The following is a 1,153,433-nucleotide window of genomic DNA, read 5'->3' on the forward strand; positions in this document are numbered from 1 at the left end:
AAAAGATATTTATTTGGAAAAAATTAGTTGAATAAAATTTGTAGCTCTAGTTTAATGTCTTGACCTAATTAGAAGGAAGATGAAAATTTATTTATATTAAATTAACGACGTTACTGTACGAAATAGGAAACTTAATGCTGGTAAGTAATTGTTTATTATTAATTTATAAATGAATTTGTCTCTTTGGTGTACGTTAGGCCCCTAAGTTTCGACACTACTAAGTCTAAAATTTCTAAAGTGAAGTTATTAAGTTACGTAGAATGTTAATTTATTAATTAACTTAATAGAACGTTTTGAAATTGGGTCTGCCTTTGATTACGCATTTCTCTTTGATCTACTGCGATCGTTTTAGTCGTTTAATAAATTACAGAGGACATTTAAAATGTATCCCTGATGAAACCGCTGTAAGGTCCATATTTGAAAAACTTTGAATTATAGGCCCCTATTTAAAATATTCAGAATAACAAAACTCTTTGAACACGGTTAATTAATTTCTATATATTTAATCGTAAAGAAACATTTGAATGAATACACGAACATCGGAAATATATAAAGTGTATAAATAAATAAGCAAATACAATTAAAACAACTTATCGTTTTATATTTATGTTATAGGTGCAAAAGCTTAAGAATGTATATCTCTTTTGCCGGTAATACAGATGGTAAAGAATCATGTTGTTCTATTCTTTGGTAGTTATAGTACAGGATTACAGTCTCATAAATAACACATTGCTATGATCATTGCTAGAGAATGAATAAAATGATGCAAAGTTAAGTTTTGGTATATTATGGAAAACGCTTTTGAAAAGTTCCGAGGCTGGGGATTAATAAAGTTTAAGTCTACATCAGATAATTAAGATAAAAATGTAAATATAACTGCGAATATGAAGAAACATATTTATAAACTTTGTAACTGATTGGTTAAAAATTTTAGAGTTTACGAATTCTGGGATTAAGAACCACCTCTAAAATTTCTGAACGGAAAGTAATTAGAAAACTATGCCTCCGATTAAGCGATCTCAGATCAATGATATGTAAATTTTGTCAAAATAAATAGGTCAATATATAGTAGTCAATATATAGGTCAACATAGTAAAAATAAGTTTTTTCAAGATGGATAAAATAAAATCGATTTATGCAAAAATACGTTGTAAAGGTTTTTGTTATTCAAAGCCATAAATAGATTAGTCTTAGTCTTATTAGGTAGTCATTGTAAGAAATAAGAGCAATCATGAATTTGAAGTCACCACCACCTTTGGGGAAACGAAGTAAGAAGGAAATTTCAGCCGATAGACGTCCACAGGAAAGAATTTGCCTGCCCCCTCCACAAAAGGTCGCCACTATGACCAGTCTTGCGCTGTCCAAGTTCAGCGACTTTCCGCGACCTTAGCTATGTGGTCGTTTCGAAATCGTTTGCAATCCTTCATTCCAAAGTTTCATACTAAAACGCCTATCAATGGAATGATGTCACATGTCTTGCCAGGATTTACTGATAGATCCGGTTTGCGAGGTTGGTATGTGAATTATGTGACCAATATCATGGGAATACCCTGCAGTTAACATAGATATATCGTTTGCCTTCTCAATCGTTTCTTTATTACTGAAGGCCGTGTCCGTTTTGAAACGCCTTGACCGAATCGATGACGAGTGGTTTCCAAGTCATCTTATCTTCTGCTTTTTTCGGAGCAATAATAATATATTGTATAAAGACCAGTTATTGTAGTTGCAAGTCAACCTTTTAATAGACCAGCCGGTAAGCGATTTTTTTAGTACGCCAGTTTAGCAGTAATAGTTTAAGACTCGTTTACATAAATAGATAATTTAGTTTACGTGATAATGTTACTCTTGACTCAGTATTGTCCTTTTTCCGATTTTATGAGGTTAACAGTCTACCATGAAAATACTCATAAAAGCATCTCGACACAATATGGTTCTAGAAGAGTATGTTCTTCTTCAAACGATATCACTCTAGGTGTTTTTATAATCCTTCATTATCATCATATAAGGCGTTAGACGCCATCAGGGCATTGACCTCCCCCAACGATCGTCACGATAATCTGTCTTGCGCTGCCCGCTTCCAGCGACTTCCCGCGACAGTTAAGAGTGAATTTCCATTATAGAATCTCAGGTTTATATTAGGTTAATTAAGATATTTTTAGCAAAATTCTAAATTGAGGTCTTAGTTCTGAAGATATGTAGTTAAAACAAGTTAGTTACTTAGTTAGTTAGTTAGTTTAAAAAAATTGGGGACAGTGTAAGCTTTCCTAATGGTAAGTAATCCTGTGAACATCGCGTTCGCATAAGACATAAGAACACGAAAAAAAATGATAACACATATTAATCTTGACGGACGTATACGAGAGATTGAATTTTGATTTATCAAAGCGTAGTAAAATAATGTATATTTACTTTGTAAAACATTTTATAAATAAATTTCATGCATATTTAGTTCGCGTAAAAGAATTTATTCGTGTGTCAAAACCTCGCAACTGAAAGGATCCCGAGGTATTCGTCTTGTCAAAGCACATTTTGAATTCCGGTAAAATGCTTTAAAGCAGACGAGAGCACCAATATTGCACCTTAACGTGTTGTACTAAAGAGGTTTACCAGTCGTACAGTTTCGTAAACATCACAGAATAAAGAATTAGCGTCTTGATATCTGTAAAAGACCAAACGGGCATATTTTTTTTACCAATGGCCTTAGACTTCGTTGACGTATTTACAGTGACGTAAATATTTTATGTTACAGAAAAAAACTCTTTATTGAACATTTTTATTTCAATCCATTTACTTGCTTATGAAGCTAAAAGCATTCTTTGCTTAAACAACAGACGTGATTTCGCATAGGATCGACCTAGTTATGTTACGAATATTTTGTATTACTTAAATATATTACACAAGTGTTGCGTTGTTTGTACGTGCACGATTTTTTAAACTCACCAATACGATAAAATAAAAATAATAATATTTTATTATTTTTTTAATGGAAAAACTACGGAAATAAAAATAATTATTATTACTATTATTAATAAAGCCTCGAATAATGTCGGATATTTTTTACTTCAAAGTTTTTTTACGACATGTTAGCAGTAAAATGCAGAAAAGAATGATGTTATACGCTTCTTATAGCATTCTAGACTTACCACACTCTAACTGTCGGTAATCTGAAAATATAGCTAGTGTAATATTTGGTTTCATAGTGAAAAGTCGAATTCGCGTTCTTTTTTACACATACATACTGGATACAAAATAGTCGATGTATCTAGGCCGTTCTAGTTACAGAAATGATTACATAGTATAGTACATTCTTGGGGAGAAAACGAAGAGCCAGAGAAGATCAAAAGAAGAAGACTAGTGTGTATACGGGTGTTGACTAATATCTCTGAGACGAGGATGTTAATGATGGGCCTTACTGGGCTCTGGATGACCGAATCGTTGAGCTCGAGAGTGAGATCTATTCAGAAATGAGATCCGTAGAAACTAACGTCACCTACGTAATTTGAAGAACTGTTCGTTTTAAGTGGCAGATTACGGGATACATCGCTCGTGTAACTGATGACCGCAGAGGTCGAATGTTTCTCGAGTGGCAACCAGAAGTGGGTAGACCTGACGTAAATTTGCTGGATAGGGCAGTGCAAGACCGTTAATCCCGGTGATCCTATAGGCCTATGTCATGCAGAAGGCATCTATCGGCTAACATGATGATAGTACAATTTTATAAAATTACTTTTTTTGTTCTTATGTTTATCAACTAAAATTAATGAACAAGATTGACAACAAATTTATAGCTGTCAAAAGGGCTTTTCCTGCGATTAGTCTAGTCCACTGAGTGAGCTAAACCTTTGTAAAGTAGTAATAAGCATATATATAGTGTCCTACAATAATAATAAAATACCATAATAGGATTTAAATAGTCCTATAATAATAAAGACATTTATACTTCGAATTGTTATTTGATTTTTAATAACAGGATAATAAATCTTATTTCAAAATTATTAAAGCTTTTACAGATTTCCATGTGTTGTTTGTGAAAGCTCTGTAATATAATGAATTTAGGTAAAGATACATATGAAATTATGCGCAAATCGAACGTAATTATTGTATATATAAGCATATAAATAATTTTATTGCCTTACAATTTTTCCAAATTAATTTGGTTCTTTAAAATAAATTGCAAAAACATTAAGTAAACTAAAAATGGCTTGCTTTAAGCTTATGTCATTAAAATTGCATTAAAGCGTCTACCGAACTGAAGTTATTGCATTAATTAGGTTTTCTAAAGAAAATGGAGAAACGTTAACGTTTGTGTTATTAATTTCTTTTGTAGTTTACTTGCACAACCTTGTTGAAGCCTATTTTAACTTATCACAAAAATGTTTTAACGAAAACGTTTTATTAATTAAAGTATTTGATAAATTTTCAAGATCATGATTGAAGAATGAAACATGAAGGAAATGTGAAGGTTGTTATTTTACGTGAGAGTAAATTGAAAATATATTTTTATTTATACACACGTACAGCCTGTACTGATATTCAATCTGGCAATTAAGAAATAAGTAGCGGCCAGAGCCGAGGCTCCCAAGAGAATCCTACTCATTCTCTGTTCATGTGGTTGCTGTTAGACCGAGGGCTTTTACAGCTTCATCGGAGCTAAGTTCAAGTTTAAGTTAAAATGGAGAGAATCCTGAAAACTTAGGCTTTGTTGCCTAAAACAAGAATTAAGCTAGGCGCTACTTGCTCGCTTTCCTTCATGATGAAATTAGTATATTATGGGCAATTATATTAATAAATTTATAAATAAATGAATCTTTAAATGCAAGAAGGATAACGGTGACCATCCATAAAAATAAGTATTATCTATACGTACTCGTATAAGTTTACGAACAATGTCAGCACATACATTTAGAATGGTAGGACAATGAAGTCTTTCAATTAAGTAAAACTAGAACTTAAAATAATTATGACAAGTTAGCTACTTCCGACTTAGCAACCGACTGCCTTTGACTTTGACGTTCATTTCACAAACAATACGATCTCGGGAGAAAACTTCTTGGAAACCGGATTGTGTCCCTTCACGGTCACTTCACAAGTGATATTTAATATATACCGATATCCAGAAATTGTGCTGTAATATATAAATAATAGAAAGTTACATGATAAATACCATTTATAAAAATAAACTCCTAATCTCTAAATTTCAAGAAAGTGTACGGACATATATTAAAGTTCCACAATATCCATTTGATCCTTTTTTTTTTGCAATTTTTGATCTTAATTTAAATATATTATTAAATAAATATTATTACATCATTTGGGAGTTTTTAGTTGATCAAAATATGTGGAACTTGGTTTGTTATCTCATTACATATTTATATGATATTATAAGGTATACATCAAACACTGTTTAATTTTATTTAAATAGAGGGACTGTTGAGTTTTTGGCTGGCTCTTCTTAGTAGCATTCCGAGCCGTTGGTAGCTTACGACTTAACATTATTGACTGTTTAAAAGTATGTATATATATGCCTATTTGGATAAAAGTAATTTGAATTTAATTTAGTCGAGAGAAATATGCCAAGATAATAATAAAATTAATTTGAACATAAGAAATGCTATTATTTTGGCTTACTTTCTTTTTTACTTTAAAAACATGTTTCCGTTAGACTCGAATTTGTTTTTTTTGTGACGGCGGCAAACATAACCTTTCAATTTCAGATTCGGCGGGAACCGGTCCGGTCACTTTCCATGGCACAGTCGGAGGTATCATCGCCGAATGAGTCAGTTGAGTTTTTTGGTGCTTTCTCCCACACCTGCCCGCAGACGGATATGAATACTTTCCACTGGGGGAAATGAGAACACCGTTTTGCATGGCCTTGATTCGAGAGACAGCCGAGTGGAGCCCGCCAACCGCCGACCAGTCTTCGTCAGGCGACCGTAACAGATACACGTACCAGCAGGAAAGCGTTTCGGCGCGAAACTCGACGCGAGTGTAAAGTGTTGTGTGAAAAGTGCGGTGGGGATAAACTTTAAACTGGAGCGATTATTTATCTTGACGAGGTGTGTTTTTATCCTTTATTATACTACGAGATTCTTATCCGAGCCTTTTTTTTTAATAAAAAACTTAATATTAAAATAATGCATTTTCCTGGAAATCACTATTTAAAGATTTGCAGCGAACGCTATAAATGTGAAAGTGCATTTGATTACAGCGAGAAGAGGTGGTAACTGTTTCGAATATAAATTGTTTTGCTTTACGAATTATAATTACGATACTAATTATACCACGGTTGATGCAATAACGAAGTTACAAACGTTCCAAAATGTAGCTTTTTAAACTCAAGCATTATACTGTGTATAAAGAATTTTTCGTAACATTTATTTGCAACATTATGTTACTATTGTCTTTCAATTACCATTTTTATTTCTCAATATGCAATATATTAATAAAAAACTGATCAGACCGTTTTTGTATTTAAATTTTAAACCTGACTTGATTATTAAGTTAAAAATAATCGTCGGAAAAGTGAAGTTTTGATTTAGTTTTTTTTTTATAGTAATATTTTTAAATGCATTTAACATTATTATAATTTTACTCAAACGGTTGTCAATTTAATTTGTAGTTTAAATTTGCAGTATAAAGAATAGATAAATAAAAAACGTAAACAATGAATAATGATACGTTTATTATTATACAAAATTTCAAATTTATTATCTGAGCTATTATATTAAAAAAAATTAAGTGATATACTTAATATTAAATACAATAACATGGATTTCAAGAAGTAAGGAATAAATTACATATTAAAAGTCAAGTTGTTCAGAAATTAGAGTTAGCTGACTGCAGTTAATGTGCTTTGGGTTCATGTCTTAATGACTTCCCTAAATCTCTCGGGATATATCTCTATCTTAAACGCGTAAGTTGAATTAGAACTTAGTAATGACAAGTAGTGTTTTATATTTATTTATTTATCTTTCTACATATTGTGTAATGATGGATTTGATACATCATAGGCATTCTCTACCAGTCACCGTAGGGCAGTAACTATCACCGCATTTAGATTGAAAGTCTCTGAAGCTATTAAAACACTAGGTTAAATAGTATTATCTCATGTTTAAAGTCAACGAAAGTAGATGCGATGAGACCAATTGAATGTATTTAATTAATAATAAGTTTAGATAATCATCGAATTGGAGATTATAAATGCCGGCGCATTCCTCATCGTACATAGCTTAATCTTTTACCATACAGGCTGTAGAATGTATTACCGGTAACTATAAAATGGAAACAAATTTTTTAATTAAATGGTTAAGTATTTATTTGGCAGTTGATTATTTATTTTATTTATAATTTGATTTATATTGATTTCAGGTTATGTATAAACAAATGTACACATACATGTATATATAACTAAATACGTGTATGTATTTGTCATTTTGAGTACATTATGCATTTATATATTCTAAGCTATCTTGTACAATGTTCTCGTCAATTACCCGCTACTTGCCCTTCTTCCGTTTACATACTATAGTTGTCTGTAAGAAATTGTCTCTAGTGATAAGAATGTCCACTGAACTTTTTTGTCATTTTAACTTTTTCTTTATAATGTACAATAAAGGGTATTCCATTAAATTATTAAAGTTACCATAAAACAGCAACGTGGGCCATTATATTAAGTTTTATGTGGTTTACAATGAACACGTTTCATGACTGTCAAAGGAAACCTCTCAAAGACCCTTGCACCATCGGCTCGGTCGCCTTTCATTCCGGTGGAGTAAAAAAATGTAATGAAGCCTTACGGTTCACTCCAGAGAAGACCACGGACCAGCAAGCGTAGCGTAGAATGGCCACAAGGTGGGCAGCTGATATTTTTAAGATCGTCAGAAGACGCTGACTGCAGGTTGCTCCCAACCGCTATTGGAAATATATGACAAAGTTCTGTGTACAGCAGTAGACATGAAAAAATGTTATCCGTTAAAAGTAAACTTCAGTTCTGCCAACATTAGCCTGACAAATGTCATCAGGCATAACGCATTGACCAATGAAAAAACTCTACAACGCACTATTAAAAAATAATTCGTACGTAACTTAGCAGATTTTTAAGTTGAATGCCGTTATCAAATAATTAAATCGATTTCCATAAAACTAATTAATTACAAGCCATGAAACAATTACAAACTGAAACATTAAGTAAGGTCAAGATTTTTTTTAATTTATGTTTCCTTCACATGCGATCCTTGGTGAAAAACTCAATCCAATAAACATTTTAAGCTTCTAAGGGCCTAGTTTTGTGGAATATACTAACTGGTTATAGCAGGTTATTTGTAAAGTAACTAAATACGATAACATCGGAAAATGATCAGTTAAGTTGATAAGATTTGTTAAAGTTATTAACAAGTTAACTTTTCCATGTCTAGGGCGCAAGCCTTCTCGCAAATAAAATAGATCATAAACCCCGCTGCGTATTGGAGCGAACTGCATGTAAATAATACATTTAGGCTTTTTCTTGTTTTACGAAAACTAAATCTCTGCTTCGTCGGATTAATAATATATTATTTAATTCCGCTGCACACAACCGTATCTTATTCTTATACGAATTTATATTAATAGTTGAACAGACTACGAAATGTTATTTGATAGTGTACACACACAGACATATGTATATATACATATATATTATTCTATACAAACCACAAGTTCTATAAATTCAGCGTATAGCTTTAAAATGTATATTAATATAACATTAAATATTTGTTTATAAATATTGAACCTTAGAGAATCCAATATTTCGTTTATCAAAGCTCCGTACTACTTTCTTACAACAATTTGGATAACATAATTCAAAAAACCCCAAAAGGAGACCTTTAATTAGGCTGTCACTCAATTTGAGGAACTCAGAAAGGGTCGAACTACAGCTCGATTGGTTTCTAATATCAGATTATTTTCTATAACAGTACAGTAAAAATAACAGGTAAGTATCTGAATAAAATATTTGAATATTTCTAGTTGACTTCCGATTAAAAAAATTATATACATGCATACTAAGCGAAAATAAGAAAGTTGTCAGTTATATAAGCTGTGATGATAAATAGCAATGGACCAACCGTACGCATCAGTCTATCATGAATATGAATGCATCAAGTTTCCAATGCGTATAATGTACTCCCGTTAAAATATATACGTTAGTGCTCTTTACAAGTGGCATGCGAATAAAATAGATATCCAACAGAGAACATATTCCAAATTGAAAAAAAAGTCTGGCCGTGTTCTTTTTTCAAAATGTTTAAATTGTCAAAGATTATGTTGAGGCTTATTTTGACATGCCTTCAAATATGTTATTTGAGTTCTATTTTCGAATTTTATAATAAAAACTTTTTTATATTATTTTCGAACAGGCCAGTTTTAAAAACTTTCAGTGTCACTCGCGTATTTAGCGCAGTTATTGTAACGCGATAACGTAGGAATACGAGGAAAAGCGATTAATAGATAAATATCGGTTAATATGTTATATCTATTATATCAACTCCGATACATTGACGATGTATTAAACAAGCGATCCGGACGTACGTGATCAGAATGAAAAAGTTCTGTCTGTACACTTTAGTATTTACCACGGCAAAAATAGGTCAAGTATTTGTTTAGAATTCTATACAAGGCTGGATTTTTCTATAGGCTAACTAGACTTTAGCCTTATGATCAAGATGGATCTATGTATAAATTGTTAGAAAAAGTACTATATTGTAAAAACCGAAAAACACTAAATCATGTAACCGAAAATAAGGAAAAAATCTACGCCTCGGTCTAGCATATAAACTATAAAATGTTTTCATTATCATCATCATCATATCAGCTGATAGACGCTTACTACAAAGCATAGTCCCCTCCCCCCCAAGAACGTCACAGAAACCAGTCTTGCGCTGCCTGTATCTAGATACGGGCAGCGTCTTCCCGCGATCTTTACTATGTCGTCGATCCATCCAGTAAAAGGCCTACTCACGAGGTGTCTATCGGCTCATGGTTGCTATTCCAGAACCTTTCGACCCCAATGGCTGTTGGTCGCACGAGCGAAGTGTCTGTCCTCTGTTACGAGAAAATCTGTGAGCAACGTAAATGGCGTTGTTTCTTCTGCTCATTTCTGCTTCCATGTGACACCAAAGCTTCGAGCATAACTCTCACCATTGTTTTTTGATTGGCTTTGAGCCTTCATACAAGGACCGTCGTAAGCAACCACGTCTTGGATTCATAGGTCATCACTGGTAAAAAAATGTATGGGTTCACATTAATTTTATAGGTAAAGACATAATAATTCATATTTAAACTTTAAATTCGAATTATTATAAAATAAATTTATCTGTATTTAATTTGAGGTGTTTTATTTAACAATTTCATACATATTACGGTAATGACGTATTACTTTACCGTTCATGTAGTTTACAAACTCAAAGCGATACATACAAGGACCTTACAAGTGAAATAGCCTAGAGCATGTTATTTATATTAAGCTCTATTTCTATGATTAGGAGACGTCTTCAACCTCATACTTTGTTTGTATTTTTATTACAAAGCGTTGAAACGAACAGTATATTTAAGTAAATTATTCTAATTGAACGGAATGTTCATTAATACGATTGAAGAACACCATGTCCTGTTCTATGCATATGAAAGCGTCATATAGATATGTAAATTAGTACTTTGTTTTGTACGTTTTTAACGATTTTTAATTGAAAAATATAATTCAATCGGTAATTTTAAATTATAATAAAAAAGAAATTAGATGCGATTAAGACGCAACGCAGGTAACGTGAGATCATTCAAATTTTTATAACTACCATGAAGAAAATTTTCTTGCAAAAAAATTATTAATTTATAAACAGGCCAGCATAAATTTTTACAGATTACATTATTGTGACATATTAACGACATAGATGTCTTGTAATTTAATGATTGTAATGTTGGTCTTACCAATATTTTTTAAATAAAATATTTACTGAATACTAGAGTAGTACACCAATGGCTTACACTTTGAAGATTACTGCGCTAGTAAGAGCGAAGAAAGAAAAAGAAAGGTAGTTACTGAAGAAAAAGTTTTTATTTCTACATTCTAGGCAATGTCGAGCTATTTTAATACTGAGTAAATTCTGTGCACTTTTTGCTGTGTACTTTACTCACACTAAGAAAATAACATATAAATAAATGTCGGTCTCTTATGCAGTTGAGGCCTGTGTCCAGCGGTGGACATCCATATCTGAAGTTATGTAATGTAATATTTAATCTGCGTTATAATTTTTTATTCTTTGCATAATACCTTAGAATGTATAGTCTAAATTTTTAATATTTAAAGGTAAAAATGATGGCAGCTGTGCGATATACTATAATTATATATCCTATAATTTTAGGTAATAATACGAATTCCTTTGTAACAACGATTAGTTTAACATTTATTTATTTAATTGTACTTTCAAAAAGGTATGTTTAATTATTCGTAAAGCAATTTAGAATTAAACGAGATCCACAAACGAAATTTTAATCAAAGATTCATATTTCAAAAAAATCACAGCCAGTTATTGCAAAATGATTGAAGTGTTATGTCGGAACTGCGTTGGTGTCAATGACGTCAACATGAAATCGACGATGCTCCAGGCTTGTGAGTGCTATGTAGCACGGTTTAAATTAACTTCGAGCTGTATCAAACTAGCAATCAATTCCACGTCAAATTATATTAGGTATTTTATTAATTAATCGCGAAAAAAAAATATTGTGATTTTGTGAGAATATACAGAGCGATTGAAATGGGTGAATGTATAGCTAGTGACACAACTAAAACCTTATACACCTATTTCCAATCATCAATGTTACAATAATTAGTTTCTTCTAATGAAATGCGACAAGCCAATAATTTCTGTCAGTACAAAACCTGTAGGGACAAATATGAAAATTAATTTATGTACGTATTACGTATATTTATGTAGTAATTAGAATTCTGAAAATGCTTTTTCTTACTTCAAAACTTTTACACCTATAACCAATCAACATGTACAGTAAATTTTTAACTTTTCTTAAAGTTACTTCACGTAATCATCATAAATTAAAAAGCAATGTCTGTAATATTAAGTAGTCAAGTAAAAAAAAGGTTCGGTAGAAATCGGGTCAACGGTTAAAAAAGTTTATCAAAAATTCTCAGCGTTTTCCTTGCTGTATTTATTTAAAATTTTCTATGCGAATATTGTAGGTAAAATATTTTTCATAGTAATAGGAGAAAGCAATATCTAGCGCATATATATGAAAACAAACAATTTCCTGCGGCCAAAACATACATAATTGGAACCGGAGTCACGATAAAAAACACTCGGGTCGACATATTTTCACCTACAAAGATACTGTTGACTTTGTTTCTGCGCCTTAGTGCATTTTTTTCTCCTCCAACCACTACAACTCGCATGAAAGAGGCTTAACAATGGCGCTACGAGTGAACACCTTAGCTTTTTATAACCGAGACGGTGATCTTGAAGATGCACGAGAGTCGACAATTTATTTTTTTTAACTTCGGCTAGCTTAAGACCAAAGTTATACACGAATATGACACACTTTTATACAAAGATGTTTAACGATCTATGACATATGTGGTATATTTATTGAAAATTTTTAATACATTTTGATTACTTGTCAAAATTAGACAGCTGAATAACAAGCCTAGATATTTTTAGTTCAATTAAAACTGATCATATTTAGCACTAAGTAATATATTAGTGACAAACCTGTTTAATTTTTTGCATTTTGTATCTGTGTTCATTGATGCATTTACATCTGTCATTTGTGTGGTGCACTAAAAAATTCAACAATTTTCAAATCTAGGGGTTGAAACTTTAATATGTAAAGTGGAAAACAGCAAAATGGAGTTCGGGAAAAATATAATTCCACGGCTGAAAATTGCATTATTAATGTTAGCAAACCATAAACTTGCAGCAAAAGGTATAAAGTATTTCAGAGTTATATTGAAAATAAATTAATCGTGAAAATTACACTTTTAGAAAAGTAGCCTCGTGTAAATGAATATTTAGATTTCTTTGCAATTTTATTCGTGTCGGTAAGGTATAATTTTTACTAGTAAATTTTAATGGATAGAATGATAAATAAAAAATATAATAGAACAGAATAACAATGGAAAGTGTATTTGGATATTTCATAGCTAATATGTTTTTCATAAATAATATTATATTACTTGTTAAAAGCAATTATGAATGATAAGCTTATTTGAAGATTGTCTGGACAAGATTAGTTCTCGCGACATAATAGAAGCATTTGTGACGTAAATTCGTCGTCAGTAGTAAATACAAGTATTCTTGTCTCGTATTTCGTCATTGCTCTCGTAAGAGCCGCATTTGCAATTAAAACGGTTGAAAGTTCATCAAACCTTTTGCGATGAAAGAAAATAGCGAAAGCTGCTAGAAAGGAGCACGCGATAAAACGGAGTGTCGAAAGACATTGTCTGGGAAGACTACGTGTCTTCTGTTGTGTTTCGTGGCTTAAAATAGAATCTTTCGTCACATCTATCCGAACAAATTAAATTTCATATTATTTATATTTTTTAAGTATTTTTTTTTAATATTATTTGGATTACATATGATACTATGAATATTAATAAAATATTAATAAAATATAACATACATTCATAATATATCATCAAGTACACAAATGTATAGTATCTGATCTTGATCTACGTTTACATTATCTATATTTTATATATATATGTCGGTTAATAAAATCATTATAACAATAGACATCAATATAACGTACGTAAAGACAAAAAGAAATTAATAAAATAGTAAAAATCAATTAAATATTTTAAATAATAGTACTGGTAACAAAATTACATGATGTAAAAAATACGTTGTAGCATAAAAATGCAGGCGAATTTAGAATCAGAGATGTGACTGTTTAATTTCACTTCATTGGGTAGTTCACAGTCGCTCAACGAGCCATGAGCTCGGTATTCCTCTTCAAAATCAAATCTGGAATAAGGAAAACACTGGACAATTAAGGATTGACAAGTTGAAGTAGACAGTCCACATAGCGGACAGAACTGATGACCGCTGGGGCTCTAAGGGTTCTAAGTGACGGCCACGAACCAGCAAACTTGTTAAGTTCGTTAGACGATATTAAATACAGGTCGCTTCCAGCAGGTCCTGTTGGAAATATATGAAGGAGGTTTCTGTTCAGTTCGGTCGTCGTACGACTAAAACGATGATGTTTAATTGACTATTTATTTTTTTACTAGCTACTCATTTTCATAATAATGTAAGATTGTTCCTATAGTACCGTAATATTATAAATAATATATCTTGTTAACAATACCGGGCCATTCTCACCGGCGTGAATTTTGCGTCATTTTTTCATAGTAAACATTTAAAGTTATTTGCTTTATTACGATGTTATTTTAGTCTGTCATTATTTCCATTTTCACTTTAGCCCTCATACTTGTATTGCGATAAAACCTAACTGTAGCGTAAAAAGTTTGATCGAAAAGAGCCGCGCCTTAATAGAATACCGCAGTAATTAAACTATGTACAGGTTATTAAAGTTCATAGTTACAATAATATAACAGCGTTCGTTTTAATTTTATTATCATTAAATCTTTTTAAATAAATTGTTGATTATATTTTTCTTCCACTGTGCTAAAACATCGGTACTTCTACGGAAGATTATATATCTTCACTTGAAGATGTATGATAAAGCAATTGTTTGTACTAAATATAAAAGAATGTCTTAAGAAACTAGGCAAAGAATTCAATAGTTTATAACTATATGCGCATATTTTTACATTAATGAAAAGGATGAGATGTTGGCTAAGTTAAAAGTTGACACAAACCTATCAATATTTCTAGGAATCCTTTTAAAATTATTGTTTACGTAAACGATACTTGAAACTTTAATGTTATTAACATCTACAATATATTCTGGCTTTGATAAACATTGCTATGTCCCTCAGGACATGAGAATCAACAAACGTTATTATTTCAAAAGTATTTTAAGAGCTTGGAGGACTCTCGGAACAACCCACGCGCGCGCCTACGCACCGTTATATGAAACGCAATTGTCATGTAGATTGATTCTCTGTCTACAATGTTGTAAGCCGAAAACGTTCTTCGTCTGAACTAATCTTTTGTAAAGAACTTAAAATATAATAGAGTTTACAAAGCGATAAAATGTTTCATGGTCTAGCACTACTGTGTGAGAATATCAACAAGTCAGCAGTGTTCACTTAAGTTTTCTACAGTTGAATTACTACCAGGAGGTAATTGCCAAAGGCATGGCATGTAATACAAAAACCAAATATCAGTAAAAAAAAGATTCGGAAATACCATCGTTTGCCACGAATTTGATCTCTGCCAGGCGGTCAGTGCGAGAATTACGTGCTTATAGCATCTTCCTTGGAGCAAGAGTTCAAACTACATGCAACATCCGCACCGCAATGACCCAATGTGGAAAGTTACAGCCCGTTAAAAAGTTGAACCCTCTTACAATGAGGAGACTTGTTCCCTTAATGTGCAAACATTACAAAGTAACTAACCTTTAATCGTTGTAATAAGGAAAGTGTAGTAAGTAAAACCACACTTATTATCAAATTTCATTTATAATTAATCGAAACTTATTAACTCTCTATAAATAGCTAAACATTTATAAATTCTACAAACATCTTAATCATCTGAAGTTATAAATCAGATATCTCATCTCACGTGCGGTCACTTGTCTGTATATAGTCAATTTTAAATATTGTACCATTTGTAAAGGAACACATAACCGAAGCATTATTTATTAAGAAACATTTAATGTATTTTTTTATGTAAATGTACTGCTGGTTTAACCAAATAAATGAAATAAAAAAATATCGTTGTTGACAACTCAGAGCTCTGCGGTACGCCGGTGTTAAATGTTATTATTACGACAATCGTCAACATTCGTTTTACAAGTGGTACAATAAATATTAATAACAATGCGCAATTACTAGCTTTAACAAAAATAAGAAGGCTCCATTGAAAATCTTGTTACGCTCACAGGCTATGTGTTTAAGAACTTATTGCTCTTGATTTTTAATGTTTTCCGATAATGTTCTGATTGACATATAAGTCCAAAGACTTACTATAACTAACTACAATGAAATTATTTAATTTTAATTTAAAATCCTGTATAAAATGTATTAATCAAATTAAATTTAATACTTTTAAAAATTTAATTATGTGTCCAATAAATTGATTTCAAAATAAATATTTAACAATTAATTATATGCCTGCGCTAAAGCCACTATTATAATCAATTCGTGAAAAAGTAAAAATACAAAGAACTCGAATAGCATTTTCAAATCTATTGCGTTAACACAAAGGAATATTAAAAGGTGATTTATGTAAGGCCATGCTAGCTCTAATAAGCTTTTTTTTTAATGTGAAATAACCTTCACTGGTTCACAAAACTCGTTACAGTATATATGTACACAAGCATTTCATGTACGAATTGCTTTTCCATCCCTACGGGACTTAATAGCGAACGATGCGGTAATTTTTTATTCTAAATGTTATTTGAAAGCATAGGTCGGTACTTCTACAGGGTCTATTTCTGTCGTTAAGCATTATTGCTAAAGCGTTATTGTGTTTCGGTTTTAAAAAGTTCCAGAAACAGTAAACGTGGGTTACTTGTTGTTGTTATACTTATTATACGTCCAAGTGACTAGTAGTTTAATGGTATGGCACGTTATTAAATGTCTTTAAAATTAGACAAACGATGTCTTTTCAGATAAATTAAAGATTAATTAAACATTTCATTTAATCAATCAGAACTCAAAATTAATTGATATCAAAATCACCGGTTTTTTAGACACATAAATAAATTTTGATTGTAATAATTATTGATTTATTTATTTATTCATATTATTATCCACAGGATTATTTACAGTGATCTCTTGTTCATCGCGAGAAGAATTGCAGAGGAACTTACTTTGATCGGAACTAGAATAAGTTTGAGCTTTTCTATAATAGTATCCTCCAACTTAAATTTACGAAGGTCTCTAATGCGCCCTAATCTAAGAAGAGCCAATAATAAAAAATAAGACACCTATGCGTAATTAAGTAAATATTAAGATACGTAATTAGCTAAATAAGTATCCGATTGGTAAATAAAACTTAAACAGTAAATTATTACTTACTGTATTATACCAATCAGGATTTCTGTAGAAAAACTAAAGTCAACAACGTAGCTTAAATAATTTTTCATTTGAGGTGGTATTGAGTGGAGCATTTCACTCTTGCAATTGCCAGACGTGGTTGCCGAAAGGTTCTTGAAAGGTGACGACGAATCGGTAGACGCGACGCCCAAAAGCTGTACAAATGACATAGCCTTCTTGCAACCTTCGCGAGGAGTGATTGCATGCGGGAAGAGCAAGACTGATCATCGTGGCGATTTTTCGGGGAGGCCTACTGCTTGCATGATGATGATGGTGATGAATACATTATTTCTATCGTTTAAGTGTATTTGAAATTGACAGGTTAATCGTATAATAATGATTCCTTATTGATCACGCTTACCATAAGACGCCTACTGCGATGACGAGATACTTTTGAAGCACAGTCATCGTCATATTTCTGCGTTACGAACATTAAGCAAAATATTACTTAGCAATTTCTGTTACGGCGCTTGTCATCCATCGTGGCAAATTACGACGGTAATGGTAACGAAACACATTACCGAGGGAAAAGGCGAAGTTGATGGTATTAGAGGGTAAACGACGACGCTCGCGTGACCGCCTCCCATCGGAGCGTGTGCCGGTTTCGTTCGTGAACGATTGAAAAAGTTCTTACTTTGCGAAACGTCCCCTTTTATAACGAGTTTTGTTAACAATCGTTATTTACGTATTTGGATTATTACAGCTTTAAAATACTTTTTATCCAGTAAATATTTCCTAAACCAAGTATTTATTATTCATTATCAGCGAAAGATTATGTTTACATAAACTTATCAAAATAGATGAGTAAAGTGTTTATTATCGTAAACAGCCAAAACATTTAAATTATAGAAAATGATAAATAGGAAGATGAGTTAAATAAATGAAATAAAAAAGCAGTGACAGCCCTGCGATCGAGGACTGAAAATTGTGATCGTAGGTTGCGAGTTCAATTCTAGGGATACATTTTTATATAACTCACACTTTGTGCCTTAATTGTAAAAGACCGCCGCTGCTCACAAACAGATTTTCAGAAGATGTGAAGTAACGTCCCATAATACCACACTCCGTTCGCCAACCTCTGCCAAGCGTGGCGATTATAGTACATCTTCCCATAAATGTCTTTGAGTAAGGCTTATGTTTTACAGTGGGTTCTATAGGGTGAAACGAGTAAATAAAATTAAATGGTTTACACTAGTGCTTACACTAACTAGTTATAAATGAATTCTCATTTTTTTATTTAAACTAACTAAATATCGGCACTTGGTTGTAATTTCGTTAGCCTGTCTTCCAACGAAGGCCTCCTCTGAAGTAAACATAAGTTATTATTATATAAATAATATCGGAGTCATCAGTCCGTATTTAGTCTAGATTTGATTTTTTAATATTTCTTCACCGAGATTAATTATGTAATCATACATTTAAATCGCGCTTGCATGCAAGAACAGTTAAAGCAGTTATTTCGAAACACAATCAGGAGAGAGCGTTAGTGGACAATTTGTTAACAAGCTTTTGCACGTACGCTAGCAATTTCCTGTTAGTAACAACCAATCATAGAGGATAGCTGTTTGACGCGCAGCTCGAGAACTAGGTCTGTGCATGAGAAAACGACAAATGTATTTTTTATTATTGTCTCCACCTGTATAATTGTATCGATATTATAAAGATACATCTCTTTTACGAGGGTTATTGGATAAATCCTTAAATTTTGTATTTCTTCCGTAGTTAGTTTAAATACCAAGCTATCTATTAATACTGGATATGTATTATATTTATATGCAGTAAAGCATACTGTAAACTTTTGAGCAAGCTTCGTCATTTGGTGTAACATATACTACAGCAAACAGCCTATTAAAATAGGAAAACTAGTGAATTTCTATTCCAGTTGTCAAGGAGTTATCAAACAGTGTATATATCAAGTAAGTAAGTGTGTATATATCAAGCCCATTTTGAAGTATAAAATTAAGTGAAAGTTGACGGAAATTTCTTGTTAAGTTTAGTCTTGCCATATAAGTGAGAACTCGGAAACTGTCATTATTAAGTTCTTCACACATAAAATGTGTGTTTTTATTTACATTCCGTATCACACGTATCATAATAGTGCCATTGTTTGTTTTTATTAACAACGTTTCTACATTAGCACGCTAAATCCCCCTCCGTCTATTTCAACACGAAGATATAACTTAAAAAAATCCTGAATAAACCTAATTAATTATAAAAAAAAATCAAAAATTACAACTTGTTCGGAGTTATATGGATACATGGCTTTAAAATCAGTAGGTTTTTTATAATCTCCTTCACAATTATTAATACAGAAGAACTCATTTCCTCTGTCCTATGCAAGTAATAATGATCAGCTGAATCAATTGCCTTTAGAAAATTTAAAATATTATTTTAATGATCAATTTTTACTTTTGATTGACACAAACTCTATAATTAATTTTTACCATAGAAATAAGTTCAAAATCCTTAAGGTTGTTGTTCTTGATGATGTTAAATAGTGGTTGTCTATCGGATGTTAAATTTTTACGCGTATCGCTTTGGTAAAGACCATCATCGTGAACGCCTTACCCTTTGCATCTAATCAAAACAAAAATACAAAAAAAGTAACGAAACCTCTTAACTGCACTCTAAATACATGCTATTTTGAACCGTATTTGTAAAATGTTTAGAGCTTAATATCCCGGTAATGGTTTAAACTTAGCTTCGTTAATGACCTTTCGTAAAGTTCCCATTTTACCGAGGTAATTCCAGAGTATTTCACAGAACGAGTCGGGTTTAATTCGCCTGATGAATTCGTTTCTACGCCGCTTATGGTCCAATATTATGAAGCCGGTCGTTTACGTTCGTTCCGTACAGGGCCGAATTGAGATTTAAATATTAATTACATAGATAAATTATTCAATATAGGTTAATTAACGTTATACCACAATTTATAATTTAATAAAATAATACTTCATAATTATGCATTATTAATGTAAATATAAAGTTTTTATGAGTTTTCACAGTTCTTATGCGCTTTAGCCTATTGATTATATTTCTTAAAAGTATACGGCGGCCCTGTCCTTTTCGAAGATTCCTTATTTCGACGATGTATAATTTGAGAGCTATTCAGCGCTCCAGGGATGGTTTTTGCATTTCCGATACCGGGCAAATGATTTATTCGTTTTAAATTAACGAATTTAATGTATTTACTGTCACAGTTTGTTATTAATTAGAGTTTAAATTATAAATAAGAGATTTTCGTATCACGTAAGGATGTTTATGTAATCTAAGATAAGTAGAAAGTACATCTAATGGTGCTACAAATTTGGCGTTTTAAAATTATAAATGAAAATTTCGAATTAGAAGACTAAGTCAATTACGACTCTGCAGAGAATTCTTTAGTTAAAAATTCTAGAAGTAATAAAACTTTGTGACAAAAAAAATTATAGAAACGGGTTAATTTGCAATAGTTGTATGTTTTAAAAAGAGGCCTTTCTTTTCGGACTATTGTTTTTAATTAAAGGTTCTTTTAAGACAAAGTAATTAAAATTTGTGCGCAAAAAGCAATGTAAAACGCGAAGCTACGTATATACAAAAGGCCTTCGTTCGAACGTCTTTTTTCCACATATTAAATTTAGCGAGCGTCTCGTGTGGTCGCCATTTTAATGGAACATGTATTGTTCTTTGCGTTTTAATGGCTCACGCTTGACGCCTTTACGTGATGAAAGCTGTAAGTGCGTCGCCATTTAATTCACACGTATCTTCGTTTCTTATAAACCGGCATTTTATGTTATAACATCATTTTTAATACTAACAATTTAAGATATAGATATTTATTTTTACTAGCAAATTTACCGTGTATTGTGAAAAAATTTAAACTTTTTGTAATATTTATACCCTCATCCATCTTTTGTCGTTCTCCTAATTTACGTGGGTGGCGATCTATTTCCACTAGATTCCTCGATGTGACGTCACGCCATCGAAACAACTGTTGACTATTAGCATTTGCTTTGAAATGCTTCCACGTGCTATTTCGTCCTTTACTCCACCGGTGTCCACTGATGGCAGTTATTGCTCATCTTCACGTTAATCAGTCCAAAATTTTGAAGCACCCGTTAGAGGCAGATAAGCGAGAGCTTGGTAATGATTTTGGTCTTTTAATAACTTAAGTTTCATTCATATGATAGTAAATGTACAATCCTTATAAAGCCGCTACTGTAATCAAAGCATTTACTTGTTGAGAATACGTACTATAATATTACAGCGCCAGTGAGGATTAGTACATATTAAATATCGGATTTCGAACTTAAGACATGACGGTTTTTTCACGATATTCCTCTTTAGCGTTTCTAAACAGTTGTTAATTTATTTATCTCACACAAAAGTATGCTTAATACCGAGAGTCTCGTGTTTGACTTTTTTTTTATTAATACGAATTTGTGTCGCTAGTGGTTTTTTCATCGCTTTTATTAAACGCAGTTAGTTGGGGGTTGCCGCAATTTGATACAGATCTTTCTTCTCCCAGCTGCGAGGCACGACAGCGTATCATGTTTGTCTAGCCGTCATAAGCTGCAATCCGTAAGTGAGGAGTGAGTGAGGTTAAAGCATTTTCCTAGATGCTTCCAGCAAGAGAACACTCTTAACAAGAGGTATAATGTAGTTTGTGGGCGTATTACTAGTAATATGTGCTTCTTGTCTCTCTTCTTTCCTGGTACATTGTTGCAAGAATTAGAGATTCCACTCTATCTCAGAATTATAATTGACAGTAAATATTTGCATAACGTTGACCATGAATACTTTCAACAATAATAGTTTTGTCTACAGTGAGTACCCGTGTCTGTCTTTATAAAAATAGTTGAAAAACGGTTTTTAATGTTTTATGTTATGGTATAGATTTTTCTATTATATTTATACTTGCCATTGCTCACAAGCGAGTTTCAAGAGGATGGGCAGAAGCTTCCTCTGAGTTCTATGTATAATACCATACTGCGATGAACCAACCAACCCCAAGCGGGGTGATAATAGTATTTCCCGCCTTAGATATTTTAGGGGGCAGCCTAAGTGAGCATCTGTGTGCTGAAACGAAGAAAACGAATTTTGAATAAACTTACAAAATTTTCGTGTGTTGACTGAATTCCTATTAATAAAAGAACAAAACCGAGTGCACATGAATACTTTATTACTGTACAAATGGAAATATACTTGATAATTTAAATAAAAGTAAATAGTTTATGAGGAACTGGAAAAACAAACTAGGTCAACATCTGTATCTTAGTATTCTATTCTAATTTTAATAATTTTTGTGGAAAGCTGAGCAAATTATTATAAAAATTAGAGCACAATTGTGTTAATGACTTTCAATTTATGTGAAATAAATTATGACATGATTTCGAGCATGTTTTTTGTTACATCACAATTGAGTCCAAGAAATCGATTAAACCTTTTTCTTTTACAATCCTTTGTACTTTCAATACAAATTACATTGTAATGTTATACAATCGCCGACGATAAAAAATGAAGAATCTCTGACCAAATGCATTTTCAAAGCTGCTTGCTCACACACTACATGAACTGTTTTGCTTAATTTTTTTCGCGACGGATTACGATTTGTTACAAGAAATAATGTAGTTTTAAATTTAGTTGTAGTTATTTATTGCAACAATTTAATAAAAAAGTTTGTCCGGTTTTGAACATTTGTTAGTTTAAAGGGCTTAAGTAACCTTGTCGTAGTGCAAACTTTTCTGTGATAAGTTTTGTTGTTACTAGTAACAATATGTCTTTCCATGTACAAGGAGGAAAATGACGTCATAGAAAATATACATAACGTAATTCATTTAAGCATACAATCACACCTGACTCAACAGATCTATCTTCGATACATATATAATTTACATTCAAAATATACCAGTAGACATTGAATAATCATTATGTACGCATCCAGGCCTATGATAGATCTTTAAAGATCGACCATAGGTTAAAAAAAATTATGACAATTGTAAAAACAACAATTCGCCAAATTATTCAAAACACTGTTACACACGTTTCCTCTAGACCCATAATGCAAAGATGGGAACGAATAAAAACAAAACGCAGAGGGGAGTTTAAAATTGTATATTGCATCTTTTATACGATTGTAGCCGACATAGGCGTGATAAGTTGAAATGACAGAGGGCAGGTCACATGGCGCGCCGAACAGATGGCCGCTGGTGCCTTAAAGTTCTTGAGTGGAGACCGGCCAACGCGTCATTGGACGACCACCTACAAGGTGAACAGACAACTTGTTTAAAGTCGTCTGATAAACCTGATTGCATACCATAAATCTGGGAAAGCCCTGTGTTCAGTAGTGGACGACTTTCGGCTGAAATTATGATAATAACAATATACATTTTTTATATCAGATTATGTAAGCGACTTTCATAAACAGGTCTAACACTTATTCTGGAAAATATGGCCAACCTCATTATAACAATGTTTGTATATATTAGGTTAACCGGAAAGTAATGTCGCTTTCTTAAGTTAAATTCACACGACTACATTTTTAACAAGTTTATTTCTTATTAACGGTAAAGATCAATCGGAAAATATGTCGACAAAAACGACATTACTTTCCAGTTCCCCTAAAACAAGGTCTAAATTAGGATGTAACATCGGAGAAATCTCACAGAAACGTCTCTAATAAGATGTATTCGCGGACTGGTTTCACCCGTTTTGCGTTCCACTGACCGCAAGTGAACTGAGTCCGTATTATCTGCGGCATATGACCCAGTTTTGATTAGTCCGCTTCGAATTTATAGGAGAGAGATGAAACTCAGATCACTTCGCGTGCGTTAGAAAACTGGACTTCTTATTTTACACGTTTATTTCTATAATGTTTAAATTGGCAAAAAGATTCAAAAATATATGTTTAAACGTAAAAGAATTAAAATTTAAAAGTCGATAAATTTTGATAGTGCGAAGATTGTGGGGGTGGCTAATAACGAATCTTTGAAAATAACTATTACTATTTTATAGAAGATATCGTAAATTTACTTAAGATGTTTTTTATTAGTTTTTCTATCTTTTACTGTGTCAGTATTCACATTTCCTTTTTCATACTGCAGTGACAAGAGATCCTGATGGTAAGGGATACCACAGATAAGTTACGTATGAAATATATTTGCGGTGTATCATTTTGTTTTCCTACCAGCAAAACTGGACCAAGGTTTTCGCCTGTTTCTACTAGTTATACTGATTTCTTTTTATGGTTTTATATAAAAGATCTTTGTGATCGGAAAGGATGCATTGTGACATTAGCAATATACAGTTACACCTTAACACGTTCTTTGCCAACGCAGTCAGTGCTGACCGTCAGTGAGGCTTCTTATTAAAAATCATAAATCTGTTTAAAATTTACTAAATCTTTTTTTTGCTATTATACATTTACTCAAACGTTACTGGTTACAACAAAAATCAATTTGAGCCATTATTTACAAATGTTTATTTCAATAAATTTCTTTGTATGGTAATAGTTGTTTTTCTTTCTAAGTTTTTAATTTTTTCAAAAACCAATTTGATATGGATAAAGCTAGAGGGCCACGCGGGTCAATTAATATGAGATTTAGTTTGACAGCACTGCCCAACGACCTGAAAGAACGAAATGAAAACCCACGTAAAATGCGGTCATCACTGACTGACGCGGCCTTAACTGAACTGAAAGACTATATGTCAACCATCACTGACCGACACGGCCTGGACAGGGAACTACGTTTTTTTTTTCTCGCTGAAGAACGTGTTAATATTAAGTATTTTGTATACGTGAAGTAACGTTAAACAATGATTTGAAGACCTGATTAATCGCGATAGTGATATATGTTGCCATCGCTACCAACTATAAAAAAAACTTTATAGGAACATAAAGCTATTCCTTCAGCTTTGTGTTTTTTTAAATGTTGCAATGTTGCGTTTAATTACATTATACGAAAAAACCTAAGTTCGCGAAATTAAATTTTTCATTAGCATCTCATGAATATAGAGTGCAACGCGAAAACTTTCGACTTTTTTTTTAAAGTGCTTCGAACAAAAAGTTACTTGAACAAGTTATTAAGTAAACGTTCGAAATGTTTCCCAGTATGAGGCTGCATGAAGTGGTGCGGTACGCTGCGAAAACTTTTTAAAAGTTTTTGGAATAATTGGCCCATCTTGTAAAAAGTAGGGCAGGTTTGACTTACATTATATTACGTATTATCTGTGCAAGATTTACCTAAGCGAAATAGAGAATCTATCGCAGAATCTTTTAATGAACTAACCCGGCAAATTGTTTTAAACCTCAAGACATTTAACTGACTCAAACGCTTGGGCTTCAAGTTAAATATTAAAGAATTTAATAATAGCCATATACAATATTTTTCTAACTTATATAAATTTTATTTTTATTAGTGGCAATTCCTCTACCAAAAATAAAACTTAAAAAAAACATCGTAATCAAAACATTTTGGTCATACAAATCAAAAAATGGCGAATTAATTAAAAAAAATATCTCTTTCAGCAAATGGCAGCATTCAGATGGATGTGGCTTACGGGATTGCGTACGTCTGCAGTTGAAACATCTTTGTGATTTTATTAATTGCAAGTGCGACATAATCCGTCGCTGCCTTCGCAAAAACGAATCTGCGGAGTCATATCTTCATATCAAACGAAAAAGATCTGATCGTCGCATATACTTTCACACACGTAGTATATATAAAAAAAATTACAAATTAATACATTATTTTCATTTTCTTCATTGTACAATCGTAGATTTGCAAGTTGTGTGCAATGGGCAGGCGTTATAGCGCGTAGAAAAGATGGCTGTTGGGGCAGTAGGGTTTTGGAGACATAGATACGTTGGACCGACAAACGTAGCGCAGGACGTCCATCCACAAGATGTACAGACGACTTTATTAGAGACGTCAAAATACGATAATGATGATGAATATAATAATTTGCCACACGGAAGAGCTTTCAATTAAAGCTCTTATTTGAAGTTACGTCTTCATTAATTAAATATATTCGTTATATAAATATGTGAACAACAATAGAGGGAATATTTAAAACATTCGCATAGATTCTTCCCTACGTATTGTTTCCTCTCATCCTTTCTTTTTTATCGTCAGCCTCACAAAGGCTTTATACGTACACTCAAATGTAATGCAAACGCGTGAATATTTCAATACACAGTTGGTTGTAGCTCGTGTAATGTATTCACTGGCTTACATCCAAGGATTCCTTTGTCCACTCGCATGCAGCGGACACGTAATGGAAAATGGATTCGAATATAAGACACATAATCGACGTCACAATACTTTATGAGTACTTTGTTTTTTTATGTATATATTATTAAGATATTTTTGTAAAATTTATAAAAGTTTTTGTAGCATAAAATAATATAAGGGTGCCTTTGTCTTCTGTTATTAAATAGATTGCTATAGAAGAATAATATGGAAATTTGGATAATGGATTTCCAAAACTATGCTTGCATTCTGTTCGTCTTTCACCCACTTTAATAAAGTAGTCCGTCCGCCATACGGGTGCTTTTATAACATATACAATTCTTAAACAATTATTTAATGTATATTAACAATTCTTTATGTGTTATTTGTTTTATCTGTTTGCTTATTCCTTTAATAATTAAATATTGAAATTCTTTTCAGTAGATTTTTGATATAGTATTTTTAATATAACAGATGGCTTGTTAGGCAATGTAAAACTTTAACGCCGTGGGAAAGGAAACATGTGTGTGTGTTCAATGTGCGCATAAGTCCGGGCTCTCGAAGCTCTGCTACTGCTGCTCAAATTACAGGGCGGCGAAACTGCATTCCCCCGCGGTTGATTCAGCACGTAGAAAGTAGAAAGCACTGCCCGGGTATTGGCTAAATAAACGTTATCGCGTGGACCTCATTTTGAATCCTATCGTTTTGGCCCTTGTCCTGTCTATGCTATTGATATTGTGTACAATATTGCGCATGTATTTACTTACCTTGTTATAACCGTGATTTTATTTTGTAGAACGATATTCATAAAATAATTTATAAAGCAAAGATACGGTAAAGTTCAATTTAAACCAAAATTCAAAATTTTGATTTAAACCAAAAAATTTTTTATCCATGCAGCCATAAGCTCTTTTGATTCAAAGATAATTCTTACTTTATAAGTAGTAAGTTGCCACCTACTCGTAATGCTGATCTGCAGAGTAAAATTGAACAATGTATGTTATACATTATAATATAAACAATGTACAATGTGAGTACTTATCTAATGCCATTTCTTTTCTTTTTCAGGTAATTACAGAAAAATGTGAAACAAAAGGATAAATAGTAACATTTTAATTTAATAATGTTAAACATGTAATACTAATAATGAATAGTTATTAAGATTTGTAATGAAACATTAATGAGTATAATTCTAAACATCTATAATGGCCGAAAATTTGTCTGTAGAAGAGTTTAAAATGCGGAATGTTTTATATACATTATAATATGTTATGAGCATAATTTCTCAAGCTTCAATGCAGTTATATAAAACTGCATCATTATAACTTACACTTTTTCTGACCTCTTATCGGTATGATCTCTGTCGGTATGATTATCTATAAGAAATAGCCTTCTGTGATATGACCGCCAATTGTACAATTACTTTATTTATGACAATAATCTTTTCTTTCTGATGTTTATGTACAATGAAGACAATTAAATAAATAATGAATGTTGTAGATAAACTGTTTACGCAATAGCTTCTTCCTTGTCTTCGTGAAATTCGCTTTATTTACTACGCGGAGCACGGAAAAATATCAGTTCGTGTGTTATTACGGAATATTTGTATTAAACAAAAAATATTTCTGTGTCAATAATCGTGTAAATTATAAATTTTCAAAAATGTGCAGCAACTCCCAGAAACTATATATATACATGCACCTTGATATTGATCAAAATTTATTGTGAACATGTTATTAATGTACCAAAAAAATGATTGTTGATTTTCTTATTATGCTTAAAACAAAAAACTTTATCTATGTCATTAAATACTGAAACCTAGTTTATTCCTAGCTTTTTCAATATCTTCAAAAAGAAATTAACATTTATGAGACATACATTTTGTGTTTTGTCATTTATCAAAATTGGTAGGAAAAATCCTTTACATTCCGTAATTTTTTGTAACCTCTTCAACGGCTCTGTAAACTAATAAATTGATTCTTTACTACGTTTTGAGTAATAAATTTATAACGACCTTAAGGAAAATGTTCTAACCTCTTTAATGCGGCGTCATCTATATATAATTACAATTAAATTGTTAAAAAAATTCTATTCGATTTGAAACGTTGTGGGATGTGAAACAACAAGAAATATATGTAAACTCATCCTTATATTTTACTTTGGTCACTTAATCTCATTTATGCTTTTTTTAGTAATTGGTCTAAATTATACACATATGAACCTTATTGTGGGGCTTTAAGATTCTGGACTAGAGACCATGGACTAGAAAGCGGAGAGTGTCCATCGTCAAGGTGCATAGACAATCTTGTTTAGGTTGCCGGGAAAGGCTGGATACCGGCTTTCAACCAGTTCCATTTGACGACGATTCAAATGATGATGTCAATGATAAGTTATAATGAAATCTTATTAAACGCATAGAGATCTAATTACTGGATTATTGTTAGATTAGTATTGCTAGAGATTTAGTGTTTTATTCTATGGTGTTTGAAGGTAAACTGGATGTTATTAGAGGAAAATTACGAATTTTTAATTAAAAGCAAGGCCTACGTTATTGATTTGGCTTTAAGTAAATAATTGCGTTGTTAATGCAACGGGTACGTAATTGCAAATCGAATAAAGCGTGAATCGCGTGCCGGCGCGGGTAACCCTATTACGCAGCAGCACGAATGTACCGTGGTAACGGCACGGTCCACTGTTCCAGTCCGGCACCACCGACACAAGCCACAAGTGAATGGAACACGTGAAGCGATTTACGGAGAAATATGCCAAACTAATATCTTCTTTTTAAACCAAATTAGGGCAAAGAAAATATATGGAAGTAAATAAAATCAAAGTTATGAATATTTTAATAAATAAAAATAAGCAAGAATTGTAAACAAAACTTAAATGTATATATAATAATAATATATTATATTTAATAATACTGTATCTATATATAATATTGTATACATAATAATAATAACAGGCAGCAGTACTAAAAATGTAAAAGTAGAAGTAAGGAAGTTAAAGACGGCAGAAAATGTTTGAAAAATTGATAACTAAGAAGAAAAACGGGGTCTCCATGCCATTGGGAATAAAATATGTAAAACAAATGTGTGGGCAAAGACTAAAATTTTAAGATTTAATCAAAAAATTTCACTCATAATTTTTAGCTACAACACCTAACCGCGATCTTTTTAAACAAAAATGGTTATTACTCTAGATAAACTATAAAATTACTTGATGTTACGAAAACACTGGAGTTTTTATATTTATTTATTTGGTTGGTAAAAGTTATATATAATAATATTAATATGTTAAAAATAGTAATTTTACTAAATTAACTAATTTACCACAGAAAACTTGTATAATTATTAAAAGTAGAAATATGGATACTAGTCAGTGATTCTGGAATTTCAAAAAAGAATTCTCATAAGCTTAGCTGTTGTAAAGAGTTGCTTAAAAATCGATTTTAAAATCAAAATGATTCTTATAAACTTATATAAATCATGTGTTAAAGCATAAAAATATTAATATATCCAGACACATGGTAAGTCGCAGAGGATATATTGTATCTATCAATGCCCGGTATTCATTATCGAATTTAATCAAACCACCAATGAATGACGAAATTAATTTAATGTTTTAATGTTTCTTTTTTTGCACATAAACTATTTAGTTTATAAGTTTAATTAAAATACTTCAGAATTTCGAAGAATATGCCAGTTTCTGTTTTTAACCGTTTGCAGTTTTTAATTATTTTTCGGCAATGCTATATAATTACTTAGCGTTTACATGTCAAGACAAATAATCCATTTCCTAACATCAATTTTATTTATTGCACAAAGTTTTAAATAAAAAAGACTTAAACGCGCTTTATAAGCATGTGATCATGTAAACCTAAGAAATATGAAAGTGCTAAAAACCGATAAATAACTAGAAAAGAGTCCTCAATTATTTGGACATTACTTCGTAAACGATTTTATATTGTACAAAGAAACTTAATAAACATAAGTACGAAAGAAAATTTAATGACTGTTTATCATAAAACTAATATTTAAATTTATATATTTTTTTCTGTCTGGTGTTGTAAATTAGGGAGTTTTTTTATTGTTTCAATTGTGAAAAGAAACGAAATAAATGCAAACATTATTTTTTAATTAATAACGATATTATTATCGATATTTCACAACTATATGATAGCATCAATTAAAAGATTAAGTGCTTTGGGCTTTGTTTATTTTATATCTTTTATTCTCAGAATTTTAATTTTATATTAAAATATTATCATCAGCCACAAGACGTCCAATGGTGTACATGTGTGAAGGCTTAAATATTAAGTTACATTAACAAAAATTAATTAATTTCTCTAAAAATAGATGCTTTCATTTATTCTTTATCCAAATTTATACACGACATTATAAAAAGTATCAGGACGTGTTATTTTCTTATTTTTTTTTTTAATAATTTTACACACTAATATTTCATACTATACCTGCCAAATATTTTTTTTTATTTAATAGCATGCATTAGTGGCAAGTAGACACAGCGTCTTTAATTTGTTTTGTACTGTATTTTCAATCATCATCATCATCATGGCAGATGATAGACGACCATTGTGAGGCATAAGCCTCTCCCAAAAAACGCCACGATCATCGATCCTGCGCTTCCCGCGACTTTGATCAAGTCGTCTGTCTGCCTAGTGGCACCCAGGCTGCGTCTATGGCTGGTGGTCGCATACTAGATATCTTTCGACCCCAACAGAGCGATGTACCTCTGCCCCCTTCAGCCGTACAATTCTTGTAGCGACATCGACGAACTTAATTCTTCTGCAGATCTTTTGTAATTATTATTATTCGTATTTTCAATATTGTGTACAATTATTGAAGTCCAAAAAATAAAAAAGAAACGGTTACCATTTAAAAAAACTATGGTTTATTGAACTTTGTTAAAAACATACTTCCATACCGAGCAACCGCGGCCTCGTTACACTTGAGCCAATCGTTAACGGTACGCGGTGCACTTTGCAATAACCACTCGAAATCGTGCTAACTGCAAGAGGCTGCCCCTCGCTTGCTGATGGAGACCGCCGTTTGTGAGCTGTTTGTTGTAATGCCGCATCCTACAACGAGCTCGCGAAGTCGTATTCCATTAAGGAAACATTGAGACGAAACGACTTTACAAATATGACGCCATATAGATCTTTTATACAGATAAACGGAACTGTAAATGCGACACATCTTTTATAACGACCCTCTTGGACAAAACGAAGAAAAATAACGGAATTGTACGTTAAATAAAGAACACAGTTAAAGCGAAAATTTTATTTATTATTTATTTTAAATTACAAGATTATTAATTATAGTAAATCGTTAGCAACCGTACTGGTTTCAATCTGTAATAAAGAAATCAGCGGCCTTCTCATTAATTAGCGAAATAATTAAATGATACTTTCAAATGCACAACATAAATAGCAAAAAATTTAAACTCGATTTATAAAATTCTATTACAACGTACGCAATTAATATTTATTAATACGCCTATGTGTTTTCGTGATGTTTGATTATGTGTTTAAGTGTATAAAAAGTTGCACAGAATTCTAAGTATCGTCATAATTTTTCTTTAGTAGTCAGTTTTGAACTTTTTGCCTTCATTTATTTATCTGTGTGCCAGTGCACTTATATATTAGGTTACGAATGACGTAAAATTGTTAAAGCACATAAGCTGTTCTTTGAGAAATGATTGGATAAAAGATTTAAAGATTTTTATTTCTGTTAATCCTTTTTGGCGGTTAATACTCAGTGTTAACATTTTTCTTGATAATGTATCTGTGAAGATACATTTTTAGTATAATGTCTTAATTATAAATTAATATTCTTAGAAATATATCTTACCTTAAGATTTATTTTTTAACTATTGTCACGGGTTTTTATTATTTTTAGCAGACCTCTTTGAGACTATTGTATTGTTATAATATTATTTTGATGTAAAACAAAATTGTGCCAAGTAAAGGGTTAATAGGTTTAGAATCAGTTTTTATAAAGACAGAATTATTTGAAAGATTCTCGTTAATAGTGAACCTTTGCTAAAATCATTAACAGTGCTTCGTTGTCATACTGAATAAAATACAGGTTACCTTAAATAATGGCTATACTATGGCGGTCGTGCATTGTGATAAATTCTTAGCAATAAAACATAGACGATAAAGACGGGGCCGACCTAAATTTCAACACACTGTTGCCAAAAAGTTGATACATTGTTGGGCGTCATTAGCCATACATATAGTTGATGCCAAATCGTATGGTAACGTCACAGATAACTATTGAATTACAAAGTATTTAAATAAAACTTTGCGAATAGTTATTTTATAATTATTTAAATCTAATTGAGAAAAATATATATCGTTACTAAAAATACATTAAAAAGATGGGAAAAATATATTGTATTAGGTTTCCCTATCAATAAATCAATTGATTATATACCTTAATTAATTATCACCCAATATACACATCCCGTATATGATAACTTTATTCCCTGTTTCAATTTTTTTTCCTTTAAGACTTCTATCGTTATTTAATTTGAATTAAAATTAATAGCTGCTTCGAAATTGACATAGCATATCTAATATTGTTTATATTCTGTTGTATTGATTGTAATACTGAACTTTTGCATAATGCAACTCTTAAGTATTTATTTAGCAAGAAAACAAATGTAGCGCTATAAATGAATAGCGCGTGCTAATGTTAAACAATAGCTAATAGCCGACGATAATTCTGAATAAATCAGAAACTGGGTCGCCAATTCCGCCGCGGCTAAAGGTTTTTCACGCCTCTTAATATTTTCACGGTATTTTTTCCCCCGTGTTTTCGCAACTTAACTCGAATTATATTCTTTTCTCCATGAAAATAAATATTTGTTACGTATGTATAATAATATAACGGAGAGCTAAAAACTTTTTATATAGAATGCAGTTAACAAATATAATATTTAAACTCCTTAGTAGTTTATACCGTATATTTTGTTTTGGTTAACAACAGGTTAAAATAAACTGTGCATGTGTTTAAGTAATTTGTGCAGCCCTATTAAAAGATCGGTTAAGTTTTTTTCAGAGATTAACCAAGGCAAGAAAACAAATGAGGAAAAGTTTAAAGATATTTCTTCAGTTATCATATCGTGCTAGTCCTAAGATACTTTTAATATAATATCTGCTGTAGACTTATTAAATTTGATAGTATTTTTCGAATAAATCCTGTGAATTAATCTTTGAATATCAGGAGGGTCAAGAAATGACGCATTAAACAGAAATGTGTCTATTTGACGGTTTATCGTAGGGGTAAGTGACGGTAGCCTAGTGGACTGGAACTTGCGTGCGTAGGTTGCGGGTTCAGTTTTCCGAAAACAATCTTACATAAGTTACTTTACACTTTGTGCATTAATTATATAGGATTGTAACTCTCTGCTCACTTACAAGTTTTCAGAGGATGTGCAGCAAGGTCTTCTGCGTATTATAATTCCACACAACGATCCTCCTATAGATTATGTTCAGGGGTGGCCTACGCCTCGCAGTAGGCGTACATGGGCTGGAACGATGGCGACGACCTAAGCTGCGGTCATCACCTAATTAAGCATTTCTGAAGAAGACAGTACATGAAATAATTTTGCCTTTGAATAGACTTCCAAAGAAGAACAATCCAGAACATGTCATTTAAGCGTTTAAAAAAAGAATCAAGTCATTCGTTCTAATTTTGAAAAGATGACTGTGTAAATAACGGAAGCTATCTTTGTGTTTCTTTGGAAATCGAATAAGGAACCGATGTTTTATCGCCGCGATCCGTCCGAATTGCCAAATTTATAAATTTCACTCACGTCCAAAGAAGTGGCACACCATTACTTTTAAGCCGTTATTCAATGATTCAATTTCGCAGATAAAATAATACATTTGTCAATTAAATTAAAGTTTTAAGCTTGTTTGTAAATGCATATCATCGTTCGCCATTTACAGTAAACAAAAGTGAATCATCACATGTGATGTCAGGCGTAAACCTCAGATTTTTTTTTTTAATCTTTATTAAGGCACGAGAAAGTTTCTTGTGGAGAGAAAAAGTAAAACAACATATTTTAGCAAGCATTGTTTCTTATAATACATTAAATACATAAATGAAGTGATCATTGTAAATTACATTTTTAATTTATTTATTTTTATTTACGAAGGAAAGTCCAATAATTTCGGACCGTATCAAGCCAGTCTGAGAATTAAGTTTTTAAATAAATATAATGGTCCAAAAATGTAAATGGTTATCTTGGAGATGATCTATTTAATTATTATTTCATTAAGCAAAGTGGCTTATTTTTTCATGAATAAACTTAATGACTTTTCTTGTGACATTAAAAATACATTAGTTTACTAAGCATCTTAACATCGCATCTAAAAATTTTATGATTTATAAGTATAAAATTGCTAAATTAATAAATACTATGTTAGTGCTTATATAGGCTACATGTAAGTAAATGACATGACATTATTTTCTTGAAAAATAGATATTGTAAAAAATAATATTCCAACTGTATTTTGATTCACTATTCAATACGCACTATTATTTAAATGCCTAGTATTATATGATTATTAAACGCCTATCTAAATGTAACAATAGAGAAGCAAAATAGCATACCAATTAGCTTAATAGCATAGAGATAGCGGCTGCGAGCGCACTATCTATCGGCTTTTGTTGTAAATAGCTCGTTCGTGTTTGCACTAATTGGTTAGCAAATTGCAAAGCGCATATTCGTAGGTCAATGAACGATGGAATGCGTAGGCGAGGCCAAATGCTAATTTAAGAGAGACTCAAAAATCATGATTCCACTTTCTTTTTTTATTCCAGTAATACATTAGTTATGTTTGACTTTCTATAAATTTATGAATGTATTTTGAAAAAGATAATCCATATAACATTCATTTAATGTTTTATTAATATTTACAAGACGTATTTCATACAGCAATAGCAAGTTTTACGTGCTGGTTTATGAACTTTCATTTGTTACAATGTGATTGGTTATATGTGTAAAAATTTTAAAAGAGTGTATGTTGGCTCGATTTCTGCAATACACCTATATTCTACCCTTAAATACGTTAAAATAATTAATTTTTTATATAAAACGCGACAGACAGACATTACGTTCTTTATTAACTTCTGAAATCATTGATTTTTGTTTTTGGAGTTCCATACATTAATTATCAGTAAATGAATATTCCATTTAATCATTTAAAGTGTTTACACCTAAAACCAATCATCCTGTATACGTAGCGTAATGAACTAACTTTAGGCGATAAATTTTGTTCATTGCAGAGTAGACTTGCTTATTCGGCGAAGTATGTTGGACACGTTACCCAAACATTTAACGAATCCAATGTAATATATTGCGATAATAAATTTTGCTAGTAAATTTTACATGCGTTAAATATTGATAACAGCACATCTATTATATAATTATTATTATTTATATAATATAATTTATTTATAATAGATACAAATATTTTTAGCGCTATACCCGAAGAAAGCTATTCTAACAGTTACAGTTAAGTTAATCTTTTTACCCTGATTAGGAAAATGCAAATGAAACCGAATTTCGCTCGAAATCCTCGAGCGTATTTTGCCCTTGTTCCAACATTAAATATTTATTTAATTAAAATGCTTTAATCTGGATTTCATTACTTTGCTTCCCTTCAACACGATAACGATTTCTTAGTAATGAGTGAAGATGTCAATTAATTGTCTATAGACTGTTCATGCTTGTCTATTTTAATATTTCGTTTTGTACATTGTGTTCTCTTTAGTGTTTAATTTTGTTTGTCTTTTGTTTGGCTTGGCAATCGCTGTGTGGGATTATGCCACGCAGAGAACGCTACTGCCCATACTCTAAAACTTGTTCATGAGCTATGGCAATACAATATAATTAACGTACAGTTTTAATTATTGTATCCCAGAAATCAAACCCGCGACCTACGATACGCAATCCTAGTCCTGTATCACTAGTTCGATTATGTTAGTAATGGTCTTGAATATTATTATGACATTTCAGAAGGTTTTCACGACTTGAGGGCAAGCTTAGGTGATGATTTTGAGAGGTTCTGCGTTATCGCAAGCTCTCATAACGGTTTAACGTTCTTTACTCATAAAGAAAATAATTAAATTATTGATTGATAATTCTAAATTTAAATACTGAATCTCTTTCTCTCTCTCCCCCTCTCTCTCTCTCCCTCTCTCTCTCTCTCTCTATATATATATATATATATATATATATATATATATATATATATATATATATATATATATATATATATATAAGTAAATGTATGAAAGATAAATATTTAATATAGTACACTTATGACGAAGCAGCACGCTATTTTAGCTTTTACACAGTATCAGATATAAAAAGATCTTCGTAATTTTTATTACTTATTATTTTATATATATTAATTTAATATTACTAAAAATAATTCCAGTTTTACTACGGTGTAGATACTGGCAGTGGAGATTTCTGAGCTCTATATATAAAACTAAAAAGTTAAAACAATCAAATCCGATCACCAGATAGCTCTGTGGTTATGCATTTATGTGGCCATCTGGAACAGTATGATTTTATACAAACTATAGATCTGTGGTCATCACCTTAAAATGCAAAGGCTTATGATCTTACTTAACGTAATCATCATACCTGCATACGGGGAGTCCTCGCAAGCAGTCTAACAATCAATGAAATCCATCGGGATTTGTAAACTTCGCACATGGACTCCGTTTACGAGTATTATTATATTTGCGTCTAAAGTCAAACTGACTTTGAATGAAAAAATAATCCACAGGCGGTCCCTACGAGAAGAGACATCTACTGGACCTCGAAAGCCTAATTTTAAGCCCTTATGTTAGCCTTATTAGTCCAGCAACTATAATAACTACTACGCCCTTATATCAGGAAACAGTTTTTTTTTCACCTGGTTATTTTAAAGAACAAAACTCCAGCCCAATTCTCTCCTAAACAAATACAAGACGCATATGCACCGTATTTAGTGCATTATACAAGTATACTACGGATTTTTATAAAAAAAAATGTTAAACCGGACCGCAATTCTCTAATGGACCGTCGAAAGTGGAGCATTGCGAAATATTATAAAAAATGAAACAAAAGAGAGATTTTCTGGAAGTAATAACTGCAAGTTGCGTTAGGATATTTCGTATGTATTATATTTATTATTTACCCTTGATGTCTTATTTGTTTTATTAAATATACATTTATACTCTTTCATTTAATTTTTAAGTATAATTATTTTATAGAATATCGTTTACTCCATTTGTCGAGATGAATCAAATTATAAATTTAATTCAATATTTACTGCCGCTTCATACTTGACGAAAGACGGGTTTATTTGCCAGTGTACGTCGATATCGCGGTTGTTTATATAGGCAAATTCCATTAGTCATCTTTTTCATTTCATTCGTAAGATGTCGACTGTTAAAAATAGCCTTCCTCCTTTGATTTACAAAAACACTGGTTATAATCGACTTGCACTTAGCATCTTCCGACAATTTGTGCACATTACTTTCCATATAGGTATTTTATTAATCTGACAATGTTTTTTACATAAGAGACTTAATTATGTGTTTAAAGATAATACAAGGCTGGGAGGGGTCACACGTGTGAATGCTACGTAGCTGTAACAGTCTAGTTTTTTAGTCTTTGGAAATGCAAGTTAGGTCACGAAGTTTTCTTCCTCCTTTTATGAGCAGTGACAATGTTTTATTCACGCAGTGTCTGTCTCTGCCTGAAACTGTGTTCTAAGTCTTTAGTTTGAACAATTTTTGTTAAAATAGCGCTACGACATACGAATTTAATCTACCGATATATTTTTCGCGTGATGTTGTATATTCAGTTCAGCGATATTTCATAACTTTAACAACGGGCGTATAAAATGTGGTGGAAGTTTTACGCGCGCGTATCCCGGGGGCCAGTGGCCGGGACGTCTTTTGTTTACGAGAGCTTAGGAACCGAGTCACGTTTCGGCGAGATCGACGATATAGTGTTTATACAAACATCTCTGTGTTCGTAACCATTGAATGAACGAATGAGCACGTCCCACGGATCTCATTTGCTGGGGTGACCATGTTGTGTCTTGCACAGAACAAAACGTATTATACCATGAATAATAAAAAAAAACAATTAGAAACAATATATAATCCCTGGGTACATCGGAGACGTTTCATAAACCGGACTTATTACTCTTTTTTTAAGAATATTGAAACCTGTACTTGTACAATTTACTGTTTTCTGGAAAACAAATATACCTAAAGACCACGTAATTAAAGTTTCTTTTATGCCTGTAATTCTCTGCTTTCAATTACGGCAGACATTATCATTTCTACTTTTTAACTTTTCCTTACCGTTAATTCTTTTTTTTTTTGTCTATACGATACGTAAATATTACCTCTTTACCATTTTTGAAGATTGTTTATTTATAATATTTATTCCCAATTCTATGATTGTCTTAAATTATTTATATCTATATGTACAATATGTTCATGCCAATAATTTATCCTAAATTCTTTTTTATAATCTAATTTTTTTACTTTTGTAATTCATATTCTATAATTATTTACTTTATGTATTTAGAAATTAATTAACTTTATGTATTATCCCAGTTTCTATGCTTGCCCTCTATTATACAAATAGATGGCCTTTGGCACATTGGTTAATATTAACTATACCGTTTATAAATTTAATTTATTTGGAGAGGAGGGATCACAGTTGTCAATAAATAAATGAAGAATATTGAATTATTGGCTAGGAAATGTAGTAACATTAACTACTGTTATGTTAATTCAATAAAAGGTGTAGGAAACAATATTTCGAAGCAAACACTACATGTCTTTTTTCTGTATAAACACACATTTTTACTGGTTTCTTTACAGTATTGACTATCAAAAGATATGATTTTTATACTATTAACCGATTTACTGTTTTAATCATAAGGTTAAATCTGAATATAAATGTGTAAAACTCAGGGTGTCATTTCAAATATAAAAGTTCGTAGAATGATTTAATAAATATTCTATGAAGTATAATGGACACCCTAATATGAGAAACAATATCATTAGCATGTATTTGAATGAAGAATTCCGGAAAATACTTTAAAACTCTACATCGTCACGCTGTGCTGATGCTGTGTATATTTTTTATAAATTTTATTCTCCGAGTTTTCTCATCTCATTAACTTTATTAAATAAATTATTTCTAATTTAAGTTATTATAATCTTGAGATGTGGATATAACGATCCACCATTTTAATTAAATTTGGTAACAAGTAATAATATACAGATTGTATGATTATGGGTGTAGAAACTTTATAGGAGTGAATTCGCTGTCAAATATCGTATGTACACCCTAACCAAAATCAATGGTTATAAAAATAAAAAATGTAATGATTACTTAGAAACGGCGTTTTCGAAATTCGGATTACTAGATATTAAAATTAATAATTGTTTATTATCAGTGTACTGCCAGAAGTAATAGGCGTGTTATCGTGTCTTATAGAAAGAATATATTAAAGTAACAAATTTCAGAGTCACTTTATCCAAGTGATTGAAAATAGCTGTTAAAGCTTTTTTGCTAATTAATGCGCTAAACATTATACTGTTTATAATTAACATCGTTACCAGAATATAAATAGGATCTTAATATATTAAGGCCAAGGGTAATACCCACACTATACCAACTTGTACAATCGAATTACGTTTACGATCGTTGTAAAGGGACTGCGCCTCGTATCCATTCATAACAAAGACAATTATTGTTTTGAATTTTTAAACAATAATAGAAACTATACGTGAGAACAGAAGATACAATCGTGCGATTGTTCATTAAAATATTTTGAGAAAACAACTAAATTCTTCAATACTGTAAATAATTATGTAATATACACGTTGGTTGTTGACTGTATTGTACGTAAGCCGGCACAATACGCTTGGGCAATGAAATGAATAGAATACACATTGAACTGCAATGAGTTTTCTATAATTAACGAGTTTAATCATCATCGCCATTGTCATTTCAGCAGTAGGACGTCCAGTTTTGGACACAGGCTTACCCTATAGATATTTAATGGAATTAGGCGTTACTTGCGGAAGTCCATCCTAAGTAAGAAAAGGGCCAATATTTAGCCACTTCCGCACATGCAGTGGTAGTCGTGCAACAAAATGCACCGCCCGCCAGCCCGCTGATAAATGCGTATGCGGCAAACAATGCGAATCAAACAACCGCCACCGCCAAACTACTCAACACGTGTTTCACCCCTCTGCGGGGCATCTTCAGGAGTTATGTTACACCGATTAGTGCCAAACACAGAGATTACCAATAAGACCAATAGGAAGCGGTCTGCATCTAGTGTCTTCCCTTAACTAGGTCGTCTGTTCGCCTTGTTCACGCTCTAACAGCTGGTTCGTAGTCTCACATCCCAGACTCTTAACACCCGAGCGGCCATTCTTTCTCGTGCTATGTGGCTAGCCCACTTACATTCTAACTTGCCAATAGTTTAATAAAAAAGTGCTGAACAATTACTCTATGTTGAAGTTGGCCAAAAGGCACTCTGAAGTCGGAAACATTATATAGTTATAGTTTAGGTTTGTAACGTAAAAAATGTAAATTTCTATTTTTTAGTTTCGAAATGTAGAGTTATATTATTAAATTAACTACAATTCGCATAACACATACATGAAATTTATTAAGGATTTAACAAAAGAACTCACACAGACATAAAATTAAATATTTGAACTTGAACAAATAAAAAAATTGAAAATGCCTCAAAAAATATGTAAATGGGGTTGCTTTTCCAACTAACCAATAGTTTCGTTATTATGTATTTATTGTTTTATTAGCATGGTATATAAAATTCTTATAGTTTGACCTCAGGCTCTAGTATAAATGACCTAAACTGTTTATACTCCGTGCAATAAACAGACATTTCACAGCTTAATTTGTTAGTAGATAATTACTTTAGTTAAGTTAGCAGAATTATTTAAGTAAACTCTGTGTAATGACGATCCCACTGTTTACTGCTACCTTTCTAACTATCCTTTACGAAATTACTATTTTGAAATATGTTATGTTAGTAAGTTATGAGAAAGTCTTGGCGTGAACTCTGCGTATGAGAACAGGTGTAAGACTATCTCAAAATAGTAGCCTGAAGTGGGTAAATGTGAGCAGAGTACCAAATATGGTGAAAGGTGTGGTAAATGATCTGTCGAAGGCCTATTAATGTATGTAGACAAAGTATGAAGTAATGTTGTTGTAGTAGACTGCGGTGAAGAGGAGAGAGGTAGAACAGAGCTCCTCAGATGGAGCCGAAAACCTGGACGTTGAAGGTTATACTACGCTTTTCTCCCACCCCCTCAACAATGCCTTGACGACAAATTCGACGTAATCTGCCGAATATTTGTCCTATCCCCGCGATAACGAGCAAAGACTAATTCTGTTAGCGTTTATGTGATTGCGTTCCCGCAGTTTTAACAAAAGGCGTCAAACAAGAGTGTATGTTTTCAGCCGGTAAGAAAGTCGAATTTCCTCATGAAACAAAAAAGAGGTAGATAAATACAATCATCAAACTACGTTATTCTGAACTATGTCGGTAAAAATAAAATCTAATTAGAGATTTTTCGTACAATTGTATGAATGATAAAATCAACATTGTTAATAAAGCGCGTAAAGTAAATATAAAAATAAATTATTAATAAACGTATTATTGTTTATACTCAGAAGTAAAAGAATGTCTAATGCTTTATTAGTTCCTAACAAGAGATTGCCAATCAACTCGGGCAGTAGATGTAGTTCTATATTTATTTTAATAATACAGAATTTAGTTTCACGAAAACGTAACATTGTTGTTCCAGATGTAAACTGAAGCACCTTTGCCAATACTATCCCGGTTATGGTTCGACGCTGTTAAGGCGCAATCACCTGCTTCTCAAAATATTTAATGCAATCCAAATAAAGATCTGCACCAATTCGCTATAAATGTTTCTTAACGAGTCCTTTTCTAAGATTAATGAAAATTTCGGCCTTTGGTATCACATGCTAGGTGATTTTAAATAGGTGTTAAAAGTTTTAAGAGTGAAAGCTTTCTACATTTTACATCTATTTCCAAAGACCGTTCATGAAGTGATCACTCTGAAATATGTTACTTTAATTTATTTTTCCTTTTGGAACATGAAACGCAAATTACCGCTTACAGTACATAGTCTGCATATAATTTTTATATGTATTAATTCGTAGTAATTTTATAAACGCTTTTTCTTACATATGTTATATATTATTTTTGAAACCGTTAATATTTGTAGATGGTGTAGCATACATCAATTGACAGCAAATGATTTACACATTCATTCTTTTAAAGTTTTCACACCTTTAACCAACCATCCCGTATTCGTGTCAATAGGATATATAGTTTGTCCAGATAAGGTTTGTTTTTATTAAGGCTATATTTTTTGTAGTGATGATGAAAAACCACCTGTAAACCACATATTTCTTTCTTCTGTTTTAGCCAGGGAATTAAAATAAGTTATTATTAGTAATTAAAATAGGTTAAATTTAAATCTTGGGTGTATTAAAAAGAATATTATACTACGAGTATAATATCTGACACAACAGTTATGGCGGCGACTGTGTATCTGCGCACAAAATCGAACGGGCATTTGATTTCGAATAGGACATTTTTTAAAAAGAAAGGTGGAAGTGTTGTTGGTAAAAATGGCCAATGTGTGATTATCAGTTTATAAAATTCCAAATCTTTGCCAATCCATTCACAAGTTGTCTGTAACAAATTGCAATGCGATAAGACCACCATTTGTAATTTAGTGTTATTATTGTTCTTTCTATTTTATGTTTATAGTTAAATATAAAATATTATTTCTATTAATTTAAAAGGTAAACAAAAACGCAAACATTGCATTTATATGTTCCTGCTATTGATATTTACTAGGATTTACGTTTTTCGATGTGCATAACCTGTTAAAGAAGTGTATTAAAATATTTTAATATGTAAAGTCTATCTTTATGCCAAATATTTACTTTACCTTTTACATGGCAAGTTAATAAATAATTCGAAGGTAAGCTTCAGCTTTGCAGTCAAAGAGATGCGGTTCGCCGGCAACTAGCTGGAAATTTACACAATGTAATAGCGTATATTACATTGAATAAATTTCCTTATTCCTGTTATTTAGACGTCAATCTATTTTGATAATTGTGAACTTTATTGACTAATATTTTGAATGTTACTTTAGGGGTGGATTGGAAATAAGCCAGAAGGTAATATACATGACGACCCTCTTAGCTTTTTCAAAAATTTCACTGTTATTTGAAAGTAAATAGCGGTATTTATCTTATTTCGTGTCCAATATATACAAAGGAGAGGGATAACTCACGCCTCTGTTTCCGTTCGAAGATGATGTAAATGTGTAATGGAAAGAGCGAACTCAATATGTTATAGTAGTGGTCGAAAAACTCCCTTTGATTTTTCTCTTTACATGAAATAAAATTTAATGCCTAAAGAAGTAATATTTTAAATAAAGAAGCCATATTTTCAAATATTACCCATGAATAATTAAGTTCAAAGCGGGAATAAGTTAACAAATAGGAAAGTTAGAATTTCATAAGTTTTAAGTTCGTTTTATTTATCAACTATATTTTTATGTTATTTAAATATTATTTTTAATTGTGTTTTATAATAAAGTTATAGTAGATCAATTTGTTGTTAAAATAGTGTACATGAAATACAATTTATCTGTCTATTAATGCTTGGTACGGAATTATTACGTCGAACATCTCTATCTTTCCCATGGATATTGGTGCTGCAAACTACTTTATATGTCTGCTGATACATCGCCTCAATGAGCAGTGGTAACCTGGCGGCATAGGACTCAGACTTGATCGTAGGTTGCGGGTCCGGTTTCCAAGATGCTGTCCAATATAATTTACATTCTTGCATTCATTTTATAGGATTGCCCCTACTTACTAACAAATTTCCAGAGGACGGATATTAGCATCCTTTGCGTACCATAAAACCATGCAGCGATCACCAACCCGCCTGTCAAGCATGACAATTATAATAGATATCTTTGGAAGAGGTATAATAGGACATAATGAATACATACATTATAAAAATAATTATTGTTTACTATGTCTCTGCAGACTTGAAGTTATCAATCTATCGCATTCCTATAAAAAAAATTATAGTATCTTATTACAAAATTGTCACTAGTCAGTGTCATTTGTCAGCAAATGTGCAAAAAAAATTACTCCTTAAGCTTTTACCAGGGTGAATCAAAAAGTTCTTAGAAGTGCATATATATGAAACCTTTTTGGATCAAGTTCGATATTCAAATTAAAGAGTGTCTATCACACTATATTTATGCAGACTGTCAATTGTTTTTGTCAGTTCGTTCGCATGTAATAAATTTTTTTGTGCAACGAGTTGCTAAAAAGTCAAAATTATGGATAAAAGTGAGTTACGTGCGGTGATAAAATATCTCAGTTTGAAAAAAATGTCTACGAAGGAAATATTTTTGGACATTCAGCAGACATTAGGGGGTGATGCTGTACCTTATTCTACGGTTGCGTACTGGGTGGCTGAATTTAAAAGAGGTAGATCAAGCTGTAAAGATGATCCGCGTTCTGGGCGGCCTTCAACCTCCGTTACAGAAGAAAATGTCAAAAAGGTTGAGAATCTGGTTTTGGAAGACAGAAGAATGACTATAAAACATATAGCTGAGATCCTAAAGATATCTTTTGGTAGCGTTCAATCCATTTTAATTGATTCACTGGGGTTCAAAAAAGTGTCTGCAAGATGGGTGCCACGAATGTTAACCGACGAAAACAAAAAGCGACGTTTGGAAATTTCCAAGCGTAATCTCGAAATGTTCCAGCGTGATTCGGATAATTTTTGCCGTCGTCTTGTCACCATGGATGAAACGTGGGTCCACCATTTTGATCCTGAAACTAAAAGACAAAGCATGTCTTGGAAACGACCATCCTCTCCATCCATTAAGAAATTTCGAGTTGCTCCTACCGCTGGCAAAGTTATGGCCTCTGTGTTCTGAGATAGTGAAGGAATCCTTTTTATTGATTACATGCCAAAAGGCCAGACGATTACTGGACCCTATTATGCAAATTTAATCCCGAAAGTGCGTGAAGCGATTAAAGAAAAACGTCGTGGAAAACTGTCGTTGGGCGTGTTGTTCCTTCAAGATAACGCTCCTGCTCATCGATCGGAAGTTGTGCTCAACGCAATCCGCTGTGCTGGCTTCAATCTCCTTGACCACCCACCATATTCTCCGGACTTAGCCCCATGTGATTTTCACTTATTTCCAAAATTAAAAGAGGAAATTCGTGGAACAAAATTTCACGATAATGACTCGGTTATAGCTGCCGTAGAGGACTATTTCGTGAGTCAAGAAAATAATTTTTTTTCACAAGGAATAAGGAAGTTAGAAACGCGTTATTCTAAATGCATTGCATTGTAGGGAGATTATGTAGAAAAATAAAATATTATTATTTAAATCTTTGCGTTTTTTAATATTGATTCCAAGAATTTTTTGATTCACCCTCGTACATCTATCATCCAACACGTTTTAATGGTAGTTATTCCGATCACTGAGCTAAAATTTACCTATCATTATAAAACGTTTATGTAATAAAATCACAGCGAATGAAAAATAATACTAAAATTAATTAACAAGTTGAACCATACGCTAACTGATTAGTTAGCACCGTGTAATTGCGTACTCTCTCCCGTGTCGTGTTTTCACTCGCGCGGTATGTCGCATGCCATGAGTCAGGCGAAAGTGTCCACTCGGACAGAACGCCGCTGGACGGATTGCAGTTCATTAAATAGTTTTGTCGCGCGCTCACTGACGACGTGATATATCGAGCACGGGACTTTTCAGTCGTTCACCTTGATTTCTGTTGTCGAATCCGTACTATGTGTATACTCTGTTGAAAGTACAGTTTTAGAGTACTACCAACATGTAAATACTATCTCCAGTGCTAGTAATAGTTTAGAAGATTAGATGATTCAATAATTGATAATATCTTCAACCATTGTCATACCAAATGCAACACCTCTATAGTAATACAATAAGTTTATTTACAGTAAATAACTGGAAATTTTAACTACGTAAAAATTTTGCTATTTCGTATAGAGACAATTTGTTTTCAATGTTATCTTATAAATATTTTAGAAAAATTAATTATGATATTTATTTTATTTCATATGTATGTTACAGACTCTGAAAACGCTGGACATTGGCAAATATATACAAAATATATACATGTATATGTGTGCATATTTATATATACTAGTAGTGGATATCTTATAATTGAAATCATGGTGAACATGACACATATTTGTATTACTACGCAGATATTACTGATTGCTACAATATATATTAATAAAATTAAATTACAAAACCATATCATGCAAAATCTCTTTCAAAATTTCCCTATTTTATAAATTTTGTTACAAAAATGATAATAATCTTATCAGTCTAGGACTAATTTAACAGGATGTCTATAAATTGTCCTCGTGTAGCTTATCTGTGACAACGTTAATGGCGGCCCCGGAGAGGAAATTGCCGATAAGCGACTGAAGTGCCACAGATCGCCTGTGAACAGCGATTTCACTCTTCTCCGAGATGATTAGTGTAATACCGAATCAGATTTCCCACTTTCTCATTACTCTTTATTATCTCAACTTATACATTAAATTTTACACAACTATTTTCTAAAATTATTAACGTATAAACATATTATTCTCTACTTTAGTTACCAGATAAAGTAACTTTCTAACTGATTTTTTAACCAGTAAAGAGACCAATGAAATCAGGGGATGTCAGCAGTCGTAAAAAATATTAAGACGCTTTTACATGTGGCTACTTGTTGAAGAAAAATACTGTCCTAACCTCTAAGTCGCTTGTTTTTCCAATTTACTATCATTATTTGTAGTCGAAAGGTATACAGAATTAATCAACATCATAGCAAAAGAAACTGTTCGGACCGTGCAAATAAAAAATGCATGTAAATGCACCCTTATCTCATATTTACTTATCAATGAGGTATGTCTATTTTTAAGGGCGAACAATTAGTTTGTTAAAATAAAGTTTAAAAGTTGTTTTATATTTTTCAAATTAATAATACCTTATCAAGTCTTAAAATGACAAGCATACAGGAATTGGCTGCGCTAAACTTTGTAGTATGAAACATAATAAAATTTTCCTATCTATTACATTTCATTACATTATGACAGAAGAAAAAAAATTAAGCATGAACCTTTTTTGTTAATACCTTTCTCGAAAATGATTCCTTTGTCTAAAAAATAATTCATTGATTTAAATGTCACATGCATATAAAAATATATTAATTCATTTTTTAACAATGACGGACATTTTGTAGATTGTTTATTTAATGATTCTTACAGGACTCTCGTTTGTTAATTATATTATATACGTTCTAATGAGAAATCTAATACTAATACAACATAATCGACTCAAATAACCGTATATAATCACTCTTACCAAATATTACTTCCAATTCAAAGTTTTCAACAAATTATAATTTTGTGTATCCGTTGAAATATTTACGGATACATAGGTTTGCTGCAATTTTTGTTGGAGTTATTATATAATAATGTACTTATATTGTTTCGAAAGTCTGTATCACGATCAATGCGTTTCCGAACGGCTTCCTTTACAAGCGAGGGAAACGTAATTTGCGCATAATGCATGACGCCACTTCCCACATCTATTATCTGTGAATTTATTTGAGATCAATGGACGCAACATTATTGCTTTTAAATTTACTCAATTTCGATTGTAAATATCAACGGATTACGTCTTGACATCCGTGTGACTGAATAATCGTATCGGTTTTTCAATTAGGCACAGTAAATATTTCGTAAATTCGTAATTTTCGTTTCGGTTTTAAAAATATTAATGTAGTGCAGTAGTGGACGATATTTATATCCAATTTTTTAAAATTTTAGTAAAGATTGACTATCACATCATGTCCACCGACAGACGCCCACTGCATGATATAGGCTTATCCTAAACATTTCCATGATGTCCGATATTTCACCGTCAGCATCCATACGAAAGCTAACACACATATATACTTACAAGTTGGTTGACAATAAGCTCTACCATATTATTATCTACATAAGTGTAAAAATAATAGACGCTAAAAATTATCAAATTCTAAAGATATGCATACACAAAAAAGGGAAAAATTATACCAATTAAAACATAAAGTATAGTTTGAGTTCAATGCAGTCAACTTGTTCAGTATGAATCAAAAAAGAATTAATACTTTTTGCGCCTCACTGGCAACAAACTGTGTGTGTAGAATATATCGATGTCTAAATGACATGAAACTTCATTGAATTTATTTGCAGTAACATAAAAGCATTGCGTCAATAATCTATAGTTGGTAGTTACAAATTGTACGTAAAATATACGAGTAAAGTAAAGTACGTAAATCATTGACTCTGCATTTCTAGGATTTCTCTCTCATCAATAGGGTTTTTACGAATCAATTCGATTCGGGCTATAGACGCCCACTGTTAGGCCTCCCTCAAAGATATTTATGGGGGGGATATACCACAATAGCCACACTGGGCAGGCAGGTTGGCGATCGCAGTGTCGTATTATGGTAGAGGGCGCTGCCGCCGATCTTCTAGAAACTTTTTTGTGAGCAGTTGCTATCCTATAAATACAATTAATGCGTAAAGTGTGAGTTATATAAGATTGCATCCCAGGAACGATTCAACCATTGGGCTACCACTGCTCGAATATTGACAGAGGATTTTGATCCTACACAAAAATAAGTATTTTAATTAACAATAAATTGTTGCTTGATGATGGGTCAATTTGTATGACAAGTATTTATTATATTACAGTCCCTATAATATCTCGTAACGTGTTTGAAATAAGAATGACATATTATATCATTTCTTTTATGATTACATAATGACTTTTAAAATGTAATAATTTTAATTAAAAAATTAAGAAATTGAATAATTTTTTAAACTATGCGCTGATGTTAGTAATGCTAATAGTATAAAGTACTATATTACATTGTTCAGTCCTGCAAAAACACATTAATTCTTTTACTATAATTCACATTATGTTAAAAGCAATCCCAATTCATTTTCGAACTGTATTATGTGTTGGCACTCCATCTTACGGCGTCTACAAGAAACTGCTTTTAGCTATATTGCTGCCAACTGAGACATTTTTATTACTGCATCGACACTGGCGACTTATTTATTATATTCACACAAGCTTTCACCTAAACTTTCATCAACGAACCGCACCGAACAGCTGATTTGTCATTTTTCAAACCAGCTGGGATCCAATTCATCTCAATGATTTTTCTTAAAATATGCTATTACATTCAGATCGAAATATTTACTGTACAAGATTTTACAATTGTATAATGCATACGATATATGAATAACAATCAGTACAAAAAATATGTTTAGAAAAATTACGTATGTGAAAAAAATGTGATCAGGCAAATAATTCAAACGCCGCACTTAACAAAAAAGAAAGTTTCAGAACGTGGTAAAGCGATTATTTATAAATGATGTGAAATCATTTATTTTAATATATATTTATAGATATACGACAATATATGAAACATTTTTTGTTTTAATTACATGAACAGAAACCTTAAAGTTTTAACGTAACTTAGGTACTGTCCAAAGTTTTCATTAAATAGGTACGTATTTTTAAATTTCTCTATTTTAATTGACATTAATCCTTTACTTTGAGAATAAACACATCATTTATGTTGCGCAATTTTTTGTGTTATTTTGTATTATGGTTCTAGGCGTAATACCTTCAAAGGGATGAAAGTATCATATGTCAGCTAAAAGCATGAAAGCTTTTGCACCAATTTCCGAACATCCTGTATAAATTGGTCACTGTGACATATGTTACGTTAGTTTATTATTTCTATTAAATTGCAATAGGCAATACAAATTCTTCAGGCGCATATAGTAAACAATATTTCAACGTATAAAGTTATTTGAAAAACCTTTTTCTTACTATTTTACTTACGTTATTTATTTTTTCTGAATTTAAGGTAAGGTATACCATACAATAATTGCAGCGAACGAGATATACGGGTAATGTATATCTCAATCTATATCTTAAAACCTTTGCACCTACATATAACCAAATTAAAATTATATTATATAAACTATATAATATAATTGTAATTCAAAATTTAGTGTTTTATTTCGATAGACGGTTTCATTTACTTTTATTATCGAATGCACTTTTGCTACTCGGTTTAATCTACAGAGTATCGACCGCAAGGTAAGGGGTCAGCGGTGTCAATGAAGTAATGAAAGTAGTACTGATACCAATGACCTCTCTTATTTATTTCTTGTACTTTAAAAACACGCTTTAACATTTCTCTCTTTTACTCCTCTGTGAGCACACTGCTTTAACTATTTAGTGATAAAAAACCTATTTCTTTTTTTATCATTTAAATCATTGATATGCTATAAAATAAGAGACTGGATATATGAATAAGTACTTATATTAATAATTATCTAATTGTGGAGGCGGCTTCAATAACAGCTAATAGATAAAATAATAAGACGAACTATTTTAGGAAGCTACCTTAACACAGGCAAGTATTGTTACTCGTTTTATTAGTCCATTAGAATCCCGTAATTTTTCTAAACAAAAGTGCTTTCCATAAACCAATATTTAAAGTTTAGGTAAATAAGCAACTTACATTAAAAACTAATATTTAAATAATAATAAAATGAAAAACGAAGACTAAAAAAATTTTTACTGTGTTCTTTTAATATATATTACATATTTACGGAATTAATTAAGAATAACAATATTATGTAAAAAAAAAACAAATGTAACCTTTACCATATTTTACGGAGCGAGAATCAATGTCGGTAAGAACCAGACATCGTATCTTAAACATTAAAGATTAAATTACCCATGAGAACAAAAGGAATATAATGCATCTTACGTTGCTTTTTTATTCTTTACGTCGTTAAGACGGAACGACTCAGGCATCCACCTGACGGTAATCGATACCTTTTGCCACTAAAATGCTGTTTTATCTGTGGGATCGGTACGTAACATTCCGATCCCTATAGTCCACTAATCATGATGACTTTTAAGAATATAACAACGTTTGCAGATAATTTACTTGAAGAAACCTTATAGTGTTTGAAAAGAATGTTGTTTGTGGCTTGTATTGAAAACTTTCGCGGAGGTTCGCAAAAGAACCAAAGTCAAGGTAGCTCAAAGAATTGCTCATCTGAAGTGGCGATGGGCCGTTAGGACCGAAAGGTTTTTGTCTGGCAACCAAGAGTCGGTAGACGTAGCTTGCGTGGGCCACCTATTAGGAAAATCGACGATATATAGTTAAGGTTGTGGGGAATAGCTCGACGCAAACGGCGCAAGATCATCATGGCGACTTTTATAGGAGACCTAGGCTTAGCAGTGGGCATCTATCAGCTGAAAAGAATAAAAACAAAAGAACTTTTACAAAATATTAACGTCTGGATCATAACTATGTCCATAATATTTGTTGCGAGATTATAACACTACTGTGTTTCTCTTCACGACATAAATTAAGGCTACGGGAAGGCATTCACGTCCACCGCAGCCGCAAAACATAATTACAACCAGTTAAGTTATACAAGTATTGTAGACAACCGCATATTCATTATCTTTTGTTTTATTTTGAAAGTAAAACTCGTATGGTAATTAAAATTTACTTCCAAGTGTGTGGACTTCATTGAGTTTTTTTTTCGCAAATGGTTTGAAAGTCTATTAAAGGTTTGTTACTAATTAATAAGTTTTAAAGGACATTAAAACTCAAAATATTCTGTCTATATCTTTATGGACAATATTGAGTGCGAATGAAAGTAATTTAAAACACTGACAAAATTTAAAATATGATTCCTTAAAGGCAACAAAGTTTCTAAGAGGTTAAGGTACAGATCATTTGTAAGCAAAAAGCTTTAGAGTTATTACACCTATTTAGAATCACCATATAAAGTAATGACTCAAAAAACTCTATGTGTATGCAACAGGCTAATGACTTCTGGCAGTGCAAAGTGTGAAGGAACAGATAGAAAACTATAATGAAAATGTAAATCTAATGTCGTTTTCCCTTGCTATACTATGAACTCATCTATGTATGTGTAATTATTACTATAAATAAATATAACTAACTCATACTAACAACAGAAATATATTAAGGGAACCGGAAAATAATGTCGCTTCCTTAAGTTAAATTCACACGACCACATTTTTAACAATTTAATATTTCTAACCAACAATATGTTTATAAAAAACCTTCGCTATCAACAACCTTTTGCCAAATAATATACATAGGTTTTTCTATAAAATGTGTCGACAGAAATGACATTATGGTTTGACGATGGATGGTTATGGTTGGACTATGAGTTTATTTTAGGCACTCACAGAGTGCGCATTTTGAACCTACGAAGCATAATGTTGAAGGATGTCATTATAGGGAAACTTGGTTTGATACATCTTCTTTTCACCTGACAGACTCCCACTGCAAAGCATAGATCTCTCTTACGGAACACCGTGGCCGGTCCCGTGCTACCCGCATTCAGCCATTTGTCATCGGTCTACCAAGACGGCGGGACTTATTTATTCTAGTTTCTAAAAAATTTGAATCTCCAGTACATTCTACTCTTGACGTGCACACATGATCTACACACAGTGTAACAGTAACATACCAGAACTACTATTTAGCTGAATATGTGACCAACGAGGCAGCACCCAAATAAACAGGTCTTTTATTATTAGGTCACAAAAAATCATTTTTTACTAATTTAGTCATGACTTTTATCCTTAATATTTCAACATAGGAAAAAAATGAACAAAGTGACTCGCTAGGATTAAATCTAAAACCGAATTCGATTACATTCAAAGGACAGCTTTCCCAAGGAGCGTAACAGACTCAATCTTCGTTACAAATTAGATTTGTATCACTTCGACATTGTTACATCCTATAAAGGAATTGTGTCACTCGGCTTAGTTACAACATTAATACACGTTTGCCTATTATCTTTTCGACATTGGAAAGTGTTACGCTACTTTAAAATGTCTATTGTTGAAACTTTCAATTATATTAACAATGTAAATTAACATAACATATTATTGTGACACTTATTCAATTTGTTGTAAGTATTATGAGATTAGATTTATTTTATTGACGCCATATGAAAGTGAAAGTAAGAATGAACATCTAAATTATCATGTTCACAATTTTTATTAAAATAAAAGAGTAGCGGTAGCTTTGCGGATTATGGGCAGCAGGGTCTTCTGCGTACCATAATACGACACTGCGATAACCAACCCGCCTTTCAAGCATGGCAATAGTCATTGTAACGAAAGTATAAAATCATGTCTATAAATAATTTAACATGGGTTAATCGTGTTATTTTGCATTAAGAGAGCCGATTAATATTGTTTTTCTGTTTTATTCAATTAACGTTTAGATATAAGCTAGAATAGTTTTGAACTGGGCTGTGTACTCCTAAAATAGGCAAACATTTTTAACTTTTTACATTGTTATACGAGAGTAAATATTATAGATAATGTTTTGCTGTTGGCGTACCGATTTAAAATAAATCAATAATATCGATTCAAGAAAAATAGAGACAAACCACAATAAAAGCGTACAGTAGACTATATTACTACAGTTAAAGTTATATCACTAATTTCCTCCTATTTCTTTTTTTTACGTAAGCAAGTCAAGAACCGCATAAGAGAACTAATTACCATCCAAACAATTATCGTAGCAAAATTTGAAAAAAAAATACTGGTTTAATATAAATAACCCAATTGTAATCAAGTTTTGTAATTAATTTCCTTTAAAAAATTGCAAGCGGGATATGTTTTTTCATTGAATTAGTTCGATTGTCGATTCGATTATTTTAATTAATTATTTTTTGCTTAAATTAAAAAAAGTACAATAAAAAACACAATCTGATTGGTGTTGTTGACAAGAACATCACAACAGACAGCTAGTCACTACAAATATAAATCATATATTACGTTACTAAAGACTATTATAGCTCGTTAGCTAGTGAGTTATTCCCAAATAGCGAATGACTGACATTTATATCCGTGCCTTTCACTAGTAGCGAGTCAGCTCTTGCGTCATCTGCGGATGCTTCAAACGTCAACAGTAGAGTTCACTCACTTGAAGCTTGCGACATGTTTCTTGTATGTACATGGAAGTTGTACAGGCGCTTTATTGTCTTTAAAGAAACGAGTAAGTTTATACAACGGGAATGATTAAAGTACGAAAATATTATTTAATTTAAATTTTAGATCAACAAATGTAAAAACTAATGAAAATTGGTTATTGAAATATGTCTGTAACACAAAAAATACATTAAAAATAGACTCAATTAAAATTCAAAATTATTTTGTAGGATTGTAGGTCAGTAACAAATTCAAAGTATTTTTAGTATATATCGTTAATTCTCTGCTTTCTTAATTTCCCATACGATGCCCAAATCCTTTGCAAATTTTTCTATTTTTCGTTATTAATCATTTTATTGACAACTTTTTTTTTAAATTATTATTCAAGTTCTGTTAATAAAAAAAAACGATTAAATTAAATCGCACGAAGCAGAGTAAACAGATTTTGTTTCCAAATATAACTATCAACCTGATTGGTTATAGTTATAAAAGGCGTGAATCATTTGTCAATTAATATATGGTACATCCTATCCTAACGATAATATAGTACGATAAACCGTTTATGAAATGCGGATTACTACATATTAAAATAAATTATTGTTTACTGTCTGTTCCTACAGACTTTGTACTGCCAGAAGCTATCAACCTGTCGCATTCCAAAAGAGTTTCATAGTGATCACTTAATTCAGCGTGAATGTAAAATCTCTATATAAAGTTGTTACACTTGTATTTACCCGTAAGAGAAAACTGTATAAAAAATATTGTAAATAACGGTAAAACGCTGTCGTGCCTCGCAGCTGGGAGAAGAAAGATCCGTATCAAATAGCGGCAACCCTCTCCCAACTGTCCGTGTTTAGTAAAAGCGAAAAAAATATTATAAAAAACTAGCGATTCAAATTAGAATTAATAAAAAAAAGTCGTTACACTTAAAGCCAATCATTGTGCATGTGGGTAAGAGCCTAAAGGGAGATATTAAAACTATCTATTTTAACCACCTATTTAATCATCTACAGCAAATTTATTAAAGTACACAAAAATAATAAAAGGCAATGTATAAGAGTGTTTCCTTGCGCCCACGAAACGTAAACCGTCCGTGCACGAACCGGAGAAAGTAAATAATTATCATGCACACAATGCTGTCATTAAAGCTTACGTAATATCCGTATTCAAACCATAGACGGAGCTATTCTTGGTGTTAGTGTATTTGAGTAAATTTTGAACTTTAAGTTTTCCATTTTACAGTACGAGTTAATGAGTCAAATCTTCGTATAAAAATTTGTTGTACATTTTAGGTGGTTACCGTTACCACGCCATCTTTTAGTTTTGAATATCAACTATTTTTGATTTTAGGATTAAATCAAATAGTGTCTGTTCCATTAAAAATAGCAAAATCTAAGCCAAAAAGAATTTAAAGCAAATGGCAACTATGTATAACTTATGATTTCTTTAATTTGACTATTTCTTTGGTATTTAGTACCCTAAAGGTCCTTCGCTAAAACTTATTTACAATTTTTTGTAAATAACTTGAGAGAATCTGTAAACGAACGAAAGTTATCGACAAAGACCAGCGAATTAGTCAATTTAAGTGGCAGTGGGCAGGCCTCTTAACGTGCAGAACAGATGACCCCGGCGTCTTCAAGGTTCTGGTGTAGCGCAGTTTGCTCAAAATGTCTATAGACGATTTTTAAGGATCTTCGGAAGATGCTGAATGCAAGCTGCTTCCAACCGGTCCTATTGAAAACCTATGGGAGAGGTCTTTGTCCAGCTGTGGGCATTCTATAGCTGAAATCAGGATAATAAAATTCGAGAGCTCATTTGGAAGACCTGGACTTAGCAGTTATATCGGATATTCCACTGAAGTGGATCCTGATAATATAAATCTCTTGAACAAATTTAAATTGCATCTTTAATTTAATAATAATAATGAGTAATACAAATAGTTTTTATTACAAAGATTCATAATTTAAAAATATTGCAATAATTTTGCAATATATTTAAGAACGCAATTCGAAATGCGCGGGAAAGCCCACTGACAAGCGCTAAGTGGCGCGAGGCCGCATGCGCCCGGCTACAGCTCCGGAATATCGATGTACAATGCAAGGTGTCTTACAAACGTGACGAATCCTGACAATACGTTACGAAAGGATGCGATCAAAGGAGGACATTACCTACTTTCAACTAAAGACTGTTAAATCTATTTATACAGAATGGAGCAAAAATCAATTTATAAGGTCACACCGCAATTTACCTAAAACCTCTTTGTTTATTTTTGGGAGAAACGTCATTAAAAATTTTGAGTTCCTTACTTTTAGCGTGAAAAGAATGCCAAGGGAATCCAATTTGATAGAAACTAGAATCAGATTAAACTCCCAAGTAATGACATGCTTAGTCTTGAAGCTACATGGGTTCAAACGCTTTTTGATTTGAGAAAAACCGTCAGTAAATTCTATTTTTTTATAGTCACTTTTACAATACCTTTATACGGGAGCAGAAAAATTCATTCCCCAACTTTATTATCACTTAATAAATCCTTCACGATGTATTATGTTTATTTAATTTTTTAAGTTTGTTCGTTTTTGTTACATATAGTAGTAACAGCGAACACAGTTGTCCAAAAAGAGTTACTAATTTTATGAAGCATAGACACAGAGATATGATTTAATAACAACAATTGACTTTATTATTTATTTCACCTCACCTTCATCGAATCGCCTTTAAACAGCCCTTTATTACTTTAAAAATAAGTTAAACCGTTGCTTTTTATTTTAAAACATAATTACATGCATAATTATGTTTTTTGTTGCACTCAATGCCATGAACAAGAACTAAACCTCAAACTATTTAGATAACTATCTAATTTCAAATCATATACACTCCGTTCGTGTTTTAATACAGAATGTTCAACGAAATAAAATACAAAAATATAATTAATATTATTAAAAATTATCAATGAACGAAATTAGGTAAGTGCTTCGGGCTAAGTACGCCTACAATCACAGACGATGTTTTCGATTTAGTATTTTGATAATTAGAACTTAATTAACGGAATGTATAATTAAAGGAAAATTATTGTGGCGATGTTTGGTGGAGGCCAAACCTAGTGGTTCAACAACGGCTAATGTGAATAATTCAATCAATATCAAGTTATTCTCTTAAAATTTTTAGGACTTTCCATAAATTTTCTAAATATTTTTAGTTCAAATAAATATAGTTCTGGTAAAATGAAAACACGAAAACGGTTAACAGCTCTAGCATATTCAAATATAATACTTAAAAATGAATGTCTTTATTTTATAATCCTTATTTTAAACATTTAAATAAATGTAATAAACCTCTTAACAATTTGTTGCAGAATTTAAAATCATCAAGTAACGTAAAATTATGTCTCTCTAACTCATGAGTAAGCAATTCTAACACTAAAGAAACATCTAAAATGGTAAAATTACTTTGTGTTGTTAAAATGGCAATTTAATAATACAAAAGCAACTCAAAATACTTGTAAAATCTTCTGTGAAATTTTCAGTAAAATTCACTTAAGCCCATAAATAAGACCCGAGCGAAAATTAGTTCAAAATATTTACGCATTTACCAGAACTTGTTGAAATATGGCTGAAAAGATTTGTGTCCTTTGCCTTTCATTCGCAGAGGCGCTAAGATTAATTAGGGTCGTATTTTAATTTTGTACTGAAGAGCTCTTATTTACGCAGACATTGTTTAGCTGATACTCGTAAAGCCGTTATAATGGTCATTGTTAAATGTTATACGATAAATAAAACAAAAATAAAAGCCTTTAGCCTTAAATTTTTTGTAATAATTTCCTTGAAAAATATATAAGATTTCCATCTTTGTCATCACTAATTTAGCCGTAAGGCATCGTATAGGCCTCCTCCTGAAATTCCCAAAAGAAGCAGCTAGCCAGTGTCGTCCAACCTTAACAAGGGTGTCTGTCCACCTTGTTGGTTGACGTCTTACGCTGCGTTTGAAGGTCCGTGGTCTCCACTATAGAATTCTAAAGCCCTAGTGGCCATCTGTTCTGTGCGTCATGTGGCCTGCCAATTACAACCTTTCAATTTACCAATACACTGTTTTGTGTCGATTATGTTCGCTCGTCTATGAATCTCATAGCTGATCCGATCTCGTAGAGAGTAGAGCATAGTCTTTTCCATGGCTCGTTCATCGGTTGTGAACTTGCCAGTGAAGGGCCGAGTAAATGATCACCTTCCAATGTCGTAATTCATCTCTGATAAGACATATTGATTGTATATTTTCGTCTAAAATAATTTTTGAATTGATATTTGCTTTGAATATAGATGTTGATATAAAAGATTTAAATTAAAATGGTAAATTGAAATTAACCTCCAAATTGAATAGTAAAATAATTATTTTATTTATTACAAGGTCGTTTTTCGAATGAGTTAACGCTTCGCCATCTGTAACAAACAATGATTGTAGACCGCTAACAAATATAGTTGTTGGCACGGAGCGAATATTAAATACATTCCTTTTTTGTTATCATATACTATTGTATTTAACAATAATGCGAGACTTATTAGTACAGATCGTTTGTTATATTCTCTTTGTTCGTCTTCAAAACAATATAGTCATACGAATGTGTATCAATATATATTATATATTGACAATGTTGACGATTTTACGCAGAATATATGTCATCAAGAAAGCATCAAAGAGAATTAGAAATGAGGAGATCCGCAAAAGAACCAAAGCCACTGATATAGCACGAAAAATTTCATGTATGAAGTGGCAATAGGAGAGACATGCCGCTTCTGTAACCGACGACCACTGGGGCTGAGTGGCAACCACTAGTAACCTACTCACGCCGCATCTACCGGCTCGTAGTCAAAGTAGGGGGCGGTCTCTGGAAACGTGCAGCGCATGACAGGTCATCGTGGCAATCTTGCCTTGCAGAAGGCGTTTATCGGCTGACATGATGATATTTCACATTGTACTAAGTACTTTATATAACTATCACAAAGCATTGGACGTTGTTCACATAATATTTTATTTTGCTTGTGTAGCTTTACTCATTTACATTTTTGTTATTTATACGTTAATATAAAATAGTGTAATAGCTGTTTTCACTATTTAGTATACATCATTCTTATTTAATTCGTAGATAGCGATTTGAAATATTTATATATTTTGAAATCGTTTATTTACTTTTAAATTATGTGTGTGTAACTATTTTTTTTGATTCGCAAATATTTAAAACAATTACACAAGCGTAAGCGGATAGAGAATACATAAAAATTAAAATAAAATCATGCATATATATTTTAAAGAGTTGTATTTGAAAAAATAAGGCTGATATCTTGATAATATTTGTATTCCAAATTATTTAAACATTGAAGGTTTTTAAGAGAATATGTGATGGTGGCTGTTTTATATCATCATTATCATTTTAATCGTAGAATATACTCTGCTGTCGATAGGGTTCCCCCATAAAACCGGTTCTTGGTCTCCATTCCAAAACGTTGAGACCCATTAGTTTTGCGCGCTATGTGGCCTGCCTGCTACCATTTTGACTTGCGTCCTTTGGACTACGTCAGTAATTTCGTTCGTCTACGGATCTCCTCAATCTTAATTCGATCTTTTTACAAAGGGATTTTCGTTCATGGGTTGAGTTATCTTAAGAATTTCTTCACGAATTCATGAAAATTTTCATCAGATCCTAGGATTAAAAAAATGAGAAGAAAGTTTTTTACATTCACAGACGCTCGTTTTAAGCCTTCTTAAGATGACTGGTCGGCTACAAAAATAATTAGGACCTGCTTTGTTGTTTAAATAAATATTTCTGCTCATGTTTGAGCCTCCATTGCAGTCGGCATTGTATTAAAAAGTTACGTAAGATTCATTACGCTCGTTGAAAACGGCCTGCCCTCGTTTTTTCTTTCGTCGTACTTTCCTTTCTAATTCATTGCAAATGTCATGCTTTCGTCGTTGTGTTTATATAAAAGTTTATATAACTAATCATCGTGCGGCTTTGTCTATTGTTTACGTCTCTAAGATATCTATTCTTTATTTATTCGCGCTACAAAAGTTACTTTTGTTGCGTTTAGATGGTAGATACTTTTTTCTCGCTATTTATTAACCAATGAAGGAAAACAAACTTACGTAACATAAATAAATAGAACTAAAAAAATAACTTTCTTAGTTTCTATTGCAGTTTGTTCATTCTCATTATCATCATTTTAGCAATAAGATGTTCACTGCTGGAAATCGCCCTCTCTTGAGGCCACTTAGAACCGGTTCGAAGTGGCCTGCATACAGCTTCTTCCTACTACCTGATTAAGGTTAAAATTGGTGGACATCCTACGCTGCGCTTATCGCTGCGAGGCTATCTGTTCTGTGTCATTGTGTTGTCTACCAACTGGCATTTCAACTTGGCAATCCGCTGGATTAATTCGGTTACTTTCATTTGTCTACGGATCTTCTAATTTCTGATTAGCCCGAGCGTAGCCAATTTTCATTGCAAATTTTTTTGGTTACGAAATAATTTTTGTAAAAATGTGTGTGTTTAAAATATATATAATTTTTTGTATGTTTTGTCTTCAAATATTAATTTATGAATCGTTGTTACAGCGCACACAAAGGTGATGCAGCAATGTCGACGCGCGCGGTGAGGGCGGCGTTGCTCTGCGCATGCGCATTGCTCGTGCAATACGGTAAATCATTTTCAAATACTTACACATGGGATTGATAAAAGGTGTACAAGGGTTAACGTATAGCACGTTTGCTGTCAATTAATGTATGGTACACCCTATCTAAAAAAAAACAATGGTTTTGTAAATATGTTCATGATTTGATCATAATCTTAAAATAAGATAATATCACCAAATGACACTAAAAACGTCTTTTAAAAAGTCTAAGGTTAAAGTAAATTTTACGTAGTTGTGGCAAAATTTACGTCAGTTCAATTTATATTTTAGATTTATATTATATAGGTTTAGTTTACAAACAAGAATTTTCACCTCTATATTAAGTAAAAACAGCGGGTTGATACGCATGAACCTAACATCATAGAAGTTTACAATTTAATAATTCTTAGTCTAAAACACAACGCAAGGCGATTGGGAGATAGCTAGTTGTTTAAAACAGCTTATAAATTATTTATTCCAATCGAGTTTCGAAAAAGTAGATTTCAGTTATTTGCAGTTCGAAGTACAAAGAACAGTTTTGTACCAGTCTTCACATTTTTCGGTTCAATGAGCACTACTTAAATATATATAACAGTCAGAGCGTATTACACATGTCTACGTACACAATGGTATATAACAATAATTATGTATAATATTTTAAAAAAAAAAACCGAACAGCAAACGCGCGATTGACTTTTGTATATATAAAATTTTCTGTAAAAAAAAGTTGAATCGTCAATGCTCCCTTAAAAACTCTTACATGCATCAGTTGAGTTACACGATAGAAGAGCTGTTTATGTTATTTATATAAATGTTGTATAACTCTATGAGAAATGTTTCGAGGAGTAAAAATTATGACAATACATAATTATTATATACATGAATGTCTTGCAACTATTCTTATGCACATAAAGTAGGTATTGTTATAAATATTTAATAAAGCAATGTACATGAATTTACAACGAAAAATAAATAGTCCTCCCCGCTCTGTAAATTTTTCGTAATTTATTTATAGGCAATTGTGTTTTTACTCCGGTGTTCAAGTCGTCTCAAGTTTTAATTCAAAAATTCTAATCAAACTAACTATTAATATATGATATTACACTGTAACGGATTTTTAATATGTAATTCTACATGGAAATGAGATGCTTTTGCTACTTACTGTATTGAGAATTTGTAAAGATGATCACAATAATAAACCCGATTGAATTATTTGTGGGTTCCTCTCCTTTCGAGACAAATTTAATACCCTCGTAAAGTATGTTTTAAATTGAAGGTTCATCACAGATATCTTCATTGACGACATAGCGTTTTATTGAAAATAATTTCCGTAACTATTTCTCAATAAAACATAAATTCCTTTATAATAAAAAGATACTTGAAACTTTCGTAGTTTTAAGTTGAAGGATATCATTACAGTGAAGTTCAGTTTGATCCTAGATTTTGCAATAACGAGCTCTTCCGGCAATTTTCTTATTTCATACATATGTAATCACTTTAAATCTAAAGTGGATAAGCATATTGGTAAATGAATTAAGTTGAACTTGTTGCACACCATTGATGAGTATCTCCGTTGCAGCTAGCGCCGAGCTTAGAGGTAGATGTCCAGCGGAGGCGACTGCGTGCCCGGCGCGAGCGGCGCCTTGCAGCTCGGACGACGAGTGCGGCGATAAGATCTGCTGCAACACGGCATGCGGCCGCTCCTGTGTGGATCCTCTCTTCACAGGTCAGTCGCACACAACAATTTCCTTATACTAATAAGTAGTGAAGTTCACAGACGCTCAACGTACTATGGAGAGGTCTATCGGCATTTCTCTACAAGATATAAAAACAAATGACATCATAAGTAAAGTAAGTGATCGACACAGTTCGCAAACCACATAGTGTACAGAACAGATGATAGCTGAAGCTTAAAGTTTTTGGAATGGCGTTAAAAAGGAATCATCCTGTACTTTAATAGTAAAAAAGGCCTATTCAATAATTTACTACCGTGATCATCGCTACTAATCATTTGTAAAATACCTTATTTAAGAAGTAAAACTAAAAGATATATATCATTATAATAACACTAACTCGTACTGGATCGATGCGGTGCCATGTAATTACGTCCTCTTTAAAAGGATGGGTGTAACCTAAGATTAAAGAGACCGTTTGACAAATATCTATATGTCAACATAAAATTAGTAGCCCTTTTGTAGCTCAAAAAATATTATACAATAATTAGAACAAAAAACCCTAGTTTAGTGGAAACGGTTTTTAGACTTTTTAGTGCAGTGTAATAGAATCTTTTGGTAGAGTGATCACTAAAAATTTTAAGTGATTGCTGTGGGTTCCTCACAGATCAGGATGCGTCATGTCGCGATTTTAAGCAGTAATTATTTCTAGTATCTTCAAATTGGGGTCACTTAGTATTTTTTTCAGGCGCACTAGTGATCACATATATTGAAAATTAATTAAAAAAATGATGAAAATACTTAGCTATCATTAATTTGAGTTGATATCGGTTATTCCGATCGGAACTCTAGTTTCATATTAAACATTAATAGTTTAGGTATTACATGTAAAAGGTATAGAAAATAACGATGACATAATGAGGAACTAAAGTTTATTGACAGGCAAAAAACTTCAAGTTTTGCGTGTCATTGCGTAAAACGTGACGTTCCCACGAAAGCACAAGTTTTCCGTGGAAGCGACAACAGAACGGAGTTCGCTTAATGGCCGTAACTTAGAACCAAGTTGCCGCCTCGAGCTACGATAGCAAAAACTTTTGTAAGGGGACTTCTTTTTAAGTGCTCATTAATTATTTTGCTATTTCATGTTGGACTAACATTTTTTCGTTTCCAAATTGTGTTTATCATCCTAATAAAGATGTTAGTAATAATAAACCTTTTCTAGTGTTATTCTGTCGCGTGTTCTAAAGGCAACAAACTCATAATAATTCTCTATGGTGCGGGAAAGAACGGCAAATTAGATCGCAGCATCCAGAGAGTACCATTTAGACATGATTGAACAAAATAAATGTAATTTACTAGTAAATTTTTACGTTAAGTAACTAAAATCTCTATAAGATAACGGAGTAGAGTCTCAGTCGTAAGTAATCGTAAGTTGTTTTCATACAAGGAGGCCTTTAGATTAATTCCGAAGTGAGGTATTTAAAAGGAGCATTTTGACTCGAAGTTTACATACTTTATCTATTTATTTATATGAACATAAATAAATCGCCTAATATGTCGCCTAAACTAGAAAGTATTGTTGACAAATAAAAACGGTTCTACCTATCAACCTTTTCTCTCATACTTTCCTTAATTCACGAAGAAAGATGTTACACAGAGAAAAATGGAAAAGTAGTAAAGAAAGTTATTAAAACAACACTTTTCGTATCTCTCAAGGTATATAAAAATCTCATCTCTAATCGTTAAATACTTTAATGTTTTGATTGAATTAAATAAATGTCAATAAAAGCTAATGAGGTTAGGATGTAATAAAACAAGTAATATCTTGTATTAATATCATTATTTTTAAAGTAATCATTATATACTTACATTAAATCGATTATTAATTGATCACTCTGAAATACATTTTAATATTATTTTTCTGTTGATCGCTTTGTATTGTTTATCAGAACTTTTCTCATTTCCCAGTTATAGAAGGATCAATTTTTTTTATTTTAATTTGTTTATTATAATCATCATGTAAGGTAATAGACGCCCTTTGAACTTTTTACAAATCTTTAATAGGTTGCGAAAATGTGAGAATGTCGTCTGAACGCATCTCACGGGCTCTGATAGCGGAGAACAGTCGCGGAGGACGCGGTGCGCTGCGAGGCGTGCGGTCGCCGCGCTGCAGGACTTCGGACGGAGAGTTCGAGCCCGTGCAATGCGATAATGAAATCGTCAGCGCCTGCTGGTGCGTCGACGCCGCAGGATTTGAAGTAACGTGGAATCTTTTCATACTTCTTTACACTTTGACAAGTATCTTATTTTTATATGCACCATTGAAACACGCTGAATACACCGCTTCCAACCAGTCCCATTGAAAATCTATTGGACAGGCTGAAATAGTGACGATGATTATATTTCTCTCTTAAGACTATTTGATTTGAAATGGCTATTTACTTAAATATACCGGTTTTTTCTCCGATAAAAGTTCATAGCATAAAATAAGAAAAACTATGAAAATTACGATATGACAAACCCCAATTAAGAAATAAATTCGTGACTTAACGTTTTTGTGTATGTTTTATAATTATTTTTCAATGAGAACAAGTCAGTCAATGTTCCTCACTGCTATATAAGGCATTCCCCAATATCAAACCGGATAAATCCCCTGCATCCACTCTTTGTAGAAGTTTATTTTTAAGGAACCTTACTTACCTATTATAATTCAAAAAAAGGATCGGGCCGTGATTCGGTAATTCAGAATCTAAATGCTTAATGCGTATCCGGGGACTGCTTAAGCCTTTATACCCTCTCGAAAATCCTTGCGCCTCTAGTCACAGCTTAGAGCTTCCGTTCTAGCGACTTAAATGGTTCAAGATCTTAAAATGTTTAAAACTTCTTTGTACTTAATTGATTATTTTGTGCTACTTGATTGGCTAAACGATTTTCGTGTTTGTAGGCCAATTTATTGTCTATTGTTCGTACTGACATATTTTGATTTAAATACTCATTTTGAAATAAATAGATACCGGGCACTCGAGCGCCGGCGGCGTCTCTTGTGAACTGCAACAGTACAGCGGCATGCGCGGCACACACGTGCAGGATGCTGTGCCCGCTCGGCTTCGAGTTGGACGCGCGCGGATGCCCGCTGTGTCGCTGCCGAGACCCGTGCCAATCGATCACGTGCCCTGGCCAGCTCGCTTGTCAGCTGGAGGAGGTGGACTGCTTGAAACCGCCGTGTCCACCTGTCCCTACTTGTAAGTGGAATCCTTCTCTTCGCGTCATATACTTCACCACCTAGGGCCCTGACATTTTTTGAAGTTTGTCACGCACTATACTCCGCCGTCTATGCCGGTCTTCAGCGGTATATATTGCTTCAGCTACTACAAGTCGAATATCAAATTGTTAAATTATAGTGCTCTGAAAGATATTTATTATTCCCTGTATTGTTTTACGGCAAACTAGAGAAAACGAAAGCGCATTGATGCCTTAGAAGTTTTTATGTCTCCGTTCTCCTGGAGCTCAAGGTCAGAGAGAAAGTCTCGTTAATCGCTTATCATCAAATAAATGTTGTTCATGTTATACGAAAGATTGATGAGGCACCCTGGATAACAGAGTAGGGTGTAAGTTACAAGATTCCAAGGTAACCTAGATTTGTCCTAGTTAAGCTATTTCGTTATTATAGAACAAAATAGTCGTGTCACCTAATGTGGTAATATCAACAAGTTGCAATCATGCAAAGCTTCTTATTGCATATAATTTAATAGAAATATTTATTTATATGAAAAAAAAAAACGAAGTCTCATCTTATTATGAGCTCTTAAAACTCTTTGTTATTCTTAAAATAACGTAATAATAATTAGTCAGCCAAATTTTTTAAAGATAATTTACGAATTTTTAACATAAATTATTTTTTTTTATTCAGGTAAACGCGGAAGAAGTCTTCAGAACATATGCCCAGCAGGAGAACCCTTACTGATCTCTGAGACGAGCCGGCCCTTCCTCTGTGGCACCGACCCCGGCAAACCGAACTGTCCACCACTCTACAGATGTCTGGTGGAGTCGGGTAAGCGAAACCATAATACCACCTTCTTACAAAAGAACAAGAAGTTCAGAGGGTGATAGATTAAAGATGTAAAAGGTGTAAAAGTTTTCACCTTATCCAAAAATGAACAGTTTCAGTAATGTTAGATAACGTAATGATTACATAGTAAATGAAAGAGCTTTTCAAAATTCGGATTACAAAATATTAAAATTAATTATTGTTTCGTATTCGTCCCTGTGGTCTTTGTACTCTCAGAAAATATTTAGTCTAACGCATTATAATAGAATAAAAAACTTTATGTTACATATTTCAGAATGATCACTTTACACAGGTTATTACAAGTAGAAATGAAAGCTTCGAAGAAGTAAATGCAAAAGTCATTAGTCAACAAATGAGCTGTACATTCACACCTTTCACTACCTATTTATAATCATCCCGTAGATATATATTTGTACATAAATATACGAAAACAAATCTAAAGGAACGTTGGTACATTCTAGCGACGGAAGTACGTCGTCTTAATAATTTGCTAAGTGGTCGTCGGCCTCCAGAGTGTTTGTCAATGTTCCGATTACACGCATTAGGTAAGAGGTGGAACAACAATAGGCAATTAAGACCGATCGGTTCTACGTTGACCATTACTCGTATAGTAACGAAACTATGGAGCAGAATTTATTACATAGTATCGTGTTAAGGTCGTTCACAATTGTTCCACTCATTTAATTTTTAATCATAAAGACTTTAATTTACAATTTCATACGAACGCTGCCAAACGCACAGATATGACACTCGGATAAAAATCACAATTTATTCTACATAGATAACATATTGATATGGGTCAGGGAAGATTAAAATTAAAAGTATAAAATAATATTGGTTTATTTTCATTGGCAAAGAGTGCTTGCACACGTGGCGTAGGAGATTTATATTCTTATCATTAGAATCGCCCTCCTACGAATTGTTTTTTAATTATGATTTCAAACAGCATTTGGCTTAGGCCTCCCCCAAAAATCACCACGATGTCTGACATCCGGCACTGCCCGCATTCAGCGATTTCTCCCGGACTTGACAATATCGACCACGCCTCTTAGTGGGGAGCCTCTTAGTGGGATACACGTAACTTATACTGAGCCCTTGTACTACATTTGCTTGACATTAATCAATGAATTTAAAAACTACATGCTGTGTGGTGACTAAGTTATCAATGAAAATGTTCCTTAATGTTTGCACACTGTTCTCTGACGGTAGAATAGGCATCTTTGTATTTCGTGTAATTATAATTACACGCAATACAACCCAAGAACAATATTTCAGCATTATATATATGTTTCATTTTCGTAACACGTTATGTATTTTAGGTTACATGTGTTCTATAATTAAAACCTAAAATGTGATTACTATATGAAACGAAATCAAAATCACCACTGTAATTTATCAACGTTTTGGCTTAGTAAACAGCCAATTAAAACTGCCTTATGTTTTAAATATACTTATTTTTACGAACATGTAATTTAATTATTATTTAATATTACAACGTGAAATATGCTACATATATATTCTACATAATAATGTAAACAAAAAGAACACACATACACTTTACCAACTTATATGCGGCAACATAAAAATGTTCTAAATGTCTTCAAAGGCGCATAAGATACATATTATTTGCGACTCAAAAAATATGTTATATGAAAAATTGTGACAGAGACATGTTAAATGCAAGAAATAAACTCGTAACGCCTAAATTTCGTCATCAAAACGTTTACAAATCCTTTATGTGTCATATATAATAAGATTCCACGAAATATTTAAGACTTTTATTTTCTTTCTTTTAAATCTAAAATTAAAAGTATTTTATTTTAACGTAATGTGTGGAATTTAGTTTGTTGACTGATTTAAATGATTGATGTTATAATGTACACATAAAAAAATGTTAAATTTCGTTAACTGTATTGCCGAGCCAGTATCAACTTACTGCTTATAATATTTAAATAATCGATGATTTAAAAGCGCATATGAGTGGGCATTTACACGCACTGTCGAATCGTCAGGTATTTTAACAATATATCTAGTAAGCTACCACCAGCTCAGAATGCTGATTTACTAAGGGCCGGACAGAAATTTATCACTTGCTGTTTCTGAATAAAATATAATAATATTTGATGAATACATTACATAATATCAACCATGTAAATGAGATAACAAACTAAGTTCCACACATTTCGATCAGCTAAAAGCTCTTGAATGCTATTATGTAAATCAGTTTTTCCCAAACTTTTTTCTGCCATGCTCCAACTTTTTTATGCCTAAAATTCTTATCATCTCCTCTATGTAACATCTATAATTTTAATATTCAAGCGAAAGGTTTAATGTCGTGACGAGTTCCTTTAACAATAAAATTTCTGAAAATACAAAGGTAAAAATACATGGCCATCATTTTTAGAACCTTTAACAAATGAAAATATTTTATTATACTTAGGTAACGACTACGGAGTTTGCTGCCCGGCCTCTTTAGAGCTTCAAAAAGCTGGAACCTGCCCAGTCGTGAATCCTGCAGAAGACTTAGAGTGCGGAACTCCCTGCGCCCATGATCTGGAATGCCCTTCGATGCAGAAATGTTGCGATGGCGGAGAGTGTGGCCGACACTGCAGCTTACCCCACAACGTGACCATGTGCACTCAACAAAAGATGTTAGCGGAACTGCTGGTCGTCAGCGAGAAGGAGGGCAGAGGTTACGTGCCCCAGTGCGCAGAGGACGGCGCTTTTGTTTCCAGACAATGCTCGAGAAATGGACTCGTCTGTTGGTTAGTTCATTTAACAACATTTTAATTCATTTCGCAAAGATACTCTGATTATCTTTGACTGGCCACTAGGAGATATTGATAAACATTATTACTTCATGAGCCGAGGTGAATAAAATCCTTAAGTTTTAATATATGCGATATACAAAGCATATAAAGCTCTTTTTTAAATTTATAATGACTCTCACAAATGACATCAAGAAAGTCATAAACAGAATATGCGTGATTTGTACAAAGTTTCTTTTGTCGCACACACTTTTCCATGTTTTCTTTTCTATCATCAAAAGAAAACATGGAAAAGTGTGGCATAAGAAAAATAATTAAGTAAAAATAAATAAACCTTTAAACACTACGTACATACTTTTCAATGTATTAATTTTTATATTTTTTACGCTGTGGTTAACTACAACCACGGCTGTCATGACAATGTAGCAACCTTTTCGGAAGAGATATTTTTTTTTCTACATCAGACTTATTTAAAAAAAAAACTTATAGCGTTCACGCTCCGTATATACAGTAGTAGTCTGCTATAGTCCTAAAACAATAATATAAAGTCTGTAATGGTGAAAGTTTAATTTAAATTTGTGTAAACCCTCTAGGTGTGTCGACTCGGACGGCAACAAACTGCGGGGATCCATGGGTCCCTCCGCCTCCGTCCACTGTTCAGCTTCCCCCAGGCCCGCTCGCACCGGTGCAAGGAGCCTTACCTCCTGCGCCAGAGCCCTTTGCGCCGGAGTTTGTGAGTACGGGTACAAGACCGGGCCAGATGGATGCCCGAGCTGCGAGTGTGACGACCCTTGTTCTGGTTACCCATGCTCCGAAGACGAGGAATGCGTGAGGGTTAAGGATTCTGAATGCGTTGGAGAACTGTGCACTGGATTTCCAGTATGTAAGTTTATGACACAAGTTCCGATTATATTTAATTTGAATTTATTGCTAATCTGTTTTAACAAGTATAAAATAATATAAAATGTCCACTTATTTTATTACGAATACAAAGAAAAAAAATTGTCGATATTTTGATAGCAGTGAGTTTAAAAGTAATTTAATTTTAATTATGTATTAATTTTGATCTATCAAAAGAGATTTTTAACGGTATGTTAATATGTTATTTAAAATTTTCTTTATCATTTTCTCAATCTTTGTTTGTAAATCCATATTTCTTGATAGAAACATGTAGTTTTTTTTATATTTTATCTTAACTAACTTGCCAAATTGTAATATGCAAGTTTTCTTTAAATGTTAAATAAATAAATTTTACCATGAGGGCATCAGACATAGATTAGCGTGTATGCAGTTTTGTCGAAGTTGTAGTATTGTCTTGAAACTCCTTTTTATTACATTACTATTAGTGATTTATACAATAACAACTTTAATAATTATAGTTTTTATGCATAGCTGGCTTTCTATAAAATATGGACGCTTGACATTTATTACGTTTTTAACTAAGTTTGTAAACTATTTACAAAATCACATAAAAAGATTTTAAATAAAATGATTTTCATCAATTTTTTTTTACAGAAGTTCTTAAATCTTTCAACATTATATAGAATATCTATGAAATTATAAATGCAATAAAACTTTAAATCTACTTGTTCAGGTCGACCAAGAGTGTCGTATGAAAATCCGTGTGCTATCGGTACACCGACGACCGACGACACCGGCAACGTGGTGACCTGCGGCGCAGACGGTGACTGCACCGACGGTCACGTTTGCTTGCAGAGCAGACGCAACGGCAATTCTGTCTGCTGCCCTGATCAGTACGCCGACAACTCAACAGACACCGACATCGTGGAGGTAACTACCCTGGGGTCCTTGACTTTTATTTACACGCTTGATTCCCACTTAGAATCAAATGCATTTGTCATTTACGTCAAGAGGCAACTATCAGAATAGTCAAATTTAGTACTAGAATACATTGAGCTATATATATTTTGGGGCATGTCATTATGCCTTTAAAATGAAGATATAATAGTTTTAAACACATTCTGATCTAACAAAAGGTTACAAGTATAAGTGAATATTGTTCTTTTTTATTATACAAACATTTTCACGAATATCGCTACGACAGCTGAAGCAATTTATTCCCTAGCTTTATTATCATTTGAAAATCTTTTAGGTAGGATTTGTTTACTAATTTTTCTTTGATAAACTTTTTAACTCTATGATTGTAACCTAAGGAATCTATTGTGAAAGTAGCTAACCACAAAAACTATAATAAGACGTAACAAGTTTGTGTTTATATGTAATGCTGACGTTACGTGTATTTTTAATATTTATAAATTTACTCGAGTATGCACTGCAATAATAGATGACTGGTGTTTTCAGATTAATTTCGAGTCTTGCGGCCCGGATGTGGAAGTCGTGTGTAGTGTGAATTCCACAAAGAGCTGCCCGGACGGCGCTTGTGGGGACGAGCTGGTCTGCTGCTCCACTTCCTGCGGGCCGATGTGCGTGGACTCTACTAAGTTACGACTGCAAACTGATAGAGTCGACGAAACCCCTACGAGTGAGTAATTCTTGTGACCTCCTTGAAGGAAATGTTCTAACATCTTTTATTGTCATATCAGGTCATAGACACAACAAACAATGCAACTGTTTACGCCTTACCCAAAGACCAAGAACTGTTCGTCTAAAACAGCAGTGAGCAAAGCACACATTGCTCGTGCAACCACATTACATAATAAACCTCTGTGGTGTCATCTATGTAACAAAAATTAAATTGTTAGAAAATCTTTTCAAGGCTGGGGAAAATGCTTTGAAACAGTACATATGCATTTGCCACAATGTCACATTAATGTTACACAAGCATATGTGCTGCGTGTATTGTAAATACGATATAATGTCTCGTTCTGGTTGTTTTCTTCTTTGCTTGAGATCGTGGGTCTTTCTGACTCTGTCCTTTAATTGTTTTCATCGGTAAAGTTCCATGGTATAAAGTATTTTATACTATGGAATTTATTTTAAATGGGTGCTTCCAGCTTCTACGATATCAGGTCACCATCTCTTAAATTTTATTTCCCAGTCACTTCAAAAATATCATAATATGGTTGCAAATAACGAAACAAATTTCCAACCGGTCTTCTTGAAAATTTACGGGTGATGCCCCTATACAGCAGTAGACGAAACACAGCTGAAATAGTGATGATGATGATGAAAGAACTAAAAGCTTAAAAGCCCATTTTCTCTGTGAATCATTGGCATAATAAGGCTTGGTAGATTTGTTTTGTGGTGCAAACCATTAAATTCTTTCAAATGATTTTTCAGTGTGCGAATACCTTCGCGACTTCGACGAGAAAATGGAAGGAACAGTGGATGGCATGAAGCTAGCCCTGCCCGCACCGAATTGTCGCCCAGACGGAGCCTTCAGTCCGCAGCAGTGCGCCTCTGGGCGCTGCTGGTGTGTTGACTCCTTCGGCACCAAAATTCCTGACACCACAACCAATAACGCTTCGTCTATTGACTGCGAGAAGTAAGTCATTTATTTTTTTTTAAATCACGGTATACGATAAGATCATCAATTGTACTTCTGTGCTGTTCTTGTAATGTTGCTATGTTATTTTTACAGGATACATTTTTTACTTTAATTTACTCTCACTGGCATGGAATCCTCTGATAACTTTTCTTTTTTTATTGTCAATTCTGTGCACATTTTCAGCCTTGTCCTACTTTTTTTCTTTTGCTTTTACATGTCATATTTATTAGTATTTTCTATTCTACTACAATCCTTTTTCTTTAGGAACAGTATAATTTCTTATTTCTATTCTAATGTGTTAGTTATCTCACAACGTTTTTCTAATTTTTATTAACAATTTTATTCCCTACTTAATTATATTTACTTATCTATATTACCGTAAAAAAATCTTTAATTGATAAAATTCCTTAGAGTATTAAATAAATAAATCAACACAGATGAACGACTTGCTCATCTTGCACTTTCTGATATAAATTATTACTATAACGTAGCAATTCGCTGTTGTGTTTCTTGGGAACTAGAAAATAAATCACATTTATTTGACGTCATATTGTAATTTTTAACGCTTTCCAGGGCCAAAAAGGTTTTATTAAAAGTTGGTGATTGGACAAAATTACTTTAGGCGTTGTACGTCATACATAGGCCTTCTCTGTAGATTTCCATTAGAAGCGGTAGGGAGCGGTCAGCATCCTGTCTTCACAAGATCGTCTGTATACCTTATGGGTGAACGCCTATGCGCTTATCAGACAGTGGTCTCCATTCCAGAATTTTAAGGGTCCAGCGACCACCTGTTCTGCGCGCTATATGGTTTTCCCACTGGCATTTCAACTTGCCAATCCGCTGCGCCATTTGATTACTTTTGTTCGTCCACGAATCTCTCTGCATTGCTGAAAAATCCCGAGCATAGCTCTCTTCATGGCTCGTTCCGCGAATGTAAACTTGCCAAGGAGGCTCGAAATGAGGAACCATTTTTAATGCCGTATGTTTTAACACTTATATAAATGGTAAATTAATTATAGGATCTATATTCATAGCTTGTAGAATTTGCAAACACGCTGGGCAATTTAGTAAATACTTTTGTGATTTCTTTTATTTTCTGTTAAAAATAAAATGTATGGTTATTTTCAGAGTTCGTTCAGAGCTTTCGTGTCTGGAGATGACGTGTCGTATGGGCTGCGATTATGGTTTCGAGCTGGGTGCCGGGCGTTGTCCGACATGCCGCTGCCGGGATCCGTGCGCTGACATCACCTGCCCGGAAGGCCGCTCCTGCGCACTAGTTGACGTCGCCTGCGACGCTGATTACTGTCCACCAGTACCTGCCTGTGAGTAAATGTTTAGTACACACTCATTTTATTATCATCATCATGTCAGTCAATAAAAGCCCAAAGATCATCTCGATGATCGATCTTGCGCTGTCCGCAACCAGCGACTTTCCATGACATAAAATACTATATTGCTGGTTCACTTAGTGGGGGGTCCACACTATGCCTACTGGCTCGCGGACGCCACTCGAGAATTTGTAGCCTGCCCACCGCCTCAGTTTATAATTCAACTTGCCGATCTGCAGGGCTGTGTCGGTCATTTACATTCCCTACGGTACTTCTCAGTCAATCTTGTAGAGAAATCTCATGCGTAATTATAAAAAGGTGTAATACTAAAGAGCAAAATACATGACTGGCACCAAACAGAGGTGTGTTGTTTTAATACAGCCATGGTTGGGGAAATTACGAGCTAATGAACTAATAAATTGATTTCGATAACGGGTGCCACAACTAAATCTTAAGTAAAACTAAATCTTAAGCAAAACTTTTTCGAAATAGTCTAAAGGTTCATATAACATTAGAACTATTTATATCTCTCAACATATAATCTCAAAATCAATATTTATAGTTAACTAACCTTGGCAGGTTTACCGCGGAAGCCGGGACAGTGTCCGTACTTGGTGCCGGCGACGGGTTCATGCGAGTGGGCTTGTCGAAGCGACGCGGAATGCGGCCCCCAGCAACGTTGCTGCGCGACTGGCTGCGGCACCGCTTGCACGGACGCCGTGCATCACACCGCCTGCCAGCAGAACAGGTGCGCATAGCACGGCGAACTTTAAATGTTATTACTATTAATTTGACACTCCACATTTTTCTTTCTACGGTATCATCCGCAAACAAAGTTAATAATAATCGTGTATATAAGCCGTGCGGTATAAATGTTTTGGCTCGCTAATACTGGTTACGACTTTATGTACTAACAAGCTGTATAATATCAACAAAACAACATAACATAACAAATTTGGATTTATTACCAGGACAATTGCTGTCATATATATGTCTTATATATAGACGCGTGTATGTATATATTATATATTCCGTCATTGCCTTTTGTTCTTAGTTGCTCTTATTTAAACTAGTACAAATATGAATCCAATATGAAATGTTTTTAATATATTTCTTTCTTCTGTTATTTTTTAATGGCTCCCGTCATTAAGGCCTCACTTAGAATTTATAATTAATTACTTCACATCCTTCTTTTTATTTCGTCACTCCACTTTTAGTCTTCTTAAAATCATTCATTCGGTCTATTTTACATACTACATAAGTCTTATATACTCATCCATTTTTAGTTTCCTTGTTTTCATCACCTTTCATCCTTCACCTCACTCCTCATATATCACAGGTAAACACCTATTAACCAATCAATACTCGAAACGGAAAGGTTTCTTATCTTTGTTTATGACAAATTACTTAGTGCTTAAACCATTTTTACTAATTAAATTTGTACATAAAATCACAGTTGGTATTTTTATTCTGTTAGGGCACTAGCACTTCACACTGCTGCTGAAAGCGGTAGTCCTCCCTCTTGGAGTTGGATACCTGAATGCAGAGAAGATGGAACATACGAGAAGATCCAGTGCCGCGGATCAAAAAGGATTTGCTGGTGTGTCGACGCAGCTGGCAATGAGGTAAGCAGCCGTCATATCGATCTAAGTAACGTTTTTCTGTAATGCTCATAAATCATTTAAGAAGCCACGTAGCTCATTAAGATTTTTTTATTATATAATATAAAGTAATTTTGACACAATGAAATTATTTTTATTACCCAACATTTGACTTCACAGTGCTCTATATACATACCAAGATGTCGCAAAATCGAACCCAGTTGAATTGAATCTTACCCTTCTGTGGGATTTCTAAAATCAAATTGCCGTATGCATTCCTAAGACGCAGTAAAGCAGTTCTATACTATATTATATATATCACTATAAATAAAATATTGTGCTTGTGTATATGATTTGAATGCAATCTCACATAAAACAAGGGAAAAAACTATTAATTTTTATAATTTTCCTCTGATCAGATTGCTGGAACTCGAGCGACGAACAACACACCGTCCTGTGACGCACCAGCACAGTGCCCTGACCCTGGCTGCAACGAAGAGGAATTATGTGCCCACGGCCCACAGCTGGACGAGAAAGGCTGCCCTACATGCAGCTGCCGAGACCCGTGCGCCGAGGCCAAATGTAGAGACGACGAGACATGTGAACTAGTGCCTTTGGAATGCGAGGTTTGTATTATTGAATTGTTTATTTTATTTGTCCTGAGATAAAATAAAGATAGAGTTCCGTCGGAGTAGCTCGATCTATCCACATTAATACACAGCCTTAGCAGAGTCTTTTTTTTCATCAATCATAAATCTATGTCCAACTATGGATGTACTACGCCTAAAAGAAATGAAAGAAGTTATGACCAAGCGCCTTTAGCCAACCGGTTATATTGGAAATCTATGAGGGAAGTCCATATCCAGCAGTAGACATCTTACAGATGATGTAATGATGATGATATATTTCTTATTATCTCCATGTGTACGTAAAATATTTGTCCTACAGGGTGAGGCGTGTGCTCCTTTAGCGAGATGCGCACCGTCCCCGCAGTGCCCTGGTGGTGCACCTCCACTGCAGGCTCCTGATGGGTCGGCAATACTCACGTGCGGCCCTCAAGCTGCGAACTGTCCGTCCACGCACGCCTGCCGCTTCGCACCCCATGACCCACGCCCCGCCGTCTGCTGCCCCAAACCCAGTAAGCTGATTAATCATTTACAGCCAACGTATTTAATAGAATAGATATACTTACACTCGCGTCACAATGTATTAACAATATTATTCACTATATATACAATAAAAAGTATGATTTATTAAAAACCATCGACCACCATTCATTGAATAGAAAGTAAATAAATAAAAAGACACTTAACGACTTAATAAGATTTACATTTATTAATACCAAGAACCCATCTGTTCTCTGTCTCTTATTTATGAGTCGTTCCCAGGAACCGTTTGTTTTGAGAGCAAAGACGAGGGTGTTTGCGATGTGGGTGGTGGAATGAACGCGAGCCGCTGGTACTTCAACTCGGCGCGGAATCGCTGCGAGCGGTTCACGTACCATGGCTGCTCCGGTAACCACAACAACTTCCGCACCAAGGAAGAATGCAACGCTGTTTGTCCAGGTCGGTACCTAAACTAAATATTTATACTCAATATTTATTTATTTTTTAATAAATTTACGAACAGTATTAGTTAATTATTGTATTTTTAATTTTATTTATGTAAATTGTTACTTAAATAATCAATATAACATCTATGGGTATAGTAGGCAGTGTATATAAATGAAGTATTTTTTTGCTAAATTTGTCTGCGAAAATGTTTCGTTAATAACTTAATACGGATATGTAAGCGCAGAGTAGGACAGACGATTTCAATCGCTCATTTTGGAAATCTATAGGCGAGAATGTACAACAGTAGCCGTTCTACGGTTGAAATGATGATATTAATAACGATGAAGATGATGAATAACTTAATTAAATAATTTATAATTAGTTAAAATTATTTAGCTTATAAAATTCTTTATAATTTTTCTGTTCAATTTTTAAAGTTATCAATCACAAACTTTTACTTCTTTAATTAACTTCAATTGTTTATACAGGTTGATTGGTTACAGGCGTTAAAACTTTTTCATTTAACAGTATAATATCTGATATCCTGTCAATTAATGTATAATATACCCTGTCCAAATATCAATTGTTTTAAAAATAATAACGAAATGCGTATATTGCGTTTTCAAAATTCGAATAACCATTTTAAAAAAACTATTATTGTTTATAATCTGTCCCTGAAGACTTTGTACTACATTAAAAATAAACCAATGTAACAGATTCGAGTGATAATTTTAGAACAGGGTTATTGTAAATATATAAAAGCTATATAGCTTTTTGCTAAATGAGCTTATACATTCGTTTCTCAAAAGCTTTTACATCTATAACCAGCCAGTGAGTGTGTATTTAAAAATATATATATAATTTCGTTTTGATTTACACGTTCGCATTGCTCTGACAACAGTGGACGAGGTTACAGCGAAATTAACCAAAAAGAAGAATCGAGCAAATAATAAAGACAGCCAAGGCATGTGTATTGAATTATTATTTTTCACGTGCACATGCAAAATTAGCTCTTTAGACGTCACAAAGTACGTGTTGCAATAATAACATTGTTGTAATGAAATTAACAATCACAATAACACGCTATTGGTTTTTTTTTTTAAAACAATAACTTGTGGTAACAAAGAGTTTTTAATCACAGCCTACTGCAAATTTTTTTTATTTTCAGTGAATATTTTCTTTTATATTTGTTGGTAACAAAACTAAATATTTAATAAAATGTTTTATGTGTGCACTGGGATATATCTTAATTTACAAATGTTAAATATTTTGACTGTTTAACCTGAATCTTGCATCGTCATGTTACTTATACAACATATTTGAACATCGCCAATGCAATTGCTATAAATACATTGCATGCTGCACTTTTATTTAAAAGACATTTGTGTCATTACCCCTTAATAATAGAGAACATGACAAGAAGTGAGAATAGCATGTCGCTTAACAATCTGTACTTATGAACAATACAAAAGTAAAAAGTAGCGATGCCGTACAAAATTCTGCTGTGCTTAAATTCTGAGTGCTTAAATTCCTAAATTTTTTTTTCCATTCGCTTTCTATTTAAATAGCAAATGCAAAATGAAATAGTATTTTTAGAATAGAGTAGTTCTCTACTCTGGGCTAGAAACACTATGTAGTAAACCAAATGGCTGTCTCAGACAGAATACTTATGTTTATACGGCTTCAGTTGAAGCTAATAGTGATAGCCTTCTGGTTTTTACTGGTTTATCTGATCACAAGCTTGCGGAACTGAGTGCTTATATGACAAAGTATCATTGATGTATATACACCTGTGCGAATAAAATCATAAAGGGTTTCAAATAGGTTGGATTCCGGGGTCCGCAAGCTATACTGCAAAAATTATAACCAGATAAGTGGCCATTGAAAGAAGGCGTGTACTAAAATAGTGTAATTGTTTAGTGTGGTGACCGTGTTGTGCACTTATTGCCTTGGTATAAGAAAGTATGTGTCGGTAACACTTCTTTTCAGTTAATAGATGCCCACTGCAAAACATAGGCCTTCCCCAAAGATCGCCACGATGACCGGTCTTGCACTGCGCGCTTCCCGCGATATTAAGTATGTCGCCGCTCCACTTAAATGGGTGCCTATCCATACAGCGTCTATCAACTTGTGGTCGCCACGTGGAATCTTTTTGGCCCCAACAACCGTAGGCTATACGAGCGATGTTATCTGTTATTTTATGCGAACATTTTGAAGTATTGTTGCATAAATTCCTATTTAATCTGTTATTTTGGTTTAAATCAGAATTAAATGGTACTTGCAAACATTTAAAAAAGTAGCCGCATGTAAACCCATCTTTAAAATTTATTAATAACTTTTGAAGCTCACTGCCATTGTCTATCCCTTTCACTTATCTACAAAGGTTTGATTGAAATAAAGCTATAATAACTGTTTATTTTTCTGTTTATTAGTACTGAGCCCGTGTGAACGTCTCCGAGAAAAAAATGAAATGGCCGCTCAGAAATATGGTAAGGGAACCTTCGTGCCGGTCTGCGACGCCAGCGGCGCCTGGGAGCCCGTGCAGTGCATGACGCACATTGGTAATTATATAAACTTTTACAAAAACTCTTCATATACAGTACAGTTACAAGTACGCTGGGGTGCTGTGTAGTATTGAATTAGATTAAAAGCTTTCACTATGTGTCCGTTATATGTATATATTTACCTCACTTACTATATATTAACACCGCGATCCATTCATCTGCTGTATTGTCTGCAAAATCAAGATATAATTGCTCGGTTTACTACGTAAATATAAATAAAATAAAAGTCATGTTTATTTACTTATATTGTACATATACATATATATATCAGAGATTTCCATCTAAGTCCTGACGCATCGCAATATCTCTGTAACCACACGGCTTGAAATTTGGTGGAAATATTCCTTTCGATGTGTAGGAAACAGGGTCGTGGAGGTGTTCATTAAGTCTGCAAAGCGAACGAAGTATGGCTAAAGACAAATTAATTTTTACACATAAACCATCAACGAGATTTATTTTCAATTGTTTATTTCATACGGCAAAGTATAAATTTTCTAATACTGAATAAAGCACTTCCTGTATTTAAATGTCATTTTGCGCTCCTTTTTATCATAAATTCGGAATGTCATCTAAAATTACAATTTCATAATGGCGGGAAAAAACAATACCAGACGACAATTATAAAATGGCGGCAAAATGCTATGATGTTGCCAGGTAAAAATTGATCTTGCATAGAAATAAATAGTTTAATGATTGTAAGAGTATGGCGTGTGAACTAACATTAATAGATGATGTTTTATTTTTTATTTTTCTGTAGACGTATGCTGGTGTGTGAGTGCAAGAGGCGAGCCCCAAAAGGGTTCGTTGGTTCGCGGGGCTAAACCTACATGCAACTTCCGGCAAGCTCGGAAGTGGATGCCGCGTGATCCTAACGATGAACGCGCGAGAGCTGATGAAGGTAAGACATATGATAGCTTTATACTTCTACATTCTCAGTTTTTTTAACCTGAATTCGTTCAAGATAGTTTAGGTAGTTATACTATGACAAAAATGAAACTCGGCATTTCCGATTTAAAATTCAGCACCATCTACAACAGTTCAGTCGTAGGACATTCACTACTGGACATAGGCCTCTACGGTAGATTTCTTACAGGACCGTTTAGAAGCGGACGCAGCGTCTGGCAATGACATTAACAAGGACTATCTACTATGTGGATGAATGTTCTTCGCTGCGCTTGTCGGTCTGTGGTTTCCACTCTAGAACCTGAGGCTCCCAGCTGTCTTGCATGTCCACTACCACTCCAACTTGCCAATCTGCTGGGCTATGTGGGTTACTTTCATTCGTCTATGGTTCATCTTATTCCTGATCGGAACTCGAAGAAAAATCCCAAGCTATCTGGGTTTTTTGTTTATAGCTCTACTAACATTCACGTGTTTTTGTTACGTTGTTTTGTTTCGACCTCCATTTACCGATCCCATATGAAGAACCGAAATTTAAAATTTTCTCTAATTTTATAAATGAGAAGTTATTATATTAAAATTATCTTACTGTTTCTATTTCAGTATTAGAAGAGCTAATTCGACAAATGACAACATACCGAGAAGAAGAAATCAAAGAGGAAGATTTAGAAGACGAAGAAATAGACACGGAGCCACATAACAGAGAGTCAGCGACTGACATTTCGGACGGCGCCATGTTAGTATCTGAGGTCATCGAACCCCGGGTATCACAGACAACGCGGATCAACGAAAAGCCGATCGAAATTTCTGACAACATTGTTTTCAAAACAAAGTGTCAAACTTTATTGGAGGAAGCAGCGAAAGGTAATAATTTTTTTAAAACTAATTAAAATTTATAATTACTTACTTATTTTATTAAGTAAATTAAAAAGTGAATAAATGTTTGTTATTATAAATTTTAAATGTTTTATTAATTTTATTTGTTTAATACAAAATTAATAACGATAAAGATAAATTTTAAAAGTAGTGGAAGTCTTATAGCTAAAATGATTATGATAGAATAAGTCTACGTCCAAGTTTTATTAGCAAAGAAATTCATCATCCTGAATCACACGGTATATACTGTTAAGCACCCCTTATAGTACAAATCTGCGGTACGTGCGAACCCGTACGTCATTATATAAAAAGCTAATGCTTACCTTAGATTGAACAAAGAATAGTTTTCACGCTTCGTATTGCTAGCCTGGTACATTCGAATTCCAATTCGAACACGAACTTGAATGCGGATATCACGTACTCTAAGCTGCTATTACATTCGTGTTGAAATTATAATTAGTTTCGGTATCAATATCTACTGGTTTTTATTTTCCTCGTCATTAAGACGTCTGCGTGCTCGGATAGTAACTGGCTTCCACCTGCTAATGCATATTATAATATTGAATAATTTCTTGTACATTAAAATATATTCGAGAGCTATGTGCGTTTCTAAGACAGTGTATTCTAAAGTAACTGGCATTCCCAGGTGGCGATGGACCGCAACCGCGTTGTCAAGCTGACGGTGCTTTCTCGCCGCAACAGTGCGCTCGCGGGCGCTGCTGGTGCGTGGACGCGGCAGGACAGCGGCGGCATGTGCAGCCTGCTACGGCACCATGCGGTAAAAACTTCTCATTAGTCCCGTTACATGATTAGCGATGGTCCGAGCCGAGGTCCAAAGAGCAACTCTCAAGCAAAGAAATAATTTAGCATAAGTATCTTCCGCGCTCTACCTCCTCATCATCATCGCCATTTTAGCCGTAGATATCCGCTACTGGATACAGAACTCCTCTAGACTTCCAATAAGTCCGGTAGGAAGTGGCCTGAATCTAGCGTCCACCCACGACATTTAAAATGTCGTCTGTCCACCTTGTAGGTTGAAGTCTTGTAGTAGTCTTCATTCCAGATCTTTAAAGCTCCAGTCTATGTCGAATACTTGCATTCGTTTACGAATCTAAATCAATAGTGAGAGCCTACAATTATCCTTGGTAACACACCTTGGTCGTAGACTTTCATCTTTTCCCTCTTAACGTTTTGAATGCATTCGACTATGCCTTTTTCATTATTCTTTAAGGGTAATACAAATTCTTGCTCCTAGTCACTAAACAGGTCGTTCGCCTGAAGGAGCTTAAAGCACGGCGCCTTCCCAATCTGGTAAAAAATCAGCAATAACTGTCGAAACCGGCGTTCCTTAGGCAGCGCTCGAACCAAGTTACTTAAAATGAGGGTTAAAGGTTGTCGCCTTCAGCACCCTGCCACCAAAAGTTTACGAAATCTTAAAATTCCACTAACATATACAATGACCTTATGTCATTGAACGTTATTATCTTATTCTATAGTAAAATTTCGTGGGATAATTCTGAATTGTTCATAAACAGAGATCACGCAAATTGAGTCAGCGATACTGGAGCTAGAACTAGTTAGCGCGAGCAACGACGACGGCGAGCGGACCCGAGCCGCCTTGTCTGCGAGGTTGGCGACTCTGGGCGTGAATGTGCCCGTCACCATGCAGAAGGAACAGGACTTGATCAGACTCAGGGTTCTTCTGTCCGGCCCACGAGCGGCTGACTTGACATTCCATCTAGAGAACATGGTAAATTACCCTTCTTTTTTATTACACAAAATAAAGTAAACAATTAGGTAGTTCCATTCATAATCACAGTTAAGAATGTTAAACTAACATTATACGAGGTGTCTGACAGCAACTTTATATTTTCAAACTTAAATTAAAAATATAATATTTTACACATGGTTATAAAAAAATTGAACGATAAAACAGATAAGCGGTTTTTAATTTTAAAAGAGCATGTTTTCCAAAAGGCTTCTGTTGAGTTGCATACACTGTTTACAACGTAGTCTTGTGTTCTACGCCGTATGCTGCAGTAAACTAGGTTCATTTGCGCTGATTTCTCGACGAATATTTTCTTTTAAATTTACAAGAGTTTGGGTATTGTTATTGTAAACTCTCTCTTTGAGACAGTTTTTAAAAAACACGGCTACAAAATGGTGGCTGCAGGATATTTCCAAAGTGACTGATTCGTTTTAGAGAGAAAGCTTCCACAGCAACTTCTTTTTCATGAAACAGAATAACTCTCTATAAGGTTTTTTAAAATTTTTGAATTTTGAAAGAATGGAACGGCAGATCTATTTTTGAATAATCGCTCTTGGATGTTCCAGTAATCCTGCTCTTTTCTGTATTGAAAGTCGTAGATTTGCACATAAACTGTTTCTACTTTCAACCAGTTCAATGTTTTCCGGAATCCTTAAACATCTATTGGATCCTGCCCGTGGGGTTTTATTCATAACCGAAGTAGTTGCGCGGAATCTCTACACCTAGGGATACATAAAATTTACACTTAGTCCATCACTTATCCATCGAGTACCGAAGTGTGAACAAAATTGTCGAAGATCAGTTACGTAACAATCATTGCTATAGATGTAAGGCCGGTTTAAAACGAATTAAACCAATCGGTTTAAAACGAAAAAAACCGTTTAAAACCGAAAAAAACCATTTTTTTCGATTTTAAACATTTAGTGTTGATGACTATGTTTTTCTTAAATTTTAAATAATAACATTATCTATTCCAATCGTAGACATTACCTAGCTAAGTTGAAAAACTACTACCTAGTTAACTGTATTGGTTATTTTGAAAAGATTTATCAATCAGTTTCATTCGGTTTAAAACCAAACTCACACACTTGCACTTCTCACGCGGAGAGACGACAAGATGCAACGTTGCCAGCTCGGCTACTCCACACCACACACACACATACATAGCGTGTTGCGTGCGGACATGTCAGTGTTGCCAGTATTGTAAAAAAATGTACAAATTTGGATTCAATATAAAGGTACTCGTACCAAATATGCCAAACATTACTAAATAACTAAAATTTAATGAGCTGTTATAAAATTAGATTATTAGGTACCCGACTTTTTTTTGAAAGTAATAAAAAAAACTGGCTAATCTTACACAGTCCACTCGACAACATGATGATCATACAGTCAAGAAAGTCATGAAAATTTATGAGGCGCCACTATCTTTGTAAAACTGACTGACATTTCTGTCTAAAATTAAATATGGCAACACTTTATTTCTTTTCATGACTTTAATATAATATATTTAATATACTTACCTACATAGGTATAAACTGCATAGGTAACTAACACAAGACCAAGTATTGTCGATAATGATGTGTAAAAACACTGTTCTTATATTTTAGTAGGCGAGTTTTAAACCGTTTAAAAAGATTTATTTGGGGTTTTAAACCGCCACTTTTGGTTTTAAACGTTTTAAATCGGCTTTTTTACATCTATAATCATTGCACTTAAAAAATGCTTCGACGGCGAACGCACAATGCTCACTCGACCAGTGCGACATCGTGACTGAGAAATCCGCATGATCAGTACTTCCTCCCTCCCCCCGCATCGTTTATTCCTTTTAAAAATAATCGTATTTAAAAACAAAAATCTGTCACCAGACACCTTGTACTTGTTGCATTTAGCTCACGTGCCGTGATCGACGGCACGCTTTAATTTTCTAACATTGAAAAACCATCGACATTCATTGTTCTTCAATGCAGCTTGCATCTCGAAAGGTTATAATGCTACCGAAACCGCTATACCATGCCTCAGAAAAGCACAGCAAGATATGGGCCGAGTAAAGAGCATGAGCGCAGCGCCCTTACTCCCCACGCCTCACCGATCTCATAACTAAGGCGCGGTACAAAGGTTTCGGTAGCATTATAACTGTTATGAAAAGTATATAGCTTCTAGCCTGGTAGCTACATACTGTTGTTATAATACGCGTTGCGGAGCTAATGAAACAATAAACAAAGAAACAAATAAGGTCTGCCTCCTGCAAAATAAAGCCGTACTAAACTTTGAAAAAACCGTCTTGTTATATAGTATTAAAATAAAACACAGTAAAGTGCTTTTCATATCATCATTATTAAATAATTAAAACCGAAAATATACAAAGAAAAGAGAAATGCAGAATGTACTAATTATTGTCCCATCTTTTTTATATATCGTGAATGCAAATAGATATTTGGGAATCCTTGATTGGCCCAATTAATCGAAACGAGCACTTATTATATTAATTTAATGATTATGATTACACAGTAATTAATACCGTACATTGACCAGTCTTAAACCCACCTGACAGCCTGCCAGGTTTGCCTGTACATTAAAATAATTGCGTACAGAAAAACGCCACAGGCGTAAAAGCTTTATAAAAGGCGAATGTAGGCTAATATTTGCTGTTAATTAATATATGACATTTTATATAAATATTATAAAGAATACCCTGTCCAAAAATCAATAAATATTTAATATATACGGAATACTAATGTGAAGATAATACAGTAAAAATACGTTTTATGTACTAAAATTAATTATTGTTTGTGTAACGCTACTCCGGGAATCCAAGAACTTGGCTAGACGCCCTCTGCGTCCTGCCACATGAATACCGCGGAACTATTTAGGCAGCTGCAATTGTCCGGTTTAAACAAAATGCTTTTTTTAGTTACCACTTTATACTAGGTGATTGGAAATAGGTGTAAAAAATTTTAAAGGACTGAATGTTCAGTTCATTTGACAATAAATGTGCTATATATTCACCAATTCAAAACTAATACTTCTTGTTTGCAATCATTCTGTATATTAAACGGATATGTTTAATAGGGTTGGTAAAACATTTTAAAAAATGAACTAAAAACAAAAACAGCACACAACTGTGGTTTATCAAATTAATCATATTCTAGTGTTAGCTGTAAATAACAACTCTACTTTCATTCAGGTTAAAAAAGAGAAACTGGCAGCTGTCCGAAAATCAGAAGCCGGTGTATTAGGAGCCGACGTAATTCGGAGCGAATATCGACTGACAGCGCCGATGGTGTTGCAACAGCGAGAAATCGTTAGCGAGTCCACTGTAAATATTTTATTTTTGTGGTAAAACGTAACATTTTAAAAATAATAACATAAACCTATGGAGAAACTTGTATACGGAAGTATTTTTAAATCAACGACAGATCAATAATAAATTGAGATTTAAATTATTTTTTACTTAATAAATTCCGAAAAAAAATAAACTTCAAAAATATATTTTAATCTGCAGGTATCATCAGCAACATCGTACCACACGGCGCTTATTGTATTAGCAGCTACTTCGGCATTCATCATTAGTGTACTGTGCGTCTTAGTGATGCTTTACCGAGCTCGTCTTCAAAGAGAACCGCAAAAAGCCGAAAGGTTCCTTCCAGCAGCTCCTCCCGTATATGTTCTATCAGCCGATGAAAAGGCAGAACTAGCAAGAGCCTTACACGGCCCTAATCATCAAAACGAAGACAACTCTAAAGTTTAATCTGTAGCTATCAAATTTGACATTTACGTTACTCTATTCCTTAGGTTTTAAGATGGACTAGAAATTTGTTTCTATAAAGTAACTTTTGAACAGAATGTCAGCAAACCCAAGCCATTTCCTTTTTTAAGATTACTACTCCTATGCTTTTATGCATCCTCGATATCATTTTATTGTAAATGTATAAAGAACATGTAAAATAAACTGACGAGAAGAAAACGTTTGACATAATATTTCACCTTTGCAGTTATCGTGATTCGCTACGTCGAGAATACCATTTCTATGATTACTCGATCAAACATGTTTAAATATACACTTTAAAACTTAGTACATGTTTAGGGTCCAAATAACTGTTAGAGTTTTGAGTAACGTAGATGATTTTGTTTCTGTACATTCCTGTTAAAGCAATTTGAATATTTGTTATTGATAAAAATTCTTATTCTAAGTATTAGTAAGGGCCTATTTATAAGTATAAATAAGATAAAGTCATTTTTGTCTTCCATCTTTCTGCTCTATATTCCGCACTAATAAGGATACAATTTTTTTTAATGAGTTTAGATTATGTCAATTATTATTAGACATGTATATGTCACATACAGAAATTGATGCACAATAATTACGTACACAGTAAAATTTAAAACATATTTTTTTTGTATATAATATGATACTTTAATTCTTTAATACTGTTTATTTTCAATAGTTTAACATTTACCTACAACATTGTCAAAATTTCCATATTGGGCATTTGACAGATAGTGTAAAAACATAAAATTTAGATTCTAATATGTCTACTTATAAGATAGCGTAGAGACGTGCGTCGGATATATACGACGAACGCCTTTACACTTCTTTTAGTTCCTTACGTCCAGCACGCGTCTTTTTAACGAAACGAAATAATAATTTATAATTATGGAATATAAAAAGACGTGGCTTTACGTAAAACTAATCTAGTCTGTTCTTATTCATTACCGTTGTTTAAATTTCTGGTAAAATTATAATCTATATTTCGTTTGCTATGTAAATACTATACTTTATTCATAAATAATTTGCTTCATTATTTCGTGTTAATTCAATTCATAATATTTATTAGTACATCATTTGACCAGTAACAATGCGTTAGAAAAGTTAAAATATATTGTAATGAAAAATGAATTTACTATTGTATCTATAATAATTTACTTAAAATAAAATAAATTTTTAAAATAAGTGTTTTTTTAATTATTTTGACCTTTTTACTTTTCTTCACCTCAGCAATAAAAATAAATCAAAACATCATCGATTTTTATACATTTTATTTTTTTTCTCTTAAAAATTCCGTTACTTTATAAAGTAATGTTTTTTAATGATAACAGGAATTCCAATTATTACGCATACTCGAATTACATTAGCCTTAACTTAATATTTACAATATTTTCAAAAAAATAAAAACAACAGATTGCAAAACGTAGGAAAAATGTATCAGACGAGAACGGAAAACATTTTAAATAAGTAATGACAATTTAAGATTTAAGATTGAAATTTAAGATTAAAGTAAACTGATTGTCTAAAGCCAAATGATTATTAATATTTTTTTATATTGAGATAAAAATACTTGAACGTTCAAAAATAAATTATTAATATCTTAAAATAACTATAAATAATGAAGAATGCCAACGCGTAAATTTTAATGAATAAATAATGAGGAAAATTATTTTATGTAATAAAATCTAAAGTCAATTTAATATTATTATCTGAAATTAAACGTGATAAAATTTTTGAAATGTATATTGTTTTTTACTTAACTATCCGAACAAAGATACAAAGTGTAGTAGCTATTGCACGAAACTTAAAAAAAAACTCTCTGACATTTCTTTTTGACAGTCGTCCGGACCGGCCAGGGGTAAGAAATTATTTCAGAATGAATCAAGAAGGCGTACTTGCTTGTTGCGCCGTTTGCAATCAAAAGACACATCGTAGATGCGGTCGGTGTCTAAATATTTATTACTGTAATACAGAACATCAACGGCAAGATTGGCGAAGGCACAAAAGCGAGTGTGCTCCTAAGTTACCAAAATTGGGATCGCATATCGTTAAAGTTATTGAAACTTCATCTCCCACGAAGGAAGATCTTGCAAAATTCGATGAGAAACGAATTATAGCCAATGAAAGCAAAGAAGTGAACAAAATAATATCTACAAAAATTGAGGGTAATGAAGTTAGACGGTTAAAGAAATCAAAAAGAAAAAGCGTTAAAACAGAGGGTAGTGAAGAAAAACAAGAAAGTAAATTACTGCAAACTTCCACGAGAGACATTCAAGGAGTAGGAAGCGATTTAAAAGCGGGACCTTCGGCTTTAAGAGACAGTGTCATATCTAGTGTAGTGTATACAAATAGAGACTTGACAAAACAAAGTGCTATTATTCACGAGGGGTCTTCCGAGCAGGAGATTCTTAACGAGTCGGCTCAACAACTAAGCACGGTGGATTTTGCAACCACGGCTACCACTAATGTCTTGAAGACTTTGAACAGAACAGATGTGAAAATGCCCCCAATACCTGTGTGTGTGCCTGAACAGCACTCGAAAATGAAGGAGTACCCTGAAGCCTCTCTCAAAGGGAGTGGGGCGTTTATGACGAACAATTACTATTTGGACACAAGTGACCCTAGTTATGAAATTTGCCAAAGGGTGATTAGAGATATGTCACAGTATGGTGTGTGTGTGTTGGACAATTTTCTAGGTAAAGACCGGGGGCTCTTGGTGCTAAATGAGGTCCTTGAAATGTACAGATCAGGCATATTCACTGTAAGTATTGACAAACATATTCCTAATTATCATTAGAATGTTTTTAATCAAGTTGATACTCCAAATTTTATTGCTGTCTATATTTAATAATTTTTATTAGAGTGTTTTCTATGTACAAAAAACAATATCTTTACATTTCATAATTATATTTTTAATAGTATTCCACCAACTGTCAATTTTTTTAATTCAGTATTTTAGGCACACTAAAATCTTAACAAATAATTACCTGTTTTGATATGATTTAAAGTTTTCTAGACTAGTCTATTTTGGTGACTAGACATAGTTAGTTCTATTTATGGTATGTTTTAGCAAAGTACTTCATTAATGGGATCTATCCACTCTTGTCATAAAGAATTAAGTAACTGTATTGAACATGATATTACTCTCTGCTTAGCATCTTATTGTTTTTTGGCCATATCATTCAGCGCCAAATTAATGTCACCATGACTTTATTAGATATATAAAAGTCCAATATCAGTGATAAGAAAAATTGTTTAATTAATCTTAAACCTAACAGTCTTATCAGTGTATGCAGCGTAGCTATCTAGATACAAGATTAATGCATTTCATTTACACTATTATTTTAACAATCTAGTTTAAGGAGAATAATTTTAATGAATGTAAAGTATTTATATCCTTTTTGTGTAGTGTTATTATAATTCACATGCATATGAACATTTAAATTGATAATAATAATATTTTTATTTGCATAGCATCAGAATTACAACACATAGATTGCCTCTTAAAATGAATTAGGTTGAAATAAAACATTGGATCAAAAAATTATTTATAAATCAATTATTTGAAAAGTTTTTGTCTCCCTTTTGTCTTGTTCAACATTATAGGTAATAAAAAACTTCCTGTTTACTGTGAATAATTTAAATATTATTGCCAACAGTCAACATATTTGTAAAAGCTATGAAGGTTGTCCGTTCACTGAAGATGAGTTAATGTAACCTAGGGGGTTAAGAATTGACATGCCCAAAAGGTGACATATTTTGTGATGTAATCAATATTCATAAAGGGTATGAGACATTACATTTTGTTCAAAAAGTAAATGAGAATATATGAGATCCACCAATCTAAACTTGCGGATGTATTAGATATTCTCTTTATTCATTTAGTACTTGGATATTATTTGCTTGTTGTTACATATGTTATAGAGAGAAGCTTACACTGTTTTGCTTAGTCCTGTAGTTTGCAAAAATTATTTACAATTTAATAGGAGGTGTATTCCAAGAATTATTTTTTTTATATTTTGGACAATTAAATACTCTATAAAAAATTATTGTAACAAAACATTGCAACTGTTACTTACTTATTCAAACTCCAACAGTTCTTTACACTGTAACTGTTTATTAAAATGCATGCAATATATAAACATTTTTTTAAATACTAACTGGCTGGACTAAAGAAGTAAAAAAATATCTTGCCACAGTCCAATCTGCATAATTAATAAAAAATAAATAAACATAATTCCTTGCAACCTTGCAGCTTTTATCTTGACCAAAATTTCTTGTACAGCCTAACAAATATGTAAACAAAAATTTTAAATTAACTATTGGATAATGGATTTATATTTTTTATTATCTAGATGTAAAAAAGTAATGAAGCATGCACACAGTCTTTCATTTTTAAAAACAAAATTTAATTAAATATGATAAGAAAAAGAAATGTCATAAAACTTGCAGTGGATTAAAATTTTATTGGTAATATTTTGATGTAATCTGGAGTCACCGAGAAAAAATTCTTTTAAGATGAAATGTATTTCGACATCTTGAAAAGTAAGGAATACAATTTCAATAAAATTTCAGCTATTTCTGTCATCAGACAGTATTTTATCAAACTAATATCTGGTGTGTGCGAAGACTGAAATAGGGAAAAAAATCAACCACATGTAAAAATCAATATTTTTCTTGTTCATTCAGCATATGAATTTATTGATTTTTATTTTATCCCTCTATTTATTATCAAACAAAAAAGTGTTAATAAATAAATAAATTTATGGGGACCAAGTTCGCCTTTAATGCTCAGATTGACAGTAGTTTTTTCATTGAATATTCAAGTGATATTTGTCTAATGAAGCGTCATGAGCTTATTATATTTTATTTACCTTTTCATATTTAACTCTCTGAAGCTCCTCCATAAATACTCAGCCAAAAATCACTGGACAAGTATAAATATATTATAAAACATTGTTATTTTATCAAGTGTATATGAAAAAGTACATAATATAATATATAAACTGACTACAAAACCAGCTCTATTCTTCTGTTAGGTTATTAGGTTGCTGCTATGATGGAATAGAGCTCTTTACATAACAAATATTTCATCTATAATAAATTTGTTCACAATGTTTCCAGTTTATATTGTTGAAAAAGCTTCAAGCACCAATTTATATCCAGCCTGTTTATATATCTGTTAAATTTTGTTAGATCATGTACCAAAAAATGTTATTTAAAAATAGATTCTTTCTGTAACTACTAAGCAAATAAATTAATAACATGATAGGGGTGAATAACTGACTGTATAAACATATTTGTCATTGTCAACAGTATCTACAACCATTTGTCATTATAAACTTTATATGTATGAAATGCTATTGTTATGTTATAGTATGTGCACATACATTTAATTTAATCAATTATTAGTTCTCTATATAAATAGCTGTAAAGATTTTAAAGCAATAAAGTCTATGCGGCATTTTTAAATCATTTGTCTGTAATATTGTTAGATATTTTTCTTATAATTACTTATATTTAGTCATATTATCTGCTGCAGAATAATTTTCAGTGGCTTCTGGTGTATTCAATTTTTTTCAACTTTAAGCTATGTTAGTTACAAATATGCTTGTCTGTGAAAAAACCCATGCATTTTTTATTAATCAGTAGTAGAGTAATTAATTCATATTGTATTAACATTTTATATGTTTTAGTTAAACTTTGTTTAAATTTATAACAAGATAATTTAGAGAAGTTATAAGCGAGTGTATTATAAAAGCATACGCTGTTGTCCACAACAATTATATAAAATTGCTATACCAAATACAAACGGTGTTGTTTACTGTGAATTTAGGCACATGTATTACGGGGACCAGAAAGTAATGTCACTTTATTAAGTTAAATTCACACGACTACATTTTTAACAAGTGTTTATTTCTAATCAACAATATATTCAACTTCATTATCAACAACCTTTTGTCATCTAGTAAACAAATTTTCAATGCTGGAGTGGTAAAAGTCAATCGGTTTTTCTGTAAAATATGTCGTCAGCGACGTCATTGGTATCCGGTACACCAGTTTATGTTTGAGAAAATAAAATGATTGAACAAAATTTCATCTTCTATATAAATTCTCATTAAGACCAGTTGGATGTGGCCTGTGTCCAAAGTCTTCCGACGTCCTTATCGAGACCGACTCTACCTTGTGGGATGGTCCTATTCTGCGCTTGTCGGTCTGGGGTTTCCATTACAGAAGCTCAAAGCCCCAGCAGCCCCTCTGTATACGAAGCATAAAAATGATTGTCACAGACAATGGCTATAGTAATAAATTAAACAGAAAAATGGTAGCCTTGATTGAGACAGTTCATTTTATTTTAGATTTCTATTAATAAAGTCAATTTAGATTGTAAACAATCTTGACATGTACACATACATTGGATGTTGCTAAACAAACTTGTACACGCAATGGCCTGTTGCCAAAATCCATTGCCTCATTACCATTCAAATATTACGCAATTCCTATTCTCGACGCTTTTGCACGATTTAAAACTGTTATCTTTATCTCATAGTGATTCGATAGTTGTAATGGAATAATTAGGAGTAAGGAGATTCACCGATGAACGAAAGTGAGCAACATACATAATAGCAGTGGGTAGTACTATGTAGCTGGAATCTAAAGTTTCTGAAGTGGTGACCACTGACAATGAAACACGCTTGATGCAGGCTTCTTCTAACCTGATTGGAAATCTATAAGAGAGACCCATGTTCAACAGAGAACGTTCTACGTTCTAGAATAATGAGATGACAATAAATATATTATCATTGTATTGGTGTCAAAGCCTCAATTCAAATTCCAATGTAATATACAGTTTATTTGCTTGTGTTTACATCGTTTTAACTCATTAGTTTGTTCGTGTGACACATGGGCAGCGAGCGGCGTTGAATCAGAGCAAGTAATACTGTCACCATTTATTACGTCTCGCGAACGCTACATGCGGGATTTCCCCGGGGAATTGTAGATTTTTCTATTTATGTGTGTATGTTTACATCGCATGCGTGTAAAGTAGAAATTAGTTATATTTTACGCAATATATCAAACATCTTTAAAAGACTTTCAGAATAAACGATATAGAACAGATATATATCAGATCATAGAAGTAATAAGGATTGTGAGCAACTTCCAGAAATAATCGAATCCGAGTTTCTGATGACGTAAACGCACGACTAAGATTGACAAAATAGTAAAAGCCAGCTTGTTGTGCCTCTAAATCGTCGGACGTTTAATTTAAACTACCTGCGCATTAACCATGTACATTATTTTGTATATCTACACTACAAGTATATAGATGTTAAGTTATCTAAAATTCGTGAATTTTTATTCTTCTGGTGAATACAATGTTTAAAAACTCTTTATTGAGATTGCTAAAATACGATCACATAAATATAGTTCAGGAGTGTAAAGGCAATCGTTTTATTATCGTTAGTAGTTCGTCAATATTTAGTTATGCGTTAGTAAATCGTCAGTATTATCGTTATTATTTCAGGCATATGACGTCCATTGCTGTACATTTCTGTCCCAGAGACGTCCATTAGGATAGGTCTTGCGACGACTTAAAGAAGGTCGTCTCGTTTGATCACTTTATAGGCGTATTCTTATGAGACAAGTTTCAAATAAAAATACGGAACCACCAAATTGATTTTCGAGTGACTTTACAAGCCAAGGAGAACGAATCTAATCATTCCGTGAAGCGTCCGTCTAAGTACCCTATGATCTGGATGGTCTTCCAATCATGAAGAATCACTCAAACCGTAGTTCCCGAAGAAGCCTAGCCTTTTTCACTTTAAACAAGTCTAACTTAGTCAGTAGCCTTCTACAAACTCAAACTCGATAAAGTTATAAATAGAAAAATTAAAATGAATCATCTTCTTTAAATGCAGTCCATAAGTACACATTATTATTATTATGATATTTACTGTAACTCAGTTTGTTATCCATCTTCACTATTACTTTTACGTAATGTCATCGTTGCGATTTTAAGGCGGGTTGATCCCACGCACGGGCCAAACCACTAGAAAACTTTGTTTTTCCTACTTTGTACTCCTGAATTGTGTGCTGGCACATTTAAACACAAAAACTATTCGAAAAACAGCAAGCAATTAAGGCATTTTGCCAAGACGTCTTTCCTAAATAAATATTGAAATTAAATACGTAATTTCCTTATGGAGATGGAGGCTAGGGGCATGCTAGCATGCAATAAAAAAAATTGTACGCATTAATAAAAAAGTATGAAGTTTACTCTGTCTCGCGTTTTAATTGAGGTTTTAGACGTATGTTATTGAAGTAAATATGATATTCTTTGATTAAATGTAACAAGAAGCGTGCAATGTTTAAATTAACTATTGCAAATTGCAATTCGCGCCATGATGCTAAATAATAGTTAAAGGCATCCGTAAAGAAGATTGTTATAGGTGTTTAAACGCCAATTATCACCTGATTTTTTTAAAATTTAAACTAAACTGTATTTAAGATAATGTAAATAAACCGAGGATAAAACCCGTGATTGCCTCACCGCGGTGGCTAAACATCGCTACTGGGAAATACGGCGTCGCAAATATATATCAATAACATGACTTGATCTGTTAATTGTTCTCGCAAACTAAATAAATTTGCTCATATATACACACCAGTGACGACGGAGGATGTAAATAGCGTTAACAAAACAATGGCAAGTATTCTAACGTGACTTATCTTTTATTGCCAAGTTTACTGCTATTTAATCAGGTAACAATGCTGCTGTAAGATGCTATGTATTGATTACCACGTTGAGTGTTACGTCAGTCATGTATGACTGACACGGAGCATTCTATTTGGACCGCGTCAGTCATCAGTGACTGACCCAACCTTCCGTTCAGAACTCGACGATCACCAAAAACTGACAAGACATCTAAAATTTGTCCAACAATTAAGTCAATCTAATATTTAATAAATGCGATATATTATTACAAGGGAAACTACAAACTGTTTGGTAAAATTTCTGGAATATATACCGTCTTTTTTATATATTAATTCTAATTTGTATCGCTAGTGTTTTTTTTTTACAATATTTTTTTTTTGCTTTTACTAAACGCAGACGGTTGAAAGAGGGTTGCCGCTATTTGGTACAGATCTTTCTTCTCCCAGCTGCGAGGCACGGCAGCGTTTTATAATTTTTTACAATTTTTCTTACACAACTACTCTTACTTTGACAATTACTCTTATAGGTGAACATATACCGCTGCATCGAATAAAATCTATATTGCCACGATACTAGTTCGCGCGACCTGACCGATAAGTCGTTCTAAAAGTGCGTGGCACTCGTGTTAAATATTTATAAAAAAAATACAAGTTTAGACATGGTTCCTAAATTTTTTGGATTTCGATTCTAATTAATCGAATAAATTAATTATGAAGGGTTTTTTAAAACAAATTATCTTTACCGACAAATATGTCTATGAGCAGTGGTAATCTAGCGGTAGAGGACAGAGAATTTCGATCGTAGATCGCGGGTTCGATTCCCGGGATACAATTCTATATAATTTACACCTTGTGAATTAATTATATAGGATGCCACTGCAAACATACAAGTTTCCAGAGGATGGGCAGTATCATCCTCTGCGTACCATAATATCACACTATGTTCGCAAGCGTGACGGTTATGGTATATCCCCTATGGATGTCTTTGGGCCTATGCCTTGCAGTGGACATCTATAGGTTGAAAGGTAGATTCGTATGTAATAAGTGTACGTAATACAACCACTAAAATAATGACTACATTGCCAACGAAATTTTAGCTAATCGCCTCGATGGCGATCTTAAAATTAAATCTCTAACGTAATTAGCGAGGTAAATCTGACGTGTTGACACTATGAAAATAAAAATCGACATCTCTAAGCGTAGTAATAGACATCTGTCGGTAATAATTTATCGTGAAATAAAAGTAATATTTAACGGATTATTTCGCGTTTTATTTTTGTACTTCGAGCCTTTGATCGGGTAAAACCGAGATGTCGGACGACCATATGTCTTACATATTTAATTATTATATAAAAGTTTGAAAGTCAATGAAAGCTATCCAGCTATATTCTTTAATTTTAATAGCTCTGCAGACCATCGTTGTAGGAAATATACAGAGGAATCGATGATTTACCACAAGTGTCTCGTACGTGGTTTATTAAACTGAATAATAGTGTTAACCACAAATTTTTAATGAAACAACATCGATTGTTAAATCGTAATCTATGTATATATATAAGACATTTACATCTATGTACTCAGGATATCTCTGTAACCATGTGGCTTGTAGACTTGAAACTTGGCAGGAAAATTCCTTTTGTTGAGTAAAGCTCAGCTAAGAATTCGATTTTTGAAATTCCACTAGCGAGGGTTGAAAGAGCGGTCATTAAATTCGCGATTTGGGCGGGGGACAGTTAAATATAAAACAGCAAGACGTCAGAATATACCAACAATAATAAACATGTTTGAAAGTACCTTAGAATAACTATGACTTGGTACTTCCAAGTCAATCATACGCGTGAGCAAACCATCTAAAACATCGGGAACATACAAATAAACCGCGTTTTAATTGGTTAAGATATACGTTTTATTTCGTCAGCAATATATAAGATAGTAAAAAGTTTTGATAAAGAATATAGAACTCAGTGGTTACAAAGCGATGGCAACCGACCACGTCGACCTCCTCTGAAGTGATTTAAGAGCTTGGCGGCCTCCCAATTCAGTAATATTGAATAAGATGTACAAGTGCGAGGGAGTACAAGAGCCTAGCTATGTTAAATGCATATACTATCTCTAATTATCAACGTTAAGTTTCGTTCACTTTCATTGTCTTTTTCCAAACATAAACGCTGACGGGGCATGGGGGGTTCTCCGAGTACCTTCACCCTCGTGCTTCTGTGAACCAAGTGTGGACCAGACCGTGGTCCCCCTGGTAGCCCACTGTCCCGCATTTGGAGTCGACCCTGAGGCCTCCGAATGCGGGACAGTGGGCTACCAGGGGGACCACGGTCTGGTTCACACTTGGTTCACAGAAGAATTCGAAGGACTCCGAGTCGACTCCGAATGCCGGTTAGGCAGCAAGGTTAGTAAGGAGTCTATGGCATCGTTACTCAAAAACAAGGAAACAAGTCTAACGTTCCTATAAATGTGCAGAACGATTATGGAAAACGTGTTAAAAAGAAACAAGAGTTGAGCTAAAATTAAAAAAATTGCAAAAATAGGCAAGAAAATAAAATAATACATATAAGAATGTACACCTAGAATCAAAAATATGATATAGAATAAAAACAAATGTAATAAGAATAAAAAAAATAATGATTAAGGTATGAGGAGAAGATAGAATGGTATCGAATAAAAGGAAAAATAGATATGAAATGGAAAGAAAAAAAATAAAGGAATGAAAGATCATAGGAGGAACAATAGAAGAGCGCGAAAAAATAAAATAAATAAAAACAAAGTCCCTGTCCCACAACAGAATAGGGGAATACGAGGGGTCCCTGTAGAAGGGGCCTTAAATAAAAAAAAAACATAAACGGATGTATAAGCGGATTGTCAATACTTCACGTATTTTCGATTAATTTATTTAAATAAGTGTGATGATTGATTAAGATACCGGCAATTGGCAACAATATGAATTTAAGGGTTATAGAAGTTTAGGCTAAACGCCTGTTGCGCTATATCCTCACGCAAAATCTTTAAATGCAAGTAAAACAACGTTGTAAATTCAGACCGGAAAAAAAATAGTAAATTTTGCTTAAAAGAGACCATCTACGTAAATTCTCATATTTATGATCCTCAGATCTCTGGGACATGTTTGCGCTGTGGTTTGGTTACATACATTACACGTAAAGCACGTGATACCGACAAGACAGTAAAAACGGTATTAGTTCATCGCTTGAAATATCATCAAAACCTAATATTGATATTATAAATAGTTGTTGAGAGATCGTCGGATATGATGAAAATAACTATTCCTTACGTTTTATCGATTTAACCTGGTATCCTTAATTGTAATAACCGTTTTAAAAATAACTGTGAAGCTATTAAAATAATCTTTGAATTTTTATTGCTTAGAAAGTTTTAATCGAATTTGCAAGTTAGCCAACGCTTTTTAATAAATACTGCAATTTTTAATAAGTTATTGTTGCGTGTTTTAAAGTACCTACTGCATGAGTACTATTTCGTTCCACATAATAAGACGACTAGAGCTTTAACATGACAAATCGTGTTTATAATAATTTGCAACTTTGTATCTCAAATTATCACTGCGTTTACCTTCGTCAACTTGAAACAATGCAATATTATCTGGCATTTGATTTGGCACACCACGCAGAAGAATAAGACTTTGCAGAATAAGATCTATTGGATTTGGTTATAAATAGCGACGCTCCACAAACTTTGTCTTTTATCGGGTTAGTATAGTACGTACAAACCCTACATATCCTAAATATATGTTAGATACCCTTCTAGATGTATATATATCCCTGTCCAGCAAATCACGCACTACCACGATATTAAATACGATAAAAAACGTTGGTTTGTGTTTGTTCCCTGACTATTTGCAATTGAAACGTATGCTCTAGACGGGGAAAGCCGATCTGTAACGGAAGCATACCTACAGAGTATGCAGCTTGTGATAATCGAGTTCTTTAAAAGAACCTTAATTCACGTAGCGTTTTTAGTGTTATTCATAGGAAAAAATATTTAATGCGTATTAATACAGTTTTTGTTCGCAGGCAGGCCAATTAGTGTCCAACCCTGGCAGCACGGAGGCGCAAACTATACGGAGCGACCGTATCACGTGGATCGACGGCAAGGAACCACATTGCTTCTACATCAGACAGCTGATTGCTCAAGTTAGTTGCCCCTTTTGTTTAGTCGGATATACCTCAGCGGTTGAGAATAGATATTACTGCTGGCAATGTAATATACTAAAGGTAGATAAGTAATGTGATAGTTAAAACTAATTGTGATATCTTTTAAATGCAGGAGAGGGATGTAAGAGGAGGTCTGAACGAAATGCAAAGAACGTAAAGAGTGATAAGTATTTTGAACAACAAAAGATGATGAAGTAAAGAAACTATGAAGCAGCAAAGAAGAAAATAAAATAAAAATAGACACTGAAAAAATCATTTACCTTTTTAACAAAGTCCCTTGGGTGAATGAGAAGTTCCCAAAACGGGGGGGGGGGGGGCTTAAAATGTACAAAACATTCTCCTAACAACAATTGATACGCTTTGCCCGTTACCATTAGGGTTGCTCAGGCGTTGAAAGTACAAACCATTCGTAGCACCATATTTGCGTTCGTCTTTAGAATAAGGAATGTAACTTTTTTGATCAATGGTCGCTTTAGGTCCTGCGTCATTTTCGAATTCGGTAGGTTTAGGAATGTAGGATGCAGAAGGTAGTTTAGTATAGACCTCTAACCCAGCTCGCTCCGTAACAAATAGTTATTACCGAGTTATGGAATGATAGCAAATTATGTCTAAACACCAGTGTTTGCTAAACTGAGTTTGTGGAGATGATCCTCGTCTAAACGTTCTGCTAATTGTAACATAAAGGCATATATTAAATATATATAAAATAATAATTTATTCACATTATTATCATACTCGTAATCATCATCATTTCCGCCATACGACGTTTATTATCATCCATTTAAGATCATTTACAGTGATCAATAATGTTCATCATGAAATGAATGCCTGTAGATCCACTTCGATACAAAGTAGAATCAGATTGAGCTCCCTTCAACTCCAATCCTACATCTTTATAATGGTAACCCAATGATCTCATATATAAAAGTCCAAAAGTCTTAAAAAAATTAGTGTCCAAAATCGTCAAAATTCAATTTATTTATCCGATACCTTTGCACCATTTCTTATTAATGATAATTTTTGGTTAGTTTTGTAATAAAGGCTGCTTTGGTTTCGTTAATGCGATAACAGTGAATTATTATGTTCTTTTTAAATTATATCGACTGTGTGAGAATACTGCGCGGCAAATATTTATATAAAGGATACATATTGTCCTTATAGAGTACTTTGATATAGTAAATGCGAAATATGTATGTAAGAATGTTTTGTTTAGTACTTTCGATATCTGCCCTAAACTAGAGCGCCTAATGAAAGAAACCAAAAAAAATTAATTTACTCCAATGAGCCGTTTTTTATAAACCAGTTTTAATAAACATTAAAAGAAGTGATCGGAGATACTAGTATATTCAGTCTGTCTTTGCTGTATATATTTAATTTTGACAACAATACCCTAAGTATATCTTTATTATATAGATATAATGTAAAAACATTATTTATTTAAAAATGTAAACGCTTGTTGTGTATGTTTAAATTCTCTTCCAAAATAAAAAAAAGTTTTTATTTAAAGAATTCTGTATTTAAATTGTTAACGTTTCACTTTTAAAGTAATTTTTTAAATAATTTGATAATTGACTGACCCAAAAAAACGTTTTACATTATAATAGTAACGATTCATTTTCAAACATCTTTATCCTGAACATACTCCGAAATAGAGTAATATGCTTTCTGGCAGAGCCTGTGTTTAGTAAATGAGTGTTATAATTATGGCAGTTTAAATACATATATATCACCCATCATATAATTTCCGCCGAACCAAAAATCGCCACTCTGACCGGTCTTGCGCAGCCCGCATTGCCGCGATCATAAATAACTGTCGTCGGTCCAACTAGTGGGCTTACCCACTACCTTGCCCCATATAATACAATATTCCATTCTAATTCAAATATTCCTTTCGCAACATTGGATGGATTACATTTCTTATTGACGTCAATATGAGCTTACCACCTGTTCGGATGATAAATGCCTCCAACGATTAAGTATTATTAAAGAAAAATAAAATTATTTATATACCCTTTTCACAACGTGTGTAAAGGCGGGCTGCCTTATTGGCATTCTCTAAAAGTCAACCCAAATTTAACTCGATAAAGTCGAGTCTTAAGTATACAACATACATAATCAACACAACATATATCAAAACACTTTGTCACTGTCGAGTGTATTACGTGTTCAAATTAAGGAGAATTATGTGTTGCATTAATACTTTCGTCAATTTACGATAATACCGAATCGATAATTTTTATAAAACGCTCACGTCAAAGGCAGATGGTATCACAGGCCGTGCTAGCTTAATTAACACCTGGCAATACCGATGTGTACAATGCAATTTTTTTTCTTTCGAGATTAAATGACAATGGTCGCAGCTGTCGCTATTACGTTTGGATTTTTCGGGCATTAAATGTTAAAATGAATTGTGTTTTTGATTAGTACGTCGTTCAACTATTTCAGGGGTGACAAGCTCGCGGCTTGAGATGAACATTTTGTAAAATAAAAAATTAATCTGAATCCGAAACGAAACTTGCATATATAAATATAATATACTCAATTTATAAACTATACGGATCATTTCCTGGTAATTGAAAAGATGGTATCAAAGAAAAGATTCAGGACATAACCAATGATTTAACTTTATATGTATGTTTATTACAATATACTAATCAAAATAATGAATGTTTGTGTCCCTGAATATTGAAAATTTTTGCGGCCCATCTAAAAATAAGCATTTTTTATTTGACCCAAGATAGCTTTTGAGTTTGACACCCTTGAACAACCTCTATATTTTTCGGCGATAATTATTTTTATTTATTATTTACTCACCTTGTTTCCTTCACTTAGGCCATACGGTTAATAAAAGTATAAATCAAAAATCAGTTTTCACCGAGAACTACAAATAATTATTGTTTATATATAAAATTGTCATTATTAAATGTTTATTGTTCTTAAAAAATTGTATATAAAAGGCGATTGATTATTATAAACTATACACAATATACTCTAAAACTCTGTTGGCATAAGACAAGCCAATAACTTCTTATTCCACCTATAGCAAAAGTAAGCATGCAAATTCTTACACTAGACTATGTAATTATTACTTAAATGTATCTAATAAATATATCATTGCAATAACAACACAGTATGATTGGCGATCTTATCGCATTCCAAGATTCCTTACTTTGGATAGATCGTAAGTTATGTTTTATTAGAGAGTAGTGGATTGTTAAGATAAAATAATTTTACTTATTTATTTGAGGAACAAACATACAGTTACACAATTATAATTACGACAAATACCAAACAATGCTTAGCTCAAGTCGTTATACATGGATTATATTTATAATATATATATATATATATATAAATTATTTCTCCATCACCATAACGGGCTCGTGAAAGTTCCGCGCCTACCATAGCGCTATAAATAGCAGTACGGTTTCTATTTTTTTGTGTTGAACTAACGCTTACATATTCAAGTGTCGCGTCTGTGACAGGGTATTCCCTGTGCCGTGTTAAGTCCCGGTCAAGTATAGGTTGACATTCAAAAATAGTTTCACGCTTTAGGTTACGTCCTATGCTTGTAAATGAAACGAGCGGAACCGCATCAAATCACTTTTCAATCGTTAAAACTTATAGTTATTTGTGTAATAATTAGTGAAATATGTAAATAATTTATGGTACTACAATGAAAAACACTGATTTACGTTAAATAGAAAAAATAGCGGTCTTTGTACAAGCAATGGTAGGCCAGCGGTAGAGGACTGAGAATTACGATCGTAGGTCGCCAGTTCGATTCTGGGATACAATGTCATATAGTTCAAAATTTGTGCAATAATTATATAGGATTGCCAAAGCTCAAGGACAAGTTTCCGAATATTGGACCACAGCGTCCTATATTGTTGTTTCAGCCCTTAGACGCCTAATGCAAGGCATAGGCTTTGCACAAATATATACCATAGTCATCAAGTTTGGCTAGCGGGTTGGTGATCGCAGTGTTGTATTATAAAACGCCGAGAACACTGTTGCCCATCCTCTTCATTTTGAAGCTTGTTTTTGAGCGGTGGCAATCCTAATAGTGAATGCGCAATATTTGAATTATTTATAAGATAATCCCGGGAATCGAACCCGCGACGTACGATCGCAAGTCTCAGTCCTCTACCGCTGACCTTATACTGATCAAAGCACTTATAACAGAGATTAGTGATATTATGAAATAATGGTTTTTTTCATATTATCAGTAATCTCTGTTCTCTATTTTTTTTTAATTATTCAGGCGTAGTGTCTCATTTTTAAGCAAAGGATACTTGCCGTAGAGACAGCTATCAAATCGTTAAATAAATAATCCTTTGGTATGTTTCGATTCGCCTGCAAGCCTCCCACTTGCCGGTGACTTTCTATATCATTAATAAGCCTGAGCCGCGTACCGGTTAGGCGAATTGTTCGCGATTTTGCGCATCGGTATTTAGGGTAATAACATATCTGATACAATATCGTTTGTTGTGGACGATAGTGTGTTGGGTTGATAGCGCGGCGCCGGTGAGCCGCGTGCATCACGCACGTAGGTAAGGTGCACTTAAAAATTATTGGCACTTGTGTAGCACTCGTTTCTCCAAAGTGATTAATGTAGCGATTAGGACAACCTGATAACACCACTTCAAAGTCTAGACTATGTATTGTTGTTGTTGAGGTGGAAATGGTTTTAATTAAATTTACCTTTAAGCGGTTTTCTTTTATTATAAACGTAAAACTAGTTTTTTGTCAGTTTTTAGTAGGCTCGAAAACTTTCAACACTCGTCACTGTAGTATTATTGTGTATAATACATTTAAAAGTAGAGGTGTATACTTCTGCTTATCACGACATACGTATATGTTGTATTTTAACTGCGTAATTTATGAATTTAATCAAACAGAAAATAAATAAAACTAAAACGATCACAACAAAACTTTAACTTGATTCAGGAAAGGATGTAAATAGGTCAAGTTCGATGGTGATTTTTATCTTTCGCAAAAAGCTGTCTATGCTTAAAAAAGAAAACGTTGGTCGCCGCAATTCGCTTATATCTGGCCGCAAATGTCAAAGCTCTACAAACAGTTGGCTTGATCTCAAATCTAACATCGCTATCCACAGTCGTATGCTCTGAGGACCCCAATTACATGTGATTTAAGTTAAAAAGATCGAGCCTAGATCAAATTTACTACAACCGTTTGTCAACCTACACAAACCAAGTCGAACTATCTTCACGTTTGTGAGAGTGGATTGGCAAGCGTGTAAACGCGCAATAACCGTCACTATTCCGATTTGAAATACCACTTCTCGATACATTACTCGATAATGACAAGTTTCGAGTTTTATTCATTTGAGGATACAAGACAATAAATATAATGAAGCCGCGTTATTACAATTCATGCTGCGACTTATTCCTTAATAACGACAGACCACAAAATTATAACCCAAATAATATGGGAACCGGAAAGTACGTCGACATATTTTACAAAATAACCAATTGATTTTTTCCGCTCCGATATTGAAAATTTGCATACTACATGGCAAAAAGTTGTTGATAACGAAGGTGAATATATTGTTGATTAGAAATAAAAACTTGTTAATAATGAAGTCGTGGTGAATTTAAGAAAGCGATATTATTTTCCGGTCTCCCTAATATATCAATACGAAACAGATAAAAAAATTAAATCTATTTGAACAACAATAGAAATTAATATTTAAAACAGTTTTAATTAATATCTGAGAAACAGTAAGTTGCAAGACTTTATATACTTGAATGTGACCGTGTCCGCTGTAAAGGTGGCTCCTACTTACCATAATCATGTAACCGATAGACCCATACTGCCAGTAACAGGCTTTCCCCAATGATCGCCACCACCGATGTCCAATCTTTGTGCTGCCCGCATCTAGCGAGATCCCGCGACTTTTACGAAATAGTCCATCTAGCTAGTGTGAGGGCGTGCCTACCCACTCTTCCTATGCAGTATGAAAAAACATTTTATCAAACCAAATTACCATCAGCATTGAACAACGTACCCACGTACCTACCATTGAACAATATGTTCAATTTAGACCGTTTGAAAAAATCAAACATAAATCATGAGGTATTTAGTAGCGGCAAATATCACACCGAATATTACAACGAACCCAAAATTTCAATACAATTTTTTTGGTTTTCAGGTGGACAATATAATATTGAAGGCGAACAAAATGGTCAACAACGGTAGGATGGGCGACTACATCATTAACGGACGGACAAAGGTAAATTAATAATTTTTTATTAGACTAAGAAAGAACAAATTTTATAAAGGTAAAAGTCCCGCCCAATTAGTAAATATTTTTTTTAATTAGCGTTGAGTAACCAAAACGAACACGGTATTTCAATTATATAAAAATATGAATGTTTGTCTTTTATAATGAATTTAGAATTTAGTTTTTAAAATTTAGAATTTTTTAAACATATTTTCGCAGTTACTGGTCTTTAAATAAGTAAAAAAAAAGAATATTTCCAATGAATTATCTATATTACTTGTGTGAAAAGACGTTAGGTGACGTTTACCATCTGTTGTTTTTATAAACAGTGATTCTGTAAACAAAATAAATTAAAAACTGAAAATCTGGGTGATAAAAATACCCAAATATATACAAAACTACTGTGTACTAATTTATTTCGACGTTTTCTCTGATGCTACGTTTGGTCCTTTTGTAAGTTTTTGTTAGTTTTCTATTTATTCCTATTTCTATTCCTTTAAAATGATTTTTCTAACTTGTTATAATTTTAAAGTTTAAAATATTTCCGTTTAAAAGCAAACCTTCAATTCGTTTAAATTTTTTGAACACGTTATTTCTCTACATTTATTTATATGAATTATAATTAATTATTAATTTATTTTTGTAAAATATTAAACAGTAAGATAAACGTATATCGTATCGTATCTGATTTACATAGTATATAGATAACGTTTATTTATAGAGAAAATGTAAGCTATAATATATTTAGAATTTAAGAATTTGCGTTATAAAAATATAATGCGCATCGATCCTGAACGCAATGTCGACAACAGTCGGCGTTATCTGTGGCCTGTCAGTTCTATATAGATTCGCGCGTTTGCAGTAAAGCGCCAAAATAACGCGGGAACGCGAAGGCGCGGTCGCGATTTTGCGTACGTGACCAGCGGCATGGCGGCGCGGGGCACACTGTAAACATTAGTACGAACGTAAACCGAGTCCCACGCCGACCGTCCTTCTGTTTACATCCACGTTTATACACTTCACACCGTCGCCGCTCGTGGAACATTTACTTTTCAACATTCATTGTTAATTTTTTCACTTTATAACAACGTTTAATTGATTGGATTAATTCCCACACGCCATCTGCATTTATAACTAAACGTCACTTGAATTGACCATTACAACCGGCAGTATGTCTGTTACACGGTGAGTTTAAAAATTATTCCTGATACTCTACATTTTTAAGAGTATATCGCAACTACAAGAATTCTTACATAGATAATTTTTATGTTTTATGTTTTTACATAGAAATTGGTATTTAGGTTATCTGTCATTTAATCACCGTGTCAACTTATTTTAGGTGCCTTTATAATTTTTTAGTATGTTTCATTTAAAACGATATTTTTGCGACCGCTCTAATACACTAGATTTTACAATAAGTTTTTGTTGTTTGAAAAAGCCTTTTCATTACTTCGGACACAAACGTTGAACTGTGGCGATGAGCAGTCAGACCACAACACTCACTTATGCAATGTTTACATTCGCGTGCGACTGACGACAGCGTAGGCGAAGTGTATCCTCGTGAGCTGTACTCAATTACGCCTCGAACATTTAATTATTCATTGTTTATGTGTTTTAATTATGCCATTATCGCTACAAAGACCGTTTTGAATCGATTCACATTTTTATCGATTACATCACTATGAACTACTGAAGCCTATTCTATCTGTCTTGCCATAACCATAAGTTGGGGTCGTTTATTTTTATTACCATTATCACTCCTATTACACATTTTTTTTTATTTTAAAATAAATCATGTTCACACCGAGCATGTTACTTTGTTTTACATACGCTAAAATCGACTTGATATAATTTTAAACTTGGGAGTAAAAAGTGATTTTAAAATATTTTGTTAACGATTTTATAGGAATTAAATTTAAAAAAGTGGAATATTTATGTCTGAACATGTAGTTATAATAAATTTCTACAGTTTTTACACTTTCAACTCGTATACTAAAAATAGAATGCAAGTTTCTATAGAATAGTGTCTAATAAAGCAGAAACTAAAAAACAACTATCCTAGGAACTCTTCACCGTTTTAACTTCACGGACCCTTCCGCTCCGTGAACTCAGTTTAGATGAAGCTGTAAAAGCCTTAGGGCTAGCAGCAGCAACATCTACTGAGAAAATGCAAGTCTTCACCGTATGTTGTGAATATTTTGGAAACGTATAAAATATTTACACAATTAAATTGCACAAAACATAAAAAATTATGTAATGATTGTCAAAAAAGTCGTTGATTACCATAGAACTGTACCCGGCGTTTGATTTGGCACACGGGGAAAGTGTATGATTTTTACCTAAGATCGGAGGAGTTCGGTTATATATCGCATTTCTTTCACTTTATAGCATAGTTCTCAGACGTAGAGTAGTATAAACCTATTAAATGTGTCAAATCAAATGCCACGCACTATATTAATTTCGCAAAAGCATATCATTATATAGGCAAGTGACTTATACTCGTATAAAAATATTCTAAATATACTAGCGTGTTTTCAGCTTCCCGGCGAGAATTAAGTCGTCCTTGGTCATGTATATTTAATTTTTTTCGTACTTAATTATTTCCTCCTTTTACATGCGTGAGTAAAGAATAAAGTACATTCATCTGTGAATATATAAAGAGGATGTATATGTACAGTAATTGTGGAATAACAGAGTGTTTCCTACAGGCTTTATAGCGTTACAACTGTAAAAAAGACATTGCGTAAAAAGCCCCTTTGTACAAGTTGACCTATTCATCAACGTCAAGTAGCTAAATTCAGAAGTTTATATCACGTATTAAAGAAAATTTTGTATTGTAATGAGAAGATACTACGATTCTTCATACGCCGAGTAAACAGTGATTTTTTAACCGCATTGGATGCCGCAACATTTATTGTATACAAATGAAAAAGGACACCTTATTATAAAGAAATCTAAAAATGCTTTTACAATGCGATTACTTTTTAAAACGTACAAGTAATAATTTATGTTTTTTCAACTATTATATAATCCTTAACGATATGACAAATAATGCTGTTCCAATATCGTTCATGCTGGGTTTCCGACATTTTAACCTAAGTTATCCGGGAAAGTCGCTTCAAGTTTCAATTTACATCAATCAACAGCTATCAATCTAAAAACTGGCGATTTCTTGTTGGTTTTTGTATTCTCTTTCAGCCTTTCTCAACTGTATATTTATTATAAGCTTTCTTCATAATTCTCCTTCTGCTTTAAAATCTGTGGGTAAACAGGAACAACTAATTTAAGACAAGAGAAGAGAGCTTCGTGCAAAGGATAGATATGCGTATAAACGCATCATTACTCTTGTTATCATTAACCGATAAGTTGTGCTTCCAGTCGACTACTAATCACTATCTCAATCAATAGTCATTTAACCTTATTATACGCTACACATGCTTTATATTACTGCGTCATGCATCAATTATACCCGTAGACATATGTTGATTAATTATTACTTTTTATTTTGTCGTTCTGTTTTAGTGTAGTTGGCCGGTCTGGGGTCTCGATACCAGAACCAAAAAGTCCCAAAGGCCATCTGTTTCTATACTTTACCCTAATTGTTAATGTTGAATTGTATTTACAAACAACCAAGCGTGTCCTTTAAGATATGATTAGAAATACGTTTACGTTGTTATGTTACGTGATGATTATGAAATATCTACGTCGATGTTAGACGCGCCGTTACCCTAAATTTATGAATGGGGTACTACGTCGTGTTTGTGTATGATTCATGCGGCCCTACGCACGTCGTGTCACGTGCGCCCGGCTGCCTCGCGGCCCTGCTATCGCTTCGATCTTTCGCCCTTTGCGCCGCGGCATTGTCGGAGATGAAAGCCGATTACGTTCACTTTCTAACGATGAAACATTGTTCTTATATGAAAGTAGATACAAAAGTAGTTCTTTAGCAATTTACATAAATTTTTATTAGTTTTGCTTATAGCTCTAAGACTAGTCAGATTTAGTTATCCCTATATATATCTCATAATAGAAGCCAAACTTAGCCCTCTTGGCTAAACTGGAATACTGAACGCGATTCATATGACAGCCCAATCCGTGATCCAACGTCCACTTATAAATAGCAAAAAAGGACGTCCATTAAATCAACCAACACTAGCAATACTTATTATCAAAAGGCCTAAGCCATGGTTCCCGAAGAAGACCAGTTTTAGCGCCAAGCTTCCTTAAACTCGATGTACCAGTTAATAATAAAAACGACAGAACTATAAAAGTTTTAGCCGTTCTTGTCTCATGTACGTCCAAATTCTTTGTTCCGGTATAATGATAATTAAAAATTTAGTAGGGTGATAGTCGCCCAATTCAAGGCGGAAGCCTTCCTCAAAGATCATCCCGATGATCGGTCTTGATCTCTAACTATATCCAAATCCAAAATATTCAAATCATACGTATACCTATTTCGGAATCAAAACGGTTAATGTAATATCGTAAAATACGAAACACTTAAAAATATAGTGAATTATATGAAATGTTAATTAAAAAAAAAACTAACTACGCCGCGGCAACGGTAACAATGGTTCTAAAATAACCACGAAGCGACCTTCGAGTTAACATTCCATCACATCGAAGCCGTGAAGTAAGAAAATCGATCAAGTCTACACGCTCGCTGGAAAACACGTTGCTTTAATTTACAATGGAAGTGCTTTCATATTTAGCGCTTTCTTCATTCATTAACTGAATGTTGGAAGGAAGGGGTTGACTTGTCATTTTCTGTCTAAAAATCTAAGACAAATGTCATCTTTTAAACTGCAGATTCATTTAAAACATTATATTTATTGGCCAACATTGCTTTTGTTAATAAAATATTCCTGTTTCATTAATTTTATTACTTATATAAAGATTCCTTGTACTAAAACATAAGCATACTTTTAAAGAGAGGTTGTGTAATGGATTTTGATACCCATAATCAATAGCAGTTTTAAAGGAATTACGTCTTTGGATACACTGATTTGCTCACGTTTTTACACCTTTAAGAGTAATGCTTATTTCTTCGCACAGTGTACAGGGTCAGCGTAGTTGGTTATAAGTGAAGAAGATTTGTAGCGGCCAATGTTTAATTCAGCAAAAATTCATTAAAGCTTTTACTTAGAAATAACCATTTATAAAATTACCATTCTGAAATATGTTACATTTATTCATGTTTTCTATCAGAATACGGCAGGCCGATAACTTCTTGCAGTACATTCTGTATAGACAGTTAGTAAAATGTGGATATTCGAATTAAAATCCATTTTTTAAACCATGTTATCTTTACTTTAATATAAGTGATATCATTGATTTTTAGAAAGGATGTATAAACACTCTATATTTATATATACCGAAAGTATTAATTGTAATTATTTCCCATAAGGCATTTTTCCCCCCCTAAACATGAGCCTCGGATTAAAGACAGGGAACCCGGCATCAATTATCTACAACACGGTGTTAAAATAATGTCTTTAACATATATTTATTTGCTCACAAAATTTTCTTTCACCTTTTAGAATGCTTAATTAACACATTATTATTACATTATTTGCCATTATGTGAAGCCAGTACCACTGAGCCACCACTACATGCTTGTTTATAAAGTTGTTTTGTTACGAACACGTGTACTTTCGTTCGAGTACCCTCTCCCTTACGCGCCGCACGTGTCTGGCGTAGCGGAAATGACTTTGAAACGGCCCTGCGCGCGTTCTACTTTCAAGCGAATGTGGTCAATTACTGCTCCATTTGTTACGCTGATTGTTATCGAAATATACACTAAAAGTGTTTAAAAAGATTTTTATTTTTATAATTATTTTTGTGTATTCTAGGTAAGCGTAAGAGTTTATAAGACAATTTTTTGGTTAAACTAATTTAAATGTAACCTTTGTTCCATGTGGCATGTACTATTTATGCTCTGTACAACTAAGATTATTAATAAATATACTCAAAAAATTACGTAACAAATTTCTCGGTACTACATTATATATTCATGATACTCTTACGTCTCGAAATGAGGTTACATAGGCTCGCGTTGGTATTTTGACGATTGCTTCTCCGTACATATTTGAAAACATAATATACATCAAAATTTAAATTCTTACATAAAAATAGTGACACACATAAATAGAAGAAATAGAAACAAAATTAGTAAAGCCTAAATTTCGTTTTGAATAAGTTAACAAATTCTTCATGGGTCTGAGTGCCCACATACATAAGTTCCATAAGATATTTACCTTACCACTTCCTTTTTTGTAGTTTTTTTTTAAGTATAAAATGAAAATTATTAGAGGAACCGGAAAGTAATTTAGTTTCTGTCGATATATTTTACAGAAAAATCGTTTGATTTTTATCGCTACGGCATTGATAATTTGTATACTAGATGGTAAAAGGTGGTTGATGACGAAGGGAAATATATTGTTGAAGAGAAATAAAAACTTGTTTAAAATGTAGTCGTGTGAATTTGATTGAAATGATAAAATCTTAATACAGCATTCAATTGTATAAAGTAATAGTCTAAATTCCAAATAACTCAGGTTTGCAGGGTCGATATTAAAAGGTATTCATCAGACATTGTTAAATTTTATTAAAACAAAATGCTGATTTTCTAGACGTTTCTTCTCAGCAGATGAGCATTCCGAGCCGGTGGTAGCTTTCCACTTACAAATGACAATTTAAAAGTATATGTAAATGTCTACATGAACAGAGATATTTAGAATTGGAATTACGAAGTTTTCAACAAGAAATATGATGTTTTCTAAAGTACCGTGCCACATGTAACGAAAACGTTTATAAACCAAATTTTAGATTGCATAAGAAATATTTATCGATTAGCCGCGCCTATCAGTCTCGAAGTGTTTTCCACTTCAATAATGACTTTTTAAATAGCAAAATCGAGCACACCTGATAACTTGGAAGACCCGTATATTTAGTAACGGAAGTTTCCCATTAATTTCTGTACCAGTCTTATTGAGATTATATGAATATCTCTAAGCCTCTGAAACCTGCCTGAAAGATGGGTTGTCGGATTACTTGATCACCGCATCATGCTTGACGTCGCTACTCCTTTAGTATCACCCTGGGAGCATCAGGGTGTTAAAGGTAATCTTTGTGGTCGCGAGTAACCCTGCCCCCGTAGTTCACTTAGGATCATTTACAATGCCTGAAAAAAAATTACAGCAGAGATTGGCATGGTGGCATCAACCCTCTGTTATGAGGAAAGAACTACGAAGAAATATTATAATAATATGAGTGCCTGTACTGATCCAATTGGATAAATTGCAGTCTGTTCTAAATGTGACTTATTAAACCTACTATTGTTCCAAAATATGATTAAACATTTTAATAAAAGTATCGATGGTATGCTCCACTTTGGTGCGAGCGTCGACGGTCACAGGTGAATGCCCACAGCCGGCTCCTACCTGCCGTGACACTGAGCTCGTCTTGCTCTTTAACAAACTTGTGATGAGAGTGTTTTACATTACAAGTTGATACAGATACGCACTACGTTCGCCTAGATGTTATCATAGTTAACTGTAATTGCAGAGGTATGTTAAAATTCTTGGTTCACGACTATAGTCGCCGCTCGGCTGTACCTATAGTTGTGCGGATGAAGAGCGCCGTACCGAAATTGTTTATTTACAACTAAACCAATGTAGATAGGTCAGAATTGAGTTACAGAGGCCGGCTTTAGTTAACGCCATGTGCCATACGTTCAGGTACAATTATTAGTAATTAATAATCAGTATTCATTTCATGCGTCAACAAATAAGATGAGTCCTTAAAGCAATATCTACTTTTCCAAAGATTGAGTATCTTTTGGTTAAATCGTAATGTCTCAAACCTATAACTCCATTATTTTTATTTTTTATAAATTCCACATACCGCTCTTTCTAATACAGTAGAAAGTTGAATGAAGTCCATGTAATCTTTGTTTGTTATGGAATTTACTTATAATTCTTTTTAAAAATATCATTATCATAAAACTCCGTAGAACCATAACCATGACTAATAAACTGTAATATCAGATGACCGAACTCATGTCAAGTTTTATTTTACTCTTTATAATATTATTCGGCAACTTAATGTATGTTGTAAGTATTGGTGAGGAATAAATATAATAAATAACAATAAATAAATACAATAAATAAACGATTGTGTATTAAAAATCTATACTTTTTTACGTAAGTTCCATTGCAATGCACGTTAGTGCAAACTGCATGTAACCAGTCTTCGTCTTGCCGCGGGGGAATTCTCCACGAACATTAAAACGTTTATAGTAAAATACCTATGCGCTCAAATTGCAAATGTTTGAGGAAAATTATTCAGTTAACCGTGAGTTTGCCTTTGTGCTTTGCGAAACTTTCGCTATAATTTTAGAACGGAATTATTATACATCGTAGGTATAAACAAAATTTGTTTATAAAAAAGTTTGTATACGGTTTCATAAACCTTAAAATACGCAATGAAATTTATATGTTTTTACTTTAAACGGGTATTGGTCATTTGAAAAGCTTTTAGAACTATTTCCAATCAACCTGTTTACAGTGACCACTGAAATATGACGCATTAACTTCATTTTTAGTATTAAATGTGGCTGGGGGTGGAATTTAATAGGTTAGGTAGGCAATGTTAGATACAACACCTAACGAGCTGAAGTACGAAAATTAAAACGCTTGATGAAAGATAGACACAGTTTATTTTAAAAGTTATCCGCTTACAACTTCAAATACACCAACGCCGTAATAAATTATTTGTCATGCGAATAACATTTTTTGCGCATGCGTAGACCGATGGATTGACAGATAAGCGAAAGCATTTTGACAACAGCGGTTATTTCGCTAACTAATCCCCCCGATAATTCTTCTCGACTTGAAGGCAATGACTTCTCGTGCTAAAGATGTGATTTTATAATTATACAATTACAAGGGCCCTGTCGACTAATGAAATCGTTTATTACATGCAATACTATGGTATGAGGGTACAGGAATCTCCAGTACCCCGAAAGCGAGCTTTAACGAACAATAAAAATGAGGCCGTACACGCTACCGAAAAGAATCGCGGAAGAGATGATAATTCGTCAACAAGACATATCCCTTAGCAATGAGTTATATCAAACTTGATGCATCTGCGGCGCTCTCTGCGTCCTGCCGCCTCGGTCCCGTACAATCTGTATATAACACTTGGATAGCAGTGACAATCCAGTCAAAAAAAAAACTCGAGGAAGAGCATTCATAAACAGCTATCAATGTATTACGTCAGAAAATTTGACTGAAGTAATTAACAAAAGATATCACTGCGCATTATATCACAAAAATGCAGTAAAACTTCGAGAACCCATTTCCGTACGTTTTCCTCAATAAAACGAACACGTGAAAACAAAATGCGCCTCGTACTACAGGGCCTTGTAGGTACATCAGTTGGCGCAGTACGGCTTGCTCGAGTTGTTTATCTGCCAGTATTAATAAACAGCCATTGTGAATGCCGGGGAAGTACTCGGTCTGACTTCAATAATATTATGATTTAAGTGGCTTTAGGATACGTTTGCGGCGAGCATTTAGACGTGTTGAAGCTATTTTGACTTTTAATGTGGGCATTGTCTAGAAGTCACGAATTGTGGAATAAACTCTTCGCTATTTAGTTTAGTAGAATTCATCTACGACGCAATCAGTAAAACAAATCTTCTAGTCCACACCTCAGCGGGTTATATAATAATAATAGTAATATATATCCTATGCTTATTACCAATTTTTCATACCAAGTAATCACAAAGGAAACAGTGTTTATACTATAGGAATGGGATCAAATAATTTTACGTTCTCGTGTACTCCGGCTTTAAAATAATCCACGGGCTACCTTTGGCGCACTATAGGTTATTGCGTATACCACAGGTGACTCATTGTAGAAAAGGAAATCCCAAAACGGTCTATCCAACCTTTTGGGGTTAAATTGGGTTCCCTGGATCGATATAAACGTAAACTAATTTTGAGGGTGGACAAAATCCAAAAATCAGTTCTATTATATTAATTAACATATGGTATTTTTTGAAACTCTTATGTAATTTAAATAAACAATTATTGTGTAAATTTCATATTTATAGAATTTCACGTCTATTTATTTTGTTAAAATTATTATTAAAAATGACATGAAGTCGCCTAAAATAAGTTGCCTAAAATAGTTTTAACCCTGCCCTAGAATATTTCATTGGGTAATATACTTTCATTGGTTCTTTAGTTTAAGTTCCACGACAATAAAACTCCAAAAAAGGTAGTTTAAGTCTTCATCACTCACAACTTGAAATATAATCCAGGTTGATTGATAATCTCTAAAAGCTATAAAGCGATGAATGTAGTCTACTTGCCAGCAAAAACCTTTGAAGCTTATGTACCTATTTCTATTATCACCCTCTATAAACTTATCGCTCTGAAATATGTTATATTAATTTATTTTTCTTTTAAAATGCGAATGGCCAATAAGCTGTGGCAGTAAAAAGGCAGAATGACTAATAAGTAAAAAATAATTAATTTTAATATGTAATAATCCGAAAACCTATTTCTTACTACATTATTATTACAGTATTTATTATTTCTGAAACCATTTATTTTCGGATAGGGTGTTAATGTATGATAACATTAATTGTCAGGAAAAAAAGCTATACATTCACCCCTATTAAGTTACAACTAAAAATCTCCCTGTAAAAATATTCCATAGTTAGTGATACACTGAATTAGTACATGAGGTTGAAACTCTAAATTAACTACTCAATTGTATATAGCTTGTTCCGAAATACTAATGTTGACAGGATTGCCAAAAAATGAGCTATACATTGAACCCTTTAAAACTTACATCTATAATCAATCATATATCAATAATATAAAATATAATTTTGTGATATTGATATATTCTCGTGCTCTCTCGTATCCTTTAAAAACAATTTCGTTTGAAATTATTAAGTACATACAATGCAATTTAAACCATAATATAAATATGTAAACAAACATTATATAAATATATTAACTATAGTCTTTGACCCCTATTTATTAATGTTTTTAATTGTTTGACTATAAATCATTATATGTTCTCAGTGAGATAGTTATGAGGTAACAACTGTAACTAATTTTATATTTCTAAGCTTCTAAGTTTGTACTTTCTTACTGCCTTTTGTTACTGTCTATCTCCAATAAAGTAAATAAAGTAATCATTCTGTATAATGATTATTCGCGTTGGATAATAACACGACAATGCCACCCACAGCGTTGCGATGGTTATCAGTGACCACGCGACTAATGCCGCAGCGACGTGACCGGCGTAGAGATGCACGAGAACAAACATCGCGTACACGTTTAAACTTCCACGTCGAATTAAAGTTCCGGAAGTGGACTGCATTCTTCGCTAAGTACAAAGATAAAGCCAGTTAGAGCGATAGCTTAGCCAAGCTAATAGCCATTGGAACGACTTACTCGGTCTGTTTTGTTCGAGCATATCTCTATCGTCTTGGTGAAAAAGTGTCTCTCTTTGTATTTATTCCTAACTTGAGATGTTATACTTTGTGTTACTATTCTGGTAAATTTACTACAACGCCTTTAACTTATATCTAAGTAATAGTAATATTTATGTGGTACTTCTTGTTTGCAAAAATAAACAGAAATAGACTTGGGTAGAAGAGACAATTCGATGCCTTTCGACGACATCCAACGCTGAGGTTTCCGATGCAGTTTCCATTTCAAAAACTTAAGGCTCCAAGTTTCCTAACCATGATGCCAGGCCACTGAAATTTCAACTTGCTAATCAACTTAACTGCTACTTTTCAATTATTTGTTTCTTGTATTATAAGTCAGAACGCTGTTACTTGGGGCGTCGCCGATAGATGGTGCTAGTAGTATATTGCCTCGTGCTATTGTTTGACACGGATAGTTGCACATGAGGGCACCGCCCGGTTGTATAGGGCTCTTACAACACTCGTTTTTAATGAGCGGCCGCCCGCTCCCTAACCACGAATAACGTGGGCAAACCGTGGTTGGATCAGGATCTCTCTTCGGCTCGCTTGTGGTCTACACTGCCGTACTAACCCGCAACACACCCCGTCAAAGCTCTACCGCGAAGAGCCTTAACAACGTGCGAGCGTCCCCGTGCAACTGGTAGGCGCCCCACCAGCTTTTAATTTCCAGTTTTAAATCTAGTTCACGGACCCTATCGCTCCGTGAACTTAGTACCGATGGAGCTGTAACAGCCTTAGGGCTAACAGCATTAACATCTTCAGAAACAATAAAATATATAGCGCTCTTTTATTTTATTATCTTGCGGATTTCGGATCAGTGATGCCACGCAAAAAGCTGTAAAAAATCGAATATAGTGTCGGACACCAACCCTAAAAATACTCTTTGTGCAGCAGCAGAGAGAGTAGTCCAGATTAATTAACTAATAGGAAGCTCGAATGACTCGAAATTATGCAAATGATTGTATCATCTATTTATTGCCAACTAATACACTTTATTCTATTTTTGATCGACCCGTGTATGGATGAGTAAATCGCTTGTAGAAGTCCCACCAACAACTCGTTTTCTCTACATTTCTGCTGGCCACATATCAAAATCAAAAAAATCGATTTAATTACATTAACTCTATATGCTAGGACGATAATTAAAATCTGCAATTGCAAGTCCTCAGACCGGTTTCGTTTTGAATACGTGTTCTGGAAGCAACCAGAAACAACGTAAGTACTATTCTAGTGTAATAATATTCATATATGTCTTTATCGTGAAATGAAATCGATTAATTATAAAGTAATAATATTTGCAAGCTGATTACGGTAATTAGCATCGATTTTAGTGTCATTAAATTATCGGAATATATCAGAATCGCCAGCGGTAAAGTATTATATATATGTACGAATACTAGGTTCAAGCAATCAGTCGGGAACAAAGTACATTTATTATGTTTCTACATATAATATCTATCTCTATTTTATTACTAATTAAACTATACACAATGTAATATAGGAAGCTAAGGACAATGCGCGGTGAAGCGACTTGCTTTTTAATTATTTTTTCCGACTTATTCCGAATACAACCTTATATATATTTCACACATGTATTATTTATGGGATAGCCACTACTCACAAACAAGTTTACACAGGATAGGCAACAGCGCACTCTGCGTACCATAATACCACACGATCGCCAAACCGCTGGCCAAGTGTTGCGATTATGATGTATCCCCCATAGATATCTTTCTGAAAGGCATATGCCTCGCAGAGAGCGTGTAAGGGCTGAAAAGTCGACGACGATATATTATCTTTCTCTTTTAGCAAATATATATATATATATATATATGTAATCCATGTATAACGACTTGAGCTAAGCCTTTATACTTTTTTAATGTTTCTTATTTGTCGTAATAATTGTGTAACTGTTAGTTTGTTCCTCAAATAAATAAGTAAAATTCTTTTTCCTTAACAGTTCACTTCCCTCTATTAAAATATAATTTACGATCTATCCAAAGTAAGGAATCTTGGAATGCGATAAGACCGCTAATTATACTGTGTTGTTATTGCGATGATATATTTATAAGATACATTAAAGTAATAAATAAATAATTTACTCTATGAATTTGCATGCTTACTTATGACGTGCTTACGTTATAGAAAAATGTGATAACACTTTTTACAGGATATAATTATTTATACCCGAGAATAGAAAATCGTTCTTAATCCTTATAGATTACAACATTCCGTAGTTATCACTTTTACTTATAATACAGAGATAAGAAAAAATGTTCTCGAATATTTTAGTACATTATTTGAATTGCTGCTACTTTAATAAAATTACGTTTTAACACTCGCTGATTGCAGACTTACCCGGCCGTATCGAATGTTGTGCCAATATAACTACTATACATATGTATTATGATATCTTGACATTAAACCGGCGAACTTTGGCCAGCCAGCTAGCCATCACACGCATATCCGAACTGATATTGTACAACATTATAAATATTTACATGGTTTTCCTAACAATTAAGTTATGAATACCGATATTCATTAGAAACAAAAATTTTAACGATGTTTTAATTCTATGAAATATGAAAATCTATGGAAAGATAGTTTTTTTTTTTTAAATTACCGTAAAAAAAGAGCAAAAAAATATTTCTGTTTTAAATTTCGTCCTCTCTCAACTAACTAAAAAGTCTAATTTTAACTCGATGTATTTTTATAACAAATTTTACTTGGTATTTTTGCATTTGTTGCCTTTGTGCAGTTTCATCGAAATTGGGTTCGCGGCTTGCCACGACTTACTACTTATATTTACTTTAAAACACTGGGCACTACAACATAAAACGCCAGAAGAAAAATATATCATACTGATAAGTCAGCAAGTTTAATTTCACACTCATTTTGACATCGTCTTTCCAGGCAATGGTGGCCTGTTACCCCGGTTCAGGTAGTCACTACGTGAAGCACGTGGACAACCCCAATAAGGACGGTCGCTGTATTACCGCCATCTACTACCTCAATCTCGACTGGGACGTCAAACGATGTGGCGGACTGTTGAGGTAAGTCTTTACAATATCTACAGACAGAACTGGGTAAATACAAGAAGCAATAGCAAATTTTATATACCTAGGAAGTAATAAATTGCCACCGGGGCCTTAAGGTTCAGGAATGTAAACCACAGATCGGCAAGCGCAAAGTAAAACATCCAACAAGGATAGACGAATTTGCAAAGGTTGTCAATTGACAATTTAAGCCGTTTCTAACCTGTGCTATTAGAAATATAACGGGGAGGCTTGTGGTCGTCTTAATGCTGAAATTATGATGACGATGTAGACTCGACTTTATTAAGTTAGTAAATCTTTCAATAGGTAATATTACAATAGAATCCCAGATAATTTTCAGAAAGTTCTTTTTGCTAGATTCAAAAAAATTGTCATAACGTTCATGTGCTAAGTTCATGTGTTACACTTTAAATAACTTCGTAGAAGATCGCACCTTGGGAATATGATCGCCTACAGACTATTCAACTGTTTATTAAAAAATTCATGCGAAATATATATTGTGCCGCTGTTACTTTTCCCTGTTCACCTCATGTCTGAAGCATTTATCATTCCAACAAGCGGTAGACTCATGCTTACGTCAATAGCAGATATAATGTATAATAATTGGTTTAAAGAATTTTTGAATTTGAAATCAGAAACTTGTTTAGAAATTTGTAAAATGTCTATTATTATGTTTCCTTTGAGTACATTATGTTAGTTCTATCTTCGTCGAAAAATACACAAGCCATTGTAACTCTACGAAGTACCAGTAACAATAGAGACTCGTAAACTCTATATGAACATTTATATAGAACGAAAATAATCTTTGCTGAGGTTGTGACGCTCCACACTCTCCTCCAACCTCCTTAACAAGGCTGTAACGGCCCCGCGAGCTAATCTTGCACGCGTCTGCGTGATAACGGATGGGGAACTCCAGCTCTACTCTAACTCGTTGGGCTATCATTAAAACTACTGTAGTGTCCGATAGCGTTCTCACAGTTTCAACAAAAGGCCTCAGAGAAAACATTGAGTTTTATCCGGTAAGAGTCCGGCATATCCTTCTCGTTGCCCCAGCAACAGAAGTGTATCCCATGAATGTTTCCTTCACGAGTGAAAAACGTCTATGACGATTATGTCAATGATACAGACTCAAAATAAAAGCCTTAAAGGTTACCTGTGTGAAAGGACCAAAAAATACTAAAATACTTATTATTTATGAATATAAATTTTCAGGGTGTTCCCCGAAGGCACCAACCAGGTAGCGGACATAGCGCCCATCTTTGATCGTATGCTGTTCTTCTGGTCAGACCGGCGGAACCCACACGAGGTCCAGCCCGCATATAGCACGAGGTAATTTATATTACTTATTTGGACGAGTTTCACGCATAATTGGGAGGCAAAGGATTTCTAAATGTGTTCTATGAATACATTCGTAATATTCAATTTTATGTTGTTACAGATATGCGATCACATTGTGGTACTTCGACGCGCAGGAGCGGGAAGAAGCGCTCAGACACTTTAGTAAGTTTTAATTCTTCCCTACTCTCTTACTCTTTAGCAGTAGCTGCCGTCCAAAATTTTCACTTTATATGACATTTTTACTACATATATTTTTGGAAATTAAAAAGGAGAGAATGCACAAAATTAAATATTTTAATACCTACTGTAATAAGATGTAATAATAATTCATATTGTTGTCACTGGTTTATTTTCAGCTAATTGTTAGTTTATATTTAGGTTTAGCTCCTAATTTAAGTGACTGTTAGCAATTAATACAATCTAGGTGCAGTATTTAAGAATACTTTAATTGTTTCATAATAAATAAATAAAGTTTATACACCAGATCTCTGAATTATTATTATCATTTAGCCACAAGAGGTCCAGTGTTGGACACTGGGCTCCCCCATATATAAGAGGACCGGTTGGTAATGAATGCATCCAGCGTCTTCCGACGACCTGGATAAGCTCGTGTGTGTGTCCACATTGTGGGTGGACGCCGTACGCTAGCGTTAGCCGGACCGTGGTCTCTACTCCTGAACCTTACCACCCATCTGTGATTATCAATAACTAACAAGTGTTTCATTGCAGAGGAGCGTGGCCAACCGTCGTCGAGCAAGTGACGTCGGCCGCGGACTGCGTCACGGCACCGACCGCTGAGCTCCTACCAAGCAATAGTTTTGTAAGCGACGTGCACCGCGCTGTTACTTCCCGGCAAGATGCGTCACTTCATACAATAAATCTTTAACTAAATCTTTCCTATTCTATCTAGCTCTTTATTTTCCTCTGTAAATAAGCCACTCGTGTCTTGCCGGCAAGCGACAGCGTCAAGTTTTACCACACGACGGACCGAGTCATTTGTGGTCCGGGCATCGGCGCAATGTTGGCGGAGGTCATTTCACAGTCTCCGAGCAATAAAATGTAAAACCGTTGTTACAGTTTTATTCAAGAAATGCCATTTTTGGCGCCTTTAAATTTTTTTTAAGTCTGATAAGTTATTTAAACAATAAAATTATATTTTTCGTGTATATTCTGATACAATTATGTCATCAAATCATTATTATTGTTTAATTAATAATTGAAATATTTTAAGAAAAACGATTTGACCTCCAAAAATATTAATTCTTTGTTATGACATAATTATAATAATTATTTCAATTCAATTATAATATTTATAAAAAATAGTTATATATGGGATTATTTTGTTTCTCAAATGGGATTTTTACTTGTAATTTTATTTCTCGTAGACTGCCATCTTTGAGGTTTTTTAATATAGTAATATGAATATCTTTCTTTTATTGAAGTTAAACAAGTCATCTATTTATGGAACATAAATTTGATGATACTTTTCAAGAAAACATGTCAAAGATTTAGTCCTTGACCTTCGCTTCCATTGCTGGTGTCCTCAGTTGTGCGTAGAAAATATATTAGTTATATAATTAGTAAGTAAGTTTGTTCAATTTTATGAGTGCGTTTTCAAACGTAACCGAAAGTATTATATCTTGGTGTCCACCTTTATTATTTTAAATAATTTTTTATTGATCAATGTGATGTTTATATTGTCAAAATTTTATTGTTTGAGCAATATAAAAATTCGCAACCACATATTAATTTGACGTGAAATTATAATTTTTATATATTTATATTAATTCGGCAAAAGATGGTTTTTTTTTTAAAACTGTTGCACCTTAATTATCCGGGCCTTCTTTTAATTTATTTTTTTATGTTTATAATTACCTTTACAATTTACAAAAGGTAAAATCTGAATTGTTAAAGCGATATCCAAACTACTCACGAATTAAAATATTTTAAGATATTTCTTATGGTGGGTAGATGTAAAATATTTATATTTAAAATCTTTGTGACATTAGCAAGCAGATGATAGTTTAAGACTGAATTCAATAATAGTGCGTGGAGCATTATGGACGTGTATAGTTCTATTTATTGATATGTTTAGTCACACGCAACGATTTTTTGTATATAAAATTAACACATTAATAAATTATGGAGGTTCTTCGGAGACGCTTTTAATTCTGAACATCCCAAATTATGAATTTCTCGTTTTCGATGTTTCATACATATATAATGACATGAACAAAAATGTATCCATAATTTACATATGTGTTATCTACATTTTAATATTTAAATAATGGATAATATTAACTCTGTAAATATCACAATATATCATGTAACAAGACACTACGGAAATATTATAGAAATTAACTTGCATGCATTGCAAGTGATAGTATTGAATTTTATACAACATTAGATAGTTTGTTAATAAATTCATTTCCTATAGTAATTGGTGTGTACGTTTGTGTGTGTGAGCGTTGAAAGCGACGAGTTATTTTTGTGATGTTACTTGTTATTTAAGCACATCTATCTCTTTTGGACAAATTCAAGATTTAGCAAACGAAAATCGACATGTGAAACATCAGCTGTCCGCTGTTGTAAGTGTACACAATTATAATTTTATTTACATGGTTATAAACGTTTTTATTTAATTATATTCTATTAAGCGGAAATACTATTGATGGAGGAAGAATTGAGGAAAATTACTTGTAATAATGAGTTTGAAATAAAACACATTTTAAGAAGAAAAATTGTTATTGGTGCAAACAGCTGATAATAAATTTTTATTTTGATACATACTTTTTATTCAACCATTGAGTCGACAAAATTATTGCAACATGATCCTAGTGTCAAATACGTTTGAAATATTTCTGAATAACTATTTTAAATAGTCTTCACTCTTCTAACAAACACGTAAAGGGCCATTACAGTAATTGTTGGCTGATACAAGAAACTAAATAATAAAAAATTACCATATTAATTTATTTTAGAAGAACATATTAATTAAAAAAATATTTAAATACAATAAATTAATAAATAAATACAATTAAAAGTAAAATAAACACTGGACTAGATTTTAAATTTAAAGTTTTTTTTAAATAAAGCATTATACAAATTAAATAATATACGATCTTTATTTTATTTTCGTATACAAGTTTCTAACTTGTATGATTGACTTGATGATTTGGTGTTTCGATGAGATTTTAGAGCGAGGTCTAAACCGCAAGCCTAAATCGAAAAGAGAATTCCACTTCAATGAAGCTGTTTTATGAGAAAAGGCTAGCGGCATCGAACATCAGCTTAATGATGAATTACCATTATCACCTGAAGGATCCACGGAGATGAATGGAAGATAAATGAATATGAAGAATGCAAGATAGATGGCTACGTCGAGATTTCTCTATCAGATCTAATGAGAATATCCCTACACGAAACTGATATAGCCCAGCGGATTGACGGTTGAAGTGGCAGTGGCAGTAGGTAGGCGACAAAGCGCGCAGAACAGATGGCCGCTGAGGTCTTAAAATTCTGGACTGGAGCATTAGATTACGTAATCAATCGTGATAATCCACTGCGGGTCCACCAGGCTTCAATTAATACAAAATAAGAAAAATAGCAGACATGTGTCTTGATCTATTTCTTCGCAGGCTTCTTCTTCTTGGCGACCTTGTAAGGACCGAGAGCGAGCCGCACCAGCAGCCCGCGCCACCAGGCCTGCACGATCACGGCCGCCTTGAACATTTTCTCGCGGTACAGGCGCGCGGCCTCACGGTCCTCTTTGAACTTTATCCAGTCTTTAATAAGAGTTGCGTGCTTCTCGATCTGTAGACAAAATTATGTAAAACGCACATTTAACTATTGATTGGAGATCATTACAGTGCTTACACTCGCTTAGAGTGCATATAATATATTACCGAAGGAAATTTCTTTGAGACAAAAAGAAATGTTTATTCTTTCGCATAGGCTTTGTTATGAACCTTTCAAATGTTAAGATATTAATAAATGTACAATTAAATATATATTTATATAGTGTTTTTGGTCCTAATTTTCTTCATATGCAGTGACTGCCTGGTTCGAAATTTATACAAACCAGGCAATGGCGTGGTTCAAAATGTGATTCAATCAAAAAGAATCCGACAAGAAATCCAATCTTTACTCTTTATTGCCTATTTTACAATTTTTCATGTCATAAATCTTCTATTCGTATCGTGAAAATCAAAATGTTTAATATTATACAATCTTCAATATTATATACTTTATTAATATAATTTTCCTTAACATGAGCTTTATTAAATTTCTTGAATAAATGTAAAATTGCTTCAGGAACTTTATTACAGATGCTTCTATCTTGTCTCAGAACGAACGAATCAACTTAATGTAAACGATAATATATATGCCTATGTTGATATAAATATTTAATATCAACATAGGCAAGCAATTTGGTTCACAGCTAGGAATGCACACGTATCTTGTTCATTAAATCGACTAGATTTATATATGAGAAAAAAAATTAAAAAAAATTCAACACAAGATGAATTTTAACAGCATAAGTTAATTATCACTGTAAGCTCCTTTGGTTAAATTAAATAAATTAAATAATGGTATACGGTATTCCACGGCATGTACATTGTAATACACTTAACAATATATACAAACGAGACCTAGTAGTCTAAGTTCGCGGCATGAGGGGCCGAGTTGAACTGACGATCGGCAAAATGCAGAGTAACTTCCTTTTTGCACGACTAATATAGAAACTATCTGTTCTCCGTGCAATAACGACTACGGTACTTGGTTTCCAACATCTGGCAACATTCCTAAGATATTTAGGAATAGAGAACCTTAAGCACATCCCTATAGTAAATGAAATAAAAGACTTGTGTGCATGGTTGTTATTGATAAAGTTTTATGGCTACCTTTACACCTGTAGGAATAGTAAGCGCTCTCACGATCGTGTGACGACCTTTTTACACTAGCTGTCACTTGAAGTCAGTCGTCCGACAACAAGGCATATATTCTCTCTTTAGTATATGGTCGGGATTCACGGGCTAACAATTGCACAATAAACATACGTATGTTCAATTGTGACAGCTAAAGATTCATAGTAAAATATGACCGACACCTAAATATCTACATCCTATTCGCCTTGTAGAAACCGCCTACTTTTCTCGACAGAGATTTGTCCTCTAAAAATGAACATCAAAATGTTAAGAAATTGAATCCTACCGTCTCTTCGAGTTCTATCCTTTTCTCCAGGGTGTTCTCATAATCCGATCTTTTGATTTGAATCTTAAGGTCTATCCCCTCCATATCCTTGTCGTACTTGTTCATCCAACTTTCAACCTTCTCCAATGTTTCCTGTTAAGTTAAATTGTATGTTCATTTGGTCGTTTAAATAATCTATTAGGCCAATGATAAGCGATCAAGTCAAAGTTCGGCCTTCTCTGATTTACATTACCAATACTTTATAAAGCATTAACGCTGTGAGAAATGGCGACAGAAATTCTAGCAACACTGCTTTCTAAAATGATTGTGGTTTGGTGACTCCTGTGATAAACGAGCCGATATCGATTCCGACCACTGATAAAGGAACTATAAATGAGCCTCTTTAAAGCATTTACACCGAATACCAATCACCCTGTGCGTAAAAATTACATTTAAAGTAGTACAGTGACTATGCTATAGATGTGTTGACAGTTTCATACGTTAATGATAATGTTATTGAGCAGCTCAAACTCCGTGTGAACGCGCTGCTCGTAGTCGAGGCGTCGCTTGTAGGCCTCGATGACGGTGTTGGGCGGGCGCTCGTCGTCGGCGATGGTCTGCTGGTGTTGCTCTGAGCGAGCACGCTCCCAGTTCCCGATGTACCGGGACTGGATCTCCGCGTTCAAAGCCGCGTCCTGTAACCCATCGTAGCTTCACAGTTGTATGGCGAACGACTGGAAGCCTATGTATATACATTATCATCATATTAGCTGATAGACGCCCATTGTAAGGCATAGGTCCCCTGCAAAGATATCTACAATAACTGGTCTTACGCTACCCATATCCAGGGATTTTCTGCGACCTTGTTACTTACCAAGGGAGGCATAACCATTACCACTAATACCAGGAAGAGTTGTTTTAAACAAATAGTAATATCCTTATTGCATTACTTTTAATGAATTCCTTTAAATTACTAGTATTCTTAGAAAAATGATATGGGTCGTAGTTCACTACTTTATTGTCCAATATCATTATTATTACGCATGAAACATATACATTTAAATCTTAGCAACATGGCTTGGTGATAGTTAAAGTAAAATTAATGGAGAAAAAAAATATCGATATTTGTTACGTGTTCATCTTTGCTGTTACCTCAACTTGTGTCTTCAGTCTCACAATCACCAAGTCGGTGTCGTAAGTCACTGTTTTCGCGTGGACACGCTGCTGCCGAATTTGTCTGTTCAAGTCTCGGCGGATTCTGGAATAATTAAAATAACTTAATATTCATAAAGACCATCTTAAGACCAAGCATTCTGTATCTAAATATATCGTTAGTAAGACTATGTTTGTATTTTTCTTTGTACTGATCGCATTTTTATTACTTAATGTAGGTGAAACACTACAGTAGAACACAAACTTCGGACAGCGCTGATAGATGGCGTTAGTAGAAAGTTGTCTAGCGCTTTGGTTTGACACGAGTCGTCCCATAAAAGAGCACCGCCAGGTCTAATCAGGATTCCTTAGAATTAACCATAACTATTAACTTACATATATATTAAATATATACTCATTTTGATGTTTTACTTGAAATTATAACATATAACAACAGTAATTTTTTAAAAAGAGATTGATCCATCTGGAAATAAACTATATTAGTATAAAAATAAATTCTTTTTATCTAGGTCACTAATACTTTAAAAACTTTATATTGCAAAGTACTAGGATAGGTTTAGATTAATGGAAAAATAGGAAATTGTGCGGAAACTTTACAAGTATAACTATTGAAATTATGCATTTGACAGTTCACTTTGAAATTCGTGCGTTCGACATGCGTTCATGCGCTGAAAACTAACATTATTCTTTAACAGCTGCATCGGTTAGTGTTTATCGATCACAAAATGTATTTATTTCGCCTTTGATCAATAAATAAGAATCATAAATGAGAATTGAAATATTTAACTTTGTTTTACAGATTGTTGGGACAGCCAGTAAAAAATAAAAATAAAGTTTTGCTGGTGACTTAACCTACAATAAAATTGAAATTGGACTAACGTTCGGTTCCTAGCCTCGTCTTCTAACAGCGTGTAATAATATTCTATGAACTCGACCATCTCCGCCGACCGATCTAGAAGTGAGTGGTAATTCTTTTTCAGCGTCAAGTCAGAGTACGTCGCCGTGAGTACATCGAGTAGAAGCTTTCTAAAAAGTGGTTAATTCTTAAGTAATTTATTAAGCTACGTAAATACTAAAATTTACTCGCCGAAAACCTCGACCTTCTGAGATTTCAAGTCGCTATTCATTTTTTATTTGAATTGACCCCTTTTCTTTTAATTACGTTTTAATAAGATACAAGAACTCGAAGATAAAAATTCGAAGTAAAGATACCAAAAATGCAATAACCAAAACCTACCAAACAATTAGTTTTTGTTATCTTTTCTTTTTTAGAGAAATCTTTTATATTAATAGCATCTAATAGTGACAACATTATAAAGATAATAACTAACTGTTTTACTACATGAATAAAGAGAGAAAGATAAGTACTTTATTGGTACAAAAATTTGCCATTAAGCCTATTCTGGAATTTTTACAATTACATTTTTAATAGGCATATAGGAGCAACATTACGTCATCGTCACCGGCGCATCGAAAAGGACAATTCCACAGAAATGTAATTCTTTATTTACATACGTATGAACACGGGCGAAGCTTTAATTAATATATACACTCCTACTTCGGAATTGTGTTGTTATTACCTCAAGACATGATGGCTCTAGAATCCCTCAGATATATAATACATATTAGAGCAAACATTATAAAGGCATGCATCAATCTGCCTATAATTTATATAGTTGGTACAATGAAATTTCAAAATGCAAATAGGACCTTCGTCAAATAGTACAACTATTTACAGTGTAACAAATCTGAAGGAGGTCCAGTTGTGACAAAAATTATGTAATTTAGCATTCGCTAAGCAAATATAATATCACAATGTTATAGTGATAACGGCTGCTCACGATATAATGTACTATGTATATTACAAGTCCTCGACTATGTTGGTGTTAAAAAAATTGTAAATACCGATGAGTGATTGCTTGCGTATACAGATCAAATTGAAAATAAGATTATCTTCTTTAGTATGCTTATGTACATTTATTTTAAAAATGAATTATTATATTGTAAAGAAAATAAATAGGTAGATCTACAAAAGAACCAAAGTCACGGATATAGCTGGAAGAATTGCTTGTCAGAAGTTGCAGTAGGCGTAGCAACGTCGCTCGTGCAACGGCCATTGGGGCAAATAGATTCTCAAGGTGTCGACCACGAGGAAGTAGACGCGGCGCGGATAGTCCAGGCCCCGCAACCGATGGGTCGACGACATAGTCAAGGTCACGGGATTGCGCTGGATGCGGGCGCAAGACCATAACTCTATGGACCTCCGGGGGAAGCCTATACTTATCAGTCAGCGTCTTTCGGATGATATAATGATGATGATGTAATAAAAACACCGTTAAGCTAACCTATCCGCTTCGAGCTTATCCAGCTTATACTGTTCACGGCCCAGGTCTCGTGGGTTGATTTTTCCCAGAGGGTCCACATACTTCGCCGGGGGAACGGAAAACTTTATTGCTAACAGATCGTCCATGTCAGCCATTGCTTTCGTAACACGAAGCGCGTTGTTGCATTCCGCTAAATTATATATAGTTTCTTAGTAAATGACATAAAAAAATATGTTTGTTACATAATTTTTTACAATTCGCCTCTAATTCAATGAAAGCCAATTAGATGGATACAATCCCGGGGATTGTTTAGTGGGGGATTGAATCCCCACTAAACAATATTACTGTATTGTTTTGCAGAGTGCGCCAAAAATAGTAGTTTGGCTAATGTCGTTTTATTACACCATCATGTCTGATGATGGCAAGTGTAAATATTTAAACATGCGCAAAAATTTAACTTTCAAATCTCTCAAAAGCGTCACAATCAAATAATAAGGTGATCGAAAAATCAATCAATGTTATGTGTCAAAACTATCGTATTCAAATGTATATAAACGGAATACATTTTAATAATTAAATGAAAAAAACTACAACTTTTATTAAAAAGTTTTTTAAAATTACATCAATACATAAAATTCCATTAGCGTTTACAGGAGAAATAAAAGTTGCTAATTTTTATTTCGATAATATCCGAAATTACAATAAAACACACTGGTTTATAAAACCTTTTAACTGGATAAATCCTTTGAACTGGTGTTCAATTTTAAGACAGTGTTGAAAGTTTTGGGGCAAAAAAGAAAGGTAATTTATGCTGCTACGGAATTATTTGGAGCTTTTTAAAATTTGAGATTGTTAATGCGCACAATTTAACAGTAGTTTTGCGATGTTGTTTTTAGCGACGTAATAGTTAAGACCAAACATTTTTTAAACTTTATTAAATTGGTTACATAAATAATTTCTGTTTGAACTGCAGTTACTCGTATGACGATTTTAATATTTATTTATTAGAACACCACCAGCCAATATACATTAATTAATAGCTAATAAAACTCGTTGCCATTTACAAGTTTTCACATAAAGTTATGTATAAGTAATTTATTTTACTTATAATCAATTGCATATTGTATACAAGTGTTTTATTGTAATTAATAGTATGAGAAGATTAGTAACCATTATTGTGCTTTTGTAAAAAAAACAGGTCGACTTCGAATTCATGGGATAAAGATTTGACAGGGAGGAGAGGCTGTTAAAACATATGCGTTAATTAGAGTAACTGTCCTATTTAACTTGTTTGGATAAACTAATGCGATAAAATTCCCATTTCCTTTTGTGGTTTCAATTATCATTATAATAACAAAGAAAACGAGGGCGTTACTACGCAACCCCGGTCTTATGTATTGAACATTCAAAACAGTATTCCTTACCTAAAATCCTCATGGTAGTGATAGCATCTTCCAGGACAGTTGCAAACAAACATGCCATTAAAAATGGTAACCTAGAATAATGATTTTATTATAATTATCAAAAAGTGAATATTCGCGAAAAAAGGATTTAACCTAAAGAATGCAGAAAGCTTGAAAATTTGGTGATGCTTACCGATATGTGATATATGACTTTAAAGGACATGACGTTCAAGACTTCAAACAAACGAAATCCAAACCATGGGCAGTTACTAGGGTTTAGCGAGTCCCGGACAAAACAAAATTAAGCGCCCTTTCATACAAGAATACAAAAATTTGCTTCTTGAATTACTTTTAGGCGATTAAAACTAATGTAAAAAACAGGCAAGAAGGATGTCATAAAAAAACAATAATATTTATTTATAATATTTAAAAAAAATATGAATGGTAGAGTGCCTCCCAATATTTTATATTACTGACAGTCACCAGACTTGTCCGTCACTTTCACCGGCCCGCACAACTCAAAAGGATAAAAAGTATTTTTCACATTGTGATTAGTAGATCAAATTGAACAGCTAACAGCCTTGTAAAATGCCAAACCTTTAATGTCAATCCAATTGTGGTACATTTTTAAGCAAAAATTTAAAAGGCACAGCGCGTAATTTTAAACATTACTTTTGTCTTATTAATACCTAATCTATGCGAATAATACATTTTTAATGGCTACAGCGACCTCTAGTTTAAAAAAAGTAGTACTTATGAAATCTTTAACGTTTTATACAGATGTCGCGATGGTATCTCCATGGACGAATTCTTGCAAGATATGTTTATTACTAGCTAGACTATATTGTAGTTTTAAGTTACGTTGTAAATTATCGTAACATTTATTGATCTTACTCATCAGAATTTTTATTCAAATTTTCTTGGCTCTCACCATCCTAAAATCACAAAAACATTTAAATTAAAGGATATTAATTCAAATCTCTTTTGGAAGTGTAAACAAAAATGTTATTTATGCCTGTGTGTACAGATTTTGCCAAAAATTAAACATTCTTAGGAAATCTAAGCGATAATTAAAAATCTTTCAGATGGATTGCTATAATGTAATGAAATATATTACATACCTCTCCAATTTTATTTGTTCCAATTTGACTATGTACTTTTATAGAGATTTTTTGCTCATTGTTTAGATCCCAAGCTTCAGTATCGCTACTTGCATTTTTTCTACGATATGGATACATCGTTACAAGCTATATCAAAGATTTTTAAATTATTATAACACCATGATCTTTTTTATTATTTTATTCAATAAAACAGTTATTGATTAAAAGGTGTTCAATCCGAATTTTTAAACTATCTATAACAAGATAATTAATAAAGTTTAACATTTATTTGACAACATGTTTTTAAAATATAATGATTTAATACCAGTGTTAAATCGTAAAATTAATATACTGCGTACATTATCAAATAGGAAGACATTCTGTTTATTTATAACTGTATAAAATATTTAAAGTAATTCTCATTAATTCACATTTATTCGTAGATTTAAATATACTGTCGCCTCTTTTTATCATCTTCCATCATTGATGTTCTTTACTTTCATTTGATATTTGTGTATTCTTGTTAATCGATCACCTGTTTCTATCGATTTTAGTTTACATCACTGTTTCTAGCAATGCAAACGTCAATGGTGTCACGTGACACGTTCGCCCAATCAAAGAGCAGTTTTGATTTACGAAAACTAACTTCATGGAAGTAGCATTAAGTTGTATTTTAGGCTTTGTTTACTAGTTTTATTATGCCTGAAAAAGAAAAGGTGAGTTTAGAAACATAGTGAGCGACTTAGCATTTATTCGAAAACATAACATAGTAAATAGTGGTGGAATAGAAATAATAACATACGCGTTCGGCATCTGCGATACGCTTCACTCATAAACTTATGCTATGGCATGCCGTGTCAGTTCGGTTATGGTATGTGTTTCTGCATAATTTACGCGTGTAAAGTCGTTGTTAAATCGTGAACCGCGTTAAATATTGGTGGTGTGAAAGTTTTAGTGAGAAATACTTTTTCACAGGAGGCGATGAAGACTAAAATAGATAAAAACAAAAACGGCGATAGCGACACTGAGGTAAGTTGTTTATAATTGAAAATTATTCTTTTATTTTTTTTAGATTAACGTCTGCGGATGTTTAGCATAACATGTTATGTAAAAAACCCCATATCGTAAAATTTTTAACGGCTCTCATACTTGACAGTTGATGCGAGACAATCACCATATATTTTATAATAAATTACATTCCGTACAGTTCCAGCGAAGTTTCAAATATTGCAATAAATTAATCTTTTAATAATAATTGTTTTTATTTTCGCGATATTTATTATTACATATACTAAATTCAAATTTGCTCAACAGAGATATGTGATATCTTCTTAAATTAATTAGAATAAAACTTCGTTTAAGAATTAGCCGAAAATTTAGTATAAACTAATGCTAATGCTCTTTAAATAATCCATATAAAAGGAAAATAGTACATTTTCCTTTTATATAATTACTTATATAAAATTACAATTCAGTAATAATATTTACCTGAAAGTGTGTTATAATTAGATTTTACATAAATATATTATATTTCTCTTAACATTGGTGGCCTGTTATTATTTTTTCCATTTTATATTATGAAAATGAGCTAGCTCAGCTATTCTATTTCTATATATACTTTATTATTTAGGTTACTGCTTATTTTCCCTGTTCCCAACACTTGTCTAAATTTCTTAATAAAAAAAGTAGTATGTAAAAAATAACAAGCAGTGGTTGTCCTATTAATTTGATTAATAGAATAGTCATCTTTAATAATAAATTCAAATTATAAAAAGTACACAGGATTTTATTCGCACATCTAAACAAATTTGTGTAATTAGACCAACAGTGTACTTTATTTATAAGTGCTTTATCTAAGTTCTTAAAATTTTATCTATCTATGTACCTATTACATTTAATTTCATTAAGAATTAATGCAATTTTTCATTGTTCATATGTAAACATAATTTGTATAAGCATAAAGGCTTATTGTACTTAACTAGCAATGTAGACCATTTCTATGTAATAAACAGAAATTGGATATTAGAACATTTTAATTATGAAATTGTATGTATAAATAATTATGTTTAGGTGCTGGCTAACAGGTAACATGTATTAGTATCAAAAATTTTACCTTTAAATGGTTATTATTGTAGGCATTTAGAAACTGGAAAGATTTTGAGATAGATATATGATTTTTCAAATGTTGGTTGCCTAATAAACTTTATGATTTTTTCTGATAACCACCAGATTTTTTAAAAAAAATTCTGAGAGTTCTAAAAATTCTTGTTTTAAATAAAAAAAATTGCAAAATATGCATTCTATTACCATAGACAAATTATCATGATGGTATAACTAAACATTATTTAACATTATTAAATTGAATTTTGTATGAAGAATTATTAAAAAATATTATGCACAACATAGGTATAAAACTTTAAAATATATACCTATTTATAACACATTCATAATTAATGACCATAGTACAAGCCTAGATCTCCGTTCAGAGTCATGTTTTTGCTACAGGTGCTCTAACAATTCTCTATTATTTCTTAGTTTTGGTAAAAAGTAGGCCGCAGATGTATTTTTTATATCTATTGTGGTTTTTATATACCTATTCTTATTATGTTACTAGATAGTGTCTCAATAAATAATGGCTTATGATGCAGCTTACTTGAGTTTAATATTTCCAGATCTTCCCCAATGCAATATTATTTCATTAAAATGCTCTTTTTTCACACAATAAACTGTAATTTTTTATACATATTTTCTATAATTAAATTCATATGGTTGATTGTTTTTTTAATAAATTTGTGGTAATTATGTTTATTTTTAAACTTATTAAGAGCTTAGGATAAATAGTTTAAGAAATAAAACAAAGTGCCTTTTTATATAACAATGTTTCGAATATTTGCACATATTTAATTGGATGACTAAAATTATATATAATATTTTGTGATTAATTGTGTTAAAAATTGCATTTGACATATTTATCGATTAGCATTACAGGAAAAAATCGACTTTATTTTTCTTCAAACACAATATTTAGTAACGCGTAATTGCCGATGTATATTTAATTGCGTTTCGTATGCATTTAATCGTAAAAAAAGTCTTTAGATAATGAACCTTAAGTCTTTGTCATAGTGCGTATCATTATCGAGGTGTCAATAATATAAAGTTTAGTTAGTAAACATGCTTTTGGCACTTCTATTTGAGTCAGACAAAACGGCGGTAGCGACGCGACGCGTGCGTTTTAACGCGGCGCTCTTAGAAAACGTTTTATTATTACATTTGATAAATATTTCATTTATCCTAAATTCGTTCGTTGTGTTTTATTTTTAACACAGTGGGTGTGCGGTATGCATATGTGAAGTGTAGTTTTCTTGTGTATTAAGTTTTATTAAAACTAGAGTTTCTGGACACTACCATACAGAAGTATTATTAATACATTTGACGCTACGTTATACGGGAAATGTTTAAGGTTTTTACCCCTCACTCTTAGGTTTGTATCGCCAAATTTCTAGTGACAAATAACAAGTTCAACGTACTTCGACAACATGTTGTTTCCTGTAAAATTGTTTGTCAACAAATTTTTTTAACACAGATTAAATGTTACTTAGGATGCTGAGTATGAGCTAAGTGCGTATTACGTAGTTTTTATCAAAGACCATAAAACATAGATTAAATATAATGTTAAATGTAATTACTACGTCACGTTTTATTTTGAATCTAAACTATATTTGTACATGGAGATTAGTTATGGGTGTAAAGGCTTTAAAGGGATGAACGTGTACATCATTTATCAGCAAAAACTTTTGTTTTTGACCTATTTAAAATCACCATATATAATAAGTGATCATTCTGAAATATGTTACATTTTTTTATTGGAATGTGGTAAGCAAAATACATCTGGTTAAACAGTCTGTGTGGACAGATAGGACAGATAAACAATAATTAATTTTAATACGTAGTGATCCGAATTTAGAAAACGTGTTTATTTATATTAATTACGTCATTTATTATTTTTGTAACCATTGAATTTTGGAGTGTATTATACATTAATTTGATGCCAAATGAGCTATAAATTAAGCTTTTTACGCCTATAACCAATCATATGTATAGGTATAGAAGGCTATTCGTTGCATTTTGACGTACTTGTAAAATAGAATATAACAAAAAAAAGCAGTTCGATAGATAGAGGCAATAACGGTTGTTTAAAGTAAGTTTCAAGTTTCGCAGCATGGACAGCGAATGCAGAAATACGAGAAACAGATTATCAATGCTAATATGTTTTTTTTAATGTTGACAAAGACAGAAACGAATATTTAAGATTATCCTAACTAAACGTGGTATTTATATTCTCTTTTCTATATAATAATATTTGGGAATTGTATAGCAACAAATCTTTTTCAAGAGAATTTGAAGTGACATTTATGACCCGAAAATATTTTACGATTGTACATATTTGTACACAAAATGTTTGTCTATTTATAATTTTGGCATATCGGTAACGCCCATTAGAATAACAATAATTTATTAAGTTATTAGTGTCTCCTTAAATAACTTGTTAAATAAGCAAATGAAAACATTTTGCATAGAGTTATTTTTATATTAGAATCGCAAATGGAACTCAATTAGCAGTCCAGTGTAAATTGCGGCACTCCTCGGCTTACTCGCCTTTATAATTTAATTTCTAAGAAAACTTTTTTAGTAGAGTCGACTATATTAATGGGAATTAAAGAATTATTAAACATTCATTTGTAATTTGTTGAGTTTTTGTAAATAGGATTTTTTTCTCTAATGTTGCCATATTCCTTCCTCATTAACCTAACGTAAAATATCAACACATACAGGATGATTACTATAAGTATGCTTTTACATCTTTTTCATTGTACTAAACAAGTATATAAATTTAAAAAAAAACTCCGAAGTCTGCAAGTAGTTCTCGCTCTTAGTTTAATGCATAATGAACGACAAAACGAATGGCTTTATCCGGTCAAGTTTCGTCGAAAATTATTTTTACAGTCGATGTGTATCCCAGGAAGATGGAGCAATAGTGATCGGTTTCATTGTAATATAAACCTGTTGAGCCGTATGTTCAATGTGAAATAACTTTAATGTTCACAACAATGCAAAGTCTGAAAAAATTATGTTATGTGTTATGTATAATCGTATAATATCGTATATATCTTCTTTTATAGTCCACCTTGTTTTGTTTTTTGCTCATTAGCCACTATAAGACTCTCAAAAACTTCTAAGTGTAGGTACTTGCATAACGAGAAACCTCTCTTAACCTTTTTCTTTACTGGGTTTCGCACCAATAAATAGTTATAATAATAATAAGCTGCTAACAATGCATAGAACAGCGATCGGAATATATAATTATATTCACATTCCGTAGTAATATTCGTTATATGTGCCAAAATATATTCTACATTAGATTAATATATAAACGATGAGTTTTGCATAATTCATTTGTTCCAGCAAATGACGCCCACTGTCTTGCACTGCATGCTTCCAGTGACTTCCGATAACCTTCATTATGTCTTCGGTCTACCTAGTGGGCTGTTGCTGACAAATCATTTTATATAATTTATATAGCTAGTTGTCTAATAAGTCCTTTTTTTCCATTGTAATTGACATTTATTTTAATTTATAAATAAATTTGAGAGCGAATTTTGAAAGAGCTGATGTTGTTGATATTAAAAACGCACGAAGAGAGGAGGGATAGGCCCCTCTGGAGGGACCTTCATGAACCGTAATTATTCAATCGTGCGCATAATAAATATACTGCAAGGACCTTGAATGCGCTCATCAAAATAAATTTAAGTCGTTTATCTGCAGACGAAACTGCGTATACGAAACCAAGTTAATAAGAGGGGTTAATACGCTTTAGAATTTGCAGTACTGCGTTCTTTTTCATCACCTTGAGACATTGAATGACATTTATTCGTTGCACTTCGTGAAGAGATGTACATAAGATGTGAGAAGTGTACTGTTATTTCATAGGGGAGCTCAAAGTGTGCAATAGTATCCTTCACGCAACTACATTTCTAAATATCTGACAGTCCATAACAAATTCGGACAGGGATTTTGATGGACACTTTAAGAATATTTTAGTAGAACAATTGATTCTTCGGCTTCATTGCCATTTAAAAAAATATTCACAGTGTAATAGGATTTCTTTCCAAGTTTTTATTTATAAACTTCCTAAATTTATTGCATGGTGATAATTCAAAGGAAGACAGGAATTTATTGTAACAATACTAAGGCGCCCTTAAGAGAGTGACATAATTTATGACAACTGTCATTAATCCAATATTTAATGGCGAATAGGACCCTGTATAAATGACCTTTTACAAGAGAAAAAACACCAATCACTAATCCGTAAAGTACGAAACAAAATAAGAATACGTTGGTACCAGTAAATTGTGATTGGTCAGACAGTAACAGTTGTGTTCCAGTTCGGAATGTTGTAGTTAATGAAATTAGTGGTGTTATTGAATCGCATACGATGGTGATATGTACTATCAAATTAACATCTCGTGTTTACAATCATATACAGGATGATTGATAAAAATATAAAAGCTTTAAATTGGTGGATGTATAACTCGTATGTATACATCAATTTATGTACCGTGCACCCTATCCAAGAACCAAAGGTTAGAGAGATTGTAAATAGAGCAATGATAGTATAGACATAAAGGGCATTTTCAAAACCGATTACAACATTATAACATTAATTATTTTTTATTATCTGTCTCTGCATACTTTGCACTGTCAGAATTTATTGACCTGTTGCATTGCTAAAGAGTTTCAGGGAGATCACTATGCGATGTGATGGAATAAGCGTAAAAGATTTAGCGTAAATATCTATAACCAACATGTAAATAATAATAAAGGAAATTGGTTTAAGGATCGAACTCACAACACAGTCGTTACTGGACACTACGTTGACGATTTACGTTGCCGATACGATTTATGTTCTGGTATCGTGCGGTTTTCGTATTTGCCTTCGGTTTCTATTTGTGATTATGCAGTAACGTGTTTTGCGGAGATAGTGCGTCTGTCGCGACAGAGCTGTGTTTATTTTGTATGTCAGCGTATCAAGGCAACAACGATAGCATAGTACAGTCGCGTGCATGTAATTTATTTACAGTCGCACGCGGTAAATTATTTTTTTTACTATTATTATAATAAATCTTTATAATTTCTAAACAGCTCTACTCATCAGATCGTCGATTCAAAAGTGCGTCTAAATGCCAATTCAAATAAATGATTTTATTTCATTTGTATTTGTGTATGCGATTATACACAGTACGTGCCACCTGTAAAAACTTTTGTTAAGAAGCTAATTTGTTGTGATGTATTGTCCGTTGGGTATTTATATTAAAAAAAATTTTAAATAATTACGTACCTGGCATGTGGTCTAAAAATTTTAGCGAATTCGTTAAAATATTTTATAACGACCAGCGCTTTCTGTCACACTGGTTTCCGTGAACCTTTTCAACGTGGTCAGATTTGGGCAAAGGAATTTTATTGCAGTATACCAAAGCGTTGCAACACGGAGGATGCCGTGATATTGAACGTTGCTGTTATTTAAACTATTATAATCTAGACTATCGATGTTATATTTAACCCTTCTTTGCATGATTTTTACTATTTTTTTAAAATAAATCAGGGTGATGTAATTAATGCTCTAGATTAAAGGAAAAATATTAAAAAAAAATCCTAGTGTGAATAAAAATATGTATTATTTAAAAAACAATATGATGGAAATTTACATCATCATGCAGTTTCACATATTTAGCCCGGTACTAAATAAATAAAAAAAGTTGTTTACTTAGTCTTCTTTATTCTTAGTGATAATTAAAAAAACAATATTTTTTTTATTTAAGCACCAATTGACGACACATTTATTACACGAAATTGTAGAAAAGCCTTTACATTTGGGAAATTTGCACCGGGGTGACCCACCTACTTTTGGTCAATGTTCAGCACCATCTTTTCTTACGTCTTTTGGAGGTGGTGGAGCTGGAGAACCTTTTCTTTTTTTGATTGTAATTCTTCTTCTAGTACACTGGTACCAGGACGCCCTCTTTTAGCTGCTTTGGTGGTTCCTTTGTTGCATAGCACAAAGGACAATTCATTTCTGAATCGGCCACATTGTAAGCAGACTCTTTTTAGGTTCATCACTTTCTTGACCATTTTCTTTACAATCAATCCAAGAGTTTATAATAGCAAGATCAAATAGATGAAAAAAATACGCAAATGCCACTTTTTAGATCGCATTTTTATATGATTTCTGCCCAAAAAGCTATCCATGAGATCTACTCCTCCCATATGTTTATTGTATTCTTGGACAATAAACGGACAAGTAATATCAGTATGTATACCAGTATGATCTTGTGCTAGGAAATTTGATTACTGGCATGTATAATAATATACCAAAGAACTTATTCTGTAAATGATATAGATGAACTGGGATTACTCTGTTTTTTATATAAATTTGTCTCCTTTAGTAATGTTTTGATAAAATCTTCAGTGATAAAATGGTTAAAACATTGATATGGAGTTTCTAGGTGTGATAGACCACCTGAAGCAGCAGAACTCCCCAAGAAAGTAATTTTATCTGTGTCACACACCAGATTCCTTTTTTTCCAAATCAAGTTTCTTTTGTCAAATGGAAAACTGGATGAAGACTGCAAATTAGATGAATTTGATGTGTGAGAGGGTTCTTGATCGTCTGGTTTTACAAGAGGAGGTTCAACGTCAGCAGTTTCATCCACATCGTCATCATCATTCTCCTCCTGCAACACTTATAATTTCACCAGCATCATGGTTTTCATCATCGGAATCTTGGTCATTAAGACCATCTTCTGAGAGCCAACCGCCTTATAACTTACAAAGATAATCTGCAATATCTCTTTCATTCAAGTTTTCCCAAAAAACAACATAAAATAAACATTTACAAAAAAAAATTCCCATACATTACAAGTGAAGTTACTGCATAGTGATGTAAATTTCTATCACAACGTTTTGAGAAATTCATTTGTAGTGTTTTGATATAAATTGTACATGAAATAATAAAAAACATGAAAACAAACCTTTTTTCCACTCATTTTCATTTTTTATTGTATTTTATATCTCCGTTTATTTCCATAAAACAATTCAAAATCTCGCTCATTTCTTCCAGTCTCAACAAACAGCAGAATAACAAGTTCTAGCTCTGGTAATTCACAGTGACCTTTGCTATTTTTCGACAACCGCGTTTTGTTGTACGCAATAGTCGCTTAAAAAGTTGCGAGTAACAACAAATTTACGTTACAAGGGTTTTGAGTATCTATTTTTGTTGACTAAATGTTATGATGGAAATTTCCATCACCATGCAAAGAAGGGTTAAGTTCTGAAAGGTTTTTGTTATTTGGAGATTAGAATATAAAATAAGCGGTAATGACACGTACTTTGTGGTTATTATAAATAAATGTGACATTTTTCTTAGTTTACTCTATGCTTACCAATGTCACAATTAAAAGATCATATTATATTACTACAATAAGAAGAGAATTGTATATATTATTAGTTAGTACACCTACATTCCAATTACGATATATGATTACAATTATGATTTCTTTTTATATTTGTCTGGAAGGAATCCCTTTTAGCGATAACATCGCCTTTTTTGACTGGCAATATATATGTTAGTACTATTTTAATGTTCAGTCAATTTTTTTGCATACATCTCTTGTAAAAAGAAAGTGTATACATCTACGATTACCTGTCGACCGTCCAAGACATAAATTATAAACAATATCGATATTTTTATTTCACGGTATACATGCGGAAGGTGAGGAGGAGGATTTCGACGCTTTTGAGTCTATTGTATAAAAATTGGAGCCAACTTACTATCTTATCAGATAAATAAAGATTAACCCCATTTTAGACAAAACTCAATTGTTTGATAAAGGATTAAAACTCTTTATCCTTTGCGATAAGGAGTTCTTCTCGTTTTCATCTGTCCTTTGATCTTAAATCTTTCCCTTGTAGCCTTAATTGCTTTATTGTTTTCATATCTTCGCGCGGGTTATGCTTTTGCTTTAAGTCAAAAAATACTTTAAATTTGCCCTTAGAGAGACAAATCATGTACTGTTTTTTTGCCAGTGGATGCTGCCTCTAACGTCAACATACTATCGCTTATCTTTGTGCGACTGCCCGTTGGTATGTCTAGCTGCAATAGATTGTTGTGTACAACTCGGTGGCTCTCCCGTGAATTTCACTTCAAGCCTTTACTATAGTTACAGACGTTAAGGTAGATCAAGATTCTTTAGGCGGACGTCCCATGGAGTACTGGGGCAAGAGCTTCTGTAAGTTGAAGGTCTGGGCTGCCATTAGATACATGTTTAGCATTTAAATTTTTAAGGAGTTTTATAGGAAGTATTTTAATTTGTTTAAAGTACGTCAATGATGTTTAGTTAATTATTTTTAATTTGCAAGAATTATATTTTCTGTAGTTTTCAAGTACAAAAATTGAGCCTCTAAACTGGAACACAGGACCTATACAGAATTGAATACTTGTAGAATCGATTCGATAGGAAAAACTGGTCTCGTTAGAGAGGGACCTTAAAGAGACCGGTATTTACGTATCACGCCAGACTCTAATTATACTAAATAAAAGTGTTCGAGTTCCTTACAATATTTCGCCGCCCAGCGCTGACTCTTTTTGTGGTGATGTTATTACCCAGGCAATAGCAATGACGAAGTTGAGATTCTGCTCTTTTTGGGCGTCCTTGTGTCGGAATGCTAAATATATATTATTGACCAGTAATAGCTCGAGCCAAAGCCTCCTCAAGTCAGGCCCTTGAGGTTAGTTGCTCTACGGTGAATCCGCCGAAGCCGTTTAATAGTTAGAGATATATCGGTGAAATAGTAAAATGTAGTACTTTAAAAGAGATCTTACGCTAAGCGCCGTCGCCTGCGCCTGCGCCCTGCCACCTCGAAACCGCGGAATCTCTAAATGCAATTTGGGTAGCAGTGCGAGTCCGGCACAAAAAAACAAAAAGTAGAACCATGCGACGCGTTACTGCGTAGGCGGTATTTTACAAGATGTACGTAATGTACTATACCGTTTCATTTAAGAATAGAGGGTATTTCGTAACTTAAATTAAATGACGGAGTACTGCGTCTCAATCGTGCTGCGCTGATTTATTGGTTTTCACTTTCGTTATGTGGGCACCAATTTGTTTGTTTTCGTGTTAAGACATCTGGAGAATAATTAATACAAAGTAACGTAACGGGTGAAAGTGTATCGTGACTGATGGTTTTTTTATTTACTAATATTATATGAGACTACAAATTTTGTTTGGGGTCGCAGTTTAATTAATTCTATTAGTGTTGTAACATAAAATAACAAAAACAGATAATGCCATAATCCTTAATGGTTTTATACAGTTTTTTTTCCTAACAATTACTATGCCTTTAATTTCGTTTTTGTTATCAATTTAATTTAACAGCAGTGGTATCCCAACGGTAGAGGATTGATACTTATGATCGCAGATCTCGGGTACGATTTTCGAGATAATATCTTTGTGTATTGGTTATAAAGGATTGCCACTGCTCACTAAAAAAATTCCAGATGGGCAGCAGCGTTATCTACTATAATATCATACTGCGATCGCCTACCAGCTTGCTAAGCGAGGCGATTACGTCAGATACCGTTAGGATCAGGTCAAGTCTATGCCTTGTAGTGGGCATCTATTGCTAAAACGACGACGACGAATCAATTTAATGTATACTTGTAATTTATTCTTTACTATGATTGATAATTATTAAATAACACGAGGCTGAAACCGACCGGAATGATGACGCAAGCCCTCTACTATACCTGGAGGATATAGGAACTTAAGTTAAAGGATTTTACATTTCATAGTTAATTATAGGAGTAGGCTGTATTACAATCAAGATTTTAACGTACATTAATCTTCACAACGTCAGATCTGCGTTCATCTTATTGAGACAAGCAACCTGCAATACGGTAATGTTTATGCACTAGCCTTTGGCCCAATGAATTCTCGAGCTTAGATACTGTTGTAAAGTCTAAATTGCTTCAGCGCCATCTCAAATCCGGTAAAGCCTACGATTAAATAAATAGTATTTTTATTTATTTTTTCTCTATTATACATCAAAAGACGAGCAAAAAAGAGATTATAACAAAGGTCGTCTTTGCGTGTAAAAAATAATATATTGTTTTTCCTTTGTTTCACATGTGTATGAAGTGTACATGATAGACTTATTGTAAAAAAAAATATTTTATACTTTGGCTGTATCCTGGCTTGTGTATCCTAAAATTAATAAAAATGGCAATATCTTCCAGACAATCATTCGATGGAGTTAGTTGAAAGAGAAATATATAACTTAACTATGAATAAAAATAAATAGTTTTTGACAGCAAATAACACGGTTGGTTTATATTGTAATAAATTCATATTTATTCAAGAAAAATTCAAATGCGCGTGCAAGTACGGTTTAAGATATTTGGTTCATATCTTAATGCAATTTAAACATACATTTAATCGATAATTATATATGAATTTGACGTCAACGCCCCGCCCACCTGGCACGTACAACGCAAACAATTATGTAGTCTTAAATAAACTGGCACTAAAATACTTTGGACTATTTCAAAATAGACATCGAACAGATGTTTAGAGAAACTCTCTTGGGTTAGAAAAATAGAATATTTTTAAATATTGCAGCAAATGTGCGGACGCGCCGAAACGTGCGTTTAATTCACTTTTCATCTTTGTGCAGCAAGGCTTACGCTCCAAGTTGTAAACAGAACTGCATTTTACTAGAAATTGGATTATTTTCGATTTCCGCTTGACGTTGATTTATAGAAAAATTTTAAACAGGAGATTTGTTAGCTAATTTGTTATCAATTAATGTATGGTATGCCCGAACCAAAAATGAATGGTTTCGGAAATAATAAGTAACGTAATAATAACATAGTAAGAAAAATCGTTTCCAAAATTAGCATTACTACATAATAAAATTCTTGATTGCTTACTATTTGTCCGTGCAGACTTTATACTGGCAGAAATCATTGGCCTGTCACATTGCGATAGAAAAAAAAAAATAATGTAACGTATTTCAAAGTGACCACTTGTGTATACGATGGTTGGAAATAGGTTATTGCTTTAAATATTTTTGCTGATTAATGAGGTCTGCATTCACCTCTTTAAAACTTTTACACCTATATCCGATCACTGTTAATGTTTAAAATGAAACAACAATTTTACTAGAACTACATTATTCCCAAGATCTATTACAGCAACATTTTATTCCATTATAACAGCACAGTTACAACTTGCTTCTGCCGCGTACAACATTATCTCTTTCCACATTCCTTTTACATAGTTTTGTGATTACTGTTCCCGTATTTATCAGTGCTGATGACTACTAACTAATTTCACTGCGCTCAAAGGTACACTTATAATAATGTAAGTACTGTATTGCAAACAGAATACATGATTTTGTTGTCCCAAAATATAACCATTTCAATATTGCTGACCGATGAGAACACGTCTTGTAGTTTGCTAAAAAAAAATTATAATGTTTAATTATACATTTGGATTTATGATTTAATATATACAATAGGGGTACCATAAAGTAATGTCGTTTCTGTCGACATATTTTACAGAAAAAACGATTGAATTCTACCGCTCCGACAAAAAAAAGTTGATAGCGAAGGAGAACATATTTATGATTAGAAATAAAAACTTGTTAAAAATGTACTCTTGTGAATTTAAAAAAGCTACAATACTCCTCCGGTCGCCCTAATATTTATGTTAAGTTTTATCATCTATATAACGTGTAATGTCAGATGACTTTATTATTGGGAGACGCTGGCTGCAGGCCGCTTCCAACCTGTTAGGTGATCCACGTGTACGTCTTATGGCTGAAATGAAGATGATAATGGTACCATGTAAAGCTTATAAATGTTTTGTTTTATTTGATCATCTGACTCTTAAGATTTACATTTAATTTTTTTTTAAATGTACCTTAATTTTGTCAGCCAATAAACTTAATAATAAGCGATTACAACCGGAGACCGACCAAAGGGAAACTACGTAAACAGTACAGCACCTCATTTACGTCACGCTGAGACAAAATAGAACGAATCATTTGCTCATTAATCACACGGGCTACACTAGCACTGGAAAGAGTTATTATTACGGCCTTTCGAGCACACTTTTGAAAACAAATGATTAATGAAATTAGAGTGTTTAAACAACTGTAAAGAAATTTAACAAGCGGTTACATGTAGCTGCGGTCGTAAAAGTTAACAATGAATGTATTTGATTCATTGTCTCGTCGAATTACTTCAACGCCTGAACAAAAGGTCTTTAACCAGTGTGTGTTGTTGGTGATGACCTACGGATCCGAGACGTGTTAGTTCACGATTGGCTTTATAAGGTCAAGGTGACGCAGAGACTAATCTCTTCTTGAAGTGCCTCTCCAACTAGTGGAGGTTGGCTATCAGCTTCCTGCTCTCTTCCTTATTTTTGGTTCTGCGTAATAGCTCAGCAGCGCTGGCGATTCCGGTCCACTCTCTAATGTTACGAAGCCACGACTTCTTTCTCCTACCAACCTTCCTTTTACTAGCGACCTTTCCCATCATGATAAGTTGAAGGAGATTGTATCGTTGGTGTCGAAGAACGTGTCCCAAGTAAGCGATTTTCCTTCGTTTTACTGTGAGCATTAGTGCGCGTATATGGCCGATTCGTTTCAGAACTTCGACGTTGGTCACCTTTTGAGTCCAGCTTATGGACAGCATGCGTCTATATGTCCACATTTCGAAAGCCTCTATACGCTTACGAAGATCTTCCTTTATGGTCCAGGCCTCACATCCGTACAGCAGAGACTAATGGAGAGAGATAAATTCGGAGCTTAGATGCGAGATCAAATCAGAAATGAAGAGATCCGAAAAACTACGTCACCGATCTAAAATGAAGAATTGCTGGTCTGAAGTGGCAGTGGGCGGGGAACATGGCTTGTGCGACCGATGGTCTGCTCCAACAGACGTAAGGTTCTCGAGGGGCGACTACGAACCGGTAGACGCAACGTGGGTAGGCCCCACTCTAGATAGACCGATGACATAGTAAAGGTCGGTGGAAATCACAAGATACGGGCTGTACAAGATCGGTCCTCGAGGCGATATTTGGGGCGTATACCTTGCAGTGGGAGTCTATCGGCTGATGTGATGATGGTGTTGATTTGTTTCATCATTATCATTTTGTCCATTTACGAAAAAGTAGACATTCTCATAGTTAAATGCAATAATTCTTTATTCAACACCTGATAGATTACATTTCTTATTGACGTCAAGATGGGTCTACTACATGTTCGGAAGATAAATGCCACAAACTTGAGAAAAACAAGCGGAAGAAACTCGGAGATTTGCGATCGTTGTCCTCGAAACACGAAGTTACCGATCAAACAAGAATCAAAACAAGATTACCGCAAATCACAATTTAAACAGAAATCATAAATTCGTTTCCTCACATGTGGATGTAACTGATAAGATATGAATTTGTACACATTAAGATAAAAGAACATCCAATGCTAAATCAATGTCTACAAATTGATAACTTAATTCAACTTGATATGATAACAGTAAGGTTCCTCTCGATTTCTGCAATGGTATCAAAAATTAAGTCTACGGACAACCAAGATGAACCAGCTGAGTGGCCATCTTATGATACTTTTGAGAAACATTGTATTTTAAATTAGTGAAGTGCGAGTGCTTTTTTTAATAAAATAGCAAATTAATTCAACGATTCCTTTAATGTAGTGAAATCATTTAAGTTGGTAAATGAATTGCTTTTTGTAGTACAAGTTGATTTTTATTTATTTTTTATGCAATTTCTTCTTACTCGTCTAATTGAATATATTTTACTTTCCGGCTGTAGTATTTGAAAGCATAACACATAAACCTAATTACTATCATAATTATTTGGGTACTTTTAAAGACTTTCGCTATTAGAAAGGTTTTTCAGTGCAAATTTTTTAGTTCGCAGTATCACATAAAAAGCCAAAAAGGCTAGGCTCTTCCTTTTTTTGATCGTAGCGATCAGGAAAGGAAGAATCAATAAAGCGAAGGTTCGATATAAACTTTTTTACATGTTGCACCTACGGGGTTTCATAAATCGACGCCAATTTGAAATCAAGTGAAAGAGTTAAGTAAGAAAATTAATTAAATAATAACGAATTTAACGTATATTTCGATTTGTATTTGAGTTTTTCTCTTTCATATTACCGAGAACTACTTGGCTTTACTACGACCAAGTTTGCAAAAAAATCTATACAACGCTGGCAAGTGATAGTTCGGTTATAGTTTTTATTTTTATTATTTTATTAGGTTAGTGACCTTTCTTATCACTGATTTCGGCGTGACGTTGATTTATGAGACCCCGTATAATCTGCTTTTGCATCATAATGTTCAGTTGCGTACAATGCTCACATTATTAGTATTTAGGTCGCTGTGCGATCTGTCCCTAATGCCGCACCATAAAAGCTCAAGTACGTATTGATACTGTCAGCGGAAGGTCAACTTTGCTGCATGTTGCCATCGATCGCGGCTTTAATAGCCATCGCCGCCGACGTCGCATTATCTTCCTTACTCTTTTGCACCGCCACTCGTTTTATTTTGGTTACTATTTAGCGAATACATCGATGCAGTTTCTGTATTATTTCTTTATACGCCACACGCAGATGGGATTTTTAAATTCAATGAATAAATATTATGTTTTATGTTCGATTTTAGTCGTTTGAAACATATAAAATTTATAATTTCATCAAAAAATTGGGCACATGTACTTATTTTCATTAATAAAGACAGAGAGATCTACAGAGGTCACATTTCTTTATATTTTTATTGTTATCTCTCTTGAATGAATATTTCACAATTATCATCATTCAGTTGAAGGTTGACACGGCTTGACATGAGCCTCCTGTATAGATTGCCAATAGGACAAGTTGGAAGCGGTTTACATCCAGCGTCTATTCACTTTGTGGGTTAATGTCCTACGCTGCGCCTTGATGCTCCGCGGTACTGTAGAACCTTAAGGCCCTAAGCCCCCGTCTTTTACAATAGAAAAAAGTTGGTGAGTGTTCAAAAATTTGGTGAATGCGTCGCCAAATTATATAGCTTGGTCCCATAATAAAATATATGAAATTACAAATGAATGTTTCATTGGTGCAATCTAACGATTATTGGGTCTGTTCCAACGCCTTGCGGGGTGTACGGTTTCACGTAATTGATGTTCGTCTCCGGCATCAAGGCCGTTTGCGTTTATGAATGGTACGGTAACGTGAATGTCTTCGTTATCTCTAGTCCCCGCCACTGACATAACGTAAACGTGCAACTCTAATAATTTTTCAAATGCTTTACCGTTACTGTAATAACCTTATATGTGCGATTATTACTCGCTTCGTAACCGATGTATTTTTGCTGCGCTGTCTATAGCGACAAGTTTTTCCATTTCTTCAGCATAATAGAGCAATATGTCCACGGAGCTATTTTTATTGCTTGCTACAGTGTTTAGAAACACATTAAACAAGTTGCTTTAATTATTCTTATCTTTCATGCATTCGTAACGCGGAGAGAAAACTCTGTATAATGACAACCAAAATAGAATTCGCCTCTCCGAAAAAATATTTCAAGCGCATTTATAATTTCTTATTTATTTTTGTTAGTTAATTATTTCAGATGATAGAAAATAGATGTAAAATTTTTACAGCGGTGATTGTCTGTTTCTTTTACTGTCAATTAATAATCGTAACTAAACATCAATGGTTTCAAAACTAATAATAATATAATAAGAAAAAGCGTTTTAAAAATTCGCTTTAAAAATATTAAAATAATTGATTGCTATCTGTCCCTGCAGACTTTTTAAATTCAGAAGTTATTGACCTGTAGCATTATAAGAGAAAAAAAAACTAGGATAAAAACAATAATTTAGAGTGCTCACTTTTTAAAGGGTGATTGGAAATAAGTGTGAGCGCTTTAAAGTTTTTTTTTGATAAATGAGCTATACGTGTGAATGTATAAGATGTGAACTTTTAAAACTTTTATTCTTATAACCAATCACACTGAATATAAAGCTCTCGTTATTACCAAAACGTTTTAAACTGGAAAGAGATTCCTACAACATATAGCCGAATAAGTTTTTTTTTAAAAAAAGGTACCTTTTGCACAAAAACTGGGAAAATCTTTTCTATTTGCACTTTAAGAAAACTCTGGTTGGGTTCGGACTTGCAGAAATAAAAATATTGCAACGCTGATTGCAATCGTAAACCGACATAGTATCTGTCGGGTCGGATAAATTTACACTAGTCGGGGGGATAACGTCCATCTTGCCTGTATCGAAATCTAATAAAATTTCGTTCGTTATGGTGATGCTCGAATTATATTTTATTTAATATTAGACAATCGCTACTATCTACTATTATTATTTGGTTTTGTTCAAATCCAAGCTTTTCTAATTTACTGCTATTTGCTCTATCTATTTATAACTATAATTTCATCATCACTATGTCAACCGATCGCGCCCATTGAACGGCATAGGTCTCGCCCGGAGATATCTGCGCTACTGGCATCAAGTGACTTCCCTACCTACCTAGCCTGCTCACGTCGCGTTTGCCGGCTCGCGATCGCCGTCCCCAACGTCCTACGGTTGCGCTGGCAATGTATTTCGCTCACTGTCACTTCAAACGGGCAATTTTTTGTACTACGTCCGTGGCTATATTTCTGATTTGATCTCGCTTCATAGATCCTCGCATATCCGTATCCGTTTCTAGAGAGCATTCAGAGGCATAAGCTTTCTTATAAGGACTGTCGTGAATGACTACGTATCAGATATGTACGTTATCACCAATTATATGGCTTTAATTACAGTTAATTCAAATAATTGTGGCGCATATAACTACGATTTATTACGAATCACTTAATTAACTTTTAATAGTTTAATGATAATTATGATCCTTTTTATAAACATTAACTTTGCAACGTACTTGGACATAGAACGATGGAGCAAGAGAACGCGTCTGCGTCGTGCGGACAACTTAGCCTTAGCTCTTTATTGTTAAACAATTAGATAGGTTATACTTTTTCTAGTATAACGGTTCTCTCTGTATACAATACAATGGAAAGTACTTCTAAACGAAAAAAAAAAATAACGGCTTGCTCTAACGAGCTACCGCAATAGGTCAGAAAAAAAATTACTGAATTTTTGCTGAATGAAATCTGTCAAACGAATAAGCTGTCTTGGATTTTCCCTATTATCTGCTGTTATTATATATTAGGGTACTTTGGTAAGAAATTTAAAATATCTTAATACCGGATGTCAGAAGCCATTACGTTTTAAAGCCGGTGTAAACAATGTTATATTGTCGCGTGACATTGATTTACCTCAGTTTTTAATTTTAGCCGGTCCATGATGTCAGCACGCTCGCTGCGGGTTGGAGATAGTGGCGCTTTGCAAATAACACGGCGCCATTTGCAATTTTTACGCGATTAACTCTTTAATACCGACCCGAATACTTGATAAATTTATGTTAATTTCCTTTGTAATTATTTTTTTACTAATACCTTACAATATTTAAAATAACCTGCGATTTAACGATCTAGATATCTCTTTAATCCTTATGCGATTTTGAATTAAGACTACAATTTTTTTAAATCATCTCCAGTTTTATAAAAAAAGAATACTTTAACCAACCATGAAGCGCAATATGCACGGAAATTATCAACTTAGCCTTGAAATTAAAAATAAACATCATCCAAATTTGTCTAACTCTAACCGCAAAGGATTTATCTGACGTCAACACAAATAATACCTTCCTTATTGTTTCGAACACCGATATCATTGCTATTAAAACATATGTATATAGTATGTAATTCTAATTACAAAATCAATAACATTATTTATTTGACATAACAAATATACCAGCCGCCCCATAAATCAACGTCAAGTCAAAATGGGGTGATGGGGCAGGTTAGTAGCTAATCATGGAAAATGTATTAATAATTTGTTGACCTGGCGAACTTGAGTCCATCTAACAGTAAACCAATGAGTAGATATCGGATAGTTTCAAATTTATTTAGTTAAGTTTTTTTTTACACCTGACTGATAATTTTAATGATTTTTTTAATTGATGAATATCGTATTTTAATACTCATCCTATTTCTTATAAATTGGTCGATCCGATCCTGAGTGATGTACCCAACACGACTTTATTTTATATATATATAGATATATAATTGTTTTAAAACGATTAAGCTTGAATGTTCCTTTGCTTGAAAATGAAGCATTATAGATATTTTATTTTGACTTTGACAAGATGGTTTCTCACTTTAACATAAAAGTGGAAAAATCATCGTCAAGTCAGCCTTCAGAGGCCCCCTGTAAGGCCCCATTGTTTACCTTGAAATAGCAACAAATTTAAAAATACACGACATGGATTTTTAATTATTTTTAGGATGTAGCCGCTAGTACATATCACACGACTTTGATCTATGTGAAATTCTGTATGTAGAATTTAAAAAAATGCTAATATTTCTCACTCCATTTCGAAACCGATTAAGTTCGGTTTCGATGTTACGAGCTTATGAGCACTTAATAGGGGCTTCATTATTTTAGAAAGTTACAGATAGTGCTCGAAGAAAAAAATCAAAACGTTCAAATGGGTGTTTAAAAATTGTTGCGTTATTTATATTTACACAGAAGCAGTTCATACCGACGAGTAAGGAAGAAAGCTATTATGTGCCACTAATTATAGCCGCCGCGGAATAAGTGTATGACCTTAATGGAAAATAAATCGTCACGTCGTAATAACCTCGGCTAAGAAAATAACCAGATGCCTTCCACGCGCCACAAGGCAATAGAGAGTAATATTAAACGAGCATCTTTTTCGCTATACGGATGTACAAGGGATTCTTTGTAACTTTAATGCACTTATAAAAAAAATTGTTTATAAGTGCCTTAAACATGTAAAAAGTTATAGATTAAAAATTTCTTTCACAATTATTCAATTTGCAATCACTTGTGATGGGTATATCTAATTACAATCTAGCATCATCTGCGAACCCTTACACGGTTGTGGATAATGCCTACCATATAGTATAATTATTATTGTTATATTTTAAGCCACATAAAGATCGTAAACACAAATACTCGTATGTCCTAATGTACGTGCATAACTTTTCTTAGTTCTTTATAGAATGTATAAATAAAAAATTAAAAAATAAAACATAAGTAAATACTGGATGCGCGCTACTTCCTTACCGGTCTTGTTAAAAATTAATAGGGAAGGTCTAGTGGTGTACTTCCGATGGCTCAAATGATGATAATATAGTGAATAAATAATATAAATACCTTATTAACAAACAAACAGTATAATTTTAACTATTGTTTATACCAATCAGCAGTAGCTGAACGCTTTAACTTTTTGTTTGCAACGGTAAAAACAAGAAATGCAACTTTATTGTTTGCAAGAAACGCGATACTTATCGATGTGTTTCTTTTTTAGATTCCAATGATAATGTGATATCGTAAATAAATAATCGTCCGTTAAATATTTATAAACCGCGAGTTAAGTCGTTACGGATTTGTTTGATTCGGTATTGTGCTCGTTTTTTAATATACATAGGATTAACGCAAGAACTGAATGTTTACGATGCAAGTATTTAAACTTATTACGCATTTTATTTACGAAATAGCGTTAGTATAATTTTTTTAATTTGAATCGTTTTTAGATATTAAAGTATTTTGTTATAAACGTTACGAACATTAGTAAATATTTAAATAAATCCTAACGTGTACAATTAGTAATATTATATATATTATCAGTTACACTTGTTGGCTGGATGCTATATTTAGATAGTACACTTTAATATAGTTTTACGTTATAAGACGCTGAACGCAGGAGGCTCTCGAAGGTTCTTTTATCAATCTATAGGGGAGGTGAATGTCCAGCGTGGACGATCTATCGCTGAAATGATGATGATGATATTTATGTGTGTTCCGTGTTCTAAACTGTGCAGTCAATCAATTTTTATGAATGTCTAAAGTTTTTTGTTATAGACAGATTATTTGTAATAACTGCAAATCCTTAGTCACATTATTGTGCGAGCGTTCTGCTGATCGCGGATTTACATTTTCTTGTCAAATTCGTGAGTTTTAATTCCGTCCGGGTACAAAGGAGATTTATTAAACAAACCGACTGCACCCGATGTGACGCGACGCAAAAACACGAGAGAAAGTCTGTCGAGTATTTTGACCAAACGTAGATAAGTGACAGGCGGACTGTCGGCTCGTCGCGGACTGCACTTGGTGAAACTTAACGCTAGTAAAAGTTCTCCTCGTTAGCTGACTTAGTATGTGACGTGTTCAGAAGCTCTAGTGCGATTGTGCGACAATAATGTTCATTAAAACTATCGTTTAGTTACTTTAATATTTCTTGAATTGTGTCGACAGGGTTGGATTTCTAATCTGTTGGAAGTCTAATGAGATATCAATAAAAAAAAAATTATAAGTGTTAGTTTATCCAAAATAAAGTGAAACTTTCGAAGTCTTGTGTTGTGATATGTTCAGTGAATAGTGTTGGCGCTAAACATGTTGGCGTCAGCTATGTCGACGAGTTTGAACCGTCACTCCATTTCGACTATGCTACAGAAGCGGTGGAATCGGCCGGAACCGGTAAGGAATTTCAATTTCGAGCTTTGTCGCGAGTTGCTTTAAATTCACTATTTAGATCAACAGCTATGCTCGAATAGAAAAACTTTCACAGAATACAATCGTGAAAAAACTATTTACCAATAAATTGATCCAGAGTTACTTTAATTTTGATTAAAGTTACGAGTAACGTACTTGTCTAGACAAGTGAAAATTAAAAATATTTTAATTTAATTATCTTCATCGACTAGTCGGGGGCACTTCTACAAAATCAGTAACTATTTTTAACATTATATAAAAGTCAGTGTAGTCAGTTTATATGAGTAAGTTCATTATGATTATCTGCTGAGAGGAGCCGACCAAAGATTTATCAGTTGCCTCTTTTTAAATGAAACTAAAGAATGTTTTAAATGAACTGTAGGAAAAGAAGTATTGATAACATTATCCAGGTTTTTAAAATTTTTAATTTTACTGTCTGTCTGAGTGTAACGACATGTGAGATTTATTTAAGTAAAAATATAAAAAAAAACTTCTTTCGTCGTGTAATCAGGTCGACCGCTTAGTTTAAAGGCTGAAAGTAAGTTTCTGTTTTTAATCATTACTTTAAAATGTTATAAATATGACCCACGACAATATTCAATCATTTCATTAAATGTAATTCAAGAAAGCTACATGATAACTTCATTATAAAATTATTAATTATGAAATACTGTGTGAGAAAATATGGATCAATAACAATAGTTTAATTATATAGTGCAAACTGTACGTCTGCGAATGGAACTCTGGGATAAGAATTAACTAGCTACAACTTCACCTTTAATGGAATAAGTTTTATGTATGGATAAAATAAAGTTGAATTATTGTAGAATGCTTCCCCAATACAGATACAATCCAAATTAATTTTTTCTCCGAGGATTCGTTACATCGGTTTTGTAAGTTTACATCCACGTAATGGATAAATAATTTCTCCTCAAGGTCGAATGTGTACTTAGTACTGTGGTCCGTTCAAGGATACGTATCGCGACTGCTTAACATGTACCTGTATATTGACTCGTGGCTGCGAGATTGGAGTGAAACTGGTATTGTTAAAAGATAACTTGATTTTTACATGATATTATTCGTACGGGAGTTCAGAGTTGTTTTATATGAAACAATACTATTAATACTTATTTCTTGTTTCTGTGACACTATTTCGTTTTATATATTATCTATTGATATTAATAGTAAATAAGAGTACTCGTATTATAAAACCAATTGAATAAAATCAAATATTATTTTGATTTAAGCATGTGGAATTTTTTCTAGAGCTAAACTTCACCTACATCTTTGCGTTTTGAAAAAAATCGATTCTTTTTGGTATACGTTTGTCGTTTGTTTCATGGTGTTATTGTAAATATAAAAAAATATTTTTTTTATAATTGACAGAAATTTCCAACAAAAAAAGTTGACGCGACTTGACCTTCAACTTGCAGGCTGCTAGCTCGAAGTATTTCGTTAAAATTGTACTTGGTGCAGTTTCTCACAATCAACATCTGATTGCACGACGTTAAGATAAATACGGAAGCCTTTGATAATAAAGCGTTTATGTATTTAAATAAAGTTACACATTATAAAGAACCTTAACATTTGATTGTGATATATTGTTTCAGTCGTTTGAACACGATAATGTTTTGGTCCAAATTTTTTTGTTCCTGGATGTTTGTAATTTTTAATCTAGTTTGTAATCAATTGATTTTAACTCGCGGTATCCCTGTTTGTTTCCGGTTAGACTCTTTTAACACTTTGTGTGCCGCAACATTGCGCCTGTCAGTGTCAGGAAGGAATTTTTTAAAATTATAAATTAAATATTATTGTTTATGATCCTGTGGTCTGTAGTACATCCAGAGCAAGCAATTTTTAACTGTATTTTTAAGGTGATTCGATGTAATGTAGCCTACTTTATTTCGGGCAGATCTGACCCGTACGCGCCCGGGGAGTTTGGACAGATATGTCCACAAACATTCGACAGGTTAAGGTTCATCATCATAACAATTTGCTACGTGGTCATCATTATATTTGCATTTAATTAATCTTTACGTCTCTGTACATACAGATGTGTTATATTTATAACTTAATATGCTAATGTGGAAAATATACAAAATGATTGCCAAGTTTCTTTTTATCTTTATTTCCTTTATTTATACTATTAATATATTTCTTCGTGACATTAATGAGATCGTTCAGCAAATTTCTACTTCAATAAATTTGTTCCAAAATTACATCGATATGTACGTACACGTTACATAAATTAAAGAAAGCGATGACGACATGTGTGGTCAGTTTCCTGTTATTTTCGTTGCTTGCGATAAAGTGGCGACGTTGAATTTTAAATTCCGATTAACTTTGTTTTTGCTATAAAATAACCGTATTTTATTTACGAAAGAAAGGCGGGCCCTATAATATCAGTTGTTACTCACAATTATTATCTAAATTTATTGCTAATGATCTTTTGTGAACTGATTATTATTTTAATTTCATTACTACATGTATTTTGTAGTAGAAATACGCGTATTTGACTTGTGAAGTATAGTTAAAAAAGTTTGTGAGGTAGCTAATGAGAATTACCATGGATAGTAGAATAGTGAATATTGTAATTACAATATCAATTAATTATGACATTACAAATGGTCGTTTACGATGGGCGTTATAAGGAGGCTCAAAGTCACCCAGAGAGCCATGGAAGGGACTCTGTTTAGGAGCTTCGCTGCGAAATCATATCAGAAATGATCCGCAGAAGAACCAATGCTATCGATGTATTCTTCGTTCGAAGAATTGTTCGCCTGAAGTGGCATTAAGCTCGTGCAACCAACGCCCGTGGGGGCCAAAAGTTGTCAATTGGTGAACACCAGCCAGTATATGCGGCGTGACTAGGTCCTCTACTAAGTGGACCGACGATATAGTCAAAGTCGCAGGAAATCGCTGGATGCGAGAAACGGAAAACCGGTCATTGTGGCAATCTTTGGAGGACGCCTATGCCTTGCAATGGACGTCTACAGGATAATATGATGATGACATAAAAAATTATTGTGTTATACATAATTTATTTTTGTAGATAAGTTGCTTAAAAGCTTAACTAATTAAGATTTGAATCGTTGACAGTATATTCAGTCGGATCCGTCTAGCTAGTCTAGCTAGCCGTGGGCCGTGCGCGGTGCATCGTTTTGCTTTTACTCTCGTCCTATTCACCAATCTAGTCGCCGTCCGCGTCACACCGACACCGTTTTTAATTTCACACTTCAGTTTGTTGACCCATTTCTACCGTTATGCCCGGTGCACGTTTTTGAATTTACGTTAATGTTTGCCGTCGACCTATTTTCAATAAGATGTCACGTGTTTGCGCGTGAATATTTCGCTAATTGCCTTCTAATATTATGCCGTTATTAAATGATTATCAAAATACTTAATCTTTTCACATGTATGTACCTTTTTTTATGTGTTTTTTATATGTAGGTTACCGAATGTCCATGAACAAGAAAAATTTTTCAACGGCTCTTTAAACAAAATGCCTCGAAACCAAATTAATAAGGTTAAATTATTTTTTTTAAGGTTAATTTTTAAAGGTTCATTATGGTAAGAAAAGAAATAAAAAATTTCTTCTCGTAGTTACAATGGTAGTTCAATAAAATAGAGTAATTATCACTTCATTTTTTTTACCAAATTGATTTCTATACTTTGGAAGTTACCTTTAAAGATGCCTCTAATTATTATATCATTGTCTTGTATTTTTGTTGTCTTAACATTTGACTTACCACCGCCCACTTAAAAATCTCAAGATTTTGGTTCTAAAATAAAAACTTGTTATTAATATAGCTTTCACTCAAGACTCATTTTATTTTGTCTACAAAAACGAAAGAGTATTCGCCATATGAAAAATTAAAAAGCAATCCGACCGTAATCGCACCGCTCAAACTATCTTGCATATTAATATCCGGCTTGGTAATCTCGAATGCGTTAAACATGCAATTGCTGCGACAAATTTTAATGCGCCGTTAGATGGAAATAGGGAGCAGAGGATGGATGGCTCGTTTAAATACCAACGCGGCTTAAATGTCAATGTCGGAAGAGTCGCTTAATGAGTCCACGTGGCTCCTTCGCGCGGAAAATTGTTTGAATTTAATAAATTGCGTAATAAAAGTTAAACTTGTCATGTACTTCGTGAATAGTATATACAGAATGATTGGAAATAGATTTAAAAGCTTTGTGGTAGTGAAGATAAAGCTCATACGTCCGCAAGTGCTAGTTTAAAGTGCTAACGTTGTTACACCTATTTACAATCATCCTGTATAAAGTTATCTCTAAAATATGCTATATTAGCTATATTAGTTTATTTTTTCTGGATTACCAGTAGATTTTTTTTTAATATTACATACAAATATAAAATAGTTAAAATATTAACTAGAAGTTGCAATAAGAATAACAGGCAACCGCAACATGCGTTATGTTTAAAAAGCATTAAAAATTGAGATCAATCTATTGCTGAACATATGTTTTCCCTATATATTTTTAAAAGGACCGGTTCGAAGCCTTCTGCATTTAGGGTCTTCTGATAACCTATGCTAATGAAGTGGACGTCTTACACTAATAACTAAATAAATTGGTTATCTTTATTTATTATTATTATTATAAGAATGTCATACGACATCAACATTTCTAAAAAAAAAAGAACGATAATAAGGGATCTTGGTAAATATCTAGACTGTTTATATTCATAAACAGTTGGATATATAGCTGTCAGAGATGGATGCTAGAGTGCTTTCCGACGTTAGTACGACAACGACCGACCGGTGTTACAAAACGAGGTAGAGGAGAAAATGAAATATATGAATTTGTGTCTAAATACATCTTTAAATAAACCTGCGGTAATGGTGATTACTACTTACTCAGCTTTAAACCACAAATCACAAATCGTTAAAAACGCTAAGATTTTCTCTGTTAAGTTTTAATAATACAGACAAAAGATTTAATTTCACACGTTTCTTAAAGAAGTTTGCGATCAAATCTCAAATGTGAAGTCAAACCGATTAGCCCAAGGATCGCAGAGTTTCGAAAACGATTTATATGCAGGCACGAGCCGTAACGGATTACGATAATTAAGGATGTAACATGTATAGATTACGCGTTTTCGAATCTAATCCGAAATACCTACGTCACTCCCAATTACGTCATTTGGTGGTGTATGTGGTTATTTGGTTTATCGAAACAAAAGAGTCTGACTGCAGTGTATTTGCAGTCGTTACACAAGCAACCGTGGGCGGACGTCGACGATTGACGTACAGAATACGCTTTTTGTGCAGTGGATTTGCGGGGATGTACAAAATATGGTACATTTTGTTCAAGAGAAAATAAATACACATGCTTGAATACATTTGTGCATCGGTTTTTGCCTAATTTTTGAATTTTTTGGTAAATATCAGAAATGTATAGCAATTTCTATACGGCAGGAGGTTTTCTTTTATTATCCTATAGCAAATGATTGTACAATGGATTCTTCCGCATATTTCTTCTCGAACTTTTTAGGTAAATACGACGACATAAACAAATAAAACAACAACAAGTAACAATAATACAATTATATCATCGGCGATTTTAAATAATATTGCCTTTATAAATGATTAATTTTTAACAGCACTGTAACAAAAAAAATTAGAGTATGAATTCTTTAAAAATATTGTTTACTTTTCCATCATAAACATATAAAGGATGTTGTAAGATATTTTCACATGAATCCGGTGGAACAGTCGCCAACAGTTTATAGTGTTTTAGGCATTTGTTGCGTATATACATTTTTTTTTTAATAGCGAGACGTGCGTGGTTGGTTCAATTGATGGTGACATGCCTTTAGGTTTTACGAAAATTAATGCCAAAGTCTAAAATATGAAATCTCGAAAGACAAGATTATATTAAAATCACAGCTACAAAATTTATTTGCTAATTAGTGTTTGACAGAAACAGTTGACGTTGTTGTATATATTAACTTGATGGCCCGCTACAACTCTCACATATTATTTATGTACAAATTTATTTAACCAGTAAAAAATATTTATATAATAATTTACGTAAGGCTGTCTTGTAATGCTGTTGTAATTATAATTCGATATTTGTATCATTTATGTTGTTGAAATATGTCTTTGTTTACAATAACTTCTCATACGAGCACTGTCCGGAGATCTGATTTATATTGCACGAGAAAAGTGGCGACGCAAACAATTGCACCCCGCGCACACAGTTTGCAGGCAAACCTCCTAACAATATTAAGTGTTGGAAACTAAACTGCACTGTACGAGTTCACAATTCACAATTTTCCCATAAATACAACAATTTATTATTCAGCATCTTTGTTCAACCACTATACGCCATAGACTTTTTTATTACTTAGTATCAGTGTGTCCCGCCTTACATTTAATCTGATTTGATCATCATAATCATCATTATATCAACTGACAGACCGGCGACCAGCGAGCAGTAAGGCATAGGCCTCCCACAAAGTTCGCCACGACAACCGGTCATGCGCTGCTCACATCCAGCGATTTTCCGCGACCTTAACTATGGCGTAGGTCCGTCTCTTCAGCCATCGGCAACGTGCCCCGCCCACTGCCATTGTCGTGGAACAATTCTTCGAGCTACGTCGGTGACCTCGGTTCTTCTGTTTATCTCTTCATTCCAGATTCGCATCATTTTCTCCATTGCCCTCTGTGTGATTTTGTGCTTTTTTTAAGGCCCATCATAGGCGACCATCAATATATACCGATTTCACCAGATATTCGTCTTCAGGCAATAGTCATATTAGTCAATAACTTATTCATATCTCATAAAGTATTTAATACCACTGATGATAATTACGTGGATGGCAGTGACGTCATGCATCTCACGTGTTAATATCAAACCGGGGGCCGGGCGGTAGACTTTATTGCTCCCACGGGGTTCGTTAATTGGTTTATTGACGGAAGTAATAAAGCGCTTAAGGGGCAAACGGGTTTCGGAATTGACACGCTATGAGATACCGGTACTGTAAATTAGAATTGACAGGCCATTGATCTAAAACCAATATAGTCATTTATTATCATGTTCTTACGTCCACCACACTAAAAAATAATTAAGGAGTAGTAAGACAATTCCCATCCAATAACCCTCGGTGTCTCTCAGGATGAAGGTTTATGGCTAATATGTGTTACAAAGATGACTTGCAGCACTAACACGTGATCTCTCAGTTCGGGCATCATTGGCAAGTTCACAGTCGCTTAATGAGCCATGGAGAAAGCCAGTTCGGGATTTCTCTACAAGATCGTATCAGGCGTGAGATCAACAAACGAACAAAAGTGACCGGCATAACCCAGTAGGTTGATAAGTTGAATTGGCAGTGGGCGGGCCGCTGGGACACGGACACCTATCAAGATGGACGGATGGCATAAATGTTGTCAGACAAAACTGATTGCAGGCCGCTTGCTACCAGTCGTATTGGAAAACTACGGGAAAGGCTTATGTTGACGGTCCATATTAACAGTAATCTCAGATGACAACAAATATCACTTACATAAAGATATTTACAGATGCCCTATTATCTCTAACACGGCAATTAGGCTTTGATAGAAATTTTGGTTAAACTACGTTCAGTTTAAAGTGAAACGTGTTAACATTACACAGATCTCGTGGAACCCTTATCTGTGATATAATACTATTCAAATTACGGTAGCGCGTATATCTAAATATTTATAAGGATGCAAACAAACTTCTTCACCGGTCTCACGTACTTGTTCACGTAACAGGTAGTTTTCATATACCGATTTTAGAGCTAAGAAACTAGTTAAAGCCTATTTTAGACCTTTACGCATTATTACTGAAATTTATTCCTTTTTCCCATAGGTTTTGGAAATGTAATACGCGCCGCCTGAAAATATATCGACTTTGATTGATAACAATCATTATATCTAGATAAGTAACATGTTTATTATCGATGTTTATGTTTGATCGAAGTAACTCGGTACCCACAGGTTTATGACATAGGTTATAACGACTTGTGTTTATCATACCTTACAGTAAGAAAGTAGGTGTTTATTCCAATAGACATAAAAATTTGTACAGATATACTTTTACAAAATGTAAATGAAGCAATGCTTAAGAATTGTATTAGTTGGCCTGAAACGAATTACGCAATGTCTGTACTTGCACAGACATCGCGCTAAATTGTTATGATGCAGTTTTTACAAATAATGCGCTACAGGAGCAATAATTACGAAGGTTTTATTTAAAAATTATTGAAGCATATGAATGTAAACAAAAAGTGATAACGAAGTAATTTGTATATATGATACTCCAACTGAGTTTAAACTGCAAAGAATAGGGTCCATAAAAGGTTTAATTAAACGTAATCTGGGTTTAGTTCATATATATAGTGTTTGTAAAATGAATTTATCGATTAATTGAAGTTTGTGTAATTAAAAATTTGAAGTGATTGAGAAAGTCCAGTCGAAACGATGCTGAAATTAGTTTGTTAGCTTTATGCCGCAGTACTATATGTATTTATAATAAAGTAGAAAAACTTTTTTAATTAACCCTTGCTGAGTGGAGCTTGCGTTGTAAAAATACTTTCACAGCTCAAGAACTCTTTTCAAGTACCGAGGGGCAAGTTTACGAATACCTATTCACTATTTAAAATAGAAGCTAACACAGCACTCGGATTTAGAAGAAACGGTCTCGCGGAATTCATTTTTATATGAAAGTGGAATAAAACCGCTTCGAATATTTTATGAAAAGTAAATAGGAACGGGGAAACAGGGTCGCAACTGTGCGACACGCGTCACGTAAAACTAACCGAGCCATTTCTGTACTGTGTCACAGCGTCATGTGTGTTTTTGATATCTAAAATTTTGATATATTTTATTAACAAAACATAGTTCTTTGGAGCGTTGTTTAAATACGTTTCGGTGCATTGTTTTGTTTCAAAAATCTAAACTTAATGTTGCTAAATTAAAATTTAATTCATACATGTAAATACGGATAGGAATTCTCTTAAGAATCTCCAGACTGGTATGATGTCAGCCGATAGGCGCTCACTGCAAGGCACACACCTCACTTAATGATCGCTAAGATGACCGGTCTCGCAATTAATATTAATTTTCAACTTAAAAATTGAGTAATAAATGTTAATGATCTATCTGTATTTGCCAAAGAGAGAAGCATCGAAGGTATTAATATTTTTTAATCAATGCCTGTCACATTTGGTTTCTCAGAACATTGATAAATGTTAAATCTACAAATCAATTTAAATTCAATTCATACACCCCAAGACCGCTTATATTATAATAACGCAAGACGTAAGTAATTTACATAGCCAGTAGATTGTATAAGAGTTGTAGATAAACAAATGGATTCCGTATGAAACGTGCTGAAAGTGCAGTTTTATCTAAAATATTTCAAATCTTAATATTCATCTCGTTTTCGTTTTATCATTTCCATCTTCATTGAATTCGGTCCACTCCACCGAGTAATCTTGTGCGATAAGACCAATGCGCTCCTTAGAAAATGTTTGCACAAATAGAACTCTGTTATTCAGGTGCACCTTTTCGTGTTTTCTTGGTGCCCCCCCCCCCTCCCCCCAAAGAGTCTAAATAATTTCAAAATTCAGAACAGAATGTAGTTAATATTTTTTTTTGGTTCAAAATAATAAATATATATATAAAATAACATTAGACCTTAATAAAATTTATTTTTTTAAAAAACGAACATTCCTCGCTTTTTGGCCTGCAAAGTCATTAATCACATTTTCAAAATGAATAGTGTCGACTAATTCCTGTTCTATTGACATTATTGCAAGATTATTTAATCTATTTTATCATTAAATAATCTTGCAATAGTGTAATAATTTATTATTTTGTCATTTAGGGCCCTTTTAAAAAACACTTTGTGTTTTGCGAATGAAAGGCTTAAACACTGTGTATATTATAATTTGTAACCGTTTTTTTTAATGTTCATATTATTTAACAACTTTTTTAGCACAAAAATAGTAAAATTCTATATCCTTTTTATGTTATTTACTTTAAATAATGGTTTTCAATTTTTTAACATTTCATTATTCATTATTCAAAAAAAAATTCAAAAAAATTATTTTCAACTTTGGTGCGCCCCCTGCTTGTGGTGCCTGGTGCGGCCGCCCCGCTCGCCACCCCCTAGCTACGCCACTGAAGAAATGTATCTCATTTCGGGACATATATCCATTTATTATTTGTATTATAATCTTTACAGTATTACTAAAGTTGTTTTGATTACAAAAAATATTTATTTTGTTATTATTATATTAAAATGTTATTGATTATATACCGAAAAAAAATATATACGAACTCTTTTATTACGACTTATAAAATGATTAAGATTTTTTTTTTATTTTTAGAAATAATCATTTATCAGCTTTTGCGGATATTTATGAAATATATATCGCACGAATGCAAAGCCAGGACGAATAAACGAAATTTGTTAGAAGCATTTAAAACTTACGTACAAAGTCAATAAGACGCAGTTAAAATCGTTCTCTTATAAACTATTCCAGACATTGATATGTGTCCTGTTAACATTGACATTGTATGCACACCCGCGGTCTGACCCGTTTTCGATTACCCGAGTTAACAGTTTAATACTGATTATTCAGCCCTCGCAAGGATCGTCTGCCGCTCCCCGTCTATCACTCAGGTCTGTCGAACATTGTTAATGTAGACACGTCAGTAAATTGAAATCTAATTTGACAAAATATATTTATGAACTTTATTTTTTCAGGGTCGTCCAGAGAAACCGCTGCCGGCGCTGGCGGCCCGACCTCCTCCGCCGGCGGCCATAGTCCCCAGGACGGTGGACGGACCTCGCCCGCCCGGCTGGAACGGCCAGCCGCGCCGCCATGGCTCCAGTCGCTTTAACGTACAACATCACAACCAGGAGCTTGTTAAATTACCACCCATTAAAGGTAATCCTTTTTAATCATAAAGGAAAAACTTGTTATATAGTGTGATTGGTTATGGCTTAAAAGCTTTTTAAAGTGGAGAAAGTATGGCTCGTTCTTCATCAAAAAAATTTAGTGATCGCTCTGAAATATGTTACATACTTTTTTATTTAAATAAGACAGACCTACAACTTCTGGCAGTACAAAGTCAGCAGGGACAGATAATCAAAAAATAATCAAAAAAAAATCAATTTTAATATGTAGCTATCCAAACATTTTTTCTTGATATGTCGGGTATAGTAATTGACAGCAAATAAGCTATACATTCCCCATTTTAAAGCTTTACACCTTATAAGGGGTAAGCCACCATCGACTCTGAATGCTGGTTTGCAGAGAGGAGCCGACCAGAAAGGTTGCTAGTTTCCAATTAAATTATCAGTTTTTAATACATAAATTATAATATGAACCATGTAAATGCACTTATTTCGTTCAAGTTATAACCCTTAAATTCCATAATAAGATTTATTTAGAAATATACTTTAAATTTTAGATTTCAAATTAAAGAAAGAAAGTTCTAAGACATTTCGTGGATCTTTATTATATATGCATACAACTATCAAGATTCATCATACTATTTTTTAAATAATTGAATTTTTGGTCTAATATTATTTTATAAAAAGCAAGGTGGATTTATTGTCATAAATAAGAACTTTCAGCTTTTTTCACTGGTCGCACATACGTAAGTACGTGTGCTACGGTAAGGGTTTTTTCACGATGGTGTAATTTATAGTAACATAGAGATCTATGCGGATCTGGTGGTCCGATTTTCGTAATACATTTTGTATCAGTTAGATGTCGTTATAACAGAGAGCGGTGAGTAGTGCACGGAGGTAAGGTATGCGATATTTTCTACGAATACCGCAATAACGGCTCGCCGACACTCTCTTGCTATTTTGTGAGTATCGGTGTTTTAATGTCTGTAAGCGAACTTTATCTTCAATGTTGGTGGCAATAACACTTTCTGGTGACGCAATATTATAGGTATTGAGTCTAATTGATTAATAATTTAGACTGACAAATACGATTTTAATATATTATTTTATGATATTTGATTATATTCTTTTAGCTGAATTAATTTTCAACAATATTTAATAGCTGTCCTTAGTAGTAATACAATCAATCAATATTAATAATTTGACGATGTTAGGTTTTTATGTCATGGATTTTTAATAGTGGCAGCCCTGATGAAATACGGGCTTACGTCATAAATGTCGCACTCGCATAAAAGACGTCAAGAGTATTTGTCACTTGGATTTAAAAAAAGGCGTTGCATCAAAGTGGCGTGCCCGTGTGCTTTCCCTCGAATTACTATTCAGGGAATACTTTAGTCGGAACTTACCTACTTGGAAAAATAGTGTGAAACATATTTTCTGAAGAATTATTTCACATATTTTGACTTTTTTTTTTATGTATTTGCAAATGTTTTAAAGTCGTCGTCATGGCAAAAAATCGCTGTGTTCCGCAAACTTCTCCTATCTACCGGGCGAAGCAATTTCTCGTACTGTATTGAAAAGGGTTCACTAAATTTGGAGTATATGAGTAAAACTCATTAAGGTTCTATTTTCGTAGATATTATCGTAAATGTCTGCGGGCCACACCGATCACGTCATCCTCTTTTTTTGAACGAACGTGTCTGGTGCATTTTATTATACACTATACTTGAATACAAATAATTTCACCCGATAGTTAATGGTGCGTTCATAATATACGATATTACCTAATGTTTTCAAAGGCAAAGTTTTGCGCAGCAGCAAATTGTGGTCACCAAAAGATGATACGGGGTCAAAGCCTATTTACTAGACTTAGCGGCTTATTAGCTATGATGCTCTTAAGCCTTTTAGACTATAAATACTCGCAGCCGAAACGGTAGGTAGGGACGAGCTGTGACCGTCAACACTGGGGATGGAATATTTCGTGCTAGATTGAACTATTTGAGGCGCAAACAATAATAAATCATGATAATCTTTTTACAAGGGTTCATTGTTTTTTTTTTAATTTTTGAGTATTAATATTTTATATTGTAAACAATGAATTAAAGAACCGGCAACACACACACATCAAAAGAATTACATGCAGATATATGCCATCAGTCCACACGATGCCACACAAACGCATGCAGACATACGTTTGTGTGTCCACAACGGCAACTTTTGCCAAAAGCGTATATGCGTCCATAGATTTAAAAGGTTAAATTTTAACACAATAATGCTCATAAACTGTTATTGCACTGCAGCGCACACACTGTGCTGACTTCGATGCTCGTAAACAAGGGTGTTGCGCTAAATATTTAGCAACATGTATCAAATACCGCAATCAAGAGAGTCATTGCGAATTGCAGAATGAAACACTATAATAACCCAAAGGGTCCTCGCCGTCTCCGAGATATAAAACGGGCAGTGATATATTTTATTTATTTTTCATACAATAATTGTTTTAGTATCAGCAAGTCCTATTACTTATCTAATTTTTTCACACTTACCTGAATTATGTACACAGATAGACATCTTAAATAAAATGACTGTTCTATTTTGCTTTGCATTTGTTATTTTATTACGAGAACAAATCGTATCAATAAATTTCCAATTAAATTTAATTCTTCTTTAAACACGTACAAATTTACTTGTAAAATAATTACTGAATACCGAAATAGGTAATTTTGTGCCCGACTCTTTTTTCCCCCGACATTACGAGCTCTCCTTTTATTAAAGGCATTGAAAAGTGTTAATATTTATTATTCAAATTCCAGTCAAGGGCATTATGTACAACAAACTGTTGTAGAATAGGAATAGATAACAGTTAATTTGAGGTCGTATCACGATAATTTCACTTGTTACACGAATGCTGTATGAATTTCTTTTATTGGTTAATCAAATGCAGTAGTAATGCTAGAGTTATATTTACATAAACTTTCGATATCTGTAAAAGATTAATTATTATTAAAACGATTAATCAGTCGGTCAATGTGAAATTGTTTATTCAAATTTTATTTTCCCCTGTTCACTTCGGAGTAGCTCTGTGTGTTAATGAACGGCTTACGTGAGAGTTAATTTATATTCATAAGTTTAGTTACCACCGGTTTTATGTTTTAATTTTTTACTGACTAGTCGTAACTTCTTGCGCATAAAATCAATTATGTTGACAATTACAATAATTTAAAAAAATATGTTACTGTTCACAAAGGCTTTGTTGAAATAATGTGAACCAAATAGATGCTTCTATCTAATACCCGATACATGAGTTAGCAAATAATATTTAATTTTTATTTATTTTAATAGTTGGTAATTTTATATAACAAGGATAAAATAAGGAGTAAAGACTTGCAGAGAAAATAAGGAGTAAATGTAAACACTTGCGATCGTGGGTCCCAGGTTCAATTTCATTTCATTTTACAAACTAACATAATTCACACTTAGTACATTAATATTATGGGATTGCCACTGCTCACAAGTTTCCGAAGGATGAGCAGCAGCGTCCTCTGCGTGCCTTTATACCATCCGTGATGATATGGTATATCCTCCCATAGATATCTTTTAGGGAAGAAAGGAAGGTCTATACCTTGCACTGGGTGTCCATGAGCGTAAAGGTGACGACGGCGTAGAATAATAAGGAACTGAAATTAACTATTCACGCCCTTGTTTATTTCCGTGATAGAATAAAATCAGTCGAAATAGACTCGGATACCCATATAAATCTACAGGTATATGATTTCGGTGTTTAAATGTGAAAAATAAACACGCATTGAACATCCTTTACTTACAGTGTGTTTAACTGGTTATTATTATTTATTATTAGTCGATGCAATTAACATGCCAAAGGGTTATTTTTATTTATTAAAATGTTTGTGCAAAGGATAGCTTTATATTATGCATGGCGAGGTGTCAGTACTTCAGAGTCACTGGATGATTAGCCTAAGTCCATTTATTTTAAAAATACGAACTACAGACCTATGTCCAACACATCTATCGCTTAAAAGTAGTATACGCGATAAATTACAATATTACGACTGTTTTTTTTTTTACAATAATGCTCTATACCCTATCTTATCGTAACTTATGTGTAGCTTATGTGTAAGTGTTTATGTAAAATTACATAAGGTTTTGAAATAATGAAGAGAATCAGGCGTTTGTAAGTTTTGTCAATGTATTAGGGGGAACGGAAAGTAATGCCGCTTTCTTATATTAAATTCACATGACTACATTTTTAACAAGTTTTTATCTCTAATCAACAATATATTCACTTTCTTTATCAACAACCTTTTGCCATCTAGTATACAAATTTTTAACGCCGGAGCGTTAACAAATCAATCGGTTTTTCTGTAAAATATGTCGACAGATACGACATTACTTTCAAGTTCCCCAGAAATAGTAGTAGTAGTATATAGTGTATTACCACTATTAAAAAAGTAATAAACTAAATAGGTATAAAATCTGAATCTAAAGGTAGTTTGTTTAAATACCGATTTTTTAAATGACATGTCGACGAGAACTCTTGAAATGGTCACCTTATCTTACGACATACACTTTCTACTAACTATGTTTTCATTGATTAAATGTAATTATTACATAATTGTAAACACACACATGCACAGAGAAAGAGTCACATACACAGAACCTGTATATTTTTATGCATACGTAATTGCCTTTCCAATAATTATTAAATATATAATCTTTCGAATAGGCCTCGCGAAGCACCTTCGAAACGTACAAAGGCATAATGTATATTTATATATGTATTTATACATGGTATATCTTGCTACTTGGTTCGGAATGATGGCTCCATCGACAAGAACACGGCAAGAAACTGGCTAGTGTTACTATTTTAATGCAAATTTTACAATTCTCATGTTATAAATAGTATATTGGACTCGTGAAAATCAGCATATTACTCATCCTAAATATGTTTTTCTCCTACGTAATAATTAATAGAATAGTATGTTTTATCGATTATTCTTTCCTAAATTTTGGCTTCGAATTTTTTTGCGGGTAAATGTTAAATTAAACAGTTCAGATAATATTTCTAACACCGCTGCCATTGCGATATACAATAGAGGTCACAGCTAGAATTTCACCTTAAGTTCCCTCACTTCCCCAATCGTCTGTCACGGACACGTCCGTAGTAGCTTAATGAACGAACACCGCATCCCGTGCAAATCCATGCCGCGGGTGCTACGTGATACGAAAACGCTTATAAAACCTAGAGGAGCACGCAAAAATCTTCATTTATACGTTGTGCAATTATTTTTACGTTTATTGTCGATTATTTATCAACTATTTGTATCGTATAACATTATGGTTTGTTTTGCCATATTTCGACTTTTGACATAAGACTATGTGCATGGCAGGTTTATTGGATGCTTGATTGTGGTTTAGACCCTACCGGGATTTCAATCCGACCCAACGATTGTTAGATACAATATATAACCACTAGACTAGACTCACGCTGCTCTGTACTAAATTGAATAGTACACGCAAAATTGTCGTGGACAAATAAAATATATACATACGTTAATATTTTTGTTCAATCAGAAAACATACGCGTATTTTTAATGTGATTAATATCTAATATCATTTATCTAAGCAACTTATTTACTACAAGATTACAAGAGCTTTTTTGGTTTAAAAAATTCTGTACATTTGTTTACTTAAAAATATTTACTATTACATGTATTTTGAATTGAAATACGTATATATAATAGATATATGCTTGTATTTGGTATAGAGTGTTCAAAGTAAATAATTAAAAGTTGAAAAACTTTATTAAAGTTGCAATAGTTGATATGATTTAATGACAATTTGGAAAGCATTTGTAGTAAAAAAAAGTGTTCTCTTCTAACAAGATTAGTTTCGGATATCATGAAAGGTTTAGAACTCAACGAACTACGCTATCGGTAAAACCGATAATTGCTTTTGGTGTTTGCTGTCGGAATTGTCACTGCGGCTGAATGAGAGGGACGTTTCTCTAGTGAAGTATTCGATTCAAAATCAAATAACCTGCACCGTAGCCAATTATCAAATACTACAAAGTAGATTAGGCAACCTCTTTATTATTTTAACACCTTAATATACAAATTATCTACGCTAATATAACCTTATTCAAAAGTGTAAAATGTTTAATCCAAAAAATACTGCTCTCTGTTTAAAATGCTTATTTATAGTTTTATAGCTGATCTCGCAAACGTTGTTTTGCAAAAAAAAATTGATATTTTAATTTACAAATAAAAAATAAGGGTTGATCGTAGAGGGGTGAAAATTTATGGTTGTATGTATTCTTGTATGCTGTATCATAAAAAAATAAAAACAAAAAATTTCGTTGAAAAAATAAAAAAGTTTTTTAAGTGTGAACAACCTTTATCACTTAGGGGTATAGAAAATAGACAGTAGCCGATTCTCAGACCTACTGAATACGCATATTAAATTTGGTAAAAATCAGTCAAGCCGTTTCAGAGGAGTTCAAGTTCGAACACCGTGACACGAAAATAGATGATGTACTCCACGCTGGTCGTTTAATGCATTTTACTAGTCAATTAAGCTACAATTTTCCTAATATATTTTATCTGCAACTTATTACTTGTATTTATTTGTTTTCCTCTAAAGTAGAAGCGTTTCACACTTAGTCATCGCCTCACTGATAACACTACATCAGTAGCAATCACGTTATGTATATATTTTTATTAAGTACAATAATTTCATTTATAAATTATATTCGGTTTTATTATATACATTTTTGTGCTAATTCCAAAAAAACTTAAATAACTTACTTTGTTACTCTTTTATAACAGTAATGAGTCATGCTGTTTATTAGGATAAATGAGTCATACGATTAACAGGGGATAATAAATCCGGAACGTGTGTCTGGGCGAAAGGAATGTTTATTAAAATTATTTCACAGTTCTTCTTTAGGAAACCTACGTAAAAATATTCTTAAAGATGAAAGATATACTTTCTAGAACTATGTCAAATAAAATTTACAAAATTAATTATTTATTATTTTTGTTCATCTCTCGGAAAATTCTTCTGTATGGCACGACAATAAATCACCGATGCTAGCAGAAAAATAAGTCAAAGCAGAATACTTAATGACTAAGAAAATAATTAAGTTAATAAAACTGTAATATAAAAAATAATTGAATTGTTACCAATCTGATTTCTGGGACACAGGCCTGCGAGCCTAGTACAAAGTTCAGATCATTTACACTATAGTTACCATTAGCATCCAAACGTTCTTTAACTATTATTCAAGATGTAACAATCCCGATAATACCAGATTACTAGTTTCTTCCGCCACTTATTCTCCTAGCGCTAACGCTTTTAGAAGTGGTACACTACTACCACTTAACCAATTATCTAGGCAATAGCAGTCCACGTGTCCGAATGCTCAGCGGGTTTTATTAACCGGTGGTAGGTAGGTAGCCCTTGGTTTCCTCGTGGGGCCCTTGTACCTAGTCATGGATCGTTCACCGAAGCGATCTTAAAGCACGGCGGCCTCCCAATCTGGTAGAATAGTAGTATGTAGCGGCCCAAGCTGAAATTCCTCCGGGAGTCCTAGAGCTTCACTACTTTAAAAGACGTCTTAGGCTAGCCGCCCCTGCGTCCTGTTACCTCAATCCCGCCGAATCTGTAAATTGCATTTGGACAGCATCAACAGTGCGGTCCAATAAAAAAAAACTTAAAGCAATACGAACTTTGCGAATATTATCCTATTGTAAAAGCCTAGATATTGCACATAGAAAGATTTTATTAACTCGAAGAGGTCGAGTCTTAGGTATACAAAATTTGTTTTTGCTTCTGGTATTAACACATTTTTTACAAAAGCTCTTGCAATAATAAGCTACTTTGCACCCAAACATTCGGTCTCTGGCTAATCTACTTGAAAATTCATGAGACATGTTTTTCATCTTCATGACACACTGACATGTTCGCAAACGCCTGGAGGTAACTCGAAACTCATTTCCATGTTAAAAGCAAGACGCAATGAATGCTTTCAATTTGCACAATCCGGGTCGTGTGCACCCCTGGAATGAAATGGCGCACATGCCCCACGGCTTACCGCCCCGCTTCCACCCTTGTCGACTCCCCTTCCGCTACATCGCCGCCACGCCGCCGCCAATGGTGTCTGCTAGATGGTAGCTTTGTGCATTTTGCCAGCGTAATGTGCTCTCGCCGTGAGACTTGCTAGGATTGTTAACGCTTCGCGCCTAATGGGTGGATATTGTCCTTCGTCACACGGAGGTGTGAGCACCACACCTACATACATATCTTTCAAATACATGTGAACATGAGATTATTTCAAAGTATCGGTTTGATATTATATATATTCAGTACGATTTAAGACCGGTTTCTATCAATTAAAGAATTAGGCGGTACAAAGATTGTAGATAGGTGAAATAATTTAATAAAAAAGAGAAAAAATATATAATGAACAATGTTAAGCACTATATATGCATTCATCACCCTCATTATATTGCAGTTTTTTTACCACGTCTCCCATTAATACATAATAAATGCTTGCCCACTTTAAATCGTCCGCTGAACAGGAGATACATATGCTTGTACTTATTAAGAATATCTTTTACAAGAGAGACAGACATTTATTACGGAGGAGTTCCGTTTTTATTCTAGAACAAATTGGGCTCTGTATTTTTCTTATGACACTACTCTAGTGAATATATATATATATATATATATATATATTCACTAGATGTATGATATATGATGATATATATATATTCACTATTATGAGTTATAATTGTAATCGAATATATCGTAATACTAAATGTGTAATCACAGTTTCGTAAGAATACTCATATATTTGTATCATATCGTTAAAGGATTGTTGACATTTCAATAGCCAAATTTACAAATCTTACATGTTCAAATTGAATATAAATAGCATATATAGTCTCATCAATAATTTCCATCCTGTAATGTGGGTCATCGTACGTAATACGCTGCACCTGGAATATCCTTCAATAATATCGATTACTTTTACCGAGTGAAGTGGAAAACGAACATGTGCTATTGAAGCTTTTGAGCTATAACATACTATAAAAATTGTACACACAGCATAAGAAGTAAAAGAAAATATTTTATACAGTACTTACTTTTACTCTTTGAGAACAGCGATTCCCAACCGTTGCTAAGCGTATTCCTCGGGGTGCATGAATACTAATTATTTAAAAGTTAAAATATTAACGTTTATATAAGTAAACTTCATTACGTCTACAATACTAGGTAATTGTAATAACTGTTTCCATTGACTAAACTTAGTTTTTTTCGTTTCATTACTACTATGTACTATTTTGAAATAGTGAGCGACGTTTCGTTGGAGGTGTCATGCTGCATAAGTCCGCTTGAACACATACAGACAAATACACAAAGCACATACGGGAATTCCGATCCGAAAATTAAGGAATGTTTGTACGAATTTCTCCTGTTAAAAGTGTCTATAAATGAGTACTTTTGTGTATCTATTTCGATAAGTTAAATTGTAATTGTGTTGTGTGCAATAAATACTGTGTAACCTGTTTTTGTGCTGCATATGAAAATATCGATCATATTGGAACGAAACATAATTGACGAAGTTAACAAAAAGCTAGGATCTTGTTTATCGTGGCTACTGGGCATAAATGTGCAAGCGTCCAATAAAATTACAGTCGTCAAAAAACTGATAACCGACTATATGATAACTGAAAAAAAGTCAATTCTTAACGAAAGCGAAGAAATAGTCGGAGGAAATGGTAGGAACAATCTTCAAGTGACGAAAGCTATTTTGGTCATGTTTACCACAGGAAAGTTTGCGTAGTGTCATAGGACGTGGAATAATGGTTGTACGTTTTTGAAATTCCTAGTAATTTTTTGTTTTTAAGTTATTTTCGATGTAATATTTTTTTATACTCGGTCCCATTAATCACATAAAAAACCCTTTAAGTTTTTTTGCTATTTTTATACATTTATTTTATTAAAATCTACTACTTAACAACAATATTGAATGTACGAGGTAATATAATACAGTAAAATGTATATTATAAACATTAGATCTGTAGGTGAAAGAAACCGCATTTTTAGAAGTAGGTATAAAGTTTTCAGGGGACGTCTATTCATAAATAAAAGTTTTTATTAAGAGATACGATAAAGAAAAAAGTAAGGAAGTGCTGTTTAAGGACATTATAGGACATTTGAGCGAACGGCCTTCGAATAGCAATAAATATTGTTTGCTTTCGGGAAATGCAAATAGGCAACAGGCGAAACCCAAACGACTGCTCGACCGAGTTAGATAGACGGCTCTAAAATTGAGAGAAATGCTTACAGCTTTTAGGAACATAAAGAGAACCTCTTGGTATAATATTGGCCAGTGATTTTTACGTATTTTAATGAATGTATGTTTCCCTTATTTTATTTAAGCAATCGTGGTTTATTTTTTTTACAGTAATAAATTTAATTCCAACAAATATTAACTTTTATTTATATATTGCGTTACTTCGGGACGTAAATACAAAAAAATATTGTGCTTATATGACGAAGACATATAAGCACACACAATAGCATACACAATATTTTTTTTCACCCGTTTTAGGTAGCACGTATCAAATATTGATAACAAACTTCTCTTTTTCCTCTACTTATTGTCTATGGTGTACAAAAAAGTGTAAATGAATAAATATAATAAGATTTGGAATTCTTGTGAAATAAATTACATATTTCACTTTGCTGAATGACCTAACATTATCGAGTAATTATATTTAATTAATTTAAAAGCCCTTGCGGCCAGTCGTTTTAATTAACAGCGTGGTATGCTTGTAATTGATTTCGCCTGGGCGGAAATTTTACATCACACATTTATGTCAAATGCACCCTAAAGGGTGCGAAAAAAGCCTTTGTGTATAGGATATAAAAGATTATTTATCACCTATAAAAGATTTAAAATGACCTATTCCTTCCCCTTTTTAAAGCTTTTACATCTATAACCAATAAATCTGTTAAAATAAATCTCTATTCACGTGGCGAGTAATAATGACCTGAGAATAATTTTGTGCGAATTTAATTACATTGACTTGAATTAAATTAACTTCTTTAGAGCAATACCACCTATAATCATCCCTTTATAAGTAGGCTTCAAAGATGTAAGCAAAAAACCGAACAGGCGTAAACAGAATAGACGTTGGTGTGGCGTAGCTCCCTCGTCGCACTACGTGTCTCGTAAAGACAAATTAACAAAGGAAACCGCCAATTACGTGCCGAGGCTTCGGCTGGCAAGGTGAACGGTCTTGTCTCTATACCGGACGATTTTCTATTAAACAGTCTAGTAAAAGTACGCGCTGAACATATCGTCCTTTGCTAGTATCTAAATTAACTGTCACACGTTAGATTGATAAAAATGTTGTAGAAAAAATAAACAGTTGCAAGAAAGCAGAAGAATTAAGATCAGCGATGCAGCTTGAAGAAGTGCATGTTTGAAGTGGTACTGGGTGGGGCCACACCGCTCGTCATCATCAACGACTGTTGAGGCTCGAAGTTTTATCGAGTGGCGTAAGGCGCTGAATGCAGTCTGCGCAACACCAGTCATCGTAGCTATCTTTGAGGGAGGCCTACACATTGAGCGTTTATCGGCTGACGTTATGATTATGATAATGATTGTTCCGTACTATCTTTTGTTTAAATTGAATAGCCGCAAACGCTGTATAAATATTTGTCTTATACCACAGAATATGCATGAAAAATTTTACATATAGTGCCCGGATAATATAACAATCTTGTCGACCATTTGCGTACACTGACATTAAAATTATAGGAGACCTGTGCACAAAGAAGATGAACTCCTTTGACGCGCTGTCTTCTCTGCTTGTAACCGAGTTAATTAGTAAGCACCGTCGGGAAACTCGTTAAAATTTCCGACCGCGCTTAAACTTGCCTTGTTGTTTTAAATGTAAATTTAATTATGATAATCTGTTGTAATTACTATTTGCATAATTCACCGTTGATTTATATAACAATAGCAGATGTATTCTTTAATCAATTTTATTTGGCGGGCAAGGTAGTCTTAGCGTTTTCCTTTGCGGCGCTAATTTGTACTAAATCTTTTGACTATGTCTATGCGGTGCAGTTAAAGCTTACTACAATAAGGAAATTTTATACTACTACTATATTCGTTGAATGGAGTTAATAGAGCACTATTGTGCCGTTTTAAGAAGAACAAAAAAAATATATATTTATATAATATATTTAATTATAAGGGTAATGGTTGATGGCGCCAAAAAAAGCACACAAAGAAAAATATATATGTGTTTAATTATCTAAGGGTAGTGGGCAGAAGGCCTGGTCTAATTTTACATCGCAGCTCGGTACTCCCCTGATGGTGGTGGTAGCCAGCCGCACGATCTTCCAGGACTGGTCAGGCGGCAGCAAGTCGAGAGCAGGGAGCGCCGGTAGGTAGCAGGATGTGATGGTTCCGGTGAAAGTTGATATTAATTCAACAGTGTAAAACTTGCAGTGTAAAACTTGCAGTATAAAACTTGCAGCATAAAACTTGCAGCATAAAACTTGCAGTGTAAACCTTGCAGTCTAATACTCGCAATGTAAATCTTGCAGTCTAAAACTTGTACTATAAACTTTGCACCTGTGAATAAATGTCACAGTTATGATATACATATATAAGTATATGTACAAATTGCTCCGCTGACAGTAAACCCCGAGATGGCTTGCGACGAAGGAAGGGCAGAAACCGAAAGCAGTTGGTGTGATTGTTTACTGTCAGAACGGAGTTACAAAATGTAAAGCATGTAAAACAATAATAGGAGAGATAAACAATTAAACAAATTAAAAAGTAATAATGAATACATAATGATGGAACTATGGACACAGACAAAATGTTGAGCTCTAACTTATAGATAAATGCTACTTAATATTAATGTCTTTATAATATTTGTTCAACACTTACCCCTTTGGGGTGCGAGGCGATGTAAAGATTGTGAACTAAATGATGCCCAGAGAATGAATAGGACCAAGACGTGAATTTATAACGCAAAAATCCTAACTGGCCCCGGCGCGTGAGAAGACACGTAGCTGGTGAACGCAACCGACACAAAGAGTGTGCGTCGGTGCGTGAGACGACACCTAGCTAGTGAACGCGACCGAGGCCAGGATCCTTCTGCCTGGCAAATGTGAACTGCTGTCACTGGTGCGCGGGCGCATAGGAATTTTTGTTATAAAAACAAAGATCCGTTAAACCAATAGCACGCTCCCACGACCCCACGCCACTTGAGACGTACCGTTACCCGCTAAGGGTTGAACAATTTTTTGCTGTATTGCGATTTATGAGACGTTTCTCGTGATAATATTTTTTTGGTTAAAATTTTAACTAAGATTTATGGGACGTTAACTTGCAACGTTACACTATTTCATTGAATGGAAACGTAAGCAAGTGGGACATTGATTGTATTAGGCATCACCAACTATAGAGGGATGCGTTTACACAAGACTATGCAAGTTGCGCAGATAATGAATCCAATTTTTATTCTTGTTTTTTTTTTAGTCCCAGGGTTTTAATATAAAATTATACAGTTATAGTTTCCATGTTGTGATGCATGACATTAATTTTTGTGTCTACTAACTACACAATACAAATGTTTAATCACATGTTAAGAAATATATTCAATGTATAATAAACCCAAAACCACACCAAGCCGTTCCCATTGTGAAGACGTCTAATGCTTTCTTATATAGTTATCACTTACTAATGAGCATTTTCAAGTATTAGTTCTGTCGGACAAATACGCAAATAGTACACAACGAGTCCCATTCAGCACAAGTAGTAAGCCGCCACACCGATGTATTGTAATCAGCACGGACGTAATCCAAACATCAATAATTATTTAAAATTTAATACAAAAGCCTAAAAAACTTCATCAGCGTCATTTCAGCTGTAATATGTTTACTGCGGGATATAGATCCCTTACATAGATTTCCAAAAGAACAGGCCAGAAGCAGCCTACATTCAGCGTCTTGTGTTACCTGTGATGATTTACGACACCATCCTAATCTCTCACTTATGGCCTCGGTGGCAAGCTTTCAGTTGTTTAACGAGCCATGAAGAGGGTTATATTCTTTGTAAGGTCGAATCAGGTATGAGGAGATCCATAGACGACTGAAAGTAGCCTTCTTAGCACAGCGGATTGGTAAGTTGAAGTGGCAGTAGGGAGGCCGCTGGGGTCTTAAGGTCCTGAAGTGGAAACCACGGACTTTGTTTATGTCGTCGGAAGACCGAATGGATACAAGATGATTGCAACCAATTTTATTCAGTTTCACCGATAAACAGTGACGAAGACAAGCCCGCGTTCCTCAAATGTTGCAGAGCAATAATTGAGGACGTAATGAATAGATGTAAACATGAAAATAGATATAGGTCGGATAAGAAATAAAACTAATAGAAAAAGAAAACACTAACGTGAAATAAATAAATCTAAAATAAGCATATCAGAAACTTATGGAAATGTATAAAAATTGTTTAATTGTCGAAGTAAATAAGTATTTTAATTAAGGATGTTATATAATATAATTAGACTGTAATGCCCTGTCCCAATGATGATAATGGCGGAGCTATTTTTTTTAAAAAAAGAACAATTTTATGGGAAATCTGTGAGGGAGGCCTAAGTTTAAACACGAATGTCTTACGGCTAAAATGATGATGTATATTAATTTCTATATGACTAAATGTGATAAACATTTTCTCTTGTATACAAGAAATTAGACATTCTCACACTCTTTCGCACCCCGGAGATACCTCGATATATTTAAAATCTCGTGAAGCAATTACTACTCTGTTCTTCAGTTCAATTCTATCTAAAGACATAGACTTTGGGATAGTTATTCATAAAGTGATATATTTCCTTTGTTCTGTGATACAAGATGTTGATTTATAATCCTTAAAAATTACAACGGTTGTCTAGTAAACCGTGTTTCCCTTTGTTATACATAAAAAAGTCTATGAAGTGGCACTTTACAATACAACACTCGAGTTAATTGCCACCGTTCCATAGTATTATTGCAGTCTGATTTTGATTCTCATAATGGCGTCTCGTTAAGATAAGGCGCGTTTGCGATTGCGCACTGTAAACCTCTCCGCCTGATAGAAGCACTACAAGGCCGTGTCCACATTCAAAGCGTTTGTGTACATAGAAATTACATTCTGTACTATTGTCTGCAACAAATGCGTCATCTACACGAATTGACTGTTAAAACATGTCTATTAATTTCGACTGTAGTGAACAAGCTGAAAAGCAATAATCGCAGTGTGATTATTTTCATTGTACGTGTAGGGAATGCCATCGTAGCAACTTCCGTAATTTATCAACAATGCTGAATCCTTAATTTCATCTGGTTGTAAATTGTAGCGATGTAGCTATTTAACCCTTTCGCTACGAACAGCGCCTTCTGGCGCTCGGCTATAGAAAGAAGCTCTCTCTCGGCGAACAGCGTAAATTTGTTTCACATTATCGTGTCAATAATTGCATGATCATGGTCATTAATTTGTTGGTTTACCAACGCGATAGTTGCTTACGCTTCCTGTGCAGGTATTTTGTCACAGAACCAAATCCAATTATTTATCTATTTTGCCCTTATCATGGTTAAATGACCGAGGGAGTAATTCATTTATAGCTCACCATCAAGCTAACTCCTTACTGATGGCAATATTTAATAAAAGAGAACAAATAACTTAAGCAATATCAGATACGTTGTTTGTTTTATATTTTGCTGCGATGTTTTTCCTATTGTATAAACAGGATGATATAGCTAAGTGGTGAAGGCATAACTCATCGGTCAACAAAAAGCTTTAAAGCTTCCACGCATAAGTCCGATCAGCCTGTATAAATTGATCACCCTGAAATATTTTATATTAATTTATTTTCTCTATTTAATTATGAGAGGGATAACTTCTGGCAGTACAGTCTGCAGAGCCAAGTAGTAAAAATGTTAATACATTTTTTTATATGTAATTATCCGAATTTTTAAAACGCTTTTTCTTACTATACCATCATTGCGTTATTTATAATTTCTGAAACAAATGATTTTTGGATAAGGTAAACCTTATTATTAGTTGACAACATATGAGCTATAAATTCACCCCTTTAACGATTTTACACCTATGATTAACATGTACAAACCTAAAAATTGTGAAATAATTGGAGAATATTTTATTGATATTCTAAAATTTGATGTTTTTAATAATACCGAGACGGATTTACTGTCCCACACGTAGAATGTTAATGTACAATGACAATCAATTAAGGTTAATGTAAATTTAATATAAAATACATTTTTGGATAATGGATATACTTCTACGTGTACCTAAATAAATCGAGAATAAACATATTGTTAGTTAATATTTATGTAGAGCAACCATTTCATGTTTGTTGTTTGAATAGTGCAAGGTGTATATTGATTTCTCGAACTGCGCGTTCGATGCATTAGTAACATTGTTTCCTTATCGAATTTAACTTCCTTTGGCGCTTTTGACGGCCTGGCACGTTTTCATTTTGCTAAATTAATCTTTACTAATGCTTCCTTCACCAATATATATTTTAATGGATTCGACTATTTGTATTAGCATTTATACAGGCTAGTTGTAAGCTAAAAGCTTTAAAACTTTTATACCTATTTGAACCTGAATAACCCTATTGGAATACAACAGGCCAATAATTTCTGACAATTAACGTTTGCAAGCACTTAATTTAAAAATGTAAAGGTCCAAATTTTAAAACTGCTTTCATGTTATCATTACGCTTTTTATAATTTCTGAAACGCTAATTATTGGGGGGACCGAAAAGTAATGTCGTTTCTGTCAACATATTTTACAGAAAAACCGACTGATTTTTACCGCTCCGGCATTCCCCATCCGGCAGCTTTGACATTGGAAATTTTTATACTAGATAGCAAAAGGTTGTTGATAAAGAAGGTGAATATATTATTGATTAGAAATAAAAACTTGTAAGAAATGTAGTCGACATTACTTTTCGGTCTAACTAATAGTTGTATGTTCACATCTTTAAAGCTTTTTCACCTATAAGGAATCATCCTGTATACGCACGACGCAAGCGGTAAATTTTATTGAACAAAGTGATAATAGTGTGTAAGATATAATTATCATTTATGTTTATAGCTCAACACAACGTCCGTCTGATTAACTGCAGAAGTTTAAGATAAACACCGGCGCTACCTTTTCCTTGCGATTGTAGTTGAAGGCAATCGGCTGGAAGTGACGGACGTGTGTTGCACAATTTAAAGTCCATTAAAAAGATCGATGTAATGAAGGGGGACGTCTGGTACAAATACGGTGCCCTCCCTACGAGGGCTGCGTCACCCGTCGAACCCAAACAAACTGAGACGTCCCCCACTCTATTCTTGGAAATCTTGCGCCAGTAATGTATTGACGGAGTCATTTTTAGGATTGCTCAAGCAAGAGGGCGAATGACGAATGAATGCTATAAAAACTTTTTGATTAGTCAAATGCTCTAGAACACGATCGGATAGCAATAGATTACTTTGTAAAAGAAACTTGTCTCCGTCCGTATTTTACCAATTGTTTTACTCGCTTAACTCTTTTTTTTTCGTGTCTGAGTACTCTAAATATGTATAAAAATTCGTAAATATTTGATATTATAAACTTTAATAGCGTTTCATATCATTTAGAGATCGATTTATTCTGCATTAATGGGACGGCAGTGAGGCGCAAATTGTGTAAATAAATTTTTGATTCACACTGGACAAGTTAACAATGTAATATGTTAGTCTTTTATTGAACTCGAACTGTACTCTTATATCTACATTTAAGTTGTAATCCGTTTAATTTTTTCTAATGTCTTTTCTATCCTGTTTTAAAATTCTTAGTATATATTATTTTAGTGGGGTGCTTATATAGATAACAATAAGTTGAAATTCTTTATCACCAAACGTGTAGTCTCATTATCATCATGTAAGCTAATGAACACCTATTGCAATAGCACGCTGCTGCATAGGTCTCCCTCAAAAATTACCTTTAGAAGCGGTGTAGAGCTGCCCGCTTCTAAATTTAAATATTTATTATTAGCCTGCAAGCTGTCCTAAAATTGTAAAATAAAATAAAATGTGCTTTCGAATCCTGTAGGAGTAAATTGGTTATATTCTACATTTTGTTGCCGGGTGATATGCAAATTAGGAACAACCCTACAGGAGGTTGTATAGTGCGATTGCGTGCTGTAAGGCGACGTGGGGTGAAGGCGCGGCGGGTGTGTGCCGGGCGGCGGGCGCGGGGCGGGGAAGCGTGTTGCGCGCGCAGGGTAGCGGGCGGCGGCGTGTGCCAGTCCGGCCGCCCCCGCAGCTCGCTCCGGTCCCGGCGCCGCCGGCTGCCGCTCGGATGCCGCTGCCGGGCGCCGCTTGCGATGGTCCACGCCGGGCCGCGCGCGATGTTCGCCGCCGCTGAGGCCAAACCGCGTCGCGCCGTCTCGCCCCTCGGTATACCCAAGTCGCCGTCGTTCCACTCGGGCCTCGACCTCGTCGCGAACCAGGCCACCAAGCGATCGGAGAGCGTCTCTGACGTCGCCCGGGCGTTTCGCTTCGCACTCGGCGCCATGGAGGGCCAGGCCCCGCAGAAGGCGCCCTCGCCGCCGCCCCCCGCGGCCGTCTCCCCTGAGCGCCCGCAGCCGCCCACCAACGATAAGGAGAGCCTCATGGTTCAACTGCCGCTGCTCAAAGGTTCCTCGACGCAATACGCCCTTGTTATTTTTTACTGGCTTGCACTGCTGCCCAAGGGGCATTTGCAGATTCCGCCCGTGAATCAGTACACCCTGTTTTATTACCAATGTTCGCGTAAACACCGATCCTGTCAATGAATTATTTTAAAATATCTCAGTAGTAATGTAAGTAATGTGCCGGCACGCCATGTGCGCACTTTTATTTTCTAGCCTTGAAACGATATTGTCTATCTATACAACGCTACCGGAGCGTATGTCTAACAGGTCCTTTAAGTATCCGCTGCGCGTTTACGGCAAATGGCGAATACGCCGCACAATTATATCGACCCATCGTAATGCCATGGACGACCGGCGGCGACCAACTACATAACTATACACCATGGTAGTACTCAGCCAGCATACCGCTTAGCACTTTTATGTGCGTATATTTACGTGTTCCAATGGAAACGTTCGGAACTTGATTATATAGCGAGATTCGCTTTGTTAATAATAAATTAAGGTCACGTGCGCGATTTAGCGAGTTGTTTGGTGTGGGATCAACTCTGAGATTCTGTTATCTGTTAACGGTCAGAGTATGAAGTGTTTCGGGTTAATTTATGACGGTCGAGTGCGGTCGTTATTAGATGAGCTCTTTTGTGAAAAAACAGTATTCAGTAAACTGTAACAGTATAGCATATCGCCATTATTATAACTATAACAATGTTTATGATATTTATTAAATTTTAATTAAAATAATTCTTAATTTAATAATTGTACGCGCCAGGGAAGACTTAGTAATAAACTTTAACACTTGACTTTGAAATATTCCATAATGTTTATTACAATATATAATAATCTTATTAACATTTTTGAGGCACAATATTGCTCGGGCAAGCAGAACCGCTATCTTTAAGATAAACCCATAGCAGTCTTAAAAAGGAAATATCTCTTATAAGAAAACGTTAGCGTTAAATAAAAAAAAATATTGGCCTTATTTTCAATAACGTTTTGGTAATTCAAATAAGATTAAAACGAGCAATTTTTTATACAAAGCACCGTTCCGAGATGTATGGAAATGAATATTATATATCTTTTCTGTAGTTTTGAATATTCTTATTATATAATATTATTATTATATTTCTTTGTATAAGCAAGAGAATAACAAGACAATATTACAAGAGACGAGCAGTGATGGCTTTGCGATAGAGGGCTAAGATATAGGTTGACCGACCTGTTGGCGACCGAAGGTTGGGAGGTTCGATTTCCGGGATACAGACTTATATATGATTTACACTTTGTGCATTAATTATATTTATTACTATAGCTCACAAAAAACGTTTCCAAAGAATGAAAAGCATCTTCTTCTATGTACCATAATACCACAATGCAAATCAGCGTTCTAGGAGTGGCGATTATGTTATATTCCTACCGCATATCTTTGAGAGAGGCCTATGCCTTGCAGTGGGTGTCTATGGGCTGAAATGACGACGGGGATATTCACTTTGTCATCATATTTCGAAAATTAAAAATGGCAACTTCGTGACAAAATGTTCAAAAATTTCTTTATTGACAGAATATGACAATTTATGTGTTTTTCAGTGTTATTGTACCTCATTGTGCATTTAAAAAACAATCACGCATTTCTAAGGACAGATGTAGGCGCTGCGATGTTATTTAACCTGTGATGGTTTCCATAGAAAAAAAACTATGATCAATAAAATCTGCTTACGTTGACAGAAAATAAATCCTTACATTATTTGCACATCTTCTATGACAGCGACAAAGCAAGCAAACCCGATAGTCAAACACCTAAAGAAAAATCTTCCAGTTTCGTTGATTCTTTAAAAAATGGACTACGTTTAACCGATTCCTGTGGGTGGTCAGTAACTCTCTAAGTTGCATGTTTTTAAATACAATCTACTAATCTCAATAATATCCATCACTACGTGTCTATAAAGTTAGGACTTTTTTATCCGCGACTATTTTCTATGTTCCTGTATTATATTACACGTTTATTATTTATATAAATAGAGTATAATTGTATATGACTTATAAACTTATATAATGTTAAATGTATGTAGATAATAACATAAAAATATATAAGTATAGGATGATTATAGCTATACTATTCGAGTACAGCTTGTTTCTCAGCAAGAAGCTTTTGCATGTATTTCCAATCAGCCTGTGTATAAAGTGATCACTCTGAAATATTAATTTATTTTTTATCAGAATGCGATATGCCTATAATTTCTGGCAGTACAATGTCTGCGGGGAAAGATAGTAAAAATAATTAATTTTAATATGCGATGATACAAATTTTAAAAACTCCTTTCCTTTTACCACGTTATTATTTTTGAAACCATTGATTATTGGATAAGGTGTACCACACATTAACTGATAGCAAATGCAATAGCAAACAAATACATTCATCCCTTTAATGCTATTACACCTATAACCAATTGACTCGTATATTAAAATTGTCTAAATTTTTATAATTCATTAATAAATACAAGTGATAATAATTAGTAAGTGTAGCAATTACAAATCTAATTGCTACACTTAAAATTGGCTTTATAGCCGATATAAATTTTCCTGAACTCCGCCTTCTTTTTAAAAATATTTTTTTTAATCTTATAAACAGGTAAATGATTAAAACAGGTAATGTTATTTAAATGCAAGAATTTATATGATAAGAGGAAGAGATCAGTCAATGAATACATTCAAACAAAAGTAATTTCTTTTACCACTTTGGAGTGTATATGTATATACACTCCAAAGTGGTAATATATATATATATATATATATATAAATCAAAACTTTAGATTAAATTAATTGAAACAAACTCTATAATTGATCGGTGGAAAAACTTTAATCTCGGAATAAAAAGAAATCCTTTTTCGTTCCTTTAAGCAATTTCCTAATATTTTATCAAATGTTGCTTTTGGTTTTTCTAGATATATATTTATAAAAGAATAATATTCCGTCTTACCAAATGTAATGCAGAATACTCTACAACATATCCATCGGAGTTACTACCTGTTATGTATAACTCCGAAGGTTAGTCGTATGAAAAAAAAATTCTAACCTGATGTATATCCAATATTCGATATATATTCCAGAACATATTGTACGCGTATAAAGAGAAGTTTATTTCGAAACTATATCGTTTTTATTTACAAAGTGATTGGTTATAGGTGTAAAAACTTTAAATAGACGAATGCCGGCAAAAAGCCTTAAATCTTTTCTCACCTATAATCATCCTGTATAAGTATCAATGTAACAAGCTTCCACGAGATAAATTAAAATCAAGTGTGTTTTTCCATACGCGCAAGAACTAGTTCATTTAGTGCGGGTCGCAAATGGAGGCACTGCCGTAGCATAATGACTCGCTACTCCAGTTTTTGACGCTCAAGGGGCTTGCTTCTATTAAAGGACTCTACCTACTTGCTATGCGTTTCCGCGCGTTTTTGTAATTCTCATGTATTATTTACACATATGTAAGAAATGTGTTTACTAAACCTGGGATATGTAACGCCAAATATTTGTGTTCCTATAATATTAGTAAATAAACATGGATCAAATTGATATTTTAATGACGTTTTGTGAATAATAATTTACATTTTTTAATATTAATGAACTAAAAATTTCTATATTTCATTACATACTTTGTTAAGCTAACTACCTAATTGTTGTATAGTAGGAATGTAACGTTGCCTTATTTTTTATTTCATATGATTATCATAATGTCAACCATAGAAAGTCCACTACAGGATATAGGCCTCCGATTAGATTTCCTATAAGACCGGTTGGAAGCAGCGTGCATTTAGTAACATCCAACAATCTTTACAAAGTCGTATGACCCCTTTGTGCTTGGACATCATACTCTGCGCTGGCCGGTCTCCCTCTCTATAGTTTCCTCTCCAGAACGCTACAGCGGCCATCTGCGCGCTAAGTGGCCTTCCCTCTACTACTTCAATTTGCCAATCCGCTTGTCTATGTATGTTTTACGTTCTTTCGTTTGTCAACGGATCATCTCATTCCTGGTTTAATCTCGCAGAGAAATCCTGAGCATAGCCCTATCCATTGCATATAAGGGTGGAAATGCGTGTTTTTTATGTGTTGAAATTCAATGATTAATAATCGTGTAAAATTGTGTTTAGCATACACTGGAGACGATAGAATTAAACCTTTTTTTCTTCGTTAAATCCTAACCTACGTATTTAGTTTTTCGAACTGTTGTTCATCACCTGCGTCACTTCGGTGATGTCTCTAACAACCAAGTTACCTACTATATTATGTCCAAACATCAGCAGTCATTTAAAACATATTTATTACATCGACGTTCTCATATTTACAGTAATTTTGTGAACTTATTTTGCACTAATCAACAATAGTGAATTATGCTTCATTAGCGTAATCACTGATAATAGTGTCAACTATGTCAGAGTTAGTACCCGATTTAGCTAAAGCCAATTCTCAAACACTAACAACGGTGCAAATAAATGACCGCCGTTTTCATTCCTCAGCGCGAACTGGAAATATTGGGCTCATTATTTATCAAGACAATACAGTATCTACAAGAAAATAGTCTCAAAGGGAGTACAGGTTTTTATTTAATCACAAGGTAGCGTAAAAAATCGTCTAAGTAGATTCATCAGTTTAAGTTGCCTGTTATTCGTTTAATATGCAATAAAACTTAGAATATACGAAAACTGGTCTTAGTTATTAGTCTTAGTATTTACACTTTTATCATGAATATTCATTGCGGGTAATCCCAGCGTATACGCTCATGTCGTCACACCGTAGCAATAAAAAGTTTTGACGCGTGACTGCAAAGATTTTGTATAGCAAAAATTGGTACTATTTATATTATTGTATTAATGTTTTAAACATACGCAAACACGGTAAGACGATTATACATTGGTCTTAAGTTAAGACAATAGAGGCCGTGTAGTGATAATACCTGTGATAGATTGAAGTGATACGAACGATTATGTTCTTATTTATTAGGCACGATAGTTATCGTAAATGCCATCGTCATCATCATTTCACCCATAGGATGTCCACCGCTGGACATCTCAGGTTCCCCCCATAGTACAATAAGATCGGTTGGAAGTGGCTTGCAGTCTGCGTTTACCTACTGCTTTAACGAGGTCATCTCTCCAGCGCGTCTACCTGTCATATGCTGCGCTTGCCGATCCGTGGTCTCCACTGCAGAACGATAAGTGCCATGTGACCAACTGTTCTGCGCCATACATGGCAAGGCGACAATCTAATAGTTTTCAACGAATTGATTTGTTGACAACGAATAAATATTCGTTGTCACTTTTTTTATAGCAGTTATAATACAGCAATTATCTTCGTGTTATAACAAGCGTTCCCCCTATAACGCGGGACTTATTCACGTATATTTATGTACTGTAACTTATAGTTGTGTACAATTTACGATCTGTTTTACGCCGCGGTTTCGACAATTCAGATATTAAAGTTGAGAAAAATCCCATTCGATATACACTGACTACTGAAATGTCAAATATAATAAGGAGAATTCGACCACGGGTGGCATTTGCCGAGGCCATACATACCTTTAAATTAAGTCATATTACATGTGGTTAAATACGCCAAAGTATTTTATAACACAAATATATGCTATTATATGGAATACGCCAGCCATTGCATAATACAATGGCTGGCGTATTCCTATATATATATTATAATATTCACTATCAATTAACAGCTACGAATTGTTAATTTTAATTAATATGTTGATGCACCGAAAGTCAATTGAATGTCCGTACTGCGTACTAATTGACTGTACCGAGAGTCAATTTACTGTCCTTAACGAGTTTCGCCGACATATACACAAACAATTTAAGACAATTATATAAGTAAACCTGCACGAGAAAAAGGCCGACATTAAATACAAGAAAAGTCTTGGAATGTCAATTTTTTTCTGTTTTATAGACAACGTCATACAAGAATCATATTTTTTATATTTCCATTGTTATTATATTTATTTGTGGCGTTACAACGAAGAGGTTAGATCATTTCCTACGAGGGTATTACACAATGTTGTGTTTCAAAATAGGTGTAATGCGCTTTAGAAGGTTCACTAAATATATACCTAGCTACAGAGTTCTCAGATAAAATTAAATTTGTTGCATACTCTATATTCGAATGAAAGCGGTCAATACTAAACACCGAAATTATTTATAAACGATACCGAGCTTTAAGATAAGTGATACGCCCTATCCGTAACAATGTAGTATTTAACGACCTTTTAAAATACAAAAGTCCATGCAGATCATGTTGTAAGTCATGAAATAAATTATATAGTACAATAAAACTTTTTTTAATATTGTTTTATTATCATTTTAGTCCCAGGACATCCACTGCTGGACATACGACTGGTTGAAAACGGGTTGTAACCAGCACCTTCTGACGACGTTGACAAGCTCGTCTGTCCACCTTGTGGGCGGACGTACTACCCTGGGCTCTTCAGTTCATGGTCTTCACTCCACAGCTTATTATTATTTATGTTGTAGTTTTCATGCCTGTATCCATGTATATCACTTCGCCAAAAATATACTGGCAATTCTCCTTTGTCCTTAACACGTTCTATGCCGAGAAAAAAAACGCAGTCGCCTATCCAGGCCGTGTCGGTCAGTGACGGTTGACACATAGACTTTCAGTTCAAGCCGCGTCAGTCAGTGATGACCGCGTTTTGCGGGGGTTTTCGTTTCGTTCTTACAGGCCGTTGGACAGTGCTGTAAAACTAAATCTCATATTAATTGAAACGCGTGGCTCTCTAGCTTTTCCATATCAAGTTGGTTTTAAATTTAAAAGCTTTTAAGAACTTAGAAAGGAAAACAACAATTACTATACAAAAAAATTATTGAAAAACCTTCCTTAAATAATGGCTCAAAAAGACTTTAGTTATATATATAAGCAAGTAACATTTGAGTAAAAGTATATAAGCCTAATAAGCAATTTAGTAAATATAAAACAGATTTATGATTTTTAATAGGCCTAAAGCGAAACTACATTGACGATTAGCACTAACCATTAGCAGAGAACGTATTAATTATTTTTTTAGCCTTAAAGTATTCCCATTATTGGAACAAGTCACTATGGGCGAAAGATAGATAATATATAGACCACAATCCGCCAAGTATTGCCAATTGGATTTTACACATCATTCGGAATTTACTATAATACAATTTTTTTTTCGAATAAAGCGGTCTTGTCAAAGTATTTATCTTTATAGTTAACTAAACTTTTAAAGTATAATAAAATTGTAAACTGTAACGTACACATTTGAATGAAATATCCGTTTTGTTACTGATGCCCGGTTAATAATGTTGTACTATTACGATATAAACATATCTTAAATATTGTGATAATCCTTATTGTCATTTTAGCTGAGAGTGGTTTATGTTCAACAGTGGACACTACACTCATAAATTCATAAAAGGCCGAGCGGAATCTGCTTACATCCAGCATCCGACAATCTTTACAAGATCGTTTGTCCACTTTGTAGACATTCTTCGCTGCGCTTGCTGGTCCGTGGTCTCAACACCTGAATCTGAAGACCCCCGTGGCCATCTCGCTATGTTGCATGTCCATTGCCACTTCAAAGTCCGTAGCCTCCATCTCTGAGGATTTTCACATTCTTGATATTTATAGTGATCTCTTAAGCATAGCCCTCCCTTTGCCTTGTCGAGTCAGCTTGCAAATGAGGAGCTAAGTTGGCACAATAAACAAATTTCATTATTTTTAAAAAAAAAACATTACAAGTGTATTTAGCATAATTTGAGTAATTCTGATATATCATTGGATATTATATTTAATTTCCGCAATCGTTCGCATGCATATAATAATCTAAATACACACAAATCAGCTGCGACGCCGGATCTAACTGGTAACGAGCGTGCTACATCGATTGGCGGCATTAGAGCGGGCCCGCTAACAAAATTAACTGCAGCAACACCCATTGTAACGGTTCGCCGAGCTCCGCTCGCGCGTATCGGACACTCGCTGCTAAAATTCGATGCTTCACTGTCAATACGGCTCAACCAATGTACGCAATTCAATTCGAATTTAATATGTAATAATTAAGAATGTAAACAGGTAACAATAACGAAGCCTTTAATTTCTTGTTTTACTAGCTTGTTTCTTTAATCTACAAGAACCCCTCTGCGGGTGAAGGCTTTCTCCAAAGAAGCCGAGATTTCTGGTTCTTGTGCTGTTTGTCTCCAGCTCGGGCCTGTCGTTTTGCTAATATCGTCTGCTCATCTCGTAAGCGGTCTTCCCCTTTGTCGTTTTTTCTAAGGACCTTTCCATATTCATGCTTTTTGTCCACTTTTTGTCCACTTTTTGTCTTGTAATTTTAAGTAAACAGATAAACGTTAAAAAAATTATTCAAATGTTTTTCTCAGATTTTTCTTTTCTTATAGACCACTTTAGAAATTTACTTAGTTCCAGTGGGCATTTCTGCCGTAGACTCAAAGTTAGACAAAAATGTGAAGATGAAGTCTAACTACTAAGAAATTCCCCAAACAAATGAGTAATCTTCATTCTTAACATATGTGTTTATATTTGTGAAGAATCAAACAATTTTATGTCAGTTTGCAAGCACACAACCACAAGTCTTATTTTTCCGCAATACATGTCTCTGAATTAGCGTTATGAACGGCGGCAACACTTTGAAAGCAACTGACAAACAGCAAAGTAACTGTCATCAAGCTAAGATTTTCGTAGACTCCCGTCAGTCTTCCGTAGACCTCTGGTGTTCCACCTGAAACATATCGGCACGGATTATAAAAGTACAGGAATAGGTTCAACTACCTGTAAATCATATACTCAGCTTTTTGCAAAGCTGAGCTATCTGCTTTTTTATTTTAAGGTCCTGTACAGCGTTGCGTTCATAGCATTGTTACATAATATGGTGCAACTCGACAACAATGCTACCTTATATCATGGAGCACCTGATAAAATAAATATCAGCAATAAAACTGTTTCATTTGTACAATTACTTCCAGACCCGGAAGTATTTAATTAATGAATAAATAGTACTGTTATCATATTAACTACTTTAAATTATTCTTTATAATACAACATCGCTAATATTTGTACTAAAATAAAAAAAATATTTTCTAGATATGGTAGGATATGTACTAATGGACATAGGCCGCCCTCATAGATTCTCATAAAGAGTTTATTTGCCAATACTCGCCACGCTTGGCATGTACGGGTTTGCGAGTGTAGGTTTTTATTTTTTCAATTGCCGCTGCCGCGCACACTGTCTGTGAATACTATTTCCCGAGCCGTCTTTTGCGGCATTGCCGTGTGGAGAAGGTAGGAGAATAATCTATAAACCTATGGGGGAGGTCTATGTCCAGCGATAGATCTTCTTTGACGGATATGTTGATGATCGTTATTAACTTTGCATTTGAAAAGCCCGTAGCTCATTAATCATTATAGTGTGCAAACAATTACATAGCTATCTCAATAGACCATATAGCCTGTATCTGTAAATTTTCACGTGTGTCGTATTTGCAGACGCCCCGGCGGCAGAGCGCGAGCAGCTGTTCGTGCAGAAGTTGCGCCAGTGCTGTCTGCTGTTCGACTTCGCGGACGAGCCGCTGTCGGACCTCAAATGGAAGGAGGTGAAGCGAGCCGCGCTGCTCGAGATGGTCGAGTACGTCACCTCGCAGCGCGGCGTCATTACAGAGGCCATTTACCCGGAGGCTGTCAATATGGTGCGTAACACACTAATGATGTCTGACTGATTAACATTTTTTTAATGGCTCCCGTTATTGGAGAGACCTCTCGTACACCCCTATCTTGTTTTTAACAAGGCTATTGATATACTCGTCTATCATACGTCATAAGGTCTCTCTTCCATCATCATTTATACTACAATTCTCTAACATTCCTTTCCAAACCATGTTCCTTCCATGCATCGGCTTTCTTCCTTTGCCTTCTCAATTCACATCAGATCATCACAGGTATGTTAGGTATATATCACAGTTTATTGCTTTTGCTTTTATTAATACTATGCTCCTGCTTTCCTAATTTTATATTCGTTATCACATTTTTTCACAACAACATTTTAAATTTATTACATTATTTATATTTGAAAAAAATAACAAAACTTATTGGCCGGTCCAAGTCTTAATCTTTATCATTTCAGCTGCTGGAACAACTACTTCCAGGACCGAATGTATTATACTTATCTAGAGTACGATAACAAAGATCATTGCTATCGAATCGAATTTTTTTCGATAACTCTTTTTAATAAAATATCTCTAATTAGACCGGTAGGAAGCTGCCTACATCCTACATCTGTAAGGGACTTGGTAATAAACACTAAAATTTTACCAAAAAATATCATTGCAGTTTCCAATCAATTTATCTTCTACTCTGCCGCTGTTTTATGTAATAAATAAATTAATATAATGGTAATCAAATTTTACAGCCAGATGATGTTAAATTTGTCGCAGTCGGAAAATGAAATAATTGATTTTACGGTTTTTTTTCGCATTCTTGCTAAAACAATCAGCCGTCTCGTCGAACTGTTCCCGAGTTCTGTGTTTAGTAATACGTGTAATGTATTTTATACTATATTCAACGGACAGAGTTAATATAGTGCTCTTTGAATCAAATCGTAAGCAACTAAAAGAGACATGATTACAATAGACACCGACAATTGGAAAGAAATTATGAACTCGAAGTTGTGAAGTAAACTAGATTGGTAAACATAACATCAAAATAACACTTCTTTAACCCGTTATTAATAAGTTTTTGGTACTAACAACACATTACAGATATAGTAAGAGTCAGACACCTTTAGGTTTGGCAATGCCAAAGCGGTTTCCTAATTGACGCTAAAGATTACAAATAAAATGTCATTACAGTTTGCAATCAATTTATTCCGGACTCTGCCGCCGTCTTCAAATCCGAACGGCGCGGAATTCGACCCAGAGGAGGACGAGCCCACGCTGGAGGCCGCGTGGCCGCACCTGCAGCTCGTCTACGAGCTGTTCCTGCGGCTGCTCGAGTCTCCAGACTTTCAACCCAACGTCGCGAAGAAGTACATCGATCAGAAGTTTGTCCTACAGGTATTTTCATTTTGTCACCGCTGGTCCTAGAATTCATATCCGACATGAAAAACCGTTATATGAAACGCGCAGAACATTTTCCTGAAAAGACCCACTACTTGATCTAATCAAGTCGATTAAACAATGAATCGAATATATGATCAACCTAATCAAATGTCCTATTCCTAATCTGTTGTTGTAATATGAAAATAGGAAATGTCAATAAATAATCGATTTTTTTTCCTTTATTTTTGTTTCGAAAATTGTTGTTATTTTGAAAAGGTTCTTCTCGTTACCGTTTATTAAGGTAAATATAACACGGTACTGTAATGATTCGGTCCGATGTCAAGAAACATATCATCATCATTCCAGCCGTATGTCATCCACTGCTAGACATTCGGCGCCTCCTACATAGAGTTCCAATAGGACCGGTTGCACCGTCCTCCAGGCGGACGTCGCACATTTAAATTATACAAGCATTCTCGCTCCAAGTTCTCTACTTCAAATACTTAAGGCCCCGGATGCCATTCACTGCCTATGCCCGAAATTTCCAAGCAGCTTGTCAATGAGACCTAGAATGAAAAACTACGTCTCAGTACCGTGTTTTATCACTGGTAACATGCATTGGTCGACCTTCACCTTGGCAGTAATAAGTATTGCGCGCTATATACTCTTACTTAAGATATTACACCAAAAACCGTGTCGTTTTTAATGTCGACTACTTAAGATAGTGTTGATAAAAGCTTTCTATTTGAAATATATTAAACGTGTTATTTTCTAGACAAATCTTTCATATAAATAACGAAAGTAGCCGTAATCAGATTTTCGGATGCACATTTATTTAAAGTTGGTGTTGACTTACTATGGAAAGCAGTTTCATATCGAAAATGTTATTTCATATCGAGAATATTAATGACAAATTACAACTGCTTGTGCGCGAAGGTACTGACTCCGAAAATAATTCATTTGTTATTTAATTTATTAGTTACTCATTGAAGCCGCTTCCATAATTCCTTTACCTATGATTGTATAAACAAAATTATCCAAATACTCGATCTCGACGATATAGGCACTCGAAGCGAAAACTACAGCGCTACACAAAGCAATAAGTGGGCAGATAACATTGCTGCCGTTTCAGAAGTTTGGAATACATTGCCAAATGCCAATGCGTGCTACGTAATCAAACATGTGGATAGCTATTTCCGGATGGTTCTAACAGTTTTTCGTTATCATCCTGAAGTAGTCAATCTTGCAACATACGGGGTGATTTGTTACAGGCGTAAAAGCTTTTAAGGGAATGCATAGTATAATTGTCAGAAAAAAAAAGCTTAAAAATAGGAGATATTATAAATATAGTAATACCTGTTTCCAATCAGACTGTATTGGTCGCACTGAAATAAATAACAATTTTTTGTTCTAAAGGCCTATAACTTCTGGCAGTAAAAAGCCAGCAGGGACACGTAGTAAATAATAATTAATCTTAATACGTTATTATGCGAATTTATAAAACGTTATTACTGAAATCATTCATTTTTATAGTATGCACATTGCATCAATTGACAGCAAATACATTCACGACGATAAAACTTTTAACACGCATAACCAATCATTGTATACCGCACTGGGAAACTACACAACAGACTTGTTAATTTAGCACATTAATTATCATAATTTTACATACATCGGAGGTGTGAGCTTTGGCGACATCACCGACATTATCTTTGTGATTAGAACGAAATTGCAATACAACACAGTTTCGTAGTTTTATACTCCAATAATAGCGTAACAACCCCCTCTATTTTGTGCTTTCATTATATTTTCTTTAAGAAAGACTATACGACTGAGAATTATACGTTGAACTGTGGTCGGAAAATAAAAACGTTGCATAAAATACCAAATTCTTTTTTACGTGATTTTTAAATGACGCAGTTCAGCAATTAAACAAATGAATTATTACAATAATTTTTTTTGTTGCAAATACATTTTTTTTTATTGTAATTATGACAGTGTCGCACAAAGAAGCAATCTATATAGCAACTAAAAAAAATGTTGGAATACCTTAATAAGCCTGTATAAATAAGAACACTAGCACGAACCAACCGCCGGTGTCGGGTTATGTTAATAGATGTATACACGTGTTGTACTTTATGGCATGTTTGCTTTACGGGGAATACCCGAATTTTATTATGCCATTTTATTTTATGTTAGTTGTATTAAAACTTGAACTTTTTATCTCTATTTAGTATTCTATTAGTATTCAGATAGTAGGATATAATAAAAAATCCAATTAAGCTAATTTTCAAATTATAGTTTTTTGTTTATATTGTTGACTTTACTACTAAATAAGTATTATTTTGTTCTTATTATATAAAAGTTTAGTAAGCAATAATATTTCCCGTCGTTTTTACAGTACCTATTTTAAATTTGCTGAATATAATACAGATTTCATTTAAACTCTTTTTTCCCACGGTTTTTTGAAATCTTCAAATGACCAAATTTCGAATGTATATTTAATACGATTTTTTGCACGCTTTTTTTTTAAAAAAACTTCTCCGTGTAAAAATGTAGGATATATGAACATTACAGTTTTTTTTTTATTTTATATGACAAGATTTTTGTCGAATATCTGTATCTTAAAGTTATATTTTTTTCACGTTGCAGATACTACATTATTTAATCGTCTGTTTTAACTATACTCTCTAGAAACTTGGTTGAGACTTAAATTAGGTATATGCTGCATATGGGAGAGTTTACGTGGGAGTTATATGAATTAATTCCCGCGTCTCTATTCTTCCGCCGAACATCAAAATTCCCGACGTCCATACATGGTTGAAATCCCTTCAACTCACATGGAATGGAACAACTTACCGGCTTTGTTATTTCCAACTAGCTATAACTTGGGTGTCTTCAAGTCAAGAGTGAATAGGTATCTTATAGGCAAGCATGTACCATCATAGAACTAATCATCGCTTAACATAAGGCATTAGGCGAGACGGTCCAAAAAAGTTAATTATGATATTTAACAGAAAACGATGTTTAAGATACAATGACAAAATCTAGGCAAAAGATTTTTGAGCTAAAGAAGTTTTTTTCTCATAGACACTTTTTAAAATTTGGATGATGATTTCATGTGGACCCCGTGCAGCTATATTTCTACAATATTCTCAAAATTCCATAAAAATGATTCTTCGTAATCGAAAGTAGATAAATGTTAGTGGACCGCATACGAATTATGAACTCTCATTTATTTGTCACGCCAACGTTAGACTCTCGTCGATTCTTCCTGGGATTCTTAGAGTTGACCCCCCCCCCCCCCGGCCCACTTTGGGAACTAAAGTTTTACATAATACATTGTTATTATCTTAATGTTTTTATTTTCCAGTTATTAGACTTGTTCGACACCGAGGACCCAAGGGAGCGTGACTTCCTGAAGACCACATTGCACCGGATATACGGAAAGTTCTTAGTTCTCCGCGCCTACATTAGAAAACAGATCAATAATGTGTTTTATAGGTAAGCGTCCGATACGTGTTCTAACGTAAATATATTAAAAACATTAATGTGAATAACGACAGCAAAATATGCTGTATGACTATTAATACAAAATCAAAATGAGTCAATAAACGAGACGATGCGCGGCCTCCCACGCCGAGATCACCTGCGGCGCGGCCCCGCTCTACATATTGATCTATAAACATTGCAGGAACTGTTCTTTGCAAATATATCGCTGAATTATAACCACATTTCATTCTTATACTGAGAGACTTATGTCATATTGTGGGTGATGATGTACATATACTTTTATTACTGACTTCGAAATGAAGCAACTTCAGTTCGTTACAAAGGTATATTGGACACTAAATGTTTATTTAATAATGCGGTAGAACAGAGAGTTTCTCGGAAAAAACCATGATCATAAATGGGTAGGGCTGCATCAATACTAAGAAATGGTTCCTTAGCTCTATTACTTTATTCCAGTTTGAAAAGCGTCGTAGCTACAGTCAGTCCGTATGTGTTAAAAAGCAGTAAATTATTAATGTCCACCGGTCTAAATGGCCATGGTAACAGTTAGTAGCAACTCACTGTAAAATTTACTTGTTTGTTATGTCGGCGTATAATTATGATTCCATTCAGTCTTAAATGGGAAGGACTCTAGTAAGTTTACTTGGTCATTTAACAACACACGGCTTAATGACGTCTTCATTCCTTAAAATCGATAATAAATTATGCTTAAGACACGCTATTAGAATATTAAAATTGTCGTACCCTCTGGTACAATAATTTGCCAGCGTTTAATTCGTATATGATAGTCTCTAACGTGATTTACTAATAATTGGACCAAATGGTAAAATATATGTCATTTATACTTATATATTTAAATTTATCTTAAACACTGCCAAAGAAAAATAAAATTACTTAGCCTCACATCGAGCCTCAAACACGATTCACCGAAAGTTCATGACACTTATACTCATAACACGACGGCTGCGCCAGCCTTGCCTGCGTTCAAGGGAGGGCAGTCAGAAGAGGTCCTCGCTTCGAATAAATTACACTACATCTCATTCACTACACTATACACCTATACGGGTATAGTTCCTCTTCGTGCGTGGGATACGATCACTCCCCTTTTTCCGCGAACTCAATTTAAATGAAGCTACACAAAACCGACTAGCGGCACAACTTCAAACATGTCAAATACAAGACAAAATTACTTAAAATGCATTCACATCAAGTAAATTGCAGCAATTATGACAATGATTTAAATTAAGGTATTACTGCAAGTAAGTTTTTTTATTGTCCATCAGTTTTGAAATTTGAAAAAGACAGCGTTAGCTATCCGTCTTATTGGGCAACCTGCGAGAAGTGTTCGAACACTAACCCATGCGAAACGTTCCCAGGTTTATTTACGAGACGGAACATCACAACGGCATCGCAGAGCTTCTGGAGATCCTTGGTTCCATCATCAACGGGTTCGCGCTGCCGCTCAAGGAGGAACATAAGTTGTTCTTGCTCAGGGTACGTTCATTGATTTTATTTCATATTTTTTTGCCTTTGTACACTTGTAAATTTACATTAAAGACTAATAAGTCTACGATTGAATATACATTCTTATTTATCTCTGTAATAAATATAATGTATATTTCTCATTTTAAGCTATTTGTAAGTTAACATTTGATTATGCTTAATATGCAATACATAAATAATATGTGAATGAATGGTGTATGTTTTATAATTTTAGCTAAATCATAAGCTCCTGAGATACAATCTGATGTGAAAATACACTATAAATTGCTTGCCTTCAATTAATAAGTGAAAATATTTGTCTTTGTAAGCTGTTGGTAAATTGATAAATAAATTGTTAAGCATAGAATGGTTGTGTTTTGGGATACATACACTATTAATCAAATTATTGAAATTGTGTTGGTAAAACTTTAAAAATGCAAATAATTTTGTAAAAAAATAAATAGCTATTCAGTTTTATACTATAATTCAGTTATGACAGACCAAAACGTTATCACATCCATAATGTCTGTCTTTTTACAAAAGGTCAAAAACCAGAAACTACTCTGCCTTTGTGTAATTAATAAAAATGACTTCTAACTAATAGATAAAAGCTGTATCTATTCTTTTGTAAGAAATTGAAATATCATGTTTTGACCAGAATTAAAGGATATTATAATTTGTACCAAACTGTTTGGAAATATCAGGTTTTGAAAAAGTACTGCGTACCAAAAATGTATGAAACATATCATGTTTCATTCCGATTTTACTTATTAATATTTTTTATTATGGAAATATCATTATTTGCGTGAAACTTTCAACTAAGGAGCTATTTACTACAGGAATAAGCACGATTTACTAGCATAACAGATGACGTAATTTAATAGTATTCTATCGAATGTCTATGTTAAATAATCGATAAAGATTTTTAATTAATTATGTTATTATTGATAAATAATCGATTAATAATAATTTTTAGGTATTGTTACCCCTTCACAAAGCGAAATCTTTGTCGGTGTACCACCCGCAACTCGCGTACTGCGTCGTTCAGTTCCTTGAGAAGGATCCCTCACTCACGCAACCTGTTGTCAGGTACCTGAGAGAATTATACTAAGTCAAAAATGTTTCTAAGCAAAACTCGTTGCACTCATCTATCTCATTTCAATAATTTTTAAAATTTATAATGTTAATAATTCATGTTCATAATTGTGTAAAACTAATGAATTCAATAAATTTACTCATGTTTTTAAAAAATGTTAACTTTCTTAGTCTTTTTATAAATATAAAAATAGTAACTCTAACCCCATATTATATTAATATGTATATTAAATAACTGTTTCATGTGCAGGGCTTTGTTAAAATATTGGCCAAAAACACACTCGCCCAAGGAGGTGATGTTCCTGAATGAGATGGAGGAAATACTCGACGTGATCGAGCCGGCCGAGTTCCAGAAGATCATGGACCCGCTGTTCCGACAATTGGCTAAATGTGTGTCCAGTCCCCACTTCCAGGTGATCATTATGTTTTTATAATATAAGCCGTAACATAAGTAAAACTATCCAGCAATACCCGATATGTATCACTGAAGGTATGCGGTTTTGAATTGGATCTACTTGAAAGTTATATTTATAATGCCGCATATAGTGAGAAGCTAAAACAGTTTAATTTATACAAACTTCATTACAGTGTTTTATATCTACAATGTTAATTTTTTAAATATACCAAAATTACTCGAGCATGAAATATTTTTTGAAGTGGCATGGAGACGAAAGCACTACACTTATCTATAATTTACTAGAAATTTATTAAAAATAGATAGTAAATATTAATTGCCTTGTTAATTGCCTTGTTGTTAGATAAATATTAATTGCCTTGTTAGATGCTATGTCTAGTAATAGCCAAGCTTCCTTATGGCGATTTATTCATCGTTTTTGATCAATATTGATGTTATATAGAGAATATATAATTTGCGACTTATTATTTACAGTCGTAAGACGTCCGACTGCCGACTTATACTATAGAATATAGACTTTATTCTATATATATATTTATTCTATTATTCCTTTAGCGGTGTCCTGTGTCCTACGGTATTTATTTTTATAATATTAAACGATTTATTATAAGCGTGTGAAGACCACGCACTGCGCAGCGTAGAGCGCACAAGGCAGACGACCTACTCAAGGTGGTCGAAAGACGCTGGATCCATCCAGTTCTTTTAGAGATATGTGGGGGGAGTTACATGTCTTGCAGGTGTCAGTAATAGTAATGATTTACCGTCAGGTGGCGGAACGCGCTCTGTATTACTGGAACAATGAGTACATAATGTCACTGATATCCGACAACGCGACGCACATACTGCCCATAATGTTCCCGTCGCTGTACCGCAATACGAAGAGCCACTGGAACAAGACCATCCACGGCCTCGTCTACAACGCGCTCAAACTCTTCATGGAGATGAACCAGAAACTCTTCGACGAGTGCACGCAGCAGTATAAGCAGGAGAAGCAGAAGTGAGATCTTTATGAATTCAATTGACGCTATATCTCTCACTTTATTACTTTTATATCTCTCACTATAACATTAGAATTACATATTTGTAACAAGATTTAGGTTACTATTTATTATTATTCTCTTTATTTCATTTATTTTAATTCTTTACTGTTTGGAAGAGATTGAAAATAAGTACAAGCAAATAGAAAGTCCTCATATATAATTCAGATAAAACCTTTGTCACATTGACAAAAGATTGAAAAATCTTTCATGCCTTCTATTGGACGTTATATAATTTTTCACATATAAAGTATGTGTGCTTTGCTCTGTTATTTTCTTATAGAAGTCAAAATCATAGTAACTTCATCATATGAGATTATTACAATAATTTGTAATCGTCAGTTTAAAATTAAGTTTATATTAGTTTGCAAGTGGAATGTTAACTAGAAAGCTAACAAATAACAAGAAAGTTAGTGGGGGTTTTTAATTTTTTTTTTGATTATTGTTAAAATAATTTTTTTCTTGCTCCTTAAAATTATTTCCAAATTAATTTTGAAGATGTTTGGAAATTAATTTACAATTCCTAATTAATATACCGTAAATAGAGTAATGTGCCTTTTGGCAGAGCCTGTGCTTAATAAATATCTTGAATTTAATACAAATGTAATAAATGTTTGAACAGTGTAACAGACAATAAACCAGAGACATACTCTTCTACTTAATCCCTAATCACTTAAAGTAAATTTTATTTTAGAGTTTGAGTTACCAGCTAGTAAATTATATCTTTCTCTAGGCTTCATAAAAATGGGTACTCATTCGTGAGCAATTGTGTAAAGTATCACACACACCCATCTAATGCCTCTAAATTATCAAGTAATATATTTTCTTTTAATAATCACGATTTGAATGATAATAAAGCTTAGAAATAAATTTCTATATTACTGTTTAAAGAATATTGTTACAGTATCCAAACAAAAACCACCCAGAGTTTTTTTTGTGTTCTGGGTTAGGTTTGAGTGGTTAAAGAATGTAGCGCGTATAAGGTGGCTTAATCTGTCTCTAGTTTCTGTCAACATTTGCTCTTCTGACATTCTTATGTAGTAGATGAGTGATCCCTGTTAATGATCCTATGTGGATAAACTCTCTTCAATTCTCGATAGTCAATGCTCCAAAAGTAAAGACGTGCGTCATTGCGCATGGGATATAGGTACAGTCATTTTAATATTAAAGACATCATGAAATATTGTGATTGTCAGAGAGCGCGAGCGACTGCTGCACCGCGAGGAGCTGTGGCAGCGCGTGGAGGCGCGCGCTGCCGCCAATCCGGCCAGCGCCGCGCTTTCGCTCCCGGCCATGCCCCCGGCAGCGGCCCCAGCCGCGCCCCACGCCTCGCCCCCCGACCACGCCCCGCACCTCGCTCCCCGGATCGAACGCGAACATATTGAGGTTCCCACATATTATATATATATGTAGTACACCTAACTCTTTTTTTACACGGTAGACACGTTTCTTACAAAAGCGTGCATAAAAACACATGTGACTTACGCTAAATTTGTTTATATGTTTTACAAATTAAAATAATACATTACATATCCAAATATTTTCCCCAAAAAATCATGCAAAAGAAGGAATAATTAAATCCATATAAGTATTTATAGCATGAAATAAAGTTCCGTTCTTTTCTTTTACAAAAATGAAACTAATGTACAGTGAAACATAAGTACAATACGATAGATCAATTCATAAGTAAAAAACAATTAAAAAAGCAATTTGTAATTAAAAATTAAAATTGCGTGTGTTTATTATGGTCCGGACCAAAAATGGTATCATTGGTAGATATGCCTGATTTTCAGTTGTCTAGCTCAAGTATTGAGTTTGAAAAGAAAAATGTGCAACCGATGGCCATTAGGACTGAAAGGTTTTCGATTGGTGATAGGTGTGGGTAGAGGCCCATATTAGATGGCTCGACGACATACCCAAAGACGCGGGATGTCGCTGGATGCAGGCAGCCCGAGGCCAACCATCGTTGCGATCTTTGGGGAAGGACTAAGCCTTGCAGTGGACGTCTATCGGCTTAAAAGAAAAATAATGATATCGCTCTCAATCTTATACTGGGACAATACATAGCTTTGAGAATCCAGTGGACAATTTAATCTAAAAGTGTCTCGCTGTCCACCTGCCTAGCCACAGACCATAATCAATGAAATCATTCCTGAACATCCAGTGCATTCAAAAATGTTCTTTTTTTCTTATTAGGAAGCAGATGAAAAACGATGATTTAGTTAATTATTAACGCTAAATACCTTATTTAGGTTTAACTATGTATCAATAATACTATATGTATTATTTCTTAGAGTTAAAGGTATCACGCCCACATACTGAATTATGATAAATGAAGTTATAATTAACATTTCACAAACGAAACTTCTCAAAAATATCACATAGCTGAACTCTAATATTGAGGGAAGATGGGTGTTTAAATTAGCACCCATGAGTACACAGCACTGTGAACCAAAAATATAAATAACACAAATCCACGTAAAAATTACTATGTTTTGTCTCCACACCAATCACGGTCTTATGTAAACGTTTATTGTCATTAAGTAAGTGTGGACGTTCCAGACAAAGAAACAAGGCTACAACAATACGAGCAAGCCGCTGCTGCGCAAGAAGTCGGAGCTGCCGGCCGACACGTCCACCGTGAAGGCGCTCATCGAACACAAGCGCGCCGACCCCTACCTCAGCACGCCGCCCGACGCCGACCGCTGCTAGCAGGCGAATCTCGCCCTTAACATCACGCACTAAACGGTCCATTTCGCCTCGTATCGCCTCGCCTCCTCACCACGATCATCAAAGTCCGCATCGTATCATAGTCTCCGCCACATAGGAGATCTATGACTTGAAATTTTCAAGTAGCAACCATAAAAGCTGTGGGTCTTGCCTCTTACGTCAGCAATAGAACTGTCTCAATCAATTCTTCGTTAGACCGTGTTGTATTAACACTCGTAGATTGCGTATATCTGCACGGCTTCATATTGTATGGATTGTCTGCTTTGTGTGAAACATCTTACATGAATATTGAGATGGGAATTAAAGAGAGAGGCTTAATTAGACGGACAGCGCCTGCTGTCTCAGTCCCCCATTATTTAAATGTAAAGCCCCAGTGCGCGCGCAAGATCGACGCATGTGGTTTATATTGAATTATAGTTAGTATATAATATTAAATTAGTAGTGCCCATTCGTTGATGTTATACATTCATCCCTAATGTGTATCCTCAACTTGAAAACCGGACTTATAGATAGCGTTTATATGTTCAAATCCACAATTGTAATTTTTAATCTTAATCTTTACAAGTGCTTGTGCTGGTCTAAAGCAGTACATTAGATTACTGCGTGTGTTGAATACCGACCAACACGAGCGGTTTGTATCGAATATAACGTTATCACATGGTAGATGTTCCATCAATAAACACAAATATAAATCTTAGTGTGTACGTAGTGAAGTCCAAATTATATGTTAATTTTGTAGTCGATGTGACCTTTCCGTGTCTGTGCCCGAGTTTAATTTTTAGTAACTCTGAATCGGTGGTAATGATAATCTAATGTAGGCCATTATAATATATTCATGAGTTAATTGTATCACAAAGTTTCATGAGACTGCTTTCTGTGTAAAATAAATGTTAATTAAGCTCCCCACACGTACGTCGGAGAAATGGCTGCGCCGATGTCGGTTATAGTTTTACGGAACACGTGGGAGCCGTTAAGCGGCCGCATGGACAATCGACCGCGTCATTCCATATTCAAATCATGTTTATACTGCAGCCATATTCTGACGCTTATATATATAAAAATAATGTTAAATTAAATTGTATTATATAACTTTATGTACCTTTCACAATAACATACATTTTTGTAACGTCAATGAACCATTGTACTTACATTACACTTATATATTACTACATTACGACTTGAGTTTTATAATGAAATAAAATTAATTTTGTTTTTAATTATTTTTATTTGTATTACATTTTCTTGTGAGGTGGTTGTTTTATAAATTTGTGAGGTACATTTTAATACTTGTTTGGTGAAAAACCTTTAATATCTGATTAGGTTATTTAACATTTTTCAAAATCGACAAGAAAACACACTTAAATAAATGTTTCGATTGACTGTTTTCAAAATATTAGTTCAATTTTACCACATAATCTCATTTGATTTGTCGCTTTTTTTAAATGATATTCTTTTATTTCTTTTTTATAGTGTGCCAAAGGAGAATTGCAGCCATGTTTTAAATTCAAATTTTTATATTTTATGAAAGTATGTGTGAGAGAATGAATGTAACTGTGAGAAACTATGAGTGTTTAGGTGCAACTAGATTTATTTATTTAATTTTTTATTTATTTTCTATGGTTTCTTACCGGCCACTGTCTGTATATACTTAGATCCGTCTTTGTAATATTTTTATACTTCTATTGACTTGTCTATTCGCGCTCCTGGAATATGTACGGACGTAATGCAATATATAAAATTCATTACAAAAGGGTTCGTTCGAGAAGCGCTATCTCATCTATACCAAGATGCATATTATCTATACTTAAAATTAAGGCAAGTGACTGTACTAGACTGTATATATATGTAAATCTAAATTAATGACATACGCCGTATATATTTGGGGTTTTATTACGCGTTAGAATTTTATGATGTGTCAGGGATTACGATACCAGTAGTCCACGGGCACAGCGAAAAGACTAAAAATGGTGTTATAGAATGCATTAGGTTCTTTTTTTTATAAATTGCGCCCACAGTTTTGAATAATTTTGTGTTTATATCATAATTTTAAATCGTTTCAAATTTATTATCAAATAAAAGATTTATTTACATTATCATTTTTTTAATTTTTCTACATATTGTTATGAATTATGTATCGATTGATTATTGAACAGCACAATTAGAAATTGTTACGGTTTACAGCCGTGGAACATTGTGTATCTTTTGTAACTGAGCAAGTTGTGTCCGCGTGACTTGACGACAGTCGCTTGCTGTCCCGCGGCGACCACACCCGGCGAACGTTCGCGGAACTGTTCGACAAATCGATAAATTTTGTATAAATATTTTTAACTATACTGTAACTGTTGAAATCAAAGTATTGTAACAGATGACATATTATAAGGTGCTTATGATTATCGTTATAATACAAAGTTGTGCATATATCTATGTTTTATTGTACTAACCCAGCTAACCCGCAACTTTTTAGTGCGTGAGCTACCTATTGAACGTACGTAAAAACACTTTGTCGTTACTTTAGGAATATACGGGAGGAGCTATGTCCACAAGTATGTGCAAGTAATATTAACTATGAAAAATATTTTAGGGTAGAGTAAAACAATTAAGATGTTGTGTATTTAAACATTTATTTATATTCATATATACATACACTTTGATACAAATACATTTTCATTGCCTCGATACAAATGGTAAAGATTTTTGGAATCTGTTTTTCGGGGTTTTATATGAAAATGATTTACATTCAATTATTTGACTCACACTCCGTTTGTAGTTCCCGAAGTTAGTATGTAATACACTGATTAACAAGGTCTTTTTATTGTATAATCATAACACGTAACGGACAAACATATCTTGTTCACTATTTCACTTAAAATCTTGAATGTGTTTTAGTGTCGATAATACGAAACCGGCTCTGGAAATTCTAAATTATTAAAATAATTAAAAAAAATACATAATTTTTCAATTCAAACTACAAGGGTTATCGTTTCTTAATACAAAAAACATGTTTTTAATATTACAGGGATTGATATCACAAGATTTAAATAAAACGATACATCAAGAACAGAGTAGAGATTCTTATGAATACATCTCATTAAAGGTGTTACGAATAAAAATATATACACTTTAATCAAATTCAAATCGAAATATATTGTCAATTGTATGAAACTGTATTGGCAGAACAAAATTAATGTGCATCATAAAAAGCTCAACTATTTTTATTTGTCGGTCATAATGGGGTAAAAATTTGTTTACATTAATAGAAAAATGTCAATCCGTCCATAGTGAAAAATTACATCCATGCATGTGGTTGACAAGCTGACAGCGAATTGGGTTATAACAATTTTTGGATTTTATTAAAAAAAAAACTATTGTTGACGTTATAATTTAAATTATTCCATGTGTAGCATAGGTAGATTTTTGAGTGATAGAGTTACTGTAACCGCGGTGAGATGGAGGTGCAGCCGACACTCATCTCCTCTCCCCTCGCGCTTACTTAAGGCACGGTATAGCGGTTTCGGTATCAGTATAAAAAATTTACTTGGAGAGTATGATTAAAAAAGTAATATTAATTCTGGCTGACACATATAGTATAGGTAGTATAGGTTAATAGTTTACAAAATGCTCTTTTAATTGATTCAGTTGTTCAGTTACTTTGTAGTCATTAATGATTGTAATCTGAGACAAATTCAAACATTAAAAATAATATAGCATCATCACCAAGACCGACAATGGTCGTTTCGAAATATTTGTATTAAATTCTGAACTTTAATCCTTACGTCATAAGGATGTAGTGATATCCCAATTAGAAATTCGAGTTCATAGTGACTGCAACGGCTAATTAGGAACTATTTAGTCGGTAACGAGGCAGAGGTGACAATAATGACTACTACATTCTTAATGTCAACATACACGATACAACAAGAAAGTTTTTTATACTAATCATATCGGTTTTGTAGAAATATTTTTTCGTTGCTTCCCGCGTCCGCTTAAAAGGGCACTTACAGCGTTATTAAACTGTATTACATTTAATTACCGTGCATATTTAGTTCCAAATCAATTGATAACTATTGATTTAATAAATATTATTGCTTCATCTTACACTTTTATCTTTTATTGAAACCTATAAATGATGTTATCAATACATCACAATATCACACGCAAAAATAAAATATGAATTTCGACATACAAATGGAATAACTTATTACTAATGTGGACATTCATTTAATTCATAATACAATGTTTTATACAAAATATTTATAACATTATATAACTTACTCTCTTTAATATAATCACTACAAGTTTAAGCGATAGTAAATTATTGAAAAACATTTTAGGTGAGGTGATCACGGCTCAAATTGGTAAATATGATGACGAGGAAACATAAAATGGAGAGGTGATACTTCTTCAAAAAGTATTTGCTGAGTTTGAAAATTCTTACATATTCTTATATGTGTTTAACCATCGCATTTAAAAAGTAGGGCGAAACAAGATTAAAGAATGGTGAAAAATACATATAGAAATTTGTTTGACATGATTTACAAAAAGATATCACCTCTTAGATATATTATAGAAACATTGCAATCAAGGCGCAAAGTATTTTCAGTAAGCGGTATGTCTTAGGTAACATTTGACTTACAGACAAAAACACTTTCGTAGATTAACAATATTACTACCTACAGCACCCTTGATTGATTTTACGATTGTAACTCAAAACTCTGTTTTTGTATCATACTACAAAATACTCGCAGTCAATGGCAGCAAAGTATAAACCAACGTCTTGTTTATCCTGCAAAAATTACCAGAATAAATATTTCTAATAAAAACAAATTTTTATACTCTGAAAACAAAAGACAGCCTGAATGAAGAAATGCTTCTTACATGTAAAATATTTAATAAGACACATTAGTATTATTTTATAATATTTTTAAGGTGTAAACTAAGCAAACAAAATGCCACTTTTTAGCACTGAATTTTGTATCTTTTATTTATCTACTATTCACTTTCTTTTACATGTAAATAATAATAATGTCTATAATAATAATCTTTTACATATAATAATAACGTTGATTTTTAGACACATTGAATATTTTCAAAATATTTTTTTCTAAAGTGAAAACATGTCATAGAAAGAGTATTGTAATGATTTATAAATTAAGGTTATGCGCCAGATTTTCTTAGTTATTATAAAACTAGTAAGAATTTTAATACAAACCGCAGACAAAGTTTGTCTCAAACGAGTACTGGAGTAATTTGGACATATTGCTAGGAGCGACAACTTGATGAAACTGATGGATATCCACAAAAAGGTGAACAGAAGAGTACACAGGTGATGGTAGAATTTATTAGTTTAGTTCCACACCAGTCTTGACTCCACCACTGTATACAACGCTATAACATTCCAACAAATCGCGTGACATCATATTATACACTAGTAAGAGAGTGCCTAAGAGTTTAGTACAATGATGCAAGGAAAACAAGATACGATTTATGTCAAAATACATTTTTACCAAAATTTACTGGTTCGTTTCTATTTAACTGCCATTAATTTTCGTTTGTAAAATACAAGTGTGTCAATTCTGCGTAACTGTTAGAATATAATCTATATAAAAAATTCCATTAAAAATAATTCTTTAAATACTTTTACATTCATATTGTGATAAAGAAAAAAATACACGATATTTATAAACCAGAAGTAAAATTATGTGTGATATATAAGCCATATTAAAATTTGATCATACTTAAGAAAGTGGTGTCAATTGCAATTGCAACAAAGTTATTGACCTTATCTAAGAGGAACTAGCCGTGAGAAGATCGTGATCTGTGATAGGCCTAATGATTTTATCTAGCATGTCTCACCCATTTAGGTGGAAATTATTAACCGGTCTTTTATAATACAAAAAAGACGAAATCATGTTCCCCAAAACTTTAAACTGACTAAATGGAAATAGGGCATAGTGTGGTTGCAAATAAACCACACACCAACAAAAACGTGCTATACTGTATTCGCTTAACAGAGTTAACATCAAAAGATGCAGAACTTATCTAAATGGTAAGTAATAGCGAGGTAAGGAAGCGTTTACATGGACTTGAAGGGCAGTCTAAATCTGACATTTCCACTTTGTGGAAGCTTTCTGTTACTCGTGCGTTAGTTATTCCTTTTTACCTAAAAGCGTGTCTTTGGTATTTTTTGATAGATTTGCATTTAACCTATAATTTGTTGTGGTTTTATCTTTATTCCAGTTTATTCTGTGGCAAGTAGACCGGAAACTTCAATGACTTACTTAACTGTAAAATGATATTAATAAATAAATGTATAACAGAAATTTTCTCTTGCTCCGTAAATACAAGTTTGATACACGAATTGTTATTTTTACATTTTATAAAAAGTAGCTATGTAAACGCATCTTTACATTTCTTTATTATTTTTGATGTTCACTAATCTCCAAATATCTTCCCCTTTCACTTGGTAACAAAAGAGCGCTGTATTAACCCTGCACGGCGAATATAGTATAGGACTCCAAAATTTTTACTACTTTCTCTTGGTAGACAGCTGATGCTTGAGGTGTTCGATTTGATCGTGCTGCCTGGCGAGCTGTTCGTTCAGGCCCGCCACGTGCTCCGTCAGCACAGACATTTGCTGCTCGTAATTGTGAGAAGTTGAGTGAAGCTCTTCTTCCTGTAAAGCATTAATTATAATATATAATTATAAACCCCAAAGAGGTTGTATAGAGGTTGTCTACAGACCATAAACCAAATATTTAGTATGTAGTAGTAAGACATTTTAGATCTAGATGGAATACTCTTATAGATATGCTGTACCGACCTTAAAGAAATCTATGGAGGACACCAAAGTCCTGCAGTGAACATTCTACGGCCGAAATAATGATGAACTTCTAGGATTAATTAAACATGTGTGCATTTTCCCAGCTTCAATTTTCTATACAATTCTGCATTTATTTAATATTGTGATAGATCTACTCATGGATTCATATCCTGGAGAGCTTTGGACAGTACCCTTGTGTTGAACCAAGTCCTGAGTTCTTTTACCCACAAGTGGTCTTTGGTCCAAATTTAAGTTTTGAATTTTACCCTGCATTATCAACCCAAGGTGGTATTTCCTTAAATGCAATACATGATTAAAGCATTGCAACTTCCAGATATTTACTGGGTTTGAGGCTATTTCTATGTTATTAATGAATTATTAATTTCACTTCCCTCCCATTGACTGCAATCTCATATTCTACTGACATGTCCATTGGGGTCTCGTCTGGAGAGGAAACAACAGACCGGCAAGCGCAGTGTAAAACATTCAACCACAAGGTGGACAGGACAAGAAGACAGAAACGTCGAAAGACATTGAATGCTGGTTGCTTCCAACCAGTCCTAATGGAAATTTATATGTGAAGCCTATGTTCAACAGCAACCGTCCTATAGCCGAATTGATAATGAAGACTGTGAGGGTAAATTTATATAATCCCAGATTTTGTTATAGATTGGATTATTAATGTAATAATTTAAAAAAACTTACCAATCTACTAATTGTATTGTGTTTTTCGTCAATTGTATGCGCGTCTGTCTCTTTATCTCGCTCCATCTCTTCAAATCGCTGCCGGAGCATCTCACACTGTAACGGTAAAATATAGTAATTATTACTAAGTACAATGTGTAGATAAAAGTACGATAATTACTTAATTTTGATTGGATAGAAAATATTTGAATTTTTAATTTTCACGTATTATATGGTAAACTTACTTCGTTTACATAATGTTCAGTCTTACTCTTCAGGTCCTCATGTTCAACTTTCAATTCGCTAATCTTATTTCTAAAGTACTTTTTTACACGCTCCTCTCTTAACTGAATCTCGTGGTTAAGCAGGAATGGTACCTGAAATTTTATGACAGATTATTTTAATTTTATTTCTATATCATGGTTAGGAGTTAGGATATTCTAAACAAAGGTAGTAGGAAAATGTTGGATCATCCTACAACTAAAACGATGATGATAGTTATATATTTGTATCAATTAATATTTATTAATGTAATTGGTAAGCGCATGGTACTTAAAAGACATCTATTAATATTGTATGGGGGGTAATTGAAATTAAAAGTTAGTATTGTTTCCTACTTTGATCAGGTTGTATTATTTTATATACAGTGTTTTCATTTATTTTTAGATTCCCTGATTACTATGTAATAAATTATAGAAAAAATATAACAAGTATAGTATTGATGCAAAAATAAAAAATCCAATTGAAAGTCATCACCTCTAAGCTACCGAGCAACCCGGTCATCCTCCCCTCAGAATCCACGGAGGTTTCATTGAAACTATTGAAATCACCAGAATCATGACTTTCCCCTTTCCTCCGCTGTGCTGCTGACACGTGTTTAGCAACTTCTAATTTTAGGCTTTCATTTTCCATCTGAAGTATCTCATATTCCATTCTTAATTTTTGATTCTCCTGAAAAATTAAAATATACAATCATGTTAATTATGATCAAATTATGACTTTCACCGATTTGATCATTAATTATGACCAATGACTGTGGCGATCTTTGAGGAAGGCTTATACTAAGCAGTGGGAATCTCTCAGTGTTCTGACAATTTATTTAATTAAGATTATTAAATTACCTGTTCTAATGTAAGTGCTTTTGTGCTCAGCTGTTCATTGACGTTCAGCTCATCCACCGAACTCAGAGCATCCTCACTGCCAATCTGTGAAAAATTATTTCTAAGTCATTTTACCGTTTGAAACTTATTAAGGAATTTAGTCGCATTAAATTAATAACACTGCATTTAGTTCATCAAATATATCAATTGCAAAACTACAGGAAACAAACTTAAACCTGCACTAGGTTTTTCTAGTCATAGAATTATACAATAGAAAAATTTGTAATTAAAAAAATTGAGAATCTAAGATTTATACACTGCTTGCATTGACAAATAAATAATCCCTAACTTACTTTGTTTTTATTTAAAACTACTATGTCAAGGATATCCATCCTTAAAAAAAACTTTTTATACAACAAACAAAGGATTACATCTCTTGTTTATGTCTATATGAATCTACCATCTCTTTGTTTAAAATGTCTCAAACCTGAGAACAGACGAAAGAAATTCGGGAGGATTATTTTTGTAGCTAGCTATATCAATATTTTTTAAAATAAAGTCTTATTTTAAAAAATATTGATATAGCCTAGGGGCGAACATATCATTTTCGAGGTACTATCTTACATCAATTGCATTGTAATAATTATCTTTAACATACAAAGATTAATTCACACTTTTTTAAATCATCGCAATGTAAGCTCTTTGTTCATTTGGTAGGATCTTATTGCTGCTAAGTCTGATAGATATTATAAAAACTCAAGAGTTACCAGGCTACCAGCCTCTGACAAGAAGTCGCCATTACAGCTTGCTGCTTGACTGCTTGTCGCAATCACTCCCTTATTTGTTGCACCTCCAAGTCTTTCTTTTTGCAACTCTTCTAATGTAAATTGTATTTCTTGATTTTTATTCTTCAATTTAGCTATCTCACATTTATATTTACTTTCACTTTCATTTATATGTCTCTGGTAATCTTCCAATGAAGATCGGAGTTGGGCCACTTCAAAAGTTTTGTCTGCAAGCTAAAAAATGAATGAATTATATAACATATCTCAGTAAATATTTCAAGAGACAGAAGCTGACTAATTTCGTAGTATATAAAGCTTAACAAATGAATTTCATAAATACAATGAAGTCATGATTAAGAATTTAGTTGCCCTCTTGGTGCTGTAATATTATGTACAGTATGGGTTGTTTGACATGATTGTTTGTACAAAGCACTTTGTGACTGTTCATAGTATAACTATTTTAAAATTGATGTATTAATAAATCCATAATATATAAAAGTTTTGTCTTATTTCTGGCATCTACAATGACATGGTTAAATATACATTTATAAATGGCAACACCTTTGTGCACAAGTTGGGTGCCATAGATCATTTAAAAATCAAATATTAGTTAAAAATTATTATGTAAACAGCCTGCCACATTTATCTAAAACCAATTTATTTGGTAATAATAAACATCAATCAGATTCTATACCTGTGATACCTATCCAAGCAATCAAATTACACTATTATTAAAATATATTATTTTTTATTTATATTAAACAACAACAAAAAATTTTATCAACACTATTAAAAATTAATTTACGTACCTGTGATGCAATCTGGGCATTTTCAATAATCTTCTTCTGCAATTCCTCTTGTAGGAGTCCAGAATCAAGAACAGCAGTTGCATTGCTGGTTGATTGTTTATCATCACCTTTACTTTTTGATTTTTTACTTAACTTTATCTAAAAAAGAACAATGACATAATAGCAGCAACAATATAAAAATTACTAGTCATGATAATAATAAACTACTATACACTGCTAAAAATAGACTTTTATAATAGTTGCAGTTATCACAGATAAGCATGCTCTTCATGTGAGAAATATATTACAGAACTATACTTCATAGGTACTCAACTAAATGTAAATAATATTCAAATGTTAAACTTACTATATTAAGAAGTAATACACATTTTTCTGACAACTCTGACAATTGACAAATTTAAATAGCAGTGGGCAAGCAAGAGTCTGCAGAATAGATGGCTGCTGGGGGCTTAGTTTTGTTGTGACAAGCACAGCATAAGACTTCTTATTCATCAAAAAATGCTGGATGCAGGCCTTTTTTACCAGTCTTATTAGAAATCTATAGGGAAGACCATGTCCAGTAGTAGACATTCTATAACTTTATAATTTGCAAATGCAGTTTCCATCTCTATGTTCATATTTTGTCATAGGGCAGTAGGTGAGAAAACTTATAATTTTATATTAGTTTTCAATTTAGTCATTGAAAACAAAGCAACAAACTGTTTGCCTAGCTCATACCTAGTTCAGAACACTCATTTTCAAACAATAATTATCTGGCTTTACAAAAATTATGTTAGGAATCAAAATGATAAAAACTACAAAGAAAAACAACTTTTTAAGCAATTCAACAAAGCAAAAATGTATACCCAACAGACAATTTTTTATCAACCATAGTGTCTGGTTAATGGGTGATTTTAGAAGAACAATTACCAATCCAATTTCTTCTATTTTTTCCTTTAAAAGTTGAGAAATTTATCTGTTATATATAGTGTGACATTTGAATCTTGTTCACATTCAGTTAAGTATCTAAACCTGTGGAGTACAGCACAAAACATTATGTATTACTTACTCAATTATTGGTAAACCATTATCAATATGAATGAAGCTTTGATTTTCCATTAACCAAAGGAAACAGTAATGTTTTACTTTTATCAACAAAATTACAGGTTACTAATTCATAATAAGATAACAAATTAATAATCCTGCCTACTAACCATATTATATATATAAATTTTAGGTTTAAAAATTTATTATTCAATTATAATAAAATAATAAGTACATAAGAAAAAGGATTGCTTAAGCATTACGGTCACAGAGTCCACCGTAAAAGTATGGCTACTTTGTTTTCAGGCTTAAATATTAACAAGAGAGCTTTGTTTTGATAAATCTTTAACTTTAACATAAAAGGCACTGTAATAGATAAACAAAAAATAAGTATTTAACAATGAATATAAGTGTTTTTATAAAATATTACAACTGGCCATAAGATTAGCAAGAGTTTTATGTTTTAAATGAACTGACCTGTAAAGCGTCGAGTTCATCCTGAAGGACGGACACGCGCCGCGTCAACTGTTGGTTTCGGAAAGTTAGTGAATCAATTTCCAATTCGTCTTGTCTTATTACTTTCTCTTTAGATTTAAGTGCTTCTCTTAGTTCATTAGACTTCGCCTGCTCATCTAAAACTCCTTTTTTTAATACCTTCACGTGTACTCTTAGCTGCAAGCGGAAACAATAAATTTATACAATTACTTGCCGCAGAAAGCCGCTTAGCGTTGAACGATGTTATACCTTTGAATATTCCGCTGCCAACTTTTGATACTTTGCCTGTATATCTCCTGGAGGCAAACCTTCCATGTCTAGATTCTCAAGAGATCATAACTGTTCTTTGTAAGAAAGAATATTGTTTATTTGTTCGGTTAACTGCAGTACTGAACACCCACTTTCTTATAAATGTCATACTGATTATGACAATTACATGACGTTTATCTTGTCTGTTTACGATATTTGTTTATTGTATTTAGGTATTTCATTATTTCTTAAAAGAATTAAAACTTAATTCTATCGTAAGGTTATCGTAGTAAAAACACAGCACACAATACAACATTATTTTTATTGCAACGATTTTCAATTCAATAGATTTAAGTTAATTGTTTACTTGGAATAGTAGATATAAAAAAATGTATGATTAAGTTGATAAAACCAAAACTATCATTAAACTTACTAATAACTATTGCATAAATGGAGATAAATACTCTAATAAGATTAGTTTAATTCATTATCATGTAAGAAAAATTTGCGGTATACTTCTTTATTTATTTATAATCTTTACCTACAAAAATCCCGTTATTTTTTAGTCTATGTTAAATATGCCGCTATTTTTTATTGGTAACATCGTCTCTGTTGATGTGTCGTGATTGTCCGATATAAAATATCAATATTTTGGAATTTATGAAAGAAAAATAACAAATTTTTAATAATTTTTCATTTTTATAAACAATAAAAAATACTTTGTCTTTCAATGAAGTTTCCATGGACGATCGGTAAGCGTGTGACTAGTAGTTCACAGTTACATTGCAACAGGTAAAACTAAGGAAGAGCAGGATGATTTTTCACTAAACTATGCGTTTTATTCACAGAATTATGGAATCGAGCAGCTCTAGTTGCTACAACCATTCTTCAGTCAGCAGCCAACATCCTAAAAGCATCATACACATCGATGTAGACTGTTTTTATGCTCAAGTGGAGATGGTGCGAAAACCCGAATTACGTTCACAACCACTCGGAATTCAACAAAAAAACATCGTCGTAACTAGTAATTATGAAGCCAGGAAATACGGTATAAAGAAGTGTATGTTAATTACAGATGCCTTGAAGGTTTGTCCTAGTTTGAAATTAGTGAATGGTGAGGATTTACACAACTACAGAGCGGCATCGAACAACATATTCGCTGCGCTTCAGCATTGGAAGTGTCCAGTTGAAAAGTTAGGAATGGATGAGAATTTTATAGATGTCACAAATTTAGTGGAAGAGAAGGTTAAAACTACTAACAATGATTTAACAGCTGTGGGTCATGTGTACAGTGATACAAACACAGAATGCTTATGCGGCTGCCACACGCGTCTCAAGGCAGCGTCACAGATAGCCAGCGAGATGAGAAAAAAATTGTTTGATGAGCTTGGTTTCACCACATGTGCTGGCATTGCTCACAATAAATTATTAGCAAAATTAATATGTCCCCTTCACAAACCCAATGACCAGACAACAATTTATCCAGAGCATGGAGCCAGTTTTATGTCCACATTGCAAAGTGTGCGGTCAATCCCTAGCATTGGGTCGAAGACCACCGAAGCACTCATATCTCAAAAAATTATAACAGTGAGTGACTTGCAACAAGTGTCAGTTGATTTATTGAAGAAACATTTCAGTAGCGATATGGCTGTTAGACTTAAGAATCTTAGTTTAGGTGAAGATAATACTCCAGTGAAGCAAACAGGTAAACCTCAAAGTATAGGCCTGGAGGATAGTTTCAAAACTGTCAGTGTAAAAAGTGAAGTTGAAGAAAGGTTTGCAGCGTTATTGCAGAGGTTGTTGGTGTTAGTGAGAGAAGATGGTCGCATTCCTGTTTCACTAAGAGTAACCTTGAGAAAAAAGGATGTTAAGAGACTCTGCAGCCACAGAGAGTCTCGGCAGTGTCAAGTGTCTCCCTCCATTTTTACAATTAACAACGGCACCCCAACTGTAACCGAGGTGGGGCAGCAGAAGTTAATGACTTTAATCATGAGATTATTTAACAAACTCATTGATTTAAGTAAACCATTCCATTTAACATTAGTAGGATTGGCTTTTACCAAGTTCCAAGAAAGGATGACAGGTAGAGGTTCTATTGTGAATTACTTAATGAATGATATTTCAGTGCAATCTGTGCTTAATATTACAAATGATTGTGACACATCTGCATCTTCAATGGATTACTCAGCTGTATCTCCCAGCAGCAGTACAACTACTGATCTCTCTGATGCTGAAGTTGAACCTTCACCTAAAAAGCCTAAGAAAGTAAATTGGATAGCTAAAAGAAGGTGTTTATCAAAAGAGGGAGTTGCATCACCTAGTAAGCTAAAAGTAGGTGAACTCAGATTAAATTCAAGGGAGTTAGAGAAAGTGTCAGAGCTAAGGCTAAACTCAAGAGACCGGTCCCTTACTCCACGAGCCAGCCCCGCTAAAGACCTTTCAGACACAGACACAATGAAAGATGGATCTGAAGCTGGTAATTGTGATGATTGTCCAAGCTATGTGGATAAGGAAGTCTTTAATGCCTTGCCGGACGAGATGCAACAGGAGCTCAAAGCCATGTGGAAGAATCCATCCAGTTCGGAGCTGCCTCGGAGTAGTCCCAGAGCCATGAACAAAGCTAAACCGAACACTATCATGAAATATTTTGTTCCACACAAATAGTATTAATTATATATTATCTTGTTAATTAAGTGATAAGTGAATGGTTTCTATTTTTTCAAATCATACAGTTTTTATTCAGCTGATCAAATACACGTTTATGTTATAAAATTTTTAATATCATTTCAACTTACAACCTCACTCTGTTAAGGAAAATAACAAAGCTTAATGTGTGTAACTGGGCATATCATTTAATTTCTATATTTTTTACAGCTTCTGTAACCATTGTTGCTAGTTCATTGTATTTGTGAACTTTATGTACATTAATATTTAAGGAATCTGCCAGTCTTCTATATGAAATTACATCAACATTAAGTTGAAGCCTGATTTTGTCTCCATCTGTAGTGCCACTGCTCTCATTACTCTGTTGTGATGTTTTTTCACGGATTTGTTTCAGCCTTCGTAATGACTCTTCAGTTTTTTGTACAGAAGTTAAAACATCTTCTACATATTTGTAGTACCTAGAACAAATCATAATTTATAAAGGAAAAATAATTACCCACATAATTTAATTTATAATTGTTTGTACTAATTACTTACGCAACAGTCATAACATCAAATAATGCTTCATAGAGTCCTAATAAAAATGAATTATCTACTTTATTTGCTGTGCTATCATTAAAATCTTTGATAGCATTTGAAACAACTTCAATATAAGTGCAGGGTTTTGAAGGAATACTCCGATTAGTTTTCCTGTACAATCTGGGTATGTCACTTACTTGCTTTAATTGAATATTGAAATAGTCAAATAATTCATTCACAATACATTCTTTTATCTTGATTTCAGTTGCTTGTAAATGATCTATGGAAGAATTTAGGCTTTGCCTGAGCAAAATTTTACTTTTTTCAATTGGTATTTTGCTTTCAACATGAGTTAAAAATGTTGGTAGGTTTTGTAATAATGTTTTAGTATCAATATAAATATTTATACTGTTGTCTATGAGACTCTTGTTTATACTGGTTGATTCCGTCTTATAAATTGTACCCTTCTGAAACATTTTAACATTTGTTAGTGATTTACTTAAATTGACATGAACAGAAAAAATTTGCAAACTGTGCCACATACATTTTTAAAGTAAATTTTAATAAGAAAAAAAAACATGTAATAATGGAAAAAAGAAATTGAAAACATGTAGTCTAACTTTTGACATACCTGCATACAGATACTAGTAGTCCAAGTGGCATATCTAGAAAGTATTTGTAATGACAACTTCCAGAATTTATGGGCTAAGGCTTCAATGTAAATACCTTCTGACCAGCAGTCATGTAAACAAACCCAACATTTTAACGTCTCATTAAGGATAAACCCATCTTTGTTCCCGATTGTTGGATAGTTTTTTAAAGATGTCTCAAAACTTCCTACAAATAATAATTTCTAACAATTTACAAAAATCTTTGCATTAACATTATATTTAAAACAGTACATAATATATTACCTGCAATTTCCTGAAAACGTATCTGAAAATACACTGGCAGATTCCATCTCCTTTGGAAACTCTTGTATTCTGGAGTTTCATGGAAAATTTTTACACATCCTTCAACAATACAATACTCTTCTAACTTTTTAACAAATTGCATACTTTCACTATATCTCTTGAAAAACAACTGTGGATTGCCAGGAGCAAAAATTGATGCCAGATTCACTTCTAATCGGCTTTCTACTTCACTCCAAAAACAATTTACTAAAAATCTGTATTTCTTATAAAGAAATGATAGCTTGGAATGTTGCATCACGGTAATAAATAATTTCAGTTTTGTGTCCAGCAACAACAAAATTTTTCCATAAATGCCTGTTAACCCCTCTTTACTTCTTTGCAAGGCTGGCTCGTTAATGATATCCTGTAGCAAGGGTGCTATTGCCTGCTTTCTTATAAGTAGTTCAGTTTCTCTAACTCGGTCTAAAGTTGTCAAAATTATAAGTGTTTTGAGAAGATTATTTTCATCATTTTCATTCCAAAAGTAGAAAAGTAATTGATTTAAAATCTGGATCAACTTTTCTCCAATATCATTATAAAGCACCTTTTGATCTGAACTTAACAAGTTCTCACATTTGGAGTATGGCAATTTGATTTGGTTATACTGTACCGCTGTGCGTTCAACAATAGTTATTTGCTCCAGCTTCTTCTTATCAGATACATCTTTCAAAATATTCTCCAAGGTTTTTAGTCCATTAACTGTCTGGCTGTAGTATTTAAGGAGTTGTTTTTTTTTCAATAATCCATGTCTTTGATTTAGCCAAATGGATAATTCTTTCATAGCATCCTCCAAATATTGTTTGACACACTGAAAAAAAATTATGACATACAAAGGTATAGTTGACAAATGCATGTAATGTTTATAAATAAATAAATATGCATATTTTTAAAGTAATAAAATTGAAAAGGCGTAATAAAATTATTCATTACTTACGTGAACTTCTTCATTTAGCTGCTCTAATGGCACTTTAATTTTTACTATTGCCTTATCAAAACCGATTAACGTTGCACATAGATTAACAAAATTGGCGTAATCTTTGTTAATTAACTCTATCATAGCCAGTCTTAATACTTTAAGGTACACTCCCAGGTCATCGCGCATAGTTTCCAGAGAAGCAACGTTTTGATGATCAGTAAGAAAAGTGTCCACGGAAAAATTTGTCTGCAACAATTTAGCGTATATACGATATACTAAACATATAATTTTGCTATGTTATAACTAACAAACTGATACAATAAGCAATACCTTGACGAAGTCATTACGATCGAAACAAAGCCCTCGTGGCGCAGGCGGCAAAGTGAATTCCATGTTATTGTTGTCCATTCTAAAGTTGTATCGTTATTGCTTTATAAAGGCACCATTTTTGAGTAAATTCGCTTGAAATGTTTATCGCAAATTGTTCTTGTATTTAACTATCATTTTGACATTTTACATACTGACGTAAGCTGATCTTGACACATCACTAATGTCAGAAAAAATTATGCTCTGTTTCTTAATTCATAGTTATCAATAATGAAATAAAATTTTGGAATAAGTATGGTTAATCAAATGGAACTTAAAATATATTTCATTTTTCGATTTTTATTTGCAGGCTTTTCTTATCTTTCTCGGCCGCGTTTAATCAACTCGCCTGATAGAAAGCGACTTTGTAGTTTATGATGAAGCACGTAGACTAAGTAGGTACTTATTCACTCTAACCTAGATTATAATTCTCGGGGAATAAGGATGCTGGCAGATCGTTTTATACTCTTCCTCCACTTTGTTATAGACTTTCTTCATTTCAGGAGCGTTCGAAAAGCTAGAAAGTTTACGCATTCATACGTTCAGCATTAAACTATGGGCTAGCTTTCCGGGAAGGTGGAGCATCAGAGTACGGTAAAAATAATATTTGTGGTCAAGGATAAGAAGCAAAAAAGTGGAGCATCTCATCTAAATCTGCTAACTTTTAGTACCCTATCCACTGAGTGTCCTAAAAGCTAAACCAGGCGGAGAATATGACGGTACTTATTGATGAAACACTACTTGGGCGCTTAAAAATCTGCGATCGTGCTACGGATCCCGCTAATCTAGCCATCAAGTATGTCACCAGTTAGCAGCTGCGCATGCGAATCTCTTCTACAGTGCAACTGCTCGGACTCTTTTCCTAATGGTTTCACCGGACTTTGAATTGAAAAATAACTAGATCATTCACGGCTTGTCTTAGTAGGGAGAGTGGTAACTAGTCACGCTCGAAGCCTCTCACCAGAGTTTACTACTCAGTTGACACTATCCAAAGAACGCATGTTGGAATTCATTGCGAGTACTCCCACTGGCGCAGATAGCTTAGCCTCCATAGCTTAACTATTTAAGAAAAAAATGATAAAACAGAATAAATAAAGCTTTTAAACTCTGGTGTAAAGCACAACACATCTTTTTAAAAGCTCAAAGCTTATACTGCAGCGCAGGTAAATATTATAGATGTGTGATCTATTGTCGTAGACCACAAATATTATTAACATTTCGCTTTCTAACCTTACTGTAAACTATTAAATAACTCTTTATCTTAAGTTTCGTGTTCACATTACAAAAAAAAAATTACCAACCGTTATTTCTATTTCATAAGTGTGGATAGTTTTCTTAAAAATAATGGAATAAATATCAGTATAAATTTGAAATTTATATTTATTAATACTTAGACAAGTCACAAAATTAAAGCAAATGAACTATTTAAACAATAAACAAATCATACTTATACAAGTACACAGTTTTAACTTATAATAACTGTTTACGACATGGAATTTGGTCTGTATACTCGTTTAAAAATAAATGCATTTTCCATGTTATTTATTCGTCTGATTTAAGACAGCAAAAAATGAATACGATGAGCGTAAAATCTGTAAAAAACCGATAAAATATACTTATTCAAAACATTTTCTTGTCGACAATAGCAATTCAGAGAAATTATTTAAAAAATAATGATATTTATGAAGCAGTACTCTATCAATTGGCACATAAAAAATATAAATATCTCATAACTAAAAGCCAATAGTAAAGTAAAATGATATTTCTTTGAAAAGGTCACTTACTGATACGAATATAGGTCTTGATAGCGGAATGTAATGTCCGGCTTTGAAAACTATTGGTTTTTTCAAACACTGCATTGTTATCAAAAGCAGTTTTTTAAATGTCCTATCCTGATCGTACCAAGGACATTGATATAACAAATCTCTTAATTCTTGACTCTGGAAATGAGGACAAATTTTCAAGGTATGCACACATTTATATTTTGAAATTTATTTAATTAAAGAAAAGCAAGCTGAAATAATATTTGCAGTAATATTAAATTATTTTCTACCCTGGAGGTCAGCTCGTTGCCGCACCAGCAGTATGAAAGCAGTTGGGACAGCATGGTCACCATATAAAATAGCATCGAGTAAAATTGTACACTGCTTGGCTCCGACTGTTTTGACAAAAGAACTTTCGGATAAATGTAAATAATTTAGAGAATTAAAAATAAGTTTGTAAATAAATATGAAAGAGACAATGAAAGATTAAAAAGGTACTAAATAATATTGTAAACATTCTAAACAAAAGAAAGCGTACCATCGTTATTCTGAGTCCAATGATGCAAATAATAGCGATCGTACCACTCAGCTGGAAAAATATGTTTGCGTGGTAAGTATTTTCTACTATATTTATGAATCTGTAAGTAATAAAGTTGAATTTAAAAATAAATTAATGTATATTTTATCCACCCAATTTTACCTTTAGCAACGTTTAGTTCCCGAGACCGAAACAAGTAATCAACTTTCCGGACGATGCAACGATATTAAAACAAGACAAGACGACGTTATTTTCGCCAGCATAGACGGCCACAAATTTACACGAGATATCGCCGCGTAATGAGCAGGTTTTTCTAAGCTTAGTTCCATGATTTGTTGGATTTTCTTCCGTCTCTTCTTTTCCCAACGCTTTTGCTTTCCATAGTAACTGTAGCTTCACAACAGAAACATGTCAAGCAGAGATTCAGCATTAAAATTGAAGGGGTCAGCCCAGCAACAGCACAAGCCGAGAGCCCCTCTCAGAGCCACTTGCGCCTGGTCGAACCGTGGAGCGTCAGCCCAAGCAATCTAAGAAACCAGAGGCATTCTAATTTTCAAAAACATTTAACGGATCAAGCCGAGATTCCTGATAGTTGCACTTGAATTTATTTAAGAAAGAGGTTGTAACGTAAATGCTAAGGCAAACAGTAATTTTCCGTCACAGAGAAAAGAAAATGTTTCTTTTTCCTTTTTATGATGCTTCATTTTCTAAAATCCATAGACAATGGTTTTATTATTTTCATACCTGATAACAGTTTGATGTTGGGAAACGCACTCGACAAGCAATTTGTTATTATTCGAAGCTCTCGTTATCCGTTCAACATCCGTTAAGTTTGCAGATAACGGTAAAATTTGTATCTGAAATCACTTTTTATACTATACTAATTAATTATGATAAAATGGTCTCTAATAAATTAGTTTGCACTTTTATAACTATAGACGACCACAATTCTAAAGAAATTGAAAAATTCGTACACATATCTACTATTTTATAAAGTGAGAAGGTAACAGTTTAACAACTTCCAATGAAATCCAGATTGTCCGTCTACTTTACGGGCTGTACTGTGCTGATGTTCCATGCTTGTTTCATGTCCTGTCATCTATATTAACCCGTTTAAAAAAGGTTTTACTATTTACAAACATAATATAATTATTTTCTACTAAGTTATATGTATAGCGTTGAACATTAGTATAAAATTATGGGAAGTGTCAGACATCCCCTGACGTGTGTGTGCGGCGAGGTGGAGTAGAGCGCGATTGGCAAAACACACGCGTTTGAGAACAGAAGGTTTGAAGTTGATCTACTTCCTTTCCCGCTGCTCATATACTATAGGAGGGATTTAAAACTTGCACATGCATTATTATATTAGTAAGATACACCGATCAGCATTAAATAAATTTTAGGCACAGATAATCTTAGGAATTAAGACAGGTTCTTTACCTTAAATTAAATGACAGACTGTTGTGTGAAGTAGACAGCGTATCTGTTCCATATGGAATGTCAATACGGAATGCATAGATATTTAAACAACTGTGGAAATAATATCATGAAGGGTTCCGAAAGCTTCGGTCCATGAATTATGGTCTTGTTCCCGCTTAGCCGTTATTCGCAGATCGCAGTTATCAAGACGGTAACGTCGTTTTGCTTGAAATGTGATGTCGATCGACCCGGGGGTTAGCAATTTGGTGATATAATATGATGGTTCAAGTCTAGCAGCTGTGAAACTATTAAGGACAAAGCGAAATCTTACCTCTTGTAGTTTATCCATAATAATTTCCAGTTGTGCACACCCGAACATGATCATACTTAACGTGACGCTGTCCACTGCGAAGAACAGGACAGCACTAGTGTAGATGCTGCCCATTTGGTACAAGTAGCCCAATTCGAATTGTGGAGATTTTTCGGCGCCGAATGGCATCCTTGTTTATAACATCATTACAACTTGTGTAGTAAGCAAGAACTTAAATTTTGTTATTTTCGTATCGTATTGTATTATTTACCTATACTACAATATCAATTTTTTATTATTAAATATATATCACTGGACATAAGAGTTGATCGCGCTCACCGGTTACATTTTTCATCAATGAAATACCAGTATAGTAATAAATACTTGAAGGTCCTTGAGCTGTGACAGTCTACCGGAAGAGGACCGAGATTTGTGATAGTAGGTCGCGTGTTGGATTCTCGGGATACAATCTTGTATATATCTTATTTACACTTTATGTCTTAATAATTATATAGGATTGCCACTACCCACAATCCTGTTTCCAGAGGATTATAGTGTATTCCCCCAAAGATATCTTTGGGGAGGCCTGTGCCTTGGAGTAAGGGTCTATGAACCGAAACCAGATAGTCCTTTGCTGATTCGAAGACTGCGATTGCGGTGTGACAATTGTTGTTTCAGAACAGAATCGGGACGTAAAATCTAACTACGTTTTCTTTATTTTTGTAACAGAATTATCTGTGTTATGGGAATAAAAACTTTCCTTCGACTTACGCATGTTAAAACCATTTCTGAAAATTCTTGCATGCATTGTCGTTTCTAAATCGTGTGGGTATCGTTTGTTTACATTGTTAACGCTTAAAAGAGTTCTATTTAAAATGGTTAAGGTTACCAAAAAAAAAACTCACCAAATTCGGAACGGGAATACTCGTACACCCGTATTATCTAACAGCGGTACAAGAGCCCACAACGTGCAAGTCGTCAATGCACTTATTAGAAAAAACATACACAGATTGTTGATCTGTCGAGATAACTTCTTTAGAATCCTTAAAAAATAAACGTTGCCTTTATTTATTTGACTAGAACTATTATTATTTAGAATTACTGTTAATTTTGAGGGATATTTCCTTTTTAATTAAATAAATGGAAAAATTTGCAAGAATGGAAGAATGCCGCGGCTCGTTCGTCGAAAAACACTTACATACACACAAAACACACATACATACACCCACAACACTATTATTCGGGGGAACTAACAAGTTTACTGTTTGTTCGTTATAATCGTGATTTTTTGTCTACTTTGATTAGTTAAATAATTACAATTGCACTTTTACATTTCATATTTTTTTTATTAACTAAAAAAGAAACTTTCATTTAACACTTACTCCTCTTGTTGCTCCGTTTGCGGCTCAAAAGTTTTTATTTGCATATAATCCATTAATACAATTAAATTACTTTTATTGATAATAAATACAGCAACTTTGTAGCATACAGAGGCCTGGGTAAACAATAGGTAGGAGGCTTCGGACATCGCGTCTATGTCGCCCCACACACCAGCTATGTAGATAAATTCGAACAAGATAAATCCATATTGTGTTAGCAATATGAACCCCATGTAAAGTCGGTGCAAATATTTTTCCGACGGGAGCCATATGCCTAAACCTTTTAGTACTTTTTTTGGTCTTCTTAAGTACAAATGGATGCTGTCTATTGCCATTGTCGCAAAGAAATCGAGCTTGTGAAATAAATAAATTCTTAACTAACATATATATACTCCTGCGTTATACAGGTTGTTATAATTTGTATTAAATTTATAACTACAGGTGTCATTAAGATTACCATTTATTAAAACAATTAAGTCTGTATCGCTATACTTTTTGCTATTTCATAGAAATTAAATAAATAAACATATACTGAGTAATTGGGCGCAGGCGAAAAAGCTTTTAGTTTAAATCTTTTAAGGGGTGACTTTATAACTATTTGTCACCAAGAAGGTGTAGTTTTTACAACTATTTATACAATAGTTGTCATTTTCAAATATGTTACATTCATCTATTTATTTTTCTATTGGAATGCGACAGGCCAAAAACTTTTGCGTGTACAAAGTCTACCGGGGCATTAATTTTAATATGTAGAAATTTGAATTTTGATAACGCTTTTTCTCACTATATTGTTTCCGCTCTTTATTATTTTTAAAACCATTGATTTTTGGGTAGTGTGTACTATACATTGATTGACAATAAATAAGCAAGACATTCATCCTTTTTAAAAATTTTAAACCAATCAATCATATTTATATATAGATTGAATTTAAAAGTGTTCATGACCATGAACACTCATTTTAATAAGTTAATGTTTAATTTAACTAGATTAAATATTTATGTATTTACCACTGATTTTAAACAAACGCATTATTTGTACTATTAACAATTATTTGATCAAATTACATTTGTCGAAAATTTAGCTTTGTAAGTGACATTTATAACAAGTAACAATTAGTAAGTACACAATTTTAAGCACGCTGTATAACATAATACTCGTCGTAGTCACAATTTTAATTACTTTTGTTTTTGAAGTCTTCGCAGGTGGGAATTAGCAAACAAAACATATCAAAAGCACATTACCGTGTAAATTTTTGATACGTAGAAAATGTCCGAGAACCTAACGTATAATTTTTGTTGAACTTTAAAATTAAAAATGAAAAACTATAAAATTACATGTTTTGATATTGTATTGGCTCAAATTACCAATAAATTCATTGTAACCGCTTGCCTGATAAGAAATTTAAAAAATCTGAAAGAACTTTTTTCTAATTTTTTGATAGTTACTCGTACGATTACAATTTTCTCAAACATTTTGTATTTCTATATATTAAAATAAAATGTTTCATGTAATTATATAAAGTTATTAAAATTTCCATATTGAATAATCAATATTGAGTTAGCGGAAAATTTGTGTCGGATTTTAAAGAAATTGAAGGGAAGATCTCGACACAAATTTTAATAATATATATGCTATAAAACTATTCAGGATCTTTATTATTGCTGCAATTTTGCGTATTGTAATGTTCAGTTTATTCACAACGTCTTTTATTAACTGCGTTCATGGTAAAGGGTTTCCCAAGATGTTCTTACTTCTTATAATTATAGGTCTCATATAGATGGTTATTATACCCTAGTAATCCACGTCCGTCAGATATTTCATCCACGTGTTTATTACAAGCAGGTCATAAGTGATTTGTTAGTATAAACGGTATTTTATACCTTTTTATGATCTATTATGTAACTCAATGTGCCTCTTTTTGATCACTCCTTTTTTGTTTTCAATTATTATATTGGTTTATACCTGTCCTGGTACAATCCGTCTGGGCCGAGTCCGCTGGTTGAGGTTTTGCTTGTGGTTTTACGCTATGGGTTCCCTTTACTTCATGATGCTTTAATTGATGATGACGTAACTTAATTTCTCTCGTTACTCCCATTGGTGGCCAACTTTAACCTGGCTACTTACTTCGGAACACGCGGACCTCATAAACTGTCTGACAATTCTGTATGTATTTTATTATTTAATTGTTAATATTTTTAAATCCGTACAAGCAACGCCCGTTGGGGCCGAAAGGTTCTCGAATGGCGACCACAAGCAGGAACACGTCGCCAGGTCCTCCACTAGATGAGCCAACGACTAAGTCAAGTTCAAGAAAGACCGGTCATTGTGATGATCTTCCAAGACCTGTCGGCTTACATGATGATGATGACTCATATCTGCGTGAAAACAGAGTGATGTGTAATAAAACAAGACATTGCCAAATCAATTATTTATTAATACATAAATTGTGTATCACATTGTGTACATTCACGACATTAGGCAAAAGTGTAATTACTCTACAGACATTATGAAAATATACACGTCACCTCTCTCAACGACTTACACAAAACGGAGAAAGTTCATAAATTCGTGCGCTTAACGTAAACCGACGTCGGCATAAGGCGAACGTGTACAAATTAATTACAACCTCGATTTAGAATATTCATACGAAAATTTCAACATGGATAATACATACATAGACATCACACTAGAGCAAACGTTGAAGATCGACCGAATCACGCATCTCTGCTTCCGATTAACTTTAAACAGTTCGATGAAACGACCGTCATTCACCATATTTCGTTTACTATCTATTCTTATTCGTAATTCTTGTAAAAACATGTTCATTGCAATGTTTAATGTAATGAATACTGTCGAAAGCGTATATTTCACAACAAGGCAAAAAGGTTCGTTAGTTAATATCACAGTGATGTTGTAGCTTTGAAGTAAAACATGACATGAAATAATATCGAAAGACATTTGGTAGACAGACACGTCACCAGAGTAGAGCCATGTTCTGTTTAGTTGGTTTTTATTGTAGTATCTAATGCTACCGAAACCGCCGTACCGCGCCCAAGAAAGCGCGACGTGGTGATGAAAAAAGAGCATGGAACTCTCCGCGAGAGTTTACGTCGGACTGTCGAAACGGAGCGGCCGATACTTCCCTCAGTCTCGCCGCTCGTATACCAAAAGTGAGGTACAGCGATTTCGATAGATGTAACACATTTAATCAAAAATATTAACATACATACATTAAAGTTAATCATTGTTTATAAAAGTACGTCAAAATGTCACTTCGGCTTAATGTCTACTGATCACCTTTCTGTCGACCACATGTCTATCATTATCAGGTGAGGGTACCGAAATAAGTGTAAATATTATAGTTTATCATTTAAATCAAGTAAAACATTACCGGAAATATTTCATATTTACTGACGAAATAGTGTTGACAAAATATAAGGATAAGTATTGAAAATGACGTAACGCGGTAAAATGGCGCTAAAATAATAATTTAATAAAATGGGTTGTAATGAAATTGGGTTTCAAATTTGAATTACGGACACTTAAAACACTTATAAGCATTTATTATACTAGGTTTTAATATAATACAAGCTCTCAATATAAGGAAATTAGGGCTTCGTAACGATTTATTTGTGGCCTGTTATAGCCTGATATTAATTTAGTGTTTCGTAATCGTTTCAATCGATGAAAACGATATGTAAATGTACACCACACGTCACATGCAATGTTAAATTGCTTTCTTTATTTTTTCAGCATTCATTAAAACAGTACAACTTAACGTAATATCCTATCGCCTTACACCAATAGGTAAGAAATGACGCAAAAGCGCGATTAAATTAAGACATTTTTTCTTAAACTGCAACATTCATTTAAATATTCAATTCGAAAAGGTAAAAATTCATGTAAGACAGTCAAAAGCTTATTGAACAATTTGTGCAAAATATCATATCACTCCACGTTTATATAATTAAATGTTTATTAGTTGTAGAATCGAGAGAATTATACAAAATATTAAAATACATCAAATTAAACACAATATGATACAGATAAAATTAAATTTAACTATAAATTCATTATTCAATGACAATTACAAATATAATGTAACGAAAAAATTGGCATTTTATTAATAATAGCAAAATTATTATTAAAATATCGAATAAAAAAGTTATTGAAAAACCACAACCGAGTAATTGTGGGAAAAGCCACAATTTAAGTCACATTAACAAATAATTATTACCGCAGTAAACAAAAGTAGTCTCATCAGTTATTTAAGAAGCTAACTTTGATATTTCGTGATTCTTTCATACTGGCTATACTGTTTGCCTGACAGAGTAAAAAAGATAATGACGTTATCATTAAACTAGGAGGAGCTAGGAATGCGTTTACACTGGCGGCAAAATGTCACACTACAACTCTAATCATATTCAAGTAACAAGTAAAAATATATAACAAGTTATAGAAAGTGTAGAAATGAAAACGAATAATAAAATGTGGAACTGAAGATATACAATAAGGAAAAAATAATTGAAAATTTTATTAACGTACGAGACGAATAAGATAATTTTTGGAAAACCTTAAAAAATTGTTACTTGATTTCCTTTACCACCCACATGTAAAAACATCTTTATATTTCTTCACAACTGTTGATGCTTAGTACAAACATGTCCAAATGTCCTGCTTATATTAACTCCGTCCGGCAATTAAAGTATAGCTACGAATATTAGAACAACGATATATGTTACAAATAAAATAATAATGCATAAACTAGCTGTCTTGTATTCGGAAAAATGTCAAAATACAAATTGCTAATAGCTTGACAGATGTTTGACGCTTCTGGCGGGAAGTTGTTTGACATTAGGTCCCTAATAGTTTTTTTTTCTTTTTAACGACCAGTGACATGTCTAATTTGATTAAGCGCAAAGTTTGTGTAAGTGATCCAAAGATTTTTTATTATATTTAACTAAATATTATTGATAGTAAAGCTACGGTCTGTATATGACAAAATGTAATGGTATAAAAAGCTAGAGTATTCAGCCACTATGTTAATTATTGCAATAACTATCCTATGTCACTACGGCTGTTGTAAATTAATATGTAGTGTATGCAGTTCAATCTTCATCGTTCATTAATTTTCAAACGACTAAAGTACAGGGCTAATGAGCAAAGTTAATACTAGAATATTGACTATACTAAGGCTATGCAAAATATACTTTTTTAAAAACATTGGTTTCGATGCGCGTATGCAGTGTAAATATTAATCGCAATCGACTATCGGTCGAGGTAGATAATAATGTGATTGTTAAGTGAGAAATTACTCATACGGTTAAACCTAGAAGTTTTTTATTATCATCACATTGAATTTGGTTTACACAAATATAATCTGTGGAATTCATTATCTACGTCAACGTCCAGAAAGTACGATCATAGTCGCATCAACAAAGACATGGTTGAAAATTGTCAACTGATCTTATGAAACCGTTATTTACACCTACCATATTCGTTACATTGTAAGAAAAGGAAAGCACGTATGTATATATCCCTAAATCGATTATAATTTGCACGTTTAGTTAGAAGAAAACATTTCAAAAAAAGAATCACGCCGCATTAAACAACAAAGTGTAACATTACTTGCGACTTTTAAAACCCACGACACTACACAACAATACAAATACACTTTATTTAGAAAACAGAGATCGACAATTTCTTTTAATTAAAATACGAATACTACCCAACAGGTGAATTTTATAAACAACTTTCGCAAACACTTGGAAGCTTTTACATTTAACCCTTAAAAAAGTACCACAAATTTAACATATCTATATTTAAAGTTAACATTCTCCTTTGCTATGGTTTGAGTGCCCGTTTTGGCTAAAAACTTTTCCCATGGGCTGTTTAAGCTTGTCCTTTTAATCACACATTTAAATAACAACCTATAAAAATATTGCCTCCTTCAACATTCGGAATGCGGATAATTATTTTTTATTATGAGCAAATTGTGTAGCCGAAATTACAGCTAGTCTTTGTATGGTACCCGTCCGTTAATATTAAGCATTTATTTTATTAAAATACAATATTTTCAGTAATTTTAATATATATAGCTGGCAAGACGTTAATTAAAACGAAATTAACAGAACTAGAATTAATAATAAAAAGGTAACAATAAAAATTCACCATTAAACATCGAATTGTATAAACAAAAAAAATTATAAAACAATTTACTTATTTTTTTTAGATAAAATAATTCAATTAACACACAAACTCAATTTCACACCACACAGATCAATTTTAAAATGATTAAATTTGTTAACTTTTTCTTCAATAATATTAAAATAAATCGAACATAATATAAATGCAATATTTAATATACAGATCATAAAATATCTATGGCCTCAAATGGCAAATAAAGTGTTTATTATCTGTGGGGCCTATCTTCATAATCTGATAAGTAAAGAAATTGTCTTATATATAAGTTTTTCGGTATGAAAGTAACACTTGTGAACTTATACATACAAGCAACTCTGAACTTTAAAAGCGGTAAGGTATTGTCTTGATTACACTTTTAAAATTTTACTACTAAATAAATATTAGTCTGTGTGCAAGTTAACAATAGTGTCCCAGATCTATAGAACAGTCAATAAGACAAAATTGATCTCCTAGTATTGCTAATTTTTCATCACTATTTTCATTAATTCCTCACTACTTTGATATATGGCCATTATCACGTTTCAGCTAATTAAAAACAATAATACACACCGTGAAAGTTGATCATACTGACTAGATACTATTGTAAGACTTTTCGATATAAAAATCATCAACCGAGTGAATATTAAAATCCTATAATACCATAACAAAATGCAAATGGGAAATGTGAATTATTTTAACTTAGGTATGTGTAGTGTGTTTAAGAATTTTCTCGAAGGACTGATCCGACAGTCTGTTTAATTTTCGATTTGTTCTCTTGTCCTTGATAAAACAACTAATTGAATCCTTTAAAACACACTTTCTTCATTTATCTTTAATAAATACCTGCAACAAAAATATAATATAATACATTAATAGTAATTTCATAGAGATCAATATTTATTTCAAGAAACCACTTTACAAATCAAAATAAAAATCAAAATTAGTCAAATTAGAAAAAGGTATATAGAGATGAAATCAAACAAAAAATAATGCGTACCAAAAACCATCACAAATAAATTACTTTGTCAATAAAGACTTGTGTTCGGACTAAGTAACTTATTTCTGGTATTAATTAGTTATTTATTAGTATAATTAATCAATGATCACTCTCAAATACGTGTTGTTTTTTTTGTATTGGACTACGTACTTTAAAGAGAATATAAATATCAGACGTACCTGTATTCAAACACCTAATTCCCCATATTGCACTGACCACTTCTCGTAGGCCACGAGGCTGTTAGGTGAAACGGACGGCCGGATTCTCTTTAACGAGTCCATGAAGTCTTGGAATGTAATGCTGCGGACCAGCGACAGATCCAGGCACTTCACCTCTTCTGGATCTAATTCTGCAATTTAATTAAAAATGATTTTTTTTATTCTCCGTTAAAACCATGATATAGAAACGAGACAGGTATTCGATATACGCCGTAAAATATTTTAACACAATTATTATATATATCCCGCTTGTCAAAATATGTAAAATGACGTGTTTACACCCCGTGTAAACACGTCATAGTTTTTAACACACACACACAAACACACACGTGTGTGTGTGTGTGTGAATGTCCGTCTACGTGGATGTGTGTTGTAACGGGGAGACATTCATGGCAGGAAAAATTTCAAGAATTTAATAAAAATGTGTTACGTGTTCATACAAACATTAAAGATTTTCCCAGAAATGATGTACACAGAAATAACAATGAAATAAATAATTTTTGGAATTGCTTGCTACCACGGAATGTTGTTGTCTCTTCTCAGATCAGGGCGCGTTTAAATATGAACTTGAAAATCTTAGTTGTAACCTCTGATAGGGCCGAGGGCGGCGTCGCGGCAGAGCGCTGTGAGGTCGCTGCCGGAGTACCCGTCGGTGAGGGCAGCGAGGCGCGCAAGCTCGTCGTCTCCAAGCGTCGCGCTCGCCGCGCCGCGTGCTAACACCCGCCGCAAGAGGGCGCCACGTGTACGTGCGTCCGGTAGCGACACGTACACGCGCTTGGGGAATCGTCTGCAACGTAATTGCAACGAAGTTATTTACACAAATATGATCGAGATAATACTGAGAATTTAAGGCATAACCACTATTGTACAAAAATAAAGAATTACATACGTCAGAGATTTTCGATAGGCACACCAGGAGAAAAAATGTAAATAATAAAAAGATAAGACTATATCAGCCGATAGATGCCAACGGCAAGGCATACGCCTTCCCCATAGATTGCCACAGGGATTGGTCTTGCGCTGCCCACATCCATCGACTTCCCGCCATCTTGATTATATCATCAATCCACATGATGGAGGAAATATTTTTATTTAAAGAGCGATAACATTTTTTTTACTTCCTAGCATTGATTAAAGAGGTTTCCACCTGAGAGCCGCCTCATCCAACTCCTGGGGTCGGTTGGTGGCGGCCATTACGATGAGCCTGTCTGCACCAGCAGCCGGCAGCCCGTCGAACTCCACCAGGAACTCCGTCTTCAGCCGCCTGGACGCCTCGTGCTCCCCCGACGAGCGCTCGCACAGCAGCGAGTCCACTTCGTCCACGAATATTATGGATGGCTGGTGAATGTTTCAAATAGAATTTTTATACGATATGACCATATATACATGTTGATTGGTTATAAGAATAAAAGCTTTAAAGAATTATTAAGAGAGAGGACTACTGAAAATTTTATTTTAGAGGAAACGGCTGTATTGTACTCCTGCGCAGTTTTGGCTATTGGTAAGTGTTCACCCATTGATCAAGTTTCAGTGTGCTTATTTTTAAAATTGGTAACAAACCTGCAACTCCCTGGCGACCTGGAACAGAGCGCGCACCATCTTCTCACCATCGCCGACGTACTTGCTGGTGAGGGTCGCCGCCGATATGGAGAAGAAAGTCGCGGAGCATTCCGCTGCAACGCAGCGCGCTAGCAAGGTCTTACCTAATATACAAGAGTATTATTAATATTTTACCTTGGATTCTGGATGTCAGCCAGTTGAAAACAGTTTCACTTGGTAAGCTTCACTAAGTTCCAGAACTCTTCGTTTAGGCGGACGATATTTGATTTAACTGGGCGCTAGAAGATACGACTGAAGACTTCAATGTGGTTTATCACTTAATAAACGTTTACTATTCCGATACGAGGTTGCCCAAAAAGATAAACCGCAAAACCTTCAGAAAGTAGACAATTATAATTGACAAACTTCGGTAAATTTTAAATATGTTCTTTATGTTTCAATATTACAAACCTCATGTAAATATAAAAAAAATGGAACAAGCTAAATTACGAGTAATTTCGATACAATCTGTACCATTCAAATGACAACGCTCCACATTACTGGCCAAAACTGTTATCATTTTTTTTTGAAATCTATTATTGGTTGAATTCAAATTCGAACGCTGGTTTAAATTTGGACGCTGACAGTGGGATATTCGCTGCTATTGTGTTTGAATCTATCACGATTGTAAATAACTGGCTTTCATTTTCCCTTGCCAATGTGGAAGGAACAAGCGCACGGGTGGTTTCTTCATGCTATTCGTAAAATGCGTATTAAACTATAACCTGTGTTGTTATTGTTAGGCTAATGTCTGCAAAGTCCATAAAGTAGCATTGGGGTACTAAATTCTCGTATATTTTTTTAATGCAAATAACTGTCTATAAACGATATATATAATTACTGTCGATAACGATAACTGTCTATATACGAAAAATATCCAAAATGACGAAATCGTTAAAAGTGAACATAGCATATTTCGTAATGGCGTATAACGAAGATACGGCAATTTAAAGTGATAGACAAAGAAACTTACCATTGCCAGGAGGTCCAAAAAGCAGTAAACCCTTGGCTGGCGACCGAAGCCCAGTAAAGAGCTCTGGCCGCAGTGAGGGAAGTACTACCATTTCTTGCAACGCTTGCTTAGCCGCCTGAAAGAAACGAATAATATTTTTCTTACAAATTAAATTATTACAACTTATTTGTATGATATTCGTAGGTATCCGGGTCTAATTTGAAGAATAGTACCACTCCCACTTTTTCTAGGATGCTGAAGACTTATAGGATAATATCTTTCACCGTAACAATCGAATGCTAAGATGCAAAAGGGTGTTGGTTGGTCAGGCAATAACCAAACCCGGCCGTTAAACAGTCAACGCCGGTCATCGGGCGGCACTGAAATAACCTGACAATTTAATGGTTATTTCGTGACCAAAGGAGATTAAAAGAGAAATTTTGCGTTAAAAACCTGAGAATGGAAGACGGTGGGAGCCCACTATGGAGACGATCACAACGCCCAGCAATGAGTATTATGACGCAGGGACCTAATGTTGTAATAGGTACAGTTATTAAGATACGAAACAAAAGTAAACATTTGAAGCAGTGATCGGCAAACTGCGGCTACAGAGCCGCATGTGGCACTTTGCCTCCTTAAGTGCGACTTTGGAACAAATATTCACGAAAGACGCGACGATATTTTCATTTAAAAAAAAAAACTTGCTTACGAAAAGAAAACTGAAAATTTACAATCAACTAAAAAAAAAATTTTTGTTTGCTGTTCTTTCCCTTTACGATTCTACATATACACGCAAACAATTTTTATCAAGCATCAATATTATCAAGAGTAAACTGAGAAGTTGTCTTATTGCCGAGTACTTGGAATCGTGCCACAAATTAAAAACAAACAAATCTGACTCTCAAACCAACGAGAATCAAGCAAATTGTTTGCATTAATAAATATTTATTAGGTGTGAAATTTAGTATCATTTAGTCACAACACTACATATTTAGTGTAACAAATGTTTGCTAAATACTAAACAAGGAGATTTAGCTCACAATTTTTTTTAAAAGCGTTGTAATGTTCACGTTAGGCTCTTTGGCCAAAAATAACTTTGCCGACCAGTGATATAAAGTAAACAAAAAACTGTGATTTTAAATTTTAACAGTTAATATTGCAACTCGAAAATGTTTGATTGTGAATAAATAGTACAAGATGCTATGAACAATTAGTTATAGTAAAATGTTAAAAAATATAGTTGAAATATAAATATGTTAAATCATTCGATTTTATTCTCTTTGAAAACTGAATAAAAAATATAGCTGTATTTTTGTTCGTAATATACAAACCTGAAATCAATAATACATTGGGTACGTCAAAAAAGACAACCTAAAAATATGCACGGTCTCGCTGTTAACTGTGTCACGAATTCGGTTCACAGTAACGTTAGAGATAAGATAGATATTATTTTTATCTTTTTAAATGTCTATTTTGATATTTGAAGAAATAATTTTACTGTTTAGTTATACGTCTTGCTCATTCTAAGTTCCGTCTTAGTTGAGATAGATTACAGTTAGGTTACATATATATACAGGATGATTGAATATAAGTGTCAAAACTTTGAATGGATGAATATATAAATCATTTATTAACAAAAACACTTATTTCCATTCAACCTGTATAAAGTGATGACTTTGAAATATGTTCCATTCTTTTCCAATTGGAATGCGACAGGCCAATAACATCTAGCAGTACAAAGTCTGAAAAATTCGTACTCGGCGTAGCTTCTGCACATAAAGGCCTATTACAAGCTATAGACTTCCCTCAAAGATATATGGGGGTATACCAAATCGCCACCCTTGGAAGGCGGGTTGCCGATTACAATGGTATTAAGGTACGCAGATAACGCTTCTGTATATCCTCTGGAAACTTGTTTGTGAACATTAACAATCCTATATAATTAATGCACAAAGAATCGAACCCGCTACCTACGATCGCTGGTCTCAGTCCTTTACCGTTGGGCTACCACAGCTCAAGGAATTGCAGCATGGACATATAGTAAATAATAAATAATTATACCATGTACGTATTAAACTTTGTTATCATTGCATTATTTATTATTTATAAAATCGTTTATTATTGATTAAGGTGTAATAATTGGGTGCTTTAATTGACAGCAAATGAGCTATACATTCTCTCATTTAAAGCATAACCAATTACCTTGTATATTTGGCTTGAACCTGCCTCACCCTACATTCCGGTTTATAATTAATTGCTTCGTTATTGTTAAATGCTTGTTAAAGGCTTTATTTCATATAGCTGAAATTAACTTTTCAGAGACATGATTATTGATTTATTTGCAAAATGAAATTTCATACATTGATGTGGTTTAAGTTGGACTGTAAAGATCTTTTAAGCATGTATTGAGTGAAAGTAAAAGGTTTTATTAATCGAAGATTGAAACAGATGTATATATATATATATATATCAGTCAGGCAAGCATAGCATAATATAGGATTGTGGTATGCTTGCCTGGTTATCCCCCAATATATATATTTGGGGGAGGGCTATGCCTTGTAGTGGACGTTCAAGGGCTGAAACGATAATATAAAAATTAAATCAGTAATAATAATATCAAAGAAAATCAAAGCCGTTCAAAAGCACCGATTCTTTTTTTAAATTACATGTAATATGAGTTTACATAGAGCGTTTCGAAATTTAGCCCGTTATGTTACATTTGTACCATAACTCCAATTTACTCATCACTATTTTTGGCAATTTACAGACAATTTGTTTTTTTTTTTAATTTAATTCAGTTGATGATGGCAAATATAAAAATATAAATAAGGTGTAAAGCACACCTCATTTTTATTACATATTTATTATATTTGTGGTGTTTTTTATTCGAAAAACCAAAAAAAATTAAAACCACATGAATTTTAATTGACACTACCAGCTGTATATTATATTAAAACCTTTCTTCACTTGGAAAAAAGTAATGCACGGGAGCATCGTATTTACTATTTCATTCTGTTTGAAATAAGCGCACGGAAGGCGCCTAAGCTAAACCTCTTTACAGCAACTAAGCCTCTTTACAGTAACTTCCTTCAGGATACTCGGCGCTGTTACATTAGATTTGACCGGATTAGAAAGTCGACAAGCTTTAATGTCGCTCAAATTCACGCTCCGTGGATTGACGAGGCTAATCCCTGTAAGGGAATCTCGACCAGGGCTTTTGAAAAAGTTGCGGAAGATACTCTTAAAACAAGTATATTATTATTGACAAAAATACTGTGAATATTGGCCCTGTAAAGGATAGAATAGAAAGCTCCCTAGAATTTCAAGAATTCACTATTCGAGTGCTGAGACGATCGAGTTCTAGAGGGATCAGTTACGGTGCTCGGGATGAATCAAATTCAAAATATCTTTATTCAAGTAGACATTTACATGCGCTTTTGATTCGTCAATTATTTTAACATTATAAGCATAATAATACCACCGGCTCAATGTGCTGATCTGAGAAGAGTCGGCAAAATTCAACAGTTGCTTTTTTTTAAATGAAATTTTAATGAAATTTTACAATTATTTTTATGTACTATATAACAAACATATTAATACGTCAACAGAGGTTCTCGAAATGCAGAGGTTCTGAAGTGATAATACTGAACCGGGCATATGCGCAGCGAAGTATACACATTGTATGGCAGTAAGCTGATGTTCGAATTTTGTCATTTGTGTTACATATTTAAAGATTTTACTGGTATATTAATTAAAAATAGAAGTTAGATAATTCTTTGTAATTTATTTGGAACACCTTTCTAAAACTAGCTGATGTTTGCTTTAGACATGCCTACAGCGCATTATAAGGCTTTAAAAATATATTACCCCATTATATAATTAGTAAAAATTACACATTTTGTATCGTATAAAGAGAATTAGGATTTACATTATGTTAACAGAACATCGTGTTTAGAAAATAGATAACAAGCGACCATTATTTCAATTAAATATATTACAACAAGAAAAGATAAATTATACAAAGGACGGGAAACTGAATTTCCTGTACAGCTAATACACATTTTAAAAATATGTTAATTTATTCACGCATTTGTTTAGTCAATGGTAAACATAATTTACGTATTATAATGAGAATGGTATGTCCTTATAGATTGTTTAAGAGGATATTAACGAAGTAACGGCAAAAACGTCGAATTCTGGAACTGTAGTTTGATGAATAACCAGATCAAAGAAATATTTCATAAAAATTGGCAAAGTTCAAATCCGGTACAGCGTATGTGAAGATCAAGGACCATGTGACATTGTTTTTTCTTTAAAAAACAACACACACGCGCACACGTACGTACACGGTACACAGACAAGCTAGATAGATAATATACCTACTTTAATTCATTGTTTTTTTTTTTAATTTACGGTGTGATTTATTAGTTAATTATAATAATAATGTATAATAAGTCTAGTTTAGCTACATAATTAGTATTGATAGTTATCTTTTTTACTTTTCTATCTTTATCTTAATTTGTGCGCAGTAAATATATCATTATTAAATTAAAACCATCTAGTTACAGACAAGGAATTGAGTAAGTTTCATGTATCCTAAATATATTACATAAACTATTCTCAGATCTGCTGCGAAATCAAATCGGAAATCCGCAGAAGAATCAAGGTAACCGTCGTAGTTCGAAGAATTGCTCATCTGAATTTACAGAGAGCGGGGCTCGTGCCCATATAACCAAAGGACGTTAGGGACGAAAGGTTATGGAGTGGCGATTATTAGCCAGTAGACGCGACGTGAGTAGTACCTCCACAGAAAACATGGTCAATGATAGTCGCTGGGTGCGGCCATTGTGGCGATCTTTGAGGGAAGGCCTATGCCTGGCAATGAGCGTCTATTGGCTGATATGATGATGAAAGGCAATAGCACAATCAGAATAATTAAAAGGCTACGACAGTGTAGTTACGTTATGCATTCCATAAATAATTCGCAGCGTGAATAGGACCAATTTAAAAACTCTTTTAATCTGAAGAATGCATGAATTAGATTTAATTTGTTACACAAATAAGGCTTTGTAAGGAACTTAAGTCGTGTGTAACTAAAATGATCAATAAAGCTGAACAAATCTGAATCTAATTTTCGTGACCATGTAGTCATTAACGTTCGGTGCTTAAACTTTATGGATTATAATTAAGTCGAACTCGGGGCTCGCAGACGGATCGCTGTGTGAATTTTTATAAAGGGTGTTTGGTTATTGGTGTAAAAACTAAGTTATGGTTGAATGTATAGCTTATTTGCTGTCAACTAATGTATGGTACGGTAAACCTTATCCAAAAATTATTGATTACAAAAATAATAAATATTAAAACGTGAAGATTTTTCAGATTGTTCACTATCTCTTCTTGCAGTCTTATTACTGCCAAAAGGTATTGAACTGTCGCATACATATAGAAAATTAAATTAAAGAATATATTTAAGAGTGATTGGATTATTTCCAAAACTAAAATTTTAAGGCTTTTTGTTGACGAATGAGCTATACATTCGCCTCTTCAAAGCTTTTACATCTATAATCGATAAGTCCGATGCTACGCAGTAAGTAAATTGGTCGTGGCAGAGGATCGCTCTGAGCCATCTAAATATATCGTCTCATAAAGAATGCGCCTATAAGAAATCATAGTGTATGTCCTTAGTTTTTACGCAAATACTAGAATCGTTTGATTGTTATTACCTCTTGTCCGGCGATGTCTTCCCAATGCACCTTGGGACCGCCCTCGATGATCTCGTCGAGGATCAGCTGCACCAGCTTGGGGTCGACGCCCCGCACGCTGAGCGGCTGCGGCGTGCGACTGCGGGTAGGAGTGCCGCGCTGCGAGCCCGCACGACGCACCGGCGACCCGTTCACCGGCACCTGATATCCGCCCTGGACAAAACCACCAAACTATGACGAACATTGTGACTTATTATGACTGTTCGAACTGCCGGTATCATTTCGATATTATTATACTAATAATTTAAAAAGGTGAAGACTGCAAAGGATAATAAAGCATGTCTTACTCCACATTTAGTTATGATCATTTCAGTCATAGAAGGTCGTCAGCTGAACATGGATTTCCTCCAATAAGATCTAGCCTACATCCAGCATGTTCTAACGAATCGGTCTTAGTATCTTTTGTTTTTTACTATATGTAGTATCTATAGATGGCCACGGGACGTTATACTTTTGGAGTAGACGCTTTGGACTTTCAACCGGTCCTATTGGAAGTCTATAGCCTATATCCAGCAGTGGACGATCCACGGCTGAAACGGTGATGCTGAAGTAGTGTTAATATTTCCGTATGCAAATTTCCTAGCCGTAACTGTGCCAATTGCTCGCTAAATTTATATTTTTATCACAAATTGCTATCAGTTTCATTGTTATGCTAAATTGTTGTTTTATGTAGAATTGCTGCAGTCTTATCTATTATATAAACAAATATGTTATAAAAGATAATAAAAAGCATTTCTTTTAAATCCCTGTAATCCCTCATTTAAACGAAATAGAAGTATCTTCGTCATCAAGTTGACAAACAAAAAAATATTTAAGCTTTATTTGTACAAATGTCCGTGCACTGTCGGCAGACGTTTATTATCTTAATTCGTGATGTATTGTAATATTATTTCTGTACACGAATGAATAATTGACAAATTGTCCGTGATACAATTATTAAAAATCAGGTTACGGATTTCTATAGATGACATTAAAAAATGGTTCACAGTATAGTCTTGAATAACATAGCATTATTTATAGACAATTCGAATTATTAACCATCCGGTGAACCTATTCAATTAAAAAAAAAAAACTTGAAATACTGGCAGTGTAGAAGTACACTCTACCGCAATGCCTATTCGCTGTATACAATGTATCTATTCATACAAAGGAGATTATTGGTCACTTTAGGTTAGTTCACTTTAACCGACCTCGACGTCGGAAAAAGACATTCATTTCATTTATGTACAATCTTCTTTCATTACTTAATCACATTATTGTAGGAATATTACAGTAAATTTGGGGCTGCAACAAGGAGGATACCGTTCTACAGAACATCATTGTCTATAAATCTCAATTGCTTTTGATTATTCAATTACGATTTTAATTGGTGCTGAAATTTTACTATATATTTCTGTTTGTATAAGCACGTTATACAGTTTTAAAATTTTTCTCCTCGGTGTTATTTCCACTTGTTCGAAATTCAAAGCCACCACTTCACAAAGGGAACGTTGGCACATGAAGTTTTTTAATCTGCCTCGAAAAGAAGCAAATGACGTCCGCTGTTTTCTATTCAGAAAAGTATTCTTAATAACGTCAGATATGAAATGAAATGTAGTTTCACATTCTCATACAAAAAGTAACGGTTTATATAAAAGCGCTGCTGAAGCGAAATGGAAAATTTTAGTTGAAGATATTAAAAATTATAGCTCAGTCGTTTTAATTGAGAGCAGGTTTACTTTATGTATTTAAAGGTAAAAATTACCGTTTCTAGATCTTTCTGCGTCCTAGGACGCGTGTTTGTGCTTAATTGACACAAAATAGGCGACTTTGATTAGCGAAAATCGACGTTATATTTGGTTAACCGTGTTCCAATTGAAGAATGCCGTAGCTAACAAAAACACCGCTAATTATATTATATTTAATCAATATTTTATTTCAGTAAGCTCATCTACGTTTTTTTGCGAGATTTTTAATATTTAAATACGTAAAGTCGTACAATAATCAGCAACAAGCAAGAACGTTATAAAACTCATCCTACAACAAACGATAGACGCATGTAAACGAATCTTTAACTCATGATTATCATATAACCCGATAGTCGTCCACTGCAAGGTGCCCGCATACAGCTATTTCTCGCGACCTTGACTATGTCATTAATAATATATGAATATAAATATTTTTTGTGATATTTCCTGCAAAACAGTTCACCTATTCCAGTTCAGTATTAGGCTTGCAAGGTGCAAAGAGACTTACTTTAAACACGTGTAATACAACCAACATAAGACGCTACCGCAGTCGCTCGGGACACGGTGGTTAACCGCCGCATAATCTATGATTAATACTACAAAACCAACAAGTAGTCTTCGCCGGTGGTGTTGTATTCCCCGGTGCAGGAAACGAACAGAATTGTACAGACGAATGCAAAAATGCCCGATGATAATACAATAGTTTACATTCCAGTACGTTTTGTTTAATAAACAAATATATGTACAGAAAACTGTAAAGAGGTGAATGTATATTTTTAACCTAGACAGTTTTTTTAAAGGAATAAAGACTTTATAAGAACAAGGGATGTCCAAAACAGGATTTTATCTCAACTGAATATTCATCAGTTCGATTTCGTCTGCGACACAGGTTTACACAGGTCGATGCAGCGTTCTGCAAGTATCTGCGTTTGCTAGTTCGAGCACTTATATGTTGTGCGGGATATTTCTGTACAGTGATGCCATGTTATGGATTGCATTAGATATGTGTTTTGTGTCGATAGAGAGCACTTGCGAATTTGCATAATGATCCCGCGCATAAACTCGTAAACTGAGTAGAGCTTGTTTTACACCAACCAATGGATTTCTTTGTTTATTAGGCCGCCTAGGACTTCTCGCATGCTTTAAAACGACTTAACTGCCATGGCAATAAATGGGGTGAGAGCTTTATTCTTGTCACTATATAGTAATCATTTTTAACACGATACGTATTCAGATTTTTGGAATTGTCATAAAGATTTAATTACTACTAAGCAGTCAGGAATATCTACACTAACACTTCGAATGGCATCTGCAAGCGAAAACAGGAGTTGCAGATATCTTTTGATTAAATTTTATATCCGACTTACACTGCTGCCTAAATAACAATACCATATTTCGTAGATTCAAGTAAGATGGTGCAGATTGTTCTTGGACTAAACCACTTCTATAGAGGATTACAAGAGCATCCTTTGGAGCTTCGGCTCGGGTCACTAAATTTTATTATTTAACAGGCTTAAGCTTTACGCTTGCTATAAAAAGAACCAGACATGCCTAATTATTCTTTACTATGTCTAAACGAAATGATGAAGATTTAAATGGAAAACAATATTTTTCAGTATGTAGGAAAAGAGTAGTCAGAATTATGATAAAATCAATTTCTGATTAAACATATATTTTTTAAATATACATTCAAAAGTAATTTTGAATCGTCAATTATTTTAATGTCATAAGTAGCAAGCTACCATCGACTCGACTCTAATCTGCTGAAAAGAGCCGGCTTGAAACTCAACAGTTGCTACTACATTCTAAGTCTTTTTGAAGTGCGGATAATCTTTATGTTGAAACGTTTTATTTTATAGTAAGAAAAATATACTTACAGAAAGCTGTCGCTTAACTGCTGGCGGCGTGGAGGCGGGTTTCATCGGGTATCGTCCATAGCCACCGTTGGAGCTATTTGGCTGTGATGACGAACGTCCCATGGACCTCGGTAGGGTCTGGGACTTCATCAGCGGTCCACCACCGCTGCTGGGCACTCGTCTACCAGCCGTTGTGAGCTTTCGACCCGCAACTAACGAGAAGTGTATTTGTCAATATTTTGAAATCAATGTTGTATCGTGTGCGGTCGAAAAAATGTTAAACTATGGCTTTCCAATGAACTATGTACATGATTTATATGAAGTGTTATATACACGGAGCGTTCTAAGGTCCCAATGACTCGTCCAACATATTTAAAATATATATCTGACATGTTATGAAAAAGATGACCAATTAAAAATTATACATGCATATATTATATGCAAATTCAAGGGGTCATGTTACACTCGGGAAACCTTTGAACGCCCCTTCAAAAGTGCTCGACACTGCACCCCACTGGTTAGAAGCGAGGGTTAGACTTATCGCTAACCTTTATGCCATTTAATACTATCACTATATTACTATATTGTACGTGCAAAACGTGCGTACGTATTAGATATATACAAATGTTGGATTAATATCTAATATAAATGGAATACCAATTTATTGTTAATGTTACAAATAAGCAATAATATTGAGGATTGGAGAAGTTTATGAAAAAAATTTGAAATATGTATTATAAGTTAAAAAATTTGTACGGGAACTGTGAAATACCTACATTCGATGATTTTACAACATGGCACGTCAAAATGTTATTGGCAATAGTTGTAAAAGTTTTAAAGGAGTGAATGTGTGTCTCATTTGCGAGTAAAAAGCTTCGAAGTTTTTACATTGTGGGTCAATTTGTTATGTTATATTAATTTAATTCTCCAACTGGAATACAACAGGTCCATAACTTCGGGCAGTATATAGACTGCAGAAACAGATAGTAAACAATAAATAATTTCAATATATATTAGACGGACAGGAAAGTAATGTCATTTTTGTCGACATATTTTACAGAAAAACTGATTGATTTTTATAGCTTTGGCATTGAAGATTTTTATACCAGATGGCGAAAGGTTGTCGATAACGAAGGTGAATATAAAAATTGTTGATTAGAAATAAAAACTTGTTAAAGATGTAGTTGTGTGAATTTAACTTTAGAAAGCGATATTATTTTCCGGTCCCCCTAATTATAAACCTAATTTAGAGGCCTTTAATCAAGACGTTGTTATTTCTGAAATAATTTTTGGATAGGATAATGATACATTCATTTATTAATTGATAGTAACTGAGCTACAATTTGACCCCTTCAAAGCTTTTACACCTATATCCGATCGATCTGTTTATCGATGTTTCAATTAATTATTTTCTGAAAGAGGCTTGACCGAAAGTAACAGCAAAGTAGAAATAAGAGAAAAATGAAATTGAAATCGCACATTTGTAATTGGACGTCTGTTTAAAGTCTGAGTAACTCGAAACAACTATCACGATAATAAACCGTAACTGTAATACCGTAGATTGAAAACTTTGTAATACGATGACTTCGATACACAAACGGAAACGTATTCGCGGATACACAATGACCTACAGAAATCATTCGACAACCGCTACTGGAGTTTAAACCTTAAAAGTTCGCAGTAAAGTTGATAAAGAAATACTAGCAGCTAGTTCTAGCATCAATACGCGAACTAAATCGTAGACTGATGAACCGTGACGGTCTCATTCAGGAAATACGATTCGAATGGAAACGATTGTATGCGTGTCTTCACGTTCCGCTGCCTCCCTGCTACTCCCCTCGTATCAGTGAGATATAATTTCACCATCTCCCATGGACAGGGTCGAGTGGACATGTATTATTCATACGAACTATATAACAGTATTCCGTCTGGACAATCTTGTTTCGATCGTGTAAAAAAGGAAAACGTTCAAAGAATCCGTTATCGCTATTGACATGATAAAAACTCGCCTCGTCGTCTCGGAACAACTGAACCGAAAAACAACTGCTTCAACTTAAAATCCTGTTTGATCACATCGCTTGTACTATTTTCTTATAAACATATTTTATCCTCTTGTCTTCATTCGTTTTTTTTATTAAATGGAAGAATTACTGGAGGCTAAAACAAAGCAGCTTTCAGGACACGTAAGTCTATACTGGAATACAAAAACTTTCGATATATCATCGCGCAGGCACAAAGACGCCTCTTAGATCCCTTAGACTCACTTTAATCCAAAGTTATTAACGCAATAACAATGACTGTTGGTACACAATACAAACCGTACGGTCAGAAAAAAACGTTTTTGGCTTGACTAGTAAACCGGCGAGGTCTTCGTTCGTAAATCTAATTTAAACTAAACATTATAATAAAATGTCATTTGTTAAGGTCGCCAGAAGTAATTCGGTAGTAGTTGAAAGGTGCACAGGCACAACAGTGCACAGGCTACAAAACTCTCAAAACTGTTGGCTCCTTGAACTTTTAAGTTCTAAAGTAGGATCCACGGACTAATGCAATAAAAAAACTAGTCCTATAAAAAAGTCTCTGGTGGCTGCAATGATGATGTATTGATAAAAGGGCCCTAAAGAAACGAAAGCTATTACTGTTATTCCTAATACAATTATAGAAAAAAAACTGTATGAAAAATGTACATTGAATAAAAAGGTGAACGAACGTACGCGATAAAACATAAAACCTGATACGCTATAAACTTGTACACGCCTTATCCAACTATTTGGGAACATTAGTTTTAAATCGATAACTTCGATATTTTAGGTCACTCGCGAACCTTCAGTCTGTCGCATTCGCAAACATAACAGCTGTTAGGATAAAAAATAATATATATATGTTTCTTAATACACTGTAGAAGATTGTAATAGGAAATTACAATTTGCAATACATTGACTTGTACTTGCAATGTCGATAAATAAATAGCAAGGGCAGTCGTTGAATGTTTATATATATATATAAACATTCAACAATTCAACATTATATATATATATATATATATATATATATATATATATATATATATATCGAGTAAGTACTGTCATAATTAATTCTGAACAAAACTTTTCCCTGAAAAAGTGTTAATTCTTGTATTATAGATTGCATGAACTAACTTTTGTAATTCAAAAACATATTATACACTTTTTATTTTTTAAATCAATTTCATTATAAAAGGCACTTTTAACAAAATTTTTTCCGATCCTCGAAATAGTTGAACAGAAAATAAACTTTTCCGCTGGTGCCTTCAAGACCTTCTTCGATTCAATTTTTATCTCCGAATCGACATGAGAGAGACGTTTGTGACACAAAACATCATTCAAAATGGTTTGCGTCGAGCCAAATGATATTTCAAGTTTTGACTAAAAAAAACCTCTGGCAAATGGTATAGACAGTCCTGCCGACCCCGGAAAAAAAACTGCCTTCTAATGCCCGAGAGTTTGAAATGACAATTTCACCTTACATTTGATCACGCTATTAACATGACGACTACTGTTATTAAAACATTTATGCTTAAGATTTAGATATAAATATGGCTTAAATAATGTTAAAAAATTTCATCGTAATGCATATTGTGCTTATAACTGTGTGTTTTTTTTTTAATACCAAGTTATATAAAACCCGCAAAAACTCTTCTCACAGCGTGTGCTAGAAAGTTCACTTAAGCGAGTGATGAGAAAACTTAAAAAGAAATACACCTTCATTTAGGTCCCTTTTAATGCTTTTCGAGACACGTAAAATTAGCTTGTAATTTCATTGTACTCTAAAGTAAATAATAATAGACTCCCAGCTAATTTAAAATTACCACATGATAGGTAGATTAAAGTAATAATAGAAGTGGCAAGCTAATAATAAATGATTGTCGCTTTTGGTAAATAAATGTATATGTAATAAATTATTGTAATATATTTGTGTTACATTATTTAATATTTATTAGACTATATTTGTTGATTAAATTAATTATTTTTGTAATTGTCAAATATTAATCGATGCAGCTGGTAAAGGACAATATAAATTTGCACCACGAAGTTCAAAGCCTACTGTCAAACCCGCCATTTCAATAAACATAATCTTCAGATATTTTCAAATTTCTGCACATTTTATACGTAAGTTATTTTATACTTTTATTTTAATTTCATTTGTAAGTAATAGTTGAAAAATCGGTTAAAATAGTTATGGAGTTGTAGCGTGACCAAGAGAGATGGATTCATTTTTATCTATGCATTTATACAAATTAATAAAATTGAAATATCTATTTGTAATATTAAAATAACTGCTTTTTAATATATGCATATAAATATGTATACGGTACATATACCAATTTTATATATTTTTTTATTTTTGCCTGTCTGTCTGTTTATTCCGGTTAGTCTCTGAAATATCTGAATCGATTTTGACGGAACTTATACTGGCATAGCAATGATATAATAAGGAGTTAAATACTACTATTCTGAACGAAATAAACCATATATTTTTTGTTAAATCCACGCGGACGAATTCGCGGGCACAGCTAGTATTAGATATACACGAAGAGGTAAGCAAATTAAAAAGATATTGGCCCAGGTCGTAAATTCATTCATAACATTTTGAACTGGTGTGCATAATTTTAAAAGAAGTAGTTTGAAGACTAGATACAGATAAAAGTAATTTAGACAATCAGGACAAAACAAATTAAAAAACCTTTCATGTTATGGCGTTTGATTTTAATTCTACCATCATGAAATGTTTAAAAAACAATTCCTTCCGACACTATAATCTCTGTATACCTTACATGAGTTGATATTTCTAATAAATTGAGTGCACTGTACGTGTTTTTAATCTGAGTTCCCGTTGAAAATCCCGTTTGCTAAGAAAAATTGATGAACAATATTAAAAACACTTTTCTTGAAACTGGCGGCTGAGTTAAATACAGTTACGGGTGTTTTTTTTTTATTATTTATGAATTGTATCAACACCAGCTAGATATTTTGCTCGAGTAATATGTACATTTTGTCACTAATGTTAACGAATCCCTGTATTGTTATGTGTAACATTTGAAATATTAGTTCATTTTCTAATATTAACTCGGTTTGGCGAATATAATGTAGCCACAGCGCCCTTCAAGCTAGACCACAATAACGCCTGCGCAGTACGCATTAGCTGTGAAAATAGGCACTGCGGTAATAGCCATTAAAACAGCTTCGTGATTAATTGATCTTCCTCCTGTCGAAGAGCTTAAAACTTAGAGTGTTTCGAGTATCTTACTTATTAAGAAGTCAAGCAAGCCAGGCAAACTTTGATGCTTAAATTATATAAATATTTAAAAAAATCATATTTAACACGACGATAATCTATATAAATAAAAATTAACCGTCCAATGCGTTACTTAGCTCTGATTTCGACAACGGCTTGACCGATTCGGCTAATGGCTTTCATATTTTTTAAAGACACGAGAAAGAATTTAAATGTTAGAAAAATATAAGAATTTGAGGAAAAACAAGAAGTAAATATAACACGTCTTTTCCCGAACAAATAATAGAATAAATAAAAACAACTTATGTTAGGAAAAAAGAAAAATATCGTACACCATAAAGTATTTATTACTTGCATACTAAATAGACAACTTATTTTTGTAAAAAATCGCCCTTTGTTATACCAGACCTGAGGTGACCAAACTCTTTGAAAGTCCGAGACATTATTCTAAATTTAAAATTTTTCATTTTTTTTGAAATTACATAATAAGTGTATTAAATATTATCAATAAAACATCTTTATTTTACTTCTTTTGGTGACTTTAAAATTTAGTAAAAATCCGGCAACAGCATTTCCTAGTAATTCTTTCGGATACTGATTAGTTGATACTGATGAATAAAATGATTCACATAAGTATGTTGTTCTGAATATTGAAATAATATCCTTTAAAGAGCTACATGTGACGTGCGAGCCACAGATTGGTCACCCCTGTTGACTTTTAATTAAAAAAGTGATCACCCTGAAAAGAGTTTCACATATTTTTCTTTTGCTCAATATAATTACGGCAACTAATAATTTTGCTTCCGTGACGCGGTCGTGGACCAGACCGTGGTCCACCTGGTAGCCCACTGCCCCGTATTCGGTGGACTCCGGGTCGAATCCGAATGCCGGTTAGGCATGAATATCTGCGAGGAGTTAATGGCCTTGCTAATGATCTTTCATTGGCGAAAAGAGATCGATGTTCCTCAAACTTTGCAGGAAAATTACAGAAAACGTGATAAGTATAAATAAAAGTTAAAAATAGGAATAAGTGTAAAAAATAAAATAGCAAATAAAGCAAAATAAATATAAAATGTATATCGAACAAAATTATACATTTTAAATAAAAACGAAGTGTAAAATGAATCATATCGAATTAACCCTTAAATGCATAATGATGAAAACTGCAACATACCAATTAAAATAAAAGAGCATTATATTAAAAAAATAAATGCATAGCGTTGTATATCTGCAACATAAGGTTTTTTTTTAAATAAATAAGTATAAAAGATATTGTATAAATATATATATATTAACTATTTTTCCTTGCATTGTAGTGTACGTATCTAACATATAAGACATATATTTTATAAGTTTAAATAAAAGTCATGCTATTAAGGGTTAAAGAGAAAGGTAGAAGAGATGTGGAAAGAAAAATAAAATACGAAAGATTATAAGAAGAATGCAAGAAGAGCGCGCATATAAAAGTACTGTGAAAAAATTATTAAATGAAATAAAACGACCCTGTCCTTTCCAAAGATAGAGAAAAAAACTAATAATATTTAAGAGTACTGAAGTCTATCAGATATAGTTTGAATATAAATAAATCAGCAACTAGTTTGAATATAAATAAAAATTCTGTATAGTGATGTTACAAATTAACGCGTAACAAAGCATTACAATTAGAACACGCCGTTCCGTCAGAGTTGTTTGCGTGTTCACAGGCTCATGGCCACCCGCCTTGTGCACATGCGTTGCTATAAAAGGACAATACGGCGACCTCAAAAACCGTGGAGTACCCGACCTGCATCCGCTATCCACAATGCATGCATTTTCTATACAGATGTGTAGAATGTTTTTCTTTGTTATAAGGGTTGAAAGGTTAGAGGTTGATTATTTGTAATAATAATGTACTTTTCAACTATAAAATATTATCAAGAGTATAGTGATTTAACATTACATTTTTACATTGAATGCAGAATGGAAATGGTTACACTACACTGTAAATGACTTTATAGTTGGACACACCTTGGGAACGATGTGTTCGCCACCATGGTATTTCAACCTAGTGTTTATTAACCTTTAACTATGGACGTCATTTTTTTGTCACACTACCATGGACGCGCGGTCTCTCGGACCGCTATGTTCTGAAGTCCAAATATTACGTAAATATTTATTTTATTTGTACACTTTTGTATTTATTGTATTTTAGGTATATTGAAATTAAATAATTTCGAGTCTTTTAATCGATCTTACTTTATTTGTAAATAAAATAGAGCATACTAGCAATTAAAGGCACTTATGGGCATACATTTACTAGAGATCAATTTTAGGACGAAAAACTTGAATGAATTAAACTTTTTAGAAAAAATAATAGTCAAAAGTATAAATCTAGGGTATAACCTAATATAAAAACGAATAAAAGTGTTCTCAAATTAAAATACAAAATTTTTGACATTGGTCCAATTTGTATAAAATTATTGGCAGTCCTTGCACAAGGGTTTGGAATACTGTAAACATATGACTTGCCTTCAACTTATACAAGTGTAATTGGACTTTCTCTTTAGTTTTGGTGGACATAGACGACATGTTTTTCCCTTTAATGAATCACTCTCCTGGCTGGGGGGTTCATTTAAGAGCATATCTGCCCCTAAAACGTTTCGTATTGTCTATTATTATATTAACTCATTTTCAATTTGTTTGATTTTATTGTCCGTTTTTGCATATGCGGAAGACTAAAGATCGTGCTATTTTTTTAGGAACATTCCTCTTTCTATTTTTTCGCTCTGATGCTCATTGTGTAGTACATGAGCATTTATACCACACAAGTCAAGAATGAGATATAAAATGAGCATAGGCCATCTTCTCGTTCAATATTCATTGACATTTTGAATGAAAATAACATAAAACAATTAATTTAAACAAAATCACCGTTTAGATTATTTACGCAGGAAACGTGGACGTGCGGTCTGACAGACCGCGGTTAAAGTATAAAGTAAAATAATTCACCTAATTTGTGGCCGTCGACACAACCTCTCATCTCATCATACGTTTCGGCGCTAAAACTAAAGCTACTGAGAGCATTAAACGCAGGGAGCAAGGGGAAAGGGGTAAACACAAAAATTACAAACTGCAAGCGGTCTGTGAGACCGCGCGTCCACAGTTAAAGGTTAAACATAAATTAAAATACAATGTTTATGATCCTGTAGAGTTTCGTTTCTCGGGTCTGAAGCATATAACATCCTAACAGGAGGTAGACTCAACTTGATGTCAACACTAACTTTAGTATATAAAACTTTTGCGCTACTGTATAGAAAACTTATTTGTTATGACTAACGCGTTCTATACCGAGGAGCTAAAAAAAACGCAGTCTCCTATCCAGGCCGTGTCGGTCAGTGATGGTTGACATATAGACTTTCCGTTCAAGCCGCGTCAATGATGATCGCGTTTTGCGGGGGTTTTCGTTTCGTTATTACAGACCGTTGGGCAGTGCTGTCAAACTAAACCTCACATTAATTGACCCGCGTGGCCCTCTAGCTTTTCTATATCAAGTAGATTTTTGAAAAATTTAAGAACTTAGAAAGAAAAATAACAATTATCATACAAAGAAATTCATCGAAAAAGTATGTGGATACATATAATGGCTCCAATTCACTTTCGTTATAACGAAGTAACGTTTGGATAAAAGATAAAAGCAAATAAGCAAAAAAAAAAAATTTAGTCAATTTTAAACAGATTTATGATTTTTAATAGACTAAAGGGAAACTATACTGACGGTCAGCACTGACCGCGTTAGTAGAGAACGTGTTAAGAATTAGCAATGAATTAAATAAAATCATTTTAACGTGATAAAGCACTAAATTAAGAATATTAATTAAAGTGATGAAAACAAAACCTCGTAAAAATTGGTGGCTGTTAACGACGCCCGTTTGGTACCTTCTACTACGTATCTTAGCGTAGAGCAGCCCAACTTAGTATTGGTCTTTTTTAAATTGGCTATCCAAAGCATTCTTCTCATATTAAAAATGAATCTTATTATAAAATTAAACAATGTGAACATTCATCATCATTATTTGCGCCATAAGAGGTCCACTACTGGTCATAGGTTTCCTTTAGGATTTGCTATAAGACTGGTTGGAAGTGGCCTGCGTCCAGGGTAAAAAAAAATTAACAATAATATTCGGTACCCAATGGTAATATTGACTATTATTTTATTAACTCTATATTGTAAGCGACATTAGTAAAGAAAAAAATATTTATTTGATACTTAACTAACACACTTAACATCAATAACTTAAAATATGACTAAGGAAATTTTTTCTTCCTCTTTTTTATTGACTTACTAAGATGTTTATGTATATTACGCTTTAATTTAATTAAAAGTTGATTTTAACTTAACATTTTAGTAAGAATGAAATTTTAAAACCGGCCGTTTTTCAATTTATTGCAATTTAGTTACAAATAGCTCAACAAGGATACGCATATTTTCACACTTCGTTTAATGCAGTTTAGAAATAGAGTTAAAATTAACATTTATTCCTGTTCACAATCGCGTTTAGATAAATCTATACTAGTTATCATGTTGAGTATTTCCGGGGCAAATAAAAATTATATACAAGGTGTTTGATTACAAGTGTAAAAGCTTTAATTGTGTAGATGTATAAATTTGAATATTTTCTCGCTGTACAAAGTCTGCAAGGACGATACGAAGATAGTAAACAAAAAATATTTTTATATGTCTCATTCCGAATTTTGAAAATGCTTTTTGTATAGGATGTATCATTTATCAATTGACACGGAAAATCACTTATTCCTTTTTAGCTTTTACATCTATAAATCAATCTGTAGATTATAGTCAAGTACAAAATTTTATAGCGGTTAACAATGTTTCTTATGAAATAAATATATAAGAAACAACTAACCCACTTGAATCATCAGAGTATATTGTGTCACTTCAAAGGTCCAAAGATATCTTGGGCCCGTTTATGTAGGCATGCATCTGTTTTATTACGACATAAAGATTCATCGTGCGATATGGTCGTGGGCGTGAGATAAATCTTCGCAGAATATGAATACACGTCAAGTGATATTACGTACGTATATCACCTTGTCATACTTTTATAATTTCGGTCAACACATTATAACGTATTCAAGTACCATTGAATTACAATTTTATCTAGATAATGTTAATATTTTTTTTAACTTTAAGAATTTATATGATATAAAATTATACACAATAGGTAGCAAGAATCACTACCTATACTCACATCAATATCTCTTACTACATCATTCCATTACCAAAATATGCAACACTTACAATAAATTCAATGTAGATATATACGTGTTGGACAATTTTGAAGATTTTTTTTCTACAATATCACTGTAACCTAAGTACAATATCCGGCGATAAATATTGCACATCGACCTTTGGAAAGAGACAATCCTCTATTTTTATGTTTACTACAATGTCTCATTTTGACAATAGGTATAATGTTGTTTATTAGGTATAGTTGTAATTTTGCTAAATAATTAAATGCGTAAACATAATGTGAAGACGTTTTTTATTTTATTTTACCCCAACCTAAAGCCTCCACGTATAGAAAAATTGGTGTATTTTATACAAAGTATAAAAATAATTATCAAAAGCAACAAATGATACTTGTTGTGCAGCTCCTAATAGATACCGGATTGTTTGACTTCGTGCGAAAGAGATAACGCTCTACGAAACCGAAATTAGCCGATTGCCGATCGATGTGCAATATTTATCGCCGGGTACTGTATTATTTTATTACTATATAGAGTCTTTTTATTACTAATTATGGCCAGGCTCAGTACGTCTACAATATTTAATTTTGTGCCAAGTTATACAAAACTAACGTAAACTTATATTATGCTTTACGTTGGCGTTCCTATTTAAAACATCACCTTGATAATATAAAGTTAGTAATGTTCTAAGATTTTTAATTGGAATACAAAACAAACGTATTGTTAAGGTAGAGCCTTAAAATTGAAAATACACGACCTAATTTAAAATGTATTTGCACATACAAATGTCATTTGACAACACCTAGATATTGAGAGTAGCAGCGCTGTACATTGCATCAATTAACCCACGCACTGCCTACATGGTCTTACGAAACTTAAAATTGATCTAGGCTGACATTACCATCTGATGTAATAATAAACACTATCTATATCTATAACGAAGAATCTATTTGCTATAGATTTCTTGTGTACAAAGCAGTTTATAGTGCGCAACTGTGTACGGTACTACACTTCTATGATTACATAAATTAAGTTGTATAATAAATTTAAGAAGTTCTATAATCAAAAATTAAAATAAGTCCATTCGTACCGCAAAAAGGATTTTTAATTGATAATAAAGCGTAAGAACGAATAGCTCTACTATTGTAATAAGGATAATGAAAAAGTAACCACAAAAAAAACGCATCACAGTTCGATGCGGGATCTTCTCTAAACGAGACGCGTTTGGAAACCTCTTCGCTAAAGGTAGGAGGAGGATTGAGGAGGGGGAATGAGGAGAAAGGATGGATAGAGGAGGAATACATTCTAGGTACTATTAAATTCAACTCTTCTTGTACTCTTCTTCTGACGTATTCAAGTTATCACTGCAAAGATTAACAAAATAGTAACTTATGTTTACACAACTAAGCCACGCCTCTTGAATATAATTCAATAGAAATTAGAAAGCCGTGTTCACACTAAGTAGATAAAGTAAGACCTTTAGAAATTATAGACGCGTATTGAATCAATTTTAAAAATGAATCGCCTGTTGGTCAATGGCCTTGATAAAACAATTACCACCGCGTTAATTACAGTCTTGTACTGTATTTTAGTTATTAAAAAGAATATTTCTGCATTTAATTGAAAATATCTAAATTATTAACGGCGTGTGTCACTAAGACAATAGCTCAGAGAGGTAATTTCTCGGAAATTCATGGGATTCACCGCACAGGTGTCGGATCCATGGCTTTATAGGGAGAGAAGTTGGGTACGATGTTAGAGGTTGTGTGTACCAGCTTGATAGGTTTAAGCAGGCCACCTCGCGATACATATACCTTCTTCAAAATCACGAAAAATGTTTTTTCAGATATCGTTTATAAAATCGACAATATATATAAAAAGAGGAATAAATCACGTGGCCTTCTACGACTCATGGTTTTAACCTTAGTATTGCCATTTTATTAGTTTTTGCTTCCAATCAGATTAGAATAAAAAAAAATGTAATCACGGTCGAAGTCAGTCGGTTGGTGAAATTAAAAAAAAATGTTAGTAGCTTATCATTTTAATAAACAACTAATTGCGTTATTTATATATTTAACTATTAAAATTATTGTAATAACTAATGACGATGTAAGATGTTTATCGACTACTATTTTTTAATATCTGGTTCAATGTTTATAATTTTGTAGAATAGGTTAGAAATGCTTTTAGACTAGAATCAATGAAACTACTATAAGATTTACTCAAATTGAATCTTTTCTTCTAAGCCACTAAGAACATTACGTAATCTGAATTAGGTTCACGGACCACAGCCAATTTAACCTTGAACTGACTGACTACTCGAATAAAGCACACAGTGCGGTAGCATTCATATGTAACGAATTGTAATGAGTCCTAAAGAATGGAATTTATCGTAGCAGACTTTTATAAGAAAACTAGCTGATCCCGCAAACGTTGTTTTGCAAAAAAAAATTGATATTTTAATTTACAAATAAAAAATAAGGGTTGATCGTAGAGGGGTGAAAATTTATGGTTGTATGTATTCTGGTATGCTGTATTGTAAAAAAATAAAAACAAAAAATTTCGTAAAAAAAAAAAAAAAATTTTTTTTTAAGTGTGAACAACCTTTATCACTTAGGGGTATAGAAAATAGATAGTAGCCGATTCTCAGACCTACTGAATACGCATATTAAATTTGGTAAAAAATCAGTAAAGCCGTTTCAGAGGAGTTCAAGTTCGAATACCGTGACACGAGAATTTTATATATTAGATTTTGAACAACAATACTATTGTTCTTCTTGTCTTCAGGCTTAAAATACTATTAGTGTAAGTCTTTTGTCTAATATATAATAGAAATTGAATATAAAAGGTCAATCAAGGAAATACATGATATGTATGTAAATTGCACAATAAGTACACCACACACGTAATTTATAATACAGTCGACTAATAATGGTGGACGTTGCAAACTTTTGTTATACGCGATTACAAATTCTTAGAATATAAATGTTATATTAATCTTTACTATTAAAATTACCAGAAGATAGAATTTTATGAAATATAAAACACTCGTTAAAATCACAGGCACAACTGACTAGCAATGGTATAGTCGCGATTTTAAGCGTTACTTAAAGATAAATGACTTCAATATGTTAATGTAAATTTTTGTATAGTCCTCTTTTTGAAGTCTACAATAATGCGATAGTATAAATCTAGATATTTCTCTATAAACCAATAATAGCCATAGTTCCTTTCGAAACTTTTAGGCACACTAGAGTTGAATACTAGAAGTGTTTCGAGTAACAAGTCCCCTAACAGGGGTGCTAACACCTATCACCTAAAGAGCGTTCACTAAAATTGCCTAATTTAGACGCCCCTCGTCTATCTTTCCCAAAATCTTTCATTCATTCCTATGTTATTCTTCTTATTCTTTTCCATACTTTGTTACCTATCATACATCGTCTCTCTTTTTTCGTCTCTCCTCCAGAATACTGTAACAATTCTAATTTTTTTATATTTATTATTCTCTACTATTATACATTTCTTTATAACAATTTTGATTTCGATTCTCACAGTTTATTCGCAATTTTATCAGTCCTCTATTTTCCTATAGGGTTTGTGTGCATTTAACAATGGGTAAAGCTCCACCGAGGTATTTATTACATTGGTTATATACATATATATATATATATATATATTGCATTGGTTATACGGTATGTTACAGTATTGGAGGTCAATCACAGCATTAATTACTAACACGATCGGTTCGCGCTGTGACAGAGGCAATTTCATTTAAGAACAATTAAGTTTGAATTAAGATAATAGCGAAACTTTACTGGGTCGCACAGATTTAGGTTACCGAGTCAAGCGAGCGAAACTGTGTTGAATAGTAATCACAATTATTCGCATGTGGTCGTGGCCTCGGGAATTAATTACAATGATCGTAAAAAGATTTTTTTTCAAGACTCAATTTGTGTAATTAACTAAACATTACTGCCGTATTCCTTTTTTTTCACTGTTTTCGAACTTTAAATATATAGATTAATGCGTATGGAAAAACGGAATTTTTCAAAATTTTTCATTATTTTATTAGAGCTAAAATTCACACCTTTAAATCTTTTACATCTACCCAATCATCCTGTATAACTAATAATAACTGAGCATAACCATTTGTCTTTTTTTAAAATCGTTAACACCAATTAGATATCATCCATACATAGTGGGCACTATGAAATATATACCATTAATTTATCTTTTCAATTGGAATACGACAAGCAAATAATTCCTGGCAGTACAAAGTCTGCAGGGACAGATAATAAATAATAATTAAATATTGTTTTTGAAATCGTTGGTTTTACGATAGAATATAGCATACATTGACAGCAAATGAGCTATATATATATATGAGCCGCTCAGAAGACAATGCGGTTAAGCATAGTTTCAATTTTTTGGATATTTTGATTTTGAAATAAATAATATTCTTTGTAGTGATTAAAGGATTTACTACTTGGTTACTTTTTTTTAGGTTAGACAGCCTATTTAATAGCTTCTGAATATATTGTATATTAATTTCAGAAGCCATTGTGAAAAAGTCAACATTTTATCAATATTTTTTTACATAAATTTCTTATCTATTTCAGTTTCCAAAAGGTATAAGTCGTAAAGATTTTAAAATGTTGTCATTATTTCGATAAACATTTACGTTTTTACTCAGTTAACACCTTGAAGAAGGCTTTATACACTTTTTTTATTAAATCGGTAAACCAAGAATATTATGTGTTTTGGACTTAATAGCATTGGCTTCTGAGCTGCTCATATATATGAGTCAATCATTTAATGTTTTTACATTACTGTGCCTTGGAACGTTATATTTATTAACAGAATCGCCTTTATATGTTGTTTATTTACACATTTCTATATTAAAGTATATAGCTTATACGCTGTATAACCTTGACGTTAATTTCTTAACAAGTTAAAAAAAATATATGTTATATAATAATTAGTAATTTATGTAATCAGTTTGTGTAAAAAGTTTATATAAAAACCAGTTTTTATTTTATCTTTTACATTAACGTTGCAAGTACAACCCGGAGTTAACAAAACATTGATTAAATTGCTTTATAACAACGATTTTACGTTTTCCAAGGTGCCCAGCCAACGTCGGATGATTTATCGTGCGTGCTGGACTGAAAGAAATTGTAAAATCCAAACCATTATTTGTTTGAATTTCTCTTAAACGTCGTTTCGAACACAACGAAAAAATTATCGAGAAATGTATATACAGACAGTCTTTTCAGAAGAATGTGGGTAACAATAGAATCACAGCGAATAAAAGCGGTCTTTGAGAGTAAAACAGACAATAGAAAATTAAAAGATAGGTAAGAGATTTTTTATCTCTATATATCCATCAGTTGAAATTAAAATATTATTAAAATAAATGAAACATTTTATAAGGATTGATTGGTTTCAGGTTTAAACCTAAGTAAATAAATACCGGTATAATGATAAAAACCTGTATAATGTGATCACTCTAAAATATGGTACAATATTTAATTTTTTGTACTGAAATGCGTTAGACCAATTATTACTGCCAGTAGTCTGCGTGACAGATAACAAAAAGTAATTAATTTTATCATTACGTTTAAAATTTCTTAAACTATTGTTTTCTGGATAGTGTGTTCGTTCGTTTCAGCCCACAGACAAGGGATAGCCCTCCCCAAAGAGATCTATAGGGAGACATGCCATAATCGCTACGCTTGGCTTTTCGACGCCGCTGCTCCTCCTCTGTAAGCTTGTTGGTGAGCAGTAGCAATCTTACATAACTAATGTATAAAGTGTGAATTATATAAGATTGTATCCCGGGAATCGCAACCGCGATCTATGTCTAAGTTTTTACCGCTGGTCAACCACTGCTCGATAGTGCGTACTATTTATTAATAACCTGCAATGGAACTAACCAATATAGTATAAATTCATTAGTCATCGAAATTAAAATATTATTAAAATAAACATAGCGTTGTTTAAAAATTCTGTAGACATTTAATTCGGCACTGCAAGAAATGAAACCGAAATGAAATCTTTTATTTTTAAAACCTTAATTATAATTGTTATCGACTGCCTTTCCAAAATAATAAACCAAAAGTATAAACGACATTGCTATATCGACGTATTGTTACACAGTAGTGCGTAAATTGGGACACGTGGAATATATTTAACATACTTTTTAACAACGCGTATAGGTATTTATTTACCCGCGAAATACTTCAGACTTGTCATTGTGGTAATTATGTAATTATTTAAATAAGCCATGAATAATTAGTGAATTCAGTCACAGTTTTTAACTAAAAGTAACAAAGGTTTTTAATTTTAAGTCTACTAACAACGCGTTATATGTAAAGAATATACAAGACGATTTGTTATATATGAAAAAAGTTTAAAAGTGTGAATGTATAGCTTACTTGTCAGCAAGAACATTAAAAGTTTTCATACCTCTTTCAATTAACCATGTATAAAGTGATCGCTTTGAAATAACATTAATTTATTTTTGATATGAATACGACAGCCGCTAACTTGGCAATATAAAGTTTGCAGAAAAATACATGATAATATCATTACATTATTATATCCAAAACCATTGATTTTTGGATATATGAACTATACATTCACCCCTTTTAAACTTTTACACCTAAAACCAATCATTCTGTATACGTTAAGTTTGTGTAGAACTCTACAACTAACTAAAAATCTATGTTTTAGAGTTAGAACAAGCTTGTCATTGACAAATGCTTTAAGTATGTTGACATTTACAGCTTCACAAAAAAACAAAGTTTAAAGTACCAGAATTAAACTTTTCAATGTAACTAAATTCGTAGGTTCCCTTAGTAATCTTGGCGCAAGCCGTTTATTCATTTCACCGGATTGGCAAGTTGCCAAGTTCTTACGTCGTTCAGGTAAATGCTTCATGAAGTGAATGAGTCCATGGGCTTCGAGAGGGAATCTCAGCTCGGACTGTGATAAGCGCTTAGAATTTTGACTCCGTGGTGCCCGAGAAGATTTAACTTCGCCTCGATCGGTTGTTATTTTTGGACTACTCAAAGCAAGGTCAAACTTAAAAAGAGACAAAAGAATTAAAGGCTAGACGAAGATGGGTCTATGTCTCATTATTTATCGTTAATGTATTAGGCGGGACCGAAAAGTAATGTCGCATTTTTAAGTTAAATTCACACGACTACATTTTTAACAAGTTTTTATTTCTAATCAACAATGTATTCACCTTGGTTATCAACAACATTTTGAAATCTAGTATACAAACTTTCAATGCCGGAGCGGTAAAAATCAATTGGTTTTTCTGTAAAATACGTCGACGGAAACGACATTACTTTCCGTTCCTCCTAATACATTATTATCTGTATATGTGCTGTGTATATGTGCTTGCTGATCCGTCGTCTTTAAGGCCGTAGCGTCTACCTGTGCAACGCGCTATGCTGCCAGTAAATGCCGCATCAACTTGCCAAACCGCTGGACTACGTCGGTTACATTCGTACGTCTTCGGGTATCCTCGCTTCTGATTCGATATCGTAAATAAATCGCGAGCACAGACATCTCCATAGCTCGTTGAACGGCTACAAGCTTCCCGATGAGGCCCGAAGAGACACCATTATATGAAGTAATTAATTACTGCAATAGCTACAAGTCAGCAATATCTGACAGAACCATGTTAGCACGAGAAATAAAAAAAATAGCAATTAAATCCAATAATAAAATTAATTATTATTTTGTATGTTTTACAATAAACTCCGATGTAATGTTTCTGAATTATCACGTAATACAAGTTCACAATTAATTTTGAATTTGTTGTGGATTGTACTCGGATCGAAATCCTCGTACCTTTAAATTAAGGGATACCGTTATAAGGAGCATAATTTTATTCTAGTAACTATCAAATCTGACTCTTCATTCTCGTCATAACGTACACAGGTGATCAGTGTAAATGTTCCAAATCTACTATTGTATTAAGGATATTGTAAATGGGACCAGAAAAAAACCTGTCTAAGCTTATCGTGGGCTTTTCTCAGATCGGTACGCGATTGGTATCCTCGTAGCTTTAAATTCAAGATTGCCGTTATGAAGGAGCTCAATCTGATTCTAGTAACTATGAAATTGGGCTATTCTTTCTTTCCATGACATACACAAGTGATCACTGTAAATAATTTAAATAGATTATAATATAAATGAGTAGTAGAATTTTTAATTTTTGTATTTTCATTTACACCAATTTCGTGCTTCATAATGTTAGAATGGAGTGGGTTTATATTAATAATTACTCGTATTCCTTTATATATATAAATTATATTCTTATTCCTAATAATAGGAAAAAAATATGTTTAGTTCATAGTAATAACAGAGCCGTATTATCGATAAAAATATAAATCCATGTTTATTTATTTATATATCGATATAGTTTGATTGCCTCTATAACAGTTACATCCATGAGTTTGCCAAGCGGAACGCGGCAGTGATATGCCGTTGTATTATGATAATAGCGGAGCATTGGATCATTATGTTTTTAATTAGCGCAGATTATCACAGAGAAGAGACAATAGGAGTGCTGTGACAACAATGACGCTAGACAGACGTGCAGTCGAGGTATTAATGCGATCGATAGCGCCTGTCTGTTGGCCACGCTCCGTGCACAGCGGTTTGAAAACTACATAATGCACAAATGTCTCCGTCCCACTCATTTCATATTAAAAACTAAAAATAATTTATACACTTTACGTGTTGTGTTAAATTGACTAAACATTTACTCTAGACATTATGTATTCAAAAGAAATACGAATTGATTTTACAAAGTAGAGATCAGATAACTAAAAACATCTAATTTAAAAAGATGTATAAAATTATTTAATATCTACTTTGTGAAATCAGATTTACATATCGACCTAAAGTAAATTTTTAAAGAAATTATGAAAGTGCCTTCTTTTAACCACGTGATTTGAAACTTGAAATTCAAAATTTAGTGATCCGCAATTCTAGAAATCTTTAAACGTATAATATTTTGTTTATACCAATACACAGGTACAATAAATTTACATTCAATTCTAAAACGATTAAATAGATTCTATCTATAGAATTGTAGAACGAATGAAGAACTTGAAATAGAATTATATGAATGCCAAAATTAAGTTTTTTTTTTCGATACAATAATAGTATCTGAAATAAAATAATTCTTTAACTTTAGGTACGAGTAATTACGCATCTGAATATCCTTTTTTTTAGTAGAGTCATGTTTATATTCGTTATCAAAATTTGGACTGCCTACGGTTCTAAAATATATTTCTTTTCATACAAGGAATGTTACTGCAGTTTTAATACTTTAGAATATTCTGTAATCATAGGTTTCTATTTTAACAGTCGGGGAAAAAATATTCAATGTTCCTCTTAAAAAACCACTCGCGGCGCCGATGTACAGAGTGAACATAATCTGAAAATCGCTTAATTACATTTACTTGTTAACTATTATTCTCACGGATCAAAAGTCCGTTATCTGAAATTGATGAAAGTCATCTTAATTATTAACGCGCGCAATGAAATTCGAATGTTACCGACCCCCAAAACACCCGGATTCTTGTTAACACGAATTTCACACGATCACGAAAGGTTAAAATTTTTCGTAATTCAGGGCCTTTAAAGGTCCTAGAGACCTTTAACGCGGACGCCACGTAGGTAATGTACCGAGTCAAAGTTACCTAAGCCTTATCGGTGTGTGTAATTGCACGCAATCATGAGGTGAGAAGTTTTCGTGACACGAATTACGAATGACAGGTGACGTGTGTTGTACAAAAAGCGAAAACAAAATGTGGCAAGCACAGTGAACCCACATGCAAACATCGCGATGTTCAAATGCATGCCAATAGTATTGAGATAGTCTGTTAATCATTATCCAACATTCATGGTTAATACATAACGAGTTGTGGTGATTGTGAGTTTGTTTAGATTTAATTTTGCTGTAGGTTACGTCAAACGAAGCTAAGCATATCTCTGTGATTTTCTACCTTCGTTTGGTGGCTTCGTTTGACCACTGTTACTTTCTGTATGCGCAAGGAGCGTCGTCTTGGATTTCTCTAAGGGCCTTCGCCCCTTTAGAGGCGACTCCGTAGGCTTTTTGTCGCTTCGCTCGGACTCACTCTCTACGCCCAACTTACTGAGGGCGACAAGGTTGGCTACATTGGAGACAATGAGTTACTTCAATTAAACCTTATCATAATATAAACTTCAAAATTGTACTGTATGGTGTAAGGACTATTAAAAATAATAAAAAAAGCACAGCATGCAGGACATACAGCCAATTTCATAATTGGAACCAAAAAGGCTTAATAAATAGCTAAAATTAATATAGCAGTGAAGAATTTTGAAATGATTTGCAATTAAAAATTAATAAATACCGTTCATACCAAGGAAATGCAATCGATCCTTTGCCATGCCTAAGTTGGTTTTCATCTTATCATGTAATTTCTGTGCGCGTTGCCAAGCATCCCCTCGTCCTCCCCAGCAGTCCACAGCTATACCTCTCTCCAGCTCATATATACCTTTCTTGTATAGCTCTATTGCTAGCTCTTTTTGACCTGTATAAATTTATGAAGTATCAGCAGTGCATATTCTCACTTATGAGCTATTCTTTATTTTATACTTTTCTAGGCATTTCATTAAGTGTTGCCCTAATAAGCTGCAGGCTAAACAATTTGGCATTACAATTAACATTGATAATTGCCTATCACTAATTTGGCATATCTAAATGAACTCTACCTAATGTCTATAATGCCTATTCAACAATAACATACTTAATTCACTAGTAGCAATTAAAAGTTTCATTTACTTATTTATCAGTGATTAAAAGCCATGAAGCATGTTCATACAATAATCATAATGGATATATTTTATACATTTATTAAATGGGTACAATACAGGAAGGGTTATAACAAAATTAATTTCAATCTTTAAGAGCTTAATGGGTACAACTTCATAATTAGTCACACAATTAATACCGGCATGGATGTTGTTTGAGTTATGTTTCCAAGAAAACTAATATCAAAGAGGAGTGAGAGTCAATATTTGTCATTTTGGATTTTTAAAATTTGTATATCTCATGAACAGTCATCTGTTACACTTATTGAATTAAACATTGAACAAGAAAATGCTTGTTCAGAAAACCTTTAATGTTGGCAATATATTTATTTTAAAAAATTATTACATCTTTTGCTTCGGATAATAATAAATATATATGTATCAAAACACATATAATTTTTTAAAATGATTTTGAAAAGTGAACTTTATTATAACTTAATAAATAACAGGCCAATGTTTTCATTAAATAAAAAACCTAAACTGAGAATAAAAAATTTTCCTGAACAATTTTAAAAAAAAATTTGTTAATTGTATTTTAAAGTATATATATTCATATTTTTTGTTAAATACAATCCAGCAATCCTGTTTAAACATTAATTCTCATAAAGTTTGGCATTACTTCTTTATTTACCATATATTAATTAAAACTAAATAAAATGTATTGGATCAATCTAATTACCTTGGTCTTGATCAATTTTTAAAATGTCAGTTTTTGTATTCTGCAGATGTTGTTTCATAAGCGATTGCATTGACATTTGCATATTTTACATAAATTGTGATTTCAAGGTAAACCTTGCTACGTTACTAACAAGTATAGGGGAAGGAATTTTATACATAAGTGTTACAATACAATATATTATTTATTGTATGTAAAACATTTATAGTTTTTCATATTAAGAACATATACATTTTCAGATAATATCTGATAATAATTCTTCTGATTATGTTGAAATAATTAAAAATTTATATATTTAGTTTAATTTGTAACTTGTATGTACTTTTTGTACTTGTACTTGTATTTTTATAATTTCTGAAATAAACACTGTCCTGGCATGCCATAAATTTGGCTAAATCTAGGGACATTTTTTAAAAACATATTATAATTTGTGTTTGTTCTAAATGTAATTTAAATGATGAAAATTTAATCAATGTTTACTGTTTTATTGAATAAAATAAAATTTTCAATAACTAATTCAATCAAATTATATATATGGAGTGGATATTTTAAATACTTTAAATTTGTTGAGATCTTGTAATATAGGTTATTTTAAAAATAAAATCTTTATAAAAACAATAAACTAATTATGACTCATATTTCTATTGTTTATGATTGATAAAAGTAAAATAACACAAGTGAATCAAAACATAATTTCACCTCATTGTTTTAATATGAAATTTCACTATTAAAATGTTTAAAACCAACACAACAAAAGAACAAAGGCCAATTATATAGTTATTTAAGAGCTTAAGGAGAGAGAAGTATTTCATAACAAAGACTTACCCTCATTCTCTTCATCAATCTTCAAGGCTTTTGATATATACTCAAAAGCCTTGCGATGGTGATGTTTCTGTTTCGCCAGCAATGGGTCTCCAGGACCAACATTGTGCGTGTGAGACATGTCTTCTTGAGCTATTTCTGTTGATATCACGCCGTCTTTTACCACTACTTCCAAATTACACTCGCCGTTCTTACGAGGCTTATGCATAAACCGGTGTGATGCCGAATACAAATACTTAAAAATTATAAACAACTGATATAAAATAGACCTAAGGACGTTGAATAAAATAATGATGGGGTAAGAGACGACGTAAAGGTTCCTTTTATGGACCGAAGGTTGCGAGGCATGTCGCAACGCTGAACCCTTCGCTAGGTCTGCATCTGTTTTCTTCGATTTTCGGTTCGGAGACCTCGTAGTTTTCCGTGACAAACGACCACCATTGGAATCGTCACCCGAAACCATCAAGAACACTAACGTTCCTTCGAGCTCAACACGAAAATGCCATAAAAGAAATATCGAAGACACACACCTCTGTTATTCTACTTATTAATTCTAAAATAAAGTAAATCGTGCGAGCTCTGATGGTTATTGACAATTTTTGACGTGTGTCATCGCATTCGCAAATGTGACCACTGAAATTTATTTGAAAACAAAAAATAAACGGAGGACTTCAGTGTTACTATTGCTATTCGATTTCACTTCTATATTATTTTTCTTTTTTGAGATGTAAATTATTTATTTTTAACCTAACCATTTACATAAATAATATGACTTATTTTAGGTTTATATACGTTTGTGTACATCCTACGACATAATATTATTTTGAATTGGGCCAAATTAATTATAGACACAGTGATTTTTTTGCTTTTGATAAAATATGAATTTCTTGAATACTTCTCTTTCGTCAAAAAATATATGTTAATTATAAATTTTCTTGCATATTTTAAAATATATTATGGCAATATGCTTAAATGTGTCAATTGATAGAAGTCGTATCGGCTTTTAACAACGTTGCAAATTGGTTAAAAATGCATCATTAGATGGAATATTTTAAAAAATTGCATAAGGTCATCGTGGTTATTAATATTAAGATACTTTTGTGAAAACCAATCAGTTAAAAAAGGTATAATTGCTATGTTTAACTAATAACAATTCATAGCTGTTATTTTTTTTTATTTTTTTACTGTTCATGAAAATCTTAAATAAAATTTTTCAGAGGAAATAATGGTAGAAGAACAGATATCAAAGATGTCAGTCAATGATGATGAGGACTTTGTAGATCCATGGAATGTATCCACCAAGTCACAGACGGGGTTAGATTATGATAAACTGATCAGTAAGTACGTTTAATTTCTAAGTGCGATTACCAAAGTATTTACAAAAAACAATTTTACTTATGTTTTAAAAAAAATGGATAATAAACTCCGTTTACACCCTGTCAGAATTTTTGTGTTGTATTAAAAACAATTTAAATAATAATTATTGTTGATATTATTTAACAGCTTATGAATATTTTTTCAGAGAGGTTTGGAAGTCAAAAAATAGACCAAGAACTAATAGAAAAGTTTGAAAAAGTGACTGGAAAAAAAGGTAATAAATGAAATGAAAAAATGTCTTTGATATTAGGGATGGTGATGTAACTATTCTAGTAACATTTTTTTAATCAAAATTGAAGTTAGTCTAGACATTAAAGAAGCTTATTTTCATGATGAATTTTTTTTACAGCACATCCTTTTCTTAGGCGTGGAATATTCTTTTCTCATAGAGACTTGCATAGTATTCTATCTCTGCATGAGTCAGGCAAGAAATTTTATTTGTACACTGGCCGTGGGCCTTCTTCAGAGAGCATGCATATTGGCCACATGATTCCATTCATGTTTACAAAGTGAGTAGAATGTATAATGTTATATATTTTCTTTAGTGGCAACCATAAGTTGATTGACTTAGCATGGGTAGGCTCGCTAACGCTACACTAGGAGGGTCCATAACTTAGTTATATTCCCAACGAGTGATTGATGTTGCCTGTGCAAGACTGGTCATCGTAGAAATCTTTTGGGTAGGGCTTGCAGTGGGCACCCATTGGCTGAAATGAATATGATGATGATACATTCTATTAATAATAAACTTTTTTATCATTCTGTGAGCATATTGATTTTTTATGTAGTAATAAACAGTAATAAGCAGAAATAAGATGTTTTCAATGCATGTGCGCCTCTAGTTTTTTTTTTTTAAGAATTCATGGATGTTGCTTTTTTATTCTTATATGTGTATAAATAAAGATATCTATTTAAAGTATCCATGCACAAGAAGGTCTACACTTATTAGGAAAAACACTTTCATATTGAAATTGTTTTACTATTAAACACTCACTCAATTTGTACTTAAATATGTAAACTCTTGACAATGCAATATATGTAACATTTATAATCTTTAAGAAGTTTGTTAACAATAAATTGCAGAAATAACAGATTCTGTGAATTTTCTTACTTTACTCTAATATTAATAAACTAAAGGCACTTAAATCACATGAACATTTATATTGCAACATAAATATTCTATATTTCTAATAAAGCCATTCATTGGATTTAAATTAGACATTGCCTTAGGATTGTTTGGATGTATGTTTTCTTATTAAAGGATTAATATCTTATTTATAGATGAAATATAATAATCATCATCAGTGATACTTAACTCGAACTTTTTTAAAAAAAAATTTAGGCTTTATGTAATGTGCCTTAGTTTTACATAGTTATAGATAGTTTTATTGTATATATTTCTGAGGATTTGATGTCTCTTTGCAGGTGGTTACAGGAGGTGTTTAATGTGCCACTCATAATCCAACTAACCGATGATGAGAAGGCCATGTGGAAGGATATCAAAGTAGAGGAGGCACGAAAAATGGCGCACAACAACGCAAAGGATATCATAGCTGTTGGTTTTGATCCAGCCAACACTTTCATATTTAATGACTTAGATTTTATTGGGTCAGTACATTTTCTTGTATTTAACACTTTTGAAAATAGTTAGTATTGTTTTTTATCATTGAATTAAATAAATAATCCAACAAAAAAGACAAAGTAAAGGAACTGTATATATTTATGTATCAGTCTTATAATAGAAATAAACTAGACTATGATGCATGGTATTTAAAATTTAGACAGCATTTACTGTATGTGGGTGTACCCAGAGTGTGCAGTCTGTCTCTATTTTTCCACACAGATATTAAAAAAATTGTTACTCAGGCATCTGTTTTATAATCTCTAGGGCAATCATTATTTGAACCTCTATATTGGCACAATTAGAGCAATTATTATGTAAACATCTTATCTTAGCACTAGCATTTTTGCTACATTTGTTAACTAGCTGTGCCTGCAACTTCATATGTGTGGAATTTAACAAAAAAGTCAAACACTTGTTTTTTTTTCATTTAAGAATTTTTAAAATAACAGTAGCCTTATTACATCGGCTACCTGCCAGTATAATACCCGACAAAATTGGTTCACCATTTCAAAGATTAACCACAACAAATAGACAGGCAGACAAAAATTAAAAAAAAATGTAGTTTTAGTATATGAACAGGATTTTAATATTACAAATAGATACTACGATTTTATTTATTTTTATATATTATCTCTTTTTTTATGTTAATCAGGCAATGTCCAGCTTTCTACCAGAATATGGTACGAATACAAAAATGTGTAACATTTAATCAAGTAAAGGGCATCTTTGGGTTCGGCGATTCTGACGTCATCGGCAAAATTACGTTCCCATCGATAGAGGCGGCTCCGGCGTTTTCAACCACCTTCCCATTTATATTCGGTGATAAAGTCGTGAGTTCTGTTCATTTTACCTAGTGTAGTTACTTAGTTATCCTATACATACTTACATTTACTACATATATTGGCAAAGCAAACAATAGTGCATAAGCATTATAGTATTCAGGTGTGAAGACACTGTATTCTGTGCATGTAAAAGGGTTGATGATGGCGCGCGTCAACATTGTAAACAAATTTAAAGGTGCGTTCACATGCGCTAGTACAAATAAGTCACAGTGATAGATTAAACATGAATTAAAGCAAGAACACTTTAAATCACAGCTTAAATATAAATCAGCCTAAAACCATAGGGTTGACCGGAAAATTCAATTTATAGATATGTTCAACTCCGCATTATATTTATAGTATTACTTAACAGGAAAATAAATACTTTGCACCTTTTTTAATTATTAATTACACCTAATTTTAATCACTCAAATACACAGACACGAAGATATGTGTATAACAATGTTGTCTTGTATAGTGTCTGCAGGCTAGTTTTTACAACCAAGCAGCACTGCAATTAAAGACAACCATAATGAAATCATAACTTTAGAGGATTTTTTCAGGTGCCCTGTCTAGTTCCTTGTGCAATTGACCAGGATCCATACTTTAGGATGACTCGTGACGTCGCAGCCCGGCTTAAATTGCCAAAACCAGCTCTCATCCACTCTTCTTTCCTACCAGCCCTTCAAGGCGCTCAACACAAAATGTCTGCCAGTGATCCTAACGCATCTATATTTTTAAATGACACACCAAAACAAATAAAGAATAAGGTACTTTTTAAATTTACAAAATATATTCATAAGTAACTTTAAAAAAATGTTACAGGTAGTAGAAACTAACTCTAATTTAATAAATTTTATTTTATTTCATAAATTAAAAAGTGGATCTTTTTGCGCAATTCTTATTGCACGGCAAGCTTTTGTAGGCTATTTTATAATGAGTTATTCATGATAAGTCCACATATTTTTAATTATTTATGTTTTCTACGGGAACAATTAAATTCCTGATTTACGTCAACAAAATTAGGAACAGCTGGTGAAATACAGGCATTGTTTTAAAATTAACAAATGCATAATTCTTATTTCAGATTAACAAATACGCTTTTTCGGGTGGACAAGCAACAGTAGAAGAGCATAGGGAAAAAGGTGGCAACACTGACGTCGATATATCGTTTAAGTATTTAACTTTCTTCTTAGAGGATGATAACAAATTAGCCGAAGTAAGTAAATTTTATACTACAACATATTTTATTTTTGGTCTATATATCCTTTAAATGTAATTGAAAAGAAATAAATAAGTTAAAATTGGTGTAGAAACACGCTTAAGATAGTGTAATGTTTTTGAAAAAATAGTGCTTGTGTATTATTATTTCGGTGGGTAAATACAAAGCCGACGGTTACTGCTTGCGGCTGACGGTGACTGGCAGCTTCTTAGTAAGATAATTTAACATAAATGTACTATATATAATAAAACAGTAATTTAATATATCTGTATGTTGGCAACACTACAATTTTTGTACTTTCTCTGAAACATTTTTTGTTTACATATTATTCTGTTTGGTGTGTCATTTTTTTTACACAAAACTTTAAGTAAGTACCGAAAGTTAATTGTAGAATTTGGTAATACACGCTATATTATTCTAATCCATATTCAACAATGCCATCTAAGGTTGATTTCATCATGATAATTTTACCTGTGGGATGTCTACTGCTGAATATAGTTTTCCTGAAGATTTCCAATAAGTCTGTCCAGCCTTAATATAAGACCATTTGTGTGCTTGTGGGCATCCTACTATCTAGGGTCAAGAGCATACTCTCTGGAATCTAAAGGAATTGGGTTTTTCCAATTTATTAATGTAATTTTTTTATATGGGTTTCCTTAAAAATTATGAGGCATTTTTAGTGTGTTTATCCTAGGCTGAATGCTGTTTGCCTAGTGGCATTTACAGTTTTACTTTGTTTAAGGTGACAAAAAGCGCTGGACGCATTTAGATATTTTTAAAGTAGCTAGGATACTGCTTGGGGAACATCTGCCGGGTCCATTAAATATTTCATCAGAGTAGTTCTTTTTTCCCCTCAAATTTAAAATGATATGAATTAATTTTAATCCTCATTCTGTATAAGGTTTTAGTATAAACTTTAACTTTTCAGATAAAGAAATCTTATGAATCTGGCGAAATGCTAACGGGTGAACTGAAGAAAATCGCAATCGATACGATCACGCCAATAATCCAGGACTATCAGGCTCGAAGGACCAAAGTAACAGATGAAGTAATGCAAGAATTCTTCAAGATCAGACAAATCAATCTATAACATTATTATTTATTGTTAATAAACTAAAATATGCATAATACTGTGTTAACTATTACAATATTTATATAATAAATTATTGCCTCATATCTGTACAAAGAAAAATCAAACATTGGTATAGTACCTGGTTTTTGATTTGTTAGGCTATATTATATCCTTTTATATCCTTTGTAAACGTTGCGTTTTTACGTTTACATTGTTGTCGGAGCACCGTGAGATCAGGACAACTCTATGAAACTGACCGGCTGAGTTCAATTTTTATTTTTGTAAAAAATTTTTTTTGATTTTTTATTTCATGTGCCAAATCTAATGCCGAGTACTATATTTGAGAGTTAAATTATTATTTATTAGCAGAGATATTGAAACGCATATTTTTTTTAATATAGATGAGACTATAGATTATATAAGTTGGTTTCAAAGAGTAACTTAACGAAAAGATTATTTTCTAAAGTTGTTTCTTCGTAAGTATACCCATCTCGGGATTTTTAGTATAAAAGTACTTTCCGTGCTAAGGTAATGCCTCAACTTTAGGTAAATTTAAATATGCTAAAGTTCAGATACCTGGCTATTCAAGATATAGTAACATATAGTATTGAAACTCAAGTGTGTGGTATTAAGAAGACTATGATGGTGGACAAACTAGGTAATAACTTAGAGTTGTAAAGCAAGGTTTTTTTGTGTGTATATATATATATATTTAATATTAAACCATAAGCAGAAAGGCAAAATTTAATTGTGAATTTTGAGTACATGGTTAGGCAGTGCTATTCTGTTTCAAAATCAGACCACAGTAACTTGAAAGTCCAAAACTATAAGAAATGTTGAGAAAGAAATGTAGTGAAAAATAAATATAAATATCAAGTTTTTTACTATGATTTATTGGATAACGTTTAGATTTATTGGATAACTTGTAGATACATCTAATGCTGTATCTATGATCTAATTACGATGTTAGAAGTAATTTCCTAATGTTAAATATTCTTAGGAATATGAAGTGAAAAGATACATAAGGAAAGAGCCCAGCTTGAAATATTTTGCTTGGAGAAAAATGGAACGAATGTAAAATATAGTATTATTTGTATATTTATGCTACCCAAGCTTTTAACTGCAAGTATATTTTATGTGTTATGTATGATCTTTGAACAAATGTGTTTAACGTGATTTTTATAATACTCTAAAATCTTAGGTGCATTAAACAGTTTTTATTATATCGTTGTTTTTATTTTATATTTTTATTGATAGATGCTGTACGCCCATTGGCTTTCATCGCGTTTGGAATTACCTTTTTCCTTATTGATTTTAACTTGCTTTATTGGCATTTAAGGAATCCACGGTCTTGAGTGGTCAGAGCAAAAGGAAGTTAGTCTAAAACCTCCAAGGACCTTCTCAAGAATTTGTATTGAGCTGATACATCACATGCGATAGTAACGGGTTCCCCCTTATATGTTAACCGTCTTTCTTACTCCTTTCTTAACTGCAAATAGCGAGAACGACTTGTTATCGACTGCTTTATAGGGCATGTTTTGTCGTGGCCAGGGTGTCCGGATAATCATGTCTTGGCCACAGAGCGTTGCCACAATTGTATATTTCCGCAGAAATTTTGTTGCAGATAGCGACACCTACAATTAATGAATCAATACAAAAAGCTATATAGGGGTGAATATATAGCACAAATGTGAACAAAAATCTTTATCGTCCATTTCTCATTACTCTGTATACAGGGACACATAGTAAACAATAATTTATTTCAATAAGTTATCTGAAATTTGAGAACGCTTTTACTTTTTATATTATCGTTACGATATTTATTATTTCGTTCGTATTGTGAATCGTTCGATTTCTGGATAGAGTGAATCATGCAATAATTGTTTGTAAATGAGCTTTTCTTTTACTTTTTAAATTTTTTACACTCATAACCAATCTAGGTAGCGCTTTCAACGCCTTTTAGCAAGCATTCTAAATCTTTTTAAAGTAATATAACGATATCAAATACATAGAAATATTTTTTCGTCCATGTTAAGTTTTCGAATACTATTCAACATTTATGGTCGAAGGTAGGTCAATGCTGGGAATATAAAAATGAAATTGTTCAGAATAAATTGTCACATTTCAATGAAAAATAATCACGTAAATTTAAAAAGTCATTATATATTGTATTGGATTAGATAGTCGCTAAGATATCCAGTGGTTTAAGCTGACACTTCAGGCTTGAACTGTCACTGGGAACGTGAGTTTATTTCGATTCCAGATTGCACTAGATTAGCCAGTCTTGTCACAATCAGATGGTCATTACTACGACGTCAGAGTTAGGAGAGATGGCGAAAAAAACTTTTAGCACCTTAATAATTAATTATTTCATGTTCCTATTTGGGTGGATTTTTGGTTTTTCTGCAAATTGGGTGTGTTAAATGAATGACGATTCTATATTATTATACCATCAATTTAACATTGAATCGCTTTTGCAAACAACATTTTGATAGGATATATTAACCCTTTCGTTACCAGAGCCGGAGTTAGCCGGCGTCCATTTGCCGTTACTTATATTGCATTATTATTGAACTGATTCCTCTTAGGGTGCAATCAATTTTTTTATTGAATGCGCCTTCATTCGAAAACATATCTCTGGATGTGAATTGGGTATTTGGAAACTTAAAATAAAAAAAGTAATAATAAGAAACGTACACATGTCCGATTCAGTAGCGTCACTTCAGCGGAACGGACTTCGGTAAGGAAAGGGGTAAGTAATTTTTATATTTCATATTTTATGTCCTGATGATTTTGAACCTGCAACGGGCGTGCTTATCGCGATTACTTATTTTTAAATGTTTCATTCAGTAATTGCAACTGAAATTGAAATAAACAAACTGCCCCGAGACTGCAATACTTAAAATACCGTGACGTCATTGCACTCTATTTGCATAACGGAAGCAGTTTGGGCATCGAGTGGCGCTTTTCACATGTTGCCTACATTTGTTATACATGCTTTTTATATGAACGCAGCTGTCAACATTTTATAATTGTTTGCAATTATTTATTGTATTATACACGATGATTGGTTATAGGTGTAAAACCATTAACGGTGTAAATACAAATGATGATTCTTTAGGTGTGGCCTTATTTGTATTATTTATAAAATTATAATTTCGTTTAAGAGCAGACATTCTGGTCATTACTGTTTCAATGTTTTATGTAGTTTTATTTACTTAAAAGTAATAAGGTATAATATATATAGGCGTACATTACGTACGTACGTTGACACATACAAGCCATGACATATATTTGTGTCACATCCGAGTGATTCAATGTTTTCATAAATTACGGTCTGTTCTGGTATCAGTGCTCGATTGCATGAGTGAGACCTATTTTAAGTTGTGATGTTATGTAAATGATTCTTCTGGAAATATCGAAATAATAACTTTACGCATACGATTACAGTACAAAATTTCTGTTGTCTGTACAGAGAAAATATTAGAGGGACCGGAAAGTAATATCGTTATCAACAACGTTTTGCCATCTAGTATAAAAATTTTCAATGTCGGAGTAGTAAAAATCAATCGGTTTTTTTTTCTGTAAAATATGTCGATAGAAACGAAATTACTTTACGGTCCCTCTTATATAAAGATTGGAATTGGCTTCCTGTTAGACTGTGATCTAACATATCTAACATAACACTGTGCAAACAGCTATACCTAAAACTATTTTTCTAAATTATGCCTTGGTGGTACCTCCGTATAGAATAGTGCTTACGCTCCCCTCCCGAGCATCGACGAAGCAGATTTTGGGATAAATATTCACGGATGATGGGCAGCCGCATCTTCCGAACATTTTAAATAAAAAAAAACTGCACTGCGCTCACCAACCACATGGCATGGCAGGAATCGGGCACACTCCCCAATGATAGAGGAAAAGACCAGCTTCGCTATTCCTAGCGGAAGTAACAGCCATGGTAATGGTGGAGCATTGCGTGATTGGTCCTATAAGATACTTATAGGAGAGGCTTATGTCCAGAAATTGACATTCTACTGCTGAAATTCTGAAACTAATACCTTTTAAGTATTACGAGTATGCTGCTATACAGTATTTCTAATATATACGGAGTGATCGGCTATAGGTGTAAAAGAGATAATAAAAAGCGTTCAAAAAATTTGGATTAACACTTGCAGGCTCTGTTCTGCCAGAAGTCATTGTCAAAATCGATAATTTAAAAAAAAATTGATGTGAAATAATTCAGAGTTATCACTTAATGAAGATAAAGCTTTTTTCTGAAAATGTGCGATATGTTCACCCTTCAAAGCTTTTATATCTATAATCAATTACTTGTATAATTAAAGTCAAAAATCATCTGGCTTCTCTGATCTTTCTCTACTTGGCATGTCAACTTTTTTTACAGTAACTAAATAAGTCAGATCTCTTAGGATTCTAGGTTCGCACTGATGCTATGTTTATATAACATATTTACCGAGTTCTTAGTGTAGATTTGATGTAGACACCACGTAAGGGATTTAGACGAAAAAGTGCTTTCGGGTTAAGGCGTCTGATTTCTTAACTGTTCGTATATCTGCACAAGGACACAAATTCAGCAGAATTTAATAATAAAAATCGCGCTTATATTGCAACCACTGTCTTAATTGCTCTAATTAAATAACATATTAAATCATTTTCTACAGATCTATTCGACAAAGCATAACGCCGCCTATCGTATCTTTAGGAAACAAATGTGTGGATAACGTTTATTTAAAAAATAACGAATTACATGTTTATTTCTTATTAAACTACTTATTAACATTGGCACCTAACCGTCAGGCTATTAAACTATGAAAAAGAAACACTATATCCAAAGCCCTTAAAAGAAAAGTAATAATTATTTTAATTCCAAATGTTATTACAAACTATTTTATTTCCAATTTTGTAAAAGTAATTAACACAAATGATATTAAAATGCACTGGATACATCGTTAAAGAAATAATATGCGTTTGAAATCAGGAAAACCGTGCGTTATTTTATATAAGTGGAAAATCATTACCTTGTTACTAAGTAAATTTAGTACGGAATTTCTGTTTGTGGATATCCAACTAAAAATATCGTACAGGTGTTGTTACTAGGCAATCTCGTTACCATCTTTTCGTCGGCTTTCTAAGATGTTTATTTAAACAAGTTTGTTAAAACTTTTACAAATGGACTTACAATATCAGGTTTTTATAATTTTTTCATTATCATACACTGTAGGTTTTATTCATTATAAGTCTTTCATTTAGACACCCTTATTTTACAATAATTGGTTTTAGAACGCAAAAGATTCTTAAATATATATTTTAAGTTGCGTTCATCAAAACATGAAATATATTTTTAAACAAATTTGCAAAGTTACTTTCATCATACCAGGAGATCAAGAAATGTTACCGAAACAATTTTAATAAGCGTGCTTGTTATGAATAAGAAACTAATCTACCAGGAGCACATAATTCAAGTGATGATAACTCGTATTTTGAGACAAAACCAACTTTATACAGATGCTTGATTAAATGAATCAGGTTGAGACCACCTAAGGGCGGTATACGATATTTATGAGAAGATATGAAATTTTATTTAAGGTGTTAAAATTAAAATTTTACACTATGTTCTAAGTAATTTTTAACGTTTTTTTTTTTTCATAAGAATATTATTTAGTAGATCAATAATAAATATCGTTTAGACATTAGACGAATCTGGCAGCACATAAAAGTATTTTTTTTAATATTTTGGAGTACAGTTATCCATATTTATTCTACGTTTTTATACAAATGTAGATTACAATGGTAAACGACACAAACACTTGAGACAAAAAGGTCCTCTTTCAAAATTGAAACCATACAGACACACTTGTGTACACAATACGCGCAACTTTGATCCAATATGCATGACAATAGCTTACAAATGTGGATGACACAGTCCAGAGCAACAACAGGTAGTGGTCACACGGATTAGAACATACTCTTGTGAAATAAACTGAATGTTGATCTGCAATGTACGGCCAACACTACGAAGAGGAAGCTCCGCTGCCTCTGGTGGCTAATTACACGGTTGTCAAAGGCGACGATGATGTTAGACGAGAGGGGGACGAACGTGTCATTCTGGAGATAGGCCGACAAGACGACAGGCCGCGCGAGGAACACACCTTCTCCCATAAGAAGTATGACAAGACCATTTCACATCATAGATCTTACATTTTGGACGATTACGCGGAACCGAAAACAATACCTTACTTCAGACCGCAAGAATCTTTATCGCAAGAAGGTATTTTATAACATTTATTGCTTTGTACTTTTAATCAGTGTCATTTATTTTATCTTTATTTTAATATTAAAGCACTTATTTATGTCAATCTTTACAGACATAAAGCTCACAATTTATGTATGGTATACCCATTAAAAGGTTCAGGCTTCAGAAATAATAAGTACCGTGATGATTATATAGAAATATAGTGTAAATGAATATTATTTTTTATAACGATCAGTTTACACGGATAATTGGATGGAATTTACTAAAAAAACTTTCACACCTATAACCAATCATCTAGTATATACATCTTTGGTGCAACGAAAGGCAATCTAATACACTTTTTCTTATTACAAATCGGGAGAACAAACGTGTGTTTATTAATGTTGTTCTATTGACAAGAAAATAAATAATGTATACATGAATGTACTTGTAAATTCGATGTAAATTCGACCTGGTTTCACCGCTATATGGAAAAAATCGTCGTTCAATACTCTTTTATGTCTGGAGTTAATAACATGTTCGTAAACAAGAAAAAAAAGATGTTTTTATGAAGCCGCCCGATATTGCGTGTTATATTAATGTGAAAATAGGATATCATAAACGTTTGGAGGTTTTGTTTTTAATCTTCTTAATAGTAGGCTCTTAGCAGAGTAGTTGTAACTGTGGCAATCATTGTACGACCCGTGTCATATCGTTTCGTCTTCGCCTCTCGTCATCCCTCGCCTACGCACTTCGTTCGTATCCATTTAGAGGCGACGCCGTGACGGATCTTCACCTGATATCCAAAGTAAACTTGGGTGACCTCTGAATCTAGCTATTTACTCTACTTTCGGCAATAAGTTTCTCCAAAGCGACGTCTTTCTATTGCATAAAGTGACCAAGTGACAAAGAACTTTAAAATTTGAGAGTAAAACACTGCTGTGAGACATTATTTAATCTTGAGCTCCCGGACAATTGATATATTAGTGAGGTGCTGCGCCCATGACAACAGCAAAATTCTTCTCCGATACCTAATTTTCTAGACAATTTTTACTCTCGTTCTCTTTTTTAACGTTTACTTTGGCCCGTGCCGTAATGTAACAATATTTTTTATCTTGAATTACTCTTAATAAATTTGTATACCTCTAATATTAAAATAAAATGTCCAAGAAAACAACAAATTATTTTACAAAAAGCAGACAAATCGTTTAAAATACGAGATTAGCCGCTAACATCACTATGTTACTCATTGTTTTGTTCCGCAAAATCTTTCATATCACAGTTTTCAAAGCTACAGCGCCTGAATATTATTTAAACTGAGATAATTCCGCACTAGCTTAGACTTGATCAAATTTTATTTACGCTTTTCTTGTATATAAACATTTAAATACTTGTGGGTCTATACTGCCGTCTTCGTCCAAAATAAACTGTTGTATAAGTTGTGTTATTTATCTGACAAAATAATGAAAGAAAACCAAACAACGATTGTCATTTGAGTTTTGTATGTGCTTTAATATGACTAGGAGAACGAACAGAAATACCTTGAATGAAACAGTGTAATATTTTTATTAAACAAAAATGTTAAAATCATATTGTATTATAATTTCTTCAGGTCCAAGATACTATGAGCATGAGGGTTACAGAGATGCGGTGGTGATGCATGATGCAGCAAATTCAGAGTCATCTCTGGACTTCTCCCATGAATCCCAGGACAACAGCAAGTATGACGATCCCACTCAGCCGGATATTACAAATTGGAAGGAAAGAGCCTTGCAGTTAGAGAAAGGTAGCAAATCTTTATACAAAAAGTAGCAAATGTGACAGAAAAATTTTGGGATATACAAATGAATCTCAGGCCAGAGTTCTACCCTCTTCCACGTTTTGTTATATACCCAATGCGCGGTACAGAGGTGTCGGTACTACGCAAATAAAAGAAAAACTATTTCTATCACTAGTGCCGCAGTCCTTGCACAAACAGTTGTACTTTGTCCGTCTCTCGTTCATGTTGAAACCTTAATAAGCAAGTATATTTGTATGCGTATAGCCAATACTGAACACGTATTGAAATAAGTGAAACTTTGTATCTCTTCTTAATTCTCTGATCAGGTCAGCGATAGATAAGTTACTTTTATAAAAAAATTATGTTATTAACGTTAAGATTTTATAAAGAGAAACATCAAGAGTTTTGTGCCTCACTGAACAAAAAATAAACGTTATTAGAACTAAAGGTACGTTTGAAGAAATAAATTTGTCTTTATTTTCCTGTATAGAGGTTATTGTGTTAAATTTCAGAATACAAGAAAACTGCGTGCGATCGCGAACGGACTAGAATGAGGGACATGAATCGAGCTTTCGACTTGCTGCGCTCAAAGCTTCCAGTAACAAAACCGTCCAAGAAAAAATACTCCAAAATTGAATGCCTCAGGTAAGATTCAGTTTGTGGATACGATTTCGACTTAAGTAAAACCGTATGCTCTCAATCTTGTTCTGAATGAATTCATCATTATCATTTCAGCTATAGGATGTCCACAGCTGGACATAAACCTTTGCCGTAGATTTTCTATAGGTCCGGTTGGAAGTGGTCAGCATAGGGCGTCTTCTGTCGAACTTTACAAGGCTGTCTGTCCACCTTGTAAGTAGACGTCCTTTGTTGCACAGGCCTGTCCGCTTTCTCCACTTCCGAATAGGCCCCAGTGGCCCTAGTTTCTTCCACATATTGATTATTATGGAGAACCAACTTGATAGCATAAATACTCTATGGGATGTTATTTTATATCCTTGCCGATTTGTAGATCAAACGGGAGAAGTTCCCGAGACGTGCAATTTCACACGACACTGTTAAATATTTAACGCGCTATTTTACAGGATAGCAATCTGCTACATTCGACACTTAGAGTATATGTTAGCAGGCGGCCCGCCAGAAGACAATGCCGCTTTTATCGAACTTCAAACTTCGGAAAGACGACGTCAACAACGCTATTAATTATTACAAAAGATCCCTTTTTCTATACTGATAACAGATAATTTGGATCAATATGAAGTTATCCATGATTTATTGCTATATTTGCTGAATTACGACAAAAAAATTTTAATTAAAAATAATACTGAAGTCAAAAACAACCAATTGTATTAAAATTATGTTTATAGTCGCTATGAAATATATATCAAAAAGTATTTTACTAAGAGTTTTTAGCATTTATTGTATAACAAAATCGAAATAAAAAACAATACAAATAAATTTGTAAAAAGCTCAGGCAATTAATAAATCAATATAAATCTGTTAAATTTTGATTTACTGCAATTTACTTCTTTCTTTCTTGAGTTTTCTTTCCTTTACTTCTTCGGCTTCTTTCCTTTCGAGTGCTTTGAGGTAGTCAATGTAAGCGCACTTAATAATCATAGGGACCTTGACGATACCTATTTTAAAAAGTTAAATACTATGTTCATATAATGATGATTTAATGTGATGATACAGAGTTGATAAAAGGTGACGAGACGAAGATTTTCCTAAGAACAATTAACTATTAAAGTAACTACTGAAGTTTATTATTATTTGATTATGATAGAAACTCTCTTGTTTACCTGAAAAACATGTTGTTACTAAAGACTTGTATAATGAGTAAAGAGGTGCAACTAGACTTTCACAGCTTTCTTTTCTCTGAAATAGAAATGGTTTCTTCGTAAGTGGTATTTTGAATATCCAAATAATTATCCAAATATACATATAATTTTTATATCGCTTTATGAACAAACATTATCAAAATAGTTTATCACTATAAAAATCACGTTTTTTGCATAATGCCTCTGAAATCAGATACAATCTAGTATAGTTTTTTTAACCGATTTTGTTCCAAAATTGTAGAGAGAAAAAATTGTAGAGTTATAAATAAAATTGATCCAACAAAACAAATACGTAGATAACGAATACGTATGCGATTCATGTACAAGTACTAGGTGAACATAGATAACAGAGATACGGGAGTATGTCACACATACGAAGTAGCATGAACTGTCGTAGTAGTTAATATCAAAATATATGTACACGTCTTTTAGTGATCGTAGCATATACTAGGATTACAGCGTGCACATGTACATATGCTTAAACATATTCGAAACGGAGCGAAAAAGAAAGGCATAATGGAGTTGCTTACGCTTAGTGGTATTATCTACTCAATTTCAGCACCAACATTTAGTAATAAATAGACCTCCAGTGTAGGTGGACGTATTGCGAATCATGGAGACACTGTTCTTTCGATGTCATTTCTGCTAGATAGAGCCTCTGAGTACCAGGGTACTAGATGTAACTAAGAGTTAGATGTATTCAAAATCACTGGATATATTAATTAAAATATTTTTCAGGCCACATAAGTATAATTTGGAAACAAAATGTATATAATACATACAGATTAAACTTTATTTGGACTTTTAACTTTCTTATTTAAAATATTACGACTAATATAAGTAACGTATAAAAAAAGGAAATCATCCGAAAAAATAAACCAAATGTCCTCAATCTTTTTTCACACGGTAATACCTTACTATAAAAAATATCGATGTTTCCTAGAATAATTTCCAGGACTTAACTAATACATAGGTAACTAGGCGTAAACATTGTAACCAGGCAAACATAAACCAAAATAGTGACTTGTACTTAAAAGTAAATAATTGTATTTATTAATAATTGTGCTTACAACAACATTGCCACACTTGTCGAATACAGGCGGTTTCCTTGTATTAATGCTGCGCATGTATTCTTGCCAGCGATGTACGCATTCTGTGACGTCCTTTTGGCCGCCCCACACTCCTTGCGAATGCGTAAAATAAACAGCGCCTACCAGGATACCAGCCTGGAGTGGAGAATTTATTTTGTTGTTTACCCATTCATTCACTGTTACTAAATTCAATGAAACGTCGAGGAGTTACACTACGAATACGTAAAGCAATGAATAAATAGGTTACGATAGAGTGTAGCCATCCTGGACAATCAGTGACAACGGACGCAATAGCTGTTTGTTTATTCCTATTATATTTTTGTTTTATGTATTAATAATATTATTTCAATATTTTAAAACTAAAATATGTTATTTCTTTATACTCACTTTAACTGCGTACATTAGTTTTCCATGCGCATAAGGAACTTTGGGCATTTTCTTCGTTCCTGGTTTTTTTACCTCCAAGTCCTCTTTTCTACAGATTTTTAAACATGTAGGTTGAATTGGTAATTCTGAAAAATATTGTACTCTCAACTTCAACGTATATTTTAACAGATCCTGTATAAACTAATAAAACGTTTTTTTTTTTCTAAAACACATCCTTTCTTGCTATTGCCTCGTTTTATCATAAAAAAGTCAATTTATTAACTATTTTTGTCCCTTGTATGTGCAAAGACGACTTTATCAATTTTTTGTAATAAAAAATTAAGAGGGAATACGCAGCATTACATTATTTGTAATAAGTACTAGGACAACATGTTTACAAGGAGCTGTCTTGTAATTTCGCTATTCTGTTACAACGGCAGTTTTGTTCGAAAGAGGGACAGACTTATATGTCCTCTGTAAGAGAGAACATGTAAGAAGCTATTGGCGTACTTGAACGTTGTAAGGAATTAGGAATACTTTTTTAAAATATTTCAGTAACGTTATTGGTATGACAATGTAGTTTAAATAGTGCCAAAAAATAGCACTAATAGTCCAATAACCGTTACGTTGTATATTTTAAATTTATTTTTTTTATAAACGAGTGCTTCACAAATATTTTTATACGAAAGAAAAATATAATATAATGGTGCAAGATTGTGCAAATCATAATATGCTTCCCTCTAGGAGACTTGTATAAAAGTAAAAACTTATGAGTCTAGATATAACAAAAATCGTTTATTGTATTAAAATTATATGTGTGTAAAAATAGAAAGTTTTCTAATTTTTGTACGAAAACTATCAATTAACAGCAAACATTAGCATAATGAGGCTTTAGATATTGTCGAAGTGTTATCTGTGTAAATGAATGCACAGAGCAATTTGGTAAACTTCATAATTTATGCAGAATGTAAACAAAGATACATTGTCATTGTCTTACTATTAAATGCTGTTTTATGTTTCATTTCTTCAGTTATAATAATTAAAACTTATTATGGAGTATCCTTTATATTTAATTTATAAATAATAGGAAGGAATATAATTAAATATTGAATGATGTATCAAATCTATGCATATTTTTCTCACTGTGGGTGTGGAGTGCTATTTACATTAGGTGTTTAAAAGGTGAAACTTTGAAAATCATTATTTCTATTAACATTCGCCGGAATGTCTACTAGGATATCATAATCAATAAGGAGTTACCAGTCACGCGACTGCATTCGATTTTCTGTGTTGGAGCACATTTATCGTATATCTGCATGTCGGGTTTTGGCTGTTTAATTTGCTTGGCCAAATTAATGGTGCGGCATGGCTCGCACCTTACTTTGTTGTCACACATTTTAACTTTTGAACATTAAATTATTTAAAGGATAAAACTTAAATTTAGACAATGATTCGAAAAGCTTTAATAGATTTTGACATTTACGTGAAAAGTTGGTATGGCAGATGAATTTTTTATGACAATTAATTATTATTAATTGCCAATATTAGAAGTAAACTGTTTCATTCAAAGAGTTATGTTTAAAAGTTGAAGTGAAATTTTTGTTTTGTTTTATATATTAAATAAAAAAAAACATTTCCTTATGTAATCGACTATGTTTCTATTAAAAATATTGGTGTATATGGAGGTACCCGCATATCATTCCGACGGACATTAGCTGAGAGCCAATTGGAAACATCAACGAGGTAACATTTTGGCCATCGACAACAGATCGATAGCTTTTTACTAAAAAAAAAAATGGTTTTGGAATATTCATTTTGTGCAATATTGTAATTAAAAATTTTAGCATTTTCACGTTTTAAACGGTAGATGAAGGTATAGAAAAATCATCAAAGTAACATTTTTGCGACGGACAATTGATGGGTTTTTCACTGAAAACATAAATATTTGCCGTAAAATCTTTAAAAATTTATCTCCATGATAAGTCAGACATATATGTATTTTACATAATTTTCGGACACGGATAACGAAGAAGTTAAATTATGATCTAATACTCGGAATATTTTAAAAATGTATATTAAAGCTTAACCGAAAATTATGCGTATTTCCTCTTATTGTATAATTTATTGCAACGATAAAATACATCTTTTTTATAACATAAATTTTCGGGCCTGATGCAATATTTACTGAAATGTACACGAAACATATTTTTAATAATTTTAGAGATTAAAAAAATTAATTTGACATTATTTTATTTTTATCGAATATTGACATATTTTCACACAGTTTGTTTATTTAAAATAACATATTGTGTTGCTAAATTGCACAGAAACGTGGACTCTAAAATAGGGAGAACTAGAAAATATTCAATGTCTTAGAAATGGTGCTGGAGGAGAATGTTGCAAATACCACGGACTTGACGACGCATTAATGTTTCCATTCTTAAGAAGCTGATGTATCATGCGATTATCATCACATAGGCCATGCAAGGCGTATGTCATCATCGTGAGATCATCGTTTAGAGAAGGCATAGGCCTCATAGGCCCTCATAGGTCACGATAACCGGTCATACGCTGCCCGTATCCAGCGATTTGCCGCGACCTTCACTATGTCTTCAGTGCAGCTAGAAGGTTTACCCACGCCACGTCTATCCAACGGCCGCTGATTGCATCAAGTTATACTTCTCGGATATGGCTCTCTAATATTAAAGAACTTTAGCCACGCTGTGCAAAAAAAAAAACGAAGACGATTTTTGGTTCAAAGCAAATTGAATGGTGTTAAAATCCAGAGGATACATTTAACGATGCATGAACCAAGAGAGAGATGGTACTTTGGAAACTGCGGAAAGAGGTTGGTTGAACAGAGTAAAAAGAAAGGCCTGCAACAGGAGTTTGGTCCAAATCGAATAAACTAAGTTTTAACAATAATAGAAAATATAAAAAAAAACCAAACATAAATAACATTATTAGAAATGTATTTTTCAAGATTTGGATATAAATGACCTGATTCATAGTTGCATAGCGCAGGACGTCCACACACAAGGCAGAAGGAAGCAAGCAATCTTATTGGAAATTTATGGGGGAGGCTATGTTTAGCAATGGTTGTCTTACGGATGCAAAGACGATGCTGATAGGTCATTGACCGTCAGCCAAAGCGACCCGAAAGAATAACGGATTCACAATAAATAAATCACAAATTATACCAGATAATTTCTAGGTAACAGCCTGAACAAAGGTTCTTGATGCACTCCACTTACTAAATTAAAGGTTTTACCCAGAAGAACCTTCGGCTACTGCTTCTTACAATTCTTCCAAGAAGAATGCTACTATGGCAAACAGTGATCTTCCGTCAGGACGATAAAAAACAGACGGAGTTTTATATTAGATTATTGAATATTTAGTAAAAGTATTTACCCTTTCTCACGCTCGTAGAAAGAGATTTGAAGATTACGCACTAAGTCGAAGAATTGAAAAAAGAATTCCGACAGGAATTATTTCTCAAATACAAGAAATATTTTTTTTTACGTTATTTTCTATAACGATTTTATTTTCATTATTAATTAATGAGAATTTAATCACTTTTATCTTTAAATGTCAACCTTAACATTATAATTATTTAAATTATTTGTTAAGTCATTCGATTGATGGAAGTTCCACGACCTTATAGATTTTAAATATGTTTTGTACGAAAGAGTGAAAAATAAATCTTATTTTTTTACTCTTTCGTACAAATGGTTATATTGTAAACAATTTTATAAGATAAAACGTAATGTATCATTCTAACGATTGTTTGAATTGTATTCAAAGTCAAAATATGACATTAAGCAAAATGTAAATAATCTTTAAAGTTATGGTCTCCTAGTTGATTGTGATGGATGATATCTCCTGGTGGCTTGAACCTTATTTTACTTGATTTGTTTTTTGTCTAAAATAAATAAATAAATATAAGAGTTATTTTTGATAAACATAGAAAGAATTTTTTAAAATTTCTATATTTTTTTGGTTTTGATTTCATTCAGCCCCTAATTATCTCAAGAAGGCCACTTAGCAAAGCATAGGCTGTGGTGGTCTTCTTGTCTCTCCAAAATAAAGTAAATAAAAACAAATAGAGTTTAGGTAGTAATAATAAAACTAATTGAAGCAAAATTTACGAAGACAATGCTTATATAGAATTTATAAATCCTTAAGAGGAAATCCTGCGTCGTAATTTTTAATGTGCCGGTTATCAATGAGTGGGTTTGAAAGTTAACGCAATAGAACACCGAAATAGATGAGGCGATTTTGGCAATGTTTCGCAATATTGCTCACTTTATCAACTAGGGTATTCACGGAAGTATTGCTTTGCGCAACGAGCAGGATGGGCCGTATCGCACCACATCCGCTAGTAGCACACTTAATTCGCTGATCGACTCACTGTAATTAGATTACTAGGCATTTTTAATTGATTATAAAACTCGACGCATAGTTTGTTTTCCCATTTAGTTTCCAAAAAAAATCACACATCAATTCAATATTTGATGAAATTAAAGTTTATAAGTAAAACTCAAAGTAATTATTATGTGTATATATTTCTATACGATATTGGAAACTATAATTATTTTTATGAAACGATTCAATAAATTTTGCAGAACCATAATGTAAATTAAGATTATTGGTACTACTATTTTAAAAAGTGTTGGAAGGATTGACGAAAAAATCCAGCACCGATTTTATAATTTGGGGAAACATTGACCGGTACGAGGCAATTCAAATAAAAAATGATTTATTCAGCATATGATGAATTAATTCTCTTGTTTACGTCAAGATGAGTCTACCATCTGTTCACATGATTTTATCACTAGTATTTAATGGGCGTTTGCCAGAGAGAACTGCGGGAGATCTAGCAATGTTTTAGATCATCCTTGTATTTAGATAAGCTATAAGCACTTATGGTACCCTGGTTAAAGTAACTAGTTTAACAACGCTTTCCTTTAAAATTAATGGGCGCAGCTGTAGTTGTTACATTCTTTTTAAATGTCAGGACAGAACAAAAAAATCTACACAAAACCGTTGACTACATTCAGCCGGCCCTTAATATCCAATGGCACTGGAATGTAATTTTTGGTGTTCTGTTGTTTCGGCATTCCTTAGTATTTTCGCGAGGACAGATATATCAGAAAGATATATTCAGAATTAAGATTTACATTCTGTACAATACTTTTTTATCCGAATAAAGGTATCTTCTTGATGAAGCCTGTAAGCACGCACGACCATAATTGTACGCGATGTAATATTTTATTGTACTAAGTCTACTTATTTCCGTACTTTGTGATATAAGTCGTAGGCCTCATTGAACTATATCTGAATTAATCCAACATAAGAACACTTATATACTTAGACTTCATATCAAGTGTTCATGGGATCTCCAAAATTTTTTTATATATTTGAAAAAAAAATCTTTTTTCTGAAAATACGATACCTTAGAAGGAGGAGCATGATTATAAAAACAAAGATGTTTCTTAATTGTTATTACCCTTTTTGTGAATACCAGCAAACAAGTTCATTTACAGACATGTACAAAGCTTTAGCAAGGCAATATACAAAATATTTGTACTATACACAGAAGTTTAAAATGCTTAACATGACATTTTTTTTTATTTAAACAAAGCTATGAGACAAAAGGCACATTAAAAAAGTGGGTGAACAAAAAACGTTTCAGAAGTACATACTTTAGTAAACTTCACATAAAAGACTTGAAATCTTTATACGGAAAATAAAAGTCCTAAAAATGGGCGCAGTATTTTTTTTTCATTAAAATATAATTTGAATTCGTCTTTTTGATATTGGAAGCTAACAAGCAAATAGGATATGTGATGTAGCAATGTCAATATAAATTAAAAAGAATATAAAATGCAGTAATATCATTTGTATTTGTATGTGACGTAAGTACAATCATATTCACCTGAAAAATAACAATAAAGATTTCGCTTCACCATCTTTCACAATTCGAACGACGAGAATCTCCTTCTCCTAATCATGCAACTCCGTTTAGCCACGAAAGATCGTCTCTTCAAAATGTAATAGAGTGCTTGTAGGGACCTGTCACCTGCTATGACTAGTCTTTCACTTCGGAAATCAGTCAACCCTCTTTTGGGTTGTTGTTTTTGTTATTAGGATCTATATTCCTCAGACAAGAGCGTCTGTGTCCCCGCCCATTGTTTTTACAATTACATTTAATATTTGTAAAATGTTTTTTTTTGCTTACATCTTTGCATGTTACAGTGTTAACAAGTCTCGTAAACTATTTACTTACTCAAATCCTAAACTATTTAAAACTAAGTTGAAATCAACTAACTAATATGTTTCTTTTTAAATCATTGCTTTGTTTGTTTTTAACGACACTCTAATTATGTGCAGTTTTTCAAATTATGGTTCGAGCTCCTCATAGATACTGCATTTTACCATTCTGTAGTTGTGCGCTAGTATCTGTGCGGTGGTTGCCATATAGATGTATCTTGCGAACTTGAGTCTCGTCCGTGTAATACACGCACGAGTTCGTGTGACGTGATATCGTTACCAACGCATGATGGACACTATTATACAGTAAGAAAACGACCAATATTTAGCCACTTCCACACATGCAGTGGTAGTCGTGCAACAAAGTGCACCGCCCGCAAGCCCGTCTGTACCGAAGCCTTGGCTAATGATAAACAATAAATTAGTCTAAAATATCTGATAATCGACATATAAAACTTGTTGTCATATTCTAAGTATGTAAATTTTGTACTAATTTTATTCATTTCAAAAGTTTTTGTCTATTTGCAATTAAGTTGTGTTGATTTTTATAGTTTTTTTCATACTATTGTGTCGAAGATTGTTTCTTTGTTTATGCAAATTCCGGATAATAAAAATCTAATATATAAAATTCTCGTGTCACGGTGTTCGAACTTGAACTCCTCTGAAACGGTTTGACTGATTTTTACCAAATTTAATATGCGTATTCAGTAGGTCTGAGAATCGGCTACTATCTATTTTCTATACCCCTAAGTGATAAAGGTTGTTCACGCTTAAAAAAAAATTTTTATTTTTTTAACGAAATTTTTTGTTTTTATTCTTTTATGATACAGCATAAAAGAATACATACAACCATAAATTTTCACCCCTCTACGATCAACCCTTATTTTTTATTTGTAAATTAAAATATCAATTTTTTTTGCAAAACAACGGCGCGGGATCAGCTAGTAATATTCATAAATCTGTTGAAAGTATCGATTTGTGAGCAATAATTCCACTTCTTTTTCTTTTCAGTCAATTGAAGACCACTGTATGCTATAGACCTCTCCCAGAGGTCTTCACGATGATGCATTTCTGCGCTTCCCGTATCCAGCGACTTTCTGTAACTTTAATTATGTCGTTAATCCACCTAGCCGTCAGCCTACCCATGCCCCGGGCAGATATTGTTTAGCTTCAATTAAACTGTGACATCTCTCAAGTCAGAACTTGTAAACGACCTTTCCAATTTCATTTATCTTTATTTTATAACTTTCCTCATATCTTATAGAAGGTTTTAATCGAAAAATTACAAAGTATATTGCATAAAAACTTTGAAAAATTTCAGAAAACACAATGACTATTGAAACTGCGCATTTATCAGTTTGCAGTGACCTTTTGATTTTTTAATAATATTTTATCCGCTATGCATATCGATCACAAAATTTATCTTTATATTTTAAATTTAATCGATAAATAAATTGATTACTCGAAAACATGACACATTGCGAAATCTGTCTGCTTTAGTTGTAAATATTTTTTCACTTAGCGATGACTTTTTCAAATACTAATTTTAAAAATAAAATCGAATATAATTTATAATATGTTAATTGGAGTTAACAGTGTAGTTAAATTTTCATTATAACCTGAAATATAAAATTAAAACATGTAAGAGAGCGTATGTTTAATTCGATAAAAATGTTTATCGTACAAGAATGAAGCCGCCTCTATTTGAAAGCCGCGGAATTAATTTTGAAGTAAAATACCTTACGCTGTCAACTATATTCAGTTTATTACTGATAAAGCTCTATGATGGCGCTCTTTGACAACGCTTCGAAAATAAATTATAATTTGTTCTCAAATTCATAGTGCAAATTGCCTTCCCAGTAACCAATTCTGACAAAATTAGAGATTATTACTAGAGAATTGGAATATATGTACAACTAGTATTTATTTAATAATTTCAATTTTTTTACAAAAATTTTAAATTTTAATAATGAATGGGTTCATCATCACCATGCGGATGCTGTCAGCGCCTGACTGGTCTTCGTGGCGATCTTTGGGGGAGGCCTATATCTTGCAGTGGGCGTCCATCAGCTGAAAAAGAAGTATAAGAAGAAAATACATATATACATATATATTATATGGAAGAGGTAATAAATAAATAGAAATAAATACCAAATGCTACACAATATCTATTTTAGAGGCCAAGGAAGTGCTCTGACACAATATTTTTAAAAGCTGTCAGCGATTTAGCGCGTCTTCCTGCTTCCGATAATACATTCCATAATCTAACAGCGACGACAGTGAAAATTTTTTCCATATATATAGTAGAATGAACAGGCATGGTCAATTTTAAATTTTCCGATAATCTGAGGGACTTGGGTTGTGAGTCACGCAAAAAATTTAGATTTAAGGGAAGAAGCATTAAGCGATTTAAACAAAATACTACAAAGAAGGGAAAGGATACTGGCATTCCGGCGAAGTAGAATCGGCAACAAGTATAAAATTATTGCGAAATTTACAAACATGGTATACCATGTTTGTAAATTTCGTAATAAGCTCACAAATATATTTGTGCAGACTAAATATGAACCTAATACAAAAATTGTGAAAGAGCTCGGGCTTATTAAGTTTAACATTAGTATTTATACAGCTGGCATCAGTATATCAGGGATGGAAAGCAGAAGGGATTGTATAATTGAAATCTTGATAACCATCGAAATTGCGTAATCTTTGCAAGAACAACGCTGATGTAAATACCTTACTTAGTTGAAGCTGAGGTCCTCAATTGAGTCCTCTGTCCAGGTACAACCCGAGATTACGACCTTGATTTTGACCATAAAATGGTATCGTCAACAAAATACACAAGGAATTTGTGACCAATTTACCTAGTTCAGCGTTTAGCTGTTGATGGAAATAGTTTGCGTTTTGCAAGATATTACTTTTGGGATTTGAGCGTTACTCCACTCACAAATATGGGTCAGATCAGAATTTATTACTTTAACTGTAGCGGTCACCTTTATCAGCGGTGCTTGATTACAAATGTGTAGATCATCAGTGTACTGGCGTACTGCGAAAAGAATTAGAGATAGAACGCCGCCCTGAGGCACTCCGGCAGCAGTGAAGCAGTAAGAAAAATATTTATTTAATGGATTCAGGCGTTTCATTGGGGAAGTCCATCCCACATGCAGTGGTTGTCGTGCATGAAAGTGCATGTGCGGAGGTGGCTAGATGTTGGTCCTTTCTTATTTAGAAAAATATTTATCTTCAGTACATTAATACCGGCAGAGACTTAACACTATCGCGTTAAATAAGAGTTCCAGGTTTTGTTGTTTACTTATTTCTTTTGCTCCCATAGCCGATATACTAATGTGTATACTACATATGTTTCCCTTACCAATTGGCCATTTAATGATTATCTTTAGTTTGTATATGTCGGCCATCTATTATGGTTAATAGTTGATTTACAGCTTATGTTTATTCCTGAATTTAAACGCATTTATATACTTTTCAATGTTTATTTAAAATTTTGATTTATATGAACTGCATACGATTTAGAATGACAGATAATAAAAAAATATTATAAATTACAGATAGTAAAAATAGATTTTATGAAAATTATGGTTTGCGCGGGAAAAGTTGTTTGATGCTTTTCGAGTCCATTGATGACGGTTTTCATGAATGAGTTGGTGGGGATGAGCTGGGCGTCGTTTGCGCCTGCTATGACCGCAGCGTGCGCCGGAGTCTGTCGGACAGTGAACAGCGGCGCGCATGCGCGGACCGTGGCCCGACTGTGCGGGAAAACGAAATATCACGAACGTTCTGTGATCGAACCCGCATCTTGTGCTCAGTTCTGTGCGGATCTTAACTAGACTCTATTCTGGCATGCTGCTTTGAAATGGCGCCGATTAGCTTAAGGTCTGTATCAATTTATTATAGACAAGCTGATATTTTTTAAAATTTTATAATTTAATTGTTTATTGAAACAAATTTTGTTAAGAGCTTTGGCAGATTTTAAAAATCAATACATTATTATCACGTACATTTAAACATGTATTCAAACATGGATAATATTAGATATATATATAATTTTAAATACAATTTTACTAATTCATTGTTATGGTATCGAAAATTAGTAAAACATATTAGGGTCAACAAATCAAATAATTATTAGCTTTATTAAAGATTATAAAGCTTCACCCATGATATTTATTTATATCTCTCAATAAGTAGGGGTATATTTTTAAATAAGGCAAAATTTTTTAAAAATTATCAACCTTATAAATTAAACCAAATCATTATAACATAATATTTTTAATATTAGAGACAAAAAGTAAAAACATATTTAAAACTTCTTTAAATAAATCTAAACCATAGTTGAAAAAAAGCAATAATATTTTTCTAATTTATAAAATAATTAACACAGGGTAATTGATTATGATCATAAAAGTGTAAGTGTTGAATATATAACTCATTTATCAACAAAAAACTTAAATCTTTCACATCTATTTCCAATCAAACTGTATAAGAAGATCGCACTAGAACTCTATTGGAATGCGTCAGGCCAATAATTTCTGGTAGTACAATAGTAAACAATAATTAATTTAAATATATCCGAATATGAAAAATTCTTACTATATTAACATTACGTTATTTATTATTTCTATGAAATATTGTGTACGGTGTACCATGCATTAATTGATACCAAATCAGCTATACATTCCTTAACAGCTTTTAACACATCAAACTAAACATTCTGCATGTTTTATAAGAAAACTAATGAGATAAATTAAGGAAATATTTTTATTTTATCCGCATTATTGCAAGGAGGTCTTAATTTTGAGTATATAGTATTTATAAGCTAGTTATAAAAATTTTGTAAGCACGCGTTTACACTGAGATTTAAACTTAAGATTTCATTGCACGTCGAGAGATTTCATAAAATTATCATATGAAAGAAAGAAGCATAAAAATCATGTAAAACTTTTCTGTGCTTTTTATTATTTACTTCTACAATGATATAAACAAAACTACATTATGTTTAAAATTCTTTATAACTGATATTACGAATTATAAGTATATAGTGCATATAGTAGGTTATATAAATGAATGTATATACCCAAAAGCTCGATAGGCACTAGAAGCATGTTTATTGTTCATTTAACGTTCATTTCCATAAATAAAGCATCAGTAGCAAATATCCGCTGACAATTTATCATCCCAGCCCTTATCGCTTTGTGTCAGTGCTAGTGGTAACAGTGTTATATTGAATTTACTTATATTAAAACTTTTATAAGGTTTTCAATCAATTTCATAGGATACCTCTTGCCCGCTGACAATATTATTGTAAACTTAATCTACAGGTGATTGAAAATTGGTGGTGAAAACATAAAAAGAGCAAATTTTTTTTTCGTCCAAATCATTTGCTGACAAGTGACATTTACATGACATTCACCCGTCTGTAATTTGAAATAAATAAAAAATAAATTAATCAATGTCGCTTTGTCGCTGTTTTTCACCCTGCAACAATAAATAATGGATTAATAAAAAAAATGCGAATGGAGGTACAGAATATTCTCGATTCATTTTTGGATGTATTAATGGAAATGTCGTCAACCAAAATGCATTACAATATTATTGACATTCGCTTAGATTTTTCTCAAAAGTCTACAAAACAACAAAACCAGAATAATTTTAGGTTTATTTACGTTAAAAATACAATCTAAAATATCTACGGAACACATACATGAGGCAATAGTTTATGTAAAATGCGGAGAGTGAATGTATAATTATGGAATATACACATTTTTTTGTCTTATTAGGCATAGAGTTTACACACGCTGATCTTTTCGATTAGTAGCTTAAAATAGTTTAAATAAGCACTTATTTAGCATTTTATGTAATTTGGGATCCTCAAACTATTTTGGGCAAGGGAACGCTCTTCCAAAATAAACTGATACATAGGATTTTTATATCCAAACAACTTTAAAAATCGAATTTATAGTTTGTTTTCCTATCGATACAAAGTACTTACGAGTTTTAAAACTTTGCAGTAGGGTGTATAGATTTGACACCATTTTCTCATAAAAATTTGTAAATAAAATAAACATTTTATCACAACCAACTATAATAATTTTCATTTTGTACGAACTTATAACGATGATACTTCCTTCTAAAATATCAGTTGTCATAAGTTGACGCATGTAACACAACTTATAAAGTACCTTGAAAATGTCAAATAAGAACTTGTATTTAGTAATAGGGGTCAATTTTGACCACTTTGAAAATCCCCAGATTTAAGCTATGGCATGAATATAATTACGTATTAGAACGAGATAAAATGTATGAACCAAGTATAAAATGATATTTCGACCTGGACTATTTTATATAAAACATTGCAAACATTGTTTATACATATAAATTTTATACAATTTAAATTACAGCGATAGAAATAACATTAATTGAATTTGATACAAATTAAAGATATCTTAATAAAATAATAAAATGAATAATTTGCGATGATATGTGTATGCGTTATATATATTCACCTGACATATTGTACTTGAATTTAATTTTTTTTATTGTTGCTCAAAAAAATGATCTAGATTAACTCAAACATGAATATGAGTTACAAGCATCCTCATTTAAAAAAAAAAAAACACCAGGGTACCTATTACCTGATATACTAGAATGGAAGTATATGAAATTGTGATCTTTTAACAGCACATACAAACTAGTCTATTAATCAATGCTTAATAGTTAAATGGTCTATATTTGTGTAGATTTAAAAAAAACATACTCGCTTTTAAATACAATGTATTTTTTACAATACGAATAAATTAAATGCAACATTGTGTCACAACATATCGTTTATTATGCGCAAACACTAATGGCACAAACAAAAAATATTAAAAAACAAAAAAGTGATTTGTGCGATTAGTGTAAAGTTGAGAGAATTGATTCATCTAGATAATTAATTGTGAACAGACAAATTGGTAGTATTTTAATAAAATACCTTATTTATGTTTTATATCAGATTTTTATATTAAAACTGTTGTATGTTATCGATAAATATGATACTTTATGTTTATGTTATTGTTTTAGGTTTTTATTTATTATAAACTGCTTAATTAAGTTTCGTATAATTTAGAATACATATTTATATTTAGGTCTTATGTTACTATATAAGACATTGTATTATACTTGTTATTTATTTCAAGGTTACTAGTGCACTGACGTTAAAGATGAAATGTCAAATTCCGCGGCAGTAACGCTTTTTATTATTGGCGCCAAATGCAAGTGCCATAAGCAAAAAAAAAGAGCGATCCATATCAAGCTCAGATACTTTGAAATTACTCGTGCTTACTCTAACGGTTAAAGAAAAAGATATATTTTTTATCTAATGTCAAGAGAATTTACGACTTAACATTTCGTCCGTAAAAATACTTATAAGAAATAACCCGAATTTTATAAAAGTAAATTTTACGATCTGAAATTGAAAATCGTCTTGTATCTTCCCTGCTTTCACAATTATAATAAAATGGTGATTTAATATCCACATATAATTTGTAATTATTAATTTTTAATACTTTTTCCTTTTAATAATAATTTCCTTTACACAAATTATTTCGTACATTATTCTATAAGATATTTAAAATACGTAGTTATGTACAATGAATGTATTCATTTAAAAAAACTATCATTATTAGCACATTATAAAAATGGGATAATTTTGTATATATTTTGAAAGGCCTCATAAAACATCATGCAATAATTGTATAGTTAATAATCATTGCTGATATCTTTCTCACAGGCGTTAGTATTTAATCAAACGGAAATAGATCTTTTACTGAAAAATATTTATTCCTAATGTTTGTGTTTCAAAGTAAATATAATGAAATTTTTTTATGACTATAAAAGAAATAAGTATAGTATTTTGATTGATTTTTTATCTCTCCGATTTCATGGAATTTAAATCGAAGCAATTACTGCCTGGCAGCTTACTACTGATAATTTAGTATTAGGTAATATACGGCCGGTAAACAGAATCGATCATTACATGTACACCCTAATCTAGCACCTTGTTTATTGTACAAGAAAATGCTGTTTATCGCTGCGATAATGGGCGCTTATTTCGAATGCCAGTAATTTAACCATCGAAGAGGTCTCAAAGAGTGAATGCGCTTGCGCAGGCCCCACCTGCACCTAAATCATTAACAGACCGCTATTCAGTGAAATTACACGCCGTCCAGTCCTTCTTAGCGCTAGCGAAAGTCGAAATAATTACAAAACGTTTGAAAATTCTGAAGACGAAGTGAATCAGCGTTAGTCATAGTTTTATTTCGTCTTTTGTTGGATTTATTGATTAATGTAACTCTCTTACACAGGATGATTAGAAATAGGTAGTAAACGTTTTAACGGGGTAAAGGTATAACTCCTGCAAAAAGCTTTAACATTTTAATACCAATTTGGAATCACCTTGCATTAAGTGATCATTTTGAAATAAGTTATACGAATTTATTTTTCCTATTGGAATTCGACAGGGCCTAGCAGCCTAACCTCTAGCAGTATAAAGGAATACTTAGTAAACAGTAATTAATTTTAATGTAATAATCAAGATTTTTAAAATTACATTTTCTTACTGTATCATCATTATGTAATATATTATTTCTGTAACCATTATTTTCAAACGTTAATTGATAGCCAAGGGGCTCTTTATTAAAATTAAATATTTATATTTAAATTTATAATAAAATTTCATTGAATCACCCTGTATATTTCACCATTTATAGTTATTGTTATAAAAACGTAGATATACAGCTATCGATGTGGATTTAACTTTCGTAAAATGTATAGTTTTTCGGTAACATAGAAAAATGTTTATCCAACAAAAACTTCTGAAAAGTCCTATTATAGTGTGAAAGATTTTTTAGGAAGAATAAAGCTTGGGAATAAATTACTCTACTACTGTATTAAGGATATAAAAATTACCACATAAATAAAATATTATTACTTCGAAATCCTTCAAGATTCTATTATAGGGGGACTCAACCTGATTCTAGTTTTATTAAATTGATCTCTCTTGCATTCTTTCCATTACGTGTGGTCAAAAGCACCAATCCGAAATACTTTTCTAGAAGACTAGATTTTCTAGAATTTTTTATGCTTGGCATTTGCTTTATTCAAAAAACCGCCCATCTTAATCGTATATTCACAGCAATTTTAAGAAATTGTTTTTTCAAGACATTTCATAACATTAGGAAAATATTTTATTACTCTATCTTTAGATTGCACCCTCAATATATTATTTACTATTTGATAATATAACAGTTAAGTTTAAAACGTTTCTTTCATATTGTATTATAGGGAATATTTAAGTAGACATTTAAAATGACACTGTAAAGGTGCAATCTTCTGGTTCCGATATTGCTCTTGATTAAGGCATTGCTCGTTTATGTTAACTTAATAAACTTTACGAAAGCAAAAAATAATGAATTACGTACATATTGTAATAGATAAAGGATACTTACATCATCGTTAACAGTTTTATTGTCTAAAAAAAATCATTGGTATTTACAAATACAATACATAAAAAATTTCAATTCTTTGAAGTCTTTTGACTACGTTAGAGCAAAAAGTGTAAGTTTTATCTATTTTCAAAAATTTACAATTTACCATCTTCAAATAATACGAATATGAAGTAGAATAAAACAGCAGAATTGTTCTATGTAATGAAATAATTTGAAAAACAGTTATTTGAAAAGTAATTTTTGTAAAAAAAAGAAGTTTTAGTTCGATCCGAGTCCAATCGAAAGCTCGCAAATTGGCGCTCATGTCATGTCAGATCGTGACGCGGGAAAAGGGGTTGCACGGGCGGCGGGGTGAGGTATCCCGCTCGCGCCGCACACGAACTGGATCTCGAGACACCAAAAAAAAGGATAAAACAGGCGAGATTAAAACTAAAACTATTGTTCCTTTTAAACCGCGCTACTCGCCGATGCGAACGGAGAATTTCTTTGCCGGTTCATGCATAAATTCATTCCCGGTTTTGTGACAAGAGAATCGTATAATTAAACGCTTAGAAGATTTAGATATAGCTCCACAGCTTATTTTAATCCATCACTGCAGTACGATATCTATTACGAGGGGATAGAGCGTTGTTCACCTTGTCTTCATGGGTATGGTTCAATGTTTTTCAAACAGCATTAGACGGCGCACGCTATTTCTTTGAATATTCGCTTTCAATTTGAACGTGTTAATTTTTTGCCGAGTCCCATTTGGTCAATTAGTTTCTGAAGCTTCTCCTTTGGGGCTAGTTGCTTACTGATACCTAACTCAAAATTAAAGTTTCGATTATGAAGAATTCTATCCTCGCTAATGGGTTCTTTATAAATTCTTATTCGTAACACGATACGCAAGGCAGGGCTGCCTCATTTTTTTTATCGAAAGCTCCATTAATCGCAGCGCAGCGTGTCAGATTTTATTATTACTCTTTTTATTTCGTGCCAGTTGCAATGGCGTATGTTCACAGAAATATGTATTTTTATGTTTGATTAAATTCGGTATTTCATATATTTTTACTATGTATAGTTAATAAACTATTTGATTCGTTGACCCGTCGGCGCCTCGTAACAAGTAAAAGCGTTACAGTAACTGGAATGATAGCCATCAAAGTCGAGATATTCCTGTGGCGGTTAAACTCGAACTGGGGCGCACATTCTTACAAAACTCGCGCAACCATTGTGTGTTTTAACGAAATCGCCCCGTTTCAAACACATTATGTGACCTACTCGGTGCATTTCAGTTTCGATAGCCGTTTTAGCGAAATTAGGCCACATGCGAACATAAAGCTTTAAAACGAAATTATTGCGGCCGTTTCAATATGCCGCAGACCGAATTGTCGTCTACGAACAAACTCAAATGGCCCACACACCGCGTCAAATGAAATAATGCAAATAGCCATCCAAAGTAATTGGTTAGCGTCTAAATGAACGACTGCTATTCGAATACAATAGCTTAATGAATGAACGGGTGACGAAAATCTAGTTCAACTAATGCACGTTGTTCGTATGTACGAGACAGTACAAAATTATTCCAGCGAGTCTAGTGTTTATAGAACTCTGAGTAAGTATGTTCTCCTGGTACTCGTAGGTACAACGCGAGAAGACTTAGGTCTTGGAGACGTTGTGCCAAGCAATATTTTTTTATTATTTATATAAACTTAATTACATCCCATTTACAAGTCAAAATTTAGTTCTCGTATTTTCGACATTACTTTTAAATCAAAGTAGTTTTAGCGGATATCCTTAATTTCCTTAAAGCTGCCAAAAGAAATTTCACACCGAGTTCTCGGAAGAAAGGAAAGCAAGCATATTATTATTATGGCGTGAAGGATACAAATAGTACAAAAATCTGGATTTAGTTGTTAAATTGTTTAGAGCATGTTTATTTTGGTAGAACGATATAATTAGTGTATAATAAACAAATGAGCTTTGTAATATTAATACTTATTATTAATTGAAGTCGTTATTACGATATCAATTTATTTAAAAATACACTTCAGAAAAGCAATAAAAATAAAGAAAATAGAAACAAAAAGAATGCTGGACGAGACAGTTTATTACAGCGTAAACCGTTTGAACTACATATAATTAGTACATTTTAATGATAACGAATAGCTTGATAGTCCGACAACTGTTTTATTGTTACTTTCAGGAAATGACGTCGATGTTTGTCACAATGATTATTTTTATTATTGTGTCCATGTTTAATGAAATAATTTGTAATTTTAACTAAGTATCGAGAAATGAGGTTTTATCAATGCAGATTTATCGGTAATGTAATTTTGTTATTTCTCCTTTCTTAGTTAATAATCATCATAAGTTTAAGCTTAGTTCTTAGTTATGCAAACACTGAATTGGTGAATAAACCTCGCTATAATTTATTACAGGTATAATTCATGCAATAAATAAATAATTTTAGTAGCATTACTTTTCTAAGTAGTGCTACTAAAATTAGCTTTTCATGTAATATTCGAATATTTAATAAAAATAATTCGGGTGCTTAAGTATAGGTTTTAAATATAATAATATATTGGATTATCATGATTTTTAAATCAAATAAAAAATAACACATATTGGTACGTATTCCATTAGGAAAAATGAGGAAAAAAAATTAAATAATGCGATGGTTCTTTTCTGTATTGGTTTTTTGTTTTCCGTTTTGAATAAGTTTAATCAATAAAAGAGATTTTTATTTTATCCTGGTAACTGTTTATACTTTAAAAACTACTAGGAGATCATGACACACAAGCGTCGTAAGCAAGCGGTGACGTTAAAGAATTTAGAAAAAGTTATATCACACGAGTGCACGGGGTGTGTGGCATTGCGTGGGAGGCTAGCAGCTCTCCTAATACTGTATAAAGTCGTAGACAACTCGAAAACTACTTTTAGAGATAAATTATGGCTTCATACAATGTTCACCTTTTTAAAATAGACTGTGTTTTATTTTTTCGAGAGCCTTGCGAAGTGTACTGCATCTATATTTTACATATTGAATTGATTTTATTTTTGGTACAATGAAGACTTAAAATTTCATAAATCTCTTTAATTTTGGTAAAGGATTAATTTTTAAAACACGCTATTTTTAGAAATGAAACGGTTTGTTAAGTAGAAACGCTGCGAGAGACTTAACAGTCAAGCCTTTTCAAAACTTAAGTAGTAAATACAGGCACCGCAAACATGTACACTTAAAAGGTTGAGAATTTCTTATCATTTAAATACTCTTTTATTTTATAAAAACTGTTTTCCATAAAGCGAGTTTTAGTTAAACTTATATATCACTAATTCAATAAGACTAAAGACTCCGAAGGTTATTAAATTAAACCCATACGGTTTGCAGTAATCAGAAAAAAGTTGCAGTGTAAAAAAAATTGAAGTATGCTATTATACTTTGATGCTAGTTTATATTAGACGTACGAACTTCTGAAGTGAAGTGACCCAACGTGGTAAAAATATAAAAAAAAATAATAAACCATCTAGCTTCAAGAAACTTAAAAATTCAAAAAGGGTTATTCTTAGCTTAAATTTAACGCGGTTAATATCGACGTACTTAACATTTAGCGCATATGAATTTTTTCAACGTGCAGGAGGGAAAGAAGGCTGTGTCGTATATATCGGCGTGTACAGCTCTCACGCGGTGTCTCGAGTAAATTTTATTTCGTCTTTTTTATCTCGTTACGCACAAAACATGGCTTCAGCATTCCCGGCTAACCAACGTGTCCGGATAAAGTTATACCTTGCTTCGGCGCTGTAACCAAATTAGAGAAGGTTCTGGAATAAGACGCTTGTTTTCTGTTTTCGTATAATTTTTTTGGAGGCTGTTTTACAACTTGTCTTTGAATTTCTTTTCTAGTAATAGCACATGTTTATTATTTAATTAAAATATGTTTAAAATAATACATTATTATGGATTAAATTTTTAATTTTGATTTTAATGTATTAATAACCAAATTTAATAATATTTGTACATCTGATTTTTAAATATTTTTCTACAGCTCATTTATTTTGATAATTATCATAACACAAATATAGTTTCGTTATTATCATTTCATCATTACAGGCGTGGAAAACATCTTACTTGTATCATCATTCATAAAAAAGTTTTTTTTTAAATGCACAGTTATTCACGTGTCAAACGCCATTGTAAATAATACATTACAAAGATACACCTCGATGTCAGTATTTATCTAATTAATTACCTAATATTATTATACATTGGTTTCTTAGACAATTGTAAGCCAATCTGTTAGTTTTAAATCGCATTCGCATAAAAATATTCTATAATAAATTAACTTTTGAGCATCACTACTAAAGACATCACGTAATTTTTTTCACTTTTAATTTGAATTCACAGCTCGATTAAGCTAATACTGTTTAAAATTTGCACAAAAAATATAAAAACACTGAATCAGCTTCTTACATATATTAGTATACAGGTGGTTGGTAATAGATACAAAAACTATAAAGGTAAAATGTACAGCTTATTTGTATTGAATATCTATTGAATATGTATCTTTTATCTTATCCAAAAATCAAAGGCATCTGAAATAATGAAAAAGCGTTTTCACAAAACGTATTGTTACGTATTAAATTAGTCATTGTTTACTATCTCTCCATGCAGACTGTACTGCGAGAAGTTATTCGCTTATTCCAATAGAAAAATAAGTTAACGTGACACATATGTGTGTTTCAAAGCTTTTACACTTAAAACCGATCATCCTGTAGATTTTAACAAAAACAATACGATTTTACCAAGTGTCAACGTTTAACATTATATTGCTCATTGTAAGTTACAGTTACAGTGTGTTGACAGTAGGGCAGTTTACCGGTAACCGGTCGGGTTCAACTCTGAGAAATAATTGTGTTCGCAAACGCATACGAGACATTGTGGTGTTGGCTTTTAAATAATTTTGCAAATTGTTTAACACCTCTGTCTCTGCCCATGAATGTTACAAATTCAAATTTTCTTTACCCAAGTACGAATTCAATCGCAATTTTGAATCAGTTATTATAACATTTATGCTACAACCCATAGACCACTGAGAAGCATAGGTCTACCTCAAAGATATCTATGGAGGGATATACGATAATCGCCACGCTTGGCAGGCTGGTTGGTGATCGTATTATGGTACGCAGACGACGTTGCTGCCCATTCTCTGTAAACTTGTTTGTTAGCACTCGCAATCCTATATAATTAATGCGCAAAGTATGAATTATAAAAGAATCGAACCCACGATTTACAATCGCATGTTTCAGTCAGCTAATGTGTATTAATATTTTCATTTTATTATTCGCTTCTGTACGCCAAGAGAAAATTGCTTGTAGAGCTTTTTTTGATAGAAACTAGAATCAGATTGAGCTCCCTAATGGCATTCTTCAGTTTAAATCTATGATACGATAGACATCTTCAAGGGAGGTAGTATTAGTAGGCGTCTATAGGTCGAAACGTAGAATAGAAATTAGTTAGGTGATAAATTTATGAACGAAATTACTAACTTATTATATTCGGACTCGGCAAAATAATAATGTGACAAAAAAGGAAATATAAAAGGTTTTTTGGAATAAAAAAGTTTTCTCGTTAAAAATGACTAAGATGGTATGTTATGTCATGTTTTACAAAAAACTGAAAAATTTTTGATACACCTTTAATTGCATATATTACGCTAAGAAGATTTTTTACTTTATATTACTTACGAAATACTGTAATCAATTTAAGACTTTAAGAAGTTTTTTTTTATTAATAATACAAATAGATTTGAAATACCTTATTTAAAAGATATAAAACAACACATGTCTTGAAATTATTATTTAGGTATAGAATAATTATTCTCCATAGTCTATTTAAAATCTATTGTTAGACTAGTCTGTAATTAGACCGCCTCCTGAAGTCTAGCCGCGCTAGAATACTAATTTCAGTAATTACTTACAGATGATGTACAACTTCGCGTGTGTTAATTTTGGGTTAAAACGAGTTAATTTAAAATTTCATTGCACCGAGTGACTGACGTGGGAATTCTCGTGATCAATGTCTGTCGGGAGAGTAACACAGCCGGGTGCCATGTGTGTCACCCATGGGGGTGGACATATGCACTTGTCGTAGGGTTGCTTGTGAAAAAAAATCTCAGTGGCATTTATGAATTTTTTCCTTTTGTCGGTGTTGCTTTGGTATCCCTCCTTAATAGATTTCTAATGATTTTAAGAGCAATAATTAAGTTTACTGTTTTACTTCATCTTCTACTGTTTATGCGCGCTTGGTGAAATTAATACAAAATATTTACATTGTTTCTTAAATTTCTTAATGCTTCTTAGGATTATTTTTGTTGAATTTTTGGGATGAATTTGAGAAAAGTGTGAAAAATCGCGATAACCCTAGCTAAAACTGACCAACAATGAATGCTAAATCACCCACGGAGCTCGCATGCACACGCTTTGACAGTCTGCTTGTACGTTTTATTGCAAGCCATTCATGTTTTCCTGTCTGTACGAAACGTTCCCATGCATAAATTTTTACAACTTTCTAACTTTCATTTGTTTGTTTGCATTGTCGTTTAGTTATGGGGATTATTAATAATTTTTTTTTGTTTTAAAAAAAAATAATATTCATATATCGTAATCTCTGACACATATCTTCTAGTAACAGTTGATTACTTTTTCAAATCTTAAAGTCCTATATGCCAACCAAATGTTTTCATATGAAATGGAACTCTCTATTTAATATGTTTTAATTGTTAAATTATTTCTTTTTATAGGCATTATTAGTGTTGTTTATTAGTATCGTTGTTTATGGCTATTAAAAGAATACCTAACATATTTTACACTAGAGATTTCTTTCTTTTCAATATAAATTCTATTTGTTTTGGCCACCTCTTCTTTAGAAAAGATAGAAAATAATCTTGTTTATATTATCATGAATATTCTTGGTTTATAAATAATAATGTTTTTAAACTGAGAAAACCAAAACAATTATTTAAATTTGGTAAATCAATATTAACGACATCAAATTTTGTAAGTCTTATTAATAATTAAACTTAGATAATAACGAACCACCAGTCTAATATATATTTTAATTTATGTATACCTGGTATAACACAGATCATTCTAGATCTTCTTGATCTTTCAAGAAAAAATTATGTAAGAAAAATTATTAATAAAAAAATTAGGAGAAACAAATTTATAATTAAAAGATTGACTAAATCGGTCAAAAAAGGAAGCATTCATGTTTTTAAATTATATTAATTAGATTAATTAAGAGTGAGGGTTTGTGATTTAAAAATTAACCAAGCTAAATTTAAAGTTGGGAACATATAAACGGTAAACAATTTTTTTTAACTTAAGTTGAAAACAGAAAAGTGGTTGTCAGAAAATATGTTCCCTGTTGGGTTAAGTTTTATCTTAAGATTATATAGAGCACTTAATATCGCCATGTGCTGTTTATAAATAAAAACAAATATTGTACGCAAAGGGCAACGTAGTTGCTGGCCAATTATTTTTATCGCTCTCGCAGTGTCTGATGTATCTCGGGCATACTCCCTCGCTTCAGTGTATATCCTGTTACGATATAATATCCTGGTACCTTTTACAAGGCAGCTTACAAGGAACCAACCAACCAAAACCGCTCCGATTATTTTTGGTCCAAAGTTAACATTTTATTCATGATCATTAATGAATGATCTTTATAAGGTGAAAATAATTTTTAGTATCTGTTTCTCTTAATTTACGTAAATTATTTTAATGTATTAAATAGATCATCTATTTATCTGTGAAATATCACTTCATTAACAAACCACAAAGCACATAAAACAAGAACAATAATTATTACAGTTAATTGTTAAGGACGATTAACAAAATATTTCTTACTGATAAAATAAGCCTGTGATATATGTAATACAAAAAAAAATCTTTTTTATCTTAAATAATACTGCAATAAAATTTTCGCTAGTGTTTTTTTTGTACAACGAGAGTTCACGTAAATATTTGTAATTGGTCGACGAAGTCTGTTTTTGTCGCGCAAACACTTGAGGTCTTGTTTGTATTTACAATACATACAGACATTTATGAATTTTCATGCAAGACAACAATTTTGACCGACTGAGAAACGAGCATGTAAAATTTTATGAACAACTAAGTGAAACACATGTTACTCTTGTCATTTCTTTGAACATTTAATCAAATAGTTTTGTTTATTTAATGCAATAATCGCAAGGCAAATTTATAATAATGTCGTTAATATAATAGTCGTCAAAAAATATTTACTTTTCTGCAGTAAAACAAAAGTTGACCCGAGCAGTGAGGATCATCGGGATACATTTGATATAAAGCTTGATATTTATGTCACCCTGGTAGCTCCGAGTGAAAACGGTGACGTAACTTTCCGGGTTCGTTCGTTTAAAACAACGTCGTATGCTATGGTGGGTTGGGTTGTAATGAAATTTTTTTGTAATTAATGTTATTATTAATAATCTAAATTCTAAAATATTCTTCTTTAAATATTTAATAAAATAAAATAAATATTCTTTTATGATTTATATAAGCTTAGAAAAGAAATTAACAAAATGTTTGAACAGCACAACTTGTTAGTTGTAGGACATGCGTGCTTAGGTAACAAGTCGTAAAGTTTGTTTGAACGGCAACCATTGCTTCTTCCGTTTCGCAAGAACGAGCACACAAGTACAGTTTCACGTTTGCTATTTCAGAATAAGTTTAGCTTACTACTTAGTATTATTTCCGAATACCCGTATTGCTACAACCGGCACAATGTTATTTTAACAAAATATTTGTAATGTGTACATTATTTATGTTTTGGTGCTAAACAGTTTATTTTTTAAGTTAAAACTTAAGCTGAAATATTATTATTAGGTGTATAATATTTTGTGTTATTCTTTTTTGTTAATTAATGAAAACTAACTTATATTCACAGTAAACGTTTTTAATATTTAACAAAATCAAGCACATTGTTTAAATTGAGAAAAGTGACATCTAGTGTCACAATATATAACCAAATGTAATGCACATATCTATTTTGGCATATATGTAATGAGTGTTATGCAAATAGTTAATTTTTTTCTATAAAAATATCATTTTAGCCTTACATTTGAGTTTTGGCTTTAAAGCTATAAATGATGTATTGATAAAAAATCTATTTTTCGGAAAATTGTAATTAAACGCTTTTTATACGTCACTTAGAGATTCGCAAGAAATTGCTGCTTATTAGAATTTCAGGTTTTGATTTTGTTGAAAAAATAATAAATATGTTAAATTAAGTTTCTAAGTTACCAATCCAAAAGACTATCATATTAAAATTAGAAAATTGTTTTATTTACGAAAACGCTATTTCTCCATGTCCTCGTCTATTATTTTATCATATAACTTGACCGATACGTTATTTCATTTAATGTATTATATATATATTTTCGGAATGCTAACAAGATATTTAAAGTATTTTAATGTAATTTTATTTCAATTATTTTATCGATTTTGTTGTAACTTGTTCGTTCTTTCATCAATCAATCATGTTCGGTGCTATAAGCTAAACATCACCAAATAAATACGAAAGATATCAATTCTTGTACGTACTCTTACAGTTTAGTCGAACTTAGGGCTCGTCGATCAAGAGACCGTAGTAAAGTTGACGTCTAAATATATTTTACTACTATTACTAGAGTAGTACTGCCATTTTATTTATTTGTCAAAATTAATTAGCTAGATTAGGATTTTTTCATTTCTTACTTTTACATTTAGCAAATGTTCATTAAGAATAAGCCAATACATAGAATCTCAGATTATCTATGTAAAAATTCTACTGCTCCTGTGAATTCAAATGCGTTCTTATAAAGAACGCAAATCAGCTTAAATCAAAGCATGAGATATGTCTAACCCTATGTTATTCTATCCTTGTCGCACAATCGCTGTACGATGCGTTACCTCTGAACGTTTCTAACTGCCTGGTAGTTGCCCGGCGTTGGTGCGCCGCACGCCCGTACCGCGCACACATGCGCATTACGCATCCCATCAACCCACTCACTCATGTGTGTGATTTGCAAATCATTTGTACTAGCTATCTATAGATACAGAAAATATAAAAAAGGATGAAAATAAGAGTAGAAGGCTGTGTTCCTTTCTCTGAGACATAAAAATACATAAACGATTTTTAAAATGTATTTTGCACTTGTCTTTATTACCATAATATTTTTTATTTCGCGTTATTTCAAGCCAGAGATCGTTTTTATAATGAAATTAATCTCTTTAATTTTAAGACAAAATCTTACGAAAATCACTAAAACTACTTAAGAATTGGCTCGAATTTAAAATTTTAAGGTACATACATTTTAATAAAAATTTCGGTCGTTGTCTTTAATAAAAACAACTTCCGCTATTTGAGGACCCGTTTTTGTGGTTACAAACATGAATACCATAGCTAACCACGTCAAAGTTAATTATGCTAACTAACTGTACTTAAACCACAAGATTACAACGGGAATAGTCTATCCTGGTGGATTGAATTACTTAAAATATGTAATCATCACATTGGATATCGTGCTCCTGTTCATTGCGTAGAAAATAAACATCATTGTTATGTTAGCGTAATTTTATGTTCCCCTGGTACACCAAATGACAATTTTGTTGTTACGTAATAACAAATGTCACTTGCAAATTTACTAGGACTTTCATTCTCTCACTTTTACTAATTGACATAGTAAATTTCCTGTTATTTCAAATAGCAAAAAAATAATTCAAATATTTTGCTTAATAAATAAATGAGAATGAACTATTTCAAATGGTAGGAGCCGACATTTTAAAAGCGCCGCTGTGACAAGTTAACCAATAAGGAGCGACTCCTTTTCGCTGCCAGTTTGTTATAAATGACGCCATTGTTCTAGCCTTTTATGAATTTCCGTTGTAACTATCAAAAAATATCAGAGGCTGTCGCATGCCGTATTTATAAAAAAAAACCCGTTTTGAGAACACGATATTCGATATTGTTACAATAAGATTAGATAGAACATAAAAGTTACATATAAACATCTTTAAATATCGTTGTATATATCAATAGCTCGCAACTTTGAAGTAGGTTATATACATTATTATTTGTGATCAAATTATGAGAAGAAATTATGACTTTTAAGAAAGTCAATCTGAGCAAAAAGTGTCTTATGACTTTTTATATATTTACTTTTTGCGAGAATATCTATAGTTATTTAAAAAAAACACCCGTGCTCGATTTGCGAGATCGTAACTTATATATGAACGCATTTAAACTTTTTAGCGTCAACGTAACTCAAACATGACCGAATATTTTAAAGTTTTATATGCATCTGTCAGTCCAGCCGTGGCTGGGCCGCATTACGCAAGACCGTAAAAAGGGAGCCGAGATACACCGCTCTCACCTAAATACTGCGTTCTAAAAGGTGTAATTGTTACGGGAAACAGTGGGATGCCGGTGCTTCGTGAATTAGCGAAGTTAGTACGCTGGATGCGTTCGGCTATAATTGAAGAGAAAATAGAATATCGTTTCGACAAATTTATAACACCTGGCAGTTCGGCTGTTGGTAAGGTCAATATATCGCGTGGGCTGTAAGCACGACATCTTCGTTAAACACTTTCGTCACTTTAATAATTTGAACGAGCATATATTTAACGTTAGGCATCGCTCGTCCGAAATAATTGTATATGGACATGTCGCTGTGATAAATGATTTATTCGTACTTTGTTTTTTCTATTTCGGTATCTAGCCTCAACAGTATGTATGGGTTTTAAATTACAATTATAAAATCGAGATATATTAGTTTATGGCCGCGTCTGAATTGGCCAACCAACTATTTATAGACGTTTATTCGCATATATTGGCGAATGTTTAGTTTAAAAACGATTTGAACGTACAAGGTCTAGCAATAAACATCAGTCATTTACCCTTGCCACTTGTTACAATTTTATGTTGGTATCATACGTGATTACGAGTTATAAGGCGATGACCTGGGTGAGCTGTCATTGATATTATAAATCATAGTCAATCGTACTTACATTTAATTTTCTTCAGTTCGACGTAGCTCTTACATTAAGTGCTCTTGAACGATTGAAGACATGAATTACGTGTTAGATTTCTGAAATTTATGTCACGTTACGGCATACACATCTAGTGTGTAAAATTCTTATTTATACAATGCATTAGGTTGTGTTTAATATGGAGTCAGTACGGATACCTGATGATATTTACCTTACTTTAAATGATCATCATTTTTTTTTTCAGCCGTTAAGTGTCCACAGGTGGACATAGCCCATAGACCTGTTGGAAGTTGCCTGCAATCAGCGCCTTTTGACGACCTTCACAGGGTCGTCTGTCCACTTTGTGGGTGAACATCTTTCACTGTGCTTGCCAGTCCGTGGTCTCCTTTTCATAAACTTAAGGCCCCTGCTGCCATGAGGATTGAGCGATATGAGGACTGCTCGCTGCTGCTTCAAATTGCCAACCCACTTGGCTTTGTAGGTTACTTTATTTTGTCTATGGATCTCCCTATTCCTGATTCCATCTCTTAGAGAAATCCGAGCCCGTGAACTCTTCATGGCTCCATGAGCGACTGTGTCGAGCTTGTCAATGAAGACCGAAGTGAAAGAGCACAATTTATAATTGATAATAATGATAATTTTTTTAAAAAAATAATCCATTATTATTATTTTTAGTTTTAGTTTATGCAAAAAGTATCCTGCTGCCCTGTAGTTTGTTTTGTGGACAGAAATTTTGCGTGGAATCAAATCTTTGTGTCTAAATTAATAAAACATTTAAAGAAATAATTAAAATGTATCAATCAATCAATACCACACTGATTGTAATGTCCATGTTCCTGGTGATAATAGAGATTTAAACATTTATTCGTTGGTGCAATAGATTCACAATTATATGAAACCGTTGCTAATTACACACCGGAAATATAAGAAGTTGATTAAGTAACATTATTATAGCCGGTAAATACGAAAGCTTCCGTCATTTATATTTATAAACAGTCAGACTTTATTAGACTTAGCACATTTTTTTTGGACCCGACTGTCACGGCTGCTTGCACGGCTCTTTGCGGATTCCGCGTGTCCGATGTGGTAGGTCGCAAAGGGTCTAGCCTGAGACCTCTTTTAAAGTAGTGAAGCTTGAGAATTCCCAAGGGAATCTCAGCTCGGGTCGCTACATGTTCTTATATCGCTTCGGTGGACGCTCCATGGGGTAAACAGGCGCAAGGGTCCCCCGAGGGGATCTGAGCTTAGGCTTTTAACTCAACAAAAATACCCGAATGTCATTCCGCGTCGTCTTCTGTTTTCATATATTGCTTCTGGTTGTCCACATGAAGGACTCAAACCTGTAAACCTAAAGTTACCTTCACTTAAACGCAGTCTACGCTTTTTCTGATTAATGACTCGTTCTTTAAATCCTATATAGTTTAAATTGAATAGTAGGATCAGACAAATTTATAGAAGCCTGGTTGATTATACTCATCCGAGAAAAAAGTTCTAGATTGAAAGTAATGTTTTAATATGATTTTTATTTTGTGCTCATAACGTTTTTAAAGTTTTACATTACTAGTGATTAGTCTAAGCTTCGTAGGGTATATCAGTTTGAAATTAAAACTTAAAATAGCTGATAGTCATATACGGGATGATTTGTTATACTTGTTAAAGATTTTAATTGGACGAGGTAAGGTACACTTATTCTATTTGTTTCTGCTGTCGTCAGAAGTACCGTCAGAAGTTATTGGCTTGACGCATTCTAATAAACATTTAAAACAATCACTTTAAACATTGTGATTGGGATAATGTGTAAAAGTTATGAAGCTTTTTGTGACAAATGAGCTATATATCGACACCTTTAAATCTTTTACATCAATAACAAAACATCTTGTACAGGTGAAATTTTTATATATTTGTATTAGATCTAACTGTATGCTATATAGCTACATGCTAATAGCCGTTATATGAGCTGTTTAGTAAGTTACTTTGTTTAGATGAAATCAGACAATGTCAAACTATGTTTTTCTTTTCAGGTAAGATCAAGTGCGGGTACGACGTCGAGTATGTCTGCACGTCTGCAACGGAAGTATTCCGTGCAATAATTCCGAGTGAAACATTCCACATTGCATGCGTATTTGTGTTTCGGCGCTTCCTGAAAGCTATTCATAATTCTCTACGATGAACCAAGTTCGCCAGGGTTGTAATACACCGTTAAATAATAAGGCCTTCCGTACTCTGTACTTTATTAAATAAATTAAGTAGATTCTATATTGATTGCAAACATTTATTTAATAATGATTTCTAGATTGCATTAAAAAATAAACCTGTAATTTCATGAAGCGTAGGATGAGAAATATTGGCATAGTTTCGTGATAGCTAACAAAGGCATACGGTATTAAGCGGTTGACGACCGCAGTGCAGTATTAATGCACGCAGGGGGCGCTGCTGCCCATCCCTTGGAAACTTTGTGTGAGCTATGGTAATGGAATGGAACCCCACCACCTACGAACGCACGTCACAGTTCTCTACCACTGTGCACTGATAATAAGTCTTCACTAAAGTGTTATACTTCTTCGAGATAATGAGGCAACCTCGAACTGCTTCTTACTGATATTACGTAATAATTATTGTTCCCGGCTTTAAGGCACAGTGGCTATTGAATTTTGAGTTACTAGGAAGTATCATCTCGTGTTTCAGATAGTAAAATATACCTTTACCAACCACGATAATCCCGTCCAAGTTTGTTCGGGGCTCTTCTCAGATAAGGATGCGTTTGGTACCCATAATCCTGGATGTAAGGGAGCTCGATCTGATTATAATTTCTATCAAAATGTTCACGAATGGTTCCTGTAAATGATAATAATTGCAGAATAATAAAAGTAATAATAAAAAGAACATTTACCGTCATAAAATTGTCTTATGCAAGGAACAGGACTTTGCCAAGCGAGACGCCTATTCCTTGCATTGGCCGTTTATCGGCTAATGCATAATGATGATGACAATAATAGTAATGAATAATTTTCCGGGTTGTCACTTTTGATATTAAAAAACAATCAAATATGTTCATAAAAAATAATAAATATTTTTTTTCAGTTTTGTCAACCCTATAGACCAGAGCTTAGAATGATTCAACATTTCTTGGTCGTTGCTTGCTGTTCGTACGCTGACAGCAGAATTTCTCAATACAATTAACGTAGAAATTACAAACATATTTGATTTACATCGTGTGGAAGCGATGTAAAATGATTTTTATTTTACTGTACGAAAAGCAAATCCAGTGGAAGTTATCACGTAGTAGTTCATAGAATGCTTGTTTATTGCCCGGGCATACTTGATTTGATTGTTTTGGGAAGTAACTTGACTGATAACGAGTCTTAATGTGCCTAGACTTATATGGTGACACTATATTTTTTTAAGTAGGGTTATTACAAAACCGCTCTAATATGCTTTAGTAAAAGACATCTATTTTAAGTATAAATTGACATAGGTTTTCGCTTTTTTTAGAAAGTCGAGAGGCCAAATGATTTTATAACATATTTTACTCACATAATGTTCTAACTCTAATGTTATATTTTATTATTGAAAGGAATATCCATCTAGACACACTCCACAATATTATACTAACACAATACGTACAATATTGTACTAAAAACGTCGCAAATCTGGTATTCGCTTAATGTTGATTATTTCTCTATTTTAAAAAAAATGGTAAGTAAAAAAGGTAGTGCCGTCGTTTCAGCCTCTAGATGCCCACTGCAAAGTTAAGGCCTCCCCCAAACAGTTGCTTTTTTAAATGAAATTTAAAAAATCTTCATGTGTAAATTATTATATCAATCATATAAATAAGTTACCAACCTACTTCTATACGGTTCGATTAACTAAAAAGTTTTGAATGCTATAATAATACTTATTTAATAATATGCTTTTAATTTTATAGAATGCAGATATCTTTAAAAACATTTCTCAAAGAATCTCTAGTTTTTAAGTTATAAACAGTCCGTACGATCGTTCGAACTAAACTTATCAAAACTAACAAATATCTCGATTTGGTTGGCCGTGCCTAATCAAATGCCGCGTATTTTATTTTGAATTCTGCTTCATGTATTTTTCTTGATCACTTAATGTTTCAGAATTCTTGTCAATAAGCTCTTTCTGTAATTTAATTAAGTAATCAAGTATAGTATAAATAAATTTTAATTAATCTTCTACCTGTTTCTCAACATATTGTATTATTACATATACAGTTTGATGATTGGTCTATGCAAAGTGCACAGGTTAATTGAGAATATACTTTATATTAAATACGGACCTCAATATATTCTAATATCAAAGATTAATACGGAAGGCTCTTGCAATACTAACTTTCACAAAACCTCATTTCAGAATATACGATAAACCTGTATTTAAATATATTACTTGTATTTGTATCAATATTTATCTCCTTCTAGATACTGATATAATGACAATAAATAATTTGAAAATTTGATGTAATAAAAATGTGAAAAAGAAGTTTTAAAATTTTATTTTTGGCGTTCAATACTATAGTTTTTCCATAGAAAATTTATTCCTGTTCTGTATATTCAGCTATGGGTCTGGTGTTTAGAACTTGCAAAAGGACTATGGGAAAATGCTTATTTCCATGGATTGCATTCAGCATCAACAAGTCCATTCACGTGATGTCTAAGTCAATATCTGGGCTATTAGGTGGTATATCCAGAAAAGACACACGTAACTTCGAAGAACTGGTGGTAACTAGAAATTTCTAGATTAAAAGTCCGGGTAGTCGCTATCCGATTATATGGTCGTACAGAATCCATTCGACATTAAACACTAAATTTTATGCTGCGTTTTGAGATTTCAAAGATAGGAACAGATGCTTTAGATCAAGAGGGTAACGTAAAGCAGAGGATAAAGCCATGGGAAGGAACATATTTTAGCAATTTTTAGTTTATTTTTAGAATTCCTTTTTACCTTTTCAAATTTCTGTACGTGATAGTTATGTCCATAGACATCTCGACATGTAACGAATTAAAATAATTTTTTTTTAATTTTAATAAAGGGTGAAATAAAGAGTTTGATCTGTCACGATAGTGCCACAGGAAGAAGTTATTCGATCGCTTTGAACTGCTGATATTCTTTCATGAAAATTCCGAGTCATTGCCGTCATTATTTCATTTGCAGGACTTACATTTCTGAATATTCCTTATAGATTTACAATAAGATCGTTATCCGACGATTTTAAGAAGAAAATTTCCCGAGCAGTCCTCCCCAGCGGTAAGCTTACTAATGAGGTCCGATGTGATTTAGTTGATCGATACGAATGCAATCATTATTTAAATAGTGTACATTAAAAAATGTTTTTGAATCTTCAATAATTCGCTTTATAAATTATTATGACTCTCGATTGGTGAGTAATAATTTTAAAGTTGTTGTATATTTACATCGAAGAACTATATATAACTTTAGAAATATCTGTAGAGAAAAGAGAAGACTGCTAAATGCGAGTTAGGGTATCATGGGATACATTAAAATTTTATTATAATTGCATCCTGGCTTGTCGCACGCCTGCAGTTATTTAGATTTGCTTTTCCAACCGTCAACGACAAGTGCAAACACTTCCTTCCACTACATATTAAATTCTGTTTGGTTTAAGTTTCTATTAGATATAACGCAGCTAACGTAAAACTGAAAGCATAGTACATAACAGCAACATTAACTTAGTTCGTAGGTAACAGATTTATTTTTGTATCAACTTTGTGTAAATTACATGACATTGCTTTTATTCGCGTACGGCAAAGAAAAATATCTCATTTTTACCCGAACATGTGCTAACCTGGTAAAAACAACGCTATCTAATTAGTGAGGAAGGACCGTCTTAGTATAATGTTATTCCGTTTATGGGGTAGGTTTGCTTCTGGAATCATCTTTAAGAAGACTTTTCACATATTTAACTTTTTAATAAGTTTGCCAGCAAACACAAGACTTTAAGTGCCAGTTACGTGAAAAGAAATCTTCGGGTATATCTACACAAATCAACCTCACCACCACCTTGCCAACGATTTTTCAAAAGAGGGGAGGAATAAATATCTGTAAATAAAAATTAATGTGTATTTCCCTTAACCATCCCAAAACTTTGAGATATATTTCACCGAGTCCATTCAATTTTTTTAATAATATTTTGTACAAAGTAAGAAAAATTGAAATTATTATTGAATGTATTGATTTTAGAAACTATAGGTTTTTTTGGACCGGACTGTCGCTGCTGCCCAAATGACAATTGCAGATTCCACGGGTTCAAGGTGGCAGAGCGCAAAGGTGGCCTTGTTCTATGACCTCCTTTCAGGTGGCGAAGCTCAAGGGCTCCCGGAAAGCCTTGACTGAGGCCCCTACAGAAACTGTAGGCTTTGACAGTTCGCTGTGAACTTCGCGTTCCTGACAGTTCATGAGTTGCAAGTTTATATTGTCGTTTACGAGTTGCATTGGTCAGTGCTTGCAGAACACGAATTTAATTTGCTTGTTTAGCAAATAACAAATAGAGTGATCACTGTGAAATAAGTCGTATTTGTTTTTTTTTCTATACGAATTTGCCAACATTTTGCATTAGTTTTTCAACAGCTAGTGAATATAAAAAAAGTGAATGTAAAAATAGTCACTCGTATTTTAACTAAACTTTATTATGGTTGCTTAAAAAACTATCTTATTAAAGTATTTTATTAAGAAAGTCTAAATCATTAAAATTTAAAGACTGTGTGATCATCTCAATTATCATAATTCTTATTAATTTTTAATCAGAACGAACAGACGTCGTCTCGAACTAGTCAAAAACGGATGCCGTGTGTATATTCCCATCAACTTACGTCATTGTAAGATCTTTAGTAAGTTTACATAACGCCAAATTTTCAGAAGCTCCGGTCTAGACCAATTACTCACAGCTCTAAACAATACGGCATGCTACATCAATGTGGCGATGATAGCACTTCTGCACATGTTGGATTACTTCATAGTCGAGGCATGTTAATATTAACGTTGTTCCGAGCAGTGGACTGACCTTGATTGTTTAATTTTGCTATATGTGAAACAATGAAATCTATGGAGTCAACCGGATGTCGTTTTAGCTGCAGAGAATTTAGTTTTGAAACCTACTTCCACTTGCTTCTGAATTAATACTTTGCTCATTTCGTCGTTATAAAAAAAGAATAGTTAATATAGAAGACCATGGTCAAAATAAGTAGATACAAATAATACTATTAATTTTACGGTAAAACAAAACATATATGATAGTTGTATAATTTGTAATTGTAACCTCTAAACGTGTCTTGACGAGATTCTATCTTCGGGGATCTTACGCCCGGTTACTCCATAGAGTTTTCGATCAAGAGGCCAACAAGCTTGGCTTCAAAATACGGAGAAATGAATTAACGGCCAAGTCGAGTTCCTTGAGGTGACTATCTAGCTAAGTAAAACTAAAAGTAAATTTTTAATTGCAAAGAGTAACCTCACAATCGCTCAATTGGTCACTGAGAAATCTATGCTCAGGATTCTTTGCGAGTTCGAATTACGATTGAGGTTCGTAGATAAAGTAACTGACATAGGCCAGTGGATTGGCAAGTTAAAGTGGGTAAGCTACATAACGCGCAAATCAGATGGTCACTGGATATTGATAGTTCAGGAGTGGAAACCACGGACTGGTAACTGCAGCATAGGACGTCCGCAGAAGGTGGACAGACGACCTTCTCAAGATTGTCGGAAGCCACTGGTTGAAGACCGTTTCAAACCTATAAAAAGGAATATGAATTATAAGGTCCTATTGTAAATCTTTAGAGGACGCCTATGTCAAGAAGTACCTGAAATGATAATGATGACATAGCATTTGTCCATGACTGAAAAATATACTTGCGCCTTATTAAAAAAAGTTTCATGTCTATTAATAAAACAATAAACAGAGTAATAGCGATGCAAAAGAGCTAACAATAAAATTTTTTGCTAAAATTTTCTGCTCCAGTTCTCAAACTTTTTTACGTACATACGCGTGCATGTGTTATCGGCCTGAACGCCGGCGCCCTTTGTTTATTTTGTTTTCTTTACTTAAATTATAACGGGCCCGTTCCGATGTATAAAACAGCTGAACTTAGAAAAAAGTTTGCTTCCATTTTATAGTTTTTGGACGTTACTTTGGCGCCATTTTATAACCGCCTGGCTAGTTTTTTATTTCTTTTTATTCTAGAACATCGTTTTCGTTTGCGTCATGTTTTTAGAATAAACATAATAATATTATTATGCAATTAGAAATTAAAAAAATTAAGTCTAAGAAAAGAATAAATATTTTTTTATCTATTTTATTATTATTATATTTATTTCTGGATTTAGAAGTTCATAATGGCGCCCCCATTGTCTATACGTTAAATATAATCTCTTCAGTAGGAAAACGGAGTTTAAATTAAATACAATCATGTTATCTCTTTATCACCAAAAGTCCGGCTAAAATTACGAGGATATCATCTTAAAAACCAATGCGAGATATGGCTACTGTTTTATCAGCATTATTACCTGAAACCTACTCGAAACGCGATCGCATTGTTTTTTTTTCTAAATGACTTGAAACACTGCTATATTGTGCATGCTTTATAGCTCTTTTGTTTTGTAGGACAAGAAGATTGTTATTTTAAGTGTTTTATTTGTGTTTAAATATCGTAAGCGGATAACTTTTCTTCGCTGAAAAAAGGTTAATATCCGTTAAAAGTAATATCCATATACGTCAAAGGTAATATCCGGAATTTATATCGACGTGTTAATACGAAAAGAATGCTTTCGGGCACTGCCATAGTCACTTTTTCATGTTATAAAAGTACAGTATATATATGTATGTATAAAATGATACTCTATTGTCAAAGAATACTTATCGGAATTTCAATATAGGCATTTGATTAGTTTATTGTTATTTTTTTCTAAACTAACAAAAAAACAAGAATACTTTTTACTATAAACATATAAACTGTGGACTTCAAATCTAATTACGTTCAAGTTCGTGTTGTAATTATTATAAACAGGAATCACAATTGTAAATACTTACGAATATACGGATTGAAGTGTAAATAATTCTAATTGTTTGCTATTGAACTTTACAATATATTTAAAGTATTAGGGCTTATACACATGCGTGTTTCATATTTAAAGTTTATTTTCACTAAACTGAGGACTCGGTTCTGCTAGTACTTAATGGTGTATCATATTTCATTAAAAACTAGATACTTAAATGTGACATAATTCAAATTTATCAATTTATTTTTTGATTCTACTTGAGGTAAGTAAAATAATTGTATAATGGAAAAACATTTTAAGTTAAAACCGAACTGTAATAACCCAGAAATTCATGCGCAAAAGTTTCAATAGTCAATATTTATTTCGAAACTTTTCGAGTTTTAATGTAACTCCTTAATTAATCTCTTAAGAACTTTCCACAGAATATTAGGAAAACTTGAACTATTTTCGGTCCAAGCAGGCATAGTAATCCAGCTTATTTGCAATCTATATTTTATCGATACAAAGAGCTTTTCAAAGTAAGCGAATGTTCCGTAGTTACTACGTTGTTAAAATAGTGGTAATATGTAGCATTTACATCTTGTTATTTATAGGCTGTATGTGTACATATTATAAGATGAAAACCTTACTCTAACATCACTTTCCATTAATAAAAGGTTTAAGTAAAATATTTGTATATAAAATTATTAAACTATTATAATAATAGAATAGGAGGATTATCGTTATTTACGGATGTAGAATAAAATTACGAATGCATGTGTGGGATAGATTTCAACATGGAATGGTGAAACTTAGAATCACTAGGGTTGTCAAGCTCAGAATTCAATGTTAGATTACGCGTAGTGTGTAAGCTCGAAAAAATATTGTTAAAGTTACTACAATCTTAATAACGCGATTCCTCGTAGCTTTCAAAGCCTTCATATTATGATATGAAGATAGACATCTACGATACCATCTAGGTAAATACCACTGGTCATGTCTTAAGGTTAATCATCATCATTATTTCGGCCGTAGAACTTCCGACCGCTTGGAAATGGTCTGTACTCCGACAATCGCAACAAGCCCTGTCCCCCTGGTAGATGTGCTACGCTGCGCATGTCGTTCCACGATCTCCACTTAATCTTGAGTCCCCAGCGGTCTTTAGTAATCTGCGCTATGGCTGACAACTGTCCCTTCAACTTGCAAATTTTGGGAACTATGTCGGTTATTTTCATTTGTTGTGAATCTAATTTCTGATTCGTTTTTTAAGAGACATTTTGAGTAAACCTCTCTCCGTAGCTAGTAGAACGACTGTAAGCTTGCTAAAGAGGTCGACGATTGTTTCAAATTTATGAGATAGGAGATTTGTTATAATCCGGAATATCGAAATGCAAGTTTCTGTTATCCGCACTGTTAAGGACGTTTTGTACTATGGAATATTGTTCGTTCATTGCCAGCAACAATTTCATCCGGTTTTTAATTGGAAAAGCGCTAAATGGGTATAGTCTAGACCTCTACAGTAATAAAGGTTATCTAAATAATCTCAGCTATAGCCGTTATATTTTTTATTATACTGGTTTGGAATTATTACAGACCAGCCATATTGTTTAGTACAGATTGGATATTTTGATTAATTCACCACTAGATAGTTAAAAGCTAAAATAATATTTGCAAAAAAAAAAAACGATGATGTGTTAGTTATTAGTATTATTACAGATGATAATTGTTTTGAAGTCATACATTGTTGACAAAGACTTCTTCTGTCGGAATAAAGCAAGCATGATGATTACTGGTTGTATTGTTGTAAGTTCTAAGAATTCTGCCAGGTGATAATGTTTTTAAAAGGATTTTTTTTTGATAGCATTCACTATTTTTCCAATGAAACGCTATTACTCTGATTCTATTTGATTGGCAACGATTGGATTTAAGGTTTTATATGTCATTTTGTGAAACGAAAACTTGGTGCTGCCCAAGATTTTGTTTTTGTCAAAACCCAGTGACTGAATCACTAACATTTTGACAATTCGAATCAATTACTATTGGATAAATCTTGTACGAAACTTTTCTAGTCTTATCAAAAATAGAAAATGAAAAAAAAAATCTTTAAAAAATTGTGCGTATAAACATTTTTAGGACATAATTTCTAGCGATGATGTCACAAAGTAGAATTCACAAAATTTTATATATAAGTAGAAGCAAGCTATTTTAGGGAAATGTAATCGCGCGCGTAACATGTCAGAAGGTAAACCGGTCATCTAAAAAATAAACGGTTGGATTAGATACCCGAGCTACTTTGTATAGGCCGCATCATTATGATACCAAGTGAGATCATAAACGCTATCCCAGTACTATTGTTGTAACGATCGCCGTAGTCAATATTCAATGTAATGTAAGCTATTTGTGAAATATTTTTTCGTATGATAACAATATTTTGAATCATAATGAACAGTTATAAGTTTTAATCTAAGAATAACTTGTAATTTTATATGAATTTTATTTATGAAATATAAGATTTCAATTTGTTACAGCATATCATATTGACGTAATGTAGATTTAAATGTTATCGTTCTTATCGTGCCTTTTTCTGAAGAAGATTAGCTGTTGTTAGAATTATCATATTATATCTTCTTTAATGGCGCTCTAGTGTTCTTGAACCATATCCTGAGGTTCAGATGCAATGTCTTCCGCTTAGTTTTTAGGACTTCACTACTATCGATTCAGGCCGTCTATTTTAATTGTCGTAATACGTTTACTTTGTCGTTATACGAACATAAGGCCTTCCCCAGAGAACTCCAATAAGACCGATAGTTTCCAGTGTCTTCTTACGAACTTAAATAGGTAGTAGTAGGTGGTATTGGCCTTGTAGGTAGACGTATTACTTTGAACTTTAAAGTCCCTAGGGCCTGCCCACCCCTACTTTTATCAATTAGATTAATTTTTATTTAACTTTTATTTACTGCAGATGATATTATGAACATGTATGTAACTATTATATAAAAGTAAAAATATTATATTTACAGATATATTACTAGAAGTAATAATAATATATAGTAAATAAGTTGGTTTCGTTAATAGTATGTGCATTCGTTAATTACGAGACTATCGTAGACTCGGCTATAACGAATATAACATCCGTTAATATCTTTACGATTACCGGATCGATAGAGCCATGTCGGAACGCTTTCGTTACGTCTGTTCCGCCGCGGCAGCCCTACTCTAATGCGCTTGCCCACCACAATTAGGTGCAGCCGATGCGCCGTCATTAATCAGTTTAAAATAAAAATAATGGAAGCCATTTTGATTTCTACATGTGTTGAATGCGAGAGACAAAATCGACAGCCACGTTATTCTTGATAAATGTTAATGGAATATGTTAAATTTCCTCTATTTGTTTTATTGTGTTAATAAATGTATTTCTCTGTAAACTGGTATATGTGTTTATTGGTACATTTATTGACATTACACACAGCCAGCAGTAAGTTATTACTTATAATGGCTCTATGAGCAAAGATATTTTGAAATTTAACAACACACATGAACACAACAAGAAAATAAATAAAATAAAATTTAACAAGATGTAGAAAGAAAGCTCCGAAAACCTGCAAAAAACCATTGGATATTTGTACAACCTATTATAATTTTAATATTTTTCTACAGAAATTGAAGTCAAAATGCGGTCCAATAAATTATCAAACAATACTTTTAAATTAAAATCAGACTACCTTTTAAAAGTTTTATCCTGCATATACGATTCATATAATTAAGACTTTAACGTCATAAAGCTCTCACCTAAGTGTTCGTGATACGATAATCTATCGATGATCTATATATTTATATACTTATTATATCTTAATTTAACTAGACTTTATATTAGGAGACTAAAGCTAAACCCTTCCACAATTTCGCGCTACATAAGTTTATTAACCATTTTTACCAACTTTCAAGTGGTTGTAATATTGACTTATAATAAAAAAGAATTTATTGTGAATTAAATGAATGCCTACGTGACTCCCGCGCGCATTTTCCGTGTACTAAATTACACGTTGAACTCTATACTTATCTTCTAAACCAATTAGGCGTTTCATTTTAAAATAACCTTCCTCAAATAGAACAGAGTCCCTCTATAAAGTTCATCGGCGCTTTATTTTCTTCGTCTTAATGAAGAGTGTCGCTACTGGCACTCGGTGTCGTCCGTTGATGTGCTTTTAAATGCCCCGAAGCCGGGGCTAATGTTTGCTCCCACGGTGCTGTTCGTCTTCGTCTCCAATCGTAAATAAAAGTATGCTTAATGTGAGATATGTCCCGCTAGCTCAACGGGACCGCCAACGCTTGGGGATCCAATCGTGTAATGAGTTTTTTTTCCGTTTTTTAACATTTTACATATTACCGTTAATGTTCAATTGTCACGCAATACCTTGTCTACAGGACGCTGTTTAGTAAAAAAAAATATACGTGAACGCCTACATAGGAACCTTGGTATTTTTTTTCATTTATTAATCATGCTAACAAAATCGTCAAATTTACTTTACTAAATATCAGTCTAGTATGTGTTTAAATATTACGCACACACCAAACAAATAATAATTATAATAAATTTCTAATCATCAAAAAAGTTGATGGCGTTAAATATGATGGAAGTAAGATTTTAACTTAGATTATGTGTTTTGCTAGCTTTGTTTATTTTATATCCTATAATCTAAATGATCCACGTGATTTATAACTTGAGCTATCAAATATTGAATAGTTAGTTCACCGTAAATACTGTTTACCCACGTAAAATCTAAATTTTTAGTTGTATACAGGCTGTTTAATTTTTTTCTGTAAATTATGTTTCAAATTGCCCCTTTATTCAGTTTAATTTCCGTGGTATTGGCAAGACTTTGGAATGTTTAAGCAGCCTGACTTCATACTTACACTTTGATATAAATATCAAATGTTCAATATTAGAGACAAGCGAAGAGTTATTTTGCTTGATAAGTTTGTTGGCAAAAGTTGGATTGGAACTGTATACGCGTGTTATTGGATTTATAATAAATAAATAAATTTTGACATTTAAACATTTTATCAGTAAGCGAAATGTTGACTCAACCCTTAGGCTTTGTCAATGGATGTAAATAATATAGTTAATACGTAGAGAAAAATCTTTTGTATTTAGAATTCAAAACCAAACTTACAAAATACCTTAAAATGGTGGACACGAGCACGCGCCATCTTGTTTTTGCGTACTTTTATTAAAGTGTAATAAAACCTCATTTTATTCCGAGATGCTGCGTAAGTATGAAACAATTTCTCGTTAAATTATCTGGAGATTAAACGCTAGGGCTTTATTACAGTAATAAAATACGGCTTTAAAGCTTAAAAATAAACTATAATGTAAGAAAGCGAGTAAAGTTGGCGGATGTAGCTCTGGCCATGGTGACGATTATGACAATTTAAAAAAAAGATATGCATAATTTTAAATTTGTTTTAAAGAAATGGTTACAAAATTTACTTAGAGTTAATATACCTTCCATTAGTATTATATTTTTAACTAATAAGTGAAAAATATGATTGCGTGATTTTGAAACAGTATTTTAGGAAACATTTCTCGTGATGAATGGTTTTCTAAATAGATTTGATTTGTGGGTGGACGTGGAGGAGGTAACCCGCATAATAAACTTTCACAATTCATCTTATGCCAAAAAAAAATTTAATCTGTTAACGGCATTTTTGACAAACTACTACACAATTTATTAAAGTAGAACAAATCGCGTAGAACAAATGCCTGATAGGAAAATGGGAGACCGCTGAACTGCAAGCCTAACGTTGAACGTCCACAAATCAATGGGTAGCTTCTATGTCTTGTAGTGAACGTTTTACAATACAGGTGATGACGATAATAAAACACCATTATAAAAACATACAGTCTCCTCTGATTAAGGAGTAAAATCCTTACGTAATGCATTTTTTCGTAATATTTACAAGACTGCGTAATAGTTCAGTGGCTAGAAAGGGTTTCAAAACTAATTTTATAATACGATTTCAAACAGAAAAGATACAACGTTAAGTTTTATTTAAGTATTGTAAGTTAAAAACAATCTGTAAGCAATTAAAGGAGAAATGTGCGCATAAAAATTTCTCTTTCGTATAAACTTTTGTAACTTGCACCATGGTAATTGCTTGTCCGTTTGGAGCCGCTGCCAATCATCTTTACGACCTAGACCTTTGATATGGCCCTAAACTTTCCTCCGCACGCGGGCTGTCATTATAGATGTTGTAAAATTTATAACATCGACGCCATCTTTTTAGCGACGTAATTTCGACCATTATCATAAATATTATATATTATTTATTTATGATATTATGTTGTTATATAAAAAAATATACATATAGATAAGTTATTTAGGGACTGCGTTATTCTTTTTTTTTTAATAAATAAGCGTATACCTGAATTTTATTTATTACCATTTTATTTTTAAAGTACACAATTTATAATGAAATACATTTTGTCGATCTTCGCTTAGTATGTGTTACGGCTCGCTCACCAATAAGGTGCTACAGAAACTTTGGACCAATCTTCACTAGATTAGACAATATAATAAATAGTTCAAACGAACATTAATGACCATATTATCTGTCTGAAGTACATTGAGGTAGATTTTTAGACCTTACTGTATAAACGAAAACCCGTAGCTATCCAAAAAAAAAACTGTTGGGCTGCCGTGATTATGATGTCGGTTCCCCAAAGGCGAGGCGCACTGCACTGCATTTAAGTTGACTTATACGATTCGATGTAATGCCAATCGGATGTATAATTTTTTGGTAGGGCCGCAGCCTGAGGCCATAAGGTCCTGGAGTGGAGTCATTCATAATGCCCTCAGAAGACGCTGGATGTGGACCGCTTCTTATCGGAAATCTTCGGACGAGGTCTATGGCCATGATGATGATGAAATTGAAAGAAACCCTAGTATGAGAGAATGCCAAATATATCAAAAATAAGTAAAAGTGTAACGTGAAACAGTAACGTAAGTAGAAATAAGGTGGCCCGCCTCAATAATTTTACAAGGCACTTTGCCCTTACATCGAAACACGGTATTTTTATCCTAGCGTTAGGATTTTAACAAAAGATCAATACTACTGAAATCATTGACGGCTTAGTAATAAATGTGTGATTGAATTAGCCCATTCGGCTATAGGTTTTTGTTAATGGAAAATATTGTTTACTTATTGGCATTTTTGCTTTTAGACAGACGTTCTTGTTGTTGGAAAACGCTAAAGGCTTCCAACCGGTCCTATTGGAAATCTGTTGGGTAGGCAGACTACAATACAATACGTCCTGCGGCAGAAACCATGATGACATTAGTATTTCCACATTTAGCAGGTTCGGCGTGGCAGAGTGTTAAAGGCATAGTCTTAGATCTCTTTATAGAAACGAAACTTGAATACTCCCTTCGACACATCAAGTTGTGTAATTACATTTTTTATTTCTTTGGTTTTGTTGCTACTGTATTATTATAATTTGGATATCAAATTTATTACTTTCATTAAATTTCCTTTTCATTGTCGTAATGGATGTAGGTTTCCAAGTAATTCCGTGTTTAGTCAACTAAACAATAGAACACATCAAGGTGAGATTGGCTCAAAGAAAAAAAAACACAAACAAAACACACATTTGATAGACATATTTGGTACTATTTGTCTGATATGCTTACACCTTCACTCTCTTAACTGAATGCCGGGAGAGAGTATACGAAAAAACACCAAAGCCAGACGAAGTTCTTGGAATATTTCCCTAATTAAATTAGTAAGTTAAATATCCTTGAAGATAACGAGTAGGGTTCGTTTGGGACACGCCTCTCTTGTAATAGCGGAGGTTTTTGATGTCGGTATCACCCTTTTTAACCATTTTTTTGTCTTATACGTAATTATAATTTAAATATGCTTATGATTCTGAATGTAAATTATTTTGGTTCTTAGTGTCATAATATTTGCAGATATTAAATATTTTCTTACCACTGTTATGCCTGCAGAATTTACATTTTAAAGAAGTACAGATTATATTTAATAGTAATTATTAATCTGTAAATAAATACGATATTTTTTTAAAATTTTTAAAGTTTAAAAAGTAGTTTTAATTGATTTTTGTTTTATCGATAGATATGGTTCGGGGCGGCCATCTCTATCATTCCTTTGATCGGCTTAGAGCATTTTTTGCAAGTCGTCTCATCAAAAGAAATGTCCCGCTTTTTAAAACTTCATCGAAATGTGGACCTTGTGTTGTAAACGAATAAAGTATTTTTTCAAATGAACACGAAGGAATTGCAGAGATATTATTATTAAAAAATCATCAGACAGAAGTGGTTTTTGCTCGTCAAGATGAGAATTTAATATTCAACAAAACCGCATTACAAATAAAAGCTTTATTATAATCAAAATAATAAGCATAAGCTTTATACGATTTAAACGAGCTTATCTTTGTGATCTTTTAAAAACAAATTACTCCTCGTAGTCAGGTCTATGATTTATATATATATGTATGTGTATATATGTACATATATAATTAAAAAGAACTGAGAAATAATTTCGGCCGTTGGATGTCCAATTCTGAAGGTAAACCACTCCTAATACATATCCAATAGGACCGGTCTGATGGATGCATGCTGGCATGCAGCGTCTTCCGACGACCTGGTACCGGTCTGGAGCTTCCACTCCAGAACCATAAAGCTCCAGCAGTCATCTGTTTTGCCTGTTAATTTGACTACCCACTACCACCTTAGCTTGCCTACCTGCTGGGTATGTCGGTATTTTAGTATATACATTGGTTATATACATATTCCTTTTTACTTATAATCTTTTGTTGGTACTTGTTTCATTATTCATAGGGTAAATTATGGTTAATCTTTTTTTCTACATCATATAAAAATCAAAAACACTCTAGTACTCATTGCAGGCAGATGGTAGAATACACTTTCTTAGATCGCGGAATCTGAAACATGAAAAAATATATGTACATAGTTAGCGATGGACAGTGCCAATAGAATCAAATAGTATCCCAGACATTATATTATTATAAACAGTCAAGCACTCGGATCTGCAGTCGTGTAATGTTTGTAATGCTTGCGGCTTGTGGACATAAATATCGATCTATGATAAGGAAAGCGGCAGATGAGCTTGCTTGAATATGATTACCGATCGTTTTAGACAGACAAAACATGGTTTGTTAACATTGGACTTTATCCTATTAAGTCGATTTATTTACACAACCTATAGTTTAAAATTAGTATTAGAGAAACATATGATTATTTTGTCAAAAGCAGTGTACGGTATAAATATAGGTATGTGAAATATAACACTTTATATTACGTTTACATTAGTTACTAAGGCGTTTTTACAATTGCAAAGTCGTCTTTTTTAAAGAAAGTTTGACATAGCTACCAAATCCAAACTGTTTTAATAAAATGTGAGCTTCATAGCAGTATTCGTAGTCTATAGGTCTATCTCATGGGCTATAGAAAAAGATAAATTAATAACTAAGCGATCAATTTTGGCTTTTTATGGCCATATAATAATTTATCGGCGCAAATGTCGATTTATTACAAACTGAACAATCCTGTAGTGTTTCGTAAGAAGAGAAATATCTGAGGTCGACAGTGCACCGTCTTTTGACGTGTAACGAGATCCAACATTTCGATAAATAAAAAAGGGAAATGAACACTGTTTTACAACGAAGTGAAACTGGTTATATTGTTATCAATTTAAATAAAATTAAACTTTATCGTATCGGAATAAGGCATACGCAAATATGGAAAGAAAGTTTGAACTGAGAAACGAAAGCATTTATCTTATTAGAATTGTTACATGTCGGTCGAAGATAAATTTAAAAATATTCCGATACGGAATAAGTATTTTTATAATAAAATATTCAGCGTTTGTTTAATAGGTTTTTTTAATTAAGTTAATTAAAAAAATACGTGACATAGATTTATCTTCCTTAGAAAAACCTAAAATTAAACAGTTTATTTATCATTAAGTTGTGGATAAGGTACTTTACTTGAAGTGACTTACCTTAAAATTTTGTATCATTAGAACCTTAAGGCACGGTAGTCTTGGCACAATCATCAGAAGACGGTGGATGCAGGCCGATTCCAACGAATCCTATTGGACATCTATGTTTGGCTGAAAGGATGATCATGAGTTATTTATATTTTTATACTATTAAATAATATATACAGAACAATGTAATAATCGTGGTAAAATCGAAGAGCCCTTTTTAATTTATGTTCGCTAACAATAAAGGTAAATAAATGTAGTATGTTTCATATATCGTATGAATATAAATTATTACTCAAGTCTATGAAATTTTTTATTATTTAACGTTGTACACGTGCGTTTACGTAATGTCTGAGTTACTACATACGTGGCCATGAATCTAAAATCTGTGAAAACGAGGCATGTGTAGTGAGGCGTTGTGCAAGTTATGAAAATTTATGATGAAATATTTTACAATTTTTTATATGAATTAAAAATATCACATGATTTATAAAATAAAAACAAGGTCAGTTGTTATCATTTTTATGATAATTTAATTTTGTTCGACGCGGTTAACCTTTCCGGTTTGTATAGTTTAATCAAATATAAAATGGTCTCTTTCGTACAATCAAATTAGTGAAAAATATTACTATTACTTTTAAATTACTGCTCTTATAAAGTACAAATTCATCGGTATGAAAATAAAAAAATAGCTGAATAAGTGTTGTTAAGCGCAAAAATTGAGAACGGTTCCACTAATACAGATAACGTTTTATGGCCTGTTCGCTAAGGCATGTGGAAGGTTCTTATTGAGAGGAAAGTTTCTTAAGATTATAGTAAAACCAACAATTCTTTTCTTTACCAATCACAATGTAAATTATAACACCTGTCCCTTTTTGAAAATCTATCGAATATTTGATGTCAAACGTAACAAAAGGTCATTAAATGCCAAGTTTTATTCACCGTTGGTCATTCACATTATTTTTAAAGTCTGTTTGGTCTGGCCATGCAGCGATTGAAACAGAAAACTAATCTTTGTCAATTGTTAAAAATTATTTATAGCTAAAAATGTAGATTTTTATATATCATATCTAAATAATGAGGCAAAGGTTTATCCATATTAACTGTGATATAGTTACTCGTCTTAAAAATATACAAAAAGTACATATAAAGCAGATGAATATTGTTGGTAGTTAACAACGTCCTGTTTTCAGGGGCTTGCTGAATTCCTACAGATGCTTATAACAGTTTTTATAGAGATAGAACAAATAAACATACCTCGGCGTAATGTAAACCTGCCCACCCAGCAATTAGGTCACTGGGCATGTTCTGCGAAGCTTTAAGCGTCTTGTTTGAGTAATAACTTCCACTTTTGCGTTAATTCAACCTAATTGTTGAGAATTTTTAAGAGAGCCTTCGGTTCTTCTTTATTATTTTATATATTTTTAATATGAAATAATTAATTTTAAGAGCTTTTTTTTACACAAGTAGACAACTTGTAAAAGCATTTTTCTAATCACCCAGATAGCATAAAATATAGAAAATGTTTATAGTTAAATAAAAAAAAGCGATTTAATTTGCTTTCTTTCTACAAACCTAGAGCTGTCATTTGTATGAAATACCCCAGGATCCATTCGCGCCCACATATTCTCAACGAATTTACGCTACAGTAACTTGTTCTAAATTCATAAATCATAAACTATTTTGTTTTCAACACCTGGATTTTAGATCGGATGTTGGATAGACCTAGTATGTAAATTTATTAACATTCAATAATATTTTATGTATTTAGTACAGAATGTCTTTGCTTATTTTACTTATTTCTTCCATGTTTTACCTGGTATTAAAGTTTTATGACAACATCCATAAAGAAAAAAAATTACCGTTGTAAAGAAATCAAATTAATGGCGATGCACATGCAAACAGGTAGTAAGACAACAGAAAAAAAAAACAAACATTGTCATAACGCTTATGACGTAACTACTTCTACGCGAGTACTAGGCGAACATAAATCATTAGAGGTCACGCCCTGGGAAGCCGGGGATATAATGTTAGTGGATCCATTCAATTCTAACAACACGAAACAAAGCTGTTTCTAAAACGTTAATTATGTTAGTATTCAAACTTGGGATACAAAATAAAAAGCAATTAATCAAAGCTAACTAGTTTAGAGTAACCACATGCGAGAAAGGGATTATAGATTCGATTGAGATAGAAATACATTCCCGCAGGACTCGATCGTCCGAACATTCCTTTCGAAGGGCAAGGAATGTTTTTAGGGCAATCTTATTAAATTTGAATGGGCTGTAAAGTTTTAGTTTTTTTTTGGTAGTTTTAAATTGGAAGTGTTATCGAAAGTGTGAGAATTTGAATATTACTTATTTAGATTTAGTTTTTACATATTTTAGAAAAAAATAATATACGCGTAAAATTAAAAATAACATTTCGTTAACAGTTAATTTTATTTGAAATTTCCCAGACAGATTTTGATTTCTACATCAAATATTAAAAAGTATATTAACATAGTATAATTGCTTTAAATGGACTGAATTAAATCTTTACGAATAGAATTTCGTCTAAAATTCACCTTTCTCTTCTTTAGTAAATTTTCTATTCTTTTGTACTACTACCTGTATTTCTAAACAAGAATGTAATGAGATGTACATATTTACAACAAGCCCTAAAATGGAACTTGTCAACCAAGTCCATGTTTTCCTGATCCTAAATTTATGGCAGTTCGTTTAATAGTTATTTCGTTAAATTAAAACCATGCGTAGAAAGGGAGGCATCTGATCCCATCATAGTACTGTTAACACAGCATTAAAAAAAGAAATTGTACTACTTTCTATATATCAGTAAATGAAAGGTCTACTAACATCTGACAATCGAGTTAAATTGGGTGATCGATCGTAGAGTTTCGGTTCGGAGATGCGATGTGATTAGCCTAAATTGTCACAAAAGGTTCCTAACGATGTCATTGAACACATAATTACCGGTTGCAACATCATGGACAATCAGGGCTGGCACACACTAATAATGATTTTTTTAATAATTAATAATAGAATTACCAACAAATTTAGATAAAAAATAATTATCTACCTAATATGTTGTTAAGCTCGAAGCAATTTGAATGTTTTTTTTTTTAATTTTAGACAAAACACCTAGGGGCTGCTTTTGGATAAAATAAAAATAGCAGGCAAAATTTTATATGCAACACAGAATGAATTAAAATATCTGCCCTTTTTGTACCATAAATATTATCAACATGATTACTAATCTTGCAGTAAACGAAACAGAAAAATTTTGTTGTGACAGTTTACAATAATTTTGAACAGTAGGAAATTTATTATAATATCCTATTTTTTTAATAGTTTTTATAATAAGAATGCGTTTCTATTTGTTAGCTATAAGTCTATTTCCGATGACTAGTTTAAGCATTCTTGTAAAATTTCTGTGTTACTTGTTTTTTCTCTGATGATGTTAATGCTGTTAGCCCTAAGGCTTTTACAGCTTCGTCCGTACTGAGTTCACGGAGCGGAAGGGTCCGTGAATTCGATTAAAAACTAAAAAACTAAGCTGGTAGGACGCCTACCAGTTGCACGTTGACGTTCACACGTTGCTAGGGCTCTTTGCGGTAGAACTTTGACGGGGTGTATTGCTGGAGTGTGCTTGCTGGTTGGGACGGCAGCGAGGGCAGCCGCAATTTCTGTGTTACAAATTTTAGGGCGTACTATCTCGCTTGTCGTTCAAATTGGTCGCACAAATTCTGCTCAACTTGCTGTCAATTTTTAAAGTTGAAGGTGATTTAAACGATCGTACTTTAATAGTATAGTAAAAAAGAACTTCATCGTTCCTTATATACAATTGATTATAGGTATAATAGCTTTAAAGGGAGTAGATAATTTGTTTGTTGTCAATGTATAGTACACCGTTTTCAAAAATTAGCGGTTTCACAAAAAAGAAAGAACCGTAAGAAAGAGCGTTTTTTTTTTAATCTGATAATTACATGTTAAAATTAATAATTGAGTACCATCTGCCCTATTAGACTTTGTACAGCCAGAAGTTATTGGCTTATTGCATTTCGAATAAATTCAATCTTAGCTTTATACGGGTGATTGGAAATAGGTGTAAAAGTATTAAAGCTGACTAATGAGCTATCCCCCAGACACTCTGCTAAAATTTTATAGCGATAACCAATCACTCTGTATATTGTGTATGAATATGCTTGATGTATTCTTTCTTCTGACACTAGCCTATAAGTATTCCGAAATTTAATTTGTGAACGTTTTGTGTGTAGGAGTTTGAAAAACGGAAGTTCGCTTTATAACAAAAGATTGTATATTATCGAACACACGATGGCCCTACGAACTGTCAATGTTGACAGTTAAACAAATATGGCGCGTCTTCGCTCACGCAGTAGTCACGCAAACAATGCACCGACGAATTTTTTACGGTGCGCATATTAATGGACGACGGAAGTTAGAGAAAGAAGTGCTAATTTTAAGTTTCGCTCACCGCAAGGAACACTTGGCTTATTACTTACAGTTACTTCCGGTCTGTTAAAGACCGTTTTTGTATCGTTTATGGAGATGTTATAACACGTTTGAGATAACGTTGTTAGCGTATTTATATTGCCATATTCAAATACCCAAAATGTTGAAATGTTTGTTGACCTTTACTTATTTATAATGGTTGATAACCTAAAACATTTTTAATGAAAGCGATACTACATTTTTATAAAGTTTTCTTTGTAGTTTATAACAATCGTATGTGCTATTCGTTAGTAGCTATTATGTTACCTTAACAACTAAATTGACACGATAATTAAAGTTTATAAGGTACTGAGTGCGCCCGTACGCGATTGTTCAGCAACGGGGGCAGTTTAGGCAGCCGACCGCGAAATGCGGCCATTATACCCGCCGTCTGAATCGAACGTACGCGAATTTTCAATGGTTCTATTTGAATTCATACATAACGTTATGCTAAACGTTTCCTTCCTATTAAAGATATTCGTAACAACAGATGTCGTTAGCATAAAGAGAAAAATAAAAATATATATACAAATTTTTATCACTGGTTATGTTTTTTCCTTTTTCTTCTTTTGCAATCATATCATGCTCAAATTTTAAGTACGTTCTGAGAAAAAAAATATTAGAAGTGGTTTTTTTAATTTAGAAATACACAGTTTCATTTAAGATTGTTACCTTTTTTTGTGTTAAAGAAGTTATTATCATATATATATATATATATATATATATATATATATATATATATATATATATATATATATATATATATATGTATGTATATATATATGTATATATATATATATATCATCGTTTGTATATATATGTTAGTAAATGTATGTCATATATATATGTCATCGTTTTAGTTAAATTTACTTAGTTTTTGCATTCGCTAATTTTTGTTATTGTTTGTTTTTTTTTAGTATTTGTATTAAGTAGTGCAATTAATGTCCGTTTAACTAGCTTCTGTGTGCCTCTGCATAATCACGTAATGCTTTGCAACATACAGCGACACCCCCATAAAAACTTTCTTGTCAACATTTTCCCCTTTCCGATTCTTTCATTTTCTTCTACTTACCACCCCTAAATTATCTATCTATCTATCTATCTTCTATCTATCTATCTCTTTCTCAACAAAACTGCCCTTTTTTGCAGAGTTTTGTCCTAAAATGGAAAACATGTACCAGGTCTTCAGACTTTGCGAGCAGTCAACTGACATCCACCCTTAGAATAACCTCAAGATGCGCAGACTCGAATTGTCTTAATCCGCAATCGGTGCCAGATATCCAACTCTTTCTAACACCTTATAAGTTATATTGCATTAGTTCTCTCTTCCGCACGCTTAGATAGGGTTGGGTCTCGTGTGTGTGAATTTAGGTTAGAGATCACTTATGTAGAACACCCCTTTTGGATTTGCTTTGCGTGTGGCAACGTATAATGCATATATATGCTTCACACGGAGGCATACGTGTGAATACTTCCTGCTGAATTCTGATAACCTGGTACACGAGTATGTGTAGAGATTAGAATTTGCTAAACAATAGCGGGTTTTTTTCTAACGTTTTTCCAACGTGTGTCTAATCTAAGTGGAATTAGTGATTTTTATAATCCAATATGTCTGTCTTATGTCTGCTCAGCCCCTCTAAGCGTCTGATATATTTGAACGAAATATCAGTGTCCGATTAGAAGAAAGAGACAACAAATGCCTCTATCCTGTTCACGATGTTACGTACAACATGAAGCTATAAAAATTTCGACGTGTGACAATTAAAGGTCAATCAAACAGTTATGATTTTTAATTTTATTTTACTTATTTAAAAACGCCATGAAGAGGAAATATCAAGCAATGATGTTTAATATAGAATTTTCTTAAAAACACTTAGGAGGTAAAAAATTATAAATTATGTTCCTAAGACGATTTGAGTGGACGCATATGTTATAAAATTCCACAATATATTTTGCACCTTCTTTTTCTTACTTATTTAATCTAAAATTTAAAGATTATTTTAAAATAGATCTTATTATAGCAATCATGAGTTTTTTAATTGATCGAAACGTGGGGAACTTTGTTCACTGATGTACGTGGTTGGTATTACATCAAACATTGTTAAATTAAAAACTCAGCAGATCGTCATATTGAGCTGATGGTAGCTTACTACTTATAATGTTAAAATATTTGACGATTCGAATTAGAAATTTGAATTTGAATTTGATTTATCCAATACTACTCGTGCACAAAATTATAATTATGTTAGCAAGTGTTACTTAGATAAATATTAAAAATGACAATTGTTTGTGTAGCCAAAATGATTCAGTCAAATAGGGCTACCGAATTCTAGATTTCAAAATAACCAAGGATAATAAGAACTGTTCAATATATTGAATTTCAAAGCCATGTGTAGTACTTAAATGGGCATTTCTTACCATTATGAACACATTGCTCGAGTCTTAACGTCATACAAATTTTAATAATTAAATCGAAAAATTTGATAGGTAGCAAAAATAGTTTTCTTTTTAATTACACGTGAATTCTAACACAGGATTATTCAGATTCTAAGACAGAATTATTGTCGTTAACCTAAAATAATGAATGCCTGTCACCTTAAGTTACTTGCTATGGGTAAATTTTGACTGATTGATTTTGTGGGGCCAGATACAACGCCAAACTGTGGTCACGGGACATTAAAAAAGTGTAGCTCATTAAACAGTCTAAGCATTATTGAATCCGGAGCTTTTATTGCTTATGTGATAACATGCAGAAATTCATGATTACCTAGTACGAGCGTAGCGTGAATTAGGCAGCGAATGATTATGATTAGAATAAAAAAATAAAAATGATTGTTTTTATTATTTAATTTTATTAAACATTGACTTAAAGATCTAAAAATAATACGCATGTTGAGTGTAGATTACTTACTGCGAAGACCGGAATAAATAAATAGATGTGATGGGAAATATTGTTTGTTAGGAAAACAAGACTTTTTTGATTATTTAAATAAAAGCATCTTAATCTTAACTTAAATTTTTATTTCAGGTAAATAATCGTACGGATGCTCTTTAATGAATACACCTAGGACCAAAATCTAGTTGCTACCGAAATCTGGTTTGTATGGCTGTTAACTTATTCAAATAATAGTTCACTGAATTAATGATAATTTAATAATAATAATAATAATAATTTAATAACTGATAATTTCGAATTTTCTGAGCAAATAACCACGCGTCTATTACAATAAATATAATCAATTGGATTATGTTATTCTTGTAAACATAATAAAATATTTTTATAAAAAGGGAATGACGAAAGTTGTAAATTACAAAAAAGTATTTAACAAATTTCGTTTAGTAAAATAAATAACTTTACATTTAATTTTTTCGTTTCTTATTTTGATAATAACGTTAAAAGCTGTAGTTAGATTTAACTGCTTAGTTCGTAATAGAGAGTTAAGGGAATCGAACGTGTCTTCTTCAGCTTCAATTATCGATAATATCGAGGGCAAATTTACAAAATGTACATATGCAATAGTAATTTCTCCCTGTAAATAGCGCGCGATAGGACAAAATGTGCGTAATTGGCGAGTAAGGCGATATGGAGCGGACTTCCAGCCGCGACAGATAGCCGCCCTTCCGCCGCCCACCAGTGTCCGCCGTCGCCACGCCGCGACCAGGGACGCACCGCGCTGGCCTCAACTATTAGTTTTTATCTGTACGTGCCATTGAATTTATGGTTAAGTCCAAACCACATCATACCATATGAGAATATCTACCTTAAATGGCACAATCAACTGTTTCCTATATAATATATTTTACTAAACAAATTTAAATTCAAAATATCTTTATTCGAGTAGGCATTATTAACATGCACTTTTGAATCGATAATTATTTTAACATTATAAATAGTAAACAACCACCGGCTCGGAATGTCGATCTGTTCAAAAGATCCGTCCAGAAACTTTTGACAAACAAGAAACAGTTCCTCTTTTTACATAAAACATAATAACCATGTTTGATGTGTACTATGAGTGAGTCCACAAACCAAGATTCACACATTTCGATCAACTAAAACTTATTGAATGCTAATAGATCTATTTTAAAAATACCTTTAATTTTAAGTTTAAATATATTTTATAAATACAATAATATTTGTCTGGTTTTACTTTCAATTGTTAAAGCTTAAATATAGCTGATACACGATTATTCTTTCTAAACTTCACAATTGTACGCTATTAACAACGTGTTGCATTGTTATGTTACCCTGGTACGCTGCCTATCCTTTAGATGCGAGAAAAATGACGTAAGCAAGTGACATGACGTCACTTGTCAGAACGTTAGGATTAAAATAACAATTTAAAAATAAATACGTCGTGCTTTAATTATTCATATATTTTCATTTATTATCGTTTCAGCCATAAGAAGTCTACTGTAGGACATAAGCCTCCATAATAGATTTTAGTCGCATATAATGAAATTGAAATTCTGATATTGGCTTAGGGTGGTAAGTTTTACAGACAAATAAAGTTAAAAATCAAAAAGGCTCACAAATCACTAAGTGGAACACAGTATGTGCATTAACATCAAAAAAACTGTCTATTTTTGTGACGTGAAAAAAGCGTCATTGTATGACACGGTCGAATTCAAGTTCTTTGTAGTAAGGATGCGGTGGTGTAAGTAACATTTCCTTCTTAGAAGCCCCTCGAGATCACAAGAGGTTATTTTTTATACCTCCACTCACCGTCACGTATGATTTGTAATAATTTTAACTATTCCCACTAATAAGGTCAAAGAATATAAACCAGTTATATTATTTTTTGTGCTGTTTACTGTGCAAAGGGTTATTAATACGTAGTTTTAAATTTTTTTTTAGAAATCAATTCAAAAAGAATAATTTCGGGAGGAATTTTTTTATATCTATTTTGTTATATTAATGTTAATGTAATACAATATCTTAAATTTTAATAGTTATCTAATTTTTATATTCGAAATAACATGTTATTCTGAACCGTTCTAACATTAGAGAATTAATAGAGAATGAAAAGAGACACGACATTTGAAAGCAAATATATCGTGTTGCTTATAAACGAACTCGACTAACGTATCTATCAAGTTCAAATGTTTGTCCACACACGAAGTTAATTGCTTAAAGCTGTTCCCCGGGTAATTAGACGGATTTGCTTAATTACCTTTGTCTGTTTATTGGCCGTTCACCTGTACGGAATAATGTTTGGCAAATATTTAAAGTCGGTGACAAATATGCGAATTGTTCCGGTACGCAAATCAATGTTTGTTTTGTTTTTTACTGAGTTTTGTATTACTTCATCTTACCGTATTTATGTAACTTTTTTTTACATTTTGAAACTATATTTTTTGGCGTGTGGGCAACATGTCAATGACCCTAAAAACATCGGTGCAAATTATTTTCTTATTCGAAAAATTTTAAAATAATTACTTTAATATTTTAACTTTATTATGCTGTAGTGCTATTGGAAGTCTCTGGTAAAAGTCTACGTCCATTGATTGTTTTACGGCTATAAAACCGGTGATGTTGCATTAATAAACTTTGAAATGCCAAATAAATACTTTCGCTTGGTTCGTACATCATCATCATAACTTCAGCCGTCAGACCTCTACTGCTGTGTTTATATCTCTTCATTTAATTATAAGAAATAATAGACGATGGTTCGAATATTTTTTCAATGGTTAAACATAAATACTGTTTAAGTATTCGATAAATTTTAAAAAAGTGTTTCAATCAACATAATATTTTATTATACTATTATATCTCTCTGAGTAATATATTAATAAAATATTTTCTGCAAGCACAAATGTAAATTATAAACTTTTAACTTTAGAGGAAATAAATTTTATTTCATCAACAACATCCATTACCGAAGGAAGCTGTCGAAATTCCGGCGAAGTCAACGGACGGATTAAAATATATCATTTTATCCCTTTTCGACGTTGTCTAATCTATTTTAAACTTGCCAGCGATGTACACTTTTTTCAAAATTTTAATGAAATGGTAATAAATCTTTTGCGATCGCTTTAATTCACTGTGCTTTTATTGTATTAATATTATATAAAATTAAACACATGAATAAATACTTAAATAATCATATGACCAAAGAATTTAAATCCTAGTGTGACTCTTTTACACATTGCCATAGAATAACGAAATTTTTTATTATTTTATTTTAATTTTTTTAACCAATGTCAACTTTGTTAGCACAAACATCATGAGGTTTCTTGTGCTACATTCTGTTAAAATTGTAACTCTAATTCATTTTGTTAAAAAAAAAAAATAAAAAAGATGCAAAGGGAACAGAAAGATAATAAGACAAAGATAAAGTAGGAAAAATAACGCTCCTGTGGAAATTATTCTTGTGTTACCAAAAATATTCTTATTTTGTAACTGTTTCACAATGATCGTGATATGTTGCTTTTACGGGAAAAATAGTCTAAAAATAAATTTGATATTTAAAAGATATTTAGTTCACAAAAAATGTGACCGTTCTTATATTCTCAAGCCTAATAAACACTTATAGTGCAATAAACACTATTTTCATCGAGGATAATTCCATTGTGGCCAATATTGCAAACGCCTTCTAAATAACCAAAAATATATTATATCACGCTAAAATAAATAATTTAACTTTTTTTAACTAGATAAATTTAAAGACAAGACGTTATAAATAAAAAGATATGATAGCCACGATTAAGTGGTTAGCGATAAACTTTAAACTTACTAAAACTCATTCCAATTCGCCAAATATTTTAGAAATAGCTAACATGATTAAAAAATCGAACACGTCTGTCCTCGACAAATCATCACATGCTAGTGAATAACAGATAAATGTTAGGGAAATACATATTTAAATCTAGAACGCATGCGTAAAAGTTACCTTTCCCTGCCTCTCTTTCTATCATATCAATTACTATTGGAGATGATTCTGCAGTTTACAGAGGTCTTCGTTAACCGGTTGTATTGGCAGGTAGTTGTCAGGTAGGACACGGGACGCATGCGTCAGGTGTCGCAATAACTTCTATTAGGCTTTGCATTCCTGGTACTAGGCTGGCATTTTGCCACAGGTACGCTTGCGAACGACAGGTGCGGGTCACTCGTGGGTCCCCGATGACCTTTACGGTAAATAGGTCATTATTTAAGCGAGGTAGGGGAATTTTATCGAATACTCCTAATGACCTCCCTCATGTTCAACTGTTTTATATCTTGTTACGTTGTCATAAGGTGTAAAATGCTATAGAGAAAAACAGCGCTATAACTGTAGTTTTTTTATTGTAATGCAAGTAGTTTTTTTAGAATGGCATTTTGCAAATGCTGCAAAGAGTAGAAACGACATTTCCACACAAGTTATAGAATGATATGTAGAACCCAAAATGTGTCCTGATTAGAGTATAGATTTGTCAACCGGTACAGAAGAAAACATATTCATTTAAAGATACAACAATCTTAAAAATCTGTTCATGTATTTAAAAACTGCAATAAAACTTTTCTTGTGATAGGTCATTTTGCATGTATACGATATCCAGTTTCAATGAACAGGTTTTATATTCGCTATAAAACTTGTTTTATTTTAAACTGTCACATCATTTTAGTATCGTTGCTCGGATTTTGTATACGAGTTCGGATCGTACAGGGTACCGCCGCGGGGTGAATAACATTGTGTTGGCTTCAACATGCTAATAACACTAATATTAGTGATTCGAACAATACACCCCGCGAGCTAATTCTAATTTAAAAAAAAAAACTAAACAATTTATAGCTTCGCGAGTATTTGTAAATCAAATGTAATCTTGTATTTTGATCAAAATGATTCTAGATTAATGTGTATACTATTACTATACTGATTATTTTAAATATTTACAGAATTTACTCAGTCTTGTTTTTTATTGTCTAATGAAATTAAATCTAAAAAATTTGCGTGAACTTAAACTAAATCAGACTTAAATCTCTCGCGAACATTTGGAGTATATATTGGGAGGACAGTGGCCAAATTATTCACTTTTGTCGGACTAGACTTGTCCCGAGATACTAAGACCCCAAGAACATTAACAAGTAATATGGCCACATACTTGAACTGTGCTCGGGATTTATACGTACGTAGCCCCGCGAATTAGAAAGTTGAAGTGACAGAGGGGGCAGGGACAGGTCCCAGGATGCGCAAACTGTTAGCTGAGACCTTCAGGTTCTGGAGTGGAGACCACGAATTCAACGCAGCGGAGGACGTCCATTATAACTTATTACGACTTTGTTCTGTTAGTAATAGTAGTTTAATAAAAAGAATAGGCAGCTGTATTTCTTGTGAAACTTTCTGACGTGAACAAATATTATCATAAAAAGTCAATGTTAACTATTTGAGACAAAAAGTATAACTTTCATAAAATATGTAATTACTAGTCATAAAACTTTAAAAATATTTTGATTATATTAATTTAATGACTTTAACATTTGTTTTTCTGGAGCCTTTTAAATAAAGTCCGCCCCGTAGGTCGTTAAAATGGACCGAATGGGTCCCACCGACCACCGCGGTGGAGCTATTTTGAAGCTTCTATTTAAAAAATATCAAAAAATTCTTTTAAAACATTTTTGATGCTAAATACGGCCGTTACTTGTGTAGTAATAAATATATACGTTATATCTATATATGTAACTGTGTATACCTCAAAATTTTGTACAAAAGTGTAAAACCGAAAAATATTATTATTATCAATTCTTGTTATATATTTCTGTTATGGGAACTACTATTGATTTACTGTTCCATAAAAATGGGAAGTTTTGTTAAAATCAAAAATTTGGTCTTTAACCTCAAAAATATCACCACATCCTCTGTAGTAGATCATTTGCAAAAAAACCGTACCACCAATATATAGTTTATATAATATAAAACAATTATATAAAACAATTGAAAATAAGCGAGAAGGCAACTTGAAATGAACAGTTAATTAACGGACTATGTTATAGAGTTGGACAGCAAATGTTAAGAGAGAAATTATTGCCTGCGACTCTATTTCATGGCAAGTTAATAAATATTAACGCAGGAATTCAATTCTTACAAAATAACCAGTATTAACTCTTAATTTATAATTTTAATATTACGAAATTCGCTATCAATTAGCTAAGAGTTTATCAGATATTCAGAACTATAACTTGCGGAATCTGCAAATGCCTTTTGGGCAATAGCGAAAGTGAAGTCCCATAATAATACAAGCACTTGTTCTTTTAATAACCTTTTTTATTCCTACCTTTACAAGTTTATATTCAAACATGTTCAATTGATTTTAAGATACATAAATAACCGAAAATAATCTTAAAAAATCCAAAATTATGATTTGTAATTAAAGCATCTTCATATTTTGAAATTATAATTTACAATAATATCTAGGTATATACGCAGCAGATGGGTTATTAAAAATCAACGAATTAAATAATTAAAAGATAACGTGCAAATCCCAGACATTTACCAAATAAGCTGTGTTAAGGAACGTACAATTATCCGACGTTCTATCTGAGGATCAATTTGACAACTTGAAGGAGGCTTCAATCAGATCTCTCACAAAAGTACTTCCTTAGATTCACTGAGTCATAAAATAGATTCTCGAGGAATCATACATAGTAAAAGATCACACAAGTAGACTTTCTATCTATTTAGTTAAGCACTTAATACAGTGTTGTTTTAAAAAGGTGTCTACCAATCTAAAAAATATAATCTTCAAACTTTACTATCTAAATATCAATAATATATAGTCGTGGTTAAAATTAATAAATTACATATAAGAACTTACTCAGATTTCCTCACACCAAAGTTATAAATCTTAGTTATGGAAAGACCATAAAACAGTTATGAAACCTCCAAGACAAAGCGCCTCTTGACTTCCAACCTGTGTGGTCGTGTGGGATTGAATATAATTAACTATTACGTGGTCCAGTGGTCGACACGTCGCGTAAACTCAACTCGAGGTACAAAAGAAAGTAAAGATCTCAATTATTCGTGAGAAAAATGTTTCGTGTACTGTCGTCTGTTCTAAAAAAATATAATGACGTCACTTAGTCGATATATTTGGGTAGAGGCTGAATATTGTTATCTTTGCTTTAATTTTTTTTTAATTTTTCGGCGTTCTTTTATGACAGATGACAATGGTATAAATGAAGAAGCATTTTGTTTATAAAAGACTATTTAAAATCATATCTCATTAGTGTTATATATATTAATAAAAGTATTGATAAGTGTAAGAAAAATAGTGACGTACACGAGTTTAGCACTAGACGTATAGAGATGTATTCTTTAGGCTTCATTAAATTAGTATATATATATTTATGCATAAAAAACCGTCTGAATTTGTTGTGCACTTTCCTCAGATCAAAATATATTTGGAAACCTCGTTTACGTTTGTAGCTTTATGTTGAAGGATGTCATTATAGGAAAACTTAATCTAATTATATTTTCTATCAAATTCTGGAATTTTTGTTATGACATAACCAAGTAGTCACTCTAAATTGATATCAATATGAATAATTGAACTTTTCATAAGTTCAAATAATCAAATCGCTGGATATTTATCTGCACTTTTGTAATAAAAGCAATAACGTTTTCTATTATCTACTTACTATCGTTTGGGCAGATATGGCATCTTATAGTACGCGACAAACTCTCCAAAAAAGTCACGGTAATCAATAATGTGGGATACGATGATGGTTTATTTAGTGAGCGGAGTTCTGGGGAATCCACAACACCATGAAACACTTTATACATGTACATTATATCTATTGATTGTTGTGGTTGCATTTTATTGTTAGTGTCGGAAAATTAGAACATAAATCTGTTAACGACGCCTCTACGACGTTCGGCATATAGTTAAGAATACCAATGCGTCATCTGGAATATTGATCTCGTCACTGCAATTAATTAGGCCATGTATTATTTTTTTAAGGATCAAGTGACAACCAAAAATGTAGTTTTATTAAAATAACATATAGTGGCGACCTCCTTGTAAAAATCTTTAACCTCTTCAGTGTAACGACAGCTAGAATGAAAATGTTAGTAAAACTTTTTCAAATTTAGAATGACGTTGGTTATTAAACAGCAAGATTTTGACGTAATTAATGTATTCCTTACATTTTATTTCTACCATCTTGAACTAACTGGACAGTAAGGAATTGTTAACGTTTTGTTCATATTAAGAAGGACTTTTCTTGAACCAGTATTTATTCAAACTTTGCGTAAAAGCAAACAAAATCTTTTTTTGTCTTTTACACATGAACTAAGACAGTAATTTTTTTTAACTTCATTCTTATGACTGGTATTACGTGTAATATGATATCGCGAGACATTGCTTGAAAAACTACGATGTCATTGAACTCAATGGGATTACAAAATTAAGAATGTTGACGCACAGTTACAGGTTCGATGCCCGAATCAGTCATCTAAGACGGTGCGATACAAATCGATTAACGCGATCTATTTTGTCTAGACCGTCCCATCCGTGACCTATCTAGATTCAAAATTAACCATGATATTTTTTTTGTGAAACAATAAATTGGAAAATATCATTGGAGCCGAATAGCCACTATGCCTCAAGTTAATTGATTTTTTTTTGCGTGGGTCATAATTCACGTAAGTGATTACGGCTTCTAGTACCTTGTCTGGGAACAACTGTGTGCGCTATAGAATAAACTTTTGTCCATTGTTTACGAAATATCATCCAAAAAGTTATAGTAAACAAATATTGTTAAAAGGCTTTTTACAGTGTAAAGGATTTTTAAATGTACACTGCAATGCAAAGGCCTTTTACAGAGATGGGAATTATGACTTTGATTATGTCCTCGGTCCACCTGGTGGTTCAGCTTTCCACGCTGCGTAGACCAGCAGTAAAAGTGGACGTCCATCAAGTAAATTATGCATCAAATTAACAAATGATTAAAATTATAACTAGCAAGACATTATAACAAAGTAAACGTATTACCAATGACCCTTAGTTCAAGTTCAGTAAAGTTTAACTCGTATAACATCGCTGATTTTCAGCAAGGGACCCAGTTATTTGATTATTTAATTTTAAATGTCATGTAGTTACTCCTTGCAATCACAATTAATGGCATTTGAGGGGAAAGAAACAATATTTAAATATACATACTTACATTATTACTGATTACGAATATGATGTACATTTAGCGTAAAAATGTAGTATACATAAAGTAGTGTAGCACTACTATATTAGTTATTTTCACACGTTTTGAAGGTCGTTTAAAATTTAATTTATGAGAACAATACACAAAAATATTATATAAAAAATTATTATATAAAAATATTAATCATATGTTATATGTATATTGTCACTTGCAATCAAAAATTTTATGCATATTTGAAAGAACATTTTAGAACTACCCGTGCTTACCCAGGGTCTAACTGGGGCAGCAATTAGTGGTAACTGTTGTTAAAACTAATTGCTGTCCAGTGTGTTCGCAGGCCGCCGATTAGCCGACGAGTCGTAGTTCCGCGAAGCGCAAATAAAGCAATTTATTCAACGACTACCGCTTTTACTTCTCAATTTTCACGCTTAAAGACGTGGACGTGTAAAAAATTTTTTTTTACGAGAATTTTGTTTGTTTGTTAGTCGTAATGTTCTCACTTTTGTATATGAAGTTACCGCCTAGAGAAAAGATATAGGCCGTAGTCCATACGAGCAGATTGTAAAAGTATTTGCATTTGTTTTACTGGGTTAATGTATCCAGACTTTATATCGACCTACAGCTCGCCAACAAACAAAACTTGGGTGACATTATGACAACAATTTACAAATAATTATTTATTGTTTTATTAAATCACTTTTTTATTTGGATCATTTAAATGAATAAAAATTAATTATTCTCCTATTCCATCACTTTTTTTATTTGGATCAGAATAACTCGTCTGAAGTGGCAGTAGGAGCCAAAAGCTTCTCAAGTGACGACAACCAGCTAGTAGACGCGATATGGATCGGCTCCGTGGTCCGACGACATAGTTGAAGTCGCGGGAAGTCGCTGGAAACAGGCAGCGCAAGATTGGTCATCGTGGCCATCTTTGAGGGAGGCATATACCTAGCAGTGGGCACCTCATCAGCATCAGCTAAAGACAAAAAGAAAAAAAAATTATTGTAATTAAAAACATGTAAGCAATACTTTTAGATCCGTTTTCAAAACCAAAATGGCACTTCGGTGATGCCCATCGAACAGCTCTTTGAATATTATGTGTTCTCAGGGACGGATAGCTCTGCTCATTATAGTATGGTGGATAAATCTGATTATCTATCAAGAAAATATATTCATGTTATTATGTTTTAAAATTTAATTTTAGAAGCATAAACATAAATTAAGATCTATTAGAAAATACCCAAAAGCAACACCCTTTAAATCATGTCTCATTAAACCGCAATAAAAACTAATGTGTACAATGCATGCACGCCTTTACAGCCTAGTTCTCATGCACTAATTAGGTCTTATAAGCTGAGACAGTATTCGCGAGTTGTGTTCCGCATATCGCTTAAGGAAAGTGGATCAGGGACACGCGGACGGACACGTATCGCGCCAATTTGGGCAATTTGCGAAAATGGCCCATCAAGCCAAAATTGTTTGAGACGATTTTGGAACAATCAACACGTTTACCATTTGTCATGTTAATCCGGTGCGACAGTTCGACATTACGTTTATGAATTAGAATGACATGTAGAGTGTACAAAATATTACAATCGTTTCGTCCTTTGTTACATGGAAGTTTTTTAAGATACATGTATTAATAAATGTATTTTTAAAGCAAATCATTAACAAAAATAACAAATACATTTTTGGTAAGAATAAACGCTCTTTACTATTAGCATTTGCCGCTTTAACGAGTTTGAATTTTGATTTTTTTTTATCAATTACTGTTTTTATTCCTCACGTTTCCAAAAAGCGAAAATGGGTTGCAATACACAGTTTTTTTTTCTAAATCTCAGTGTGTACACTCTTTGATTCGTACCAGTTTGTACGTTTAGGACTAGGTAAGTAATGGAAGTGCTACCAATTATTGGAAAAATATTTTATTTTTCATCTATCAACAGAAAAATAATATGATATTATTTTCCTAGTGGTCCTATTGAAAATCTCAAAGAGAGGCCTCTGTCCAGCATGGTGATAATTTGTTTTGACTGCTTGGATAAAAAATATTTTCATTGTGCCTCAATGTTAATGAATCAGCTTACTAATAAATTCATTATATTTTCATAATATTTTACAGTTAACTAAACAGTAGAAAATGGCATACTTGAAAGTTTTAATTTTCCATTATAACACTTATGATTGTTTCGTACCAAAAAAATTAAATTTAAGTGGAGTATTCATGTGAATGTTACTAGAAATGTGTAACACAAAGCAGAAAGTCATGTACGTTTGAATAAAGTCGTACCGATATAGAAACTTAAAAATCTAGGCCGCAGATAGCTTTTTCCTAGCTCGCCTACACAGGTAGGAAGCGGTATAATGAAAATAAAGAAGAGAAATTATGTTTCATGACATATCAATGTAGAAAAAGTGTGTTAAAGACATTGTCAATTAATAAATATAGTTGATTTACAATGAATGATTATAGCTGAGCTTGAAACTTTCGATACGTTCTTCGCTATTAAAATAAAAGGAACAAAGAAGATTAGAATGAAACAGTTACAGATAGAAATCGTTATTTTGAAAACACTGTAGTTCCGAAGTGCCTTGTAATAAATAACGAACCGTACTCGTAGACAACAATTACCGTAAAGATTGTATTCAAGGATTCGACTCTATCAGTATCTGTGATACAGATAAAAAATACATACATGTCTACAGAAATAGATTTAATTAAAGCTGTGATTAATGATGGTGACAAAGGCGAACCAAAAAAAGAAATGAATAAAAACCTGTCTAACGCTAGAATATTTACCTTGTGCGTTTTATCTAAATCAAATAGATTAGAATCACAGGCCAACGACTCAGCTTTCAGGAATGGCCGAGCCACAAACACTTGCTGAATATATTGGTTCATTGCACTAATCTCCGAACTCTATGGTATACGTCATGCATGACACATCGTCGTATTTTGGTTGCTTGGAATCTAGTAAGCTAGAAACGTCGTAACTATGCTGTTAAATGTTTATTGCGGGTAGAGGTCCTATTTTACTTGCATATCAACAGATTGTCGTCCATTATTCGGTTTCCGCATGGCTTTCATGACGTAATAATAAAGGTGTACTCACACTTAAAATTGGGCCATAACGGAATTTCGAAAACTTTACACAAATTCTGAACTTGATTAGAGACAGGTTAGATAAGGAGTTATAATATAATGTTAACGGGTAATTATTTGAAAGATGCAGATAGTAAAAGTATTGTAATAAATATATATTAGACATAATCTCAAGTTGATCGTCCACTAAAAACATTGTTTATACTAAATCCGACAGTTTCATATCAAAATAGATCTCTTAAGGGTTTCACCCTTAACACTATCTCTATATCAATGCAAATAGTAGATTTTATAAAATTATTCAAAACAATTTCTTTTGATGTGAGCTGTGGCAGCCTAGCGGTGAAGAACTGAGACTTACGATCACAGGTCGCGGGTTCAATTCCATGTACATAATCTTGTGTATAATTCACATTTTGTGCATTAATTTTATCGGATTCCGGCTGTTCACGAACAAGTTTCCAGAGGAAGGCTAGCAGCGTCCTCTGCGTGGCGATTATAGTCTATACCCCTGTAGATATCTTTGGGGAATGCATATCCCTTGCAGTGGGCGTTAATGTTCTGAAACGATAGATTTAAGATCTAAATCATGTCATTTTATTTATTTATTTTACAGTTTATTGTACACAATAAAAACACTAAAGTAACAATACAAATATAACTGACACAACAGGCACTACTTATTTCTAACCAGAAATTTCTTCCAGTAGGCCTACAAGTCATCATAAAATTAATATACTATATTTGCCTCCGACATCTATTTCATGTTGGAAATTTTGGGAGGAGAACTATGTCCTGCAGTGGATATCCTTCAGCTGAAATGATTATCATTTGCAATATTGTAACAAATACAGTATTATATCTTCACACAAGTGTGCATATTGTAAAAGTTATTTATGAAGTAAATTTACGTAAAGGAAAACATATTTGTAAAGTGTAACATCGTCTCTGGGAAACAAATATACTCAAAGACCGCACAAATAAGGTGAATAAATACTAAGACAGTTATAGAATAACTAGGAAGAATTTCATAGTGAATTCGTAGGCGGTGGTGGTAGGAGTCAGAGATATATCAACCGATTAATCTGTCTATGGCCTGCTTTCATTTTTCTCATTTTTGGTTTCTAAAGCAGTGTATAGGATCATTAAAGTTTTGGTTTGACACTGAGACGAATGTGATCGAAGAAAGTGTAAGACAACCATTGCAATGAGGTCTCCCTACACACTATAAGGGTCGCCAACTCCAAACACCGTAGCCACGTTAAATCCATGGAATGTTAAGTTAAGACTATATATGTTTGATATGTACAATACGTGGATCAATGATATAAGTATATTCTCTTGTTAAATATTTCTCTTACCAAATTTGACATGTCATAACGCTGGCTGTACATTTTCTATTAAGCTGTAGTTCATTAATATAAGTATTTCATTGTGGATACGGAGATGATAACATTATATTACTAATGTATGGTCTTAAAATGAGGAATTGCTCCAAATTTTGTATTACAAAATGCCGTGCGTTGTAGTAGTGTTACGTGTTTCGCTAGTTCGTTATCGCTTACAATCAAGTGAACGCTCTGTCTTGCCACTATCAAGTAAATAAAAAAGATCTTTTGCATGCGGTCCCGTTAAGTATAGCCTAATGTCTTGCCGTGTCCGGATTTATAGCCTTGATGTGCGACAATAGGCACGATCTACCCAAGATAACGTCGTTCAGATATTTCTTTACCTTAAAAGCTTGGCGTGGGTCACAATAATATAATAAGACTGAGACTACACGCTTAGCTATTGTGGGTTTTTACATTAGGAAATCAACGCGTCCGCTTCTAATGCAAAATTCAATGAATTAAAGTTATCTGTGTCCGTACGTAGTTTACAGGAACAAATCATTGTATAAACGCTTCCGTTCGCTGTAAAAGCGATAAAACCGTCGCGATAGAGCATTTGTTTTTTGCTCTAAAAATATTAAACCCATGAAATCGTGTGAGTTATTGCTCCTGGAATTCTTTCTAGCTAAATAAAATGTGTTAAGCAACAAGCAATGTCGGAAAAAGCTTGTTTTCTTTGAAATGTTATGTACCTCTAAGTCAATTACAGAGAAATTAATAGGTAAGAAAGTTTTAAAGAGGTGAATGTATAGCTCATTTTATGTTAATTTATATGTAGTACGACATATCCAAAATTTAATGGTTTCAGAAATAACAAATAATAGAAAGATAATTAAATAACGGAAAAAAAGCGTTTACAAACTTCCGATTATAACATAATAAAATTAATTATTGTTTATTTTAACTCCCTGTAGACTGTGTACTGCTATAACTCATTGGTCTGTCGCATTCCAATATTAAAATAAATTAACTTATTTCATAGCGATTTCTTCACAGAGTAGTTACAGGAAAAGGTGCAAAAGCTTTAAAGCTTTTTGTTGACACATGAGCTAACAATCATTTCTTTAAATCTTTACACCTAAAGGTATGGCATTTTAGTATATATGTATACATATATGTGAATAGGACAGAGAGGTATTTGACCTTTGCCTATAGTCAATAAAAAAATGAAAAACGATCGATAATTATTTTTTGGAGAAAGTGGTATAAGAAGATATAAATCCTGTACTTTAAACATATTATTTTATTAAACACCCCTAGGCTTTGCGTATAAGCGGTGAAAATAATGTAAAATATACAGGTAGACCGATTTTAAGAAACCACAGAAGAAAAAACTTAGGATAGAAAATATATTCATTGATATTTTTTTCAATAATTTTTATTATTAAGAAAAGCAACAATGAGGTATGTATCATCTAAACGAAAACACATCACTCGTATTTAGACAGCAAATTATATTTCCTCGCAAATGTTGTTTATGAGCTGGACAATCTTTGTTGGTTTACTCAAGTGAACGTTGCTTTTGAGGGACTCTGAAAGAAAAAACCCAGTGGCATAAAATCTGTGCTCCGAAGAGGCCAAGAAATGTCCACATGAATAATTTTTTCACTAATCATTTTGTTTATAGCGGTTGAAGAAAAATTTAAAGTATGGGACCATGTCTTGCAATTATAGGCCTGAAAATTATGCAGTAATGTATTGAAAACATTACTTGAAATTTAAATCAGAACGTATTTTTGACCTATTCAGTATCAAAATCATCAACTTTTTGTTTAATAATTATCAAATAGTATCGATATCGTAGAATCGCAATTCCAATATATCGATATTGTACGCATCACTAATCCGTAGGTGCGTGAACTCGGTGACTCATTATGCAAATGACAAAGTTATTCGAGCGGCACTAACACCTCTTGAAAACAGTTAACTCGATACGCCTTTTTGTTTTGAATCAGTTCTGATTCTGCGTTACATAAGTATCGTAATGTTCCCACAGACGAGATACAAAGAACATTTCATTCCGAACCATTAACGCCACGGTAATACAATAGTAGCGTCAATATCCACTGCTAATGTTTTCCGAAGTAATAGTAGCAACCAACCAAGTTAAGGCTCGGCCCTTTCGGACACTCTTGTGTCTAAACACCCAGTAAAGGATAAAAACGTACTAATGATAGATAAACCTATGAATCCTACTATTTATAATATCAATTATCTAAATAATAAATTTCATATGAAATCTAATCTTCAAATTTTTTATAAAATACATCACAAAGCTAGTTCCAATTTAAAGAAAAGTAAAATTTTATGAAAACAATTTTACTAACTCAGATAAATTCGCCTTGGAAAAAAATGAATTAGAAACAAATTGCGAATGTTTTAATGATGCATCAGAAATTGTGAACTATTTTTATTTTTAACCATAGATTTTACAATATTGATCAATTATATATTTATTCTTAAGGTAATCCTGTCTATGTAACATCGTTGTTCACTTGTTAGTTTTCCGACAATAAAAAATAAACATTCAAATTCCCAGGTAAATCGTGCTACATTTGTACATCTGTACTTACACGTACCTACTTGTAGCTCCACGCACGTTTGAACATTCTATGGTCTATACTAATTCAGATCTAGTCAAGTCTAGTTTAGTACCACGAAATTTTATTGAGCGAGAGGCGTTCACCTCTGAACACGGATCGTGGGCGAGTGCGTAGGAACACTAAAAATCTGGATACACTATCGATCACCGCTCGAAACGCACTCACAACGCTTTAACGAAAGATCTTAAACAAAAAAAGAACGTTTGTTTGTGTAACGTTCTTATTTTAATTTTACCTTGATAGTATTCATGGATGAAATGTTTGCAATGTACACGTGTAAAAGATGTGTACCGGTGAATAGTTATCGTAGTCGTACAGTGACCTCTCTATTACAATCTGATAATTTTAACAAAAACTCTTAGGGACTTTTGAAACGAAATGCTTATCATGTCTCAAGTGACAGTCCGAGCCGATATCTTCCCCTGGAGGCCCCTGCAGACAGTCTGTTCTTAAAACGACCTTCTAAAAAATCTAAAACATTGGCGGCCTCTCCTTGTGTATTTACGTCTGTTTTTTTGTCCGTGGTCTTGACTCCAAAAGCTTAAGGTCCGAACGGGCTTATAGCCACTTTAATTTGCCAATGTGATAGGTTGTACCAGTTACATTCTTTCTTCTACGGATTTCTTCATTTTTTAATCGATCTCTCTGATAATTCCCGAACATATTACCCTCACCATGACTCGATGAGCAACTGTGAACTTGCGAATGTAGATAAAAGTTTTAAGAGTATAAAGATTTACAATTTACACTATAAAAAAATATTACATGTGTTACTATTTAAAATAGAGGTTCCACTTAAAACGAGAATCTTTTAATTCGAGAGATTATCCAAAATAACGAATCCACGAATGTTTATTGTTGTAACGGTAGCGAATTCGCCGTGCTGTTTATTTATTTTACTCACTCACTGCAAAGTATCTGAATGAAAACTAGACTAATGTAGTTTTAGTAGGTTGTTAGCCTCTCGCGGAATCCATCCAATTTAAACTACTTTATTAGTTCAAAGTCAGAAAGTTATGGTTGAAGTTATTCGTGCGAAAATTTTTGTGATAAGTAAACCTTTGATATAACTAAACTAAGACTTTATGCGTGACGAAAAATAAGCTTTAAGCTTCAGACTTTGCCGTTATAAAAGCCTTAAATGCCACTAGGCAAACATGACTTTGTAAATTTTCCGCCATAAGTCCGAAGTACAGGGGACAATACTAATCATGTATAATGAGTATAATTTATCTTTGTTACATTGAGCAAAAGATTAATACAGCCCACAAACAATAAATTAACTTTATTCACAGTTTACGTCTTTTTCTAAATTTGCTGTTTCCAAATCTCTCTAGCTTTTCATAAGACGTGTCTTGAGCAGCAAAAACTTGGTCTGTTAACCGTATTGACATCGCTCGACGTGCTCTTTTCTATTTCCTGTTCAGCTTAGAATGAACTAGAACAATATCCAGGGATTCCAATGATTCATATTACACTGTTATCAAAACTGCTGCACCGCGCAGGTATGCGCGCAGTGAGACAGGGGGGAGTACCTGTATCGCTATATAGAATAATAATACAATCGCTATTCAAATGCTGATTTGTTATATATTAATATCATAATTTGAAAAACAAAAATTTTTACTCTTGACTTATTTAAATGCATATCAAGATTCCAAAAACCGTTACAGTCACACGACAATATTGTACTAAAATTTATGTCGAATTGTTTTGACAGCGCCTAGTGTTATTGCAGATGGCCGACGAGAATTTAGTGCTAGACTTGTTACAGTTAATTGACTAGTTTGAACTTTGGCACTGTGTTTAGTGACTGCTATTTAACATAGAAGATAATTTAGAATTTTTATCTCAACAGGCGCCGGCGAGGGTCAATATATCATAAAGTACTAAACGAAGAGGACATTCACCTTTTCGGAAGTTTTACGCTTTACCTATAAAAATGCTTACATTATGCAAGCAACAGACTTGCTCAATAAGATGTATAGTCGGAATAAAATTAGGGCTTTGAAAATAAGTGTCTAGAAAAGAATGATGCGGATTTCATAGTCTCAACGCCGCTCTTATATCATCATTCGCAAACGCGTCACGTTAATTATTTGCTTTCAAAGTTAGATATACTTATTACTTTTTGTGGAAAAAAGCATCGAACAGCATTTATTGTTTAGTGAATGAGTTTAAATCTAGAAGACGCTTTGCTTTTCTTATCAGTTTTATACTGCTGCTTCAGTGGTATTTACTGATTGAAATTAGTAGGAGGCATATGAAGCTTAGCCTCAAACTTTTTTTCACTTTGGTAGCAAACCTCGAGCGCTGCCTAGAGAACTTCTGGACGGGCCGCTACGTTCAACAAGATTGGGAGGCCGCTGAACTTTGCTGTTGCTTCGGCGGTCACTTCACGGAGTGAACAAGCGCAAGGGCCTTCGGGAGGACATTGTAGCTTGGGCTATCATTCGATACCCGTTTTGAATTCCAACTCAAGGGCGCTTGAATGGGCCGAACCGGAACTTAGGCGGTTACCATTGCCTGGTTTATGTTACTGCCACTTCGGAGAATGTTAAGGCTAAGTGGGGAAGTGGCAGTAGTAACGTTAGCAACGCTTCTACTTAATATGATCAAGGGTTGGCATGTGTTGGTAGGTATCCCATGTGCCTAATAAGCCGAGTTCACCGTCGAGGCCGACAAGTTTTTAAATCGCTTATCTATGGCTTACGATGTTGTATGATCAAGTGCGTTATGTTATTGTAAGTCAATCGGCAATCCATAAATCTGTACATATAAAATGACGGAAGACTGTGAAATGACCGTATCTCAATGACCACGATGGCTCTGCCAAGGGTACAGAAAAAGAAGATATAAATGCTACTTACTTTTGACAACAAAACCAAATAAATCTTTCGGCAGATGTCACTTTGGTTCTAGACGTCAGTAAGGATAGAGAACTAAATATTATTATGATCATTGTTCGATTTAAACATAGCTGGACTATCACCGCGTATTTTTAGCACGTTACGAAGCGAATGCTAATCCGACTCCCGCGCAGACGTGTTGGCGTCAGTAGTGATGTGCGAAAGCTTGTTTTAATTTGATTGAATATCATCTATCTTTTGCAGCGTGATATTTAAATTGAATTTATGTGCTTTATAAAATTGTATTTGTCGAACAGACTCACCTCATTGATCTATATGTACGACCTGAGAATGCGTTTACACGGGCGTAAAATACTAACATGCATAACTACTTTTTATAAACGTAAGAATTCTCATCATATTTTGTTTGGAACATGTTTATTCATGTTATTCCCTTACTTGTCGGGCATTTGGACTGATTTCTACTAAACCCGTGATTGAAAAATGTGGAGAATGAAGGATAAAAAACTTTTTATATTTATAGTTATTCACGCCGACGAGAATCATCTGTTCTTTTTACTTGATAACAAAAGTGCGGTTAAAATAGAAGAAAAATATAATATACAATAGTAGTATAGCTGTATATTAACGAAGATGTTACAGAAAAGAAATAATAAAGCTTTCTCAATTTAGTTGTATATATATGACTAATATTTTATAGAATTTGTATTCATAATTTTAAAACTTAGGTATTAAGTGAAACAAAGCGAGAAAAAGAATTTTTAATTTTCATTATTTCCAAAGATTTTTTTATTTTAATTGACTTTTATATATTTTTGGACAACACTATATATCGATGAGCGGAAGTAGCGTTGCGCTGTCCGCATGGTCATTGCGTCTCTTTGCATAATTAAAGTACTTTGAATTTTAGCCGGCGCTCACTACAGAACCCGAAAAAGCTTTGATCTCACCACGCTATCATCACACCTCCGAGTTCAGATGGTAGTTGTAAATGCGCATATACATTTCTGTCAAAGAGGATAAAAGGCTGTTGAATTCCTTTTATAAAAGTGATCTATATTCGTATCCGTTGTTTATATAGCAAATCCATTTTTGAGTGTGACATTTTCAAAGATTAATTTTAAATTGAAATGGTCCCATTAGGCTTTAACCTTAGATATGATAGTAAAACTATATTCATCTATCTTTTTTTGTTTTTCTTTTATATATGAATTTATGATAGTACCGTATAAAATTAACATTGATCATCCATTCATCAAATTGAGAGTGAAATTGTAAATTCAAATGATCAATAACCTGCATAGACTTTTTTACTTTAACCTGAAGTCGTTATTTGTTACAATATTTTTTACATCAATATGTACATAAATTATCACCATTACGATCATCATCATTAAAACCTCCTTTATCTGCTGGATTATTTAGAATAAACTGGATGATAGAATCCTGCACCTGGCGTTTTCTTCTGACGATATTTATCTGATCTTTCCTTATGCAAATAATCTCAAACAATACTTAAAAAACCGTAAGGGACTGTGACTTATGATCGCATGTCGCTATTTCGATTCCCGGAATACAATTTTATATAACTCAACCTTCATCTTTATTGTTATCACTATTTATCTATAGATATCTTTGGGGAGGAATAGTTTGATATTAAGCCGGGTTAAAAAGTACTCACACAATATATTTTAATAAATATAATGACGTAAATATATTCCGTTATTCATTGTCGGCTGTCAATTGTTTCTTTATTCAAAAATAATGCACGGACGGTGGCCATGGAGCTACGAAAATTAATTTTGATTTGCATTGATGAAACAAGCACAAGTAACTCTGCTCTCTGTTTACGCGCGATAAGGAGCATTTGTATGCACGCGTATGCACGGACGGAATACAAATGCGTCTATCGACTTCATTTATTTATAAAAAAACAATGGAGCACCGTCCATTACAATATTTTTCGATATTAATATTCGTACAGCGGTCGAGGTGTCGTTGGATGAAATTTATAGATATTCTATTATTACTCCCACTGTCATAGTGATATCATAACGAAGCCCATCGGCGAATACGGAGACATTTTATTGTTTTCGATCGTTGATTTTCGGTATTAAATGTATTTTAGGAATCGGTATTTATGTTAGTACAACTTTTTTCATTGTCTCATCTCATCTAGCAATGACTGACACATTTACAATACAAACTGTGTAAAAAATATTATTATGAGATGTTATCAAAAAAGTTCACTTGAAATGATTAAAATAAAATTGTCTCTTTAGCTTAATTAGAACTTAAGAAAAAATATATTCGTAATGAGGTGATTGGACTTACACCAAATAATTCATCTGTAATAATCCATTTACCAGTTTTATTCAAGAATCATAAAATTTATTTGTAGGTGGCCACTAAACCGGCCGGCCATAACGCATCAAAAGACTAAAATTTGAGGCAAAGTAACAAGCATAAAGAGGCTATTGGGATCAGGAGCGCATAATTCTTCTTAGCCCATTGCACTAAGTAAGCATGTGCATGGGGGAAAACGACCATCTGTAATTTTATTGTAGTTATTCAAACATCTCGTCGATTAGCTTAAAAATAATATATATTTACTTTCAATGTTTTATTAGAAACAAAGCAGAATTTTACGCATCAAAACCGGTTTGAAATTGAACCTCATTAATTGTAGTATACTTAACGTACCGTATCGACTATATTTAATTGATTAAATAAGCTGATAGGAACTGCCGCATCGGAGTCATTTTAATTGAAACCGACGTGTGTCAGCGCGACGTCCGGGCGTCGGGTTACCTTCCCGCGGAACAACCGTTTGACGCGACGCCAGCACGCGCGATGTCTACCTCGTCGCCCTCGTCAGCTACCTCGTCGCGCTATTCAATTACAATTATATCTATTATTGTTCAACAGACATGCGAGACTAGTTAATTGATTTTAGATATCATTCCCGCCAAAAAAAAAACACATTGAATAACACTAATTATCCGTACGTTCTCTTTATTCGAAATAATCTTGCGGTCATGGACTTAATAAAATATAAATCACGTTTCATTAGCAAATAACTTCACTAGCTAAAGTGCTTCAACTAATTTTATACATGGCGAAACAGATAAGATTAATAAAATGCAAAAATAAAAAGAGTGACTTTGTTACAGAGATAAATAATATAATTAGAACATGCAATATTCCGAAGCGGGTCGTAATAAAGCATCTTGATACGGGGCATTAATTTGTAGTCGGGACAGAACTTTCACAATGTGTAGCTAAATATATTTACGCATTATTTTAGAATTGTACGGTTTAAAATGACCTTTATGAAGAAAAAGATTATAGAGTACATTATAACAAAGTTTTTATAAATTTGCTGTGATAAAAGTCTTTTTACTATCTAGAATTGTATTTACATATTTAACCACCAATACAAAATTTATTTATTAAAATATCAAAATAATGGTAATATTTAAAATTTAACCGATAATGAGACAGGTTAAACTATATTTTACCTTTTTTTGTTGTGTTTGTTGATATTACTTGCCGTAACACCTACTGTAAATTATTACGCCACCTGACATTGTTCAAATGACACGATAAAGCTTCTTATATCGTCTAGTTAGTGGTTCTTAGCGTTTATGTTCGCCTAGTACATAAATCGTCAGGTGTTAGAGAATCGCTTCGAACTTCTGTTTGTTTTGTGTTCCTAACTTTTTCTCCCAATTTTGATATAAATAATATATAGATGGTGTGGTGGTGTATATAATAGATAGCTAAATTTAATGTACGTTTATTTTCGCTTCAACAATTCACAATTAATAATAATTCCCTTTATTTGCTAGTCCGAAAATAATTCTACCTGATGCTTTTTTGTCACGACTTTTTTTTAAGTTTGCAAGCATCAATTAAAAAATATAATAAAAAGTTATAATAAAAATAAAATTATCATACCAGAATTTTTGCGATCGTCAAATATTTTTTGCTACGTAGACACTATACTAGTAATCTTTACTAAAAACAATTCAGGAATATTCAATGGTAGAAAAAATTATTTCACTATGAATTATACATATCACAACCCTAACCGCTTTGTAGCGTGCAATTTGTTTATAAGCGAATGTTTGTTTACATTGCCGCTTCTGACATTTGCGAAATCCCTTTGAGATTTTGCGCGGTCGGCCTTTGTTCTCGTGGTTTGTATATACTTGACACCCACTATCAAAGTTAATATTCTGAACTCCCAGTGTATCAGCTATAAAAATGTGTAATGTGTAAATATTATTATTATTATATAATTATTATTATAATGTAAATTTATTACGTTTCTCTTCTCTCATTTGTTGTTATTTATATATTATAGATACTTTTTATATATACAAAAGCGTATAACGTCTGGACCATCCTTACAACTAAATTTACATTCAAACAATTGCTAAGATTTTGACTTAACAGTCTGCTTAAATATTAGCAAAAAGCTAAGTTCGTAGCATCACGGCGTTTTATTTCGTCTAATTAATAATACTGCACCATTATTAGCGAATAGCAGTCACCGTAGATAAAGAAATTATTTTACTATCGAGTATTAGTATTACACATGATTTTGTATTTCTAATTCCTGAAAAAAATATCAGACTTTACAGAATGACGTAAAACTAAATGAAAAAAATGTTGTATAGTTTTACAATAATTACTTGTTACCACAAATTTAAATTCAAAATCTATCAAAAGTACGTTATTTTAAAAACAAATAAAAATATGAGTAGAATAGTGAGTATTTTTTCTACAATATAATTGTGCAAAATTATAATCAAATCCTAAGAGCTAGTACTAACTACCTTTTTAGTATCTTCTTTAATAAAAGTGGATTAGAATTTAGCAAATAGATCTGAGGAATATAGTTTGGTAAAATGATAAATACATGGATCGTTTATGGTACTGTATCGGACTTTTAATTGAGTTTTTCAAAGAGGCGGTGAAACTATGAAATTATGAAAACTGATTGTCGTTATTAGCTGATGTAAAATAAATCAATAACAAACCTTGAAAGTATGTGTGCCGAATTTCAAATATAAGTCTGCCATTACATTTAGTATCAAAAATTCAATCTATTGTTCATGTGTATTAATTACAGCATGTTATTACAGCGATTAGTCACCGAAACTGTTTTAGGTGAGCGGACATTAGCGGATATATTTGTTGTCTTACCATTTGTTGTAGTGTCGCCAGCGAGGGTGACCACGTTTACGATCGGACAGTACTAATTTATCTTTTCATCATTATGAGAAACTGACTTTTTCCCTAAATAGTTTAAATATTGTCTCTTGTCAAAGAGCATTATAATAAACTAATCTCTAAAGTATCGTAGCTATCTCATATAATGTTGTATTTATTATATAAGATGTATTACACAAAAAAAGACAGCGTTTTCAAAATAAATGAATAAGACAAAGCTACAACAGTTAAATCATTGATAATATATAAACCTTACTTATAAAACCCTCATGCATATGTCCCGAAAATTGGTTAACACATGAACACCCACCATAGTTAAATCAAATGGCATCATCAAAGTCATTCTGAATTCACCTCAGGGCGTTCAGATTTGCATCACTAACAATTATTTTATTCAGGTTACATCAGGCCAGCCGTCGTATATAAGACCTAAGACCTAACAGGGCTGAGGAAGTTAAGACTTTTGGGCTCCATTTTGGCGGTGCCTATATTTAAAATGTACTCGAGCATCATAACATCGTGAGATCAAACATGCATGTCATATCATGCCATTGTTAGTGTATACTTGGTAGCTTTGACCAACCACCAATGTTTCTGTTATATTTTTAAATGAAACTAATTCTAAAACGTGTTTACAACATTAATTACTAAATTTTTTAAAACGTATTAAAAACTAAATTGTACAATATAAATTAAAAGTCAAATTTTTAATGTCAGTTACAAATTGATCTTTTATTAATTCCGTATGGTTGTATTAACTACCAACTAATGCACTTTTTACGTCCAATATGAATAAAATAAAAAGAAAAATTCTTGAAAGCAATAAAAATCGTTATTAGGAATACATAAATGTCACCATTAATGATCTTTGAGAACCGTGAAGGGCATTACCAACATAATTACGATGTAATGGTATGTAAATATGAAAGACGTATTTCTTTCCAGACACTATCGCGTTTTAAAACGTCGATATAATGCGTTGATACAGGACTCACGTGGAAGTAAACGAGTCTCGAGATAAAATCTTTATTAAAGTGGTTCAAGGAATTTATAAATGTTAGTGGATGGTCTTCTAGTGTAAATTAATTTTTATCTTATTAACCACACGTGTCATCTTTAAAGAATTTCGTAATTAGTTTAAAAATTTTAGTGTTATTTTCATCGCGATTTACTTGGCGGTAATATGAACATAAAAAACATGTGAGATGTATGAACAAATTTGCTACCACGAGTTTTTATTATATAGTAAAAATATTACAAGAGTAATAAGTTTTAAAATAAAAAGAAAAAGAATTAATTAAAGGTCGTGCATGACTCGACAAAGCTGTTTTGATCAACGAAAGCCGCAGAGCTTAACCCCGCCATTACCAGGATAACATAACACTTATATTAAAGCGGGATCATGCATCATTAAATGTGTACTTTAGTGCTAACAGGGGCTGCACGAAATAGCATTTTGTAATTAGTGTTTCCATATATTTTATCTTTCAAAGCACATCGTCTCTAAATAACTAAAAGAACTATCTCTAGTAATGAATAGTACGCTATGTGATCCCAATATAAACTTTAAAGAAATAACGCAGTTGGATGTTACGTTGTATATTTTTATACAGGATTATTGGTTATAAGTGTTAATAAGTGCTTTCAAGGGGTGAATGGTGATGTAACTCATTAGCTGTCAACTTATTTATGAAATACCATATCTAAAAATCAATCGCTTCAGAAATAATAAATAATGTAATAACTATATACTAAAAAATAGATATTTCAAAATCAGAATTTCTTTATTCATTTACTTTATTTAATATTTTTTTTATTGTGCACGTCAGGATACATTTAAATGGTAAATTTATTACATATTAATAATAATTATTGTTAGATTATCTGTCCCTGTACACTTTTTACTATCAAAAGTTATTGACCTGTGGCATTTCAATACAAAAAATAAATTAATGTAACATATTTCAGGGTGATGAGAAGTCATCACTGTATGTATCATCACTGTATCATAGTATGAAGATACAAAATGATTGTAAATAAATGTTGCTTTAAAGTTTTATGCTGAAAATGAGCCATATATTTACCACTTTAAAGCCTTTACACCCATAACGAATCCAAACCCGTAAAAATTATATATACGATTTCTATCACCTATAAAAAGTGTACCATTAATATGATAAAGAGTTAACGTAGGCAAAGATAATATTGATATGATAATAATTTTTCAGTGAAATTATCTAACATAGATTCGAAGTCATAGAAATAATATTGTACGATTACAATCCAAGTAGATGAAACTTCAAGATATCGTAAAACCGCTTATATTAATTACATTTATATCAATGTCTGCTACCGTTAATTTTAGGTTGTTAGATAGCTTTGCTCTGATGAGGCTATTACTGGATACAGCACGCAAATCAAGTCCGCATTAATCTCAACTATCCTGCAGGACTTCCTGCTGGTTGACTGACGAGGCACTGTCGTTGTTCCAAACTCCTTTAACTGTATATGTTTCGCAACGTTCGTAAATTTATAAGAAATTAAAACGAATAATTATGAATTATCTCACTTGGTAGAGAGATCAAGTTTATTTTGTTATTTTAACCTTTTTATTTTTAGCTCTTGATTTTACTTTACTAATGAATCTATTATTTACATATATTATAAACAATATTTCAAGAATCATCGTTCATCGTTCCAAACAAACTATGAAATATTTGGAAATAAAATACTGATTAGAAAATTATTAAACATACTCGTAAAAATCAACACTCATTTTATTGCAGAAATGATAGCGAATCTACATAGAGTATGTTTTATATATATAATATTAAAGATTTTTAAGATTAATTAAAGGCGAAAGCGTTTTTTCTTTCAGTAAAACGCGAAAAATCATCGATAAATTAACGTAACTCGTCTATATAAATCTTTGTTGATGTGAAAATTATTCATCAGCATTAAAATTAATTTTCAGACGTTTATTCAGAATGTATCAAACACAATCAAACTTTCATATTATGATAAAAGTGTAAAATTTCTGGGAGTTTACAGAAATTGTACAGAACCCTAAATCAGGTCAGTAACCTGGGATATATATGAATGCTATGTACGGCGTAAGCAAGGAACTCCCTCGACAGCTTTTAAGTTCTCTCGGATAAGATCTGATTAATGCGTAAATGTTTTAATATGTGTTCTTTATGGTATGTTGACATCTATATTTTTTGCATTAAATCACCAACTGTGTGTAGAGTATTATCTCACTGGCTGCAGTCTCTGTTATGAGCGGCTGATGTTGTTTGAGAACTCAGTGCTTCGTGTCATCGTTTTAAATACAGTAAGCGGAAATGAAATTCTTCAAAACAATAGTGAATATCTCATCAATAGGCTAATATGTTTTACCAACGAATAAATACACATTAAACCTTTTTTTTAACTACTAGTGTAATTTCTACACTTCTATATTAATGTATAGATATAATAATATTTGTTTACATAAACAGAAAAATATTGGATACCAGGAAGAGTATACTGGACGTATTTGAGTAATAAAAAAATTAACAATGATTTGACTTTAGAAACTCCTACCGTATGCCTGTATTAGCATTCTTTGGACAGACTGTATATACTCTTATACTTTGTGTAGCACAAAATAGTTGCATAACTTATTATCAAACCTTACTCGGTTTGTCACTTAATGGTAAAAAGAATATTAACGTATTAAAAAGATTTCAGAAATAAAATAAAAATATAAAATTACAGAAACAGAAGTAAAATATTTTATCTTTGCATCAACGCCTTACTTGACGACATTTTTTAATTAAATTACATTTAAAACCAGTAGCCATACACTTAAGACGTGTTAGTTAACAGACCGGTCGAATATAATCTTTATTACATCTATTATGTCATACTTGAAAAGGAAATTTTGAAGGACATTCGTGCGATATGCAAAGGGCAAGCAGATGCTATTGTTAATGATTTGAAACTAACCGGGCGGATGTTGTGACGGTCCCAGGTCTAAGGTTATGTGGCCCTTGATAACCATTTTCCATATATATAATATATTGCATAAACTATTACATCATACATATGAAAGATATACGGAAGTATATAGAAATTGAAGCTTTGTGGAAAGTTGACCATAAATTGAAAAAAAAATCTTTCTAAGATAGATTTGGTATTCTTGATATTACATAAAATTTGCTTTCCACCCGAAAAAAATTATCCAGCGATAAAAATAATTATACTTGATACTTATTTTAATGGTTGAACACGTCCTGTTAAACATAGGAACAATCATTCACTTTGTTGTTATATTTAATTGGTTATAGGTGTAAAAGTTTTAAAAGGGAGAACTCTACCGTAAAATCAAAATGGTTTCAGAAATAATACATAACTAAAATGATAATATACTAAGAAATATAGTTTTAAAAATTCTGAATATTGTATACTTAGTCTGGCCATAACTACTGTCATAATTAAAAATAAACAAATATTACTTTTGAATTTAAAATCTGTCATTTTTATGTTGTTTGTCATTTTTATTTTGTGCTTTCTCATTTTGGCGCCAATATATTAAAAAATAGAACCGAATGTGATATCATTACATAAAGTAGGAATGGTGCAAAATATAACTTTTAAAATTCTCTACACGCTTGGTATTAGTCACTTGTTTGGGTACCGGGCTATTGACAGGAACAATAAAACGAACTCAGTTTGTGACAGGAAAATGTCTGGCCATCCACGTAGTGTTTGTACGGGACGCGGTTAAAGCAGCAAGGTAAAGAATTCGAAAAAATCCTTTCCGAAAGCAATAAATTTTCTAGGGAAATGAAGATAAACACCTAGATCATGTCGTGTATTTTAAACTTTGACTTAGGACATACAGCTTATAAGAGATGCATTGATAACTGGCCGCAATTTTACTGCAATTTTGCAGCCAATGGTAACAACTTTATATTTCTAATGGTTTGATATCAATGTATTAAACTAATAAACTGTCATAGTAATCGACTTCACGAAAAAAATGGAAAAAAAATGTTGTTTTTCTACGTAACAATATTTATGGCCAGACTAGATATTATGTAAATAGTATATATTATAAAGTATTATTTAGGTGTTTTATGTTTACTAAAATGAAGTTATTGGTCTATCACATTACGATAGAATAATAAAATAATGAAACATATTTCAGAGTGATAAATTTTAACAGGGTTATTAGAAAAACAAATATAAATGAGTTATACATCTATTCAAATCTTTTACACACACATCCAATGTATCTGTAAATCTTATAAGAGATTATTTTGAAATGTGAATTTATTGTTTGTTGCAGATCGCTGCTTCTGGCAGCTATAGTATTAAGTAATTATTTGGTGTGGACGGCAACAAGGCATCACCATGTACACAATGTGAGTATTGTATATTTGTTTTTAATTCTCTTGTTTAAGCACACACTGTATAAGCAATATTGGCCTGCTTTATTTCATACAATATTTTACAGATAGCAAAATTCTAAATTCAAAATTAAAAAAAGTCCTGGATAGACCAAAAGCATAGTCGCTGTTTTTGATACATACATGTATATATAAGCTGTTTGACATACTTGAAAGGGACAACGACGCGTGTGTTAATTTTTAATTTTAAAAATAAACGCGAACAACTATAAATTGAAGCTTAAATTGTATTTAACGTCTCGAAAGATATAGTACGAGGAAGAGCGAGGGAACACCATTATCTCGCGGTTAGTCGCCGGAAAGTTAATTTATTGCAGGAAGACGCGTCGCTATATCGTTCGGGGCTAAATCCAGATAGGGATGTCCCTTGCACCGATATTATATGCAGTTAGTGAATCGGTAACAACTTAGTATTTATTACAATGGAAAAATATTCCAATATTTGTTTGTCTGTTGTTATTTACAGTTTTTTTTAATGGATTAAGCGGCCGCCTAGTTCATTTTTATGACCTGGCTTACATTATTGCTTAAATGGCATTTCAGATTCCGCGAATGCGAAGTGGTAAGATATAGAGAGTACTTAGCTTAAAACCTCTTTTATGGTAACGAAACTCGGGGGCTCCCCGGAGAGCCTCAGCACAGGCTTTCATATACTACAATTTCACCAGAGTGTGTTTTTAAGCTTTTAAATCATTTTGTCAGAAACTCGAAGAAGTGACTAGACATAATGACCTCGAGACTTTACCTTTCGCTCAGGCTGTCACTTGAAACACATTTCTCTCGATTCTATCAGTATCTGTAACCAGCGTTACTAAGATTACGCACAAAAACTTTCCATGTATCTTCTTATTTTATTGAGAAGTTGGTAAATAGATAAAGTCGATTATTATTCAAAAAATTGTAATCGTAACTGTAAATCGAGTCACATCGGTCACATCAAACTAATTGTCAATTGTGATAGTTAAAAAAAATCTTTATATGCTTACTCCACAGAGGAAACTTTATTTTTTTGAGATTTTTGAGATTTAACATACCTCAGCTACGATAAAATTTATATTAATCTGATTACATTAACCGAGTCTCATTTCTTAGAGAGATTACCCGTCTATAAATAATTACTTAACTAATGACGTATCGTACAGGTAATAAACTCCTTTATTAGAATTTTTATTTAAAAATTAGTGTTAAATATCTATTGAACGCGATCAATTAGAGAATACCCTCCTAACAAGTTATCATGCTAAACAAGAAATAAATACACATTATACATATAAATTAAAGTACACAATCGTAATAAAAAAATACTAACTGACAATTGAAATTACACAGATGACTGACGCATTTTTGTCGATTTTAGGGGGACCGAAAAGTAATGTTTTTCTGCGCATGTCGATATTTAATTGTCATTTGGTGGCTCATTTTGTACTTGGAAGACGTTGTGTACTAGATGGTAAAAAGTTGTTGATAACGAAGGTAGGAAAGAAGGAAATATATTGTTGATAATAAATAAAAACTTGTTAAAATATAGTCGTGTAAATTTAACTTAAAAAAGCGACATTACTTTCAGGACCCACCAATATTTTATTAACATGACTATGCTTTTAACTTCAAACTTTCTTTATTCGTGGGTAAAGCCAAACGATGGTAATTTAACCAATATAATTACTTTATGATGGTTTTTAGTAACAAAAAAAGTTTTTCAAATTATATGTGCAATTATAAATATTTGCCAACCCTAAGCTGATCAAATAGTATTTCACAACTGGTCCACTGAGCGCTGCTATTGACCGTGCGGGCCTTGACTTTGAACGGCGCGCACAACGCCATCTATTAGCCGCCTGATCAGTTACCACCAAACAATGGTCTATTTAATATGGATGATTAGGCAATGTTCTAGAAACTCTTCTATCAAGCTCCAAAACAAAATGAAACTTAATTTACCGCACCGCTCAAAGACGAGGGTCAAGAGCGTAGCTATGATATCTTTATTGACCTTTAGTGAGTTGCTAAAGGAAAAGGAATCGAGATAACAAAGGCGAAGTAAAAGTCATTACAACTCAATAGCACAGGGGAGGCCAACTTGCGGCTCGCAGGTTATATACAACTATTTGAATTTGTGACTCACGATAAACGTACCCGCGACACCTTTTCAGTTTTGTTTATACACAAAAAATATTGTACTAAATTTGAAACACCGATCAGTATTAACTAACCTGCGTCTCAAATATTTACTAAAAATTGCTTTCAAATCAAGGAAACTATAATAAATGTGTTGAATTTTTAATATTATAATTTAAAAAATATATGTTGTAATATCATTATTACTTGGTTAATAAATATAATTTCTGTAGTTTTTTAATACCTGATAAATTTCAGGTTTTAATTTTATTTATAAGCAATTAAAGTCTGGTAGCTAAAACGTGAAATGGTAACAAGTTATGGAAAGAATAATATTTAATATTTTAGCGAAACAAATTTTGCCATGATAGATTTTTATCTTATGATCAGAACTACGTGTACTTACTACTTACTACGGGTAGAAATAACAATTGAAATAGAATATTTACTAATCACAAATTGTAGTAATTAGAAATTTAATGACTAAGGTAGATGATGTAACAAAGTCGTAATATTAAAACTAACGGATTAAAAATAGATCTAGATCTGAGCCTAGACCCAAAAGAAATATCAAAAGAATGTAAAAAGAAATTACAGTACCAATTCAATAGTGTTTAAGATATTTTTAGTGTGCATATGTTTTTACGCCCATAACTAATTTCCCTTCGTTAAAGCTCATTTTTTGTCAATTAATGTATGTACCATACATTCAAAAACCCTGGGTTTCAGAAATAGTAAATAACGTAACGATAAAATAGTAACAAAAAGCGGTTTCAAAATTCTGGCAACGACATATAAAAATTAATTGTTTACTATCTAGTTATAAAATGATCAAACGGCTTATTAACGAATAATGCGCAAACTAGGTCAAAAATTACATCTATTTCCTAGACTTCCCTTTGCTAAATAAGCTGTCTGCAAAACTGTGTAAACATCCGACGTCCCTTCCAAGAAACACAACTTAAGAACGTGAGGGACATCGGATGGTCGTAGCATTAGTTCTGGGTTAGGGTTGGGGGAATCGTGCTCACCAGAATACTAGTTCAGATTCACAGAGTCCTCAAATCCACTATTAGATAAGTTAAAGAGTATTATAAGAAATATATTCTTGTATTATTTTTTTTAAATGAAGTCTCAGATTTATGAAAGATGACTATCTGTCCTTGTAAACTAAATAGTCAGTATTTAAAGGCGCCACATTTCAATAAGTAAAATAAATAAAAGTGATTTATTTCAGATTGTCCATTTTATACAGGGTGATTGAAAATAGCTTCAAACCATTAAGCTGAAAAATGAGCTAAAAGTTTTAAATGAGTGAATATATAATTAAATCATTAAAATCTTTTATATCTGTAACTGATCACTCAGTATAAAGTAAAAAAAAATGTTTATAAACAATCGAAGAAGACATGTTTTATTCTTCACTTGCAATCAGCATTTAAAAAAGACTATATCGAGTTTGATGTATGTAAAAATGGTACGCGACCTGCTTGATGTTATGAAAAGACTAGGCATTCTCGTATTTCAAACAGCGAGTAAAATTATTATAAGACACGATCAATAAGTTAACGGAATTTAAAACGTGCGCCATAAGTTAGTAAGGTACCAACAGTTTACTTTCCATTTCATCGATATCGATGTAAGAACACGTGGAAGGCACAGCGTGAGATCATTGCCGGACGTCATTACTTTATAGATCTTCTACGTTATAGGGTTGTACCACATGAAACCACAGATTTAACGAACACAAAATTAATTTGACTATGTTCATAATTTCGTTAAATGCCGTGATTAAATAATTATCCGTAAGTTTACATAAAACATAACTTGAATTTAATATAAATAAATATTTGATATTTAAAAAAGTGTATTGAAAAGCAAATTAAATGTTTAGTTTGTCAATGCAGTAAATTATGATCAGTGAAAATAATCATTAGTTGATTGACGGTGACATCGCAATATTTTTTGACTAAATAAACTCATTCAAGGAGTTTTCACTGGCGCAGGTTTAATTTGATTTGATTTAATTTTGATTTGAATCCAGGACGTTTAATTATAATTTTAAAAAATATAATTTTTAATGAAAAAACATTAAGAAATTGTTTGTTAAGGTAACACATTAGTTCGTTAAATAAATAATTGTAATATGTAATATGCAAAATAAATAATTGTTATTTCAATTGTAAAGTAGGAATTTATAGTAATTTACAAATCCCCGCAACCCTAGATGAATCGAATTAAAAAGCATGTGAACAGCCGTAGATCTAATCAGCGCAGGCGCCGCAAATGACGAGGGCGTTAGCATCGTGTTCCCGGCGCCCTGTAGATGCCGAAACCTCTATTTTTGGAGGTACAATCACTTTAGGCGTGCCACATAACCATAACGTTGCCAAACGTTTTATGAGGTTATCGTCTCACGGCACATATAAAACCTCTATGAAGCACAACAATTAACTTTATGAAGTTTCAACTAGCTGATGATTCATTGCTCTATTCACTTAAAATCTCTATTTCTGTCTTGACAGCTCTAAACCACTACGCACTGAAGAGATACGGCTGTTAATTGATTTATACGTATTTTTAATGTGTGATGTATTTAACATCCAGGAAAGTTATGAAGAAGCTATTTTCAAGTTTATCTTTATTGAAACATTGAATTTAGGTACTGGCCGTTTGTGTATATGCAACCGATGCCTATTTTTGCTGGGAAATTAAAAAAAAAACAGAATGTGGAAAACATTGATGATTCTCTTTTAAAGATAATAGGATTTTTTTTGCTTTTCTACTTCATATTTCCGAATACAGCATTTCATAACTCTCTCTACACTTATAATCAGGTAAACGCCATACTTGTTGTCACACACTAATGGCTTAAAATAGCTTTATGAAACGTGAAAGTTTATTGAAAAAAATCTATAGTAGAAATAAAACATGTCATCAGTTATGAACGGTTAGTGATTAAGTAAGAAAAGGACCAATATTTAGCCACTTCTGCACATGCAGTGGTAGTCGTGCAATGAAATGCACCGCCCGCCAGCCCGCTGATAAATGCGCATGCGGCAAACAATGCGAATCACACAACCGCCACCGCCAAATTACTCAACACGTGTTTCACCCCTCCACGAGGCATCTTCAGGAGTTATGTTACACCGATTAGTGCCAAACACAGAGTCAATTTAACATTCGCATCGGTCAGTATTCATCGAACACAAAATAAATTTATTTATTTCACATTAAATCAATGAACAGTAATAGTTCTAAAACGTGTTACATTAATTTACTTTATTCATTGGAACGCGACAGGTCAATATGTATTGGCGGTACACTCTATCATAATATAATATTATATCTGGATAAATAGTTCAGTATAAAATGTGATAATTGCCAATTACAGTGGGCTATACATTCTACTTCTTATATTATACTTTTTATAGTAGGTGTTGATACTAATAGAACAACCATAAAGATATTTCCATAAATTGGAAGATATCGATCTCGCAACTTACAATCTTTTATTAACAAGTTTCCGTTACTTGCATTACGTAATACGTAATTCATAACATAATGATGTGCGTAAAAACCTAACGGTAATAAGTACGTACCACAAGACATTTAATACCGTTCACTACGTAAATTTATTACTATGATAGTTTTATTTTGTTATATAAGAGATAACATTTTTTTTAAATTAAATAACTAAATATGCTTAACAATAAAGAGACGCAATAGCTCTCATTGTAAATCCAATATTAATGATCTTTCTTTTTAATGTCCGTATTTTAAGGATTATGGCTATTTTGATTTAATTTTGGTAAAATTATTAATATCCAATTACCCCGTAAGACTAAGAAGTCTTACGGGGTAATTGGATATTAATAATTTTACCAAATTAATAATTTAATAAAAAACCAAAGGCCAATACCAAAAGAAAGTAAGAACTTTCTTTTGGTATTGGCCTTTCGTGATCAAATCAAAAAAAAAATATAAAACAAATATTAAAATTATTATCTTACTTATCGGTTTCATATCTTAATAATAAACACGGATTGTTTATAAAAAGAAAACGTAATAGAAGAATATGTTTCATTGAAATCGTTACTAATAATAATTATTAAATATTTATATTGTCATTGTAATGCTTCATGATACATAATATATTTTTTTTATTATAACCTTACACAGCTTATGTTTTTATTGACTTCAAATGCGTGATAGCCAGCTGACGGGTGTTTTTTAAAGTGTTGTATTTGCTTTGTTTCTTGCAATTCGCATCTCTTATCTGTACATGTTTATGTATGTATCAACGAACCGGCGGCACAGATAGAGTTCTCGCATGAACCGCCAGAGTATTCATATCTCTCAAAACATTGTTAGACTATTACTTGAATGTAACAAAATTTTTAGTAATTTTTGTATTTGAAGTTAATTACATTACAAAAATTGTTTTAGTGTGTTGATGTCTTATTATATAAAATACTAATGTTGGTTTCATAACGACGGATGCCAAGTTACTTTACTTACTACCAAGGATCGATTTAATCATTCACTTAATGCTAAAATGATTTGCCAGTTACTTGTCTAAAAATAATCTTTAGATAAAAATGTGATATGTAAATGTTTAATGGTGAGTAACAATTTACTGTTCATAAATATAATAACCAAACGGACCTTTTAAATCATGTAAAGAAACGTTAACGTCATTTTGGTAAATGGTTGCAATCAGCGCTTTCGAGTATTTGGACGTTGCGACACAGACCGCGACACCGACACTTTGGGCCAGCGCTTCTCAACCTTAGATCTAACTTAAAGAATGTGGCTATAAAACAATGGCAACTTGTGTAAAGACTGTAAATCAAAGAAAGGGAATGTAAGAAATTGTAGACTGAAAGAGAATAGTGATTTTGAAAAAAGACTAGTGAAATATTATTTGTAAAATGTTTCCCTTTCCCAACAATAAGATAGAAGAAAAGAGAGGTCCCATAAAAAGGAGGCCTTAAAATATTTCATGTAGTCTTATTTATTAAATATTACTTTATAATTTAATGAAGTTTCTGATGTGTTGTTTTATATGCCACACATATCGTACTCTAGATACAACCACATTTCAAGGTGGTTTAGACAGTTAAGCGCATCAGCTTCAGGCGATGATAGAATCAAACACCCCGACGATAACCGATATATAGGAATCATAACTTTCAAAATCTGTAATAACAGAGTTATACATTAGTTCAATAAATCCGACAGTGCAACACACTTTAGTTAGTAAATTTTTTTAAATTATTGTTTGACAGATTCTTGACAATGTTGAGCTTTACGAAGCTGTGAAAGCCGCTTGAGAACCACTATGCAATGGACAAGTACAATGCGCCCATGTTGTTTATCGTCATAACATCGGATTCTAACGCATGCAACGGATGATTCTCGCAGTGATCGGCATTTTAATTTCAGGCTGCGTTTACATCGGTGTGGGAAATAATGTTATGGAATTTTTTGAATACTTTTCACAATATTTGTAATGCACAAAGTACCGTATTGATAAAATGTATCCATGAAAGGCGTAAAGTTCAGGGTCAAATGGGAACATAAAGAACAAAGCAACATTTAATTATTAAAATCATTTTCAAGCTGCCAGCAGCAAAAAGAAGTTTACAGAATTTATGACACTGAGAACTACATTAGTAACCAATGTAGGTTTATCTGACATTTATACTATAGTTGTTTGTATGCCCATTTTTTTATACGATAGATTATACAGGAGATGCACAATAAATATTACTGTGTTATGGTATGAAGAGCAGTAACATTTGTTGTGCCTCTAAAAAAAGGCAAATTAACCAGTGCAATCACAGATTTTTCACTTTAATAATAATCGGGAACATTTTATAGTTTACGTTATAATAGACTACATATGTTGAATTGTTTTTTGAGATTTTAAAGATTTACAAATTATTAAAATCTTTCGTTTATTCTTCATATAATACTATCAGGCTAGAGACTTTAGATATAGAGCTGTTCTTTGGCGGATGCCAATATCTACAGTCTAACAGAAATTTTAAAATATTACTGGCCATCTTATTTATAGAATATTTAACTAACTTTTTAAATCATTTATAAATGCTGTTTGAGGAAGAAGAGCGCTGAAGTAAATTTAAAACTTAAAGTAAATTTTCTTAGAGTAGCAATATTTGGCTAAACTTACTAGTTATGCTCCCTCCGTAGCCTCGGCTCCCTTATATTATCTCACTGGTTTGGCCTGCAATGCTTTTCAGTCACTAAGACGGACCTTTGTTGTTACTGATTGACTGAGAACAACAATCGTAATCCGAGGGCGACCCAAAGTTCAAAAACTCGTTAGGATAGGTTGTTATCAGGATATGGAAAATTACTTTTTACAAACAGCCCTGAACATGGTGTCTTTTTTAGTTTTAAACAAAAAGGAAAAGAAAAACCATATTTTCTATGGTACTACATAAATTTTCCAAGTATGTGTAACGAGCTTTAGCTTTACAAGAGGATACTTCTTAAACTGCGGTAGAGCGCTCTGTACAACGAATATGATATTTAAATTTAGCACTTATTTATATAAAGAAAATTATGTTTTATACTTTTTTAAACTTAATATTGAATATTTATGGCTATCTGATTTATGTGCATAATTAAAGACAAGCTAGTTATACGTTTCTCTACGTTTCATAAAATTACTATAATAAAATACTAAAATAAAAATACTTCTTTAATAGGAAACTGTAATTTTTTTAAACGATAATACCTTTACAATTCTCTCACAAAGACCACAAAAAACCGTCTCAGTTTATTGTGGAATCTTTTCAGATTATGATGTATCTGGAACTCTAGTGCCTTTAAGTTGAAGGAAGCCATAAAATATGGAAGTTCAATTTGACTGTAGTTCTTCATTCTTCTTATGATGTACACTAGTGTTCATTGTAAACGATTCTCTGTGTTTAACATGAATAAAGGTTTACTTCACAGTCAATATAGCAAGTGCAGTAACCTCGCTTTAATATAAAATGAATAAATTTTTTAACAGCGAAGGTATGCATTCCATTAATCAAAATTTTAAACGCGCTCTTCGTTTAAATGAATAAACGTTTAATATATTGTTGCAGTTCAGTAGATTGTGAGAAAGATTACGTGTTATTACAATTATTACATTTCTTGCGAGTGATTCGTAATCAAATTAGCTTCTGTGTTGATGGAATGAGCAATCACTTCGAGAAATTCGGTTGCTGCATTTACATTCGTCAAAGTATTATCCCATAAACGTCCAGTTGTAACGGTACACGCAATTGATGCCGAATCTGTGGGAAGATATGCACACACGTAACCAAATATTTTGTAATAGATTTAATAAAGCCCATTTAAATTGATTTTTCTTTTCTATTAGCGCCATTTTTCGATGTTGTAAATGAACTAATAATGCGTTATACTCATGATACGTATTTTATATGTACATGTGCATTCTTTCGCTGCTATTCCCAATGCTAACGTTTTTACAAGTTGTGGTAAAGTTACCCAGATAATAGGAACCGTCCAAGTCAAGGTTTAGGTCTCTCGAGTGACTTTAAGTCGGAAAGTTAAACACGGTAACTTCACGGAGTCCCCGCCTAAGCGATCTGAGAGCTCCACGGCTTCCCAATCCGATAATACTAACTGAAGTGGCCCGAGACGAGATTTCCTAAGCAGCCTCGCCTGTCGACATGGTTAAGCTAAGCGTCATTTGCACCCTGAATCCTCGAACCCGCGGATACTTCTTGGGCAGCGGTGTAGTCCCGAAATAAAATATACCAGGGTGAATCAAAAAGTTCTTAGAAGTGCATATATATGAAATCTTTTTGGATCAAGTTCGATATTCAAAGTAAAGAGTGTCTATCACACTATATTTATGCAGACTGTCACTTGTTTTTGTCAGTTCGTTCGCATGTAATAAATTTTTTTGTGCAACGAGTTGCTAAATAGTCAAAATTATGGATAAAAGTGAGTTACGTGCGGTGATAAAATATCTCAGTTTGAAAAAAATGTCTACCAAGGAAATTTTTTTGGACATTCAGCAGACATTAGGGGGTGATGCTGTACCCTATTCTACGGTTGCGTACTGGGTGGCTGAATTTAAAAGAGGTAGATCAAGCTGTAAAGATGACCCACGTTCTGAGCGGCCTTCAACCTCCGTTACAGAAGAAAATGTCAAAAAGGTTGAGAATCTGGTTTTGGAAGACAGAAGAATGACTATAAAACATATAGCTGAGATCCTAAAGATATCTTTTGGTAGCGTTCAATCCATTTTAGTTGATTCACTGGGGTTCAAAAAAGTGTCTGCAAGATGGGTGCCACGAATGTTAACCGACGAAAACAAAAAGCGACGTTTGGAAATTTCCAAGCGTAATCTCGAAATGTTCCAGCGTGATTCGGATAATTTTTGTCGTCGTCTCGTCACCATGGATGAAACGTGGGTCCACCATTTTGATCCTGAAACTAAAAGACAAAGCATGTCTTGGAAACGACCATCCTCTCCATCCATTAAGAAATTTCGAGTTGCTCCTACGGCTGGGAAAGTTATGGCCTCTGTGTTCTGGGATAGTGAAGGAATCCTTTTTATTGATTACATGCCAAAAGGCCAGACGATTACTGGACCCTATTATGCAAATTTAATCCCGAAAGTGCGTGAAGCGATTAAAGAAAAACGTCGTGGAAAACTGTCGTTGGGCGTGTTGTTCCTTCAAGATAACGCTCCTGCTCATCGATCGGAAGTTGCGCTCAACGCAATCCGCTGTGCTGGCTTCAATCTCCTTGACCACCCACCATATTCTCCGGACTTAGCCCCAAGTGATTTTCACTTATTTCCAAAATTAAAAGAGGAAATTCGTGGAACAAAATTTCACGATAATGACGCGGTTATAGCTGCCGTAGAGGACTATTTCGAGAGTCAAGAAAATAATTTTTTTTCACAAGGAATAAGGAAGTTAGAAACGCGTTATTCTAAATGCATTGCATTGGAGTGAGATTATATAGAAAAATAAAATATTATTATTCAAATCTTTGCACTTTTTAATATTGATTCCAAGAATTTTTTGATTCACCCTCGTATATAAAGGGCATTTGTCCGCTGGCATGTGCAGTTGTACCGTCTAGATCTCTTTGTAATAACAAAGCTGCCCGCTGTCTGCCGCGGGGTTGGCTCGGGCCGTTGCATTTAACGTTAACGTTTTGAGATGTTGCCGAGTTCTCGAAACGCTCCATGGAGTGACTCGGCGTGGCCAAGACTTATACTAGAACTTTCATTAGATACGTGTTGAGCATTCTGATACATATTCTATTTACAGTAACTAAGGTCAAGGACTATCTAGACTCGGACCATTACTCTAGATATTGTTTTCCATATTGAAAATATTTGTACATAAATTAACTTATAATTTTAATATGCCTGAAACTGTTCAGTTGAGTTTAGTGTTTAAATTGTAATACTGGCTTTCAGCTCTCAAGACACCGCAGTAGGCACAGGCGCCAGGGGGCTGGACTATACTTACCAGCTTCGTTCGTCCTGCCCGAGGGAGAGGGGACTGGAGCTTGGGGCGAATGGGGAGAGGTGTCTCCTTGTTCCAGAACATGCGGCGGGGGAGTCGCTAGTCAGAAAAGAATATGTCTAGAAATTAGGTAAATGGATTAGACATATTACATTTACTTCAATAACATACTTACAATTACAGACATACATACATATACTGGGATACAATTTTGTAAAATTTACACTTTGTATATTAATTATGTAGGATTGCCTCTGCTCACAAACAAGTTTCCAAAGGAATGGCCGCAGTGTCCTCTACTTACCGTAATACCCCACTGCAATTGCCAACCCGCTTTCTAAGCGTGGCGATTATGGTGTATTCCTCCATAGATATCTTTGGGGGAGACCTACGCATTGCAGTGGGCGTCTATGAGCTGAAACGAAGTCGTAGATTTAAATGGACGACCGCCTTCGTCCCCAACGTAACATATGCGATAAAAATTAATTACAAAATTCGTTTAAATTTAATTGATTTACGACAATTCATTTATCACTTAAGAATATTAGATTACACAGCACCAGTAGTAATTAAAGCATCGATATTCTCTTAATATGGTTATCTTGCAACAGAAGTAGTTAAAATTACTCTATGTTAGTTTTGGAGGTGTTTTTTTTTAATAATACACTTTACATCAGCCGTTGAACTGTGTGTTAATTAATGTATTTTGATTGGTTTTATTACAGATATAAGTACATTTGAAAATATATGAAGTAGAATATACAAAAAATTATTACGAAGTACAAATATACGCTAAAAAAATTCTCTTGCCGTGGCTCTTAATTAAGTTACAAAGAACTAGTTGTCCCCCACTCACTTCGCGAACTTAAAGTCCCGGCCTCCTCGTAACATTCATTCTTATTGACACCTACTCGGTGAAAGAAAGTGTGTATATATATATATATATATATATATATATATATATATATATATATATATATATATATAATCTGTACAACTTTTGCAATTTAACTTTTTTTTTATTTATCAGCCCAGACGGCCAGCCGTTGTGTACTGGCGGTGACACGAAATATTTCTCGTGCCAGACGCAAGACTGCCCCGCGGACTCCGGCGACTTCCGAGCGCAGCAATGCTCCGATTACGATGATGTCGCATTCAGAGGGATCAAGTACAAGTATGTATTATTTTTTTAATATCATAGAATCTATAGGCATTTTTCGTTTCACTGATTTATTTGTAGCTTGGCTTAACATCCTTTCGACCACAGATTAGATTTGGTAAGGAAGTCGCGCTACTCTTGTGGACTATAAAACTAATTCAGTTATATAAATAAAGGTGGTTGCCATATACAAACGCTCCGAATCCCTGCGAGCTGAACTGCATGCCACGCGGCGAACGCTTCTACTTCCGGCAGAAAGCGAAGGTCGTGGACGGTACACGATGCAACGACGAGTCATTCGACGTCTGTGTCAACGGCACCTGTCAGGTATGGAAAAATTTTTCAACAACAACAACCAAAGGACAACCTTTTGAAAATTCTGCGAATTGACTACCTTCAGTCTGAACAATTTTAAAGGTGCGTGCTTAAATTGCAACCATACATAAACTTGGTGAAACGTTTAACTGCTGTAGGTCAGGTAACTAGCTATATACGAAGTACAAGAACAAGATTTTTAATGCTAAATGAATGTATAGCCGTGCGAAACGCTGATTCTATCATTTCTAATTATGTTTTAGTTTTAGATTGAACGGTCTCTAAAGAGCAGTTTGTGAATACTTTTCTGAATAATTCATATAACAATGGTAGTCTTGATGAAGAAATGAACGAATTGCACTTAACTCTGCCTAAATCGTTATTTTGTTTACTTTATTAATAAGAATAGATGAATACTACTTTTTTACCTTCTACCTGGATTCGCATCTATACCGACGGACCGAAAAATTATACCGACGTTTCTCGGTATGTATAAATGTACCAAGAAAGTACTAGAATTTACGGGAAGACTTCCCACTCGGTGGACCGACGGCTTAGCCAGGGTCGCAGTCGCAAGATCGATCATCGTGAAAAACTTTGGGGGAGACCTTACAGTGTGCGTCTATCTGCCGACATGATGATGTATTTTAATTATCAATGCTGATTTCCAGCCAGTGGGCTGCGACATGATGCTCGGCTCCAACGCGCGCGAGGACAAATGCAGGGAATGTCGAGGCAACGGCACAAATTGTCACACCGCCAGCGGGATTATAGATACCACGGACTTGAGAAAAGGTAAGGTTACCTACGCTGTTCATATGCTTACTTAAAAAGTGCAGGACACACGACACTTTAAAGTTCAGCCTTAGATTCCTATCTCATTGAACTAAAACAAATTTTTAGTGTGTTGTGGCACTCGTAGTCACTGGTAAGATGGAGGTGTTGGACGTCCGTATGTCAAAGCTATTCCTGGCCCGAACTATCCAGAACAATTTAACAGTATCTTGTGGTCTTGCTCTAATATGTTTGATTTTAGATTTAAAATGTAGCAAGACAACTGAAAAATTATATATAGTACATCAATATAATGTTTAGTTTTATTTAATTTAGTAAAATTTTCATCATTCTAAAATGTAATTAGTTGTATCTTATTCTTCCGAAGACTGTTTTCACTTTTCTGCATCCAAGCATTGAAAACTTTGGAATTTACTACAGCGAGTTGTACAACACTTTAAGACTATGTCAAGATTTGAAAAGAGTGTTAAGGAGTATTGTTTCTTTAGCGCAGATTAATTATTATATTGTTGCACATAGTTTTTTTTTAATATTTGTATATAAAAAAAATTTAATTTCAAAAATAAGGCGCGAGGTCTATTTTTATTATTTTTATGATAGTAAAAATAAAGAAATTAAATTAAGGAACTTTTCATTTATATAGTCATTAAATCATTGGTAACATATACCGAAAAACGAATCCTTATTAGATGATTAGATTTAAAAAAAATTGTTATACATTTCGTATAATTAATTTAAAATGTTAATTCTAACATCAATAAAAGCAATTAAATATAACACGAGTAATTTTGTGATTGTCTTTACGAAAGAAACGTTAGGTATACATTATATCGGTTCTTGAGTGGAGATGACAGACTGACTAGCAATTAGACATTCACCTACAAGGTGGGTAGGCTACTTTTTGATGCTCGTCGGAATATACAGAATATATGTCGCTTCCAGTTGGTCCTTTTGGAAATCTCTGAGAAGAGGCAGGCCTATCTCCAGCAGTGAAAGTCTTAAGTCGTAAATAATGATAAATTGTATAAATTATTAGTGATTTGTTTGCTTTTCAGGATACAACGATGTCTTACTCATACCACAAGGCGCGACTAGTATTTACATCGCAGAAGTCCGATCTTCGAACAACTATTTAGGTAACATCATTTTAATTCTCAAATTAAAGCTTTATATGCCACAAGGTCAAATTCTTTGTAGAATTTATTTAAACAATATGATATTATCAAAAAAAAATTGCATCTGTCAATCAACGGTTTGAATTACAGCGTTAAGAGCGAAACAAGACAACGTGTACTACCTGAATGGGGAATACCACATTGACTTCCCGCGCAGTTTGATGATCGCAGGCGCCTTGTGGCACTACGAGCGCAGTCAGCAAGGCTTTGCGGCCCCCGACAAGTTGCGTTGCCTTGGGCCCACCACTGAACCCTTATACCTCTCAGTAAGATAACTACCATATTACACAAATTTTAACATAGTTTACGGCACCAAGTTAATTCCCCGCCATTTATATACGACTAGCCTGCATTGACGGATTGCGGCCAGTTAAATTTTCTTGTAATTTTTATGGCATACTGAATATATAAAAGGCCTATATTTGGTATAGAATGAAATTTAATGTTTGTTAGTTATATATACATTTGTAGGGAAAAAGAAGTGTTTTTCAACAAGAACCTACCTTGTGCCGTAAAGAAAATATGAAAAAAATGGCTGAATTCGTCGAGTCTTTCTTGAGTTTCACGCTTAGAAATACATTTGGAAAAGAGAGAAGATGAAATAAAAATTCATTTATTCAACATTGGAACTTACAAGACTCTTATTGATCATCAACTTTTTAGCAATGTGTTATAGTTATGGTGAAGAGGCAGAAATAAACTCCACGAAAACACATCTTTTTAAAAAGTTTAATAATACCAATTTAGGCATATACACTTTCTGTCAGATATAGCCTAAACGAAAAAAAAATAATCGAGCGACATAATTGCCGACATATAAGTTGAAAACTTGATATAACTGCAGGATATTTACACCTGAAATTATAAGATCTAAACTTCTCTACGTTGCGACTTTTTTAATTTTTATTTTGAATTTAAAGTTAAACATTTTGGTAAGTTTTCCGATTGTAATATAAAAGATAAATTTTAGTTTTTCATTTATTCACACTTTACAATCATATAATGGCTAACTTAATGCCTTAAGGCATTCTATCAGTCAATCAGTCATTCCGAATGTATTAAAATTAATCGTTGTTTAACATGATTTGGTTTGCTACAACACCTGAACATAATTTTGAATATGAGTACTGAATCTTTTTGGTTCTTATTTCAAACAATAGATTCTGAATCACTTTGTTGTCACTGTTAATAAATATGAAACGCAAAGCATTGCTTTCTATATCACCAACTCCTTTGTAGCTCCTACTTCAAGACGAGAACGTGGGCATAGAGTACGAATACAGTGTTCCATCTGAGCTGGCCCCGCCTCCTAACCAGCAGTACAACTGGGTACACGAAGAATTCACTCCTTGCAGCGCATCTTGCGGTGGAGGTAAATACACTATTCAATACTTATTTAAAAATATAATGCGTAATGTTTGTGTTAGGAAAAGCTAGAGTCACTAAGAAACGCTATTGAAAATAAGGAGTGTAAAAACATTATGATATAGTGCTACGGAATAGCCCATACTTCCCCTGTTTCACCCCGCACGTATAATGCGACTACTGGATTAGGTAGTACTATAGCATTAAAAATGAACGATTTTAAGACGTTGTCCGAAAGAGCACGCCTTGACAAACTTACGACTTTATACAAAAACCGAAAAATTACACAAAAGGCTACTAATGGCCAGTGATGTAATTATTAGCGATAAGATTGATTAAAGGTTTTTGTTAGCTTCGTCATAATATTCCGTTTTCTTGATAAACATAAAAACAATTATAGTACTTTGTAGTAGTAATGTTTCATGCTGTATTAATGATATCAAACTACGTTTCGTAATGCTTCAGGAGTTCAAACCCGACAAGTAACTTGCCGATCGCGCGAAGATTTGGAAGTAGTGGAAGACGGTCTTTGTGACGAAGGCTTAAAGCCGGTCACCAGCCAGTCTTGCGGAACTGATCCCTGTCCAGCGCGCTGGGTGGTGGAACCCTGGAGTCCCTGTTCTAAACCTTGCGGAGAAGGAGGCACCAGATCTAGACAAGTCTACTGCCAGAAACTCATCGTCAACGGGTATTGAATTTTGTTTTGTAGAAGTGTCCTTATACTTTTGTTTAACTAATGTAACTTTTTTTTCTTGCATGATATGAATTATTCCTTTAATATTAGTTAATCCCATGAAATAGTTCGGAACATGAATTATTAAAATAGATAATAAAGCTTAAAGCATATTTCCAGATTTCCATCAATAGTGGCTGATAAAGAATGCTTCGAGCTACTTGGACCTAAACCAGAGCTCTATCAGGAGTGCAACCGAAATGCCACCTGTCCCACATGGTTCACGGGGCCATGGAAACCGGTAAGATATATTTTTTCTTTTCTTTAAGAGTTTTAGAAGAATTATTTTCCTTTTTGAATTTGTTTATTAGTAACAGGCCTCATTACACGTTTACAACTTATTTGTGTTTATTTATTTATGTTAATGATTAAAATCCTGAAAGTTATTAAATGAGAGACTTATTAAATGGAAGACCTTTTTACCTCACTTTAAAGTAAATGTAATAAATTTTATAATATTTTCTATCAAAATACTTTGCAAGCCGGTAGACGCAACGATGTTGGCCCGCCACTAGGCAGACCGTCGACGTAGTCAATGTTGTGATAAATCGCGCAATGTGGGCCGTGCAAGAACGATCATCGCGGTATTTTTGGCGGCTGATGTGATACTAACAATGAAATACATAAATAATAAGACCTCTTTAACTAATTAAGTGATGGATTCGGCGATGATGTATAAGAATAAATTTTCTTTTCTAGTGCGACCAACTCTGCGGTGAAGGTAAACAAACACGTCAAGTAGTTTGCCATCAGAAGACAAACGGAAAAGTTGAATTGTTCGACGACAGCATGTGTGAAGAGGAGAAGCCAGCTACGGAGCAGAGCTGTATGATGCATCCTTGTGATGGCGTCGACTGGGTCCTGTCTGAATGGTCTGGGGTTAGTAGAATACTAAATATTGATAGGTTGCAAGCTAGTGCCTTTTCTTTTAGTCAATTAAACCACAATGAGTAATACAGCATTTGGTCAAATACTTGTTGATAAAATTATTATTTACCTTCAAATAGGTGAGCGATAAATACGACGTCATGATAGTAAATGTCAAAAACTATCAATTCTCAGGATTCCCATTAGAGAATTATGAGCTGCAGTTGAAAAATCCACTGATTTAACCATGAAATAACGTTAATTATCATCAATAACCGCAGGCAGAACACCCTGCTACCCATCAAATAATTATAAAGTCAGTCTCACAGTGACCAGTTGAATCTTTACTTGCGAAATTAACGGCTCTATAGGTCCGGCTATGACGACGGACGATGATACACTGAAAGTTGTTTACCTGATTTAATTTCTATGATTTTGTAAAATATAAAATTGCTTTATTTGGACAAAGGATTTAAAAAAATATTTAACACTGTTAATGAATATGGCGCATGCGTGGAGACTAACGGACCGGCAAGCATAGCGTAGACAGTCCACTCAAATGAACAGAAAACTTTGTTTAGATCGTTGAAAGACTGTGGGTTCAGGTCTCTTCTAGCTGATCTTATTGAAAATATGTTCGGATGGTGTACCTCTGAAATGATGATGATAAATGAATAAATTCAACATTACTCAATTACAAGCAGAACTGTAATTAAAGATACTAGAAGTATTTACTATTGTGTTCTCTTAATCTGAGCACTCTTCTGTTAACAACAAACTTAATTAGAAAAAACACAACCAACAGATATTTTATTAGTCATAATAATAATCAAAATTTGTTTAGTGTTATATTAGTTATATTTCCTTATTCTGTAGGTTAAGCTTTCGTCTCTCACATTTCGATGCAACAATCTATGTTACATTTCAGTGCGACACGTGTACCTCTACAGTCCGCACGCGAGTAGCTCATTGCGCTACAAAGGACCACAAAGTAGTGAATTCGAGCTTCTGTTCCTATCACCCGGCTCCGGTGCTGGAGGAGCCGTGCGACAGTGCAAAGCTGCCCACCTGCGAGCTCCAGTGGTACGCTACGCAGTGGAGTAAGGTGAGTGGTTTATAAGAATTTAAGAAATTTTGAAATTGTGCTAACGTTTTACGCAATAGGTAATGCAAATGACCAATAATGAAATTCAGCGATTCCAACCTGTCGAATCCCTACAGGAAGACGGGGTCTCTTCGGCTGTATGAGATAATTATTTTAGTAATGACGGTAAAATTAAAAAGTAATTATAAATAGAGAGGTTTATTAATGTACAAAATGAAAAACAAAATTATTATCAAAATAATTTGCAAAACTCTGCTACAATTAAATCTTTTTAATTCAAATTAAAAATGTCTGATGTGTACATAAATCTTCTCCACATTTCGATGAACTAAAAACTTGTATTTGTTGTAATAAGATTTAATAAAATAATTATAATTTAGCGAAAATAAAAGTTAAAATAAACATAGAGATTTATTAATTTACCATATGAAAACTTAAATAATATTCGAAATTCATCGCAATACTCTGGTATAGTTATAACTTTTAAAATAATAAATAAATAATAGAATTAAATTCTGAGACAGTAGTACAGTCTATTGGGAACCGCTGTGCCGCTTTAAGGATTTACCTAAACCTATATATAGTTCATATTCGAAGAACAAGACTAAGTTCTATTTGAGAGTTATAATAGATAGACCCTAAAAGAATAGGGACATATTTTCAAGAGAATTGAAGAGAATTGAGAATTGAGATATGGATTAGTCAAGGGAGGTTTTTAAAACTGAAAATTTTCATTAAAGAGTACAGGAACGTAAAGAGGTTGACTAACTCGCATCTAATATAACATACATGGTTTTAAGAATTATTGACGATAAAACAATATCATACAAGTTCGAAAGAATTACTATTTATATCTGTGTTTTAATAAGTATTCTTGGTTAACCAGTGTTCAGTGGAATGCGGAAAAGGTGTCCAGACCCGGCAAGTATTTTGCGGCCTGTTCGATGGCACCTCCGTGACAAAGGTCGACGACATGAAGTGCGAAAGCAAGAAAAAATATAACGATACGAAGCCATGCGAAATTTCCATCGAGACGTGTGCCGCCAAGTGGTACGCCGGCCCGTGGTCAGAGGTAAAGTTTCATATTCATCAAAATCTGATGTGGTTGTTTTTTGTTAACGCTTAAAAAAATGTCGCATCCAAAATTATCTACAGGGTTTGAAATAAACTTTATTGTCTTTTCCTTCTTCGTAGATTCTTGGTGAAACAGTTGTCAACAGAGAGGAGTCTCATTTACAAAATAATAATAACAGTGTTTAGGTGGTTTAGGTGTTTAAAAATTTGAGGTTTAACTATAAAAATATAATTTTATAACAGACTGAAACAGGAAAACATTCTTTTTCGTTAACATACTAAATTATCTGACTTTTTGGAACAATTATTCGCTCTTCATAACATGAAACCCTAACACGTAATTTTGACGTTTTTGTATACTATAAGGAAACAAGATTATCACGGCCTTTATTTTTGGTACGCTATACTCCCGGCTTTCCACAATGTATTGAAACTAAAAAAATCCTGTTCACCGATGGCACCCTTTGCTTACCTAGACGGTTCCTTGTAAAAAAGAGATACCGACATTAAAGGCGAGTTTTTTATTGGACAAATGTTATTTTTTCGTACAAACCATCTGTCCTTTATACAGTTTTTCCTAATTTTTACCAGATTTGTGGTAACAGTGAAAAAAAAATTAATTCCGTAATAATTTTTAATTTAAATTAGTGAAAAGTAAAACTGTGTACTTATTACGAGTGTAAATACTGTTTAAAGTGTCTACCTGTCGGGTAAAGTGTTTATCTCGTGTTAAATCATCAATCCACCTGTAACAACCTCACTTTTGCCTCATTTCCACTAAAATGGATTATCCCGCTTAAAAAATAATGTTAAAAATTTCGGGTTGTACCCGGACAGAGCAATCATATGGCGACCTCAGTTTCAACATATTAGTCGAAAGGTCTTTACGTCTGCGGCGTCCTTGCGAAGATTACGCAGCTTCCTACCCCTGCCTACTAAGATTTGGCTGGTACAATTTCTTCTTCTTCCCATCCTTAATTATGCTTATGCCAGCTATACCAATATTACTGAAGAACAACTTTATAAGCTCGAGCGCTTTCAGAATTTTTGTATTAGGTTCATTTTTAGTTTGCGCAAATATGACCATGTTTCTGAATTTATTTATAATAAGCTCAAATGGTTTCCTATTCCACTTCGCTGAAATGCCCGCATCCTTTCCGTTCTCTGTAGTATTTTGTTTAACCCGCTTACTTCTTCTTACCTTAAATCTAGACTTCTTTTCCTTCCTACGTGACTTTCACGATAAGTTGCTAAAATCATCGGAGAACTTGAAATTTCCTATGCCTGCTCTTTCTACTATATTTTTGAATAAATATTTTACTGTTTTCGCTATCAGATTTTGGAATGAGTAGTACCAGTACCAATAAGATGCGCTAAATCGCTCTCACCATTAAAAAACGTAAACAAGCACTTCATTGGTCTATAAAATAAGACATTGCGCAGCATTTTTTATTTATTCATACCAATGTAGTACCTTTTCCACACAAATAAGTAAATATAAACATATTTATATATATATATATATATATATATATATATATATATATATATATATATGTATGTATGTATGTGTATAGTAATGTATACATTTGTATGTATGTACACCCTAAACTGCCTTCTCCTTCATGTCTCTCATCTTCATCCAAAGGATGTATAGTAGAGATCGCCTCGAGCGATAAAACCGCTTGCACCTCTGTATGAATCGTTTCTTTTTTATTTTTGTTAATATGTATGGTGTACCAAAAAGTGTGTAAATAAATAAACAAATAAATAAAAGTAGTAGTAACGCCTAGCCTAGACCTTTTTATTGTAACCGGGGCAAGTTATAAAAGGTGTCATGATACATTCGCTTCGTTTGTATTCTAGTGTACTAAGGATTGCGGAGGAGGAGAACAGTACCGGCGCGTTATGTGCCTTAGCGGAGGCGTCGAAGTCAACGTCTGCTCAGAAGAGACCATGTTGGAGACGATGCAGTCTTGCAATACAGAACCTTGCGCTAAAAGTAAGATTTTAGTAAGATTACTTGTTTTGTGCAATGTGTCGTGATAAACAGGGGTCCTGGTAAGGCACGCAGCGTGACACAGTAGTGTGTAGCCACCCAGGATAAAGCGACATAGATGGTAGTCGCCGGCCTATCTAACTGGACCAACATGTCGGTATATAAATAAAAAAATATCGCCAAGTTCTTCAGCGATAAATACTAGAATGGTTAGACTAATTCAGCTAATTTAGATGATTATGGAGACAAAAAATAAAAAAAATCCGTGGGAAACATGATATTGCACCTAAACATTAGTCTTATTCGTATGTAAAAAAAAAATTCTTTATCATAAAAAAATTATTTACATTCTTACTAAATTCTTGTAGTGTACGAAATAGAAAATTTATTTTCGTAATAAAATAAACAAAGTAATAACTATTGAAGTTTTATAAATCCGAAACTTCTTTTTTTAAAAGTTATATAAGAATATTTGTTATTCTATTGTTTAACTTATCTAAGAGTCGATTTGGAGAATCGGTGAGTCTGAGCTAGTACTCTGGCTAGTAGCGATTCCCACAGAGCCTAACCCAGAAGTGACGATTTGACCACCCGATGACCCTCACGTTTTGAGTTGAGCTTCTTTGCTTTGACAAAGTAAAGTTTTGGAAATAGACGTAACTTCTTACCTAGTTTGCGCATTATTCTATAGTAAGTTATCTGATTTTGTAACTAACAATGAAACATATATTTTCTATTGATCTGCAACAGCAAGTATCCTTTGATATCAATCCTATGATATCGTGGCAGCAAATATTATACATTGGTAAAACTAGTCCACGAAATTCCTTAAAATTGCATAACATAAACCAAATGATGCATTTTGACATGTAGGTGCTACCAGAACCACAGCATCCTCGACGGACGAAGACTACGATTATGAAGAGTGCATCGAAGAGGAGGATTATCCAGAAGTGGGCGCCGAAGAACTAATACCAGTCATGGGCAGCACGGTACCTGTATATTTATTTTAAATTTGACCTATTTCAAGTAAATCGAAGGCTATTACCATGTTATATAGAGATCAATTTTATGTTCTTATGTCACAAGCTGGTAAAGCATTAAAATATATGTGTATACCTAATCTGCCCATTTTTATCCCATTTTTATGCCCATTTCAATCTGTTCATTTTTAACCATTTTTCGTAGAAGAAAAATTAAAATTTCTCAGTATTCGATATTGAAAATTAAACTTTTATTTCAGGTGGATGACATGATGCTCAGCGATAGTCCATATACTGGTAATATATTAGTTAGCAATTTAACTAAAATAATATTCATTTACTAAATCTCCACAGAAATTTTACACACGCTATCGTTGTTTCCAGATGAGGGTTCCGGAAGTAATATTTTCAGTGAATTTGAATCACATTTTACTCTTGAACATGAAACAGGATCAGGTATATAAATATTGGTTTTCCATATAATTTAAATTTTAGTACTATTTGTAACAAAAAAATGTTTTAGGACTTACTGGAACAGATTTCTGGACAACTAGCGAAACCGGCAGCGGATCTTTCACCACTGATTTTGATGATGACGGAACAGTGTTTACTTATATTACAACGGAGTCAACATCTACCGACGCAATGAGCGAGCTTACTAAAGAATTTATTCCGTTCAAGACCACAAAAGTTTTGCTTACTGAGTCCGGTAAAGCTGGTGTTACAGAAACCGAATTTTCTGAAGGTATATATTTTATCTACTTCTTTATTTCTTAAGCAAGCATAATATCGCCTGCAAAATTTATTGACTTTCATATTTTGTTTAACAGTAACTACAGACGGAAGCGCGGATTCCAGTGGTACTTCTAATATGTCTGAGTCAGACAGAGACGAAACTTCAGGGACATTAAGTACCGAATCGAGTGTAACGACAAATTTACCAGATACGGACACTACTCTATTAGGATTCAGTTTGACGACAGACTCTCCAGAGAAAGAAACAACTACGTCTGGAGCAAGCATATCAACAAAATCTTCCGATAGTGAAATAACAACTGAATCGAGCACGTCTACATATTTATCAGATACAGAAACAACTTCGTTAGGATCCAGTGAGACAACAGACTCTCCTGATGAAGGAACAATTACCTCTGGATCAAGCTTGGCGACCGATTCTTCCGAAAAAGAAACAACAGCTGATTCGAGTGCATCTACAGATTTACCATTCTCATCCAGTGTGACAACAGATTCATCTACAGATTTAACAGAAACGGAAACAACTTTGTTCAAATCCAGTGTAACGACAGAACCATCTACAGATATAACTGAAACCACTTTATTCGAATCCAGTGCTCCCACGTCTGATTCAAGCTCAACGATGGAAATTTCCGAAAAAATAACAACAGAATCTGGCGTTTCTACAGAATTACCAGAAACGGGAACAACTTCTTCTGAATTAAGTGAGATGACGGACACTACAGAAACAGATATAACCTCAGAATCGAGTATAACGACTACAAGCGCTTCAGAAACAGAAACTACTTTATCTGAACTGAGCTCTACAACAGAAACTTCAGAAAAAGAATTAATTACTTCTGAATCAAGTTCTACAATAGAAACTTCCGAAAAAGCAACCACAGAGGAATCGAGTGTGACTACAGGATTACCAGAAACTTCATCTAAATTCGGTGAGACGACTGAAATTTCAGAAAAAGAAACAAGTTCTTCTGGATTAAGCTTGATAACAGAATCTTCCGAAAAAGTAACAGCAGCTGAATCAAGCGAAACCACAGATTTGTCAAAATCGAGTGTGACGACGGAAGCTCCGGAAAAAGAAATTACTACGTCAGATTTAAGCTCTACTACAGAATCTTCTGAAAAAGCAACAACAACTGAGTCAAGGTTGACAACAGATTTAGCTGAAAAGGCAACAACTTCATCCGACATAAGCGTAACAACGGAGTCCTTAGAAAAAGAAACATCTACGTCTGGATCAAGCTTGACCACAGAATCTTTAGAAAAGGAAACAACAACCTCCGAATCGAGAGAAACTACGGATACTTCTGAAAAAGAAACCACTGAAACTATCACTACTTCTACCGAGGGTACTGGAAGTACGGAGGTCAGCGCTACGGAAAAATCAACGGAATTGGAAACTAGCGAATCTAGTTCAACTCCTAGTTCAGAAGTTAGCACAACTGAACTGTCAGAGTCGACTTCATTGTCCACAGAGGCAGAACTCGCAAGCACAACAGAAGGTAAATCTTAATTTATAGAATTATTTTACGTATTTTAACAACTTAATAGTTTTCTATCAATAAAATATTTTGTACTAAAAAAGTAATTTTAAGTTTGTATGTGATAACAAACTGTCAAATGTTTAGTATATACCTCACATTTCAGGATCGGTCATTTCAACTGTATCTGGACCATCGACAGAACTTAATGAAGAATCCACTACAAGCGGATATTGTTAGTATAACTAATTAACATTCACCTATTAATTAACATGTTTTTTCCGATTAAATCATCATAATAAATATTCAAATTCATTTTACAGCGAGTGAAGCCTCTGGAACCTCACCGGTGTCTACAGAAAGCGCGTCTACAACAGATAGTTCAATCACGGAACAGACCACAAACGGAATAGTATTTGCTAAAATCGATGGATTGTTTAGCGCAGAAATATCTACAGAAAAAGAATCAGGAACAGTTGGCACAAGTGAGTTTCTTGTTTTTTTAACATTGCAACTACCTTAATTATGAAAGATTTTTGTATTATGTATCCAATATTATTCATAGTGTCGAAGAAATAACCGAAAACATATTAAATAAATTCGCGTTGTGCTTTTAATCCAGTCAAAATTAAATTTTATGTAGATCTTGCCTTAATAAACCTAATTTTGATAATACGTGTGTGTGTGTATGTACTGAATCATAAAAAAACATTAATATAATTTGCATATAAATTTGAATACTTTAGCATGATATGAGTGTCAGTATAAAAGTTTACAAACATAGTTTTTTTTATATGCAACACAATTTGTTAAAGAAAGCAAATGGATTGGTAAGGAGTCAGAATTTCTTTTATAATATCATCGTAGTCCGAAGTGGACGACATTTTATGTGCTTTAATAGTAAATGAACTATAAATTGACCCCTTTAAAGTTATTTAGGAAAATAATCTCATCTATGTTCCTAATTTGTTTGTTAGCGTCATGGGATTGGAAGACAACGGTTGAAGAGTTTACTGCAAAACCGCGTTGCAAAGCTAGGAGGAAGGTTGCCAAGTGTCTTAAGAGCAAATTCGGATGCTGTCCTGATAAGAAGACTCCGGCAGCTGGGCCGTTCGAAGAAGGTGATACATAAATCGTATATTTAGCACGTATAATTTATATGAAACTAGTTTATCATTGTTTGATTCTTTTGTTATTTAGGAACATAATTGAGGTTCATACTGTAGAACATTAAACTGTTTACATTTAGGAGGAAGAACCACAGGGAAAGATTCTCTATCCTAATTGAAATAAAACACCGTTCGATAGAATTTACGAAATGCTTGTATTTGTAGAAGGTACTAGGTTATTTATATACCTGCGGGAGTAATGTCATGGAAAGTTCCCACACTCGCGTGGTACAAAAGTCTTGTTATACTTCAGCCGTTGCTTGAAGGCTATCGTCTGACAACAACACGAATATTCTAGCATTGGTTACTTGCAAGTTAGCAAGCGACCGGCAGAATATGAAAGTCCAAATAGCAGCTACAACGGTATCCGAGTTAAATAAAGCTGGTTTGCATTGAAAATTTACATTAGTAGACATTATACACACGTAGGATTTATAATGTTCTTAATATTTTTAGACATTTTCATAGATACACTCACTTCACATACACAATGCTTTTTCCACTGATCAATCAGTGGTAGTCTGCAGAGTCATAAAAGAAAGAAGCTTACTGAATCATTACCCATTTCACACTAAAGCCGCACATCAATTGTACATGTCAAATATTATTAAAAATAAGTATTTATTATTATCGTATTCTGGTTTTGGTACAGGTTTCCATTTTTAGTTTTATTTTAAGATTTTTGTACGTGTACTTGATGGATTGTGTAATAAACGTATATCTTAAATTTGATTGTATTGTTTAAAAAATACTTTAAAAGTTTCCGTTAATTTAAACAAAAATATAAATCTGTCTAGGTTGCCCCAATCCAAAGACGTGCAAAGAGACCAAATACGGGTGTTGCCCGGACGGAGTGTCGCCGGCGACCGGCTTCAGAAACAAGGGCTGTCCCACCTTGCCGTGCAACGAGACCTTGTACGGCTGCTGTCTGTCCGACAACGTCACCGCAGCTGAGGACAACAACCAACAGGGCTGCCCGCCACCGCCTGAGCCTTGCATTTCCTCCGAGTAATATATCAATTTAATATCGTTATTAATCTTAGAGGTAGAAGGCAGGCTACAGCGCGAAAAGATTTTCTGACAGGCCGCTGAATGAGAATTGTTCTGAATTGGAGACCACGAACCGGCAACCGAAGAAAAGCATGCGGTGTCATCACACGATCTGGTTAAGGTCGGATGATGAAGACGCTGGATGCAGGCCGCTTGCAACCGGTACTACTGGAAATATTTGGGATAGGCCCATGTCCACAGTAACATCCAACGATTGAATTGACGAAGATGGTGATGAAGTTTAGTCTTCCACCTTCAACAAGTACAAGTTTACACATTAATTGCCTCTCTGTATTCACCTCGTATTGTTAATTTATTGGACCGCAACAATCCAAGCTGCATCACAATGGACAATTCATTGATAGAATTATATTGTTTTGTACCATTATATTTTTTTTTGTAATACTTTATGGTATACGATATGTTTTGTTTGACACATAAACTTACACGACTTTTTTAATTTTGAAGTTTAACATTTGCAATAATAAAGATATATCTGTCTGTTATCTAATATTAGCCAATTAAAGCCAATTTGTATATACTTCGTACCGTACCGAAAATCTTAACCTGAATCAATTAATTTATACTTACTGCTCATTTAGTTTTTTTTTAATGTTTAATAACGTTTAAACTAAACTTTTTAGTGTGTCGGTAATTGTATTTTAATAATATTGAAACAAATTTCGCCTCCTATTTGCCTTTGAACTCGCTATCGTTGCCATGAAAGTTTCAGTGTCCACTAGACCGGTACCACCACTGTTGGGAATCTATGGTACACATAAGTTATGCCTTTGGAACATGGTGCTTTATATTGTAAAAGTTCTGTTATACTTCCTACTTTCTATACGATAATTATCATCAGCCGATAGACATCCAATGCAAGACATTGCCTTCTCCGAAGATCGCCAATCCAGCAACTTCTCGAGACCGTAAATATGTCTTTGATTTAAAAAGGGGGGCAGGAGCCTACCTACGCCGCTACTACCGGTTCCTATACAAAAATAAAATAAAATTTTGAAAAACCTACAAATTCGCTCCTGCAAAGTTGATATCTGGGATAATTTAACCCCCTAATGCGTATTTTTAAAATTGTTACGTAAAATATATTTTGACATACATCTATACTAATTTCAGATTCGGTTGCTGCCCTGACATGAAAACGGAAGCCAAAGGATTGGGACAGGAAGGATGCTTTGAGCCAACAACAGGTGAACATTTTTTATATATTGAATCTAATTATCTGGTGCTTAATATATTTTCGTATACGTGAAGTTTTATCAACCTGTCATATCACTTTCAAAACTTTATTTTGTTTAATTGTTATCATTTTTTTAATATAGCGTTTGCGTAAGCATATCTATATCATCGTTATCATCAACTTTTTCCAATAAATTTTAAAAGGTCCTTAACCAAAAACTTGTAACTCGCTTGCTCTGCTTTTGTATTGAGTATGCCGTAATTGAGCCCATAAAAAACTTGTTTGATATCCGGTGGCACTTTACTTTCATCATTTTAGCCGTAGAATGTCCCCATGCTTGACTGGTGCCTCCCCAGGGATTTCCAATAGGACCGGTTTTTTTTTAATCTTCAATAGGACTGGTTGGGAGCGGCCCGCAACCAGCGTCATTTTGATCGAACAAGTTTGTATATAAAGTTTTATTTTAGAGCAAAGGGCCTGCAATATGATATAATTAATTAAAAAACTTTAGTTCCAGAAGCCAAGACCACTGTCTCCCTGGGCTGTTTCGCGTCCGAATTCGGATGTTGCTTTGATAATGTTACTGAAGCCAACGGGCCCAACGAAAAAGGATGTCCTTGCGCTGTTACTGAGTTTGGCTGCTGTCCTGATGGAATTTCCGCAGGTAATTCATTGAGAAATATCTAAAAAAAATTGTTCTAATTAACTTCTTGCTACAAACAGTCTACTAAAAACATCCTGACTATTCTAATAGTAACTTAAACCATTAATTCTGGGTGAGTCGACATGGATCTACGTTGACGTAACAAATAAAAGGTTTGTCCGCATGTCGTAGGATCTACGAAAGATGCTTTCAATAGTGAAGAAGTAAAATGTTGGCTTGATACTTTTGTATACTCCATATTCAGTAAAACGTGTCGAAAACTATTATTTTTTTTTAATGGTCTGTGAGCATAAGTCTGGAAAGCTCTAAGTTTAACATAATGGTGTTCGCATTCTCCCTAGCTAAAGGCACTCAGATGGAAGGTTGCGTGTTCTCTTGCAACGCGACACAGCACGGTTGCTGCGCTGATGGTGAGACACCAGCTCATGGTCCCAACCAGGAGGGTTGCTGTCTGCTGTATCCGTTCGGCTGCTGCCCTGATAACCGCAAGCCCGCTGAGGGACCGCATCTTGAAGGTAAGAATTTTTTTTTACAAATTCGTGAACTATTACAGTTATTAGAGCGCGAATTATGGTAAATTAATATATAATTATATAACGTAGTAGCCATTAATATATTTATGTAAGGTGTTTTTATTTGATTATTTTCCTTCTTAATTTGATTTTACTTTTTTATTTAATTTTTACGTGTTTTATGAAATATCTTAAAAAAACAGTTAATAACCTGGTGTCACCCTTTATTATTTTATGTCTACACCGCCCAAACGGTCAACGAGCAGAAAATGCCTTTGGCATTAAGTTCACCGTTGTACATAATATGTATTAAAAGTGTTTTAATAAATAAATCAGATCAAAGGTATTTTGAATACTAACCGATATTTTTCGATTATTTAGTAAAAAAATATATTAAGAAGACCGGAAAGTAACGCCGCTTTTTTAAGTTTAATTCACTCGCCTAAATTATTAACAAGTTTTTATTTTTAATCAACAATATATTTACCTTCGTTGTCAATAACCTTTTGCCATCTTGTATGCAACATCGTCCAAGTACGTAATGAGTTACTAAATGACAAAAAAAGATCGACATGCGCAGAAACGACATTACTTTCCGGTCCCCCTAATATATAAAAATAATAACATTTGATATTTAGAGAATTAGATACCACGAGTGAGGTAACAAATACTCTACTTCTCTGATCACTATAATTTTGATATATTTACTGTTTTTAATACTAATAAAACAAGTGTATGCCTAATCAGGTTGTGGCTGCGTTTACGCCCAGTATGGCTGCTGTCCAGACAACTTCACTATCGCACGAGGTACCAATAACGAGGGCTGTGGCTGCCAGTACACGGAGTTCGGGTGTTGTCCAGACAGGTAATGAAGTTCCCCCTAATTTTTAACACCTGCCATTTTATAACAGAGTAAGGTAAACGAAAATTACGTACCGCAATATATTGCCAGATATACATTTTTCATATTAATGTAGTTAGGGGCCTTTAAAATCACAAATGTGTATTACTTGTGCATTACTGTTGTGCTTCTTACATAAAATCTTTACCGCCAGTAAACATGTCACTGCTCTACAAATTATGTCAGTAAATTTACATCCCTTAAACCCAGATTAAAATTATATTCACATTTACTTATATTTCAGACATACTGAAGCCAAAGGTCCTGATAACGAAGGATGTACCTGCAACACATACCAATTCGGATGCTGTCCAGATGGTGTCACAGTTGCAACAGGCCCGAACTTCCAAGGTTGTCTCTGCCAACACTCTCAGTATGGATGCTGTAGCGACGATCTTACCGAGGCCGTGGGTCCTGATCAACTGGGATGCGATTGCGCTTCTAGCAAGTATGGCTGTTGCCTTGATGGAAAGACGGAAGCTAAAGGAGAAAAGTTCCTAGGTTGTTCTGATGCCCCTGAGAATAAGCAAGGTTAGTACAGGAATAGCTTTCATCATCATCATGTCAACCGATAGACCCGCACTCACTTTATTGGCCTACCCCAAACGTCGTCACGATCAACGATCTAAGGCTGCCCTTGTCCAACGACTTTCCGCGACATTAATATAGCGTTAAAGAGTTCTGAACTGAAAACTTTCGTGTATATGATTAAATAAAATGACTTGTAGGTATCTACAGTTTTATCTAATGTATGCACTGAAACCGACAGGTATCGTTAGACGTAATCGTAAATTAAAACTCTGCCAAGCATTAACTAATCTTTTTATATCTTCTTCAACCTTAAAGCGTCGCTGGAGTTGTCTCCGCCACTTTTTCTCACGACCTAATGCTTTTCAAAGTGTTAGTAATGTTAGCAAAGCAATAGCAACAAATCGAGGTTCGCCTTTTTCGGGTATCCGTAAAACCGTATGTTTAAGGTGTTAAGAGTGATAAACCAAACCGATATCTCTTCTTGGGAACCCTTGCGACTGTTCGTGCCATGGAACATCAATCTAGTCCTCGAGCTTAAAGCTTAAAACTATATTTACACCAGGCGTTTTCAACGTCATGCCATCTACAATCCGTGGAATTTGTAATGTTAGCTATAATGACCTTCCGTCAAAAAATATCTTTTATATTCTTTCTTTGATATTAAGTAAGCTTGCTTCCATCACTTACCATCGTTTCAACTGTAAGACGTTCACTTGTGGAATATAAGCGTCACCGTAGATTTCCTCTAGAAACGCGTGGAAGCAGACTGTATCCATAATTATATTTCCTTGATATAAATTTATTAAATACTTGTTTCTTAGAGGCCTGTAGTTTGCCGACGGAACGTGGTCCGTGCCGCAACTACACAGTATATTGGTTTTATGACATGGACTACGGCGGCTGTTCACGTTTCTGGTACGGAGGCTGCGAGGGCAACGGGAACCGATTCGCCAGCAAGGAGGAGTGCGAGGGCGTCTGCGTGCAGCCTGCACCTAAAGGTAAACTTGCGTGATATTTAGATTTAAACTAAATGATCTACAGCACTACAAACTGGCTCTGTTGTCGGCTGCGCCTAATAAAAGGGCCGGCAAGCCGGACGAAATAAAAATAACTTAGTATTTTTTTTACAAATATCATTACAAAAAATCATGTATGCGACAGGAATAGCATAACTTACTTTTGAAATTTCCAGAATTTTTTTTTTTAATTTGCAGATAACTTGTATATTACGTATATTCTTGTAGAAAAGAGAGCCAGATTTTATTTATACCGAGGCGTTCAAAACTGTAGAACCGGACTTGATTTTAAGATATAACTCTTGTCTTTCTTATGATTATTGACCAGCTCATGATTGCGTTTCCATCGAATTAACTAGTGATGTCTGTATTTGTATTGTATATAACGTGCACTGGTCTAGTACTCTATTGCTTTCTTTAATATTTTTTATTGGTTACCCATATCACATTTAAACGGAAACACGCCCATAAGAAAGTTATTCCTTATTTATACTGGGTTTTCAACGTCTTAATTTTTTTTCTCGAAAATAAACCATCTACCGTATATTTATAATTCATGTTTAAACCTAAAAATGCATAAAAGATGTTTTAAATCTCATGGTTTTATTAAAACTTACTGGTGGTGTTAATGTTAAAACTTGCTTATATCAACTCTTAATTAATAACAGCCTCGATCGCATTTAATACTTGTAACCCTTGGAACGAACAGAAGCGTGCAACCTTCCGAAGGTGAAGGGAGCATGCGTGGGCTATCACCTGCGCTGGTACTTCGATGCTGAACAGCAAGTGTGCGGACAGTTCGTGTACGGCGGTTGCCTTGGCAACGCAAACAATTTCGACAGCCGTGAGCTCTGCCAAACACAGTGCGAACCAGTGAAGACCGAAAGTAAGTTATTTTTAATATTTTATTTTATAAAGGTACCGACAATAGAAAACTTTACTCAGCTTCGGACTGCAGTACAGAAATGATTTTCAGAAAAGGATTCAGTGATCCACAGCAATAATCGGACTCGTGCTCTTGTACGCCGCACTGGCAATATTAATAAATATGGTTTACTTTTTTCAAGTACAGTTTTACATGTTAACCCATTAACTAATTAGATGAACAAGCCAAAAAAGAAACAATCTAAATTACAGAAAATAAAATATTGAAAACACTTGAAACTAACATTAAAGAAGAACTGAAAGAAAAAAATAAATTGCTAATACGTCCAGCTACGTGATGTCTTACGGCTAAAAATATGAAAATAATGATTAAACAATACTAAAATTATTTAAAGATAACAGTATTTTTTAAGATTTGTAAATAAATGTTTTCATTCATTCATTTAATTTCATCTACATGGACATGAATTCTTCACAAGAAATGTGGGCTTCGTTTGTGTAATAAAGAATTTGTTTGCAGATGAGTGTTCGCTGCCGATCGAGGAGGGCCCGTGCTCTGGCAGCTACGCGCGCTGGGCATACAACGCGGAAACGCGCCGCTGTTACGAGTTCGTGTGGGGCGGCTGTGCGGGCAACGCCAACCGCTTCCGCACGGAGGCCGCCTGCATGCAGCGCTGCAACCCACCCGGTGCCCAGCAACGTGAGTACCATTAGAGGAGACGCCGGATCTCACTCGGAACTCGCAGGTGTCCCTCAATACCATGAGTACATTCCGAAGGGATCTTCCCACGCCATTCTCCCTGTGCCGCAACAACGTGAGACCACTTCGTGTTGCTGCCACACCAAGCGTTGAAAATGAAAGCTCCCTCATTCAACGCCCGCGTAATCGACGCCCTTTTAGTCGCTTCTTTCGCTGGCCGATGTCTTAGCCGTATTGTAATGAACCCGGGCTAAAATTTTGACAAATGTAACTCATACCCATACCTGGGAGCATGTAGTACCTCTTTCTCAATTCCAGTCAAAAGTTTGTGATTACCTGTAATTACGAGTACAAATGATTTTTTTTGACGGAGGTTTCTTCTGCGTACTTTTTATATTTAACCTACTCGTTTTGTATTAAATAATTAAATTATTTAAATTGTATATAATGCAATATTCTGTACTAAAACACTTTATTTAAAAAAAAAAAACATTGTAAATAATTTGGTGGTGTTTATACTATTACTAACTGGGTGCATCTTAAATGAAGCTTCAAAGCCACACATAGTTTCTTTTTAAGTAATTTTAATATTAGACTTATTTAACACATTTCGTATTGGTTATATATTAGCATTGTGATGTAAAAACCTGCATGTCTGTCTAGCATTGGAATTTACACAGTTTTCTCCTTTCATAACTCTTTACTCTAATGGCATTTTTCTTTAACTAAAATATTTACTTACTTTTCCTTTTGCTTCCATTGACTTAATCGTGTCGAAGAAAAAAATATTAATTACTGCACAATTAGAGAACAAAATAAACGATAATCTAATTTAATGTTATAAAAAAGTGAAAACGTCAAATAATAGGAAATAAATAAGTCAATGGAGGCAGCGTTTACTAACTAACACTTAACAAACAGCCGAGTGCGCTGCCCCGCAAGAAACGGGCAACTGTACGGACAAACAAGCCGCGTGGTCGTATAGTGAACCGGAGAACCGCTGCGTGCCTTTCTACTACAGCGGGTGCGGTGGCAACGGCAACCGGTTTGAATCCGAGCAGAGTTGTGTTGCTGCCTGTCCCAGCACCTACGGTAAGTACACCTGTGGGACGGTGGAACATATGGCGCAATACTGTTAGTGTAAGATTACGGAAGGTAGTCTGCATATCTCAAAGTGGTCTGAGCTAACAATAAAAGAGCTGTATTGCGCTCGCCAACCCACCTGCCAAGTGGTGATTATGATACATCTCCCCATATATATGTTTGGAAGAGGCCTACGCCTTGCAGTGTGTTTAAAGGGGGAAACGATGACGGCGAAATATAAAAAGTAAAAAAATATCATAAATAACTGCTACAGTGTGTTATATCTTAACAAATCAGAACATACATACATAGAGCTACTATGTAACATCGCACCGTAAAGTAATGCGAAAGAAATAACAAGACTACCCAATACATGTACATACGTATTATACATATAAAATCAATAAACATAAATTAAAAATTAAAAGTAGTGACTTGTTATTTTACTGTACCACACGTAGCATCAAAGGAACGCCACGAAACAACAAATTGGTCTCTTTCTGGTATAAAAACAAATAGGATTATTAATTCATGTATTAGCTGACTTGCATGGCATGCTTCTTTTTGGCTTACCTTCTCTTGATTCAACATGATCTTTGTGGGCTTTTTAATGCTAACATGTTAAGAATAAATCTTACACCTAATATTGAACCGTTGTTTAATATTTTGTAGTTTTTTGTAATTCAGATATTATTATAGTTTAACGTATGAGCCTTTGTAATAAATAGATGGAATGCTGCTACTAAATTTTGTGTAAAGACATGATGCGCTCACTGCCGAAGATAACTTCGCTTCTTGAAAAGCAATGTTTTTCATCATAGTTTCAATCTAATTTATATATTCATAATTTGCAGAGAAAGATTTATGCATACTCCCCGCGGAGACCGGCGATTGTGCGGACTATGCGGAAAAATGGTTCTTCGATACTTCCATTAACAGGTGATTAAAAATTTCTGTTTCTACCACTACCAAAGATAGCCATGATCAGGTGTTTTGCACTGCACGTATCCAATGAATTCCCTCGACCTTAACTACGTCGTCTACCGACTGGTATTCACCACTAAAGAACATTGCACGAACGATGGATCACTTCAGATTAGCAATTCTTCAAGCTACATCGGTGGCTTTGGTTCTTTGCGCATATCGCCTCATTTTTTATTTGACCTCGCCTAGGCAGTACCTAATCGTTTATATTAGGGGGACTGGAAACTAATGTCGCTTTCTTAAGTTAAGTTCACACGACTACATTTTTAACAAGTTTTTATTTATAGTTAACAATATATTTGCCTTCGTTATCAACAACCTTTTGTCATCTCGTATACAAATTTTCAATGCCCGTGCGGTAAAAATCATTCGGCTTTTCTGTAAAATATGTCGACAGAAACGACATTACTTTCCAGTCTAACAAATATTTTGCTTATAAATGTAGTTATTTCTCGATGTCTGTTTTTATATACGTGATCTAAGCTATTGAATTTTAAGAAACAGGATGTTAATACTATATATCAAATAACTCAGACTATATAAACCTTGAAAGTAAAAATCTTGTGGGAAATGGTAAAAACTAGGATTAAAAATATCTTTGTACCATAATAGATATCGCTTACTATACATATAGTAACACAAGGCAATTTAATGCCAATTAAATTATTTGACACAACCGTTGCATTGGAATATATGTCTTCAATTGATCACCGTGTCACTTAACTTAAGAATTTTTTTAAAATAAGAAACGATTTGATAAGTTATAGGAAGTGGCTAGTCCAGCGGGCAATAATGATTAACTGCATTTTAAAAACGGGCGAACTATATATGAGCTGCGTCACTCCTTCCATAGATGCCGATTATTCTATTATGGTGGGTGTGGAGGCAACGGTAACCGATTCGACACCCAGCAACAATGCGAAGCGCGTTGCTCTGACGCACCCGTGTCTACCACCGTACTACCCACACAACCTACGCAGCCGGCACAAATTACACAAACTGCACAAACTGCGCCGCCATCTTCACAAAGACCTGGTGAGTACAAACATCACATAAATATAAAACATTTAACGGAATGAATGTTTAGCTTATATGTCAGCGAAAAGCTTTCAAGGTTTATCTGTATCACTGTAAAATGTTAAATTAATATATATTTTTTTATAATATTTGAATGCAAAAACAAATAATTCTGAAACTCCTTTTCCAACGTTTTTTAATATATTATACATTAATTGACAGAAAACAAGCTATACGTTTACCTCGATATACATTTTAGCTAGCGTGATGTGTACAGAAGTGAACGAAAATATTTTAAGTATATAAATAAATTATTATTTCAAAGTATAAAATGAACATTTTTGCAAATACTATTAATTTTTTATTATAAAGAACAGGTATAATAAATAAAACATATCTTTATAGAAGTTAATATGCAGCAATATACTACTTTAGACCGCTAAATATTTAGCTTTGAAAACTACTTTTGCCCAGACTTCTGCTCAATGGCGCTGGATCCTGGCCCGTGTGAGCAGCTGGAGAGTCGCTGGGGCTACGACGCATCACTGGGAACCTGCACTGCCTTCATGTATGGCGGCTGCGGCGGCAACCGCAACAACTTCCCCACGCAGGAGTACTGTAATTACTACTGTCCCGACGAACAATGTAAGTTTCAATCCAAATTTCAAGGGACCGGAAAAAACTGTGTGACTTTGATATTGTGTTTATATATTTATTTATTTGCCTTATAGGATATTTGCCTTATTAAAGGGGGTATTAAACGCGCGGCCCGAGCTGAACATTTGCATCTTAGCCAGTATATCCTTTGAGTCAATTTTAGTAGTCCCTGCCAATAAAATTTCTACCAAAATAGGAACATCTTTCTTTTTGATATCTTTTAATGTTTTTCTTTCCATATAAGAGATGTCAAATATTAGGAAGTAATGAATAATTTTACTTTATATATATATATATATATATATATATATCGCAATGTAATGAAATTATAAATAGTTTTTTGTATGAGCGTAGATTTTTTTACGGTCCACCGTAGGCAAAGCTTTGTTTATTTGACCCAAGATAGCCTTTGAGTTTGAGATCCTTGCTTTAAAGGCTTTTTCTGCCTTTCAACACAACGCGGTGCAGAGGTATCTAGTAAGCAGGTGTATAAATGTCATACCTAAGTATAATATATTCACAATTAAAAAGTCAAGACGATTCTACCGCCAACACGTCACAAACTTACTTTTGTACTTTTAACGATTTGCTAACTCTGATATTCAGAGGAGAAGTTTGATTCAAAGCATAATGCTTTGGACAGGGAAACAGGGATGAACGAAGTCAGATTTGGACCAAAATGTTATTAGACTGTGTAATTATTTGGAAGAAAAATAGAAGAATTCTCTCATTATTAGTATTGTGTATATATTTCAGTGGAGAGCCGTTTCGGACCCGAGGCATCCACCGCCAATATTTGCCAATTTCCAATGCGTGCGGGCCCGTGCGACGAGTCGCTGATGCGCTGGTTCTACGACCCGGCCTCCGATTCGTGTAGTCAATTCACTTACGGTGGCTGTGAAGGCAACGAAAATCGGTGAGAATATTTTTTTAATTGATTTTAATTACTTATGCCAGGAAACTATGTAATTACAAAATACATATGAGCTAAAATTTTCAGCGCTAAATTACTGACAGAAAATTTATTTTATTCTTATGCCATGTCATTCATTGATTTTTTAAACGTATTTGTTCTCTATTTGTACCAATTTGTATGTCCCTTCTATAAGCTATCTATGAGTCCTAGTTAATTTAGTCTTCTCGGGGAGCTCGTTCTATATTGTGATTTAGTTATTCAATATTTCTAGAAACCATGAACATATAGGTCGTTTATATTTTATCTTGATTAATTGATCCATGCGACACTAATTGCTTAAATTTTTAACGCGTTTCATTTATTTCTGTGAATGACTTTAATAAATTTTTTTCAAAAATGACAAATTTATAATAAAATGCATACATTATAAATACATGTATACATACCTTAAGACCACACACCGGTAAGCGGAGCATAGGATGTTCGCCAAGAAGATGGAGATGACCATGCGAAGGTCGTTGGAAAACATTGGATGCAGGCCGCTTCCAACTGAAATCTATAGGATAAGCCTATGTCCAGCATGACGGTGGTCTTAATTTTTCAGCTTCGAGAGCTTGGAAGCATGCGAGCGACGATGCAAAACTGGTGCAGTAGCAGACACCACTACCACATTAGTCTTCACTACACAAAGTACCACACCTACCACCACAATTGCTGCCATGGTAATTTATTTAATACTCCCTTACGTTCCATGATATAAATTACATATTTAGTACTGTTGTATTTTTTATGATTCCTCAATGCATACATTTTTATCTACCAAACCACCCACTTATTAGAATAAAGAGATGTGAGGTTTTATGTATCTTTCATATAAACAACAATCTAACCTTGTATATAAAGTTATTCCTAGATAATATCCTATATCGATGACGTAATTGGTATTACGTACAGTTTCGTATCTACTACTACCTATAACTTCTAAGGAAGCATCCAGTCGCATATAGTTTCCCTCGATATACTCGTATATATATGTATATTATGCACATAATACAAAAATATTTTTGTGGCTAACAAACACTAGAATGATAATTCGCTGCATTCTTTACTCGAATAGACTATTGTTCAGTACTTTTTAAGAGTGGAAAACTTTAGCAGTAGAGGACCTAAGAAGTAGCCAATTTAGATGAAGAGAACTTACTCAAGAATGTGTCGGAACGTGAAATGCGGTTCATTGACCTTTCGCTAGTCGAACACTGTGCTACGTTGAGTGTAACAACTTTAATAGCATCTGCATCCTTAAATTTGAAACATAAAGATTACAATAATGTTGTTTACTTCGTAATCCCACAATTAATCACCGACACGACTCACACTACCCTGATATCGATTGACCGATTACTCACTGTCTTTAGATCGAAACGATACCGCAAAACTGCCAAGTATCTCCGATCCTGGAGGAGTGCACAGGCGCGAGCACGGTTTGGTTCCTGGACAGCAGCCGGCAGTGCGTGTCGCACCAGAACCAGGAGACTGGCGCCGAGTGTCGATACACTGGCGTATTCCAATCACAAGAGGCCTGCGAGAGGAGTTGTGGTGCTTTCCGCAACATCGGTAAGCTCAACAAATTAAAGTAATAGCCGTCTAATAGTATAGTATGTATCCTATTGGAATTGAAATAAAACACGAATACGCATTATGCGGGTCAAGGTAAGAGACTACCCGTGCATTTATCTCTTCTTAATGGTGAGGAAAGTTTAAGCTATGAGTGATCAATGTGGTGCCTATTATATAATACATAATAATAATATAGACTATTTCAAATCGTATACTAATTATAATTTTAACCAAAAACAAAGGCAGCGATTATCTTACTGATGGCGTCCGTATTCAAATTGGGGCTTGAACGCACAAGAATAAATCAACTCTAAAAAGTATTGTGTGTACAGTTTAAATATATAATCTAATAAGATTGCTAGTGTTATCTCTGTTGTGTGAATAAGCTTTATAGCTGTTTCATATGGAATGCTTGTATTGTCAAAATTCAATAGCTGTTTTGACCCCGCGGTAGTAATTTATATACAAATGATTCCAACAATTGCGACATTACTCAAAGAACTCTGTTAGACAAAAAAACTCAAACGTCTGGGAGGTTCTCCTGCGCTACATCTGCAAGGCGTTGCTGCACTGTACAGTATCACTAGAAACAGTAATGATCTAGGCATTCGCAAGACGTATCTCTATCTAAACTCAAACCGATTTGTAATTTAATCGAATATTAACATAGATTAATGCAAGGAAAAAATTAAATAAAAAAAATCTTTAAAAACGGTACGATCTTTGATTTCTCTTCTATTCAACTTCCAAAGTAAATATTGCCATAAAAATCTCCAAATAATATTTGAAATAATAAGATGAAGAGCATTAAACCATACGTACGATTTATTTAGTACTCTCTTACTGAAGTCAAGGTCACATGTTGGGTATGACCATCAAAGTCAGTATAACCGTAGTGCCTTTTGTCGGAAAATAAGTATTTTTACCTTTTAAGAACTGGCTCAGTTGGAAGTATCGTTAGATATTGTGTAACATATATAATTATTACACAGAATTTTGGATTTCTGCATGCGAACTGTAATATTTAGTGCAGCATGAGCAAAGTTAGGAAAAAGGAATATTTTATTAAATGCGAATTATAAATATATTTTAAAAGACTTGGATTACTGGTGATTTGAAAGTAGCTAACAAGTTTAAATAAGTAATTGTAAAACGTTTTCTGAATTTAAAAGTCACTAACATATGAACTTTCCCGAACAGACGTATGCCGATACCCAGTGGACCCAGGTCCGTGCCGTTCGTTCGAGTCCAAGTTCTACTTCGACGCGGCCTACAGCCGCTGCCAAGAATTCCTCTATGGCGGCTGCCACGGCGGACCCAACCGCTTCTCCACTTTCGAGGAATGCGAACAAGTCTGCAGGCCTGAGACTGGTAACCTACCCATTTTACACTATAAACATTTTCTTCATTCTATAGAAATTTTAATTAATTTACTTGTGTTACCTACACTATTAACTAATTGATATTAATTTACGGAGCATCCTCTTTAAGATTACTGTAAATTAAATTATGAAAGAGACAAAAATATACCTGGGATTAGTATCATGCTGATTTTAACGTAAAATGATTATTTTATTTTTACATAAATAATTTATGAAATTGTTGTTGAAAAAAGTAACTGTCTAGTTTCTTGCAAGGTTATTCTCCATATAATGAACATATAGAAAACTGGGTGCAATAACACCATGTATAAATAAATATTTGAATATACATTTTATGATTGTTTTAGCAGAGCCTAAAAAGAAAAAAATAAATAAATTTGCTTCGTTTCAATTTATCTTTTACATTATAATTCATTAAAGTGCTTTTTAAAAAAATTGGATTGTTTTTATTCCTTGGCAGACCCGTGTAAGCAGCGACCAGAGCCTGGCAACTGCCTGGCGTACCTGCCCATGTGGTACTATGATGAAGAACGAGACGACTGTAACCAGTTCGTCTACGGAGGCTGCAATGGCAACGACAACAGGTATATAGTAGAAGAGATTTTTTTACTTCCTTTTTCGAAAAATGCTGTATGTAAGTTGATTGATTATTAATATAAAAGCTTTAAAGGTATGAATGTATAATATTAGTTGCAGACTGTTTTAGATACCTGACAGCTTTAAAATGAAAAACGTCATTATGAAGGAATTAAATTTAATTTTAGTTTTTACTGAATTTGGCCAAGTTCATTTTATACAATGTGACTGGTATAAGTGTTGAAATTTAAAAGAATGAATGTATCACTCATTCACTGTTAATTATTTTATTAAACATATTTACAATCACTCTGTATAACTTTCACAGATATCGCTTTCAAACTTTAAAGGAAAAAAAAATTCATATGCAAAAGATAACTGATAATGTTGAGATTGGAATTTAAACCTACCTATTGAGTTATCGAAGCCCTTAAAGCTTTTACACCTAAAACCAATCATCATGTATATAACATACACGTCATTATTTATTGTTTATGCGCTGGTTTCATGTGTAGTATGTTATAAAAGTTATATTGTAATATTATTCACACTGAGATACTTTTTACTAGATTCGATACAAAGGAAGACTGCGAGGGAAGATGCAAAAAGCGTCCATTACCTCCCACTACTACCGTTGCTCCTGCGACCATCGCCCCCACCACGCCGAGCACGACCACGACCACTACCACATCTCCAACGACAGTTGCTACCATCACTACGGAGGCGGTAGTAAGTATCACCAAAAATACGATGTTACATATTCAAACATGATCCAGATGATTTGCGATTCTTTGTAATCTTCATAATTTCAGCAAAAGGACGTTTGCCGACATAATCTTTATCTGCAGATTTCCAATAGAATAGGCTAGAAGTAGCCAGCAACCATTAATTTTTGACCACCGTGAGAAGGTCCTGGTGTGCTTATCCACTATTTATTATTTGACACATAATTTACGTTTCTTTGATTTCCTCTTCTCGAAACAATCAAAAATATAAATGTTCTGAGTTATTCCGTAAATTAATGTTTGCTTCCCCTCTCGAGGGTACCTGTTCCTGGTACACTTGGAAGCTTGTTTCTGGTGTCCCAAGAGATCGGCTGCCTCTCAATCTGGTAAAACATCAAAGTTGTATCTGGAAACCAAAAGCCAGACATGGCAAATATGTTTAAAATAATAAAAAAGTAATAATATTTTATGACGAAATTAAAACAAGGCAGATTTTAAAAAGTTCCAGTATTTATCAAGTTCTAAGAAGTCATTTAAGAAGTCCATCCCCAAAGTTGTTAGAAGATGCTAGACGCTGTTCGCGTCCGAGCAGTCCTAATGAAAATCCATAGACGAGCTTCTATATCTAGTAATGTACGCCCTATGGTGTGGGTGATCAAATTTATACCCTTCTGAGTTTGTTGTGGGCTCTCCTCATATCAGGAGCGCATGGGGAAAACTTGTAGTTTTATTCTAGAATGTCGTTACAGAAAGGTTCAGTTCTTGATTCTGGTTTCTAACAAATTGATCTTTTCTGGTATACACGCTATGATACGAGTACATACTATAAATGATTCTTAGTGGAAAATGGTATGAAAAAAGAAAGAAATATTTAAGAGTACAAAGGTTATAGGCTCCATACTAAATTAAATGACTGTTGTTTGAAATAAAGCGCCTAGCTTTTCTGGAACACTATTACGTAGTGATATATTCGTCAAATTTACACGGCTATTTATACACCTACAGGAATAATATCTTGAGAGTTTCCCAATTTCGGGCGTGCACGAGTGCTTTGGCAATTAGGCCAATACTCGAAGTCCGACGGCTATCAATCATTATCATCGTCATCATGTCAAACGATAGACCCACTGAAAGGTAAAGGCCTCCCCCAAAGATCGTCACTGTGTCTTGCGCTGCTCGCATACGACTTTCCTTGACCTTGAGAATCTCTGTCAACAAGACGATAATTCTGTTTTTGTTTAATGTTTGACGTCGGTCAAGACTCGCGAACTAGCATTTAGGTTTAAGTGTGGTAGCTACAGATACATTGTCTACTGCCTCGCAGCTTCAGGAACCAGCATGTCGACCTCCGGCGTCTCTGGCGCCGTGTGGTGCCAACGCTACGGTCTACTACTACGAGGCCTCACGTGGCGCTTGCTTGCGCGCAGAGATCGGCAACTGCCGGTACGAGAACTCCTACCGCAGCGAGGAAGAGTGCGAGAGACGGTGCGGCGCTTTCAAGGGGCTGGGTGCGTACCACCTATTGTAATCATACAAAACTAAGTTTATGAATTGTTTAACTATTTTAAAGTTTTCTGTGATATTGATTGGATAATAGCGTGTAAAATTTACCACAAATGAAAGGTACTACCGTTTTATTTCTTATATAAATGTATAAGAATCGGGAGAAACAGAGAGGAATGAAAAACTTTAGGGGAGGCATTTTTTTAAGGACATGCTGTTGTAGAAATCTTATCATCTAATGACAAACAAATAATGAGTTAAACGTAGCGTATGTATTAAATAGTGTAGCATTAAAAAGGTAAAACATTGTAGTACATATTTTTTTATTAACTGTCCGTTATTCATTTCGCGCACTAAGAATGCGTGGTTAAGCGGGCAAGGAACTATCGTCTTCTACCGTTTATATTACTCTTATTAATTAAGATTTAATGTATTATAATTGTTGCACATATACACCACACTTTATCATAAAATAAAATAAGTTTAACTGTAACTGTTATTCTTGGCTTATTTTATTTTCTTTATTTAATTATATATTGGCATAGAGCGAATCGCATGTTTAACTTACATTCGCATACCAGACGTGTGCGGTTCTCGACTGGACCCCGGCCCGTGTCTGGAGACTGGCATCATGAAGGTATATTGGGACGCGGACACAGGGCGTTGCCAGCCGTTCGCTTACGGCGGCTGCCTAGGAGGACCTAACCGATTCTCCTCCGTCGCCGAGTGCGAGGAAACCTGCGGATCCACTGGACCCGGTACGTACACACTCCGAACCTTCGAGACTAACAAAACTATTCGCCTAAATCACTACTTGCAACTTATATGGCTTCTAGTTAGAATTACTTCATTATCTTTTATACTTTAAATAAGCATATAATATACGTATAACAAACTTAATGTATTACATTATTCAAATTTTACTAAAACTCATTGCTATAATGAAATGATGTCTTTACAAAAGATTTTTAAAAAAATATACTTTTAGATATATAATTTCATTACACTTTTTAATAGTTACCTTTTTTATTGTTTTAATTTAATTACCAATGGTAATCAAAACTTTTTACGTTTAACTAATTTCATTACCGTTATTTATTTTTCATAAATAAACAGTGGCTTAAATAGTAAACTACATTTTTCAATAATAGTTAACTAGATAGAAAATTTATTGATATACAATATGCAAAAAAATTACTAAACTTTGTAAACATCAACATTTCAGAAAACTCGAAATGTGTTCCATTGCGATATAGATTAGATATAACAGATTATATAATATTACTAATGATTAATTAAAACTAGGTAACATTTTAATTTCAATGACATTACAATCCTTATTTTTTATTGAGCCAGAACCGCACGTTGATTATTAATAATAACATTAGTAGTATTAAATAACAAACATCTTTTACGACTTATATACCTGGGAGCGAGGTTGCATGTCGAGGTAGACTAACTGGTTTCGGGGGTGACTAACCGGTGATTGGGTGGCGGGGGCAGACGCTTCGTGCCTGCAGCCGGTGTCGATGGGCTCATACGCGTGCGGACAACCGGCTCGTCGCTGGCACTACAGCACCACCTATGGCGACTGCCTCTCCTTCATCTACTTCGGCTGCGAGGGCAACCTCAACAACTTTGTCTCCTACGAGGAGTGCGCGGACGTCTGCAAGATTACACCCACCGCTGGTACTTTATCGCTTTACCTATAGTTCGTTCGCGTTAAAAATTACTGCTAATCGTCTTCATTGTCCGCCGATCTTGCTACGCTACGTAACTAATCAAATCGTTACTAATTAGAAACTCAAAACACAACAATGATCAGTTAACATATTTTGAACCTTTGTGCCCAGCTATTTGATTGGTTACGTGACGTGACTAGGTCTGCGAACAAGGTTGAACAGCATTTTTAACGCGAATGAACTATAGCTTCGACTGCGTGCCGGGACTAGCGCTAGTGCACTAGCATTGGCTCCTGGCACACTCGGTGCGTGTTGTCAACTCGGATTGCCGTCATTGTCGGCTGCTTCCCTCACCACCGCTTCTGCACGCTTTGTTCTTTCCCTTTGCACTGTGAACTAACGTTAATCAATAACCGTTTTGGAAAAATTACTTAAGTGTTATCATGTACAATCACAGGTCAGTATTTGTATAGACAATATATAATAGTATCTTTTATGGCACATAAATACGAATGTTTGTAAATATTTTGTATCACTTTACATGGTTTTTGAATCTTTTGCATAGAAAAATTGGGAGATCGATTATGTTGTAAAGCATGTTCTTGTGTAAATTTTTCAATGTCGACTATTTTTTTTGCAATATTACATGTTTCTAGTCTATTTTCGAATTGCCCCCCTTGATAATCAAATTGCTCTCCTGAGGCCCATGTTGCGAAACACTGGTGTGAAAAAATGTGAAAATATATAAGTAAAAGATGCTGAGCTTCGTAAAGTATTATTTGCGCACATTGATAAGCAAAATCAAGCCTAAATTTTAATTCTTAAAAAATTATGAACTCCCATTTTGTGTCATGTTAACGTAGACCTCCGTCGAGTCTCTTATAGGGTGGCATAGAAGGGCTTAGACGAAATCATGAAAGTAAAAAATTATGAAATATATTTTTTTTATTAGTAGTTTTTATTAGTATTTCAGATTATATATGAGATAACCGGATATTTTTATCATATTGATTTTGACAGAGATCTGGTTTTTCTCAAGATTCAGCATTACGAATCTGGCTGTGGTCTATATATAAGTACATATTCAAATTTGTCTGGATTTTTTGATGGCGCTTAGAAAAAACTATTTAAAAGAATCATTATTTTTGTTTGTTTATTGGTTTTAATACAAATTAAGATGAAGTTCATGCTCTCTTTTGCTACCGAGTACGGACACAGTATTCTTTTGTTAAATTATTCGGACGCTACGTAATGTGTGTTGTACGGACTGTATGAAGGTATGAGGTATGTTAGGGCCGCGTAAATTAATAAAGTCTTTGTAAATATGTGAATGCACCTTCTCGATCCCACCTTCTGATACCACATTCATCTCGCTTTTAGGGAAAAGGTACGTGCTCGGGTGGTAACTCAACTCCACCCGCTAATTTAACACATGTAAAAATATATAGGTCTTAATTGTCCTCCGTCTGCAGATACAAACGAGGTGCTGCCTGAGTGCGAAGCATTCGACGCGGAGTGCGCGTCGCTGCGGTGCGCGTACGGAGTGCAGCGCACGCGCACGGCGACGGGCTGCGAGCGCTGCGCCTGCGTGCAGGTGGAGGTAGATTGCGCACCACTGCGACAAGAGTGCGAGCGCCTCAAGTGCTACTACGGCATGCAAAGGAACACCGGCGACGATGGCTGCGAAAGGTATTAGGAGTACATAGTATATACACACATTTATCGATTTACCTGACATAAACCGTCTAGCCAGGTAAGTCTTTGGAGAAAAAGACCACTAGCCGAATTCAACTCGGACAAATAACGATCGGGAAGCTAGTAAACCAAAATATCGCAATGTCTGAAGCCGAAGATCTTTGTATAGTGTGTGTTGCCGATGATGACTTATGAATTTGACACGGTAATACGATGGCCTCATAAAAAGGCTCACCCAGGAATCAATAGAGAGGGCTATGCTCGGAACTTGAAGCTCGATACGAAGTCAAGTGTAGAGAATTGCAAAAGAATTAAATCCAATGAGGTAGCTTGAAAAAAGTTTATGTAAAGTGGCAGTGGGCGCAAGCACATAGCTCATGCAAACATCAGCCGTTGAATTTACGTTTAAAATCTTATTTTGTACGAACAGATGCCGGTGCCTCGATCACCCGTGCGCCAGCAAGAGCTGTGCGGAAGGCGAACGGTGTGTCCCGTCCGTGTTCCGCGATCCCGTGTTGCAGGAAATCAGCTATGTAGCTTCGTGTAACATCGGTGGGTATTGATTCTTACTACATTTTTCTAACTTTGTTGGCGTGTTTTGGTCGATATAGTCCAAAGGTTCCCAGGATTTTTAAAATTTTGCTGGTTCCCGTGAAACTCTTGCAACTAGGTTTCTACCATATTCTTATATCTCCTCGACACCTCGCACTGAATGGAATATTCAAGTTTTTACAAGTATCCGTCGTTGAGCTTGTTGTTAAGCAATATTATTAAGTGTCTACATTGATAGTTGAAGTCAAGCAAAAATTTCAGTCTTCACTATCAAAAGTTTTATAAGAAAGCGTTTACAAAAATAAATTTGTGTAAACGCTTTCTTATAATTTGGTTGCCTCGATTTCTCATCTTCCCCATCGAGTCCCACGTATTTTGAAAAAATAGGTCTTGGGAACCTGGAGCTAAGTAACAGCTACTGCCGAGGTTCCTGGGCAATTCCCCGAGCTTAGTTACTGGAAAGATATTAAGGTGATAAAAGTGCCTATAATGCTCTGCTATCTTTAATTATGTGAAGGTATAAATGCCAACGGGCAAACAGTATACACTAATGATATAGTCAGTTTACTGAGAAATGCATAATGAATAATGCATCACCGAAAAAACTGAATTTGTAATGGCGTTGTACACGTAATTATGGCACATGTTTGTAATAAAAGTTTAAAGAGCACAAAAAAGGTTTTAATTCAGTATAAAATGCAAAAAAGTTACAAGTAGTTGAAAATAGGAGGTAGGTAACTTAAGCATTAATAAGTAGAAGCTACCACTGTGACACTCTTCTTTTAAACATGCCAAAACCTGAGAAACAGTAGGAAAATAATAATTGTGAAGGCAATGAATAAAGGTATGGACGCTATTATAATAAACCCGTCTGAGTTTGTTGTGAGCTCAGATAAGGGCTTGTTAGGAACCCTCATAGTTTTAAGTTAAAAGATGTCTTATAGGGAAGTTCAATCTGATTCTAGATTATATTAAATTAGACTTTTCTGGCATTTTTCTCATGACGTTTACCAGTGGTCACTTTAAACGATAAAGACTTTATAAACTTATATGAGGAAAAATACATTCCTGCTTGTGTGCAGTCAACAAAACGGGCTTGTGCCCGCCTGTGGAGGAATTGGCGCCGTTGGATGGGTCTTGCCGGCGTGAGTGCAACGACGACGCGGACTGCCGCGGTGAGGCCAAGTGCTGTGCGCGCGGCTGCAGCCAGCTGTGCACCGCGCCCGCCGCCACCGCCTCTAGTCCCGCTCCACGCACCACCTCCTTCTACATGTCTGGTAAGCAGCAAGAACCTAACCGACCATTCTAGATAAAAATGTATCACTGGAGTTTCTTCCGCTACTTTTTCCAGCGCTAACGTTTTTCGGTGGTAGTAATGTTAGCCGGGAGAGCAACAGTCCAACCATCATCATAATCATTTCAGCCCTAGTACGGCTACAGCCGTCTTACGTAGACTATCAATATCAATACTGGAAGCGGTCTGCGTCCAGTAATTTTAGGTAGAATTAAGTCAAAATGCTAAACAGCTATTATGATATATTACGAGTGACAACTCAAGTTGGGGCCCCCAACGTTACGTTGAGAGTTAAGGTCTAATGCAAGTATTGTAAGTAACTATTTAAGAGGTAGTGCAAGTATGATTAAAAGAGGTTCGTAGCCATTTAATGTTTCAATTAATTTAATAACAAAATACAAATAATTGGCAAAGTATTTAACAAGAAATGTATCATAAATTAATAATATTTCATTAAGTATTTCTATATCGATCGTCGTTATCTATTATTTTTACATAAATAACTTAAAAAATTAATACGGTTAAAATTCGAATATTTAATAATGTTAAAATTATACCTAATATAAATAACTTAAAAGAAAAATTATTTGTGGGTAGCCTATCCTACGTGAAATCAGTAAACTTCAGATGCTTAACGGACAGTGTGGAGTAATGAAATATTTGGTGACAGAACTGCCGCAAGCGCCGCAAGCCAACACGGACACGGAGCCCGAGGTGTCGGGCGCGGAGGGCGGCAAGGCGACCCTGCGCTGCCTGTTCTACGGCATGCCGCCGCCCAAGATCACGTGGCGCCACGGCGAGATAACGGTGACCGCTCATAACTTACAACAAAAATTATTTACAGCTCAAGTGCAATTCAATAAATACTTTCGATATTACAACACTGGCCAAAATTTGTTTTAAAAAATGATCTTTATTCAAAAGCGAAACTGTCTTTTGGTTTGAATTTATCACTTAATTATTTTGATATTTAAGGAGAAGGACTCTGACATCAGTAACAGTAACTTTAACACAGCGATACAGCTGCCAACGAAATAATAGAATAACATATCGTGATTTTAAAGAAATAAATACTAAATATGTATTAAATACTCTTCAAGTCTCGTTTCGTGCAAAAATCGTTACTTTTTTTGGAAAAAAGCGACAAAAAGTCGACTTATATCGTTCCGCAACTACCGTATTAGCCTGAATCAGCTCCGTACCTCGACTTTTGGCTATTCAACAAATTCAAAAGTCCAACGCGATGATGTCATTTTGGCACGATTGTAGAGATAAAAATCGAGCCGAAGAAGGGTTTGAAGACCATTAGTATTATAAATAAACGAGGTTACTTATGTCTAAACTATGTCATTGTTGCCATATTTCTGTGAAACAAAGAAATGTTATTGTGATGGTTTGTTTTAACACAGAATTTTTTTCAACATTTTTGTGTTTGTGATTGGCGCGGCAGATCGACAGCGCAATGGACCGCTACAGGCTGCTGTCGGACGGCGCGCTGGAGATCGTGTCGCTGTACCGGAACGACTCGGGCGTGTACGTGTGCGTCGCTGACAACGGGCTCGGCATCGCGACCCAAGAGATACACCTGGTCGTCAACGGTGCGTACTGCATGCACCTTGTACTCCACACGCACTCGCTCTTGCATCTTATCCGAAAACAAACGGCAAATATACGAAACATCCTTAGTAATACCATTTACAAGTTACGGGTTCTTAAATTACGGGATGGTTTATCATGACTTCAGCCCTAGGACGTCCCCTGCTAGACGGGCCGAGATCGTCTATGTGTGTGTATAGACGTCATACGCCGCGTCTGCCGGTCCGTGATCTCCAGTCCAGAACCTGAAGGCGCCAGCGGCCATCTGTTCTACCCGATCTATGACCTTCTACTGATATTTATCACAAAAGTCCAATCTACAAGCTTTGTAGATAAAGTAAAGTAAAAGTGTTTGAAGATAAAGTAACCGCTTGTCAGTTGCATATATATAAAGCTTTATATAAATGCAACTGACAAGCGGTTACTTTATCTTTAAACCTAACTTTAATCATTCCGTTTTAACTCCGCAGTTGGTAAATGTCAGTAATTTTCCATACAAAAATTTGAAGCAAATGCCAAATATTTAAATGAATAATGATAATAAATTTTAAACATTGCCGTTTGTACGACCGGATATCCTGCAAGTGCACTTTTTTGCATATTTTGGTTTTGGTAGAATTAATAACAAGATAGTTGTAGATATCTTTCACTTTCTACTGACCGCATTGTATTCCGCATCTCTATATCTTTGCTCTGGTTAGCCTTGGGGCGGATCGCAGCGCCACGGAGGAACACCGTCTGTTTTCTATCTGTTCGCAACGGGATACTATCGCATATGGACACGGCCAAATTATACACACATTTGTTGACATACATTCAGCTAGATAACGTCTGCAATTGGCGTCGCTTTTGTTTGTCGATTGTTTTGTTACGTTTCGTTGATTACACAGCAAATTCGTGTAGTGATAATTACATTCATGGTACGATTAGCAATTTGTTCTAGGTTTTCATATAGAATTAAATTCACATATCATTTTACAATATAATAAAAGAAATCTATGGTCAGAGTAAAATGTATATTGGAACAGGATCGAGAATATTATTAATGATTTTATAAAGATTATTTAAAATAAATAATATATTTTTTTCTTATAAAAAAATAATGAATTTCATATTTTTGATTATAAAAAAATTTAAATACCTGTTTACATATTTTTTGATACTGTATCAGCCTGCCTTTATCAGAAGCAGTATATGATGTTTATGGTTTTATTTTATTCAATAATAACCACAAAATTTTAGTTATACTTGAAATTATATCTACATAGCAATAATTGAGGCTTTCTACACGATTTACATTGCAAGCAATTAAGATTTCTTAAAATTTTCACACTTCAAAAATTTTTTATATCCATGCGCTTCTAGCTCATATTGTAAAATCTGGCTCTTTATGTGCAGTTAATCAATTTAATTGCAGTCTATTAAAACTGTTTGTGATATTCCTCTAACGCGATGTTTGTAAACAATTTATACGCACTTGCCCTCTCACCCGTCGCGATAATTATTGTAGCTACACAGCTGCCATGATGTCGTCTCTATAGTTTCCGTAAGCTTGAAAGGTGATCTAACGAACGAAAATAACTATTTTTAAAAAGAGAAGTAAAAAAAAACAGATTTGTAAATATATTCGCTATTTCAACCCATATACGCCCACTGTAATATACCGCCTACTTAGGCCTCCCTTAAAAATATTTACGGGGATTTATAATAACCGCCACGTTTAACAGGCGGGTTGGCGACCGCAGTGTCACCACTGCCACTTCACTTCACTACTTCTGGAAGTTTGTTTGGCAGCAGTGGCAATCACTTATAATTAGGACACAAAGTGATTTATATCAGATTGTATCCCGAGAATCAAATCCGCAACCTATGATCGCAAGTCTCAGTCCTCTCACGCTGAACTATTACTGCTCATTCTTTTTCATAATGGATTAAAACATATTAAATCCCAATTGGGCGTATTTAACTCGTTCTCAACTATGGGAATATTCAATGACAATGTCCCTGTAGAGAACTATTACCATTATAAAGAATGTGTTAACTACAATTGTCAAATTTGTAAAAAAAATCAATTGCAATAAAATTATTTATTTACTCGATTCTATGAAAATGATTTTTAGTTATATAATTTCTACAACAGTATATAAATATACCTACCTATATATCTTTGTAATCTAGTTGTCTGTTCCTAAATGCTTTTGTTATTTTCTTGATAAAATATTCAAAATTTAAAACTGCAATCTTTTGCACTCGACGGGCCTTATCGCGAAGCTCTATTAGAAGTCAAACGCCCCTTAATATTTGTTATATAATTTTTATCCAATTCATAAAGATTTTTATCGGGAATTTCCGCAATCATTATTGATGACTTGTCAAAAATTAATTGAATTTGAATAGGCAATAATATAATGAACGTATTATAATTAGTAGGCAAAATTATTTTATTATGTAGTGCTAATTTTCAAAATATCTGTTTTTCTGAAATTCACAGAAATGTGACATTGTTTTTGAGAACCAAATGTAAAAAAATACCCACGATTTAATATTTCCTGTAGGAATCGCAGGGAAGTATAATGTAGGGCAGCAAGAATTTTAAGACTTCATATAATGTCGGTGTGTAAACTAAGTAAGAAAGAAAAAAAGTAGTCTCAACAAATTTAAAAACATGGTGACCGTGTCCACATCGAAGTTTATTAAAGATCCTCAGTCGTGGGCGATATCTCGTGCGAACGACACGTTTCCGTGAGCGCGACGATATTGGATCCGAAAAATGTACGCGTGTTCCTCACTGGTGCTGTGTCTAATGGTGGCGGCAGCTTACGCCCAACAAGGTTCAATTTTCTTTTAATCTGTTTTGGATTAAGGTCATTTCTTTTCCATATTTAACAAATAACTAAGGTCTAAATCGTCTGCATATTATACAAACGGTGGATTTTACCAAAAACTTAAATATCAAGTAAACTGTTTTGCAATATAACACATTATAAAATTATACAAACCAATTTTAAATAGCTGTGAAGAAATTAGCTTTCTTGTAAAATCAACAGGTAATTAGTTATCAGAATGGAGATTTATTAAACTGCATCCATTGTTGTGTGCCCTATCGGGAACGATATATTTGTTTCAATAATAATTGCATTTTTGCCAATTTTATTTCAAAATTTAAATTCATCTGATAACCGGCCGGGATGTCGGTGATAGCGTTCTGAGAAGTCATTCGAACGCACACAGACAGCGCTACCAAAACGCGAATTCATTCATTATTAGTTTAACCAAAACTTGATCACCAACCGAATTCATACAAAACCTCATCCAAAACTGATTGGTTACTAAGTAGAATCGTAGATTTTCTGCATTATTAATAACATTATGGGTTTATGGTTCGCTCATCTAACCGTGGTTCAAATTATTTTGGCAATGGAATGTACAAAATATTACTAACTCTTTTATATGATTTAATGACATGTTAAAAAATTAAAACTCTGAGAGAAATGAATCATAAGTAAATATAAAATTTACGAAATTATTTCTTTTAAATTTTTATCGAGTACCCAACTTTTATATGATTGATGGGATAGTAATGTTCCAATGCCAAACTGTCCGAAGTTCATCCGCGGTAATACCATCCGAGAGCAACCAGGAGCCCGCGTAGTATAGAAACTAACAAAGGGGGTGGGCAGATCCTGTGGAAGCGCCCGTGGGCATCGCCGGAGAGGAGAACGCCGTGGTGACGGGCGAGCTGTACCACGTATTGAACATCCGCTGCATGGCCTACGGCTATCCTATGCCGATCATACAGTGGTTCCGCGGCCTGTCGGGTCCTATGGTGCCGTTCAGCAGCTCGGTGTACGAAGCCCGAGGCAGTGTGCTGCAGATAAGAAGGCTTGATTACGACACGCTGGGAGATTACGCTTGTCAAGCGTACAATGGAATTGGCAAACCCGCCTCGTGGTCCGTGGTCGTGCAAGCCTACCGGCCCGATGGGGACGACTCTGACAACCCGTACTTAGTGGAGCGGCACGAACCAGCGCTGATACTGCCACAGACGCCCCCCACTGAAGCCACCACCACGCCTGCGCCGCAGGTTACAGTACCAGTCTATACCGGTAAGACGGGAGCTTATTACTACGGGTAAAGAATTAAGGCATACGTCCCTTACTTCTCTATCCAGGTTGTTGGTGCATGTTGCATGAACGCATGTTTTTGTTTTCTTCACACTCACTTTATGATCTATTCGCGTTAAAAATGCCGTGAATCAACATTCTCCGACGGCATGGCCTAGTCACCATAACTTGACTTTTTAATTAGGAACGATTTGGTTCGTTAAGAGGCGTGCTAGGCAGGCGAATAATGACCATTCACTTAATTTTTAACGCGAATGTTTATGTTTTTAAGTGTTGTTTAAAATATTTGTTTCAGGATTGATCTGTATTTCATGTACTTTTGACATTTTCTATTCTAAATGTACAAACCGGCGACAGGAGAATCGTATACGTCCAGACGTTTTATATTCTTAAACAGCTTCACAATCAAGATTAAGTACTTGTAAAAATCGTAAAACTTGGAGTTAAATAGTTTTCCAGTCAGTCCGATTTGAATATAAAGTAAAAAAATAAAAAAATCAACCATTTAGTACAAACAAAGGCAAACACCAAACAAAAATCACTTTAAGCTATACGTTTGTTAAGTAAAGGTATATTCTGGAAAATAATCAAGCACAAATCTTCTGTTGGGCCGTTTTATTTAGAAATTTCGAATTAAGGAACAAAGAGAAGTTCTGGCAACACCTCAAAACTCATGTAATAAACACCATGGCTTTTCGTAAAAAAAATGTAAACTCTTTGTGTATTGTATCACAGGCTGGAACGGTTGTGTAAACAACTGGATTCAAAATAATATCTTTATAGAAAAATAGATGTTGAAACTATTTATATAAAAAAATTACAGTAATTCTAAGCTATATATAATTTATTTTGCACTTTTAAATCAATTCAACGATTACTTGTATTATTATCTTTACAAATTAATTATTTCCTACGTATATTGTTATACATTATTGCAGCATTACATAAACAGTAAATATTTGACTAAACAATAAATGTTATTTGTTATTAAATTATATCGCATTATGGCATATTATAATGGCATTGCTCGGTGTAAAATTGTAATGCTTTTTAATACAAAACATTGTTATAACTATTTTCCGGTGCATAGATAAATAATATTGCCATGAAAAAAACCAGCAACAATATACAATGAAGCCGTGTAAAAACAAGGATTTTCAATATTTATTCAATGCAATTTATTTATCGACATTGCAAATGCATGGCACGCTAATAAAAAGACTATAAATAAATGAATTGAATAAAATCGTTCTCGAATTATGGCTTCACCAGGAGAAATAAGGGTTCATTAATGTACAAATATGTGTATATACAGAATAGTTAAGATTTAAAATATAATTCAAATAATACAGTTTTCAGTAAATGTAGTTACGTTTTACAAGTTGGACTTTTAAATTATTGGACATAAACAGGACATTAGCCATCCAATTGTAAAGCAGGGAAGCATATACGAGATACTTCGCCAAATGTTACGTAGACAGGCTGGCTTGTGACCTTTTAAACATCCTACTCGTCTCTACACAAGTGTTTACAAAAAAAATACTATTCAAGTGCTTTTCGTGGAGTACAATAAAGGCAAATTTGAAGCAGATGTTTACGTTCTGCGAAAAAAAGGGATTTAAATTTTTTATACAATATAGACGTGTGAAATTCTTAAGAACCACATATCGAAAGAATTCTTCGGCGGTTTTATAAACTGTTCAGAATGTAGTTGATTGCTCCAGAAACATCCAAAGTTTGATGATGTTATTTGATCGTCAAACTTAAAAACTTCTCAACTTTTTGAAGATTTTTCCGAGAAACGAGATATTTTGGAGACTGTGTATATATATGGTCAATGTTAGCTTTGAAATATACCTAGTAGGGACCTAGCATGGTACATTATAATAATATTTATATAACTTAATTGTTTTAACTTCTATATATTATTACCAACTTAATTTTTATATACCGCCAACGAAACCCTGAATAAAAGACCATCAAGGAAATCGCTCTTACAGTTTACATAAATAATGCTTTTAATTTTCTGTAGTAAGAATCTTTATTTAATATTATATAAACATTTGGAAGAATTATGTATTCAGAGATAAATCATACTGATTGTACCAACACGCAGTGCCGGTATCGACACGTATTCTGGCGGCGCCGGCGACCGTCGCGTCGGGTGCGGAGTTGCGGCTGCCGTGCGAAGTCGACGGGTACCCGGAGCCCGACGTCTATTGGACCAAGGACGGCGTGCCACTAGCCTCTAACGACCGCGTACAAATCACTGGTAAACTCACTATTATTACATTATTCTTTCTTACAGTATTACCTAATGCAACTGTTGTTGGCTTAAAGCCGTGGAACTCTACTGTGTCTTCATAGGTACCACAGACACGTGTTGGACAATACTGCAGTCCTCTATGCAAAAATAATAAAACAATGGGTAATCATTTCGTAAGTTAAAACGATAGATAAAAATTAAATTAAACAACTATGAACATGACGTATATTCTAACATATTTTATAATATTCGGACATATTACAGTGTCCGTAGTCACAAGCAAGTTAAATAGAAAAAGTAATTAAGACTGGGTTAACCACAAAAGCCTGGTGGGCCTAGCGTGTTGCGCATGCCACGAGTTCTAAGCTGTACAACCAAAAAACCTTAATAGATCCGAATCACCGAAGAAACTATTAATTTGGAAATTATTTTCAATATCACCATTTTAGCAGTAGGAAGTCCATTGTTAGACATTAGCCTCAAATAAGACCACTCTTAGATTTCCAATAAGACCGGTTTATCTATTGCACTAAGATTTACGATCATCTTTTCATATATTATATAGACGTCAGCGCGCAGAGCGCATCCTTGACTTTGTATTTGGTCCACCTAGTGAGGGCCGCGTCTTTTTCTTTCGATTGATACACTCTTTCGGTCTCAATGGTAATATTTAATAATGTTTATAAATAATAAATTAAAATAACCAAGCTAATAAAAAAGCGAAGTGTGTAACGAGATTATTGTGTTCGCAGAGACCCGACTGACGATTTTGTCGACTAATATCAACGACAGCGGACTGTACGGCTGTCACGCCAGGAACGCCTTCAGCTCCCATTCCTCCACCGTGCAGATCACCGTCGAGGGTAAATTTGATAATTTGAGTCACACTTGTAGCGACTTCCTTGAAGAAAGTATTCTAAACTCTTTGATGAAGACACTTAAAAGGTCTATGTTCTCTTTCTCGTTAGGCAGTAATATATTTTAATCAATTATGTTGTATGTGTGCGCACTATATGTTGTAAATAAAATACTATCTTACTATTCTTGTTACGTTTTTTTCCATCTAATTTGTGTATCCGTCATTGTATCTTTTCTAAAATATATAGATATATATGTTATTGATTGATTGGTCGGTGCAGGTCTTTACATCCCGCCCACTTGCACGGATAATCCTTTCTTCGCGAACTGTCGTCTCATCGTGCGCAGCAAGTTCTGTACCCACAAGTACTACTCCAAGTAAGTACATGTAATGTTTATGTTATGAACACATCTTGTCCACTGCGTTAACCGTGGGCGCCGGAACCTTACGTTGGACAATACCACCCCATAGTCATTTAATTAAGTCTGGTGTTATTAAAATAATATTATTTACTAGTAAAATCGAGAAATGGCTAACAATAAGCAACTTTGCTACTTTATTAATATAATCTGTTAAGCACGTAACTTTATCCGTTTATTTATAATTTAGAAAAAATCTCTTCGTTTTAAAAAAATATATGCCATACGTTTTTATACTACTACACTATAATATTATACTATATTTCGAGTAAAAAAAAACAATAACATCATTGTTCACAAATCAAGTGATATCATTTTTAAAAAACTAAAACATTATGCCAGCCAGTTGTTAGAATTACAAAATAAAATTAGTTAAGTATTAAAATTATAATCTATAAAATGTAGGCATCTTATATTATTTTAAAGAAGTCGTGATCGTTAATGTGGTGTGTATTTTATACTATAAAAATTAAAAAGTTACGGCTTTGGTTAAACTTTTAATATTTGATTTAATTATTGAGTTTTGTTGCAAGGATTATTACATATAATATATTTTTTTCGATGCTTTTTAAAAAAAAATCAATTTCTCAAATCATTACACTTCATTGTTTATTGCAGGTTCTGCTGCAGATCGTGCATGGAGGCCGCCCTCATCAGTCCCCAGGACCTGGAGGCTTTGGAGAGATCTTCGAGGAAGTAGTTACCTAAACGTAGAATAAGTAATTAGCGAGGCCAAGGTTCACGACCGATGGCGGATGCATTAATGTAGTAAATGATCATTAATTACGAATACGGTGCTAAATGCTGGCTGATAGCGCACAGCTACACGTTTTCATGTAAAACCGGGTCAGTCTTTATATAATCTTATAGTTTTCGATGTCGTACTGTGAGACTTTACTTTCCGATATTCATTTCTGTATCTTTAAGTAAAAAGTTTCTAAATGTTACTTTTAAATGTTAAAATTCGAACATGACATTAGTTTAATTTTTTGAATTTCGAAATATAAAACGGCGTTGGTCGTGGGTCCTTCGGCGTTGTCGGGATCACAGTGCCATAATAACCGCATGCTTTAAAATCTATTGGTTAACACTGTCAAGATGTTGGCAAGAATCAAGCATGTCCAATTTATTGTTTGCAGTTTATTTGCACTTTAAACCATAATACCAATAGATGTAGATAGAGATATTGTTTATGTAAATAATTCCTTCGCCGTCTGTGACGGGAGCGGATACCTAATAAATATTTCCATATTAGATATAGCGATACATTGACTCTTTCCCGTTGACTCTAGAATATTCAACGCGAGCTAAGTGCTCGATGATCGGTTCAACAGCATTCGATCGTTCATGGGTCTCGGCGCTACTCCGTAAGTTATTTATTTCATAAGGTGACTAACTGGAATGCTTCGTACCTATAAGTGTAATCAAGTCAAATACAGAATTATTGTGAGTCAAAATAAATACTTTTAAGTGGAATTTTATATTGTGACCGTGTAAATAGACCAACAATAAACTGTGTATTATCTATATGTTGTTTCTTTTTATTTGTAATCTGCCCGCTATACCCGAACCATAGATAAATTACCATAAATTGGTCCTGATTAGCCTTTGTATTTGAAAGTATACCTTCAACTGGTTTATATTAATAGCATTCTTATCGCAGATTAATTGTAGAAACACCTCCAATGATAGTTTTAGAAAGAATAATTGATTGATATACAAATATTCTCTTACAAAATGTCGGATTAAAATTAAACATATCGGAATAAGAGTAATAAGCCATGTTAATGGTGTACGCTTTTCTCACACACTATAAATACCGGTTCTGATCAAGAAACATTACATTCTGAGACACCGAAACCGCTGTACGTGGTATCGACAGTCCGCGCTTTTATATTATATTTTTTTCATCAACCCCCTCCTCGTCGCATTTTTATAAGGCGCGGTACAGCGGTTTCAGTAACACTATAGTTACCACCTGACGAGCAAGACTGAAATTATTAAGATCAGAACAATAAATAAATGATCATGTGACGTGGCAGCCGGGCGAGGCATATTACTTAACGTGACTTAAAAACGGCGTCAATATTTTTAATACAAAAATCATGTGTTACTTCTCATATCCACGAGACTAAAATCTTGAGTGATTTACTTTCAAGTGATTTTTTTGTATCATGGATTATTGGTATTATATTAGTTGGCAGTGTATTCGTATGCACTTGTGTTTATCCAGTTTACTTGTGAAAGGGATTAATTAAAATAAAATTAAATATATTTATACAATTTATATTTTATATGACTGTAGTATAATGTATAGTCTAACAGAGTTCACTAAAACAACATGAAGAGTGTATTTACAACTAAACTTACAGTAAGGTTCATTCAATGAGTATGTATACAGTATAGGTTACGAAAATGTCCGTCGGTATATATAGGCAGTGATAGAATAGAAAACAGAAAGAACTAAAAATAAAAACAAAATAATTGTTTGTGATAACATAAATTTTTATTTACATCCCGAAATTCACAGACAAATATAACAAGAAACGTCCTACGTGCAACCCGACCAGAGAACAACGAGAAACGTACTGGGAGGTCCGCTGGCACTCCCTCGTGTAAAGCGCAAGCCGCGCACAGCCGGCTCCACACAATAGACTACGTGATACAATTCATATAATTTACTAAAACGGTTAAGTCGCGTGTGGACGTCGAGTCAACCTCCCCCGCACACTCCGACTACACGCCGACACGAATATACTTAAATACAAAAAATGAAACACGATAGACAGTTTATGTACATCGAATTATAATTTAATATACATAGGCATAATACAAAGGGGTCCGCTTGAGCGACACGGCGGACTGCATCCACGGGAAGCGAACGGAACTACGCTTTGAGTGCGACGACTTCGGCCCGTACGTCTATACTTACACAGCTTACCGGGCGCGAGCCCGTTATAATATCACAATAAGTGTTAAACTAAACAAAGCTCCGCTAAATGTATCTATATACCTAATAAAAATCTATAAACGAAACTCTGTCGCAAGCAAAATTCATTCGCCGAGTGATCGACGGCTCCGGGTTTCAAAAAATAAAATAAATATGAAATACGCGTATAATCTCATCCTAAACTACACTAAATGTAAGTGTAAATGCGTTGTGTGCACGCGACGCGCGCCTCCCGCTGCCATTGTACTCCGGCGGGCCGGCGTCGCGGTACACACGCGAGCTATTTGTACAGGGCTACAAGTAAAACAAATATAAACACGCGGCTTGAGCGCCTAGCGCGCAAACCCACGCCTCGTGTCGTGTCAGATGCGGACCGTCTAGTTCCGATTCAATCGAAAACAGAGCAGCGGAACAGTTGAGCTTCCACGCAAACACGTTGCACATACGCAATCACGTCCCTTACTGCTCGATAACCTAAGCGAGCACCGTCGCGTACGTGAGCAGCACGTGCACGCGCACGCATGTCACGTGCACGAGGATGTGCACACGGCAGCTGGCCGGCATCGCGGTGATCTAGCAGGCGGCCGGGTCCGATCAGTCCAGAACTTGCGAGACTATCTTCTCCATGTCGTGATCGATCTCGTCGTTGGTGGGCGGGTGCAGCGGGTTCGCGAAGGGCGGTGAGGGCGCGGCCGGCAACTGGAACGGTTCATCTAAGTCCTCGAGGCCTTCGGGTACGGGTAGTTTCGCCAGTTCTTCTTGTAACTTTACGTAGTGTCGCTGTAATAATTTTTAAATCATCTTATCTTTTGTAAAAAAAAAACAAGTGGTTGTCAATGCTTAACACTATAACATGTTCTAGTCTGTTGCAATCCAATAGAATGAACGAATAAAACGTATTACACAGTGATATACTAGTTATAATAACTGTCTGACCCTATATTTGTTTAGTAAGTTGTTTAGTGGCCTAAGGTGTTGAAAATAACTATTGTATATTACTTAAAAGTTAATTAAATGGATATGTAGTATTCGCTATTAGAGTTATGACGGTTCTTCCGACAACAGGTGTCGAACCTTTACGAACGAACACACAACGGTTTCATATTTGTTTAATATCCTAATAACTTGCAATTTTTTTAATTCGTATACTGTAGGACTTTATAATGCGATTACATTACGGTAAATCAATATTTTTCTGCATGTAATAATCACAATCTCTCAATGCCTTTTTTATTAACATCACTTGTTTGATAGCCATTGACAGATATTAGTTTACTCTGCAGTTTGTATGACAAAGAAAAATAATTATTTTACATATGTTTGTTCGTCACAAGTTATCTATGTTTTACCAAGAATCTTCCCCTTTACTTAGCGGAAATATGAACATACAGAGGCAGAGTACAGAGGGCGCCTAGCCTAAATCCTCTTTGAAGATAATGAAACTCGAGGACTTCAGAGGGAGCCCCTCAGCTTGGGCCGATACATACTTCTATTACACCGGATTGGGAGGCCGCTGAGCTCTCAGATCGCTTCGACAGAGGTTTACCTTTAGAAAGCTATATACATAACCGATAAGGAACAGTTGTCATGGTGATCAATAAATCCAACTAACTTTGAGCGCCATTAGGTTGAGCTGTATGCTGCGCTGCGTGCGCTCGTCGCCGCTCTGGCTCTCCAGCTCGGTGATCCAGTTGGCTACAGTCTGCATGATTTCATTTCGTTTTATCCAGAAATGAGTCTGTATAACCTAAAAATAAAATTTCGTTTAATATACTATGAATATTATATTATCGGTGTTAACCCAATTGTATACTACTCCTAGCCTTTCCTCCATTAAAGCAAAATACAGGCAAGATAAAAAAACAATAACGTAATATATTGTCAATTTGAATGTATTGCCACTCGTAGACGTTGAAATTGTATGTAATGAATTAAACCACACAATGATCATAAAAAAACTTTTCTTCAATCAAATTACAATGACCACAAATTTTCATTAATAATTAACTTCTGATAAAGTCATTGTTTCGTTTATGGTTCAATCTTCATTTTTTATATATTTTTATTTAAACACAATTTCGTTCTTCAGAGGTGAGTAATATTTTCCCCCACAAATTCAAAATAAAAATTACTATTATTACCTGTTTGTACAAAACGCTTAATTTCATCATTACAAAAATACATGTAAATACTTTGGAACCAAAAGGCTTTCGAGTGGCGACCACAAGCCGGTAGACACGCGAGTAGGCCTCTTACTAGGTAGACCGAGGACACAGTGAAGGTTGTGAGAGGTCGATGCGGGCAGTGCAAGACAAGTCATCGTGGATCTTTGGGGAAGACTTGGGTCTGACAGGTGAGCATCTAAAGTGGTAAACTAATTTGGAAATTACCTCCTTGAAGCAGGGCTCAGGGTTGCGCAGATGGTCGAGCATGGCCCAGCGCACGCACGCCTGGTAGATGTTGGAGTTGTACTCAAGGGAAGCGCTGCTGCCCACGCGCGTGCCGCGGCTGCGCTCGTAGCCCGGCTCGTTGAAGTACGGCTCGGGAACCAGGATCAGCGACTGTATAGACACCAGCACCTGCGCCGCGCAATTTGCACATAATTAACGACCGAACCTTAACGATAAAAGTCCTGCTACGCGTTATCCAGAGTTATCAATGATTTATAATGGTCAGCTTAATAATTTTACGGTATTTCAAGACGTTGGTAGTTTTTTTTTTATTGCTTTCTTTAAAATTAGAACAATTCAATTCAAATCATTATCGTGAACTTACTTCAAAATAGACCCTGAGCGTAGTAAAATTCTTGAATTTAAAAGGAGTAAAATTTACCACAACGTTTGGCAGTTTGACATAAAATCTTATACATTGATTACCTATGAATAAATGAGACACTTTATGAAGCATATTTATAAGTAAAGTTCATTTTTATTTGTTTTTAATTTACCAGGGTTTTAATATTTATATTTATGTGGTAAATATATCGTGAGTGTGGCGTGAGTGTCATTATGGGTCGTTTCAGTCTTCAAACAGCAGACAGCAGATAGACACATCTCATTTCAGGAAACTTTCATTATGGTCGGCCTCAAAAGGACGTTTGATTATTATCACTCGAAGCATAAACCCCTAGTTGCAAACACCCTCCATTGACTACAATAGCATACAGCTTTGGGTCAATAAATAATTTCTTTGATTCCTGATACACAACAAAACAATGTTTGACCACAAGGGTTTTAATTTATTCTGTGGTTTACATAAGAAAAAAAAATAGGGGATCTCTGGTTTTACTCCATTTAGGATATAATAACTTGTGTATAAATATACAAGAGAATATATCACCAAAATATTTCGTGAATTCAGAAATCAAATAGATGTTAGATATTTATATCAGAACTACTATTATAGTAACGAGGAAAGTGGAAGGAAAAAGACCCAAGGACTGTTTTAAAGGGAGTTTAAATCAGATATCACAGTAACTGATTACCAACTACTACTGTGAAACATACAAACAAAACATGCAACAGATGAATACAGCTGCTTAATGAAGTTATACAAAGCAACAGTCACTAGCAGTGATGATAAAGTAATTCAAAACGTAATTATGTACAGTAAAATCGTAAACGAACCATGTGTACCTGCATAATCAATAAATATTAAATTGCAATAAGCTTTTGATACGACGACACAGTCAAGTTCGCAGGAAGTCGTTGGATGTTGGCAGTGCAAGACCGATCCCGTGGCGATCTTTGGAGGGGCGTATGCCTTGCAGTGAGCGTCTATTAGCTGACATGATCATTAAGTTTTTCAGTACTTAGCAAACATCGCAGAGATCTGTGTAGAAGTGAGTACGCACCTGTAAAAAGCTGGAGGTGTGCGCGTTCCACTTCTCCTCGGGGCGGCCGTGCCAGGTGTTAAGCACGGAGAGGCACACCTTGCCGTCGTTGTACAGGTTAGGATTGAAGCGCACCGAGTGGCGGCCCGTGGTCTCCAGGTTAATCAACATGGGCACCGCCGGGTACTCCGCCGGGAAGTACACGTCCAGGATGAAGCATCCGTTCGCATACGGCGTGTCCGATGGACCAGTTATCAGCACCTGATAATTTCAGAATAATTTTCTTTATTATATGCATTTGCGGGACAGTCGACGTATCAGTCGTGTTACAGATAAATGAAAAGAGAATTATAAACATGTAACAGGATTTTTGTTCAAATTCATGCTTTGCCCTAAATTTTAGTTTGTAAATATAATCTTTCAATATGACTAAACATTGTATGTTATAGATCTCCTAAAGTGTAAGAATTATTATAAAATAAACTCAATTTATTACACTGCAGATAGGGACCAAATAAAAGCAAACGCTCAAAAATATCGAAAAATAACTTAATAAGTTGCTGTATAAGTAACTCAAAATCTTAGTTTTATCATATGTTCAGATGAGAGACAAATAAAAAAAACAAATCTGCTCCCTTCAAGTAAACTTCTTTAACATACTCGTTAAAATATCATTATTCATTATTCAAGAACGCATCTATTTTCCTACTCTATCCTTTGATTCTATGTATCTTTCTCTCTCTAATAAGCTGCCCTATCGTCTAGACGCGTCACCGGTAGGGCAGTGACACTAAAGCTAGGCGATAATTATTTTATTAGTAAAAATCGAAAAACATTTAGTTTATTTAGGCCGGCCAAACCTACTGACTTTTTTAATGGTAACTCCGTCCAATTTAATTGAAATTTTTATATACCGCACAATGAAATTATCAGAACTCACAAATACAGGTCTAAGTGCATTAGATATATGCTATTCAGTAATCATAAGTTGGTTGGTAGCACTGGGGTGTAGTGTAATGTAGTTGGAGGCGTTAACCGACCTTCATCACGTCGAGGCGGTCGGTGTCGGTGCGCACGAACACGGAGGAGGAGTAGGACAGCGGCAGGCTGGTGGCGAGCGTGGCCGCCTCCTGCGCCAGCCTCTTCATGCGCGCGGGGTGGGCGCGCTCACCGGCCGCTCGCACCGTGCTCTCGAAGTGATACGGTACCGTGAACCGGAACCCGTTCTCCGGGCATTCCGCTATCATCTCGAAAGTCTCTGTACAAATTACTTTCAATGGTAAAACTACATTCTGTACATTAACTAATAACTTAATATTCTTCGCTATTATTCGATGTAATCAACCTAAGGGCATCATTTGCACAATATTTAAAAGATAAAAACCTTAGCAAGCCCTTCGGAATAAACATATTTTGTGTCCAGCAGTAGATTGACAAGTGTCAGTAATAATACCAATTTTAATGCTTCGGTAACAGCATAGGCCGCAGGACAAATGTCCGAAGGCTTTGAAGGTTTTGAAAAGGAGATCGCGAACTGACTAGCAAAGCGCACACCATCCACCCAAAAGGTGAATAGACAACCTTGTTAAGGTTATAGTAAGACGTTGGATTCAGGCCGCCTTTCTGGAGGTCCTATTGGAAATCTATAGGGAACCCTACGCCCAGCAGTGGACCTTATATGACTGAAATGAAATTGATGATAACATCTAAACAAGAGTCATTGTCAACTCAACTTACCGAACTGCATGGTGCGCATGAGATGTATATAGCGCGCCTCCCGGGTAGCGCCGCCAAGCGGGCGTGGGGCACCGCCGGACTCGGACTCGCTATCCGATCGGCACATCAGCGCCGATGTGGCCTGCACCAATCAATAATAGGATAATTAATTTATAATATAAGTCATTTTATACCATGGATGCACAGACCGCGGCCCGCCGGTCGAAAATAAAAGTCTGTGCAATCATGTTTTATACCATCAAATAATTAATACGTGATAAATATTCTGCAAAAATTTTTGTTATCTTTTATTCTGGTTTTGAATTTTATCTGTAAGAATATGGCAACCCCATTGCAACTTTTACAAATATTCACCATTTAACAATTCAACAATCACTGTGAAAACAAAATGCCAATCTATATACTCGCAAAGTAATCTAGTCGCTAGCTTTGAAATTGTTTGCGCGGTACAAACATCGTAGACACCAAACTTCGGTTGCCTCGACAATAATTCTCTCTTATTTCTTCATTCTCTTTATTCCATCAACGCAAGTACATTCTCCTCAACACCATACAAACTACAGTTATAATAGTTCGATTTATTCTTCAAACACGACAATTTGTTCCATGATGAGGGCATGTATTTAAAATAAGTTTTATTAAATATCCAGCATAATATGTTAATTACATAAATCGTAATCACACTGCACCATACGTTAATTATTGTAAGTGGATTACATTTATGTCGTGCACGCAACGCACCTGTATATCCGCGATGAGCGATGCGAGCCCTTCGTCTTCTTCCGAAAGCTCACAATTGCTCGACGTGTTAAATCTTTGGCTGTATGTCATCTTTCCAAATATGTTCTTTTTACTCATTCTGAAACAAAGGAAACTTGTTATTATTTTTTTAAAAAATGTTTCCTGTATTAAGAACAAAGCGATACCAATCTATCGACTTAATTAATATCAAGGACAGTATTAACGCATTGAGTATTGTTTTCACATTTTTACTTTTATTTTCCGAGTTACTGCCGATTTGGACTACCAGACCCATTCAGCATGGTCGTTCTTAAACGACTATAAATTCAGTATACCAGTCAATAATAATCATTTTTTTATGTACAGAGGTCCCATAATGCACAAGCATTGTAGCTAGTTAACAAGTGCACATGGCAGCAACAGTATTTTAGGCCCATTCCAAAAACACATCAGATTCATTAATTATCTTGAAATTTCATACTTATGAATATGTAGTTAGGTGCGTGAGGTAGTTACCTCAATAACCCGTGTTAATCATACTACTGAGGATACACGGGATTCCATTAGGGGGTAGAGGTAAAAAATACTGAGAAAGTCAAACAGTTAACCATCATAAATGTTATTATTATAAACTTCAACAATAACACTCAATAGACCACAAGTTTCCTGAAACAGCACTGGGTATGTTTTTCCATATTATGAATAACCTTGAGTGAAATGATATATTTTTAATAGTAATTCGGTGATGAAATATCCATAAATGAAAATTAATTAACTGATACATGAAGGCAAAAAATTGGGAGAGCTCTGCACTCGACCAAAAGATACAGCAGAGATTTTTTTGAAATACCGATATAAACATCATAATCATGTCAGCCAATAGACACGGACTCTACACAAGCTTCCACCAAAGATAGCCACGATGTCCAATCGTGTGCAATCCGCATTTAGCGACCTTGACTATATCACAAGTGCATTTAATAGTTCATGCCGAATCAAACGTCCGTCAGCTGCAAGATCGATGTGACACGCCCATTGCCACGTCAGAAGAGCAATTCTTTAAGCTACGAGGATACTTTGGTTCTTCTCCTTTCCGATTCAATCTCGCAGAGAAGCTCCGTACATAACCCTCTCTATTGCTCTCTGGGCAACCTTGAACCTTCTTATGAAGCCCATCGAAAACGACCAAGTCTAGAATCCATAAGTGATCACCGGCACATACCTAAGTTTACTGGCATAGGAGTTGGTGGTTCGGCTCATGAGGCCGAGCAGGCGAGGCACAGCGCGCAGCGCGGGCGCCAGCCGACGGCAGCGTAGCGCATGTAGCGCACGAGCGCAGCGCAGCACGCACACGTACAGCGGGATATGCCGCGACATGTCCAGCACTACAAGCCAATACATAAGTTCAAATACAAATTAGAATTATTAGTCTAATTTTTTAACATTATAAGCGGGGAATGCTGTTCTGCCGAGAAGAGTGGGCTAGAAACTTATAATTACTACAAACTACTTTAACACGATTCAAATAAAATTATGTCATAAGTATGTGGTCCATGCGTTATTTAAATCTCAATTGACTGCTGGACAATGGTGAAGCATTCAATGCAGGCTGCGATTACTTTTTTTTGTAAAAAATTTTAATGTAATGTTTGTTTGTAATGCTAGTGAACATGTCTTACATTAGTTAATCTACATGTAGGTAATTATCACAAACATATTGACATATGAATAAATATTAGTTGCCTGTGTATGTAAATACAATTTTTTACTTGAGTTTAAAGGTTTAGTTGTTAAAGTCCATTTATATGTATTATTTATAAATTAATATAATTAAGCCGAAGGACGCTAACAGCTGTAACAGTTTAAAACTGGCTCAGCTGCCAATGACTCACTAGAATTACGTACCGTAATTTTAAATAGAGAAATAAATATAAACTTTAAATGTCGACGTGACATGGCAAACGCACACACATTCCTAAAGCAACGAGAAGCGACCGCTGTGTCTGCAACACCTACTAAGCACTGAGAACACATGAAATGCTCCATCAGCGAAATTCACACTTTTAGCAACAAAAATTTAAATTAGGTAAATTTTGTTTTTCATCAGCGAGCTAATGTTATCAATAAATTATGTTTCAACATGGAGACAAGTAACAATCAGTGAAAGCACTGAATTCCCATTGTTGGTACTCATAGCTATATTAATATCTTTACTGTGACTACTTAAGGTTAAGCCACCAATATCTAGTAATCTTTCTTTCTAAGTAGGATATAAATAAAATGTAGATAGTAATTATTTGATATTAAACATACCTGAATCATTTCTGAGGTAGGAGCAGATGGCAGGTACAAGAGAACTAGAGGCTACCAGGTCAACGAACTCCTGCGGGAGCTGATGATCACGTTCCTCCCCCTCGCTGGGTGGCTGAGATGCGCCCTCCTCCGGCGGCCAACGTTCACCAGGGTTCATGTAAGAAGCTAGTACCTGTATAAACGAGCAATGATGACTAAGGGTGATGAAATGTAGTCCTCCGACAGGTCCAAGTATTACATGTAGCACTTAGTAAAATACAGGATGATTAGTTATAGGTGTAAAAGTTTTTATGGGGGTGAATGTATAAGTCATTTGTCAGCAAGTCTGTAAGATTTTTAAATCTTTCCAAGCACCTGTATAAAATTAAGTAACGTAATATATATTACACACATACATGTTCTGATACATATTATATTAGATTATTTTTTCTATTGGAATGCAACCGGCCAATAACTTCGGGCTGTAAAAAGTCTGCAAGGACAGATAGTGAACAATTATTAATTTTAATAAAAATTAAATTATTGACTCTTAAATCATTATCCAGAAGTACACTTCGTTGCTTTAATTGATACAATTCTTTAAAAATCAATCATCCTGTAAAGATTAAGATAGACACCCTCCACTTTTGTGCATTGCGTCCATTTCTATGTACACATCACATGTTCTACTTTTTTAAATAAAATTATTTTGTACATCCTTTCTATTCGATTCATAATTGTTAGATACACCAGCAAGCGGATTTAGGAAAAAAAACCATAAGCTAACCTGCAGCAGAACCGTGACATGCTCTTCTTCCACTCGCTGCCGCACTAGCGCTTGCTCCACATTCCAAGACTGTTGCGTGGAGCCAGTACCGAAGCCGGTACCTTTTGCCCAGTACAACTGACTTTTCTCCTCGGGCTTGCCCGATCCGTTCGATGTCTGACTATTCTGTAAGATACATAGAAAAATAGAATGATATTTAACACTAAAAAGTAATTTGCGTGTTAACATAAGGCAAAGGTAAAGATTGCTACGACGATCGGTCTCGCGCTGCCCGCATTCAGCGACTTTCCGCGAGCTTGGATATGCCATCGGTATATCTAGTGTGTGGCCTATCCAGGAACAATCAAAATATGTTTAAATGATGACAAAAAAGTTTTTTATATTTATAATTGCTGTAGTTTTTTTAGTGTATTTACTTTGACAAATTAAATTACCATAATTGTATTGTGTGCTATAAATATATAATTATGATTATGTGTTACGCCCGCTGCCATTTTAATGACTGGTTTTTCTGCAGATCTCGTTTCTTAATCGACATTGCAGCGAAGCCAACCAATCATAGCCAGTTGCTTTTTGGGTGGCATTGAGCCTATCTATAAGGTACATATTGTATAGTAAACGACCATGTAAGCTGCCTTTAAAATAAATAAATTATACAAACATCATTGGAAGTAGGTCGATGGTGCGTGAAGACAGCGAGGCAGGCGAGCAGTAGGCGGACCAGACCCAGACGCAGGAGCGCGCGGCGCAAAGCCTGCCCATCATCCGTGCCTGGGGGAGCCGCGTCCAGCAATCGCGCCAGCACCCGGAACGGCAGCGTGCCCAGCGACCACGAACCCTCGCCCACGCCCATCGCACCGCTACCGCTCCCCGTTGCACCCACCACTATGCTGCCTGTATACACCATTTAAAGATTCAAAATATATCATTGGCCAAAAGTATTAGGCACTCGACAATTTAACTAGTTGTAACTGTTTGGGTTGATAGAAAAAAACTGACATTGTTCTTAAATTAAATAAAAAAGATAATATTTAGTAAGTCCACCCTTTGCTTTTTAATGACGGCAGTGATTCTTTGGATCTAACTATTCACAAGTTCTTACTCAAGGCCTAGTAAATTTCGTAAAATATCTTTATTCAGGCAGTTATTACACACATTTCGTTAATATACGCCCTATCAGTCTTATAAACCAGTCAACAAACCAAGTTTCAAACATTTTGATTAATTAAAAACTGTTGAATAGTATGAGGTTTATTTAATAATGTACTTCCAATTTTATTTCAATCTAAGAGATGGTCTAAGATATCTTTTGGAACTTTATATGTATACACTCAGAACATAAATTTTGAAGATTTTATGAAGACGAAATTTCGTATTTATGTTTTATTTCTTGTATTAATCATACCTGTCCTTTAAAAATATTTTAAATGCAATTAAAATTTTGTCGCAAAAATATGTCAAAAATAAGTATCACAATGATGGCGACTTTACCACATCATAAACACTTTATAATCCACTTAAGATAGAAAATTAATTTTATTTATTGGAAAACCAACAGTAATCATCATATTTTCTGCTATAAGACATCCGCTGCTGGACAAAGGCCGTCTCATATAGATTTCTAAAATCACTAGTTGGAAGCGGGTTGCATCTAGCGTTTTCGACGACCTTAACAAGGGTCTAAAATACTTTTGCCACTTTATCATATATGCGTGAGCCTCATTGATTTTTATTAGGGCAGTACAAGTAGATTATTACTGAACATTTTGCTGGGTATTGAAAGGTGGTACTTACGGCCGTCCTCGTCGTGGGTGACTCCGAGGAGCAAGCGCAGGAGGTGTACAGCACGCGCTCCCTCGTCCAGCAGAGCGGCCGCGTACCCGGGCAGCTTTAGAAGCGGGCCCAGCGCCAACAGCGCGTGCACAGGCACACCCGAGCACCCGCATTGTTCTTCGTTTGTGCTCGCGTTGCTCACTCCTAGCTCCAATGCGTCCTGTTCAAATGTTGTCATCATGTTAAGTAATCAGGTTCTCACAACAATTGACGGTTTTAATATTAACAAAATTAATGAACGGTGTGTATAAAAAGACCAGTGGATCAAACGTGACCCCGCGTGGGGGACGTCAATATCTACATCTATTTCACGTTTATGTATGTTCAACAATATTTAATATTTTTGTTTTGTTTTTTTTTAATATCCGAATCCTTCAGAGAACTTAATGTATGTGACTGTTATAAGCCTTCTATATCTTTACAACCGCAGATAATAATCATTGTTTAAAACTGGAAATAATGATGAGGTGAATAAATTTTTTTTAAATAATATTAATATTATTTTTTCCCAATTTACCTTACAACGTATAAGGGTTTATGGAAAATAATTTGGCTATCAATATTACAACCATTAAGATAGTAACTAGGTGAAGACAGGGAAATTTAAACGTTTACGCGAATTGCGTACTACCAGTGTTATGTTCAGCTGTATTCGCGATTCCAATTAGTAAACAACTGTCAAATGTTCAAAGAGGGGTAATTAAGAAGATATGATACGTTCGACAAGTATTCAGCTAATTTAGAGTCAAAAAATAGAGTGGGCCTAACAGTTATGTTTTCATTGCATGCGTTAAAGCATTGAATTTCATAAGGTTCTCTGGAAATGAATTATAAAAAAAATCTCAAATTCTCAAATACCAGCCAAATTTGTAAAAACTGTTGTATATACATGGAGTGAAAGGAGAGGTATTGATTGACACTTCGTTGTGTTACACTCTTTATCTATGTAAACCACTCTCACGTGCTAGTTTATATAACGTCGAGCTATTTGCTAACCTCGTAGGGATCGTCCAACTTCACCCAGTCGAGATCTTGTAGCTGTGGGTTGGGGACTGGTGGAGGTGCGGGCGAGGCGTGTGGTCGAGGAAGCCATGCGGCTACCAACGCCAGCCCACCGCATACACCGAACCACCGCAGCACGCCCGCCGCTCCGGACACGCCGGTGCCACTTCCACTGCTGCCACCATCCCACGTTGGTCCAGTCCACGCTTCTGAAAAGTCAATTTACCAGCTACTTACTAAATATTTAATAATAAATAATATCTTCTAAGTGACATTGGGTTGGGCAAATCCCTCATGGAACTAACGGCCGTTAGTTACGGTCGAAAGGTTTACGAGTGTTGACCATAAGCCGGTTAACACGGCGCGGGGACGCCTCCACTAGGTGGACCATCGACATAGTTTAAGGTTACAGAAAGTCACTGGATGCGGGCAGCACAATACCAGACGTCATGGCGATATTTAGCGGAAGGCTATGCCTTTTAGTGTGTTCGACTTAAACTTTAAAGATTAACGTAGCTGGGATAACTATCATTTTATTTATCTTCTCATATGATAAATTTAATTGTAGTAAAATTGGCGTTAAATACACATTTTTGAATGTACATTGTATAAATTAATGTCTTGACTAATTGAAGGTTCACAGTGTAGCTTTTTCGAAATAATAAATATTTGTTTTAGTATCATTTGACCATAAAACTTTGCTGTCCATCCACACGATATCCACTGTGGTGCTAAGTGGAAATCATAAAGCAAGTGCTAATGGCTGTATTAATGAAACACTGTACTCAAGTCACTCAGACGCACTTCAAAACATCAAGGTGGCACACGAGAATGGGCACTAGCACTGGGAAAAATTTTAATTTAAGCTTAAACCTTGTGACTGATGAACCCTTAACAGTCCTACAAGGCTAATAGCGCCAACATCTAAATGAAACCAGACTGGTGTTAACAATATGTTAAAATAGATATATATTTATTTATTTACCGCCATTAGTGTTGAGGTGTAGCGTGAGTGTAAGGTGCGGCCCGAACTCATGCGGGCAGGCGGCGGCCAGCTGCGCCAGGGTAGCACTGCCGGGCACGAAGCCCTCCAGCCCGCTCACCTGCACGCGGATTGTAGTTTCGATGAACTCTGCAAATGATAAAAATTAATTAAGAGCTAAAAATAAATAATTGTACACTAATTACATGTTCCCACTTACCAAAAAGATAATGTTACTGAAAAACCTTACATTGACACAAACATTAATACACTATAATTAATTACAGTATATTACCTCGGAAAGTAAAAGGGTAATAATATTAACTGACCATCAGTAACGGACAACGTGGAGTTCTCGCTGCTAGTTTTGCTCTGTCGCTTCTTGCTGCCCTGCTGCTTGAGGGAGGTGTTCTTGACGTCCTTGACGCGCTTGTCTTTGGAGGCACTGGCTGCGGCCAGGGTGAGCTCCCACGCCTCGGCGACCGTCATGATAGCTGTGTCGGAGGCGCTGCGCAGTACCGACGACGTGCCGCTGTTCGCCGCGTTGTTCACACACAGCTTCGCTGCCTCGTCTACTAAAAGCATTGTCAACGTACAATACAAGCTCTGCTTTACACAATACCAAACATTAATAAAACGTGAATACATTTTTATTTTATCTAATAGCGTAAATATTAATTATGATCTGCCTTTTTTAACGTAACTTTTGTACTTCTGCTTTGGTAATCGTAATATTGCCAAAACTGTCCTAAGAGTAGTATGGTACAGTAACCGGCGATAAATATTGCACATCGACATTTGGAAAAAAAAAAACAATCGGCTAATTTCGGCTTCGTAGAGCGTTATCTTTGTCGCACAAAATACAAACAATCCGGTGTCTATTAAGAGCTGTTAAAATAAATATAATTACTTCTATTTATAATTATTTTTATTCTTTGTATTAAATACACCAGTTTCTCTATAAATAGTGGCTAAATTTTTATATTTATAAGAACGTCTCATTTTATTAATAGGTATACCATTGTTTATTATATACAGTTGGAATTTTCTTAAATAATTAAATACGCAAACATAATTTAAACATGTTCTTTCATTTAATTTTACCCCTACTTAATGCCACCGTGTATAGAAAAATTGGCAACATTTTTCTTACATTTTTCCATATTTTCACTCCATAAGTCTTCCTCATGCCTAAACTAAAATATGAAAAAAGTAAAAAATATTGTCCATTTAAGTGTATTTGTCAAAAAAAACTTTTTACACCAATTTGAAATCAATGTTATAAGTTACATAAATTTATTTTTTCTATTGTAATGCAGCGGACCAATAATTTTTGACAGTACAAAAACAGGGACAGTAAACAATAATTAATTTTAACAGGTAGTGATCACAATTTCGAAAACGCTTCTTTCTTATTGTATTATCGTTACGTTATTCACTACTTTTTAAATCATTAATTTTCAATGAGGGTGTACCATGAAATAATTGACAGCAAATTAGCTCTACATTCAGCCTTTTAGAGCCCTATAACCAATTGGCTATATCTAGAATGTCTTGAAACATAGCATTAATCAAAACTCGTATATTTTAAAATTATCATATTAGGGAACACAAAATTTTTATTAAATAAAGTTTTAACATAATTTTATTTAATAATTAAGAAAATTTTGCGCGCAAGTTAGGAAATTAAGAATATAACCGAAATTCCAATATGGCGCCGAAGTAAGAGTATTGCTGTGGAAAGTTCGAGACAGATTGCTCCGACCGCTATGACTAGACCTATTTGGCGTTAAGTTCGCACGCAAATGTTAGAGCTGTAACCAAGCAGCCTTATTTGAATGTATTCGTTTAGCAAGAAGCGAAGTGGTGAACTCACGAGGTGGGCGGTGCTCGGTGAGCAGCGCGCGTACTGTGGTGTGCATGGGCAGCGTGAGCAGCGCGTGGCAGTGCGCGGAGGGGTGGGGAGGAGCACTACCCGCACCAGCGCCCGCGCCTGCGCCCACTCCTGCGCCCGCACCCGCCCCGGCCCAGCGCAGCGCCACCGTGCCGCGCTCCGATGACAGCACCAGACGCAGGATCAACGCGCGCGTGAACCCGGACAGACCTTCTGGACCTACTGTTGCGTGACACACACACACACACATTATCAATAAGCTCACAGCAACTCAAATATTTTTATTTTAATGAAGATAATCATCATCCCGTCAACCAGTAGACGCCTACTGCAAAATCAGGCCATAAAAATCGCCTGCTGACTGGCCTTGCGACCGTGATTATGTACGTCGTCGGTCCACCTAGTGGAGGGCGTACCCACGCCGCGTCTACCGGCTCGTGGTCACCATTCGAGAACCTTTCGGTAGTATCGGTGTGCCTCGCCAAATTTTTCGATCTACGCCGGTGAATCTCTAAGCATAGCCCTCTCCGTTGCTCCCTGGGTGGAATTAAGCTGTGACTTCTGCAGATCTCCAGTTTTTCATTCAAATTCACACCACTTCAATCACAGTACTCTTTATTGCTTATTGAGTGAACTAGAGTCAGTCTTCTTAATTAATTGAAATTAATAAATGAACAATGAAAATAACGTTAGGTAATTAGAATATACTGCTGCCATGAATTTATTGCTAGTTTATTGTTTTAATACCGCGAAGAACAGTTTTTTATTTTTAAATAGTGTCTATATGACAATCAGAATCTAGCGTGTTCAAATCACGTCACGGTCACCAATATACGTGATTAGCGGGTGGACGGTAACCATCTGAACATTATTCGTGATTTCTTAATGGCGAGGAAGATGATAGCCAAAAATGATTGATGGTATATATTTACATGTATACAATTAACAAAAAGACCATTGACAATTCCGACTCTAGCGCAATGATAACGACTTTATCACTGATAGTGTTCGAATCCAAATAGGTGTTTAAATTGAAATTCCAATGCGCAAGAGTGATTTAACAAAAGTGTTGTGGTTAGTGGTCAGTAATATGGAGCGTAAATGCTACAGTTCATGTATGCTTCCGAGATCATACACAGTACAGACAAAGTTAATGTAGCTTATTTGTAATAATAAAGGAACTTACTGTTACTTTGCATCGACTCGAGTATATTGTGTAAAGTGGCAGCAAAGAGTTTCTGGTTGGCAGTGTGACAGACTGTGAGGTCGGCAAACAACCGAATGGTGTTTTCCTCCAACTGCGCATATTCAGAGCTTTCTTGCCATGACCTGCAATAAATATATATATTTACGGTACCTGCTTCCATACACAAAATTTAATGTGCATACTTGTTATAATTTTATTTACTTAATGATTTAACAATCGTAACGAAATACAATAAAATATTCTAAAGCTTAAATACAAATATAACTTATTTATTATATCTCTAATAACAAATTGAAACTACATGTGTAAATTATAACCAGACTATTTCATTAATCTTAGGACAATGTTTGAGAACTGTTGGATCTAAATACAACATGCAACCAAAAATTTATTATTTGCTTATTCCTACAATGTTGGTGATATTGTTGTTTTTTTAATAGTTTGTATGTAGCATACGCATTGTATAATTTATTCGATAAAGTTAATGTATCAATTAACACAGCAATTTTGTAAGTAAGTAAAAGGAGAAAAATACTGTAGTAAACCTGACTAAAATTCTAAAGAAATATTAAGATGCTTTCACATATGCCTAGACTTTCGTGACATAATCCAACATTTCTTTATCTAATTCACAGTTACTTTCTAATTTTCAATTTGAATTATCTTATTGTATGGAACTTGATCTTACTCATTTACATGGTTTATATAAAAATGTACACATCAAACATTGTTAAATTTCATTTAAAATGGGCAACTTCAGAGTTTCTGGCAAACTCTTCTTAACATATCAGCTTTTAGAGTTGGTGGCAGCTTACAACTTATTATGTTAAAATGATGGACGGATTTAGCTGGGTTGAATAAAGCTAACCCGACGCAAAATAGGCCGCTAAGTTGCGAAAACCAATTCGCAGAAACAAGCAAAACAATATAATGGACGATTTTAAGGTACACGTAAACGCCTATTTGAATAAAGATATTTTGAATTTGGAATTGATTATGCACTCACGTGGGACGCGGGCGCGGGTAGCAGAGAAGGCGCAGTAGCGGTGTCCAGAAGGAGCTACCGGTACTGCCCAGCCAGTCCTTTATCCGACGATCCACGCACATGAGCCGCGCCCACTCCACCACGTCACTGATGTGTTGCATCGACGGCATGTCCGCTGCAAACAAACATTAGTTAAAACTACCCACACACACATTAAAATAACTTAGCATTAAAATAAACTTAGTTTACCGTGTGTTGTTTGATTCGTGTCCTTGTCAGCGTCAGACATCTGTACGTCTTCTTGATTGATCAGTTGTTCCTTGATTAACTGTAATTTGGCCTCACTAAAATCTGGAAAAAGTTAAACATGTCTGTGTTTAAAATACGTTATATTAGAATTTAGACAAGTCCTGCATTTGGCATTTTAATACTGCTAATATTAGACTTTTACCTGAGCAGGGTCCATACAAATAAATTAAATTACAATAAAAAATTTATTGAATAATTACTTAAAATTGGAATCAAATTTATTAAATTACAATTGTAAATACTTAATATTGTTTACTCGTAATATAAAATAAGAAATAGTGTAGTAAGCCACAGATAGGATTAGTTTGTGTCGACACAACGTGATAATAGTTTTATTCAAAGTTGATTTATATATATGATCCTCTCTTATCAGTAGCGGTTCTAGTTATTAACCTAAACCATTAAGAATTATGGACCTATATTCTTGTACCACTTGTCTAATCCATTTACAACATATGTATGTGTTTAATGACTGATTATATGACTATTGTTATGGATCACGATGTATGCCATAGCTCTTATTCAACAGGCTATTATGACTATAAGAGACGCATCCAGTAATAAACTAAGGGTCACTCCGCAGCAATTGGGACAGCCACATGCCGCAACTTTGAATGATTTTTTTGGTTTCGATCATATGCTGTATTATATATCGTATTATTATCGTGAAATCCCAATACCGATCAGTATTAACTAGCATCTAAAACAGTGTTGCCTAACATAGGACCTATGCCCCACAGGAGTGATTGGGGACGCGACAGGAATTTAACCCTTTCGCTTTAACATAAATTTTATGTATATTAGATAGGAGGCCGTAATAGTTTCAAAAAGGCTGAGGTGGGCATGGCACAGAAAAGCTTTGAAAATACTGATCTCAAAGAATTACTGAGTAGTACTGATCACTAATTATTTTTTAAATTTAAAGAATTTATGAAAATTTAAAGAAAATTTGGATGTTCCATTTTTAATATTTAATTTCAATACTACGTGTTTTAAAGTTTGTACATATTTAAAAAAAAATTATAAAAAAAAGCTAAAATATCTTTAAATTTAAAAACTTTTTGTACACCTTTTAAATACGTACCCAAAAGAGATTCGCAAAAGATTTTAAAATTTGAAAGCACAGACAATTAGAAGCTTAGCCACCATTACATTATTTACACACGCACAGACATAGGACTATACAATACCTATGATGCAGCGCACAAGTGCAAGCGGCAGCGGCGAGTGAAGTAAGAGCAGTGTCGCAGCGGGCGATAGCGAGGCGGCGGCTAGCGTGCGCAGTTGCCGGCCGCTTAGCCGGGCCGCCACCGCAGCCCCAGAGTCCTCCAAAGCGCTAGCGGGCCGGTGCACCTTGCGATCATCCGTCAACCCCTCCATACTGTATAAAAATTACAATTAATAGTACAATACGTCACACTTAACCTTTATGAAATTCTCGCCCGGCTTTGTTATAAATTTTCATAACAAAAACTGCTTTTCTATAATTTTTATTTACATGTTCACAAAAATTCACTTATCATAAATTGACATAGTCAAAAGACCGTTGATTAAAGATAAATAGTTGAAAAAGTTATAATAAATAAATGAAATATACCTTTCATCATTGTCTAAAGGAACTCCCATATGTTCCATCAGCTTTTTGAAGAGATCTGGTCTAATGTAGCACATTGAGCATATAACTGGAAAAAAAAATAATTATAAAGAATGTGACAAAAATATTAATAATGAATTTCAATACTGATTTTAGAGCTACACAAACATCCTTTAACTTTGATCCCGATACAAGTCAAAATCATACATAATAATCAAACAATCATAACAATGGATTTGCTTACTAGCATCAAGTGATTTTTTCAGCAAACTAATTTCCGTAACGTCTTGAACCCACGCGTACACGAGATCGAACAGCTCGTCCGTGATCAATTCGTCTATGGTGTCCAACAATCTTTCTTCTTTAAGAGTCCACAGCACCTGCAAATGTTTGTTTAATTATATATATATAATTCATTGTCAGCAATATTGTTATATTACACAAAATAATATTTGATATGAGGCAGAAGAATAAATGTTTAATTTGTAGAACGTTGTCTTTATCGCACAGTGCTGACAGCATGAATTTACAAAATAGTTGAAATAAAAATGCTAATCAAAACCGCATTAAAAAACGTAATAGACACAGACATGTCTCATATAACTATATAGTTTTATATACAACATTCTGAAAGGACGTTGAAAATTTCAGCAAATGTCATGTTTGTTGATAACAATGCTGATGATGATGTAAGCCGATCGCAACTGATCTTTTTGGAAATCTCTGTAGGAGGCAGAGAATGTCTTACGGATGGAATGATAATTATAATCAGCTCACGTATTTATGTTTGGAACTGTTGTCAAAAGTTCTAGTGAATTTAAACAAATCTACTGATTAAGGGCTGAGGGCTACTCTAAGCCTGCACCATATAAATAAGTCGGCATGAAACGGATACATCAAGGATAATGGGACTGCATGATAGACATTATATTTTCATTCATATGGATGTAAACAAAGTGTAACTAACGGATGCCAATGTGTGCAGCAGCGCAGCGGAGGGCGTGCGTCGCGGTCGTGTCGCAGCGTCGGCCAGCCAGCGTACGTAGGCCGCCGTGGTGCCGACTGGGCAGCGCCGGCACAGCTGCCGCGCCGCCCAGCACACCGCCGACACGCTGCCGCCCGATCGGCTCGCGCCGTAGCCCGAGCTCGAACCGCCCAGGCCCATTTGGAATGCTACGAGGCAATACCAGGACATGGATTAGTATTATTTAACACATTCACACACGTTCTCTGTAATTTATTTATTTATAAAATTTTGTAAAGATGTGTTTGGGCATGCTAATATTCATATAAATACTATAATTATTATAATCACATGAATAGTTAACAGAGTCGGAGCCCAAACGGTCAAGGGTGTAATATTTATGAAAAGATATAATAAGGCGCTTATGTATATATTTTTAACAAATTTATTTAATAAACCAATATTTAATACCATGTGCGTAAGCGTGCTCATCGGTAGCAAGTAGCGCATTCAGCAGCGGCGCGCGCAAGTCGGGGCAAGCGCGCGCGGCCGCCAGCAGCGCTGTATGTGCAGCGTGCGCGGCGTGCGCCTGCGCGTGCGCAGTGCCACTTCGCGGGACCAGAACTGCAGCACACAGCGCGCGCACTGCCGCAGGGCTGCCCACACGCGCCCACCGACTTGATTCTAGGCGAGCGCAAGCCGCCACCACGCACGCCCAGTTGTTGCTACAAATATAATAAATATTTGAATTATGTTATTTTTGATTAAATCATTCTTGCGCGATTTCTATTCGTCCTCAACATCGAAATTCAAACCTAAAAGTATTGGAGCGTTAATGTTGTTTTTGATATTAGTTTTCAATAATTATTTACTATAATATGTCATACCATGTTTTTGAACGTAGTGCATGCTGTGTATCCTTAGGCTTCACTACTTGTAGAAATTACCTAGTTTAATTAAATATAAAAGTGTTAATTATGACTTACGTGTTTCCATTAGGTGCGAGCATGGTGGACGCGGCGAAGGCAGGCGCGACGATGAGTCGCAATTGGAGCAAGCCCATGTATGAGCTGTCGCGCGGTTTGTAGAGACGCAACTGAACTGTAGTGGCCACCACCGGGCGCGCCAGTACAAGTCTGATGAACGTCATACCGGCGGTGCACTGAGGCGGTCCGAGGGGCGCCAAAGGACCTCCGCATGATGCTTCTATGCCTACTGCGCCAGGACAAGCTGCAAGACAAGGCACATATGAGGCTAAATTTGCCATAAATTTCCTTCGATCTAAAAACAAGAAGATAGTTATATTGAAGACCTATAGCAGCACTCACTGGCAAGACTGGTAAGGTGGGGTTGCATGTGCACCTCATGCAGCTGTGCAGCATAGGGAAGCGTCAGGGTGAGAGCGAGCGAGGCGTCGTCCGCGCTGAAGAAGTGGTATGACCAGGCGGCCGCGCGCACACGCCGCGCCGCGCACGCGCCCCCGCCACCGCCACCGTCCAGCAGTACGTCCGCCGCCTGCGCCGTCGGGTTGTCGCAGGTCACGGTGCCTACAAATAATGTAATACAAATACAGTTCTGATTCGTAAACAACATGCCATTCATTAAATCTCTTGTTGACATCAACTTGAATCTACCACTTGTTCAGATGAAATGTCTAAGACCTGAGAAGAACAGGTGAAATAAACAGCAGGAGCATGAATTTCTTTTTTTAATCATACTGAATTACATAATCATAGAAGTAGCCTGGAGTCGAACACATCACTCCCAAGGTGTGTTTAATATTATGAAGTTGTTTACAGTGTAGTAACATAAGCACATAAATATTCTATGGTATTTTTGACATATCCAGCAATGGAGGCTCTCTTAATTATTTTTTTTGAATTCTCTAGTAAAAGCATATATATAGAAGAAAGAAATTGCTAATTTAATTAAGTTGAGTCAAAAAAAGTAAGGTACAAATAATATCTGATTGCTTCTGGTATTGCGTACGTCATTTTCTAGAAAAATCGGTAATGATTTTTTTTTGTCAATCCGACTCAAAAACAATAATACAATAGTACAGCAATTATGTACTTATCGTACTGAATACTCGAGATACTGCACTGTCTGTGTAAAAAGAATAAAGAGAAGGCTCAACACCAAGTAAAACCATACAAAAACTAAATATAAAAAATAGAAACAGCACACCAAATATCATTGTTGTTCCAATCATTCTACTTATCACCATTCATGACGTCACTTCAGATCATCATCATCAAAGATAGTGACGATGTCCAGTCCGCTTTCCAGATCCGTCGACTTCCTGCATCCTCAACTATGCTGTCGGTCCACCAACAAACTTGCCAAACGGCTTCAACTGTCTCGGGGTTGTTACTCGAGAACCTTTCGGCCTAAACAGTCGTGGGTTGCATAAGCAATTTACTCTACCCTTTGCCATTATAGACGATAAATTCTTCTGTCTGTTTCAGTAACCTTCATTTTTCAGCGGATCTCATCTGACCTTTCAGTGACCTTGAGTCTTTATTAAACTCGCTTCACATATTTTACTTTAATATAATTATAGCATTTAATAAATAAGAATTGTGGTCAGTTGTGCAGACATACAGAGAGGTGCAATGTTGACGAGTCCGTTGACGGTCTCCGTGAGCGGCGGCTGCGATCTCTTGCCGGAGCTAGCCGAAGTGGACATGTTGATGACTTGAGGTGGAACCTTCAGATGGTTCATCAGAGAAGACACCAGACCTTGGCTATTGCTGGGTCCTGCCTGTAAGATTAAACACATTTAAGTCAACCAAGTAAACAAGTAATTACATTAAAAATTTAAACCAAAACATTTATTCTCTTTACAACATACTATGTACTTCTTCAATACGTCCCCAGGCATTGAAATAATAAATTATATAATTTTAATGATGATTGACTTTCGCATAAATTCTCGATTTTTCTCGCATTGATTTGCTGTGAATTCTTATCCACTTAAATATCAATGGTTTAAAAAATAATAAATAAGGTAATGATAAAGTAGGAAAAAACGCGTGCGTAATTCAAATTATTACATATTAAATGTAATTGCTGTTTACTCTCTATCCTTGCAACTTAACTACTTGTAGAAGTTTTTAGCCTGTTGCATTCCAATATATAAAATAAATTAATTTCACATATTTCTGAGTGATCACTTTGTACAGGGGATCGGAAATAGGTGTTAAAGTTTCAAAGCCTTTTGCTGCCTAGATTTATAAATAGGTAAGTTACAGATACAGATACATGATATGTAACAAATCTATTTGTATGTACATACAGTGTAAAGTGTTATAAACAATTGTTACCGCACCTGATGACATGCCGTCAATTTCTCAACAGAGAGCTCCAGACCTCCGGCTTCAATAAAGGCAGAGAGTGCTTCACTCTTGTCCAAAAGCTTTACAATGAGTTGTTGCATGGCTTGCGATAGATGTATTATCTCCTTTTTTCCTACAATAAATAACATATTTTTAAAATGAAAATACTTTAAAAATTCGATTGTATTTGTCATGGTGTGACTATGTACTTACTGAGGAATTCCATTAGACTGGGCACCATTAATGCAGGATTCGAAGCAACAGTTGGCAATTGGGCCACCAGCCAAAACATCTCTTCTTTCAAAGATGAATATTCTGAGGACAGCTCGGTGTTAGAGCCTGTTAAAAATTGTCATTATAAAACAAATATTTTGTTAGTAGACTTAACTGCGGTAAACTATTTTTTGTTACATTTAATTAAACGCTTATAGATGATTACTAAAATTGTTTAACATAAATTATTATTATTTAAGAAATGCTCACCTGTAGTCATTACTAATGTCAATCCGTCACACATTGACAAAGTCGTGTAAAAGTGTTGCATTATCTCAGGGTCTTGTAATACTGAAAACAATTTTTTTCACGTTAATATTGATTGATAAAAAAATATAAGAAACTTTCAGTAACGTCAGCCTAGTATAATATTTTTAACTCTATTGGATTTTGCACTAATTTTTTCTAGGAAAAAAAATCCATTCAAAATCTAGAAGGCAGTGATATAGTTATTTCAAACTGTTAATAACATTTTAAGGTTGGAAATAAAAAATAAAACAATTCTTCTTTGATTATATTTTTACGAATGTAATAGTTAAAGTTGTAATTTTTTTGAATTTAGTTGAATTTGTAATATTTATCAGGCTTCATATAGAAATTGAGAGTATGGAGTATTAATCGGATTGAAGGCAGTGCCTTGGTTACTACACGCTCAGTAGCAAGGTGTATAAATACAAGAATGGATGGAACTTCAACATGTTATATTTCTATTTTGTTTGCAGGTTTTTAACTTTATAAAAACCTTTTTAAAATCTTAACGAATATATGAAGAGAAAATATATTTGATCGGGGTTTTGAGTTTAGCAATACATTTGGTGATTTATTTTAATTTTGTAATCGTTACCTGTGTCGGCGAGGCACGGCGTGCGAGGCAGGTGTTTGCGCTCATCCTCCAGGTTGGTATCATCAGGCGCGCCCAGCGCCTTGCTCTCGTCAGTCTGTGACTGCTCGCTGCTTGACCCAGCCTAAACCACAATCACTTATTTACTAGTGCTTTAACTAACAAAAAAGCGAAACCAATATTTATTATTACGAATAGATTTTGCTAAGTATTTTTAAAATATAATGACATTGATACAACATTAGGTTTTAAGAAAAGAACCCGGCAAGCAACTCGATAGTAAGTCTTTTATCTCAAAATTTTACAATTATCCCTGTTTTATGTATATTTCTATTTGCTACGTAATCAGAATTATGCTCATTCCTAGTACGTTCATCTTCTATATAATCTTTAATTTAAAAATAACATTTATATTAAATTATAAATAACAAACTTGCTTTACTCATAGCGGTATCTAGACTGTATATCCTAAATATAATGAAATAGAGAACATGTAAAGTGGATCGATGCGCGACTAAAGTAGCTTAAATGTAAATCGATTTATTAGACAGAAGTTAAGTGTATGTTAAATACATACAGTCTAATCTGTTTTTATGAAAAAAAAAAGTAAGTTTGATCGCATTCTTTGAAATTAGCTTCCAAAATTTGAAAAAAAAAAAAACTTTTTTTTTCATCACAGAATTACTTTTTGGTGAAGAGATAGTTGCCTGACAGGTCTCATTTTAACCAGTTGGTAGGAGACATTTTTACTTAAAGAGAGCAGAGTTCTTTTTTTTATTCAGCTCTGATCGGCGATTCTTATGACTTTTATGTGCGTCAGGTTGTGACATACCTGTCCCTGGGGTGGTAGCGGCGAAGACAGCAGGCGGCGCGCAAAGTGCAGCAGGTGCGCGATGACAGCCCGGCGAGGGGGCACGCGGCGCGCGGGCACTGCGCCTGTGGCCAACACGTCGGCTAGCAAACCCGTCAGACGCACCTCAGGTCCGCTGTCGCCGCGGGCGCTGCCCGCGCTACGCACCCACCACAGGCTCTGGACCGCTGATAAATAAAATCATAAGAACTTATTTCATTGAAGTTTTTAACATATAATTAACAATATTTAGCGGCGAAGGTCTTTGAATAGTATTTGTTGCCGGATCAGGGACATGGTCGTTTAAAGTGAGACCTTATAAGAAGGCTCGAGGTCACCAAGAAAGCCATTGACGAAATCATATCATAAATACAGATAACTACAGGATAATCAAGGTCTGCGTAGCTTGAAGAATTGCTGACTGAAGTGGCAGTGAACCGGGTACATCGCTCGTACAAGCGACGGCCGTTGAGGCTCAAAAGTTTCTAGTATGGCGACCAAGAGTCTGTTGACAAGACGTGGATAAGCAAAGCCCCCATAAGGCGGATCACCTCATGCGTGCAGCGTATGACCGGTCATCGAAACGATTTTTGGAGAGAGGTCTATTATCCTATGACTTGCAATGGACGTCTATTGCCTGACATGATAAATTGGGTTTAAATTGAGTTTTATAAGTTATACATCTGTATTTTGAATTACTGTTTACAGTAAATTACATGAATAAAGTGGACTTACAATGCAGCTTGTAATAATATGTACATGTACTGTCACTTTATAATATATTGTGAACTAGTTAAAAATAAGTAACAGGGAGAGTTTTTTTTTTACTTTTACAAAATAGTTTTAATAGTACTCAATAACGCGAAAATATACACATACATACAATATGGTAACTCTGTATGTGGTATAGTTACTTTAACAATTCTAGTCACTATTCAATAACTATATCTTTGGTTACCTATGGCTCGTATGAGAGGCATTGCGTAGTGCACGTGGTGCGGCGAGAGGGCGGGCAGCAGCGCGTGCGCGGTGCGCAGCAGCGCAGCGTGCAGGTCGAGCGCGTGAGCGTGCGTGTGCGCGTGCGTAGGCGACCACAGCTGGGAGAGCACGCGCAGCGTGACCAACGCGCCCGCGCCGCCGCGTGCCTTCACCACGCGCGCCAGCACCGCCTGCAGCACGCTTGCTGCGCCCAGACCCGCGCCCGCATACGGACCAGACTACAACACAAACCAAAGTTTACCAAATATCCTACCACTTAACTAAATCTGGTACAGCGAGTCTACTCGTCAACACTTTTGAACCTATTGCAGTGAAAACATATTAAAATAAAACTTGTTTTAGAGTCATATTGTATATGATATAGTACACATTGGAAACAAGTTAATTTACACTATGATTTGTAACAAAAGTATTAGCTGAACTTTCGTGAGAGTTGTTCGCAAGTTTTGCATTTAACATTTTGCGAATTAATTTTTGTTAAGTTAGATCCCAAATCCATCACCGTGTTATTGAAACCGCTTTATCGCGCCTAGTGTAAGCTAGGCAATAGAAAAGAAGGCTTCAGCGCCACCGTCACGAGCGTTGATGGCGGACTGACGGATCGACCGATACTGCTATTTCAGTTGTACTGAATTTACATGTTTAATAAAAAAAAGTTGTTGTGCACTGTAAAATCATTTTTTTAACGTTAATACACTACAACTGTTTTAATCATAACCGAGGAGTCTTGGTGTATAATTTATTAACTATAATATTGTTTTCCTGTCTCGCACTTAATGCAATGCAGAAATACAATTTACGTGACATGTATACTTACAAGATAGGGCTCCGAAGTAGCGACAGCGCCGTCCGCACTTACGTCGATAGAAATGAATTTCACAAGCGCAGGCACGAAGTACTCGCACTCGAGTATGACGCGTCCCACCGTCTGCGCACTGCCCTCTGCCGTCTGTACAAAACAATTGGTTGTAATCATTCAAAACAAATTACAAGTCAGTGAATTTATATATACAGCACGCGCCACACCACACCCGCTGCAGACACTCAACAACTGCTGCATCTGAGACGCTCCGCACAGAACATGACGTCATTCATAACAGGACTAAACGCTTAATCTTAAGGGGCGGCCGCTCGCTCCCTAACCCCGAACAGCGTGGGCGAATCGAGGTTGGATCAGGATCCCTCCTCGACTCGCCTATGGTACACGCATACGGAACATCTCTACTCGGGTAGAGCGGTTTGCTACGTGCGAATGTCTTCGTGCAATTATTTTATTTTGTAATTCACGGACTCTTCCGCTCCTAAAAGCCCCCGAGCTAACAGCAACAACTTCAACCACAGCACACAGAACTAATCCAAAACAGAATATAATCTATCTTAAAATCAGAATCTGATCATAAGTTTCATTTTACCCATTAATATCATTTAGTAGGAATATGAAACTTACATGTAGCAATTACCCTTATATATTACTAAAATAAACCTAACAATATACAAAACAAACTCAATTGACTGAAACTTGAAACTTTAATGTAAGGTAATAAATTAATATAGGAGCATATAATAACGAATAAATTACAATATTAACAGCCATTAAAAATAGTTGACTATTTTATGAATAACTTTCCTTTTATAATCCTTTCTCAAATTTTTAATGTTTTGAATTGAATAATTTTATTAAATTTCATTCAATGAACTTTTCATTTTTCAATTTAAATAAGTTGGTTTGCATCTGTTGTAATGCAGGGGGTGACCAACCTTTTAACTCAACTAGTAGTTTAAATTTTGACATACTATAGTGATCTATTAATAATAAAAATATTTAAAAAATAAAACATACAATTTTTAAAAAATAAAAAATTCTTATACATATTCAACAGAAAAAATCACGCAGGCGCGACGCCTTGCCTTCGTATTGCTTGTTTGAATAAAACGCTGTGGGAGCAACTCGCTAAAAATTAATTCTTTTGGTTTAGTATGTAATACCATTTATTATTATAAATTTTATAACGATATATTATTAGAATTTTCGAAATGCTAGGCGAGCATAAACATGTTCAAAGGACCGCAAGTGGCTCGAGGGCCGCATGTTGCTCATCCCAGGTGTAATGATGATATAGATTACCGATTGTATTCGTCACCATCATTTCAGCCATATGAAAGCTTGGAAGTAGCCTGCATCTAACTTCCTTCAAAGACACGACGATCCATAGTCTCCTCTCAAGAATCAATATGACAGAGTATTGGGTTTGTATAGTATAAACGCAACTTGTTTATCATACATTATAAAGAAGTGCCCTTAGTTAAATACAAATTATATCAACCAAAATTTTTAAATAGAAAAGGCAAACTTACTTGTAAAGGTAGTGCGGCTATCCACGCTAAAGCTTGCATTGATAATACCCAACATCTCAATGAGATGTTATCTAACCTGTAATACAAAATCAAATCTTGAATCCAATTATTATTTTACCAATTAAAAACATTAAACGATTAAATACAACAGCATGTAGAGACAATGTTGAGAATGAATATTGTAAATGTGAAACAAAACTAAGTTTTTAAGCATTGCATTTCTTTCATTGTGATATTTGTGTATTCATTTCATTTGCTAAACTTAAATTATTAATTAAAAAATTGCACAGCTTGTATTATTTATTTGTGATAATCCACCTTTTCCTTCTATTATACTTCATTAAATGAATATATGAATTATACATTATTAAGAACCCGAAAAGATAAACATGTTCTCTTGCCTCTCTTCTCGGGTTCTTGAACTGCTTTCTTTTTAACCTCTTATTTTAGGTGTTCTTGAATTGTCTAATCTGCAACTTCTTCTGTATCTTGTTTAATCTGCAACTTTGTGTGTTTGTTAGATAATGATGGGTATAACAAACCAAGGTAAGATCATGTATCACTTGTCTCCCAAAAGTGCACTAGAGCATTAAATTAAGATGAATCGTGTATTGATGCGTATATAAATGGCCATGTCTCAAACTCACGTGCACAGCTGTTGCAGGATCGCAGTGACGGTGTCGGGGGCAAGACGCACACGCGGCGTGTCCGCGGGCACTGCCAGTGGACTCGCAGACCACGAGGTCGTGTTACCCCCCCACGAGGATCCGTTCAACGTTAGCCACAGCGACACCACGTTCTCCATTAATGTACAGTCGGTCTGTAATCAATACAAAATGCGTGACATTTAAAAAAAAATGTTTATTTTTAAACTAAGGATGTTCACATCTTTGTAAGCCACATAAATGTAGTAACTTTTTCCTTGGCGACTGTCTATGGTATTACATCTTACACTTACATGTAATGTTTCTAAATTGTCTTGTAATATATTTAAGAATCTATAAAATTATTGTGCTACAGAAGAGAGCTATTTGTTCATTTGTTATATGGGACCTAAAGACTGCCTTAAAGAAAAAAATAGTAATGAAAATACAATGTCACTATATAATCGGTATTAATGACAATATGGTTTTGCACATAAGACCATTAATAAATTTAAGAAAAACTGTAATTTACACGAGATTAGCAAATAAAGAAAAGCTTCTTAAACATATCTCTACATAACTCTTACGGGTAACTGTGCAAAGTATTCCAGTGTGTAATGTCTCTAAATAATCTTGTGATGAATATAAGAAGTTCACTACACAAAACTTAGTAAAAAAAAAATTTTTTTTAGTATAAAGGATTTTTAACTGATAATTAACGTATTGCTTTAGTGTTGTATTAAGGATGTTTTAAAAGTGATTACAAAACAATTCTTTACTCTGGAAGATAATATATACTACTGTAAGGGGAGTTTAATCTGATTTTACTTTCTGTCAAAAAGGCCTTATTTAGCATTATTCTCACAACACACCGAATTGTCATTATTAATGATGCTATATGGACAATGATATGAATAAATGAATAAAGTTAAGTCTCATTTTAAAAATTGAATGTCTATGAATGATTAAGTTGCATTCTTAAAGCCTTTTCCTCGCAAGTTATTATCAAATAATACATATTAATTATGGAATTATTTACATACCTGTTGGTGGAATTCGAGGGCCAAGTGCCTGAACACGTCATATAAGGTGTGCGCAAGCTGTGGATGCGCACGTGTGCTTGTAGTGGAAGAGGGTGGCATAACTCCAGGGGGCGATGTGGAGGAGGCTGCAGGCGAGGTGGCGGGCGGAGTGGTAGTTGGAGGCGAAGTGGGCGTTCGTGGAGGTCGCGCGGAGGCACGAAGCGCAGCAGGCAGGGCACCCGAAGTGGCAGCCAGGAGCCGCCGCGCAAGTGACTCGCCTGTTGAAGCCGGACCGCTCTCCAGCCGCGAATCCACGCAGTTCGATATGCCACTGCACGCAAGCAACACACAACGATCTCAAATTAAAATTTAAATACTTTCATCAAAATAAACAAATGATAAATACTAGAAATAAATATTCATTCCTAACGCACTGAATGTCGGCTTCAAAAATAATTTATTCATCATATTTAGAGTCTAAGTGTATGCACATACAAATTTCCACGGCATATCTTAGACCTTTCTTTTCTTAGTTTTAACCCTTCTTTGCATGGTGATGGAAATTTCCATCATAACATTTAGTCAACAAAAAAAGATACTCAAAACCCTTGTAACGTAAATTTGTTGTTGCTCGCAACTTTTTAAGGGACTATTGCGTACAACAAAACGCGGTTGTCGAAAAATAGCAAAGGTCACTGTGAATTACCAGACCTAGAACTTGTTATTCTGCTGTTTGTTGAGACTGGAAGAAAGGAGCGAGATATTAAATTGTTTTATGGAAATAAACGGAGATATAAAATACAATAAAAAATGAAAATGAGTGGAAAAAGGTTTGTTTTCATGTTTTTGTTATTTTATGTACAATTTATATCAAAACACTATAAATGAATTTCTCAAAACGTTGTGATAGAAATTTACATCACTATGCAGTAACTTCACTTGTAATGTATGGGAATTTTTTTTTGTAAATGTTTATTTTATGTTGTTTTTTGGGGAAACTTGAATGAAAGAGATATTGCAGATTATCTTTGTAAGTTATAAGGCGGTTGGCTCTCAGAAGATGGCCTTAATGACCAAGATTCCGATGATGAAAACCACGATGCTGATGAAATTATAAGTGTTGCAGGAGGAGAATGATGATGACGATGTGGATGAAACTGCTGACGTTGAACCTCCTCTTGTAAAACCAGACGATCAAGAACCCTCTCACACATCAAATTCATCTAATTTGCAGTCTTCATCCAGTTTTCCATTTGACAAAAGAAACTTGATTTGGAAAAAAAGGAATCTGGTGTGTGACACAGATAAAATTACTTTCTCGGGGAGTTCTGCTGCTTCAGGTGGTCTATCACACCTAGAAACTCCATATCAATGTTTTAACCATTTTATCACTGAAGATTTTATCAAAACATTACTAAAAGAGACAAATTTATATAAAAAACAGAGTAATACCAGTTCATCTATATCATTTACAGAATATGATTTTTATAAGTTCTTTGGTATATTATTATACATGCCAGTAATCAAATTTCCTAGCACAAGATCATACTGGTATACATACTGATATTACTTGTCCGTTTATTGTCCAAGAATACAATAAACATATGGGAGGAGTAGATCTCATGGATAGCTTTTTGGGCAGAAATCATATAAAAATGGGGTCTAAAAAGTGGTATTTGCGTATTTTTTTCAACTATTTGATTTTGCTATTATAAACTCTTGGATTGTTTATAAAAAAAATGCTCAAGAAAGTGATGAACCTAAAAAGAGTCTGCTTACAATGGGCCAATTCAGAAATGAATTGTCCTTTGTGCTATGCAACAAAGGAACCACCAAAGCAGCTAAAAGAGGGCGTCCTGGTACCAGTGTACTAGAAGAAGAATTACAATCAAAAAAAGAAAAGGTTCTCCAGCTCCACCACCTCCAAAAGACATAAGAAAAGATGGTGCTGAACATTGACCAAAAGTAGGTGGGTCACCCCGGTGCAAATTTCCCAAATGTAAAGGCTATTCTACAATTTCGTGTAATAAATGTGGCGTCAATTGGTGCTTAAATAAAATAATTATTGTTTTTTGAATTATCACTAAAAAAAAAGAAGACTAAGTAAACAACTTTTTTTATTTATTTAGTACCGGGCTAAATATGTGAAACTGCATGATGATGTAAATTTCCATCATATTGTTTTTTACATAATACATATTTTTATTCACACTAGGATTTTTTTTCATATTTTTCCTTTAATCTAGAGCATTAATTACATCACCCTGATTTATTTTAAAAAAATAGTAAAAATCATGCAAAGAAGGGTTAAATCTAAAATGAAAAGTATATTATTATATAAATCTGATTTAAAAATACTTTTTATTTTTAAAGCTTTTAGTTGATCGAAATGTGTTAAATTTAGTCTGTTGAATCATTTCACATTGTTAATATATACCACAATTTAAAAAAAAATATTGAAAATTAAAATATTTGCAAGTGTCTTATTTTCTGGTCAGTTCTTTTTAGCAGATCAGCATTCCGCGTTAGTGTTTATTATAATTTTAAAATAAGTCACGATTTAAAAGTGTCTTTAATGCCTATTCAAATAAAGGTATTTTGAATTTAAAATTAAATTACGTTATTTTGATCATAAGGCCGATAAAAAGTACTTATCGTGTAATACTCGGAGCTATCTTTTACCTAGTATTGAAACCTTCAGTGCAAAGTTTTGCCTTGCTCTCCTTTTTGACAGCATCAAGGAAATCTAGATCTGGCTTCTCTTCTGTCTCCGAGTCATCCAGTTCTATCACTTGGCTGAGACGATATTCAATGTCCTTTAAGGTATCTGTTACACACAACAAAAAAATGTTTAAAAAATAACTGTAACCTATACAAAACCTTTTTTATTGATTTATGATAATCTAGTTTATTTTTATTTTATTGAACACACATTTGTCTAAAGTATACTAAATGTTTGCAAAATCTATGGCAACTTATACACACTGTGGACACAATTTGGAAGCATTAAAACGATAGTAAAAGCATAATTAAAATTTTCCGTTAGGCAAATCAATAAAACTATATCAAGCTTCATTTATTAATCCCATTAAAATTAACTGTGTTAACAAGAAATTATTATATATACTTTCATTTCTGAAATATGAAAGTTATATTGAAGCCATTATCTTGGCCATTATCATTATTTTGTACAGTTTACTGTTAATCATAACTTTATATCAAACTTATCGATAAACCACATATTAGATACAGATGTATGGGGATTAGATTTATAGGCGAGGGATATGTCCAACACAAAATGACCTATGGCTGCAATGATGATGATTAGAGATGATAAGTAAATTTGTTTTATATTAGAATATGATCATTTTTTGTAGTGACAAAACTTCCATGCAAGGTATCTAAGTGCTAATGCAGTGTCTAATCTTCCTCACATTATAACTATGGTGCATAAGTAAACCAGGACAATAGCAATGGTTTACTTGTTTAAAGCGCTTAGTTAAGGTATTAAGATTGTCCATACAAATAATATTTCGAGTAAGTGATTAAGTTAAGAAAGTGCGATGTCGTTTGAACACTAGATGGTTCTTTACAAAGTGTCACCAGAAAACAGTACTCGTTCAAGCAACACATGTTTTCATTGCTTTGTTGTTGGCTTCTAGACTCTACAGCCGATAATAATAATAGTTACGCTCACTTGCCCCTGTTCTTCATTAAAAAAATGCTTTATTTAATAATATTGCATTCGAAATCTTTTTTATCCAATTCGGTACGAGCGACGTATAATCGACGGCCACGGGTGAATGCCCACAGCCGGCTCTTGTCTGTCGTGACACTGAGCTCGTCTTGCTCTTTAACAAACTTGTGATCAGAGTGTTTTACATTACAAGCTGATACAGATACGCATGACGTTCACCTAATGTTAAACTGTAATTGCAGAGATATGTTAAAATTTCTTGGTTGACGAATTAAGTCGACGCTCGGCCGTGCGCATTCTCATATTAAGGCCGTCGACCATAGTCATAGTCGACCCTCCGCTATTTGTACGGTTATGTGGCCGATAAGCGCCGTAACGAAGTGGTTAACAATAATCATGATTTCCTTCGGCTACTTGCCCTCTTATGCTAATATTTGATCGCTTTAGGACTGAAAGAAATATAAGCAACATACAGAATTATAAATATCATTGATGATATTTAATTAAACTAATCTATTAAATGGAATAATAAGAGATAGATTAATTTGGAGCAAGGAACAGAAGAAAAGCGGTTTCCGTCGTGTGTAATTGTGCAATAACATCTATCTACCAGTGAAAATAGACGCGATCGCTCTCAACATCAACTCGTTTAGCGACAAGCAAACAGACAAACGCATTGCACAGCGAAGCCGCATTAGTTAGTGCTATTTCCTTACTTGCGGCCACGATTGACGTAGCGACAGCTTTTGCCTTCGCATTGTCGCCCTTCGTCAGGCCAAAACTATCGGCTAACACATCTGCAACGAGAACAATGCTGTTACTCCACACGGGTGTCCGTTCGTTTGTCAGTCCGTCTGTGGCCTGTGCGCTTTTCACTGATAGTTAGCAAATTGAACATTCATTACAAAACAAACTTAATCAGTGCCCGTTGAAATTCAATCTGAAATTACATTACAAAACACAATCGCAATTATTACTTTTTTAAACTACTACGACATTGTTGAAACTCTCTTAAGTTTCTATTGTTGATGAAAGTCAATAAGTCCAAAATGACAAACTGAGAAATGAGATTTTCCAGATCTTTTTTTCTTATGATTGTTATTTGTTTAACAAACTGTTGTGCTGTATAAATGTACACGTTGTTCTTATGTGGAAATAAAACTTTATGTATATTAAAGTTACCAGCAACAGTAGCGCCCTTGCTTTTCCGCGGCGGGCGGCCGAAACTGCTGTCATCCTGTGAGACGCGCGCACGCGATGTGCCCGCCTCTCCCCACGCGGGCTCCTCGTTGGCAGGACTCGGGGAACTTTCAACGTTTTCGTATTCAACTAAATCCTAGAAAAAAAAATTACATTTTACATCTTACCAAAGGTAAAATATAAGATTCGTACGATATAAATAAGACAGCAAATAAAAATATTTTTAATAATTTAAATACACACTTAGTAAAAAAAAATGTTAGTGCTTGCGTGCCGTTGATATTTTACATGTACTTCTTCAAAAAGCTTATCTGGTATAATAAGATATTAATAAGATATTACTATGTGTGTAGCCCTGTATTTTGAAATCATTTTTTTTTTGTTTTATTATTATAATTACGCTTATTATTATTTCTGATATCGTTTAATTTTTAATAGAGCGTACAGTAAATTCATTAAGAGCAAAAGCTTTATACATTCACTTTAATGCTTGTCCACGTGTAACTAATCGGCCTGTATATATAAAAGAATAATTGTTTTTATCAACAACTTACTTGTAGTAGTGTGGTTAGGGCGTGTCGCGGCCAGGCGGGCAACGTGACCGCAAGGCGCGCCAAACCTAACACGCTGGCAGGATCCAACAGTGACGCACCACCGCAGGATGAGCACAGCCTCCCAATAACCTGCACAGGACAAGATGGAGATTAAAATGTTACACAGTAAATTAATTGTATCGATGAACAAGCCACAAGAAATTGTCGGAGGTGCAACGCTAGGAGTTGTAGACGATTATGCACTTAAGTCAAAGCATCCAACTTCGAGAAAAAGTATACTCGCCGAATTCAACGAGTGCTGTAAGTGAAAACTTGTTATTGGCTTATCAGTTAACTGGTTTAAGAGATAATTAGGTTGTAACTGCTGTATGTTTTCCATACCTTAAATAAAATTAATTATCAGAAATAACTCACTTTTGCACAAAGCAGCAGCGTCTCTCCAGCGACAGTGCTGTCCATGGCCAATATGTGCGCAACGAGGGCCTGCGCCAACTGAATGGCCAGCGTGGGCGTCAGCAAGCGCGAGGCGCGTTCAACCTCCTCCGCTTTGCAGCTGTTGCTACCATTGCCACGCTTACCGACCATTGCAAGTCGAGCCTTTAGATTAAGACGGGCGCGATGCTGTTCAAAAACAAAATCATTTAAGATGATAACCATTGTCGTTATTAAAGTCGCAGGATGTGGCCTACCTAAGACCAGTCATTGTGGCGATCTTTTGAGAAGGCCTATGGTTTGCAATGGACGTCAACATGCAAATTACTCACTCCATACTTATCAAGGAAACATTGTTCATTATAACCTGTTATAATAATTGTAAAAGGAGCTCAGCCTTTGTTCATTTACTTGAGATTCTCTCAATAGGTTATGTATTAAATTCACATAAATATTTACTTTCTGATGCAAAATCCACTTAAAGGCGTGGGCAACATTCAGGTTAGTGATGATCACACAACTTATTAAATCTTAGTTCTATAATTATGATTATAACAAAAACAGAAAAATTACTAAAATCCAATTAATAGTTTAATAGCTAATGGGAAGAGATCGCCTTGAGCGATAACGCCGCCTCTTGTACCGTATACATTGTTTCTTTTTTTTTCTTTATTAATTGTCTGTGGTGTACAAAAAATTTACGTAGTAAACCTAGAAATAGAATAACAATGGGCCCAAGAACAAAAATGCTTAGTACTTTAGTTGTAGTTTATTAGAATATTTAAAATTGATTTATTCCTTAGGGTCAAAAGAAGAAGACTTAATATGTCTTTAAATAGAATATCCAGACAACATGAGATTGATTGGGCTAAAATAGAAAACTAATCAATATTTGAATAAATCGACTTTTACAGTAATGATAGGTGTTAAAGCTTTACGAGAGGAGAATATAACAGTCTATTAGACAGGTAAAAACTTTTAAACATTTTTCTAATTTTATGGTATTCGGTGAGCACAATAATATAAGTTACTTTAAATATTTTATTCTATTGGAATACAAAAGGCCAATACTTTTGCATTACAAAGTCCACAAAAAAAAATAATTTAAATATATGGTACCATACATTAATTGACAGCAAAGGATTAATTTAAAAAAATTGCCTTTGCTGTCTATATTAATGTAGCCCTTTAAAGCATATACACCTATAACCAATCACCCAGGATAGATATTAGGTTGTGTCTTAGTTATCATGTGGAAATGTTGTAAGAGTATAGCATAAGGGGTGTTAATATATGTAGTACTCAATGGAAGATTTAGAGTAGGTCTTCTTTCTTGCCTACTACTTTCCCGCGCAGAAACAGACCCCTATGTAAGGGGTGTCAGATTGTTATCAAATTTTAATAATTCATGTATATTGCTGAACCTGCTGTTCCTCGAAGGCAAGCTGCACGCCACGCCTAGCCGCTTCGATTTCATGCATCTGGTGTAATAGCTTCTTGTGCAGCTTGCGACGCGGCAGCTTGCAATCGCCGCGCTCGCCGGACGACTCCCCGTTGCTCGCTGAAGAGCTGGCCCCAGAGGCTCCAGCCAGACCACCCGTTACCCACTCCCACCTAGACACATGTATATTCATAATTTAAGTATAGTTCGTACCAAACTTCTTTTACACCTTAATATATTAGGACATGAAGACATCATGATTAATGCTTTCATGTGTGCGTTTAAGTTCAACCGAAAGTACATACATGTTAAGAAACAATTGCTTATTATTAGTCATTGAATAATACTGTTGTTTAGTTAATTTTTGGCATTGTTTTATATTCAAGATTAAAACTGTCCAGAACGTATACCATTTTAATTTTGTCAAGTAAACAATTTTTCAATAATAGCAGGTAATTTGTAGCAATTAACAAATGATTTTTTTTTAATTTGTAATATTTGAGAACTTTTAGTTATAAGTATATAATAAATATTTAGGACTAGATAAATGGTACAAACTGTCTCCGCAGGTTACCTTATACATTAATTTCTACGAGATTATTTATTCCTTCAATTATTCAAAAATAATATAATAAAATAGCATCACATGAAAAAAAAGAAATATTTTTCCCACTATTTATTTCCAAACCTTTACTAATAAACTATATATATACTAAATAAACTTATTAATACCTTCTGTGTCTCTGTGAACCAGGTGTACCAGGGAACTGCTGGTTCGATGGCGGCGGTGGTTGTGCGACCTCGAGAACTGAAGCTAAAGCCGTGAGTAGGGCGGCAAGCAATGCGGGCTGAGGGTCAGTGCTCTGCAGCAGAGACAGCACGCGAGTCGCTAGCGCGCCCGCCACGCCCAAGCCGCCCGTGTTCAGGTGTGCGTACATGCTCTTTCGACCCATGTACATCACTACTACTAGACATCTGCGGAATAACATTGCTATTAAAACTTTGGCGGATCACATATTAAATCGTTATTGGTCAACTAGTACCAATGTACCTAAAAAGCTTTTTCATAGACTGTCGGTCAAATGTGGATAGCTTGTAAAAATGTATGTTACCACCATAATAAATATATTCCTCAGTAATACAAAAAAAAACTTAAAAATCTATAAAAATATTTTACATGTTTTAGCAATTTATCTGAATATCGAATATGGCTGAAAATGCTCGCACCAGATATATTTCCACGGCACGAAGCGCCCGCATACAATTTTTTAATATAAACTAAATATAAAAGAGGCCAAAACTGATAATACAAAAAGATCCTTGTGGAGCAGTCATCTTTAAGTGGGAACCAGCCGATTTTTTACATCAACCATCGCGACCCTCTGATTCAGTAGAGGCAATAATTCCATACAATACCTCACATGATACTTCATAAAGCTAGGCTACCTGGACCTGGTGCCATCAATCTAGTCTGGAGGTACTAGGCTCTCCACAACACATTTTTTTAACTACTAATGTCAATGAACTACTTTTAGTTGATTTCTACTGCCTAAAATTAAGATTGTCATAAATAATTATATTACTTTTTTTTGGAATTGTTAACTACCATTTATTTCCTTTGTTTATTATATGAATATATAAATAATATGACTATGTTATAAAGAAATGAGATAAGAGTATTTACTACTAATCTCCCTAATAGAGTTTTTAATGTCAGAATGAGTGAGATATAACTTTTCTGATTCGTGTATTGCAAGAATATAGTGATAATGTGTTATTATTTTTATGTAATGCTTTATGGAATGGTTTTTGTTTCTTTAAATCCTTACACAATATTTTCGATTTTGATTCGACAAGCATTGTAATTTACTGTATACTCTTCATGGCAAATGTAATGTTTTCGATATATTTTCATAAAAACCTTACATATGCCTTAACAAAAACGAGTTTAGAAAAAATAGCACACTTGTAAACATACTATATATGTGTATGTACGTGGAAACATAAAATACAAAGCAAATGTGTCTAAACAAATCTAAATTAGAGGTTCCCAGACTTATCTCATGGACCACTTTCAAGATTTAGTTGGTCCAGGCAGACCTTTGCAACTCTATTTCTATATTCCCAAAACTCAACAAAAACAGAGATAAAACAAGCATTGCGGACAGTGACGCTTTGCAAATACCGACACATTGTACTGAATATGAAATATGTGAGTTGTGATAAGTGACATTTGCTGAGCTTTTTAAAATAATAAGACCCCGTCGAGAGTCCCATGAACCCCTGGGGTCCACTGGACCACTTTGAGAACATAAGATCTAAATACAAAGAAAAGTTTTGAGTATAAATGTACAAATTTCGAACCTATCGAGCGAGCGAGGCGGTGAGTCGTGCGCAGAGAATGCATCGGCAAGAGCATCTGCGAGGCGCTCGCCCCACCAGCGCTCGGGGCCGCACACTCGAGCCAGTAGCGTGCCCAGGGCCGCCGCACTGCGCGCACACCACGCCCACAGTAACGGAGATACGCGTGACCACCACTCACTCGTGACAGTCGGGTATTGCTACCAACAAATTTTAATCAAAATATTACACAGATGAAATTAATTAGGTTAACAAAAATGTGACTATAAATTCATTTGTAGAATATTTTAACATTGTAGGTGGTAAACAAACACCAGTTTGGAATACTGATCTGGTAAGAACAGGCCAGTACCTCTACAGTTGCTCTTTTTAAATGAAATTTAACCATTTCTAATGTATACTTTATAATATCGACCATATAAATGAGTCAACAAATCTGCACTAATCATCATCATATCAGCTGATTAAAACCCACTGCAAGGCATTGTATGTCTCCCAAAGATCGCCACAGTGACTGCTTACAGACCGATTTATTATCCTTAATGTAATATTGAAAGCCAATGAATCTAAACAACATTAATTGGAAAGTATATTGAAGTATTATTATATTGTCCTCTTTTTCTTAGTCAAACACTCTGCCAAGAATATTTGTGCTCATTAAGGCTATGTTTACGACATTCCTGCCTTCCTTCGCATAGCTGGGCGACCTCTTGGTCTCTCGCAAGCTCTTAAGCAACCAGACGTCTCTGTGGCGTCTTCTTTGTTTGTCATTTAGATTTACTAGTTAATATATTATTTTTAATTATCTATTTTGACAGTTGCACATTAAATTATTTGATACTTTTTAATTTGGGGTTTTATCCTTGTTAGGACATGTCAAACCACATTGTGACCATTATAAATATTCACCACTGTGGAGACAAGACGCCAATCTACAAAATAATCTAGCCACTTTTGACTTTGATTGACTAACATTGTACACACTTGTCAGTCAAACTTTTTCTTAATTCAATTCTTGGATTTGAAATAATGATATCACAAATATCTCACCACATCGTCCATTTGAAACACGAAATACAGCAGCATGTCAATGATGTTTTCACCAATAACCCGCAGCTGGTCAGTCGATGCTCTCACTAACAGCGACTCAGGGGTGACCAGGCCCTTGTTGATCGCCTCCACTGCTCGTTGGTCCCAGTCCGCAGTTTTATGGAGCTTCTTCAGTATATTGGTGCAGTTGTGCAGTTGCAACTGCAAGTCTATGCACTCTTGGTATGCAGTGACTACCTTCGTGTCAGTCTCGTTGGCCAAGTTAAAATATGCCATCATGTGAGCTGCATTTCCATTGTATATCTCCAGGTAAGGATTTAAAAGATCCATCAACTTTCCACTTGCTAACCTGCATTTTTAACAAATGTTTAATGAAATTTTAAAGTTAGTGCTTGAGACTAAATCTATTGCAGGCACATACAACACAAAATTGAAGAGGCAAAAATAATTTGTCATTTATATTATTGAGCAAAGTATCAACTGCTTGTTACTAATATCAATTAACTCTGTTTTGAGCATGACATTTAATATTAACCTAAGCAACTTGTACCTGTAATATTAGTATAGTATTTACTCATATAAGTTTTAAAATTTGTTCCATCATTGTCATCATCATCACATCAGCCGATAGACGACCACTGCAAAGCAATGACTCCCAAAGTTTGCCTTTATAACCAGACTTGCTTTGTCCACATCCAGCAAGTTCCCGCTTATTTGAATATGTCGGTAAGAAAAGGACCAATATATAGCTACTTCCGCCAATGCAGTAGTAGTCGTGCAATAAAGTTACCGCCCGCCAGCCCGCTGATAAATGCGCATACGACAAACAATGCGAATTACACAACCACCGCCGTTAAATCACTCAACACGTGTTACCGATACCGACAGAGTGGTCACTCTGCGTTTGGCACTAATCGGTAATCTTACCCCTAAGAATGCCCCGTGGAGGGGTGAAACACGACTACTACTGCATTGGCGGAAGTAGCTATATATTGGTCCTTTTCTTACTCAGGATGGAATTAAACATAAAATAACGCCTGAATCCATTAGATAATGACTATGTCGTTCATCCACATTCAAGGGGGTCTACCTATGCCGTGTCTATTAGTTCGTGGTCACCACTCGAGAATATTTCAGCCTCAAAAGCCGTCAGTTGCACGTACCCACTGCCACTTTAGACGAGTAATTATTCGAGCTACTTTGGTGACCTCTTTCCCTTTGGTTATTTCGTAGACCTAATAGTAGATTCGATCTTACGAAGCCCCGATCATAGCTTTCTCCACTGCCCTGACTGGGCGATTTTGAGAATTCTTACTGCTATTGATTTTCAAAAGAAAACAAATTTTCTACTATGTACAAAAAATGCTACCACTGAACCTATTTTAATATACATTTATATAGCTACAAAGACAGCAACGAACTTAGTTATGTTAATACTTCCATATTTATCTTATACTATAGTCTCGTGGAGACATAATCGCCCTTACAAAACAAATCACTCCCATATGGGAGGGAACGGGAAGAAGACGGCGTGCATACGTCATTGGCATACACATTGAAACTTCACTCACTTTTGTCTTTGTTAGAACAACGTCGCTTACATTCTGTATTTTATAAATTGTTACCAAGGCAATCCTTCTGTCTGATATTAACTAGTCAATAGTGGTATTGTGACTGTTATTTTATTAAACATTGGAGTCATAATAAATGGGAGGTTACAATTCATATCACCTTCTAAAGATTTATCATAAGTACACTGTAATTAATCATTTGTACTAAAAACAGAAAATTTATTAAATCTATTCTGTCTGCATGAAATATGCACTATTATTTACAAGGTTGCATAATCGTACTAATAATACTGATAAAACATTATCAATTTTAAAAAATATCCATTGTTTAATTTTTTTTTTATTGTCAACTAACCGGAATCTGCAGCTTAAGTCTTGGTGTAAGGCATTCAGCGCGTTCGTCGAAGCCTGCACGTTAACCACCTCCGCAATCTCGCCGAAGAACCAACCTAAGGGGATCTTGCACTTCATCGCTGACATGCCGTAACGTCCAATTGTGGTTATCTGAGATAGACATAATATTTAATAATGATTCTTGGCTCTAAGAGTTATCAGTAAGAGTGTATCAATTAAAATTCGATTTACTAATGAAATTTCCTACACCTGCAAATAGACAGATATTGACAGTTCAATTTAACCATATACAACCATAAGAATTCAATATAACCATAAGAAAGCGCGGTACAGCGATTCTGTTCGGACTGCAGTCAAAAAAGCACACAAACAAAAAGAATATACATAGTTGAAATATATTTCAACCTCAAAACTGTGATCCGTGATCTATGTCAAAAAATATCAAACACATAAAGCATTGTAGCTCTTTCATATATTTACTCTTATAGTACATAAATATATATACACACATATATAAATTTATAAATATATAGCGACAGTTCACCTTCAAAAATCTGCAGAGCGGCGGCGGTTGTATGTCGGTGAGTATAAGATGTTTGGAAGCGATATCGGTAGCGAAGGCCAGTTTCACACAGTCTGTTTCTTCACTGGCCACCCAAAGGTCGATGCCAAGTGTCACTAGGTCCGAGCACGACGGGATTATCTGTTATAGATATCAAAATAATACAAATTAAACATTTGCTTTCAATTCATATTTGCACAATAAAAAAGATTTAATTTCTATTCTGCATTGCTTACTATTAGCAATGAAATTCCACTGCGATCGACAAAATAAGTCATGTTAAGGATACTATTCAAAGTAAATTAAACAGTATACTGACCACATCAGTGAGTCGGAAGGTGTGTCCAAAGTCCAATACTATGAAGCGCCTCGCGCCCGAGTGCATACGCTCTACGACCAACGTGTGTTGCGGCGGTCGGCTCACTAGCGCCGCCCACGGAATGTTACACTGGTCTTGCTCCTTTAAACAAATTATTACAATTTTATACAATATGTCAAAATCAACAATTTCACATCTTAGAATTCTTCATCATCATCAACATTTCAATCAAAAAATGTTTACTGTTATGAGCTGCTACGAACAGTTGATAGTAGCCTCTGACCATCCCAATCTCAGCATTTGGTATTTCTACCTACAATAATTCATTAAATCTATAGAGCTTTGTATACTTAATTAAATGTGTCTTGAATAGTGACATGAATCTTGAACATATCTTTTTTATATTCTAAACAATTAACACATATATTATCTAACTTTCAATGGAACAACAATTAAGTGTTTTGTTTCACCATTACCATTAATATATCAGACTTAAGACGTCCACAGCTGGACATTGATCTCTCACTGACATTTCCAATATTTGGGAACGGCCTGTATCAGGCGTCTTCCGAGGCACTTCACAATTTTGTTTTTTTAACAGCTTAAAAAAGTCATAGTACATGAGTAGAAGCGCACACGAAACACACCTTAAAGAATTTGTCATCGGAAAACTCTGGCTTTTCTTGAGGATCACACTCCATCATTGAGCTTTCAATGTCATCAAGAGAATCAGGGTCCTGCGACAGCTGCTTCGATTGTCCTTCTTTCACCACCGTCCACAACTGATGAAAAAAAGAGTTAATGACAAAGTTATAGAGTAAAACATTAAATAATATCCGTGGCATTGTAGCTAACTAGATAAGGTCGCGGTTCGAATCCTCGTAGCTTTAAGCGAAGAATGCCATTATAGGGGAGTTCAATGTAATTCTAGTTTCTGTCAAATTGCACTTGTGTAGCATTCTTGCCATGACATACACAAGTGATCACTGTAAATGATTCTATGTTGATAATAATGTGAATAAATACATAAATGTACTCATTTATACCTCAGGCAGGTTAATTTTTGATGTCGCTTTTACAATACCCTTAATACATTAGTTAGAGCAATTAATAACCAAGGATTACTTTCAATTAAAAACCCTTTACAGTATAAAAGCAATTTTTAAAAGTTTTTTACAAGATAATTTAGTGATATTACACAGGAGTGTATTGTAAAATCGGACTGATATGCTCGATTAGTAATTTTTAAAACTAAATGGTATGTTTGATTGGATTCAGTAAATTGAATACCTGGTGTGTGTCGGTGGGTAGGGTGCTGACGACAGAGGGCTGGTGGCGAGCGGCTGCTGACTCGAGCTTGGTGCCGTCGGAGGCAACGTAGCTGCAAACGTGGAGGGGCAAAGCCTCGCCAGCAGCTGCACTAATTGCGGCGGTCGAAGGCCCAGTCGCCCACCACGCGCCTTTGATGGCACTACAGGCTTTGCTGTCTGTACATAAATAAGAAAAATCTATTCATGACATTCATTTTGTCCCCTTTTTATTACTATCAATTAAAATTTATCATATAATGTATAATATATAAACTACCAAATAATTATTTGATTTATGCAGCATCAAACAGACATTATATCTGACTCCAAGCAGTCATTATATGAATTACCGGATCTTTATTTCTAGGTTACCTTCCAGTTATGCCGATTATTCGAAAAGCGCAAGTAATGCAAATGAACTACAAACCGTGTGTAACACTAGTGATATACACAGAGTCCAATGTTAATCTTTGCTTGATTATTCTACTCATCATGTTATTAAAAAAAGACGCCATCTGTAAGGCATCGACCTCTCTAAGATCGCCACGAATGACCAGTCGCAGTCAGCAAATTCCTTACTTGACTTTGTCATCGGTATTTTCAGTGAGGGACATGCCTACGCTACATCCATTGGTCATGTGGTCATTCGAGAATTTTTCGGCCCCAAGGTAATAGGCCCATAATTGTAGGGAATAATTGATGATCTATAATAAGAGAACTATAGCAGAAAACATATACCATTCATAAATTTAATGTTTTTTACCCATATCGTGTGGTAAGTTAAGAAGATCTTTAAGCTGGTAATCAGGCTTGACGGTCGGAGCATTGGCGTCGTCGGTGATAACGCTGGCATAGTTAAGAGGTGAGGGCGAGCTTCGAGCCAGTTCCGGTGGTTCCGTCGTGAAGATAGTTCGCTCCAGTGGTAGCCCGTACAAACCAAACCTGTCAAAATTTTCAAAATTAATAGTGATTGATCACAAAGCACTTTAACATTTCCGGTGTCATAAAAATTTTATGTCACCTCTGTAGGCAAACATATAATGTCTCATGGTAATGAAATAAGACACCAACCACCTGCACTAACACCATACAAGTCTACAACAATAAACCGATTTACTGGCCATTCAGTAAAACTATAAAAAGATTATGTTCCTGTGAATCTATGTGAAGTTAAAACTAAACATTGCTAATAAACGTCATTATTTTCACAATATTATATTTAACTATTTATAGCTCTTTACGCTTTGAAACCTAGTTCAATCTATTATTATCACTACAGCCGATAGACGCCCACTACACGACAGAGACCTTCCCACGTTGATAACCGATCCTACGTTGATCGCATCCAGCGACTTCCCGCGACCAAGCAATATCATCCGTCCAACTAGTGAAGGGTCAAACCACGCTGCGTTTACCGACTCGTGGTCACAATTCGAGAACCTTCCCACTTCGCCTAGCATAAAAGGACTCCATCCCCAGTGAACGTCAACGCTAGTCGCGCACCATCGCACAATCCATGGGGGAATTTTACAGCCACGTGCATATAGAGCCAAAAAATTACAAATTAAAATTCTATTAGCAATTAAATAGATTACCTAGCGCGCAACAGATGATTATAGACATCGATACGATCGTGCAAACACTTTGCAGTCTTCTCTAGCAGGTCGTAACACTTGGCGACGAGCTCGGGGGCGGAGGCCCGTGGTACCGCGTGCTGTACCAACGCCATCAGCCATTTAAGCGCACCCGCTGACTCGCAGGCGCCGATGTAAGGGACGCACGCTAACACGCTACGAGACAGACTCTGTTCGAACGTTGACTTGGACGGTCTGGGCAGCTGCTTCACGCCTCTGTTAAAGCAAAACATTTATTACAAATACTAGAGGAAACAGTTTAATAAAATAACCTATTACGAGTTCTTTATTCCAACTAGATCACCATTCAGGAATTTAAAGATGTATAATATAATAATTAGTGGGAAAATACTACATTACACTAAATGGTATTGTATCACAGACAATTAATAATTAAAAAATAATTATAGCATTTAAAAAATAATTATGGCACTTCTAATAAACAGAGCTCCAATATACTGTCCAACATATTTAAAAAAAACTTACTCGCTGGTAATTAGGATGATCTTGATGCACTTCTTGGCAATGCTTCTGTTGGCACACAACACACAGTTCTTCAAAAAGGTGTCAATATGTTTCTCTATGACAGACACACATTCTAGCTGTTGTGTCTCCACTGGACTTTCCTCATCCTTCTCTTTATTCTTCTCTGTCTTCGCCAACCGCATTCTCTGAAGCCTTATAGACAGCACCCAATTAATTAAATCCAGTGCTAGATGCCTTTCTTCATTACCGGTCTTGCTAGATGTGGCCATTTCACAAAGGTTATTCAGAAAAGTATTAGATTCGAGCATCGTTATCCGCTGCTGTTGCTCCATCGGAACTTCGGTGTATGGGCCCGAGCGCACCGTGATCGATATCTGATGCAGCCAATCGCATCCAATGAAACCGGACTTTTTAGAGCTTTCGCCTGATCTATTTGGGCATTTAGTCATATCTTTAGCGGGGTCAAACAGAGTCTTTATATGAATCAAGAATGTTCTGCCCCTCGCACGGAATAAGCGTGGACTCGTCAAAACCAAAGTGCCCGATTGCTGAGTCAGGTCTAGCCCAGAGGACAGTAGCAAGGGTCCAGCGAGTATCTCTGCATTATGCGCTTGAAGATACTCCTCGCTATTCACAGGGTTCTCGATAGTGGGTAAATCGGCGTCAATCGCGGGGAAATGTATCGGCGAGTCTGAACGAGGACAGAAAGAAGCATCCTTCTTGTATCCTATTCCATGTAAATTCTGTTTTAACAAAGTGACCTGTATCACGGGCAAATTTACAGCGCTCGACGGATGCAGTGTGAAACCAAATTCTACGTGCGCAAGTGAAACACTGAACGGCACTGTTAACTCTAATACATGCTCATCCCATGTGGAAGACGTGTTCTGTAATCTCCAAGATCTGTTATTGTGATGGTCAGATCTGGAACGTTGGGCTGGTGATAGTTCACACCAAAAACCAGGAACAACAGTGCTATAAGGTACGGCCGAGTTCAAGCCATATAAGCCAGTTAGTGATATTAATGTTTCTAAATCAGCTAAATTCAAATCAGTCTTGTTAGCAATAATAACTGGAGCGGTGGTCGCGGGACCAGAAGTATCACACCAAAGCATGTCAAAATCTACATTAGAAAACTTGTCTTCGTTAATGTCTCCAGGGGAATCCTTCTCGCCGTCATTTAGAGCGAAGAAGTAGATCATACCGTGTTTAGTTGACACGCTGAGTCGTTCAACGGACGCGCAATACACAACGGACGTGAAGTGCCCTTTGGGAACGCATTTTTCGGATAGCATATTAAAATCCGGCAGTGAATATAACTTTAAGCTTCCGTCGACTCCAACAGTTGCGAAAGAGTATCGTTCGTGCTTATCGGCCGGTAAGAGACATAAATCTACAGGACTTTCGTTGTACGACAATTCTTTCACGGACACTGGATTATCTTCCAAAGTAAAAACAGAAGTTTTGTTATTAATTTTATAAAGTATGAAGTAAGCTTTTGAGTCTGGTTTCTCAGTCTTATCGGTTTCGCAAACCTCGTCGACCTCCATTTTCGTGTCTCCATCTCCATCTGTCTCTTCCACAATTTTTGTTTTGGTTTTATTTGGGTCAATACAAGATATAACCACCAACAAATGTTCTTTATCTTCAGTTGGCAGTAAGTGTGTTATTTTAGATTCATCTTTGAGGTTAATATTAGTCGGAAGACTTAAGCACTGAACGGCCACACCCGGGGTTATTACTTCCTCTTGTGGAGGGTCACTCTCAAATCCGTCATTGTTGCTATTACTTACCACTGTTTGAGTTACTACTTTACTACCACCAGATGGTATAATCTTGATCTTATCAGCCCCATCACGTTCTTCATACCATTTCAAATCAGGTATTTCTAGAGGTCCATTCATATTGAAGTAATGAGTAATGGTTGGTATAATAGTAGGTTCGATTTGAACCGCGTCGGTCTGATCGATCATTTTAGTGCCGACAGACTCCAAATGGCCGCTCTTCCAACTCTTTAACTGTGAAATATTTCCGACAAAATCTAGCATATTTGCCTGTCCGGGTTCTGGTAATTCGGGCAAGAGGGCTGTGGGAGGTGACGGGGGAAGTACTTTAAAATGTTTGGTAAACATAATCTTTTTCGGTTCCCAAAATTTAGAATCTTCCTTACTGGATGATGCATTTAAATTTATCACATTACTAATCTGTTCGTCTAGTAAACTGTTCGTACACTGTGGGAGCTCTGTGTCCTCGTCAGAATATTGGAAGTAGATCTCGTCGAATATGCTAGCATTTTCCGTCGTCACCACAGGGCACACTTTCTTACTGCCGCCCGGTTTAGAATTGCCACTGCTGTTTGACGTGTGTACTACTGTCGTTCCTGAACCAGCAAGGGAGCTGTATATGTCATAAGTTAATAGAAACAGCATTTTATCTGGCGCTTGGTTGTTCTTTGCTTCGTTCTGATCATTCATGGCCTTTACACTCTCCTTGGACTGGTCCACTGGCCCAGAGTCAAAAAGCGCTTTACTTGTGTCGTCCTTGATAGGTTGGTCTGAGAGCGGAGTGTTACTTCTTGTGACGATCACGCCGCATACGAGCGAAGGTTTCGTTTTTGTGTTTGGCGTTTCTTTCTCATTTGTTTCAGGATTTTGTGTTTGTGAATAAATTTCCTGTTTTGACGTCATACCAACAAACGCCATCGCAGTAAGCTCGATGCCGTAGGTTGCTGCAGAAACACAACATTAATTAATATACAAATAAAAAGATCATCAACTACTGGAACATGTTCACCTTTTATACATACATGAATCTTTCTCTATACTAGCTGACCAGACTTTATTGCAGTCGGCGCCGAGTATCCCACTGAAGATGGAGTCATATGGGGAGAGACGAATATACTTGACGAGCTTGAGGCCGCAGTCGAAGCGCCAGATGTTGACCTTCCCGTCAGCTTTGCCGGTTGCCACCAGCTCGCCGGTGTTGCCCTTCGACACGACCGTCACGTTGGGGCATGCTACTGCACACGCAGTTGCATTTGTGACCTTTGGGAAGGAAAATCAATTTTCACCACGGCATTCTAACATGAATTAAAAGCGCCGTCGCCGCAAACGCTGACGGCTAAATAACGGATCAAGGGGCCGGCACTTTCCCATCTCACCAGATACACCTAACGCGCGGTGCAGTGGTCTTGGTATCACTATAGCAATGGTTTCATAACTTATACTTCTAATTTTTTAATTGATAAACTGGTAAACGCTGTTCTCTTACAGTGAAATTCTAACTTGAATTGAAATAAACAGATGGCTGATGAGACATTATTTTAAAATTTTAAAAGACATTCAAAACGCTTAGCCGTTAAGTTTGGCCGTTATAACCATAGTAATGCAAGTTATTTTTGAATCACAAACCAGTTATAGTACCCAGCGTTTGGTTTTGGCGTAAATATAAAATTTTACAGTAACTATTGTACCCATCTTATGTTTATATTTGTGCGTTATAAGGATAATAATTAACAATTGTTTGGTGCTAATAAAACACAAGGATCGGACGTAGTGAAATTTTAGTTCAGTATTTATGGTGACTTACGGAGATGGGCACGTTATGGGTGTATTCGCCGCGTACGAAGGGACAGGTGGGTGAATGTCGCTCGTGCTCCACCCACGGCTCGTCCGACTTCTCCCAGCACACGAGACACACCATGCACGTGAAACACATAGCGCGATCGTCCCCGCTCGGCGAAGGTTGATGGTAGAAACCCGCCTGCGCCATGCGAGCTGGTAACGCCCACCTGTTTCAATTTATACTCACTGTCATTTTTGCTTCATTCTAACCCTTTGCTCTTGATAGAGCTGTCGTTATTAAATTGTCTTTCCACGACCCTTTTTATATTCCTCCGCCATCTTTCCTTCTCTGAACACTTCTCTCATGATTCCATAACAAAATTTTTACTGCATGGGTAAACTTGTTTTGATTAACACATAACCTTTGGTCTCTTTTTAATGCTTTTGGCATTTATTATCCTTTTGCAGATTCGATAATGTAATTATATATATATATATATATATATATATATATATATATATATGTATATTTATATATAAATGTATTTATAAGCGAGTTATCAACATGTAAACATACATACATTTACTTATAATTATATATATTAAAATATATACATTAAAATATTTAATTAAAAATGCAAACGTAAATAATTACGACAAATTAACTTATCTAAGTTCACACTGGCTTGAGGGAAAAAAGGAAAAATTGAAGTGGTGTTAACATCAAAAGAAGGAACATAACATTAACTGAAAGATCAAAATTAAAGGTTTACTTTGTATTATTGAAACCAAAAAATCATGGTCACTGGAAAATTACATGCTCGTTGCGGCCTACATACGATAAAACATATGACGTCACCGAGACATTTGTAATTTGCTAATTTGTTTAAAAATATCACCCCTTTATAAATTCATGCTCACTTGTAGTCCATATGCGGCCACCGCTTGAAAGTCTCTTTCCTCTCTGCCTCCGAGTACATCAAAGCCCTGGACTCTTCATCGCGGGAGTACGGCATGAGCTCATTGGCGCGCTGCCCCACGGCCGAGGCGATGGCCAGCGCCGGCACTCGTCGGTTCTGGCCTTTCAGCTCCTGCACCACTCCCGCAGTCACCAGTCGGAAGGTGGATTGTGGCAAAGAGATTGTAACTGTGCTCCACTGCAAAAATAAACAAGTCACAAATTTTTTTATAACAGAAAACCTCTCATTTTTTCTAAATTAGGTATATATTAATGTGCAATGGTATAACAGTACAAACGACAACATTTTTAATCTGTTTCTTTTGACATTGCTTTTATCTATTATGTTCCATTTTCCTTTATCTTCTATCATTATATATGTGACCATAGGTATTTGGCCTAGGTACTTCTCTAACCCTAAGCAACCATATTACAGTATCTGAAGACATAAAATTTAGCTTTACCGCCACAATATCAAACAAAATTTAATTATTAATTATATTGTACTGAAGCATACTTAAATCTGAACTAAATAATGCGAGCGTCACTAAAGCTTAAAATTATAAAGCAATGTTAAAGTTATACACAATATATAATAAAACCTTCAATAATAATGAATTACGCAAATTATTCTTCGGCTCTGGTAATAAATTAAAATTGAAAAAGTTGTTTACTATATGCGGCTTCGTTTAATAGATTTGCGAACAAAAAGTTTACCGTTCTGGCAGATAACAAAGATGGAAATAACTCTGCTCTATCATCAATACCGGCGTTCGAGTTTCACTTTCAGTAGCTTTTGTTATGTTTGTTAACATCGTAATGAAAAACTAACCTCACCGAACAATTGTTAGATATGAATATACAATATATTTTAACAAGTACGCTAAATGAAAAAACAAGTATTTTCATATCAGCCTCGCGGCTCACCGGTCAGACATCTTTCACTGACCATTCAAGTCTCAAAGTCACCCGCGAGCTGCGTATCAGATTCATCTGAAACTCTTCCCCCATACCACACATTGCAGGTGTGGCCAAACTGCGGCTCGCAATCACGTGCGGCTCTTTGAACGAATTACTGGTGTGAATAATAACTATTATTCAACCATAAAATTAGCGAAATTCAAATACACCATAATTAATCAACTGGCTTCTTAAGTATTATTAGGAATGTTGTCATATACATGCGCGCCGTTATATCTAACTTTGATACACATATTTTGTACTTTTATCTGAATAATTTCAATAAATTTGATTTTTGTAAAAAAAAAAATTGTCGTATTTTAAATGCGTATTCAATTGCAACTCGCAAAAGAGTTTCAATCTATCTAAGCTATGGAAGAGTTTGGCCACCCCTAACATATTGCAACGAAATGAACTTTTGTCTTCAAATAAAAAGCCTTAAGCTATAGACCTTTTGCCACATCGCCACAACTAGACAGTAGAAGACACATTTTTAAATGTATATATAACCCGCATTTTATATACTTTATAAGGTAAATGTAAATTAAAAAAATAATTGATTTCCTGATTTTTGGCTTGGTCCGAACGGTGCACTGGGCTCACTGGTGGGTTGTAAAGCATATAGTGTGTTGTACTATATTTTTAGTACATGTACATAATTACAAAAAGATTTTGAAGCATAGAAAAAATATCAAAGCATACATTAAATATAAACATTTATCTTTTGTAGTCGTAAAATATTTGTGGTTAATTACCTTCTGAGCTTTTACGCCCTTCCGGATAGGTTCGGAGTCAATGGCACTTCTGAGAGCATTGATGAAGTCCGGCAGACCCTGGATCGAGTGTGCCTCCAAGTTCTGAATGCACTGGTACAGTATCACCGCCTGTTATAATTTAACACATTATAATTTTATAATAATGTTTTGTAAATATGAATGAGACATCGACGCTGTTAAGGATACTCATTTGAAATTAAGATTACTCATTTTTCATGAAGCTGTCCCTCGCCCGCTTCGCATGACCTGCACGGAGTTTTGTTGGTATAATGTCATAAAAACCGGCTTTGATCATTTTTAACGCCATTTTTAAAAATTTCCGTTAACTTTCTTACAAGTTTAATTATAATAGCTTAAAAAAGCTTATAGTTTAAAAAAAGGACCTAAAAAATGTATTTCTCATCAACCCCCTGAACGGTGGAATTTCGCAAACTATGTTCGCAGATGAACTTATTCGGCGAAAGGATTATTTCTACCATAGACACACACACCGATATATACATCGGTTTCAAAAGATATTGGTCTAAAGTCTCACTACTGGCTACCTTTGTGTTAAATAGTTGGAGGTCTGCAATATATTTTCTTAAATATATTTACTCACTGGCATTTATTTTACCTATTTTTACACAGCAGAGCATTAAAGGTGCTTTTATATAAATTTTAAAGTAACTAATCTCGGGGACTCGAAACCTCGACTAGGACTTTTAAATGCCTGCATATTTGCTTAGACGAACACTCCATAGAGAGGCTAGGCCTCCGAGAGACCTCGGCTTTGGCCACAACGCGAACCGTGAATAAAAATTATTTATGCTCGAGAGGGCCGACAGACACAGCTCGACCACTTGTTATAACTTATAACGGCTAACTAATGCTAAAATATTTTTTACCAATTAACCATAGGAACGGTGCAGAGATGAATTAAAGAATATATGTTAGATAAGAAAGATTAGTATAGAAAAAGAAACAAAATAAGAAAAGTAAAAATAAAAATTATTTAAGTACACCAACACCTCACTATGCGTCGTGATTACGTTCCAAAAAAACACAACGCAAATTGAAACACCGCAAAGTGAATTAAAATTTTCTATAGCAAACCATGTAATCGAAGATAGGTTCCAGGGTCACGAAAATACTACTTTTTAAAAAGAAAATTGAACATTGTAAACATTTAAAAAACAACAATAATATAACTCTCCTAATAAATAAATTGGAATAATATTAACCTTTTTTGTAACCAGAAACAACACGTAAAAAATTATCTAAATTTATTATTCTCTTTTAAAAAAAAGCACAACACACTACGTAATTGAAACTGAACTCTAAAATTAGCAAAACAAAGTGAAAATAAAACTCTATTAAAATTGCGTTGATTTTTAGTTAGAAACGGACCCCTGAGTTTAGATGACATGGCGTAATTAGAAACAAATTGTTGACATCTTTTACAAAAAAATTTCTAAAAAAAATTAAAGATTCCAACCCAAAACAACGCAACCTCGAAAATCTAATGACGCACAGTGAAAATTAGTACTAATCAAGCAGCGACGCAACTTCGAAAAAAATGCAAAACGAAACGATGCAAAAATTGGTGTACCTAAAAAATACACATATGACATCCATATCTCTATATAAAATTTTAATAAGTGTAATAAATAATAAAACCTAATTACAATCCAGATAATATAAGACTAGTACATAGATCGACGATCGATACACATTGATCGTCGTTAACGAGATGCAGACTTGAAAAACGCACATCATACATTTATTAAGTCATACTTTATACACTAACAATTAATTATAGTTGTCATATGTACATCGTGAGTGGAATGTCAGGTCAGATAGACTAGAATTTTGAACTTGTAGGTAAATTTAAAATATTTAAAATGTATAGAATTATTAATATAAAAAACTATTAAACTTAAAAGCTATGAAGTAAACCAGAAACGTGTTCCGATCGAGATGACCTATACGTAGGCTTTTTTAATAATCAAATATGCACAACAATTGTTGAAGCTTCCTACAGCATCATGATTAGTAGTAGTAAAGGATATGCTACAATTATAATCACCGTGATAAGAGATTCGAAAAAAATTAAAACAACATTAATGACTACAAAAGTTAAACAATATAACTAATGCGTCATAAAAATGTTAATTGTGGTGCAATTACAGACAACTTGCTAGAGGCGCTTGACAATTGATTACGTCATTTCAAGTTACAATATCCTTTACCTGCTATACAGGTGATTGGTTATAGGTGTAAAAGTTTTAAAATTGGTGAAAGAATAGCTCATTTGCTGTCAACTAATGTAGAGTACACCCTATCCATAGATCATTGGTTTCTAAAATAATAAACTATTAAATTTAATTATTGTTAACTGTCTGTTAGCCTATCGTATTTGAACAGAAAAAAAATGTATCATGTTTCAAAGTGATCAACTTATACAGGTTGATTGGAAACAAGTGTTAAGCCTTTTGTCTTAAAATGAACAATAAATTCACCCACCTGAAGCTCTTACAATTATAACCAATTACCCTGTATAAAAACAAATATTTGTACCAAAATATTTATTTATAAATTTAATAAGAATCCATTTTCATTTGAACTTCAACAATCCTAATTGAATTAAATTATATATTTAAGATTTTCATGTCGATTACGGATCATTATCGCCATTTTGTGTGAATAGTTAATGTTTTAGTGTTAAACCAAAAAATCTCAACTCCTCTGGACAATACCTTTCTAATATACGATATAATGCAAATCAATAACAACGGAAGAAGGTTCAAGTAACGCAAGTGTCAAGGATGCGTGATCTAAATAATATTGTATAATATCTTGCCTCACCGCGCCCACGCCTCAATGGGAGGTAATAGACGTCCCAAAAATCAACGACAAACTGAAATCGATTAATAAGGCAGCTAAGCTCAGAATATTAATAAAAAAAACATTTGTTAGATAAAAAAGTAAATGAATTTTATGCACCTAGTAGTTATTTTCTATAACAGTGACTCAAAATTTTCGTTTTAATTTTACATTATACTGTGAGAAAATTTTCTTAAAAAAACAAATAGAATTTACACAGACAAGGCCAGATTTTAAAATAAATTAGCCCTTTTTAATATGCCATATACTCAAAATTTTAACTTTAAATGTTTGCAAAAACACATGACCAATTTCTTTTTAGTTAAAACTGCTGTATCACCGGATTTCGACTTGTCATTGATTTATGGGACATCAGTATACGCGTATGAAACTGGACGCATTCTCATTAGGGCAGCAATTTTCAGGAATATTCCAATTTAAAATTAAAATGTTTATTAACGAGACATCGGTGTTGTTAGAAACTATATTTTAAAAATGAAAACAAAAATTTTCATCGTTGAGAAAAATATACGATGCATGCAATTCCCGCGCAAATTTCACCCGCATCCAGCGCTTGGTTTCGCCATAGCTGACTAATAAATCTGCATAATGTATACGCAAGCTGAATTATATTGAATAAATGTTAAATTATTAATCAACTTTCTATCTCTTCCTGTTTTCGTAATTAAAATATACAAGCCTATCATATTTAAATGTCAACCGATGCATGTATGGGCGTCCGAGAATTACCGCTCTTGCGATGGCCGCTTCCTGCGACTTCCCCCAAACCTCAAGGCGCGACATAGTCTACTATGTCATCGGTTCATCTTATGGGAGGCCTAACTACGCCGCGTCTACTGGCTCAAGGTCGCCATTCGAGAATCTTTATTACAGGCAAAAGGACAGACAATAGATGGATAACAACTACAACAAACTGGAAAGTACCTATATGGTGGAGAAACATTAGCAAAACAATGAAATCATAGGTGGAAGATATTATCTAAACTGCTAGCATAAACTGAATAATCTTCGGCAGGCTGCATCAACTAAATAATCTGGAAGGATCTAGAAGATGTCTTTGCCCATGAAGCATCAACAATAATTTAAAACAAAATATTTCTATTGTTAGAAATACAATATAAACCTAAAAAAATGAATACCAAATTGTAGTAACATATATAATTTAAAATGTAGTATGAAATAAGATGCTCTTTATTTGCTTTCCGCAGCATTTTTAGGCGACAAAAAGGAATGTATATATATACATATTCCACATTTAAATCATCCACTAGAGCCGTGCCATAACAAACTGCTTTTAATATTAACTATTCTTTTTATACATTATTGTTGTTATTGCTATGGAGCAGGTTGAAAGTTTAAGTCAATTTAAATGACGAGATTCATTGTTATTTGTACTTCAGTGCAGACAGAGATTGTAATTTATTTCCTGTCAACAGTAAACAATAATCATTGTCGATAAATATATTTCCTTACTTCTTTAAGCGATCTAAGATAGGTATAGCAACAGTAAATGATACTCAAATGGTGTTATAATCTTGAGTACATGACAAATGTCAATTGATTATCCACGTAGAAGCAGAACTTTTATTTTAATATTTAACTTTAATAATGATATCACAATTGTAAAGGTGTAAACTTAATTTTGGATACCTTTTAATAAATTACTCAGCTCAATATTATTATTATGGTAAAAAAATTATAATTGTGTGTAAAATTAACTTGATAGAAGGTTTTATAGTATCCTGTATAATTGCAATAGCAAAAGGTGTGAATGATCTCATTTGCTCAACTCATTTGCTGTGAATGAATATATGTATCATCTTTCCATCCAAAAATCAATGGTTTCAGAAATAATAAATAACTTAAAATAATGATATTATTAAGTGTTTACAAATCAGATAATTACATATAGAAATTGATTATTGTTTACTATATGTCTATATACTATGTACTGTGAGAAGATATTGACCTGTTGCATTTTAATAGAATATTAAACTAATCTAACATAATCCTGAGTGATCACTTCATACAGCATTATTGAAGATATGTGTAAATGCTTTATTAAAGCCTTTGATACATGGATACTTCATAATCCCATACAATTTTTAAAGAAAAATTGAAGCCAAAGCTCTCTAGCAAGTTCTCAGGCTTGGTTACTTAGAGGTTAATTCAGATCAAGGTTCTGCCATCTGAAGTTCGATAAAATAAGTAGATGCCAATAGCAAAACAATATAACAGTAAATCATTAAAAACTGATATACATAAAATGAATCATATTTCTGTATGAAGTCACACCCATTTATATATTAATGCATAATATTATATCTTTCATTTTATTGTAAATACTGGACACTGGTATTATTTTTGTATATACACATATACTTTGTAATTGAAATGATTAGGAACCAATTTTAAACAACCAACCGACTATTTTCACAATAAAATTATCTAATAGAGAATAGCTTATCACATACCATTTTTCTTTTGTGTAGTGTATAGATTATCTACCATATGCTTATATTACCTTTTATTTACTAGACTGTAACATAAATAAACAAGTACATAACCTTGAAAGTAATAAAAAATTATAACAGGTTTACTTTTACGTATATAACTTGCTTTATTTGCAGATGTAACATAAATGGATTGTTAAATATACCTGGGAAATATTTATGTTAATATTAAAATGCCTGTGCACAATTTTGTGTGCAGATAAATTATAGTAATTTAAATTGTTTCAAATTGGCTCATTTCAATTTTAATAACATAACAAGAAATATGTTATAGAATTAACAGTGTTTTCTATAGAAAATTGCAACTTCATTCAATCTAGTTATTGATATTTGTTTATAATTAAGAATATTAAGATCAAAATTACCTGATACCAGTAATCAATATTTTTTGTGTGCATAGAAAGTGTATAGATGAGTAGTGGTAAAACAAAGGTCGATTTGCAATATAAAATGTTAATCTACACTTTAATATGTGTATTGTTAATGTTATTTTTTATGTATGTAGAAGATTATTTATAAATATGTAGGTAATGTTAAAAACTACATAATTTCAAGTATTCACTAGAGTGCATAACTTGTTATAAAGCTAAGAATTGGTAAAAAGAATATAAGAAATAGTGATGACTAAGCTGTTTTCTATTGTATAAACAATAAGTTTTCATACCTCAGAGAGGACAAGTTCAATCCTTATGATATTATTAGGTTCTGAGGATGGTAATGGGCGCTGCAGTGCAGTGTGTAACAACAGTACTCCATTGTAGTCAGTCCGAGCGCCAACACCACTGTTGTCCCACAAGAACACTCGATCGGCGCCCGGCGCATATTCAACGCCAAGTGCACCCCCCTCATCTACAAGTAATCCATAAATAACAATCTTAAATACATGACAAAAAAGTCCGGCACGTTCGGAATTGTTTACTGAAATCTGTCAAAATCAAACAATGTAGGACATGGAAAAATCATGTATGAAAATCAACAACATTAGGGCCATTAATGTAATGTTACTATAATTCATGCTTTACAGATTACGTTATATTGGTAGCTTTATTTACAGAAATAGGCAGCTTGTGCGACTTACCCGCTGATAGACAGGATGACTGCAAAATCACACCAGAGTTCACATCCAAAACGTGCACACCCCCTACGTCAGTCTTCACCAAAATTATATTTAAATTACTATGATACGTTAGAGAAGTAACAGGAAAGTTCATGCGTATATAGCCATCTTCTCGTAATATCAAAGAATCATCGCCCATCGTGGCCGTGAACACATCTGTCTATTCTACGTAAACGCCATTTGTAATTATATTTTTTTATGTCAAATATTTTATCTACAACATGGCCAGAGTCAAAAATTAAAATCAATCAATCTATTCAAAAACTGTTGAGTTATTTTTTTTCAAAATATTGATTCCATTTTTTTATATTAAATTGGTATTTAATAATAAATCATAAAATTTTAATAATAATTTAGTATTAACATTTAATTTTTGAGTAATTTAAATTATTTATACATATAAAACTATTCGTTAATCACAACAATTAATATTACCAGTAAATTTTGTGTTAGCTTCCATATATTTCCATATCCATGTCTTGCTTTCATATAGTAAACATTTATTTAATATATGTATCGTAAAATTAAAAATTTATAAACATTACAGATAACATTGGTATTGATTTTGTTGTCACGAAATTATTCGGTAAAAAAGATTCGATTCGAAGTAATTCAGATAGGTGCATTCGTTAATAAATAATTAACTGAATACATGTAATTAATTTTATCTCGTAGCTTCTTAGTACCGATATCCATCTTGTTTTATAATTTTAGGACAGCTTAAATGGAATTTGTTTAAAGTCTAAAATTGAATTATTGAACTGAATTACTTACAATTACAGCCACATATTATTATTTTATCCAATTTCCGATTAGTACAATAGAAGAGAACCTTATTTTTCATATATCTCACCTTCGTTTAATTATATATACATTTTTTTTATTTAATCTTGCAATATTTATTAATAAATGGTAATTCCCCAGTGCAGATATCGAATAAATTTAGGAATATTGCTACCTACTACATACTTATTCGTTATAATCTATTACGAGTTTTATTCCGACATCGAAATTGACAAGTGAAGAATAATTAAAAAAACATATCTAGTAGAATAATGTTTGCTATCATTTGTGAACTATTTAATATATCGGATATTTTATATTCAAAAATAAATATAAGTATGACAAATAAAACGCAATTTAATTATAGAAATTTAATTAATAATGTAAATATGAAAACAAAATAAGTGTAAATTTGTAAATGTCTTTAACATCTTTATTATTTTAGTATAAAGAAAATAACCTCTACACATAAAATGGACGGATTGTAAATTCTTAGATTTTATACAAGATACACGTCTGGATACATAATACGTAAAAATTATATTTAATATGAACATCATTCATGTTCAAATATATTGTTTTTAATTCCTATCGATATTATTTGTGAAGGATATATTTTCAGTAGTTTAGATAAGATTTTCCCTGTTTTTATGAACAGTTGCAGTGACTGGACGAGGGAGGTTCAATGGAAAGTTTTTTTTTGTCATTTTACATTCTTTACAAGATATAGACGAAATCGTCTACCTTTAAGAAAAAAAATCTTTTAGCTCAAAGTAACAATTGCAAACAGTGATTCATGTCACTGTATTTTTATTTGAAGGACGATGAACCTTCCTCGCCTCGACATATTGTTATTAAAAAATGTATATAACTGTTGCTAGGACAATGTTTATACAAATGGTTTTATGATTGAATGAAATTGGGTAATAGTACAGCTAGTTATTAACTTAAAAATGTATTAAATAAATGTGTACCATATTTCTAATATTTTTTTCTATTGTTATGACAAAAAATACTAATTTTTTTCTTTTATTTTGGAAATTTTTGTTTTTTTTTTTTATTTTTGAAAACAAAAGTTCATACTTCAATAACTTAATTTCGAAAGAAAATGGCTCTTTTTGTCAAACCATGTACTCAAAGTGATTACTCTATTGTACCTTACCCAACATGCTTAATTATCTGGTGGTGATGGGGTACTACATAACCATAGAAGAGCCCCATCACCGATTCAACTTGACTTTAATTTATTAGAAACTTGTATAACATTTGTAATTTTCATATTTATTACATGTTTCATATAGACCACCAGACTTATAATAACACATTCATTAACATTTAAAATTAAACACAACCTATACATTACAAATAAATATAAAAGTCTGTTTAAACAACACAAGGCTCTCATTTCATTTTTATAATAAAGTTTAACATTTTACATATAATAACCAAGTACAACCTATGGCATAATAACAGATGTTTTTTTAAGTAAATATACTTTCTTTTGAATATAATACAACCAATGTAAAAATACTTACATCTGTGATTATATAATATAATAATTTTCATTGTCAATTTAAGTGCTAGAATAATTAATATATAAAATGTTTTTTATATGTAATAACAGTAATACTTATTTACTATTAAAAGTTTTTGAAAATTGAATATACTTTGTCATTACTAACAAATTATATATATATACTAGCTGATCCCGCAAACTTTTTTTTGCAAAAAAAATTAAAGTTTTTAATTAACAAATGTAAGATATGGGTTGATCGTAGAGGGGTGAAAATTTAGGTTTGTATGTATTTATGCATGCTGTATCATAATAAAATAAAAACCAAAAAAATTGTCTAAAAAAATAAAAAATGAAATTTAGGGGTGGACCACCCTTATCACTTAGGGGTATGGAAAATAGATAGTAGCCGATTCTCAGACATACTGAATACGCATGTAAAATTTGGTAAAAATCGGTCAAGCCGTTTCGGAGGAGTTCAAGTTCGAACACCGTGACACGAGGATTTTATATATTAGATTCCTCTCCTTGTATGTTTAAAATTTTCTGTTTGATAGTAAGGGATTATAGATACATAGAATAAATTAATGACTAAAAAATAAATTTAGCTGCTAATTACACACTCTCTTGAATGGCAGTAATAAAGTTTAAGTAAAATTATGAATAATTAAGTAATCCTGTCAACTTAAATCATGATCAAAAACGATCAGAATTCCCATGACTCTAACCATTTTAACCCAGACATAGTGGAATTAGGTTCATGTGCCAGAGGACCGCTCATACCATAGGCCAATGGTGAAAAAAGGTAAAAACTGTAAACAGTGGTAGATATTATAGTCCCCATAACACAATGATAGACTGTCTTACCAAGTTCTGGATTAAAAAAGCTTTTTATACTTATTAGGAGGTACTCTGTCAAAATACCTGAAAAGAACGAAAATATTAATTTACATTTTATTTAAAAGTTTATATTTATAAAATATAACCAGAGATTTTATTCTGAAAAAAAAAATTTAGTCAATTTTAATGAGTCAATATATTTCACTATCATTATTTTTGTCGTAACACGTCCACATGTGGACAAAGACCACTTCCAGTAATTTCCAACAGGACCGTTTACAAGCGGCATGCGTACAGCGTCTTAAAACTTCAACGAGGTTATCTGTAAACCATCGGGGTGGAGCTTTAAAGTCCACCAAGCAGCTATATGTTCTACATGCTATGAGGCAACATCTTCATAGACTTAGGTAATTCGGAATTCAACCTGTGTAAGCTGGTCTAGTTTGTCGTCTTGCTTGTATAAGATTATCACTCATCCAGTCGAAAGATGCTTCTAGAATGCTTTCCAACTTCAGCTGAATATTTACAATTTCCAACTGCATAAAAATAGTTACACTTTTGAAGGCAAATGAACGATATCACAATACGCTCCTATGTGAGGTCCTATTCAACATTGTAATAAAATAAAGAAGTTCAAAAAACAAAATCTTGTGAACAAATCATAACGTAATGTGATAGATTTTTAAATGATAATAAAGCTTGAAAATATTTACTCTTCTTCTGTATTCCGAAAAAAAAAATCCTATTTCCGTTTATAGTATTTTGTTAAGTTGTTCAATAACATTCTGAATTATCGCATAATATTAGATAACATACCGGTCAGCATAGAACTGAAGACAAGCGCTGGGAAATAATGGTGGAAATAAAGAACGCGACCCATAGCCCAGAAAGGCACATAATGTAGCGTCCAACCCACAAAAGTCCAGCCGGCTGCATTTAATAGTGACTTTTCTGCCCCACCTGTAACGGATTGTATTATTGTCGAGATTGAAATTAATAATAAATAACATACTGTATTTGATATATTTTATTGTCTTGGAAATACATTCATAGTATTTCCTCTAAAATAGAAATACATTTTTAGATATAACAAAGTAAAGGAGTGTCTAATGTGAGTGATTTTATCATATTAGACAGATCAAGTGGAGGTTATCTGTGGTTTGAATGGGTTTGGTTGGAGCTCAATTGATGTTAATGCTATTTGCATATTTTTTTTCTCTCTGTAGGAACTTTCTCAACCCATTATAAATATATAGATGAAAAACTTAACCGAATTGATCTGGCATATCTCGAATTTTCTTTTTAGCAACATATAGGGCGATTCATGATAATCTAAAAAGTGTTTATTGTACATATCATAAATTTTTAACTTTTTGTTTCCATAAATAATGTCTTAATATATATAATAATAATATTTTAATATATATAATAACAGTGTCTTAATATAATTAATAACGATTTATTAAAAACAAATCTAAACTCACCTTCTACTTGTTTACCAAACGCTTCAGCCCTTTTTTCCCTGATGGCATTAATGATGTAAATGATGAAGAAAATAACGAGGAAAATCAAGTTAGTCCACCAAACAACTGGGTTGCCCAATAAATATATTCTATGTCCACTGCCGGAGAAGAACTGTCCCTGTGAAAAAAAAAAGTTAAATTATCAAAGATATTCTTGCAAAAATATCTACATTTGTTGATCCACCTAAACTCAATGAGGAACATATTAGAAGCGAACACCTTTTTTTAATAAGCTATAACAATCGGCATATCAGCCGATGGATGCATTTTGCAAGGCTTAGATCCCCAAAGATCAACACGAAGACCAGTCTTGCACTACTCGCATCAGGGCATCTCCTACAACTTTAACTATTACATCGGTCCTCCTAGTAGGTCTATCCTTGCTTATGGTGTCCACTTGAGAATCTTGCGGCTCATAAGGTCGACGGTTGCACAAGCGATATGCGCCGTATACTGCCAATTTAGACGAGCAATTCATCGAGTTACATCGGTGGCATTGGTTACCTATAATAATATGCCGTTGTTCATACAGAATGACATGTTTTAAAGCAGCAAGCGAATACATAGGACTTTGAAATTTTATTTAAGATTGTCTTTATTAGTATACAATGTCTTTATAATATTAAATTTCAAATTTAAAAATCATTAATGCAATACGCGATAGATTACATCTCTTATTGTAGTCAAGTTTAGTCTATCGCTGTTCGAATGATAAAAACCTCAGACTTTAAATGAACAGGCGACAGAAACACAGTCCTATACATTTTTTAAAAATAATATAAATTTAAGTATTTTATTCTACACATTTAATTTTTAAATATCGTTTGTTACGTTCTAGAAGTGCGTGCAGCCAGTAATGTCAGAACAGCAATGACTTCCCATCAGACATCCGATTTACATAAATGACAGCTTGTCATTTGTTGCCATAAATAAAAGTTTAGCAAAAGTACCGTTATCATGTGTAATGAAGTAAAAATTCAGGCTTACCCTATAATTAATAGGCCATTGCCACGGCTGCGAAGTGACCTCACCCTCTTTGGGCTTGAGACCTGAATTCCCCTGGAACATTACAGCATGTGATTCGAAGAAACGTTCTAGAAATCCTGACGCGTATGCCTCGAAGCTGACCTTTGGTACTGTATTAAAAAAAACGTATTTCTTTAATTATAATATAAAAGAATATAAATAAATGTGGATTAATATTACTGAACTATAATTTCTTGCTAGAAAAGTATGCTATCAATTTCTGTTTTTAAATTTTATAAATAGGATGTTCATACTCTGGAATTCAGTAATAACATTTAGACAAGTTACTAATAATAACTTACGGCGCTGACACTTGGTCTCTTACTCAGGATCTCTTTGGTAAGCTAAAGCTCGGAATTTCTCTAATGAATCAAACCAGGAATGATGAGAACCGTAAGCTAACGAAAGTAAGCGACTTTGCTCAGTAAAATGCCAAGTTTATGTAGCAATGGGCAGTGTATATAGTGAACTCAACGGATAGCGGCCGGGGCTTTAAGATTGTGGACTGGAGACCACGGACTAAGGACACGAAAGGACGTCCAACCACAAGTTGGATAAACGATCTTTTTAACATCTTCGGATGACTCTGAATTTATGCCGCTTGCAACCGAAAATAGTTTATTTTAACTCTATTGCGGAGGCCTATGCTAAGCAGTGGACGTCATCTTACACCTGAAATTACAATTAGTAAGAATCATTTTTTTTATTTTTATTTATTGCAATTACCAAATACAAATAACCATAATTACTTAACCAGGGTTGTGTCACAGACTTGATGTAATTTTTCTGTACACATACAACTATCATCTATCATCGGTTTTTGTCACAGAAGTTAATGAATATGATTAATAATATCCAACCAATTTTAAGTTAACAACAAAAGTAGCTTAATAAATTTTAAGCGCATATACCCTAAGACTCTTATAATTGGAAATAATTACATTAATTGATCAAGAATCTAAAAGTTGATTTAAAAATATATGAAAATAATACTTTTAGTAACTATATCGTGATCAACTTTGTACGATTATATAATAATCTCTTATATAATCTGTGATTATAACATAATAAATTAAGCTTGAGAATAAATTGCACTTTGTATTTTGTGAAACGATTCACTTAAAACCGAGTTGTTGAGGGTTCATATTAGATCAGATCGCGTTTGAAACCCCCTTCGGAAGTCAAAGGATGTCATTGTTCAAGTAGTTTGTAATAAATTGAACTCTATTGGGCATTCTTCTTAAGACATTTTTGAATTAATGAATATATTTATACTTACATTCGTCATACAGATTGTCCTCCACATTCCACAGGGCATTCTTGTCTCTTAAATTAGGATTACATGCGACTTCTTGTTGTTCATAACCCCACTTTGGAAGCTGCTTGCCAGTTGTCGTCAAAGCACAAGACTATGAAATAAATATTTTTATAAGTATAATGAGAATTATTTATATATTTGTACAAAAAAGATTCTGCGGTGAAATCCAAAGGCAACACAGCATAGAACATCCGCCAACCACATGGGAAACCTACGACCTCGTCAAGGTCCTCGGGAGACGCGGGATGCAAGGTGCTTCGACTCGCCCTATTGTAAATCTACGAGGTAAGCCTATTTTTATATATATACATATATACAAACAAACATAGTTGGCTATGGACGTCCTCTGTTTAAAATCATGATAATAAAACATCATTTATTCCTTTCTTAAAATAAAACTAATTATGGTTAATGAACAAAAATTTAACTGTTAGCTTATTATTGAAATCACTTTTGTATTAATTATATCCCGGAATGAAGACGAGTGAAGCAATAAGTATCTTGTTATGAAGAATATTTGCAGAAGCATTTTTTGACTTCGAAAATATTAATCTATCTGTAATTCAATGTAGCCGTCTTTTATTACAAAATGTATTAGCCAAAACATAACGTTAGGAAAATATGGATTTAAATAAAAATGGTAATTATTTCTTTTAATGGAATCTTGGAATTTATGATTATTTAGAGTAGAACGTCAACGTGAACAGTGAACAGACGACCTTTTTAAATTCGTAGACAAGATATAGGCCACACCTACCTACTGAGCCACACCCATGACATTTGAAGTTCTATGGGTGAAATGATAATCATGTAGTAAATTTACTATCAATAAAGCCTTTGATAGCAACTGACCTGTAAATAGTGTATGAACATCAGCTTACTGCGGACTGTTTGAATCTCATCACCATCTTTTCCTGCGGTGATCACGATCTTCCAAACATCGTTAGCGTCACCAATGCCGTCCTATAGCCGGATTAGTACAAAAATAAAATTAAAATAATCTTATGCAAGTTTGTTAGCGTTTATAATTCGGTGCAGTGGTTTTACAAAGATAAAAATTAGCTGAAAATTTTAACAACAGGAATACACATCATTTTTCTCAGCTGTCCAAATTCAAATACACAACAGCTATATATATAAAAATGGATCTCCATCTCTCTTAGTCGCGCATATAAAAAAGATTACCCGTTACATTTCTATCCCGTCTTTTTTTATAAATTGACAATATGCACAGAAAACATTTTACAATCATTATTTATTAATCACAAAATTAATTCATTTTATGTTTAATTAATAAATAAAGTGATCAGTGACAAAACAATAATTAATATATAAGAGATAGATCGTTGCGTAAAAGTTCGAAAGTATAAAAAACTGTATTCAATATTGCTAGTCAATTTAGTTCTTGATACTCTTCTGGCTTGTTCCTATGCTTTTTCGTTCTTTACTTCTATTACATCATCTGGCTTCTTTATTGTGCTGCTATATCTATACATTTTGTGTAATACAACTCGCGAGTACGTGAACCCACACAGGTCTGCGAGTGGTAGGTACTGTGCGAGCGAGACAGCACTAGAGATTAATGTTTGACGTACTATTGTTGATTGAACGATCCTCATAAAAAATTTAAGATTTTTTCTGGTTTTGTATTACACAAGCCTTATGGGCAAGACTTACTTAAACAGTTCTTACGTCACTTTATGGTATTTATTAAGCTTTTGAGAAGGTGAGGGTATGAGATTCTTACCTCCCCGTAGCCGGTGACCTGCATGAACTTCGCGGAAAGCGGTGCACGCTCGCGATGCGAGTGCAGGTTGCGACCGGTGGCTGCGTGCGTGAGACGCACAAGGTCGCCGCTTCGGACGACTACCACGCCCTCTACTTGCTCGCGATCGTACGGCTTGATCACCCAACGGTTGTTGTCGTCCTTGTGCGTGTATGTCGTTATCTACATAACAATTATAAGCATTATTTATTTCTTAAACAATACGAAATTTTTAAAAATAATTATTTAAAGATTAATTTCATTTTGATATCTTCAGACTGTACTATTCACTCTTATGTAATTAACTGATTATCGTATATAAATAAAAAAGAATCGCCAAATTTATTGCTGAGTTTGAAAACCGGGGATGTCTCAACCAATTCCTTATTTTGATTGAGGCATGAGGAAGATTCTAATTTATAAATATATAAAAATTTGTAGGAAAATTCTAAGAATCCGGAAAAACCGGTCTTTCTAATATTTTCTGATTAAATGTTTTTAGTTCGTGTATATTAGATTTGTCACCAAATAAAAATTGTAATAATATGGTACAATAAACACTGACACATAATATTTGAAAGTGCAATTTCTTTAACATTTTGAAAAAAAAAAAACTATGAATATTAAAGCTTGGTCCAAGAGTATTTGAAGAGAAAAATACACACTTGCTGCTGTCTGGCACCGACCCCAGCAGGATACAAATGATGATGCGAATGCAAATATCCTCCACCGGTTCTGTGATTTTTCAGGGTGATGAGCGCACCGTAGGCAACTATTCTCGGAGCACTAGCGTTATGCAAGCTGTTCCCTTCCAACCGAGCCTGGAAACCCGACGAATAGAAGCCATCACCATTTCCACTGAAAGACAATTATTATTATTTTTATTATTTGCAGTTCGTAAAGTTTAACACAGTGCGAATCAATGATAGCTGATAGATGCAAGACACAGAAAAGTCTTGCGCTGCACGTATCCGGTGACTTCACGCAACCTTCATTGTGACGTCAGTGAACCTAGCGCAACTTTCTTTACTTTAACATATTTATTTCATAATTTTCAGCATATCTATTGTATATAAGTAACACTCTTAGAACATTTATTAATTAGTCAAAACGATATTTAATGAAATCAGGCGTTACCTTGCGGAAGTCCAACCTAAGTAAGAAAAGAACCAATATTTAGCCACTTTCGCACATGCAGTGGTAGTCGTGCAACAAAGTGCACCGCCCGCCAGCCCGCTGATAAATGCGTATGCGGCAAACAATGCGAATTACACAACTGCCACCGTTAATTCACTCAACACGTGTTTCACCTCTCCACGGGGCATCTCCACACTGCCACTCTGTATTTGGCACTAATCAGTGTCATATCAATCATAACCACTGTATGTGCGCAAGTGGCTAAATATTGGTCCTTTTCTTACTTAGTCAAAACGATTTAAAATACCTATACAACTTTAATGACGTCACGGGTGCTATATTCATATATTTATTTGAGGAGCAACCATACAGTTAAACATTACGAAACATATAAAATCCTTCAGTAATACTTTTTACTGATTTAAATAGGTGTAAAAGCTCTAGAGTGAATTTATAGCTCGTTACTCTCTCATATATGTTACATTAATTTATTATTTTCTATTGTAATGCGACAGACTAATAACTCTTAGCAGTACAAAGTCTGCAGAGACAGTAAAAAAATAATTTTAAAGCATTGATTTATTATGGATGTGATGATTTCACTGCTTTAAAACTTTTGTCAACTATAACTAATCACCCTGTATAATAATTGTATATCATTCTAAAAAGTAATAGGCTAATGGAAAACCAGCATGTAATTGGACTGGGACCCGTTTTGCACTTAAACTTACGTTGATGCGAGACATTATTTTAGCTGTTTATTCTTTTACTTTTTTATATTTTATTTTTCACTATGTACTTGTTATCTGTTTTTCTACCCTGTTTGTAATTGTTATTTTTCGTACCATGATGTGTTGTAAATAAATGTTGTGTATTTGTTTCATACCTCTTGCTCAAAACAGTGAGATGAATCCAGAAGAAAAACACGTACAGAACAATGGGCCACAGGATTAAAGTTATGCTTCTACCAACTAGATGTTTTAATGTCAGTGTCTGAAAATAAACATACGAGGGTGGATTGAAAAGTACTCGGCCTAACCAAGAAAATAAACACATACTAAATCAGTTATATTTTTATTTTTCTACATAATCACCATCAAGTTCAATACACTTTTGCCACCACCCCTTCCAAGCATTTAGACCGTTGAAAAAAATGATTCTTCCTTAGAGTCAAAATATGCGTCTACAGCTGCTTTGACCTCGTCGTTTGTCGAAAATCTTTGACCTCCCAAGTGCTTTTTTAGGTTAGGGAACAGAAAGAAGTCTGATGGTGCCAGATCAGGTGAATACGGCAGATGCGGTAACAGTTCAAAACCACAGTTGTGAATTTCAGCCATTGACTGTACTGACGTGTGAACACGGGCGTTATCTTGATGAAACAGGACTTTTCTTCTGAGCATTCCTCGACGTTTTTCTTTTAATTCCTCTCGTAAAGGACGTAGTAAGGTGCAGTAGTAATCAGAGTTTATAGTCTGACCCCTTTCAAGATAATCAATCATAATCACACCTTTCGAGTCCCAGAATACTGAAGCCACCACCTTATTTGCCGACAAAATCGACTTAGCCTTTTTAGGGGGTGGTGAACCAGGTCTTCTCCACTGTTTTGATTGTAGTTTTGTTTCCGGTGTACAGTAATGAACCCATGTTTCGTCCATAGTAACAAAACGATTCAAAAAATCATCTGCATCGGCTCCAAATAACTCCAAACTGTCGTGTAAAATAGTCAATCGCGTCCTTTTTTGTTCAACTGAAATCAGTCGCGGAACCCACCTGGCAGACACCTTGTGGAAACCCAACTCATTGACAATGATGTTTTGAGTTCGTTCATAAGAGATGCCTATAATCTCGGCTATCTCTCTAATTTTTAATCTGCGGTCTCCCATTATTAAATCAATTACTTTTTTAATATTTTCGTCAGTAGTTGACGTCGAAGGCCTTCTAGAGCGGGGTTCATCTTTCACACTCTCTCTACCACGCTTAAATTCTGCTATCCATTTTTTGACGGATGAATATGACAGAGCACAATCGCCTAATGTACTGACCATGTCATCATGGATGGCTTTTGATGATAGCCCCTTCTTATGGAGGTACTTAATGACGGCACGCTGCTCGATTTGCTCCATTCTCGGAAATTATGTCCGATTACTTTGTTAATTAATTTATAAAATCACAACTAATTATCGCACACGTTTCGATCTTCACACAATGAACTAGTCTGAACTGAACTAAATAATGTGGATAGATTTGATTTTTAGAATTGAATGGATCTGGGTTAGGCCGAGTACTTTTCAATCCACCCTCGTAGCAATTCACATACCTCTTGTCTAAGCCTGGCTTAAATATTAAAAAAATTTCTACTAATTTTTACATAACTTTAACAAGGTAATTTTTTCTTTAGTTATGAACGTTGTTAAGAATCAATTGTTTTTAATAAAACATGTACGTAATTTATTACAGTAGCGTAGTCCCTAAGTGACACAGTAGTAATGGTCCAGCGGTAGAGAACTGAGATTTGCGATCGTAAGTCACTGGTTCGATTCTGCCAGGATACAATGTTATACTATACTATTGCAACTGCTCAAAAACAAGGTTTCTAAAGGATGGGTAGCAGCGTTCTCTGCGTATCATAATACCACACTGCAATCGCCAACCCGCCTGCCAAGCGATTATTGTTTTTCCGCCCATAGATATCTTCGGGGGAAGACTGTGCTTTGCAGTAGACGTCTATTTATTATATATTAAAACCTTATATCGTATTTTCTTGATAATGTGGAGTTTTCTTGAAAATTTTCTTTATAAATATTTACACTACTTTCAGATTAAAACTTTTTTTAACATATCCTCTAATGTTACCAATTTTATTTGTATATTAGGAAAGCTTTTATAATAAATTCTTTTATGTTTTGAGATAAATAAGTACTTTAACTTTAATATACAAGTCAATAACTCATCTAAAAGTCACTGTGTTTTGGTTTTATGTCTCATTGTTTGTACTTATTTTCGCCTCAACATGATATTGCGGTATGTTTAATATTTATCGACATCTAGTAGTAATACAGGGTGGGCTAAAAAAGCGTGCGAATTTAAAAGTAACATGGCAATTTAATTTTATTAACTTGACATAACTTTAAAGGATATAACAGCAGGACCTGGCTCCAAATAGATGGAGTCCGCCAGGACACCTGGACAGGGCATTAAGAGGGGCCCCAAAGACAGGGTTAATGCAAATAAAAACAGGACAAACAATGAGTTTTTTTATTTGTAGTCGATATGAAAAATAAAACGAAAACTGAAATTCCATGGCCTTCCCACAGCCCAGATCTCATGCCACAGATTGCCAATCTTAAAAACAACATAATATGCAAATTTATGTATATATATCATTCCACGAGCGCTGTGGGTGAGTATGTACATTTATATGGCACCCATTTTAATAATTTTATTTAAAAAATTAATTGCTAAATATTTATGCTATTATATATGTTTTAATTCGCTTTTTTGTATTTTCAAAATCAGTTAAACTTAATGGCCCACCCTGTAATATTATAATGATTAGTCTTACTGTCCCGTTAGTAATATAGAGATATCTTAAGTAACCTTTTTTCTGCAGTAAACTCACCACTGGTTGACTAATATCTCCCAGAATGTTCCAGAGATCAGCGAGTGTGCGTAGTCCAACAAACAAAACAAAAAACAGTCCAACAAACTTCACTGACATGGTGCACGCGAGGGACCAGCCCAGAAAAAGCTGCCAGAGTATCATGCAGGAGGAAAAAGGCGGTTGTCCAGAATCCGTCAATGACCTTACCTTGTAATAAAATTTTTGTTTAATTTTTATACATTATTCTCAATAAAATAAAACCTTTGTTGTTAATTCAACTATTTCAAAACAAGGAATTAGTTTAGAAATTTAAGTTATGCAATTGTGTTTAGAATATATGGAATAAATATGTAATTGTTAATACACACTGTACTAACACTGCAATTACTTGATATTTTATAACATAAAAGCATTCATAACAAACAAGAAACAATGATTATTGTGGCATTAAATACATTATCCATACATTAAATTATATATAAGTATATGTGTATGCTATAAATATAATATTTTAATAAATAATTTGAGATGGTGGAGAAAGAAAGTTAAAAGTAAAATAGCCTTTTCAATGTTATATGCATTGGTTAAATTAGTTTTCTTTTTATTACTATAGATAACTCCTATTCCAACAAGCATTTTATAATAAAAAACAAGGCTTGAAAATGTTACTTTTATCCTTGTGTCTGTGGCCAAAAGTCTGGAGGTATATATAATGTTATATCAATTATATTTGTATAATAAACAAGAAGCGCTTACTTCTAATCTAGTGGATTTTAAGTTAGTTTGATTATAATAATTCGAAATATAATAATACTTGGAATAATTATATCACTATATATATCATTGTATATAATAAATATATTTAATAAAACTAAGTTTAATATTTTATTAAAATACCTTAAAAGCTCCATAGATGGCACAACTCATGAAGAATAGCAAAATTGGATCAAGGAGTATATATCTATTAAGAGTTAAAAATCCAACATCTGAAAATAATGTATAAATGATTTGTTCAACACTTGTATTTTAGCATTTCTTTATTTTTTACTTTATTTACTTAATGTTTATTTATTAATATATAATTTCTGTCATTAAGTTTAACTTACCACATAATAGCAGGACAGTGCCAATAAATGTAGCATTAAGAGATTGAGTCATTTCCCACAGAGACAAAAATGTTAGAGGAATAATTAATGCTCCTAATGTAGTACAAAACTAAAAAAAAAACAAAGTAAATGTATATAATAAATTATTACAATAAACACTGGTGAAATACCCAAAAACTACTTACAATTCTCATTCCTTCATATCTGGTCCCATTATACTTATCTCCAGGTTTTTCAAAAGGAAATTTTCCATCATATCCTGATAATTTCCCTGAAAGAGCAATCAGCATCTGAAAATTATAAAAAAAGTTGTCGTATTATACATAAGGTTATGGTTTTATACAAGTCTGAAAGCTTATTGATTAAAACTTGTCATCATGCTTATAATTAAAAACAAAAACATACAAATAGTAAAGATTGCTTCGAGTGACAAGACTGCCTCTTCTATTGTCTGCTGTCTTGGATTGTATATGAATTGTTTTTTTTTCTCACCTGTATTTATAGTCTGTAGTGTACAAAAAAGTTTTAATAAATAATAAACAAATCTGGTTCTCAAATTGTCCAAGGAGATACAAGCTATATTGCTTGCATTAATAAATATTTATAAGGTATGAAATTTAGTTTTATTTAGTGCAATAAAAGTTTACAAAACAAGCAGATTTTGGTCCCAATTTGTTCCTAAATTGTTGTAATGTTCATATTTGGCTCTTTGGCTAATAACTTTGTTGATCACTAGTCTATGTCATAATATATGTAATGTAAATATAGTACACAAATTGGTAATAGAGGTCATTGAAGTCAACTCCATAATTTCTTAGCCAAGAATAAAATTATATCTATTTTATTCTATACTTCATCTGACTAATCTAACTCTGATAACAATGTATATAAACCATTGTGGGCATTGAATTATAAAAAAAATATTAAAAATTTTCCAAAATGAAAATGATTTGATAATAAAGATAAATTTATAATAATTTTTTTTTTCAAAAAATTTATACTTTTATAAGTACCAAGTATTAATATTATAGCTGTAATAATACCTTTCCAAGTGGAGGATGAACATCAAAAAAGAAAGTTCTGTTTATGTACCAGCTAGCCATTTTTCCAAAGTGTGTCTCGTCCCAACTAAAACATTGATTATGTTATTGCACTAATTAAAAACAGACAAACAGCAATACTACTTACTTTAACTGCTGACACTACATGTTATGCTTGTATTATAAAAAATGATACAAATTTAGACAAACACCATGAACACCAGTCAAAAAAATACATTTTAAGATATTTTTTAACTGTGACTTTTTTCTTTTAATAGAATCAAGAAAATAGTCGGAAAAACACCACATTTTGTTTGCACTACTATCATCAAGTTTTATGCTCAGAATGTGAAATCATAGGGAGTTTGTTACTATTTAATTCAAAATAGTTCATCAACACATTTCCTACGAAAAACAGTTATAATTGTTACCAAAACTTACCAAACATGATCAGGCTCCAGAACTTTATAAAATCGTGTCAAAAAAGTAGCAGCACATAGAATACCAAATATAACCCACCAACTGAAACATTTTTAAATACTAAACTTTAATATCCAATTTTTAAAGCTCTTTATTCGTAATTTTATAAAACAAGCTTTATTTGAAATATGTATGATAACACACCTTTTATTGTTACACTTGTTAAAATAATTCTTTTTTAATTGTTCACTCATTGCTACCTTGTTAATTTAGATAGATTCAACTTTCTCTTAAACTAACTGTTCATTACCAATATACTTAACTTTGACATTGACAGCTTTTTGTGTATACGACATATAACGGTTACATAGATATATCTATCTAATATCACAGTATAAAAAAGTAAGTATTTGATAGCAAATAAGTTTTTTTTTAACATTTTCGTAGCTGTGTGTTCTTGGCAGTTGCAAATCGTTTCGTAGGTGTTACGCACGCAAAGGTTCGTCGTCACTTGGAGTGTCCTCTGAATCTTAAGGATTTTACCGTGGAAACAAGTCTCTCCAAATTGTTATCCTCCTTTTAAATTATTTAGCGGAAGTTTAACAAAGTTATTATGGATTAGCAAGTAAAAGTGGGCAGGCCACATAGCGGATAGGACAAATGACTACTAAAACTTTAAGGTTTTGTGCCTATGTCAAGTAGGGGACGCCCAACGGTTAAAATGATCATGACGATGTCAAAACCTAACGCCTCTCTGCAATTATCGAGAGGCATTGTTTGATTTTGAGCTCCTCTAGAAATAGGAAGCATAAAAATTTGCGGAGACGACTCCTTGTTTCTTGATGATTCTTTTCCAGCACCTTATTTTTAACGCGTCTATGAGTAAATCCGCGGAATCTGTTGATGCTGTTTGGGCAGCAGAGAGTCAGTTCCAAATAAAGAAACAGTAGTATTTCTATTCTCTTTTTGTGTCGTAAAGTAACACGTGCGAAATAAGAGATCTTTGCTTAAAATAACAAAACGAAAACTAGTAAGAAATAAATATAGCATTCTGAAATCCATGAACTAAAATATTAACTGTAAATTATTTTTTAACAAAATGTCTAATAGTTCCTTATAAAATGTATTAATTAATCGAGTTTTTTTAAAAAAAATGTCGGATAAAATGTAAATTACGTATCGATATAAAAAAAATTCTATTAACACTATCCGATATGACATCGGAACATAAGCGATCCGCTTTAGAATTGTAAATAAATAAAAGCTTTCCTTCCACAATTATTACTCATTCGTAATAAGTCAGCTCACGGAGATGGTTGTATTTTGATCTGACGTCATGAGGCCAAACATTTACGTATTTTTAAAGCTGTGCTTTCTCTTATCTCTTTGTTTTGCGGATTTAAGTGTAGAAAAAAAAGTGAAATTTGTTAACAGCTTTGTTGATTATTTGAACAAATTACCAAATCATCTTTTCGTATATGATGATGGTGTCCTTTTAAATGCGCAAAAAAACGTGAGTAATGTTAATTATGAATATTTTCTAAATAGAAGCTAAGGTTATCTAATTTCAACCTCCGTTATTATCTTTGTTTTGTCGTAAATTATTCACTGTTACAAAAATAATTAAGTTTCCTTGATAATACATATGTGTAGTAATTATTTAGTTTAGTTAATTTATTTATATTACTTATCGTTATAGTTTGATTAATCCTATATATCGAATGAAGATGATGTTAAATTTATCAATATTTAATTATCATTTTTATTTTCGACTGGTTTGTTTTGTTTATTATTATCTAACAAGAAGCTGATGTTTCGATTTTTTTTTAATTCTTTAAAATTTCTAACGATGCAGTACATTTGTACAGGCTTTTTTACTTAAATAAATCTCCAGAGTACTTTAGGTAAATTTTTTTTCAGTAAATGGCAATAGCAATAAGCTATGTTTGTTATTGTAACAATGTAACATGTAACAAATGTAACAATTTTTATGCTAAAACTTTTTTACAAATTGCTTTTTTTGAAAAAATGTATCATTTGTACCATTTTTTTTTAATTTAAATGGATTTTATCATGGTTGATAATAAGATTATGCTTTGTGCCAATGTTTTTAAAATAAAAACATAAATAAAAAAAAAACAGGGAATTAAGTCTTGAATCTGTGATGTATTATTATATTTCAAATTATAGCTAATACAGAAAAAAAAAAGAATTGCTTTATAGTGATCTGAAATGTTTTTTTTTTTATTAATTATCTACAAAACAAGGCTTTCGATGAAATTAAAATTAAAAAATAAAATATACCATTAAATTGCAAATTTTATTTATTGAATTTATTATTCAACTTTATTTTTTGGTTCTAAAGTAAGGGAGAAATACTTATTCTCTGCATAACAATGTGCAATTTTCCTTTATTAAATTATTATTTAATAATATTCTGTCAGTAATTTTCCTAGCAAATATTATTAATCATTATTGTTAAGGCTATCACTAGTAGATTTACATTAAAATTTTATTACAGGATGAAAATAATTATAATATTGAAATAAAAGTCAAGGCAACAACTCTTCACAATCTTGAAACACCATCTTATCAGAAATGTACTGTTACATTAGAAGATCGGGGAGATGATGGTATCAGCATACACAATGATTACCAGTGTGAATCCTTACCACAGTCAACTACTGGAATATTCAATGTGGATGACATTGTTTCCCAAGATCAGAGTACCACCACAACAGATCCCAGTTTTGAATATCAGCCTGTACAACTCGATAATGAAGTCCAGAGCAATACAGCGGTAAGTCAATAAACAATGTTTACAATTGAATTGATATAAATAATACTCAAGTTTTGTATTGAAGTGGATTATTAAAACTTGTGTGTAATTTCATAAAATCCATTTTTTACATTTTTAAACATATCAAAAAATATAATGACTAAGTTTGTGATACCTATAAGGAATATAGTTAGAAAACCTAAGTAAAAAAAATATATGACTTAATCCCCTTGCAAGTAGAATTCTGTAAGATTTGTTCTTAGCTGATCTCTACTCTGCGTAAGCAATATTTCTACCTAATATTAAGTCTCTAAGCCATATGGTTTGTGAGACATTACAATGAGTCAGTACATAAGTGTAAATAACTTAAACAGAGTGATAATAGACCAGAAATAGATGTAAAAGCTTTAAAGGATTCAATGTATAGCTAATTAGATATCAATTAATGTGCGGATTAATTTCTGTTTACTATCTGTTCCTGCAGACTTTGTTACTGTTAGAAGATTTAAATTTTACAGTGTATAAATTATTTTGTAATATATTAGCTTTACATTCACTTGTTTAAAGATTTTACACCTATTTACAATCCTTCTGTATATAAATTAGATTGTTCTTGTAACTTTCTCTATTTAGAGTCAATTGTCGGGTGAAGAGGAGAAATTACATCTGTTAAAATGTACCATTTCTTTTATTAAATATTTGTTTTAATACAACCAATTAAAAAAAAAACCCATTGTGCATAACTAAAGTGTGTACAATGTACATAATTGAAACTTCATGGTTAAATTAAAAAAAAACCCACAATAAACATAAACATAATTTTTTTCTGTCATGGTGGCAAGAATTACAATGTGTGTTAAAATGTATGATTTAAGTGCTATTTATATATAAACGTCACAGTGCACTAACGTGGTGACGTAAGCACCTTTTTATGGATAGCACCTATTATAATGAATGGTTAGGTACCGAGAACAAAGCTTGAACTAGAATGAGTGATTTGATTAATTTTATACTATTTCCCACCTTCGGCGTTGTCTGTGTTACTGCATATATTTTATTATATTTGTTATTATGTTGTATTTTTTGAAATGCTGACGTTTTTTATACAAGCCTACACATTGACTGTTTTTTTCATTAGACAATATTTTTTTAATTTAAAATTTTGTTTTTTAAATTTAATAATTTTTTATTCAACCTAAGATGGATTATATCTCTTGTTGACGTCAAGATGAGTCTACCACCTGTTCGGATGATAAATTCTATAAATCAAACAAGAACAGGAAAGTTATTGAGCAGAATTTAATTTAGTAATTTTAAATAAGGGTACTTGAGGGTTATAAATCCCGGCTTGCTAATTTATCGTAAACTTTTATACCATACACTTTAAATTTGTCAATGAAGACAAATATGAAGATTAACATGCCTTAATCATATTACTTACTTCAGGGTATGATATGTCCCACCTATGTAAAATTTTCAAATAGAAGTGATAGCATACTTTTTAATACAAGGGGCTATACGTATGAAAAGTTGAATGTATAGCTCAGGGGTGGTCAAACTGCGGCCCGCGAGCCACATGCGGCTCTTTGAACGATTATTTTTGGCCCCGATTGATTGTCGAATTATTCCAATATTTAAATTTATATTACCTACGCCAGCTCCTGGGATATCGAAATAATTTACTGGTGTTAATAATTATCATTGTTATTCCACCATAAAATTAGTGAGATCCAAATACCGATCATAATTAACTAACCGGCATCTTAAGTATTATCAGGAGTGCTGTCATATGCGTGTGCAATAACTTCAATATACACATTTTGTACTTTAGTTTAAATAATTTCAGTAAATATGACTTTTATAAAAAAACAGTCATTTGCGTGTTTCACATTTCGAAAAATAACTAACACCATCAAAGAGCTTGGCCACCTGAATACCCATTCGAGTGCAAAAATTTTAATGCTTTCTTCAGGCCTATTTTTAATCACTGTATAAAGTGGAATGTGTTGCATAATTTGTTTTTTTCTATTGCAATACCACTGGCCACTAACTTCTGTCAGTACAATGTCCTTGCAGGACTGATAAAAATTAATTCTTATCTTGAAAACGCTTTTTCTTACAATAATCACGTTATTTATTATAACCGAACCTATTGCCTTTTTGATAGGGTGTATGATACATTTGATCAAAATAGCTATACATTCACTGCTTTTAAGTTTTAACACCTATAACTAATCATCCTGTATGTTTGGGTCTGTTATAATCATTATTCAGTTAGATATTTTTCAATACGTCTAAATTAAAAAAAAAAAAACTGTTAAATAGGCCCAGCGACTATCGATCATTTAAATCGTATTAAGGTATTACTTGTAAGGAACATAAAACCTAGGCTGCTTACAATAAGAACTGTCATGTATACTCGCAGGGATTCTTTTGTCGAACGGCAAATAGCAACTCGATACGTTTAATATAGAACATCTATGACGGTACTTGGGGAATCCCTGAAAAAATATTATTACAGTTATTAACTATCGAATTGATTCAGGCGTTACATCGCGGAAGTCCATTCTAAGAAAGGGACTAATATATAAATAAATAGTGTCATTACACCATTTATTTATTATCAAAATGTTTCTCAGATGTATATTTTTGTACCTAATATTAATTATTATTATTAAACGTGCAAAATATAAAAAAATAATAAATAGATTCAAACCGCTGCCAGGCAGCCTTTTTTTAAAGAAATATCCTACTGGTTACACAATAACCGTGTTATTTTAATATTGATTTGTAATTTTCCTCGTAATTTACAAACATTATATTTCCGTGATTTGGTTAATGGTTAAAGAATAAGTGTTCATAATAAATATTGCCATTATAAATTATTTGCACTGAGCTCGTGTTATGAATGTAAATAGATATAAAATTATAGTAATGCGGATATTGTATGTAACCTGAAAGTAAAACAATTGAGACAATCGTCGTCATTCCAGCCCGTAGACGTCCACTATAAGACCGCCTCGCCACGCCAAAGGCATCTATGGGGAGATATATCATAATTGCCACGTTTGGCAGGCGAGTTGGTGATCTTCGTGTGTTATTATGGTACACAGCAGTGTAAGATTGTAACCCGGGAACCGAACCTCTGACCTATCTTCTCAAGTCTCAGTGTTCAAATTTGAAGGATACGATTGAAACAATAAATAGTGGCCAATAAATATATTCCAAATTTATTAATAACCATTATATATATGAATGTATTACGCAAGTTCGATAAAGATAACGCTGTGGTACTATCGAAGTGCAGTCTATGGCCCATGACCAACTGACCAGCTGACCTGAACTGACTTAATTCTCGTTAAGAATTCTAGATGAAATCATTTTTAATTATCGACAAAGACTTATGGTACATATAAAGGGTGATACAAAGTAGATAGTAATAGCTTTAAAGATGTGAACGTATAATCAAAAAAATACTTTTTAATAACATGTAATTCTAACTTGTACGGACTTGTTTTATGCTTTTTATGTTAGTTGTCGTTGAAAAAGTATACAATAGCATCTTTTATTATTATATGCCTTTTAAACGACATAATATCAATTTATTTGCTTTCTTGTGCTTTTAAATAATTTATTTTGATATGGCTATTATATACCAATTCAAAAATAAATAAACTTTTAAGGAAAGCCAAACTTTTAAGTATTTTTCTCTTGAAAGGGAATTTCGAAAGAAAAACTAAGTTTTTGATGTATTCGAAACCATTGATTTTTGGATAGGATGTACCATACAATAATTGAAAACAAATGAGGTATACATTTGTAACATAAAATGGATAACTTAGTTAAGGTTGCTGAAAGTCGTGATGATCTTTGGGGGATTCTTATGGCTTGCAGTGGGCGTCCATCGCCTGATATAATGACAAGCTATATAACGAGCAAGCAACGTATATGGTATATGTTTTTCGTCTATTTAGCAACCATTGCATACTACCCTAGTAAAATACAAAAAGCATGTAATGAAAGATGTAAAAAATTACAAAAAATGTTATCGCTTTAAAACATTCAAGTTACTGTTTTTAAAGTGAACAATGAGCTGACTGTTTATGCACTTATCATCATGTTTCCGTTATCCTTATAATTGTTTTCAACATAGTATTATTTATGTCACTATTTAGTGGTTTACCGTTCAATGTCCTGGTTAAGGACCGGACGTTTATCGATGATATCCCGGAGGTACACTATTTCATTGCAAATAAACGGTGCAGCAAGGTATAGCGAGTAGGCATAAGTCCGAATAGCTATTGTTAAATCGACAATATAGGCCCATGTCAATCGCATTTGGTAACCTCGCTCCACGGGACGCTTGTATGAAAACTTTAGTATGATTACAAGGGAGTAAACTTTACTCACGTTTGTTTTCTATATCAATTAACTCAGTAGACATAAAGTTTGCGGGGAATCCCCCTTGAAATTCATTTGTTTGTGTATATCGGAGGTTACAAGATTCTTTCTATCATATTATTACATTAAAAATTTACTTTTGAGTCCACCGTAACCCCTTGCAGCTATATATATACCATATTAAACTTGACAAAAAATGTGAAATTTAGAACTAACTCATACTGAATATGGGATATGTAAGTTTTTAAAAGTAACATTAGTTGAGAATCTTAAAATATTATTTGCCTGTATATATAGTTAGCCAATATATTAGTTTTTCACTATCGAAGGCAAGTCAATTTTTACGAACCCGCTGACAAATTGTTAATGACCATATTTTTGACACGCCAGTGTAGACTTCTGTAGAGTGTCACAACTCTAGTGGTTCACCTGGACCTCTTTGGGAACAGAGTGTGAAACGGTATTTTTCAATCTTTTATGTGACAGAAAGGCTAAAATGGGGCACCACTTTAGCCTTTCAAAAATTCTTACGCTTCATATGTAACATTTATATTTTTTTATATCAGAGCGGAAGAGTTAAACTCGAATCTACTTTCGAATTGCCTCCCTTAACAATCTAATTGCCCTTCTGAGGAGCGTGGTCCTCACGCTGGAAAACACTAGTGTTAAACCAAGCATAAGGCGCAGATTCAGTTAATCTGATTTAGAAAAGCTGTGTTGCTAATCGAAACACAGTTTTTCTAAAACGCTTAGCACAAATTTTATTACCTTTTATTAAATTAATTATTATTTTGCAAATGGTATGTATTCATTTAGATGTAACAAATTGTAAAGTGTAACCATGAAATGAGTTAATGTTAAGTTAATTTAGTTTTATCATTACAACTATTTAATATACAGGTGTGACAGATTGGTTATTACAGGTTTATGCACGCGTACATAAACCGTGACTATCTTCCGTTGTTGTCGCGTGTATTGTTTTGTTTTCACTCAATCGTTACTTAACATTTATTAGTGGTTGTATTAGATTTCATTATCGTTATTCATCATCATATATTCAGCCTTAGGACGTTCACTGCTGGAGATAAGCTTCCACACTAAATTTCGATTAGCTGTAAGGGTCTGCATCTTCCGGTAACTTCAATAAGGTCGACCGACTCTCCACATAACGAGTAGACGTTGTGGGCTACACTTGTCGATCCGTGGTCAACATTCCAGAACATTGAGATCCATGAAGCTTTATGAGTCATTATCTATAATAAAATATAGGTAACATAAGATAAAGGGGGAATTCCTACTTTTTGGGGATAAGGTTTATCTACTTTTTGAGTTGGTAATAGTTTCTGTTACATTTCCTTTTATGTTAGTTTCATTTTACTTTATACGGTGATTATTTTAACACTTACTATAATGTAAGCTATGAATTCAATATTCCTATATAACCTTCACAGAGGAATAATATATTGTCCTCTGTTATTGCAAATGTTTAATATTATTTTGCCGGCTACGTACACGTGCCTAATTCGATTTATCTTAAACCTTCTTGTAAGTGATTCATGTTTTGCTCCCACTCTTTGATTCCGCGAATGCGCAAATCATCTAACTAATGCAATATTAAATATATGATTGATTTTATTGTAATATTCGATAAAATGTAATGTCGACCTAAATCCTAATAATTCACTGAAATAAACTATTTACCGGGATGTCTTTCTACTTCACTAGTATTCAATTCAGATGAATTTGTATTGTTCGTATTTATTCTATTTTTTTTTTAGTTATTATCTGCATTTTGTGTTTATTTACAAAGTGTGAACCAGTTTACATAAATATGATACAAAATTATGTGTCATCCTCTTACAAATATATATTTTTTTGTTAAGCAAAGGAAGGAATGTAATTTATTTTCAAGAAAGTTGTATCGTCAGTGTCCTTTAAATCTTCGGGAACATTTTTCCTAATGACATTGGCGGTTTTTAAAAACACTTGCGAGTTTAAGATATTTCAACCGCCGCAATTTCTTCTCGAATGCTTTGCTTTAAATCATTCAGTTTTTTGGAAAGAAGGTATAAAGTTTTTAAATTTTGTAGGGAATTTCTTAGGAAATTTCCTGAAAAAATCACAATAACGAAAAAAAGAACTAATCAGGACTTCACACCTCTTTGACATGACTTTTTTGGAGAACATATCTCGTACGACCTCCATAGACGTGTGATGGCCAGTCCTGCTGAAATGAAGTCATTGTGACTTGTTCTCATTGGTTTTTGTCTTGTTGAATTCTTGAAGCTATTATGGATCCTGTACTAAATCACAGTGTATTATTGTACTCGTGATATCGTAATGAAAAATAATTCAAAAATTTGTCATTTAATATACACTGAACAAACTATTTGTTATACCGTGTAGACAATAAAATTACTGTCTATATATATAACAAATATGTAACAATGTATATAACAAATAGCTGAAAAAACTGAAAATTAGTTTTTCACGAACTATAAATAATTACATATCAAGTTGATAACAGTGTTGCTATGACGCGATCGTGGTTATTCCAGAGGTTTTATTATTCTCATGCCTCGTTCGTTATATTACAACAAAGAAACGACATGTACCTACATGTTTACTGCTTTTACTTTTGTGCACTATTTACATAGTGACACGATGTATAATAATAATTATTAACCGCAAGAAGGTATAAGGAATTATGCTACGTGATTGGTTGTGTTGCATTTGCAACTATGTCATTAAAAATATGAAACACAAGTCTAATTTCGTTGAAATTCGGCCTAATGGTAACATCTTAATTCATTAATGTTTATTTGTGCACGCGCATACACCCGCTTATAATTATTTTATGGTATCAGGGAATTGATTAAGTACGTTGAAAATATTTTCCTTAAAAAAATATGAACATCAACACAATCGGTTTTAAGTACTACTTACTCGCTTAATGCTCAATCAAATGAACTCCGTCGATTTTAATAATAACTTTTACTCGTTTGTCCGAAGTTTCAAATCAAATGCCGGATACTGTAATTTTTTGTGATGAGTTGGAACGTTTTTGTTCACCATTTTTTCATATTTCGTTACAAGATAGAAACCAGGAATGTACGCGGTGAGATTTAATCGAAGCACGTATTGTAAGTCAGAAATTTTAAAAAGGAATATCATTAAACTAAAAAAATAATGTTTCCTTTACAATTGCGTATTTCAGACGGGATACCCTACCTGTTTCATTTGACGAATACTTTATTTGTTATATATAATCATTGGTAAGAAAAGGACCAATATTTAGTCACTTCCGCACATGCAGTGGTAGTCGTGCAATAAAGTTACACCGATTAGTGCCAAACACAGAGTCCATAACTCCTGAAGATGCCCCGTGGAGGGGTGAAACAAGTGTTGAGTAATTTGGCTGTGGCAGTTGTGTGATTCGCATTGTTTGCCGCATACGCATTTATCAGCGGGCTGGCGGCGGGCGGTGCACTTTGTTGCACAACTACCACTGTATGTGCGGAAGTGGCTAAATATTGGTCCTTTTCTTACTTAGGATGGACTTCCGCGAGGTAACGCCTGATTCCATTAAATAATCATTAGTGTAAGAGGAACCGCGGTGAACCGTATACGCTACAAAAGTTACATATAACTTAAGTACAAAATTAAATGTGTTTATCTAGTATATGTGTACACAGCCCCGGTCATAATTATGCTAGTTCATTTCTGAACCGGATAGAACAAAAATATTATTAACCGGCTCTCAAAATCATAAAATAAGACCTATAATCTTTGTTAAATTAACTACAGATGTTATAACGTTGGAGTGATGCTAAAGAAAAAAGTGTTCAGGCATTGTATTCTTGAAAGCATGTTCATAATTCACAAATATATCCCACTTAGATATTCTGGAATGAAAAATAAATATGTTAAGGGGACCGGAAAGTAATGTTGCTGTTGCTGTATACCGTTCCGCCATTGAAAATTTGTATATATAGTTGGCTAAAGGTTGTTGATAACGAATGTAGTCGTGTGAATTTAACGTAAGAAAGCGACATTACTTTCCGCTCTCCCTAATAAGTAAATTGTAATTTGTGTACTATAGTTCATATTATATTTGTATAGTAAGAATTCAAAACGACGGTACACCGTGACAGGCGGTACACATTTCTTGATCTTGTAACCTTTTCATTAGTTTTATTTAGCAAGATGATGCAGACTTGTTATTTTTGATAGGCTACATCGGGAGAACAATTCGTCGCTATACCAAGAGAGACGCCGGTGGCGCCGTGTATTGGATGTTCTACTCTTGTCAACCCTCAAGCTGCTGGTGTAGAAGACTTGGCGTTGTTAGGCATTCGCCATCTCAATAGGCATGAACCAAACGTCAAGCACGCACTGAACTCAATTGTCGAAGTAGAGAGGCAGGTTCAGGTATGTCGTAATATAATTGCAGTGTAAACAATTTCTTGGCTATGTAGCTATCAAAACTGCTGTACTGTGAATTAGGCATGGCGAAAAAGGGAGGAAGTATCAGCCGTTAATCCGCCGTCAACTCTCGTGGAGACGCTCTCTATTATTTTTCCTCGGTCCCGCCTCATTGCCCTTTCCTAAGTTGTGGTACACCGGTTTCGGTAACGCTAGTAAGTATTACCATGTAGGAAATTGAATCCCGGTAAAACACTAATTTAGTAAAGAAAAATCCATATTTTAGCATTATTAAGCAATATTGCTTAAATATGTATTTTTATAATAATTTTATAATAATAAATATTTAAACAAGATTAAGCAAATAATTAAGCGTTTTAGTTTCATTGATTTCTGTTTTGTAAATAATTTTGATTGGTAAAAAAGAAAACTCCCCAACATTAACAGTGATGTTATTGCCATAAGGTATCGTAATTTTTTTTTACTTGGTATCATTTTTTATAAAAGCATTTAATAGATAATGCTGTAGATTTATTAGCTGAAAAATAATTAATGTCTGACTGCATTCTTGGTGCCAGTCCAAAAAAAATAATTTTATTGTGACAAAAAAGGCACTGTATATGGTTTTATTTAATGTTAATGCTGTTAATTTTTCAGGACCGTTACAGCTTTGTCTGTCACAGAGCTCGCGGATACCGTATCCGAAAATACAAATACACTACTTAAAATCGTAGTTTCGTTTGACTATACTATATATAACAAGGGGATAAAGAAATATTTAGATCTAAAAGAAACGACGAAACTATAACGGTCACTAATTTTTAATTCCAGTGAACATTTGGACTCCTATTGGGTGCTACAATAGATCATTGTATAGTTGACCAATAACCTTATGTTGTTGCCATTAACATATGAATAATGAATGAAGATTAAGTCATCATTTTTCTTCTAGGTGGTGAACGGTGTGCGGTACATTCTTACCCTTAAAGTGGATTATAATAACTGCTCTAGTGATGCGACAGAAAGTTGTTTATTTACAAAACCGTGTAAAATAACTTTGTTAGAGAAACCATGGGTAAGGTTGTATGATGGCTCGAAATATAGAGGAATTTTGGCCAACAATTGTACAGAAGAATGGATATTTGATGACAATGGCGAAGTTATAGATGACGATAATAATCAAAACAACGATGTAATTGACAATTCTTCCCGTAATGATCAAGAAAAAGAAGATGATACCCAAAAACCTATTCCAGACTATGACAAAATTGCTAATACGGGTTCCGTAGATGATATACTTAAGGCCATACATAATTCAGACTTACAGGCGTACGTTCCACAAAAAACCTTAACAGAAGAACAAGTTAAAAAATTAGAAGAGCAAATAATTCCTTATAGTCATTTTTTGGAAACATCAACAGTGAGCGGTGATAAGGTAACACAAAAATCAAATATAGAGAATTTAAATACGCATTATGTTTCTAAAACAGAAACTAAGAAATTTTATGCTCCGAATTCCAATTCTTTCACTCAAGAAAAAGATGAAGAAAAAACAATTTCTTTAAACAGTGATAAGAAAAAAGCTATTGACGATTTACTAAATTTTTTTGCATCGGTTGACAATGATTTTAAAAAAGACACTACTAAAGAAAAAATCAAAAGGTCGTCTTTAAGTTTTGTCGGAGGACAAACATTAAAAGATAAGGATGACCCTTTGTATAAGTCGTTGGCAGAAGAATCATTACAAAAATATGTACAATTATCTAACATTGATGATGAATACGATGTCCTTGAAGTGGAAAATGTTACAGTCCAAGTTGTTTCTGGTAAGCTTACTAGAATTACTTTTCGAATAGGAAAAAGAAATTCCCATGAATCTTCTCAACAAAGATGCATTGCCAAAATATGGGAGAAAGCTTGGTTGGGTACAAAAGATATTAATGTATCTTGTAAGATAGATGACGATACAAATAGATCTAAAAGGCAATTACCAGGAGAACCAATTGAGCAAAATCCTAATGACCCGACCTATGTGCAATTGGCTACTGAATCTATGCAAAAGTATCTCCAGACAACGGGTAACCCTTTCCCTCACAGAATAGTGACAATTGACAGAGTCACTACACAAGTTGTCGCTGGCACCATGACCGAAATTTATTTCAAGATTGTGCCATTGCAAAGCACGGGAGACGTCATTAGTTGTCACTCCAAGATATGGGAGCAGGTCTGGAACAATAAAAAAGACATTGATGTTTCATGTATGATTGACGATAAAAGGTTGAGATCTAAAAGGCAATTGACGGGAGCTCCAATCGAGAAAAATCCTAATGATCCGAAATATATACAGCTGGCGTCAGAATCTATGCAAAAGTACCTCCAGACAACGGGTAACCCTTTCCCTCACAGAATAGTAACAATTGACAGAGTCACTTCACAAGTTGTCGCTGGCACCATGACCGAAATTTATTTCAAGATTGTGCCAATGCAAAGCACGGGAGACGTCATTAGTTGTCACTCCAAGATATGGGAGCAGGTCTGGATCAATAAAAAAGATATAGATGTTTCGTGTATGATTGACGATAAAAGATTGAGGTCTAAAAGGCAATTGATGGGAGCCCCAGTTGAAGAAAATCCTAATGATCCGAAATATATTCAACTGGCAACAGAATCTATGCAAAAGTACCTCCAGACAACGGGCAATCCTATCCCTCACAGAATAGTGACAATTGACAGAGTCACTTCAAAAATTGTCGCTGGCACCGTGACGGAAATCTTTTTCAAGATTATGCCAGTGCAAAGCACGGGAGACGTCATTAGTTGTCACTCCAAGATATGGGAGCAGGCCTGGATCGATAAAAAAGACATTGATGTTTCATGTATAATTGACGATAAAAGGTTGAGATCTAAAAGGCAATTGATGGGAGGCCCAGTCGAAGAAAATCCTAATGATCCGAAATATATACAACTGGCAACAGAATCTATGCAAAAGTACCTCCAGACAACGGGCAATCCTATCCCTCACAGAATAGTAACAATTGACAGAGTCACTTCACAAGTTGTCGCTGGCACCATGACCAAAATTTATTTCAAGATTGTGCCTATGCAAAGCACGGGAGACGTCATTAGTTGTCACTCCAAAATATGGGAGCGAGCCTGGATGAATAAAAAAGATATTGACGTTACATGTATGATTGACGATGAAAGGTTGAGATCTAAAAGGCAATTGACGGGAGCTCCAATCGAGAAAAATCCTAATGATCCGAAATATATACAGCTGGCAACAGAATCTATGCAAAAGTACCTCCAGACAACGGGTAACCCTTTCCCTCACAGAATAGTAACAATTGACAGAGTCACTTCACAAGTTGTCGCTGGCACCATGACCGAAATTTATTTCAAGATTGTGCCAGTGCAAAGCACGGGAGACGTCATTAGTTGTCACTCCAAGATATGGGAGCAGGTCTGGAACAATAAAAAAGATATTGACGTTTCATGTATGATTGACGATAAAAGGTTGAGGTCTAAAAGGCAATTACCAGGAGAACCAATTGAGCAAAATCCTAATGACCCGAATTTTGTGCAATTGGCTACTGAATCTATGCAAAAGTATCTCCAGACAACGGGTAACCCTTTCCCTCACAGAATAGTGACAATTGACAGAGTCACTACACAAGTTGTTGCTGGCACCATGACCGAAATTTATTTCAAGATTGTGCCAATGCAAAGCACGGGAGACGTCATTAGTTGTCACTCCAAGATATGGGAGCAGGTCTGGAACAATAAAAAGGACATTGATGTTTCATGTATGATTGACGATAAAAGGTTGAGATCTAAAAGGCAATTGACGGGAGCTCCAATCGAGAAAAATCCTAATGATCCGAAATATATACAGCTGGCAACAGAATCTATGCAAAAGTACCTCCAGACAACGGGTAACCCTTTCCCTCACAGAATAGTAACAATTGACAGAGTCACTTCACAAGTTGTCGCTGGCACCATGACCGAAATTTATTTCAAGATTGTGCCAGTGCAAAGCACGGGAGACGTCATTAGTTGTCACTCCAAGATATGGGAGCAGGTCTGGAACAATAAAAAAGATATTGACGTTTCATGTATGATTGACGATAAAAGGTTGAGGTCTAAAAGGCAATTGATGGGAGGCCCAGTCGAAGAAAATCCTAATGATCCGAAATATATACAACTGGCAACAGAATCTATGCAAAAGTACCTCCAGACAACGGGCAATCCTATCCCTCACAGAATAGTAACAATTGACAGAGTCACTTCACAAGTTGTCGCTGGCACCATGACCAAAATTTATTTCAAGATTGTGCCTATGCAAAGCACGGGAGACGTCATTAGTTGTCACTCCAAAATATGGGAGCGAGCCTGGATGAATAAAAAAGATATTGACGTTACATGTATGATTGACGATGAAAGGTTGAGATCTAAAAGGCAATTGACGGGAGCTCCAATCGAGAAAAATCCTAATGATCCGAAATATATACAGCTGGCAACAGAATCTATGCAAAAGTACCTCCAGACAACGGGTAACCCTTTCCCTCACAGAATAGTAACAATTGACAGAGTCACTTCACAAGTTGTCGCTGGCACCATGATCGAAATTTATTTCAAGATTGTGCCAGTGCAAAGCACGGGAGACGTCATTAGTTGTCACTCCAAGATATGGGAGCAGGTCTGGAACAATAAAAAAGATATTGACGTTTCATGTATGATTGACGATAAAAGGTTGAGGTCTAAAAGGCAATTACCAGGAGAACCAATTGAGCAAAATCCTAATGACCCGAATTTTGTGCAATTGGCTACTGAATCTATGCAAAAGTATCTCCAGACAACGGGTAACCCTTTCCCTCACAGAATAGTGACAATTGACAGAGTCACTACACAAGTTGTTGCTGGCACCATGACCGAAATTTATTTCAAGATTGTGCCAATGCAAAGCACGGGAGACGTCATTAGTTGTCACTCCAAGATATGGGAGCAGGTCTGGAACAATAAAAAAGACATTGATGTTTCATGTATGATTGACGATAAAAGGTTGAGATCTAAAAGGCAATTGACGGGAGCTCCAATCGAGAAAAATCCTAATGATCCGAAATATATACAGCTGGCAACAGAATCTATGCAAAAGTACCTCCAGACAACGGGTAACCCTTTCCCTCACAGAATAGTAACAATTGACAGAGTCACTTCACAAGTTGTCGCTGGCACCATGACCGAAATTTATTTCAAGATTGTGCCAGTGCAAAGCACGGGAGACGTCATTAGTTGTCACTCCAAGATATGGGAGCAGGTCTGGAACAATAAAAAAGATATTGACGTTTCATGTATGATTGACGATAAAAGGTTGAGGTCTAAAAGGCAATTGATGGGAGGCCCAGTCGAAGAAAATCCTAATGATCCGAAATATATACAACTGGCAACAGAATCTATGCAAAAGTACCTCCAGACAACGGGCAATCCTATCCCTCACAGAATAGTAACAATTGACAGAGTCACTTCACAAGTTGTCGCTGGCACCATGACCAAAATTTATTTCAAGATTGTGCCTATGCAAAGCACGGGAGACGTCATTAGTTGTCACTCCAAAATATGGGAGCGAGCCTGGATGAATAAAAAAGATATTGACGTTACATGTATGATTGACGATGAAAGGTTGAGATCTAAAAGGCAATTGACGGGAGCTCCAATCGAGAAAAATCCTAATGATCCGAAATATATACAGCTGGCAACAGAATCTATGCAAAAGTACCTCCAGACAACGGGTAACCCTTTCCCTCACAGAATAGTAACAATTGACAGAGTCACTTCAAAAGTTGTCGCTGGCACCATGACCGAAATTTATTTCAAGATTGTGCCAGTGCAAAGCACGGGAGACGTTATTAGTTGTCACTCCAAGATATGGGAGCAGGCCTGGATCCATAAAAAAGATATCGATGTTTCATGTATGATTGACGATAAAAGGTTGAGGTCTAAAAGGCAATTGACCGTCAAGAAAATTGATCAAGCTGATGACGTTAAAACGAGAACCAAAAGACAAGTTTTCGTCGGAGGAAAAATAATACAAAATCCGAAGAACCCTGAGTACCTGCTGCTAGCTGCAGAATCTATGCTAAAGTATCTCGAAATGACGGGAAATAATAATCCGCTCGAAATTGTCGAAATTGAAAACGTCGCCACACAGGTTGTTTCTGGATTGTTGACAGAAATTTATTTTAAAGCAATGCCTGCACAGAATGTAACTAAAACTGTCTTTCATTGTTACTCGAAGATTTGGGAGCAGGAATGGAATGAGAAGAAAGATATTAATGTTACGTGTCGTATCGCGAAAGAAACAGGTCAAAATAAGATACATTCAACATTTATGAGAAACAAACGAAAACACAACCACAAGGGGGGCTTTCAAGAAGAAAACCCTTCGCTGGTGAAATTTAAGACACTTGCAGAAGAATCTTTGCGTCACTATCAGAAAACCGAGGGATTAGAGAAACACCATGCAGTGTTGGAAGTTAAACGCGTGGTCTCTCGAGTAGTTTCAGGCAAATTGTACAAAATCGACTACACAGCTGCACCCACAAACTGTAATAATACCGAGTATAAAATAAATACACATGAGTCAAAAAATTGTCAAAAATTAACAGATGGCATTTTGTATTGTCACACTGAAATTTGGGCCCGGCCTTGGTTGGGTCGTAATAAGGTAGATGTTTCATGTTTTGAAGACAACGAAGATTATGAAGACGCAGAACCTTTAGAATCAAAAAACTTTTCTTCTAAACTTCGTGGTCACGGAAAGCGTTTAAAAAAGGAGCTAAATGATAGACTAGTTGGGCTTGGTATGACGCAGCTCGATAAATCGACATACGAGAAGAAGTCTGAAACTGCATTGCGGCTAGCTGACGAAGCCCTTAAGTTCATCGAACTTAAGTACTTTTATCCTCAACGACAGAAAGTGGTGAGGGTAATTTCGGTTACTAAGAATATAGAAGCTGGTGTTCCATATAGAATGAAAATTGAAATAGGATCGACAAACTGTATGGCGTTTAGCCTCAATTCAAATTGTTCGTTAGTCGACGAAGTGGCGTCTAAGAAGATCTGTCGCGTGAAAGTTTTACCGCAACAGTCGCCTTATTTCCGTGTCACCTGTAACGACTTAAAAGGACCTTCTAATTATACGTTGAGAAATCAAGTTAAACTTCTTTTTGACGATTTCCTTCGTTCTTACGAACCGGTATATTCAAAAGATGAGAATGAGAAGTTGAAGAGGTTACAAATATTCGAAAACAACGTGAGGAAGATTCGTGCTCTGAACATCCACGAGGCGGGCACGGCAACGTACGGTGTCACGAAATTTGCTGATTTGACTTATGAAGAGTTTAGGAGAAAGCATTTGGGCTTGAAGACAAGTTTACATAATCCGAAAGAGACGCCTATGACGAAAGCAGAAATTCCGGACCTGCCTGTTCCTGAAAAATTCGATTGGCGCGACCAAGGAGCTGTTACTGAAGTAAAGGACCAAGGCTCCTGTGGAAGTTGTTGGGCTTTTAGTGTAACAGGTAATCATTAAAAACACTATAGAAACTTTAAATATTTTTTTTTCTTAAAATATTCGTATTGGCGATTTTAAACTCTTAGGTCTTATAAACCAAAGTCACCTACGTCGTTTTTAGAATTTCTCGTTTGAAGTGGTAGTGGGCGGGACACATTGTCCCTGCAACCGACGGTCGAAAGGTTCTCGAATTGGGACCAGAAATCTCTCACTAGGTGAACTTACGACATAGTCAAGATAGCGGGATTTCGCTGAATGCGAGCAGCGCTTGACCGGCCATTGTGACGATCTTTTGGGACGCCTAACCCTTACAGAGGGCGCCTATCTGCTGACATAATGATGTTGATAAGGTAAGTTATGAACGATGTTGAACGTAATATGTAAATTATTTTAATTGCAGGGAACATTGAGGGTCAGTGGAAAATAAAGACTGGAAACTTAGTATCGTTGAGTGAGCAGGAGCTGGTAGACTGCGATAAACTAGACGACGGCTGCCAAGGTGGACTTCCTGACAACGCGTATAGGTACAGGATATACATTAAATGTTTTGATGAATAGTTAACAAAGAATTCATTTGAGTGATGATTATATTTTAAATGATAATTTAGCACGATATTGTAGTTACAGTTATTTTGTGAAGAAGAATTTTGTAATAGTAGATAACACAAGAAATCGTCCGGGTTTATTTTTATAATGTCAGAGTACTTGAAGTATTCTAGAATATTGTCGTTGTCAAGCCAACGAGACTTTGATTTATATATTTTTACACGGAGATGTTTATTAAAAATGTGTTTGAATTTTTTAAATTAACCGTTTATATTATTATCTATTATTGTAGCTATGCTATTATATATTCTCACAGGCTCAATGATAATATCAATTGTAAACATTTAAATGACTTACGATCCAAAGATTTTTTTTTAAACAAACAATAAAAAACTACATTTTTATCACGAGCATAAAGTGTTACGATTTATTTACGGTAAAATTACTTGCGCTCCATTCCGCATGACTGGAGTAGGATGTAAACGTTTCTTTTATTATTCAGAGTGCAGTAGTTTATGAAACAATAACATTCGTATGGAATTTACAAGCGATAAATAAACATGTATGAAGTAAAGCTAAATAGATATGTCTCTTAACAATATTTACATGGTATCGGTTAGAAAATCAATGTTGTCTGTAATAAATCAAATATTAATGATCTCATTAGTAGAGAAGAAATATTTTTATGCACCGAAGTTGAAGGTGTTAGTTAGTTTATAACGGCGACTATACCGTATTCATTTATAAGTATTTTTGTCTTTTGTGTTGTTTCGAAAAAAAAAACCTGCAAAATGGTTACGCAAATCAGAGGACAAATATTTGCACTGGTGTTTCTTCCGCCATTTCTGCCAGCGCTAATGCGTTACGAACCATTAATGTCAGTCTCTTTACCGGCGAGTGAAAGTCCAAGTCGAGGGTCCCTCTGAGTGGCCTTAGAGCCTAGCGTTCATGGCGCGTCCATCTAATCTCTAAGAGCTTTACGGCGACTTCACCGATCCGGTGAGACTGTACCATATAGTGACTCGAGTCGGGGTTCACTAGGAAGCCCTTGAACTACACTACCTTAACCGAAGATTTAGGCTTAACTAACAAAATGTCTAAAAAGATTATTATAATTAACGTCCTATCACTTTTGGGATGGAAGCCGAAAGGGTCCCAAAATCAGCTTCGAACAGTGCATGTGATGTGTTGCATCGAGTTTGTATAGTTGTTCTTAGAAATCGAGGTATTCATATATGCATATATTCCGTGATTGGGCTCTCGACTCGTAACACTTGTTTAAATATTTACTTTTATTTATTTTAGTCTTGCCACAATCAATAGAAATATGTAAATATAGTCACAATTATTGGAGACAACGATAGACAAGAACAAGAATAATAACAGACCTGGAAATTACGAAAAAAAGTAGTTTTTTTTTGAACAAAAATTTTTATGATTAATTTATCGATCTTGATACTACTATAATGTTTTGAATGCAAATTGTTTATCTAATACAGTAAAATTCATAACATTATGGCATACATATAAGTATCGCTTTGCGTAATTTCAAAATTTTGTTTTTTCAAAATAACTTTTTTCAAGTAGGAACACTTACTTTTAAATTGTTAATTATTTTGACATTATAAACAATTGAATGCAATCAGTCCGTCACTACCTTACCGGCTCGGAATGCTGTTTTGCTGAGAAACTGTCGACCAGAAACTTAAAACTTACTCTCTTTAAATGAAATTTTACAATGTTCGATGTTTACATTCAATTATCAACTCAGCAAATAAGTCAACGAAATAAATTTCATATGTATTCGATTTAGTAAAAACTCTCGAATACTATTATAAGATTTATTTAGTAATATACTTGTCATTCTAGATTTAAATCTAAGTGAAGGCGACTGCAAAGATATGTTTCTGGTATTTTGGCTTTAATAAAAATTTTTACACATAATTCCAGAGCAATTGAGCAGATGGGGGGCTTGGAGACGGAGGGCGACTATCCGTACGAGGGTCGGGATGACAAGTGTTCCTTCAACAAGACAATGTCGAAAGTCACCATTAGCGGGGCGGTCAACATCACTTCTAACGAGACCGCTATGGCGAAGTGGCTTGTTGCTAACGGACCTATATCTATAGGTAAGATACAAGGAAGGAAGTCTGCTCTTAGATATGGGCCACCACCACCATTAATCTCCAATAGGACCAGTTGGAAGCGTCAGGGTCATTCGTCGATAAGTTTAATCAAAGAAAAATATATTTTCACAATGAACTATATAGGTATATATCACATCCTTTCTAGTCCCAAAATCCTTTTATTGTTTACTGAAAATATAACCTTTATAAAAATAAAATAATTTTTGAAACTACAATTATCGCCACGTTAAAAGAGATCTAGATCTAGAGACTCGCGGAGTGTCCTAATATCGTTTGTGGCAAAACAAGACCTAACGTGTTTCTGCCATTTGACATTCTCATTCTTTATCACAATGTGAAGAATTATCACCAAGAACACAATTGATTGTAAGATGTTTATATGATTTTTATTATCATCAGGTATAAATGCGAACGCGATGCAGTTCTATATGGGCGGCGTTTCCCACCCGTGGAGGATGCTGTGCAACCCTAGTAATCTTGACCATGGCGTGCTTATCGTGGGTTATGGCGAAGCGGGTGAGTTCTGAATAAACTGTTTCAACTTACATATGATTAGATTAGATCTTTATTGAAAATTAAGGAAATATAGTAAAAAGAAAAATTGTAGTATTAAAGTTTAATGAATGAATTTCTCAGATTTTTAGTATATGAAAGAAAACTACGTCTTTGTTAAAAAAATGTCTGACTTTTAATATAACAGAAATAGACAAGCATGAAATGAAGATTTATGGTGTAAATTTGATTATGTTTAGTTTTATAGTTAAATTCCAAGTTCTCATATATCACAAAGGAGGTAATACCGGAGCGAAAATAGAAATATTGGAGGCTTGTAAAAATATCTACTCTTGATTTTATTAACAATTTTTTATTAAAGTTTTAACATAGCTTCTACTTATTGTGTATATTTAGTATTTATATTATTCGTAGCGTCATAATAACGCTGATATGGATGCTACGTCGTAAAGTTTCGAGGATAAACAATGTTTTTATTGTTGCATTGCTCGTATGCACTATGGATAAGGACAGTATAACAAAGTAATAGTTCTGATAAGGGAATATTAAAAATTATTATACTTGTAATTGCAGTACTTTTGTTCGATACAAATTAAGATCTAACCTTACTAGTAATGAGGCATTTAATTAGCTTTTAATATAATTAATAATTATTATAAAATGTCTCCACTTGACATCGCGTCATCATTTCATCCAAAGAAAGTTCACCGCCGGTCACCTCCATAGATTTCCAATATCCTAATCCTTGACAAAGTCGTTAGTCCTTGTGTCAGGTTAATACCCTAGCGACCATCTATTCTGCTTAAGAAAAGGACCAATATTTAGCCACTTCCGCATATGCAATGGTAGTCGTGCAATAAAGTGCACCGCCCGCCAGCTCGCTGATATATGCGTATGCGGCAAACAATGCGAATCACACAACCGCCACCGCCAAATTACTTAACACGTGTTTCACCCCTCCACGGGGCATCTTCAGGAGTTATGTTACACCGATTAGTGCCAAACACAGAGCGCATCGTATGGATGTGCGGAAGTGACTAAATATTGGTCCTTTTCTTACTTAGGATGGACTTCCGCGAGGTAACTCCTGATTCCATTAAATATCTATTCTGCTTACTCCAGCATGCCAATCCGTTGCGCTATGTTAGTTGCTTTCGTTTTCAGCACCAAGAAGTTCTTCACCAGCACGCATTGCTAGCGAAAAGAATGTCCACCGATAGATTTGTCTTTATCATAAGCCCATAGACGTTCGCTGCAAGGCTCTGGTCTACCTCAATGATTGTCACGATGATCGGTTTTGCGCGACCCATTTACTTCCCACGATATTGACCATGTCATCAGTCCATAAAGTGGTAGGCCTAACGACATCGTGTTTACTGACTTGTGGTCGCCATTTTAGGACCTGGGGTTGTATCTGGTATGAATCCTGAGGCTGAGTATTTTATGCAGATCCAAATTTCTTTACAAATAAAATTCCTTAATGTTTTAACAATAACCGAGTGTATATTCCAAATAGATTACATATCAAAGTCCAATTATACTATTTTCAGACTACCCACTCTTCAACAAGCGGCTTCCTTATTGGATCGTTAAGAATTCGTGGGGTCCGTCGTGGGGCGAGCGTGGGTACTACCGCGTGTACCGAGGCGATGGCACATGCGGCGTCAACATGATGGCAAGTAGCGCTGTCGTGTAACCAAAGAACTACGTCCCCCACTTGAACTCTTCACATAAATACTTTTAATGCCTTCTATAGATAATTTTTGATTCGACCACATGTGAGATTTTTTATTGAAAATATTTTCATTTAAATGAGATCTGAATTTTTATAATATAATTTTTTAATCATTTATAGTTTTAAATTTTTATATCTATATACAAAAATTATGTATACTATTATTATCGGTTTAAATGAAATTCACACAATACATTTGTGAAAATGTTTACTGTATTTTTTTGAAATCATGGGGAATTACTGTGATATCTATAATTTCAAGAGATTGTTAAACGAAATTAAACTTTACGTGGCTAATTAATGTGTGTATATATACATATATATATATATGTATATATATATATATGTACATATATATATATACACATATGGAGGGGTGGTGTATATATATATATATATATATACATATATATATATATATATATATATATAAATATACACATACATAAAAAACAAACGAATAATTAGGTTAGTTTGACGTGTCGTTTTTTTAATTCTTTAACGGTGTCTAAAGAAGCTAAGAATTCATATTAAATTTAATGACAATATGTAGGATTATAATATATTAAAAAATACTGTTTTAATCTATCTTAACTAAAAAACATTGAAATCTTATTACGACTCTTGTGTAATTAATAAACGTTGTCTATGGTCTATTTTTATGTCATACAATTGTAAGATATGTTTTTTTTATGTATTTTCATTTCATCTTATTGCTTCCATAAATCTGCTTTAAGTGGAATAAAAAGTGGTTTAAGAAAAAATCCACGGAAATACTCTCCTTTGAGATTAGAATATATATTTTAGTGTCACAAATGTTAATTAGTTGTCTTTTTCTATGTCGGTCTCCTTTGTTTTGTTTAATAATAATAATTTACATGATATTATTTTGTTAAGTACACAACACAAGTCGGTAATTGATTTTTTATTTGTTACATATTATATGTATAAAGCATTCTTGTCTCAATTGTGGAATCTAAAATTAACAATAATGGATAAGTTTAAATATATATATTATTTTCGATACTTAGTTGTTTTGTAGTTTGTGACAAATATATTTTTTAATAATAGTTTTAATGATTGACCTTGAATTTAAAGTTTTACTAAGAAATGACAACTTTTATGTGACATTACCTTCATATAGTTTTACAATTCTTTTGTTTGTCCCTAATTTAATAAACTTACAATTTTAAGTTCTTGCAAAAATATTATTATTCTATCTAATTTTAACGTTGCTGTCCAGTTTTTTTTAGACAATTTTGTATTTTTTATGTTCTTCACCAGGAAATTTAATGGAAGTTTGTAACATTACTACGTGTTAGACTAGGGGTGAGCAACCTTTTTAATCAACCGACTAATTTAAATATAAAAAATTTTTGACGGTTTTTTTTTATATTAATAAAATTTTTAAAACTTTATTTTTAATAATCATTAGAGTAACAAAATATACAAATGTTAATGAATAAAAAAAATCAACAAGATGAGAACGGAAAAACGAATATACTTGAAAATTTAAAAGTAGTTTTTAATCCGTGAATTATTTAATTTTGATCGATAGTTATTATTAATTAATTGTTTCGATTTAGCATGTACCGCGGTTTTATTATAATTAATTTTATAACAATGAGTGCAAGTCGATAAAATGAAATCAAATCATGTTTAAGGAGCCGCAAGCGGCTCGCGGGCCGCGTGTTGCTCATTCCTGGTTTAGACTGTTTGTCTCTTTGCCAGTATATTATAATAAAGATTTTGATAAATAAAAAAGTAATATTTCATAAATAAATACACTTTGCTGTAAATGCATCTGTGAATTCTACTAGATTTAACACATAGTCTCTGGCAAACTAATGATTTTCTTTCTACGTATTTTATTTGTTTCTTACCTTCGTTACCCTTGTATCTATAACAAACTTAGCTAGCTAGTCTAACCTCGAGTTCTTAACATTCCTCTCCTAACACGTACGTCCCAAGTGTGGTACTTATGTTTAAAGTTTTAATCTTATATATTTATAAGTAAAACATTTGGATTTTATATTTGTTTGGAGTTATTTAATAAATTTTTATTCGTAATGCAGTTGTTTTATTTTTAATGTACGTATTTCCAATGTTATTATTTTGAAAAGAGTTTTATTTTTATATCATCATTTCAGTCACGTCTATTACGGGACATAGGCTTTTAGCGTCTTCCTTAACAATACCGTCTGTTTACCTTGTTCACACCAGTCCGTGGTCTCCATTCTAGAACCTTAAAGTCCCAGCGGTGAACTTTTCTGCTCGTTATGTGGGCTACCCATCGCCATGACAACTTACCCGAGTCACTGGGCTGTCGGTTCCTTCAGTTCTTTTACGGATCTCTTCATTTCAACGTAACGGATCTGTTCATTTCATGATGTGAAAATATAAGAAGGCTATCTGCTACCAGCGTTTTTTTCTACTGCCACATAGACAAATAACAGCCTGACAACCTCGACAAACTGGCTGTGGTAGCTAAAGTTGATGACGTAATGTATCAGGGAAGGTTGCAAAGAGGAGAGAGAGAGAGAACACCAAAGCTCTGTAAGCTTGAACTGGAAGACTTGGGCGGTGATTACATCACGCCCTTCTCCAACTCCTCTAGCATGGCCTTGGCTATGGATTCTTAGCGCAGTGGTACTTTCCTCTACAGTAGCGGATCTAGTCCGGCTCCGCTGCCAAAAGGATTTGATGATAAACATGTTCTTTGAGCGTAGGGACCCAGAATGAAGCCAAGAGGCTGACAACCTAAGTAAACAAATAATACAAAATAGCGAAGAAAGTTCGTTAGGTTGACTATTAGTAGTGAAGAAAACTGGGAAAGACGAGTCTTTTTGAAAAGTTAAAAAGAGTAGATGTTTTAATAGTAGCTATTGTGTGTTTGTCATTCCGCTAGTTATGTAAGTTAAAACAAACGGAGAAGACGTTTCAATGATGTCAAGCTTTATAGAAATCTACCACATACCAAGCTTTCTTCATGCGACAAAATTATCACGTATCAAGTGTGGAACCTGTTAGAACCTATATAGTATATATATGCAATAAAATACACATACAATTTCATTGGCCTAGTCACCGGTGTCGTGAATTAAAACCTGTCGCGAAATACGCGATTTTTCGGACGCGTGGTTAGTGCAATTAAATGGTGGTGAAGTGTTACTCTGTAGTGATGTGAAATGGTAGACATCAGTAGATGGAGCGTTGTTGGTAGCGGGCGTGCCCGTTCTGTGGGGGCCGTGCACTGTTTGGTGACTCCCGGGTGCGTTTCGTGTGTCAGTGCGTGTTCGGTTACATGTGTTTACATGTGTTGGGTCCCGATTCTCCGTATAAATCAACGTGACTTTGTCGCCAAATTGATTTTGTTTTTTAACCTAAAGTTGAAATGCGAAGCAGATTGATTGTAGATAACACTATTTTTGACAGTAGAGTTTTAGTGTAGTGTGTTATACAGTGTAATTTGTAAGGCGGCGACAAAACCTGCAAACCCTCCACAAGAGGAAGCTTTTTTTCAGCATTGAGTGGTATGAACATCATGTGACTAGTGTGCGCGGTTAGTCCCCGCCTGAGGTATGTGGGACGGGGAGGGGGTGGGACGTGACTTATGATGTGCACACGAGATATTGTGGAATAGGGGGTTACATTTGTCAGCCTCGTCTGCACCGCCGCTTCATGACTCAAAAGCACTTGCACTAGCTCAGAGCAATAGCAATTGCTCGCAAACTATAACAAAAATGCAATGAATTGCCGCCCATCCTAAAGAAAAAACAATGTTTTAGACCAGAATGACATCAACAAGTTTCGGAGTGTAAGAAACTAATGTACAAGAGACATGTATCCTCTAAGTGTACTGTTTGCTATAATTAACTTGACATAAAATTGTTTTTTTTTTTATCAGATGAGGCTTTTGGTGAATAATACTAGTTGGCTCATAAGGATGCAGCCCTATACAAAGTTTCACTGTCCTTTAAACGTATTTAGTAGCATACTAACTTTATCGGTTGCCGCGTAAATTTGAACCTTTGAACTTCTGTTCTGTTAGCCTTTACGTTTTTACAGCTTCGTTGAAGATAGGGCAGAAAACCTGCATATAGTACGTGAACGCATATCTCAGAAATTGATTTGTAGTATATATAAAAAATATTATAAATATCTATTTTCATTGGACACGCTATAACTTAAGAACGATTTTATTATATTATTTTATAATTTTTAACAACTTTAACAGGTAGCAGAAAGCTTTTAATGAAAAATTACAATTTCTATGACACCTTGCATTTACATTACGTTAAATAAATCGCAAGGGCTGTTGTTGATTTTGGTGACATTAATCTTGAAGATCCATGTTTTTAAAGTGGCGTGTTGGAAAAGCATCAACTTTATTTATTTACGCACCAAACATTATAAATAATGACATTGTGCATCATTTTAACAAAAACTATTCTTTTTAGTTATTAAGATATGAATTGATTATTAATTGCTAACAAAGGATAGTTGCTGTAAGAGCTAGTATAAACATTAATATTTCACGAAATAAGCTAACTATTAACATTTATTGTCGCATGTATAATATAGTATTCATCGGATAAGTATAGGCTTTATATCTTAACTCTGTTTTCGAAATTAAATATATTAAAAAAAGCTACGCAGCAATGTATTACAATCTTAAAATATTGTTATTTGCCATGGTACGTCTTCGACGACATAACCATTATTTATATATTTTAAGAAGCCTTCACGAAATTATCCCCGTAGGTATATTAATAGGTATGTAACTTTTGCAGTACAAGAATTTTCTTTTATCCGTTGGATGCGGTGTAGGTTGATCCACTTTTAGGTGAGCCGATTACATAGTCAAGATCGCGGAAAGTGCAAGACTGGACATTGCGGCGATCTTTGCGAAAGGCCTATACTTTGCTGACTTCTTTTAGTTGACATGATGATGGAACAGTCATGCAATTTACTTGGCACTTTAATAGATAACAATGAAGAAAGATAGAGATACTATTTACTAATCCTACGGTCCTATACTGCTAAATAAGTATTTATAAAAGTAAAGTAATTCAAAATAAATAGATAATGAGTATGGCATCATATTTACGAATGTAATGAATAATTTGTTTTTCGTACAGCATATATTTCGATTCGTTTCCACGTGGATATATATGCCAGGTTCAATTTAAAGTATTAAATATTCAGATGCAATGCATTCAGTAAAACTGTCCGATGTAAGCTTCGACGCGAACCCGCCCCCGAGCTGTCAACGGCACGCTGCCTACCGCGAACAAAGATGGCGTAGAGTTTAATACGAAAAAGGATTACATACGAGCAGACGTATATATATGTCGGCATGATCCCGATGTAAAATCGCATAGCTGTTGACAATTTATATTTTGTGAACACCTATTTGTAAAAAGTAATAATTGGGAGTGGACCAATATAAGCAAAAGGTGTACCGAGGACTCCCTGTATGTCCTGATCCAGCATCTGCGAACTCGGTTGAAGGAGAAGGAGATTGCAGTGCTGGTATCATTGGACATAGAGGGAGCCTTCGATAACGCCTGGTGGCCTGCTATACGGTGCAGACTGGCAGAAACTCGCTGCCCCGCGAATCTGCGGCGCCTTGTCGACAGCTATTTTAGCGATCGCAAGGTGTCCGTACGGTACGCGGGGGCAGAGTGGGCCAGAGAGACCACCAAGGGGTGCGTGCAGGGATCCGTAGGCGGCCCAACCTTCTGGACCCTCCTCATCAACCCTCTCCTGGAGGAGGTGGCAAAGACCGGGACACACTGCCAGGCGTTCGCAGATGACGTCGTGCTAGTCTTCTCGGGGCAGAAGGCCCAGGACATCTCGAGTCGGGCCAACGCCGTTCTCGCCCATGTTCATGAATGGGGAGTCAGGAACAAGCTGAGGTTCGCACCACACAAAACAAAGGTGATGGTGCTAACCAACAAGCTGAAGTTCGACTACCCATTACTGAGCATGGGAGGTGAGCCGCTTGGCCGGACTGGGGAGGTCCGGATACTGGGCCTCACAGTTGACGATAGGCTCACGTTCAACAGTCACGTGAAGAACGTGAGCAAGAAGGCACAGGGCCTCTATCGTCAGCTGTGCAGGGCTGCAAAGGTATCTTGGGGTCTGAACTCGGAGGTGATCAGAACGATGTATCTGGCGGTGCTGGAGCCGACGATTTTGTATGCAGCGAGTGCATGGGCGCCGGCGGCTAGGAAGCTGCTGGTCCGCAGGCAGTTGGACGCGGTCCAGCGGGGCTTCGCGCAGAAGATCGCGAGGACCCACAGGACCGCGTCCCTGCACTCGGCCCTTATACTTGCCGGGTTGCTTCCTCTGGACCTTCGGGTCCAAGAAGCAGCCCGCTTATTTGAGATAAGATAGGGTCATTCCCGGCAGGTGGTAGGGGACCGAGACCTGGAGGTACCGGTCAGCTACCTGAGACTACCGCACCCGTCTGGTCAAGTTGGTGTGGAGTTCTCCTGTCTGGGGGAAAGTGCGGAGGAAGTCCGACTTGCCACCGCGGCTGCCGACTTGGTAATTTATACCGACGGCAGCCGCATAGAGGATAAGGTGGGTGCGGCGTTCTGCGTCAAGCGGGGCGCCGCAGAGCTGTACACAAAAAAGCTCAAGTTGGGCAACTTCTGCACCGTATACCAGGCAGAGCTGCTGGCTCTAGCTGAGGCAACAGGGTACGCGGCCGGCGAGTCAGCGCAAGTCTGCGCCATATTGAGCGACTCGCGGTCCGCCCTCGAAACTGTCGCAAGATCGGACACCCTCCACCCCTTAGCGTTAAGAGTGAAGGAGAATGTGATGAAAGTGAGAGAAAAAGGGAAGGATGTAAGGTTGTATTGGGTGAAAGCGCACGCGGGGATGGAGGGGAACGAGAGGGCGGACCAGCTGGCCAAGGAAGCGGCCCTGAAGAGTAAAAGACGACCAGAATATGAGAGATGCCCTGTTTCATTCGTCAAGCGGCAACTGAGACAGGAGTCGCTCGAAGAATGGAACAGGAGGTATGTAGAAGGAACGACGGCTTCGGTAACGAGGATGTTTTTCCCGGACGCCGTCTCAGCCTACCGCGTGCTCCGCAGCATCGAGGTGGACGCGGTCTTGGTCCAGCTCTTCACGGGGCACGGGGGGTTCTCTGAGTACCTTCATAGGTTTAAGCTCAAGGAGGACCCCTCGTGCTTCTGTGAACCGGGCGTGGACCAGACCGTGATCCACCTTGTGGCCCGGTGTCCCGCATTCGGGGGACTCCGGTTCGGCTTCGAGTGCCGGTCTGGGGTTCAAATCAGGGAGGAGTCAATAGCCTCCCTGATAGGCGGAGAATATAAACAATCATTCTTATCCCTTTGCAGAGAAATAGCGGAAAGTGCAATGAAAAGAAACAAAACGTAAATATAGGAAATAAATAAATAAATATATATTAAAAAAATTAAAATAGAAAATATATAAAACTGTGATAAAAAATAATTATTGTATAAGAAACAAAAATGTAAAATAAAAAAAAAAGCTAATGAAAATGTAAAAGCAAGGGAAGAATGATAGATGATCAGAGCAAAAGAGAAAGACAGACGAATTGTGGCATGAAAGATTAGAACAGAAAGAAAGATTATGTGAAGAATGAAAGAGAAGAGAATGATAATAAAATAATTAAGTGAATAAATTACTTGCTTGTAAAGTCCCTATCCCAACATAAATAGGGGTACGAGAGGCCCCCAATAGCGGGGGTCTTTATAATAAAAAAAAAATATAAGCAAAAAAAAAAAAATTACCGACATCGTCCAGTTAATTGGCAAGTCGAAGTGGCAGTGACCAGGCTACATAGCACGCAAAAAATTTTTTGGATATTCTGGTTGCAGGGGATTTCCAACAGGTCCTATTTTAAATCTATGGGAAAAGTCTATTTCTCGTAGTGATAATATTGACGAACACAATTAAATTTCTTGTTGGTACCCACGAACTATTACCAGAAATAACGACGCACCGATGGCTTAACCAGTTAACTGTAATTGACGAGTATACTCGTCACGGCGAAGTGGCATGATTTCATAATTGACTCTCATATGCGTATAAAATAGTGACCATTGGTTATTTAAATTGTAATTTTTGAGAATAAGAAAACATATTCTCAAATTTTAAGACAAGTATGTTATACGTGTTAAAAAACAGATAAATATATATAAGTAATAAAAATGTCAATTTTATACAATAAACGCACCTGTTTGGTCCAATATCTTACCAGCCCAACTTACTTTGTGATTGACGAGTATACTCGTCGTGGTTCGATTTTAGCGACGCATAACAGTGCGCGCTCGCCAACGAGGCCGCCACAGTTAACTGGTGAGATAAGTGTCGTTGACATCTAAAGAAGTTGTTACGTGGTTGAATAAAAGTAGATTCTCTGATGTTTCGTTGTATTGAAAATGTGTTGGAGTGACGGAAATTATATATTATTGATATGGGCAAAGGTGACATCGAAATTAAAAAAAAAAACGCCACTGAGATCATTTTATAATTATTTTTTATATATTGTAAATATGGTTTGAATATCTCTCATGAATTACGTCATGGGTAGGACTGAAATATTGACCAATACACGAAGAACAGACACTTGATTTGTGGCGTTGAACACGATCTTGAACATATTTTTGACAGATAAGCGCATTAACACATCGTTTTTGTCAGACGGAAACCGCAACTCGTTTTTCTCGCATGTTACTAACGACTGCTCGCATTTTGGTCACATTATGCGACAAGGAGATGGAGGCAAAAATTAGTTATTTTTTTGGCAAATATTAGTTAGAGATCATGAAGTGAAGAGTTCCCGTTTTTTGTTATTATTTTATTTGGAAAACAAACAAAGTGTGTACACACACATATAGGTTATAAATGTATCATCTTTAGAATAAATATACTCCTCACAATGTTTTTGACTAAACACGTAAAATAATTCACGGGGTAGTAGATCTACAAAAAGAAAAAAAATGCATCACGTGTTTCCGTGTATAATTAGAACATTCAATTTTTTTTTAATTCATTGATTTCATTAAATTAATATGTCTGTAAAGCTTTTATTGTTAATTTTACATTTCTACACAGCGCATGAAGAGATAGTAGACGCACATCTGCCTTCCATGGTGTTACGCACAACATTAAATAAAATAAGTAATTAACATAAATTTGCATATTTATATTCTGCACAATCAAACATATGGTACTGTGGTAGTCCGGCGATAGAGGACAGAGACTTGCGGCTGTAAGTCGCGGGTTCGATTATCAGGATACAGTCTTATATTAATACATACACTTTGTACATTAAGGATCATTAAGGATTGCCACAGCTTACAAGTAAGTTCCCAGAGGATAGGCAGCAGCGTACCCTGCGTGTATATTGTATCAAACTGCTATCGCTAAACCGTCTGCCAAGCGTGGCGATTATTGTACATCCCCCGTAGATATCTTTGGTTTTTGTGTATTAAAATTCTTGTAGAACAGCTTTTCATATATTTCAAAATTATTGCCGGAGTCGGAAGTCATTTTTTTAATTAAAATACAGCACAAAATCAAGACTACGACTTTGTGCAATGAAGTAATAATCTGACAGAGATAGAGAACTATTTTTGGGATATATTCCATCATCTCAATAGATGTGCACCATCTACATCCACTTCAGGCGAGAATTTTTTGGAGCTACATCGGGTTTGGTTCTTCTGCGGATTTTCTCATTTTGGATTCGTTCTTTTTTAAACATTGCCATCTTCATTGCTCTGTAGGAGACCCTGAGCCTTCATATAAGGCGCATCGTGGGCGACCACGTCTTGGATCCACATACTTGACCACTTTTCACTACAGGTACTTGATGGTACAACAATTTTTATTTGATTAGAATTTATTCTGATCTTTTTTTTATAATTACATGATGTTTATAGAATATAAGAATAAAAGAGTAGTGTGCAGAAGAGCGTGAAATTCAAGAACGGTTCCACCGAATCAGCTATTTTGTTTTAGTATTTTCATTTAAACACAAGGAAAGTTCATATGTAGATAAAAACGGCGAAAGAAACGGTAAAATCAATGCTATTTTTTCTTATAAAAATATGAAATGAATTGACACGCCTATCCCTAACTGTCAAACATTTGACGACAGTTGAAAAGAGGTGTTAGAATACGATGAAATAAAAAATCTCGTGTACCGTGAAGTGTTTTAATGAAAATATCTTATGATATTGTCACTAGTTTTGCTAAGTACGCAATAGATTTTTTTTGCAAGCAATCTTGGTTATTATTAAGACATTAAATTGATAAAAAAAACACGAATAAGGTTTTATATACACATTTTTATTAGACTGTGTCACACAAATATATTAATAACACTAAACAAATTATCCCGATCTAAATGGAAAAAATATTACTGATTTTACATTTCGCTAATGGTAACATAATTTTCTAGGTTATTATTTTAATTTTAAGGCTAGTTAATTAAAAGTAAGATGAATTAACATTTAAATTCAACAAAAAGGTTTAAGTAATAAAAAAACAATGCTATATAAAACCTGATGGTTCGATCGAAAAAGCGCAAGAAGTAATAGCTAGATGTTTGCACAGCTGTAACCCGGTTCCTCGACGTCCTACTTTCCCGGCCCCGAGCGGCCGCACAATAACTAGGCACCCTAGACCCCTGTAGGAACGTTTCTAGACTTTCAGCGGAGCGCCGGAAACTATTGTGTGGCGGATGCATCGCTATCGAATTAGCCTCGACGTACGTACACCTATTGAGTTACCGCGCAGCCATGCGGTTGCCTTACAAAACACTTCTTTGTACGAACCTATTCAACTAGAAATTTCTTAAGCCGTATATTACAAAAAAATTTAAAAGAAAAACGTGCGCTGCTTATGAAAGTAAAATCGCGAAAAGGGCTCCGTGTGAGTGTTATTAGTCTAGTCAGCAGGGGTGGGCAACCTTTTTGACCAACAGACTAATTTAAATTTTAAAATTTCGTCATCAACATTCAATAAATATTTATTTCCAATACACATTAGAATAAAAAAATATACAAATTTTAATGCAAAAATAAAAAAAGATAAGAAAGGAAAAACAAATACACCTTAAAATTTATAGAATTAAATAAGGGTATATATAATACATACGCAGCTTTCTAATGGTGCTTCAATCAGTTTTGATCGGTGATTGCATGCATGTTCCACCATTTTAATATGACTAATATTATAACAATATTTTGATGAGAGAAAGTCGATAAAATAAATTCCATTTTAGAAATGCTAGGTGAGCCGCATAAACATCTTAAAGGGACCGCGTGTCGCTCATCTCTGGTCTACAGGCATTATTAATAAGAATAGACAGGTTTATTGTGTGAACTAGGAGTTATGAAATAACATTCGAGTTTGAGACCACATTGCGTGCAGATCTAATAGCCGCTTGGGACTTGAGGGACTGTATTGACTATTATCTGTATGAAATCTTTAGTTCAGGCCGTGTTTATCTTAGGTTCTACCGGTGAATGATGATAATGAATCGAGTCTCCGGCTTACTACTTTCGTTATTTAGTCGTTTAGTCTTCTTATTCCAAAGATACGCTGTTGTGTTACGTCCTCATGGCTTTTTCATACAGAATGCTTGTATTGAAAACATACATGGCTGTTTAAATAATTACGGGAGTAATATCATAAAGGGTTTCGATAGTTGCACAGCGTATGAGGAGCACGTAGTGGCAACGTGTTGTCTTGTCGACGTCACACAATATGCTTTGCCTATTGCGGCGGTCTTGAAGATGAATCACGTGACACACAAGATCGTTGTTGTCTCTCTGCTTAAAGCGGGTCTTCGGGGCTCGCTGATTAATAATTGTGTGATTATATAATTCAAGTGTAGCGCTTAACTTCGTAACAGTAGTATTGAGATGCTAAAGATTTGCTCTACAGCCAGCTAGCGGAGCTACAGTTGTTTCAAAGTGAGTGTGAGAAGTATTGTAACGAATAAATCACAAAACACAGAGCAATATAATTTACACGCAATACCCGAATGACCTGATTGACTTGTTGCTTATATACGATAAAAATATTTAACAATGCTTAGCGATAATTTACGGAAGGAAAGTTGTTATGGAATTAATCGTGTACTGCGATTGTAAATTCGTGGATTTTATATAACAAAAAACAAGATATGTGCATACCGAAAAAAAATTGTGGAAGCTATCATAGAAAGTTTAACAGGTGTGCCAATGTCTGCAGGTAAATTATTTATATTGATTTATTTAAAACATCAAAATATTATAACAGTATAAGAGGCGAACTCAATTCGTGTTTTTGTGATGTTTTTCTAAACAAAGCCTACTTCAAACTTTCAGCTGATAGGCAGTTCTCTATGTGCCTATACTTTGAAAAAATGAAGGTATTACAGCCAGTATAAATAAGATTAGTAACACAACCACGCTAATTTACGACTGATAAACTAATGCTAAGTTGGGCCCTCAGCGTTGGCTATATCTTTACGAACGATAATCAAAATAATTAACTTAACTTAATAATAATAACTTAATAATTCCCATCACTAAAACCGCCGCCGCTATAATTGACTATAGTGATGTGAGCTATTATTTATTTATTATGAATGGAGACCAACTAAAGAAATCTGAACGTCTTCTAAATAAATGTAAAGTTTAATTTTCAAACTCTTTATATATAACTACGTCCTTTATTCTCGTACTTAGCTAGAATAACTGCGATAGCGCAGCGGCACATTATGCTTTGTTCCATTAATGCTTTGTCTGGCAGTAGCAGAAAATGTATCAAAATGTTCATTTTTGTTTTACGTACAGCCAATTAAAAATATTATGGCATGCGTCCGTTTGATTGATCTAAGATTTCAGCCTCCCAATTCGGAAACATTGCATGTAATGTAACTGTCCAAAATGAGGTTCCCGAGCGGAACCCTCGAACAAAGTTATATAAAATTGGTCTAGACTAGGCGCCTTCCGCGTTATACGTTAAAAGTCCGCTGTATCAGATCAGGTAAGTTAACAAAAATTGATACGACGTAAAAGATCACATTTTTGTCTTAAAAATTAAGAAAACCGGAATTATCGATATAAACTTTTTTATTTTTAAAATTATGTAAAATAACATCTTTGGAATTTTTAGGCATGAAGTAAATACGTTTTCTTTTAACGATATTACCGATTTTGATTAATCCGCTTTCGTTTGCAGTATTAATTTTTTTTACGACCTCATTAAAAAGTGTTACGTAGCATTCTGAATTTATAATTGCGAGAATACAGGCTGAAGTATATACGAAGTCGAGGTCTGTAGTCGTCAAATATGTGCTTTGGTTAGTATGGCGGCGGGGTTCTCTGTCAAATCGTTAACAATTTGCGAAGCTGAATTTCTCGACCTTTGTTAGGATTCATAAATGGCACACAAGTTGCCTTGATAGTGAATTGGAATACTTTATAAACTTTGTAAATGTTATAAAATGGAAATTCATTATTTGAATAGAAATTTAAAAGTAGAGGCGTTTCTAAATGAAACTAAACACTGTTGAATATAGTGAACTGCACGGCTATTCCATACGGAATATTTGTATTGGTAAAGTAGCTCTTTATATTTTGGGATAGCCCTATGTCTAGCGATTAACATCCATTGGCTGAAAAGATCATCTGAATCATCACCATTCGAGTCTCCGGCTCTCTACTTTCATCATTTAGGAATGAAGACCTTTGGATAGAGACATATCCACAAAAATATGATTATTTATAAACCCTCAAGAATAACATTGTGTAGGGTTTTGATAGTTGCGCGGCGTATCAAATGGCACACCGTTTAAAGTGGCAACATGACAAACGCGGTGTCTTATAGCGATGGCGATTGTAGTGCGTCAACCGTTGCAGCGGCGTTTTCCTCCCTTCCTCGGTTGCCCGTGTGAATTTTTTAAAATATTATTATATTTATGTGTGTGTAGCTTATACTATGGCAGCCACAAAGCAAAACTATTATTTTATGTTTTTTAGCTTAGTGACTCATTTAACTTATATATAACTCTTGCATTTAAATTATATTTTTAAACGGTTTTATTTAGTTCGACCCGTATGGAATTTATTTGGGTCAAAATTAGAAATTGAAATTTAAGCACCTTCCCGTTGTCAGATTGATCTGAAATTTGGTACACACATTTAATTTAGATGACAATACAATATAATAAAATCGATAACATTATAAATCTAAGATGGCCGCCGATACAAAATGGCGGATTACATATTTTTCCTTAACACCCTAAATATGGGTATCAAATGAAAGGGCTACACTAGTAAAACGATGATTATGTCAAAATTTTAAATTCAAGATGGACGCAATTCCAATATGGCGAACTAGGTACATATTTTTCCACAACTACCACACTATGGGTATAAAAAAACCGTTTAACTTAAAAGTTTTTTAAATGTATTCATTAGTCTTTAGCTAGTTAACAAAATGTTGTACAATAAATATGTATATCAATATGTTAACAATGATATTTATGTTCTGCTAACCAAAACACGTAAGCTAATAAGTTGCCTCATTTCTAATTCCACTTCCCGCAATTTCTCTTTTATTAACTTTGTTGGCAAGCATACTCGCAATGCTAGTTAAAAGATTCGCTTCGACTCTGTCGTCATTGACATAACTATGAACAACATCGTATGTTAATATATTTACAAATGAATTTAGACCTTGGTTGTTTGTTTTAAATGTAGTTGAAGCCGTTACTAAATAATATTAAAAATAGGTAAATTAGTGTATTTACTACAAAAAGATTTTATATAGTATACTTACAGATGAATAAAAAATATCATATTTTTTTATTAATAAAACAAAATTCCTGTCTCCATCATAATTTGAGTCGAAAACGATACAATTTAATTATTCATACGTCGCATGTACTCCATGAAACTTATGTATACTCTACACCACTAAGAATCCGAAGAGTAAGAAAAAAAAAAGGACAAAGGAACGGATAAAGAAAAGAAAAAAGGAAAGTGTGAACTGTGTATACAAAGACAACTCACTGAGGAGAAAATGCAGCCATTTGACAGTAGGAATAATCATTTTTACCTACGAGAGACTGACGGAAAAGACTCAAGATAAAAAAGACTTTACATTGCAAAAAAATGGTAATTTGTGAGCAGTTTCGTAAATGTAATGACTATTGAACCAAATCATTTTTAATATACGTTTGTTGTGAGAATATTTTTTTTAATAAATTAGAATATTTTAGAGCAGAAATAAAATAACACACTGCATTTATATAAAAACTATATGTTAGCTACCTGTTATTTATCCTTCTATTATTTCTATACTATGGTTGTGTAGAAAATGCCTCCTGTGATAAGACCGCCCATTGTACTTTTTCTTTACTATTATGCAACTATGTATATATTTACGAGCCTGTGAAAAAAATAATACTTGCATTAATCATTTTAAAATTTATGACCTAAATAAGCTTGTCTTGTTAGTTCAGGAAATCAACTCGTAACGACATCATTTTAGTGATTGCATGTAATAAAGAACTGAAATAGATTGCATTCGACGGTTATTCAATAAAAATTATGTTAGTGCCTCTAAACGAAGGCTGTTTGGTTTATTATTGGTATTACTGAAGAAACCGCAATATCGCATCATTTTCGGAGGATTATAGTCAAGTTCGTTTTAAAATAAGAAATGAAAAAAGCTGAAAGTCAGCTGCGTATTACTTGGTGATGGTTGGTAGGTGATATTCATTTTCATTTTGCGGTGACCCACTTAAATGCTCTTAAAAAGAATTATTTAATAGAAATATGATGTAATAAAATATTACGTTCCTATAATATGCAAGTAAGTCACATGCTCGACGCTTGCGAAGGCTATTGGGCGGGAACAATCGCGCGCCCTACTTCGATCAACTAGGCCTTTAATATCGAACCTTTTACGAAAGACTTACATTTTAACTCTGCAGTTAGGGCATACCTATCTGCAAGTTGATTGACCCAGAACTAAGTCTGCGTTGATTGCTTGTTGGTAGATGACTAACAAATCATTGCCGCTTACAATGCAATGCTTTCTTCATAAGCTGCTTGCTGTGAAAATTATGTAGAGTGCACTTCAAAGTTATTACAATTACAATATTATTAGTGTTATTATAAAAAAAAAGTTTCATTTATGTATTGTCTGGTTTATCATTCCCTCGAACAGGTTTCCGAACTTAGTATTTGAAGTTAGAGAACCCATAGTTAAGCTAAGAGCTAACCTACATGGTCAGTTCTAAATGCAGGGTTGCCTTCTTTCCGAAGTAAAAGGCGAGTGCGTCTACCACTGTTTTAATATCATAGACGGAAACCTGTGGGGAGTGTCGGTATTGCGATGCTCCGCTTTCTCTAATATCCGTGATTAAGCAGCAGTGGCACAGCAGATACGGCAGAAGTGAGGCTGTTGAGGATAATAAACCTCCACGGTAGAGTTATGGTTAGCGGTGAATACAGTGACCAGTTCTAGCGTAAGGGGTTGAGAAGGGTCCTTATGAGAGGTCCTGATGAGAGAACATTTTCTTGACCCCATCACATAGATAATGGTTTGATATCGTTAGGTAATTAGTGTAAGATCGATATAATCCGTCTTCCTCCCCGCTACAGCGGGTATTCGAAGGTGTTTCCCTACGTTAAAAAAGTCCATTATATTAAGTTATATAAATATGAATAGTCATAAGTGCAAAAGAGCAAAAATCGAGTGCTACGCGAATTCGAGTATTTTTTTTCATATTTTCGTCAAGACCCGAGGAAGGTTCTCAAGAATAGAAAAATGGAAAAATTGAGGGATACTCGTATTTCCAACAGTACTTTAGTTTGTATTTATGAGCCATAGAGAAAATAAATTCTAGTATTCAAAAGTTTGTTTTCAATGAAAACAAAGAAAGGCTGGTTAGTATTATTTTTGGTTATTCGCTTCATTACTAAAGTCTTGCGATGTATAAAATATTTTTGTCAGTAATCCTAGTTTACTGTTGAGATATGAAATCAATAAACAAAGTGATCACTCACAAAAAGTGTTTTGCGTATTTATTATTTTTATTTGACAGCGACAGGTCTTTAACGTTTAACAATACGATATTTGTACAGGTAGCCAGTTCTAGATCAAAAATGCAGTGTACAAATGCAGTTTATTCTAATGGATTATTAAGGAATAAAAGAGAATTCTATCAGGTAGACAATTTAGAAAACTATATATAAAATCTGAGAACGTATCCATATTTTTTTTATTAATTCTAATTTGTATTGCTAGAGTTTTTTTTTACAATATTTCATTTTTCGCTTTTACTAAACGCAGACAGTTTAGAGAGGGTTGCCGCTATTTGATACGGATCTTTCTTCTCCCAGCTGCGAGGCACGACAGCGTTTTATAATTTTTAACAATTTTTCTTACACAATTTTCTCTTATGGGTAAATACAGTTAAAATTTATACTATATTATTATATAAACAATACAATTTGGAATACTCAATTATATATTAGTCGGTACATTATTTTATTTCAAGTCGCTGCCCAAGCGCTACAGACCGTTAAATACTTGAGATTTAGGACAATGTGCCGGGCCAACTCATCAAAAGATTCAGCTGTAGATTTTTTCTTGAGAAGGTTCGGTGTAGGTTGAATGGAGGTATATTAAGGTTTTCACATAAGGTCACGTGATTACGTCTTTTGATTGTTAATCGGGAGTATGTCTGAGAAACACGGAACTTTCACGAGGTGGATAAATGCAAGTCGTTTGCATTAATCTCACTACTAATATATGCGAAAGACAAAGTAAAAATAGTTTTATTATAAAGGATTATTACAATCATCTATGAGCGTCAAAAAATGTATTGTGAGCTCTAGAGGACGACTTGCAATCGTAGGTCACAGTTTCGATTCTCTTTATACAATGTTATATTATTTTCACTATGTGCTTTAATTATATAGAATTGCCACTGCTCATAAAGAAGTTTCCAGAGGATGGGTAGAGCCGTCCTCTGCGTACCAACATACTAAACTAAGATCGCCAATCCACCTGTAGATATATCCCCCATAGATATATTTAGCGAAGGCCTATGCCTTGCAGTGGGCGACTATGGAATGAAAAGAAGACTACGACGACTAATTTACATGTTACATTCGCTGCAACATGGCATGTCAAGGCAAGGAAACCTCTGCTTTGCTATCCTTTTGTAGCGACCTAGGGATTTTAAGAAATAGTAAAAGCCTTGTCTCCCGAAAAGGGGTAAAATTTTTTAACTCAGTGTGCTATAAATTTATAGAATGCTTAAGTATGAATATACGCAAATCTTCTTTGTAAATACTTAACCCATATAATGGTAGAAGTATACAGTTCAGTGTTATTGCTTTCGTTTCGCTAGCAACAAAAAAAAATTATCTTTAAAGAGTTTCATTAGGATCGTTTGTGTTTACATCGTTATGACATTTACGCACGACGCGTCTAAAATTTTCTACAATATAAGTAGGAAAAGTTGTTGTGACAGTAAATTAAAAAAAAACACAAGTGACAAAATCACAAGATATTTCTGAAAAGATAAACTCGTTTAATTAATTTCATTTATGATTTGTGCAGTCAACAATGTAAGTAATTTAGCAGTGCAGTTATATATTTAGATTCTAGTAAACGGCCCGTAATATTGACATGTCGGATTATACTGAAAAAGCTTCGCGGCCTTGTACTTTTCATCAAAAGGCAACGGGGACATCAACTCTGAGTATTATCCCTCATGTATCTCACGAAGTATTTAGAAACGATACAACAGCTGTTGAAGTAATCGTCAAAGGTGTTTCTGGAAAACGAAAAAACAATACTGAAACAGCTCAAGTTAACACAGATATCACTATTAGGAATAAAGATAAAGAAGTTGAAGGACTCAAAAAGAAATTACTGGAAGTAAAAATAGGTACGGATAGCTTAAGACAAACGTCGACAACAATTATACTTGAAATAAAGAAGCAATTAGATCGGGCCCATCAGCGGGAATTGAAAGAGCAGACTAAAAATTTGACGCTGCAACTGGAGAATTTAAAGTTACGAGCGATACTGGAAACGAAGACAGATTTAGTTAAGAAACTAATGAAAGAATTGATGAACGTACGACGGGTGATCAAGTTGATCGTCAAGAGTCTGAATCCCGTGACGCACACTGCCGACTTCTCGAATGACGCCGAGGCCGAGTACAGGTCTTTCGAGAAGGAACTGAAAAATAGTTTTATATCCAAAGCGTTGGGGACAGACGGATATTTTTTCGACAGTACTATTTGATTATTTTTTATTAAAAATATTACAATTTCGTCGAGCAATTTTTAAATAAACAATATTGTAAACTGTATATAATACTTTAATTTACCTACCACTAGAGTCGAAAAAGAAAACCTTTGCGCCTTCAAAACCTCCTACTTTTATTTAAAATATAATACAAAATATAAATGAAAAACGTTGATTAGTTATAGGCATGACCTTATATAGATATAAGCTTTAAAGGGATGAATGTATAGTTTCGTTTGCGACCGAATAATGTGTGGTCCATCCTATTCAAAAATATCGATTTTAGAAGGAATAAATAACATAACAATTATGTAGTAAGAAGCGTTTCCAAAATTCGTAATACTACGTATTAAAATTAATTATTGTTTCCTAGCTGTACCTGCAGACATTGTACGGCCAGAAGTTATAGTCCTGTCGCATTCCAAAGTGGAGTTCAGAGTGTTTATTTTTACGGAGTGATTGTAAGTAGGTTTAAAAGATTTTTGCTGACAAATAATACTATATATTCACCCTTTTGAAGTGGTGAAATCTATAATTAATCATCATGTTCACTTTAATGTTACGTTAGTCAAGTACAAAAGACAGAATTGACTAAATTCTCATTTCGGTACAAACTATGTATTATAATTGTATTAAATATTCATATTGTAATATACAAACATATGCAAACACGTCACGATACGTGCTATTGGCAGTTAATCTAGTTATGAGACCAAGTTAATAAAATTACGCGGTGTAAGATGCACATGTCGAGTTAATTATGCGTACATGACCACATCATTATGTCATATGCCATTACTAATTATAATATTGTCCTGGTTTATACATTGTTTGTATACATAGTTAATTTATATATATAGACCAATTGTGACCACGATTCTTAGTGGAAATGAAATAAGAGTATTTTTTTATGAACGTAAAATAAAATAAAACAATTAAACAGGTTGTTTTCTAGTCAAGCACTGGGGTGATCTCAGGAACGAACCTTTATTAAATTTTGACCCTTATGGAATTGAAGGAGAAACCATGGTATCAGGCGTGTCTATCCATTTAATAGAGATTTCCCTAACGATCAATACGAAATAGGCAGAATCTTTGATTTTAAAATTATCTTGCAAAACTCCATCATAACAGTATATTCTAGAAATAGGTATTATTTTTATACTGTTAGACAATGCGATTCTTAACGAAATGGAGGCCGCTGAGGTTCGTATTACAGGCTCTGAGACCTTTAAGCGGATGCTCCTTGAATATGTCTATACGACATATGTTACCTGTATTATACGTATATTCATATTTTTTGGATCAAATTTAACATCATTATGTTATCATGATCATGTTGGCGTTTAAAAGTTCTCGAGCAGTAACTACAAGTCAGTGGCGTGGTTACAGAGGGGTCAACCATCCCCAAACAAAAAAACACTCTGTTCCTGATACACATCCTCATAAACATAACAACCATAAACAACATATCATTAGTCGAGGATACGGTTCACAGGTTAAAGGATGCTCACCATCCACGAAGCTAAGAGACTAAAGAGCGAGGTGGAAATTATAGTTTATCCAAACAACAGATACCATCGGACTGTATAATAGTGTCCATCATGCAGTGGTAGGAATATCACATCACACGAACTCGTGCATATATAACGTGGATGAGAAACAAAATAGGATCGCAAAATTTATCGATATGGCGAAATGGGCAACCACCATACAGATACGGGCGTACAACCTCATATCCTCGAAACCTCGAACCTCATATCCTCGATCCCAGTAAGGAGTAGTAATAAGAAAGTAGTCGCACAAATTGTTATGTTTAAAACTGGGCAAATAAATAAGACGCCACTAAATAATTAAAAAAAAACTAAAACATTTTTTTTCATTTATTATAAAAAAGTAAAGTTAGAAAATAGTATAAGGAGGGACCAGAGTAACTTAGGTTAATAAACATTGTGACAATCAGGAACGTGAATGATAAATTTTTATTGTAAAAACAAAGGCACGGACGCGTCTGTGATATACAGATTCAATAAATAAACATAGATCATGGGTTTATAAGACGTGTCGTTTTATATCTCGAGGATACTAGAAGAAAGTCTTGTCTCTTGTTTGTGACCTTATAGTCTATATTAATCATGTCTGCCTTTCGTTGTGTTATGTGAAAGGAAGAAGACGCTATGGAGAGACTTGTTGTCCAAGATAAAGCAAATAGTTAAAACTCGAGAGATCGATAAGCCTTGCTATGGGGCGGATTAAGTGATCGATCTCACTAAATTGCTCTTAAATCTATGTTTGTTAAGTGCCTCGGATGGAGAACGGAGGAAGATTTTCAGAAGAGCTTAGCAACAATCTATAGGGTTTCGAATGCTCTGCCAATGCTAGATGCTCCTTATTAAATGTAATAATAATTTAATATTATCTGTCGGAAAATCTCACAACGATATTTGCCACTATTTCTCTTGTTCAGTCCACTCCCTGTTTGTCTCTTAAATACTTAAGTAAAAATTAATGTTCTCCTATATGAAGGGCCCTTCAGATACTTTATATACATTCCAGATAATAAAGGTTGGCTGATAATCCTTTTGTATGGATCTGTGGTAAGTTATGTCAAGTTTTTTTCGATAAACGAATTGATGGTTTTTATGCTGCTATTTATTTCTCTCTATCACGTAACCTTTGTTCGTAAATTTATGTCTTTAAAAAAATAACGTAAGAATTCCGTTTCGTTATAAAAATTAAAAAAGATTCCGTTATTACTACGATGTAGTCATCAATTTTTTTTTAATTTCATAGGTCTCATGTACTTCACAGTAATTAGGGCATTTAACGCAGACCTAGAGGTAAATAGTATGTTAAAACATTTTAAGTAAATAGTAGTGAATCAATCGTGAAATGCAAGTAGGCGGCGGGACCCGGGCGTTGCATATCCGGGTGCACGGTAACCGGGTCACGTCGCGACCGGGTCACGCGGTCAAACCGTACCCCGGTCACCCGGTCGGCGGGAAGACACGCCCGACTCTCTCAATATGCTACCGATTTAATGATTTACAATACGTACAATTCCGCTAATACCGGGTACATTGTTCGCCTCACTCACAATGCTAATATTTGTTATTAGGTTGAACACATAATGTATATATAAATTTTATTAGTATCAATTTGATCGATTAAAATCATGTTTTAGGTTACTCTATTGTTTTGTTGTTATAAAATGGTATTTTGCTGCTAAGAAGGAACTCGGCTGGAAATTGTAAGACGCGTGTTTATGAACGTTTCGCACGTGTAAACAATTTCAAGTGGCTTATTCAAGATCTTATAAGATTTCATTTCATTTTATATAAAATTGTTTCATGTATTTTTCTGAAGGTCTCTCTGCTTTCTGGCATATTTCTCAAGAGAGTTTATTTTAAATGTAGCGTCGCAAATTGTTTCATATCTAATGCTAGCTATCCCAATAGACTATGTACTGCCACAAATTATTGGCCTGTCACGTTCCATTTATTGATTAATTGTGAAATAAATTAATTAATTCCGTGCTTGTTAAATGCTCACAAACGCAGTTGTTAAACTATATTATAAATTTGAGCTTGTATTGTTGTATTGTAGAAAGCGAGAAGTCAATAGCGAATTGTACAATGCGCAGTTTCAAAGATTTGCGGGAGAAAAATAGTTATCGAGCCACATTAGGATAGAAGGATGTAAGGGTTGACTGACATGGGAAGGTCATCTGGACTGTCAGATTTGTGATATACGACGAATGTATGTCTGTTTAATTAATGTTCTTGGTTTAAATCAAATGTTTTCACTCTCACAGATATACATTAATTATATTTTCTGAAATTACTGAGGAATCTTAGTCATTTTCTATTTTATTTTTCATAAAAACTTACGGAAATAGAGAATATTCAGGTTAATTAGTTGTATAACCATGTAAAAGCTTGAAATGGAAATCATTAATTGTCAATAGTTGTTATGGTACATCGTATAAAAAAGTCAATGGTTCTAGAAATAATAACTAACGCAATGATAGTAAAATAAAAAAATGTATTTTTAAAATTTTGATTACTACATGTTAAAATTAATTATGGTTTACTGTCTACAGACTTTGTGTTGAAGTTATTGGCTTGTCGCATTTCAATGGAAATAGTTTTAAAAGATGTACAGCTGTTTTGGTTCCAAACACACTTTGGGCACCGAGCGTCCGACTCTCTGGGTAGAGCCTACATCAAACTCAGTTGATATTTATGGTGATCACTTTCACAAATGTCTTTAATAAACGTTATAGTTACAGAAAATCATCAGCTATATTATCACTCAAATATCTTTGACAGGGTTGAAGAATTTTTTTGTACTTTAATAATGGAGGCATTCTTCATCGTTTCAGTCGATGGACGCCCACTGGCATAGGCCTCCATCAGAGGTTCTTGCGCTACCCGTATCCAGCGACCTCCCGCGATTTTAAATATGTCGTCGGTCCATCTAAAGGGAGGCTTACCCGCGAGGCATTACACAGTATTATTTTAAAAATGTAAATAGTTAGCCTATAGCCTATAAAGGAGTTATTTAATGAAGTCTAGAAAAATGTAACGCCTACGATTGTAATTCAATCTTCAGTAACTAGTCACTATGGGCATATAAAAAAAAAACATTACAATCTAACAACAAAAGTGTATGTATAACTGACAGAGCCAGACTGTCTAATATCGGATTTTTTAAAGTTATGAATATAATTTATCTAAGTGACATCACGCAGTCGTATTAATGTAGTAGCATCATCCTTTTTTACATCAACTGGAAGTATTTACAATATGTAACGACCAAACGTCGTCTTCGAGCTTTGAAATTATACAATAAGAAGTTTAGTTTAGCACCGTCAATACTTATCTTGGGTCCTCCAAGTATTGTAAATTATAAATGCAACTAAATTATAAAGTGACTGAACAGAATGAAAAAAAAATTCTGCACTAAATACATTATGGTAACTATTAAGTATATAGCTTAATAATAATAGTAATCAATATAATTTAAAGGTGTTTGTTGTATTGTATTTTTGAAAACAGTTGTTTTCGCATAACTGTCAATTATGTATTTATTATAATAATGCTTCTGTATTATTATAAATATTATCGATGCTTTAGTCCATAGACACCTACTGCAAAGCATAAGGTATTATAATATACTATATTCGCCACACTTGGTAGGCAGGTTGGCGATCGTAGTGTGGTTTTATGGTACTCAGAAGACGCAGCTGCCCAACCTCTGGAAACTTGTTTGTGGGCAGTGAAGATACTATACAATTAATGCACAGTGTGAATTGTATAAGATTGTATCACAGATATCGAACTCGCAACTTACGATCGCAAGTTTCAGTTCTCTACCGATGGGCTGCCATTGCTTAATTAGTAAGAAAAGTACCAATATTTAGCTACTTCCGCACATGCAGTGGTAGTCGTGCAACAAAGTGCACCGCCCGCCAGCCTGCTGATAAATGCGTTTGCGGCAAACGATGCAAATTACACCGTTAAAACACTCAACACGTGTTTCACCCCTCCACGGGGCATATTCAGGAGTTATATTACACCGATTAGTGCCAAACACAGAGCACGAGCTGGCGGGCGGTGCACTTTGTTGCACGACTACCACTGCATGTGCGGAAGTGGCTAAATATTGGTCTTTTTCTTACTTAGGATGGACTTCCTCAAGGTAACGCCTGATTCCATTAAATAAATGCCAAATATAGGAAGCCCACAGCTGGGCATAAGTCTCACCCATGGATTTTCAAAAGGACTTGTCCACCCTGTGAGCAGATGTCTTACATTACGCATGGCAGCCTGTGGTCTCCAGTTTAAAACCTTATCACATATTCTTCTTTGCTGTTGTTTAAAGTATGGTACCTTCTAACCAAAAATCAATGTTTTAAGAAAAAAAAATGACGTAATGATAATATATTAAAAAAAGGCATTTTCGAAATTCGCATTACTACAAAGTAAGATTAGTTATTGTTTACTATAATATTTATCCCTGAAAACTTTCCACTGCCACCACTTACTGCCAGAAGTAATTGATCCGTCCTATTTTAATAAAAAAAAATTAACGTAATATAACAATATACTGATCACTTCGTACATGTGATTGGAAATAGGTTTAAAACCTTTACATTTCTAACCTATATACCTATAAATAATTAATATATTGGTTTGTGTATAAACACGCGGTTTTCAATTATTTATGTTTTTTTTTTCTTTTTGTATAATATCGTATGTAATTAATAAGTTACAATAATTTCGGAAAATGTTAATTACTTTTCATAAAACAAATTCAAACTGTCTGCTGTTTTTCTGTTAAACGTTCATTCACTATATTTAATCTGTGATTAAAAAGAATACACGTTATAGCAAGATTTTCATGATATACTTGCGCGCTCTGTAGTAGGGATGCTTTTCTTAACTTGTTAAATAAACAAGATTTTATTTTGCGTAAAACGTTTTCAACTAATTAAAGAGTAGAAAAACGCAAAGGAAAAATGTTGAATGGACTGAATAGAAGTAACAAGAGTATGTAATACCTTTCACGGACGTTCAAAGAGATCGAGGGAGTGAGCGAAGAATTCTTTTCAAACGCTTCATCGCTGTTTACTTGCTAGATATTTTAATTATAGTACATTTAAATAACATTAAAACTATAAAATACATAGTGTTGAAGGCAAAATTTGTTTATTTTTAATTGTGTTATTTACACATCTTTTTGGGGTTCTGAATAGTCAATTGATCGTTGCGATTATTATTGTCAGTTATCTATTAGGTTTAATAAGTAAATTTAATAAAATAAGCTGCATGATATTTAATGTTTTACATTTTCCGATATCTTCTCAGGTGACGACTTGCATAATGCGATGTTTAGTGAAGCTTCGTCTATGTAATAGAAGTAAAAATGAAAATTTTCTCAAGAAAACATTTAATAATAACCATGTATTAAACCTGAAATATTCATTTACTGAAAATTCAGTAATAGATTAATTGATAAATTAGTCGTATTTATTTATAGAGAATTTAATAAAAAGCATGAACTAACTATAATATCACAGCAAAATAATTTTTTTTTGGGATTTTCTGTTATATACTTTAGTTTTAATGATCTGTGACATAGATCTTCCTACTTATACTTGCTATTATTCTTCTATTATCATTATATTAGCCGATAGATGCCCACTGTAAGGTACAGGCCTTTTCTAAATATCGCCTCAATGACTGGTTTTGCGTTGTGCTAGCTTTTTCTCGCGTCCTCGATTTTGTCGTCGCCGCATTTACCGGATCGTAGTCCCACTGGAGCATCTTTTGACCCCAACAGCTGACTGTTGCGCGAGCTATGTGGCTGGGCAGCACTGCTTAACACTATACACCAGACTAGAGTAAAATTTAAGTTAAATCTCTCTACGACTTAAGATTTGTCTACTACATAAAGTTTTCTTAAGTAGTAAAATTTATAGTTATTTTGATGATACGAAAATAAAAATAAATACTAGACTTTTCATACTTAGAAAAATAATTCAGGTATTTTAATGTGTAACTTATTTCATCATCGTGATTTCAGTCACTTTGATTTCTGGATATAGTCCTCCTTATTTACAATAAGCCCGACCAGAAGCGACCTGCATTTAGCGTTTTGACGGCTTTAATAAAGGTCCACCTTGAGTTGACGTTCTACACTGCGCGTGATAGTTCTCGGTCTCCACTTTAGAACCTTAATACCTCGGTGGCCACTGGTTCTGCACGGTGTGTGGCCTACCCACTGCTACTTCAACTCCACAGGTGATGTATTTCGCTGCTTTCGTTCGGTTTTATGGATCTCCTTATCCCTTGTTCCTCGTAAAGAAATCCCGAGCACAGCCTTCTTCACGATTAGTTGAGTGATTATAAACTTGCCGATGAAGCTAAAAGTGAGAGACCATGTTTTTGTACCTTACAGAATTAACTCCTAAAATTGTAAGAACACAGTACAAACAATACACAATACAGCGCTGTAGCGAAGTTTTACGTTAAAAAGACAACGAAATTACATGGCTCTACATCTAAAGATCACATAGATTTGTGATGGTTGAATAAGACGAGGGCCCTTATGAAATCGTCCCAGAATTTATGAATGAAATGTTGAGGTAAAGATAACTAAGAAGAAGTACTATGTCATAGTTACCTATGAAAGCTCAGCACATTCTGCATCGAATTTAACACTGATCCGGATCCAACCAGTTGGTCTAAATCAATTTTTCATAAAACGAAATGAAAAGGCGGGTCGGATGGTTGAACGTACCGTGTCGCTGCCATGAACTCGGTAAGGCACTATACACACTCGATGACTACTAAATGAAATATTTTATTCTTATTTAGTATGCTTCATTTTTATTAAAATACATTCTTGAATCAGTCTTTATATAATGAATATATTCGATGCTAAAAGTTAGTACCATACCAATATGAAATTTTGGGGGGTTTAAGGGTCTTTAGATTAAACCTCATTTTTAAACTAAGAACTAACTAGTGCTCTTTTAGGAAACCTCGGCTTGGTTTCTTTGCGAAGTTCTACCTGGGAGATCGTCGAGTTCTGAGACGGCTTTGTCACGGAGCAAGTGAGAAAACCTTATTTAGTGAAGTGTCTCAATACGCATCTAGCATTTCCATATGAGGGTTTAAAAGAGAGCTGAATCTCAACATGATCGATTGTTACATTGGATCGATTCTCGATTGGGCTACACAGATGATATTTCTATATATCTCTTACTGTATGACTTATCGTAAAAAATTATATAATGAATTTATTTGTCGTATTAAAAGTAAAAATTATTTTTGGAAGCTATAGAAGAAATTAGAATGGTTCATAGTTAATTCCTCGAATAATCTGTCACAGTATAATGATATTTCAAAAATATATTTATTTGTTTTAATACAGATTATCTATGTTTGATATACAAGGTACGGTGGGAGTTACTGGTAGCATGTGGGCTCTAAAAATATAGGGCGTAATTTAACGATTTAATGAAGCAAACTGTCTTTTTAAAGTCTCGAGATTGAATGCACACAGTAATGTTAATGAACATTATAAGTCGACACTGATATCTCATAAATTTCTCACACATTTCTTCGTTTAAAGTGCGTCATTTGTACACGTCATTTGTCCTTCTACTAAACTTCTTGCTAATACTCTTACAGTACAAACAGTAAAAAAGTAGCAAGCATTTACCATCGTAGACCGCGTCATGGCGAGACAGATTTAATACTCTGCCTATAAAGGTTAAAAAACTATTAAACAAATTCATGTTTCCTTCATGTACGAGTTTTAATAGTAGCTGACTCGACACATACACACAAGATAGGATGTCTTAGCTATGATTGGAACCTCAAAGCAAACTGTCATACGTGCGGAGTTCATAGCAAATTGCCAAAGGCACAAAGATTAAACAGCTATAATATATTCTGAAACTAAGTAGGTTTCCGTCCAATTTTCTAAATAATTATTTTTTTTTCTCAAGAGACGTATACCAAGTATTAGGAAACCAAGGGAAAAAAAAGAATGAAAACAGTAAAGTCATTCTCAAGTTAGAATCGGCATGCATTTTTGTATGTATAGAGTAAAATTATTTACAAAACTAATAAATATTGAAGTATTAAAAATGTAGATATTATAAATAATCTTAAAATTCACGTTGATTACCTTTCCGTCGGTTGTACATGGCACCTTACAAACGTAGAGTTGTGACTGTAATGCGATTTGTCTCATTTTCTTTTCACGAGCACGAATGACACGATTCAATTGAAATCGTAACTACCTCTATGTGAAGATGGAGGGTGGATCTTTAATCCAGTTAAAAACGAGCCCGGAGCCAGTATGGAGTGATCTTTTTTTAATACACACCCGGACTTTTTTAATGGAATCAGGCGTTACCTTGCGGAAGTGAATCCTAAGTAAGAAAAGGACCAATATTTAGCCACTTCCGCACATGCATTGGTAGTCGTGCAACAAAGTGACAAACACAGAGTGTCACACTAATCGGTGTAACATAACTCTTGAAGATGCCCCGTGGAGGGGTGAAACACGTGTTGAGTAATTTGGCGGTGGCGGTTGTGTAATTCGCATTGTTTGCCGCATACGCATTTATCAGCGGGCTGGCGGGCGGTGCACTTTGTTGCACGAATACCACTGCATGTGCGGAAGTGGCTAAATATTGGTCCTTTTCTTATACACCCGGATTGGTTATACGTGTAAGAGCTTTAAAGGGGTGAGTGCATAGTACATTTGTTTGCAAAAAGCTTTAAAGCTATTTCACATCTAATTTTAATCACTCTGTATAAATTGTTAGGATGTTAGTATACTGTAATATGCTACATAAATTTATTTCTAACATTGGAATGCGACAGACTAATCATTTCTGGCAGCACAAAGTCTGCAGGTATAGATAGTAAACATAATTTTATTTTAATATGTAGTGATCCTTATATTATGATAAGCTTTTTGATAAGATCGGTGATATTCTTCCTAAAATTCAAATCTGAATAGTATTATCTCGGAATAAGTATATGAACGACCAACACTTTAATTCTACCGACGACCCATATGAGAGCTTAGCATCACGAAAATGGAACAAATGTTAATCAATATGTTTATATATCTGTACCATAAAAATCTTTCGTGTTGGCAAAAAATTATTGACTGAGCCGTTGTCGAGGTTTGCACTTACCAATACATTTAGCCATTTTATATTTAAAAAATGTTTCAGATTATAGTAACACAGTTTCTTAATATTTAGCATTTATATATATTTAAATATATACTTTACTGTAATGATTAAGATATTTCGTCTGCATATCACAGTAGATAAAGCTACACACTGGAATAGCAATGTTGTGAACACTCTGATGGTATGTTAGAGAGGATCGACATCCAGAGGAAATATATTGTTTTCTCAGTGCTACAGATAAAATCTAATCTTAATAAGTCGGCTCGATTGGATTGAGGTTTCGGGGTAAGTCCGGCCAAGCTGATCTAGGTTAGCCTTAATACTGGAAATGATTACTCAAGAGACGAAGTTCAACTTAAGTTTACACGATATAGTTTCATTCGTATAATCGACAACGAGGCAATAACGTGAGACTGAGTTTAATTTGTTAGTATATGTAGTTTTAAATTCCACTGCAGATTAAAATTACGGAAATGTGGAAAATGAAGGGAACATAGCCTCAATTGCTAGTGAAGAAACTGTTGAAACATTCCTAAGCAACTCATGAAAGTGTCACCTATCGAATATATGTGTGGGTACGTGTATTGTGCAGAGAATATATTCCGCTGACGCTTTGAAGCAATAGAAGTCACGAGCGCTCGACGTTTTCCGGCACGTTAGGCCCGGAGTACAATCAACCAGCCATTGCATTTTTCATCCACGCCACAACGAGCATCCAAATTCACTCCGCGAATGGAGTCCCAATTCCCATTCGTCCTGAAGAGCTTCGGTTCGTCGATTAGATCCGAACGTTCCCGAAGCTTCACGACGTCTGGGTGTTCAGAAGCCAGTCTACATCCAGCCTCCGTGTGTACCGCACGCGCCGTGTGCCCGCCACTTTACATGTGTTAAACTTTTTCAAAGCCCAGTGTTGCCGGCACCGAATAGACTTACACGTCGATATTTATGGTAGTGACTGATGATGGGTGTCGGCGATACGTCGCCAAGACGGAAACTCTAGACTGAAACAGGTTTGTGTAAACCTACTCTCGGTCTTTGTATTACCAACGTGTATTATTTTATAAGACTTTCATTATATATATCGGATTTTGTGAAGCTCCTTAATATCGCTTCTTAGGAATATATTTACATTTTTTAAATAATAAAGTTTTTTAATAAATTAACATTTAGTTATAAGAAAGAAAGTTGTTTTTAATTATACACTTAAATAAAAAAATATCATTAAATAAATAAAATAACTGTATTATTTTTTACTTTATTCATTATACGTCGATTATTTAGATATTTTATCACTATAATAAAAAATAAATCGAATCTGATTTAATTCATAACTATATTTAATTAAAAATATTTTTTATTGAAACTATAATTTTTAATATAACTTTTATGTTATTATTATATAAAAAATGTTCATCATAGACTCGTCGAAAAGACCGCCTCTGTTAAATAATAGCAAAACAGAGATAAATTGCGGGTTGGAGTTATTTCTTTATTAAAAAGAACTACACGGGAGCTTGTCAGAAGTAATGTGCCTCGTTTATCTCACTTAATATTCTTTGTAACGAAATCTTATTTTGTATAAGCTAGGCGGCGAAATTTTTCCCAACTAGAGATATTAAAAATATTTTATTTAATTAAAAATAGAGGTTACATGGATAATGTTGACTACTCCTTGTGGATAAAAGTAACCTAAAGATATATAATATATATGTTGTAACTAAAATTTTTTTTAAAAATGTATTAGTTGAACATATCAAATAAACAGAAAATCTGGCAATTTAAAAGAATAGTGATTGTTTTTTAAATAAAAACGCACCGTTTATTCTTATTTATATCGACATAGATACTGCTTACGGTTTAGGGATCATTAAAGCCTGTTGAAATCTTATATTTATCGACAAGAGCCGAATTACTTTAATACAGTTCATGTTACGGTATTAAAAATCTAATTTAGAATAAACCTGGTAAAACATTACATATAATTGCGCTCACTGACTATAAGATATCTTTATGAGCCGTGGTTTTGTTTTTTCTTTGATGAAAATTCTTGAATTAAAATTTCACAGTTCATTGTGTCATAAAGACATATAATTTTATGACAAAGATTTATCATTATTTTAGCGGAAGCATGTTCACAGCTGGCCATAAGCCTTCGCCAAGGATTTTCAATGAAACCGATTAGACGACCTTAACAAAGTTGTCGCCATCCAAGCCTTCGCTGCCATCTATTCTGCGCCGTATGTGGCTTTCTCATTGTCACTTAACCTGCCAATTCTATGGGCTATGTCGGATACATTAGTTACTCTACGGATCTCCTCAGACCAAAGAAATCGCGAGCATAAGCCTCTCCTCTTTGAGCGACTGTGAGCTTGCGAAACAGGCCCAAAGTGAGTTTCACTGCCGCAAGTCATCATTGGTAATATGCAATGGCCGTAGACGTAAGTTTTAAGGCCCTGATAGATTTTAACACCTATGGAGGCATTAGTAGCATTCACATTAAAATAATTAATACCTAAAAAAACTCCGAATTCAAAGGGTTACCTAGTTAGTATTAGGTTATTCGAATTAATAAATCAATCAATATGATTACCGTTTTTATGCCCCCCCCCCCTTTTTAGGGGCTTCCCGTTCCCCTATCAAATATTTTTTCAATATTTTGTACTTTATTTCTCTTCCTCCATCGTTCACTCTCGTATTATCTCTTCTTTTTCTTTACAATATCTTTCACTATAACTTTTATTTAAATTTAGATATGGCCTTCTAACCGTCGGTACATTTCTCACAATATTACATCTTTATCATTTTCATTCTTATTACTTTCACTTTCATTATTTTAATTTTTATTTTCGTTAGTTTTACTTTTATTGTTGAATTTGGTTGTCACGGATGTTAAAATTTATTTTCTTATTACTATGTCAAGCTATATATCCCTATTACCCGACCTTAGGATTTGTTAATATCTATGACTTTCTTTATAACCTCTTCGCAGTATTGTAAGAGTCTGTGTGGCATCCTCCATCCTCTATCAGGGAGGCGATGCTGTTAATTTCCATTTTTCCTTCTAACTCGATCTCTAATATCTGTTCAAACACAACACACCAATGTCTGGTCCACCGCTGAGTTACAGATGCACGAGAGACTTTCTTTTTTTGTTTGAACATATGTAAGTACTCAGCGAATTCTCCATTCCCCATGAACATCTGGGCTAAGACCGTATCCAGCTCCACTGTACGAAATTCTGCATAGGCGGACTGGGCGTCCGGGAAGATATCATCAGTGTTACAGTTTTACTGGTTAAATTCCATCAAGTAGAAAGTACAGGAGCTACCACGGCATTTTGATGTTCACTAGCATGTAACAATATTTTGCCGTAAAACTTTATAGTAGTATTATCATCATTTTACCCGTAAGACTTCCACTGCCAGACATAGGACTTCCCCATAAGAATGACTGGAAGCAGACTGCGTCTACTGTCTTCCAAAAACTTTAACAAGGTCGTCACTGCATATTTTCGACGCCTAGAATCACTAGGTTTGTCTCTGCAATTTTTTCTTTCCTAGTACTACGTCGTAGGCTTTGTTATTTGTTTTATCTTAGAACATAAAAATAATATGTACTTAAGATTTTAGTTCATTCAAGATGTAGGCTGTTTATTGAAGAAATACTTTTTATTGCTTCGGTATGAATAATTCTAATCACGTGATAACTTACATCATCATTATTTACTTTCGAACGATGTAGGGATAGAAGGTCTATAGAGAACTCTACAGGGAGTTCTTGTAATCGGCTGTAGTACGTGACACGTTAGTGTGTTTTAATTAAACGGAAAATGTTACTTACAAATCTAACGCTCTCTACGGGGACACGGAATATTTCCACTGTACTTAGATTTAAGTTATATAAGTTCTTCTCGGTGTTAATCTACAAGATGATAGGTGTAAAAGGTCTAAAAGGAGTAAATCATATATCAGCAAAAAGATTTTTAAAGCTTTTCCACCTATTTCCACCATGTATAAAGTGTTTACTCTGAATTAAGTTAAAGTACTCTAATTTTTCTGTTGGGCTGTGACAGGCTATTAATTTTATAAAAGTTGATAGCTATATGAGAAATCTTTACATAATTATTACATAAATTGTACATATACCTTATTTATATATCAATAATCTTATTTCTTTAATCGTATGCTTATGTTGTTATTTGTTCCATCGATTTTTTTCTCCTAAAGTCAAATGAGTTTGCTAGTAGAAAATTCCTACAGGTATAAGCTCACCAAAGCTCTGTATTGTTTTATATACGTCACAAAGTTCTTTTGTACATCATCATCAATCCAGCCCCAGGTTGTCAACTGCAGGACATCCGTCTCCTCAATAGAGTTCTGAGAGTACCAGTTGGATGCGACCTGCATCCAGTGTGTTCTGTCGCCCTTAAGAGTTTCACGTCCTATGCTTGCAGCTGGTTTCCACTCCAGAACTTTAAGGCTCAAGTGGAAATCTGGTATGCGCGTTATATGGCCTGTCCACTGGCATTTTAACTTACCAATACGTTGGATGTCGGTTTTATACAATATATTATAAAGAATGAAAACTTTGCATTAGAAGTCTGAGTGATTGAAGTCATAATAAAAATAAATTATTATCATTTGTTCTCATTAAACAAGTACTTTAGCGACCACGCAAGCAATGCGGTTGTGGGTAATCTGTCAGTAAATTACGTTTTTCTATTAAGTACTATTTTTTCCACAACAGTCTTAGTACTGCAAAAAGTAATTTGCTCCGCGTAGACCAACAAAATAATACATATTTCAGAGTGATTGTTTTATTTATTTATTCAATATCTTAATAAGTTTTCTATTCTGTATACAGCATGACTAAACTTTCGACAGTAATATCGTGATGTTTTCATAATAAAGCTTTAGGTTTACACGATATAACTTTTTTGACTTGTTGTTAATTTGTCACGATTTTTTTGGATTTGTTTGACGTCATATGTTTACAGCAAGGGAGAGGAATTTTAATTTACTCTATGGATGTATGAGAAAAATTGTTATTATTACTATTTTCTTTTGCAATTTTAGTACAAACCTCTCCGTGCCTCGCAAAAAAATATTGCCTGACTTGTTGAGCTGTTTTCAATTTTTGTATGAAGCAACAAATTTGGCGATAAATTTCTCTAATATAAATATTTTTTTACAGTATCATTATCATTATTAACAATGGTTTATGTGTAAGTCTATATCATTTGCAACACAAAATCTCTGAAACTCGGTCACTCTCATATTTGACAGAACTAAATTAAATCTTAAAGATTGTACAAATATTGCTAAGAAAAGAGATAATATGTACATTGTTAATATTTTTTATAGTTTCGGCCATAGACCACTGCAAAACCCGCAATTGTTTCGCTGTTGGCGATATTTGAACTATTAACTGATATTTTGTGCATAAATTATTTATCTTTTATCTCTATCCAAAAACCAATAAATAACGTGAGAACAGCAAGAAAACTTGTTATCAAAATTCGGCACTTACAGTACTAGCGGCAATTCGGCGTACTATGTGGCCTCTCAACTGCTACTTAAATTTTGCTAATTCACTGGCCTTTATCGGTAACATTCTTTCGTCTGTGAATCTTCTCTTTGGTTTTAGGCAGAGTTTGATTCGACAACTGACCTCTCCTAAAGTTGGAGTTTCCTAGTTTGATTATTTACCCCAGGTATACGAGTCAACAACTTCAAGAATCAAGCCTACAACTAATGTTGGGGTCGGTACGCACTTGACTCAGTTTTTGTCTAATCTATGTACATTTTAAGGGCCGTTCTAAACAAATATTAAAAACCATTAATACTCATTTTTTATTAAACAAAAATAAATTGTTAACGTGACGTTTTGTTAAGTTTATTGTCTCTCAGCTCATGCATCCTTGAAATGCACTTGACATAGTTCCAGGCTCCGCGTGCAGACGTATACTACGGATTAATAAAATACAACTCGACCTACGCGTCGGTTTAATATTTTTTTATATTAATATTTAAAGCTCGGAGAGGTAGGTGGAAAACTGTTAATGATTATGGTCTACGTTCATCCAGGGTTTTTACTTACGTATTTATATATTTAACTATATCTTTATAAGTGAAATACAATACAACTATTTTACAAACTTAAAGGTGGATAGGCTCTTGGTACCAATAGGCTCTCGAGGAGCGTCCACGAGTAGGTAGACGCAGCGTGGGTAAGCCCCATGTTAAGACCAACGACATGGTCTATGTTACGAGAAGTCGCTGAGAACTCATGTCTGATGAAGCTATAAAAGCCTTAGGGCTAACAGCATTAATAAGGTCGATGGACTCGCTGGATGCGAGTAGCGTAAGACGGGCCATAATGTTACAATCTTTGGGGAAAACCTATGGCTTGCAATAGCTTCTTTCGGGCTTGTATGATGATGGTGATGAAGTAGAAAGCTAGCACCAGCTCTGAGTGCTGATCTGTTGAGAAGAAATCAACAGTTACTCTTTTTAAATGGAATTTAACAAAGTTTGATCCGTTATAATATCAACTCTGAAAATGTGACAACTAAACCAAGTTATAAAAATTTCGATCAACTAAATTCTCATGAACGCTATAATAAGATTTGTTTAGTAATATACTTTCAATTTAATATTTCAAACTAAGAAAAGGAAGGTATAAGGCATGTTGTAAAATCTCTTTTGAAAAATTTCCTGTAGGTGGATATTACCATGACCTTTATTCCTTGCCTTTGAATTCAAAAGCCTCTTAACAGACGAAATTATAGATCCTCTTCTTGTTTTAAAATATTAAATGCAAACACGTAAATTCAATAACAAAATCTTTCATCGCTATTTTGTACTTTAAATTTCTAATAATGAATTTTTTATAACGATTGGGCGTATGACCTTTAAAAAATAATACAAAATTGTATAATATTTATTCCTGACATAAGAATATTTTAAACATATAACATCGTGGTTTAATTTTAAAGAATTTTTTCCCTTGTTACGAGTACTTACACAACAACTGCGGTCACAATTGAACATTCAAAAGTCATATTTACTCAATTACATTCCAATTTCTTTAGTGTTACTGATCCAATCCACGCAGAATGAATTCGCTGTATCTTAAGATTTGGTATTATAATATGGATGGAAAAAGCCACTCCCTGATTTTAAATTTGATTGTTTTTATTTAAAATTGCTTCCAGAACCATTCTTATTAAAAATCGATTTTCTTCATGTGGTTTTGTGATTTCATTAAAAGTAAAAAATTTATCTGAATAAAATAAACATTAGTTTTATTACCCATTTGTTCGTAAATAAAAGAAATGATTAAATTTGTTCTTTTTCAGACGTGGACAGCTGCATTGCCGTGGACAGAATGTTCTCCCTGTGTAGAAGATACAAAGACGAACACGGTTAGTAATATTTTTTTTTTTATAATTTAATAATATATACGTAAATTATTATAACTTTCGTAATGCTTAAGATTGTCGGAAAAGAGAATTAAATAGACAGGCGGCTGGCATTGTGTGCAACTGTTGTTGCAACTTGAGGGACGTAAAACATTATATATAGGAAAACATTATATATTATAGATAGGTACAGGTTGTCATCTATTGTCGATTAATCTCTGGAATGCATTACCCGGTTAACTTAATAGCAGCGAGCACGGTTAGCCAGTAAGTATATACATACACATATATATATATATATATATATATATATATATATATATATATACATATATATGTATATTTATATATATATTACACATATTTATTATGCATAGGCATTGAGATAATTGAGATGCTTTGAATTTTTATATTCAATGACTATCGCGTTTACTGACTATTGTATAGATTATTGACTTTAGTAGATGTTTGGTTGTTGTACATAAAGGAAGTGGAGATGGCCATGGGCATTTACGGGGTTCTTCTGTAGAAGACTCTTGATGTGTTTTACCGATACAAGTTCCATTGCTACTTTATGTCACAGGCAAAATGATTTACACTATTTTCCCACATGAAAAACTTTATTTTTAAATCAATTATAAGTTTCAACTTGTCGAAAAGAAATATTAAAACATGAATAGGCACTTTTATAAGCTCACGCTTACAATCCTAGACGCCAACGCCTTATAGCAACAGATGGAAATGTGATGAAGCAATATCTTTTGATACAAAAAAATAAATTTATTGTAATGTTTTATTCATTTATTATAAACAGCACGCCTACAACATAACATATTAAGTTTACATTAGTTTCATATTATATGTTACAAAATAACTATGTATTACTTATGCCTGTTTTAGACTTATTCTCGTCATAAATATGATAAAGCTATCATATAAGCATATGTAAACTTTAATAAAAAACAGAATAACTGTAATAAACAACTCTCTAAATAAAAATAATGATAAAAAAAGAAAAGAAGATTGATGATACATAGATTGATGTTAGATAAACTATAGTAATATATAGTGATATGTTTTAGCGTCTAGTCACTATTGTTCTAAATAATCCAAGTGATTTTCTTTTTATTACGTAATTTGCACAAAGTTTACGAACGTACAAGCAAAATTGCTGAATATAATACGGTTTGGAATTGGAAAAGTTTTGGTTGGGTAAGTCATTGACCACCCGAGTTCACTGGTAAGAGATTTCGACTTAGTTCCATCCGACGTTGTGTCGTTTAGATGGATTACGGGCGTCGATCCCGTCGCCCCGGGGCTTAAAGGATCACAGACCGTAACTGAAGGGATACGCTGCCTACAACTGCGACCCTGGTCTTGCTCTAGAACACTGTTGCAGAACCTTTTCTATGCCATCCATGTCCCACTTTAGTCTTTCTAAAATTATTTTATACTCCCCTAATGTAACATTCATAATTTTAATAATACAAAATTGATTTTTTTTTCTTGAAGAAACTTAAATGATAAATATTAGAAGAAAATCACCAGGAGGTCTAAACAATTTACATATTTATTAAATCAACGAGTTTTCACACACATAAATACCAACTGAATGATGTGAAATACCATAAAAGTTGCGATAGCCCGGCAATACAGGTTCGAACAGCTTCGATGTTTAGCGTGATTTTAGAACATTCGGGGTTCCCCGCAAAAAAAAAGTCTACTTGACGACGCCAAGCACTTAATTAATAGATTATATAGAGATAGATTAGTCTTCTCCAGCAAAATTAGACCTAATAATTATTTAAGAATTTGCTTTTTTTTTGCTAAATTTACAAACAAAAATCTAGCATTGCATTTAACTAAAACGCGTCGAGTCAATTTCCGAATTCCTCCCCTTAATAGTTCAATAGCCCCCTTGTGGGACGTCGGTCCCAGGTGGAAACACATTGCTCTAGAATGAGGACATTCATTTTTACATTACTTTTTTATTTACTCGCGCTATGCTATAGACTTTCTTCCTATGAATCCTTACAAGGATAAGATTGTTATCCGTGTATAATATATCTACAAGATTAAAAAAAAAGAAACGACGTGTCTCGCCTAGGGGCTGGCACGGTCGTGAAATATTGCCGCTATTTATGGTAACAAAATTCCACAGTAATCCATACAATACTGATACTCGTGCCTACATATGGAGAATCGACCGTCGCTTTCGACCAAAGTTCGATGGATCAGCTAGTTATAGTCGTATAGATATAACCAAGGAAAATAGGTATTTAACTATGGATATGTCCTTCGGTTTTCACGTCATATATTAATAACGATTTTATCGATAACATTTACCTTCTTTTATTAGTTTCCTAATATTACTAGTATTTTTTTTACAATATTAACTTTTTGAAAGTTCGTATGGAAAAATTTACAATAAAAATATGTTTACATAGTAGTGAAAAAAAAACTGGTGAATTGTTTGAAAATATTATACTTTTCTTTTACATACATTTTCGGATTGGATAGAAATCGAAAATAGTTTTATATTATGTTTCACTGTAATCACTATAACGTGAAGAAAGGGTACGTAGTTCTCGCGAAGAAATATCATAAGTATTTCGAACATTCTGTATAAGTTACATCGCAGCGTTAGCCCGATCGATGAATATAACTATATATATAATAAAAATGTTTCTTAATGAAAATTAAGTCAACAGTCTAAGTCACTTTTTTAAACTTTTCCCAAATGTATAGACAGATCAGAGCGTATTTCAAATTCTCGTAGCTGTGAGATGGAGGATGGTAATACAGGCGTGGTAAATATAATTGTAGTTATTTTTTCATAACAAATTGGCCTCTTTCTTCTTAAAAGGTAAAGCGATAACGGCAAATAATCCTTAGTGAACAATTATATGAATCGTTGAAAACAAATTTAGTGTATTCCTCGTTCATCTCTCTTCGCTTTTCCCTGTTTCAACCAGAGATGATCCAGTTGCTATCTGTCATTTTCGTGATGATATCAATCGATCGCATTTGTAACCTTTCCAAGTAGCCTTTCATCAGTATCATCATAGTTTCAGTCCTAGGACATCCACCATTGAAATAGACCTCCCAACTTACATCAAAGATTTTCAACGAAAAGATTTAAAACAGATTGAAAGTGGGCTTCATTCAGACTACTTTCATAGGGTCGTTTGTCCACAGGACCTATACTACGCTTACCAGTTTCAACTTCACCAACTTCAACTCATAGGCAACCAGTTGTCATTTGTTCTGTGCGCATTGTGGTCTGCCCTCTGTTACTTCATGTCGATTATTTAAAAAAAAAAAAAAAAACTCAACCAAACTTAATATCACACCATCGCTGTTATGGTGTAATAAAATTAGGTTAACTTGGTTTTACCTTGATTATGTAGTCTCATCTCAGATACACAAACATTGAAAGTGTGGGTTGACATATTAAGATTTTACGCTTAATTCTGTAGTACGTTATTTACTTTGTATTAGACAGCTTAGTATTATTGGACGTGTAGAATATAACGGCGTGCGTGGGAGTAAACAGGGCCCCCAATCGTCCCCTGCCCTCGTAAAGGCGGACTATCTGTAAGTGGATACTTCTAAACTCGCTTGCCTACACCGGGCACGTCCACCGCTAGTAGTTCAAGAAATTCACTTCGTAACTGTGGCGCGCTTCGTTGTACATCGCTAGAGCTGACTATAATTAAGGACGTTTATGAAATCCTTTTGTTATCGATATTATTCTGTGTAATTGTAATCCAATTTCAATTATCTAATTTAAATAAAGATATATTTGTAATCCTCTATAAGCACTGAGTTATTTAAATATAGGGTAGGGTGGCCAAGCTCCTTGATAGTTCAAGCCATTGTTCGAAATTTGAAATTTTTCGCGAGCTGCGATGTAAAACACGCTATATTGAAATTATATGACAAAAGTACAAAACACTTGTATTGAAAAATATGACAGCACTCCTAATAATAAAATACTTAAGATGACGCTTATGATGGTAATTCGGATAGAATTCAGTATACGGATTTCACTAATTATATGATGGAATAACAATAATAATTATTCACACTAGTAAGTTGTTCCGACTTCTCAGGAGCTGACATAGGAAGTATAAATTTAAATAATTCCATAATCATAATAATCGTTCAAAGAGCCGCATGAGGCTCGCGTGCCGCAGTTTGGCCACCCCTGTATTATAATATTGGGAATAAAAATTCTGGATTTTATTTCCAATCGTACTAATAACATTGATTAATAATCGATTGTTTTTTTACCTTAGTTATCTATGTATGTTCATTGGTGTTAGTTTGTACTCGGGTACCCTGAAATTATTACCACGGAAATTGTCTCTTGTCTCTTGTCAATATTCAACCAGTAAGCAACTTATTCTGCTTATATATATGCAACATGAATTTGATAAATATATTTTTTACCTATAAAATTCATAAAAGGCCTGTCAAGTAAAAAAAAAACAAAAATAACTGTCGTACTACAATTTATATAATTCAAATTTATAAATATTTTCCATAAAGAAGTTATTCTCGTTGTCCGTCATGTCTGTCCACCAATTGCGTGTCAGCCAAATAACTTTCGGTATAAATTACACGGCTCTTTTTAATTTCTTTCATGAACTTAATCAAATGTATTTGCTTATAAATATGTAATTTATTAGTCGCTCAATTATATAACCATAACGAAATGACTGCTAGCATGACAGCAAAATAAGTGTACAAAAACGTATATTTAACATGACCGTATTAACTTTACTTACAATATTTACTGTAAACACATCGCGAAAGGAAAGTTCCGACCGGCGGCGCCGGCAATTGAAGAATTTATGTTTAACAAACTTTTGTTTCGTTCCCCATAAATCAGTTACAATACGTTAAGGAGTTCTAGAGGAACTAAACTTTCGAGTGCTTGTAGAAACTTGCCCGTGCACGTGTTTTTAATAACACGAGGCGCATCCAGTTTACGTAGGCACTTAGTATTTTTTTCATATCACATATGTATAAGACCATTTATATTGACTACTTGTGTATGTCATAAGAATAATGCCAGTAGAACTCAATTTGATACAAACTAGAATCAGATTGATCTCCTCCAGAAAGGCACTCTTCATCGTACTCTGATTTTAGAAGAGGCCATAATAAACTCAGAAAAACGTACCAAGAAACTAGTGGTAGCTTTATCTGGTGAAAGTTAAAGCATTGTCCATTCTAAGGAGTAACATTCTTCTAGAACCAATTATTACGCTAAAGGGTCAAAGAGATGTATATCAAGAAGATAGACAACATTTAGAACTAACAACCTAATTTTTAAAGAACTTAACATAAGAATAACAACATCAAAAGCATTAGTTGTTTTGAAATATCTCATATTACCCTTATAAAAACTGGAAAAGATTAAATACACCTTAACACAGCTCGAAAAGCAAGTAACTATTAGATAAATCTGTGGAGATTGTGAAGTGCTGCAATTAATAATAATAATATTCGCAGAACACAATTAATTCGACCGATGCTTATTATGTCGTTGTCGCATTGACGTTTTTATGTCATTCTTCTTGCTCATAAGTTTGACATTTGTGGGGTTGCCCACATCACTCCCCCTCCAAAGACCGTTTCATGGGCTGTAAAAATTTGTGAATTTCACTCTGCGTCCTGATCTGGTCTGCCTGAGTTCTTTATTTTCTCTTTCGTCTTCCTGGGTGGGAGTTTCTTGTAATTTGTATGCCGGCTTCAGGCGATCTATGGATACAGTGGTGGTCTTTCCATTCATAATTATCTTAAAAACTTTTTCTGACCTCTCCATTATAGGATGTAGACCGGAGTATGCTGGACGAAGAGCTCCTCGTACCGTGTCGTCTCTTATTTATACATTAGTTGTTTTTGCCAAACCTTTAAAAACGAAGACTTTGACAACTTTAACAATTCGCTGTCCTAAAAAAGTTTCCAAGGAAGGTTCTTTCTTAATTCTTCCAGATCAAGATCAGTCTTCTTTTTTATTAAAAATCCACAGAGGACTTACGCCTTGCTGTGGACATAATACAACTAAAAAAGTGTTAATGATGAAGGAAGATTGTCCATTATTTTGAATACGCCAACTTTATTACAAGTACATGAGCACTAAGAGAAATTTGACAATTTTCCAAATGAATCAAGTACTAAGATGTATCTATTTAATGTAATTATTTTTACTTTTACTTGTCACATAAGCTGTAATGACTATTTTTTTATTAAATATTTTTCACCGTTTCTCGTTTTGCAATAAGGATAGCGCGTTAAGATAGGAGCCAAAGAGGAAACCGAGAAGCTTATGGTGGGTAAGAATCCTTCATAATTCTCTCTTCCTTCTAAGGGTAAATTCTCTTGTGAAGATCTAGAAGATTTCCTCGCGGAATCTCAAAAAAGTCGGGCATATAGAAGTTAAAGCCATCATAATAAGATTTTTATAGTAGTTACAAATCGAATATTTTTATTCGAATTCCGCGTTGCAAATTCATCTCCCATTGCATCAAACGTCGGCACACCAATTAAATTTTAGCGAATGCCGAATCCTCCATTGGTATTTTTACTCTAACCATTGGTCCTCGGAGCCGGATTACATAGCCTACTTAATCCCCTGCCGATGTCCGAGTGCTTTGCTTCGTTATTTCATGCGAATATTGGTAGTTCTAGAATGAATTGTTTCTATTTGAGCTGCATTTGATTGATATCATCGTAGCTACTTGTGTTATTCGGAAAGTACACAATTCTTACCTGAATGAGTCTCTGGTAGAATGTGAATAAACTATTTACTATTCAATAATAAAAAGAGAGAAATTGTCTCAAATAATCTTTTATTTCTTTGTCCCTCTCATAAATCCGACATCGTTCATTCTTCTTCTTTTGTTCAGAATAATCTACTTTAAAATAGAAAGAGGAAGTCTATTGGTGTCAGAAATTCGCTATTTATTCAAAAATAAGCTTCGAGCCTTATTAGCGGAAGAATTGACGTAATTATATTTATTCACTTTACTCGTATATTACAAAGTATATGTATATTTGCATGTTTAATTTATGTATATGTTATATAATTCTTTTAAATATATAATTATTTAATATATCTCCTGTCTTCGTCGTCGTCGTTGCAGGCCATAAACGCCCACTGCAGGGCATTGGCTATCGCAATCCTATATAAATAAAGCACTAAGTGGGAATTTCTTAAGACTGGAATTGAACCCGCGACCTAATCTCGCAAGTGACAGTCCTCTACCGCTGCACTACTAGTCATATTATTTGTAAGTAGTATATAGTGTTATTCTATCTCCTTTTTTCTATCTAGACATTTACAAAATGGCCTACCAATTATGACTGGACCCTTCTAGGTTGACTAGAAGAAAATGCCTATGAGGCTTATCCGACAATGTACTAATACACTGTGTGAGAAGTATAAATAAATAAATGAATAAAAGTAGTAATGGAAGTAATTTTCTGCTAATTAGTTTCAACGTCAAATCGATCTAACGTCTATCGCTCTTTGAAAAATTTCTTGTTAACCTCTTCATAGACAGGATTCTATAATTACTTTCATCGATGTTCTCATTTTTACTTCAAATTTTAATTTATCTATTAAATAATAAAATTGAAGTTAAGCTTAACATTTTAACGTTTATGTTAATTAAAAAATAATATTAACCTTATACTGTATCAATGTTTAATAGGTTTCAAATTAACGTAGATTATTGATAATGATAAAAACCGCTTAGCGGATAAATTATTAATTATATTAGTATCAACTTGGGCTATAGTCTTGGTATGGGAATTCTATGAGTATTGAGTTTTTTTATGAAATATACTCCGGTATGACTCTCTTTGACAACAAATAAATATATTAAATTTATATATTATTATTTATATATATATATATATATATATATATATATATATATATATATATATATTTGAAAACAAATAAATATATAACAAACAATTAATATATATTATCCTTTAATTTGTAATGAACACAACTATTTAACGTAAAAGCTAATGTAAAATAGCATAACGAGTGTATATTGAGGCGCTTCCAGCATCCGCACGAGCGCCGAGTTTCCCAATTAATGTCGCACGGCAATTAACTGCGGTGAAAGCAAGCAATCGATAAAAAAACAAATTGAAGCTTTATCAATGATGCTGGGAGGCTTTTGTAGTAAGTACAGATATTTATCGACGCTGGAGTATAATTTTTAAATCATTTTTTTACGAAATTACTCTCTATGGCTGTTTATACGATTTATATTTTTCTACTTAAAGAGATTCTAAATGTGGATGATTATGCAGCTTTTTATTGTTATCATATTTTCAGTACTTTTAGGATATCCACTGTACATAGGTTTCCTCTAAAGGCTTTCAATAGGACTGGTAGTAAGTTGGCTGCTACCAGCGTCTTGCGACGAATTTCGCGCTGCGCACATTGCGCTTAATGGTTCGAAGTCTTCACTCCAGTGCCTTGAGGCCCCTTTTGCGATCTGTGTGACTTGCCCACTATCATTTTAACTTAACTTTAACAACAAGGTTTTACCTTGTTTCACCTTAACAGCGATCTTACTAAATACTAAATATAAAAATATAGTAAGAAAAGGACCAATATTTAACCACTTCCGAGTCCAGAGTCACCCAGTGTTTGGCACTAATCAGTATAATATAATTCCTGAAGATGCCCCGTGGAGGGGTGAAACACGTGATGAGTGGTTTAACGGTGGCAGTTGTGTAATTCGCATTGTTTGCCGCATACGCATTTATCAGCGGGCTAGCGGGCGGTGCACTTTGTTGCACAACTACCACTGCATCTGCGGAAGTTAAATATTGGTCCTTTTCTTACTTAGGATGTATTTCCGCAAGGTAACGCCTGATTCCATTAAATGAAAATATAGGTTGACGTATTTTGCACCGATTACCATTCCGGAAACACCAGACATAAAATATCAAACCGCAATGAAATGACTCTAGATGGAAACAAACACAATGAAATATTAACAGGCCGTTTAAAAAACAGAAAATATTTTCTATGGTCAACCATTACTTGCAGCTTCACCATATTTTGATTTGGCGTTTATTTATGAGACGTACCTGTATATGCAGAAGCATTTCCGTACTCTTATCTCCTGTAGTTTGCACAAGTTGGAGAAATCTTTCTTCTAAAGAGAAGAAAATGTACGCAAAAATTTTTGTTAAAGGTAGAATATTGAACATATTATTATAGAAATAGATAAAAATTCTTGAAGGTTAATGCTTGTTTTAATTACATGTCAACTGCTTTTTGAGACTATGATTATTTCAGATTTATAGCAGTGAAATAGTGAGGAATAACCAGGAAACTTTAAAAAGAGCAAGATATAATTGTTTAAAGCAAAGATATAATTAATTGTCAATTAATTTTTACTGTGTTGTACGTGTAGGAGGTAATGAAAAATAGTATAGGTTAATTTTGGTAACAAACTTATTTGAAGATCAGCAAAGAATTATCAGTATAAAAATACATGCATTAAGTCAAGTGTATTTTAGTCTAATTTGTTATGTTTGAAGTGGTATCGGAACCGGTGTACCGCGCCTTGGGAATTCGCGGCGAAGTGGGGGTCGAGGAAAAAAGAGCACGCTGCCACCTTATGATGCCACCTTTGCTGCCACCGTAAACATTGATGGCAAACTGACTGAACGGAACGGCCGACACTTCCACTCTTCTCGCGTTCTTTAATACTTTTTAAGATACATAGCGATGAATCATCAATCATAAAAACAAGCTTTGTATTTACTTGATATACACTACTAGGTAGTCGTGCATATCAAGTTTAGCCCAAGTTCGCATGTAGGTACATGCGAGCTTGGGCTTGCGTGCGAGGGGGAGGGGTCTCCGATCTCTTTTAAGTTAGTAAAGTTCGAGGACGCTATGGGGAGCCTCGATCCGGACCAATACATACTACAATTTTACAGCATTGACATAAAATATTAGCATAAAAAACCATTTGCACAAGTCTTTTTTTGTTACTAAAATGACACTATGGCGGTGGAGTATTCCGGTTAGAATATTGAATCTGGATAAGTAAAGGCCCATTTTTTTCTAACTTGCTTAACGCTAACTTAACCTAATGATGATGCAATGAAAAACTGGATTTACACATTATCGTCATCGTTAGCTAACTTAGATCAGCTTGGACCGGATTGACTAACTTTATGATACTACGACGTCGGTATTAACTGATACTAAAGCTTGGTTTGTACTATAATATTTTACGGTATAAAATGCGAGGGAGTGCCTAGAATAATAAGATATTAAAATATATATTATTTAAGAGCTTCGAAATAACTCGTGAACATTAAAAAATATTAGGCTCGTATGATACATTAGCAGGAGTTAATACATTGTTTCAAAAAACAAGCCAAATAAAAGTATAAGCGAAACAGTTGGCGGGCGCCCGCCTTTTAAAGCAATTGCCTGGATAATATGCGCGTCGCAAATCAGCTGTGCGAAATTGGGATAACTCTCACCTCACTGCCTCCAGATACCGGGAGGGGGAGGCACTGTGGACGCCCGGCACCGAGACGTGAGCCATTCATAAAACGAAGCACGATCGATACACAACGACGCGGCTAATATGTACCGTTGAAATTTATTATCGTACCTCACGACGTCCATTGCTTACAGCGTTCATTAGCTAGGACAAGCGTTGAATAAATAATTCGGAATGGATAGCGTTTATTAGAAGAAAACTGTGAATCTATTTATAATATTTTCTTAATAGTTCATTATTTTTTAAATCAACTGAACATTTCGAGTACTTCAACAAAAGATTGCATCGTAAACATTCCAGTGGAAAAGGAACACATAGGATCTATACCTTCAATATAAGTTTTTTCACACTAACGGAAATATACCTTTTTTTGCTTTTTTATATGGCCTCATTTTTGGGAGCCACTCGTTCCCCTATCTTTGTTTTTTCTCTGTAGTTTCAAATATTTTTTAGTAAAATTGTTATTAGCGTCCTGTTCTGTCATCATTCATAAGTTATTTTGCTATATCTTCTTTCATTCTTTGCATTTTCTTGTGTACTCTTTCATTCACATTCCTTACACACATCGCCCCTTTCATTTTTTAAGTCCATTATTTTTACCCTTATTTATATTATTGTTTCTTATTTTACACTTCTATTGTTACTCAACCTTATATTTATTTTTTTTATCCATTATTTTGCTATATTATTTAATAAGATGTTTAAATATTATGTGGCTGTTTTCTTTATTTTACATTTTAGAAGCGATGGTGCCACTTTCTATTCTTACCTCAAGTTTCATTTCGTACTTCCATCTGTCCCTTGCAAACACGGGACGGGAAGATACTTATAATTAATATACGTACTATAAAGCATAAATCACGATTTTATTGTTGTTTGTGAAATCAGAAAGGTCCGTTGTGACATCTAGGAACACAAAAGCAATGTAATTTATGTATCCATGGAATAGCTGGAGAAGATCAACATCCGAAGGAGTTCAAATAATAAAAGAAAATTGTTAATAATACTAACAACTAATATCAAGGAAACACTAATAAACACTATTAAAACATTTGAAATTAAAATCATTAAGATTTGTAAAAAAATGGTTTCTCAAATGATACTTAATGAGAATACTTAATACTACCTTTTTTTCCTATTGTCTAATAATTAATTGTGGAGGAAAATAATTTTTTTTTACTCTTGTTGAAAGAATAAATAGCGAGATCTGTGCATCATAAGACAATATCTTACTTTGTAATACTATTCGATAACTGCCCAAGCCGTGATTCTCGAGGGAGCTTTCAAGATTAGTCACTTAAAACAAGGCTTAAAGCTAGCCTTTTGCGCCTTGCCCTCTCAAACCCACGTCATCTGTAAATTCCAATAATATAACGGTTACCTTCGCCAAAAAAAGAGACGAAATCTTGGTCCAAACTAGGCTTTTAGATCTCTGGTTACGCTGCCAAAAATACTTTATTTATTTATTTATTCCGACGTCATACACAACTAAGAAAAATAGATAACAATGTGATATATATGAGAGAATATTTAAGTTTTTAGTTCATTATTTTGTGATAGATTAGTCAGATTTATTTTTATTAGAGTGGTATCCCTACGACTGTCAAAAAACGATGTACGTCAGGTGAGGTGTATGCGTGATGTGATGAAGGACAGATGTCAAATCATTTGTAAGAAGAAAATAAAACATTTTACGTTGTTAAAGATTGTGTTGTGCCTCCAATTAAACCCCATTCCCACATATATTTATACATATACTACGCAAATTACAAAGTGCACATCATTAAAATAAAATTACTAAAGTAGACTTAAAAGAAGTAGAAAAATAAAATAGAATATAGTATTATATTGACAAGAATTTTTGAGGTTATATAGATTAAAATATAAATAGATTATATGCGAAGATTCTTCTAAGCTGTTATATTATAAGTAAATAGTTAATTTATGTTAGTAGACTCAGAGTTACTGACATTACGCTTCGTAAAACAACTCTTTCTCTTTTATTACAAACATATACATACTCTACATTATAATTGACGTGTCATTACTAGTCGTGTTGTTATTGTGGAGACCCACATTAATTCTTTGATCTCTCTTTATTCAAATTGATTTCAAAATTATGCTTATTTGTACAGATTTTCACTTATTTTTAGAAGGTTTAGTCTTACTTAGTAGAGTGTGGACAGGTGTGAGGCTCTTAAATATTTTTACCATTTCACCATATTTCTAGTCTTTGTGAGAGACCTTAAGATATAGCCATTTTGTGCTGAAGAAATTTTAAACCCTACTACCAATGAATTTTTGTAGTTGTGTAAAATACTAAATTAATTTAATTATATATTTAAGACCGATTGTACTAGCCATATATATGGTTATCATCGTGGTTTACCTTATAGTTCGAGTATGCGGAGTTCGAAAATGCGTAGACGAAGGAAACTAATCGACAAAGGCCATCAGATTGGAAGTTAAACCCTTAATAGCCTAGAGTTTCAATTTTGATACCAATCTTTTAAACCGAATGTTCACATTACTATTAGTTTTTTTTTATAGGTTGGCTGTACGTATTTTACTGTTGTACGAGTATAATATTCTTTCCAACGAAATTAAAAAAAAATCTATTTTCCCTTCACCTAGACCCTCAAGCAAACACAATAATATTAAAAAAAACCACTTTCGTAAATCAGGCTATTAAGGGTTAAGAGGGCAGGCAATATAACGCGCAGTATGGAAGGCTTATAGGTTTTGGATTTGAAATAAGGGATCAGGAACCTCTTCTATCCATTCAGGTTGTTAACGTCGTCGGAGTACACTGGATTCAGACCTCTTTTAACCTACTTTATCAGAAGCGGGGCGGGCTATGTCCAGCAGTGTGACAAAGATATACTGACGATGATAAGTAAATATGGTAACATGTACCCTCACCGGACAAATAGCTTAACAGTCAGACATATATACCGGTTATTTAATACAGTGGCGTGGTCCATTTCCGGTAGAGTCGATACGTTCGTACTATAGCAGCTTTAAACTGAAGTAATGCTATGTTACGTGGACCCCATTACTGCTAACGAGGCATCGCATCTCAGGCCTTAGGGGTGACAACCCGCAACATAGTTGCACAAACATATATACGTTATTTTATTCACTCACATATACTATTAGATAAATACTTTATTTACATCTTTTACCTACTGCGGGCGCAAAGGTTTCCGCGACTATGCTGTAGCTGTAGTGGGGTGGGAGGGGGAAGTGGAGGGGGAGGTCGGTATTCCCCCAGACACTCGAATAAAAATAACTATCACAAATAAACCGCACTCGCCAATGTCGGTCACATTTTCTTACGTCGCGCTGTAAACATTCCATTCGATTCTCGTAGTACAGTTTTTATATATACTAACATAGTATCTTAATTGGTACATAAAATTTAATGATCCCTTAATCGGAACAAAGCTTTAAGTTTTATCTACAAGGATTATTTATTTATATATTATATTTACTAAGTTAACAGTAACGATCCTATCTATTACTCAATTTATTGGACGCTAAAATCAAAACAAATTCCACAATAATGCCTACTATTATCCTAAAATAAAGCATTGTCCATCTAAGAAACGCTTACAACAAACACAAACGTTTTTTTTCGTTCCATAAATCTCAAACGAGAGGGATCTATTGCTTTTTTCAGGAAGTGTGACAATATAAATATGAATATAATCTTTATATGGGCAAGGTGTGCGATTTTACAACAGGTTCCCGGAGTATGATCAGAAGCTTCTATAAAAAATAATGTCAAAGAACGCTTATGTTACAACACTTAATACTTTATGCGTCTGCAGGCTATTTCTGCTTCTTCTTTTCAGCCGATGGACCTCCTCTGTTAGGAATAGGCTTCTTCTTTCCTCCTTCCAAAGATCACCACGATGACAGGTCTTGTGCTGCCCGCGTCCAGCAATTTTCCGTGACCATAGCTTTGTCTTCGACCCAGCAAGTGGGGGGCTTGCCCACGCCGCGTCTACCGGCTCGTGGTCGCCACTCAAGAACCTTTTCGGCCCCAACGTCCATCTGCTGCAGGCAATTTCAATGTTTATTAAATATTTAATTTAATGTTATTTTAAAGAATACATCAACAAGCTGAATTTATTACACCTTCTCAAGTCTGAAGCATTTATCATCCGAATAGGGGTTAGACTTAAATTGACATCAACTAGATATGCAGTTTAACGTATGTTGAAAAAGATTTTGGTCCAGAATCTTGTGTTACAAAGGTAACACACAAATCTTTGCGAACTTCTTAGACTTGTAAATTTATATAGTTATATATTACATAGTTAGTGTATATATTGAACTAAAATAATTAAATTTATACTTTATAGTAGTGGTTAAGTGAAATAACTTACAATCATAGAATTCGGCTTCGAGTGAACAAAATCACTGTTCATTAGGGTTGAAGTAAAACATAACAAGAAAATCAACATTTACATAGATACACATCATCTACATTCTATTTTTTAAATACCCTTTGTTTTTGCATGTTAATTTGTTTAATGGTGAATTTAAACTTAAGTCTAATCATAAATTCGTTTCAAAATTATATAAAATAAAAAAAAATCTACGAACCTATTACAGGCCTACGCGGTTATCGCCCTAACTTGATGAGTGGCAATCGTGCTGCCAGAATGTTAGTTAAAAAAGCATATAAAAAACTGAAATTTGTTTTATTTATTTGTTACTTTTTTATGTCATTTTATTTAAAATCGTTAGCTTATTTTAGTCTTTTAGTCTAGACGACTGTGTAGAAATTATTAACATTTGTGGGCGCTGCTGCAACCTACATTATTTACGAGGACAAAGTGTCACTTTCTATCACGAAAACATAGTCAAAAAATTTATGTTACTATAAAAATAAAGTTGTTGTTCTTCATGAAGTTTGGGGGAAATATTAATTTTAACGTATTTAACTTATGAAGATCGCAACAACGTTTAACGTTTTCAAATTAATTTAATAAAGCAGCCAATACCTACGCTATGAATTATATCTAAAATTCCTATCCTGTCTCGTGAAACTTGTCTTCAGAAGGTCTAGACTATTCGGTAACTATCGATCATATCTTTCTATAATTTTGTAATATTCAATGGATTCTGAACTGATTCTCTTCTGTCTCTACTAGTTGATAATCGAGAAATGTTTTAGAAAACTCCATAGTACTTTTGCCTGTGACGGTTGATGCCTCACGGGGACGAAGATGCGCGTGCGCATTGGTTAAAATAAACGAATCTATTGTATATACAGTGTGTCAAAATGTAACTGCTTTTAGATTTTGAATCTTTCAAACGTTATCACTAAGTAAATGTGCATCTATCATTAGATCTGTTTTTGAAATGTGTCATTGGCTGTATATTAAATTAGAGCTTTCAAAGCTTTTATTATTGATTAAATAATAAAAGCTTTAAGAGTGAACATATAGCTCTTTTCTAAGTTTTGAAATTTGACATGGTTATAACTTCTGGTAGTACAAAGTCTGCAGGGAAAGATAGTAGATTATCATTTATTTTAATATAGCGAGGCTAAGTTTTAAAATTAATTAATATTACTATTTTTATTTATTTTTATTATCATCAAGTTATTTATATTTCTGATAACTTTTATTATTTCTGATAACTTTTATATTTAGATAATGGGTACTCTATATTAATTGACAGTTATACATCAACCCAATTAAAGCCTTTACACTTGTAACCTTTACACAAGTCCTCTTTCAATTTTTTAATCATTTTCTTTATTGACTGATGGTCTTTTCTAAAGTCTTCAATAGAGAGACTGATTGAGATTTGTCATTGATTACGTTGAGGACTTATTTACGAATTCCGTGGTCTACTCGGAGAACCAAGTATCGATACTGACGGAACTCGAATTGCACACGCCTTTCCGCTATATGCACAAAGCGGATGGATTTCTTCGGTGACATAGCCAGAAAAGATGGTGAAAACATACTTGAACTTCTGATCACAGGGAAAGTGGATAGACGGCGCCACAGGACAGTAACTCTTTGCGCTAGTCTTATAAGGACCGAACCATGCTTGATAGTACAGATTCATATATTAATAAATATAGCCGAAGACAGACACCAATGGCGTTATATAGAGACAGATTTTTCAAAAAAGCTACAATCCTCAGTAGTAAGGAATACGATGGAAGAAGAAGAATTTGCCAAACATTATAGATACTTAGCCTAAACCTCTTTACATAAACTAAGCTCGTAGGCTCCCTCGAGTGCCTTGAATCGAGCCTTCACTAGATCGCATTGGCAAGCTCTTAAGTTGTTTGTACGGACGTTCCTTGAAATTCCTCGTTAATATCACGTTCCGTTTATATAGAAATGAATAGCCTCGCATTTCTAAAGTATCTATTTGCGTTGTCTATTTAATATAGAAGTGCATAGAAATTAGGAAGATTCCTAAGGAGATAGAGCACAAGCAGAGATCTATATATAATATAATATAATATAATATAATATAATATAATATAATATAATATAATATAATATAATATAATATAATATAATATAATATAATATAATATAATATAATATAATATAATATAATATAATATAATATAATATAATATAATATAATATAATATAATATAATATAATATAATATAATATAATATAATACACTGCGTGAAGTGTATTATATTATATTATATTTATTGAGGAAATTCATGTTTTTATCGTTTTTTTCAAAGATTTTTTTTTTAGACAACTACGAAACTTTATAATTATTTGTATAAATTAACTCTACAACATCTGCCAAATAATTTAAATTACTCTATTGAAGTTTGTCTATTGTGAAATTTCAAATTTATGGGTCCGCTGATTTAGACTGTACACTGAAGGTATTTTAATCAGACTATTTTCGATAATAGCATATCGACAACAAAACAGGACTTCACTAACTTAGTATAGGCCTATGATGATGTAGTCCTGATCCAGAACATTTTGATGTGATGATGAAGGCGTTATAATTAATACAAACGATTCCAGTTTAGATAATGTCGTAAATTATGTATTTATTCATCATTAATAATATTTATCAACTATACAAGAAACATGAAAAATAACAAGATAAATAAGTTATGAAAATGAATGTAAGAATTAATTTTCACAAATGTACTACACAACCAATTTACTGAAACAGTTGGTTGACTAATGATCGTGTCAGAAATCAGTTGAGCGGAATAGGAATACCAACTGTATTACTGTTCCCGAGTGGCACGCGGGCGGGAGGAGAGGTCGGCCGGCACAATGGAGGAGAGAGGACGTGCGAAGGGACGAAAACCATTCATGAAACCAAACTCGATCGATACACACCTACCATGCCAAATTGAAATATGTTGTTAACGCAATGTACAGCACTCAAGGCTTCTCAAATTTCGTACACAATAAAACTTTAACAACGACGAACAGCAATGGATATCATACATATAAGGAATTTATATTACATTAGCTTTTTGTAGCGAAAGCAGAAATCGTTTGGCAAGCGTCGTTATGGCAGAATCTGAAACTTGGAATTGCAATTTAGTTCGAACTTCGGGCTTAATTTAAATATTATTAGTAGAGCCGCATACGAATAGTCAAGATGAATTGCAAAATCTGATTGATATTACGAAATTTTAATACGTAATCGGCATGTTAATGTTTTGTTGACAATTTGTGTAAAAGTAGATGTAACAATCACTTTAATGGTTTCAATATGATTTAAGAAATGGCTAACATTTGTCTTTTGTTTTCAGTTGATCGCAGTGTTGATAGCTTTACTACTGGCATTTAAAGATTTATCGGATTCAGGGATTTTATGGGCTATTAAAAATAATAAAAAATCCTCTTTTCTTTTTCCTTCTTTTTCTGTGGTGTATTGGGATGTATCTCAAGCTGTTGTCAAAGTAAGGTTGATGCGGGCGGTGTTGGACTGTTGTTGTTGTTGGACGTAGACAACATAGATAGTGTAGTAGTGTACTACGTCCAGTTCTTGTATCCCTCTATTATATATATTGCAAATACCACTGAGTAAATTGTATTTTCTCCATTAGAACCTTCGACAAAGTATTAGGAAACTTATGTAAAGAGATGAATGAAATCTATGAACTCATTCTCAACCTATGGCAGGACTAATAGCTAAAGAAATTTATTGTTACTTACACAAATAACATAAAAAACACTAAATATACTAGCAGTAGATCCATCGGTAATTCTCTTTTTATAATAGTCGATAAATGCACTATTATCACAAGCAAACGATGTAATTTTTTAAGAAGGTTAAATAAAGGCTTGAAAGAGGTTTTACCTGATATCAAGAGATGTTGCAGTTATCCTCGATAAAACGCATCTTCTTATTTAATCTTAAGCAATAGCGTGTACACTGATCTCGGTATCATGTTTGGATAGAAACAATGACATTAAAAACGACGATCGATATCACTTCTGGTAACGATTGCACGTATGGAATGTCGACAACAAAAGAAAATGAAGCACACCATCTTAGCAAAGAAGAGTAGGCTTGTGGCATCGCACTTGTACCACCTATCATTAGGTCTTCGTTGTCTCGTCATTGTAAAAATAAAATCTCTTATTTTGTATTCAAAACTCTACCGAGATGTTCTCAGGATGATAGCACTAGCTATCGAGTTAAAAAGAAGTATCGAACTACGCTACTGCACGAAGAACAAGCTTTCGTGTAACATTTTCTCCGAGAGTCGCGCAGTAGAGTCACTCTACACTTAGTCAATCGTCTGACCCTTCAAACCGAGAACATCCCTTATAAAAACTGTCTGCAATAATTCTATTTCATTTATATAGTTTAAAAACTTTATCACAAAATACACGGTATTCCATTAAATATCTTCTTGTTGTTTTATTTATTTATTTCTACTTCGCTTACTTTCTTTCAATTAAGTTAATTAAGCTGGTACTGGTGGTAGTTAGAGATTTTAAGATCGTTTTAAATATTGCATGTTTTAAAGCCCGCATTCTTTCTGGGCTATTTTCTAAATATAACGTAGTTCAATTTGGTTTAATCAATTTGTATTTGCATGCAATGGTATACAAGATGATTAAAATATGTGTTAAAGTTTTAAAGGATTGAATGCATAGTTCATTTGCTGATAATTAATGTGTGGTAAACCAAAAGAGATATCAAGAGATTCAGAAATAATAAACAATGTTATGATAATAAAGTAATAAAATCCGGTTACAAAAATCGGTTTTTTACATGTGTTGTTTATTATCTGTCACTGGAGATTTTATACTGCTAGAAGTCATTGAACTGTTCCATTCTAAGAGAATTTTTTTACATATTTTAGAGAGATTACTTTATACAGAATGATTGAATAAAGGTATAGAAGCTTTAAAACTTTTTGCTGACAACTAACTAACCATTTTAAAGATGTTACACCTATATTCAATTAAATTATAAAATATTATAAAATATTATATGTTCAGAATTATATGTTCAGAAACATACCTACATTTCACTTTATAATAATGAGGGTAGGAACACTATACAATCTATGTTCCAATAGATGGCGTTACATGTATATTAATTAATAATTATTTGTATATTATTTCAACAATATATATATTTTTATTTTCATAACAATATTTTGTGGTGACAATGGTGATAAAAATAATGGCATGTTCAACTAGCTGAGTGCGCCGGTCAGTGAGTGCGGTGCCCGCAAACTTAATTTATTATGGTTAAGCTCTCCAAACTAGATTAGCAAGCACGAAATAGCAAGAAATGAAATCGCTGATTCAATTTAATTCTTATAGGCTTTTGAATTATATATAAATAATAACACACGCTGAAATACTGGACTTATAGTTACACAATGTATTTTTTTCGCTTAACTTATATTATTTCAGATGTTAGAAGCATATTCGCCTGAAGTGTTTATTAAAGTGTGACTTTATCAATTAAACCAATATTTGTTCCAAATTTTTATTAAAGCACGAAGAATGATACCGAGGGAATAAAAAGATTAGTCATTACAACTATTTTTCCATACAGACCATTCAAATAAATTAGCTCTAATTGTTAAACATTTCATATTAAATATTTGTTAGAACTAAATCTTCTCTGTAACTGATGTTAGTCTGAAATAGAAATTTGTTGAAAAGTATAATATATCTGTTTTTATATATAAAACATTTTTCACATACAAACACGGAGTAAATCGCAACACCTGTCGCAAGCTATTAAACATTTGACGTCAATAAAAACAAAAACGACGAGTAAGAATGTAATAAAAAAAGGCAAAACTCTACGCGGTTAAATCAATAAAAAAGTGGTCACTATGAAATACCGTTTATTTATTAATTAATTTTATTAGACTGTGTATATGTTCTATACATCAAATCACAAGACTGAAGAAAAAAAAGAATTAATAATCTGCTATTATTAATACATTATAATTTAAAAGACGAGGCAGGAGGGGGGGGCCAGCAGCAGACTTCGTATGGAAGAAACGATGATGATCCAACACGTATCTATAAGTGATATGAATCATACAACACCATAAAACGATATTTAATGGAATCAGGCGATACCTTGCGGAAGTTCATCCTAAGTAAGAAAAGGACCAATATTTAGCCACTTTCGCACATGCAGTGGTAGTCGTGCAACAAAGTGCACCGCCCGCCAGTCCGCTGATAAATGCGTATGGCACTCTGTGTTTGGAACTAAACAGTGTTACATAACTCCTTAAGATGCCCGGTGGAGAGGTGAAACACGTGTTGAGTGATTTAACTGTGTAATTCGCATTGTTTGCCGCATACGCATTACGCATGTTTTCGACCCATTAACGTCTGTACCATAGATGTTCTGCGGCTGAAATAATAATGCCTATTTCCAATTTTACTCAGAACTCTCGGGTAATTTCATTCTTAAAATAGTATAAAAATTTTTACCAATTAATTATATTATTTATACTTTTAATCTTACAGTTTGTAGTCAAGGTCTTGTCGTGTGCGAAAGATTCTGTTATTTATTTCTTTTATTAGACTTTTTACATCTGAATAACCGGTGTATGTATAAATCTCAAAGGATTCAGATCATTTATGTGAGTGCTTTCGAATGGTACTATTGAAAACGGTCTTTCGTAACCTTTTTTATGTGAACCTTTTTAGTCATTATTACTTAGCCAGTTTTATAAAGAAACGGCTAACGGACGATTGGGTCGGTACAGCCGGTGTTATGCGTCCATATCGGTTATATTGTTACACCCCTTTCCATCGATGTCTAACATCACATCACCACCATTGGTGAATATCTGAATCATCACTACATGATTGATACACTACACTGAGTATATAGTGATGATTTTATTATACGCAACATGAAATCATAACATGACTCGTCTTTTTTATATTGTACCGAGAGTAATAATCAAACAGAACGAAACATTTTTATTAGATAATATTAAAGATTGAAATTAACAGGTGATTATGCTTATAGATGTAAAAGTTTTAAACAGGTGAATGCATAGTTTATTCGTGCAAAAAACAATTGTTTTAGAAATAATAAATAACGTTGTGATAATATAGTAAAAAAAAAGTTTTTAAAATTCGGATTACTATATATTAGAATTAATTATGATGATAGAAAATAAGTGTTAAAACTCACAAATAAGCTATGCCCATTTAAAGGTTTATACTTATAACCAATCAAGGATGTATTTCTATTAATTTTAAATGCGTGAGTCCGATTTAAAATTAATAGAAATATATTTTTTTTTAATATTATAGATTTAATGTAACAATCTCTGGCTGTCTTTAAAGCGAACTTTAAACAAGAACAGCATGGCTATTAATAACTTTTCAGTTACGTTTCCTAGAAATCCTACTTTGAAAACTTGGAATTCTAAAAATATGTTCATTAACAAAATTGTAAAAATGTTTACGCAATTTCCCGTCATCGCTTCACTTATTCTAATTAGCAATCATAATTAAACTAATTGAAATTGCATCGAATATTTCTAAAGCTTATAATGCCTCTTTTAGCCCAGTAGCCCAACCTAGACTTGCGATTGTAGCTAGCGTGTTCGATTCCCGTACTACAATCTTACATAAGTCACACTTAGTGTTTTCACTAGTTCCAGAGGATAGGCAACGGCGTCTTCTTCGTATAATAAGTCTTAATATTAAATCAAGTTTTTGTTTCAAACAAATTTTTTGTATTAAAATCTTTAGATATTGATTATTAATAAAATAATTAATTAATTTTTTTTTTGGCATACTGAAGAACAAAACATACTTTATGTTGGGTTGATTGGTAGAGAATGCTTTCGGTTATTAAGTCCGCCATTACACAAATTAAAAAGAATCGATAAATAAATGAATAAAATAAATATATAATTTCAATCATTAGCAAGTCAAGTAGCGCTGCCTCCAAGAATGTACTAGAGTGAAAATTCAACCATAACACGTCTACAGCTGGACAGGTCTATTCCAGAGACTTACAAAAGGATCAGTAGGAAGCGACCTGCATCCAACGTCTTCCGGCGACTCTTCACTCCTACCTTAAGGTCTATCCTCTTCAACTTGAACATTTCAATCACTTGGGCAACGTCGTTTAATTTCATTGTTCTACGAACCAATAAGTAAAATAAATAAATAAATGATGTGCTATAATTTAAAAAAATGTTGTGTGACGTAAGGACCAAAATAATAGAGTTCATTAAGAGTTCATGAACTAAAACCAAGGCCGTGTTGATGTAACGTTGGGCCACCGTTCTTGACCCGGTTAGCGCCGGCGCCGTCATCACCGCAGCTCTAAAAGCTGTGTTAGTAAACAATCATTTTTTTCAGGAACATTGCCAAGCTTCAAGAGCCCATTGTCGAGAACGCTACAGAGCGAAACAGAATTTTGAATAGAAAGAAAGCGAAACAGTGAGTTGTGTACGGTTAGGTGGTCGACTGGTTATGTAAACATGTGTACTGATATATTCGTCTGGAGCGGGTTGAAGGGCAGACGAGTGCGGCAAACCTAACTCCTCTATTACACGGATTAATGTTCGTTCAAATTACACACTAACCGTAATGAGTTTAAAGATTGTTTTAGAGTAACTTGAATACATTGAGATCAGTTTAGGGTTGAAAATATTCACCCATGTTACTCTCAGCACGGCTTTCACATTATATTTAGTAATATACACGGTACGGTGTTTTTAAACACATATAGCTTCGCTTAAGACTTTTCTAAACTATACAGAATGATTGGTGTAAAAGTAATGGATAAATGTGTAGTTCACTTGTCAGCAAAAAGTTTTTACACCTATTTCTAATCAATAAATTAATGAAATATATATCAAAGTGATTACTTTATTCCAGTATAAAAATATAGATTATCTGAAACCATTGATTTTGGATTGGATCGATTTAGTATCTCTTATACCTTACATTAACTGACAGAGACGAGTATGCTTACCATTTAAAGCCAATGACCAATCGCCTTGTATTTCCATCACTGAGTACTTGACTTGAGTGGTATTGAAACCTTTAGATAATAATCTCATAACAACGGATAAGCGATTAACGTCAACTTCTTTGTGACTAAATAATCTTTGTTTACTGTCCAAACAAGTGTTACAGAAAAAAACACTATAATTGGGCTTAATATTTTGGAACGTTTCTTGTAGCATATTTAAAACTGGAGTAAAAGATTTTGAATAGCAGAATATTTAGGATTGGTCTTAGGAATATAGGCTTTAAGGGGTGAATGTGTAACTTAATTATCAGCAAAAAGTTTTAAAGCCTATACATGTATTTGTTTTTATAAACTTTTCAATGATATCTTTTTTGTCTACTATATATATAATGTCGTCACTCGAAGAGACTGACGTAAGATAATTGTCTTTTAAATATATGAATGTTTGCGAGTATATTCCCTTTATTCGTAAAAGTATAAATAACTCAATAGTAAAGATTTATATATCAATGTGGTAGGACCACATTCACATATAAATCTTTGTAAGTGTTGGTAAAGGAAAAAAATACTAGAACTCCCTGGTGAGGATCGATAGCAACCGGCTGCCAGTTATGTACGTATATATAAAGTTATGGATGGTAGCTAGTCTGTCTGTGGATTGCCGCCACCCTTGTTTTTCCCCATCGTAGTCGAGTTATCAAATTAGTTGTTTTGTTCCCTATAAATTCGTTTTCGGCGCGCTGTCGTGGAAAATCGTGTTATAAACGTAGGCATGTCTAAAAATTTTTACGCAATTATTTAATTTACTTAATATAATAATTTTTAAAATTAATAAATGAAATTTCTGTACTATTATTAACTCCACAAAATTACATTTTTCATTTAGTTGTCATCGCTAATATATAATAAAAATAAACAAATAACAGAATATTAATTAGTTTTACTTCTATATGCAACAATACCTCGCTTTGCGTCGCTTCGTTTTGCGTTTTTTTCGAAGTTGCGTCGCTGCTTAATTAGTACTAATTTTCAATGGGCGTCTTATATTTTCAATTTTCTTTTTAAAAAGTAGTATTTTCGTGACCCTGGAACCTATCTTCGATCTTTACATGGTTTGCTATAGATAATCTTAACTCATTTTGCGGCGTTTAAATTTGCGTCGTGTTGTTTTGGAACGTAACCACGACGCTAAAATGAGGTATGGGTGTACAACACAATATAGACTGCTTGAACAAGAATGGACTAAACTATCAACATAGCTCCTAGTGTTGTAATGTTCCAATCTCATGCCTTTATTGCCTGCAAAGCGTGGCGATTATAGTACATTCCCCCATAGATAATTTTGTGGGAGACCTATGGCTTGCAATAGGTGTCTATGGGCTGAAACTACAACGACAAATTATATTTTATTTTGTTAGTTATCTTGTAAATTTAAATAAAAAAACAGGTTTTGTTTTATCTAATTTCAATAAAATGTGAACGTCTGTTATTAATGTAAGACTTAGGTCTTAGTTTAACTAAAATGTTTTTATATATATGTCTATGTTAACTTTGTAGATATACCTTTTAAAATTGCAACAAATAAGTAATTTCTGTAATTTTATTAATTGCATTATATTAATAATAATTCATTAATATTTTTACATGTCGAGATCGTGCTATCCCGGAAGCTGACTTTTTAGTAAAAAATACAAATTAAACACCAGAATGTTTGTAACCGTCGAAAATACAAAAAACAGAAATGTTATATATCTGGTGTTACATGTTGTGTTTGTATTAAATGTTGTATTGAATAATGTTTTATATTTATCTATTATTATTTCAGATAAAAGAACTTATAACAAAATTGATACAAACATATTTCGTATAAGTTCTGACTTGCGCAATCTTCTATAGAATTGACGAGCGTTTATGATCGTAATTATGATTATTGGTTATGAACACCGGCTTTTATATCTTCATTTGTAACTAATCTTTAATGGTTAAGATATAGTTATGTTTGCCAATTTATTATAAGGCCGCGTTATCTCACAGCAGTCACTACAAAGCAGGGAAACTTGGGAGCAACTGGTACGTGTTTAAAAATAATTGTAATCGTAAAAAACATTTAGTTGTTATACAATTAATAATTTACATATATTATATAATAATTAAAAATTAATTGTTATTTGAAAATGACAATCGTAAATTGGATGACGACTATTTAAGTCGATTTGAATCCTTTAATTTAAACATATTTTTTTCATTTACTTTTTATTAAAACATAATCTTTATATGTATAGCTATAGCTCTCTTTGGTCAAGCGTGACCCGACATTTTTAACTTATTTATTTTTTACAGAAAGTGTCATTTATATTTTCTACCTCGTAACATTGCCATATACGTAGACCTAGCAACTGGTTTTCATTCGATTTTTTAATCAGCCCCTAGATGCCCACTGCAACACAGGCCTCTTTCAAAGATATATATGGGGTATATACCGTAATCGCCACGCTTGGCAGGCGGGTTGGAGATCGTTGTGTGGTATTGTGATACGAAGAGGAAGCTGCTGCTCATCCAGAAACATGTTTGTAAACAGTGGCAGTCCCATATAATAATCAACAAAGTTTCTAAAATTCATAAAATTTTATCGTGGGAATCGAACCTTTAATCTTTTATTGCAAGTTGCAGTCCTCTGCCGCTGGAGTACCATTCTTTTAGATTAAACATTTTATGTATATATATGTAACTTTTTTATAAATAAAAGTTTGCAGATTTAAATAGTAAGGTTCACTTAATTTGTGATTGACATCGCTAAAATGAAAATTACTTTACTCACTAAAAATTAAACGCGGTCAATTACCTTCACGTTTCCCTATTTTGACTCACGCTTTGAGGTAATAAGGTTCATTACTATATAACGTAATAAAGTATATTAACCCGTAGTGAACTTATCATGTTTTCAGTAAAAGAAGATAACTTTAGAAGTTCAAGAAAGAAGATCTATAAAACGAAGAAGCGTTGAAGTCACGATGTCGGCCTACTCATAGCTTCCCGGAAGTATTTATGATACTTTCAAGAAGCAATTAGTAGACCTTCATCTGTCATCTGAGGAAGATCGTAGGAAGAGAGAAAGATTAATATAACACGCAACACCACCCTATATTTAATGTGTTAATTTTCATAAGTGCTATACAATATGGGCTATTTTGTGTAACATTTATAGAAATTAATCTAAATGTAAATTTTAAGATAAATATATAGTGATGTTGCTTAGATAATTAAGATATTAATTAAGCATGTTTATTTATTTGAGTAAGTTATAAATATTTTAGATGATTGGTATTGTCATCATGCAAAGATATTTCTTGTGGCTAATGCAATAGCTCAATTAAGATAACTTATTTAACATCAACTTAGCATAGTGATGATTTCAATAATGATTTTTTTATCTAATTAAGATGTAACTTATGCTTAGATTCTCGCATTATTGCTAATGTTCGAGACTATAAAAATAAGCTCGAAGATTGTGGTAATAAAGAGTTCATTTTCGTATAAAATAATTTTTAAAATACGTAGAAAGTCTACCAACAAGGTAGATAAATGTCGTTGTTAAAGTAATTGTAAACTCCAGCATGTTCCGGGACTGTAATGACGATGCATCTTTCCACCACGTGGCAGTGATGCGATAGTCGTTTGAGCGTTCTCATAGGTTCGTACAGGTACAGTCGAATTGAAAATTGTCTACAACCTTTTAATTTTTCGCAAAGTAAATATTTAAGATGTCGTATAACTTCTCTATTATTCTGCTGTCATATATTATTCGTATGTTTGTATCTGTAAATATAATAACGCGTGTTTTTAAAAAATATTATGTAGTTGGTATTAATGCAAATTATTGTTTTAGTCTCTACAAACTGTTGCGAAGTAGAGGAACGGTTAATTTTGATTTAGTATCAGAATTTATTAAAATCACTGTGAAAGTGAATACGAAAATTAGTCCAGTTGTGAAACAGAATAAATAAACACTCGTTCCATTAGCTAAGTCATAATATTATTATAAATTTAATCAAATCGGAAATAAATCATTGTAAATTTTAATGTAAACAAACTTTCTGTTTTTGCTTTCGACTGTACCTTATGTCATGCACACAGTCACAGTGGCTGTACAAGCTCAACGCAAACATAGTCGCGTTGAGATGAACTATCTATACTGTGGAAAGTGTTAGTGGGTGAAGTGGCGGAAGAAACTTTAGTAACGCCTCCACTGTTAATAGAGGAAAGCCTGCCCGAACGTTTTCAATTTGGTTTTGAACCATGGTTTTTGTAAAGGAAGTGAAAGTTATAAATTTCTTCAACTAACATTATCATCACTATCATTTTAGCCGTAGGATGTCCACAACTGGACATAGGCTTCAACGATAGATTTTAAATAGGACTATAAGGAAGTGGACTGTATCCAGTGTCGTGTACTCTGAAGATCTTTGCAAGGTTTAAGACGATGTCTAAATAAAAATTCTTATCTTTGATGCTGTCCACATATACACATGTCAGCTAATTTATAGACAATTATAATTAATTTTTAATATTATAATTGTAATCATAATAAATATTATAATTGGAATTTTGAAAACGGTTGACACGGTGTCTAAGTATCAGCTTAATGGACGTTCACTATAAAGCAAACGTAATTATGGGGCGATATAACATAATCGCTACACTTGGAAGATGGATTGGTGATCGCAGTTTGGTATTATGGTACGCTGTGGATACAATGTAAATACATTAATTGACAGCAAATGAGCAATACATTCACCCTTTAAAGATCTTGTACACATAACCAATCACCATGTATATAAATTGACCATTTCTGCCAAAAATTTCCAAAAGTATTGGGTCTTTTAATTGTAGTTAAATATAAATTGTAATAATATTGCTATATAAAAAAGCCGCCAGATGTGAAAGTTCCCGCGGACGTCGTCACAACGCTCAACCTTTTGTTTGTCTCGCCCACTCGTCTCGCTCACTCGCACGGCGTGCACGGTACGCGCTCTTGCTTGCTCTTGGCAGGTAGCCAAGACGCGCAGCACGTGCGCCCGCGGCCGTTGGGGTTCTGAGAGTCGGATTTGAGCCATGGTTCGATGCGCAACCGCGCGTAAGCGAATTATTCATTTTCCGCGCACAAATTGTTTTAATAATTAAATAAACGTGTTTCCACATCACACTGGCGCCCAACGTGGGGCCTACACGCTAATTATCGACGAAATCGCGTATTCAACCGTTCGCCATCTTAGCGTCGTAGAAGAATCCCATCGAAAATTTAACAATTGTGCGTTATCGGAGTGAATTTCGTCAGTGGTTTGCATCTGTTGTTTGCGATGCCGCGTCGCAAGGCTCCAGGCGTCCGTAACAACGTCGAGGATGTGGACTCGGACAGGTTCATGACCGAGGGGCAGCTATCGTCGTTCATGGCGGCGTTCACCAAGGCTCAAGCGGAGTCAAACCGCCAGCTAATCGAGAGTCTTTTGCTGCGATCGCCGGCCTTCACCACAGGAGCGCCCTCGCCATCACCATCGCCATCGTCATCTTCGGCTCATCCGTCTCCGTCGGGAAACTTCGCCGGTTGCACGGCTCGTTTCAAATTAACACGAGAAAGTGTACAAAGCGATCAGCGAGCAGGGAGTGCGGGCTCGCGCGCGCGTGCGACGTGCAAGGCACGCGCCGCCGCCGCCGCCGCCGCCGTCGTCGTCGTCGCTGTACCTGCTGTGGTAAGCGCAGCGAATGCGCCGAATCGAGGTAAACGGTTTTGTGTTTATTGCAAGAAGAGTGGACATAATCGCGATGAGTGCTCAAGGCTTAGATCTAAAAGTGATCCGCATACAGTTTCGTGTTACGGTTGTGGTATGAAAGGTGTTATTCGTGCTAATTGTGTTAACTGTAATACAAAAAATACGGACACTAAGGATTCGTTCTTTGCATGCGATTTTATGTCAACAAATAGGCATTTATATTCCAAAACCGAGGCATCGCAATGTCAAGCCCATGTTTCTTTTGATTGTAATACTGTTTTTTTAAATTCTGTTTGTAATGTATATGATGTGCCTGATACGCGGTCAGTGGATAACTCGCGTACCGAGCGCTTGCGTCCGGATGTTTGTACCAAAGGCCGTCCAATTTTGGACATAGAGATTTTTGGCTATCGCGGTACCGGTCTATTAGACACGGCGGCTAAACGTAGCGTTGCCGGATCCACGCTGTACTCCTTGTTGCTTAAGTTAGGGCAGCCGATGCGTAGTAGCGTCATGACTGTAAAACTTGCTGACGGTGTAGTGCGTGACGTGACAGTCAGACTGGTGGACGTTGTGGTGATGCTCGCGGGCGCATCAATACCTATCACATTTATTATTTGATGCAGTTAACAATGAAACATTGCTAGGCATTGATTTTATACGTAAAGCTGGTTTGGTTATTGATATTTTTAATGAAACGTGGTTCACAGCTAATCAACCTCAGGTCATTCACCCCTTGCGTTGTGAGAAATCACGTAACTTCATCGGGTGCGCCTCTGCCGACATGTTGCGTTCGGACGAGGGTATGATGCTGTCACCACCTGAAAGAGCAAGCCTTGCGCAGACATTGCAGGTATACGAGGACATTTTCCGAGAAGGGGGAGGACCGACGTCGTTCGCTGAACACCGCATTGACACCGGCACCCACCCGCCGATCGCCGTCCCGCCGTACCGCCGTACCGCCTGACGCCTGCGAAAAAAGAAGTTATGGAGGCTGAAATTAATAAGATGCTGACGGAGGGTGTCATCGAAGAGTGTGAGTCTCCGTGGGCAGCACCAGCGCTGTTCGTACCTAAAAAGGATGGGTCCTACAGATTTTGTGTGGATTATCGCAAATTGAATTCCGTCACGAAGGTTGACTCCTATCCGCTTCCGGTGATCGACGATCTACTGCAGTATACTGGCAAAAGCTGTTTCATGAGCACCATCGACCTCAAGGCAGGTTACTGGCAGGTTGCTGTCAAGGAAGAGGATCGCGACAAGACCGCCTTCGTGTCACCATTTGGCGTTTTCAGATTCAAGCGTATGCCTTTTGGCTTGCGCAACGCTCCAGCGACGTTCCAGCGTCTGATTGACAGGTTTCGTTCAGGGTCTGCTTTAAAAGGCGTGACTATTTTAGGTTACATAGACGACCTCATCGTGATCTCTGAAAACTTTGCTCAGCATCTACAGGATCTTCGAGCTGTTTTCGATCGCCTTCGTGTCTTCAGCCTGTGCGCCAATCGAGCTAAATGCGTGTTTGCTAGAGAAAGTGTTAAGTATCTAGGTCACGTGATTTCGTCTCAAGGACTGTCGCCGGACCCTGACAAAATCAGCGCCATTGTCGATATGAACGAGCCGACGAATGTGAAGCACTTGAAATCCTTCTTACAGACGTGCTCGTGGTTCCGCAAGTTCGTGCCGAACTTCGCAAAGGTTGCGCAACCGTTGACTATGCTGACGAAGAAAGATCAGTCTTGGTTGTGGGGCGAAGCTCAAGTCACCGCGTTCTTGGAACTTAAGAAATCACTTACCTCTCCTCCAATCCTCATCCAGCCAGATTATAGTCTTCCTTTTGTGCTTAGGACTGACTCGAGCAGCTATGCTTTAGGTGCAGCTCTCTTGCAGGGGGAGTCGCCGCGCGAGGAGCGTCCGATCGCGTACGCCAGCCGCCTTCTGACTTCGGCGGAACGAAACTACTCAACCACCGAGCGTGAAGCTCTTGCAGTTGTGTGGGCAGTCGAGAAGTTCCGCGGCTACATCGATGGTCATCCCGTGCGCGTCGCCAGCGACCACCAGCCCCTGAAGTGGTTACTAACCTTGAAGTCTCCTACAGGTAGATTGGTCCGTTGGGCTATGAAGTTGCAGTCTTTCGATCTCCAAGTGGACTACACCCCAGGAAAGGCAAACGTCATCGCAGATTCGCTCAGTCGACCGCCATGCGTTGAGGAGGCTCGAGATGCTTGTGGCGTCTGTACGGTGGTGGTTGAATCGCCACGATGGGAGGCAACCGCTCTTCGTGAAGATCAGCTCACAGATCCTGAAATCGCGAAGATTATCCTGGGCCTGGAGGGAAAGGAAGAAGTGGAGATTTGTAGGTGGACAGATAGAGGTTATCATATGTCAAAGGGGATACTTTACCGATATACGGAAGCAGAAACGGAAGAATCGCAGCTTGTTGTACCAGTCAACCGTCGGAAGCAAGTTATGGTTGAATGTCACGACGCTGCAACAGCTGGTCACGGTGGTGTTGATAGGACTTTGCATCGTATTTCCCAGCGGTTCTATTTTCCTGGAATGCGTCGTTTTGTAGCGGAGTATCTCAAGTCTTGTACTGAATGTCAGCGTTACAAGCCTTCGAATGAGAAGCCTTCAAGCTTGTTGCAGACTCCAGTCGCAGCGCTTCGAAGTTGTAGCAGTAGATTTGTTCGGTCCACTTCCTAAGAGTCCCAAGGGTGAACGTTGGGTCCTTATTGTCGAAGACACCGCCAGTAAGTGGGTAGAGCTGTTTGCGCTTACTGAAGCTACTGCTGAAGCTTGTGCTAAGATCTTGATAGAGGAGGTTTTCCTTCGTTTTGGTGTTCCTAGGCGATTAATTTCTGACAATGGTGTCCAATTCGTCGCCGATGTTATGCAGAAAGCTATGTTTGTTTTGGGTGTTAAGCAGAATCTGGTGCCCCTGTATCATCCAGAAGCGAATCCTGTGGAGAGGAAGAACAGGGACCTTAAGGTGCAAATGGCTATCCTCGTGGAAAATCACCATCAAAAATGGCCTGAAGCTCTGCCATTTATTGGTTTCGCTTTAAACACATCGTTGACAAAACTTAACGCCACCCAGACCGGCATAAGGGTCGACCGGATCCGCAGAGTGCGGGACGGTCGTGTTATTCTAGGTTGCGGCACAGAGGCCGAGCTGGAGAGGGTGCGTGAGGGGCTGAGGAGGGCAGGTAACGACCTGAACCTTGCAGAGGTTAAAAACAAGGACCCACTGGTGCTGCTCAGAGACGTAATGGCCTACAATACTAACGAAGAAATAATAAAGGCCATTAAGACCCAAAACAAACACCTGCTGGTCGACGTCTCTGAGGAGGATCAGAGGGCAGAGGTGAGGTTCAGGAGGAGGGCGCGAAACGTGCAGACGGTCCATGTGGTCATGCGCGTGTCGCCTGCTCTCTGGGGACGGCTGACGGCTGCGGGCTACATGCACGTGGACCTCCAGCGAGTGCGGGTGCATGATCACTCCCCGCTAGTCCAGTGCACTCGGTGCCTAGGTTACGGCCACACCAAACGGCATTGCACAGAGAGCGAAGACCGGTGCAGCCATTGTGGTGGCCGGCACCTACGCGCCGAGTGTCCGGATCGGCAAGCCGGGAAACCTCCCGCCTGCCGGAACTGCCGACTAGCTAAGGCAGACCGGTGGGACCACGGCGCATTCGACGAAGACTGTCCTGTGCGGAGAAAGTGGGACACCATTGCACGGGCGTCCGTAGCGTATTGCTAAGGGCACCCAGGTGACTCACCGCACTCTCCGCGCAGGGCACCACCAGTACCGCGTGGCGCAGCTAAACCTGCAAAGGTCCAAGCTCGCTACTGCCGAGCTGATATGCGAAGCGCCGAAGAGAGGCTGGGCGTTCGCATTGGTCCAGGAGCCGTATATCGGCGCTATTGGCGAGATGAGGCACTACCCAGGGACAAGGGTGGTACAATGTGTCGCGCGAGGCAACGGGGAGGTTGTCAAGGCGGCCATTGTGCTATTCGACGACACTATCGATATCACTCAATGTCCCCAACTCACGTCTGGCAACGTTGCTGTGGCCAGGCTGAGGACTGGGGCTTGGGAGATAGGGGTGGTGTCCGTCTACCTGGAGCCTAATACGCCCGTCGGACCATACCTGGACCGGATCGGCTCGGCCGTGGAGGGCTTGGGGACTGCCAACGTGGTACTGGGTGGCGACGTCAATGCGCATAACACCTGGTGGGGTAGCCGGTCCACGGACCGAAGGGGGGAGGAGGTCGCAGCCGCCCTCGACCAACTGGGAGTGCACGTGTTGAACCAGGGGTCTGAGCCGACGTTTGATACGTATCGGGGCGGTAAGCATTACTCCAGTCGCGTCGACATTACTGCTTGCTCGACCACCCTGCTCGACCGAGCGGTGGGCTGGAGCCTCGTGGACGACATATCCTCGTCGGACCACAGGGCAATTGTGTTCAATCTGAAGTTTGAGAGGTCCCAAGGCACGGACGTCAAGCGGACCACACGGCAGTACACTACCCGTAGGGCAGACTGGGGCGAGTTCCATCGAACTGTCGCTCGGCTGCTATCGGATCGCTGTCTGACGCCTACCGAGGTGAATCAGATCACCGAAAAGGGGGCGTTGGACAGCACGGTCGGTCGGTATGTGGAAACCGTGAGGGACGCTTGCGAGTTGGTCCTGCCGAAGGTCTCCAAGCGGAAGAGGACGGAATTGCCCTGGTGGTCCGAACAGCTCTCTCTCCTCAAGGCGGATGTCTTGAGGAAGAAGAGAAGGATCAGGGCCGCGAGGCCGGCTCGTAAGGAGCTGGTCTGGCGCGAGTACTGCGACGCGAAGGAGGCATACCGCCTTGAGGCGAGGCGCGCTCAGACCCATAGCTGGAAGCGTTTCTGTGAGAGACAGGATCGCGAGACCATGTGGGACGGGATCCACCGTGTGATGCGTCGCACGGAGGTGAGGCGAGAGGACGTCCCCCTCGTCCAGTCAGGTAAAGTGCTGGACGCAGCGGGATCAGCCAGGTTGCTGGCGGAGGTTTTCTTCCCGGAGGACGACCCCGGGAAGGACAATGCGGACCACAGAACTGTAAGAGCTAAAGCCGATGAAGTCAATTCGGGGGACCATGATGGAACATGCGACCCCCCGTTTACGATGGAGGAGCTCCGATGGTCCGTATCGACCTTCAACGCCAAGAAGGCACCTGGCTCTGACGGACTCACCGCGGACATCTGCCGTGCGGCCGTCGCCGTGGACCCCGTTCTGTACCTCGCGCTCTCCAACCGGTGTCTCGCGCTTTCCCACTTCCCCACGAGATGGAAGGAGGCAGTGGTCGTAGCGTTGCGGAAGCCGGACAAGGAGGACTACACGCACCCGAAATCCTACAGGCCCATCGGACTCTTGCCGATTCTCGGCAAGGTCCTTGAGAAAATGATGGTCCGTAGGATCCGGTGGTACACTGCACCGTATATCAGTAGCCACCAATACGGCTTCATGCCGCAGAGGTGTACCGAAGACTCCCTGTATGACCTGATCCAGCATCTGTGAACCCGGCTGAAGGAGAAGGAGATCGCAGTGCTGGTATCATTAGACATAGAGGGAGCCTTCGATAACGCCTGGTGGCCTGCTATACGTTGCAGACTGGCAGAGACACGCTGCCCCGCGAATCTGCGGCGTCTTGTTGACAGCTATTTTAGCGATCGCAAGGTGTCCGTACGGTACGCGGGGGCAGAGTGGGCCAGAGAGACCACCAAGGGGTGCGTGCAGGGATCCGTAGGCGGCCCAACCTTCTGGACCCTCCTCATCAACCCTCTCCTGGAGGAGGTGGCAAAGACCGGGACACACTGCCAGGCGTTCGCAGATGACGTCGTGCTGGTCTTCTCGGGGCAGAAGGCCCAGGACATCTCGAGTCGGGCCAACGCCGTTCTCGCCCATGTTCATGAGTGGGGGGTCAGGAACAAGCTGAGGTTCGCACCACACAAAACCAAGGTGATGGTGCTAACCAACAAGCTAAAGCTCGACTACCCATTACTGAGCATGGGAGGTGAGCCGCTTGGCCGGACTGGGGAGGTCCGGATACTAGGCCTCACAGTTGACGATAGGCTCACGTTCAACAGTCACGTGAAGAACGTGAGCAAGAAGGCACAGGGCCTCTATCGTCAGCTGTGCAGGGCTGCGAAGGTATCTTGGGGTCTGAACTCGGAGGTGATCAGAACGATGTATCTGGCGGTGCTGGAGCCGACGATTTTGTATGCAGCGAGTGCATGGGCGCCGGCGGCTAGGAAGCTGCTGGTCCGCAGGCAGTTGGGCGCGGTCCAGCGGGGCTTCGCGCAGAAGATCGCGAGGACCCACAGGACCGCGTCCCTGCACTCGGCCCTTATACTTGCCGGGTTGCTTCCCCTGGACCTTCGGGTCCAAGAAGCAGCCCGCTTATTTGAAATAAGAAAGGGTCATTCCCGGCAGGTGGTAAAGGACCGAGACCTGGAGGTACCGGTCAGCTACCTGAGACTACCACACCCGTCTGGTCAAGTTGGTGTGGAGTTCTCCTGTCTGGGGGAAAGTGCGGAGGAAGTCCGACTTGCCACCGCGGCTGCCGATCTGGTAATTTATACCGACGGCAGCCGCATAGAGGATAAGGTGGGTGCGGCGTTCTGCGTCAAGCGGGGCGCCGTAGAGTCATACACAAAGAAACTCAAGTTGGGCAACTTCTGCACCGTATACCAGGCAGAGCTGCTGGCTCTAGCTGAGGCAACAGGGTACGCGGCCGGCGAGTCGGCGCAAGTCTGCGCCGTACTGAGCGACTCGCGGTCCGCTCTCGAAACTGTCGCAAGATCGGACACCCTCCATCCCTTAGCGTTAAGAGTGAAGGAGAATGTAATGAAAGCGAGAGAGAAAGGGAAGGATGTAAGGTTGTTCTGGGTGAAAGCGCACGCGGGGATGGAGGGGAACGAGAGGGCGGACCAGCTGGCCAAGGAAGCGGCCCTGAAGAGTAAAAGACGACCAGAGTACGAGAGATGCCCTGTTTCATTCGTCAAGCGGCAACTGAGACTGGAGTCGCTCGACGAATGGAACAGGAGGTATGTGGAAGGAACGACGGCTTCGGTAACGAGGATGTTTTTCCCGGACGCCGTCTCAGCCTACCGCGTGCTCCGCAGCATCGAGGTGGACGCGGTCTCGGCCCAGCTCTTCACGGGGCACGGGGGGTTCTCTGAGTACCTTCATAGGTTTAAGCTCAAGGAGGACCCCTCGTGCTTCTGTGAACCGGGCGTGGACCAGACCGTGATCCACCTTGTGGCCCGGTGTCCCGCATTCGGGGGACTCCGGTTCGGCTTCGAGTGCCGGTCTGGAATTCAAGTCAGGGAGGAGACAATACCCTCCCTGATAGGCGGAGAATATAAAGAATCATTCCTATCCCTTTGCAAAGAAATAGCGGAAAGTGCAATGAAAAGAAACAAAACGTAAATATAGGAAATAAATAAATAAATATATATTAAAAAATTAAAATAGAAAATATAATTATTAACTATTAAAATATGTAAATCTGTAATAAAAATTATTATTGTATAAGAAACAAAAATGTGAAATAAAAGTAAAAAAAAAAAAAAAGCTATTGAAAATGTAAAAAGCAAGGGAAGAATGATAGATGATCAGAGGAAAAGAGAAAGACAGACGAATTGTGGCATGAAAGATTAGAACAGAAAGAAAGATTATGTGAAGAATGAAAGAGAAGAGAATGAAAATAAAATAACTAAGTGAAAAAATTTAATGCTTGTAAAGTCCCTATCCCAACATAAATAGGGGTACGAGAGGCCCCCAATAGCGGGGGTCATTTAAAAAAAAAAAAAAACCCAACAGACTCCTGCATACCTGACTTTTGCTCGCGAACTTCGCTCACCAATTGCAGCTCAGACGGACTTGCGTGCAGTTGTCGAAGCGGAGAACTACGTGCCGCAAATCACACCTTATCTGCTAAGACTCCGGATACTCTCCAGTCCAGCAAAGAAAGTATTGAACACCAACAAGACCTCCGCAAAGCTGTTAAAGATAAAATTCGTAAAAGTGACAGTCTCGACGTCGGCGACCTCGTATTGATGAAAACGCACGTTCTCAGCAACTCTGCAAAAGGAGTCAGCGCTAAGTTCGTACCTAAACGAGACGGGCCTTACGTCGTTCAGAAGAAAGTTAGCCCAACTACGTACCTGTTAGCGTTTCTTGATAAGTCCGACATTACCATTGGGAAGTATCATGTCTCTGACTTAAGACGCTATCATTCGCGAGAGGGTGAATGCACTGAGATTCCTGAGCCTGTGGCTCCAAAACGTCCTCGCGGCCGACCGCGAAAGCTTGTGTCGGTTTGACCAGTTGTGAGGTCACTGGTCCTGGTCAAAAGGGGGAGTATGTAATAATATTGCTATATAAAAAAGCCGCCAGATGTGAAAGTTCCCGCGGACGTCGTCACAACGCTCAACCTTTTGTTTGTCTCGCCCACTCGTCTCGCTCACTCGCACGGCGTGCACGGTACGCGCTCTTGCTTGCTCTTGGCAGGTAGCCAAGACGCGCAGCACGTGCGCCCGCGGCCGTTGGAGTTCTGAGAGTCGGATTTGAGCCATGGTTCGATGCGCAACCGCGCGTAAGCGAATTATTCATTTTCCGCGCACAAATTGTTTTAATAATTAAATAAACGTGTTTCCACATCACAAAATCGTATTTTGTATTCCGTGATAACTTTTATTCTAATCATCTAGTTTTAAATGTATAAATAGTTTAACAATTGTTATCAAAGAACTATCTATTCGATTAGTTTGAGAGAATATATAGGAATGTTAAAAAATGCAGCCTTTACGAAACCAGATCGCGTACGCCATCAAAAGTGCCTATCTGTTACAAGCCAAGTGTAAAAACGGGTGACGGCTCACTCCCAACTACTCCAGGCGGTTGGATCGATAGCATTCGCTACATACATAAATGTGTATGCCGGTCTCTCTGTAGTGTTCATGCTCTGTAGTTTATATAAGTAAAAAATAACAAACTCTATACAACGTGATTAGTTACATGCCTAAAATATTTAAAGAGATATAGCTCATTTGTCAGCAAAGATCATTAAAGATTTTACATCTTTATTTAATTATCCTGTATAAGATGGTCACTAAGTCACTATCAAATATGTTAAATTCATTTATATTTATATAATTTGCAGGGATATCTACAGATTGTAAAAAAAATTAATATTTATTTATACTTATCCGAATTTCGATTAAGCTTTTAATTTTTTATTATCATTACGCTATTGGCTATTTATTAAAAACATTAATTTTAAATAAGGCATGCAGAGATTGACAGAAAATAAGCTATACATCCAATTTTTAAAATAGCTTTTACTCCTATAACTAATCATCCTGTATAATTTAACAAGCAGTTAAAACAGCGAGTGAGAATCATCTGTTGTTCACTTAGAGGCGAAGGCTGCGTTCTTCGCAGCCGTTTAGACTGAAATCGATTCTCTTATGAAATTCCCATTTGATTTTATCTACAAATCGCCAACCCTACGTCAATGTAGGGTTGCCGATTGATTTTTATAATATTTTATGTGTACTCATAAAAATAAGCTTCATCGTATTCGAATGCGCTTTATGTGGATTATAGGTTATTTATATAAATTCTTGAATTTTTGTGACATTTTGTTTATTCTATTGAAATTTACGTTACAACGTTGATTCTACTTTTTGTAACATATTCATTATGGTGCTTAGTTTCAACATTTAATATTTTTTTCTACATAATAACAATAAGAGAAAGTTACATTGAAAAGTTAATAAAACTTATGCAGTATAAAAAGCTATTGTTATTATGTCAACCCGTAGAAGTACGCTACGATGACCGGTCTTGCGCTTCCTATATATAGTCCAGCTTCTTCTTCTTCTTGAAGTGCCTCTTCAACTAGTGGAGGTTGGCTATCAGCTTCCTGCTCTCTTCCTTATTTTTGGTTCTGCGTAATAGCTCAGCAACGCTGGCGATTCCGGTCCACTCTCTAATGTTACGAAGCCACGACTTCTTTCTCCTACCAACCTTCCAGCGACCTTTCCCATCATGATAAGTTGAAGGAGATTGTATCGTTAGTGTCGAAGAACGTGTCCCAAGTAAGCGATTTTCCTTCGTTTTACTGTGAGCATTAGTGCGCGTATATGGCCGATTCGTTTCAGAACTTCGACGTTGGTCACCTTCTGAGTCCAGCTTATGGACAGCATGCGTCTATATGTCCACATTTCGAAAGCCTCTATACGCTTACGAAGGTCTTCCTTTATGGTCCAGGCCCCACATCCGTACAGTATAATATAATAGTCCAGCTAGGTAAGTCCAATTTCGAAAGAGATCACTGGCCGAACCCAATTGATGCAGGTAACGCAAAACCGGTATATAATATAACCCGTAGAAATACGCTACATATATATATATATATGTAACCGCTTGCAACCACGAGCCTAGCACCTTCGACATTTACTTATTAAGCTATTTCTATATATTACTAACATAAAAATCAATTTATAGGTCTATTTAATTTCATTGCATGAAACTGACTGCACAGTCTTTGTGACATCAAGTTGTAAAAAAATAGCTTTAAATATATTTTTTTTAATAATAATTAAATGTTCTTTACTCATATCAAAATTAAGGTACGTTAAACCAATCGCGGCAACCCTGCCTCGAACTGGGGCCGGCCCATCTCTTTTAGAATCGCTGAGCATTTGCATAAAACCAATATCGTCCCCATCGGACTCGCCCGTCTCTCCCTGCCCTTCATTTTTATAAAACTATGCCCTGGCACCTTGAGGCTACGAATACGTCGATTCAATCGATGTTCAATTCGAATGAGCTAAACACAAATGTTCGACTGAAAAATATTTTTTTCGATATTTCATATGGCTGGCATAGTATCCGGCTGTTGATCTGACAAGATTAGAGAACAGCTCTGTATATGTACTGTCTCTAAATTATTTTTAGCAAATATAAGATTTAAACATACATTTGTAAAAAAAATCTACTACTTAATAATATTGTATAAGTGACCACAAAAAAATCCGTCTGCAGTTTTTGGTTCTGCTTCTTAAATCCGGTCGCGTATGGAACTCTCGTAATTTTAAGTTTATGGTTGATGTTATAGAAGCATACCAACAGATTATGCCTCCTATCGAGCCTCCGTCGGGCCGCGCTCGCCTAACCCGCGTTCAAGGGAGGGCGGTCAGAAGAGGCCCGTGTTGCTCCCGACCACCGAGTAGTCACTGCACTATACACCTACACGGGTATAGTCCCTTTTCGTACGTACGTCCTCGATGTAACTGGGATACAATCTCCCAGCGTAAATTTTTTAGTTCGCGCACCACCTGTTTCCGCGGACTTAATAAAGATGTAGCTGCACAAAGCCTTAATCAGCTTGTAACATAACTTCAAACAAATCATATGCAAATAGAATATTCTGTCTATCAAATTAGGCTTTATAGCATTCTCCTTCTGTGGTGCCATATATGATCCTATGCGGATAATAATATGAATAAATGATAGGTTTGTTTTTGCAGACCTTTGTCTCTATCTACACTTCTCCGACAGCTTGGTAATCGCTATAAACAAAGATATAGCTTTATAGAACCGAACCTAGCCGAATGTCTGGCTCTTATTTCCGACCTGGTAAATTAAATACAACCTGCGGATGTTATGGAGGCAGTGTCACACTAATATCTCCATCTTCCAGGTCCGCAAGACCGAATAATTCTTCCACAAGCGTTTACATTTAAATTTTAAAATACTCTAGAAACATTTTCCAGACGATGTTTTGAAGAAACTTGTTGTCCAGTATTGAGTGAATAGCTAATAGTCCAATGTTAAGCATCATCACATGAAGGGTGTTACAATCCTATAGTATGTTAATTAAATAAAAACCTTAGATGGTATGTTTGTCACGCGGTAATTTTAATAGCAAAGGCCTTTTTAAACTGGAACACAGTAACGCTCGCAAATACTGGCTAATGACAAAAGTGAACACGAACTTGGTTTCTTTACTTACAATTTCTAATAATACTAGCATCATGAATCATTTTTTTAATAAAACGTCACTTTTAGTTGTAAACTAAAAATAGCCTTTCTATTTTATTATTATTGCAGTCATCATTATCATCATTCTCACAGCAATTGGACTATATGTAATGCCGCTTCAAATAAAACCGTTTGGAAGTGGTGTTAGATTTATTTGCCGTGGTGGTACCGGCGTATAGAATGGTACCAATTCTCTCTTCAGTAAGAAAAGGATCAATATTTCGCCACTTCCGCACAGGCAGTGGTAGTCGTGCAACAAAGTGCACCGCGTATGCGGCAAACAATACGAATTACACAACTGCCACCGCCAAATTACTCAACACGTGTTTCACCCCTCCACGGGGCATCTTCAGGACTTATGTTACACTGATTAGTGCCAAATATAGAGTCACACTCTAGTTAGTAACAACCGCTCTCGCAAACACGCATGCGAAGCATAGCTAGCATCTGCACCCCTCTCCCTTCCCTCTTATGATTATTACAGTATTAAGATGTATATTAAATGCTTATTTTTTAATAAACTAGCTGACCCGGCCACGCGTTGCTGTGAAAATTTAAAAAGTGGAAATAATTGAATTATACGGTATTTCGTTCACTACAAAATAAATTTAATTAATTTTATAGCGTCAACAACACGTGGTAATTATGCTGTTAAAATGTAGTTTATATGACACGTTCGTAGATTTACCATAGCAGCGCCATCTATTGATTACTTACTCAACCCAGTCGAAAGGTATCGACATCTGTTAGAATCATTTGGAGTTAACAGATAATTGTGACTGTCAAATAATAACAGACAATAATTAGCAATAAATTAAAATTGCGACTATAATTTTAGATTTAAACTATCCTATCTCTCAAGTTAGATCGAACTGCACATGGTATGCGAATTTTATTATAATCGGTTAAGTGGTTTAGAAGTCCATTGAGTATAAACATTGTGACACGAGATTTATATATATTAAGATAAGATAAGATAAATCGATCGATGAAAGATTGTAGCTTATGAAGAAAGAAGAGCTGAAAGCTGGTGATCTTATTTTTTATTTCTACATTTACATGTAACAGCAATAATAGTATAATAGCAGGTGACTGGCCGAGGTTCGGTCCTCGCTGGCACCATGGAATCGGAGTATTAATATTATATCAAAAGACAGCGTGAGCTAAAGAGACATTTCGAGGGTTCTAAGCCAGCTTCTGGTCGATGCATCCGGCTTAGTGATCAAAAAAGGCAGCCTTCATTATTACCGTTACTTCAGCCGTAGATGGTCGACTGCTAGACATAAGTTTTCCTCATAGATTTCCAATATAACTGGTTGGTAGTGTAAGCTTTTAAATCCGTTGAAATGTTTATTTAATTGCCCTTTGGCGCCCTCGCTGCCTCTCCTCCTAACGGCATTTTTTCATGTCATGTCATGTTCTATCAGAAATTAATTAATTTTAGGAAAAAGTGTATCAATATCACTATTATTCTATGACAAGAATTAATAATAAGCTTTCATAAAAATACTTATTTGTAAGCATAACGCTTTGCTTGTACGAGAAAAATGGTTTTGTTTTACGAGGGTTGCGCTTTTTCACCCCGTTTTGTTGGTAACGTAATAAGAAACACGCATGACTGCGTTTCCAACTAGAATTTTATTTCCCACGTCAACAGAAAAATGACGTCTTATGTTTAATTCTAATCTGAACTCTAAGTCTAATGAAATAAAGATTCGATTAGTATTTATAAATAAAGAATTTCAAAAATATAAATCGATATAGTTTTTTCAACTTATCATCTAGTTTTGCTATCAAACACTTCTATGTTGCCAATAGTTTTAACTGTGATGAATTGACGATTATTATGTATATGCATTTGTAATTCTATTTTCAAAATCAGTGTTATTTTTTTTGTCCCGAATCCCACATTTAATTACAGTTGAGAGCAGTAACGACTGGTCATAAAAATTAAAAAGTGAAATAACTGGTTCCATTTTTAATTTTCAGTATTATACTATGGTTTTAGCTGTACTACAGAACGTAGATGAATAGGGGTTGACAATTTCTGTACTAACTATATAACGTCTTCTCTGTGTAAATTTAAAGTTAGACCATCAATAAATTTTCTTTTTTATATAAATTATGGTCTGTAATAACTAATACTAATTTTAAATTATTTATATTTTTCAACATAAAAATATTATATGTACATATGAGCAATATCTTATAATTATAAAATAGAAACAATGCAATTAATATTTAATGGAATCAGGCGTTACCTTGCGGAAGTCCATCCTAAGTAACGTCTTCCGACTGTCTTAAAAAAAAAACAATTATAATGAAAATACTATCGCAATTATAACTAAAATACAAAATACGAAACATTTAAGACACAACCACAAAGCTAGTAATTGAAATAAAACTAAAGATAAAATGATAAAGATACTTCTAAAGTATATGTATTTAATTGGGATAAATAGTTAGTATATATGTACATATATATGTGTTTATACATATGTGTATATGTACAGAGAGAGAGTCTTTTTCTTCGTCACATGTAATATTTGTAAACGTGTGGCAGTAGAGTTAATCAGCAGAAAGTGTACGTGTAGGCGGTCTAGGTTTCTTTTTACGTAGTTGGCATATTGAGTCTCGTGCTAGAACATGTTCTTCTTAAATTATCTTATTGTTATTAAAGACGGAACATAGCCAATCTGACCTTCGAGTTGTCAGGTGCTCTTATAATTGTTATTAAAGAAAGTTATACATAAGAAAGGTCCATAAATATAATGTTAATAAGAAATTAATTTTAACAGCATTTTCTCCTACGGCATTTCATTATGGGACAGTGGTGCGGAAATTAATTCTATATTTATTTTACAAAAAAGAGCTGTTCGGTCTATATAAAAGCAGGATATTCCATGAAAAATTTTAAAAAAATTGGTACTCTAACGGTTGCTTCTTAATATGTACATTATTTACGAATCAAAATTTAAAAATCTTATTTAAAAATTGTAACAGGCACGTGATAAATATAAGAAATAAAGAAACTTGTTACGCCTAAACATATTCTTCAAAATGTTAAAAACCTTCATGGGTCTGAATGTGCATATATATAATAAAGTTCCACAAGATATCATAGCCCATCCATTTTTTAGTTTTAAATCTAAAAATAAAAGTATGTTATTTAATAAACCTTAAAATAGCATTCAAGAGTTCTTAGTTGATCGAATTCTGTGGAACTTGATTTGTTGAATCATTTCGTCGCACGCTCACTGCGAGGTATAGGTCTCGTGCAAAGAAATCTAGGGGGTGTAAAACATAATCGTGATGCCTGGCAGGCGGGCTGATGATCGCCGTATGGTAGTATGATACGTAGATTGTTGACTCATTTATAATGGATGATATTATAAAGTACATATTAAAAATTGTTAAATTTCATGAATAAAAGAGCAACTTGTGAGTTTCAGGCCAGGTTTTTTTCTAATCTAGGCTAATCTAATAATGCTAGTTTTGAATTTGAATTTGGATTTAAAAAAACAATATGGGTACGTAATCACGCAACTGAAACATTCGTATATAATGTAAAAATAAATACATTTAAAAAACTTTTAAGTTAAACGGTTTTTTGATACCCATATTGAGGGGGTTAAGGAAAAATATGTAATCCGCCAATTTGTATCGGCGGCCATCTTAGATTTATAATGTTATTGATTTTATTATATTGTATTGTCATCTAAATTAAATGTGTGTACCAAATTTCAGATCAATCTGACAACGGATAGGTGCTTATATTTCAATTTCTAATTTTGACTCAAATAAATAAACAAATAAATTCCGTACGGGTCGAACTAAATAAAACCGTTTAATTATAATTGACGAATCACAAGTGCATGTAAATATCTAATATAATAAAGATATGTCGAATTTGAATTTGACAAAGATATGCATATAACAGCACCTACAAAACTTTACATATACTCGTATGTTCAAAATAGTAGCTTTTTTTAGCATTTCTTTAACTAGAGAAGTCAAGTCTAAAAAAAAGTGTTATAGCAAATTCCTTCAAATAATTTCAGTACTAAATTGATGACTTTCAGAATGCATAGCAGATTTTTACAATAATATTTTATAAAGTGGTCACAGTGAAATATGTTATAAAATTTAGTTCAGGCCAATAACTGCTGGTAGTAAAAAGACTGTAGAGGCAGACTGTAAATAATAATTAATTTTAATAAGTCACTCGAATTTCGAACGCTTTTTCTTGCTAAGTTATCATTAGGTTATTTATTATTTCTCAAACCACCGATTTTTAAAATAAGGCGTACCATATGGTGTTTGACAGCGAATACATTCACCTATTAAAAAATTTTCAAAAAACAATCATCTTCTAGCTCAGTGATTCCCAAAGTGGTCTATATCGACCCCTAGGGATCTATGACAACCTGCAAGGGGTCTACGTCAGCGAAAAAAATTTGGGGGTCCATGAAATGAAAATGGGGGTCGACGATAGTGGATCTCAACACATACACTGATAGTACCTATTTATTTACATCATACTATCTTATAATATCAAAATATTTACATTATTTATAAAAGTACCTAGAAGTAGTATTTTGAGTAGTTTTAATTTAAATTCAATTAATAAATGCATAAATTTAGATGTGTTTTTACTTTAAGTTTTTAACACTAAACTTCACTACAGTTAGAAATTTACTGGAAATCAATATCAGGTAAGTAGGGGGTCTACCCAACACAAAAACATGGCAAGGGGTCTACGACACAAAAAGTTTGGGGAACTCTGTTCTAGCTGAACGATTCGATCGTATTCATTTAATTTGGCTAGAAAAGGTTGTTTTTTCTTTGTACTTCAGGTTCACTATGTAATTATTAAAAATGTTCACTAAAAAATTATCAAAAAAATTATTAATAAAAAAAAACATTTCTTTCGAGCATGTCATTAGATTAATTTTATTAACCTCGAGTCGCATCATTTAGAATTCATCTTTGAAAAATCATTAGTACAGTTATTATTTTGTTATTCCAGACCTCTTTTCAAAGGCGGAAATCAAACGTGTCTCATAAAAAAGTGAAACCAGGTATTTGTTTGGACCACTGAGCTCGATATTGGTTTTATGCTAATGCCTGTTGACATCAGACGAAATGAGCCAAGTTCCGTCGAGCAGGGCTGTCTCAAGGCATTAAGGGTAAATGAAAAACTAATTAAAATCTAATATATGTTTAGGTTGAATATTAATAATCTTGTTTCAGAAATTATTATTTCATTTATGTTTACAAATAATTGGCAAACAATTTTACTGTGATACAGGTTAATTATTTAATAATGTCAAAAAATAAAAACGATATTTAAACTCTGTTACAGTGCAAAGGATTTTAAGTGACAAGGAATTGTTCTTAAAACTTTAGTTTTTTGTGGACATTCTAAGATCTGGGCGCGTTAGGAACCCTCATCATCATGGTAGGCGATCGATGCCCTAAAGCATAGATCGCAACGATTTTTGATTTCGACTTTTACTATTACGGCGTCGGTCTCTCAAGTGGTGGCACACTCACTCCGAGTCTCCTGGCACGTGAGTGCTACTCGCTTAACTTGCACGAGCGTTGTCCCCGCTTACCGCTTACCACATTCAGAAATGAGTTTCAGATTTGATCACGTATCGAAGCTGAAATCTTTAGAGTCACGTATGTTGAAAAATACCTTTAAAGAGGAGTAATTTACGTAAACGCTTTAGGTACAGCGTCTTACGTGCTCTTCCCCCCTAAGGCCACGAAATCTGTAAATGCCAAAAAGACAACAATGTAAGACCCAAACAAAGTAAAAACGGCTTTTCATTCTTGAGTTCATATGGGCTTTTGTGATGAAAACCAGCTTCAACATTTTCTGTATAAGATTATATTACATTTTGTGAAGGACTTTGTTCTTTGTCAGTTGTAGAAAATGCCTCTAAGGAGTTATCTGGACATTGATGGATAGATGGCACTTTACGCCCATTAAATTGTTTATTTTCTTAAAGTGCTTATGACTTCGGATTTTACTGAAAGTATTGATTGGGGCAAAATAGGTGGCTTTAACATATCCAGAAGGAATCCATCTAATATTTTTCCCACAACAAAAATATATGTTGTTTTGTCACTAACAATGCGGTGAACATAATGGATTTATACTATCTATAACACAAATATTTGTTCGACCCGCAAATATATGATCAGGGTTTGATGTTTATCTTTGTGAATACTACGCGGGCGTAGTCGCGTATGGCGTTTTATCTCGTATCGCTCGGATAGAACTTCCTTTCGCTACGACCTACATACATGCGGGTGCCCTAAATAACCAGTCAAGGGTACCTAAGACTCAATGCAACTGTTCGTTACGTCACACAACACGCAAACGTTGCCATTGTTTTAAAACCGTAAGTGAAAATAATGATAAATGAAACTTCCCCGACCTTTGTCCCCCGGTTCTTTAACAATAGTTAGGTCCGCTGAAAGTTGACAATGGTGTAGTTTCGAAAATGGCGAACAATGGTGAGGAATTACAGATTGCACATTGACTTGGAGAACAATTAATTTCTCGCGAGAACGTTTGCTCGGCCCCTCGTTTCTTCGCTTTGTTTCGTTCTACATGGAGATATTTTCTTGGCGTATTTTTTTTTTCCTTTTTAACTTCCGCGATCGTAGCGGAGCTGAGAAGACGGTGAAATATAAGCTGCGGATATTAGTGGCTATTTGTGTTTTATTTTGCGATATTTTTAAATGACAAGACTACTTATTTTTCGAAGCAATTTCAGACATATAACTTACAACGATTTTTCATGTTATAAAAATATAACGATACGCAAATTTTAATCACGAAGTATTCTAATTTGGTATTATTTTCAATCGTTAAAGTTTTAATCCATGGAAATACGATAATGTCTCTGCAGGTCCTGATATCAAATGGATTTTCTCCATGTTTTAGTTACTCTCTCTTCCCTACTTAAGTTTAACATTACGTTTTTCTACTTAACTCCTTACTAGTAATGTCTTTGACTCAAATCATGTGAGAACTACAACCTTTAAATAATATTTTACTACTCTGTCCTTCTTCCAAACCCGACACGGTTTTTTTTTTACGTCCAAAGCGTCTTATATTCTGATGTCTTGATTATACTCTGTCTAAGAATAAGAGAGTCAGGAATACGTTATATAATTAAAAAGAAGGTTCAAGACTATATTGTATTAACGACAAAATAAACATATTCATTATTACAATATATGTATGTAGTGTAAGCGAAAGGTGTGTATGTTTATGTGTAATTTATTCATGTGTTATATCCTTTCTATTAAGTATTAGAATGCATCCTAATGTTATATTTTAACGAAAAAAAACTCCCTAGACGTTAATCTAAGGCAGTGTTCGCCAACGTAGGGCCCACGCGCCCTATAGGGGCTACTTGATTGTAAAGGGGGCAATTCGAAAGTAGAATCGACCCGAGTTTAACCTCTTCACTTTAATATAAAAATATATATCTTGCATTTTAAAAAGCCTAAGGTGAAGTATGGTACATAAAAAGTTGAAGAATACTCGTAAGTTATTTCAGGTATATTGTGATGCCGTTATCAACAACATGCACCAAATACACAGTAATGCGTTCACACTTTACAAGTACAGGGCCGCTTGCGCTCCGAGCGACAGATGTAGTCCGTTAAACAATAATGTCACCCATCTGTTAAATGTTAATACACCGCGCGTCCTTCAGTATTCATTTATTAGTAATTACATAATACGTACAATATAGGTTAAATTTATTATGTACATATAGTATTTTTATATACCCCTTTTTTTATTTTCTTCTGCATTACTCTGGGGTAGGGCTTACAATACCAGAATTCCGGGATCTCGAATACCATAATCCCGGACGATTTTTGTCCTTTATTAAAACCGGTATTTACGTAAAAATATCGGTATTTTGGTATTACATTATCCATAAAAACGCAAGTTGCTAATAATATTTTATAAATACTCTCAATTTAATTAATTTTTTTATTTCTTTAATTAAATAATTTCATACGAGCCTATTATATGTAAAATGTAACATACAATTTCATATGTACTTTGTTTTACTTGCAAGTTTTTTTGTATCTATGTACTCCTACTCTCTATGTAATAAAATAAATAATATCTACAAGTCAATATAACAACTGAGGTAAGTAAAAATATATCTAGAATTTTTTTTTTATTAATAATACCGTTTTTAATACCGGTATCCCGATATTTCAAATTTCAAATATCTAATTCAGGTATATAGTTCGATGTTGTAAGCCCTACTCTGGTGTTATCGACAGAAAATACTCAAGTCCGCCATTAAAAGTGTAAATAAATAGTTTTTGAAAAAATCTGCGTTCACTATTGACTTATGTATAAAATCGCCAGTTCTTTGCTAAGCTTTGGCTTTTAAAAATTTTCCTCACGAACTTAATACAAATGTTAATTATGTTACCTTAGCGCTTAAAAATTATCTTTTATTAGTGACCACTTATGAAGGGTCCCGTAAGGAGGCCCAGGGTCACCCAAAGAGCAATCGAGAAGGCTATATACAGAGTTCGCTGCGAGGTCGAATCAAAAATGAGAAGATCCACAAAAGAACCAAGTTCAATGACGTATCTCGAAGAATTGCTAGTCTAAAGTGGCAGTGGGAGGGGTACATCGCTCGTCCAACCGATGGCCAGCAACAACCGTCCGGTAGACGCGGAGGGGGTACTCCCCCCACTTGAAGGACTGACGACATAGTTAAAGTCGCGGGAAATCGCTGGATGCGAGCAGCACAGGACTGTTCATTGAGGCGATCTTTCAGGGATTGGATTTAGTCTTAAATGCTACGAAAACCGTGGGCATTGAGTTTACACATCCTTTAGTTTAAAGTCAAAATTGTGGTATACTTATTAACAGTTAAGTCTTAGAGCTAAATGAGTCAACAGTTTTCTTTGGTATTACTTTAGATAAGAAGCTTCAGTGGAACCCTCATCTCTCAACACTCGCAGGCAAACTCAGTATAGCCGTCTTTGCAATTAAAAAAGTATGACAATCAGCAGACGCTTATACAGCTCGACTCGTATATTTTAGTTATTTAATGTAATCAGGCGTTACCTTGCGGAAGTCCATCCTAAGTAAGAAAAGGACCAATATATAGCCACTTCCGCACATGCAGTGGTAGTCGTGCAACAAAGTGCATCGCTCAAAGCCTGTCGCATTCCAATGGGAAAATTATATTAATGTAACTTATTTGTGAGTGACCATTTCATTTAGATGATTAGAAATAGGCGTAAAAGCTCAAAAGCTTCTTGCTGGCCAAAAACCTATACATTTAACCTTTTAACAATGTCACTTATATGGCAATGATGAAGCTTTATTATTTTATTTTTATTTAATCTATATCTTACAGAAAATGTATAGGCGTAAATGAATATTGTCAAATTTTTGTTGTGGAGTTTCTTCCTGCTTCGACTTAATAATTATAAAGCCTTGCGAGGCTGAGCCAAAATAAAATATAATTAAAATAAGTTGACGATCAATGAGAGTTCAGTTAAAAGTTTTATCTTTTATCTTTAAGCAATCAACCTCGTCACATATGCCTCAAGAAAGACTAACAAGTTATTAATTAAGTTATAATAATGTGCATACGTTACAGGTACGAACAAACGCATTTGTTATAATATTTTTATTTACTTAATAATATTAAATAAATATCAAAATATTTAATAAAGAATCCGACCAACAGTTAAAAGCTTCCTTTGTTATAAAGTATGTACAGCTTATTTCTCCTGCGTTACTTATATTTCTCCCACGGAAACATTACTAAGAGTCAACCTTGAACATCTCATATCTCTTAGCAATATATTTGCCAGTGTTAGCTCTCGGGTACTAGAAAATCCTTCGCGTGTAACAATATTAGCTTTCAGTGGTTTTATAACACTTCGCCCTGACCTCGCGGCCTCAATTCTTTGCAGGAAAGCTTTTACTTTCCCTTTGCAAATATTACGTACATATTTTTCATAGATTAATACGTTTACACGTGTAAACAATCCAAGTATACTATTTCGTTGTTGCTCTGCGCGTTAATATTTATAGTAAATAATAAATGTTATTTATATGCTAAAATCCAGAATCTTAAGGTTGAGGTCAAATACCGACAAGCGTAGCAAATGACATCTATCTGCAAAGTAGACAGACAACTTTATTGTAATCGAAGAAGAAAGTTGCTGAGAGAGAATGCAGGTCGGTTTTAACCGATCCTATTAAAAAACTATTGTGGAGATTTATTTTCAGCGATGGACCTCTAACGACTAAAATGATAATGATAATGATTCAAATACAATGATGATTAAAAAATCACTTCCGTATATTAGTTTAATGTCCTATTTTATTTCTGATTAACTTTTTATTTATATTTTAGCATTTAAAATTTTTATTGCCTAATATAGTAGCCCTGACATATTAATTTTTAAAATATTGCACTGTCGTAGTCAAAAAGAACAAAATAGATAATACGTATTTCAAAATGATGAAGACTACAAGACGTCAAGACTACAAGTCTTTAAAAAGATGATCGTATTATAATATTTTATGGTACTATATAAATTTTTATTGATTACATCCTTACACGTCTATTCTTGTTTTTGATTCACGTCAAATGTTTGAGAGTTGTTTAATCAGCTCTGTAATTTTTATGTGAATAGAATAGTATTGTTTTTACTAATATCTTAAGCAAATTTATATCCATATGAATAATCCTCTTCGTGCTTTGATGAAAATATATAAAAAATATACTCGAATTATTAGTTGAAGAAATAAGCTGCCACTTCCAACCGGTCTTATTAAAAAAAACTAGGAGGAGGTTTATGTGCCAGTGGACGTCATACAGGCTGAAAAAATAATGATATAATGACGAAGAAAGTTTAATAATTTAAATCTGTTTACAAAGTTTAGCACATCGCGTTTTATTTTTATATGTCTATTTTATTTTAGTAATTTTCACAGTATTCTGTCCTACGGATTATATGTATGGGGAATGCTTCTGATATCGATACAATTTTTGTGCTATATAAGAGAGCTTTTAGCGTAAGAAACAACATGAGAGCTATGGACTCGACATATATATGTATATATCGACTATACGAATATGTATAATATCCATACGCGCATAAAAAGAAAAATTTAAGAAAAATAAGGTCAGCAATAAAAATAAAGGTAAGATTGCTATACCTTACCTAAGCCTTCATTAAATTAGGAACCTTTTTTGGGCAGTATTATAATATATTATGTTTCTATATTATTATGTTTACAGTTTAAAAAGTTTATTAAACATAAAGTTGATTAAAAATTGTACATAAATATATATATATATATATATATATATATATATATATATTTATGTATATAGGCAAACATTTTTTAAGTGATAATAAAGTTAGGGAAGGAGTTGCTCTACTACGCTATTTAAGATATATTATTTTAAATGACAATGTTAAAACACTGTTTAAAAATTAATATCGTGATTAAATAGTATAATGATAATACAGTAAGAAAATCTATTTTATAAGCTTGGACATATTGTATTATATATTATATATGTTAAAATTCCTAATTGTTTACTACATACGAGTATAGCGCTGCAGACTTTGAATCTTCCGAAGTAATCAGTCTGTCGTATTGATAGAAAAAATTAAATAGTTAACATATTTCAGACGATAAAAGGAGATTGGTAATGGAAGTAGAGCTTTGAAACTTTTTCGTGACAAATAAGTTATACGTTCATATAAATCCAATCCTGTATACGTTACTAAGATTTTTCTAAACGGTACGAAACATTTTATCTTTCTGCTTCGTTCCTTGATTTAAATATTCCATGTGGATTTGCTTGAGGACAATAGAAAGCTAATAACGAACAAACACGTAGGCAAAAGCCTTATTGTTATGTAAATAATATATATTTAAACCAGTCTAAATACGCCGTCGTCCAGTTCGTTCGTTGAGTTTTCTTCTCGCGTAAATATTCTCGGCACGCGTCGCACCGCGCGTTTCTTTAGCGCCAATTTTCCGTGTTTATTGCCGGGGAAACCCCTTGTTAACTCTGATGTTCAGCTAAACATTTGTACTGCTGAATTATGCAATGCGCTGATTCTTTATTCAAATATGGTACCCTTGCTATGTTATTGCAACTAAAGAAGGGATATAAAAATGCTACCGGATTCTTTTAATAGTATTTAATAATATCTATCCACAAAATATAGCCAAGAGGACTGGCAAATTGAAGTGACGGTAGGCATACTTCATTCAGAATAGTTCAGGCCGCCCTGGCTTTAAGGTTCTGGAGTGAAAACACAGACCGGAAAACAAAGCGCTAAAAGCAGGACACCTGGTCCGGACACAAGGTGGACAAATAACCTTTCTAAGATTATCTACACGCAAGATACTTCCACTTGGTTTTATTACAAATCTAAGGGGGAGACCTATATCCAGATGGATCTTGGCTTAAATGATGATGATGGTTTCTTTTCATAAATAGTCAAGTGGATGATAACAGATGGCTACTGGGGCCTTAAGATTCTGGAGTGGAGACCGCAGACGGGCATGCGCAGCAGGATGTTCACCTGCAAGTTTTATTTTTAATAGTTTTATTTACAGGGTTTCTCTAACATAGTCAGAAACTCTATTTCTATTTACAATTTCTAGACGGAGGGGGGAAATCTTGCATAGGACTCCACCACCTGCACGTTGGTCACATAACCTAATTAAGGTCGTCGGAAAACGGAAAATACAGGAGAGTTTCTTTCCGATCTATCATTGGCAATCTATGGGGAAGTGTTATGTCCAGAACTGAATGTTCTGCGAGTTCCTACAAATATTGAAGATGATGACAGAATGCATAGTTTCATTGTCAAGGGTTAAAATTTCGTATATTGTAATTCCAAATACATTTAATGTTTATCTTTATCGATTTATTGTGAACAAAAGATACATTGAGTCTGAACTCTGTGTTTGGCACTAATCGGTGTAACATAACTCCTGAAGATGCCCCGTGGAGGGGTGAAACACGTGTTGAGTGATTTGGTGGTGGCGGTTGTGTGATTCGCATTGTTTGCCGCATACGCATTTATCAGCGGGCTGGCGGGCGGTGCATTTCATTGCACGACTACCACTGCATGTGCGGAAGTGGCTAAATATTGGTCCTTTTCTTACTTAGGATGGACTTCCGCGAAGTAACGCCTGATTCCATTAAATATTTAGATCAGCATGAAAAGATACATTATCTCGTATGTCACTAGCAATGGAAATAAGCTTAGGAATGGTTAATGATTTATGGAAACGAATATAACTAAACGCTTATTGTAATTTTTTAAATTAAACTCATTCAAATTTTCTCCTTGGCATTCCAGAGATAATGGTTTCTCAAATCTCTATCAGATTTCGTGGAAGTGTCTATTGCTTTGTATAAGATGCACGAAGCTCATATGAGAGCTTATACGGTTTAAGTCAAAAGATTCAATAAGAATTGTGTTTATCAAAATTTGCAGTTAAAATTGTTATCAAACTAGCATGATTGATGGGTGGGACGATAATGGTAGATGGATTTAAACCTCCCTTAAAAGCTTTAACGGTGTGAATCTATAGTTTATTTGCTGTCAATTAATATATAATACATCCTATCTAAAAACTAACGGTTTTAGAAATAATAAATAACGTAATAATTAAAATATATACGTAGTAATAAAAAGCGTTTTTTTTAATTCGGTTCACTACATATTCAACTTATTATTGTTTACAGTTACATATTTCAAGTAAATAATATCCGTGGCCGAAACAAATAGAACACCGAATCATAACACATTTTTGAATTAAGAATAGGAAGTTTTTAATTTTTTTTTGTTTTTATTGTGTCGATTAGACTCGCATATAGACTTATAACACTTTAATTGTTTCAGAACATGGTGGCACACAGATCAAAGGAGGCTACATGCTACGATATAAAAGTAAGTTTCGCTATCTTTTGCTAGAATACATCACCATCATCAGCTTACTGACGCCCTCTGCAAGGCCTAGTCCTCTCCTATAACATAAATAGTTTTATGGCATAGATCACAGTGTAGTCTTGATCGTGAAAATCTTCCTCGCAATTGATCATATTTATTTCATAAATAAACTATGTACTTTCTTTATGAAAGTCTGCACAGCTTTGCAGGTATTGTCGGAACCAATCACTCCTACGACATTAATTTTGTATCGTTGTTTTGCTCCGTTCTGAAACCTAAATACGGTCTCGTCATTTCGGTCAACGCAATTTCATATAACTAAAAAAAATTACAGAAAATACTACATCAAAACAAGACTAGCCAAGTTCCTGTTGATTACTATTTACGCAGATACTACCACGCAACGGATGCCTTCTTTTTTCTTAAACGGAACACCCATTACAGAAACAGCGTAAAGGTTATTCTGAATACCGACCAGCTAACACCCCTCTATCTTTTTAAAGCCTTATCTTAAAAGTACATGACGTCGATGCATAATACAGTAGTTCCAAATCCGAGGGATTAGTACCTCAACGTTTTAAGACAGAGCTGCGTGCCATGGTATCATAAAAACGCAAGCTGAATTATCTACGTGTCTATCACCAGTCCGAAATTTTTCACCAACTTTAAATAGAAGCGTTAATATTTCGTAGTGGGGGCCTGATAATTGCAACAGAGAATCGTTAGATCTATACTATGGAGCTCTAACGCCTGGTCATACCATGGAACATCCGACTGAGTTGCATTCGAGCCTGAGTCCTCGATAAAGCCTTCGAACTTGGAGGTTAAGGCCAGGTACCATCAGCCTGGTATCTTCCTGTACTGTATCATCTGTAAAAAGCATTGTATAAAATAATATGCAAGTATGACTGTATTATATCACACGGTATTTAACTATTGTAACTAGTGATATAGGCAAGTTAATGTCATCATCATAATTTCATTCATAAGATGTCCACTGTTGGACATAGTCCTGCAACCAGCGTCTGTCGGCGACCTTAACCAAACTTTGTATTCTAATATTATTTTAAAATTCTCGTGAGCTTGCGTGAAGGTTTATTCGTAACTTACTATTAGGTAAATATGTTCGTTTTACATACGGAACTCTCTGAAGGTTTCTTTAGGGCATAGGTATAATTTTATAATTTCAAAGCGTTGTCGAACTTATGTGTTTATATATGCATGATTTACATGCCAGCATACTATCCGATATTTTATTCACTAATTTTAATAATCTATGGTTTATTCATTTTTCCCGTTTTCTACCGGTCCTATTAAAAATGTATGAGATTATCTAGCAGTGTGGATAACATACGGTTAAAATGATAATCACACTTATATTCTTGTATATATATGTAAGTAATAAATACCTACGAAACAAAATGTTTTGCTTGTTAACGATTTTTTAAATTTATTTTTATATTTAGAAGAGACAGAATCGAACAATGACATCTTAAAACCAACTCTTAAGTATAACGTCGTCAATATAATCCGATCTTTATTGCTTACTACTGATCTAAATTAAAATGCAATCTTTATCGTCAGCTTTTTACGGCCCCCTTCACACGGACTAATTGCGCCGTCTACTCACGATGTAATGAAACGAGTGGAGCGAGCCGCGTGTGTGTAACGGCCTTAATAAAATACGTACTGGAGCTATCACGTGCCGGGGCCGGGCCAATGAAGTGAGGCGATATCGATACTCTTCGCAATCCCTCTCGTTTTGATATACTGCGCACAGTAGTGTCGTATCCAATCGAAACGAGTGCAATAGAAGTACTCGATACGATTGCGAGCATTCAATTTGTTCAGACGTTTTACGTTAACGGCGATTGTGGCTTGGCTGTGTAATGTACGTTGAACGATGATGGCGAATTGTTACAAAAGTAAAAGTTTCCATCATTTTAAAATACTTTTCTGTCATTACTATTATCATAATTTCAGCCGTAGGCATAGAAGTACATTGTTAGATAGTTTTTGATACTTAAAGATCTTGAAGTTACAAGACTATATTCATCTATGACTCTATGAATATTCTGGTCACTTCACCCAAAAAGTTGGAGAAGTTCATCTACAAAACTACGACAAGTTCGTTGCCATGATCAAAAGGAAAAGATAAGATAGAGGCCTATTGTAGGAAAATCTGTAGCTTTATTAACAAAAAAAATTTTCACAAGAATATACAGGCAGTCGAGAGTGATCATTGCTTCTGTCTTATTAAAAAAAAAAATCGATTTCTTCATTTCGCTTACCCGACGTGATGTTTTATTATTTTTATCAATCGCCACTTTTGTAAACCCCTTCAATACCCGAGGAAGGTCGGTCTATATACTTCATCGCTTAATCTTTTTATCTAACAGAAGCTCGGAATCGCATCGGAGTCCTCCGAATGAGGGATAGTAAATGCATCACGGTTTGGTCCACCTAAGCTCACAGAAACACATGGGACTCTCTTTGAGCTTAAGCCTGTGAAGGTACTCCGAGAATCCTCTGTGCCGTTTAAGCATTAGGATTAACACCGTGTCCAACTCGATGCTGCGAAGCCTACTGCCTACTGCGTTAGGCTGCAACGGCATCCATCTTACATTATATTGCCTTCTCTCTCTCTCTCTCTCTCTCTCTCTCTCTATTTTCACGAGTCTATGTCGGGCGGTTTCTTATTGAAATCTCAAGTATAGCGCTCTACATAGGTTGCTGAGCGACTGTGATGTGCTTTTTAATGAGGTTTAGAGTGAAAGACCATGTTTTATTGCATCATCGCTGAAAACACACATTAGAAGATGATTTATGCCTTTCACTTCAACTTTGCAATCCGCTGGGTTATATTGCTTACGTTTATTAGATGAAATGAGAAGAAAAAAAGAAAGGAGGTTTATTGCTGGCTTAACAGAAAGTTATTACAAAAAAAACACACTTAAAATTATCTCAATTATTACATGTAAGATATTATATAACATATAGTAAGAGTACCAACAATGGGAAACCTTAGCTACATACTGCAGTAGAACTTAAGCCGTTTGTTACATTTTTAATCAAGTTTTTTAGAAGATAAAATGCTAATGTTTATGTGCTCTACCATCAGTTTCCGAGCGAGGCAATCCGTATCGCGTATCCGATCGTTGCGACGGTTCCATTACAATTATGCTAGCGCGCGGGCCGACCGAATGCGGTCGTACGGTAGCGCCGTGGCGCGGGAAATGGGTGTCGATAGCTGCATAATATCCGCTTTCATCAAATCGGCGAGGACATGATTGGATTTCTTATCATCGCATGCATTTCAAATACACGTTCACACTGTTTGCACGTGGATCAAATTAAAATTATCATTACAAACTTACTACAGCATTGACCAAAATATTTCAGACATCTCCATATTGTTAAATACAAATTTTACTTCTGTTTAACAATATAAGAGGCAATAATAAAATACTATTTTAATGGTTTTTAGGGATCCATAAAAGATCTGGCACGCAAAATATCTAAAAATTGCAACGATATGATTTTCAATTTTATTTTTACTCCAGTGGTTACAATAAGCTGAGATAGTTTGTTACACGAAATGACTTAACAAAGAGAGCTTAGACAAAAATATAGAAGCTAAATAAATAGGGAAAGTCTTAAGTAGATATTGTCAGATCAGTGAAAGTTTAGAGATGTGCTGCGCAATTAACCTTGACAGGATTTACGAATAATGAAATTTTTGCGTAAATAAAATGAAAACGTGCTAAAGTTGCGTCACTACTGATCGCCAGGTTAGAAAACTTTATGTACCTTTGTGTATAAATCATATTTTTGAGCAGTTAAAGTCTAAAGATCAATAAATGCGTCTTTTATAATCAACAGGAACACTAATAATATAAATAATAAAAGGTTGCCTTTATTTAAAAATGGAGGAAAAAATTGGTTATATTTACAATTTAGCTCAATTATTTTAAATCTAGTTCATATACAATTTAATGTCACTAATGGAAAATAAAAAGTATGAAATGAAAACTGAGGTTTTTAGGAATATTGCGAGGGTGAGGATCGGTTGACGTGGTATGAAAAGTCGCAGGAAGTCGCTGGATGTGGCCAGTGTAGAACCAGTTATTGTAGTTATCTTCGAGGAGATCCATGTCTTGCAGCGGGCTGACAAAACGATGATGAAGGAATATGTGCTAACTCTCAAAGACGTGTTGAGCTACTTCCGCTATGCAGCAAACAATGCGAAACACAACTACCACTGTTAATCTACTCTACACGTGTTTCACCCCTCCACGGGGCATCCACAGGAGATGTTACACCGACCAGTGCCAAATACCGAGTCAACTGTGACTGCCGCACGCGCATTTATCAGCGCATTTATCATCATTATTTGATAACATTATCTTAGATTATAACATTTATCAACGTTTGAACCTAAAAATAAATTATGTATATTTTACAGGAAAATACCTGTGGAATACGTGGTCAGAAGAATGGGTTGTTCTCTACGACGACTCTACGATGGCGTGGTTTAAGGTAATGTCATAGTCGTCTTGTATTATGTTTAGTATTGCTTATGTAGTTACGGTTCATGACCGTAGACGATATCACATGATAGCGCGTCATTTTTTTTTTGTATTGATCCTTACTAAATATTTTATTATTTATTTGTGAAGTTCTGCTATATAGCAAGCTAATTCCATGGTTTAAACCTGTTGGACATCTTCGAATGCTTGACGGGTGTAGAGTTACCGTCGTAGCCAAGATCCCTTCTCGATTACCCTTGTACCCAGTGACTCCATGGATCAACCGCCGAAGAGCTTAACGGCAATGGGCAAGGGGAAATGTTTAAGGCCTGAGCCGAGGCCAACCCTCTATATTTATTTATTTATTTTCCCCTTTTTGACAATCATTGAAAAGAGGATTTAATTCCTTTAGGCATTCTCTACCAGCCAACATACATAAATTTGTTTATTAAATAGAATCTGTTGGTTGTATATATTTAACTAATATAAATACCTGCTGATTCAGTAGGTGTTAGGACATCCTTAATAAAAAAATTTTCATAAAATTCTTTTCCCAGCATCATTTTGGCATTCATTAAATTTAGAGCATTACGTCGAAAGGTGTGGAATTTGTCTAGAAAAATGTTGTTAAAGATATATATGAAATTTTGTGATAATTCAGCACTGGTTAAAATGTTTTTTTAGAGAAAGTTATCCGTGAAAGTTGTAAACGCTGACTGATAAACTGCAATTTGTCAATGATAAAAGCCTTGCTTCAAACATAATCAAACCAAATTATATTTCATCATTAAAATAAATGAAACATAGACCTGACCAGATGAATAATATTATCTCAGTGTGATCCTATATTTTTTAACAATACCAATATAGTTGAAAACTAATATCTAAATCAGTTTATAGAAAGATTCAGAGTACAATATTAATTCCAGTAATAGATCGCAATCGATCATTTGAAACGCGGACAAAATTTAATCATCTTTATTCAGTGCGAGCTATCAGTCAATGGGGCAGGTGGCACCGAAGGGTGGCTGATCGACGTTTAAAAACGAGAAACACTTCAATCATGACTATGTAGAATTGATACTGGATGGTTCAACGCGTGATTTTAGGCTTGTTTTTATATTTAAGTAATTAAACGAACTTATAGACCCCGTTCGGATATTAAAATCCGAATTACAACGAATTTGATTCGTATATTTACTACATACCTTAGTGCGTAAAGATGAAAGTGTTACCAGTGATATCCCACGGCACAGAAAGGTGGTTTCTCACTTCTGGGCTAATTGACAAGCTTTCGGTTGCTCTTGCTTTTAAGAGGGCGATACTCGAGATTTTTATACGAGTCGGACCTGGAATGAGATCCATACAGAAACGAAAATAACCGACGTGGTTCTACGAATCGGCAAGTCGAAGTAACAGTGGACAGGACTAATAACGCGCAAAAGAGATAGCTGCTGGAACCTGAAGGTTCTAGAAAGCTGACCATAGACCGGAATGCGCGTAGGGCGTTCACTCATAAATTACACAGATCACCACGTTAATGTCGTTAAGAAACCCTGGACATAATCAATCATATTAGAAATCTATGTGAAAGCTGTAGGTTGAAATGATAATATAACTGAATCACGTCAAAGTATAATATATGCGTATTTCTTGTATCAATTATATCAGTTGATCTGGAAGATATACAGTTGAACGCCTCTGATGTTGTTAGCGGAATGAGATAGGATGACCAAGATTATCGAACCAAATTGCCAAGAGCCATCAAGTTACTAACGTATAATGAATAATTTATATCATCCAATGTTTAAAGGGCGTTAATGATTTTTATTCATCGATATCTTTAAATTCGTTTCTGTTGTCTTTAAAAAAAAACTTTGATTTTATTTCCTTTATCCTCATAAAAGAGTTTTTATATACAAAATACGATGTGTTATTCCTCTATCATAGTAGGAATGCATCCTAAACTCAATATTTGTTTTAAAAAACATAATTGATATTGTACTTTAGCTGTATCTTGTTTAATTTACCTTTATAACTTCATCATTATATCAGCATATATCATATCTGGATATAGGTTAAATAGTTAGTTACTTTCAAAAATTTATTTATTTTAAATTAGATATTTTTCACATCCAGTAAATGTTTATATATATATATATATATATATATATATATATATATATATATATATATATATATATATATATATATATATATATATAAATTGGCGTCTAAATAAAAGACGTAGCAAAATATCGTAGTAAAAATAGTAGAGTATCATTTACAGCATGGTCTTTCGTATTATGGAATTTCTATCATAAGTATGGTTGAGCCCAAACTTGACACAAAGTAGTATACACTATTCCGTGGTATAAAAGAGACCTGAGACAGGCCTTTTCGTATACATATTACACTTCGGTTTCTAGATACAGCTGTCTATAACTTAACAGGTTTGTTAATGGTGGGAAGCTAATTAAGCGATTTGACGATCTCGACCTAATTCGATTTAATTTTCAATAAATTTTATTAATCCGATATTGTTTCCCACCAATTACATTGTTTTAAATGTTGGCAGCTGCGATGAATACAAATTGCTTTATTGTCACAGTTGTAAAGTCATTATGACGTGTTTTAAAAAGAGTCACTTTAATATGACAAAGAACGAGTTTTACCATTTATACAAGTGATTAATTTGGTTCAACTTAGTTATCCAGTTCTTTTGTTAATTTCCTTTACTTAATAATGCACACAAACATTTAAAGAGGTGAATGTCTAGCTAAATTATATGTATAGTACATCCCATCCAAATATCAATTATTTTATAAATATATAAACCGTAATCATAATATAACAAGCAAAAGCGTTTTCAAAATTCAGATGACTAAATATTAAAATTAATTTTATCCTTGCAACTTTTATACTGTCAAAATTTATTGGCCCGTCGTATATCAACAGAAAAAAAATAACATATTTTAAATTGATCTCTTTATCCTGTATAAATGATTAAAATTGTATTTTATTTTAATTATTTATACAGGACAGGGTGTCTGTGGCAGATTTATGTTTTTAAGTATGATTATTTCAAGAAGTAATAAACAGTGCATGGCCAGGGTAGTGGAATTTGAATCACTTACCGTACGAATTTCCCTGTTATGAAGTTGTAGTGCTTGAGTGATTATCGCGCGTTCGTCGTCGAAACATTTTTTAAGAGTAACGATTTTTACATAGCTACTGTTTGACAATTTTGTTCACTTTTCGGTATTCGACGGATACATGATGAACCGAGTATTAATTTTCATTAAATTCCGCGCAACTGCTTCGGCTTTGAACACCTCAGGTCCAGGGCCCAGTCGATCTTCAAGGACACTCTGAAACATTGAACTGGCTGAAAGCATTTAACCTGATCATTCTCGACTTTCAATACGGAAAAAAGCACCCTCTCTCCGACTTCCACGAACGATACCTCATTAAATTTAATAAAAGTATCTCAAGTTCCGTACGTTTGAAATTCAATGATTCAATTATTATTTACTATTCAATGTTGAAATTGTTCAAGAACAGAAAGAAAGCTACTTTTTTTCGAAAAGTCTTTTCTTAGCCTTCGTAGAGACGTTTGTATCAATCCACATTCCTCGTATTTAATGATTTAAATAATGTATGTAATGTGTTAAGATTGTTCGTAAAATGGTTAGGTTTTGTATACACCCTTAGCAATCAGTAGAATGGCCGAGTATGACAGCACTGAACTTACTAGCTGGATGTGCAAGATGGCCGCCAAATAAATAGTCATTAATAACATGAAAAAGTATCGCCACGCCGTTGACACGCGCAGGGTAAGTGATGGCGGGAAAAAAAGTGTCAGAATGGCTCTTGCCTTCAAAACTACGACACTGTTAGTGTCATAAAATAATTTGCGACATATCGCTTGTGACTTTTATGTTAAAACTTACATATCAAATTTACTATGAATTTCTCTCAATGTTATTATGTGTAATTAACCTTGTTACATTTGTTTTAAAATTATTTTATCTCCGTAATCTGAAACTATAACGAATATGCAAGAAAGATGACCGTGTAGAAACTTCCACTAGTTAAAACTGGGTCAACAACTGCACTCTGTCGAGTAGGACGTTGACATGGGCACAGATAAAATATTAATCTTCAAAATGTCATGGATGGAATATTGCAGCATTCGTATCGCTTTAAATCAAATATTAGTTTATTTAATTGCTTGCTTTCTGAATCGTTTTTATTTTTTATAAAAAATAACACGTCTAAATCATATCAATTTTGTTTTCGTCCTATTTTATATAATAAATTAGATATTATGTATCTAAACAGTTTTTCTTTTAATCGTAATAGTAGTTCAATAAATCATTTACATGTACAAAGCGAGTCGATAAAGCAGATAAACTTTGGAATAACAACCCAAAGTACTAAGTATACTGAGAAACTTCAGGGCAAGGTATCCCCGGCCACACATTAATCAAAAACGATATCTGATGTCAGGCAGAATCAGCGATTCGTTCCCGGTTGTTAAACGAGTTATATCCAGTTGCCCGGCTCGCTCTTTCGCTGGATTACTGCGACAAAAAGTTATAATAACTTACGAAGTTTCACCGCGTCCAATTGACGGCCGGGTAGCGGGAACGCGGCTTGTCGAAATAGACATTTTTATTTTATTTTTTAAGATTTTTTCACCTGTACATTATCTATAATATTTCCAAAGCCGTACATTACATTATCTTATAAACTTTAATAAGCTTGTAACTATATTATAATCGTTACCTTAACAGAACACTTGCATATACACACTTATATATCTAATAACATTATGTATATAAAGTTTCTACACATATTTCCAGTTACCCCGTATAAAGTAATCACTGTGAAATATCTTACATAAAAATGATTGATTTTGGAATACGGTAATACATTAAATGACCAAATAAGCTATATGTTCATCCTTTTATATCTTTTACACACATGTCCAATTACTATATATATATTTATTTAAATATACCAGGCCGATTACGAAAGTGTGCTCGGGATCAAAGCAGACGAAGTACATAAATGAATTGAATAAAGTCTTCTTTGTTAAAAACGAAAATGATTTTTTGAGACGATTTATCTTGTTTCATTGCGATTATTAAAAAGATACAACAACAAAGAGATTACGACATTTTCATACGTAGTCTCTTTAATCTATTGGCAGCTTGTGCGTCTATGTAAACCTTTTTACTCTGTTAAAACTTGAAACTACGCGGATAATACTGATACTGTAATTGAATTATTATTTGCGAGAATTTGTGGGCAATGGCGGTGAGGTACATAGAAACAACATGGTCATTTTGAGTATTTTGTGAACTGTATATGACTCGTATATAAACAAATTGGCTTTACAGTTTTCGAATTTTCTAATGTGATATATTTTAAAGTTAAAGTTAATTATGATGTTTAATTTTAACTACCATTTGAATTTTTTTTTAAAGTAATACATGAAATGACTGAAGACATGGTTGCAATTAAGATTTATAAATATAAATATTATTTTACATTTTAAATTACTATATATAATTCTTTTATAAAAATTAAATGATACATTTAAATGTAATAAATTTTAAAAAAGATAAAAATTGTATACACATAGGCGCACAATAATACACAGTACTAATATTTAATTATTTATTCGCTCCTGAAACCGATGCCCTTTGGAGCCGAAGGTTCTAGAATGGCAACCACGAGCTGGTAGACGCGACGTGGAAAGGACCCCCCCCCCCCCCCAGGTAGACCGATGACATAACTAAGGTTGCAGAAAGTCGCTGGATGCAGGCAGCGCTGGACCGGTTACTTTGCCCATGATTGGGGGAAGGCTACGCCTTGCAGTGGGCGTCCATTGCCTGAAAACAAGAAATATATATAATTATTCATTACTGTGTTTTTGTGTGTTTTATTGTATAAAGAGTAAGACAGAATTTGCTAAGTATAATCAAATTTATTTTCTATTAAATGTTAAAATGTATTTTATTATTTGTATTAAGTTTACAATTGCGTAATAATGTCGGCGGAAAAGACATGTCTTATGAGAAATGATTGAAATTTTAATCGTATTACGTTTTACTAAGGGTTTATAATTGTTTTGTGTGTTGTACTGTTAAATGTACATAACTTTTTTCTTGATAAAATGGATAGGCGACTAGCCTATGATCATTACCGCGTATTGAATTTCATCTACAATGATAATAGCATTGTTTAGACTTACTAAGTTTATTGAAAAACAGTATAATCAATAAGTTCATAAAAATACTTAGAGAAGCATTTTATTATCTTACAAATATGTATAATGTTGAGTTCTCTCTGAATCTCTAAAACTGTGACGTAATAAAAAAAAACAGATCCGCCATTTCGACCAAATATTTGTGTACTTCTATATGTTTGTATATTTGTTATTTTTAAGAATTTCCTGTTATTTTACTGACAGATTTATTTACAATTTAATAATTTTGATATGATTTTTCGTTTGAAATTATTACGTAAAGCATTTAATCTATATCTTGCCTGATGTTAAGTGATCACAAAGTCTGCAATGGTACATGCTTGCCTATAAGATACCTGCTGCACTATTTAGTTGAATATTTCCAAGTTTTTATTAGCTGGTAACAACGCCGCGGGTAGGTCGTTCCATTCCTTTGCTGTTCGCATTATGAAAGTAGTATCAAAAGGCTTAGTGTAGATTAAAGGGATTTCACCCTGTATGGATCTCGAGGATCCGTGCCTGATGATGTTTCGGAGTGAAGGAGGTGGGGAAATTAATTCATGTAACTCCGACGCATATGCTTCAAAATGATTGTAAAACTCCTTACTAGGACAAAACGTGCACATATATATTTTAATTTTATCACTATACTTGCTATGTATCGATCGATAACAGTGTAGTTTCATGGCGGCTGTCAATGTGTATTTTCATTTATCTCCGTGTCACGTTCACGATAGTCAAATAATTTTGAAAAACAACAGCGACCACCATTCCTTTAAAACGTGAAGTAAAAATAAGCCTGTAAATCTAACTTTTCTTTTAAACAAAAATGATTCATCTATTTTGGGACAAGATATAAGCTTCCGTAAAATTTCTGAAGCAATTTTAAATTTATCCGTTTAACTATATTATTATATTAAAAATTATGTAGGAAATAAATACTTCTGGGATTTTTTTTATTCTAATTTGTATCGCTAGTGTTTTTTTACAATATTTTATTTTCGCTTTATTAAACGCAAACAGTTGGGAGAAGGTTGCCGCTATTTGATACGGATCTTTCTCCTCCCTGCTGCGGGGCAAGACAGCGTTTTATATAATTATTTACAATTTTATTTCACACAATTTTCTCTTATGGGTAAATACAGTTAAAATTTATACATATAAACAATAAAATTAGAAACTCCTGGGATTAGTATCATGGTTACATATGTAACAAATACACAATATATAAAAGGAAAAATTTATTACTCGTGTTAAAGAGTAACTATCGAGTTTCTTGTCAGATTCTTCTCAACATTATGTTACAACATTACTACCCTGACAGTAGTCATGTATAAATATAAATTTAATTAACATTATATAATATCAAAGTCTTAACTGTATGAAAGTATTTAGGAAAGCCTTTTCAAAAAAACACGCCTTGTCCCGTGATCACCCGAGTAAGGATAGGAGTGTGTTACCTTACAAATGAATGTAAAAGCGCGTAAGTGTGTAACTTGGACCACAAAATAAATGCGAAATCAGTTTTCACAGGCCGTTTGCGTCTGTAATCTTTCCCGTTTGTTCTTGTTTTATAAACGGCTGATTGTTAGATAGGAGACGCCGTTACGTTTGACATTTTTATTTATGTGTGCATGAAACTACTCGGGTATTAAATTTATGGACCTTTAGGATATTTTCTGTTCCTATGGATACAGAACAAATTAGAAATTTTCCTTTCGAAAGGAACTTATTGCTGTGATCGCCATATTCTAGTTCAAATCCTCAGTAACATAAAAAAATATAGTCATGACATAACACAAAAATATCAATTTTAAAAAAAAATACGCTCGTACTTCAATCCAGAGGCGACTCCTGATATTCTTAGATGTGGGCTTACAAAAACAAATAAAACACTAGAGTTTACCATCTATTTTATTTTCACCGAAAATTCTTTTGACTATCCTTGTGACATACATAGACTCTACTATTATCTAGTGATAATCAAATATGGGATTGATTAATTATTTTTCTAAACCTAACATGAATAATTATCGAAAAAAACTTGCTTTTGCTGGGCGCTCGCCTAGGTTCAATGAATTGTCTAATAATTTGAATGTGAATTATTTATTTAAAATTTATTGCACACCATAACTAAGAAAATTAAATTTATGTAGAGACAAGAGGCGGTCTCATCGCTCGAGGCGATCTCTACCAAACAACCTTTGGATGGAGATGAGAGATTTAGATCAATGCAAACAGCCTTAAAGCGCAAACACGTGAACGATTCTTTGGATCTCGGATTAAAAATAAAGAAATTTTTAGTTTGTAAGACTTTGTTACATATTTTATACATCCTGTTTAGCTTATTGAGTAACTTTTCTAAACCTTTATGTTGGATTTTGATTCTATTGTACGTCCACGCTATCTAAAGGCTAAAGGAAACTTGTGATGACGCCTTGCTGTGAAAGTCGTTTAAAATCACGTTAGTTTTTTAAGTTTCTTCAAAAAGTAAAATAAAATAAATAAGGTGTTATGACGGCCCTGCGCTATAGTATTTTAGATTAAGTTTTTATTTTATTTAACGTCGATAAATATAAACTGCGAAGTAACTGACGACGCCGATACGCGTTTAGGGTTCCTGATTTGGTAAATTTTTCATACTGCAAATGCAAATGCTAGGCTGGTCTTCAAGGTCCAGGAAGACACAAAACAATTTTTCTTATGTTAAATTACTTGTTTTTTGGAGCACGTATTACACGCATACAGAGTGATTTTTAAGATAATTAAACAATAAGATGATGAAAGGAAGGCGATGACAGCAAGAAGGAATGAATAAACAAAATGAAAAATATTGTGATGGAAATAAGGTAAGAATAAAAGAAATTGAGAAGTATGACAGTGAGTGAAGAATAAAGGTGAAAAATCTGAAAAACTTATTTGTAAACAATGACCCTGATCCCAAGGGGTACGAAAGGCCTCCAATAGCGGCGTCCATAAAAAAAGATAACTAAACATCAGTAAATCAGTACTACATCTATTAGGCTTACTGGCTAGCGCCATCTAGTATGTTTTTAGAGATAATATGATATAACAGTTATATGTATTTACCGCATACATTATCTTTGGTTTTAGCATTGGCCTGTGTTGATGTTTATCTCTCGCAGTCATTGAATACAGTACTACGAATCATACAGGACTTTGTTTCAAAGGAGCGCGTTCGCTTGCACCCCACTTGTCCACAACTCCAAATTTGTTGCTGCCAAATATACTTGTAGGTAGGTATTAACTTTAATATAATTGATAAGAATGTAATGTAAGAATAGTTTGTGTTACAAAGAAATTAAGGTAATATTTATAATTTTCGAGGGAGTGAACTCCACCACCGCTTTTAAAAATACAGCCTCTACTTCGTTCTCTACTTCATTCGTAGTCACTATACTTTTAACTGAAACGAAAAACTAATTTTAATAAAATAAAAAAAAAACATTTACATGAAATCAAATTGTAATCTGATTTGCAGCAAAATTAAAAATGAAACTACATTTTAGACAATTTTACTGTCGAAAATTTTCAGATGAAGCCTGAACCGAATTTGCTAAATCTGGACGCTCGTTTCTAATTTTTTTTTTGTTATTTATTATAAACATGAAATTGAAGAGTTGAATTAAAAATACTTTTACGCGGAGCACTGCGGTAATATTCCGCTAAGAGTCAGTTTATTGAAAAGTCTCACGTGTTTTATGCCGGTAGACATATTAATTCTTTTCGCTTTATTACATCCTTTAACCTGTCGAATGCCTATGGACATATCTACCAGAACTCCTCGAGTGCGTACGGGTTAGATCTGCCCGAAATAAAGTAGGCTACATTATATCAAATCACCTTAAGAATACAATTTAAAATCGCTTGTATCACAGGATCATAAACAATAATATTTCATTGATCTTTTAAAAAAAAAATCGTTTCTAAAACTAACAAGCACCATGTTGCGGCACAAGAAGTGTTAAGGAAGCTTATGCTGGGGTTACGTAATCTCAATAACGTTTATCACCTTTATTGCTTTAGGTCGTTTAGATGACAAATATAAGCGATCTAATACTTTGATTTATATAGAAGCCTTAATTGTTATGAGCTACCAGCTTGTTTTTCTAAGTAAGGAACTTAAAGTTATTGCTATATACGACTGTTAGGCATTGATAGTATTTCTTCTTTTATAGCTTAATCGAACTCAGGGTCTGCGGTCCGAAATACAGGCCAATATTAAAAAAAAACACACAGGCTAAAATTAAAAAAAAATGTCAGACAGTAAAACGTAGCCTTTTTTAAATTGACGATCAGTTGATCGCCTTACTTCTCATATTATCAAGTATTGCAATACATTCGTTAACTAATTCCTCTTAACTATTAGTTTTTTATAAAATATATGTTTACGACATAATAATAAAATTTTAACAATCAATTTACGAACTGGCAAGCGCTTCTTAGAACCTCCTTGCTAAGGTCGTCTGTCGACTTTGTGGGGGGTGGCTTCTAGCCTGTCTGTCTAGAAATGAAGGAAATCTGGTGAAGACCTAGGTCTAGTAATGGACGACCACTGAAATGATGATGAAGGTGAATCAAATTTAAACGTTGTTACGCCGATATATATCTATTAATATGCAGAAATATAATAACAGTTATAATAATTATTATTTAGATTCTTAAGTATGTTTATAATTATTCCTCTAGGAAAATCATTTACGTAAAGTCAAAGTCAAGATTTTGTAATTATATAAAGCCAACAAGAGAAATGTTGGAATTTGCGACAATTTAGCACTATTAATAAAAGTTAAATTTGTATTCGGCTTTCATCTCCCGTATTATGCGACGCAGCGTTCGTTGGAAGTTCTTGAGAGTGGCTCGCGGCTATCCTCGTCCGACACTCTGTTACGACGGTCCTATGCCATTGAGGGCCCTCCACGGCCTTTACAAACTGTAAGGGGATCTGCAAAATTAATAAAATGACACTGTTCTCAAACATAACACGTTTTTATTAACGGAAAAGAAATTTCACAATTTTATTCTCATTTCTCGATGTTTTTTTACAAAACAGATCGATAAAGTATACTAAAATAAACTTTAAGTTTTATCTTTGCCGAGTATTAATGAGTACTTAGCCATGCGACAGCCGACAAAGAGTCTGCACTTTAGCTTTGATAACTTCTAAACATTTTAAGTTATATAGTTTAAGTTATTTAGTGATTTCAGCGTAGTTGTTAATAAAATTTAACTCACTAAAATTTTGTTATTTCATATAACTTTTATCGCAGATTTATTTTCATTTGACCAGTCGGAAGTGATCTGCTTACACCGTCCTCCGACGACCTTAATAATGTCTGTCCATCCTCCTTGTATATGGGCTCTCTACGTTGCGTTTCACGTTCCATATAATTTCAATAGAATCGGTGTGTTAAAGGTGTTTATGGTGGCATATAGTACATTCATAGTAATTTTGATATGGGTAAGAAAAGGGCCAATATTTAGCCACTTCCGCACATGCAGTAGTATTCGTGCAACAAAGTGCACCGCCCGCCGGCCCGCTGATATATGCGTAGGCGGCAAATAATGCGTATCACACAACTGCCACCGCCAAATCACTCAACACACGTGACTCTGTGTTTGGCACTAATCGGTGTAACATAACTTCTGAAGATGCCCCGTGGAGGGGTGAAACACGTGTTGAGTAATTTGGCGGTGGCAGTTGTACGAGCGGGCTGGCGGGCGGTGCACTTTGTTGCACGAATACTACTGCATGTGCGGAAGTGGCTAAATATTGGTCCTTTTCTTACTTAGGATGGACTTGCGCAAGGTAACGCCTGATTCGATTAAATATTTGATATGGGTAGGCATATAAAAACTGCCATTACTAACGCATTACCATTGAAACAAACTATGTAAAAGAGAGAGAAAAACTAAAACATTGATACCATGGTAAAGACAAAGTGATTGAGAATAATGTAGCGGATATTAGTAGACTTAGCGCGTCACTAATACCTCACTTCACCTAGATCTTACCATCAAGCAATTCTCAGTAATTTTCCACTCTAAAATTGTGTAAAAAAAAAGTATTCTAAAATGTACACGAAAGAAAAACGATGCTATGGAGTCTCTCCGTAGGGTTTACTTTCAAATGTTCAGAATAGAGAGGAACAAGATTCAGATATACATTGTGAAGGACGGATCAAGTGAGAGTCGTCATAGAATCGTCTCCGAGTATATGGTAGCAAAGTGTCTCGTAGAGGAAAAACTGTGGACCTTAAAAAGACCGTATAGCGGCCCCTCTACTGTTCTTCGAAGTACATACGACTAAGAAGGCCATCTTATTACTCACGGCTATAATTCTTTGAAATTACTTTTAAAGTACAAAGCATCTCTTTACGTCTATTCAGTACATTTAATAATTTAATAATAGGGTAATAACACCCGCTGTAGATGTTTCGTCAAACGGAACAAATTTAATATAAAGGTTTAAACAATTTAAAAGAGTGGCAAGTGGGCTTTTTACCTTCGTTCGTGAATTCAGCTGACGCGGAAACAGAGGGCACCACTTAAGAGGTGTCCCGAGGTCATCGTCAGCCGCCTCTCGGCTGAGAATCCGCCGACCTCTTGTGTTACAGTGGAGCACTCTTCACAGATAAGATTTTTCTCTCTAATACAATAGTTCCAAATGTTTACAGTATTAAGTTTACACATTTTATTTTTGTTTTCTTACCATATTTCATACCGCACATATTCTGTACAAAATAACTGAATATAAATACTTTAATAATTAACGGATTTGGAATCCATTTGGATAAAGATATCTAGCCGAAATGAAGTCGAAAAGTAACATATATAATACATAGTAAATATAAATATTATGTAGTAAACATATATAGATATAAAAATGTCCATCAGCAAGAAAATTTCCTGATATATGATGTATAGATGGGTTAGGTATCTTTAAGACGGAGTCGCGGGTGTTTAGAGTGGGGGCCCAAAACTCCCACTAGCTTCAGCGACTTTGAGGCGGACGATAGGTCGATGTAGTCTCGAATCAACGTGATAGCACTACGTGGGGTTTCGTGGGTAGGGTGAACCATATACGCATACCTCGCTACGGACTATCTAAGCCAGCACAGCGCAAGGAAAGACCGCGTGACGATCTGTGACCGGGAAATACCGCAGTCCTCGCATAACACAGGGGGCGGTCTCCGGGGGTGGTTTTAGTGAGTAGGAATCCCACATAATTCTGTCCTCCCCCAGAAGCAGGGCATCTTGAACATCAGACTTCCCTTAGAACCAAAAAAAAAATAACTTCAGGAAAATTTATGAGACTTTCTTACTTATAACGATTAACACAAGGACGTAGAGAATGTTGTATAGATACACGATAGAATATATGTATATAGTGTATACACATGTAAATGCCCATATGGGGGAACTTCCTCAAAATGTTCGTCAGTCCACCATGTGAGTGGATGTCCTATGCAATCTTGCCGGTCTGTGGTCTCCACTCCAGAACCTTAAGGCATATCATCAGTGGTCATCTGTTTTTCACATTTTGACTTGCATGTCCGCTGGGATATCTTAAATGTGATAGTCTTTATATATACCCGAAAACACGAATCTAGTAGTATCAGAAAAAACTCCAATTCACACACTCTTATAGGCCAGGCCAACTAACATAGTTTTCACTAGACAACTTATCACTTCGATGGTTATCGAACGAGTGACCGAGCTCCCGACTCGATAACGTAACGCTGTTTCAACCCCACCACTCTCAATCCTTTTACCGGAAATTATCACAAAAGAGGTCGAGTAGTGTTGCCATTTAAGAAAAATAAAACCACCTTTTATATAATTATTACACCAGTGATGAAAAATTTAAAGCGAAGTATGTGTGTTATATGACGTTCATCTTTACTTTAGAGAGAATCTCTGTAGAACTTTCTTGAACTCGTCAGCTCAGTCTCAACTTGAATAGATACCGTCATTGGAAAAAATTTAAAAAGTTTTTCAATTAAAATGGCAACGTAAGCGATTTGAAGGAGTCTTTCGAATTCGCTTTGTTAGCGGCTCGCCTTCGGAGAGGTTCTCCATATTTTTTTCATCAATGGACGATTCGACGGTCCTTTTATCCGGTATTAGATAAAATAACATCAACGTTGAGCGGGAATAATGCAAAGAGTCTTTCTATTCTTCTCAACCTTCCATTTTTAGATTACCTCATGAAGTTATCCACCTGTACCGAACTTAAATAAATTTCGAAAATTATTATTTTTACTATTGTACCTTTAAACATTTGAAGTCGTCTCAGTTTTGAACTAGCAGAGATATATAGGACATATTAATAAATTCGAGAAGTGATTTATACTTTATGTTAATTATCATGGATTCAGCATGGTAAGTGGAGATCAGAGATATCACTATTATCCACGAGTCTTGATAATTATTATCATCATTACCATTTTATCATTAGGACGTAAATCGTCGTTATTGAACACTTTGGGCAATAAAAATAATTAAGATGAAATAGGCAAAAAATTAAGAACAAAGTGCAGTCTCACCTTAACCAACGATTTCATCCAGCCGTCCATTGGAAAGTTTTCATCATTTCAGCTGTAGAATATCGCTCATTTCTAATAGGAACGGTAAGCCATGACGAGGACCGCTTTCTCCTGAGGATGCCCCGTGGAGGGGTGAAACACGTGTTGAGTGATTTAACGGTGGTAGTTGTGTAATTCACATTGTTTGCCGCATGCGCATTTATCAGCGGGCTGGCGAGCGGTGCAATTTATTGCACGACTACTGCTACATAGCGGAAGTAGCTATATATTATTCCTTTTCTTACTTTCTACAGACAACAAGAAAGACGGTTTCACGACACCCGTATATATTTATACGAGCGACCGTATACGAGAATATTAAAATTATTAAATGTACTGAATAGACGTAAAGAGGTGCTTTGTACATTAAAATTAATTTAAAAGAATGATAGCCGTGAGTAATGAGATGGCCTTCTTAGTCGTATGTACTTCGAAAAACAGTAGAGGGGCCGCTGTACGGTGTTTATATATATATTATATATATGTATACTTTATATATATATATATATATATATATAAAGTTAATAAAGAATCATATTTCTGTAGAATTCCTCTTTTCGATGCGCCGCTGACGATAATGTAATGTTGCTCCTACAAGACTATCAAAAAAAAGTTAAATTATTCTATACTATGCCACTTCAGCAGTATATATCGTCTATTTTCTATGGAATATTTGAATTATGCTAATTAACCGCAGTGAATTGTAATTGTATCCACGCATTTAGATATCTATTCATTTTATTTTTTTATAAAATATATTTCCAAACCCAACCATAACAAAAAATTGGATCCCTTTATTGTAAATCAACGCTATAGTACGGGTTAGTTGTACTGCAGTAGGTAACTGAGTAAGGTTTCTCTCTGTTTAAACTCTATAATTTCCTGCCGGTACTAATTATAATCTAAGTCAAAATCTAAGAACAAAAAAGATCACATATTTTCTTTCTTTCTACAATATTAAGATGAAAAAATGAAAGAAGAAGATTTTAATAATAATAAATTTCATTTAAGAATCTAGTGCGTCCATAGAATATAAGTAAGTCAGTAACAAAATTTACTTAAAGGCTATATTAGTTATGGATTAATATGTCATACATTTTAAATATAACACTAATTTAAAAAAAGTCGCTTAATATAAAAACTTACTTAAGATAATTTTTAATAGTAATGGATATTTGCCATTCACACTCTTGTGTACAAACACCTTTCGTACATATCACGCGCGACCACATTAAAATACCATTACTACGATCACGTAGCCTGTTCCACGCATTATCTGCTCGATATTGTAAGATTGCGTAGTAATCGGAAATCCTGGCGTCAGCAAACATGCCCTTGGCGCTGCAGTATCTGGATTTTTTCATAATTATACGAAAAGCATCATTATACTATACTCGAAGTACATTGTACGATGCCCTCGTATCATTGGTCCAGATTTTGCATTAAGTAAACTATAACAATTTAAAAATTTAATTAAATATGAAACACAATTACTTTTACTCGACCCCTAGCTGTTAACTAGCTGTGTTTTAAGATTAAACGTCTTCATCAATCAAGTTCATTGCCCTCTCGATTAAATCTTATCTGCTATCGATAAGTCAATGGAGCGCTTATTCGACTTTGTCTTTAAAATATTCTAAACGATCGTCTGCCTGGAGACAAGGGCACTCCACCGGAGGGGGACACTTTTATTGCCTATTTGATTGCGTTATATGTAATTAAGGCGTTTGCTATTAATTTGGTAGCTTATAGCTGGTTATCTGTTACGTAATTAACGAACAATGGAATAAAATTAAAAGCGTAATCTGTTCTGTTATTTGAAAGTTGATTCTTATCACCGATCGTAATGCCTTCACTACCGGATGTGCGAATAAAAATAAAATCTGTATCTTTAAAATATTATTAATTTAAGATCTATTTGTGATATTTTAAGACATAGAAATAAAGATTAAATAAACTGTTTAACCTATATAATTTAACATTTTATTTGTTATTTCCATAAGAATGAGTGTACATAATTAAATTAATCTCAAACCTTTTGCACTAAATTTAAATTATATATATTCCTAAGCCCTTTTCTTAAACATAATATATCTTAAAATTAATTCTATCCTCACACATGTTGTCTTCTACAAACGTCAATGTCAACAATTAAATAACTCGAATAAATCATTTATATTTTCATTACATTTGTAATAACATTCATCATTTTTTTATTTCCAAGGACGCGTCAGGAAAATGCCTTGCAACTCAGAAACACCTCGTGAAAGAGAGTCCTGAAATGCTGGCTATATCTACATGGACTGGTCAGGTGCCTAAGCGACCGGCATTACCTCCGGGGGCAAAACTGTCGCAACTAATGGCTCTCGGCTCCAGAAGAGATCCTGGTCACGTCGTGTGGATGCTGGCAAAGTCTGACTCTGAAATGAGGTAAGTAATTTATTTTTACCACACAAAAAATTAAGAAAAACTGTTATTTAAAGAGAACAGTTTATATCTATACAGCTTACAATATTATATGTCCAATATTAAAGTAATATAATTTAAAAAAAAATTGAAGTATCATCATCATTATTTAAGCCAAGGGACGACCACTGCTGGGCATAAGCCTCCTATACAGATTTCCAATAAAACCGGTTGTAAAAACCTACAGTCAGCGGAGCAACCTTAATAAAGTCGTCTGTTCACTTTTTATATGGACATCCGATATTATGCTTGCCAGTCGGTGGTCTCAACGCTGGTTTAAGTCCCCGATGGTCAATAGTTCTGTATGCTATGTAACCTGCCCACTATATCGGTTACTTTCGTTCATCGGGAGATCTTCTCATTTCTGGTTTTATCTAGAAGAGAAATCTCGAATATAATTCTTGCCAAGGCTTGTTGAGCGACTGTTGGCACGCCGAACAGGCTTCCATTGTGCTATCATCTTCATCATCATATGATCGATCTTACTCTGCTCGCATCCAGCGACTTCCTTCTACTTTGACTATATCGTAGGTTCGCCGAGTGAGGGGCCAGCTCACGCCTCGTGGTTGCCACTCGAGAAACTTCCGGCCGCAACAACCGTCGATTGCACGTCGATTATTTTATAAATAGGTTGTATTAGAATTAATGTTGTGCTATGTCTCTTTAAAATTATAATATAGTTAAAACTAAACAGGCATTCAAAAACATCAACATCAAAAATACGTAATTTTTTTGTACCTTTTCTACAGTTCAAAGCAGTGAAACCTTATCGTAATAAAAATGGTGACGTTATCAAGAGTAGCAACGTAACGTATAAGTTATGATTATAACGTGTTACGATTTCAAAACGACGCCTTGCTAAGGCAGTATAAGTTTACGACGCAAATTTACATTTCCTTTTTCCTTATTCATTGAAATACGATAGGTCCCACTTTCGCGTTGGCTGACGCGACAAAACAAACCTTTTTCTCTTGACTTAAGCTAAATAAGAAATAATTTTTTTTATTCCTTTAGAAACGAAAATAGACTCTCAGAACACGGAAGTTTCGATGTTAAAAAAATTATATTACTTGCTTTGGTTTACTGTCTCTACGATTTTATTTAACCCATTTGAACATCAATATACTAAAAAGTAGAAATATATTCTTTTTCTAACAAAAATTTGACGTACAATATGTTAACACTGTGGAGATTGAAACACTTTACATGTATAAAAATAAAGTAGAAAAAGGCTTTTTAATTCCGATTTATTGTCCACTATTAACAATATTACTGGAGAACTGAAATCAATTTATCTTAATAAAATTCAATTGTACGCCAATGAATAGCAAATATCTTTTATACTCATTTTTCATGTTTAATATTTACTATTATTTTTCCGCAATAAATATATTTTCAACTTAAACTTTTATTATTTTTTTTATTCTTGAGGTTAAATGTTCTTTTATAATACAAAGTCTCAGAGACAAGGATTTATTTCATTCATTATTACGCCGGTTTTGTAATGGTCAAAAATTTTGTCCAAAATTGAAACGTATTTACTACGAATTATTCTAGAATTCAAATCGATATTTATTTTAATAGTACATAATTAAAAGAACTTATAGTTCAATAGCAAAACCATGCCACACATGTAAGGTGAACAAATAACCGTTTCAGCCCATAGACGCCCACTGCAAAGCATAGACCTTCTCCAAAGATATCTGTGAGAAGATAAACAATAATCCCAAATCTTAGCAAGCGGTTTTGCGATCGCAGCGTCGTATTATGGTACGCAGAGGACACTGCTACCCATCCTCTGGAAACCATACTCAGAGTATGGCGTTCAAAGCTTATGTCTCAAATCGATAGACTGGGTACCCGCACGGTGAATCCATAAAATCCTAAAGAAAGTACGTCTTAAATATGTTGCTAGACAGAAGATCTTGCTTTCTAAGCAGAGAAATAGGTGAATATAATAACCTTTAATAATATAAATTATGTCATTTTTTAATACAAAATAGCTTCTTATATGTGTATATTAGTTAACGGGGGCGTAATAATTTTAGAAAAGCTTTAGTGGGACATGGCACATAAAAGGTTGAGAAACTACAGCAGTGTTTGTCAACCTTTTATGTGCAGTACAGTTGCAATATTTATGATACTATACAATTCGCATACGGTTTATGTAAATTACTTGCAAATAGCAATACATTTAAAATCGATTATTGACAATATACTCTACGTTTTCACAGCGAGGTACAAGCTTTTCAAGTCCATTAAAAGATATAAAATGTAAAACTCCTTTGTTATTTCTTATCCCTGGTTATTTTCATAGTTTTAGTCTGTTTTATATAACACTGGCTGTCCCGGCAAAAAAATATTTAACTTATCAGAACTTCAGATCTATTTCAAATTTGTTAAATTTATTTATTTTCTCTATTATGACGCGACGGGATAATAAATTCTAACAGTGAAATCTGCACGAATAGATAGTAAATAATAATTACGCTATTTTTTACTTTATTAACATTAAACTTTTAAACTACTAATTTCTGGATAACGTATACATTTATTGACAGCTATATATAACCAATTACTCATAAGGTAACTTGTTTTTTTCAACAGATTTAAATTAACAGACTACAAAATTTAAAAAAATTCCTAACACCGAAAGGGAATTCAAAGCGTACAGTACCTGGTGTGTCCACGCCCTTACATAGTCTACACTATCTTTACTGTAACATTATTTTGTTTTCGAGTTATATATCAGTACAACGACGTAGTTTTTGCAAACTTTCTCCTTGTAATGAAGCGATATCGCTTGTTTGCGAATTCGCTGGCTTTTCGACATTTTCTATTTATAGACTACGGCGTCATCATTTTTCAGCTTTATGCTCGTTTTTTTTTATTTTCAACGTGTCATTGACAGTTCAAATGGTGCTTTGTTGTCGAAAACATGTTACAGTTCACTTAATGTTTGTTTATTTATTTAATTATTATACTGTCGCACGTGGAAGGATACTCTATATGTAATGAGTAACAATAATAAACTTTCTTGTACTTTACAGGCTCACTGTAAAGCATAGACTTCCCCCAAAGATAACCAAAATGACAGGTCTTACGCTGCTCTATCCTATTCGGAGGCCTACTAATGCCGCGTTTACTGGCGCGCTGTGTTTACTACTCGAGGAACCTTCCAGACTCAATGTTCGACGGTTGCACTGCTTCAGATGAGCAGTTCCTGAAGCTACGTCGATTACCTTGGATCTTTTGCGAATCCCTCATTTCTGATTGCAAAACTTGCAGTAGATTAAATTAACCACAAATTAATACAATTAATAATTTTTGGAATGAAATTGATATACGAAATAGTACATAATAGAATATAAGATAGATATATGTAGGGTAGCTAATATAGTTAACAATTATCTTGAGTACACATAAAATTTTAGTACTGGTTTCCTAGAAATTTCCGTGATTTTAAGATCATGCACTTTTAAACAAACTTCATAATATCTTCAAAGAATCATTGGAACTCTTAGCAATATTCTTTTGTATTTGTAGTCGATTTAGTGACTCTGGTACCTTGAGTATTCCGTATCCACTTAAAGTTGTGAACCTATTTAAACATACATTGACTACCATACAAGCATAGACTCCGATAATTGTTTGTTTGTACTTGATACTAATAACCACCGTCGTTTCAGGCCATAAACGCCCACTGCAAGGCATAAGCCTGCCCAGAGATATCTATGTATATACCATAATCTCCAATCACGGCAGGCGGTTTGGCGATCGCAGTGTGGTGTTGTGTTACACCGAGGACGCTGCCGCCTTCTATAAACTTTTTTTTACGAATAGAGGCAATCCCATATAGTTAATGCACACAGTGAATTATTTAACCGTACCCTGGACCAACGATCGCAAATCTCAGTCCTCTACCGTTGGGCTACATAATATATTTAAATATGTATAAAGTGTTTTAGATATGTTAAGTAAAGTTTTCTGGTCCTAAGCAAGGGTTTTGTTTGTAAATATCTTTTTCATGATATAATAGTCTACTACATTAAGTTACTAAGTTTTTGTTTTGTACAAAGTAGGTTTTTTTCATCGTACCAATATTTCGCAACACAACCTTTTGTTACTCAAAACACTATATCACACCGTATTTCAGATTTACAACTCAAACGAATATTACATAAGGGGTCATTTATTGATATAAATATATTTTAGTTACAACGAACGAAAAAAAGAAAGAAATTCAATCATAATTAATATGGCAAGAAATAAAAAGCATGTGTAAAAATATATGTAAATGATGTAAAGAACATAATTTGTAATACTCCTTTTAATTAAACACATCAACTATTACAAAATTAAAAAAATCTTGTTTACTAACAAGACCGATTAAGAAAATATTCAGAAAAAAAATTGCCAGGTATCACAATTTTAATGCCAAATTTCGAAAAACACAATGTCTTTAATAGGTAAATGTTATTACAGCATTGGTTTTACGGGACCATAACATATTGATTACGTATCACAAAGCAGAAAACATTACGGATTGTCAGATGTTGTAACACTATACGCAAGGTAACCACCGGCTTACGTAATATTTATTTGGAAACGTATTAATAACTCTACGGGATAATAGAGCAAATGGAACTTTGTGTCTAACAAAATTATTAAGGTTCTTGGTTATATTCTAACCGGTAACTGGTAGAGTCGCTTGGATCGTCGACATGCCATGGAGAGGGATATGCTCGGAATATTGTCCTAGATCGAATAAGGAATGAATGGATAAAAGGACGAACGAAAGTATACCGACATAGTTCAGAAGATTTTTTATACTTGTTCTCTGTTTTTTTTTTTGGGGGGGCAGGGACGTTACAATGCGGGTGTAAATATTTTTTAAATTTTTTATGGCTATTTCTCCTTTTCTTTCGCCAATTCCAATTATTTCTATTTTCCTCACATCCTTCACAAAATCTTTCATTCTTCACGTTCTGATCTTCTTTCATGCGTCGCATTTCTTTCCTGCTTTCTTGCCCATCTCAAGCAAAAATAAAGGCAGAAGTCCAGCAGATTAGAGAGTTGAAGTAGCAATTGTCAAGCCAAATAGCACGCAAAAACGATCACTGTTGGAACGTTAAGGTTCTAGAATAAAGACCATGGACTGGCTTTCAAGTGATCCTATTTGTAATCTATATAGTATAGCGATGGACGTCTGAAAGCACTTCAAAAAAAATGAAAAACCCTAGTCTAGATATTATATGAAAATCCGCCAACGCTTATCCCTTACGGCGTAACCTTAGAAGCTTAAAATTACGTACATAACTCATAGCGTGTCCTTGGCATAGAAACGCGAGACCGCACCATTATTTATAATAATTGGGTCTGAGTGCCGCGGCGTTGCAGGGTGTATAAGGAAGCGCTGGTAATCTGTCATTTCTCCCGCGCAGTCCCCAGACGGCAATAAATATCGTGTAACTCATTCATCGATGAGGTAAATTGGATATCTTATCGTACTTTTTTAAATTCTTTATCTTTGGATTTATGTGCCTGAAGAGAAAAGTTTTGTTTTAAATCATTTTAATTTTAAATCTAAATAAGTACAAAGACTAAATAGTTTTTGATACACTAATTAAAAGCTTTGATATGCCATATTTATATAGAATCAGGCGTTACCTTGCGGAAGTCCATCCTAAGTAAGAAAAGGACCAATATTTAGCCACTTCCGCACATGCAGCGGCAGTCGTGCAACAAAGTGCACCGCCCGCTAGCCCGCTAATAAATGCGTATGCGGCTGTGGGGTTTCTTACTTTGATATGCCAGTTAAAAATATAATTTCGTAAGCAAGGTATTTCAGTTCTATACAGGCTGATTAGTTATTGGCGTAAAAGCTTTAAAGGAGATAATAACACTTTATCTCCAATCTCACTGTATAATCACTCTTAAACATATTACATAAATTATTTTTTTCAATTAAATTGAGATGGGCTAATAACTTCTTTAAAAATGCAAGAAAGATAGTGAACAATAATTATTGTAATAATCCACACATCCTTCTAGGTATATTTTAATTATATTTTTATTGATAAAGTGTAAATAAATAAGATAAATAAATAAACAATTTACAAAGTAATACCAACGACAAAACAGCGTACTAATTAAGTTGCGAATTGAAGTTAAACCTAGTTGAAACCTTTGGATGTTCTCGTCACGTCGAATGCGAGAGCCGAAATATACGCTTAGCGAAATTCAAAAATAAATGCACGCGGGGAACGAAGTTTGCAAGGGCGCATGTAAAGTTGGTCTTTGTAAATCGGCAGCTGAATAAAACCCGAGGGATCGCAGCGCGGCGCGATCTGTATGCGCGTATTACACGCTCTATGCGGCTCGACTCGGTGCCTTTGTGCTGGACGGCGCGCGTGGACCGTCTCATAAATATTTATATTCAACGTGACAAACTATAGTCGAAGCTGATTGCATGTTTTAATTATTTTTTTTTATTATTTATTAAATTAAAAAACCTGTCAAATTCTCTATGTCAGCCCATCGATGCCCACTGCAAGGCATGAGCCTGACCACCTGCAACCTTGGGTAAATTATTCGTTCACTAAGGTTGTCTACCAGCTCTTGGGCGCCACACGAGAACCTTTCTACCTCAAAAATCGTCCTTTGCGCCAAAAATACCAGAGTCCTTTACAATATTCATACACAGGTTTCTGCATATTTACTATATTGTACTCGGTACATCAGTAGTAGCAGGTACTCAGTAAATTTTATAATTATATAATATGTTATATGTCAATCTTAATTTAGAAATAAAATAAATCAAACAAGCATTTAAAATAAGAATCCTTTATTTACACTTCTTTGTACACCATAGACAATAATTAAAAAAAAGCAATTCCAATAGAGGTACAAGAGACTGTCTTATCACTCGATGCGATGTCTACCAGACTACCTTTAGATGGAGGGCAGTTTAGAGTGCACATACATACAAATACATACATTACTATACACACATACATTTATACATGAATACTTATATGCGTATACACATCTATAACTTTACGTATAAAAAGTATTACATAAATACAAATAACTGATGCTACACAATTTTCTTGTTTTTCATTTGAAATATTGTTAGTATTTTTTATAAAAACTGTAAGTTTGTGACCATTACATAGTATTTAATTTGAATATGGACTTCTTTTTGCCTGAAGGCTTCCTCCGTCGTCTGTCATATCCGTGCCAACGTGCCGTGGATATCAGACCTAGGTATGCTTCTTGATGTACCTAATTACTTCTTAACGATATTAGTATTTTATCCTTACCTCCAAGCGGTCCTTTGGGCAGTTTTGGAGAGATGAGAGACCCATGGCCAGCACCGAAAGTCATATTGCTGTAATGGTGATAATAATATAGCGGTTTTTATGTTTCCGTCGTTTCTAATTCTTAAAAATGTGGTGTGATTTACTTTCATTGTAACTCTTTATGGTTTTGCATTAAACGCATAATATTTTTTGGATTCGACCGATATAAATGTTTGACAATAAGAAGGTGTTTTAATTATAACACAGTTTGTGTCGGAAGTAAAAAGTATGTGTGTTTTTCTTTGTTCTTTACAATTTTGTGATAGCGATAGTTTCATGTTTATAAACACATTTTTAAAGTGGTCAATGCCGTCGTTACCCCGTACGTATATTTTCTAATACATAGACCAGAATGATGAACCTTTTGAGATCGGATTAGAAAAACTTACAACAATATTTACGAGCAAAGAGAAGAATATTTACAATTTATATGAATCAATTATTACTGGTACACAAAATAAAAACCTAAAATTATGAAATCAACGTCTTTGAACGTCAAATCGTCGGCAGATTCGCTAATATGTTTTAAGTTTTCATTGATACTTAATTTATAAAGTTAAGTAATGCTTGATTTATTATAAGACAACAAACATATTTAAATGTTGCAATAAAAAAGAAAAATGAAATAAAATTAATATATTCAACATTAGTGTTATAGTTGTGGAGAATAAGCATAAATTCTCAACAACAACACATCTTTCAAAAACGTTTAACAATACCGTTATGTGCACTATTACCGTTATAAACACTTTCTGCCACATATGGCCTAAAAAAAACAAAATAATCGTGCGATATCATTGCCAAGGATTCTTATACAGATATTCCACAATATCGTCCATGTCGTCTGGTTTCAGAATTAAATTATTAATTATTATTATTAGCGTAAAAAATAATAACTAACTCTAGCAGTTATAAGAAACAAATACTTGACTATTGAAATATTATATTTTTGACCATGCTTGTCACCGTAAACAAGCGTAAGTAAGTATATGCGAGCAGAACAGGGGGACGTAGATCTTGATTTGAATGAAAAACGCAATATACGACGTCCGCCCACAAAGTGGACCAGCAATCCCGTCAAAGCCCACTAAAAACGATAGATGAGGGCGCTTCTAACCGATCCAATAGGGAATCTCTGCTTGAAGACTCTGTCCAGCTGTGGGCGTTTTACGGCTGAAATAATAATGATATCATCAATGAACACATATACCATAAGGTCGCCAATGCTGACACAGGATTATAGCACTTCACTTGAGAATTACCAGTAATTTAATACAAACTCACTGAATAAAAGTTTTCTCAAAGGCCCGACTTCAATATACATCTAGCTCTGTTTAACATACTTAATTATTTATTGTTTTTCCAATGCTTACTAAGGGAGTGGGTGGCTGCGATATCTAAAACGGTAAGTTTGTCTTATTATGCATGCATATAGTATATTTAAATAGTTGTAAATGTTAATTAATTATTTTACAAAGATTTTAGAGTATTTGGGAAATTAATAATAAATGAAAAACACCACAGTGTTCGTTATGGCCTGTTTTTAAATCGACACATGTTTAGAACACTAGTAGCTTTAGTTAAAGTTCAACGAAGCCATTACACTGGTATTTTTGGTAGTTTCTGGTAATTTGGTAGTTTCTATTTTTATGGTAGTTTCTGTCACATTATTTTCTCTTTGCATGAAATGTGTTGCCGGTGGATTAATAACAATTCTCCTTCCAATATATACGCTTAGTTTTTAGATTTCCTTTCTTCCACATTGATATCAAGTATCTGACACAATCACTACACTCTACACTCACACGAGTACAGTCTCCAACGGTAATTTTTTTTTGTTAATTTCGCGAACGGTTTCTTTCCGCGAACGCAATTCCGATGAAGATGTAAAAATCTCCTAAACTAGCAGCATCTACATCAACAGAAACAAAAGAAGTAACTGACAATAAGTCAAAACTAGATATAAATACCTACACAATCTTTTCCAAAAGAGATAATGCTTAAATTCATAGTGCTTATTTATTGTTCCTCTAAATCTTGTGACGTCAAATCATAAGGGACGATCACAAAGCTATATCCCCGGGGTATAGCAATAACCTCAAACTACTTAAGGAACATCAGGGGTAGCAAATTACTGCGCGTATGATGGCTGTTTCATCGAGGGTCCAACTATAAAGGGTCCAGAAGGGCGAACCCTAATAAACACTATCGCATGATCAAAATTTGTAAGGGACCGCTCGTAATGACATTTATTAAGAGCCAATGAACGTATCGATAACATTTCATACGTAGTACATCACTAAGGAAATTGTAAAGATAATAAACTGTTTTAACACTTTTAAAACCACTGTGAATAATAATTGAATTAAATTGGGTTCGACAGCCGGGGTGCAATCCTATACAACTCACACTTTGTGGGTTGATTACATAGGGTTATCACTGCTAACAAAGAAATTTCCAGGGTATAGTCATCAGTGTCCTTAGTGACAATAGCATTATGAAACGAACTGGCATCTAAGACACAGGGCTAGTTTAGACGCCATTGTTAACGGTATATACGAAAATTTTTAATCAAAGTCTAGACAGTTTGTACTTTACTTCTTTCTAGTTTTTGTTCTTAGTTGTTTATTGCATCATTATTATATTTCCCCGCAGCTGCCACCGCCGCCACATATCGAGCTAGTGATGTCCATGCCCTACCTACGCACTGCCTTCAAGAAACCTACAGTTAGAGTGAGACGTAAGTATATAACAAATATATCTATTTTAGACAGCTATATTTACATCAAGCTATCGTAAATTTTATTATTACATAACGATAAAATAAAATAATTACAAAGATATGAATGATTGCAACTTTTCGTCCAGACAATCGATATTCAATCAAATTAATAAGAAATCGAATAACAATTTATAAAATAAGTGTCTCGGAACGAGAATAATCGAGTCTACGCTTCGAATAATGGAGAATCGATACCGGGCGAAGTTAATCGTCGCTCGTCCTTCGATGGGAAATTAAACAAAACGGTAAATTGATGAAATGATTTAATTGATAAAAGATTATACTACCTTAACAAATAAATGCGAAAAAAATCGATATAGACATATCTATATACATATATATAAACAAGTCGATATATTTACATATATATGTACCGATTTGCATATTTTCCCACCGCTATAAAACCTTTAATTCAGAATGGCATTGAACAATGGTCGACTAAGATCCAAAAACACGAAATGACATCTAAATTTAAAAATATATGTCTATATGAAATATAGTTGTGTAAAAGCAATAGAGTTGTGATAAATTCACAATACCTGATTTGTCATTTTTGAAGAATGTAATCTTTTTTTTTTTGGTATTTAAATGCAACAGACCAATAACTTGCAGAACAAAATCTGCAGATACAGACAGTAAAGATTAATTAATTGTTATACGCAAAAATCCGAATTTTGTAAAAGCTGTTTCTTACTTTGTTATTATTACCCTATTTGTTACTTTTAAAACTATTGAGTTTTGAATGAGGTGTACCAAATACCATACATTCACTCATATAAAGCTTTTACGCCTATTTACTTTGTATATTAGTATATTAGTAAAAAACGTATACACATGACATGACGGTAATGTGTTTATTTAAAAAAAACATATGATTCTAATCAAGTTAGTAACTGTTTTTCTATTATTTTTATCCACATGGATGTAACTGAAGAATCCATAATATTTTAAAGCCTAAACGATTTGGACAGAGAAATATGCTAAAACATTATTAATTCTAGGTTCACCTGTGTTCATAAATTCTAGAAAGTAAAGGCATAAAGATATTTGAAACGTTAGGATAGTGCATTAGCGAAATGAATAAAGTATTCCAGCTTAAGCGAATTGGCAAATACGTTGGCTTATTAGGAATATTAGAAACATGAAAATTGTTGATAATTTTATATTACTTTTTTGCACGGTAGACCTATGCTATACACTTGTTACGTAACAACTTAGGAAGCTAGGAGAGGCTGAAAACAGCACTGATCGGAACTTTCATCCGGGCCAGTACAAACTGAGCTGTCTCCCTTTAATTCTTATCATCATAATTATCATTTCAGCCCAAGGACGTCGACTGGTGAACATAGGCCTCCACGTAGATTTTCAATAAGACCGGTCGAGTGCGGCCCATAACTACGGTCCGTCCACTTCGTGTCCTTCACTGCGCTTTCCATGTTCTCCATCCCAAAGCCTTAAGCCCCCGGAGGTCGTCCGCTACGTGTGCTTCATGACCTGCTCTCTAGCACTTCGACTCGATTTTACTATAGTCTAAATCAGAGTTCCCCAAACTTCTTTACAAACCCCTTGCCATGTTTTTCCGTGTTGGGTAGACCCCCTACTTACCTGATATTGATTTCCTGTAAATTTCTAACTGTAGTGAAGTTTAGTGTTAAAAACTTAAAGTAAAAACACATGTTAATTTATACATTTATTAATTTAATTTAAATTAAAACTACTCAAAATAAAATTTTGTATCTGTTTTGTAAATATACGTAACATTAAATAAACATAAAATAAAGTATAAATAAAATAACATAAGCAATAAGTCAATATTTTTAGTGAGAAGGATGAACCTGATGCTTTAATAATAAATTATCAACATTTGGCGTCAAGTTTGTAAGGGGTAATCTTAAATCTCCTCGGCTAATGATGTCCAGTCTATGGACCCCCATTTTTATTTCATGGACCCCTAAATTTTTTTTCCCTGACATAGACCCCTTGCTGGTAGTCATAAACCCCTAGGGGTCGATAAAGACTACTTTGGGAATCACTGTTCTAAATACAGGAAGATTAGTTAAAGCTGTAAATGCTTTAAAGATGTGAATGTTAAGTTTGTTGTCTACAGTGCAGTTTCCAAAAACCTATCGCCACAAAAATAATAAATAACTTAATGATAATAGAATACGAAAAAGCGTTTTCAAAATACGAAACACTTATTTTTTTCTATTAGTCCCTGTAGACCTTGTACTGCCAAAAATTTTACGCCTCTGGCATTCCAATAGAATAACTGAATATTCATTAGTAACATATTTAATTGTGATCACTTTATATATGACGTTGAATGAAACTATAACCAATCGACCTGTGTAAAAATATCTTATTATAAATTTAATAAAGTAATAAACTGATAATTGTTATTTTTATAATAAATAGTCTGTGCAAACGCAAATCTTAGTAGTTGTACGTAAAGTTATCTTTCGAAAAGAACATTTTATTTTTAATTTCGAACATACAATTGTAAATATTTTATTCGAAATATTGAGGCATGTCGATTGGTTAAAATAAAATACAAAATATTTCTCCGATGCTTTAAGCTGAAAGGCAGTGTAACAAATCGTTTTGCATTTAAATTCGTTTTCACCCTTCACGCCAAAGTTCACCTATTTCACTTTAAAAAGTTGCAAATTCCTGTTCGATTTTTATTCAGTAAATTCTGTAAAGCGACGGTAGAGGCTAAAGCGCTTACATCGTCTCTAGAAAGTGCTAGAAATTTTTAATATTTCACTATATACATAAATACGCAATCACTTCAGGAATAATTTGTTTGGAATTAATAATCAGAATAATATCATTTTGGCTTTGTATAATGTGTAGGGTCAATACAGTAAAAATCATGTATTTACTTTAAATTGCTAAAAATAATATGTGTGTAACTAAATAATCATATTTACCCATATTAATCTCAGATTATATAAAGAAATAAATGAGTTTCTCAATCTATCATACTGAACTGTCACATGACTTGAATATAAATCTTCAACAACAATATGACTATTCAGCCTTTATACGTTAGTGAACAATTTACAAGTGGCAGCTAATGGAACATTAATACGTACAGACACATATGTAATTTATAAGCTCGTGGATCTAAGTTCAAATAAGTTGTAAAAGTTGGGAATGCTGACAACATCCAACACTAAAAGAAAATATCACAGAGACACACGCAAGCGCTCGCAGCAACACGACCCCACACACAACCCGCACACGCACACAGACAAATGAATTTTCTATAACATTAATAGGTACAAATGTAGATCAAAGATAGAATGTCATATATTACAGAAATACGAAATTTTATACCCTTAATTAATATTATATGTAACTTCTGTAGTCTCATCTTTTGGTATAAAAAACAATGCTGTTACTAACATAGCTCATGACACAAATTGAAAGGCGTAAATATAAATAGTCTTCTTTTCCTTCTTCTTCTCCGCCTTATTCTCCTTCTTCCTCTCCTCCTTCGCCTTCTTCTCCTCCTTGGTTTTCTTCTTTTCAGTCGATGGACACACACTGCAAAGCATAGGCCACCCTTAAAGATCGCCAGGCTGACCGGTCCTGCGCTGTCAGCTACTATCAACTTCCTGCAAACATAACTAAGTAGTCGATCAACTTAGTAGGATCCTACCAACGTCGCATCTACCAGATCTTGGTCGCCACTCGAGAACCTTTCGATCCCAATAGCCATCGATTGCAATATAAATATTATAAGTTAGATATTACATTGTCATCTCGATTGCTACCCGCGCTGTTATTAACAAATTATTTACTCGTATTATTATTCGCATAGATCATTTACTGTGACTACTCCTCTATGTCATAAGAAGAATGCAAGAAGAACGCAATTTAATAGAAATATCTTAGAAAATCACACAATATACTCAGATTAGGTGAAAGGCCCTCAGTCGCTGGTTAAAAAATAATACAACTCAAAGGCCAGACCGCTATTGTCATCCCTTTCCCTTATTCATTAGACATTTTAATTTATGATACCATAAAGTATTAATGTTGATACATTTTGTAAGCGCGTTCATAAAATTCAGGAATTAGGGCCAAGGCTGTAAAAGCTTTCATTATTCTTTCTTTTGATAAGAACTTCTAAAGCCTTAAAACTATTTGTAGCTTAAGAAATAGTATATAAAGTAAAGGAAAGTATTAAAATTTATATTATTATCCGGGACTCTTTATAAGAATTTTTTCATAAAAGAATAACTATAACAATACGTAATCGAGATATATATAAGGTTAGCAATAGAAATTAAGTTAGCTAGTTACACCTTTGTTGTTTGTCTGGGCTTGTTGAAGTAAGTAACATTTTGAGTAACTGTGTACGGTGTTACTATACACTCAGCCGTAAGACGTTCAAATCTAGGTATAGACCTCTTTCGCAGCCTTCTAACATATGAGCTATTGGAAACGCCCTGTATGTCTTTGTCTACCGTCGACCCCAATAAGGTAACATGCCTCTGTCGTAAATAAATCCTATTATAAAATAAAAGATTTTAAGGTGATTTTAATTGGTTAAGGATATTCACGAAAGTAATTATGCAGAATATTTGTTTTTAAAACAGAGACAGCAATATATATTTCACTAGTTTTCATCAGGTGATAATGTTTTTGTTAATAATATATTTGTATGGCCCCCGCAATTGGAAACTTGACGTACCCCTATCTTATTTCGGAAAGGGTTTTTTAATCTTTTATCGTTTTTTCACTTCCTTTTTCTTTTATTTCCGTACTCTTCTGTCATTCTTCGCATGATCTATCTTTCCTCTTCTTCCATTTTATCATTCTTTTCCATACTAATTACCGTTCATTCATCGCCTCACTTTCTCCGCCTTGTTTCCCAATTATAATATAATTTACTCATTTGTTTGCTTAATTTATACTAATTTATGATATTTGACATATTTTTAGTTTTTACTTTGTGTCATTATATTAAAATCGTACGTGTTGTAAGGCGGATTTCGAATGTCACTACGTCAATTGTTGAGAAGACTATGGGACGAATGAAGAGACAACGAAAGAGGTTCCCTTATCTTAACTAAGATACGGTGTCCATTCCGTCGTTCATTACATCCAGTCTATGTTCAACCAACTCGAGCTTTGTTGGATCGTTATAAATTAACTCAAATCTACGTTCCAGAGATATCTACTTAGTTTTAATTACACGATTTAAATGATAACCCTGAGTAGCGAACTTTCGACGTTAATTAATAAGGAAGAAGAAGAAGGAACATCTTTCTGATTAGTATAATGTATCCACAGAAACCTTCACTTGCAATTGTGTTTATGCTAATTAGACCACACTAAGCTGTACATTCTAACACAATCATAACAGTTTTTAAAAGTATTTACGTATTCATCACTTATAAAACTTAAACAACATTTTGATATGTATTTTTTACAAATAATTACAGAAAAAAAAATCGGAAATGTCATATAAGCAGCCTTAATATACATGCAAACTTTTAAGTTATATATGTATATATGTTATTACTGTCAGCTGTCCCTCGCCCGTTTCGCGGACACAATGAGCACACACTTCTCACCCCTTTGCGGATGTAATTTCGTAAAATTCCTTCCTAGCTGACCTCTGTCGACAAAAGGTATATTCTTATCAAATTTCAGTCGACATATAGGTGGATCTCTCTCTTCGTCTTTAGCTACAATATTTTTTTTTAATTAAACGAACTATCTGCCATTACCTTTAGAGTAACTTTCTTTAATTGCCTCCGAACATCATGTATGGTCGGAGGCAATTAAAGAAATTTTTGTTTCGATGATTCGACCTACGTTTTCCATATTAAAAATCAAAGTCAAATTTTTAATATATATTTACTTAAATTTTAACATATCACTTTATAATATTTACAACAAGCAGTAATAAATTATATCGTATATATTTCAAAATATATCTCCTTCTTTTTGCATTGTTATTATTGAGTGTGCCTCTGCAAACGAAATTAGTCGTTATTATACTGCTCCACCAGTGTCTTCAATCTTCCAGCTTGTGCATGGAGCACAGCATTAAGATGTCAAATGTTTAGCGAATTTAGTCTAATCTCGACTTTTATAGTCATTAATAATCGTTTGACGTTTTGGTCGTCCTTTCTTGTTATATACAAGAAATTCCATTTTTCGGCACAGGCAGTTTATAAGAAAGCATAGTTGATTTTTAGATTGTGCAGAATGGACTCTTTGCTGTGAAATACAGTACATGAAATTCGCTGCATCTTCCTCTAGCGCCATATCTCGAAAATATCAACACGATCATGATCAGACTGCTGCAAGTTCCATGTTTCTGTATCATAGCTAGATGTGGAAGACCAAGGAATTGATCAGGTTTAGCTTTATAACATATTCATATAACGTTATCTGCAAAGTGATTGGTTATATGTGTAAAGGCTTGAAAGGGACAAATAGGCCTTTTTAGTTTTATAGTTATAGGTGAAAAAGTACAGTAAGTCAGAAAATGCTTTAAAGTTAAGTGATCGCTCTGAAATATTACAAAAGCTACTTTAATTTTTTTATCAGTATGCGACTGGCCAATAACTTCTGGCACAACAACGTCTACAGAGATAGATATTAAAACATATTTTTAATATGTAGGAATCTGATTTTTGGGAACGGTTTTTTCATTTTTAGATAAATATAAAAATATAGATAAATATAAGTCATATGCTGTCAATTAATGTATAGTACATACATTAATTGACAGCATATGACTTATGCTTTCACCTTTTTAAAACTTAAACGCCTGTAACCAAACCTGTATATTTAGTTATTATAATCTTAATTGAAAACTATTTGAAGTATTGAGTTTATATTTTATGCGGTACAACATATAATTTTGCGTCTAAAAACTCGTATATTGTTCAATAGTTGACTTAATAATCATGTTAGTGTTTGTTTTAATATTTTATTAATTTTCTTTTTCAATTACTGTGATATAGAGGTAATATGATCGCGACTTGTATAGTCATCAGAATATAGAGAGTCATTTCAATAATAATTTAAAAATTAAAAGACTTAATTTTCAAATACATATTTTACTTTCTAATACAATATTAATTTATTTTAACGTTAAAGATTGTCGTTATATTTCATTCGAAACACTTGTACACTCATGACGTGTTTTTTACTCTAACCTATAGATAGCATTTAAATATTTGCAATTCGTATCTAACTTTTCTAAAACATTTCATCGATATTAATTTTTTAAGGAATTCTCATATTTAATAGTTAAAATTAATATTCACGATTAACGTAAATAAAAATATTTTTTAATTTAAAATCTAGTTGACTTATTAAGAATTAAGAAGTGTCAAGCGATTTTTTTCTTCAATATATCAAAACCATTTTTTTTAAATATCCAATTAGTTAATTTTCAATAAACGGACTTTTGAAAGGCTTCGGGTTCGGTGAAAAAAAGGAGCGTTGTCAACACGAAACTTCGTCGGAGTTTCCGAACTCATAATGGGGAAGCCGTGTTCCCGAAACTCAATAGCTTTATGTAACTCGGTGTCTCGCGTTGATTCTATATGAAAGGATTTTTTCAACGCTGAAAATTTATCACTTTCGGGCCGAAATGATTTAAGCAGAATAATAAGTTTTAGACTAATTTTTTAAACAAAGCATCACAACCAACCTTAAAATCTATTATCTTTAATGCCGTAGTAGCGAAATAACTACGCTATTTAGATGTTCTGTTATATCATAGCAGTCATTATCACCATCATCATATCACCCGTGGCACGTCCGCTGCTGGAAATGCCTTCCTCATATATTTCCAAAGTGACCGGAAGGAAGCGGTCTGCATTTAAATAGAAACTTATTTTAGAACTTTTAAATAAACTAATATCTAACCTATATTTATATAGGTTCTATATAAATAAATCGTATTATTCAGAAACAATTAATAATTCAACAATAAATTTTTCAAATGAAGAAACATTGAAGAAAATCTCGCACAAAATACATTCGAGTAAAAAGTCAATGCGTTGACAACGGTTATTTAAATTTGGTTTATACTTCAGGATTTTTTAAATAAAAAAAAAAAGTTTTATGGCAGATAAAAGCACTTAATCCACATGTTCCGTAGATTTACTTTAAAAAGCCTTTGCATATACTTACCTTAAATAATTTTATTTATAAAAAATTAGAAATTTTTGTTTTAAACTTATATAGGATTACGATTTCCTTATGTTCGAAACAATCAGAAATCAAATTGAAAATATGTGTAAAAGCTTTAAGGGTAAATTTACAGTTCATTCGCTATAAGTTTAATGCATTTGTAGGAAAATTTGACCAACTATTCAACTTTTTCTATTACAGCGACATCTTCAGAGATGTACACAAGAAGCACCCGCAGTGCTCTGAGCGCGCTAGACGGCCGTGGTCTGGTGGCAGTCATCAAGAGACAGGTGCCACTAGCTGGGCAACTCGACCACGAGCTGGCGTGGGGCCAGGGCTGGGGCTGGGTGACATTACCCAACGGCGTTTGGAGCGGACGTGAGTACTGCTTGTATACACTTCTTCAGTTATAGCGCTAGCAGGCACCTGGACTGGCGGAAAGGGATAGGTTAGGTAGGGTAACCGTGGGTGTCTGATAGCATTCCACTTCTTCCGTTTGTAGCGTTGGCGGGACAGCTAGACCACGAACTCGCCTGGGGTCAAGGTTGGGGCTGGGCGACGCAGCCCAATGGCATCTGGAATGGTCGTAAGTAATATCCTTTTATTTCTTCGGTTCGAAGAGCTTCCGGCGGCAGAAGTATACCGGCGTGAAAAGAAGAAGGGCTTCATTTAATAAACAAAGACTTTCGTCGAAGTAAGTTTTCTCTAACTCTGCATCGAGGTCTGAAAGATTTTATTAAAATTTAACAAGTTTAAATATTACTTGATGTTGTTAGGTGCCATAATAACCTGTTAGTTATTAATATAACTATAGCTTATTGCATAGTTAGTAAACTGGTTTACAGAATCAATGTACTTCCACATCACTTGCTTTATAATTGTACTAGTTTTGCACGTGACTTCCGTCCGGAATTTAACAAAAAAATAATATGTTTTTATTTCGTTCAAGAATTTTTCTAAAATAAAAGTAGCCTTAGTTAATCCGTATTACATTAGCTATCTGCCAGTATAAGTCCCGTCAAAATCAGTCCAGCCATTTCAGAGATTGGCCGCAACAAACAAGAGAGACAGACAGACAGTCAAAAATTAAAATTTTGACATATCAGAACGTCACTAAATGTTGTGAACGTTGTTGTTCTACTTTGAATCATTCAGAGTGATCATTTTGTCCATCATGAGGAGGATGCAACCATATAAAAAGAAAAGGAACGAACAGTCCAATGTAATAAAAGCTAGAATTAACTTGAGCTTAGAAGCTGCGAGGGTTTAAATAATCCACAATCTCAGTCGGAGGTCTTCTATCAGCAGCCTGTATTATATTGTAATGGGATTTTTTAAGAGCCTATGTTTATCAACTTTTTTTGTATGATAATACTTCTTTCTGAACCTTTTCATAAAGGTCCTTAATATATGTCTTCATTATTTTACCCGTGAGATGAGATGAATGAAGATAGCTGGACATAGATCTCCCCGAAAATGTACAATAGGAGGGATTCGAAACGGTTTGCATCAACCGACTTTCGACGACTTTAACATGGTTGTCTCTCCTTCTTATGAGTTGTTGTTACGCTACGCTTGCTTGTCAAATCGGAGATCTAATTAGTAGCATATCTAAAAAATAAGTCCAAAAAATTTGTAAATGTTATTTATTAAGTTCCAAACATCGGCTGTAAGGTCATATGTCTCTATGATTCCAGGTCTGATGTGGTCACAGGAGGGTGACGACTTCGCCCTTCACGCCATGCCGATAATGCATCACACCAACGTTTCTCAAGCTTGCTCCATGCTGGACGGTGTCACCGCATACGAGGCTTCCGCCTACGAGCAGGCCCTGGCAGAGTACGACGACACAGCCACAACCTCTGACGATTGGGACTTCGGCGTCGATTGCGGGGACTTTATGATGTAAACTACTTCGATACTAAACAATAGGAGCGGCTTGAATGATGGTAGAGATGTAAGAAATGACTGAAAGAATTAAATATACTATTTAAAAGAACTAAATGTATTTTAAAGTCTCTAGCGTCAATCAAGAACTAATCAGAACGAGAGAAATGAATCCGCTATCTATATTTGAAGTGGATATCAATCCATTCAATAATATAACGTTCGTTTCGGTTAGCAAAGTTGAACTTATTTAAAGAACGAATTATAAATGAGGAAGAATTCGTGTATTGTTTCTAAATAAATATTGTTTTATAAAAATTATTGAAAATTGTGAGAATTAAGTAATATATATTCTAAGATCGAATTGGAAGGTACTGTACCTTAAAAGACTACAGAAAATCAAAATTTTAATGTGACAATATTATTTAGTTAATACTATGATTATAGTATACAACTACAAGAATTCCTCCTTCTTTCTATAAACAAATGGTAAATGAATTGCTCAAAATAAAGAGTGCAAAAGTGCTGGTCACACTTTAATCTATTTAAATCATGTGCCAAAAACTCATAATCAAAGGAAGCGTGTAAATCTTTACATCTTATGAATTTTGTAAACTTGAAATTTTACAAGGAGCCTAGAGAGATCGATTCGTATCTTCCAGTCCGCACCGCGAGCGGATCGAACGACGGATTCAGTTAGATAGTTGCATGCACCGTAGTCGTACTGTGTTCGTCATAGAAAACGATGTGTGTAGCCATGAGTCTAGAGTCATTACGACCTACCGCTAAGTAGCCAATGTTCCAAATCCTCTGAACAAATATATATTAAAGATCTAATCTTCCACACTTACTCTGTATACCTTTATATCCTTGGATGTATTTTTGTTTTACGAACGTTGAATTATAAAAAGCATTATACTTTATTAAATAATATTAACTTGATGATGGCCATACACACGATTAATGCTTTTCGAATGTACACTGACTCTACCATTTTTCATGAACATTGCTCGCGTGTATGGCCATTTATTTTCAAAATAAACATTTTACCAGACTTTTAGAATGTTTTACGTGCCACGACACCAGGGTAATGTTTATTGTTATTCATCGAAGTTTTCATGCTGTGCACGTTGAAGTAAAAAAAATCGCACAAACACCGGGTACGCCACAAGTCAATGGAACGATACTTTTATTTTTTTATTACGTAGAGTAAGAGACGCTTATCCCTAATGACACCAATTACAGAGGATATTTAAATAATTATATTTACCCAATTAAAAATTGTGAATTCGTATTTTAGACGTAAGTATTGGTGTTAGCGTGTAGAGTAACGTGGTCGGTAGAAATTAAAACACCTCAAAGAATGGCGGTCTTTTAAAAATATCATCGGATAAATTTCATTAATATCCATCTGCAAATTTCATGAAATAATTTATTTTAATAAACAATTTTGTTTCAAATTATATTTAAAGTTTAATAACTTATTTGTAATAATATGTATAATGAAATTTATTTTTAATATTAAACTACATTGACAGTTTTAAATTATAATCAACAATAAGTTTATATTCTCCTAAATAATTTAACATGTATTGTTTTTGATAAGTAAGGAAGGTAACATGTTTCTATTCATATATTACAATAAATCATGCAAAATTTTCTTTTGGAATAATAATCCGCATATTGTTTACCGCCTAGACATTTTTAAAAGACCCCATCTCGTCCAATTATCGTGCGTTTCGATTTAGAATCGGTCGGCATAATTAGGTGTGGTTGGCGTACATTAGTACAATTATTTAATATATAAATATGTGTATATGTAATCGCTATAAAATCTTCCGACCTACCCAAAGACTGCCTAAAATTATATTACCTGATACCTGTTTGTGTGGTACCTAGGCAAGGTTAAAGCGATCATAGTCCCTGGTCCCGCTGATATGTTATAATGCAAGATTCATTCCTATCACAATCATAATAAACTTTAATACACGTGTTTAAAAGGAGAAAAAATTACTTTTATTATAAAACAAGAAATTTAATTTAATACGGTACACAAAATTTAAATTTAATAAAATACAGTTCAAATAATTTAACGGCTCTAAAGTTAAATATACTCTATTTCGCTTATAGCATTACAATTTTTATTCTGTGGCACAACAAACCCGCGCGCAACAATGTCAAAGTCAAAATTTATTTAGCTTGGTCGCACTAATTTAATATAATATTTGTTACGATGTTTATATTTAATTTATCTTGGCTTGAAGATTTTTTTTTAATAAAACCATACATTTAAAGTCGAACTTCGAAACGTAGGGATTACAGACAAAATACAACCTCAGCTTAGATTATGTAACATAGTTTTACCGCCAAAAAACTATTGACTAAGATACGGTTTAGAAGAATCTTGCATTATAGCAGTAGATGTTGTAGTTAATTAATTGTGTGTGTCACGACTAAATTAAATAATTAGAGGATGTAAGGTGACCATTAGCGAACGGTATTTGCAGATGTCGGTGCGTTTTGTATGGGTTGCGTCTAGTGAAAAATGTTATGAGAAATATTATTTTTATTTTGGAAAATATAATTAGTGTATGTTTATTTTAATGTGACTTTCAATGCTGATATTGCAAATCTGCCAAGTGACAACAGGGTCTTTTATTTAAAGCAAAATCTTTATTCGTGGGAATACAAGTCGAAAGTTGTTTTTTTTTTTAATAAATTAACTTGTAAAATGAAAGGTTCTTATCTAGTCACATGCACAAAATTGATGTAATTTTTTTATGTCTTGTATGAATTTGTACCGTTGATGACATTCCAAAGTAATGTTAGGCAACAATAGTGGTTTGACGCTGGATTCGTCGATATTTAATATAGTTACATATTTTTGTATGGAACGCTTGCATATTTATTTTTACATAAAATTCCCAATGTGTTCCTTCATACTCTAAAAAAGTGATTGAGGATCTTATTATTTAAATTTCGATTGTTCGCACAGCTTCTTCCCTGTATGAAATTCTAGGGATATGTTTTTTTTTTAACTTTTTAATATTTCGTAGATTGTAGCTAGCTCTGTAAATGAACTAATAGAGTTTTAATTGCCTTGAATAGGCACTGATATGATACAAAACATTCTCGCATATAACAAACTAATTAAATTATAATTTAATTATGCTATTTATTAGAATGATTTTCGTAACAGTATTCTTGCATTTTAAAATTTTTTAAATTGATGAAAATAAATTTTAGTTAAAAGCATAACTAAATTTTTCATACCTAGGAGCCTATTATATAGCTGTGTGAGCATTTGTTTTGATATCACTGGTGTTTTTTCTAAATAAATCATATTTAAATATAGTGTTCAAAGTAAATACCAGTATTGTGTGAAATAATAACCGCTTGACAGGAATTTCAAAATGGCTAATTTTTTTTTAAATTTCGAATAAACAATGCCAGTGATTTAAATATGTTTCATAGATTATTCAATTAGCAAAATATGAAGCACACACTGCGATAATAAATAGCTTTTAAGGTGTAATTTTTAATAACCAGATTATAAAATTCAGTTTCAATGTAAATCCAACAATTTTTTTATAAATTCAATCTACAATAGACAAAGTTATAATTTCAATCGGCAATGTATACAATAAAAAAATTATAACACATTATATCTTTTAGGAAATTCTCTGCCAAAGTACGACATAAAATTAGTTTATTTTGCTGTTTTATTTTGATTGTCAGTAGGTTACTATCTGCAAATTACTGCCTAACTAAAAGGATACAGTTGATGGCTGTGGAAATCAAGTTTCTGATGCAGTGTGTGTTCTATTCAGTGTTCGACAAATAAGAATTGTAGATGTGCATACTCGGGATTGCCAAAAGTGTGTCGATTGGGCGGACGAGCTCTAGTGCCGTTCGCAATACAGAATTATGAATGTTTGTATGTAACTTTTGTAAAATAAACGCCATTGGGTTATATTGTGTTATTATTTGAAAGACGGTCATGAAAACCAACCCTCTAAATTCCGTAATATACTCCCGACTTCGACATATATTAAAGAGAAAAATAAATATCATATGGAATTGGAGCCCCAGGCGTTCTACATCGGTTTTGTCGAGTTAACAGTTAACGCTAATGTTTTACACCTTTATAAATATCAATAAGCTAAGGTCACACAGTTTTATAAAAAGTGTGTTAAGTTAAATTATTATACATAGTTAATTTTTGGAAGCAATTTAAATTCCAATAAGCAGCCAAATAAATAAATAAATACTGACTGTGCTGCTGTTAAACTTCTTTATAAATCTGAACGTCAATTGTCAAAGCAGTAGTCTAGGGCAATCTGACAAATGCTTTGCCGAACGGGTAAAAAAAATTTTAGGTAACTATATATTAATTTTCTATCCTGAACCAACTGTAAAGTATATGTTAATTTGAAGTTAAATTATTTTTTCATAATTTTTGATCGAAAAAGTGAAGTGAATGTAATGCTGTAAAGAAAATATTATCTATCCTGTAAATTTCACTTATGTTTATTTAAAAAATTACAAAACAATATTTTAGAAAAACTTAATTCAAATAACTTTTATTTGAAGAGCTGAAGAAACTAGAACAAATAATTTAAATTTATTCATCATATAATAATAATAAAATATAACTTTATCTCCTTCGTTAATTAAAATAAGCGCCATCTGTCAATACTCAGTGATATCGACGTAGCAGTATAGTTCCTTAGAACTTTCAAAATAAATATAATGAGGACGCTTTAAACAAAAACTAACAGTACGATATAGAGAACTTAGTATATGACAGAATAAAAGGGCATTTAGGCATACAAAACATTGTCAGTAACAATCTGCTCTATGGATTGAAGACTTCAACAACAGAGAAAACACCATTATTAAAACAATAAAGATCATCATCATTTCAGGTAACGTCCACTATTGGACGTAGGTCCTCCCCATAGATTTCCATAAGGACCGGCTGAAAACGTCTGCTGATGAACTAAACACTGTCGACTGTCCATCTTGTGGACGTCCCACGCTGCAATATCTCCACTCCAGAACCATAAAGCTCCAGCGACCATCTGTTCTGAGCAAACTGTAGCTCGCTTCCTGCCATATCATATATCAATGATGACTTTATAAGATCACACATAAGTATATTAACGTAGTTAGTTCTTACATGGAGCAATTTAAAAAAGAAATAACTAGAATCTCCTTCTTCTACCCAAAAGATTTGCAAGTGAAAAGTCTAACTCTAACCGCATCCAACGTCTTCCCGCGACCTTTACTCGGTCCATCTCGTGGTGGTCCGAGAACCTTTCGGCCCCAACAACCGATGGTAGTTGAACGAGCGATGTACCCCACCTCCTGCCACTTCAAATCGATACGAGCAATTCTTCGAGCTACTGAAAACCTAACTCTCTCCATTATCCTTGGTTGACCTTGAGCATTCTTATAAAGACCGCCGTAAACGTTCACGTCTTGAATTCGTAAGTTATCACAGGCAGCGTACACTGGTCAAAGGCCTTCGTCTTCATGCATTGCAGTATTTTGGACGAGAAGATATTTCGCAGCTTCCCGATCGCTATCCATCCGAATTCGGTGAGTGGTCTTCCACATAAAGATCGACTTACCAAGTTGAACGGTATATCCCACGTATGCTCTACACGTTCGAGCGTAGAACCTCCGAGCATTACGTAGCTTACTACGTAATTACGTGTACGTAAATCAGGACAACTGAACCTTTAACAACCGTATAAGATATCAACACATTTTTTTAATATTTTAAAAAATTAAAAATATGCTATATGGAATTTTTCCATTCAAATTTGACAAATTCTTGGTCTTAATATATCTCGTGGGTTTCTTTATCTGATTTTTGTACATTAATGAAGACGTATAAATGATTTTTGAGATTATATACAGAGAAATACGACGATATAAATCATTTTACAGTTAAAATAATGTATTTTACAGTTTTAAAATATGTACATAATGTATTATTCTTTAATAATTAAACCAACTTATCTTTTAGCACTTTAAGTTAAAAAATAATTTAATCAAAATTTCTTTTATATACAAATATATACATTTGGTGGAGACTATGCTATCAAATTTAACACACGATGAGTAATACAATTGAATATATTTATGTAACCTTTTTGTGTTATTAGCTCTATATTTTAATTTGACACAGCAAAATAGCTTAACGATTTTAATAGCGCTATTAAAATCGTTAAGCTATTTTGCTGGAGCAATACCATTTGGCGGTAGTACAATCATGCTTACCTAGCCTCTCATAAAAGACATCAATAAACTTTGTGCATATCTTTTAATAGACATTACGTACACAATTCAAATAATATTCTTTCTACATTGTATTTCGTTTTGCTTCCATTTAAGTTTAAATGTAAACTGTACTTAAACATTAACTGCTACCAACCGTGTCGGCTTTATAGCTCTTGACGACTTATCTAGAATCAAGTACTGAAACCGGAGTGTCAAACTCAAAAACTAATTTAGGCTAAATAAACAATGCTCAGCTTTAGGCGTGCTGCAAATAAATCAATGTTAATAGACACAAATATTTTTATTTCGACTAATACATTGTCATAAACATACATAAATCTAAATTATTGTTCATGTCTTGAATTTTTTTCTCAGATAATATCTTTCCTATTTCGGGAGAAATTTAAGTGGGCTTGGCGGCTAAAATGTTCGTCTCCGGCAGCATATGGGCCGCGAGCCGCAAGTTTTACACCCCTGTTTTAAAATTTTTCAAGTTGTCATCTAATATGAGACATAAAATGACATGTCTTATTAGCAATATACCATTTCAATTGGACTTCATAAATTGTGGAAATATAGAAATCAATAACTTTAAATCAAACAGTTTACAGTTTTTATATGTCAGTACAGTTCAGTCAGTATTTATATGACAAACCATGAATACTACATAAATTTTGAGGTCTATAATTAAATTTTGATCATAATTATAGAGTTCGTAAAGTTATGCCTATTTCGGAGAGCCCCACGTTCGAAATTTCACTAATACGTGCGCCATGATTTGCGTTCGAAACTGCTATTTCAATTCGAATGCTAACTTTTAAAAAAATAATATTACTTAATACCGCTTATTTAAACTTGAACAAATACAACTAACTATACCGTTAATAGTAATAGTTTAATTTTGATTGTATAAATATTTTACATTTACATATGTTTATAGATAATTTACGTTTGGCGTAAATACCGGTTTTTCTCTATTGTACTTTGCCGACAAAGGTTAACGAACGGGACGATAACGTTATATTGTTTCTACTAAATTCAACTGCGGGCACACTTTTTTGCAGTGTTTACAAAAAATGATAACATATTTATTTTAGTCTTAGCTTATAAGGAAACATTAAATGGCTTAAGTTATTCGTTAAAATGCTTAAACAAAAGCGGTACGCGTTATTAAAATTATGTGTATTATTTTAAAGTTATACTTATAAGTAATAAATTGTTTTGGAAGCTCACAGGCGCCATAGGTGCACTCGATTACTCAGCCGCCTGGCATGCAGGCCTCGCGCACCGCCATCTTGCGGTAATTGGTCGCGGATCGTCACAACATCGGCCGAGTCGCGCGGCGACCGTTGCCTCGTTTTATCGTTAACGCAATAAATAATAATTACAAAATCGTGCTGCACTTATCTGTACGCATTCTACGTTCGATTAAAACGCGGGAAAGATATTTTGACAATATATTTGTCATTTGTGTCAAATTTAGTGATTTTTATGTTGTATTTTGTAATAAATCGTGTGTATTATTTACAACTTAATTCAAACTGTTTATAAACAAAAAAATTTCGTGAAAACCTGACTGACCTTTTATTGTGTCTAAATTAAAACAGTGATAAGAAAATGGAGAAGGGTGGGGGCTCCAGACTTCTTCAGATGCAGGTAAGCTGTTGTTTACCTTAATATTTACATATTAATAAATTGTTTTATTGTTTTGAAACCGGATTGCCGCTATGACTAATCAACAGTGTACAATGGGTTAATTTATAATAATCTTTATAGTATTCATATCGTTGTATGGAGTCTGGCAACCATTTCACTTTTATTTACTTATGTTTTTACTTTATTTTGTATTTAACAATTAATACAGCTACACAATGTGAATAGTACGTGAAAACATCGTACCAATCATGAGTTTACCTTGTCGGGCAAACAAACAAAACAAAACCTCATAAAAACCTTATTAGATTATATTGCTATTAAAGTTCCGAAATGGAAAACCTTACATTGAAACAAATATAATAATTAATGCACAATGTTATGGTCAAGGATAATTTTATGTAGCCAAAATGTAAATGAAAATGAATAATAAAATGCTGAAATAGCCGTACATAATTATATAACCAAGAGTACTTATAAATAGGAATAAACAAACTCATCTATCCATAAGTATTTAAAAAACAAAAGTAGGTAGAGACGATTCAAGGACTTAAAAAGTACTTTTGCCGAGTTTATACTGTTCTTTCTAGTCAATTTAATTATGTGTTCATAGAGGCGTTACAGTCGCCATTATCATTATTAATTTTACCGCGCCCTACCTTATTAAAACCATCCGCCTGTCTAGCCCGGCAGAAGCAGGGTGCGTTTTTTTTTTGTTAACGAGACTGCGAATATTTCCATAAAGCCTGTTCGAGTGGATTTTTTTTTTATATTTAGTTTCGCCGGTAGTACGCGTGGAGCCTTTTTACCTATCGTGCTTTTCAGCCACGCAAAGTTTTGTATGAAATTTGCGTAGTACATATTTATTCAGTTCAAGTCTGACTTCCTCAGAACTTTTTTCGACCGGTTTAATTGAAAATCTTGGATGTCCTTCGACTGAAATGATGATCCGATGATAATGTCTAGAATTCAGCTATCAATATGTCTAACTTTAGGAGGCCCGCAGATAATATAGTGTACTTAAATATAGAACGAAAAGATTAAAGAAATAGAAGAGTCGCTGCTTATTATTGTTTTAAGAAAATAACTTGTTGGATGTAGGCGCATATAGCTAACGGTGTAATTTCCTAGGATCCAATATTTTTAAATCTTTTTTTTTAATACGGAGATAAAATTTGTGTATTTACTTTAGACAAAAATAATCAATAATATTCCAATAAAATTATTCGACAGTTTAAAAAAAAACATAATTTCAAAATTGGAACGGAAACCATTTTTTATCTATTACATCAATATATTCTCTTGTAGGGGGGTAACTGGCATAAAGCGCATCGTACAAACAGTTTTTATGTGGAATTTTGCTCTACCTATTTAATCCTTAATACCTCTATTAATTATAAGATAATTTATGGAGTAAACTACTTCTTTTCTTTTCACGGTAAATAGGACAAGTATTTTTCAAACTTTTATGTGGCATGACGCCTTTATAAAATTCTTACACCCACCTATTTAATATATACATATATAATATTAGAGCGAAAAGTTTAAACTAGTGTCGAGTCCACTTTTGAATTGCATCTCTTAGCTATCATATTGCGAACAGGCGCCTACAAGAAACCTTCAGAGTTGGGTGTATAGGTTGGGGAACCTCCAAACTCCTTAACTTCTGCAACTCTGAGGTGGCCTGACTCATCGTCGTGGTCTCGAACCATCATCATAGTACAACAAGGATAGGGGTAGCGTGTACAACGCATACCCTGGGACGTGCTATCCAGAATAGCATAATGCGAGGGAAAAAGACTCTCTTACACCAATGCAGAGAACAACTACTAGGAGTGTTTTAGCGAAGTAGAAAGTAGGGTATGTTGAACATTCAGAATATTATCTCAAAAAAATCAAGACAAAGGTAGGATATAAAGTATATGAAAATGTCATTCATTCATCCATGTGAATTTGCAAGTTAACGGACCCTTTCGTTCCGTGAACTCAACACCAATGAAGCTGTAAAAGCCATAGTAGTCCATGGCAACCGATAGAAAGTAAAAAGGGCTGCTCCAAAAATCGCCACAATGGCAGGTCTCACAATGTGAATTAGAGTAGTTCAGAAAACCAATATTTATTCAAATTATGACGATAACGAAAGAAGTAACTTAATTATACTTGTCGATGATTTAAGTATGGAGATAAACATTTTCATATTCAGCTATTAATGTAAACAATTATAACAATTATTCTACCTGACCCTTATAAATAAAACTTTAAATCTCAGTATTCAATAGCAATTTCTGTTCCTTATTTGAATATGCCACCGGACCGTGATTCACCAACGGTCGTTTTTCAAACGCGCCAAACGTCTGTTTGCGCAGTTTCATCGCTATCGTCCATCTCCCTTGCCCATTTGAGATCATTTATTTGCGTAAATGTAATGGAGATAGCCCGCTTATGTTTAGTTTGACGGCGCTCGCGATGTGAACCTTGACCCCGTCTTGGCGGTTATTACGCTCAGTCAATGGAACTGCCGAAAAGTTAATCTTAAAGTTAACTTTTGTGAAAATATCGTCTTTTTATACTAGGCTAACTTAAAAAATACAATCTGTTATATAAGTGCTTGATATTTTTTTTTAGTTTATTAGCTCGCGGATTTCGGATCCGCGAGCCCTGAGTCCGATGAAGCTGTAAAAGCCAAAACGGCTAACAGCGCCCCTCAACATTCGAATATAGCCATCAATGGAACTGCCGAAACGTTAATCTTAAAGTTAACTCTGTGAAAATACTGTCTTTTAATACTAGGTTAACTTAAAAAATACAATCTGTAATATGAGTGCTTGATATTTTTCTTACAAAAAGTTTAGTATAGAAAATGTTATGACTATAATATAAGAATATTAGCAATTACAAGATGGCGAAAGTCATAAGGTTGGCACTAAAAAAAGATAGACTTGTTAAATCTTTTCTTAGTGTAGCTTTTTATTGTTTTCTTTGTGTCATTTTGGAGTGAAATAAATGTTTATCTACCTTACAGTGTACAAATATTTTTGTTATTATTAAAGTATTAAAAAATTATTAAAGTATTGAGTAAATAAGTTGCGTTTATTGTTTTTGTTATCGTACTGCCACAGGCCTGTAATTTTTGGCCGTGCGTCTGTCCGGACAGCTGGTTGTTTAAATATATAATTAATAATTCATGTAAACGGTGAGAAAATATTATTTCCCGTCTCTGTCGAACATGTGTCCCGCTTCTCACGATGCTATTCTTTTCTCTTGTTGCAAAGGGCCAAGCCTTGCAATGTGCTGATCCGATGTAATGGCTGGGTTCATGTTTTTCATTTTGTCTCTAGCCACTGCATATACAAACAGCTGCAAAGTAACATGGTTTAAACAGGATAATTCCATGCTAGCTGGGATGACACACTTCATACTGTGAAAATTTATAATCCTGACGCAGTTCATTAGAAGAATAAATTTATAAATTTTCTCTTTTTTATATGATCACTTTATGTATTAATTTAAAATCTTAATAATAAAAAACTCTGTAAGACTGTTTAACAATGTGATTATATATTCATTGTAATACTTTATGGTACGCTAGATTTTTTCTTTATATCTTAACAATCCTTTTTTGATTTTATATTGACGTAAAATAATTGACAGATAGAAGACAGAGGTGTTTTGTACTAAAAAAGAGGGTGTTTCTACTATTTAACATTTAACTTTTTAATTCTATAAAATCTTTTCTTGTGTGACAAATATATATATATGCCTATTTGATCGAATGATCTAGAACGAAACAATTTCCTTTAAAAAATCTTAATTTATAATAAGCAAATAACTTTTTACAATACGCAATCTGTAGGGACAGCTAGTAGTAGTATAATCGCTAAGGATCGAACCCATGGCCAACGTTCTCAAACTACTGACCCGAACTACTAAGCTGTCTACCTACTCACTAAGCTGCACGATAACATAACAATGCGAATAAATACATTAACCGTAGTAATAGTTCATGTTTACCGGTTAGGGAAGACTGTGTCAATACCGATTACTTAGAACTGGGCCGTTTCGGTGTTGGACGATCAATATTGAATTGTTCAGAGGTGACAAAATGTGAGGTGAAAAATTATGTCACTGAAATGTATATGTTAGTTATATATATATTTTTAAAAACTGAACCAAACTTTAAAAACAAAAAATTTGCACGTAAATATACTAAAACGGTAGACATATTAATGCCTAAATGATAATCACAGTCAATTACCAATGTTTCATAGATAAAATTAACTGAATTCTTTTTGGTATATCATGAATGCTAGTTGCACATTGATATATACAACTTCCAGGTGTTTGAGGTGACTAAGGAATGATAATGCATTTTACAGTAACTAAGATAGAGAATTTTCTCGGGAACCTTACATCGTATTGTGATGTCAAAAAGAATGCCTACATCTTTCGTTTAGTGAATTCTCCATGGTGTAACTACACTGAAAGTATTGGTTACCACCAATCGAGCTATGTACTGGTATCAGAAAACTTCGTATACCCCCAGAGTACATTACCCGTAACATTTTAATTTAATTTATTTTTTCAAGAGCATACATCGTCGGTAATATTTCCAGGCAGCAAAACTACCATCTGTACCTTAAACTTCGTCTTTCAAACCAATATCTTCGTTAAAAAAATTCAAACAATATTTTTTACAAAGCTGAACAAAGTGAATTTCATGAGATAAAAAACCACATTTGTTTCGTTATAAGTTGAAGTAGCAATGGGCAGATCATATAGCGAAGAAAAAGTTCGCTGGGGTCGTAATATTCTTGAGTAAAGATCACGGAGCCAACTCGAAAGGTTGATAGACGTCGAAATTTAAGGTGTGGGGAAGCGTGTCCATTAATGGACGTACTACAGAAGAATTATTTCTTCTGATGATGATGTATTAATCTTTATTTTAGCTGTTAACAAGCTGACCATAGATGTACAAAAGATTTATTTTTTATTTTTAATATAATTTCAAACCAAACGTTCGGTGTTTTTTTTTTACAAAGCGGTTTATAGGGAAAACAATGTTGCTATTATCCTCGCATTTTTTCTATATTTTGACCTAGGTGTCTGCCTTTTGCTTTAAAGTAAAAATTGAAAAAAATTCCGCGAAATTAGCGAGTGAGAAAGAGTTGCATAGAAATGAGTTTTTCGTTTAGGTATTGTCTATCTGTTGTTAACTCTATATTGATGATTAATCAAATTTATTGTGAGGCGAATTCAGGTCGTGTATCGAATACGTACATACCCTCACTGGCTCAAAAATACGTAGGATAATTAAGTTCTTTTTTTAGTACAAAGAAAGGTCCCTTAATTCGGTAATCCGCAGTAGAAGTTATTATTTAAAAATAAGCTGGTGATAAGTCTCTCTTTCAACAACTTACATATTGGTGCCAACGATAGCCATCAAGGCGTCTATATTTTCTGCCAAAAGATATAGCGAAAGCATACTACGGTAGAAGAACGTCATCATTTTTGCTCGAAAGTGTAATCTAAAAGGAAATTATGTAAATCTATTTTGTGTTCATTCGTTTCGATGAATTCTAATTTCAAATTTTAAAACGATTAAAAATCGTCACAATCGCCATTCGAAGAAAATTTGTCGATGAAATATATTATTGGTTTTCGTGTTTATAAATGACAATCTTATCTATCTAATTTACGCATATTTCTTTGTTTAATGAAGACATAAGTTGTGGTCAAGGATTAAATATAGGAAGATGTCGTTGGAGCATTTTTGTGTATTATTCCTTGATTATTCGACATAATAGAAATGATCAACATATACAAGCAGATTTGTAAATTGAAGTGAAAAGGCGCGCAGAACTGAAGATCGATGAGGCTTTAAGATTCAGGCTTAAAGACCACGGGCAGGCAAGTGCAGCTTAGCACATCCGCCTACAAGGTGGATACGTGATCATCGAAAAGGTCATCGAAAGACGCTAGTTGCAAGCGGCTTTGAACAGGTCCTTTTGGAAATCAATGGTGACTTAGGTATAGCTGTGGAGATCATGAATATGATGTTATTCGACATATGTACTTTAGGCTATACTTTATACATACAAAGTTAAACTGAAACAAGCATATGTGTTAAACTTAAATATCAACGAAGACGATTGTTATGTTAGTTAAGTCATAAAATGCAGGTAGCGATGGCATACTTCGCCACTTTCACTCGCACGACGGTTGCGGGCAGGTCATAAACTTTAACCCTTTCACGACCACGGGGACGCCGGTGTCCCAAGCAAAAATCATGGATTATTTAAATATTTACGTAACCATTGTAAATTATTTTTTTGTTTTAATATTTCGGAAAGTACCTTTTAATTATTTTTTACTGGCAATATGGGATAACTAACACCGTTTGTTGTTTATCGTCATCGGAACGTTAGAGTTCTTTTGGCGCGAATGATCTGCTGTTTGGAATAAATAATTGATATTGTAAAAGTACTTTTCAAGTTTTTACAGTGTCAAATAATCATTACCTGGTAAGTAAATTGTTATTCTAAATATTCAGTAGTAATGTATTTATGTTGTATTCTGTGATAAATCGTTATAAAGATTATGGGACACGGATGTCCCTGTCGGCGTAAAGGGATACTTTTTATAGGGAATTTCTTAACTTTTGGCCTGGTGATATACCAAAATGCTATCATTTTCTTACTCATATTTTTCTCAGAATATGTTTCGTAAGGGACGTGGAGTTTTTGAACTTCGAAAAAATAAAATTCTTCAAATTTTTGTGGGCGACAATAGCGATGAGGAAGATGACTTAGTGCTTGATGACGAAGACCAAAGACTTCTAGTACAGGATGATGACCAAGGGGTATTTGATGTCGAGGTTGAAGAGACGACGACTCTTCAACGGCAAGAATCACCTGAACCTTCAACGTCTCAAAAAAACAATCCATCGAATCACTAACCAATCATCTAACAACAGGAATTGTTTCGCCGAGTACCACAAATAACTTGCCCTATTATATTTATATTATTCATAAACAAGTAAAAAAAAGTACACTAAGTAACAAATGTACATTATTTACAACAAAACAGACTTACCAACAAGTAAACCAAAATTTAGAGTTTAAGTAGAAAGTAACCCTTAGCGACCAAAGGGACATATTTGTCCCATAAATTTCCAAAAAAAATGTAAAACTTTTTTGAATTTTTAGTATAAATTATGTTTTTAGGATGCCTATTAATTCATTACATCTAGCTAAATTGATTAAATAAGGTACCGTAACCTTATGGTCCTGAAAGGGTTAAGGATTTATTGTGAAGCTCCGCGAATATCGCTTTTCCGCTGTCATATTATTAACATAATGTGATTTCACAGAAATGTCTGCTTATACTTGGATTATATATTAACGGTGGACGAAAAGGAAAATAATTATTTAGTTTTATAGTTTGTTTCCGAGATATGATACATAAATTAAATAACATATGTTATATCGTTCAGAAATTCCACAAGTGCGAGTGGGAAGGGTGCAGAGAGGTCACTTAGTTTAAAATCTCTTTTAAAGTATCGAAGTTCGTAGTTCCCTAGAGCGCCTCCAGCCGCTACATACTACAATTTTACCAAATTGGAAGACCGTCAAACTCTCAAATCGTTCTGGGGGACACTCCATGAAATGAATAGGCTCAGCAACCCCCCCCCCCCCACGAGGCACCCTTGCTTTTTGGGCTGCCGCTAAACGATATCATGGCATATATAGTTCGAAATCTTATTAATGTTATGAGGGTCACCGAGATAACGTCTCATACTGACAAATGCATGCGGTTTATTTCTTGGACATTGTTCATAAAAATGTTCATTTTTACTAATCAAAACTTGCTGAGCAAAATTTCAAAGTCGTTCAAATTGTGTTGATTTTTATATCTATTTGATACAAAAGCCATATGACCTACATACGTGCAACGATTATCCTAAAGCATTATCGGCAGTTGGCGGGCCCTCGCGATCGATACGGCCCGAGCCGCGGACACCACGTGTGGACTGTCTCACGTACTGACGTTCACACGACGTATGACATTAAGCATACGTAACGCTATAGTGTGACTCAGTTTTTTCTTCATAAGGAGAAAATCAATTGCTGGCCGCAAACCGCAAAAAAATAATTAAAAAAGAAGACGATGTCCTAGTTTATCTTTTTTTTTTTGAACCGGCACGCCAACAGCAACACATAAATTTGAACTAGTTCAGTATTGTACAAAGTCAAATATATTTTTCGATCGTAGGCGTACATTGCGCTATTAAATATGGTAGCTTATATCTCATCATCATGTAAGGTGATAGACACCCGCTGCAGTGTCTTTACGCTGCCTTGTCTATGTGGTCGGTCCATCAGATGGGGGAGCTATCCACGCTGCGTCTACCAGTTCTCGCCAATCCTTTGAACCTTTCGGCCGAGCAATACGTCGAGCCTAGATCTAAAATTTAGCTGCGGTCGATCTTATATTATTCACACTTTCTGGATTAATTATATACGATTGCCAGTGCTCACAAATAACTTTCAAGACTATGGGCAGCAGCTTTCCAGAGTGTGATCACATTGCGATCGCAAAGCGTGGCGATTATGGTATATCTCCTAAAGATGTCTTTGGGCAGAGCGTAAATGTGCTGAAACGAAAACGACGACGTGTAATATTTTAGTTCTCTATTTAAACGCTAAAAATTTTATAAAACAAAATATATTAAACAGCCCTAAACAATCAACGTTAAATTAATTACAGACAATATATTTCGTTATATTCTTTCGTTACAGTAACTTTTAGAAAAGGAAATATTAAATAATATACAGAAACCATTCCATAATTAAAAACACGAAATAGGTAATAAATAAATATTTACTATGAGTAAATACGTTTTGGTATATCTCTATCTTCATATATCGCGACGTGGTAAAAAGCTTCTGTTTTATTCGAATTACATAAGCGTTATTAAAAAAAAACAAATTCAAAATTAATTAATATAATGTAACACATTTATTCCACTTACTGCCGTAGTTTTGTTTCAACACAATGACTTGGAAAAATAATTTAAAATTAAATATTATAATTTATTAATGTTTAACGTGTTACACGTTTAAATGAACTACACGTTATTCTTTCCGGGTAGGTGAGCACTTGTGGAAAATTAATTATGTATTTGTTAGATAAAAATATTTTCTATTTAATTCGAAACGGTTTAATGGTAAGTCCGTATAAAAGGCAAAAGCTCGTCGGGTCGCAGTTTGAGTTTAATTGCTATAGGCCAGTGATTCCCAAAGTGGTCTATATCGACCCCTGGGGGTCTATGACAACCTGCAAGGGGTCTACGTTAGCGAAAAAAAATTTGAGGGTCCATGAAATGAAAATGGGGGTCCACGATAGTGGATCTCAACACATACACTGATAGTACCTATTTACTTACATCATACTATCTTATAATATCAAAACATTTACATTATTTATAAAAGTATCTATGAAGTAAAAAAATTGTTTATTTAATGTTACGTATATTTTACATAACAGAAACAAAATTTTATTTTGAGTAGTTTTAATTTAAAATCAATTAAGTAATAAATGTATAAATTAACATGTGTTTTACTTTAAGTTTTAAACACTAAACTTCACTACAGTTAGTAGGAGGTAGGTCTACCCAACACGGAAAAACATGGAAGGGGGTCTACGACACAAAAAAGTTTGGGGAACTCTGTTATAGACATTACGACACGTTTTTTAAACAAACAAAATTAAATACTTATACTAAGTCTTTATTAAATAACAAAATGTTCATGTATATTTTATATTACTAAGTCAGGTATCACACAACTTTTCCATACCTAGTTAAGTAATAACGTTACATGTATTTAATCTTTTTTGTTATAATCTATAAAGACGGCAACTTACAGTACCGTTTTATTAGTCGTGCGGCAGAGATAACGCTCTACGAAACCGGAATTAGCCGATTGTCTCTTTCCAAAGATCGATGTGCCATATTTATCGCCGGGTATAGTAAAACCGACACTGGCTACTGTGATAATTGGAACCTCGCTGCGACTGTATTCGTATGTTCTTTATACGCATACTTTTTATTAATCTTAATATGTTACTACGAGTTAGTTCTGTGTTTATTAGTCGTACAGGATGATCGGTTATAGATTTAAAAGCTTTATAGAGTTGAATATATAAATTCGCTGTCTAATAATATATGGAACACCCTATACAAAATCATTGGTTTCAGAAATAACAGATAACGTATTGATAATATACTAAGAAAAAGCTTCTTCACAATATGTTTTAACACATAATGATTTTTAATAATTGTTTACTATATACCGACAGAGTATGTACTGCCCGAATTTATTGATCTGTCGCGTTTTAACAGTAAAGAAAATAATTTTACATATATCAGAGTGGTCACAGATATATACGGGACGGTTGGAAGTACTTGTAAAACTTTTTGTTTACATAAAAGCTATCACCACTTCAATCTTTTACACCCGATCACTCTGTATACATGTTTGTATTGTAATGATTGTTTTTTAGTAAATATAAATGCATGAGTAACGGACATTAAAATATATTAAATTCAGGAGAATGAATTGTTTACATAACTCGTGTCTCTTAGATTGTCTGATCTTAATATGTAAGCAACTTCTTCGAAATGTGAATAAATATTAAAATAAGGAAACAAAACAATATGTAAATAATATACTAAATTAAAGAAACTGAAGATTAAACTGTAGAAATGTATACACAAATAATCTAAGGTGACTGAGGATAGGATGGAAGGTGACGAAGAAAAGGAATAAAGACAAATGAAAAATGTAATAGAGCAAATGTTAAAGAGCGAAAGATGAGAAAATAAACTATAATTTAAAGAGAACTGAAAAAAGTTATTGCCCCAACAAAATAGGGGGTGGATCGAAATGTCCCCTATAGCGAGGGCCAAAAAAAAGCATTTTCTTTGATAAATTTATAAGTACGGGACAATGCCAAGGCGTGTCAGGTTTCCTCACAAAAGAAAATTTTATGTAACGTTTCGATATATATTAAATCATAAACCAATATTTCTTCTATCTGTTTTGCTACAAAACTTTAGTTTATCCTAACCTTGATAAAGTTTCTAAAAGAATATTATTAATGGCCAACATAAATATAAAAGTTATGTCGTTTTATTACCAACTTCACCATTGGAGATTATAAATATGGATAATTTATAAATATCTAGTGAAGATCACGTGCGATCTTGTTAAGATCGTTGGAAGATATCTATGGAGGAAGCCTATGTCCAGCTGTGGACGTCAAATCAACGACAACGGACGTCCGTTAAAAAGATGATTAATCAATAAAATACTATTAAATATATAATATATCTTCCTTTATTAATCAACCACAGAGATCTCATACGTTAAAATAGAAATGACAGAACAGCTCAGATTGATAATGCCTAGAATCAAATAGAACTTTATAATGACACTCCAATATTTAAATTTACGAAATTAGAGCTCTAAATGCGTTATAAGAAGAGACCACAACGACGTAAGACGTCCATAGCTAGACATTGTACTCCCCCATAGATTTCCATCAGGACCGATAAGAAGCGGCCAGCATTCAGGGTCCTCCTCCGAGGTTCTTCCCACTTTTTTAATTCAGCCATAATCATTATAGCAATTAATACAATTAATTTCCATGATGTAATATTTTTTAAGACGAAGAGTGATGAAGAATTTTAAATTAATTCTATAATATTTCTAAAAAAATACTGGGGAAATTATTGTGAAAATTTACACTATTGCTCGTAAAAAGATATTTATTTAGACAACCTAAAATAATCATAATGTATTCGATTCTTACTCGAACGAAATTAAGAGTTTTTATAACATTTTTAATATATTTATTATTACTTTTTACCAAATTGAAAAAAAGGACGATAGCTCTTTAAAAATTATTGCCAAATTTCAGCTAACCGCTTCTGCTTTTATGTAATCAGTGAAAACGATTACTATTGCATTTCTTGCTTGTGTTCACATTTTTTCTTGGGAATGTGTATAAAAACGGATTACAAGCGTCTCTATACGAAAAGAATCTTTCTATTGACGGTATTATAACACCCTTTAAAGCAAGTACAAACAAAAAACGCAGTGAAATGATTTTTGTTTCAAAATGTCTTTATTTGCAAATAATAAAAAATGTGTCAATTATTATATGCACAACAACAACAAGTATAATTATATTAATACTAGCTGATCCCGCAATCGTTGTTTTGCAAAAAAAAAATAAAGTTTTTAATTAACAAATGTAAGATAAGGGTTGATCATAGAGGAGTGAAAATTTAGGTTTGTATGTATTTTTGTATGCTGTATCATAATAAAATAAAAACCAAAAAAATTGTCTAAAAAATTTAAAATAAAATTTAGGGGTGGACCACCCTTATCACTTAGGGGTATGGAAAATAGATAGTAGCCGATTCTCAGACATACTGAATACGCATGTAAAATTTGGTAAAAATCGGTCAAGCCGTTTCGGAGGAATTCAAGTTCGAACACCGTGACACGAGAATTTTATATATTAGAGATTACGTGACTTGGGCACCTCCAAACATTATCTAATGCATATATTTGGATTAAGATATCATGTTTTAAATATAGGTATAGATCAAATAACAACCCACAATTAATAACATTTGCTTTTTGCATCACAAAGGCGTCCAAGTCAGTGTCTGCAGTGTACAGGTGAACTCGTCAGTAATGGCGCCGATCTTTGCCCGCGATCTGCGGCGGCTCCGAAGCGCTTTTGATTTATTCATTCGGAGGCTGCATTCGATCCTACTGCATTGCGTCAGCCCGAGCTCGCTATAAAACATTTTTATAATTTATACGCCTCACAGCAGCCGAGACTACTTTCATCTCGTTGAGTTTTCGAATTCTCTTTTTAAATATGAACATTTTACTTTTTATTTCTGTTTTATATACCGAGTGAATAACTATCAATGGTAAATTAGTAGTTCATGTTTTTATATCATATTATTAGTTCAGAATTAAGAGGCACCAGAGGTTTCTTTCTGGGACTCCTCAAATATTCTTGAGACGGACCCTGGGGTTCAGTGGAAAAAACTTCAGCAACAGAGTAAAAAGTATCTTGTATATAGAATTTCGTTCCAAAATCAAAAATGCCCACGAGATTTCTAAACAACTCTTTGTTTTAAATTTTCTAATCTATAAAACACCTGTAGTGGGTTTAATGTTATTACATTGAAACAGTAATTTACCCATCTACGAAATCCTATGCTTGTTTTTCCTTACCATTTCTATTATTTAACTTGAAGTAGTGATCAGCGCTAGTGGACTGAGACTGTCGATCCTGGCGGTCGCAGATTCGATTCCCAGTATACAATATAATCTTAAATCTTTGTGTATTAATAATATATGATTGCCACTGCTCACGAACAATTTTCCAAAAGACTGGCAGCAACGTCCTTGCGTAATATAATACAACGCTGCGATCGCTAGTTCGCCGGTCAAGCGAGGCGATTATGGATATCCCACAGATATCTTCGGCGGAAGTCTATGACTTTTAGTGTGACTTGTGTGTATGGGATGAAACAACCAAGTACATAAAAGTCAAAGGATCGTAATTTTACTTTGTATATATTATATAATATGGATTTCCCTCTTGTATTAACATATTTTTAATGATAACTTTTTGGTTAACGACCACGTAATGTAATTATCTTGTAAAAAAAACTTTTAGGCAACCAAAAAATATCATAGTTTTTCTATTGAAATGTAAATGTGAATAAATGATGATTACATTAATTCTTACGTGCCATATATACTGTCAATGTCTCTTTGAACTACAATAGAGATTTCTTCGAGAAATGTTTAAGAAAATATCCATAGAATTGACATCGCGTTTAATCTATGTGGAGAGTCTACTGTTAAGTGGTAAGGCGATCGTAGCTGGAGTACCAGTTATGTATGGCTTACAATTAAATTGATATTTCTTATGCAATAACGTTTGTTTAAAGAGAAGGTATGAAGAAACTTGTACTAATTTACCACCTTATATATTAAATTATTAAAATGAAAGTTTTATCGTTCAATAACCTTGTCCTTGAGATCCATTTCTCTCTAACAGAGTATAACGAACCCTTCCGAAATAGAAATAGGTGTTGCACCCAGACGGTTCTAATGGTAAAGCGAAATTTATGCACGTTTATACTTCGGCTCACATCTGCGACATAAATCATCGCATCCGCGGACCACGTGGGCAAACGAGCTGCGCTTAATGTTCCACTGACCAAAATTAAGATCCCGCAATCCAAAAATGAACATGTTGATAATGTCACATTGTGGGCGGGGTTTTGCGAGATCGAGTTATGCCAGTTTTGTAACGTTGCAAAATCTGGGTCACCCACGCTTATCGCTTTTTAACTCAAGTGTTTGTTTAGTTTGTTAAGTTAAAACTTTCAAGTTCAAATAATTTACCTTGTTAGTTCTGTCCTTTGTTGTCTAGCATATACATGATTTAACATCCCGTGTATGTTAAAATACGGCATATCTTTATTAAATCCTCATGAAATTTGTTACTCTGTAAATAAGCAAAAACAATCGAGTTAAATCAAATTATAATGTGATAACTGTAAAAGTTTATAGCATATATAAAGCCCATAGACGTCCACAGCAAGGCGTAGCCCTATCCCAAAGATATCTATGAGGGATATACCATACTCGTCACGCTTGGCAGGCGGGTTGAAGATTGCGATGTGGTATTCTAGTTCGCAGAGAACGCTGATGCCCATCATCTGGAAACTTATTTGTGAGCAGTGACAATCCTATATAATCAATGCACAAAGTGTGAATATATAAGTAACCCAGGACAACGAATTAAAATAAAAAAACGGGAATTAGGAATTTTAAATTGAAAACTAAATGACATCAGAGAACATGGCGAAGAAAAAGAGGCGATAAGTATAAGGATTGTGAATGAAAGAAATAGAATAAAAGAAAATGAGAGGAATGAAAGAGGAGGTAGCAATAGAATTTGTGGAAGGTGAGATAGGACAAAGAAAATAACCTTCCCTGTGCCAAATACGATAGGTTAAAATAAGTATCCCCGGAATGGAACCCGCGAACTAGGGTCGCAAGTACTTACCGCTAAGCTACCACTGCTCGAACCATACTATAGTAAAAAGATTATTATGTAATTTTATTGTTTGGGAAGAAATTAATTTAAGTACTATATTTAAGAGTATTTGTAAAAGTTAGGGTGAGTTACGAACTCTCTCAGCTTTAAATAAAATTATTTTTTATCATAATTGGCCTATTTAGTGATTTTTCTAAAATAAAAGAATAATCAATAAATATATTTTAATATAGTATATAAAACTACAAGTAAATAAACCAAACCATTTAGGACATCGGCGCCACAAGATCCATTTACGCAAGCAACCGGCGTGAGTCAAATGTTCAGGCGTCACCGCACCGTCTCTCTTAATGTTCATTAGTACGTTTCTTGACGTCATGGTGGGTTTTAAACGAAGAGACAATCGCTAATGATGGAGTGGCGACGTCCTCAAAGCCAATGCTCCGTAATATATCTATATACGTAAAATCATTTACTGCGGTATACATGGTGATTGGTTATAGGTGTAAAAGATTTAAAGGGGTGAATGTATTGCTCATTTGATGTAATTTGATTTATGGTACACCTTATACAAAAATCAATTGTAATGTATAATAAATAACGTAATGATTATACAATAAGTAAAAGCGTTTTCAAAATTATGATTACTACACATTATTTACTATCCATTACTGTAGACTATGTACTGCCAGAAGTTATTTGCCTATCGTATTTGAGTGGAAAAAATAAATTAATGTGATATATTTTACAATGAAAGCTTTTTACTGAAAAATAAGCTGTTCATAACATATATGTATAATCAATTATCCTGTATATTTCAATGAAACGTATCTGTGTAATAAAATATACAACGAAATTAAAACTATTATTTATGTTATGTTATCATTGATTGTTATTTAATAAAGAAAAAGTATGTAACATATTTTCTGAGTGTTCACTTTATACTGGGTGATTGAAAATAGGTGTAGTCTTTAAAACTTGCTGACATGTAAGCTATATATAACAACGTATTACAGCTTTCAAACGTATAACTAATCCTCTTGTATATCTTAATGAAACATATCTATGTTAATAAAATATACAACAAAATTAAAGCTATTGTTTATGTTACTACTAAACAGGTATAAATAATGCAACACTTTGTTCGAGTTGTAGTGGAACAAGCTTAGAGATAGTACGTTAACTTTTTCTCTTATAACTTCATTACCATCTTTCTTAATGTCTTTCAATTTATTCTTTAAAAAGAACATGATGTATTACATTTCACACCTCCAATTATTAAGTGCCAAAAATTAAACTCGATCGTTTTATCATATAGAACAGATACGAACTTGATTATTGGTGCAGTATTACCTTGGTGTTATTTTGGTGCGTGCTCTGTTAAGTATTAAAAAGCTTTGGATAAAGCAGAACCATTTAGATGACAACTAAGTTATTTTTCCAATTCGGTTGTTTTTTTAAAAAAAGGTTGGATTAATTATGTTTTATAGTTTTGCGTACTGAACAGGAGTTGTGTGGAAGTTCCACCGTCTCGTTTTTATCATTACAGGTCAAAACACATGGCAAAAATCTTTTCTATCTATATATATATATGATATCTATGGGAGATATATACGATAATCGCCACACATGGCAGACGGATTCGCGATCGCAATGTAATACTGCTGCATAGCGGAAGTAGCTATATATTAGTCTCTTTCTTAGTTAGGATGGACTTCCGCGAGGTAACGCCTGAATCTATTGGATAGAAAACCGTTTGTCTAAGATACCTCTTTGTACAACGCGATGGATCCGGCACTTGCACGGTGAGACAATGTTACAACTCAATTACAGAAATGTCTCTACTCATTCTATTACTAAAAAAACAGGCAATTTCTTCAAATCGCGACCCTAAAATTGAGCACAAATAAATTTGTTCTTAATAGGAACTCTTTTTCTTGCATATTTATTGTACTCAATAACAGGGTGTGTTTGATAAAGGACCTATTTGTATCTGGCTGAACGCGACGACGTTCTGCGTGCGTCGGGTAAGCAAATAGTAACAGACCATTCTGACTAATTGAGGAATGCAGCGTAATGGCCACTTGAGTCAATATCAAGGCGATGGTATGGAGAGGTGTTGCAGCAACATTTATCAGCTATTTTAATAACTATTCGAACAGTTATCAAATACTTCCCGTCTGTTTGATTTATTTGAACTTAATTCTGTAAAATATTAGTTCTTCCGTGTATTGTATTATTAATAGTGGCGCTGGTAGATAACTTATAACGATTAATGCATCACGAGAAGCAAAAAGAAGTCAGAAGATTTTACTACAATTTTTTTGTCTTAAACGTGATTATAATATGTATTTTGCCTATATATTTAAAATTAAGTGTAAATACAATAATTAGTATCAAACTATTCGTTCAAAGTATTAATTAATATATTTATTATTTTAGCAACTTGCAGCTCGAGAGCCACATGCGGCTTCTCGAAGGATTATATACTTTTTTAAATGTACCAGAGTTCTCTTTTCATTTTTGTCTTATTCATTTAAATAAAAAAACATTTAAACAGCGTCTGAAAAAATTACTGAGGAGTGTTGTCAAGAATTTTTTTTAAAAAATCTTTTAAGAATATTAAAAGAAGTAAAACAAATATGTTTCATTTTTAATAATAAAATTCATAAAATCAAAAACATAATTCATACTTCACAAAAAGTTTTTTAAAATAACTTTTTGAATGCTATTTTGCGGTTGGCGAAATTTTAAAATTTTTAAATTGCCCGGACTATTAGGGAGATCGGCCACCCCTAGTCCAGTTGTCATCAGATTTTTTTACTTTCTTATATCTTACACGAGCTTGACAGTTGACAATTATATTAACATTGATAACAATAATATTGGCAATAAATAAAAATGACTTCTCAATTGATTTACAAAACTACTTTGAAATAATAAGGTAGATTCTGATTTCCAAAGTCCAGCTTCACGCTCTTCTATTTCAGAGACACTCAGTCGTTGCGCATGCGCAATAATTTATAGTACTTACGCACGGAGAGATTGCATTACACCTGTTTTTGTATGATGGCAGGATACGCGATAAATCTTTATGTACATACCTTTTCCACAAGTGGCTGCTGTCACATATTATGCATTGTAGTTAATGTATATGTATTTATTACAAAAAATATAAAGGACTACCGTGGCATTCATCTGTCATGATAATTAATATAAATCAATAACTGTTCGTTACTCTCGCTAAAACTGGATAATTAGCTAAAAAAATATTTAAACTGTTAGAAACATACATGATTAAGAGCTTCAAATTGATTAGGAGTGTTGTATTGCGATGCATTTAACGTAATAAACGAATTGTATTAAATTTTAACTATACTTTTGACAAATATCTTAATTTAATAGTTATATAACTTGCATTTATTGATTTACGGTTCAACTGCTACATAACAGTAGCATACAAGTATACTAAAATATTAGTTGTTTGTTGGAGAGTCTCTTAATTTATTAATAAATATTACTGCTTTAGATCATTTAGAAAGATACCAGAATACCAGAAAAAATCAATTTCATACAAAATAGAATTATATACAACTCGTCTATAATGACATCCTTCAATGTAAACTTTAAATACATGAACGATTTCTTTGGTTCTCGGATTTAAAATAAAAAACTTTTTATTTATTTATACATTGTATGCATATGTGTGTGTGCGTGCACATGCATATGTGTATATATGCATTATTATGTGAGTATATCTTTATATGTATCTTGTAAGACTTTGTTGCACATTCTGTGTGTGTGTGTGTGATTATGATCTTTTTGCACGTGCTCACAATGTAAATAATGCTGAAGGCGGAAATTTGTAATGACCCTTTGATGTATAAATCGCCTGTTAAAACGTAACTAGTTTTTAAGTTTCCTGAATGAGTTACAAAATACAATAAAATTTAAAGCTACGAGGGTTCCAAACGCATCCTGATCTGGAAAGAAAACACAACAAACTCTGACTGGCTTTTTGGTGATCATTTTTTCAAATATCATTAATGCAGTAGTAAGAGGAAGGCCGCGTTTGGCACCAATAGTAGCTTTAAGCTGAATGATTACATAAGGGGTGAGGTAAATTTCATTATTTTTTTTAGGTTAAGCTCTTCTGTTATTCAAGCGTTTGAGTATAAGTGTATATAATTAAATTTCCATAAGATCTTTGACCTTGCTTTTCTTTGTTTTTAATCCAAAATTGAAAGTATATTCTTTATTAAATTTAATTACAGCAATTATATTGAAATTTACATGAATGGTAATATACTGTACACATGAGACATTGCTAATTGTCATGTAAAAAGCATTCCCTGAGTTTCTGGATGGCTCTTCTTAATTCCGAGACAGTGATAGCTTATAACTTACAATGTATAAAGAACTAGTTGAATAAAGATATTTTGAATTTCGAATTCTAATAAGTATTCGTATACAAGTGATAATATGAATAAATAGATAAATTAGACCGTAACTTGTACAGATACAAGACTATCTTCACGTATAAAGATAGCGAAATCTAATATGGTGGTTCATAAAATTTTATATTTTGAATTCTCAGATTATATTAACCAGTTTACATAAATATTTGGGCCTAGGATACACGAATACCCTCACGATATTTCGTTTCAACGTTTTCAAAGACAATTGTTTATATGATTCACAATAATTGTCCGCTTTTCGGGAATCGAAGCCGCAACCTACGAATACCAACAACTACTTCTGCTGTCAATATATACTGAAAGTATCAATAAATATAAAGTACGTAACAGAACTAGGGCTTGAATAACAGTATTAAAAATCATTTCCATTTTAAGTGTCCTCGTGCGAACATGAGTGTTAAGAATGAACGGTATTACCGTGTGATAAGAATCAAAATCACATAAAACTTTCGTAGTAGTACAGTTTCAATCAGTTCCCGTCAACACGGTCTCTTGATCACAATCTCCGTGCTCATGCACCGTGGCCCCGGGAACTTAGTTATCACAAGGCTGGACGCATGAAAGCAAACGTCTCTGTATCCGCCAAATTATATATTTTAGAAATTATTAATATTTATTTTTAAAAACTGATACGTTACCTTAAGTACGTTGATTGGTATGTTAAAGCTTTAAAGGGATGAATAAATAGCTTATTAGACTGCAAAAACCTTTAAATCTTATGCATATTTCAAATCACCCTATTAATAAAGTATTATAATATGTATCTGTATTTTGAAAACGATATTTTTTATTATATTATCATTACTTTATTTATTATTACTTATATCTTCATCAACAATTGTTTCAAAAATAATAACGTAATGTTAATATAATATACTTCGTTAACTATTAAGGATTACTACATGTTAAAATGAATTATAGTTTACTATCTGCCCTTGTAAACTTGTACTGCCAGATCGCAGTAAAAATTGAAAATAAAAAAATAACAAAATGTAATATAGAAAATATAAGATAATACTATGATATAAGCATAAGTTAAAATAATAAAAATACTAAATTATAATGTAACTAAATGCCATTGTAAAGTAGTAATCCAGAAGGAACGGTGAAGCATAAGAGGCAAAGAATAAAAGGTAAAGAAATGGATAAGAATGGAAGATATTGTGACGGATAAAAGAAGAATGAGTGAGAGATACTAAGAAGGATTTAGATTACTCTTTCTACAATGACAATCAAAAATAAATTTGGATAAATAATTAATAAAAGCTGTTCTTGTGACCGCAAAACTTGTGAGAGAGATCCACAATAACGGCGAGCTATTAAAAATATAGAAAAAAAAATAAGACATTTTTAAGTGACATCATTGTACACGGTAGACTTGTAAGTAAATGAACATTCACCCTTTAAAGCTTCCAGGTCAATCGCCCTGTATATAGATTACGTAAAAAAAGTAAAAACATTGCACAGTTAATTACTAGTCTATTGCGATTCATTTCGTTACGTTACTGCACGTGTAGTTTCACGGCGATTACCTTTGGCTCGACTGTATTTAGGGCCCAGGCAACCGGCACACCCATCCCCGGGCGTGTTCGCTAGACGGGCACCCTAATTACTGTGTCACATGCTTACGTAACCACGATACTGTCGCGTAATTGTTTTTTAATTGGCGCAGTGTGTGCAGCGCAGGCTTCGCGTGCCATACCTGCGTCAATAGATATAAACATTCATCTGCAAAAAGTTGTTGTCCACTATGAATAAGACCTTTTTATTACTATCTCATAGTGAATTCAAAAATACTACGAAATATAATAAAATGTTCTGAATCATTTGTGGAAATGTATACAGGGTGATTGCTTATAGTTGTAAAAGCTTTTACTTCTATTTGTAAATAGCTTGTGTAGATTTAAAAATCCAACATAATATAGCAGGAGGGACCAATCGGAGGCTCTTTGAAAGATTATTTGTGGCTCTACATATATGCGAGTGCCCTTTTTATTTGTAGATTATTATAAAAATACTAGCTGTTCCCGCAAACGTTGTTTTGCAAAAAAATAGGGTTTTAATTATTTAAACAAAAAAATTATTAATTAAAACAAAAAAAAATAAGGGTTGATCGTAGAGAGGTGAAAATTTAAGGTTGTATGAATTTTTGTATGCTGTATCATAAAATAAAAACCAAAAAAATTGTCTAAAAAATAAAAAAATAATTTAGGGGTGGACCACCCTTATCACTTAGGGGTATGAAAAATAGATAGTAGCCGATTCTCAGATCTACTGAATACGCATATAAAATTTGGTAAAAGTCGGTCAAGCCGTTTAGGAGGAGTTCAAGTTCGAACACCGTGACACGAGAATTTTATATATTAGATTGTGTAATTCAAACACCGGCCAGTATTACCAGCCTCTGAAAGTTTGTTTGTTATCAATAATTATAATATCTGTAACGTATTATAATACAATTTTAGATATTTATTCAATTTCGTTTCGCAAAAAATACAAATTTTGAAAAAATGGTTCGGTGTACGTATTAGGGAAACCGAAAAGTAATGTCGCTTTCTTAAGTTAAATTCACACGACTACATTTTCAACAAGTTTTTATTTCTAATCTACAATACCACCTAATCTAATCTAATCATCAATATTTCTAATCTACAATATTACCTTCGTTATCAACAACCTTTTGTAATCTAGTATACAAATTTTCAATGCCGGTTTTTCTGTAAAATATGTCGACAGAAACGACTTTACTTTCCGGTCCTTCTAGTACACAGCTTGGCCGCCCCTGCACTCTACTAAATCTCTTTGCTTGATTTTATTAATCGATCAGTTTTAATTTATTAAATTGCAGTGCCAGTCAACTTTAAAACCCAATAAATCTTAGGGTACTTATTCAGCAATTTAAAAATACATATATGACAATAAACCGGAAACTAAATGTATTAGATTGGAACTAAACTCGCTGAATGTGTTGAACACGTTATAAATACAAATGATATGCAAACAATATGTTTACAATAAATTAGACCACTGACGTCACTTCCTGCGGTAGTTCTCCATTATTTACCATATAAGGTGTTGTAACGCGACTGAGTCGAATCACGGCACCGCAAGTATTAGCAATAAGGCCGCATACCTCTCACTCATTATACTGTCGTAGAATATAAACAAAACCTTGGATATACAGGGTGATTGCATATAGATGTAAAAGATTTAAAGATGTTATTTTAAAAATGAATAACGTAATGATAATATAATATGAAAAAACGTTTTCTAATTTCTGATTACTAAAAATAAATTGATTATTTTCTATCTATCCGTACAGACTATACTGTCAGCATTTATAGGCCTGTTACACTCTAACACAAAAAATGAAATAATTTTACATATTTCTAATTGATCACCTTATACAGGTGATTAAAAAATAGTTGTTTTTATTAAAAATTTTTGCTAACAAATAAGCAATTCCTGTTTTTTACACCTGCAACCGTCTATATTCATATAAATAACAGGTCCAATTTCTACGCGATAATAATTACACTGATATGAAGATATTAGAGAAAAATAAAATAATGAGTAGGTATTTTAATACTTTTATACCTATAACCAAACAACCTGTGTAACAAAAGTAATTAAAAAAGTAAATCTGCTTTATACCAGTCATCATAATTAAACCTTAATGCTTTGATGAGTTGGCTTTTTAAAAATATTATTTAAAGGCTTGGATTTCGTATAATTCTTTGGGACTTAGAATTGTAATATAATCTTTTCTGTATTTTACTTTGTTTAACTGTTGAGGAAAATTAATTTTCAAAGATTAAGGAATACTTAAGTTGAGACTCGACTCGAGTTTCGAATCCCCATAGGGTTCGGATAGCTTCGGCAAACTTGTCATCAAAATTTTGAAGGATAATCATCATTATTTAAGCCGTACCACGCCCACTACTGGACAAAAGCCTACCTAAAGATTTCTTATGAGACCGGCGAGAAACGGCTTGCATCCAATGTTTTTGGAACGCTTCGTCTGTTTAACGAAGTCATCTGTTCACTGTTAGTGGACGTTCTGACGCTTCACTTGCCGGTGTATGGTCTTTACTCCAGAACTTCAAGGTCCACCAAACATCTGTTCTGCATTAAGTTATTCATGAAAAAATATTCTTTTTCAAGATTCTGACGATTACTTGTCTACTATTCAAAAGTGGTCTAATGAACGCTCGGGTCAGTGGGCCAATTGGTGCCAGTACTGAAGAAAACGTCTAGAAACTTGCCCTCGCGAAGAGTGAAAACTTTAGCAGAAAGAATTAAGCTATCCCTACGTCTGAATTTGACAAATGATCAGTATAACATAGATGCTGCAAAGGGTCACGGCGCTTTAGAAACAAGTGCTAGATGATCGTTGCAAAATGTTAGAGTCTTGTGGTAAAAATTCGCATATGATTTTCATAGTGAAATAGTTGAAATAATCAAAAGAACCGACCACCATTTAACCTGCTCCATCAGCAATTTTCTCGTAAGAATTTTTTAGAAAATCTTAAAAAGTAATGCGTCCCATAGATAGGTTATGTCAAATCAAACTAAGGATGTTGAGCAATCAGGTAAAACTTTTTAAAGCAAATAAACCGTAATTCCAAGTAAACAGGTAATTAGAAACACGTGTGGTATTCACGAACATCCTCAGCTGTCCCGTTCAACTTATTAGCAAACATAATTAAGGATGTGTCCCCAGGCGTATATTGTAGACATTGGTATTTTTTTTCAACATACTTTTTTGTTCTTTCCCAGAAAGAAAAAAATAAATGTATGGTAAGTGGAATAATGAAAACTTCATATTAATATCTAATCTATTTTATATTATTCTGAAGTCGTACAAGCTCCCACCCATTCTCAATAAATCGAGATTTATATGACTTTCCGCTGAAAGAGAATCATAGATTCTAATTTTCTACTTCACATGAGCTTCCCATCCGAAAGTACGGCTCTGTTTTTAAGCTAGATTGTTCATGTTTTAATACTCTCTCTCCCTCTCTCAGCCTCTCTCTCTCTCACCGTTTGTAATTATTGGTAATGTACTATTTTTCACGGTACTCCGTGTATATTGTGATGCATTTTCATACATTACACAACGAGTGTTAAAAAAGGACATATGTTTTAATGTACTCTGTGCATTGTATGAGAAACCGTGTGTTTTATTTATTCTATTTAAACACCTATTTTAACATTTTTTTTAACTCGATGAAGATTCCTCGTGCAGTTGTCGAGTTTTTCACCTAGCGACACATTTGCTAATTTTTAAACAACTAACAAAATAGGTGAAAGATCTAGAAGTTCGAAGGTCAAATTATTTTCAAAATAAATTTAGACGCACATGCTAAGATTAACGGTAAGCGAAATGTTGGTTGGTAACAAATGTACTGACTGAAAAACTTACGCCATTGGTTTGAAAAGAGCACTCGTTCGATTTTCAAAATATCAAAAGTTAAGGTTTCCCTGATGGTCACCGATCTTCGTAACAAGATGGCACTTTAAGAAGAAGAATTGGTTGGAGTATTCAGTGCCTGTAAATATTTTACCGATAAATGTTTTTAATTACGTACCTTTTTAAACATGATGTATAAAATGTGTGTACATTGTTATTTTTGTAAGTTAATAAATAAAAGGAAAGATACCAAACGAAGTGGTATTCCAATATCGTTAACAAAAGATAAACTACATTGAATTTTTTCCATAGCATACGTACTTACGTAAGTGTGAACATTTATGATTCAATGAAATGATTTCACTTGTCATAATCTGCAACACATCTGCAACGTCTCAATTGTTTCAGCGCGTGTAAATCAATCATTCGCCCGTCGCTTATTACTCGTATATAGTGCACGAATGTCGCATTTAATTTTTACTGCGTATATATAAGACAGATCCTATTGATGAAATGGTTATAACTAAAATGTTAAAGTTAAAACTAATTTCACTATCAATTTCGTAGAAACACCAGGCTCTCCACCATTTGTTACAAAAGGATTCTTGGGTACTTCGGTCACATAACTCGGAGGCAACCAGAGTGTCTTTTTAGCTGGTTGACGTAGTAAAAGTAGAGAGATCTTTCTCTATATCTCTATCGATTTCTCTCTATCGATCCCTTCTCCTTTTCTTCTTCTGTGCGGGTGGTGATGGGCGTCACAGTGACGGAAGCGTTGAAAGACAGATCAAAGAAACTTGTACAATGTTTTCCAGGTAAGACACGACCTTGAGCAAAGAAGATAAACGACCAAGAATAACATTTGTTTAATGAAAAAATTGTATATTTTAGTAATTTTCACAGGACTATGTCCTACGGGTGATTTTAAAGGGTAATGCTGTTGACATCCATATAAAATTTTGAACTGAAGAAAAGAGCTTTTTATGGTATAATATAATATAATAATACGAGTATATATAAATGAATAGAAAATGTAAGTGTAAAACATTAAATCCGCTATTACACATGTTTTAAAAAGATAAATAAAAAAATGATGACATGAGGCGGAAAAAGTTTGTCAATATATACATATGGAACCTTTGTTTATATACATAAGAATAGTAATAAACATAAGCAAAGTCCGATGTTTTTACGGTAACACTTTTAATAAAGACGAGGTCGTTCAACCTATGTCCAGGCTCCGTAAAATTACGAACTTTATAGGCAATTCCCTATGATTTTACAATAAACTCCTGTTTTATACTTGCTTATAACCAAGCATTATATTTTAATAACGTTATCAACAATACCTTATAAGAAATCTATTGCAGAGTAGAGGATACGTGATAATACAGCTAAGAAATGATGAGATGAATAAAAAATAGTGAGAAAATAATATATAATAATGTCCCTGTCCACCCACAATAGGGGAATCCCGGAAAGCGGGATGGCACCTTAAAGAAAAAAAACTACAGTAGAAAACGTATTTGTGAAATTGATAACAAAAATCTGACTAATGTTGTTAAGGGTTTCTTCCCAGGTACATATGGAACCCATATTAGCCATTACACCGAAGCATATGTAATTCTAATTTCTTTCAAAATGAGCTATTCTGGCATTCTTATTATGACGTACACAAATAACCAAAGCGAACTTTGGTTAAAGTGAATAAAAGAACGAATAAATGAATATAAGTATACTATTTTAAAACCAAACTTTTTTTTAAAAAACACCTTCACTACCTACATACACATTAAGCATAATCGCCGTGACAAATTTAACTTTGGACACGCGTGGATTTATTTTCCGAATGTTTATATCGCTTAACAACTATAATTTGTTGTAACCGATACGGATAGTAACAACCGATGCAATTAATAATAAGAATAAATTAACAATCGAAAGTGATGACGTCATCTAACGCCACCACGAAAGGAAGCTTCGTTGAGTCACCGAGTCGGCTGCACATTTATGGTCAGATCTGACCAAGTTTAGTGTGGGCGAAGCGCGCGTCCTACATTCGGACTTAATCCGCGATCATAAAGATTGAATCGCAATGACATTTTCCGCGACGCTGCACTTTGGTGGACTCAATTGGAAGATTAACAAATAGTGGAAAGTTAGAAAGCGACGGCGGTTGACAGTTAATGGAGGCGTTAAGAATAAAACAAATATAAAATCGTGCGCCAGACAACTTTGACCTTGTCTGCAGTGAAAGCAATTTAAATTATTCGCGCTAATTGCCTCGATTCCTCTCGTCTGGACAAATATCAATGTCCGTCTTAATATAAAACACACAATGAGATCGTAAAGGAATGTTATTAGCATTATGTCAATTAAAGTTTTTTTTTTTTAATTAAATTTTAAAAGATTACGTCTTTCGTTGTTCTGATATGCATTTCTTATAAAGCATGATCATTACGTACATAATAGTAATAATGAATTTTTGTCGTTCTTTCTATGAAGTTTGTCATTTTTTTTTGTAACGATGGTCATTCTTAGAATTTGCAGATTTCGCGGGTACAAAGGAGTAGAACACTAAGGGCACTTAACACTCATTAGCCTAAACCTTCTCCGAATCAAGTCATTACCAAATGTTATTACCAGATTAGAAAGTCGGTAAGATTCTGTTAAAGTAACCAGGCATATGGGCTAAGAAAGGAACATGGCTTATGACACGTTTAGCATTCCAAATTAAAGGAACCCGCAAGAGCTGAATCTCCACTTGATCTGCTGTTGTGAGAAGAAGTAACGGTAGAAACTCCAGCAATGCATCTACCTATGATACGATCAGAGAAAACCTGCCCAATGCATGCAGTTGCCTGTATGCCCAAAACAAGAGCACGCAGATGAGGTATTTCATCTCGAAGTCTATTGCATCATCTCTATCGGTACAGACCCTGATCGTCTGTTTCTTCGTAGTTATTCAAATGTAATGATATAATAATACAAGTTGCGGTGATGTTCAGATAAACTGAAATTTATCATTATTGTATCCTGATATATTAACTAGTTTGGTCAATCTTTCCTTCTAAAATTTCATTTCTGCAAATATCATGTAGAACGCTTTGTTCTCGATAAAACAATCTTAAAATTTAAATCAATTCAAATTATTTTAAAGCAGGTAAAAGAAAAATATTCTATTGGTGCATTCTAGACTTAAGGTTGAAGGTTAAAATTGAATATTTTTCGCTATTTTTCAAATCGCTCAGGTAAAGTATAGTTTTAGCTTCGGCTCCTAATTAAGAATGAAAGTAGTTTCCAAATGCCATCGTCATTTCGTCGTTGTTTCAGCCCATAGACGCCCGCTGAAAGTCAAATGCCATGCTAAATCAAAATTACTTTTATAACCTAACGTAAGTAAGATATATTTATATATATTACACACATACATGTATATCCTTATTTACTATATACATCCTTAATTTGATCTGTATTTTCACCCAAAAGATTGGAGCTTCCTTTTTTAAATATCTTGGGTGTCTATAAATACAGTAACATAATATTTATACTATCTGGATTATTAATTAACTTACTTTCAAATTACTACCTACATCTCAATTCTGAAGAACGAAGCCAGCACGAACCTCGATAATTTCCCACGGGTTTCATTGAATATTTAACACTATGCAAAGCTCTATTGCATTCCTAACGATTCCAGTTGTGCTGGAATGCAAGCGCTATTTCTCTCTGTTTGCATGACTTGTTTTACCGATAGTTTTCATAATACTTTTTAATGCAGTTTTATGCAAAATCGAAGAGACTATTATAATATTAATATGTCCGATAGATTTAGACATAAATAAAATAGCTCAAATGAAATGGTTCATTTTGGTTATTTTCGCCACTATTTTAATTAAAAATGAAATAGGTGTATCATTTCGAAATTTTATGTCAAACTTGTGTAAAAAAATGACGACAATCAGGTAATGCTACGCTGTGATTTGTATTCTTAATAACACATGCCTTTAAATGTTTTTTTTTTTAATTAGCATTATTAATTAAAATATTAGGCGGACCGGAAAGTAATATCCCTTTCTTAAGTTAAATTCATACGACTACATTTTTAACAAGTTTTTATTACTATTTAACAATATATTCACCTCCGTTATCAACCACCTTTTTCCATCTAGTATACAAAATTTTAATTCTGTAGCGGTAAAAATCAAAAGATTTTTCTGTAAAATATGTAGACCAAAACTGCATTACTTTCCGGTCCCCGTAATATAAATTATAATGGCCATGTTACATATAAGACAACGCGATATGTCTTATATAAAATTGACACATTAATAGGTAAGAATTGAGTAGTGTCTAGAAGGAGGTTGCTATTAAAGCCTGGTGGAAGCCTGATAATGGTGTGGTCTGGAATTCTGAATCTAAATCCATGTATTGTCCTATACAAATCTCTCAGTAATAACTGAGAGTCTAATATAAGTTCCAGGCCTTGTCTTGGCCAATGAACTTATCCATTTACTGTCGCGTCCGGTCACTTGTAGCCCCTCGAGTAAAATCGTCACGCACTATGCACGTCGAGTCTCATGCACTTGTTTAAATATGCGGTCACAGCTTCTATATTTCCAACACACCGTTTCATGTTCAGCTCATTTTTTTCCTAAGCTACATTGAAAATCCAGGAAAAAATAGTTTTTCGTTAACAAATAAGACTTAATTTGATTAAATAAGATTAATACAGGCCTCTTCAAACAATATTTAACATTGGAGGTCTGACGACTAAAACGTTTATTATGAATATTTACCGTTTAAAAAGTTTTTTTTTTTATTTTTTCATTAAAATTGATAATGATTATTTGATTCCAATTAAAGTATAACATTTGCTATATAACTCTGGACAAATATCGAATTTGCCAGTCTTTTACCACAAACTTCTGAAGTAAACATTACTACCGCTTTGGAATGAGGATCTAAGAAAATTTGTCTATAATTACACCTTTTCAAAATTCACCCCATGCGACAGTAAATACAGAAAATTAATCAAAGATGAGCTATAAATATAACTATTTAAAACCTTTTTTCGGGCTTTATTGCCAACTCTACGAGCCATGGAGAAAACGAGTCAGGAATGAGAGAATCCGTAGACGGACGATAGTTACCGATGTGGCCCGGTGGATAAGCCATATAACGCGTAGAACGGATGGTAGCTGGGGTCTTTGGTTTTGGACTAAACCACGGGTCGGCAAGCGCAGTATAATACCGACAAGTTTCCGCCACTATCTCAAGGTCCCAATGGGTAGGAATATAGAGGAAGGAAATGTTGCCTCGCTCAGGGGGCGACGATAAATGTCGACCTGTCTTGCTAGCGTTCTGTAGAAAGATGGTACAATGCACGATAAACAAAAATAAGACTCAGTGGTGAAACAAAAGGGAAGGCAAAACAGATATATAAGTAAAGTTAAAAAGATTAGATATTAAAAGAGTTTATCTGGAAAGAAAACTATTATTAGAAATTAAATTTTAAAAAATGTCTAAATAAATGTAATAAATTATGATACTGTAATCATCTGTGATCTAGGAATGAGAACGAAGGAAGGAGAAGCGTGAAAGAAGATATGCAAGAGAAAGGGAAAAAGAGATTGTGAAGGACATGAGAAAGGAATATAAGAAATTGAAAAGGATGAATAAAATTAAAACTGTGAAACTATTGTTTACCAGATAATGTAAGGTCTCTGCCCTGAACATGGTACGAAGAACGAGAGGACCCCAGAGGCTCCATAAAAAATAACCACAAGGTGAACAGGCGACCTTATTAAACTTACAACACTCGAAGACACTGGATACAGCCAGTTTCCTACCAGTCCTATTAGAAATCCAATAAATAATAACATATGAATGAATAACCATCCCACTCACTACACTATACACCTACACGTGTATAGTTCTCCGCGTGTGGACGTCTTCGTCGTAACTGGGGTACGATTCCGACGGTTCAATTTCGATGAAGCTGTACAAAGCCTAGACCGGCTAGCAGCATGACTTCTAACACATCAAAAGCAAATGCACATATTTAACAACCAAATACAGTTATTCGTCGTCACAAGTAATATCAACATCAAAACTAAACGATATCGAATAGGGAAATTTCATAAAACGCAACACGTCAGCAGGTCAAGTCAATTTATTTACTAAGGTCAAGTATTTGTCGTGACATTGACATCCACGTGCGAACGCTGCTAAGCAACGGGGAAGCAAACAAACAACCAACTTAACAGCACTTAAGGTTTCATTCATAGTCCTAAGGTTAACGTTAGACGTTCATTTTCTTGTCTAAGTGAAATATTTGTTAGTTGTGATATATTAGATTTATTGATGTAATAAAGACTTTATGAGTGTCATCATTCATTAAATGGAGCGTGTAAACTGGTGGAAGCCTGAGAATAGAAAATTACGAGGCTCGAGTGTCACGTCGATATCCTTAGAGGACGCTGATCCTGCTGATATTAGAAACGGTTGGCTTACTCTTCGAGAAAATAAGGTACTTTTTAGTCGATGTTTTAAATTTAGATTATACTTATAACTAGCTCTCCCGACAGACTTTGTACTATTAAAAAACCTGTCACAGTCCAAAAAAAAAAGATCCAATTAAAATAATGAAACACCGAAATTTCTATAGTTATTATACTAAATAATGTAATACGAAACATAGCAACAATATGTCTGAAGATACCCTATTCGATGTATTTCACCAACAACAATAATGAACAAGTTTGAAGGTCTCGGAAAAACAATGCATATAGCATATTGCAGACCTCAGCGCGCAGAACAGCTGACCGCTAGGACCTTAAGCTTTTGAAGTGAAAACCACGGACCGGTAAACTTTTGGCAAGACCTTAGTAAGTTAGCAGATCAATATCAACCGGTCCAAATAGGACCTAGGCCTCCCCCATAGACTAACTAATAAGTTAGTCAAGGCTTCTCCATAGACTAACTAATAAGTTAGTCTATGGAGAGGCCTATATCCAACAGTGCGCGGTTAAAATAATGACAATGTCATACGAATGTTTACCTGCTTACTCTTATACATGATTGAGAGTACATTGAGGAAACAAAGCACTATAAAAGTGGAGATGGAATGTTTACTTGTATAATAATAATAAACCGCGTTATAATCTATTAAACTTGAGTTTTGTTTCTTAAGGTCATCAACCTACGTGATATAATATCGGCATAGCATTATAGTTACAACGCAGTGGTTGCGGATCGTGCAGCCGGTTTCGTTCGGCTTAGTCACGTCGGCACGGCCTGTAGGCAGAGTAACCTTCGTTACATCACAGCGCTTTGCATACGGCCTCGCTGACTCATACGCAGGTTCGCGAAAATCTACAGAAAGCTAGCTGCAAACTAAAATCTTATTTAAATTAAATGGCGACCATCATAGTGTTCAATTCCGTCTACTGACAATATAAAGCAGCATTCAGTTTAACGTGCTCTGTAAATGGTTTAATAACTGGACTAAGGATTGTCTTATGAATTGATATAAATTGCGATGGGGTACTACGAATTTGTGGTACTACGAATGTTGTTGTTATCGAAAATCGTCACATAAAGGGTTTGTATGCGATGAATGTTGATCATAAAAATGTTACAGGTTCGTTGTCGACTCTAAATATATCTATTTTTTTTTATTAAACAAAGCTTTGCCTTTTGGCATATACAATATATGAGCGTGCGGGCTTTCTCGAGATCCTCGGATGACTTTCGACGATCCCAAGTCGGAACAGGTTGCTAAATTCAGAATTAACTAAGACTTTCGTTAAATGTAAATTAGTGGTGCACGGAGGCTTTTTGGGCAAGAACATGCAGAAGAGAACCGAACCTAGGTTATATTATCTGTAGAATTTCTACAGGTGAAATTACGTTTATGTTCATTTTTCCATCTATGTTAATATTGTTCACTATATTGTATTGAAGTCTCGCTTAATATTTAACGGCGTATTTACTGAAGTTAAATGTCTTATGCGAGAGACTGTTTAGATAGGTACTACCGCGGCGAATACTTTTGGAAACAAAAGCTTTTAATCATTACCATGTTTTTATTCAAAAGAAAATACATGAAATTATTAGGCTGAATAGAGATAGAGACGTAACGTCTGGAGCTTTCTATGGGTTGACCCTGCAGGTGCCGGGTCCATCGCGTTGTGTGAAGAGTTCGCGGGTACGAGGCTCAGTCCTAACGATCCGCGTAGCCAGTTTAAGAAGGCTTTTATGCTATACATTGACTCCTTTCACCGATTAGATTGACCTACCTTATCAAATTTTAAATAATACTAATGTTACTTTGGAAGCCAGTTCCTGAAACGAGCTGATTTTCGGTCTTCACCAGGATGAATCCTATACAGAAATATTTCGTTTTTATACCTCCTATTAGTACCAGTGAAATATGTATGAGAGTGAAACACGTTGATATAGTATAAAAACATTTACTATTATAAAATTGTAAGTATATCTGCAAAGGTAAGGGCATTTGAAATAAATACGGTCATATAAAATAGAATTATATTTAATAAAAGATATAATACATCTCCACAATGTATGGAGTATGTTACTATACATTTACGAGGGCTACATTCTCTCCTAAATTATGACAAAACCTTTTATAAATTTATAAAGATTTAAAAAGATACTACTATTCACTTTGCCTATAATTGTAATGTTTATAACATTCGAAAATATAGTTCACATAATAAACTGTAATTATACCACACTCGATATTTGCTAAATTATTTATTTCGTCTACGCTATGTATATCTATCAAATAGTTTGAAACATTGTGACAGATTTTATATGGTTACAAGGAAATAACCATTAACTACACACTGTGCTGCCATCCATAAAGAGAACAAGGAAGGAAAAAATAGGTGCCAAGTGCATTTAATACCGGATACAATATATGTGACTTACATGCAAAGAATCAGTCGTAAGTAACGTTACGGTGGTGATTCTCAAGTAACATTGTTAATTAATATTAATTCTACTAATTAATGTTACGTCGATGGTCGGAACAACGTCGATCTTATTCAGGCGGTCTTGTGTTTTATCTTTATACTGCCAGACGGGACAGACGTTGTCTTGCCTTAACCATGTATAATTAATTCGAAACAAACTTTATGTTTAAAAAATTTAGAAACTCAGTATTTATTGTAATATATTTTGTTACACAACATTTTGTATGGCTTTTCTAACTCGAGAAAAAATCATATACGTACCTATGATGACCAAAACATAGGACGAAATTGAAAAGCTAGCCGCATTATTATTTTTTTCAAAAGAAATTTTTAGATAAATGAAATCATACGATATGTATTGTTACTTATATGTCATGTAAATATAAGCTACCTATATATATTACTAATAAATTACAACGAGATTTGTCATTGTTAGTTTGGGGTCTTCATTGTCCTAAGTCTGAAGCTGTTGATTATTGCATAGCAACAACTCCGTCCAAATTAGGCAGCTGTGTCCACACAAAATCGGACTCGGAACCTGTCTGATGTCAAAAATATTCTTATACCACGTTCACATTTATGTATATGTATTTGTTTGAACAAATTCCCGCAATCATTGCCCTGTTTTAAAAAGAAAATTAAAGAAAATTAAATTAAATCAGTTGTATAAAATGCTTGAATGATAACATCTTTGAATAAAATACGTACATTTATGGAATATTTCACATATTTGTGAATAATTAACGCAAAATGTTCAACAGTTTTAAACAGCATTACTAATTTAAGTCTTAAATTTTAAATATAAAGTGAAATACATTACGTCCGTAGCGCTTGCTTAAAAAATGCGCTTTAAAACCCTTATAAAGTGTTTTAAGCCGTGAAGGCTCTCTACTTAAAATCTTATCGTGAGATTTTTACGAAAAATTACGGCCGAGATTTAATTTGCGGTTGCACAGTATTATCACTTATTTTTTTTATATTTCTTTAGTTAAAGCTGCCAGAGTTACAAAACCTAATAAACATACATCCTCACGAAAATTAATGCTGCGTTTAGGTTTACCATGCGGTAGGACTTGGAGATCTTTCTTGTTTCCAGGTGTACGACGTCCAGTATATCTTTTCAGCCTCCGGAACCCACAGGTTAGCTGCTTAGAGAGCTATGGTCACTGTAACGTATATATTATTATTTCCGGGTTTTGACCACATGTGATCCTCACTGCCTTTGCCAACTGGTTGTAGATGTTAGTGGTATTTTGACACGATTTGGCGGAATTTTGTTAATCGTTTAACCAAGAATCTTGTGGTCCTTAACAACCATGATCGCTTCTGTACCATGTGAAGATATGGTGTCGTTAACTAACTTTTATATGAACAGCAAAACGCTCGCCTTATGGGGTGCTAAATAAAGTTTTCATGTGTCACTCAAGCACACGACCCAGCGTTGCTTGGCGGTGGCCTCGATGTTCAGGACACACAACACCAAAACGACATCGTCAATTACAATTATGTAGTACTCTGAATTTTGATGAAATTTGATGCTTTTTCCTACCATATTATCATTACTTTACATTCATTTTTAAGAAAATATTGTTTTTTGTATAGGTTGTATGTTACTATTTAATACATTGACAGAAAATGAGCTTTTCATTAATACCTTGAAAGCTTTTACACCTAAAACTAACCACCTTGTAAGCATAACAATCTTATACAATCTCACTCAAATAGACACATCTATGTAAAAAAAACATAATAACATTACAATAAATTATAATATATTACCAAAACCTGTGTCACATTTCAATGAAAAAGCATTATTTTTATTATGAATGTAGTTATCTAAATACAAGTTCAACATTTAACACTATAAAATTGTAGTCTTTGTATAAGTGAATTTGCGTCTAATTGGCTTGCTTGTTGTAAAAAAATACAAAAACATTAACCACAACTTATGTTTACAAGGTGTACATATATGAACTTATTGTCCACACATTATCCTGCTTATGTGAATCGTGAGGACAAAGGCGCCCACGCCGTTACTGCAACGAATAACCTATGCTACTTTATTGCAATGTATTCCTTTCACTTAGTTTCGAGTACGTGTAAACATAGTCGATATTTTACACTCGATTTAAAATCGATTTCATAATTGATACGTGTTGATACTGCATTGCGCTTATTTCTATGAACTTGTTCAATACTTACACATATCGAATCAAGATGAAGTAATAAAACTTATTATTGTCCAGAAATCTCCTTTCAGGAGGACTTTCAGGTGTTTACAACTATTGCAAAGTTGTGTAATTTCTTTGTCTCGATATAGATGGGGCTGTAGATGAGGTAGGGTTAATAACACTCCTTATGTTTGGGAGCTAAGCAAATGCGCTTATGCGATTAGTTAAATGTATTTTTTTGCATTTTTTACGACCTAGATCAGTGTTACACGACTTTTTTGTGCCACGCCCCATTTTAAATTTCTTATACCCCCTTTTGGTGACATACATATTTTTTTTATATTAAGCCGAAAGAGAAACAAGTGTAGAGTTCATTTTCTAATTATCTTCCTTAAAGATCAAATCACCCCCACTGGAAAACACTGACGTAAATAAACGATACATACAAGAAAAGGACCAATATTTAGCCACTTCCGCACATGCAGTGGTAGTCATGCAATAAAATGCACCGCCCGCCAGCCCGCTGATAAATGCGTATGCGGCAAACAATGCGAATTACACAACCGCCACCGCCAAATCACTCAACACGTGTTTCACCCCTCCACGGGGCATCTTCAGGAGTTATGTTACACAGAGGTCTCTGTGTTTGAATTTTATTGCATGACTACCACTCCATGTGCGGAAGTGGCTAAATATTGGTCCTTTTCTTGCTTAAGATGGACTTCCGCGAGGTAACGCCTGATTCCATCAAACGATATATACGTTTTGCACTAACAAAATATGTAATTTTTTTAAAATGAAAGGATAAATACCTGAACTACTTACCTTTTTCTGAATTTCATAAAACTAGTAACTTATTAAGGCAACTTTATAACTGTGTAATTGTAAATATTTTTGACTATACAATCAAAAAAGTAACAGACGATGTTATCGAACAGAGAATTCAAGTTCTCGGTGGTTACACATTAGCCTGCCACAATGGCGCACTGTGCAGTAGCCAATTAGCATTGCATTCTTAATGATGCTCATTACTTTAGTTAGTAATGTCGTTCAATTACCGACATTCAATATTGCATAGAATGTTTACTAAGGCCATGACAAATATGTTATCTTGAAAGACGGCAGAAGTCAGTTCAATTATTAAACAGTTAAAACAAATAGTAATATTTGATGATTTGAAATGCGAAAGTATTACCTTATTTAATTTAATTTTAAAATGTACACTTCTTTTTTGTTTTAATAGCCCCTGTTATTCGGGGGCATCTCATTCCCCCTATCTTATTTAGGCCAGAGACTTAATTTATCTATAATTTTCATTGTTAATATTTTATTTTCATTCTCTTCTCTAATCCTTCACAATTTCTATTGCTACATCCTTTTCCATTCAATACATTATCTTGTTCTCTTTATTTCATTCACAATGCTTACACACATCACCTCTCTTCCTTCGAACCATTCTTTGATATCATTTAAAATTTAAAATTCCTTATTCCTTTTTTATTTAACATATTTCTCTTAGTATACCCGACCTAATATTTTTTTTAATAATCTTGATTTTTATTAAATACCTACTTGGTAACTTTTCTGCGATAATCTAAAAATTTGCGGCGGCTTTCTTTATTAACCATTAGGGAAGCGATGATGCCATTTTCCTACCTTGTTTTTCAACTTCTCTTCACACTCATAATACAGTCACTTCGAGTTTCATGGACAAGCTCGCAGTCGCACAAAGAGCTTAGTAGATGCTATGCTCGGGATTTCTCCAAAAGTTCTAATCAGAAATGGGCAGATGCCCAACTGGAATCTTGCAGACGAACAAAAGTTATTGACATAACCCACCAGATTGTTAAGTTAAAATGACGATGAACAGGCTACATAGCACTTAGAACAGATGGCCGCAGCAGATTTAAGATCCTGCAATAGAAACCACGGACTGGCAAGCGCAGCATATGATATCCGCCCACAAAGTCAATAAACAACTTTTTTGCTTCAAACCAGTCTTATGTGATATATATTTGACAGGTCCACGTCCAGCGGTTTTACGGCTGAATTAACGTTGATAAAGATGAATTTGAATTCAAAGATAATATTAATTATGTACAAATACATCTGCTATGAAATCCCTCTTTAGAATTCCAATAATAATAGCTCAAAAACCTAGACTTTTTTATCTTTTGTTATAGAAAACTCCTTGGTACATGACTTTGGGCTTGAATAATATGTTGTCTTTTTTAGTTTGCAAAGAATAGAATAGATTTTAATATGTATCATTCGATACGATAAATAAGACGCGAAACCTTAGTATAACTTAGTGGATCATTGCACGTTACACATTTAGAACAGGATGTTTGGTTTCTTGTTGTGGAACGACCTTCGGGTCGATATTCTGAACGGACGGAAGCGTTTGATTCAATAGAACAATAACATTAGCGATCGGCAGGTTGTCTCCGCGCGCAGTGGCGCGTAGGCGCCGGCCTCTCGATGCCGCCTGTGCTAAGGTTGACATTTCATTCATAAGCGAAGCGATTTCGTATACTTCATAAATGCAATTGATTTAAAATTTCCGATTTAGGTTATCAGAAAATATAGTAATGTGTAATTATTACATAAAGAGAGATAACATTGTTACTATGTGTGATAAAAACATAAAAAAAAAACTTTTGTTTTATAATACTAGCCAAATAGGACCATATACAATAAGCATTTGTGTACATTAAAGGAATTTTAGAAGAGCCTTGCTAAATAGAAACTTGAATTAGATTAAGCTCTTGAAAAAGACATGCTTACAAGTGAAACCTCCGAGAGCTACAAACGCACCGTAATCTGAAAATAGCTCACAATAAGCTCAGAAACATTTTTTATTATCTTTTGTATATTAGCTCTTAAATAGTATTTATTGTTTATTTTTGCGTCTTCATTTAGCGACAAAATTATTACTATAAAGTTACAAAATCGTAATGCAAATATATAATTTAGAAGTAATTGTTTTTTTGTGAATATGACGTGAAGATCAATGTTCACGTGATGGTAAGTGATACGGCACGACAAAGCAGTGTAACACAAGGCTAAGCAGTAAAAAGATCGCTTATTACTTTTAGAACTGAAATGATACCGTCGTATATATCGGGTTTATTATGTTACAATGAAAAAACATAAAAATATTTTAATACATATGTGTGGGTAATTATTTATAGATATGTAACTTTAAAGGGGTGAATGTGTAGCTGATTAGAAAGGATTTTTAACCAACCCGTAGAAAATGATAACTCTGAAATGTTTTATTAATTTAATTTTCCTGTTGAAAGACCCGTGGCAACCTTTGACAGTACAAAGTCTACAAGGACACGAATTCAGAAAACGCTTTTTTTACTACATTATCGTTATGCTATTTAATATTTCTGAAACTATTATATTTTTGGATTCAGCGTACATTTTTAAGATACATTACTTGGCAGCAAATGAACTGTTACTTTTTACACTATAACCAATCACCCGAAACCAATAAATCTTGTAACTTTACACCGGATACGTCTCCACATCCGCGTCTCTAAGGACACAGCCTAAACACTCCACATCCAGCCCGCCTTATATGGAAGCCTACCCGCCATCAAGAATTAAACCCACGTCTCGATTCGATCCGTGCAATTTATTTTATATCAATCTGCATTTAATAACACACGCGATAAATTAGATAAAAGGTTTAATTAACATTACATATATATACATACAAACTCGTTCCAAATACTCCATGACGTCTTGCAAAATTAAAGAATTTTTATATTAGTTAAAAGAGGATTTTAACAAAAAATAATATCTAAAATCTCTCTATTTGTACTTTATGTTCTGATAATTGTAACCAATTGTGTCAAAATTCGTCTTTTGAGTAATCTTGAATAGATATGCTAAAAGAGTCTCAAGTGGCAGCCCTAACCATGGGGTTTCTGACTGAAAACCGCACACGGCTTTCACATCACATCGAAATATTCAAAACTTAACTCTCCAAGTCAACATATTGTGTGAATGTTGGCTATTGTAGTTAGGTATAATATATACAGAACACCACTGATAAAAATAATTGTTTCCAGGCACGGTTCCAGCAAAAGCAGCTCCAGGAACGGGAGCTAAAGATAGCGTCGCTGTATGAAGCCCAGCAGGCGCGTGCGCTGGACAAAGTGCGCTTGTCGCCCAGCACCACCAGTGCTTCCAGTTCCCCCGCGCAACCGCCTGTACACCCCGGAAAGGTGACATGTCCATACGTTAAAAAGATAAATAATTATTTTTCATTGCAACCACACGCCACCACAACCATACAATGGTTAAATAATCAATATGTTACAACTCGATAAAAATCTCAATTAATATGTTTTTTTCATTTAACACGTTCTATGCCACAGTAATTTTTGAAGACTTTCCATTCAGGTCGCGAGGGGCGTATACAACTCACACTTTGAAAATTAAAAAAAAAACGTTTAAGACGTAAGTTTTACAGTTTTTCAATACTGCAAAGCTATAATTAGAGAAAAAACTTATAAATTTAATATGCATTACGCACGCACATACGTGATGTGAAGTTTTCTATATTCGACTCTTTTGTTTGTGAGTTTTGTTGATGAGAACAGCTAATTGTCTCAACGGAAAGTGCAGCGCGGGTCGTATACGCCCCACATGGCATGAAATGTGTCAAATATTCAGAGCCTTCAGCCTCATATGTATGATTTCATAATGAAACTGTGTAACATACATGTGTCGGTTAGAAGTGAAGAGTTAACTAAAGGATATTTAAGTTATAACTTATGTGATGTTAACCCAGGTACGGCAGATGTTCGAAGAGCGCAGAACGAAGGCCGGCATCGACAAAAGCTACCCCTTGCAGCCGATACACAACACTGAACGTGCCAAGCCCAGGAACCCGTTGCCCAATGGTTACCCGAAAGTCACCAGCACGCGGGTAACCGTCGATAAGAAGATCGCAAAATCAAATGTTACCAGCACGCATAGTATGAAGAAACAGATCGTGAGTTTGCGTCCGCTTATATTCATTCATTAAGTTCAAGTCTTCACGCAGTGAATTAAGATATGTTAAATAACGACCATTTGGTTTCCAAAGAAGACATCATGCCAACATAAAGAATAAATATTTAAGTTGAGGAAGTAAAACAATATATATATATATATATATATATATATATATATATATATATATATATATATATATATATAAATAAATATATATATATATAGTATAAGTTCAATGTGCTAAATCTGATGAGCTTGGGAAACTAGAATTTAAGCAGCAATGACTGTGTTGTTACTGGCACGTTTTTTCAATTTAAAAATTGATCATATAACGCCTGTAATGATGAATATGTTTGTTATAGAAGAAAAGGTAATCAAAAATAGTTTGAATATAAGAAAGTTCAGTAAAGTTGTAAAGAAACTTCTGTGACATATTCGATAATGTCGGGTGCGTTTGCAGGGAAAATAAAATATTTCTAACTTTCCAAGTTTACAAGTGCAGAGCTGCGATGGCATATCGTCGTCCTTCCTTCCCCAAAGATATCTATGGGGAGATATAACATAATCACCACGCTTGTTAAGTGGGTTAGTGATCACAGTGTGATTATGCCCACCCTATGAAACTTACTTGTGTGCAGTGACAATCCTATATAATTCAGGCATATCGTATAAACTATATATGACTGTAACCTGGGAATCGAACTTGCGACCACAACCGTTCACATTTGATGGTCTGTATTTATGATTAATTATATAACGAATTAATGTATTAATGTTAGTGAAGTGAAGTTTTTATTTTTTTAATTCTCCGTGTCTTTGAAGCTAAAATAATTATTTCCTTACGAATTATAAATGTAAAATATCATAGCAATAGCATAACTATTACAGTGTTCATTACATTTACAATTCTTGTTCCAGATACAAAAATCTGAGAACATAGTGAACGCCTCCGGTGACCTAAATCACAACCATCAGTTGGATTTGAATCCTCTGAAAAATTCGGTGAGTAACTTTCATTAAATAAAACAACGAGAACTAAACAAGGCGTTCAAACTTTAATATTGGATCTCGTGAGACAATTCTACAATTACAGCGGAAGCAGTAGACGCGGCGTGGTTAGGTTCCCATTAGGTGAACAACCGATATTGTTAAGGTTGCGATAAAAATTTTTTTTGCGTAAATAGTCATTGTGTATAAATAATATTTGACTTGATCGGAGCTTAAATTATTTGGTGCATATGTGTGTAATCTTACGAGGTTACTTATTCTCTGTTGATGTTGTTGCTATTAGCCCGAAAGCTTTTATAGCTTCATCGGAGCACAGTTCAAGGAGCGAAAGAGGATCCGTGAACTAAAAATATACGAGGTTATAGTGCTTGTGTATCGGTTCGTTTAGTTTTTTCATCACTCTACGAAAGTTGCAGTAATTTTATTAGTTTTTTTTTACCAATAAAAATGCGATTTCTAATTACTTTGTTATGAATAATAAGTCTGGCTAATTGGTATTTGAAATCTAATGTAGTTTCGAACGTTCACTTGGACATATTCATAATTAGGTCGAGACTTGATTTATATTACGTTCTTTTAAGTAGCGAACCTATTTATCCAGATTCCTATTATAAGTTAAAAAGAGTAAAAAAAAAAAGAAATTAGTTCAAGGTAATAGTAGGTTTTTTTTTATTAATTCTAATGTGTAATTCTAGGGTGTGTCGCTTAAAATATTTTTTTTTGCGTTTACTGATCGCGGATAGTTCGGAGAAGGCTTCTTCTCCGAACTGTCCGGTATTTGCTACGGATCTTTACTCTCCTAGCTGCGAGTCACTTCAGCGTTTTATAATTATATATAATTTTCGTCAAATAAATATAAAAATAAATTTATCAAATATGCATATTTGAAGTCACTGCCCAAGCGCTACAGACCGTTTAAAAGCCTTGAGATTTAACAGAATGTGCCGGGCCAACTCATGAAAAGATTCAGCAGTAGATATTTTCTTGAGAAGATCCGGTAAATTAAAAGGAGGTATATCAAGGTTTTAAAGGTCAATAGTAGTAGTTGAGCTGCACATCACATCTACTGCTATATAACTTTAACACTTCCTATGTCTGAATTTTCGGCAGTTAAAGTTTATTATATATTTATTATATTGTCAAAGGACATAAGATACATATGTATTGTATCCGTAATAGGCCTATGCCCAGCTGTGAACATATGATGGCTGAAATTATGATAAATAATTATTGATAACATTTTTAGAACAAAGTCAACGGTGACATGTTCACGCCTGATGAGGTGGACAAGGCGGAGAACAACTGCCTCATAGAAGATGAGAGCTTCCCGGAAGCGCTGGCGCCCACGCCCACGCCTCGCTCTCCCGAACCGAAGCCGGAAGTTAAACGACCCGCACAGAAGTAATACAACTTACTTTTTACTGTTTTAATATGTTTTTATTTATTTATACATTTCCTTTAAGTACAAAAGTGAACTCGAGTTTGTTTAAAAATTATGTACTGCATACTTTATTATTATCATATTTAAAAGTATTAGTTACGATATCAATCATTTGCATACAGGATATTTGGTTATAGATGTAAGAGCTTCATTTTTTATATTTATATCCAATCACTCTATAAAGTGATTACTCTCAAGTATTCTACATTTATTGTTTTTTTTTATTATTAAAATACGTCAGGTCAATAACTTATGGCAGTACAAAGTCAGCAGCAACAGATTTTAAACAATAATTTATTTTAAAATGTAGTTAACAGAATTTTATAAACACTTCTTTACTATATTGTCATTACGTTATTTACTATTTCTCAGACATTTTGGATAGGGTTTACATTCACTTCTATAAAGCTCTTACAAATATAACCAATCATCCTGTATAATTCTTTATCGTATAGTTATTGGTCGTAGACTTAGTAGAGCGCCGTGATAATTATATAAAGCTTTTTTGTGAGAAGTGGCAATCCTATATAATTAATGCACAAACTGTGAGTTATGTAAAATTGTTTCCCGGGAATCGAATCCGCGAAATGCGATCATAAGTCTCTGTCCTCTACCGTTGGGTTAAGACTGCCGTATTAATAACATAAAATAAAGTTATTAATACTATCTCTATAGCTTCTATAGCATGGTTGCACAGATTTATTAAGACTAGGGGCCACTCGGGCAAATCACGAACTGATGGCGGGCCGGCCGCCAGAGTTATAGGTTATTAAATTTTTTGGGTTCTATTTTGGAATAGAATTCAATATTTTTCGAATGTACGAGAATATTATTTTTGCTGTCGGCGGGCCACCAGTATTCGACCGGCGGGCCGCGGTCTGTGAATCCATGTTCTATAGGTTCTTACTGAAGGTGTCCAGATGTGAAACTCCTATGAAAAATGTAAAATTAAATAATTTATCTATTGTTATTATTATAAAAAAAGATGTTGTTACTAAAATAAGAACAAAAATAAATAGCCGTTTGTGCGAAAGAGAACGACGGTCGGATATTCACTATGTCTATCAGACATTATAAACATCGATTTTTTCAGGTTACAAACACAAATATTTGTTAAATGTTGCGATATATACACAGGAACCCTGTACCAAAACGAGCAGCAAGTCCAACGAAACCAAGACCGCAAATATCTACAACAGCTCCGGCCAGACGAGGCGCGAACGAGAACCGAGTAAGTACTTATTGTTAACAACAATCAATAGTATTTTTGTGATGAATGAAAACAGAACAGTGTTATAACACCGCATAACACACACCACATAAAGTTAAATTACATCAACCTCTTTTTTTACAAGACAGATACGTTCTTGAAAAAATGCGTTTATCGTTGTGTAAAAAATACTTGTGACATATCGTCGATTTGGACACATGTTTCACAACTTTAAAAAATCGTGTGATATAAAAAACAAGATATTTTCCCAAAAACCGCGTAAAAGAAGTAATAATGACATTCATTTTAGATAAGTGTGAATATAATGATAATTTTATATTTAGTGTATAGTCAAAATGGAATCCATAAGTACGAAGTATATAAAAATACAAATTGAAATCAGGATTTATAATCAATTTGTTCAAAAAAAAATTATAAATTATACTCTATACATCGCTTGGATTAAACCAAGCGTGCACGTTTATACGCCACCAATAGATACGTCAGATATTTCTAGCGCAACTAGTCGAGTTTGAAGAACTTTGTATTCCCCCAGTTGTATTTTGTTGCTAGATGTGTTTTCAAAAGGGCTGTTAATAAGAATTAAAAAATTATGAAGTTGATGTTGGAATAAAAAAAAATCGTATTAAAAAAGTGTCTCTCCTCTGTCTTTCTTTTCAGCTGATAGACTGCAAGGCATAGCCTCTCCCAAATATTTGGGATTTAATGTAATATTTTGGTACGCAGAGGTCACTACTGCCCATAGACTTGTTTGAGAGCAATGGCAATCCCATATAATTAATGCACAAAATGTTAATTATAACATTATATCTCGGGAATCGAAACCGCGACCTACGATCGCAAGTCTATTCTCTACCGAGCAACCACTACTCTGTGAAAAAGCGCAATTATTCTTATGTGTGTAAATAATTAGTAGGGCGTACTTTTCAGCAAGTTTAGCTACATAAAGCTGAATTACTTACATTTCAGCTGAAATCATGTACTTTAGAAAATATGTTAAGCTGTATATATATGATGCAAAAGTGATATATAAACTTTTACCAGAGTCGAATTTACGTACGAGAATTGTTATTATAATTATCAACACTTCAACGGTTAAATAATCATATTATTTATTTATTACGCTTTCTTTATAAAAAAAATAAAAAGAAAACAGAGATTATATAATAATTATATAATATGAAATATGAAGGTTATAAAAATGTGCCAAGTGCCAAGAAAGATAATCAAAATACCCAATGCCGGTATGTACCGAGTCACATATGAGCGGGTTGTGTCTTCCCTCCAACAAAACTTATATAAAAACTCCTTTTATATAAATTATATATGTAGGGTAGAAAATAAAATTGTAGAGAATTCAAACAACAACATATGAACAATGCTTGTTGCTTATCTATCGATATCAATATCGATCGGAAGAAGCGTGGCAAAAAAAAACTTGGATAATATGTGTAACTATAAAAGGTTAATAGATGTGTTTAATCTATAAATAATAACAACAACAATAACAACAGAAAATAAAGATTTTATTTTTTTAATATTCTTTTCGTTAGTGTGAGATGTTGGCTGATGAAATAATTTCAACTCCCGGCCAAAAATATTTTTGCATGTTATTTGTTAAGAACAATTAAAGTGCTTAGAGGTATAGCAAGCATTACATTTTAGAGCGAATAAGAAATTTGTACTATTGATTTTCTACGAAAATGATCTACTAGATATTTATGAAATACAAAATTAATATAATAATAACAATTGTTATGAGAATTTGTCTCCTTGTTTACACTAAAACATAGTCACCATTTTACAACACATGTTGGCGCTGGTAACAAGTATTTCTATTTTATACAATATTATATTAAAGTGTTTATAATATCATTATTCATAATACTTGGTCTCCTAAAGTTGCTAAATGCTTTTTTTTCTGCTTCTTCTCCACAAATATAACACTGCGAACCAGAGCAAAGTAAAAAATTATATAATTAAAATAATAAATTAATTATAATTTAACGATCAAATAAGAGTTAATATATTAATTATATCTTTTTTATCTATATTTTATTCATATCATGCCACTATCCACTCTTTATCAATTATAGTGACCACTTGTGTAAGTCATGAGAATAACGGAATTTCCAAATTTGATAGAAATTAAAAACAAATTGGAAATTCGTAAGTGAAATATTTGAAAATACATGTACAGTACTGTAAAGATGTAATGACTTTTTATCTTAATAATTTATCCCTCGATTTAAATTACAAAGATTCGAGGAAACACCTTGACCTGGCGACGCATAGAAGGATCTGAGCAAAAGGCGTCGAACTCCATGTCGATGGACCAACTTGAAAAGTGGGGAGATTGGCAAATGGGGTTTTTAGTCCGTTAGAGTCCGACACTACATGGGCAACATTCCCAGGTGTCCAGGAGGATTTTCCCCATTTGCTAATTAGCTCTACAACATTATTATAAAAAAAATTACAACATTGTTGGTCACCCTGTTATAAAACACATACTTCACTTAATTCGAACCAACTTGATTGCATCCGTTTGTACGTAGTACTTATTAGCGTCGTGCTAAATTTGAATCGGACTGTCACGTCTAAACGTCACAGACAGTAAACATGTCAAAATTCTATGTATAGTATGTAATAAATGTTGTTAACAAAATGTAAATTAAGATTACGTGAACAGAGTGCTCTTGTACAGGTACCCGACGCCGGCAAGCCCCGCCCCGCCATGCAGCGACTCACTAATAGTGTAAGTATGCAAATAAAGCCTACACTTGATTAGTGGATAGGATAATGCAAAAGAGCACCAAGCGCCTTCGACAACATTCGCTATAACTGTCATCGAGGTTAAGGAATGTATCTGTGACAAAATAATATGTTTGTGTAAGATGGCATACAAGGTTTAGCTGTATTTAAAGGCTTTGACGGCATGGTCGGTTCGTAAACCACAAGGACTGCTAACGATAATTTTATATGAAAGCGTTGCTGGAGTTTCTTTCTCCACTTCTTCTCTTCTTTGTATCGTTAGTCAGGCAACAGCAATGGAAAAGTCAGACCTCTAAGTTAGACCTCTAGGGCACTATTAAGCCGGAATGCTAAACGCGTACTAAGTAACAGCCCAAGCCAATAAGCTCTCTCAAAATGTGCATTATATAAGATTTTTGTTTTTTCAAATCCTCGTTTCACATGCCTTGATCGGGTAGTGATGTTACAATGCAGGTGTGAATATATTTTTTATTTTAATCAGCCCTCTTAGGGTCCGTTGCGCTTGGTCACTTCGTGAAGCGTCCGCCTAAGCGATCTAAAAGCTTAGCGGCCTAATTGAAGGGTACCCGCCTTAATGTAGTAACATGTCCTCGGACTTCTTCGTTCGACTTCCTATGCCAAACAATAAAGTCTATATTACTTCTTTGTCAAACAATAAGTGTTTTTAATCACAAATCTTTGCTAACTTTTATTCGTTTTATTTTTACTTCTCCCAATAACTTGCGATACCATTAGAGCTTTAAAAATAACTAAAGATAATTCATGACGAAAAACATTTCTTTGATTTCATAGTAACTATTTTTTTCAACAACAAATGTTAATCCCTTTTTCCATTTTTTTTTGACTGTATTATTTAATTATACTTTTTTTTCGTGTGTGTATTTTTATTTTTCTTTTCATTTCAGGTAATAAAGAAAAGGCCCACGGTAGGTTTTTATTTTCTTTTTAAACTAATATTTAAAGCTTCGTCTAAAAATTGGAAACTATGCAAAGATATGTTGTCAAGAATAGAGTAATCAAAATTCAGGGGGCGCCCAGCTTTGCGGGTGGACGGAACCAGCGTGGGCTCTCATGGAATTTCCCTTAAACCTCTACGTACAAGGGAGAGATTAGATCACTGAAGGTTCACGTATACGACTAAAAATATTAAGAAATAAAAAATATCTGTTGTTTATTTCAGTCGCCGTCGAGCAAGTCGCGATCGGAGGCGTCGGTAAATGGTCCGTCGGCGACCGCAAGCGGGGGCGAAGGTCCCGCGTGCGCCATCTGCGGCCGCCACTTCGCGCCTGACCGGCTCGCGAAGCACCAGGAGATCTGCAAGAAGTCCCACGCCAAGAAGAGGAAGCCTTTTGACGTGCTTAAACATCGCCTCGCTGTAAGTGTGCAACTTACCTTTACTTTACTTTATTGGAGATAAACAGTAACAAAAGGCCGTAAGAAAGTACTAACTTAGAAACTTAGTAATATAAAGTTAATTACAATTGTTACCTTATATACTATCTCACTAAGAACGTTTAATGATTTATAGTCAAACAATGACACAACAAATAAAAACATTACTAAACAGGGATCAAAGATCCAGCGCATTCTGTAGATCACACCGCAATAATTACGAGTCACAGCAAGCTGTCACGTTCTAATGAGGTTTGAATTGTATTGTGTGTATTCAATAATTTCGAACGAAATTGTCTCTTAAAAGATACGAGAGAACATGAGAATATATCTATATCACTAATATATAAATTATGGAGGTCACACATCCTGTATAAGGATGCACGTTTACCGATATTTGTCTTAGCCGTTGATAAAAAGAAGAGACATCTAGAACGCGTTCCTGCTGCAGGAATTCGAATGTTTACCTCGGACAACAGTTCCGAACAGTTAACATTGCCACCACAAATATTTTTGGTGTAGTGGCGTCCATTAGTGATCGTCGATCCTTCAATGATAACATTCGGTATCTATTTTAAAAAAAATATACGAATCCCGGGGGCAATACATTCGGTAGTTCTGAATACGAAGGAATTTTTTTTGTTCTCTTTCAATTTGATTTTCGTAGACTGAATACAGTGGATTACATACGGGGGATAGATACTCTAAGTGAGATCTTACTAGAAATTGATAGAGAAAGATGAATGTCTCTGCGCTTAAAGGATTTTGTTATACGTGTAACAAAACCTAGCATACGGTAAGATTTATTAATAACTTCGTCAATGTGTCTGTCGAGAGTGAGTTTTGAGTCCAGATACAGCCCCAAATCCCGCATTGTGTTATCAGAAGCGAGATAGTTACCACCTATGTGAAAATCAGCTTGTATACACGTATATATTATAAACATTTAGCGGGTGGATGTCACGATCGACACCTTAAAGGCAAGATCACCGGTATACGCGATAAGCAGGGGAAGGTGAAACCCGCGCAAGCATTTGTTTCCCAAAATCAACCCCAATGACAGCAGACACATCACTGATGAAGTCCGAATTCAATTCCGCCTTCGAATTTAATAATAATAATAAAAATACTTTTACTGAAAACAACTACAGTAACATTACTTACGAAAATAGACACACAAACATTTCTTAGTTATTCCGAATGAAATGCTTTCCGTGTAATTGTGTGTGTGGCCCATATATTTAACTTAAATTCGAAAGCGCAAGAATGATTTAAAACAAAAATTGTTGCAGCCGTAGTGAATACGAATCGTTCTTACATGAACGCTAAAATAATATAGTGCTATTAAAACTTATTTATAAATTATAAGATAATTTAAAAAGGAAAATAATGCGGAATTCAAAAATTGAAAATTATGCGTAAATATTTTTATACCTTCTCGCCGGGTGCACTATTGGAACCTGGCCTCGATATTTAGTTGCCACTCGCTTTATAAGTAAACATGGGTTAACAATAACCTCGCAGACGATGTTTTCGGTTTATTTCGAAGGCTTTACCCTTCAGATACCTCCAAAGAAAGAATCCAAAAGAAGTTTTCAGGATCTTGTTCTCACGGAGCCGTAGGCGCCCTTAGACATAGGTAGCACTAACCATCGAGGTGTCGCCTTGGTAAATAGATAGGCGGTTTTATTAATTGATTTTGTGAATACATCACAACAACAATCAATTTTCGTCAATTACATAAAATGTAACAATAATTGAATTAAAATTTTATACGCATCGATCCAGGGCACAGACGCTGAAAACTACAAGGCAAGCACTCGTATTAAATATTCGCACATTTTTATACATAATACACTTTCATACGCATAAACGCTTTATTATTGTCAAGAAATAATGCACTAAAGTTATTCAATTATCACACATTATCATGCTACTCAATATCTGTTACACCCCTAGGATGTAAGTAGCCTCTCATCGTCATCACGATTCGATTTGTCGAGTCAACACTATATCGGTCAAGGTCCTTGGTTGTGGGTGCAAAAGCTTTAAAGGGGTGAATATATAACACATATATTAGCAAAAACTTAAAGCATCGATATCTATTTCCAAACACCCTGTAAAAAGTGATCACTCTGAAAACTCTTGCATTTTTTTTCCGTTCCCGCAGGAACAGATAATATACAATAGTTAATTCAAATGTATATATATATATATATATATATATATATATATATATATATATATATATATATATATATATATAAATGATCACCTCCTTTATTATTTCTCAAACCTTTGATTTTTTGGATAGAGTAAACCGTATATTAATTGACAGCAAATGATTTATACATTCACTGCATTTTTTACACACATAACCAATTACACCGTGTATAAAATTTCAATTGTGTTGATAAAAACTTATGACAATTACAGGGTACGGAGGCGGAGCCGTTCATTGGCAAGCTGCGCAAGAGCACGACGCAGAGCAGCAAGCCGGTCAAACAGCTCAACAGCAGCTGGCGGCAGAAACACGAGGAGTTCATACAGGCCATCCGCGCTGCCAAGCAGGTGCAAGCGCATCTTAAAGCCGGCGGTGAGTCGATTAATAATTTCTCAATCTATCTCGAGTGTCTGCGATATTTATGGTCCACCTTCAGTAATAAATCACATACGATGTATAGCAGTAGCATTCTCCATGGCGGTGATAAGCCGCAAGAGGTTCAACCTCGTCCTAAGGTAGAACTAAGGAGCCTTAGGACAGCATTGAGGGGCTTTAAGAACAGTTGTAAGTTACCTTAGGATACTACTGACGGTCCTCGACGTTCTGTAAGATATCCTAGTACCCTCCTCCTCCCCCAAGATTAAAAAGAAAGTGGTGAGAAAAGAACTATGAGGATTTTGACTTTGGAAAGAGAAGCAATATGACGTGTTTATATGTGCCACAGAGGCTGGACTGGTCTTGGCACAGTGTAGAGGCATAATAAATCTTATAAGAATCTATAAAATTACATAAAAGTAACTTACAAAACTTCTCTCCTCATTCATCATCATGTCAGATGATTATAAATGCAAAGGCCTCTCTCAAGGATCGCCGCAATGACCGGTCTTGCTCTGTCAGCATCCAGCTACTCCCCGCGATCTTCATTGTCTTAGGACACCTAGTGGGAAGTGCATGCATACACACGCCGTGACACAATCGAGAAACTTTAAGAACCAAAGGCTGTCAGTTGCACGAGCGATGCGCCCCGCCCACTGTCACTTAGACGATCAATTCTTCTAGCTACGTCGATGACCTTGGTTCTATTATCTTCATTAGAGAATAAAAATTAAGAATTGTGATAGTGGAAGTTAAAATTGCTATATCATATTTTGTGTGTTTATCTTAGTTCACGTTTCATTTGTTATGGTACCAGGAAAACTGAGCGACCTGCCCCCTCCGCCGCCGTCTGAGAACCCAGACTACGTGCAGTGTCCCCACTGCAACCGCCGCTTCAACCAGGCGGCCGCCGAGCGCCACATTCCTAAATGCGCCAACTACCAGTTCAACAAGCCCAAGACCACCAAGCGACGGTAACCGACGAATCTGACGGTCACGATGGTGGGTGAACGTTTGTTTCACTTAAACTGGATCAGCGCAGGCGCTCCCATCTTTAACGACGGTTCATCATCATCATCATTTCAGCCGATAGATGTCCACACCAAGGCATAGGCCTCCCCATAGATCACTCCCCACGACCGCCTAACCATACCGCGTCTAAGGCAGCAGTTGTCAACTTGTCAAATAATTTTAGTTTCGGCGATTTATCTTCAATACACATGACAAATTTGATCGCTTAACAAGTAAAGTGAAGTCATCGCCAATCACCTCGTATAATTACAGGTTGTACTATCGTCAACGTAATTTCAAACCACTATTCGTCCATTTCATTTGCGATAACAATACGTAATGGTCGATTTTAATTAAAACACGATTATAAAATTTAAAATGAACACTGAGTCGCATCAACACAATCGTAAATTTCGTTTAATACGAGTCAGTCACTGGTGACTGGCGGTAATGTCAGTTTAAATACCGTCAGTCATCGGTGAGACAGTTTTAACTTTGATATTTAACTTTAACTTTGATATGCTAAATGTGGGTTGATCTCCAACAACTGTACGTATCACGACGAGGTGCAGGTCGAAGAAAAAAGTGCTGTAAGTGTTGACTGCGAACGCGCGGAACGGAGCCTCCTATACTTCCCCTCCCCCCTCGTCTCGAAGCACGGTATACCTAAGGCGCGGTAAAACGGTTTCGATAGCACTATATATACATGTCAAATTGTGAAAAAAATTAAGACGTGGTTACATTCCTTCTCCTTTGTAATGCCTATATTTTAGTTGAACAAATCAAATATGGTAAAGACAATATTACACTAACAGACATAATAAATTTCACAGATTAAAAATGGCCATATCATCGTTCATTGACAATTGAAAAATTATTTAAAATTATTTACATTCCCGTTCAACTAAAATCAATTTAAATGAATATTTTGGTAGGAAATTGTTGAGGCTAGTCGAGAAAAAATTGTGGAATCTTATATTTGATTACTAAATAAATTCTGCTTGTTATTAACCAAATATTTGAATATTCGATTTATAATTTGTAGAAATAATTATAAAAGTAATGGGGCGATGTTGTGGGAGTATATGGACCGTTACCATATGTGTCAAATATTTGTAGGTGAAATTCTTATTCTTGTAGACTCTAGATAGTGATTTTTAATCGAACTAGATAAAAATATATTGCGACGCTATACGTATAATTTGCAAATCGACACGACAGTTCAATGTCGATATTGAAACGGCTTTACTAAATATTTAAACAATTTTAAATAATATTTTGCTACCTGTAAACGATTATTCAATTATTAAAAATATCTTAAATTAAAATTTAGCTAAAATACTAAATGTTTAATATATTTAACGAAATCATACGTCATATTAAATTTACTGTGCGTTTTGTAATGACATAACAAGAGGGCGGATATTCGGTTGCAGTTTATTATATATACCATGCATTTCGAATATCTTGGACCTCTAGACATAATTCATTAAATTAGAGAATGTTTTTGAAGCCAAAATTGTCATAATTTTGTCAAAATTGCCAAAATCATCTTAATGCTATTTTTAAAATTATGATCTTTTTCGTTGAATTTGATATTTTCCGTAAGAAAACATCTTTAAAGTTGCATATTTTAGTCAACTTGTGTGTTTAAAATAGACAAGTTTATAATTGACGTAAATTAATTAAGACAAGATTAAATTTTGCTACTATTTGGATTCTTGCTATTATTTAGTTTTTCGCCACAGTTAAACTTACATAGAGATCTCGATTCATTTAAGTACGGAGAATACATTCCCCAAACTACTACATATTTGTCTTAGTATGTACTTATTGTATTACTTAGGTAACGTGCCCGCGTGTGCGGTACCGGGCGACCGCAGCCCGGTCGCAAAGCTTCTTACGAATTATTCATATTTGTACAAATGCTTTTTAAAATGTTAATTTTAAATATATTATAATATTAATTTTTATTTTATTGTTTTATTGTACCCTCACTGTACTTTATAGTATTTATGTAATAAATAAATATATTTTAGAATTATGTACAAGGACTAATACATGTTTATATCTTATAAATTATATGCTACTGTAATAAAAACGTTATTAAAACTAATTAAAGATGCATAAGGAATCCATGTGCAGTAATCTATATTAACAAATCGCCAGTGAGGCTAGTTTTTGGTATCCATAAGAACCTCCTTCGTGTCTTTTCAAAGAAGACGCAAAAACTGGAAAATAAGAAAATAGTTACTTTTCACACACAATCCACAGATTAAATCCTCCCTAGCTGACAAATATTTGACAGAAAAAAGACTTAATATATAAATAATATATCTTGCACCTTTGATAACCTTAACATTACAATGTGAATATAAAACGCTAATATTTATTTTTTAATTTAAGAAATAGAAAACGTATTGTTATTATGATTTAAAAATCATAATTGTTATTGTTGAAACATTTTTTTTTTATATACAGGCTTAAAGTTTAATGTACGAAAATTATTGTCAGCTAGTAGAGCATAGCATAGTTAAAATACCTACGGTTACGAAAGTGGATCAATAAAAACTTGCTAATGCTTCAAACTTTAATATTCTTTACATTGTAACAAAACGCAAATGCAAAATAAAAAAGGGCCCGCGTGTATGGTGCGGCGAAAGCGGACAGCAGACATAAGGAGAACGGTACGAGCTTCGTATCGTGTCGCCTAGTTCTCGACCGACGTCTTCGGCACGTAGGACAGCAGCACGGATGACTTGGGAGGCACCAGCACGTCGTCGATGCTCACCGCCATGTTGTTTGTGTAACTGAAACGATCAAACAAAGTTTTACAATACATACATCCTTCCATCATCACCTATATTACAAATACAATAATTATGTAATCAAAAATGTGATGAAGAAGTGATCATTAAACACCTGTCAGTCTTTTTTCACATCTACAATTATCAACCATCAACAATTTTTGACGAGGTTATTAAATTTGAGCCCTTATTAACATCTACATCAACCAACTTTTTTATAAATATTATACTGGAATTAATCCTTATTAATTTTAGTTGCTTTTAAATGTATACTGCACACAAATTCAGTAGTGTAAAGTATTATTAACATCTTTTACAATATTACCAGACAAGTATAGTTCAAAGTCTATTTTTTACTTAGCGCATGCTGTATATATGTTACTTAGTTTAATAAATTAATGTGAACTGTTCCATGGAGGGCGGTTATAATAGTAGAAATCTTATCTTATAACTTATTGTAGAAGGCAATGTCTTATGATATTTTATAGTCTATTCTTGCACCCTTTTTAAAAAAATTCAAACAGCCCATTACTTTTCTGCACTAGATAATACATGTGATAGCAACGATTTTGATACACAGATGACTAAGGATTACACATGTTAAACCGTTTGATAGCTTCCTTCAAAATCATTCCAAAATGTTGCTATAAGCCTGAGGGCTTTGCTTTATCGCAACTGAATTTACAGAACGGAAGAGTCCGTGAACTCTGTTCCGGCTAATCTCAAAAATGGTTGGACAGATTTTAGCGGGATATAATGACACCAAGAAATATCAGTGCAAGCAGCGCGAAACGAGCGGACAGCTAGTCACAAACATAAAACAATATATTTTTAAAAATATATTGTTTTATGTATTTTAAAAATATCATAGATTAGGCTTAAGAAAGTGATCAATTTGGCCGAATTTAATTTTAAATATTGTTTTTTTTTTAATGAATACAAAAAACAATTTAATTTATTTACGAGAACAAGAGGCGCTTAGCTTATATTAACTTAAAATCTGGAAGCGCTATAGAGTAGCTGTCAAATAGTTAAATTGAAAACAATATAGTAATATCGTTTGTATGAAATGTCACAAAGATGTGATATTTATACCTAATGTTCAAGGAATCGCCCTATACTTTCAGCATAAATAAGTAGAAGTTATGGCAGGAGAAGTTAAGCGTGTTATTAATTTTTTTTATTGTTATTTGTATAAGTATTAATTTTATAACCTGACCAATGATGGTTATCAATTACATTTAAACATTAAAAATATAATATAAAAGCAAGTAAATAGTAGTGGTGCAGTATTTACTTGGTGTATAGCTTGACGGCGGGCGACACGTGGTGTATCGCTAGTGAATCCGGCAGCGAGCTGAGCGCGGTTAGATTCGCGCGCGCCGCCTCCACTCCCGGGTTGTACACAGCAGCGAAGCCCGTGTGACCCGCCTTCCACCTGGTGGCCAAAAGTTACACTAAAAAACATGGACTCACAAAGGAGTATGATAGATAAAATAAGAACAATTGCTTTCAACTTGTACTAGGATAATATAAGTTGAAACTGCGATTTCATTATCAAGTATAAATAAACGATAATTTAAAGATATTGATATAATATTAGGTAATTGTATAAACTACATTTGAAGTACCTATATATTATCTACCACGTAAATAACATTATTAAATAAATAAATACACGAATAAAAACTCTGAAATTTGTGGTAATCTAGCAAATTGCTAAAATGTTGTCATGATGATAACTCATGAAGCAATCATATGCTTTAAACATAATTACTGTTTCTATTATCACTGGTCAGCAACCTTATCTAAAATTTGTTACGACGACCGGTCTGCCCGCATATAGCGACTTCCAGAGACTTGGACTGTGACGTCAGTCCACCCATAAGGAGGCCTGACCTACCAACACCACTTCCTTTCGATTTCAATGACCATCTGTTGCATGAGCAGTATACAGCAATTTTTCATGCTACTTCAGTGACTCTTCTTACTTTTGTATTGTGATTATGTAATTACATTTTCAAAGAAATAGATGTAACCGTAGTAACATTTTCACGGTTTACAAATCACATCAGCACCCTCTATAACTACAGTGATTTAGACCTGAAGGTAGATACACAGAGGTTGAGGGGGGTAGTTGAACAATCACCTCGCGCACGCTACGAGAGGGCGGTCGGAGCCGTGACCAGGCACCACCGCCAGGCTGTACGCGCCGTGCTCGATGCTGGCGTCTTGTCGCAACGCGGCCAACTGTGCGAAGTGGGAAGCCTGAAGAACAAAATACACAATGCCAGTCATGTAACTTAGACTATAAAAACATTCCGTAATGGCGTTCCGTATGGAACAGTATACATGCTATTTAATTCACGCAATATTTTGATTTAATTTTGAATAACAAAACCTCTCCTAACTCCTAAAGGTTCTCTATATCGAAATACACAAGGCTTCTTATAACTTATTTAGTTCGAGCTTTCTACGCTCTTAACAGATGTCTTTGTGTTCAAGTAAACATAAATATAGTTTCGAAAGTCAAATTTCCCAAAAAAAACATAATTCAAATCAACTTTGATAAAAAAAAAACATATGTCTCTGTCTGCACCCCTGCATAAAACAACATCAAGGAAGTCAATGTTTGGTGCGAGTTTACTCTTAACAAGATAGAATTAACGAATTGTTGCTAGGAATTTTTTTAATTGTACAAATGCATAGACAAGTAAAGACTATTAATAAAAAAAATAGTTGCCTCATTACAAAAGGCCTCATACATAAAGCTAATGCCATTTAGGTATAAACTTCGCTGTGGTGACTAGTTCTTTTCTATATGATATATAAACACATCAAGACTTCATACCGAAATATAATCTTCTTATTTTTTTGTTATTCTAAACTTACGTCAGATGAATTGCCTTCTGCTTCAAGTTGTGAAAAGTCCAGCACTGGAGCTGCAGGCAGTACGGCTGCGAATGACAACAGATCGCTGCCCTCCTCGTCCACAAGCTGTTAAAGAAAACAAGTTAAATCTAAATATATAGTATATACACCATAGAAGTTGATGAAACCCATAATTAATATTCATTATATATGAGAGATTTCCATCTACGTTTATATATTAGCCGCCATATACTTCTACCCTAAAGTAGCCGAGACCTTTATACTACCTTATTTACAGTTTTTTTTTCAATTCCTTATTCCCTAATTACTATATTACATTAGCTTAAGTCTAGATCTTATTATCATTTTTTTTAAATGACAATTATTCGTGCTTGCCTATTTAATCCAACTATCTAATAAATGGCATTTAAGTTGAAAGTATAAGTCAGGAGTGAAGTACTGCACATTTATTAATCATTTACAAAACTATATTTTTAATGGACTTTAGATTAAAAAAATTTACAAACTTTAATGCAAAATAAAAATAAACAAGATAAGAACGGAAAAACGAATATACTTGAAAATTTTAATTACAAATTTGGCAACGTTTTCTCAATCCAAACATGTATATATATATGCAGCTAATAAAAAAGCTGCTAATCGTGCATCACTCTGTTTTGATCGATGGTTCTTATTAATTAATTGTCGCGATTGAGCATGTGGCACATTTCATTATAATTAATTTTATAATAATGGCAGAAAGTCGATAAAATAAACTCAATGTTAGAAATGCGCGGCGAGTTGCATAAACATGTTTAACATACTGCAAGCTAATTGATTGAAGCCTTATTTTGTATAAAATTAACAATGTCTTATATGGAGAGTTCTATCTGACTCTAGTTTATATGAAATTGGGATCTTCTTGATGGTCACAAGTAAATGATCGTATTTAAATAATTGCGGCTTGAGAAGGCGTCCCACTGGAAGAACCGAAGACAATTAAGGTGGCGGTGTTTGGGAGAGGCTTATGGTTTGAGCTGGGCGTCAGTCGACTGATATGGCGATGAGTAATGATTTGCGTGAAAGTAGTGACCTGCACGGCGGGCCAGCGCGGCAGGCGTGGTCGCAGTCGCTCCACCAGCTCGGTGGCGTCCGCAGCTCGCAGAGGTGCAGCAGAGCTGGGCCGCAAGAAGGTCAAGTTGGCGCGCACCATGAACAGCTCCGGACGCCTTTCCTCCGCTAGCGTAAACACTGTCTCACCTGCATATAAACCATAAACACACATTTGTATCAAATAAATATCCCTCACCTTTATTTACTTGCAGTTAACACATGTATTGCAATGTAAAAAGTATATACTAACGTTAGAAAACGTTACTGTAAATCTTGAAGATATCAATTGTCCAATCTAAATCAATTATTACTATTTTACTGTAACTATTTCATAATTATTTTACTAAAACTTATATCAAATTCTTAATATGTTTATTCAATTAAGCCTTAACATGCACTTTTCAATCATCGATTATTTTAACATTAGAAGAGGTTGACCGGCTGAGAGTCGTCCAGAAACTCAACAATTGTTCTTTTTAAATGAAATTTAACAATACTCGATGAATTGTTAAATTTCATTTAAAAATAATTATAATATCAATCACGTAAATGAGCCAACAAAGCACACATTTCGATCAACTACGAGCTCTTAAATGCTTATTTAATAACATAAAACTAAGGAAAGGAAATTGAACAAATATCTTGTTGATCTTAATATATATGTGTACACTTTGTTATATGTGCGTGTAATTGTCTACTTGAACAAAGATATTTTTAATTCGATTTGCGTGTGTACGTATACATGTGTTCGTACGTGTATGTGTGCGTACGTACCGAGTCCAGCGGCTGGCGGGGTGTTGTCAACAATATGTGCCCAGTGTACCAGTACAGCCTCCAGGGCGGGCTGGTCACTTGTCTGCTCGTGCTTCCAGAAGGCGTACTGCGTGTGAGTAGCTCCAAGTGCACCTCCGCGCCCTGCCTCGGGCCTCTCCGGCGCCAGGGACGCATTCACGATCAGCTGACGCGCATTGTGCAGCCTATAAGTTAAACAACAACCAAAGATTAAGAAGTATTAATTAAAGTTATTTATTTAATTTATTGCACGTATAACAAATAAGAATATTAGTCAATGGGTCACAATGCACCTAGCTGTGGACAATACACAAAATTCAACACAATTATAATTCTCTATACTATGACACACTTCTTTTTTCTTAAGTTTATGGACATACATAGAACCACCCGAAGTGCCTCCTATAAGTTCACGTCTCTTATCCATCATTATATATTTAGTACAAATTAATATAAATTTTAAGAGCAAAAAGTTTTTGAATTTCCATGAATACCATCCTAATTTTAAGACACAAATCTGTTGACAGGATGAACCAACAACAGTATATAAAATTATTTGGAGAGATTATTTTATTTCGCATTGGACAATAAACGATTGTGTAATAGAAATGAGGCTAATACAAAATATACAAAAGTATAGACATTTAATAACTGCACAATAAGCACTATTATCCACTAAATAATGTAATAAAAAGAAAAAAAAAGAAAAGGGGTGAGTAAAAAGTATAGGAGATACAAAGAAATTTATGAAATATATGAAAGCAGCTAAAATTTTACTTCATGTACCATTGTTTGAGATCGAGTTTTGATATGTCTTGTTAAGCAAGTATTTCATTGATATATAGACCCATCTCGCTAGATTGTTACAGAGTATCTGCTGTCGAAGATTACCTAATGCCATCGGCTCCTGCCTGCATCCACAGCCTGAGGACACCGTCGAACTGTCTCACGACCTCCGGGTTGGTGAAGTTAAGGTCGGGCTCCTGAACGCCATATTGGTGGAGGTAGTACTCGCCTCGCCGGTCGCTGTACTCCCAAGCTGGAGCATCCAGTGTTGATACCTGCAATATGGACCATTATTCTGTGTTGTTAAATGAAGAAAGAACCAAGGTTCAGTACCTAGATCAAAGGATTGACAGTCTAAAGTGGTAGTACAAGGGGGAACACCGCTCGTGCAAAGACGGTCGTTAGCCCCGTCTAACTACTATTATACGATATATATTGCACAATCGACCTTTGAAAAGAGACAATCGGGTAATTTCGGCTTTGTAGAGCACTATCTCTGTCCCACACTATGTGACGTTGTCAATCGTTGTGCAATATTTATCGCCGGGTACTGTAACTTGTTTCTTGGTAGTGATAGATGGTGATACGCCAACAGCACATAATCAGTTGTAAGTTTTGTCAAGACGTTGTTACACTATTACTCAAATATGAGATTGTATTGGAAGTGTGCCTTAATCAACAAAATTATATGGCAGAAGCTGTGACACCTCTTTTTTCTTATATTACCTCCGGGCTTATTATTTCTTCACTAATAAGTTTTTAAGCCTCGACTGTGTTTTCAAAAAGGCGAAGGTTCCACGACTTTTTTCCCTATAGACCACTTTGAAAATTTAGATGGCTCTGGTGAACCTCTTGCATTCCTACCATATTCTCAAAATCCCACACAAAATTTATTTGTTCTGTGGTAATTTGAGTATCGAATAAGAAAAGTATATCCTTAGCATTCCTATTTATGTTTTTAAAAAAATCAAAGAAGATCATGCAAAATTGCAAGCCACAAGTTTTAGTTAAGAAACTAATGTTGCGGTTTCGAATCTCGACTTTAAACTGAATAAACAACTAAGCTAGTACCTGCCTACATTGATAGATGTAGTCAAGCAAATATTTTAGGTTCTTTACAATCCAAAGCAGATAAATATTCATTAACACGCTAACTAACCCCCCCTTCATCTCCCCAACTACTCCAGGAGTTCATCTGGAACACTTTAGTAATATTGATCAGAAGCATGTAAAATGCTAAGCTGTACTTACCCATTCGTTAGGCTTGTTTGGCTTTCCGTCCTCACCGAAGTCAACACCCTTGCCCCACACGAAGTAGTCTTCATAGCCCGCAGTCCGGTTCTCGCTCAGCGCAAACCACGCGTGACCCTTCGCCACGAAGTTCGCCGTCAGGTCCACGATCACTCTGTACAGGCACAAACCAAATTAATAGTCTGCTAATACAATCTTGTACTAATATGTTTGTATTTAGAAGGTATTAAATGGACCTCATTGAGAACGCCCATAAACAAGACCTATGGAGAGGCCTATGTCCAGCAGTTGACGTCTTTAAAGCTAAGTGGGCGTCTTCCAACCCGATTAGAGCTTTTACACTTACAACCAATCAACCTGTATATACTCTTCAACACAATTTATTCTATAAAAAAATTTCAACGCCTTTTTTAATAAACCTTTGACTCCAAATCAAAGGATCATTTGACTATTTTAGCTTTTACAAACGTAATAGTTCCTTACTTGATGCTGTGCTTTTTGGCCTTTGCCACAAAGTCTTTGAACTTCTGGAGACAGCTGGGGTTCTCCAGCACTTCGTAAGTGTCCTTGCAGACGTAGGTGAAGATACCCTGCACTTGCGAGCGCTGAAGCAACGGAAGTTCCGCCTCTAGGCTATCGAAGTTGTCCACCGAAGACATGTCAACCAGGGGTCCTTTCTCGTACCTAAACAGAGTAATTATTTCATTAAGCTATGATTTCTAAGAGTCTGTTTTAAAACACTGTATATTTTGAATTATAATCTCATCGTGTTATGAATAAAAATAGACTTTTTTCATTCGACAAATTTTTGTTTTTAAATTGGAAGGTATATATAGTATGACATCAACAAGGCATATTGTTGAGATGGTTAATAGTTCCTGTAATGAAAAGTTAATGTTGCTAGAGCTATAAAAATAAATAAAATTAAAGTGTCTGTTTGTAATATATATATTACAATAACCGCTTTTTACAACACGCATCTGAACATATATACGCTAAATATACAAAAATGTTTTTTTTGGTGTTCTGTTTGTTCCGGCTAACCTCTGAAAAGGCATTATGAAGAAACTTATACTGGCAGGTAGCTGAAGTAATCAGGAATAACTTAGAATACTTTAAAAAAAAAACTAAACCATTTTTTTTTAAAGTCGCGAGCATAGTGGTATCAAATAAAAAGAATATTTTTTCTTATACCAAATGCCATCTTATGACTTAATTACTTATTTACACACATTATACTAACGCAAACATAATGTTCTTCAACCAACAGAGTATTGTACAGAGATAACTCGAATGAGATCTTCAAATTCAGATCCTTATTTCAACATATGACAGACCATATCTCCTGTTGGCGTCAAGTTGAGTGTACCTCATGTCTAAATGAAATGCCTCAGACCTGAGACCAGGCGAAAGCGAGCTAAGGGCAAAATTGTTTTTTTTTTTAATATAAAATTTTAATAATAATTTAATAAACATAGCAATTTAATATACATTCTCAAGATATAACATATTCTATAAAGTATAAGTATTTTTTTTAATCTAGCAATTGTAATAAAATATAATTTTCCACTGTATTGAGTATCTGTAATTAGTTGCGAGTGAAATGAAAAAAATACTTACCAGGTCTTAGGCGCCGGCGGGGCACACTTGGGCGCGCGTATAATGATGGCGATAGCCCCAGCGAGCATGCACAGCCACAGCGCCCAGAACAGGATGAACATGAACCAGCGCAGGCGAACCCAGAACGGGTCCTCCGCGTACTTCATCAGCTCCTCCTTCGTCAGCCCGGAGAATTGCTGTCGACATAACACGGGCATTCAGCTACTATGTGACCAATGTTGCTTGTAGAACATGATGCTTTCCTACACAAAGAGATCAGCCTAGTTGGGTAGCTAGGGATATCGTTTAGCTCATGAGAAATATATCCTTATGTCTAGTATAAACTTACAAAAACAATATCTAGGTGCTAAAGAAAACTTTTCATGTCAAAACCCTAGTAGAACTATATTACTATGTTATGCGTATAATTTACCATCAGTGAATTTTTTACCGCAGCGTAGAACATGAACAAAACCTATATACAGGGCTCTTCTAACCGATCTTATTGGTAATCAATGGGGCAGATCTATGTCTAACAGTGAATGACCTGCGGCTGTAATGATGATGAAGTTCTTATTCATCACATTACCATTTTGCATGAAGAAGGAATACGAGTGATGACGTACTATATGTTATAAAGCTACCTTTTAAGACTCAATACAACTAAAAATAATTCCAGAAACTTGAATTTATTACTAGGCAATGTAAACGCTGATCATGTTCTTGGTTTGCTTCACAAGCAAACGTTCACCGATGCAATACTCGACATGGTTGTAAGAGTTTTAAACATGTCCCAATCGGAAGACATTCTTTTGAACAGAAATTCATATTTATGTTATAATAATACAACTAGAGAATGAATCGCTCAAACAAGAATAAACCAATCTATAGTTGTTGTGGAAACTTTAAACTCTTAGGTACTTTTGTTGCTTTATATCAGTGGATACCGTTAGAAAGGCTCTAAATTTGTTTCTAATTTCTATAATATGGCTCATGGGCACTTATTTATTTATTAATGTTATTATTCACATAGGATCACGTGTAGTGTAAAAAACCAGAAGAGCTCATTTTGTTTGAACTGCAATTCAGAATACAAATACATTGTTAAGAATAAGTTCACTGCAGCTGGGATATCTAATTAATTTTTGTTCCTTTTTCAAATACAATATTTAAAAAAAACTAGCACATCTTGCACAAAGGAAACAAAACATTGTCATCTCAATAAAGTGTCTTTTTATCCTATAAATTTACCTCGTAGTCATTTGTCAGTTGATTAAAACTAACTAGAAAATGAGAAAAGTTCCACTCACCCGCTTGTTGGCATCCAGCTCGATCTTGGCATCTCCGTTCCTATGGTCCTCGACCACGTACTTGGCGTCGGCCATGTCCACGCGCGTCGTTATCTTCGCCTCGTCCTCCTTCTCCAGCAACTTTTCTTCCTCAGCCGAAACCTTTTCCCTCGATTTGGAGAGGCTAGACTTCGACTTGCGGAAATCTGCGGACAAACGTTTTATTAGAGGATGGTAGAAGTAACTTAACAGTTGAGTGAATAAACAAAAACATAATAAAAAATGTTTTTATTGTTTATTTTATTGATTACATTCGACGTAAATACAGAAAATAAAGGTAACGGCTTAAAAACTTAAGACAAGCTCACGTAGGAAACCTCGAGCTTGTTAACTGTATCAAGATTTATTTTAAATAACTTTAACGTTTTGCCATTTCAAAAACTTATGTATATGTATATATTTACGCTATGTGTTTCGTAATATATATAGAGAAAAATTAAATACGAAACACAACGAATACACGAAAGTAGGGTCAATAAAAACTTATAGGAATTTTTTTTTGTGCGCCCGAAAACAGTACTATTAGGGACTTCATTGTCACCATTCATTACGGGATATACTATATATTTACATATATATGTATGTACATGGTAATGGGTTGAAGAATGATCTGTAACTTTACGTAAGTAGTAGCTTGTCTGTTGTGCCATCTCTTTCAATCAATGCGTATTCTCTCATAAACCGCCATTGGTCGGGCCATTCCAGGCGCAACAAAACTCAATGGTTCTATTGCAGTTCAAAGCAACAAAAGATCGTTAACGATATGAACCCAGTTCGGTACAACCACGCTTGGTATACAACATATATTACACTGAAATCAATTGTTAAAGTTCTCGAAACTCGCATCAGATGAGACTCCATTCATAAGATTTTATAACAAATCCTTTATAACCTTCTTATAATGTTAAAATAATCGACGATTTACAAGCGCACGTAAATGTCTACTTGAATAAAGATATTCTAAATTTACTTGGATTTGAATAACGCTTTGCATTGTGATAGGAGGACTACTATTGACAATCTTAAGGTAATAATCGTAATAAGAATGTTTATTTTACTAGCTCACCCGAGAGATGTCCTGTCTCACCTATGAATAATCAATAAGAAACTTAATAAAAATCATCATTATTAAAAAATGTAGTGTTTATTGTAGCGCTTCAAACAATGTTGATGCAATTTCAACACGGGAACAGGCCACATACAACTGGCTATGGGAAAAACATGCATTTTCAAGATTAAACGGCTGCCCCATATTTTGTTCACATTGCAAGTTCGAGCTGTGCTAGTGTGTGTGTAACAAAGGAAACATGATTTTTTTGCCTATAGATGTAAAGCCCTTGGCTTTGAAAATATTAACCCTTAAAACCCAATAACCGGTTTTAAATTTTTACGGTTGTATTATAAGTCGTGGTTGGGACAAAAATCGGTCACACAAGTTTTGGACATGAGACAAAAGTGGACAATGAATATTTAAATTCTTATAGAGTGCAAATCTCTAAACCTACAATTGTAAGCCTCTCACACTTCAATCTTGTCCAACGAGTTTCTTAGGTATTGATGATTTTTCTATAAGAGAAGGAGTTAGAACCAATTCTTTGATATATTGCGAAGAACCACATAAATAAAACACAGATTTGAAATTGCTCTATTTAGAGCAATCTGTATTAGGTAATTAATAAAAAAGACTGGAAAGATATCGTTTTAGGCCACATGTCTAAAAACGCTTGAAACCTACGTAGGTTTCTTGAAGGATGTCATTATAGGCCATCAACTATCTACTGGCAATATCTTCCTATACTAATACTCACTATAAGTGATACGAAGTAAATAATGGTATGGAAAGAATGTTTATGAACAGATTCTCCGATCAGCAAGCGCTTGGAACTCATGTAGTTTCGAAATATTTCGTTATTTTTCTTACTCTTCTGGTGCTTTATTCTGAAGAACGCGTGTGATCATTATATGTTAGGAAAGAATATGAATAAATAATGTAATCAAGTGTAATAATAAAAAGGTAATGAACCGATGACCGTTGGAGCCGAAATGTTGCCGAGTGGTGACCACGATACGTTTAGACGTGGCGTAGGTAGGACCCCCACTAGATGGACTGACGACATAGGTAAGGTCAAAGTGGCAGTGCAAGAACAATGGTCCTAGCCATCTTAGGGGAGGTCTATGTCTGCCAATAAAAAAAAGAAGTCACTTTAATTATACTGATATAGCAAAACTAATTTCGAGGGGGGTAATCCTATATTAAAGGTAACTTCGTTTGCAAGATTTCCATTGAGAGCGAGTGCAATGCAATCTAACAGATGTGACCGCGCCCTTATGAAGACCATGAGCGATGGGCCGAGAAAAATGGAAAGGGAAATTTAGAAGCCGCGAAGATGCACGGCAAGCGGCCGGAATCCATCAAGTAATCAGTACATGTAGGTCGGAGAAAATATACACACACACGCACACAGTCGCACACCTGTATTGTTAATTGTGCATTGATCTATTATTATTATATAAACAAATAGGAAACTATATCATGTGTGCTGTTCAACCTTAGTTTACAGTATGTAAACCATAAGTATAAATTCAATATACAAAATCTATAATAATTTTCCCATAAATCAAAACCAAACCGAAGGTTTATGATTTAAAAAATCTATTTTTTTTAACGCAATGATTAATGTAATTATAATTTTGCGTATATGGTTTAGCAAAAATTTATATACTCCCAAGTCAAGTCATTGCAGTAAGAATTGTTTGTGTGCCGTTTAGGGTTACTAATGGTCATATAAAAGTGAAAAAAAATATTTGTAGCCATAGCAATAGATCGTTCTGTATGGTATATATTTAAATCATTTTTGACATAGACACAACGAATTTTGTAGTCAATCTAAAAATATAGATAAAAAAGAAACAAACGGGTCTGAAAATTTTAGAATAGCATATTTGTTTCGCGTTGTTTCTTTTAAACGGATTGCCAAAACGATGAAGTTTACGAATAGGACGATACATTAAGGAATTTTCAGTGGAATGTGTCCGACAAACACCATTCGCTTTAATTTACCAGAACAGAGTACTCTTGTTTTTTTTTTTATAACGAGAGAACAAGGTATCAATCACTAAACATACCAAAAAAAAATTTCTTTTCACATCTTTAATTATTCCACAACCATCATGCGGCTGGAATTAGACGAGCCACTAATATGCTGCATTACTGTTTTCTTACCATTATAAAATTTTCGCTTTGTTTATTTTCAATATAATTATTAATCATCACAACTTGCATTGTTACATTTGGTATAGATGCTGCTAACGGAGGCTTTTTGCAGCTTAATCGGAATTCGAAATCTTAGCCTTTTTTAAAGTTACATACAGCCTTCGTGTCGTATTAAAAATATTTAGTGAAGTTTAATACTATTTCTGTTTTATTCAATTCTTAACGTTTGCATAATTATAACTAGGGCTATATACGCCTACATTAGACTAACATATATTATGTTCCTTTGTAGGTGTACCTTAGAATGAAAACATTAGGGAGGCAAAATGTATATTAATATCAAAATATCATAAGCATTACAGTAAACTAATTCGTAACGACGTACGATCGTCGGCAACGTTCACAAGAAATATATGACGGGCGCTAAATTGCTGCATTAACACTTTCTTTGGATGATGAAACTTTCGAACTTATTTCGACCTACATTAAAGACATCATAATTACATGGTACTAACCGATATGACATAACAAAATGTAGTATTTAAAATAAAAAAAACTTTTTTGTTTAAAGAAAATGTTAGCAATATAAAAAAGCATTTTAAATTTAAAGTCAATGTATAAAATATTAAAATTTAAACTACTATACAACGTACATGTTACATGTACACTATATATTTAATTACAAAAATTTCACCTGAAAATAGATTATCGTATTTATAATTCATTAAGAACAATTTGATATAATGGTAGATTCAATATAACCAATAATAAAATAATTAAAGTTATATAAAGCGGTGTTCAGATTTTCCTATAGTAGAGTACATACCTACAGCACGGGCAGAGCGCGCGTCCGAACCCGATACACCGCAATAAAGCACTGGAAAGTCAACGGACCGCGGGCAGCGAGCTGCGTGTTCAACAAAGACGCGTTCACACGTGAAAGTATTCTTAACCAAAACAAAGCACGCTTCAGTCGTACATCTAAAATAAGCAATTAATTTCTATTGCCTATCAACCGAGTTGACTTAATTACTTTGCGTTAATATCTCGTGACGTTAATCTTGATGGTATTAAAGTTTGTTATATATATATATAGTTTGTTTGTTCATCTAGGAGCATATCTGCCCCTAAAACTCGCTTCATTGACATTTTCAATTCGTTTGGTATATTTGGTTTTATTGCTCGTCTTTGCATATGCGGAAGATTATCACTACAGATCGTGCTATTTTTTTAGGAATACTCCTCTTTTTATTTTTTTGCTCTGATGCTTATTGTGTAGTACATGAGCATTTATACCGCACAAGTCAAGAATGCGATATAAAATGAGCATAGGCCATCTTCTCGTTCAATATTCATTGAAATTTTGAATGAAAATAACATAAAAAAATCAAATTAAACGAAATTACCGTTTATATTATTTACGCAGGAAACGTGGACGTGCGGTCCGACAGACCGCGGTTAAAGTATAAAGTAAAATAACTCAGCTAATTTGGGGCCGCCGACACAACCTATCATCTCAATATACGTTTCGGCGCTAAAACTAAAGCTACTGAAAGCATTAAACGCGGGGAGCAAGGGAAAAGGGGTAAACACAAAAATTACAAACTGCAAGCGGTCTGTGAGACCGCGCGTCCACAGTTAAAGGTTAAGCTTGTTAAGTTAATGCTTGTGTAATTGCTTGTTAGCTAAGTTGTTACTAAGAGAAACATCATAAACATACGGCTACTAGTGGGTGTGTTTTCATATAAACAACATACATATAGATATTGATGTGTATGTTGTATTTATGAAATTATGTCTAAAATCTGCTTTTTAACACTAGAGCATGAACATTACCATGTTTTTGAAAAACGTAATATATTAATTATTCTATTTTCCGAGAGCCTGATTCGTAGAGGTTCCAACAAACTCGGACTGTTTCATTTGTGACTACGTAACAAAAATCATACAGTAATCACATCAATTTTGTATTATCATAGAAAAATACTTTATATTATAAAAATGGTTTTTAAAGTATCTACGTTTCAAAACGCGCCATGATCTAAGAGCCCACTACAAATTCAAACGAAGAATATGTTTTATATTTTGAAACTAGTCTCTTCGGATATTGTAAAATAAAATCGCTCTAATATGTAACATCATATTATATGTCTTACAACTATTATAGACAGCGTAGGGCTTCCCCGCCCACAAGGTGAACAGCTTAATTCAGTTTGCATTTAACCGGTCCTATTGCAAATCTATGAGGAGACCGTCCAGTAGTGAACGTCCTATAGATGAAAAGGTGATGATAATGATGATACATCCTCGTATAAACGCCTCGCACAGTTTTGTTACTTTATAGAATAAATTAAATCTATCTAGTGATATATCAAACGAAAATCTGATGACGATGGACGCAGCCTTACAAGCAACATAAGAACGAAGCGCGCATCGCCGGGACTTAATAAATGACTGCGTTCCAGGAAACCGACGGGAACGCGACTCAAGTGGCCAAACGTAAACACAGCGCCGGACAGTGCCGATCGATTGTTTAATTCTGGAGTTAAAGTGAACATCCCACTTTACTAATGATTAACTTGATTATGTCACTTTAAAATATCTATTAAAACTTATATCACGGTGGTGGGTTTTCGGTGCAAGTTGATGTAGTTACTGCGCTTATACCTGTGCCTGAACAATTCTGACATCAGCAACATAACTTTTCTGACTATAACAAAATTCGAATCAAAATTTCGGTAAGTTCATATATTCGACTAAAGCCGTAAAAATCCGAACCGTCCAAAGATTAACTTCTCTGTTGATGTAGTTGTTGTTAGCCTTCAGTTTACAGCTTCATCGGAGCTGAGTTCACGGAGCGGAAGGGAACTTAATCCATCGGGTAAAGGATATACCTATTAACTAACAAATATTCATCTACCCTCAACAGTTACTTTTTTAAAATTAAGTGATTACAAAATGTGTTTATCCTAAAACAATGTTTAACAAGCGATTTTATTATTCGATCACGAAGATGCATAGTAAAAGTATTCCGGAATTCCGTTATAAAAATCGCCATTGTTAAAACTTATAAACCGTAGTTAAGTCATATTAAGGCGACGTAAAAACGTAGTTAACCATAACATTCTCTTGAAAACGTAAATACAACCTGTCTTAAGTTTTAATCTGGTGAAATAGTAGTATATAGCGGCCAAAGACGCTAGCTTCGCTACCTTTAAAGAAATCTTAAGCTAGGCACCTTCGCCCTCTCGCCACAAACACGCGTAATCAGCAAATGTATTCTGGGCAGCGGTTAGTTATTAAAAAATGATGAGGACTAGTTTCTATTTAACATTAATATTTTTTGTTAGTCCATGGCCACTTATCTATGCTGTTTGTACCGTTCCAAACACCGTAATAAAAGTATTTTATAATTTTAATCAAGAAATTAATATCCTCAAATTGTTATTCACAAAATGGTCATCGCGAAAATCGCCGCAGGGAGTGCAAAATCGCTCCTCAGATTCGTACGCCGAAAAATCTCGAACCGCAAGTCTCGTTACGAAAATGCAATATGTAATACGTAATAGTTTTTTTTTTGACGAATGAAGCCTCCAAAGAAATGGACAGAAGGTATTTTTAAATCACTGTAATTATTACTTTTTCGTTTTATGTTAAGAATAAGTCGAACGCAAGTCGTCTTACATTGCCTTCGGCGGGGTTTGGTATGAAGTTTTTTTTAAAACGTTCATCTTTTCTTTGCTATTGGAACTTTGCTCTTATAGAAAAAATATTTCAGTATAGCTTCTATTTACAATGCCGGTAAATACATCGCAATCTTTTTCACATGTCAAATCCCGTGTTGGAATAGCATCAACATTATTTACGCATTACAAAATATATCTAACATTGTTGTAAATGAAAAAGCATTACAATGAACGATACGATTTTGATTTTTTTTTGTTAGTTAAGATTCGAATTCTGACTGCAATGCCTGACTGGAGTTGCGATCGTAAGTTACAAGTTGAATTCCGGGGACACAATCTTATAGTTCACACTTTGAGCATTAATTATATAGGATTGCTACTGTAAACAAGTTTCCAAAGGATGAGCAGCAGTGTTCTCTATGTACCATAATACCGTACTGAGATCGCCAATTCGCTTGACAAACATGGCATATTGATAGTATATACCCCATAGATATCCTTGGTAGAGGATTATGCCTCGCAGTGGGTGTCTATGGTCTGAAACGAGGACGACAGACATGGATTATTATGTAATAATTAAATCCTACCTATCCTAATATGTCTTATTAAGCTACAACCATTACAAAGGATAAACCTCATAAGGCAATTATTTTGTTAGAAATATTTATTTTTGATCACTTTTTCGAAACAAAACTAAACTTTGAATGTAAAACTATGTATATGATGATAGACAAGCTTCTTATCAATGTCTCCTAATAGAACGGTAAACAAACACGACCACAGACCAATTATCATCAATGTACACGAATACATTGCCGCTTGTCGGTAATTAATATAAATGGGGTAACGAGAAACGGTAATGGACAATAAAATAACATTTACTATCGATAAACAAAAGGTTGGTGTGGTAATGTGAACGGAATAAACTGATGACTTATTTGAGGGCATTGTCCGATGGGATAATTGGAAATACAGGGAGATTGGTTATAGATGAAAACGGTCTTAAGTAGTGAATGTATAGCTAATTTACTGTCAATTAATGTATAGCACACACTGTCTAAAAATCAAAAATCTCCGTTATAATAAAAAACTTAATGATAATATGATAAGAAAATTTGCGATTTTATATTTCGAATTTCTACATATTAAAATTAATTACTCTTATCTATCCCCTTTATCGCATTCCAATAAAAAAATAATGAGACATATTTCATTGTTCACAATATACTGCGTGATTTGAAATATTTACAAAAGCTTCTAAGCTCTTTGCTGACAAATGAACTATACAATTACCTCTTTAAAACTTTTACACGTATAACCAATCACCATGTATAACAGAAATTATACTATATAATTTTTAACGAAACGATTCGTCTAATAACAGTATAATAGAAAATAATTTAAAAAATATAGTAAGTTATTAATAATATTCTTGCAGTAGGAGTCTATAGGCAGAAACAACAATCATCGTGGGAGATAGAGACCAAGTCTGTTAACAAAGAGAACCTCAGCATGGCATTAAAAATACCAATGTGTCATGTATTCCTTGTGTCGGGCTGATCCGAAAGGCATATCGAGATTCGAAATTCTATAAATGTAATTTAAAGGCATATTGTTGTTATAATTAATAATAACGCAGTGTTTTTCTTTTCTAACTCTTTGCAAGAAAAAAAAATATTGCATTCAATGCACCAGCCAGTATATGCGAACTTGCATGACGCAGTCAAAACCATCTTCAAAGAACTTAATCTCGCTCCCAGTTTTTAACAAAGGTATCAATTGACTTCTATACAAATACATCATTAGTAGTACATATTTGCATTAAATTTAAGTTTATTTCTGGAATTTTATTCCGAAATGAAACTTCGATTTTGGCACATAACTCGATTTTGTTTACAAATTACTACAGTTAGCAACAGTCCACTACGACCAACATGTCCTACCAACGAAGACACTGCATAGAAACGTAATTCCTCAATCTAAACCTCATTGGCAAACTCAGGCTCTACATGGAGAGAACTATGAACTCAGGATTCCTCTGCAAGATCGAATAAGAAATAAGATTCGTAGATGAAGAAAAGTAATCCATAAAGCCCAACGGATTGGAAAGTTGAAGTTGCAGTGGGCAGATCACGTAGTAGACAAAACAGATAGCCCTGAGGTTCTGGGGTAGAAAGACCACAGACCAGCAATCGCAGCGGATGACATCCGCCTATAAGGTGGACAGACAACCTTGACTTCAACCAACCTTGTCTTCGCAAGACACTGGATGCAGAGCGCTTCAAACCTTCAAACTATTGGAAATCTAGCAAAGGATTTTTATGTTTAAGATGATGATGGTCATAGATGAGCTTACATGACGAAAGTACAGCTTATAATTAAATGTACATTTTCATTTAAGCAGATGTAATAATAGATAAAAACATTAGAAAGACCATGACTTAAATATATCCAAGATAAATATTATCTTCGAACCATAAAATCATCTGATGTAATATCAAGAATTCATGTTAACTGCAAATAAAACTCTTTAAGGGATTGAAACGTGCCGTATACCCATCTCTTATATATAGCAGTGGATGTCCTATGGCTGCAACAATGATGATAAACCATATGTACATTCACATATTACGTAAAAAATCGTGAAATTTTTATCTATTAAACTTTCTTAAAATTCGATATTGCATCTCAGTCAAAAACGACAAGAGTACGATTAAAAAACATACTTGTATATGCCTTCTTTTACATTACAGCTAGAATAAATAAGATTATCTAAGTCTATCATATCATTACTGACCTATTGTGGTTTACAACAAACGAGATATTTTACAAGCCCATAAAACGATGTAACCGACAAGGTGATATATGACAACAGAATATAAAGTGCTGCACAAGACATACTAGTTTTTTTTTTAGTCAAACGTATGGCAAACCTTAATAATAATAAATCATTTATTCGTTGAAACATGTCAATAATATGGCATAATAATAACTTGGTATGTTTTCCCAATAGCGAGTACAAATTATGATTATCAGCGCATAGACGTCCAGTGCAAGACAGGCTTCCCTCTATGATCTCTACAATGACCGGCCCTTGAGATGCCAATAGCCAGCGACCTCCCGGGACCTTTATTACGTCTTCGATCTACCTAGTGGGGGGACAACCGACGCCGCGTCTACTTGCGCGACTAAATTCAAATCAATTTGCATTGTTATCTAAGTTTACGTTCAATATTATGTCAAAAATAATTACATGCGAGGAAGAGAATAATTTAACGAAAACATGATCTTGCATTGAATTTTTGCAAGATGGTATGGTGCATCGAATGTATTAAAAAAGACTACAGGCTAGACTTACAGGCAAGGCACTGGTTGTATTAAAAATTGCAGCGTAAAATATATATATTTTTTAAATATGAGGCACAAAATAATCCACAGATTATTCATTATTCATGAGAATAATGTTTCAATTTTTAAGTTAACAGATTTTGTGTTCTATAATCAACCATACCTTACACATGTCTGTACAAAATAAGGTTTTTATTATAAATTTGTAAGGAAGCTCTAATATAAAGTCGTCATAAAGGAAAACTTGCTAACTGCGTCACACTTCGAAAACTTCACCGGTGGCCAAAACTTTTCTAAAATTTTATAAAACTCATGAATCGAAAAGTACTACTTACTGTTTGAAACGTCGTTTATAAAATATTTGTTATTTTTTACATACCCTCTACAATGTACAATTGATGTTTATTTTTATTTTTATTTTTTTTTTTAATAATTTTATTTTCTTAAAAAAAAGTTATTTTTACGATACGTATATAAAGAGCGCTCTTTACAACACCTACTGCCGTATCAATGTACTGTGTTAATCAAGGCTTCGATTGTGGTATCGTATGGCCTTTATAATTCCTCGCACCACAGTGCGAGTTTGCGACAGAGCGATGTCGCAGTTATCCCGACACGCATGACAGGCCAGTTAACAGCTAAATTGATACACAAAAAGATGCAGCGAGTGTATGTGAATGTGTGATACTGTTCCCCTGTGCAATTGCTTGTAATGTTACACGTCCGGACGTATTTTACATAAAAAAACGTCCTGTTTCTACACTTTGAATTACACTGGATTAGATCTTAAAAAATAAATGTTCAATAACACTTGTACAAAATTTTTCGACAACGTATACATAAGGCAGTAACGGAGAGAGAAGATAAGAAGTTAAATTGCTTTAGGATTACTCACGCTGACCTATACATCAACGCAAAGTCAAAACAGGGCGACAGAGCTGACAAAAAAGTAATTATAAATATTGATCATTACACCGGTCATAAAATATAATATTTGTTAAAGCTTCAAAGTGGTGAATGTTTAACTCAAAAGTAAATGTTTTTTAGAAACAATAAAAAAACGTAATGATATCGTAAGAAAACGTGTTGTTAAACTTGGAATAACTGCACATTAAAATGTATTATAGTTTACTATCTGTCCCTACAGACAATGTACTGCCGAAAGGTATTAGCCCGTCGCATTTCAACAGATAAAATAAATTAATGTAACATATTTCAGAATAATCTTTTTACAGATTGATTGGAAATGTGTTTAAAACTGCCAAAGCTTCTTGCTGACATATGATCTATACATTCAATCCTTTGATGCATTTATATAAGGGGGACCAGAAAGTAAAGTCGCCGCTTTCTTAAGTTAAAATCACACGACTACATTTTTAACAAGTTTTTATTTCTAATCAACAATGTATTCACCTTCGTTATCAACAACTTTTGCCATCTAGTATACAAATTTTCAATGCCGGAGCGGTAAAAATCAATCGTTTTTTCTGTAAAATATGTCGAAAGAAAGGACATTACTTTTCGGTCTCCTAGTATCTTTCACCATGTATAATTCTAAAAATAATAGGTTAAATTTCTGTACTTTGGATTACACATTAACAAATACATTACTGTATAGATATCAAGCAAGAATAAAGGTTTTAAAAAAAATGCTTTATCATTATACCTGCTGTCCCATAAATCAACGCCACATTGTAATATAGATAGGCCTGACACAAAATTAGTTAAAAATAACATTAGGTATATTTGTATATGAAACTATTACCGTGTTCGGAAGTATCTTTAGATTTACGTGGTTTCCCGCGACCACGATTACGTCTGCTTGCGTTCCTCCGAGCAACAGCCGCAAGGGCAGACCACCGGCCGGTCGAGGCGGCCGACATATATCCCGCGACGGTGTCACACCGAATGCACCGCCACGGTCCAACGCCGCGCGACTAACGTCCATTAAGACCGACGATTTGTTGGCTAGGGCTGTGCCAACACAGCGCAATAAACGCTACCGAAACAGATTATATAAAAATACTTTTTCTCATAGCAGTACATGCTCAAAATATTCATTTGTTTACGGCGTACACAGGCTAAATAATGTCAAACTATAATTCCAAATCCAAAAATTCGTTCCGAAGAAAAATAAAGTAAGAGTAAAGAGGTTTCAAAGTCTTAACAACTATTTCTATAAGTACAAACTAGTTCGTTTTGTTTGTGAGTGCCCAGTAGAAACATTAGATTTTTTTGTAATCATTGTAACAAATATCTTTATTGCGATAGTTAACGCAATTCACCCTTAAGATATATAATTATTTACTGTGACATAAAAATATTTTATATTGCAATGAGGTCTTTTTAGTATATGACAGATTCAAAATGATTCTATGAATGCATACATAACAATAAAGGCATTATATTAAACTTAACGGTTGGTGGTAATAAGGATGCATTTACATACATCTGCTCATATATCCTGTTTACTGTTATATATTCAATTAAGCCTATTAGACTTTTTTCGTTTAGGCTTCCTACAATTATCTATCCCTTTCACAAAGTGAGGTTGAAATAACACAATATTACCTTAAAGCCAATGTATGTAAAAGTTTAAAAGTATAACATGAAACTTTCTGGCACTATACATAGTGATTGGTTATAGATGTAATAAAAGCTCTAAAGGCGCTCATTTATATTTATTTATATAGTCAATTAATTTATGGTACACCCTATCAATGGTTTCAGAATACCAAAAACTAACTAAATATCATAAGGATAATATGGAAAGATAAAGCGTTTCTAATATTCAAATTACTTAATACAAAATTTATTTACTGTTTACTATTTGTCAGTGCACTATGTTGCTTGAAGTTATTGGCAACCACTTTAAGTGGGTTTGTAAGACAGTAAATGAATTATAATGATTATTAATAAATGAAAACAATATTGGTTTTGTTACAGCCCTGACCATCACACCAATTGAACCTCAATACATAAGACATATATGTTAGATCAGTATAGAAGATTATATAACAGTTACAATTTTGATTCTTCACGGTAAGTACAGTACCTTGACTGTTTTTCTTATCAAATTAAAAAAAAAATTGCGACAATTGGTTTTCTGTACTATAAAGTGATATTGATATCTTTTATTTCAGTATTACTTATTAAATATTTTTATTTTCCATATAAGACACATTATTTCATTCATTTCATTAATATTGACTGTACAATCTGTTCAGTTCATCATTTACATTTGCAATAAAGTTCCTACATGTTAATTACATTAAACTAGCATTTTAATATCAATTATAAATTACTTATGATGTAAGGTGAAAGAAAAATGTTTCATAGAAAAATATTTATTATAATACTATTTACACTGATTAAGATAATTAATTGTCAATTCATTTCATTTCATACATAATAATAAATTTCATAATACAATTTCCTATTAGTCATTAATTTATTAATAAGCTCATTATTGATTGAGTTTCTCTAGAAAATCTTGGAACAATTTATTTCTTTCCCTTTGTATGTTATTTGATTCTTCCACAATGTTTATTAACCTATCTAATTTCTCCTCCACCACTCTCTGCCTATCTCTGATTTCTAATGTAGCTTTTCTAAATTCTGCATTCCTTTTTCTAGTCAACCTTCTTCTTACTTCTTCATTTTGACCAGCAGAAGTCTCTCCATTTTCATGAGTATCTTCAAATTTAGTAGGAGCACTAATTGATAATAAAGCTTTAGCTATACTTTCATTGGAACCTTCTTGTAATTTCTGCTGTATCTCAGGCTGGTACTCTCCATCCACGCAGTATATCTCCTCAAAACTGTCAAAATATGGCCACTTTACTGTTGCTAGACCGCTTCTATTTTTCTTTTTAAGTAATCTTATATATGTCTGTTTTAAATTTCTAAATTTTTTATTACAACAGTCGGGACCTTTGCCTACCGCGTTAGATATATTGCTCCATAAATTTTTCTTTCTAATCTTTGGATTTCTGAATTTATCTATATTCTCTATATATAAATTTAACATTACTGTAATGCTGTTATGATCCCAGTGATCGTCAGCGTCATCGGCAACTTCACCGTCCATCACCTCCGTTTGATTTAACTGCATATATTCACCATCAGCCTCAATGTATTCAATTTCGAGTGCTGAAAATAAAATCTTCAGTCACCATTCTCTTATAATTTTTTGCGGTGACAATCTCGCATTAGTTATTCAAATTTCACATGTAGTAATATGTTTCCTGTTCAAACCAGATCTCTTAGACTTGTCCATTTTGGAGGTAGTTCGAGTAATATGCGACATTCACAAAAGGTTTATAAACAGAAAAATAATGTGCCTGTATCGTCATTTGAAATAGTAAAACCATTGAAATTTTGTTGATTATTTATATAAAACAAACATATGTAATATGATATAAGTAACATTAATTATGTTCAAAGTATAAGAAAGGAAACAAAATAACAGAAACGTTTTAACAAATTGCATCAGTCAGCGATCGAGCACAAAATGGCGCTGCCTGAAGCTACACACGAACCATGAAAGCGCTTTATTATCCGACCAAAATAAGTAACGACGCACGTTCAGCTTCAAATACACTTTATTTCTTACATAATATGTCATAAAATGGAAACTTTTAGCCCCATAACAGAAATTTATAACGTTTATGAATAAGTTTCTTATTACAAAATTATTAAGAAAATTACGGAAACAAATTATATTAGATAAATCGTTTCATATAGTAGTATAATACATGACATTAGGTATAATACATTGACAAGGTAATGTCAACTGTAGTGATAACGACGATAACGATAAGAAAAATGCTTTAATATGTATTACTGTATAAAACATACATGATCACGAATTTTTATAGGACAAATAATGAATATTCTGTGTACGTTGAGAAAAAAAATTGAAGGCCATTTTTATGTGTCATAACCTAAAAATACTGAAAAACCTGAAAAGCACGTAGCTTTTCTCGTTCATGTGTTATAGAAAAAAATTTATAAATTACCTGTATCAGATTCGGGTATAGGCTTGTAAGAAGCAACGACATGGTCGTCGTCTCGTCCTTGGCCGCCATCTATAGCAAGATGATTCTTTCTGGGCTCCGACATAATAAAATAATGTACTTTGAAACGAATCAACGATAGAAAATTCTTTCACTCTTTCTTAAAACTACAAATTGAACACAGCTGTTTAAATAGTTTTACACTTCGCGTATCATCACCATCTGTGAATTGGGGAATGAAGAATGAACGAAAAAACTAAAGATCAATGAATGGTACACGCCCTCCAATTTCGCAAACGAAAGATATGTCGTTCGGCACAGACGAAACTATCGTTAAACCGAGAATGATTAAATCGAAAAATTAATATTTTGTATAATCAAAAGTTTTATTCAACTTTTAATTCTTAACAAATAAAATATATACAATATTATATACATATATTCGGAATTTTATGCATAAATCTATTGTTAAGAATTTAAACTAACAATTAGCAAGATCAACATTATGTAATAGTGTGTTCATAATATGTTAGAACATTATTTTGGTTTAATATAGAAACCATTCATTGTTTTATAACTATTAGCACTTTTTCAAGGTATCTAAACAGTGAATCGAATATCATTACCAATTTTTGTTTTAGTCAATATTTTTTTCTTATAAAATCCATTTTCACATGTTGTACTTTTTTATTTAGAATGTTTCTCTTTATAGATAACTAATTGCTTAAAAGGAATACTGTCTCATGTTGCACGAGAAGCTGAGCACATTTTAGAACTTTAATTAACGGATTTCTTAATTTGTTATTTGAAAAGATTATCCCTATGCACAGAACGCCTTGGTTGTTACATCACTTTTTAGCATTAATAAAATTAATTTGCGATCAGCTGTATTACGTCACTGTCATCTTATTCAGTCAGTAACATTTGACATTATAAAGAAGGTTGTAATAAGATGTACAAAATTACATTTACGTTTTTAGTTTAATATGTGTACAATACCGCCACCGCCACCTCCTCCTCCTGCACCACCCACATTATCACCTGTAAAAAATTCGGAAAACAATAGATCTAATAATGAAACCATTCAATATTCTGAAGTTTGTGAATGGGCTGCATCGAATACTCATTTATGGGAGGCATGTGCCAAAAATAAAATTTGCTTGAATAAGTCACCTTTCCGATATAAATACCAAAATTTTGAATCAATATTGCAAATCGGACCGACGTGTGGCTTGGTAGCATTATCAATGTTCCTAGAGGGAGACGTCTCTCCCGATGAACTCTTAAATATAACGAAGATGGAAGGGTATAGCAATAATGGCGAAATGTTAAGTTGCAAAGATATGATTAAATTGATCAAGAAGGCATTTAGCTTAGCAGAAATAGAAAATGTTTCTTTCAGATTAAAAAAAGGCGGGCTGTTTAGTGAAGATACAATTCAAGATTTGCTGAATGGGGCGATTTTATTAGTTCCGTATCCTTTTTTATAATTAACTTTAGAATATCATCTAAGAAAATATATAGTATTCATAAAAACATTGGTATTCCTTTTGATTAAAATATAATAGTAGGTATGTATGTGTACCAATAAATTTTCTAGACAATTATAAGAGATTTATAGAAGTTTTTAAAATTTATGACGAAATCCTGTAGCTTGTTTATTGTTGTATTTTTTAACTGACTGATATTTTTGTGAGGACATCCAATACATAGTATACATACTCCAATATACAATATCTTCATTGATTATTGGTTTTTGGCATGGCATAATTAACTAAATTATATTAAATTTTTATGTTTATTTTTTTTGATTTATATAGGAATCCTGAATTGAGGAAAATAAGTTACAACACTAGTGTACGGAAAATAAGATTCCTGATCATTACAAGCTACAACTGAAGAAACTTTTTATTGATGTTTGCTTAATGCATGCAACTTTTGATACAAAACATTTGTCCACAATTCCTTTTTTACTACATTTGATGCTATGAAGAACTTTCCCAGAAATTAATATTGTGAATGCAAGCAAACATAATAAAAAAAAAACAGAGTCAAAGATCTCAACAATTTTAATTTCATACTGTCATTTGCTTTTTGGCATCTGCCTGTCTTATTAATACAAATGTATTTTTTTAATTATAAAATGTTACAATAATATTATGTTTATTTTTCTTCATGTCTTATTAAATAATATGTTTTGTAAATTTAAGTAAACAAAGTGTTACTGCACCTTTAAAAAAAAATTATATGCTCAAAAAATTGTCCTTGCCATTTCATTCATCAGAGTTGGTGATTACTTTATCACATTAAATCGAGATTTGCCTTTATATATATAAATTGTGGCCAATTACTCAATATTCCATTACAGTTATGATGCAGATTTCAATCACTCCCCATGCCTTAGACAAGGGCACACTGCTCATTGGGCTCTAGTCTGTGGAATTATTATAATAGAGGATCCAGGTCAATCACATACCTCTGACCCTAATAATGTCTATGTCTTATGTAGACATGGAAAATCTAGATTTCTTGCTGCATGGACTTTGGATGAACTTCATAGAAGTAATATGAATTTATGGGAGTTCTCACCCAAAAAAGCAGAAGATGGCTTATTGTATGTACTTCCTGAGGGAGGGATGGGAGGAGAAAATGGATTGAGGGATCAATTTATAATGTTTAATAGACATTAAGTGAAATGTTTAAGTATTTTAATTTGCTGTAGGTGTTCAAAATAGTAAAAATTTTTACCTTTTATTATTTAGAAGTATACTTTTTGTACTTCTCTTTTTTACATTAATTAGAAGAAATTGTTAAAAATCGTAGGTATTTAATTAATAAATCTAACGTTTATTTTTTATTGAAATTTTTCATATTGTTGTTGTATATAGTTATGTATTATATGGTTACATTACCCGGCGATAAATATTACACATTGCTCGAAATGGCACTGACCAAAAGTCACATAGGTAGTGTGGGATAGAGATAACGCTCTATGAAGCCGAAATTAGCTGATTGTCTCTTTCCAAAGTCAATGTGCAATATTTATCGCTGGGTACTGTAAGTATAATCAATAGCACAAGTTTATTGTTGTTAAATAAAAAACTGTATTTTAATGCAAAATTTTATTTGTACAATAAATACAAAATCATAATTGCAACTTATCATAAAATAATAAATCTCATCATTTTAATTCCATTTCTTGTAAAATCTGATACATCAAATAAGAATTGGAGGTCAATTACATTATTAAACCAGGTTTAAAACTCAGGCTCCATAAAGTATGATAATACAGTAAAGGAAAATTAAATGTTTATTTTTGTACTAACTTTATTTAAATTAAAACACTTCTGTTAATAATTCATTAAATAAAAATCATTTAATTCAATTATTTGTCACTGCTACAAATTGTGATGACAAAGCTTAATTTAAAAATATTTTTATTGCATTGAATATCATTTTCAAATACATTGCTTCTATTACATATAATTGATTAACATAAGCTATCAAAATTATAATTAAAAAGTTACAAACGCCATGTCAGTCAGCATTAATGAGATCAAATTATATAAACAAAAATATATTTTCTATAATCTTCCTATAATCCCATTACAAATATTCTAGTACAATATGAATATACAAATTACATTGTCGTAATATACTGTCGGCTAGGCCTCTAGATAATATCTATTGGAAACTTGAGCTTCTTTTTGTTTTAACTGCCATTAGTTCCTCCATAATGGCACTTATTCTTTCATTAACAATGATGGCGGGACACAAACCTTTAGGAAGTTTCTTAGATTACATACAAATAATTTAAATTATCAACTTCACCAAATCATTAAACTAAACACAATGATTAAAATAAACCATTTGATATTGTTAATGTAAGTAAATATTTTAAACAGATGATAGAACCATTTCACACCAATCTAATATTATGTTTAAAACAGATAAATTATGCCATTACATTTATTTATTTTATTATTTTTTTAACATTGGAAATTATATATTCAGGATTTTGTGCCATATATCACTTTGTTTAAATGTTTTAAACAGAATAACACTTCAATTTATAAGAAAAAATTAAATGATGCTATAGTTGTTTATTATCAATTATGTTTTCATTATTAAGAAGTCCTGCGGGTCATTCAGCATTTAACACAAAAAGAACCGAGTTTTCCTGAGCATGCACACATTGAACAAGACTAGACGACCATTACACAATCACTATATTAAGCATACACTATAGATAATAATGGAAATGCATTGATTTCACTTTACATATACTTTTGTGTATTAGTATCAATCACAAATGAATAATCAAAATATGAAACATCAAATAATTTTATTTTATTATATTATGGACACCAACTTGATCTTTTTATACAAAATGATTGAATATTTAAGTTTTAAAGTGATGAATGTATACCTATTTTGCTGTCAATAAACATGCCTAACCAATCCAATAATCATAGATGTTAAAATTAAAAATAAGCAACATAATGTTAATATAGTAAGAAAAAACTGTTAAAATTCAGATTACTACATATTAAAATTATTTTTTGTTTATTATTTGTCCCTGCAGGCTTTGTACACCGGCAAAAGATATTGACCTGTCATATTACAAAACAAACTATAACTTAATGTAACATTTCAGAATGTTTATTTTGTATAAGATGTTTGTAAATTGTTGTAAAAGCTTTTTGATGAAAAATTAGCTATACATTCAAGCCTTTTAAAACCTTTATATCTATAACCATAATGACAAACATGAAAATCAGTGAAACGTTTGGTAAAAAAAAATACAAAAATAAGTACATAAAATCATGATGTGTCAATAAAATATTGACATTGAATGTGATTTTTACTAATCCACATAAGCATCCTTCACTATTCATCAGAGATATGCATTTATCTATTGATTTAGATTAAAAATTGAATACACAAGTCTTCATAACATATCATTAGCTCAATTTTAAAGTTTACTTAAGTAAGAGTAGATATAATGATTATTAGAGAATAATTGAATAATACCTTTGTTGGGAACATCGGCAAATAAAATTCACACCAAAATTTTAAGACTCCACGACACAGTCCTTGTTTAGGCACCACCAATAAGTAATATTTTTAATAATTGGTAACATTAAATGTATGACAAAAGCCACAACTCTACTAATGACAGCTCTGCATACTAGCAATATAACAAAGAAAAGGTAAATCATCTGCAAAACATTGAAGAGTCATGGAATCAATAATGAAATATAATTATTAAATTACTTAAAAGACTACACTGTTAATAAAAAAAAAAGTTACAGCTGGTAAGCACCAGAATTGCACCAATTACAGCTGAAATGTTTTACCTGATTTTTATTCCCAACATGGTAGTTACTATTACATAATAAACAGTTTGTGCAATAAATCAATGTCAAGCCGAAATCGGGTGAAAGAGCAGATAGTGACTTATCATCATAATTTCAGCCATAAGATATCTACACCTTACAGGTCACCCACATAGATTTTCAATAAGACCAATTGAAAGTTGCTTGCATCCAGAACCCTTCAAAAACTGCATGTTTGCAGGTTTTATACTTTTTTTTTTCTTTCACATTACAATGAGTAACCATCTGCAAATGACAGATTGCTATTACTGTTGGAAAAAAACCTTTACACATTGACTGGAAAAATAAGAAAAAATGTAGTTACCACTGCCACATCTCATCTTGACTTTGATTTATAGACACCTGAATGCATTATATAAACGCAACTATGTTACAATTTCCTGCTAAAATGTTGGATATAATATACATTGTACTGTACATGTATCAACTTTAAATGGTACATGTATATTTTGTATAATTCACCAGAAAACTTAAACCCAAAACAATTGGAGGTCCTTTTGGACCATCATTGCATGCTTAATAAAATTATCATTTTTACCTATTTTTATTATTGAGTGATACATTTGTATACGGTTTCATTTAAACTATTGAAACATTTTTAAAGTTAAATCAAAAGAGAGTTAGTTCAACAACTGAATATAACTCTGAATAAATAAAAAGATGAAAAGAAAAAATAAAAAGTAAGAACATTTTGAAAGATATGCAACGCATTTGATTTTCAATTGATAAATATAAAATAAACAAAATTTCATTTAAAATTCGTTTTCACATTGTAACCTACAACGCAATAAATAACATTACAGTGTTGGTTTTACGAGATGAAAACTTTTTTATTGGCTCGGAGTTATTACGAATTTGACAAGACATGAACGGTTCACACCGAAAATTTAAAATAAAACGACACAAAATATATTTGCATTGACAACATCGATTCTATAAATGTTATCATTTCGTATCACCAAGTTTTCGATGCTTCATTACGAACACATATTCTAGTTTCACAACATAAAATTATCCAATGTGAGTTTGACATTTGACAGTCGATATCTAGCGGCAAAACAGTTTATTATCTATGATTATATTGTTCATGGTATCTACACGATTTCACTTCAGTAAATTTATTATTTAATTTCAAAAGTCATCGTTTTTAAGCATAACCTTCTTGTATTTAAAGCATTTATTTAATGCGATATATTATTGTAAATTTACATGCTGTAGTCAAAATTTTCTAGACAACTTCAAATTGAATATATTAATTTGATTCGCGGACTTGTGCATTGCAGTCGTTATAAATTGACTCGAACTTGAATGAATCACTAGATATTTCTCATCAATATCAATTTATTTAAATATTATTTGGCAATCACACAAAGCATTGACCATACACTTATAGTATGAATATATACAATATGATAATGACGTTACTTTTGTATACTATTGGGTTGACAAAAAAGTAATTTCGGATTTTGTGTGACAAACTTATTTTTTTCTATTCAAAAAATTAACTTTTATTATTTGACTGATCTGCCATCTACCATTCTTTTGGATGACCTTTAGTCATCTAAATGTTGAGGCCATAATCCAAATAAAAATTGGGTTATTGCAAACCAAATTAAAAGCGAACGTAACCTGTCAGTTGTAAAGAAAATTACGAAAAATAAATGTGTTGGCCTGCGAGCTATTTCTGTTTATTAAATTATGCAATTTTAAGTTATTTAAAAAAATACATAGTTCCGCTGAGTTTTTTTTCTGTTTTGAAGTCTGAGGCACTTCATCTGAACCGGTGGTAGAATCAACGTCAACAAGAGATGTAATCCATCCTATGTTGTATAAAGAATTTTAAAATTTTAATTTTTAATTGCATCAGTAGAATAAAATCAGCGCTATCTGCGAACAGAGATTACTTTCTTGCCAACTCAATATTATATTTTATTCACATGCAATTTGCAAATGTTTTTATAGTTTAAGTTGATGATTGTTACACCTATAAAGTTTTACATAAGTTTAACAATACGATACACTATTATTAATATACTAAAACAAGACTTGGAGCTCAGAACTAAAATAAAAAGGGCATCTTTCTGCAACTGAAACAGCCGAACAAAGATGTAACGCGAATGACATCTCACTACGTCCCGGCTTACGTTCACCTGATATGTGCCAAAAATTACTCCGTGAAATTATCTTCACCTTCAATACTTAACTTACACACATACTGGAAATGTCACGAACCATTATTCCTCTATATACTGAGTACATGGAATATGCACACCTTATACACGACCTATCTAAACGCTACGACTATGATGAAATAGTTAACGTGATTATTGAGCCTTTGTAGCTTGGATATATCTTAAACCGTATACGTTAAATATAGCATGCAAACGTAATGAATTACGACCTTACTGCTCTGTTTATTGGGATCGAATTCGCTTAACATGACACTACACAGGCCTTGCTATCATGGCCAAAGTTATCGAAAATGTAAAATATTAAGTAACTACATATGGATTCTACATAATACATATTTAGACGTTAATAGAATAATATGAAGAGCCTCGTTCTACGGCGAAGTCGAACGTCATCCTTATCGGATATATTTCCGATAGCAGACGAATATAATTGGCTTCATCGATACAGATGCAAAGCCGTCATATTTTCCGATGTCTATATCCGTTACTAGAAGACAGTGTCGGATATATCCGTGATGCGACACTACGAGGCCAAACAACAGCCGAGTACAAGCCAAAGCGGGAACAATACCGACAGTGGAAGCGAAGCTTAAGTCTCTGGCGGGGCGAGTGGGGCACCGCACGTTGCCACGGGGAATGTCTTCACGTGCGTCTGCCATTGCGTAGACAGTTGGAAGAACTTCACGCCGTTCCATTCTGTGCCGTCGATGAATACTAAGAAGAAAGATAATTGCAATAAATATTAAAAAACTAGCGTTGCGTAGTCGAGGTAGGATTTGTTGATTGTGGATCGTCGTACCATTAACAAAATCCTCAATACTTTTACCGAAATTTCAATTTATTTCATATCACCAGCCTTCAGTTATTACGGAAAAGCCTTATCTGTTGTTAAGTTGTAAACAAAATTCATATATATTTATTGCAAACAATAATTACGGTAATTTAATTAATGAAAACACAAACACACACAAAATACTAAAATAAAAAGTCTATATAAATATATAGATACACACATGAAAGTTTTCTAAATTGTTCCTAGAGAAGTGTCTGTGAGTATGTTTGTGTGAATATGTGTTATTTTAAAAAGTATAAGTTGATTGTAAAAACTGAATTAAATAATCATGAAACTATGAACAATAATTCACATTAATATGCATAATAACGCTTTAATTTAATTAAGTAAGAAACAATATTTGACATATCTATCTCTTTCGTTTCTCTTGTAATAGAGAATTAGATAATCATACCTTTCAATGGAGCGTTGTGCGACCCCTTAGCGGAGCAGATAAGACGAGCGACTCCTTCCACTACCTGCGCCCGTCCTACTTCCGGTTCCGATTTTTCCTTCTTCTTCCCCAGACGCATAACTGTAATTGAATAATTTTTCCTCATTGTAATATATAAATATTTTTTTATACAGCAATTTTCTTTTCATTTTGTTCTGGCATTAAGCGGTTTTGAGCAGAGATTAGGTTTGACATCCGTTTAAATTGAATAAAATGATATAACTGTTAAAAAAAAAGAGAGAGAGAGAGAAGTATACTGACTCTTCTGTTTCTTCTCCTTGGTCAGGTAAGTGATACTGAGGTGCGCGTTGTGGCGGGTGACGACGAGCGCGCGGAAAGTAGCTTTCACCGTCACTTTGCCGTCAGCGCCCTCTGCCGCACGTCCCGGTACCTGTACAGAAATTGCAATTAGTAATTTACATGGAACAGTTGGGGGCGGCCGCCCACACCCTTACTGCGATCAGCGTGAAAAAACCGAGGCTGGGTCCGGATCCAGAGGGATATCCAGGAAAAATCCGGATATCTCCCTGGTTCGCTTGTGATCCTGGTGTGTGGGTTACCCTCCACTAGGTGAACCGATGATAGAGTCAAGGTCTGTTTACGTGTAGTAATATTTGATTCAAGTGCGATGATGGGGTTGGGTATACTTACCAGCCAGTAGTCAAGCTGCAGCTCCTGTGGCGGCAGATGGGGCGGCTGAGACGCGTGCGGCGGGACAGGTTCAGAAGGCGCAGGCGTGCCGGGAGGAGAGGGCCTCGCCGGAGGTGATCCGCCCTCTTCCAGTTCCAACGAAGAAGGACCACCCTCGCCGCAGCCTACGCGTACCTCCTGTCACAGACACAATCAAAAGTTCATTATTAAAAACTACGAAGGACAGTCCAGATCAGATACTGAATATTTATATATTTTGGTTGACATATTTTATTTTCTACTTATTGTACACAAGTACTAGACTTTTCTTGCCTTTTGGAGACAATAGTAATGTCCGGCTGCCGCCGATTAAATTTTAGCAATGTTCTTTCCAACCTTGTAATAGGGAACGCAGTGCTATCTTAAAGGTTAACGAATCTTATCTTCTCTTCTCAAGAAAACTACCATTGTGACAGTCCTACCAAACGTGTAGATCTCGTATACTCACAGCGATGAAGGGCACAAAGGTCTGGCTGGAGTCCTCGTCGCCTGACTTGTCCCGGTAGGCGACCATCGCCTCTCCGATCGGGATATTGTTCACCGGGCCGATGCTGTTCAAATACCTGGAGTACAATCAACGACAACTATTCAATTCATGAAACCGACAACACCACGTTAATACTGTTTTGACAGAATTAATATCCCATTAGTTGAGTCATCATTATCAGATTAGATGATAGAGACCCATTGCTAGGCATTGGTCTCCCCCAAAAATCACTGCAATGACCGGTCTTAAGCTGTCCGAATTCGGCAACTTTGCGCGACCTTTACTACATCTACATATAGCTATATATAAGTAGTTTATAAAATATATTTATATACATTCACGTCTTAGTAGTTGGCCCATGCCGGCCTGTCTTTCGGTCCCAACGTTTGATTGCACTAGCGATGTTTCCCACTCGCTACCAGTTCTGACAGGCAATTTTTTGAACTGTGTTGATATCCTTGATCCAGCTGCGGACCTCCTCATTTCTGTTTTGATCAAGCAGCAAAGCTCCGAGCATAGCCTTGTCCGTTGTTATCTGAGTGATGATGAGCCCTATTTTATGATCTATCATAAACGATCATGTCTCAGATCCATATGTCATCACCGGCGCAAACTGGTCAAAGAGCCTTGTCTTTAGGTATTGCGGTATTTTAGACTAGAAGATTCAGAATTAATGATTAGTGTCAAATTGTGACCATCCTACGATCTGCCATGTCTTCAGACTGCAGATTGCTTGCGTAAGGCGCACACTGAGTTAATTATCACAAACTGTGTGTACGTACTTAAAATATGTATTATATAAGTTATAATAAAACTGAGATATCTTAGGTTGTAATTCAAAGTCTTCTAGTAAGACGAGACACTAACCTGGCGATCCTAGAGGACATCTCCGCGATGTCGGGCATGGAGTGTTCGGCGGCGCGCTCGCACAGCCCCGCCCACGCGTCCGTCGCGAACAGCGCCGCGTACGCGCTGTCCGACGTCGCCATGTACCGCGCCACGGAACACGGCCCTGCGTTCATACCTCCTTTACATTATAAATGACTATTTTCATTTCATATTTATTTTCTTTCTTGAATAATAAATTAAAATTCTGTTCCCAACATTGTAATTTTGTTAAGAATTTTTTTAACAATTTCAATGAGTGCCGCTAGTTGCGAAAGAAGCTTCTCAAAATTGTTGCTAGCTTCAAAAGCTTCTCAAAGTTGATAAAAAATTATCTTCGTTCTACAATAAGTCAATTAAGACTATAAAATCTTGCAATATTGTCAATAGAACAAGAAATTACAAATAATATAAATTTTGAGAGCATTATACACGATTTTTCTAGTATGAAAGCTATTATATATATGCTATATATATGCTAGCAGTAGATATTATATAAATATGTTTACGAGTGCATACAAATATGTCTAAAAAAATACTCTGTGTATTAATTAATGTTGATTAAATAACTTAATAATTTATTTATGTGTATTAATTTATAAAAACCACTATTTGATTGACTTATAATAGAAAGGGCGGCAAACTAGAGATCGTCCTGGGCGGCAAAAGTTCTTGGTACGCCACTGCACTAACAGTAACACCTCCGGGAATACCAACAGTTATCAGCAAGTTGACATCTAGCGTGGGTAGGTCTACCTGTTGTAGACCTACCCATGCCGCGGCTATCAGCCATTTGAAAACCTTAGAAACGCTCCTTTATTCTTTAAAACCCATTTAGCTGTAATTTACATAAAAGATTTTTATAATATACACATTGGTTATAGATGTAAAAGCCTTAAAAAGGTGAATCCGTACCTCATATGTCAGCAAAAAGGTTTAAATCTATTACACTTATTTCTAATCAACTTGTATAATCACTTTGAAATGTTAATTATTTTTTGCTACTGTAATGCGACTGGCTGGAAGTTATTAGCCTTACGATTAACAAAACGTGCGGTCGCGATGTAATGGAAAAAGACGCATCGTTATCTTACCAATTTTGATCGTTTTTCTGCTATTTCAGCTTTCAATTAGTCCAAGTCGATTGTAGTATTTGTTTGAGTTATTGTAAGCAGAAAGAATTTTTCTATAGATTTTGTCACCAACAAAACTTTATTTATAATCGGTATAAATGGGTGAGAAGTAACCCTGCGTGTTAATATATACAGCTATATAAAGTCATACCGTGACGCAAAACATATGGGGCAGTGTAATAGCATTTACCTATGGGTAGGCTTACCATACGTCCCGGTTTGACCGGGATATCCCGATTTGGGAACCCTGTCCCGGCGTCCCGGCCGGTCTACATTAGCGTCCCGGTCAAACTTGAACATCACCGAGACCCCAACCAATCGTTCCCCCGTGCCACCCGCGCCAAAATTCTAATGAATAGTGCTAATTGCTCCGAGAAATTTTCAGCTATTCACCCATTTTCACAAGGAGCAAAAGGTGCCAAATTTAAAAAAAATTGTGGAATTTGCTGTGTCTACCCGGGACTTCAGCGACAGTGGAAAGAATTTTTTCATAGATAGTAAAAATGTAGTCTGACGATCGGGCGAGGATGGAATAATGTGTTGTGGAAGCTTTGCTTACGTGCAAACTCAATTTGAACATGTCATGCAGTGAATTTTATGACAAAATCAGCACGACAAAACGTATCTGAAAAAAGTGCACTATAGTGAAAAATATAAAGCAAGCGTGGGTGAATTATACAACCTCGCAAATTTTTAGTGTTGTTTTTGTTAATTCATAATAATTTTGATTGCTTTTCAAATATGAAAAACACAAATTAAGCGAAAAGCAAAATGAAAATGAGCCTCTTTCTCTTCTGCGTCCCGGTTTGGCTCTTCGTAATTATGGTAAGCCTACCTATGGGTACGATGTAGAACCGCAGGTTCGGCGCGTCGTGTGGGCGACGCGCTGCCAGCTCGGCGTGGGCACGCAGCGCGGCTGCACACGCCGCCTCCCCGCCGCACACGCACACACGCACGCACGCGCGACGAGAGCTTCTGCGACACAACACATAATATTTAATGGAATCAGGCGTTACCTCGCGGAAGTCCATCCTAAGTAAGAAAAGGACCAATATTTAGCCACTTCCGCACGTGTTTTTTTTTTCATAGTTGTCCATGAAGATCTCCGCCATCAAAGGAGATAACGGAGATCCCATAGCCAATCTCTCTCTTTGTTTATAATAACTACCGTTGCACATTTGCAGTGCTCTTTTCTCTAATAGATCTGATAATAATATAATAAGCTCTCTTGATAAGGGACATTAGTAAAATGACTATCTACATCCAGAGATAGGAAAAACGAGTTTGCTGGTAAAGTAACATCTCTTACTTGCATGTGCGGAAGTGGCTAAATATTGGTCCTTTTCTTACAACACATAATATCCTCATTTCATCTGAAGGACGTTCACGGATGAACATAGCCCTCAATAGATCCAAGAAAATCAATTTGTCTCCCAGCAATGTACAGTAAACTACGAAACATCTCATTTAATATATCTTATGTGTATATGCTTTAAGATAAAAGTTTTCGAATGTTATGTTTCAACGGGGCCTATTAGTAAGATACGGAGCCGTGGAGAGTGCTATACGCGGGATTTACATATATTTACATTAAAACCGGTTTACATCCAGCCTTTTAAGAAGACTTTTACAAGGTCGTCTGTCCACATTGTCAATGAACGTCTTACGCTATTCGATATCGTAGAAAAACCTTCTGCCTACCCTCACCGTGTCTCGTTAAGCCATTGTACGCTTGAAACTACTCAATGTACCCTTATCATAACATTAAAAGAATAACTTAAAGCTAGAAACTTGTTAACTGTCAGAATATTAAAATTAAAAAAGGGTACGTGTAAATATTTTCAGCTATCAGCTTTCTATGCACTGTTTTATGTGACGATATTGTTAGGAAACGTGTATTTAAATTTATTTAATTAGTGTGTTGATCGAAGTTTTTTATAGCTAAGGCTCAATAAAATTCGCGTTCAAATAAATTTGTGGGCAACTTTGTCCTTTTCTGCAATGTATTCCATTAATACATTAATTTTATTACTATTATATTAATATTAACCATTTTTAAATAAATTGTTCATAAATACAATTTTAATGTAAACGATTTTCTAAGTTTATTTACAACATGCGAATGAATTGCTCTAACAACTGTATTATTAGTAAAATGACAAAAAAATCGCCCGGGTTTGTTGTGGATTCTTCTCAGATCAAGGCGCGTTCGGAAACCTCATACTTTTTTATTGTAGGCTGTGATTAATTTTGTGTCTCACTGTTTGGCAGCTCGAGCGTAAATCGCTTGAAGCAGCGGCCTCGCATCGGGTACGGCTGGCGGGGCCACAATGACGGACGGCACTGCGAGTGCTTGCAGCGCCAGCGCGGCGCTAGAGGGCGCCACCGCCACGCACTCCGGCACCGGGCCTTCCTCGCCCAGTACGCGGGTCACCTGCTCCATCAGGTTGCGACGCGGCTATTGGAAGACATAAATTAATTCAATTGCTCCATTCGAGTGACGCGTAGAAGTTCTTTCTTGGTCTACGTATAGGTTAAGACTAAAGTGTTTGACTGTTTTAGAAGTGAAACCTAACAATTTTTTTTACGAAATTCCTATTAAGTCTAAAGATAATCTATGTCACCGCAGAAAAGAATCGTCCTAGTTAGTTGTGGGTTCTCCTTAAGTTTTGAACCGCCATAAAGCTTATGAAGATTTTTTTGAATCGGATTTTGACGGCTTTTCTGGTTGCTTTTTTAGATTCCGTGAGCTCGATGCGGTTGGGCACGGCGAGTCTTGAACTGCTTTAAGGTAACAAAGCATAAGTCGAGGTTCGGCACAGGTCATGCTGCTATTTCACCGGAATCGTAGACCGCGTAGAGCGCTTCGAGTTGAAAGATGCCATTATGGGGAAATTGAGCTCTTTTGGAATTCTCATTATGACGTACACAAGTGGTCGTTATAAATAAGTCTGATTGATAATGAATACCTCCAAAGCGGTGGGGCTTTGAGCGGGCAGGTCGTGGGCGGACAAAGGCCGGTCGGTGCCCACCACGAGCGAGTTCTTCTTACGCGCGGCGGCCGCTGCTGGGGTCAGGTTTCCCCCGCTGGTGGCGCTTCGGAACAGCCGCGATCGCTTGTCCTCCTGTCGCCAAATCACATTTACATATGTCTTAATGTATGTCTAATCATTAAAAATGTGCACAGACACAGATTCTATTAAAAAAATATATTGCATACACGAACAAATCTTCTAATGAAAAAAATTTAGGTCCAATTGTAAGAAAATCTGCGATTCTAAATAATAAACAGGTATTTGACATGTATATGTGATACTAATGAAAGTTCGAATGCGAACATGTATCGTGCTTTTAAAATGTACCTACTTCTCACGTACAATTAGCACTAGTGAAGAATAAAAACAGACTCAAATACATTTCTATATAAGGCACCAAAATTAACTCAATTGTTTACAGCGTAACAACCAGAGCGACCGTGAGGAATTTCGCCTGAGAAGAGGAACCGGTAGTAAGTGAGCGCCTGGCAAACCGCAGAGGTAGCAGCCACATTAACATGTGACGTCATAATACATTATAGTTAAGTAGCGGACGGTCGTAGGCGGGGTGATAAGCATAGCGATGTGTATTCAACCACCATTTCGGTTATGGTTGGATGTACAATGCGATTAAAATAAGAATAGGACCGGCCTAGTGCCATGTTGTGACGTCACAACGGGAACTTGGTATAGTGTGCAAAAAAAGCAATGTTAAAAAATAATACCAGTGGCTAAAGTCACTTGCTCGGTAACCTTCGAAGCAGTTTCCAAATGCTTAATGAAACTTCCAAGTACATCACGCGATATATGAATATTGCCATCTGGCCCTGGTATAATTCTTGCTTGTTTTAACTGGTCCAACAACATAATGGCACGTTTTTTCTCTTCCTCGAAGTACTTATCAACATTGCTGATAATCTCTCGAGCTTGCCGATGTAAAACAATACCTCTTTTGCTCATTGTAGAACAAATTAAACAATCAACAAAAACAACTATTATTATTTTTTTATTTTATATATTTAATGCTGACCGTACTTATATGAGTGAAGTTAGTCGAGAGCCCGTCCTATTCTTATTTTAATCGCATTGTATATATGTAACGGTATACGTATTTCTGGATCTCACCTTGATCTCATTGGGCGGTGAGCTGGACACCGAGGCTCCGGAGACAGGCGCGTCAAGGGTCGCATCGCCGTCGCTGTTGCCTTCGCTACCACGTTCGTCGCCTGCAGAACTGCGCAGCGCTTCCGATTCTGCACGCGTACAAACATAACATAAACCAGTATAGCAGGTATAGTGCATCTCGTGACTGTTTCTGTGGAAGCATTATATACTATAAAAGTTTGCCAAATTGTTCCAGGTGGACCCCCAGAGGTTCACAACGACACTTTGATATAATCTCCCGTGGACAAAGTAAGCTTAAAACAATTGGGCGTTCTGAAATTGTAAGTGAGGTTACACAAAAATTTACCTGCTTTGGATAGTGAAGAACTAAAATTTTACCATCAATTCACCTATTAATGTAGGCAGATAATATTTTAAGACGCTCAGCGACTGATTATTGTTAAAACTATGTTATATTCTATGTTCAGTGCGTGTCAAGCAAATTGCCAAAAGCTCATTTTTTCTTGTGAAATTTTAACTCGACGTTGAAATTCAGTCACGACGCAAATTTCTTTAGTTTTTTAGGAATATGGTAGGAATGTAGCTGCAGGGGGTCCACAGGAACCAGCAAAATTTTAGAAGTAGGTTATAAAAAAAATTGAAGAATTTCTTAAACAAATAATCTTGTGAAAGAGACATTAAGCAAGAAAATGTTTATCGCGTAGATAGCCTTGCTTTCAATTACACGCCAAGATCGATACCATAAAAAAATTACTGGAAATATCTGGATAGAAAGAAAATGTTTCAAAATATGCTTACATATGCTCCTAGTTGACTGAAGCTAAATATTGATGGGTGCCACAAATATTCATACAGATGGCGTTGTATTATCAAATTAAAAATAATTATTTATTGTTATTCAAACAAATTTTTTACAATAAATATATAACGTGCTTTATGAAAACATGCTTTCTATAGTGAGGAAATGAAACTAAAAATGACAGACATAAGCGAGATTTATACTAAGGATTGATAAAACTATTTAAGTGTGTTATTACATATAATAAGTGTAAATACACAGAATTGTCATATGTATACAATCCTGTGTAAGATAAACTGAAAACAATGATGAAACGTGGCTTAGGTTATGTGTTTCATTTCTATCGGATATAACACAAAATGATTAAGATTTTATTATTGTTTGCTGGCCTATAAATAACAGTGTACAATATCTATTCAAATTCAAAATATAGAGAGTAGAGACTCTAGAAGACATTTATAAGCAATTTGGTATGGTCAATTATTTTTAACGATATATAAAAGGTCAGCGCAGACAGTTGGTTAAGCAACCACCAGCTCGGAATGCTGAGAAGGGTCGGCCATAAACTCAACAGTCTCTCTTTTTATTGAAATTTAAGAATGCTTGATGTATAAATTATTATGTCAACAATCAAAGTTCCATATATATCGATCACCTAAAAACTTTTGAATGTTCTGTTAAGATATATTTAATAAAATATTCTTTTAATTTTAGGTGTCACATTAAGAAGATTCTGTGATATGTTGTGAAACTTTATTATAATACATACACCCTTGGAGAATTTGTTCACTTTTTAAAAATTTTGTCCTATTATCTTGAATAATGTAACACAATAGATTGATATCTTTTTAAGATACACCACGTTTTATCATTTGTTAATCAAGTTCATGCGGGGCAGAGCCCTATGCTGTACCTGTAAGCGGGTGTGTTGCCAGCAGTTTCTCACGCGGTGTTGTCAGCTCGGCGGCCGATGCGAGACTGGCGTGCCGCGTCACTGCGCATGCGCCGCACACGTTACGTGCGAGCGAGATGGGAGAGGGTTTCGTTGATGGGAAAATGGAAAAGAGATAGTTCTCTTTGCAGTTTGGTCCTTCAATACTAATTTATAATATTCGAGTTAAATATACTTTAAGATGTAATTAAATCAGAAAAAAGGTTCTTAATGGATCTCTTGTTGATAGATATTTACAAATAAATAGTTTATGATTATAAAGAGAATTTAGTTTTATAAAAAAATAGAGATCAGAAGAACGTAATAAAGGTATCCATAGATGAACAAAAGTAACCGAAATACCCTAGCGAATTGGCAAGTTGAAGAGACACTGTGCTGGTCATATATCGCGCAGAATGATGAATGATGTAGGAAGTTCACTCAAGGAGTCAACAGACGACTTTGTTAATAACGTCGTAGGACACTGGAAGCAGGACTTTTAACCGGTCCTCTTGGAAATCAATTGGGGAGGCCTATGGGATTAAGGCATCTGACTCGAAGGACCAATAAACAAAACCCTCTCCCGTCTCGCTCATGTAATCTACTCTATACACACAGCGTTACACAACAAAAACAAAACATATAGAATACATTATACATATGTCGTACTGTTACATACATATATGACAAACTTGACATATACAATACTCAATGCCTTAGGAATAACTACGCAAATTAAAAGAAAAGCATTCGTACCACGCACTCTTATCAGTTGCAATTTGATGCCTAGGCTATTTGTGTATTATAGTTACATATTTATTCTATAGTTGAACTGACAGGCAGAGACAAACCTGTCCAATACAGATAACTTATTTTCCTATAAAAATATTTTTACAGAATCCCCATAAATCAACAAGCTAAAATCGAATGATAGAGCAGTGAAACATGTTACATATTTTTTTTTCTCTTGGTATGTGAAGGGACAGTAACTTCTGCCAGTACAAAGTCTGGAGGGACAGATAATGTACAATTTTTATTTTTAACAACATCTGGCAATCTTAATTCTGAAAATGCTTTTTCGTACTGTTTTATCATTACATTGTTTATTATTTCTGAAAGCAGTGATTTTTAGATAGGATACATCGTACATTAATTGGAAGCAAATGAGCTGTTAATTAATGTGTAATATACATACTTGTTAAGCTTTGATACTTTTAACCGATTACTCTGTATAAAAGTTATTCACACTTACGTAAAAGGGAAGATAAAATTAAAAATGAAGGTTTGTTCACACAGGGTAAAAAAGATTTATTGAGTTTTTTGAATGGCATTAATTTTATAAATAAATTATGATATTAATTTTCTGGAGCTAGTCTCTGCCTACTCTATAAACCGATTCCGATTTGACGTTGATATATGGGACACCGTATATATCATTTAAACTATAATTACCATTTTACTAACAAAATAAAAGCTTCTTATATATACTTATAATTTATATAATCTATGTAATTTACCTGTATAATCTGTAAGAAATATTATAAACTTAAAAGAATTACATTTTTCTCTGACATTAGAAGTGTAGCTTTTGGTTTATTAGGTTATATATATTGATGAGTGAAGGTGAGTTTATTTACTTTCATGGAGTAATTAATGCACAGTGTTATTTCGAAGTAAATATATTTTCAGATTACAAAGTAATTAGTCGATCATTAAGATTTTCGTGCAATTATGCATTCATTTTTTAATTACGGATGTGTGTCTTGCTATAGGTTGGATTAGTCATGGAATATAGTGAGAGATAGCAGATATGCCGCAGTTACCGTTGGAGTGCCGGTGGTGCTCCTGGTTGGCAAGGGAGCGCGAGCTACTGAAGAATGGCCGAAGCGAAGGCTTGGGTGTGGAGCCGATGCTGATCGTGTCCATTTGCTCGGGACCGGAGTCTTCGCCTTCGCCGCACGATAATGACTCCAACTCCTGAAAATATAAACAGATATTTAAAAATAAAAAAAAGTATTATAATCATGTGCGTACCACAATCCGTTATATATTATAATCTAGTTCATTGTTTTCCACCGTGGAGCCCAGGTCTACAGGGAGGCAATTTGAAAGTAAACTATACACCAGTTTATCCCTTTCGCTTTGTATAAAAAATATATACGTTACATATGGGGGTGTAAGAGTTTTAGAATCTAAGGTGGGGCATGGCACTAAAGGCACAAAAGTAAATACTGATCTAGTTGGTATTATAGTCCGTTACGTACTGTATTCCGTTTCATATTATAGTCCAGTTCGTATTATAGTTCGATTAGTGCCAAACACAGAGTGCAAAACTTAATATAAGTGCCAAACTCTGTGTTTAGCACTAATCGGTGTAACATAACTCCTGAAGATTCCCCGTGGAGAGTGATTTAACGGTGGTAGTTGTGTAATTTGCATTTATCAGCGGGCTGGCGGGCGGTGCACTTTATTGCACGATTACCACTGCATGTGCGGAAGTGGCTTAATATTGGTCCTTTTACTTAGGATGGACTTCCACAAAATAACGCCTGATTCCATTTAAAATCTAGTGCCTATTACAGTCCTGTGCCTATTACATAACCGGGCGTATTACAGTCATTTGCTTTACTAAACCAGCTGCGTTCCATAATCCGTAGCATATTTAAGTCCGGTGCAAATTGTAGTCTAGTGATTTTTATAGTTCGGTGCGTATTATATTCCGGTGCATCTTATAGTCTTTTTCCGGTGTTTTAATAAGTATTATACGTTCTTTACGTGTTATATTCTAGTAGTAGTGCGATGAATGTTATAATCGGATGCGTAATATAGTCTGGTGCATATTACAGTCCGGTGTGTATACAAGTCCATCATATATATAAATTTCTCGTGTCACGGTGTTCGAACTTGAACTCCTCCGAAACGGCTTGACCGATTTTTACCAAATTTTACATGCGTATTCAGTATGTCTGAGAATCGGCTACTATCTATTTTCCATACCCTTATGTGATAAGGGTGGTCCACCCCTAAATTTTATTTTTAATTTTTTAGACAATTTTTTTGGTTTTTATTTTATTATGATACAGCATACAAAAATACATACAAACCTAAATTTTCACCCCTCTACGATCAACCCTTATCTTACATTTGTTAATTAAAAACTTTAATTTTTTTTGCAAAACAACATTTGTGGGATCAGCTAGTAGCGTTTTATAACGCGTTGTGTCTACCTGGAAGAGCTCGTCGATGTCCCGCTGCGCGTGGTGAGTGTCGCGCGTGGCACCGCGTTCGCCCATCTCCTCGGGCACCCGGAATCTCCGTAGCAGCGCCGCGAACTTCTGCTTCAGATTACGTTGCTGGCGAACAAACATATAAACCGATATCAATAATAATTTAACACTGTACACTTATTTGACATCGTTATTATTTAAATTTTGAATGTAACTGTACACAACTAAACACAGAAGGTAATTTTTTTTTCTACTTGTAAATATAATGGTTGATGTCTTTGGGTTATGATCGTCATTTGGTCGTTGAAACATTTGATAAAAACAATTGATAATTTTAACAGCCCTTGTTAGAGGAAGAAGACACAAACGATATAGATAAGAGGAATTTGGTATGTAAACACAGATTTATTTAAAGCTGTAAAAATAAAGAAAGGACAACACCCAATCAACCTAATACAATGTGCATACTGATTGTATTTTAATACAAAAATAAATTATGAAAAATACAGAGAAAAATTATTTGGGAACGGTACAAAAACATACACACACGTACGAAATCCCCGAGTTACAAGAAAGAAAATGCATGTAATGTATAAAAGTGCCACGTTATCTATAAAGGGTAGAATATATTTTTTTTTTCAATAATTAACACACTTTGAGAAACTTGTACAAATAACGGAGTCACCATTGATAAATGAAGAAAATCATGATAGTATTTTAAATAAAATAAAGGTTAATCTTTACATCCATGATGAAAGGCGAAAGCGAACACACAGTCCCCGTAAGAAGAGAAAATCTCACTGAAAACAAACGCAAAAGATAAGCCGCCGTGTCGCTTATATCTTGTATACACATTGGCATGACTTCACTACTTTCGGACGGCGACCTTCACACTACCACTATCTTATAACTGATTAATTTACGAGAGGAAATCTTTACAAGACATTCTAGATGGGATATTTTAATTTACTTGAAAATAATCAGAAGTGAGAAGAATAAAGATCACCGACGTAGCTCGAAGAACTACTCGTCTCAAGTGGCAGTGGGCAGGTCATGGTCGTTTGGGCCAAAAGGTTCTCGAGTCGGGAGACGCGGCGTGGGTACGCCCCCCACCTACATGGACCAACGACATATTTAAGGTCCCGGGAAATTGTTAGATACGGGTAGCGCAGGTCCTGTCATCGTTGCAACCTTTGGGGCAGGCCTATGCCTTGCAGTGGGCATCCATCTACTGAAAAAAGAGAATCTCGAAAAACGCTAGATGCCGGCCGCTTCCTATTAAGGAAATATACAGGGAGGCCTTCAGCAGTGGACGTCTTATAGCTGAAATGGCAGTGGGCAAGGCAGGTAAGCGCAGCTTAGAACATCTACCCACAAGATGGTGCGACGACACAAAGGGATAATAGTCACATGAACTATCGGGTTTTTGAAGATGTTCCTACGCAGTTAGTCGATAAGAAGATTCTCCGAAAGTGCATATAGTTAATTTGTGGTGTTCTCCAAAAATATGCTAGTATGTAATATGCGAGAAATATACTCTCAAAATATAATTTTCTCTAACAAAGTAACGCCCAGACAACATGTATCTATATTTTTCACTTTAAAAAAATAACCAAAGTACAATCATGTGCATTAACATTGCTTATATACTTAATGACGTTGCAATAAATATAACGTTTTATTTGTAATTGCACACGATTGTACCTTCATTGAAAATTTTTGTAAACATAAATGCAAGTTGGTGCTGCGAAGATTCCCAAAGAGATTGAAATATATACACAAAGCAGTAAACAGAAATCAACTCTACATCTAACAGCAATAGGTACAATCTCCCGTGCCGGAAGCTCACCGCGAGCTTTCCACGGCTGCCCTTGCGCTTAGAGCCCGCGCTTTCCAGTTCGCTGTCGCTGTCTCTGTCGTGCACCTTGGAGCGCACATAGCTCTGTCTCTTTCGCTCGCGCTCTGCGTAGCTCAGGTCGCGTGAGCGCGTGAGCTGTGCAAAGCAATGCTAGGTTAAGCTGAAGCAGAAGCATTACTCTATGTTATTAGCAATACTTTATACTATATACTAAAAATGTACACCCGAAATCTGTTTTTGTGCTATATGTTTATGCTTGTGCTTGTCGATAAAGACAGCATAAAATAAAACGCACAAAAATTTCTATGGAAACTACGTGACCAGTTATTTTTGTTTCGAGTTATTTTCAAGTCTGCAATAGAAAATAACTCAAAAGCTAACAAAATAATAACGAATAGCTAGAACGTATAGCCTTTATCCTTCTTAATCTGACAGCTTGCAAATTTTTTAGAATTCTTACCGAGTTCAATTTTTCAGTTAACAAGCATACGGTGATTAGTTTTAGCGATGAAAGTTTTTTGACTAGACTCTATATGTCTCGTAGCTAAATATACTAGCTCCCTACTTCCTTTTTATTTAAATAACTTCGTCAATTATGTTCCATTTGAAATTTTTATATACCTCACAAAGAAATTTGCATAAACAAATATAGCATAAAAACGGGTTTGAGTTTTATACTGATGTCACTCATATAGGATTAGCCTACATATCTTGTGAAATTTTAAGTTTATATTAAGACCATTATCTCGAAATTAAATAGCATATTAGGTAAATTTCATAACTCGTACATATTTTAATAACACACGGAAAAGTACCGCGTGCCATATGCATTACAAGCGGTATGCATTTCCTAGTTTTTAATGACTATAGTTCGCAAGGTGGGAGCGCAGTGCACCCGCGTCTCGTTAAAACTTTGTCAACTGCAGCGAGTGCACGCCGTGCGCCACGTGCCTGATTAAACTTTTACGTCGTAATTTAATTTGAGAAATGTTCTCGAAAATTCTGTGGAAATGTTTTTAATATATTTTTATGTTGGATCATGGCTTATTATTAACTAAATTAAAATTCATGTCATCGTTGTCAAAACAATATCTCATTAACCCTTCGCTGCGAACAGCGCCTTTTGGCGCTCGACAATAGACACTTTTTGTCAGAGAACAGCACTTTCTGGCGCTCGGTTATAAATGCTTTCTCTCAGCGAACAGCGACTTCTGCCACTCGGCTATAGACACTTTCTCACAGCGAATATCGCTTTCTGGAGCCGTACATTTGTTTCACATTATCGTCTCAGTAATTAAATGATCATGGTCATTAATTTGTTTGTTACCATCGCGACTGCTGCATACGCTTCCTGTACGAGTTTTTGTCACATAACCAAATACGTATCGTTCATAAAGACTTTACTATCGCGTCAGTTGTTGAGAGAGTAATTCATTATTAGGCGTTCCGCAGCGAAAGGGTCAATACTACATTCATTCTTTGCCGGCGTTTCCCAATGAATTCCACCTATTTCGATTCTCTTCCCTCATCACCTCTTTTCCAGCAGCTTTACTAAGGTTCCTCCAATGTTGACTGAAGGGTTTCTTACTCCTCTTTCCGACTACTCCGAATCTTTCTATCCCTATTTGTCTTCACCAGTTTAAAACAAGTCCAATAAGTCCTCATAAGTCGGGGGTCTAATGAGTCCTCAAAAATAACTGGGGACGAGAGTTTGATTCGCCACTTCTTCTCCCGGTGCTTACATTTTCTCAAAGTGACAATAATATTGTCTACGCAATAGCAACCGACAAAGTCCAGCTGCGGCACCCTTAAAGCCCTTGCCTCATACTGATTCACAGCCCGAGCTGCCGCCCGAGCTATTTGAAAGCTCAGCTGTCTGTCCAATCCGATAATAAAAATAATATGTCGTTAAATATCGGCCTAAGTCGAGCTTTCAGTCATGGGCTTTCCTTCTAAAATAAGAACGAGGATATGCCCTCTTTGCGCTCTGTTTCTTCAAGCCGGCGGAAAAAAATTAAATACCAATAAGGCAACGGTGATCTTCCGTTAAGAAAAAAAAATTGTCGTCAAAAACGCGACATGTGTTCTGCTGTACAACGAATAGGTACGTATATACGTATATTACAAGTTCCCAGGCAGCTTTTCATGACGAAAATTTAATTAGTGAAGTACATTTAATAGTTCAAATTCCCTCAACTGATATTAGTTTGACAACGATGTTATAAATAAGTTAACTGGAGTCTATTTTAGCGCAAGTGTGTTAAATCAAGCCTACAATGAGAATGAATTTAAAACTATTTAAGTTGGTCTTAAACTATTGATATGGTTACAAAATCTGTTACAACGTGTTTGAAAAAGCCTGTGTTAAAACGGGTGAAACTTTACTACTAAAAACCATTATTGAGCTAGGCAATTGACTAATCTGCTGATAAGTATGCGTTACATTCTTACATATGTCTCTTCATTACATAAATATTAATAAACTATCATCTACCACAGGGCCTCTTAAACTATGGGTCGCGACCCTAAACGGGGTCGCGTAGAAAAATTCTGGGGTCGAGAGATTTTAATGTCAAATATTTATATGTACCAATTTATAACATCAGTAGAGTTGGCAGAATACAGTGGACTTGCAGCGTCTAGACACGCGCATTTGCTGAACGTTTTTAACTAATATATGTGCAATTTTATAATTTTTTGTGCAATTTTTAGTATAAGATTTTTGTATGTTTTAAAACGAATTCTAAAACTATATATTTTCATGTGTAAATTGTTACCTAATAAATAAATCATCAAAAGGTATTAATTTTTTTTTAATATTTGTATGAGGTCGTCAAGAAACTCGCAACCGTGAAAGGGGTCGTGAATGACAAAAGTTTAAGAAGCCCTGATCTACCAGGATTCATAATTATTTTTTTTAAATTTGTAAGGTGTTAAAATAGGGGTATATAAAAAAACTAACGTGTCAAAAGATGTTGTGTGTTTGGTTGTGTTAGTCTTCACTTACCTTGGTGTAGGACATGTCTGCCTTGTTGAACTCTATCTGCCGGTGCGGGCGGCGCCGCGCTGGTGCTCCATACGTCATCTCGTCCGCCTCCTCCACTGAACTGAACTCTCCTTCTTCCTCTTCGTCAGAGTATCCCCTCTCTGTTAACATTTAATAGTCTATCAATAAATTTAACTAGCACATGCAGTTTTTAATTCACGTTAATAATTAAAATTAATAAAATAAAAAGGTTTTCTCACTATCCAATTATTACATAATATGAAACCGTGTAGAGTGTTCTTTTAAGTTTAATATATACTTACATTAGGACATAACTCCTCGTTCAAAATCTACATAAACAAATTGAGTACATATTGACAAAAACCCCGTCAGTCATAATAATTATAATAACGTGTGTTTGCGTGTTTGTCTTATTTTACTTAAATTATAACATTCAACAGCAATTCAATCTCAAAGACATTCTTTTAAACCAGGAAATCGCCAAAAAAAGAATGCTGTGGATCATTATAAGTTGGTCTAACCAATCAAATTGTTCATAATTAGAAAGTCAATCTCACAGTAACCATTTTATGGCATACTTTTGAACACAACAGCCAATTAAATAGCTTTCCTTACTATGTTATCAGAAAAGAATTTTTTTGTTTACTGTGACATCACAAATCAAAAGGTGTGGAAGACCGTGGACTTTAGTACAATCATTTTATAATAAACACAGTTTTACCTACTTTTTACCTATTTTATTGGTTTTTTACGCATGTACTGTTCGGACATGTATCGTATTTTTTATTTTATTCGCATTTTGCGCAACTGAATCTTTGTCGAAAGTCGAAAATAGTTTTATTTACATGGATTTAAACACAGATTTTTTTCTAGAAAAAATAGAATATTTAAAACTCAAAAAAAAAAACGTAAAAAAAAAAGACGGCGATACCGTTAAAAGTAAGCAAAACAAATTAATCTTAATGTTCCCTGAGTGGGAAAGACATCGCCACGCTCTATCTAAATTAAAGGGAAAATAAATACCTCGAAAGAGGAATATTCAATGTCAGGTCCTTAGAATTTGGAACACAAATATTATTCGCCACAGAACATAGAAATATACTCACTAGATCATCCAGAAGTTATTAAAAAGAAATAAGTTAAGAAATACCTATTTAGCAGCATTTTTAATGGCAAAAAAAATGGAGAAGAAATACGAAGAATAAGAAAACTCGAACTGAGGATAATTTAATTATTCAATTTAAATAAAAATATATTTTTTAAATTGGTAAAAATAAACGGTTTTAAATATTATTTACTTTGTGCTTGTTACAAAATATTATCTTCCTCTCTTTCTAAAATCGTTCGCGTTTTCTAGAACATTCCTACTTTAATGCGCAACATTTCAAACAAGGAACACCTTTCAGAATAATCGTCCGGAAGCGCGGCACAAATCCGCGCAGATTGCTACGAGCGTACGTGAAGCACGTACGGTCCGGATGGAGCGCGCTTTTATCAACAACTGTATACGTTTTGCGTTCTCCGGTTTTAAATATAGAGCTTCAAACACGCGCGCATCCTTTTGTAAGCGCGGGAAATGTATTACAACGATATGTACACCACTAAACCAACATGAAATCGTATAAACTAAACAAAATGATTATAGATTATATTAAGAATGAAGCTGGATGATAAATAATTGCTTAGTTTACAAATGGAGCAAAAAAAGTTGATCCAAATAGTAAACCTATATACAAACAAATGGATATGTGTCTGTCTGTACTCAAAATAATCCAAAATCATACATCCGATAATCGTTTAAATTTGGTAAATTACTAGATATATCCCCGGGAAGAATTCTAAAAAATTATTTTTAAATCAGTTTATTTCTGAAGTAATAAAAATACACATTATTTTTATATATTAACGTAATAGTTACCCTTTTGACGACATTTTTACAATTTTAGCTGTTCTAAATCGTGTATTTGTCTCGTGAAAATTAAAATAATACAATCTTTACTAAAATAATAGGCTTTAAATTCATATTTTAACATCTGACTGATTTTTTTCGTGGATAAATTTACAGTTGCTTTACATATATAATAAATGAAAATATTGTTTAGAAAATGGTTGCTCACCAGTAATGAGCAGTGTGTTGTTGTTCTTGGTGTCGTGGTCGACGGGCGTTGAGGCGAGACCGGTGATGGTGAGTCTGGCGACGGGTTGCCCAGCGGCCGCGCCCACCTTACCGCCCACGCCTGTCAGCTCGAGTTCCATGTCCATTGACTTCTGTAGCACCTGGAGGTCACAATATAATGTCCGCATTTTATTGGTAGTTCTATTAACACTGCTGCCCAAATAACATTTGCTGGTTACATGGGTTCTTTATTGAGACGTAATGACATCGTACGGTTTTTAAGTGATTAACAACTGGTGATGAAAAGTAGATCTTGTATGAAAAGATGACAAAAAGGTCGAGGAAGAAGGCCGCTATAAAGTGTTGTTGTGTGTATGGTGGTATTAAAATGGCACTATCCGTTGGTGTGGACTTATAATGCCAACAACCAGCATACCAACCAATGATAAGATTAGAGCAAGAATTGGGAGAAAACAGTCGAAATTAATCGATAGAAAAAATGTGATCTTCCATCATGATAACGCTAGACTGTATACATGTTTAGTCACTCAGCAAAAATTGAGAGTTTAGTTGGCAAGTGATAATGCATCTCTCTGTCTAGCCCTGTCCTTGTATCTTCAGATTTCAACCAGTTTCAGTCTCTTCAAAATTATTAAGACATTGTCAAGGTAACGTCAAAAAAGGACTACTAAAACTACTTATCGTGATTTATTCAGAAGAATTGTATCAAGTTACTACTTACAAGGTGGTAAAAAGTACGATCGAATAATATGTTTAAATGTAAATAAATTTTGAAAAACAAAACCACGAATTTTAATTTAAAATATGAAGGTACTTATTCTCTAGTCTGTTATTTAATTAATAATTTTTAAAGACATGCGTCGTTACCTGGTCCATCCTGATGACTCCCTCCGCCAGGGTCTTGTAGCCGAGGATCGTTCTGTTTTTGTACTTCTTGCGCCTCTGTAGCATTATTTGTAACCTGGAGTTAGTAAATAAATAGCGTTAAAGTGATTCAGATCTTGATGGAGACATTTTAGTTTAATCTTTTTAATAGTTAACTTCCTATTATTAGTCCATTGTTGGACATGAAATCATACGCGCTATTTCTTCTTCTAGGATTCTCTGTTTCGTTCATCATTTCGGCCGTAGTACGTTAGCTGAACTTAGATACTCCCCACTCGCAATAGATTTCGTAGGGCCGATATAAAGCAGCCTGTGTCCAACTTCCGATGACCTCAACAAAGGCGTCTGTCTATCCTGAGTTGCGTTTGTCGGTGCGTGGTCTCTAAAACAGAACCTTAAGGCCTCAATGACCATCTGTGTTATTAAAGAAACTTTATTTAATAACAACTCACACACACATAAACTCATTTTAATAATAAACCAATTCAAATAATAAACTTTTAATGTTTTGAACTGTTGGATGCTTTACAGTGGAATTCACTCTGCGTTTAGTTTCTATTAAAATCGGCTCTTCTTGGGCTTTTCTCATGAAATACGCAGCTCATCTAATTTTATTCATAAATTAGACTTCTTACTAAATTAACAGTTAATTCTAAAATAATAAAATCAAAAAAAAATTGCAGCTGGTTATTTTGCCGAATTAGATATTTGGCCGAACCAATGTAAGTCAATATTCCACTATATGGATCATTCAGCCTCTGCTAGAATTAATGTTTTTAAAATTCTAAACGTCACGTAACGTAATATAAATTATAATTATAACGGTTTACATTAGGCAGTCGAACAGTAATGCATGTTGTGTTTAATACTTTTTTGGAATTGCACAAGTTTTTTTCGGCTATCGAAATTTTGTTAATTTTTTGAAAGTTATTTTTTATTTAAATATAAACTTTCGAGACATTCTACGTTGCCGGAAAAGATTTTTGCGTGGGAGGAGCTTTGCAAGTCTGCGATGCGACATCCGCGCAATAAACTCTGTAACGGCTTGCGCTTTCGGTCCCCGAACGCAGAGCTCTGCTATTTCCAGTGCAGTTTACGACTTTTGGGGTACGAAACCGTTGGTATCGCAACCATTGCTAACTTGAGCACAATGTTTGAGGTTATTACAGATTTAGTCGAATGCCTCCTTGCAAATATTATTTTAAGTTAGTTCTACGTGTTCTTACTGAACTTAACCTTCCAGACTTTACAGTCGTTCTGGGTGACTTTGACAGGTTAAGATCAGTTTTAACTAAAATTGAATAATTTACATAAAAAATAATGGGAATTTCGCGATCAATATTAAAAGGCATCGGATTGTTATTATTTGACAATTCCATTACTACAACGAAAAATAAAACTCCAAGAAATAGAGGTCGCCCAGAGATACATGGGTGTGAGCTGTCACTCGATATGCGTTTAGCATTCCCTTTCGAAAACACGATCTGTTTCTATTGATCACTCCCGCTATACAGCAGTAGTCGTGCAATGAAGTGCACCGCCCGCCAGCCCGCTGATAAATACGCGTGCGGTAAACAATGCAAACACAACAACCTTTTTAATTTATATACTTTTCTTAATTAGGATAGACTTCCGCGAGGTAACGCCTGAATCTATTAGATGTATTGTCTTGTTACTGCGGACAGGTTTCCGCAACCAAGCGGCACACTGCGCGCATTTTGCGTATATATACAGTGTCCATGTTACTGTCGGATTATAGAAGTAAGGGGTGAGTGGTGGGTGACCTGTTGCCGTCGCGCTTGACGAAGTGCGGGTACTGCAGCGAGAAGCAGAGGTCGAGCTCGACGTCCAGCGGCGGCACGGCGATGTCGTTGGAGCGCAGCGTGCGCTTGCTGCTGTGCATGCGCGCGGCGAGCGTAACAGCACCTGCGCCTGCGCCTGCCGCGCCGCCGCCCGCCTCGCCAAGAGCGCCGCACACGCGCAGCCGGGTCACGCGCAGCGTGCACAGCCTGCAACAACACGCACACCTTACTATACTTGCACACACAGGTTCAGCAAACTCTTTCTCGGGGGCAGGACAGGGTTAACCGTGGTCGCTCTATGCACTTTGTCAGGGATCATTATAGTTACTACAATTCTGAATAGCACGTCCTGTTTGCGTTGCTTACTATACTCCTGAATCCCTCGAGTCATATCAAGATAGTCCATCGTCCACCGCCCGTCCCCGTGCCATTTACTTATTTACTCGGTAGCGTTACATAAATATACAGAACGTAAAAGTTAAAATAAAAAATTCCCTGTCCTAATATATGACAGGGGTACGAGTGTTCCCAAAAACGGGACCATTAAAAAAACATGTCCCGTTGGTCTTGTGATGGTGACGCAAAAATGGTGAGGAAATTTATCCTAAATGAGCCATCTCTAAGAAGATAGTATGTATTCCAGTAGTCTTATCACTCTAAAGGCTAATATAATAATAAATTCATAAATCCTATGGTTTGCGAATTCTGTAAACAATGATTACATGTAAAAACCAATCGAATAAAATTTTTGCGTTTAGCGCACGGCAAGCTAATACAAAGTAAATATACGAAAATAATATACAAAACGCAATATCATTACATCGAAGATAATAACTGAATCATAATGTTTGGCCGCTGCAATAACCGCGATCGGTGCTAATGGTATTCATTAAAACCTTAATCATTAATGTTTACGTCGAATATAAATCAATCATTGATTTCTATTTTTAATGATATTACGTAGAATCCCGGTGTAGATGATGAGGTTAAAGAATTTATGCTTGTAAACCTATACCAAGTTTGCTAATAATGCGATTAACTATATTTACTGTTTTTAAAATCATGTACTTTAGACGTTCAACATTATGTTAGCATGTGTTTACATGAGATTATTTTTAAATTTGTTATCATTATTCAATTCCTATAGTATATACATTACATATAAACTTGTATACTGCGCCTTCAAACATTTGTATTTTTTTCATAGACATACAGTGATAAAAAATTTAAATATAAATAACTTTACACAAATTATAAGTTGTTTCTGTCCCCCGCTATTAGAGGCTTCTCGTATACCTAACTGATTTATGGGTTAAGGACTTTTATTTTGTTTTTCATTGATCTATTCACAAATTATTTTATTTTTGCGCTCTTCTTTCATGCATCTCAAGATCTTTCATTCTATTCCTTGCTATTTACATTTCGTCTGACTTGCTCTTCCATTCTATTTTCCCTCTATTCCAATACCCTGTCTTCCGTCACCTCGTTTCTTAGTTTTTACAATTTTCAGTTTTATTTTATTTTACTTTATTTAATTTATACACATATTTTTATTTCTTACGTTTATTTTTATTTTATACAGATTATATGTTCCATATTGATACACATATATTAAAAAAAGACTGATTAGTATATATTCTTTTTTTTTCAGCAAATGGAGACCCATTACAAGACAAAGGCCTCCCCCAAAATACGCTACGATGACGTGTCCTGCGCTGCCTGTATCCAGCGACCTACCAACCTACCAACGCCATCTACCGTCCTGTGAACGCCACTTAAGGACCTTAGATTATTATATTATGCTTAGAGTATACATCTCATTATATAACATATATAAAAAGAAACAAAAAATGAAATAATTAAACACCTTTATAAAAATATGAATAACGGTCCATCTCTCATAAATATTTCAGGTATTAGTTGGAGTTAATCTATTTCCTATATCATAGTCCTGTTGTAAAAACGCTGGTAAATTTATAATAATAAAGCTCATAAATTAATTTTAACCAGGTTGAAAAATAGAATATTTAATCTGTGTATTTTTTTTCTTATTTATAATCTACGCGTCATATTCAAAATAGGTATCCGTCATTGGACGCCGAAGCGGTTGACATAAATCTAATTACATCGACCGCTATGTCATAACTATATCAATTCTTTCGCGGGAAGTGACGGGTTAAATGTTACACATATCAAAACTTTGACCTTTCATTTTGTACGGGTTTTTGGACGTGAATTCACACAACAAGACCTTAATGTTATTTTAAGAATGTGTATTGTTCAATACATAGCTGGATTATAAAACACGATATACTACACACTCTTTTGTTAAAAACCATCAAGAACCCGCGGTCAAAGTTACGTATTTGCTACAGTATAGCACGATCTTTGCAAACTGCTGTTTTGTGTTCCAAGAAAATTTGCTATTTTAAATCGTGCTTAATCGTGTTCAAGTTCTACACGTTAATCAAATTTCCGCGACTGACCAGAGCGAATCATGATTTTTATTTTGAATTATAATTTTAAGTGTTTTACAGATGCTAAGTTTCAATTTTTTTTTCATATTTTCTATTCATTTAACAGTTTGACTGCTAAGCAATTTATGCAAGAACACACAAAAACTGTGGAACATGTTTTGACTTGATGTTGTCAAATAAAACATTCTAATTTAGACAAATATCAATCAATTTTAATATCTCTTTTCGTACGATTTTCCTTTACTATGGTTTAAAGCAGTGATGTGGTAAAAAATAAATTGAAATATGTTATGGGTGTAGTAGCATTGGGGGTAGGCGCACATTTAGGTCAACAGATATTGAAACTCAGCGTAAAAGCGCTGCGTCGCGGTTTTCAAGACAAAATGACGCTTGGCTTAAGGCGCTTTTGCGACGCGTAGCAGTCAAACAGTTATTATAACTTTTTACCAATAATTCATTTGTTGATAGTTTAATTTTTACCGGTTTCAGATTTGCTTTTAATAATAATTTTTATCGTTTTCTGATTCGTGTGTTATTTTTCTCACAAACATCAACTGTATATAAGTAAGTGTGACATTGCTAAGAGTTTTACACTTAAGAAATTCCGAATTGTTATTGATATAGTACATAGGTAAAACTCACCTCACTAATGCATCACTAAAACAATTTACTATAATTTTACACAAACAAGTTTATTGCAATCAATTAAAAATCATGATCGATGATTACAGTTTTAATAATCATAAAACATAATATCGCTGGCTCTCGTGTTACGGCCAGTGAGCAATTAAAATATTATTTTATACAACAAACAATCAAGCGCACAATTTAACCGCTGGTATATTAACGAGTATCTATGACCCTGTTCATCCAGCCTCGAAAGTTCCGGACGAGTTTCACGTAATTGTCCGAATTCACTGATTTATTGCTCGACTCAGAGCAAACAATCAACTAATTATATGTTATTTAAACTCATTACAGACTCCGTTTTATGAAATTAGCGACCCATTCATCATCAGTTGAACTGAAAGACGCCAAGATCGTCACCATGACCGGTCTTGCACTGCCAACATCTAGCAACTTTCCAATTATATTACGGTAAATATAGATGAACAGATGACCACGTTAAGTACGTCGGAATGCACTGGAAGCAGGCCGTGTGTGACGCCCATGTCCACCAGTTGACGCCTTACGGTTGAAATTATGATGATGAAATATAAACATCATGGAACAACTAAATGTGTTGCTTAGCGCAAAACCCGAAAGCCACTCGAAAAATTCAATAACATTTTTTAAATTTTCAGTAAGAAAAGGACTAATATATAGCTACTTCCGCTATGTAGCAGTAGTCGTGCAATAAATTGCACCGCCCGCCAGCATGCTGATAAATGCGCATGCGGCAAGCAATGCGAATTACGCAACTACCACCGTTAAATCACTCAACACGTGTTTCACCCCTCCACGGGGCATCGTCAACAGTAATATTACACCGATTAGTGCTAAACATCGAGTGACTTGGCATTAGAAGTAGCTCTATATCCTTTTCTTACTTTGAATGGACTTTCGCAAAGTAACGCCTGAATTCATAAGATATTTTATATTTTCGTTACAGCGTTATTAAAGTTCTTATAAAAAAGACATTAATAATGCAAAGAATATAGACCTTTATTTTACTTCACAATAATTATCTAGTGGAACCGCTAGGTACTTGTATGTGTGCGACACGTGATCTTTCGCCCTTGGTCTTTCCTATTAGAGCTAGTTTTCCCAGACGGTCTGGATGTCATCGCACGCAAGCACGATCTAATTTTCCGGTGAACCGAACTGGCAACGCCAGAGCTATTCAGACGGCCGCCGATCTAACGTGTCGTATGATTGGACGCGCTATAAAGGTCTCCGCACGGCCTTGCTTTGATGTCGCCATGACGGTATACCAGATAATAATTAAAGAAATTATTAGTCGCCTCCGTCCCACTTCAATAAAAATGTTATTACGCAGATTAATTCTACATAGATGTAGTAGTTTTATGGGTGAATATATATCTCATAAAGCTTTCACACCTATTTCCAATCTCCCTGTATAAAGCGATCACTCTAAAACTTTATTGCAATGCGACAGGCCAATAACATCTGGTAGTACAAGGTCTGCAGTGACATATTAAACAATAATTCATTTTAATATACTGTCCGAATTCAGAAAAGTTTTTACTTACTGTATTATCATAACATTATTTATTATTTCTCAAACCATCGATACTTTGATAGGCATTTTATTCAATAAAATACATTAATTTACAACATATAAGTTATACATTCATCTCCTTAAAAGTTTTAAACACATAACCAATCAAATTTTCCGATAAATGAGATTTCCAATATCTCAAAAAATCGACCACCTTTTTCAGAAGTATGAAAATTTCACCTACAGAAGAGTCTAGAAATAATCAAATTGTTAAAAAATGTAAGTTCGAGAATACGCACTGTAAACAAAATCTTATCTCACAAACGTAAGGTTGTACAATTTCCATTAATTCTCCTAGGAATGGGAAACAAGCGAGTTACGAAGATTGATGGCTACACAACTCGACAGCACTCTATTAATTTTAATTGATTTTATACATTTTTATGGGATTTTAAACTATCCAGTAACTTTTCCATCTACCTACAATTAACCGATTAATTCATGTTTAATGACACAATTTTTTTCATTTCTTAATTATAATAAATAAGATTTTTAATTTTTAATTTTGTGCTAATAAAGTCGATATTAAATTTAAAAAAAAAAATGTAATTAAAAATAGAGTTAACTTATGGCAATGACTAAAACAAGACAAGTCTCTGCTAGAAATGGCAAAAAAAGTGGCCAAAATAGCATGTGCAAATGCATTAAAGTTCGTCTTTCGTTATTAATTAAGTAGTAATAGTGTCTAATGTAATTCGACGGTAAAGGTAACCAATATGTAGGTAGTTTTTTCACATTATTAAAGTTATTAGTTTCTATATTTTATGTTGCTGAAAATGAAAACTGTCATTCACTGGACATTATAGTCCGGATATTTAAGTTACATAAAACAGAAGAAGAGAGAGAGAATTTTCACGAGTTTTCCAAAACTGCCAGTGTCTTTATTTTGACTGTTTTATATTTCGAAATACATATTTGAAAATCAGGTTAAGTAGTAATTTGATTTAATAGCTTGCAGTACTTATCGAATTTTCTTATTTTAATATGGTCCCTAATGAAACCATTAAACTAAGAGGTTAACGATTGTTTGTAGGTATTCTAAATATAAAAGTTAACTTTTAACTAAACCCGGTATAATGACATCGCGAAGATTTCTTACTTTGAAATTCTTCTTTCTTTATTACCTTCGTCGATATGAGAGTACCGTACCACGTATGTATATTACGTTAGACTAATGAGAATAATTTGTTTGGAGTCGTAAAATAAATTGGATTACGGACAGCTTTTAATTTTTTATTGACATCTAGTTATTTGCTTTCGCGTGAGGACGGCCGACGGTTGTAATTTATAAGTATACGTAGATTAATCGCCTTGCAATAAATTATCAGCGCTGTAGAGTAAGACACGGATAGGTTTGATCAATGCGATCAAAGGATCTAGGAAATTCTAGAATAAAGGTAATTAGATAGCTGTAGAAAAAAAAATTGACTTGGCTTCTTACATTTACGCTGCCCAAGTGCTATTTGCATTCCGTGGATTCGGAGGGGCGCTGGGGATGCTTCGTCTAAAATCTATTACTTTTTCAAAAAGATCATATTCCTTAAAAGTGAGGAATACGGTAAAGGTCTAAATTTTTAAAATTGGCGCAAGCTCAAGCAGCTGTGAATAAAGGATGTTTACATGGACACTGAGGATTCTATATATTCTTAACCTGTTCATTATGAACGACATCGTTATTGCTATCGGTCTAGATATGATCCGTAAGTAATGATTTAATTATATCTAAGTTTGTATTTTTATCACTTATCATCATCATCATACCATCTAATAGACGCGCAATGCATAGCATACGTTTTCCTCCTAGATCGCTACAGTGACAGGTCTTGGGCTGTCCGCATTCAGCGAATAAAAAATATAATGTTTGAAGACAGCAGGATTTTCTATATTCCTTGGCACTTTAGCTTTGTTTTTCATAAATTTGGTAAGATAATCATTGTGCTAAATTGTTACTGACAGGAAAGTCGTCGAGTGTTACTCCCTGCAGAGCTCACCCGATGTGTTCCGGCTGCGGAGGAGCACAAAGAGGTTTAATAAAACAAGTTTCGACATAAAAAAGCGGGCGGGCCGCTTGTCTGTCGCGAATAATGAACGCTCGTGGGGAGGCGTTCGGAATAGCAAGCATTGGTGTAGGGTGACCGGGATTTTCATGATTCTAGGATAGTTCCGATATATGTTTGTCATTGTCAATAATATATCGCCAACAGAGGCAATCATTACTTTACTTATTTACTTCACATGAGTAATTAATAGTTCTAGCCAAGTCGACAGGACTACAAATGACGGAACAAGTGTTGGATTTAATTCCTATATTCCTATTAGGTGTAAATCATAAACTATCAACACTGCCTGCCTACACTTTCGTGTACAAATCGACGTGTCTTGGCATTAAAAAGCCATAAAATATGTACTTAGGAGCCCGAGTGATAAATTACGGTCTATACGTACTCATTGGAAGAGATTTACAGCAACAGTGATAGAAACAATAAAAAATAAAGATTATAACCTGCTTCAATGTATACAAAAATTACACTTAGAATTACTTTTAAATTTATCGGTGTATATATTGAATTGTACCAAGAGAAATATGGTCACCCTTGTATATACCGCGCCAATTTCAGCAACGCGCCGAGAAAAAATGAGAAAATTTCGTATCCTGGCTGTCGAGACGTATTTTTATAAAAGCGCCTACAGAAGAGAAACGGTTTTCCGATAAATCAGTTTAGCTCGCTGCTTAACAACATAAAATAAATTTTGATAAAGAAAACTGTACGTAAAATTTTGTCTTTTTCAAACACCGCTTAGGATAGCGATAGAAATAAAAATAGGCTTGTTATACGTTTTTCTAGGCTTCATAGAATTAACATAAAAAAGAGTATTTCAATTTTGTTACAGCAAAATTAGATTTGTAATAAAGGACACGGAAGAAAAGTTATATCACGTTTATCTGACGCTCGTAATCATAAAACATCTTTTAATAATGCAGCTAAAATCAATAACAGAAACACACACGATTAGCGGGTAGATGTCAGCTATCACCGATCGGGTGACTACGTATTTGATCCTCCTTTGAGGCGAAGGTCATATACCAGATTAGTGGACGGAGATCAGTTATAACCAAAACACGTAAAGGCAAGGATTTCGATATTAGTTCACACCTAGTTGCTGTGTTAATTACATATTAAAGATTATTTAAAATTTGCACCTTCGACCCTAAAGCAATGGCAACGACCACATCATATCACGTAAGAATGATTTAACATAAAAGTATTGTGGCTGTAGTAGTACGGATCGTGTACGCCATAGAAACACCAAAAATCATTAAAATTTAAATTGGGAAAAGTTAAAATAATTCGCAAAATGATGGCAATTAAAACATTGTAAAGGAACTTGCGAATCTCAATAACCATTCAAAGGAATGAAAGTTGAAAAACAATTCGTACCCCCGAGGCTTTCCGTATAACAATGGTGAAATACATTTAAGTAGATATAACGGCTGAGGGGGAAAAGTCCGGGCTGCGAGTTTAGGGAGCTCGTTGCGCGTCCTCGACACGGGAAACTAGGACGGCGTCGGGATTTCCGCGCCGCGGTAATGGTGGGTACTGCGCGAATAATAAATGTTCCACATTTCAATATTAAACATACAGTTCACTTGGCCGGTATTACTATTGTTGATAAAATTATAGATAAACTAAAAAACATTATATTTAATAATATAGTAACTTCAAAGATATTTGACACCCTTACTCGAAATGAAAAAAAAATTTAAACTTTGTAATGCAAAATGTAAAATTCACTATCCTTCTTATTTTAAACCAAACGGGTTTCAGCGACTTCCCACCACTTTTACTATGTCATCGGTCCACCTAGTGAGAATCCAGGGCACGCCGCATAAGTGTGTGTGTAAATAAAAATTATACATTAAACCAAATTATTAAAATTTAAAAAATCTAATGTACCTTCAGTTTTAAAAGCCAATGTAATTTCAAATAAATATAAATACATTTAAAAAACTTTTAAGTTAAACGGTTTTTTGATATCCATATTGTGGTGGTTGTATAAAAATATGTACCTAGTCCGCCATATTGGAACGGCGTCCATCTTGAATTTTAAATTTTGACATAATCATCGTGTTTTACTAGTGTAGCCCTTTCATTTAATACCCATATTGTGGGGGTTAAGGAAAAATATCTAATCCGCCATTTTGTATCGGTGGCCATTTTGGATTTATAATGTTATTGATTTTATTATATTGTATTGCAATCTAAATTAAATGTGTGTGCCAAATTTCAGATCAATCTGACAACGGGAAGGTGCTTAAATTTCAATTTCTAATTTTGACCCAAATAAACAAATTCCGTACGGGTCGAACTAAATAAAACCGTTTAAAAAACAATAATATTTATTGCAATGTAAAACAGGTCGACTCAAAATCTAGATCTGAAATTGTTAAGCCTATTGCAAAATAAAAAAAAAACAATATAATCTCTGTAAAGAACCTCTTTACTCGAATGACTGCAAAACTATTTTAAATTCGGAACGGATTTCTATGTGACAAATGAGACGTTACATTACGCTCATTATAGGTTAATTTGACAAAGAAATAAGTCATTATTGTTATAACATATTAAAAGTAATAGTTAACATTACGTAAACAGGATGATGCAAATATTTGGAGATACGTTGAGAGCTTCGTTTAATAGGTAATAAAACATTTTTTTATATGTTTAAGCGCTGTCCTCGACCGACATTGTTCTACGATATCGAGTTGCGTCCGACGTTGTTAAGGAAACTTTCAAACATAAGAAGTTGGAACAATATTTACAATTAGTACATTAGCCACTTACATAGTAATATCACTTTACACATGCCCATAGACGCCTACTGCAAGGCATAGGCCTCCCCCAAAAGGTTATGGGGGAATATACCATAGACGACACATGTTTGGCAGGCGAGTTGGCGATCGCTTTATAGTAATGCGGTACGCAGAGATTCTTTGGAGACTTTTTTTGTGAGCATTGGCAATCTAATATAATTAATGCACGAAGTGTGAATCGTATATGGAACCGAACCCGCAACCTGCGATCGCAAGTATATCTCTACCCGCTGGGCTACCACTGCTTTTAGTGTGCATGTAGGTATATTACAGATTATCGTTTACCTAATGCTACGTCACGTGGTGTTGCCAGGCTTTTAAAAATATATATAATACACCAAACATCGCCCAATGATGGGTGATGATAGCTATTTTTTGAGAATTTGCTTATTTAAATAACAGCTTAATTAAGTTGAGAGATTCAAATGCTCCGTTGGTTCAAGCGACAATCGACCTATGTCGAGCATCATCATATATTCCCATATCATCATCTTTTAGCCATAATACGTCCACTGTTGGATTTAGGATTCCACCATAGATTTCCAACAGGACCAGTGTATTTTGAAGATTTTTAATAATCTCAAAACCCTTTGAAATTAAATTTTAAACACGATTTATTTAAAGATATTATATTACCTTTGGTATATGCCCTTTAGTTGGAAGACAAATCTCTCGGATAATGTAAGAGCCGTAAATAAAACGTCGTCCTAATGTAGATTAAGAAATGTACATACTTGATATGTTTTCATTCAGTGTCTTTCGAAAATTGTTTCCGGAGCTATGTGTATAATGAACAGAGTTTGAAGTTATTTACATTACTGTAGAATACCTTACTTAAGTTTCAAACAAAAAATTTCTAAGCCGAGATATTTGTACTTTTAAGTAATCTTTAAATAACTTCAACAGCACTCGAAGCCTTTCGACCGTGTTTAAGCATCTTCCCGTTCCTGTCAATGATCATGCGGCTGTAAGACGGAACAAAAATTTGGGTAACTGCGTTCTCGGAGGGATACAAGTTACAAACAGAAACAAAAGCGGTGGTAAAAAAATGAAACATCCTTTACCTATTCACGGGAATGTGGCTTACAAATTGGGAGAGAAGAGACCATATTCACCATTCAATTTTCCTAAAATGGTAAATTTTTTAAATTTTTTTCCGAATAATTTTTAACAATGCTGACAGCTCCACTCTGTGTTGTAATGCTAACAAATGCAAATAATTACTACCTCCTTCTCTTTGTGTCGTATCCCTTACTATTGAGGATAGTGGCCCTTGTTGCACATGATTGTGGCGAATTACGCAATCCGTGTCGATCTTCAACAACTGTGGTATCGAGCGTGGTTTGAACCTGATCGAAGCTGCGGCCTCGTAGTCACCTTCCAAGTGTACACTACCTTATGAACATTATGTTATTACAATACATAAATGTGGAAGCAAAAAGCTTAAAGTTTGTTAAATAGTTGCTCTGCACGTTTATTTTACAAAGGTACTTAAATATTGAACATTTACACTCAAGGACATTGAAGGTCCTTCAATCAAAAGATAAAACAGATAGGAACCGCCGTAGCGCAGTCTCGAGTGCGTAGTGATTCGCAAGCCAAGCGCTTTTCCCGCTCTTACATTAAGCAAATATTTCCACAGATAAAAATTCGAAACGAGAAATGTTTTAAAAGTAATGGCCGTGCTTCCGCGCCTGATGCTGGCTTTTTAGAATTTAATATTTTTAACGAGTGACGTTTAAAAAGGATTAATGAGGAAACGTTTTTAAAGATATTACTTTAAAATAAAATGTTAAACCGTTTATGAATCAAATATAAAATGTGAAAGGTATTCCGACGGTAAATTGAAACGCTACACAAACGGCGCATTGAACAAATTATAATATATAATGGAAGATAAATGAGGATTCATTTTAAAACATTGCCAGGTTTTTTTTTATTTTAATAAATTTATTTCCATACCACAAAATTAATTTATCCAACTACTAAGAATTAGTAACCTCCGGTACCAATTAAGTAATAACTAGTGTTATGCGGACATAGCGCGCAGAATATAACACCTCTAAAGCCTTAAGGTTCTGAAGTGGTTAAGGTTCTGGACCGGCAAGCGCAGAGTAGGGCATTCTTTCACAGATAGAACAAACGCCTTTGTCAATGTCGCTAAGACGTTTGATTGATGTTTAATTTTAATTATTTTTATTGTTTGTCATAGCTTGTTCTGACAGACATGACTTTTCTTTTGTTTATAATTCAAATTTGGAAGTAAATATTGCATCAATTATTAAATTTATAATATAGAAAGTAGTCAATACGTTTATTGTAATACATAAAAATTTTTATTAAAAGATAATTTCTTCGTAAAAAAGCAGAAATAAATATCGTAATTTATATAATTTGTATTCTTAGATGTTTAAATCAACAAGCTACGATAAAAGAGTTTATTAATTATAATAAACTTTTTTCGCTTGTAATACTGAGAGCGTCAAGCATACATTTCCATTTATCCTTTGACATAAAAAATATACTTATTCGTCGTCAATAAAGCGTATTATTTGTTGACAAACTGAAATCAAATATTCAATTTCACCTAATGATCCAATAATAAATTTTCTTTTTCGAGCTTCATACGTCCTAATTTTTTTCAAATAATAATATTTCAAATGTATATACAAATTCTTGAATTCAAAGTTTGTGCTCTATTACGTTTTGATACGTGAAGTATGTTCTGACAATGTATAATATATAATGTATAAAGCTTCTTTATTACTAATCGAGTTTACCATAAATGATTAAAGTGATACCGAAACCGCTGTACCGCGCCTTAGGCATGCGCGCGGCGACACGGGTAGGAAGTGTCAGCCGCTACATTTCATCAGTCTGCCGTCAACACCGGCGGCGTTCACCCCCCTTCAGCCCCCAACTCTCCGAGCTTACATGTCGATGTACAGTGATTTCAGTAGCACTGTAGTTTGACTGTTATTAAATGAACAAAGCATGGTGTATTTCCGAAGTCTACATCACTGCACGGGCTTCCGTTGCTTCTCTAATTAGTGATCTGGTTCAAGTTGCGACTAAACCGCCCTAAGCCGTACCAACTGCACTATGTTACTAGCCTAATGAGTGAGTACTCATTCTATAAGGAATTTATAAGATGACATGTTCTACATTTGCTTGCTTTTATTACACTCCTCGTTGTAAAATCGCTTAATTGCAAATGTAAATACCTGATAAAATTACAAAATAAGATTGATAATGTCGAATCGACTGGCACTTAGAGCAGTTGTTGTCTCTCTCTCTCTCTCTCTCTCTCTCTCTCGAGTTAACGGTTTCCTTAAACTATTTCGTAATGGTAGTGCATTGTAGTCACTAATATTATATTAGCGTGGCCATTTCTCTGAATAAATATTATATTTGAAACACAAAACATTAATCGACAAAATAAAACAAATAATAAAATCTTGATCCTTCACTATTGCTTGCATTAATTTTAAGTACTTTATATCCAATATAATGAAATCGATGATTAATTTAAAAATTTAATAACATTTATTCTAGCAGAGGACACATAAAGTATAACATATACCATTTCTAATTTTATTGGGTTAGGGTATGAGCAAATTCTGAAATAATGTAAGAGTGGAAAATATTGGCCTTCATTAAACAAAATGATAAGAGTAGGGGGAAAACTCTGGTTTACTCGTGACAGAGGTAATTCAATGTGTAAATAATTCTTTAAACAGGAATAACATATCACATACTTTACGGCGCACATGTATTTTGTAAAATTCCAAACTATTGCTATAGTTAGGTAGAATTATACTTTTAATATTAATTTAAGGTCTGTATAAAATTATTTTTTCAATTCGCCTCAGTCTCCCAGAGTGTCCTGTTAATAAACGGTAATATAAATTCTAACGGCTTCAGTTAGTAATTTATTATAACCTAATTCCTTGTATATTTTAATGTAATCAGATAATAATACGTAAGTAGTATAATGCAGAAATAAATACAGTATTCATAGTTGTATACATATACCTTTTTTGTTGTATACATCGGTGCTACAGACGACTGTCGGCAGAGATAAGATCGTGTAAGCCGGCCCGAAGAGGGTTTATTTGAGATTTCACTAGATCTCCGGAGACACGAGTTATTGAACTAGTTTGATCCTATTTGAAATACCTCTCTAGTTTATAGTTTAGCGATAGGTATTGTTCAAAACCTTTTCGGCGCTAATTTTTAACTATTTAGCGAGAAACTGTATGGTTGCACAATAATATTAAAGTCATAAATCTAAAAAGCATATTAATATTTTTTTATAAAAATACTATTGATGAAGTAGACTACTCTAAAACTGTATTGAGGTAATGTGGAAATAATTAAAAAACGCGTCCCTTTTTATTGTTTACTTTTCTCATATCAGATTGCATATGGAAACCTCGTAGTTGTAACTTGAAGGTTCCACTATAAGGTAGCTAAACTTGATTTTTATTTTTAACCAATTGGGTTCTGGCATTCTTCTCAGAAAGTACAGATGTTTCTGTGATCATAAGTGAATAATATAATCGAGTTTTACGGAAAGTAATTCTTAAAACCATTTTCTTAAATTTGCCGCTACTTTATTTTTTTTAAATAGTAAATAAACGCATCCCTTTAAAGTAATAAAAACTTTGATAAAAAAGGATAATACGATTCTAGTTTCATCAGAGCCAAAAATTTACATTACTTATGCGACCCTCGACTTTTGCAACTAGATGAAAACTGTTATCCTAGCATCATGGAATTTAGACGAAAGAACTCCCCCGGGCTTAGAAAGCGAATTAGTAGCCAGAGGATTGGAATTAGACACCGAAGCAATTTAGTCCCGTGAAATGGTACATTATAGATTAATTGACTAGATAGTATTGGGCTCCGAAATAGGCACAGTGTAATCACTGTTCAAGACAAAAGAAAGGATCGGAATAATGCAGATTACTTGTGGTAATAAAACGTCGCGTCCCCTTATTTATATACAGCCTCTTTATTCATTTTCGCCGCTGCAAAACATAAAATTTGGAATTCGAAATATTTACAAGGTATATGTGAAATAAACTGTAACCGTCCTAGCACTGCTGAGGAAATATGATATAGAGCTAATATAACGTAAGAAAATGGCGAAAAACTATAAAAACTTGACAAGAAAATTATGGCCAAAGTACTGAAGAAACCATAGAAAACCTTTAAGCAAAAGTAATACAGAAAAAATCTATTACACTGCGAAACGCTGTCATGGAAAAGAAATTTAAAAACAAATTTGAATCCTTGTAATTTTTTTTAGTAACTCTTATATTGCTATGTTAAAAATTTTTATTATTTGCATATCATAATTAGCAGGTTGAAGTAGCAGTCCACATACCGCGTCGAATAGATAGTCGCTGAGGTTTTAAGGTTCTGGCATGGAGACCATGGACCAACATGGTGGATAAACGACTTTATTGAAGTTATCGGAAAACTCTTCCAGCCAATCTTATTAGAAGTGTTTGGGGGAGGCCTGATGAATAGTTCTCATATTAAGATTGACTTCCGAAACCAAAATAATATGAACGAATTACCATCATTCTTCGCAATAATAGCTGTAACATGTCTAAAATAAAATGTTAAATATACAGACACAAGTACTAGAGTATTTTAACAAAAATAAGCTATCTAACTTAATATACGTTAAGACTTTAAGCTGAGTAAGTAATGTTTACTTAAAACAAGTTTAACGCGAGGCTTTACTAAGCATGACGTAAGTCTGCAAAATGCATCGCGCAAGGACATAACTTGTAATGCCTAAAATAAACAGAGCTTTAACGTGAAAGATTATACTTAATGCATTTATATTATATGAATATTTGCACAGAATTCACTTGATTTGGCACGTTGGAAATATCGTCTTGTGGTTCGGGATAAGAGTAAAGACCTGGTTTTATTAATTTATTTACTCTTTTATTTTATTTCTTTTTGATGGCGGAATTACATTTTAGGTATTTTCAGCCAATCTACCTAATTCAAAATACTAAGGAGAATGGATGCTGCGCTATGCATTTATATATTAATATCAATGTATAAGTATTTTAACACAAATATATTTAAGTATATTTTTTACATGGTATGTTTTGTGTAATACGCGTTAACTTTTACTAGAACTTCTTATTTTATTCTCTGACGACTTTTTAATAGATCTGATTTTTACAGATATAACTAAATATGAACTGTTCTAAGCTCGCCACTATACTTTATTTTTTTTTTTATTGGTAACTAAGCTCTGACTTGCGAAATTAATATAAAATGATGTCTCTTTTCTAAGATAATTGATATGCTCCTTTCTATTGTTTTTAACATCAGATCACAAAAAAAGGAGACATATTCTAAAAGTGTAATGATAATTTAAATTTCCAGTCTAACATGGATTGGGTGGTTGCACGACTAGATGACCTGCTGAATTGGGGACGCAGCCGCTCGCTGTGGCCTCTGACCTTCGGCCTGGCCTGCTGTGCGCTAGAGATGATGCACTACGCCACACCGAGGTTGTATAACATACTTCTCTCTTCCAATTGAAAGTTTTGTAAGGAATAGTTTCAAGTTCATTTTCAACACGAGTTTCGGGAGCCTTGAATCGGAAGGTTTAGCGCGTATTCCGTGCCTAAAATGGGATAACCACCCAGTAGTCGTTGCACTCCTTGGCTCTTATGTCGCCATTAAGGTCCCACGCAAACGATCTAAGAGCCTGGCGGACTCTCAATCTGGTGAGAAATTAATTTAACGCACAGAGGCCGAGGTGATCGAAAGAATCTTAGAGTTTAGTTACTAAAAACGAAGTTAGCTATACGGTTAGTTATCCTATCCGGAGTAATTGTGAATTCCATTACGAAACCGTTATCTTGTAATGTATTTATAGCGTGGAAGTAGATAACCAATCGAGGCGAAATAAATCGAATAATTTTTTTTGCTTATAGGCAAAGCATTTGACATGCGTCGAAGTCTATGAAAGCACAAGCTTATCTAGAACATACCTAATCATTCTTGAATTAAACACTCCTCTAATCCATATTTATATATATATGACAGTCAAAATTGTTATTATTAAACTATAATGTAAATTGAGTTATTAGTACGTTTCGAATTGCGACACAAGTTTAGGTCGTTTTCTTAATGTCATGAAACATCATAGTATGCGCATTCTCGTGCAGGTACGACATGGACCGCTACGGCATGGTGTTCCGGGGCACCCCACGTCAGACCGACGTGATCATAGTGGCGGGCACGGTGACCAACAAGATGGCACCTGTGTTCCGCAAGACGTACGACCTCATGCCGGACCCCAAGTGGGTGGTGTCCATGGGTAGCTGCGCCAACGGCGGTGGCTACTACCACTATACCTACTCCACTGTTCGCGGTGCCGACAGGATCGTACCGGTACGTATGGTGAACACCACGTCTATATTTATAAAATCCACCAGAGCTTATATTTGTGCTAATAAGTTGACTTTAAATAAAATTATTAAAAATTAGGTTATAACATGGCTACGAGTAAAAGAGGTCATCAAGCCTTCGTGTTTATTTTGCTTTCACAAAAAATTTAATGTTTTTATATATTGCATCACTATTTATTTTGGTACTAGGAGCATGATTTAATGCATTTAAGTTCGAAAAGCTATATATAGTCTTGGAAAGTCGTGGCGATCTTTTGTGAAGCACTATACTTTGCAATAGTCATCTATTGACTGACATGTATGAATTAATAAATAAATATTTAAGCTTTAGTATTATTTGGCGGTTAACGTTAGTTTGTTATCAAAGCATGGTGAAAGATATATTACAGTTAAGTACTTTTACTACATTTCATAAGTATTATTAGGTCCATTTTTAAGGAAAAAATATTTATTCCTTCTGTGTTCGTTTTTTACTCTTTTCGACATTTACTTACTTCACCTTCATTCTCTTTCTTTCTTTCTTTCTTTCTTCATCCTTCATTTATTTATCTCTCCACCACCCAAACGGTAAATGGCAGATAATGCTTTAACATTAAGTTCGCCATTGTACTTCGTATAGCATAAGATGTATAAGAATAAGTTGTACGTGTATGTATTTACATATTTTTAATACATGAATAAACACGTGACTATTTTTAACAATGGTGTTCAAATATATTAACGTTTATAGAAAAAAGCAAAAAGCTTTATTCTTACAACACACGCTAGTAACATCATGACCTAAATACCCGTACATAGATCTATAATTATAATGCACAACAGTGGATTATATACATTATATACAATGTAACAACATTAATAACGCGTAGACAGACGCGTCCATTATCACGATCACAGTGCCTGCCAGGGCCCAAATGCGCAGCAATATTAGGAAATAAAACACATTATACATATAATTAAGGACACATTACATTCTCCTTGTCTTGAGACATTCCTTACTATAATTTCATTTTATTAATCTTTTAAGATACAGACGAACAAATAAGTAGAATTTAGATCACAAATGTCACCCTATTATATATATTTTCAGGTGGACATTTATGTGCCGGGATGTCCGCCCACAGCTGAAGCACTATTGTACGCGATGTTACAACTACAGAAGAAGGTCAAACGAATGCGCATTTGCCAAGATTGGTATCGCCATTAAAATATTAATGCGTCACTGTAATTTTGATTAAATGATTTACTTTTCACGAATTTTATGATAATAGATATAATTTTCTTCATCAGCTTTTATTTTCTATGAAAAAAAATCTCATGCAGGTATTCCATGATATTATCAATTGTTTAAAGGGATCTGTAAAAACAAAACGCTTCTTCCTAAACAAGAACATTCATTATTGTCCTTCGTCAATGTTATACCGAGAAAGCAGTTTAGTGACAAATAGAAGACATATGCACTAAGACAACCGTTAATTAGATTTCTTTACGCAATTATAAATACACCAAAGTTTATAAAGTCTACGACCAATGTTTGTTACCAATGATAATTTGCTTGGTTTATCACTCTGGCAAGCGCACAGTCGAGCCATGGAAGAAGACATCGCTCGGGCGTTCTCTACAAGATCAATTTACGGATGAGAAGCGAACTGGCAAATGGAAGGGGCAGTAGGCGTGCCATATAGCGTGTGGGACAGATAGTCGTTAGAGCTTATAGATTCCGGAGTGGAGACGACCCGGCACGAGCAGCGAATAACGTACATAAAGATACTGCCGATAATATGCTATACTACTGCTCGCAGAACCTGACCGGTGTCATTGTAGATCTGTGGAAGAAACCGACGTCCAGCAATTAATGTCTTACGTGCTTACGTGCTTATCACAGAAATCTAACACGTATCAAATTATCTCAAATAGTTTGTTACTTTATCGTTTTATTTTCTGCTTCCTCTGTCTCATTACAGAAATATTATCAAATCCAATAATCCTTACCGATCTAACCAATTCCGCTAAATGATATTTGTCGTCTCTGTTCGTCTTCGATTTCGGCTTCATTCCGTTAAATTGATTGCAAATAGTATAGGCTCATGAATATGGAACTCCGTAGACCCGAGACCGCTTAAAGCAGACATTAAGCCGGGGCACGTACGAAAGATACGCTCTCCGGAAATGTACCACTTCTCCAAAGTAAGGTAGAGCTTTTTTCACACGAGCGAGCGATTTCATAATTAATTATTATTCAGTGGAGCCATGATTCGCTTAAATACAATTAAAGAAATCTAAAAGTATATAGAGGTAATAGTTTTACAACAAAAAAAATATCCCTAATTTTCGACATTTCCGTAGTTACGCCTGCGAAGACTTGAATTAATGAAATTAGATTGTAATAATTACTAACTGACTCAATATCGTCTAAGCTAGTAGTTAATGAAAAACGAATTTGAACCTTAATACATAAAAAAATATTTTGAGACTTATTTATTGCAATGCTTTGTGCAACAATACACCATTAATTTGATAATGTTTAAATAAATGATGTTGACCCTTTTCCAACGGAACAAGCGACATATAGCAGGCTATGTGAAAACATGGATTTTCAAGTTTGATGCAACAAACACTAAACGAATACCTTTGCGATTTATCGACATTTCAAATGTAAACCTCACTGCAAATTGTATATTTTTTTTCTTTTCTATGGACGGACGGACTTTTTTCTTTATGGATAAAATTGCTAGTTATCTTCTAGTTATTTTGTATCTATATAATATAGATAAACTTTTATATCTATATATATAAGGTATACATTATTGTAATTGATCGAATTCATGAAGGTTTCCTCTAAAAGTTAGGATGTGATGATCATTAAAAAATCCAGTCATCAAAACAGCTTCGCTTATTGATATAGCGTAACCCTTAAGCGAGCCTCCTTTAGTTCTATCAACGGAAATTCGTAGCATTTTCAGAATTTGAAATACTCTCGGACGGATTACGTACAACTCGGAGGAGTTACTTTCGTTGTGTGAATTTTAATCTTATTTAAGCGCGTCAAGCGTAAACGTGTCATTCGTGACTTTTAAACAAAAATATAAAATTTAAATGTAAGACGCATATTTTTTTTTATTTCGACAAACACACTGTTTCGAGGTGCTGATTAGCGGGAATTCTGTTAAATTAAATCTGTCGCCCGTTTGCCAAATTTTTACTTTTATTCATAGAACGGTTTTTCCTGTAGCGGCGGCCTTGACACAGTTTTGTCATGTCAATCCCCTGAGTCATGACATTAAAGATATTAGCAATGATAAAAAGTTTACGCAATTATTGCGGAAAATAAGATCAGCATACGTATCTACTACCGTTGATGACTTTTCTGGCTGATAGTCGTCTAGGAACTTTTTGTTAGTGTATATATTTACATTCGAGATTACGGATGCTAATTGAAATACTGAACTTTTGTCTAAAGATGATATGAATATGTAGGTGCGGGTTAGTGTATATTGCTATACAACATGGAATCGCTGTATTACGGTATTATTAGGTGACCTTCCAAACATACCTTCAGGTTTCATGGTACATGAAGTAACTTTCACGAAGAAAATATCTGATACATTTTCTGGGTCCAAATTAAAATATTTTAAAAAGTTAAATTTCATAGCATCAACTTTGTAAGAGAGAAAATATATTCAATAAAATATGGTTTACGATTAGAACTACGTAATAAACAAATTACATAATGCTGAAGACATGTTGATATAGAAAAACTCTCGTGAAGTAGCGTGTTGGCAGAGCACTACATTCCCGAATAAGCCTCTAAAAATCGGTTTGGCGTTAAACGAACAAAGCGGGCGAGACTTAATGGGTCCCGAGTGGCGCGGCCGGGGAATGCGGGGGACGCGGCGGTAAAGTAAAGCCTGCTTTCAATTGCGCCGCCTTTGTGATAATACAGGCCTTTGTGATAAGCGAGCGATGCAGCGATTTGCGTTAACATAGTACATACTTACGGTAATGACGCGGTAGATCTATTTAGCTTGTGTCTCGCGACTTTCGTTTTTTTCGTTGAAATGTTTCAGTAAAGGTGGTTACACACTGCAGTGTACCTCCGAACATTAAGCGATGGAGACTTTGCGGTCGTCGTGCATTCAAATTAAGAAACTTATGTTTGAAGCTTTTTTATCGCTCTACGTACAACGCTACGGTGCTACAGTACGGTCGTGTTATTTACATTTATGTATGCATGTTATGCATTGTTATGTCATTTCAGGGCACATTAACTAAAAACTGATATAACTGTTATTTTGGCAATATGAGATGCTTCTATGTAAACTATATTTTCTTGTTTTCAGCCGATTGATGCCCACTGCAAAGCATATGCCTTATGGATAGTCATTTAGTAATAAAGTAAAATTTCTGAAAGAGTATTTTTTTGTTAGATATTAACAAGAGCGATGGTACGCAGTATCTTTTTATTTAATGGGTTTACTATGGTACATAAGGATGCCATGGAGCGTTTGGGCTTCCCCAATTTATTTAGTTGCATCGTTATCCAAAATCATCGATACAAATAAATACATTTAGAAAACCTTTAAGTTCAACGGTTTTTTGACACCCATATTGTGGTGGTTGTGGAAAAATATGTACCTAGTCCGCCATATTGGAATGGCGTCCATCTTGAATTTTAAATTTTGACTTAATCATCGTGTTTTACTAGTGTAGCGCTTTCATTTGATACCCATATTGAGGGGGTTAAAGAAAAATATGTAATCTGCCATTTTGTATCGGCGGCCATCTCAGATTTATAATGTTATTGATTTTATTATATTGTATTGTCATCTAAATTAAATATGTGTATCAAATTTCAGATCAATCTGACAACGGGAAGGTGCTTAAATTTCAATTTCTAATTTTGACACAAATAAATAAACAAATAAATTCCGTACGGGTAGAACTAAAAGCGTATAAAAAAGCCGAAGGTTCTTTAGGTGTCCTTTGCCTTTTGATACAATGAGCATCTTGTGTATAAAAGACACAAGGCGTGTCGGAAGCTCGTGAAGTCGTGTAATGTCTGCGCGGGGCGTATGCAAATTCATCGCTACGCCTACATGAATTCCATTAAACGGTTGCGGGCCTCCGGTATGTGTTAATTAATTTTCCGTTATTCCCAACGTGTTTATCGCGTAATATAATAAGCGCATGCGCGAGATTTATCGCGTACCCGTTCATTTAAATACCCTCTCGTGCTATATATAGTTATCTAAAATACTTATTATATATGTATAAATATATGTTTACTAGAGCCTATGTCAAAAATTTTATAACTTATGATAGTTTGTTTCATTCATAAGTAAAGATAAAACGTAATGCATATTTCAGGTTGAGTACTTTATTTATTTAACGTATTAATAGTAAACAACGATTTTGATAAGATTTTAATTTCGTACGCGTGCTGTGATTTTAATAATTAGCTGTTAGAAAGATAAAACTCTGCAATGGCTTCACGAATTTGGGGAGGTTCATGAGGAGAGAAAATATGCGCCTAAATCATGCAATGAAAAGTAAATTAAAACACTTGTCACTACGACATTAGACTTTAATCATACATGAACAAATAAAAGGAGTTTTAAGATTTAATCAAGCATAAAAAAGTATATAATTATATAGTAACGTAATCATAAAACATTATATTCAAAATATATTTTACACGGGAAACAAAGGATACTTATTTTTGTTAATAAAATAAAGACACCAATTCAATAGATATAGTAATCACTAAAGTATTTATTTATAAATTTTGTTTATGGACTGAAAGGCAATTTTGATTGTAACAAGTCGAAGCAGCTATTGCACAATAACAATGTTTTATAGGCAAAGTATATGACCACTGTCTTGTCTGATGTTAAGTGATGAAGATTTCTACGATGGTACATGCTGATATATCTTGTCTTGAAGACTCAAGTTACAGCTTCCACGAAACAATGACACTGTGGTTGTTCTATTCCTTGGCTATTCGCACTATTTAAGTATTTGCAGAACGCTTACTAAGGTAATAGGATGACATACTTATAATATTGTAAGAGGGTGGGAAATAATAAACAAATACAAGAAAAATTATAAAAAAAAAATAATAAATTTACATGAAAAGAGCGTATGGATGATACAGTTATGATAATTGATAATGCCATAGTGCGGCGAAAATAAAAACAATTATTTTCTATCAAGTTAGTTCTACTTAGTACTTGGTACTTACCACCGAAAATCAAATAAGCCAATACCAATAATGCTATTAACGCCATTACATCTATACAAAGGAATAAACTGCACCAAATCTAGACTAACTAACTTAATCTTATGTTAATGTTAGGTTTTTTTTTCTAGGTTGACGTATAATTTAAAGAATATTAAACAAAATATTGTAATACAAAATTTGAATTATAATTTTAAGAAGTTTTTAAAGATCTCTTTTTTGAGTGATAGTAGGAGATATCAAATGTTTCAAAAAAGAGAAACGCTTAGCACACGTTGAAGGGATTTCAACAATGTACAGATGACGAGAATCCGTACGTATTCATATTCGATAGAAGAAAGAAGATGGAATGGCTTCATGTAAGCTGTCTTAAGAATACAAAATCATCACAGTTTTTATATTAAGCGACGTTTTTTAAAATTAGTGGTATTGTTAAATTGTATGACACACTAATCCGTAACTAATGAAGTCTTTAAATAAATTTTGTTACTAGATAACTGATGACTAGATTTTGAAAAAAAAATTGTTATTATTATTATCACAACATGGCGAGATTAAATACTCCAAATAGCTGTTATTTTAAAAAATAACATTCACTTAGCACGGCATCTATAAGCATCGAAATATTATACAAAGTAAAGAAAGATCGTTATTACTTTGCACGTGTAATAAAGCCAAGAAAACATCCTCATGCGAACACGTTTTCTTCGCACACGTTGATAAACAATGGCTATAGGTTACGGCACCGGTGCGATAAAGAGGTTGCCAAGCGGTAGTGCATGCGACGTCTGCTTCCCACGCTCCAATCCTCGCACTTTAATCTAACTTAACAATAATTACTTCTTGGAAACAGATAACACTAATCGAGTTAGTACGAGTAAATACATCATTATTAAAATTATATCACAAATATTGTTAAACGGTTTTATTTAGTTCGACCCGTACGGAATTTATTTGGGTCAAATTAGAAATTGAAATTTAAGCACCTTCCCGTTGTCAGATTGATCTAAAATTTGGTACACACATTTAATTTAGATGACAATACAATATAATAAAATCAATAACATTATAAATCTAAGATGGCCGCCGATACAATATGGCGGATTACATATTTTTCCCTAACCCCCTCAATATGGGTATCAAATGAAAGGGCTACACTAGTAAAACACGATGATTATGTCAAAATTTAAAATTCAAGATGGACGCTGTTCCAATATGGCGGACTAGGAACATATTTTTCCACAACCACCACAATATGGGTATCAAAAAACAGTTTAACTTAAAAGTTTTTTAAGTGTATTTATTTTATATTTAAAAACTTAAGTTTCTTCTTTGAAAAATTTCTTAATATTGCTTAACGACTGAAACATGAATGCACGATCCTCCTGCAAGGGAAACCTATAGTAAAATAAGTGGTCGATACTGAAAATTATATTTGATTTCCAGGTTGCGGAATTTTGCCCAACCTTTTTTTATCAGGCAAATAAACAAATAAATATGTCAATTTGTTGACGATTGCCTTTTAATCATATTTTGATATCTCTAACCAATTTACCAATAACAATGACAACTTTTTATAAGATTATGTCTTTTAAATTTTAATGTAAAAAAATATTCAATGTCTAAAGACAAAGGCGTTTTTGACATATGAATGGAGACGTGGTCGTTTACGATAGGACTTATAAGTAGATATAAGGTCACCCGGGGACCAACGGAGAGAAGTATGCTCGGAGAGAGCATACCCCTCTCTGATGAATCAAATAGAAATGAGGAAATCCGCAGAAATATCGTAACCGACGTAGCTCGAAGAATTGGTCGTCTGAAATGGCAGTAGGCGAGTTACATTCTTCATGCAACCGGCGGCCGTTGGGAGCAAAAGGTGAAGAGTAAATAGGCCGTTTACTAGGTGGATTGATTTGATTCGCTGGATACGGGCAGCGCTAGATCAGTAACCGCGGCGATGTTTAAGAGAGGCCTATGCCTTGCAGTGGTCGTCTACCTGGCGAGATAATGATATGGTCATATTTTACTTTATAACAGTGATTCCCAAAGTGGTCTATATCGACCCCTAGGGGTATATAACAACCTGCAAGGGGTCTACGTCAACGAAAAAAAATTTAGGGGTCCATGAAATGAAAATGGGGGTCCTCGTTAGTGGACCTCAACACATACACTGATAGTACCTATTTACTTACATCATACTATCTTATAATATCAAAACATTTACATTATAAAAGTACCTATGAAGTAAAAAAAATATTATATATGTTAATAAAATTGTGTAAGTTGTAGAATGTTGGTATTCGCTTTGTGGTCGCAATACATTTTGAACATACACTAAACTTAACTACAGTTAGAAATTTACAGGAAATCAATATCAGGTAAGTAGGGAGTCTACCCAACACGGAAAAACATGGCAAGGGGTCTACGACACAAAAAAGTGTGGGGAACTCTGCTTTATAAAATCGTTGAGTACTTATTGGTGTAACACATACACAACGAGATGGTACTTAGTGTTTCGTAATGTTGGACTTGGGCGCAAGGCCAAATGATTATTTTAATTGTTTTCGCTTTCGTTGGATCGAGTCCAAATTATGTGAGCCGGGGTGTTCCGGCACCAAACGGATCGCGTCGCGCGTCCAATAACATTTAGTTGACAGCTGATGTTATAAGGTTAACTCAACTAAATTCTCATAGACCATTACCAACTATTCTAAACGCGTTACTGTATATTTAGTCGTGTGTAACTATTTCAAATTAAAAAAAAAAAACCGCTTACTAACAAAATTAATCGTTTTTATAATAAGATATTAATTGTTTCAAAATAACTTTATTTAACTCGGAATTTATTACATATTCCACTTTCGTCAAAAAGGATCTACTCCCTCCTCAGGCCTGAGAAGAATAGACGAGAGAAATTCAACAGGACTACTTATTTTTTAAAATAGAAGTAACATATTTATTAAAAAATTTAATTCGTCTGGATGCGAACATTTAATTTCCATTGTATGGGATCTTCTATGAAATCATTTACAACACACAAACGTTAGTGATATTTATTATAAAGTAACCGTAACATTTTCTGGGATTCTATCGTAAAAGCCAATAAATTACCCAGAAAAGATTTACTAACTCGATAAAGTTTATTAGATTAGTCTTAGGTGTACGTAATTAATTTTTGCTTACTTTCGAGGAAAATTTTTGGTAAACATAAAATAGATTTTCGTAACCGTTTTGAAATGGAACAGTCAACATTTCTCCTTTGCCTTTCACTGTTGGTTACATAGCCAAGAAAAGCAGTGACAACTTGTAAAAACTTGACCTCTGTGCACATACGTGTAGATGGACAGTGGCCCCGAGACGGCAACCCCATGCGCCGGTTCGATAAGCTTCGAACCACGAAGCCACCATTATTACTTCGGCTACTGGTTTAACACCACAGTAGCCAAAGCAATACATGGAAGATCGTTTGCGAGAAACTCTCCAAAAAAGCTCACGATCCTCTGTAATGAGGGATAAGGCGCAAGAAGGAAGTGGTGTAAGAATAGTGTTAGATATCCATCTATTAACTACATGTCTGAATTCAAGACGTATGTACCAGTACTGAAAACAACAAGATTTATATACATGTATCAAAATGTCTGAAATGTTAAGTGGGATCGCGACTTTTGGCAGCGGATACCTAGCTATTAAGAACATGCCGTTTGTAAATTAGTTTAAAATATAAGTAAATATTTATCTACAGTGCAAGCGTATGCTACTCACAGCCATAAGTTTGTACGCGGCTAAACGGGGGAGGTAGAAGGTAAGCCGTCTATTTTCAAATAGCTCGGATGCGTTTAATCAATCGCGATTTCTCTCGTCTCACTACAAGGCGCAGGCTTCCAAAGATCACAACGATTACCGGTCCTGCGCTACCCGCATCCTGCGTCTTTCCGTGAGTAAGAAAAGGACCAATATTTAGCCATTTCCGCACATGCAGTGGCAGTCGTGCAACAAAGTGCACCGCCCGACAGCCCGCTGATAAATGCGCATGCGGCAAACAATGCGAATTACACAACTGCCACCGTTAAATAACTCAACACGTGTTTCACCACCACCTCCACGGGGCATCCTCAGGAGCTATGTCGTCGGTTAAGTTAGTGGGGGGCCTAGCCACGTCGAGTCTACCAGCTCGAGGTCGCCACTCGAGAAAGAAAATAATATTATGACTACATCGCTTTTTTCACTTGAAGATATTATTCGCACTCGTTTATAGTTAAATTTTCAAGCCGTCGTCATGCAGTAGATGATCATTATTGCGACAACTTGCTTCATTAGACATTGGTATATATTTCGGTGATCAGATTTCTTGATAACTTTATCAATTATTTATCAATTTAATTCATTTTTATAAAACGCACAAAAAAGACAGAAGCAGAGTTGTAAATAACCGAACGTGTCATTGAAATATTATATTTAAAAAATATATTCCAGATACTTCGATTGCTTTGCTACATCAATAATCCCCAGTCATCAAAATAAATACACCGCGATGTAATCCGCCAAAAAATTGTTTTGTTTCGACGAGTTATGTTCTCGTAAGTCCGCGTCATTACGTAATTGATGTAGTTCTTTTAGCAGCAAGTAAATAAGTACATACACTCATTGTGTGTCGGGGAGTACCCACACAATGGCTGACTGCGGCAAGTGCAACGAACCTTAATCGTGTTTAACTAGCTGCCCGCTGAGACGGGTTCTGTATGAGAAGTCTCTAGATTAAATGACATTTTTTTAAATTTGTTATAATTAGCTATCATTAAACATTACATGGTTAAGTGTAGGTATTATTGAAAGAGATTGTTAGAAATGTAAGTTAATTTTGGAAAAAGCAGGGAGAATAATGTGGGAATAATGCCTGTTAATGCAGACATGAGTGTAAATACGAACGATCGGAATCTGCTGCTATCAACATGTCATGCAACCTGATCCCAATATTCAAGGCATGGCAACGCTAACATGTGATGTTGCGCCTGGTGACCGATGGCATTATTATTATGGAATAGTTATAAAGAGAGATACTTCATCTTTACACTTCGAAGTGAACGTTTACATTAGTTAACAAATAGGTTTATTTGTAATTTGTCCTTACAATAAATAATATTAAGTAAATTAGTTTTTTTTGATCCTTCAGCTGTATCGATCATAATTCAACGTTCAACGAATGTTACTAACAGTCTTATTCTATGCATTGAGTTTAATCTAATACCTAAAAGTGTCGATAAATAGTTTTTTCACATTACATATTGCTACTGCATGAATAAAGCAGCTATACATGTATATATAATATAGCTATACATGTATAACAATATAATACACGTAGGTATAATATAGTTAGGAAGTCTGTACGATAAACATGTTTCAGAATGTTCCAGAACAATTCGCAAATTACGCGATTCTAGTAAACAGTACAGTTTCGCGCATCTCTTAGGTCGCACGACATAACGGGCGCGTTAGCAACACGTTCTCAACTAAGACGCTATGTTTTTGATTAACATCCAATTTCCGTGCTTTTCATAACATGGATCGCGGTAGATTTCAAATTGAATTAATTTATGCTTATAATACTTACTAATTACACGAACTCTAACTTTGTTTCGTTGATAAAATTGTTATTTTTAACGAGGGCATAAAATAAACCAATGACACATTAAAAAATAAACATCTTTTTTCTGCTGATGGACGCCCACTACAATGCATAAGTCTGCCCCAAAGATCGGCACGATGACCGATCCTGCGCTGCCCGTATTCGGCGATTTCCCGTGACCCTTATCTATGCCGTTGGTCCATCTAACGCCTAAATAATTGTTTATATTTATATATATATATGTTTTATGTATATTTGTACGTTTAGATAGCATACACCTCACTTATGTATTATTATAAAATTAATAAAATTCCCACGTGTTTTCTATGGTCTACTTTGTAATACACTGTCAGAAGTGTTGGATCAATGAGGTGCAGGAGTAATTTAATAAACATAATTGACAAATAACAATTTCGTGAATCTCATAAGAAAGATAGCACATTGCAGTCGGAATTTAACATCAACAAACTTTTAACCCTGCATGCATGCATGACTTTTTTATACTTAAAAAATATATATATATCTTACAGATAAGTACACTACAATGCAGAGAAAAATAGAAAAAAACATATATAATATTTTAAATAATTAATTATTAAATAAACCTTATGTTGCAGATGTACAACAATATGTATTTACTTTTAGCGGGGTACTCATTTTACATTCAAGCGGTATGTCGCAGTTTTTTATCTTTATGCATTTAAAGGGTTAAACAGTATATAAATACAAAGTAGTTCAATGAGTTACACGTTTTTAGAACATTTCTTTCAGTTGCAAGCAATACTCGCTCGGTTGTCGATTCTTGTTCCCATTTCCGATTTCCTCTATTGCAGAGCGTTAATTAACAGCTTCAATTTGAAAGCGACTGGGTCTCGCTGCGACACTAAATGCATTAATTATTGGTTTTAAAAGTGGATTAGACTCAATTTCAAATGAATCGCAATAATTGAATTGCGTTCTATTTCTTTTACATCTATTTCGTACCAAACATACGTGTTCATTGACTACAGATATAAAAGCTATATATAAGCTGAGGTGAATGTATATCTCATTTGCTGTATGATACATTCAATGTAAACATTATTTATTTCAGAAATAATGTTTATTTGTGACGTAATGATAAGGTGGTACGAAAAAACGTTTTGGAAATTCGGATTACGAAGTATTAAAATTAATTATTATTTATTATTTGGTACTGCCAGAAATTAATAATGAGAGCCAATAGTTTAAGAGTGATAACTTCACACAGGGTGATTAGAAATAGATGTAAGTGCAGCTTGCAGTTGACAAATGATAATTAACTATACATTCATCACTTCAATGGTTTTACATCTATAACTAATCGCCTTGTATATTCCAAAATTGTAGCAAATTGATTCACATTGTTGAGATCTATACAGCGAGCCATATAACATTAGATGATAGGCCTTGTTTCTTTTAACAACACGATTATAAAGTTAACCCTTAAATGCATGACTTTTGTTTATACTTTAAAAATATATATATCTTGCATATAAGTACACTGCGATGCATAAATAATCTATATCATATTTTTTATACTTATTTATTTAAAAAAAACTTAAGTTGCAGATATACAACACTATGCATTTACTGTACACTATTTTGTATTCAAAGTGGTGTGTTGCAGTTTTTCATATTTATGCATTTAATGGTTAAATACACGAAACTTAGAATATAGGTCATTCCAAATCCCAGCCTGTTTATCATGTTTCAAATGTTCGGTAAAGTGTTAAATAAACTGAATACATATGCATTCAATTAGCGTATGAATAAAATTAACAAATGTATCCACTTAAACTTTTTTGTGTTTTAGGTAAATTAGCTATTAATTTATACATATTTATAAGCAAAAAATGGTTGCGATAAAATGCGGTAATATTTTTTTTTCCGCACTAGAAGAGCGAGTAATTAAATTACGTTCCGAGGAAATTGTTTTCACACGGATTGTCATGAAAATATAATAAACGGTTTTCGCGGTCGTACCGCGGTTGGAGTTTGCGAGCACCTGCTCATTTTTTACTTAATTGCCAATTTTCGTAATGGCTTTGTCTCTATTGAAATAATACTGTTTAAATTTAAATTAAATGTCAAGTAAAAATGTCATGGGTCCATAATTCTGGTATAAATGAAACATTAAACGCGAGTTAATCCAATACAATAAACATTTATCTATACATGTATATGAGTCCTTATTTCTGTCTGACACAGCATATCTTTCACAGCTGGCTTTAAACTTTCTTGAAACACGTTTTTGACAGTTCGTGAGCTGTTAATTTATATTTTCCTTTAGCCACTGCATCTGTCAGTATTTATTGATTACAAAATAATTTTACTTTTTCTTAGCCTTTCTTAAGCCAAATTATTACTGACAATACAAACTGTCAATAAATTTTACGAAATTGACACATTAATAAGGTGAAAACTATTTAATTGTTTAAAAACCCGTCGATTGATAGTCAGAGCTAATAATTCGAAAGACTTGAATCTGGAACTTGGAAATGAAATTAATATAGAAGTAATCGACTCCCCCTCCACCATAGAAGCCCACTGCAAGGCATAGGCCTCCCTCTAATCTTTCAAGGGATATCGCACAATAATCGCTACGCTTGTCAGGCGGGTGGGCTATCGCAGTGGAACCACTATTTTATCGATATTTTAGTTTTCCTTGACAGACGTTCCAAAGCGGCTTAATACCTAAGAGACTAAGAACTTAGAAGACTAAGTAAACGATTCACACACTCTTTGCACCACCCCGAGTTATCACCTTTACGCTTTGTACTAAAGAAGTATCGACCATTTTTGAGACACCTGTCAATTATTTTTTATTTAACATCGATGTAGATAAATGTCTCAGACAGGCCAAAAAATATTATACAATTTAATTTATATTTAAGTAAAAAAAATAGATTGCCTGTAGGCAGAAACCTTTAGACTTAAGTTAAATCTACTTTCATAAATATTAATAACTGGCGGTGAAAGTTTTGACACCGTATACGCATTATCTGTAAAATAATCCGCTTCGAACGTTACAAGTGACGAAAATATATTGACGAGGGCAGAGTGTGACCCCGGCTAATGGCGGCGACGGTGGTTTATATATAGTCGCGTATCGAGACCCGCGTGAGGTCACGGCCTGAGCGACAGGGGTCACGTGCGTGTGCACGGCACACTGGCGGCAACAGCGTCCGAAAACGTTTCCTAAGTACTTACAAAATGACACCAGTATCGTATTTATCGGACTTTAAGACGCACCTTATTACTTACTTGTCTATATACAGGATGATTGGTAATAGGTGTAAAGGTGTGAATTTAGAAACGGTATACTATATACAAAAATCATATATTATAAAACATTATAGTAACAAAAAGAAATTTTAAAAATCAGATTTGTACATATAAAATTATATTATTGTTAACTCTCCTTGCGAACTGCATTGCCTGTAGTTATTGATCTATCGCATTCCTATGTTAAATAATAATGAATGTAACAAACACATTTCAATAGTGATAACCCATCGGTAAGAACTGAGATTTGTGATCATAAGTCGCGGTTTCGATTCCCGGGATACAATCTAATATAATTCACACTGTGCATTAATTATATAGAATTGCTTCAGCACACAAACGAGTTTCCAGAGGATGGACAGCAGCGTCCTCTGCATACCTCAATACCACAACATGATCGCCAATCCGCCAGGCATGGCGAGCGATTATGGTTTATCCCCTCATAGACATTTTTGGGGCAGACATATATCAGAGTGATTATTTTATACATGGATGATTAGAAATTTGTGTAATAATTTTAAAGCTTTTTGTTAAAAAAAAAAATTAAATAAATATTAATTTTGTATCTGTTAATATTGACCAATACAGCTCTAAAACCACAATATGTATTTGCGGTATAAACTGTGAAGAACGCAAAATTCATTATAGTTAGACTAAAATATTCAAATTTTCAAGTCCCAATTTTAATTTTTTTTTTCATAAGAAATTTCCGTAAAAATATATAAAAATGATTTCGTTAAAATCGTTCTCAAGTTAGTTTGATTTACAGTCACTTACCGACGCAATAAATTCTCTACAAGTAATATATCAGGAGCGCAGATAACCCTACCCTAAAGGCAAAGCTATAATTACGTCGCGGTGAGCTTTTGCCGTTGATAAGGATAAAAGCTCACCACGACGTAAATATCTTTTCTAATCTATTGGGCATTTACACGCACTTTTGATAGGCTATTTTTGAATCATAAAAAGGTGTGTGTAGTTTGTTTAAGTTACCACCGGCTTCAGAATACTGATCTGCTAAGAACAATCGGTCAGATACACAACAAATTTCTTTTTCAATGAAATTTAACCTTTTCCACTCCAAGGCTGTTTTTGTTTTTATTCCACCAGCTCTACGCTAAAATTACGTTTTTTTAACTTTTAGTGTTTTTTTGTGTATTTTGTAAAAAAAACGATTTTTTTTATTTAATAAACTTTATTTTATGAGATTCTTAATTTTAATCTTTATAATCTTTTGGTATGGTATTTTTCGAAACAATTCCAAGGATTAAGCGAAGGTTTTGTCTCACATGTTTTGCAAAAATAGCATGTTTCTTTTATAATTTTCCGCAAAAAGAAGTATTACACCATGTCGAGTCTCACTCGACAGTGGAGCTTGTGGAACAAAACCAGTGTCGAGTGACACTCGACATTGGAGTGGAAAGGGTTAACAGTGATTCAATACTGCGTTCAAAAAGTAAGGAGAATTTGTTTATGAAATGTTAATTCAAATAAAAATGTATTTTTCCACTTCTTGAAATAGTCCGGATAGTTTTTTTTCAGTTTCGGCTTTCAAGACCTTATTCGATTCAGTTTTTATTTTCTCTGTCCTGTTAAAATGGCGTCCCCTCATTAGCTTTTTGAGTTTGCTAAATAGCTAGTAGTCGCGCGGAGCCAAACCAGTCGAATAAGGTTGTTGTGGAATGATATGAGTCGAGTTTTTTGACAAAAAGGTCGCGCAGATGATCAAACAATCAAGACGACGCGTTTAAGATACAAAACATCCTTCATAATGGTTTGGCTACGGCAAATGATATTTTAACTTTTTACAAACAGACGCTTGGGAAATGTTACAGACAGTTCTGCCAGTCTAGAAAAAAGAATTTACATGTCTTTATGATTTCCAAAAGTTTTAAGTGGAAATTTCAAAGTATTATATCATTGTTAAATTTCTTTAAATATAATTATGCTATCACCCCTGCAAATGAGTCAAGCAAAGTTCCATACATTACATTACAATCAACTAAAAATTCTTGAAATGAGATAAACAGACATACTTTAATACATTCAATAACAATCTGAGTAAAATAACAAATGGAACGAATTATAATTTATTGGTGTAGTCTGAAAAAACAAACGGATCGAGAACTGAAACCTAAGAGAAAATCCGAAGCATAACATAATTGAAAACAAGACCCTTAGTCGTTGCAGTAGAGTTTAGTTTCCAACGCAATGCCGCAAGCGCTTATCCATTAGCGGCTAATGGACGGCTAGAATTATTAATGATCATAACGTTTTGTAGTATTTCTTGATTTATGGTACGTCGATACGCAAACAATGAGCAGGGAGCTCTCTAGAGACTGGCAGTGAATAAAATAATAAAAAAAAACTATTATATTGCAAATGACAAGTAACTGACTCAATTGAACTTTAACCCTTGATAGCCTGATTTATGAAAGTGATTTTTTTTTTTTATTACTGTTTGCTTGAGGGTCTAGATGAAGAGAAAAATAGATTTTTTTTTTAATTTCGTTGGAAAGAATATTATACAACAGTAAAATTCGTATAGCTAACCTGTAAAAAAACTAATAGTAATGTGAACATTCGGTTTATAAAATTGAAATCAAAATTGAAACTCTAGGCTATTAAGGGATAAAGATAGCTTACGAACATGAACAGAGTTCTAAATTCAAATTTTAAAATTCTTTACTCAATATGCGATGAATTACATTTTATATTGACTTCGAGTCTACCAACCATTCGGATAATAAATACCTAAGACCTGAGAAGAACAACAATCAATGTGTGACCCAAGATAGTAGTTGCAGGTGGATTTTGGCGACGCTGTTGTGTTTTTGTTGACCAATAACTCATAAGAGATACATCGCCCTGCACCCAGCGTTTTCCGACGACCATATCAAGGTCTGTCTACCTTGTTGTTAACAAGGGTTTATGGTTCCGTATTAAATTCAATTAATTTTGTTGAATGTGTAATCCATTATATTCTACGTTACACTACAACCGGCGTAAGAAAATGAAAACGTTATCTGATATATTACGACACGGTCCATTGAGACAGATGCCATAATTTATCACTGTGCGTTGGGAGAAAACAGTTTTTCCATTTCCATCAATCAAACGCAGTTGTTACACTATAATGGCGCACGACACCAGATGGATTGCCTTGTTTACTGAAACACTGAATAGGTTTTTATTCCACAAGAAAAATTACTGAAGAAAAAACATCAAAGCTAAAGTATATTCATAATTTTCAATTGTATTTTAAATAAGATTTTTGCATTGGAATCACTAAAGTTAAGGAAAATAAATCCAATAAACAGCGACCACCATTTACCCATAACAATTACAATAAAATGCCTAGTATTGGATTTTATTTATTTTCCAAATCAAGGTAAGAAAAAGACCAGTATTTAGCCACTTCCGCACATGCAGTGGTAGCCGTGCAACAAACGCCACGAGTCGAGAGCCGCGATATATACACAAACACTTCAATTTAAGTAAACAAGTGATCTTTTAGTGTGACTAGAGGAGTGTTTAAGAAAACGATCACTGTTAAAATACTTCCGCTTTTAGATATCTTAAAATATTTTATAAACCTTCGCACGTCCGAAGAATAAAGAAATTATTTATTTGTTTTATTTAGAAAAGTTCAATTTCAGGTAATACTATTTTATAAACGGCCCCTTGCATAGATTGTTTTTAATTTTTCAAACATTCCTTTCGGCCTAAATTCATAATTGATACATCAACAATGTTAATGCAATCATTTACCAACGACTTTATAATCATTCTTAAAACCATAGATGTGTACAATGTTTTTTATTAAAAAAATTACAACTAAAACCTTTTTTTCATTTTTTAACCTAAAGGCTAACAAAGAAGGAACATTAAAATCGTTATAAAAGCTCCCTGCTGTAAATAAATGAAACTACCCTGTAAAATATTAAAGCAAATTATGCCAACTGTTATAGGTGGAAGTAAGCCTAGCTATAGAGTTGCTTTCTAATACAATGATTACTTACTTTATGTATTATTTTTTTAATATCTTAAATACCTCCTCTTAAATGTTATACCCACGCTTTAACACGTTACGTGCCGCGGCAATTTTGGTAGATTTTCTATTCAGACCGCGTGGAGAGTATACAACCAACACTTTTAAAATTTTAAATAAAAATCGTTTAAGACGTATGAGGGATGTGATTTGAAAACAAATTTGAAGCAAATCTCTCTTTAATATTTATTTTATTATCATCTCCATTACAGTCGCGCGATATTCTGTTCTTAGACTCTTTTACACTGTATTGTTATCTTCAACCAAAAGCTACCATAATAAAAAATATGATTAATTTAAATATAATCTAAACCATATGTATTATTTAAACGCATCGGTACGTTTGGATGTTATGTTGTAGCATATATTGACACTATGAGCTATACATTCACTACTTTAAAACCTTTACACTTACAAACAATCAACATGTATATTATAATTAAAAATTTATTTGCATAACCTAGTTTTCTAGCTGTCATACAAGTCTGACGGCGGTCCGCAGAACAATTCACGTCCAAACAACTTGTTACTCGGTGCAACAAAGTTAAAGTTCGATTAGCGGGGCGTGTTTTGAAACATCAAACGCGATTCCACTAAGTTATTCATAACTTACCCCACTCATTGGCCGAGTTTTGTTTCTATACTAATGTTATAACATCGTAAATAAGCAGGTGCGTCGGAATTTTCAATTGTCAAGTTTAATTTAATAAAATTAATAATCTCCCATTTAAGTAGATTCACTTTTTTAGAGTTTTTAGTTTTTTTTTTTCGAAATGTTAGTTGCCCTTACTAGGAGCATTAACAGATTCCGCGGATATAATGAGCTCAGCGTTATTTAGGTAGCTTAGTACTAAGTAACATCACAAGCAATAATACCGGATTGGAATATTAGTCTACCGCAATTACTATACAGGTGGGACACTGCGGTAAAAACAGTGTACAAAAGCAAACATAGCCGATAATTGTCGTAAGTCTCACTCTAAACGATGTGCCAAATCAAATGCCGGATAAATACTGTAACTTACATGTAATATCAGTTAACGTAATTTGTAAATAAGTAAGTCTTGTGTTTACGAAATTTATGTGGGTAGTCCAATAATTTGTTCAGACACTCGGTTGGACGAACAATTACTGCGATTGGCTTTTCAGAAGTTAATATAGTAGGTATATAACACACACATGATAAATTGATTCTGTTTTATATTTAAATACTTTATAGCATTATTATCGAATAAAGCACTCGTATGACGGCGTTTAATGCGTAATTTAGCAACGATTTACTTTTAATTAACATAATTCAATTATAAATTTCGTAGGTAATTTTAGCGTTATATGGGGTACAATGTGTTATATAGTGGACAAATCAATTTATAACATGAACGTGTTAAAAGAGTCCAGCGTATCGTCTCCTTTAGTTATTCGTTGCATTTTAAGCAATCCTCACGCAGAAAAATAAAAAATACAACGACATTATAATTTTTAAGTTTCTTCTTGTCTAGTAGATATTATTTTTTTACTTGACTACACTGCTGCCCAAATGGCTTTGTTATTTCTGCGGGCTCCAGGAGCCAGGTCGTGGATTGCGAATCGCCTAAACCTTTTTTTAAGTAAAGAAGCTCGAAGGCTCTCTGGATATTCGACTCGGGCTCTCTATCCATTGTATTATCTGACTGAAAGTCGAACCCATGATCTTTGACAGCAATGTGCACTCACTGAAAACTAATCTTCCATTGATCACAATGAAAAATATTATAATATATTTTGCGCCAAAGAAAATGATACGTTCTGATAATCTGAAATGAATGAAGCTTTATGAACGAAATCAAATTTTATAGGAAAACAGTTTAACATTTCAATAAAAATTATATTTAGCCCGTACGATTGAAAAATCGATTTCGTTTAATCTGTAAGGAGCTCGGGAAATGGAAATGGTTCGCTTTTACAAGCCAGACCCACTTACGTATGCAAACAGCCATAGAAAAGTCGAAGGAACCTTTGTGGAAATGTTCGCCTCAAGTGTTTGATTTATTAAGAACAAGTAAGTACTCATTCATAAGGCATTTCGGGCTTTTTACATGTTGGATGTATTATAATTATACTCACACTCGTATGACGAACAATCGAAGATCTTAAGATCATACCTGAAAAAAATTAAAGATATTTAAATGACAACTCGAATAGGTTAATACGTTAGATTTTGGAGAAAATAATTAAATCACATTTTAAAATGTTATCAGAAAAACAGTGCGTCAAAACTACTTATTCTCGATCGATGTGGTTGTTGTTAACCCGAGGGCTTCTACAGCTTCATCGGAACTGAGTTCACAGAGCGGAATGGTCCGTGAACTTAAATGTCCCAAAAGAAACTTTATATTTGCTGGTAAGTTTTCATTGTTTCCACATGAACATAGAACACTTAAAGCCTTAGGATATCGATCACATACTTTACTTAACCCATACAAATAAATATGACACGTAGATTTTCAAGTGACAATGCAAGTACTTCTTGAGTCTGAACTTCTCTAACTAGTGTATTAATGAACTTTGCGAAAGTTAAAAACCTAGCCGAGTTCATTCTGGGCCTTTCCCAGATCAAAAAGCACTCGGAATCCTATTAACTTTATTCTGAGATGGAAAATATTTTTAGAGGAATTGTACTCTTTCGATATTATTATGTATAGTCACGAGTGATCGTGCCACCTTAATTTTGAGGGTAAACGGTCGTCTACTACCTGGACTGACGTAGTAACAAAACCGTTCAACTCTACCATGCACGACACTATAAGATTTTTCGAACAGAACAGAAAAAACCTGAAGATAACTAGTAGTGGAGACTAACATAATTGGCCACGACTCTCTGTCATACGGAACCGAATAAGAAGAAACTACGAGTAATAAAGTGTAAAATAATATGAAATAATTACACGCTTGTTAACGCAACTTTTTCTAACAGCTTCTCTTAATTACAACAATAAAACCTATTTTTGTACGGCTACTGGAGTTTAACAGATCCGTAATGCTGATACATAAATGCCTTTGTTCGCCTAAAGTGACAGTATGAAATGATAATTCTGTACGTTTTGTTCTTGTAGCAAGTTGACGAGTCTTAATTTCATAATGCTCTATGAATTTCCAATAATAAGGTTGAGATACGTTACGCTCCTTACATTTATTACAGTCATGTAGTAAATTATACAAATAATATTTATTTAAAACTGTTTTGTTATAGACGCGCGTCTTCTCACGTCCTAAACAGATGGAGGCTAGGAATGTAAGATACCGCACGAACTAGACATACCTATACAAAGAGGGCCGTCAAAAAGAAGAAAATTTCAACACCGAGAAAACTACGGAAGCAACGAAAAATGAGGGCAATAGCTACGGAACGAGGGCTGATCTTCCCAACAACACTCGAAGGGACAAAGGAATAGGGTACCCGTGTCACACAATATACAGAGGCGTATCATAACCGACAGAAATAGTAGAAGTAGAAAAATTTTAGATAGAGTTCTGAGATCAACGAAGCTGCCAACAGCCCTACATGACTAATAGCGTCGACATCTAATAGAAACCAGAGAGAGCATTCCTATATTGAGTTAGGTTATAATCCATAGTCAAACATATCGTATACATTTAAATAACAAATATACACAGTGATTTCTATCTCTTTCTTGGCCTTGATACAGAGCTTACCTTTTATCAATAAATCGACTCTTAAAACAAACGACCATAAATTAAATAATCGCACATGTCTTTACATGGTTTATTTTTAACCAGATGTGAGACAGGCAAGGCTAATGGTAAGCGATATGCCGGGCCCGCTACAATCTACCAATACGCTTTGTACAACGTATATATATACATATGTTGCTATTGTTGTATAATACATAAACACGAGTGTTTACATTGGAAACATTCCGCCTGGATTCTAACGAGTACAAAGCAGTGGAATAGTTTATTTAATAGTTTATCCACTTCGGTGTTATCGTCCTAATATTATAAGCCTTCGAAAGTGGGTTTATCAGTATTTCGTATCTGACTGTTTTATGATTAATAAAAACGTTCAATACTTTTCTGACTTGGTAACAGTACAAAAAGTTATAGTCTTAAATTGAGTCAGAATGTACGTCGAGATTAATTCAGCAGAAGTAGGCTGCGAAGGGATAAATAGAAAGAACATCAGAATTCTTCGTTCATTGCATTCATTTCGTTCATTCATTCATGCAGCTTGAGACCCTGGTCTCCCGGCGTCCTGACGTCGGAAGATACTTTACCACACCCTCCCACCACCCACCCACATGATAAAGGCTTGGCGGAGGATTTGGGGTGATTCATCGCACGTATATCCTGGTCCTGCGGTGGAGCTTGAGCTTATTCTGCTCACGAGGGTAACCCGATAATAAAATATATGCAAATAATTATTTTTAATGAATTGTTTAACTTTATTAAGGATATACGTTCTGGTTTATATGCCTCTTCAAATTGAAGAGCAAAGTAGCTAATATTTTCATACTCGTAAAGTACTTGAAAAATATTTATACTTGGAAGAATATAAACAAAAGATAATTGATTGAAAGCACAACCTATTTAATTAACTAACGACGAGCGAATCTCGCAGAAAGCTCGATAGCGGCACTCCTCGCCCACGCCCTCGCAGTTCCCTCTCGTTCTTTATTATCGGAAAAACCCTTGAAGAACTTTCCTAGTTAATAACATTTTTGCACATTAATAAGAAAGAGCTTTCAGACTAAAGTCTACTAACGATATAGAAACTTTCACTCTAAACCTCATTGGAAAGCTACAGTCGTTCTACATGTCATGGAGACAATTATACTCGAAATTTTTTCTACCAGATCAATTAAGCAATGGAGAGAAACGTAGATGAATGAAAATAGCAGACATAGCCCAGCAAATTTTCAAGTTGAAATGGCAGCGGGTATAACACATAGCACATGGAATAGATGGCCGCTGAGGCCTTAAGGTTCTGTAGTGGAAATCAGGAACAGGCAAAAGCAGCGTAAGACATCTGCCCACCACAAAAAGGACAGACGACCTTATTTAAGTCGTCGGGAGATGTTGGTTCCAGGCCGCTATCTATCTGGTTTTGTTGGAAATCCAAGAGAGGTAGCATATATCCATCAGTAAATGTCGTAAGGCTGAAATTTCACCTCTTGGAAGTTTAATTTTCATAACACCTCATTAAAATAATAAAGCCAACACACAGTGTTAACACAAAAACACGTATCCGAGGCCCCAAGGCCAATCCGTGTACATCAGACGCAACGGCCGTAACACGACACGCCGTGCGACGGACATGTTTACATCAAATCATCGCGCTGTGTGTTATGTTACTAATTTATCATCGTGTAAAACATTGCTATCGGTAACTCGCTATATTTCAGTCAACAAAAAGATAAAAATCCTACAGTGTACTGAGTGTGCTGAGGGGGTGGGCACGACAAGACGCACACGAGATACCTGAGAACCCTTACGTCGTATACCACAGTACCAGGAACGTACAGGTACTAACCCTTTTTGGAAAATTCGCTCACTGTTTTACGCCATCTGTGCCGGTTTTCAGCGATGGTTACTGAGTTAAAGAGCGAGATTTGGATTTGATTGGACCAGTTTTCACTTTTTCGGTGATCAAATTTTTTTCAATGTTATCACCGTCTCTGTAGAGATAATGGAATGGTGAGAGGACATTACGAGTTCCATCAAAATCCATGAGTTGGTTCTGCGAGCTGTCCACAGATCACGCAACCTTTGCAACAACAGACGATTTTTTTTACTGTTTGTCTACTGACACTGTTGAGCTGCACACATACCTTAGGAAATGATAGGTGTACATGCTTTAGTCATATAATCTATGTAGTACATATTTTGACGATACCCGATACGATTGGTTATAGACATATAATATTTTAAGAGTGAATGTACCTCACTTGACTCTGCAATACATTATATTTACTATATACTAGAGACCAAGAACTTCATGCAATATTGTCTGTCGGGTAGGAACGTCACATAAATACATACAAAGGTCGATGCTAAAACTTTGTAATGTGTTAGGCTTCTTAGCAAACTTCTGGTAATTGGTGAGTTATTTTTAAACTCTTTAAATATTAATATTTCTCAGCAATCGTTTTTCATGAAGCCATTACAGTGGTAGCAAAAACAAACCTATTCAAGGATCGCTTTTAGTGACAGGCACTCTTAGAGATCCTCGCGGCGTACTTCGCGTAGCGAAGAGCCACTTGTCCGTTTGCTAAGAAATAAATTTTGGTATTCCTCCAACGTTTTCAGTTTCTGGCAGTATACAAACTCATGTTTTCAGCACAAAATGGCGCTTATTTTAAAACCGCCATTCCCTTTCACCCAAGTGATCTAATTGTAAACGTTGTCAAATAATTAATAAGATTTTTCTTCTTCTTTTTCATGTAGCTCTACAACTCTTTACGAGTCTTGACCTGCTCCACAAGCCTCTTCCAGATATTTACTTCCGATACTTCTTAGATCTTTTTACGTTCCAGCCACCTGTCTTTCGTCTTCCTCTGGGTGTTTTTTCAAATGGTATTAATAATATCATGGATTATTAATTTTAATGATAACATTTATACATCATGTAATTATAATTTCTTAATAAATCACTTTGCAAGTGTGGGCATTTGATTTGGCACGTCGGAATCAAGATCAAGATATTTAGCTAACATCGGTTTTGATCTTACATATATTAAATGCATTGTTGAATTTTTTATTTATTTTTGTATAAGCAATCATTTAAAATACCAGGTATTTAATTTGACACATACGCGTTTTTATCTTTGTCTATCGCAGCCGACCTATGTGTGTTACATTTTTACCCTGTGTGATAAATCAAACGCTACTTTAAATATGAAAGATATACTAGTACTACTACTATGTATTATATAAAATATATAACACGTTCATAAAAACAAAAAAGAAATAAAAAGTTGAGCAAAGCATTCGATGCAAATAGAAGTGAGTCTAGAAGACTTTTCCGGTGTCATCTATTTGTATTATCTCGCCGTCGATGGAAACTTAAGTTACCTAACAAATGTTTTTGAATTTATTTGTACGATCAATAAAGTATAAAAACGTTTATTTTTTGTTTGTGCCCTGAGGAATTTTATAGAAATTTACGGCATCGCTTAAGATTTTCTAATAAATAAATCCTTTATAGTTACATATAACTTGTGGAGTAGACAAGACAATTACTTTTACATGAAAACAATAAACATAGTATATACTAGAACGTTGTGTCGTTATTGTTGATTTAAAAACTATCACATAAAAAAATTATACCACAGACTAATTTATTTAAAAAATCGGACCAAAACTCGGTTACTGCGAATAAGTTAACGAATTTTAATCCAAATTGAATTAAGAGAAAAACGCATTGGCCGTTTTTAAGTCTGTATTTATATATTTTTTACACAAGTGCCTTAAAATAGCAAGTGCAAAAAAATAGATAATAAATTATATATAGTAAATTTCCTGTAATTACATTTCCCGTAATATTTTAACTAACTCTCGCTTTCTTTCTCTTTTATATCTTCTTGCACTCATCGACTTCGTTCCTTCGTTTTCATTCCTAGATCACAGATAATTACAGTATCAGTTTGACTCGTATATAAATTTTATTTATTATTTTATTTCCGATATAACTCTTTCTATATCTTATTAACATTGTTTATACCTGTTTTTGAATGCAGGCATCGTATCGAGGACCTTCCCCGACCCTTTTGTTTTATCCCCGAGTCTTATTTTTGTTTAATTCACGACCTAACGGACCAACTTTCTAGAGAACTGTAAGAAAACAGGGCGATGTTCATCGTCGCCCAGGAGGGGGAGGCAACTAACTTCCTCTATGAACACAAAGATGATGTCTGCTTTGTGGATGTTGTATAATAATCAAACTTTCACAGAGGTACTTTATTTAAAACGTCACACAAAGGGGTATCTAGTTAAGACTGATTGTACCTACTATTAGTCCAAATATGTCCGGTACGAGGCAGCAGATACAACTTGGTTAGTGGGGAGCATTAAGTAGCATTAGGTAGTACATAATTATGGTAGCGAGGAGTCGTTGCTCCGTCATCCTGGTAATCTTTCGAGGTAACTTATGCCATGCACAGGCCGTATCTCGGTTGCATGAATGAATATAAATTTAAAAATTTTGATTTCGAACGAGAAATGTTCTCTCTCCGTCACTCACCCTGTTGTATGTGTAACAAATAACGCGATAATCAACCTTCAAGATTACGAAACCGAAATTTATTTACGACAGGAAGCGACGGATCCAAGCACCTCGCATTGGAATAACGTGCCGGGTGTATTTGCTATGAAATAAATAGCACTAAAGCACACCAGATGGATATCGTTAAAACCCTTTCATTTTACAATTGGATTTTACGACGCCATTACGCGGCCCATGCATCGAGATGATCGTAAGTTTTATTGCGTTTCCTGTGTTTATGGTTATGGTTACATTTTTACATGCCCATCGTAAGCGATGTAGCGTGCATACTTGTGAATTTTTTTATGATTTTTATATTGTATTGGTTTACTGTCTGACCTTCACTTGCGAAGAGAGATTCTTACGTGGCTTTCACACAGATGTTTTTTTTATGTTAAGTTTTAAATAGAAGTTATAATTCGTTGAACCATAGTTGCAATTAAAATTAAACCTATATAGTATTGCCTTAGTAAACAAGCCGAAACCTAAAAATAAAAATAAGCTTTCATTTTCACAACTAGGTCTACCAATAGATTTTATATAGCCAGAAGTTATAAGCGTATCGCAATCCAAAAGAAAAATGAAATCAATGTAATGTATTTGAGAGTCAGTACTTTAGTTATTGATTAAATGTAAAAAAAAATATTTTGTGTGCCATAAATACTGACGAATTCAGCTGTTCAATGACAATATAAATTTGCGGTGTGTGAACTGTCAAAAGTTTATAACGAACTGTCAAATGCAGCAAATGTGTTTTAAATTATATTTTTTTATTGTTCAAAGATTTTGCAGTTTTTTTTTTCTTGAGAATCCTCTATATAAGAAATAATTCTAAATATTATTGAAATCTAAAATTTCGTTTTCAAATTATAGCGTGATTTAGGGTAATACGAAATTTATAACGTACTAATCATTTCAATAAGAAAGTTTAGTTGTCACTATTTATTTTACATACAACGGTTTAAGTCGAAATACATTAATTTCCCCAACCGTACGGGTCTATCCTATCTATCTGCCCTCACGCGCGCTGGACCTTAATTGATCTGACAGGCCCCCGTCAGTGCAGACCACGAGCTGCCGTGTTGAAACTTCGTGACTCGTTGGTCTGATTGTGTGCTCGTTTCATAAGATTCTAAAAACCAAGTAATTGGAAAGGAAAAATAACTTTTTCGTAGCGACGCTGCTGTTAATTATACTAGACAACTTTTTAATAACTTTTATTGTGCCCATGTCATTATAATAATTACAGCGTTTGTCAGACGTCCAGTGATACAGGCTTTCCTCCGGTTTTTTCCGGTGTTTTCCGACGATCTTAATATTATATACGTTCTATTAAATAAGTAATTAACACGAAGGCTTTAGTTAAATCGAATCAGCTTAATCTTGTCTCTCTACAGCTTAGTGGCAGATTTCGGATGTTGTCCGTTAGATTTTACAGTTTTATCTGAACTGAGCATGTAGAACCTAGTTGCGTAAGCTATATTACCTATTGTTTCGGAAGAAGTAAGCCCTGGGGGCTTTTACAGCTTCTTCAGAAATGACTACACAGGACTGGAGGGTCCGTGTAACTATCCTTCGACTACACAAGAAGCTAGACTAATAAAAAAGCTAGACTATACATGGTTGTCGACTGAATAAGCGAGATCTACCTGCTACTCGAAAGGAGGTATAAACCGCTTTTCTAACCATACCCGCTGACAGCGTTTGGGTGCGATAGGGCTTGTGTTATGTATGACGCTTGACTTTGGTACAGCCCATTGGAGTGTGGTGTGATATAGCTGAACTGGTGATTTTGGGGCATGCAGTATCCCGAGTGTGTGTAAAATAACTAGTTTGAAGTGGTATGGGTTATGAAGTCTATGAGTGGGCAGATGTAGGCACTTTCATCCCCTTACCACATCTGCAGAGGTAAGTCTATACCTATCACCGCTTAAGGTTAAAAAATCGGATCAACTTAAACTAGATCAGTATATAATTCCAAAGCAAAGTTATCAATTTCAATTTAGGCGAAAATGAATATACTATTTCACCATAGAAAGCGGATCGAGAAAATTCATTTAAATAAAACGAAAAACGGCTTTAATGTAAAGGTCGAGTGACCCTCGCACGCGTGAATTTATATTAGGGTCGTTCCCTTAGGGACTTAATTGAAGGGTCGGCTTTTGGACGGATTTAATTGTATGCCTATTCACGACGCGGTACGAAATTTGGGCTATCTATAGACTTGGGTTGAATACGCCCACAAGGTGGACCGACCTCAAAGTTAAAACCGAATTCGCTAGATGCAGAAAGTGCCTTGCAGTGGGCATATATCGGCTGGTATGACAATAGACCTCCGTCACCCACTGAATACTAAACTTTAAACTACTATACATTCCCGTATGGCCTAACTCTAAAAAACTAAAAAACTGTCATAATACAATATACATATGATCAGTATACACAGTATGTGATCAAGGCACCGCTACACAACGAAAAGTACCCCACTCGCTATAACTGCGTCACAGCCGCCAACCACCTGCTTGTCCGACGGCGAATGCACGCGAAATTTCCATAACGAATAAACGCTATCGCACTTAATATACGTGCTTACATCTGCTTTTGCTATTTTTGGAAAAAACAATACCTAATCTTTTAAATCGCCTCTCATTTTCCATGATTTATGGATTTCGTAGTTTGCCAGCACGAACACACGTAACTTTTTTACTAAACAAGAATTGTTACTTATAGGCATTTACAGTTTCATGTGTTAGAATACTGTAGCTATTTAATATACACCTTTTTACAATAACCATGCTGAAAAACTCACCGAGGAATCTCGGAATATGTAGAATTAAATACGTACATTACTGCCAGGTGCGGAAAGTTGATTCTATTGAGAAGAACCTAGCAAGAATCCCGACTATTACTCTTTTAACGCAAATTTTACAATTGTTGACTATTATAAATCTCTAATGGATTTAGGCGTTACTTTGCAGAAGTCTATCCCAAGTAAGAAAAGGACTAATATATAGTAGCTACTTCCGCTATGTTGCAGTAGTCATGCAATAAAGTGCACCGTTCGCCAGCCCGCTGATAAAAGCGCATGCGGCAATCAATGCGAATTACACAACTACCATCGTTAAATCACTCGTCACGTGTTTCACCTTTCCACGGGCATCATCCAGAGTATTGTTACTCTGATTAGTGCCAGTGCTAAACTCGGTATTTGCACTTTATTGCACGACTACTGCTACATAGCGGAAGTAGCTACTATATATTAGTCCCTTTCTTACTTGTTATAAATCATCTATTCGTCATGTGAAATCAGCATGATACCAATACAATAATATTGAATATAATTTTCTTATTATTTCTATTTTTATACGAAAAGTTTGGGAAACACTAGATTACACGGACATTATTGTTATATGAGAAACATGAATCAAATATGCACGTATTCATTGTGGACATCATCATAAAAGGAAAATACTTTATAAAAACAAAAACTAAATTGCCATTACAAACATAAATCGTAAAAATATCTAATGCATATGTTATTAAGTGCAGGTACATCAATAATGTTGGAATGACGTCACTCTAGGGACAGCTGACGCGAGAAGTCCAAAGCCCGTCGACGAAGCGCGGACTAATCTCTTTATACCGATGTTTATATTCCACATTGTCGTGTTGTAAATACACCACAATGAATTGTTGTTTACAAAGATACACTAAAATAGATTTCAGTGTAAACATCTATGCCCTTAATAAATATAGTCGTGTGGAATTTGTGGACGTCAAAATATAACGATGTAACGGTGTGGTCGATAAACGAATGTAAACATTTGTCAGGTCTATCACGAATTTACAATTCTGGCTCTTTTCTTTCCATGGATCGGTCGATAAATCGTAAAATTGTTTTGTAAAATGGTTGTGTTGTGCACATAATCTTTATTCGCATTGTACACAATAACGTTTCGTGAACCCTTTTTATTATAGTTTAGCTTTCTTTATATTATACTTTATTCAGACTAAAAGTCATGTTTAATAAACAATTAAAAACATCTCGGAAGTAAACAAAAAGGACATAAAAAGCCAACATAATGTAACATAGTTTGTGTCTTTTAAAGTAACTACGCATAAGTTTGAGAATAAATTCTTTAAATTCACAATAGTTAAAGAGGGTATTAGAAAAATTAAGTAAAATGCTTAGGAAATAGATAACTGGAAAACACTCTAGACACGCCGAGTATTAAATGGAAGAATTTAAAATAGAAAGGATTCTTGGGAAATCTCATTTAAAACAACATTGTAGAGAGTCTGAAAACGGTAATTTAAATTTACGGCTGTTTAACAAAGAGTTTCTATACATATAAATGAAAATTAAAAAATGTAAGTATAAATATATATAAAATTTTGTATGCTTTTACCTCCTTGATAGAATAAAATTTAAAAAATAAATTGACACCGGATGTCATATAATACTTTTGTGGCGTTTATTAGAACGCACCCAAACTCATTATTTAAGAACGCATTTATTTTTCTACTCCCTCTTTTTCTCTGACTCTATGTGTCTCGCTTTCTCTGACGCGCTGCGCTACCGATTAGACGCGTCATTTCGACCGCTGTAGCAACAAAAAGATTATTGTAAGTCGGATGGAGATAGTTATTCTGTGATATTGTATTATGCGTTTAAACCATCGGCCAGTGTTTTTCTCACGTTGGATTACCTAAAGACGAGGTGCCTGTACCAACAACTACCCCACACTTATATATAGTTTACAAATAAATTAAAACACTTTCGTCAGAAAGTACTGTGAAGACCTGATACTTTTAACCAGTTCTGTTGGCAGTCCAGCAGTCGGACGTCTTATAACAGGAACGACGATGATGACTTTATTAAATGAAAAGATTTTTAAAAGTTAAAATGTGGCGCAATTTACCTTTATAAAATTATTAAAAAATACATTTACCCTTGACCATACATTCACGGGACATACGCAACCATCTGTGCAATAAATATTGATTTAATTATTTCATTTCTACCCACGCACATATTTCTACGAATACTCACACACGTTAACCAATAAAACGTCGATACAATCCAGACGCTACTTGAAATTAAAAAAAGAATACGTACGCGCTAATGGAAGCGTTTGTTTTTAAAGTCACAGTCAGTGCCAAGGCCCACAGGTGCTCTTACATATCAGCTGTCGGCGTTGCGATGCGGGCACTCGGGTAGCATTCCTCGTTATCAAATACATTTAGGTTATTTATGGCGCTGTTTTATTGTGCATTTGGACTCTCAAATTATAACAGATTCTCACTTGTGATATGTATATTTTACAAAAGACCGAAAAGGTACCACAGCGGAGCCTATACCATGTTTTTCGATAACGATCTAGCCACACTTTATTTGTTTGACATATTTAATCCAGCACTTAACAGCACGCTACAACCAATAAAATCATTACACTAGATTTCCTATTAAGCTGAAATCAACTATTGGACGACTATAGCTTGATATGAGCCATCCCCTAGATTTTTAAATACACTATCAATTTTCGGATTTCTTACATTGATGATATCTCTATAACTCGTTGATGAATTTAGACTTGTCAAGAAAGAACATCAGCTGCCAAACTTAATTTGGCTTACTACTTATATTGTTTAATGTTTGGACACATAAATAAGCCAAGAAGGTGAAGGTGGAAGGCCAATTCCTTGCAAGGCTTTCTTTTTTTTTAAGTTACTACGCGGGTCGATGGACCCGGCAACCGCACTGTGAATCTATGGAATGCTGAGAAGTTACGTGATTAAATGATTGTGAATGATTATAATTGACTTATAATATTAATGAATAAATAAAATAAATATCTCGTACTAACACCTAATAGGTTTCTTCCTTATTTAAGATAATAAATAATTTCAAAAAAATTAAAAAAAGACCATCTATAGGCTATAGCAACATTTTATGTCAACTACAGAACGTTATCTGTTAGTAAATTTGACATATTAGAGCACTGCTCTTTCTTGACATCTAAGCTTTCTCCTCCTTGTGTCTTATTCTTTACTACTAAGTATGGTGACCTTATTTAGAAACTGTCGCGCACCTTACTCCATCTGTGCGGGGTGTATTGTTTCGGCTATTGTAGCATTTAGTGTGGTTCGGACCTGGTCGGACATCATGTCGCATGTCGCATGATAGGACTGTGGTATCTTATTACACTACACTACTACTACTCCGCTGGCTCACCCAAAGTGGGTCTTGGCCTCCGAAGCGAGAGACTTCCACTTTCCTCTATCTTGCGCCATCGTCTGCCATTGGTTGACATTCAATTCGCGCAAGTCTGCCACAACGCGATCGATCCAGCGATACCTGGGTTACCCACTGGTCTTCGACCCCTCGGTTTTTCCAGGTATGCTACCTTCTCGCTCCGATCCGATCTCATTCGCTCCAAGTGACCAAGCCAGCGGATTCGTTGAGCTTTATATTCGCCAATGATATTTGGCTGTGCTACTAAAGTCTCAATTTCGGCATTCTTTCGGAGCCTCCAAGATCCGTCTTGATTTGTCGCTGGTCCCAAGATTTTCCGCATGATTTTACGTTCCGTCACTAGCAGTTTTTGTTCTTCTTTCAAAGTTAGCGTCCAAGCTTCACAGCCATTCATCAATATTGGTCGTATTACGGTTATTAGACAAAATTTCCAGCACTACTAACCATCGATTACTTGTTCGATGCTGCCGTACTGTTACCGTTATAAAAACTAAATATCTAACATCAGTTAGATCATAACTATGCAAACAAACGTGCGATAACACAGCTTCTTATCCGAGACATCGAAATTATTATGTATTGTGTTTTCTATACCGTATCGATGTTACGAAGAATCGACTCTATTGTTTCACACGCATAACTTAACGCCGCGATAGCTGTGCAGTAATCAATCGATATAAGAAGTAATCGATAATGCAAAAATATATTTACCAGGTGTTCGAAAATCTTTTTTGTCTTTCACATCGATCCACATGTTCTAACCGAAAGAGTGTTCACCATATGTTTCTATACCAGCTAACAATGACTTTCAGCAGCCTTTTTGTTTTTATTAAATAAGAGAAGTGCGTGCCACAAATGTTCAGCATTTATGGCTTAACCCTTTCGCTGCGGAGCACCTAAAAATGAATTAGTCTCTCAGCCATTTATCCATTATAGGTGCAAAAAATTGATGAATAATTGTATTTGGTTATGTGACAATATACCCGCACAGGAAGCATATGCAGCTGTTGCGTTAATAACAATTAATGACCATGATCATGCAATTATTCACACCGTAATGTGAAACAAATATACGACGCCAGAAGGCGCTGAGCGTTGAGAAAAAGTGTCGAAAGTCGAGCGCCAAAATACGCTATTCGCAGCAAAAGGGTTAAATGATGATTTTGATAAAGAATCCAGAATAGTTTTAAAATATGCGAAATATCGGGCCTAAAACACATAACAATGTAAATATAAAAAAAATAATTTTCGTAAGAAACCATTACTAATTGCGGCAAGCTCTAAATAAACTGATCACTCTAAAATACATTATATTTACTATTTGTTTCATTTTACTACGTCAGATCAACAACGTTTGACCGCGCAGTCTGTCTGCCTGTTATTTTCTTTATTGTCATCATCGTAAACAATACGGTTGTAATGCATTCCGTCTATTAAAGTCGCTAGATTGGCATTTGGCAAAGCGATGTACACAAGAGCTGGAATGCGAGGCGCGGGAGGAAGAGGTCGAGTTGGACTCGATTAGAAGCACCTCTCACGTGCACCGCACGCGTATAAATAAAGAGATCAACTCGCGTGCGTAGTGCACGTGCATACGTCACGGATACGTCATGGCCTGTACACGTTACGACAACTGTTCAAAATAAAACAAAATTAAACCATGTTAGATTATTACGACAATTGTATCTTACTGTTATTGCGCTTTTCTATTTAAATGGTGCTTAGAATCTTAACCTGGGTGGCCATTCAAACAACGCGCCGTCCCAAAGTCAAGACACGTTCACGATTATTCGAACGACGCGACGACAAAATCACAGCTCAATTCGCAATTAATAAAAACTCTTTAAGAATGTATTGTCGTCGACGTTCCAGCCCATAGACACCCAATCAAAGGCATAGGCCTCAAAAATATCTATGGGGGAAATACCACAACCGCCACGCTTGGAATGCGGATTGGTGATTGCAGTGTGGTATTATGGTACGCAGAGGACACAGGAAAATGAAGATCTAAGATATCTTGTGGGCCTTTATTACATATGCGTACATGCAGACTCATGACGAATTTGTTAATAATTTAAAGATGATTTTATGTATCGGGTATCGAACTAGCGACCTACCATCGCAAGTCCCACTCCTTTACCGCTGTATTACCTCTGTTCATATGTACATATATATGTTTAATTGACTCCGCAAGAGAGTTGTGTTCGTTGAAAGTTATTTCGAAGTCATCATTGTTTCAGTATAATATTCCAAAAGCAAACGTAAGTAGTATTGGGTTTAATGAAGGTATGTTTATCGACATCATTTCAGTCCAAAAACGTCTACAGTTAGAATTACGCATTCATATAGATGTCCAATAAGCCCCGTGGGAATCGGCCTGCTTCTAGCGTCTTCCAACGAACTTATAAAGATTGACTACCCACTGTATCCTATGCTACGCTGCCGTTTCGTGGTCTCCAGTCCAGAACCTTTAAGCCCCAAGGTAAGACAGTTGGAAGTTCTCGATAAGGATGACTTTTCATATAATACTAGAAGTAAGAAGTAAATAAATTGACTCCCGTATCAATTCTCCAGAGTAAGTTCCACGTCGACCTCTTTTGTCTAGGGAAGGCGTACGATTTTTTTTTGACCTGCCAGTACCTACTTATCTTATCTTCACCAAAAAAGTATTAATGAATACTATAAACATGTAACCGTGAACTTTTAGTATTTTGACGTTGAGTAATGACCTTCATATTAACGAACGTTAACATTAAATACCCTATTGTTAGGGACGTCACGTCCGCGACGCCATCGCGACCTATTATTATTAACGACCTTATAAATAAAACTATTTTAGTATAATTCCTGTCATTTACATAAAGTCGCTATTCGTTTGAAACGTTTTTATCTCCGACTGTAGTCAATGCTATGAGTAGATGAGCTCTCTCTTTCTCTTCTTCAATATTCCTAAAGCCTAATGTAATAACAGCTGTTTCATAAAGAAATTTTAATTTGAGAAATCCAACATGGAGTAACCTTCTGCTGATTGGGAAACGAAAGGGCTACGTCGAACTTCTATCGACGGGAAAGCCTTCGCGTACTACCGTTGTTTCGATGGATGAAACTAATGATCCGTTATGACTTCACTCCTGAATATATAAGCTGATTGCCTCGAAGAGAGAAGACGGCGTGAAATTATTAGGAAGCAAATACGCGTATTCTACACAATTCAAAAACAAAAATTTATTGCATTAATTACTACGCGTTATAATTAATTATTGGAAAACGTACGGCGTAATAATATAAACATGTCTTTTTTAAATATAATATGAAAGCATGCCCAAGTAAGATAAAAGCCAATACATTTTTAATTGTGAATATGGGTATCCAATAATTACTACTCAAGCTTACAAATGTCGGGATACAGTAGTAGAGGGAGATGACGGGTAATGTTAGGTTACACTTACAAAGGTCCTCAGTCAAAATTGATGTACTAAGAGAACATGACTAAGGAAATATCAAAAGACATTCCACTTATTTGTTTCAAATTGCTTACATATTACATTTGCATGTATTTAAACACGTATATCCTACGAGAGACATCGCCGAGATTACCAAATCAAGTATGTCTACGTACATTGATATTTATTGAATACAATATCCATATATAATCATGTCCGTCCGTACAGACAAAGGGCGCTACGAGCCGGGAATGCGTTGTCGACGCCCCGACCAAGGCCGCGTGCGTGATACGTCACTCCGGCCAACAATTACTCGACCAATTTGAGAAAACTCCACACAAAAGGTTTCACCACGCAACAAAGTAACACTGTCCATTACAGAGGATTACATCGTGATTTTGCTTTCCGCCGTTCTATAGGCGTAATTATAAGTGGTTGTAAATATAAATAAAACAAACAAAATGTGTTACTCGCCTTTGTTCGTGTAGTCAATTCAACCTCTTATATACAAAAGACATATTGTATAGGCTTTGTTTTTTATCGAAATATATATATTTTTCGCAAACAAATGCTTTTGTTATTAATAGATTCACGGGGTTTTTGGTATGAAAATATGCTGTAGACCTTAATACAGTAACTAATCTTTTTATTATTTACCTAACTTAACTTTTAGTATTTACCTAATTAAGTTACAAGAATGTCAGTCATGGTTTCATAATTTCAGGCTTGAGGTGTGCACTGCTAGACATAGGCCTCCTTTACTAATTTAAAATAGGACCCGTTGGAAGTGACTTAGATGCATCTTTTTCTGACGACACCAACGTCTTTTTTTCATGTGGTTACCAAGGTAGAACAGGCTCTATTTACACATTTTACTTTCTCAACCTTCTTCATATCGTACGTTTATTGCAAATGTCATTTGAAGGAATAAAAGATATATATAATACAGGATCAGGTAAGCAAATTTACATAAAGAATAAAAATAAAATTTAATTGTAAATATCAAAATAAGATAATAAATTAAAATGCAAAAGAAAACAATGTTTTGTGATAAATGTAACATCAAAAATACAAAAATAAAATTTAAATCGGTGGAATAAGAAATATTGTGATAAACTGTGTATATAAATAAAAACCCAGTGCTAAAATGAGAATGTAAAATTTTGTGAGGTATCATAGAAAATGAATGAATGATACTGCGAAGGTCGATAGAAGAGAATGACAATTAAAATAAATGTGAATATAAATATTATACACAAAAACAGTCATATTCCAAAAAATAAGATAGGGTGCATAAGAGGTCCCCTATTAAAAAATATTCCTTTCATTTCTCATTTTTAACCGTCCCAATATTTTGCATTCCTTTTCTTATCTTTCCTTTTCACGCATCGCCTACTCTGAAGCAATCTACATTTACATATTCTTTTATTTTTCTTTGTGTTTTACATTAATTTGCCTCAGTTTAATATTAATTTTTGTCTCGTTATTATCTTTATCATAGTTTATTATCACTTTTCTTTCTTTTTTGTTTTATATATATTATACAGTTTATTTGTTTGCTCTTATCGTAGGTCCTGTGATCTTCCTCTTCACAAGTCTAGGAAGGTCTGGGGAATTTTCTTTTTGCTCACTAGTCAGACGATGGTTCCTCCTAAATGCTTTTTTGCAACTGAAATTAGTAACCTCACTGGTTTCCTCACCAAATATGAGACAGCAGGTGATTAGGTGCACCTAAACAGGGGCGTCAGTCTATCTTGTGTGTGAAAGTACTTCGCTGCGCTTTCCGGTCCGTTACGTTATCTTCACTCCAGAACCTTCAGGCTTCAGCGGCCAACAGACTGAGTTCCCAATGAGATGCCAATGTATGCCATTTAAAATTATAATTACGTTATTACTATCAACGAGTTATTTTTGGCAGCAAAAGTTGTTTATTAAGATCTTAAATCGATAATAAACGTTATCACTCGAAAATTAGTTTCATTCGTTGATTTTTACTTCTAAACAACGAAAGTCCAATACCTTTAGTCAATACGAAGTCTGCCGGGACTACTGGTAATTAATATTTGTACCATTGGTAGACGTATGGAACGAAATATGTGTGGTCATGAAGATAATATTTGAGAGTCTTGAGTTAGAAATTGTTTCTAGAACAATCAGGAATGACCTCGATATACACGAGGGAGTTGCTACGATCGTGAGGACGTGACGAATGCGACCTTCCGTTAAGAGACATTCCAAATCACACACAATTATATACGCTCCAATTCCTTTACCATACAAACCGTTTGAAGATTAAAACCGGTTATACGTTTAAATCAGAGTTTCCCAAACTTTTTTGTGTCATATACCCCTTGCCATGTTTTTCCGTGTTGGGTAGACCCCCTACTTACCTGATATTGATTTTCTGTAAATTTCTAACTGTAGTGAAGTTTAGTATTAAAAACTTAAAGTAAAACACATGTTAATTTATACATTTATGCTGCGACTCTCAGGTTTTTACAAGTTTAAAATGTATTGCGACCACAAAGCGAATACCAACATCCTACAACTTACACAATTTTATAAACATATATAATTTTTTTTTTTACTTCGTAATGACTTTTATAAATAATGTTAATGTTTTGATATTATAAGATAGTGTGATGTAAGTAAATAGGTACTATCAGTGTATGTGTTGAGATCCACTATCGTGGACCCCCATTTTCATTTCATGGACCCAAATTTTTTTTTTCGCTGACGTAGACCCCTTGCAGGTTGTCATAGACCCCTAAGGGTCGATATGGACCACTTTGGGAATCACTGGTTTAAATGAACTCGAACATTAAAATGAATGATTCAAAAGCAACCTCGTGTTGATACCTTCACTGCGCGTGTCGATCGCCGCTTACCTGTAAACAAAACAAGGAAAGAAATTAACACAAAGTTTCGCTTTAACATTATAATTAGATCTCGTCATCTCAGGTCAATGATACCATAACAAGAAATGTTGCAGGTAATTAATGGAAACAGCTTGATACTTATTTAAAAAAAGAATAACTCACATAAAGTAGCAAATCTTGACATTTAACTTTCACACGTGATCGGCAGTCATCTGCTTAGCCACTTTTTTATTCTAATTTGTATCGCTAGTGTTTTTTTTTACAATACATGTAATTTTTTTTTCACTTTTACTAAATGCAGAGAATTGGGAGAAGGTTACCGCTATTTGATACGGATCTCTCTTCTTCCAGCTGCGAGGCACGACGGTGTTTTATAATTATTTACAATTTTTCTTACACAAACACACACCACTTTCACTGTGCTATTTTACTTACGGATCAATTTCAAACAACGAAATTGATCAGGAATACTAGTTGTACTTAATAATTTAACATAAAATTGAACATGAATTTCGTGCAACATATATTTTTTTTCAATTCCCATGTCTTCTAAAATAAAATACTTTATTTCCTATACTATAATTGATAATTTAGTTAATTAAATAAATGTAAACAAAATCGAAACATCAAACTTGATATGTTAAGTACTAAATATATTTAAACTAAAATATTTTAATAAATCAGCATAACTATTGTGTGATCAAATTAAAATATGCAATATTTAGCTACATTGTCCGTGGCAGGCAAGTTCCAAATCCAAGTTCAGTGATCGAGTACTTGAAGGCGTACCAAGCGTTTCGACTCAAAGTTTCTGATCCGCACAGGAGGAATATAGAACGATCTGCCGGTTGCCTTATTTCCTGAAGATTATATAACCCGGGTCTCTTCAGGGTCAGAGTGAATTAGTACTTACACAGTCTGCGTGTTTCGTGGTGGAACTTAGGCTTAGAATCACTTATTTTCAAATTATTGTTTTCACGACTATCATGAAAATAATCAAATACAGTTTTTAACGAAATTAACAAAAAAAAAACAATGAGATTCTTTATAACAAAAATATACGCCCAATAGACAACAATTTGTAATCCGTCACGGCGTCTGGTTACTAAACGAAATGTAAAAAAAGTTGCCGATATGAATATACTATACTATTGTGCTACTTAAATTTATCACATAACATTCTTCACTGATTTTGTTTATGGTTTCTGGTACCAGCCAATTTAGGTTGTTTATATTTTTGGAATCCTTGAGTGTCCCAATTCACCTTAAAGGATTGCCGCCCGAATGAAACGAGTACTTCAATATATTAATCAAATGATTACACGGTAATTAATAACATAAGTTGAAAAGTCAAAACGAAATCTGGCAGCTCAGTCAGAGTTGCCTGTTCATTACAATAATTTCGTACAGAAAAACGCCACAATATATTTGACATTTAAATTTCGTTTACATTTAGTTAAGGACTTCAACCTATGAAGTTTAGTACAGTAGTATTAACGTTTATGACCGATTAGATAAAACGAAGCATAATCAAATTAGAACGCAAATATTACATTAAATGTTTACGTTAGACAAGTACATGCTTAGTATGTCGTAATAAAGTTCAAGGTTTATTATATAGCGTGCACAAAATGCATAACTATATCTCATAAAGAACAGCGCTGGTAAACTTTAACAAAAAGTTACTATTCTTCCTTTATAATAAAAACTACCGCTGCATATCTTATAGTTTTTTGTGACACGATGTGCTTATACCTCTTTATTATTCCTTGTTGTTTTTTTATTCATTTAACTATTATTGTCGTTCCGTCCAAAGATATAATCATCATCAGTTTAAGCGATAACACCTACATTGTTGCCTTTCCTGCTCCATAGATTACTACCTCATAGCGTTACATTCCGACAGCTTTAACGAGGTCGTCTATATACCTTGTGCGTGGACATCTTACGCTGCGTTTACCAGTCCACAGTTTCTACTAGAGAACGTTAATGTTTAATAATACTTAAAAATGTAATAATTATTGCTCAAGCATTGTATACCTACTGCAATTCCTTGTTTCAACAAATTCAAAGTGACAAACCGATCGAAGCGTTTAGCTTTAGATTGAGCTGTTACACATTATTTTTACTGTGAGATAGTACGACCGATACGTCTGTACCGCGCTTCGGGATAACGCCGCATAGTGGGGGCCAAATAAAAAAAGGACAAACACCGCCGCCGCTAACGTTTACGACAGAGTGGCCGGTACTCTCCCTTCTTTTCGTCGTGTGCATGCCTCAGGCACCGTACAGCAGTATCAGTAGCACTATACATTTCTTATTTCATTCGGATTGAGAATCCGATTACCTCTTATATTGCTTAAGGAGGACGCATGGAGTAATTGGGCGTAGGGCCTGTTACTGAACTGAATAAAACCTGTTTTAAAATAAATATTTAGGTGAAAGGTATCTTTGAGCAACTCTTGATAGACTACATACTGTATATCAGTGACGGGAAGAAGTGAATGAATCCATGTTGTCAGAGTGCCCACGTCGGCTTGATATAGCCTTACTAGACAGGGTAGCAACAATTCGAAGGGAGAGTCAAATCATTGTTTGATCGATTACTATTTACAAATCCTTAATCATGTACGACTAATATTTAATGTAATCAGGCGTTACCTCACGGAAGTCCATCCTAAGTAAGAAAAGGACCAATATTTAGCCACTTCCGCACATGCAGTGGTAGTCGTGCAACAAAGTGCACCGCCCGCCAGCCCGCTAATAAATGCGTATGCGGCAAACAATGCGAATCACACAACCGCCACCACCAAATCAATTATATCAGGTAATTTAATGTTTTGCTGCTTGTAATTTTATTGTATTTATTCCTATAAAAAGACAGTAAAAAATGTAATAAATTCAGTAAGTTTTTCAGTGAATTGCAATATTCTTGACCCAGTGACTGGTTGATCTGGCATCGCGTGCGCGGGCCGTTGTCTCGGAGCACGCGCAAGCGGTAATCTTTTTGCATCTAACTGTTGCAGCACTCTTTGGGTAGTTAAGCTTTTTATTGAACACCAACAGGTAAATGTAATATCACCAAAGTAAATAAAGGTAACACATTCACATAAATGCAAATTATTACCTTATCCCATCCCTGTAGACGAAAGAGTACCGATAACTAATGTTTTACAGAAAAGCATAAAACGTCGCCTTTAGCCGCCCGTAGTTAATCTAATTCTACCTTCTAAGACATTCCTGGCCTGAAAAGTTAGTACTTTAAAACATAATTTTATTTGTAATCTATTTATTCAACTTTTTTAAAAAGAAGAAGCGAGAGAAAAAAACGTAAATATATAAATAGTTTACACGGGATATCACTAGATGACGGTTGTAAATTTTAGACTACATTATGTCAAAAAACATCTCCACCTACGATATTAAGCATAAAACTATCGACTCAGACCTTTTTCACGGCGGAGGTGCGAACCCACGATTATACTACATTAAAAAGCAGGAGTTTCTTTCTTCTGTCACGTCTTCTCCCTGCACTAACGCTTTCCAACGTGGTAATAGTGTTATTAAGCAGGCAGCTTAGTGGATGTTAGGCCTTTTCTAGTGACAACTCAAGCCGAGGTTTCCTCGTGCGGTGGCATCCTCTGGTGAAGCAGAAGTACGTAGCGGGCCGAGCCCGGAACTCTGCCGGGAGCTCTTGAACTTCACTACGCTAAAAATGAAATTAGACTAGATGCCCTCTGTGCCGTGCCGAACTCGCGGAATCTGTAAATGCCATTTGTACAGCAGTGAGAGTTCTGTTCAAAAAAACTACGACGCGTTAGAAAACTATTCCAAAATCTTAGTTCTTAAATCAAACTCAAAGTATATTTAGCACAAAACTTTATTAGAATAATAACACTGCAGTAAGTATCGTGCGAATATTATACGTTTTCCCTTCGACACTAATGCTCACATTTATAAACCGTGTCCCAATTATTACTTCTTCCAAGATTATTCTTCCTCTTCTAAGAATACTCTCACGTCTAACAATGAAGACTACTACTTAATTTAGCCATAGCATTGACAATGGAGAAAAATACAAACGCATTAATTAAAGAGTAAACAGTTGCCTACAATACATTATTCGTGGTCTTAAACGGGTTATAAATAATAATTGTTTATATATATTCAGTACCATATTTAACATGTGCACGCGCAAGAGTAAAGGCATTTACTCCTGCGCCTGCACATCACGTACTTTCCGACACGCACAGTTTGTTTACACGGACTATTCCAGATCGCTGCACCGGCTCGCACCAGTGGACGAAAACAAACAGTTTCGGTGAGCCGAGATAAACAACGAACCCAACGGCACGCGAAGAATCTCCGGTCCTATAACATGAGTCATGCTTCCTCCTGGTTTACGTAGAGTACAAATTTGTATATACGTATCCACGTGACCGCGTTGTAAAATCGCTTGATTGTTAACTGTTAAATGCACATAATGAAATGTGTTTGAAAACGTACGTCATTTAAATAAAATTATTCTAACATAAATGTCTGCATTTGGCGACAATAATAATTTAAGGGTTCAAGATTAATTATTGTGTGGTAAACAGACCTCATTAGGAAGCTCACGATCACTAACCAAGCTTTGGGCACGAGATCGAATCAGGAATGCCTCTATAGCACTAATAACTAAAATTTGTTTATGCTGTAAATACTAACGACATTGGACTATCAGAAAAAACTAGTACGTAGTACGTTCAAACTGTGGCTTTGCAGTCGTCTAAGCTAAGAATCTCCAGTTCCCCGTCACCTCAAACATGATAAAGCTGGAAATGCTAACAGGTAAATGTTAAAAAAAAAAACTTTTACATATAAACTGGTTTGCAAGGACTGCTTGCCGTGTGTAAAGGAATTCCAAACATTGCAGGTTGCACCGATTTCCAAGGACTCGCGTGTATGCACGGGCGTACATGACCCCAGGGTCGCGTGGCAGTGTCATTCGAGCTCCTGATAACCGTATAATTTGATTGCAGATCTGTTGCTTTAAATTACTCGTTTTAATTTCGAAAGCAACCTTGAACATTTTTGTTCGAAATATATTTCCGGAGCACGACATTTCCAATTTGATTCTTTCGTGTACAGCGCCGGTTTTTGTTGCAGCATTTAACTTATTACCCCGATGAAAACATTTAGTTCTTGTTTAAATATTAATGAAATTTTTAATACTTAATAGATCGTAACATATTGGCGATGTCAATGCTGTACGCATATTACGTCTTCTTTCACAAAAGGTTCTCTTGCTAGTCCAAATTGTCTCCGAGTTGCTGTTAAATATTGAAGTATAAGTGTTACATACAATAAGACAAGTCACTTTACGTTTTTTATTGTTTAACATATGGCTTAATCCTTGCCGTCAGCTAAACTCCGTGGGCCATGTTCTGGTTTTTAGGTAAAAGGCTTCAAATTGCAAAGCCATTAATATTTTTAAAACATTTACTTTTGCACTGTCGATCTTAACAAGAGAATACAATAAAAACTAAAAAATATATATACTTACATATTTTTAATTTGCGTTAAAATACAAAAAATAAACATATTTTGAAACATAAATTTAAATGTTTGAACGTTTTGTCTTTTCTATAATAATAAACAAGAGAACATACTAACCGATAAATACTGATAATTATAAATTATAAGAGCATAGTAAAACATACGAATTATTTTAATAAAAAAATACAAATGTTTTTCTTTACAGAGGGTAGAAGGAAAATTAAAACCTCTAGTAATCATCGACGAGCCCAACACTCCGCGTACCGCGCTCGGGAAAAATTCTCATTTGCTTTTTCACGCGCCGCCGCGCCGGTCGACTCTTTTGTTGTTGCAGCACGAACAGATGCATAACGCTAAGTAATTAATTAGCAACTGCAACCATTTACCTAACTGCACAGTATTTAAATTTAAGCCTTTATACTTCAGTAGCGGACTTTGTTTGGTTCATTGCTGCAGTCGAGATACTCGAGTTTGCAAAATGACACGTTCTATTCATAACAATGTGTTTTAAAGTTAAAATGAAACGTTTCTAAAAATAATGTGCGACTAAAAAGGAGAACAGTAATGATAGTACAATATTTTGTCATATAAAACCGGAAGAATACTGGAAATCGAACCAATACGAGTCTCCGAAACCTCGCTAGACCATTAAATATATGGCATCCTTCAACTAAAGGCAACAATGTTTCCCAACGCACCATGATCTGAGAACAGCCAACAACAAATTTAGAGGGATAATAATAAAATTAATAATAATAGATAAATAAAGTCAATTTAACCGCGTTCGAAACCACTGGGCTGTTAAAAAATAATTGTTTTCTATAAACGAATATTTCCAAGTGTTCTTGTTGGGTATAAATTGAATAAAGCTTGAGCGTCGCAGCGATCGTATCTCTGAAGACGTTGCTACTGTGTTAGTCGATAATAACAAAGTTCTCCGTAAGTGCGCTGTATTAAAAGTTAATTGTAATGTCGGTAAAGATAACATCGTACTTTTTAAAAACACTACCAAGGCCATTTCTCTGACACATACAGCGTAAATGGCTATAGGTGTAAAACCTTTAATGGGGTGAATGTACAACTTATTAGGCAATAAAAAGCTTTTCGAATCTCTTACGTTCATTTCCAATCACTGTTACGTTTATTTATTTTTTTCTATTTTAATGTAACAGACTAATAATAACAATAAATAGTCTGCAGGGAGAGGTGATATAGTAGTATTAATATAGTATTATTTCTGTGAGCATTGATTTTTGTACAGTATGTACCATATTGTTTATTTCATTAAAGCTTTTAAATCAGAATCAATCGCCTTGTATGAAGTATTATTACTTGATATCGCATAACTCCTCCAGATAGAAGTTATTTCATAATTGACTTTTAATATAAATTATCCTATAATTAAATAAAAAAAATTTACTCGCTATTAAAAACTCCTAAAAATATCATTATTACTCTTATACTTTTTAAATGTATTTTGGAAGAAAGGCAATTTGCTTGTGGCCAATTCTTAATAGAAGCACGTGTCGCAAGTCCACATACCCACCACTTACTCATGCAAGTTATCTATTTATTCGACCGATAAACCCACACCGATTGCAGTGCGTTGTCGATAAATTGAATGATAACATTCACGAGCGCGATAAACAGGTATTAACGGTGTTATTGGTAATTAAGAGGCGCCACATTCGATTGCTTTAATACAACTGATTATAAATGAGGATTAGGTAGATCTCCAAGCTAAATAGCATGATTAATTCATATGTATGTACTTTAGATTGATTTTGTTTCAAACTAATTCACTCTACGGGACAGGCTGTGTGCTCTATTTATTGTGTTTTGTTAAGCAAATAGTTTTATTGTAATTCTGATGCTATGATAATAAACATCATTGTCGTATCAGCTTATAGACGTCCATTGCAAGGCACAGACAGATCATAAGCCGGTCACTAAAAAGAATATAAAACTACAAACAATATAAAGAATTACAGCAAGCAATAAAAAAGAAAGACCAATCCAGAAGATCTCATTTTTTGTTTCGAATTACTTTAAATATTTGATAGCTAGACAGATTTCAAGTCTACGAAACTACGTTTTATTTAACTTTACCTAAGTTTCATAAGTGAAACTTAATTGAGATGAAGATCCTCAAAAGCTGCTTTTATTCTATTGAAAAGCAATTCCTCCGAAAAGTTCAAGTTTGGACTGCTGCCTTCATCTGATATTCTATTATTCTGAGATAAAGGCTTCAAGAACGTCTATATTTATTATATATTATTTATAGAATTTAACTCCTTAATGTCTAAAAACTGTCCAATAAGACAAAAGACAGTTGTTTTAATTTATTTTTTGGTAAAAAGTAAAGTGTTGTATTAACTAACACCCACGCAAGTTTATTTTTTCTTTGCAACTACCTACCTCGTGTCTTTACAAAAAAAAAACAGAAGAATTGGTCGAGCTTGTTCTGGAGTTTCGTTACATTTAACAACATATTTATAACTTCATATTTTTTTTACAGAGAAAAGATATGTGTATCTCTCGTGAAATTAGAGGTTGGGCATTCGTCCAATAAATAAGTGTATATATTTTTTGTAAATTAACAATGAATCATTATTAATTAGATAAATTTTACATCGATATATTACTGCAAAGTTATCGCGGCGTTAAGTTATGCCATCGAACAATGGAATCGATTCTCCGAAACATCGATACGGTGCACAACACACAATGCATAATAATTTCGGTATCTCGGATAAGAAGCTGTGTTATCGCACGTTCGTTTGAATTGATGATGTGCGTTCCTTAGTATTACGCGTAAACGATTTCGAGAATTACAATTTTATCAACTTTTATATTGTTTCTCAGAGGTTTGATTACTTTAATTAGCAGTTACTTCTTAGTGCTCGTTACATTTTTTGGTACAACTATTTAGACTTTTAGGTTGAATTGTGAAAAAGCTCAAATAATAACCTTAACCCTGTTTCTTTTCAATTAAATTAGAAAAAGTTTTTAATGCGATAATTAAAATACATATTTTTGGATTCAATTATGCTCATATAACAAAATGCATATGTATATCTTACCTATTAGAGAATCTATAAAACGCAATTGTACAGTTTCATCTATGCGACATAACATATAACAATAATTTGTGTCTGAAGGAGATAGAAATATTGAAAACATCGTTCATTTTTATCTTATATCCATCTGATTATATCAGCCGATTGAAAGCGTCTTTTAGTTGTACGCCCTACACTGCACCAGTTGTTTACTTTTATTTATCTAGGGTTCTCCTCATTTCTAATACGATCTCTTAGAGAAATCTCAAGCAGAACGCTCTTCATGGCTGATTATACTGTGAGAACTTACTATGGAAGTCAGATGTAAAAGATTAAGTTTCTGTATGGTAGATTCAACACTACACATCATTCGTTGCAGACTTTCGTCTTAAGTTACCAAGAGAGAGAGAAGAGAAGATGTTTCGTAGTTTTCCTAACGCTGCTCTGCCGATTTGGATTCGACGCATGAACTGATCGATCCTATGTCAATCTATCTTTACTTAATCGATTCTTGTAAGACATTAATTATAAGAACATACCTATCATCAAATTGTTATATAAGGATGGCTTATATAATGCATGCACCAAATAACGAAGCTCGCTTATCCGCACTGTTGCACGTATATAGGAGCAATTGTTTATTTGTATTGACGAATGCATCCTGGAAGGGCGCTTCCAGAATAGCGAGTGCATATTTCACACAGAGAACCCGTCTGAGTCATACCGTGCGTTGCGTTCGCAATTGATGCTATTTTAGTACATTGGTTACGGTCGCCACTATTACCTACTAGCTTTTGGAGACAAAATACAATTGTAGTACAATCGACGCTAAATTTTCTTTTCTTCTATCTTCTTCTCCTTGAAGTGCCTCTCCAACTAGTGGAGGTTGGCTATCAGTTTCCTGCTCTCTTCCTTATTTTTGGTTCTGCGTAATAGCTCAGCAGCACTGGCGATTCCGGTCCACTCTCTAATGTTACGAAGCCACGACTTCTTTCTCCTACCAACCTTCCTTTTACCAGCGACCTTTCCCATCATGATAAGTTGAAGGAGATTGTATCGTTGGTGTCGAAGAACGTGTCCCAAGTAAGCGATTTACCTTCGTTTTACTGTGAGCATTAGTGCGCGTATATGGCCGATTCGTTTCAGAACTTCGACGCTGGTCACCTTCTGAGTCCAGCTTATGGACAGCATGCGTCTATATGTCCACATTTCGAAAGCCTCTATACGCTTACGAAGGTCTTCCTTTATGGTCCAGGCCTCACATCCGTACAGTATTCTTCTTAATTAATAAAATTAACTTCTATCTTAGCTATCAGTAACATCGTGTGTGCCGATAGAAGCCCACTACAAGGCATAGGCCTCCCCTGAATATCGACACGATGAGCGGTTCTGAGCTGCGCGCATTCAGCTACTTCCCGGGACCCTAATTATGCAATCGGTCCACCTATCGTGGTCATCAATCGTGAACCATTCGGCTGTCAGTTGCATGAGCAATATACCCCTCACACTCCCACTTCAGATTTTCCGAACTACGTCGGTGACTTTAGTTATTAACATCCTAGCAATGTTAATTATAATCTATCAATAGCGCTTCCTTAATGTATTAAAATTTTAATTTTTTTTTGTGGTTTCCTTATTTATATTATGTAGCTTATTATCATGTAATAAATTTAAAGTGTTCATTGAACTAAAACTTGTTAAAAATCCTATTACAGTTTACAGAAATAATAAACTTGGGAAAGAATCTACTATTGTATTATTAATACTGTACAAGTAACCACGAAAAAATATCCATCTTTTTAATGGGATTACCTAAGATCAGATTTGCTTACTTGGGATCCGAAATCCTCGTAGGTATAAGGTAAAGAGGAATTCAATCTAAGTTTATAACAAATGTATATACATAAATAATTAGACACGGTTATGTGTACTTAGAACCCATAACAGAATTTTAATAATCAAAATATAAATTGAATATTATTATCATCGTTTGGCCATAAATTTAACTACATTATATAAACAAATATGCATGTCATTCAATACCAACGATTCGTTGATCATTCAGATCACAACAACACAATCGGCAACTATGCATTTGAACCTTATAAAAATGGTCACCCATCTTTTTAATTAGTCGGCTTATCGAAAACTCCTTTTACTCCAATCTTTCCTAGTGTGGGTTGGAATTTGTTTGCACAACTACGTCAATTTATCTTGAGCCATCCGCTGCTTTTTTGGACCTAAAAAAACACTAGATAACGTTGTTTTTACACTAAACATCTTCTTACAATTGAAAGACTGTAATAATATAAAGTTTCAAACATTTTCGTTGTCATTATGCATATTTTGCTCCAGTTTGTGGATATGGAACTAGCATGAAATATATTGGTACGCTTAAATATGTAAATATATCGCCTGCTTATGTTGTAAACAATGGTTGGATAGTCTTTTATTGTTTTAGATTTGCGTTTCTAACAATATTACTATAACATTTAAACTGATACTTTGGCTATATCTTTAGAATTAGATAAGTATGATTCATTTTATTATATAGTTTCAGTATAATTACCTGTAATGTTATTTTGGATTGTACATTCATGAATATTTGTTACTCTACTAAAAGTTTCTGTTGACTGTTGTATTTATTTAATGGAATCAGGCGTTACCTTGCGGAAGTCCATCTTTAGTAAGAAAAGGACCAATATTTAGCTACTTCCGCACATGCAGTGGTAGTCGTGCAACAAAGAGCGCCGCCCGCCAGCCCGTTGATTAATGCACATGTGGCAAACAATGCGAATTACACAACTGCCACCATTAAGTTATTCAACACGCGTTTCACCCCTCCACGAGGCATCTTCAGGAGTTTTGTTACACCGATTAGTGCCAAACACAGAGTGAGCTCGTTCACTCTTGCCGCATTTATCAGCGGGCTGGCGGTGCACTTTGTTGCACGACTACCATTGCATGTGCGGAAGTGGCTAAATATTGGTCCTTTTCTTACTGTTGTATTTATTGCAATCACTACTCTAGCTACATGTTTGGGTTTATTTTACATAGTATCATCATCATAATTTCGGCCATAGGACATCCATTGCTGAACAAAGGCCCCACAATAGATTTCCAAGAGGACCGGTTGAATGCTGTCTTTCAATGAACTAAACATGGTAATCTACATTGTGGGATGACATCCTGCGCTGCGCTTGCTGATCCGCGGTCTCTACTCCATGATCTTGACGCTCCAGCGGTCATAAACTTTACGCCCTGCCCATTGTCACTTCTTTGCCAATTCGCTAAGCTATGTCCGTCACTTTCGTTCGTCTACGGATCTCCTCATTTCAAAATATTTTATTGTATAATTTTTATATGCTAAAATAAATATTTGTAATATTTGTCAAAAGCTATCAATATAATGATATGAAACTTTAATTCATTTATATATTTATAAATATCGGTATGTTTATTGTCGGTTCAAGAATCACCTACAGTCAAATCCGTAAAGAAAAATTTTAGTCTTCTTATGCTTGAATAATGTTTTCCTATTTTGGCATAAACTAAAATGTATTTTAGTTAACTTTTTTATTATCATATTTGCCACCGACACTCTCGTGTATATACAGAACTAATACTTTCTAGTGACTCGGCCAAAAAGGTCTGTCCGTAGATTGACGCGTGATATGCATACTACAGCCCTGATTTAGGCGCGATGCGACCTCGCACGGGTTACGAGGCGGGGGTAGTGGTCGCCAGTTAACGGGTTACGTGGGATTGAATTGACCCCGAACACTCGGTCACCGCTGACAAATGTGGATAGAGCTTAATTACATACATAGTAATTAACACTTTCAAATGTTCATTAACTACGCTTGTACCTATTCAAGGCATTGCATGTTTAATGTATTAAAAACATCTTTTGACACGTTGAACGCCAGACTAAAAACCATGTTTAGTTCAGTGGACCGCGACGGACACGTGACTGCCATCATGTTGGGTCCAAGAGGCCGCGTCGGACACCATGTGTCCGCAAGCCCTCGATCACTTCAGAAGCCTCTAGGGAGCCAACGGACAGTGTTTCGACTGTTTTACCAAGGCATGTGACCCGCGCGGCCCCGCTAAAAAATAATGGGTAAATCGCTGTTTCCGTAAGTAGCCCATTATTTTTAAGGGTTTTACTGACAATATTTGCAAAAAAACACCTTGGCGATTTTTTGACGATTTTCGATTTAATGGTGTGGCCCCAGGAGACAGTATGCTGTCGGACACGTGGTGTCCGCCATGGCTTTCAACGTATTAAAGAAAATTAATAAGAGTTACAAACTACTAATTCGTGTCCCAGGGTACGTCATTGTTATGTCAGGAGATAGATGCCTCTTGCGCAGCTTAAACCCCTCTGGAAATCGCCACAAACACCAATTCAGCTATTTCTCGCTACCTTGAGTATGCCGTAAGTGCACCGCATCTATTTGGTCGTGGTCGCTAATTACAACTTACAATCTTTGTTGGAAATGAACGCTCCGGACTTCATCAGCGATAAAGACTGACCGTCATCAATTCCTAATCTTAATCTACTAGATTATAATATATAGGCAATATTAGAGAGTAAAGCTTGCTTTAATAGCCATGACAATTTGGAATCTAATTCATAGGATTGGCAGTGAATAATTTTCCCAGAGGAAGAGTTCGTGCTGCTGTTTCGTGCTGATAACTGCCCTCAACGTTCAAAGCTTTATGTTTTTAATGGTTATATATTAATGCATTAAACTAACACAATGTAATAGTTGTAAATGTTACGTGTAATGAAAAAAAATGTTATTTTTCTCTTTAACAATACATGGCAAGATTAAATAGATTTGTTATCGCCGATGTACTTGCTCATCGATCACTACATAAAGAGATGGAACGTGATTGTCATACCAGTTCACCTAGTGAAACAACAAGATATGTTTTTGATGAACGGGACAAAGAAGGCGCGGCAATACAGCCTTGTGTACAACGCGTGGGTAATATTGAAATGTTGGCGCGCCATAATAGGTCCTTCGCGCTCTGTTAAGCCAACTAATGCGCGCGATCGACGCGTCAAGGGCGAGTTTACAAAGAAGACACAGGTTGCTTCTGCGCAGTTCAGAATGTTATTGTCTGTGGCGTCTGACACTCTTCTCACATTATTTATTTACATATTCAAATTAGATATTTAAAAATAGAATATAAGGAATGTCTGTAAAAAAACAAAAGGTACGTCATACGTTTTAACTTCCCGTCATAACAAGGGAACGGTAGAATGTTGATGACCCTTAAAGATAAAGAAAAAAGATTAAATTTATTTATTGGAGCGTTTGACTGAAATATTATTAATCGTCAACTTATTATTTATCAATTTTGTCAATCTATTTTATTTTAAAATCTGCTTCGCAAGGCGTTACATTATCAGCCATGGCCTAATTGAAATCAAAATAAATCAAGCGGCATCAATGCCAAGGATTCATGTCATGTAAACATTCGTTCATCGAATAATATGCCTTTTCCTTCAATTTACTTTTAATACGCGTTTTTAATTTTGTAAAAGGTAGTCGAATAAAGTTTACTGGAACTTTATTATAAAAATCTAATTCCGTTTATTACAAATGAATTGGAAACTTTTTACAGTCAATACTCTGGTACAGCCAGTTTTTCAAGGTGCTTGTAAATACAATATGGACCTTCCCTAATATTTTGAATTTATTATAATTATTGTAAACTTACAAAATATTATCAAAAATATATTGTGAAGCCACTGTAACAATAATTACCTAAACCGCTTTCTCATGGAGATAAGCGGCCCAAAGCCCCTAAATGGATGTCCCTATTTTGCAAAACAAATATTTTTCCAATATCCGCACCCTAAAAGTATGAATCCATAGGACACGATGCTGTGAAAATAACTAAAATACACTAAGCTGCCTTTTACATACGATATCATAAGTGCTGACCCGTACCGAAGAGCAAAGTAAATTATAAAAATGTTGGCCGGACATCAGCTCGGCAACAATAACCGAGGATTGACCGTCTCAAGCACACTTAAATCGAGTGACAACCCATGTTGGAGACACCTCGAGTGCCCTTTGCTTAGTTACTCCACGGAACGTACGCCCAAGCGAGGAAAAGGCTCGACGGACTCCTATACTAATAAAAAAATGACTAGACATGTTAAGGTTCAGTTAATAAAAATAGGTTTAGGATAGACGCCATCAACACCTTAAATACCTCCAACCCGCTGAAACTCTAAATACCAATAAGATCAACAATCATTTAAGACGGTCTTTTATAGCAGATCGCAAATTCCAATTGCTGTCTCCAGTTACATATTGGTGATATTTTCTTCGGACCGAAAACTACGAGATACTTATGAGAAATCTTCAATCCGTAATGAAACTCTGTAAGCTAAAATGTTTTCACAATACAAACATTAAAAAATACTTATATATCAAAAACAGCTACAAAACTAAATAAAAAATTTAAACTTAGAGCTACCGGTACATATTCCGGAAAAATTCTTCAATAAACATATCAACTTAAGCATTTTAAAATTCAACTACAATTTTACATTTTAAAACGCTGTCGTAGGATTTGAAGCGAGAAATTATTTTAATTCATTTACATTTAAACTTTTACAAAGTTTTTTTTTACAACAACCGTAATGAAAATGAAGCTAGAAACATTTGCTATGCCAATGGTTGAAAAAAAAAACTTATTTTTGCCATGTTGAAAAGCTTAAACATTACATTATACAAAAACACTTTTTTAACAAAAACATCGATTAGTGTTTATCGATTACAAAATTTATTTACCGATTTCACATATAATCAATAAATAAAGTGATCACTTCGAACTACGTACAGGACAAGTAATTCTGAAACTACAAACTCTATTAGGACAACTGGAGAATACTCATGGCAGTTGTTATAAAGTAAAAGTTAGCGATAACCCACAGCTAACATAATTTTACAAAGCCAAATCACGAGTTAGATCATATCTGCTTATATCAAAACAATAAAGTTACAATTAAAATATAGTCGACATATTTACACCGTCCTCTTAGTTAACTATCAAATAAAAAATTTCAACGTAAAACATTAATTATGTAGCTCTGTAAACGGACTAAATATAACTCAATTATCCTTCTAGCAGTCAGTAATAATTGGTTATTTCGCAGAATTTTAGAATAATCATTACGCAGTAAATCAAATTAATAACACCGGAGTACGTAGCTATTATACAAGTTGTAAAAAAATGAATAAATAAAAATCTGCCCTCTGCTATTGCCCTCTCATTATCACCTAGACACACACTGCATGGCATTTGCCTCTCCCAAGGATCGCCACGATGAGCGATCTTACGCTACCCGCATTCAGTAACTTCCTGCGACCTTGACGTCAATCCAAGATAGTTGACCACACTGCGTTTACCGCTCGTGGTCGCCTACCGAGAATCTTCCCGCCCGAACGTCCGTCGATTTCACGAGCGATTTTCCCAAATAGCCCCATAAACCTATTACTACACTCGCTCTAAATAATATTAAAGCGACGGCAAGACAGGAGGCTATAATTACTCGTAATAGAAGCCTCCCATCCGGCACTAGAGCGAGTTATTCGATTTCGATATTAATTAACTCCGCTACCCGTGAGAGGAATCCTTCGTAAATTTATTACCGGCAGCATGGGTACGTAATAGCACCTAATGATTATCTTTGGAGGTTGTACAGCGCAGATATGTTAACGGAACTTGTTAATAAACCATTATTAAACACGAATAGAGCTTCGATATATCATATATTTTATGTCGAGATCGCAACCGTATTTCATTATACAAGAAATATTAAATCATATAATATGGAATAGTAATTTTTTTCATTAAATGTTTTTTTCTAGGATGGAGCCTATATACCTCGTGATAAAGCGCACAGGTAGCGAAGGAAAGGCCGATGTGGAAGCACCTGCGCGCTGCCCACTCATCTATATTCCGGGGGTCACGCAACCTTTTCAATTTCTTGAAACCTGGACAAACCCTTTGAATTATAGTTTTACTGCGAGGTATTGGTAAGGTTAATCAAAACAGATTCTGGGTTGGTGTTTCTATAAACGAAAAGTAATTACATGCGAGATATGAACTGGCCGTGAGTTACAGACAGTCATTACTTTTGACGGCACCAATAATCTGTAGATTCCGCGAGTACGAAGCGGAATGACGCAGCGGCCGCCCAGCTTAAGGCTTCTTTTAAGGTAGTGAACCTCGATGGCTCCCGAACTAGTGACCAGGATCAAGAATCTCCATGACCCCTCAGCCATACTCATCGATAATATCTGCTTAGCATTCCATCACATGAGCGTCCAAGAGGGGCGGAGTTTGACTTGGCTGGTTGCTATTACCTGGTTATACTATACTTTTGACACCTCGATTAAAACGCTTTGGTGAGATGAACAACGCATGACAGACGGAGTTCTTCACATAGCGCCGAGGGCAACTACTGACAGGGTTTTAATAGGTAGGAATCTAATAGCCAATTTCGCTCAATCCACATTATCATTACAGTCGCAGAACGTCGAAAAATTGTTTAGATACAATGCCTTAAAAATCAAAAACAAAGTAAACAAAAAGTCAACCAACACACAGTTTACTTATATTGATATAAAGTATATAAAATATCCCTGGCAACACATTGATCGTTTAAACAAATAAATTCACGAAGCGAACAAAATAGGCGCTTACAAATCAACACTTCAGAATATTAAATTAGCAACTTCGTACATCTAGACGCCGGGCAAGACATAAAGTATCAAGAATGGAGTTTCAACGCCAGTAAATAATCGCGCATAAACTACACGAGAGAAAACATTTACCACGCCAAACAGTAACATAAATTGTGAGCGCGCAAAGTTCAAGGATCAAGATGACGGTTGTGGTCTAGAACAATATACGAAAAGTGGAGCGTGCGGTAAACGACACGGTGATAACGGTGCCGTGCCTCCATTCTTGGCTAACGTGTGAAGATCACCGTTGATGATGACGTAAAGTGGAACTCGAGAAAGTGAAACATTCTTATATAATTCGAATTTCACAAAACGAAAACGCTTTTTTTTCTATATTATCATTACGTTATTTATTATTTCTGAAACAACTAACTAAGGGATAGATATACCGTTATAATCAATCACCCTCTATTTGTTATAAAACCCAAAAATCATACCATAACTAAACAAAAGTGTTTTAAATTCACAGTGTCGATCCACAACAGGTAAAGAATTACTAAATATTTTACTATTTATACAAAAAACTTTTAAACTAACAGTAAGTTAAAAAGTGACGAATTTTTGGATCATATTAAAAAACTAAACTGGAACTCATACAAAAACTGCCCATATGTAACACTCCTATAAATGTATATATATAATACCGTCTACTAATATACACGTATTAAAAATATAGTACAGTAATTTAATAAAATTATTGGGCGGAGTACATCGCTCTTGCAACCCACCGCTGTAAGGGAGAAATGGCGAGGATAGGCACCTAGATGTACCGACAACTAGCAGTAATTAGCTACTTCCCGCGACTTTTACTATGTTGTAGTGTTCAATTGGAGTACAGCAATACCGATCATGTGGCGACCTTTGGGCAAGCCTATGCTTTGTAGAGGACCTCTATCAGCTGGCATGATGATGAAGAACATTATTGTTTCAACGCATCACGCACGATCTTCGACATATAGTAAACGACACATTACAGTAATATACCATTCATTGAAAACAAAATCGCTATTTGCTACCCTATGAGACACATCTCATTGACCCATAACAAAATACATTTATATTCATAATTTCATTATCACAAACCTATACACACGTACATAATATAAAAACATACATGAATAATTTATATAAGCGGGACGTATCTTCTATAGAATAATATGATGTTATAATATTCAAATCATATTCAGCCGGGTCGAAGCAAGTCTTTCGACATTTGTTATACGAAATTAAATCAATAAAGCTATCAACCACACCGAATAAGATAGAGCCAATCCCATTCCCGAACACACAGACATTGTCTGTCGCCATAAATTTGGAAATCTAATCCGCAAATGCTTTATACGTATAAATAAAGATTATCCCGGCAACAAACTAAAGTTTATTATATTTTATTCCTTTTCAACTAAATAAAAGAAATATATACATGGACGAAAGTTATTAGTAAATTTACTAATTTTTAAAAATTAACTAAATTTGTAGTAAACAGATGCGGCTATCTCAATTATTATTATGAGACTACCCTACGTCAAGCAACAGCGCAAGACAGTCGACCACTAACGCCATCTATTAGACCAGTACGACGTAAGACCGTTTCGACAAACATTTTTTTTATTCTTAACACTTAAATTTTCAATGTGTCATAAAGAATAACACAGTTAACGGAAACGTTGAACAAATAACAGCAGCTATAGTGGTCTAAACATGATCATAGGACAAAACATTTTATTTACTTAGGAATAAGTAAGCAAAAACTAAAGTCAGCCGGTACCCAAAGAGTTTCAATATAAGTAACGGATATTAATGTGAATTGTGTAATTAAATTTACTCTTACATAATAAAATCAAATCCGGAAATCATTCGAGTCGTTCGCGCGACAAAGATTCACAAAGCAGGAAGAGTACAAGGTGGCACGTTCATCGTGCGTTTAATTAATCATCATCTCAGTCATAGACCGTCCAATACAGGACATTAACCTCACCTAAGGGTTTCCAATAACACTTATTGGAAGCAGCATGCATGTGACGTTTTCCGAAGACTTTAAAAAAAGTCATCAGTCAACCTTGTAAATGGAGTTCCTAGGCTGCGCTTATAAGTCCGTGGTCTTCACTCTAGAACCTTAAAGTTCAATATCATAAAAATTTCAAAATGTGATAGTAACAGAAATAAAATAAAAATCAAAATTGCACTGCGATATAACAAAAGAGTGTAAATAGAATGTAAATTAATGGAAAGAGAATGCAAGAAAACGTGAGGAAAGAAAAAAAAGAAATAGAACAGAGAATTTAGAACTACCTGCATACCATAAGTATTTTGTTCCGACTCTCATAAGTGAATTTGTATTCTTATTATTGTATTTCATATGTATTTTATTCTTATTAGGTAATAAAGTTATAATTAACTAATTATAATATATTTAAGTTGATTTGATTTTTTCTGTTTTTAAAAATGATAAACACCAAGGATATTTTTTTTCTTTATTCATTTGCAATTAAGCGTGTTACACGGAAAATATATTACGAAAACTTAAATTTATTTTAAAGATGGAATTAGTACAAAAACATGACCCGCTTACAAAGTAAACAATGTCTCCAAAACAAAAAAACTAAATAGAATGTTTATTAAGCTGGTTTCTTATCGTCGTGTATCAACATGGACGTCTGGTAATTATGCAGCATGAAGACCGAGATAGTAAAAATGTTAATTAGTCTGAAGACATATGATTCAATACACACAGTGTTATTTTTATTCACATCACGTTTTTACTTCGCTTATTTATCTTTCTTGAAATGATACATTACTACATTAAGACACAAAAATGGAATTCTATGCAACGCATCTCTTTATTTATAAAAATTGAGAACAGTAACAAATAATAACAATATTGCATGGTTATTGAAGAGGTGTAACAACATCATCATTTTACCAAGTAAGACGTCCATTGGATATATATATATATATGTATATATATATATATATATATATAAATATATATATATATATATATACACACACACATATGGATTGGACCGGTCGAAGACAGCCTGTACCCAAAGAATAGAACCCTCTGTTCTATTCTTTAAGGTTCTGAAATGAAGACTACGGACAGGCAAAAGCAGCGTAGAACATCCGCCCACGTGATGAACAGACGATCTTTTTAGAGTCTTCGGAAGGTGTTACAATATACAATAATAGGTGTACAATAATAAAATATTATTATATCATAACAAGAAAAGTTAAGAAGTGGTAGCACAGCGGTACAGATCTTTGACTTGCTTGTTATATATAATGACACTTAATGTAATAATTAATAGGATTGCTACAGGTCATAAACAAGTTTCCTGAAATGAAAGATGTTAATAAAAGTTAGAAAGAAAATATTAATAAAAATATTATTAAAAGGATGAGAGAAGAACATACCGATAATAATATTCAGTGAATTATTAATAATCCCTAATTTACCATGGTACGGAAAACGAGACGTCTTCAAAACGGGGGAGGATGGACAGCAGCATCTTCTGCGTACCATAATACCACACTGCGATCGCCAATCCACCTGCCAATCTTGGCAATTATGGTATATCCCCTCACATTAATAGCTTTTCGTGAGGCCTATACCTAGCAGTGGGCGTATATTGGCTTCAACAACGTTAAAGAGAAAAGTCATAAATAATTACACCAATCAAAACAAATAGAGTAAAGAATTAATGACGGTATATGAAATTGTGATCCATAAACGTAAAAAAACTACAAGAGTTTTTTATTACAATATACAGATAACATAAAGCATTTTACAACATTAGATATATTATGAATAATAAAACAATTACAGATATTTTTAAAAACAAAACATACAACACAGTAAGTTATAAATTACAATTCCCTTGTTTCCCGAGTTTATTCATAAACTTAAACAGATAACAAAAAACAGCGCAATTAAAAGCGAAGGAGCGTCATTACAGAAGTTACCCATATGTAACAAACAAGGAGAAAGCAGTATCATGTATTAAAAATAAAAGCTATTATATATAATATTACATGTCCATAGAGCTATGACAAATCTGATTCACGTTCACATATAAATCATTGACGAAACTATCGTAGCTAATGGGCCGTTGACTTCAGACCTCTGCAACCAGAGGTCGACGTTAGTAACGATATATTGTACTCATGTAAATTCGTCTCGTCTGATAAAGTGACGGGCATGCCGGGGAATATCAAAATTCAATTGACCTCGTTGTGGGGACTAAACGAAATCGGATAATGATATCAAAGAACTTTATAGATACTTGACCCTATTTTTTTTTCTTAAGTTAACTACATATCTTCAACTACGGTGGCTACATAGCCATAATGATTCACATTATATACGAATATGTATATGACGTTGTGTATTGTTGTTTAGTGAGATGCGGGTCTGATTGGACCAACTTAATTGACTTCGTCCTTCCTCCTTTGCCGCTAAATGTGACTAACAGTTTCTCCGAGATATTGCTCGTCTTCCTGACAACAAGTCTAGGATACTTAGTGTCTTGTAGTAATTTTGAGTAGCATGAGTTTAGATAGTACGTCGCGCCCTCCAGTCACGTGCATATTTGAATTCTCTGGACTTAAAATTTTAAAAAACTAACGTGCTATACAAGTATTATTTTTGTAGTGAGCCAGATCATTACGTTCTTTCATGTTTTATGGTTTGTTGGACAGTGCCGTCTCACATTTGTGTCGAAAAACCTAGTGTATATCGTTGTTACATAAATTCTTACATATCTTAAAGAAAAATAATTAAAATATTTACCAAAGGAATACCAAAAATTTAATTGCCAACTTATACACAATTTATATATATTTTTCAAAATAGACCCCTTGACAATATACGTATTTTTCTAACCTGTAAAACCACGTTTGAACTTGATAAACCAGTTGTAGTTGCACGAACAAAATGGAGTTTCACCATCAAAAGCTAATTGACGTCAACAAAATAAACATTTCGATGCCGAAACAAATTATATTTTCTAAGTTTCCGCCTATTTGTGAAATAAATCACAAATTTATGTAATATACGTGGAAACATTAAAAAAGTGATCTATTTTGCAATTATTTGGAATTATTATTTAAAATAATTACATTTATTTTAAAATTAGACGATTTCAAATACTTTTCTTGTTATCAACATAGACAGTAATTGTAATTAGCAAAAGACAGACTATATACTAACATTTTACGAAAAAAATTATCTGTTTATTGACGCCACAATTATACGCACTTTCGTTGGTTTATTTTCATTTCAGTCTTGAATCTTGTAAAGCGCCTTTACCTTTTTCTTCAATTTCGGGAATAAAACCAATTGATACCGCATATTTTTACACCAAATATTATATACATAACATTTAGTGCAAAACATTACCTAGAATTAATTTATTTTTCTCTATAAAGGTCCTTTTAGTAACTTAAATTGCTTTCGTTTTATAAGCGAAGTTGTAAATAAAACAGACCCGAGTCCCCCGGTACAAGTTATTTCACCCGTACACTTTGCAGGCTTCGCACGAACTTTCCCGAGTCGGGGGCGTGTTTCGCAACTATCTGTTATCAGTTGTACTTGCGGATGGAGTTTGCACGCGGCGTACATTTTTAAACATGCTCGTTTGAAATAGGAACGTAACTAGTTCAATCTCGTACTATAGAATAATGTTAAAGAGAATTATAACGGATTATAAATAATGACAACGTAGAAATAGTGTGCTTTCGCGTTAAAGACTATGATTTACTATTGGTATCCAATACTTCAAACAATTACATTTAATGGAATCAGGCGTTACCTTGCGGAAGTCCATCCTAAGTAAGAAAAGGACCTTATATTTGTTTGTATATTCTACTATATGATTGTTTGTACAATGAAATATAAGTAACACAAATTTATTAAGTTTTTTTTTTTCAAGATTTAAAACTTAATTAGACTCTGCTACTGACTGAAAATCTTAGATTCAATTCCGATACGCACACACTTTTTTAGTACAGTAATCCTCCTGTGGGATTCTTCCTAGGATAATAACAACACGAAGTCCGCAGTAAGTGTATATTCATTGGAGCTACACCCGTATTTATACCGATGTAAATGATCAATTACATTTCTGTGGAATTCCCCTTTTTCGATGCGTCGCTGACGACGTTATGTTGCCCCTACACTCCTATAACGTTTTTCATGGACTCTGTATTTGGCGCTAATCGGTGTAACATAACTCCTGAAGATGCCCCGTGGAAGGGTGAAACACGTGTTTAGTAATTTGGCGGTGGCGGTTGTGTGATTCGCAGTGTTTGCCGCATACGCATTTATCAGCGGGCTGGCGGGCGGTGCACTTTATTGCACGACTACTACTGCATGTGCGGAAATGGCTAAATATTGGTCCTTTTCTTACTTAATGTTTTCATATTACGCAATCTCATCTCTCTAGTATAAAATGTGCTTAGGTACTTTGAAATTTATTAAATTTTATTGTTGTGTTTATTTAAAGACCTTAATAATCGATATAGCGTATGTCTTCAGATTGTTTTAAGTATAAACAATTATAATAAATACCAATACATAAATACGATAAGTCGTACGCTAAACGTAAATAACTAACATAGTAAGAGAACACGTCCGAACTGTAGTACAGATGCATGTAAGACGCACTCTTACCCCGTTAACGCACCAGATAATGATAAAATTCATTTATTTAACAACAGGACTTTTATTGATCGACAACTTTTTTTAAGTACATTTTTTACTCTGCTTAGCAAAGTGTTATATATATTATGTGTTGTGGAGAAGAAGCAGGAAGAAACTCTTTAAAAACACAACTCTTGAAAAAGTTTAAGAATATGCATTATTGTGTTTTATACAACAGTATTTATGCCCAAACAGTTTCTGTCAGAAACAATCTAAATGAAGACAAAATTATCAAGCGACATCATTGCTAAGGATTCTTGTCATTTAAAATATTAATTCATTGGATACTAATACCTTTTTTGTGAATTAAATACAATAACGTTTTTAGGGAATTTTATTAAAATGATTGATTCTGTTTTTTACAAACAATTTAGTTTTGTGGGCCACCGAAATTTTAGTAGTCAGTTTTTTACGGTACCTTATATAAATACACTGAACGTCCGTTACTTTTCTAAATATAATATAATTAATAAGTGATATAAAGTGTCATATTAACTAAAGGTTCTACAGTTAAGACACGCTTTTGTTTTTAGGAAAATCGAATCCCGTAATTATAGGAAAACATAGGACTACACGCCATGTACACTCTGAAACTGCGGAATCTAATAATGACAATAGGGTCAACAATAATCAAACGTAATAAGAAAAACAAATTGAAAAGCCTATTTATATGGGGTATTCGTAAATATGAATTACTGAAATAATATTTCACTTCAATCACACAGATGACCATTAATACAAATGTCGAATCAAATAGTCGACACAAAGTGACTACTCAACCGTGAGTCAATGTGCGACCGCGCGGCGGGGGGCAGGTGGACGGTGTCCGAATCGGCGACGTCGCCATTATCGCTAAAAGCTTTATTGATTTCGTAAATGCACCGGAGGGTGGGAGTAGACAAAAGGGAAGTTAGGAACGACGCGCCTGCCTACCGTACCCACCGTGTCACATATGACAACATATTCAACGGTGTAGCTTTTATTTTCTGTAAAACTTAACTCTACTAACTCCTAATTCATTTAAATTCTTGACCTAAATTTAAAGTAGCAGTTATATTGCAAATCTAAATTATGTAATGCCAAGCAACTCACGAACGATGATGGGTATTACGGAGAAAAAAAAAACTGAGATGAAAATAGAGAAAAGAAAACTTTTTTTTCCTACATGAAAATAGAATCACATTATTGAATTTTTATGTCTTGCAGTGTAAGAAAAAAAAGCTTTTTAATAATTAATTGTTGTTATTTATCCAACAAATTAGAAAATAAAATAATTAGTCACAAAAAAGTTTTTTTTATTAGACTGTGACTGGCCCATATTTTATAGCAGCAATAAGGTTGAAATAAAAAAAACGTAATTAACCTTTACTACACAATTAATTGTTTCAAATAATTATTTACGTTTCAAACTCGCGTATAGTGTATAGTTTTGATGCGAACTTCGAAGAATTGCTTGTCTTAAGTGACAGTGGGCATCGCACGTCGCTCGTGCATTCAATGGCCGTCGAGACCGAACGATTCTGGAGTGGCGGCCACGAGCCGATAGTAGTGGAGTGGGGAGGCATTAGGTGGATTGACAATATAATTAAGGCCGCGAAAAGGCGATAATAAAGATTGGTCTACTTTTTTTAAATGTGAAAAAAACGTGTTACCGGTTATATCGCTGGTATCAAAGGCTTCGAAATATATAATTTTGTCCCAAGCCGCAACGTACGCGTCAGTTTGAGAAGTTACGTCACACAAAATAATAAGTCCTCGTGAAATGTGCAAGTTAATAAAATATTGTTGGTAATATATACAGTTAACGACTTGTTTGAATATTAATGTGTTTAAAAGAAAGGTCACGTCTTTAAACTTTGACACGATGCGTACTTTTTCCTCGAATATTATTGATATGTTATTAATCGATGTTTAAATAAAATGTTAATATTAGAAAAAAATCAGTGAAAATTATATATATAAGACTATTTCTTTCAACTACGTAAGTAAATGCAAAAATTTTAAAAACTTTGAACACGGTAGGCAGGTAATAATAACCACACAATGTTTTACACCGATAACCTACCTAAAAACAGAGAAATGACATTTAAAATGTATGTTTAAAGGTTTATTTTAAATTATCACTTTAACATCTCAAATACCAACTGCTTTACCGACCGGCGATCGAAATGAATGCCATCATAACACCAATATTAATAGCGCCATCTATGAGGCGTCAAGGTTAAACAGCAACTACTTTACCGACATTAAATAAGCGCGGCGCAATACAAAATATAATTATTAAAGGAAACAGTTTCTTTACACGTAAATAATATACGAAGGTATAATATTTTATACATACATATATATATATATATATATATATATATATATATATATATATATATATATTTTAAGACGGTGAGTTCAATTTAGGTACGTTATTATTATTTTTAATTTACTACCGACCAAGCAAGTTGAAGTGGCCGCTGGTGCGTTAAGGTTCTAGAGTAGACATTACGGAGCGTCGAGCTCATCGCAGATCGTTCGCCAACAAGTTGGACAACCTTATTAAAGATGTAGACCATTGCTCGGAACTAGAGTTTATTTATTTTTTATTTTTATTTTATTAAAATAAAAATTAAAAAAATATATTTACACCTGCATTGTAGCGTTCCTGTCCCAAATAAGAAGGGGGAACAAGTGTACAAAAGAAGTATATTTTTTTAAAAACCTTATTAAATTCTTTCGAAGACGCTGATCTTTGAAGCCTTGAAAGTTAAAGGCCACTTAGCTATCAATGTTTGCGCGTATTGACTTACTCGCTTTTTGATTGAAAACATACCGACTTTGGTAACAAAATCTTAAAAAAAATTTATCAAATATCAACGCTGATTTACGTCTTAGTAATTTATTTCAAAATTAAGTTTACCATTCAGCACCGGTATATGAACTATCAAGGTATATATGACTCCATATCATCGTCACTTTAGCTATAGGACGACCATTACTTGACATGCCTTCGTTGATTTCCAACAGGACTGATAATAACTGCTCTGCAGTTCGTAGTCCGACGGTCAACCTTTACAAAGTAATGTGTTCATCTTATGGGTAGATGTCTATATTTAACACACAAGTTATTCAAAGCAAGCAGTTTAGTAGCCAAAACATTTTATTCGCTCGAGATAACCATCTTAGTCGATATGAGCGCAATGCCTGCATAATAATGAGTAGGGCGTATCACCTACGAGGTAAGACTCCTGTTGGCAATCACGCCGAGTGCTATCGAGCCGAGCAGCGCCGGGTCAACGACCGCTGGTTGACGCGAAAGTGAAATCCGGCACTTGTTGCTAAGCCGCGAATAGAACGGAAACGTTATGCGACTGGTAAGGGCTGCCCGTAAATATATTTTTTTTAAATTAAAACTGCCTGATTATTTTTTTACAGCAATGACACCATTATGAGATCACTTGACACTGCCGATGTAAATAATTTACATTCGAACGCTTTTCAGCCGGTAGAAACCCACTTCCCAGCTTTAAACTTCGCAACGATGGCCACTCATGGGCTGCCAGCATCCAGTGACTTCCTGTGCCCATAACTAGGTCTTCGGTATATCTAATGAGGGGTCTGCCCATGCCGTATCTACAGGCTCGATGGTCCCACAAGAAGCTCTCGGCTCCAACGGCCACCGGTTTTGCACAAGCGATATGCCCCGCCCACTGAAACTGAGACGAACAATTCGAGGACCTACCTGGGTGACCTTGGTTTAGCTGCGAATCTCCTCATTTAAATCGTGACAATAATAATATTCAGAGAAATATTATTAACTGTACAAATAGTCTCTCCTTTACCATGGTAGGGGAGAACGAAAGAGGAAATATAGCCTTATACCCCTGCTTGATAATGATTACAAAGAGATTAATAGCTTTGTTATTAACACAGCGTAACCCTGCAATAGTTAAGTTAAAAATAATGAAGCAACCGCGGCCAAAATTTGCACTGGCGTGACAAAGGCTCGGTTTGCGCACACGATTATCCGCGCACGGCGGCGCCTCCGTCCGGCGAATACGGACTACTTTGTGCGAAACGGTTCTTATTGTCCACGTTCTGAGCAGTTTTGGAGTAACGTCGCATTGTATTTTAATATCATACGTTTGGTTTTAATGACGTAACTTTACTTTTTGATTGTGTAAACACACTTCTATTGTCATTGTTGTTTCATCACAAGTGCTATTTGATGTTGGCAATTACATATCCACTGAATTTCATGGAATTTTTCAGCTGTTTGATCACAAAAAAACTCGTCTGAGTGAGTTTGTTGTGAGCTTTTCTCTGCTTTTATTTGAAAGGCCCATTCTTCTTTAGGAATCTTTCCCAAGGCTTTTTCGAACGCAGCCGCCACTTCTCATCTTGAAATCCTTTTCCGGGAAGATATTTAAGTTACCGCTTATTTGTGAAAATAAACTTTAATATGAAAAACGTGAAAAAAATAATAAAGTTCAATTCTAAAACTAGCATCACCAACATTTACACAATAAGTAGGTATTTATTCGATAACAGTTTTTATCCTTTTTCTTTAACTGTCTCATATTATAAATATCTTTATCTTGCAGAACTTATTAAAATATACCGTTGCAACATTAAAATATACAAAATCTTTTAAAATAAGATTACATCATTGCAACCTCTTAAAATATCACAAGACAGCGATCGATTTTACGGCTTGGAAAAAATGGGACATGTTTAAACAATGCGAGTTATCCCGGCTGGAAGATTTTGTTTACGCAGCCGCCATCGGCGTCGATCATCGGATTATTCCAGAAATCAAAACCGTTATGAAATATTGATGCCGAACTTTGTAAACGTCAAAGCATTATTTTCACTTAATTTGTTTACTTTTTATCTCTATGATGACGTGAGTTAAAAATAATATAACATCTGTAACATTTTATTTAATATAAATAAATCGAGAAAGCTGTTTGACGTATCCTGAATACAACAGTACGCTGACGCCGCTTTTGTGTAGGGTTGTAATTAAATCCAGTCCAAAAAGGCATTTATGACAATCCTCGATACTTTGAGGACATTCGATAGTAACCCACCTTTACTTTAAGCGGTCACGTTAAAGTGTTGATATGTATAACTTCAATCTTTATTTTAATTTCCCTAGCGAAAATAAGACTATTTTTACTGCTTATTAAAAATTGCAATAAAAAAACCACAGTACTTGTAAATGCTAGGTAATATGATGGCATGGATTTTTTTAACTTATGATTACTGTTGCCTTAATGCAAAGGTCGTTTAGCCTAGTTTTGATTTTAAATACCAGGCTTTAAGTTCTATGTACATTTCTAGTTTTGAAAACCGCCGAGCTTAGATCGTTTAGGCGGAAAGTCTACGAAGTGACTCCCGGGGTCCTTTTTTTTTACAAAAGAATTTCAATGTGAAAATAAATGTCAATAAGAAAATACTTTTAAAAGGTATATTTAAAATCCAAAGCGTAAAGCACTACGCATTGACATTGTAACCAGTATGACTTACCATTAGTTAAATGTTAACTGAACAGGTAATTAACTGAAATGTTTGATTCTATTGGCGCCATCCAGCAAGAGGAACACATACCTGCAACAAAGTTATTCCTGTATTAAAATATGCACTACATATATTATACAGCAGCCAAGCAACGATGTCACTCTTCGCGCTCAATAAGTCGGATATGAAAGTATTATATGCTTCGTTAGGTACATCAGCGAACAAATGCAGATGTTTATTTGGAATTGGTGCAATGTGATGAATCATTATAAATACAATAACAATTATAATTTGTATTTAATGAGATTAGGCGTTATTTTGCGGAAGTCTATCTTAAGTAGGAAAAGGACCAATATTTAGTCACTTCCGCACATGCAGTGGTAGTCGTGCAACAAAGTGCACGGCCCGCCAGCCCGCTGATAAATGCGCATGCGGCAAACAATGCGAATTACACAACTGCCACCGTTAAATCAATCAACACGCGTTTCACCCCTCCACAGGGCATCTTCAGGAGTTATGTTACACCGATTAGTGCCAAACACAGTGTAGTCACTCTTTTTCTTCAGAACTTAACACTACTGTAATTTAATTTGACACAAATTAAACGTATTATTTAAAACATTAATTACGAGTCTAGTCTACTATATTTAAGGAGAAATCTTTTACTGTTGTCGCTATCAGATTGTGGATTGTGTAACCAGAACCAATAAGGTGCGCTGAATCACTGCCAGCATAAAAAAATAGCCTCTAAAATGGGATATTGTGGAGCATTTGTTAATTATTCAAATAATAAAAAAACAAAAGCAGAATTAAAACATCAACATAGACCCAAAAGTAAAGTTATGTACTTCCACAATCATTTCTTTTTTTACCTCACGTTTGTCCTGTCTAATGAAGGGGTTCGTTTTGATGCTACTTTTCTTTTGTATTGCTATATTGTGAACGTCTTCGTCGTCTAAGACTGTAGCACCTTTTAATACTTCTTCCTACATTTACGATACTCGTCCACCGAATTTTCTGTCCATTTTGGCACCGTTGAACAATCCAAGGTTTAACGTAACTCCAATGTCCTCGTGTGGTCATAATCGCAGCCGATTTGCTTGGAGCTTGATGGTAACATCGCCAGAGCTTCGCCACCTCAGTATATTCGATTCGATTTTTATCATAAAATTTATATTACAGCTGCAAATGGAATATCCACATGCCCACCGTTCAGTATTGAAATAATGCAACTTACAGCGCACCGCCACGTGCATTGCTTTGAACACCAAACCAATCCGAACTTAAGCCGGGACGATGAACCGCAAATCTTGATACGACGTAAAACAATATATCAAACGCATTTCTCTTGCCGACCTCGCCATTGTAACACGTTACGCGAATGCATACCGACTTGCCTATGCACATAAATTAATGTCCCATTGTAACTCGAATATTTCAAAGCGAAATGCGCACGGGCTTGACATTTACGTTCCAATTTGTATATTAATCTTTACACGCAAGGTTCAATTTAGACTGAATATAAATTCATTAAACTTTATTAAACGCAATACTTAATTTAAAACATCAATGGCAGGGAAATAAAAAGTTAGATACGTAATTAGAAGGTTATTAGCTGAATTAGTAATAGTAGATGTTAGTTCTCTACGAAAGCGATTCAGAAATGAAAACATTGGTAAAAGAATAAAAGTTAGCAACATCGAACTGACAAGTTGAAGTTGTAGTGGGAAGGTAGCCATATGATTCTAGACTGGAGACCACAGACCGGCAAGCGAGGGTAGAACGTGCACTCATAAGGTGGATCAGACAACCTCGTAAAAGTTGACCGGAGACGCTAGATTTAGACCGCTTCCTACCTGTGCTTTACCTTCCTAATCTCTCTGATTAATCTAGTCTTAGTATCAGATACGTACCGGAAAGCCAATGTGGTGATATTATATTAGCATTATAAGTGCTGTGATGCACAACTAAAAATTAGTACTTAAAAACTCAACTACGCCATATAGTATAGTGCCTGTATATTATTTTTAACTACTTGTCTCTGTGCAAGTACCGCATGCTTCGAACATGCACGAACACGAGACTATAATGGGAAATTAGTACAGAATGAATCTGGGTTACAGGCATAATATAAAATCATTATTTTGTAAACAAAGACAATATCTCGAAGTACTGTCAAGCATAAAAAACAATTCAAATTTTATTTCATAAAGTGTACAAATGAGGTCGTCTACACGGCCACGCACGTGTTCCTCAAAGAGCGCGCCGTAATTCGCGACCCGCTAATTGTTTCGCGTCAATGTTCATTAAATTGACGCCCCTGAATACAAAGGGCGATAAACGCCATTGTCGCGTACAAGGCTCACGAAACATTTGTCGACGTTCCCGTACGGTGTATCACGTACATTCATTTATTTTATTAAGTATTTAACAAAAATTAAATGAAAATACATAGCTATACATATTTTTATCATTATCACGCAACACTTGGAAAAATAAGTTAAGACGAAGCAATCCAGACGGAAGAAGAAGTGAAGACGAAGCGATCATCCAAACGGAAGAAGGGATTGAAGCCGAAGCGATCCAGATGGAAGAAATAAGTTAAGCTGAAGCTATCGGCAGAAAAAAGAAGTGAAGCCGAAGCGATCCAGATGGTAGGAAGAAGTGAATACAGCAAAGACGCAAAGAAAATAAATGTTTAAATAATGGAAGCGTTAAATAACTTAGTTCGGAGAACGGGTGAAACGTAGGGATCTGCGTGAAGGTTGTCTAGGAGTGAGTCTGCGTGCAACCAGTGTAACTCAGAAGGCCTCTCCTTGTTATCACGGCAAATCAAGTCTATTGAGATAAAACAAAGCTTTCCTCCGATCCTTAAACCAGTAATAAGTGTATGGCGCAACACTGAAGGTGCTAATATTAAACACCTTAACAGCAACTAAGCTGTAAAGCTAACATAGGAGCCTCTGCATCAGATTTGAAGCCTTCAACATCCTAGGACGTTTAAGCGGACGCTTCTAGGATAGCATGGGCCGAACTTGAATCTCGTTTATCGTTGCTATTCGAGGATACCTGAGAAAGCCAAACCTCGTCCCGATCTGTTGCCACACAAAACCTTTTGTGTTTAATTTATGATATGTTAACAAAAAAACCTTATAAATACATATGAACAAGGCGAACGAACAAGGTTAATAAAACGGCATAAAGCCGAAACAAGGACGCAATTACAGAAGTAATTAAAGTTTTAAACAAATAATTTTACACTAAAAAATTACAAGGGAAACTACCTGTTTACTTAATAGAGGCAGTTCGCAACAGAACTAATGTACGGGATTTAGTTAAACAATAAACAGAGCAACATACATCGCACGCTTAAATCAAAATAAAAAATAAAAATAGTCATAGCATCTTAGCAAATATGCATAACTGAATGTCTATAAGGCACTCCGACATTTCACAAGAAGTAAAAATAATTAAGAAATTATTAAAATAAATAAATATAGACAACGATAATTCATATTATCATTGTCTTAGGATTCTCTATAGTAATATTTTTCAACCTTTTATGTAGCATGTCCCATTTTAGCCTTTCTAAAATTCTTACGCTTGTAAAAAATATCTTTTATATTAAAACGAAAGGTTTAAACTCCTGTCGAGTCCAATTTCCATTTACCCCTATGTGGGGGCATGGGCCTCACGTTGGGAAACACAGCACTCTAGTAATCATTTGCGTAACTCACGAGAAGAATGTCGAAAGATTCCCTTTTTATAAAAACTAGAAATCAATTGCGGATCTGCCAGTGAAGAGATGTAAAACCAATATTAAAAAAATATTATTGAAAAAGGTATATTATTCTATTTAAGAATACTGTACTGATGTTAATGCGTGGAATTAAATGTTGTTGACGCTCACTCGAGAAGCTAATTATTGTAGCGGACTCATTGTAATACTATATTTGTAAAGAGCAACTGTTCAGTTTCTTGCCGGCTCTTTGCAGCTAAAATGCCTTCGAGACGATGTTAGCTTCCTGTAAAGACAAAAATGACGATATTCTATATTGATTGTTGATTCAAAAGTGCTGCCTATTCGAAATAAAAATATTTTCATTTTGTATCAGATTGGGCTCATCTCTAATGACATTTTTCAACTTATAGCTATAGGGGTTCCAATAGTGAATATTCTACGGCTAAAATGGTACCAATGGTTCGATCTCTGGACATATTAATATAATTTCACTTTAGTTTACCCTAATCAACTTGACACAGTTTAGTTTAAAAAGAAAAAAAAACCTTCAAATGCCTTTGCCCTCGCAGAGGACAGATATTTTTTTTCAAACGAATGTCGAGTCTACTTCATAATTTTAATCTCGACGTCTGCGCGCCATGTGACGCGTTTTAATTAATACGGGGGCGTAATTAGAAAACAAAAGCGAGTAACGCGCGACCGCGTACATTATATTCCGTTAATAATTCCAACGTTTTACTTGAGCGAGTATAGCATTACCTGCTAATGGGTACACGCCTTTCAAATTGTAGTATTAAATGCTTTAAGCAAAGGTTTATAACGAAGTGCTATACAATTACGCACAATGATATTTATTAATATAAATAATCAGAGTCGTGGAAAGGTCAATGAACGCGATTTCTCTTCGATACCTAATCAGAAATGAGCAGATGCGTAAAAGAACAAAAGTAACCGAAATAGCTAAGTGGATTGGCAAGTTGAAATAGCACAGGGCAGGCCACATAGCGCGCGAAGGTGGTCGTTGGGACCTTAAGATTTTGGAGCGATGACGACGAACTGGCAAGCGCAACCTGAGACGTCTACCCACGAGGTGGACAGACTTAGTAAAGATCGTCGCAAAACACTGCTACAATCCGGTTGTATTTAAAAACAATAATAAACCATAACTTGAAAAGGACCTTTCTTTAAATAATCCCTTACACTTTTTATACTTTTATTACAATCCGTACAATATAGATAATCCATTATTCAAAATTCAGATAATCGATAATGTTTACGTATTCCAAATATGTGCTGTGTGCAAAAATTTTTGCAACTATTTCTGTTATTAATGACGACGAAACGTAGCGTCCCAACACAAGGCAAGCAGAACGAGAGACCCCTAAAAATGAGTGTCAAAAAAATTAAGAATTTATCGATTGAGTGCAACAGTTTTATCGGTTACGGGGCGTAGCCAGGCCGGAGAACGATGTTTCTTTTTATTCTTAACGTGAACGAGCTGTAGGTCAGTGGTTATTTTTAATATGTAACGTATCGGTCGGTAATAAACACAGTTCTACTGCCGGAACATTTCATATGAAAATCTTTCACACCTAACTACCCGATTAGAAGTAAACTCAAAAGATGTAGCGTTTCTTATCTCTCCGCGAGATGCAAAGGTCGACTCAAGCACTTGCGGACGGATTCGGCGCTGATAAGGGTTCGAGCGTCATTGACTGATAAGGCACGCCCTTCAAAGGAAATTATTTCGTATTTATAGCGACTGCTGTATTTGTGCGGCTAAATTACCTCTGTGAATCTCATTGCTAAACGATATGCAACCTTATCAATAAGTACAAAGTTATAGATTAATTTACAATGTTATCGTTGAAACTTTTAGAAGTAACATCAATTTCAACGCAATTTAAAAAACCAAAACTTAACAATACAAAATCGGTCTTTCAACAAAAATAAGTGATGAGAAACCTTGAAGAGTTTCCGAGCGTGTGGCGGCGATGGAATGACTTCTAGACGGGAATAATTTCCGTTTTCAAAAAACATAGAAACGTGTAGCACTAACAGAACTGCAAATGCAAAAATGAAGTCGGCAACACTAGATGTTCAAAAATCTCCATTTTAGCCATAGAACGTCCACTGCCGGACCTAGGCCTCTTCTATAGATTTCTAATAAGACCAGTGAAAAGCGGCCGGCCACCTTGTGGGCGTAAGAGAACCTTATGGACCCACCGGCCATCTGTTCTGCACGCCATGTGTCCTCCATGGAAGTAGACACTTCCAATTCAGCTTGACCATTCGCTGAGCTATTTCCCGAGCACCAATAGTCGAATCCAAGCTAGGAAATATATTTATATATCCCTCAGTATCTTCAAACGAAAGTTTGCTACCAATGCGCTATAACAGTGACAACTTACGACACAGAACCGTGGTCTTTTACTCTGAGGCTCGTTGGCCTAGGATTCTTCTACGTAGAGATAGAGCGACGTAAATGTTTAATGTATCTTTTATTTTATTTTATTAAGCTCATATTACTCTTTATAAACACCGATTATGGCCGCTTATGACCCTCCTTATTGGGGGCCATTCATTCCCCTATCGTATTTGGGACAGAGATTTTATTTAGCGATATTTTTTTCATTATTACTATTTTATTTTCGTTCTCCTCTCTCAACCGTCACAATTTTTATTGCTACATCCTCTTTCATTCCCCTTTCATTCACAATCCTTACATGCATCGTCTCTCTTCCTTCTTCTTTTTATCTTTTATTTTATTCCTTTTTTCTTATTATACCTGACTATATATTTTAATCGAATTTATATTTTTGTTTATAACTTCCTTGACCACTTTCCTACAATAATCTAATAATTTGCGTCGGCGTTCTTTATCTTCCTTTAGGGTTATGATGATGCCACGTTGCACTCGTTCCTTATACTCCACTTCACACTCATAGATTTCTTATACAAATATGAGACAGCTGGTTATCGCGTGTCCCGAGGTCAGGCCCACCGCTGGGTCAAAGATGCACGAGGGACTCTCCCTGAGTTTGAGCCTATACAGGTACTCGGCGAACACGTTCCCCGTGTACATTTTGACCAGAACCATGTCCTGCTGCATTGTACGCAATGGACGGTAGGCCACCACGTCGTCCGGGAAGAACTTCCTCGGTTCCGCTTGATGTTAAATGAATAAAATGAGATATAGAATGCATGAGTTCACTTATTCGAGTTACGTTATGAGTCAACACGCTCACAGAGCAGCGCCGTTGTCACGTGCATATATCGAATGTCGTCTCGGAAATCGATCGTTCTGCGATATGAGACCATTGTTATGGTTTTTCATTACGCAGTTAATTATATAGTGTTTATTTTATGCGACTACATATTAAGTTTACATTATTGAACGCGTCTAGTGAATCCAACAAGGAAACAATACTCTCTTTATATTCCAACTAGTAATTTTGTACCATAACAATAATACTTTTCACTTGAAATAATCAACCAGTAGTATATACCAAAAATAATAAGTTTCCCAATAACTGAACCTTCACAGATGTTCTTCAAATGGGAGAACCTATCTTTCATGTTATTGATTCACAACCAAAAAATTATCATTACGTGTAATGTGTTAATATTCTAAAATTAATGTATTAGTGGAACCCGAAAATTATATCGTTTCTGCACATGTCGATATTTGATTGTCATTTCGTAGCTCATTAAGTGCGTTCAAGACATTCTATAATAGATGACAAAAGATTGTTGATAACGAAGGTGAATAGATTGTTCATTAAAAATAAAAACATGTTAAAAATGTAAATAATTAAATCAATTGCAACGGCACGCAAATAAAAGATAAACCTAAAAGTTGAAATTAATTTTTTCAACATTTCAATTTAACAGAACTCTTATTGTCACCTTATAATTTTTTATGTATTTTATTTTTGACTCTACACTGCTTCGCAAGATGTTTTAGTTGTGGAGAAGTATGAAGAAACAAGATAACACATATTTTAATAACGTTTAACGATACAGATATGTACATACATATATATGTATATGTATATATTAATATATATACATATATGTGTGTATATATAACTATATATATTAACAAAAGTTGTGGAAAACAGGTAACTAGTTAGATTATACACTAATTACTGTTTAATAACTACATATATATATATATATATATTAAAAATTTTGCAAGACATGCTAAGGATTCAAATTAAAAATATGAACATCGTCGTTTCTAACTCATAGACGCCTACTGCAAAGTAAAGGTATCCCGCAAAGATATCTATAGCGGGATATACCGTAATTGGCGATCACGGACATGGTGGTATTTTGGAAGGCATAAGACGCTTTCAAGGATACATATATGTACACACGCAAACATATATATATATATATATATATATATATATATCAAAATGATCAAGCATTCATCGCTGCCTAGGGTTCCTATCAAATAACACAGCAGTACCATCTTTTCCTTGTAAATGCGCGAGCCTAGTGGCACCTCTGCAATGAATTATTCGGTCGGGTCGCGAGCGAGCCGGCCGCGGTAAACTGTCTCGCCTTTCCCACGACTCGCGATAAGGCCCATTAAAATAATGGCCGGCTGTAGCCATTGCTCCGGGGCTGGCAGGCTTGCGCGGCGAAATTACCGGACACAGCGGCCCGTACTTACAACGCCCTTTACTACTCGAATGCGTATTCATTAAAGCAATGAGCTATTGCAATTTAATTTTTTATTTTCATGATACATGTTTGGTTAGACGTTTCTCGTTAGGATAATGAGGTTTAAAAATTTTATGAAATCAGGCGTTACATCGCGGAAGTCCATCCTAAGTAAGAAAAGGACCAATATTTAGCCACTTCCGCACATGCAGTGGTGGGACTCTGTGTTTGGCACTAATCGGTGTAACATAACTCCTGAAGATGCCCCGTGGAGGGGTGAAACACGTGTTGAGTAATTTGGCGGTGGCGGTTGTGTGATTCGCATTGTTTGCCGCATACGCATTTATCAGCGGGCTGGCGGGCGGTGCACTTTATTGCAGGTCTACCACTGCATGTACGGAAGTGGCTAAATATTGGTCTTTTTCTTACTGAGGTTTAAAAAGTAAATGTTTGAGATACCTCCCCACTTACATCTCCGCGATAGTATAACTCTTTCAAATGAGTGAAGGTATAAACCGTAAGAAAAGTTACACAGCCAACTAAATGTATTGTCGCTGATAATCATGGCACCTTCTGATCTTCGTTTGCTAAATACATTTATTTCTCTTCATTTTTTCCTATTTTGGACTGGGAAGAGTCAATTGCCGCTGCCTTTTCTAAACCTTATCCTAATTTCACTTCTTGGCTTAAACTCACTTTCCTAACTTATAAAATAAGATTATAAATAACCATATATGACAACCCTGAGCCAGAACTTGACCGAGACTCGGGGTAGTACCGCTTAAACGAGAAAGCAGTTCTGTAGGCATCCTAGAATTCCACTCGCCTAGAAATCAAGCCTAAACCAGTATTACGAGTATTACAGGTTGATTTAATCGTTCACCGAGACTTTTGCAGACCTTGTTAAGCAAATCATTCGTAAGTTTATTTATATTACATGTTACGATTTAATGAATTATAATTTAATTATACTGGGTAATTGGTTATCTGAAAATGTGGTTTAACTCCTATTTCCAATCATCTGTATAAAATAATCTTTCTAAAATAAGTCACCTTAATTTAAGTTTTTTATTGAAATGCGATATAACCATAACTTCTTTGTCAGATAAAAAAAATTATTCATTTTAATACGTAGCAATTCAAATTTTGAAAACGTTTTTTCTTACGGTGTAATCATTACGTTATTTTATCTTCATAACTATTGCTTTTTGGATATGGTTTGTCATATATTAATTGACAGCAAATAAACTATACATTGACCATTTTAAAGCTTTTTTTTTAAATCATACACCCGGTATATCGCTTTGCCTAATAAAAATAATATAAATTTATGAATATCACAGAGACATCAAAACAATCTTAGATATCGAAGTCAACATTATAAATGAATATTAACGTTAAAGTAGAACCAATAAATACAAACATGATGCGTGAGTTTGACCACTAAAATCGGTAACTTTATTTGCATTCTTAATATTACTGTGTAACTGTTATTATAAAAACAGGTGATGCAGGATGCTAGAAGCTTCCAGCGAGTCTTATTGGACATGTTTGGGGATGATAAGCCTCCTGCAGTGGACAGCCTGCGGCTGAAATAATGACGCTAATTATTGTAGAAATATCTGAAGTCATATAGTTTTTAATGTTGTATAAATCCTTAAAGAGTACATAATATAAATCAAAGCTCTTTCTTTTTAAATTATATCACGATTATTCATGGACATCAATTTAGCCTTACATATCAATATACAAAAAGTTTGCTGATTAATATTGCCTATGTCATCATCATCATATCAGCTAATAGACCCCCCCCCCCTTTACAAAGCTTAGTTCCTCCTTTAAAGATCGCAACGATGACCGGTCTTGTGCTGCCCGCATCCAGCGATTGCTCTGAACTGCCCGCGACGTTAAACTATATCATCGGTTCACCTAGTGGAGAGTGTACCCACCCCGCGTGTACCAGCTCGTGATCGTCACTTGAATCTTTGCCTATATCTTTGTTACCTACTTCCTCCACACTTGCCGCATTAATATATCAGGTATCCTAAAAGCTTCGATAGAAACCGATAGCTCAAAAAATATCTTCAGAGCTACATTACCGCTACTTTCACTCTGACAAAACAACCGCTGACATTGTAACGTTATTTGAAACGGTTAACTACTAAAAACAGCGTTATAACAGAGAGAACAATAAACAAATAACGGTAGAACATCCGACCCGCTGCGGTCACCGACGGTGACACATCAGTGCAATAAAAAATTCGTTTCAATGAATACAACAATAAACGAATTTACCAGAGATATAGATCAATCTTGTTAAACATGTCTGTTGAACATTTTCTTGCTACCCGAACAAATTTTAAAAACTGCTGATAAAACCATTATCATTAATCCAGTCGTTCTTACACCGTCCACAGCTGGACATAACTTACCCCAAAAATTAATAGGAGCGATATTTAATGGAATCAGGCGTTACCTCGCGAAAGTTCATCCTAAGTAAGAAAAGGACCAATATTTAGCCACTTCCGCACATGCAGTAGTAGTCGTGCAATAAAATGCCAAACACGGAGCCAAACACAGACTTTGTGTTTGGCACTAATCGGTGTAACATAACTCCTGAAGATGCCCCGTGGAGGGGTGAAACACGTGTTGAGTAATTTGGCGGTGGCGGTTGTGTGATTCGCGTTGTTTGCCGCATACGTATTTATCAGCGGGCTGGCGGGCGGTGCATTTTATTGCACGACTACCACTGCGCATGTGCTTACTTAATAGGACCGGTAAGAAGCAGTATGAATCCAATCAAAGTCGTTTGTTCATCTTGTGGTTTGTCTAACGCAGGATGTATAACGCAGGCTGCTTCAAACCGAACATCTCGGAAATTTCATAAGCAGGGGACGGCTAAAATTATGCTGATGATGTTAATTATTTTTCCCAAGCATCGCTTATCTCAATCATCAGTAATAATTATTTAGTTACATTGAAACTATTGTTTAAGACTTATTTTCTCGACAGTGAAGCTATTGACTTTTCGATGGACATGTCAAATGAAAGCCTTGACATAACAGGCCCCCCGCGTTCAAACGAAAGCAGTCTGGAGAGGCCCGTGAGGATCCCGACCGCCGAGTAGCCCTCGCTTAGCATAACTTACACTACACCTCATTAAATTCACTGTACACTTACACGGGTATAGTCCCTCTTCGAGTGTGCGACTTTGATGTAACTGGGATACGATTATGGACCTTCTGTTTTCGCGAACTCAATTTAGATGAAGCTGCACAAAGCCTAAATAGACTAGCAGAACAACTTCAAACACATGAAATGCAAGTAACAGGCCCTTTATTTATGCGTGAAGTGTTTGTATAATGTAAAAATGGTTGAAGACTGTGAGAAGGGTCGAACTAGCACGTCAATCATCAAGATTGCTCTGTCAAAAGCACACAACAAGGATACATTAAGCGACATTTCACTCGTTTATTTCTGTCTATATAATCTGAAAACACAGAGACGTAACACTAAAAGTCCTAAAAACTACACCAGGGGTCAACTTATATGATAATAAATCTTTCAGTTTTTAAAAAATATACCTCTTGGCAATACATATATCATTATATCCTGTTAAAGGAAAGTGAAAGCAGCGGGCTCACTTCTCTTTCTATCGATCCCAATACCACGAGACTGCTATTCCTAGCATACCTGCTTAAGAAGAAGGAACAATTTTCAGACCAGGGTATTCTTTGGTGTTTCTTATGTGAAGATTTAATTTTTTATTCTTCAAGGTTTAGTTTTCGGCCTGTATTACTAATCATACATTTAGCTCAACAATGACTCCGTGTTTGACAAAGGCGTAGAAAGACTTCTCGGTGAACTGAACTGTATTTTCTATTAATATCGTCTACCTACGGTGTACAAAGGGCTAGTGTTTTAGTGATAAAATTATTAGCCTAACAAAAAAAGGTATCATGTTACTTTGGTGACATTGTTAGTTTTTGGAACTGGCCAGTTGAAGAATAAATCATTTCACACTTCTAAAATAGATCTCTTTATCAATGTTTCGTAATAGTTTTGTGAAAAATTTTCGACATTTTGTGACAAAATTTCGTTTCTGTGGACGTATTATTTTACAGAAAAACCGTTTCATTTTTACTGATCCAGCATTGAAGATTTGTATACTAGATGACAAAAGTTGTTGATAACAAAGGTGAATATATCGTTATAAATAAAAACTTGTTAAAAAATCAGTCGTTTGAATTTAACTTAAGAAAACGACATTACTTTCCGGTCTCGCTAATACAATGTATCGGCGTTATTGAGGATTTAATACGCGAACATTTTGTTTGTATGATAATGTTGAAATTCGTTACGAATTAAATCTTCTTTGTAACGTGGATCCAATTATCCTTCGCCTGCTTGTTAAACCGATCAAAGTTCTAAAAACGATACATCCACGTCGTATTTTAACAAGCCAGCCCATTAGCGTGTGAAATCTAAATCCTTGTGCTAAATCTGTCCGAGATGTATGTTTCGAAATACGATACGATATCTAGAGTGTTATTAGACTCGATACCTATCGCTGCATTCATGGGGCGATATCAATTGATGTTCGACCTCTTTACCACGGAATAGATAAAATTTTTGTAGAACCGACTACAGTCCTTCATACAGATATTGTCTCATAGGAGGCTATAAATGATTTTCAAGCTATAAAGTCCAAGTTAAGTATATTAATTTTGTTTTTGTATGTAGTTGGTTGTCTTCTAATTTTGTGTTCGATGTAATATATTCTATTACCTCGAAACTTTTACTCTACACTTTTCTTGGACATCTTTAACTTTGTAATGTTTATATCTGCAAAAATTTAATATCCTTTTCATACATACATGTCATATTTTTTTTTATTTAACGGTAATTTTTCATTAACCAATATGTCTTACTTGCTATCTTTTGTTCTAACTATCTTCAGACGTACAATTTTTTCTAGTAAATTCTATGCGTGGGTGAACTTAACCTTACTAACCAAATAAACTAAATCTATTTTTAACTCTTACTTTTCTGCGTTTCACCACGAACTCGCCTGAAGGTAAGCGACAATGTCGTCGAAGATAAAGCACATAGACTCACTCTGACCATGAAGAGACCTGGGTAAAATTTCCGGAAAATAAAGCAGACAGTTTCATACTCGAGCTATGCTTTAAAATTGAAATACCGTCTTATATTTGTCTGAAGTACTACCATATTTTTTTTTCTAAATATAATAAATAAAGTGACACGCAACCCCAGCGCAGTTTCATTTGTTTTCTAGACAAATAACTGAATAGGGTGGATTTGCTTGCTTTTAAATCTTTATCTCGTCACGCGTGGAATATCGGGGCGTACACTACACAGAGCTCACTACGGCGAGTACTCTGCGTGATGAACCATGACCGGTGCGGGCGGTTCACTGTCATTTCCGATTATCCACGCCTGTTTGCATTTTCCACTGAATGAAGACCAACTGTCTATAAAATTACAACTAATATGGTATGTAGGTTTTTTACGAAAACGTTAATATATAGAAGGTAGTTAAGAACTACAATTTACAAACGCTTGTCGCTGTTTCAACTCCTGGGACAAATTACCTAAAAAAATTAAAACATCAAACAATCCACAACGGGCTTGTTTCCTAAATAAATATACATAGCGATCATTCATTCCATTTATAAGTGAAAATGTATGTATTGGTCATCAACCATAGTAAAGAAATCTAAGGATGCGTTCACACAAAATTAATTTTTAAAAAGTTGCATAAATAATTTATTTATTTATACATGTATAAGCTATATAGGTGTGAATGTACATCTCATTTGTCAGTAAAAAGCTTATACACCAAATTCCAAACACATTTTATATTGTGATCAATGATCAATCTAAGACAGATCGAAAAAGAATAATTAATATGTAAGTTGTATAAAAAATAAATAAGTAGGTTATTTAATGTGTAATGTAATCCAAATTTAAAAAAAGGCTTTTTCTTACTATACGTTACTTCTTACTTTTACTCTGTTCTTACTATCCGTAACTACGTTATTTATTATTTCTGAAACCAAAATTTCTTATTTAGTATATAAATAAATATATATATATATATATATATATATATATATATATATATAAACTACTCAAAACAAAATAGGGCCCACTACAACTTTGTCTCTGTGCGTGTCCTGATGCGTGTTATTCGTTTAAAATTAACAAGGGCTCACCGGGCAACACGTTTGAGGTTTGCGCGTGAGCATTTGGATTGGACCATGGACAATTGGAGGACAGTACTCTTTTCAGACGAGTGTAAAGTTAAGTTTTTTAGCGATGACAGACGTGTACGTGTGTGGAGAAGAGAAGGAGAACGTTTTACTGAACCATGCATGCACGGTACTGATCGTTTTGGGGGCCCGAGTGTGATGATATGGGGCGGTATAAGCTTGTTAGGCAAAACAGAGCTGGTGATCTTGAACGAAGGGACGGTCACTGCAGCCAGTTACGTCGAGCAAGTAATCCGACCTTATGTCATCCCATATTCACAAAGAGTAGTGATAATTTTGTGTTTATCCAAGACAGCGCTCGTGCGCATACAGCTAGGGTCACTCAGAGGGCACTTTCTGATGCCAATATCTCGGTTTTACCTTGGCCAGCAATGAGTCCCGATCTCAACCCGATTGAGCATTTATGGGATCAATTGAAAAGAAGTCTTAAAGAGACCCATAGCCACGTTAACAGCCAACAGGACCTCATAAACGCGCTGAAACTCTGTTGGAAACGAATACCCGACTAAAACATCACTCATCTGATTGAGAGTGTTCCAGATAGGCTCAGAGAGTGCATACGGAGCAAAGGAGGTCCTACTCGATACTAAAGAAAAGCTCCCGGCAAGTTTATTAAAAACAAACAGTGACTATAAAAGTTTTTATTGACAGTCTACTTAGTGCTCATTTTCTCTAAAAATGTGTATTTGAGTGTATTGCGATAAAATTAAACAATTCAAACGTTATTTGTGTTTACTTAATGTGTAAAACCCTAATTCAACATCGACTAATTGTAAAAATTTAATAATCATGTATGCACATAAATTAAGGGGCAAAATATATAAAATGATGGTGGGCCCTATTTTGTTTTGAGTAGTGTATATATATATATATATACGCGCCTATGACCAATCACCTTGTATAATAAAAACATTCTCATCATCTAACTAAAACTTAAACCGCCAATAAATTTCTTGTAATAAAATTTACCATAATCACAGTCAATTGCATTATTTTTTTGTTCTACTATCACATGTTTCAGTCACAGGTAGTTTTAGAGCCAGCCAGCCACATGCAACTATAATTAAACCTAATTTGATACAACCGACAAAGCCAATCAATATTCACCAATTCCAGATATAAAACCCAACGTATCATTTTCATTCGCCATATTTAGTTACACATGCGATATGTTTTTCCATTACTTTGGTTACTAAGCCTGTACAAAATGGCAGGGGGCATTGACACCTCTCTTTTTGGTCTTTATGATATACATACGACATTAATAAAAGATGACTAAGTCGATAAACAAAATTAACTTAATACGGTAATCGCGTGGGAGAGTATATTAGGTATCGGCGTGACTTTCGTCTATACTCCTTTTTCCTTAAAAAGTGACAAATTCAAGAAGATGGAGAATAGGAATATTTCACTCTAATGATTACTGTAATCGACAAATGTTACTTATCTTATTGTCTATCTATCCTTTGCAAGGTTTGCACTACATCCTTTTTGGTGACACAAGTTATAGCATTCACACCCACAGCCAAAAAATGCTCAATAAGAATGGGCCAATACTGCCTTCCGTTTATACACGAGTTCAAACTTCTGGGAGTCATCATTGACGAGAAATTACTCTTTAATAAACATGTTCAGCACACTATCAAAAAAGCCTCGCGCATATTTAATAGACTTAGTCTTTTCTGTAGACCAACATGGGGGGGCACATCCCGAGAACATCCGGACAATCTACATCAGTATCATTGAGCCAATTATGACATAGGCTGCTGGTATATGGGGGCAAGCGGCTCTAAAAAGAGGGATAGTAAGGCGGTTGTTAAGTATGCAACGAGGCTTTGCCATCAGGATCACCCGGGCGTTCAAGACCATATCCACCACAGCCGCTCTAGCACTTGCAGAACTCACCCCACTCGACCTCAAAGTTCGGGAGGTACAGGCACTGGAACTCACAAAACTCACCGGCGCCTCTCATCTTTTACCTTCTGATACAGCTCTAGAACGCCCTGCACCACCACACATATTATTGCACCCCGCTACCAGAGTATCCATTTCTGTCCTTTCCCCCTCTAGAGGTCGTAATTACACAGCACCCTATCCCCATGCTTTGAATATTTACACTGATGGGAGCAAGCTGGAGGACTCCTCCGTAGGAGCGGCATTCGTTGCTTTCATTGAAGACCGCCAGACTGCTTCCAAAAAATACAAACTTCACTCGTTTTGCTCGGTCTTTCAAGCTGAGCTTCTCGCCATTTCGAAAGCCTGCTCGTGGGCCTGTTCAACATACCCGAATACATACACAATTATTCACACGGACTCACAATCTTCCATCGCCGCGCTGCAGAATAGAAGCAACACCTACCCCATCGTCACACAAATTCACAATCAGATACACGCACGCGCGCCAGCTACATTACACTTTACATGGGTCAAAAGCCACACAGGCGTCGTCGGTAACGAGGAAGCCGACTTGGCAGCAAAGAGTGCTGCCGCAATGCACTCTCCACCGGCTTATGTCTACTTCCCAATGAGTTTCGTGAAGAGCGCAATCCGCGCGGAACACAACCGCATTTGGCAGGCTAGATACGAGAGCTCGGCACAGGGTCGACATACCATAGGACTCCTTTCGAAACTCACCGACATAAACAAACTGCGAAAACTCATCAAGACATCCTTCCATCTGACACAACTACTAAGCGGGCACGGGTACTGCAAGCAGTACCTGCACCGTTTTAAAATAATCGATAATGAGACTTGCCCATGTGACGACTCCACAGTACAGACTTTTGATCACTTACTCAGACACTGCTCCCGATTCGCATCCAAAAGACATAACCACGTGACCTTATGTGAAAACCTCAATATATCTCCGTTCAGCTTACCGGACCTTCTCAAGAAAAAATCTACAGCAGAATCTTTTGATGAGTTGGCCCGACACATTGTCCTAAATCTCAAGGCATTTAACGGTCTGTAGCGCTTGGGCAGCGACTTAAATAAAATAATGTAGCAACTAATATATAATTGTGTATTCCAAATTGTATTGTTAATATGTATAAATTTTAGCTGTATTTACCCGTAAGTGAAAATTGCGTAAAAAAAAAATTGTAAAAAAAAAAATATTAATTTAAAACGCTGTCGTGCCTCGCAGCTGGGAGAAGAAAGATCCGTATCAAATAGCGGCAACCCTTTCCCAACTGTCTGCGTTTAGTTAAAGCGAAAGATAAATACTGTAAAAAAAAACACCAGCGATACAAATTAGAATTAATAAAAAAAAAATCCTTTTTGGTGATTTGTTTTATTTAATCTGTCCTGAGTTTCTCTGATTACAATAGAGAATTATATAGAAAAACCAAACAGCAAATAGATTTTCTAAACATTTTTGTTGAGTGTAAATATCAACAAAAATTTTAACCTAAATTTATTATTTTTTTTGCCTTTGTTGTGGTTCCCCGATTGCTATCTTTCCTTATGATTTGCTCAGAAAAAAGCGATGGAAGACTATTAATTTTATACTCTGAATATAGTATAGTACAGTTTTAATACAATATTTTAAATTTAGAATTTTATATGCTAAACTTCATTATGTAAATTTTAAAATGAGGACACTAATGTGGTCTACTCTGGAACCTAAAGTTTTACTTTTCATACCTAAATAATTGATGCACTTCATATGATTAATTATTATCAACATCATGTTAGACGACAGACCCCCCCCCCCCACTGGTATACTTATGCCTTCCCAAATTTTACAAAGTTATCGCTCTACTTAGTAGATGGCCTTTTCGCGCCACGCCTTGAACCTTTTTTTTTGAGTTTTCGTAACATTAATGCATAGGCATAACACTAAGCTCTTAGTGGATAATCGAATAAGAAGTCCAGTACCTACATATAACAAAACAAATAAAAGTTTATCACGCTACAGAGTATCGGAAAGGCAGTAAAATAACGAAGTAACAATAAAAATAAAAGTATTTGCTATATCGCACACCCGAAGTGGGTCAACGGTGCTTATGTTCCGAAGCGCTCTCTACTGGACGACGTAGTGCAATCGTCACTGTATTTATGCTAAAACGATTTCTTCTGGTCACTTTATTCGGAAGATCAATTCGTTTAATTTTTCAACTCTGGATATTAAAAATCACATTTATTTATTTAATTAATAAACTAAATTCCAACTCATAACTCATAAAAGTCGAACTTAATCTTAATAAGTATTAATTTATTTCATTTCACTCATATCAATGACGCGGGAAGCCTTAATCTAATTTTCTTTTTTTAATATTGTTATATATATTTATATCACATCACGAGCAGTGGTAAGCAATGAGACTTGCAATCTTAGATCGCGGGTTCGATTTCCAGGATTGCCACTCAGCAGCATCAACTGCGTACTATTATACCACACTGCGATCACCAAACTGTCTACTAAGCGTGGCAATTATGGTATATATGGTGGCCCTTAGGTATACAACTAATTTAATATCATTATATACATCAAAATATCATTACAAATCTAATTACATTATTATAACTTGGTTGACGTCTATATATGCAAATAAATTAGACACTTTTACATTCCTTACAAATATATATTTCACAATACTTACAAATATAATCTTTTATAAATATAATCATAAATTACATGTACCTACATTTCTTAATAATCTACCGTATTATCTAGAACCCATTTACAAAATAAACACTCATGTACAATATTCTATTGAATAAACACTAAATTACTCATCGGGGCTTTTTATTACAATTTTGGCAACTAAAATTAAGAGAGAAAATTAATCATATACCCTTGTAACAGGAATGGATATATCTGTGTTCAATATATTTATGTCGGCGTGACCGCGTTTTAACAATGCTTAATTGTAAATATTTATTATTATTATTGTGAGGTTGGTAGTTTATTAGCAATATATACGGTTTTCAATCGGGCAGAGGGCCGGGCGACGGCGCAGCGAAAGTGTCAGTCAGAGAAATGCAGGATGTGGGCGATGCGCGTGCGCATGCAAACCAAACATTCGTTCACGGAACTTACTACACAGGTATTGTTATTATTTTTGTGACGTAAGATCACTGTTTGCCTTTATAACCATTACAATTTCCGTAGATTAGAAGCGGAGGAGCGCGATGACGTTTTAAGTAACTAAGTCTGACGGCTCATGCGAACGGTCAAGACGCTTATGTCAGGTTACAATGAAGTCCAGGCAAGTCTGAAAGAAAAACATTGTCACACTCACAATATCAATGAATGTACGCCTTATAAGAGGTTTTAGTCTAAGTACCCTTTGCGCCCTGTGACCTCGATTCCGGAGAATTTTCATAAATCGATTGGGCAACAGTGAAAGTTCGGTCCCAAAAAAAATCTTAGCAACAAAAAAACAACTGTCACTGCTAATTAAATCCATGTACGAACTGTGATAGCGCAGCCGTAGAGGACTGAAACTTGAGATAGTAGGTCGCGTGATCAAAGCCATACACTGTCAATGCTCACAAGGTTGGGCAGCAGCGTCCTATGCGTACCATAGGTATATATAGCGATTGGCGATGCGCCCGCCGTTTGTGGCGATTATCGTATATCAACCCATAGTTATCTTTGGGGGAGGCGTCTATGGACTAAAAAAGAAAGAGGAATGATATTACTTTTGCTTGTTTGACGTCCTTGAATGATGTGCGCAAGACCTGTCAGATTCATCGTGGCGATTTTGGAAGATATTTGATTCTTGCAGTGGGCGTCTATCAATTGAAAAGAGAGTAGCAGAGGCATGCGATTGTTTAAAAATCAAATCGTTCTTTATTCGAATAGGCAATAACAAACACTTTCGAATCGTCAATCAATACAAAATGTCGGCATTGTTACTACCACAGGCTAGATAGGCAGTTTTGCTGAGAAAAGCCGTTGAGAAACTAAACCAATTTTTACAATTCAATAAATAACAACAATAATTACAAATGTAAAGTAAGATAAAACTTTCAAAATCGTTATCGTGATTTCAAATGAACAAACACAGAGGTTGTAACCATTTGAAACACTCCTGACCCATTTAAAGACAATGCTAGCCGGCTTCTGTATTGTGAAAGCGATTCGAAGCGATCCAACGAATCGAATCGATTCGTCACGTCAAATCCAAAACGACGCTCGCCTTAATGGCGCCGATCCTCGACCCTCGTCCGCGATGACCGTCATTTGGCGCGTCGTGACCGGCCAATGATTGCAGCGATCATTCTTGCATTACAATCATAACATTTGTTGATGCAAATATATTTGTGTAAGGAATAATGACGTATGAAAACATTCAAATAATGGGTATAATATTTCATACGATTAAACTCACCATCGGAATTAAAGTCAAGAAATCATTAATGTATTTGTTTGTATTACTTATATATTATACATGATCATTGGTTAGACTTAGGTGTAAAAGCGTTAAAGGGGTGAAGGTATAGCTTATTTCTCTGCAATTACATCTAAAACTGACACCCATTTCCAATAACCAGGTATAACATGATCGCTCTGAAATATGTTTCTATTAGAATGTGTTAGTCCCTATAACTTCTGACAATACAAAGTCTGCATGAACAGATGGTTAACAATAATTAATTTTAATGTGCAGTAATTCGAATTTCAAGAACGTTTTTTTATACTATATTATCATTTCGGTACTTGTTATTTCTGGAACCATTAATTTTTAGATAGGGCGTATCACACATTAATTGACAGCCAAGGTGCTATAAATTCATCCATATAAAAGCTTTTATATCTACAATCAAATATCCTGTTTAAATTTGCGTTTATTTGTGATTAAAAGCGGCAAGGTGAAGCCAACTTTATGTAAAATGTATATATGTCAAACCATTACTTGTACGTAATTAACAAACCATATTGACAGATAATCCTTTTGTTTTACTCGTTGGGATATACTTCATGGAATACCCGTCAGCTGAGGGGGCAACGAAAGGGTTATGCCGGACACCTACCGACTAAAACCTCAGGGTCTTCTTGAACGCCTTTTATTAAAACTACGGGAACGCTTTCGCATACTTCCGTAGTTTCAACTTGCGGCTTACTTGTGGCGGATCACCCCGATGAGATGTTAAGGGCGTTGGAGAACGGCGCGGTATATCGAAAGATAACCCTACGTTGTCTTTTTTATAACAAAAACATTTGACTGTCATAAATCCTTTTCTTTATATCTCCATCACATGGCTCCTAATCTCTAAACCACGTATTCGCTCACTAGCACATGAATACGGACATAAATCGACTAATTTAAGAGGCAACGCATCACGTAACCGCTGTACTCCGTATACACTGCGATGTATATAATTACACGCTGCGATTATTAAAGTCATTAATGAAGGCCGCTTCACAATTAACGTAATATCTCTTAACACTTTAATACGCGGTAAGCTCTATTCAAACCTTGGGTTGGCGTGGTAATTAAAAGCTGAGTAATATATGAGCCGTTTATTTTGCAAGTGGCATAGGTCACTTTGTTTTTTAACCCGAGATATTTTTTAAAAGTTAAATAATACCGTTCAATTGTATTTAGTGTTGCCATTAACTAGATATATATCTACTTGTTCGATCTCTGTATGGTAAAATACAATTTGTATATATGTACACATATAAACAAATTGCCAGAAATATTTTTAATAGAGTGACATCAGCTTCGCCGAGACTATCACCAATATAATTTTGGGGATTACAAAATATTTTACTTTACTTTGAAATACAACACTGATATATACATTCGTATAACAGCGTAACACTTACCGATCCAATTGAAAATCTATGGCGGTGTCTTATGCCGTCCTGTGGACGTCCTATGATAAAAATAATGACGATGTTAAATCAATGTTACAGCGCTATCTGTTGATCTGTGATTTTAATAAATACCTGTGATAAATGCATTATTAAAAAGACATTTTTGTTAAGAACACAACCGACTACGAGTATATATTAGTGTACTCATATATGTAACAAGAACTGATCGGTAAGTGAATGTAAGACCTAATGAACGAAATGTGAGGTGTGATGAAAAATAAATCTATTTTTAAATAAATGACGTATTGCTATTGTACTTATCGGCTAATTTATACACTTATTATATAAAATATGTAATGTTTTACGCACTGATTTATTTATAAATTATGGTAATTTTTTTATATTCTCAATGTCAGCATCAAAATAAACAATCGTACCCTTATTTTGTAATCTTTATAAATTTAAACGAATTTGAGTACATATCTTTAAATATATATTTATACTCATTTCCCCTACCTCTGGAAGCGGTGGATCGAGAATGCTCCTAAGAGTACCGGACCCACGTCACTTGTAAACCCTAGTTTTGCCTCAACTCCTTGTCACTTTATTCTACAAAAAAACACAATGACTAAGCTCTCTTATTATTAATTATAATAATGTTTCTTTTTTATTTATTCTAATTTGTATCGCTAGGGTGTTTTATTTAAAATTTATTTTTTTAGCTAACTATGCGCAGGCATTTGGGAGATGAATTACCGCTATTGATATGGATCTTTCTTCAGCTGAGAGTCACGCGAACGCTTATTATGACATATAATTTTTTACGTGTATTCTTATAATATATAAATATATATTATAAGAATACACGCTATTTAGTATTTTATATGTTTATTAAGCATTACAGTCTGTTAAATCCCTTAATGACATTAAAGGCCTCGCATGGCCATCTCATCAAATAATTCTGCAGTACATTCTTTCTTGAGGAGTTTCGGCAAGTTGAACGCTAGTATACCTATTGTCTATTGCAATTTATTGTATATTGCAAATCGGGAACGGTTACTGAATAGATGTTGAAAGGTCTGTTCTGTGACATGTCTTTCTAAAAATATTGTTTCCAGTATTTACATACTCTTTCTCCCATCCTTTACAATTTCTTTAATTTTTTCTTCTCACATTCCTTACAGTTATATTTTACCACGTCTTCCGCAACTTTACATTTTACACTTTTATATTATAATTTTTGTTTTTGTCATTTTCTTGTTAAATTTAAATTTATATTATACAATACAAGCTTATGTGCAATTAAAACCTTTCCTTAATATATTATCACAGTTAGTTTAGTCAGCATCATTTCTTCCACCTCTGTTTTTTTCCTTTTAGTTACATCATCCACTAACTTTTTGCAAAATTGCAAAAAAATGTGAAGTTTCCTATCATCTCCATAAGAGATGGTATACTGCCGCTGATAACCTTTACCCTCATCTTTGCTTCACATTGACCTCGTATTCCTTCGTATATTATCTATACTGTAATACATGTTATACGAAACACCAAAAAGTTTTAATGTAAAAATATTCACTTTCACGTAATGGTTTTCATGTATTGCTACAGCAGGTTTAGTAAAGGGGACGAATACGAGAGGAGCTCAAAAGTAAACATGTTATCCAGCCCCTGCTCTACACAGACTTCTATCTTTAAACATGACACGCACAAGCCGACGAGACGCGGCTTATGGAATCAAATGTAAACTATACAGGGTGATTAGCTATCGGTACAAAAGCTTAAAGGATTGAATGCTTAACTGGCTGTCAATTAATGTACTGTCTTTCCAAAAATCAATAATTTCAAATATGATAAATAACGTAATATACTTACAAAAAGTATTATCAAAATCACGATAACTACATTTATATGTAAAAGTTAGTAATGTTTATTATCTATCCCTGCGGATTTCGTACTGCTAGATATTATTAGCCTATAGCACTGAAGTAGAAAAAATAAATTAATGTGACATATTTAACAGTGATTACTTATGAAAAATATTGTGAAGGACAAAAGTAAAGAATGAAAGATATTGGGACGCGTGAAAGAGAGTGATAAATAAAGAAAAGACTGAAAAAAAAAAATTGAATAATAAAGTCCCTAATCCCAAAAAGTTAGGGATACGAGAGGCCCCCAATAGCGGAGGCCCAAAAAAAACAGTGATTATATAGGAATAATTGGAAATCAGTAAAAAAATTAAACTTTTTTGATGACAAATCAGCTATACATTCACACATATAAAGATTTTACATATAACCAGTCACCCTGTATACGGTTCCGTAGGGAACACGTCAACCGGACGACTGTAAAATACTTTTTTCTTTTAATCTAAACCCGGGGAACATCAACAAAAACTGTTTACACTGTCGACTTGTTATAGCCCACGCGTGGCCATCATTCGTTACGTAATCGAGGCATTGGACTTTCTTAAATTAATCATTACGTAAAAACGGAGAGTGTATCCAGGCCGGTGACGTCATCGAACTCTCGATACAGGGCTTTCACTGCGCCCGAGCGTTTGACAAAAAATACCACTTTCACCCGCATTAAGCCTCCTTTACGATCCGATCGTAACTGTTTATCTCGCTATGTACAGCAGACGGAACGGTCGACGCTGCAGCCTATATTAATGTAACGTGTTCGGAATCATACTTAAGCTTTCACTGCGAAATGCATATCTAACGTCAACTTACTGTTTTGTTAGCAACAGTATTTTAAAAACCATTGTCAAACCCAACTATAGTCATTTAATTGTCGAACAAAGTTCGAACGATAAAATGGCCAAAACTAAACCTTCTTACGTAATGTATATAAACAAAAAATATATTAAAAAATCACGCCTAATCTGTTGCTAGACGAAGTCAATTTTTGATCTCATAAAAGAAAAAAATGTGAGCTGTGGTTAACCCAGCCGTAGACAACTGAGGCATGCAAATGTAGGTCGCGTATTCGATTCCCCGGTATAAAACCTAATTAAACAAGTTCCGTGCCACGACAATTTTTGAAAATTTTTCATTCAGGCCGCGCGGGGCGTTTATGCTTTACTCTTTTTCAATACTGCAAAACTACGAGTATAATTAGCGGGAAAAAGTTGTAAATTTAATATGCATCACGTACGCGCGTACGTGATGGAAAGTTATCTATATTCAACCCTATATTAAAATTTTTAAAAATACTTAAAGTGCAGCGGGGTCCGTATACGCCCGAAATGGCATGGAATCTGTTAATTCACACTTTGTGCGCTGAAGTGACCGTTTGTCGATAACGCAAGTTCGCTTATTGTGCTGATTTAGAATAGGCCTTTGACTTGCAGTAGGCATCTATCGAATAACATGAATAAATGAATATATGTGTTTATTACATTCATATTCGAATACAGATTGAAAATTATACAACACAGAGCAATTTCAACCGGGTCGGATAAAAATCTGTTACAATTGTAATTTCCACCCCTTTTTCAATACAATGTAACTAAAAGGGCTTTGTACAAGAGCTAAGGCCAGAGAATTTCAAAAGCCGACGACAAATTGCGCACTCCGTGGACGACTCATTGTTTCCAATTAGGGCAACCATAAGTTCAACACGAAATAGGACACGAAAGGAACGTTTTCTCAAATTGGTGATAATCAATAATGATTTTTTTAAAAAACAGATATTCATCATCATTTCAGTTGTAAAATGTCCACTGTTGGGCATAAGCCTCCTCTAGAGTCTATCAATAGGACAGGTTGGAAGCGGCATGCATCAAACAGAATTTAATTAACACTAATAAAAATTTATATAATGATTAATATTCATAAAGCATCGTAATTTACTGTGGGTCGATAAAAAGAGCGATATAATAGTAATATATTATATTACACTTATAACGGACACTAAAATACTTTTAGCTAATCATTCATGATTTCGCTATTAAATAAATAAATTAATTAACATAGTAAATATATAGCACGTCTGTTTCGACATTTGACGTGTTCCTTTCATATTCTTTTCGATTGAAATTTATCGAAGAGGAGGACTACATGCTAATAACTATGCTGCAAATGTAAGGATAGACGATGTGAAAGCTGAGAGCGATCTCTTCCAAACAAATATCGAAAAGGATCACTACTGAACAGTGGGAGCGTAGATATGTCTTCTTATAATTATTACATTAAAAATATTTAACAATACACACTAAACAAAGGCAGACATTAAAAATTTACTATACACAAAATTACACAACCGTTACAGTCAATCTAAAATTAATATTTAAAGATTTTTTTGCAACTAATTTAAAATATTTAAATACGAGACAATTAAAAAAAAGACCCAGTGTCAAAAATGTTTGCTATCACAAAATTCCGAACTAATTATTACTACATAACTCGGATGCTCGGAGCTTTGCTGTGAGATCGAATCGGAAATTAGAATATGAACAGAAGATCCTAAGTCACAGTTCTAGCTCAAAAAATTGCTTGTCTGAAATGGCAGCGGCGATCATGAACGGATAGGCGCGGCACGGATAGGCCTCCTAGGTAGACCGACGATATAATCAAGGTCGTGGGAAGTCACTGGATGCCGGCAGCACAAGACCGATCACAGTGGAGATCAGGAGAAACCTATACTTTGCAGTTGGTGCCTATCGGAAGACATGATGATCATGATCTTCATAGATTATAGAAATATTTTAAAATTATACAAGTACATCTGTCATAAATTGAACTTGAAAATATTCGATAAATCCGTGCAAGTCCCAATATATTTATACAACTATGGTGACCCTACATTCTACAATAGCGCTCGTCAAATTTTTAACCGCGTCCACGCGTCGAAAAACACGAAATTGCGACGAATAATAGCGCTGCAGGAAGCCGAGTCGGATAGTGACATCGGTAATTATACGTTCTCATGCCATCCCGCGAACAGTTTAGCGAAACGTGACATTTACGGATTAAATAAACTTGAAATATATAGGTTGCTCAGTTGTTAGCGTAAAAGCCTTAATAGGGTGAGTTTACTTACTGTGAACTAATATATGATACACCCTTATAAAAATCAATGATTTCAATGAGATAAATAAAGCACTAATAATACAGTAACAAAGAATGTTTTTAAAATTAAGATTACTACATATTAAAATGTATTCTATTTTCAAAATCTACATTCCATACACAAATCCTTCGTTCGATAACAACAGAGCCAGGCGAAGGGAAATCACCTCGCACACTCTACCCACAAATACACGGGGGAAAGAAATCCTTCGAAAGCAGTCTTATTCAATAACAAAAGTACCTACTTACATTCTATTCGGATTCTGATTTAACATACACAAATACAAAACTAAATTCTGAATTTTTCGTATAAAGGAGATAAAATAAAATAGCAAACAGATGAAATAAACTTGCTTCCTCTTTAATATTGATGCTTCTGTAATAAAAATACCCTTTTCACGTAACAAATAGAAGAATTATTGCAGGAAAAAGTCGGAACATTGGCGTTAAAAAGGTAACTATCAAGTTTTTTGCCAGGTTCTTTTTGATAGCATCAACATTCTTTACTTGGTAGCAGTATATGGAGATAATTTCAACCAATAATACTACGTGCAATTACACATTTAAACGTACATTATATCAATGTCTTGACTTAAGGTGGCCAGGGCTTAGCATAGACAAATTTCAAGGTTTCGCGATGAACTTACAACAGTGGAATACCATTTCTAGATAGTTGACATCCTCTTCTCAGCCAAGTATTTCATGGATAGGTAGTTATAAACACTTTCTTACACCTCTCTTAGTCGAGAAAGTGCCTGGAAAACAGTGTAAACTGGCAACGTCCTGTCCGCGAAAAACAACCGTACAATGTTAACGACATCGGGTGATGATAGAGTCAGTTTTAACTTGAGATAAGACTGGCAGTAGAGTCCCGAAATCGACTCAAGGGGAATCGCTCTCCATGAGCAATAGTCCAAACAGACAAAAAACTCTTGACATGTTCAACACATAAATGGGTTTACTAAAGTTTATAAAAAAATCTTTGTATGATGAAACTTGATTAGATAGACCTATTTCAAAAAATGTTGCCCGTTCGAAATTATATTAGTTTCATCGATTTTGTATAAAAATTGCACTATCTGAATATGTTATTCCCAACGTCTTATAATTTTTAATACAATGTGAAATAATCTAGCATAGTTAGAAGTGTTTTCGAGACGGCCTTCGGATATTATATACCTAATTTAACCACTATTTATTGCTTCAGTTGACGTACAAATACATTTTTATAACGCCCAATGCTTTACTGCACAAGAAATGTCCAAATATTATGTACAAATCCAATAAGCGGCATTAGGAGCTTCGTCCAGTTGAGTGAGCAAAGTATAAACTGTAATATGATAAACGTTTGAAGGCATAACGACGTACGGACGGTCTAGTGCAGAGTTCCCCAAACATTTTTGTGTCGCAGACCCCTTGCCATGTTTTTCCGTGTTAGGTAGACCCCCTACTTACCTGATATTGATTTCCTATAAATTTCTAACTGTAGTGAAGTTTAGTGTTAAAAACTTAAAGTATAAAAATATGTTAATTTATACATTTATTAACTGAATTTAAATTAAAACTATTCAGAATAAAATTTTGTATCTGTTATTTAAAATATACGTAACATATTAATAATTTTTTACTTCATAGGTACTTTCATAAATAATGTAAATGTTTTGATATTATGAGATAGTATGATGTAAGTAAATAGGTACTATCAGTGTATGTGTTGAGATCCACTATCGTGGACCCCCGTTTTCATTTCAATTCCCAAATATTTTTTCGCTAACGTAGACCCCTTGCAGGTTGTCATAGACCCCTAGGGGTCGATATAGACCATTTTGGGAATCACTGGTCTTCTTTTTATCCGATAGAGGCCCACAGCTATGACCGATCCTGAGTTGCCCGCATCCAGCAACTTTCCGCAACTTTAACTATGTCGTTGGTCCACCTAGTCTAGACTCGTGATCGCCACTCAAGAACCTTTTGCCCCCAACGACCATCGGTTGCACAAGTGTTGTACCTCCGTCCACTGGCACTTGGCAAACGACTGGCAATTCTTCTCCTATCTCCTCATTTTTAATTCGATCTCCCAGCAGTGTCCTCTCCATTGGATTCTGGGTGACATAAACCTTTTTACGACACCAATCGTAAACGACCGATTCTTAGAGGCCTAAGTCATCACCAGTATCACACGCTGGTCAAAGATCTAAGTCTTCGACAGTCGCGGGATTTTGGATTTAACAATTTTCAATACATTAACTTTTCTATATTACATCTCCTTCGGAAGATAAATAAAAAGCAGTGTAGTTTATAACTTAGATGAAACATTATGAAATGTAGTTAATCTGCACATGTTCCATGTTATCGTGTCTCAGTTCGCTTAAAAGCCCTAAATTAAAACGCGAAAATTTATTACTCCCATATTAAATCGATGCTTACTATGAAAAATAATTTTCAAAAAAATAACGTTACTTATCTATATAAAAAAAGTAATCATCTGATATGTTGCAAAAAGCAACTCTTGACAACGGCTTTATAAATTCAGCAATTTGTTTATCATCTTTTATAGACAGTTTTAATGCGGAGAAAAAGTAAGAAAAAATATAAGATGAAGAACAAACAGGACTTTTATTTTATCTCGCACAAACCACTGATAAATTAAGTCTCCTGTATCTGTGAAATGTTTGATGTAATTCAAAACCAAAAAATAAACGTGTCTTTATGGTTCAATTACGATTATCTTTAGTTAGTAGCATAATTGCATTATTTTTCAAGATATTAAATTAATAAATAAAGTGATCAATCTGTAACATTATCCGCTTTATTTATTATTTTCTATTGGACTGCATCAGGCCAGTAACTTTGTCATAATAATAAGTATATTACTGCACCTAGTTCGTAAACCAAAAATAAGTAAAAAGATGTTTAAATAAACATTAACTTGTATAAATGTTGCCTCTAAACTATTATTAGTCACTTTTATACACTTTACGACAAAATATCACTGACCACTTTACAGCGATGAGAAAACAGACCGCTTCGTTTGAAATATATTTCCCTAAAATTGTTTAGCTTTTTATACCTAATAAGGAAAATTAAAAAAAAAATTGTTATAAAATCGCCTACAAACAAAGTCAAGTTACAATAAATACATTTAAAAAAACTTTTAAGTTAAATGGTTTTTTGATACCCATATTGTGGTGGTTGTGGAAATTAAATTTTGACATAATCATCGTGTTTTACTAGTGTAGCCCTTTCATTTGATACCCATATTGAGGGGGTTAAGGAAAAATATGTAACCCGCCATTTTGTATCGGCGGCCAACTTAGATTAATAATGTTATTATATTGTATTGTCATCTAAATTAAATGTGTGTACCAAATTTCAGATCAATCTGACAACGGGGAGGTGCTTAAATTTCAATTTCTAATTTTGACCCAAATAAATAAATTCACTACGGGTCGAACTAAATAAAACCGTCTTGACACTTATTTTCGAAATTATGAACAGCACATAATAAAAGAGGTATATACGAGTATGTACGTATACGAACCATATCGGGAAATATCGGGAAAACCGGGCGGCGGCGGTGTGAAACGGTGTTGTAAACTTAATGACATCAAGGTTTATGACATGTAAACTGGAAATTTAAATCGACGCGATAGCATTTGATATCGCCGTTTGAATGAATTTCAATAATTATCTTCACATACGTACCAAAACATAATAAGTTCGACGTACCTGAAACATAATACACAAAACCGTTATTAAAAATATTACTTTTTAAATGATTGATGACAGCAAAATAGTAATGAAAAACCACATTTTGGCGAACATTGTTTTATTATAAAAATTGTTGAAAAAATAGTAAAAATTACATTTCCCTTCTCCATAAATAAATTAAAACACCTAGCTAACATAAGTTATCAAAAAAAACGCAGAAGGAGCGAAAAATATCGTGTATCATAAAGTATAAAATAAAAATATTAGGGGGACCAGAAAGTAATGTCGTTTCGGTCGACAAATTTTACAGAAAAACCAATTGATTTTTACCGATCCGGCATTGAAAATTTGTATACTAGGTGTAAAGTTGATAACAAAGGTGAATATATTGATGATTATAAATTAAAACTTTTTAAACTGTAGTCGTGAGTATTTAACTTAAGAAAGTGACATTACTTTCCGGTCCCCCTAATACATTACTACTAAAATTGTGTGTGCGAAATAGAAAATATTTTTATTGGATTGCAACACCCAATAACTTTTGACAACAATCGCAAATATGTCGAGGCAGTTAATTTTGAAATAATTGACAAAAAAAGACAGTTTTTCATAGAATAAAAACGTAATCCCTTTGTTTTAGTATCAAAACTAAATAGCTATAAATTCAATCAAGACATGACTTGTTTAAAATAAAATTTCATAAGCATCAAAATGACCACTACTTTTTACTACATCCGGTGAAGTAAGGATTTTTTTACCTTGTTACTATTGATAATATTGACAGACTGAAACCACGTACGAGACATTAGTATGAAGTAATTCTTGCGTCCCCTAATTCTTGTTGTCCCTTACTACAGTATCGCATAATTCACCCTAGACACGCATACAGTGATTCAAAGTGCATCGACGCGTGTTAGCGGGCACGAGGCGGCGAGGAAGTCGAACGGGTGACTCATTGTATACTCACTGCCATTTTAAGGCTTTACCGGCCCGAGTGCAAAAGGTAATGGTGAATCACCAGTCTTATATGTCCATGTGGACATCAGATTTTTTATTAAAACGTAATAGCTATCGCTTACATACCTAACGAGATTATTATCCTAGAATGTTATACGAAAGAAATGTATAATCTAAATATATCATCATCATTTTAACTATAGTGTCCACTGCAGGTCATAGACTTCCACTATGGGTACCTAGATATACGCTGGATACGGGCCGCCACCAAACAGTTCTCATATATATTTGTATATATATACGTTTAATTAGCTCGGTACATTTTTATTTACAATGAGGAGATCAAGAGACGAAAATATTATATAGCATAGACGATATTAAGGTAGTCGAAAGATTGAATGCAGGCCGCTTCTAATCTGTAGAAATCTATAGGAGAGGTCATCCAGTGTCTTCTGACGACCTTGACAAGGACGCCTTTCTAACTTAAACTTCTGAACTTACATTACATTGTAAATAAAAATTGCAGCCTTTCTAACATCTGATTGCTTAAATTATACGACCTTATGGATTGAACCTTGTTAAAAAAATGTACGATAAAATTAAATGTTGCTTGTACAAAGATGTGAAACTTCGTTTGTTCATATGGCATTAAAGAAACAAAATGAACCCACAAATATTAACATATTAACATTATACTATATGAAAGCACGAAAGGTAAGATGTCGACCTTTGAACTTACAAAGTTAACGACCTTACTTAAACCAGAAATCAATTGAAAAACAAATTAGTGTCGAAGCAATAACCCACGCGGGTCATCGACCTGCCGGCAAAAAGTAGATCAATTTCGGACTTATTGCATCTAACGGTTGCAGTGAAATTACCCACTCCTTCAGCTCTCCGCTCCATTGTTGTGCAGATAACAAAAACGTTACGAGACACTCCGCGAACGGAGACCGTCTCGTTTGTGTGCACTTGCAGTATGAACCGTTAAAAATAACTATAGATAATTCCAAAATTTTGCATATTTTTACTAAATTTCCTTTAAGCTTAGAGAAAGATATTAATAACTTTATCCTCAGGCTACATAAAATTAGTAATCCTTTCGTCGGCGAACGGTACAACAGAACAAATTTTACTTATTCAAAATGATTTTAAACTGTAATTTTTTAAATGATAAGGCTTAGGAATGAATTGCTTATTAAAATCATTGTAAAAATAATATTGAAGTTGTAGAGTATATATATTTATATATATTTATATACGTATGATAAACTGTCTAAGTTGGTAAAACCAAATTCGAGAAAGAGATCACTCGCCGAATCTTTGTCGTCTCTTGTCGTCCGTTACCGCAATGGTTGAGGACGAAGGTCTTTGACTAATGTTTGTTTCCGGTAAGGACATACGAATCCGAGACGTGGTCACTTACGACGAGCCTCATAAGGCTCTAGGTCACGTAGAGAGTAATTGAGAAGGGCTTTCTAATCGGCAAGGAACCAAGATCCGAAGTAGCTCGAAGAATTGCTCGTTCTGAAGTAACAGTGAACATCGCTCGCGTAACCGATGGCCGTTGGGGCCGGAATGTTTTCTAGTGGCGACATAACCACTTCCATAGTAGCCGAGTTCAATTTGATTCTAGTTTCCATCTGCTCTTTTCTCATGACGAATATGACATAGTCACTGTATACATCCCAAACTTAACTGCAATCACATCGAATAGTATACGTGTATCGTTATTCGTGTACAAAGGGAGTAACAGGGAGTACTCGTTCTTCTTTTGTAGGCATTTAACAGAACATTGCAACGATTTATGCTCTACGTATCGTTTAAACATTTCGGTACGGCGCTTATCGGCTACAAAACTATACACATAGCCTAGCGTTGGCCGTAATATGAAGGCGCAGGGCAGAGAGTCGACTTTAGTCGTCAACCAAGAAATTTTAACTTATCTCTGCAATTACAGTTTATTATGATAACATTATATGAACGTAATGCGTATCTGTATCAGCTTGTAATGTAAAAAACTCTCATCACAAGTTTGTTAAAGAGAAAAAGACGCGTTCAGTGTCGCTGCAGGTAACTAACTGTAGACTATAGTCGACACTCGTATCGAAGTGCTTAAATATTTAAACAATAAACAATATGCTGTTACGATGTTTATGGCTCATATAGAGAGAAAGAATAAATTTACTTTAGTTTAACGACATATTTCTTACAGGCGGCGATCGCAATCTGCACATTTTTCTTCGTAATTTATAAATAAGGCTTTTCATTATGTATTCCAAATCATTAAACTTTTATATAATAACCAAAGTACATGCACATATTACAGAAAGATATATGAATCACATAAATGTTCAATCAATTTGAGAGATCTACAACCCGGTTAAGTCTAGACGGATAAGGAAGCAATGCCGGTAATAAATGACCGTCGGCAACCATAAAACTCCGGGCGGGTGGTTGCGAGCCGCCGCCGTGTCTGCCCCACAGCGGCACCGCCTAAACCAGTGATTCCCAAAGTGGTCTATATCGACCCCTAGGGGTCTATGACAACCTGCAAAGGGTCTACGTCAGCGAAAAAAAATTGGGGGTCCATGAAATGAAAATGGAGGTCCACGATAGTGGATCTCAACACATACACTGATAGTACCTATTTACTTATATCATACTATCTTATAATATCATAACATTTATATTATTTATAAAAGTACCTATGAAGTAAAAAATTATTATATATGATTATAAAATTGTGTAAGTTGTAGGATGTTGGTATTCGCTTTGTGGTCGCAATAAATTTTGAACATACACTAAACTTCACTACAGTTAGAAATTTACAGGAAATCACTATCAGGTAAGTAGGGGGTCTACCCAACACGGAAAAACATGGCAAGGGGTCTACGACACAAAAAAGTTTGGGGAACTCTGGCCTAAGCCGTTGCGTTTCTTTGCCGATGTTTCGCAGCATAAACGTCTCCAAGAGACCGGTTCGCGGGTCGTGGAGCACTGAGTTTATTGTTCGCATAATCAATCAGGGCCAAGGCGTTTATTGCGACGTTATGAATGTCTAGATGTATTATATTTAACGCTTACATTTCGAAAAGTTTAATCAATGGAGCATATTTTTTTTTTTTTTATTAATTCTAATTTGTATCGCTGGTGTTTTTATTTCTAATCAACAATATATTCACATTTGTTATCAACAACCTTTTGCCATATAGTATATATAAATTTGACTCAATAATACTATTAATAAATATGTACTTAAATGTCTAAGCATTTCGAAGATTCCTTGCAAAGCCTATTCGAAATATTAATGATAATATTTTTCTATTTCTCAATATTCAAAACTATAAAGCGTAAGTTGCGACAAATACACCTTGTTAACACGTTAAGAAGATTATACAAGTAATTTAGGAATTTTTGAACACTTTTTATGCTTCTTTTACTGACACTGGTCGATCCCGAAGATATCCTATCTTAGCTATAAACCATCAATCTTAACCCTTGGTTACGCCGTAACTTGAGAACAACATTACCGATTTATTTTATTTCTTAAACACTTCTATTTCCAATGGGACTCTTATTCGCAATGTCGATAAATAAATAGAGAGGGCAGTTGTTCCTTTTTTTTCATATAGCCAACTGTATGTTCCCTATTTTCTTATTGAAAATAGTATCAATATATTTACGCACCAGAAAAAAAATAACTTCGAATTGAATATACACAGCTAAGACAAGATGTCCTAAAAGTCAGCCAGTATTCAATAAAAATAATCAATTTTAAACTAGTGCCGCATCTAAAACTTCCGATCACACGAAAAAATTTGCACACGTTTTATATTGTATTATAATTAAAAATGAATACCTGTCCGTTTGAATCATCAGCTCGATTAAACCAATGAACCATTGTTCCGTACAAGGCGAAACGAAAGAAAAACAAAACTCGAAGACAAGGCAAAGAGGGTCAAATAAAAGTCTCCGTTTTAAAAATCAATATTTCTTCTTTAAAAACTATTTGGGGTCGTGTAATATTTGCGCAGTTATTAGCGAACACGTTAAAACACTTTACACGGACAGTTAGTTTAATTGGACGGTCTTATGCAAAACTGATTCAAGACATCGACAAAACTTCTGGAAACCTCTCGAGATGGTCCAGTGTTTTTACGTGTCAACAGTAAAATACCCACAAGCTTTTCACGTTAAAGCAAACTTGTAAGAAGCCTTGTTCAAACTTGAAACAAATTCTAATTTAGATTTTAATATGGGCTCTTCTCAAACCAGGGAGTGTTTAGAACTCTCTAAGCTTCAACTAATTTCTTTCAAATTGGGCACTTCTAGCATCCGTACTATATGAACAGGTGGTCACTTTATATGATTGCATTATATGAATCAATTAATGAATTAGTAAACATTGTATCTTATGAATACAGTTTCGTATAATTAAGTTAACCGAGGGTAGACGTTTAATCCTTGCAAAATTTCACTGTGCAACAGAAGCCTCATTAGCAGGGAAGCCCTTCGTCGTAAGAGGATCGAGTTAATGTCATAGCAAATAATCGCCATAATAAATAACATTACACTAGCCGAGAATTTAGGAAACCGGACACCTGATCACCAATTATTATTATTTATTATACTTATTTTATAATTTTAAAATACAATCATCGAAAAAATATGTGATAAAAATATAGTGTCACTATAAATAATAAAAAAATACGATGAAACGAATAAACTTATAAACGATTTATTTCTTTATCAACACCCGAGATATATTTTGTCAACAGCTCGGTCTTTTTTACCGAACACATACACATATAAAGATTATTTAATTCTTATTTAATCAAGTTGCCTTAATTTAAAATAAAGTTAATTATTTTTTATAAAATGACGTCAACATCCAACTATGGTGCTGTATCTGTCAACCATCCATCATTGTAATGTGAGGATACCGTCACATCTACATCGTGTTGTTTTTATAACAAAAGAGGATTTATTTATTTATTCAAACAACACGTTCCAAAAGCGGTGACAATGCATCTGTGATTTATGAGGACACGTAAATTTCAAGAAACGAAACCCATGGACAGCGTTGCTTGCACGTAGGACTCGGTCTCGCGGTGATTTGGTTTATCGGCTCTACTTCGCGGAAGACCGAGTTGTTATTCCACGAGGCGAGCGTTTGATGTCGGTACTGGTACTTTGCCGGCGTTCACTTAGACATGTTTGTATACATTACCCGCCGCTCAACTACACTATCAATTATTCACGAGATCAAACAAAGCCCATAACGCTTTGCAATTCAATAAAGAGATAGTACCGTCTAATACCAATGCATTTCCTTGTAGCGTGGACGTACGAAAGTAAACATGGAGAAGGCGTACTAAATATACAGGATGTAAAAGCTGTATTAGGGTAAAAGTATAGCACATCTGCTCTCAGCTAATGTTAGGTTAAACCAATCCAAAAATCAAAGATTTCAAAAATAATAAATGACGCAATAAAAAAATTCGGAATATGACATTTTATAATTAGTTATTATTTACCTCTTGTTCCAGCAGATTTTGTACTGCTAGAAGTTACTGGCCTATGGCATTCCAATAGATAAACTAGATTAATATAACACATTTCAGACTGATCACTTTATACATAGTGATTAGAAATGGAGTGTAAACTTTTAAGCTTTTTGCTCACTATAAATATTCTTCTTCGATAAATATTCACCACAATAAAGTGTTTACTACCTACTTCAATCAACCTGTAGATAGTGAAAAAGTTTTGTCACTAAAAGTTATTTTTGACCATTAAAATTATCTCCTTAATTTTTCATCTTTCTTTCTTTCTTAATAATGGTTAGAGATAAATTTGTAAATACCATCGCACGACCTTCTTCAGTACTGTAAACTAAACGCATTATGACTCATTTCGTGCTAATATATTGTTTCTATACAAATGACTGCCTACAAGGCAAATTGTCCTGTTATCTCTGCATGCGTTCTTCGAATTGAATGAGACATCGCTCTTAAACGAATAATCAATATATAAACTATAATTTTTACTTATATAAGCACATACAACTCCTTTATACATATATATATATATATGTATATATATGTATATATATATACACACACGAAAATACTAGTCAGTAAATTTTTATAAATTTCAAGTGTATACTATTATTACATCTGGTTTTCTTTAGTATCTAAACAAAGTCTAGCCTGTGTCTTAGATACCGGATATTAATTATTTACAGTCATCCATGATACCATTATGAACAGAAGATTGTATCACATATATTTTCGAGTATATATATTTATTCATATTATTATCAACATGGAATTATTTACAGTGATCACTTGGGTACGTCATGAAAAGAATAACAGTAGAGCCTATCTAGACTAAAACTAGAATAATATTGTGCTGGAGTAAAGGTATTTATTAAAATAAATCTATGAGAGTTCCAAACGTTCCTGAGAAGGAGCTACTATCTCGGTCGGATTTTATTTGTGATCAATATTATTAACCTTAATACAATACCAGAAAGTCATTCCTAAACTCTTTTATTACTATAAAGTCCATCTACATTAATAAATATTTTTTTTACAAGTTTTGTTTAATAAAATTCTTTTCAGCGATGTGTGTTGCCAGTGATGACATACGAATCCAAAACGCAGTCGCTTACTATGAGCTACATAATGCTCAAGGAACTATAAAGACAACTATGCTCGGAGTTGCTCAAAAATGAGGAGATACGCTGAAGAACCAAGATCACCGACGTAGCTCAAAGAATTGCTCGTCTGAAACTGCAGCAGGCAGGACAAATAGCTCGTGCAAAACTGATGGTCGTTGGGGCTGAAAGGTTCGTATTGGCGACCACGAGCCAATAGATGCAGAGCATAGGCAGACCCTCACTAGGTGGATCGACGACATAGTCACCAGAAGTCTTAAGTTTACTAAAACATAATTCAGAGCCATTGCACGGTTGTTTCAAGTTAAAATTTTATGAAATTTATTTAAACAGTTTACTGAACAATACCAGCAGATTCTACATTCGGAAAAAAATACTTCTTTTATTTATTGACGCTTTTGTGTTTTATTTTTTTTTTGGACCATTTTTTTTTTTAAATAAAATTTCGCAAATATTGTTCAGTTATAAGATAGATATGCACTAATCTTGTAATTTATTTTAACGTTTTACTGACTTTGTTAACGTGGTAGATCAATTATAACTTGTGAAATAAAACAATAATGAACCTTAAAATCACTGAGTAGGTACTCTACAATTTGTCTTATACGTGTACTTGAGTATTCATCAGATCCACATCACACTAAACGCCACTGTACATGACGCCACGCAGGTGGCGGACAATCATTATCTACAGCGCGTCATCATACGGCGGAAGCTAATGAGAGGTCACGACCCTCAGAATTGAGGACGACGAAATGAGGCTTTCAAACAATAAAAAAAACTTTGAATGTTGTTAAAACGAAAATTTAACCAACAACCTTCATCGACATAGCAGTGGTACCGCACCTGTGAAGGAATAAGAATTGCGATATTAAGTCGCGGATTCAATTCCCAAATCTTAAACAAATTTCATACATTTTATAGACATAACTCACATTGTGCATTAATAATATAAAATTACCACTGCTCACAAATAGGTTTCCAGGTAAAGATCAACAGCTTCCTCTACGTACCGTAACACCACAGTGCAATCGTCAGTCTGCCAACCAAGCGTGGCGATTATGGTATTACCCTCACAGATATCTTTGGGCTTATATGGGCTGAAACGACGTCGACGATCATCGTCACATCAGCTGTAAAACGTCCAATGCTGGACATATGTCTCCCCAATAGATTACCATTAGGACGTGACACTATCGCGGACCCAACGTCTTTCGGGGACTTTAATATGTTGTTTATCATCTTTGTGCCGCGGTCATCTGTTTTACGCGCTTTACAACCTGCCCACTACTAATCCGCCAATATTTAAATCTACTATGACCTTCCTTTGACCTTTTTCTTTTGAATGTTTTTTTTATCCTTTACGAACGAAGCATTTCACCTCTGTCTTGCCTGATCTTAAGCAATGACGAGGCGTAAGTTGGAACATGCTTGCCCAGAAGAAACCCATTCACTCTTGTCTTGAAGACTCCATAGTTATAATTGTCTCGAAACAATGATGCTGATTGTTCAAAAATGATTTTTAAAATATTGTCATACACTTAATGAGTAATTAAAAACCGTTAGTAAAGTTCAAAATTGAATTACGTTCAGAAACAGGCTTCCGTTAAGGCCATCTACCTTCTACCGTACTTAATTTTTCTTTCAAACACAAGCATTCATGATTAATTGATAATCAGTATTAATTTTTTGCGTTAACAAACAGCATGATTTCTCACAGCAGTGTCTTGCGATTTCTCAAAAATTGAGTTGTTTCAGTTTTTTTTTTCTTGCCACCTGAAAGCTCTACCGCCTAGTGATAGTCTTTTTATATAGGTATGATATTTTTATTAAAAATTTGTCTTTATTACCAATTTTAAAAACGTAATTCCATTTAGTTCTTGTTTTAATTTCTGAACAACCGTTAGGCAGCAAACTTATTCTATGTAATGTACTTACTTGCTACGTCAAGCTCTCTATATATTTTATCAATTCTAAAGTGCGATTGGTTTCCATTACTATAATGGTAAGCCTTACTGCACTTTATACTAAATTCTAAATTAGTTCTGCTTTATTGTTTTTAAAATTATCTTATTGTATTTGGATGGCATTTGACACACTGTTAATACTAATTCTTGTGTTCAACATTCTTTATAATTTTTTAACTGTTTTTAATTCTAATTATATGTTAGTTTTATCGCCTTTGCATCGGCCTTGACCCAACCGGCGCAATACCCCGTATTATTTTTAATTATGTTTATATTATATCATTTCCCATGTGCTGATGTCATCAGGTCCGAACCTCGGTACCACAGTAGCCGAATCAATACACACAAATCGGTACGTATGGCGTACCATAGTGCGCCACAAATTTTCCGAAAAGGGTCACGATCGTCAGCGGAGGATAGAACGCAATTTGGAGTATTCCATTATACATGCAATATATCCACAGACACGTTTAACATGTAGGTGTGAAGATAATAAAACATTAAACAAACAGACATAGCATTAAAATGTTATGGAAAGAGTATTCCGCGTTTGTTGATGTAATAAAACAAAGTTAATTTGTCACGTTGTAAATTGCACGCGAGGTCGGAACAATTCGCCAAGAATGGCTAAATACAATACAGTGCCGGGCGTTTTGTATTGTTTACATAATTTTCATATTTAACACGACATGAAGTCACATTGTAATTAATATAATACACTTAAAAATATACACAAATGCGTGCAACCCATGATATATTTTACGTGTTACATATAAACAGCATGTAGTAACTTTCGTTCGTAGGATTTCTCTGGCATTTTTATAACATTATTTTACTTGTTTTATTAATTCTCATAAAAATATATAAAGAAAATTAAAAGTTAGTGTTATAAATATGTTATAAAACGGTATGAACATTACGTAAGACAGTGCGCATTACGTAAAAAATAGATGGTTGTAAATCTAAATGACGTTTAGGTATTTAAAACCATAAACTATAAAATATTTAAAGAAAAGGTTTAAAAAATTACCATAGAGAATTATTTTGGATTAAGAATTCAATTTCAGATAAGACTGCTCTGGGTTCATTGTACTCCTTAGCTATTCTCGCATGGGTTTATCTAGATTGGTTCGAGTTAGAATTGTTTTCAATAATGGGCAAGTGAAAAAAATCACCAACATTTCTCGAGGTCCAGCAAAAAGACTAGGTCAAACAGTTCATGGAGTGAAATTAAATAAAATAATTTTAATCTATCTACGACGGCCTGTGCCAAATTGGGTAACAATCCTTGAAAATATTTAAAATTATTTCAATCATCGAAGCCTTTTCGGAAATATATAATGGTCTATTAAATACAAGATTGAGGTCTTATTTTAATATAAACAAAACTACAAAATTCTCCGTTTGATTTTTACAGACCACTGTCGTGTAGCAATCAATTATAAAGACTGCTTATTCAGCTTAAGACAACGTTAGGAACATACCATACCTTGAAAACTGCTTATTTTTGTTTTTTCCTCGAAAGTAAATCCTTAATGGAATGCCGTTCCGTTGCGGAAGCAAAGAAAGAATTATATTCCGCCTATATGCCTTATTTTTACATTTTTAATTATCCTTATAAACCTGGAGGATTTTCGTTACCTAATACTAGTAAATATAAAACCTTTCTTTTGTCGGTATCCCTCACTACTGTGCACCATGGCCCTTTTTGAAAATTTCGCCGCGCACCACACTACGCTGTCTGTGCCGGTCTTGGACAGTGTGCATTGCTCCATCTAATCTGGTATGGAACACGGCTCGGACCATATCGGACCATCATATGAGACTGCGGCTTCGTTATCGCCAACCATCCTCTTTTCTGGTGATCAAAAATTTTTCCAAGTCGTTAAATAATGCCTTTTCTGACAATGTGATCGAAAAATCAAAAACAAGAAGAAAAGGCAATTGGACACTCCGAGTTCCATCTGTATTAATATTTTGGTTCTATTAGCAGTCCAGGGAATTCATAACATTCGCCTCCAGCACCACATTTCAAATACGTCAATCGCACTAACACTTGAAATTGTATTTACAAATGTGAATCTCGCCTTTGTAACACGATGATACGTATTTAGAGCAAATGTATTGTATCAGACTCGCGTAAGAAGTGGTACAGTCGAGCAAAACAATGAATCTCTCGGAAAACACCGGCGCATAACATCCGCCCGAGCTGCGTCTGCGCACTGTACAATCGCGTTCTAAACTAGTCACGATCTATGGTACTCACAAACTCGTGTAAACATAGTGAAGCGAGCCGTGAAAATAAAAAGTATGAAAATAATGAAAAAGCCACGGAGAGAAAAAAGAAGAGATCCGTGAAAGAACCAAACTAGCCTAGAAGATAGGCAATATGAAGTGAAAGTAAGCAGGGCGCGTAGCTATAGATTTCTGGAATGAAGACCACAGTCCGACTAGCACAGAGATGGTCAGATCGGACCTTACCGAGCCAGGCTTCAAATCAATCTTACAATAAACCTATGGGCTTCCCCAATATATAACCTACTTACATCTAAATCCACTGTTAGATGTAGATGTCCTATGGCTGAAATAAAGGATTTTGGTGAGATAATGATTGATGTGTTCACGACTGTTACAAATTGAATTACACAACTGACCGGATTACGTATATTTTAACATTTTTTTCCACACACGTTTCCCACGGAAGTCTTGTTTTTCTTAAGTTATCTTGTAATTGTTATGATGTTAGTAAAAAATATACATCGAAACTGATGAACTAAAAAAAAAAACGTTGACCTATCGTACATTCATTGACCTGGTTTAGTAAACTCCGTTCATTGACGTGTTAAAATAATCCGATGGGCGTGAATTTTTAAAACGTTCACATGGCATAATAACCTTTTGAAGGGCGTACATAAAATTGTGATATTTGTTTATCGGGTCATGTTCATTTAATATATGTATACAGACCTAATTTCTAATAAAAAAAAACTTAGTAGCACTCGGCCCTCCACTAGGTAGACCAATGACATGGTTCCCGGCCGTTGACCGATCACTTTGGAGATGTTTGGGGGAGACTTATTGGGGGGCTTGCAGTCGCTGGTGTATAGGCTGATAAGATGATGGAGACTAGATAACCAACTACAAAAGCTAAGCAGACCGCATGGGGATTATGGATTGTATTTATGTCACATCTCGTGTATCAACAGCTCTCCAGAATAAGTATAATAAATATATTAATATGTGTGACAAAGATGAATTGTAGATGTCCTTTAGTAATTGCCTAACATTATTTTAATTCTAATGACACAACATATACATAGTGATTGGTTATAGATATAAAAGCTTTAATGGATTGAATGTATAACTCATTTACTGTCATATATATATGGTATTCCCTATCCAAAAATTCAATGGTTTCAGAAATAATAAATAATGTAATCATGATTTATACATATTAACATAGTAATTGTTCTATTTCAGAGTGATCACGTTATATACGATATAATAGTTCTAAAACCTTTAAATATATTTACTGACAAATTATATATTCAAAACTTAAAGCTTGTAACTTGTACCAAGAATTATCCATCTCATGTATAGTAGGTAAAATTTAACATCAAGGCCAGCAAAAAAGTTGAAATAAAGCTTTTAAATAGAGAACGATTAATAAAGGTTATTTTTTTCTACCGTCAAACGTACTGGCTGCATTCTACAGTTAAACAAATTATTCTCTCGATCGAACCGCCGTCTCTATAAATAGCAGCCGATATCTGAATGTGGAGCACGCGGTCGGATGTCACTGGACATGTTGAAGCAAAATTCTTCAACGTTTGCTCATATTTCTGTGACTAAACAATGTTTCACGGATTAGATGCGTTACTCTGACTCGCCATACCTAATTGCTTCAATTTAAAAAATAATGTTTATTTTTATACTCTTTTACATAAATTGTTTATACGGAGTTTCAACATTTCAATAGCAGATGCAACTCTCCGTAAGAAAGAATATTAGGGCGCCCCAGAAATGATTGTACCGCGCTCACCGCCAAACTCTATGTTTATGATTTTAACGGTGAATTCTGAGTGGTCCACTGCACGTATATCCCTGGCATATCCTTCTGATAATTTGGATGCTATTCGCAAACTTTCTTCCGATCTAAAATAATTAGCACTTAGATGAGTATATGTAAGAAATTAATAAACGGAAATTTTCCTTTAATGACACCTGATACAAATGTCAATAAACAATAAAATAGATCGAAACACAGTTATGCTCACACATTATTCTTATAGATTGATTCGCATGGGTCCTCAGTGACCTCCTGAAGAACATAATACGGTCACCTGTCCGGTTACCGACACAATTACAAGAGAAAACAATATCACCTTGTACGGTTCCATAGAACTTTCATAAAACAAAAGCACGACTAACAGTTATGAGAAAACGACTAAAAAGAAGACCTGCTGAGTATAAACGGTTGCAATATTGTAAGCGATAATATTTTAAATTTCGAATGACATCGAGGCGCGTGTGACTCAACGTGCGACCTCCAACACCAAACGATTAATTGAAATAACACGTTCCGTCTAATTGAATAATTAAACGGTTTATTTTTAGGAAGAGCTCACACTTCCTCTCCTAAGCTATGGATTTCTGAAATAATCAAATTGATATCATAATAAAGATACACAAACTGTACGGCTAACGGCTCACGGAAACCCATAACAATGGCGAGTGCTCTTCTCGGAGCTTCGCTGCAAAATCAAATTAAAAATGAAGAGACACGCATAAGAGCTGATGTCGTGGACCAACGACACAGTCGAGGACTCGGGAAGCCGCTGGATGCTGGCAGCGCAAGACCAGTCATAATGGCAGTGTTTGGGAGAAGCTTATACTTCGTGGAAGTCTATCGGCTGTCATGATGATGATAATTGTAGCATTTATTTTATTGCATAAAATTATTATTGTCATTAAACAGTCACCGTACAGCCGATGGAAGATACGATTCGTAAACATGACGCATTCATGTAATTACACTAACATTGAATATCGTATTTGGTCGCACAGGGTGTCTGATGGCAGACTAATGTTTTTAAATACGACCATTTCAAAAAGCTATAAACATTACGGGGTGAGGGTGGTGTCGTTGCCGCTCGTTCACCGTCAGGACACTTAAAGAGTAAGGTTTTTTACGTAACTGCTAATCTACCATTTAATTTACACTACAGTATTCGACGGATAAGTGAAGGGCCGAGCGTAAGTTTAATTCGTTGGTGGGCGCAGATGTTCCGCACTTCGGCTTTGAACACCTCACGTCCAGGGCCCAGTCGATCTTCAAGGACTCTCTAAAACATTGTACTGATTTAAAGTAGTTCACGTAAAAATCTACGACTTTACGAATATAGAAAAGAGCAGCCGTATTTGGACTTTCTACGTAGAACGATCATTCGTGGAATTTCTAAAAAGGATCTGAAGTTCCAACCTTTTAAAATAGAAATCATCTAAAGTGACTGTGTTTCACATTTTCACTAAAAGATTTCACGTCAACAAGCATCATTGCATTACTCCGGGGTAACAGATCGGACAATTTTTTTTAAATTGTTCCTCGTCAGGCGATGTGAATGTCAATAGAGAAAATATCGACATATGATTACGACCTTCTTTTTGCCAAACCTGCGCACTCATAACACACGACACTAACATGCTAGTACGACTGCAGAGCCAGAGCTTCGATGAATTGGCTTCAAAAAGCTCTCCACCAAAAACTAATCAGTTGCTTTGGGTATATACCGTAGCCGCCGAAGTCACCTTATTAACTCTACGAGATTTTTTTTGAGGATACCTCGTAGAGAGAGTTTACAATAACAATCCCTGAACCAAGATGGAGCCTTTGATAGAGGATTGAACCAAGTTCACTGCAGCGTATGGTGCAGGAGAGAAGGTTCAGTTTTAAACAGTGTGTGCAACTAAACGAAAGAGACCTTTGGATGACATACTATTCTAAAAAATGATATCCGCATTTGTATTCTACCGTTCAAGGCCTATATTAAAACTATAAGTCAAATATTACAATATTATTTTTAGTTTCAAAACATAAATCTGCCACCAGACATCCTGTACAGTTATTGCACATATGTATACCACTAAAACAAACAATACAAATTATTACTTTTATAGTCGCTTCGTGGCTTGATATAAAGATACCTGTACAATTTATGTATGCCCCCAAGCCATCACTGCGTGGACAAAAATACTAAACAATAATTTATTACACTGTTGTTACATGTGACTTAAGGTTAACGCCCCGGCGTGTCTCGACACTCGGTACGTTATAAAAAACATTAACATTCTCGCAATCATTATATATATAGACTTCCACAGCAAGTCAAAGGCATCCTCCAAACATGGCTACGATTGAACTTTGATTACGTATGTAAATTATAACATGTTAGATGTATAAAAAAAGATTGATGCAATTTATTTCAATCTCCATGAGTTATTATAACGCGTTTCCGCCTCGCGTGCGTGCCCTTGGCAACAAAAAATGTAGTCGTTGGCATGTTATATTTGAACTTGACATCGGAACCGATCAGACGTACGTTATATAAATATAGCCAGCCGTTACGCCGAGCCCCTTGGGTTGTCTCTAAAAACAATATTCGACTGAAAACATCACTAATTATAATAAATACCTGATGTCTACCAGATGTAACGTAACCTACTCTCCAAGGTAGATATACGTATATGAAAAAAATAATAAATATATATACAGGGTGATTGATAGGTTATAACTGTAAAAACTTCAAAGGTGTGAATAAAGTATAGTTCATTAGTCAGCAGAAGGCTTTAAAGCTGTTACACCTATTTCCAATCAACCTGTACAAATGATCAATTTAAAATTTGTTATAATTTTTTTTTATTAAAATGCAACTGTCCAATAACTTGTGGCAGTACCTGCAAGGACTCATAGTAAACAATAAGTAATTTTAATATGTAGGAATCCGGATTTTGAAAACGTTTTTTCTTACTTTATTATCTATATTATCTATATATATAAGTTTATTTATTTTTTTTAGAACCATTGATTTTTACATTGTGTAGCATAATCCTATACCTATAACGAAACACCTTGCATTTTGAACACATATTTATTATAACAATTTTAAATGTCAGTCATTCCGATTAAAAAAAACAAATGTAATCTCCCATAGATTCCTTTCGTCGTCAGTAGCTACAAATCTCCGTTGGAGTATAAATACAATGAATGAGCAGGAACCCGAGATGGTTTTGAACAGCGCACAGCGCCGGGGAACCACTTCTGCTAATGAATCACTCGTAACGCAGTACAGGCCCACGGAGCGCAATAAATACGTCGATTGTTATATAGCAACTCACGAGAAACGAGAGCACAGATTAAAAAGCAATTTTTTTTATTTATTCTTATTTGTACATGGGTATTTTGTTTACAATGTATTTTTTTTTCTTGAGCTTGCTATGCTCATGCAGTAGAGAGATATCGCTATTTGATACGGATCTTTTTTCTCCAGCTGAAACTACAACCCAAACGAAGCTGCTTTTTTATAACGCGTATAACATATTTTTTAAACTTAAATACACATATGAGACGAATAGAGTGTAAACTTTAGGGTGCTCGATGACGATGACCAGTATTTTTTTTAAACAAAACAAGGTATTTTTGGAAATAAAACAAAAATTTTGTATGAAGATCATTAAATCATTAAACTTCTTTTTATTTTATTGGAAAGTGTGAAGTTTATTGATTATAATACAAAACACAAATGTCCACCACTATTTATGCACACATTGTTTTATCTTTTATCATCATTTAAACCATATTTTAACAAAATGTCGAGTCTCTTTTTAAACTCGAATTTGAAGTTTTGATGCTGCAATCGATTTCATTGGCTTTAATCTCTACTACTCTATATTTAAAAAGTCTTTTAAATAATAATCAACTGGTATTAAATCTTATATAACGGTGAACTATGGCATCATTATGTTCAAATCTCATATTAATGACCGAATCTCTTTTTGAAAATCACTTGGTCAAATCATTAGGTTGACTGGTAGAGACTGCCCGTCCCCCATACGGCATTAAGTCAATACATAGTCATTACACAATATGTTAAAAGAGTAAAATTTACCCTGAGCGATGTTAGCCCACTGGTAGTAAACTAACACCTGCTATTGTTAGTAGCGAGTTCGATTCCCTGGATATAATCTTGTATTCTGTATATAGGATTGCCACTGCTCATACGTTTCCAGAGGATGAGCAGCAGCTTTATCTGCATACCATAATACGACACAGCGCGCCCCAACCCTCCTGCCAAGCGTGGCAATTATGATTTATCCCCCTGCTGATGTCTTTCTGGGTGGCCTATGCCTTGTAGTGGAAATCTAAGGGCTGAAACGACGAAATAAATAAAATAATTCAAAATAACAACTACACGTCCGCCCTTTTCATACTTGTATAAAGTCTTGTGCGACGCTGTCAACTTTGAGCTTTACATCGTCGAACTAGTGCCTCTAAAAGCTCTCTTTAGTGACTGTCTAAAAACGCCTCATTAAAATAACAACCATCAAGTCATTCATGTAAGAAAATTTACATTTCTTCCAAAAGCATATACGTTCAACACGTCACGGCCCACAATGTAATCTCTTACCCGCATACATTAATTCGTAATGAATAGTTAAATAAACAACGTTACACAGTACAATGTGTTCATACGTTTACAGTGAGTGCGCATTTATAAAATCGCCATAACATTTTTATACCAGTTATACTAAAATTAATTAAGAACTATGTATATAACTTAGATTACTCTCGACACAAAAGTGTAATAATTTATTTTATTATAATAAAAATAATTTATTTTTAATGATTCAGAGGATTCCCCGAGTTCCTAGTACGTTCCAGGACCTGATCGGTGATTAAATAATGGAAAATGTTTTCAGGTGCCATTTTGCCAATTAAACGGGGGCGAAAATATCCACTGTATAGATTCTCAACGACAGTAATGAAGTAAGATCAAATTGTATTCTGTGGTTCTTAAAATTCTAAGGTAATCATAAAATAAAATTGCATTTATTTCAAATGGCAAGGCTGACTTCTCTCTAGTCTCTGTTAGATGACAGCGCTGTTAGTCTTATCGGGCAACTTCGTCGAGGGCTCGAGGATCTGTAATGCGCGTGCTAGAATTTCAATTTTTCCACTTGGTTGTTAAGTGGCGCATCCATGTGACAAGAGTACACTATTTTTTTGTCCCTCCGAGTAGTTTTGATGAGAGCAGTTTTCGGCCCAAAAATCAAAATATTCTTTATTCGAATAAACGATTACAATATTATCGTCAATCAACATAAAATGACGGCTTTGTTGTCCCTACATGAAGCTACCACCAGCTCAAAGGACAGTTCAGCTAAGAAGAGCCAGCGAGGAACTCAACAGTTGCTCTTTACAAATATATGTTCCCTAGCTCTTGAAGTTAAAGTTTCCTTTTTTCTGACCTTCTTGCATGGACGTGTCTAGTCCGTGTGGTGACTCATTTTAAAGTATGGATGCATAGACCGCGGCCCGCCGGTCGAACACTGGTGGCCCGCCGACAGCAAAAATAATACTCTCGTACATTCAAAAAATATTGAATTCTATTCCAGAATAAAACCAAAAAAATTTAATTGCCTATACTTTTGGCGGCCGGCCCGCCATCAGTTCATGATTTGCCCGAGTGGCCCCTAGTCTTAAAAAGTGTGTGCAACCATGTTTTAGAGTCATCCCTGCTCTTGGGAGGCAGCACTGAGGCTTCTACTGTTCTAAAAATAAACTTTTATTGACACTTAAAAAAAAGTTTACACGTTTTATTATTACAGTTTGGTTACAACAATAAACAACCGGAATCCAACTCTTAGAACTAGTACTACAGTCAGCGTGACACAACACTCGTAAAGGACATTGATCTCCTATAAGAGCATGCAATTATTGTATCAACATTAACTACAGAATAAGAAGTCAATGACGTCGTAATTACACTAATAGGCAATTTGCGTAAATTCTAATTAACAAGCGATTTGCATAATTTAATTAAACAAACCTTGAAAGTTTATAAGGTATTTATTTTTATATTTTTTAGTTCATATACTATGTCTGCGAAGACAAATATGTAAGTAAGGTGTTGAAGTATAAATCGCATATGAGACTTCAAATAAAATTCAAAAAAGAAGCTAAAGGTTGGCGAAGAAGACAGCTGCCCACTCTGTATCAGACAGAGTCCAAAAAGTATTTTTTAAAATCTATGGGTTAGTCTAGAAATATGGGTATATAGGTATAGGTATATATATAGGGTTGAAATGATGAAGATGACGATGATGAAGATTTTAATCGATAAAGAATAATTACTATTTACGAGAGTTATTATCTGCCAAATACATTAGTGATGTCGGAAAAGCTTACATCACACACTCTTGAAAACAAGCTATTGCGGCTAGTTCTCTGGCATACATGAATATAATGTAAGCGTTTTAATAAAACGCTACCGCTTATGCTTTGCACCGCCACAACAAAGCGACATGAGGGTATGAAGAAGTATGGAGTTATAACATTTGCATAACTCGTGTTACCTTCGTGTTATTCATATTTGTCGATACAAACCGGCATTCACGTACTAAGCTCATTAGACTATAGGTTCCTGACCTTATAAGGACTATCGCCTCTCTTTACAAATTCCAACGTCCGTTTACCAAATTTTATTTATATTATTTTGATAAATCTAGAAATTAATTATTAATAATGAAAAACAACATTCCCTGTCTCTCTCTAATCATATTGTGAAAGTTACTACAAAAAAAACCGCATCAGAATTTGTCGTGGACTCTTCATAGGTCAAGGAGAGTTTGGAACCTAAGTAGCTTTAAGTTGAAGGATCCGATTACATGTGAACTCAACTCTAATTAAATTAAATACAAAAATAAAATAAATAAAAGACGGAATAACGACCCCACAGTCATGTCTCTTCCTTATATCTTACAGCCAAAACACTGAAACACAGGTAGCTATAAAATAAAGGAGTAATTCACAGAAATCTTTCCTTTCATTTCGCACGCTGGCAACACCGCAACAATAAGGCTTTTGTATTACTATCCTCTTCGCCTAGATATTTTCCTCTACAAATTTTAATGTAAAATTTAATCTAAAGCGCCGAGGTATCGCTGTAGGATATGGAATGAGAACAAACGCAGCTGTGTACCGGATTTAGTTTGTTTGTATGTTAAACGAAAATCATTCTCGTGATTCTTACGAAATATTTATTAAAGTTTTTCTTTTGAAACATACGTATATTAAAATCTACCTACGAACGCAGCATGAACTCTATATTGTTTCAAAGAGAATAGTTGCCTGCAGTTTAGTAAATATCCATTCTATTGTACCGACACTAGAACTGCCTTGGGCATACTCGTCTTACTCTGTATGCATTTTAAACAAAGACGCTGAATTTTTTAATCGAATGCAAGAACCATACTTTTCTGAAGAATTTAAAATAGAAATATAACTATTTATTTTTAAACATTGTCAGTCTGTACACTATATAAGCGTCTCATCGCCGATGCACTATTTCCACTACGACTTTCCTCATTGCTTACTTCAGATTGTTTTAGTCAGGTCTTTTGTTCTTCTAGAGATGAGTGGCGCCATTTATACTCTGTCATGTACTACGTATAAAGTCTCTTTTATACTTACGACTATCATTTCAGTTATTGTAGATTTTCCTTATAAAAATTCCATCGTTGCTTTGGGCAGCAAAACAGATGGCCGCCGAAGTCTTCATTGTTTTTACGAAAACGCTACATTGGTAAGATCACGTTATATTATACACTTAAAAATAAATAAATAAATCGTTACGCGTGCCTTCGAAAAATGTCGTGACGAAAGGACCCGCCGTGTGTAAAAAGGGTACAATCGCAAGATTTCGTCTTATTCCTAAGTTCACTCTTGTTATAAAACCATTGAAACTGAGTAGAGAGTATGGGTCGCGAACTAATATTATCTGCGAAGAGAGACAGAGAGAGCGAAGAGCAGCACATGAGCAGCGACCACCCCCCTTGGGGACATAAATTCAATTGAATAATTCGTTAACCGGCCTCGCGTAAAGAACTCTATCAAACAGTAGCAATTCGTCGCTAATCGAGCGCATCCTGCGGACACCCACGGCCCGAATGCCCATCGCCGGTGCCTAGTACGTATCTTTGGAGTGGAATTCTAAGGCTGTGGTCACACTGCGGCACTTAATGTTTTCTCTGGTAAACAAAATCATATATCTCTTTCATTACATTTACAACACTCTTGTTTTGTGATGTTATCGACTATAAAATATTAGGGGGACCACGTTTTGTTCCGCCTATTAACAATCCAGTTATTTTTGTTACTGAGAACTGCCAGTAACTTAACTCGAGGGCTCCCCCAACAGGCCGGAGCCAGGCAGTGACATCATTTATTTTACCTGATTCCGCAGTCGCCAAGCTATTTAAGAATGATTCATGTTTACACCGCATTTTACACTTAAAGCTTTATTTACAAAATTCAATTAATGCATAAACGTCGGAACGCAAAGAGCTTGATTCGGAATATAAATAAGCGCTTTATAATTTATATATAAAAACTTGTTTTCATATTAATTAAAAAACGCTGAAACGTTATTATTTCTCAGTATACCATAGATTCCCCAATGAGAGTGCTAGGTCAATAGCATAATAGGAGTGGTCAGGGTACGGTGCTCGCAGCTGACGAATCTGGTGGTAGGTTTTGGGAGGTCTGTTTGCAATGCATTAGTGTCCTTCAACTACTAGACTCCTCGTTCTACATAACCAAATTTTAAATGATCCTACCAATGCTGCTTCAGAAGCCTCTTCCAGAAATGAGCTGTTTTGGTCTTTCTGGTCTAAATTCTTCAGCAGGTAATAATGAAATCTCACTCCTAGTTCCACACAAACATAACATAACACAAATACATTGTTAGGTTATTCCTAATTATTTCTTTGACTACGTCGTGATTCATTTCATTCATTTAGTTAATGCTGCTAACCCGGAGACTTTTGCAGCCTCATTGAGTTCACGGAACTGAGGGCTCCACGAACTTTACAAAATGTAAATAGCCTGATTTCGTCAGTTGAACGAAGAAGTTCGCACGGAGGTAGAATACACGCTTAAATAAAAATATACTGTAATGAGTTTAATACAGTTACAGTGTTTGAGATGAAAGGGAGCACTGTTCGGCGATCAATGGTGGGATACGGGTCCTAGCTTGGATCGCCCTCATTTTGTACGGAAGAGGGGACGGGATCTGCAGTCCCCAGAAGCAAAGCGGTTAGTGAATAGTATCCCGCTTTACTTTTATGCATCGAACTTAAATGAGTTGTTGTTGTTCTAAAGTCCAGTGACCTAGAAGGATGTGGTGCAAATCGTCGGTTGTGTAAACCCTGAGATGGACACTCAGTTCTGTTGTCTTTATTTGTTACCTTCAACCTTTTGTATCTAAATAGACATATAATAACCTCTTTTTTATCTTAACGGATGGTTACGTAAATAAACAGAACCAGTGCAATGAATCTGATTCGTAAACACGCATTATAAGTTTAACAAACATTATTCTAGGTGTATTGAATAATGCTGTCAACATAACTGGTATCAGAGGAAAATGGGATCGTCATAACAACCGCTAAGCCTCGTTATCTCTTTTATTGTTACACGCAGATAAATCACGACACGCTAAGATAGTAAACAAGTGCAAACGGTAGTGTGCGAACTCGCGATTGTCGGTTTCAATTGTATTGACTCGCGGAATCAATTCTACGATGCATAGAGACGTTCTACTAAGCAACATTTTCGTTTCAGCCTGTAGACGACCTCTGTATGATAAAAGCCTCCTCCATAGATATCAGATATAAAATTTTCGACGCGATTCCTTAGTATTTGAAATAACTTAGTGTTAAAACAAATAATTTTAATACATTTATGGTATTTATGTATAATTATTACAAACATTATTAAATACATATTTTGGTTACTTGTAACAAAACGTTTAAACCCTTGTGTATAAAACAAAGTCGTGGTAATTACACCGTTTATAACTCACGAAAAGCTGGTCCAATTTTGCTGATAAAAATGTTTTTGGATTTGTTTTCCAGAAGTCTGTCTGGAAATCCATAATAGGACAGGACAATAACTAATAAAATATGATTGTCATCAATTTAAAATAACAATCAAAGCTTCAGTTTAGCCGTGTAAACAAAAGTATAAATTTTAAAAAAAGAAACCTATTCATTCATAGTCTCTTAGGCAGAAGGAAGTCCTACAGGTCAGTTATTATTAAAAGGAACAAGGTAATAAATCGAAATTAATAAATTAAAATAAAATCCTCTCTTCCAATATGTCTGATGATGGACTGCCTATCTGAATTTGAACTGCTCAAAATTTATTGATTGTCACAATCCTATTGAAAAAATGTGTAACACGTATTTTACGATGATTTCATCTCAATTTATATATCGTAATTTTTATTGATTTTATCTCTGGTTAAAAAGATTTGTTTTTATTCTTTAAAAACCTAAGTAAACAAAAACATGCAAAATTGAGGAATTGATCAAGCCGTCATCTAGTTTTGCGATCAGCAACACTTGTGGTGAATTATTTTTATTAACTATAAGATTAGTATCGAGTAACAGAATGCTGTGAGTTTTTATCGTAGAGTTATATATATAAAGAATCCTAATCATGCGAAGTGGCGTCGAATGTGGAATTCTAGAGCACGGGTGTAAGTAACGTGAGTCAACGTACCGCACCGTTTCCGGGTCACGGGTGTTCGAATGAAGCGACTTTTGTTTTCATTCATAGCCAAGTACACTACAAGACAGTGAAACTTCTGTTCGTACTGTATTACTTCGAAGTTCTTCAAAACTTTTTGCTACTTCTCTAGAAATTGTTCTTTTTAAGTTTGAAATTACTTTTAAACTTTAAGTGCCTTTTTTAATTTAAACGTTTCAAATTTGTAAATAAAAATTCTACTTATTTTCTAAAAAGTGTGCGATCCACATGGAGCAAGCTATGTCTGGGATTTCTCTAGGAAATCAAATCAGGAATAAGGAGATCCGAGCGTATTGATAAGTCATATAGCATGCGAAGAGGATGGCCATTGAGACCTTAAGGTTCTTGTGTGAAAACCACAGATCGATAAGGTCAAGGTACGACATCCGCCCTCGAGGTGGCGAGACGGTTTAGGTAAGATCGTCAGCAGACACTGAATGCAGACCGCTTCCAGTGGATCCTTTTGGAGATCTATGGGAGAAGCCTTTATGCAGCAAGTGACATGCTATGTGTCATGAGATATTAAAAAAGGAACCACTTTCGAAAACTCTACATGCATACAACCAAACATATTGTCTTACTTCAAAATGCTTGCTTAAATACATTATATGTGTGTTACCTACACCCAAAATTCAATTTTTCAAACAAAAATTTACTTTAGGTTAAAAATAAAATAATGCATCCTGCCAACGGATCTTTAGTGATAACATCTCAATGTAAATACAATTAAGTTTCATTTTTCATTATGCCATTAAATAATGGTTTCAAATATTTTTTTAATTTGTATAAAATAATAGTAATGAGGCCATTATGATGGAAAGCAAATACATTTTAGCTTAAACAAACAATTGGTGTAATCACCTACTTTATTCTAAATCAGGGGAGTTCAACCTGGAGCTTTCAAGCTACATCCTCCTTTTTGAATTATAGGTGTCTTTTGATAAATGTAACTTGGTTCAATTTTCATTTTTGTATGACTATATTTTAAAAAAAATTAAATTAAAAAATTTAAATAATACAAATATACTTTAGTATCTTTCCTCATGAAACATCACAAAATCTATTGAGAAAAAAAAAATGTTATATGAAAAAAAAAAATATTGTAATAAAACAATTTATTGTATAAGTCTTTTGAGACATCTAAATAAAAAATAGTTCTTAGACTTACCATATATTATTTTTACTTTTATATATTTCAGTTTAAATATTTCAAGATTCACAGTAATCCCACAGGAACTTTATTTTTCATTGTCATTTTGAATGTAGCAATAATTCAAAACTCCCCAATATTTACATAAAATATTTTTGAGAATGTTTAGATATAAAGTATAACAATATGACTTAGTCATAAAATTCTCTGTAGAGATCTAAATTAAACTATTACATCTTATTGAAAGATGAAAATGTGTTTTGATTTTAACATAACATTAAAACAAGTAATTACATGTAGGAAGCAATAATGTCATGTGAAAATCATAGTGAAACAGATATTATATTTCTAAAAATTTAAACTGAATATTATAAATTTACATAAAATCATACAAATAACTATATGAATGGCTTGTTAATAACATGGTATAGAGAAAGCATTTAATTCATAATCTGCAATGTCTTATATAATTAACTACAAGTTAGCATAGATTATATTATAATTACTTATTTATTTAATTATTATGACTATAACATGTAAATAAAACAAGGTAATGAGTGTAAGATTAGATATCATTTAATATCATAATTCAGGAAGGTTGTTTAAGGAATCTAAAAACAATATGGATGGCACAAGAATTTTTATTATGTATGAAAATACAGAAATGGTGATTGAAATATTATTGTTGACATTACTATATTTTTTCTTAATTTTCACATTTTTTTATGCTATCAAATCTTCTTATGAGAATATACCCTACACATTATTACACTCAAAATTGCTATAGTTGTTTTTTTACTTGATTACAGTGAAAACATATATTTTACATTCATTATTCATATTTTTTTTTTCAAATTTATCTAAAAGATTATGATAGTAAATTATGTAGTCTTAAAACAAATAGATATACTAATATGTTATTACTTTATTGTGTCATTCAGTTTAGGTATTTATGATGTATTTGTTACGATATGTAAAAACACTTAGGACATTTTTAATTTTCAGTTATTGATAAGTATGGTAATAAAAATTATTGCAAATAACTATTTATTATTCAAATATAATTATTTTGCCGTTAATTTGTGTCATTATATTATTCATTCCTTAAAAATTCTAAGACGAACCGGCAAAATAATACCGGGTGTATACCGATAAACTCTTTTAAGAATACACAATCAATATCAGGGATTGCAAGGTTTGCTACAGAAAAATGAATTAGTTACGTTGTGTCACTAACATATAAGATAACATTCACATATCCGTAACCTAAAGTGATCAAAATAATTCCGGCTTACAACAAGGCGAAGAACAATAACAAACTTACCTTGGAATACAGTTGGACGGCGTCCTGTCTACTTCCCAGGCAGCAAAAAGCTTCATGGGAACAGGTTTCGATGCGTTAGTCATCTTTTCGGATTTATTTTTCTCCGTCATTTTAAATCGGCACTGAACAACTTACACCAGGTACAACTTTCACAGCACTTTACTAACTGACGGTTTTAACCGGCATTGTTATTTAATCACTAAACATAACACTAGAATCATTTTCGTAATAACGCTGTACGAGTGTAAACCGAACCGGGAAACGAATACACCAACACTCAGTCTGTATTCGAAACGCGCTGAGATTATCGGCTACGAATAAACAGCACAGCACAGGGCGTTCGATACATTTGACACTTGACGTGACAGTGTTGCTACATCTACGAAAAATCTTATCAATGTTTCTTAACCAAATAAATAAATATAACTTATCTAATTCCATTTATGTAATCTAAATATTTTTCTTATTTAATACGTTTATTATTTAATATTTATACAACAATATTATCACATTTTATACCATTTCAGAAATATGTAACTTTTTTTAAAAAAAATAATGTAATTACATTATTTTAATTTATTTAAAAAAATTATGTAATTTTATGCACTGCCTGCCAGTTTGACTATTGTTTTAATATTACGTAAGAAAATAATTTTGTTTTAATGGGCATTACAACTGTCAACGTTAACGTTCATCAGGAATTTCTTTTGTTTTCTCAAAAAATACAAAATTACTATTTTATTTCTGATAAAAAATGTTGTCATTTGTACTCATGGAATCTTTGGGATCTTTTACTTACTTCATTGCGGTTATTTATTAGTTACCTTTCTCATTTTCATCATCTTAGTAGATTAAAACTAAGAATATCAAAATAGGGAATAATAAACAATGATTTAATTAAGAAACTTGTATTTTAAACAGAAAATATAAAAAGTGTATAATAGATTTATGTTAAACATAATAAAAATTACTCCTAATGTATAAGTGTTCATACTACTAATGGAATGGCACAATTGAAAAAAAAAAACTTTTTACGTACTTATGTAAACCACTAAAAAACCTTTTAACAAATTATAACAAAATAAAATGTTTTCACTTATGACTCAAACCCTTGTAAAAAATCACCTATCTTATTGCTACATTTTAAGACTAAATCCGATTTATTCATCATAACATAAAAGCAACAAATTCCATCTAAAAATATATCCATAGAATTATATAAAATTATTTTGAACAAAAAAATTATTAGCCAAGAAATATAAGGTAGAGCAATAAATCTCAAAAATATGTCTCAAGTTTTACTAAAGAGTTAACTAAGGTTTTCGTTGAGTATTGAACGAGTAAGTTAAATGTACCAATATAATGATCATCTTATTAATGTTTGGGTGATAATGTTACCTAAAATCAATGAATACAGTTGCCTATGGTTGTGCTTCATGGTATCCTATACAAAAAAAGGATTAATTATAGGCCGAGAATGGTGTAAAATACCACTTACTATTATACTACATACTTCATCTACTTGGTGATTGTCTCTATGTAAATACTGAAAAACTATTGGAAAAAAAATTACTTCCACTGTAATGCAATAAAAGGAAAAACTAATATTTATGTCGAAACTGTAAATATTCTGGACTACCATAAAGCTATTATCATTTAAATTTGAGCTGCACAGACTAAACATTTTTATAGCATAGATCGAATAAAAATGTTATATTTTTAATATTTTCAGAATTTCTAATTCATACACAAAAAATGTTGGAGACAGCTGTGAAATTAATTCAGAACTTACATATATTTCTTTGCAAGGGCTGTCATTTTATTTTGCAGTTATTTTAAATTTGATAAACAACTGGCAACTTATTTTTTTTTTTTAAAAATCAATGATATTGATGTTGATTTCTTTTAAATGTTATGTGTAAAATCTCCATTAAAAGAAAATTTTATGACCAATAGAATTATTTGACCAAATGCACAGTCCTGGTTGAATTAAGTTTGGCTCAAAGCTTCGGTTCCCGTTAACATTGGATTTGAAAGTTTGTTTCCCATAGCTGTTTTATTTGAGATATATATCCCATAACCATTATTCATTTAGCAACTTCCGGTGGGCAGTCAGGTTGTGCTGATGGATGAGCTGCACGGAATGCCGGGTGGTTTTCTAGTTCTCTATCAATGCGGAGTATTATAGGGAATGGTCGAAGATCAACATGAAATCTGGAAATTCATCAAGTATAATTCATATTAATTAATACCATGTTACAGACACCATTATACAATGTACAGGAAAAAAACTATAACCACACTCGCGGAGAGCGTTGACGATGAATAGATGGAACACAGTGGCCAAAACTTCCCCATCCCATTGCTTGTATAACTAATATGTAGCAGATTTGGTAGAACTACATCAGATAATCAAAGCTATCTTAATAATCAATTATTACATGTTTTATAGTTTTAATATAGTATCAGCAAACCTGTAGCTATGTGCAAACTTTGCTTAATTTTACACAAACATCTGTTTTAAATGCTCCAGGCTTTTATGCTACGAAATTTAATCAGGAATGAGAAGTTCTATGGGCAAGCGTAATTTAGAAACCAAGTAAAAATGGCAGTGCGCAGACCTCAGAACATGCAGACAGCCCTTGGAACACATTAAGTGCAGCAATGGAAACCATGGATCAACAAGCATGGTGTAGAAAGCCAACCCAATATGTGGATAGATAACTGGGTCAGTGATATCGCAAGATGCTGGATACAAACTGCAAGTCCTTTTGGAAATCTATAGGAGAGGCCTATGTTTAATAGTGGACACCTATGGTTGACAAGATGATGACAATAACTTAGTATCAAAAGATACTCATGTTGTTCCACTGAACTGACTATTAAAAATAACATATCTGATTTATTACCTTCTAGCATTAAATACTTGTGGCACTAGGCAGCAGTCAGCTAATGTTATCTCATCGCCGACACAGTACTTGCCAGCAGAAGCCGAAAGCAACTTCTCTACTGCTCGAAAACCGCGCATTATCCAGTGCTGAGCCCATTCTTTTTTCTTCTCTTCACCAACATATATAAGAACTATAAGGTTTTGTAATGGTTGAATACCAGATGATATGACCTAGAAAAAAGATTGTTACACTATTTTATAAATAATTACTTGTCTTAAAATTAATATTACAGCATACATTATTATTATAGAATATGGTTTAGAATATGTTAGGTAAAGCAATGATCTAATCATGAAATTAACAAATTACAAAGCCTTTACTCACTATCTACTATTTGAGCTTCAATTTTCAAGTTCTTTCTTAGTTTGTCTCCAAGGTATGGCCTCCCACTGAAGCTTTAAATTTTAACCAAAAATATGGAGAGAAAATTTGTAGAGATGAAGACAAGAACAGTAAAAATTAAAGGGGTGGCCTTTGTCATAAATGACTAATAATAAATATTAAATAATAAACAAATTTGAATAACTGTTACAACAAATGAATTGTTAAAGGCGAGTCAGCCATGACATTCAACTTCTACAACCAGTTTATCTACATAATAAATATACATTGAAACTAGTTTTATTTTTACATGAAAAAAATACTTAAAGAAACTATCATATTTTCAAATCTTTTAAGTAGACCTCACCTCACATATTTCCCGGACTTTAGCTCTCTTAAAACAATCTTGAGGCATCAGAGGCCTTTGTGGTCTTGTTTCTTCCAGGTAATGCATTATACTCAAAGATTCAATTATTGTATGGCCATCTGAAATAGAAATACCACATGTGTTACTTCACATAATTTTTTAAGTTATTCCCATAGTAAAAATTTTGACAATATATAGAAAATTGTTGTTACAATAATTTATTTAGATTATTTGTATAATTAAATGCATGACGTTTTTTTTATAAATATATAAGTAAAACACTTCCCAAAGCCAAAATATAAGGAGAAATATTATGTTTTCTTATCTAGTTGCTTAATTATCTTTGATTGTTACAGATTTAATTTTTTTTTTTGGAATTATTTATTCAAATGGAATACCTCCAACTAAATTTCAAGTCTTTTAGCCTTATTTTTTCAGAGATATTGTGATAAGTCAGTACAAAGGCAAAAATTTCAAATCTGTTATGGATATTATTTCAGTTATATTCGGAGCGAGTAAAGATTACCTTATTTTGGAAAGCACTTCAGCACTATCAATATGGATAGAACTCTCAAAAAGTGAGAGTAACACAACAAACTATGTGTGCTCATGCACAGGTAGAATCTGAATTCAATTTACTATGTTTTTTATCAACATAAATTCACAGCAAAACTTTATTTATAAAAATATGTATCCCAATACCAATCTCTGGTAATAATTCCACAATGTTTATGAGTCTATGTGAAAAATAATGCTAAGCTTACCAATGCTTAATGATGGTACTTGTTCCATTGGATTTACTTCCCTGTATTCATTGCAGTGCTGTTCCCCGCCACCCTTGATGAGGCTCACAGCTTTAATGTCATATGGAATCTCCTTGAGGTTTAGAGCAATTCTTACACGCCATGAGCAAGAGCTACGCCAGTATGAGTATAGTACTGGCTGTAATTATACATAAAGGATAATATTAAAAAAAAATAGAAACATATATATATAATACACATTTGAATGAAAATTTAAAAAAAAAGGAATAAAACCGCAATTTGAATTATTGTGCACAGATTCCTACACATTTTCGCACTTTTGGTTTATTTGATATATTTAGGAAAATATTAAATAAGCAATAATCAATAAATTTTTAATGAGACTTAAAGAAAACGTAAGAAATTAGTTTAACCACAAAACCAGTTTAACTAACACAGATACGGACCCATGCCAGAAAATGAATTTATGAAAAGCATACAGGAAATGAGCCCTTATAAATCAAAGTATTTTTTATTAAAGAAGTATTATTAATATATACCTTTTGTGTATTGTTTTCGCCGCTCATACTTAATAGTCTTTATTATAAGAAATTACAAAAAATTAGTCGACACTACTACTGTGTTAACTAAAATCGAATAGATTGCGCAAGTATAAATTACGATTGATATTTTAATAACTGACTGGAAAACCGGTATGTAAATAAAACAACTAGTTGATCCTTGCTTACCTTAGCCATGGAAATATTTCCGTTATATTTCGAATAGAAAGAAATTTTGGCGGCGTATATGTACAACGGTTGAAAAAGTAGATAATTATAATGTTGTTTTATTGTAAAACAAGAATACCACTTATTTTTATAACTTGTATATCCGATGAGACAAATTGATTATAAATAAAGGACAATCAATAAAATGTGTACAAATTGTGAATTTAAATTGTATACAATATGTAATAAATCACTAATGTTTATTTAATCCTGAATTTTATTCATGGAAACTGAAAATGCAGGCGTATCTGAAATGGCCTTGAAGTTTAACGTTCCGATCGGATATGCTATCTATACTATCAGCCCTCTTAAAATACTAAAAATAAACTATGTACAAGCCGATGATTTTATTTGTTATCTTAATGTATGGTAAAAGGCAAGAATCGAAATCAATAAATATAAACTATTAAATAATTATTTTAAAATTGTAGAATATAATGTTAAAAATAATGTTGTAGCATTTAACTGATAAAAATAGCACATAGATAATTATTAGCAGTTAGCTATTTTTAACAGAAGCTTATATTTAAAAATTATAAGACGCTTCGTGTTTATTGATATTTAAAATTTTGGTATGGAAGTATTAGAGTAAACATAAACATTTTTTTTCTCTTTATTACGATAAGACCTATAGTTATACTGACTCGATATTTTAAGCGAATAATGATTTTTATGTTTTAAAAGTTTCTTTATATTTATATTATAATCAAGGCAAAAAATGACGACAGAAGTTGTATCAACTTTCTTTTCCCACTGCGAAGATAAATATGTCGAAGAGGAAAATATATGTGAATTATTTTTGGAAATTGTTGATGAACTTAATAAAAAACTTGAATCATTTCAATTCCCTGCAGCCATAAAGTGCATTTATAATCCAACAATATATGCAAGAAATACATTCGAAAAATATGTTAAAAAATATTGTAATACCATAAAACCTATAATGTTTTTTGGTATGAATCCAGGACCATTCGGGATGTCACAGACTGGTGTGAGTTTACTTTTGTTTTCTGCTTATAATTTTTATTCATTTATTTTTTTAAATATATTTTTCTAAAAAATATTATAAAACAAAGCGCAAACTTTTAATATCCAAAACGCTTTTAATATTGATCCATTTATTTACATTCCTATAATTATTATTTACATTTTTATAATTGGTGATTAGGTACCTTTTGGAGAAGTGTCTTCTGTAAGAGACTGGTTGCGAATACAAGGCCCTGTTGGAAAACCTCCAGTGGAAATAGTAACTCGTCCTGTTAGGGGTTTTGATTGCACCAGAACTGAGGTGAGTTTAAATCAAATAAAATCTTTGAGAAGACAACTCTTGATTAAAATATAATATAACTAAATCTCATACATAGCCGTATAAAGTATACTTGTGTTCTTTGATAATGGCATTCATTTTACTGATGATACTGATAAATAGTATATACTTATTATTACAGTAATACAAATAGTCATTAACAAAATCAATGTAAATGGTGATCTCTCTTGCAAGATAAATACATTTTTGGTGTTACTCAAGACAGATTCTAGGAGAACCATCTGGTAGTCATACAGTATTTATTTTACACTTAGCAAACATGGTACATCACTAAATTTGTATCTAAAAGCCTAGTTGATGCTACACAGTACATTATTAAATCAAGATGTAGACCTATCAAGCAATCAAAAAATATTTTGTGTTAGCCTTGCTGCCTCCTGCCCTGTCTATCCACCTACATACCTTAGGCTCTACGCACACTAAAGCAGAAGATAATTGTTATCTTATAAATACTATTTAAAAATTATAGATTAGTTGTTCAGACATTTCAAGCTAGATAGATGGCTGTGATGTAGCGTTTTTTGTTATATTCATTATATCAATTATAAATATCAGAAAAATAGTAAATAATATAAGGTCAACATTATTAATAAAGACAAGCTAGATTTATATTGTAAGTTTCATTAAAAATTAGCAATTCCTTTTTAGGCAACTATATAACGGTTTTTTCTATAAACTTACATGTAATGCCTTTGAATAGTTATGCAATCTAATTAAAAGTTTATTGAACAGAATTAAAAATTTTATTTTTTATCATCGCAGTAGGTGTCTATTGGCTAATATGATGGTAATCATGATTGAACAAAAACTTGTAAAAAATCATGTTTCAGTATAAAAAATTTCTTAAGTTATAAAGTTTAGGAGTGATTTGCTTTAGCTATTGTGCTTATGACTTTTTTAGATGTAATCACAGTTATTTTCTGTGCTAAGTTTTTTGGGGGCATCTTATATGATGAGAGTGTATTGAAACCCACATATAAATATAATTTAATTTGGTCTCTTGATGTACATATATGGTTACTATATGTCAAGGAGTGGTAATCCATGGGTCAGGTCTGAGACTTGCAATTGTAGGTCGAGGGTTCTGTTCTAGGGATACAATCGCATATAATTCACACTTTGTGCATTTATTATAAAGGATCGCCACTGTTCATAAACATGTTTCCAGAGGATCGGCAGCAGTGTCTTCTGCGTACCATTATACCACACTGGGATCGTCAACCATCTCCTAGATATCTTTGAGCGTGGCATTACGCCTAGTCTATTGGCTGGAACGACGATATTTCAGAGGTGGTCAACTTGTGGCTCTTTAAACGATTATTTGTGTCTTTCGATAAATACCATTGTCCCCTTTCATTTTTGTCTTATATTTTTAGTAGCGACCACGAGCCCGTAGATGCGGTGTAGTTAGGTCCCGTACAATATAGACCATGGATGCACAGACCGCGGCCCGCCGGTCGATTACTGGTGGCCCGCCGACAGCAAAAATAATACTCTCGTACATTCGAAAAATATTGAATTCTATTCCAGAATAAAACCAAAAAAAATTAATTACCTATACTTCTGGCGGCCGGCCCGCTATCAGTTTATGATTTGCCCAAGTGACCCCTAGTCTTAATAAGTCTGTGCAACCATGATATACACCGTCGACACAGGGGCGACTCTAGCTCTCGTGTAGCGCCCGTGTGCAATGAAACCCCGGCGCTCCCTAGGCTTAAAGCGACTATAACTATAACTATTAGCTTTGCCGTCGTAACAAGAAAATTTTTTCACAATCCAACAAGCTATTTTATAAATAGGTATAGCTTACAGCAGTTACGGCCTTTCTTCTGGCACTGCCACGGCGCCCCCTGAGACAGTGGTGCTCGTGTGCATTGCACACCCTGCACTATTGGTTAAGCCGCAGCGCTGCACTACAAGTAGCTGCTTGCGAGCAGCGCAAGAAACGAGGGAACGAGTTATTATTATTTCGCATGTTTCAAAATGTCTTTTAAACAAATGGCAACAAACATAAAAGACTGTGACTAAGTGAAAATTCAATTGACATATTTTGTACTTTTATTCATGTGTTATCTATAAATATGTTTTAATAAACTTAAAAAATAATAATAATTTTAGAAAATATCTTGAACTATCAAGGATCTTCACAACCGATGCTGTATGTGATCTAAAGTAGATGATAATGGAATAAATAAACTATTTCAAAATCCTATGGCTAAATCTTCATTTGTAATAATATAGAAATACATTGTTGAGTCTACAAATTTGGACCTATAACTTTTATGTGACCTTTAATTAAATATTGTTACAGATAAGCGGCAAAAGGTTTTGGGGTTTGCTCAAAGAAATATGCGGTACTCCAGAGAAATTTTTCGAAACAAGTTTTGTGTATAACTATTTGAATCAGCAATGGATGAAAAATAATGGTTGCAACCTAACTCCCGGAGACTTCAAAGTAATTAATGCACTAATAATTTTAAAGAGGTAAAATCTTAGGGTAGACTGCGTTGTGTAGAACAGATCATACTTTATCATACTGTGGTCGCGCGTGATATGCACGAAAGTGTTTTCGATCACCACTGGACACCTACACAAGAGTGTGAATGCCAAATAACCACGATTATTTATGTTATTTATTTATTCAATGATGTAGTGTTACTTTGTTTTTAGTTTTATACCTAGACCTAGATAATTTATAATAATAATTTAAATAATAACGTGGATCACAATTGTATCACAAAAATGGGAAGCTTTCTGAAATAAAAACAGTTTATTTATTTATTTATTTATAATCTGTGGGTAATTCATCCCAGGGCTGGTAGGTCTTGAGGAATTAACAGCACGAAGTCCGAAGTAGAAGTGTGTTTATTTATTCGAGCCCGTATTTATATCGATGTAAATAAAAAAATATATTTCTGTGGGGATTCCCTTTTTCGATGCGCCGCTGACGATGATGTAATTTTGCCACAATAAAGCAATTGAATATTGATAAACCAGCCGAGCTGTTCCAAGTTAGCCATCAATTTGTAAGTAAAAGTGTCATTAGTAAAACCATAATTAAGCTTTTATGTTAAGTAAGCTTGAATAAGTTATAGCTTTGACCATAATAAATGTAGGAACTAGAAGACTGCGCCATGAGGGTGCCATTACACTCAGTACGAAATTTCCAATTTAGTATAAAGAGGATTGTAGTGGCCCAAGTCAAAGCTCTTGTGGAAGCCTTTTAAATCTTTGCTACTAAAAACTGTACCGGCTATGCGCCACTTGCGCCCTACTCCTTCAAACATAGGATTTTTTTTAATCACCTCTGATGAACAGCGACGAAGACAGGCCTGCGTTCCTCAAATGTTTCAGAGTGATCATTTAGGACGTAATTGATACAAATAAAGTGAAAGTTAAGGATATTATCTAATATATAAAATTCTCGTGTCATGGTGTGCGTGATTAAACTCTTCCGAAAGGGCCGACCGATTTTCGTGAATCTTAGCGTGTATATCGGCCAGGGTGGAGAATCGGACATCTTTTTTTGATCTCCCTAAATGTAAAGGCTGGTTCACCCGTAATTTTTTTTTTTGGACAAATTTTGTTTTTATTTTTTAATGATACAGCATACAAAAATACATACAACCCTAAACTTTCACCCCTCTACGATCGACCCTTATTTTTTATTTCTTAATTAAAAACAATTTTTTTTTGCAAGAACTATGTTTTTATTTTGTCATGACTTAGAATAAAGAATTTCATATTTTGACAAAACAACGTTTGCGGGATCAGCCAGTATGTTATAAATAAGATTGTAATGCCCATAAAAACGATATGGGTGAGAGAGAACCCCGATGGCGGAAGCCATAAAAAAAATTAGGATTTGTAAATCGCAATAGTGACCTATCTATCCTAAAAGAAAGAAAAAAGTATTAAACATTACAGATTCCTATTCATAGTTTTCAGATCATTAACAAAATTAAAACATTTGATAAGTCAATTGACCTAAGTGAACTTATATTTGTAAAAAGAGGATTTTTCCGCAACTTCACTTTAGAGATAGTCTTTTGCGCTTTTTCTTACATACATATGTAGAGAATAAAAAATTAATAGTGTACGTACCTTCTTCAGAAACCTCGTAAGGCGTTCGAAAGTCTTTACGGATTCTATCGCAGGGTTCCCACAATCCAGTCACCACACACCACACGCTTCAGACACTCACAACTCTGCAAGCACTCCACTGTCGACCGCTCACCGCACGAAAAAATGCGTGTTATATTCAAAAGTCAAGCATACCACTATCCACCGTCCGTTACATAAACGGCATCGGCCTTCCGACGCCGCCGTCGTGAACAGCGTGGTCGATTCGAGATAGGATTAGTATCCTTCCTTAGATTGCCGAGTAGTCCAAGCTGCCCCCTAATCCTTACTGCCGCACGCACTACACCTACATCAACACTGACACTACCAGGCAAGACTCGTTTTAGCTGTCTCAACTTCCATCAGAGTGTCAAATGTTCTGAAACAAGAATGCTTTAGTTTTTAGTATAGTTCACGGACCCTTCCGAACTCTTATGAAGCTGTAAAAGCCTTAGGGCTAACAGCACAAACATCTCGAAATAGTACAGTACATAATAGTGTATTATATAAAAAAAACTCATAACATAAGTTATTGAAAATGTAATATATATTTTAATTAGTAACATAATGAAACAGCTGCATTGAGTTTGATGATTAATTCTTGACTATTTACCAAATAAAATTTGTGCATCTAATAAACTACACACAAAAATAAATAATGTTACAGGTGTCCGAGATGAAAGCTTTGTATGAAATTTGTGATCCAGTCTTCATTAGAGTATTGGAGCTGTATCAGGTTCAAACGATAGTGGCAATTGGCAAGTTCTGTGAAGCAAGAGCGCAGAAGGCAATTGAGGAATATCTTCCCTCAAAATCAAAGATTATTAAGGTATTCATTTTGTAAAAATAATTATAAAATTTTATTGACAATGTAATGAGTTTTTATACCGGGTGATTAGAAATAGATGTAAAAACTCTAACGGCTTGAATGTATAACTTATTGGCTGTCAATTAATGATTATTACAACCTATCCATTTATAATAGTTTTTTTTTTTAAATAACATTATTATAATACAAAAGGAAAAATAGTAGCCTTTGTACTGCCAGAAAATATTGGCCTATTACATTCCAAAGATAAAATGAATGTAGGATATTTTAGAATGGTCACAATACAAGGTGATTAAAAGAATTTTGTTGAGAATTAAGTTTTTTAACCCTTTTTAAACTTTCACAACTATTTCCAATCACACTGTATGCCTAGTCTAAGTTGATGGTTAAAGACAAGTTACAATCAAAGGTTGCAGATTTGATTCCCAAAACATGCAAACTGTGTAATTTATATAACTGTAAACAAAAGTGTTGAAAAGAACATTAGATGAGCAAAGAACCTGCAAATACTATGACCAAAAATTCAAAACACTGGTTGATATGGTGAATTTTTGCCCATACCTTTTTTAACTATAGAAAAGGTCTACATTAATAGTAGAAAATTTTCTATCATTAAATGATTTAAAAGACTGTTGTGTGAAGTAAACCACATGGCTGTACTAACATCATCATCAAGTAAGCCGGTAGATGTCTACTGCAAGGTATGTGCCTCTCTCAAAGATGGTCATGATGACCGGTCTTGCACTGACTTTGACTATGTCTTCGAACCACATGGTGGAGGGCCCAACCACTCCGTGTCTACTGGCTCGTGGTCGCCACTTGGGATCCTTTCAACAATGGACGCATTTCATGGCTATTTATATACTCGCGGGAACAATATCATGAAGAACTTCTACAGTCCCCCAGCGCATCAGTTATAGTCCTGTTGCACTCAAGTCATTACTTGAAGTCCATTATCTGCCAACAAGATAGTTATTCTCTCTCTGTAATTAGACTATAAAACATGGAGAAGTGAGGCAGCTACAACTTTATCTGCGGAAGGCATATGTATCAAAAATGGGAGCCATAATATCTATTTTTTTTTTGTAGGTACTGTATCTACCACATCCAAGTCCTCGTACAGTCAACAACAATGATTGGGATAAAAAAGCTATTGAATATTTAAGAAAATATGATCTATTGAAGTACTATAGTGGTTGAGTGGTTTTGAAACATTTCAATTTCAGAATGTTTCACTTAAGTGCATTTCGTTAATTGAATGATCCAATAATTGTGTATTATTTATAAAAGAGTGGGCATTTTTAAATTCATAATAATATCCTATTTTTAAGACCAAGATCTACATATATTTGATATTCTGTGAATCTCTTAAGTTTCATTTATTTAAGCATATATTAAGTTGATCTCTGAAAATCTGTGGTAATAGGTTGTAAATTATTTTTCTGTTTAAGAAAGTCATAGATTTATACTTAGGTTTAAGATTAGTTTTAGTTTATTTAATTATCATCCACTAAATTTGAATATTATTATTAAAATGTTTTGTATCACATACTGTTTGAAGTTTGGAATATTTTTAATTCTGTATTATTGATTATGGAAAACTCTCACTTAGAGTTTTTTAAATTGCAAATTACCAAATTTACCATATCTAATTTCATTTGACTTAATTAGTAATAAAATTTATTACAAATTCATATATTTTGTTTTCATTTCAACAGGTAAGATAATGAAAAAGTTTAAATTATTAAGCATTATGTATAACATCTAAACGGGGTTATAAAACCTGGTTCTGCTGCTAAATATAGATAAATAATGGTTTTTGTGTAAAGCATAATACATTTAGTGAACAAAAAAAGTTTATATATTTTAATAAATATAATTTTTATTGGTAGTAGGTAAAAAAAAGTAATGATGAATAATGCAAACAATCTTAAAATGTACGAGAGATAAATGCAAAAACTTATTATATGTACCTCTAAGATCCATGTAATTAAAATGACACCACATCTGTCAAAATTTATAACCTTAAATTTTGGAACGTACAATATCTATCCGTTAGTAAAATGGGTAAGAAAGATAAAAAAGGAGTAAAAGCTAACGTTTTTAAAGTAGCTGGTGCTAAAAGTTTAAAGAAAACAAAAGCAAAGGCAGTAAATTTAGGTTTAAAAAATGTAAGTATATTCCCTTTTCTATTTAATTCGTATTCCCTATGGGTCTAACTACTATAAAATATATGATAGTATTAGAGTTACTAGGTTTTAAAACCTTATAATGACCTAGTAGTAACTTAGTTTGCACATTCTACGTTTTTCCGAAAATATTGATACCAAAGCTTAGAAATAGGATTTATTTGACATAGTCAACAGCAGGTCTATCGTTTTACACATTTTTAACACTAACCAAGTACAAATTTTATAGTGTATTCAAACATACTGCCTATTGGTTCTCTATAATATAGTGATATATTTTTTATGGTTGGTACTATATGTTAACTTAAAGTTATATAGTATAAGTAAATTATTTATTTAATGGTGGTGTTGTGTTACCCCAAAGTTGTAAAAATAAGAAGTTTCTGAATATTACCATATCACACCTAATGTTGCTTACATAGACAGCCTATTGCAGGACTCACTAGACAACAGGCTTTAAAATGGCCAATTTTATCATTAATGATTGATTTTTATATTTTGTATAAGGTTGGAAAGAATCTCAAAATTACATCTCTAAAAATATTTGTAGAGAATATATTCTACAAAGTACATAAATAGCTGGTACGTGAGCTCAATATAATGATGGCTGTTTTTTTTATTTTTACACTATGGATTATTACCAATTAATTTTTTTCATTAAACAGGTGTTAAGTGATTGTTACCAATGTAAAACATGTTATGTTCAGTCTTATGAGACCTTTAATTGCCTCAATTTTTTGTAGGGTAATATCAAAGAATACATTACTTTAAAATGAAGATCGAGGATTGTATTAAGAAATGTCTATGCCATCTTAAGTTCTCTAAAATTTAAAATTTCTTTGTTTTAGATCAAACAGAAAATTGGAGAAATTGATAAACAGCTTATAGAAATAAAAAATAATTCAGACGCCAGTAAAAAACCTAAAGATAATATAAAAGCCCCACAGAAAAGGACTGAAAAGAATATTACTAAAGAAGATGTTACAGAAACAGTTGAAAAAATTGTAAAAATGGATTTATAGCATAAGTAAAAATATAACAAAATTTATTAACATATTGAATTATGTTTTACTTAAGGTGAATTTGAATGCCCCAGTTTCCTTAGTTTAATGTTTTATAAAGTTTACCTTTGAAATTAATTGTGCTGTGTTTTAATGATATTAAAAGCCATATTGTAAGTTACAAATATCTTGAAATCTTAGAAATGGTCGTTTTTCAGTAATAGTACACCTGATTTGAAGTTGTGAATAATTGGTATTCATAAATGATTATGGATATAAAAAATTTTTTTCTATTAATGTTTTAATTAATTAACTGTTTGAATTAAAATTGTTGTACAGTATTTACAAGACAGAGTTAATAATACCAAAAAATTCTCAGTGATGAAAGAAGGATACATTCACACTTACAAAATGTCAGTATAAATTACCAATTGTTTGCATTATGCAAACTCTATATTCCTTCTATTTCGATTAATCTACTATATACATGGTTGGATGGATAGGAATCTACTATATACATGTAAAAATAAACAATTACTTCATTATTGTCTTTTATTGTTAAATATAACAAAAACATAAAAAAAATATTATTACAAAACAAATCAATATCGTTAATGTTCAAGTGTAGTCTGTAAAGGTAACATTTCCATATCACGCAAGATATGCGCTTAGACGTTAAGTTACGGATACAGCCCAGCTAACATATGACAAACATGTAAATATCTGTAATCTCTCTCGTTGACAAGTAATTCAATTACATACAGGAAAGGAACAGACAGATAAAAAACAATTTAACACTGTTTATTTATATTACTGGCAATATTAACCTTGAATTAATATTTATTAATAAATAATGTAAAAACACTTAAAGAAAGAAATGCTACAAATAATACAATTTTATAATTGTTGTGATTTTTAATAACTTTTTCGAACAAATTTTTAGAAAATTTTGAATTTTTTTTTTGAAATTTATCGATTTTTTCCCTCAATTACAGAAATCTTAAATAACGAATAAATTATAAAGATAAACGTATCGTCATTGATTCTTGGATATTTATTAAAATCATGAGTTTGAATTATTCTTCGTCCGTCACATCTAGTTCTGCCTTTTCGTCTTCGCTTATTTCTGCGACTGCATCGGCCTGTTCTGTTACGACAGGCGCGTCATTAACAATTTCTGGACTATCTGGTTCTTCGACTATTGGCTGCGATTCTACTTCTGGGATTTCACTGTAAAATATTTAATAATACAGTAAATAAAACTTTACTGTTTGTACACTATTTATAGTCTGTAGTGATAATAAAAATGTAATTACTTTATATCAACCTCGGCAGCAGAGCCACTATGTGACAATTCCTCAAGACGCTGTGCGGCAAGTTCGGATTCTTGTCTGGCAATTTCGGCTAACTCGGCAGCCTGTAACAGAAGTGGCAAGCTTGATGACTCTGGGTGAAATATATACAAATGCTCATAAACAGCGAAGGAAAACATGCTGAGGAAATTAACCAAGAATCTTAGAACATAAGTGGTGGATAAGACACCGTTATTATGTATACACACTTATTGTTTTCATTTTAAGTAATTTAATTTGGTAATCATGATTAATATTAATCACGGGGATATAATTTTTTAACTTACGAAGTATACAACGAACCATGCACATTAATAGTTAGGTCAGATATTTTGTTCTATTTGAATTTCCTTACTCTTGATTATTAAAAAAAAATACTTCGTTCTCTAAATTGGTTAGTGGTGAGCGATATATTTTTTTAATATTTAAACAGATCTGTTATTCAAAAAGGTAAAAAGTTTTAAACCTGTCGTGCTAATTCCGCTTCTCGTTCTTCTTGAGCCTGTTTTTCTAACTCTTCCAAGCGCGCCAATTCCTCTTGCCTTCTTTGTTCAGCTAACCGTTCCTCTTCGAGTCTCGCTTCCTCTGCTAACCGAGCTTCTTCGGCTAACCTAGCCTCCTCCGCTAATCGAGCTTGTTCGGCCAACTTGGCTTCCTCTGCCAACCGGGCTTCCTCAGCCAACCTTGCTTCTTCAGCCAACCTTGCTTCTTCAGCAAGTCTTGCTTCCTCTGCCAATCTGGCTTCCTCTGCAAGCCGAGCTTCTTCCGCTAGTCTCGCTTCTTCAGCTTTCTTCGCCTCTTCCGCGATTCTCGCTTCTTCAGCTAACCTGGCCTCCTCAGCCTTTCGTGCTTCTTCAGCTTTTCTAGCTTCCTCCTCTGCTTTCCTAGCTTCTTCCTCGGCTTTTCGTTTGGCTTCCTCAGCTTTTCGAGCTTCTTCTTCCGCTCTTTTCTTTTCTGCTGCCTCTTTTTCAGCCTTTTGGAAATGTTTTTATTATTATTTAATTGTAAAATCTACTACAAAAAACGTTTAAAAAGGAAACTACCTGAGCTTTGCGTTCTGCATCCCGTTTCGCTTCTTCTTTGAGAGCTCTATAAAATAATTAGTGTTAAAAAAATTAAAGTCCTTATTTGTAATCCTCGTCTTACGATATGTTATGTGAATACTATACTTTATATTACCGTAAAATGTTTTTTTATCATGATGTAATTGTCAACTAATGATTTCAACTTATCCTAAATAGATCAAGTATCAAGATATTTGTAAATATTCTTTAAATTCTTTTAAAGTTTAAATGAATTATTGAACAATAAATTATTGAACAACTAAAAAGGTCTCAGCTACATAAAATTACGCTACATAAAGTGGTTGATTTATTTTTAAAAAACAATATGTTGTAATCAAATGATTATCGATTGAAATGAGAATATCTTACTTCTCTTCGGCAGCGCGAGCTTCCTCCTGTTTCTTCCTCTTGATTTCAGCTAAATCCGCGGCCGGAGCGAGAACCGGCTCAGCAGTTGTTGCCCGAAAACGAGCAGCGCGCTCAGCTTTCGCGGCTTTCAGTTCCAACTCTGGATCCTCCATCTTCGATGGCGCCTGGAACTTGCGGCTTGGCCTCCACGGGAGCAGCTTCACTGCACCGCGGCCAACGTTACAAGTGTATTGAATCACGACCATTGAAGAAATCACCGGCTCTATCAAGAGCCAGCAATTCCAAGCGTACTCATGCCAAGTAGTGTAACAGACAGTAAGCGTATGTCACACCGTGGACGCCCATGAATGAGGTTAGCCGTAACACCAGCTTCTGAAGCTCAATGAAGAGATTTGATTGCACGTTTTGCTATTCCTTAGTGCTTCATGCTGTGGAGCGTGAATGAATTCGGCATACGCTGCGTTGTGTGTACCGTGCATATGCAGGCAACTTGCATGAAATGGTTTGATTTTTACATAGATAGCGAACTGGTAACATGATCCATTCCAAATCTCTAAAATGTTCACCCTAATCTATTGATAATATAAGCAATTTACTCCAGTCTTTCCTTTATAATATACAATTGTTCTCAATATAATTCTATGATAGCTTAAAAGTTATTTAACATAAAGTAAATGATTAGTTTTGACGCCATAGCGTTAGCCAGCGTGGATTTCAGGCATGAAAAGGGAAAACCATGCAAACTAATTAAAACAACTAACAGTGTGACAAATAATTTATTGTTAAAATCAGTTCTGTTAAACGGAAAACGAGATGTTTCGATTACCGACAAAATGGCGGACGAACCTCGTTGTCACGACTCTCATAGTGATAGAAACATATGTTATTGCTCGTTGTAAATACATAAAAAATATTACATTCAGTAAATTGGTAAAAAATATATGATCTTTGTTAATCGGAGGGTGTTATACCGAGATCAGAGCGCGAAGTCGGTCCTTAAACGTAGCTAGGGTAGGGTGTCGAGTGAAGACTTACTTAACTTGGGAGTAATCTCCTATTGTTAAAGCTTCCTATAGCCCAAACCATTTAAATAGTAAAATCTTTAACGACATTTTCGGAAAAAAAAATAATACTTTTATTAACGATAAAACAATGATATGCTTATAATTAAAAGTTTTTGTTTATGGCAATATATAATGAGCGTTCAATTCAAAGTCGATAAAGTCTGCTACTAGCATGCTAAATAGCTTAGACTATAGCAAGTTCGAGAAATCGTTATAATGACGTGACAATATGAGCACCCATGTTCCCTAGCTACGCCCTATTCAAGTTCGCGGCCGAGTTACGCGCACTGCGCCGCCGACGGCTGTTCTTGCGCGCCACCCGCTGCAAGAGACACCACACGCAGTGTTAGATACCATTTATACGGATTTCTTTTAAGTACTGCTCGTTTTATGCACCGATAGCTTCGGAGCGAAGAAGCGAATTTTAGACAAATCTATGGCCAAATAAGTAAACCTGAAACTAAATTTTAAAAGAGGTCTTACTTTATTACCTCGCTAAAGATAAAAGAACACATTGCATTACGTGTGGATTCTCCAATGTCTAATTTAAACCTAGATATTTTACAGGTTTTTTTTTAAATATTTATTTATAAATCGCTCTTTGGTAAATGGAATGTTTAATAACGTTTGAATTGAAAAAAATGTATGAATACAGATTATTCACAAACTTAAAGTTTATGATAAATAAATAAACACTTGTTTAGTGATGATAGCTCAATAAATTTTATATTCAAAAAGCTAAGTGCTATCTATAAAAATCGTTAAGGATAAATTAACATGATCGTCTTTCGGTTTACTTACAAGGCCCTCATTATTTAAAGTCGTCTTTAAAAGAATTATGCAAAGGGCGAAGCGAGATTCAGCTTTACGAGTTCAGTGCAAATACCTGCGGCTTTGTCGCCTGCCAAGCCGGCCGCAGCAAGTCTATTCTTCGCATAAAACGAAAGCAGATTTACGTCGTCCCTGATGCTCAACTCCTTGTAGAGCGGCCGGCGGTTGGAGAAGGCCTTATTGCCCGAGTAGTGCACGCACGCGAGGTGACCACGTCCTGGGGAACACCTCGAGGTTACAGGGGCAAGCTGGAACTAGCTGTTAGTTCGGACAGATACAGAGGAGAGGAAACCGAACGTTCACATTTAGTCGGTTAAAAATTGTTTTTAGTCTGTTGTACTCGCGGTACCTGTAAACTTCTTGGCGGGTTCGTTGTAGAAAGAAATGTTGTGGATGCTGTCGGCCACGTTGCGGAGTGGCAGCAGAAGCTTAGCGACGTAGGCATCGTTGCTGTAGCGGTAAGGGATGGGTTCTCCATATGAGTACCTGAAAATGAATTTTTAGATCTTCCATTTTTCGTTTAATGCATTAAATATCCAAATATTTTTTTCACAGCTTACGTAAACATTTGTAACTACCTAATACAGAATGTCTCAAAACAAAGTATATTTTTTTTTCTTTTTGCAAAAATAACCAACTCTGCAATCCTAAATTTTAAATTGTGCATAAATTTAAGAGTCAGCACGTTAATCAGCTTTTTAATTATTGTACACTTGTTTTCTAACTCGGAAGCTCATTTTTTTGTTCATAGACAGGTACGTAGAATTGTCAATATATGAAAAAAACGAATGTATCGGATAATCTCTAAATTGCTTAAAAGTGGCTTCATGAATATCGCCCAGAATTTTTCACGCGCTGTGTTCGGCTGTTTGTTAATAATATTCTCAAAATACCGGCTACCCTTTGATATACCTACCGGGATCATTTCATTTATTGCATTTATGCAGTAATGTGTACCTTATACTTAACATAAACTTTATTTTGAGTCAAAGTTCTATATGTACTTGTATGCCAAGTCATTTATCGTGTCCTATTTTCTAATGGAAAAAGGCTTTCCGAAAGAGAGAGTTCCATAATTAAAAATTCATGATTCCAAAACTGCTTTTCTAAAAATGATGTTATGGAGTATTACACTTCCTCACAGTACGTTGAATAATACCTGATAAATCTTATTTTCTTCAAAAATTTAGGGAGGAATTTAAAAATGTCTGTAATGTAAGAAATATTTTCGTTCCAACTGTAGTTCCGACAAACATTAGCTGGCATTTAACCAGTCTATAATTAAAACGTTGTACACAAGTTTGTAAGTGCGTCAAGTCGACGCGCTCTTGGCTAGGAAATCGACACCCACGCGAAAATACGCGATAGATCACGTTTTATACATCTTTTCTTGAATTCTTATCTCGAACAAAAAATACGTATAACATATCAAAATATCCTTTAATAAAGAAAACTATAATGCCCTTTACTTGTTTCATATATATATAAATAAATAAATTTAACTACATCAATAAAATATACTCTGTTACAAAAACTTTGGACGATTGGTACTACTTTGTCGTACCAACTGCTGGCAGTTGACATGTGTCAATGTCAATAACACATTGCATCATTGATCTATGTATTTTGATCTTAATTAACAGACCAAAAATAATCTTCAACTATTAATAGATAATGATCGCCTTTATCCTTGAATACAGTACTAGTATAAGACATTAAATTTGATACACAGTAAGTTAATTTAAAACGAAATTTATCAATTTAAAATATAGATAAATTTTGTTTAAGATATCTGTCTAATATATTTATTAAAAAAATTAATGTAATCGAATGATATTTTTAAAAAAACACTTTCCCTTTTTTCATTTTCCGGACAGGGATATACTCTCCTACTTTCACCTTTCCTCTCTCATCCTTCACAATTTCTCTCTTTATTTCCTCTTTCATCATTCATATTTTCTATCATTCAATATATATTGAACATACAGCATTCACCCACATTACATTTACGCATCGCCTCCTATCCCTCGCCACACTTCTTGTTATACGGTTTTGTTATGTCTAATTACGTCAATTACGTCTTACATGTACTCTAAGAAGTTGAACGACATTGCATATATAATTATATTACAGATGTCCTAATAGAAACAATTCTATTAAAAATATTTAAATGACACTAATTATAAGTTGATTCACAAAATTGAATTAAATATTTTTAAGTAAATACGACTTAGTCTTTTTATCTCCAGTCAAACTTATTATGATGTAAATAAAGAATTATACTTCTGTGGAATTCCCCGTTTCGATGCGCCGCGGACGATGGCGTAATGTTGCCTCTACAGCGACTTTAGATAGTGTAGATGTGTATAATATGATTTATTTTATTTTTTTTACTGTCCGTATGTGTCTATGAGTGAGACATAAGTTTTTTTTTTTTAATTTTGACTGAAATACAGTTTATAGATTTCGATTGATTAACTTGAATGATCATCGATGTAATGATCTATTTACTATAATGTCATTTGAAACAAATGTGCCATTCACTTTATAACAAATCAATATGAAAAACTCACGAGTAGATGGTGTCGAGAGGGGCAAGGGACTTGGCGCGGGGCACAACAGAGCGCGCTCGGTGGATCAGGGCAGCAGTATCGGCGCGGATGCGACGTGTTTCATCTTCGAACAACTGCAAGTCATCATAACATATGTATAAATGAAATTAGATTTAAATCACTTCTTGCCTTATTATGCTGTAATAATTGTAACGTAAGTGTATTATATAAGTAGCGCGTTTAAAGTGGCATTGGGCGAAGACATCGCCCTTGCAATCGACGGCAGTTGAGGCCGGAAAATTCTCGAGTGGCGTCCACGAGCCGGAAAACGCAGCGTGGACCGATGACATAGTTGAGATCGCGTAAAGTCGCTGAATGAATACCTACGTTTATGCCTTACCGTGGCCCTCTAGCGGCTGATACAATAATGAAGTACCTACTAAATATCAATTATATTTCCTTAGCGAATGTTAATACTACTTATTCAAAAAGTGTCAGCGATTTTTATGAATTTGACATTTAGAATGTTACCAGTTTCTTAACGAATATTTCGTATAAAACTTTCGTATAATTGTGGTCGCTAAAGAAATAATTTGTTTATGTAATTTTTTTTTACAGCAAGACGATTTTATTGAAAATCCAAAATTTGTACTACACGAAATGATTGTTTATAGGTATACAAGCTTTAAAGTGGTAAGTGTATAGCTCATTTGCTTTTAATTAACTTATGTTACACTCACCGAAAAACAATAGTTTCAAAAATTTCATAAAAGTTATAATAAATATAATTAAAATCGGAAAAAATATCGGATCAGTACATGTGAAATTTAACTATTGTCTACCACTATATGTCTTTGCACACTTTGTACTGCCAAAAGTTACTGGCCTCTCGCATTCTACTAGTAAAAATAAATTAATATAACACATTTCGGAGTGATAACTTTATTACCGGAAGATTGAAAAAATATAAGAGCATTTAAACTATTTATGGCCAATGAGATGTACATTCACTTTAAAGGTTTTTAACCAATCATTATGTATATTGTTTTGGCAACGGTTATATACCATTAAGCTGCGAGGATGTCTAAAGCTTGAAGTAATTGATGTAGTCTAACCTTGGTAGATTCTGAGCGGAAGAAGTCGTCGACGGCGGAGACGGCGAGTGCGGGGCGGCGGCGGTAGGCGATGCGGTCCAGCTCACGCAGGATGACCGACGGTCGCACGCGCACGCGGACTACGTGGTGGGGTGGTTCAGGGTACGTGGCGAGTCGAGTCAGCGGCCGCGATTGCGGCCGGTAGATCAGCTCGGCCTGGAAACGCGCACAAGCATACTATATACCTGATAGACTTCAGCCCTCTTGGGCGCTCTTGTGTTTTGATAGTAAACGGCTATTATTAATGAGTGACAACCCAAGCTGTGGACTTGTAGATATGAGTATGTGTATTCTAGCGATATCAAAAAACCTAATGAAGAGTTATTTACTTTTTTTTTCCATCGTTGAGATTTTTAAAAATGATTACGATCATCTGTCATAGAAATTTAATAAATATATTAAATTTAACTTAAAATGCCAAAAAAAGAATTTGGAAGACATTAATCATCAGGACTCTATGTAGTGACCCGAGCCGCTGCTCCTTCAAGAGCCCTCAAGCTTGATCTACTTCTACCATGAACCCACGTAATCTGCAAATGTCACTTGGATAGCAATGAAAGTCCAGTCCCTCAAAAAAAAAACGTTACAACTCAAATAGTTTACAATTTTAGCAGATGCATATATGATTCATTTATTACATATTAATAAGTATAGGTAGTTTACAAAAGGTCTAACAAACATTATGTGGTGATATAGATTAATGCTTACTTAAGTTTCAGGTTTGACCGCTGAATGTGCAGACGAATCCTGCAAGGGTCCTTGGGAGCCTGGGCTTATTAGTAATTTCACCGGATTGGTTGGTCATCGACCACTACTTTCATTTCATCATCTATTCCATGGAGTGACTGAGAGGCACCTCGAGGGGTTTTTGGCTTGGGCTATCACTTGGCATGCATCTATCTACATCATCTATCGACAATACCAAAGCTTAGATCGATCTGTTGCTATTAGCGGTTTTTAATTTTTTTTTGGTTGCTTTTAACTGGATCTTTGGTTAGGGAAGATAACGAAGGATTTCTATATAATTAAGGTCTTGTTATGAAAAAAAACACACGCACACAAAAGAATGGATAAAAAACATTGTGAACATTGGTAATTTATAAAAATTCGTAAATATTGAATCATCTAATACATTCATATTAAATGTGCAACATTCCCATAGCTAATAACAAACAAATGCTATTTAGCGGATAATGAATTAACACATTCAATTAATAGTTGCTAATAATAGCAGTTAGTGATGTGATTATTGTCTAGTTATTAAATGATGCCTGTCTCTACGTCAAGTAACATTTCTGAACGTGCACAAAACTATTGACATTAAGTATTTTAAGTTCATATAATTAGGGTAATATGATTAAGCTTAATGATGCACTTTGAAGTAAGGTAACAATTATATGTCTGTAATAGTTAAATAATGTAAGATAAGAAGGAGACCGTTAAAGACAATGAGTTATTTTTAACAATTTGTACAATTCATTTGGCGAGAGGCCGATTAAAGCACACCTGTCTACTAACGAACCATGGCGACAACGCACCTGTTTCATTATAGATTCTGAATAATAGTTCTGAATGTCTCGACGTACTACTATTGGTAGGTAACTAACCTTTGAGATTTTTGTATTTTTAACAAACTCTTCCTTCGAAATTTGAAGATGAATTAAAAATATTACAGGTATTTGCAATAAGAGACTATCTTAATAATTTTTAACATTTCTACAATGAGAAAATTAACATGAACTCTACATCGTCAAAAGATTTCTGTTTTATGTTTTCTGATATTGTTAAACAACGTTAACTTAATATATTTCTATATACACATATATTTAATAAAAGTGTTAATAATAGGATCAAATTTCATTGTTTTTCTTAAGTCGGCTGCAAGGAAATTTGCAAAACACTATTTAGAGAAGTTTATTCTCTTATAAACTTCATTGGAAAGTTTTGTTAATTTTCTTGGGAATTTTCCGATAACATTTTGCGACGCAACTTTAAATAATACACGTAAGAAAAAACTCGCTTTCCAGATGTGGACTAACTAGTAAAATTTTTCTTATGTACATTAATTAAGCTATTTTATAATTACATGATTAGTTCTCATTTTGATACTATAGACATATTTAAAGTTTCACTAGCATATATTAACAGTGTATTTTTAACTAGAGTTTTCAGTAGTGACATTTATCGTTAAATTTATTTTAATCTATTACCTGGGAGTGTCCATTGACCTATAAACTTTTTAACTATACACTATGTATCTACGCCTTGTATAATATATATAATGAGATCTCAAATCAAAGATGTTTTAATTAATTATGGTCTTGTTAATAAAACATGTCTAGATGCAAATTTAAGATTTTAAGAGCATTCGTGTTTTTATGTATGATGATTTCAGAGTTAATTTAGTAAATTTGGTTCAAAATGGCGACGAAGTTCTTGGGTTTATTTCTGAGCATAACGCAAATGATACCTGATTATATCAAATTCTGTAGATTAATTTTAATCCTTTGCTCAACGATAATAAAAGATGATAGTATTTATTGTTGTTTGATATTCGATTTAATTAAGCTGTATGTATTTCGATATTGATCAAAGGAATAACGTTGAGACTAAATCTAGACCACAGGAAGTCATGTAAAGGGGGCGTGATCTTTTCATCATAACAAAAGAACAAATCGAATACTCATAGAATGTGACAGCGAGCCAAATCAGAGCATGGGGACTTTATTGCGCGTATCTATAGCAGACTGACTCACTCCGTCCGTCCGTGTAAAATTAGATGGAATAACTTCGGGACCGTTCTGCGTAGTTGCAGCACACGCCACGAATTTTTATTTCCATTACATGACTTATTAAAAATAAATTATGTTGCCAATATACAGATGTAAACAAATGCATTTTTATCTTCTAGTTTTATAAACATTACTGTTTCTGGCCAGTAATAATAATTTTATTAGATCAGAATTTTTGCAATGGCAATAAAATATTCAATCTCTGCTTAGCTTTAAATTTAGAATCTTAAAAACTGTCCTACGTCAAATCTGTCAATCGTTAAAATATTGACATAACGAGATCTGTCATCTAGTCTACAGTTACCGTTGACAAGCGCAATGGCTGAGCAGCAAATACGTTTTTTAAATAAAATTATTGCGTTTGCATTGTTCAAGTTAAAAGCGTATTGATTTTGCTAGTGAATGTCCTGTTCGTACCACCAATTAGCTCAGAATTTCAAGAGGCATTATAACCACAAATTATACTTTTTACAGTAATTCCATACATCGGTAAGAAGAAATATTGCTGGAGTTTCTTTCGCGATTTCTTCTCCTATCGCCTTCGTATTCCAAATTGGTAATAATGTAACTGATAAAATTCTCTCGATATTTTTAAATAAAACATTTTACTTTGATAGTGCCCAATAAGGTACCTTACATAACTAATCAAGGTTATAATTGTATAAGCTATAAAGAGGTGAAAATCTTTGTTTACTTCTATTTCCAATCATTCTGCTTAAAGTGATAAAAATGGAATACATATATTTATTCATTTTTGAATTGAAATGTGACAGTCCAATGTTTTTGACAGTTGCAGGGTTCGATTACAGATTAAAAAATTACGCTTATTTTACTCTATTAACATCATGTTTTTTTATTTGTGAAACCATTGATTTTTAGATAGGTTTTACCATATATTAATTGACAACAAAGGTGCTGTACATTCACCCCTTTATAGTTTTTACAAATATAAACACCAATCGCCATGTATAACTCGTTTTTTGGTACAACCCCTATTTAGGTTGCTCCAGCAAGCATTCATTCCATGAAGCGTCAACTTAAATGACCGAAAATTCGGTGAATTAAATAATTTATAGGACTGAGTCGACGCTCTCGAGGTAGCCCTCATACTTAATTGTTGTAACAGTCAAAGAGTAACAGATTAGTGCCTTTAGCGCTCAGTGAAGCTATAAATGATAGCTGGCCAACAGCATTTGTCAGTTATTAAAAAGGTGATTAAATGATAAAGGAGATCCGTAGATAAATTAATTGACATAGCCCAGTAGATTGATAAGTGGTAATCGAAAGATGCACATAGCGCGCAAGAAAGATTGCTGATGGGGCTTTACGGTTCTGGAGTCGCAAGTCCACAGAATCGCAAGCGCAACGTGCAGGGTTCCCGGATGGAGGCTGCTTCCAACCGCTCTTATTAGACAATTATGCAACAGTAGAAATCTTACAATTAAAAGGATTTTTTTTGAACTACAACATTGAAACAAAGTAATAGTTTACGTATTTGGACCTCGATACAACTGGTCGAGGAATAGGATAAACAATAACATAAAATGGTATAAATGAATAAAAAAAAATATTGTGACTCCGATATCTCCTAACAAGGTAACATATCAAATTACATAGTTCACTTCCAATACACATAATTCATTGCGCATTGAAAACCAACGTATATTTACATAGAACCAGTGAACGGCGCAATGGAAGTGTTATACGTGAAAAATAGTTTATTGTTTGGTTTGCGTAACGCAACAGATGTGTATTTGCCGCGGCCTTTGGCGCTCTGCCAACAACCTATTCCCTTGACGGTTTCGTCCAGTAGCCACCCATTTGATTGTTTTTATTTAGATTCATTTTCACATTAATTATGTTTACCTCTTAAGTTTTAGATTTGAATATGTGTCAGCGTGACCGCGTTGGAAAATCGTTTGATTTTTATAAATTATGTTGACTTAAATATTCGTAATTCTTGTTGTTGGGTATATATAACGACTCATAGGCGGTACAGACAGCGAGTTGTCGCTTAAATTGCCGATGCGTTCGCCTCTCTCAAGACATTATTTTGTAAGCCGAATATTAAAAGTATCTGCGAAACTTGTATTGACAGTTTGTTTTAATCACTAAAATTATATTGGACTGTATCTGTCGGACATAATTAATTCTAGAAAATGTATATCTTGTCTTAATGGTGATATAACGTACTAAAGACACGATAAGACGGATATGTCATTTTTACGTTAATGTTTTTATGATCATTTTTCCTGTTTACGTGTTGGCGTGTTTATGTTTGATTCCTTTTTTAATTTGTGACTTGGCGTGTTGCTAAGAAATCTGAGGCAGTTAAAGTAGAAAACTCGACAATAAAGATATTAAGACGGTATTTTTCGTAAACAAAGTAGACTAATTAAAAAACTTTTTAAAAAGTAGTAGCATGTAAACTACGCATCTTTAGATTTGTTGACGCTGACCGCCCATATTTGTTAGTTAATGAGACCTTGTTTTTAAAATTAAATTAGCTAATTAGCTTAGTATTTTTTTTTAAATTTTCAGCTTTAATTGCATTTGTAACAAAAATTAGGATGCTTCGCTATCACAAAGTGTTCAAATATAGTTTCTTTTACCAAAATTTACAATAATATTTTTGCATAATGCGTCTAGTTCTCTTTAATCATTTTAAGATTTTTAATTTTAGTTGTTTAAGTTTGACGCTATATAGGCTCTATCATTGACATTGCCTCTCGAAGAAAAAAGAATATCAAAACTGCTGTGACAGCTGTCAATTATTAATGTGATAGAGGGATTTGAGTTTGAAATAAATTAATTTTTTCCGTGGTTAAAACACGTTGGCACCGTCCTGTTATAACATGCCGACGATTCGTATCTGTTAGTATACTCCATATTTCTTATTTTACCATCTTTCGTCATCGTTATGTTATGAAAAACATTGTTGATTAGAATTAATAATTTAAAAAAGTATTGATGAAATTATGTTATGGCGCATTACGATTTAAAACGGTGCTTAGAATATTAGTCATGAGTCATCGGAATTAAAATAGAAGTAACGTAACTAGAGGAAGACTATGAATTACGTGTGCGCCAAAAGCTTGCATCGCTTTTTTTATATTAATTCATTTTATTTATTTTATTAGATTGTATTTTATTGCTGTTTGCTCATTGGAATTTTCGTCTTTCTGTAGTTTGAAGTCGAGTAACTTCGATCTCTTTAAAGCGTTAGAGCTTCCCCAGGGGGCTCTGCGCAGGCCGTCACATTACATGTCCCACGAAGTGGACATGAGTACAAAAATGAGTGGGATTTATTATAGCAAATTACTTTTAACAAGTAACCATAATTTATTTAGCCGGTTAACGAAATAACTACATTAACATATAACTATGGATTCAAAAATAAGAAACAATTTCATGTTTTTGATAAATAAATATTTTTTTTGGTACTGAAGTCTTGCTGCCGCCCAAATGTGGCATTTGCATATTCCGTAGGTTCGTTTCAGCGGCAAGACGTAGAAGGCGCCTTGTCTAATTCCTTCAAAGGTTGCAAAGTTCAAAGCTTCGATTCGAGCTACTGCATACATGCTACCATTTCACTGGATTGGGAGGCCGGTAAACTTTTAGTTTGCTTCGGTGGAGTCTCTATAAAGTAACTAGTCTTAATGGCGCCCATCAGGAGACAACAATTTCGGCAGTCACACGTCGACAATATTTCGACATAAGGGCGCTCGAACAGGTCGAACTTCGACTTGGTTAGTTGCTATTGCCTGATTAATTATATCTATACCACTTCTTGACTTCTTTCTCTTACTTGAAAGCGATAGAAGAAGTGAAAAATAAAACAACGCTTCTACCTAGAATGATCGGTGGTTAGAGACTCCTGTGATACACGAGCCGACCTCGGGGCATGTTTGTTTTCGAAATTCCTTGGAATTTCTTTCGGAATGTTTTGTACAATGCCTATCTTTACGTCGTCGTCCCATCGTTCGGAGACTCAAGTACATAACTCAATTTTAGAACAGCGCAACCTATCTTTAACAAATACCGATTCCTCATTGGCATTCACTTCTTCATCTTACTGAAGGTGAAAGGTAGTTGAACTCGTTTAATTTAAATTTCCTTAAAGCTTGAACTTTCTCCGGAGCTTTGATTCGGGCTGCTACGTTAAATATATATATATATATATATATATATATATATATATATATGACATATATATATTACTTATATTTTTATATATAAATATATATGTATATATAATAGACATACATATGTGTGTGTGTGTGTGTGTGTGTACGTGGCTATGAGGTTATTAAACCTATGATTGACAAGAATTGACAATGACGGAAAATTAACTGTGACGCAAATATTGTCAATCCAATAACTGGAGAAATTAATTTTCCAGCTTCATTTTTATTTCCAAAATCTTTTAGATAATAACATTATGTAAATATATATGTGGGATGCTCAATGGAAAACACTCTAAATTACTTCTAAAACTTTAATTAATACAACTGCTTAAAAGTCCTCCTAACCACACTACAAACGTCATCTGTCAATGTCAATCCTTCCATCTTTCTATCCGAATGTTGCCATTTTTCTCCCAAATATAGGAAATTTAAATAAATGAAAAACAAACAGTAATTATAAATTAATTCATGATTTGTGAAGATAAATACAAGCCTGCAACGTTTCATAACGAACGAATACCGTCAGAAAAGTTACAAGGTGATTATCGCTTACAACAGCAATATATTTAGACGCGTACAAAAGATTCGCTTCTGAAATTGGTTTCATGCCAAACTTCATGTTTAATTTTCTGGTGGAATTGGAAAATTCGCTGCGGAATTTTCTCTTAATCTTTTTATGTTGTTTGTGTGTGGCTGTTCGCACCCTGTTTTAATGTATGAAAAAATATACTGCTCACATCCTAGCAACAATACACTATTAACTAAACTAACATGAAACTATATAATGAAATGTTTTACAAATAGAATGAAATAAGACAAATAAGAGTGGCTTATTAAATGTAAATTTTTAAGATGTATCAAGTACAGTAAGTTAAACCAAATGGTTACATTTTCACTTATATACTGACTCATCACGATACCTCTGGAAATATAAAGCTTAGAGACTTGAAATTTAGAAGGAGTACTTCTTTCACTGGGAGAAAGCCAGCTAAGAGCATGATTTTACGAAATTTCGCGAAGAGCGTTGAGAGGGCGTTCATTAAATTTGCGGAAAGGAAGTATACGCGCTAAATACTTAGTATAATAAAGTTTTAATTCTTAAGCCAAAAAATCCTTGAACTAAGGATAATACAAATAATTACATATATAATGTAGAAATGTCCATAATTACTCATCGGAACAAGAAATAAAAGGAGTGTCTAATTGAAGGTTGGACTTTGTAAAATTGAAATTAAAAGGCAGAAGAAATAATCTTTGACCTTTAATAGTCAACTTTTTTATAGTGTTTCATGTTAAAAATGAAGGTTCCATTCAAAGGTTTGTTAAAGACCGTGTACTTGATTTGCTGTCCGTTCAACCTGACTTGGTAGAAATCTATGACTTCCTATGGCTGAAATTATCAGGATGACTTGCTATTAAAGGAATATAAAGTGCACTCTAAACCAGGGGTGAGGAACCTTTTTTGGTCGGAGGGCCGCAGTTTCAAAAACAGTGGGCCATGAAAAAATTTAAAGTATATATGCAAGGTTCAAACCATGTTCTAAACGTAATTTATGTAAGTTAATTAGATACTTTTATTAACTTTAAAGCCTTGATTCTAGCATTTTTTTTAAATAAATAAATTAAAATTTACTTGCCTCGAGGGCCGCGGGTTGCTCATCCCTACTCTAAACTGTTGGGTTATTGTAGAATAACTTTACCGAAATCAATTATGTAACTGATATTTCGAAAAAACTTATATAGTTAAAGGTATATTTTAACCACATATCAAAAATATAAGTGGGTTCATCTAATTTCCTTTCTCGCTCATAAAATTTAAAAAACTTAAATTCGAATGCAATATTTACATTTTTTTTCTTTTTCATCTGGAATACAATGCTATCCAAGGGTATTTGCAATTTCCGGTGGCACGTTAGGGCACAGATAATGCTTAGCCCAAACCAGCTAACGAAACTCAAGAGTTCCCTCGGCACCACAGGCCATTACATTCTATTGGGTTACTGAATCGGGCAAAGTACACTGGTACACACTACCGTGGCAAAGGCCCCCGAAAGGGGGTTTTGGCGTTTAATTCATTTTTTCCGCAACCAAGTGACACCGCTCTTTTTACTTCGCGAGAAAAATATGGCTGTAAACTTTATGTTTACACGAAATCAATTTATTTTAATCATCAACCGATTTTTTGATACTGTAACTTTTATATAGAGAAGAATATCCATAACATCTTCGCAAACAAGAGAAGCTATTTCTATCATCGTTTTGAGAAAGTAGTACCAGTAACTTGACTATTCACTTTGACGTGCTAGTGTGTTTTACCATTGAATGCGGCATCATCGCTTGACATCAGGAATCTCATTAAAGTGCTATAACTGTTGAACGAAATAATTTTCAAGGACTTGGCTTAGGGTCGTTTCATTTATAAAGACAGAGTGATTATAGTGGAAAAGTGATCTCAACTACAATAGAATATTAAAACTGACTATATTTTATGTTCTACACGAATTGTTTAGATACATTGCTTACAATGTGAAGATAGTATAATAATTTTAACAAAAAACTATAATTTGGCAGATGGTCTCCACGTATTTAGTAAATTGCTATGAACGTACTACCGAAAAGAACTATTGACACTTAAGTACTAGGTAAAGTTAAATTTATACGAAAATAAAAAAATTATTTATTTTGTAATACATATGATGCAAAGGCATAATTATTAGTTCTAAAGTTAATTTTCGCACTAAATAAAATTCATTTATTTAATATTGGAATTTTCATAGGACAGAATCGTTAATTTTTTTAAAATCTATTTTATTTTGACTCTACTGTAGTTCGTAATGTTGTTATAGTTGTGGAGAAGAAACAGGAAGAAAGTCTACAACATATTTAAAAAAAAAAAGTTTAACAATATGCTCTATTATGCTATAAAAGGATTTATTCACGTATGAGCAAAGGCGATATCCTAAATGAAATCAAAATAATCAGACAACCTCACTGCAAAGGATTTCTGTTATTCAAATATTCGTTTATAAGCTAATATGCCTTTTCCGTCAATTTAATTTTAATATATTTTTTGAATTTTTGTCCATTAATGTTCTGCGGCATTTTATTTAAAAATCTGATTCCATTTATTACAAATGAATTAGAGACTTTTTGCAGTTTAACTTTAGTACAACCACTTTTTCACAGTGACTTATTAATATACAAAATGTTATAAATATATTGTGAGGCCACTGTAAGAATATTGATCTCTTTAAAACGCTTTCTCAAGGAGATTTACAGCCCTAAGCCGTAAATAGCTCGAATGGCTCTCTTTTGCAAAACAAATATATTTTCGAACTCCACACTGAACGTACAGTGAATGTTATACACATCTTAAACAAGCAGGTGCATCATAATTTTTAATTGTAATAACTTTTAACTGTACCGTTTCAACGCATCTGCTTCTGGGGTGTTTTTCTTAAAAAAATAAATCATATATCTTATACGAAGAGAATGTTATTTTCGATTCCATATATGAAATATAACTAGGAAGTTTATTAAACTGTTGATGATTTAAAAATAAAGATCACAAAAGCCTATCGAAATTCATATAGGATATTGCTATTTAAAAATTTTAACTTGTTTAGGAGGTATTATTTACATTTACATAGACAATTTTTAAAACATTTATAAATACAAGCATTAAAGTTATTCTTTTAATATTTACCCTATATAAATTTCTCACCAAAAACTTATAATTGGGTACGGGAAAACTCGAGATATATTTCGTATTACATTCTGGCTAATGCCTTGACATTTATGAAGAGTGGCTCAACCCGTGCCAAGTTTTATATCGTATATTATACAAAATAACTGTTCTGGATAAAAATGAATATCATTAAAATATATTTACTCCGCTGTTTGAACTGATTTCGGTTCACCTTTCAGTAATGCGTAAATTATTATTATTCCTTTCACAAATTAGTAAATTTATTGATATTATAAAACAGAGATATTTTGTCCCAAAATCCAAACGCGGCGTACCTTTTACAGTTTTTAATCCCGGAGTAACTTTCAATGAGACGTTTCAAGTAGAAATTTATAAAAAGAGGACTGTTTTTGTATTTATGACGTACGTATTAAAAAAGAAGTATATTTTTTTATTAAAACTAATTTTAAAGATTTAAAAATTATCATTGATCATAAATATCACTAAACTATTATAATATTCTTTTATATCATTCTTATAATCGGAATGTAATTATTTAAAATAATAGGATTTTATTGATTTTACGCAAATTTTATCATTTATCCGTAACCATGTATTTGACAGTTAAGCTTTAACAATTGTCAATTTGACAGTTGCAGATTTATAAGAAAAATCATGATCGACAAACAGACAAATCTTTTCGTAAATATTTCAAGTAAATTAGAACGAAAAAGCAAATTCGTGTCGCTTAATTTTAAGTGGTTAACTTTTTAATCAAATTTCTGTAAGTGATTATTTCTTAAATGGATTTTAAATATGCGTGGAGAAACTATTTGCTATAGATAAAAAATATCAATAACTATATATAAATTTACATGCATTATATAAATATATGAATTATTTAAACGGCATTTTAAACGTTGATACATCACTTTAATATAATTTATTGAATTTTAAAGTTACAAATATTTTTATTATGTATTTAGTTATTTAATACTAATGAATAATAATGTTGTATATATCGAACAAAGATAATACCTGTATATACACAACAGGTTAGTGATAAAAGGTTAAGAATGCATTTACATGCATACATTTGCACGGCGATACGATATTGAACGTTTAGCATAAAATTTAAGTGTTTTTAGACTAATTGTAAAGATGGTAAAACCTAAATTAATTTAATGGAATTATTGACTTAAAATTTTATTATTAATGTGAGAAAGAAACCAAGAAACTACTAGTAGTTAAAGTCGTTCCAAGTCGCTGGATAACGGCAGGGCGCGCGTCATCGTGGCCATCTTTGATGATGACGTCACTGACACTAGCCATGTGTAAACGCATCTTTAGGTTATAAAAATTGTTAAAAGACCGCTATATCAACTTTATCCAAACACGCTATAATTATTTGTCTAAAATTAGTGGACATATTTATAATAAAAATTAGCAGTGTTTATCAATGACATATACGATTTTTTACTAATTATTTGTATTAAACATCCTTAAACAGCATTAAGAGTTAATTATTAATATCGCTATGACGGTGCAACGCAAATGCAATGATGGAATCCTGTCATTGCAAAGCGTATATGCGTTTTGCGTGGATGCATGATGCTCTTATTGAACGCATGGTTCGTGCTACATGTATGCATAATATTTAAATCGTCGCGTGCTACATATTTACATGATGCTCTGATTCGACGCATGCGTGCTTTTTATTTACATGATACTCTGATTCGTCAAATGATGCGTGCTACGTATATGCATGTTTTGATTTGCCGCATGATGCGTGCTACTTATTTACATAATGCATTGATTTGCCTCATGAAGTGTGCAACGTATTTACGTGATGATCTGATTCGACGCATGCATGCTACTTATTTACATGATACTCTGATTCGTCGCATGATGCGTGCCACCTAGATATGATATATAGTGCACTGATTTCACGCACGCATGCTACTTATTTACATGGTACTCTAATTCGTCGCATGATGCGTGTTACGTATTTACATGATGCTCTGAATCGACGCATGATGCGTGCTATGTGTATGCACAATACTCTGGTGTGACGCATGCTTGCTAAGCACATACTTGATGCTTTGATTCATCGCCTAGTGCGTGCTAAGTGTGTGCATGATGCGTGCCTCTTATGGTATATAGTGCTCTGATTAGACGCATGCGTGCTACTTATTTACATGATACTCTGATTCGTCGCATGATGCGTGCTGCGTATATGCATGATGCTTTGATTTGCCGCATGATGCGTTGATCGGTGGCAGCAAATTACAACTGTAATCAACTCACCTGTGACAGCTTTGGTATGTACGTCACGTACGGTGTATTGTAATACGACACTAGAGGCGACAGGTAGTAGTAAGACGTCAACGGCTGCCTCGGTCACCGTAACAATGGAAACAGGCAACTTTGTGAATAACTGTGTACTTTTATCATCCAATACTAATCGTGTAATACATTTTGTGCGAGTTACTTTGTTCATTGTTTACAAGTATAAGGGAAAAATTGGTTTGGTACCTAAAACACTATGGAATGTTCGTGTAAATAAATTTAAAATTATTCTTCAAGAAAATATTATTACAATTTACTTTAGTTGAAGATTTAAATTTTATATGCTAAAATTAGCAATTTTTAATAAACATTTATAATTGTTTGATAATAAACTATTTTTACTAATTTTAGGATAATTTTGTTATCGAAGGTTAAGGTTCATATTATTTAAAAAAAATTATGTAAAATATAAAAAAAATTAATATAAAATTTTAGTTTATATAAGTTAATATTTTTTCTTTCCTTTAATCTCAAATTAAACAAAAATGAAAGTTTATGTAATATTCAGTTTTCAATATATCAAAGTAAAATTTACTGTTTTACAAAGGAAAACAGCTGTCTTAATGTTGGCCAATAAATTAAACATATCACTCAAAACAAATTGTTAGTAAACAGATATCGTGTCCGTCAACGATTCTGAGCCACCAGGAACAACACAAAGAAAGAAGAGATATTAGAAAAATGCAAGCTTTATTACAAATTCAGTCTAATTAACAAAATTGGAGATTAAATAAGGTACACGAAAACATCAAAGCACTGGGAGATCCGCGTCCACTTCCGATGGCGAAGTGGAGCGATCGTAAAAGTGAACACCGAGGAGTTAGAGAGGAGTTAGGAGAGGAGGAGAGGAGGACGGGGAGTCGGGAGCCGGGGCGCTACACGCGGTAAGAGTAGTGGCGGTAAGTGGTGCCGTAGGGCAGGCGGCCGCTGCTCGTTGACGAGTAGGAGTAGCCGCCGGGCCCGCCCAGGCTGCTGGAGCGCTCGCTGGTGTAGCTGTACCCGCCGGGGCCGCTGCCCGTGCGCCGCTCCACCGAGCTGCTGTACGAGCTGCGCTGCGGCAGCCCGCTGCCTGTCGACCGCTCGCTGCTGCTCGAGTACGAGTACGAATACTGCTCCTCCGCGCGCCGGGGCAGCGGCTCGCGGTCCACCACCACGTAGTGCCGCGGCGTCTGCAACAACCGCGCGCTTAGCCGCGCCCTAGCACCCCGCCCGGCCACAAGCGACACGCCTCCGCCCCGCGCCCTCAGTAGCTCGCGTAGTTACTGTAGTACACGTGGCGGCGCGCCGCCGGCGCCGGGCGCCCGTGTGCCTGCGACAACACCACGTCCATGTGGTCGCGCGGCGTGCCTAGCGGGTCGGCCTCGAAGGCGCGCTCGCGGAAGCCCACCGCCGCAAGCACTCGCTCTCGCGTCTGCTCGCGCGGGGACACGTAGGGCGCGAGTGGCGCCAGCTTGGACTCCGGCTTGGGCGGGATGTTCTGCCGCACTACCGGGTCGAGCGGGGAGACGCGCGAGCCGACTGCACGCCGCCGCCCGAACGCCGTCACCGGGTCGGGGACCAGGCTCGGTCGCGGCACGAAAGGCACCTTCTCCCAGTCCCCGGGCGACTGTCGCTGCAAGCGGAGAAGTCGCCGTTAGTCGCGCGGCGCCGACTCCAGCCGTCGCTATATTTGGCGCGCCGCTAATTTCGCTTTTCCGTTTCGGTTTCTCGTTTCGATCTGACCCAAATAACGCGGTGGCGTCCTATCGAACCTACTGTGAGCTACTTAAAAAGCAACATTAACAAGCCGGGGGTCGCGCGTGGTCGAGCCGTGGGGGTACGCGGGGGTGCGAGGGCATCCGGCTCCCGGGGGGGTGGGGCGAGGTGGCGGCGAGGTGGCAGCACTCACCGTGACGCTGTAGCTGCTCGGCCGGTAGGGGCGGCGCGTCGTGTAGAAGTCGCTCTCGTACACCATGGCTGCTGTGTTTGGATCGTTCGACTGTAACTCGCGGCGGTCGCAACTCGACTGAGGGAGCGCGCGCGCGCCGGCGTATCGTCCGCGACCTTATTTTTAGATCACTGTCATTGCAATTTTCACGTCACATCTTCTCTACTTTTACCTAGAATTCATCCACCGCCATGATGTCACAATTGGGTTAAGGATGTTTGTACGAAGGCAGGAATGTTGCGGGCGTCGAGTGGGATCAAAATACAGATGGAACGATTCATGAAAAATCAACCCTCGTCGGTATGAATGACACGCAGTTCTTGGGCGGATAACGTGTGGGCGGAAAAGTGAATTTGTACCAAAAATACAAACGCTAATTACGCAGGCGTAAAGCGCGCAAATATATCGTTTAGAAGTTCAGAATACGTAATAATCATCACCCTCAACTGACGTTGCATTCTGTAATTAAATTGGCCTTAGTAGAATGGGTACTTTAATGTAGATTTGGTTTATTAAGATATTTGGAGGTCTTACTCAAGGTATAAAGTCTTGAAATAGTATAATAATAAATAAAGATAATTCGGGTCTTGAATTTAAAACGGGTCTAGATTTCAGCTAAGATGATGATTTTACAAAACTCTTTCATCAGAATGCATATTTTATAACTATTACTTTTATAGATAAATTTTCATTTAAATTAACAACGATGAAGCTTGTAAAATTACGATTAATTTTGTAATTATATAAATTAAAAATATTAAAACTTAATGTTGAGAAGTAATAACGATTTATAATTCTTTTAAGACTTCATCTTTTCAGATGATAGACGCCCACTAGAAGGTATTGTCCTACCTGATAGATCGCTACGATGATCGGTTTGGGCTGTCCGCAACCCATGGTCCCATGGTTTTAAAACTAACGACTCTTCTATAGTAAAAAGACTCGATTTATAATATCATCTTTGTAATTAATAGTTTAATTATTTTACTAATCATTATCTGGTCTGTGCCACAGATTATAGCTGCAAAGACTTAAATAAAAATACCAGCTTCGTGCACGTAAATCTAATGATAATTTTCGGTTCTAATGTGAAAGACCTAATCCACTGACGTTCGTGTACCCTTGATTACAGAATTCCTACGTGTCTTTTCACCTGATTAAGGATTGACGTGGATTTATAGGATACCTTTATATGCAGTAAATAGCATAAAATTATAAATAAATGTACAAAGAGTTTAAAAGTTTTGAAGTATTTAGGTTTTGGAAATAATACGAGTAATCATTGCTACCACGACGAAGAATGACACAAATAGCGTAACAAACTACCTGTTTTGACTCTCTCTTACCAAACGCGAAACTAATTGTCCCACGAGCGCTGCAGACACAAGGCCCGCATTCGATATATTGAACTGTCCGATTTTACCGTGGATTGCTGTAATATTATACAAGTCAACATCTACTACCCTAGTTTCATTGCACCAAAACATAAGTCCCATATACCCAATAAACGTGACAATTTTCCGTATTCCACAGTAGTGAGCTTTCGGCATATAGCGACTATCATATATTTTTTTAACATATTTACTGTAATTCTACACGAAATACTGCGGTAAACATAATGGACCAGGCTTTTTTTATTTTACCAGTTAACTATTTGGAGGTGAAAATAATGAAGGTAGGTGAAATTGGTAAATACGTTGGTATGTATAATACTTTAACAAGATCAGAGAACTGTAGAAGAACCTTTTTAAAGAAATGTTGTTTGTTTTCAGTATTCCGATCTAAGGGTACCCGAAAGCTAAACATTAGTCAGAACAGTAACTATTACCAGAATATAATGTTTAGCGATTCGCGTGTTTCAGAACGCACGTTTCGGAATCGTCGTTTGTGAAGCACGTTTCCGAACATACCGCACAGGAAGGTCAAGTCTTGACGCGTTATGGCGATTCAATAAAAAAACTAAATTATCTAAGTTCCCTATGTAAGAATTCATTGTAACTGTGATTACACGATATTCCCAACATAGCATTGTTTTATTTATCATCAATATTAAGATACGGAAGCAAGACACTACAAATGTAAGCTTGTGACTTGCATGATATAGTTCGATATTGTACATCCTGAACTTGCTACCAATACTGTTAACTAAAATTTAAAAGGTATTTAATAAATACTCGGCAGATCGGGTATCAGTTTGGTCTGTTTAGTATAAAAACATTAATTGTATTAAAAGAAATTGTATACATCATAACAATTTACCCAATAGATTTCAATTACGTTTGGTTGCAATCGGCATGCACCAAGCGTCTTCAAACGACCTTAAACATGTTCGTCCACCTTGTTGGTAGACGATCTACCCTTCGCTTGCCTCAGAATTCTTGTGCAGAAGCCTAAGACACATCAGCCATGTTCTGCGCGCTATTTGGACTGCAAACAAGCATTTCAACTATATAACATAATAAATTTAAAAGCCGACTAGATTATTGTTGTTTTCCTTATGAATTCTGTCAGAATACAAGCCTTGTGTCAAAATAAAAGTACGGGATTCCCCTAGTACAGATTAGAAAATATTACGTCTTTTGGATTTTTTTCCTCAAATACGCTGGTTTTATCACAATGCTTAAGACAAACACTGCTTAATATAAAGAGTTTCTATGATTTTCAGATATAATTAGTTCCTTAAAGTGTTTGCGAATGTTCGAAAAACTTAGACTTGCGATCTTAACTCGCGTCGGATCAGTTCCCAAGATATCTAATATATAAAATTGTCTTGTCAAGGTGTGCGTGATTGAACTCCTCCGAAACGGCTCAACCGATTTTTGTGAATCTTAACGTGCATATCGGCCAGGGTGAAGAATCGGACAACATCTATTTTTCATCCCCCTAAATGTTAAGAGTGGTCCACCCCTATTTTTTTTATTTTTTAGACAACATTTTTTATGATACAGCATACAAAAATACATACAACCCTTATTTTTAATTTGTTAATATTTTTTTTTCCAAAACAACGTTTGCAGGATCAACTAATAATGTCATATAATTCACATTGTGCATTAATTACATTTGATTGCTACTGCTTTCAAACAAGTTTCTATACAATGGGCAGCAGCATCTTCTGCGTACCATAATACCACTGCGATCGCCAACCCGCCTGCCAAGCGTAGCGTAACGATTATGATATATCCCCATAGGTGTGTTTGGGGCAGGCCCATGTATTGCAGTAGGCGTGTATGGGCCGATTTTATTCATTTCAATGGAAAAAATAAATTAACGTTGCTTTTTCAGTGTGATCGCCTTATTCACCCTTCGAAGAAATTTATACTAGTGATCAATCATCCTGTATAAATTTTACAAGTTTGCTGATGACATTATTTTCCTCAATAAATTTTTTTATTACATGTTATTGCAGTACGTACCAGAGATATACATACATGTTTAATATCGCGAATTGTTTGAATGTGCCAAGTCGCAGGTGCCAAGGCTGCCTTTTTATTTATGCTTATGAAATAACTCAATAATTGAATACTTTCCTGAGTATTCAGTAACATAGAACATATGTTGTTTCATAAAGATTACTTTTTTTATACGTTGTTGCTGTTTCAGCAAAAGGGCATAAAGTTCCTGGATTGTCATAGAAGGAGATCAATTCATTGACACGTGCCCCACTCGGATACCTGGAGAAATACTAGTTTTGCAGATCCAATGGGGACTTCCCAAAAGTTACTTTTAAAATTTTATAACACAAGTGTTGTATGTATATGCACTTGTAGCGGCAACATTACGTCATCGTCAGCGGCGCATCCAAAAGGGGAATTCCACGGAAATGAAATTGTTCATTTACGTCTATTCAAATATGGACAAAGCTAGAATGAATATACTCACATTACTTCGGACTACTATACTTACTTACTTCGGACCTCGTGTTGTTACTACCTTAAGATCTATCGGCCCTAGGAGCAATTCCACACACTTAGATGTATTTGTGTTTTATAGAAAGACATTTGTGAATGATCACAAAAAATCCTCAAGCTTGCCGTAAGCTCCACAGACTCCAAAAGTTAAATAGTGTAGTCTCATTTTGTTCTTGAAAATCGCATATAAAAAATTCACATTGCTAATAACCACATTAAAATGGGATCGGCTGCATAATTATCTTAAATAGGATAAAACCAAAATGACAAGTTTATTTTTCTGCCACTTCTCCCAGTAGTGATATACTCCAGGAATTGACAACCGATCAAACTTAGGCGCTCTCGGGCGCCCTTACAGCAATGCTAAGCGAGTATTATTGACGAGTAACAGACCAAACCGAGGTCGCCCATATGCCTAGTCACTCTATGAAGTATCTAGTAGAGCGCTGGGCGACCTATCCAGTGAGATAATAGCACGTAGCGACTAAATCATGGTTGCACAGACTTATTAAGACTAGGGGCCACACGAGCAAATCATGAACTGATGGCGGGCCGGCCGCCAGAAGTATAGGTAATTAATTTTTTTGAGTTTATTCTTAGTTTACAGAATTCAATATTTTTTGAATGTACGAGAGTATTATTTTTGCTGTCGACGGGCAGCGGTCTATGCATCCATAGACTAGAGCAAGGCTCCTCACGAAACTCTAGCTTCGCTACTTTAAGAGGTCTTAGGTTAGGCGCTCTCCACGCTCCCACCTCAAACCCGCAGAATCTGCAAATGCCATTGGGCAGTAGCGACAACCTGGTCCAAAAATAAGTTGAAATTAACTTTAAAATAAGAATAATAGACTGCTTAATAAATTACTAAGAATTTCTTTAAAAAATTTATATAAATGATTGAACTTATATATAAACTTATATTCAATTTAACTCATTATAAAGCGTTATAATTTTAAATTTTTAGTCATATTCGATACCTGATTTTTATTTGCACCAGTGTTTCCAAATCAAAATTATCATCTTAAGTCTCTGCAATATTTGCGGTAAAAGCTATGGATTTCACGAACTTCATTCTCGTTCCACGCAGCTCTTTTTTCAGACATGTAATCCAGTGATCAACTGCGATAATGATTCTACTAATTGTTAATGAAGCTTACGGTATTTAATCATACATCTCTGCGGCTCACGTTGGCTATAAAGGCATATAGCATATAAAAGCTAGTTTGATTTCATTAATAATGATTTTAAAATTTTATACAAATTTGTATGAAATATTAACTTCAACTTAATAATCACAGAGACCGTACAATAATCTCGTATTTAAAGATGCTCAAATCGATTCGTTCTTGTCGAACCGCGCTCCTGTGGTATTCTTCTCATGGCGTACACAGGTGATTAGTTCTATTCATATGCGCGCGCAGTCGAAAAGGAAATGACTGAATCGCTTTTGAAAATTTAATATTTTTATTTAAATTTTAATTATATGAAAATACAAATTTAAATTCAAATAATTAGCAATTCTGTAAGTTATTTTCCATATCACATACGTTATCATATCAAAGTGGCGTTTGACTGCAATCCCAAATGATGTGCTGATGGTGCCTTGAATCGAAGGTCGATGGGCGCATGCCGGTGGCGGGGTGAACGTCTCAACTTTCAACTTCTCCGGAGGCGTCAATCAAAAATGTTCATATTAAACTTAAACTATTTATTTTTCCTTTTACAAAATGACGTTTAGAATTTACAATAACTTCTCGTCCGATGGTTGCATGGCCGTGACGTTGGACCCAGAGGCGAGCGCGGTACGGCGCGGTGCGGTGCGGCGCGTGTTCCGGCGACAAATCAAACACCCGGTGTCCCAGACCCACTGCTTTATTGACACACCAGTGTTTCCATACAATAAATCATAACAATTCAGGTCAAACAAAACAACATGTGCCGAACTTAATAATTATAAATACGCGAAACGGGCTGGCGCGTCGGGATCGGGAATGCATCTCAGTCTGCCGGCGCGGGCTCAATAAATATCGACGTATGTACACGAGGCCTCACTCCTCCGCTCGCGACATCAAACCCCCCCTTTATATATTTATAACTTTTTTTAAAAATTTATAATTTATTTCGTTATGTCCTATCTATGTAGATCGGCTAACGAGCCCACAGCGGCCGTCGCGGCTCTCCCGCCCTCGGTCATCCAACAAGTACCACAGCTTGTATACCTCCGGGTACATTGGACACTGAGCGCGTTCTTTGACTCTACTAGCATGTCCATGTGATGTAGCTATGAGTATGTTCAATACTGCTTGTAAAAACCGGGTTCACTTCACCTCCATTGCAATGTTGTGATGACAACACGTCGGATGCACATGATCATGTTAAAGCTTTCAGAACCTAAACTAATCTTGTGCAGGTCCTATAGTGGGATGTTTACTTACATCTACATATGAAAATATGAAAGTTTCTTTAGAAACAGTAGATGTGTAAGGCAACAGGTAAAAAAATTGCCACTCGTAGAAACATCATTTTTTTTGCATCTGAGAATTCGTCTCTCAGATTTAAAAAGATGTATATAACAAAATCAAGCGGTCACGCCTGATAACAAACATTTCCAATAGGCACTTCAATTTGATTATAGAATCAATAACACTATGGTGAGACAGGAAGAATTATAATATATTTTTACATATATACCACTGGAAAAAATAGAAACTAAGGAAATATTGCATAATGCCGACCAAGAAAAGAAAAGTGACCTCACAAAAGGTCAAAGGCATGATGTGGAATGGAATGTACCGAAGCTATTGGATTATGGTGTGAAAAGAAACCATAGGCGAGAAATAATAAATGAATCTCCTAGCTTTTACACTTCACAACTAGGAGAGCATAGTACAAAAACAAAGGTGGGGCAATACTTATGGTCAGATATTGATATGATATTTTCAAATTAATCAAAGGACTGATATGATTCACCATATGCTTTCCCATATTACACTACTCAAGAATAATCAGATATGCTAAATAATCAACTTCAATTGCCAACCTTAACAATTTAATATAGCACTGTATGATTAAATTGTTAAGTCTCTAGTTACATAATTGTTTAATCAACCTTATTTAATTTTAACCCTGGAGCACACTATCGTAGCCCAAGGGTTACACTCTTAGTGATAATCAACCTTATTTAGATTTGAGTAGTGTAATATTGAGTGTCTGTAATGTATATGCATGCATCCAGAGATCAAATTCCTTGTAACAATCAAATGAGAAAATGAGAAATTTGATCTAGTCTTGGATGTGATGATTAGCACCCTAAAAGGCGTCAGTCAGGGTTCGTCTGACGCATGTGTGAAGTGTGCGTGTGTTTTTATTGGTTGGGACAGTAGCAGTGTCAAAGAACGCGGGCGCAGGCTCGGGGTGGCGGGGCTGCGGTGGGGCGCTACTGCGAGGGGTACTGCGCGGAGGGCATGGCTGCGGAGGCGTACATCAGCGGCTGCGGGGCTCCGCTCCACGATGCCCCGGCGCCACCGCCGCCCGGCATGCTCATGCGGTAGCCCGCTGCAACACAACAACAACCATCAAATCAAAAAATTCTTTATTCAACATGTGATGAATTACATCTGTTTTAAGAGTAGAGTCGCTACCAACTGTTCAGATGAAATGCATCAGAACTGAGAAGAACATGTGAAAGAAACTGAACGGCTGAATGTTATTTTCTAAGTTTTTGTGAACATGCAATACATATATTGACAATTGAAAAGCTACAGTCAACATATACTTTCTTAATTTCTCTTTAACACAATACAATTTAAATAGTAACTTGTAGTAAGCCATTCACATCACATATAAACCATATATAACTTATATAGTCTTATTTTTAATATCACTAAGTACCTCAATAACAAATGAAATAAATAACTTTTATTCTTTACACAAACAAACAACATTTAAAGTTTAGATGGACCAACAACCTTATTAAGATTGATGCAGACTGTACCAAAGCAGCCCTATTTGAAATCTATGGGAGAGGCCCGTGCATCCCATGGCTGAAATGATGATTCTATTATTCTTCATTATCATTTGTCTGCCATCTTTACATATAACTAAAAAGTATGAATTCCTGAACATAATGTACTAAAGTAATGACATGCAATAATTTTTCGCTTTACAGGATGATTTGTTACAGGTGTGAAAGCTTTAGAGAAGTGAACATTCAACTCTTTTGTCACCAAAAACTGTTAAAGCACTTACACCTATTTCCAATCAACTTATATGAAGTGATCAATCTGAAACTCTATTGGAATACGACAGGTCAAGAACTTTGGCAGTACAAAATCAACAGGGACAAATAATAAACAATAATTCGTTTAAAGAGCTGTGGTAATGGTAGATTACACACTTGCAGGTTAAACTCATATATATATTTTACACTTTGTGCATTCATTACACAGGATTGCCACTGCTCACAAACAAGTTTCCAGAGTCAGCCAGCAGTATCCTCTGCATACCATAATACCACACTGTGATCACCTACCAAGTATGGGGATTATGGTATATCCTTCCATGTTTGGGGGAGGCATATGCCTTGCCGTGCAAACGAAACATACCATTACCTATGTAGATTTTAATGTAAAATAAATTAATTTGTTTATGTGAAATAAATACGATGTAATCACCTCAATATAGTTAATACAAAATTCTAACAAAATGTATACAATTTAAGGAAAAAAATTGTTGTAATTGAAACTAAAAAAACAAGTTTAATTTTATTTTTGGTTATTTTTACTGAAAAATATTCAATAATAAAAAGCTACAATGTCTATTTACATAAAAACGAACAGAATATTTAATTTAAAAATGGCAGTGCATAGAATAGCAGTATCATGGCGCTGATAAGGCGGCGAAAGATAAGCGATAACCGTTGATAGTAATGCTATTATACTTGTGCATTATTATATCTGCACTAATTCAAATAGAAACAAAAAAATCACAAGGATTTAAATATTTTTTGTATTAATAAATATTATATTTTTATTATTCTCTTTTGCAACAATGTTAAGTTTTAGTTGTATTAGCTTTTTTACATTTCTTTTGACATACAACCGTTCTCTCTGACATTACAAAACATTCTCTGTCCAGTGAACCCAATGCAGATTGCTAGATGAAAAATAAATTTATAAAACTATTAACATTGTCTGACAATCATGAACCAGCTGTGACCACCTCTACAAGCAACATACACACAGAGCAATTGATTATTGGTATAAAAAGGTATCAATGGATGAATGTATAGCTCACTTGTTTCAAATTAATGTATAATACATCCGATCCAAAAAATAATTTTTTCACAAATAATAAACAATCTAATAATTATTGTTTCATGTTTTGTCCCCGCAGACTTTGATAAATTATTAATACAGATCCTTACCGGCTGCAGCAGCCTGCGGATTGCTATATGCAGTGGCATATTGTTGGTAATACCCTGGCGGCATGTATCCTTGTAGAGCAGGGTACCCCTGTAAAAGATAAACGAAACCTTTATAATCCTTCAATATTTTATTTTTATAATAATATGACAGTCAACATTAATTTTCGATATTAATCAAAATCAATGGAAGATAAGTTAAAATGTAATAAAACAATATTATACACTATAACTTATTGCAATAAAAATATAATAACATTATTATTAGTGTTATTATATAACAGAGGGGACCAACCTGTTGCACTTAAGCCACATGCAGATCTTTAATGCATTATTTGAGGATCTCAATAAATATACTCAATTTACTTTTTCAAAGTTTATGTTATTATTAGGGGGACCAGAAAGTAATGTCGTTTCTAATGACATATTTTACAGAAAACCTGATTGATTTTAACCACTGTGATATTGAAAATTTGCATACTAGATGCCAAAAGGTTTTTGATAATGAAGGTGACTATAATGTTGATTAGAAATAAATTGTTAAAAATGTAGCCATGTGAATTTAACTTAAGAAAGCATTACATTACTTTGCGGTACCCCTTATATATTTAAAAACATAAAATCATGAAGCTAAAATGAGAATCAATATTAACTAACAAGTGTCTGAAAGAATTAATATAAAGTGCTGTCACCAGTTATTCACAAAATTTTAAATAATTACAATTTAAAACATATATATATTTCTAAATTAACTAATATATTATATAAGTTTATGAGTTCTAAACTACCAAAAGGTTAGTCTCCCCTATACTATATACTAAATGAAACAGGAAACATATATATTAAAATATTTGTTTTTTACTATTAAGGTTAATAAATAAATTTATTACCCTGAAATCAGTTTTATTTTCTTAATTACACTGTGACTTGCTAATAAAATTTGATAGTCAATAAACAAATTTAGTAAACAACATGTCATATTGATTCTAAACACTTAGACAAAGAAGCAATGATATTTATATACAAGGACATAATTATTTGTAACCTTCACCAAAAAACTTTTAAAGGTTTTGCGAATTCTCTGAATATTTTTATAAGTAATAATAATCAACATATTGAATAAGTTTCAAATATTAATTAATGACGAAAAATTAGATAAAGTAGTAGAAACACAACACAAGTTATATTGATGATTGCATGTTTAACATTTTTACGTTATTCAAGAGCAAAAACTATAACATGGTTGATTTCTTACTATAACACAATAACTACATGAAAATTATCAATTTCATACAAAAGTAATCGCTAAATCACTAATTATTCTGGATATTTTCAAATATAAACTAATTTCATCCAAAATTACTGTTCTACAAGTTTAAAGTAAACATTTAAATCATTGAGAAATTTATTTTTTCTTATATAAACAGCCCAAGATTAAGTGTAAACAAAAAGTTTGTGTCATTTTCACTTCTTACATAAGATGTTAACCTACTTTTTTTGTTTTTTTCCATGTAATTATTTAAATTTGAGAATTACACAAGAACCTCATTTACATACTACGCACGGAATAATACATACAGTTAAAAACTTTACAACATGACTGCATTATATATATATTAAATTGGTCCCAATGCATTCAAATGACTATGTACAGTCTTACTTTTAGCACATAGTTAATGATAGTAACATTTGTGTTAAAACTGAAGGATTACAAGCAATTTCTAATAACACATACATATATAAGGAATTCATATGTTACTACTTATGGCTGACAGATATTTTAATTATAAAACACAGATTTAAGCTTCCTAGCTATTTAAATTAACACTATATACTTTGGAACATCAACATACAAAAAATTCATGAAAACATTGTATGGAAAATGGGATGTTTCATTTCTTTTACATATATATATTACGAACAACACCAGACAAAACTGGCTGTTTGCCATAAAGTACTTATAGGTAAACATACATGTACATAGAAGTGAAAATATAATAATTGGCTCTATTCATTCAAATATATGTTTGCAATTGTATGTTTTGCAATCACAAAACTATGTAAAAAAATTGACAATAAGACCATTTTGGCCATAATGCTAATACCTCTAAAATATGCAAATATTTTATATACTGTTTGGTAATCACAATGTATTTTAAAAATACAAAATATAAATGTATGAAAATGCCGTCACTTCAACTGTATTTTTTTATAGTTTTGTGTCAAAGGTGCGATAATAAACCTAGAATTGATAGATGGCATTATAACTAAGTAATGAGTCTACAAATTCTTTTTGAATTGCTGTAGAAATCTTTATTAAAAGTAGAAAATTTTAAAATATATGTTGAATGATACCATACCATACAATTACCATTGTTTATAGTTAGTACAAGAATTTAGAGAGTATTATCTTTATTGTACAAAATGCTATTTTTATGAGCACTATAGGCAAGTTAAGTGTATGAGGATCGCACCTCAATGTATTGTAATAAGCAATAGTATATGAGATATATTAAATAACATAACTAGTTCACATAGCAACTGTGTCTTAAAATATAGTATATTTTTGACAAAAGCAAGCATTATGGCTTTATGAAATAGAAACATGTATGATGAAAAAAGAAAACCAGATACACCAATGCCTTGGAGACATGATGATAGAGAAGAATGCTGTAAATGTCAAGCCAAAAAACAAACTTATATCTATTGACAATTGTTCACTCATATACTTTGTAATAATATATAAAAAGATGTTGAAGAAAGATGTTTTATAAAAAATAAAGATTTGAGTTGCTATGGAGACTTGTTATTTATGGAAGAGTGTTAATAATTAAAAAGACATCAAAATTGATGAAAGATGGATTAAGTGAAAGAAATCCTACAAAAACCCTTGCAAATTTGTGCACATGCAAAATACTTTGGTCAAAAAAGAAGGTAATATACAATGAAAATATGGAACATAATGACTGCTCTACCAAGAATATACAATCAAGAACAAGAGAAAGAGCCAACAATTGTTAATGCCTAAATGCCAACACAAGTAACTTAAAATCGAAAGTATCTTTAAGATAAGGTAAATCAATATATGTTCAATATATCAAACTGGGCTGTTGTTGTGACATTTCTCCCAAGATATCCACTGTAAAAGATGCTATATGGATAATAATATAAATTAACAAAAGGCAAACTATTCATAGTTTTGATCTTGTGCAATGCTATTTTTAAATTACAATGACTCTGTTTGGCACTAATCAGTGTAACATTGCTCCTGAAGATGCCCCATGGAGGGGTGAAACACGTGTTGAGTGATTTAACAGTGGTGGTTGTGTACTTCGCAATGTTTGCCGCATGCGCATTTATCAGCGGGCTGGCGGGCGGTGCACTTTATTGTACAACTACTACTGCATTTGCGGAAGTAACTATATATTGGCTATTTTTAAAGTTGGCTAATAATTTATCAAAACCTTATATATAAAGTTATATGTAATAATATAGTCATCATATGAAACAAAATATAGCATTTGAATTATATTTTACATATTACATTTAACACATAGGATTAGAGACACATAGATTAGATTAGAGGTTATATATATTATATGTTCCAATACTCTATGTAAATATGAACAGAGGAAAGAATGAAAGTTCTGAAACATTAAAACCTGTATTTGAAAGTGTAATATGAAGTGTAATGTTCATAACATTGCAAAAAACTTCATTGGATAGCATTTAAATTAGCCAAAAGTTTATTGAATCAGTTAAGAATGGTATTAAACCAAATGACTACATAACCCCAACATAAATTACTAAGTTTTAAAATGTATAGACGTCATAATTAAGGCCACAGAGCATTGTGTATTTGAGTTCAAAGTTCAAGTTCAAACAAATCAACTTAATAAGTATATCATGGATTATTCAGTTTAATATATACTTGTGTCTAACTAAAATAGTGAATTATAGCAGCATGAAGTATAGTTTAACTTAGAAAATTTTTTTTAACATGTTCATGAAAAATGACTATAGCATTTATAAGAAAATTACTATAGGTATGAGAGATAAATAATTTCACAAGTTGAAACCAAAACACAACACAACAACATATGAACATAAATACTAAAATGATTTACTATCTTACAACAAAGTAAAAAAATATGAAATGTATAGATTTTTAGTAGTGATAATAAAAAAACCACATGGTGTATCCAACTAAATTTTTAAAATATGTGCTGAAACACATTTTTTTTTAAATTGTTAGGGATTTGGCAGTTTACAATCGACGTTAATTTATGGGATAGTATAACATTATACACATGTAACTATTACATTCAATATTATTCAAGATTCAAAAGCATCATCTTTCAAAATGAGAGTGATTAGCAATTTTCCTCCTTTAAGTGCCATTAGTGAACCAAATATGACTGTACTTAAAGAAGTGTGACTCACACCATATTTCTCTTTGTTGTATAAATATCAACAAAGGATATTTACAAGTACACACTTTGCTTGAACATCTTTTTACATACAAACGCATTACATAGCTCATTACTTCAATTTCCATTACTTATGACAAAATAAAGAAGTTTTTTATAATAGTATTATTTTAAAAAGGCATTTCTAAACTTTAATATTTGACATAATTATGCAATCTTGTTTTATCTACTGTCTGGTAGAGTAATAGCTTTTTAATCACTTAAGATATTGGTACCGTTAATTGACTTAAAAATCACTTAGAAATGGACTCCAAACTTGAAATATAAACAACTACATATGTACCACAAAGAGTAATCATTAAAATTTGTAACTAGCACTCAACAAACCCTTTTAATTACTTATTATGGACTTCCAAATGTGTATAAGTAAAAAGCAAGTGTAAACAGAAATAATTTATGTGATAAAAATATGATGCTTATGTAAGAAACATTTTACTAAAGATTTTACCTCGGCCTGTAAGAGCAATTAAAAATCTAACAATAATGTCAGTTTAAGATTCAATTTAAGAGTAATTACTTTGCAAGATTCATATGACAATCAATATATCAAAGACTTCTTCTTTGTATGTCACACTTTCCATCTTTATCTGAAGTATTATAGTTGTTATATTGTTATAGTTTATATTACATACCTTATATTTACCTTTTTATATTTTATTTTACATTAAAAAGTTAATGTAAAATAAAATATAAAAATGTCTATGAGTGGTATGTCACCACTCAAACAAATTTTGAAAATTAATCAAAATATTGAAGTATCACTGCATATTAATAAATATGTTATATTTTATTAAGTGATATTTGACCTTATGCGTGAAAGGCATGGTAAGTTAATAGAAAGAAATCAAAATAACATAATCTAATATATATAGCAATGTAAAACATTTACACAAAATACAATAAGTTATACAAAAAGAAATTTTAATCCCTTTAATAAATATCCTCCTATGCTATATATAACCTACACCAAATATAGCAAAGGAATATGAACATTTACATATAAAATTATCAAATAAATTAGAAATTTATTGATATGGCTAATGACCAGTGTGTTTACTAATTTGGCTTCTCCCCTAGATAGTACAAAATAAATAAACTATATATTTAATAATAAGTAGGAACTAAAGGAGACAATATTTGATAATAGTCAAAGCAAGCAATATCTGGTGGATATATTTACCTGAGCATACCAGTAACCCATTCCTTGCTGGTATGCATAAGGGTATTGTGTCTGTGCACCCATAGCTGCAGGTGCCGCTGGTGGGTTATTCGTACTCTGGAATATTAAAGAAACAAAGTTTAATAACAGAAAACTTTACATATATTCCCTCCAAAAATACATTAAAATTCGTTATTACATTAGCAAAACATACCTGGTTATCACCACCTCCATTTTCTTTCCCCCAGAAGCATTTAACTGTATGTCCACTAATTTCTGTGTTGTGTGTTGCTTCGATTGCATGTGCTGCAGCCTCCTTCGTTGTGAACCTAATGAATGCATAGCCTTTGTCCCTAAACACTCTAACATCCTGTATCTGACCAAACTGTGAGAACGTGCTCTGCATCAACTCCTCAGTGATAACATTACTTGTGAACCCGCCGCAATACACGGTTGTGTTTGTCGGTGAACTTTGGTTGTACACCTCGTCAAATGTAGGCTGTTTAGCTCGTTTAGTGCTAGGTGCTCCTTCGTTGGGCCTGTTGGTGGGAGGCTTACGTGTCGACCAATTTGTACGTATACAACGTGATCCTAACCATTGGCCGTTCATCGCCTGGATGGCGGCTTCGGCGTCAGCCTTCTTTACAAAAGATACAAAAGCGTAACCTTTTGATTTGAGCGTTTGTGGGTCGCGCACAATTCGACAGTTAGAAATCTCGCCAAAGGGAGCGAATGCGTCACGTAGTATGTGAGTTTCAATTTCCGGCGACAAATCGCCGACAAATATATGGTGGTGATTACTTGTATCTGTCTTCGGTTGATTGCCCGGACTCGTAGCCCAGTTAACCTTCATTTCCTTGTCAAGAAACACTCGCTTGTTCATGGCGGCCAGGGCTGTAGCTGCTGCCGTGTGATTTGTAAACTCGAGAAACGCATAAGGATCGTTGCCGGGTTCGCGTATTATTTTACAGCCTTTAACTTCGCCTATTTGCCCGAACAACGCGCATAAAAATTCTTCTGTCACACTTGCGTCTAAATTACCGACGTAGAGAGTTTTCGGGTGGCTTTCGTCGCCCATATTAGCTTATATCGTAATCTAGCGTTTACTTTATTACGACTATGAACACTAATATCGAAATTACTGGCTAATCAACGTGTTATTTCATCACACAAAACATTGGATGACGGATAAAAGAAAGAAAAATGTCGCAAACAGCGCCTAGAACTTCCCGAAAGACGTTGCTGTTGACTCGTGAAACGTTCACTTTTCGGAAACAAACGCATCTATAGACGAATTTCCGGTGGAATGATTTTGAATTATAAGCGCGAAAAAATATTTGTCAACTTACGCAAATTGTAAAATTTCATAATTATTTGAACAACTGTTTATAATATTAATATAGCTATTATCTATCAATATTAATATTACATTTAAAATTAATTACTATTTAAGATTATCGAAACCCTTTGCCATAAACAATATGAGCATGGAACATAGACACAATAATAAACTTTTCCGGAAACGTGTGTCTTTTGAAAGTTTATGAATCATCGCATGTGCTATTTTATTTACATATCGGACAGATTGCTGCTGTGTTGTTATTGGTTGTTTAACGAACATTTTACAAAACGACCAATTGCAGTGAAGTTAGTGTTGGCATTGCACGATGCAGCTAGACAACAAATAAAACGGATAAAAAGAATGCCACAATTTTAAATTTAGCCATAAAAACAAATTTGATTAATATTATATTTTGAAGTATGGCCACATTGGATAATATTCAATATTAGATTAATTTTTAAGATGTAATAGTTTAAGGTTTTTGTTTGTACTCATTTGCCTTTTAAACCTGTCCAACTGGAACTTATAAATAATCGAAATTATAAATTCCTAAATACACGTTAAAAGAATTTGGCGTCTGTAATGTTGAGTTATTTAATCACAAAGGTTTTCATTTTTGATTAAAGAGATTATTTCGTAAATACATAATTTTAATTTGTGTTTTTATATTGTAACAAGTGAACATAAACAGTTTTATTACAGAGAACTTAAGCATATGTCAAATAGACAATTGATAGTGGTAGTCTGTGTACAAGATAAAGACAGGTTGAATTGTCACACTATTAGAAAAAGTTTACACAATTTCAAAGTAATTATCTGATATAGGATGCATAACTCTTAAAGATTATGCATCTAATAGATAAAACACGTTTAATTCTATAATTTCTCTCTCATTACATCTTAAACAGTTATTTTTACAAGAGGTTATAAACCGCAAGAGAAGTACACGTATGCAGCAAACTAGTGTTTTTAAATTATTTGGCCAATTAGGCCAGAAATGACGTGAGTCGAAAACTTGAAGAGCAAACGTGACGCGATGCTCCCTCTGACCCAAAAGGATACAAAGCTCCCGCGGGGTCCCTTCGGTGGGATCCGCGAAAAGTTTCACAATTGGCTCAGACTCATCTATTCAGATAAAAATTCGAGGAATTTATTTCTGTTTTTGATACTAAACTTGTCGTTTGCTTTTGTTGAACTCTTTTATGGGATATGGACAAACAGTTTGGGTAAGTATACTGCAAAATAATTATTTATTTGTGTTACTGAATTTAATACATATTATTTTAAACTACCTTTATTTTAGGTCTTATTTCTGATGCATTCCATATGTTCTTTGACTGCACGGGGTTGGTGGCTGGTTTAGCTGCATCCCTGGTCTCAAAATGGCGAGCAAATGAGCGCTTTTCCTATGGCTATGCAAGAGCTGAGGTCTTGGCTGGCTTTGTAAATGGACTGTTTCTCTTGTTCATTGCATTCTTTATAATGAGTGAGGCTGTGGAAAGGGCTATTGAGCCTCCAGAGGTAAGGTTTTTTTATGTTTATAATAAAACGGATATTTTTTTAGAAAAAGAACAACAGTTAAATCCATGTGTTACACTCTACCTTGCCACTATAAACACAAAATTTGGATTTTTTAATTAATGAAACTTGCAATTATTATGGTTAACATAATGTGACAACCTACCAATTATATAAAATCAGTATTAACAAATTTCCATAAATATATTTGTACATAGATTAGAGTGTCATAATTATTCATTGATTTTAAGTACTCTTTAACATTACAATTGATAAATTAATAAAAAAACAGAATAGTGAATAATCAGCAACCATTTTAAATTATTATTGAATATGATAAATGTCTGAATGTTATAAATATTTGAAAGACATTAATTTTTATTACAAGATCAATTATTTACAAGTAAATGACTATTAAATTAATCATTTATATGAATATTACTATAAAATTTGTACACCTTAAAGTGTCAAGTCAAGAAGGGTGTTCCCAGATTGACTTCAGATACAAGTTTTACTCTGTAATATAGTAAAAAACCAGGAGCTTTATTAAAAAGATCTATTTTCTTTTGTACATGTATAAATTTTTATAGTTTCACATTATTTTCATTGCTCAGTTTTGTGCCTTAATGCTTGAGTGCCCTAATCTTTCTTTAAGAAAATTGTATAATGGTGATAAATGTTTTAGAGAATTGCATATCAACTATATTCCAGATTAATATCTTATGAAAATTAATAAATTATACATATTTCTTACTTGTTTCCCATAAGATATTCAATCTCTTTAAAATTAGTTCCAAATCAAAAGCATGATCTATGATGACTTATGTTTCATCATGTCAGCTGATAAATGTCCATAGCAATGCGTAGATCTCTCCCACAGATAGATAGCCATGATAACTGATCTTACCTTAACTGCATCCATTAGCTTACCAAGCCTTGATAGTAAGAGGCCTACCTTTTTTTTAATTATGGTAAAAGGTTTATGCTGGACTCCTACAGGCTAAAACCCCACAGTCTTTTTGAACGCCTTCTGTTGAAACTATGAGAATGCTTTTGCATACTACTGTACTTTCAATGGTCGTGGCTTAGTGCCTCAACTCCTTACTTGCTGCAGATCACCCCAGTAAGGGGTCTACCTAAGTCGACCATACCAGCTCCTGTTCACCACCCAAGAAAATTTTACTGAATGGCCATTTAGTGTACATATATTTCTATTAGTAGTATGAGCACTGGACAACTCTTACTTCCATTTTAGATGAGCCATTTTAAGTTATGTTGGTGTTATTAGTTTTTTGCAGATCTTCTCATTTCTATTTATCATACAGCAGGTCCCATGTTTGATTATTTTCAGTAAACTAAAATCCAGTCTGTGTTTCTATTAATACTCTGTAGTGTTAATTATGTAATAGTAAATTTATAACGCAAAACATTTAGTTATCACAAACTCTGGCAATGTGATTACATCAGCTACAACACTGTAAGATAAGGATTGTAACTTACTAAATATACAAGATTTAGTTGATAACTATATATTACCAAAGGCACCTTTAGACAGTAAAAATTCATAAAACTTTAGTTAGGACTACTGTTGTCTTAATTTTATGTAAGTTTATTGGCAAATTCCAGTTTTTCACAACTGAGAGTCTGTATGCAATTCAGAATGTTGATTTTAACAAGAAAGACAGTTTATAATGCCAATTTTAATATTTTCTTGATGATACTAATATGAGGCATGTTTATTTCTTATATAATATAATAATTTGCTTTTTTAGTCAATCTTTCCTTTAATACAAGCTTTAAATGAATGTAAAATTGCTTCAGAGATTTTATAATTAGTTTAAATTGACCTTCAATTGAATAACTATATAAATGAAAAATGGGATACAAGCTTATTCTTTCGTGTATATAAAGATTAGGGGCCCTTTTATTTTGTTTAAAATTATCTATTTTAATATAGATAAGTTTTATATTATGTCATGTGAACTTAAGTATGTTTATATGTTCTTTAGGGAAATTTGCGCTATGAGATTGTAAATACCTTGAACTTTAATAAAAAAGTGTTTATTTAAACTCGTTTTTCAAGGTTAATTAAGATATGTAATACAAATTCAATAGTCTTATAAACCAATTGTGTACAACTCGTAAATGTAATCTTACAGATGAGCTACCGAATTATAGATTGCTACCTGAGGTGTTACTAACTCTGATAGAATCCGGAACTTCTCATAGGGGCAGTGACGAGTTCAAAGGCAAATGGCAGCATGAAATACAAAAACGACTTATTTCATTACTTATAATTATTTTAAGTGAGGATTCCTTACGCTCTGCCAGAATTTGAACTAACCTTAAAAGTTTTTAAAAGTAAAGGCGCTATACATAACCGAAATAAGGGAAACATTAAAAAAAATTTTTATTAACTTTGATAAAAACTATTTCACTTCTTGAGAACAATTATATTATTAATAGTTATTAAAAACTTCTGTAGACTATTCTACAAGGCCCTCGGTATAAGGACTAAAATTTGACGCAAAGTTAAGGCATTAATATTTTTAAGATAAAAAATATCGGAGCTAACCGTATAAACATCTTATTAACTTGTATTTAGAGCACACTGAAAGTCAAGTCGGCATGTAGCAGCAATGCTTATCATATACCCGTTCAAACCACTTAACTATTACATAATCTTAGTAGTTTTATGATAGTAACAATGAATTGCAACAGGAACATTTTCTAATCGTAATTTGTGTAGAAAGAATATTAACTATTTGAAAATCAGACAAGACTGCCTATAGTAACGTAAGCGGAACCGATTGCTAGTAAACGATTCGATTTTAATAATAACAAAAAGAAGATATTGTCACCGTGCAAGGAATTTTTATATTAACCCTTACAGATATAGAACCGACATTCGCTTGCATCGCGAACGATGACAGTTTTACATTTCCCGCCAACTCTCGAACGTTTATTGCAACACAAAAAAATGTCGTTCGAAAGTGTATTAAAATGGTGCTAATTTATTTATTTTAAAATTACTTTTTATCGGTATTTCTGGTTTAAAAATAAATTTTCATGTTGACACAAATCAATACATGTATTATTTAGCTAAATTATCTACTTTTATTAAACATATTGATTCATTTAATTAATTTTCTAGGTGAAACACGAACGTCTGTTACTTGTGTCGATCCTCGGGTTTTTGGTCAATCTTGTGGGAATATACGCGTTCCACCACGGGCATGGGCATGGCCATGGCCACTCGCACGGAGGCCACGGACACTCTCACAACCACAACCATGGGCATGGCCACGACCACGGGCACTCGCATGACGACATGGAGGCGCCCACGGGTGCCGGGTCCGCCATCATGCGCGGCGTGTTCCTGCACGTGCTTGCCGATACGCTCGGTTCTGTGGGCGTGATCATCTCCGCTATACTGATGCGCATGTTCGGCTGGATGCGCGCTGACCCTATATGCTCCATGGCGATTGCGTTGTTGATTGCCGCGAGTGTGCTACCCCTAGTGCGCGACTCTGCCGGGGTCCTCATGCAACGGACTCCAACGTCGATCGAGCGCGCCCTGCCCAACTTGTTCACGCGCGTTGTTGGGCTTGCCGGAGTGCATGCGGTGCAAGAGCCGCACTTCTGGACTCTGTGCAGTGACGTTCACGTGGGTGCTATCAAGCTAGAGGTCGCGCGGGAGGTCGACCCTCGCTACGTGACGGAGCAGGCTGCGCGGATATTCCGCGAGGCGGGTGTCAAACACCTCACGGTGCAGTTGGACTACTCTCCCCTTTGATCGGAACCTGTCAGTCACAAATGTACAGACCTCCACGCGGTGGAGCAAACTTTCCTTTGTATATAAGGCATGTAGTGTAAGCGTCCCGACGTTTCTCTTAAGTCCGTTAGTGTGCAAGCTAGAAAATTTTTTATGCAATATTTATATGAATGGAATTTATAGAATTACGCCCATTGTGCGCGCTGTTAGACAAAAGCTAATTTTTAAAAGTTTATTTCAAAGGAATTTTATTGTGAAATGTGATAAAAAAGAATTTATTTTATAACATTCTGATATTTATTTATAACTACAAATTTCTTTAACATCACTCTACATAACACTGGTTTAAATACCTAGTTCATGTTGCAGTATAGTTTGATATATTGTTTTTTATACATTTACCCCACATTATTTATTGGCTGTAGTATTATTTTAAACTGAACATCATTAAACACAAAATAATTATTAATCTGTGTATATTTTTTGGTTTATGTTTCATTCACTGTTTTTAACATTCCATCACTAATTTTTATACTAAAATTTGGAAAATAAATAATCTATAAAAGTATTTATCAGTTTATATATAACCTTATAATATAATTGCTAACATCAACTGAATGAGTTAATATAGTTAAAAATAAAAACGATTTGAAGCATGTTAATGAAGGAAACTACATTGTTTATTGTTTTGTTGATATTTGAACAAATACATCATATATATTATGAAAGCACTTCATTTTATATTTGTACTGTATATGTTATTCTAAAAAAATATTATTTTTAAATTACCAGTAACAAGTAACAAAATTATAAATAAAATCACTTCACATATAGCTTAAAATATCTGTTGTAAAAGTTTGAAATTAATTAATTGTGTCTCTAAAAAAAATTTTATCTAAATAAACAAAATGACAGTGTTGAACAGCAATAAATTATGTTTACTTGTAATGCCTTATTGCGAATATGAATTTACAAAGTTTAACTTTTGTTACAATTGTCATACATAGTGTATTTTTAAACATATATATTTATTTAAAAAGTGAACGTCGCAAATTATTTTTAAAGTTGTATTTTATTTCTAAATACAAATTTTTCATTGCACAACTGATGTATCTGTTAGTGTTTAATTGTATGCCACTTTGTAACACCAGCTAAGATTTTACCAACCGTGCCTATTAGAGGAAAGAAAATTTGGATAAAAATATTTTTACATTATAAATAGTTTTAATTTTTTGATAGCACAGGAAACCACCTGGTTATTTCAGCTATCAGAATCGACAAAAAAAAAAACATGAAATGAAACATTTTAAAATGATGTTATACAATGGGAATGAGAAAAGTGAACAAGTGGTACTTGAAATAAATAGCACATAAGTTCAAGTTATTTAACTTAGACTTGATCCAAGATAGTCTGTAGACCAGTTGCGGTAGTTTGCTCTAGTGTGGAAAATCAACCTAATATGTCTAGCAAGCTGCGAAATACGTATATTATTTCTGAAACCAAGGATTATATTTTAGATAGGTTGTACCATAATTTAATTGACAGCAAATGAAGGATGCACTCGCCTCTTTAAAAGGTTTAGAGGCGAATGTATAAGGGACTCTAATGACTACAAATTACCGCTAAATCTAATTAATACTGTCCTTTATTAATGTGACACTTGATTTATTTACAACAATTGAACAAGAGCTGATTAGTCATCTTTGAACCACATAGAAATGGTACTTATAAACATTTAAAGATTTTTAATAGGAATATTGTTATGTTAAAGGATCAAAAAGCAAGGAAAGATATGTATCTTGCAAAACCAGAGGGGAGCCTATTTTTATAAAAGGAAAGTGAATCAGTAGTGGTTAGTAAATAAAACACGTGTAAATTCAAAAAAATGGTATTTTTTACATACTTAAAGACGCGAACTCGACCATATACATCAGAAATATTTAAATAAAATTGCAAAACTTATCTGATTTATTTTTAATTACGTGGCTGTGCGGCACGAGATCGTAACGCGGGGCGACACGAGGCACAAATCAGTACTGTGATGTGTTATCAATATTTTTTTTTAAATATTGCCTGTATGACAATATAACACATATTACACACTGCCAGCCGCGTACCACCGTGTCCGCTATTTAATAGTGCTATTCAATTAGCTTTTTAGCTTTAAAATAACGACGAAGATATAACACTTGCCACGTTGCCAGTCCAAGAAGGCATACCATGGAGAATATGCTAAAGAATAGCACTCTGTTGTTTGTTGATTCTGAAAAAAAGTTGGTTTCATTTTAAATGGTTCATTCTATAATAAATTTTACATATGTATTTAACCTTCCGGTAAGGGCGCAATAAAATTTACCAAAAGGCGCGTCGACATTTTTTTTATAATTATTATATATGTAAATAATTAATAAACTCATATATATAAAAAATAAAATTAATTAATAATTCTGATGTAACATTCTAAACAAGAATATTATAATTGAATGTAATTACAATCATCTAATGTTAAATTTTATGTTATTGCAATTATAGCCTATTGAGTCATAGAGTGGCTTTTATGTGTAAAAGACATTTGGAGGACTTCATTGGTGATGACAGATGTTTTCTTTTTTTTTTTCAAAATGTTTAACGGTCTTGTCACTCAAATGTGCAAATAAACACTAAGCACTCAAAACAAATTCCTCCGAATATTAAATGGGCATAAATCTAATTTAAAGTGGCATCCGGAAAAAAATTAAGAAAGCATGCCTGCTCATATGTTAATAATCCTGAATTAGTATTTTTAATAATAAATTCATTTTTACATTTGTACTAACCATTAGTGTCTCTCATTTCCTCTTCTCTCTTACGCATCAGAGTGAAATCTTGAACAATAGCCTCTGACAGATCTTCCAATCTTTTTAATTCCAACTCCATGGGCTTTAGTTTGGCTGCCTCACCAATCTATAATAAGTTTAGGTATTTATTAAGTTGGGTACAGTTTTCTTTACATTTACTTGACGGAATATACTCTCACAAAAAAAGGAAGTTATAACTTTTTTATTAATAAAACCATAAATACTACATATATTTGTGATCAACATGTAAAACTGTCTTGTAATGGGCACACAGACAATAATGCATATAACCAACAATATTTTGTGCCTATCCTTCCAGAGATTACATAACAACTACAACATTGATCTGTAAATTCTCTTAAAGTTATTGTTAATCCCATTATTGAAGGCTTTGTCTTAACTTTATATAAGGCACTTTTTTGATACATTTTTAACTCTTAAGTATATCTCCCATGAAAACAATGTTGGAAGAATAACAAACATGAAAAGAATTGACATAGGTGTACTAGTTACAAATTGATACTTTAAAAATTAATTTTCTTTTATAAAAAACAGACATTACAATTTTAACACTTCATAAATTTAGTACATGAATGGAAGTTTCAACATAAATTGGTTACATGTTTGTATGGATTGCATATATAAACATGTAAAACAGATGTTTATTACTGTTTGTTCAAGTCAGATGACGAACTGTAACTACTTGCACACTGGAAGACTGCTCTTTATCTAATAGCGGGACTGGCGAAAGTAATGTCGACATATTTTACCGAAAAACCGATTGATTTTTACAGCTCTGGCATTGAAAGTTTTTATACTAGATGGCAAAAGGTTATTGATAATGAAGGTGAACATATTGTTAATAAGAAATAAAAACTTGTTAAAAATGTAGTCAGATGAATTTAACTTTAGAAAGCGACATTACTTTACGGTTCCCCTAACATTAGTACATCACAAACACAACTATCTACATGGACATCTATCTATTTATCCAAATTCAGGTTATAATCATGTTTTTAAATACCTACTAAATATAAAGTTTTAATTATTCCTAATTACATACAATATTTACACTGAAATTTCACAATAAAATTCATGCCCAATACAAAATATTACACTCATACTATGTTAGTTTATGATAAAAAATAATCACTAGTCTGCTTTCTTTTAATTTGAAAATGACCCGAAAAGGGGGAACAGCTAAGCAAAAAGCTTTTAACCCTTCATGTGCCACAACATAGCGCCCGTCAGTGTCAGAAACGTTTTTTTAAATGAAATATTATTGTTTATGATCCTGTGGTCTGTAGTACATCCAGGGCAAGCAATTTTATGCTGTATTTTTAAGGTAATACAATATCCATAGGCAGTAGACAGGTTAAACTTATTTCCCAACAATGTGTATAAAGTGATAGCTCTAACTCTATAAGAATGAAACAGGTCAATAACTTCTGCCAGTACAAAGTCAAAGGTACAAAGTGTAAGGACAGACAGTATAGAAAACAATTAATTTTTATATGCCGTAGCCCAAATATGAAAAATGTGAATGTTGAATTTCTTCTTAGTATCATCACTATTATTTCTGAAATCATTTATTTTTTAATTTCTGTGTGTTATTAATGACTAGAAAAAATCATGCAATATAGCAATAAAATATGTTAATTATAAAATTAAATATATAAAAGATGAGTTTTATGGCAACACAATCTGATATTAATACTTATTAGTCATTTTGAAAGCTTACTAATTATTACCCAAGTATTCTGAAGGATTGCAGTAGTTGGTGCCATAGATGACCCACCGATAATAAAGAGATGAAAATTAGCAAACTATGTCCACTGTATTTTTTACATGTCAATAAATAAAAAACAAAGTATATAAAATAATAAAATTATTGGAGAAGATAAAAATAATTTATTTAATCAAAAAATGTACTCTCTCCATTTTACAAGAAAAAGATATTTTACAACAGTTTTGGACACAGATTATATAAATATATAAAAATAAATTTCATAAAACATTTAATACTACATAATTAGCATCAAGCATAATTTAACTTTTATTATATCAATACACACATGGCACAGCATAAGGCATGTGTGTAAATAGAAAAAAATCAATAATTCCTTACCCCCTCATAGTTTTTAGCCTCAAATCCAACTTTAATGTTCAAGAAAACTTCCTGAGTGACGCCTCTTCGCTCTGAAACATAAATAATTGACAATCTATTATCATTTCAAAGCACTACATCTAAACATGTTTATGTGGGCTGAAAATATAGCAAATTTGTCAGTAAATAATCTTAAAACTTTTACACTTATTTCCAATCGCCTCTGTGATGCATTTACTTTGAAATAACTTTTTTTTTATTGGAATGTGACAGGCCATTCATTTACTTTTGGTAGTATGAAGTTTGTGGGGATAAATCAATAATAAATTTTAATATCTAGACTGTATGTATCTGTATCTATCTAATCTGAATTTTGAAAACATCTTTTCTAACTATATAATCATCACATTATTTATTTTGAATCCATTATTGACTTTTGGATAGGATCTACTATATTATACAATTAATTGTCAGCAATTGAGGTACACTTTAAAGCTTTTATAGTCATAAACAATCACCTGTATAACTATCAGATAACAAATATTTGAATGCAATGAATGTTTGAATCTAAAGTTGAATAAGCACAAGTAGGCATTGTTCAGTCTCCCTCACATATTGTGAGATAGAAAAGAACTTTTTCTAATATTTTGGGATATTATCAATACCATTTTTGCCCAATACCATTGCAAAAATCGAGGAATGTGTGTGGGGATAGAGTTATTCCTGCTTGTGAATGAGACAACAAGTTGTTGACAATGTGGGGTCTCTAACTTAAATTTTTTAAAGTCAAATTATAATAAACTTCCAATAATAAAGCATATAGTCCAGGACCCAACTAATATTATTACCATGTCATCCAAACAGACACCCAATGCCAGACACAAACCTCCCTCAAATATTACCTGCATCCTATATAGTGTTTATACTCAAAGAAACATACCTGGCGGTACTTTTGAAATGAAACAAACTTCAAATGTGTCATAGGTTTCTGTGACAAATGTGAATTTTCCTTTGTTTATTGAATCCTTCTGTGACAGAATGTGACCCTTTGAATCCCTCACCTGCACAAAAAAATAATACATTACAAAAATACTTCATGATTCCTCTATTGAATCCACATTAATAGATAAATTATCATATCTTATTAGGATTACATAGATTCATAGTACAGATGTAAGGTCTATTGTGTTTTAGACAGGGTTTTATCCATTGGCACACCAAGGTGGCTTCCTGAGATCACCTACAATCTCAAAGGTCTACAGAGATGTTTTCAGAAGCTCAATTAAAAAAAGGTTCCCTGTGAAAAAGAGTGTAGTGCTACTTGGATGCAAAAACCAGTCCAGAGACAAGACGAGGGATTATGTATAGTGCATGAAATTGATGACCCATGACATAGCAGATAGACCTCCCTAAGTCTGCTTATGATGCATTGATATTCACCTTCACCAAAGAGACTCCTCTTCCTACCTGACTAAATTTTAAACAACTCTACCAGTGCTGCTTTAGAAGCTCATTCTAGATATGTTTTCTAGATATGATCGTCTAGATAGATCTTCTAGTTATGTCTAATGATTTACTCTTGACAGGCCTACATATAACACAGCATTCTTACAACAATACTTTTGTAAGCAAATATAAGTTAACAGTTGGTAAGTAATATAAAGATGCTTATACTCTTGGCTACTTTTTAAAAATTGCACATGTAAATTTTTTCTTTTGTATAGTCTGTAATGTAGTCTTTGATGTATTTCTTTTATATAGTCCAGTTTTATTATTATTGGGAGCTTGTAACATTTTGTCCTTAGTATTGTTGTTTCTCAAAGGCATGGTGAAGTACTTAAAGCCCTTATTGTAAAATTTCTTTTAAGTAATATAACACCAACACTTCAATACTTATACTCCGATAGACAGACATTTGGTTCTAAACCGCAACCTTTTGCTACTTTTTTTCAACCAATGTGATAAATTGTACATTTATTGTTAACTTTCTTAGGCAAATACAGATCAAAAACAGTCCTAATTATTAAAGACAGATGTTGAAGATCGACTGATGAACGATCAAAATTACTGTGATATTGACTTACGATATAATCGACTCTTTGTCCAGCCGCTTCAGCAACTGCATAGTCTCCAGAAACCAGCACATTTGCATGTAATTCTTCCTTTAAGCACTTCTGCGTGTTGGGGGCTAAACTCCACATGATTCCATGGCATCCATGCCAAAATAAACTCAAAATAAAAACGAGATAGTGTACCTCCATATTTCAACTATCACAATAGTTATTTATCATATACCGAATTTGTTAAAACTCATAGCTTCATGAGCAGAAAACAAACATATTCTGTGTCAAAAAGACCGATGAGTTGGCCCGAAAAACGAGAAACGTCGGCGTTTTTAAGAAAAAGTTACAGGGTTGTCATGAAACAAAATATTGCCACAATAAAAATCGTATTATCATTACCATAGTCATTATTATTTTTTATTAGAAATAATCATGAACTTAATAGAAATTCCATGATTATTGAAACATTATATATTTGAAGATATACTTGAATGCCTAGTATTTTTTACAAAAACACCTGTTGCAATGGTTATTTGTTGTGAATTATTTATTAATCGAATTTTCTTAGAAAGTTCTTTAGAATTTTTTTCTACTTTTATGACCCGTTCATAGAGGCTCTAGTGCACTCTATCTTATTCTGTCATAAGGACTTTTTCTTTCAAAAAATTTTTTTCATTATTTGTTTTATTATCTATAACTCGTATGGCTTGCACTTATATAACATTCAAGCATCGCTCTCACAACCAAAATTTCTCCCAAATTTTTAATTTTAACATTTTCCTCCGTTATTTTATATTATACTTAATACACTTTTTTATTTACAATTAAAATTCTATCTTTTTTATTATTACAGTTTATTTTTTGCACGTATTTTCTCCCCAACTGTTCTAAGTTTTATTTTGTTTAATTACATTTTTATTACCTCTTTACAATATCGCAAGAAAATAATTTCTTTAAGTTGAAGAATGTAACAAAAGAGCTTTGTGGACATCTAAGAAGAAAACTGGCGCAAATAATAACAATGTTACCTTAATCTTTCTGCCATGTAACAAAACTCTCATTTGCTAAATTAATATATTAAAAATTAAAAAGCTGAATTATGCAACTTTTTTAAATTTTCATTAAATATGTTTTGATAGAACGCGATATTTCAGAACACGATTATATTTAACATTATTTAGAAACCAGTAAAATTTTGTGTTTAAATTAGTAAACAGAATAGTAAATGTACATTATGTCTTAAATACATTGTTAACAAGATTTCTATGTCACTAAGAGTTAAAAATAACTTTTATGTATTTTACAGCTAAAGAAAAATTTTACACAAGAATTGTGAAGAGGTAAAGAGAAGGACATGACATGAAGAAAAAAAAACTAAATTTAGAAATAAATGTTATAAAGATAATAACAAAAGATTAAAACAAAGAGAAATTATAATATTCGTTTTTGTTGTATTATCAAAGGCCTGTCCGAATGAAACGGTATCCATATCTATCGACAGGCTTTTGGCTGTAAGTAAAATATCCGATATGATATTTGGTCGACTAAAACAAAAACAGCGATATTTCGATATTATTTTAGAAATATTTACACAATTTTTCTATCATTTACGTAACCTGTGAATATATTTCTTGGATTAAATAAATATTATTAATCAATGTAAAACAACTAACAAAGGTTAATAAGCATTTTAATTGCTTGTTGCTTTTTATTTATCGCCAGTGTCACTTCGGAAATGTGTCCGTCGAACAAATTTATGGTTGTCAATGTCAACGAACAAGAAATGTCAATTATAACCTAGTTCTCTTGTAGTTACTTTAAAAGTTATAAACAAGATTTTTAACTTATTTTAATTTTTATTAATGTAAGGCTAAGATAGATTTATGAGATTATTTAGTAATTAGGAAATTTATATTTCGTGGTTTGCAGTTTACTAGACTGAAAAACTCATAATTTAAAACAATTAAAATTTTAGGAACAACTTTTATATTTACAAATAAATAATTTAGAAAGTGAAAATTGCACCGTTCATGATTGTTATCGGGACCTAATTGATGTAAGTATAATTTGTTATTGTGAATTAGAAACATTACAAACATTTCTGAGATGTTTACATAATAGTGTAATGTAACTAAACCTAACAATTGTGACATATCAATTACAGCGCACAGTATAATGATGGGACATAATTACATTGTTACTTTTCACGCTTTGACCTTATACATCGATCTTTGTAATATTGCATCATTTTATTTGCTTACATTGTATTTTATTAGCAATGGTCTGTATTCTATTTGCTGACTGCAGCATAACCCAGAAAATGTACAATTTATTTCATTGGTCCATAATAATAGTTAATGATGGTTTATAAACATCTGTTGTGAACATGTCTCTCTCTTCTGTTGATTGTTGTTATTTATCTTACAGCCTTGCATGTTGGTCTAATTTATATGAAAAAATGTATAGAGCTAAAAATGTATGTTTTTGTCAAGCGATACCATAGTGACAATGACTAAAAAAATTAATTAAAGAAAGAAACCCAGAAACTGATAGTATGTTGGATAAAGATGAGTTTTGGGTACAGCTTTAATCCCATATAAACATATCACATTTCAGTTTCTGTACAATTGATGATTCCTTTTCAATCATTTATACTTTTCACAGTTAAGTTAATAGTAAATAAAGTATAGTGTTAATGAATAATTATTCATTTATTCACAGCTCATTTACAATATTGCATACATTAGAACATTAAGTAATAAGTTATTTATATGAAAATTATTTCATTGTTATTGTTATTTTACTAAATTTTTAATTCTTTTTCCAGGTATATCTAGTTGTAAATTTTTTCTGGCTGCTGAAGAAAAGCAGAACAGTTTTTGATAGGATGTTTAGTCGATCAAGGCATAGAGACTCTTTAACACATGGATGAGGTAAGATTTAATATATTTCTATTTATTTCAAATAGGCACTCCCACAGCAAAATATAAGTTTACATGTATTTCTTATTACTTAGAACCAAATTTAATATGTTTGTATATTGTAGTCATACACAGCCCTGATAATTATGCTAGCTTATATCTAATCATAAACCGAAATTAAATACTCGGCTACCGGCTGATAGCTCTGCAGTAGAATTAATTTTTTCAGGATACAATATTGAGTCATTCACACTTTGTGAATTAATTATACAGGATTACCACTGCTCACAAATAAGTTTCCACATGATGAACTGCCTAATGTGTATTGTTTTTGGTATATTCCCATAGATATCTTTGGGGGGAAGCCTATACCTTGCAGTGGGCTATATGGGTTGAAAGGACTTTGTCTAAATTGATAATAATAAAATTGTAGAGAATGTTTATATTTATTATACACATAGAATATATCTGATAAAAACTAAATATTTTATGAAAGTTTAATATTTTTAAACATCCACAAAAAAATCAAAAATGTTAAACTGGGACTTTTCCATATTAGATATATTGTATTTATGTTATAATAAGCTTGATAGTCCTATTAGTATTGTTATAAGTATATTTATATAATTTTATTTTTAAATAAATTTTGTAATGTTATATTAGGGGGACCGGAAGGTGTTCTGCACATGTCAATATTTGATTGTCATTTATTTTCATTATTAGGGACACCGGAAAGTAAGGAGACTGGAGAGTAGTTAAATTAGTGACTATATTACATGACCATGTTTTTAACGAGTTTTATTTCTAATCAATAATATATTCACTTTTGTTAATAATCTTTTGCCATCTACATAATGGTAGCTCTAGTCATGTAATTTAGTCATAAATTTTACTAAAGAAAGCGACATTACTTTCCGATCTCCCTAATAATAGACTATTATTAGCTTAAGACAGATTTAAATAAGAAAATAATTGTGTCAAACGGTCTCTTATCTGATAATTGTAGTAATTAATGTACTTATAAGTAAAGTTTATATTGTATTATCTAATATTTCATGCAATACTTTTTCTTTAAAAACTCCATTATGCAATAATTTTTTATTTTATATTTCTTTAACTAAAGGGAGTTGTTATCAATGATATAAGTGTAGAATTGTTCTAAACTTTCTGTCCCTAGTATATATATTTGAGATTTTTTAGCAGTGGCAGTCCGGGCATAGAGAGACTTGCGATCATAGGTTGCAAGTTCGATTACCTGGATAGAGTCATATAATTCACACTTTGTGCATTAACAATGCCACATACCATACATACATACATACCATATCATAATAACACACTGGATTCCGCCTGCCCATTATATGCGAATATGGTGTATCATTTTAATATCTTTGTGGGAGGCCTAAGCCTTGCAATGGACATCTATAATCTGAAACAACATACATATTAGAGCCAACAAACCATAAAGTTATTAAGTGAACCGGAATGCCTGCACAATTAAGTTTAATCTTATAAAATAATTACAGGTCCTTGCTATTAAATTTATATATATGTTTATTTATTATTTACTGACACTTATACACTGTAGACAATAAACAGAGAAAAACAAAAGAAACAATTCATATGGTATAAGAGGCGGTCTTATCGCTCGAGCCAATCTCTACCAGACAACCTTTGGAAGGAGATGAGAGATATGAAAGAGAGGGCAGTTCAGGGTATACATAAATACAATACGGATACATACATAAAAGAATACTTATATATATAAATACACACACACACACACACACACACACACACATATATATATATTATAGTACCTTATTTTGTACCTTTTCCCCGTTTAAATTTATATATATTTACATGGGGAAAAGGTACTACATAAATACGAATAAATAAAAGTCGCTACACAATATCCTATTTTAAAGGCTGTAGAAGTACTCTTTTACCATTTTTTAAAACGCTGACAGCGATTTAGCGCATCTAATTGCTTCTGGTAGCTCATTCCATAACCTGATAGCAATAATAGGGAAAAATTTTAGATTTTAGATAGTAATAATAGGGAAAGAGATTAGGTAAGAAATAAAAATAAATTAATGTTACATATTTCAGGGTTATTACTATTTATTTAATTAATGTAGAATAAATTTTCAGCCAGTGAATTTTCAACAAGAGAAGTTCAAAGTGTTGTGCATTTTTTACTATTAACAACAGTACTATAATGGAAGTAGTCTCATTAGACTACACTTCCAGTACTTAGATCACACTATACAAACTGTTAGGGGGACCAGAACGTAATGTCACTTTCTTAGTTAAATTAACACGATTACATTTTTAACAAGTTTTTATTTCTTATCAACAATATATTTACCTTCACTACTAACAACCTTTTACCGTCTAGTATATAAATATTTAATGCCGGAGCGGTAAAAATCGAATCAGTTTTCAGTGAAATATGTCAACAGAAACGACACTACTTTCCGGTCCTCTTAATATATTTTTATTCAACAACAACAACACTTTGTAGCACTATCCACCTCGCAATACTACTTGTATTATCTCCGCGATACTAACATACGTCTTTTGTAAGCGGTAGTAGTAGAGAAGACCTTTTGTAAGAATTTTTTAGAAATAACTTGCAAAAGTACCCTATAATGGCTAACACAAATAAACTGTGAGAAAATCAAAGTTTCAATAGTCATAATATTTTTCTTCTTGTTTTCGGTACAGGGACGTACACCCTCCTACTTTCACCTTCCCTCTCTTATCCTTCATATTTTCTATTATTCATCGTACAGCATTCACCCACATCAGTTTTACGCATCACCAGTCATATTGTTTCAAGTATTTCTAATTTCTGTGCTTTTATTTACATAAAGTCCTAGAACAATTTGTTTTGGAAAAATGACGAAATTATTAAAGTAATTATATATGACATTTTTTTTCTTCATATCATATGAACAGTTGAAAGACAGAGATGTTGGGCGACAAAAGGCGGTAGGAGCAAATTCTCCACTAGGAATTATCGTATGTCGTATCCTTGTCGAGGCTTCTTTGTTAATGTCGATTCTACCGCGCTGTACACCTTTTATACGTTTATGCGGAGATGCTACTAGCGCCATCTGCCGACGCTAGCCGAAACTACAGACTACTGCTAGGAACAAAAGTAAGAATTAGAATAAAAATTAAATAATATTTACACCCGTATTGTATAGTCGATGCTCCAAATGCAATGCAGAAAAAATTATACGGGTATTAAATATTATAAACACACATATATATATACATATATATATATATATATATATTAACGATTATGCTTAATTGAAATTTATTAAATTTCACCGCCATCTAGTGGAGATTAACGAAATTACCAAGTTAAACTTCGACTCATAGATTGCATTACTATGAAATTGTAGATTTAATTGACGTTTTTGTTATGATTACCTTTATTTTTTTTAACAAGCAGTAAAACTGCGCTATAAGACTGATATAAGTATTGAGGACTGTACTTATAATTTGAAAAACATAGGGAGATGACTTATCATCTTCTCTTAAGTAACTTCTCTTAAGAAGACAATCTCCATTTTAGAAGTGTTGCTGGAGTTTCTATTGCAACTTCTTCTTACAGCGCTACCAGTATGCTTAGGGACCAGACTTCTCTTTCTAAATAGAAGCGTTGCTAGAGTCTTTCGGACACTTATTCTTGCAGCTCTAAGGCTTTCCGAAGAAGTAGTGTTATTAGTCCGACAATTGGAAGCGATCAAGTCGAGGTTCAACCTTATAGCGGTGTGATGAGTGACCAGCCTAGCCGAGGTCACATCGTGGGGGCCCTTGACCGTAGTCAAGTCTATGGAGTGTCAGCTGAAGCGATCTAAGAGCTCAGCAGCGTCCCAAGAAATTTAATTACCTTTTTATCCTGTTCCGGAATAATAGTAATGTATAGCGGCCCAAACCCAGGCTCCTCCGAAAGCCTTCAACCTTCGCTACTTTAAAGGTTAGAATTAAGCGTCTTCCGCGCCCTGCTGCTCCGAACACGCCGAATCTGCAAATACCATTTAACCCTTACGATACTGTAGGTATATACATGTCCCATCAAACATATGGACTGTTGGGACATAACGTCTCACTGAATTGTGATGAGAGACTGCTACGTCAAATTTATAAGCAGTTTGCAATAAAAATGTCATACGTAAAATATATATTTTTATTTCATTTACATTTTAAGGACTTATGGGACAGAAATTTACACTTCTACTAGACCAATGGTGCATATAATCCCATATCGAATTTCAAGTTTTTTATAGAAAAATCTTAGTGAAAATTATATGTTTATAACCAATTGGCATAAATAAGTACATTCACACGCCTGAAGTAAGAATTGAATATAATTTCAATTTTAGTCCTGACACACTATTGTACTCTAGTATTGAAAGGGTTAAGCAGCAGTGAGATCCCGGATAGCAAAAAAGTCTTTTCTCACTATTTATTCAAATTTTAATGATTCTACCAAAACTTATTTGATGATCCGTTTCTGAAACGAACTGAATGAACTATGACTATGATATATTTTAGCGATTTATAGAGATATGTTAAAAATGATATAAAATCTGTATAATTTTATTAGTTTAACATAGAATTTTTTAAACGAAAATAAATTTGGTTAAATGCAGGCTAAGGGTCACAGCTTTTTAGATTTACACAACATTCGACCCGTATCGCCGGTCAAATGTTGGACCCCACGGGGGTCAGACAGTGCTCCTCTCATAGTCGGCGAATGGACATCGCGTGTTCAATTCGTGGACCTCGAGTGGTTAACAAGTGGAAATCGCGGAATCTACGATTTATTACGAATATTACAGTTAGTTTCTTTTCACATTAGAATTCTACCTAGCTACAATGCTTGAAATAAAATAGTGGCCTTGTCCAGTCTATTTGCCTATTGTATTGAATTAGTGTACCACTCAGAGTGAACAGGAAACGCTAAACTCTTTTCCAGATCTCTTGTTAGGCTATTGATATAGAAATCAGGACATCTATTATTTCTAGGTCATTTGATTTATGTATAAAAAAGAAGGAAAAATATTTAGGGCATTGTAAAATTGACACAATTCTGTATAGTGAGTAATCATCACCATCTTTCTTCACTGGCCGCCCCCAAGGATCGCCACGATGACGGGGCATGTGCTGCTCAAATCCAGGGACTTCCCGCGATCTTAACTACGTCCTTGTAACACCTAGTGGATAACCCATGCCGCGTCTACTCGTTGTCGCTCTGTTCATCGGTGACCTGTAATGGCACCTGTCTACTTAAAATATTTATAGACGGGATGCAAATACGCCCTGATCTAAGAATAGCTTAACAGTCGAAGTTTCTTTATAGCGACCATTTCCATAAATATTCTTGTGTGCATTTTCAAGTAGGGAGACTAACAACGAAGTCAAGGTCGCCTGACGTAGCCGGACGGCGATCCTATTTCTTGCCCATGAAAAATACTTTTGATACAGTCAAAGTGTTTTTACAATTTAGTAGCTTAATGGATAAATATTTTTTTAGAACTATACGTTACTAAAGCGTGTGGAATATGTAAGAATGGGTAACAGTTGTTAACCGGTTGTGAGGGCGCGTTATCGGCCGCTCGCGCTGCAAGCGCATCGTCGCAGGGAGCAACAAGTGCATGTAAATACGCGAGTGCGCTCGTGATGTAACGTTATACAATGAGAGCGACGCGAATTCGCTCATTCAGCCCCGGCGGCGGGGAACTGGGTCGCTCGCGAAGTGTTGCCAAGTTCAAGGCCACGCACGACGCCGACTGATCCATCGCTCGCCTCTAGATGGCGCTGCTCTACGCTAACATTGAAAATTTCGCGAGCGGGACAAGAGGAGGTAGGAGGGGGCAGACGAGAGGGAATTTTCGGTGCAAACACACGACTCGACGCTGCACTCGTGTGTCGGACGTCGCGACGCGCACTACACTCGCGACGAGGTCCGAACTAGTTAACGAAACCTACACCCAGACGCCGCAACCGACATGGACTGGATGGAGGAAGTGGTGCGTACATTTTATGCTACAATCTCCAGGTGCCTTTATCCTATTTCCGCTTACGTCTAGACGGTTAGATTCGTGCGCGAATTTACAAGTTTTGCCTTGACCTATCTTAACATTTTATCAACTCTGGACACAACCGTGGAATTCTTATCAATAACGTTCAAACAACGCAATTATTTTGCCCGCGCGCCTGTGCTGGATTCCATCGCTAATTTAATTCACTGTTAAACATTTAAATTAAAATTCTCACTTATAAATCTCAACCCGATAACATTATAATCTTGCGGCATTGGTCTAATGAGTACACGACTATTTCGAAATGTTATTTCGCGGAAAACTAATTAGCACTTGTTTTAGACTGGTTAAATGATATTAAAAGTTGATGCATGACATAAATGTAATTTAGAAAATTAGCATTTACAGGTGTGTTTAATAAAAGCGTATATTAGCATATTCGGTGTGGGAAAGTGTTTGAGTAGGCCGCTGCGTGCCGGTGGACCACGTGCGCGGTGAAGGCGCGTCGTGCCCGACCTGCCCCAACACTGATCGATGCCGCCCAGCGTCTCGCGGGCTCGCCTAGCGCTGCTATGTCGAACGGTTTTTTTCATCGTCTCGCAACTACGCAATCTATAATTGCCTATTCGTTTTGAACAACAATTATGTAATTCTTTCACTTTTATTCGAATATTGCCGAACTGTACGCACTCTAATAAAAAAAGTATACTTCAGAGAGATTACTTGATCTATCGATATAATTACGTAATTAAAATTGAGCGATGTTTGGTCCACAAAATATTCAGTTTTTTATTAATGTAAAATGTTTGAAAATTATATGGTATTTTAACTTTACTCCGATGTTTGGGTAAGCAATAGTGTTTTGTTTTTATTAACATTTGATTAGCAATTTTTCTCCGCATGAGAACGTTCACTGTGTTTTAATGACGATATAAAATCAACTGAATCTATTATTTTTACATACAGAGTAATTGAAAACAGGTGTCTTGAGTAATTGAACAAATTAATAATTATTATTCAAAATTTCGTTCGAATTTTACATGGCATCATTATATTGAATTAAATAAATTAATATATAAATAATATTTTGTTATTAGCTGTCTTTTTCATAATTTATTATAGTTTTAAGATTACGTAATTGACATGGAACTGTAGATATATATTACTGTCTTATGTTAGTATATACCCTGATATAGTTTACAATATAGTGAACAATATGTAGAATTTATTATTACAAATTTTTGTGTAAAAAATTTTAATTTTAGAACACGCAGGATGTGGTGGTAGATTGATAGTTCGAATATTGTTCCGATATCAAAGTATAATTATTCTCTTTTATTTACGATAATATGCGTGATAAATATGCGTGGCTTAACTGTGACAAAGAGAAAGTATCCCTAAAAAGAATTAATTCTTCTTCTCAATGGTCTCTCTTGTTACATTGGTTCTGGTAATGCCCCAGTCGGTTCTGGTGCTCCCACTGATGTCGTAATGCGTCGCCATGTAGCTCGGTATAAGGCAGTGTTTCCCAACGTGTGGCCTACGCCCCACAAGAGGGCAATTTGATTGTTAACGGGGGGCAATACGAAAATGGACTCTACACTAATTTAACTCTATCGCTTTAATATTGAAATGATGTATGTTACATAGGGAGACGTAAGTTTGAGAAAGGCTTAGGTAGGGAATGGCACTAAAAAGGTTGGGAAACACTGGTATAAGGTGTAGGGAGGGCGTTCACTTATTGAGTTCTAAGTGGCAGTTTTAAATATCTTCATCTTGTTAGAGAATGTCCACGATATCACCACTAAATGTTCCACCATCATAATGGGTTACATGTCCAAACAACTTGAGAATTCGTATATGCACAGTCGATGATAAACCTCTCTTTTATGTGATGATCGAAACGTTGGTTTGGTCCAAGGGGTTCTGACCATCTGTCTCACCACACTTCCAAAAGCATTAAATTAGACTTTTCAAATTGGATTTATTGGAATATGTTCCTAAAAAATTTTTCATCAGTAAATAGAAAGTGACTTCATATATCATTATGTAACGAAGTCAAATAAGGGGGGTTGTAAGGATTTTGTATTTCAAACGCCTGGATATCGGTTGGGCGTTGTTAACCACGTTCGTGGCGCTGATCTCTTTGTTTTTCAAATGCGTTGTTACATAAACGTCTTGAATCTTATTGTTATATAATTTTTTTATTCTTATATAAATTTTATACAAAATTTAAAATTTACTTACTGTAGTGTATCTATAAAAACGTTTTGTTTACATTTTAGGATATTTCTATTATTTTATTCTACTATTCTATTCATTTACATTGTTAGCTGTAGTATAGTATTTACGTTAGGCATTTGATTTGGCACGTCGGGAGCGAGCGAAATGTTCAGCTAGGTATGGTTTTATAAAGCGTTATCTTAGTCTATCGCAGTCGAGGTACAGTGTGATAGAGACAATTTTACAAAAGCGAATCCAGACGAATTTTGTTACTCATCTGTCCGATGTGCCAAATTAAATGCCAAGAACTATATTCTCGTCGCTTTAAGTTAAGGGACTACATCAGGTGAGTTCAATCTGATTCTATTACAGTTTCTATGAAATTGGACTCTTCTGATACCTTATAAGGTACACAAGCGGTCATTTTAAATAATCCTTCGTGGTTAATAATTTGAATAATGAATGAATTATTTAAGATTAAATAAAACAATAATATATTAAAAGAAATCAAATTTCAAACATAAAAGTAGTTTAGATGTGAGCTTTACTAAGGATATTACGGATCGATCTTAAGATTTAGGTTCAGAAGTGATATCGTGTGACGTTAAACTATGTTTATTGCGCGCACTATCTCGTATAAACATTTAGAGTTGCTTCGTAATACGGAAGTAATATCAGTCGTTTGTTAGATGAGATGTTTGAGAAAATCATTATTTCTGTATTAAATAATAAAAAGTATCTATTTGTAAATAAGCTTATAAAAATTTTGTTCAAATCGTAAAACAGGAGATTAGTAGTAAGAATCAAGTCCATGGACGTAGCTCGAAGAACTGGTCATTTGAAGTGGCATTGATGGCCGGGTGGGGGGCAGGTGAAAGGTTTTCGAATGGCGACGACGGGTCAGTGGACGAGGGGTTGGTAGGATCCACAAGTGGACATGGTCAAAGTGGCGGAATGTAGTTGCATGCGAGTAGCGGAAATCCGGTCATGGTAGCAAAGAAGTGTCTAGCTAGCGAGAGAACGCACGTATTTTCAGATTATATTGCTATACGTTTCAGCAATTTCGTAAGTGTTAAGTGGAGTCGTCCAAATGATATACACCAATACCTCACTTTGCGTCGTGGTTACGTTTCAAAAATACACGACGCAAATTGAAACGCCGCAATGTGAATTAAGATTTCCAATAGTAAACCATGTAAAGATCGAAGATAGGTTCCAGGGTTACGAAAATACTACTTTTTAAAAAGATAATTGAACAAAGTAAACATTTAAAAAACAAAAATAATACAACTCTGCCAATAAATAAATTGCAAAAATGTATACCTTTTTTGTATCCAGAAACAATACGTTATAATTTATATAAATTTAATATTCTCTTTTAAAAAAAATCCAACACTCTATTACAACACACTACGTAATTAAAACTGAACCCCAAAATTAGCAAAACAAAGTGAAAATAAAACTGTATTAAAATTGCGTTCATTTTTAGTTAAAAAGGGAATCCCCGAGTTTTGATGGTATGGCGCAATTTCGTCAACAAATGTTGCAATCTTCTGGAAAACAAATTAAAAAAAAATTAAGGACTCGAACCCAAAACAACGCATCCTCAAAAATGTAACGACGCACAGTGAAAAATTAGTACTAATTAAGCAGCGATGCAACTTCGAAAAAAAACGCAAAACAAAACGACGCAAAGCGAGGTATTGGTGTATGTAAATACATGCTCCGACCAAAAATTAGTCCGCTCAGGCTTTTGAAAAACAAGATCTTTACTTCCTATATATCTTAGAGACCTAACATATACGTCATACTGAAACACCGTAATCTTTGTTTCGTTCTGTTTGACTAAGAGATCCTTAGGCGAATAAAAGTAACCGATATAGCCTGTTGATTCGTATTGTAGATTTGCTGTGGGTAGAGTAATGTTTAGCAAATGCTCATCCTAATATAAAACTCTTAACTTCTCTGCAATTTCTCTTCTTCTATTTTGTTACCAGTTATGCAATAAATAGAAATTAACTGCATTTTTCTATCTAATCTAACAATGTGTATACATTCGAATTCTTGATAACGACGATGGCCTTGGCCGACCAACTTATCATTACATTATCAAACTATATGTATGGTCAATATATATGTCAGTATCAGGTAAATTATAATATTAAGGAAGTTGGGAGATGAAATTTTGGGTGAAATAAAATTTATCTTTTTATGTTTTATTGTTGGCATTGGCTCGAATTCGCATTTGTTTTAGACATCTAGAAAATGAATAATTTAGTACACATTTCGTGTCATGTTCTGGTATTTTTACGATCTTTATTTTTATTATTATCTTCTTTTCTTTCTACAATACTTCATCATCAATTTGTTTATCGTATTTTAACTAATTAATCATTGTTTATCTTGCCATCTTTCGCTTAATTTTATCTACATTTATTGTCATAATTTTAAATACATTTGCTTCTACGAAACTGATGGATCAAAATATTACAATTATATCTTCGTATATACAATCATTAATGAGTTTTTGTTTTTTTCCCCTTAGTTCTGCTATTTCAATATAAAACACAATAATTTAAAAAAAAATTTGAGTTTGATTTCGTAAATAATATTTATGTTGTCCATATATGGGACTACTCAGCGAAAGTGTGTGCAATTGTTTCTTCCTTTGCACTATCGCGCGCGTTATGTTAGGTTATTTGACAACTTCTTTTGTGACCCTCACAATGATTCCTCAGCATCATCTTGGCAGTCGGCTGACGCCCTCTTTAAGGTACTGATCTCCCCCAAAGATTGCCCTAATGGCCGGTCTCGCGCTGCCTTGATTCTGTCGTCATTTGTCCAGTCCAGTGAAGGTCTTACCCACGCCGCGTCTGCTGGTTCGTGGTCGCCACTCCAGATCCTTTCCATCTCAACAACCTCAGGGTCGATGTGTTCCGCCCACTGTCTCTTCAATATGCTTTGACAATAATAATTACGAACCCTACTATAAAATATAAATTTGTACAGTTTTAAAACAAATACAGGGGCTTTGAAAAAAAAACTTCTTTTTAATTACTTACGTATTAAAACAAAATGGCGGAGCCTAAAATTACTCATTTCAGTGTTTTATAACAGTTATTATTTTACTATTTTATTGGGCTTATATTTTAGTAAATAATTAAAACTATATTTACCTTTAGTTTATATAGACATCGTAACATAGTTTCGTTACGTAATTCTTTTTTTTTGATAAATAGGCTATCCTGTTTGGCAGAGTAACGTATTGTTAATAGGGTTTAGCAATATGAACTTGCGTAACTGTCTGCGCTAGTGATGTGGATGTGTCTTTTTTATCGATAACAATATGCACATTTTTTATATATTTCTAACTACATTATTGTTTTAATTAGGAGCTGGCTATTATTTTTGTATTTCTAGGAGAAATCCTCGTTTATATTAATTCATAAACGTGTAATACGCTTATCTACCGTAGTATTAGCAACGATGGCCTAGTTCATCAACGTTTCTGTGTAGAGATACAGCTCTCCACCATTGTTATAGAAGTGATCACTACAAGCGTCAAGACATACGTAGAACTGATTTCAGTCGCAGGATTTGCATGGGCCAGTCATAAGACGTCCACTGCCTGATATAAGTCTTCTCCGAAGATTTCCAATAGGACCTGTTGGAATCGAACTGCCTAGCGTCTTCTGAAGACCTTAAGGCTGTATCTATACCTTTTAGGTGGAAGTCCCACGCTTGCTAGTCCGCGGTTGTCATTTGCTAGTTTTTTTTTTAATATGGCACATAGAATGGTTGATATTTTAATTTAGGTTAGTGTTCAAATTGACTCAATTATTCGAAAAGATGTACATACTTTATTGTATAAATAGAGTTGTGGCGATATCAAAAATGTGCATGAATTATTTTAAGATAAAATCTGACGATACAACAATGAAACGCAACGTTATGGTCACACGGAAATGTCTGAATGTTTTTTTTTTTTCAATTAAGACTAATTTATATCAGACGTAATTTTGTAAGAGTCTGTATAAGTAGGTAAGCACGGAGCGTATAAATTTCGGTAATATTAAACTGTCTTCTCTTTATTTGGTACGGCTTAGCAAAAGAGTTTCTCTAAACTCCTCGTGAAAAACTCCTTTCCAAGTTTTTTCCAAATTTTTTCACAATCGGGACACCCAAATAGAAAGAATGAATCACTACGTTTTACAGATCTAAAGCTTCCACGACTGCTTTGTTTAATATTAATATTTATTTAAAAATCATATGCGTCTTACACTGCATAGTTTAAAGTCAGTGTAAGGTTGCACTCTGTTGCTTATTATTATTTTCGACTGAACACTAAAGTTTAATATTTAATGTCTAAAAATAGACGTGTAGAAAAGATGTCCGCAGGAGCCTTAAGGTTCTGGAAGGGAGATTATAGACTCTGGACACGGGCCGCTTCCGACCGGTCCTATTTAAAATCTTTGGACGAAGCCTATATCACTCAGTGGACGTCTACGACTGGAACATGTCCAGTGGTGGGCACTACTGCTGAAATAATGCTGATGAGTCAGCTCTAACAATGTCCTAGCGCTGACGTGTTTATGATAATGCTGGAAATCTCCATTCCTGCACTGAGAAGTTGAGAGACTAGGCCAAAGATGTTAATATTACAATAGTGCTTCTGTACAAAGGTCATCAAAGAAATTATAGCTAGAAACAAAACCGAAACGTTCTGTTGAAATACGAGTAAATTATCAAAAAAAAATAAATAAAACGAAATGTCGGCAAAAAATTAAAAAAAAAAAACCAAAGATAAAAACTGTGAAAATATGTATAATGTAATATTTAAGCTGTAAAACTGTGATATATATATTTAGTAAAAATAATGTGAAATATATATATATATATATATATATATATAGTGAATAATAAAAAAGACCTAACCTGTAATATCTGAGGATGGGATAAAAGGTGATGGAAAAATGGAATAAACAAATAAACAAAAATGAAAAAAACAGTATAATATATAAACGATATGAAATGGATGGAGAATAATTAGATTATTAATAAAAAAAACAAATAAAAAAATTATTGCCCCAATAAATCATTTTCCCCAAATAAATAGGGGTTGGAACGAGTAGTATGAGAAAGCATACTATACGTGTACTATACTCAGTAAGGTATCTATAGGGGGATTTCCCCGCGAGTCAAAGGAATGGTAGCTCGAATTTTTTTTTAAATGTTCGGCTGTCGACGGTCGAGTGGTCGTTGTTTATTCCACTAAAGAGTAATTACGTGGCTCATATCGTGACAGACGAGGGCGGTTTATAGCCGGCGCATCGTACGCGCTCGTGTCGGCATCCGATGGTTAGATTATAGAAATCGTTAAATTATATTATGCTATTGTAAATATGAACGAGTTGCCTCTGATTGTTATTGCGACCGCGAAGATTCAAGTTCGTTTCGTATATGCAAGCTATGTGCATTCACTTGTAGGTTATGATATAATTCAATCAACTAAAACTGTAGTTATGTTTCTACCATGTAGATTTATTATATTTTTATGTAATGTAGTTTCGTGAATCCAGTGATAAATATGGTTCGGAAGAGTTTAATAAAATCAATGTGTCATATTTGTACTCAAAAAAACTTTGAAAATAATTGGGCAGGTGTTGAAAACATTTCTTTTAGCTGCATCGATATCTGGTTTATCGTACCCTTAAAAGACGGATTCGAATCTGGAACTTCAGTTTTTGATAATTATTAAAAGACACAAACTTCTCTCCTGATACTTACGTGTAATATACATGCTGATTAATTATGTGTGGAAATATTAAAGGGAATCTATAGTTCATTTGCAGTCAATTGAAGTGTGGTACACCCTATACAGAAGTCAATGGTTTCAGAAATATTAGATAATGTCAATGGTTTCAGAAATATTGGATAAACCAGAAGGTTTGTCCTGTTGTATGACAATAGAATTGATCATTTGAAGATAATTGGAAACAGGTGAAAAGGCTTCATACCAAGATGTGAACGTATATCTATATATTCACACCTTTGAAGTTTATAATTGTAACATTCATTTTTTTTCCTTTATAGTAATGGTAACAGGTCAGTCTTGTAGGTAGTGTTATGCGTGGTCTTTTTTTTTTAATAATGTCTACGTTGCATTTAATTGCCTGTACCTAGTCTATTGACTGCACAATAATTGTCTGCATTAGTCTAGGAATTAGCTTTTTAACTGCTTCTTTCAGTTTTATCTAATACGTGCTGTATCAGTCCAAAATGATACGACTGTGTTCACTCTACGAGACAGGCAGTGCCTGATGAAGAGTTATGGGAATTAATTTATTTTTCAATCTTAGCGTGACCTAATTTCTACTTTTTTGTAATACTTATCGTATCGCGAACTCAAGTTGGCTCCAATGAAGGTTTAATTAAAAATGTTTAAATACACTTGGAATGCGATACGTAACCTTAAAGCATGTCTGTCTAGCATATGATCCTCTTCCAGACGCGATAGAAAACATTTCGATGTACATTTGCTGCTATGTTCGACGCAAAGGCTTCAGCGCCTAAGGCATACGTAGGGATCAACGCAATGGTTTCGCCGAATTCGTGTAATTGACAGGGAGGGAAGGGGGGGGGGCGACGAGCGCGGGGCGTGAGCGGGAGATTTGGCAGTTGGCCTTGACAATGAACCGGCGGCGGCGCGCACACAGCCGTGACGTCCGTATGTACGTGCACACGCACACCAGCGTTCGTTCCACGAATGGCCTCTTCCAAACGATTATTATTAGGGTTGTCTTAGACGGGTCGATTAGAATTTTTTGGATCAATGATTTTTATTAAACGCGGCCGAGACGCGACGCTTCCGGTGCGCGGTGCAATGAGGTCGTTTTTGTATCAGTTAAAAAAATCCACGCGAGCAATATGTAGCCGTCGTCATATTGCAGTCTTTGCGGATGTATAATTTTTATTGAAACAACGAAGAGACTAATGAATATATTATTTCAAATAGGCTTTGCCAAGCACCTTCATAAAGTCAAGACATTGATAAAATGAACATATACATAGTATCATTGGTCCCAATTTTCTCCACACACTTTTTTTCTTATTCTATTAAGAAAAACTTAGCAAGAAACTCGATAGTTACTCTTTTGAGGCCAAATTTAATAGTTTTTCATGTAACAAATCTTCTATTTGTCACGTGTTTGCTATACGTTATGTAATATGTTTTATTGATCAATCTTTCCTTAACCTCGCATATATGTTAATTAATAATGTAATTAATGTTATTACTATTTTATTTATTACTTTGACTACGGTTGTTTATATAGATTAGGCTTTGAATGGACATTGCCAATTTTGCTCTATATTTTGTATTACAAATTTCTCTTATCTAAGTAATGTCCGTACCCACCTCTTTTGTAAAATAATTGATTTAAAACCATGCAAGTTCTCTTTTTTGCTTCATATTTCTCTTAAGATCTGTTCACATTAATCTGTGTTATATATACTAGTGAACATCGTGTTGAGTTCAGCGATCTCTTTCGTATATAAAGGAAACTCAATAGCCAAATGTATTGCTATCTCGAATTCGGTTTGATTACCAACATCATGTCAGTGTAATAACATGCGTTTTTTGGTTTTAATTGTCGTCAAATGATTGACATATATATAATATGTGTTTCACTTTGCACTTGTTTCTCTAAGAGAGATGTCTTTACTATCTCTCTCGCATTTTTTAAAACTTTTTCTCGTTCCTTAATAATAAAAATTTGAAAAAAGAATTGATGGAGCTCGTAGTATGTCGGTTGATATGATGTTAATTTTTGAAATAAATAAATAAAAATACATTAAAGCAATAAACACAATTTTTTTTTTATATTGGACTGCACAGTTTTAACAGTAAAAATTTTGCTGGTATATTACATTAGAGACGGCCTTGAAGGTGGCAACCCTATGTCCAAAAAACATAGCCCGCCGCCGTCGCGCCGCGTGCCTGCCCTAACTCAACATATACATAGATAGCCTAGGGCCTCGTCGATACTGGCAAACGCTACGCTCGCATTATTTTGTACAAGGCCTACCTTTGTCTGGGTATTATTATCCTCGCTATTTCTTTCCACGTCCACTTTTAAGTATTCATTAATTTTTTTTTTAGTCTTTCAATTATTACTAACAGCTTTTACGTTTGTTAAGTTTGTAAACTAAATATATATTTAGAATTGCTTTTATTTCAAGTGATATACGGTGGCAGAAAGAACGGTTATCTTGGCAAGAAATATTTTTATATCGATGATTTTTTTATGATGAAACACTGTGATAATTTTTGTATGCCCATGGTCACTTTGAGACAGTCTTTACTTAATTAATCTCACTTATAGTACCTTTTATTTTTAAAAAAGTAATTATGAAATAGTTGCGGCCTAGAAGTCTCTGATGCGTTCTTTTTTTCTCTAGTAAACATATGTTAATATGAAGTGCTCTTTGCAAACATTTTTTGATAATTATTAGCTACAGTAGTACAGATTTACTGTAGCCCATACTGTAAGCTAAACTAAACGCATTGTTATTTGCAGTTCGTTTGTATATAGAAATATAGAACTGCGTTTAAATAATGGTATCTTAGTAAAACAGACGAAAGACTTCAACTAATCAATGGGGATCAACTTTCTAATTTATTTTATCAAGAAATGTGGTTAAATTAAGTGTGAATCTATCACATTCTTAACATGTATGTATGTTTTTATATATATATATATATATACTAATAATGAAGCATGTTTGTTCTATCGAAATTAAATTGAAGTGACAGAGCCTATTTTATAGTAAAACCAAAAAAGGTATACCAAATCTAATAAGTTAGAAATAACTAGCTAAGGATTCGTTTACATGGGTGCAAAATGTTAGTTTACATCTGTCATTACTACGTTCCTTGCTATTCCTACAATTTAGCGTGACTATAGATATAAGTTTGTATATAGGATTCTTTATTCGATGATGCATCTTAAAAGATAAAAAAGTCACAATATATATATTTGTTATCATCAGCCAGAGTTGATGTTTTAAGATAATGTTACTTGTACATGTTGAATATGTAAAAAAACCCAGAAGTCAAGAATATTACGTAGCAAATATGTATGGTAAAAACATTGATTGGTTATAGGTGTAAAGGGTTGCTCATTTGTTGTCTGTGTGATGCCTGTAAATTTATGGTACATCTCATACAAATATCATATCATAAATAATCATCAATAGCTTCAGAAGTAATAACGTGTTTTTTAAATTCGCATTAACATATGAAGTTTAAAACTAATAATGAATTTTATTTAATAGAGATCTCTTTATACAATATGATCGGAATTTGATTTAAAAGCTTCAAAGTTTTTGGTTGACGAAAGAGTTACAAATTCAACCACTTAAAGTTTAACACATCTATAATCAATTATTTTGTATATGATTTCGAAAGTTTACTTTTGTGACGTGTGAAATGAAAATAATTAGGATTTTTGAAAAAATTAAGCTAAAAAGGTTTGCCATCGCTGCACTAGACGCGCCGGGGTCCTATTCCCGTATTTTATTTCGAAGGCTAACCTTTAACATTCCGCGCGTCGTTCGTTTTTTACGCGTCTCTCTTTTGTTGTCTATATTTTCGCGCACGGTTACAGATGCGGCGAATTTTAATGGGATCTCGGCTTAGTGTTTTGTGCATCTAGTGCTTTTGTTATGGCCTTGATTTCCCTTTTGGCTTCGCGATACCTCCGTCGGACCTTGAAGCTTGTCTTAGAATTTAAATGTTAAATATAATTGCTTGTTGCTTTGTTTAGTATTATTTATGATTTATTTAATGATTGCATACTATTTGGCTACTAATGGATATTTTAATTTGATATTTACTTCCTCGTCATCAGCCCATAGATGCCCACTCTTATGCATAGGTCTCCCCCAAAAAATCACCACGATTACTGGTCTACCGGCATCTACTTACTTATGGTTGTCACTCGAAAACCTTCCGGCCCTAACTGCCACTTGAGACTGTGTGATGTGTCGCTGACCTTCATATTTACTTGTTAGTCGAAAAATAATTTTCGAGTTCCAGTGGTAATGCTTGAAAAAGCATTAATTTTTTTTATTAATAATGTCTAATGGCGCTCGTTGCTAGGCAACAATGTTTGTCAATTACGATATTTTACAGCTTTATAATTTATATCCAATCAGTGTAATGTTTAGCTCACATTATGGTGACTGTTTATTGTTTTGTTGACGAATAAATCAATATCATAGGTTGTTATAACAATGATCGTTATGTCCAAGCAGTAAGCTTCATTTTCCGGTATCGAGTTTATGTTCATTTAGTCTCATTTCACTTTGAATTGTTAACAGTGATCACAGGTCAAAAATGTAAGAAGAGTCCAATTTGATAGAAGAATCATTGGGCTCCCCTGTAATGGCATCCTTAACATAAGTTACTAGGGTTCAAAATGCGCCGTGATCTGAAAACAGACGACAGAACTCACGACATTAGTAAAGCAAATGCGTAAGCTAAATCATTTGCAAGAAAATCCTATATAAAGATTTTTTTCTTTGATATGTTTGATGTGCGTAATTGTGACAATTCGTGCACATGTGTAATTTTAATTGAATCTCATTCGCGTTTGAATTAAAATAATTTTATTAATTAACATTACGTTAATTAATTAACATAAGAATTTTCCGCTAGTTGCTATTTTAATTGCTGATTCATAGCGTATTTATTAATAAAAGATTGACATAAATTGATCTTCGAAATTCAAATCGAATTTCATAACATACGCGAATCTTTGTCCAAAATATCTCTAAATAAGCTGTATATATTTATCTAATTATTAAACATTTCTTCATAGTTCCTAACGGAATTGTACCTGTGTATGTGTGTCTATTGTTTTGTTTTTGTGTCCAAGCGGAAGTATTCAGCATGTGCGGTAAAAGGTGACCGTATGTCAAATAATGTAGAATGAATGGTTTCAAAAATAATAAACGTAATGATAATATAGTAAAAAAGTTTTAAAACTACTACATGTTAATTTTTTTAACACAGATTATATATTGGAAGACCGAAAAGTAATGTTTCTGACGACATATTTTACAGAAAAATCAATTGATTTTTACCGCTCTAACATTGAAAATTTGTATACTATATGGCCAAAGGTTGTTGATAACGAAGGTGAATAAAAACTTGTTAAAAGTGTAGTCATGTGAATTTAAGAAAGCTACATTACCTTACGGTCCTCTTAATATTAAAACGGCAGCCGATGCTATAAAAATTATGAATAAAATTATTGGTTATGGGTGTAAAATTAAAATTGTGAAACCAAAATACAATGTGTAATCAAAATACACATTGCACAGATTTGAAAGGAATGCGAAGAGCGATACGTAATATAATTTACTAATTTAAACAAAGATATTAGCGTTTGGCTATATATTGGAGGAAAGATATTTTATAACTCTTATTCGATTACGTATATATATATATATATATATATATATATATATATATATATATATATATATATATATATATATATATATATAGACTAAATATGTTCTGAATTTAAAGGTTCAAACAATACGTTTGCTGGAATGTCAGTATTTACAACAAAGAGATGGAAGCCCATCGTCAGTCTGGATTCCCGATGATAAAAAGGAAACCGTGGAATAGATTCGTGCAATTCCATTGTACGTTTCTCATTAGAACTAAATACGAAAGTATAGTCTCTTATAGACAGGATGAGAAATGTGTGTAAATTTGTCAATTAATGTATTTGTAATTATATTCTATTTAAAATTATTGATTCCAATCAAGAAAAGGTGTTTTAAAAATCATGATTACTATATATTAAAATTAATTATTAATTACTATCTGAACCTATCGACGTGTACTGCCAACAGTCGTTGCTCCGCATTCGAATAAAAAAAATAATGTAACGTATTTTAGATTATACAGAATGTTAGTAAATATGTATATAAGTTAAAAAGGTGTGAATGTATAGGTCATCTTTTATTGCCTTGATTATCTATTACGAAACTCCTATATAATATATATAAATTAAGGTATATATGTCTTAGGGTTACCGGAAAGTAATGTCACTTTCTTAAGTTAAATTCACACGACTACATTTTTAAGAAGTTTTTTTTTTAATCAACAATATACACCCATCCCCCGATTTACACGGTACTTGTTTTACACGTTTTCGCTTTTACACGGTTTTCCAAACAAGTTTTTTTTTTGTTTTATCGCACTCTACTAAATGCTACTGTGATTAAACACGTGTGCTGTGTACACATTTCACGGGGATTCCCGAGCTTATGTGCTGACTTGCTGCTCAGGCAGTGTCAGTATTTCTTTGCATAAAATTAAAGTTTTATCTACGGAAAATTGTATTTGAGTGAAAGTTTCACTGTTTCAGAAAGATTTAATTTTACATATTCGTAAATTACAAATGAGTGCATATTTTGGATTATTATAAATAAAAAAAGAGTGTTTCTGTAATATATTAAATATTGTCAATGCATTTTATTTTTATTTCTGTGTACACCTAAAAATATTGAAAAAAATCACAACTGTTAAATAGCAAAATTAGGCATTTTCTGCAAGCGTTTCGATTTACACGGTTTTGACTTGAAAATTTTTAATATCCGATTTACACGTTGTTCTCAGGAACGTATCTACCGTGTAAATCGGGGGATAGGTGTATTGACCTTCGTGATCAACAACCTTTAGCCATTTAGTATACAATTTGTCAATGCTGGAGTGGTAAAAATCAATCGATTTTCTGTAAAACATGTCGACAGAAACCAGATTACTTTCCGGTAGTCCTAATGTGTATATATATTAGAAAAGTGGAATAACTATGATATGTGGATGACCAGTAGCACAGTTCTTTTCGAGACTATAGGTTGCCACGAAGTACTAAAATTAGTACCTGTTCCCTCTGACCCTGGAGACTTGGATTATATTTCTCAGGAAATAAGAAAGCCGATAGATTGTTATTCGGGCTGTGTGGATCACAGACGTAGAATCGATTTTTTTATAATTACGTGTCACCTGTGCAATTGTATTGATAATATTGAAGAGATAGTGAAATTTTTCCCTAACCAAAATTTGTTGTTTAATGTAGGTATAATAATATATATTTTTTAATATTACACTCAAATCAAATGTCCAACTTTGATTAGTGGAGAAGGTCGCCTAGATTTAACTTATACGTAAGGAAATATGAAAAATTTGAAAATGTGTTTAAAAGATTCTAAAATTAAATCTGTCTATTCCTTATTTTAAAAAAAGTAATTTCAATATTCGTATTTTTTCTAAATACAATGAAAGGTTTTTCCTAGTAACTTAAAACTTTGTTTAAAAGAAAATCAAATTAAGTAATAGGAACCAATCTAGCCGTGGTTTGGATTTCTTGAACGAGTGACAACCTAAGCACAGGTGCCATCTAGTGGACTCATGCAGCCAAGTCACTCAATGGTACACGCTCCTATGGGATTAAAGAATTCTGTAGCCAATCCTTTAGTACATCAAAAGAACAAAAATAATTTTCGAGTTGCTTTCAAAGGAGCACAATTTTATTTTTAAATTATGTTTACGTAATAAATTTGTGAGGGTTGAGAGCTTTTGTAAGGGCAACGTATCATAAAATCGATGACAACTTTTTTATTGCTTATAGGCAGCTTGTTTGACCTCTGTGTCGCCTGTAAAGAGGTCCACGATGGTACATGCATTGCCTATAAGATACCCATACACTCTTGATTTAAAGACTCCTAACTTATAACAAGCGGGAAACTTTGATGTGACGTCATTCACGAATGGACCAAAACAAAAAGTTTGTTTTTAATCTTTATATTTGAAACTATATGTAACTGGGTATATTATTTAGTTACAAAATTAAAAGTTATGTAAACGGTAATAAATGTTGTGTTTAATCAAGTTGCGAAAGTAATTGATTTTCAACGTCGCACGAGAATTACGTTCAGAATAGCCCTTATAGAAGGTACTTCTGCACTTTGCCGCTAGATGGAGCGACAAGGTATGCAGCCCTCAAAACGGACTTTACTGTAATATAGGAAAGTGGTTTAAACAATGTAAAATATACCGTTATTTGGTGGTGAACACAATAATGAGTGGTTAAAACTAAATTTGTGTGATTAATATCTTTTGGACATGATGGTGTAGATATAACAAGTAAGCAGGTGCGTAAATATCTAATAGCGCGCGCAGACACATACACATAGACATATGTATATATATATATGTATATATATATGTATATATATATATGTATATATATATATATATATATGTACATATATATATACATGTGTGTGTGTGATTAATTCCTAGGTTAAGTTTAGCAAAACGCTTTGGACATGAAGGACACGAAGTCAGATTTGTGAGTTGGTCAAAGTAATATTTCTGTATCTAATATTTTATTTAGGTCAAGGAATTCGTGAATAGCCCTTATATTTTAATTAGTAATGTGATGTTATGTTATGATAGCCGTTATTAATATATAACAGCTAAACAGCAGGCGAACTAGTCGTTATTTTAAATAAATAATCTGTGACATGTCGTCATTCAGTGAACAAGAAGAAACGCCTGAACTAGCTTGATACGGGACTAGAAAAATCGTATAAATTGGGACAAGTTTTTAATCGCCATTACGTAAACAATTTTCAATCTGTACATGCATTAATTCGAAAAAAGAATTTATTATTTATACAAGCTTATTAAAAACAGTACTTTACTTGTCATATGTGATAAGAATAACTAGATAAATTATAATATTAGCGGTGTGCACTAAAACCGTTTTTGCGGTCTTGTAATAAATTAAGTTATTTTTTAAAATTATTTAATTGTATGTCTGGCAACCGACATATATAAGTTAAAGTACAGTTGTCGCAAAAAGTGGTCGCTGACTTGTACTTGGTAACGAAAAGAAGTACACACATAAACAAGTGTGAATGATGGAGGTTATAGGTTTTAACAATTTCTAGTTATTTCATAAGGTTTTGTGTTATTTTCTACGTAAGACTTTTTAGTGCGGTTTCTTTATATTAAGATATACTTTTTAATTTTGGTCTGAAAACTGTTTTTTTTGGCGATTTATTTTTGCCTTTCATTTTTTCGCGATACGTATCCACCGCACAAAGAAACGCCCAATAGCTATTCCTGATGGTTCAATTGACAGCTTCAGCACACATCCCAATTGGGAAATCTGGGCCAAGGGCATTAATTTTGACGACACATTAAAGGTTTTTTCAATCGTTTTCTTTAATAAGGTTCCTATCCGCCGCACAAAAACAGTGTATTAGAGTGTATATCCATGTTGATCGCGTGCGAAGTACGCCGTGATCCTTGCGACTGTTACATAAGGTAATGTTTATTTACGTTGTGGCCATTGGCGGCGGGCGAGCCAATGGAAGTGATCGGCCCTTTGCGTCGCATGCAGTCGGTTGCATTCGCTGTGCAAGATGCACGCGACGGGGCGGTGCGTGAGTTCAATGCGCCCACGTGGTGGGGCGGGTGCAGCTGCGCATACGCATTGCGTGCCAGTGCGTAACGGTCTCTCGGCCGGCGTGCGTTTCGAACTGGTCTCGTCATACATATCGAAATCGCCATGTGTCCAGTCACCGGAACAGAGGCGGTCGTGCTGTGTGGGACACTTTGTGAGTGCCGTGTGTATAAAATATTGTGTTTACGTGATTCAACGTGTTTAACTTCGTTTTTGTTAACAGTTTAATTACAATGCACTTTATTTTACATCTCAGCAACATTATTTAAACATATACTATATATACAGTATAATAGACGAATTTATTTTATTCTTCGGGTTCATACAGACCACGTATTTATTTAACATATGTAATTTACTAGAAGTGTGTAAACATAATATGTATTTATTTTATACTTAATCATTCCACAAACGAAATTATAACATACTTTTGCTCTTTTGTTAGTTTTCTAATAAGTTATGTTTGATAAGTAGTTCGGAATATATAATAAGTCGCAATAACAGAAAGGGAAAAGAATATCCTGGTGCGATATTTTCCTTAGTGAGGCAATTCTATCTATTAGATAATTACCCAAAATCCGTAGTCCGTTCGTTACATAAAGTTAACTGGAATGTTTATAAATAAAAACAAATCGTTTATTTATGTTGCCAAGCGTATAGGAACGATTCAATTAATTCAGCATCCTATCTGTTTAACATTTGACAACAATCAAAACAAAAAAAGACGAAGTGTTATTAATTTGTAATAAATAGAAATAACAATAGTAAATAGTAAACATGAATGAAATCGGTCATGGCGTTATCAAGCGATTGTGTGACCAAGGGAAATAGGTATAAATTTATCTATATATATATTTATATATATATATATATATATATATATATATATATATATATATATAGGTCTTCAGTAGTATAAGCCTCTTACATTTTTCCATAACTATATTAAATAGTTATTTAATCAAGAAGTTTCAAGTATTCAGCATAGAAAATAATGTCGAAAGGCTTATGGGGCCGATAGAGACAACGTTGTAGTGAACTTTTTATCTCAATCCGGAATAATAGTAGTAAGTAGCGGCCTAAGCCGAAGCTTCGAGAGTCCGCCAGCTTCCGTAAAAGAGGTCATAGGCTAAACCAGTGTTTCCCAACCTTTTTTGTGCCACGCCCCACCTAAGCCATTCCAAAACTTAGCGCCTCTCATGTAACATATATCATTTCAATATTAAAGCGATAGAGTTAACCAAACTGTCGAGTCCATTTTCGAATTGCCCTTGTTTAAAATCAAATCGCCCCCTCGTGGGCACGCCCCACGTTGGGAAACACTGGGCTAGACGATCTCTACGCCTAGCCGTCTGAAATCCACGGAATCTGTAAGTGCCATTTGGGCAGCAGCAATGAGAATGATGAGTTTAGTCCAAAAAAAACTTTTATCGAAAATATTTATTGATTTTTAGCTTCGTTTAACTACGTATTTGCCTAAACACTGTCAATATAACCGTGTAATCTATTAAAATAAATAAAATTGGAATATCTGTTTCTAATTTTAAATAATCGTTTTTTTTTCTATATCATATCTTTTAAATTTTTGTCTGTCTACCTGTTTGTTCCGTTTAATCTCGGAAATGGCAGGATCGATTTTAACTGAACTTATACTGGCAGGCAGCAGATGACTTTAATTTTGAAAAAAATCCTAAAATATAATGACGCCCACAAAAATCAATGGGCAGGGAACAGGTAGTATATAAAACTTTTTTTTTTTTACGAAATATATCGTTTAATTTTTAGTTACCTATGCGTTTTTTTCTTACATTTCATGTCATATGTATTTTTATAGTTATTTTTGGTATACAATAAAATGTAAATAAATTATTAAATACATAAAACGAAAACTATGACTTTTACATATATTTTTTGTTGAAGTAGGTATGTATGGCTCTATTTATCTACATACAGAGATTTTTATGTGGTCCAGCACATACACCTCTGAAACTTGAAAAAATAGGCAATTGAAAGGATTAAGGTGTGGGTATGGATATGACAAAACAAGCTTGAGTAGTTTAAGCATACGGCTGCCATCAAAATAGAGTAACAGACAGGTGTTTCCTAGTATAAAATCGTGTCTTAATAAATTTTGATAGTTTTTTACTACTTTCTCTTAGAAATGTACCCGATAAGCCTCATTACAAGATACCTAACTAAACCATAACTGAAAAAACTTTTATCCTTTTCGTTACCAGCGCCGGAGTTAGCCGGCATCTACCTTGTAATGCGAGCTTATGTGTAGATTCCTGATTTAAGATTATTATAGTATACTATATACTAACTTATATTTTTAATTAATATATCAGTAAAATCTTTAAATATGTAACACAAATGATAAAATTCGAACATCAGCTTATCGCCAACAATGTACACACTTTGCGGCGAGCTGCCCGGTACAGTAGCGTCATTTCGGCGGAACGGACTGCGGTAAGGAAAGGGTTAAAATGGTGTTGAGGTCTTCCTCGGTAGAACGGATGGCGTGCACTATTATTTTGTCAATTAAAATGTTCTTTTTTTATCTGTAAAAAGAATGTCACGGTGCTTGTTTCTAGTGTTTTAATGCTCTGACTCTTTTCACCATTATTACTTTCAAACGCTAGATGAGAAGCTGAGCTGTTTTTTTTATAATTTTCTGTAAACTCTAAGTTTACATTATATATCTTTTTTCAAGGTTTTCTTACTCAAACCCTTCTGAATAGCATTGTAATTCGCGCATGATCGTCTTGTTAAGTGCAGGTGTTCTAACCGCAGATCTGTTTTTGTCATCAACGAGATATCATTGTACCTTTTAATAACGATAAACAAGTCTTTGCATGATTTTGAGCATGTCAAAAATCATAGTTGGCAAGTGACAACAAAACGTAAAGCTATAACTCTATCTCCTTCTAACTGTCCACTCCATCGTGGAAAAAAAATATATATAGTTTTAGCGCCTTAATGTTAACAAATTTTTAAAAATCGAATGCACGAAAAAGATCTTCAAACAAAATCTTAAGATCATATCTTATTGTATTAGTGGCATTATTTAAGACACACAATTAACTTATGTAAAGTTTTAATTGGTAATATAAATGGTATATTATTATTGATAAAAAGTCGTCGAAATTTTCGTTTCGGTCTCAGAACTGTCGACCAAATGAGACCACCAGTTGAGTAAACCAGTGAGATGGACGACACTTCTTGGTTCTGCCACTCACACGCATGCGCCGCACAAGCTCACTATACAAAGTCTCTTCTCCGTAATGTTCTTTCAATAGATTTAACGGATGCTTATGGTCATTGACGTGCGACCAGTGTTCGAATTTCAAATTGAGATCTCAGCTATTGGCCTTCGTAACTAATTAAAACCTTCCCATGGTACAAATAAACGAAAAAAAGGTAAAAAGTTTATTCACCTTTAAATATTAACTGCCATTCTGTTTTTATGATCAATAATCGACAAAAATCAATCGATTATTTGTCGAAAACCGCAAAGAGGTATCTACAATACATATTTAAGAAATTTGATTTAAAATGCGTTTGTGATTTTAACACGTGTCCTTTTTGTTTTTTCACTTTGATAACTTCAATTGTATTTAATAATATCCTCGTCTTCCTCGCATTCTTGTCTTTACTACCGAGGGTCATGATCTCCTGAACACGGAGTAATTGTCATCTTCATTATCCTGCACGAACTGTTTTAAAAAAATTGATGTCAAGCTTGTCATCTTCATTATCCTGCACTACAGTGGATTTGGTCTGTCCAACTGAACCGATCACTAGTTATTCCAGATTTTGGTCGTCGTACAATGTGAAAAAATTATAAGAAAAACCAATCAACCTGTATAAAAACATCGTTACAACTAAAACCTTTGGAAAGCATGTAGTAATATACAAAGACGCTTCCGTGTTTTCTGGTATAATTTTTACTGATAAATATGAACACGTCTTTTTAATTTAGTGTAAATCTAATTGGTCAGTAACTACGCTAAGCTGACGACGATGACTCAATATGTTTCAAAATGCATTTCAAGGTGACGATTGTAATTGAATAAAGAAACCCAGCGCGTCATCGCACTGTTACGACTATTTTGTATAAATCCGATTCTTGAGTAAAAATAACTTATTGTTTTTCCCACATATCAATAATTTAATTAAAGACAACTGCATGTAGTAAGGTGAGATATTGCGCATATAGAGATCGTTGCATCATTGACCTCCCGGTAACACTTGAAGTGCATAAACACAAAAGTAAATAGAAAAAAGATAAAGTTCGTTGCACTCGCCGAGCGCTGCACTCGGGCCTTTTTGCCACATCATTTGCAAAGCGTTATCGTGCTATACACGATACGGAACTTAGCTACGATTTCCTCGATAAATTATACATGTAATCAACCGAAAATATGTTAATTTTTAAATGATATTTATCATACTGTTCCTATGTAAAAATTTAAGACATATATGCAGTTGTCTACTACTCTAGTTTAGTTCTTATTGAAGCATATTAAATCATCTTTAATTCAGTGCTAGACATTTGCTTAACAGCTGGAAGCGGTCTGCATCTAGTGTCTTCCGAAGGCTTTAATAAGATCGTCTATCCATCTTGAGTGGGGACGTCTAATGTTGCGCTTGTCGGTATGTAGTCTCGTCTTCAGAACCCTAATGCACCTGGAGGTAAGGCGAAGGAATAGAGGCGATGTATGATAGGCATGGTACGGAATGAAAGAGAATGAGGACAACAGGAGTTAATAAAAGAAGAGCGTGGGAATAAAAAAAAAGTTGAAAAAATTATTGTAAATCATGTTCCTGCTTACACATAGTAGGGGAGCAGGAAAAAAATTTTTTTTTATTGGACGACTGCTACTCGAATGAAATTCGCAAATTCCGCGGGTATGAGGTGGTAGAGCGTGGAGTGTGCCTAGTCTAAAACTCTATTTAGGCAGCGAAGCTCCAGGAGGACTCTGCTCTACAACTATTTGTTTTACGCGTTATGTGCCATGACCACTGTCACGTCAAGTTATCTATCTGCTGGGCTTTCTTCTGGTTACTTCCGTTCAATATAACCCACGCCTCTCATTAGCGATTATTTTTTTAATTTTCAAAAAAAGATTACGCAAGAAATAATCACAAGTCAACATTAAAATGATTAAAATAATCAAAAACATAATATTTATTATATATTAAGAAAATGTTACTTCAAAAATACATTGGTTTATCGTATACAGAAGCAATGTTATATATCAGGGGTGGCCAAACTGCGGCACGCGAGCCACATGCAACTCTTTAAACAAGTATTTTCGGCTCCGATTGACTGACGAATTATTTCAATATTTAAATTTATATAACCTATGTCAGCTCCTGGGAAATCGAAACAAATTACTGGTATAAATAATTATTATCATTATTCCCCTACACAATTAGCGAAATCCAAACACCGATCGTAATTAACTAACCGGCGTCTTAAGTATTATTAGGGGTGCTGTCATATACGTGTGCCGTTATATCTAACTTCAATGCAAATATTTTGTACTTTTGTCATCTTGAAATTATATGACAAAAGTACAAAATATTTGATATTTTAATAAATATATTTTATTGGTTAGCGTGTTTTAAATGCGTATTAAATTTTAAATTTCGAACAGTGGCTCGAACTATCAAGGAGCTTGGCCACCCCTGAAATATAATATACACAATGGTAGCCTTCTAGAAATCGAACTGACCAATACGGTGCCATTTATTAAAAATCAGTAATTTTGTTTAAAATAAAATATATATTTGACTATACACCTATCCCCCGATTTACACGGTAGATACGTTCCTGAGAAAAACGTGTAAATCGAAAATTTGCTATTTAACAGTTGTGATTTTTTTCTATATTTTTTGGTATACACAGAAATAAAAATAAAATGCTTTGACAAGTTAAAATATTGAATATATAACGAAAACACTGTTTTTTTATTTAATTACAATACATTAAACAGAAGAACAAAAAATAAAACCAAAGGTGTTTTATTATCCTTCATCACTGTCAGAAATTATTCATTAGTTTTTCGGAATCGAAGGTTCGAATTCACTTTCATCGCTCGAAGTTATTTGTGCCGATTCGATGTTTGAAGCAGAAATATTTACATTATGAGAGATGCTAATAAAATCGGTTATTAAAACAAAAAAACTTATTTGGAAAACCGTGTAAAAGCGAAAACGTGTAAAACAAGTACCGTGTAAATCGGGGGATAGGCGTATATGCGCGTTCATCAGACTGACCTATTTATTTTGCGAGTTAGTCGTTTTTAAAGCTGGGACATTGTAATTTTGGGCAGGTTCCGTAGTAACACCTACCCAGACAGCCTTGCTAAACGGATTAACCTGTAAAACATGGCTTCTGCTTGTAGGTTATGTATCAAATCCCAGCTTAGTAGTGTAATATATATCATGGCCTGAATACGGTTTTTGTAGAAATTTCGTTTTAAAATCCATAATCAAATACATGCAACTACTACATTAAGGTATATTTTAAAGTAAGGCTTACCTAAGTGTACAAATACTGCCCAGTGGTAGATAGATTGTGACTGGCGATCATAGGTCGCAGGTTTGATTCCCGGAATACAATTCTATATAATTCAACTTTGTGTATTAATTATATTTCTAAAATATGGGTAGCAGCGTCCTATGTATACCTTAATACCACAATGCTGTTGCCAACCCGCCTGCCAAACGTGGCGATTATTGTATATCCCTCCATTGACATCTGTGGGTGAGACCCGTTCCTGCGCGTCTGTGTGCTGAAACGAAAAATTAAAAAAAAAAACGATAATTTCGCGTCACTCAATATAGCGCCGCACAGGATATCACGTCATTCACAATAGAACAAAACACTACTCACCACACCACAACACCCGTTCAACCGGGCTGCCGCCCAATTCCCAACCGTGAACAGCGTGGGCGAACCGAGGTTGGATCCATCTGGATCCATCCTTGGCTCGCCTGTAGTCCACGCTGCTGTCCTAAGCCGCATACACAACATCGAACACTACACAACTCTACTCGGGTAGAGCGGTTTACTACTACTAACTTAAATGCGTCTGTCCTGCTTCTATATTTAATGGAATCAGGCGTTACCTCGCGGAAGTCCATCCTAAGTAAGAAAAGGACCAATATTCATTTTTTTATTTTCTTTTTATTAGTGCCAAACTTTTGTGTTTGGCACTAATCGGTGTAACATAACTCCTGAAGATGCCCCGTGGAGGGGTGAAACACGTGTTGAGTAATTTGGCGGTGGCGGTTGTGTGATTCGCATTGTTTGCCGCATACGCATTTATCAGCGGGCTGGCGGGCGGTGCATTTCATTGCACGACTACCGCTGCATGTGCGGAAGTGGCTAAATATTGATCCTTTTCTTACTGTCCAGATTCTGTTTTAATTTTAATTCCATGGACCCTTCCGATTCGTGTACTCAGTTTCGATGAAAATGTAAAAACCCCCGGGCTACCAGCAACAATTTAAACCGAAACCAAACTCTATAGCGATCAGTCTAGTTATTTTTTCTAATATACTTACTTCGTTAAGAATTATGATTATAATTGTATATACTAAGTCTATCTTAGTTATTTAATTGCTTATTCGAGTGCTCCAGTTCGTTGTATATTTATATATATTGTTTTTTTAATTTCATGTAATTTGTGTATTGTGTTCAGTATAAAATATATTTAAATGTTTTAAGGCGTTTTAGTAATAATATTCCGGAAATATTTTCTAAAAATATAAGTCTGTATACGTATAACATTTATGTATTATATAATACATATACATACAACGTTAATTTTTGGGACGGTTACAATAACTGTATTACATTGTTAATATTTATTTATATAATAACTGTATGAACTTCTTCACCCTGCGATAAACTTGGTCTCGAAGTTTCTTACGTTACAATGCGGCACACAAGTTTTCTTTATTAAATAATGAGAACAGAAATATCGTTATATAATCGTAGTAATGAAGTATGTTATATGTCTAGTGTCTGAGTTGATTGTAGGCTTTTTTCGGACCAGGGGGCGTTTGGAATCGTTTAGATTGACAGATGATGTGACATTGAGTCTATCATAGTGAAATATTTTGGTATTCTTCTCGTGTATACAGGTGATTATAAATAATCCTATGCTGGTAAAAAGGATAAAAAATAAAGAAAATGTTCAACTGAAATTCAATCTTTTTGCTCGGAGGTCAACGTTGATATTAAAGCGACATACTTATTGATTTATCCATAACCCAATGCATAATAAATGGATTTATATTACTATCCTTTTAGTAAGTGATTTATACGAAGGAGCTCTGTTAGCGATGTTTTTTCAAGAAAAAGAACGCCTCGTTTGTGTGGTTTAAAAATAGAATTCTAACAACTATGAAGTTTAAATTAAGAATCTCGCTCTCTATGTGGCAGTTTGAAAATAGAATACAATGATTATTATTGTCACTTTATCTCTCTTGATCTAAAGATCAAAGAAAGGAAAATTTGTTGTAGAAACATTTATAATTGCTAGTGGATGGAGCAACCACAGCACAAAGCTGATTTTAAATGATCACCTTGTGATAATAATAAAACGAAAATGACATGAATTATCCTGTGAAATAAATTACAAACAAATTTATGAAAAACCACGTTTCATGTCCCATGTATTGACATCATTTGAAATAATCTTTATTCACTGCTTCGCAGCGTAGAATTGCCTAGAATTGCCTAGAATTTCCTAGAGTCGTCTAGAGCTAAATAGGAGACAACTAGGGTATTATATTACGTCGTTCTAGTCTCTGATGTTCATAAATCTATATGAAAAGAATATTAAAAAAATATATATGTAAATTTATCTTTGCATACTTTCTAAATGAAGGTTTTTAATGCATGTTTTAAAATATAAAACGTCAGAAGCGTCACTAATGTAAGCGCTTTGAAAATGCAGGACGGATTTGAATAACAGATGAGCATGAAAACATTATTGCCCGGGTAACCCGCTTTCATATAACCGGGTGTAGCGCGTTGAGATAGGTAATGAAGAGTGTCTGACTTGCGTAGTTTTCCGCGGGCGTTCGGCGCGCCGTGGCGTAGGTCGGGCGGCGATGTCGATGGCCGAGCAATGTCACCCGGCGCAGAGTTTCGTAGCTCCCCCCCACTTCACGCCTCACTCCCCTCCTATACCACACGCACCCGCCGTTCTCCCCCTCACCCCCCCGTATTCCGCCAGCGCCGAACGCTTGCGTGAATCAACCGCCACGAATCATTTCCGAACGGCGTCTTTGATTTTTCGACGTTTTGTATTCTTGTTACGCTGTCACGTGACGCCCGGTTTGCTCATGTTCCAATTTCAAAAGCGTCCGGTTGTAATATTTGGGTTAATGTTACAACAAAGTTAAACATTTTTTTTTAAATTACTACTATATTTAAAATACGGTCTTTCGGACACATTTTGTGTATAAATAATTTACTACAATTATTTATATACATTATTCTCAATTTTGAATTGAATATAGGTCACGTTTTGTTCATGTAGAAATAACAATATTTATTAATATTATTTTCCACTGGATTATTTATAATGATTTCTTCAATAGTCCTTATAATGCAATAATTAAATTCTTCAATATATTTGTTTTGGTAAATATAGAAGCGATACTTAAGGAAGGTCTTAAACGTGTCTTTGTAGCAATTATAGAGTTTTCTTGAAACGAATGTGTAGAAATAAGGCATCGGTCAAATAGAGTATTATATATAAAATTATTGGTCTAAGTGACAAGCGCATAGCGATGATGAAAAAATTAAAATTTTAAAAAATGTTTTAATGGCGTACTTTTAAATTAAGATCATTTAAATTTAATTATGTTATCTGTAAAATTGTTAAAAAGTATGGTGAACGTAATAATACATTTTAAGTGACACTATTACAGGATATACGACAGATAAGGTCCTTTAAATTGAAAAGTGACATTTACGTAATGCACCCGGGACGGTATTACATAAACATATTACGGTCCCCTTGTAACGAGATGACACTTTTATTATGTTATCGTTTGTGTGAGTCAAGTGGAGACATTTGGTTATGGGTGGCGTGAGGAGTCATCACGGTTTATCCCTGTGTGATAATACATACAGGGTGATTGGTAACAGGTGTAAAAAGAGGTGAATGTATAGCTCATTTGTCTGCAACGCTTTAAAAATTTTACCCTGTATAATGTGATTATATAACATGTTAAATGATTTTTATAAGCAGAAATTCAAATTTTGATAACTTTTTTATTACTGTCTTACCATTATTAAACGCTATTTGTTATTATTAAAACAATAAACATTTTAAAAGATTACTATATGTACACGTTTTAAAAGCCTATAAGCAATCCACCTGAATATATACACGCTATTTTGTGTAGTAGTGAGTAAAAAACTCAAGGTAATTTTTTAAATATAGTGCTATCGGAACCTCTGTATTGCATTTTGGGAAGACACGGTGAGGACCACGGTGAGGAAACAGAGCTACTAATATCCCCCTCCCCGGCTCGCCGCGAACGTACCTAAGGCGTGGTACAGCGGCTTCGGTAGCATTATAAAACCGCATAAATTTTTCACCATCATTGCTATATGTCAGGATGAAGAGAACGCGTTTTTCGTGGTAGTATGGCATGACCAAAGGATGGATAGGGTTTCATTTTTATTTACAGCAAAGATTTATGAGTGATGTCCATGCGATGTAGTGTGTAAACAGCCTAAATATTCTAGAAGCATATTCTTAATGTAAAACCACAGAGATTTGGTTGTATTATAAATAAAGTGTATGTAAATTTACATTTCATGTAACTGCCCGATCGACTCCTTTGAGATCTATTTGAGGTTAATGATCTCTGTTTTTCGACACGATATGTATGTTTGCGTTCGTTTTTTTGCATCTCTGCATCATACATGCAAGTACTGTGTAGGTGATATTATATTGCATTGCTATACTTTTTACGCGATGTTTTAATATCTACAATTGTTTGTATGTAGTACGTTGTCGCTTCCTTTCCTTTTTTGATTTTTTTTAGGAACGAATCACGGTTTTATATCGTTAGAGTTGCACAGTAAATGTATTTTATTTCCGAGTGTCTCGTGAATGTCAGTACAATCATTAGATGTTTTTTTTTAAATCACTCCTTATAATCCCCTACCATTAAACCGAATGGATTAATTTTATTTTTGTTCTATTTAAACAATTTATTTATAATATTAGTTTAATAATTATAACTTAATGTTTTTGGTACACGCAATTGATGTAACGTTTCCCATAATCCAAGTTAACCATTGTTAAGTACGTTTGGCTGTCGTCGCTTCCTAAGCTCTGAAGTCTTCAAGTCAAGACTGAATAGGTTCTCTCGTCATTGCTTAACATCAGTCTAGATAGAGATCAAATGCTATACGTACAGACGATAAAAAAGTATATTTTCAAAAACATATTTAACTTGTCATTTAGTAAATTTCAGTGAGTCCTTTATAGAAGTATATATAAGCAATATTAGAAACAAAAGACTGCGCCAGTGCCATTGGAACTCTAACATAAGTGTGTCAATGCGGTAGGATCGAGTTGAACAAGTAGTAACCGTGACTGAGAAAATTATACAACTAAATGGATATATCTACAAGTTTTCTTTCCTTTAGCTCGTTTGAATAATATACCTTTAAAATAATGATTTCTGGGAATTTAATTAAAGAAAACTATTCATTTTAACCGAAGAGTTGGCGACTATAAGCCGGTAGATGCGGAGTGATCAGGTCTTCCACTAGGTGGATTGAATATATAGTTATCTTGCTCAGTGCAGCGTGGTTTTATAGAGACTTCTCCGTCAGGCCGCGCGCGCAATACTGGCAAATTTGAATTTACTTGATGGAAATATCAAAATTTAGTGACACTTGCCAGGTACAACGATTTTTATGTTTACCTTGTTTCAAGTTTTCTGTAAAATGTTTCATTTTTGCCTTTATTATCATATTTTCTACTGTCAGTCACCGGTGACTGACGCGGTCTAAAAGAAAAGGTTGGTGTCAGTCACCGGTGACTAACGCGACCTAAAAGAAAAGGTTGCTGTCAGTCACCGGTGACTGACGTCTACTAAAAGAAAAGGTGTTGTCAGTCAACGGTGACTGGCGCCTACTAAAATAAAAGGTTGCTGTCAGTCACCGGTGACTGACGTGGCACTCAACATGTTAAGGTCGCGGGAAATTGCTGGACGTGAACGCGCCTTGCAGTGCAGCCTATCGGCCGAAATGACGAAATTCATTTTAGTTAATCAATTTCGAAAATACTTTTAAATTAAACCGGTCCATACTTTTCTTGTGCTTGCTTTTAATAAAATTTCAGCAATCAAGTGTATTCACGGTTGTCATTGTTATATGAATTTACATAGTTGTAGCGCAGTGAAATATTTATAAACAATGTCGATTAACACAAGTGTTTTTGACTTAACAATAACATTTCTTACAGAAATTATTCAGTAATAATGGTTTTGTCGCGGTAAAACTAAAAAATTATTTCAAAGAATTTAATTAAATAAAACTATTTATTCTAGTTATGTATTAAACGTTAACTGTCTGAAATAGAAATTTTTATAAGGATCTGTTTTAAAACGGATTTTTAAGATGTTCAGAATTAAACTCTGAAGGTATTCTAATGATCTTAATAAATATATACATGTTGTGAAAAGTTATTATAGCATGCCCGCTTCGCGTGGCACGCGCTATCTTTTACGAGTATACTAAAATAAAAACTATTCTTGGCAGTTATTAAACTTAGCTGAATTATACTCGATAAAAAGAATATCCATATCAAATTTCAAGCCTCTAAGCCTTATGGTTACAGAGGTATAGTGATGAGTCAGTCATCCTTTCAGCCTGTACCAAAGATATTTATTGGAAAATATACCATATTCGCCACGCTTAGCAGGCGGATTTCGCGGTGGAGAATTTTGGTACGCAGAGGATCATCCATCCTCTGGAAAGTCGTCAGTGAGTAGTGGCAATCCTAATTAATGCACAAAGAGTGAATTATATAGGTAATATCGTATATACAGGTTGATTGGGCCCAAAAGCCATTTGTCAACTAATGTATATCCCATCAATGTTTTCATAAGTAATAGATAATGTAATTCAAATATAGTAAGAAAAAACTTATTCCAAATTCGAATTAGTGCATAGTGAAATAATAATTGTTTACTATCTATCCCTGCAGATTTTGTACTGCCTGAAATTATTGGCCTGTCGTATTTAAATAGAAAAAATAAACCAATGTAACATATTTCAGAGCTATTACTTTAAACTGAATGATTATAAATACGTGTTATAAATGTTTTTACTGATTATGTGGTATGTATTAACTAATTTAAAGGTTTTACGTATAAACAGTCACCCTGTATATACTTAAATCTTGATTCAGTTGTAGCTATCTAAGTATTACACGTCAAAGTAATTTATTTAACAACATCGGGGAGTGCCAAAATAAATACGCAGAAGTGTAGCCCGAAAAACCTACGGTAGAGCCGGTGATGGGGGGGGGGGGGGAGCCCGCTTCTATAAGCGGCCATAAAAATTAGCTGGAATAGCGGTCGAGCGAGTCGCGGCGTCGCTCGGGTCCGTGAACTCGCGCGGGTGCGACATTGCGCCGACATTGGCGAGCTAAATAATGCAGATAGCGCGTCGGGTGAACGACCCGGCGGCCCAATAACGCGCCGGACGACACCTGCCCTGGCTTGCGCGAGCCGCTGGCCCCGTGGACCTACCCCAACTGCCTCGTGACGTCACGCTCCCAACCAAACCCACCCCGTCTCAACTGCCCCCTCTCTGTCACATGTCGTTAATTTACTTTCGGAGATCTTACCTAATACTCTAACAACTTCGAAGTATTTGTCGATTTATTTCACTAATACAGTAATACCCCGCTTTACGCGAAGGATACGTTCAAAAAAAATCGCGTTAACTGAAAGTCGCGTATAACGAGGTTTATGATTAAACATAGTCAAAAATTATTACAAAAAAATACAAATCATTTTTATCAATCACTTTAATTCTAGGAACACTTTATGCAATACATACTCTTATTTTTTACGGAAAAATACATCTATTGTCTTTTGGGTAACGTTTTATTTACGTTCTTGTAAAATACGTTCATAACACCCAACACTGTTTTTAATTGTTTGACAGATGGTCAAGACACCATAGAGAAGTTGATGACTACATTATATTTATACGCACTCTTTCGCGTAATTCGAGGCATTTGAGCGTGAAATTTGCAATTCGCGTTATAGTGAAACCGCGTATAACGGGGTCGCGTAAAGCGGGGTATTACTGTATTCTGAACACAGATTTCGAAAAATATTTAAGAACTTGATCTAATATTTGTGGCCCAGTGGATTTTGAAGTTTAATTAGCAGTTGTTAAACCACATAATTCGTTGAACAAATGGTTCATGGAGCCTTGAGATGTAGGCAGCTTACAATCAGTCCTATGGGATATCTACCTCCGGTAATGACGCAAGTGTGACGTCACACTCCGCAAACTTTTACACTCAAACTGAACTGCCCCATTCACTGTCGAATATTGTTGATCAACTCTTGGAGATATTACGTAAACTTGAGAAATTAGAAGTACCACACTATCGATATATTTTCATTTTGATGGTGTTTTTCAAATCGAAATCTCTAATCTTATCTCTAAATATCATTAAGTAAATCTTACCTTTAGATATATACTAAGTAATATGTTTTTTTAGCATGACGACGGATTAAAATAACATCAATGTTTCAACAATAGGTGATGAGATTGAGGAAGTGGCATAATTCCAACGTATTTTTACGAGTACAAATCTTTCTAGTTGCTGTAGATTAATTATAAATTCAATATAAATACATTTGAATTCGCCTGTAGACTGCATTGTTAGATAATGATTTAAAGGGAAAGTTTTATTTTTAAAATATTTATTGTAATAAAGCGGTTCCGTTCTACCAATTAAATTTCTTGTATAATTAAAAAGATTTAATTGACAACGGAGTATTAATAACAAAACGTTTCCATAAACCTTTTGACAGCTGTTTCAGCTATACCATGATAAACATGGATTTGGTGACGTAGTTAAATTATTTTCATTGACGACATAGTACATATATATTAATTAATAAATACAACATATATAAGTATATAAAGAAACTTTGAATTCGAATCGAAAGCGATGTGTATAATATCACATTATCCTTTCCAAAATGTATGTTTAATTTAATTTCTAGTATATTAACAATTCAGATTACGGGACAAGGTTTTGCCTGGATCAGGTTTATAAGAAAGTCTATGCTTTAGAGCGATACAAAGAATAAATTTGTTTGGTAGTGCATGAAGTCATCGTTTATGAAAAGAGAAATAAAGGATATTTGGTTATTTATGTAAAACATTTGATTAAGTTTTATTATTAAAAACCTCGTTAATAATTAAAAAAACCATACTAAATGAAAATGTTTGATTTTGAAAGTTAAATTATTTATATGTTGTTAAATTATTTCCAAATACAAATCAATTATCCAAAACCCAAAAAGTAAACCTTTAATAAGCCTTTAAATCACATGATGTTAGTTACTTTATTTTTGTGGAATTAAAAATACTATCTTTGATATATATCCTATGGATTTTAGATAGATTGTACCATACAGTATTTACAGTAAATGAGCTATGCTATAGATTCTCTCCCTCGAAGTTTTTGACGTGTCTAACCAATCGCTCTGTACCGGAGTAAATTTTCGCGGTCGCTGACACCTGAAGGTCTACGAGAGGAGTTCGCACGTCCGCGCCCCGCACTCGGTCTCTGTGCTACGAAGGTCGCGGCGACCTCGCGCGCGCGGAAACATCCGCGGTCAAGGCCGCAGTCTAGACGCAACCCCCTCCGCATCCACCCCGCCGCCCGCCCACTCTTTCACCCCCTCACCCACATTACACCCGTTTTATTTTTACACAACTTCGCCTGGGCGTAGCTCGAACCTGACCTACCCACACAAATTAGATAAACTCAGTGTGTTACAAGATCTAGATCAATTCAGCGGACCCATTAAAATATTACACACGTGCCAATTTAGATTGAGATAATGCGAAGCTTGAAACACGACCGACGCCCATGAGTTAGGATAACTGGTTGTTAGTTGAACCTAGCTATTAATCACGATTTCTTCCGTTATATTACCTGTTAGACGTCGAAACTTTGCTATAATTTTTTGTATAATACGATTATTAATTGAAATAATAAATAACGATTTCTTACATATTTTATAACACGAACACTCTACTTCTATGTTGAGCAGTGCTAGCCTAGCGATAGTGGATTGAGACTTACGAACGTAGGTTGTGAATTTGATTCACTAGATAAAATCTTATATAATTCACACTGTGCATTAATTATGTAAGATTACCACTGCTCACAAATGAGTTTCCAGAGGATGATCAGCAGCGTCCTCTGTGTACCCTAATATCACACTGCTACAGCAAAACTCGTAGATATTTTTGGGGAACACAAAAATTTTAATTTTAATCTGGTTGTTTGACTCTCCGTCCTTAAGCGTTCGGGAAACATTTCTAAAATTTGTAAATATATGTTTACTGACATGTAACCACCCTTCCCGTATCGATTAAGATATCATTGCTAGTCAATAATGATATCTTTCAAACATATAGGTTAGTATTTGTTCTTTTTCTATAGGCTGGAGCCAATGTAAAGTGTCAATCTGCCTATCTTTTTAGTTACTTGTAAAATAAGAGTCTATAAATCTTTTTAAATTTTGAAAGCTGCTGGATGTTCAAGATTCAGAAGATTTCCCACCCGCGTGTAGGAGGGTTAATAGGGTTAAGTGGGATTTCTACCCTCTTTACCCCCCCCCCCCCCCCGGCCCCTCCAAGAGGCTCCCGTTGGGCGGTGTGAGGGACTGGTGAAACAACAAACCTAACCTAACCAAATTTTGGAGTTGGAGGCTTCGATTATTTACCGTAACTAATTAATTTCGATTTATTTTTGGTTCTGTAATAATTGTATAATAATCAAAACGTTTACTTTTCGTATATATTGTGATTGATTTTTCGATTGCGCCCGGATAACAGTAAAAGTATAAAAGTAACTTAGGATTTATATATATGTCGTTAAAAAAATAATTAAAAAAAGTAATTGTGTTATATAAATCCATTGTGTAACGGGTTCCCAGAGAGTTAAATAGGTTTGATAAAAATGTGTCTGTGAAGTCATCGTCGGCGACTGGCGGCTGAATATCTAATGGCGGCCTTGGTAGCGGGCCACACGCAGGTCTTGCCCGCTCTACATGCACTACAATCTAATTTGTATACCGCCAATCAAGCGCGCCACCGCTCAAGGAAATCCTGTGTCTACCTCGCCTCCTTGCAACCTTCGCTTCGTTACTTTTTTGTTTTCTCCTTTTTGATACTGTTATGTGCCAGTAATTGGCCAACTTCACTCAATATTTAAAAAGTCAATTAAAAAAATATTTTCGGTTTTTTTACGTGTCAAATTTAAGAGGCTCTAAATAGGCTATATAATACAGAACTAATGGTCGCTGATGCTTGATGGTATATATGGTATGGATAGCACGAACCGGCAACCATAACTTAAGATGTCCAAAACATAGAAATACTATGTTAAGTTGTCGGAGGAAGATGAATACAACGGATTCAATCCGGTATTATTTGAAATCTAAAAAGGAGGCCCATATCCAACAGTGGAAGACTTATCGAGGTTTATAGAATTACAGAGAAATATTTAATAAGAAATTTAATGTATATTTTTGAACTAGCAAATGGATAAAGTCAAAGCCGCTTCTATCCGCTTTCATTGAAAATCTAAGGGGGATATCTATGTCCAGAAGTGGGCTTTCGGCATAAATAATTATGATGGTATATCATACATAAGAATGCACTTTTTTTGGACATGTTTTGCATTGATTAATGATGCATTATTTGTAATTATTATTTGAGTCAGCGTGTAAAATTGCAAATTGCCGGCAATAATTGAAAATGGAACCGGTTTTATTTATAATGCTTATTTAGAATTCAAAGGGGAACATAAAACCTGTACGAAACCAATGGAACGCGTGCACTTTTTTTTTTCGTTTTAATGCTACAACCTACGCTCGACTAATAATGGATTGTGTAGATTCGTCTCGAAAGTAATTTTGTGCAGTGCTCACGTGTTTATGTCGACATTCAAAAAACGTTGGATTATATTTTTTTATTCTCTCCAATAGGCTAATTCAAGGCTAATCCAATAGGTAAAAGTCGATACATTGATATGATATACATAAGGATCTGTGACAACATCCGTGCCTTTGTGATTTTTTTGCGTTTTTTTTACTAAGTCTCTTAATCTATTTACTAACTTAAATAGTAAACTAAAATTATATAGCCTTAAATGAAGTTGTACAGTGTAGTGTACAAGTGTACAGTTGTACATTTTTAACTTAGTGATTATTTTAATTAAAAATTTTATTTTTCTTTATATTTTGTTTCACCTAACTTCATTAATTCTTCTCTGCCGCTATACACAATATGTATAAAAAGTATTAATATAAATATATAATTATAATGTACATTTAACTTCATATTTATACGAAGTATTAAGTTGCTGAACAGGCAGCGTGATACCGGGCATCGTGACAATCTTTTGGCGGAAATCTACTTCTTCGTAATGGAAGGCTTTCGGCTGATGTGATGATAGAGAGGTGGTATTATTGGCTTCCAGTATATGGAGATATATAAGTAAGAAAAGGACCAATATTTAGCCACTTCCGCACATGCAGTCGTAGTCGTAGTGCCAAACACAGAGTAACTAATCGGTGTAACATAACTCCTGAAGATGCCCCGTGGAGGGGTGAAACACGTATTGAGTAATTTGGCGGTGACGGTTGTGTAATTCGCACATTGTTTGCCGCAAACGCATTTCTCAGCGGGCTGGCGGGCGGTGCACTTTGTTGCACGACTACCACTGCATGTGCGGAAGTGGCTAAATGTTGGTCCTTTTCTTACTTAGGATGGACTTCCGCAAGGTAACGCCTGATTCCATTAAATATGGAGATATGTACTACTATATGAACGCAAGAAGTGCGATAGTTACTCTTTTAACAAAAATTTCACGATTGAACGTTACACTTAAAAATCGTCGTTACTAATACCATATATTTTTGTTTCCTATATAATATTTAATGCAATAATATGTTTCATTGATCAAATTTCGCTGTACATATTCTTTGAATTTTTAGAGGGTTAATGTGAAATTATTTCAGGTGTTTTAATATGGAAGTGCATACCTTGTTTTCATAAATATAGGCCTTTTTATTAATTGTAATTTGTATCGCCGGTGTTTTTTTTACAATATTTTTTTTAGCTTTTACTAAACGCAAACAGTTGGGAGAGGGTTGCCGCTATTAGAATCGGATCTTTCTTCTCCCAGCTACGCGTCACAACAGCATTTTATCATTATTTTCAATTTTTCATATACAATTTTCTCTTATGGGTAAATACAGCTAAAATTTATACATATTAATAATTCAATTTGGAAGTTTTACTCAATTATACATTAGTTGGTACATTATTTTATTTCAAGTCGCTGCCCAAGCGCTACAGTCCGTTAAATGCCTTGAGGTTTAGGACAATGCGCCGGGCCAACTCATCAAAAGATTCTGCCCTAGATTTTTTCATGAGGAGGTCCGGTAAATTGAACGGAGAAATATAGGCATATGAAAAATATTGACAGATGTCTTCAAAAAGTTAACAATTCTTTCATGGGTCCTTCAAAGAACCTCAGTTTCTTAGTTTAAAAATTATATTATTAGATAAATCTTATTGCAATATTTAAGAGTTTTAAGTTGATCGAAATGTGTGGAAGTTGGTTTGTTGACTCATTTACATGATTGATATAATAATACACACAAGAATTTTTTTTAAATTTAATTTAAAAGGGCAACTGTTGAGTTAGACTCTTCACAACAGATCAGAGTTCCTAGCCGGTGGTGGCTTATGATTTTAAAATAACCGATGATTCAAATGTGCCTGTAAAGGGCCAACCAAAAAAAGATATTTTAAATTGAATTGAAAAAGTAAATGTATATCAAAAATTCAATCCAATTTATGTTGTAATTAGAGTTTTAACAAAATGTGAGTCAAAGATACCGCAGCTGTGTAAATTTTAATTTTAAACCCGTTCGGACAACCTCGTCGCATTCTAATTGACAACTGGCCGCAATAGACAAGGAGTTTTTATTTATTCAAGTGCGAACGATAACGCATGAGTAACATAGACAGCCTAATCATAACGTTGAGGTAGGTCGGCTAACATAAACAGTGATGGCGGTTATTTCCGCTAGGGTTACCTGTGTAATAAATTATATTTTTCTCTTTCTTTATCAATATTAGTTTCTTAAGTAAGAATAAATGAAATTAATTTTTAAATGGTATGACAACAATATAACATAATATACTTTTACATTAGTACAAATTTAATTATTTTTGACCACTGCAGGGGGCTGTAGGCCTCGTCAGAATTATGTAAGCATGCCTTTAAATGTTATAAAAAATTAATAAAATGTAAACTATATTAGACTTTCGTTATTGCGATATAATATATTAAAAATATAACAATTGCTAAATTTACTTTACACAAAGAAACATTTAGGCTCTTGTTTATAACTTTGATATTAAGTTTTTAAGGTGATAAGTGGATTATAAAGTGAAAATTGTCTTAAAAAAGATACAAAAAAAATCTCCAACTAAATTATAGTATATATTAGACTTGGATGCTGGCAACCCTAGAATCTGTATTAAACGCTATACGTGATACAAGGTGACGTAAGGTGGTAACAGGTATAAATGCGTGTAGACATTCGCGATCTTATCTTGGAAACATGATAAAATGTACGAAAAGATTGTTTTTCTTATATTTTTATATGATTTATTATTTTTAACGGAAATACAAGCGCATGGTCATTATTAAGTCAATCGATGGGATCCCACTGTAAGGCAATAAGCATCCCCCAAAGATTGTGATGACCGGTCAAATATTTACGTAATATATATATATATATATGTTTATGTGAATATTTATTTTATTGTAGACGAATTTCGTTACGGCGAATTTACTCAAAATTATTAGGTTATACTTTTATTACTATAGAACACAAATGAAATATATAAATATAAAATAGTTTCATTTTGGATCGTTTAACTATGATAGTCGCCGCCATGATGGTGGGTTTTCTGTTGCCCACATGGAGACACTTTCAGCGACTTAACACCGTCTTTGCTCCACATGGGAGGCCTAACGACTCGTTGTCGCTGCTCTAGAACCTTTCGGCTTTATTCCTGAACAAATTGTAATATTGTTAACACTAATTTTAATTGTATAAACTTTAGCATAAGTCGAAATAAGTACCATACGTTAATAATGTAAACATTAAAGGTTGAAGACTTGAGATGAAGAATGAGAGACAGCATTATAATTAACAGAATGATATTAATTAAAGCATGACAGAGTTTATGACGGATGAAAGATCATAAGAAGCATGGTAGAAGAAATAAACGTTTAACCGAAAAAAGTATTTACACTTGAAATATTCTGCCGCGTCTTTAAATACGGTGGGGGAACGAGAGGTCCCCAATAGAAAAAAAAACCTTTCGGTCCTAATTTTTTAACTACACCAATACCTCACTTTGCGTCGTAGTTACGTTCCAAAAAAACATGACGCAAATTGAAACGCCGCAATGTGAATTAAGATTTTCTATAGCAAACCATGTAAAGATCGGAGATAGGTTCTAGGGTCACGAAAATACTACTTTTAAAAAGAAAATTAAACAAAGTAAGCATTTAAAAAACAAAAATAATATAACTCTGCCAATAAATAAATTGGAAAAATATATACTTTTTTGTTAACCAGAAACAACACGTTAAAATTTATATAAATTTATTATTCTCTTTTAAAAAAAGCACAACACACTACGTAATTGAAACTGAACTCCAAAATTTGCAAAACAAAGTGAAAATAAAACTATTAAAATTGCGTTGATTTTTAGTTAGAAAGGGAATCCCCGAGTTTTGATGGCATGGCGCAATTAGTGAGGGGACAATTAGGATTGCAACAAGTGTTGCAATCTTTTGGAGAAAAAAAGAAAATTTCAAAAAAATAATTAAAGACTTGAATCCAAAACAACGCAACCTCGAAAATCCAACGACGCATAGTGAAAATTAGTACTAATTAAGCAGCGACGCAACTTCGAAAAAAATGCAATACGAAACAACGCAAAGCAAGGTATTGGTGTATTGTCAATATATTTACGAGCATAAATCTCGGCTCACTAGTTTTAACTTTTGACTCACCGTCATATTAAAAAAAAAAAAGATAAGTTTTATGTTTCCCGTACATAAACTGTTTTAAAATTACAATAATAGTTTTCTATTCGATTATCAACTCTATTTACGAAAACTTAGCGATGCAAATTGCACACAAAACCGGATGTATCGTTTCTTGCGACGGCTATTATTAGCATACTAGAAGGTTATCATTCCATAATACTATACTCTGCAGCTATATTGTTAATTAAATCTTTAAGAACGATTTATTGCATACTGTATTTAATTGTGATGTCAAAATAATTCTGATTAAATATTGATGCATACATTTTAAGTTATATTTTTCAGTATAATATCGTTTTAAGTGTACAAAAACATGTAAAACTCAGTTCAAATTGATATGAGAGTTGCTCATTTGCTGTCAAAAAATCAATGATTTCAGAGAAAATAAATAACACGGTAAGAAAGAGTTTTGAAATTAGAATTACTATGTATTAAAACTAATTATTGTTTACTATTTGTTCCTGCATACTGTACAGCCAAAAGTTAAACTGTCGCATTCTAATTACAAAAATATATTTTAAAGTAATCACTTTATACAAGGTGATTGTTAATAGGTGTAAAAGCTTTGAAGCTAAAAACAATCACCCCGTTTAAAGAATTTCCTTACAATACTATTCAAAGTGTATACAAAAATCATTTCTTTTTACATCTCAAGAGAGTTTTGTTAATGGCCAGTAATTTTAAATGAAATTATAGAATTTTAGTATCATGAAAAAAGGATAAAATTAATAGCAATTAATAAAAAAAAAGTGGTATAAAATTAACATTGCTATAAATAAGATCTTATACCGTAATTTACGCTTTTTATGTATTAAAAATCAATAGTACAAAACTTGTATTATTGATATGGTTCACGGCCATTTTTTATCTGTGCACACAGAGTAAAAATTTGATTTATACACCAACGATTCGTTGGGGTTAAAGAATAGATGGCGTGGGCGGAGCGCCGTTGCCGATGTTTAATCATTAAACATCGGCTCCGAAAATATTTCCATGCGATGTAGAAAGAGCGACCTTGGGGCGATAAATCGTCGTAAACACGCGATTTTTCGATGTGTTGTGGCGTGAAATAGGTATTCATAATAATTACGAGGATGCCGGGTCGTCGACCGCGCGCCCGTGGCTTCACCTTCGGGCCTCGTAGATAAATGGCAACAATTCGACAAACGCCCCGCGCCGCAACTGTGCCAAAGTTAGTGTAGGTAAGGAACGAGCGCCGCTTGCGATTTCACTGAGGCGAATTGATCCGGAACGATTTCAAACGCACTAAAGGCTTAAATAGAATAATTCACCTATATTTTTATTATACAAAATAGTAACGGGTTCATAGTCTTTATTAATAATTAAAACATATAGAATGATTGGTTATTTGACAGCAAAAAGCTTGTACACCTATTTTCAATCAACCTATAAAATGTGGTAATAAATATTAAAAATGATGTTTATATATTAACAAAAACACAGAAAAAAGGGATTTTCGACATATAATATGTAAAAAAGTAAAATTTTTACAAAACTTGTAAACCTAAAAATATCGACACTAAAAATAAATAAATTGGTTTACAATTAAATAATATATTTAAATGAGTTCTAATTCATTATTATGTTAAAAATTCACAAGTAACTGTCTGTATTTTATAAATACGCTTATGTAACTAAAATAGAAATTTCCAGTCTTTCGTGCTAAATTTTTACATATTATATAATTTAATCGATAATATGTTAGTATAAAAAAACTGTGTGCTTTATGAATAGACTTGCTATACGATTTGAGGAACTAAAAAAAGATGTCGGACCATATTCAAGATGGCGTCGTTTTCATTTGGCCTTGACCACAATTTATCTGTTGCTGAAGTTTTAAACAATTTATATGTTGTCGTAGGTAAGGCATCGCTATCTACACACACAGCGCTAGCGTGGGATGTGTGTGTAAATTTAATTATAAAATATTTATATTTTGGCGGGAAAGATGGCTCCGGTTTTTTGATGGCTTTGATGTTTTTAAAACGTTTAGAAATGATATTTTTGTATATTTTATACTAATTATTACATTGTAGTAATAAAAGGCAGAAAAAATTATCACATTTAAAATTAGTAATAAACCATATTTTTGATTATTGGTAAAAAAAAATTAATTGTGGTGTACATAACACGCAAATATAGATTATATAATTATGTTATAGTACATAATTAACGTTGGTTATTTTCACAGATTAAAAACAGGTTATAATTTTTGCGTTTAAAAGGTAGTCAGTGAGGTATAGTTATTTATAAGGAAATCATTTTATAATAACATATTATTTATTCTATCACGTTGACTTCATCGACAAGCGTTTTTGCTATTTTTACTATATTTTAGCTATGCTATTTTTATTATTATTTTATAATACACGGTATATGAGTAATATATAAAATAATTTTCTTACAATTATTATTATATCGTACTCTTTAGTCATATTTGATATAATTAACGATGGTATAGTAAAAAAATTTCACAATTTTTTTTAAATATTTTGAATTAAATGGGTTTTAATACAGAAAATTTAGAAAATTACGTTTTTTTTAATACTAAGATAATACCATAAATGTAAATTTTGAAACTGAATATAATATAACAAAATATAGCGATGATCCCTAGATGTATTGTGCCGTTTTAAAAGGGGAAATAGTTGCTGGCAATAAAAAAGGCACACAAAGTAAAATATATATGTGTTTAATTATCTAAGGGTAGTGGGCAGAAGGCCTGGTCTAATTTTGCACCGCAGTTCGGTACTCCCCTGATGGTGGTGGTAGGCAGCTGCACGATCTCCCAGGACTGGTCAGGCGGCAGCAAGTCGAGAGCAGGGAGCGCCGGTAGGTTGCAGTATGTGTCGGTTCCGGTGCACGGTGATATAATTTCAACGGTGTAAAACTTGCAGTGTAAAACTTGCAGTGTAAAACTTTGCAGTATAAAGGTAGCAGTATCAAAGTCGCAGCGTAAAACTCGCACCTGTGAATAAATGTCACAGTTATGATATACATATATAAGTATATGTACATTTTGCTCCGCTGACAGTAAGTCCGGAGATGGCTTGCGATGTAGTAAGGGCAGAAACCGAAAGCAGTTGATGTGATTGTTTACTGTCAGAACGGAGTTACAAAATGTAAAGCATGTAAAACAAAAATAGAAGAGATAAATAAATAAACAAATTGAAAAGTAATAATGAATACATAATGATGGAACTATGGACACAGACAAAATGTTGAGCTCTAACTTATAGATAAATGCTACTTAATAAAGATGTCTTCATAATATTTGTTCAACACTTACCCCTTGGGGTGCGAGACGATGTAAAGGTTGTGGCGTGAACTAAATGATGCCCGGAGAATGAATAGGATCAAGGCGTGAATTTATAACGTAAATTCTAACTGGCCCCGGCGCGTGAGAAGACACGTAGCTGGTGAACGCAACCGACACAAAGAGTGTGCGTCGGTGCGTGAGACGACACCTAGCTAGTGAACGCGACCGAGGCCAGGATCCTTCTGCCTGGCAAATGTGAACTGCTGTCGCTGGTGCGCGGGCGCATAGGAATTTTTGTTATAAAAACAAAGATCCGTTAAACCAATAGCACGCTCCCACGACCCCACGCCACTTGAGATATACCGTTACCCGCTAAGGGTTGAACAATTTTTTGCTGTATTGCGATTTATGAGACGTTTCTCGTGATTATATTTTTTGGTTAAAATTTTAACTAAGATTTATGGGACGTTAATCTGCAACGTTACATTACCCCGCGCGTCACCGAAGGATTTTATTTCATTTAAAGGAAATAAAATCCGAACTTATTGATAACAATTTCATTTTTATCCTTTTAAACTCATTCTTTCATACTTCTCGCAAACAAACTAGCAATAGTAATCATTATAAGGATTACTAACGCGACCAAACAATTTTGAAGGTTATAGATTCATTCTAATAACCCAAACGAAATATTACGCGGTTTATGGTAATGCTTTAGTTTATGTTGTGTCGCATTATGTTTGTTATTTATTCAAACCTATTATTTTTAAATCCTTTATGTGCCATGTTCCAACATTTTTACCGGCCATGTCTTCTAATACATACACTAAGGGAGAATTCTTTTTAATTATACGACATTTGATATATTTAGGGGCTAATTTCTTACTAAAATGTTTGTCCTTGTTACTTAAAACATATGCACGTTTCATCACAAAATCGCCTACATTAAATTCTATTGGCTTACGGCGAAGATTGTAATGGGATGCGTTTTTAGCGTGAGCCTGCCAAAGATTTGCTTGGACTTTTTTAAATATGTCGTAAAGGTGACTTCGGTTATCAGCATAAACATCACGTGGAAGAAATAAGATCTCGTCGCCGAGATCGTTATCAATGTAATGTGAACCACAATTAACGATTTCTCTGCCATATACCAAGAAGGAAGGAGTATATCCAGTCACCTCATTAACCGAACTATTAATGGCGAACTGTACCTTTGGAATAAATATATCCCAAGTTCTATGGTCATCTTTAACGTATGTGGATAGACAGGTAATAATAGTCCGGTTGTATCTTTCGACGGTGTTAATCTGTGGTGTATATTTTGGCGTGAAGAAAACATTCGGAACATTATACTGTTTGAATAAGGATTCAGTAAGTTTGCTAGTAAACTGGCTGCCGTTATCTAAAAAGATTGTTTGTGGTATTCCATGCACCAAAAATACAGCATCTTCTATAAATTTACAAACAGCACTGGCGGAAGCTGCTCGTAAGGGTGTAATTAAACAATATTTTGTAAAACAACAAGTAACGACTAAGATGTAGGTATTCTGCTTACGAGTGACAGGCAAGGGACCCATGAGGTCGACTGAAATTACTTGAAAAGGGCGGCTGCAGTGTTTAGGACGTCCCATTTCACCCAGTACCTGATGGTTCTGAGCCTTATATGAGAGACATTTGGTACATGAAGTAACGAAATTCACTACGTCTTTATGCATACCGGGCCAAAAATAACGTAACGCAATACGACGATAAGTCTTGAAAATACCAAGATGTCCGGCCTGGGGTTCTGCATGATTTTCGTTAATAACCTTGTCACGTAGTTCAAGCGGGACCACCTCTTTCCATGCGAATTCAGAAGTCATATTATTTAAACCGAATCCGTTCTTGGTCAGTCTAAAAAGAGCATTGTTTTTTATAATGAAATTAGGGAAATTTTGAGGTTTGGACAGACAAGAATTATAGATGTTCTTATACCATGGGTCAGTAGTTGTTAAAAAATTATTTGCGGTATTAATTGCACTAATTGGAACAGCTCTTGAAAGGGCATCCGGAATGACATTGTCAGCGCCACGACGATGTTTCAACTCAAAATTAAACGTAGACAATCTAACACCCCAGCGAGCCAGTCTGCCAGTTGGGTTGTTTAAGGAGAGAAACCATTTTAAAGCACTGTGGTCTGTAAAGACAGTGAAGGGCTTCCCGTTTTCTAAATAACACCGCCAATGTTCCAAAGCTGTAACTACGGCTAAAGTTTCGCGCTCTGTAATGCTATAATTCTTTTCTGCTGCTGACAACGATTTGCTCATATAAGCAATTGGATGCTCCTTACCGCCTACGGTCTGGGTGAGCATAGCGCCCACACCGTAGTTGCTGGCATCGGTGTGTACCTCGAAAGGCTTATCGTAGTCAGGGCAGGAAAGGACAGGAGCCGAAACTAAACATTCTTTAAGACGCTGGAATGCATCGTCGGCCTCTGGACTCCATGCAAATGGTGGTATTCCTTTTTTACTTGAGGTCAACCTATTAAGAGGGCCTGCAATGGTGCTAAAATTGGGGACAAAGCGCCGGTACCAGGTAGCGGTCCCGAGAAAACGCTTGACGTCCTTGCGACAAGTAGGTGTCGGATAGTTAAGGATAGCCTGTACTTTCTCTGGATCGGTACGAAGTCCATTACTGTCAACAACGTAACCCAGGTATTTTAACTGGCTACGAAAAAATTTACATTTTTCTAAATTAATAGTTAGATTGGCCTGTTTCAATTTTTCTAAAACACGCAGCAGCAAGGACACATGGGAACTAAAATCAGATGATACTACGACAATATCATCTAAATACGCGAAGACTTTGAGATCAAATTCTCTAAAAAGTAGGTCAACTAATCTCTGTTGCGTCGCAGGCGCGTTGGTTAACCCAAATGCAGTACGTTTAAACCTAAATGTGCCGCGTCCTGGAACGTAAAAAGCTGTTTTATCGCGATCGTTAGAATGTATTGGAATCTGCCAAAATGCCTTAGATAAATCTATGCTAGAGAGGTAGCGAGCGTCACGAAGATTATCTAATATTTCCGACACATACGGCAAATTATATGCATCGCGTTTTGTTACCGCATTTAGTTTTCGACTATCGAGACAAAAACGAGGTTGGCCATTCTTCTTGGTAACAATTAACACAGGAGAGGACCATGCGCTCTCGCATGATTCAATTACGTCAAGATCTAACATCTCGTCTACCTGTTCGATTAAAATTCGCTGTTTCTCTGGGGACATCCGATAATAACGTTGTCGGATAGGCAAGGCGTCACCAGTATCAATTCGATGAGTGATCAATTTAGTTTTTCCTAAACCCTTGGATCCGGCAGAGATATCGCTAAATTGAGATATAATGTTGTCTGCAAGAGATTTTTCAGAAGCACTTAGGTGATCATAGTCCTTTACGAAAGTGGACTGCTCTGAATTAACACTAGCGTTAGTAACTACGGCATTAGAAAAAGTAATGCAATTAATATTTTTAGGAAATATTTTAAATTTGTGCCAAAAGTCTATACCTAAAACAAGGTCAATATTAATGTCTGGAACAACAAAAGCTTTGATTACATGAATATTTTCGTCGAATTTAATCGGAAGATTTAGATAGCCTATACTACTCATAGATTGGCCTCCGGCAGCTGTAACAGTAATATTATGTCCATTTTGCAATTGTATGCCTTGTTGTTCTATGATGTTATGAGCATGATTGCCTACTATAGTAACCGCTGAGCCAGAGTCTAGAAGACCTAACATAGACAAATTTAAGATTTGTATAGGAGCGTAAGGTCGAGGGTCATTTACAGGTTTATTCTGCAGAATTGTGGCGAGTTTATATGATTTAAAGTAAAACTTTACAGTTTTTAACCAATTCTCCCAATCTTTATTATCAAATTTTAGAGTTGCCTTATTGGCATCACAATTCTGCAAGTCTACTAGTTTTTTGGAATCCCCGGTTTGCAGGAGGGACATTGCGGCGCTTTAACTCCCTCACGACCACACACATAACAAATTATTTTGTCTCTACTCGCTGTGCATTGACTTAAGCTATGGTTGTTTTTTCGGCACCGGGGGCAAAACAGCGGTTTCGGAAAAGACGCATGCATGGCATGAATATACTTATTATCATTTTTTGTATAATTATAATGATTATTAGGATAGATTTTATTTTTATTATAATTGTTGGTGTGAGAATATTTACTATAATTTTGGTTTGAACTATGAGCCTTCGACGATGATTGACCATTGTACGCAAATTCTGGTGCAATTGTGTCAATTGTACGTTTGGGAGGCTCACGAAAACTAGCTAGTCGTGTTTGAATACTTTCGTAATTCCGGCATAAAGATCTTAAGGTATCGACATCAGAAATTACTGTGACCGAAGATAATGCACTAGCGTAACACGGTCTTATGTTATGGAGAAGGATCTCCATCTTTTCCTCATTTGATAAGGTTTTTGATAATCGAGAGAAAAGCCCCGTCATTATCGACAAATAAATAGTTATATTTTCCGATTCGCCTTGGGTTCTTGCGCGGATCTCTGACATTAAACGGTAATCATAATCAGGTTGATCGAAATCTGCTTTTAGACGCACAATTAACTCATCCCAATCGGAAAGCTCAGTCTGGTCCTGGAGACCACGATACCAGTGTAACGCGTCACCCGAAAAAATTTCAGTTGCAAACGAAAACAGTTGTGATGAAGAAATATTTCTACTTTTACTAAATTCGGTCAGACGTTGAATAAATGAACGCACGCAAGATTTACCGTCGAATCTAATTTTGGCGAGCTCACTAACAACGCCTCGATTGCAAGTTACGTTTATGTTCATTGGTTGAGCTGCTGGTTGCTCAGGACTATCACTAGTAATGGGTGCTACTAATCTGTCTACAACAGGAGTATCTTTGATGGAATTAAAACGATCAAATAGCTCCCGGTACTCAGTTATGCAAGTTTGATATGTATCCTGCGTAGCATCATTAAATATTAAACGATTTAATCTATGGTATAAATGGTGCAAATAGTTCTGCACACGGATAAATGCATTCCTATCTAACGGGGAATCAAGAATGAGCTTTATTTTAGCGAGCACGTCTTTTACGCCGATCAAATCTTCCGAAATTTTTAATGGACTCTCCAGAATGTCCTCAGAAGGAAAAAGAGGGCCCAGTTTAGCTATTTGTTTCCGTAGCTCCTGTACAGTAGTGCCGGGAGTACTGCCTCTGATAAGTACCTCATATTCTAACTCGGATTTTTGTAAAGATAAAAATTTTACCGGGTACGCCATATTTAATCTATTTTTATTAATTGGTAAAGAGAGAAAGAAGAAAAAAAAATTAAATGCACCTCAATAAGGAAGGTGTTGAACAAGTATTCTACTCAATCTACTCCGTTCTGTTACAAATTTACTAACGAACGTTATGGTTGCTAGTATAAGAATTAAAAAAATAACACAAAAAAATATGAAAATGATGCGTATAACTGCAACTAATGTGTACGGTCCTATGAAAAAATAGCAGAAGCAAAAAAAAGTTACAACATAAGAACAAAATGTATGTTAAACTAAACAAAAACTTTTTTAAGTGAAGGATGTACACTTCAGTTGCTGGCAGTAGAAAAGGCAAAAATAACGTTTTACAAAATTAATTAAATAAAAAAACAATCACATAACTACACTACAATGCAAAATCAGACCTTTTAATACCACGTTAAGGGCGCCAGTGTGCCGGTATGTGGAAAAATATGTATATTTAATTATAAACGGGTAGTGGGCAGAAGGCCTGGTCTAATTTTGCACCGCAGTTCGGTACTCCCCTGATGGTGGTGGTAGGCAGCTGCACGATCTCCCAGGACTGGTCAGGCGGCAGCAAGTCGAGAGCAGGGAGCGCCGGTAGGTTGCAGTATGTGTCGGTTCCGGTGCACGGTGATATAATTTCAACGGTGTAAAACTTGCAGTGTAAAACTTGCAGTGTAAAACTTTGCAGTATAAAGGTAGCAGTATCAAAGTCGCAGCGTAAAACTCGCACCTGTGAATAAATGTCACAGTTATGATATACATATATAAGTATATGTACATTTTGCTCCGCTGACAGTAAGTCCGGAGATGGCTTGCGATGTAGTAAGGGCAGAAACCGAAAGCAGTTGATGTGATTGTTTACTGTCAGAACGGAGTTACAAAATGTAAAGCATGTAAAACAAAAATAGAAGAGATAAATAAATAAACAAATTGAAAAGTAATAATGAATACATAATGATGGAACTATGGACACAGACAAAATGTTGAGCTCTAACTTATAGATAAATGCTACTTAATAAAGATGTCTTCATAATATTTGTTCAACACTTACCCCTTGGGGTGCGAGACGATGTAAAGGTTGTGGCGTGAACTAAATGATGCCCGGAGAATGAATAGGATCAAGGCGTGAATTTATAACGTAAATTCTAACTGGCCCCGGCGCGTGAGAAGACACGTAGCTGGTGAACGCAACCGACACAAAGAGTGTGCGTCGGTGCGTGAGACGACACCTAGCTAGTGAACGCGACCGAGGCCAGGATCCTTCTGCCTGGCAAATGTGAACTGCTGTCGCTGGTGCGCGGGCGCATAGGAATTTTTGTTATAAAAACAAAGATCCGTTAAACCAATAGCACGCTCCCACGACCCCACGCCACTTGAGATATACCGTTACCCGCTAAGGGTTGAACAATTTTTTGCTGTATTGCGATTTATGAGACGTTTCTCGTGATTATATTTTTTGGTTAAAATTTTAACTAAGATTTATGGGACGTTAATCTGCAACGTTACAGTATATATATATATATATATATATCTAGCGATCTCTCGCCTGCATCCAGAACTTACCGAACACCCTCTCAACCCCCTTGTGGGTTGTATTTCAAAAAATCCATTACTAACTGACCTAAATATGGCAAAAGGAATATTCTTACCAAATTTCATATCTGTGAGCCTTGTGGTTCCAGAGAAATCGCGATGAGTCAGTATGAATATATGTATAATATGAATGTGGAAATCTCTTATATAGGAAGATGACAAGGAATATGTGTAAAAGCTTTGAATGGGATAATGTATAGATCATTTGCAAGTCAATTAATGAATAGTACACTCTATCCCTAAATTAATGGTTTTAGAAATAATAACTGACGTAGTGATAATATAGTAAGAAGTCTTTTACAAAATTCAAATTTTTTTTTCAGAATTTGAGTATGTTAAAGTGATCGCTTCATACAGAGTGATTGAAAATAGGTGTATCTATAAAGCTATATTTATGCTATAAAGCTATTTACTCCTATCTATCTATCTATGTCTATATTATATATGTATCTATCTTACGGTTAATAGTTGACATATCTAGTCGATTGTTACTTATGTTAATAATTGCTGTGAATCGCAGACATCGTCACGCGTTTAAATAGTCTTTATATAACTTTCCCGTAAAGTTTATTGCCATGCAAACATACTTTATTTTTTATGCGTTTCGTATACAATAAAAACATTAATTACTGTTTATTGCGTGATTCGTATACGTACAAATATTTAGAAATCCGTGGACGATAGTTTTTTTGTAACATTACCTTCTAATATATTTTATTTAGCTTATCCCTTAGAAAAACTTATTATCTTTTTATTAAACGGCACGGAAATGAAATAAAATTGAAAATATATATCTATTCCTATGTTGTATTCCATTATAGAGAAGCACAATTAGGTTCTAGTTTTTTTTTTAAATTTGATTCTCTTGCATTTTCCTCTAGGACGTACCGTGTTACGGTAATTTTTGAAGATTTTCCATTCAGGCCTCTTGGGGCGTATACTACTTACCCTTTAAAAATAAAAAAGTTGTGTAAGACGTATGCTATTCACTTTTTTAATGCTGCAAAGCTATAATTAGCGGGATAAGTTATAAATTTTAATATGTATTACGTACGCCTTTACGTGATGTGAAGTTACCTATATTCGACCTTACAATTCATTTTTTAAGAATCCTTTGTTTTTCAATGAAAACTACAAATGGCCTGTACGGAAAGTGCAGCGGGAGTCGTATACGCCTCAAATGACATGGAATGTTCTAGATATATAAATAATAATAAAGCGCGATATTGATGGGTCCCCATCGGGTCGATCTACGACATAGTTTACTTACCCTTTATCATTTAGGGGCGATATTTTCACCACTTTTTTTTCACAACTTTCGTCCACAACTTTTGTCCACCAGCCGTATTTTTTCATATAGGCAACTTTTAGGATTGTCAATAGACAGTTTGACACAATAGAAAGTTAGAACATATGTACATATGTTTTTAATTTTATTATATACCCTTAACTATTATCAATTTTATTTTTCCACTGTTCACTCCTTATGTTAAAGGGTTAGGGTCTCGGGAAGTGGCTAGATGTAAGCAGTGCCAGACAGATTATCATGGCGATGTTTGGGGCAGGAAATACTTTGATGTGAGCCTCTGGTTGATGTGGTGATGATGACTAAATTGTGAAGATATTGAGTAGAGTATAGCTTACTTTGGTTTCAGGTTTTCTATAGATAGTTGATAAGAACGCTTGGACATTAATTTGCTCTAACTACAGGTTTTAAAATATTCGTGAATGTGTTTACAAAAAAACTCGACTATGTTTTTTGTGTGGATTCTCAATATTCTAGAATAAGACAGCAATTATAGGAGTTTTCAATTTCATTTTGAATTGGACTCTACTAGAAATCTTTTAGTGACGTACACGAGTTACATGAATAATCCAAAGCGGATAGTGATAAAAATAATGGTACAAAACAAAGAACACGAAAAATCTATGTCAAGTTGTACAAAATGTTATTTTTAACAGAATGTACTTATCGGTTGATTGTAATTCGTACAATAGCTTCAGTTTACAAAAACTCGCCCGATTGCGTCACTACATATTTTATCGAAAACTCTGCAATGTCACCGGGTCATTGAACTCGTATCCTTGAAGCATGCAGATATCATAGATACAGTTTTATTTTTCATCAACGTAGGTATGTCTCGACTTATCATGAATGCAGCCGTCATGTATAAATAACAATAAGCCGGTTATACCGTCTGTTTTTTTTTCCTTTCAAATATTTTAAAATGGAACTATAAAAATTATTATTTTTTGCGCCGTGGTACATAGAGTATTAAATGTTTTTTTTTTTTACCAAAGCCTTCATATCCCACGCCAAGAACAGTGTCAGATGTGTGAAATATTTATTTTCTAAAACAAAAATCTGTATAGGAGATTCTTTTGATTAGACATCTCTTTATAATTAATCATCGCAATTTAAATCGATGTACTAAAAAAGGTTAACTAGATCTTTCCAAAAAAGTATTAAAATCAATTAATAATTTAAATATTCATTTTGTCTCATTTATAAATGAGAAAAATGTCTTATTTTATCAGAAATAAAATGACATTATTTGTGCCAGAACGTATTGAACCTACCCTAACAATTATCTGTGTGTGTTATCGACAGTTCGAAAATGGCGGCAATCAGTTACTAAGAAGTTAAAAATACCAAGAAGTTTTTAATGAAATGTAATTTTTTTTAATGACTTATCTACCAGGTCAGCGGTATTTTTACATAGTTTAAACATTCTAGTAATAAAATAATATATATATTGATTAATTATGTAATATTGATATTTTTTCCCTTGTACGAAATGGATAAGAATTGATTTTTATCGTAAAATTCTGTACTAATTTTTGGCCTGTTTTGTTAATAAATGTTTATAATATAGAATGAACATCAGGCAAATATTGAAAGAGTGAAGTTAGTTTTTACACGTCTTGTTATTTTCTTGTTATCATCTTTAAATAAATTGTGACGCATTTCTTAAAATATGTAAACGTGAATTGAAAACAGCGCCATCTATGTTATTTAACTGACACTTTGTAATATATGTAGCCTATATGCGCCGACACGCTTCAACAGATAACACAAGCGTGATAACACACATCTTATTAGGTAACGTGACATTAACACACTGAACTACATGTTTTTTTAATTGGATACATCTTGTCAGTATTTGCATTATTCATAAATGTTTTACATATGTAGTTTATTCAATATTTAATTAATGTTTTTTTTGGTTGGTTATTAGATTGGAGTAAAATTTATTTATTTATTACATATTCAAGTCTTAGAGAACTCATAGACTTACGTTATTGTAGTATTTTTTGCTTGGTTTTTGGATCATTCTCCGTATATATGGAAATAAGTTTTAATGCTTTTACACCTATTTATAGTCATTCTGTATAAAGTAAATATATGTTACATTAATTTATTTTTTCTTCTTGAATGTGTATGACCAATAACTCGTAGGAGTACAGATAGTAAACAATAAATAATTTTAATATTCAGTAATCAGAATTAAGAAAACGATTTTTTGGTACTGTATTATAATCATGTGGATATTTAAAAAATTTCACCTATTAATGACTGAATTTTTTTAATATGTTCACGAAAACCTTTAGTATTATTAATGTTAAATTTACGAGGGGGTACAAATTATTTAATGTTTTTGTTTGGTAATGACCTACATGGGCAGGTCATCACGATCTGAGTCGTAGAACATCCACTTGTGGACAGAGTCCTATAAATTTCTACGACCTATGATACGACCTGTTCGACGTGGCTTGCATCCAGTCTTTGGACTTGTAAAATTACAATTGTTCCCTTCCTGGTGTTTAAAACAAAAATTTGTCTAGTAGAGATTGTGTGTAAGATCGTTGTTGATACTTATAAATTTCGTTTTTAGTAGATTTATGTTTTATTTTTGATAAAACTATATTAATATGGGTTGCTATGAGGCGGCAAACGTGGCGATGATAGGCTGCCCAGTAGGTGAGCCGACGACATAGTTAAAAGTCGCGGGTAGTTGCTGGATGAGGCAGCGCAAGACTGGTGATCGCAGCGATCTTGGGTTGAGGTCAATGCCCTGCAGTGGGCTTCTGTCGTCTAATATGATGATGAGGAATATTTAAAATTGTAACAATTATATGTTCTTAATTCAAATACCTCCAACAATAATACAATGAACATTAGACTTTGTATTCATTTCAATAAAGTTCAGTTTTGTGGTAGATGATTAAAGTATTTTGTTACATTTTAATCCATAACACTTACAGTTGCAGGTGCAGATGATGTCCGCGGCGAGCGGGGAGCCGATGTTGCGTCGCGTCAAGCAGGAAGCGGAGCCGCCGCCCCAGTACTCGCCCGAGGCCCACGCCGACCACCCGCTGCACCGCGCCGTGCCCATGGTACACGCGCCGCAGGTGACCACCTTCCTCGATCCCTCGCCATCCACCACCCATCATCACCAACGACAACACAAAATAGCTCCGCCGACGAGCGCGGAATAACCGAGAGAGAAACGTCCGGATGCAGTTTCCATACAGACGCGTCTGAAAATCAATAACTAGGTTACAAGGCGACCGTTAGTGCATCGGCTTTAGGACCTAGTTAGTCTCGCGCATCCTAGATAACCAAACGTCTGCGGATATATAGCGCATTCAAAAATATTAAGTGTTAAAACTTTAATTTTACCGATTGGTTTGAATGAAATTCAGAAGTCGTTACGTGACATATTGTTTAAGTAAATTTCAGTGTGTGTGTTATTGAAAATATTTGGTTTAGTACATTTAAAGTGATATAATTCGTTATAAAGAAATATAACATATGTAATTTAGTTTTCGTGTGACATACTGTTTAAAATCTAAATTCAGTGCTTTGTGGATGGAAACGTTTGACAAAGAGATTTGAACCCGTTGCATAGAGCGTCACACTTGACCTCGAATTTGGTGTATTGATCTTTAATTGTGCTGCATAGGTGGGTTGTTTGCGTAATTACAATTATTTCACGGCGTTCAATGTTCTAATTGATTGCAATATGTCATATATACTTTTATACTACGAACAGCCAAGCGTAGAGTAAGACATTCACTTACAAGAAATATTTGATGGAGTTCTATGTCCAGCCGTGGACGTCCCACGGCATAAATGATGATAATGATGATTATATAAATTATTAACATGTTATTTCGGCGTCCATATCTTCTCTCTATATGTCAGTAACAACTATTAACATATATCTGTTTAATTAAAATCATTCAGCCTATAACAAGGGTGACCAAACTCTCTCCATATAGTTCAAGTCATTTTTCTAAATTAAAAATTTTTCGCAAGCCAATAAATAAATACGTGTTTATATGGTGTAAAGGTATTAAAATACACAAATTATATTGAAAGCATATTAATAAATATACGAAATGTATGATATGATATTTTGTTGTAAATATAAAATGTAAACATATTTGTTTTACATTTATTGATAATATTTTAAATATTTGGTGAACGTTTGGTGACGGCTCTTCTCTGTAGTTCTTTTAGACGCTAGTTATTTAATATTTCATGTTAATATTTCAAATATAGCGGCACAAGTATATAAAGCTATCGCGGGTACGTTTATCGTGAACCACAAATATCTCTCAAAGGTCCGCAATTGGCTCGCGGGCCGCAGGTTGGTCCACCCTGGCCTTTAACATTACGGCATACTTATATAACATATCTTAAATTTTAAAATATGAATATTTCTACCTAAGATAGTGTAGTAATATAATACATATTTTTACGTTATAAACTTTTACTTATGGCTACTTTTAAGAGATTATATTTATGTATATGTAAATAAATAATATGAATATACAATAAAAATGAATACCTATTTTTTATTAAAACCGACGGACCTACGCGTGCTACACGGGTGCTACGTACGTAGCTATTGGAGTTACGGCAGCTACGTGATTTCAGTCTGCATTTTGATGGCTCTGTACGCTGCGTTGGTGCACGTCTTGTGACATGAATTCTAGCGCTCCGCCCGCTATACAGGGTGTTTGATTATAAGTTTAAAACCGATAAAAGGCCGAATATAGAGTTTATTTGCTATCATATAAATTATGATAGACCCATGTAATAATATAGTAAGAAAAAGCATTTTCGAAATTAACTATAAATTAATTACTTATTGTTTATTTTAGATGTCCCCGTATATTTGTACTGTCAGAAGTTATTAGCTAGTCGCATTCCAAAAGAAAAAATTATGTAATGTAATATGTTTTAGAGTGATCGCTTTATACAGGATGATTTGAAATAGCATTTATTTATTTATTTAATATTCTTTATTGTAAACGTTAAGATACATTTCATAAGTCTTACAATAATATACAAAAAAGTACAATGGGCGGTCTTATCACACAAGGCAATCTCTTACAGACAACCATAGTATGGAAAAGGTAAAAGTACTAATAATGGGTAGTTTACGTGTACAAAAAATACAAATTTACAAACAAACGAACATAAACATACTTAAATATAAATAGACATGCATACTTAAACATACATACATACGTATATAACATATATACTTATAATAAATAAGGTTTAATACATATTATAAATAGGTGTAGTTTTAAAGTTTTTTGCTGACAAATGAACTGCATATTTACTCCATTATAGCTTTTATACACATTTATCAACATGTATGCCGCCGTGTGAGTTGTCAACAACTAAAAGCGTGATATTGGGGTGTCGAAAACAATATATTATGTCTAACAAAAATAACGAGTAATTGAGTAAAAATTACAAAGACCCTAATTCGGTAAACTCTATGTAGAGTATTGGACGAAGCTTACAAGGTGAAGGTTAAGCGCATTAGCCAGTTACTAAATTGTAATTGCCTCTGCAGCGAAAAAAGTGACTTTAGACTAAAAAATAAAATAAATTTGCGTAGTTTATTCAGTTCATCTAATTAATAAAGTAATTCTTTACCGAGCAGTGGTAACCAAGTGATAGAGGACGAGAAACTTTCGATCGTAGGTCGCTGGATCGACCTCTAGGATACAATCTTGCATAATACACACTTTGTGCATTAATTATATAGGATTGCCGCTGCTCATAAAGGAAGAGCGGCAGCGTCTTCTGCATACTATGTTAACACACTGATTCTGTATACTATGTTGATCTGTCAAGTGTGACGATTATGGTATATCCAGCCATAGATATCTTTCGGAAGAACTCTGCGTGCCCAGCATCTATGTGTTGAAATATTTAATGGAATCAGGCGTTACCTTGCGGAAGTCCATCCTAAGTAAGAAAAGGACCAATATTTAGCCACTTCCGCACATGCAGTGGTAGTCGTGCAACTAAGTGCACCGCCCGCCAGCCCGCTGACAAATGCGCATGCGGCAAACAAAAAAATCACTCAACATGTGTTTCACCCCTCCACGGGGCATCTTCAGGAGTTATGTTACACCGATTAGTGACTCTGTGTTTGGCAATGTACAATAAAATTTCACAATCGATTTCCGAGCCACTGGATAGATTTAAAACCAGAATTAAAAATGTTATTGAAAAAAGCGTATTACTCTGTACAAGAATACTATACTGATGTTAATGCGTGGAATTAAATATTGATGCTCACTAAGGAAGCTATTTATTGTCGGGCACTCTTTATAAAACTATATTTGTAAAGAGCAACGATTTGATTTCCTCGCCGGCTTTTCTAAGTAGAACTGCCTTCCGAGACGGTGGTAAATCTTGCATATTTTTAAAGTTTATCTTTCTGTTTGTTGCGAGTAATCTCTGAAGTCGATGAACTGATTTTGATTGGACTTATACTGGCAGGTAGTTGATGTAATAGGGATTGACTAAGGATACTTTTATTTCATAAAAATTCTTAAAAATAAAAATTAGAGTAAATACTTTTTTGTTAAATTCCACGCGGACGGAGACGCGGGCACAGATAGTTAGTTTTAAATAAATGTAGTTATATTAGAGAAAACTGAAACAACTTTAAGAAGTGAACGAAATTATATATTTTATGAATTCATTCTCAATTTATAGGAACTAAAATAAAAAAATAAATACTTTATTTTAGACCAATTATAGATAACATTAGGTATGACATATTCATTGAATTTACTCTAACAATCAGGGCGTTTTCGTACATCTATCATTTATATTTATTAGAGAGTCATTCTCACAGTAGCCTCACAATATTTTTTAACATAATTTTTTGTACCTTTACAATAATTATAATAATTAAAAAAATTAGTGGACGTATATAAAAATTTACAAGGTGCCTTAAAAAACTATCCGTAAATTTTCGAATGTAAAGAGCCCCTAATTCATTTGTAATAAACGGAATCAAATTCTGACTTCCATTTACAAAATTCAAAACGCATATTAAAAATAAATTGACATATAAAGCTTAATATTCAATAAATGAATGTTTAAATGACAATAATCCTTGGTAATAATTTCGCTTGATTATTTTTATTTCATTATGGCTATATCTGTTAGTGTGTATGTATGAATCAGTATTTTTAAAACTTTATTAACCAAGCAGGAAGAGTCAAAAATAAAAAAAAAGATTTAAAAAATAACGAGTTGATGATAAATAAGAGTTATGTTGAAAGATCCAATGTTGATTAAATGAATTTTAAGTTTAATGTAAAATATGTTTAAAGATATATATATATATATATATATATATATATATATATATATATATATATATATATATATATATATATATATATATATATATATATATTGTTAAATGGTCAGTAGAATAAAACTTGTAATATCTATATCACACTGTTAACATGTAAATTGTTTAATTCTAAATCAATCTTAACAATCCACAGTTGGAGCTTGAGCCTAAGGAGGAGGTGAAGTTTTGCGTGTCCCCCGAGAACGGGGTGGTGGGCAACACCAGTCCCGAGCAGCAGCACTGCTCCTCCACCACTGCGGCGGCTGCGGGGGGTGCGCGTGACGAGGACTCACCACGACGCTTCTGCCTGGTCTGTGGGGACGTCGCTTCAGGCTTCCACTACGGCGTCGCCAGCTGCGAGGCCTGCAAAGCTTTCTTCAAACGCACTATACAGGTAAATCACTGCAAATACTACACAGGTAATATGCTGAACATTTTGTTCCGATAACTTATTACACACATTATACAAGTACACCATTAAGCAAGTAATATACCACACGCACTGTACGAGTAACACAACGTAAGCACTATATGTTCTACACGGGTACCGCACTACAACGTAATGAACACACTAAAAATGTAACTAAATGTTCTACGCGGGTGATGCAATTCAGTTACACTCAACCTGCAACTACGTTTTGAATTGTGCCATTAAAATATTTTAATTGTTCATTAACAAACCTGACGCAAAATGTTTTTTCGTTACAGAACACAGTAAATTATTTTTTATGTGTAAATGATTTGAATCATACTCCTGCTTGTGGCTTTAAAATTGTAATATACACAGTTGATTCAATTGTTAAATTAAATTTGGAAGAACTGCAGCAATCGATTTTTAAATGATAAAACTAAAGCTTGATTGACTGTGTGATTACTGGTGTGAACTAACCGGAGAAATGGTGCGTTGGTCGCAGTGCGTCTTCACATAATAAAGTTTCGTAAATTCACAGATGTTAAATTACCAGGGGAACATAGAATACACGTGTCCGGCGAACAACGAGTGCGAGATCAACAAGCGGCGACGCAAGGCGTGCCAGGCTTGCCGGTTCCGCAAGTGCCTACGCACCGGCATGCTGCGTGAGGGGGTACGCCTGGACCGCGTGCGTGGGGGGCGACAGAAGTACCGGCGAGCGCCTGATGCTCCCCCTCCGCTCGCACCACGCCCCGCACTTGACGACATCAAGGTAACGTTCATGAACACTCATGAACCATCTCTCTAACTTATACCGAATATTTTTGTTATGTTATCCCAAATCTTCCCAGCCATCAGGCCATACCAATGGCTACAATGCACCTGCTCAAAGGTTAGGATTTATTTACAGAAGGTCTTTAGTACCTTCACCGTCTAGCATGGCCGTAACTGGGCCGAATCGTATAATAGGGGACACCAATTCCAATTATTCTAGATAGAAAAGAAAATCCAGCGACGTTTCTATTGCCATTGTTTAAGCAACCGATCAAATTAGGGTTCGGTCTTCGAGAAATATATCAAGAAAGGATCCCCTCAAGGGAGCCCTGGAACTAGTCACTTCATGAAGCGCCCGCCAAAGGGATGTAAAAGATCACTGGCGCTTAAATCCTGTGAAAACGAGCGAGCCTCGCTACCTTAAAATATGTTTTAGACACACTTTCGAAAGTATACTTTCAAATGGTTACTACGAACTTGACTTTATAATGCAGATTGATTCAATTACTAAGCAGTGGGTAAGCCAGAACGACAAGGTTTCTGCATCCTCAACGCGATTACGAGTATTTGGATCGTGTGTGCTTGGATCGTGCTGTCTCGCTCGCACAGTACCTACCATACGCATACCTATGCGGGCTCACTCACCCACTAGTTGTACTATGCAAAATGTATAGATATAGCGGTAAAATAAAGAAGCCAAAGAAAGCAAGTGAAGCAAAGAACAAAGAGGTGTAGGAACCATCCAGAATCAAGAACCAAATCGACTAGCAATATTGAATACAGTATGTCCTATATGTTTTACTCAACGAGCTTTTACTCAAACGAAAACTGAATCACAATGTTTTCATATAATTTTCCATATAAATCCATTACAGCAAGTTTGCACAGATTTATTAAGACTAGGGTCCACTTGGGCAAATCATGAACTGATGGCGGGCCGGCCGCCAGAAGTATAGGTAATTAATTTTTTTTGGTTTTATTCTGGAATAGAATTCAATATTTTTCGAATGTACGAGAATATTATTTTTGCTGACGGCGGGCCACCAATATTCGACCGGCGGGCCGCGGTCTGTGCATCCATGCTTTACAGTGACCACACGAATAAAGCCGAGAAGAGTCTGATATATTTGAAACTAGAATTATATTGAACTTACCTATAACAGGACCCTTCAACTTCATCTTGGACCCTTCAAACTCAACAGCTACGAGTGTTTCAATAGTGCTTGAAACGATCCTTGGAGAGACTCAAATGGTTTTGTTTTGTGGTCTTATAAAGCTTATTTATCACATAAATTCTTCAGACTATAAAAGCATTGTTTTAGAAGTTTTTGCTTAGTAAACTTCTTCAACTTATTATATATTAAGAGATTGCGCAGGAGCATTGTATTGTAACAACTTGTACAGTTGCCCACAAAAGTGTTAGTAATGTAAGGTGCCTAGAGAAAGGTATAAAAAGCTTATCTTAATTTCTAGCTCTAACAATATGTACTACAAAATTTTTATTGAGTTGATTGAATTTTTTATGTAAATAGTTCTGTTAGGTACTGTTTTCATTTTTTCGGAGGGTGGTCAAGATTCATTCGAAATTAAGCTTTCTTTTTGTTTTTTACAAAATACATTTTATATTTAAAAAAAAAATGGTTCCAAAACTATATCCGAAATCTGAAAAGATATTTTGTTTTTAGATGCAAATAACCTATTTTTAATTACCACTTTTCACTGTAACATAGATTAAAAACATTTTTATAAGAAAGACTTGATAGTAAACATAATTATAATACTTAAATGTAGAAATTTGTAAGTGTACATTGTAACATTTCATAATAAGTTGCCGAGTTATTCACACGAATCCTTTGAACGGAATACGTGTTGTATAAGGGCTCACATTTGGTCAATGTGAACACTGCTTTCTTATTTATGTGACTTCAAAATCTTCTACTCAAACTAACCAGTCAATTATGGCGTGTTTATAAATAACGTTTACGTTTCACTATTACAGGTGTTAGAAGCATTGTTGTCGTATGAACCTGAGCTCCTGACTTGCGGGGCTCCGCCCGCCGGGGTCACGGATCCCACTGCCCGGACCCTCGCGCTACTCGCCGATCTCTACGACCGAGAGCTGGTGGGTGTCATTGGCTGGGCCAAACAGATACCTGGTTTCACGGGCCTACAACTCAATGATCAGGTGCGTAAGGTTTAAATTTGCATTTCCTATATATTATTACAATAAAATCACAAACACCCAGAAATTCAGGAGTTTCTATATGTATACAAGATATAAAATAATATAACAATATTTGTTATATTCGAACACTATATTCTCAATAAATTGGCAAACACAGAAAATAGATACATAAAAATGGCGTAGTGGTACCTAACACCTAAAATTATTTACTATGAGACTACTCTAAATGAATACATGTCTATTTTAAAGTAAGGGATGTTGTGTAATGTTTCCATATCACATAATTTTCATTGACTTCTTAGTCTGCTTCTTCCTTCTCTTAATCTACGCTTCGTCGCTCTCTTCTTTGTCCTCTCAATACGAAGAGTATTGAGTGGGCAAAGAAGACTCCCTTACTTCCTTTCTTTCATTTTCTTTCTCCTCTTCCCATTTCTCCTTCCCTATTTATTCATTCTCCCCTACCTCTTTTTCCAATTCTCCTTCCCTTCTACCTTGTTTTCCTCCTCTTTCTTTTCTTCTTCCTCGTCATCAACAACTAATTTACTCACTGTCGGCGTGTATTCCTTGGTTATTGGTTCATATAGAAAAAGAGAGCACATATTAGGTTGGCAAATATCTCCCTTCCGCTTTTTTGTCTTTTGAATTTCGCGGCTATGTACAAAGCGCTACAGAGCTCGTATCTGGCAATACTATACATAATTTGAAAGGTCTTGACATAACCTACAAAACGAAGCTATGCATGATTAGTTTGGATATTGCGTTCAACAGTTATAGACGTGTAAACATGGAGTTCACTAACGCCGAAATTCGGGCTATTTTAAAGTTTTCCTTCGTTAAAGGCAAATCCGCTAGAGAAACGTTTCGTGAGATTAATGGTGTTTTGGGGGATGGTACTCTATCACTTCGAACCGCGGAGGAATGGTTTCGACGATTCAGAGCCGGCGAAAACGACACCATGGATAAGCCAGCCGGCGGAAGACCTGTGACGACAAATACCGATCAAATCATGGACTACATCGAGTTAGACCGGCATGTGGCATCTCGTGACATCGCCCAGGAGATGGGAGTTAGTCACCAAACCATTTTAAACCATCTGCAGAAGGCTGGATACAAAAAAAAGCTTGATGTTTGGGTGCCGCATGATTTGACGCAAAAAAACCTTCTGGACCGAATCAACGCCTGCGATATGCTGCTGAAACGGAACGAACTCGACCCATTCTTGAAGCGGATGGTTACTGGCGACGAAAAATGGATCACATACGACAATATCAAGCGAAAACGGTCGTGGTAGAAGGCCGGTGAATCGTCCCAAACAGTGACCAAGCCGGGATTAACGGCCAGGAAGGTTTTGCTGTGTGTTTGGTGGGATTGGAAGGGAATCATCTACTATGAGCTGCTCCCATATGGCCAGACGCTTAATTCTACCATCTACTGCGAACAACTGGACCGCTTGAAGCAGGCGATCGACCAGAAGCGTCCAGAATTGGCCAACAGGAAGGGTGTAGTGTTCCACCAGGACAAGGCCGGACCACACACTTCGTTGATGACTCGTCAGAAGCTACGGGAGCTCGGATGGGAGGTTTTATCACATCCACCATATAGCCCGGACATAGCGCCAAGTGATTACCACCTGTTCCTGTCCATGGCGAACGCCCTTGGTGGTGTAAAGTTGAACTCAAAAGAGGTTTGTGAAAAGTGGCTGTCCGAGTTCTTCGCAAATAAGGAGGGGGGCTTCTACGAGGGAGGTATTATGAAGTTGCCGCCTAGATGGAAACAGATTATCGAACAAAACGGCGCATATTTGAACTAAATCCGATCACTGTAACACTTTTTATAAAGCATTGAATAAAGAGCAAAAAAGCGGAAGGGAGATATTTGACAACCTGTTATATGACAGAAATGTCTTACCCATTGTCAATTTTGTCAGTCTTTGTTGACAATTATAAGATTTGAATTAGATTCGGGGGGTATATCGTGCGTGCGGTTCGTTGTCAGATGCGGCTGCTACAGAGCACGTGGGCGGAGATGCTGAGCCTGATGCTGGCGTACCGGTCGCTGCCGGCCGCCGGGCCCGGACCCCTGCGCTTGCGCTTCGCAGACGATCTCGCGCTCGACGAGCAGCAGGCGCGGGACCTCGGCGCGCACGACCTCTACTTGCAGGTACAAACACACACACCTACATGTATACAATTTACGTTTCATATAGCTGGGGCCATTATAGCCAGGATCCTTGTTAAAAGTATTTCTTCATTTTCTAATGCAGATGTATTACATTAGTCCATATCTATATCAAAGTCCTCGACTTCACGTGGTCGGATGGTTACGAACGCGCTAAACTCATATACACACATTCACACTGAGACCCTTATCACTGGATAAACGTAAGTAAGAAAATGGTCCAATATTTAGCCACTTCCGCACATGCAGTGGTAGTCATACAACAAACTCTGTGTTTGGCACTAATCGGTGTAACATAACTCCTGAAGATGATCCGTGGAGGGGTGAAACACGTTTTGAGTTGACGGTGGCAGTTGTGTAATTCGCATTGTTTGCCGCACGCGCATTTATCAGCGGGCTGGTGGGCGGTGCACTTTATTGAACGACTTCCACTGCATGCGAAAGTGGCTAAATATTTGTCCTATTTTACTTAGGATGGACTTCCGCAAGGTAACGCCTGATTCCATTAAATACTGGATAAACTTGATCCCACGTGTCGTAATAAGTCAGGGAAAAGTTCCTTTGCGTTTTATATGAAAATGCGAGGCGTATTTTTAAGTTTATTTACATGTGAATGTGAAAATGCTTTATCCAATTTTGTGCTACTCTTACTGCCACTGCATGAAGTCCACAAAAATTTTTCGCGGCTTGCGGTTTTTCTTTTTTTTTGAAAGTTTTAAATTGCATCAAATTTATTTATTACATTTCATTGAGGATGACAGAAAAAAACAAATGAAAAATAGCTCTTAACAAAATTTTACTTTCTTTATTTTGTCATCTTTTTAATGTCATTTAAACCTGCTACACAAAAGAGCTGTTATTTTGTCGATATTTGGGAGAGGCCCATGTCTTGTAGTGAGCGTATATCGGTTAATAAGTAGAAAGTGTTTTAGCAATTCCAAGTTATTTTGTAAAGTTTTAAGTAGTTTTCTAAATGTGAACTCCTTTTTTATGCGGTCTGCGCAAACAAGGCTTAAGTGTATTCTGAATGTGCTCGTAAGTTTCCTCTCAGCTTGAAAGATGTTGGAGTAGTGTAAATGTCATAATTTAGAATTATTGTCGACGTGTACTGTATCTGTGTATGTGTGTTGGTTAGATCTGCGGCGTAGCGCGACGGCTGGAGCGCGTAGGGGCGCAGCGCGAGGAATGTTACCTGCTGAAGGCGCTGGTGCTGGCCAACTCGGAGGCTCGCTTGGAGGAGCACGCGGCCCTGAGACGTTTTCGCGACGCCATACTCGCTGCTCTCAACGACGCTGTTGCCGCGATCAGGTGCGCTCGGCATACGTTTTTACTCATTTATAACATCTAATATATAAAATTCTCATGTCACGGTGTTCGAATTTGAACTCCTCTGAAACGGCTTGACCGATTTTTACCAAATTTTATATGCGTATTTAGTAGGTCTGAGAATCGGCTACTATCTATTTTTCATACCCCTAAGTGATAAGGGTTGTTCACCCTTAAATTTTTTTTTTATTTTTTTGACGAAATTTTTTGTTTTTATTTTTTTATGATACAACATACAAAAATACATACAACCATAAATTTTCACCCCTCTACGATCAACCCTTATTTTTAAATTGAAAATTAAAAATATATTTTTTGCAAAACAACGTTTGCGGGATCAGCTAGTTGACCTATAACATAGTCCAGGGTAGTCGCTGGTGACAGCGAAAGACCGGTCATTGTGGTGAACAATGAGGATACCTATGCCTCGCAGTGGACATCCACCGGCAGATATTATGATGAAAGCTTCAACTGGTTGAGTTCTACCAACTTACCTATCTAAGTTCTACCAACCTACTAAGCCGCTAAGCACAATAGGTTACTTTGGCTTAGCGCAAAATCACTTGGTAAATTTTGCTGAAACCTATTGGAAATGTTCTGATTTTAAGAGAAAAATTTTCTTTATATTTCATATGAAAATTCGTGATGTATTTTTTAAAAGTTTATTCAGTATTTAGATGAAGTTTTCTTGGATGACTTTCGCCATCTTGTAAGTAGTAACACGATGCCATTGCTGAAGAAATTCTGATATCAAAAAGTAACACAATGCTATCGGTATAAACTAATAACTTTGAAACAGGTGGAAATTTTATGATGATGGCATTATCACCTTCTAGTCCAGCTTTTTTATTCTTTATGAGTGGCTGTAGATGTATGAAGTCTCTCTGATGATGAGAGATTCCTTCTATTAATTAATTCCGTCCGTTTTCTCTAAACTTTCAACATTTGTTGGGAATAGTGGTCCGAATTGATTTTCTGACCGGCGGTAAAAATTCACAATAGAAAGTGGCCTTCCAATCCTACTGTATACACTCACACTACCCTATTGCGGGTTAGCCTAAGTTTAAGCTGCAGTCTATGAAGCCTGACCGATCTTCGACTACGATACCAATACCGAGTTTTTTAAAAAGATGGGTATACAATGCAACCTAGCTTTTTAGGGTGCAAATCGAATGACATCAGAACTTCCGGATTGAAAAAGCTTCAACCAACTTTGTGTTATTTTCACTGACATTGTGATAGGTCCATAAAAAATGTTACATTTTTTTCCTCATCTCGTATTTAATTTTTTTCCACCTTGGAGTAAAAATTTAAAATTTAACGATGTTCTTCATTAGATGAATTAATTTTAAAAAGCTAGAAACGGAATTTTATTCAACTATTTCTTATTTTAAAAAGTAACCCTTTTAATGTTATCAAAATCAGTCAGATACAAAGAGTACAAGTGAAGAGGTTATTCTCCGAACCTAGTTAATACAATGACTTTGCGCGTTTGACAGTTCACTATGAACTTCGCGCGTTTGACATTTTGGTTTGAGGTTCGTTTTGATAGCTAAGAGTAAAAGCGAGTCAGCTAGTAGTTAAAGTATCCTGACATATTAAAGGACTGGCTTTTCCGTTCCAGAAGTAATGAATTTTTAAATAAAAATGTTTGAATTACTTTGGCAGGCCCTACAACGCGAACCCAGCGTTGCAGCAGATGCTGTTGGTGTTGCCGGCGCTCCGACACGCGGACGTGGCGGTGCGGCGTTTCTGGGCCGGCGTCCACCGCGACCGTCGCGCGCCCATGAACAAGCTCTTCATCGAAATGCTCGAGGCCTGCTTGCGGTAGGCGCCATAATACCTCGCATTGGATCGTCCGGGACAGAGAGTGGACCTCCCGGTGGTCTTAACTCTATGAGACCTCTAACGGCCTTCAAATCCATCTGCGCCACAACCACGGCATGCACGTTTCAGACACACTTGACAAAACATTAAGTTTGTCTGATAACGAGAAGCCCGATGGAGACAAGATCAATAAAGTGAAATGAACTGAGAACAAGTTTGGTTGTGTTATACACTTGTTATACAGAAGCCCGCGAGGAACTTTTTGTTTTATACTCTGTGGACATTTAATTTAATGCAGTCACGATTTTCAAATATCGCGCGTGTCGACGACATGTAAATACGGTTCGCTTTGACGGCGAGAGCGTGCGGTCACAGCGTGTGTAGCGGGGATCGCGACTTATACATCTTTCATCACAAAAAAAAATAACATATCACATCTTCAGTGCGATTTTTGCAGTTTTTATTTTGAAGGCATTTAGCGTCCGAAAGCGTAGTGTCGAGTAAGTAAATCATCGTGAGTGTATATACGTTATTTATGGATATTTAGTCTGTGGTAATATGGCTGTGAAGTGGCGGGCGGTTTGGCGGGCGAGTGACGTTTGACGTTTCTGTTCTCACTGACGTTTCTTTTGGCGGGAAACAATGTCGCGTCCCCGCGCCGCAATGTACAAAGTAATTGATGGATCTAGTACAAAACTTGTTACTATTTTTGTATAATATTAAATGTATATCTAAGTTTACCTTGCGGTGAAATAAGGTTGACGGTTGGGGATAATTCGAACGCAGAGTACGCTACACATACCAATCAAATACCTCTGATAACTGCTTAGTAACTAAGTCAACAGATCCTTTTTTACATTGTGTATAAAATGCAGACTATATATGATGTTTGTATGAAATTATATGAAGTTTTATATATTATCTGTGAAAAAAATATTTAAGATACTAATGAAATTAACAATAGAAGATATATGCATTATTTTTACAACGAAGATTTAAAGCAATATTTACCCCGTAGCTTATTCACTGCCTCTAACTTTAAGATCTTTGTTACGCAGTAAGTTGTACAGTTTTTGTTCAGGGATTCCTAAACTGTTTTGGCCTAGAGACTCCGCTTTACAATATTTACGTTTTCAAATTACTTATAGTACAAAGAATTTAAAATGTGCCTGATAGGCTTTTATGCTCGAACATATTATTTTGTTTTACTGAGTTTTTCATTTTGTACAATATTATAATTTCTTACAAAAATGACTAATCATTCTTCTATGAAGCTATTAGCTATAAAAAATTATACAGTATGTTGAAAGATTCTGTTATGTATATATATATATATTTATTCACCCCTGGGAAGTTCGTGGGAATCCCTGGTTTAGTACTATATATTGATCAAGGAAGGAAAGGATTTTTTTTCTGGGAGCCGTATTCGGCGATAACAGTAAGTGTGAAAGGAAAATGTTGTACACTCATTTTGTCCATTTTCATATTTATTTTTTTATGTTCACACTAATTGATATTTGTATGAAAGTTTTATGTGTCATGATGCTCCTTAGATTGAATTTGCATTTAATTGTAGCATCGAAAACGTTTGTTATTCAGAGGATTTATTTAAGCAGTTGTATTATGAATAATAATCTATTTTATATCTGTTCCACTATTTTTTTAACGTATTACCTCTGTAATATATCGAGAAGTAGCAAATGCAATAGTTTGTATTGAATGTTTCACTTTGAAAAAGTGGAACAGTATTAAGGATCGCAAATACCTCAGAAATCTGTTACCAATGCACAGAAATTAACTTTAATGATGAAAAAATAACATTATAATAAATACATTAGCAATCAGAAATGTCGCCCAATGTATTATGTACATAAGGTAAATATTTAAATGTTTATATCTCCAAAAAAATTATGGTTTTAATGACAATATGTATATGAAATATCAATTTTGTCTATTTATATACAATTTGTGGCAAATGAATTTAATTAATATATATATGTATGTATATATAAAGAAATATATTGTGCACAATTGTGCGATCTCTCTGATTGATTTTTTTTTATGTTAAATAAGTAAAGAATGGTACAATGTAATAGTTTTAAACTATCTTGCGGTGCCTAAACATCTGTAATGTGTATAATTTACTATAGTTTTGTTGCTATCAGAGAAGTCTGTATGATTTAAGTGGTCAAATGCACACTGTTAGGTACAGTACCATTTGCATTTCTTATAGCAACTCATTACGAGAAATTAACACATTCATTGCAGGAATAACATGAGTCAGCGAGTACAATTGACTCACAGATTTCTTTATAAATAAAGTTTTACTCTCAATAAGCCGACTAAAGCAGTGAATGTGTTATAAAAAAGCTAAATTGTATGTTGTAATTAAGTACAATGTAATCTGTGTGAGAGAATGCAAACAGTGTTGGTTATTTTGTAATTAGTGCACCACAAATCACTGATCGCAATCAAAATAGATGTTTTTGGTTAAAATATTTCTTAACGTATCTGAAGACATAGGTACCCAGTCTTACGGTCTAAAGGGGGCTCTGTTTTACAAGAGAAAATCAATTAAACGACTAATTTTTATGTAAAAGAATGTTTACTCGGCCATGGGTCTAATAAATTTTGTTAAAAGCACATATTGGAGTTAGCTTTCAACCAGCATTTTTTTTAAGACCCTAGTTTTTGGGGACCTCTCGTTCCACCCTTTATTATGTGGGGACCGCGATTTTATTTTCTATATTAAATTTTTCACTTTCTTTTATTATTTTTATTCTCTTCTTCCATTTCTTACAATATATATTTTGCTGTCTCTTTAATTCCATAATTCATTCTATTTTTCTCTTCCGCGCTCCTTAAAACCTTTCAACCATCCTCAATCACTTCAATTAAGTCTAATACGATATATAGTATCACAGGTTTTATTTTCATTTTCCTCTTATAAATATATCACAGTTCTTTGATTTATCACGACTACATCGAGCATCTTCCGATGACCTACACATGGTCGTTTCTCGATCTTGTACGTAAACGCCTTTCAGTGTGGTCTCCATTCCAGAACTTTGTCGCTCTAGCGGCTATTTGTTCTGCACGCTATGTGGCCTGTCTCTTTCTTTTTTTTTGTATTCCTTATTTCATCTGCGATCAGTCCCAAGACTATAAGCGGATTTGTTGAGGTGTTATAGCTTTGGAAAGGGTCTCCCCGGCGGGAGACACTCCTAGTTCACCATCGAGCGTCTAGTCTCTGGATGTCATGGCATTTAAGACGTTTCCTGTACTGGATGCAAGTCAATTCGGAAGCTAAGTTATTTGGGTGTTGGTCTAGCCGATTTTTATAATTAGTAGATGACTGCTGGATCTCCTTTACTGTTTTGATCTCCATCGCCTGTCTCTTTCTATTTCAATTTTCTGCTAGGCTGATGGATTTTTGTTCGCCTAAGGATATTTTTGATGCAATTCCATAGAGAAATCCCGAGTTACAATAGACGAGGTTTTCATGATAAAAGATGAATTTAAAAAAATTCTAAGGGTTTGCTTTGCTAGCGTCCTCTTAAAAATTCAACTGTTCACTAGTGGGCCACTGGGAACCTATGTCTTTGGAGTATATTTGATTCATATCTGCAATATTGGTGCAATGTAATTTTGTGTTTGAAAGAAAGTACACTTAATATAAAGATAAGCCTTTTACGTATACTAATTTCCAGTGAGAGGGGCGCCTGCGTTGTAGTTATTCTTATGTTAAGAATATTCAAGTTATTTATAGTTTTCATTTTAATTAATTTTGTGTACGGGACGGGGTTAGTCTCAGGGTATGTTAGCTGTAAAAATCGCGAGATGTGCCAGATTAGGTGTTAAGTGTTTTTTTTTCTTTTGTATTTGATCTGTTATTCAAGATGGCGGTGTTTATAGGGCGCGTAATAATTGTTCTAATTATTTCTTTAAAAAAAAAAACTTGTAAAATGCTTATAATTTTTTTAATTGCCAAACTTCAATGTACCGCTTATTCCTTTTTATAAATTTTGTTATAATTGTGTAGTTCCTATACTTATGTTGAATTGTTATTAAAAATGTGGCGTTTGATACGTTAGCAGAGGAAATAAAGTGGTCGGTGTAACAATTATTGTAGTTTCGAAATGTTAAAGTTACTGCGTAGATGTGTAAACCTTGTACCCTGTAGCGAGATGAGATCGTGCAAGCGCAGTCCAGACGGGGCTGTGTATTATTTTTAAATGGAATCCGTACTTTCATTTGTTTATACAATGTTATTTATAATTACGTCATCCGACCCTGATATGTGAATAAAATTAAAAATAACGAAATTTGTTGCATTTTTATTTATCCAATTCCCAGAGAGAGTTGCCTTACTAAGGATTAACAGGTGTGAATATTATTTAAACGGATACTTAAATTGATTAGTTTAACTATTCGACAACAGATGGCACCACTAGTTTTTCTTTATTTATTTACATCAAAACAGAGGAAATATACTGGCGTACTGCATCAAAGTATAGTTTCTTTTCCTAGGACTTATATGAACAAATGGCAATTTTGGTGCAATGTGGTAATTTGACAATGAATAGGTATGTTATTACTTATCCGAAACGAGAAATATTATTTGTGTAAATTTTAAAAAAAATGTGGCCAACTGGTTAGATCTAGTGAAACTAATGTTAATCAAGCATTTGTAAGGCATTCCTTACGACCATAATATTCATCTGTCAAATAAGTTACGTGATGAAATAACTATGACAGTCTGTATGTATAGATATGCACCAATGTCGCGACAAATGTATATATTATAGAAGAATAGCTAATAGCTATAACATTAGCTTTGTAAATAAGCAATTTAAAAGATAATAAAGCTACTTTGGCTGATTTTAATATTGTTTGTACTGTGGGTTCTGACTCGGAATGAAACACCACTGGTTCAGAGTCCTTTACTCACAAATCCGATGGTCACCCTACTTTAACACAAAATATACTTTCGGTTAGTTCAAACGCTGCTTTCAAATCGCTCAAGAAATCACTGTCCAAATAATTTGTCAAATAGTCACTTTGTATCGCTGATCGTAATCTTAATCTTGTAACTCGAAAAACAACATTGAACTGTCGACATGGGGAGTATACCTATTTATACTACAGAGAAGGTTTTAGTTAGTTCGTGTCGTTTTAGTTAGTACTCTGTAAGAATTTCCAAAAACCGTACACAAAAATCTATAAACAATTTCAGGGTCACGCATATTTAAGGCACTTCTTGATCCTAGGGTTCCGTGTTTATTGTTTAGAGGGTTCTATAACTCGTGTTTTATAACAATACTATGTATAATTTTGGACATGAATTTGAAGTATGCTTATAATTTTTTTGGCATCTATTAACCGACATACAATTCAGTTGAAGAATTGAATTTTATAATAAGATTAAAACAATATCGGCTATTTTGTTTTATTTTAATAAACATATTCTTATATATAACATACAACAAAGGCTTTAGAGTAATTTGGACCATTTAATTTCAAGTTGGATACAAAATTATAAACTTCAAAATCAAATAAGATACACATCAATAATTGCTAGTCGTGGCAAAATAAATCGATGCCTTGGATTTTGTACGTCAATATTATGTCTTAAAGTTTTTTACGTTTCGAAAAGGACATAAACAAAAATGATATTTATGCTGGAGATAAATTAAGTTTAAAATAGCATGAAACGCGTCACACTATAGCGAACTGGTCATAAAGCAACTCCCGCACTTTGTAGTACTCTTCAGATAGCACGCCCTCAAGTGCGACGCGGCCATTTTCCAGCTGTAGCATAGAATGTGAAATATAACAAGTTAGTAACTTAGATATGACATTTGTATTAAAAGTGTCGTCTTAATCTTTCAAAATATCGTGTATACAGGCTTCACCTAAATGAACGCCTAGAAAGTCTAAAACATATAAATCTACAACAAAAGTATAGACAGTGTTTGTATGTCTGTACTGCTTATCCCATAAATTAACGTCAAATAGAAATTTAATTACACTTAAAAGTATTGCATTTAAAAAAGATTAATAAATATATTATATATATTATAAGGTTCATAGACGTAGTAAAGAAGTTTCTGGATGCAGACAACGCAAGTCCGGTGATCTTGGCGATCTTTGGGCGAGACCTATGCCTAGCTGTCGTCGTTTATCTTACATACTCTTCATATCAGTATATGAATGAAATATATAAATTAATATATGTTTGTAATTAGTTGTATTATCACGAGGCGCGGCGCCATTATATATTATATATACTACTCGGGTCAAATGAAATTATGGACAATCTACAACTAGCGCTATTTATCAGCACTGTCCGAAGTAACGACGCTCTACCGTGTATAATTTACTCGGGAACGCTATAGCCTACTACGGCGCCAATAGATGGCGCTGGTTGTACACAATGTGGTGTTGAGAAAGTAAAGCTTAGTACGTGGCGTGCATGATCGTACCCTGCGAATAGCGAGGGTGCCGCCGCAGCACTCGAGGGCGCCGGCAGTGAACTCTGCGTGGAGGCCGTGCCGCGCGAGCGCAGCGCGCAGCTCGGACAGGCGCAGCGCGTTCACGAAGGCTGCAGCATGTGGCGCGCGCTCCGCCCCGCCCGCCGGCTCCAGCGACATCAGCTCCTCCTCCGCCGTTTCCTCTGCACCCACCAACAACACTCATTTACACACTTTCATATAAATATGAACTGTATCAGAACTAGGCAATTTGATGCCTGTATATACAGGTGATCAGTTGGTGTAAAAGCCTTTAAGGCATAAATGTATGGCTCAGTTTCTGTCAATTAATATATTGTACACATTATCCAAAAATAAAACATTCCAGAAGTAATAAATAGCATAATGTTAATTAATATAGTAAGAAATAGCGTTGTCGAAATTCCGATAACGATAAAACTGATTATTATTTACAATCTATCCTTGCAGTATTTGTACTGCCACAAGTTGGGCTGTTGTATTCTAATAGAAATAACACAATTTATTTAAATTTGATCACTTTTTACAGGTCAATTGGAAATAGGTGTTTTATCTTTAAAGTTTTTTGCTAAAAATGCGCTATAAATCGCTAGTGACAAGTAATAATGTTGGTGCTACTACAAGTGCTGAGTGATATCGTTGGTGCTACTACAAGTGCTGAATGATAATGTTGGTGCTACTACAAGTGCTGAATGATAATGTTGGTGCTACTACAAGTGCTAAGTGATAATGTTGGTGCTACTACAAGTGCTGAATGATAATATTAGTGCTAGTGCAAATGCTGAGTGATAATGTTAGTGCTACTGCAAATGCTGAGTAACAATGTCGGTCTTACTGATAGTAAAAAGAGTCAACGTTGGTGCTATTGCTAATGCTAGGGGTAATATTGATTCTACTGCTGGTGCTAGTGATGGTTGCAAGGAGTGCTCACCGGCTCCGGCGTCTCGTGAGCGCGTCCTGGGCGCTACCACGGCCGACAGCCAGGCCAGCTCCGCGTCGCCGGCCGCGCGCCACGCCAGCCCGCTCATCAACGCGTCCGTCAGTTTTACCTGCAAACGGATGCTCTTATTATTTCAGCTGTTAGACGTCTACTGCTCGACATGGACTCCCTCCTTAAATTTTCTATAAAATACATTTATTTTGTATTATGTTATAGGAAACTAGAGTGTGACTATTTAAAACAAAAAAAAAATGGTGTCAATGCTGATTTTTAATTTGTTGATGGTACGGTGAATAATGGTCTAGAGCAGGGGTGAGCAACATTTTCACTCGAGACGTCGACATAATTTTTAAATTTTTTTTGACGTCCCGCAAATAATTTAGCACTTTTTAATAATTTACAAACCTTTATTTTTATTAAACATTAGAATATTAATTTATTTAAAAATTTATTATTGTTTAATAATAATTTTTTAATGAAAAATTAAAATAAGATAAGAACAGGAAAACGAACGAACTTGAAAGTTTTAATGAGAATTTTTTAAGAAACAAGTTCATATATAACATGTACGCATTTTTTTTATCGTGCATCACTGTTTTGATTGATGGTTTTGATTTAGCATGAACCACCATGTTACTATAATAAATTTTATAACAATACATTGACGCGAGAAAGTCGATAAAATAAACTCGATTTTTGAAATGCTGGGCGGGTCGGATAAATATGTTTAACGAGCCGCGTGTTGCTCATTCCTGGTCTAGATCAATGTTTCCCAAGGTGGGGCCCACGTTCCCCAGAGGGACAATTCAAAAGTAAATTCAACACAAGTTTAGCCTTTTGCTTCAGTATAAAAATTATGTATGTTACTTAGAGTGACGTAAGATTTTTAGAAAGGTGAGACAGGACCCCATAAAGGTTGTAAAACACGTATCTAGATACAAATAGCGAAGGAGCTCATAAATAGAGGTCTTTTTCTACTTTTCAATGATCTAAAAGTGATTACCTGATAGATATGGGACTCAGTGGTGGCATCAATGGTATCTCCTTTGCCCGGAGTGAACACTTTCTCTATTCCTTCGCTCTGGCAATGTTTGCTGTTAACGAAAAAATTAGGAAATTTAAATATTTCTGATACTAATTACATCCTTTTTAATTAAGAATTCTTTATTCAACTAACAATGAATAACATCTCTTATTCGCATCAAGATGAGTCTACCTTCTGTTCTAATGTCCTAAATCAAACATGGGAAGTAGGGGACAAACTCAGCAGGACTGTATATTTTTCAATGATATAATCTTTTATTTAACATATTTAATTACGTTAGAGTATATGTGCTATATACGAGTATGTTTGTATATATCAGGGATAACCCAACTGTGGCTTGCGAGCCACATGTAGCTCTCTGAACGATTATTTTTGACTCCATTTGATTGTTGAACTATTTCAATATTTTAATCTTTATATATGTCAGCTCCTGTGAAATCGAAACAAATAACTGGTGTGAATAATAATAAGTATTCCACCATAAAATTAGCGAAATACAAACAGCGACCATAATTAACTAACCGGCATCTTAAGTATTATTAGGAGTACTGTAATATACATGTGCCATTATATCTAACTTCAATACACAGTACTCTGTGCTTTTGTTCAAATAATTTTAATAATATATATGATTTTTGTGCAAAAACATTCTTTTGCTTTTTTAAATGCGTATTCGATTGCGGATCGCAAAAAGTTTCAGATTTCTAAAAATGGTTCGCATTATTAGAGCTTGGCCACCCCTGATATATATCTATATTTTGTATACATTAGCTACCCGTTATTTACACTTCTACTGCTACCATACTATGGCTGTCTATAAGATATTGCTTCGTGTGATAAGACCGTCCATTGTACTTTTTTATTTATTATTATAAAACCATGTTTTCTTTCTAGTATATAAAATATATATTAAATTAAAATAGCCTACATATTAGGCGAAGAAAAGTATTATTTCTTTCATTTCACGGCATTTCTGAACGACACAAAAACTAGTAGAAAGTGATAAAAATTATTTTTATCTATGCAATTGCTAGCAGTGTTCACGGAAGAAAGAGACGACAAAAATTATTTCAGAAATCATATTTTCACATAGGTAGACCAGGTAGATCAACAAGATGATCAAGGTCTCAGGAGGTCCCTAGATGCGGACAGCACATGTCCGGTAGTAGCGATCTTTGAATGAAACCTATGCCTTGCTATCAGCTAATATGAAAGAACCATAATTGTCTCCAAGTTTAGTGCTAACCTGAGTGTCTGCAGCGCGTGGGGCTGCGCCCTCAGGGCCACAAGCGCACGTGGCTTTGCATGCGCCACCAGTCGCAGCAGGGATTCCCCGTCACAGCGCCCCTCCAGCTCTATATACTGTATATTCGCACGGACCATTACTTGCCGAACCGTCGTCACGCACTTGCTTGGGATCTCTATCATCTCCTCTGAAATATGCATTACATTTATACAGGGTGATTGGTTATTGAAGTAAAAGCTTTAAAGGGGTGAATGTATAGCTCAGTTGCCGTCAATTAATATATGTTACACCCTATCCAAAAATAATATTTATCGTAATGATAATATAGTAAGAAAAAGCGTTTTCAAAATTTGGATTACTATATATTGTGACTACCTCCGGAATATCTGACGCTAAGAAGACCGCCGGGAACATAGAACGAATACCACGAACGACCCCGTCGGGGCTGACGGCGGTACATCTAAAGGGTGTAAGTGGGGTAATTAAGGCAACAAAGTTATGCAGTCTATTGCGCGGCCCTCTCTTTATATAACGGCAGCTAGTAGGCGTTGAGATGAAATAAAAAACGGACTACAGTTAAGGCTCGTTCTTCAGGAGGCTTCACTGTTTTGAGTAAGCCTACTTCTAACCTTTTCTTTGGACATCGGGTGGAAATCTTCTGGATGGACTCAAGATACCCAGGTCTTTGGGAGTAGGACAGGGTTATGTGGGATTCGTACCCACTACACTTTTATTAACGGATTAAAACAAGTCTTACCATCGGGTTCCTGTTTCGGCGGAGGAGCAGGCGGGACATCTCTTATCTCTCCCTCTGCGTCCACTATTTCCGCTAGCCGATAGTCTTCCGGCTGGAATATAACAAATATGCAATTATTTTTAAATTATGATGTACTCTCTTCCAATTCAGGTGTAAAAGGTAAATACAAAGCTCATTGATCAGCAAAAATCTTCGAAGTTTTAATCCACCCCATATAAAGTTGCACTTGGAATATAATACATTACATTTACAGCATCATGATACATTTTTTTCCATTTTTAAGCGACGGGTAATAAATAATAATTAATTTTAATATTTAGTTGTACAACTTTTGAAAATACTTTTTATTATATTATCATTACGTTATTTCTAAAACTATTGATTAATATACAGGATGTTTCAGACCTTAATTGACAACAGATGAGCATTAAAGACATGCCCTACTTTTGATTTATCACTGGCCGACTTCAATCTTAGATCAAATGTCTTAGATTCCTGGATCCATGGCATAGTTCAAGACGCTATAGATATGTCAAAATCTACTAAACTAAGTATTGTGGTCATCTATTGAAAAACAGCGAGAACTCAGTTGCGCATGTAATATAAGATGAGTACACTGATTTTTATATGGTAGATATAGATACCTATAACACATGGGAGGTGCTTCCCTCTGGGTCACCAACGACAGTTAAGATAGTGGGGGAGGCCTGTCTTGAAATAGTTACCCGTATAATTTCCCCGTAGTCATCAGCCCGAGACCGCTCCTCGTGGAAGGGGTACATGGCGTGGTGGCGCTTGTTGCTCTTGAAGCATCCAGTTGGCCTGGTGTCGTGGCGAACTGGTATATCGTGTCTGCCAGTCACCACCCACATTTCCAACTCCCCTTCGGACTCCGAATCCGAGCTGATACCTCCAGCTTCTTCTCTGTAATATGTCATTTTTATTATTTATCCGCAAACAAATTCTAAACTTATGTTAAGGAAAGATTGATCAATAAAACATATGCTTTATTGTATATATTGTAAATATATATGTACATATATATATTGTCACATAGACCAGAGATATTCAACAGGTGGCCTGGCAAGCATTTCTAAAAATGAGAATTACATATATTATAAAATTAATTTGTTTCCGAACACTTTCAAAAGTGATTTACATGCAGAGTAATACTCATTTAAAAAAAAATCTCTCTGGGTAAACATCAAATTTTTGCCTGAGAAATTTTAAAGCTTTGACAAAAAATGTTAAACCAACGAAGTCTCTCGAAGAAAGATGAATTTGTTAATAATATGTATTTTTTTGTTTATATTTTCAAAATCATTTTGATCCCCTTCAGAATAATCCTCGTCTGATAAAACGCACTTTTGCCAACCCCTTTTCCAATCTTCGAAACAGTGGGAATAATTTTTTTCCGGTAGAGCCTTCAAGTCCTTTATTGATTCGGTTTGTATCACTTCAATCTCTCACAAAATTGCTAATAAAAACGAAATTAATTTCATTTATTAATTTGCATAAATCTATGAACATAAATCATGGACCCATGAACCATACTCACTTAACCGTGTTGTTCATCTTCAGTCGCTGCTGCTGCAGGAAGTCCTCCAGTTCCGCACCTTCGAGTCTTACGCGACGTTTCACCGTCAACTCTAGGGTACGGTCACCACCTTTGTCTATCAGATCCCGGGCCAGTGTACCCGGAGACGTCCTATAAACAAAGGCATACAAATACAATATTTCTATAACTATACATCAGAAATGATTATCTAAAAAGTCTAAAAGTGATGGAAGAACCAATACTGGATTATTATTTTTAATAATGCTTGAAGCATTTATTTATACACATAAACAAAATCAAAATCTTTGAATTGAGAGGCCTCCAAACTTTAGGTTACTGGAGGTCGTACATAGGAGTGACAGGGCATTAGGCCTCCAAGAGGGATGGTGGATGGGGCTCTCATTTAATGAATATCTATCATCTCTTTTTACCGTTGAAGATGTTTTACAACTAGAATATTATTATTTAATAATAAGGATACATTTATGCACTATATTATATTCACGGCAAAGAGATAACACTACAAAATTAACAAGTTATCAGTAAATGATAATGAGGTAAAGACATTTTTATTAGTACCTATAATTTGAATACTCAACAAGAGCAAACGAACGCGTGCGTTCGTTTGCTCTTGTTGAGTATTCATGTTTACACTGCGACTTTGTGTGTTTTTTTGCTTAATTTCTATAGATTCGCTATTTAACTGTGATTTGGCTTTTTTCGGTAATCAAAATCACAGCAATAAAATAATGAAAAATAAAAGATTTAAGAAAACAGCGACATAAAGTAAAAACTGATATAAATACATCAATTGTTACTTGCACTTTTTAAAAAAGTAGTTACATGTAAACGCATCGCGAGATTTTTTTGCAACTGTACACGCCCACTACATATATCTGCCCTTTTCCTTTGGTTGCAGAGTGCAGTTGAAAAAGAAAGAAAGCAATATATTATAATAATTTTTCATAAATTATTCATAAAATTACCTTGCCGTTAAAACAATGGAGTTCAAATGATTTGGTGCCCAAAGAAGGAACAGATCTCTCGCGAAACCAACTTCTAAATCTGGGAATGAAGCTAGAACCACCTTCGGGCCTGGGGTCCTTGTGACCTCGGCTACGGAGTGACAGAGTTGCAGGTGCCGGAGAGCGAATGGGTTGCTGCGGGCGCCTTCGAACGCACGAGTCAGTTTGTCGCTCATCCATTCTATCTGTAAATGATAATAAAGCCTTATTTTGGATATTACAAAATTAAGTTATATAAATTATATAAAATTAAGGATTATATACAAGATAAGCACGGCTTAGACAATTTATAAAAGGAAATTATTTTAAACCAAGCATTAAAAGAGTAATAATTTTTAACAACATTCCAAACCTAGCAGTACGCTGCCTATGTATAAATACATATATATATATATATATATATATATATGTTATCGAAGGTGCATAGCAAAGCCAATTCTAATTGTCACTGTTTTAAATTAAATATATTTTGAAATAAATATAAATTACAAATCTTATGATTTATAACTTTATGCAATATTAGAAAATTATGAACAATTTATGTGTCATTATCATAATTTCAACCATAGGGACTACCATAAGGTCTCAGTATAAATGTAAATAACAGTATATATAGTAAATAAAAAGACATTGCTGAATCTATAGCTTTTTTCCAATAAAAATGTTAAGAATACACATTTTCATTTCCCATACCAAGAACAAAGTAAATTAAGACACTAGTAATGTTTGACAGATAGATTTGACAGAAACATTTGATGCCAATTAAAACAAAAATTCTTCTTTACCTTTCATAACGATGAAAGGTTTATGGACCTATATTATTGTTAAATTTTATTAACATCCAAAAAACAAAAATTATTTTTGTAATTACACATTATAACAAAAAATTAAAGCAATGATCACTGTGGAATATACTTATTTATTTCTATGATTTTTGTTCTATCAGATTTTGAGAGACAAATAACGTTGGAATATAGTAAATATGACTTATTTAAGTGAAAATAACCTGTGACTTCGCAAATTCTAGGACGTTATAGCTGACATTGGACAACAGCAATAGTGAATATGCCACAAGACCAGAGTCCTTATTCCGCCAGAGCTGATCCAGCATGTGCGCCAGTTCCAGCACTCGACCCGCCGTGTCCGTGCACACCAGTACACAGCCTCCACCACGGAGTGTACTCAGGATTGTAGCTGGAAATAATGGGAATACTTTTAATACAATTCCTCATACATTATATATAAGAGATATACTTAGAAATAATATTGTATTTCTCAAGTGTTTAGGCATTCACACTATTCTATTGAGTTAGGTTCTATGCATAAATTCCTGAAATTTAAATAACTTTCGGTAAAAGGCCAATGGGAAAACACATTTTTCGGATCCTCTACTGCATTGTCTAGAGATAAAATTTAATTATTAAAATATCTATTTGTATTTTATAGTGTGTCATGGTATGAATTTAGTAAACAAAGAACCAGAGTTAAAATGCAAAGGTTTTTGTTTTAAATTCCTGGTGTTTTTAATGAATTTAAATTTTCAAAATTTTAAGAATAAAATCTTAAATAGGAGAAAGTAGTTTTAATGTTGACTGTTCCATATATATTCCAATTTTATATTTCAAAGAAATAGCCACCGAAATGCAATTTGATAGGGCGACACAAGCTTTGATATCACACTAAAATAATTTTGATGTTTATAATAAAATAGATATTTGCAAAAATTTATTTACCACTAATAGCATGACAATATCTACAAAGATGTATGCTCTGGCTATTCAAACAACAAACATCTATCTTGAACAATTAATTTCATCAAGCGATTTTATAATGTAGCTAAGCACACATATATATTACATTATATTAATGAATAATATTCCACATTTACATACAAGTCATAGATATCATTAAAAGACATGGATTTATTTTTACATACTCATTAATTTCTCATCTCGTAATCTCCTTCTTTGCTGAACGTAATCCGCATTAGCTGCACCAAGAAGCAGGAGTGATGGCCGCATAATTTTTTCAATTTCACAGCCGTTTAGATGCCGTTCTTTCTTGTGGTTGAAGTCTGGTGCGTATACTATGTCCTCTTCACCTGGTGCCACTATACGCCATACTGTGCCTCCAAGAGAATGTCCTGCTGGTATAGGTGTAATCTTCAGTCCATGACCTTTACCTGAAAACACAAAACTGCACATATTAGAATAAATTTTGTTTAGATGTTAGCAAAAATTCTTCTTTATTAGCTAATTTGGGTTGTATAACTATGAACCTAAAATTTGTTATCTTAAAGAGTGTAACGGTAGTGAAAAAATGGAAATTGGTAATAATTTTCAGGGTCTACATCAGGGGTGGCCAAGCTCCTTGACAATCTAAGCCATTTTACAAACCAATGAGATTTTTCACAGGCCACAATTAAATAAGTTTTTTAAGTCTGCAAATATTAAATTTAAATTTAATTTTAGAAGAATTCAAATAAAAGTACAAAGTATGTGTGTTACTACATTGCACTTGGACTTTCCCAACAATAATACTTTTTTTTAATATTTATGTGTATATAAAATATATAAAAACTAAAATGAAGAGACAACAGTTTTTGACATCCACAAAGTAATAATCCTGTAGATTGGCATGTGGTTTAAGAACTGCGGTTTGACAACCCTTTATCTAGAATACATGAAAACTGAAAATACTAATGATTTCAGAAAAATAGAGGAATTAGAAATTAATAATAAAAAACTTGAAATATCTGTTTGGTGTTAAAGTCAATTGAACAAGAAAATCTAGATTAGACATGTTGCAGCATAGCCTTAAGAATTCAGGATTTTTAAGAATAACTGTATATACCTTTCATGTCCACACTCTGATTGTATTTCAATTGTGTTATCCTATCAAATGCAGCATCCACATCATCAAGAGTGAACAGATCGAAATCTGATACATTTCTATGAGCCTGGTACAAGTCATACATGAACATTTGACCCATCTTATACACAGGGAGTGTTGCATAAATTGGACAGTTGAGACCAAGCTGTCCCACTGCAAATGGTAAGGCACCCAGGTGCAGAGGATCAGAATGTGATAGAAGTACTGCATCTATGCTGTTAACATGTCTGGAAAAAAAGTTATATAATATTTCAACAGTACAATGATGTACTAACATTTACACTATAAAGGAGATTAATCATGGTGTAATTATTAATGTCTCATTTATGGGAATAAACAGACCAGAAAGTAATGCTGCTTTCTTAAGTTAAATTCACTACTATTTTTATTTCTAATCAACAATATATTCACTATCTTAAACAACAACTTTTTGCCATCTATACAATTTTTTAATGCCGGAGCAGTAAAAATCAAAAGGTTTTTCTGTAAAACAACTGTCAACAGAAATTACATTACTTTCCGGACCCACTAATAAAAATAAGATTTGAGCTATAGGACGACATTCATTGCTGGACATAGACCTCCTAGATTATATTATTACAGATAAATTATAAAATAACATATTCACAATATTCATATAAGGAATTTCTATGAATTTGACACAAGCAATGATGATTTTTTGATTGTTAACTTTTCCCAATCATCAAAACTGAAGTACAAAATCTAATGGCTAAAAGGGTATTTTATTGCTTCAATGATTGATATTTTTTTCTGTACACAAATTAGACACTATTTTAAGAGTTGTGTAAATTTATATATCCTCTGTTTTTTAGTGTATTAAGCATTTGTTTTCCTATTGGGAATATTGTCAAGACGTATTTTATTTAAAAGGAAACATGATGTACTAGTCACATTATTGAGATACACCTACAAACAAAATATACTTATAAACAAAAACATAACCCTATAACCTAACCTCTTCAACTCCTTTATAAAGTCCATATCAAATTTTTCGTCCCATCCGCAATCTAAAAGGAATTTAAATTCATCCACTTGAAGTACGTAGCACGGCGGGGATTCATCATCAGCCCCAGAAAGACAGTGCAGCTTTATGATGGACGTCATCTTGATACAAAACTCTAGCTTAATTTAACTTAATTATAGTAAAAAGTAATGTTCACATTTTAAATCAAAGATTACAAGTAAGCAAAATTATCTGTTTTTATTATGACAATAGAATACATCAATGAAAAATGTGTATATTATTAAAGCGGTAAAATCAGTGTTGATGAACCGTTGACAACAACGTTGTAGTTATGACATTCCATAGATACATCTGAAACTTTGTCAGTAAGTAACAGTGTAAGTATATATAGGATCTAGGATTAACTGGAGGAAAATGTGAATGTCTGAGAAAAGTCACCGAAGTGCTTTTTTATTTAATAAATAATGTAAAGTCGAATATACTTTGCAACATTAAGGAAATTTGAAAACTAAAGGTTGCTTATAAACAAGACTATTTCTTTTAATTTGGGGAAGTAATTACTATTATTTATTTACTACATATTTTTTTAATGATAACATGGTCCTTCCAATTTCCGGCTATCATTGTCCTTGGAACACAAAGACTCCATGATTAAATAAGAATCTATGCAAAAACATGTCAAATCATAGGTTCACACAGCGAACAAAGTACAATGCTATTAAAATATTTAATAAAACATATCGTTTATGATAAATTGGTAACACTGATTTTGGTAACATAATTTTTCAAGTCAACTAACCTGTAGCTAAATGAATCGTTATTCTTGTTTGCCGTTAATTTCTTTAAAAAAGGATGTAATCGTAAAATTTCTCTTAAATCCTTTATGGGATCCCTAAATAAAATTTTTGAAAACGCTTAAAACAAATAAAAGTCATATTATTAATCATTGACATTTTTTAATAAATCTGACAAACATTGTTTAACCTCATCATCAATTTCCAGATCTTTTAAATGTTTAATATTTGTAGTTAAATTAATTTCTTTGATAACATCGTTCGACTTTACAATTTTACCATTTGCAGTGTTGTTTAGGTTATTACTGTTGGCAGTTTTAGTCTCTGTCGGTGTATTCAAAGATTTTCTATTCAATTGAATATTAGAACGAAGCACGGAACGATGAGAATAATTTCGATTACTGCTGTACGCGGAGTATAGTGATTTTTGATTACCAAGGGTATTTCCTTGATCATCAAAAATGAATGTTTGTCCTTTACGTATAATTTCATTCTTAAGAGTAACTGTAGCTATTCTTGTTTCACATTCTGTAAGTTGGATGGCCAAATCCTTATTTTCAAGTTTCCTTATTCTTTCATCAATCTTCGCTTCTACAATTAAAATATTACATATATCTCTAAAATTATGAAAATAATAGAATACATGTTAAATAAAATATGTTGATCAAATTTCAGTAAAGTTTCTGAGCTGTTAAATATTTATAAGGCTTGATATATAGGACGATTGGTTATAGGTGCAAGTGTGCTTGGATGGTGAGTGTGAAAGGAAGAATTCATAGCCTATTTGTCAATAAAAAAGCTTAACTGTGTAAAGTGGTCACTAACGGGGAATATCTAATCGGGAATAACGCTCGTTTTTACTATATTATCTTTACGGTATTTAGTATTTCTGAAACAGTTTGATTTTTTGACAGAGTATACCATGTATTTAAAGATTTTACACATGAGCAATCACATTGTGTAAGAAGCACGTGTCAAGTTTTGACTCGTTATATATTTAACTGTCATATGTCACAGACTTATCAAACGACATTAATATTAAAAATTATTGGAGATTATTATTTTCAGTTTATAAATAACTTTTAAAGTAATCATATACAATAAAAAAAAATTACGGTAACCATTGATTTTCTTAACGACGTAGTTGAGTAACAGACAGAAGAGATAAATGCTAATAAAAATTAGCAAGTATAACCACCACGGGCCACTTAGTAACTGAGTCTGTAAAAAAAAATATAGCAATCAGTCGCAACGAATGAGCCAAACATTTGTGTCGGTCGTAAAAATTAATAGAATAATAACATTGATATAACAACAGATGTATTTCGTACACGTGTAATGTTTCTAATTATTATTTCTTCGGCTAATCAAAACTTTATATAATCTATATTGTGTAGATAATACTTGTAATTCTTTTTAAACGTTTTTTACTTTATTTATTTAAAAAGTCATATCAGAAGCAAATGCTTTAAAACGGTATAATTAAGTATTATTACAATTCTGATGCACTTGCGTAAATTACTTGTGTAAAATATTCACAATATTTATGGTATACGTGCTAATAAGTAAAATAAGAAGGTTAAGATCTTATAATTATATATATACACCGTGTACATAATTGTCAAGACCTACGTAACTTATACTAAGTTGGTAAATATTAAGTATTTACGTCAAGCTACTTTAGATGACTTTGAGAATTACAAGGAATTTTATATTCATTGTGATCTGTGTAACTAATGAAAAGTTTAATGAATTGTTTCAAGTTATTAGATAAGTCGAATTTGCTAACCATTATAATCATCATTGACATTATGCGCTTTATTCTTTAGTTATGATTATTCGTGATTTATTCTTACATTAACAAGATTATTCCAAATTATATTTATAATTTCTATGACATTTGTTAAAGTATAGAAGAAAAAGCATATCTAATGACAGTTTTAATAAATGTATCATAAACTTCTTAGTAATTATTTCAGTTTTGGTCATTTATAAATCGATTAAAAATTTAATTCAATATTTTACGAGTACATATTTATTAATAAATAATTTGCTTTTTACGTTTTGATGGTTGAATAAATCCCCTACATATTGCTTTGTAGTTCCATGACCGGCAAAACTTGTTACTGGTTAAAAAATATAAATATTAGTCAGTGATTTGAACAGCTTACAAAGTATTTCGATTAAATCTTTTAATAAAAAAAATAACGAATAAACAGACATGTATTACGAAAAGTCAAGGAAAATAATTTTACACTTGCACAAAAATATTTAGTTTCTCTAATTCCAATTTTTTAAATTTCTGTATTATTATGATACTGTATATATACCCTAATTTTTTTTAATGTTAGAACTAAAAATATGTCAAATCCGTTCCCGCCTAAATAAACCTGTCATTTTAATGGTCATTAATTTCAGCATTGTAACCGCGTCGCGCGTTTGTTGATCTGCTAATTAAACAACGCTATTTTAGATGTACAACTGCTATAGTAATATTTAACTTCTTTGTTTACCAGCCTTGTATTCTTTGAAACAAAAGTGTCAAAAGTTATAATAAAATTGATGGGATAACCTCAAAAATAGCTTTCTATAGATTTTTAAAGAGCCTGTAATTATTAAAACGGTTGAAGAGGTGCAATGTAACTAGAAATGGAACTAGGCCAAATAAGTAACGTAGCGACAGAACTGCTGTTCGACCCTAAGTTTCTAAAGTAGTCCTATATCTTAGCCCGTCTAAAATTACTCTTAGCTCTTCTCAGATCAGGGCTCATTTGAACTGCTCCTAGCTTCAAGCTGAAGAATGCCGTTGGATGAGAGATCAAACTGTTTTCAGTTCATCGCAAATTAAGCTCTTCATTCTCACTTGTGTACATTGGTCATTGTAAATTATCTTACGTTGATATAATATTAATTATCAACATCATCGTTTTAGCCGTAAGATGTCTACTGCTAGATAGCCTCCCCTATAGATATATCAACTAGAAGCAAGCGGCTTGCCACAACATTAACTAGGTCGTCTGTACTTTTTGTGGGCAGTGGGACCGCTGCCCTTCTTCGGCTTGCTTGTCGGTTTGTGGTCTCTATTCCATAATTATTACCATTCTGGCCCCAGCAACCATCTTGCATGGTTATAGTTGAAGTTGAGGCTATTAGCCCGGGGCTTTTACTGTCCCATCGGAACTGAGTTCACGGAACGAAGGGGTCCATGAACCTAAAAATAAAACAAAAGCTCGACAGATGCATTCCAGTTATACGAAGTCATTTGCACGTAGTAAACCATTCTACCTGAGTAGAGCTGCGTAGTTTTGTTGTTGCGTATGTACAGCTTAGGACGGCAGTGTGCCCCACAGGCGAGCTAAGAAGGCATTCGGGTCCAACCACGGTTCGCCCACGCTGTTCGCCGTTAGGGAGCATGCGGCCGCCCCCTAAGAACGGGTGTTATGGTTGCAACCATCTGTTGTGCACACTATGTGACCTGCACACTACCATTTCAATTTGCCAATCCGTTGAGCTAAGTAGTTCGTGTATAAAATTTATACTCGAGATTCTATCGGCTCCATCGGCCATCGGCTTCACGAGCTTCTTCACGGATGCTTCACCCACTGTTGCTTCACATGAACAATTATTCAAGCTATTCTAATTTCGAAATCAATCTCGCTGCGAACTGCGAGCATAGTCTTTTGCTTTCTAGGTGACCTTGAGTCGTCTTACAAGGCCGATCGTAAACATTACATAAGTAAATATGGAGTACGTTGTACAATATCGTATGACACCTTATAAACATGTTCAGACCAACACATCAAACATAAGGGCGTGCCTTAATGTATTTCGATATCAAAAAGATCGAGTACAGGAATCGAAACGTTTAAATATATACGTGACTCCATTACGCGCCTTTCAGAGGCGACGAGATGCAACATCAAAGGGAGTGGTAGCGTTTTGAGAATTCTCTTTTTCTCTTTCCCGGTGTCAAGCCTTTCATCCGTTTTAAGTATTATAAATACGTTTTGAGTAACGAACTCGTCATGTATGTACACTTTTATATATTTCTATGCCAATTAAAATGTGCTATGCTCATTTATCTTCATAATATATCTATATAGAAGTGAATTGGTAATATGTGAAAAGGATTTAAAACGGCTCATTTATGGGCACCTTTCATAGCTTTTACATCTATTTCTAATGATCCTGTATAAAGTGGTCACTCTGAAATATATCACAATATTCTTTTATATATTTAACTTTTGGCTATTTAAATTCTACAGGGACAAATAGTAAACCTTAATTATTAAAAAAACAGATTTCAGAGACGATAATTCTTAGCATAATTTATTTATTAGTTCTAGAATAATTAATTTAGGATAGGTTATACTGAACAATAATTTGTAATAAATGAGCTATACATTCCTATTTTCAGTTATTAGACGCCCATTCCAAAGCCAGGACCAAAGATCGCTACGATGATCATTTTTATGTCGCTGGTGCATCTAGTGGAGGGTCCATCCATACCGCATCTACTGGCATCAGTATATCTACATATCAGTTCAGGCGGACTATTCTTCGAGCTATGGTAAACCTGGTTCTTGTGAGGATCTTCTATGTACAATCCCCCTTATATATACAATCATGCTATGCTAGATCTAATTAGGCATATGGAGTTCCGTAGACAAAAGTAGCTGACATAGTCTAGTGAATTAGCAAGTAAAAATAGCAAAGAGTAGGCTTTACAGGGCGGAGTACAGATGGTCGCTCAGGCTTTAAGATTCTGAAGTGGCGACCATGGAATCATCCACAAGATATGTGGACAACAGATGATCTTGTTAAGGCTTGCCGCTTCCAACACTTCTTATTGAAAATCCATGAGAGCAGATTGATGACGTACAAAATGTACTTTTCAATAACTAAAGTACACAAATAACCTACTATTTAATGTTGAAAATAATAATATTTATATTATGAAATCATGAGAGATTTATAATTTATTTAAATTGGTTTAAAAATAAATTAAAAGCCGATTTTAATCCACTCGTCTCGCTGCAATTTTACTTGTTAAGTGAAACGTTATTTTCAATAATTTTAATCTTTGCGAAAAAGTTTTTATACCGTTTCCCGGGAGAGAAGCAATTTACAGGATAAAAAATAATTAAGTTAAGAATAATGAAAAATACTTTTTCTGTTAGTATAGTATTAAGATGGTTACAAGAACTCTTGCAAAGGCCAATTAGACGAGTATGACGTAACATGTTTACTTTATCGCCAGAATGATATGTTACGTACAGAGGATATCATTATAACAACTTTAGAACGTCCGGCGCTGGAAAAGGATGGATTTACAATTGAACCGGTAGAAAGTCATCAGCAACAAGCGTCTTCCTAAGATATTAATGTAACCGTCTGTCTATATTGCAGGCTTTTTTCTATATTGCAGGTAGACTTGATACGCTGGTCCGCGATCTCCTCTCCAGAACCTCAAGACTGCAGTAGACATTTATTCTATAAGCCATGTAACCTATAGCCTATAGCCTTCGGTCATTCGAGTAAATACACTTTCTTCACCTTTTTTAGATCCTTTATTTTTTCTGTCTAGATTTACCCTTAAATTTGCATTTATTTGTGCTTGAGAAGGCACAACGCAAATAATGCTTAGCCGAAATTTGGAATGCGCAAGGCTTTATATTATGCACAGTGTAGAACCATATAGAACCTTGTCTATTTATTCAACTAAACACCATTACTTGTTGTTGATTTACCTTCAACCGTTGGCTTTCTAGATCATACACATCCATGTGGGACTATAAAGATAGAGTAAGCTATTGACCTGGATTATTTACCAGATGGTACCGTTCTTAAACATTATCATCATCATTCCGGCTATAGATCGCCGACAGCTGGATATTGTGCTTCTCTATAGATTTCCAATGACAAGAATTGGAAGCAGCATGCATGCAGCGTCTTCCAACTGTAATAAGGCTACCTGTTCACTTTGTGGGCAAACGTCTCATGTTCCGCTTGCCTGTTCTTGGATTCCACTCAAGAACCTTACAAGCCTAGCGGTCATATGTTGCGCGCAATGTGGCCAACATTAGCATGTTAAACATTAAAAACAAATTATTTTAAATAATTCGAACTATCGAATACGAATACGTTAGATCGAAGTCAAATCAGCATCCGTTCGTAAGTTGAGACGCAGCTAACAATGCCAACTTCGCGAATTGCAATGTAACTTGAAATTAGTTTCCGCCTCCCAATTTCTCAGTCGCGTTCAGTTTCTTAATATGAATGTAAAACATTTGTTACATATTGAATTCAATTTAATATTAACCGTAGGTCAAATATATGATTGGAACACATGATCACGGATTGAAGCATTCCTGAATGTTCCAATGCCTCGGGAAATCAATATAATGAGAAAATTTAAATAAACATCTTCATTAGTTACAGCATCTTTACTTGTAGTATCAACAAGTTGATGCCAAAAAAGTAAGTGTCAATGAGCAAACTACGAGCAACACCTGAACAAGAAGACTTCGACAAGTGTGATAGTGTCAGTTGAATAGCTGCTTTGTTTTCATCTCTTTTAAAAACCTTGATCTCAAGGTTCATGATTTCAATTATGAGCTCCGTGTTAGTGTCTAAGTGGTTTTGAAGAAAAACTACTGTACATATTTAATGTAATCAGGCGTTACCTTGCAGAAGTCCATCCTAAGTAAGAAAAGGACCAATATTTAGCCACTTCCAAATAAACAAGCTGCATACGGATTTATCAGCGGGCTGGCGGGCGGTGCACTTTGTTGTACGACTACCACTGCATGTGCAGAAGTGGCTAAATATTGGTCCTTTTTTACTATTGTACATATTAATGCCTCCATATTCCTCCTCCTTGAGCGTTCACTTTTGAGAGTCGTGACTTCGTGAGGTTCAGTCTCAATTGCTAACCACCATACAGGTGATAAAGGAGGGGAATGCTGTGCAACAGCTGGAAGGTGCGCAAGCAAATCTCTCTAAACTTCTCCTCCTTGCGTCATTCTCTTCTCTTCTTAGTGTTGTGACTTCACGAGGTTCAGTCTCATCTAGTTAATCATCATAAGAGTAGGTAGTAAGGTAATATTGTATTATTACGACGGGACCGCTTAAAAAGGCTGAAGCTCACCCACACAGCAGAGAGGAGAAGGCTATGATGGGAGTTTCAGAGATCTAATTAGAAATGAGGAGATTCGGAAAAGAACCAAGATCACCGACGTAGTTCGAATGCACGTCTGAATTGGCAGGGGGCGGTAAATCGTTAATGCTAGTGATGGCCGTTGGACCGAACCCCTATTAGGGACGATGACGTAGTTAGTGGCGCAGAAAGTCGCTGCATGCAAGCAGCGCAAGACCGGTCATCGTGACGTAGTTTGGTGGAAGATTATGCCTTGCAGTGGGCATCCATCGGCTGGAAAGAAGGTGAAGGTGATAATGGAGAAGGATGTTATGCATTAGTTGGACTGTTGGCGAGTAATGAGTACTCTTCCCTCTTACGTCTTTCTCTTTGCATCTGGGAGTCACGACCTCATACAGTTCTCGCATTCAATTGCAAGTCACTATAAAGGATGTTTGGAAGGAGGCTACCTCGCATTTGTAAAATGGGCGTGAGCTAACGTCTTTATGCTGCTCCTACTTGATTTCCGTTCATTCTGAATGAGCGAATGACTGAAGTTAGTATGACATTTGAACTAGTTAAACCAGTATATAGAAGCTAGAGATAAAACTTCACCACAATAAGCTAACTAAAATCTTTCGACAATAAAGATGCGATTTATTATTCACAAAATGTACCCGAATTATATTTTGATTGTCGTCTATTCCCTAATGTGTCCTATGTTTGAATTATTTACAGCTCACGACATGTTATCGTTTCAAAGTAGTCGCTTCATGTGAAAATATTTATGCGGAGTAACATATTTGCTGTGAAGTGAGCAAAGATTTTTAACCCCCGGGACATCTCTAGCTTATATTATTCCATTCGTAGACATCCGAAAGCGAACTAAATCATGGAGTTATTAACATCTTTCCTACTAGAGGTTGTTATAAAAATTATTAATTTCAAGGTGACGGAGAAGAAATTATCGATGCCCTTGAAAACAAATCAGAGGAGTACGTAATAAATATTATGATTGCAGAGAAAGCATTTTTTATCTATTAATTTATTATTAGCGAGTATTCTACAATTCTACACTTTTGCATTTAAAATGATCTTCATTTTACGAATTACCCTTTAAAATACCCCGTATCCAATACGACATGTCCACAGCTGAGCATAGGCGTCCTCCACAGATTTTAAAAAAGACCGGCTGGAATCGTGCCGCATCTAGTATCTTCGCAAGACCTGACCATTCTCTCTATCTGACCATTCTGCGCGCCATGGGATCTGGCCATTGCCATTTCAACTTACCAGCCTGCTGGGCTATGTGATTTACTTTCGTTCGTCTTCTCATCCCTGTTTCGATCTCGTAGATAAATCCCAAACTACATCTCCAAGGATCGTAACTGAAATCTTGTCGGTTACGTCCGACGTGATAGACCACGTTTTCATACAAGTTTGTACTATGTTAACCTTTATATCCGTAGATGATGAATGTTTTTCTAAAATAAAGTCACTTGAGCCTAGTACTATAATTAATTACAGATTTACCTATTTTGGTACATTGATATGATAAGTTAATGGCCGTGGAGCCTTCGCCTGAGAACGCTATTTTACAAATATACTTTCATTGACACATTTTAAAGTTTATTTATTTTTGCTCTATGGTGAGATGATCGAGGCTCGTATAAATAGAAGGGAGAGATAATAAACGATAATTAATTTTAATATGTATTAATACGAATTTTAAAAACGCGTTTTTTATTGTATATTTTTAAAACTATTTTTTGATAGGAGGTTCCAAATATTATTTGACAGCAAATGAGTTATATATTCTTATTCTTTTGCGGCCGACAGATTCTCGATGAAAGGCCAAAGATCGTCATTATGATCGATCCTGCGCTGTTCTCGGTCAGCAACTTCCCTCTACCTTAACTGTGTTCGGTCTACCTAGTGGGGGATCTACCGACGCCACGTCTACCGGATCGTGGTCGCTACTTGAGAACCTTCCGACACCATAGGCTGTTGGTTGCACGAACGATGTACCCAGCCCACGGCAAATTTAGACGAGCATTTCGTTTTCTTCTAGCATAGCTCTCTCTAATGCTCTCTGAATAGCGAAAAATATTCGCTGTTATTATTGTTGGGTCATACATAATTGTAAATAGCATCTGTAATACAAACCAGATAGATCACAACAGGCTTTCAATTTCCTCGTCAATAAACAAGAAAGAAATATAAAGTGGTTTTCGACAGCAAAGCAAAACGCGTGAAGCTGTAACACATATAAATCATTTTATATTACTTTAACATTTCATGTATTATGAAGAGTGGTAAAAATTTGCGATTTACGATCATAGCTCGCGTATTCGATTCCCGACAGGCAATACATTACGTACGTACAAAGCTTTTACAATAAATTCCTTTTTAATGCCTTTAAATTATCATGCAATGTTTTTAAAATGTTCATCATAAAAAAACGTCTAAAAAGTTTATAACAATGTGAAATTATTTTTAATTTATAGTAACAACTTGAAAATAAATTGCTTAAACAATTGTATTATGAATATGTTTAGAAAAAAATCCGAACTAAGTCTATGGCGAGGTCTTCTCAAATCAGAACGCGTGAGGAACCTTTTTTGGTTTATTTTTAGTTGCAGGGTGTCATAATATTGTTACGTGTTAGGATGGGACTCAAATTAAAATGCCACTTAAACTCAAAAGATGAGTTATTTTAATGCGCGTTAAACATAGCAATGGATTAGTCCACTATTCACACTCAATTCCATAACTACGGAAACACTAGACTGTAACTCCGCGAACACTGCTTTACTTCGAAACCCGGTGAAGTCCTAAATGTCATTTTGTTATCGCTTTGTATCTTTGACAAGATTTCAGACGATAATCTTCTTGGCTTCCACAAGTTTGTTCCTTAAATATCGTTGACAGGTAATTTCTAGACGGTTCGACGCGGTGTGAAGAGGTGAGGTAAAGAAGTAAAGAAACTATAAAGCCACTTGTAGAACGCGCCTCTGTTGTAGTTTGTACTTTAATGCAATAAAAATGCAATAAAGCTAAGGACTCATGTACCGCAGCGTGGAACCTGCATAACTTTATTACCTTAATTACCCCACCTGCACTTTTTTGAGGTTGAGCCGTCAGCCCCGATTGGCTCGTTCGTGGAGTTCGTCTTTTGTTCCCGGTTGTCTCCTTTATGTCTTTTTATTGAATAAGAGATATTATTGTATAAGAGGAGCTTAGTTTAATTCTAGTTGGTATCAAATTGGGCTCTTTTTTGGATTTGTCTCTTTACATATATAGGAGGTCCAATGTCCAATTTTTTACAACAATCATGACAAAACAAACCTTTCGTGGGTGAATATTCTCGTGTGATATGTATCAATGAAATCAGAATAATAAAAATGTCATCTTTAAGATTTACGTATCCAGATAGTTCTGCAATTTAACTTTTTTAGCTATAATTAATAGTGTTACACAATTTCCTTAATAAAAGTCACACATATGTGCACAGATTAATAAAACAATAATGTATTAGATAACATGAAGTAGTTAAAGCCAAAACTAATATTAATGATAAAAAATATACTATACATATACACACATATACATAAAAAGAACGTTTATGGACTAATGATCATTATACTGTAAATGATTTTACAGAAGACTTCGTCCGCGTGGAATTCAACAAAAATATTTACTTTATTTTTTTTTTTCGTTGAAGAATTTTACTGTCAAAGTAGCCTAAGTTACTCCTAATTACATCAGCTATCTGCCAATATAAGACCCGTCAAAATCGGTCCAGCTATTTCAGAGATTAGCCGGAATAAATATTCAGACAAACAAAAATTTAAAAAAAAATGTTTTCGTCTATGTACCGTATATAGATTCACATGCATGTAGTAAGTGAAAAGTAGTTATTTTAATATTAAAAACAGACACTCCAATTTTATTTATTCGTATAGATAACAATTAAATATTTTATTTTATATACATAAAATTTACTCTATGGTTTTATATATTTAAAAGTATATAGAACGGTAGAGAATATTTTATGTTACATTTATTTTCTGACACAGATCGACGTCAATATGTGTAATCGATCCTATTTTAAATAAAGAATTCTTGTATTCGAATTATAAAAACCGTTAATAACATTTGGTGTATTAAATTTAATTCACGTATTGTGTGTTAAATTATGAAAAAACTGTTGAAATTCATGTCTAATGTAATGTAAATAAACTTTATGCACTTCTGTCAACTGCATTGTGGATAGCGCTTGCTTGCTTTAGTATATTCCGTAGATTAAATGTAATTTTCAGTATAACACACATAATATTTTTGGTTTACTACAGTTCCATTCTTGTGAACTCTAGTATACAAGCTATAGACGTATCAAATGTAATACTAAATTTAAAACAGGATAGATTGGAAATACATGTAGATTTAAATAGGTGAATATATAGCTCATTTGTCAGCAAAAATCTTTTACATTTATTTCCAATAAAGTGATCACTCCGAAATGTGTTACATTACTTTATGTTTTAATTGGAATTCATGAAGCCTATAATTTTCAGTACAAACTCTACAGAGATACATGGTAAACAATGATTATTTTTAATATGTAGTAATTTAAATTTTGAAAATGGTTTTTCTTACTATACTATCATTACATTATTTATTGTTGCTGAAACCATTGTTTTCTAGATCTGCTCTCATGTGACAAAATAATGCAACCTGGGTTACGTAGATAAAAAAAACTGGGTTACGTCATTTAGCTGTGCACATGCTCATTGAAGTTCTCGTATATTAATCTATCATATAAAGCAGTGATTCCCAAAGTGGTCTATATCAACCTCTAGGGGTCTATGACAACCTGCAAGGGGTCTACGTCAGTGAAAAAAAATATAGGGATCCATGAAATGAAAATGGGGGTCCACGATAGTGGATCTCAACACATACACTGATAGTACCTATTCACTTACATCGTACTATCTTATAATATTAAAACATTTACATTATTTATGAAAGTACCTATGAAGTAAAAAAATTATTATATATGTTTATAAAATTGTGTAAGTTGTAGGATACAAAACAGATACAAAATTTTATTTTGAGTAGTTTTAATTTAAATTCAATTAATAAATGTATAAATTAACACGTGTTTTTACTATAAGTTTTTAACACTAAACTTCACTTTACACACAGTTAGAAATTTACAGGAAATCAATATCAGGTAAGTAGGGGGTCTACCCAACACGGAAAAACATGGTAAGGCGTCTACGACACAAAAAAGTTTGGGGAACTCTGATATAAAGTATGGATTTTTTTTTTCTCTATTATAAAGCGAACCAAAATAACGTATAAACGTAGTTACAGCATTCTATCGTATCATCTATTTTTTGGAAACATTAGGAGCTAATTGCATCAATGCCGTCTTAAAGCGGATCATTTTTTGAAAACCTTGTTGTTCAGGAATCGGGTTCTGACTCTGTAGACGTGGAGTGAAGGGTACCTATTAGGTGTTATATTTAATGACAAATGTGTATGTTATTTGAGGTATTTTGCATGTGAATTTCATTTAAAACTTATTATACACTAAACACACTTTATTCTATTTTTTTCTTCTCACGTAACCAACCTTAATATAAAAAAATAACGATTTTAATTCAAATTTAGATTAATTTTAAATATCAAGGTATATTTGTATAAGTATATTATTATATAAGAATAAATAAACATTAATTTTGAAAAAAGAAGTATTGAAAAGAAGTTTCTTAAAAAAAATTTGTACTTTTAGTCCCTTCAAGAAAAAAAATATATACCAAATGTCACTAGGTCTAATAAGTAGTCCTGCAAATTTTTAATACAATCTGTCCATAGAATATAAAATTAATATGATAATTATAATTTAAACTTTTATCTCAACTTTGCTACTTTTGGGTTGCGTTATTTTTACATAAGATGGCAGAGATACCATACATTAATTGATAGCGTACATATAAAATCTTTTACATCAATTTTCAATCACCCCGTATTTTATTATAGATAGCACGATTCATTACCATGTGTAGAAAAATTAATAATTTTACCACGCCTGACTCTAGTTGGGAAACCTATCAAGGTACACCACAAGCACTTAAATCTCCAGGAAAAACTAAAGAAAATGCTATACCAAACTTCACATGGACTTGTAGCGTTCACATGAGAGTGGCCAGTATTACTACTCGTACTAAGGTCACAATACTTTCGACAATTAAATTTATCTTGCACATTCGAATTCAAACTCGTACAACGATTTAAAATTCGAACGCCAGTAGTGATAAAGTCGCTGCCATTGTATTTGAGTTAAAATTGTAAATATTACAGGATTTTAAACAGTTTCAGTATGTAATATACACTACCTCAATTACAACTAGCGTTCATTTTATTCGCCATACAAGAAGGGACAAATATCGCATCCTACGCGTATATAGATTACTCTCGTAATATAATTAAAAATTAACAAAAATTAATCATAGTGGCAACATAACTCCTGAAGATGCCCCGTGAAGGGGTGAAACACGTGTTGAGTAATTTGGCGGTGGCGGTTGTGTGATTCACATTGTTTGCCGTATATGCATTTATCAGCGGGCTGGCGGGCGATGCACTTTATTGCACGACTACTACTGCATGTGCGGAAGTGGCTAAATATTGGTCCTTTTCTTACCTCCATCGTTCTACGCGCTATGTGGTCTGCCTTTTTTTGGTATTGGGGGGGGGGGAGAGGATGTTCTAGATTGACCTAAGATACCCTAGCCCTCTGGAGGAAGGACACAGTAATGTTAGATTCCTACTCAGAAACACCTCCCGGGGGTGGTCGTCTTCAATACATTTGCAGAGGCCGCTGGATCAATTACGGAACTCACAGCTGTCCCTCAGTACTATACCAAGACAGATCCTATGAGGAAGCTGTGCCTCTCACAACATCCTCGCTATTCCGCAGCAAAAAGAGACCTCTTCGCGTTGCTACCCTTCTCGGGTTGGTATTGAGTTGTCGATGAATTGTCGATGTCACAGAAAGAAGACCCCCACCATCAATGCCCACAAACCTGATGCCTTTAGTCGCTTCTTACGACAGGCAGGGAATAATGCCCTGTTCCAGGAAATACGGGCTAAATCATTGAAGTTGCCTGTCTACTGCGATTTCAACTAACCAATTATCTTTTTCCATTATATCAACGGAACTTATTATTCTATTTATTATTATTATTATTTCAATCTAAAGATATTACCAGCATAGTTGCTCGATGTGAGGTACCACGTTTCACTGCCGAAAAATTACGATATTTATTCCTTGTTAGAAGCTAAATAGCGTTTTGCTTTATTTATCTATATAAATAAAAATTTATCACTTAATGTGTTCCTAAATACAAAAGTTGAAAAGGCATCTATCCATATATCTTGTGGCCATCAATGAAAACACAGACGGGCAAGGACAGATGATCCTGATAATAAGACCTATGTAAACGCGATGCACGCCGCTTCCAACTGATGCTATTATAAATCTATAGGAGAAGCCTATATCTAGCAGTGGACTTAGTTTGAAATTAAAATAATAGAGAACTCTTTAAAATCCTGCGCCGGTCAATATGTAGTACATTTGTCGAATGATTTGTACGGAGAATACTCGTATATTAGAAAATACGCAAGCATGCCGGGTAGCAAGCAAAATCCACGCTAACAATGCCAACTTTGAAAATTGGAACGCTACTTGAAATTAGTTTCCTGGCTGCAGGCGTGCGCTGCTGTTTAGTTTCTTGATACAAAATGCAAGGAAATCTATAAGTTACAGCTCTAACTTTCAAATGTCTTTTCCTTGCTTTTATTTTTATCATATTCCAATGTATTTATTACATACTTTATTGTAGTATTATTATATACCTAACAATAAATTAATTTCGTTCTAACGCGTCACGAGTGCTTCAAGGGAAAAGCTTATAATCTGAAAGAGAAGAAATAGTTACCTTTCTTTTTCCATTTGACGTTCCGCTGTCTTCTATTTCTTCTTCGGAGCCAACAGTTTATCCTTCACAGTGGCGATGTGAAAAGGTGCAGGAGGTGATAAAAAACAAAGATGGCTTTGAATATTAGGTAGCTACATCAAGATCCTGTCTACTATAAACCAAAATTGGTTCTTTATTGCAATGGCAGCCTAGTAACAGGTATCTGAGACTCGCGATGGTAGGTAGCGGGTTCGATTTTATGGATACAATCTTGTATGACTAACACTTTGCGCATTAATTATATAGTATTGCAACTGCTCACAAACAATATCTAGAAGATGGACAGTAGCGCCCTCTGCATACCATGATACCGCACTGCAATCACCAGCCCCCAATTATCGTATATCCCTCACCTCATCTTTTGGGAAGGTTGTCCCAGTGGGCGTCTATGGGCTGAAAAGATGACGATACTCTTTGAAACTTGTATTTATCAACCATTTATGTTGAGACAGTTGAAACAAAAGTTCAAGGGATATAGAATAGTCCACCACATTGGCCAATTGCAGAAGCGGTGGAAGGCCTTGTAGAGGTGGTTCCTAGTTTGTGTGTGTGCCTAGTGGGAGAGAGTAACGAAATGAATACGTATTTAACGATACTTTGAGAGCCGTCATAATAAAGTAAATAGTTTTCGCCCGCTCTGGCCGAGTTCGCTCGTCGTTTAAGTTGGCTTATGAATATTTAGACCATTTGTCACTGCCTGCCTAATTGTGTTATGAAAGTTTCGTTTAACATTGGAAACCGAAGGGTAATTTTCCACAGAAATAATTTGATTATAACGATCTTGCTCCGCTGCGGTAAAGCTTTCCGTCATTTAAAACGGAATAAATAAACATTATTTTATATTTAGAATTCGAAAACTGTTTATTTAAAAGAAATACACTGATTTTTTTGTATTTTTTTTTGTTTACACTATCATTATTGTAATTATATTTAATGGAATCAGGCGTTACCTCGCGGAAGTCCAATCCAGTCCAATATTCCGCAAATGCAGTGGTAGTCGTGCAATAAAGTGGACCGCCCGCAAGCCCGCTGATAAATGCGTATGCGGCAAACAATGCGAATCACACAACCGTCACCGCCAAATTACTCAACACGTTTTTCACCCCTCCACGGGGCATCTTCGGAGTTATGTTACACCGATTAGTGCCAAACACAGAGTCTCTCTATTGTTTGCCGTTTCTCTATTACTTTATTGCACGACTACCACTGCATGTGCGGAAGTGGCTAAATATTGGTCCTTTTCTTACTTATTGTAATCATTGCAGCCGATGGTAATTCACTGTTGGACATTGGCCTCCTCCACATATTTACAATTAGGACTGTAAACAATGTTTTCCGAATACCTTAATAAGGTTTACAAATGACCTTTATATTAAATAACATATACGTATATATAAATTGTATTAATATGTCGGAATAATACAATAACACACAGTTTCGGAGAACCAACTTATATTCGACTAACCGCGTATGTTTAAAGCTTGACGCTTCGTCGATTCGAGCGACATTTCATGCAATGAAACATTTCGAAATAAGAACAACATTGATCCTCCCAATTTAAAAATAGAAAGCTATGTTATCGATAAAAATGATTTCATCAAATAGCATCAGTGATAGTGAACTTAAAAAAGTTACGAACTTATTTAAATGATTATCTGTAATTGATTAGACGATGTAGCTAAGGTCGCGGGATATCGCTGCGCAAGAATAGTCATTGCGGCGATTTTTGAGGCAGGTCTACATCTTAAAGTGAGTGTCTATCGGCTAAAGAGAAAAAGAAGAATTGTGCTATTCTTATTGGTAAATAAGCAACTTCAGTTACCAGTTGTAATCATCTAAATTACATTGGTGATGTCGGCAAAGTTAACATCATCATCACCATCAACAAATATTGCCACAATAACCGATCTTGCACTACACGACATAGACTTCCTGCAATCTGAACTCTGTCGTCGTCGTCGCACATGCACGGATGCGCAGTGCCCTAGAGACTGAAACAAAGCTAAAGATAGACACAGAGAGCATCGCCGTTATGATGAGCGACGACAACCTTCGCCCATCATTCCTATCTTTCGCTCGTGGGGCGAGTGATACGGTTGAAAGAAATAAAACTATATAGAATAAGGTACTTAATAAACTCAGCACAAAATAAATTGTTAACTAATAATAAGATATAGAAAAAGAAATGTGTAATAAAGAATTATGAAAGTAAAATAAATGTGTAAATAAAGATAAAATAAATGTAAGATAAAATTAAAGAATAAAAATAAATAAAATGTACCTAGCCACCTTAGAGTAAGATGATGGAAGAAAGGCGAGGAAAGAAAGAAGGTATAAAAGAGCAAAACGAAAGATATTGAGAAGGACAAAAGTAAAGAATTAAAGATATTGTGACGCGTGAAAGAGTGATAAGTAAAGAAAAGACTGAAAAAAAAATTATTATAAAGTCCCTAATCCCAAAAAGTTAGGGGTACGAGAGGCCCCCAATAGCGGGTGCCAAAAAAAAGAACTCTGTCGTCAATCCACCATTTTTTTTCTCGTGGGGAAATCCTGCATGGGATACCCCTGGGCTGCGGGGGCAATGAAAGGATTATGCCGGACTCCCACCGGCTAAAGCTTCACGGTCTTCTTGAACGCCTTTTGTTAAACTACGGGAACGCTTTCGCATACTACTGCAGTTTGAATGGCGATGGCCTAATGCTTCAACTCTTTAATTGCAGCGAATTACCCCGAAGCTAGGCCATGTTAATGGGGTTGGAGAATGGCGCGTTATAACACTCTCCGACGTCCAGGTCTCTGACTACGGATGAGGACATCAGATGTTCTTCCTCTCTATCTCTCGGCAGTCTCCTTCTGCAACATCACTTTTTCGCAGAAGGTTATACCAGCACTCCATGACTGCCCGTTCTTTACCATCACCTTAACAAAGTAACGATAGGTCATTTCTCACAATATCGTCTGTTCATCTAGAGGTAGCCCACACAGGCCGCGTCTATTCTGAGCTGATGCTCGAGGTCCTCGTCAAGAATCTTTTAACTCCAACGTCCGTCAGTTGCACGATATACCCTACTCATATCGTCCATGGTAAAATCACCCTTTTTACACACTCTGATACATGCATCATAAGTAATATAATTGTTTGAACTTATAGTAGATAATTCAACATAAATGCAGATAAACTTGAATGGAATATAAAATCTCTTTTGAATCCCCGAAGCCCAAAAGTTTTTGGTTCGTCTGTCATAACACGCAAAGCAGAATTCATTTTAAGCGGTACATAAATTTGTAGTATCATTAAATATTCTCTTAGCGTAGTTTAGAGTAGTTTCATGTTTTCATAAATATTAATTTGCAACATCTTTATTTAACACCAGTAAGTAACTAACCGTACTCGTCACAAGTTATTTACTTCATGAACTTATGTTTTAAATTCTAAAGTTATTGTTATTTCTTATACATTGCCCCCGTGGACCTCTCGTTATCATATCTAGTTTTTCAGACGGAGCCTTATGCTTTACGTAAATATTTTTTCATTTTATTATTTATCGACATTCTCTTTCTTTCATCCTTCTCAATTTCTTTCTCTTTTTTCTTCTTACATTCGCTACATTATCTTTCGTACTCACGCCACACTTTCCGCAAATCTATATTTTTTATTTTTCCGTTATTACTTTCCTATTACATTCTTTATTAAGTTTTCTTTATTTAAAACTTTCTCATACATTACATTGCTTTGTAAAGTTATAATTATTCCTCATTATACTAGTGAATATCTTATTGGAGATATGTTTTACTTCTATTTATTATATATTCCACCATTTTTATGGCGGAATCGTAGAAAAATGTGACGGTTCCATCGTCTCCAATAAGGAATGCCACAGTTTGCTCTTATTTCTCCGTATACGAGACAGCAAGTGATCTCTTGCAACACTGTCTGGTCCACCGCTGACTTAAATATTATTAGCAGAGTATTTAAATTACTATCTGATACTATATCAAATAAGACTAATAATTAATATCTGTCTTAGATCATTGTTGCGGATTTAATCACTTGACAATTTGTGTGAATCATTTAAAATTATCACCGTTTTTTAACAGTGATTCGCTGCTAAACATAAGACTCCTCAATAATATTCCTTACGACCATTTGCACACTGCATCTGGATTTCTAGGTTCTGAAACCTTCCGAAGGACTTAATAAAGTATGCCCAAATATCCATTATATATGGGGTTTGGTTAATTTACAATAAATAGGCTTGCGTGGTTCTTTTCACAATCGCATTTTATTACATCCCAATTCTAACTTACAACTATTTATATTTTTTTAAAATATTATTATTTAAAATAGCTTGATACAACACCATTACAGCTGTAGTGGGTTCACAGCTGGGCATAAGCCAACCGCATAGATCTCCTATAGGACCGATTAAAAGCGGTCTGTATCCAGTATCTTTTGAAGACCTCACCGATCTTTTTTATGGATATACATAGCGGACTTTGAGTTAATGTTAGTCTATTGATTTTTAAAAGGTGTTTTCCACATTGGTATCTTTTAATCTAAGAGACGTGAGGTAATGTAAAGGTTCTATTATTTAATAAACAGATGTCGGTGTCATTAGGGGAGATAAGAAAGACCCGTAGCAGTCACAGTACATTGTGTTAATATGCTTTCATACATTGTCATTTTAGTTATATATATATACATTTATTTCGATACAATACGCTTAGACTTAAGGAAGATTTAATTATACTTTACGTATGTTAACATACTTTTACTTTGTACTACTCACTTTTAATTTGCAACAATACACTTTTCCATTGTAACAATGCACATGTGACAATAAAATTGTGGTTTGCGACAATATAATTGTGTATTCCTTTTCTTCGAAAGAGCTTGTAAACGACGAAATAATACATTGTAAAGTTTTTAACAGCTACCACTATTGCCGGCTCGCCACTAATTGCGGCGTACCAATTTATCAGCGGACCACAACGTTCTGCCGAAATAAAGGAAATTAATGCTCCTATTTTCCACTTTCACGGATCGTTAGGAATTATTCTAATGCGCTCATCAACAACCATTCCACTTGCAATCCTAGTAATGTAACAGTTAACGCTGAAGATTTTGAGAATATTTAAAAAAGGTACAGGTTGAATAGTTATACGTGTATGCTTGCAAAGAGTTGAACAATTAGTGCATTAGCTGTCAATTAATGTACACCACACTCTAATCAACAGTTCCAAAGATAAGAAATGAGACAATAACGTAAAATATACGGTAATAAAAACCGATATATAAAGATTGCTATATGTTAAAATTTAATATTATTTATCTGTCCTTGCGAATTTTATAATAGCAGAAGTTATTGGCCTGATGCATTTCACAAAAAAATATGTCGCCTATTTTAGAATAATCATAACACAGGGTGATTGGAAATACGTGAAAAAGCTTTACAGGTTTTAGTGCCAAACGAGCTACAATTTCATCCCTGTGAAGCTTTTATAACTATTATGAATCATTTAAATAAATGTTTATATATATATATATATATATATATATATATATATATATATATATATATATATATATATTAAAATGATTACACAATATGTTAAGAAAACTTGATGGCGTTCTCTGTCTCCCGTCGGGGAAGCGACGATATCACTTCTCATCCTGTCTTCCAGTTCTACTTTCCACTCTAATCTTTCCCGTAACGAATATCTGACAGCTTGTTACGTCCACTACGGTTTGGTTCACATAGGTCACTCAATGAATCCTCTGTGCCCCGTGAACATTTAACACAGAACCGTGTACAGATACATAGCATAACATTAAACGTACACCTACCAAAAACAGTCACGATTCTCATTATTAAAGGACACGCAAAAAAGTAATTTAAATGAACGATAATAAAGGTACTATATGATTAAAACATTGTAAATACTTACGTAACTGTTAGTTCAAAAATTAAATCTATTAATTAGTGAAACGGGCCATCGATTACATATGTAGTAATGTTACCGCATAAACATCAAGGCTTTGAATATTACGTTAACATACAGGCATCAGTGGACCTCTGCGGTCTTAATATATCCGATTAAATGACGTCATCGCATCATCAACGAATACATCGTATTTATTACATATAAATGATATTATTTATTACAAAGCGTAATTGATTATATGTGGAAAGCTTTCACACCTATTTCTAATCATCTGTCTAAAATTATCACTGCGAAGTATATTATATTGAGAGCTCCGCATTTATCACATGTTGCAGGGAGATAATAAATGATATTATAAATAGGAATAAATAAGGTCGGGTAAGAACTAAATATCTAGTCAGAACATAAATCAAATTAAAATCATAATGTTGTAACGTGTAAAAAATTTGAAAAGTAATACGTTACTGAAAGCAGACAAAAGAAATTTAAATAATGAAAAATTGTTTCTACGATACTGCAGAAATTGTGCAGAAGGGAATAAGTTGAGATATGGATGGATGAAAAGAATGAAAAAATACGAAAGAAATTCAGGAAAACAGACTAAAAAATCAAAAGAAAATGAGATTCGTAGAAGAAGATATCTGAAAACATAAGAAACAACTGAAAAAAATTAAATTGAAAAATAAAAATATGAATGAAATATGAAAAATTAAACGTGAGTCATTAAAAAGTATGTTACTTTTATTTATTTGTTCTCATGGAATGTGATAGCCTTGTAACTTGTTGTTAAACAGTAATTAATATATCTTAATCCCCATTTTAAAACGCCTTTTTGTACTTTGTTAAAATAAGAATATTTATTATTTCTGAAGTAATAGATTCTCGGATTCGATGTACATTAAATGATTGACTAAAATGAGCTTTTGAAAATAAAAGATAAAGATTCTCTACAGACGAAAACGTTTTGGATAACTGTGTGGTCTTCTTTCTGTTTCTTTGTCTCGCGAATAATCTTTTTGCTCTTTAGTATTTACTATCTTGCCGGTTGAAGAGCACTGAAGGCATTTAGCGTAGTCATCTGCAACGGTCCGTCAGACATCTCGGCTAGAGTTGTTACTTTAGATCAGTGATTCCCAAAGTGGTCTATATCGACCCTTAGGGGTCTATGACAACCTGCAAGGGGTCTACGTCAGCGAAAAAAAATTTGGGGGTCCATGAAATGAAAATGGGGGTCCACGACAGTGGATCTCAACACATACACTGATAGTACCTATTTACTTACATCATACTATCTTATAATATCAAAACATTTACATTATTTATAAAAGTACCTATGAAGTAAATAATTTATTATATATGTTTATAAAATTGTGTAAGTTGTAGGATGTTGGTATTCGCTTTGTGGTCGCAATATATTTTGAACTTGTAAACGTACGTATATTTTACATAACAGATACAAAATTTTATTTTGAGTAGTTTTAATTTAAATTCAATTAATAAATGTATAAATTAACATGTGTTTTAACTATAAATTTTTAACACTAAAGTTCACTACAGTTAGAAATTTACAGGAAATCAATATCAGGTAAGTACCCCCTACTACCTAACACGGAAAAATATGGCAAGGAGTTTACGACACAAAAAAGTTTGGGGAACTCTGCTTTAGATCATGGATGCACAGACCGCGGCCCACGGACCGCATGCGGCCCGCCGGTCGAATACTGGTGGTCCGCCGACAGCAAAAATAATACTCTCGTACATTCGAAAAATATTGAATTCTATTCCAGAATAAAACCAAAAAAAAATAATAACCTATACTTTTGGCAGCCGGCCCGCCATCAGTTCATGATTTGCCCGAGTGGCCCCTAGTCTTAATAAGTCTGTGCAACCACGCTTTAGATATTTTACGCTTAGACTTCCAACTGATCAAGAGTCGATTTATCTTAAAGACGGAGCCATTGAGTCCGTGGTAATAAACGCTCCATCCCATTTTTATAGTCCCTTTTTCGACTTTCCCTGACTTAAGTACACAGGGCCTATTTTTAACAAAATAATTTTTTCACAGATTTAATTTTTGCGTTCTCATTCTTTCTCTTTTCAATGTCAATAATTCATTCATCTTTTATTCGTCACAAATTCTTTCATTCCTTTCATTTTTTCCTAATTCTTTCATTCATTACCTCACTTTTGTCGCCTTTCCACTAGAACTCTACAGGTTAACATTTTATTTTGTTTTGCTTAATTCTTATTTCATTTCTTCATAATTTGATACTGACTTTCCTATTTTATTTACATTTATCACAGATTTATTTAACTTGACTAGTCGTATACACTTTTGTTTATTTCCTACTAGTTTCTTTTTATGATTTCTCCTATGATCCTTCTGCAGCGCGTCTTTGTGTTGAAAACACTAAATAAATATTTGTCTATCTGTCTACATAGCCTTTATAGTTGTAAATAAAGAATAACATTAAACATATATATTAATATAATTTCATTACAATTACTCGTACTTAATATAAAAATCTATCTGCGAGAAGATTTGTGTTTTGGAAGCAGGTGGTGTTTTCCGAACATTACAATGCCACAGGCATAAAAGCCTAAATAACTTATTATGTTTATATAGAGTTAATATTTAGGTTATAAAGTTATTTAACCAACGGGACACAGAGCAGAAAACTAAATTAGGTACACAGCTGCACATGTTTATGCCGACGGCAACGAATTTGCATTTGGCGCACAGAATAATGTTTTTGTTAACAGTTTTGCGGCCGACGGAGATTTAGTTAGTTTTGATAATGGTAGAACTATTGCCGAACTGATTATGGATGTAAAGTGCTTGGATAATTTCGTTTCTATTGTATTTTATACGGATTGTCGATGCTTGCGCCGACTGCTTCTGGTATCAGGTATCTTAACTGGCCTTATAAACGTCTGTTTACTTTTTATTCTCACGTTTTCTCATTTCTACCGCTAAGTGGCAGAGACATTTTATAATGAGGGGTTGATAATTTTTCGGATTGATTTTATTACTTATTTAATATCATTTCTTCCTTATCTGTTTATTCTTTTCGTATTTGTTTTACTCATAAACAGGGTTTTTATTTAAAAAAAAAAAAACTCAATCATTGATATTACTAAAACCTTTTTTTATGTCAAGAATATTTTTTTTTTATTTTATAAATCAAATGAGCATATTTAACTAGTTCAAGTTTTAAATACCTGTTTCCAATCTACTTATATGTTAAAAAATACAATATTAAAATCTGGTAACGTCATTTTCGTTACACACATATTCCGCCTGGAATCAAATAAAGCGGCCATGATTCATATACCACGCCGACTTTATATTTTTATGATAACCATTATTAAATTCGAAATTACAAAGAGTAAAAAGGTGAATTGCCCTCACGTTGAGTGCTCTAAACAGAGGCACGAGGCGGGTATGAAATAGCTCTGTTGAATTTTCACACGTGCGTAATAAAGACTCCCGTGGCGTAATATCTCCTTGTATTTGCATTATGCTACCCATTTCATAACGTTTTAAGCCTGCGTTAACAGGATAAGTCGACTGTTGTTTATCTTTAAAATGATTTATGATGTTTTTTTTGTTGTCATTGACAAATGTTGTTTGCATTATAAGTGCTGGGAGACAAAACGTTGAAGTCAGTTACAACTGATCTCTTTTCTATAAATAAAGTAGAGGGCTGAAAATATCTTCAGCTGTGGAAAGTTCTCCTGCACAAAGTATATTAGTGGTAGTGCTCCACCTGGAAGGTCTTCGGCTCAACTGGGTGCTGCTATGTATGTAATTGTATATCATTATCGTCATCATTATTAGAAATCTAGATTTTTAGTAGTAACAGATGCAACAAAGGTCATCTTATATGTGGATCGCCTTAGTTGTGATTGTTAGTAAAACCTCTTTACTGTAACTAACCTAGAGTACTGAAAACAGCTACGACTATTAAAGAAAGTTATCCTTGCACTCATAAACTTCTTCCAATATTTTACGGTAATTTCGTTCCAGTATACTTATAAATATCCTATCAAAGCTTCGTTTTTTAGTTTTAAATCTTAAATTCAAATTATATTTTAAGTAAATCTTGTTAAAGCATTCAAATATTTTTAGTTGAACGAAATGTGAGAAACTTGGTTCGTTGACTCACTTGCAGTGTTGTTATTTTAATATATACATCAAATATTGTGAAATATCAATCAAAAGAGCAACTGTTTAATTTATGACCAGCTCTTCTTAACAGCCAGTGGTAGCTTACTACTTGTTGTTAAAAAATCAACAATTAAAAGTGCGAGTAAATGCATACTTAAATAATGATATTTTGATTTTGGAAATACAAATACATTTTTTATTATTAATCTGGCCATAAATATTGTTACAATGAAAAATCCCTTATTTTATTATATAGTACTATAAATTCGTTAGTTTATACATTGTCATGATAATATAAAAACATATATGTAGCACATTTAAAATTGCCGTCATTGGGTTTAATACAGTCTTTTGACATTTGAGGCATGTTATCGATAGTCACGTATTTAATGGAATCAGGCGTTATTTTGCGGAAGTCCATCCTAAGTAAGAAAAGGACCAATATTTAGCCACTTCTGCATATGCAGTCGTAGTCGTGCAACAAAGTACACCGCCCGCCAGCCCGCTGATAAATGCGCATGCGGCAAACAATGCGAATTACACAACTACCACCGTTAAATCACTCAACACGGGTTTCATGCCTCCACGGGGCATCTTCAGGAGTTATGTTATATCGATTAGTGCCAAACACAGAGTCACGAGATAGTCACTTACTCTCTTCATGGGATATAAAATTATCAAGGTATCTCAGACATGCCATACTCTCTAAAACTGGCCATAAATGGTAAACCAGCGCGTCAAGATTACTATTTGGAGTGGAACTTTATTTTTAATAATTCTAATTTGTATCGCTAGTGTTGTTTTTTTAAAATATTTTTTTTCACTAAACGAAGACAGTTGGGAGAGGATTGACGCTATTTGATACGGATCTTTCGTCTCCCAGCTGCGGGGCACGATATCGACACGTTCTATCATTATTTACAATTTTTCGTATACAATTTTATCTTATGGGTAAATACAGCTAAAGTTTATACATATTAACAATACAATATGGAAGTTTTACTCAATTATATATTAGTTGGTACATTATTTTATTTCAAGTCACTGCCCAATCGCTACAGACCATTAAATTCCTTGAGGTTTAGGATAATGTGCAGGGCGAACTCATCAAAAGATTCTGCCCTAGATTTTTTAATGAGGAAGTCCGGTAAATTGAACGGAGGTATATTAAGGTTTTCACATAAGGTCACGTGGTTACGTCTTTAGGATTCGAATCGGGAGCAGTGTCTGAGTAAGTGGTAAAAAGTCTGTACTGTGGAGCCGTCAGATGAGCAAGTATCGTTATCGATTATTTTAAAATGGTGCAGGCGCTGCTTAGTCCCCTTGCCGGATTGGTACAAGGACTAAAAAATAAATGCAAAAAATATTTACATTGTTTAAGAAATAAAATTTGAGCTTGTATTTAATGTTCTTTGGTGTTAAACTATCTCGCAATATTAAAATTTATCTATTAAAAAAGTATATTTAATAGTTTTTTTTTTTCATAAACAATGTCGCTATTTTTATATCCGCAGAATATATAAAAATTGACATTTCCCAATACGCGGGCAACATTTTTTTCACAATAGCAAGCATTGTGAACGCTTGTCAAGAGTAAATCAACATGTCAGTGTTGCCGTAATAAATTTTCGTACATCAGCTAGTCGCAGCTGGGAATATCAATTAAATACTGATACAATCTCTATAAAAAAAAATTAACAACTTTTTTTTATTTAATTCGTTCAAAAACATAAGTATAATCTGGCATTTACACTTTTTAATTAAACGTAAAGTGACTTTTCACAAAAAAGTTTATATATAAAAGTTAAAAATATTTCAGATAAATAATAAATATGTTAAACGTTGAAATACGCCATTATTATTCGGATTACTACGTATTAAAATTACTTATTATTCATTACGTGTCTCTGAAGACTTTGTATTGGCAGAAGTTATGATTCTATTACATAAAAAAATAATTAATGTTACTTATATGTGAAGAAGCAAAAGCTTTAAAGCTCTTTGCTGACAAATGAGCTACACATACACCACTTTAGAGCTTTTAACATAACCAATCCCCATGTCATCATCGACATCATTTATTCCTTTGTCCCCAAGATGAGGTAGATAGCGGCCACAGTACGTCGCCATCCCGAGCGGTCTTGAGCCTCGCGCTTTACTTCGCTCCACGACATTCCAACTGCCTTCACTTCTGCAGTGATCATCCGCCTATTCTAGGGCTCTTTTTTTAATGGCCCCCGCAATTGGGAGCCTCTCGTACCCCCTATCTAGTTTGGGACAGAGACTTTATTTACACATAACTTTTTCAGAGTTTTATCTTTATTCGTCACTCACTTTTATACTTCTCAATTTCTTTTATTCTTTTCTTTTATACTTCACAATATCTTGCAACTTTCCTTTCCTATTCTAGGGCTTGCCTCGGTATGAGATAAGGGTCCCTTCGAAGCGTGTAGCCTATCGCCGTATGCGGAACTCCACATGCGGCGTTTGATCTGCTGGTCGATCGGCATCTCACCGCAGCGCTTCCAGCGATCCACCTTGGAGACTTTCTCAGGCCGGTATATACCGTGAATACGGAGACAGAGATATCGTTGAGATATCTTTGTTTACCTTCCACGTCTCGCATCCATATATTAAAAAATTTAATAGTACCCCGAAAAAATGTAGACTGTAAGAAATATCATTAACAATATAATATTTGTCTGTTTTAAGTGATAAGGTAAGAAGCAGCTGACTTGGTTGAAAGTAAACATTTCAGCTTTAAAATATCTCTTGGTTTAAGTTAAAATGTAAGGTTTATTTACTTCTCACCGGCTAAGACCTCAATAAGAACATTTACCCTTCCATTACGAAACGTCAGCTTATTACAGCGGGGACACAAACATTGGCCCCTTATCCTTAAAGATTCAAAGGCCCAAGTTTTAGCCGTAATCTAACACAAAATTATGCTAACAAATAAGTAAGTATAATTGTATCTAAGTAGATTTTGACGAAAACACTTTAAACTTTGTGTAGCTTCATCTAAATTGAACTCATGGAAACAGAAGTTCTTGAGCTAAAAACTTTAGCAGATCATATTCCAGTTACTTCAATGACATTCGCACGAAGAAGGACTATACATGTTTAGGTGCATAATGTTATAACTCAAGTGTAGTACTACTCAGTAGTCGGGAGCTCGTGTGTCAATAAAAATATTTGCAATATTCCTATTTATCGCTAACTTCTTAATAAAATTTACGCCTAATTCATTATTTTATAATAAGGATTTCTTAATAAAATCAAATCAGAAATAAGCCCTGGACCATGAACAGGTAGACGTAGATGGGTACACCCCACTCCGTGTATACGATATAGTTAAGGCCGCAGGAAGTTTCTGCATTCGAGTAGTGCCAGACCGTCGTGGTGATCTTTTAGGAAGCCTTGCAGTTGGCGTTTATCGGCTGATATGAATATGATGATAAACAATGATTACTTACATCAATAATTTTATTGTTTCATATTCGGAAAATATTGTCAAATTATTGATGTTACTCTCTTTTTCATAATTTGTTTACGTTTTGATTGTAATGCTTTGTGATACACGATATCTTGTTTACTTTGATGAAGTAGATTTTCTGTTAATCGTCTGTTATTCGGTGATCAATTTGAAATCAAATTAACACTTGTGTTTAGGCCTTCTATGAGATAACTTTTAACAACGTTCCTTTTTTATCTTTTCATACGATGGACGCCCACTGGAAGATATAAGCATCCTCCAAACAGTGTCTTCCCTTAACTATGTCGTCGGTCCGCCTACCTACGCCGCATCTACCAAGTCCTGGTTGCCACTGGAGAACCTATCGGTCCCAACGGTCAGCAGTTGAAAGAGTGGTGTGTCTTCCCCACTGCCACTTCGGACGAACGATTCTTCGGGCTACGTCGGTGGTCTTGGTTCAACGAACGATTAAAAGGAGAAATTATTGATAAATTAAAATTGATTCACATCCATTCAGAAAGTGACGTAAATGTGAACTATACATTATTATAAAGGATACTGAATATTTTAAAAGGAATCGGCATATTCTAGAAAGAAAATATTGACATTTCAATTGAACTGGGTCCATGTTGTAGATGATCACTTTTAAAATGTAGCTGATTCCGGTGGACCTCCTACAGTTACATTTCTACCATACTACCGAAATTCGACAAAAATGTGAAGATTGGATCTTCATTACTCACTACCGAAGGAAGATAAACTTTGTTCGACCCCCGCTTACGAATTGTGAACTACCATTTTTTGTCATCATAATATAGATACCCGTCAAGTCTTCCCATGAACCCTTAGGGATTCGCCTGGAATTATGGTCTGTACAACACACGGCCCCCGGGCCGCTTGCAGCCATTTAAACATGTGCGGCCCGCCAAGTATTTCAAAAATAGAATTAATTTTATCAATTTTCTCCCACTAAGTATAAAATTAATTTTGATAAAATTGTGATCGTGATGACTCTTAAGTTGTAACAATTACAAAAATATATTTTTCTAACATCGAAAATTTTTATAAATCTTATATGGACCATAAAAAATTCCGCTTTTAACGAGAAGTGCTTAGCAAATCTTGTCTCTGTTAGGAAGTACGTATGTTTTCGAAAAATAATAGTATTATTTGAAAAATAGTAATTAATCTTTACCGGGAAAGTTATAAAAAATCACCAAAACTGAATGATGCACGATTTTTCAAGTAAAACGTGTTAATGTTCTTTTATCAATTTTGTTTTTACTTAACATTAAAACTTGTATATGATATTTATAATTAATTTTAATTCAATTTTAAATTTTAATATTAATGTTTATTATAAATAAAGTTTTGTAAATTATCAATAAGCGCTTACATTACGTATGGCCCGCCCAAAAAATAAAATAAAATTTAAATTGACCCTTTGATTAAAAAGGTTGAGCACCCCTGTCTTATAGGAATGAACGAAGGTTAAAGAATAGTTTGATAAGAGTAATTTAGGTTTAGCTATATAACAAGAAGCTGTTACATATGCGCAGTTCAGCACGTCACGTCGTAAAAACACATGTATGCTTGCATGTTACTGCTTGGAAAAAACTAATTAAACCAAATACCATTTATTATTAGCCGAAAACATTTAATTTCATTTAGATTTTAACATCTATTATACTATAATGGTTATCTTTTAATTAATTTTAATAAATTCACCAATCTCGGCGTCCCGTTTTATTTCACATTTTTATTACAAATGAGAATTTTTTAGACTCGCGTAAATCCCGATGGTTGTATAAGCGAAAAAGTTTTTACGGTTCATTCGTCTTGGATATTTCTTTTCGTGTGATTGCTGATTTTTCTACTCTGTATTTTTGTATTAACAATATTATATTTTAATAATAACTAGCTGATCCGACAGACTTTATGCTGTCTTGTATATTAATAATCAATTCAAAACTAAATATGACTATGTATGTTTATGTTCATTTGTTTGTGAATATGTATTTTTTGTGCATGTAAACTACCCTTTATTAGTACTTTTACCTTTTCCATACCATTGTTGTCTGTAAGAGATTGCCTTGTGTGATAAGACCGCCCATTGTACTTTTTTGTATATCATTGTGAAACTTATTAAATGTATCTTAACGTGTACAATAAAGAATATTAAATAAAAAATTAAAAACAAAATTAAACGCTATTTTACATTAAGACAGGGACAAAAATATACACGTGACATACGCAAAAGGAGAACAAACAGTATTTACTGTAATTCTTTTAGATAGTATTCTAAGTTGAATTTTTATTGCGTAAATAAATAATGTTAATGCTTGTAGTACCTTGAAGAGTTGTTCGTCTAAAATAGCAGTGGGAGGAGCACATCACTCGTGCAACTGACGTACGTTGGAGATGGAAATTTCTAGAATGGCGACCATGAGCTGATAGAAGCCCAAACTAGATGGACTGACGAAATACAAATACTGTAACTAGACAACTGAAAGCATCTATTTCCGAACTTCTGTGAACCGGGTTTGGGCCAGATCGTGATGCACCTGATAGCCTGTTGTCTCGAATTCAGAGGACTTAAACAAAACTCCGAATGCCGGTTAGGAAAGAAGATCGACGAGACTAGCATCCTCAGTTAGTGCAGGAAGGTAATCAAGAATTTAATCGTGAAATATTTAATGGAATCAGGCGTTACCTTGCGGAAGTCCATCCTAAGTAAGAAAAGGACCAATACTTAGCCACTTTCGCACAGTGCGAGTGAAATAACGGTGGAAGTGTAATTCGCATTGTTTGCCACATACGTATTTATCAGCGGGCTGGCGGGCGGTGCACTTTGTTGCACGACTACCACTGCATGTGTAGAAGTGGATAGATAGATAGATATTGGTCCTTTTCTTACGTAATCGTGAAAAATGAAAAATAAAATTAAAAATTAAAATAAATACAATGAAAACATAGAAAATCAGTATAAGTAGCACAATAAGCTAATAAAATAAAAATGTAAATAAATATATCGAAATAAAGAAAAACCAAAGAACTACAAACTGTGATGAATGTAAGTCGGCGGTTGGGATTCGTTCCGGATCCACCGTCATATTTATCCGTCTTGTATGGATAATCTCTCAGGGTGTGGTTAAACCTTAACTTTAAATAAAACTTTAGATATCACACTAACAATGGAAATTAACTCGGATTAAAATTCGGTAGGTCGTATGCGATCCGCCACTACCTACCGTTCCGCGCCACGTTGAATCTCGTACTACCCCCTCAAAGTCGCTGCACGGTGGTTTTAACGTTTCGCTAGAGTAGGAACTTTCGGTCAGTTCGATTCTCGTCCATTTTCGGAAGGAACGTTCCATTCTCTTGTACTAGATGGCGCCACCGACCCGCCGTCATGTACATTTGTAACACAAAAAAATAACTTAAGCTATAATCAAATAAAAATAGACTGTGATACATTGTTACAGATGGACTAACACAAGAGATAATTGGGGAGAGGATGAAAGGCCATGCAAAGAAGGAAATTAAGAATGAATGAGAATTTTAGAATATTTGATATACGTTAGAAGAATGAATAAAAGATGAAAGACGTGAAAAATGTAATTGTCTCTCTAGGGGTGTACGAAAGACTCTTAAAACAGGGACCATAAAAAAATCTATTTCCAGCGGTTATAACACTTTGATCTCCTCCTTGAAGTTCCAGGAGTGTAGATTCGATTCTTGGTAAACAATCTCATTCACACCATTAATCTCCTTGTCTCCCATGACGATATTTTGTACTGCTTTAGCCAGAGGGCTACTTGCCAGGTATTTGGTTTTAGTAGCATTCACCTGCAACCTTGGCCGGTTCCGATCCTCGCTACATTTCATGGTTGACCGTCTTCGTGTGCTGCCATCTGGGATGTACTACAGTCTTTCTGTTCATATAGCTCATAAGCAAAACATTTTGTTAACATGACAGAAGTACTGTCAGATTGTATATCTAGATTGTATATATTTACTTGTAACTTTACACTATTTTCACGCCCGTTTAAAATACGTGATATAAAACCAACGTTTGAGTGAAACTTCGCTAACTAGACAGTCTGAAATAGTGTGATACGTAAATTTCTAGTAGAGCACTCCGGGTAACAAGCAATTAGTTGTTCTAATGGATGTGGGCCCGCGGCAGCCAGTTATCAAACATTTACATGTTTTTTTTTTAAATTCCTCTATTACTTATTTATCTACGGACTGGACTGGACTAAGAAATGTTACTTCGCCTATTATATTTCATTTATAAAACATTCAAAGGGTCTCTTAGACAATACGACAATTGTATTTTAAAGAAAACAACAATTTTATTATTCACATGTAAATAATTGTTAACAAATAGGATTAAAATAGAAAGTAACAGAGAATGTAAACTGGTTCTCCGTTTTAAGAGCATTGCATTTTTAAAAAGCTACCACATGTGATGGTAAATATTCTTATAAACGCCTTTATAACATTTAATCAATATGTTGTCTGTCAAAAATTAAAAATTAGACTAATCCTTTTTATCTGAGCTATCGGTGATCTATGTTCTTCACTCCAGAAACTCAAAGCCCCAACGGCCATCTGCTCTGTGTCGCAATTTCGAATAACTGTAAATGATTATGATATAATGTAGTACATATATAGTGCTTCTGAAACTGGGCCTCGAGATGGGGGATCGATCGACTTCGATAGTTTTCCGTCAACATTCGCAGCGGCGGTGTTCAAGGTCATTTTCTCGGCTCCATCCTCAAAACACTTTCCTAACGTACGGTACAGCGCTTTCGGTAGCACTATATTATATCATTTGAATCTTTACAACTGAAATAAGTCGTAAACAGAAATTAAATTTTTAATAATACGAACCAACCTTGTTATGTAAACTTTTTTTCATAGCTTTCAAAATATTATTGGATCGAAGTTGAGACATCCGTGTATTATTTTTTAGTTACGAGTTGTCTAGGGACATACTTTATATTCCTATACGTTAGAGCTCTGTTAGTATTTCATAAAAAAATGATTAAATGTGAAATTAATTAATTATTATTTCAATCGATAAATGCTGACCGATACAGCTGTTGTTCATACACAATATTGCGCGTGAACTGTCAAACGCGCGAACTTCAAAGCGAACTGTCAAAAGTGTAAACTTTTAAAAGTCCAATTATTATTTTTTTAATTTTTAGTCCATAAAAACTTTTTACGAAGTACCAGCGAATTTAAATCGGTAAATTCGTTCAGGTTAATAAGTGAGAGAGAAATAAAATGACCGCGACCTGCTTTAATGCCTTATCAAAGTTTTTAAGTTTATTCATTTAATTTATACTTAAAATTAATTAAGATATAATTTTAACTTATGTTTTCCTCTGTGAAATAGATTTTTTTTAATTTTCCTTGCAATTCCCAACACCAGTCTTCGGAAAAAGAAACATTGGATGCAGTAACAGTCCATAATTTAACCGAAAACCGTCGACTTTGCCGCAAACTCAATAAATCTAAAAGATTCCTATTATAGATAGTGGTAGCGGCCTTCTATGTTTCGTTTTGTTCCACGTTAAACTTTTGCGTTTCGTGTATTTATGTGAAATTTTGAAAATTATTTTCTTTTGTTTTAAGATAACGAGTGGCCGCAAGATATCGCTGGCTCTCGTTTTGAGACGAAACTTTTTAGACATCTCGATCTTTGATACCGCGGATGTACATCCGTTGGCAACACTTGTGTCTAAACATTTTAAACTCAAAATACTTTTCAAGTTAAAAACTAATAGTACGAAAGAAGGCTTTAATTAAAATCAAATTCAAAATTTCTTTAATCAAGCAGTCGTTTACACTTCTGAATGTTCAATATTGAAATAAAAAAAACATCAAAAGTCTTGTTCTATCCTAGAAGTAACTTTAACTAGAAATATTAAAAAACCTCCGTGGACTTTCTGTGTGATGTCTTTTGGACCGGGTTTCCTGTTTTTGTGAACATTGTGCTAATAGAAACTATAGTTCCCTAGTCAACAAAGCCTATTTACTTCAATGTATTATCACGACATGTCCACGTCTAAGTGAATGTAGATCATAATCATGGGTCGCGGGGAATGCCTGCGAGTTTTATGCCTTGTACAAAAAAAGACCACATAACTAAGGCGAAAAATTACTATGATCTAAAAAATATCTATAAATAATTTTTAATAAAGTTATTCAATTAAAGTTTTTATCTCTCATTCTCCTTCTTTCTTCACGAATTCTTTCATGTAAGAAAAGGACCAATATTTAGCCACTTCCGCACATGCAGTGGTTGTCGTGCAATAAAGTGCACCGCCCGCCAGCCCGCTGATAAATGCGTATGCGGCAAACAATGCGAATCACACAACCGCCACCGCCAAATTACTCAATTTCAATTTTTTTTCATGTTTTTCTTTTCGTCCTCATCTGTCTTTATTACTTTATTACTATTACTACAAATGATTTTTCTCTGTGTCATTGATATTTTACTAGGTTTATTGGTATATAAAGCATGAGTATACCTTCTGGAGTTTGAATCAGACAACCGCCACCGCCATATTACTCAATTTCAAATTCTTTCATGTTTTTCTTTTCGTCCTCATCTGTTTTTCATCGCCTATCACCCCACATATTTGCTCCTAGATCAAAGTTTGAATCACACCTAAATTTTGGTATCACAGTTTTGACTTATTTTCATTTAATTTATTTGCATTTATTTCCAATTTTTTAGTACCATTTTTAGCTAACACCATTTTTATAAGACGAGAAGTCTGTTCATTTAAGATTAACGGCAATGCAAGGAGGTCTTCATAAACCTGCTACACGGATCGTCAGCCCTGAGCGCAGTACGGATTCCTACAACAGTGTGTCCATTTAGTAGTAAAAGTAATTTATTTCCGCACTTTAAAATACTCTACACTATAGCAAGAGTTTGTATTTGAAAACATTTTTATTTTATTGCACGATAGTTTAAAAGCATTACATAGTAGTGTGACGTATAAAGAGCCGTTATAGTTGTTCGCGTGGACTTGCAAGTGCATTAAAAGATTACCACAGCTTATAAATTCCCAGAGGATTAGCAGTAGCATCGTTTGTGTAACATAATACCGTACCGAATTCAGAAGAAACCTTTGGAGAAGGCCTATTCCCTGCAGTGTGCCTGTATGGGTTAAAACAACGACGATGTAATATTTCTACTTACAAGGTTGTTCCGAAGACTTTTGCAAGGCCGCCTGTTCACGCTAGATGAAGACCTTTTCAAACTGGATCTATTGAAAATCTCTAGTGAACATCTATGTCCACTAGTGGACGTCTTGCGGCTGAAATTATGATGAAGATAACACAGGAGTTTATTGTAAAAGTGTATACATTTCAGAACAGTTACTAATCTAGTAATAATGGTAAGATATTTATTTCATAACTAAAATTTTCTCAAACTGCGAAAGCTCATCAAGACATCTTTCTATTTCATACAACTACTAAGCGGGCACGGGTAATGCAAGCAGTACCTGCACCGTTTTAAAATAATCGATAATGAGACTTGCCCATGTGACGACTCCACAGTACAGACTTTTGATCACTTACTCAGACACTGCTCTCGATTCGTATCCAAAAAACGTAACCACGTGACCTTATGTGAAAACCTTAATATACCTTCGTTCAGCTTACCGGACCTTCTCAAGAAAAAATCTACAGCAGAATCTTTTGATGAGTTGGCCCGGCACATTGTCCTAAATCTCAAGGCATTTAACGGTCTGTAGCGCTTGGGCAGCGACTTGAAATAAAATAATGTAGCAACTAATATGTAATTGAGTATTCCAAATTGTATTGTTAATATGTATAAATTTATAGCTGTATTTACCCATAAGAGAAAATTGTGTAAGAAAAATAAAAAACGCTGTCATGCCCCGCAGCTGGGAGAATAAAGATCCGTATCAAATAGCGGCAACTCTCGACCAACTGTTTGCGTTTAGTTTAAGCGAAAAATAAATATTGTAAAAAAAACACTAGCGATACAAATTAGAATAAATAAAAAAAAACTAAAATTTTCTGCACCTAGCAAAATCAAAGTTGCATGAAATTTTTCTTATTTTAAAATAAGTTACAATTTTTATTTAAGTAAAAGTCACTTTATACTACGCCTGCAAACAATCCCAGACCCAATTAATTTCATGCCATCTTAAGCAAACTCGATGGGAAAAACTGAAATGAGCCAAGTTCTTTCTCTACTTCCCCCAATTTAATAATTTAAATAATGTAATATTAAAATAATATTGAAACTTACAACATTCTTTTTCAGAATTGGTTTTATCGATTAACTTAAATTGAACTTAAATGCTACATGAAATAAGAGAAAAATTAAATTTAAAAAATGAATTATAAAACATTAAATTTTATAAGTAAAATACAGGATGATTGGTTTTACGTGTTAATACATAAAAATGTTAATGTATATTCAAATATTAATGGTTTCGGAAGTAGCAAACATTGTAATGATAATACAGTAAGAAAAAGCGTTTTTAAAATTGGAATCACTACCTATTTAAATTACTTATAGTTTACTATCTGTTTCTTACTTCTACAGCTAGAAGTTGACTGCCAGTTACATACCAATAAAAAATCCTTAACGTATTTTAGAGTTAACCCTTTATACAGGTTGATTAAAAATAGAAGTAAAAGCTTAAAAGTAGTGAATGTATAGCTCATATGCTGATAAATGGTTAGCATATATGTCTATATCTAATTAGTCTGTATAGTTAATAATTTTTGTATAACAGTAAAACGTAGATGGATTTAATTTATGTGACAATTTACGTTGATAAAATATATGCTAATAAAATAACTAAAAACCCTTGTATAAAGTCAAATGAAAAACGTTAATTTTACTACGTATTAATTAAAAGTAATTGTCAATGAATTTCATTGTTTAGACATCTTTTTTCTGTAACCGTTGTATTCCGATTGGCAGTGTGTGTCTGATTAATGGTTTTGGATTCCACTACGTGTTGCAAATATAAAAAAAATATCCAACTATGTAACATACAAATTTAATAATAATACTACTACTGCTAATAGTAATAGGAACATTAATAATACTTCTTGTAATAATTATATCATTAATGATAATGAAAATTAATATTCTTCAACTTCTTCTTTTCAGATGATGGACGCCCTCTGCAAGGCCTAGGCCTCCCCCCCGAAGATCGCAACGATAGCCGATCCCGCGATGCCTGAATCAAATGATTTCCGCTCATCTTTACTATATCGTCAGTCTACCTATTTGGAGGCTTACCTATGCCGCGTCTATTAATAAAAATTGTATTTTAATTATAATAATTATATTATATATTTAATGTTAATTATTGTTAACATAAATAATGCTATTTACATTTATAGCATTAGTCGATGTATCAGGAGTTACCGACTGTATCAGTAATTTGTGTTACCGACTGTATCAGTTTTTTTTAAATTTATTTTCAAACTAGTACAAAATAAATTTGCTCGGACATGTGCTCGTACAAGATATGGTTCAATGCTAGACAAAGGTTGGAGATATGGATACAGAGGATCATATGTTACATCTTTCAAAGGACAGCGAGAAGTTAGAAAGATTAGCGTAAGAAAAGGACTAATATATAGCTACTTCCGCTATGCAGCAGCAGTCGTGCAATGAAGTGCACCGCCTGCCAGCCCGCTGATAAATGCCAATTACACAACTACCACTGTTAATTCACTCAACTCGTGTTTCATCCCTCCCGGGGGCATCCTCAGGGGTAATGTTACACCGATTAGTGCCAAATACCGAGTGCGTTGTTTGGCACTAATCGGTGTAATATTACTCTTGATACACTTTATTGCACGACTACTGCTACATAGCGGAAGTAGCTATATATTAGTCCTTTTTTTAATTAGAATGGACTTCCGCAAAGTAATACCTGAATCAATTAGATAGAAAGATTAGCGGTTTATTCTAGGTTGAACAAGATCTAAAAGAAAACTTATTTAAATATCTAAAAGAGAACTTATTTAAATATAAAACAATATATGTATTTCTCTTTGTCATTTGAAATCATCTGCTAAATTCATAATACATTTGGAGTACAATCTATTGTAAAATGTATTTCAATGGTTTAACGACGACAGAGGCGTTAAAGTAAGATGTTATATGAGCGTCACCAGAGGCTGAACTAATATCGGTCCGACGGAGGCCTGTGCTTTGTAGTGGCATTTATTGGCTGATATGGTGATGATAATGACGCGAGTTGCAGGCTCATGCTGTCAGTTCTGTTAGATGTTTGGTAGGCCTATCACATAAAAAATATAATAAAAAAGTTAAGAAAACAATTATTATATAAGAATCCATTTTGTGAAATTTTTAAAGCCAACCTTACAATAATTTACAGAATACAACCTTATATACATCAATGAAAAGAACGAACACAAGTAAAAGGAACTTTTCAAAAGGCTCCACTTAATCAGAAATACTGCTATGCTCGAACGAAGCGGGTAATTGTTATTTTTCGTTTAATATCTTTAAATATTTCTCCGCGACGTATTTCGTTTCTCGTGTTCAGTCTCGATATGTTGGAACATACGAACTTCATCAGTGTAATATTAGTTATAAATTTAATTTTTATTAAGACTTCTACTTCATCGTTCAGTTGCAGGGTGAGATCGATTGTTTAATTGGATTTTTAATTTATGGTAACGAATGCCTATCTATTGTTTATAGGAAAGAAAATATCAATAGGAATTTGTTTAATTTCATACGAAACTCTATACTATTATAAAGAGTGGTTCATAACAAAATTTACTTTAGTTCTTTTAAAATATTTCTTGCAATATAACTTTTTTTTTTAAAGATGGCTCCCGCTATTGGGGGCCTCTCGTACCCCTATCTTTTGTGGGACAGGGACTTTACGGGCAAATTTAATTATTCACATAATTTTTTATTATTTACTTTCTCTTCTTTCATACTTCACATTGTCTTTCGGTCTATTCTTTCATGCCACAATTCTGCTGTCTTTTCCTTTTGCTCTGTATCACCTTTCATTCATTCCTCTTTTCTTTTTACATTTTCATAATTACATTGTTGTTTTATATCACATTTTTATTACTTAAATTCTATAATTATTTCATATCACAGTAATGTTTTTTTGCTCTTATTTTGTCTTCATTATCTATGTATTTGCAATATTTACGTTTTATTTCTTTCTATAGCATTTTTACGATTTTTCTGCAGAGGGTAATAAATGACTGTTAGGTGTCTTTTTCGCTTATCAGGGAGGCTATTGACTCCTCCTCGATTTTAACGCCAGACCGGCACTCGAAGTCGATGCAATATAGCTTAAAGAACTTAATAAGTACAATCCCATGTTTTTATCCCAGTAGAGTAAACGTGGCCACTTGTCATACTATGCCAGCATGAAGGTTGTACGAGAAATGTGTGTAAGAAAAGTCGTATCAAAAAGGAGTGAAATTGAGTGACCACCTAAGTCTAAACTCTCCTTTTTATGGGGACATCTTAAAAGCAAAGATTTCTGTAACTCTCCAGAAACATTTATTGAAATAAAACAAAATGTCCATAAAGGAATGGCGGAAGCTGAAATAGTTTCACTTGCAGGTCGTTTAAAAGTTATTTGAAAGAAGAGACCCGATAGTCTGGAGGACATCTACTACGGTGTTGTTCTTTTCCTTCTTTCTTTTTCTTTCTCTTTCAGCCGATGGACGCCCACTGCAAGATATAGGCTTCCTCTAAAGATCGCCACGATGACTGGTCCTGCGCTGTCGGCATCTAACGAACTCTCGCAACTTTAACTATGTCGTCTGTCCATTTAGTGAGGGCCTATACAAGCCGCCATTCCTTTCGTTGCTTATTTAAAATATATTTGTCAAAGTACAGCATATACAGCCTAACTAATACTTCATAGGTTAAGGAACTCGCCCATTATATATGTTAACAAGATTCAAATGTCAAACATAATATGAACAACCCCAATTGCAGGGTACCAAAATTCTTAAAAAAAGACCTGGAGGTGTTATGTGATGAAATTAAGTAGCACGGTGTTACAGCGAAGAATTTCACTATTATTATCATCACCATAGCTGATAGACGCCAACTGACCAAACTCCTCAAAATATCGCCACGATGTACGGTGCACTGCCTATACTCAAGAACTTCTTTTGATTATATAATCTGTATGATTAGTGGAAAGCTTACTTAAGGAATTGTTTTACGCAAGTGCTTGTTGTCTAAAATAAAATAATAATAAAAATAATATAGATCTTTCATAAAATATAAAATTATTGACCTAAAATTCTTTTTCAACGCATATTACTTAAAATATGTGTGTTTATATATTTAGTGCACTTAGATTATACTTTTTAAATAATAAACTGGAGTTTTATGTTTATAATGTTTCTCGTTTTAAGGATCGCAGTTTCCACTTGCGTCTCGACGGTGGTCTGTGCTTTGAAATTCCGCCATGGCAACACCTGCCTGTGGAAATGGACCATCACATTGCGAAAGTAAAAGCGGCATGGGGTGACCTGTCTCCGATTAGGGATACGAGAAGATATAGTTTAAGTATTAGTAACAGGTTTAACTACACTTTATTACTATTACTACAAAAGATTTTTCTCTGTGTCATTGATATTTTTAGGTTTATTGGTATATAAAGCTTGAGTATACCTTCTGGAGTCTCAGTTAGGGTTTTAAATGGATCGTATATAAGGAGACTGGGTGCCAAAGTTCCAATAGAAGGTTTTTTTTCTCTTTTTGCACAGTCCCTCGATACTAGATCAACATGCGTTGGAATCTTAAACCGTCAAATCATAAGTAAGAAAAGGACCAATATTTAGCCACTTCCGCACTGCAGTCGTAGTCGTGCAACAAAGCCAGCCCGCTAATAAATGCGCATGCGGCAAACAATGTGAATTACACAACTATTACCGATAAATCACTCAACACGTGTTTCACTCCTCCACGGGGCATCTTCAGGAGTTATGTTACACCGATTAATGCCAAACACAAAACAGACTCTGGTGTTCTGGGTGAATGTGCGGAAGTGGCTAAATATTGGATCTTTTCTTACCTAGGATTCCATTAAATACGTCAAACCATAAATTGATACGTGGCTAAAATCAACATATCGAGAGAACTTTTTTAGCTTTTAATACTACTGTTTTGAAACCCATTAGTGCTAAGATAAAACTTTAGCAATTCTATTGTATTGGCATTCATGCATTCTCCTTCTTCTTCTTTTTCAGCCTTCTCTTTCAAAGTTCGCCATGATATCTTGCGCAGTCCAGCGACATACTGCGGTCTAAACTATGTTGTTGGTGCACCTTGTGAGGTGTCTAACCACGCCGCGTCTACTGGCTCTTAGTCGCGACTTTCAGCCCTAACGACAGTCGGTTACATGAGCGATGTGCTCCATTCACGGCCTTCTCAGACTAGCAATTCTTAAAGCTACTTCATTTCTCATTCAATCTCGCAGCGAAACTCCGGGCATAGCCATTTCCCGCGTCTATTGTCTCTTAGTCGCAACCTTCAGCCCTAACAGTCATCGGTTGCATGAGCGATGTGCTCCACCCACTGGAACTTCAGACTAGTAATTCTTCTAGCTATCCCATTTCTGATTCAATATCGCAGCGAAACTCCGGACATAGCCATCTCCATTGCTCTCTAAGTTGACCTTGTGACTTATGGGACCCGTCGGAAGTGACCATGTATAGATTACAATTGCATTAATATTTCCTTATTTATTTTTTTCTATTTTATTATCAAATTCTACATTTCATTAAGATACAAATAACTTAATTCCATACTGAATCACTGTTCTGGTACGGGTGAACCTTTACGGCAGTACGTAGTTCAGTGACGGTTCCTTATGTTGATACTCTTGTATTTCATTTCTTCTTTCTTTTACTTCTTCTTTACTATCTTTCAGCCTGTAAATTGTCTGCAAGTGTCCGATTCAGCCAAACCAGGGCTTGATCTTCAGATTAGATGGACTACTATTGACTCACAAATATCTTTCTACTCTAGGATTTTTTCACGTGATCTATGGCTATTTCATTATAATCCAGTTAAAAGCGGCTTGCATCTTGTATCTTCCAATGAACTTAAAAAGTTCGTCTGACCACCTTATTGGTGGACGGGAATCCCCGCGCTTGCCGGTTTTTGGTGTGACTATTCAATATTCATTTGTTTTAGCAAAATCAGCCATTATGTTGACACAGTCATCGGCCCATTCCTGGACACCTATCACAGAAACATCCAAACAGCGTATCAACAGATGACGAACAAGATACTCCGGAAGTCGAAGGACGAAGTGAACATAGCGTTAAGGAAGAAGCAAATTGTTTATGATGAGTTGATAAAATTGGCAGATACACTCGCTGTGCCAGGTATGCAGTGTTATTTTTTATAATTGGATATTTAATCATCATCATTCGGTTGTATGATGTCCACAGCTGGACATAGGCTTCCACCATAGATTACCAATAGGACCGGATGATTATTAGCTTTGCAATATTTTCAATGTTAGGATGTAAGGTCTAAGTCGTTAATACTTTTACGATTCGTTATTCAAATATTCAAGTGCTTGCAATAGCTAGTTTCTGTAAGTTGTCTTCTTGAACCGTTTACAATTAATGGTGAAAAAGATAAAGTTTTTGTTTCAACTGCATCAAAAAATATCAGTAATACAACTTAATATAGGTGGTCTAATGTAACAAAGTAAATCGCTGTACGGAAAACTATGATGAACGTCGCCAATGTCGACAGCGGACAGACAGAACGGAATGGCTGACACCCCCATTTAGCCATGCGAATGCCTAAAGTGCAGGACAGCAGTATCGATAGCAATATAGATTTTTTTTACTTTTTCAGAAGCTATTTCTCTTACCATCTTCTTTAACCACATTGTCATTTGTCATTTATTAGCTATTTAGAGTGGAAGTATAGTACCGGGCATGTGATTTGGCACATCGATTTCAAAAATAAGATTTACGACGAAGTCGTATTTGTATAGCATTTTCTCTATCATGCACTGCGACGAATTATGCATGTTTATAAAGATAATATAAATAAGATCAATTGTGTTTATAAAAGTCTAGTCCACCCCGGGCAGTTTCTAGTGCACCGCAATTTGTGGATGTTATTTTATGAATTTCATTCTTGGTATTTTGAAAATACCAAAAAAATATTTTGGTTGTGTTTTATTTTCTTTAAGACCAATAGCTTGAAAATAAACTTGCACATAACCCTTTGTGCGTGTGAAATTTAGTTAAATCCGTTCTTAGCTTCTAACTCTGCTTCGCGAAAGAAATATTTGTACCAAATACAAGTCGCCATGCTTTATATATATAATATATATATGTATATATATATACCCATATATATATTTATATATACATATATATAACGATTAATATTTACGATAAAACATATTTTCAATGTGGCAAATCAAACGGCATACTATACCTAGTTTTAATAATGAAGTGTGGCGAAAATAATGCATGTGATTGTTAAAACCATTATATAGCCATGTGCGAAGAAGAACGAAGATATGCCCGTACGATAGCTAGTAGGCACGTGGCGGAAATATACAAATGTACCGAAGAAGCAAGAAACTCCATAACCAAAATGGGAAAATACGCTGAAGAAATGATAACAATTACCCGTAATCACATGCAGCTGGCTCTCGAGAAGGCGAATAATAAAACAGACAATAAGGAACACTTTGAAAAAGGTAAAGAAAGGTAAATGTCTCTATTTTAAAAATTACTTTTTCTTTTAAAATAAGAACACGAATGGTTTTTATATTTTGTACTTATTAGTGTGACGTCATTATTGCGTATTATATATATGTATATATATATATATATATATATATATATAAATATAAATATATGTACATACTTATAAAATATATATGTCATTGACACGGCGGCTCGAAACTGTCAAAGATTAATATTATTTCAAGCTCCTCAAAATTTGAATCATTAAAGCGTTCTTGGTAACGTAAGGGAGTCTTATAATTCCATAACCTGCTTGGAGAGTCTGGTACTGCGTAGTTTCACGGGGCACTTAAAGACTACTGCTTTCGGGAACGGTGGAGGAAAGATCTACCATAAAGATCTCTTGGGCCGGTGTACTGTACGCATTGATATAGCCTAACAGAAGGGTATTCTAAGGACAGTATAAAAATAAATTAGGTATAGGAGTAATATCCCAAGCTCTTCGTGGCGACTCGGTAATTGGTGAACTAAGAGGTGATTGAATAAAAAACTTTAACACTTAAACATTCTAAATTCAAAACTTCTTTTCGGAATAAAGTTCATAAAACTTTTCTTGACACCAGGTTGGATTTTACTTTAATAAAGTCCAAATTTGTTCTCTCTTTTTTAATTTTTCTCATAAATGAAACATTATTATCATCACCATGACTGTGCGATGTACTTCTACTGCATGATCACTTTTGTGCTAATCGCAGCCAGCGAGTTCTTGCTAACTTTAACTATGTTGTCGCTTCACTTATTGGGAACGGGGGAAGGAGGGGGGGATCCACGCCGCGTCTACCGACATAGTCAAATGAAAAATAATAATGAGATGTAACTTCTAAGTGTAACTTCAATTCATCGATGCACACGGCATCGCGTTGTAGGGAGAGAATATAGGTAAAGTCTTCTTGAAATGAGTTGTCATCACCTTCACCGACCAGACTTTTCTCCATACCGAATCAATTTTTAAATTATTGTCCTGCTTTTCAAAATAGGCATTTCCAAGAGCTCGTCATAAAACGAGGTTTGTTCTACTGATGTCCAAGTAATGCCCGCTATTGTTTTAACGTAGTTTTCTCGTGTCCTAATCTCTCTCTTTTTTCTATAGACTATTTTTAATTTTTTTCGGCTAGCTGTCTCGACAAACGTTGTCTTGTCTTAGGTATGTGCATTCTAAATTAGAAGTTAATATATGAAAAAAAATATTTTGACACCATGCATGTTACTACTATTTTTGGTATACAACATTATTAGTTCTATTTTCAGGTGCCTATATTGTTGCAATTCCAATATAGAAACATACAATTGGCCATGTGAAAAATAAATTTCCAAGATTGATGCCAACTAATACTACGGTTTAGGTTTATTTATCGACATTGCAAATACAAGCTTTACTGGAATTTGTAATATTTTCCATAAGAACCTTTTACAATGAACTAGAATACTTAAAAAAAGATTAATGAAAACGGTAAAGTCATTCTCAAACTATGGATAAATGATGTAAAAAAGGTGTATATATATATACACGGTGCATATGTAACAACCACATTTTTTTATTTTTGTGTCAGTCTGTTTATTCCAAACTTTGAAATGGCTGCACCTGCAATTACACTGGAAAGTAGCTCATGGAATAAGGAGTAACATAGGCTACTTTTAAATAAAGAAAAAGAAAGAATGAATTCTGAAAACGAAAATAAGTCTCAATAAACTAATTAATTATTTTGTTCATCTCTCGACAGACACATTGACGAAGTTATTAATAAATCTTACCGCATGCTGGGTTTTGTTACACGTATAACAAAATCCTTTAAGCGCAGAGACACTTTCATCTTTCTTTATCAATCTCTAGTAAGATCTCATTTAGAGTATATATCCCCGTTTGGAATTCACCGTATGCAGTCGTCGAAAATAAAATTGAAACAGTACAAAAAAAATTCCTTCGTATTCTGAACTACTAATGCATTTATTGCCTTCGGGATTCTTATAAAAATTTGTTGAACAGATATTGAATGTAATCATTGAAGGATCGACGTTCTCTAATGGATGCCACTACAGTTAAAAATATTTGTGCTGGCCATGTTAACTGTTCAGAACTATTGTTCGAGGTAAACTTTCGAATTCCTGCAGCTGCAGCAAGAACGCGTTCTAGATCCCTCTTTTTTATCAACGCCTAAGACAAATATTGGTAAACGTGCACCGTTATACAGGTGTGTGACCTCCACTATTCATACATTAGTGATATTGATATATTCTCGTGTTCTCTCGTATCTTTTAAAAGACAATTTCATTTGAAATTATTGGATACACACAATACAATTTAAACCTTATTGGAACGTGACGGCTTGCTGTGACTCGTAATTATTATTGTGTTCAGAAGAATGCGCTGAACTTTTGATCCCTGTTTAGTAATGTTTTTCATTGTTTTGTTATTGTTTGACTTTGTTTCATTAAATGTTTTTAGTGAGATAGTTATAAGCTAACAACTGTAACTATTTTTTTATTTCTATATTTCTAAATGTGTATTGGCTTTCTGCCTTTTGTTACTGTTTATCTCCAATAAAGTATATAAATAAATAAATAAGTAGTACAAAATAAAATAATCATAAAAATTATCTTCTAACTAAGTGGTTTTATAATATTTATTTTTGATATGATCACGTTTTATATATATACGGTATTTTTCTATGTATAAAAATATATAATGATACTCATACTTTATAAAAAAGTAAATTATAATTCACCTTTCAGAATAAATCAAAGTGCTTCCCTCAAAGAGCTGTCGAAGGCGGCCGTATCCCTCGGGTACGAACTGGATCTAAGTTTGACGAACGCACGCCGATATAACGAACAGTCATGCGAGAAGTTCTCTATATGCTGTGCTAGAGCTAGGAAGAACACAGAGGAGTCTGCAGCCACTTTAAAAGACTCCTTATATCAGTGTGTCTATGCATGACAATGTTTTTTTTTTAAACCATGGAGAATAGCTGATGCTTTGACGAAAAAAATGGCGTCTTCCCCACATTGATGCACAAGCGATTTAAAAATAAATCGGATAAAATCAAAGACATCTTGAGTGTTTACAATATATTGGATATTTTATTATTTAAATGATTCTTCAATCTAGGAGAGTACATGTTGATTTCTAGAATTTATTTAGCCATTATGAAATATCGAAGGAAAAATCTGGCCATCGTAATAGAGATTTTCTATACAGCCTCAGCGCTTAGCCGAGGCATTATATCATAGACTTTTATTTTTAAATATCGAAACCGATGTTTAATAAGTAAAATACCATTAATAACCTAAAACAAAAAATGTTTTCTCCATAAATTAATAACATGTAGAACATGCGAATAGAATTTAAATTAAAAAATCAATAATTGTATAAAACGAAATTTATTCCATATTTTGCTTTTTAATTTATTGTAATGATTGGAATTTAAAAAAAAATGGTTAGACACTTCGAATAAATTCAAATAAATGTCTAGTTTTTTTTCTGTTCTTTTTTTAAATATAGTGTTAATTGTAATGTGACCACGCGATGCAGTCAGTCAGGGGCTGCGAGCCGCGCTAATCTGCGCGACCGTTGGCCCGGCCGCTTGGTAACGACACGCCGTTTGTCCACACGACCGCAGCATTTAGCACGAATTAAGAATATTAATGTGACCATTTTTCACCATACCGACGATATAAAACCACGGCGTATTCACAACACGCAAGTTTGTTTTATACGCGGGGTTGTTTCAATTTGATTTAAAAAAATAAGAACAACATCAACATCTGCCCATATTTTTGGCCCTATTTCCCACCAAATACAGGATGATCGGAAATAGGTGTATAGGCTTTAAAGTGGTAAATGTGTAAATAGAAATAGAAACAAGAAATGACCTTATGATAAGAGTAACAAGAAGCATTTTCAAAACATCATATATCCCTGCAGATGGTATACTGCCAGAAGATGTGACCTATTTAGATTGATCACTATATTCAGGGTTAGTAAAATATGTATAGAAGCTTCAAAAAAACTAATTTGTAGTTCATTATAAACATATTAGCTATGGAATTACCCCTTTAATGCCTTTTTACCTATTTGCAATTATTTTGTATGAGTCAATATCTCAGAACAGGTAATGTTTTAATTTATTTGTTTTTATTTGCAATAGGGATCATTTAAAAAGTTGGACATAGAAATTCCTTAATGTCTATTGCTACATATATGGGATATACTTCTGCTTTCATTAACTCCTGCTGTTGATTCGCAAAAGAATGGTTTGAAGTTGAAGTGGAGTTGGAGAGAATGATAGAGAGTGACACTATTGCTTCCCTTATTGGAGACAGAGAAAGCTGCCGTGTAATTTTGAAATAATGTCACAAAATTATTAGAGAGGTTATAGATAAAAATAAAAACTTAAAAATTAGGGCAGGTAAAGCAAAATGCAATGAATGTAATAAAAAGGTTAATAATGAACAATGATTTCAAAGATTATGGCGAAGAAAGAGAAGCGTTGTGTGAAAGGAATGTGAATAAACGAAATGAGAATGTTAGATATTTTTAAATTGATGTAAGATAATGAAAGAAGATAGAGAAATAGAAATCGTGAGGAATGAGAGAAGAGAGTATCAAGAATATATATATGTTGTTAAAATTATTATGAAATAAAACACCCTGTTAAAATAGGGTTCAAAAAAAGGTCTCCTGAGTGACATCCAATAAAAAAAACTACCCTTGTTCTATGACGGTCGGACCATCTGGAAGGCGGGTGTATTTTAAAATATGAACTTGAGATATAATCACATTAAAAGCTCGTTTCTAAAGGGTTTACGTTAAACAAAAAGATTCGTGATTGTGCACATAATAAATCACGCCCGCGTAATGCACCCCTGTCTTGCACAGGACCGTCTAAATTCTTGTTGGCTTCGTGTTATAAATTGTTTCACGTCGTGTATACTGTTTTAACTAGTAGTGAATGTGTGCGTTATAATCGCAAGATTGTTTGCGGTAAGACCTTTATACACACATAGAAACTCTCTCAAACACATAAATATACATATGTTTCTGTACTGAAAGAACACACATACATACATTACACGCATACACTCCCACATACTCATATATGTACACAGTTTTCACTGTGTTAAAAAGACATACTAAAAGATAAGATTGTCAAATAATCTATTACTAATTTGTTCTTCAGACAAATCTGACTCCGTCCATTCTTCTTTTCTTGTTCAAATCATTCTGTTTTGAAATAAACTTCCCCTCAGAATGAGAGAGTCAGCAAACTGGTATATATTCAAAAGGAAGATAACAGACTTGTTGGTAGAAGAATGGTCATAACTATCTAATAACGTATTATGTCTATAGCATCTGTAATTATATATATATATATATAAATATATTAAAATACTCTTTTATAAGTATATGTGTGACTATATATGTAATTATAATAATTATAGTATTTATATAAATACCATGTGTTTGTATAACCAATTACATTTTTATGTACTTTCATCACGTGACCACTAATTATCTCTGCAATATGTTAGATTGACTGGTAGAGATTGCCTAAAGACATTAAGTCCGCCATTACAAAATTTGTAAAAATTTGAAATCAATAATCGAATAGAAAGTCTTAAGATGAAAAGCACAGATAGGTATCGAGTTTAAAGTTCTCTGAAGCACTATTAAGTTTTTATTATTTACACACATGTGTACGTATTTCACAAATTTAAATTCAAAGATTCTTTATTAAAATTACGACGGATTACATCTTTTTGACGTCTACTTTAGTTTACTACCTGTCTGGATGATAAATGCTCTAGACTTGAAAAAACAGATGAAAGAGATACAGTGGGGCTAGACATATTTGCGAAGGGGACGTGGTATTGACAAATCTAGTAAGAAAACGTGTTGAACGAGATTTAGAGTGGAAAATTCTAACGGCTTGGACAACTCGAGGCAGATGCCCTTAATAAACGTAACCAATTGCTAAAACGAGATGGATCTGGAACCGGTGGTCAAAATAACGAAATATCCGCTAGAAGCGCCACGAATTCCGGCTTTAATTCAAAAATTCCTGAAGCTTCGTTGGTGGTGCAGTCTAGTTCGCGTAGCCATTCTGTAGGCTGGTTGCATAAAAACGAAAGGCCCAACGAATCACCTGTTTGAAGAAGTGAGCTCTAAACGTTTTGGTTTTGTAGCGTCGACAGCGATATTAAGATTGCTTGGAAACCATCTCCACTTTGATGTATTTGTGTATTCCAAAATTTCAAATTTTTAAAATGACTTAAAATTACATGTATTTCATTAACATTGAAACAGCATAGGGTAAAGCACATGCCAGAGTGTTATCTTCTATGTAGACATTTAGAGTATTCTTAACAAACAAACATTCTTTGACATTTTTTTTTCAAATCTTGCTCAGTCGAAGACCAATATCTACATATTTTTTTATGTTGTCAATGAGTTGCAATAAAAGGTTTTAAGGTAAAATCACAGATAAGTATAATATCACATAATTTTGTAGAGCACTAAATAAAAAATAGGGGATGTCCACTACTCTATTTATAAGGCATTGTGCAAAATTTACTCTACAAAAGTTTCGCTTGTAAAAAGTTAATTCATTTGTAATAAAAGGAACCAGATTTTTTTTTAAAATTCTGCAGAACATTATTAGATTGCCATTAACAACATTAAAAACAAATATTGAAAATAAATTGACGGAAAAAGCTTACTGTTTAGTAATCGAATATGATGAACTCCTTGGCGAGTATCAAGAGATTGTTGAAGTTGTCGGAAGATCCTGGATGCAAGCCTCTTCAAACTGGTCCTTTTGGAAATCTATGGGCAGGTGCAAATGTCTTATGATTGAAATAATGATGATGATATAAAATAATAAAAAAGATTTAAGTTTTTATTGCGACTATGATAACTTAAACATTTTATTTTTATATCCAAGAAGTAAGTATAACTTCATTATACCTAAACTTCGTCTTTGAAATATTAACAAATCCTTCATGGATATAAGTGTATAGAAAGTTACTAGATCTCTTGTTTCTTAATTTTTTAAATTTAATTTATAGTATGTTATTAAATAAATTTTATTATAGCAATTAAGATTTTTAGTTGATCGAACTGTGTGGAACTTGGTTTGTTGACTCATTTACATGATTGATATTATAAGGTACACATGAAAAAGAAATGAGCAAAATTATTTTTAATTTTTAGTTTTAAATTTAAATTTAGAATCTGTCAGATCTAAATTCACAATCGATTGTTATAGGAAACTTGTATAGCATAATAATTTTTTAATTAGATTATGTTACATAACGAGAATGTTTTAAAATAATCTGATAATGAGAGTCGTTAAGAGCAGTGTTAAAAACCTTTCTAAATTAACATTTTATGTTAACAGAGTCAAGTAAGTTTGCATTGTGCGAGCAGGAAAGTGCTTCAGTTAATTTAAATGTAAATTTATTGCGGGGAGACCTCACTATCTAAACAACTGACGGATACAAGATATAGATAATGTCTTTTTTTTATGGAACAAAAATTTGAATAAAATTTGTAATTGATATTTTTATATTCATTTTACGTGCCGTGTTACACGAAAGGTTGACTGGTTTGTACAAGATTTTAATCGAAATATACATAGCAAGTACTAAACAAAGTTACAAATTCAAATTCAAAATATCTTTATTCAAGTAGGAAATAATATTTTTAAGTACAGTACTCGGCGATAAATTTGCACATCGAAATTTGGACAATTGGCTAATATAGGTTTTATAGAGCGTTATCTCTGTCGCACGAAATACGACATATTTTTTGTGTGCACAAGGAGTAAATAAATAAATATATTATCATTATAGTATATCCCCACATAGATATTTTTAGGAGAGGTCTATGCTTAGCGGTAGCAGCTTAAGAACTTAAACGACGGTGACGACGACCCCTTATTTTAAAATGCCCTCTCGAAATAATTATTTTATGGAGATAGTTTCCCTATGTGTTTTTCTTATTTGGAATGAAACTAAAGATCTCCATAAATGATAAACAATTTTTATTTGTCAAGCCAAAAAATTAAATACAGAAAAATAGCAGTCGAAATGTATTAGAGTCATGACGCAAGTAACGTATGATCAACACTGACACGCCGATTGGGATGCGAGCGCGCGCAGGGGCCGCAATCAGCAGGGTCCAAAATTTTTATAAAATCAAACATTAAAATGATAATAACATGTCACCTCTTTAAAGGTACATTAGATATAAAGTATATATCAATAAGTTATTTAACAGGACTTGAAAGTTAATAAAATGGCTATCAAAACATGATCTTCATTTTAATTCTTATATTTTTAAATCCTCATTAAATCCTCCCAGCTAATGATAGTACGAAATTCTCGTCTATTTTTTGTCTGCTTACGTCAAAATCTTCTACTTTTCCATTAACTTTGCAAAGACATGCTAAGAGCTCCAAAAATTTGTCTATCCATCGCCCATGTCTGCAATGTTTTTCGCTTAAATTCAATTTCTCATTATATTAAACAGTAATAAATATCAATTTATTACCACAACCGCATCCTATATTAATACAGGATACCGTCAACTGTGGCAACTTTACTTTCTACGAGCAACTTGACCTATGACGACCGCGGACACAAATATTAGTTTAAAACCATTTTTTGTTACACGAACTGTATTTTGTGCATTTTGGTAGATTATAGATTAAATTCAGGCAACCCAAAAGTTTTTTACTCAGGTAACATCGCTATTGGTCCAAATATTGTCATTTTTCTTCACGTCGGTCAATTTGTGTTTGTGCAGCTTCCGAAAACTTAAGGTAAGAGCTTGGTGTTGAATAATAATAGTTATATTGTCATGTTACTGTGTATTTAACGTGCACAAAACACAGTTCGTGTAACAAAAATTAGTTTTAAACTAACATTTGTGTCCACGGTCGTTGCAGATCAAGTTGCCCATAGAAAGTAAATTTACCACAGTTGACGGTATATAAAGTGACTAGAAATAATTACAAAAGTGTTTGGTTGCGGTCATCGGTTCATCTAGTGACATATTTACAATAACAACCATTGTGATAATTTTAGCTCTCATTCAAACTCTAAATTTTCAAAAGGACCAGTTGTGTTGATTTTCCAGCGTCTTCTAAGTACAAGGTCTTCTATATGTGTCGCTTGCAAGTCCCCACAGACTGCAATACCTTCGCAACCATGAGTTCTGCGCATTATATAGTGTACAGTAACAGTGATAAATAAAAAAATATATGAAGTGGGTTTTTAAAGTTGATTAAATTCAATATGTGTCCTGTTTTAACAAGATACTGAATGGACACCACCGGCGAGCGACGTCACGTCCGAGTGCCGATCCCGCAGTCGATTCAATTGCAGTCTCTTTGTTAAGTCTGCCACTTATTTTAATGGAGCCAACGCAAATTAACACTTACACGTAATTATAATGTTTGTTTTACCCAGGACGTATGAACTTCTAGAAATGATATACGTATTACTACTTAGTAAATTAATACTTAGTTTAAAATTATATCATAGCTTATTCATATAAAGTAATGGATATTTAAATATAACAACTACAACTTTGATAATAAACTTTTACATAAACCGTATTATTGGTTTAAAAATTTTAAAGAGGAGTTTAGAGCTCATATATCATCACCCAAAATGATCACTCTTAAATATGTTACATTATTGTTTTTTTATTAGAGTACGATAGATGATGACTTATGGCAGTATAAAGCCTGAACATACAAATAGTATACAATAATAATTTTAATAAGTAAAGGACACAGGATTATAACTAAGTCATGTAATACATTCGTTATTGTAAAATGTATGTGTTTGTATAGATATGTTTGTATATATGAATGTATTTGTATGTATGTACACCCTAAACTGCCATCTCCTTCATGTCTCTCATCTCCATCCAAAGGTTGTCTGGTAGAGATCGCCTCGAGTGATAAGACCACCTCTTGTACCATATGAATTTTCTTTCTTTCATATTTATTGTCTATGGTGTACAAAAAAGTGTTGATAAATAAAACATTTTTTTTATAGCCAAGAGTGAAAATGTAGACTATAGAATATATTATACAGTATTTCAGATTATTTTCTATGTTCAAACTGACAGAATATTTGAGGTGTTTAATAATATATGTCAGCGTGACTGCTTTGTTAAATCATATTATTGTTGAAAATGGATTATTGTAAATTATTTGTGGATTTAACAGCGCATAGACGACACAAAGAGTTGCTTCTTGAACAGAGTGTTGGAATCTCTCAGAAAGTTCTTATGCTGTTACTCGAATATATTAAGATTCGTCGATACTGTTTGGTTTTGGACGTGTGTTAAACAACAAATAAGTTAGTTGTTAGTCACGGCAGAGTTGTACACCAAGTTTTTTATAAATACGACTGAGTCTATTTCTTTAATGTATGTATATATAGGCGTATATATAATACGAACGCATGCATGTTACGAGATATTATTTAAGCACACAACTTTACATTTCGCAAGCGCTAAATAAATAACCAAAATGGACAGATTTACGACCATTCCCAAAGTTAATTATGCGTAAACACGAAAATTAAATGCTCGTATTGTATAATCAAGTTAACGTATCTGACCTACGAATCGGTCTTATGTATTATGTACTTTGTATAATTAATTTATTAACTTTCTTTCTAAATATAATTTCAAGATTTTTCTATACCTTTTTAATGTTTTATATTCACTGTTTTCTGCATATATTGTAATGTATCGTGGGACTCGGCAAGCTGTGAAATTTTGAATCGATGGATGGTAGCTTAGTGAAAGACTGTCCAGAGAATCCTTGGTTCGATTCTCTAACATGGAAGTTGACTTTTTGATATTTCTAGTTTCCATTGAACTTTCTAGAAAATTCTCAGCAGTTAAAAAAATAAAATAGAACTTTTAATTTGCCGCTAATTAATGAAAATAAATGCCTGAATGAAGTTATGTACGTAAGTTATGTACGTAGAAAAAATTGTAGTTTTATATTGAATACTTTTTTTTTAATGAGCCAGTGATATATTCATATCATCGTCATTGACAAAGAAGGTTTTATGAAAAAGGAAA

The 1,153,433-nt window shown here is 34.1% G+C and overlaps 31 protein-coding genes across 46 annotated transcripts; 15 read left to right on the forward strand and 16 right to left on the reverse strand.

Moving 5' to 3' along the window:
• Window positions 1–5,908: 5,908 nt before the first annotated feature.
• On the forward strand, window positions 5,909–88,802 carry LOC137919806 (uncharacterized). The gene is made up of 25 exons (XM_068763002.1): window positions 5,909–6,056; window positions 61,320–61,402; window positions 62,955–63,101; window positions 65,113–65,306; window positions 66,059–66,290; window positions 66,959–67,099; window positions 69,558–69,882; window positions 70,479–70,768; window positions 71,480–71,676; window positions 72,208–72,388; window positions 73,147–73,351; window positions 74,483–74,676; window positions 75,262–75,430; window positions 76,160–76,307; window positions 76,703–76,909; window positions 77,232–77,421; window positions 77,672–77,848; window positions 78,738–78,800; window positions 80,269–80,397; window positions 81,158–81,298; window positions 81,904–82,164; window positions 82,823–82,954; window positions 83,712–83,926; window positions 87,132–87,263; window positions 87,450–88,802. The coding sequence occupies exons 2-25, from the start codon at window positions 61,342–61,344 to the stop codon at window positions 87,693–87,695; spliced, it is 4,377 nt and encodes a 1,458-aa protein (XP_068619103.1). The 5' UTR covers window positions 5,909–6,056; window positions 61,320–61,341; the 3' UTR covers window positions 87,696–88,802.
• A 757-nt stretch (window positions 88,803–89,559) lies between these two features.
• Window positions 89,560–125,566, forward strand: Hph (HIF prolyl hydroxylase). Its single transcript, XM_068762776.1, has 7 exons — window positions 89,560–90,474; window positions 100,484–100,603; window positions 106,800–106,880; window positions 121,303–121,442; window positions 122,658–122,774; window positions 122,884–122,945; window positions 123,513–125,566. Exons 1-7 carry the CDS (start codon window positions 89,590–89,592, stop codon window positions 123,542–123,544), a joined length of 1,437 nt encoding a protein of 478 aa, XP_068618877.1. The 5' UTR covers window positions 89,560–89,589; the 3' UTR covers window positions 123,545–125,566.
• An 841-nt stretch (window positions 125,567–126,407) lies between these two features.
• On the reverse strand, window positions 126,408–132,910 carry LOC137920060 (dynein regulatory complex protein 9). Its single transcript, XM_068763292.1, has 7 exons — window positions 132,898–132,910; window positions 131,495–131,663; window positions 130,029–130,175; window positions 129,129–129,234; window positions 128,477–128,671; window positions 127,998–128,129; window positions 126,408–126,596 (listed from the first exon to the last, which is right to left on the reverse strand). Exons 1-7 carry the CDS (start codon window positions 132,908–132,910, stop codon window positions 126,408–126,410), a joined length of 951 nt encoding a protein of 316 aa, XP_068619393.1.
• A 1,693-nt stretch (window positions 132,911–134,603) lies between these two features.
• LOC137920085 (serine/threonine-protein phosphatase 2A 56 kDa regulatory subunit gamma isoform-like) lies at window positions 134,604–210,212 on the forward strand. 3 transcript variants are annotated; one of them, XM_068763320.1, is made up of 12 exons: window positions 134,604–134,692; window positions 134,952–135,005; window positions 167,492–167,675; window positions 195,973–196,172; window positions 197,331–197,534; window positions 200,896–201,026; window positions 202,412–202,529; window positions 203,494–203,606; window positions 203,863–204,025; window positions 204,795–205,024; window positions 206,261–206,450; window positions 207,627–210,212. In XM_068763320.1, exons 1-12 carry the CDS (start codon window positions 134,675–134,677, stop codon window positions 207,774–207,776), a joined length of 1,755 nt encoding a protein of 584 aa, XP_068619421.1. In that variant the 5' UTR covers window positions 134,604–134,674; the 3' UTR covers window positions 207,777–210,212. The 3 variants fall into 3 exon arrangements, with proteins under 3 accessions (XP_068619421.1, XP_068619420.1, XP_068619419.1); XM_068763319.1 differs by lacking the exon at window positions 134,604–134,692 and adding an exon at window positions 134,706–134,847; XM_068763318.1 differs by lacking the exons at window positions 134,604–134,692; window positions 134,952–135,005 and adding an exon at window positions 156,521–156,712.
• A 199-nt stretch (window positions 210,213–210,411) lies between these two features.
• LOC137919661 (protein phosphatase 1 regulatory subunit 21) lies at window positions 210,412–219,907 on the reverse strand. The gene is made up of 9 exons (XM_068762792.1): window positions 219,760–219,907; window positions 219,493–219,687; window positions 217,993–218,130; window positions 217,166–217,417; window positions 216,420–216,503; window positions 216,055–216,249; window positions 215,544–215,675; window positions 215,320–215,415; window positions 210,412–214,467 (listed from the first exon to the last, which is right to left on the reverse strand). The coding sequence occupies exons 1-9, from the start codon at window positions 219,823–219,825 to the stop codon at window positions 214,321–214,323; spliced, it is 1,305 nt and encodes a 434-aa protein (XP_068618893.1). The 5' UTR covers window positions 219,826–219,907; the 3' UTR covers window positions 210,412–214,320.
• Window positions 219,908–220,381: 474 nt separating this feature from the next.
• On the forward strand, window positions 220,382–222,578 carry PolI (DNA polymerase iota). Its single transcript, XM_068762854.1, has 2 exons — window positions 220,382–220,511; window positions 220,608–222,578. Exons 1-2 carry the CDS (start codon window positions 220,501–220,503, stop codon window positions 222,421–222,423), a joined length of 1,827 nt encoding a protein of 608 aa, XP_068618955.1. The 5' UTR covers window positions 220,382–220,500; the 3' UTR covers window positions 222,424–222,578.
• On the reverse strand, window positions 222,538–225,322 carry Cog2 (conserved oligomeric Golgi complex subunit 2). The gene is made up of 6 exons (XM_068762853.1): window positions 225,142–225,322; window positions 224,830–225,057; window positions 223,857–224,703; window positions 223,574–223,779; window positions 222,961–223,409; window positions 222,538–222,881 (listed from the first exon to the last, which is right to left on the reverse strand). The coding sequence occupies exons 1-6, from the start codon at window positions 225,217–225,219 to the stop codon at window positions 222,608–222,610; spliced, it is 2,082 nt and encodes a 693-aa protein (XP_068618954.1). The 5' UTR covers window positions 225,220–225,322; the 3' UTR covers window positions 222,538–222,607.
• Window positions 225,323–226,715: 1,393 nt separating this feature from the next.
• LOC137919664 (odorant receptor Or1-like) lies at window positions 226,716–230,921 on the reverse strand. Its single transcript, XM_068762796.1, has 8 exons — window positions 230,590–230,921; window positions 230,113–230,250; window positions 229,229–229,397; window positions 228,223–228,335; window positions 227,479–227,578; window positions 227,231–227,335; window positions 226,962–227,117; window positions 226,716–226,769 (listed from the first exon to the last, which is right to left on the reverse strand). Exons 1-8 carry the CDS (start codon window positions 230,919–230,921, stop codon window positions 226,716–226,718), a joined length of 1,167 nt encoding a protein of 388 aa, XP_068618897.1.
• Window positions 230,922–236,156: 5,235 nt separating this feature from the next.
• spas (spastin) lies at window positions 236,157–273,401 on the reverse strand. Its single transcript, XM_068762969.1, has 10 exons — window positions 272,785–273,401; window positions 270,833–271,003; window positions 249,903–250,093; window positions 246,260–246,451; window positions 240,558–240,672; window positions 239,546–239,688; window positions 239,133–239,323; window positions 238,573–238,772; window positions 237,947–238,116; window positions 236,157–237,613 (listed from the first exon to the last, which is right to left on the reverse strand). The coding sequence occupies exons 1-9, from the start codon at window positions 273,242–273,244 to the stop codon at window positions 237,953–237,955; spliced, it is 1,827 nt and encodes a 608-aa protein (XP_068619070.1). The 5' UTR covers window positions 273,245–273,401; the 3' UTR covers window positions 236,157–237,613; window positions 237,947–237,952.
• Window positions 273,402–273,777: 376 nt separating this feature from the next.
• On the forward strand, window positions 273,778–279,080 carry TrpRS (Tryptophanyl-tRNA synthetase). The gene is made up of 9 exons (XM_068763007.1): window positions 273,778–273,905; window positions 273,999–274,118; window positions 274,304–274,372; window positions 274,508–274,667; window positions 275,584–275,766; window positions 276,435–276,612; window positions 277,167–277,373; window positions 277,691–277,822; window positions 278,754–279,080. The coding sequence occupies exons 2-9, from the start codon at window positions 274,007–274,009 to the stop codon at window positions 278,913–278,915; spliced, it is 1,203 nt and encodes a 400-aa protein (XP_068619108.1). The 5' UTR covers window positions 273,778–273,905; window positions 273,999–274,006; the 3' UTR covers window positions 278,916–279,080.
• Window positions 279,081–284,860: 5,780 nt separating this feature from the next.
• Window positions 284,861–288,294, forward strand: sage (salivary gland-expressed bHLH). Its single transcript, XM_068763205.1, has 4 exons — window positions 284,861–285,186; window positions 286,763–286,936; window positions 287,443–287,575; window positions 288,016–288,294. The coding sequence occupies exons 1-4, from the start codon at window positions 284,916–284,918 to the stop codon at window positions 288,131–288,133; spliced, it is 696 nt and encodes a 231-aa protein (XP_068619306.1). The 5' UTR covers window positions 284,861–284,915; the 3' UTR covers window positions 288,134–288,294.
• Window positions 288,295–288,442: 148 nt separating this feature from the next.
• LOC137920061 (uncharacterized) lies at window positions 288,443–291,624 on the reverse strand. The gene is made up of 5 exons (XM_068763293.1): window positions 291,489–291,624; window positions 290,250–290,374; window positions 289,842–289,997; window positions 288,733–288,808; window positions 288,443–288,567 (listed from the first exon to the last, which is right to left on the reverse strand). The coding sequence occupies exons 1-5, from the start codon at window positions 291,622–291,624 to the stop codon at window positions 288,443–288,445; spliced, it is 618 nt and encodes a 205-aa protein (XP_068619394.1).
• An 8,609-nt stretch (window positions 291,625–300,233) lies between these two features.
• Window positions 300,234–434,929, forward strand: Ppn (Papilin). Its single transcript, XM_068763219.1, has 55 exons — window positions 300,234–300,395; window positions 374,260–374,335; window positions 385,989–386,167; window positions 387,068–387,211; window positions 387,373–387,523; window positions 388,183–388,306; window positions 389,362–389,442; window positions 389,572–389,747; window positions 390,721–390,853; window positions 391,312–391,534; window positions 391,700–391,820; window positions 392,279–392,458; window positions 393,375–393,551; window positions 394,438–394,623; window positions 396,492–396,627; window positions 397,498–397,616; window positions 397,868–397,904; window positions 397,992–398,063; window positions 398,131–398,352; window positions 398,438–399,865; window positions 400,011–400,079; window positions 400,168–400,329; window positions 400,822–400,965; window positions 401,811–402,021; window positions 403,198–403,271; window positions 403,773–403,925; window positions 404,267–404,440; window positions 405,185–405,302; window positions 405,583–405,869; window positions 406,691–406,867; window positions 407,595–407,771; window positions 408,291–408,470; window positions 409,392–409,562; window positions 410,408–410,492; window positions 411,391–411,572; window positions 412,029–412,199; window positions 412,968–413,127; window positions 413,732–413,849; window positions 414,543–414,741; window positions 415,945–416,115; window positions 416,587–416,710; window positions 417,272–417,431; window positions 418,752–418,935; window positions 419,512–419,688; window positions 420,434–420,619; window positions 422,085–422,301; window positions 422,738–422,859; window positions 423,942–424,136; window positions 424,824–424,960; window positions 425,604–425,751; window positions 429,430–429,855; window positions 431,990–432,145; window positions 432,892–433,002; window positions 433,279–433,375; window positions 434,036–434,929. The coding sequence occupies exons 1-55, from the start codon at window positions 300,376–300,378 to the stop codon at window positions 434,115–434,117; spliced, it is 9,690 nt and encodes a 3,229-aa protein (XP_068619320.1). The 5' UTR covers window positions 300,234–300,375; the 3' UTR covers window positions 434,118–434,929.
• Window positions 434,930–435,901: 972 nt separating this feature from the next.
• Bruce (BIR repeat containing ubiquitin-conjugating enzyme) lies at window positions 435,902–496,762 on the reverse strand. 4 transcript variants are annotated; one of them, XM_068762896.1, is made up of 60 exons: window positions 496,554–496,762; window positions 496,140–496,324; window positions 490,056–490,184; window positions 488,304–488,539; window positions 487,408–487,609; window positions 486,626–486,863; window positions 483,820–486,547; window positions 483,295–483,549; window positions 482,463–482,641; window positions 481,680–481,876; window positions 481,037–481,171; window positions 480,390–480,530; window positions 480,053–480,211; window positions 479,510–479,658; window positions 477,584–477,932; window positions 476,537–476,733; window positions 474,905–475,147; window positions 474,156–474,345; window positions 472,714–472,920; window positions 472,300–472,428; window positions 471,728–471,881; window positions 471,262–471,342; window positions 469,531–469,675; window positions 466,870–467,179; window positions 465,830–466,002; window positions 465,183–465,258; window positions 463,645–463,776; window positions 462,787–463,045; window positions 461,811–462,016; window positions 460,982–461,102; window positions 460,348–460,428; window positions 460,078–460,203; window positions 459,858–459,997; window positions 459,131–459,290; window positions 457,855–458,073; window positions 457,513–457,756; window positions 456,998–457,251; window positions 456,530–456,735; window positions 455,807–455,942; window positions 455,566–455,650; window positions 455,159–455,349; window positions 453,909–454,010; window positions 453,681–453,834; window positions 452,654–452,796; window positions 451,450–451,689; window positions 449,903–450,148; window positions 449,577–449,723; window positions 448,586–448,800; window positions 447,551–447,749; window positions 446,418–446,650; window positions 445,757–445,921; window positions 444,991–445,162; window positions 443,900–444,062; window positions 442,678–442,795; window positions 441,937–442,057; window positions 441,240–441,457; window positions 440,221–440,460; window positions 438,758–438,946; window positions 437,980–438,114; window positions 435,902–437,147 (listed from the first exon to the last, which is right to left on the reverse strand). In XM_068762896.1, the coding sequence occupies exons 1-60, from the start codon at window positions 496,729–496,731 to the stop codon at window positions 436,962–436,964; spliced, it is 13,311 nt and encodes a 4,436-aa protein (XP_068618997.1). In that variant the 5' UTR covers window positions 496,732–496,762; the 3' UTR covers window positions 435,902–436,961. The 4 variants fall into 4 exon arrangements, with proteins under 4 accessions (XP_068618997.1, XP_068618996.1, XP_068618995.1 ...); XM_068762895.1 differs by having other exon boundaries at window positions 449,903–450,145; window positions 457,513–457,780; XM_068762894.1 differs by having other exon boundaries at window positions 457,513–457,780.
• Window positions 496,763–499,278: 2,516 nt separating this feature from the next.
• On the reverse strand, window positions 499,279–512,961 carry tw (Protein O-mannosyl-transferase 2). The gene is made up of 16 exons (XM_068762898.1): window positions 512,869–512,961; window positions 512,686–512,766; window positions 512,248–512,332; window positions 511,390–511,494; window positions 511,205–511,313; window positions 510,996–511,084; window positions 510,117–510,305; window positions 507,384–507,490; window positions 506,026–506,218; window positions 505,343–505,543; window positions 504,448–504,558; window positions 503,557–503,686; window positions 502,239–502,387; window positions 501,213–501,369; window positions 500,545–500,688; window positions 499,279–499,812 (listed from the first exon to the last, which is right to left on the reverse strand). The coding sequence occupies exons 1-16, from the start codon at window positions 512,916–512,918 to the stop codon at window positions 499,595–499,597; spliced, it is 2,118 nt and encodes a 705-aa protein (XP_068618999.1). The 5' UTR covers window positions 512,919–512,961; the 3' UTR covers window positions 499,279–499,594.
• A 1,005-nt stretch (window positions 512,962–513,966) lies between these two features.
• Window positions 513,967–668,037, forward strand: LOC137919984 (uncharacterized). Of its 2 annotated transcripts, XR_011106748.1 has the most exons (9): window positions 513,967–514,177; window positions 515,186–515,464; window positions 524,078–524,275; window positions 525,222–531,846; window positions 532,240–532,363; window positions 534,336–534,514; window positions 534,932–535,048; window positions 536,596–536,809; window positions 668,027–668,037. XR_011106748.1 is itself a non-coding variant. In XM_068763217.1 (8 exons), exons 1-8 carry the CDS (start codon window positions 514,001–514,003, stop codon window positions 536,739–536,741), a joined length of 7,845 nt encoding a protein of 2,614 aa, XP_068619318.1. In that variant the 5' UTR covers window positions 513,967–514,000; the 3' UTR covers window positions 536,742–536,895. The 2 variants fall into 2 exon arrangements, 1 of the variants encoding a protein (XP_068619318.1); XM_068763217.1 differs by lacking the exon at window positions 668,027–668,037 and having other exon boundaries at window positions 536,596–536,895.
• Window positions 567,735–672,450, forward strand: LOC137919986 (uncharacterized). Its single transcript, XM_068763220.1, has 9 exons — window positions 567,735–567,863; window positions 574,214–574,279; window positions 630,149–630,196; window positions 634,662–634,735; window positions 651,818–652,023; window positions 660,801–660,828; window positions 662,079–662,163; window positions 670,582–670,758; window positions 672,078–672,450. The coding sequence occupies exons 2-9, from the start codon at window positions 574,243–574,245 to the stop codon at window positions 672,287–672,289; spliced, it is 867 nt and encodes a 288-aa protein (XP_068619321.1). The 5' UTR covers window positions 567,735–567,863; window positions 574,214–574,242; the 3' UTR covers window positions 672,290–672,450.
• A 7,688-nt stretch (window positions 672,451–680,138) lies between these two features.
• On the forward strand, window positions 680,139–734,425 carry LOC137919756 (zinc finger C2HC domain-containing protein 1C). The gene is made up of 10 exons (XM_068762936.1): window positions 680,139–680,214; window positions 720,526–720,681; window positions 721,251–721,454; window positions 722,375–722,458; window positions 723,711–723,865; window positions 725,043–725,136; window positions 727,841–727,891; window positions 729,089–729,283; window positions 731,737–731,896; window positions 732,717–734,425. Exons 1-10 carry the CDS (start codon window positions 680,176–680,178, stop codon window positions 732,875–732,877), a joined length of 1,299 nt encoding a protein of 432 aa, XP_068619037.1. The 5' UTR covers window positions 680,139–680,175; the 3' UTR covers window positions 732,878–734,425.
• A 1,061-nt stretch (window positions 734,426–735,486) lies between these two features.
• Window positions 735,487–757,648, reverse strand: CD98hc (CD98 heavy chain). The gene is made up of 12 exons (XM_068762852.1): window positions 757,492–757,648; window positions 745,440–745,624; window positions 744,151–744,326; window positions 743,014–743,214; window positions 742,531–742,684; window positions 741,385–741,554; window positions 740,476–740,678; window positions 739,682–739,848; window positions 738,610–738,714; window positions 737,867–737,985; window positions 737,015–737,155; window positions 735,487–735,720 (listed from the first exon to the last, which is right to left on the reverse strand). Exons 1-12 carry the CDS (start codon window positions 757,607–757,609, stop codon window positions 735,621–735,623), a joined length of 1,839 nt encoding a protein of 612 aa, XP_068618953.1. The 5' UTR covers window positions 757,610–757,648; the 3' UTR covers window positions 735,487–735,620.
• A 1,459-nt stretch (window positions 757,649–759,107) lies between these two features.
• LOC137919699 (uncharacterized) lies at window positions 759,108–761,029 on the reverse strand. Its single transcript, XM_068762851.1, has 2 exons — window positions 760,748–761,029; window positions 759,108–759,878 (listed from the first exon to the last, which is right to left on the reverse strand). Exons 1-2 carry the CDS (start codon window positions 760,848–760,850, stop codon window positions 759,193–759,195), a joined length of 789 nt encoding a protein of 262 aa, XP_068618952.1. The 5' UTR covers window positions 760,851–761,029; the 3' UTR covers window positions 759,108–759,192.
• Window positions 761,030–761,653: 624 nt separating this feature from the next.
• Window positions 761,654–764,022, forward strand: LOC137919920 (actin maturation protease). Its single transcript, XM_068763141.1, has 2 exons — window positions 761,654–762,218; window positions 763,113–764,022. The coding sequence occupies exons 1-2, from the start codon at window positions 761,731–761,733 to the stop codon at window positions 763,432–763,434; spliced, it is 810 nt and encodes a 269-aa protein (XP_068619242.1). The 5' UTR covers window positions 761,654–761,730; the 3' UTR covers window positions 763,435–764,022.
• On the reverse strand, window positions 763,904–936,893 carry KrT95D (phosphofurin acidic cluster sorting protein KrT95D). Of its 2 annotated transcripts, XM_068763139.1 has the most exons (19): window positions 936,546–936,893; window positions 791,605–791,829; window positions 789,803–789,896; window positions 788,916–789,075; window positions 786,799–786,938; window positions 783,783–783,926; window positions 781,934–782,059; window positions 780,530–780,683; window positions 778,689–778,769; window positions 776,977–777,104; window positions 775,786–775,941; window positions 775,078–775,274; window positions 773,652–773,791; window positions 771,666–771,810; window positions 770,760–770,874; window positions 770,273–770,449; window positions 769,883–770,012; window positions 769,583–769,702; window positions 763,904–769,049 (listed from the first exon to the last, which is right to left on the reverse strand). In XM_068763139.1, the coding sequence occupies exons 1-19, from the start codon at window positions 936,653–936,655 to the stop codon at window positions 768,925–768,927; spliced, it is 2,667 nt and encodes an 888-aa protein (XP_068619240.1). In that variant the 5' UTR covers window positions 936,656–936,893; the 3' UTR covers window positions 763,904–768,924. The 2 variants fall into 2 exon arrangements, with proteins under 2 accessions (XP_068619240.1, XP_068619241.1); XM_068763140.1 differs by lacking the exon at window positions 783,783–783,926.
• A 713-nt stretch (window positions 936,894–937,606) lies between these two features.
• Window positions 937,607–941,924, reverse strand: LOC137920094 (probable maleylacetoacetate isomerase 2). 2 transcript variants are annotated; one of them, XM_068763338.1, is made up of 5 exons: window positions 941,677–941,924; window positions 940,949–941,126; window positions 940,185–940,303; window positions 939,455–939,666; window positions 937,607–938,759 (listed from the first exon to the last, which is right to left on the reverse strand). In XM_068763338.1, exons 1-5 carry the CDS (start codon window positions 941,683–941,685, stop codon window positions 938,633–938,635), a joined length of 645 nt encoding a protein of 214 aa, XP_068619439.1. In that variant the 5' UTR covers window positions 941,686–941,924; the 3' UTR covers window positions 937,607–938,632. The 2 variants fall into 2 exon arrangements, with proteins under 2 accessions (XP_068619439.1, XP_068619438.1); XM_068763337.1 differs by lacking the exon at window positions 941,677–941,924 and adding an exon at window positions 941,488–941,589.
• Window positions 941,925–942,359: 435 nt separating this feature from the next.
• On the forward strand, window positions 942,360–949,315 carry Smug (Single-strand-selective monofunctional uracil-DNA glycosylase). The gene is made up of 5 exons (XM_068763159.1): window positions 942,360–942,706; window positions 942,884–943,003; window positions 945,354–945,497; window positions 947,832–947,993; window positions 949,083–949,315. The coding sequence occupies exons 1-5, from the start codon at window positions 942,434–942,436 to the stop codon at window positions 949,191–949,193; spliced, it is 810 nt and encodes a 269-aa protein (XP_068619260.1). The 5' UTR covers window positions 942,360–942,433; the 3' UTR covers window positions 949,194–949,315.
• A 2,850-nt stretch (window positions 949,316–952,165) lies between these two features.
• LOC137919656 (uncharacterized protein CG45076-like) lies at window positions 952,166–974,637 on the reverse strand. Of its 3 annotated transcripts, XM_068762785.1 has the most exons (11): window positions 974,474–974,632; window positions 972,544–972,627; window positions 959,531–959,725; window positions 958,437–958,549; window positions 956,213–956,349; window positions 955,919–956,080; window positions 953,969–954,170; window positions 953,579–953,624; window positions 953,002–953,508; window positions 952,500–952,600; window positions 952,166–952,413 (listed from the first exon to the last, which is right to left on the reverse strand). In XM_068762785.1, the coding sequence occupies exons 1-11, from the start codon at window positions 974,537–974,539 to the stop codon at window positions 952,260–952,262; spliced, it is 1,767 nt and encodes a 588-aa protein (XP_068618886.1). In that variant the 5' UTR covers window positions 974,540–974,632; the 3' UTR covers window positions 952,166–952,259. The 3 variants fall into 3 exon arrangements, with proteins under 3 accessions (XP_068618886.1, XP_068618888.1, XP_068618887.1); XM_068762787.1 differs by lacking the exon at window positions 955,919–956,080 and having other exon boundaries at window positions 974,474–974,637; XM_068762786.1 differs by lacking the exon at window positions 972,544–972,627 and having other exon boundaries at window positions 974,474–974,635.
• A 5,479-nt stretch (window positions 974,638–980,116) lies between these two features.
• On the reverse strand, window positions 980,117–990,756 carry Rox8 (TIA1 cytotoxic granule associated RNA binding protein Rox8). The gene is made up of 4 exons (XM_068762922.1): window positions 989,709–990,756; window positions 989,516–989,611; window positions 983,849–983,936; window positions 980,117–981,978 (listed from the first exon to the last, which is right to left on the reverse strand). Exons 1-4 carry the CDS (start codon window positions 990,570–990,572, stop codon window positions 981,860–981,862), a joined length of 1,167 nt encoding a protein of 388 aa, XP_068619023.1. The 5' UTR covers window positions 990,573–990,756; the 3' UTR covers window positions 980,117–981,859.
• Window positions 990,757–991,587: 831 nt separating this feature from the next.
• Window positions 991,588–996,662, forward strand: ZnT86D (zinc transporter 86D). The gene is made up of 3 exons (XM_068763047.1): window positions 991,588–992,062; window positions 992,140–992,357; window positions 995,509–996,662. Exons 1-3 carry the CDS (start codon window positions 991,873–991,875, stop codon window positions 996,148–996,150), a joined length of 1,050 nt encoding a protein of 349 aa, XP_068619148.1. The 5' UTR covers window positions 991,588–991,872; the 3' UTR covers window positions 996,151–996,662.
• A 1,344-nt stretch (window positions 996,663–998,006) lies between these two features.
• Window positions 998,007–1,003,485, reverse strand: bai (Transmembrane emp24 domain-containing protein bai). The gene is made up of 5 exons (XM_068762832.1): window positions 1,003,159–1,003,485; window positions 1,002,015–1,002,135; window positions 1,001,096–1,001,166; window positions 998,947–999,073; window positions 998,007–998,393 (listed from the first exon to the last, which is right to left on the reverse strand). The coding sequence occupies exons 1-5, from the start codon at window positions 1,003,333–1,003,335 to the stop codon at window positions 998,272–998,274; spliced, it is 618 nt and encodes a 205-aa protein (XP_068618933.1). The 5' UTR covers window positions 1,003,336–1,003,485; the 3' UTR covers window positions 998,007–998,271.
• Window positions 1,003,486–1,005,970: 2,485 nt separating this feature from the next.
• Window positions 1,005,971–1,081,245, forward strand: ERR (estrogen-related receptor). Of its 6 annotated transcripts, none has more exons than XM_068762838.1 (8): window positions 1,005,971–1,006,070; window positions 1,066,835–1,066,981; window positions 1,071,413–1,071,652; window positions 1,072,209–1,072,442; window positions 1,074,444–1,074,629; window positions 1,076,625–1,076,789; window positions 1,077,943–1,078,115; window positions 1,079,802–1,081,245. In XM_068762838.1, exons 1-8 carry the CDS (start codon window positions 1,006,062–1,006,064, stop codon window positions 1,079,962–1,079,964), a joined length of 1,317 nt encoding a protein of 438 aa, XP_068618939.1. In that variant the 5' UTR covers window positions 1,005,971–1,006,061; the 3' UTR covers window positions 1,079,965–1,081,245. The 6 variants fall into 6 exon arrangements, with proteins under 6 accessions (XP_068618939.1, XP_068618942.1, XP_068618940.1 ...); XM_068762841.1 differs by having other exon boundaries at window positions 1,066,841–1,066,981; XM_068762839.1 differs by lacking the exon at window positions 1,005,971–1,006,070 and adding an exon at window positions 1,012,018–1,012,111 and having other exon boundaries at window positions 1,072,224–1,072,442.
• A 4,354-nt stretch (window positions 1,081,246–1,085,599) lies between these two features.
• Window positions 1,085,600–1,097,222, reverse strand: Cpsf100 (cleavage and polyadenylation specificity factor subunit 2). Its single transcript, XM_068762968.1, has 13 exons — window positions 1,096,912–1,097,222; window positions 1,095,897–1,096,162; window positions 1,094,980–1,095,225; window positions 1,094,050–1,094,237; window positions 1,093,005–1,093,228; window positions 1,092,019–1,092,168; window positions 1,091,186–1,091,384; window positions 1,090,461–1,090,551; window positions 1,089,704–1,089,890; window positions 1,088,416–1,088,506; window positions 1,087,404–1,087,521; window positions 1,086,446–1,086,636; window positions 1,085,600–1,085,771 (listed from the first exon to the last, which is right to left on the reverse strand). The coding sequence occupies exons 1-13, from the start codon at window positions 1,097,058–1,097,060 to the stop codon at window positions 1,085,679–1,085,681; spliced, it is 2,193 nt and encodes a 730-aa protein (XP_068619069.1). The 5' UTR covers window positions 1,097,061–1,097,222; the 3' UTR covers window positions 1,085,600–1,085,678.
• Window positions 1,097,223–1,137,097: 39,875 nt separating this feature from the next.
• LOC137920063 (uncharacterized) lies at window positions 1,137,098–1,145,258 on the forward strand. The gene is made up of 5 exons (XM_068763294.1): window positions 1,137,098–1,137,184; window positions 1,138,949–1,139,115; window positions 1,140,735–1,140,928; window positions 1,142,068–1,142,284; window positions 1,145,054–1,145,258. Exons 1-5 carry the CDS (start codon window positions 1,137,098–1,137,100, stop codon window positions 1,145,256–1,145,258), a joined length of 870 nt encoding a protein of 289 aa, XP_068619395.1.
• Window positions 1,145,259–1,153,433: the final 8,175 nt, after the last annotated feature.

Source organism: Battus philenor, unplaced genomic scaffold, assembly GCF_028537555.1.
Source record: "Battus philenor isolate CCGP_79_NKW_IND1 unplaced genomic scaffold, ilBatPhil1.0.hap1 SCAF_17, whole genome shotgun sequence".
Lineage (NCBI taxonomy): Eukaryota > Metazoa > Arthropoda > Insecta > Lepidoptera > Papilionidae > Battus > Battus philenor.

What these genes read in the sequence shown, in the direction of transcription:
- LOC137919664 (XM_068762796.1), bottom strand. Translation starts at nt 230,921, where the DNA reads ATGGCAATAGACAGCATCCATTTGTACTTAAGAAGACCAAAAAAAGTA. An exon ending in CAACATCAAACTGTTATCAG is followed by an intron (nt 227,579 to 228,222) that starts GTATGAAAATAA and finishes TATTACTTACAG; the next exon opens with ATTCATAAATATAGTAGAAA. An exon ending in TTGGACTCAGAATAACGATG is followed by an intron (nt 227,336 to 227,478) that starts GTACGCTTTCTT and finishes TTGTCAAAACAG; the next exon opens with TCGGAGCCAAGCAGTGTACA.
- spas (XM_068762969.1), bottom strand. Translation starts at nt 273,244, where the DNA reads ATGGTTTCGGGTGACGATTCCAATGGTGGTCGTTTGTCACGGAAAACT. An exon ending in TTTTGGACCTCCTGGCAATG is followed by an intron (nt 239,689 to 240,557) that starts GTAAGTTTCTTT and finishes CTTGTATATTAG; the next exon opens with GTAAGACCTTGCTAGCGCGC. An exon ending in TTGGATGAGGCGGCTCTCAG is followed by an intron (nt 238,773 to 239,132) that starts GTGGAAACCTCT and finishes ATTACGTTGCAG; the next exon opens with ACGATTCCCCAAGCGCGTGT.
- Smug (XM_068763159.1), top strand. Translation starts at nt 942,434, where the DNA reads ATGACGACAGAAGTTGTATCAACTTTCTTTTCCCACTGCGAAGATAAA. An exon ending in TCGGGATGTCACAGACTGGT is followed by an intron (nt 942,707 to 942,883) that starts GTGAGTTTACTT and finishes ATTGGTGATTAG; the next exon opens with GTACCTTTTGGAGAAGTGTC. An exon ending in CAAAATCAAAGATTATTAAG is followed by an intron (nt 947,994 to 949,082) that starts GTATTCATTTTG and finishes TTTTTTTTGTAG; the next exon opens with GTACTGTATCTACCACATCC.
- LOC137919806 (XM_068763002.1), top strand. Translation starts at nt 61,342, where the DNA reads ATGTCGACGCGCGCGGTGAGGGCGGCGTTGCTCTGCGCATGCGCATTG. An exon ending in CAGACACCGACATCGTGGAG is followed by an intron (nt 71,677 to 72,207) that starts GTAACTACCCTG and finishes TGGTGTTTTCAG; the next exon opens with ATTAATTTCGAGTCTTGCGG. An exon ending in ACCGCCTGCCAGCAGAACAG is followed by an intron (nt 75,431 to 76,159) that starts GTGCGCATAGCA and finishes TTATTCTGTTAG; the next exon opens with GGCACTAGCACTTCACACTG.
- LOC137920063 (XM_068763294.1), top strand. Translation starts at nt 1,137,098, where the DNA reads ATGTTGGAACATACGAACTTCATCAGTGTAATATTAGTTATAAATTTA. An exon ending in AGATACACTCGCTGTGCCAG is followed by an intron (nt 1,140,929 to 1,142,067) that starts GTATGCAGTGTT and finishes ACCATTATATAG; the next exon opens with CCATGTGCGAAGAAGAACGA. An exon ending in TTTGAAAAAGGTAAAGAAAG is followed by an intron (nt 1,142,285 to 1,145,053) that starts GTAAATGTCTCT and finishes TTCACCTTTCAG; the next exon opens with AATAAATCAAAGTGCTTCCC.
- CD98hc (XM_068762852.1), bottom strand. Translation starts at nt 757,609, where the DNA reads ATGTCGGCCGCCTCGACCGGCCGGTGGTCTGCCCTTGCGGCTGTTGCT. An exon ending in TAAAGATACTTCCGAACACG is followed by an intron (nt 745,625 to 757,491) that starts GTAATAGTTTCA and finishes GTTTGTCCGCAG; the next exon opens with ATTTCCGCAAGTCGAAGTCT. An exon ending in AGCTGGATGCCAACAAGCGG is followed by an intron (nt 744,327 to 745,439) that starts GTGAGTGGAACT and finishes TTATGTCGACAG; the next exon opens with CAATTCTCCGGGCTGACGAA.
- LOC137919920 (XM_068763141.1), top strand. Translation starts at nt 761,731, where the DNA reads ATGTGTACAATACCGCCACCGCCACCTCCTCCTCCTGCACCACCCACA. An exon ending in GGGGCGATTTTATTAGTTCC is followed by an intron (nt 762,219 to 763,112) that starts GTATCCTTTTTT and finishes ATTCCATTACAG; the next exon opens with TTATGATGCAGATTTCAATC.
- LOC137920061 (XM_068763293.1), bottom strand. Translation starts at nt 291,624, where the DNA reads ATGTGTGACAACAAAGTAAGGTGCGAGCCATGCCGCACCATTAATTTG. An exon ending in ACAAGTGTGGCAATGTTGTT is followed by an intron (nt 288,809 to 289,841) that starts GTAAGCACAATT and finishes TTTCTATTTCAG; the next exon opens with AGAAAAGAAAGCTGTGAAAG. An exon ending in AGTAACAACATGTTTTTCAG is followed by an intron (nt 288,568 to 288,732) that starts GTAAACAAGAGA and finishes TTTTTAAAATAG; the next exon opens with GTATCGTCAAGGTCCCTATG.
- Ppn (XM_068763219.1), top strand. Translation starts at nt 300,376, where the DNA reads ATGGCGCCGATTAGCTTAAG. An exon ending in TGTGAAGGCAACGAAAATCG is followed by an intron (nt 413,128 to 413,731) that starts GTGAGAATATTT and finishes TTAATTTTTCAG; the next exon opens with CTTCGAGAGCTTGGAAGCAT. An exon ending in CACCTCCTTCTACATGTCTG is followed by an intron (nt 424,137 to 424,823) that starts GTAAGCAGCAAG and finishes ATTTGGTGACAG; the next exon opens with AACTGCCGCAAGCGCCGCAA.
- KrT95D (XM_068763139.1), bottom strand. Translation starts at nt 936,655, where the DNA reads ATGACGGAGAAAAATAAATCCGAAAAGATGACTAACGCATCGAAACCT. An exon ending in GCACCACCGGCACTCCAACG is followed by an intron (nt 778,770 to 780,529) that starts GTAACTGCGGCA and finishes GCGCATGCGCAG; the next exon opens with TGACGCGGCACGCCAGTCTC. An exon ending in GTTCTACATCGTACCCATAG is followed by an intron (nt 771,811 to 773,651) that starts GTAGGCTTACCA and finishes GTATGAACGCAG; the next exon opens with GGCCGTGTTCCGTGGCGCGG.
- Hph (XM_068762776.1), top strand. Translation starts at nt 89,590, where the DNA reads ATGAATCAAGAAGGCGTACTTGCTTGTTGCGCCGTTTGCAATCAAAAG. An exon ending in ACAGATCAGGCATATTCACT is followed by an intron (nt 90,475 to 100,483) that starts GTAAGTATTGAC and finishes TTTTGTTCGCAG; the next exon opens with GCAGGCCAATTAGTGTCCAA. An exon ending in AGAAGCGCTCAGACACTTTA is followed by an intron (nt 122,946 to 123,512) that starts GTAAGTTTTAAT and finishes GTTTCATTGCAG; the next exon opens with AGGAGCGTGGCCAACCGTCG.
- TrpRS (XM_068763007.1), top strand. Translation starts at nt 274,007, where the DNA reads ATGGTAGAAGAACAGATATCAAAGATGTCAGTCAATGATGATGAGGAC. An exon ending in AAAAGTGACTGGAAAAAAAG is followed by an intron (nt 274,373 to 274,507) that starts GTAATAAATGAA and finishes TTTTTTTTACAG; the next exon opens with CACATCCTTTTCTTAGGCGT. An exon ending in ATGATAACAAATTAGCCGAA is followed by an intron (nt 277,823 to 278,753) that starts GTAAGTAAATTT and finishes TTAACTTTTCAG; the next exon opens with ATAAAGAAATCTTATGAATC.
- ERR (XM_068762836.1), top strand. Translation starts at nt 1,012,091, where the DNA reads ATGGACTGGATGGAGGAAGTG. An exon ending in GCCTACAACTCAATGATCAG is followed by an intron (nt 1,074,630 to 1,076,624) that starts GTGCGTAAGGTT and finishes GTTCGTTGTCAG; the next exon opens with ATGCGGCTGCTACAGAGCAC. An exon ending in CGCACGACCTCTACTTGCAG is followed by an intron (nt 1,076,790 to 1,077,942) that starts GTACAAACACAC and finishes TGTGTTGGTTAG; the next exon opens with ATCTGCGGCGTAGCGCGACG.
- LOC137919984 (XM_068763217.1), top strand. Translation starts at nt 514,001, where the DNA reads ATGAGGCCAAACATTTACGTATTTTTAAAGCTGTGCTTTCTCTTATCT. An exon ending in TTTTAAATGCGCAAAAAAAC is followed by an intron (nt 514,178 to 515,185) that starts GTGAGTAATGTT and finishes ATTTTATTACAG; the next exon opens with GATGAAAATAATTATAATAT. An exon ending in CGTGGGTTATGGCGAAGCGG is followed by an intron (nt 535,049 to 536,595) that starts GTGAGTTCTGAA and finishes TACTATTTTCAG; the next exon opens with ACTACCCACTCTTCAACAAG.
- LOC137919986 (XM_068763220.1), top strand. Translation starts at nt 574,243, where the DNA reads ATGTTCTCCCTGTGTAGAAGATACAAAGACGAACACG. An exon ending in AAGTCTGACTCTGAAATGAG is followed by an intron (nt 652,024 to 660,800) that starts GTAAGTAATTTA and finishes ATGCTTACTAAG; the next exon opens with GGAGTGGGTGGCTGCGATAT. An exon ending in CAACGGCGTTTGGAGCGGAC is followed by an intron (nt 670,759 to 672,077) that starts GTGAGTACTGCT and finishes CTATGATTCCAG; the next exon opens with GTCTGATGTGGTCACAGGAG.
- LOC137920094 (XM_068763337.1), bottom strand. Translation starts at nt 941,514, where the DNA reads ATGAGCGGCGAAAACAATACACAAAAG. An exon ending in AGTACCATCATTAAGCATTG is followed by an intron (nt 940,304 to 940,948) that starts GTAAGCTTAGCA and finishes TTTCTATTTCAG; the next exon opens with ATGGCCATACAATAATTGAA. An exon ending in AAGTCCGGGAAATATGTGAG is followed by an intron (nt 939,667 to 940,184) that starts GTGAGGTCTACT and finishes TCTTTTTTCTAG; the next exon opens with GTCATATCATCTGGTATTCA.
- LOC137920085 (XM_068763318.1), top strand. Translation starts at nt 156,629, where the DNA reads ATGTTGGCGTCAGCTATGTCGACGAGTTTGAACCGTCACTCCATTTCG. An exon ending in TAAATTACCACCCATTAAAG is followed by an intron (nt 167,676 to 195,972) that starts GTAATCCTTTTT and finishes TCGTATTTGCAG; the next exon opens with ACGCCCCGGCGGCAGAGCGC. An exon ending in ATCAGAAGTTTGTCCTACAG is followed by an intron (nt 197,535 to 200,895) that starts GTATTTTCATTT and finishes TTTATTTTCCAG; the next exon opens with TTATTAGACTTGTTCGACAC.
- ZnT86D (XM_068763047.1), top strand. Translation starts at nt 991,873, where the DNA reads ATGCTCCCTCTGACCCAAAAGGATACAAAGCTCCCGCGGGGTCCCTTC. An exon ending in GATATGGACAAACAGTTTGG is followed by an intron (nt 992,063 to 992,139) that starts GTAAGTATACTG and finishes CCTTTATTTTAG; the next exon opens with GTCTTATTTCTGATGCATTC. An exon ending in GGGCTATTGAGCCTCCAGAG is followed by an intron (nt 992,358 to 995,508) that starts GTAAGGTTTTTT and finishes TTAATTTTCTAG; the next exon opens with GTGAAACACGAACGTCTGTT.
- Cpsf100 (XM_068762968.1), bottom strand. Translation starts at nt 1,097,060, where the DNA reads ATGACGTCCATCATAAAGCTGCACTGTCTTTCTGGGGCTGATGATGAA. An exon ending in CACGCGCTGCAGACACTCAG is followed by an intron (nt 1,088,507 to 1,089,703) that starts GTTAGCACTAAA and finishes TTTCGTTAACAG; the next exon opens with CAAACATTGCCAGAGCGAAG. An exon ending in CTGAGTCCCATATCTATCAG is followed by an intron (nt 1,087,522 to 1,088,415) that starts GTAATCACTTTT and finishes ATCCGTTTGCAG; the next exon opens with GTAAAACTGACGGACGCGTT.
- LOC137919656 (XM_068762785.1), bottom strand. Translation starts at nt 974,539, where the DNA reads ATGGTGTACGAGAGCGACTTCTACACGACGCGCCGCCCCTACCGGCCG. An exon ending in ACATACCAAAGCTGTCACAG is followed by an intron (nt 959,726 to 972,543) that starts GTGAGTTGATTA and finishes GCGCGTTTCCAG; the next exon opens with GCCGAGCTGATCTACCGGCC. An exon ending in CCTCTCGACACCATCTACTC is followed by an intron (nt 956,350 to 958,436) that starts GTGAGTTTTTCA and finishes ATTCATTTTCAG; the next exon opens with GTACTCATATGGAGAACCCA.
- Cog2 (XM_068762853.1), bottom strand. Translation starts at nt 225,219, where the DNA reads ATGGACAACAATAACATGGAATTCACTTTGCCGCCTGCGCCACGAGGG. An exon ending in ATCGTAATGACTTCGTCAAG is followed by an intron (nt 225,058 to 225,141) that starts GTATTGCTTATT and finishes AAATTGTTGCAG; the next exon opens with ACAAATTTTTCCGTGGACAC. An exon ending in TTTGATGTTATGACTGTTGC is followed by an intron (nt 222,882 to 222,960) that starts GTAAGTAATTAG and finishes GATTTGTTCTAG; the next exon opens with GTACTACAAATATGTAGAAG.
- bai (XM_068762832.1), bottom strand. Translation starts at nt 1,003,335, where the DNA reads ATGGAGGTACACTATCTCGTTTTTATTTTGAGTTTATTTTGGCATGGA. An exon ending in CATTTCAAAAGTACCGCCAG is followed by an intron (nt 1,001,167 to 1,002,014) that starts GTATGTTTCTTT and finishes TTTATGTTTCAG; the next exon opens with AGCGAAGAGGCGTCACTCAG. An exon ending in GGAAATGAGAGACACTAATG is followed by an intron (nt 998,394 to 998,946) that starts GTTAGTACAAAT and finishes ACTTTTTTTCAG; the next exon opens with AATCAACAAACAACAGAGTG.
- sage (XM_068763205.1), top strand. Translation starts at nt 284,916, where the DNA reads ATGTACGGCCAACACTACGAAGAGGAAGCTCCGCTGCCTCTGGTGGCT. An exon ending in AGAATCTTTATCGCAAGAAG is followed by an intron (nt 285,187 to 286,762) that starts GTATTTTATAAC and finishes TAATTTCTTCAG; the next exon opens with GTCCAAGATACTATGAGCAT. An exon ending in AGCCTTGCAGTTAGAGAAAG is followed by an intron (nt 286,937 to 287,442) that starts GTAGCAAATCTT and finishes GTTAAATTTCAG; the next exon opens with AATACAAGAAAACTGCGTGC.
- LOC137919699 (XM_068762851.1), bottom strand. Translation starts at nt 760,850, where the DNA reads ATGTCGGAGCCCAGAAAGAATCATCTTGCTATAGATGGCGGCCAAGGA. An exon ending in TATACCCGAATCTGATACAG is followed by an intron (nt 759,879 to 760,747) that starts GTAATTTATAAA and finishes TTTTATTTTCAG; the next exon opens with CACTCGAAATTGAATACATT.
- LOC137920060 (XM_068763292.1), bottom strand. An exon ending in GACTGAAGACACAAGTTGAG is followed by an intron (nt 128,672 to 129,128) that starts GTAACAGCAAAG and finishes GATGGGTTACAG; the next exon opens with GACGCGGCTTTGAACGCGGA. An exon ending in TCAATAACATTATCATTAAC is followed by an intron (nt 128,130 to 128,476) that starts GTATGAAACTGT and finishes TTAACTTAACAG; the next exon opens with GAAACATTGGAGAAGGTTGA.
- LOC137919756 (XM_068762936.1), top strand. Translation starts at nt 680,176, where the DNA reads ATGGAGAAGGGTGGGGGCTCCAGACTTCTTCAGATGCAG. An exon ending in GAGGCGCGAACGAGAACCGA is followed by an intron (nt 725,137 to 727,840) that starts GTAAGTACTTAT and finishes GCTCTTGTACAG; the next exon opens with GTACCCGACGCCGGCAAGCC. An exon ending in AGCGCATCTTAAAGCCGGCG is followed by an intron (nt 731,897 to 732,716) that starts GTGAGTCGATTA and finishes TTATGGTACCAG; the next exon opens with GAAAACTGAGCGACCTGCCC.
- Bruce (XM_068762894.1), bottom strand. Translation starts at nt 496,731, where the DNA reads ATGGGCGATGATTCTTTGATATTACGAGAAGATGGCTATATACGCATG. An exon ending in CCCATAACGTGCCCATCTCC is followed by an intron (nt 486,864 to 487,407) that starts GTAAGTCACCAT and finishes TCCTTCCCAAAG; the next exon opens with GTCACAAATGCAACTGCGTG. An exon ending in TCAACCTAATGGCGCTCAAA is followed by an intron (nt 437,148 to 437,979) that starts GTTAGTTGGATT and finishes AAATTATTACAG; the next exon opens with CGACACTACGTAAAGTTACA.
- Rox8 (XM_068762922.1), bottom strand. Translation starts at nt 990,572, where the DNA reads ATGGGCGACGAAAGCCACCCGAAAACTCTCTACGTCGGTAATTTAGAC. An exon ending in ATGGAGGTGGTGATAACCAG is followed by an intron (nt 989,612 to 989,708) that starts GTATGTTTTGCT and finishes TTAATATTCCAG; the next exon opens with AGTACGAATAACCCACCAGC. An exon ending in TGGGTTACTGGTATGCTCAG is followed by an intron (nt 983,937 to 989,515) that starts GTAAATATATCC and finishes TATCTTTTACAG; the next exon opens with GGGTACCCTGCTCTACAAGG.
- tw (XM_068762898.1), bottom strand. Translation starts at nt 512,918, where the DNA reads ATGAGTGAACAATTAAAAAAGAATTATTTTAACAAGTGTAACAATAAA. An exon ending in TTCATCCTCCACTTGGAAAG is followed by an intron (nt 511,495 to 512,247) that starts GTATTATTACAG and finishes TATAATTTTCAG; the next exon opens with ATGCTGATTGCTCTTTCAGG. An exon ending in GGACAATCTGTATGACGAAT is followed by an intron (nt 502,388 to 503,556) that starts GTAAGTATAAAT and finishes TTTTTAATACAG; the next exon opens with TACCAAAGGTCAGCTTCGAG.
- LOC137919661 (XM_068762792.1), bottom strand. Translation starts at nt 219,825, where the DNA reads ATGGAAGGTTTGCCTCCAGGAGATATACAGGCAAAGTATCAAAAGTTG. An exon ending in TGGCAGCGGAATATTCAAAG is followed by an intron (nt 219,688 to 219,759) that starts GTATAACATCGT and finishes TTCCGCTTGCAG; the next exon opens with CTAAGAGTACACGTGAAGGT. An exon ending in ATGAACTCGACGCTTTACAG is followed by an intron (nt 218,131 to 219,492) that starts GTCAGTTCATTT and finishes GTTCTTTTTTAG; the next exon opens with ATAAAGTTAAGTAAAAAATC.